Genomic DNA, 873,080 nt, shown 5'->3' on the forward strand with positions numbered 1-873,080 from the left:
GAATCTAATTGTATGGATAAACCCTTTATTCTTTCTAAGACAGGAAGAACAAGAGATTTTACTAAGGTTTCTAATCGGCCCATCAGTTCGTTGACGATTACATCATGAGTACAGGTATTACCTTGAGAACTGTAATCTTTAGTGTGTTTAGTGTTCAAAGGATAGATAACTTCTTTTTGAACTTTTTTGCTCTGGTTGGCGTTTTTTGAGCATCTCCTCCTTTTTTTTGGAGGGGGAGGGAGGACAGTGGTGGTTGATTTTGTAGGCTTCATCTGTTTGGGAATGGTAGCAATAAACCTAAGGGGTGATGCGGTTGACGGTACACTATCGGAGGGATCTTTGAGGTGGGGTTTGGCAGCCAATAGAGGCGAACAAGTGTGAGAGTGAACTGAGGATGTGGACTCAATAATAAGTGAGGCTGTCCTAGAATCACTGGGGGTGTCATGTATTACAGAGGGAACAGGAATTGTAGGATTCGGAGACAGTGCAGATCGAATGGGTCCGAGAGAGGAACGCTTATTTTGTGCAAGTTCCGCCGAAAGGCGTCTCTCTACTATAGCAATTTCTTGCTCCAGGACTGAGGCGGCCCTAGTGATGAAACTGTCTAGTGTGCCACGCACAGAGCCTCCCAGTGAAGTTCTGTTCCTTGTACTAGGTGTGGCCATGATAAATGATTTAATTGTGCTACTATGAGCTTTAGTTATATCAAGGCTAGCGTAGGTGGTCCAAGCCTAGAAAAGAACTAATACTACGCGGTTATACTAATACGGGTACAGTGTACAATGTCCGTAAGTCAATGTCTACCTTTCGTCGTTTTGGTCCGGTCGTCAGAGGGGTGGCCCAGCCCAGCCTCTTCCTGCCCCTGACGGCCACAGACGGCCCACCCTTTGCCCGGGCTTAGCCCGCGCGCGATCCCGCGTCGCGGGGGGATGGATCGGTTAAGTAGCGCCTCCGGGCGCGCAAGGTCCGTGGGGTTTCCTTCCGGATCACACGTGGCAGCAAGGGGACCTGGGTAATGTAGTCCAAACAGACGCTCTCCCCTCACAGCGGTCGCGGTGGCAGGCGACGGCGGGGGAGAGTCGTGGGAGACAGAGAGAGAGCAGTAAAATCAGGTGAGCGCAATTAGAACAAGCAGCGTCCTGTAGCTGGCAGCATCCCCCGCTCTGCCGGGGGGTGGATCGGTTAAGTAGCGCCTCCGGGCGCGCAAGGTCCGTGGGGTTTCCTTCCGGATCACACGTGGCAGCAAGGGGACCTGGGTAATGTAGTCCAAACAGACGCTCTCCCCTCACAGCGGTCGCGGTGGCAGGCGACGGCGGGGGAGAGTCGTGGGAGACAGAGAGAGAGCAGTAAAATCAGGTGAGCGCAATTAGAACAAGCAGCGTCCTGTAGCTGGCAGCATCCCCCGCTCTGCCGGGGGGTGGATCGGTTAAGTAGCGCCTCCGGGCGCGCAAGGTCCGTGGGGTTTCCTTCCGGATCACACGTGGCAGCAAGGGGACCTGGGTAATGTAGTCCAAACAGACGCTCTCCCCTCACAGCGGTCGCGGTGGCAGGCGACGGCGGGGGAGAGTCGTGGGAGACAGAGAGAGAGCAGTAAAATCAGGTGAGCGCAATTAGAACAAGCAGCGTCCTGTAGCTGGCAGCATCCCCCGCTCTGCCGGGGGGTGGATCGGTTAAGTAGCGCCTCCGGGCGCGCAAGGTCCGTGGGGTTTCCTTCCGGATCACACGTGGCAGCAAGGGGACCTGGGTAATGTAGTCCAAACAGACGCTCTCCCCTCACAGCGGTCGCGGTGGCAGGCGACGGCGGGGGAGAGTCGTGGGAGACAGAGAGAGAGCAGTAAAATCAGGTGAGCGCAATTAGAACAAGCAGCGTCCTGTAGCTGGCAGCATCCCCCGCTCTGCCGGGGGGGTGGATCGGTTAAGTAGCGCCTCCGGGCGCGCAAGGTCCGTGGGGTTTCCTTCCGGATCACACGTGGCAGCAAGGGGACCTGGGTAATGTAGTCCAAACAGACGCTCTCCCCTCACAGCGGTCGCGGTGGCAGGCGACGGCGGGGGAGAGTCGTGGGAGACAGAGAGAGAGCAGTAAAATCAGGTGAGCGCAATTAGAACAAGCAGCGTCCTGTAGCTGGCAGCATCCCCCGCTCTGCCGGGGGGTGGATCGGTTAAGTAGCGCCTCCGGGCGCGCAAGGTCCGTGGGGTTTCCTTCCGGATCACACGTGGCAGCAAGGGGACCTGGGTAATGTAGTCCAAACAGACGCTCTCCCCTCACAGCGGTCGCGGTGGCAGGCGACGGCGGGGGAGAGTCGTGGGAGACAGAGAGAGAGCAGTAAAATCAGGTGAGCGCAATTAGAACAAGCAGCGTCCTGTAGCTGGCAGCATCCCCCGCTCTGCCGGGGGGTGGATCGGTTAAGTAGCGCCTCCGGGCGCGCAAGGTCCGTGGGGTTTCCTTCCGGATCACACGTGGCAGCAAGGGGACCTGGGTAATGTAGTCCAAACAGACGCTCTCCCCTCACAGCGGTCGCGGTGGCAGGCGACGGCGGGGGAGAGTCGTGGGAGACAGAGAGAGAGCAGTAAAATCAGGTGAGCGCAATTAGAACAAGCAGCGTCCTGTAGCTGGCAGCATCCCCCGCTCTGCCGGGGGGTGGATCGGTTAAGTAGCGCCTCCGGGCGCGCAAGGTCCGTGGGGTTTCCTTCCGGATCACACGTGGCAGCAAGGGGACCTGGGTAATGTAGTCCAAACAGACGCTCTCCCCTCACAGCGGTCGCGGTGGCAGGCGACGGCGGGGGAGAGTCGTGGGAGACAGAGAGAGAGCAGTAAAATCAGGTGAGCGCAATTAGAACAAGCAGCGTCCTGTAGCTGGCAGCATCCCCCGCTCTGCCGGGGGGTGGATCGGTTAAGTAGCGCCTCCGGGCGCGCAAGGTCCGTGGGGTTTCCTTCCGGATCACACGTGGCAGCAAGGGGACCTGGGTAATGTAGTCCAAACAGACGCTCTCCCCTCACAGCGGTCGCGGTGGCAGGCGACGGCGGGGGAGAGTCGTGGGAGACAGAGAGAGAGCAGTAAAATCAGGTGAGCGCAATTAGAACAAGCAGCGTCCTGTAGCTGGCAGCATCCCCCGCTCTGCCGGGGGGTGGATCGGTTAAGTAGCGCCTCCGGGCGCGCAAGGTCCGTGGGGTTTCCTTCCGGATCACACGTGGCAGCAAGGGGACCTGGGTAATGTAGTCCAAACAGACGCTCTCCCCTCACAGCGGTCGCGGTGGCAGGCGACGGCGGGGGAGAGTCGTGGGAGACAGAGAGAGAGCAGTAAAATCAGGTGAGCGCAATTAGAACAAGCAGCGTCCTGTAGCTGGCAGCATCCCCCCTAGCCTGACTACAAAAGAGCACAGAAACCGTTCAATTCAGGAGGGCATATTGTTTAAAGGCAAAAACTTAGAGAGTAAACACAATCAACACTCGCGTTTTTCATATTTTTAAGGGCAACTTATCCCTCAATGCACGTGCACACAGCCAGCTGCAGTTCCTATTTGTATGTGGCTTAGTGACAGCTGCTTTCCCAGTCACTGTATCAGATTTTCACGTTTCAGGTGTGCCCTTTCAATTTTTATGTGAATGTTATTTTCGCCTACATTTTAGTGACATTACGCGGCCTTTGCTCACTGTTTTTTTAATTTTAGTGTCTAGTTCTATACTGCACGCGCAACTCCCTTTGGTGCGCGCTCTTTACTGGACATAAGTGCCCTTCTTCTAAATTTAGGTTCTGGGGCTCTTATTAGGCGGGAGCTTTTCATAAAAGGTTTTTGCTGTTAGCCTGCATAAAAAGGAGCAAAACAAACGTACAATTAGGGAGGGCGCCTGCTGTTTGAAGACTAAAAAGATGAAACATTCAGCACTCGTCTTTATTTTACTTTAAAAGACAACTGCCCTCACAATGCCCGTGTACCCAGCCCGCTGCAGTTCATTGTTGATTGTGGCTTAGCCACAGTTGCTTTCACAGTGCTGGTTACAGTCACTTTCACAGTGCTTAATTTGAGACAAAAGAGGTGCCCGGGCTTTTATTAGGCGGCAGCTTTCCATACAATAGCATGCCTTAGAAACTGAAACCGTACAATTGGGGAGGGCATATTGTTCAAAGGCAAAAAAAAAAGCCAATCAGGCACTCGCGATTAATTTAGTTACAAAGGCAACTTCACACACAATGCACGTGTACCCAGCCTGCTGCAGTTACTTGATGTTTGTTGTCTGCAGCTTAATGTACATACAAACCTACAACATTCAACACTTGCATTTATATTCATTTTAATGGCAACTTATCACCCAATGCACATGCACAAAGCCAGCTGCACTTCCTTAATTTTTGCAGCTTAGCTACGGCAGCTTTCTGACACATTATATCAGATTTACACGTTTAATGTTTGCACTTTTAACTTTATAACTAGTTTTTATTATCACCATACAGTTTAGTTACATTGCGCGAACTTTACTCACCTTGGGGCCGATTCCGATCCTGTATTTTATTCCCCCGTACGACTCGTATCTGTCAATTTTTCCATACGAATCGTACGAGTCCCGTCCAACCCATGAAGTACGATTCGTATGTGAAAAATACATACGAATCCGCCCCATCCTTACGAATTAGAGTCTGGAAAAGTTGTACGACACGGACCCGGACACTTTTCCATACAAATTGTAAAAATAGAGTCCGAACGTACAAGTACGATCCGGACCGACTTACCGAATTACGATTTGTAAGGAAAACGTCCGTCTCGTACACGGGGAATGACTTCCACATAAGCGATGGCGGTGTACGCACCATACCTAGCAATGGCGTGGTACGTACCGTACCTAGCAATGGCGTGGTACGTACTGTACCTAGCAATGGCGGGGTACGCACGTACCTAGCAATGGCGGGGTACGCACGTACCTAGCAATGGCGGGGTACGCACCGTACATAAGCGATGGCGGGGTACGCAACGGACATAAGCGATGGCGGGGTATGCACCGTACATAAGCGATGGCGGTGTACGCACCGTACCTAGCAATGGCGGGGTACGCACCGTACATAAGCGATGGCGGGGTACGCACCGTACATAAGCGATGGCGGGGTACGCACCGTACATAAGCGATGGCAGGGTATGTACCGTACATAAGCGATGGCCGGGTACTCACCATACCTAAGCGATGGCGGGGTACTCACCGTACATAAGCGATGGCGGGGTACGCACCGTACATAAGCGATGGCGGGGTACGCACCATACATAAGCGATGGCGGGGTACGCACCGTACATAAGCGATGGCAGGGTATGCACCGTACATAAGCGATGGCGAGGTACGCACCGTACATAAGCGATGGCGGGATACGCACCATACATAAGCGATGGCGGTATACGCACCGTACCTAGCAATGGTGGGGTACGCACCGTACCTAGCAATGGCGGGGTACGCACCTTACCTAGCAATGGCGGGGTACTCACCGTACATAAGCGAAGGCGGGGTACACACCGTACATAAGCGATGGCGGGGTATGCACCGTACATAAGCGATGGTGGGGTACGCACCGTACCTAGCAATGGCGAGGTACGCACCGTACATAAGCAATGGCGGGGTACGCACTGTACATAAGCGATGGTGGGGTACGCACCGTACATAAGCGATGGCAGGGTACGCACCGTACCAAGCAATAGCGGGGTACACACCGTACCCAGCAATGGCGGGGTACGCACCGCACATAAGCGATGCCGGTGTACGCACCGTACCTAGCAATGGTGGGGTATGCACTGTACATAAGCGATGGAGGTATACGCACCGTACCTAACAATGGCGGGGTACGCACCGTACCTAGCAATGGCGGGGTACGCACCGAACCTAGCAATGGCGGTGTAAGCACTGTACATAAGTGATGGCGGTGTACGCACCGTACCTAGCAATGGCGGGGTACGCACTGTACGCTGCAATGGCGGTGTAAGCACCGTACATAAGCGATGCTGGTGTACACATCATACATACACAACGCATGGGGGGGTGTGCCTGTACGACTCGTACCCCTGTACCGTACTGAACCACGGACACTGTAAAACAGCACAAGGAGGGTCTATTCGACTCGCACAACACCACAAAACACGTCTACACTGCACAAAAAAGGGAAAGGACTGACCTGGACACAACCAAACAGGCAAACAGAGGGGCAAACTCACAACCACCCTTTATAACACACCCACCAAAAATTCAAACTGAGCCCCACCCACAAATTGACCAATAAAAAGGGCCCACACACACAAACCATGATCCTTTGCAACAGACCCACTGCAGATAGACAGCACACACAAACAACTGCACCCATCCACCTTAACTTACACACCTTCACACATACCCCCTCTTCACATTCAGACCCACACACCCACAACCATCCACAGACTCACCCCACACCAAGCCCACAGACAAGAATCCAAAGTTCACAAGGGAGGAGCTGGAGATCCTTGTCAATGAAGTTATCAGAGTCGAGCCACAGCTGTTTGGAACATTGGTCAGGCAGACCAGCATAGCTGAAAAATCACGCCTGCGGCAGAGGCTCGTCAATAGGGTGAATGAAGAACCAGGAACGATTGCCAAACCAGGTGGTACAATCTGCGGAGGGCTGTCAAGAGAAAAATGACTGAGGACTACGCCCAGAGCAACATCACTGGAGGTGGGGCACCCAGCAGACCAGTACATTACCATCCCTGGGAGGAGAAGGTGATGGCCATGCTTCCGCTGGTGGGAGTACATGGACTCCAAGGACTTCCAGAGCCTGGTGAGTACACAAACAACTTATTTAACAGGGGGGTAATGGCATCCACACCCCAAATACACCAAATGCACGCAACTACCCCCATGCCATCACCAGCCACAACCACTGTCAAACACAATGCTAATGCCAATAACATGTGTATGCCCCATTGAGAAAGCAAGGGCATGATATGTCTCATGCTACACGAAGCACCAACCCAAGAATGGATGTCCGGTATGCAGGGAGGGTGGGTGGCACAAAACGCTTGTTTGAATTCCAAATCAGACGCAATTGCCCTCATCAAATATGTCCCAGCTACATACCCATGCACCATGCGCAATGCACAGGGATTGGGAAAGTACTGACAAGATAGCGCACACTCGGCCCTGGTGTAGGCAGCACAAGGCCCTCCTGTGACCAGTGCAAACACAAACACCAAGACAACAAGGTCAGATATCTAGGACAGGAACTCACACTCACTGTCATGGCAGCATGCTCCATGGGGGGACAGCTACATCACCTGTGAGCCCCAGTGCAAAATCACACTACACCCACCAGCCGGCCCTGTCACACACACCCCTTACACAAGCTACCCCCCTCACTGCTGTTCTTATCTATCGACCCCCTCACGCAACTTCCAATTTTGTGCCCTGCCTTCAGGACATCCTCGCCACACTGGTTATTAACAACTCTTCAGTGTTGGTGTTGGGTGATTTCAATTTTTGGCCCAACGATCCCGGCGAAACCCCCCTTTCCAAAGAATTCACCAGTCTCATGACCAGCCTTAACTTTTGTCCCCTCGTTCACAGCCCCACCCATGTTCTTGGCCACTCGCTCGACCAGGTTTGGACCCTAAATATCCCCACCACTTCTCCAGTCATCTCCCCCTGTTCTTGGTCGGACCATTTTTCAATCTCCTTCTCCCTCGCGTTAGCCCCTGTGCCTATACCTCTTCTCCCAAAGAACATCTGGGTTAGAAAATGGGGTAAGGCAGACATGCCATCGTTTTGCTCATCCTTGGCCAAATCTTGCCCTGACCTCTCGGGCCTCGCCGCCCCGGACCAGCTGACTATCATTGATGACTGGCTGACCCAGGCAGGTGATGAGTTTGCTCCCCTGAGACGGGTCACGGTGAAGCGTGCCCATTCTGCCAATCGCTGGTTTACCCCCGACCTCAAGGAGAAGAAATTAGCCGCACGCAGAGCAGAGCGCGCATGGAGAAGAGAGTATAGTCCCGCCAAAAAAATCATCTACCTCTCTGTGCTCAAAGTATATAAACAAAGCATACTTGACGCAAAGACCCTGTTTTACTCCAACAGGATACTAGCAGCTGAATCTCAATCTAAAGAGATTTTTGCTACAGTACATGAGCTTGCTTCGTCTAATAGAGCCACGGCCTCGATCCCCCCTTCTCAACCGCTTTGCGACTCCCTCAACGACTTCTTCGTTGATAAGGTCGCAACAATCAAGGCTAATATCTCCCCCCCTTCCCCCACCTTCACTAATCCCTCCCCTCCTGCTATCACTTCCAAATTCACTTCCTTCCCCCCTCTGACCACAGTTACACTCCCTCCCCTGCTCCAAAAGGTAAAGTCAGGCTCCCCCCTAGACTTTGCCCCTGCTCGTATTCTGCGAGAAGTCTTCCTACACTGCCCTATCCCTTCCCTTACACTTTTAAATGACTCACTCGAATCCGGAGTGGTCCCCACTGCCCATAAATTTGCGGCAGTCATCCCCATTTTAAAAAAACCCGGTGCCGACCCTTCATCCCCTTCCAATTACCGTCCCATTTCCCTGCTACCCTACCTGGCCAAGGTTTTGGAGACCCATGTAACCAGCACCCTGAGCACCTATGTGGAAGCCAACCACTGCCTCTCCCCCCGGCAGGCGGGCTTTCGCCCCCTCCACTCGACGGAGAAGGTAGTGATCTCAGTGATGGACAGCCTACGTGAGGGCATTGATACTAATGTCCCTCAGGCCCTCATTCTTTTAGATCTATCCGCCGCATTTGACACGGTGGACCACTCCATCCTCCTCACCCGTGTCAAGGCGGCGGGTATAGAGGGCCCGGCCCTCACCTGGCTTAAGTCCTTCCTAAGTGACAGGGCTCAGGCAGTCCACCTTGCTGGCTTCACCGCTGCCCCTTGTAAGGTTGCATGTGGAGTCCCCCAAGGCTCCTCCCTCTCCCCTCTTTTGTTTAATTTATACATTTACCCCCTCATTTTTATGTTACAGCAGCTCGAGGTCACGGTGTTCAATTACGCCGATGACCTCCAGCTAATTTTTGACCTTTCCCACTCCACTTCCTCTGCCTTAAACGTCCAATCCGTCATGTTGTTCATCCAGGATTGGATGAACTGCAACCACCTCAAACTCAACCCGGACAAGACGGAATTAGTCTTGACCAGAGGTGGTTGCAGTCCCTGGTCCCCCTCCCACTGGCCCTCCTCACTTGGTGCTCCCCCGCTCCCAGTTCCTAAGGTCAAGACCCTTGGCATCCTCCTGGATCCCTCACTTTCTGTTCACTTTCAGGTCAATTTAGTTGTTTCTTCCTGTTTTTTTTCCCTTCGAATCATTAGGAAGATTTCTCGTTTTTTTTCTTTACCTGCCCTAAAAATTATAGTGATGGCCATGGTGCTTTCGCGCCTCGACTACGGGAACATCATCTATAATGGCGCTCCAGCCTACGCCACTCGCCGCTTGCAGCTAGTGCAGAATCAGGCTGCCCGCCTGATCCACGGCCTGCCCAAACACCATCGAGCCACTCCCCTACTGCAGGCCTTGCACTGGCTGCCGGTGAAAGAGCGCGCTCTGTTCAAGCTTGGCTGTACTACTTTCCAGGCTAAAACAGGCACCGCCCCGGAATATATCTGTTCTGCCATCACCCCCTACATACCCGGACGAGAGCTTAGGTCTACTCATCAGGCTTTGTTAACCATCCCCCGCTTCAGCAAGAAAAAGACCGGCGGCACGAAATTCGCAGTGCTCGCTCCTGCTTTTTGGAACTCCCTCCCTCCGGAACTCCGCATGTCGTCTTCCTACATTGAGTTCCGGAAGGGCCTCAAAACTTTTCTTTTTTCCCGCGCTTACAATGTTTAAATTCCCCTCTGCTCCTGCCTGCTTCTCACAATCCTACAGCGCCAAGAAACCGCTTGGTAAAAGTGCGCTATAGAAATGTTTTTAAATTCAAATTCAAATTAAATTCAAATACAAGCAAACACCATCAGGACAGGCAATGGATTCACCCACTGTCACAATGGACATGCAACACAACAAGACCAATACATAGCCGAAGAAGCACCCAAGCCACAATTGGACATGTCAAAGACTCAGGAGAACATACGTGATGAACATCCCCCCAACAATGGGGGGGAAGAACCACAGTCACAGGCTCGGGAGGAACCTGACCCCACCGGCAGCCTCTCAACACTCCGTGGATGACACCGACTGACCTGGACCCTCTGGTGTCCAAGCCCCTGCAGCATCTGGTTCAGGGACATCTGTGCCAACCACCACCCCCATGACTGCCACATCCCAGGAGACCCCGAGGAGCCTTGCCCACACTGAACAACTGAGCCTGTCTGACCAGGAGGGACAAGGTGCAATGGGCACCCAGGAGGAGGCAGACAACACCGCCACTGCCATCCCTCAGGGGTCCCGTAGACCCGATGTGCCCACAACGGCAGCCCAGGCTCCTGTGGGCAGGGGTGGTGGGAGTGGAGGACGGCGGAGGCGAGAACCTGACCAGCCAGCTGAAGGGACCGGTATGTCACACATACAGGACATCATGGACGCATACCGGTGGGACACCAGGGAGTTGAGCCAGGTAGTGGTGACCCTCACAGACATCAAAAACCAGCAGGCTGAGCAACACGCCAGTCAACAACAACACCAAGGACGGATGGAGGCAACACTGGCTGAGCTCCTGGTGGTGCAAAGGGACATTAGCCATTCACTCCGTCGGATCGCCGACAAAATGGGCAACCCTCCCTGTGCCACCAGGCGAAGACCAGCACCAGCCACAGGGAGGGAGGAGGAGGAGGATTCATCCGACGGAGCATCCCATTCATTGTCAAGGCCTGCATATGAGGGTCCCGCGAGGAAGGTGGGTCGTCCACGGAAAAGACCATGAGAGGCAGCCAGCCATCCACATCTCCCAGGTCAACTGGTGTGGCACCTGGCCTTCATGTGCGACAGCATTACCTCATTGACTGACATCATCTGCCACATGGACTTGCTGGTCCCAGTCTGAACAATGATGCCAAACACTGTGGCATGGACTCCGATGACTTCAATTGCCAAGGATCCCATCTCCCCCTGTGAACTTTTGATTCTATGGTCCCTGTATAGCACCTTTTTCTTTGCACAAATCACGCCCCAGAGCCAAAAATACAAATTCAACTCTTTTTAATTTTATGATTCCGTCATTTAGCATGAGTTCACAACATGCGTGTGTGGATATGTCAAAGTATGCATGAGTGCATAACTAACTCCAGCTATCCATACACTGGGATCTGAGTCTGGTGGAGGACACACATGGTTCACAATGTAACACCAAATACAGACATGGAGCACAATACTCACCCGTGATGGCCACAAGCTGCTGATGGGGGGCTTGCAATACTGCTCAGACAGACCAATTTGGAAGAGTATCATGAAGGTGTAGAGGTCATGGGTCATGTTGAGGTGCCCGGGGAGGGAGTCCCAGGTCTGTTTGGCGAGGTGGGATGGTGCCGCAGGTGAGGCAGCAGCAGGTGGAAGGTGTGAGATATTACGCACAAAGTAGCACACAAAGACACGGAGGTCAGAAAGGCACAGTGCAACAGGTGTATGTAAAGGAAGGAGTGTCAGGTTACTCATGGGTTACTACGAGAAAATGTATGGACAATCACCAAAAATTAAGGCCACAGGATCAGGCAACAGAATGCGGAGCTGCGCACAGGAGACACACCATCATCAGGCGTTCACGTCCCGTTATGGGGAGCAACCTGCAGAAATACATACACAACCAGGTACTACATGCACAATAGAGATCATTAGCCATGAAGCACTGCATGCATGTTGCCGAAGGACACATACACACAGATGCTCAATCTCTGACAATTATGCCATAGATGACGCATGCAAACAGGCAAGACAGCTGCAGTGACAGAGATGAGGCACTTTTGATTGTGCAGAACACCTTTATTCCCCATACACACACAAAGGGATATGCATCCATATGAACAGACTCACAGGTCAGTTGACAGAACATGTGGGACATACGCTGGACACCACCTTCACAACACGGATGATGTAATTCCCAATGAACTGGCACACAAGTTAAGGGGATGACCCAAACATATCCTGCTGCACACGGAGAGGATGCAATTCCCCATAGAGCCTGTTGTTGTGAGGTCCCACACTATGTCCACCCGTAGCATCCGCAATGTTTCAGAGGCAAGGTTTACACACGTTGATGCCTTCATCAGACGCCACACTCCACTACAGATGACTGTCAAGAAGGGTGACTATCATTTCATGGGAGTGTTGCTACATGTGATTTGGTCCATGGTGAGAATACATGTATGCATGGTATCACAACATGCACAGGAGCAGGCCCACACATTACCAACCTGTACCTCCAACAAGTAGCCTTGCTGCAATCCTTACCCAAACTGACATTTCCACATGTGGAGAAGTGTGGCTCAATGGTTAGAGTGGCAGACCTCGATGCAGAGCACTGGTCCGGGACCAGGGTTCGATTCCCGTCACGGCAGGGTCACGGCAGGGTCTCGGGCTATAAATTCCGCGGACCGGATATTCTCGCCTCAGTGCCTATTCTAATCATGGGTCCCACGCTGCAACTCTGGGCAATAGCTTGCTTAATCTCCACAACGGCCCCAACAGCGCTGGGATGCCTGGCCTCACCATGGGGGTGCCCAGGAGTGGACACCTCACATGGAAAGCCAGGAAGGGTTCCACAGCGGTATGAGTAAAAGCGCCAGGATGCCCCCGTTGGGGGTGGCAGTGCGCTATACAAGTACAAACACATTTATGTCCGTGCATGGAACGCTGATTCAGCACACGTTGAAATACTCATGAGGAATAGCAGGAGGACAACGATGACACGAGCAGACAACAGGCGCAAAACCCTGTGAATGACAGACACACAAGAAGTCACCTAAAACAATTCTGGCCGCACACATGGACATTTACAAAACATGAACAATGTTGGACACATGTAAAGTTGAAAGACAGTCTCTCCGCCAAACTGTGTGGCATGACATCATCACTCGAGTGAGACATCAGAACACACATCAAAGTCAATTTGCATTCATTCAGTTAGACACACACATTGCAACACATGCCACTCAATGCTACAAGCTTCCACACCCATACCCAGTCACTCACCATCATGAGAAGAAGTTGCGTATGAGCTGACTCCGGATATCATCCTCCTCCTCCTCATCACTAGCCTCGTGACCAAGCCCATCATCCTCCACGGGTGGATGTTCCTGCTCATATGGATCGAGGATGAGTGGCACTGCCTTGTCAACTGCCATGTTGTGCAGCATGCAGCACACGAGGAATATTTTGCAAACCTTCTCCGGGGCATAAGGGAGGGACCCGCCTGTCTTGTCCAGGCACCGGAATCTGCTCTTCAGGAGTCCAAACGTCCTCTCAATCACGCGCCTGGTCTGCCCGTGTGCATTGTTGTATCGGTCATCTGCAGCTGTTCTTGGGTTGCGGAGAGGTGTCATCCGCCATGGCATGTTGGGATAGCCAGAGTCTCCTACATGGAAACATCATGTAAAGAAGTGGGTCAGGAGATGCCGTAAGAGACAAAGATACCGCAACACACAGGACAAAAAGACTATACCCACCAACAAGACATGCTCATTCATTGTGCAGCCGCAGCATCATTTGTGGCACCCTGCTACGCCTCATGATGTAGGCATTGTGTGCTGATCCTGGAAAACGTGCACAGACATGGGAAATCAGCATGTTAGCACAACACACCACAAGGGCATTTATCGAGTGGTAATGTTTGCGGTTGCGATAAGCTTGCTCCTGTGCCTGTGGTGGTACCAAAGACACATGTGTACCATCAATGGACCCAATTACATAGGGCATCCTTCCCAGTGCATAGAAATCACCCTTGACATCTCTCAACTCCTCTGGAGTGGGAAATTTGATGAATTCATCAAGGTGTCCCAACATGGCTGCTAAAACATCACGCAAGACACGGCTGAACATGGTCTGTGACATCCCACCCACATCACCTATGGTCAATTGAAACGTACCTGTGGCAAAAAAATGTAAGGCTGCCATCACCTTCACCTTGGGGGTCAGCGCAGTAGGATACCTGTGTCGCGGTTGGAGGTGTGGTGCCAGCTTGTTTGTCAAGTCCTCAATCAACTGCTGAGTGAATCGGTACCGGCGGATGCAGGCATGTTCCCTCATGGTACCCAAGTCTGGCATTGGTCTTGGGACAGGTGGTGCCCTGCAAAACATTGTTTTTGAAGAAGGAAGATTGAGAGTGGGGAAACATCAATGTCAATGAACATAGCACATGCTACACTGCCAATACACATCAGGTAACTATGGAGTCGGGTGGGTGAAATACATACAGGACACAGATGCCAGCTTGCTGCCACTCCTACAAAAACCAAGATACACCTGTTTATTGTCAAGTCTACATGACATGCCTTGAAATTAACTTGGGCCCAGACTGAGTGAAAAGCCACAGTTATCACCGGAGTGACACACAACCACATAGCTGCATTGGAAGGATGTCATCTCATTCAGACAGATGATTGCAAAGCACACGCACAGGTCACATGGAATGTCAAATGTACATATCAATATCATTGCGATGAAGGGGAACACGTGACAACACATACACACAGCCATTGAGACAACGAAGACATGTATGCCTGGGAAAAACGATGTCTGATGCACACTGACACTTTAGCCGTGGGAATCCACATGGGGCATGGTGTGAGTAGATGTGTTCCATGCCCATACCCACACAGACCCATGTTGGACGCACAAACAGCAGATGCAGTTGATGGAACACTGACATCAAGGTCATGTGAACACATGACACACACCTGACATAGTCACGAAGAGGCACGCTGAGCGTGACATGTCACTTGATGGAGTGTCCCTGTCCCTGCCATCAGGAGACAGGTGCGGTGTTGATGACTGTGCCATCCCACTGCTGCTGTGCATGACACAGTTGGACTACAGACACACATGTGGCAAACGTCAAGGTGATGTGGGCCACATATTGCACCATCACACATGACATGTGTCCACAGGTCATCACACATCAATTGTGCAACTAGATGAGATGACCTGTGCAATATAACTGGCTAATACACCTAGGGCCTGCACATGACAGTATGCAATGACAAGTACATGATGGACATCCGTCTGCAACTCGTAGCCCTCCATTCCTGGCATGTGTATGCCTGTATTACCATTGTAAGCGTGTGAAATGCGTACCCATACGTGTATGCAATAGTAGTACACGTACGGGTACGTGTACTACTAGTGCGATCCCCTTACGGGTATGCACTGGTAGTACACATACGTGTACTACCAGTGCCTACACGTACGTGTAGGCACTAGTTGTACTACACTAGTTGTACATGTACGCGTACAACTAGTGCGTACACGTACGTGTACTACCGGCACTAGTTGTACTACACTAGTTGTACACGTACGTGTACAACTAGTGCATACACGTACGTGTACTACCAGTGCCAACACGTACGTGTAGACACTAGCAACTAGTGCCTACACGTACGTGTAGGCACTGGTAGTACACGTACATGTAGGCACTGGTAGTACACGTGCGTGTACTACCAGTGCGTACCCGTAAGGGGATTGCACTAGTAGTACACGTACCTTTACGTGTACTACCAGTGCCTACACGTACGTGTAGGCACTGGTAGTACACATACGTGTAGGCACTGGTAGTACATGTCCGTGTACTACCAGTGCGTACCCGTAAGGGGATTGCACTAGTAGTACACGTACCCGTACGTGTACTACCAGTGCCTACACGTATGTGTAGGCACTGGTAGTACACGTACGTGTACGCACTAGTTGTACACGTATGTGTATAACTAGTGCCTACATGTACGTGTAGGCACTGGTAGTACACATACGTGTAGGCACTAGTTATACACGTACGTGTACTACCAGTGCCTACACAAATGTGTAGGCACTGGTAGTAAACGTACGTGTAGGCACTGGTAGTACACGTACGTGTACTACCAGTGCGTACCCGTAAGGGGATCGCACTAGTAGTACACATACCCGTACGTGTACTACCAGTGCCTACATGAACGTGTACGCACTAGTTGTACACGTATGTGTACAACTCGTGCCTACACATACGTGTAGGCACTGGTAGTACACGTAGGGGTATGTGTACTACTAGTGCGATCCCCTTACGGGTATGCACTGGTAGTACATGTGCGTGTAGGCACTGGTAGTACACGTATGTGTAGGCACTGGTAGTACACGTATGTGTAGGCACTAATTGTACACGTACGTGTACAACTAGTGCGTACACGTACGTGTAGGCACTGGTAGTACACGTACGTGTAGGCACTAGTTGTACACGTACGTGTACTACCAGTGCCTACACGTACGTGTCAAACGCACTGTGCAACTGGTGCCGTAGGGATACGTGTGAAACGCACCATACCTGTGTGTGGATTTCTAAATTACATAGGGGACACATAAGGGACAAGTTTTAGGCCCTACATGCATGCTGGTTGTCATGGATACTGAGTTTTCAGTTCAAATGTTTCCAGCAGGTGTCCTGGAAAAGTCAGTTGGCCATAAAATACAATGTTGCAAAGTGGTTGTTGACTTGACATGATGCTCAAAATTTGAAAGATGCAAATGCTGTCACTGGTGCATGTTGAAAGGGATTGGAGTAAACGTAAGATGCAAATGATTCGGACCAATCAATATGTACTCCTCAAAATGAATGGCCCTCAGCAAGACAGATATAAGGCAGCCAGAACCCATGAGAGGGCACTTGCCTGCACAACTTTCCTGTCGACAACATTGCTGCTGTCTCTGCTTCCCTGTACCATGTCTCGTGCTGTGGAGAGGGCCCAGCCATTCACCCAGAAAGAGAATGAGGCCTTGCTGGACGTCATCCTCCCAAAGTACACCAGCCTGTATGGGAGACCAGGGGAGCAGGTGAGTGCTGAGTCCACTACCTTTGCCTATGCACCTGTTGTGTGACTGTCAATATTGTGTCCATGTGGGACTGACATGCAATGTTGTTTAGAATGTGTCCCGGGGGGGGGGGGGGTCATGCTTAATGCTCTCATGCAGAGCATCATGTAGTTCCTGTGTGCACTCCTCACTTGCATAGTGCTTACAGTGACTTTCACTGCATAGTGCATGACACATTCAGTCTGGCAAATCCTTGGGGGCTTTTGTTCCTGTTGTCCTGAGGTGATTCAGTGTTCCCTCCGGTGTGACAGGTGACTGTACCCACAGATGTGTATGAGTTGAGTGGACCTGTGGTGAGAGTGTCCAAATGATGTGTACGACCTCATGGACATTGATGTGTGTGAATGTTCCTTGTCATGTGTCTGAGTGTCTATGTGAAGTGTTGCACCACAGCTGCATGTTTGAGGCTACAGATCTACCCATCTGATGTGACAAGTGAGCCGTGCTTCGTGTCTCACTTGCAGAGCTAGCACTACACCTGTGACTCCCCACTGGCAAATGGCACATGTGCAGAGTGAGGGTTGTATCCGCTGTTGTCAATGACAGGCCAGTGATCTGTGGCTGGGTGTGTCTGTCTAGTCTGCTGAGGGTGCGTGGCCATCAGCCTGCTGTTGCATGTGCTGCACAGTGTGTGGCATGTTCATTGAGTGTGTTGCACCCACCATGCCACCTGTAGACTTTCAATACCATGTACTGAATTGGCGCTTGCACACAGGCCAATTTCATGTAGTGAATGAGGCTATTCATGTGAGCATCCTATGCCCTGTTCAACATTTCAAAGATGTTCTAATGTGTGTCTCTGGGACATGGAGCAGGTGTATTGATGTTGTGTCACTTTGTCATCCTGACAGGTAACTGCCTACGAGAAGGGGAGATATGGACCAGTGTCGTCGGGGCCATGAGGGGGGCGTGGTCGCCAGCTGGCCCAGGTCCGCAAGAGGTGGCAGGATATCCAGTGCTGGACCCGGCGGATCGCCCGGGTCCAGCTCAACCTCTCGCCTCCTCGCCCCCTCGGCGGCCACCGATAACTCACCACCCAGATGAAACGTGTCCTGGCGGTGGTCTTCCCTGACCTCGATAGGCAGTTACAGGAGAGACTGCAGCAAGGAGGGGGTAGGTACATGGCTTTTTGTCGCGTTATGTGTTGGCAGCTTTAGGAGGTGCTATTTTGCATGAATACACTCACGGAGTTCATATGTGCAGTGCATTTTCTGTTCCCAAATGTCACCTGGGGCTCTTTTTCATCCCTTCCTCTCCTTGACATGTGTCCCCTGGTGTGTGTGTAATCACATTTGCACATGGTCATCTAGGCTGCCAGTACATCTAAGTGCACATTGCTTTCTGCATCATGTGGGAGGGTGGTCTGTGACTTGTGCTGGTACCTTGCCTGTGCCATGACCTGTTCACTATGTTGGTGGTCCATAGTTGTTGTCACTGATGCTGATTCTCAACATAGGAGTGTGAGCTTTTAACTGGACACCCTTCCAGCATGCATAACCAATGTTCTGGCCTCAGACATGATGTGCATGAGTGGGAGATATGCATAGTGCCATGACGGTCGAACATGGTAGAGTCAGCTCATTCCAGGACCATGGAGCAGTGTGCCCACTACAGTCCCGAGACACCCTGGCCTCCTAATCATGTGTGTCATCCAACACTGTGCACATTCTCTGTGTGTTCTGCATAGGTCTGCCTCTGTGGCATTGTTCCCTGTCCTAGTTTGTATTTTGCTAATGTGTGCTACATGTGTCCACTGGACAGGGATACACCATTTTGATTGTGCATACTCACACTGGGAAGCGCCTGTGTGGCTATTCACAACAATCTGTTGATGGTTGTTTGTCACAAATATGTGTTGCGAGCCCCGCGAGGTGATGTGGTGTAAATGAAGCAATTTTTCAGGCACAGTTGTTGTAACCCTGAATAAGAGGTGTCACTTCTTGATCTGTATCAATCACATCGACCCAGGTATTGGGAGGGGGGGGGCGGGAGAGGCATACATGTGCAACCCTGAATTTTCATTGCCAGGTCTGACTTGTGTGTGAGAATAGCCTGGACTAAAATACACTGTGCTGTGCCCCTGTGATGCTGGCCAGTGCTTAATGTAGGTGCTTTGCAGCCTGTGTCATTTTTTTACCAACAAGAATCCTGCTCATACATTTTTTGCACGTGTGTGGTTCTGATGCAACGCAGATTTGACTTTGTGTGCTGACATCTGTGTGTACATTCTGGCATGCCATGAGGGTGTCCCCACAGTACAGCTGTTTTTTTTACCACCCAATTGCAGGCCCATTAGCTTATGCATTGTCCTGGGTGTGGACATGTGTGCCACTCCAGATGACAGGCATTAGGTCAAATGTGTAGTCAACTGTGTAATCGGATGACGGATGGCCTGGTGACAACTGACATGATTCAAGTTGTTACTCTTCATAAATTGTACCTTGGCACTCACAGCACTTGTCAACAGTTGTTCATGTTTAACATGTGGAAATTTGATGATGTGTGTTAAGAACACTGATGTGCCTGCATGCAATATGTTGCACAAGGCAGTGCACACAAAAGTACATTGACACTGTCATTGAATAAGCTGGCACCTTTTCAAAGAAGCCACTGTTCGAAATAAATGGTATTGCAGATTCTCCATATACATGTTCCCACGGTGGTCTTGATTTTGTGAGACTCCTTAGTTGTCGGTGATACAAACTAACGAGTGTCAAGATATCAAGACCTCCGTGGGCCCATGTATATGTACTTTCTGCAACACCATCTATTTCTAACAGTGGCTCCTCAGAAAAGGTGCCAGCTTCTTCAATGACAGTGTCAATGTACTTTTGTGTGCACTGCCTTGTGCGACATATTGCATGCAGGCACATGAGTGATCTTTTCACGAAATGGCACATTCCAAACATGTAGATTGGGTAAAGTATTGTGAGTCGCAAGGTACCAACATTTGTTCGTTTTGTGTTCCAAAGGACTTACAGGACTCAGAGTGTGGTGGCACCTTGAGTATTGAGGTGTGTTAGTTTACCTTGAGTGCACCACTACTGTTTCTTTCAGGGTAAACAAGAGGTGCCCCTGCCCCTGTCACCCCTGCTGCCCTCAGTGAAGAGTCTGTAGACACACTGCGGCAGTTTCAGGTTGGTCAGGCATCGATGCTGCATGTCCTCCATGAACACACTAGACTGCTCACACAGTTGGTGTCGTTCGTGGAGGGCATGTCATCAACGATGACTGATCAACGCAGGTCTCTGCGGTCCATGGACTCTTCACTGACGGAAGCAGTGTCTCTCCTGCGGCGCTCCGTCCCCCCCTACCACGGACCCATCCACACTGCCCTCTCCCATGCCTGACCAAAGCACACACAGACAGTCACAGGCACACACCCCAACAGACACATCCAGCACACCCCCAAGTAAGGCACAGCGCACACCTCCTCTCACGCACACTCAGGGGGATGTAGTCACACCCACAGGGTCTGGGGGCAAACGTCAGACACGCAGCCACAGTCAGAGTCTGCAGTCCTCACGACCCACTTCCCCGACATCCACTCCCCTCAGCTCCCCTGCCAAACTGTCACACAAAGAGACCTAAATGGCTAGTCGGTCCCTCAGCCTCACTGTGACACCACCCCACAAGCGTTTGAGGAAGTCTTCAGCCAGGGGAGTTGAGTCCCCCCCATGTCCACCACCTCCCCCAAGAGCGCTGCACCCCATCCCTCGGACACCCCCCCTCCGTTGGCCCTGGTGTTTCTTCTGGTGCAGGGGTTCCTCTGGACGCCCTGGCAGCAGTGTGCAGCGAGCTGCTCACCACCACCTTTGGCGCTGCCCCACACCCTGTGGTGGATACATCCAGCCCTGCACCCACCACACCTACCCAACCCCCTCCTGTCCCTGCGGTGCCTGGTACTCCCACTGATGATGCCCCCCCCCCGGTCGACAACCCTTGAGGTGACTTTGTGCAGGCAAGGTAGGGGTGGACACAGTTGCATAGGTCCACCCTTGGACTTGAACTATGGACTGGCCATTGGCCTTTGTAAATAGTGTCTTCTTACAATTTTTTTTTTTGTGTGCTGAATAAAGCCTTTTCATTTAGTTTCAACACTATTGCATTTCAGGTACTTGATGTTGGTGATGAGGCCCATGAAGTTGTTCTGGTAATGTGTTAGGGTTCTGAGATATGTTTTAGTATGATGGTCATGAGGTGGACCATGGTATCTGTGTGCCATCACAATGTCTGTGAAAATATTAATTGGTAGTGTGTGTTCCTTTGGATTGGGAGACATTGTCCCAAGGAGTGTTCCTTCCTCTGTGGCACCTGACGTGTTCCCTGCAAACAGTTGCACAATTATTGTGCTGACCGGTGTCAACATATCCTTTGTTGATGACGGATCCCTTCAACAATGGCCATGCATGCTCACCGATGTCTCCTGCTGAATCGTCTGTGCCATCCTTGCCAGTCACTGTACTTGTGTTTTGGGTATGTAGGAATGGCATCAGGGACCAATTGCCCCTTTTCGGCACTATGTATGTGTGTAATCACGGCCTCACACACAAATAGCACGTGTAATGCAGGGTATTTGGGCACCTGACTCACAATTGTGGGCATTGTATCTAGACGCAGTGAACCCTATTCCTTACATGAGAGACAACATCTGGGTGGCTGGACCAGCACCTGGACATTCCTATCACTCCTGTGATGTGCGTGACTGTGTGTGTTCCCTTTGGCTAACTTATTTTAGTATGCATTTCCATGACTGTACAGTCTGTTGGCATGAAATCAGGGTGTGTATTGTGGGGCATCCGCCATGGGTGGGTATGCATGTGTTGTATGTCCTCACACCCACATGTGGTGTGTCATGCAGTGTGTGAAAGACATCCATCCTCCTGGGAGTGGGGCACTGCTGGGAGTCCTCTGCACCAACCCCTCATATGTCTGGACACTGCTGGGAGTCCTCTGCACCCACCCCTCATATGTCTGTCCACTGCTGGGAGTTCTTTGCACCTGCCCCTCATATGTCTGGACACTGCTGTGAGTCCTCTGCACCCAACCCTCATATGTCTGTCCACTGCTGGGAGTGATATGCACCCACCCCTCATATGTCTGGACACTGCTGGGAGTCCTCTGCACCCACCCCTCATATGTCTGGACACTGCTGGGAGTCCTCTGCACCCACCCCTCATATGTCTGGACACTGCTGGGAGTCCTCTGCAACCACCCCTCATATGTCTGTCCACTGCTGGGAGTGATATGCACCCACTCCTCGTATGTCTGTCCACTGCTGGGAGTCCTCTGCACCCACCCCTCATATGTCTGGACACTGCTGGAGTCCTCTGCAACCACCCCTCATATGTCTGTCCACTGCTGGGAGTGATATGCACCCACCCCTCATATGTCTGTCCACTGCTGGGAGTGATATGCACCCACCCCTCATATGTCTGTCCACTGCTGGGAGTCTTCTGCACCCACCCCTCATATGTCTGGACACTGCTGGGAGTCCTCTGCACCCACCCCTCATATGTCTGTCCACTGCTGGGAGTGACATGCACCCACCCCTCATATGTCTTGACACTGCTGTGAGTCCTCTGCACCCACCCCACATATGTCTGTCCACTGCTGGGAGTGATATGCACCCACCCCTCATATGTCTGGACACTGCTGGGAGTCCTCTGCACCCACCCCTCATATGTCTGTCTACTGCTGGGAGTGATATGCACCCACCCCTCATATGTCTGGACACTGTTGGGAGTCCTCTGCACCCACCCCTCATATGTCTGTCCACTGCTGGGAGTGATATGCACCCACCCCTCATATGTCTGTCCACTGCTGGGAGTCCTCTGCACCCACCCCTTATATGTCTGTCCACTGCTGGGAGTTATATGCACCCGCCCCTCATATGTCTGGACACTGCTGGGAGTCCTCTGCACCCACCCCTCATATGTCTGGACACTGCTGGGAGTCCTCTGCACCCACCCCTCATATGTCTGTCCACTGCTGGGAGTGATATGCACCCACCCCTCATATGTCTGTCCACTGCTGGGAGTCCTCTGCACCCACCCCTCATATGTCTGGACACTGCTGGGAGTCCTCTGCACCCACCTCTCATATGTCTGGACACTGCCGGGAGTCCTCTGCACCTACCCCTCATATGTCTGTCCACTGCTGGGAGTGATATGCACCCACCCCTCATATGTCTTGACACTGCTGTGAGTGATATGCACCCACCCCTCATATGTCTGTCCACTGCTGGGAGTGATATGCACCCACCCCTCATATGTCTGACCACTGCTGGGAGTGATATGCACCCACCCCTCATATGTCTGGACACTGCTGGGAGTCCTCTGCACCCACCCCTCATATGTCTGGACACTGCTGGGAGTCCTCTGCAAACACCCCTCATATGTCTGTCCACTGCTGGGAGTGATATGCACCCACCCCTCATATGTCTTGACACTGCTGTGAGTGATATGCACCCACCCCTCATATGTCTTGACACTGCTGTGAGTGATATGCACCCACCCCTCATATGTCTGTCCACTGCTGGGAGTGATATGCACCCACCCCTCATATGTCTGACCACTGCTGGGAGTGATATGCACCCACCCCTCATATGTCTGGACACTGCTGGGAGTCCTCTGCACCCACCCCTCATATGTCTGGACACTGCTGGGAGTCCTCTGCAAACACCCCTCATATGTCTGTCCACTGCTGGGAGTGATATGCACCCACCCCTCATATGTCTGTCCACTGCTGGGAGTGATATGCACCCACCCCTCATATGTCTGGACACTGCTGGCAGTCCTCTGGACCCACCCCTCACATGTCTGTCCACTGCTGAGAGTCCTCTGCACCCACCCCTCATATGTCTGTCCACGGCTGGGAGGCCTCTGCACCCACCCACGCACCCCCTTGGAGCTGTACACTGCTGGCCAGGACCTACACACACAACAATATGAAGGTAACATGCTGGGCCAGTCCTCTATGCCCACATTCCTGGCATCTGTACGCCTCGTATCCAAAATTTCCTGCTGCCGTAACGGGGTACGTGTGGTACGGACCGTACCCACGCATGTATGCGTGGGTACGGTCCGTACCTGAGTACTCATAGGGCCGTAGGGGTACGCACCGTACCCTCGCATGTATGCGTGGGTACGGTCCGTACCTGAGTACTCATGGGGCTGTAGGGGTACGCACCGTACCCACGCATGTATGCGTGGGTACGGTCCGTACCTGAGTACTCATGGGGCAGTAGGGATACGTGTGGTACGGACCGTACCCACGCATTCATGCGTGGGTACGGTACGTACCACTGTTGTCATGGTGCCGTAGGGGTACGTGTGGTACGCACCGTACACGTCCACTTCCGTTGTTGCAGTACGCAGGGGTTGCTGGACATGCCCCCAAAGTGACCAGTCCCAGGTGGTAATGTATGGCCTCCATATTACAGGTTTGTGTTTGAGTATGGGGTATGTTTCCTGCCCCTCATCCCCTTCTGGCCCCTGGGTGTTGTTCTCACCTTCTGCGGCGTGTGCATCGGGTGCGGTGCACCAGGTCGTAGGCCAAGAGGACCGGGATGACACGTAGTGTGGGGTTCATGGCTGTACGTCGCGTACTGGGGCTCCGTGGCGTAGGGTTCTGCTTTCCCTGCAGTTTTTCGGTCCTGTAATGAAAGCGTGGTACGTAGTGACGTCGGGAGGAATCGTACTTGCTGGGCCGGAAAACGCTGCTGAAATACGTGCAGACGTCGCGTACAAGCAGTTCTGGATCAGAATTGCTGGTATTTTTTGCCTGTATGGTCTTTTGTACGATTCGTACAGAAAAAGGCTTTCTGTACGCATCGTGCTTCCTAGGTTGTAAGGAGAGTTTACCGGGTACGAGTCGTACGGGTAAAACGCTCCTTACAACTATTTGCAAGGCCTTTTTCCATGATTGGAATCGGCCCCCTTGTGGGGCTTTTTTTTACTTCAGTGTCTTCTACGCTGCACTCGTAGCTCCCTTCTGTGCTCGCTATTTAGTCAACATAAGTACCCTTCTTTTATATCCTTTTCCCGGAGCTCTTATTAGGCGGGAGCGTTGCATTAAATCTTTTTTAGTGAGCTTGCTTAACAAAAATCACAGAAACTGTACTATTGGGGATGGCATGTTGTTCAAAGCCACAAACACAGAAAATCAGCACGTGTGTTTACATTAGTACTAATTTATTTATATATGTGCCTCACCACTCATGTGTCAGTATTACAACTCACACATTTATCCTCTTTCGCACGTGCCTTTTATTCGCAACTATATATACGCATAAAGGGCTTATCTGCTTTGTATTTTCATTGACATTCCACTCTCAATGTGCGCCTTTTACTTTGCACACAATGCATGTGTTCCCAGCCAGCTGCAGCTGGATTTAATTACTACTTACCTATTTTAGACAGAATGGGGTTTAAAATGTTTCTTCTGTGAGATACCTGTTCCATAAAACTAAGGAAATGCCATTGTTAAGATAGGCAGCGGATTACACTCTATACTTTTTTGTTATTAACATGTAGCTACAACTACCCTCCTACTGCTTAAGAGGTAACAAAGGGAGTGCCGGTATTTTAAATAAGCAGGAGTTTGACACAACATATTTATTTTTGTAATTTGATTAATAGGAAACACACAAAAAAATGACATACTAGCTAGTTTACAGCTGCTTTCCCAGAGCTTAAATTGGAACAAATAAAATGTCAGGGCTCTCATCAACTGGGAAATTTACCCAGCATGTTGTTTTATTTAGAATGCCTAAAATAAAGCACAGAAATTGGACTAGTGGAAAGGGCATGTTCTTCGAAAACCAAAACTGAAAGCTGCTGCAAGCTAAACTATTTAAAAACCAGGTTTTAATGTGGGCTTATGCTTAACAGCGAAAACATTTAAACAAATTTGTTAATATTTGTATAGACACCAAAAACAAACTAAAAGATCAAGTGGAGCCATGCTACTATTTCTAATTATATCTAGCTGCACACATATAGCTACAGTAGTGTTCCTACTGCTTTATTTAAACAAAGTAGGTTCTACACTTCGGAGCAAAACAAATATTTCTGCTGTATATTTATTTTGATAATTTGTATAACACAAAGCACATACACTAAAAAATCAGTCTGACTTGCCTACAGATGATTTTTCCTCTGCTTAATTTTTACCAGAAGACATTTCGGAAATCTCATGAGGTGGCAGCTAAACACAACAAGGGCACATAGTTTAAAGGGCACAACTTGCAACAAGGCAGCTTGGAGCCAATGTTCAAATCTCATCACTTCATTACTAATTAATTTAGAAGGTAGGTTTATTTAACTATATCTTTGACAAATAAGTAGACCCTCTAATGTAACTCAGTTACTGCTGCCAATTATTACATGCTAGTGCTACATGCTACTGCTAAACAATACAAAACACTAGCTGCTGTTTACCAGTATACTCGCTCTAGATATAAAACATCATTACACAATTTAAACTCCTTTAATATATATTACATCCCAGTTTCTCTATTTTTGTCAGCATAACATTGCTTTTATTGCCCATAAGGTAAATATGTAATATCTATTTCCAATTGCACTCATTTTTACCAAACTAAACTATCAATCGCACCTTAGATCCAATTAAATAGTAAACCATATAAACCTTCCAATTTTAAATGTTTTTTACATGCACTGTTTTATAAGAAATTATGTTCTTAAAATAAAAACACTTAAAGTAAAAAATATTTGGAAAACATTTATTAACATTTGGAAATGTTTCACCCTTGTAAAGGTTATATATTGAAGAACAACTTTGGATTTGTCACACAGGGAAATCTGCATAGCAGACAGAAAAATCTTCATTGCAAACAAAGGTAAGAGAAAAACAATTATGTCCTATTGCTTTACCACGTCATTGAATATTAACATTATTTCAATACTTTCCCAGTTAACTAACTCATAAAAATAGCCACAATCTACATATATTTGAAACACTGATCAAATACCCTCACAAATTATTAAAAATCTGTATTTTTATAGTCTTTATAACAAGTTTTTTTAAAAATTAAAATTATTTATTACTATTACTAAAGCAAACCTACATTATTATACAATGTCTACTTCTAAAATCTTTCTTAATAATTTATTTATGCTACATTACTTAACTCACATTTAGCTTTCTTTTATTTTATCAATCACTTTCTCTCACACTTACATCCACACAACAAATATATTTAACTCCTTTATCAGATATTTTTTCAACTAACTACACTACATTTTAAATTTCATTTTTTATATCACTCTCTCTCCCACTTACATACACACAAGTTTTTAATTCATAGGGGGGGCGTGGCTTTGGCGTGAGGCAGAATGGCTGCCTCTTGAGGGAGCTCCACAAGCCAGATTCCCAATCCGGCAATTACCATCTGACAAAATCGCCTGTGCACCACCAGAACGGCATGGGGCTGTAACAGGGAATGAAACACAACAGTGGGGAAGGCTCCGTCCCTATGACTGCCGTTAAACTGCCCTAAGGAGATGAGTTTGTACTCACGCGCCCGGGAACAAAATGGCGACCGTCTGAGGATTGGCTGCAGAGAGACTTTGCTGCGGCTGATACCTGCTGACGCTGAGCCCCTGAAACATCGAGGTCGGTGCGGAGGGCCGGCCGCGGGGAACAACAACGTGCGGTGATGAGTCTGGGCATCGGAGGATTGCACCGTGCCCGGTGCTGCCGCGGTGGTGACTGGAGGTGGGGCAGACCGGAGAGCCTGGGGACGCGGCGGTGTGAAGCGACGGTCTGACCTGGAGGCGCTGAGTGGCTCCGCTGTGAAAGTGAGCTGGCGCTGGATGCGGTGCACGGACCCAGGTGACGCGGGTGCCGCTACATGGGGACAACTGTTACCGCAGGAGTCGTGGAGCTGCGGAGTGTGGGCGCTGTCGCAGTCTGGCTACTCATGGAACTGGGCCATCGGCGACGGGGAGTAAGAGTGCCCTGAAGTTCCGGAGTGGCTGAGGACCACAGAGCGGAGCTGGCCAGGACATAGTGGACGGGCATATCAAGGAGCCTGGTGCTGCTGGTGGCAGAGAGATGTTGCAGTAAGTGGGGTGAGGGCACGTTCTGGGCCTGGTGTTGGCTGGGCGGTGCTGCCCTAACATTCGTGGTGCTGCCTGGTGGGGTTGGAGCTCCCTGGCCTTGCAGGGTGCAGGAGTGCGGCACTCCTGTTGTGGGCACTGAGGGGGCGCGGACCTGATCCTTTGCGGTGGGGGGATGCTGGCCGGGGCGGTCTGGTGCACCAACTGGCTTGCTCTCTCGGGTTGGTAGGCACGGGGCGCCATGGGTGGCTCCCGCACTGCTGAGGGGAAGGTCGTGGCATCGCTCTATGTGCACTGCAAGCTTTTAGGCACCCAGTAAGTCTCCCATTGGCTAGTCCGCTGGGCCTGGTCAGGAGCAGTACATGAGAGGAGTGCACGGCTGCACACGTGTTAATCGCTGGACTCTGTGGTGGTAGCTGCTGGTCTATTTGAAACCGCGACTGAATCCCTGGGAACCGGTTGGACACGCCTCGAGCGGTGGAGCCACCTCAGATCTGCATGGGTGCGCATGAGGCACAGTGCACAGTAGACGACAGCTTGTGGATCTCGCCACTGGTTGTCCCCCCTGATGTTTGTCGGCTGTGGAGCTGCTGAGTTGGTGTGCTACTTGTGGATTTTGTGGCGGGAGGCACCGCTGAGGCTGGGCGTGAATATAGTGGTGAGACTAGATACTGCATAGCCCTCTGCTGACATCCTCAACACTATGGGAAAGTCTGACCCTAAGTAATCCAAGCTGCAATTTGAGAATAAGCGCAGCACACGTGCTAGTGAAATGGTGGGAGTTCAGGCCGGATCGCAGGGTGCCTCGGGGATGGCGGAGGACATGGAAGATGACACCAGAACCATCCTGCTGGAGTTGCGAGCTGGCATGAAGGCGATTGATAGTAAAATAGATGCGCTGGCGACCGGACTGGATGTCGTAAAGAAGAAGGTGTATAAACACGAGCACAGGTTAGATGTCCTGGAAAATAGATTATCTGACACTCAGGATTCGCAAGCTGAACCACAGACCCAAATATTGCAGATGGAGAAGGTATTGGAAATTATACTTGCAAAGAATGAGGATTTGGAAGCGCGCTCTAGGCGCAACAACCTTCGCATTATTGCCCTGCCGGAGTCCACCCCTATTTCCAAGATGGAAAAATTCATAGACGGGATGCTTCGTGATCTGTTTGGCTCGGTGCTGTCCCCAGTGATGATGTTGGAAAGGACGCACCATTCGTTGGGTCCCAGGCCTCAGCCGGGTGCGCCGCCTCACCCGATAATTGCACGCCTTCTGAACTATGCTGACAGAAACGCTATCCTCTGGGAGGCCAGGGCTAAGGCCCCTGTTACTTATAAGGGTGACATGTTATCTTTTTTCCCGGACTACACCCCAGGGGTGCAGTCAGCTAGGAGGGAGTTTGTGCCAGCGAAAAAGTTGTTGCAGGCTGCATCTGTGCCCTATGCTATGCTCTACCCAGCTAAGTTGAAAATATCGCATGAGGGGCAGGCGCACTTCTTTACGGACTCAAAGTCGGCCCTGAAATTCATGAAACAGATCTACAAGTCGAGACCACGGCGAGATGGGACGGAGGGTGCAGCTGTGACATCAGGCTTGGAGGAAGCAGACTGATCTCGGCAATACTGTATTTAATCTGATGGATAAGTTGGGGCCTTTGCTTCTCCATATGTTGTAGTATTCATGTTTAAATGTTGATCCAAACATATTTGCTGAGTGGGTAGTGGGCGGAAATAGCTTTCCTAAACATGTGTTAACAGTGTCATGCGGGTACATCACTTAACATTGCTCAGTGTGTCCGGCACTGGTCACATTTCCTGTTCACGTGCACGGGTGGACCACATTGTCCCAATCTGGCGACCACACCTTGGTGTGCGTATTCGTTGCCGATCCTCTCCCGCTAGAGGGTATTCCCGAACTGTTATGTTATATGGTTGATGGGGTGATGTGTGGGTGGGGGGCGGGTTATGGTCTCGATCTAATTGGGAGGTTGGAGTGGGTGGAGGGAGGAGTGTGGGTAGGGTGGGGTGTGTGTTGTATTTTTTCTTTTTTTCTCATGTACCTGAAGTGTTGGAGTTGGTTGGAACAAGGGATGTGCATTATGTTGGTTTAACTGGATATGAGGTAGCCGGCAACCCCCCATGGCCTTTGTGTCAATGCTGCGCACGATAGGCAGTGATGTGATGGGTGATAGATTCCGAATGTTGACCTGGAATGTGAGAGGCCTCAACTCACCTAAAAAAGTAAGACAAGTGCTGGCCTACCTGAATCGGTACATGATACAGATAGCCCTGTTACAGGAGACACATTTGACAAAACACACTGAACGGGGCATTGCGGGTAGATGGCCAGGCTTCAAGTTGGCAGCTTCATTCTCGTTGTATGCACGAGGAACGATGATATTGGTTAAAAGAAGAGTAGCATTCCAGCCAGCACGTACGTATGTGGATGATGAAGGCAGATGTGCAATGGCGCAGGGTAAGCTGGGGGAGTCATTGGTTACTATTATGAATGTCTATGGACCCATTATGGATGACACAGTGTGTCTTTCTCGAATGTATGGTGCACTGAGAGCTTGGCCGGAGGCCACTGTACTGTGGTGGGGGATTTGAATACCTACTTGAATCCTGATCTGGATAAGTCTAACCCAATGTCTTATCGAACACCCAAAGTGGCTAGAAGTGTCTTGTGTGCCATGGAGGAATTTAGGTTACGTGATATGTGGAGAGTAAGGAATCCCCTGGCAAAGGAAGGGACGCATGGGACGCCCTCACATAACAGCTGGTCGCAGTTAGATTACTGGCTGTTGTGAGGAGAGGCCATGGACTGGGTACGGGAGGTGGCGAATCTGCCACGCACATTATCGGATCATAATTCAGTGCAGCTAGACTTGGAAATCCCGACACCTCAGCGCTGCACTTTCACATGGCGACTGCAATCTGAGGTGCTGCTTGACCCAATCTATGAGAACACAGTGAGGGAAGCTATTGGACAATATTTTGAAATCAACAAGGGCACGGTGGACGAGGCCTCAACGCTTTGGGAGGCATGTAAGGTCACAATCAGGGGGTATGTATAGGCACTGCGGCAGGCATCCTTAGGGACCTAAGGACGCAGCTACAAAACACTGTGGATGCCCTGCGAGAGCTGGAGCGTAGTTATGCTGAGACTCCTGTGGAGGAGACTCTGGCCCGCATCCATGCGTTAGTTAAAGACTATGATAAATTAGCTGAAATGGAAATAAAGTACCTATCGTGTAGACACGGCCCATCGTTATGGCAAGGGAGGAAGACCAGGGCGCACACTGGCGAAAAAGATTAAAGAGCACATGGAGCAATCGCATATTGACATGATAACAGATGCACATGGGGGGAACATTATCACTCACTCGCCATAACAGAACAGTTTAGGGGTTTCTATGCAGATCTCTACACCTCCAAGGTGGGAGCGACGGAGGCTGAGATGGAGGACTATCTGGAAGATGTGGCGTGCGCCTGGTTGTCGGATGCACACAGGGAATATCTATGTGTGCCCATAGATGAGCAGGATGTGAGGATAGCGATTTCGGCGCTCTCTAATGGCAAGGCACCGGGGTCGGACGGCCTTACGGTGGAATTTTATAAGATGTACGCAGACCTACTCGACCCCTACTTATTAGAGATGCGCGCTGAGGCGCACGAGACCAGATAATTACCACCTACTTTACGACAAGCGTTGATAATAACTCTGCTCAAAAAGGATAAGCCGCCTGATAGGTGTGACTCCTATCGCCCTCTGTCCCTGATCAATGTAGATGCAAAGTTATTGGCCAAAATCTTAGCAATTAGGTTGCAACCTCTGATGTCGTGCCTGGTGTTGCCTGACCAGTCAGGCTTTATTCCTGAGAGGTCCACATCGCATAACCTCAGGACTGTTTTTTCCATGTTCCACATACTTGAACCGAGCATGTCAGCTGCGGCTGTACTGCTGGACGCTGCAAAAGCATTTGATTCAGTGAAGTGGAAGTATATGCACTTTGTTCTGTGGCGGATGGGATTCCCACCCCTATTTTTGCAATGGATAGCGGTGCTTTATGTGGATCCGACTGCCAGGGTGCTTGTGGGTGGGCTGACTTCAGAACCCCTCAACATAGAGAGGGGTACGCACCAGGGGTGTCTGCTGTCTCCACTGCTCTTTGCAATCATATTGGAGCCATTGGCATGTGTCATTTGTCAGAGACACAGGGAGACGGCGCAAAATTGTAACTATCGCCCAGTAGCTATTTCATTATACGCGGACGACATGGTGCTTTTTGTTCGTGATCCATCTCGATATCTGGCGCAACTGCTCCGGGAGTATGTTCGATTTGACCGCCTATCAGGCCTCTCTGTCAACTGGGACAAATCCATCATCATTCCACTAACGGAATATACTGTGCATCCCAACATGGACTTCCCACTGGTATGGTCTACAGACCCGGTTAAATATCTTGGAGTGTGGATTCACAGGGATCCAAACATAGTGATACGGGAAAATTATGGGAAAGCATACGCTAGGCTGGAACAGCAAGTAGACGTGTGGGTTTCGCTACCAATGTCACTGGCAGATCGCATTAATTAAAATGGTGGTCTTGCCACAGTTTTTGTACCTGTTTATTAACATCCCGGTGGTACTAACAATAGGATTCTTTCAGAACGTTCGACGGGCTCTGCTACGGCTGGTTTGGGGCGGCAAAAACGTTTGTGTGAAATGGTCGGTGCTTACAAGTGGGTATGACCGGTGAGGCTTTGGGGTGCCGGACTTTTATGCTTATTATCTAAGTGCGCAGGCCCAATACGTATATTACTGGGTGAGACCACATGTGTATACACATGTTGCGGTGGAGGAAGGGGACGTTTCTCCGGTTCCGCTGCACAGCATAATTACTCATCGGGCGCGCGGAACCCCGAGAACCGCAATAAATGCAGTGGACGCAACCATATATATGTGCCAGCCATGCACATAGAACGCCACGTGGCGCTGTCAGTAACCCATGAGGCGCCGTCGATGCGCCTACTTTGGGAGGCGGGCTTTCAACGGATGCAAGACATATATCCGGATGGGTCATTTGTCACACCGGACTCTCTTCACTACATTAGCAATCAGTCATTATTGTTCAGGTTTGCAATGCACAGACTGCGGCATGCAACCAAGGTGCATACACTACTTACCCTCTGGAACCCCCCGCACTGTTATCTCTGCAGTTTGCTCTCACCACATCTACTAACGAAAAATTGGTCTCAAGATTATATAGGCTGATTAAGGATGAATGTATACATGGACCGGACAGAAGTTGGGAGTGATGGAATGCCTGTCTACCTGAGGCGATCTTGGAAAAAGACTAGAAGTATGTGTGTGAATTGACAGGGACACTTAGTATGAATGAGAATTTGCGCATCATACACTTTAAATATACACACCGGGTGTATTACACCTCAACTCTGCTGCATAACCTTGGCCTACGTGACTCCTGTGTGCGGTGAGGGCAGGGGAATGCGGATCTTTTGTATTTAGCGTAGGGATGCAGAAAGGTGTATGAGTTTTGGGAAGTGGTGGTGAGTAATTTAAAGTCTATGGTGGCTATGGAGCTCCAGTGCACTCCGCTGGTTTGCCTGCTTTGCTGTGTGCCACACATAAAGGGAGTGAATGGGAGATTTGTAAGACTGGCGTTGTTGATGGCTGCGCGAAGAGTGGCGGTAACGTGGGACGGAAGGTAAAGGCCGAAAGCAGAACATTGGTTGAAGGACCTGGCATACTGTAAAGAACATTTAGAAACGTATGCGTAGGAATTGCCAACGAGCTCACGGCCAAGAGACATTTGGGAACCATTACGTCTGTTTCTCATGAATAGAGTGGCTGCCGCTGAGTAGCGGGATGTACATTGAGAACTGAGAGGATGGGGACTGGAGGACGGGGGGGGAGAACGACACAATGATTAGGTGATGCTGCATTCTTCAAACTCGACGTTGTGGTTTCTGATTAGAATGTATGTGAGGATGTATGTTTTTTTTTATTGAGTTAAATTTCAGTTAGGTATTATATGTCAGTTTGTAGGATACACAGGGACATTGATGTATTCGAGTTCTTTTTTTCTATTTATAGTATTGTCATATGTTTTTTGTGTTGTGGGGGATGTATTGTAATGTCATTTGATTGCTTTATTGGAAAAAGAAATAAACTTTTTTAATTCATACTACTCTAATACAAATGTATTATGTTTATCTATATTATATCTTACTTACATTCTTATCTATACATTTATTTACATAAATTCTAATAACTTTACTTTATTCTTTCAAAAAACCAAAGGTAATACCTATTTTTAACATTACCAATGGCAGCACTTAAAATATGTTTTAATAAAGCATTTAACCTGCCTTTTTAGCACTCCTGCAACAACTAATACTCTAAAGATTAGTCATTAGCATTTAAAACTTATTAAATATTCAGTTTATTATCTAATAGTATTCACTATAATTGGATCTTTAGTAAGCATACCATAATTCAGTCCAATAGATTTAAAAATAATATCCAAATAGCCATTGTATGTGAGTATACCTCTAATTTCATTACTGTCATTGCTGACCTTTTTATTAATATTTTTTGGGTCAACAGTTTCAGTACTGTTGACTCTTTCAATCCTGTCAGTGGCACTTATCAGCAAACATTTAGGAGAACCAAGATCCTAGAATCTCATAATTGTGGTACTTTCTTATATTACAAGAATACTTCTCATTGCTACAGTTGCATTCGGCTCTAAGTCAACATACACAATACTCCAATTTAAATTATCTATGTAGCTGCTCAATGTATGGCGCACACTGTACAGTTACTAAACACATTACTTAGATATTTTTTTAGGCAACAGTTTCACTCATGTTTACTCCTTTAACCCCTTCAGCGTGGTGCGGATTTCCGCGCTGTGCTGAAGGTTCGGTGCGCGGGCGGGGCCATGACGGAGCGGTTACGTCATGCGCACAGCGCAACCGACGCGCATGACTGAACCGCTCCGTCATGCACATCGAAAGGGTTAATTGTGTCAGTGGCCCTTTTTATAATTTATTTACAAATAACCAATATCATTAAATCACACAACAATACTTATTTCTTCTATTACAAATTCCAAATCAAAGCTAAAGTTGCATTTTATTATCAATAAGTACACAAAGGGATGCTACATTTCAAGTTATAATAAATAGGGATATTGTTAATAATGTTTGCAGCTTACCATAAAGGTTCTCTACCTCTTTCATCATAACAATACTGGTTAGTTTAAAGTTAGAAAAAAATGAATTCATTCTCATTACAAAATCATGGGCTTCCTATTCGCTGGCTTTCAAAACTGCAAACAAGTCGTCTATCAGCCTAAACCACCCAATAACATTGGTAGAATTGTTGGTAAATATAAGCTTCCTATTGATTTGTTCTTCCAATGCACACAAAAAAAAGTTTGTTGGTTCTTAAGTAGGACCATGGATTAAGGTTTAAATTCAGTGTCTACCTTCCTTATCATATAACAGCTCACAATTTACAAAATTTTCAAAATTATTAGTACTAAAATCACCACCCACACCTTCCACTTTATAAAATGCAACCACAGTAACAATTTCACATACGTTTAGTTCACTACCAGTAATACTACTATAATAGGATGCTAAATCAGTCATTTTAGGATATTTTAATTGGTACCATTTCTTTAATTTTAAAATTCCAGGGAAATTAAAAAGGTAGATTCAAGTATCTGCAAAATGTAAACATTCAAATAGGCTAAACAAAAATCAATACAAACTGCTCTTTGAAAAATTTTACACATACATCGACTTCATAAGTTGATAATAGATCAATTTACCCATGCATCATACATTATTATGGTATCTTGAAATGAGATTATCTGTTTCCTAATTGATCCACAACTCTACCTCATATCTCTGCTCAGTTTGAACCTCTTCTTCCTCTTCACCTGGTACCCCTTGCTATTCCTCAAACGCTTCCTAGAAGTGTCTGTTTCCTGTTCTTATGTTTCGGTGTTTTAGAAAATGTCTATTGGCCCCTTTCCAGGACCCAGTACTTGTCTAAAAAATTATTTACTCATATAGCAACATCACCTTTTAAAGTCCAGCTCTCTAAGGTACTAAATATAACTAATATACAGTTGCATTTAACTATAAGTAGGTCAACATACACAATACTCCACTTAAAGTTATCTGGGTAGCTGCTCATTACATGGAGAAACCTGTACAGTTACTAAACACATTACTTAATTGTTGTTATGGACAACAGATTTACTCATGTTCAGTCCTTTAATATGCTCAGTGGCCCTTTCTATACTTTATCCAAAAATGACCACTAGCATTATTGTGTATAATTATGCATTATAATGCTCATAAAGAAATTAAAATAAATGCTAATAACGCACAGTAATTAATTTTACCATCACAAAGCTCACAATGCAATACAGTTCAATTTATATTTAAAATATAGGTATTTTGTATACAGTTTACTGCAATTAACTCCAAACACCCAAATAGTGTTACACTCTAGTGGAGACAGGGTTTTATGTGCACACATTGCTATGTTAGCCTAAGCGCTTTAGAAGCTAAAACACCATCTTGCCCCTTTGCTGCTTTTTGCACAAGACACTACAGGTATCTGTTATTACAAGTAAAACTGCTTGCTTGCTTTTTCTTCACATGAGAACGGTCTGTTGTTCACATCCCTAGACGTGCACCGCGACCTTAGTCTGAACACTGTGTGCAGAAGCCTTCAAGGTCAAATAACAATGTATGCTGTTGAATTCAGGTTGATTGGCCCACGCTCTAGACACAACACGCACACAGCTGCAAATATCTGAAACTCAGGTGCCTTTAATATTGCATTTGCATGCATGATTCAGACACTTTGAGAAAACCTTTCCAGATGCAGAGAGCAGAGCTGATCCTGTGATGTGATTCACCTAAGCTGATCTTTGAAGTATGGGGTTCCCCATTCAAGTCTAGAGACCTTCTATTAGTTTATAAAAACTAGTTTACTAGTGAGGGGAGGGTGGTTCACAAAGTATTGTAGGACTTGATTTCCACTATCATTGGTAATATGATTTCTCCCTTCATTTTGTATGGTATTGTAACAATGCTGGTGGTTTTATTTTTAATCAATAGCCTGCTTGTATTAACCAAAGTACTGCACCTTAGAGCACGTAGTTAAGAATAAACATTTTAAACTTTAACATGTCTCTGATTACTCTTGTTGTGGACTGATATGAGAATAATAACGAAAAGGTGTTTCTGATTCCCACCATTCCTGATAGTACTCTAAGTCGCATCTTCTGGACTGTCTAATCATTGGTAGCTTCGAGATGATACGGAGAACGAATGAGACACTGATGCTAGTCAGATAAGGGTTCTGGGTACTGAGGTGAGTTTTTTGGTACAGCACAATTCACTGAGGTCCTGGTTTCCTGTGCATAGTTCTGTGCATGAGCAGAATCCCCGCAACAAACATCATTTCAGATTTGAAATAACCTACAATATACTTATGTAGTTACACAGCCTATTATTATTACATCACAACACTAAAGCACTCAAACGTAATTTACACCCCTAATACCTAAAGAAATTAATACATATACATCTTTCTTTGAAAATAACACTATTAATCACTACTACTACTAGACACAAAATGTACCTCATAGCTATCTCCATACATTCTTTCATACATTCTTTTTCTGTTTCTTATCTGTTTAATATTTTCTTTATCTACTATCTCACTTATCTCTGCTTTACCTTCCTACCGTATTATCACTCTTTCTTGCACCCACACATTTACACACCTACCTCATTTTTTTACATTTAAAACAATCTCTCATCCTTTCACATATTTTTAAGTAAAGATCTATCTACCAACTCTCTAGTTTATATTTCTCCTTTTCAAACACTATCTCACACACTCACATGCACACAGGTTTTTCATTCACACTTCCCACTTATAAATACACTAATTGTATCTATATTATATCTTCCTTTCATTCTTATCTCTCGTTTACTTACTGCACATCGCTCATTTCAATACTAATATTTTAGTCTAACTCATCTACTCACTACTAAAACTTGTTTATCTATTTACATAACTTTTTTGTTTCTCTTACTCTAAAACAATAGTAAATATCATTTTTTATTAACCAAACATTTTTTGCAATTTTCTAAATCTAACATATAATCTATAAAAACAACGCAATAGACTTTAGTATACTTTATAACACTACATTAAATACAGTACAACAACACCTCACTACTATACACAACTTTATATAAAACATACATTAAATAGGTTACTTTCTATTTTCTTACAGAAAGAAAACTACTTGTAAAAAAGTAAGTATACATTTTCAAAAACATTACAAATCAAACACAATACAATAACTAACACACATATATATTACCACACAACATATCAAAACAGTACAGCTAACACAAAACTCATTACAATATCAATTAATACACATCTAAAAATAACATCTCAATAGCATACAGCACACATATCAAATAATTTACATTAATTACTCACACAACATATACTATCAACAAAAAATATTTAATTTTAATATTAAAACAAAATTATTATTTATAAAATAATACAAGCAAATTATCATCGATGGGATTTTTAATATTCATTCAAGGGGAAAACAATGCATACCAAATAGTACATTTGCTATTTTACATACCTATTATAAATCTGCACACACTTGAAATAATAATGATTTACACTATATTATGGGTCTAGGTGATAATGTATATAGAGAAATACATTACTAAACAAATGCATCTGCATCCAGATGAATTTCCTAACTATATACAACACAATAACACAATATATTCACTTAGATTAGGTACATCTTATTATGATGACATTCTTCATCATATTGATCCTTTATATGCCGATTTTAAAAGTGCATTACATTTATCAATACATTTACATTCAGGCATAATACAATGCATGCATGCATATACTATTTTAATTTTCAAAAATGAACATACTTATTTCATTTTTGATTCACATAGTCGAGATAACAAAGGAAAGCCTCATCCAAATGGAACATGTATTACAATTCAAGTTATAAACTTTGAAGAATTGGTGCAATATATTTTTCAACTTGCCAACAGTATTAAAGTACCGGACAAAATCTCCGTAGCATTTTAGCTAACTCCATAACTATAAATACAATTAAAAAACGAACACTCTAAGCAGCAAAACTAAAATACAAAAGGCAATCTCAACAAAATAGTACAAACAAATTATTTACAAATAATACATATACAGATATAAATACAAGTAGGCATACAATTATATCTAATGCCCATATTACTAATGCAAACACATTACTATCACAAAAGACACATACATATAAAGATACAATTCGCAATGCAGCCATTCAATATGCAAAGAGTAAATACTATAGCTGCCAACATTAACTTTAATATAATTACAAATGGAAACTAGCTAACAGGGAACAGTGAGCCACGAGAAGGAGAGGAGAGAAGCGGTGACTCCGGCGGCTCCGGTAACACGACTGAGCACTGCAGGTACCGTGTGCACTGTGAGCCTGTGAGCTTGAGCCGCGGGTTTACAGAAGCTACAGAGACCACGGAGCCACAGAGCCGCAGGTACTGCGGGTGCCGCGAATTCGCGGGTGCCGCGAGTGCCGTGGGTGCCCCGTCTGACTTTCCACCACAGAGACACAGGCGCAAGGCCCGCTTGGTTTCCCGCTTGGATATCTAATTGGTACAAAAGGGGGTGGTGATGGACGGAGCATCAGAACCAATCAAACATTCACACCCAGTCAACAGATCTGGGTTTGATCCATCACCGTTCTTTAGCCCACTCTGCCACCCCAGTTCAGACATGGCCATATGCAAATCAGTCTAACCCTGTACCTCATGGGAACAGTCCAGCACAAACTGCCAAGCCATGCCTTCCCTGGACCGGAAACAAGCTTCCTAGGACAGGTTTCTAGCATTACAGCCGTCTTCAGCCAGACTTGCTTGAATCCAGTGGCAAAGTGAGCAAGGGACTCACGTCTGAGCATACCCTGCCAACTTATGGCGAACAAAGCGGTACAAAAGGGGGTGGTGATGGACGGAGCATCAAACACTCACACCCAGTCAACAGATCTGGGTTTGATCCATCACCATTCTTTAGCCCACTCTGCCACCCCAGTTCAGACATGGTCATATGCAAATCAGTCTGACCCTGTGCCTCATGGGAACAGTCCAGCCCGAACTGCCAAGCCATGCCTTCCCTGGACCGGAAACAAGCTTCCTAGGACCGGTTTCTGGCATTTCAGCCTTCTTCAGCCAGGCTTGCTTGAATCAAGTGACAAAGTGAGCAAGGGACTCACGTCTGAGCATACCCTGCCAACTTATGGCGAACAAAGCGGTACAGATCTGTTGACTGGGTGTGAGTGTTTGATTGGTTCTGATGCTCCGCCCATCACCACCCCCTTTTGTACCGCTTTGGATATCTAATTGGCCATTAAGCTGCCAAACAATCAACAATTCCTTGAAGAGGCGAATTTGGTCTGGTCTGGTTTTGCTGGAGTCCTACTGACTGCCACCCGCTGCCTCCTCCTGTCTCCCACAGTCTGCCTTCTGCTATCCGCTTGCTACCCGCTAGTTACCCGCGGGTTACCTGCTACTTGCAAACAGGCTTGACCGGGGTGACAGAGAGTGGAGAAGAAGCCAGGTGAGAGTTCACAATCCTGGTAGAACCAGGTGATTGTGGCTGTGGGAGTCCCTTTCATAGAGCAACTCACCTGGGGAAAACGCTGCTCTTTTGCCGTCCACCGCCAGTAGAGTCAGCTGGGCAGCCCTGTAGCCCCGGTTTCGGCTGAGAGTGGAGATCGCCGGCCGGGACCACATATCCCAGCACCCTGAGTGGCAGGAAACGCCGCCCACGCCACGCTCGCTCCAGCAAAGTGCCAGGAGGCGCCTAAAAACAACGCAGATCTCCCGCAGCGTGTCCGGGCCCGTCTGAGACTGGACTGGGCTACCCCTCTAACGTTTGAACATTGACATCTGTGGGGTAAGCCCAATTAGTTGTGTTAAACCCAATTTAGAGGGCGTGGGCTTCAGTAGCTGTTAAATAGACTGTTCTCTTATATATACTTCTTCCTGGCCTTAATTATTGCGTTTCTCTGCTTTTGTAAGTTGAGAGCTATAGATAAAATTATGAGTAATTGAAAGGGCCCTGCTGCCACATTAGACGCCTTTATCATAAGAGCAGAATCACTATTGAACCACGAAATTCAATTAGTAGAAAGGCGCTTATCTCTTGACCCTACAAATCCCTCTGTAAATAGGTTACTGCTTTCACCTAAACCTACAGACAATACGCAAATAATCCAGCTGAGCCCTGTGATAACGGTCCATAATGACTCACGGCTGTCAAATAGTCCTATAATTTCCCCACAAGTATCATTAGAGGCGAAGAGTAGCTCATCTAGTCCTGTTATAACATCGAGGCTACGGAAGTAAAGTCTGAATGTGGGGAAAGAGGGGCAAGAACAGCGGGTGCAGAAGAAAGATAAACCTGTTGTGAGGAATCCTAAGGGTAAGAAAGGTGGGGGGCCAACTAAAGCGACAAAACTAGATTGTTATGTGGAAGCACAAATGTTATCTAAGAATTCTGTTAGCACACAGACATAATTAGATTATGCTCCATATACCTTACAGACAGAGGAAATAGTGGGAAGGTTAGAGCACACAATAAAAATGTCCCTAGAATCTGAGTTTAAGGCAAGGCTAAGCCAGTTGGAGGAGCATATGAGTGTGAATTTAAACCTGTTAGAGAATAAAATGGACCAACTGAATACTATATTAGGGCACTCGAGGTTGACTGATGGTCTTACTTGCATGGATACTCAGGATGGAGGCCCCCAAGTACAGACGTATTTGCAAATGCAACCACAAATGGAGGATTGGGTCACCAATGATAAGGATGGAACATGCAGGAGGGGTAATGTGCCCAGAGATGCACCTCTACTTAAATCTAATAATTTGGATCATCGTAAAGAGGAGCATATTGAGGACAGGTTGCGGGCTACAGCTGGAACAGGAACGAGCCTGATAAATAGACCGCAGGTTCTAATAGCCCCTGATAGACCAAGCAGTCACTCTGTTAATCCAGTAAAACAGTCCAAAAGGTACAGATTTAATACCTAATGAGGAGGTTATACAGTTACCCCCAGCAACATGTCCATATGTATTGGTGTTAGCTGGAGTGCCTGCCCTAAGAAGAGAGCAGAAGGAAACTTGGGCTAACCTTCGCAATAAAGTAGTGGACTGGTTATCAAAATGTAAACGATTCCGTAATACTGAAGATATTCTTATGGTTCACAGAGTAGGGTGGTAGGGGGAATCACCGAAGAACATAAGAGGAGATTGTGTGGTGATTAACTTTAGATGCCCCCACCTGGTTAGGAACATATTAAATGTCCACGAAGAGAGCTCGCTCAAAAACACTTGTATTTGTTCCCTCCCTTTAGGCTATTTTTATAGACCATCGATAGGGAGGAGTACTAATAATGTGGGCACTCCTCTACTGGTAAATAGATTTGAAGGACTGTTGTCTTTAGATGATCAAGACTGACTACATAAAGGGAATACATATGTAGTGCCCCGGTTAAATTCCCTTGGAGTGCCTGGAAAGAACATAGATGTACAGAGTGTTCCAATGGTTGGGACAAATGAGTCATCAAGGCAGAGGGAAACGGAGCCTGAATTGATGCCACAGGTTTCTAACTTAAAGTCATACTTGGACTATCATATGGATAACAAAAATGTAATACAATCTAATGAAAATATAGGAGTTAGGCGATATTCAGCTATAGAACTGAGTAAGAATTTGGAAGTGAACATAGCAGGGCTAAATAGGAATCTAACTGATATGATATGGAATGAATACATATAATAGAGTGATATCATTCTCCTACAGGAGACTTGGTTACTGGAAACCCCCCATAGAATTGGTTTTAAGACGTTCAGTGTGGACGCTAGCCCATCACTAAGGGGCAGACCATCAGGGGGCCTGGTAATATGGATTACAATTACACTAGAAATTGATGTTGTTCCATTATACATACCATCATGTGATCTGATGGGTCTAAAAATGGTTACTAGGGATGGCGAAGACTTATATTTATTTAACATCTATAATAGACCAAGTCGTACCAACAAAGAATCACTAGTAATAGAACAGTTGGATACCTTTTTAGATGGCTTAGGTCCTAAATCGAGGATGATCGTAGGTGGTGATTTTAATTGTAATGTCAAACCTGTAACAGGTTTTTACAAGCTCTTTGAAGAACAAGATACGGCAAACAATATCCCGGCTTTAGAAAGTAATAGGGAGGTAAAGTGTACGGTGGCAGTGGCCCAAATATTGAAGTTTACGATGGGTCATGATCTGAGAGCGTGTAATAGGCACTTACCTTCGAATAGGCCAAATGCACATACATTCTGTAGAGGCAGCTCGCGGAGCAATTTTGATTACATATTGGTTTCTGTAGAATTTTGGTCATATGTTGTAGATTTTTAAATTGACCCTAGATCTGAGAGCAATCACCGACCTCTAAAGCTTACGTTAATACCTGAACTTTTTGTATCTAGCCCAGTGGGTGAAAGAGAAAATAGTATCACTGAGGATGTGCTTCTAATAAGCAATAATAGGCGAGCTGTTAAGTGGTGAACATTTGAGGTAATATTCGATCTATGACCAATATCTACAATACCTTTGCTGAGAGAATTACACCCTTCCTAGAGCTACCAGTTGAGAAAATCCCAGTGTTGGACTTGCACAACAATTTGATAAATGCCCTAGCTCCGATATTAAATAACATACCTAAAGAAAGGAACGGAGATGGTAATGGGCACAACAAGATGGGTATTCCTTGGTATAACAAAGACTGTCGGGTAGCTAAGACAGAATTAATCCAAGCAATTAAAAGCAACAACATATTAACAGTAAGGGAAAAGAGATATAATTAAAAAGATCACTCGCAAAAGCGGAAAAAGAATGGGATGAAGATAATTGGACAGATCTAATAAATGCAGCCAAGTACAAAGATCAAGCCGGCTTTTGGAGAATAATAGCGAAAGGGAATAAAATGGGCCTGGTCTAATAAAGACCTGTTCCTAGATGAGAAAACATGGGTTGAACATTTTTCTAGGCTGTACTCAGATATAAACTGGGACCAATTTGTCTTAACTAAAGACTTAGAGCTAGCCGCAAAGGCTGCCAATATGCAGTTTAGCCTGGATGAAACAAATAAGACAATTGAGGCCATCAAACGAGGGAAAACCCCGGGACCTGATAAAGTATCAGGAGATTTATTGAAACACGACTCTAAGGTATGGGGACCATACATAAATTTTCTATGTAATTCAATAGTTACAGGCACACCAATACCCGAATCGTGGAAAGGAGCAGAGATTGTGACAATCTTTAAAAAGGGTAACCGGCATGATACTGCAAATTATCGCCCTATTAGTTTAATCGACATTTTACAGAAAGTTTTTGCCAGGCGTATTTTAAATAGATTAACTGAGTGGATAGAGGAGACTAAAGTTATGTCAAAATATCAGGCAGGGTTCAGAATTAAAACCAGCACGGTCGATCAAGTTTTCAGATTTACATGTATAAGCTGAAAATATATTAATGTAAAGAAGGGCAGTTTATATATTGCCTTCATAGATTTAAAGGCAGCGTTCGATCTAGTACCCAGGCACTTATTGTGGAATACGTTAAAATGCTTAGGGGTGCCGGCTGAACTGCTTGTACAGTTAATTAGGCTCCATGAAGGGAATTTTGCCAAAGTAAGATGGGGACCAAGGGGAGAACTAACTAAGGCAATAGCAGTTAGTAGAGGTGTACGACAGGGATGCGTATTGGCACCCACGCTTTTCTCACTCTACGTAAACGATATCCCAAAATATCTGGGATCTTGTAAAAATGACTCTCCCAAGTTGGGGGGGAAGTAATACCAGCATTATTGTTTGCCGATGATACCATCTCAATCTCGCAAACCCCAAAGTGACTGCAATGTCTTGTGGATTCTTTTTATGTATACTGTACTACGAAAGGCCTTGAAATCAATTCCAGTAAAACAAAATACATGTCTACAAATCCTCAAAAATCTTTTGAAAAGAATTTAGTATTAAAAGATCAAAAACTAGAATACGTGCAAAGTTTTAACTATCTAGGGATAACATTGGATACCAAACTATCTTGGAAGCCGCAAATGGAAAAGAATAAAATAATCTTGCTCCAAAACTCATCGCCAATCTTTAAAAAACATTGGGCTAGTACATCAAAAGCTGTTTACCCCGCACTGGAGGTTTTTAAATATAAAGCTCAATCAGCCTTCCTATATGGAGCGGAAATATGGGGGCCTTATTGTAAAAATACCTTTGAAAAGGGAGAAAATAATTTCATTCGGAAATTATTAAGTATCCCTACTAGAACACCTCTAATCCCAGTGGTCATGGTCCTTAATCTTAAACGGACTGACCATCATGCATTGCTAAGATCCCTCTTATTTTGGGTGAGAATTTGGTCAACACCAGAGCTCCTTCATTATAGAGAAGGTCTAGAGAGATCATGAATTTTGATCAGTGTAAGGAGATTCCCTGGTTCAAACATGTAGCAATATGGATGACTAAGTTGGGTGTTTCCCATCATTGGGAGTATCCCCTCCAATTAATTTTGGCCTGCAAGAAACAACTAAAACTATTATTTTGGGCACACATTAATGACATGGTGCTACATGGTTTCTCCGTGGGGTCTCTCACATTAAGATTCATAGCTTTAAAAAATGCTGCGCAGTTTGAACCGTTGTTAGACGAGGTGCACCCCCAGCTAGCAAAATCCCTGTTTTTGAAATTTAGGTATGGGGTTTTGCAGCTAAATATTAATAAATCAAGATGGGGCAAAAGCCATGATGATAACAGTGGTGATCGTTGCACTTTATGTGCAAAAATGGCCGTAGAAAATGACCTACATATATTGTTCATCTGTTCTGCATATGATGCGGCTAGGGAAAAATGGATAAGACCACTCTGTAAAAACCTGAACATTAGGCATTGCAAAGAGGCAGAACGTATATTGAAGACAGACACGTCACAAACAGTCGTCTTCAGTGTAAGTAGATTCCTATGCAATGTATATCTTATAAGGAATAAATTGGGACTAAAATTTTAGCCACTAGGGGACTAATGACCTTAAACTGCGAAACATTTTGCACTTGCACTTTAGAAAAATGGTTGCCTTAGTGATGAATTGTGTTCCCCTCTGCTGTCAATAATACTGTTCTGTTTTGTTATTTAGTTGTAAAATTAAAACTATCAAATACTCAGTATAATAATTGTATGTTGGAATAAGTCATGATTTTAAATGTTTGGTTTCTTTTTCTCTTCCTTTTCTTTGCCAAAGGAAAAAGAAAAAAGAAAAAAAAAGAAAGCCTGGCTTTTTACATGTATTTTTAAAAAATATTTATTGATGTAGGTTTTATTGGCGAACTTGAATGGGATCATGTAATTACCACAGATCAATTTGCCCCACTACGTTGTTCTGAAACTATTGGATTTATTAAGAATGTATTTTACTGTTAATTTTATTTGTATCTTTTATTTTTTTTTGCAAATCTGTTTTTATTGAGTTAGTACAGGAGTATATTGTACGGCATCATGCTTCACATACAGTAAGACATAAACTTATACAGGCTGATAGATCATGCCGACTGTCAAGGGGGGGGACAACCTGATGTCTGTTTGCGCGCCCACCACCACCCTCCTGGGAGCCAGCCACTTCACCCTTAGCAGTTCCGATGTCCTCTCTTGAGGAGGGGCCAACACCACCACCCACCAGCCATAGAGCCGTACAAAGGTAACTAATCTCGCCTACACAACTGAGGCATCAATAAAGTCGAAAAGGTTACATGCAATACAAAAGGAAGAACCCATAACAAAGGCAGCGTTTACAGCGATTCGCATGGTGCGCTCCTACCCCCTTCCCACCCCGACCCCCCCCCGAACTCCAGGAGCACCCCTCTAAGCCCCAATGGGCGCAAATATCCCCAAGTGTTCCCAGACGCCCCATCTATGGGCCAGTGATAATGGGGGCTATGCTATCTCGTCAGCGAGGCTGCCTACACTGCGCCGCCGCCTGCGCCATTGCCATCCTGTCTGGCCTCACCCGTGCATTTATTTGTATCTTTTATGGTTGTAATTAACCGAAATAAAGATTTGAAAGATAAAAAAAAAGATAAAAATACATATACAGATATAAATACAAGTAGGCATACAATTATATCTAATACCCATATTACTAATGCAAACACATTACTATCACAACAGACACATACATATAAAGATACAATTAGCAATGCAGCCATTCAAAATATGCAAAGAGTAAATACTATAGCTGCCAACATTAACTTTAATATAATTACAAATGGAAACTCACCAATACCTATCTCTATTACAGAACCAAATCTGCAAACAATACTATTTACTAATTCTGAAAATAACACATTAGCACAATCATTAAAAAGAAAATGAAAAAGTTCCCTATCACAAAGTTTAAAATACACCAAAACATTAAATATGCAGAATACAAACATAAACAACACAACAAACAGACACATACACAAACAAATACAGAAATACTAAATAACATAGCAACTTCCAAAAATAAATTTTATATGGTCCAGAAACCATTTGTACAATTTGTAATCAATTATGGCATAAACAATCAATGAAAAATATTAACACCATGCACAAATGCCACTTTTATACATTGTAATAAAACACCAAATCCAACTGACTACATATGCAGCACTTGCTATTCACACATTATATGCAATAAAATACCACCATGTTCATTTATAAATGGTATGACATTTCCAAACATTCCAACACAATTAGATATACATAATTTAGAAGAAAGATTAGTTTCACCAAGAATCCCCTTCCTACAAATTAGACCATTGCCCCTTACACCAAATTTGCTCATACTAGACATGGTAACTCTCATCGCTGGTTCTCAGAGGAACTGAAAGTACAGAAACTTAAACTGCGTCACCTGGAACGAAACTGGAGACGGGGCTACTCCAAGGAGGACCGCACCGAGTTTGTGAGGGCCCGGAATGAATATAAGAACGCTATTACTAAAGCAAAGGCCTTACACATCACGGAAAGAATCGATACAGCTAGTGATAAATCTAAAGAAATCTTTAAAATCTTCAACGATTTCTCATCTGACCACAGAGTACTTCCAACCCAGGCCCCCACCCAGGAAACCTGTAATTCGCTCAATTCTTATTTCATCCAAAAAATTGTAAACATCAAGAATGCTATTCCTCCCTCTACCCCTCCTAGCCTTCCTGACTCTCCCCCTTTTAACCCTTGCTCTTTCATCCAGTTCCCACCAATCACCGCCAGCACTCTCGCTGAGCTTACCACTCGTGTTAAATCTGGATCTCCTAGGGACTGCTGCCCCCCCCCCAAGTTCTTAGGGCAACCTTCTCTGCTCTGCCTGATTGTATTCTCCCCCTTCTGAATACTTCCCTCAGCTCCGGCTCGGTCCCCAGGGCTTTTAAGGAAGCCATATTGGTCCCCCTCTTAAAGAAGACAGGAGCCGACCCCGCCAATCCTGCCAACTAGAGGCCCATTTCTCTTCTGCCTTATATCTCTAAACTTCTCGAGGCCTACGTCACCACCTGCCTCTCGGCATTCGTCGAGAGCTCCGGGTTCTTGGTACCTAACCAGGCAGGCTTCAGACCGGCGCATTCAACCGAAGCAGTCATTCTAAAAGTTTTGGACACCCTTCGGGAGAATGCCGATAGAGGGTCCCCTCAGGCGTTGGTCCTTTTGGACCTCTCGGCCGCCTTCGACACGGTGGATCATGACATCCTTCTCCACCGTGTCGGACAGGCAGGCATCAAGGGACCCGCCTGGGAATGGATCAAGTCCTTCCTCTCGGGCCGAGCTCAAACAGTCCATCTAGGCCCCTTTACCGCCACCCAGGTCCCCACCACCTGTGGAGTCCCCCAGGGCTCCTCTCTGTCTCCATTATTGTTTAATTTATATCTGCGCCCACTTATCCATTCACTGAGCTCTTGGAATTGCACTGTCCTCAATTATGCTGACGACATGCAAATCATTTTTCCATTAGATTCTCAGGATGCTGTACCTAACCTTCAGGGAGCAATGCTGCATATCCAACAATGGATGATCTCCAACCAGCTCAAATTAAACCCTGAGAAGACGGAACTCCTCCTGTCTGGTACCAGCCCTTTATACTGGGGCCCTCACTTCTGGCCTAAGGAGCTTGGCATTCCACCTAAACCTTTGAATTCGGTAAAAAGCTTGGGCGTTACCATCGACACTGATCTCTCTCTTAAAACTCATGTTGGTACCACCATTTCTGCCAGCATGTTTCAGCTACGCAAAATTCGCAAGATTTCCCACTTATTCTCCCACGAATCCCTGGTGCAAATTGTCATCTCCCTCGTCCTCTCCCGCCTGGATTTTTCTAATTCAATCTACTGGGGGCTACCCAAGTCCCTCCTCCATCGTCTCCAGCTAGTGCAGAACCAGGCAGCTAGACTTATCTGCAAAACTCCCAAATGGCAATCTGCCAGGCCTCTCCTGGCCAAGCTGCACTGGTTGCCTATCGAACAGCGAGCTGCTTTTAAAATTGGCTGCCTGGTATACAAGGCCCGGCAGTCCAAGGGCCCTGCCTTTTTAGAATCCCTTCTGAACCCTCATTGTCCGGTTCGTAACCTCCGCTCTGCCCATCTTCATCTTCTCACCACGCCGACGGCCAAACTAAAAAAACTGGGCTGCTGTAGATTCAGCTACTTGGCACCCAAATTATGGAACTCCCTCCCTCTTCACATTAAAACTTCTGGTACCCTACTAAGCTTCCGAAAGAGCCTAAAAACATGGCTCTTCTCAAAACTCATGTTAACTATGACTCCCACCTCCAATCTCAATCATAGCGCCAGGAAACCTTTGGTGTCAGTGCGCTCTATAAATACAGCATAAGATAAGAGATAAGATTATCAGGTGCTGTAGTTAATGTACCAGCAGATGTTATGACAACAGTTACAATATTACCAAGACAAATTACTGATGATATGACAATCCCTACTAAATTAAAAAGGAAATTAGCTTACAAATCTTATACACATTTTGAAAATGTTCTACCAAATTGAGTTAAACTAGCAGCATTATGGTTAGCAATAAATAGTCCAATGTTCAAAGAATATGGAATTACTGTTGATCAAAATTGGAAGTATATACCGCAACAAATAAATGATTGCAGTGAAACTTCAGAAACAAATGACTCATCAGACACTTCAGAGAATGTTGCAGCAGGGAATCTAGATACTATGTTAACAAATGAAACTATTACCACTGATAGTATTAATGTTTTATGTTTAGCACCTGCAGAACCAGGCTGGAAGAAATTGGGATGTCAGGGATGGCTCTAGAGTGGTTTCGCTCCTATCTTTCTGATAGGTGTCAGGCGGTCTCTCTCCTGCCATATCAATCTAAGTTCTCCAATGTTCACCATGGTGTCCCACAGGGATCGGCAATAAGCCCTATTATTTTTAATGTTTATATGCGACCCCTGATTGAAATTATAAAGGCGCATGGTGTGAAGTTGATGAACTATGCCGACGACACCCAAATCTTTTTTTGTCCCTAGAGGGAAATCAGTCGATTCCTTTGACAGCCTTCCATGATTGCATGCAGGATACTGCATGTTGGCTAAGAGCTAACTCACTTCAATTTAACTCAGATAAGACTGAAGTTTTATACTGTACTACAGGGAGGGTTCCTCCCCCTTTTCCTGGAAATCTTTTCCCCCCTTCATCCACGTCTACTGTGGTTCCAGTCAAAGCTGTACGTAATTTGGGAGTTATGCTCGATGATACCTTAACCTTGGAAATGCAAGTAAACAAGGTGGGAGGGAACAGTTTTTCTCTGATCAGAGCTCTGAGGAAGATTCTCCCAGTACTACCAGAGACGGCCAGAGCGCTGGTCGTTGGTAGTATCATCCTCAGTAGATTAGACTACTGTAACGCCCTACTGTTGGAGGCCCCTACATTTTTGATTGAACTTCTTCAGAGAGTTCAAACTGTGGCAGCTAAACTGGCTCTGATGAAACCACGACGTTCATCGGGCTCGCTGGCCCTTGCAGAGCTTCATTGGTTGCCTTTAATGCAGAGGGTCCAGTTTAAGTCTTTATGCTTGGTTTTTAAGGCCTTGCATGGCCTTGGACCCATACCCCTTCAAGAGACCTTTACATGGTATACACCAACAAGGTGTCTCCGCTCTGCCACTGCTTGTTTGGTGAAAGTTCCAAAGATTCGGAGAGTCAGGTCAGGGGGTAGGGCCTTCAGCTTTGCTGCAGCTAAGCTCTGGAACATCCTTCCTTTGGAATTTAGACAGTCTCATGATCTTATGCAGTTTAGAAAGAAGATTAAAACTTGGCTGTTCCCCAGAGCTTGACGGTCTTGAAACTGTCTCACTTGACTTATTTTCATTTTTCCCCCTACCGTTTGATGATGAGTCATTTACTATAGCGCCACGGTACCCGTCGGGTGATGGTCGCGCTCTATAAAAACCGTATGCAATACAATACAATACAACATAACATACCACAAGGTTTATATGAAGACAAAGATTCAGAATTCTTAGCTTTTACAACAATATTTTGTGGGCAACGATGACCTAATAACAAAGATAGACACTTACCTGTACATTACAGTACAATATGTCAATGAGAATTAAGAATTTGTGACAGGAGAGTAGCAAAATCTATCACTAATATTTTCTTTAAACTGAAAAAATTACGTATAAAACAAATACAAGGTAAAATAAACATATCACTACGGAAACATTTCACAGATGGGAAATGTATTACTGCAAAAGACATTAAATACAATTTAGAAAACATATTACAATACAATGAAGGGTACAATATACTAAAAGCAATTCGCAGTTCCCCACCATATTGGGAACATTACAAAAAATATATTTTTGCTATGATACGACAACTTGAAATAGCAACATTTTTCCTAACTTTATCTATAGCAGAAACAAAATGGCGTCATTTAATAACTATACTATTAAGAATACAAAAACGTACTGAACGCACACAAGAAGAGTTTGAAAATATGCCTTGGGAAACAAAATGTAAATTAATACAGGAAGATCCAATAACATGTGCAAGACAATTTGACTTTCAGGTTAGAAAATATTTAATTGCATTTTACTACATACCAGTAACCCAATTAGCACATTAGTAGACTACTTTTACAGAGTAGAATTTCAACAAAGAGGATCACCACATATACATGCTTTATTATGGATTAAAAATGCTCCACTGTTGGACCCGGCCCTTCTGGCAGGTTCACCCCGAAACTTTTTGCTTTTCATTGATGACTTGGTTTAGTGATTTTTGGGTTTCTGCGCACTTTACCGCTGTGTCCCAGGGTAAAGTGCGTGCGTGTTGTGAGGTTGGCCTGCCCTCCCATAGGAATGCATGGGGGAATGTATGTGTCCTGGCAGTTCCTGATGCGTGGGGTGTGCAGGCTCGTGTTTGGTATGTGCGGACTCGTGTGATTGAATGCTGCGCGTTGATGTGTGCGGCGTGCATGTACCTAGTGTGGAAGTGCCACTTCTAGAAGTGGGCACTTCAGTGTGCAGTCTGAAATGTGTGGCTTGTCTGGCGATTGGCTGGTGAGGTCAGGTGACGGACTAGGGAATTCCCCAGAGTCAGGAGGAGTCACCCAGTGGTGAATGGGGAGTTAGCATGTTGATGGCTGGGGAGGAGTGTACCTGGGTCCTGAATAGGACAGGGCTTCCCCCACACAATGCTGGCGCCGGCCCCTGTGGTGCGTCTAATGACCCTAGCCCTGCCAGTGAATAGGGAGAGGGGCTGAGCAAAACAAAGTGCTCAGGAACCTGTTGGAACTGGTTCGCCCCTTCCCTGCACCTTAGACAAAGCCTTGTACTGTATAAAAAGGGGCTGTGTCCCCTCACATGTTGTTCTCTTCCAGGATCCACTTGAGGGGGGGCCTGCTGCTGCTGGGCGCCAGGAGAGACCGCCACTGGGGACTGCCTCCCTGCTGGAGGGCCCTGTGAGCTGGCTCTGGGCCCAGCCTTTGCCCCCTGCTCTCTGAAGGACCTTTTTGGGTGCTGGACCTTGCCTATAGCGCCTGGGAGCGCTTCCTGGACTTCGTAGCGCTGTGCGCGCTGTTTTCCTGGACTTTGCCTTGTTTATAGCGCTGGTTTGCTTTATAGCGCTAGGCGCGCTGTGATCCTGATAGCGGGTCCCCACCCCGCGATTCTGCCGTGCTTGGATTCAGCTTGCGGGTGCCCACCCCGCTTATTTGCGTGTATTTCGAGGGAGCCTACCCCTCTTACGGCCGGAATAATCACCGCTGCAGCCCGGTCCGGGGAAACCCGGAAGTCAGGCAACCTTCGTGGAGGACGGGGGCGGGACTTTGAAAACAGGAAGCGGACGGGAGCCTACCCCGTGCTCCTGTGCAGTGAGGAGTGCCCGGGTGAAGGAGGACGTCATGGGAGGAAGCGGGCGGGAGCCTACCCCGCGCTTCCCCCAGGAGAGAAGGACTGCTGAGGCGGCGGGGCCCCGAGGCACATTGTCGGTGCCTGGCCCGCCGCGAGAGAAAGCCGTCCTGACGCCGGAGTCCCCAGAGGAGAGCCCGGTAAGTGGTGAAGGGCTGGGGGACTCCGTATGTGTGGGACTCCGTAGGATCAGAGACCTTGCCGAGATCTGAGCGCGTGGCGCTCCAACAACGCCGCATCACTCACGAGCCCTGTGAGGCTCCAAAACGGGGCGTATGGGTTTCTGAGCCCCGTGGCTCCAACGGAGGGGCAAAGTGTTGTTCACTCGAGCCTAGAAGGCTCCAACGACGGTGCCACTATTGGTTTAGAGCCCCGTGAGGCTCTAGGGGGCATTTCAAGTGGCGCAGAGTCCAGAGGGACTCCAACGTGTGGGGCATTGTTGCTTCTCGAGCCCAGTGAGGCTCCAACGTTGTGCCGAGCCACGAAGGCTCTGGAGGGCACCTTGTTAATGGTCAGAGCCCAGAGAGGGCTCCAGAGGCACGCAGAGTGCCTGAAGTTCGTTTTCCAGCTGCCCAGCACTTAGTGGGCAGCTGCCACGTTTAGGTGGGGGACCATTCTTGTTTTAGTCTGCGCAGCTGGCGCAGCTTGACTGAACGCAGGGCGCCCTTGCCCCTACCAGGCCAGTTGGCCCAGGGACTGCCACAGGTGGTGGCTCAGGTGGAGTCTTGCGCAGTTGTTCCTACTTGCACCTCTGAATGTGTTTTGATGCATCATGTGCCATTGCTCTACACCTCTGAATGTTTTAGGCATCATGTGTAACGTTCTATTACCCCTACAGGTATTGTGATACGTAGGTGGTTTCTCCTAGTACAGGTGGTGCTAGTGAGGTTCTAGTTCCCTGTGTGACAGTCTCCTAAAGTAGTTAGGGTTACGTAGGTGGTACTTCCCCGATACCAGTAAGTACTGGTTGTGTGCTATACAGATTATTTTTGTGCTACAGTGATTTTATATATTTTGTGTGCTAAATATCTAAAAAGTGCTAATTCCTGACAGTGGTCCAGGTGGCCCTGTCTTGTACATAATCCCTTGTAAATTCTGCCCGTGCCTGTTGGCACATTGTAAAGTGTGTGTTTTTATCTAATGTGTTGTGTATAATACAAAGGTTATTTTTATAGAATACCTTGTGTGGAGTTTCCTTTGTGGTGGGCCTTGGGTGTTGTTGCTGGGTGCGCGCGCAAACGCTTTCCACATCGCCTCAGAGATAAGCCTGACTGCTCGTGCCAAGCTACCAAGGGGGTGAGCAGGGGTTATCTTTGGCGTGTAACTTCCTTGCCCTGACTAGAGTGGTGGTTTCTGCCTGACTTTGGCGCAAGCCTTAGCCAACCAGAAATCCCAGTTCTAACATCCACAATATGGAAAAAATAATCTAGATGAAGTAATTGCCTTTATTGATAAATATATTACATGTGTTAAATCAGAAGACCCACAGCTACCACATTTAATACCACTACAAAAGCATCACCACACAAAAAATTGCCACCAAAAAACACGAAGACAATGCAAATATCAATATCCTCAATATCCAATGCCACGAACTATGATCTTTGAACCTTTAATCGTAGAAACACCAGATAAACAGTTAAAAGAACAAATTCAAAAACTTAATGAGACTATGAAGACACAAGATTTTAATAATTTAGATTTTGCACAGTTTTTGCAGATGTTTCAAATGGATACAAACCAATATATTACATGTATAAAATCAATGATAGAAAAAACTAATATATTTTTAAAAGGAGCACCAGCAGAATGCTATATTAATAACTATAATTCTATTCTCCTACAATCTTGTAGAGCAAACATAGATTTGCAGTTCATATTATATGCTTATGCATGTGCAGTCTACATAATTTCATATATCAGTATATCACAAAGAGGAATAAGCAAAATAATTGCACAAGCTGCTGAAGAAGTATATCACAATACCAATATCAAAGAACAATTAAAGCATATAGGCAACAAATTTTTAAACTGTACTGAAATAAGTGCACAAGAAGCTGCTTACCTTATTCTTCAAATTCCCTTGCGCAAAAGTTCAAGGTCATTTGTATTTATTAATACTAACCCTCCAGAAAAATGAACATATCAAATGTGTGACTTAGAGATACAATACATTTATTGCCAGATACATCTACTAACATCCAATATGACAATATTATAGCAAAATATAGCAAGCGGGCAAAAGCATTAAAACAATGTACATTAGCAGATTATGCTTCAATGTATAATCATGAAACCACAAATACAAAAGCAAAAATTCACAATGGCAATGAAAACGTGCTTTCTGAAACACATTTCTATAGCTCAGAAGAGGAGGAAATTGAAATAGAAACATTAGACCATGAAAAAACACATTCACACATAGAAACAACAGGCCGTTTAATTTAATGCAGAATTTGTTTTTTTTGTTATTGCAGATTTAACAAAAACAATAAGTCAGAACAATATTATAGGGAACTATTAATTTAAAACTATCCATGGAGAGAAGAAAGCAACATAATTTTAAACAACAACACATACTTAGAAAGGTATATGCAAGCTAAAGACATTGTTAATGAACATCATGACAAACACAATAAACAAATTGAACTTATTGCTGACTCAGATCTAACAAATATTCAGACAGCATTAATACCTTTGTTATCACAAATAAATACTACCAGTCACAACACTATATCAGTAAATGCAGTATTAAATATTCAGCAAGATACTGAACAACAGATTTTATATGACTTGTCATTAGACTTAGGTATTAGAGCCAATACTGAAGAAGAAACATTAACTAATTTAATCTTACCAAATGACAAATACTATAATATTATGCAGAATTTAACAACTAAGTAACTAAACGGTATTAACCATCATTTAAATTAGGTAAAAACAAAAGAAACTCCATGTTATACATTTTGTACTGGTGGAGCAGGAGTCGGAAAAAGCTTTCTTGTTACTGCACTTTATCAGACATTAGTATGGTATTACAATAGGAAAGCTGCAGAAAATCAAGACAACATTTATATATTGCTTACTGCACCAACTGGTAAAGCAGCACATAATATTAATGGGAAAATACTACATAGCACATTTAAAAAACCTGTTTCACAAAGTTTTACTTATAAGCCACTAAGTCATGAAAACAGAAGTACTCTACAACATCAACTAATGTATCTTAAAATACTGATAATTGATGAGATTTCAATGGTTGGGACAAATATGTTTAATTTCATATATAACAGATTACAAGAAATAAAAGCATCAAATCAGCCATTTGGTGGCATCTCTATTTTAGCTATTGGAGACTTTTATCAATTAAAACCAGTTGTTGACACATACATATTTGAAAACTCAAAACATTCATATGGGCCACTAAGTACTAACTCATGGGTAACACATTTTGAAATATTGTAACTCACAAAAATTATGAGACAATAAATGAACTACCATTTGCTGAATTACTAAACAGGTTAAAAGAAGGGAACCATACAGAAAGAGATTTTTCTTATTAAACACCGTCAAATACAGCCAAATACAGATAATATCAAAACTATTCCTTATATAATGGCAACAAACAAAGAAGTAAATAACATTAATAATAACGTTTTAATAGAACACATACAACAATATCCAGTCTTCTCAACTGTAGCCATTGATACAGTAGTTTCTGATCTTACAGAAGCAGCAAAGCAAACAATATTAAAGAAAATACCAACAGATACAACTAAAACTATGGGACTTCCTCACACTTTAAATATAGCTTTACAATTACGTTATGATCTAACTTGTAATATTACTGTTAATGATGGATTAACTAATGGAGCAACTGGAATAGTGCAATTAGTAGAAACTATCAACAATATCCCATGAACAGCGAAAACACTTATATCACACTCAAATTATGCCAAATTGGACACCCATACATCCAATAATAAGGCAATTTCAATACACACAAAATGTATAACTATTATACGTAAACAATTTCCATTGCGCCAGGCATCAGCACGTACAATACATAGGACACAAGGCTAAACTATTGAGCCCATCTACATACACTTTAACAATACAGAAATACACTATTTGCATTATGTTGCTTTAAGCAGAGCAAAATCAATTTCAAACATATACAAACAACATTTTAATTTTAAAAAAATATTGTACCTCAAAAAGTGAAGTTGGAAATGCAACAGTTATGAACAGAAATGCCACTACAAATATCAGTGCCACAATTAAACACATCAGCAACTTAAATATTATTGTACACAATATACGCTCAATTCAAATGCATTTCAATTCTATAACAGCAGATAACAACATCATGAATGCAGATATTTATAGATATCCTATACATTTTATATTTCACACAACATAAAAATTCAGTGGACTACTTAAGAATCATATTGTATAAACCACCACATGTCACAATACAAACCTTATTAGAAACAATAACAAATATTATTAACTTCTTTCCCAATTTTAAATATATTATAATGGGAGATTTTAACATTGACTTAAACAATACAAACAAACACAATTACTGCAAGAATGTATGCACAACAACTTTCAATGCAACCAATTAATTAATACTTACACTACTAACTACCAATCGATATTAGATCATATATTCACTAATCAATATACAAACAACTATAAAACTTTAGAATGCTACTATAGTGATCACTGAGCTTTATGGATAGCAATTTAACACATTATGTATGTTATTAACATTTTTTTTATCGTTCTAGATGCTTTCTATTCAAGATATCACAGAGAAATCTACAGAGGAGAAAAACCTTATCAAAAAGGTTTGAAAACTATGCATATCAAATGTACTGGCAAAGCATATTATAAAACGGCAAAACAATAAAACAAAGTTCTTTATCATATGGCACTAGCTGACACAAATGGATTCATAAAAGCTACTTCCTACGATAACGACTACCTAATTTTGACTAAGGAAAAGAATGGAATTTTACTACGCAATTTTATGGTGAAAAACAATAATATTATAATTACAAAACAAACAAGGAATACAAGGATACCTCCATTCAGAATTCCCGAAAACATTATACAAGATGCATCAGCTTTATTGCAACCACCAGCTCCACCAGCATCACCCATAAAAGCAGGCAAACAGGCAAACCTAAAAACACTTATGACTGTTTGAGGGACAATAATTGAGGTAAGACTACAGCATTTTTTTATAATTAAAAAATACACAGAATGTGAATATGTACATAGAAGTAGCGGAGAATTTTGATAACCTCCTTAGCTTAACAACACACCCCACAACTTCAAAAACAAAAGTCTGCACCACATTTCAAAAAATATGGTGCAGACTTCTATTTACACCTGCCATACTACTAACTTAGTGCCAACACAGCCACCCTTGCACCACAATGCAAATGTGTCTGTGTACAGGGTGAAATTGGTTATGTCTAGGAGTTCTCCCTTCCTGCACATAAACAATACTAAAATAAGATTTAATAACCTTCACGTGTGCTGCTTCATACAGGACACATTAAAGTTACAAAATAACAATTTTTTAAAAGGCTTGTTTAGGTACAAAAAGGGACACCTTCCTGTACATAAACAAACTCCCCAAAAAAGGACTTTGGAAAAATATAAATTGTTTTAAAGAAAATTACAGTTGACTAACTCTATATTCATTTTCACAGGAAGAGAATATCAAAAACGTTTTTATTGGAGGCAATGAAACAGAACAACAATCAATAACAATTAAAGATGCTACCGACAACATAAAAATACCTTTATGGAGAGAAGCAACCAAATTCGCTATAAAAATTAGAGACTCCATTAAAATAACACATGTGACTGTGCATGAATTTAATGAGGAGAAAATTGTAAATACAACAAGGCACAGGAAAATATACAAACAAAAATAAAAAATAAAAAGGAGGGTTATATTTTTTTAACAAGAAACCCAATGTTATTAAGCAATGCATACTATTTTTTATTCCTGGCACCTCACACAGCTCTTCTCATTCTCCTTCCTTCTGCCGCACGCTGCTCCTATCATAATCCTTAGTTGTATTTCATGCTGCTATTATCATTCTCCTCTGTTATACATCATGCAGCTCTTATCCTCACTCTCCTTCCTTCTGAATAACACTGCTCTTCTCCGCACTCCTTCCTTCTAACTCACACTGCTCTCCTACTCACTCTCCTTCCTTCTGCCTCATGCAGCTATTCAAATACTCCCTTTCCTTCCTTTTGCCTCATGCTGCTCTTGTAAGTCACTTTACTTATGCCTCATGCTACTCTTCTCATTCTCCTTCATTCTAGCACACACTGCTCTACTTATCCTCCTTACTTATGCCTCATGTTGGTATTTTCATTATCATTCCTTGTGCCGCACATAACTCTTTTCATTCTCCTTCCATGCACCTCATAATGCTCTTCTCATACTACTTCCTTCAGCCTCATCCTGTTATTCTAATTCACAAATCTTTCTGCCTCTAACTGATCTTCTTATTCTCCTTCATGTTGACTCAAACTGCTGTTCTAAAACTCCTACCCACTACCTCAGAATGCTTTTCTGCTTCATGCATTCATTTCTTTACCTCATACTGCTGTTCGCACTCTCATTCCTAGTGCCTCTTGCAGAACTTATTATTCTCTTTCCTTTTAACTAGTACTGCTCTTCGCTTACTCACTATCCTTCATTATGCTACAAAATACAATCTATCTCATAATGCTCTCATCATTCTGAAACCTTCTGCCTCAAAATGTTCTTCTCATTCACCTTCATTTTGCCTCAACATGCTCTTCTCATTCTACTTCCTTCTGCCTCACAATGATTCAAACTCTCATTCATTTGCCTCACACTGTTGTCCACACTTTCCATCCTAGTGCCTCATGATGCACTTATTGCTCTCCTTCATTTTACCTCAAACTGCTCTCCGCCTACTCAGTGTCCTTCAATAAAATACAAATTACTATTTGCCTCATACTACTCTTCTCACACTCTCCTTCCTAGTGCTCGGGCTGCACTTATTAATCTCCTTCCTTTTGCCTCATACTACTCTTTGCCTACTCAGTGTCCTTCATAAAAATACAAAATACTCTATACCTCATGCTATTATCATTCTCAATACTTCAGCCTCAAACTGCTTTTCTAAATCTCCTTCATGTTGCCTCAAGCTGCTCTTATCATTCTCTTTCCTTCTAAATCACAATGCTTTTCTTCATCACAATCTCATTCCTTTGCCTCAAACTTCTGTTCGCACTATCCTTCCTAGTACCTCATGCTGCACTTATTGCTCTCCTTCCTTTTCAATCACACTGCTCTGAGCCTACTCACAAACTTTCATTATGCTACAAAATACTATAAAAAATATTAATAAAAATACTATACAAATGTAAAATAATCTACCTTTATCTTCTTTTTCATTCACAGAATATAGAGCCACCCCTGGAAAAAATAACAATACAAATATATGAGATTGTAAATACAACTCTAGCAAACACAAGTTGAAGGAAATGAAAACTTGCAATCAATGGATATACTCAATGAAACATTAATGGACTGGTTCATTATAAGCCCTCAAGTGGAAAACTTGGCTGATGAATTAATGAAACATTTTCCAGTAACATTTGAAATCATTTACACCAATGGATTAATTAAAGACATTGTGCAAGAACTATTCGCTGAATGAAAAAAATGTCTTCATTTTGTATTTTAAAACATTTTTAATAACTGTTATTTTACTTCAAAGATAATAAAGATTTATAATACTAGTTATAGATGTGGATTAGGATTTTTTTTTAATACTTTTTAAACATTAAAAGCACAATCATTTTCATCCATGTGTTTTAAGCAGGAAATGTACAATAAATGGCTTGTATTTAAACAAAAATAAAATTAACAAATCAATATGCATAAGGCAGAACTTTCATACCTCTCCTTAATTAGACCTTATGCTGCTGCTCGTCTCTTCACTCTACTTTCTTCTGTATCACACAGCTCTTTACATCAATACAAATCATTTGTACTAACACTGCTCTCCTCCATCCACTCAGTCTTTAAAAATCACACTACTAATCGCATACTACCTCTAATAACTTCTGTATAACGATGCTCTTCTCATCCTCACTTTCTATCCTTCTGCCTCATGCAAATAGTCACAGTATCCTTACTTATGCCTAGACCTGCTCTTCTCAACACTCCTTCCTAGGGCCTCAACATAATCTTCTCATTCAGATTCCTTCTAAATCATGCTGCTCTCCACATTCTCGTTCCTTATGCCTCACACTGCTTTTATCATTCTCCTTAATTCTACCTCACAATGCTCTTCTCATTCTCATTCCTTATTTATCATGCTCATTAACCACCACAAGGGCAGCCCAAACCACCTGAACCAGGGGCATTCAGTAGTTATTCCAAACAAAGGGTTCAGAGTGTACAATTTACAATAAAAGAGCAATTAATGAAATCATTGAAATACAAAGAAACGAAAAAGAAGAAAGAAGAAAAAGGAAAAACAGGCCCTAATGGAAAAACATACAAATTCTATTCAATAAAATATGTCAGCAAGGCTCAGTATTGTAAGCTGGTACAAATAACATAAAAACATATACATAATCAGACAAGTGGCAGACAAGGAGATGGTTACATAAACAACGGAGTTTACAAAATTTGCATAAAACTCCAACAAACAGAAAATGTGTCCTCCAATAGTTGCGGCCACAATAGCGTCGACGGCGTTTCGACCTTTGGTATTAATCCATGGTCATCTTCAGGACATAAAATTTACTGAGCATCCCAAATGAGCAATCTAAAATTGCAAAAAATAATAACATTAAGTGTATTTAGAAAAAGGGCCAAAGAAACGTTTTTTTAAGAAAAGACGAGAGAAAGAAAAAAGGAAAGAAAAGAAAACAAGAAAAAAATAAAAAAAACATTTTAAAAGAGAGGGAAACCATCAACCATACCAAATTAGTAATTATTAGTAAATGGCAACCTGTGCTCAATAAAGAATTGTGCTAGCCATATAGAAAAAATATACTGGCCAGCCAAAAACATATGTGTGCAATCAATTCCAGCACCATGTTAGCTTAGAGGCTTCAAAAATGACTTACTTATATCTCACAGAAAATTAGATATCGCTGTAAATTCAATTCAGCAACAGCAGCTTCAAGGGCCGGTTAAAATAATGGCGATTTCATAGGGTCACAGAACGAGTAAATCCTCTTCAACTTGTGCCCGTACTAAATCCAAGCTGGACGACAGAAATTAGAGAACAAGCTCATTTTCTATATTAGTCAATAGAGCTATTTTAGAAAGCAATAATGAGTTCGCCTTAGTACCTAGTTTGGGATACACGCTCTGTTCTGACAGAAGCGCAGATGTAACAAATAGAATAAAACATGCAGGCCAAATGATCCTGCCTTAAGCCTCATAAAGTAGAGATCAGATGTTAAAGTTACATAGACCAATAAATGGCTATATAAAGAACCATACAGAGAGCTATACAAGGGAAAAAGAAATGCTTAGCCTTAATTCCCAGTCCAGACTATATGCGCTATTCAGGCTGCGTAAAACCAGTCATTTAGATATTACAAAGCTATTAAATCATGCCTCCTTACGTCTCATAAAATGGAATTACGGTCGGATGTCAAACGTCACACAGCCAAATCAATGGCAACATACGGCGCCTAACAAATTGTGCGTATTGTAAGGTCAAATCCAATTTAAATCAGAAAAACAAAAACACAAAAGAAGAAAAACGCTTACCGGGAATCAAACACCGCACGGCAAGTTAAGTGCCAGGTAGCAGCGATTTCAAAGCACCAGTGTACCGAAGCCGAGTTTAACAAACGCCATGACAAGATATGGTAAGTGAAAAGGGACTTCACAACTACCACAGCTAAACCTCAGCGCCATATTGGAACAGATAAAATCGAATCAGTAGTGTAGATACATGCAGAGTTAAACACCGCACGGCAAGTTAAGTGCCAGGTAGCAGCGAATTCAAAGCACTGGTGCAACGATGCCGAGTTTATAAAAACGACATGAAAAAATAATAAAAATAAAAAATAAAAAGGGACTTGGTACCTACCACATCTAAAACTCAGCGCCATGTTGGAACAGGGTAACGTGAATCAATAGTGTAGATACATCAAGAATTACTAAAGGCTATAGAGTGAGTATTAACACCACCACCAAAAACAAAGGAAAGAAAAAGTTAAGGAAAGAAAAAATTAAAGAGGTTAATTTATTTAGACCTGATCATTTGGATAACTTGAAACAGTCAAACCATATGATACAATCTTGTGGCAGTATATTATTATGCATAATTCACATCCTCCAAGGTTACATTAGTCAATCACAACGACGTGATTTAAACTCCGTCATTACATATAAATGAGATGGCATTTGCATCGTTATATGACAATACATTGTTATACGAAGCCTACATACTCAAAATAAATTCCATTAATTACTTGCAATGGCTGGGACTTCATCATTCCAATGATTTAGGTGACAGTTGTCAATAGGCTGAACATTATAGGCATATATTATTTCTTCCATCACAATATAATAGCTGCAAAAAGATGCAAATGACCATTACATCCAACAATATTGCGATCCTAAAAAATTATAATAACAATACAAATCCATACATATGTTTACATAGTGGCAGTATATTATTGTACATAATTCACATCCTCCAAAGTTACAGTAGTTATTTACAACGACGTGATTTAAAGGAGGAAGGGGAGGAGGAGACCATATACAATTTAAGTATCACAACAGATTGTCACATCTGAAAATTATTTTTCAGTATACATAATCAGCAGTGCCTAGGCAGGGAGAGCTCTTAAAAATACATCCTACCCAAAAAGGGAATGGCATTCCTCCATGGTGTTAAGGCCCTGATTTATACTGTTGCAACGAAAAATCCAGCGACATTCGCATTTGTTTAAGATATTGATAATGCTGCCTCCTCTCAGGGGAGTATGCACTACTTCAATTACTTGCCAACGAATGTCAGTTGGTGCATGATTAAATTCCAGAAAATGTGCCACCAAAGGCGCATTCTCAGTTTTACACCGAATTCGACTCTTATGCTGACCCAGACGTATCTTTATCTTCTGAGTTGTTTGGCCAATATAAATAAGGTCACACGGACACCAAACAGCATATTACAGTTTGAATGTTCTCGTAAATCATGACAAATATTGCCATGAATAAATTGTTTTGTATTCAAACTGGAATCACAAATGAGGCAGCCGCCACACTTATAGTGTCCCACAATTCTGTCTAAAGCCCACAGAGTTGTTAAATTGATTTTTTTTCAAAAGGCAAAGCTGCCCTAACCAAATGATCCCGTAGGTTTTTCCCTCTTTTAAAGGAAAAAAGAGGTTCCTCATTAGTAATGCCAGTGGATTTGACTAAGGGCCAATGTTTACGAATAATGGCCGAAATATGATTACTTTGGGTGCCAAAAGTGGTGACACATGGAATCCGATTCATCTGCTTTTTGACTTTAGGTATCAGCAAAAATTCCCGGAGGTTATACCACGCTCTTTTCATCGATCTGTTTACTAATTTACGTGGATAACCACGTTGTCGCAATTTCTCTGCAAGTTTGCCTGCCTCTGAAAAATAATCACTTTTGAAGAAACAATTTCTGCGTATACGCAAAAATTGCCCAAAGGGCAAACCGTCCCTCAGGCCTCTAGGGTGGTTACTTGAATATTCAAGTAAAGTGTTTCGGGCCGTGGGTTTTGTGAAAAGTCTGGTTGTCAGTCCTCCTTCATGAGGGAAAATAGTTAAATCCAGAAAATCAATGTGAGTCTTGCTGGAGTGAGAAGTAAACTTAAGATCAGAAGAACAAGAATTTAACCAACTCAAAAATTCTGCTAATCCCGTACAGGTCCCAGTCCAAATAAAGAAAATATCATCAATGTAGCGTCGCCAATGGCAAACGCTACTGTGAAAGGGATTGTGTCTACAGTTGTAAATAAAGTTTTGTTCAAAATCATCAACAAATAAAATGGCAAAATTGGGGGCGTAAGAAGCCCCCATAGAAGTACCTTTGGTCTGTAAATAAAACCGTCCATTAAATTCAAAATAATTCTTGGTTAAAGAAATTGTCAACAAGTCAACAATAAACTCAGTTGGTACTATCATTGGGGCTGGACGTGTGTCAAGAATCTTCCTAATTATTTCAATTCCCTTTGCTTGTGGGATGTTGGTGTATAAAGACTCGATGTCCAAACACACCAACACCTCAGAATCAGGGCAAAAAGTCATCATTTCAAGTTGCACGATAATGTCACTAATGTCGCGTACATAGCTTGGGGTGTTCATTGCCAAATCTTTGATGAAAACATCAATGTATTTGCAAAGAGGTTCCAGGACCGACTCACAGCCCGAGACTATGGGCCGGCCTGGCGGATTTTCCATACTCTTATGCACCTTTGGAAGGGTGTACAACAAAGGAGTCCTAGGGTTCTTTGAGTTCAAAAAAAGGAATTCTTTATTGATAAGAAACCCAGCCGATTTAGCATCAGTTGTCACATTTGGTATTGATTTCTGGATCTCAACAAGGGGATTGGTTCTAAGCATCCGATAATGATCGGCATTGTCAAGTTGTCTTTTAATCTCCAATTTATATTTATCAATAGACTGAACCACAATCCCCCCTCCTTTATCCGCACTTTTTATAGTTATGTCCTGATTCTGTTTCAGTGTTTTAAGGGCTTGGCGTTCAGACAAAGAGATATTGTATGGTATGTATTCAAAATTTTCGTACAGGCCAGTAATTTCCTTTACTACCATAGCTTCAAAAGCCAACAATTCCACAGGCATTTTACTTGTCGGTGGACTAAAAGTGGACAAAGGTATCAATCCAGAGGGATTAAAGCAATCATTGATCGTATTGTTCAAGAAAAAAGTCTTTAGACGCAATTTTCGAAAAAATTGCAAAAGTTCCATTTGGACCTCAAAAAGACAAGATTTCTCTGTAGGCACAAAACTCAGTCCCTTACTTAAAAGGGAAATCTCATCCCTAGACAAAAGATGACTCGATAAATTGAAAATAGGAATGGGTATACTGTTCTCAGAAGTTGAATCAAGGTTTTGTAAAGAAGCCTCAAACATGCCAAAATTAACCTGAATTGGGCTAATTATTACTGGGGAGGACCCCATTGGTAAAATTTGCGACGGGTGTGACGTTCCCCCGACTGAAAGTTCCAGCGTGATTGAGGAGGTGGCATCCCCCTCCCTCGTGCCCTCCCTCCTCTCCCACGTTGTTCTAAAAAAGGGGAGTTGTAACCTCCAGATGATGGACCAGGTCTGGAGTTTGTTTCTGCCTCAACATCGTCGCCAGAACTCGCTGATGATTTAGAGAACGTAACCGCATTCCTATTTTTAAATCGACCCCAAGTGGGGTAATTTTTATTATATTGTGGTTTTGGCTGAGAGTAAAACTCGTCCTGTAAATATGGGTGAGCCTTAAGTTGACTGAAATTTGCTATATCCCTTTGGATTTTGGTCATTTTTTTATTTTTTTCAAACTTTTCGAAGTCAGCAATGGTCTTATTGACTTTCTCAAGAGCAATTTTGGCATCATTAAAATATCGCCTTCCTTTAGTCGTCTCTCTAGATCAGCAATTATTTCCAGTTCTTTTTTGCTATGTTCAAAAGTGGTATCAATACCATGTACGAGCCAATGTCGGGAACAAGTAATCCCAATATGACTGAACCCTTTTCTGAATTTAGGGTCATTGGTAAAAATTACTGGGACATTGCGTACTTGTAGTCCCACAGGTATTACATTTTTTTCAGATATTCAGTCATCATAAGATCATGTAGAGTAGTTCGCACATGCTTTTTTCTACACTGTTCCAATTCATCGTGCAGTGCCTGTGTTTCACTAACAACTGGTTGCGCCAATACTGTCGATCCCAACAGTGATGGACCATTCTTAATCCTAGAAATATACTCCTCAGAATATGTAGGTGCTTCGAGATTGGCCATAATGTACTAAGACCAATAGACGAGACCAAAATAAGGAGCCCTCACAGTTAAATAACTGTACTTAAATCATTAACCACCACAAGGGCAGCCCAAACCACCTGAACCAGGGGCATTCAGTAGTTATTCCAAACAAAGGGCCCGATTCACAGAACTAACTTAGGACAAAATCCTAAACTTACTACCATTTTGGTATTCACAGAAGGCATTTACTCATTTGGGTATTCACAGAAGGCACTTACTCATTTCGGTATTCACAGAAGTTAGGAGTCCTAACTTTAGGACTCCTAAATGCCTTCTGTGAATACTGAAAGTCTTAAAGTTAGGATTTTTCTCAGTTTAGTAGTAGTATAGTTAGGACTCCTAACTTTAGGACTCCTAAATGCCTTCTGTGACTACCGAAAATCTTAAAATTAGGATTTTTCTCAATTTAGTAGTAGTAAAGTTAGGACTCCTAACTTTAGGACTCCTAAATGCCTTCTGTGAATACCGAAAGCCTTAAAATTAGGATTTTTCTCAGTTTAGTAGTAGTATAGTTAGGACTCCTAACTTTAGGACTCCTAAATGCCTTCTGTGAATACCGAAAGTCTTAAAATTAGGATTTTTCTCAGTTTAGTAGTAGTAAAGTTAGGAGTTTAGGAGTCCTAGCTTTAGGACTCCTAAACTGAGAAAAATCCTAATTTTAAGGCTTTCGGTATTCACAGAAGGCATTTAGGACTCCTAAAGTTAGGACTCCTAACTTCTGTGAATACCGACATGAGTAAGTGTCTTCTGTGAATACCAAAATGAGTAAGTGCCTTCTGTGAATACGAAAATGGTAGTAAGTTTAGGATTTTGTCTTAAGTTAGTTCTGTGAATCTGGCCCATTGGGTTCAGAGTGTTATTTATCATGCTAGCCTTAACATTCACCTTCATTGTGACTCACGCAGCTCTTCTCCTCACTCTCCTTCATTCAAAATCATGCAGCTCTTCTTCACACTCCTTCCTTCAGCATCACACTACTCTCCTACTCACTCTCCTTTCCTTTTAACTCATGCTACACTTTTACTCATCCCTATCACTCCTTAGACATCATACTGCTCTTCTTATTATCCTACCTTGTACCACAAGCTACTCTTATCATTCTCCTTTCATTCTGCATCACGCTGCTCATATCATCCTCCTAGCTTACACCTCACACAGCTCTTTTTATTATCCTTCCTTATGCCTCACGCTGCTCTTATCATCCTCCTTACTTATGCCTCCTGCTGCTCTACTCAATTACATTCCTCATGCCTCACACTGCTCTTCTCAGTCTCAAAAAAATGTAAAAGTTGTGTTTATATAAACATACGATTAACAAAACTATAGGCCTCATACTGCTCATCCTAAATCCTCAATTAGGCATCATTTACATGCTCGCATCCTCTCTCTATATTCTTAATTCTCACACAACTATTTACAACACTCTACATCATTGTGCCTCTAACTACTATCCTTCTTGCTCTCATTCTTCATAACTCGCAGGCCTATTCAACTCCTCCATCTCCTTCCTTCTCACTAACGCTTATTTTCTACTAATCACATTCAATCCAAGGGGAACCATACTACTACCATCAATCTCATTCATTATAAAACACCCTACTGTTATCCTCGCTCTGCTTCCTTATACCTCACGACGCTCTTCTCCACGCTCTACCTGCTCAAAACTCATGCTCCTGATCTTTATATCCTTCCTTAGGCCTCACGCTAATCTTCTCATTCACCTTTATTCTAAATTCACGCTTATCTTATCACCCTCCTTCCTTATACCTCACACTATACTCTTTACATTCTCCTTACTAGTACCTCACGCTGCTCTTCACATTCTCCGTCAGTACCTTAAGCAAATCTTGTCATCCTCCTTCATTATCCCTCATGCTACTTTTCTCAATTTCCTTCCTTGTGAATAAAACTGCTCTTCTCAAGTACCTTCCTTATACCTCACGCTGCCCTTCTTATTCTCATTCATTCTCACTCACACAGCTTTTAGGGTCATCACTCTCCTTCCTTTAACTCACACTACTGTTCTCACCCTCATTCCTTAGCCATCATACTGCTCTTATTACTCTCCTTCCACTCATGCTGCTCTTATTACTCTCTTTCCACTCATACTGCTCTTCCTTCCACTCATGCTGCTCTTATTACTATCTTTCCACTCATACTACTCTTCCTTCCACTCACACTGCTCTTATTACTCTCCTCCACTCACACTGCTCTTATTACTCTCCTTCCACTCACACTGCTCTTATTACTCTCCTCCACTAATACTGCTCTTATTACTCTCCTTCCACTCACACTGCTCTTATTACCCTCCTTCCACTCACACTGCTCTTATTACTCTCGTTCCACTCATACTGCTCTTCCTTCCACTGATACTGCTCTTATTACTCTCCTCCACTCATACTGCTCTTATTACTCTCCTTCCACTCACACTGCTCTTATTACTCTCCTCCACTCATACTGCTCTTATTACTCTCCTTCCACTCACACTGCTCTTATTACTCTCCTCCACTAATACTGCTCTTATTACTCTCCTTCCACTCACACTGCTCTTATTACTCTCCTCCACTAATACTGCTCTTATTACTCTCCTTCCACTCACACTGCTCTTATTACTCTCCTCCACTAATACTGCTCTTATTACTCTCCTTCCACTCACACTGCTCTTATTACCCTCCTTCCACTCACACTGCTTCATACTGCTCTTATTACTCTCCTTCCACTCACACTGCTCTTATTACTCTCCTTCCACTCACACTGCTCTTATTACCCTCCTTCCACTCACACTGCTTCATACTGCTCTTATTACTCTCCTTCCACTCACACTGCTTCATACTGCTCTTATTACTCTCCTTCCATTCACACTGCTCTTATTACCCTCCTTCCACTCACACTGCTCTTATTACTCTCCTTCCACTCACACTGCTCTTATTACTCTCCTTCCATTCACACTGCTCTTATTACCCTCCTTCCACTCACACTGCTCTTATTACTCTCCTTCCACTCACACTGCTCTTATTACTCTCCTCCACTAATACTGCTCTTATTACTCTCCTTCCACTCACACTGCTCTTATTACCCTCCTTCCACTCACATTGCTCTTATTACCCTCCTTCCACTCACACGGCTCTTCGCATGCTTCTTCCTTATACTCCATACGCCTCCACATCTAACAATTCCAATCCAATCCGCATCCTTCCAATACGCAACACATAAAACATCCATAACAAAGAGATAAAAAACATTACCATTTACAACAGCAAATACTCAAAATGAACCAATTGCGAGACCTATTGCATTTCCACTGCTTGTTTTTAGGTGCGCCCTAGACGAGAAAGGGAGGGTATTCCCATCATTTGGGAGCGGAATGTCACTCGGCCGGAACCGCCATCGCTTTACCGGAAGCTGCACGAATAGCATCTTCGTCAGCGAGCCCTTCAGGTGCCTCGTGGTATCGGGGAACGACAAGCAGGCGAACAGCACCCAAAGCAGAAAGGAATGAAGGCGCGCCACTCGCGCTGAGCAACAGGAGGGGCGCAAAACGATTACTGGAAAGTACAGAGAGGCCGATGGGAACTAAACATTGAGAGACAGAGAAGTGACAGAACAAAGTGTTAGAAAGGAGGACTGACTGTCAAAGAAACACGAGGAATGAAAGGAGGGCGATAACACGCAAGCACAGACTGACTAGAGACACAAAACACAGCTCAGACTCAAGGTAGAGAACACGTGCACACACGGGCAGATGGGGAGGAAGACATGATAGCCCGAGGCACACACACGCACACGTATGTACACGCACAGGTCGGGGACCACGAAGACACAGAGGAACGAGGAAGCGCGCGCCAAGGGAGTGAAAGAAGCACACACAGACACCAGGACGCACCGCTATGGACGTGGGCAGGCTGTCACCTTCAGGAAGGGCCCTCTGGATCCTGCTGCTGGCCGGACTGTGGTGAGTGTGACCTCCAAGTGACCTTTCTTTGCTGCTTCAGCGCCTGAGAGGGAGTTTACATGATGGAGAGGTGAGGGTGCATGTCCTATCTCCCTCTTCTGACCCAGAGAAGGGTTAAGAACTGAATGCACGAGGGGAACCGAGCCAGAGCCGAGCCGCGGTTGTTCCTGAAGAAGAGAGAAGAGACAAGCCACAGACCCATCAAATAAAAGGCTCATAAACGGCATTTGAAAATATCAAAATACCTCCTAAAATGTGGGGGAAAGTTATCTATTTCTGTGCAGGAGTAACTCATATAGTCGTAGGAGTTCCCTAAAGTTAAGTTAACTGCAATGAGTTACACTGACTCGAAGTTGTTGGCCTAGAAGCGCGTCACTTGGGATATTAGCCCCGGGGTTTCGCCTCGCATCTGCAGTGCACCTCGAAGCCTCTGTGTTTACTGTCTGCGAGGACAGTCAATGCTTTGTGCCTGGGTATCTTTCCACAGAGTTCATTAAAGCTGACTTGCAGTCAGTGCTTTAATTTGGATGTAAAAGGGGCGTGGCTAAATAAGCTTAACTAGGAGTGAGGGGTGGACTGGGACAGAAAATACACCCAGAAGCAAAATTGAAAGGGGCCCTCATGTGTGAATTAAATGGCTAAAAAGAAGCCCACACTCACAGACAGGGGCAATATTTCAACTTGTAAAGGGGTTTTACACAGTATGTGGAATCCGCGTGCATTTGTTCCTGCTACAGGCAATATTTGTGGTAATATTAGGCTGACCAGCAGTAAAAACGGACCCACCAGACAATAAACCAAGCCCACTAACAGACAAAGAAATTGGTCCATACATTGACCTGACAGACCTGTGCTTCCGGTACTGCTAGATTACCCTGTAGCCCCATCCGACCCTGACTGGCATGTGTAATTAAAGGCAGTTTATAACTTGTGAATAAAAGTCATGTGTTTCACACAGCGTGTCACCTGCCAATATATGGGTGTCTCTGTGTGAGGTTTCTGTTATTTCAACCACACATATGACAGAACAACCGCATATGTGCCATAAACAAGCAAGAACTATTGCCTTTACCAGTGCTTGTTAGAGTATGAAATAAATGGTTAGCTACAAAGATCTTGCTGTGAATAATTAAAATTGAAAGTTTCCATTCAGAAAATCTGAGGCTGTGAATTAAACATTAATAAAATCTGTGGGAGGGGCAGCAGTGTGTCAATCACTCTTGTTCACAACACTTTCATTGGCCATTTCTTACTTTGTTAGTTAGACATGACCTTTTTCACCCCACATCTTTCTGAAATGCTTCAGCTGCATATCCGACACCTCATCTCTTTCCTCTCCAGCACCATCTTTTCCTTTTCTCCTTTCAGGTACTTCCTTTCATCTCCTCCACATCACAATCCCTCCCCAAACACACACCACCTACTCACTTGTAGCCCTGGCATTTTCTTTTCTATTTCAGCAGCTGTGTACCTCCATCACACACGGCCCCATCGGAACGTAATTACAATTGGCACATATGTTCCCATTGCTTTGTACACGCTGCAGAGAGGCCAGGGATTGGATGGCCATGTGTTCTGAACACACTTAGGGCCTACTGACAGGCACCGAGGAGCTCATACTTTCTGACACCCCGTCTTAAACACCCGCCAGCCACCCATAATCTGATCTCACCCAGGCACCTGGAGGTGACCCCTATCACGGTATGCACTGCACAAGAGTCCTATATTTCATGGGGGGAAAACTGCAGAAACGCAACATCTGGAAAAAGCAAATACTCATGGAATGCAAGATGAGGCAAAACATGACATGTAAACAGAGGCAGCATCACTGACAGGGATTGCCTTATTCGATCTTATAGTCACTGAAACCAAGATGTGTTTTGCTTATGGAATGAAGGGCATGAAAATAAAGCCCTACTGGGATCCATGTCCAAGTCACCCCCAGCCCCCTTAAAGTGCTGCTTGCTAAATCTAATTATTTCAAGAGTTTTTTTTATTGGCTGTTTCCATAAAAAGCAAAACACATAATAAAACACAAACAATAGAGACAGAAACATATTACCAACATAAAATCAATAAAAAGGCATAATACATTGATGGTTGAATTTCTGTTGGTATCATGACATTCCAAGTATTGCATTCCGAGACTTATGGCAAACACTTTGGTAGAATAGACAAGGGCAGTAGGGGCCACCTTAAAATTAGTCACCTGATATTTCATAGGATATGCTAAATCTAATGATAATCTATAATTTCAGAAACCCTGAACTTCAGTAAAGGCAGTAACCTAGATTAACAAGGCATAGGGTCAGAGAATGTGGCACAGCGCTTGCTCTCAGATTACCGGGTGGTAATGCCAAGTGCGGCTGGCAGCAATCTCGCTGACATACATTCACTCTCTTGTTTTACATTTATCCCAACTTGCAAGATCTTTTAAGCAGAAAACAGAAATGTAAAATGCTATTCATGTGTGTACTGTGCGAAAAAATAATTACGACCAATGTAATGTATTTTCTGGCAGTCTGTAAGTATTTTTTTCAATGTTAACGTTGTTTTTATTAGGGTTTTATATAAGCAGGAAAGCACAGCTAGAGTACATATTGAGAGAACAGTTCTTGGTGGGGTGTCATTGACACGTATGAATACAGCAGTTTATTGCATGGGGAGGGAGTCTCATATGACTGCAGCTGCTGGACACAGCTGCTATGTGTGAGGTTAAAGAAATAGGATTTTCTGATGCTTATGAGGCTGAGAATGTGACAAAGTTTAGTGGCGGAAGTGTGTGGAATACCCCGGCTGGTAGAAGAAGGTGTGTAGAGAAAGAGAAAAAATGGAGAAAGGGAAGAGAAGAAACAGGATACGAGACAGGAAAGTGACAGCAGAGGAAGTGATGGGTAGAAGTAGGCAGGTTAGTGTGGGGGTGTGGGTGGGAAGGGAGTGGCAACTACTGTGGAAACAAATGTGTCTAATTTAATCTATTTTCCTTGAGAGTGTCCTCATGTATGTGTTTAGTGAGGTGTCCGCCCCCTGTTGAATTCAACCCCTTCCCACCAGGTGTGGGATGAGGGTTTAGAGAGGTCTTTCCATTCAGAGAGAATGGCTTGATCTCCAGACAGAAATGGTACCTCACTTGTGTGGGTAGGCTTAGTACCTGGGACAGGAAACGGCCCGAAACGCAACATGGGCACATCACATTTTTCCAATGATATCTGACCTGTTTTTTTGCTATGTGCCTAGCTGTGGGTTTTAGACCCTCGTTCAGCTAGCACCTAAGGAAACCTAGGAAACCTGTACATTTTTTAAAACTAGACACCCAGGGAAATCCAGGATGGGGTGATTTGTATGGCTCTCATCAGGTTTTGTTACCCAGACCCCTTTGCAAACCTCAAATTTTGTAAAAAAAACCCCACATTTCCTCACATTTCTGTGATGGAAAGTTCTGGAATCTGTGGGGAGCCACACACCTCTACCCATCCAGCATTCCCCCAAGTCTCCTACTAACAGTGGTACTTCACTTGTTTGGGTGGGCCAAGTACCCCCCGACAGGTAAGGGCCAAAATGTATTGTGAAGACATCACAATTATCTATCACAAAACAACCTGTTATTGCAAGGGGGGTCACCTGCGTTTTTGGTCCCAGGCTAGGTGGCCATCTAGGGAAACCTACCTAACCCAGATATTTATGAAAACTAGATTACCGGGGTAGTCCAGGGCGCTATGGCTTGCATGTATCCCCCAACATTTTCCTACCCAAAATCCCCTTAAAAACTAAAATTTTGCTGAAATAATCAAATTTTTCTCACATTTCTGTGTGGGAAAGTTATGTGTTTTTTGGGCTGACACAAAGTTTCTACCACCCAGCTTTTCCCAAACTCTCCCGATAAAAATGGTACCTCACTTGTGTGGGTGGGCCAAGTACCAGCGGCAGGAAGGGGCCCAAAATGCATCACGGAGTCATCAAAATTACCTATCAAAAGACAACCTGGTTTTGCAAGAGGGGCACCTGCATTTTTGGTCTTGGGCTTGGCGGGCATCTAGAGAAACCTACCAACCCCAGACATTTCTGAAAACTGGACACCCAGGAAGGTATGGTTTTCAAGGGTCCCCCAAAGTGTTCCTGCCAAGAATCCACTGAAAAATCACATTTTCTCACATTTCTGTGTGGGAAAGCTGCGGTATCACTAAGCTGACAGTACCATTTTTATCGGGTGACCTCTGGGAACTTTGGGTGGAAGGATATTTGTGTCAGCCCTGTGATCCCACAAATTTCACACACAGAAATGTGAGATTTTTTCAGGTACAGTTGAGGGTTGCTGGTAGAAACCCTTGCAATCAAGCCATACAAGCCATACCTGGACTTCCCTGGGTGTCTACTTGTCAGAAATGTCTGGGATTGTTAGGTTTCCCTAGATGGCACCGAGCCCGGGAACAAAAAACAGGTTGTTGCAAAACCGGGTTGTTTTGTGATAGATCATTTTGATGTCTCCACAATACGTTTTAGGTCGTTTGTAGCAGGCACTTGGCCCCCCCACACAAGTGAGGTAGCATTATTATAAGGAGTCTTGGGGGAATGCTGGGTGGTAGGAAATTTGTGCCAGCCCGGTGATCCCACAAATTTCCCACACAGTAACGTAAGGAATATGTGATTTTGTTAACTGGATTTGAGAGTTGCAGTGGATTCTGGGTAGGAACAAAGTGAGGGATCCATGCAAGCTACACCTCCGTGGACTCCCCCAGGTGTCTAGTTTTCAGAAATGTCTGGGTTTTGCAGGTTTCCTTGGATGGCCACCAAGCCCGGGCCAAAAACACCAGTGAACCCCTATAAAAACCTGGTTGTTTTGTGAGAGATAGGTGGGCACCTGTGTTTTTGGTCACAGGCTTGAAGACATCTAGGGGGACTTAAAAAACCCATACATTTTCGAAAATTAGACACCCAGGGGTAGTCCAGGAAGGAGTGGATTTCATGGATCCCCCAGCATATTATTACCCGGAAACCGCTACAAACCTCAAAATTAGCTCACAAGTCACATTTTCCTCTAATTTCTGTGTGGGAAAGGTGTGGATTCACCGCATGGCACAAATACCTGCATCAGGTATAATTATGCGGGGTGGGGTTCCCACACAGGAAAGCCTGGTAGAAGTGACGCAGCAAAATCCACAAGATTTCATTATCCCACTTCTAGGATGCCACTGCGTCAAAACCTTATGCCTGGTTGGAGCAGGCGTAAGGAGTGAAGCAGTGTGTTAAGTAAAGGACTCCCCCAAGCATTGCTGGAGTTGCGTCATGCTTGCAAAACAACTCCAGCAATGTGTGACTTTTGCGCTAACAGATGTGTCCGAATTTCTGACGCATCTGTCAATCCTTGCGCCATGGTGCATCCATGGTGCCGCAAGGGTTACGCAGACTGGCGCAGGGAAACTTACGCATCTATACAGATACGTAAGTTTCTTGTAAATAAGCCCCTGGTTCTTTTAGGATGAATTTAGCTTTGACTTGGGAAAAGGGTAAAGGAATGGTCTAAGTACAGAGATCTCCTATAAATAATATGGCTTTTGTGCCCATTTCTCTACAAATTGTGTATTGCTTTCGAATTTCAGGTTTTCATTGTGCTATAGTAAAGCTAGGAGTGAATATCACATTTTATTGAAGAGTTTGTTATAAATTTTTCTCAGGGCCTTTGCAGTGTTTGAAAGAATGCTTGCAGAGGCATCCATTTTTATTTTCTCAGTGGTAATATGGGAAGTGAGGGAGAGTGGTTAAACAAGCGCTTTTTCAATAGTGAGCCATGATGGTAAGAAGGTGGTGGAGGGGAAGAGCCAGTGGCTTCACTCTCTAGCTAGGAAAGTGTGTTGGTATCTACTATAGTATGGTAGGTTTCGGCCATTAAGTTTTTTAGGAAGCCTTATTTATTTATTTATTTATTTATATATATATAAGGTTTTATATAGCGCGAACGTGACCCACGAGGGTATCAGAGTGCTTTACAGTATATAGTTATAAAGACATACGAAATGAGGTAGTATACACGCATTTGTTATTCATCATTACTTACAAAAGAGATAAATAGTATGAGATAACATAGGCACCCAGTAGACAAAATATAAAGATGCCAGAGGGCGACAGATCATTATATTATATACAGTTATTGAGCTTAAGGTCAGTATTGAGGAAATAAACAAACATATAATGTTCTCTTTCAATCCACAAGAGTTGGCCAGTGATATGAGGATCGTATCTGTGACTCGATGTCAGCATAGAGTCAAGACTTAGGACGTGAATTTGTTCATTAGGAGTAATTTTACCTCTTTTTTGAAGGTGGTAAAGGAAGAGATTCCCCGTACCCCTGGAGGTAAGGAGTTCCAAATCTTTGGAGCGATCCCTGAAAAGGCCCTGCAGCCAGTTCTCTTTTTATGAAAGGATTGTGGTTTCAGAAGTAAAGAACTCGCGCTACGTAGTTGTCTGCATCCTCCGGATCGTTCTAGTTTTAGAGCTAGGTAACTGGGTGTATTCTTATGTAGTGATTTGTGGGTCATACAGACAACCTTTAGTTGTATTCTAGCCTCATAGGGCAGCCAGTTCAGTGCTTTCAGGGTCAGAGAAATGTGGCTGTTTCTTTTAGATCCTGATACCATTCTTGCCGCAGCATTAAGGGATGCCCTCAGCAGAGCCAGCTTGTATTTGGGGAGGCCGCAAAGAGTGGTGCTTCCATAGTCTAATCTTGGTAGCACTAAGGCTTGCACTGCCATTTTTAGGTCTGTCTGAGGGAGGAAGTGTTTAAGTTTCCTTAGTAGACTCATCTGTTGATTGGCTCCCTTGGTGGCATTAGTGATGTGCGACAGCATATTCAGGTGTTTGTCTATGGTGACTCCCAGGGATTTTGCAGATTCAATGATGAGGGGAGAACAGTCAATGGAGGTCAGGTGTTTCAATCATTGCTCTATCTTTGGTGTGTGATTGGGTCGGGAGATGAGAATGAATTCAGTTTTTTTTGTGTTAAGCATGAGGTGGTTGTTCGTGAGCCAACTTTGCGTGTTCTGTAGAATACTGTTGAGGGAGATGATGTCTTCTGGAGTGGAGATTTTCAAATACAGCTGTGTGTCATCTGCATACATGTGATATAGGATATTCGCAGATTTCAATGCATTAGCTAAGGGTTCCATTAGTAGGTTGGAAAGAATAGGTGATAGGGCTGAGCCTTGGGAAACGCCTATGTTGACCACAGATGGCTGAGAGAGAGAATTCTTCATCTTGATTCTTTGTGTTCTGTTATTAAGGAAGGAGGAGAACCAATGTATCACTGGTCCTGAGAGGCCTATCCTTCCCTCCAATAGGGACAGTAGGTTGTCATGTTTAACCGTGTCGAAGGCGGCGGATAAGTCGGGCAGTATCATTAGGCATGATTCGTTGCGGTCAAGCATTTTCAGTATGTCATCCAATATGTGGGTGAGTGCAGATTCTGTGCTGTGCCCTTGGCAGAAACCAGATTGGTGATTGTCTAAGAGGTTGTAATTCTCAATATGATTGCATAATTGTATTTGTACACATTTCTCCAGCAGTTTCGGAAAAGTGGGGATGTTGGATTTGGGGCGATAGTTGTTGAGCTCTGATGGTATGGCGTCAGATTTCTTTAGTATAGGTGTAACCTGCCCTATTTTAAGATGGTCACGTATGGAGCCTTGTCTCAGAGAGGCATTTACAATTTTTGCCCATAATGGTAGGATGGATGTTTTTATCATTTTGAATAGGGCCGGAGGAAGGGGGTCAGAGAAGTGATTGGAGGGATTTATTGCTAGAAGAGTGTTATAGATTTTTTGTTCATGAAGGTGCTCCAGGAGGCATTGTTTTTTGTGACTTCCCCTGGAGAGCTGAAAAGGACCTTGAGTTGTGAATATCCGTTAGCATCAATGGCCACCGATTGTGGGAGGGTCTTCTTAGATTGGATGTTGAGCTCGATGATCTTTATCTTTTCACGGAAGAAGTTGGCAAGCTCATCGCAGGAAGGTGTATCCAGGTCGTTTAGATCCGTGGAATTCGCTGTGTTGCAAGCTTGTTGCTTGACGATTTCAAAGAGTTTTTTTGGATAGTTCATTGCTTGGTTCAGCTGGGTTCTGAAAAAGTCTGCCTTGGCCTTTAGAATCGTCCTGTTGTATGAGTTCCTTAACGTTCTAAGGTGCTGTAGGTGAACGTCAGAGGGTGCAGATTTCCATAATTGTTCAGCAGTTCTTAGCTTGTGTCTCTCCGACTTTAGGGAGTCATTGAACCAAGGTTTGGAAATTTTGGAGGACACATTTTTTTCTTGGCGTGGTGCTCTGGAGTCCAAGATTTCAAGCATCGTGGAATTGTAATAGGCTGTGAGGTCATGGACATCCTCCATGTCAGTTGTGGGGGTCAGGGTGGAGTTGCAATGGTTTACCAAGGTGATGGGGTTGATGTTCTGTAAGTTCCTTTTCCATTGTTTTGTTTTTGATGGTTGATTCCTTTATGAAGTAACCTCGATATTGATGGAGAAGAGGATGCTGTGATGGTCTGTCCAGTCGCAAGGAATGATGGATTCTAATGAGATGATGCTCGTTTTTGCTATGATGAGGTCCAGTGTCTCTCCCTTGTTGTGAGTTGGGCTGTCAAAGAATTGGAATAAGTCCTGGTCTGCCAGAAACGCTTTAAGACATCGTACACCATGGTCGTTTGCATTGTTCCAGTGTAGATTGAAGTCACCCAGGAAAATGTGTGGTACTTCTGAGTTGAGTTTGGATGAAATGACTTCCATTAACTCGTCGATGAAAGTCAAGTTATCCCTCGGGGGGTGGTAGAATAAGTGGAGCTTACTGGCGAGGCGCTTATCATCAGAGATATTGATACAGAGATATTCGCAGGAGGATAGAGCGATGGAGTCTACTTGCTTGACTGATATTGTGTTACGATAGATGCAGGCTAACCCACCTCCCGGCGCCACATTTCTATCTAGGCGGATTAGGTCGTGACTAGGAGGAACCAATAGATCAAGTATGGGGGAGGAGGAGCTGTTTAACCATGTTTCGGTGAGGACAGTAATGTCTAGATCATTCTCTAGGATTGGGTCGAAAATGTCAGGTGCATGTTTGCTAGCTGATCTGCAATTAATGAGTGCACACTTTATCTTGTTAATAGAATGGGTTAGTGTAGTCTGCTCTATGTTGATATTTGTGAGATTATCTCTATTTGCGGATCTGTTATTGTGTGTGGGTTCTCTGAAGGGGTTGGTTTGAATGGATTGGATAGTGCCACATTGTGACGTAGTTATCTGTTGCTAAGGCATATGATATGAGGAGGCCGTCTATGTCGCTGTCGGATAGTTCGATGTTTGTCCTCTTAGGCCAGGAGGTGGAAGATAAGTTAATCTGAATACTATTGTCAGGGCGTGAGATCATGGGGATGTCTCTACTAACTTGTGGACTGATTTGGTTACTCTGACTAGTTTTCTCGTGGTGAGAAATCTTGGGGAAGTAGCTACTAGTTTGGTGATTGATTTGGTTCATGGTGGCATTGGTGACTCTGTGTACGTTTAGAAGTTCTTTGGTGATGGTTGATAGGTTATGCATCTCGGCCTTGAGATGGGCTAGGCCTGAAGCTAACTCATTGAATTGTGTAAACCAAACGGAGTTGGGAAGGTCAGTAGTATGTGTAGGTGTATGTTCTTTCATGGAGGGAGATCTGCACGTGGGGTCTGTATGTGTGAACGCGTTCTCCGGTTGCATGGGGATGTCCTCATTAGGGATCGGAGTGGTAAGTTGAAGGAGGTTTGTTGTGGAGTCCAAGTCGGTGTGTGGACTGGTCATTGTGTGTTGTATTCTGATGGGTGGAATGAGTATTGCGGGTATTAGTGTCCGATCAGGTGTCGTGGTGGACAATAGGTCCGGGGGAACTGTGTCATCTAAATTAGATGAGAGTGGGGATAGAAGTGAGACATGAGTGGAGTCCTGGTTGGTGGCTTCATTCACGGTCGACGGGGATAACAGTGATGCCTCAGCATTGCAGCGATTGGTAGCTAAGAATAACCCTGTCCTGGCTGGGCCGGGGGATCCAGGAGTGGAAGCAGTCGATGGGACCGGGGGGTAGGAGTCAATGGGTGTGTCTGCAATGAAGTGATTGTTAACTACGTGCAATCCAATCCCTCCTGGTCCAGGGGACCCGAGTGTGCTTGTGACCACAGTGGCTGGGCGGTTAGGCTCATTGGGGGGAGTGAGGAGATGTGGGTTTGGAGGAATTTGTTATGGGATTTTGTCGTGGAGTTGGGGTGGCATCTAGATACCGAGGATGATAAAATCCGGGGGTGTGCTATTCTTGCTGTTTACTGCTTTCTTGAGAGTAGGAAAGATCCTGTCTATGATATCTAAATTAGCATCGGAGGCTTGTATAAGGATATTACTGTTGTTGTAGATGGTGATGGTGGCATTCGCAGGGCAAAAGTCCAAAGCTGTTACTGACAATTTGAAGGCGTCCGGGGTTTTTTTAACATTGGAAATTCGGAGCAAAGAGTAAAATGTATTTCTCCACTGGACACGTTTCTTTGTGTGGAAGATAAGGTCATTGGATAATATGCCTTTCCAAGTGCAGAGGTATGGGTCTGAAATAAGAGTCTCAGGGTGGGTTACCATTAGCCTGTGCTTGAATTTCTTTGCTGCATTTCTGGAAAGATCAGGCAGGTAGAGAATGTTGAAGGCATGATGGCCTGAAGGTTCAAGGTTTTTATCCATTTTATTATTTTCTTTCTCCTTCTTAGTTTCTATCTTTCCTTAACTTTTCTTTTTTTTTTTTTTTCCTTCTTTTCCTTCTTTTTTTTTTTCTTTTTGCCGGCCCCTTCAGAGTGTATGAATTATATCCAGTATTCAGTAATAAATATCAGTTCAAGATGCCCGCTCTGTATCCTTCATTGACCTGTTCCTGTGATGTGGTCCTTTTGTTCTTTCCCTTAAATGTTTTCTTCCTAGACCTGCTAGGTAGTCCACTTTCACTCTCTGTTGAATGGACCTCCGTGGTGTAGTCCTGTTTCTCTGTTTATAGCATCATTGACGGGAGGACCTTTCTTGGCTATCAAGGTGGTGCTTAACTTTAATTGAATCCACAATTAATAATCTGCGAGAGGCATCCTCACAGTTATCAACCATGCATAAACCGTGACCTAGCCTGTCACTGTTTTGAATATGATTTGCTCCGTATCAGGCATGAGTGCCGGCACTGCAAAATGCACAGACTCTGGTGATCAGCCAAACACACCATCCACGACTCTCCCGCACCGTCAATCGCCGCTGCGGTCCAACTGAACTGGCCACTCACAGCGCGCTACGGCCATCATCTCCACCTCTGAAGGGTACCGCGGTCGGAGCGGCTCGGGCGGAGAAAACCAACTGATCTGGCCGCTCACAGCGCGCCACAAATGACACCTCCACCTCGGAAGGGCACCGTGGTCGGAGCGGCTCAGGCTGAGGAAACCAGCTGTAGTGGGACGTGAGCTCCAGTACATTCGGAGCCCAGTCGCTCCTGTAGGCAGCACTCACAAGGCCAGCAGAGGGTCACCGCACCAACTTCAAGCCGTCGCAGCTTGTGACAGGCGAGGCTCTGCGACAACCTTAGCTTCTTCAAGGTGATTCTAAGTTATATGGAGCTCCATAAGAACTCAGTGAGCAAAGTATCTATTTAGCGAAAAATGTGTCAGAGAGGTGTATGGGAGACATGCTGCTATATCAAGAGGAGTGATCATCATTTTGATGGATTATATTCTTGCCCACCATGTGATGAACTTGGAGAAACATTTATCTAAGATGTATTTAATTTTTTTAGTGTAATTGTTTCAGTGCAATCAATGGAGTCTCTGAGGTTTTGGGTAAACCAGACTCCCAAGTATTTTAGTGTATCGGGCCAATTTTAAGTCATGAACACCGATAATAGAACTGTTATAGTATACATTGAGAGGGAGGACATCTATTTTGTCTTTGTTTAGACAATAGCCTAATACTTGAGCCTAATCATTGATGGTGAACATGACCTGGGGCAGAGGTAAAGCAGCTTGATTGGTGAAGAGGAGGACAGCGTCTGCATAGGTGGCCACTTTCTGAGGTCCTGCGGAGAAGGAGATACCAGGGAAAAAGGGGTTTCTCCAATTTGTGTAGGAAGAGGCTCTAACTTTTAAAACAAATAGTTGGGAGGAGAGGGCATCCTTGTCTGGTACCTTGCTAGAGGTTCAAGGAATTGGACATGGTGCCATTGATGTTTATTCTGGCTCTTGGTTCCTTGTATAAGGCAAGAATCATTCTAGTTAGGGAGGGGCCAAGGCTACAGGTGGTGAGAGTGGCATGGAAAAAAGACCACAAGATGTTATCAAAGGCCTTCTCGACATCTATTGCTGGAGTGGAGAGATGTGGTGCAGCGGCCAGGGTTGCTGGCTTCGGAGCACAGTGCTCATGGTTTGATCCCCGGCTCCGGAGGCAGCTCAGCTCAGCACTATGTGACTCTGGGTAATAGCTCACTTAATTTCCACAACAGCCCCCAGTGCTTTGAGAACCACAAGGGAGAGAAGTTCATGCTTTAAAATACGGATATTTTTTTTTTATTGCTAATGCACAAGCCGGATGATTGAGGTGTTGGGCTTTCTCGATAGTGTGGCTGAATAATCTGATGTTATCTGCGCTGAATCTGCCTTTTGATAAATCCCGATTGTGATGGATCTATATTTTTTTGATGATAGTTCCAGTCTGAGAGCAAGAATATTTACATAGATTTTGCAATCAATATTTATTAGGGAAATGGGGTGGTGTTTTTTGGGGTTGTATGGGTCTTTCCCTTCTTTTGGGGTAACTATTACAGTTTCTTCAGCAGCTGTTACCTTGATAGTGCCATTGAAGGAGAAATGGGGAGGGGGCGGTGCTGCGTTTCTTTTGAGCTCCGCACGCCGAGGCCATTTCACATGCTTAAAATAGCCATAATGGGTCTCTGATCAACTGGGAACTGCCCCTGTCCCGGGCACAGACAGACCACCTGCCAGGACCTGAGAGCGGCGATGGTCCCGTTCCAGAAGCGGGGAAGCTACTGCTGGCGTCCGGGAGATGTAGTGTGGTCACGACAGGGCCTATATCAGGAGACTGAGCGAGATGCCGAGTGCTGAGTCGTAGCTGTCAATGGACGTCCGCCGTGAGCTTGGGGGGGGCACCTGATGTGGCTGTGAGGGTGGACCTGGCCTGTGTCTCATTGCACTGCATAGCCCTGAGCTGACCTAAAACACCGGGCACACACAGATCACCTGAGAAGGCCTACCGGTAGTGTTGGACCCAGCTCCAGTGCAGACGCGCTTCTACGTGCTGCCCGGGAGTCACAGTGAGGAGAGTGGAGGAGCCTGCTATCCTGGCTGAAGAGGGGTGAAACCCCGAAACCGGTCCTGGGATGCTTGTTTCCGGTTCAGGGAGGACCTGACTTGGCAGTTCAGGCTGGACTGTTCCCATGAGGCACAGGGTCAAGACTGATTTGAATAACGCCAGGTGTAAACAGGGGTGGCATGGTGTGCAAAAGAATGATGGATTTAAGCCAGATCTCTTGACTGGGGGTGAATGTTTTGATTTGTTCTGCATTTCATCCATCAATTGTGAATTTGCTTTCTCGCCCTAAGTGTGCCAGGTATGCCCAGACATGGGTCATGGGGTCACTGTGCAACTGGAATCAAGCTATCCTAGCTTGAAAAGGGGTGAAACCCTAAAACTGGTCCTAGGATGCTTGTGTCCGGTCCAGGGAGTAATTGGCTTGGCAGTTCAGGCTGGACTGTTCCCATGAGGTTCAGTGTCAAGACTGATTTGCATATGGCCAGGTATAAACTGGGGTGGCATGTGAGCAATACAATGATGGATTTAACCCAGATCTCTTGATTGGTTTTGATTTGTTCTGCATTCAGTCCATCAATTGTGTCTTTTCTTTCTCGCCCTAAGTGCGCCAGGTATGCCCAGACGTGGGTCCTGGGGTCAGTGCGCCACTGGAATCAAGCTAGCATGGCTGAAGAGTGGTGAAACCCAAAAACCGGTCATAGGATGCTTGCTTCCGGTCCAGGGAGGACCTGGCTTGGCATTTTAGGCAGGACTGTTCCCATGAGGCACAGGATCAAGACTGATTTGCATATGGCCAGGTCTAAACTGGGGTGGCATGGTTAGCAAAAGAATGATGGATTTAACCCAGATCTCTTGACTGCGGGTGAATGTTTTGATGTGTTCTGCATTCCGTCCATCAATTGTGTCTTTTGCTTACTTGCCCTAAGTGCACCAGCTATGCCCAGACGTGGGTCCTGGGCTCACTGTGCCACTGGAATCAAGAAATCCTGGCTGAAGAGGGGTGAAACCCCGAAACCGGTCCTAGGATGCTTGTTTTCGGTCCAGGGAGGACCTGGCGTGGCAGTTCGGGCTGGACTGTTCCCATGAGGCACAGGGTCAAGACTGATTTGCATTTGGCCAGGTCTAAACTGGGGTGGCATGGTGAGCAAAAGAATGATAGATTTAACCCAGATCTCTTGACTCGAGGTGAATGTTATGATTTGTTCTGCATTCCATCCATCAATTGTGTATTTTGCTTTCTCGCCCTAAGTGTGCCATGTATGCCCAGACGTGAGTCCTGGGCTCAGTGCGCCACTGGAATCAAGCTATCCTAGCTGAAGAAGGATGAAACCCCGAAACCGGTTCTAGGATGCTTGTTTTCGGTCCAGGGAGGACCTCGCTTTGCAGTTCGGGCTGGACTGTTCTCATGAGGCACAGGGTCAAGACTGATTTGCATATGGCCAGGTCTAAACTGGGATGGCATGGTGAAGCAAAAGAATGATGGATTTAACCCAGATCTCTTTACTGGGGGTGAATGTTAGGACTCGTTTTGCGTGCCGTCCATCAATTGTGTCTTTTGCTTTCTCGCCCTAAGTGTGCCAGGTATGCCCAGATGTGGGTCCTGGGCTCAATGTGCCACTGGAATCAAGCTATCCTGGCTGAAGAGGGGAGCAACCCCGAAACCGGTCCTAGGATGCTTGTTTCCAGTCCAGGGAGGACCTTGCTTGGCAGTTCGGGCTGCACTGTTCCCATGAGGTAAAGGGTCAAGAATGATTTGCATATGGCCAGGTCTAAATTGAGGTGGCATGGTGAGCAAAAGAATGATTGATTTAACCCAGATCTCTTGACTGGGGTGAATGTTTTCATTTGTTCTGCATTCCATTAAGCAATTCTGTCTTTTGCTTTTTTGCCCTAAGTGTGCAAGGTATACCCAGACGTGGGTCCTGGGCTCACTGTGCCACTGAAATCAAGCTATCCTGGCTGAAGAGGGGTGAAACCTAGAAACAGGTCGTTGGATGATTGTTTACGTCCAGGGAAGACTTGGCTTGGCAGTTCAGGCTGTACTATTCCAATGAGGCACATGGTCAAGACTGATTTGCATATGGCCAGGTCTAAACTGGGGTGGCATGGTGAGCAATAGAATGATGGATTTAACCCAGATCTCTTGACTGGGGGTGAATGTTTTCATTTGTTCTGCATTCCATTAATCAATTGTATCTTTTGCTTTTTTGCCCTAAGTGTGCAGGGTATACCCAGACGTGGGTCCTGGGCTCACTGCCACTGGAATCAAGCTACCCTGGCTGAAGAGGGGTGAAACCCAGAAACTGGTCCTTGGATGATTGTTTCCATCCAGGGAGGACTTGGCTTTGCAGTTCAGGCTAGACTATTCCAATGAGGCACATGGTTAAAGTTAATGTTAATGTTAAGGGGAATTTATTAAGCGCACTATCACCATAAGTTTCCTGGCGCTGATAGACCACGGGGATGTGCAGAGAGGCTTAACGGGAGTGTGAGAAGAACAGAGTTTTCAACGATTTCCTAAAAGGCAGGAGAGAGGGCTCAGCCTTGAGGAGGGGTGGGAGAGAGTTCCACAGCTTGGGAGCCAAGTGAGTAAAGCTGCGGCCGCCTAATCTAGAAAGTTTGAAACGAGGGATGACCAGGAGCTGGAGATTGATGGACCTCAGAGTGCGGGAGGGACAGTAAGGGGTGACCAGAGATTTCAGGAAAGCTGGACAGAGGCCTGACCAAGCTTTAAAAGCCAGGCAACAGACCTTAAAGGCTATTATTTCGCTGATAGGCAGCCAGTGTAGTTGATGGAGCAAGGGTCTGGCCGACTGCCATCTAGGGATTCTAAAGGCGAGTCTTGCGGCCTGGTTGTGAACGAGCTGAAGCCTAGATAGCAAGGATTTTGGGAGGCCGAGGTACAGGGAGTTGGAGAAGTCCAGACGGGACATCACCAGAGCTATTATCACCTGTAGCAAGGCTTCCGGGGTCAAAAGGTAGGAGACTTTCCGTATCCGGTAAAGCTGGAACATACAGGCGGAAGTTACAGCGCTCACCTGGGCCTTGAGAGTGATGGTCAAGACTGATTTGCATATGGCCAGGTCTAAATTGTGGTGGCATGGTGAGCAATAGAATGATGGATTTAACCCAGATCTCTTGACTGGGGGTGAATGTTTTGATTTGTTCTGCATTCCGTCCATCAATTGTGTCTTTTGCTTTTTTGCCCTAAGTGTGCAAGGTATACCCAGACGTGGGTCCTGGGCTCACTGTGCCACTGAAATCAAGCTATCCTGTCTGAAGAGGGGTGAAACCTAGAAACCGGTCCTTGGATGATTGTTTACGTCCAGGGAGGACTTGGCTTGGCAGTTCAGGCTGGTCTATTCCAATGAGGCACATGGTCAAGACTGATTTGCATATGGCCAGGTCTAAACTGGGGTTGCATGGTGAGCAATAGAATGATGGATTTAACCCAGATCTCTTGACTGGGGGTGAATGTTTTGATTTGTTCTGCATTCCATTAATCAATTGTATCTTTTGCTTTTTTGCCCTAAGTGTGCAGGGTATACCCAGACGTGGGTCCTGGGCTCACTGTGCCACTGGAATCAAGCTGCCCTGGCTAAAGAGGGATGAAACCCAGAAACCGGTCCTTGGATGATTGTTTCCATCCAGGGAGGACTTGGCTTGGCAGTTCAGGCTGGACTATTCCAATGAGGCACATGGTCAAGACTGATTTGCATATGGCCAGGTCTAAACTGGGGTGGCATGGTGAGCAATAGAATGATGGATTTAACCCAGATCTCTTGACTGGGGGTGAATGTTTTGATTTGTTCTGCATTCCGTCCATCAATTGTGTCTTTTGCTTTCTTCCCCTAAGTGCACCAGCTATGCCCAGACGTGGGTCCTGGGCTCACTGTGCCACTGGAATCAAGAAATCCTGGCTGAAGAGGGGTGAAACCCCGAAACCGTTCCTAGGATGCTTGTTTTCGGTCCAGGGAGGACCTGGCTTGGCAGTTCGGGCTGGACTGTTGCAATGAGGCACAGGGTCAAGACTGATTTGCATTTGGCCAGGTCTAAACTGGGGTGGCATGGAGAGCAAAAGAATGATGGATTTAATCCAGATCTCTTGACTCGAGGTGAATGTTTTGATTTGTTCTGCATTCCATCCATCAATTGTGTCTTTTGCTTTCTCGCCCTAAGTGCGCCATGTATGCCCAGACGTGAGTCCTCGGCTCAGTGCCCCACTGGAATCAAGCTATCCTAGCTGAAGGGGGATGAAACCCCAAAACCGGTTCTAGGATGCTTGTTTTCGGTCCAGGGAGGACCTCGCTTTGCCGTTCGGGCTGGGCTGTTCCCATGAGTTAAAGGGTCAAGAATTATTTGCATATGGCCAGGTCTAAATTGTGGTGGCATGGTGAGCAAAAGAATGATTGATTTAACCCAGATCTCTTGACTGGGGTCAATGTTTTGATTTGTTCTGCATTCCATTAAGCAATTGTGTCTTTTGCTTTTTTGCCCTAAGTGTGCAAGGTATACCCAGACGTGGGTCCTGGGCTCACTGTGCCACTGAAATCAAGCTATCCTGGCTGAAGAGGGGTGAAACCTAGAAACCGGTCCTTGGATGATTGTTTACGTCCAGGGAGGACTTGGCTTGGCAGTTCAGGCTGGACTATTCCAATGAGGCACATGGTCAAGACTGATTTGCATATGGCCAGGTCTAAACTGGGGTGGCATGGTGAGCAATAGAGTGATGGATTTAACCCAGATCTCTTGACTGGGGGTGAATGTTTTGATTTGTTCTGCATACCGTCCATCAATTGTGTCTTTTGCTTTCTTGCGCTAAGTGAGCAAGGTATGTCCAGACGAGGGTTCTGGGCTCACTATGCCACTGGAATCAAGCTATCCTGGCTAAACAGAGGTGAAACCCCAAAACCGGTCCTAGGATGCTTGTTTCTAGTCCAGGGAGGACTGGGCTTGGCAGTTCAGGCTGGACTGTTCAAATGAGGTACAGGGTCAAGACTGATTTGCATATGGCCAGGTCTAAGCTGGGGTGGCATGTTGAACAATAGAATGAAGGATTTAACCCAGATCTCTTGACTGGGGTTGAATAATTTAATTTGTGCTGCATTCCGTGATTTTTAGTTTCTCGTCCTAAGTGCGCCAGGTATGTCCAGACGTAGGTCCTGGGATCACTGTGGCACTGGAATCAAGCTATCCTGGCTGAAGAGGGGTGAAACCCCGAAACTGGTCCTAGGATGCCTGTTTCCGGTCCAGGGAGTACCTGGCTTGGCAGTTCGGGCTGGACTGTTTCCATGAGGCACAGGGTCAAGACTGATTTGCATTTGACCAGGTCTAAACTGGGGTGGCATGGTGAACAAAAGAATTATGGATTTAACCCAGATCTCTTGACTGGGGGAGAATGTTTTTATTTGTTCTGCATTCCGTTCATCAATTGTGTCTATTGCTTTCTTGCCCTAAGTGCTCCAGGTATGCCCAGATGTGGGTCCTAGGCTCACTGTGCCACTGGAATCAAGCTATCCTGGTTGAAGAGGGTTGAAACCCCGAAACCGTTCCTAGGATTCTTGTTTCCAGTCCAGGGAGAACCTGGCCTGGCAGTTCAGGCTGGACTGTTCCCATGAGCCACAGGGTCAAGCCTCATTTGCATATGGCCAGGTATAAACTGGGGAGGCATGGTGAGCAAAAGAATGATGGATTTAACCCAGATCTCTTGAATGCGAGTGAATGTTTTGATTTGTTCTGCATTCTGGCCATCAATTGTGTCTTTTGCTTTCTCGCGCTAAGTGCGCCAGCTATGCCCAGTCGTCGGTCCTGGGCTCACTGTGACACTGGAATCAAGCTATCCTGTCTGAAGAGAGATAAAACCTCAAAACCAGAATTAGGATGCTTGTTTTCGGCCTAGGGAGGACCTGGCTTGGCAGTTCGGGTTGGACTGTTCTCATGAGGCACAGGGTCAGGACTGATTTGCAGATGGTTAGATCTAAACTGGGATGGCATGGTGAGGAAAAGAATGATGGATATAACCTAGATCTCTTTAATGGGGGTGAATGTCAGGATTTGTTCTGCATTCCGTCCAACAATTGTGTCTTTTGCTTTCTTGCCCGAAGTGCGCCAGGTATGCCAAGACGTGGGTCCTGGGCTCACTGTGCCACTGGAATCAAGCTATCCTGGCTGAAGAGGGGTGTAACCCCGAAACCGTTCCTAGGATGCTTGTTTCCGGTCCAGGGAGGACTTGGCTTGGCAGTTTGGGCTGGTCTGTTCTCTTGAGGCACAGGCTCGAGATTGATTTGCATATGGCCAGGTCTAAACTGGGGTGGTATGGTGAGCAACAGAATGATGGATTTAACCCAGATCTCTTGACTGGAGGTGAATGTTTTGATTTGTTCTGCGTTCTGTCCATTAATTGTTAGTTTTGCTTTCTTGCCCGAAGTGCGCCAGGTATGCCAAGACGTGGGTCCTGGGCTCACTGTGCCACTGGAATCAAGCTCTCCTGGCTGAAGAGGGGTAAACCCCGAAACCGGTCCTAGGAAGCTTGTTTCCGGTCCAGGGAGGACCTGATTTGGCAGTTCGGGCTGGACTGTTCCCATGAGGCACAGGGTCAAGACTGATTTGCACATGCCGGATCTAAATTGGGATGGCATGGTGAGCAAAAGAATCATGGATTTAACCCAGATCTCTTGACTGGGGGTGAATGTTTTGATTTGTTCTGCATTCCGTCCATCAATTGTGTCTTTTGCTTTCTTGCACTAAGTGCGCAAGGTATGCCCAGACGTGGGTCCTAGGCTCACTGTGCCACTGGAATCAAGCTATCATGGCTGAAGAGGGGTGAAACCTTGAACCCGGTCCTAGATTTCTTGTTTCCGGTCCAGGGAGGACTTGGCTTGCCAGTTCAGGCTGTACTGTTCCATTGAGGCACAGGGTCAAGACTGATTTGCATATGGCCAGGTCTAAACTGGGGTGGCATGGTGAGCAATAGAATGATGGATTTAACCCAGATCTCTTGACTGGGGGTAAATGTTTTGATTTGTTCTGCATTCCGTCCATCAATTGTGCTTTTTGCTTTCTCATCATAAGTGCCCAAGATATGCCCAGACGTAGTCCTGGGCTCACTGTGGCAATGGAGTCAAGCTATCCTGGCTGAAGAGGGATGAATCCCCGAAACTGGCCCTAGGATGCTTGTTTCGGTCCAGGGAGGACCTGGCTTGGCAGTTCGGGCTGGACTGTTCCCATGAGGCACATGGTCAAGGCTGATTTGCATATGTCCAGGTTTAAAAACTAGGGTGACATGGTGAGCAAAAGAATGATGGATGTAAACCAGATTTCTTGACTGGGGGTGAATGTTTTGATTTGTTCTGCATTCCATCCATCAATTGTGTCTTTTGCTTTTTTACTCTAATTGCACAAGATATGCCCAGACGTGGGTCCTGGGCTCACTGTCCCACTGGAATCCAGCTACCCTGGCTGAAGAGGGGTGAAACCCCGAAACTGGTCCTAGGATGCTTGTTTCTGGTCCAGGGAGGACTTGGCTTGGCAGTTCAGGCTGGACTGTTCCAATCATGCACAGGGTCAAGACTGATTTGCATATGGCCAGGTCTAAACGGGGGTGGCATGGTGAGCAATAGAATGATGGATTTAACCCAGATCTCTTGACTGGGGGTGAATGATTTGATTTATTCTGCATTCCGTACATCAATTCTGATTTTTGCTTTCTCGTCCTAAGTGCTCCAGGTCTGCCCAGACGTAGGTCCTGGGTTCACTGTGGCACTAGAATCAAGGTATCCTGGCTGAAGAGGGGTGAACCCCCGAAACTGGTCCAAGGATGCTTGTTTCCGGTCCAGGGAGGACCTGGCTTGGCAGTTTGGGCTGGACTGTTCCCATGAGGCACAGGGCAAGACTGATTTGCATAACGCCAGGTCTAAACTGGGGTGGCATGGTGAGCAAAAGAATAATGGATTTAACCCAGATCTCTAGACTGGAGGTGAATGTTTTGATTTGTTCTTCATGCTGTCCATCAATTGTGTCTTTTGCTTTCTCACCCTAAGTGCGCCAGGTATGCCAGACGTGGGTCCTGGGCTTAGTGCGCAACTGGAATCAAGCTATCCTGGCTGAAGAGTGGTGAATCCCAGAAACCGGTTCTAGGATTCTTGTTTCTGTTCCAGGGAGAACCTGACTTGGCAGTTCAGGCTGGACTTTTCCCATGAGCCACAGGGTCAAGCCTGATTTGCATATGGCCAGGTTCAAACTGGGGTGGCATGGTGAGCAAAATAAAGATGGATTTAACCCAGAACTCTTGAATGCGGGTGAATCTTTTGATTTGTTCTGCATTCCGTCCATCAATTGTGTCTTTTGCTTTCTCGCACTAATTGCGCCAGGCATGCCCAGACGTGGGTCCTGGGCTCACTGTGCCACTGGAATCAAGCTATCCTGGCTGAAGAGGGGTGAAACCCAAAAAACGGTCCTAGGATGCTTGTTTCCGGTCCAGGGAGGACCTGGCTTAGCACTTTAGGCAGGACTGTTCCCATGAGGCACAGGATCAAGTCTGATTTGAATATGGCCAGGTCTAAACTGGGGTGGCATGGTGAGCAAAAGAATGATGGATTTAACCCAGATCTCTTGACTGGGGTCAATATTTTGGTTTGTTCTGCATTCCATCCATCAATTATGTCTCTTGCTTTTTTACCCTAAGTGCGCAAGGTATGCTCAGACATGGGTCCTGGGCTCACTGTGCCACTGGAATCAAGCTATCCTGGCTGAAGAGGGGTGAAACCCCGAAACTGGTCCCAGGATGTTTGTTTCTCGTCCAGGGACGACTTGGCTTGGCAGTTCAGGCTGGACTGTTCCAATGACGCACAGGGTCAAGACTGATTTGCATATGGCCAGGTCTAAACGGGGGTGGCATTGTGAGCAATAGAATGATGGATTTAACCCAGATCGCTTTACTGGGGGTGAATGTTAGGATTTGTTCTGCATTCCATCCATCAATTGTGTCTATTGCTTTTTCGCCCTAAGTGCTCCAGATATGCCCAGATGTGGGTTCTGGGCTCACTGTGCCACTGGAATCAAGCTATTCTGGCTGAAGAGGGTTGAAACCCCAAAACTGGTCCTAGGATGCTTGTTTCCAGTCCATGGGGGACCTGGCTTGGCAGTTCGGGCTGGACTGTTCCCATGAGGCAAAGGGTCAAGACTGATTTGCATATGGCCAGGTCTAAATTGGGGTGGCATGGTGAGCGAAAGAATGATGGATTTAAACCAGATCTCTTGACTGGGGGTGAATGTTTTGATTTGTTCTGCATTCCGTCCATCAATTGTGTCTTTTGCTTTTTTGCCCTAAGTTCGCAAGGCATGCCCAGACGTTGGTCCTGGGCTCACAGTGCCACTGGTATCAAGCTATCCTTGGTGAAGAGGGATGAAACCCCAAAACCGGTCCTAGGATGCTTGTTTCTGGTCCAGGGAGGACTTGGATTGGCAGTTCAGGCTTGACTTTTCCAATGAGCCACGGGGTCAAGCCTGATTTGCATATGGCCAGGTTTAAACTGGGTGGCATGGTGAGCAAAATAATTATGGATTTAACCAAGATCTCTTGAATGCGGGTGAATGGTAGGATTTGTTCTGCATTCCATTCATCAATTGTGTCTATTGCTTTCTTGCCCTAAGTGCTCCAGGTATGCCCTGATGTGGGTCCTGGGCTCACTGTGCCACTGGAATCAAGCTATCCTGGTTGAAGAGGGTTGAAACCCCGAAACCGTTCCTAGGATTCTTGTTTCCAGTCCAGGGAGAACCTGGCCTGGCAGTTCAGGCTGGACTGTTCCCATGAGCCACAGGGTCAACCCTCATTTGCATATGGCCAGGTATAAACTGGGGAGGCATGGTGAGCAAAAGAAGGATGGATTTAACCCAGATCTCTTGAATGCGAGTGAATGTTTTGATTTGTTCTGCATTCTGGCCATCAATTGTGTCTTTTGCTTTCTCGCGCTAAGTGCGCCAGCTATGCCCAGTCGTCGGTCCTGGGCTCACTGTGACACTGGAATCAAGCTATCCTGTCTGAAGAGAGATAAAACCTCAAAACCAGAATTAGGATGCTTGTTTTCGGCCTAGGGAGGACCTGGCTTGGCAGTTCGGGTTGGACTGTTCTCATGAGGCACAGGGTCAGGACTGATTTGCAGATGGTTAGATCTAAACTGGGATGGCATGGTGAGGAAAATAATGATGGATATAACCTAGATCTCTTTAATGGGGGTGAATGTCAGGATTTGTTCTGCATTCCGTCCAACAATTGTGTCTTTTGCTTTCTTGCCCGAAGTGCGCCAGGTATGCCAAGACGTGGGTCCTGGGCTCACTGTGCCACTGGAATCAAGCTATCCTGGCTGAAGAGGGGTGAAACCCCGAAACCGTTCCTAGGATGCTTGTTTCCGGTCCAGGGAGGACTTGGCTTGGCAGTTTGGGCTGGTCTGTTCTCTTGAGGCACAGGCTCGAGATTGATTTGCATATGGCCAGGTCTAAACTGGGGTGGTATGGTGAGCAACAGAATGATGGATTTAACCCAGATCTCTTGACTGGAGGTGAATGTTTTGATTTGTTCTGCGTTCTGTCCATTAATTGTTAGTTTTGCTTTCTTGCCCGAAGTGCGCCAGGTATGCCAAGACGTGGGTCCTGGGCTCACTGTGCCACTGGAATCAAGCTCTCCTGGCTGAAGAGGGGTAAACCCCGAAACCGGTCCTAGGAAGCTTGTGTCCGGTCCAGGGAGGACCTGATTTGGCAGTTCGGGCTGGACTGTTCCCATGAGGCACAGGGTCAAGACTGATTTGCACATGCCGGATCTAAATTGGGATGGCATGGTGAGCAAAAGAATCATGGATTTAACCCAGATCTCTTGACTGGGGGTGAATGTTTTGATTTGTTCTGCATTCCGTCCATCAATTGTGTCTTTTGCTTTCTTGCACTAAGTGCGCAAGGTATGCCCAGACGTGGGTCCTAGGCTCACTGTGCCACTGGAATCAAGCTATCATGGCTGAAGAGGGGTGAAACCTTGAACCCGGTCCTAGATTTCTTGTTTCCGGTCCAGGGAGGACTTGGCTTGCCAGTTCAGGCTGTACTGTTCCATTGAGGCACAGGGTCAAGACTGATTTGCATATGGCCAGGTCTAAACTGGGGTGGCATGGTGAGCAATAGAATGATGGATTTAACCCAGATCTCTTGACTGGGGGTAAATGTTTTGATTTGTTCTGCATTCCGTCCATCAATTGTGCTTTTTGCTTTCTCATCATAAGTGCCCAAGATATGCCCAGACGTAGTCCTGGGCTCACTGTGGCAATGGAGTCAAGCTATCCTGGCTGAAGAGGGATGAATCCCCGAAACTGGTCCTAGGATGCTTGTTTCGGTCCAGGGAGGACCTGGCTTGGCAGTTCGGGCTGGACTGTTCCCATGAGGCACATGGTCAAGGCTGATTTGCATATGTCCAGGTTTAAAAACTAGGGTGACATGGTGAGCAAAAGAATGATGGATGTAAACCAGATTTCTTGACTGGGGGTGAATGTTTTGATTTGTTCTGCATTCCATCCATCAATTGTGTCTTTTGCTTTTTCACTCTAATTGCACAAGATATGCCCAGACGTGGGTCCTGGGCTCACTGTCCCACTGGAATCCAGCTATCCTGGCTGAAGAGGGGTGAAACCCCGAAACTGGTCCTAGGATGCTTGTTTCTGGTCCAGGGAGGACTTGGCTTGGCAGTTCAGGCTGGACTGTTCCAATCATGCACAGGGTCAAGACTGATTTGCATATGGCCAGGTCTAAACGGGGGTGGCATGGTGAGAAATAGAATGATGGATTTAACCCAGATCTCTTGACTGGGGGTGAATGATTTGATTTATTCTGCATTCCGTACATCAATTCTGATTTTTGCTTTCTCGTCCTAAGTGCTCCAGGTATGCCCAGACGTAGGTCCTGGGTTCACTGTGGCACTAGAATCAAGGTATCCTGGCTGAAGAGGGTTGAACCCCCGAAACTGGTCCAAGGATGCTTGTTTCCGGTCCAGGGAGGACCTGGCTTGGCAGTTTGGGCTGGACTGTTCCCATGAGGCACAGGGCAAGACTGATTTGCATAACGCCAGGTCTAAACTGGGGTGGCATGGTGAGCAAAAGAATAATGGATTTAACCCAGATCTCTAGACTGGAGGTGAATGTTTTGATTTGTTCTTCATGCTGTCCATCAATTGTGTCTTTTGCTTTCTCGCCCTAAGTGCGCCAGGTATGCCAGACGTGGGTCCTGGGCTTAGTGCGCAACTGGAATCAAGCTATCCTGGCTGAAGAGTGGTGAATCCCAGAAACCGGTTCTAGGATTCTTGTTTCTGTTCCAGGGAGAACCTGACTTGGCAGTTCAGGCTGGACTTTTCCCATGAGCCACAGGGTCAAGCCTGATTTGCATATGGCCAGGTTCAAACTGGGGTGGCATGGTGAGCAAAATAAAGATGGATTTAACCCAGAACTCTTGAATGCGGGTGAATCTTTTGATTTGTTCTGCATTCCGTCCATCAATTGTGTCTTTTGCTTTCTCGCACTAATTGCGCCAGGCATGCCCAGACGTGGGTCCTGGGCTCACTGTGCCACTGGAATCAAGCTATCCTGGCTGAAGAGGGGTGAAACCCAAAAAACGGTCCTAGGATGCTTGTTTCCGGTCCAGGGAGGACCTGGCTTAGCACTTTAGGCAGGACTGTTCCCATGAGGCACAGGATCAAGTCTGATTTGAATATGGCCAGGTCTAAACTGGGGTGGCATGGTGAGCAAAAGAATGATGGATTTAACCCAGATCTCTTGACTGGGGTCAATATTTTGGTTTGTTCTGCATTCCATCCATCAATTATGTCTCTTGCTTTTTTACCCTAAGTGCGCAAGGTATGCTCAGACATGGGTCCTGGGCTCACTGTGCCACTGGAATCAAGCTATCCTGGCTGAAGAGGGGTGAAACCCCGAAACTGGTCCCAGGATGTTTGTTTCTCGTCCAGGGACGACTTGGCTTGGCAGTTCAGGCTGGACTGTTCCAATGACGCACAGGGTCAAGACTGATTTGCATATGGCCAGGTCTAAACGGGGGTGGCATTGTGAGCAATAGAATGATGGGTTTAACCCAGATCGCTTTACTGGGGGTGAATGTTAGGATTTGTTCTGCATTCCATCCATCAATTGTGTCTATTGCTTTTTCGCCCTAAGTGCTCCAGATATGCCCAGATGTGGGTTCTGGGCTCACTGTGCCACTGGAATCAAGCTATTCTGGCTGAAGAGGGTTGAAACCCCAAAACTGGTCCTAGGATGCTTGTTTCCAGTCCATGGGGGACCTGGCTTGGCAGTTCGGGCTGGACTGTTCCCATGAGGCAAAGGGTCAAGACTGATTTGCATATGGCCAGGTCTAAATTGGGGTGGCATGGTGAGCGAAAGAATGATGGATTTAAACCAGATCTCTTGACTGGGGGTGAATGTTTTGATTTGTTCTGCATTCCGTCCATCAATTGTGTCTTTTGCTTTTTTGCCCTAAGTTCGCAAGGCATGCCCAGACGTTGGTCCTGGGCTCACAGTGCCACTGGTATCAAGCTATCCTTGGTGAAGAGGGATGAAACCCCAAAACCGGTCCTAGGATGCTTGTTTCTGGTCCAGGGAGGACTTGGATTGGCAGTTCAGGCTTGACTTTTCCAATGAGCCACGGGGTCAAGCCTGATTTGCATATGGCCAGGTTTAAACTGGGTGGCATGGTGAGCAAAATAATTATGGATTTAACCAAGATCTCTTGAATGCGGGTGAATGGTAGGATTTGTTCTGCATTCCATTCATCAATTGTGTCTATTGCTTTCTTGCCCTAAGTGCTCCAGGTATGCCCTGATGTGGGTCCTGGGCTCACTGTGCCACTGGAATCAAGCTATCCTGGTTGAAGAGGGTTGAAACCCCGAAACCGTTCCTAGGATTCTTGTTTCCAGTCCAGGGAGAACCTGGCCTGGCAGTTCAGGCTGGACTGTTCCCATGAGCCACAGGGTCAACCCTCATTTGCATATGGCCAGGTATAAACTGGGGAGGCATGGTGAGCAAAAGAATGATGGATTTAACCCAGATCTCTTGAATGCGAGTGAATGTTTTGATTTGTTCTGCATTCTGGCCATCAATTGTGTCTTTTGCTTTCTCGCGCTAAGTGCGCCAGCTATGCCCAGTCGTCGGTCCTGGGCTCACTGTGACACTGGAATCAAGCTATCCTGTCTGAAGAGAGATAAAACCTCAAAACCAGAATTAGGATGCTTGTTTTCGGCCTAGGGAGGACCTGGCTTGGCAGTTCGGGTTGGACTGTTCTCATGAGGCACAGGGTCAGGACTGATTTGCAGATGGTTAGATCTAAACTGGGATGGCATGGTGAGGAAAATAATGATGGATATAACCTAGATCTCTTTAATGGGGGTGAATGTCAGGATTTGTTCTGCATTCCGTCCAACAATTGTGTCTTTTGCTTTCTTGCCCGAAGTGCGCCAGGTATGCCAAGACGTGGGTCCTGGGCTCACTGTGCCACTGGAATCAAGCTATCCTGGCTGAAGAGGGGTGAAACCCCGAAACCGTTCCTAGGATGCTTGTTTCCGGTCCAGGGAGGACTTGGCTTGGCAGTTTGGGCTGGTCTGTTCTCTTGAGGCACAGGCTCGAGATTGATTTGCATATGGCCAGGTCTAAACTGGGGTGGTATGGTGAGCAACAGAATGATGGATTTAACCCAGATCTCTTGACTGGAGGTGAATGTTTTGATTTGTTCTGCGTTCTGTCCATTAATTGTTAGTTTTGCTTTCTTGCCCGAAGTGCGCCAGGTATGCCAAGACGTGGGTCCTGGGCTCACTGTGCCACTGGAATCAAGCTCTCCTGGCTGAAGAGGGGTAAACCCCGAAACCGGTCCTAGGAAGCTTGTTTCCGGTCCAGGGAGGACCTGATTTGGCAGTTCGGGCTGGACTGTTCCCATGAGGCACAGGGTCAAGACTGATTTGCACATGCCGGATCTAAATTGGGATGGCATGGTGAGCAAAAGAATCATGGATTTAACCCAGATCTCTTGACTGGGGGTGAATGTTTTGATTTGTTCTGCATTCCGTCCATCAATTGTGTCTTTTGCTTTCTTGCACTAAGTGCGCAAGGTATGCCCAGACGTGGGTCCTAGGCTCACTGTGCCACTGGAATCAAGCTATCATGGCTGAAGAGGGGTGAAACCTTGAACCCGGTCCTAGATTTCTTGTTTCCGGTCCAGGGAGGACTTGGCTTGCCAGTTCAGGCTGTACTGTTCCATTGAGGCACAGGGTCAAGACTGATTTGCATATGGCCAGGTCTAAACTGGGGTGGCATGGTGAGCAATAGAATGATGGATTTAACCCAGATCTCTTGACTGGGGGTAAATGTTTTGATTTGTTCTGCATTCCGTCCATCAATTGTGCTTTTTGCTTTCTCATCATAAGTGCCCAAGATATGCCCAGACGTAGTCCTGGGCTCACTGTGGCAATGGAGTCAAGCTATCCTGGCTGAAGAGGGATGAATCCCCGAAACTGGTCCTAGGATGCTTGTTTCGGTCCAGGGAGGACCTGGCTTGGCAGTTCGGGCTGGACTGTTCCCATGAGGCACATGGTCAAGGCTGATTTGCATATGTCCAGGTTTAAAAACTAGGGTGACATGGTGAGCAAAAGAATGATGGATGTAAACCAGATTTCTTGACTGGGGGTGAATGTTTTGATTTGTTCTGCATTCCATCCATCAATTGTGTCTTTTGCTTTTTTACTCTAATTGCACAAGATATGCCCAGACGTGGGTCCTGGGCTCACTGTCCCACTGGAATCCAGCTATCCTGGCTGAAGAGGGGTGAAACCCCGAAACTGGTCCTAGGATGCTTGTTTCTGGTCCAGGGAGGACTTGGCTTGGCAGTTCAGGCTGGACTGTTCCAATCATGCACAGGGTCAAGACTGATTTGCATATGGCCAGGTCTAAACGGGGGTGGCATGGTGAGCAATAGAATGATGGATTTAACCCAGATCTCTTGACTGGGGGTGAATGATTTGATTTATTCTGCATTCCGTACATCAATTCTGATTTTTGCTTTCTCGTCCTAAGTGCTCCAGGTATGCCCAGACGTAGGTCCTGGGTTCACTGTGGCACTAGAATCAAGGTATCCTGGCTGAAGAGGGTTGAACCCCCGAAACTGGTCCAAGGATGCTTGTTTCCGGTCCAGGGAGGACCTGGCTTGGCAGTTTGGGCTGGACTGTTCCCATGAGGCACAGGGCAAGACTGATTTGCATAACGCCAGGTCTAAACTGGGGTGGCATGGTGAGCAAAAGAATAATGGATTTAACCCAGATCTCTAGACTGGAGGTGAATGTTTTGATTTGTTCTTCATGCTGTCCATCAATTGTGTCTTTTGCTTTCTCGCCCTAAGTGCACCAGGTATGCCAGACGTGGGTCCTGGGCTTAGTGCGCAACTGGAATCAAGCTATCCTGGCTGAAGAGTGGTGAATCCCAGAAACCGGTTCTAGGATTCTTGTTTCTGTTCCAGGGAGAACCTGACTTGGCAGTTCAGGCTGGACTTTTCCCATGAGCCACAGGGTCAAGCCTGATTTGCATATGGCCAGGTTCAAACTGGGGTGGCATGGTGAGCAAAATAAAGATGGATTTAACCCAGAACTCTTGAATGCGGGTGAATCTTTTGATTTGTTCTGCATTCCGTCCATCAATTGTGTCTTTTGCTTTCTCGCACTAATTGCGCCAGGCATGCTCAGACGTGGGTCCTGGGCTCACTGTGCCACTGGAATCAAGCTATCCTGGCTGAAGAGGGGTGAAACCCAAAAAACGGTCCTAGGATGCTTGTTTCCGGTCCAGGGAGGACCTGGCTTAGCACTTTAGGCAGGACTGTTCCCATGAGGCACAGGATCAAGTCTGATTTGAATATGGCCAGGTCTAAACTGGGGTGGCATGGTGAGCAAAAGAATGATGGATTTAACCCAGATCTCTTGACTGGGGTCAATAATTTGGTTTGTTCTGCATTCCATCCATCAATTATGTCTGTTGCTTTTTTACCCTAAGTGCGCAAGGTATGCTCAGACATGGGTCCTGGGCTCACTGTGCCACTGGAATCAAGCTATCCTGGCTGAAGAGGGGTGAAACCCCGAAACTGGTCCCAGGATGTTTGTTTCTCGTCCAGGGACGACTTGGCTTGGCAGTTCAGGCTGGACTGTTCCAATGACGCACAGGGTCAAGACTGATTTGCATATGGCCAGGTCTAAACGGGGGTGGTATTGTGAGCAATAGAATGATGGATTTAACCCAGATCGCTTTACTGGGGGTGAATGTTAGGATTTGTTCTGCATTCCATCCATCAATTGTGTCTATTGCTTTTTCGCCCTAAGTGCTCCAGATATGCCCAGATGTGGATTCTGGGCTCACTGTGCCACTGGAATCAAGCTATTCTGGCTGAAGAGGGTTGAAACCCCAAAACTGGTCCTAGGATGCTTGTTTCCAGTCCATGGGGGACCTGGCTTGGCAGTTCGGGCTGGACTGTTCCCATGAGGCAAAGGGTCAAGACTGATTTGCATATGGCCAGGTCTAAATTGGGGTGGCATGGTGAGCGAAAGAATGATGGATTTAAACCAGATCTCTTGACTGGGGGTGAATGTTTTGATTTGTTCTGCATTCCGTCCATCAATTGTGTCTTTTGCTTTTTTGCCCTAAGTTCGCAAGGCATGCCCAGACGTTGGTCCTGGGCTCACAGTGCCACTGGTATCAAGCTATCCTTGGTGAAGAGGGATGAAACCCCAAAACCGGTCCTAGGATGCTTGTTTCTGGTCCAGGGAGGACTTGGATTGGCAGTTCAGGCTTGACTTTTCCAATGAGCCACGGGGTCAAGCCTGATTTGCATATGGCCAGGTTTAAACTGGGTGGCATGGTGAGCAAAATAATTATGGATTTAACCAAGATCTCTTGAATGCGGGTGAATGGTAGGATTTGTTCTGCATTCCATTCATCAATTGTGTCTATTGCTTTCTTGCCCTAAGTGCTCCAGGTATGCCCTGATGTGGGTCCTGGGCTCACTGTGCCACTGGAATCAAGCTATCCTGGTTGAAGAGGGTTGAAACCCCGAAACCGTTCCTAGGATTCTTGTTTCCAGTCCAGGGAGAACCTGGCCTGGCAGTTCAGGCTGGACTGTTCCCATGAGCCACAGGGTCAAGCCTCATTTGCATATGGCCAGGTATAAACTGGGGAGGCATGGTGAGCAAAAGAATGATGGATTTAACCCAGATCTCTTGAATGCGAGTGAATGTTTTGATTTGTTCTGCATTCTGGCCATCAATTGTGTCTTTTGCTTTCTCGCGCTAAGTGCGCCAGCTATGCTCAGTCGTCGGTCCTGGGCTCACTGTGACACTGGAATCAAGCTATCCTGTCTGAAGAGAGATAAAACCTCAAAACCAGAATTAGGATGCTTGTTTTCGGCCTAGGGAGGACCTGGCTTGGCAGTTCGGGTTGGACTGTTCTCATGAGGCACAGGGTCAGGACTGATTTGCAGATGGTTAGATCTAAACTGGGATGGCATGGTGAGGAAAAGAATGATGGATATAACCTAGATCTCTTTAATGGGGGTGAATGTCAGGATTTGTTCTGCATTCCGTCCAACAATTGTGTCTTTTGCTTTCTTGCCCGAAGTGCGCCAGGTATGCCAAGACGTGGGTCCTGGGCTCACTGTGCCACTGGAATCAAGCTATCCTGGCTGAAGAGGGGTGAAACCCCGAAACCGTTCCTAGGATGCTTGTTTCCGGTCCAGGGAGGACTTGGCTTGGCAGTTTGGGCTGGTCTGTTCTCTTGAGGCACAGGCTCGAGATTGATTTGCATATGGCCAGGTCTAAACTGGGGTGGTATGGTGAGCAACAGAATGATGGATTTAACCCAGATCTCTTGACTGGAGGTGAATGTTTTGATTTGTTCTGCGTTCTGTCCATTAATTGTTAGTTTTGCTTTCTTGCCCGAAGTGCGCCAGGTATGCCAAGACGTGGGTCCTGGGCTCACTGTGCCACTGGAATCAAGCTCTCCTGGCTGAAGAGGGGTAAACCCCGAAACCGGTCCTAGGAAGCTTGTTTCCGGTCCAGGGAGGACCTGATTTGGCAGTTCGGGCTGGACTGTTCCCATGAGGCACAGGGTCAAGACTGATTTGCACATGCCGGATCTAAATTGGGATGGCATGGTGAGCAAAAGAATCATGGATTTAACCCAGATCTCTTGACTGGGGGTGAATGTTTTGATTTGTTCTGCATTCCGTCCATCAATTGTGTCTTTTGCTTTCTTGCACTAAGTGCGCAAGGTATGCCCAGACGTGGGTCCTAGGCTCACTGTGCCACTGGAATCAAGCTATCATGGCTGAAGAGGGATGAAACCTTGAACCCGGTCCTAGATTTCTTGTTTCCGGTCCAGGGAGGACTTGGCTTGCCAGTTCAGGCTGTACTGTTCCATTGAGGCACAGGGTCAAGACTGATTTGCATATGGCCAGGTCTAAACTGGGGTGGCATGGTGAGCAATAGAATGATGGATTTAACCCAGATCTCTTGACTGGGGGTAAATGTTTTGATTTGTTCTGCATTCCGTCCATCAATTGTGCTTTTTGCTTTCTCATCATAAGTGCCCAAGATATGCCCAGACGTAGTCCTGGGCTCACTGTGGCAATGGAGTCAAGCTATCCTGGCTGAAGAGGGATGAATCCCCGAAACTGGTCCTAGGATGCTTGTTTCGGTCCAGGGAGGACCTGGCTTGGCAGTTCGGGCTGGACTGTTCCCATGAGGCACATGGTCAAGGCTGATTTGCATATGTCCAGGTTTAAAAACTAGGGTGACATGGTGAGCAAAAGAATGATGGATGTAAACCAGATTTCTTGACTGGGGGTGAATGTTTTGATTTGTTCTGCATTCCATCCATCAATTGTGTCTTTTGCTTTTTTACTCTAATTGCACAAGATATGCCCAGACGTGGGTCCTGGGCTCACTGTCCCACTGGAATCCAGCTATCCTGGCTGAAGAGGGGTGAAACCCCGAAACTGGTCCTAGGATGCTTGTTTCTGGTCCAGGGAGGACTTGGCTTGGCAGTTCAGGCTGGACTGTTCCAATCATGCACAGGGTCAAGACTGATTTGCATATGGCCAGGTCTAAACGGGGGTGGCATGGTGAGCAATAGAATGATGGATTTAACCCAGATCTCTTGACTGGGGGTGAATGATTTGATTTATTCTGCATTCCGTACATCAATTCTGATTTTTGCTTTCTCGTCCTAAGTGCTCCAGGTCTGCCCAGACGTAGGTCCTGGGTTCACTGTGGCACTAGAATCAAGGTATCCTGGCTGAAGAGGGGTGAACGCCCGAAACTGGTCCAAGGATGCTTGTTTCCGGTCCAGGGAGGACCTGGCTTGGCAGTTTGGGCTGGACTGTTCCCATGAGGCACAGGGCAAGACTGATTTGCATAACGCCAGGTCTAAACTGGGGTGGCATGGTGAGCAAAAGAATAATGGATTTAACCCAGATCTCTAGACTGGAGGTGAATGTTTTGATTTGTTCTTCATGCTGTCCATCAATTGTGTCTTTTGCTTTCTCGCCCTAAGTGCGCCAGGTATGCCAGACGTGGGTCCTGGGCTTAGTGCGCAACTGGAATCAAGCTATCCTGGCTGAAGAGTGGTGAATCCCAGAAACCGGTTCTAGGATTCTTGTTTCTGTTCCAGGGAGAACCTGACTTGGCAGTTCAGGCTGGACTTTTCCCATGAGCCACAGGGTCAAGCCTGATTTGCATATGGCCAGGTTCAAACTGGGGTGGCATGGTGAGCAAAATAAAGATGGATTTAACCCAGAACTCTTGAATGCGGGTGAATCTTTTGATTTGTTCTGCATTCCGTCCATCAATTGTGTCTTTTGCTTTCTCGCACTAATTGCGCCAGGCATGCCCAGACGTGAGTCCTGGGCTCACTGTGCCACTGGAATCAAGCTATCCTGGCTGAAGAGGGGTGAAACCCAAAAAACGGTCCTAGGATGCTTGTTTCCGGTCCAGGGAGGACCTGGCTTAGCACTTTAGGCAGGACTGTTCCCATGAGGCACAGGATCAAGTATGATTTGAATATGGCCAGGTCTAAACTGGGGTGGCATGGTGAGCAAAAGAATGATGGATTTAACCCAGATCTCTTGACTGGGGTCAATATTTTGGTTTGTTCTGCATTCCATCCATCAATTATGTCTCTTGCTTTTTTACCCTAAGTGCGCAAGGTATGCTCAGACATGGGTCCTGGGCTCACTGTGCCACTGGAATCAAGCTATCCTGGCTGAAGAGGGGTGAAACCCCGAAACTGGTCCCAGGATGTTTGTTTCTCGTCCAGGGACGACTTGGCTTGGCAGTTCAGGCTGGACTGTTCCAATGACGCACAGGGTCAAGACTGATTTGCATATGGCCAGGTCTAAACGGGGGTGGCATTGTGAGCAATAGAATGATGGATTTAACCCAGATCGCTTTACTGGGGGTGAATGTTAGGATTTGTTCTGCATTCCATCCATCAATTGTGTCTATTGCTTTTTCGCCCTAAGTGCTCCAGATATGCCCAGATGTGGGTTCTGGGCTCACTGTGCCACTGGAATCAAGCTATTCTGGCTGAAGAGGGTTGAAACCCCAAAACTGGTCCTAGGATGCTTGTTTCCAGTCCATGGGGGACCTGGCTTGGCAGTTCGGGCTGGACTGTTCCCATGAGGCAAAGGGTCAAGACTGATTTGCATATGGCCAGGTCTAAATTGGGGTGGCATGGTGAGCGAAAGAATGATGGATTTAAACCAGATCTCTTGACTGGGGGTGAATGTTTTGATTTGTTCTGCATTCCGTCCATCAATTGTGTCTTTTGCTTTTTTGCCCTAAGTTCGCAAGGCATGCCCAGACGTTGGTCCTGGGCTCACAGTGCCACTGGTATCAAGCTATCCTTGGTGAAGAGGGATGAAACCCCAAAACCGGTCCTAGGATGCTTCTTCTGGTCCAGGGAGGACTTGGATTGGCAGTTCAGGCTTGACTTTTCCAATGAGCCACGGGGTCAAGCCTGATTTGCATATGGCCAGGTTTAAACTGGGTGGCATGGTGAGCAAAATAATTATGGATTTAACCAAGATCTCTTGAATGCGGGTGAATGGTAGGATTTGTTCTGCATTAGATTCATCAATTGTGTCTATTGCTTTCTTGCCCTAAGTGCTCCAGGTATGCCCAGATGTGGGTCCTGGGCTCACTGTGCCACTGGAATCAAGCTATCCTGGTTGAAGAGGGTTGAAACCCCGAAACCGTTCCTAGGATGCTTGTTTCCAGTCCAGGGAGAACCTGGCCTGGCAGTTCAGGCTGGACTGTTCCCATGAGCCACAGGGTCAAGCCTGATTTGCATATGGCCAGGTATAAACTGGGGTGGCATGGTGAGCAAAAGAATGATGGATTTAACCCAGATCTCTTGAATGCGAGTGAATGTTTTGATTTGTTCTGCATTCTGGCCATCAATTGTGTCTTTTGCTTTCTCGCGCTAAGTGCGCCAGCTATGCTCAGTCGTCGGTCCTGGGCTCACTGTGACACTGGAATCAAGCTATCCTGTCTGAAGAGAGATAAAACCTCAAAACCAGAATTAGGATGCTTGTTTTCGGCCTAGGGAGGACCTGGCTTGGCAGTTTGGGTTGGACTGTTCTCATGAGGCACAGGGTCAGGACTGATTTGCAGATGGTTAGGTCTAAACTGGGATGGCATGGTGAGGAAAAGAATGATGGATATAACCTAGATCTCTTTAATGGGGGTGAATGTTAGGATTTGTTCTGCATTCCGTCCAACAATTGTGTCTTTTGCTTTCTTGCCCGAAGTGCGCCAGGTATGCCAAGACGTGGGTCCTGGGCTCACTGTGCCACTGGAATCAAGCTATCCTGGCTGAAGAGGGGTGAAACCCCGAAACCGTTCCTAGGATGCTTGTTTCCCGTCCAGGGAGGACTTGGCTTGGCAGTTTGGGCTGGTCTGTTCTCTTGAGGCACAGGCTCAAGATTGATTTGCATATGGCCAGGTCTAAACTGGGGTGGTATGGTGAGCAACAGAATGATGGATTTAACCCAGATCTCTTGACTGGAGGTGAATGTTTTGATTTGTTCTGCGTTCTGTCCATTAATTGTTAGTTTTGCTTTCTTGCCCGAAGTGCGCCAGGTATGCCAAGACGTGGGTCCTGGGCTCACTGTGCCACTGGAATCAAGCTCTCCTGGCTGAAGAGGGGTAAACCCCGAAACCGGTCCTAGGAAGCTTGTTTCCGGTCCAGGGAGGACCTGATTTGGCAGTTCGGGCTGGACTGTTCCCATGAGGCACAGGGTCAAGACTGATTTGCACATGCCGGATCTAAATTGGGATGGCATGGTGAGCAAAAGAATCATGGATTTAACCCAGATCTCTTGACTGGGGGTGAATGTTTTGATTTGTTCTGCATTCCGTCCATCAATTGTGTCTTTTGCTTTCTTGCACTAAGTGCGCAAGGTATGCCCAGACGTGGGTCCTAGGCTCACTGTGCCACTGGAATCAAGCTATCATGGCTGAAGAGGGGTGAAACCTTGAACCCGGTCCTAGATTTCTTGTTTCCGGTCCAGGGAGGACTTGGCTTGCCAGTTCAGGCTGTACTGTTCCATTGAGGCACAGGGTCAAGACTGATTTGCATATGGCCAGGTCTAAACTGGGGTGGCATGGTGAGCAATAGAATGATGGATTTAACCCAGATCTCTTGACTGGGGGTAAATGTTTTGATTTGTTCTGCATTCCGTCCATCAATTGTGCTTTTTGCTTTCTCATCATAAGTGCCCAAGATATGCCCATACGTAGGTCCTGGGCTCACTGTGGCAATGGAGTCAAGCTATCCTGGCTGAAGAGGGATGAATCCCCGAAACTGGTCCTAGGATGCTTGTTTCGGTCCAGGGAGGACCTGGCTTGGCAGTTCGGGCTGGACTGTCCCCATGAGGCACATGGTCAAGGCTGATTTGCATATGTCCAGGTTTAAAAACTAGGGTGACATGGTGAGCAAAAGAATGATGGATGTAAACCAGATTTCTTGACTGGGGGTGAATGTTTTGATTTGTTCTGCATTCCATCCATCAATTGTGTCTTTTGCTTTTTTACTCTAATTGCACAAGATGTGCCCAGACGTGGGTCCTGGGATCACTGTCCCACTGGAATCCAGCTATCCTGGCTGAAGAGGGGTGAAACCCCGAAACTGGTCCTAGGATGCTTGTTTCTGGTCCAGGGAGGAATTGGCTTGGCAGTTCAGGCTGGACTGTTCCAATCATGCACAGGGTCAAGACTGATTTGCATATGGCCAGGTCTAAACGGGGGTGGCATGGTGAGCAATAGAATGATGGATTTAACCCAGATCTCTTGACTGGGGGTGAATGATTTGATTTATTCTGCATTCCGTACATCAATTCTGATTTTTGCTTTCTCGTCCTAAGTGCTCCAGGTCTGCCCAGACGTAGGTCCTGGGTTCACTGTGGCACTAGAATCAAGGTATCCTGGCTGAAGAGGGGTGAACCCCCGAAACTGGTCCAAGGATGCTTGTTTCCGGTCCAGGGAGGACCTGGCTTGGCAGTTTGGGCTGGACTGTTCCCATGAGGCACAGGGCAAGACTGATTTGCATAACGCCAGGTTTAAACTGGGGTGGCATGGTGAGCAAAAGAATAATGGATTTAACCCAGATCTCTAGACTGGAGGTGAATGTTTTGATTTGTTCTTCATGCTGTCCATCAATTGTGTCTTTTGCTTTCTCGCCCTAAGTGCGCCAGGTATGCCAGACGTGGGTCCTGGGCTTAGTGCGCAACTGGAATCAAGCTATCCTGGCTGAAGAGTGGTGAATCCCAGAAACCGGTTCTAGGATTCTTGTTTCTGTTCCAGGGAGAACCTGACTTGGCAGTTCAGGCTGGACTTTTCCCATGAGCCACAGGGCCAAGCCTGATTTGCATATGGCCAGGTTCAAACTGGGGTGGCATGGTGAGCAAAATAAAGATGGATTTAACCCAGAACTCTTGAATGCGGGTGAATCTTTTGATTTGTTCTGCATTCCGTCTATCAATTGTGTCTTTTGCTTTCTCGCACTAATTGCGCCAGGCATGCCCAGACGTGGGTACTGGGCTCACTGTGCCAATGGAATCAAGCTATCCTGGCTGAAGAGGGGTGAAACCCAAAAAACGGTCCTAGGATGCTTGTTTCCGGTCCAGGGAGGACCTGGCTTAGCACTTTAGGCAGGACTGTTCCCATGAGGCACAGGATCAAGTCTGATTTGAATATGGCCAGGTCTAAACTGGGGTGGCATGGTGAGCAAAAGAATGATGGATTTAACCCAGATCTCTTGACTGGGGTCAATGTTTTGGTTTGTTCTGCATTCCATCCATCAATTATGTCTCTTGCTTTTTTACCCTAAGTGCGCAAGGTATGCTCAGACATGGGTCCTGGGCTCACTGTGCCACTGGAATCAAGCTATCCTGGCTGAAGAGGGGTGAAACCCCGAAACTGGTCCCAGGATGTTTGTTTCTCATCCAGGGACGACTTGGCTTGGCAGTTCAGGCTGGACTGTTCCAATGACGCACAGGGTCAAGACTGATTTGCATATGGCCAGGTCTAAACGGGGGTGGCATTGTGAGCAATAGAATGATGGATTTAACCCAGATCGCTTTACTGGGGGTGAATGTTAGGATTTGTTCTGCATTCCATCCATCAATTGTGTCTATTGCTTTATCGTCCTAAGTGTTCCAGATATGCCCAGATGTGGGTTCTGGCCTCACTGTGCCACTGGAATCAAGCTATTCTGGCTGAAGAGGGTTGAAACCCCAAAACTGGTCCTAGGATGCTTGTTTCCAGTCCATGGGGGACCTGGCTTGGCAGTTCGGGCTGGACTGTTCCCATGAGGCAAAGGGTCAAGACTGATTTGCATATGGCCAGGTCTAAATTGGGGTGGCATGGTGAGCGAAAGAATGATGGATTTAAACCAGATCTCTTGACTGGGGGTGAATGTTTTGATTTGTTCTACATTCCGTCCATCAATTGTGTCTTTTGCTTTTTTGCCCTAAGTTCGAAAGGCATGCCCAGACGTTGGTCCTGGGCTCACAGTGCCACTGGTATCAAGCTATCCTTGGTGAAGAGGGATGAAACCCCAAAACCGGTCCTAGGATGCTTGTTTCTGGTCCAGGGAGGACTTGGCTTGGCAGTTCAGGCTTGACTTTTCCAATGAGCCACGGGGTCAAGCCTGATTTGCATATGGCCAGGTTTAAACTGGGTGGCATGGTGAGCAAAATAATTATGGATTTAACCCAGATCTCTTGAATGCGGGTGAATGGTAGGATTTGTTCTGCATTCCATTCATCAATTGTGTCTATTGCTTTCTTGCCCTAAGTGCTCCAGGTATGCCCAGATGTGGGTCCTGGGCTCACTGTGCCACTGGAATCAAGCTATCCTGGTTGAAGAGGGTTGAAACCCCGAAACCGTTCCTAGGATGCTTGTTTCCAGTCCAGGGAGAACCTGGCCTGGCAGTTCAGGCTGGACTGTTCCCATGAGCCACAGGGTCAAGCCTGATTTGCATATGGCCAGGTATAAACTGGGGTGGCATGGTGAGCAAAAGAATGATGGATTTAACCCAGATCTCTTGAATGCGAGTGAATGTTTTGATTTGTTCTGCATTTTGGCCATCAATTGTGTCTTTTGCTTTCTCGCGCTAAGTGCGCCAGCTATGCCCAGTCGTCGGTCCTGGGCTCACTGTGACACTGGAATCAAGCTATCCTGTCTGAAGAGACATAAAACCTCAAAACCAGAATTAGGATGCTTGTTTTCGGCCTAGGGAGGACCTGGCTTGGCAGTTCGGGTTGGACTGTTCTCATGAGGCACAGGGTCAGGACTGATTTGCAGATGGTTAGGTCTAAACTGGGATGGCATGGTGAGGAAAAGAATGATGGATATAACCTAGATCTCTTTAATGGGGGTGAATGTTAGGATTTGTTCTGCATTCCGTCCAACAATTGTGTCTTTTGCTTTCTTGCCCGAAGTGCGCCAGGTATGCCAAGACGTGGGTCCTGGGCTCACTGTGCCACTGGAATCAAGCTATCCTGGCTGAAGAGGGGTGAAACCCCGAAACCGTTCCTAGGATGCTTGTTTCCGGTCCAGGGAGGACTTGGCTTGGCAGTTTGGGCTGGTCTGTTCTCTTGAGGCACAGGCTCAAGATTGATTTGCATATGGCCAGGTCTAAACTGGGGTGGTATGGTGAGCAACAGAATGATGGATTTAACCCAGATCTCTTGACTGGAGGTGAATGTTTTGATTTGTTCTGCGTTCTGTCCATTAATTGTTAGTTTTGCTTTCTTGCCCGAAGTGCGCCAGGTATGCCAAGACGTGGGTCCTGGGCTCACTGTGCCACTGGAATCAAGCTCTCCTGGCTGAAGAGGGGTAAACCCCGAAACCGGTCCTAGGAAGCTTGTTTCCGGTCCAGGGAGGACCTGATTTGGCAGTTCGGGCTGGACTGTTCCCATGAGGCACAGGGTCAAGACTGATTTGCACATGCCGGATCTAAATTGGGGTGGCATGGTGAGCAAAAGAATCATGGATTTAACCCAGATCTCTTGACTGGGGGTGAATGTTTTGATTTGTTCTGCATTCCGTCCATCAATTGTGTCTTTTGCTTTCTTGCACTAAGTGCGCAAGGTATGCCCAGACGTGGGTCCTAGGCTCACTGTGCCACTGGAATCAAGCTATCATGGCTGAAGAGGGGTGAAACCTTGAACCCGGTCCTAGATTTATTGTTTCCGGTCCAGGGAGGACTTGGCTTGCCAGTTCAGGCTGTACTGTTCCATTGAGGCACAGGGTCAAGACTGATTTGCATATGGCCAGGTCTAAACTGGGGTGGCATGGTGAGCAATAGAATGATGGATTTAACCCAGATCTCTTGACTGGGGGTAAATGTTTTGATTTGTTCTGCATTCCGTCCATCAATTGTGCTTTTTGCTTTCTCATCATAAGTGCCCAAGATATGCCTAGACGTAGGTCCTGGGCTCACTGTGGCAATGGAGTCAAGCTATCCTGGCTGAAGAGGGATGAATCCCCGAAACTGGTCCTAGGATGCTTGTTTCGGTCCAGGGAGGACCTGGCTTGGCAGTTCGGGCTGGACTGTTCCCATGAGGCACATGGTCAAGGCTGATTTGCATATGTCCAGGTTTAAAAACTAGGGTGACATGGTGAGCAAAAGAATGATGGATGTAAACCAGATTTCTTGACTGGGGGTGAATGTTTTGATTTGTTCTGCATTCCATCCATCAATTGTGTCTTTTGTTTTCTCGCCCTAAGTGCACCAGGTATGTCCAGACGTGGGTCCTCCGCTCACTGCACCACTGGTATTAAGCTATCCTGGCTGGAGAGTGGAGAAACCCAGAAACCACTCCTAGGATGCTTGTTTCTGGTACAGGGAAACCTGGCTTGGCATTTCAGGCTGGACTGTTCCCATGCGGAACAGGGTCAAGACTGATTTGCATATGGCCAGGTCTAAACTGGTGAGACATGGTGAGTTAAAGAATGATCTGTTTAACTCAGAACTCTTGACTGTGGGTGAATGTTTTGATTTTTTCTGCATTCCGTTCATCAATTGTGTCTTTTGCTTTCGCACCCTAAGTGCGTCAGGAATGCCCAGACGTGGGTCCTGGGCTCACTGTGCCACTGGAATCAAGCTATCCTGGCTGAAGAGGGGTGAAACCAAGAAACCGGTCCTAGGATGCTTGTTTTTGGTCCAGGGAGGACCTGGCTTGGCAGTTCGGGTTGGACTGCCTCCACGAGGCACAGGGTCAAGATTGATTTGCATTTGGCCAGGTCTAAACTGGGGTGGCATGGTGAGCAGAAGAATGATGGATTTAACCCAGATCTCTTTACTGGGGGTGAATGTTAGGATTTGTTCTGCATACCGTCCATCAATTGTGTCTTTTGCTTTCTTGCGCTAAGTGAGCAAGGTATGTCCAGACGAGGGTTCTGGGCTCACTATGCCACTGGAATCAAGCTATCCTGGCTAAACAGAGGTGAAACCCCAAAACCGGTCCTAGGATGCTTGTTTCTAGTCCAGGGAGGACTGGGCTTGGCAGTTCAGGCTGGACTGTTCAAATGATGTACAGGGTCAAGACTGATTTGCATATGGCCAGGTCTAAGCTGGGGTGGCATGGTGAACAATAGAATGAAGGATTTAACCCAGATCTCTTGACTGGGGTTGAATAATTTAATTTGTGCTGCATTCCGTGATTTTTAGTTTCTCGTCCTAAGTGCGCCAGGTATGTCCAGACGTAGGTCCTGGGATCACTGTGGCACTGGAATCAAGCTATCCTGGCTGAAGAGGGGTGAAACCCCGAAACTGGTCCTAGGATGCCTGTTTCCGGTCCAGGGAGTACCTGGCTTGGCAGTTCGGGCTGGACTGTTTCCATGAGGCACAGGGTCAAGACTGATTTGCATTTGACCAGGTCTAAACTGGGGTGGCATGGTGAACAAAAGAATTATGGATTTAAACCAGATCTCTTGACTGGGGGAGAATGTTTTTATTTGTTCTGCATTCCGTCCATCAATTGTTTCTTTTGCTTTCTCACTCTAAGTGCACCAGGTATATCCAGACGTGGCACTGGAATTGAGATATCGTGGTTGAAGAGTGGTGAAACCCAGAAACCGGTCCTAGAATGCTTGTTTCTGGTCCAGGGAGAACCTGGCTTGGCAGTTCAGGCTGGACTGTTCCCATGAGACACAGGGTCAAGCCTGATTTGCATATGGCCAGGTCTAAACTGGGGTGACATGGTGAGCAAAAGTATGATGGATTTAACCCAGATCTCTTGACTTCGGGTGAATGTTTTGATTTGTTTTGCATTCCGTCCATCAATTGTGTCTATTGCTTTCTTGCCCTACGTGCGCCAGGTATGCCCAGACGTGGGTCCTGGGCTCACTGTGCCACTGGAATCAAGCTATCCTGGCTGAAGAGAGGTGAATCCTCGAAACCGGTCCTAGGATGCTTTTTTCTGGTCCAGGGAGGACCTGGCTTGGCAGTTTAGGTGGGACTGTTCTCATGAGGCACAGGGTTAAGACTGATTTGCATATGGCCAGGTCTAAACTGGGGTGACATGGTGAGTAAAAGAATGATGGATTTAACCCAGATCTCTTGACTGCAGGTGAATGTTTTGATCTGTTCTGCATTCCGTCCATCAATTCTGCCTGTTGCTTTCTCGCCCTAAGTGCACCAGGTATGCCCAGGCGTGGGTCCTGGGCTCAATATACCACTGGAATCAAGCTTTTCCTGGCTGAAGAGGGGTGAAGCCCCGAAACCGGTCCTAGAATGCTTGTTTTCGGTCCAGGGAGGACCTGGCTTGGCAGTTAGAGCTCGACGGTTCCCATGAAGCACAGGGTCGAGACTGATTTGCATTTGGTCAGGTCTAAACTGGGGTAGAATGGGGAGCAAAAGAATGATGGATTTAACCCTGATCTCTTGACTGGAGGTGAATGTTTTGATTTGTTCTGCATTCCGTCCATCAATTGTGTCTTTTGCTTTCTCGCCCTAAGTGCACCAGGTATGCCCAGATGAGGGACCTGAGCTCAGTGCGCCACTGGAATCAAGCTATCCTGGCTAAAGAGTGGTGAAACCAAGAAAGCGGTCCTAGGATGCTTGTTTCTGGTTCAGGGAGAACCAGGCTTGGCAGTTCAGGCTGGACTGTTCCCATGAGCCACAGGGTCAAACTTGATTTGCAGATGGCCAAGTCTAAACTGGGGTGTCATGGTGAGCAAAAGAATGATGGATTTAACCCAGATCTCTTGAATGCGGTTGAATGTTTTGATTTGTTTTGCATTCCGTCCATCAATTGTGTCTTTTGCTTTCTCGCCCCATGGGCCCGATTCACAGAACTAACTTAAGACAAAATCCTAAACTTACTATCATTTTGGTATTCACAGAAGGCTCTTACTCATTTTGGCATTCACAGAAGGCACTTACTCATTTCGGTATTCACAGAAGTTAGGAGTCCTAACTTTAGGACTCCTAAATGCCTTCTGTGAATACCGAAAGTCTTAAAATTAGGATTTCTCTTAGTTTAGGAGTAGTAAAGTTAGGACTCCTAACTTTAGGACTCCTAAATGCCTTCTGTGAATACCGAAAGTCTTAAAATTAGGATTTTTCTCAGTTTAGGAGTAGTAAAGTTAGAACTCCTAACTTTAGGACTCCTAAACTGAGAAAAATCTTAACTTCAAGACTTTCGGTATTCACAGAAGGCATTTAGGAGTCCTAAAGTTAGGACTCCTAACTTCTGTGAATACCGAAATGAGTAAGTGCCTTCTGTGAATACCAAAATGGTAGTAAGTTTAGGATGTTGTCTTAAGTTAGTTCTGTGAATCGGGCCCTAAGTGCCCCAGGTATGCCCAGAAGTGGGTCCTGAGCTTATTGTGCTACTGGAATCAAGCTATCCTGGCTGAAGAGGGGTGTACCCCGAAACCGGTCCTAGGATGCTTGTTTTTGGTCCAGGAAGGACCTGGCTTGGCAGTTCGGGCTGGACTGCTTTCATGAGGCACAGGGTCAAGATGAATTTGTATTTGGCCAGGTCTACACTGGGGTGGCATGGTGAGCAAAAGAATGATGGATTTAACCCAGATCTCTTTACTGGGGGTGAATGTTAGGATTTGTTCTGCATTCCGTCCATCAATTGTGTCTTTTGCTTTCTCGCCCTAAGTGCGCCAGGTATGCCCAGACGTGGTCCTGGGCTCACTGTGCCACTGGAATCAAGCTATCCTGGCTGAAGAGGGGTGAAACCCCAAAACTAGTCCTAGGATGCTTGTTTCCAGTCCAGGGAGGACCTGGCTTTGTAGTTCGGGGTGGACTGTTCCCATGAGGCAAAGGGTCAAGACTGTGATGCATATGGCCAGGTCTAAATCGGGGTGTCATGGTGAGCAAAAGAATGATGGATTTAACCCAGAACTTTTGACTGGGGGTGAATATGTTGATTTGTTATGCATTCCGTCCATCAATTGTGTCTTTTGCTTTCTTGCCCTAAGTGAGCAAGGTATGTCCAGACGTGGGTTCTGGGCTCACTGTGCCACTGGAATCAAGCTATCCTGGCTGAAGAGGAGTGAAACCCCGAAACAAGTCCTAGGATGCTTGTTTTCAGTCCAGGGAGGACTTGGCTTTGTAGCTCGGAGTGGACTGTTCCCATGAGGCAAAGGGTCAAGACTGAGATGCATATGGCCAGGTCTAAATCGGGGTGGCATGGTGAGCAAACGAATGATGGATTTAACCCAGAACTCTTGACTGGGGGTGAATGATTTGATTTGTTCTGCATTCCGTCCATCAATTGTGTCTTTTGCTTTCTTGCCCAAAGTGAGCAAGGTATGGCCAGACGTGGGTTCTGGGCTCACTATGGCACTGGAATCAAGCTATCCTGTCTAAAGAGGGTTGAAACCCCGAAACCTGTCCTAGGATGCTTATTTCTGGTCCAGGGAGGACTTGGCTTGGCAGTTCAGGCTGGACTATTCCAATGAAGTACAGGGTCAAGACTGATTTGCATATGGCCAGGTCTACGCTGGGGTGGCATGGTGAACAATAGAATGATGGATTTAACCAAGATCTCTTGACTGGGGTTGAATGATGTGATTTGCTCTGCATTCCGTCCATCAATTGTGATTTTTAGTTTCTTGTCTTAAGTGCGCCAGGTATGCCCAGACGTAGGTCCTGGGCTCACTGTGACACTGGAATCAAGCAATCCTGGCTGAAGAGGGGTGAACCTGCTTTGGCTGCTCAGGCTAGACTGTTCCCATGAAGCACAGGGTCAAGACTGATTTGCATATGGCCAGGTCTAAACTGAGGTGGCATGGTGAGCAAAAGAATGATGCATTTAAACCAGATCTCTTGACTGGAGGTGAATGTTTTGATTTGTTCTGCATTCTGTTCATCAATTGTGTCTTTTGCTTTCTCTCGCTGAGTGCGCCAGGTATGCCCATACGTGGGTCCTGGGCTCAGTGTACCACTGGAATCAAGCTATCCTGGCTGAAGAGTGGTGAAACCCAGAAACCGGTCCTAGGATCCTTGTTTCTGGTCCAGAGAGAACCTGGCTTGGCAGTTCTGGCTGGACTGTTCCCATGAACCACAGGGTCAAGCTTGATTTGCATATGGCCAGGTCTAAACTGGGGTGGCACATTTCACCCAACGGGACAAGGTGGACTGGGAGGGACGAAGCCCCTTTCCCAAGGTCACGTAGGTAACAAATAAAGAATCGACCTTACGAAAGGCACTGGAGCGATCCACATAGAAGCGGAAAGCCCGCAAGACATCCAAAGTATGCAGCACCACCTCCTCCGGTGAAGAGAGGTCCAGAAAAAAAACAGGGAGGATGATATCCTCCTGACAGTGGACATCAGACAACACTTTGGGAAGAAAAAACTGACAAGGACGAAGAATCACTTTGTCCAAGCAGAAACGTAAAAAGGGGGAGAGGCCATCAAGGCACCAATCTCACCAACCCGCCTACCAGAAGAAACGGCCACCAAAAACACAACCTTAGCCGTAAGGAACTTAAGGTCCACCGAAAGCAGAGGCTCAATGGGGAAAGCAAGAAACAGGACACTAAATCAGAAAACTCCGCAGAAGGCGGGCCCCCAAGGGGGAGATAGAGGACAACTCAGAACCCCGGAAAGCAAGAATGGCAGCCCACTGTGCACGGAGCGTCCAAACGGCTAGACCCAAAGCAAAGCCATCACGCGTGAAGTCCAGTCACCGAGCAGCCACACAGGAGGAGGACAACAAACCCTTCCCAAGGCACGATGAGGAAAAGTTGTTCCAATGACGGTCATAAGACCTTAAGGTGGAAGGACGCCTCGACAACTGGATACTCCGGGCCACTTCGTCAGAACAACCCTGGACCAACAAATTCAACCTTTCAAATGCCAGACCCCCAACCGGAGGCGGCGCAGAAAGGACACCCGGGGGAGAGGAGTCCCCTGGGGGGATGGCCATAGAGGAAACTGCCAATGGGGGCAAACCGACAAGGACAACAGAAGGGGAAACCAAGGCCGCCGGGGCCACTCCGGCACCACCAGAAGAATCTCCACCTGATCCAACCAAAGCTTCCGGAGGACCCGGGGGATCAAAGCAAAAGGCGGGAAGGCAAACAGAAGACCCAGGGACCAAGGAACCGTGAAGGCGTTGACCGCCCAGGCAAGGCGAGAAGGAACCAGGCTGCAAAAATGGGGAAGAAGGGCCGACTCCACCGAGGCAAACAGATACAGCCAGGGAAGGCCGAACCGGAGGACAATCTGCTGAAACAGAAGAGGAGACAGACACATCGTCCCAGAGGAAGGAAACACCCTGCTCGGAGAGTCCGCAGTCCCATTCTCCGTCCCCGGGAGATACACTGCCGTCAGAGACAACTTATTGCGCTCGGCCCAAAGATGGATCATCCTGGAGAGGAGAAACAGAGACTGGCACATGCCCCCTTGGCGATTGACATAAGCCTGAACAACCTGGTTGTCGGTCTGCACCGAGACAGCACGACCCAGAATAACCGGAGCAAACCATAGGAGAGCCAACCAAACCGCCCTCAACTCCTTCCAGTTCGATGACTGGCGAGACTCGTAAAGGGACCACTGACCCTGCACCTTGGACGGACCCAAGACCGCCCCCCCAGCCCATGGCACTGGCATCTGTCACCAGAACAACCACAGCCTGAGGAGGAAGCAGTTCGAAGCCCCGGGAAAGAGACTGAGGGGACAACCACCATTGGAGGGCAGCCCGAATCTCCGGGGGGATAGGAATAAGAGTCTCGTAGTCCAGAGAGGCAGGGTCCCAGTGGGCCAGAACATGATGCAGGAGGGGACACAAATGCACCCGGGCCCATGGAAGGAGATGTAGAGTGGAAGCCATCTCCCCCTGACTCCACAACCAGAGCCGGGCAGACACCTGGGAACAGGACAGAACCCAAGAAAGGTGAAGAAACAAAGTCAACTGACGCTCCTTGGAAAGGAACACCAACCCCAGATCCATGCGGAACAGAGCCCCCAGGAACTTCAGAGACTGGGAGGGCACTAGGGAGGACTTCTGGTGGTTGATGAGGAACCCAAAGGACCCTAGAAGATGACACACCAGGTCCACATCCGACAGAGCCTGAGAAAAAGAAGGAGAGACAATCAACCAATCGTCAAGATAGGGAAAAACCTGAACACCCCTGGAATGGAGAATATCCACCAGAGGAGCCAAGAGCTTCGTGAAAACCCTTGGCGCCGGCGAAAGGCCGAAAGGAAGCACCCGGAACTGGAAGTGCCGGGAACCAACAGCAAAGCGGAGATACTTCTGATCCACAGGATGGATAGGGATGTGTAGGTAAGAATCCATCAAGTCCAGGGATGCCAAAAAGTTCCCGGGAAGCACCGGACGCAGGATGGACAACAAAGTCACCATCTTGAACGTGCGGCGGGGGATGAAGAGATTGACTCACTTGAGATCCAATACAGGGCGCAGATCCAGCGTATCCTTTTTGGAAACCAGGAAGAGGATCGAATAACATCCATGGCCCCGCTCCAGAGGAGGAACCTCAACTATAGCCGCCTTATCCAACAGAAGGCTCACACCGTCCAACAAAGCCTCCCGACGGAGAGGATGACGCGGAAGGGGGGTCATCCGGAAGACTGGGGGGGGAGAGAACTCGATCCGGTAGCCCTCGGACACAGTCTTCACCGCCCAGGCATCTGGGACCGACAACCACTGGGACAGGTAAAAACGCAGGCGACCCCCAACTGGAAAAGGCAGACAATCATTGTGCAGAGGAATGGGCGGGGGCAGCACCACCGGCAGGGGCACGGGGCTTGGCACCTCCAGGGGCCCCCCGGCCACGACCCCTGCCACGAAAGGGCTGGGAAGTACCTCAAGCCGCAGGACCAAAGGCACGGCGATAGCTAAAACCACGACCCCGAGATGGAGGGCGGTCAGGAGCCACCAGCTTACGGTTCTCCGCCAACTGTTTGATCATGTCCTCCAGCCTGGGCCCGAACACCTTGGATCCCACAAATGGCAACTTAAGTAGAACCGCCTTCTGAGAAGACTCAACCTTCCAGGAACGCATCCATATATGACGTCTCGCAGCAATCGAAGCAACGGAAGCAGCCGCAGCGGCACTCAAATTGTCAAAGGAGATATCGGACAAATAGCGCAACTTTAACTCCATGAGGGCCAAGAGAGAGGAGGCATCCTCCCCATCCTGCAAAAGAAGAGCCAGGGACTGGAAATCCTTCAGCAGGGACTGGACCATGTAATTGGAATCGGCCGTTGCCCTGACAGAATAATTGGAAGCAGCGTGAGAATGCATCACAGGCCCTTCAACACACTTATCCACATCGTCAGAAGGAAGGGCATCATCAGACAGGACCAAACCCTGTTAGGAAAGGCCAACCATCAAATTGTCTACCTTGACGGCCTGTGGAAATTCAGCCGCAAACCACTCTAAAGGGTAACGCCTGGAAAAAATCGCTGGAAGGCGGACTTGTCAACCTCCTTCCACTCATGATCCAGCACCCTGCGCACAGCACCATGCAAAGGGAAAGACTCCGGCGCCGGCTGGTGAAATTGGGTAAAGAAGCCATCCTCCAGGATCTCAGAAGCAGGAGGTGCGAAATCCAAATTATCACGCACATGGGAGAATAAATCAGAGAGCTCCGAACCCTGAACAAAACGCCCACGCACACACTCCTCTTCCTCAGCCAATTCGTAGGTAGGAGTGCCAGGTGGATCAACAAACCCACGAGGAACCTTGGCAGGAGGGCCAGCTGCCTCCTGAGCCCGGAAAGCAGCAGAGACAGCCTCATTACCAATGAGGCGCAGGGCATCCAAAGTAGGAGCAGCAGAGCCTGAGGCACCCTGGTCCATGGCAGCGAGAATGGCAAAAAAAGGCAGAATCAGGCACTCCAATAACCAGCAAAAGGTCAAGGACCCACAGAAAACAACACCCTTTTAAAGGGAAAGAATTCCCGAGGCCCCCAACCTCTCCCGAAACTGACCGAGAGGCGGAAGCATAAAGGAGAGCCCTGGCTGCCGGAAACCTCTTAATGAGGCAGGGAACCCAGAAGGATGCTCCGCGCCGCAGGGAACCAAAGAACACCCGCGCCCGCTAAAGCAGGGCGCAAGCAGGACAACAAACAGGTGAGCGGCCGCTACAGCACGCCGCATACCACACACGATAAAACACAGAAGAAGGCAGCCGCTACAGCAGGCCGCCGGCAACAAGAAAAAAATTATAAACATACCGTACCACGTCCACCCACGTCCTGCTAGGCAAAGAGACTGCGAAGGCAGAAAAAAATGAACAGGAAGTTTGTGTTACGCACTTCCCCCTATATGCTCGCCTGATTGGCCCTATATTGGGGGAAGTGCTAAAAACGTTCTGTTAGGTATAGTGTTCTGGAGAGCAGACAAGCTGCTCACTGGTAAGGACTGGGACGGGAAGACAGGACGAGGAGGTAATGATGGATTTAACCCAGATCTCTTGAATGCAGGTGAATGTTTTGATTTGTTCTGCATTCCGTCCATCAATTGTGTCTTTTGCTTTCTCGCCCTAAGTGCGCCAGGTATGCCCAGATGTGGGTCCTGGGCTCACTGTTCCACTGGAATCAAGCTATCCTGGCTGAAGAGGGATGTAACCCTGAAACTGGTCCTAGGATGCTTGTTTCCGGTCCAGGGAGGACCTGGCTTGGCATTTTAAGCGGGACTGTTCCCATGACGCACAGAGTCAAGACTGATTTGCATATGGCCAGGTCTAAACTGGGGTGGCATGGTGAGCAAAAGAATGATGGATTTAACCCAGATCTATTGACTGCGGGTGAATGTTTTGATTTGTTCTGCATTCCGTCTATCAATTGTGTCTTTTGCTTTCTCACCCTATGTGCGCCAGGAATGCCCAGACGTGGGTCCTGGGCTCACTGTGCCACTGGAATCAAGCTATCCTGGCTGAAGAGGGGTGAAACCCCGAAACCGGTCCTAGAATGCTTGTTTCCGATCCAGGGATGACTTGGCTTGGCAGTTCAGGCTGGACTGTTCCAATGAGGCACAGGGTCAAGACTGATTAGCATATGGCCAGGTCTAAACTGGGGTGGCATGGTGAGCAATAGAATGATGGATTTAACCCATATCTCTTGACTGTGTGGTGAATGTTTTGATTTGTTTTGCATTCCATCCATCAATTGTGTCTTTTGCTTTCTCACCCTAAGTGTGCCAGGAATGCCCAGACGTGGGTCCTGGGTTCACTGTGGCACTGGAATCAAGTTAACCTGGCTGAAGAGGGGTGAAACCCCGAAACCGGTTCTAGGATGATTGTTTCAGGTCCAGGGAGGACCTGGCTTGGCATTTTAGGCGGGACTGTTCCCATGAGGCACAGGATCAAGACTGATTTGCATATGGCCAGTTATAAACTGGGGTGGCATGGTGAGCAAAAGAATTGTGGATTTAACTCAGATCTCTTGAATGTGGGCAAATGTTTTGATTTGTTCTGCATTCCGTCCATCAATTGTGTCTTTTGCTTTCTCGTCCTAAGTGCGCCAGGTATGCCCAGACGTGGGTCCTGGGCTCACTGTGCCAATGGAGTCGAGCTTTCCTGGCTGAAGAGGGGTGAAACCCCGAAGCCGATCCTAGGATTCTTGTTTTCGGTCCAGGGTGGACCTGGCTTTGCAATTCGGGCTGGACTGTTCCCATGAGGCACAGAGTCAAGGCTGATTTGCATATGGCCAGATCTAAACTGGGGTGGCATGGTGAGCAAAAGAATGATGGATTTAACACAGATCTCTTGACTGGGGGGTGAATGTTTTGATTTGTTCTTTATTCCGTCCATCATTTGTGTCTTTTACTTTCTTGCCCTAAGTGCATAAGGTATGCCCAGATATGGGTCCTGGGCTCACAGTGCCACTGGAATCAAGCTATCCTGGCTGAAGAGGGGTGAAACGCCAAAACGGGTCCTAGGATGCTTGTTTCCGGTCTGGGAAGGATTTGGCTTGGCACTTCAGCCTGGACTGTTCCAATGAGGCACGGGGTCAAGACTGATTTGCATATGGCCAGGTCTAAACTGGGGTGGCATGGTGAGCAATAGAATGATGAATTTAACCCAGATATCTTGACTTGGGGGTGAATGTTTTAATTTGTTCTGCATCCTGTCTATCAATTACGTCTTTTGCTTTCTCGCTCTAAGTGCGCCAGGTATGCCCAGACGTGGGTCCTGGGCTCACTGTGCCACTGGAATCAAGCTATCCTGGCTGAAGAGGGGTGAAACCCCAAAACAGGTCCTAGAATGCTTGTTTCCGGTCCAGGGAGGACTTGGCTTGGCAGTTCAGCCTGGACTGTTCCAATGAGGCACGGGGTCAAGACTGATTTGCATATGGCCAGTTCTAAACTGGGGTAGCATGGTGAGCAATAGAATGATGAATTTAACCCAGATATCTTGACTGGGGGTGAATGTTTCGATTTGTTCTGCATCCGTCCATCAATTGCGTCTTTTGCTTTCTCGCTCTAAGTGCGCCAGGTATGCCCAGACGTGGGTCCTGGGCTCACTGTGCCACTAGAATCAAGATATCCTGGCTGACGAGGGGTGAAACCCTGAAACCTGTCCTAGGATGCTTGTTTCCAGTTCAGGGAGGACTTGGCTTGGCAGTTCAGGCTGGACTGTTCCCATGAGGCACAGGGTCAAGACTGATTTGTATATGGCTGGACTAAACTGGGGTGGCATGATGAGCAAAAGAATGATAGATTTAACCCAGATCTCTTGACTGGGGGTGAATGTTTTGATTTGTTCTGCATTCTGTCCATCAATTGTGTCTTTTGCTTTCTAGCCCTAAGTGCGCCAGGTATGCCCAGACGTGGGTCCTGGGCTACCTGTGCCACTGGAATCAAGCTATCCTGGCTGAAGAGGGCTTACACCCTGAAACTGTTCCAAGGATGTTTGTTTCCAGACCAGGGAGGACCTTGCTTGGCAGTTTGGGCGGGGCTGTTCTCATGAGGTACAGGGTCAAGACTGATTTGCCTATGGCCATGTCTAAACTGGGCTGGCATGGTGAGCAAAAGAATGATGGATTTAACCCAGATCTCTTGACTGGGAGTGAATATTTTGATTTGTTCTGCATTCCGTCCATCAATTGTGTATTTTGCTTTCTCGCCCTAAGTGCGCCAGGTATGCCCAGACATGGGTCCTGGGCTCACTGTGCCACTGGAGTCAAGTTATCCTGGCTGAAGAGGGGTGAAGACCCGAAACTGGTCCTAGGATGCTTGTTTCCGGTCCTGGGAGGCCCTGGTTTGGCAGTTTGGGCTTTACTGTTCCCATGAGGCACAAGGTCAAGACTGATTTGCATATGGCCAGGTCTAAACTGGGGTGGCATGGTGAGCAAACAAATTATGGATTTCACCCTGATCTCTTGACTGGGGGTGAATGTTTTGATTCGCTCTGCATTCCGTCCATCAATTGCACCTTTTGCTTTCTTGCCCTAAGTGCCCCAGGTATGCCCAGACGTGGGTCCTGGGCTCACTGTGCCGCTGGAATCAAGCTATCCTGGCTGAAGAGGGTTGAAACCTCGTAACCGGTCCTAGGAAGCTTGTCTCCGGTCCAGGGAGGACCTTGCATGGCAGTTCGGACTGGACTGTTCCCATGAGGCACAGGGTCAAGACTGATTTGAATTTGGCCAGGTCTACACTGGTGTGGCATGGTGAGCAAAAGAATGATGGCTTTAACCCAGATCTCTTGATTGGGGGTAAATGTTTAATTTATTCTGCACTCCTTCCATCATTTGTGTTTTTTGCTGCTGTGGCTTGGACAAGATGCTGGATGCAGAGCCGGAGCTGCTGTGAGGAGCCCGCCACACTGGGGAAGCACCGGCTGTGTCAGTCCGGGTGAATTCCACCTGAGCTCAATTAAGAAGATGGGGACTGATCGTGCTGGGGCAAGCTCGGGAGGAACAATGCGATACTGGGCCCCTGTGGTGAACTGGGTGGCACCCTTGGAGAAGCTGCCCTGCCTCGCGCATATTGCTGGATCTAGGCGGCTGTAAGCTGTGGGCCTCGAGGGCAGAGCACCAAAGGGGAGAGCTCTGAGATGGAGATGGTGCTGGGTGCTACTGCAGAATACGGTGAGGGATTGTGACCAGGTCTGCTCTGGCCTGAGCCTCAGGAGTAGGCCTCATTTCCCTTAACCTTCAGGGCGCAGGCATCACGCTGCTGCTAAAACGCTGGTTTGCCCCTGACCATTGTTCAGAACAAAGCGCCAGGCAAGAGGAGAGGGGTCCACAGGCCAGGGCGAGGAACCCAGGACGCGACGATCATGAGGCCTTGTCCCGCACATCGACGTCTTCAGGCAGGCTTGTGAACCAGCTGCAGCGTTGTACGCCGAGAGTTAGGCCTTTCACAGTTGCACACCCCAATGTCCGGGTCCTACTGCCAGCCCTGAGGCTGAGAGGCCCCCATGCTTCCAAGTCCTTTGGAGCGTGGCTAGCAGAGTCATTGACCAAGACCCCTGAAAGGACCTGAGCTCAGGCCCGAGTCGAATCCGGCTGATCGTGCTGCCAGAGAGCGAGTGTCCGGGACTCACCGAGATGGCCACACACTGTACAAAGAAGCACCCCACAATCAAGGACCTCCTGCAGAAACCAGGTTCCAAGAAAGGGCGATCAGTCGATGGCCCAACAACAGGAGAAGGAGGTGGACTCTCCTGGTGAGCGTCAAGAGGAACCCATCACTCGAGGCTTCCTGGAGCAACTTTTTGGGACCCTGAGAGAGGATTTCGTGAGCCTGAGACAGGACGTCGCCTTTGACATCAAGCAGATCAGAGCAAAGGTGCAGGAAATCGGCGATTGGGTTCACTCTCTGGAAAGGAATGGTGATCAGAGGGATGATGAGATTGTCAAGCAGACCTGAGAGTTGCTTGAACTCAGGGACCGGAACGAGGAGCTTTACCTCCGCCTCTAAGACCTTGAGAATCGCTCTCGCTGGTCCAACATACGCATCAAAGGCGTACCTCTTTTGGCTGATGGGGTGGAATTTAGAAGAATTGGTGATCCTCTTCTTCCTCCATGTGGCACTCGGCGTCAAGGAAATTATCCTAGACCGCACTCATCGCGCAGGCCGCTCGGCTAGGGATTCGGGACAACAACAGGACAATCTCACATGTCTCCACTCTTTCCAACAAAAAGAGATCATCATGGCCACCACCTGGCACATGGCGTTTGAGGGACTGCAGGTAGGCATCTACCAGGACTTGTCACCACTGACTCTCCAATGATGTAAAACCCTGAGGCCAGCCACAGCGTACCTGTGCGACAAGGGAGTCAGGTATCGTTGGGGTCACCCCTTTTGGCTTTCCTTTGTATGGGATAAGGAGCTGCATTCTGTGCGGTCACTGAAGGCGGCACAGAAGGTACTTGGGTTCGACCTGGAGGAAGGGGATTCCCCTGGGCGGTCTGCTGAAGACAACGCTGCTTGCAAGCTGAAACGACACAGACGAAGGAGGGGGACTAGGCATGAGAAACCCATCAAATCCACAGCTACGGAGAGCCAGAAAGGAAGAGAGGCGCTGATCCGATAAATACAGAGCCGGGACAAAACTGGAGACAACCTAAGCATCTGTGCGGGCCCCGTGGTCTGCCTCCATGCCTGGGTGTGAGAAGCTGGCCTGATATATGCTTTCCGCTAGTTATAGTGGGCACCTTGTATCAGTCCAAACAACCCCTTATGGTGATAGGTTAATTTACAACCTTTATCGAAAGCTATCTTAATGGTAGCTATGGAGAGCAGCCTTCAGGCTAAGTCTTGAAGGAATGTAAAGCCGCTTGTTTTACCAGTCTATAATCTATTGAATGATCAAATGAAAAGACAACCACACCAGGTATATATTTAAAATATATGAAGTTAAGCTACAAGTCAGTAATCAACAATATTAGCACAAATACACGTTTGGGCCCTCGGGGCGTACCAAACCATGTACCAATAAAGTGGTATAAGAACCAATACTGAACTAGGCACAAGGCCTAGTGCCTGTAGAATCACTGGGACCCCAAGGAACCACCCAAGGTAGTGACACAGGAGACCCACGGGGGCCGTGTGCAGTGTGTGAACACAGCCGCGGGTTCCCGTTAGCTTCTATGGGCAATGTCGCAGTTGGAAATTTAAAGATTAGGGACACTTAGAAATGAGCCAGGAACAAACCCTTTTGGACTTAGGAAGTTCTAGGGCTAGCACCCACGGTAGCACCAGAGTACTCGTGTTACCTCACCCAGGGAAGCCGGGTGCATAGGTGTCATTTGGTGACGCGTCACGTCGTCGATTTCAATGGGAGCTGGCGAAGAAGTGCTGCTGCCGTGAAGAGGAGGAGTGTCCGGAGTGATCCAAGCCTGTATCTAGGATGGAAGGAACCTGAAAGCAGATGGGACAGAGTCTGGGTCACTTACCAGTGACCAAGGGCACGATAGACCAATGCCCACAGATGTCGGGTGCTACAGGTGAGTTGATGGGTGTCTTGACTCTTCAGCCACGAAGTCCAGGAGGAACCGTTGATGACCAGGAGCTGGATTCGAGCTGACCCATGAAGTCTGTCGAGTGCTGTGGTGTCGGCGACCAGATTGGACCCAACAAGCCTTGGCAACGGCAAGTCACTTGGAATCGGAGAGAGGACGTCGGTTCAGACCAGCAAGGTCTGGAGGACTCACCCAGTGAGGGTAAGTCGGGGCACATCTGGAGCAACCATGAAAGCCCAATCAGAAGAGGAGTTGCCTTCGTGGGGACCTACTAGCCAATGGGCTAACGATCGCAAAGGAGCCTCGAGCGGTCCTACTTGAAACTGGCCCATGGGTCACTCGTGGAGTGGAGGCCAGCAATCTTCGGTGCAGGAGGTGCTTAAGGCTGGGGCTACATGGAGTCAAAAGCACAACTTCGAGGATGACCAGGAAGATGATGGAGCTGCAAAAGTTTACGGTGTCCAGGGGTCACGGTTCCACGTCACCCACGATAGCCACGGGCCTCAGCTTTGCTGTGGACTCAGAGTAGCCTCGGTGAAGTCTGGAAATCCACCTCTGGGGATGCAGAGACTTCAGCGTCCAGTGGGAGCTTCAGAATTGCAGACCAGACAGTTGCTTCTTTGGTGCCTGCCAAGCAGTGGAGTCACTCCTTGACCCCAAGGGAGATTTTTTCAGTCTTCTAGTTAAAGTAGAACATCGAAGGTCCAGGATATATGTTGCAGAGTTTCGTCCAGGGTAATCTAAAGTCGCAAGGACTGGGTTCCCATACTTATACTAAGTTTGGGGGTTGGACATACTCTAGGGACCCACCTATGGGAGGGTTTGTCAATTTTCATGCCAGAGCAGGGGCAGGTAGCCCCTGCAACCGGTTTGAACTGGACTATGCACAGGGACCCCAAGTGTGCCCCCAGTGCAGGACTTCAAAGCACCAGAGAGTGCTCTCGCCCAGCCCCAATACACATCTGCCTGTCTGGGGAGGTGGTTACACCTCCCTGGGACAGGAAAACTATTGTCCAGGCCTCTCCTGCCGGAGTTTCGGTCAGCAGCAGGAGGCCAGACCCGTGTCTGTGGCAGTGGCATCCATTTTGTGATGCCAGGGTTGTAGAAAGTCTTTACCGGGTTAGACCTGTGTGAACATGTCTCTCCCTCTAGAAGGGTGGAATGCTACCCCCGCCACCAGAACTGGCAGAGGGGTAGTATTCCAAAGCGTTTGACACCAAACACGACATGTTTCTGTGCAGCCATCCCAAAGTTAGCATTTACAGCGAGGTTATAATGCAGAGTATATGGTCAGGCTGCACCACAAACAGCATCAGAGGAGGTAGTCCGAACACTGCAGAGGGGCTCTGCTCATGCAGAGGCACCCTCTCACATAGAAACCAAGCACTCTGCCTTCAGGATTGTTAAGGCCTGCCATAGGAGTGACTTATAGGTTGTATATGTGTGTGCAATGGTAGTGATATAGGTAGCCTATACCTCTGTAAGGGGTGCAAGCACCACCTTACCCAGGCTGCAGTAGCAGACCTGTGGTGTCATTTTGGAGTGCTTCACAGGGGTGGCATAATACATGCATCAGCCCCTGGTAGGCCTCTGAGGTACCTATACCCTAGGTACATAGTAAACCATATACTAGGGGCTTATAAGGCACTCCAGAATCCAATTAGGAATGTACCTAATGTGCATGGAAACCATTTTAGAGAGGAAGCAGCTAGGCTGGGGTCCTGATTAGCAGGGCCACAGCAAGACTAAGGTAGAAAAACAGTGAAACACCAGCAAAAAGTGAGGGTACCCATGTGAAGCAGATCCCTCTCTCCTACACTGGGGCATAGAAACACTGAGTTAAGCCCAGAGATGAAGAAATCCGGCATTGACAGAGGGAGCTCACGTTCAATGGCGTGAGGACCACCCCATGGACACATGGACACCTGCACGATAATGCGGTTTATGCCAAGTTTCTGGCACTCTTTCAATGTTTGTTCCTATGCTTGCTCTCTCTATTCCTTCTTGTCTCTACTTCTTTTTCCTCTGGTGGAGGGGATTCCTACTTCCACTGACGTCACAGGAGGGGAGAAACGATGATATCGGAATGGTTTGGGGCCACACTGAATCAAGGAGGGAAACATGGTTCACACAAGCGCAGCCTCTGACATGGATTCCTGCATGCTGTCCAGGAGACTAATATGTCCATGATTAAGGCTAAGATAATGAGCTTCAACGTCTGGGGACTCAATACCCTGGTTGAGCGGCTTGCCCTACTTACATTGCTTAGAGTGGAGGGCTGCAATATTTACTTATTGCAAGAGACCCACCTAATGCACGCAGATTGGAGGTGTCTCCGCTCCAAATGGTATGATAGACAGTATTTCTCTTTAACCCATGGGAAGAAGGCAGAGTTGCTCTTCTAGTAGCTTCCCACTTCCCGGGTACTGTAAGGGAGGTGCACGTAGAAATTACAGGCAGGATGTTAGCATTGCGAATGCTGATGGGCTCCCACACCTACACTATAGCCTACATATACAGCCCTAATAAGCACCAGGAAGCTGTCCTTCGGGATAAATTAAACGTGGTTGGGGACTCACTAAACCAGGACTTGGTGCTAGGGGGGGATTTTAACATCGTTCCAGACCCACAGCTCGACAGATCCATGTCACGGGTGGGCCATTTAGGATCTTTCTTGGAATCCATGCTCCAGATATTTGGGGAGTTGACTCTGGCAGACGCTTGGAGACACGGAAATCCCACAGCCCAAGAATACACCTTTTTCTTGGCGTTGCACGAAACCTGTGTGAGGATTGACTGGTTCTGGGTTTTACATCGGGTCAAGGGTTCATCCAGGATGTAACAATGGGGACAGCGGCCCTGTCAAACCACTCCTCGATCGGAATGGTGTTACGCCTACAGGGGGGACCTCCCTGCCAGTGCTCGAGGAGGCTCAATCATAAGTTACTCACATTTGACTCTGGAGGCTATCTCTGATACCAATATTACACTCCACCAGGATATAAGTACGGTGTAGGTGGGCCTGGGGTTCCCCTGGACGGAGCACCAAAAACTGAACCAGATAGTCAAAGTGGTAGAGTCAGGCCTCGATGCGTTGACCCCTGTGCAGGAGGCCCACACCAAACAGGTGGCAGACCTCACGGAAAGGGTGCGGAGAGCTGAAGATGGAGGGAGGCACAGTTGGTGGAACTAACAATCCTTATTTATGTATACAAGGGTTTGAATATGTGTATTGCTGTGCTGATATATGCAGTCCGTTGGGAAAATAGTTGAGATACCAGAATGCACTCAATCTATTTCTACTCCTCCATAAGTTTGTCCGTATCGGTCGCTGAGCTTCACCTGTTGAGTAACGCCAAAACAGATTGAGTGAATTCTGGTATCTCAACTATTTTCCCAACCGACTGCATATATCAGCACAGGAATACACATATTCAAACCCGTGTCTACATAACTAAGGATTGTTTGCCTACCCTGAGAAATGTGTATCAAGTACTTTGTACTTTCAATTCTAGTTTGTGGGATTAGCTTGATCATTTCTCGACAGCAGCCTGGATAGCAATGTTTACACAGACATCTTGTTAACCCGTTCCGTGCTCATGACGGAACCACTCCGTCATGAGCCACGGGTGCGCTGTGCTCATGACGGAGTGGTTCCATCATGCTGCGGCCATTGGCGGCCGTGGGCGGCCGCTCCGCCCACGCGGCGCTAATTCCCCGCCTGTGCGGGCGATTAGCGCAGTGGGCGGAGTCGTGACGGAACCACTCCGTCATGAGCACAGCTCACCCGTGACTCATGACGGAGTGGTTCTGTCACAAGCACGGCGGCACCGCAGCTGCCCCCAAACCCCCCCAGCGCCGCGGCGGAATTCCTGCCGCGGCAAAGGGGTTAACATAGGAAAGAATTTGAAAAGAGCCACTCACCTCTGAAAGGAAAACTAACGTCAAAAGCTTAAACAAGGTAGCAGCCGAAAGACTCTTTACTAAATCAGACATCCAGGGCTGTCCATACCTGAACGTGTCCTTCAGTAACCACTGTGACGGAGTGATGATGAAGGCCTATGCAGTAATGTGCGTAGTTTGTCAACAAGCCGCCAGTCTCAATGTTTCAAAACATGGATTGCATGATCCTTTTTCAGCAAGCTGCCAGTATCATTATATTATTCATTTGATGGATAGTTTTAAATATTGATTATATGATCACAGAATATTACGTAAATGTTCTTGATGGTAACAATGAATACAGAAATAAGATAACTGTGAGTCTTTGAAAATTGATTTCCAGATTGTAAAGAAAATATGTGAATCAATTGAAAGAAAAAGACAAATACATTTGTGTGTGTTTTTCAAAACAATTTGTCAATATTTGGAGATGCATTTTTGTAATTAAAAATATATATATATATATTTTTTATGAGAAAAAAGTGAATAAATAAATGAAGTATATATAATACCAGGTTGTAATGTGATGTGCCTGCTTCATTCCAAATCCACCATGCCCAGGTGTTTCTTTTCCCAAGGCTCAAGTGGATGCCACAGGAAGAGCTGGCTGCAGGTGTGGACAAAAGCAGATAACCCTGGAGCTGTGGTCATTCCACCAGTGATTTACAATATGTGTCAAGGGGTCTGCTCAATCGGGAGCCGTTCGTAAAACTCAGTGAAGAAGCCAGACCACTTCCCAAGCATGCTTGACTGTCTCCCACTGTCAGTCATCTCTATTATTGCAGCTGTGGCACTTGCCCAAGAGTGCCTGATCTGCCTGCCCAACTCGAGAAGGGATTGACATTGTCTTGGAGCACCCACTGCATGCGCAGACATTGTGGTTGGCATGACTATGGCACTGACTGCTCCATGCCTGAATGGTCTCTACTGCCGATAAATTATCCTGTGAACCTGTGGTGCCCACTTTGAGGTAACCTGCCGAACTGAATGAGTGGCTACCCTGGTACTGACCCAGAGCATGCCACGTAAACTCTGCTGATCCAACAACCAAGCTGATGCTTGAAGGCACCATGTGGTCAAGTACTGTTTGGTATGCTTTGGTGCTAACTGTTACTAATTGGACTTAACTGCCGTTGCCCCTAACCACCTCAATGCCGGCATGCGGCCATCTATGAATTGCACCTGAAAGGACAACTGCCTCATCCTAGGGAGCTAGACGTAACTGCCAGCAAGATGACAAAATCCAGCTGCAACCCCCAAGGCCCACCTACTGCTGACAGCATAACCTGGAAGAGGGCCATGGTCTAAAGCAGTGGTCTTCAAACTTTTTTATGCCACACTACCCCATTGGAAAAAGAAAATCATTGAGGCCCCCCTCAAAAAAATTCAAACTTTTTCCATTAAACTGGCAATGTATAAATATGTCTAGACATATTTAAATATTGCCGTTCGGTACCGTATTAAAATTAAATCAAATACATGATTGCCAAACATACAATTCTGGCAGGCACGCCTTACTAACATGTTAAATTATACAGTATTAGAAATAGAGATGGGGTGGGGGTTTGAACAATATTTGGAGTCCTTTCCCTGTTGACACCCTCTCCCAGCCAGGATATAAATAACAAAAGGTGTTAATGATGGGCCATTACAGAGCGGAGTACTGCCCCTACTATTTTTCACCCTCTGAAAACAAAGCACTGTTATCAGCATAAAGCTTCTTTTGCCCAGAGTCTGTCACCCCCACCCCCCACCCCCCAGGATCACTTGAGGCCCCCTAGGGGGGCCTGCTCCCCAGTTGTAAGACTCCTGGTCTAAAGCCAGCTGCTCAATCAATCAATCAATCAATCAAGAAATTTATATAGCGCACTACTCACCCGGAAGGGTCTCAAGGCGCATGGGGGAGGGGGTCTGCTACTGCTCGAAAAGCCAGGTCTTGAGCTGTCTCCTGAAGGCGAGGTGGTCCCGGGTCAGTCACAGGTGGACGGGCAGGGAGTTCCATGTCTTAGCCGCCAGGTAGGAGAAGGATCTTCCTCCGACGGTGGTTCTCTGGATGCGAGGGACGACGGCGAGGTTTGCGGATCGTAGCGGGCGGGAGGGCGTGTAGAAGGTCAGGCGGTCATTGAGGTATCTTGGGCCAAGGTCGTGGAGGGATTTGTGTGCGTGGGTGAGGAGTCTGAACGTGATCCTCTTGTCGACAGGGAGCCAGTGCAGGTCTCTCAGGTGGCTCGAGATGTGGCTGCGTCGGGGGACGTCCAGGATGAGTCGGGCGGAGGCGTTCTGGATACGTTGAAGTCTTTTCTGAAGCTTGGCTGTTGTACCGGCGTAGAGGGTGTTTCCGTAGTCTAGTCTGCTGGTGACGAGGGCCTGGGTGACCGTCTTCCTGGTGTCGGTCGGGATCCAACGGAAGATCTTACGGAGCATGCGAAAGTTGTGGAAGCAGGCTGAGGATACGGCGTTGACTTGTCAGGTCATCGATAGGGAGGAGTCCAGGATGACGCCCAAGTTGCGTGCATGGTCCGTTGGTTTGGGTGCGGTGCCTAGGGCCGGGGGCCACCAGGAGTCATTCCATGCGGAGGGCGACGTCCCAGGATGAGGACTTCTGTCTTGTCCGTGTTCAACTTCAGGCGGCTGATGTTCATCCATTCGGCGACGTCTTTCATCCCTTCGTGTAGGCTGGCTTTGGCGGTGTCGGGGTCTCTGGTGAGGGAGAGAATCAGCTGGGTGTCATCGGCATAGGAAATGATGTTGAGGTTGTGTTGGCGTGCGATGGCAGCGAGGGGTTTCATGTAGATGTTGAAGAGAGTGGGGCTGAGCGATGATCCTTGCGGGACGCCGCAGATGACTTCGGTGGCCGCAGAGCGGAATGGAGGGAGGCGTACTCTCTGTGTTCTGCCGGAGAGGTAGGAGATGATCCATTTCAGGGCCTTCCCTTGGATGCCGGTGTCGCTGAGGCGTTGGATTAGGGTGCGGTGGCAGACAGTGTCAAATGCTGCGGAGAGGTCTAGGAGGATGAGTGCCGCTGTTTCACCGTTGTCGAGCAGGGCTCGGATGTCGTCGGTGGCAGCGATGAGGGCGGTCTCGGTGCTGTGGTTGGCTCTGAATCCGGACTGAGATGGGTCGAGGGATCCGTTCGTCTCGAGGAAGGTGGCCAGTTGCTTGTTGACGATCTTCTCGAAGATCTTGGCAGGGAAGGGAAGGAGCGAGATGGGCGGAAGTTCTTGAGGTCGGTCGGGTCCGCTGTAGGTTTCTTCAGCAGTGCGCTGAGCTCGGCGTGTTTCACAGCCAATGTCTTCAGGACACCACTAAGTGGCTTGCCCATCCCAAATGTGAATGCTGCAGGCTCTACCATAATTTACATCTCTCCAATGAGCACAGACTGTAAGTGAGCACTCAATCGCAGACAGCTGCCACCAAGGCAATGGGTGAGAGACTGATCTCCTCAGACACTAAGAGGCTAACAGAGGGGGCAAGCACAATATTTACTCATCAATACATCAATACAGTCATAGCCATATATCAGGCATTGGGTATAGTTTGTGCTGTGTTTAGTATAGAGCTTTAGAGCATAATAAAGTACTTTTTTATTGAAAGATAAGCACTGGACCGACAATCAGATTACTGTGCTGTTGGGTGCGCATTGAATTCAGAGTTTGCTCGCTATCTCAACCACCGACAGTTAAGTGCTGAAGGAGTTGTACTTGGCCCAGTTTTGCAGAGCCAAAGTAGGACTGACCACAAAACAGTAAGAGCTTACAATCCCAGTCCCTTTGGTTATGGTCCAGTAGCCCCTGTCTTCACCATGGCCTCGGAATGGGATATATTTAAGCCCTGGAAATGCTCCAGTTATCCTGATGACTGATCACAATGTATTCTACTGCTGGTCAACCTGAGATTAATTGCTTTCATGAGAAGCAATAACTCTATGCCTCATTCATTATATTTTCCTTCATGTAGAGTTATGTCATTAAGAGCAACCACAATCATAAGCAATTGCATATGAGTTTTGATTCAAAAGTCTAAGAATTCTGGTAATAAAATGATTCATACCGTCCAATCTCCATAATAAATACCAAGGTGAACATTTTTGCCAAGGTGCTTGCCAAGAGGGTAGTAGAATTGATTCCTTCTCTGAGTCATCCTGATCAATATGGGTTCATCCCCAAACATATCTTATTCATAGTGTTCATGTAGACTTGACATAGATACAAATACTTCATGACACCTGTGTGCTTAAGCTGATTGACTTATCAGGCTGAGAAAGCATTAGAAGTAATCGTTTAGCCAGTAAGGTCATTGTAATTGCTGTTATTTACACAACGTATAACCCCGTACAACAGCACCATAGTTGGCAGCTGTAAAACATATGCATTTATACAGGCACATCAAATTGCTTCAAAATATTTTCTAATTGCTGGGGTGCTACCATCATCTTCAACAACAGCTAGGAGAGGGTTAGTATTGTGCTGCCTAATCTGAATCATGCCTAATCACCTATTCATTGTTGAAGGCAACAGCCACAACATCGACATGGAGGCTGACAACCACCCATCAATCTTTGGGTAGGCCATCGCCAGGATGCAGGCCGATAAGGGAGTCAGTGTCTGGCACGTGCCCCTTCTACTGGGGAGGACTTTCCTGGCTGGACCTCCATGATCTCTTCTGGTCCAGAGTCTCAGGTCTACCTACATCATCCTGCAGTGGACTCCTTGCCCGTGATGCTGCACTTTCCGGGTGATGGCTTTCCACAATCCCTGCACCTAATGGGCGTTATCTTTATAAATGCAATAGATGTTATGTTATGTTAATTTAAATTATAATGTGCATGAATCACCCCAGATGGGGTATCTCATTGCCATGGTGAACCATAGGCAGGCAGCACTAATATCGGAATAGCTCGGTTTTGAGAAGCTTTGGGAAATGTAGGTGGTCTGTGCACTTCTGTATGTGGGAGGGTAGTTGATTCCAAATAGTAGGGGGCCAAGTAATAGAAAGCTCTGCCCCCTGACTGTGTTTCCGAATTCGAGGCATAGTGAGAAGTGATTTGACCATAGATCTCAATGGTATGGCCCGCTAGTAAGGAATTAGTTTCTCCATCAGGTATCTAGGTCCTTTGCCATTCAGTGATTTGTGCACTAAGCAGCAGATCATGAAAATAATTCTCTTGCACACAGGAAGTCAATGGTTTGAGCGTAGAAGGGGCAGAGAGGCTGTTCTGGCCTGCATATGATGGATGAGGCAGGCCACTTTGTTTTGGACCACTTGGAGTTTGTCAAGTAGAGATTCATTAGTGGCAGTTAGAAGGGCATTACAATAGTCCAGGCAGCTGATCACCATTGCCTGAACTAGGATTTTCCACAGAGAGAGAGGGACTAGAGGAAAGACTGTACACAACAGACTCATCATATGAAAGTAGGTGCCAATGGTAGCCAATACCTGATCTTTCATAGTAAGAGTCTGACCCAGGCAAACACCCAGATTTCTAACTGTACATTTGGGGGAAGGTGCTACGCCTAAATCTGTTGGCCACCAGTCTGGGGACCAGAGCAGTTGAGCTTTGTAAAAGAGCATAATCTCAGTTTTGATAGCATTTAACTGGAGAAGGTTCTCTGTCATCCAAGTCGAGATGGATTTCATTCCATCTGAAAAACATGCTTTCGTACTGTGGAGGTCTTTATTGGGAGATGAGAAGTTGGGTATCTTCCACATATGACAGTGGGGTTGTAGTGTTGTTCCTAGTTCCCTAATAGGCTCTGCGCATTGGAATAATATACCCTATAGGTTTGGCATAGGACTGAGGTCAGTATGCCCCTCTCAAGTATATTAAACTTAATTAATTTGTACCAGCTAACTCAGAGGCCACTAGAAACTCCTTGTAAACAAGAAGAGAGTAGTTTCTGGCAACCACATAAACATGACAACTTTGTTTCCCTTTAGAATCGGAACACTCTCAGATTCGTGGAAACAACAGATAACAGTATCACAAGGCTAATCGTGCATGCTTAGTTTCTTCAGAGATACACAGAAAGAATAGACGGACGTTTCAATAAAATGATTTATTGAACAGTCTTGTTTCATGTGTAAGAGATATGAGCTGTTATAATCACAAGACAGTATGCGAGATATATTACGTACAGCTTAAGCAGTGGAAAGAAATAATACTGCGCTAGCATTATCTTTTAGCTATGACACATATATTCATATACATAAATAACATAAGCAAAAAATGCGAGTACTCATAAGGTGCTTCTCTAACTAGTTAAACCCCAGTGTACCTAACCGAAGTGTAGTGCAATGTAAGAAGTAGGTGTTATTCTATAGTTTAGTATAGTATGCCAAGAGTCCCTCTAGGTTCTAGTCAGCTCCATACCTTGAGAATGAGAAAGGTGGGAATCTCTTTCCTGGTCTCAAACTCTAACACCCCGTGAAGGGAGTCAGAACACTGGAAGCTGGATTTTCTGCAAGCAGGGATGACAGCGTCTCTGGTCAATGCGTCAATCCGGGATACGGGCTCCTCTAAAGTCGAGGTCTACTCCTTACTTGCCGTGGCAAGGGAGAGTATATTTATACCTTGAAGGTGCTTAGGAATGTTTGCATTGACGTAACGTCGGGCAGAGGAAGACGTCATGAATGAACCCTTAAGGAATAGCGGCTAATGCATAATAAATGAGTTTTTGGAGAAATCAATAATCCTGGGCTAGGGAAGCTCCCAACAGCTTAGGGGTTCGGTTTCTAAGAACTCGTTGTGACATTGGGGTGGACGGATATAGGTGACCATGCCTGTATTTGGAGAGCATGGCTAATGCCTAAATAAGGACTGGGATCTTATGCCTATATAAGGGCAATGCAAATTGTGCCTATATAGGGACATGATTCAGGAAAACCTATATAAGGACACCTAAATCGGACTACAACACCCACTCCGCTTATGAATGAATGACAGTACTAAATGCTAAACAATAAAATGCTAAACATTTAAAACTGAGTACCACATGTTGCTAAAACATTTGTAAAAGCATACTCATAGAATTTCTCTGTTAAAAAAACTTTTGCTAGACATGAAATGCAAAGGTACTGTACATAGTAAAGCAATATTTCATTCTAAGCATATTTTGACAGTAAATGCTAAATGAATGAACATAAATATATACATATGGTGAAATGGTTCACAATTATTCAAAACTCAAAGCCATTTCATGTCATGGTACTTAAATGAAAGTGTGGTAAATAAGAGTGACAATGTATCCCTTGAAGCATTCAAAGAAGTCTGTTCTATATGAATAGTTCTACTGTAAGCAGATTAAATTGCCATGAAAATTCAAATTTAGAGACAAAAAAAACACATACATTTTTGGAAAAGTTCCAAGGTTTGTTTTTGTTTGTGAAATATGGAGGCCAAATTTATAGCTTTCCCGGTACACTGTGAGCCGAATCAAAAGTCAATGTATGGGTCTGGTAAAAACATGAAATCCTCTATTCCTGTAGACAAAAGATCGTCTACCGATGTCGGCGATAGTTGAAATGCCTCGTTTAGAAGATTAACTGCACATAGATGTGAAGCATCGCCTTCAGCATTGGATGCTACAGCAATGTTCGCGTCCATTGTTACCTGTGTGCCTGTTGATCCATCTCGTACCTCAGCAGTAGCATGTTGCGTCTGTGAGATCTCAACGAATATCGTCATCAGGATTGGTAGCCTCTGGGGACAACACAGAGCATGGGCCGTTATCGGGTCCAGCAGAGTATTGTTATCCATTGGCATGACCGATGGGAGTGTTAGACAGATGTCTAGCATGCATTCTTCACTGCAAAGCAGGCAGCGTAGAAAAGGTAAGATTTAAGACGAGGTATGCCCAAAAGTTGCACCTTGTGCTCACGGCACTTCCGTTCTAGGAGAGCTTTCTCCACATTGCTGGGAGTGATGCCGGTGGATAGGCTTGTCATAGCGTAGTAGTAGGAATAAAAACAGAATTCCTGCAACGAGTGCTAGAATTAATGGTGGACAACCAAACAACGAGTGCACAAAGTTTGGAATGATTTCGAGGACTGCCTGAAAAGGTGTTAACAGTCCTGAACATATGGTCTTAAATACATGTACAATGCCGCTCGTATCAGACATTTTTAAGACACGCCCCATCATTTCTGCGAAATGTATAGGGCAGTTTGTATGTAACAGAGCCTGTATCTCAGCCATAGTCCTTGCAATTATTAGATCATAGGTTTCTTTGGCTGAGGTCAAAGGCACAGTTTGTTTCAAAAGCATGGCTTTCAGTCTGCTTAAAATATCAAAACGTATAAAAGAGACATTCGATGAAGGCCATAGAGCAACTACCTGACTGTGTCTATTTGGGGGAACAATACTTACATGCAACAAGTAACCCTGGAGCTAACCGTTACCTGATATGGGATTCCTGGCAACATGCCACAGCAACTCTGGTCTTTCAGCATGAGGTAACTCCCATTTGAAAGTTGGCCAAACGTTGGATTAATCACAGCTGGTGAACCATGCAGGTGGCAGGATACGTTTGCCACTGAAACATTACAAGCCCTGTGTAAAGAAGTGTCCCGACATATGAGTGAACCGCTTAGTGCATTTTCCCGCTGTGTACCGCTTAGAAACACTTCACGCCCCCCACTCCAACATCTGTGTGTGTAAGGTAAATCCCAGGATGTCTTAATGTATTCTTTACCCAACCTTTCATATTTGCCTGCTTGCATTTGTTTGAGGCAATACTGAAAATGGAAAGTTGTGACAGCCAGAGTTATTTTGCCATGAATAATCCATTCTGTATCTGGTTTTTCTGCTACCGTAAATGGCAATTTTTCGAGTTTTTTGATGCTCAGCACTGTATACTTCGCTCCCCTTTGTGCCAGTTTGATCTGTTTTTCAGTGACATTGTATTCTGAAAACAGAGACGACGTGTTGATAAAACGCCAAGGCACATAGCCTGCATGCAAGGATTGCAGCGTTCAGCCTAATAACATAATAGAACGTAACTGAGATTGGCCTTGTTGTAACATGGCTAAATCTTGTTCCAGTATGTCAATAGCAGCGGATACAATTTTGCCCCGTGAATATATTCTGGATGACAGAGTCGTTAACCCATTTTCGACCACAGCGAGAGATTTCTCTAAATTAATACGATCAAATTCACGTATTCTTTCTGCGGCCTCTGCTTGTATAACCTTCCATATTTCCTTATAAGCAGCATAAATGCTGGCATATATGAAATGTTTTTGATGCGGTTTTCTTGGACCTAGCAGGAAATCCCTAAGGTCTGCGCCTTCTTTAAGTAAAGATAAGTGTTGTTCCACTTCCTCCGGTGTAGATTTTTGTAGCCAATTAAGGCATAATTTTCCTACACTGTGGGCCGATTCCAATCCTAGAAAAAGGCTGTACGAATTGTTGTACGGAGCGTTTTCTCCATACGACTCGTACCCGGTAAACTTTCCTTACAACCTAGGAAGTACGATTCATACAGAAAGCCTATTTCCATACGAATCGTACAAAAGACCGTACGGTAAAAAAAACCAACAATTTTGATCTGGAACAGCCTGTACGCGATGTCCGGACATATTTAAGCAGCGGTTTCCGGCCCAGCAAGTACGATTCGTCCCTACGGCACTCCGTACGGCTCTTTTCTTACGGGAGCCAAAAACGCGACATTCTCCGCGGTACGAGTTGTACTCCGACACGTTCCCAGGGGTGCGAGTCGTACAGAGGTGCGAGTCGTACAGGGGTTCGAGTAGTACAGGGGTACGGGTACGAGTAGTACAGGGGTACGAGTCATACAGAGGTACGAGTTGTACAGGGGTACGAGTAGTACAGGGGTATGAGTCGTACAGGCATACACCCCCATGCGTTGTGTATGTACGGTGCGTACCCCAACATTGTGTATGTATGGTGCGTACATACGCGATGTTGTTGTAAGGTGCGTACATATGCATGGGGGGCCTGAACGATTCATACCCCTGTACTACTCATACCCGTAGCCCTGTTCTACTCGTACCCGTACCCCTGTACTACTCGTACCCCTGTACTACTCGTACCCGTACCCCTGTACTACTTGTACCCCTGTACTACTCGTACCCATACCCCTGTACTACTCGTACCCCTGCACTACTCGTACTCGTACCCCTGTACTTCTCGTACTCATACTTCTGTACTTCTCGTACCCCTGTACTACTCGTACCTGTACCCCTGTACTACTCGTACCCCTGTACGACTCGTACCCCTGTACTACTCGTACCCCTGTACGACTCGCACCCCGGGAACAACTTTTCCCGGGATACGAGTCGTACAAAGTTCGCTTCGTAGCGGGTAAAGTCATTCCCCGTGTACGGGACGTTTTCCGTACGAATTGTAAATCAGAAAGCCGGTCCAGATCGTACTTGTACGGTCGGACTGTATTTTTAGGATTCGTAGGGAAAAGTGTCCGGGTCAATCTCGTACAACTTTTCCCGATCCGATTCGTACGGATCGGGCCGATCTGTATGTATTTTTCCCGTACGAATCGTACTTCACGGGTCGGACGATTCGTACGGAAATAATTACAGATACGAGTCGTACGGAAAAAAAAATACAGGGTCGGAATCGGCCCCTGTATGTTGTTACTACCCCTGGATGCTGTCTTTGAACATAACGTGGGTCTGGCCTATTGATAGTAAAACCCTGTATTCTATTCAGGAATCTTTCTTGACAGATGTTTGTGTCTGTGGGCCAGAGCAACCATTTTTCCCAATCAGGATCTGATCTGTTGTTCTGTAGAATTATGTCTACCTTGACCGCTCCCTGTGTAGTGTTATTACTTGCAGGTTTTGGTACAGAAGGTGTGTTCATGTCTTTGATCTTTTTTAATCCAAAGCAAGACATTTGTTGGACAGGGTCATTTTAAAAACATTATTTGCTGAGGGATGATGCAGGCTCTAAACAAAGCTTCTATCACCTGCACTTGCCAATCTTTAGAACCCCAGACAGATTTTGTGTCAATTGTGTCTTTCCAAGAGCCGAACCCTTGTCTAGACAGTTGGGCTATAAAGGCTGCAGAATACGTTTGTTTTGTATTAGTTAACGTATTTTCATTCCTGTTTTGTTTATATTTTTAAAATAAAAGGATTCTGCATTGGATGTATGGTACCCTGAAAAATATGGAAACTTATTTGCAAACGTTTTTGAACTACCCCATGGTGGTGTGGAACAATGTTCCCATTGGGTATATATAAATACATTTCTAGGTGTTGCAGTTTTATGCAAGAAATGATGACCATAGTGGTTGTAGCAATAAAGCTGTTCATAGTCTGATGAACCTTCTAAGTTTTCATTGTTAGATAATGCAGCAGACCTTTCAAGATCAGACATCATGTTATTAACAGACTCAAACTCCCAATCATCAGAATAGGTACTGGAGGTAATAAAGTCACTTAATGAAATTTTAAATAAGTGTTGAATCTTCAAAAGTTCCGACTGGCCAAATATATCATAATCCGTTTTGTCCCAAACTATACCATCTTGTGTAGGAATGGCTGTGATGATCACTGCTTTCAAGTCTCTTGCTTCATGATGGGATGATTTCTGTGGTTTCAAAAGTAAGTTCACTTTTTTACTTTCAGCGTCCAAATAAATATATCTTCCATTTATCAGCACGCTAAGAGTCATTACTAAAGCTAGCCAAAGCAGAAAGAACAATATTCCAGAAATTATCCATAGTTCAATCCATGGTGAAACCAGATAAGTTTATTTCAGAAATTGAAAAAAGTCTTGTACTTGATCTTTTAACGTTCTCTTTGGCTGGCGTTGTTTCAGGCTCGCTTAGATCCTCAGAAAACATATCAAAGTTAATGAAATAGCCAGAAGCAGTTTGGTCAATTGTTGGAATTGCATCAGGATTCGTTGAAATCGCTGGAACCAGTTGATCACGTGTTGCATTGGTGTAGACAGGTGTATCTGGATGAACTGTTACTTGAATTTCAAGAGGGATGAGTTCCATAGCATTGTTGCTTAGTCCTTCATTTCTTACTGCTGAATCCTCAATGGTGATGAGTCTTTCAGTCTGAACCTCCTGGATAGTAGCAAGAGGAGTGCGTCTGCTACTTGGTCGGAGTCCGCAAGGCCTACTGCATAGTATTGGCCACATAGTGTGATTTGATGAGGTCAATTGACACAAATCTTTTCTTCTTTTTTCCAGCAAGGGGCAGCAGAAGTACTGTTCTTGTTCCATGGATGGCTAGGACAGGTACTGGTTGTCTGTAAGAAGGACCAAATTCCTTCTTTTCCGAATTCTTCTCTCTGACTAGATCCCTAACTTTTGGGATCCAGACAGGCCTTGCTGGGACGGCTGGATTTTCCCCAGTGGTGGTTGGCTTCAAGAACACGTTGCTTTGTTTCGATCTTAGTTCATTTAGATCCTGTAAAACAGCCAAACGATCTTTGATATCAAATGGTTTATTTTCCATCACTGTGCCTTTACATATGAGATCAGGAACCCACATTCTTGTCCAAAATAGGACCTCATACGGAGTGACCCCCCTAGAGAACTTCTTGGCAAATTATTTAATGAGCGTTGGACCCCATAAAGATGTTTGACCCACCCATCACCCGAACCTAGTACTCTAGCTGTTATAGGCTGCTTCATGTCCCGGTTTTTCCTTTCCACAACAGAATTTCCCTCAGGATGAAATGCAGAGGAGTACCGCAATGCTACGCTCAAACTGGCTATGGCTTTATTGTGTACCCGAGACCTAAATGTGGGGTCCTGGTCACAATATAGTGTGCCAATGGCGTATGTGCCGATAAAAACTCACAAATCTTTTATAACAGTTTGAGCGTCTGCCGAGCGCTGAGGCCACATCCATAGGAACCTTGAGTTAGTGTTTGTGGGAATACAATTGTCATAATGGACGCCAGCGAGTAGATAGTCTAATGCTGTCTAACAATTGTGTCTGTATTGGGCAGGCTACTTCGTAGTCTGGTGTCTGATGGCGTTCTGCATTACGCTGTCTATTGCAGTCTCTGCTGTCATTGATGAAGATGTGAATCAGTGTATTCATTCCAGGCCACCAGTACGTCTCTTTTAATGTTAATATTGTTTTAGAGATCGACTGATGTCACAGACACTCCCCCAGATGAGCTTCATAAATCAAAGCTGCTCTACGTTCCATGTTTGGAATTACCCTATCCCCCACTCCAGGGATTCGAGCAAAAGGAACGTTGTTCGCATCAATTACATAAGAGTACTTGAGTGGAAATTTCTTTGGTACTGCTGCACCACTGCCTTTGCTTGAAGCATTGACAGCCAACAATATCTCATGGTCTATTTTCATTTTTGAACGAGTGATCGCAGCTACGGAAGCCGTCTAAACAGCCCCCTTTGCGGCTTCTTCAGCCAATGAATTCCCTGCAACGTGAACGCCATCACGTTGATGACTCATAGTGTGTATCACTTGAGCTTTTGCTATTTCGTTTCTCAACAGAACTACTTGTTCCCAAAGCATTTTATGCTTTATTATGCCACCTTTTGCATCTTTGAATCCGTTTTGAAGCCAGTTCTGTAAGTATTCATTATATGACTGAAGACAGTGAAAGGAATTGCACACTATAAGTGTGGGGAATTCGTGATCTGTATTCTCAAGTGCACGTTTGAATGCTTGTAGTTCAGCTCGCTGAGCTGTAAAATCTTCTAGAGATTGAGTTTTTGTGACGATTGGTCGGAATTTACTATTGTGCATATGACCTTTAAAGATTGTGCACACTGCACTGTAAGCTTGCTTACTCCCTGTAGCAGGTTGTGCTGATCCGTCAGTATAAATTATTACATTCGTACTGATCAATAGGCAGAATTTCAATGGGCAGAGGACATTCATGTTCAGATTGCAGGAACGCTTGTGTTTTTAAATCAGGATCAAACATAATCAACATCTGTTGCAGCAAGAGAATTAACCTATTGTATCCATCTAGGATGTAAAGATTTTGCATTTGGAATGTTCGCTTTTGTAACCGCCTCTAAGGCTGGTACTGGAGTCACAACAATAATGCGTTTCCCCTGAGCTAGAGCTATTTCTTTTGCTACAGCGGTTGGAACAGCTGTCAGTATCTTTTCTGTTGAAGTGAAACGCATTTCTGTTTGTGTATACAAATGTGATTTGTATGCTATTGGTACTTTTTTTCACCCTCATTAAATGTTAAATAGGAGAATCCCCATTGACCCGAAATTATTCGGATCACTAAATTGCGTTTATTTGCGCGTGTTTGTAAGTGATTTGTTGCTAACATGTTAGCTTGGAGTGAACGCAGGATGTCTGTGTGTTCCTGTGTCCAATGTTTTAGTGAAAAATCAGGTTTGATTAATTCGTAGAGAGGTTTAACCCTTTCTGCGTAATTTGGAATGTAAGTTCTTCCAAAATGTAAGAAACCCATGATGGATTGTAAGTTTTTCAGCATTTTTGGAGGTTGGGGCAGCGCACACTTTTCTAAAAAGTTAGCTGCTAGGCTTTTGCCTTCATTTGAAAGCTCATATCCTAGGAAAAGCACATTGAGATGGGCTATTCTGGATTTTTTAAAGTTGAAATGTATAGCCCTCAGAGGCGAAGCCCAGTATAATGATATTCACCCTGTTCAAGTGCCGATCTAGGTCATCGTCTGTCAGATAGATGTCATAACATATGACAAAGCCTCGTTATCATAAAATTGTAGTAACTCTGTTACCCTTGCTGAGAATAACACCGGGCTGTTTTTAAACCCTTGCGGGAGTCGACAAAATTGACACTGGGTCCCCATTATTGAGAAAGCTGTTAAGTACCTGCTTTCAGGTGCTATGTTTTGACAAAAGAAACCATTTGAAACGTCCAACGTGTTTTTATAATTTTTACGCACCATGTTAGTCATTAATGCTGTACTATGTGCATTTTGCACTGTAAATGTTTTGGAACAAGTGTTCAAGTGTCTGTAATCCAAAACTAGACGATATGTATTGACTGGTTTGGATACAGGAAACAAAGGATTGTTTATTGAGGAGGTGCATGTTTCAATCACCCCTTGGTATTCAAGTTGATCTAAGATCTCCCTGACCTGTTTTTTAGCTTCTTGCTTTATTGGGTACTGCCTTTGTGCAGTAGGTTGATTTTTTAGCTGTATTTTGTGGTGAGGTGAGTCCTCATCCCATCCTACATGATTTTTGTATAATGCTGGGGCCTGGGCTACTGCCCATTTCCTGGCATAAGTATATTTTAGGTGAATTGGAATATGGTTTGAGAAGGCTGGCATAATGATGTCCTCGCCATGTGGTCACTCCCTGACAAATTTTGGTGGCACGTCTTGTTCTGCTAGAAGTATATCATAACCCCTTGAAAGTTTCTCCCAAAAGAGTGCTTTCACTTTTCTTGGTATGTCTCCCTCCATCTGGAGTGTTATGGCATATAACTTTTGTGGAGAACTAATCCTGGTGTCTACAGTCTCAACTGTGATGTACTCATTCAAGTCCACTATCTCCAGAAATTCCTTCAGGTTCTGGCGAGCTCTTGTTACTTCTGCTGCACTGTCCAGCATTGTCTGATCTCATTCTCCGTTCTTGAGTTGTGTTCGCAGAATTCTCGGCATGTCTGATCTTCAGACCTGCTACCTTTTTCTTAGTGAATTGAGGTTTTGGCTTGTTTTTCTGAACGTGTTGATCGTCTCTGGACTTCACGCGTTCTTCTTTGTGATCTGATCATCCTCTTCTTTCAGATGTCTGAGAAGATTTCTGAAAGGTACGAGTGGAACGTGTATCAGTATCTTGATACTTGTCAGGTTTTTTCAAATTATCCCTATTCCTGAGCTTATACCTCCTATCAGAGGGCTCCTTTTGAGGAGACCGACCTCAGGATTGAGAACGTTTCTCTTTTGAATGTTGTTTGTTGCTTTCCCACTTCTTTTTAGAAGATGTAGAGTCATGTTTAATTTAGTTCTTTTCAGGATTCTCAGACAGTTGTGGTTTAACTGTGTAATTCTATTAATTCTTGTTTTTTATTAAGTAATTCCTTTTCTGACATTGCTTCAATGTCAGGATGAGGTATGTAGCTGGCTAAAATCGGCCAAGTTGCTCCTGGTCTACCTAGTGGACCGAGCCTGGTAATGTGATTATAATATTTTAGGGCGCCTTTAAACCAGAACTGATGCTCCTGGTATGTGAGTGGAATTTCAATATCCTCGAAGGGAATGTATTCCTCAGGTGGTTCACATGTGTTACTGGATTTGATTCTGGGAATGTAATCCACGAATAGAATACCTGTGTCTGAAAAGATTCATGTGCCTCTATCACAAAAACTGCTCTACCACCGCTTGGTGTTAGGCCATGTTTTATACGTTTTAGAGTGATGGCTCTCCTTAAATTTGGTGGGATGTGTATAACACCCACATCGGTTTCATTTAAACCTGTAGTATTCAAAGCTGTTGCGACTTGATCAGCCGCGTCTACAACATCCCCGTTAGTGAACATTGTTTAATGAAAAATTTTGAAAAAGTTTCAAGGAAACAAAGATAAGGTGCACAATATTTTGGAACACGGTATCCTTCAACGTTGAACAAACCGAACAGCTAATACATAGGATTCTCGTCCTACTCAGCTATGGCGGATATTATCCCTACCCACTCCAGACGTCTTATGGAGAATTATGAGTAGGGGTCTCTGAGAAAAGCACAACTGAGTTTCTTCAGTATCTAGCGTTAAATTAGTGCCTTACCAAATGTTGGGCGCCATGTAGTGTAGTTCCTATTTCCCTTATTGGCTCTGCGCATTGGAATAATATACACTATAATTTTTGCATGGGACTAAGCTCAGTATGCTGCTATCAAGTACATTAAACTTAATTACTTGTCTGTGCCAGCTAACTCAGAGGTCACTAGAAACTTCTTGAATAAACAAGAAGGGATTAATTTCTGACAACCGCATAAACATGACAACTTTGTTTCCCTTAGAATCGGAATGCGTCTCAGAATCGTGGAAACAATAGATAACAGTTTCACTCAGTCAATCGTGCATGCTTAGTTTCTTCAGAGTTATACAGAAATAGATAGACGGCCGTTTCAATAAAAGGGATTTATTCAACAGTCTTGTTTCTCACGTAAGAGAAATGAGCTGTTGCAATCATTAGACAGTAAGCAAGAAATAATACGCACAGCGTAAGCAGTAAGAAGAAATAATACTGCAATAGCATTGTCTTTTAGCTATGACATATATTCATATATACATACATAAATAACACAGGTTAAAAAGTGAATACTCATCTGATGCTTCTAAATAGTTATAACCCAGTGTACCTAACCTAAGTGTAGTACGAGGTAAGAGTAGGTGCTGTTTTCTATAGTATGGTATATATACTAAGTTTGTATGCCAAGAGTCCCTCTAGGTTCTAGTCAGCTCCATGCCTTTAGAATGAGAGAGATGGGAATCTCTTTCCGGGTCTCAAACTCTAACATCCCGCAAAGGGAGTCAGAACACTGGAAGCTGGATTTTCTGCGAGTCGAGATGACAGCGTCTGGTCAGTGTGTCAGGCCGGGATATGGTCTCTTCAAAACTTGCCGTGGCGAACCGTGCGGTCAAGTCGTGCCGAGCCGTGCCATTGTTTGCCATGGTAAGGGAAGATATATTTATACCTGGAAGGTGCTTAGGAATGCTAACATTGACGTAAAGTCGGGCAGAGGAAGACGTCATGAATGAACCCCTAAGGAATAGTAGTTCATGCATAATAGATGAGTTCTTGGAGAAATCAATAATCCTAGCTAGGGAAAGTCCCGATGGCTTAAGGGTCTAGTTTCTAAGAACTCGTTGTGAAGTGGGATGGACAGATGTAGGTGACCATGCCTGTATTTGGTTAGCATGGTTAATGCCTAAATAAGGACTGGAATTCTATGCCCAAATAAGGGCAATGCGAATTCTGCCTATATAAGGACATGATTCAGGGAAACCTATGTAAGGGCATCTAAATCGAAACACAACAAAGTTTCAAGGAAACAAAGATAAGGTGCACAATATTTTGGAACACTGTATCCTTCAACGTTGAACAAACCAAACAGCTAATATATGGGATTTTTGTCCTATTCAGCTTTGGCGGATACTTAACCCTACCCACTCCAGACGTCTTATGGAGTATGTGAGTAGGGGTCTCTGAGAAAAGCACAACTGAGTTACTCAGTATCTCGCGTTAAATTAGTGCCTTACCAAACGTTGGGCGCCATGTAGTGTAGCTCCTATTTCCCTAATAGGCTCTGTGCATTGGAATAATATACCCTAAAGATTTGCCATAGGACTGAGGTCAGTATGCCCCTATCGAGTATATTAAACTAATTAATTTGTACTCAGAGGCCACTAGAAACTCCAGAAGAAGGGATTAGTTTCCGGCAACCGCATAAACATGACAACTTTGTTTCCCCTTAGATGTGAAACACTCTCAGAATCGTGGAAACAACAGATAACAGTTTCACTCAGCTAATCGTGTATGCTTAGTTTCTTCAGAGTTACACAGAAAGAATAGACGGGCGTTTCAATAAAAGGATTTATTGAACAGTCTTGTTTCTCATGTAAGAGATATGAGTTGTTACAATCACAAGACAGTATGCGAGATATATTGTGTACAGCGTAAGCAGTAGAAAGAAATAATACTGTGCTAGCATTATCTTTTAGCTCTGACACATATATTCATATACATAAATAACATAGACTAAAAATGCGAGTACTCATGAGATGCTTCTCTAGCTGGTTCTACCTAACCTAAGTGTAGTACAATGTAAGAAGTAGATGCTGTATGCTAAAGTCTGGTATGTCAAGTCTGGTATGCTATAGTCTGGTATGTCAAGAGTCCCTCTAGGCTCTAGTCAGCTCCATACCTTCATAATGAGAGAGGTGGGAATCTCTTTCCAGGTCTCGAAATCTAACACCCCGTGAAGGAAGTCAGAACACTGGAAGCTGGATTCTCTGCGAGCAGGGATGACAGCGTCTCTTGTCAGTGTGTCAGGCCGGGACACGGGCTCCTCTAAAGTCAAGGTCTCCTCCTACTTGCTTGGGCAAGGGAAGGTATATTTATACCCGGTAGGTGCCTTGGTATGTTAGAATTGACATAAAGTCGGGCAGAGGAAGACGTCAGGAATTAACCCTTAAGCAATAGCGGTTCATGCATAATAAATGAGTTCTTGGAGAAATCAATAATCCTGTGCTAGGGGAACTCCCAAGAGCTTAAGGGTCTGGTTTCTAAGAACTCGTTGTGATGTTGGGGTGGACGGATGTAGGTGACCATGCCTGTATTTGATAGCATGGCTAATGTCTAAATAAGGACTGTGATCTTATGCCTATATAAAGGCAATGGGAATTGTGCCTATATAAGGACATGTCTTATGAAAACCTATATACGGACACCTAAAGCGGAATACAACAGGCCTTTGGTTGGGATTGTATTTTTGCCCATGACTGTTCTTGGGGTGGTCCTAGGAGGATGGGACCACCACGGAATTATTCAGCATGATGTGCCCTTTGTGTTCAAGGCATCTGCTTGGTTCTCTCCCTAGGTTAGGGAGGACACCAAAATCATCACCTCTCTCACTGCTTGCTGTATTTTCATTTTCACTTTTGTAAGATGACTATATGCATTTTTGCATGAAAAGATAGAGTTACTTTTTGTTTTAATAAGGGTATTTGAGGTTTCTGTATTTTTAATGGGGATGAGATGGAATGGAAATGCGGAGCGGAGTTCACAGAGTTTTTTTTCAATTCTGAAGAATTCCCTGTAGTGGTATTCCACCAACTACACCCACCCTTAGAATAAAGATGTTGTAAGCCCAGACACTTGTATTTGTGTGTTGTTGTGACATGGCAGTGATACTCATTTTGAAATTGTTTACAGACAACATATCCATGCTTCTGGAAGTCCCTGATTTTGACATTCCTAAGTTCACATGGTTCATCCATTCACAATGTTATATGCGTGAATTACAACATGAGACAATGCTTTGGTGATGCATGTTTTTATTTTAGTGACCACTCCCAAGAAATGAATTAAAAAAGTTAAACGGTGACATCAAAAATGTGAAGTCTTCAGTCATGGTGGATGAAACCATTGTAGTAGAGTGCATTTGTTCTGGAGTCCAAGGTCCAACATATTCCTCCCATCAGATATGGTAAAGTGTGCAGAAAATATATGAGCAGCACACAGAATGACATTAGGAGCAAGGTCTCTTACTGACAGTGACGAGTGTCTTGCCATCCTGAGCGCCTTGGTTTTTGGGTGGACGTCCCCTCTTTTTGCCAGAGGGGGGATCTGGAGCTGCTGAGCAAGAGGTGCTTACAGGCATACCATCCTCTGTCAGAGGCTCCCTTTCTGTGGCTGAGGAAGATGTTGAAGACGTGGATATACTTGGGCCACAGGAAGGGGTAGGCACAGGGGAAAAAGTCCTGCAGAGGGTGGTGTTTATGTCTCTCAGCAAAGGCAAGCCACCTCGGTGAGGACGCCGTCTAACTCTGTGTGGATGCCAGGCACCTCAAAGTGGATGCCGGCCACCACAGTGTGGATGTCAGCAACCTCCTAGTATTTGTCCCACTGCAGAGCCTTTATTTCCCATATTGTAGACAAAAGCTGACCCATCACACTTTGGGAGTCCTGGTAGACTTCCAGGACTTGGGTGCCGGCAGCCTGGGTGTTTGTGTCCTCAGTGGGCTCTCTCTAGGGGCCCACATTTACCCTCTCATGACACCTACCCTCTCAGGCCTGTGCCCTCGGTACAGAGTGCACCCTCTCACTCTGTCCTGGTTTCACCATGACTGAATTATTGCTAGCCAGATCAGAAATCATGACTGGCATGGACTGGATGGTAGTCATTGTGCTAGGTGCACAGGTGGTGGGGGCAGTGGTTGTCAGTGTTGTCATAGCTATCGTGGGAGGTGTGGTTGTGGGCACAGTGAGCCCCAGTGTTGGCCTCTACCAAGGCTGACCAGATGGGCTAGGACCATCATCCACATCCACCTCTTCAGGAGCATTGTCCTCACTAAAGGCATCTCGCTGGGGTGGAGAGGAACTCTGTTGGGTTTCCAACCTCCGTTCCGGTGCCTCGGTGGATCAAAGTGTTGAAAAATGGACAACATTGTTAGTGGTGGAAGTGAGGTATCTACATCCATGTTGTTTGTGTCAAGGTTAATGAGCACTTAGATTGGAGCAAAATAGTTAGAGATGAGTATTTTGTCAGCTATTGGCATGGCATTGAAGGTGATTAATAGACATTTGTAGACATTCAATGGAAGTATTGGATTTTATCAGCTCATTTGATGTGAAGCTATATGGCATTTTGGCTTTAGGTATAGACATGGTGACTCCAAAACTCAACTACCAATACCGTGTATTCATAAAATATGGTATTTAACCATTCCAAGGCCTAGTTGTGTCTAATTAAGGCAAACACCTAGCTTGTTTGTTTTTGTAGCATTGTTCATCATATGAGAAGTGCAGAGTCATGGGGTCAACTGGAAGTGCTAATGAGCTGAGTTTCCTTAATGGCTGACTTATATGGGAGGTACACCGTTGTTAAGGTGTCACTCATACCGTCATTAGTTTCAGTTTATCGGTCCAGGCCAACATCAAGCAAAGTATTCCGACGTATATTTGAGTGGAGCTTTTACTGTATATTGCACATTTCATAACTGGTGTAGATCAGTAGCAAGATGGCCGACAAGTGAGAAGGGGTAAAACAGTCTAGCATCTTGGTTGGAGTTCCAATCACAAGTCATCATGGTTGTTGTAGTCAGTTTAATGTCACTTCAGTAACACTTGAAAAATGGTATGCTGCATGGCTAGAGGGATCACAAGTGACATGGCAGACAAGCGAGAAGGGGTAATAGGAGTGTAGCATCTTGGTTAGAGTTGGAGTGACAAGGCCTCATTGTAGTTGCAGTCACTTCAATATCACTTTAGCAACACTTGACGAATGATCAGTATATGGTATCTGTTGGCAACATGCATTTGGGATGGGCAATACATTTACATTTTAACATTTTAACAGATATTATGGGTCCGGGATAGATATTTTAATGGAAATGCATTGCAGACAGCATTGCAACATGTGGCATGTCCTGGAGTTGGATACCTGTGCTCTTATATGCAACAATACACATTGCCACAAACAAACCAACATTTGAGCATTGCATGTCAGGAAAGTAAATAGAGAACAGAATAGGAAAAGCAGAGTTGAGAGCAAACAGGACATTGTGATATTGTGGCAGTTATTGAAGTAGTCCACTCCCCCTCCTTTCCTGATAAGCTCTCAGTATGCAGGATGGCAAAGGCCTTCTCCTCCCAGGGTAAGACTTGAAATGGTGCACTGGGAGGGCCACTGCCGGTCCTCTGAGCCTCCAGGTGGTGGCTGTTGTACTTTGTATGGACCCTCAGCCTGAGGTAATTCCAACACTTCCTAATGTCTCCCTGTGTGTGCAGAGTGTTACAAAATGCAGGGCTCTACTCTAATAATTTCACCCACCATAACTGTCAACTCTTGCTCAGTGAAACTAGGTATTTTCTGGCAGGCATGATGAAGAAACAAAAATGTAAGTGAATATTTGAATGAAGAACAAATAAGTGATATAGGTAAAAAGGTGCAAAATTCAAAAACTTTATTTAGAGGTAGTGAAGAGTGCTAAATGTGAAGTAGGAAAAATGGTGCCTTATATAATAAGTGCAGTAACTGGCTGTCTTGCTGTGCTGCTGCAGTTGTGGAGCAAAGGATGCTGGTCAGGGATGGAGTGTGTTTTATAGTGAATTGCATGTGTATCCACTTACCAAAGGATATCAGGTGTGTAGTTTTTAATTCCTTTCAATGGTCACTGTTGTTTTTTTTTTTTGGGGTGGGGCATGTACCGTGGCGGTCAACCACTGTTGGGTAACAGCCATTTGACAGTAGAGCTCATAATACGGCAGGCAGTAGGTCACAGGAGCAGCGGTGGCGTGAACAAAGCAGACGCGGTTCTAAGGCGGTCGGTCCGCCAAGCTCGTAATAAGGCCCTGAATATTGAAAGGGCTTTGCAGTTAATAAAGACCTCCACGAATATTGGGGCTATAACTGAATGTTTGTTGTTTAATACTTTCCCGGATGTCCTTCCGTTATCGCTGAAGATAATTATAAAGCAGGCCCAAAAAGATATCTGGGTTTTTATTTTTCATTCAGAGGAACCCGGGGGAAGTTTTTATGAATAATTTTTATGCCTTTATTAGAAATGTTTTTATTCTATTTGAAAATTGAAGAGACATGTCTCTGTCTTCTTCTTGAAATATTTCTGCAACAGCAAGACCTCTGGTAAATAATTAGACTTTAACAAACAAGCTAAAATGGTCAGATCGTGCACCGTTGCAATTGCTGATCAAAATATGCAAAAGTACCCCTATCTGTTCAGCTGTGTCTACTATTAATAATAATTATGAAATGTTAAATGCACATGCATTTTTTGATAGACTACTTTATAATGGAAAGTAGTTTGTTTTGAGGTATTGATCATTGTGGTAGTTGAGGATATGTGTGCAAATGCAGATGCAGAGGAATTCCAAATATTGGCGCTTAATTGGGTGAACCAGGAAGCTGGGTATTAAAATGGAGATGTCCCAGGCCCAGAGTCTAAAAATATATAAATATAAAAATTCTTAATTGTTCCTTTCTTTTCTATTCTTCTTTTTTACATTGTTCAGTAAGGGTATTGGAATTATCAGTGCTAAAAAAAAAACTAACAAATGAACGCATTACATGTGTACTTGTTTTTCCTTCCTCATAATTTGTATGAGTAGAGATTGCTTTAGTAAATCCCAAAATATCACTTTATATGCTATTGTCTTGTTCCATTTCTTTCACTCCTATCCAAAATAAATATGTTTCCAAAACCTCAAGTCACATTTGCAGCATCAACCTCCCCGCTTCCATGTTGGGACAACAACTCAAAGGGACTTTTTAATAGGACAGCACCTTTTCTTCAGTCATGATCAAACTTTGTTTTCCAATTTTTAACTATATGGTAGGAAAAGGACTATTATTTACATTTCCCACCACCCTTAGGGTTGTCTTGAGGTCTTATTTGTACACAATCTCATATATATTCATCTACCAATGTACTATGTCAGCCCCAATGTTCATTCATGCACTCATTCATCCATTGTTTTACTGTTTGACTCTATGGGGCCAATTGATATTTTCTGCATAGCTTCTGAAATATGTCCCTGTGTCAATAGCCCATACCATAGCTTTGCAGGTGAACAATTGATCTAACATAGCCACTATCTCACATTCACCCAAAATAGTTCAGACATATTGGCTTTGCCAACACTTGTTTAACTTCTAGTTGCTAGACTTTATCTATGGTTTCCCAAGCCCCAGATTGGCATCCCTCATCCTCCTGGGGTCTAGGCTGCTTCAGGACTGTGTAACCTTTATCTCTGCCTCTGCCACTAAATGACCTGAAGTCCTGCAGTGTTCTTACCCAGCCATCATTTTCTGCAACTAGGACTTTACCAAACAGACCTAGACCTGCCTGCAAGAGTGCACACCAGGGTAGGAGTAAACTCATTGAACTCAATGAGAAACAGCTGCAAGTCTACAGGCTCTCTCCAAATATGTGCACTTTGTAATTCCCAGGATTTTTAAATCCATGATGGGTGGCCACTGTTTTTCTTTCTTGACCCTCAAATACTAGATGCAACTTATTCCTCTTTCGATCCCTAAATAGACTTTTTAAAATCATTGCAAGTCATTAAAGACTTAACTGTTTCCTGCTTGCTAGTTTTACGTTCCTTTCAGACATTACTATCATCACACTTTGCTGTAAATGCTTGCTGGAGCAAGCAAATGATAAAATAATAATATTATCAACTTACATAGTTTATTTATGTTTGCCTTCTCTAATCTTTCTTCTCCAAGGAACAATCCCGTCTACATCTGGACCTCTGGATGAGGCACATGAACCCCACACACATCCAACACCCAAGCCAAAGAACCGCTAGAAACACTTACTGACCTTTGTATCCCTATTGGTCACCCCCTACCTTTCTGGGCCAGTCATCAGCAATAGTTACCATGCCTAAAAAATGCTGCACTTTATATCTTGTTTTCTTGCTGCTGTTTCTTAGCCATGTCCTTTTTTTCTTCTATAATTTTGTACGTTTCTGTACTTTTGCTGTTTTCTTCAATACTCATACTCTTTGGGGATCCTGGTCCTGCCGTTCAATCCACACATTTCTCCAGTATCCACTCTTACAGCTCATCCTCTGTTCTTGTCCCTTTCTCCTTTGTTTCTCCTCAACTGTTTTTAGTTTTTTATATTCCATATCACTTGTCCCTATGCTGCCCTTAAGCACTTTATCTTCTTTTCCAAAGAGCTCTCTTTAGAAAACATTCCCTACTCATCAGGGTCATCTTCCTCTCTTCTCACTGTCTCTAGTGTCCTCTACTCTTATATTTTCTCTAGTATTTCTTTTCTACCTCAAATGTGTTTAAATGTCCTCTCTACCCTCATGATTTCTCTCAGGTCTTTCACCAAGATCTCCAGTTTCTCCAGTTAATACCCTAGTAAATCCTCCCTCCTTTAAAGTCCCTAATGTCCTTCTCTGTTCATAGACAATCTTGCTCTTCCTCCCAGTAGCCTCCAATTCCTCCTCTGTACTCTATCGATCTCTCTCACTCCTCATCTGTCCATAGCCTCATATCTTCCAAATTTGCTTGAAGGACTCTCTACTCATTTCTCATTCATTCCCTGACGTCCCCTCTGTGGTGGCCTCCAATCTCACACTCTCATTGCTAAGGTGTTTCCACTCTCCCCTCTTCCTCTTCAGCTCTCTCTAGTGCCTCTCTCTTAAGCTGTCCATGGTCTTTCCTCCACTGGTTTGTCTCTCAGTAATTTTCATTGACAGCCACTTTCACTGTTTTCTCTCCCACCTCCTGATGATAACTGTCATTATTTCTCCTCTCCAGGCTCCTCATGGTGCAGCCCGGCAATTCCAGGTATGTTGATCTGTCCAATCTTCCAAGGCAGCAGTAACTCATAATAGGGGTTTGCTAGGACTATCCGATTGTAAATATAAGTCACACAAAGGTCCTACCTACACAGGAATAACTTATAACTGTGGGCAGGAGCAGGCATATATATGGAACAAAGGGCAACTTAGAGCATATAGTGCTAAATTCACTTCACTTTCACACTTCTTTCATACATTTTCTACAATGCATCAAGTGGAGGAAAGGACTCGTGAAGTTAGGTGAACCTCTAGATTGCAGCTGACGAGCTCTTCTCATGGGAATAATGTGAGAAGACATTGAACACTTAATAATGTAGGAGATAGTAGAAAGTTGACTTCACTAAACTAGTAATTCTGGCCTGTCTAAGTGAACTTCAAAACGAGTCTACGCTTACGTGACTGACAGTGCAGTGTACAACATTGGTATACAAGAGGGCAGTACATTTAAGATGTGTGTTAATGTACAATACTGTATAGGTTTTGGTGTAATTGAAGCTGGTATGAAAACAATTTCCTATAAGCCTTGTCTCATGGGAGTGTGGACATTTTATGCTGTCTATTTAGAGTTAAGAATACAGATGAAATTGTGAATTTAAAAAAAAATCCTCTTAAACATGTTTTTTTCTACTGTGTTCTTTTTTCTTCCACTAATTTCTTATAAATGAAGATATGTTGTTCAGAATTTACATCTGGACCTTACAGGCATAGCTTAAGCATGCTTTGAAGTAGGCCAAATGCTTGAAAATCGTTTGGAAATATCCACTATGTAACACTTTAGTGGGCATTCAAAATGTTTCTGCAGGATTTCTCAGACAATTCCTCTTATAATCCCTGGAGAAAACTAAGGATAAAACCTAGGAGTGTGTTATGCACACATGACAAGTTTATGTATTTGTATAACACTGACATACGGCAGCCTTAAACAACACATTACTCCTTGTGCTCAGCTTCATTCAGACATGATCAAACCACTCCTTGTCATGGTTTGTTGCACAGCTTGGGTTTCTACAACCTTCTTTTGCATGCTCTGTCTTTCCCTCTCCTGCTCCCTAATTTGCCTCTATGGCTCCCTACTTACTAGACACATGCAGAAAGACAGCTGCCTTGAGTACTTTATTGTGCTGTTCACGATAGAACCATTTCCATTTCCATTCCCTTGTTCCCTTCTTTAGCTTCCCTGTCAACCCTAGTGCTTTGAGGCAAGCTTAAAGCCGCATAAATAGCTATACAAAGAACTCACATAACACGCCTGTAGTTTTGGGTGACTTCAGGGCAGGGAATCTCTGTCTGGGTAACTGTAGGTCAGTGTGCATGGGTGTCCAGCTGTCTATTGGTCTCTCTGATTGAATGTTTGGGGGTGCCTGAGGGTTGGTGGACTGGGTATACTATTTTGCTGAGTGTCCCATGAGTTGTGGGGAACCCCATACACAAACGCTTGAGAAGATAGTTGGCCTTGGTGGCTGGGCAGCAAGAGACATGGCTGGTAGCAATGGAAGGGGTCAAAGGCAGAATGGGGTTTGCATGGGCCACGGAGCAACCCAGCGACCATGCAGTGGCCTGACTGTCTTTAAAACGCTCCAGCACATAAACTGCCTCATCATTGAGGAGGCGGATGCCATCGAAGGGTATGTTCAGAAAGTAGGCCTGGACATCCCCAGAAAAACCAGTAGACCACAGCCGTGCATGGCAAGTGACCATGCAGTTATGCTGTCTAGTTAGCCCATTGTAACCAGTGTGTAGTGAATGAGGAACTTTTCTGCATCCCTGCCATTGGCAATAGCCTGGGTCAGAATGGCTTGGGCCTCCTCCAAGACCATTGGTGGCACTTGCGCAACCAAATGCCAAACTGTGTTGGTATATTGGCCTAAGAGGCATGCAGTGCAAGGCTGGTAGATGTGAACATCCTTTTGCCAAAGGTAACCAGCCTCTTACATTCCCTAGCCGGTGGAGTGGTAGCAATCACACCAGGTTTGATTTTGGAGGTGGATAACAACAGACTCTCTGGGGTGGAGTGCTGGAAAATTTGGATCCCCAGGAGCAGGACGATGCGGCAATCAATTTTCCTATTAACAAGAATCCTTCTTGAGGGCTTGGCTCATGGCAAGAGCAGGACATCTGTGAGAACTTCTCAAAGGGAGGAGTTAAATGTTATATAGGGGGCAACTCCCGGCTGAAGCACCTCTGTTCATCTTGACTGTCACTTAGGGCAGCATACGGTCCAGGACCGCAGCCGCCCCTTTCACCACCTTGACAAAGGAAGCTTCTTCCTCTGTAGTGACACAAGGAGGAGAGTCTAGGTCAGTGTGTTGGGAGGTGTCCAGACCACTGGCATCTGCTGGTTCCTCATACCAATAGTCTGTGGCCTCTTCTAAGGGGTTCTGGTATCCCTACAGATCCTCAGATCTTCTCCCTCCAATCATACTCCTCAAAAAGCCTGTTAAAGACCCTGGCTCTGACTCAGAAGGTCAAGTTTCAGCTGGTGCTTGAGTAGATGTTGGGCGATGTCAGGCGACAACGATCCCACTCTGTACTGGAGTCTGGAATGACGATGAAGTTGGTGCTGTGGTGGGGTGTCCTAAGTGGGGGTAATGATGTCACTGGAACTGGCTCTGTCCACGGTCTCATGACTAGATCCGGTCCTGATCTAGCACTGGGTACAAGGGCCTAACTGGCATTGAGGGTGGACCTCTGGCCGAAATCCAGTGGGGGCACTTTTAAAGATTGCAGGACACATTCCAGGTAGTTGAAAGTAGATTTATTCAAGTGAAGAGTATAGACCCCCAGCTGTATCCATCCAGCTCCACAGCTCCAGTCCATCTGAGGAGTCAACAATCTAGAATCCCCAGTGAGACACAGTTGCTGGGAAACAGCAGATAGAATGATAACAAGACTACATAAAAGATCCCCATACATGCAATACAACACATCTCCCCTTTTAAACAATCCAAACATTATATCTTACTTTTGTTACTTCTTGAAACCTATATACACAATACATTTTATTAACTGTGTTATGCAGGGTTGAAATAACTTGAACAGTCAATTTACCTAATTCCATCACATACATAATCATCCAATTTCTTGGGTTTATATTTGACTCGTTCACTTAAAACTCTATTTGAGTTAAAGGGAACTTCATGTGATTGACCATTACGAGAAGTCTTATCCAACCACAATTTTATCTCAGCTTCATTGCACTTAGTGATTTTCTGCGTATTCCACCACTTACCATCAGAAAGCTCTACTGAGTTTCCTCTCACATCAACCACTTCTTTTGGATCAGAAAACTTTGATCCTCCCTTTTTGCTCATGTTCCCATAACAAGATCTCACCACATCTCCTTTTTTGATGACTAATGCTCCCCTGGTTAATTTATCATTATGTCTTTTCTGGTAAGCCATCTGATGTCTCTCAACTTTGGCACGCACCTCAGTGATATTTGCGCCCTTCTTACCACTTCTCCCCATCCATGCTGGTACCGAAACAGTGCTCGGCACTCTTCCTTTGAGTAGCCTGAATGGTGTCTCCCCAGTCACCGAATGGGGAGTGGTTCTGTAATTCCAAAGTACATTTTTTACCTCAATTTTCCAATTTTTATTAGAAGATAAACACATCTGAATACTATCACCCAGGACTCGGTTAAAGCGCTCCACTAACCCGTCACCCCTGGGATGATATACAGGAGTTTTCAAATGTTTTTTGCCCATCCTGGTTAGAAAACTTCCGAACTCCTCAGAAGTAAACTGTGGCCCATTGTCTGATAATATCTCTGCCGGACAACCTTCTCTCCTGAACACCTCATCACAGAATGCAGACACATTACTGGCTTTAATTTCTCTTACGAAAACAACCTCCGGCCATTTTGAAAAATAATCCATCATGACAATGGCATATCTATCCGATGGCGGAAGACACTCGAAGGGACCACATATATCAATTCCTAACCTCTCCCACGGTCTTACCGGTAGCTTAATAGGAGTTATAGGAGTTTCTCTCAAAACATGGGACTTATCACTACAAGTGCACGATATGCATTCTCTCACAAACATCTCAATATCTCTGTCCATCCCTGGCCACCAAAAATCCATCCTGGCCTTCCTTTTTACCGCTGACATGCCACCATGACCTTCGTGTAAGAATCCAATCAATCGCGTTCTCAATGCAACTGGAACAACCAATTTCTCGCCCCTTCTCACAATACCATCAACCACAGACAATTCCTCCCATACCTCCTTAAAACTTTTCACCGTTTCCGCTAACTTCCATCCAAAAGACGTCGGTAATTGTTTTATTACCTCTATCAATTCTGCATCAGAAGCTATTGCATCCAACCATTCCTGCTTAGCAATAGCTTTGCACACATCTTCAACATTAGCTACCATCCATTCCTCATCCACATGCGAATCTACTTCATTACTGGTCACAGGCAAACGGGATAAGCAGTCCGCATTGACATTCTTTCCTCCCGGCATGTACTTTATATCAAAAGAAAATTCTTGTAACCGATACAACCACTTGGCTATTCGTGGAGTGGCTCTTCCAGCACCTGACGTAGTAAAAATATCTATCAACGGTTTGTGATCCGTGTACAACTCAAACTTTCTGCCCCATACATATATTTTAAAATGTTGGACCCCCCACCAACAAGCAAGAGCCTCTTTCTCTATAGTGGAATAAGATGGCTCAGCGCCTTTAAGAGTCCGCGATGCAAATGCTACCACTCTCTCCTTCCCTTTGCACTTTTGCATCAATACAGCCCCTAGGCCATACCCACTGGCATCTGTTATAATCATTGTATCATGTCTTGGATCAAAAGGACTTAACGCAGTTGCCTTAGCCACAGCTTTTTTTATGCTCACGAATGCAGATTGGCATTCCAAAGACCATATAAAAGGTGTCCCTTTCTTCATCAAACAGCGTAACGGATGTGCCAAATTTGCAAAATGATACACAAATTTGGAATAATATTTGGCCAACCCTAAAAATGACCTCAATTGTTCTTTATCACTAGGAGACGGAGCATTTTCTAAAGTTTTATCGATTGGTGCATTCACCCCAACCACCATCACTTCAATTTCTGAATCTATATCACTCGTGTTATCATCTACCGAAATCCTTGCAGTATCATCCTTTACTACGTTCACTGACTTTCTTTCATTATGAAAGTTCACTCCTTTACAAACCCTAGAGAAATGGCCTATTCTTCTGCATTTGTAACAACGGGTTTTTAGAGCCGGACAGTGGTTTGCATCAGCAGTGTGCTTGTTACTACCACACCTATAGCATACCTTTACTTTGTGATCATTGTCATGTTTCTCTACAGGTACCTTTTTGATTTCACTGTTAGTTTTATACATTTTCTTTTTAGAAGCATGTACCGCACACACCTTGCATTCGTCTGAGTTAGCTTTTGTCTTGTTGTCTGTTAAATCTTTAACATATTGAGAAGTGTTTTCAATGCGTTTAGCTATTTCTAGAGATTTATCTAGAGTGGGATCTTTTAAATCTAAAAGTTTCTCTTGGATTTTGGGGCATTAAGGCACGAGAGGGGTTGGCCCACCCAAAAATGAGGTGCATGGGTTATAAAACTTATCTACGTACATGAGGATCCACCCAGCAAATTTGGGTAGGTGTGGAGTGTACCCAGAAGCAGAGGATTAAAAAAAAAATTGAGTAGTCTTACCTGAAGACTTTAATTGTGATGATGAGCGCCGTGAAAGGCTCAGCGAATGGGTCCAGTCCATTCCCCACGCCCGTGACCTGGAGTGTCGCAGAGTCAAATGGCTTGTGACCAAGAGCTTCAGAGACTGCTCCCGCAGCACCTTCTAGCTAATGCCACCACAGTCTTCATAAGCCTTAGAGTGATGGTCCCATGCTCCAGACAGGCAAGACAGATGGTGGCCTGTCACATACATTATTCTGCGACAGGACCACAAGGTTTAAACCCCATGGTTTGTTTTGGGTGACATTTCTAGCACTCTGAAAGAAAAATCACAAAAAGAGTCGACAAAATGTCAAAAGATTTGTCCAAATAGTGGCCAGAGGGAGCTCTCTCCAGATCTGCACTGATAGCGTGGAATGAAAAGAACTGATGTCAGCCCACTGGGGTGGTGCCTAATATAGATGCAGACGCAGATGAGGAGCCAAACTATGCTGTCTACCAGTGCACAGAGATACTGCTTGAAAATGTTTGGATCCAGTCTGTTCTTTGTGGAATATTTTAAAGTAAGAAATCTATGGCTGGAATGCTCTATTAGATATAGCATCTACAATATCTTTGTTGCTGTGGTGGTAGCCAATCAGATCACATCTTTTGAGCTGTTGGATATAAGGACACAAAAAAGTTTAAAATATTTATTTTAACTAACGTGCCCTAACATTCAGTATATGTGCTACAACAAGCTGGAAAATGCATGGATAAAATATAGTGAGCATAGCAGCTAGTCCATAAAACATGAAGGGAGATGTCATCACGGAAAGACAATAAAGCCTAACCTCCCTCCCCTTGCTACGGAGCAGTATTATTATACTATATACTATAGAAAAGAAGAACTGAAGGAATCGATGCATCGCTCTTCGTGTGATTTTTTTGTTTTTCCGACGCAGCACCTCTATGCGAGAAGAATCTCTATGCATCGCCACGTCACAAACGAACCGACGTAGCGTCTGTTGCCGCTGTAAGAACCGATGCATCGACGGATCGTGGCTGAAGAAACCGACCCAGTGCCGCCTGTCGCCGCCGCTTCTGGGATTTCCACGCATCGCACCTGTGCGGCAAGTTTTCCCGACGCACCACCAGCGGACCAGAACCATCTTGGAGTTGATGCATCACTTCCCACTACACACCGGTTCAACGCATCACTTCTACTGCATACAGGAGAACTGTTGCATCGCCTCCCCAAGGTATCAGGAACTGATGCACCTCTTTGTTTTTCAACGCTTCCCATCTCTGAGGCTGTTTGGCCTTGTGAATTATGATGCATCTACAGGTACTTTGTGAGAAATCACGCATCCATAAGTTTTCTATGGACTCATTTACTTAAAACCATATTCTTATTACATGTATGTTGGATTTTTGTCGTTTTGATCTTGTTGAGTTTAGATAAAGATACTTTATTTTTCTAAAACTGGTGTAGTGTCCATTTGTGGTGTTATCACTGTATAACTGTGTGTTTTGAGTACAAATACTTTACACATTGCCTTTGGGATATGTCTGTCTACTTGTGCCAAGTTACCCGGGGGGTGGGCAGGAGTTATCTAAAGTGTGTATCCCCCTTACCCCGACTAGAAGCAAGGGTCCCTATTAGGCCAAAGGTGCCTACCTCTGCCAACTAGAGACCCCCATTTCTAATAGTAGCACACCCTTTTTTGGAAATAAATCCACTCAAAACCTATTATTTGATATTGAACAGTGCTCACAGCTACACTGATTGATATTAAGCTCCTGCTTTTGAGGCTTCCAGCTAACTTGAACTGTAGATTTTAAAAGTCATGTCTCCATCTAATCCTTCTGCTGAACAAGAGGATCCTGTCCTGGTCCAGAAAAATGAGGAAGAACAGAGCCATCCACCTTTAATACAGAGCAAGTGGTGGCAATTTCTTTACTATACTCTTAGGGGGTAAGAAAGCCATGTAAAAAATAATAAAATGCAAAATTTGCGGGAAGGAATTTGTTTGTGTCACAAGAAAGAAATACTGCTGCTGTACGACCTCGATGTGGAAACCATCATTGTTCCTGCTCTGTGTCCTAACCTATGACACATGATGCCCACTGCTTCAGATTCCACATGCCACTCAGCTTATTCCACATGCCACTCAGCTTGAACACATCATAGGTGGCAGTATATTTGTATATGATTAACAATCATTCATATTCATTTTGATTTTCTTTTTCACATCCAACTTTTTCTGAATGGTGTTTTAGTTAGAAATCCTGTTGCTGTTGATTATGGTTATGTTTCTACAGTGTTGCACTTGTTTTCTTATGCATTTATATAAAAATAATACAACAAATAATTAAAAAAAACTTTTTCTTAAAAAAAGTTCTTGTTAGAACCACACCATCCAATCCTAAAAAGAGCTGTGTTTTTGTTTTTATTCCTTTAATGTAAATATGTTGTCTATCTGTGTCCCTGGGTATATCACTCAATGCATGAGTGTGTGCCTCCATGTGTCAGTGCATGTCTCAGTGTATTGTATGAATGTGTGTGTGGGTATTTCAGAGTTTGTATGAGTGTGTGTGCTGATGTGTCAGAGTTTGTAATAGTATGTATCTGGGTGTGTCGGTGTATGTATTAGTGTGTGCCTGAGCAAGTACATTTATGCATGGGTTTATTAGTGTATTCATTAGAATGTGCCTCAGTGTGTTAGTAACTGTATGGGTGAGTGAGGGGCTTTGTGAGTATCTGTATGGTTGATTAGGTGGGTGTGTGAGTAGCTTTATGGGTGTGTGAGTGGGTATGTCAGTGACTGGCTGTATGGATAGGCGAGTGCATGTCTGAGTGGCAGTATGGATGAGTGGGTGCGTTAGTGGCTATATGGGTGTGTGAGTGGCTGTACAGGAGAGTGAGTGGTAACGTGAGTGGCTGTATGGATGAGTGACTGGGAGAATGAGGGACTGTATGGGGGAGTGGGTTGCTGTGTGAGTGGTTCTATGGGAGAGTCAGTAGTTGTATGAGTGAGTGAGTATGTGTGTTACTAGCGGTATAGGTAAGTGAGTGGGTGTGTCACTGACTGTGCGGGTGAATGGGTATGTGTGTGAATGCATGTACCGGTGTGTGACTATTTGTGTGAGTTCTGTATAGGTTTATGTCTGGGTGTCTAAGTGGCTATATCACTTTCTCCCTGTTTGTGTACCTTGAGAATGTAAGTATGTTGACTAAGATAAAATAACAAAGTAGTAAATTACGTTACTCCAATAGAAGGTGCCATCCATTGGCATAAAAAGAAAAAAACATAAATGTAAGCTAGTATTGAATTAAAAAACATTCCACAATAAACATTCAATTTTTGCAATGCATATGTTCATAGTATAAACAAAACAGTAGATATTTTGTATGCTGTGACAGTATGTTATATTACATCAAAGCAGTTTAATTTTGCCTTTTTAACTGTTCTAAGGTTTCATACTAGTACAACATAAATGACCGTGTAAAGATTCATCCTTGAACAGTGGGGAGAATGCAATCATACAGATTGCAGAAAAAAAACAGAACTGCATTGTACTCAGAACAATTATTTGGTCAATTCTTTTACCTATTGTTACTGAACTAATGTAAACAAACATATCGTAAAAAAAACTAGTTTTATTATTATAAGTGGTACAATCCTACTATTAGATATAAAGGGCACTGGAATTATGGAACCTCTTATAAAGACATCACCCCTGGTAGGCTGAGTGGGGTCATTAACACTGATGATCCACATAGAACAAATATCATATACCACTTTTTTAACACTATCTCCCCTTAGAACTTTGATTAGAGAAACAAAAGATAAGAATTAGGTAGCTTAAAAAGCAGTTTTTGTTTGAATTTAAGGTTGCTGTTAATACATTCTGTCCACCCAGTTAAGATCTTTAACTAGACGGTAGAGAGTCCAGATGTTACACTAAGTTCTTCATAAAACATGATGCTATAGTAGTTTCAGTTCTTCCAGAAATAGATATTTGTCCACCTTTAAAGTCTGTAATCTCTGTTTCCAATTTAATTCCATCTGCTCTGCATCTTTGTGGCAAGATAATTCCACTTCTTCATACATGTTAAGTTTAGTTTAAGTTATTATATTTTTGTAACGTGGTTTATCACCTGTGAGGGTATCCAAGTGCTGTCCATGGGCAGGGGGAGATTAAGTGATTTGCCTAGAATCACAGAACATTGCTCCAATGCCAAGACTTGAAACAGGATCCACAGCGCCAAAGTTGGCAACTCTGCCCGCTGTGCCGCATCCTCTCTCCTCTGTTAACATAACATCTGATCGACAATTTGGACAGGTATCATTTTGGTTAGCTTCTTTGATCAATCTGTTGAAAGACACAGTTTTGCAATCCAGTACTGCTAAATACAGAAAATGCTCTGAATCTATTTGTGTACTTGACCTGAAAGAGCAAACTTCACACTCATGGTTCCATGAGTAACTCAATCCAGATAAGTCATCAATACTTATTTCTTCTTCTTTTAAAACTCCAAGGATGACCATTATAAACTCCTGTGCATCTTGTTGAGTATTTTGAGTAAATTTTACTGATCCACTACAAATATCTACTAGCTCTCGATTGCCAGAAGCTCAATGTATTACAGTTCTATAACTATGTAAACGTTACAACAAACCACACAGTGTAGAACAGAATCTCTTCTGTGGTTTCTGTCCAATTGCATTTACAAGATGTGGTAATTGAAAGAGTACATTGAGAACAACATTTGCATAGCACTTCACACCAGAAGGGTTTGACAACTTGTAACCTACAATATCTTCATGATTGTCAACTTTCTTCTTTTTAACAGACTCCTAGTACTCCTTCTTTTCCTTCCTTCTGTAAAATCTGTTGTTAGCATTTGTTTCGGACAGACTATCCATATTTACTAAATGGGATATTCCCTAAATGAGGAGCATACAAACTTCTTAACCGACTGTACTCTTTCACCTAATTTGCATCAGCACTTATTTTGCTGTCATCAAATTCAACAAAAAACAAACCAGACAATGTTCTAACTCAAGATAAAGCTACATATGACACACCTTATTTAAATACAGTACTACCTATATTAATAAAAGCTGCATCTACACTTAAACCCTGAGATTTATGGATAGTCACACTGTATGCAAGAAAATCTGGAACTGCCACCGCTGAACATACTAGTGTTTTAAAAGCAAAAATCATACAATACATCTTCCAATCTGCTTAATGCCATAAATCTGAGCAAATTTTATTGCTAAGTATTAAACCTCATTCCTACTTGGAAAGTTAATTAAATCAACCACTTTACCCATAGCAACATTAACTAATCCTTCCTCAACATTTAAATTATACCGCCAAATTATTCTCCAATTTCTGCAAAAACATAAACTCTTTCCTAATCCTGCAGTTCTGGAAAGAGATTTCTCCAATGAATCCAATTTTGCTTGTAGTTTTTCACTTAGCAGTACTGTCACCCCCTGCTATTCCACTTTGTTGATTTCTCTAATTTCTAAAATGTCTTCTTTCTCCAGTTTTAGTAATTGTTTATTAAAACAGGAGCACTCCTCAGGTGTAGGCATGAGGCAGACCATGAATTTCACTTATTTGATTACATTGTACATTAGCTGTGTTGCTGTCTTGTTTAAGGAACACGGGGGTCGATTATGATGGCGGGCGGAAAACCATTCCGACCACCTTGGTATCTGAAATTAACCGCCCGCATGCACCACAGGAAAACCGGTGGTCAGATTAGGATGGACCACCAGAAAACTCTTCTCGCAGCGGAATGATTCCACGAAAGACTGCCGGGAGTGTGCGGAGCATGTGAAAATCTGTCCGCGGCAGTCAGATTTGCTGCGGAAAGACCCAAACCCGCCGCACGTCCAGCGGAATGACCGCACGTCAAATTAGGATACCATTGCGGTGACAGCGGAATGATCCGCTGTGTGCATCCACTACGATCCCAACTATAGATGAATGGGAGAGCCAGCGGAAGGGTTGTTGTATTCCCACCGCCGAGGTCGCTCCGGAACAGTATTGGAGGTCGACAAAAAAACACACCACAAGGCAACCAAGTGTGACCATCAACCTTACTCAGCCTCAAAAAAAAACTAACACACCCCAATGACACATCCCCATGGCAAGTAAAAAATAAAAATCCCAGGTCAACCCACACAACACACCTGACAGGAATGCTCCATTTTTACTCACCCACATAGCTGAGTATAAAACCAGCCCCTTCTCTGACCAGAATCCTTTGCACTGCTCCACTACTGAAGGAACCAACCCCACACCAGAAAAGAGAGGCAAATCACCACACATCTCACCAGCACAGCAACACACACACACCATACACATAACCACCGCCACCTTCACAACTGCACTTTTCACACATTTGCACACCATGTCACAGAAGAAAATGCCCAAATTCACTGACAATGAGTTGTTAGTGATGGTAGATGAGGTAATCAGAGTAGAACCACATTTGTTTGGAAGCCTGGTCCAACAGACACCACAAGCCAGAAAAAAACAAATGTGGGAAAGGATAGTCAACAAAGTCAATGCCGTAGGGACCATCCCCCGCTCCAAGAAGAAGATCAGTAAGCGGTGAAATGACCTCAAGAGCATGGTGAAAGAGAGGAACAACAAGAACATTAAGCTGGCTCAGATGACTGTTGGTGGCCCTCCCATTCCACCACGAACATTCACCGAATGGGAGGAGAAGGTGCTTGCCACACTGCATCCAGAGAGTCTCACAGGAATACCCGGTGAAGTGAAGGCTGGTAAGTATCAACTAATGTCTACCATTACACTGCTATGTGCTGTCTTCCACAACTACAAAGCAACACATCCTAGGCTCAAATGCATGCATGTGCACCACAATCTCCCCAAAACATGTCTCACAGATCCAGCATCCACTCCCACTGATAGACCACAAAGGTAGCTAGCAATATTACCATGGGGGCATATGCACAGGCAGCCTGCACTACAACCTCCACCAGGTACCCCGGTCCCAAAGCTGAGCAAGATGTAACACTCCACCACACACCCACAACCATGTGTCAACCATTGCATTTCACTCATCAAACTAACATGTAGGTAGCCATCTTAACTGGGAGGGGTGTGTGGGTGGGAAGACTGCACTACAACTCCCACCAGGCCCCCTGTTCCAACGCCCAGCAGGATGGAGCACTCCCCCCACAACTATGTGGCAACCATTGCATTTCACTCATCAAACTAACAGGTAGGTAGCCATCTTAACTGGGAGGGGTGTGTGGGGGTAGGAAGACTGCACTACAACTCCCACCAGGCCCCTTGTACCAAAGTCCAGCAGGATAGAGCCTCCCCATCACAACCATGTGTCAGCCATTGAATTGCTCACCTTTACCTAACAGGTAAGTAGCCATCTTAACATGGAGGGTTGTTTGTGGGTGGGAAGACTGCACTACAACTCTCACCAGGCCCCCTGTCCCAAAGCCCAGCAGAATGGAGTACTCCCCCCACAACCATGTGGCAGCACTCAACTGTGTCCCAGAACAGGTAGGTAGACAGTGTATGCACACTGCCATTCCTCTCAAAAAGCATTGATCCATATGACCACAGTAGCCCTCACATGTCATCCAACTTGGCATAGATCCAATAGCCACTTCCAGTGTGCAGCCAGCTAAGCATACGTAACTGGAACAGAAATTAAACTTTGACTCACCAAGTCACATGTGGAATCACAATCATGCGCAGCACTGAATGCCATGTGTAAGTGCCATGGGGTCAGAGCATCAAGCCCCATATGAACACAAAACATGCATGGTCAGTTGGTAAAAGAAAGTAAAGTACAAAGGTATTCATTAGATTACAATGGCTGGTCCTTGCTCAGATCTAACGTCTTCCATGCAGAGTAAACACAAAAGACGCCTCACACAAAGTTGTCGTGCTGCTAGTCATTAGATGACGGCATGTCCTTGTAATCACACAATCTGTACATGGAGCATGGTATCTATTGACATGTCACACCATGGACAAGTAATGTATGTACCTCCACATCATGTCATATGATGCTCAGTACCGTACAGCCAAACAAAGTGATATCAATGTAAACTGTGTGGTGTATCACATGTACCATCCAAACATCTGACACCAAGCTTGTAGGGTGCACTTCACTGGCCATTTCCCCTCTGTCCAACAGGAGATCAACAATTGACTGCAGCAGAAGAGAACACCGGCCTGCAGAGCCAGTCTCCCGCCTCCAGGACATGGAGCCTCGGATGCAGACTCCCTCAGTTTCTCAGATGCGGAGAATGAACCTGGCCCATCTGGACTGCCAGGGCACACTACGTCCCAGGCCCCCACTGTCCCCCCCACCACCTCAGCAACAACAACTATGCTGACTAAGCCTTTGTGGTATATCCCATTCCACGCACAGAGTTTGCAGGTTTTTGGCAACTCCGCATTCGGTGTAGAAAGTGGAGTTACCGAGAACTCCGCGATCTGCGGTGCAGAGGAGTTTTTACCTTGTTCGCGCTTTCAAAATGTGTTTTCGCTCCCGCGGTAGTGACTTACCAGGATCCAAGCGTTCACCAACGAGCTTTCCTATTCGTTCGCTTTCACCACGAGATTTTGGTAGCCAGCCGCGCGATCCAGCGAGAGTGTGCGATCGCGAACCCATTATTCGGACGGGCCATCAGACATCCAGCGGAAGTTCGGTGAAGCTCGCGATGCCGAACATGGAAAATTTGCAATCTGTAGAAGAATATCTCTCGAGCAGCATAAAACATTATCGAAAATGATGATTTGGATTAAAAAACTCCCCAGATTGACATTTGGCTGTATTTTTTTCTGCAAGGAGTCCTTTTTCTTTTTTTACTTTTTTTTGGGAGAGGAAGGAAGTGCCCCAGAGTCTTCAACTTCCTGTTCCTGTCCAGCAGGCTCCTCCCAGTGCTTTGTCCATGTCCTGTTCACTTTTCATTTGGATTTGGAGCTGGAAGGATCACCCGTTGTATCTGCTGCATCACATATCATTGGATTGGAGGACTTTTGGATTTAAGATTTTACAAGTAAGTTGGTGTTGTTTGTTTGATTGAGGCATTGCAGTTGCTGTAACTACAATTTTTGTACTTTTCATCATTTAAAAAATATATATGTATATTGTGGGTAGCCAGTAGGCATAGAGCTAGTCATGGGTACATGAAACAGCTGTTTCTGTGGTGTCTGTTGAATTTAAACATCATTTAGGGCATGGGTGGCATTGGATTGAATTGCAAAATGTGTATTTTTTGTGGTAGTTCCCTTTTTTACTATTCCCACTCCAGTGAGTGCAACAGTTGGGAAAGTGTTGAATAGTGGCGGGATAAAATGTACTATTCCCACACCAATCAGTGCAACAGTAGGGAAAGGGTTGGATAGCGGAGGGGTACAAATTGCTATTCCCACTCCAGTGAGTGCAACAGTAGGAAAAGTGTTGGATAGTGGTGGTATAAAATTTACTACTCCCAAGCCAATCAATGCAACAGTAGGGAAAGTGTTGGATTGCAGAGGGGTAACAATTAATATTCTCACTCCAGTCAGTTCAAAATTAAAAACAAACAAAATATTAACAGCAACAAAAATAATTAAAAATAAAAAAAATATATATATATGTTAAAATATATTTAATATATATTCAAAATAAAAAAAAGTATTATAATGTTAAAGACATTTGACAAACAACTACAAATATTATATAAAACAATATAAAATAATTTTTAATTAGAAATTATTTAAAAACAAAAACTAAAATTAGTACAGAAATGTACTTTTTTTATTTCATACCCTATAACACCAGATAATTCACAACACACATCTAAATGTAAACAATGTACTTCCATAATCAATATAATTAATTACTATTTAAATAAATATTTTTAATAAAAAAATAATTAAAACTCATAAAAAATAATTAACTTCTCACACTTTACTACTATAATCCCCTCAACCCACAGCTAAAATTAAACTGTAAATAAAATATTACACAATTAAATCTTATTTTCAATTAAAAAACTAACTGTATTTATCAACTAATTATAAAGTAAGTACATTGAATTACTCCCCACCCTTTACCTCTATAAAAGTAAAGCCAAAACACAAACAATTTAACGAATTAAATATCAACTAATTAACTAATGTTAATAATCAACTAATTATTAATTAAACATAAATTACTTCCCACCCTTTAACCCTATAAACCCCACAACCCGCACATAATGTAATTACACAAGTTCCATAATTTATTTACAACTGATTTATTAATATTAATTAGCAACCACTTATTAATTGAGTAAAAATACATTACTTCCCACCCTTTACCCCTACAAACCACACAACTGCACCTAAAAAAATCACACAATTTCCATAATTAATTACCAATTAATTGATTAACATTAATTAAGAATCAATTAATAATTAATCATTACAAATACATTACTTCCCACAGTTAACACTATAAAAATAAATATTAATACATAATTAAATAATCATTAATTTATTATAATTAAATTACTTCCCATCCTATCCCCCTATAAACCCACAACCCGCTATTGAACTAAAAAACACAACATTTAATTAAAATAAAATTGATAACTTCTAAAATTGTAACACATATATTAAAAAACAAACAATACTTATACAAAAAACATACATCACTTACATTTAAAATATAAACTAAAATACATAACACTAATTAAAAAATCATTATTTTAAACAACTATATTTTTGCAAACGATAATAATGACTTTTCATTTTTTTAAACAATATTTCTTACCAAAATTCAATATTCTTTACCACAATATTCTTGCTGTCGATATTTCTGTGTCATGATTTTTCAATCTCGACATTTCCAACTCAAAATTCTGTCTGAATACCGTCCATGTTGCGTTTTGGTCCTTCCCTGCTTCGGGTACTAGGCCTAGCCACACAAATGAGGTACCATTGTTATTGGGAGACTTTAGTAAATGCTGGAAGTTCGTGCCTCCTTGCAGTTTGAGGTTTGCAAGGGATTTTGGATAAAAGAACCTGAATTCCCTTGGATGTCTAGTTTTCAAAAATATATAGGTGTGCTAGGTTTTCCTAGGTGCCAGCTGAGCTAGGGTCCAAAAACCACAGCTAGGCACATTGCAAAAAAAGGGTCAGTTTTCACTGGAAAAATGTGATGTATCCATGCTGCATGTTGGGCCGTTTCCTGTAGCAGGCAGTAGGTCTACCCACACAAGTGAGGTGCCATTTTTATCGGGAGACTTAGGAGATCACAGAGGGGCCAATTCCGATGTCGACGGACTCATGAACCGTGACAGACCTGCTGTCGTCGGTTACAGCCCTGCAAGTACGATGCGACTGAACCCTGTTCGGTCGCACTCATTTGTTACACAATGGGAGCATGCATTCCGAGCGGAATACATGCCTGCATTGTGAAATGCAGGGGTGCAGTTCATCCCTGCACCCTGTGGCAGGCCCCCCAAGTGAAAGGGTTAAAGCTATTTTGTTTGTTTTTAATGTTGAACTGACTGGAGAGAGAAGTGAACATTTTACCCCTCCCCAATCTAACACCTACCCTACTATTGTACTCACTGGAGTGAAAATAGTAAATTTAACCCCTCCGCTATCCAACACTTTCCCTACTGTTTAACTGACTGGAGTGGGAATAGTAAATTTTACCCCTCTGCAATATAACACTTTCCCTACTGTAGTGCTGACTGGAGTGGGATTGGTACATTTTACCCCTTCTCTATCCAACACTTTCCCTATTGTTGTACTGACTGGAGAGGGAATATTCAATGTTACCCCTCTGCTATTTAACACTTTCCTCACTTTTGTACTGCGTGGGGTGGGAATATTTAATTTTACCCCTCCAGCATCCAATACTTTCCCTACTGTTGTGGTAATAAGACTGGGAATAGTGAATTGTACCCCTCCGCTACCCAACACTTTTACTACTGCTGCATTTATTGAAGGGAGATTGTTAAATGTTATTACATGTGTTAGACTTGGCATCTTTTGGTGGGTTTCCCCAGAGATTTTGCTTTTTGACCTTCCGAATTTTACTTTTTGCTGGCGTAGTGTTTTTGCGCGCTTTTCTCATTGCTGATCAGTGGTAATGTGTTATGGATTGGTGTTTCCATGATTGGCCTGTTTGATTTATGTGTCAGTCCCTAGTAAAGTGCACTGCGTGTGCCGGGGTCTGTAAATCAACTGCCGTTGGTGGGCTGCAGCCCTGGATTCTGTCACCCACACGAACAGCCCATAAAAGGTAACTCGGGCCTGCCATCGCAGAGCCTGTGTGCGGTCTGGTACCGCCATGTCAAATGGCAAGTGCCCACACTTGCCAGTCCCCCACCTTCCCTTTTCTTACATGTCCACCACCCCTAAGGTAGGTCCAAGGTAACCCTGTGGGCCTGGTGCAGTTTATGTGAAAGGTAGTACATACCCTGGTGTGTGTGGCATGTCCTGGTAGCGAATTACAGCCCATTTCGTTTTTCGCTACTGCAAGGCTACCTGGTCTCCATAGGACAGAACGGGAAGTTTGTTTATAACATCTTATAAACATAACTGGCCGGGGAATTAGGTAATTAAAGTAAAGTTTAGTATGCATGAACTCAGAATCTACAGATGCATCTTTTAGTGAAGGTGATTTTTACATTATGTGTTTGAAAATACCACTTTTAGAAAGTAGGTATTCTTGCTCAGTCATCCCGTATGCCTCTGCTGGAATGTGGATTGCCTGTCTGGGTTTTGGATGACAGAAGGCAGGGGAGCAGGAGTGGCTCCAGATAGTCTAGGAGGGTCAGAAAAGGGCTGAATGGACCTGGGCTGCAATGGGGAAGGGGGAGAAGATTTCCTTGCACCTCAGAGGGCCTGGTCTGCCTCTGACAATGCCGTCCCCACCACCTGCCAGGAAGTCACACCAGAGAAGGCAGAACTGGTTCTGGCAGGGCACAGACACTCTCTGCCTAAGAGATCAAAGGATTTTGTGATATAAATATTGGGGCCCAGACCCCTGAACTTTAGAACTCTTTTGGATCAAGAAGACTGCCAAGAGGAAGAGCTGCAGAAGTTGTGAGGAGGAACTACCACGTTGCTGTGTGCTTTGCTGTGTTGACCTGGAGTGGCTGCTTCTGTTTTGGGCAGAGAAAGGACTGGACTGAACCTTCTGCAATCTACTTTTGTGAGTTTCTCCAAGGGCTTGAGGTAGAGCTTGCCCCCTGTTTGAGAAGTCTCAGGAACAGCAAATACTTCAAGCTCTGGGGACTGTGTGTTTTGTGCTGCAACAGAAGAAAAAGAAACCCAACCCCGTCTATGACGCCGCTGCCAACTCTGTGTCCTAAAGGCACCGCAGAGGGCACTGCCGCAATGCCACACATCGACCCTGGTCTCACCGACAACACCTGCTCACGCCGCCACTGAGCCGCTACTCACACCGCGACCTGTGGGCACCGCACTCCGCACGGCCTTGCTTCACGATGACACCTTGGCCTCACCGACAATGCCACTCCACGACGAAATCGACACCGCTGCTTGCACCGTGGTTCGAGGGCACCGCTCGTAAAGTTACATGACGCACCACCTTCATCCCACACCGCAGCCTTGGCCTACCGACGCCAGTGCCATCAACTCCAGTTCGTCAGCCGATGACCGAGCTTCAGCAACAACAACTCCGCTGCTTGCACCACGACCTGCCAGCACCGCAACGAGCACCGCATTCACTTTGCACCGCGACCCCGGTCTAACTGACGCCGCCATCTCACACCGCCGCACGCCGTAGCAGTGCACTTCACACCGCAGCACCCGAAGCCTGCCGAAGCCAGTGCTCCTGACTCCAATAGTACATGTTTTAAACATTTACTTAATTAGTTTGCATAGTTTTGTATAAATTGTAGTGGAAATAGTATATGTATAACATTTTAGAATTTATTTATATTGTTACATTTACATTATCATGTTTTTGTTTATTGATTTCTTTAAATATTTTTAATTATTATTATTTTCAATGATTAAAATAGGTTTTAATAAATGCAAGGAATTTTAAGTTGTTTCATTTTTTATTTTAATTTGAATGCTATATTTGTTTAAAGATTTTGGTGCCGATTCCGATCAAGTAAAAAAAAATCCCGTACGGCTCCTATCCGTATATTTTTACGTACGAATCGTACAAGTCCCGTCCCACCGGTGAAGTACGATTTGTACGTGAAAAATACATACGAATCGTAGGTCTACGAGACGTACCCGGACAGTTTTACGTACAAATCGTAAAACTGAAGTCCTCGCGCACAAGTACGATCCGTACCGCCCTTCCGAATACACAAGCGTATGTAAAACGTCCCGTACGTAGCGAACTCTGTACCACTCGTATCCTGGGTAAACTTGTGCCCGGGATACGAGTCGTACAGTTCCCCCCTCCCCCCGCGTATGTCCGCACGTACCCCCTTATGTCCGCATGAATCCCCGTATGTCAGCACCGTTCCCCCGTATGTCAGCACCGTACCCCCCCATGTCCGCACCGTACCCCAGCCCCGTACTTGAATGCACCGCACCTCAGCCCCGTACTTGTACGCACCGTACCCCAGCCCCGTACTTGGACGCACCGTACCCTAGCACTATACCCCAGCCCCGTACTTGGACGCACCGTAACCCAGCACCGTACCCCAGCCCCGTACCTGTACGCACCGTACCCCAGCCCCCTACTGGTACGCACCGTACCCCAGCCCCGTACTTGTACGCACCGTACCCCAGCCCCGTACTTGGACGCACCGTACCCCAGCCCCGTACTTGGATGCACCGTACCACAGCCCCGTACTTGTATGCACCGTACCCCAGCACCGTACTTGTATGCACCGTACCCCAGCACCGTACCCCAGCCCCGTACTTGTACGCACCGTACCCCAGCCCCATACTTGGACGCACCGTACCCCAGCCCCGTACTTGTACACACCATACCCCAGCACCGTAGCCCCGCCCCGTACTTGTACACACCCTACCCCAGCACCATACTTGTACGCACCGTACCACAGTCCCGTACTTGTACGCACCGTACCCCAGCACCGTACCCCAGCCCTGTACCTGGACGCACCGTACCCCAGCCCCATACTTGGACGCACCGTACCCCAGGCCCGTACTTGTACGCACCGTACCCCAGCCCCGTCCCCGAGCATCGGGTATGTACGGACCTTACAACAACATTGTGTATGCGAGCACAGTACAACAACATAGCGTATGTACGTACCTTACATACGCAAAAACGACTCGTACTGAACCACGACACTGTAAAACAGCACAAGGAGGGTCAATGCGACTTTCACAACACCACAAAACACATCTACAGTAGAAAAAACATCAAAATGACTGACCTGGCACATCCAAACAGGCAAACAGAGGCCCAAACTCACAACCACCTCTTATAACACACCCACCAAAATTTCAAACTCAGGCACACCCACAAATGGACCAATAAAAAGGGCCCACACACACAAACCATGAGCCTTTGCAACAGACTCACTGCAGCTTCAGAGCACACCCCAACAACTGCACCCATACGCCTTAACATATACACCTTCACACAAACTCCTTCACACATACCTCCTCTTCACATTCCCACACACACCTTCACAATCACACCCACAACCATAAACACCCTCACCCCACACCATGCCCACAGACAAGAATCCAAAGTTCACAAGGGAGGAGCTGGACATCCTTGTCAACGAAGTCATCAGAGTCGAGCCACAGCTCTTTGGAACATTGGTCAGACAGACCAGCATAGCTGAAAAATCACGCCTGTGGCAGAGGATCGTCGATAGGGTGAATGCTGTTGCACCCATCAGTAGGACCAGGAATGAATGCCAAGCCAGGTGGTACGATCTGCGGAGGGCAGTCAAGAGGAAAATGAACGAGGACTACGCCCAGAGCAACATCACTGGAGGTGGGCTGCACCGCAGACCGGTACATTACCATCCCTGGGAGGAGAAGGTGATGGCCCTGCTTCCGCCGGTGGGAGTACACGGACTTCAAGGACTTCCAGAGCCTGGTGAGTACACAAACAACTCATGGAACATGGGGGGATTGGCATCCACACCCCAACTACATAAAATGCACGCAACTACCCCCAAGCCGTCACCGTACACAACCACACTCAAAAACAACGCTCATGCCAATAACATGTGTATGCCCCATTCCCAAAGCAAGGCCATGCCATGTCCCAGGCTACACGAAGCACTAACCCAAGACTGGATGTCCGGGACGCTGGGAGGGTGGGGCTCACAAAAGACATTGTTCAACTCTAAATCATACACCATTGCCCTCAGCCCATATGGCCCAGGTACATACCCATGCACCATGCTCAATGCACAGGGACTGGCAAAGTACTGACAAGGTAGCTGACACTTGGCCCTGCTGTAGGCAGCACAAGGCCCTCCTGTGACCACTGGAAACTCAAACACCAACACAACAAGCTCAGATATCTAGGACAGGAACTCACACTCACTGTCATGGCAGCATGCTCCATGGGGGGCAGATACATCACCTGGGAGACCCACTGCCAAATCACACTACACCCACCAGCAGGCCCTGTCACACACACCCCTTACACAAGCACCCACCCCCGGGGCAGGCAATGGATTTACCCACTCTCACAATGGACATATGACACAACAAGATCAATCCGTAGCCAAAGAAGCATTCAAGCCAAAAATCTACATGTCAAACACTCAGGAGAACATATCAATCTGTCCACCGCAACAAACCCATCCACAAGTGAACATTGAGGAGAATGCTATGCACATACAAATACCTGGAGGAACTGTGCCGCCTTGAATATGTATGAAACATGGATGTCGCATGAAACAGCATTAACATTGTCTCTCTCTCACACACAGGGCAACCTGATGAATCTCACCCCAACAATGGGGGTGAAGAATCACAGTCCCAGGCTCGGGAGGAACCTGAGCCCACCAGCAGCGACGCCTCTCAACACTCCGCGGATGACCCCAACCCACCTGGACCCTCTGGTGTCCAAGCCCCTGCAGCACCTGCTTCAGGAACATCTGTGCCAACCACCACCCCATTCCTGCCACATCCCAGGAGACACCCCGGAGCCCTGCCTGCACTGAACAACTGAGCCAGTCTGTAGGCACACTGTATAGCACCTATTTTTCCCCACAAAACACGCCCCCCACCGAGAATAAAACTAAATTTCTTTAATTAGATGTTGCAGTCATTTTGCATGAGTCCACAACATAAGTGTGGGGAAATGTCAAACTATGCCTGAGTGTTGAACTAACTCCAGCCATCCATACCCTGGGATCTGATTCCGGTACAGGACACACATGGGTCACAATGTATCATCCAATACAGACATGGAGCACAAAACTCACCCGTGATGGACTCAAGCTACTGAGGGGGGGCATGCAATACTGTGCGGACAGACCTATTTGGAAGAGTATCATTAAGGCATAGAGGTCATGGCTCATGTGGAGGCTCCCAGTGAGGGAGTCCCAGGTATGTTTGGGCAGGTGGGATAACTATCTCCTGCATGCTGGAGTTCGGTAGATGTGAAGAATGGTGGCCAGGGCAAGGTTGGATGCACGGAGTTGGCCCAACGGGGTCTTGGATGACAGACGTCCAAGGTTGGTTTGGGGTCTGGGGTTGTGGACTGCCTCCTGAGTGTGGGTGAGGAGTCTCAAGGTCATCCTGCAGCAGACAGTGATCCAGTGCAGCTATCTCAGGTGGACGGTGATGTGGCTGGGCCTCGGGATGTTGAAGCTGAGGTGTGCAGATGCACCCTGGATGTGGACAAGTTCTCCGGGAGTTTGGCTGTTCTTGCTCCATAGAGGGCGGGGCTGTAGTTGACACGGCTGGTGTCGTGGACCTGGGGGATGGTCTGTCTTGCCTTGGAGAGGATCTATCTGTGGATCATGTGCATCATGCGGAGGGTGTTGCAGCATGAGGTACAGATGCTGGTGAGTTGCATGGCAATTGTGAGCGGGGAGTCCATGATGCACACCATCTTGCGTGCGTGGCCACTGGGTGCTTGTGCAGTGCCCTTGCGGGTGGGACACAAGGAGTTGACCCAGCTGTAAGGGGACAATCCTCAGATGGTTACCTCAGTCCTGGACAAGTCCAGCCTCAGGTGGCTGATGTTCAGCCATTCATCAATGGACCTCATGCCTTCTTGAAGGTTGGATCTGGCAATGGCTGTGTCTTTGGTGAGGGTGAGGAGCAGCTGGCTGTCAATGGCATACGAGATGATGATGAGGTTGTGTGCGCATGTGATGGTGGAGAGGGGGGTCATGGACACATTGAAGATTGACACGCTGAGAGGTGAGCCCTGGACCATGTGCCAGATGACGCCACTGTACTAAATGCTTAAGGCTTGAGTCCCACTCCCATGGCCTTGCTGGTGAGCTACTTGGTGATCTCATCCTTTTCCATCCTCTGGATACCAGTGTTGGAGATGTGTGAGCTGACAGTGTGTGAGCACATCGTGTATAATGCTGTGGAGAGGTCAAGGGGGGTGGCCTCACCATTGTTGAGCAGGGCAAAGTTGTCGGTGTTGGTGGCAATGATGACGGTTGCAGAAGGGTGATTACTGTGGAAGATGGTCCTGTGCAGGTTGCCTGGAGCTCTTTGCGTGGAGGGTCAGTTGCTCGTTGACTGTCTACCTGATGACATTTGCTGGCTAGGGAAGCATGGTGATGTTCCTTGAGAGCCTGCGTTCCTGCCGTCCGTTGTCTAAGAAGGGCCTGGGTCACTGCATGCCTCTATCTACCATGGAATTTGGCTAACTCCAATGATACATACATGACATGCTGGACGGGGGCTACAAGGATGGGGAATGATGTGGTTGAGATGTTGTGTGGGAAGGGGCCTGATGGAGATCCCCAGGGGATGTTGCACATGAGCCGGGTGTAGTAGTTCCTGATGATGGAAGTCTAAAACCTGAGGGGGGTTGGTCCCGCGTATAATAGTGCTGTCTGCCTCTGTGTGCCAAGGCTGGCGTGTATGTCCATGACCTTGCAGTGGTAGAGAGTTGCAAGGGATTTGCTCAGCCTTGCAAGGGTGGGGTGTCTTTTGGATGGAGAGCTGATGTCAGTGCACTCACAATGCTGATGAGCTCCTTGATGTCGTGTGTTTTTTTGCCTCGGCCCCATCTGAAGGATCTCCAATTGTCCTTGCTGATGATATGGTGATGGCTGTGTGTGCCGTTTACCAGGGTTGTAAGGCCACTGATGGTTATTTGTGTTGCAAGCTGTGCACAAGAGTCCTGCTAGACTTGTATGAGTCCAGTAGGTCTGCCTGTCCCAGGTGGCTTAATTGTTGTTGCGCATCACAGGAAAGTCCGTCAATGTGGCTAGATTGTTGGATCAGTTGCTGATCCAGTGTGTGAGGTTTCAGGGTGTGGCGGTGATGTTGGTTCCAGTGTCCCACATGAAGTACTGGGTTTTTCAGAACCCAGCGGTGCCAGGGAACACACCCTCAGACTTCGAGTTCTTCCTGTTTCAGACTACAGAAACACAGAGTCTTCTTGGTGAAGTCAAAGATCGTATTTATTGGCTGCAACCAGTAACAGGTATCCTAGAAGTACAACACGGTGTATATTCTCAGGAGACTGCTCAAACTCACAAAGCCAGCCTTCTCTTTTATACAAAATATTATGCTTTAGGCAAACATTCCTTATTTTACAGTTGACTATTCACATATTTTCACTACAAAGAAAAAGCAGAGTCATGAAGACAAGCCCATATTTCAGTTTGTCCAGCCCTCAATCAATTACCCGGCAAGGCTCAGTACTTTCATCAGATATCGACGGACCCCCAATAAAAACGGGCACCTCCTCCTCGTAAAGCAAGTCATAAAGTAAGAAACAGGGACAGGTGTGTGTAAGATTAGGCATGGTTTGTGTGTTATGAAAGGTTTTATGATATGTTGTGCCTTGATACTAATCTCATTCAGCCACTGGGAAAGGAACTGGCCGAACAGGTTTGGCTTCAGGCAGTGGAGTCAGCTTGCCCAGGTCACAGAGGAGTCAGCAAAGGTGCATGTGTCCTTCAGACTCGTTTTTGGCCTTAGTCATTGGCCTATGTGAGGGCAATCACAAAATGGCTGCCGTTCAATGGAAACCGAGGGTTCAGGACGGAAACTCTGATTTCAGGGTGATTTCGTCACCCGAATATGACGAAAATGCTTGTGCAGAGTATTCTGATCATTCTCGGTCTGCTGATACCAAAATCGTCATGATACGATGATGTTTATAACACGGGTCCAGAATTTTCAGTACCACACACACAGCACGTCTGTGGTGACTTACATCAAGCATCTTTGGGGGATTGGTAGCGGGGTGTGTGGCAGTGTGTTGCTTGTTGGAGACGTGGATGCTAATGTGGATGGACCAATGATGGATGCTGGTGTGGTTCTCAACCAGCCAGAAGTTCCTGGCCCACAGCCACATGTATCCTGTGGATGTGAGGGCGTGCGTGAAGATGGACGTGTTGATGGCATTGTGGATGTAGGCCTGGAGATCTGTAGATGAGTGTTACTCTGAGGGATTTGCAGGGGGTTTGTGCCAAACCGGATTTGTGACCCTGAGTGCGTACTTGTGAATAGATATCAATTCATCCTCCAGGATTGTTAGTGCCATCCCTGCGGGTGCTCTTGTATACGTCTGAGATGGCAATGAAGAAGTTGTGTGCTGAGGATGCTTTTATCCAGGTCACTGTCATGAAGGTGATGTGTGGGCCTGTTGTGTTAAGGAGGTAACAGAGTCCAATGGCGTGCTGTTGGACGGAGCAGGAGTGGAATAGGAGGGACATGACCTGGTTGGTGTGACAGGGCCTGGAAGTCGGGGCAGCGCTGTGTAGGCAGTTGAAGTTGCACACTCAGCATGCGAAGGTGTCGTGTGTGCGCTTAGGGTATGCCTGAGAGCAGGCGGTTGATTTTCGGTTGGACATTGCTTGGAGGGTGGCTGCAACATGAGACTATTGTGTGATGTGGGTCATGCAAGGACATGAGGGTCGTGCAATGTGCACATTGCATGCGCTTACGGTCCTGCCTTTGGCACGGCATGGCCGCAACAGTGGCACAGACAAGCTGATGACAGCCTAATGAATGGGTGGAGGGAGGAAGGGAGGAGCATCTTGGAGGCGTGTGGGTTGCAGAATCCGGGAACTTGGTTGGCCCTTGCCGCAGGGGCCACAGCAGCAGGCGGCATGTACTGGAAACTCGCCCGAAAGTAGCACACAAAGACAAGGAGGTCAGAAAGGACAACTGCAACAGGCGTACGTAAAGGAAGGAGTGTCAGGTTACTCATGGCTCACCCAGAGAATATGGATGAACAATGACTGACACAGGATCAGGAAACAGAAGGCCGAGCTGCGCACAGGAGGCACACCCTCAGCAGGCGTTGACGGCCCGTTGGGGGGAGCAACCTGCCCAAATACATACACAACCATGGACTTCATGCACAATAGAGATTATTAGCCATGAAGAACTGCATGCATGTTGCCGAACTACACATACACTCATATGCACAATCTTTGACAACTATGCCAGAGATGACGCATGCAAAGTGGCAAGAGACCTGCATTGACAGAGATGAGGCACTTTGGAGGGTGAGGAACACCTTTATTCCTCAAACTCACACTAAGGGAAATGCATCAATATGAACAGACTCACAGGTCATTTGACTGAACATGTGGGACCTACGCTGGACACCCCCTTCACAACACGGATGTTGTAAATCCAAACGAACTGGCACACAAGTTAAGGGGATGAGCAAAACACCTCCTGCTGCACACGGAGAGTCTGCAATTCCCCATTGAGCCTGTTATGGGATGTCCCACACTATGTCCACCCGTAGCCTGCCGTATGTTTCAGAGGGAAGTGTTACACACATTGATGCCTTCATCAGAATCCAAAATCCATTACAGATGACTGTCGCAAAGGGTGACTATCAATTCATGGGAGTCATGCTACATTTTCTGTGCCCCATGGTGAGTAGACATGTATGCATGGTAGCACAACATGCACAGAAGCAGTCCACACACATTCCAAACACATACCACCCCCAAAATGCCTTGCTGAAATCCTTACCCAAAATGACATTTCCCCATGTCCGTGCATGGAACGCTGATTCAGCACACGTTGCAATACTCATGAGGAATAGCAGGAGGACAACGATGACACGAGCAGACAACATGCGCAAGATCCTGGGAATGACAGACACACAAGAAGTCAGCTAAAATATTTTTCTCCGCATACATGGTCATTGACTAAACATTTACAATCTTGTCCCCATGAAAATTTTACAGAAAGTGTCTCTGCAAAAATGTGTGGAATGACATCATCACTCGAGTGACACATCAGAACACACATCTAAGTCACTTTGCATACAGTCAGCTGGACACACACATTGCAACACATGCCACCCAAGGCTACAAGCGTGCACACTCAGACCCAGTGACTCACCATTATGAGAAGAAGTTGCTTCTCATAATGGTAACTTCGGATGCAGACACGTTCCCTCATGGCACCCAAGTCTGGCATTGGTCGGGGGACAGGCGGTGCCCTGCAGAAAATTGTATTGAGTAACGAAGATTGAGAGCATAACAACATCAATGTCAATGAACAGAGCACATGCTAAACTGCTACTACACATCAGTTAAATACAGAGTCTGGTCTGTGCAATACATCCAGGACACGTATGCCAGCTTGGTGATACTCCTACGAAAAGCCAGATACACCCGTTGATTGGCAAGTTTACATGAGATGCCCTGAAACGAGCTGGGGGCCAGTCTGAGTGAACAGCCAGAGACATCACAGGAGTGACATACATCCACATAGCTGCATTTAAAGAATGTCATCTCATACAGACAGATGACAGCAAGCTAGACCCACAGGTCACATGGAATGTCAAATGTACAGATCAAACACATAGCGATGAAGGGGTACACGTGAAAACAGAAAACACAGACATTGAGACGACGCAGATATGTCCTCATGTGAAAATATGATGTCCGATGCATACAGACCCTGCTTACGTGGGAATCCACATGTGTGCCATGACAATCTCCACACAGACACATGTTGGATGCAGCAACAGCAGATGTAGTTGACGGAACACTAACAGCAAGCTCATGGGAACACATGACACACACATGACATAGTCACATCGGGGCACGCTGATCGTGAAATGCCAGTTGTTAGTGTCCCTGTCCCTGGCATCAGGGGACAGTTGCGGGTGGTGGTGACTGTGCCAGACCAGTGATGCTGTGCTTGACATGTTTGTACTACAGGCACACATGTGCAAAGTGTGAAGGGGAAGTGTGCCACATAGTGCCACATCACACATGACATGTGTACACAGGTCATCACACATCAATTGTGCAACTACATGAGAAGACATGTGCAATATCACAGCCTGACACACCTAGGCCCTGCACATGAAATCTGCAAAGACGATGACTTGATGTACAGCATTGTGCGAGTCATAGACCTCCATTCCTTTTGTGTGCGCCTCCTATCACCAGTGTAAGCGTGTGAAACGCTGTATCACTATAGTAGTGGTGCCGTAGGAGTACGCGTGGTACGGACCGTACACACGCTCTGAGAGCGTGCGTAAGGCCCGTATCACTATAGTAGTGGTGCCGTTGGAGTACGCGTGGTATGGACGTACACATAGTAGTGGTGCCGTAGGAGTACGCGTGGTACGGACCGTACACACGCTCTCAGAGCGTGTGTACGGCCCGTATCACTATAGTAGTGGTGCTGTAGGAGTACACGTGGTACGGACCGTACACACACTCTCAGAGCGTGTGTACGGCCCGTATCACGCGTACCCCTACGGCACCACTACAATAGTGATACGCACCGTACCCATGCTATGGATGTGTGAGTACGGTGCGTATCACTATTGTAGTGGTGCCGTACGTGTACGGGTATGTGTGAAATGCACCGTACATGTTTTTTTGATTAAAAAATTACATAGGGGACAAGTATTAGGCCCAAAATGCATGCTGGTTGTCATGGATACAGAGATTTCAGTTGCAATGTGGCCATCATGTGGGCTTGAAGAGTCAGTTGGCCCAAAAATTACAATGTTGCAAAGTGGTGTTTGCCTTGCCATGATGCTCAAAATTTGAACCATGCAAATTTGTGTCATTGGTGTATGTTTAAAGGGATTGGAGGAAACGTAGGATGCAAATGAGTCTGACCAATCAATCTGTACTCCTGTAAATGAAAGCCCCCAGCAAGACAGATATAAGTCAGCCAGAACCCATGAGAGGGCACTTGCCTGCACAACTTTCCTGTCAACCACAGTGCTGCTGTCTGTGCTTCCTCTGGCGCCATGTTGCGGACTGTGGAGAGGGCCCAGCCATTCACACTTGAGGAGAATGAGGCATTGCTGGATGTCCTCCTCCCACAGTACCCCAAGCTGTATGGGAGACCAGGGGAGCAGGTGAGTGCTGACTCCACTACCCTTGACTGTGCACCTTTTTTGTGACTGTCACTTGTGGCATTGTGTCCAGGTGTGACAGACATGCAATGTTGTTTAGAGTGGGTCCCAGGGGGGGAAAGGCGTATGTCTCTCATGCAGAGCATGATGTAGTTCCTGTGTGCACTCCTCACTTGCATTGTGCTTACTGTGACATCCACTGCATAGTGCATTACACATTCAACCTGGCAAATCCTTGGTGGCTTTTTTTGGCTATTGTCCTAAGGTGATTCAGTGGTCCCCCGGTGTGACAGGTGACTGTACCCACAGATGTGTATGAGTTGAGTGGACCTGTGGTGAGAGTGTCCAAGTGATGTGTATGCCCTCCTGGACATTGATGTGTGTGAATGTTCCTTGTCATGTGGGTGAGTGTCTATGTGAAGTGTTGCACCACAGCTGCATGGAGGAGGCAACAGCTCTACCCTGTCTGACCTGCTGAGCTAGCCCAATACCTGTGACACCCCACAGGCAAGTGGCACATGTGCAGAGTGAGGTTTGTATCCGCTGTTGCCAATGGCAGGTTATTGATCTGTGCCTGTGTGTGTCTGTGTACTCTGCTGAGGTTGCATCAGTGGCCTGGGGCATGTAACTGCTTTGAGGTGCTGTCCATCAGCCTGGTGTTGCATGTGATGCACCGTGTGTGCCATGATCAGGGAGTGTGTCGCACCCCTCCTGCCACCTGTGTATTGTCAATGCCATGTAGTGCATTGGGGCTTCCACAGAGGCCAATGTCTATATGAGAAAGATGCAATTCATTGGCAGCATCCTATGCCCTGTTCAACATATCAAAGATGTTCAAATGTGTGTCCCTGTGACATGGAGCAGATGTAGTGATGTTGTATCACTTTGTCATCCTCACAGGTAACTGCCTACGAGAAGGGGGGGATCTGGAAGGAGATCGTCAGGGCCGTGAAATCGGTGGGGGGTCGCAGTCGGCGCCTAGCCCAAGTCCGAAAACGGTGGCAGGACATCCGGTGCTGGACCCGGCGGATCGCCCGGGTCCAGCTGGGCTCTCGCCCCCACGGCAGGCGCCTACGCCTGACCACCCACATGACGCTTGTCCTGGCGGTGGTCTTCCCTGACCTGGATAGGCAGTTCCAGGAGAGACAGCAGCAAGGAGGGGGTAGGTACATGTCTGTTTGTTGTGTTGTGTGTCACCAGCTTTTGGAAGTGCTCTGTAGCCTGGATACACTGCCAGGGTTTATATGTGCAGTGCATATTCGGTTCCCCAAAGTCAACCGGTGCTCTTATTCATCCCTTTCCCTCCTTGACATGTGTCCCCTGGTCTGTGTGTAATCACAATTGCACATGGTCATCTAGGCTGCCCGTTAATCCAAGTGCACATTGCTTTCTGTATCATGTGGGAGGGTGGTCTGTGACATGTGTTGGTACCTTGCCTGTGCCCTGTCCTGTTCACTCTGTTGGGGATCCATATTTGTTATCACTGATGATGAGTCTCAACATAGGAGTGTGAGGTTTCAAATGAACACACTGGCAGCATGCATGACCAATGTTGTGGCCTCAGACATGATGTGCATGAGTGGGAGATATGCATAGTGCCAGGACGGTTGCTCATGTTACAGTCAGATCATTCCAGGAACAAGGAGCAGTGTGCCCACTACAGTCCCCTGAGACACACTTGCCTCGTAATCATGTGTGTCATCCAACACTGTGCCCATTCTCTGTGTGTTCAGCATAGGGTTGCCTCTGTGGCATTGTTCCCTGGCCTCATTTGTATTTATCCAAAGTGTGCTACATGTGTCCACTGGACAGGGAGACCCCATTTGGCGTGTGCATACTCACACTGGGCAGTGCCTATGTGTCTATTCACAACTATCTGTTGATGGTTGTTTGTCACAAATATGTGGTGCCAGCCTCACGAGGTGATGTGGAGTACATTTGGGACTTCTTGCAGCACATTTTTGTAAACCCTGATTAAGAGGTGTCACTTCTTGATCTGTCTCTATCACATTGTCTCAGGTATGGGGGATTTGTGCGGGCGACACCTACATGGCCAAACCTTATGTCTCCTTGCCAGGTCTGACCTGTGTGTGATAATTGGCTGGACAGAGACTCAACGTGCAGTGACCCAGTGATGTTGTGCAGGGTTTAATGTTTTTGCTGTGCAGCATGTGTCAATTGGTTAAATACATGATTCCTGCTCATACATTTTTTGCACCAGTGTGTGGTCCAGATGCTACGTAGTTTGGTCTTTGTGTGCTGACATCTGTGTGGACATTCTGGCTTGCCATGAGGGTGTCTCCTCAGTGCAGGTATGCCTTTTTACAACACAATTGCAGGCCCATTAGCTTATACATTGTCCTGGGTTTGAACATGTGTGCCACTCCACATGACAGGCGGTGGGACAGATGTGTTGCCAACTGTGTCATCAGGTAACGGATGGCCATGTGACAACTGACATAATTCAAGTTGTTAGTCAAAAAGTATTGTACGTTGGCACTCACAACACTTTTTAACAGGTCTTCATGTTTTAAATGCTTTAGTTTGATGTTTTGTTGTTAAGAACAATAATGTGCCTGCATCACAGATGTCTCCCAAGGAAGTGCACAACAAACCACCTTTACACTTTCAGGGAACACGCTGGCACATTTTAAAAGAAGGCACTGTTCTAATAAGACTGTTTTTCAGATTATACATATACATGTTCCCACAGTGTTGTGGAATTTTGGTAAGTCCTTGGTTGTTGGTGATACCAACTTACGAGTGTCAAGTCATCAAGACCTCCGTGGGCCCATGTATATGTACTTTCTGCAACCCCATTTCTTTCTAACAGTGGCTTCTTTAAATAAGGCTGACAGCTTCTTCAATGACTGGGTAAATGTAGTTTTGTGTGCACCTCCTTGGGAGCCATCTTTTATGAAGGCACATGTGTGTTCAGTTCACAAAATGGCACATTCCCACATTCTAAACATGTCGATTGTGTAAAGTATTGTGATTCACAAGGGACCAAAATTTTTTCGTTTTGTGTTCCAAAGTACTTACAGGTCTCTGAGTGTGGGGACTCTGAGTATTGAGGTGTGTTAGTTTGCCTTGGGTGCACCACTACTGTTTCTTTCAGGGTAAACAAGAGGTGGTATGACTTCATTGTATTGCTGTGCTCACCTGTTCCCAGACACTAGCTTCTCAGTGTATTTCTCATTGAAGTTTTGGGCTGGTGTGTCCTATTTTTCCTTGTGTCCAAGTGGCATGGTGGGTCTATCAACTGGGGAGTACAGGGCTTACATATGTGCGGAGTAATCTAGCTGTTACTCATGATGCCTTGCCAGATATGCACTGTGACCTATTGGTTTTGTACTCATGTGTCAGATGTATACAGGTGACTGATGTTTTCTGTATCTTCACCTTGCCCACAGCATCATCATTGGAAACTGAGGGAGACACCTGCATGGACCTGGAGGAGGGACCCAGCACCAGTGCCACCAGTGCTGGCGAGTCTGCGGGAGCCAGTGACACGGAGGGCGAGGGGAGTCAGTCGGAGGACCTGTCTGGTGGCCAGCCCAACTACGATGCAGACGGGTCCGAGGCTGACCTCATCGAGGGGGCGGAGGCTGCTACAACACCTGGCAGCAGCCCAACATCTTTCCCCGCCTCCTCCATTCCCATCACCGCCCTCCCAGTTGCTCCGGTCCCTTCTGTCCGTGCAGAGCCCCACCATGTCTCCTTCGGGACAGGCACCGCACCCCCTGCCCCTGTCACCCCTGCTGCCCTCAGTGCAGAGTCTGTGGACATACTGCGGCAGTTGCAGGTTGGGCAGGCATCAGGGCTGACTGTCCTCCATGGCCACACCACACTGCTTACACAGATGGTGTCGTTCATGGAGGGCTTGTCAGCAATGATGTCTGAACAACGCAGGTTTCTGCGGTCCATGGACTCTTCCCTGACGGCAGCAGTGACTCTCCTGCAGCGCTTCGTCCCCCCCCTACCCCAGCCCCATCCACACTTCCCTCTCCCATACCTGTCCCATGCACACCCAGACATTCCCAAGCACGCACCCCACCAGACACAGACAGCACACCACCAAGTAAGGGCAAGCGCACACCTCCTGGCATGCACACTCAGGGGGATGTAGGGACACCCACTGGGTCTGGGGCAAAAAGACATACAGGCAGCCACAGTCTGAGTCCGCAGGCCTCACAACCCAGTCCATCCAAAAGCACTCCCCTTGGCTCCCCTGCCAAACTGTCACCCAAAGAGATCGACATGGGTGTGCTGGCCCTCACCCCCACTGTGACACCACCCCGCAAGCGGGCGAGGAAGTCCCCGGGCAGGGGAGTTGAGTCCCCCCCATGTCCACCCCCTCCCCCAAGAGCGCTGCACCACATCCCTCGGCCACCCCCCCTCCGTTGGCCCTGGGGTTTCTTCCGGTGCAGGGCTTACTCTGGACGCCCTGGCAGAAGTGTGCAGCACCAAGCTCACCTCCACCTTTGGTGCTGCCCCACCCCCTGTGGTGGAGACGTCCACCCCTGCACCCACCACACCTACCCTTCCCCCTCCTGTCCCTGCGGTACCTGGTCCTTCCCCACATGATGCCCCCCCCCTCCCGGTCAACGAACCTGAGGGTTCCACTGTGCAGGCAAGCTAGGGGAGATGCGTGCCCATGTGTCCCCCCAAGGACTTCTATTATAGACTGGCCATTGGCCTTTGTATATAGTGTGATTTCATAATTAGTTTTTTATGCTGAATAAAGCATTTTATTTTTACTTTGAACACTATTGCATTTCAGGTATTGATGTTGGTGCTGAGGCTCCAGGAGTTGGTGTTGTGGTAATGTGTTATGGTTCTGAGAAATGTTCTAGTCTGATGGTCATGAGGTGGACCATGGTATCTGTGTGCCATCACAAGGTCTCTGCAAAGAATCATTGGTAGTGTGATATTTTGGTTTTGAGACAAGGAGGGTTCCTTCCTCTGTGGCACCGGACATCTTCCCTGCAAAGAGTTGCACAATTGTTGTGCTGACCTGTGTCTACATTTCCTTTGTTGGTGATGGATCCCTTCAACTATGGCCATGCCTGCTCAGCAATGTCTCCGGCTGCATCGTCTGTGCCATCCTTGCTAGTCACTGTACTTGTGTATTGGGTATGTTGAAATGCCTTCATGGAGAAATTCTCCCTTTTCCGCACTATGCATGTGTGTACTCCCGGCCTAGCACACATATGGTACTTGTTTTACAGGGTATTTGGGCACCTGACTCACAATTGTGGGCATTGTATCTGTGGGAACTCCACCCTATTCCTTCCATGAGAGACACCATCTTGGTGGCTGGCCCAGCACCTGTACATTCCTATCAGTCCTGGGATGTGCGTGACAGTGTGTGTTCCCTTTGGCTCTCTTAGTTTAGTAGGCAGTGACATGACTATACAGTCTTGTGGCATGATCTCAGTGTGTGCATTGTGCTGCATCCGCCAGGGGTGGGTATGCATGTGTTATTTGTCCTCACACCCACATGTGATGTGTCATGCAGTGGGGGAAAGACATCCATCCTCCTGGGAGTGGGACACTGCTGTCAGTGATGTGTTGTTATGACACTATCATCATAGTCCAAAGTTAGGGATGCGTACATACACCCATTGAGTTGTGGTCATCTGATAATGATGTACACCCCCCATGTCTGTGTCTACTGCTGGGAGTCCTCTGCACCCACCCCTCATATTGCAGGCCACTGCTGGTAGTGATATGCACCCACCCCCATGTCTCTGTCCACTGCTGGGAGTCCTCTGCAGCCACCCCTCACATGTATGCCCACTGCTGGTAGTGATATGCGCCCACCCCCATGTCTCTTTCCACTGCTGGGAGTCCTCTGCACCCACCCCTCATATTGCAGGCCACTGCTGGGAGTGATATGCACCCACCCCGTGTCTCTGTCCAATGCTGGTAGTGATATGCACCCACCACCATGTCTCTGTCCACTGATGGGAGTCCTCTGTACCCACCCCTCACATGTCTGTCCACTGCTGGGAGTGATATGCACCCAGCCTTCATATTGCAGGCAACTGCTGTTAGTCATTTACACCCACCCCTCACATGTCTGTCCACTGCTGGGAGTGATATGCACCCACCCCCATGTCTCTGTCCACTGCTGGTAGTGATATGCACCCACCCCCATGTCTCTGTCCACTGCTGGGAGTCCTCTGCACCCACCCCTCTCATGTCTGTCCACTGCTGGGAGTCCTCTGCACCCACCCCTCATATGTCTGTCCACTGCTGGCAGTGATATGCACCCACCCCCATGTCTCTGCCCACTGCTGGTAGTGATATGCACCCACACCCATGTCTCTGGCCACTGCTGCTGGTCATATACACCCACTCCTCACATGTCTGTCCACTGCTGGGAGTCCTCTGCACCCACCCACATATGTCTGTCCACTGCTGGGAGTCCTCTGCACCCACCCCTCACATGTCTGTTCACTGCTGGGAATCCTATGCAGCCACACACCTACCCACCCCCTTGGTGCAGTACACTGCTGTCCTGGGCCTACACACACACCAATATAAAGGTAATATGCTGCACCAGGCCGTAAGCCAACATTCGTGGCGTGTGTACGCCTTGTATCCCAAATGTACTGGTGCCGTAGGGGTACGTGTGATACGGACCGTACCCCCGCATTCATAGGGTGTGTGCGGTCCGTACCACGCATACCCCAATCCAATAGTGATATGGCCCGTACCCACGCTATGTATGTGTGGGTGCGGTCCGTTTCACTATAGTAGTGGTGCCGTAGGAGTACACGTGGTACGGCCCGTACACACGCTCTGAGAGCGTGTGTACGGTCCGTACCACACGTACCCCTACGGCACCACTACTATAGTGATACGGCCCGTACACACGCTCTGAGAGCGTCTGTACGGTCCGTACCACACGTACCCCTACGGCACGACTACAATAGTGATACGGACCGTACACACGCTCTGAGAGCGTGTTTACGGGCCGTACCACACGTACCCCTACGGCACCACTACTATAGTGATACTGGCTGTACACACGCTCTGAGAGCATGTGTACGGTCCGTACCACTCGTACTCCTACGGCCCCACTACAATAGTGATACGGACCGTACCCACGCTATGGATGTGTGAGTACGGTGCGTATCACTATTGTAGTGTTGCCGTAGGGGTATGCGTACACGTCTACTTCCGTTGTTGCGGGACCCAGGGATTGGTGGACACGCCCCCCGAAGTGACCAGACCCTGGAGGTAATGTATGTCCTCAATATTGTAGGTTTTGATTTGGGTAGGGGGTATGTTTCCTGCCCCTCACCCCCCCCCTTGGTCCCTGGGTGTTGTTCTCACCTTCTGCGGCATGTGCGTCGGGTTCGGTGCACCAGGTCGTAGGCTAAGAGGGCCAGGATGACATGTAGGATGGGGTCCATGTCTGTCTGTCGCGTACCGGGGCTCTGTTTTCGCGTCGGACTCAGTTTTCTGTCATTTTTTGGCTGCCGTAAAAAATTAGCTGTGCGGAGTGACGTAGGGACGATTCGTACTTGCTGGTCCGTAAAACGCTGCCTGACTCCGTACGGACGTCGCGTACACGCTGTCCAGGATCAGACTCGTAGGTATTTTTTAACCGTACGGTGTTTTGTACGTTTCGTACGGAAATGGTATTTCTGTACGAATCGTACTTGCTGGATTGTACGGTGGATTTCCCGGGTACGAGTCGTACGGAGAATACGCTCCGTACGACGATTTGTACACGGGTTTTACAGGATTGGAATCGGCACCTTTATGTAATTTGGTATATGTATAAAAACATGTTAATAATGTTTATATTAGTTTTTAAAATATAATACACATTAAATATATTAGTTAATGCCTGTCTTGTAGATTTTTGTAAATATATATATATATTTATATATATATGTCTATATATATATATATATATATATATATATATATATATTTATATATTAATTATTATATAGATGTGTTTAACTTTTTTTAAATAACTTTATTTGTTATATTTGTTAATATATGTATTACATCTATGTTATTTAAAAAAATAACATCACTATTCAATATATTTAATATAATTTTTTTTATTTTACATACATTAAAAAAATATTTTGTACAACTATATTAATGACCGATATTTTTTTCAAATTTTTTGTACTTACCATTATAAGTATAGGATGACCATAATTTTGACATCGATATTTTGTTCACAATATTTTGGTATGGGGATATTTTGGGCATCGACATTTTGTCAGTGAACCTGAGTGTTTACATCAGTATGTGCATGGGTTTGTGAGTGTCTCTATTAGTGTTTGGATGCAGGGTATGCAGCTGTTTGTACCTGGGTGTGTTAGTTTATGCCTCAGTGTCTGCCTGACTGTCTCAGTATTTGCATCAGTGTGTGCCTGCCTATGTTGGTGTATACATGAGTGTGAGCATGGGTGTGTTAGTGTATGCATCAGTGTCTCCCTAGATGTGTTAGTGTAGATATCAGTGTGTACCTGGCAGTGTTAGTGTATACATGGGAGAGTGTATGAGTTTTACTGTATGCATGGGTATGTGCCTACCTGTGTTAGTGTATGCATCAGTGTATGCCGGGGTGTGTCTGTGTAAGCACCAGTGTGTGCATAGGTATCTCAGTGTATTCATCAGTTTATAACTGGGTGTGTCAGTGTATACATGATGGTATGCCTGGGTGTGTTATTGGATGCATTGCTGTTTCAGTGGTTGTGTCAGTGTCTGCATTGGTGTACCTGGGTATTGTTACTTTTTACTCATTTTTAATCCTCCTTTGGTGATCGCTGTACTCGTCCTTATTTTCATCACTTGCCCTCCATTTATACTCCCTTTTACTCTTGTAAACATCCTACTTATTTTCATTCACCTTACATACATTCATGCTTTTTAAATGCAACATAATTCATATATCTTAAATGTGGTGGTTGGTCGATATTTCTGTTTCTCAGTGTTGGACTTGGCCCTTCTGGCAAGTTCACCCCAAGAACTTTTTGCAGTATACTAGCCTTTTTCCTGTGTTGTACTAGTGGTTTTAGGCCTCTAGGCGCTTTCACATTGTGTCCCAGTGGAAAGCGCGTGCGCTCTGTGTATGGTTTGGTGAGACTGACCTGCCCTCCCATAGGAATGCATGGGGGAATGTATGTGTCCCTGGTAGTTCCTGATGCGGGGGGAGTGCAGGTGCGAGTTTGGTATGTGCGGACTCGTGTGATGAAATGATGCGCGATGATGTGTGCGGCATCAATGTAGCTAGTGTAGAAGTGCCACTTCTAGACGCTGGCATAAATGTGCAGTGACTGCCTGGCGTGTGATTGGCTGGTGTGCCTGGCCCCAGGAGTCAAGATGGGTCTGCCCCAGTGGTGGGTGGAGAGAGCTGCATGTTGATGAGTGGGAGGAGTATACCTGGGACCTGAATAGGGCTGGGCTTTCCCCACACAATGCTGGCTCCACCCCCTGTGGTGCGACTGATGACCCTGGCCTATTCTGTGAATAGGGAGAGGGGCTGAGCAAAACAAAGTGCTCAGGAACCAGTTGCATCTGGTTCGCCCCTTCCCTGCACCTTTGAGAACAAAGAATTTGGGGCCCGATTCACAGAACTAACTTAAGACAAAATCCTAAACTTACTACCATTTTCGTATTCACAGAAGGCACTTACTCATTTTGGTATTCACAGAAGACACTTACTCACTTCGGTATTCACAGAAGTTAGGAGTCCTAACTTTAGGACTCCTAAATGCCTTCTGTGAATACCGAAAGTCTTAAAATTAGGATTTTTCTCAGTTTAGGAGTCCTAAAGTTAGGACTCCTAACTTTATTACTACTAAACTCAGAAAAATCCTAATTTTAAGGCTTTCGGTATTCACAGAAGGCATTTAGGAGTCCTAAAGTTAGGAGTCCTAAATTTACTACTACTAAATTGAGAAAAATCCTAATTTTAAGACTTTCGGTATTCAGAGAAGGCATTTAGGAGTCCTAAAGTTAGGAGTCCTAACTATACTACTACTAAACTGAGAAAAATCCTAATTTTAAGGCTTTCGGTATTCACAGAAGGCATTTAGGAGTTCTAAAGTTAGGAGTCCTAAATTTACTACTACTAAATTGAGAAAAATCCTAATTTTAAGACTTTTGGTTTTCACAGAAGGCATTTAGGAGTCCTAAAGTTAGGAGTCCTAACTATACTACTACTAAACTGCGAAAAATCCTAATTTTAAGACTTTCGGTATTCACAGAAGGCATTTAGGAGTCCTAAACTTAGGACTCCTAACTTCTGTGAATACCAAAATGAGTAAGTGCCTTCTGTGAATACCAAAATGAGTAAGTGCCTTCTGTGAATACCAAAATGGTAGTAAGTTTAGGATTTTGTCTTAAGTTAGTTCTGTGAATCGGGCCCTTGGTGTATAAAAGAGGGGCTGTGACCCCATGAAAATGTTCTTGCTCTGACTCGAATCTACCAGGGGCGTGCTGCTGCTGGGGCCCGGGGGAAGGCTTGCCTCCCTGGGCCCTGCCCAGCCCCTGGATGCCCTGGCTACCTGGAAGACCTCTGGGACCTTTTTGGATTTGTTTTCTTCATCTCTAGGACCTTTGCAGCACTCTTCTGCGCCCTGTGAGTGCTATGCTGTATTTATTTGTTTCTCCCCAGGAAAGGGGAATGTGTGGGATCTGTGCAGCGCTGAGCTGCCATCTTTGATTCCCAAGGGAATCCCCAGCGTGGGGATTCCCCTGTCCTGCCTTTAGCGGGAGCCCACCCCGCACTTTTGCCTCTTTAATTGATTAATACTGAAGGCGGGAGCCCAACCCGCATACTTGTGCCATCGCGGGTGCCCACCCCGCTTATCTCTGTGGTTACACTACGGGAGCCCACCCCGTGTTGCCGCCGTCGCCGGGAACCCTGGGCCGCTGCGCTGCCTGCGGCGACCCGGAAGCAGAGAGAAGTCCCGCCTGGTGGTGGGCGGGGCATTGAGGCTCGCGGCTTGCCGGAGCCTCGCAAGCTCCCTGCCCGCCTTCCCCCGTAGCTGAAAGAGAGGGGGGAGGCAAACGCCGAACTGAGTCCCGGTCCCGAGGAGGGGGACCGGGTGAAGCCAGGCGCAAGCACGGTGCGGGGCTCCCAGGCTCGCAGAGAGCCCCGCGAGTGGCACTGCCGATCTACGGAGCCCGTGTGCTCCAACAGGTGAGAACTTCCCTCATTGGGGGCGACCTATTTGTTAGAGCGCTAGGACGCTCCACGTTACGGGGGCAGATTGTTTGTTTAAGAGCCTAGAAGGCTCCAACGTTTGGCCCCCCTCATTTCCTTAAGAGCCAGAGAGGCTCCAACCCAGCATTGTTTGCACAGAGAGCGTTTGCGCTCCAACATTGGGCATCATTATTCTTAGAGCCCCAGATGGCTCCAACGAAGGGGGCATTATGGTTTCAGAGCCAAGGAAGGCTCCAACAACGGGGGCATATTTTATTTAAACTGCCAGTGCGCTCCACAGTACTTTGGGGCAAGTTCCTTTGCTATCTTGGCGCACAATTATTTCAAGAGCCCGTGCGCTCCATGGGGACATGTTATTTTCGAGCCTAGGTGGCTCCAACGTTCTGGATATTGTTTCAGGGGCTATTGAGAGCCCATGCCTACTATTTGCTTTCCACAGCTGTGCAGCACTTAGTGCCGGCTGCAGCGTTTAGGCCCTGTTCTTGTCCCCAGTTGCCCAGCAAGTAGTGGGCAGCTGCTACGTTTAGGTTTTGGCGCAACCTGGACCCTAATTGAATTTAGGTGTTATTGTGATTTATGTGCTAACGTGATTGGGTGTTAGGAAATGTACTGTGTATAGCATGTTCTGCGCACCCTGTGTTTTATACCTCTGGATAGGATTTCTGCCTAGGAGGTTGTTTTACCTGTTTAGGTTGATGTTAGGGAGATTGTACTTCCCTGTGCGATATACGCCCCTAGTGTAGGTATACTTAGGTGGTTAGGTCTAATGCGTTAGACTACTGAGAAATTGCATAATGTGTTTATGCCCCTGTGATGGATGCAGGATAGGTTTTATACCTGATGCTAGTGTGATGACGCTGAGGTAATTATTGCGCCAGTAGTTACTGGTTGTGCTCTACCGTGCTAATTTGTGTTACAGTTAGTACATGTTCTATATGTACAATTGGTGATTTGTGCTGATTCTGACAGTGGTCCATGTGGCCCTGTCCCGTGTAAATAGTCCCTTGTAAAATTCTGCCCAGTGCCAGTTGGCACAGTGGAAATTGTGTGAATATTATCTAATGTGTTTTGGTATAATACAAAGGCTATTTTTATATATAACCTTGTGGAGTTTTTTTTGTGGTGGGCCTTGGGTGTTGTTGCTGGGTGCGCGCGCAAACGCTTTACACATTGCCTCCGGGATAAGCCTGACTGCTCGTGCCAAGCTACCAAGGGCAGGGGGGCGGGGGTTATCTTTGGCGTGTAACTCCCCAGCCCTGACAAGAGTGGTGGTTTCTGCCTGGCTTTGGCGCAAGCCCTAGCCAACCAGAAATCCCATTTCTAACACTCAGTATCAGTTACAATCTCTTCTCACTGAAACTATGCCAAAACCAAGCACAAGAATGGCACACCACTCTCGTGCAAAGGAACCATTAATGGGAGCATTTTCAACTTTGCTTTCAAGTTTAGTCAATAACATTCAACAATGTCTGAAAGGGAGTCAAGGGCAAAATGTAATTATTAACAATAAATTAATGTTCAAAAAACAGGTAATCACATTATTTCATGTTGAAGAATTTATACTCAAAGCAAAATTATTACTAAAATCTTTTTAGTACAAAATAATAAAAATGGCAGCATCAAGAAATATTTAAAGTGTGTTATGAAGTGTGAAACGAAGTGAAGTACACGGGTAACACTCACCTCATCAGCATGGTTCCACTCTATTGCACCATTACCCGTGGGTTTATGATCCATCCATTCCTGACAATTGGATCTTTTATGCTTTCAAATTGAATCCTCATGACAGAAGCTTTTTGAATTCTTGCACTCCTGTCGTACACATCAATAGTACAGTTTCTCCATTGTCTACTGAGACATTGGCCGCAAACCTCCAGGAGATCAAGTGGCTTCGACTTATAATTGGAGTTATTTTCCACCAGATATGCTCACACTTGTAATTTTCCCTTTCACTGCTTTAGACAACCGGATGGTTGACTTTGGTCGTATGCATGAACCCAGTACTGAATAGCCAGTCGAGTTACTCACATGCCCCTTTCTTTCACCTTCTGGTGCCATGGGTTACATTCAGTAGAGATGAACAATGGTACTAAAGAGGCCACTTAGGTCATCAGTAGCCTAGGCTAAAATTACTTACATACGCATAGGTCAAGGGAACAGCAAAAATAGTAATAAATAAGTCCTTGCTGCACAGTATATGATGGGACACAAGGTTGAAATGATCTCACATTTATTAACGGCAGAAATGGAGTATCACTTGTTTACAGTGTGTAGTTCAGGTGCTCACACAAAATAGTGAAGGTGCGCGAAGTAAGGGCTTGGTGACATTTAGGGTGGAGTTTTGGTTGTAGAAAGAAGTCGACGGCGTTTCGATCTCATTTGTTAGAGATCATCATCAGGACAACAAGAGTGTGAGCAAGTGGAATCTACAGGAGGAAAGAACATGGTATCAACCATCGGTCCCAGTATTATTGCACAATAAATGAGAGGTAAGGCAGGTCAAGGGATAGAACTCCTTTAACCGAGAGATAGTGAGAACATGATATGTAACAGATTTTACAGAAGAGACTTGTACATTAACGATAAATTAAACTAATAATGAGCCACCATAATGTACAGCTTCCTTTGCAATGGAGGAAGAAGGATAGTAAGGATAGCCAGGCGATAGGACTCCCTGCACAGGCGAATTGTCAGCAGCGACAGTAATTGTAGAAATAACCACTTATAAGGGGGCAAGTGAAATGGAAAAATGAAGCGAGAAAAGCACATGAGATTGTGTGAGAGGCCAAGTGTAGGGTAACCAGTTGTGCAATTAGGAGGACAGTGACGGACTGTGGTTTCTGCTGGGGAGCGCGCGTGGTCAGGGCTCACCAGGGGCAGATGCAACAGTTCACCATGCACTAGTGCAAACTGTTGGAAAACCAATCTGGTGGGCGGTGCACTTACCAGGGTCAGCGGGGGGCCAACCTGCCTAAGAAGCTGCGAGGATGGAATGAAGCAGTGAGAACAAGTTAAGCTGGGGGAAGGCACGTCGGTTACATTCAGGCACCTTGATTATTACACATACGTACTTTTAACCAGCCTCTACCTTGGTTGTAAATAAATTTCATATGCTGAGGTAATTTCTCCTCACATTTTTTTCTTCTGCATCAAGCATCATCATACTTGTGTTTATTTCTCCTGAAGAAGAGCTTGAGTAATGAACATAGAAACGCATTTAGGATGCGACTGACCACTATACTCAGTCCCAACATCCACCACACATTTTAATCTTGCCTTACTATTCCACCATTATAAATCCTTTTGGACTAGTAAAGGCAATTTTATCTTTCTGCACCATCACTTGTACTTATCACAAAAATCCTGCTCCACTGTAGTCAGATGTCTTAGCACACCGGAGAGGCACTCGGCCTCTCTGGTGGGAGCCCGATGATGAAGCATGTCACAAACTAGGTTGATCTGTGAGGGCTCTTCTAACAAACATGAGTGACTCCTGTTGTTAGCCCTTCACTATCTGGCTTTACTATTTTGTTGTTTATTAAATATTCCCCAGGGGGACTAAGAGTGGCATCTTTTCTTTCCCTCTCTCTCCTGTTGTTTATGTATATGATGGTACAAATAAGTCAAGGCCCGATGTAGGCCATATATTTAACAATCAATGTAGATGGTAGCACATTTGATATAAGCATAACAATTTAGCCAGTCGAACATCTGGCCTGTAAACTTAGGGCACAATTACAATGGCGTACGGAAAAGCCCTCCGACCGTCATGGTTACAGTAAAAATCCCCGCGCGTGACCCGCAGCATTTCTGTTTGTCAAATTACGATGCAATGTACGCAAAATCAGACCACGGCAGACGGATGTCACAAGAGACTGTCCGCCATGGTAGGAAAAGTTGCAAATCTGACCGCGGAGGACAGGGGAAGCTGTTCAACGCCTTGAAAAGGCCGCTCCCGCCAAAGCATGACAGCACGGGCAGTTACGATGAGAATAAGGAGCTGGCGGGCCGAGCACTGCATTCGACTGCCACCCTCCTCCAGCACCCCTCATTTATCCATAGCCACTCTGCCATGTGCAATTAATTTGTTGTTTAGCGCTGCTGATATCAGTGTAGGCTATGACAGTACTTCACATCACGCACACATTGTACAGAGACAATCAAACATCCAAGTATGTAAGTATATCAGTCTACCGGGAATGTCATGAAAGGCAATGAGAATTTCAAGGTGTGTGAGTCACATGTCATCCATACTAGTTGGCATGATTTTTAAGGCAGTTAGGTCTGGAGAAGCACTGACTCAGGATTTTATGCACACCTCAGTGGTTAGGGGTTGGCTTTGCAGATAAAGGTGTATATCTGTCCCACAAAACTCTTTATAGCACCATTAGAATGATGGAAGAATGGGGAAGTTATGACTATGTTACAACCCAGAAATGAAGCTAGGTAGTGACTATTAATTTGGGTTCTCATGCAGCTCTTAGATGACAGTTCCTAGGTCCCTGTCCTATGAAGGGATTGTAACTTCTGAACTGCAAGTTAAACAAGTATCTCTGTGACAAAGGCAGTGACCCACTGAGCTATCTACATCAAATGCAATTTAACAGCATTTCAAAACTGCCAACTGCCAACAGCCAAAGGATTGGCAGGATCATTATTCACCAGTTATCTGGAGATTTTTATTGTTGGCTTACATCCGTGGCAGAGCCTTGGTTGAGATTCAAAATGTTTAAATGAAGTATAGAGGTAGTATGTTTCTTGCTTAGCCTTCCCAGATGATTTTGTGAAAAACAAATAGCCGGACATTCTCTCACCTGCTTGGTTCCTACTCACTGCCGGAACTGATAAGCAACTGCAGTGGCCAGGTAGGGTGAATACGAGAAATAAACTTTTCTTCTCCATTTGGAATTGAAAAGGAGCTATCCACCGAGCATTAAGGTTAAGGTTACCCAGTGCAGAAGAGATTTGTCCCCTTCACCATGCCCATATTATAGCTGCACAAGTAGGCGGGGACAAAGCCCACCCTTCTGAATGGGGATTTGTGATTGGGGGTGCCTGTGGGAGAGGGCTCTGGCCCACATCAGCAACTCCCAATACAGGAAGATGATCCACAATTGGAGGTACATTTCACATGAATGTGAGCATTTACTACTGGCCTTCGTGCCGTCACTGTCAGGGCCACGGATCATGTTTGGGTGGGCCTGGCCCACCTGCTAGAACAGTGTGTGCTCCCAGGTCATGGAACTCCTCCTTCACATCTGCCAATTCATCCCTCCTGGGGAAGTGGACATGTCTGTCCTTGTAAAGCATCAATGCTGACAGGACGTCACACACCACCATGCTGATCATGGGCTGTGACATCCCACTGGCGCAGGCCACAGTGTACTGGAAAGACCCAGTAGCAGAAAAATGTAGTGCAGCCATAACCTTCACTGTTGCAGACAATGCAGCCAGATGTGTTCTTTTGGGCTTCACATGGGGCTCCGACAGGGCGGCACATAAGTTCCGTAGTGTGCGGCAATCAAAATGGTATTTTTGGATGTTTTCAATGTCCTCCATCCTCGCCAGGTCGGGGACAAGTCGTAGGATGCGTGGTCTCCTTCTACGTATGTCAGGGTACAGGAGCATGAGCTGAGTTATGGATGAGATGTGGTGAACAGCTTACCCAGACACGCATACAACCACAACATGGAGAGGACTTATGGTCACGCGAAATGCACATGTGACCTGCTTTCAGACAATGTTTTTATTCACTCACTCACCATACTGACACTGCAACATCTAATGAGGTTGATGTGTATAGCATATAGTACACTGCTACATCAAGGATGAGCTGCCCTGTGGTTAGATGGTACAGAACTTGTGTTTCCCAGTATCAGTGCTGTGTTGCATGTAGCTGCTGACACTGCACAACCGCAAACTTTCGTCCCCCTATTCACAACAATATTGTGGGATGAGGGCAATGAGTGTCTTCTGGAAAATGCAACATGGATATACAGCATGGTGGACAGACACATGTGGACATTATGGGGTCAGTCCTGTGTGAGTGTGTGAGGAATTTGCGTAATAGACATTGCAATGTTCACCTGAATGAGGCACAAATGCACATGGATTGTGTATACATGCCCAAATGGCTGCCAATGGCCGATGATGTCGGTCAGAGCTATGTTTGTTTGTTACACATTTTACACATGTGCACTCCTATGACGTGTGTGGGAACATTTACAGGCAATGGCAGCTAGTCACACTGCATGCCACACCAGTACATGTGTTGGGAGTGCTAGGGATTACAAATATGTCTGATTTGCAGACACTGGACACCTCTGATTGTCTGCCTACATCACTGGCCAAGAGATGCCAGTCAGATGCCAAGTGATGTTCACAGTTTGGATGTTTCATTACACAACATTGGTACAGTGCGAGGGACCTTTGTGCTTTTTGACTCCTTCCCTCATTTCAGTCCATGCTGGCCACAAAGCATGACTATTTATGTCATACCTTCACAGTGTCGTGACCAGTTGGTCACTGTTCTAGTTGTTCTGATGTACCAGCCACTCCCAGAGGGCTGGCTTACCCCCCACCCCGCATCCACCCAGCACAGGCATCAGTGGGCATGTGAACCTGCCAACAAACGGGTCCGGACGCACATGCCCTTGGCCAGTTCTCCTAAACATGTACAGTCTCTGTGTGGTTACTTTATATGCATGGGGGCCTCGTGCCCCACAACATTACGCATGGGGTCCACGAAGCACTTTGGGCAAATGAGGTGTGATGTGTTATGTCATTCGCAGGTCGCCAATGCAAATTCAGTATGTGTTTGCATGCACGTTAGCTGGCATCTACAGCGATGACAGGCATTGGCCTCAATTGAATGATGCAGGATTGCGCTCGCAGCTTCCGGGACGCCGTGGTGTGGCACACACTATACGAATGAGCCATCAGCCAATGGAAACCTTCGGCGGCATTCATATTTGGATGTTGCGGTGTGCGCGCTCTGCAACTGTGGGGCTTTGTATTGGCCCCAATTGCCTTCATGGGCAATTGGGTGGGCCTCGCACTTTGCATTTAGCAGGTTGCTACATTCATCGTGGTGCAGCCACGCTTGCTGGGAGTTGTAGTTGTTCAAGGTTGCATGCGTGGAGATGTTTGGTATGTGCCTCTGCTGTTGAGCGCGGTGGCGTCTTGTCGGCCGGCGGTGCAGCAGGTAATGCAGCAGGAAGGCCTGTGGCGCAGGATCCATTGAGGCTCCGGTGGTTTAGATGGGTATTGTATCGGCTCTTCTTATCCGTTGTTGTGTTTCCGCCATCCACAACGTGGTGGTTTTTACTCCACAGTTGGAATGGCTGTTTGCAACATTGTAATCTGGTTGGCGGGCGGAACATGTTGCCGCACGCCGGTCCAGCTCTATTGGCTCCATCCTCCACCCTTGTGTACGCAAAAAACGTGCGGAGCCTAACAGACTGCGGCGGGCGTAAAATGGCCTCTGTGGGACCATTGTAATTTGGTGGTCGTAATGACCACACCGGGAGTGGGAAAATGAACATTTTCCACCACCAGCACAGATGGCCTTCCGCCCGTAATCAACCCCTAACCGATTACACCTGGTCCCACTAAGTAACAACCGCCACATGTAGATTGATATTTGTGTGGCAATATTTGCGATTGTCAATCTCTAACCAACCAATGAATCGTTTAGGGGTTCTGGGAGCAATATTGGGGTGGTTCTATTCCTCCGTATGTCGCCCAGCCGGACCAAATCTTTCTGTGTTTGTGTGGGCACCCCCCTCGTATCTGAAGGACTGTGATTTCAGTGCCCATACACTTATCCATGGCTTTTATTCAATATCCGATGGTCGGCTGAGTTGTCACCTTCCTCCTCTGGGCAATGTCTCTTTTGGCCAGAGTTAGGCCAAGGAACAGCGAATGCTGTTTATGGTGGTTCCCACCTATTTCTTCCATACTGTGGAGTAATAATAACTTGGGGTCGTGTGGGATGGACCAGGCCAAAACCTCACCCATCAGAATGGCTGCAGTTCCACACCGTCTGTAGGAGGGTGTCCTCAGTGTCACCGCAGCGGAGGCAATGAGGGGACTGAATGACTCCCATTTTCCACAGGCGATGCTCGGTGAAGGTATTTAAGCTGAATGAGATGATATCGTGTGGAGACCGCTGCATTTCGGGGGCTTGCTAGGGCCTCCACCCAGTCGTCGTCAGTTATTGTGGGAATGTCGATCTCCCAGGCCACTCTGGTCTTGAGCAGTGTGTTATGTGTATGTTTGGTAAGAGTTTGATAAATTTGTCAGATCTTGTGTGCTCCCAGATCTCCCATTAACAAGTGTCCCTCTAGGGGATGGAACTCTGGTAATTCTTCTAGTGAACAAATATGGGGGGTGAGGGCATGTCGCAGATGGAGATATTTGGTGAACTGTGATTTATGCAGCTGGATCTAGAAAGTTTTTTAGTAATATTTTTGCTTTGAGTATAAACTCTTGAACATGAAATGTGAAAATCAATTTATTGTTCATAATTACATTTTGTCATTGACTTCCTTTGAGAGGTTATTTCATGCTTTTGTACTTTACTCTTGCCTCAATTGGGGATACCGGTCGTTCTCCTGTTGTTTGTTAGCAGTTCAAGTTTACTCAGTCAGTCAACAAACCACAACATCCTTTTCATATTTAACTTATGGTGCACCACTTCTGAATTCTCATCATTGTTAACCCTTTCTAACACTCCTCTAAAGAAAGCCAAATTTGATAGGAGTTCTGAGTGGATTTGCAAATGCTTTGCAGTCGTCAGCGCATCCCCCATGTACCTTTGCGGTGGCTCTGCGGATCCACTCAGGACACAGAAATCCTTTTTATAATTTGTTAATAAACATTGTCATTTATACTCCTCTTGGTATAAATGCCTACATTTGCACCTAAACACTCCTTAGTCACCATTTCTTCCATCAACACTCTCCCTTCACAATCACCGTTTAGGCTTTTTTGTTTCCTTTCCCCTCCATGCTCCCGTAGCTCTGTTACTATGGTGACAATTTTTGAAGGATTCTCTGCAAGCAGTAGGTCACAAGTTCACAACACTTTCTGAGTGCAGCATGCTGACTCCTAAACTAACTGTGGCAGTTGTAATTCAGTGTTTGGAATTATAAACATATCCCAAACACCACTACATTTTGGTTATTTTTCCAAAGGCATTCACACATCTACTTACTTTTATCTCAATATAACTACCTACTTTTACCCACTTACATATTTACACCAAGCAATAAATTGTGATATTTTATATTTTAGGTCCAGGCTCCTATTTAACTGACTTTCTTTTCAAATCTGTCTCAGTCAGCTGCAGCCTTCCCGTGTGTGGTACTCCAGCTTCCCTCCAAAATGCTCAGTGTGGGTTGTGGGTTATAGCTTTGTGTTTTGGGCCAGAGAGAGTGCTAGAAAGAGAGGCATTTAAAGGGACTTGGGTCTGCCTAATGTGGGCATTACATGGGCTGGCCAGAGAGGGTTAAAGTAACATTAATCGCTGCATTTGGTTTAAAGCCTTGAGGATTACCAATATCCACAACTTATGATTGTGCACTGTGATGGCAATGACCTAGGCACACTGACTGGGATAGTACTGGAAATCCTAATGAAGGATAACTTTGGTCAATTAATAGCACTTTTCCCTCACACTGCCTTGGTGTTCTACAACATTTGCAAAATCCAGGAATCATGTTAATAAAATCTTTTCTGCATTCCTCAGAGAACATAGCATGGGCTCTATATGCATCTACAATTTACGCTTTGACATTGATGATATAAATAGAAATGATGAAGTTCATTTCACAGAGAAAGGAGACAGTGTGTTCATAAAAAACTTAAAAGACACAAAGACTCTACTAAGAGCCACCCTATTCCCAAACACTAGTTAATTTTCTTATTAAAAACCTTTTTAAAATGTTGACTTTGCAAAGCAAAAGCACACATTCAATACACAACAGCACATTTAGGATTTGTGACTATGTGATTGACTCTGTGCATATGCCAATGGTCATATGAGTGGGTGTATAAGTGTTTAAGTATGTCTGTTAGTGGACATGTAAGTGTCTGAGTAGGACTGTGAGTGGGTGTGTCAGTGTTTGTGCGGGTCTGTGAGTGGGTGTGCGAGTGTCTGAGTGGGTCAGTAAGTGGAAGTGTGAGTGGAAGTGTGAGTGTCAATGAGTGGGTCTATGAGTGGGGTCTATGAGTGTCTGTGTGGGTCTGTAAGTGGCTATGTAAGTATCTTAGTGGGTCAGTGCATGTGTGGGTCTGTGAATGGCTGTCTAAGTGTCTGTGTAGGTCTATGAGTGTCTGAGTTAGTCGGTCAGTGGGTGTTAGAGTGTCTGAATAAGTCTTTGAGTGTGTGCATGAGTATCTGAGTGGGTCTGTAAGTGAATGAGTAAGTATTTGAGTGGGTCTGTGTGTGAGAAGTTGGCCTGGTATATGATGTTCACTAGTTAAAGTGACCACTTTGTACCATGCCAAGCAACCCTTATGGTGTGGTTGTAAGTCAACCTTTTCGGACTAGCTGCCCTAGTGGTAGCGTAGGCTAAGCAGTCTTTGAGGCTAAACTCGTTAAAGCGTGTTAAGCAGGCTGTTTTACCAAATGTAACCCCCCTTTATACCAATGAAAGGACACCACACAGATATATATTCAAAATATATATGTATTTATTACTCAAAGTATCCCCTAGACTCTTTATGAGCACAGGAGCACAAATCGTTAAACAAGACAACGTTATAATATACAGAAGTTGCACTTTATATGGATGGGCCCTGGTGGCCACTCAAACCATATACTAAAATAGTGGTATAAGTACCACGAACAAGAAAGGGAAAAGGCCTAGGGCCTCTAGAATCGCTGGGCCTACAAGGAGCTAACTTCAGTTAGTGACCAGGAGGTCCACGGGTCGCGTGTGCAGTGAGGAAAGTTACACGCGTGCTCCCATAGGTTTTCAATGGGTGCGTAAAAGTTTAAAAGTTACTCAGAAAGGGTCTTCTGGATGGACTACGAATTTAAGATTCAAAACACAGACACTAGAGATGTTTCTCTACACTTGGGCACCGGAGTGCCAGTTTTACCTCACCCACAGGAAGCGGGGGCATAGGTCTCGAAGTGCGTCTGGTTTCTTCTATCGATTCAATGGAGCCTGATGACAAAGATGCTGCAGGCGGTCGGTCCAGAAGAGCTGCGTTGGATCCAAGGGTGGATCGGAGTTGTAGAAGACCTGAAAGCAGAGGGGACAGTGTTCACAGTCACTAGCCAGTGACCGGCGTGGCACCAGGAAGGTACCAGGCGATGTCGGGTGCAAACAGGTGATGAGGTGTAGCTTGTCTCCGCAGCCACGTGGTCCCTGAAGGTCGACGACGTCCAGGAGTCGAGTCACGAGCTGTCCCACGCAGGCTCTCACTGTCGGCGACTCGAAAGAAGCAAACAATCCTTGGCAAAGGCAGGAGTCGTGGAAAGTCAAGAAAGCTGATTGTTCTGACCAGCAAGGTCAAAGGGGCTGCTCTTTTGGAGAGCAGCTGGGGCCAGTCTGGAGCAACCAGACCAGCATCGTTGATTTCAAAATAGGTCGCCAAAATGGCCACTAGCCAACGGGCCAGGGACCGGGCAGGCGCGTCGAGATGCAAAGTGCAGAGGGGCCCCATGCAGATCGTGGAGATGCTGGAGGGCTCACCTTTGGTGCAGATGCTGCTCGGTGGTTGGGCTTCTCAGGACCCAAAGCACAACTTGGAGGGAGCCTCTGTCGTTGCGCTTGCAGCTTGTCGTTGGTCTTCCAAGATGGCTGGCTCCACGTGTCTCGGTGCCTCCACGGGTTCCTTCTTTGCAGGGACTGTGGATCGGGCGGTGAGAGGTCTGGAGGTCCAGGTCTTGTTGGGCTCTGGGCTCGGGCTCCAGCGGGAGGCGGCGGCAAAGCAGACGTCGAATAGCTGGTTGGTGCTTGCGTTAGCAAGATGGTCAATCCCTGACCATAGGGGAGATTTCCTTCAGTCCTCTGTGCAGCAGAGCGTCGAAGTTCCCGTCTTCTTCTTTGTAGTAAGTTGATTCCAGGATGTCTGAAGTCTTAGGACACAGCTCCTACCTTTAAGCGGATTCTAGGGGCCGGACTACCTGCTAGGTCCCTCCCTAAGGGTGGGACCAGGAAGGGGGGTGGTTACACCCCCAATCCTTTGTCCAGCTCACCCCAGGTCTGGGGCTGGTGTGCCCCAGGACCGATTTGAACTGGCATATGCACCGAGGCTCCTTTTGAGCCTCAGGCATGTCTGATTCCTTTCAAGCCCTACCTGACCAATACACAAAATCCTGTCTGGGGTGGTGCTCGCACCTCCCCTGGCAGGAAACCCTTTGTCCACGTCTCCCAAGCTGGAAGGACTCCCAGCAGCAGGAGGGCAGACTTGTGTCTGTGGTGGCAGCATCCATTTTGTGGAGCTGAGGCTATGTCTGATTTTACCCGGGTTTCAGGTACTGTACATGTCGTGTCCCTCTAGAAGGGTGGAATGCTAACCCCGTCGCCAGAATTGGCGAGGGGTTAGTATTCCAATTCGTATGACACCTTACTCGGCATGTTTTGATAAAGCCAAACCAAAGATAGCATTTAACCGCGAGGTTCATAATGCACTTAAGAGTATATGGTATGACTATATTTGGAAACGGTAGAAGGAAGTTGTTCCGACCACTGCAGACAGGCTCAGCTCATGCCAGAGCACCATCTCACATGGAACCAAGCACTCTGCCTTCAGGATTGTCAAGGCCTGCCATAGGAGTGACTTATACGTTAACATGTGTCCCATTTAAGGTTAGGTATAGGTATACTACACCTAAGTAAGAGGTGGTTACACCAACTTACCCCAGCTGAGTGGTCAGCCAGTTGTGTCAAATTTGTTAGGCCAGGCCAGGGGTGGCATAATACATGCTTCAGCCCCTGGTAGGCCTTAGATACACCAATGCCCTGGGTACCTAGTGTACACTGGTACAGGGGCTCACAGGGTGATCCAATTCCAATTGGTTATGCACCTAGGGTGCACAGTGTCAATTTAGTTAGAGAGAACAGCAGGCTGGGGGTCTGATTAGCAGGCCCACAGCCTCAATATGTCAAAAACCAGTGAAGCAAAAAGCAAAAATTTGGGGTGACCATAGGATAGCAGACCCTACTCTCCTACACAACCCCCCCCAAACGCAGGGACATTAAACTAGCCTTGACCAGTCTCGTCTTCATGTCCTAAGTGGAAGTACCTGGAGAGACCATCTGCATTCCCATGGTCTGTACCTGGCCGGTGCTCCACTGTAAAGTCCATCCCCTGTAGGGAAATGGACCACCTAAGCAGTTTGGGGTTTTCACCCTTCATCTGATTTAGCCACAAGAGGGGCTTATGGTCGGTCTGAATCTTGAAGTGAGTGCCAAACAAGTATGGCCTCAGCTTCTTCAGGGCCCACACCACAGCAAAGGCCTCCCTCTCAATAGCTGACCAATTCTTCTCTCTGGGGGTCAACCTTCTGCTAATAAAAGCAATGGGTTGGTCTTGACCATCTACATTAAGTTGTGACAGCACAGCTCCCACACCCAACTCAGAAGCATCTGTTTGGACAATAAACTCTTTGGAGTAGTCAGGACTTTTCAGGATAGGTGCAGAGCACATGGCCTTCTTCAGGTCATCAAATGCCTTTTGACAGCTTACTGTCCACTGAACCTTTTTGGGCATCTTCTTGGATGTCAGATCATTAAGAGGAGTCACAATGGACCCATAGTTCTTAACAAACTTCCTGTAGTACCCAGTCAAGCCCAAGAAAGCTCGAACTTGAGTCTGGGTGGTTGGAGGGGACCAGTCCTTGATAGATTGTATCTTACTCTCCAGTGGTTGAACTTGGCCTCCACCTACAAGGTGTCCCAAATACACAACCTTACTCTGCCCTATCTGGCACTTAGTAGCCTTGATAGTGTGGCCTGCCTTTTGCAGAGCCTCAAGTGCCTTCTTCAGGTGGATCAGGTGATCCTCCCAGGTGGAGCTAAAGACAGCAATGTCATCAAGTTATGCTGCACAAAAGTCATCCAACCCAGTAAGGACTTGATTCACCAGCCTTTGGAAGGTGGCAGGTGCATTCTTCAGACCAAAGGGCATCACCAAAAATTGGTAGTGCCCACCTGGGGTTGAGAATGCTGTTTTGGCCTTGGACTCCTCAGCTAACCTGATTTGCCAATAGCCAGCTGTCAAATCAAATGTGCTCAAAAACTTAGCAGAAGCCAGTTTATCTATGAGCTCATCTGCCCTTGGAATAGGATGTGCATCTGTCCTAGTGACAGCATTGAGTCCTCTGTAATCCACACAGAACCTCATCTCTCTCTTGCCATCTTTGGTGTGAGGTTTGGGGACCAGAACCACTGGGCTAGCCCAGGGGCTCTCTGAGGGTTCAATGACACCCAGTTCCAGCATTTTGTGTACCTCAGCCTTTATACAGTCCCTGACGTGGTCAGGTTGTCTGTAAAGTTTGTTCTTCACAGGCAGACTGTCACCAGTGTCCACCACATGGGTACACCAGTCAGTTTGACTAGGTATCAGTGAGAACATATGTTGAAATGATTGTAGAACCTGTCTACATTCAATCTGCTGATGATCAGTGAGGTTGCCTCCAAGGGTCACTCCTTCAACTGAGCCATCCTCAGGGTTCTGAGACAACAAGTCTGGGAGAGGGTCACTCTCTTCCTCCTGTCCCTCATCTGTAGCCATGAGCAAGCCCATGTCTGCCCTGTCAACATATGCTTTTAACCTGTTAACATGGAGTACCCTGTGGGGACTCCTGGGAGTTCCTAGGTCCACCAAGTAGGTAACCTCTCCCTTCTTTTCCAGGATTGTATGGGGTCCAGACCATTTGTATTGGAGTGCTGCTAGGGCCACTGGCTCCAACACCCATACCTTCTGTCCTGGCTGAAACTCAACCAAGACAGCCTTTTGGTCATGCCAAGCTTTCTGTAAGGCCTGGCTTGCCTCAAGGTTTTTGGATGCCTTCTCCATATACTCAGCCATCCTGGAGCGGAGACCAAGTACATAGTCCACTATGTCTTGTTTAGGCTTTTTGAGAGGTAACTCCCATCCTTCCTTCACTAAACACAGTGGGCCTCTCACATGGTGCCCAAACAACAATTCAAAGGGGCTGTAGCCAACTCCTTTTTGTGGGACCTCTCTGTAAGCAAACAGAAGGCAGGGTAGAAGGATGTCCCATCTTCGCCTGAGCTTTTCAGGTAATCCTTTGATCATACCCTTTAGGGTCTTGTTGAATCTCTCAACAAGCCCATTGCATTGTGGGTGATAAGGAGTGGTGAACTTGTAGTTGACACCACATTCCTTCCACATAGCTGTCAAGTATCCTGACATGAAGTTGGTACCTCTGTCAGAAACCACCTCCTTAGGAAACCCCACTCTGGAGAATACTCCCAGCAGGGCCCTGGCCACAACAGGAGCTGTAGTGGTCCTAAGGGGAATTGCCTCTGGATACCTGGTGGCATGATCCACTACCACCAGTATAAATCTGTGCCCAGATGCAGTGGGAGGATCCATGGGACCCACTATATCTATTCCCACTCTTTCAAAGGGGACCCCCACCACAGGTAGTGGTATTAGGGGGGCCTTTGTTGTGCCACCTGATTTGCCACTGGCTTGGCAGGTCACACAGGAGCGACAAAACTCCTTGGTATCTTCATTCATGTGAGGCCAGTGAAAGTGAGGGACAAGCCTGTCCCAAGTCTTGTTCTGGCCTAAGTGTCCTGCTAGAGGAATATCATGGGCCAAGGTAAGAAGGAAGCCCCTAAATTGCAGAGGTATAACCAACCTCCTGGTTGCACCAGGTTTTGGGTCTCTAGCCTCTGAATAAAGGAGCCCATCATCCCAATACACTTTATGGGTACCTTGAGCATTCCCAGCAGCCTCAGCAGCAGCCAGCTGTCTGAGGGGTTCAAGAGATGGACAGGTTAACTGAGCCTGCCCAAGTCAGCCCTGGAAGGTCCCCCTGTCCCCAGAAACTCAACCTGATCAGGTTCAAGCTCTTCAGGGACAGTTCCTTCAGGGTCCTCTAGATCATCTTCCTGGGAAGGCTGATCATCACTTGGAGGCAGGGGGGAAGGCACAGCCTTAACCCTCCTGTTCTTCTTCTTGGTAGGTGCTTGGTCCATTGTTCCAGGGTCCAAGACCTGTGGTTCAGTAAGGCACTTTTTGGCCTGTGACCTGGTCACAGCAAGGACATGTGGTGATATACCTAACATCTCTGCATGTGTCCTGTACTCCACTTCTGACCATAGAGAACTCTCTAGGTCATTGCCCAACAAACATTCTACTGGGAGGTCTGCACTAACCACAACCATTTGAGGCCGGTTACCCCTCCCCATGAGAAGTTAACAACTGCCACACTATGTGAAGTAGTGGCATTGCTGGCATTGGTCACCAGGTAGTTCTCACCTGGTATGTACTGTCCAGGGTCCACAAAGCCTGGTGTCACCATAGTGACACTGGCACAGGTGTCCCTGTAGGCTTGAGCCACTTTTTCATTTATTAAAGGAGTCTGTCTGTACTTGCCCAGGTTACTGGGGCTCACAGTCAGGGACAAATCCATGTCCCCATCACAGATCAAGACTGCCTGTGTCAGGGTTCTGTCTAAGTCAGAATCTCCTTCAGTTCCCATAGTGATTCCCACTACACCCTTTGTCTGGGGACCAACACTGCTAACAGTAGTACTGGGAGCAGGTGCCTTAGGGGCAACAGTGTTGGGGGCTCCACCCTTCTTACAATCACTAGTCCAGTGAGTTGTATTCTTGCAAGATTTGCACCAGGGTTTCTTTGGACCTTCTTTCTTCTTCCCTTTAGGCTGGGACCCACCCTCGTTAGTACTAGTTTGGGGCCCTGTTGAAGACTTCTGGTCTTTAGATTTCTGATCTCCACCCTTTTGGTCTGTTTTCTTCTGATCACCCCCTTGGCCCTGGTTCTGGTTCTTTTGCTTAACCCTGGTTCTGACCCATTTGTCTGCCTTCTTTCCCAATTCTTGGGGAGAGGTCAGATCTGAGTCAACCAAGTGTTGATGCAGTTGCTGGTTCTGACAGTTATTTAAAATCTGTTCTCTCATCATCAAATTGTACAATCCTGTATAATCAGATACCTTACTTCCCAGCAACCAACCCTCCAAAGCCTTAGTGGCACATTCAATGTATTCAGACCAGTCCTGAGTCTGTGTCTTCTGGGTGTCTCTGAACATTAACCTGTACTGTTCAGTGGTTAAGCCTAACCCATCAACTAGGACACTCTTCAGGGCTCTGTAGTTTCTGACATCCTCCTCTCTAACAGTGAGGAGTCTATCTCTGCCTCTTCCTTCAAAGGAGAGCCATAAGATTGCTGCCCACTGGTCTTCAGGAACCTGTTGCACTTTGCAGGCTCTCTCAAGAGCAGTCATCCACTTGTGGATATCATCCCCACTTTTGTAGGGGGGAACAACCTTGGACAGGTTCCTATTGTCAAAGACCCTATCTTTGTCCTTAGGGACAATGCTGCCACCAGTAGGTATAGACCCACTCTCTCTATGTTGCCTAGCCTTACTCAGTTTCTCTTCCATCAGAGCTACTTCTAGCTCCTGTCTCCTGATTCTCAGCTGAGCTTCCTGCATTCTGGCCTCATGGTCCCTCCTCTGAGGGGTGGTCATCCTTCTTCTGGAGTGACCTTGAGAGCCTCTAGAGGCATGAGAAGCATTAGATTCACCTGAGTGATTCCTTTGCCTCCCAAACCCCTGGTTAAGTCCACTAGGGAGATCCAATAGGATGATCCCATTGTCAGTCCCCAGTAGCCTTAGGTTAGCTGGGCCACGTATAACACTTGGCACTGGGCTAGTTCTCCCTTCATCCCCACTACCTTCTGTATCAGTACCCTTATCACTATCATCCTCTGTAGTATGATTCTCATCTAAGGGGTGACTATTGGAAAGGGGTACCTCAGTAGCATCTTCAGAAGGGGGGCCTCCTGTTCCAGTCCCTAAGGGGCCTAACTGGGAGGCTTTCTTGAGAGCTTTCTGATCTTCATCAGCCTGTAAAAGCTCTCTGAGTTCAGCAGAGGTAGGGTTCTTGGGCTGTTTAAGGCCCCTGATATTTGCCAACTGCCTGAGCTCATTTTGGTTTAGGGTAGCAAAGATGGATGGTGCCCTCTGGGGGTCACTCTCAACAGAGAAGGGTACATTGGACCCCTCTGCCCCAGCCATTGCTCTTAAGTGTGGGTGGATGTGTTGCAATCTACCTACACTTGGGTTTTCCTACTAAACCTATCTAGTAGTTGTAGTCAGGGTGTGCTACTCCCTTTGCTCTACAACAACTAAGTTCAGTAGAACTTAAGTATATCTATCTTGTTTTATATGTACCTACAGGTACCTATGTGATCTTTCAATTGGTAACCACGAGATTACAATGGTAAAACACAGCAAGCTCAAATCCAACCGCTGCTCACCAATGTGAGAAGTTGGCCTGGTATATGATGTTCACTAGTTAAAGTGACCACCTTGTACCATGCCAAGTAACCCTTATAGTGTGGTTGTAAGTCAACTTTTTCGGACTAGCTGCCCTAGTGGTAGCGTAGGCTAAGCAGTCTTTGAGGCTAAACTCGTTAAAGCGTGTTAAGCAGGCTGTTTTACCAAATGTAACCCCCATTTATACCAATGAAAGGACACCACACAGATATATATTCAAAATATATATGTATTTATTACTCAAAGTATCCCCTAGACTCTTTATGAGCACAGGAGCACAAATCGTTAAACAAGACAACGTTATAATATACAGAAGTTGCACTTTATATGGATGGGCCCTGGTGGCCACTCAAACCATATACTAAAATAGTGGTATAAGTACCACGAACAGGAAAGGGAAAAGGCCTAGGGCCTCTAGAATCGCTGGGCCTACAAGGAGCTAACTTCAGTTAGTGACCAGGAGGTCCACGGGTCGCGTGTGCAGTGAGGAAAGTTACACGCATGCTCCCATAGGTTTTCGATGGGTGCGTAAAAGTTTAAAAGTTACTGCAGAAAGGGTCTTCTGGATGGACTACGAATTTAAGATTCAAAACACAGACACTAGAGATGTTTCTCTACACTTGGGCACCAGAGTGCCAGTTTTACCTCACCCACAGGAAGCGGGTGCATAGGTCTCGAAGTGCGTTGGGTTTCTTCTATCGATTCAATGGAGCCTGATGACAAAGATGCTGCAGGCGGTCGGTCCAGAAGAGCTGCGTTGGATCCAAGGGTGGATCGGAGTTGTAGAAGACCTGAAAGCAGAGGGGACAGTGTTCACAGTCACTAGCCAGTGACCGGCGTGGCACCAGGTAGGTACCAGGCGATGTCGGGTGCAAACAGGTGATGAGGTGTAGCTTGTCTCCGCAGCCACGTGGTCCCGCAGATCGTGGAGATGCTGGAGGGCTCACCTTTCGTGCAGATGCTGCTCGGTGGTTGGGCTTCTCAGGACCCAAAGCACAACTTGGAGGGAGCCTCTGTCGTTGCGCTTGCAGCTTGTCGTCGGTCTTCCAAGATGGCTGGCTCCACGTGTCTCGTTGCCTCCACGGGTTCCTTCTTTGCAGGGACTGTGGATCGGGCGGTGAGAGGTCTGGAGGTCCAGGTCTTGTCGGGCTCTGGGCTTGGGCTCCGGCGGGAGGCGGCGGCAAAGCAGACGTCGAATAGCTGGTTGGTGCTTGCGTTAGCAAGATGGTCACTCCCTGACCATAGGGGAGATTTCCTTCAGTCCTCTGTGCAGCAGAGCGTCGAAGTTCCCGTCTTCTTCTTTGTAGTAAGTTGATTCCAGGATGTCTGAAGTCTTAGGACACAGCTCCTACCTATAAGCGGAGTCTAGGGACCGGACTACCTGCTAGGTCCCTCCCTAAGGGTGGGACCAGGAAGGGGGGTGGTTACACCCCCAATCCTTTGTCCAGCTTGCCCCAGGTCCGGGGCTGGTGTGCCCCAGGACCGGTTTGAACTGGCATATGCACCGAGGCTCCTTGTGAGCCTCAGGCATGTCTGATTCCTTTCAAGCCCTACCTGACCAATACACAAAATCCTGTCTGGGGTGGTGCTCGCACCTCCCCTGGCAGGAAACCCTTTGTCCACGTCTCCCAAGCTGGAAGGACTCCCAGCAGCAGGAGGGCAGACTTGTGTCTGTGGTGGCAGCATCCATTTTGTGGAGCTGAGGCTATGTCTGATTTTACCCGGGTTTCAGGTACTGTACATGTCGTGTCCCTCTAGAAGGGTGGAATGCTAACCCCGTCGCCAGAATTGGCGAGGGGTTAGTATTCCAATTCGTATGACACCTTACTCGACATGTTTTGATAAAGCCAAACCAAAGATAGCATTTAACCGCGAGGTTCATAATGCACTTAAGAGTATATGGTATGACGATATCTGGAAACGGTAGAAGGAAGTTGTTCCGACAATTGCAGACAGGCTCAGCTCATGCCAGAGCACCATCTCACATGGAACCAAGCACTCTGCCTTCAGGATTGTCAAGGCCTGCCATAGGAGTGACTTATAGGTTAACATGTGACCCATTTAAGGTTAGGTATAGGTATACTACACCTAAGTAAGAGGTGGTTACACCAACTTACCCCAGCTGAGTGGTCAGCCAGTTGTGTCAAATTTGTTAGGCCAGGCCAGGGGTGGCATACTACATGCTTCAGCCCCTGGTAGGCCTTAGATACACCAACGCCCTGGGTACCTAGTGTACACTTGTACATGGGCTCACAGGGTGATCCAATTCCAATTGGTTATGCACCTAGGGTGCACAGTGTCAATTTAGTTAGAGAGAACAGCAGGCTGGGGGTCTGATTAGCAGGCCCACAGCCTCAATATGTCAAAAACCAGTGAAGCAAAAAGCAAAAATTTGGGGTGACCATAGGATAGCAGACCCTACTCTCCTACACTGTGAGTAGATGTCTGTCTGTCGCTGTCGGTCTGTGAGTAGGTATCTGAGTGTCTGTGTGAGTTTCACAATGGATGTGAGTATATGTGTGAGTTGGTGTGAGAATGTTTGCATAGGTGTCAGAGTGAGTATGAGAGTGTCTGGGTGTCCCAGTGGGTGCTAAAGTATCTGTATGTGTGTGTCACTGGGTGAGTGAGTATTTGTATGGGCATCAGAGTGGGTGTGAGAATGTTTGTATGGGTGTCAGAGTGGGTGTGAGAGTGTCTGTCTGGGTGTGTGAGTAGGTGTGACAGTGTTTGTCTATGTGTGTGAGTGGGTATGAGAGTTACTGTATGGGCATCATAGTTGGTGTGGCACTGTCTATATGGGTGTGTCAGTGGGTGAGTGAGTGTTTGTATGGGTATCTGAGTGGGTGTGATAGTGTCTGTCTAAGTGTGTCACTCGGTGTCAGAGTGCTTGTATGGGCATCAGAGTAGGTGTGAGTGTTTGGGTGTGGGAGTGGATGTGAGACTGTGTGCATCACAGTGGTGTGAGAGTGTGTGTCTGGGTGTCATAGTGGGCATGAGAGTGTCTTTATGTGTGTCAGTAAGTGTCAGAATATTTGTATGGGTGTCAGAGTGAGTGAGAGTGTCTGCCTAGGTTTTGAGTGGGTGTGACAGTGTTGGTCTATGTGTGAGAGCAGGTGTGAGAGTGTCTGTATGGGTGTCAGATTGGGTGTAAGAGTTTCTGTGTGTGAGTGAGTGTGAGAGTGTTTGATGTATGAGCATCAGAGTGGGTGTGAGAGTGTCTAACTGGATGTGTCACTGGGTGCGAGAGTGTTTGGATTAAAGGAGGACCTTTGTTCTATACTTGCATCCTGGCTCCCACTGGAGTTAGGTGCATGTTGATAATTCGTTTACCAAACCTTGTGATATCAAGATCTTAGGTCATTTGCATCTGGTCATTATTTGATGCCTATCCAAAAGTTCACAAATACAAGACTCTAATGGCTCGCTGCTTGGAATCTTTACCACATTACCATGGCTGAAAGAGATGAAAAGGAACAAGCATTGGATCTAAGAGGTCAAAAGTGGATCTACCAATTCCTGACTCTTCCGCCAAAATGTAGGATGATCCAACCAATCCCATGAATACAATACTTGAAGAATCGGAGGAGGTTCATGAACTGGCGAAGTCTCCTAAGTGCAACACAGATTCTATGCAATCTGACATTACCATGGCAAAAAATGAGGTCCAACAGATCAACTCCAGGATAACTGCAGCAGAGCACCATATCACTAACCTGGGTGACAGAGGATCATCATGTATGAAACAACTCACCACTCACCACTCCAATGGATATTTCATTATCTCTTAGGAAGAATGTTTCCGATTTAATAGAACAAAACAGGAGGGGACATTTACACAGCTTTGGTTTTTGGGAGGGTACGGAGAGTCAGAATTCAAATTTCTGCATCACTTTCTTGGAAGCCTAGATCCCACAAATGATGGCGTTAACTTTTAAGAAAGACTTTGAAAGAGTGCACAGTGTTCCCACTAGATCCTTTCTATATAAAACAATCTCAGAAATCGATTGTTTGCAAGCTTCTCAGATTCCAACATGCTGAGTTAATCCTGAATTATATGAAAGAGAATAACCAGCTAAATGGGAAAGGCAATAAAATATACATATCACAAAAAGAAAAGTTTTAAACAACTGTGGTTACTAGAAAGCTGTCTTGGTGCTCTGGTCGATGTTGAGAGCTAGAAACTTGCAATTTTCCTTTACAGGCCCACCAAAGCTCCAAGTGACATTGCATGGATCAACATGCCTCTTTTCCTTGGATAAAAAGGAAAGAAACTCCTCTATGAATCTGGTATGGGATCGTCCTCTCAAAGATCTGTACTACTTATGGATCATTGCTGAAGTTGATCTTGAAAACTATGATTAGCTAAGGAATGTTAAAGTATATTGCAGTGGAGTGTCACCTGGTAGCCTTCTGAACTAGGACCCTCATCCACCCCGACATACCATGCTTGCAACCGTTGCCTCAATATACACAGAAAGCTGTCCATGAAAACACAGATCAACGTAGACTCCTCCACCTGCTTGCTCACTCTTCGCATGCTCCGTAAGATCTTTTAATGGCCATCGTCAACACCAGACAAACCGTCACTCATGCCCTAGTCACCAGCCGGCTGGACTACGGCAATGTACTGTCACGACCGCCTTCGTTCCTGGGGCTTCGAGTGAGGAAAAGGGTTCCACCTCCCGACGTTTCCGGCTCTGATTATATATACACAGAGTACCAGAACAATCAGGCGAGGGACAGGGATGAAGACCTGAGAGGATAGTTAAGAAAGAAAGTAAAACGGAAAACAACTGAAGAGTTAAACACAATAACAGCCTACTCTCATAAGGTCTTACTAAATGTATTGTGACACCTCACACACTCTGTTTCACTCACAGCGATCACTCACCCCGAGAGGACACACCCTCTCCAAATTCCAAACTATCTTCATTCTCCTTAGGGTTTCTGTTGCCCTCTTTTCCTAAGTACTAACCCACATCCCTCCGTGCATCGGGAAGATCCCTTCCCTGTTGTTGTGGTTCCCAAACAATAGTCTTGCACAGAGTTCCAGGGAGCAAAAGACCGGAATGCTAAGAAAGAGATTACTACTTCGCTCCCCTAAATAATGTTATTCCTCTTCCCGGTTCCAGGGAGCCTCTTTGCCCAAAGTCTCGTATTAACTTTTCATACAGCTTATCGCATAGTCACCCTCAAACGAATATGGAAAAGTCTTTACGCTCTCTCGCGAGTAAGCGCTACTTGCCAGATGTCGCGTAGTCTCTCGCTCTGAGGAATGTCTCTCTCCGAACCTGTGAGAGTCCGGTGTTCCTCGAACGCGGCGACGCTTCCCTCAGCGCCCCGCTGGGGGAGTTCCTTCATTGCGAACCCAACACACCTTCTCGGGAGTCAGGTGCTCTTCGAACGCGGCGACGCTTACTGCAGCGCCCCGCTGGGGGAGTTCCTTGATTCGGAACCCAACACTCCTTCCCGGGAGTCAGGTGGCGGTGTTTTGCAGCACGACCCAGATACCGCTCTCTTCCCGAAGCCTCAGACGCGGACTCATGCGCCGTCTTGTCTCGGTAACGGGTATCCTCCAATGTGCTTCTCAATCCAGTATTACGCGCCGTGATTGGCTCCCGCGACGCGTATTTCAATGGTCTCCGCCCCGCCACCATACCGCCGAGGATTCTGGGCCTCGTAGTTCTTTCCTGGCGGAACGTGCGGTAGGCGCTCCGGATCAGTGCCTGACATGTACTCTATGTAGGAATCACCTTGCACCTCCTGAAGGAGGAGACCATACAGGATTCAGTGGCCAGACTCATACTCGACCTCCTTAAGTGGACCCACATCACCCCCACCTCCAGAAGCTCCATTGGCTCCCCATTCAGAAGAGATGTCAATTCAAGATGCTGATCAACACCTACCCGACCCTACACAACCAAGGACCAGCATACATCAACCACTGCCTGAACTTCCACTAACCCTCCAGACCCCTTTGCTCCACCTCTCTGTCCCTTGCTCACACCCCCTGCATCTGCCAAAGTAGCAGTGAAAGATGCTCCTTCTCCTATCTCGCTGCAAAGTCCTGGAACCACCTCCACCTTCATCCCTGGACCTCATCCTCTCTGCTGGAATTCAGGCTATTCAACTGAACCTTCCCTAAGCAGCAGGGTTCTCAGTGCCTGGATATTCTCACAGTTGATTAGCCATGCACAATAAGTCCTGTTTGATTGATTGATTGCATCATGACAGTTGATAACATCCAGCGTTCAGATTGCTCAGACGTCTCCTCTCATATCGCTAGTCTTGAAACTGTTGATTGGTGTGACTTACCTTTTCTGCAATTTCCTCCATTCTGGATATATAGATGTACTCATAGGTTATAGCCTGAAGGTTCAGCTCTGTTTAAAGGTATAAGTTAGATGGACTCAAATGACCTCCCCACGGTTGCTGATGCAGAACAACAGTCAGTGGCTTCACCCTTCGCAACATAAGATGAGTGGACAGTCACAAAAAAATCTGAAGACTGCTAAAGCCCCCGGACCAGATGACTGTATAGCTTCTTTTGTGAAATCTTCTGTCCGGAGTTAGAATCCCCACTAATTTAATCACACATTCTCATCCTCAGGAGTGTTAAGTATTCCAGCAGAAGCAGCCTTCACTGTGCTTTCAAAAAGATGGGAAAGATTTATCTCCTGAAAAATTACAGACCAATCTCATTAATAAATCTTGATTGGAAAATTATACTAAAGTACTCCCCTCCTGCTCAATAAAATGATGCCTATGACGATTCACCAGTCACAAAGGAGTTTTGTTAAAACAAGCTATCTAGTGAGAACACTCGATTACTTTCTCATGTCATTGATGAAGCCTCCCTCACCTCTTCTCCTACAGTTGCAATAGCTATGGATGCCGAGAAGGCCTTTGACAAGGTTGCCTGGCCATTCCTAAAAGTGGTCATGCCCAAATTAGGTCCTGGTGACAATTTTATCAGGATGGGATCGGTAATAAATATACAGCCGACAGCAAGAGTCTGTTTAAATGGTACCTTATCGTGCTACATTGATCTAAAGGTAAATTGAGGAAAAGTAGGTCGCACACCGCTCGTCACACCAGCAAGTTGCCCCAAAGGACTGTGGGAAATGTAGTGGCGACGGCGGGTACGCCTATGCCACAAAAAGTAAATAGAACAGTATGTGTATGCGTTAGCCATCCCTGGACACGTTAATCTAAAGGTAAGAGACAGTGATGTACGTGGCCACTCCCTCTTTTTCCGCTAGATATTCTCCCTCTATTGCAAACTGTAAGAGGTAATGAGGGAATTGCAAATGTTGCTTTTGGTAACCTTCCAGTTAAAATTGCATCTTATGTGGTCTTGATTCTCCTGGGTTATGTCCCCTCACCCTGCCGGGAGACCGGCGGGTCTCCTTGGTTGCTCCTCCCGGACTTAGCAAGACTGCAAGTAATTCCGCACATGCATGATCCATGTCCACCCATTACCAAAAATTGTTAGTTGAATTCAGATATCACCGCAGCTGAGGCTCCCAGGATAGCGGTACATGTCCATTATCGTGCAAGGGACTTTTTGGTCCCAACAGTGGGAGTAACCAAACGTTTGATGCAAATCTTAGCAGAAGGAATGACAAATGCAAACCTAATTTTACGGGGAATATGAATTGAGGAAGCTCCTCCTACATATCAGGACTTACTACGCAATACTATGGTGGTAAGACATAATACGAACAGGTTGTGGGACATCAAATCACCCCCATGGTACACCAGGGGAAACAAGACATGGGTTGTTGTCTGGGAGCTGAGGAAAAGGGGTGCCCCTGAAGAGTTGATATGGGGACCTTGAAAACTCTGCATGAGCTGTTAGCTAAATCATATGCACATGGAGGAAGTATGAACTAGAGCAGAAAGTACTGAGCCTCCATAGGTAATGGGCAAGCAGACTCTGAGGACACATAAAATATATTTATTTGCAATAATGTATGGGGCTAAAAAGCGGATATTCTACAGCCTTTTTGTGCTTACCCTGCGATTGCAGCACCTGCATATTAAAAGCTATGCACACGTATTTTAACAAAAACAATAAAAATACTTTTGGAAAAAAGTAATGTCGTTGTACTGCCTCTTCCTGTCTTGCATTCTTCTAGCATGTTCTTTTTCTTCTTACACCTTCCCAAACCCTGCTCCTTGGTAAGATATAATGGTCAGGCCGATAATGGGGAGGCGGTTCTGCAGCACATGTTACCCTTCCAAAGCTACCTGAACACTGTTCTGCCATCAATCACCAACAGTCTTCCGTCTTCCAATCAAGAGAAAAGTACACATTTCCTAACACTGCAGTGCTATGACAAGAGTTCTGGAGAGCTTCAGTACCAAGATGTATTTAATAATGTTCTATTCTACTGTCCACCACTACCTTTGGGCTTTCACACTATGCTTTCTGGGAAACCTGCAAAGGTCTCTCTACCTCAGACCTGCAGCTTGAGGTTTATAATTTTAAGTTATCTAAGTCTGTCTTCCTAATTTCCAGGAGGATCTCTCTTCGTCGAAGATCTAACCCAGATGAGAGTCAAGGAGGAGCTGACAGCATCCCCAGGAGAGGTAAAGCAGCACCCTACTGGTACCTAAACCCTGAGATGCTTTTATGCAACGCTGTCTCGCCCCAGACTCTGTTCCTGTGAACAAGAACTGGCATCCTCCCCGGCAAACATGCCAACCTTCTCATGCAAATTCTGACCTCACTGAAGAGTAGGGATCATGTTATGTTAGTAACACATTGTTCAATGCTGAGCTTCCTTAATGAGAAGCAGTGTCTCATTACTAAAAGTGACATTCGGGCACCTCTGCTTTAAGAAAACAAACACTTAAAAAGACAGCATGGCTGATTTTAATGTGCAAATACAAGGATGCAGAAAAGCAAACAAACTATTTCTGCCAGCTTTCAGTACAACCTGCCTTTTTCTAGCCTTCTAAGTTTGAGCCATATGTTTTATTTCAAAAGGTTGCAGTGCAGCATGGCACTGGCACTACAACCTTAGGGAGTAAAGCCAGCTCTTCCACAAGCTTGGGAAATAAACACAACACACAGAAATAGAAATCACAGAAGCAGGCTTCTGAGGAAAACTTTGGGCACCCGCGCTTATTCTGTTACAAATAAAGCTCTTGTTGACAGGTGGGTGACACACCATGCTCAGCCTGAGTCTCTGGGTGTCCTGTTTGGAAGAAGGACGAGTTTGAACCAATCAGTTTTCATTGCTCTATTAAGGTGGAGATGACGTATCTTAGTGGTAAAAATAAATAGTATGTAGGATTAGCGAGACCAGGCTTCTGTGAGTGCAGTCGCATTTCTGTCCATCTTGGATGACAGCAGGTGCAGAAGTTGCATTAGAGGCTGCACTCCTACAGTTCTGGGGGGCAGTTTTTATGTCATGTGTAGAAAATTGGTCACGGACTGCTAGGAGGAAATTCTTCTGCGGTTTTCCTAAGAAGGTTGGTCTGTAATTGTGTTCAAGAAGTGTAACTTTAGTAGTGGTGGTTGTAGGATGGATAATAGGATCAGGGATCAGAGTATCAGAGCACCACTCTGGTGGTGGTGGTTATAGGTTGTGTAATGGGATCAGGGGTCAGAGCACAACTCGAGTGGGGGTGGTTATATGATGGATAATGGGATCTGGGATCAGAGCACAACTCTGATGGTGGTGGTTGTAGGTTGTGTAATGGGATCAGGGGTCAGAGCACAACTCTGGTGGTGGTGGTTGTAGGTTGTGTAATGGGATCAGGGGTCAGAGCACCACTCTGGTGGTGGTGGTTGTAGGTTGTGTAATGGGATCAGGGGTCAGAGCACCACTCTGGTGGTGGTTGTAGGTTGTGTAATGGGATCAGGGGTCAGAGCACAACTCTGGTGGTGGTGGTTGTAGGTTGTGTAATGGGATCAGAATATCAGAGCACAACTCTGGTGGTGGTGGTTGTAGGTTGTGTAATGGGATCAGGGGTCAGAGCACAACTCTGGTGGTGGTGGTTGTAGGTTGTGTAATGGGATCAGGGGTCAGAGCACCACTCTGGTGGTGGTTGTAGGTTGTGTAATGGGATCAGGGGTCAGAGCACAACTCTGGTGGTGGTGGTTGTAGGTTGTGTAATGGGATCAGGGGTCAGAGCCCAACTCTGGTGGTCGTGGTGGTTGTAGGTTGTGTAATGGGATCAGGAGTCAGAGCACCACTCTGGTGGTGGTTGTAGGTTGTGTAATGGGATCAGAGTATCAGAGCACAACTCTAGTGGTGGTGGTTGTAGGTTGTGTAATGGGATCAGGGGTCAGAGCACAACTCTGGTGGTGGTGGTTGTAGGTTGTGTAATGGGATCAGAGTATCAGAGCACAACTCTGGTGGTGGTGGTTGTACGTTGTGTAATGGGATCAGACTATCAGAGCACAACTCTGGTGATGGTGGTTAAAGGTTGTGTAATGGGATCATTGGTCAGAGAATTCGGATGTGTGGCATGAAGGAAAGCTCCTAAGTATTGGTGTTTGTGGGTGTGTTGGGCTCTCCAGTGGTTTATCGCGTGAGGTTTAATTGGAGGTTAGAAGGACAGACTCACCGAAGACAGCCCAAGTATGGGCGAGAGTTGGAGAGTGAGGTTTGCAGACTTTGTTTCATCGTATGCAGGTGATCCAGCTCTGTTCACTGTCCACTAGGGTAAACAAGTTAATATTAGCTAAATCAATATGGTGTCAGCGATCAATGTAATGGTAGAACAAATCCTGCTGGCTCTCATACTCCAGCTTGGATTCAGACTCTTGCAAATCCCACTGACTTCTCTGCCTTTGCATTGATATCTGAATTTAAAGCGATGATTCTCGGCACTCCGAGGGGTCTTGTCAGACTCCTCCAGAGCTGAAGCGATGCGACCCCTGACCCCTCGCGAGTCTCAGCTCATGGAACTCATGGAATTTGACTCTCATTTCCAGGCCAGGTCTACAGACAGCATTAGTTTCTGTTTGCCAGATCGAATGTACTTACACTAATCTATAAACGTAATCATTTTAGATAGAGGTGTCTGTCCACTTCAGGTAATGCTTTGTTTGAGTCTCTTTCTCATTTTAGATTGGCCACATGGTATGAAGGAAGCAATACAATCCAAGGTATTTGCTATTCATTTATTGCACCTGAGGAGCACAGGTACACACGACCATCTCCTAATGGGTCCACCTCCAACCTCCGTCAATCAATTACATTCTTGAATATACACATTCCAAGTATGTCATGAGTCACATTCCAAATATTATTAACACTTCTTGCTACTAAGCAACATGACAACATAACACCCCACCTAACATGGAAAGACTGGGTCAATGGCTCATTCCTCTTCAGTCACTGGCTGTATTTAAGGTACCATTCACATTTTGGCGCCAATCACATTTGAAATAATCCACAGGATGGCCAAGTGGTGCTTAGAGTGTGAAGGAGAGTTATTGAAGGCGTTTTCCTGTCTGACGTGAGTGCGCATTGGGAATGGGGAACAGTCAACATTACAAGAGGAGGCATCTTGTTTGCTTCAGCAGTAGCCAAGACTTAGCAAGCCGTCTTCCTTCTTCTGATTCCAGATTTCTCTTTCTTGCTAGGAGTGTTTCCGACCAATGATGACTGTTCATCTCACAAGACTTCTTTTCAGTCCTGCATATCCTTAAACGAAGCATTTAGATACGAAGTTTTTGATGTTTCCATGTGTCCTGTCTTGTGCAGCACATATAAAAACAGCAAATTGCCTATGATTGTTTATGTACAGGAAGGTCCCCCTTCCTGCACATAAACAATTATTTAAAAAAAATGCAGATTTGCAACTTGTATATGTGCTGCATTAAGCAGCACACATAGAAGTTACAAAATGGCATGTAAAGATTGTGTGCAGGAAGGGAGACATTCCTGCACATACGCAATCTTCCCATCAACAGAGGCACCCTTGCACTACTGTGCAAGGGTGCCTGCATTGGAGCTAGGCAGCTAAAGTTAGTGACTGCCTGCACCATATTCTAGTAAATATGGTGCAGCCCTGCATTTCTAAAGTGACGAAGCGAGTCGTTAGCCTTCTTGGCTTAACCACACACTTCACCACTTTACTATAAATGCCCCTTGGTGTCTTCCACTGCTGAATTAGATTCCTGCTGCTCAGCTGTTTTTATGCTGACAGTCTTGCACAGACGGTTTTAAGAGCACAAGCTCAGCGGCTGCATATGGGCACAGAGCCTTGGTATGTATAGATTGAGGACCAATCCCGTCTTTAGTTCTGTGGGGCCCCCAGAAGATTACAGGGTTCCTGTTAATTTATGCAACTGGACTAGAATGGACATATTCAATATAGGTGAATCCCTGTCATGAAGGGCTGTTTCTGCCTCATCACCATGCCTATGATAGGTTATTGAATTCAAGTTATTATAATGTGGCAAGAAGAAGAGAGGGGATAGGTGGGGTGAATAGATTTCAAGAGTAGGGTAAGTAAAGAGGTAACATTGTTGGTTCTATTAAATCATAACAGGCGTTTTACCTGCAACAGTAAAGTATGGAAATTATGAGTGACTGTACAGGTATCTGTTCTATGTAAGGATAGAGGTAAGTGAGAGAGTGAGGTGAATTTGTTAGGAAATGTAGATGATGTAGTTTGGCCTTTTGTGGAAAGATGCCCAGCTTGTTCCAAAGGGATCTAGAGGATTTTTAGATTAAAGTGTTATTTTATACAGTGTTACTGACCCCGCAAAGTCTGGTATGAGATGTTACTTGAGTTCTTCCATTCACATAGTAAGGTTTTGATTTCCATCATTAATAGGAGGTCTATTAAAAGAAGGTCACAGATTCTAGAATCTTATTTTGTGTTGGTTTCCTGTGCTTGTCTTTGATTGTGTTAATACTTGGTTGCTTTTGGTCTCAAGGAAGTTGTCAACAGATCTCCCACCTTATTTCATTCAAGCATGGTCTGTGCATTAATGATATTTACCCATTTATAGGTTCTGTTACTAAATATTTTATTGTAATCAATTTTAGAGGTTTTCGTTTCTGTAAGATTGTGACATCTTAGGTGTGTGTTAGGTCATTTTCTGGACAACCTCACATCCTTAAGGAGCCTGCTGCAGGATCCTCTGGTTGCCTATCAGGGGCTAGGTGGACAGGACAGTGACACGGGCACCTGTGAGCCCAGCCTACTCCACAACAATGGAAGGGGAGAGATAGTTCGAGGTGAAGCTTGAGCGAGATACAGGGGTGCCATTCTGAGCTGCGGGACACCCCACGGAATGACTGTTCCGAGCTGCAATGGAAATGGGTGGAGAAGGGGAACAGTGCAGTGCACAAGGGCCTGACCGCCACGGAGCATCTGGGACCAGCACCACCTTAAACCATCCACTGGCTGCAAGCTGGCAGGCTGATTGGCCTTCACTGCTTTGCCCTCTATGAAAGAAAGACCCTCAAGTTGGACAATCCAGGGGGGTGGAAGCTCTTTGCTTGAAACAATAGCTGAGGCTGGCCAAGCAGCCTATCTCTAAGCATACTGAATCTAACCAGTTGGTCAGATTACATTGCTTACTAGACTGTCCTCAATCAAGACGCCCTGCACAGGAATGTGAACTTCAAATCCCTGTCTGGATTTATGTGTGAAAGAAAGGCCCAAATCATGTGACTGAAAGGCATTCATGAACCTGGACCAACAGGGCAGGTCAGCCCAGGCCCTCTCAGCACTTGGGTAGTACAACTGGATAACAAGCAGGTGTCTAGTACTTAGCCCCTCCTACTACAGAGGAAGGCCAGCTGCCTTCCCTGTAATCTGTGCACAATGGGTGACAGAGGACGACATTTGAAAAAAACATATAAAGACTCCTGGAGCCCTGCCTGGGCTTTAAAAGTCATATGAGCCCTCATCAGGACTTCCAGGGCAGCCCGACTATCTGGGCACACCAAGCATTCCTATGTCATATGTGACAAGATGTTCAAGCTAAAAGTGAGGGCTTGAAAGATAGCCATCTGGTCACAGTATGTCTTATGAATTAGATCAAGCTCATCCTTGGAGGAGCCAGGGGCTTCCCTGAACAGGTTTCTGAAGCCCACTCTGGGCCTCAGGCCCGGATGCTCCTTTTAACCACATCAATCCAGGGCACCCTCCTGGGACCTGTATGAACCCCTCCTGGGTACCTGGCAACAAAGGTGTGCTGGCGAAGGGAGTCTTGCGCTGGAGATATCAACCACTGGACAACCTAAAGCTGTGACACAAGGCCCAATCAGAGCTCTTTCACCTGGCCAAGAAGAGGAGACTCCTACAGCCCTGTTGGACCCCGTCGTGTGCTCTAATAGACTTGCTACTCTGGATAAAAGAGCCTAGAGATGGTTACTTCCACCCCCGAGGCTAGCCAAAGCTCTGACCCAGGACAAGGTCAAAGCACCTTATCTCAGCCAAGCACAGCAATCCTACAGAGGTCATGGGACACCGTACCATGCACTTAGAGGCATGGCGAGCTGGAGAATTGAGTACAGGGATAGAAGCCTCCACCCTTCAGGCAAACTGGAGCTCTGACCCAGAGACCAGTCAGAACATCTTCATCCAGCCAAGAATGGGGGCCCTCCGGGTGCTTGAGGGACCCCATCTTGGTACCTTTGCCACATGGCTGGCAGGAAAATGGAGTCCATCGCTGGGGGCTTTTCCCCCTGGGCCAGCTTGAGCTTTGACCCAGGGTCCATTCAGAGCTCCTTAACCCTACCAAGTTGGGGAGCCCTCCCAGTGCCTGCGGGATCCTGTCCCAGGCACTTTGCGACATGGTGGTTGGGGAAGGGAGCTCATAGCAGTAAACTTCCACCCCCAGGCCAACCGGAGCTCTGACCTGGGGCAAGACAGAGCTTCTAAACCTGACTAAAGGGGAGAACACTCCCTGGAAATGTGGGTCCCGATCCAGGACTCTAAGTGACACAATGACTTGAAGAATACAGCTCAGTGTGAGTCAGAGGTCGAAAGGTACTGTCAGAGCTTCTCAACAGTGCCAACTAGAGGAATCCTCAAAGGGCCTGCAGAACCATGTTTCTGGCACTTTGTGACATTGCGGCCCGGAGAAGCCAGCTCAGAATGGAGGCTTTCACCCCCAAGGCTAAGTCAGGGCTTCCTATCCCAGGCAAGCAGGGGGACCCTCTGGTTGCCGGTGGAAGCAGGCCAGATAGTGGACCCTAGGATGAGGGCTTCTACCTGAGAACCACTCGGAGCGCTGACTCGGGTACCAGTCAGCACTTCTTCGCCCTCCCAACCGAGGTGCCCTCCCCGGTCCTCCTGTGCACTTTGCGACATGGCAGTCTAATGCACAGACATCAAATCCAGGAGCTCTTCACCATGCACACCAAGTGACAGAGGGGGACATTCAAGGGAGTGTATCCGGCCTCCTGGATCCCTAACTAGTCTTGAAGCGCCAAAGGAACACTCATTGGGATTTCCACGGCAGCTTAGAACTCTGACGGAAATTACATGTTTTATTTTAAGTACAAAACATCACCAGTGGCATGGCCTTTTTTTGCAACGCCCATGTAGCTGTGGTAAAAGTCTAGACATAATTTCACTTACCTCTAATTATAGTTTAGCACAAAATAGCTGTGACTGGAGAGCAGCCTCGTGAAGACCTTTAAAAGAGATCAATCACCAAACTGGTTCTGAAGTTTGAAAGTGGATCCACATCTCCTGTCTAGAAAATGTATATAAATGTGAGGCTGAAACAACTCCCACTTTGTTCCAGTTACAAATGCTTCATGACCATGGAAGGACCTACTCTGGAAGGTAGCTGAAGGACTGCTGGATGCCCATTTCTGGCATCAGTCTAACAATCAGTCTCCCAAAGCTCAGGGGTCATCAGCTGGTGTCTACTGGAAGAGCTGAGGGTCTCCATAGTTTAGGTTCACCTGACTACATTGTGAGGAAAGGAGTCTGCCTGACCCTGTAGGAGAAGAGATAATCCAGGACCAGAAGCCAAGCATGTTCGTGGTCAACAGAAACCAAGTAAAAGTTGACTTTCTTGAGAGTGTGAAGCCAGAAGTGACCTGTGCTGCAATGACTCTCCTGGTATCTCCCTGCGGTTGCTGTCCCAAACTGTACCAGACCCTATTAGGGCACAACTACCATGCTGAGCAAGAGCTGCACTTGGCCATATTGTGCTGCAACTACTGTGTTACGTGATTTATTTACTCTCTGTGTTGAACTAAAATTGTTGAACTGCATGTATGGTGCACTGGTGCATGTGCTGCAATAACTACTGCTTTGTGGGACTCCTGCACTGGCCGACGTTAGACTACAACTACTGCTATTCATCAGCTATGGGCATCGAATCACCAAAATACCAGGGGTGGCGGAAGTACCTTAATGACATCACAGCAAATGTCGTCATATGACTTTTGACCCAGAATCTGAATAACAATTACCTCTGCTATGACTGTGCCAGGATTTTGCTATGGGTGACCTTGAGGTCAAGTGTGACCTGTATTTTTCTGATTGTTCCATTGGCCCACCTTTCCTCTGAGCCCTGCTCAAAGAATGCTCCTTTAGGGTCATCATTGAAGGAGCACAGTTTGTTCCAAGTATAATCGAAAAGCAAAGTCTCTGCTTCCAAGTATGCCAGTGTCTGTATTTTCTTACAGGGGCTAAACGCAGCTCAGCTTTTTCCCATAAGTGTCTCAAGAAGATGGGAATTATGTTCAGTATGCCAGGGCTAATGATAAATATACAAATTCATTTACATTCATGCATGTTTACTAATTCTCACACTCACTCGTTCTCACTCTCTTATACTCACTCAAATTCTCTGTTCCGGCTCAATCAAATATTATCACTCACTTACATATTCCCATTCACATAGTCACATCACTCTCTTATCCTCATACACTCATTCTCATTCAGTCTTATTCTCATTCTGACTCAGTCACACTCATTCATTCTCACGCGGACTTAATACCTCATACTGTTCACTCACTCATTCTCACTTATTCTCACTTGCTCTGACTCGCTTATTCTTGCTTCCAGTTGTACTCACTCACTGTCCCTCATTTTCATTCATTTCCACCCACTTTGATTCTTACTGACATGCATTCTCAGTAGCACTCACTCACATTCAATCTCAATCTCTCACATGCAGTTAATGTAACTCTCTTTCATTCATTTTCATTCACTCTGGCTCACTCATACTTAAGTAAGACAAACAAGGAGACCTGAGCCCCAACACCATGAAGGCAGCGACCCCTATAATTTTGGCCTTGATTTTGCCATCTCTGAAGACGGGGCTCACAAACACACTGCCTGGGAATGCAAGGGTAAGCCACAGGTTGCAACTGCCACCCCTTGGTGACTCTTAAATGATGTCCATGTTGTTGGTGTTGACCAAGTAGTGACAGATGACTGCTGAAGGCTCCAGCATCTTGCCAAGCAGCACCCTCCTGCTCTCTGAAAGGACACATGCCAAAGATGTGAGCTGTGCCCAGCCTTTCTTGTGACCGGTATCAAGCCAACACACGAACATTGGAGGACTTGCGTACTGTCAGGACCAAGCTGCTACACTGCGTGGAGGAGCGTGTGAAGACTTAAGATGGTTTTGCACCCACGCAAACTCTGGGGGGGGCGTTATACATATAGAGCAACTGAATATGTGGGGAAACCAAATGTAACCAGTCCCCAACTAATCTTCCTGCCATAACTTACTGAGTGGTATTAGATAGGGCCACCCCGGTAGACACAGCATGATGAGAAGGGGAGGGATGTAATACACACAGGGGATCATGACCAGGGAGGTTTCCCTGTATACTTCCATTGGATTATGTGGTATTTAGTATTATTCTGATTAAAAGTACTTCACTTTTTCAAAAAGACATGCACTGACCAGGATATTGAAGGTTTGTGTCTATTGGATGGCTCTTGAGTTTTGAGTTTGCGCCCCCCACACTGCCTCCCTGAGAATATTGTGACTCTTCACCCTCGCTAGCCAGAGAGTCAGGTGCGGAAGGGATTGTACTTTGCCCAGTTTAAAACAACCTCAACCACAATGGTTGGGACTTTTGTGGCACTAACCCAGCCCAAAATGTTTGAAAATCCACTACTTTGTTTTTTGTGCACCTGCCTAGTTGTCAGTTTAAAACAATAAGCTGCTTTGCTTGGGATTATCCTGCCTTTAATGTATTTTCCATCAATTACCTCTCAGGCAGGGCTGTTGTCATGTGATAGATGTGTTGCTGTAGGTTGTGCAGGCAAAATGTATTAGTAGTTTCCAATGCAGACATTGATTCTAAAAGAGCGCAGCCATTTTCTAAGTTAATTAAACTGTGACTAGCAGGAATATACAGGAAGGGAGAGAAAGCTTCTGCAGCTAGTGTTATTAGATCCAGCCAACAGTGCAATGCTATAACATGGAATTTCCTATTACAAGCACTTAATACCGGTTTCTAAAATTTTCAGACTTAAGACAAGACTACAATTTCCAGCATGCATTAGGTTGTTAATCTAAACCTCATGGCTGTGTCTCTGTTTACCCATCTCCATAATTAGACACCTTTCAATGATCTTTCTCCTGCACTACAGCTGCCTCATACTGCTCATGATCCAGTTGCAAGCATGGATTGTGTTCTAATGACAAATGCATTTGTGAATCAGGATACACAGGATCAAACTGTGATAAAAGTAAGGAAGAGTGGATTATTCATTGACCATAAATGGCCATTGTATTGGTATATATACTGCACTTATCCAACTAGGACAACACTTGAGGAATGGGAGACAATTGTGTACAAAGAGTGAGAAGTTACACAAATGCACACATTGCATTGTATAATTAAGGTCCTAATTACAAGTTTGGCGGTTTTCTGGCCAAGCAGTGCTGCGCTGACAGTAGGACCGGCAAGCCCGTTGTGCGCCCGCTGGATTACGAGTGTAATGGTGGCGGCTATGTAGGGTTCATAGAAGAGATTTAACAGGTGACCGATGCGGTGACAGCGCTGACAGCGCATACATGCCACACCCTGTAGGAATTGGGGTGCAGTTCTAGGGAGGCTCACAATGTGCCCCTCCCCAGCTGCACTCCCAAACCCAGATGCAGCAGTGGGCTCTATTAGGCGCCCTCTTAGATGCCTCTCTGTTAGCATTTTCATGGCAGGCTCACTGCCAAGAAATGGGTGGTGAAAAGCCAACTCAGAATATGCTTGGCGGTGCCGCAGCGGCCCCGCCAGCATATTCCTGGCCCCTTTGCGGTGCACAACTGCCGTTGGGTCCTGGATCCCGGCAGATGCGGCGATCCTTTGGCGGTCCTACTGCCACACTCAAAATACTGTGGGCAGAACCGCAATGTGGTGGTTGGACCGCCACCACGAGTATGGCCGTCCTAAGGATTAGTGCATTTAGTACCACAGTAGTTTGTCTTCTAGGACCTGCTGGCAGGTGTATAGCTTTTACTCTTGCATCGTATATGTTGTTCTTCCCTACAAGTGTCTACTTTCAATTGGGTTGTATAGGCCTTGTGGGTGAAACAGAGGTGAGTGACATTCATGGCTGGGTCTCCATGGATAGAATGTGATCTACCAGAAAACCAAGATTGGGCACTACTATAGAGGATGCAGGCATTTCTAGTTAGGTCAGCAATGTATTTTCCTTCAGATGCTGTAGAACTTGTTTATAGTGAAGTGTATGTTCTGGTGGCTCTTTAGAAAATACAAGAATGTCATCCAGAAAGACGACCATGTTCTGAGTATTAAATCTAAAAAGACTGTGTTCATAAAGCACTGAAAGACAGCAGGGGCACTACAAAGGTCAAATGGCATCACACGGTATTTGTAATGCCCAAATTGTACTCTAAATGCTGTCTTCCACTCATCACCTGATCGGATCCAGGTCAGGTCATACGTTCCTCTCAGATCTAATTTTGTAAAGATTTTATGGCAAGCTGTATGCAACTATTTAGCATTTCTTAACAGACCGAATTGCTATTTAGGGCCGTTAAGAAACGCCAAATAGCCTTTTAGCATGTACAAAGGCCTAAAGGCAGTCGCAAAATGCAAGTTCGACCCTAACTAGGAAATTACAAATAGATATTACGTATTCGCGATTTCCTAAGCACATTAGGCAGGAGGATGTGGCCTAATAGCTTGAGAGGTCGACCTTGAAGCTGAGGAACAGTGTTTAAGAGTTATTTTGGCACACTGCCACTCCAACTCAAAATCACACCCAGAACTCATGCCAGGAACCTTGGAATAATCAACAGCAAACTGGACATGACCGCACAAGTAAACGTCATCACTGCATCATGTTTCCACACCCTGAAGATGCTGAGGAAGATTTTCAAGTGCTCCTAGGCAACACTACAAAAACACTCACGCCCTAGTCACCGGCAAGTTGGACTATGGAAACACCCCCAATGCCGGAATCACCAGGCAACTCACAAGAAGACTACAAACCATCCAGGACTTGGCAGCCAGACTCATCTTCAGTTTTCCACACAGAACCTACATCACACCACACCACAGGGAGCTCCACTGGCTTCCAACATATACAAATGTGCACAATTCAAGCTCCTCACACACACATCCAAAGCACTACACAACTGTGGCCCACCTAACTGAACAGTTACTTTTCCTTCCACCAACCACCCAGACATCCCTGCAGGACTCCTGCTCGCACACATCCCACACATTCACAGGACCAGATCGGATGGACAAGCTGTCTCTTACATCGCTCCTAAAGTGTTGAACAGCTTCCCACTCAACATTAAAGCTTCCTCTTCTGTTCTTGAATTCCGCAAGAAGGTGAAGAACTGAAGACTAGCCTTTTCAATTAGGCAACCTACTCTAGACAGGGATAGTCACACACACACAAGTACTCAGGTTTAATGATTATGGGCCTCATGTAGGTAGCCAAATACCGGTCGGTAACGGCCGATTTTCAGTAAATATGCCGTTACCGACCGGTATTCAGACAAGTGAGATGTAGGAGTCCAAAAACCACTTTTCGGTAAATATGAGGCGGTAAATACCGATTCATATATTCCGAATTCTAAAATACCGATTCAAATTTACCGAATACAAAATTAACGAATCGGTAAACATGAAGTGGTAAATATGAAGTGGTAAAATTTTAAAATGACATGTAGGAGCACTCGGTAATTAAGAAATCCTGTAAATTCGTTAAATAAGAGTCGGTAATTAACACGGATGAAAAGCAGGTGGTAACCATCAACAATGGATAAATGCAAACCCAAAATGCTACAGCGTGGACAACATGGCCGCTATGTACGTCATTGCAAGGCGCCTACGTCTACAGGCAGCAGGACTGAGGGTGTGGCGACGGGAGGAACAAATCTACAGACAGCGCATCACACTATTCCAGCTGACTGATGCAGAGATACATGAGAGGTACAGGCTAGACCCCGAAACCATCATGGACTTAATCAGGGACCTACACCCACGCCTGGACCAGCCAATAAGAAGGGCGCACGCCATACCCCCACATGTGCAGGTGCTCTGCAGCCTACATCTGCTGGCATCCGGCAGTTATCAGGTGGTGATAGCTGCGGTGGGTGGGGTATCCCAGAGTTGCCTGTCACGTTTCTTCAGGAAGTTTCTGGATGCCATGATGCAGAGAATGCACCACTACATCAGCTTCCCCAACACACAGGCTGCACTGCAGAAAACAAAAACAGACTTTTATCACATGGCACAGTTCCCCCATGTCATCGGCTGTATTGATGGCACACACATCCCAATCTGTCCACCAGCTGATACAGAGCACATCTACAGGAACAGGAAGTCCACCCACTCCATCAATGTGCAGGTGATCTGTGATGCAGGGAACATCATCACAGATATTGTTGCAAAGTTTCCTGGGAGCACCCACGACTCTTACATCTTCCAGAATAGTGGGATATACACACGACTGAGTGCCGGAGAATTTGGAGAGGGATACCTGCTAGGTAAGTAACAGTGACGCCCCTTGAAACCTGCAAATCATAGTGTCATGAGGCATGTTACTGATGGTTCCCTTTCACTCATCCAGGCGACAGTGCATATGCATGCCGGTCATTCATCCTCACTCCCTACCTACACCCAGCAACCCAGAGTGAGAGACGATACAACGTGGCACACAAAACAACACGCAATGTGGTGGAGCGCACGTTTGGACTACTGAAGAGCAGGTTCCGCTGCCTGCACAAGAGCGGAGGCGCACGCCAGTACAAACCCATCACCTGCTGCAAGATTATTGCCACTTGTGCAATGCTGCACAACCTTGCCACGAAAAAAGGGACAGATGTGGAACTAACATATCATGAGGACAACGAGGATGAGTCAGGCCAGCCAGAGGGCAACGCAGCTAGAGTGCCAACTGCAATCGATGGGAGAGAGAGACGGGCAGAGATCACAGCCAACTATTTCTGAGTAAGTAAGGGGACACAGCGAGTTGTGAGAAGTCATGACGTAGTTTTAATGTGGCACCACGCCATGAACACATGAACAGGCCAATCTGGCAATATACCATCTATACAAGTAGTATGTCCAGGGTTACGTCACCCAATGGGAAGTGGCAAAGCAGGGCAACATCAATGTTTGCGCATACGCGCTGCAGTGGTGGGTTGCACGGCCTGTGCATCCTCACTAGAGCCAACCCCAAGCCGCCTGCTGCTCCTGCGTGCTTCTGGGACGGGGGGTGTGATGCTGCTGCTGGTGTCGATGCTCTCCGCAGCATCCCCTGCAGCAGTTGTCGACGCCTGACTAGGCAATAGCACCCCTAGTGCACTTGTCACCTGCACCATCCCCCGAGACAGGTCGCTGCAGCACTGTGTGAGGCCCTCCTGCATCGTCACAGAGCGCCGGCACAGTAGAGAAGTCGCAGTTGCCAGACGGTTGAGTGCCCTGCTGGTGGTGTCCCTTCTCTGGCGTTCCCGGCGCCGTGCTTCGATGTCAGCATCTAGTTTGCTGCACAACTGCTGGATAGACTGGGACATGTCCCGAATGCCCGCAGCCATGCCGCTAATGTTAGTGTCCATGTTGACTAATGTTGTCGTCATCACCCGCATGTGCCTCTGGACTGACATGACTGCCTTTGATTGCAGGCGCTGTTGCTTTAACATTTGGCCCTCGAGCCCCAAGAAGACACCATGGCCGTCAGTGGGTGCTGGTGGACTCTGGACACGCGACCTGCGGCGCCCTCTTGCTTCCGTCTGTGCTGCCTGTGAGGTGTGGGGCACAGTGGCATGGCTCCCTTCCTGGGGCCCGGTGCGGTCTTCTGGTCCCATGCTGTCGTCTGACGAGGTGTCTAAGGCTCGTAGCCTGGCTGCTGGACGCCTCCTCATTCTCACGCCTGCAAGCGGGGATGTGGCTGGTGATTCGAACATGAGTGGCGATGCTGGCTCTGGTGGTGGTGATGCTGGCTCTGGGTGAGGTGATGCTGGCTCTGTGTGCGGCGAGGCTGGCTGTGTAGGTGGTGCGGCTGCCAGTGGGCCTGCTCCCTGGTCTGAACATGTGCTGGCTTGCGGCGATATATGTGGCCGGTGTGCCGTCTCTCCTGCAGCATGCCCTGTCCTGCATGGTGTCACATCTGTGGACAGAAATACAACATTGGCTCAGTGTCCCCGAAGGGCTGCATTGCATGCGTCACAATAAATCATTTCACATTCCAATATGTCCCCTGTCTCCTTGTGCCTCGAGTGCGTGACATGCCTTGTTGCCCTGTAACATTTACGTCATGGTTAGTGTTGCCCTGACTACATCTCCCGGAATGCATTGCCTGTCTGCACTGACACGTGTGGACTGCAGTGTGATTCTCGTTTCACAATGGGGGATGTGGGATTGGGGTGGGGGGGGCTACATTGCTGTGCTTTCGTCTTACCTTGGTGTGTTGCGGCTCTGGCAGAGCTGTCGGCGTCCCCAAGTCCCACGACGCTCTCTTGCTCGATTGTGGCCGCCACCAGCTCCTCCAGTTCGGTGAGGGCAGGTGCCCTGTTGGTTCCACCTCCGGTCTGGCTGGCCTCCTTCTGGATGTCGCCCATCTTCCTCTTGGTTACAATCCGGAGGTCATACCAGCGCTTTTTGAGTACCTCAATGTCCCTGTGGGTCACTCCCACAGCATTGACCTGCGCCTGGATGGCCAGCCATATGTTGCGCTTTTCCACCTCAGGCACTTGCAGGGATTGCCTTCCGAACAGCTTGTGGTGCTGCTTCACCACCTCCTCCACCAGCACCTGGAGTTCCTTGGGGCTAAATTTCAGCTTCCTCCTCCTTTCCCCTCCGTCTTTCTGTGTTCTCTGGCTGGACATGCTGTTCGTTTACCCGCTCGCACATGCAACGGCTCCTTGCCTCTCCTCTGCACTCCAAGCCTCTCCAGGGTCGGCTGATTATGTACACCTGCCTGGGTGTGGCCACTTCGGCTAATTTTGTACACCTGCCTGGGTGTGGCCTGTTCCTTGTTGGGTGGGCTGTCGTTGCACTTGATTAGCTGTTTCGTCAAGTCATGTGATTTTCTTTACCGAATCCGTACATGCCGATTCGGTATTTTCCGATTCGGTATATACCACCTCGGTATTTTCCGAGTCGGTATATACCACCTCGGTATTTTCCGATTCGGTATATACCACCTCGGTATTTACCGATTCGGTCATTTCCGATTCTTAATTACCGAATGTTACCGATTCGGTAACTGTTACCGAATTTTTACCTACATGTAACTTACCGATTCTTATTTACCGATTCGGTACGGCTCGGTATTTTAGAACCGGTAAAATTTATTTACCTACATGAGGCCCTTGGTGTATTAATGATAATAAATTAAGAAATATTATTACATTGTAAATATTTAAATAATTATTTAAATTACAAAATATTGGTAAGAAATTAAAAATATATAAAATTGTAATTTGATAAATTAATGTAATTAGAAAATAAAACATTTACATTGTATATTGTTTGTGAAAAAAAATATAAATAAAATATTGTAAAACATTTTTATGTTGAAAATTATAATGTCATTGTAAAATATTATATTTTTTATTCAAAATTGATTTTATATATCTTTTTTTTTGAGGGAATATATTTATTAATGTGTTTTAAGTCGGCAGCATAGAATATTGAACAGGACTTCACAAACCATAAGTACATATGAGTAAAAATTGGGTCAGATAGGCAATCAGTATCGAATGTATGATGTAACAACGCATACATTTACAATACATGCCTTTGCAACGCAGTTTTTACATCGCAACTGCTTTACAGCGCTTTCTTTTACATCGCATGCCATTACATAGCATTTTCAGAAACTACCTTTACAACACATTCCATTACATCGCATTATACCTTTACAACGCATACCATTACAATGCATACCATTAAATCGCATTTAAGGTAAGTGTTGGATAGTATAGGGGTAATAATTACTATTCTAACTCCAGTGAGTGCAACATTAGGATAAGTGTTGGATAGTGTAGGGGTAACAATTACTATTCTAACTCCAGTGAGTGCAACAGTAGGGTAAGTGTTGGATAGTGTAGGGGTAAAAATTACTATTCTAACTCCAGTGAGTGCAACAGTAGGGTAAAGGTCAGATAGTGTAAGGGTACTATGCGTTGCAATAGTATGCGCTGTAATGACTTGCGATGTAATGCCTACGTTGTAGTGACATGCGCTGTAATGACATGCGTTGTAGTGACATGCGATGTAATGGCTACGTTGTAACGACATGCGATGTGAAGGATGTTGCCATGTAATGACTGCTATGTAAAGGTAGTGCGATATAATGACTGGGTTGTAAAGGTTGTTTCCCATCAGTATCATCACAAATCATTATTACCAGTGGACACAGCATATAAAAAGAAACGTCACTAAATCTCGTGTTTTCCCTCGTATGTCATCATTTTCTCATCTCAAAGGAGTAGTCAGGGGCTTCTACTGTTCTAAACCATAGTATTTTAGCCAGGGGCCCCAGACCTGGTGAAATTGTTTCAGGCAACCTCTTGCTTTATAGGTATCAGTTTCAGCACCCATACAGAGGTCCATCCCAGCCAGCCATTCCTTAAGGGTAGTGGGTTTGCGGACCTATCAAGTGCTTAGCTACATTCCTCTTAGCAATCACTAGGCCCAAGTTGCAAAAAAGGAGTTTGGCTCGGGTGAAGTCTACCTCCGATGGTATTCCCAATAGAATAAACTGGGATCCATCTGTATGTCTTCCCATAATGTATTTTGTAATTCCCTATTATGGTAGACCAATAGGAACGTATTGCAGGACACTCCCATAGGGTATGTATATATGAACTCTGCAGCACAGAAAGGTGACGGATTCCACCCTGCTAAATTTGAGTAGTTGTGCCCTGTTGCAGTATATCCTGTCTAGGATTTTAAATTGTATCAGTCATAGTCTAGATTTAATGGCTACTTTTTTCGGGTGCATGAGTGCCGCTACCCAGTCTATGTCATCCATGATGCCCACTGTCGCTTTCCACTGTGCTCTCAGCTCCGTCAGCGAGTCCGGCATATTATTTTTTATTGTTCTATAAGTCCATGAGACCACCTTCTCTGCGATGTCCCCTTGGATTAGATGTCCTTCCTGTGATGCATATTCGGGGCGATTGATCTGATCTAAGGGTCTGCTCTCCATGCATGTTTGAGCTGTATGTATTTAAAGTGTTAGGTGGCCTTTAACTGATATTCCTGTTGGAGGGAGCTGAAAGGGACTACATTTCCATCTTTAAGGAGGTTGCCTACTCTAGAAATTCCAAACTTATAAGTTACAAAAGTGATTTTATTGAAGAAATATAGAACAGAAAAAAAATACAAAATACAATAAACAATATGTGAAACACAAAATGTAAGGATTAAACAATGAAATAAACTCATTTGAATAAAATTATCATGCAAACATGGCTGTGATGAATTGGCAAGATATAAAGATAAATGTATAATCAAAAAGATAATGTGTTTCTTACAAAGTATATCAAGATGAAATTAACAGAGACATAACATTAAGTTACGAAGATGAAGAATGCCACGGAGGTCGAGCAACTTCCTGTTGAATAGCAGTTAGGGAAAAGGAGTGCTTAGCGCTGACATCTATGTACATTGTAACAGGTGACCATAAATTTAAACGTTTTATAGCTGTATGAGTAGGATGAACAAATGCTGTAACCAATCAATGATTATAGTATACAGCATACCAACAGGCTTGGAATGATAAATTATCCAAATCCTTCCAATTGTTGGGCATCTGCTGAAAGGCAACTGCTAACAACAAATCTACAATCTTTATGTTATGAATGCAATTATCCCAAACAGGTGATAGACTTCCTAACAACGAATGAACAGCAGAGAAAGGAAACTTAGAGCCGAAGATTAAGTTAATCTTGGCCCAAACATTTTCCCTGAAAGTGTGTTGACATGTAAAGAGTAGGTGTTTCAAATCAGCAGATGTGGAAGAGCATGTCCAGCAAGTATCCGGCACGTCATTATATCCTTTATGTTACATGACCGGATGTAATAAAAGTCTATTATAAATAAAAAAGAATGTTTGTGTAGTGTTTGCTGCTCTGGAGGATTTACTGATCTTGGTCCATATTTTGTTCCATAAGAGAATTGACCAATCCACCTCAAGATCCTCTTTCCAAAAAAGCTCTATTATAGTCTTCGCTCTATCAGTGGGTAAAGTACTTAGATGAGTATAAATGGTGGACGCTTTGGGATAAGATTATACGAATGTGTGAAGACCATTAACAGAATAAGGATTAGGATGACAGTGGGATAGGACTTGAGCATATGCAGTGGAGAGAGCTTACTTAATAAGAAGGTATTTAGAGTTGAAGGAAGGAGGTAGGTCAAGAAGCTGACTAGCCTTTGAAGAAGGATATACCATAATTCTGAAATAAGAGTTGGTGAGTCCAAATCAAACCTTTGTGTCTCCACGATTTCCAATAAAAGGGTTTGCCACAGATCAGTATAAATGTATTGTGCCATAATGATGGAATTGAGAAAGGAATTTGGATCTGTAGGGGGTATAGTTGGTCTAAATCCTAAAAGTATGCAGGTGTGCTTGAGGATAGAGAGAGATATAGATTGTGGTCTGCGAGTGAAAGAAAGATATTCTTTTAAAGAGAAAGGAGAGAGAAATTAACGTTCAAGGTCCACCCACAGAGGACAATCCAATGGAGAATCAGAAAGCCATCTCGAAGCTTTACGAAGTAAAAAAGATTTTCGGTAAGTGGGAAAGTCAGGAAAATTAACACCACCTTCGGATTGTGGCCTTGTTAATCTCAGTAATGACATATGAGACTTTTTATTATTCCACAAGAATGAAGATAATATAGATTTTTTTTTAATCTTAAGGAAATGGGTACTGGGATATTGGAGAGTGTATACAAAACTATGAGGGTGAGCATCATTTTAATAGTATCTAAATGACCCCACCATGAGGGATATAAGGGGGTGCCATTTGGATGTTAACGTGGAAAGTTTTTGCATACACTTATCCATACACAAAGAAAGTGTTGTAGAAAGTAGGAATTAAGGGGTAAAGTGGAGTCCGAAATATTTTATGTGTTGGGAATTCCAAATAAAGTTTGAGGCACTGAAATCGTCCTTAAAGGTATACATGGTCAAGGGTAATATTTCACATTTGTCTCTATTTAGTTTGTAGCCAGAGATGGAGACAAAGAACTCCACCTCCTGTAAAAAGGTAGGGGCAGAGGATTGCGGATTTGAGATAAATAATAATATATCATCTGCTGAAGCTGCCAATTTCATGTGTTTGTTATTAGCTTCAAAACCCTTTTTTGACAAATTCTGGACAAGAAAGATTCCAGAGCTAGGTTAAAAAGGAATGGGGACAAAGGACAACCTTTGCAAACACCTCTTCACAAATCAAAGAATGGGGATGTGTTACCATTTACATAAACAGCTGCCCGTGTATTAGAATAAAGAATTGAAATCAAAGAAATAATCCTTGGGCCAAAACCAAACAATTAAGCATTTGAAAGAGATAAGTCCAGCTAATTTGGTCAAACACTTTCTTTGCATCTAAGGTCACAGCAGCTAATGAATGAGGTAAGTGAGAGGATCTGGATATAGAATACCAAAAAATAAACGTGTATTATCCCAAATAAGGTGGCCTTTAACGAAACCGGATTGTTCCGCACCTAACAATTGAGGGAGGAAGGTCTCCAAACGCATGGCCAAAGCCTTAGAAAAAAGTTTGCAATCAATAATAACAAATGAGATAGGCCTATGATTTTTACAATATTTTAAATCCTTCCCTTCTTTAGAAATTATACAGATTAGGGCTTCCAAGAAGAAACCAAAGGATTCAACTGAATGTAAAAAATGTTAAGAGAGTGAGTAGTTTGGGGAGAAGTAATGGAGCAAAGTGTGTGAAGAATTCAACTGTAAAACCATCCGGTCCTGGAGCTTTGTCTTTCTTGAGTGTTTGTAGAGCATTGAGGAGTTTCCGATTCTAAAAGAGAAAAATCCATTTGGGTGTCAGAGAAACGATGAATTCCTGAAAGGAACTGAGAGATGTCGGTTTCTGAGGTTATGATTTCGGGCGTGTATAATGTTTTATAAAAAAAAAAAATTCATTTAATATTTCTGGGTCTTTAAATCGCTAAACATCTTTCTCACCCATAATAGATTCAATATCAAACGTATTATGTTTAACCTTTAAATAATTTGCCAAGAGTTTGCCAGCCTTATTTGGGCCACCATAAAACTTTGCACTGGATTTTAACAAGTAAATTTAAGCATTATCAGTCTATTTCTTATTGAATCGAAACTTTGCCTTAATAATTTGAGACAAACAATCTTTGGATTTCGAAGAATAATAGGAATGCTCCAATCTCTTTATCCCAGTGAAAAGGTCTCTGGTTACTTTGTGTGAAATTATGCGTTTTCTGGACATTAAGCCAATAATAAAATCCCTGGCGGTATCTTTAAATGCATCCCAATTAAAGGGGAAAGGCAAAGTGTCCATTTGGTTTAAGGAGAAATATTCATTAAAGAAGGAAACAAAAGAGGGGTTAAAATGTGGATCTAAAAGGAGTGAATTATTAAAATGCCATCGCTGGGTATATTAGATTCTGACACTATATTCAATTGGATGGAAATGGGAGCATGATCAGATATTAGAATGTACCCAATATCCGCATCTCTTAATGATTGGGAAATATTGTGTGAGACAAAAAAGTGATCGATTCGAGACTGTGTTTAATGAGCCGGAGAGTAGTAGGTATACTTACTTATAGTAGGGTTGCAGATTCTCCAGGCATCTATAAATGTATATTGCTGAATGGTATTAATAAAAAATGTATGTGCTTTATTTGGTTTAAAAGGAACCAGCGAGTTGCGATCAATGAAGGGATCAAACACTAGATTACAATCACTAGCAAGGATGAAATTATCATCAATGCAAGATGAGATTTGTTGGTTTAGAGATGTCAAAAAGGAGGGGTCACCACTAGTGGGAGCATAGATATTAAACAAAGAAACCAAAGCATTCCCAATTTGCAATTTAGTGTACAACCATCTTCCATCATCATCAGATAACTGAGAAAGCAACTTAACAGAAATCGACTTGTGACACAGAGCTAATACTCGATTCCGTTTACCGTCACTTAGTGAGAAAAAAACTTCCCCTACCCAACCTTTTTCAATTTCAAAGATTCATTTTCCGTTAAAGTAGAATCTTGTATAAGTGCTATATCAGCTCTCAATTTAGATAAATGTGTTAAAACAAGTTTTGGCTTAAGGGGAGAATTCAAACCTCTGACAGTCCACAACACAATTTTCAAGGACATAAAGACAACGATGAAACAAAAAAAAGATGATGGCCTAGAGAAACCATCGAACAGAGGACGGAATTTATATCAGCCCAACCATATGCGCATAAATTATGGCGCTATAAAGCATTTAAGAAGAATGAATACAAATATAAATGTGAAACAAAGAACCAAAAAATGAAGAAAGGAAGGGACACAGTGTAAAAAGGGAAATATAGCCGAGAAAGAGGAAGAGAAAGGAATAACAATAAAAAAGATACAACATACCTAAAGCCTAAGAGTACCATAGGAAGATGGGGGGATGAAACCACATGGAACGGACGGGACGCCCGAACTCAATGGAACATAGAACGAGAAAGGACCACATCACATAACATAAGGTAAGGGTGTAGGGCAGGTACAGACATCTACAACCCAGGAATAGAAGAGAAAAAAGCAATTCATTTAAGAATAAGGAGGAGAAATACAGTAAGATGACATAAGAAACTGTGTAAAGACAAAATAGCAGTATAGTAAACAGCAATAAACTATTAAACCGTATGCTAGAACTTTAAAATAATAGAATAAAGAAGAAACTACTGCAAAAGTTGGAAAATATCAAATATTTGAAGATGACAATGCTCCAGGAAAATCCATAGATTCTGACTCGGAGGAATTGATGAAGCTCTGCAATTTAATGAGATCTTCATATGTTGTAGTTTCGTTTTTATAGATTACCTTGAAGTGACAGGGATGAAAAAGTCCATCATGGGCCCCCAGGGCACGTAAATCAGGTCTCATGTTAAGAAATTCTTTGCGCATATTCGCTGTGGCTTTTTCTTGAGCAAAACAATAGAGTGGAGCCTAACCTTGGAACACGTTGAATTGATTTAACTGCTCAAAGATTTTAGTAGGTCTGTATTTTCAAGAAAGTACATGATAACTCCCCTTGGTCTCTCAGATGTAGATGTACCTGTATGCTGATGACCAAGTCTATGAGCACGCTGCATGTTAAGCGACGTTACTTCTGGTAGATGTAGCAATTTGGGAAGGAAAGACTTGAAGAAAGAGAGAAGATCAGAGCCCTCTGGCCCTTCCGGTAGACCATAAATACGGAGATTATTTCTTCTATTCCTATTTTCAAGGTCTTCGATCTGCCGCTGAAATGAAGAAACGTGGGATTGAAGAATATTAACTTTCTTGTTGATGTGTGCATAAGAGGAAACGCTATGTTCCACTGAAGTAAGCCAGTTGTTCATCTGAGACCAATTGTCTGTTAGAAGTTGTAATTCAGAGGTTGTTGCCACCATCAAGGGGCGAAGAGCACGTATCTCCTCTAATAACAAGTTAAGAGAGACAGGAGAAGAGGACTTTGGTGGGGAGCGTGGATCTTTTTTCATGCGTTTGGTGGTCACCTTCACTGCAACAGGGTTGATAGTGCTCAAAGGAGAAGGGCCTTTAGAGATAGAAACTAGCTAGAAAATTCAGTGAAAATCCTGAGAATTTTCTAATGAGGGACCGTGTAGAACGTGACGAAGGAGGCCCCAGTTTTTTCAATCTTCTCATTAGAAGCTACAAAGGATGAAATTCTAGGACTCCGCTGCGACAAGAGACATATACATGCTCCTCAAAAGGCAAAACTACAATGAAAATATTGCCAGCAATGTGACAGAAAAATAGAGGCTTTCCTTCATGAGAGAAGAAAAAAAAATGTGTCAAACTGCCACCATAGAAATATGATATGGAAATACCTCACATTCAATTCAGCAGGAAGTAAAAAAGAAATGAAGAGTAACGGTAAAGAGCAGCGTTCATGGTTATTTCCAATGAAGTTATGACAGCACTAAAGCAGGAAGAAAAAATGGCAGACGTAGCAAAACCTGCCCTTATTTGAGTATTAAGGAGCCCCTACAAGGACTACATAGGCTGCCTCTTGTTTAAATATTCATCATTCATAAAGAGTATTCCAGTATGAAACAACTCAGAGAGCATACATTTCCAGAGGTCTTTCACCAGGCGTCCTGATAATGTGGAGGCTTTGCATCTAAAATGGCGGTCCCAGTCAGCGAGGTATAAGCTGAAAATGCGATATGAGGAATTCAAGGTCACGCGTCTTTGAAAATGTTCCGAACCAGAACCTCAGCACATCTTCCGCTGGTCAGTGCGCCCTGCCACTCACATTAAGGGAGCTCCTGAACGTGGCCGGTCCTCGGCATCCCGGGGAGTTTCACATGAGCGCCGCCATCCACCGTGTCAAGTAACGCCCCCCAAAATTCCAAACTTATGACAAGTTTGAAAACCCTGGAGCTTTCCAAACGCAGGCAGTCTTGCTCCCTCCCACAAAGGAGTTTGCCCGGTAATGCGTTTATACCACCCCATCTGTCTCTCCACCCTTTTCCATGCCATTAGGATTCTGGCAGCAATTGGGTCATTCCTTTGCCACTGAAAAGGTAGTGTAAGTACATGCATGATTTAAACTGGCTTCTGTGTACGGCATAGGTTGGGTGGTCACCCGGTTAGTGTCCCCAATCGTTTGTGCTGCTCTGTAATAAGTACATATGTCTGGGAGTGCAATACAACTGTTTTATTGCCTCCTCTGTAATGTCCCCAGTGCCACTCTTGAATGGTTCCCATCCCATTGGAGGGTACGGACGTCCCCCGTAATTGTAATAAAAATGTCATCCAGAATTTCATGGTATATGTTTTGGAGTACATAGAGTTTAAGCAACACAACCATTTTGTACATTGAAGTCCTACCTAAGAGTGTTATGGGTAAAGCTCTCCATCTTTCCACTTAATTGTGGACTTCCCCTAATACAGTCGTGGCCGGCACAACTTGTGGGTGTGGGGGGGTGGGGCGCAGGAAGGGTGGGGGTTAATTTAATTTGAAAATATGTATAGAAAATTAAAAGTACCTTACCGATGGTCGGGTCCCAGGTCCTGCATCTTCTCTGCTCTCCTGCTCTCCTGGAACAGGAAGCAGAAGCAGGCAACCAGGATTCTGACCAGCCAGGCTCTAATGGGGAGGACATTTTTCTCCATGTAGGCTTCATGCAACCTACATGAAGAAAAGGCAGAGTGCGCATGACTGAAAATCCTTGTTCTCCCTGTGTATTATCCCTTCTCAACTACGATGGGGGAGAATAGTGTATTGCTGAGTGTGTTGTCTCCATTTCTTGTGCCCAAGACCTCTACCATCCCCCCTAACTTGTAAACAAAACGCCCTCCACCCAACCCCAAACCCGAAAGATGCCTGTATTTTCCAGATTAAATAATTGCAGAGTCACCTTGTTTGGCTTCCCAATCCTTCCTTTCCCTCTACCTCCCACCCCCGCTCTCCCTGCAAACCTACCCCTATAGGTCAATGTGACAAATGTGTTGCAGGTCATGCTAGTGACGTCAGTAGCCCTCCCAGCCCCAACAGACATCACCCCCTTCTCCTACAACTAGCCTCTAAAACACTTACAAACCAGCACCACAACAAGAAAGGGGTGCAAAGTGAATAGGTGGTCTCCTACTTCCAAAGGACACATATCAAGGGGGGCCATATGCCACATTCTCTTCCCGTAGTCTCTGCCAGGCCCAGAATCAGTCAGTGTCTTTGTCGTGTGTCATTTCCAGGTCAGGGTCGAAGGAGGGTCCGGCCGTCTGCTCTTCTGCTAGGATTACTATTACTGCTAGTAGTGGGTGGTGTTCTTCCGAGTCTGTGGAGAAGTCCAGGTTGGTGAAATCAGTCCTGGTCCCTCTTTGTAGGATATCATGTTTTGTTCACTTGGATCGTGGGTCACCAGATTCCCTGTCGGTATCCATGGAGAGGCCAGATCCCAGGTCACCCCAACGGGACGCGCTGCGGGTCTCGATTCGTTACTTGAGAGTTACTTTCCCACTGCGATTCCTTCTAGAACACTGGGATTTCGGTCTGATTTATTACCCTTCTGTGGGACCCACTGGTTCCCCGCCAGTTTTGTTGCCTGCTCACCGAGGTAGACATTCCTCGATCCAGGTCCAGGCTTCCTTCGACATCTGGAAGACGATTGCTGTAAATAGGGACCCTTCCTTTTAGTCAGGATAAGGGGGATACACTTATAAAATAACCCCTGCTCACCCCCTTCGTAGCTTGGCACAAGCAGTCAGGCTTATCTCAGAGGCAATGTGTAAAGCATTTGCACAAAACACACAGTAATACAGTGAAGAAACTACAAAAGGACACCACACCAGTTTTAGAAAAATAACCAATATTTCATCTGTGCAAAGGAAACCAAAATGATAAATCCAACATACAGTTATCAAAAATAGGCACTTTGCAAAATTAACCCCTAAAAATGCAGTTCCTTGATGTCGGTAGCTGCGTCCAGGGCTATGCGGTGCTCAAAACAACAGAATCCAACAGTTCCAGCCATCCACGTCGATGCAGACTGGCGTTAGTTTCAGCAGACTCGTAAACAATACCTTAGGTTGAGGCCAATCACGTTGGTATGGTACTGTCACGGCAACCGTCGCGGTTGCGATGTGAAATGTAGCGGTGTGGCGTGCGGTGCCCTCAAGTCGCGATGCAGGTAGCGACTCTGCTACGGTCGTCCAGCGGCGTTGGTGATACTTGAGCTGTGGTGTGAGTGGGGCAGTGCTAGTTGCAGTGCTGACAGGTCATGGTGCAAGGAACAGTGTAGGTTGATGGGAGCTGGCGTCGGTCAGCCAAGGCTGCGGTGTGGGACAGGGCAGTGCATCATGTGACTTACGAGCAGTGTCCCCAATTCACGGTGCAGACACGGGTGTCGACGTCAGAGTACAGCGACGTCGTCAGTGAGACCAGGGCGGCAGTGTAAAGCAAGGCGGTGCAGAGAGTGGTGCCCACAGGTGGTGGTGCAAGAGGCAGCTCAGTGGTGGCAGCGGTTGTCATCGTCGGTGAGAGCAGGGTTGCAGTGCGAATTGCAGTGGTGCCTTCTGCTGTGCCTTCAGAACACGGAGCCAGCAGAGGTGTCGATGACGGAGTCAGCTGCTTTCCCTTTCTGTGGCACCTGAAACCCATGGTTCCAGAGGCGGTACCCAGAGGTAAGTGAATTCATGAACAGGAGGCAAGCTCTATTTCAAGCCCTTGGAGATACTCGGCAACAAGTGAAAAAAAATTCAGTCCAGTCCTTTCACTTCCCAAGGCAGAAGCAGCAACTGCAGGCCATCCCAACAAAGCAACAACACAGCAAGAGGGGCAGTACTCTTCCTGGCAGTTCTTCCAGTTCTTCTTCTTGGCAGGTTCCTTGATCCAAGCGAGTTCTAAAATTCTGGGCTCCAATATTTATACTCAGTTTATCTTTGTTCTCTTGGGCAGAGTGTCTGTAGTCAGTCCCAACCAGTTGTTTGCTCTGCGGCCCAGCTTCCTGGCAGGAGGTGGAGACAGGTTTGTCCAAGGCAGACCAGGTCTATTCAGGTGCAAGGAAATCTCCTCCCACTACTCTAATGCTGCCCAGGTCTAATCAGCCCAGCCCGGACTCATCCACGTAAGGCAGGACAAACCTGCCCCCCCTCCAAGTGGCCGTCTGAGTGGATGCACATCCCCAGACCCTGTCACTCCATAGAAAGACTGTCAATGCAGAAACCAGCAGAGGCACACAGGATGGCTAAGCAAGTAAATACCCACTTTCTAAAAGTGGTATTTTCAAACACAAAACATAAAAATCATCATAATAAGGATATTGTCCAGGTAGATGATCATTCTCACCCCCCTCTCGTGGAGCATCTCCACCACTGGGCACAACAGCTTAGTAAAGCACCACGGGGCTGAAGAAAGGCCTAAAGGGCAGAGCCCGAAATTAAAACATTTGGTCTTTTCAAGCAAATTGGAGAAATCTCCGGTGTGGAGGAAAAATAGGGACTGCTAGGTAAGCGTCCTTAAGGTCTAGTCGAACCATCCAATCCCCTGACAGGAGGATGTCCCGGAGCAAGTGACTCCCCTCGATCTTGAAGTGGCGATAGACCAGCCACTCGTTGAATTCATTTAAATTGATAACAGGTCGGAAGCCCTTGTCCTTCTGGACTAGGAAGAGGTTGCTTAGAAACCCATTTGGGTGGAGTACTGACCTGCAAATAGATCCTTTTTTCAGGAGTTCTGAAATCTCGGATTCTATCAGACACTCTTCCTCTGCTGAAAAGACTAAGGGTTTTGGGCGTACCTCCTGAATAGGGGCAGCATAGATCTCTATGTGGAAGCCCCTTACAGTCTGCAGCACCCACGGGTCTGTTGTGATCCTTCCCCAATTGTGTTGAAAGTGTAGGAGCCTCCCCCCTAGATCTTGTGGGGAGAAAGTGTAATCCTTACCAGAGGGTCCGCAGGTGCATTGGCACTTCCTATGTTTCGTCCTTTCCCTCTGCCGGAACCTCTGCTGAGATAGAAGGTTCCTTGGCAGCCATCGTTCCAGCTGGTATTTCTTCATTACTGACCCTGTTGGAGGGGCCTTGCTGATAGACGCGGCAAGAGGAGCGACCCCTGTCTCTTCCAGCTCTGGAAAAAACTCACCCTGGAAAAATCTTTTTCATGGAGGCCTGGGTCTTTTCCACAGCTGAAAAAGTGGTAACAAACTTGTTGAGCTCCTTAATAAAAGGCTTGCCAAAGAGCTTACCCTGTGCTATGGGCCCCGCCTCAGAGGTAGCTGGGTCTCCTAATTTGGGGTCAATCTTTATAGAGAGAGATCTTCTTCTTTCAGCTGCCAGGGCACAGTTCACATTGCTGAGGAGGCATATTGCTCTTTGCGCCAACCAGCAACTATGGCTCTAGACAAAGGGGATCCAGAAGCCTTTGAACATTCCGCCAGTTGTATAATTTGGGTTAAGGGGCCCACCACATCCAGGGGTTTGTCCTAGCAATTTCTCTAGGACCTATCTATTCCTTTTTTGGGATCCCTCACGTATTTAAAAAAAAATGTGCATAGTTTTTTATCTATCTCTGGCGTGTTTGCCACTTTCCCCTTCTCTAGGGGTTGATGGATTTTCCCCGCCACATAATCCGCCACTTCGGCGTCAGGGATCCACTCTGCCGACCTAGGATGGTATAGCTGAGTAGGGTCGAACATATATGAGAGGCCCCGTCCCCTTCTGGGGACTCAAAGCAGTGGGACCTGGACACCAGGGGCGACACGAGTGCTTATCCTCGTTGGTGGGAAAATCTCCCTCTGACACACCCTCAACCTCAGAGGGAAAACCGCCATCGGGGTCAGAATTCGGAAGAGCATGTTGCAGTTTTCTCCGGGCTCATCTTCCTCCCTGCAGGGTACGTGTTTTAGCTTTCGCGCACTTTTAAGGAAGGTTTCCCTGAGTTTGTCAAATCCTTCCAAGTGCCCCGCCTTATGCTTTGAGGCCCTTTTATTCCCCACTGGTTCCTGCCTCTGTCTGGTCAGGGTCGCTGAACACACCTGGGATGCTTCTTGAAAGCCTATCCACTTGATCCCTAAGGGGAGCCAGCGCCCAAGAAACAGCCTGCCAAAGGGCCTGGTCTACTGCAGGTGGAAGGTGTTGGAGGGGCCATTCCTCTGCAACCTCGTAGAATGAGGAATACACATGGTCCTCAGATGAGATTTCAATTTTGAGGGTGTGAGCACAAAGAAAAACGCCCTTTAGATTTATTGGGCAGCCCCCTCCCCAGTGCTCTAACAGCTGAGCTGAAATTGTCTGGATTCAAAATTACACTAGCTGCTAATATAGGAGTCACCACCAGGTGGCGCTGCTGTGACTCGAGCGTGACTGTGTGGGGAGGAATCATGGTGTTGCGGTGTCAGTGCGGCAAGGGTTGGTTAGGGGTAGGACCGGACACAGGCTCAGAGTCCTAATCCCAAAGCGCGTGCAGAGTTCCAGCGAGAGCGCTCAGTGGAGCTGCTTCGTTTGGGATCTGTGTGCCTCCCAGAATCTCCAAGTGCATGTGTGCACAACGGGAGGTCCGCGAACAGCGGGTAGAAAACGCTCAGGCGAAAGCCTGCTGAGCATTGACATAAACAATCTTATATATCACAGTGAAAAAGCGCTATACAATAAAATACAATAACCACATCACATAAGAGAAGAATGCTAGGAATGTCACCTACCTGATGAGCAGTGAAGGAGGAAGCGGAAGGGACGTCACATGATTATATGCTATGGACTGTCATATGATTAGACTATGGTTACCATGGAGACTGCTCCCCTATGGTTCATGGGATGTGTAGTCTGTAATGTTTTACTGGTTTTTATTTTATGTTCTTTAAATACTGCTATGCAAATAATATAAAGAAGGATATGCATAATCCTCGCCTCCGTCCTGACATAGAATCACAATGTCTCTGCATCGTTACAAGTTATACTTACCTCCGGTTATCCATGACAATGAGGAGGACAAGGAGAGAGGAGGACTTCTAATTCTTCTCTCTCCGCTCTTTTGTTTTCTAGCAAGCTTATGAGGGTCCTGCTAACCCACGTACCAGTGAACCTTAACTACATTAGGAATGTGTGATTTAGAATAACCCTGGTTACCTCAAGACTGAATTACGAGTCACGATGTTGTACATGATGTTAGCGGACTAGCTCCGCGGAGACGAACGCAGTCTTTCCTCGCTGTCCGCCTGCCCTCCTGACGTCACGGCCAATCGCACTTCGGGGTCGGCCGTGACGTCAGCGGGGCGCGGCGGATCGGGAGACGGGAGCGCGGAATCTCGAATAGTGGTTGTCTCCCCGCCTGCTCCCCGTGGGCCGCTGTATTAAGCACGAAGAATAATAAAGTGTTATTTCTACAACACATGCGTTTCACCTCCCTCACTCTGCCACTACAAATGGCGACGAGGGTTAATTGATGCTGTGCGGCCCACGTGGGGAATCCGGTGCCCTGAGCCCCTTGTGCTCCTCCATTGCTGCTGTGCTGCCCTCTGCTGGTCCTCTTGCAACCACGTGGGCATCCTGATGACGTTTGGTCCGTCCTGCTGCTGGCTGGATGCTGCGTGTCCCCTCTGGTCCCCGGCGGTACAGTCTGCTGCTTGCTGAGGGGGCTGGAGTGCTGGCCCTTGCTGTCTCGTGTGCCCAGGAGGTGTGCCGTGAGGATCATCCTTCCCTGTCCCACCCAGTGTGCTCCGGTGGGCGCGGGGCCCTACTTGCAGGTGCGTCTGCAGGCGTGGTCCAGTTCTGCGTGCTGAAGTTCCAGGTCGTGCTGCCAGCCGTGCTTGCCCGGTGGCTGTCCTTGTGGTCGTCGTCCTCCTGCTGGGATGTATGACGTTACAACGCACACTTTTACAACGCATTTTTTACAACGCATAATCCATTACAACGCACTACACTTACAACGCATGACACTACAACGCATTTTTAAAAACTACCTTTACAACGCATACCATTACAACGCATAATATTAAATTGCATTTAAGGTAAGTATTAGATAGTATAGGGGTAAAAATTACTTTTCTAACTCCAGGGGGTGCAACAGTAGGGTAAATGTTGGATAGTATAGGGGTAAAAATTACTAATCTAACTCCAGGGGGTGCAACAGTAGGGTAAGTGTTGGATAGTATAGGGGTTAAAATTACTATTCTAACTCCAGGGGGTGCAACAGTAGGGTAAGTGTTGGATGGTATAGGGGTAAAAATTACTATTCTAACTCCAGGGGGTGCAACAGTAGGGTAAGTGTTGGATAGTATAGGGGTAAAAATTACTATTCTAACTCCAGGGGGTGCAACAGTAGGGTAAGTGTTGGATAGTATAGGGGTAAAAATTGCTATTCTAACTCCAGGGGGTGCAACAGTAGGGTAAGTGTTGGAAAGTATAGGGGTAAAAATTACTATTCTAACTCCAGGGGGTGCAACAGTAGGGTAAGTGTTGGATAGTATAGGGGTAAAAATTGCTATTCTAACTCCAGGGGGTGCAACAGTAGGGTAAGTGTTGGATAGTATAGGGGGAAAAATTGCTATTCTAACTCCAGGGGGTGCAACAGTAGGGTAAGTGTTGGATAGTATAGGGGTAAAAATTACTATTCTAACTCCAGGGGGTGCAACAGTAGGGTAAGTGTTGGATAGTATAGGGGTAAAAATTACTATTCTAACTCCAGGGGGTGCAACAGTAGGGTAAGTGTTGGATAGTATAGGGGTAAAAATTACTATTCTAACTCCAGGGGGTGCAACAGTAGGGTAAGTGTTGGATAGTATAGGGGTAAAAATTACTATTCTAACTCCAGGGGGTGCAACAGTAGGGTAAGTGTTGGATAGTATAGGGGTAAAAATTACTATTCTAACTCCAGGGGGTGCAACAGTAGGGTAAGTGTTGGATAGTGTAGTGTAATATTATGCGTTGTAATGGTAGGCGTTGTAATGGTATGCGTTGTAAAGGTAGTTTTTAAAAATGCCTTGTAGTGTCATGCGTTGTAAGTGTAGTGCGTTGTAATGGATTATGCGTTGTAAAATATGCGTTGTAAGTGTAGTGCGTTGTAACAGTTGCGTTGTAAAGGTTGTTCCCCTCCTGCTGCGGTCCCTGACCTCTGACGATGGCTCAGCCGGTCAACATCTGCGTACCTCCTCTGTTCCTTGATTCTCCTGGTAAGCCGTGCATGAAATGGAAGGGGTGGCTACGTGCGTTTGAGAACTATATCGTTTCCATAGACGGCGAGGGATATAGCCCCGCGCGCAAGAAGGCGCTATTGTTCGGACTGCTGGGGAAGGCCGGCCAGGAAGTTTTTGACAGTCTGCCAGTGTTCGTGGACCCCCCCGGGGCCCCCGCTCCTCTGGATGTGTATCAAGAGGCGGTTAAGCGGCTTGAACTGCAGTATTCCGGGAAGGTAACATCATGGTGGGGCGCCATAAGTTTGCTCTGCGGCGACAGAAGGAAGGAGAGACTATTGAGGAGTACATTGCCTGCTTACGCGTTCTGGCGCAAGACTGTGAATTTGCGGAGATGACCGATACTTACATCAGAGATCAGGTGGCGTTCTATTGCCACTCTAAGAAGGTGCAGGAGAGATTGCTGTCATGTAGAAACACTTCCCTGAAGGATGTGGTGGCCATTGCGAAGGCCGTTGAGCGCTCCATGGTGTCCACTAGGGAGCTTGCATGCACAAGTCAGGCTTCGACGGTGTGCTACGTGCAGGACAAAAGTAAAAGTGTGTCAAGGACTCCCGACAAAGCAGCAAGTGATAGAGGGGGTGGCAGGAGGCCGTTCACCTGCTTTAGATGTGGGGCGCGGGACCACTTGGCTGATAGCAAGTCTTGCCCGGCTCTGACCAAGAGCTGTACTAAATGCAGGAAGGTGGGCCATTTTGCAGCTGTGTGCAAGACAAGGAAACCGGGTGGGGGCATGAAAGTGAGCTCGGTGAGTGATAGCGATGCGGAGGCGAGTGCGGACATAGTGTTGTCCATTGATGCCGAGGACGGCAGAGTGAAGGGGCCTATTGGCTCCGTTATGATTGGTGCTGTAGAGCTGCAGTTTACGGCTGACTCTGGTTCACCTATAACCCTGATTTCTGACACCACGTTTGATGCGAAGTGGCAGGGAGTGCGGTTGCATGAGACTGATGTGAATCCCAAGGCCTTTGGGGAACAGGATATTGTGATGAAAGGGTTTTTCTGCGATACACTCACCTTTCGAGGGCGCACTGTGATGACGAAGGTCTATGTGGCTGAGAAAGGGAGAAGCCTTGTGGGGTGGAAGGACCTAGCGAAGCTGGGTGTGATGCTAGTCCCGGGAGCCGACGATCCCATTGTTCTGCGTGATGACTGGGTTGGCTACATACAACCTGGCGAAGTGCATGGGGGATTGGCTGAGGTCATTGGCGAATTTGAGTCCGTTTTTAAGAATGAGGTGGGGCGTGTGAGAGGGTTTGTACACGCCATACAGTTGAAAGAAGGGGCAATACCGATAAAGCATAAGGTCAGAACTGTCCCTCTCTCTGTCAGAGGGGAACTGAAGAAGGTCCTCGATAAGTTGAAGCAGGAAGGCGTGATAGAGGAGGCAGGCGCATCAGAATGGGTGTCCGCGATAGTGGTGTCCAAGAAGAAGAGGACAGGGGACATTCGTCTATGTGTGGACCTGCGGTCCTTGAACAAAAATATCCTAGTGAACTGCCATCCGCTGCCCAACATCCAAGAAATTCTGTCGTCCACGTCAGGGTCCAAGTTCTTCACCCTGATAGACCTGAAGTCAGCATACCACCAGGTGTGTCTCACGGAGGAGTCCAAGAAACTGACCACCTTCATTACCCCGTTCGGAGCATACAGGTACGTCCGGCTCCCCTTCGGCCTTGCATCAGCGTCGGGTGTCTTCCAGAAGTTGATGGACTTGCTTTTCTGCGACATGAAGGGCGTCGAAGCGTTCCAGGATGACATCCTGATCCACACGGAGGATGAGAAGGGGCACCTGGAGCTGCTGGGCACGGTGCTGGAGATCCTGCCGGAGAAAGGGATGACGGTCTCCAAGGACAAGTGCAAGTTCATGGAGGGCAGGATAGACTATCTGGGGCACGTCCTGACTCCGGATGGTATCGCGCCCAAGGAGGACCTGGTGAAGGCCATTCGAGAGGCCCCATGTCCCGGAGATAAGGACGCCTTGCGGTCATTCCTGGGGCTCAGCGAGTACTACTCGAAGTTCATGCAGGGTTACGCACTCACAGTGGAGCCTCTTAGGAAACTGCTGCGGAAGAACGAAAAGTACGTATGGGCGCAGGAACAACGAGCTGCCTTCGAATCAGTTAAGCTGGCCATTGTTGCGGCTCCAGTGTTACAGCCTTACAACAAGGATCACTGGAATGTCATCACTGTCGATGCCAGCGCCAAAGGTATCGGCGCAGTGTTCTGCCAATTCCAAGGGAAGAAGGAAAGCACCATCGCGTTCATATCCCGGTCGCTGAGCGACGCGGAGAAACATTATAGCACTATCGAGCGGGAGACGCTCGCGTGCGTCTGGGCAGTGGAGAAACTGAAGAACTATTTGTGGGGCAAAGAGTTCGAGCTATTCACGGATCACAAACCGTTGATTTATATGATGGACGGCGAAGGCCGCGGTAATGGAAAAGCCAGCTCGAGACTCCTGCGCTTGCTGTCCAAATTGCAGGAATACCACTTCAGCATCAGACACATCAAGGGTGGCCTCAACAGCAGGGCGGATTGCCTATCGCGCTTGCCTGTCGCCGGCGAGGAAGAAGGTTCCCTGGATGACACGGAGTGTGTGGTGGCGATGGTAGACGCGACGGCCATTTGCGAGGGGTCTATCTCTGAGGAAGAATGGTTGGCTGCCCAGGAAAAAGACGTGACCATCCGAAGGGTAGTGGACCACATGACAACTCATTGGCCTCCAGTCCGGAACTTGCACGGGGCACTCAGATGTTTCCAGCAGATAAGCGCGGAACTTACGATTGAAGATGGCTTCCTGAAAAGGCATGAACTGTTTGTGCCCCCGGAAGGTCTGAGGGACAAGCTGATCAGGATTGCTCACAGGGGGCACCCGGGGAGTACAGCCACCAAAAACCTCCTCAAGCAGTACTACTGGTGGCCGGGGATGTGCAGCGACGTCTGCGGCTTCATTGATAGATGCGGGCCGTGTTTGAGAGCCGACAAACATTGGAAGACGGCCAAGGGGGAACTGCAAATGGTGGACATTCCGGTCGACCCATGGTGCAAGATCGCCATAGATTTCGCAGGCCCGTTTACCATACTGCCGGATGACTGCAGGCATCTCATTGTACTTACGGACTACTTCTCAAAGTGGATCCACTACAAGTTCGTTAGGGAGGTTACTACTGACCGGGTGATCAAGGTGCTGAAGAAAATCTTCGCGACGGAGGGGCAGCCGAAGATCATGGTTTCCGACAATGGTACCCAGTTGGTATCCAGGCAGATGACGGATTTCCTGGCCAAGCTAGGAATCAAGCAGGGGAAGACTCCACTGTACAGCCCGAAGAGCAATGGGCAGGTCGAGCGGATGAACAGGTTCCTTAAAGAAGGTATCCAACAGGATGTTGCGTCTCAACTGAACGTGAAGGCGTTTTTGGCTGATAAGGTGCACACTTTCCATAACACGCCAAATGAAGTCACAGGACATACGCCGTTCTATTTGATGAGAGGGAGACGGTGCATGAGCGAGCTTACCCCCAAATTCAACAAGTGGTATGACATGAGGGATGGAACGGAGGATATACAGGAAGAGGGGTTGAGAGTCAAGGAGCGCATAGTGGCTAGGCAAGAGAGCAACAAACAGTATGCTGACATGGTTAACAGAGCCAAACCGAAGGAAGTTGCGCAGGGAGATTGGGTACTGGTGAAGAAGCCCTACAAAGTAATGAAGGGGGAATCCGTATTTCAATCCCCAGTGCGGGTACACGGAGCAACCAGAGGGGCCGTGTGTCTGGAAGGCGGGGGATGGTGTAGCAAGGACGACATAGTCAAGCTCAAAGCTGGGCAAGAGGAAATCATCATGAAGAGTGGTCACATGCGTGAGTCCGAGAGCGATGACAGTGTGCTTGAATGGCAAGACAATGAGGTCACCGGCAGAAGTATGTGCGATGATGAGGTTGGGGGCAATTCCCCCGCACAGGGTTGGGCCGGATGCGGAAGCGCACTTACAAGCGGGAGCACATGGCATGGCACGGGAGGTGTTGAGAGGCAGATGGGCGCAGGCCCCAGACCAGGGAGGTGTGACAGTCGCAGCATGGGGAGCCCGGGCCAAAGCGGTACAGGTGTTGGTGGGGTGGCACAAACCCCGTATGTTACCCCTAGCAGGCCGACACGGCATGTCAGAGCACCCAAGAGATTTGATGACTTTGTTATGAGATGATAATGTGTTCTATTTATTTTTTCTGTTGATAAGGGAGATGTTGTACATGATGTTAGCGGACTAGCTCCGCGGAGACGAACGCAGTCTTTCCTCGCTGTCCGCCTGCCCTCCTGACGTCACGGCCAATCGCACTTCGGGGTCGGCCGTGACGTCAGCGGGGCGCGGCGGATCGGGAGATGGGAGCGCGGAATCTTGAATAGCGGTTGTCTCCTCGCCTGCTCCCCGTGGGCCGCTGTATTAAGCACGAAGAATAATAAAGTGTTATTTCTACAACACATGCGTTTCGCCTCCCTCACTCTGCCACTACACACGACAAGCTTGAAGAAGGTGAAGTGTACAGGCTTTTTCTTGCCAAACGTGCACATACATCTATAACATGTATTTAAACAATATATCCCTAGAACGCAAAGACTTATAGACGATTTGATCTTCTTTTGCACATGTTCTTAGATATTATTTCCAACGGGAGCATTGCATTACGACGCGGTTTACCGACTGGCATCGGAAAAAAAAATCCATTATTGGGATGTAAATGACATTGCAAAATGCCGTGGGCATCTGTAACTCAACTAGGTATGAGATATCTTTACATTATCTGCTTCCACAATGTGGTGGAGCACTATTGGGCTCCTTGGAATTATCCAACTGAGTTACACTGGGCTAACACCAAATTCACAGACTATTCTGTATTTTTCAAACACGTGCCCTTCCTCATGAGGCTTTTTTATGCATACACATTAGTTATTCACGCAGATTGAACAGGTGACGGTACGCCCACAAGGTGATGGCACTATCTAATAGAGTCACAAAAAAGATAAAAATGTGTACAAACAATTGTTTAACATGATCTTGCAGGCTTGAAAAAGTCCAGGAGGACGAAACACGTTTTGGTTGCGTAGTTTTTTAAACAATGATGCACTGGGATGTGTTACTGAATTAAATAAGAACTGTGTACCATTCATGTTTAGACTGGATTTAACTACTGAGAAGTTGGAACTTAACAAGGAAAATACTAACAAATGCAAACTGGACTGTTTGTGCTTTGGTGCCATTTTTGTGTTTTCACAAAGACACTACCTGGGAATGCAAGGGTAAACCACAGGTTGCAACTGCCACCCCTTGGTGACTCCTAAATGATGTCAATGATGTTGGTGTCGACCAAGAAGTGAGAGGTGGCTGCTGAAGACTCCAGCATCTTGCTAAGCAGCACCCTAATGCTCACTGAAAGGACACTTATACCAAAGACGTGAGCAGTGCCCATCATTGGAGGTCTTGGAGCTGTCAGGACCAAGCTGCTACACTGCATGGAGGAGCATTTTATGTTATGTTATGTTATAATGTGTTTATATAGCGCACGGCTACTCTAAAAGAGTGTCCCGGCGCTTTCCACATGCAGCTCAGTGTAAAATAACACAACAGACAAATAGCAAAGCACAAGGCAACAAGGGGAAAAGAAACCTAAAGGTTAAAAAGCCAGGTCTTCAGGCTCTTCCTGAACTGCAGCAAATTAGCAGGGCTGCGTAGAACCAACGGGAGCGAATTCCAAAGCTGGGGAGCCTTAAAGCTAAAAGAGCGCCCCCCAGTGCGAGCCTTCCTCACCCGCGGAACCATGGCCATGAAAAGAGAATCTGACCGCAGTGAACGGGCTGGACGGTAAAAAGACAACCTCCGTTGCAAATATCTTGCGCCAGAGCCAAAAAGTGCTTTGTGCATCAGCGTCAAGGATTTAAACATAATCCGCTTCCGGATAGGCAGCCAGTGGAGCGTCTGCAGCAGCCCAGATACTCGCGCTCGCCTATGAAGGCCAAAAATGGCACGAGCAGCAGAGTTCTGCGCCACCTGCAGGCGCTGGACCAAATAATCCGGGAGACCAAGGAAAAGGGCATTCGCGTAATCCAACCTGGATCCAATCAAAGCTTGCACAGTGATCCGCCTGTGCTCCCCAGAAAGCAATGGTAAAAACTTGCGGAGCATCTTCAGAATGCCAAAGCAGGTGCCAGCCAAGCCAAGAACATGCGCTCTCAACAAAAGTTTATTGTCCAGCTTAACTCCCAAGTTTTTGGCAACCAGCGATGACTGTGCAGGAGGGCACATGTCCGACGGCCACCAATCCTGCCACTCCGGGCCGGTGGCACAGCCGAAGAATAAAACCTCCGACTTACTGGAATTGGCCTTCAGACTATTCTGTTGGAAGCAGTCGAAGACCATCCCCAGGCACCCCCGAATGCTCTCTCCATCAAATGCCTGATCTTTTCCGCATGTGAAGAGGAGTTGCGTGTCATCTGCGTAAGACACGATCTGGGCCCCATGAGCCTCCGCCAAGGCCGCCAGGGGAGACATGAAGATGTTAAACAACGTCGGGCTCAACACAGAACCCTGTGGAACTCCGACTCCCAATGGCGGCATCTCGGCGGCGCTCTGGGAAACCCAGATCGTCTGGCGGCGGCCCTCAAGAAAAGATGTAAACCATTTGAACACCGTCCCCCTAAGGCCGATGGCATGGAGCCTGGCGAGGAGCGCCGCATGGGGGACGGTGTCAAAGGCCGCCGACAGGTCTAACATGACAAGCATGGCCTTGCCTCCAACATCCAGAGTCTCGCAAATAACCTCCGAGACCTCTAACAAAGCCGTTTCCGTACTTAAATTAGGACGGAATCCGGATTGGGATGGGTGAAGTAGATTGTTTGTTTCTAAAAAACCCGACAGGATGCCATGCACATGTTTCTCTGTAATCTTCGCCAGAGCCGGAAGAAGAGAAATTGGCCTGTAGTTGGCCAGGACCTCGGCATCCAGACCGGGCTTTTTCAGGAGGGGGATCACCATCGCCCTTTTCCAGGTGCGTGGGACACTCCCTTCCCTCAAGGAGGGATTAATAAGAGAATTAACCAGTGGATTCACCACCGCTGCCATCCTGGCCAAAAATTTGGCAGGGCAGGGGTCAAGCGGCGAACGCGATTTCAAGCTGGCCAACAGCAACAGGGATGCATCGCTGGAAACAGATGTAAAATCCGACAGCACAGCAACAGGCGTGGGCGGTGGAACGCGTCCGGCCCCAGAGCCGCAACACCCCTCCTCCGACCTGTCCAAGAAAGAGGCCTGAATCGCCTTAATCTTATCAGTAAAAAAACTGGCAAGATCACACGCCCACAAGTCAGGTGAAACTGGTAGGGGCAGGTTGGAGCTGGGGGTCATGAACTCCTTCACCACAGTGAAGATCTCCTTACAGGAGTTCACCGACTCCTCAATCCTCCTAGCGAGATATTCCTTCTTAGCACTCAGGATATCCCGGTGATAAGCCTTCATAGCCGACCTATAGGCGAGTTTGGCCTTCCCGTCATACTGACGGCGCCAGGCCCGCTCAGCAACCTTACATTGGCTGCGAGCCAATCGCAGCACCTCCGTAAACCACGGCGCAGATCGCCGAATTGCCGTGGACCGGGGGGCTGTCCTTGGGGCAAGATCGTTCAACCTTTCAGTCAGCCATAGCTGCAGAGCCTCAGTGTCCTGTTCCAAAACGCCCAAAAAGGGGCATGGATGATTCGCAAGCGCCTGCTCCAACATATCGGGCGTCACTCTGTGCAGCGCTCTCGCAGCTGGTCTGGGCAGTATGGGGGCACTACTGTTCGTTCGCCCGTTCTCCAACACGGAGAACCTGATCAACCTGTGATCCGTCCAGAGCACAGGCAGAGTTTCAATATCAGCAATCGGGACCGACAAAAACACTTGGTCCAGGGTATGCCCTTTCTCATGTGTAGGACCCACCACAAAAGGTACAAGGCCCAGCGAAGATGTAATATCCAGCAATTTAATTGAGTCCGAGTCATCCGCCACGTCAAGATGGAAATTGAAGTCGCCCGCCACCACACAATGCTGTGTGGACAGCGCCAAATCGGAAATGGCCATCTGCAGGTCATCCAAAAAGGAACCCACAGGACCAGGCGGCCTGTATACCAGCAGCCCCTTCAAAGCTTGGCATGAGGACAGTCTGAGCGTGAAAGCAAGGGACTCGGAACCCCCGATAGAAATCAGGGGGAGCACTGAACAAGACACGCTCTTCTTCACCACCACAGCAACCCCGCCACCCCTGCCCTTCGCTCTGTCCTGCCGGAAGATATTATACGCCGGAGGAATGGCAGAAAAGATGTCCGGATTGGACGCCTCACCCAGCCAGGTTTCAGTCAGTAGCAGACATAATGGATTTTCCCTGACAAGAAGATCGTAAATGTACAGGGCATGGCTACCTACTGACCTCGTATTGAGCAGCAGGCACAGATGTTTAACGCGAGCCACTGCTGGTCGGTAGACGGTGACCGGAGTCCACACAGGCGACCAGCCACAGCCCGGGCAGCGCCTTTTACCCTTGACACGGCCCGGGAAAACAGAGCGACAGGAGCAAGAAAATGTCTGTAGGGCGCACAGCGTCGCCGAGGTGTACCGGATCATCCTCGTCTGAGGCTAGCCGGGCCGCAGTCCCCCGCCGCCCCGGAGCCTCCGGGACGCTGACGGGCGCAGACGGGCAGGACTCTGGCACGACTCAGGCTAAGCGAAGGCGTCCACGTGCGCGTCCCGCTGCGCGGGAGAAAGCGACTTTAAATAGGCGCTCCAATAGGCCCTTAGCGCGCAAGTCCGCTCCAAAATGGCGGCCACCGCCGGATCAAACACCCCAATCCAAGATGGCGCCCACCAAAGTTCGCCCCCGGGACCCGGACCCACCAAAGTGGTGGTGCTTCTGGCAGAGATGCCTTCTTTATATGCAGTGAGAGGAAAAGGCGCGCTGACTGCAAGCGAAGCTTAAAATCTAGGGTAAATTAAACACAAAATAAACACAAATGCAAAACAGGAGATGCTAAAAAAACACAGCGCTGATGTAAGCGCAGGCGCAGCAATGTGGTAGCCAGTAAAGACCATGTGAAGACTTAAGATGGTTTTGCACCCGCTTCAACACCAGGGGGGGTGTTATAAATAAAGAGCGACTGAATATGAGGGGAACCAAATCCACACCTGTGCCCAATTAAATTTCCTGCCATAACTTACTGAGGGGTATTAGATAGAGCCGTCCAGGTGGACAGAGCATGAAGAGAAGGGGAGGGATGTAATATACACAGGGGACCAGGTGTGTTTCCCTGTATACTTCCATTAGATTACATGGTATTTAGTATTACTCTTTTTCAAAAAGACATTCACCGGCCAGGATATTGAGGTTTTGTGTCTGTTGGATGGCTTTGAGTTTTGAGTTTGTACCCTCCACACTACCTTTCTGAGAATATTGTGCCTGTTCACCCTCGCTAGCCGGAGAGTCAAGTGTGGAAGGGATTGTACATTGCCCAGTTTTCAAACAACCGCAACAACAATGGTTGGGGCCCTGTAGGCTGATCTGCCCAAAGGCTCCCCAAATAGGGTCCGACACCAACATTCTTGGAACATGAGTATTAGGTAATATTTTTGGGTACCATTAATGCCACTACTAACAGTCTTTCGTAACAAACAATTTTGATCAATTGATGTCCTCGTGATGTTGCGGTAAAAGAGAGAAGACTCCACATTCGCAGTGCTCTTTCAGAATCATATTCAAATTAAGATAAAGGATATGTGTTTAAAACTTTTCAATAGCCTTTGGGGTAGAGTTCTAAAAAAAGCATGCAACACAGGGCAGCCACCAAAGAGGCTGCGCTGAGTGACAGGGAGGGAGCAGGAAAGCGCCGTAGCTTCAGGGACATGGCTCTCTCCTCCCTTTGCCTAGCGCCGGCTCTGATTTCAGCTTTCGAGCGCCACGCACACACTTTGACGCTGTAGCGCTAATGTGCATGTGTGAGTCTTGCATAGGTTTTGTAAAGAAAGGGTACCCTTCCAGTACAAAATACCATGCCTAGACACATTTAAATCTTTTCTGACTTTGTATGAGTTTGCACGCACGCAAAGTTGGCACCTCCTTTGAAGTGGCGTTAACTTTTGGAGCAAAACCCTGCCTACAAATCTTTGTATATGCAGTTTTGCATGGAAATATCCATGTACAACCCATGCAATGCCCCCTCAGCGATAAGTAACTCTAAGCTTTGCACTACTTTTAGGGTGCTTTCCATCGCAAAACAAGTTCTGCGCTGGAAAGTAAATTTCTTCAAAAACATTTTGCACTGGTTAGAGTCGCTTTTGTGGCTCTGACCCAGCCCAAAATGTTTGAAAATCTACTCATTTGGTTATTATGCACCTGCCGAGTTGTCAGTTTTAAAAATGAAACCGTTTTGTTCTGGATTGTCCTTCCTTTAATGTATTTTACATCAATTACCTCTCAGACATTGCTGTTGTCATGGGAGAGAAGTGCTGACATATGTTGTGCATGTAAAATTTATTAGTAGTTACCAATTGCAGACTTTGATTCCAAAAGAGTGAGGTCATTTTCTAGGTAAATTAAACTGAGACTAGCAGGAATATACAGGAAGGGAGAGAACGAGCTTCTGCAGCTAGTGTTACTAGATCCCACCATGCCACCAACAGTGCAATGTATAACATGGAATTTCATATTACAAGCACTTAATACCAGCTTTCTAAGAATAACAGACTTGAGACAAGACCACAACTTCCAGAATTCATTAGGTTGTTACTGTAGATTTTCCTAGTAGTTATGACGGAAAGTCTTAATTTTATTAAAGACACGGAGGCGAGTATTATGCTTTCTTATATTGCTTTAATTATAATAGCAGCCAAGATAAGCAAAAACTACAGTTTCCAGAGGGCCCAGCGAAACAACTGGCCAATGGGAACACATTAAAAACGAAACCTTAGAACCAATCAGAACATATTACCCTAGATAACGTGATTAATGACTGCGAAGCTTCCTCTTTTCGCTGGCGAGCAGCTCAGATTAAGTCAGAAAACAGTGGAACAATCGCCAAAATGATAGAGCTAAAGTCCAGGAACAAAACTCTTCACTCAAATCCAACCAGGAGAGTCGAACCGCAGGACTCGCCGAAGCAGACTCCAAACAGGAAGGCGAGGTGATCTGACGAAGTGGAGGCCACACTTGTCGGTGAACAGGACCATCACGAAGATGCAGGCGGCAACGCTGGAGTCGCTGAAGGGAGGGAGAACACAGATTAGAAGAGTAGAGGTGGGATAATACTTGCCTCCGTGTCTTTAATAAAATTAAGACTTTCCGTCATAACTACTAGGAAAATCTACATTTTATGTCAAGACCGGAGGCTCCTATTATGCTTGTTTAAAGCATATCAACCACCAAAGAAGCCACAGGAGCAACAGGTTTGCAGTAAAACATACGAAAAACATTGTCATTAGTCCAGTCTGCTGATCTCAGAATGTCCTCCAGATGGGAGCCAGCCCAAAAGGCTTTGGAAGCCATGGCTCCCCTGGTGGAATGGGCTCCGAAAACGGAAACGTCGATGCCCGCAAGGGACATAACCCATCGAACCCAACGGGCCAGAGTAGCGGAAGAAACAGGAAGGTGGGGCTTACGAAAAGAAATGAGGAGCTGGGAATGAGAGGGCGTTCTGAGATCAGAAGTTCTTTGTTCATACATTTGAGACATTGGCCTACACATAATTTAGGATGTGAAGGAAAATAAGGGTAGAAAACAGAGTTCAAATTTGTTTTAGTTTGTCTATTAATTTGAAACAAAACACCTGTAGGAGAAAACTGACAAGATGAAATATCTAAAGCTTTCATGTCTGATACACGTTTGATAGAAACAAGACACAGAAGCATGGTAAGTTTAGCAGACAACATTTTTAGAGAAAGAACAGAATTATCTGGCCAATCAGAAAACAAAATGAGAACAACATTAACATCCCATAAACTTGAATACTTAGCCAACGGAGGTTTGGAAAACGTAACCCCTCTCAGAAGGCTGCAGATTAAAGGGTGAACTCCTACAGACTTGCTGTCGATCGGGGAATGATTTAGAGAAATGGCAGAGCTATACAAATTGACTGTTCTGTAAGACTTACCTGTGCTGGCTTCGGAAGCCAAGGAATTGACCACAAAATTTAGAGGGGCTGAAAAGGGATCGATATGTCTTTCCAGACACCAGCTTGCCCATAAAGACCAAGTGGATTTGTAAGCCTTGGAGGTCCCAGGGGCCCAGGCTTTGCTGATAAAGAGAGAAGCTAGGATGAGACTGTGTGGGAGACCTAAGGGGCTCCGAAGCAAGTCTTTGCAGACAGGGAGGAGAACAGGGAAATCCATTGCCATCTCCAGCAGGGAAGGAAACCAAATTTGAGACTGCCAGAAAGGAACCACTATGACCACTATGACCAAGGTTGTCGATTGACGACGTACCTGTGAAAATACTCGGTTGATCATGAGGAAAGGAGGAAAGGCATAGTTGAGGTGAAGGGACCAATCCTGCAGGAAAGCATCTGTAGCTAGGGCCGAAGGATCCGGGCGCCAACTTAAAAACCGAGGCAATTGGGTGTTGAGGTGCGAAGCAAAGAGATAGATATAACAAGCATTTGCCATGCATTAGGTCTCGCATTTACGCGAGTTTGAGCTATTGACATTGCAAATAACAATGCCTATTGGCATTGTCATTTACAATGCGAATAGCTTTAACTTGTGTAACTGCGAGACCTATTGCATTGCAAATGCTTGTTTTAAATATGCTATCCTTCGATATCTCATGGTTCCCTCTCCCTTTCATGATCAGCAGGCATACGGTGTCCGCCGGTATTGATTCTGCTGCAAGAGGCTGCGCCGAGGTCTGAAGTCTAAATAAGCAATGCCTGCCCACCGAGGATCCCCATTACCAAGGAAAGCTGTCTCAAGGACATTGGGATGATATTGTCAGGCGTAGTTAGCGGGAGGACGAGAGGGGTGATATGGAAATACGCAACAATGTGTTACCGTGCTAGCCAGCACTTAATTACAGGAGTGGCTAGGGATGGACGAGAAACACCTCATGTGCAATCTTGAGACAAACGCCCAGGATAGACACCCCAGTCTGCAGGTAAAGACCACTTTGAATGTGAAATGCGCCCAAGATATCTGAAATCAAACCTGTCCAAAGCGCCTCCGCTCAAAATGTAATCTAATTAACATGTGCTGGAGAACGGCAACTAGCCATCAATCAAGGCAAGGCACTAGGGGGCATTCGGTAGCCACTTTAGGCAGTCTGCATTGTTTTAGAAAACAGCATAGAGTGCCAGACCTGTAGATTAGTGTTTGAGAGCAGAACTACAGAGCTGCAACCATGCACTCAAACAACACCAAAATAAGGGTGGTAAGTAGTGTATTTTATTCAGCATCATCAAACAGGCGCTACTACTGTCTCGAAATTGTTATTACAGTGATATTGAAAGGATAATCGGGTGAACCAGTAGGCATGGGTTTAAAATCTGTGCAGGCGTATTTACCCACTGAGCTATCTTTCGACATGAAATATGACCATGGACAGTATGCAGTGAGAGAAATACTCTGTCAAGTCCTAACTGAAACAAGGAGCTGGCAGAAAAGGAAGTGAAGCGGAGAGAAAGAAAAGACGCAGGGATAGGAAAGGATAAGTGGAAGTGGGATAAGGGAGGGGGTGGCAAATGGCGTGTACATTTCGCGGGCGCTTTGATGTTCGCAGTGGCCGTGCGGCTCACTGAGAACATCAAAGCGCCCGCGAAATGTACACGCAGGCTGCCAAATGGTGCGGGCGCCGCATGCACTGTGTGAAAGTGATCGCAATCGCGATCACTGTGCGGCCCGCGAAAGTGAAAGCAAACGAGTGCTTTCAGGCCTCCAAATGGTGCACGCGCCCGGCGCACATGCACTGTATTTGGAGGCCTGAAAGCACTCGTTTGCACTTCCAGATCCCCCATTTACAAAAGCTCTCGCGAGAGCAGCGCTAAAGCGCTGTCTCAGGCGAGACCTAAAAAGGGCCCCATTTTTGAGAAAGAGATTGGAAGACGGATGGAAGAAGTATCCAATCGCTGAAGTCCCGAAGGTAGCGAGAGTGCCAATCTGCGATAGAATTGAGATTTCCTGGAAGATACTCTGCTGTCAGCGATAGTTTGTTTGACAGCCAATACTCCCAAAGACTCTTCGCAAGCTCCGCCAGGGTCTTGGATTTGGTGCCACCTAGATGGTTGATATAGCGCACCGCAGAAACATTGTCCATACGCAGGAGGATGGAACACCACACCCTGTTCTTTGTAAGGTTTTGGATCGCAAAGGAGCCTGCAAGCATCTCTAAACAATTGATGTGCAATTTCGACTCCTCTCGAGACCAGGTACCACCAGACGAGATTGGTCCAAAACGGGCGCCCCAACCCGACAGGCTTGCATCTGATTCTAACACAAGATCTGGGGCTGAAAATAGTTCGCCCGTTTCAAGCATCTAAATGGTCGATCAACCATTGAAGTTCGATGCGAGATTCTTGATCCAAAGCGATAAGATCGGGGTATGCCAGTCCCTGACGAAGATGTCTGATTTTTAAACGTTGAAGGACCCGATAATGAAGTGGACCCGGAAAAATAGCTTGAATGGAAGCGGAGAGAAGGCCTACGATTCTTGTGAGAGATCTGAGGGAAATGAGGGAGGTCCGGAGAACGTGAGAAATCTCTGACTTGAGGGCTGAGACCTTTGATTGAGGAAGAAGGAGAGACGCCATGGAAGAGTCCACTAGAAATCCCAGGAATTCAATGTGCTGGGAAGGGAGGAGCATGGACTTGTCGTGATTGAGGAGGAAACCCAGATCGTGTAGCAGAGATTGAGTAGTAGTGATGAGATCGGACAGAAGAAGCTGTTTGTCTGAATTCATGATCAGAATGTCATCCAGGTAAATTATAAGCCTGATCCCCAGGGATCAAAGGAAGGCCACCGCTGGTTTCAAGACTTTTGTAACGCACCATGGTGCGGACGACAGACCGAAAGGAAGAGAAGTGAAGTGATAGGTTACGCCTAGCCATTGGAATTGCAGAAACTTGGTATGGAAAGGATGAATCGGAATATTGAGATAAGAGTCCTGCAAGTCTAATCTGATCATCCAATCGTTTTGTCGAAGGGTATCTCTTAAATGAATGATAGTCTCCATTTTGAAGTGGCGATACACGACAAATTGATTGAACCATTTTAGGTTTATGACAGGACGCATCTTTTTGTTCTTTTTCTGGACAAGGAAAATGGAACTGAGAAACCCTATGGGATTGAATGGGGCGATTTGAAAAGCTAGCTTTAGGAGGAGGCTTTGCACCTCCAGGGAAATTAGTTGAAACATTTCCGTTGAGAACACTAGAGGAGGAGGGAACACAGTTTGGGAAGGCAACGCATAAAGCTCTATAACATAGCCTTGGACTGTGTTGAGGACCCAAGGGTCTGCAGTAAGAGTTCTCCACTTTTGTAGAAAAAACTTTAAACGACCTCCCACCGGGGACGGTGGAGAAGGACCTACCTTGTTGGTTGTTGTTGCGGAAATTCCTTTGTCCTCGACCCCTGAAACCACGTCCTCTCTGCGGGTAGAATTGAGGTTTGTAATCTTGGGAACCAGAGTTGAAGGGACCTCTGGAGCCTTGGTTGGAATAGGGACGACCGGTAGAGCGACCCCTTCCTCTGCCGGCCCGTCCAAAAACCCGAGGGGGAAACACTTTCTTAATGGATTGTCGTGCCTTATCCAAAGAGGCGAAGGTAGACACAAATCTGCTGAGGTCCTTGACCAGAAAATCACCAATTAGGAGGCCCTGCGCTTTATTGCCAGGATCCTGTGAGGCCAGATTGGCCAATTTGGGGTCAAGTTTAATCAAAAGCCCTTTACGGCGCTCGTGTGTGATCGTAGCATCAGCATTTCCTAGAAGACAAAAGGCTCGTTGCACCCACAGAGATATGTCGTCCGCAGACAACTCCGTACCTTCCAGACAAGCAGTCTCAGCCAAGTCAAATATATGCGCCAAGGGACCTACCACATCAAGCAGTTTATCCTGACAGGTGGACCAGGCTTTGTCCATACCCTTGCGTGGGTCCTTGCCAAACTTAGAGAAAAAGGTGAGCAAAGGTTGATCAATGGAAGGGACTATGGCAACTTTGTCAGCTAATTTGGGTTTAGGACATTCAGACTTCAATCTAGATCTAGCGGATGCCTCCAAGGGGAGACGAAGTCTGGTGGAAATATAATCACCCACATGAGAGGCAGGGAACCATTCTGTGGAATTAGGGTGACGGATGGAAGCAGGGTCGAACATGGGAACCCCTTCCGAATCCAAGACAGGCTCAAAAGCAAAATAATCAAATTTGGATTTTTTAGCAGGCGGGGAGGGAGGGACGGACACGGCAAAAAAGTCAAATAAGTCAGTTGCATCATCAGTGTCCAAAATGGTGGAAATACCCAAATTTTTGGGTACCTCTGAATGTTTCAATTTAGTTTTGCGTTTACCATCTGAGCTTAGCCGGAGGCCTGGGAGGCACATAGTCCTCATTCAAATGTGAGGAAACCTCGCTAGTCAAACGTGATGCAGAATTATAGACAGAAACAGACGCAGAGGGAACCACCTTTCTTTTTCTGCTTTCCCCCGCAGACTGAGCCAGTGCTTTGGACAACAGACTCATCATGGAACTCTCCATGCCCTTGGAAAAACGTCTCATAGACGTCTCCACTACAGACTCCACTGAAGTATTTATAAACTTATTCAAATCATTTTTGAAGGACTCACCTTCATCCTGTTGCTAGTCAGAACCGGGGGAACTTTCAATTTCCATAGTCACCAATATAACCAGTGTAACCAGAGTGAGGCAAGGGTTAACAAAAACTGAAACCAAGCTAGGGCACTCCCCCAATGGGCGGAACCGCTACCGCTGAAGCAGAAGCTCCGGAGCAGTCGAGCGAGCTTTCAGAAGCTCCAGAAACCAGCCGCGGAACGGTAGGAACAGCGCGAGCTCCGAGGGGAAAAGAGCGGACGGGAAGATGATAACTGCGCAATGTAAATACCAAGACTACCGCGCGTGTGGGGGGAAACAAAGTAAAGTGGCACAGTGCACGCTCCGTTGAGAAAATAGCGGGAGGCAAATAAACACTGCGCAACGGTAGAGACCAAGAGACTACCGGGCGTGTGGGGTAAACAACTTAAAGCCGAACAGGAAAGAGAGAAAATGCGCTAACAAAGAGCGGCTAACTCCGTAAATATTCCCTAAGGATAAAACATTTGACACCACATGTAAAGCACTGTAATACCATTTAAACAATAAGGAATAGCAGAGCAACAAAGATAAGTCACTTATCTGACTGCGAGCAGCAAGAAAAGAGGAAGCTTTGCAGTCAGTAGTGACGTTATCTAGGCTAATATGTTCTGATTGGTTCTAAGGTTTCGTTTTTATTGTGTTCCCATTGGCCAGTTGTTTTGCTGGGCCCTCTGGGAACTTTAGTTTTTGCTTATCTTGGCTGTTGTTATAATTAAAGCAAAATAAGAAAGCATAATAGGAGCCTCTGGTTTTGACATAAAATGTAAACCCTATAGCTGTGTCTCTGTTTATCTATTTTTAATAGGAACATCTCAGTAATTTTGCAACTTTCAATGCTTTTTCTTACTGCTCATGGTTCAGTTGCAGAAATGGCTTTTGTTTATCTGGCAAATGTGTTTGTAACTCAGGATACACAGGAACAAACTGCGATCAGGAAGGTAAGGAAAATGGGTTATTTATTGACCGTACATGCCCATTGATATTTATATTTACAACAAACAATTGATGGACGGAATGCTGACAATGCAGTAATTCTCCCCCAGTCAAGAGATCTGGGTTAAATCCATCGTTCTTTTGCCCACTACACCACCCCAGTTTAGACATGGCCATATGCAAATCAGTCTTGACCCTGTGCCTCATGGGAACAGTCCAGCCCGAACTGCCAAGCCATGTCTTCCCTGGACCGGAATCAAGCATCCTAGGACCGGTTTCTGGCTATCAGCCGTCATCAGCCAGGATAGCTTGACTCCAGTGGCGTAGTGAGCACGGGTCCCACGTCTGGGAATACCCATCCCACTTAGGGCGAAAAGCGTTACAACAAACAATTGATGGACGGAATGCTGACAATGCAGACATTCTCCCCCAGTCAAGAGATCTGGGTTAAATCCATCGTTCTTTTGCCCACTACACCACCCCAGTTTAGACATGGCCATATGCAAATCAGTCTTGACCCTGTGCCTCATGGGAACAGTCCAGCCCGAACTGCCAAGCCATGTCTTCCCTGGACCGGAATCAAGCATCCTAGGACCGGTTTCTGGCTATCAGCCGTCATCAGCCAGGATAGCTTGACTCCAGTGGCGTAGTGAGCACGGGTCCCACGTCTGGGAATACCCATCCCACTTAGGGCGAAAAGCATTACAACAAACAATTGATGGACGGAATGCTGACAATGCAGACATTCTCCCCCAGTCAAGAGATCTGGGTTAAATCCATCGTTCTTTTGCCCACTACACCACCCCAGTTTAGACATGGCCATATGCAAATCAGTCTTGACCCTGTGCCTCATGGGAACAGTCCAGCCCGAACTGCCAAGCCATGTCTTCCCTGGACCGGAATCAAGCATCCTAGGACCGGTTTCTGGCTATCAGCCGTCATCAGCCAGGATAGCTTGACTCCAGTGGCGTAGTGAGCACGGGTCCCACGTCTGGGAATACCCATCCCAATTAGGGCGAAAAGCGTTACAACAAACAATTGATGGACGGAATGCTGACAATGCAGACATTCTCCCCCAGTCAAGAGATCTGGGTTAAATCCATCGTTCTTTTGCCCACTACACCACCCCAGTTTAGACATGGCCATATGCAAATCAGTCTTGACCCTGTGCCTCATGGGAACAGTCCAGCCCGAACTGCCAAGCCATGTCTTCCCTGGACCGGAATCAAGCATCCTAGGACCGGTTTCTGGCTATCAGCCGTCATCAGCCAGGATAGCTTGACTCCAGTGGCGTAGTGAGCACGGGTCCCACGTCTGGGAATACCCATCCCACTTAGGGCGAAAAGCGTTACAACAAACAATTTGTTTGTCTTAAATGTTGTTCTTCCCTACAAGTGTCTCCTTTCCACTGTGAGCGCAAAACGCAGCAGTGAGATGGGGCACCGCTGTCTGGTGTCCCTTCTTAGCCAACAGGATTCAGAACCCAACCCTTTCATACGCACTCTTACCATCGGGTCCCTGTGGAGAAGTTTCAACCACCTCATAAATCGCAGTCCAAACCCCATTTGTTGGAGGACCTCCCACATATAACGCCAGCCTATGGTGTCAAACTCACGTTCCACGTCCAAGATTGGGAGTGCACAGGCCTCATTGGAAGACTCCAGCTCGTGTAACACATGGTTCAAGCGCCTGATGTTGTTCATCGTACTTCTGCCAGGGATAAAACCTACTTGGTCAGGAAGTACTAAGGGCTCCCACCACTTGGAGGAGTCTGTTTGCTAGGAGCTTACATAGTAACTTCAAATCTGTGTTCAGCATCGACAGCGGTCGATAGGAGGCAAGCTCACATGGGTCTCTGCACTCCTTGGAGATGAGGAACATCACTACGTTCCTGATAGAGGATGGTTGCATTCCTGTCTCTCTTTCTCTTCCAGAAATACCTGCATTAACATTTCCAGGATTAAGTCAGGCAGTAGTTGGGAGAACTCAACAGGGGGCCCATCTGCTCCAGGAGTGTTAGCCCGGGGCATGTCAGCTAGAGCTCCTTTAAGTTCCTTTGATTCCAATGGAATCTGCAAAGGCTGCCACTGCTCAGTGTTTAGCAGCCTTATATGCGTATGCAGTCTATCTCTGTGCAGAAGCCATGCTAATAACTTCCGGGATTTATCGTCCTCCCAAAACAGTTGCTGTCTATACTAAGTGCCAATGAATTTTGCAGTCTTTTTACAGCAGCCAACTCCTGCCGAGCTTGGGCTGTCTGATCACTTTGTTTATCCTGGTGCGTCAACTTCCTCTCCAGGTCAGCACCTGCCCTATACTTCAGCCAGTCATTCCCCCTGAGAGCCACCTTGTACGCTTCCCACTCCAGCAATTTGCTGCTCGCAGAGCCCTGGTTCTCTCCAAAGAACAAGGGGGCATATTATCAAGGACGGCATTACAATTATCGCCGCTTTAGCGGCAGGAAACTGCCGCTAAAGCGGCGATAATGGGCTTGATAATATACAGCAGAGAATTCCAATAGAAGCCCATGTTCACACCAGAACATGGGCTTCTATTGGAATTCTCTGCAGCTTATTATTAAGCCCATTATCTCCACTTTTAGCTGCAGTTTTCTGCCGCTAAAGCGGCGATAATTTTAATGCCATCCTTGATAATATGCCCCGAGGTTGTTTAAGCTCGGACTTATATTATTAATACCATATCTTTCAATATCTCCATTTACAGACACCAAAATTGTATTTGAAGCCTATGTCTTGCCAGTGTTAGCATTAAAAACAGCACAGAATGATCCAAGAGGTACCTGTCCAAGACTTTAGCCTATTTATAAATGGCAAATTCTTCCCTGCCCCCTATTTCAAGGTCCAGTCTGCTATGTGACCAGATGTCCAGGCTAAAAGAGAGGGCTGGAAGGATAGCCATCTGGTCACAGCATATCTTATGAATCATATTCAGCTCATCCTTTGAGGAGCCAGGGGCTTCCCGCAACATTTGTCAGAATATGTGTGCAATCCCAAGACCCTTGTCCGCAACCATGAAAAGTGTGCCATCTCGTCTGACTGCGGTCTGAATTAAAAAATGTCATATTCTGACAAATGTTGCCGGACTATTGGTCACCACTGAGGATGATAAATTTGATTGAAATTTAAAGCCCTGACAAAGTTTCAGGAGTGGTTTGGAACAAAACGGGTTGGCTGGATCACACTTGTTATAAAAATAAAAAGAATTTTGAAGATTGAGAAATAAAGGAAGTTGTTACAAAACCTATAAGACTGGATTTATTCCCCTGATGCACCTCCTCGCTTATAACAATTTTGGAATCTGTTGAACAGTGACACTTAAGGGCGACAAGTGCTGGAGGATTTGTGCACAGGTCATTTATTCTAGAAGGGATTATTAAGTGAGGTGCAGCCTGGATAGTCCATCGCCTTTTCCTACTTTTATGCAGAGTTCTTTCACCTGTCCAAGCAGAGCAGTCCTCCATTGCCCTATGGGACCCCGTCCTGTGCTCTAATAGCTGCACGAAATAGAGACGAGATCCCGCAGAGGGTGTCTTCCACCCGAAGGCCAGCCAGAGCTCTGACCCAGGACCTGGCCAAAATCTCGTATCCCAGCCAAGCAGGGCAATTCTACCAAGGCCAGCGGGACACCGTCCCATACACTTAGAGACATGGCAGACTGGAGAACAGAGCGCAGGGATGGAGGCCTCCACCCCCTGGTACACCGAAACTCTAATCCAGAGACCAGATAGAGCAGATTAACCCAGCCAAGCTCAGGGGCCCTCCTGATGCATGAGGGACCCTGCCACAAGACCTTTGCGACAAGGCAGGCAGGAAAATGGAGCCCAGAGCTGGGGTCTTTTCCTCCTAATCCAGCTGGAGCTTGGACCCAGGGTCTGGATAGAGCTTCTTAACCCTGCAAGTTGGGCAGTCCTCCCAGTGCCTGTGGGATCCTGTCCCAGGCACTTTGCGACACAGACGTCGAGGGAAGGGAGTTCATGGCAGCGTGCTTCCACCCCCATGTCAATCGGAGCTCTGACCTGGGGCCGGTCAGAGCTTCTAATCCTGACTAAGCAGGAGAATGGATCTGTGGACCTAAGTGACACAATGACTTGGAGAATATAGCCCAGGGCCAGTCAGAGCTCTGACCCACTGTCTGGTCAGAGAATGTTTACCCAGCCAAAGAGGGGAGCCCACCTGGTGGCTGCGGAACCCATCTGGGCATTTTGGGACATGGCAGTGCAGAGAATGGAGCCCAGTGACCAAAAGCTGTCACCCCCGGCCAACCAGAACAGTGTCCCAGGGCCCGGTCAGACCTTCCCAACACAGACAAGTAGAGAAGTCCTCACAGGGCCCCTGGAACCACATCCCTGGCACTTTGTGACATTAATGCCCAGAGAAGCCAACTCAGAATGGAGGCCTCCACCGCAGAGCTCACTAAAAACCCTGACCCAGTGAGACCTTCTTTTTCTGGCCAAGCAGGGGAGCCCTGTGGTTGCCAGTGCAAGCAGGCCAGTTAGTGAAGCCCAGGATGGGGGCTTCTACCCCAGACCCAATCGAAACTCTGACTCAGGGCCCAGTCAGCACTTCTTCACCCTGCCGAGCAGAGAAGCTCTCCTCACTTTGCAACATGGAGGTTTAGACTTAGAGCACGGACCCAAGATCCTAGGGGTCCTTGCCATGTACACCAAGAGGCAGAGGGGGACTTTCAAGGGAATATATCCAGCCTCCTGGATCCCTGACAACCAGGCTTGAAGTTCCAAATTTACACTCATTGGGACTTCCAGGCAGCTCAGAATTCTGATGGTAATTACAATTTTTATTTTAAGTACAAAACATCACCATTGACAGCGGCACAGTGTATTTTGCAAAGCCCATGTAGCTGTGGCAAGTGTCTCACAGACATACTTTCACATACCTCTAATTATAACTAGCACAGCCAACGCTGTAACTGTAGAGCAACCCATGAGGACCCTTAAAAGAGCTCTTCCCCCAAACCGGTTCTGAAGTTTGAGACAGTGGATTCACATCTCCTGTCTCGAAAATGAGTATAAATGTGGGGCTGAAACCGCCCCTTTTGTTCCAGCTACAAATGCTTCATGAACAAGGAACGAAGTTCTCTGCAAAGTTCTTGGAGTGCTGGCATTAGTGTAACAATCAGTCTCCAAAAGATGAGGAGACATCAGCTGACGCCTACTGGAGGAGCTGATAGTCACTCTAGTTTAGGGAAGTCTGACTGCTGTGTGAGGACAGTAATCCACCTGATCGTGTAGGAGAAGTGACTATCCCGAAAAAGAATCCAAGCATCTTCTTGGTTGACGGAAATCAAGTAAAAGCTAACGGCTCCGAGAGAGCGAAGCCAGAAGTGACCTGTACTGCAATGACTCTCCTAGCCTCTCCACGCAGTTGCTGTTACAAACTGTACCAGTCTCTCGCGTGCCACAACTGCCATACTGAGTGATATCTGCACTGGGACAATGCGTCCTGCAATTACTGTACTGCATGATTTATCCACTGACCTTGCTGACCTATAGTTGTTGTGCTACGTGAATCGTGCACTGGTCCATGTACTGCAATAACTACTGCCTTGCGAGAATCCTGCACCAGCCTACGTTGGACTATACCTACTGTGTTGCTACTTATTAGCTATGGACATCGAATCACCATAATACCAGGGGTGGCAGAAGTACCTTAATCCTGTTGTGATTTCTTGTTCACACTATTATCCTGTATTTATATTTCTCTTTACAAGGGCTTGCTCACCGGGTGTGTATGTTGTCAGTCATACACTATTCAAGATAGTGGAGAGGACGTAGTCCGTCTCGGCTCCGTTGCCACCGAGAGATTGCTCGGAGGAAAGTAGGCAATCTAGCCCAATTTTACAGAGGCCCAGCATAGCGCTGAATACAGCAAACCCGTAAACTCCCCCGGCTCAACTTAGGGGGAGAATTAACATCAGGAGATGGTGCCATGTGGAAGGACCTGGCAGTGATGATATCAAAGCTGAGTGAGGGGCTGGCACTGATGAACCTCAAGAAACGGCAGCCCGTCACAGGGCAGTGCCTGTCAGCACAGCATTGGCCCACAGCGGCAAACCGTTCCTGGCGGGGGGAACCCCTAGTCCGGTGCGTGCTTCCAGGTGAGCTTTGGGGGGGACACAGAAACGGCGGGACAGAGAGCTGCGTTTATCGCCAACGCGGGATGAAGCAATAAAAGGACAGGCATTGGCCGGCCCATGCATCGGGAGGGAATAGAGGAGTGCCGCCCCCTCCCCTGCGCTAAGCAAACTCTCACAAGGACACTGTCACACAGCCTGCCTGATCCCAAAATGGTGGCCGGCATAGCCTAACTGAGAAACACATGAGTTACGGCAACAGGGGCGCAGCAACGGGAGCAGCCCTCATCAAACTTATCCCAGGAGTCCAGAAGGACCCCCCCCCCGCGCCCATCAGAGACTCACCGGGGATCAACTGCACGGTCTGCCTGACCCAAAATGGCAGCCAGAGATTTCCTAATAAGCTGCCTTAACCACGAGAGCTACAGAGGCGGAGGACAGGGGTGTAGGGGCAGCAACGTGGGGGCCATCACCAGGCTATTCACAGGAGACCAGCAAGCACCCCTCGCGCCAGGTCAAGATTCTCAGGGAAGCTCCCACGTGGCCTGCCTGACCTCATAATGGTGGAAGCCTAAACTAGCTGCCTTTCTAGGTGAGCCACAGATCCTGGGGAAAGGGTGCAGCAGCAGTGACGGGGGCAGCTGTCTTTACGCACAACCAAGGAGATTAGTAGGTATGCTAACCCGGCCTGATCACAACACCTGAGTGAGTAATACTAGTAATACTAGTGCTCGGCAGTCAAGATTGCGCCATATGTTAAGACCACAGTTTACAGACAGCAGTCTTTCCTACAGCATTTGATGCATTGTGTTAGCGGGATCCCATGAAGCTAGCCCATCATCCCATCAAACTCTGGTGTCCAAAATGCCCTGTAGCTGCACCTGAATCATAGTCATAGGCCACGGCTACGCACCGTCCCTCTACATACAAAATACCCCTCTGAGCAAGACGTTTCCACTACATTCGCCGATAGGGAACCTTTTCCCTTTGACGACGCCAGTGATCTCTCCCTACGCCCTCCAACCAGGAGGCGAGCTGGAGGACGAGGTGGATGGCACCTGCCAGCAACACCAGGACTGATGCCTTCTTTGGAACTATGATGATGCCCCACAGGCTGAAACTATAACTATTTGTACTTACCATGGAGCCCGAGTACCCTTGGCCGATGCCAGGTGGAGCTGTCCTATGCAGCTGTAGAAGAGTCTGGCTCTGGGACTGCCCCTCGGCCTTCAACCACCCAGCCGGACATTGGACATTGTTTTTCACGGTGCTTCACGGTTTTATCTGTCTCTTATCTTCAACTGCTTTGACTACTTTATTCCCCCTGGAGTAATTTCCCTCTTCAGGTCTACCTGACTCTGTCTGCTCTCCCCTGTCCTGTTTACCTTTCCCCCCGCTACCTTCCACTCCAAATAAGACGTGTGTCTTGGATATACTATGCGCTAATATCTTATATTATTGTGTAAGCTCACGTTTTTCTCCTAGCATGTACTGGTGACTGCAACTGGCACTGGAACTGATGTAACTATGTAACAATGTACTGAAACAATGTCCTATCTCATGTAAAGCACTCTGATACCTCCAGGTCTAGCTAGCGCTATATGAAACTTTTCAAATAAATAAATACCATTATTGCAAAATAAAAACACTGCTGTGGATCCTGGGGGCACTGCTAAAGAGTATATCATATATGTTACTCACTCATATTGTAAGATTATCACATATAAAAATCTTTAACAAGTTTTTTCAAAAAACAATTTTCACTCTGCTATCGTGGTTTATTCATCTTTTCACTTTCCAAAGTTCATCAATATCTTATTTCAAATCGATGATACATGCGTGTATACAAAAATACACTATGAACAAACTTCAATCTTTAACACAATCTTCTGTTGTAGCCCAATACATTTCGGGATACTCTCCCTACTTCACGGGCTATTGTTCACAACTATGATATGAAACAGACATAAACAATGGTAACCAACAAGGACACATTATATGCGCAGCCAATTGAAACAGCTGCGCTATCAAAGGTGATACCCATATATATTCTTCTTCCTCTGAAAAAGGAAAATTTCATGCGTGTTTGACAAGAGAATATGAGTTGCCCGTCCTCGTGCAAAAATTAAATTTCAAAAATAAAAAATCATAATAAATTAGAAAAAGACCACCACATTCTCCAACCTCGAGTAGTGAACTGAGTGCTGCCCGTGACATGCTTATCAATTACATGTGCTAATGCCCTCAATCCATACTGTGAGTTCACCAGTATTTAAATATCTCACTTCACCAAGGTGCTGTCTCATCACTATTGCCTTATAGCCCGCCGTAGCGGGCTATACCGGCTATTAAAGGCCCGCTGCAGCGTTAAAGGCCCGAGCCGAAGGCGAGGGACTTTAACAAAGCAGCGGGACTTTAATTGCCGGAATAGCCCTGCTACGAAGGGCTATAAGGCTATTAGAACATTCTGCCACTAGAGGGCAGAATGTTCTAACAAAACAAAGCCTTCAGGAAGCGCGAGGGGATTGAAATCCCCTCCGGCTCCCTGAAGCCTTTGTTCACAGCCAGAGCTGTGAACAAAGACACATTGGAATGTTGGAGCTCCGGGCTTATACCAGCCATTATAAGCCCAGAGCACTCCATTGTTTTCAATGGAGCTCCCAACATTCCAATGTTCTAATATACGGTAAACTCACTGCGTGTACAAACATGCATTCTGAAGTATTCTGCCGCTTTCTGAAAATACAAGAAACTTCATAAAAAGACGCTTCTGTCAAGCACCTCTAGATGTCATAATACTCCATCTCCCTCATGGACTCTGTTAGTAAGTACTGAAAAGGTTTCTACCAGTCGCTCTACCGTTCTGGTCCAAATGTTAGTAAGTACTGAAAATGTTTCTACCAGTCGCTCTACCGTTCTAGCCCAAATGTTAGTAAGTACTGAAAATGTTTCTACCAGTCGCTCTACCGTTCTGACCCAAATGTTAGTAAGTACTGAAAATGTTTCTACCAGTCGCTCTACCGTTATAGCCCAACTTTGTACAACCTGCTCCTGTGCACGTTAAACCAAAAAACATGAATTAAGCAGTGTCCACTCTTATAGTAAGTGCCTTTGTCTTCTAAATGTCCACTGTGTAACCCTTCTTCCTTCTCCCTGTTATCCTCATACCTGTTCATTCACATGATCTCCGTAACGAAAATTCTTTCCTCCTTCACCGTAATGGACCCCAAGCAACCGGAATTTCGAGCATTAACCTATGCATGCCGGTTATGTACTTTCCAGTGTCAACATCAACAAAGGACTTAAGTCATCTTTCTAATGAACCTCCATCTTAAATTGAAGTTTTTCTCCTATTGCTCACTGTTAACCTATTGGTACCTTCCAGTATCAACTATCAACAAAGGAAATAGGGGGCATATTATCAAGGGGCGACGATAATATTATCGCCGCTTTAGAGCCCTTTTTCGGGCGCAAAGCGGCGATAATATCATCGCATTGTCATCAAGGGCACGCTAGCACGTGATTCCTTGACATATCGCCCCTTTTTCACACGCCTCGCCTTGCATCGATAATGAGATGCAAAAGAGGCGGGGCTGTGAAAAGCAACATGGGATAATATCGCGAAGGCAGCTTTGCGATATTATCAAGGAAGGTTAGCGATAAATAAAATCGCGTTAAGTATGCCTTAACGCAGGAATTTAACGTCTGTTAAATTCCTGACTAAGGCATACCTAACATAATGGGTGGATTGTGTGGCTAAAACCACAGGCCCTATCATCTAGGATGTCAACGGCGATATCCCAACTATCTCTGGAATTTTAATCGCCTGGGGGATGCGCGTTGTTGATAACCGGCGATAAATTCCAGAGATCACCTGCGATAAATATGCAAGCGCTAAGCGCGCTTTGCGATAGTTATCGCCGGCCCTTGTTACTATGCCCTTAAGTTCTCTTACTAATGAACCTCCATCTTGGAACAATGTTACTGTCCTATATTGCTCTACTGCCGGCGCACTAATGACTCTCGAAAGATCAACTCAACAACTTAAAAAACATCCCCAGTACAATATAACTGGTTATACCATTCACGTGCTCCAGCTGCAACCTCCTACCCGATTTTAAAATTTGCAAAACGTCAAAAACCACTGTGTGCACACTCTGAATATCTTCGTAGCTTCTGAAATGAATTCTATTCCATACCTTTCCGATAATGGAATATTTTACCCACTGCTACCATGTCATATATAGATGAACGCTGCCCCTTATCTACTTGCTATCCCAAAAACTATTAGTCATCTCTTCTGCCATTACTCTATGAAATATAACATGCAAAACAAAATACGGTTGAAAATGAAAAATCCTTCTATATCCTGAACAGACACCACCACCCAAGAATTAAAATTAAGTGTTTCATAAGACGCCTCTTGTTTTAAAGAAAACAACTCATGCCCTAATCAGATCCTCAGTGACTCTGTATAATAGAAAAAGCCCTCCCACAACTGAGATTAAGAATTAACAAAAATATCACACGCTTTATGTAATGTAATGTAATGTATAAATATTTATATAGCGCATAAAAACTGTGACCCTTCGGGTATCCAGGCGCTCCGACCAAACAAGATGTTTTAATACTGAGGGGGGCAGAGTCGGGGGCATCAAAAACAACTCATATCCACTTTATCATTGAGCCCCACTATTAGCATAATAAAAGTTAGTAAGACAAATAACAAGACCTGAGCCCCAACACCATGAAGGCAGCGACCCCTATAATTTTGGCCTTGATTTTGCCATCTCTGAAGACGGGGCTCACAAAGACACTGCCTGGGAATGCAAGGGTCAGCCAGAGGTTACAACCTCCACTCCTTGGTGACTCCTAAATGATGTCCATGTTGTTGGTGTTGACCAAGAAGTGAGCGGTGACTGCTGAAGCCTCCAGCATCTTGCCAAGCAGCACCCTACTGCTCCCTGAAAGGACACATGCCAAAGATGTGAGCTGTGCCCAGCCTTTCTTGTGACCGGTATCAAGCCAACACACGAACATTGGCGGTCTTGCGCGCTGTCAGGACCAAGCTGCTACACTGCGTGGAGGAGCGTGTGAAGACTTAAGACGGTTTTGCACCCACTCCAACACCGGAGGGGTGGTATAAAGAAAAAGAAGACTGAATGCGAGGGGAACCAAATCCGCACCTGTGCCCAATTAATCTTCCTGCCATAACTTACTGAGGGGTATTAGATAGGGCCGCCCAGGTGGACAGAGTATGAAGAGAAGGGGAGGGGTGTTTCCCTGCATACTTCAACTGAATTATGTGGTATTTAGTATTACTCTGAATAAAATTACCTCTCTTTTTCGAAAAGACATGCACTGGCCAGGATATTTAGGTCTTGTGTCTATTCAATGGATGTCGAGTTTTGAGTTTGTGGCCCCCAACACTACCTTCCAGGGAATATTGTGACTATCCACCCGGAGACTCAAGTGTGGAAGGAATTGTACATTGCCTAGTTTGTAAACAACCTCAACAATAATTGTTGAGGCCCAGAAGGCCCGGTCTGCACTATGGCTCCTCGAATAGGGCCCGACACCTACATTCTTAGAATATGTGTATAAGGTAAAATGTTGGGTACCATTAATGCCACTACTAACAGTCTTTGGTAATAAACAATTTTGAACAATTGCTCTCCTTGTGATGTTGCAGTAAAAAGAGAAAAGACTCCACATTCACAGTGGTCTTTCAGAATCATATTCAAATTAAGATAAAGGATATGTGTTTAAAACTTTTCAGTAGCCTTTGGAGTGGTTTTTCAAAAAAAGCAGGCTTTGCAGAGCTGCTCTGAATGACAGGGAGGGAGCAGGAGAGCGCCATATCTTCAGAGATACGGCTCTCTCCTCCCCTCTCCCTAGCGCCGGTGCTGATTTCAGCTGCCGAGCACCACGCACACACTTTAGCGCCATAGCGCCAAGGTGCGTGTGTGAGTCTCGCCTAGAGACATTTCAAAGCTTTTCTGACTTTGTATGTGTGCTGCACAGGGCAGCACTCATGCAAAGTCGGAAAAGCATGGAGAAATTAAAACATTTGTCCTTGAAGTGGAGCAAACCCTGTCTACCATTCTTTGTAGATACGGTTTTGCATCATGAGGCATGGGTATTTGAATGGAAATACCCATGTACCACCCATGTAATGCCCCCTCAGCTCTAAGGAATGCATAGCAGCTCTTTGCACTGGAAAGTAAATTTCCCCAAAAACATTTCACACAATTAGCGTCACATTTGTGGCGCTAACCCAGCCAAAATGTTTGAACATGTACTCCTTTGGTTTTTATACACCTGCCTAGTTCTCAGTTTTAAAAATAAAACCATTTTGTTCTGGAATATCCTTTGAAATCAATTGCCTCTCAGAGAGGGCTGCTGCTATGGGATAGGTGTGCTGACATTGTTTATTAGTAGTTTCCATCGCAGACTTTGATTCCAAAAGAGTGAGGTCATGTTCTAAGTAAATTAAACTAAGACTAGCAGGAATATACAGGAAGGGAGGGAAAGAGCTTCTGCAGCTAGTGTTACTAGAGCCCGCCATGTCACCAACAGTGCAATGCTATAACATGGCATTTTCTATTACAAGTACTCAATACCAGGTTCCTAAGATTAACAGACTTGAGACAAGACTACAACTTCTAAGCTGTGTCTCTTTTTATCCATTTTTAATAGTGAACATCTCAGTAATTTTGCACCTTTCAATGCTTTTTCTCTTCGACTGCAGACGCCTCATACTGCTCATGGTTAAGTTGCATGCATGGCTCTTGTTCATCTGGCAAATGTGATTGTAACCCAGGATACACAGGAACAAACTGCGATCAGAAAGGTAAGGGAGAATGCGTTATTTATTGACCACACATGCCCATTGGTATTTATATAGCACTAACCTAGAAAGGACATTACTTTGCGAATGTGAGAGGATTGTGTACAACAAGTGAGAAGTTACACAAATGCACACATTGCATTGACCACTAAGTGATATGCCCAGAATCACACACTATTGAGTCAAGCGCTGAGGCCAGGATTTGAATTTCCCAAGTTCCAAAGTCAGCAGCTCTAGCCACATCTCCCTGGACATACAGCAGTATAACAGCTTTCATCACAGTATTTGTTGGTTAGCTATTCATTCAAAATATACCTAGATTAAAATACAACACCTCTTAAAATAGAACATACATATTTACAAACATCATAACTCCTAGGGCAGTATCTATGTAAAGACTTCTTGGTACTATCTCACTGGACAACTGCCAAATGTGACACAGTGTCCAGTGTGGAATGGCAGCCCAGCACTGCCTATCATTTCATTTTTATGTTGTGGAGTTATTCATCTAGATTGCATCATTGTACACTACATGATAAACTAAAGTAACTACCATTCAATGTCCTATTTGCAAACAACATCTACCTTGCTACAGTATCTGCATTCTTTTGTGGAATAGAGAACCAATTATATCTCCCTTCTGTGAAATTACACCATCTGTACTAAACGTATAACTTGCAATAATTAGTCCACAGTATTTCTCACTTCCAAAGCACCTAGGGGTTTATTTATAGTTAGGTGGATGTGAGATAACTCCCAAATGTCTCATCTACCATTGTTAGAGTGTCCAGCCATGTATACACTATGAATAGGGTGGATGGACATCTGCTGGTCTTTATTGGCTGCTGTGCAGCACCTAGTCTGAGTCCAAATATACCAAGGTTCTCATCATGTTATAGTCGAAAGCAAAAGCATGGTTGCCCAGTACTTGTCTTTTAAATCTCTGTTCCCTTGTCCGATAGTACCATGTGTCCAATGTGTGGGCTACACTTCCTCTCTCACTAGCATTAGTGCATTAGTACTATTTTAGTTTGTCTTCTAGGACCTTCTGCTAGCAGGTGTATATTTTTTACTCTTCCATCTTAAATGTTGTTCTTCCCTACAAGTGTCTCCTTTCCACTGTGAGCGCAAAATGTAGCAGTGAGATGGGGCACCGCTGTCTGGTGTCCCTTCTTAGCCTACAGGATTCAGAAACCAACCCTTTCATACGCATTCTTACCATCGGGTCCTTGTGGAGAAGTTTCAACCACCTCATAAATCGCAGTCCAAACCCCATTTGTTGGAGGACCTCCCACATATAACGCCAGCCTATGGTGTCAAACTCACGTTCCAAGTCCAAGATTGCGAGTGCACAGGCCTCATTGGAAGACTCCAGCTCGTGTAACACATGGTTCAAGCACCTGGTTTTGTTCATCGTACTTCTGCCAGGAATAAAGCCTACTTGGCCAGGAAGTACTAAGGGCTCCCACCACTTGGAGGAGTCTGTTTGCCAGGAGCTTACGTACTAACTTCAAATCTGTGTTCAGCATCGACAGCGGGTGATAGGAGGCGAGCTCACATGGGTCTCTGCACTCCTTGGGGATGAGGAACATCACTACGTTCCTGATAGAGGATGGTTGCATTCCTGTCTCTCTTTCTCTTCCAGAAATACCTGCATTGTCTTTTCCAGGATTCAGTCAGGCAGTAGGTGATAGAACTCCATTGGGAGCCCATCTGGTCCAGGAGTTTTAGCCCAGGGCATGTCAGCCAGAGCTTCTTTTTTATTTTTTTATTTTTTATTTTTGAAAGACCTTTATTGAGAGAAAAAACAAATACAAATCAACAAAGAGCCCTGGGGGCTCACACATACGGTACATTACAACTTACTGAAAGCACAGAGGATACATTACAGAAGGACTGAGGTCTAGTTTTAAAAGTTTTCCTTGTAGGATAGACATAAGCAGGATATCGTAGCACAACAAGTCAATACTGGTGTTGGACAATCAGGATAGATAATCTTATAGCAGAAGAAAACACCAGAGTCGCTGCGTGGCACCCAGAAAGGAACGTCTAAACCCCAGGGAAGGAAAAAGGACAAAGAATAGAAGGCCCATAGAACAAAAAAGAAAAACAAAAAAGAAAGCAACCCCACCCCCCAAGTACCCCCCACCCTGCACCCCTGCAGCTGGCTACGGCCTGTCCCCCCCTAGCAGTGTGCCTGTCGCCCAAGAAAAGGAGTCCCGAAATATAGAAAGTAAGAAAAGGATAGAAGCCTAAGACTCTCATAAAATTGAGAAAGGTGGGGAGGAGCCCACTATTCGTCCCCCAGCTCCGCCATCTCGCACCAATAATAGCAACAGTAGTCTGACACCCAATAATACTAACATGCCCAATATGACGAGAAAACTGGGGTCACAGCAGCAGCGCGCAGGGTAAGTAAGGCAGCAACACCCAACCGAAACATCCAAAATATCAACAAGGAATCTTCAAGCCATGATTGATAAGCGTAAGCCCCCGCAATAGTCTTCTAGCACCACCGATACATGTCCCGGTCACTCAGGGAAAACTAGGTCCCCGGCTGCCCCACTCGCCAGAACGGTGCAAAACATTTATCAACGGAGGAGGGCCGACCCATGATAACAAAAATAATCGACAGGAGTGTATCCGGCCATCGCTTCCCGGACCCCTATGCAAACCATACCCAAAGTCCAGCTTCCTCGTCAGTCCAGCACAGTCCCAGGAATGTAGTGACCGGTATCAAGGCAAGAAAAAGACAAACTCAACCCTGACCCCTACGTTCCAGTGCGCCAGCAAAGTGCAGTTGCGGCGTAGCCCCGTAGAGTAGGAAGAGCATCCGATGTGACCACCTAGAGAGATGGCAACAGCCAGTAATCGCCATCCAAAGCAGGACAGTGTTATCCCCAAGAGTGCAGTACGGGCAGGCGTACAGTGATAGCCCACCGAAATTAGGCAACTCACTCCCGGGCAACATGTTCAAAGTAAGCAGAGCAATCTTGTCAGCAGCACCCGCTGGCGGTGGTAGTCCTGGCATCCGACGGCGAACTTCTAGTTTCCGTCCAAATATAGAATGCACTGTGTCCTCCATAGTTGCGACAGTCCGAGCGGCGGTGATGTTAAGTGCACTCACAGTCAGTTCCTCTACGTCTCCCCGGAGAGGCTGCACACGACTGCCGAGTCCTGGGCTCGGCGATCCGCTCCGCGCACAGCCGCCCGTCCGGTCAGCCAAGGAGAGAACGGGCACAGCGTCGTCCAACCGGCGCTCCAGGTCACGGGCGTTGGAACAAAAAGCAGCTCGCATAGCAGCCAAAGCTTCCAGGACGTCGCCGATGCTCACGGGCATAACGTGAGAGGAAGAGATGCCAGCTCCCTGTCCCCGGAATCCGCAAGCGTATGGCGACCCTCGAGCCCAGTCTTTAGCATACATGTCCAGGCGTTGTTTAGTAGGTCAGCTCCCAGAAAGACAGGGCCAAACCACGGGGACAGGGCAGCAACCTCTAGTCCAGCACCACGCACAGGGACAGCACAGTGACGGTCCAACCAGGCGCCGTGTATAAGCGCCGATCACTCAATACAAATGGCCCCTTCCATTACACTACGTAGCGAGAAATCAAAGAGAAACTTCCAAAAAGGGGGATACATTTGTTGCATCGGTGGTAGTAAAGCAGCGTAGCGGCGAGACTCCAAAAGAAACTGTTGCGCCACTTCTGAGGATCTCGGTGGTTTGTCGCGTCTCGCCGGCGGTTTCAGATTCTCATGTAATGGCCGCTGTTGTTGCCTTCCAGCCGGACGCTGCCGAGAACAAAGGACCGGACCCACTCAGCAGCCGCCTGCAGGAGTTCAGGGCATTTCTTCATTCCCGGTGCAGGAGGAACGACGGGGAGCCTACCATCGGATGCAGCGTCGCCTCCCAGACCCGCTACCGCACAACAGGCACGATTCCGCAATCAGGAGAAGAAGCGGTACGGGAGGGAAGCGGACGAGTCGGCGGAGCCGAGGGCTCAGGCGGCCATCTCTGTTGCAGGCTAGGCTCCTCCCCCCCAGCCAGAGCTTCTTAAAGTTCCTCCAGTTCCAATGGCATCTCCAAAGCCTGTCACTGCTCCTCTGTGAGATGAGGCAGAGCCATCTCAGCAAGGTAGCATTCCAATTACTCTTATGTGTATGGGTTCTATCTCTCTGCAGAAGCCATGCTAATAGCTCCTGGGATTTATCGTCCTCCTGAAACAGTTGTTGTCTAAGTGCAGATTAATTTTCCAGTCTGTTTAGAGTAGCCAACTCCTGCAGAGCGGGATGTCTGGCCGCTTTGTTTATCCTGGTGCGTCAACTTGCTCTCCAGGTCAGTGAGATCCCTCTCAATTTGTCTGTCACTTCAGGCAGTCATTTCCCCTGAAGGGCCACCTTGTATGCTTCCCACTCCAGTATTTTGATACTCACAGAGTACTGGTTCTCTCCAAAGAATGAGGTGGTATAAGCTCAGACTTATTTTATGAATACCCTATCTGTCACTATCTCCATTTACAGACACCAAAATTTTATTTGCGGCCTATGTTGTGCCACTGTTAGCGTCACAAGCTGCAGAGAATGATCCAACAGATACCTGTCCAAGACTTCAGTCTATTTATAAATGGCAAATTCTTCCCGGCGCCCCATCTAAAGGTCCAGTCTACTACCTCATGTGCGACCAGATGTCACACTAAAAGAGAGGGCTTGAAGGATAGCCATCTGGTCACAGCATGTCTCATGAATCTGATTCAGCTCATCCTTGAAGGAGCCAGGGGCTTCCCAGGACAGGTTCCTGGATCCCAAGCTGGGCCTCAGGCAGAGGTCTGTGGTGAGGGACTCGCAGAGCTCTGACTCTATGCACAGATGCTCCTTTTTACCACAGCAGTGCAGGGAACCCTACTGGGACCTGTGTATCCCCCTCCTGGGTACTCTGCAACAAGAGTGGGCTGGGGATTCAAACCATTGGACCAGCTGGAGCTGTGACCTGAGACCCCAACAGAGTTCTTTCACCTGGCTAAGCAGAGGAGTCCTCCAAGGCCCTATGGGACCCCGTCCTGTGCTCTAATAGCCACGCTAGTCTAGAGAAGAGAGCCCACAGAAGGTGGCTTCCACCCCCCAAGGCCAGACGACACTCTGACCTAAGAACTGGTCAAAACTTCCTATCCCAGTCAAACAGGGGCAATCCTACTGAGGCCAGTGGGACACCGTCTTATGCACTTAGAGACACGGCGGGAGGGAGAAAGGAACGCAGGGATGGGGTCTTTTCCCCGTGTGCCAGAGGGAGCTTGGAGCCAGGGTCTGGTTAGAGCTTTTTAACCCTGACAAGTTGAGGAGTCCTCCCAGTGCCTGTTGGATCCTGTCCCAGGCACTATGCGATACAGAGGTCAAGGGAAGGGAGTTCATGGTAGGGTGCTTCCACCCCCATGCCAACCAGAGCTCTGGCCTGGGGCTGGTCAGAGCTTCTAATCCTAACTAAACAGGAGAATACTTCCTGGACCTGTGGAACCCCATCCTGGGCTCTAAGTGACACAATGACTTGGAGAATATAGCCCAGGGCTTGTCAGAGCTCTGACCTACTGCCTGGTCATAGAAACTTTACCCAACCAAGGAAGGGAGCGCTCATCTGGGCACTTTGGGAAACAGCAGTTCAGGGAATGGAGCCCAGGGACAAAAGCTGTCACCCTCAAGCCAACCAGAACACTGTCCCAGGTCGAGGTCAGAGCTTCTAAACACAGCCAAGTAGTAGAGTCCTCACAGGGCCTGCAGAACCACATCCCTGGACTTTGTGACATTGTTGCCCAGAGAAGCCAACTCAGAATGGGGACTTCCACAGCAGAGCTCACTGAAACCCTGACCCGGTTATAGCTTCTTATTCCAGCCAAGCAGGAGAGCTCTCTGGTTGCCAGAACAAGCAAGCCAGTTAGTGGAACCGACGATGGGGGCTTCTACTCCAGAGCCAATCGGAGCTCTGACTCAGGGCCCAGTCAGCACTTCTTCACCCTACCGAGCAGAGGAGCCCTCCCCGTCCTCCTGTGCACTTTGAGACATGGAGGTCTAGAGCTCGGAGCCAAGATCCCGGGCTCCTCGCCATGCACACCAAGTGACAGAGGGGAACATTCTAGGGGATATATCCAGCCTCCTGGATCCCTCCTGGATACATGTTTTATTTTAAGTAAAAAACATCACCATTGACAGCGGCACAGCGTATTTTGCAAAGCCTATGTAGCTGAGAGAAATGTCTCACAGGCATAATTTCACATACCTCTAATTATAACTAGTACAGCCATGAGGACCCTTAAAACTGATCTACCCCCAAACCGGTTCTGAAGTTTGAGACAGTGGATCCACATCTCCTGTCTAGAAAATGTATATAAATTTGGGGATGAAACTGCCCCTTTGTTCCAGTTACAAATGCTTCAAGAACAAGGAAGGAAGTTCTCTGCAAAGTACTTGGAGGACTGCTGTGTGCCCAGGACTGGCATTAGTGTAACAATCAGTCTCCCAAAGATGAGGAGACATCAGCTGACGCCTACTGGAAGAGTAGATAATCACTCTAGGGAAGTCTGGCTGCTGTGTGTGGAAAGGAATCCACTTGATCATCAGAAGAGACTATATTGAAAAATATTCCAAGCATCTTCTTGGTTGACGGAAAACAAGTAAAAGCTGATGGTTTTGAGAGAGTGAAGCCAGAAGTGACCTGTACTGCAATGACTCTCCTGGCTTCTCCAAGCAGTTGCTGTCACAAACTGTACCAGTCCCTCTTGTGCGGCAACTGCCATACTGAGTGATATCTGCACTGGGACAATGACTGCCGCAATTACTGTGTTGCATGATTTATCCACTGCCCGATTTGACCTATAATTGTTATGCTGCTTGAATGGTGCACTGTTCCATGTACTGCAATAACTACTGCCTTGTGAGAATCCTGCAACGTCCTACGTTGGACTACAACTACTGTGCTATAACTTATCAGCTATGGACATCGAATCACCAAATTACCAGGGGTGGCGTAAGTACCTTAATCTTTATACACAAGTTAAGGTTCTCGGATGAGGACCCTAGCAGGGTAGAGAGGTCCTCAAAGAAGAGGATGGAAGGGATACGTCCTCCCTGACAAAGGCTCAGAAAAAAAAGTATCCCCTCTGGAACTAGACTGGTTCTGGTTCAGAAACAGAGAAGAGATTGGGGGTGGTTGGTACACCAAAATGGCACTGCACCCACTACTGTGGGTGGGAAAAGAAAGAGAGCCTTTTTCTTTTAATAACCCTCACTCACACTAGAAGTGACATGCTCCATCATTGGGTTCACCCCAACTCCTAAAGTTCAGGGTAGACTCAACCATATTTCAGGGAGCACTTATGAAGATAGGGTGTATGGGGGCATAACTTTAAAGATAAAATTCTTCACACACTCCAAAAGTATCCTTTATTAGCGGGGTGAGAGGGAAGGTTAAAAATAGTATATGGAACTACAGGATGTTATGGTCCTATGACCCTAATACACCAACATGTTTCAGCCATTACCTAACGGCCTATTTGGGTGGGTAGAAAAGAAGTCACTTCCCCCGAAGATGTGAATAACGTTTTGCTTGCAATTTGCATGCAAAAGAAATTAAAGACAGATGTATACGTGCTGCAACTTTTGAGGGCATTACCCTCAGCATCTTCAGGGCAGCGCTGCAGGGCTTTTGTTGTGGAGGATAGTTGTGTTACCTGTATTTTCAGGGCAGAGACCTCTCCCTTAAGACCTGATAAGTCCTACTCCACAACCGTGACTTTATCCGCTACCTTGCGTAAGTCTGCCCGCAACAAATTTACATCGATGGAAACTGTATTTCTTTGAGCCTCCTGTTACTTCCAGGATCCCTGTATGGCGGCCCGCAACTCTGTCCGTGTCGGCTCTACGTCTCCTCCCCCCTCCTCATCAATCGCTCCTGTCGTTTGATGCGTGACTCGCTACGGTGGTTGGCGCAGTGTTATATACTGAGTAATGGTGTTTGATGCCCCTGCTCGAGTGCTCTTATCCACATTGATGTTGGATAGGTGGTCACCCTGCGGTGAGCAGTGTTCAGTACCCCACATTTATATGTGCCCGGGTTCACCGGCGCAAGCCTTTTCAGTTCAGGCCACAAACATTATTTCCAGCACAAGTTCTGTTGCAGGTTAGGGACCTACTACGCTTCGATGGTTATGCTTCGTATTGCCCACCTACTTGGGCTGGGCAAAGTCAGAAATCCCTCTGTGTGCTGTGCACCCATGTTAGGCTGGGGTCTTGACCTGCCCTTTACTACCACCCACCATAAGCCCTGCATTTCAAGCAGTAACTTATAGTTCTGTGGGGGTAGAGTATGTTTGGGCCTCTTGTACGGAGCAGCAGCATGCCTGTGCCTGTTTCACACAGGGCGAGGTGGCAATGGTCATACCTCACCACCCTGCGTACCACGCCAAGTTCCCTGCACCAGGGCATGGGGGAAGGAAAGGAGGGATGCCCAACCGCCCCCCAGGCCCACCAGTAGAAGGAAGGCTGGCCAGCAACGGGCCCGAGCGGTTAGCCCATGAAGCAGCTAGGAACACGCTAACAATGATCTGCCAAGGTCAGGCACAAATCCAAACACCAGCGCCCGGGCCCGATGAGTCTCCAGGGGTGCGATCACTTGTTCAGTAGAAGACGCCTGCAGCTACCAGGGCACCAGGCTCAGCCCCCCGGGTTGCTCGTCTCACAGCAGTGGTCCGGGAGAGTCCCTGAGTGGCCATCGGCCCGGTAACGATGCCCAGGCTGCCCTTGTGTCCGACGTCTCAGTTCCGGGCTTGCATCCCTCTATGGCCGCCAGGCACTTGCAGCTCACATCAGGTTCACCTGGGACTCTTGCGTCACAGTTGGGCAGTGCCTGCTTCCATTCCCTCTCAGGTACAGCATCAAATGACGGCACACCTGGCCAGCAGGGCCCCCACTTTGTAAGGAAACATGTCTTTCAGACCAGCCAAATAATTCCACACCTCAAAAAACAGGAGGGGAGAAAGCCCACCAGTTCTGCAGGGAGAATGCTCATTCCAGGCCTTCTCCAGCCGCAGGCCATTCTGGAAAACTCGGTCCACCGCTGTACTCTTCCTCAGCTGCAGTAGCATCACACGTCCCTTCCTCCTCGCCATCTAGGCCCCGCTCACAAAGCCTTCATTTTCCGGGCACCTCCAGCATACCGCGGGCAGCTGATTGCGATGCGCTTTTCGTGGCTTGCAGAGCCGTCTGGATTTAAGGATCAGACACAGGATTTTATGGCGGGCCGGCCGGGAGTTGAGGAGCTCACATCCTGTCGGCCATGTTGTTTGGCCACGCCTACCAGTATTGCTCTGTATTTAACAGTTTCATCAATATTGTTCAGTTGAGAGCTGCCTTGTGATGGAGCCTGCTTGTGTCTGTGTAGTACCTATTCTAAGAGAGCGCACAAGTACAATGCACTCAACACAATGCGCTCAACAGTGGACGTCTGGGGTTCCTTCCAGTAAAGTAAATATTTCAAAAAGTTTCAAACAGTGAGACATTTACTTGTTTAAATACTTTATCTGTATGTGTGATTTTCATTCACAACTCTTCTAACATTACAAAATGAACAGATTTGCATGGTCATGGTCATGAGAGCACAAACAATGTTACATCGCATTGCATTATTCAAATCCACGGTTTCAGCTGAGTTTGTAGATTGATTCATAATGCATTTCGGGTAATTAACCCTTCATCATGGGAACTGCAAGGATAACATATCTGTGCATAAACATCTTATATATTTTTTCTTCTTGAACTTCTTCACTTTAGTCTGTTTCACAGCTACTTCACTTGGAATGACAGGTTCTTCTCCAGAAAACTGGTACATCCATGGGTTTTCCTTTGGCCCCCTCATATGCTAATATATTCAGGGCTAAATTTGAATACACATATATCCTTGAGAACAACATTTGGGCCAGTAACCTCATAAAGCACATGTGTTATATTGACAATATTCTGATGATCTGGAAAGGAACTAAACAACAACTGGTAAACTGCATCCTATAATTGAATCAACATGATCCACGCATCCAGTTCACCTACAGCATGAGTCAGCACAACATCAATTTTTGGGATATTCAATTGAACATCACAGAAGAAGGGCTACAATCAAGCATGTTTTTACAAACCAACAGACATGAATAATGCCTTACACTACACCAGTTTTCACTTCCCTTCGCTCAAAAATCATTTGCCATTATCGCAGTTTATCAGAGTCAAAAGAATCACTTCTGAACCAAACAACAGCATAGAAGTGATATGGGGTTATATTCACAATATACAAAAAGAGGAAAAAGAGGCAGCATTGGATAATACATTGAAAAGAGTTCTAAATTTGTACGGGGAAGTTCACGCTGACAGTCCCCAAAATCATCTCAACAAAGAGAGGTATGCATGATAAAATGTCCACAAAATCACTAACCATTAAATGCATTATACTTCAAAGATGGGAAATATTGGCACATGAACCTGACTTCGGGGACTTGTTTACAGCAAAACCGCTATTTGCACACTCTCATTCCAAGAATTTAAGAGAACTTCTAAGGCAGCAATTGCCATCAATGGATGTCACCCACATAGGCATGAGAAAATCTTTCAATTGGAGCCAATGTAACAACGTCATCACAGGAAATACATTTACACACCCACACATTGGAATGAAGATGAAACTCAAACACTCGTCAGACTGCAGCTCTGAGACAGTCATGTATGCAATTAAATGCCCGTTTGGCTTAACATACTTGGGGTGAACATCACAAAAAATGTGAATCAGGAGAACGGAACTTAAAAGCATGATGAGGACAATAAACAGAAACTCATGCTTAGCAACACACTGGATAGACAGGAAACACAGCACACCACAACTTTGTTTCCCCATTTTAAACAAGCATTTGCATTGCAATAGGTCTCGCATTACTGATAGTTTGAGGTATTGGCGTTGCAATTAATAATGCAACATCAATATCTCATACTTTCAGTAATGCGAGACCTAGTGCATTACATATGGTTGTGTAGTGAGCCAGGAACCAGCACTGTGTGTCTCAGTGCAGTATCGCAATCTGCTCCTAGAGCTCCCTAGTAAGCAAGGCACCAGCACTGCATGTCTAGGTGCAGTACCACAAGCTGCTCCTAGAGGTCCCTCGAGAGCAAGGCACCATCACTGCTTGTCGAGGTGCCGTACCACAAGCTGCTTCTAGAGGTCCCTAGTTAGCAAGGCACCAGCACCGTATTGTTTAAGACAGCGCCTATGCTAAAATGCCATAAAAGAGGCCCACAATGTGCAGATTAGGTGTAGGCCAATTTTACCAGGTTTAAAGGAAAGAGCATAAACACTTTGGAAGTGGTTAGCAGTGGTAAAGGGCACAAAGTCCTACAGACAATAATAACAAATTTAGAGAACAGAAAGAGGTGAAGGCAAAATGTTTGAGGGGATAGCCACTCCAAGGATGTCATGTCTAATACTACCCTACTATCAACAGTATTACTTGGGAGCACCCAATCTCTGTAAAATTAATTTAAGGAGTGTACTACACTGGCTGCCTGTAACCAGTGTGTGCTGTGGGTTGCTCCTCTGTAGCCCCTGTTTGTTCAATAAGGCACAAAAACAAATTAATGTACATTGCATGTGTTGTATCCAACAGCCCTCTTCCCACCATATTACAAAATGCTTCTCACACTGGCTGCACTGCAGTTCAATGCTATTCCTCCTGAACACTCCCATATGTTGCAGCTAGCTATCTATATTTCATTGCAATTTAGTGCCTCACCAGGTATATGAAGCACTGTATGAAGGCAACTATGAAACTACACAAAATATGTTTTCCTCAATGCGACCTTTGCTTTGTCACTAATTTCCACCCCTAACATTAATGCAGTCCCATTCCAATAATAAGTATTTATGAGTTTTAGTAGTCACTAGATTATTTTAAATGAAATCTTGGCGAATGCTAAATATTTAATTGTATCAGTTAAATCAAATCTTATTATTTCATTAAAATTAACAGATATGTCACTTAAATACATGTATTTAAAATAAATAGATCATTTTACTGATAAGCTACAGCTGGGGAATGGAAAATATATATTCAAATAATTAAAAGTTATTATCAAGTTGTATTGTATATTTAAATAACTTTGAATTACAATACAAAATAGTTAAAGGATGTTAACTCTAATTCTGATGAAAATTGTTTAATGTTGTTTAAATATTCAATTTTTATAGTAATTAATGTTAAATGTAATTTCAATGAGCTGAGTGTATAAGGACATTTCTACGTAGGCTGCCTGACAGTCATATCGGGGATATAATTATGTACTGAACAGAAAAGAGACAATGGTTTATTGCAGTGGTACCCTATACAGACAAAAGTATGGCTGCCTTTCCCTTTCAATTTCTAAATTGCTCACAGGTCTTCAATAATTTATTAGAATACCTCAAGAAATACAATTGTGAGATACAATTTGAATACAGCAACACAGTTTCTTATTTAATATATTATTTATGCAGAAAACAGTTCATTAACTAATATTGTTTTTTATTATTTCACAAATTCATTATATCACACTGAAACATCAACCTTTATCCAATACAAATATTACACAAAACTCCTCAACCTCATGGCCTCAACCCCACCTATGATAACATTCAGAAAATCTCACTCTTCTTTGTCTCATGTATGCTAAACATATAAAAATTGTCACACCCAGTGGTGGCTGCTCCCAGAAAGCAGTAGTGGGGCAGGGAAGGGGGGGCTTCAAAAAGCTCTGCCACCTCTCCTCCGTCCTCTTCCTTCTCTGAGAACAGGAAGCAGGAAGCACCCAGGCTCTCCAATGCCAATCACAACGCTGCAACCCAGCATTGTGATTGGTTTGAGCGCCTTGGTTCAGCGATCAGACTGGGACTAGGAGCCTATGCATGTTCTCCACACAGGCTGTACAATACAGCTGGTGGAGAGCATGCAAAGTGTGCATGGCTGTTTGGCCGGCCCAAAGTGGCTGGACAAACAGTCATGAGTTCTTAGAGAGTGCAACTACTCTCCCCCCCTGCTCTGCCCAGCCCTGCCCCACAAAACTGCCTCAGCGTGGAAAAATATAATGATAATAACTTCATGTTATTATCATTTCATTTTTCATTTTTTGTAGTGCTGAAAGGCAGTGGGGCGATGCTCCTCTACCTTAGCGGACGAGCAGCCCCTGGTCACCCCCACTTAAAACCACAGAATGATCCTGGGACTAGCTTAGACACAAATAATGTATTCTCAGCAATTAATCATTGCTAAACACAATTCCTTCATACTTCACATACTAGTAATTCATCACATTTACATAATTTTATTGCCCTCAATGCTATATCTTTACATTAATTTTCCAACCATATAGGTATAGCCAACTTTGCTGGGTCTCCAGTATTATGCCTGCATGCCTTTCAGTGGGAGACACCTTTTGAGTCATACACCTTCCTCAGGGTACTTGAAACATATACAAAGAAGTGCAGCGGGGTATTTGAAGGGGGCAGGAAAACATCTCCAACAATGTATAAACAATACATTAAATTGAATAATATTGTAAGGACTCGAAAGATTTTAAAATGTAATATATCCAAAGCAAATAATTCAGTTACTAAATTCATGTGTTTACTCAGCATTATTAGTCAAGAGAATCAATAAACCACCACCATGTATACCCGTGATACAAACAAAACCTTCACCAAAATAAGTGCAGACATAGGATGCATCATCTCAGCCACGGAACCATATAGAGGTGAAAATATTTTTCATCACAATTCTCTACAGTATCCGTGTCATGGCTGTGACTGGGTAAGTCCAGCGAAAAACAAACTCAACACCTTTATATACAAAAAACTATGAATAAAAGAATCAAACACAAATATAAACAAGTATTTGCAATGCAATAGGTCTTGCCTTTGGGACCTCATATGTATTTAGCTCCGCAGCACATTAGCCTCAGAGTGAAAAGTAAGCACCAAACTGCGTGGCAGGTCAGGTATGGGAACACAAGGAGAGAAATACTGCCTTTCAACGGGAAATGGTATAGTCCAAAGCTCTGTTTTTAATATAAAATAAGGGCCTTTGGTGGTCATATCACTGATAATGCAAGATTTAAAAAAACTATTATTGTCTATGGGTGCTTGTGGAAGACAATTTCTATGGACTGGAATCTAGAGTATGCTAAAGGGATTCTGGTATTTTACTGAACTCTGCTGGTCTTTTTCTATCAAGAAGGTTAAATAGAGGCAGTTGCCAGAAATATTAAAAAAAGAAAGTTCCTCATCGGAAAGCAATTCTGGTATTTTACTGACCTCTACTGGTCCTTTTTCCATTAAGACAGTTCAATAGAGGCAGCTGAACAGAAAAAAAAGTCCTTAAGCGGAAGCAGACAAGTCCTAGGGCTGATCTCCAGAGCCCACAAAGTACATGCACATATATGTATATACTAATATATGCTAAAGTATATACAAGAGGTCTTGAATGGTCGACCTAAAAATGACTAGTTGTGTATAATATTGAAATATAAATAGATCATGCCGACTGGTTGTGGAACCAAAAACACATTGTCCGGAAAAGCAGAAATGCTAATATATTTAATGTTTGACTACAAGCTATCCAAAAACACATTGACCAGAGATGTGCCAGAGCACACAAAGTTTAATCGCAGCAAACAAACTCAGACGAATGTGTGCACAAAAGATAAAGTGCGAAAGCCTTGTTAACCATAAACAATTTATTTTTCCCTGGGTAGGGAGTGGTCACTCTGGCGATGAATTCTGGACTGCTAAGGATACTCACCTTGTGGGTGTTTGAGGGGAGAAAGGTTGGGCCATGGAAGGATGCTTGCAGGTCCAGTTTAATTATAAGAAACAAAAGCAGACCAATGTGCGCCCAGCTTGATAAAATCTAAATTACTGCTTGATATAACAAAGCAGGCTGGTAACCAGACACACTATTTGAATACTGCCTCTTGTCTCAGCAGGTCTGTCTCCATTGTGTAGCTCCCTTCTATTATGTATCATGAGGTGTGAACACTCCATGGTAAAGTGTGTGTAACATATAGAAGCATTGGCATAGCCAATAGGTCTCGCCTTTGGGTCCTTATAAGTGTTTAGCTAGAGTCCTTGACTTAGCCAACGTGTTTAAGCTATGTTGTAGAGCAGTGTGGCTGCTGGCAACTATGTCTATGAAAGAAATAGAAAAGTGTTGTGTGCGTGTGTGTGTGTGCGTGTGCGTGTGTGTGTTGATATCAAGATGGAAGTTAACGTCACTGAAGTAAGCATAGGAGCTTTGCAGATGTGCACTAATAAAAATGCCTTTTTACAAGCTTGTTTTCGCTATTAATGAAAACCGCACACGTAAGCGGAGTCAAAGATTTGTAGAAATATAACCAGATTAAGTCATACACTTGTCATTAAATAACAAAGCTTGCACCCTAAAACAAAGGCTGCTCTGATTGGGCAGTGATAAGGGAGCTTGGGCGGGGTTTGACACATGAATGCCGTGTGTGTTTCAGAGAAAATAATGCCATCCGCGTAGTGCGGCAATTAAAGTAACCAACTAACCAGTGTAACTAATTCATGGGATTTGAAAGCTTCATTCGTTTGGCAGGGTGTTCTGTGCTTTTTGTTCTTGTTTTATTTAGCTGTCAATGATAAAGTTCACATTTGAGCAGGAAAAAAAGCTGTAGGCAGAGAGGGAGGAAGCTGTAGTATGGGCCGGGCTGGGAGGGGTGAAGCAGCTTCAGCACTGCTTCCTGATAACGATCAGGACCGTAGCAGTAATAATGCACCAGACTGCATGCAGGGACTGCGTGCGCGTCCCTGCTCGTACCCGCGGCAATACTCCATGGGAGTGAACTTCTCAGGAAAGGTGGAACATGCACCTACCATTAGCTATTTGCAGGCTACAATTTTTAAACATGCACACAAAAGCCAATCCAAAGTGTGGGTGTAGTCAGACCGCACAAAGTACAGACAACAGCTAGACTAACAGCGCAAGCGCTGTATAGGGTCGCCCTAAAAAGGCAGCAAGTATGGTGCTGTGCCTTAGCAGACAGCTCAGCATTGCTTGAGGAATGAGGATACTGCTAGTGCTGTGCAGAGGCTGCTCTGAAACACTGCAATAGAAAACAAGAAGGTCATGACCTGGCATGCAGTGCAGTAAAGAAGTGGGAACGAGGAAAGCAACATAACAAGGGAGGAGTGTGAGGGGACGGGCAACAACAACAATGCGGGAGGATGGCAGGCAGGACCCCAAACTTATGTTACGTAACTGGTGCTCGTGTAAAGCGCTCAAATCTATATGGGCCGAGTTCCTGCAATATAAAACTGACAAAATAACAAATGACGTTACGAAAAATGTCTGTGATTGTATTTTAAGGTTACATTTCTAACAATTTCCAGGTGATTAGCATATTTTGAGGGCCACTGGAACAATACCTGCGGGTCGAGTTCGCACTATATAGATCTGCAAAAATAAAAATGACGTTACGAAAGATGTCTGGCATCATATTTTAAGGTTATATTTCTAACAATTCCCAGCTGATCAGTTATTTTGAGGTGCAGTGATGACAGGACCCACAGCTGAGGATCCCTTGAGCCCTGATAATTGCTGTAGTTTACTACCCCACCAACAGTCAAGGGGGCCATTTTCCCTGCTTGCTCCAGGGCCCATGGCGTCCTTTCTACTCTATTTTGGCTGGCCAATTCGAGTAGGTTTTATTTGTTACAACTGAGTTTTGGGAAACTTTGTCAAGTTGGCATGTAGAATTCCACCCCGCACAGGAATGCGGGTTTACTTAAAAGTAATCTGTAAAGATCCTTGTGAAAGCCTCGTGGTGGTGTGTTGGAGAAATTACGTGGCTGGTTACCTTTTAAATCTTACGACCCCCGGGGTGTAGCGGAAAGAGAGCTTTGCATGTTTGCAAAGAATCCATTTATTGTAAATGGGGTGTGGTCTTGTATCCGTAGCTCCGTTGCTTTTGAAGCGCTCTATTATTCCGGGGCTTGTTATCGGAGTAATCCATTAGAAGCCAGGTCATTCAGTTACAAGGAACTTATCTCGTGTTCCTGCCTGTCACCTGCCCCCACCCCCTTTCCACCGTCACAGAAAGGTAATACGAATTAAACTGTATTATGGGCTTTGGAAAAACATACAAACATTCAAAAACTGATTCTGAAATAAGAACCCTAGATAACGTCATAAACTCTTCTGGAGTGCCACATAGGGTTATCTGTAACTTTTTGTTTATAAAAGCTCGACGCAAATGCACCATAAATGGAAACAGCTTTGCCATTGAATCCAGAATTTTTATTGACTATTATGTTTTTTAATAAATACCTGTGTGTGTTTATATAACAATTATAGCACAGAGCGCAGACATGTGTGTGGTCTTCCTGGCACATACGAACGTGCCATGCAGGTGCGGCCTTCCTTGGACTGGTAGCCAGCGGGATGCCCCTGCTAGCTGCCTCGTGGATGCGCTCTTTGGACTCTCGTGCCCGGGCCTCGGGAATTTTCCCAAATGTCTGGGGAGCACTGAAGAACACTTATTGTGTGCTGAAATACAACCGGTGTGCGCATGCACACTTACTTGAGTACCAACCTGACACCCACAGGTCACTCGATCCATTGGTTGTCAGACTTCAATATCTGCTTATTAGGACTCTTCTCTGCATAGCAGCCCTTTTATTGTCTTTCTGCAATGCTGACAGTTCCTGGGGTCTAGAATTATCCCGGCGTTGCAGAATCAGCCCTTATTGCAGTGTATTAGGAACTGCAGTGGGGGAGGACACTGCATGCTACAAGGGTAACCTGAGGATATCGGCTCGCCCGCATCCTCGTGGGAGGCCCGTGGCTACTCTCGCTCTGGGCGGGAGGCTTTGCGTGGGTCACATGAGCAGCTGCTTGCTTTGTTGAGATGCTGAGACTCACCACAACGTGAGATAGTTCACGAACAAGACGCCACGATGGACTAACCGAACATTCTGGGACACAAGAACCATTACCTCTTCTAATACACCGTGCATGGATTTGGCAAGCGGCTCTGGAAGAGAGTCAAGCTCTGAGGCTGTTTACATTTAAAGTGAAAGTGCTACAACACTTCTGTGTAATGAAGGGAACACACTTCCCATGCACTTAAAGGGGAGCTCAGGGAAAGTGAGAGGGAGGAAGGGGTTAAGGAAGGGTAGGTGTATGGTGGGAGGGTGACTCGGTGAGGGAAACTGAAATAAAGCCCTTTAAGGGGCTTGTCTTTAAGCAAGGAGATGGCTCAAAGTATAACACTGCCGACTTTAGAGCTGGAGAACAGGGTTCGAGTCTCCAGATGGAACAGGTAACAGAAATATTTTGTCATAAAATAAAACACTGTTGATTGAAATACCACATTGACATTAAACTTTAAAACATTTGTCATAACTAGCAAACCAAATATTCCCAACAAGACTTTTTAGATAATACCCCATAAATCTGCTCAAACCCATCATTTCAATTTCCCTCTCCTTCTATTTTTCTTATCAAGCGTTCCAACCCCCCTCCCCCACCCCAGAGGGAAGGATAAGCCCGCTCCAGACTATCCAAACCCCCAAAAAACGCCTAATAGAAGAACAACAACCAAAATAAGGAAACAACTGTCACCTGACCTAACGTGACGTACGCAATTTTTTTGTTTTAAAACCAAATACAGCAAGTGTTCCTACAGTAAAATAAAGAAAAAAGGGGGAGGGTGGGTGGGTCAATTAAAAAACGCACGCCTTCAATTCGACTCAGATAACGCTCCCTCCAACCATCACCACTAAAATTAACCACTCCAAGCCACGCCCCTTACCTGCCTAACACTCACGCGCTGTGTGAATCGTTCCACCGTGGGAAACACCCCAGGGGGACACCGGCCTGCGCCGCGATCCCCATAGGTCCCCATCACGCAATAACAACAACCCACACACCGTTATTTGAAATAGCGCAAAATGTCACTTTATTAAGACAGGTAACAGAAATATTTTTTCATAAAATAAAACACTGTTGATTGAAATACCACATTGACATTAAACTTTAAAACATTTGTCATAACTAGCAAACCAAAAATTTCCCAAAAGACTTTTTAGATAATACCCCATAAAACTGCACAAACCCATCATTTCCATTTTCCCCTCCTTCTATTTTTCTTATCAAGCTTTCCAACCCCCCTCCCCCACCCCAGAGGGAAGGATAAGCCCATTCCAGACTATCCAAACCCCCAACAAATGCCACCCAGGAAAAACAAAGAGTTTTCCTGGCCCCCACCCAAAAGCTTTGTTATAAACAAAATTAACTTGAATCGACAGAGCACCAAAGATTTTCATTCCAAAAACCTGCCAACAAATCCCTCAACTCCATTATATAATATGCTTGACCCATTTGGGATAAGTGGACCCCATCCTCTCTAAAAAGACGATTCTCAACACCTCTGATATTATCATGTGTCAAAACCTTAATGCCCATTGCATGGCAAAAAAAATTAATCGCACAATTGAGTTTCCTGCAAGCCTTTTCCATCACAGAATGATTGTGAGCTCCCCTCCAATGGTGCCTGTAAATACATTTTGACCAAACCAACGACGTACCCACCCAATTGTTTTTCATCACAGCTAAGTCCAATTTCATTTTCTTTAAGAGGGATAAACCAGAAAATGGGACTAAATCATTTTCACCCAAATGGATAATTAATAAATCTGGGAAACCTCTTGCAGACGACAGCTCTGATAGCATGGGAAATAAACCCTCCCACCTCATACCGCCTTTCCCTTTCCATAAAACTCAATGGCCCTTGCTAGGAAGTCCAAGCGCTCTGCCGTAAATCTGCTGTTCTGCGAAGATGGCTGACCATTTAATGAAAGAATGGCCTACAATCCATGTACGCATTTTCATTGATAATGAACTTTTTACAGCACCTAGACGGAAAAAACAAAATTAGCCTGCAATTAAGTAAAACAGTTGCCATTATTTCCTAATATAACGAGCACAACAATCAGATTTCCACCTACCAATCCTTTTAATGTCATCCCATCCCCAAGCCAATCTGGACGCTTCAGTAGCTGCCCCTAAACGAAAGGAGTGAGTCCCAAAAAGTAAGCTTTTTTCCCAGCAATAACAAAGATTTGCGTAGCACAGCCAACAACTGCGCACTGGTGATACTATTCCCATTGCGATGAGAGAATATGGCCCCATGTTGAAAATCAGCAGAACTTACAAATGACTCCCATTCCCCCAACGGGCAGCATTCCTGCACGCCACCGATGTTTAAATGAATCCATGTGCCTTTACCTAGTTGGTCAGTTTTAGACCTCCTCAAAAGCATCCAGAGCTTCCCTCCTTGCACCTGAACCTCTACTGTCTGAATACCCATCTGATCCCTCAAACCTAACAATTCTGAAACTCTAAAAGCACCGAAAAATAACCAAATCATGCAAAATCTAAAATGAGAGACCTCCCACCTGTCATAACAGCAAACTGGTAATTGTAATAAAAGCTGCTGTAAAAGAGCAAAAGTAACTGGTTTATACAAAGGCAAAGAAACAGAATGTTCCCTACTAAAACCCTTCAACATGCGTCATAACAAAACATCCCCCCCAAATCTTGACCCCACCACAGCTGACCATAAAAAATGCCAGCCAATTTCCTGGAAATGGTTGTATGAGACAAGGGGAACAACCTTTACATCGCGGTTAGTACACCGCGATGCAGTTACATCGCAATCGTTACAACGACTGCATGTTACCACGCCATGCCATTACAACGCAAGTCTTTACATCGACTTGCGCTAGATGACGTGCTAACATTACAAATAGTGTAGTTTACTATCCAAACACCTTCCCTACTGTTAAGTGGACTGGAGTTGGAATAGTAAATTACGCTTTTCTAATGTTTGCACGCCATCTAGTGCAAGTCGATGTAAAGACTTGCGTTGTAAAGGCATGGCGTGGTAACATCGCAGTCGTTGTAACGACCGCGATGTAACGGTACGCGTTGTAAAAACTCATGTTGTAACATCATACATCCATGAGACAAACCCTTATTAATCAAATGCAAAACAAACTGTAAAATAAAACATTTGTTACCAACTGAAGTGCGATCAAAACTGTGCAACTTAGCATAACTTAAAAATTTCCATCCAGGCCTGTTGATAACTGCGTCTGGTACAAGGGGCTATGGATTTTTCAACCAAATCGACGATCCTCATTCCCCCAGCACCCAGGTGTCTTGCGGGATCGAAATTTTGAAGTTGTCCGCCCCCGGCAGCAAATAGCGGAATTTCTGCCAATTGAATCGAGACAACGCGTCTGCAATTGAATTGTTAATGCCCGGAATGTGTCTAGCTCTAAACACAATATTTAATCTAAGGCTCTGCAGCATGAAAACCCACAAAAGGCGAAGCACCCGTATATCTTTTGCCTTTTGATTGTTAATGAGCTCCACGACAGTCATATTATCAGTATGGAAAAGAACACTTCTATCCTTAAACTCCTCACCTCATATTAATAGAGCCACAATGAGAGGAAACAATTCAAGAAAAGCAATGCTGTGACCTTGCTGGAGCCAATGAGGAGGCCATTTCTCTGCGCACCAATGCCCCTCCCAAAACAAACCAAAACCATGGGCCCCAGAGGCATTTGAAAAAATTTGAAACTGCCAAATAGTATTATCCTCTACAAAAAAGAGAAAGACACCATTGAACTCATCCCAAAATTTTAGCCAAATCAAGAGATCTTCTTTGATTGCTTTAGTGAGTCTAAACCTGTGATGAGGAAGGAATGCTCATGACATTGCCATCCCCAACTGTCTGCAAAAAGTTCTGCTAGCCCTGGCCACCCGACAAGCAAAATTAAGGTAGCCCAACAAACGTTGAACCTGCCTGAGTTAAATTTTTTCCCTGTCAATAACCTCCAGCAAAAAGGACCTGATTTTGCTCACTCTTCAGTATCGATTTCTATACCCAAAAAGGTGAGTTTGGTAAAAGGGCCTTCAGTTTTTTCCGGAGCCAGCGGACCATCGAACTCCTCAGCCATGTCCTAGAAGATGCATAAAACTCTGCGACACTGATCTAACTGTGCTTTACCAATAAACAAAAAGTCATCTAAATAGTGACAAACCTGTTGGTGGCCACTTCTTTCTGAAAAACACCATTGTAAAAAAGTGCTGAACACTTCGAACAGAGCACAGGACACTGAACAACCCACAGGCAGGACTCTTTCAATGTAAAACACTTTGTTAAAAAACATGCCCAGAAGCTCGAAGTCTGATGGATGTATAGGCAATAAGCGAAAGGCTGACTGAATATCACATTTTGCAAGTTCGGCACCATACCCCACCATCCGCACCATCCGTAAGGCGTCATCAACAGATGTATATGAAACATTAGAGTCTGAAGAGGAAATGAAATCAATAATAGATTGGCCCTCCGGCCACAATAAGTGATTAATCAATCTAAATTCTCCCGCTAATTTCTTGGGAACTAAACCCAACGGGGATATCATCAAAGTCTGCAAAGGACACTGCCTAAAAGGACCCGCTATCCTGCCAGCTTTTAACTCAATATCCAGCTTCTTCTGAACAATATGTGGCAATTCTTTGGCAGATTTCAAGTTATCAGACCATCTATTGTAACGTGGACCTTGGTAACCTATCTTGCAACCCTCCTTAAAACCCCAAAAAAGATTAGAAGCACTTTCTGAGTCAGGATACTTCTCCAACCATGGTATCATTAGCGTTAAATTAATTGGCGTATGAACTCTTTGGAACAAACTGAGGAACTGGACCCCTACCTCTTGGCAATCTCCCTTGATCCCCAAACCTCTGATTGGCAAAACATTGGGTAATGGCATGTTTCCCTCCACATTGAGAACACTTGTGCTTGAACCTGCAAAATTGCCTGATGCAGGACACCCGTTTAAAATTCAAACAGGATCCAGTTGTTGGCAGTTGTCCTCTTCCCAACCCACCCGCCCCAATTTGGACGGGGCGAGGCAGAAAGGGCCGGTAAGTAATTGGAGACCGCTTGCAGTGTGAGTCGTCGCAGGCGGTTGAGTAGAGGACATCCACTGAACCCAAAGTTCCTGATCCACCTCCCCCCAAGGTTTGTCATGGAAAATACTGACTCTAGCCCTGAATTCCTCGTCATAGCTGAGCCAGGCAAAACCACCAAATTGTAATTGTGCTTTGCGAATAATGTCAATATATTTGAACATGGCCACAGCCCTGTCTTGGTGTCTCCCACAGTAAACGCTCGCATAAATAAAAAATGCAGCCGTCCAGTTTTCAATAATTTTAGGTACTCTGGGACGTCTCGCAAGCTCCCATTCCTCCTCCTTAGACCCTTCCTTAGCTTAAATGTCCCTATGCAGGAGTTTGAAAAAGTCCACAAACTCATGTTCCCAAATCTTCTTTTTTGTTTTATCAGCCAGACGTGTCCCCAATGGCATAGCTAAACCCATATAAGGGAGCGTCATATGGATGGGATTAACGACAACCGATTCTTGCACCAAAGTGGATTGAACCACATCTGAAACCTGTTTGGCTGGACTTAAAACCTTTTTTCACTCTGAAACACCTGTATTTAAATGTGCCTGCTATGCTGTTTTCGCCACCTCCATCCATACCCCCAACCCCGAAACCTAATTCACAGATGCATCACCAACACCCACAGAACGCATGTTTTGCTTGCCGGCCAAAGGCTGTAATCAAGAAGCCCACCACTGAGGCCTACCTGACGTCAACTGAGCAGCAGGTTTATGGAACTCTCGTGGATCATCCCGACAACGATGAAGTCGTTCTTGCTCCATCGCAGTGTCCGCTCTTGACTTCTGCAAAATACTATAAGAATTGTTTGACCCCGACCCCCTTTGTGACATAAACTATCCGTGACCCAGAGATCTTGTATTAACATCCACACCTTCCACAAAGAACCCTTCATTATGTATGTATGTATGTATTGCATTGTTCCCCAACCTGTATTGCAATAATGGTAAAGTGTCCGTGTTTATATCCAAGGAACAGAAAAAGTCCCACACGCAAATGTGTGCGATGCTGCATAGACCTGCTACACCAAGTGATTCATGTGTGAGCAAAAGCGAGAGGAGACAACTACAAAATCTGTAACCTTCACCACTGTGCATAGTGTATGAAAACAATCAATGTAATTACCTTACAGAAAACCAGAGGCAGGATATGTGCGGACTCGCTAGGAAAATAAATCTTTCCTGTTAGAGCAAAGTATATAGATACTAAAGAGCCCAGAGTACTACTTACTCTTTGAAGACCGGTGCAGTGCACTACAGCATTCAAACACAAACGGGATAACTATCTGGAAGGGAACAAGCACTAAAATCAAATAACCTCCCGGATCAAGTGTTTAAATTTGTTTTGTTTTTTAGAAATTAAAAAACGCTGGGCAGTCGTCAGAAGATTATCTGTTGTGCCCATCATCCGAGTAAAAGAGTACCCGATGTGAAGAATGAGATCTTCTGGCATGCAATACTGTGTCCACCATCCCAAAACCAAACATATACATTTAGCATAATAGAATGTGAAGACAGACTTCACTGGACATCGTAAACGGAAACACACTTAAGCCTCTGGCAGACAGCCGAAAACGTCCTATTTGTGAGTGCAACGATGACGTCGGAAAAAAACGGTTTGATCCCAAAATTTTGCCTGTGGGCTAATGTAAATGTCTGTGTTGGGTGTGGGGTTGAGTCTTTTTAGGCCTAGCATTGCAGCGCATGCGTTGCTCGCAAGGTTCGTGCAAGCTCCACCCACCATTTTCATTGGCTTGTGTCTTAAATGCAGCTTTCTGAGTGGTTTTAAGCTTGTTAGTCTCTCTTTATGACAGCTATGTCCTCATTTGTGTCCTTCCACGGCTACTGGCTCCTTTACTGCACAGACTACTTTCTTCCCATGCCCCCCACCCCTCACGCAGTCCAATGCCCCGACCTCCCATGGCTGCCCTAATGTACATTGTTCTCTCTCCCCTCTTCGTGTGTTGTGGTTATTTTATGTCTCCCCACCCCGAGATCTCCGTTTATTTATTTATCATTGGCGACCCAGGGAAGATCGTGGCGCGAAGCGTTGTCCCCCTGGGGTGTTTCGCGAGGTGGAACGATCCACACAGCGCGTGAGGGTTAGGCAGGTAAAAGGCGGGGCTTGGAGCGGTTAATTTTAGTGGTGACGGTTGGAGGGAGCGTTATCTGAGGCAAATTGAAGGCGTGTGTTTTTTCATTGACGCCAGCCTTTTTTCATTCTTGTTTACTTGCCAGCCTGCTTTGGGGGTAATGTCGAAGTCAGCGGCTGTCAAGGACGTGCTCCGTGTTCTTTATGAGGCGGGCTGTGAGGACCTTTTGCTCCCTGGTGCGTCTTTGGCTGAGAGCGGAAGACGCCCGAAGCGAGTTACGGCACTGGGGGTTATAGAAGCTGTGGTGGCATGTTTACAAGCCAGAAGCCGGACGCAGACAGCGGAGACTTGCGCTGACATGGTACCTCTGCATTTTCAGGACTGAGGCCGTCCTTCACGTCGGAGTGGCGGGGGAAGGATCCATGCTCCACGTTGCACTTCTCTCTCTGAGGTGGAACCAGGTCAGTTGGGGGCGGTATCCGCCCCTCTTTTGGGCTGGTTAAGGAGGCGTGTTCAAGGCAGGGGTGGGGCCACCTCCAGGAGCCTCTCTGCTTCAATTACTCGGCGGAGCAGTGGGAAGGTGAGGGGCTCTGGTGAATTGGATTTTCAGGCATTTGCTTTACCGGCTTCCCCTTTTCCTGCTAAGAGGGCGCATTTAAGTGGTAAGGCGCTCAGGAAGTGTGCACATTCGAATGAGGGTGTGACTCTAATTAACATAGCGCCTCCTGTTTCTCATGAGGGACGCTCTGCTGTATTGGTGGATTATTCTAGTGACAGTGGGGAAGAGGCTGCTGAGGTGCAAATTTTGTCCCCTGCGCTTAACAATGTTAATGTTCATAGTAATACACAGGTTGTGGGACCAGCATTGGATGGAGCTGTTTCCGAGATGGTACTGTCTCAAGTGCCTAGATGCCCTCCTGGGACACATTCTGGTTCATACTTTCAAGAGCAGGTCACCACTGGCCATTTTGATTTAGCGGAGCAAGCCATGGGTGAGGATGTTCAGGAGCTGTTGGATGATGTTGAAGTATGGCCCCGCAGCGAACATGTTTCTTCACAATTTGACACTGCTGGTTGTTCTTCAGGCATTGAGTCTATTTTTCCAGATTCTCGCTCCCCTCCTCGTTTACCACAGAAGTCTTTTGATTCTGCATTAGGGCCACAGCATGGGCAGTGGGTCTGGGTCGAACATTCCACTCCTTTATCATCTACAGTTGACACCTTGGCACAGGTTGGTGGCGTTGGTAAGTTTGGAAATCGGAAATTATCACCTGTGTCATGACATTTGGCACCGAGTCTAATTCCATCAAAAAGATTGTGTCAAAAAATTGGCACCTGATACAGAAAGTCGAACCACAGTTCTCCAGACCTCGTTTTGCTTTCAAAAGAGCAAAGAATCTAAGGGACTCACTTGTAAAAGCATATAAAGAACCAGTCCCCACTTCACTAACAAATCTGTGGGGGCTAGCACCCATAACTGGCCACTACCCATGTGGGCATTGCATAGCCTGCCCAACAACATCAGTGGTTAAATCTTGTGTCCTCAATGGAATTAAGTGGACAATACGTCAACACACAAATTGTCTGACAAGAAATGTAATCTATTGTATAGAATGCCCTTGTGGCCTATACTATATAGGTAAAACAACACAAGAAGTCAAGAAGCGTATAATTCAACATCAATCGCGTATTAGATGTAGAATCATCACTGCACCTATGGTAGAACATTATGTGGAGAAAGAACATAATCCCACTGAAATGAAATGGTTTGTACTGGAGACTGTTAAAAACACAAAAAGCGACAGAATGTTGAACGCCTACTGACTCTGAAGGAAAACAGGTGGATTTGGTCAGTTAAAACGGTGGAGAGGGGATTGAATTCCTTTCATCGAATGGCAAACTTTGGCGACACTGTAAACTATATGACCACTGGTTTTACGACTGCATCCAACAGTCTGTATCAGCTTTTGGTTCCCATACTGACCACTGTTTGGTCATTTGGGTTACTTGAGAGTAATCTAGTGTTCTGACGGATAGTGGTTCACTCCATATTACACTCTATTGTCGGATGTTAGTCTTAATGATGTAGGACTTTGTATAATCCAGGAGGTTATCCACTTTAGTTCTATGACAAGAATATTGGATTCACGTTTGTGACATAGTCATCTACATCCATGGGTCTGAATAACCAACTTATATGGATACCATTAACTAGGTTCTATCGATTGGCTTTTGGCTTTTGATTTGTTTTACAACTTTTCTAACCACATTGAGAAGAAAGTAGGGCATTAGTTGGTTTGAGCAATATATGCCTATTCGTAGTTATAATAACCCCATCTATAGATGGGCGTCAGATTTACCACCTGAGCGAGACGATTTGGATGTGATTCCTCTTTCGCATGGCAAATTAAGACCTATTACATAGCAGTTGTCGAGCTGTTTTTCGGCATATGTGTGAATAATTTTCCTAATATATATTTAGGTCCGTAACTAGACGATATAGTGCTGTGACTTGGTTTTCACCCTTGTTTAGGCGTATCCAGAAGATAGCAGGGCATTAGGTGAGTTCGTTGGTTGAACTACTACACTGTAAGATGGCCGACTTATTTACCGCTTGTACATGACGATTTTTATCACGCCATTGATATAATAAGGCTCGCGTTGCCCCGGAATTCACTCTCAGACTAATTGGCGAGACGCGCAATGGAAGTATAGTTGCTGGAGATTTCTGCTATTGGTAAGTCGTGGAGCACTTAATCTAGTGTGGATTCATTGATAAGACACTAGCGATATGACGGAATCGTTTACTGATCAGGCGGGTGTCTGTTTGTTTACAGAATACGGACTCATGCACCGCCGGCGATAGCTGGCGTTCTCTGTAAGTAATGGCTGGGAGGTTTGCTCATTATATCCCGTTCACTCTTATTGTGAACTTGTGGGATATTTTAAACGTTTCTGGTTTTTTTGATTTGCGTCGTGTTGTATCTAATTTTAGAACCAAGCTCTTCATTAGAAGACTGCTGAAGAATTGATTCAAAAGACTACAAATTACTTATGGTCTTTATATAGTAAGTGGTTCTGCTCCACCACACTCCCTTGGGATATACGTTCACAAAGTGGTGGTGGTCACGTTACTGGAGAGATATCTGAGTAGTGTTTGGGTTTTCCGCACTGACTTTGTACACGTAGTTGTTCTCTGGAGATGTTATATAGTCCATTTTTTGAATGTCATATAGTTTATGGTTTGTGGGACCTTATTCACTAGATCGGGTGATTACCCTTGGATACACCTGTTTTCCTTCATTGTATAGGCAATACCAATATGTAGAACTTAGATGTAGATATTTGTAAATAGTATGTTTAGTAATGTAATGTATTTGTTTATAATAGATACATGGCGCAACTTTGGTCCTGGAAGTGGTCTCGTTGATTAATATTATCTGATAGGAGACCGAAACGTCGACGCTGTGACACTTCTTTGGCGTAAACAAGTGTTCATCTGATGTGTTTTGATACCACAAATGTTGAAACAAGAATTTTCTTGACATATGACCAACTTTGGATGGTTCATCATTGTAAAAAGTGTCAATAACTACTGTTTTCTATGTGTATCAAATTGACAGTAGTCTTGTGTTGCCAGTGTATAAATGAAAATGTATTTTTCTTTTCTGTATATATAAAAGATTGATTGCATTGAAATCAAAAAAGAATGCATACAAATGAATAAAAAATGAACTGTGATAAATATTTTCTCTCTAGGTTCTTTTGAAATTAAGTTCACTAAGGTGACTGTTTGACTATGAAATATTAACGAAACAAATCCTCAAGGTTTATTTTTGTGGAATTGTATTATACCCAAATCCTTGGGGTTGATTGGGTTGCCCTATTGTTTTGTATTACAAACTTACCAACGCCACCAACCTGTGCCAAGGTGTCAACTGTAGATGATAAAGGAGTGGAATGTTCGACCCAGACCCACTGCCCACGCTGTGGCCCTAATGCAGAATCAAAAGACTTCTGTGAGAAACGAGGAGGGGAGCGAGAATCTGGAAAAATAGACTCAATGCCTGAAGAACAACCAGCAGTGTCAAATTGTGAAGAAACATGTTCGCTGCGGGGCCATACTTCAACATCATCCAACAGCTCCTGAACATCCTCACCCATGGCTGGCTCCGCTAAATCAAAATGGCCAGTGGTGACCTGCTCTTGAAAGTATGAACCAGACTGTGTCCCAGGAGGGCATCTAGGCACTTGAGACAGTACCATCTCGGAAACAGCTCCATCCAATGCTGGTCCCACAACCTGTGTATTACTATGAACATTAACATTGTTAAGCGCAGGGGACAAAATTTGCACCTCAGCAGCCTCTTCCCCACTGTCACTAGAATAATCCACCAATACAGCAGAGCTTCCCTCATGAGAAACAGGAGGCGCTATGTTAATTAGAGTCACACCCTCATTCGAATGTGCACACTTCCTGAGCGCCTTACCACTTAAATGCGCCCTCTTAGCAGGAAAAGGGGAAGCCGGTAAAGCAAAAGCCTGAAAATCCAATTCGCCAGAGCCCCTCCCCTTCCCACTGCTCCCCCGAGTAATTGAAGCAGAGAGGCTCCTGGAGGTGGCCCCACCCCTGCCTTGAACACGGCTCCTTAACCAGCCCACACGAGGGGCGGATACCGCCCCCAACTGACCTGGTTCCACCTCAGAGAGAGAAGTGCAACGTGGAGCATGGATCCTTCCCCCGCCACTCCGACGTGAAGGACGGCCTCAGTCCTGAAAATGCAGAGGTACCATGTCAGCGCAAGTCTCCGCTGTCTGCGTCCGGCTTCTGGCTTGTAAACATGCCACCACAGCTTCTGTAACCCCCAGTGCCGTAACTCGCTTCGGGCGTCTTCCGCTCTCAGCCAAAAACGCTGACGCACCAGGGAGCAAAAGGTCCTCACAGCCCGCCTCATAAAGAACACGGAGCACGTCCTTGACAGCCGCTGACTTCGACATTACCCCCAAAGCAGGCTGGCAAGTAAACAAGAATTAAAAAAGGCTGGCGTCAATGAAAAAACACACGCCTTCAATTTGCCTCAGATAACGCTCCCTCCAACCGTCACCACTAAAATTAACCGCTCCAAGCCCCGCCTTTTACCTGCCTAACCCTCACGCGCTGTGTGGATTGTTCCACCTCGCGAAACACCCCAGGGGGACAACGCTTCGCGCCACGATCTTCCCTGGGTCGCCAATGATAAATAAATAAACGGAGATCTCGGGGTGGGGAGACATAAAATAACCACAACACACGAAGAGGGGAGAGAGAACAATGTACATTAGGGCAGCCATGGGAGGTCGGGGCATTGGACTGCGTGAGGGGTGGGGGGCATGGGAAGAAAGTAGTCTGTGCAGTAAAGGAGCCAGTAGCCGTGGAAGGACACAAATGAGGACATAGCTGTCATAAAGAGAGACTAACAAGCTTAAAACCACTCGGAAAGCTGCATTTAAGACACAAGCCAATGAAAATGGTGGGTGGAGCTTGCACGAACCTTGCGAGCAACGCATGCGCTGCAATGCTAGGCCTAAAAAGACTCAACCCCACACCCAACACAGACATTTACATTAGCCCACAGGCAAACTTTTTGGACCAAACCGTTTTTTTCCGACGTCATCGTTGCACTCACAAATAGGACGTTTTCGGCTGTCTGCCAGAGGCTTAAGTGTGTTTCCGTTTACGATGTTCAGTGATGTCTGTCTTCACATTCTATTATGATAAATGTATATGTTTAGTTTCGGGAGGGTGGACACAGTATTGCATGCCGGAAGATCTCATTCTTCACATCGGGTACTCTTTTACTCGGATTATGGGCACAACAGATAATCTTCTGACGACTGCCCAGCGTTTTTTAATTTCTAAAAAAAAAATACAAATTTAAACACTTGATCCGGGAGGTTATTTGATTTTAGTGCTCGTTCCCTTCCAGATGGTTGTCTTGTTTGTGTTTGAAGGCTGTAGTGCACTGTACCGGTCTTCAGAGAGTAAGTAGTACTCTGGGCTCTTTAGTATCTATATACTTTGCTCTAACAGGAAAGATTTATTTTCCTAGCGAGTCTGCACATATCCTGCCTCTGGTTTTCTGTAAGGTAATTACATTGATTGTTTTCATACACAATGCACAGTGGTGAAGGTTACAGATTGTGTAGTTGTCTCCTCTCGCTTTTGCTCACACATGAATCACTTGGTGTAGCAGGTCTATGCAGCATCGCACACTTGTGCGTGTGGGACTTTTTCTGTTCCTTGGATATAAACACGGACACTTTACCATTATTGTAATACAGGTTGGGGAACAATGCAATACATACCTCGCCGACTAAATATGATTGGAATACGCATGTATAAACCCGCATAAACTTTACACTGTTCCCGGAATGTTAATATATCAGATGTTTATACACATCTATGTTATCCATGCAGTTCCCCTGATGAAGAGTTAAGTACCCGGAATGCATTGGAAATCGATCTACAAACCAAGCTGAAATAACGGAATTGCATAATGCAATGTGATGCAACATTGTTTGTGCTCTCATGAGCATGATGAACTACGCACATTTGTTTGTTCTGTAATGTTAGAAGAGTTGTGAACGAAAATCACACAAAGATAAAGCAAGTAAATGTCTCACTGTTTTAAACTTTCCGAAATATTTACTCTACTAGAAGGAACCCCAGAGGTCCACTGTTGTGTGCATTGTGTTCAGTGCACAGTGCCTGTGCATTCTCTTAGAACAGTGTCAACATTTTGCCATGGGTGACCTTTAGGTCAATTCTGACCTGTATTTTTCTGAGTGTTCCATTGTCCTTCTACTCTGAGCCCTTCTCAAAGAATGTTCCTCTAGTGTCATCTTTGACGAAGCACAGTTTGGTCCCAGTATAATGGAAAGCGAAGTCTCCAAGTATGCCAGTGTCTGTATTTTGCCACCGGTACTAAAAGCTGCCCCGAGTAGGCCAGTGTCAGCTTTTTGAGAGTTACCTTCAGTATGCCTGGGCTAATGACTAACATAAAAGAAACACCACATTTCATGTTCATTTACATTTATTTCTACTTACTAATTCTCACACTCACTCGTTCTTTCGCTCTTATTCTCACTCTCACACTACTCACTAAAATACTCTACTCTTACTCGCTCCAATACTCTCACTGGCTCACACATCCTCATTCACACAGTCACATGCACTCTCTTGTTCTTATATACTCATTATCATTCAGACTTCTTCTCAGTCATTCACACACACTCATTCTCACTTATTCTGACTTGCGCTGACTCACTTATTCTGGCTTCCAGTTGCACTCACTCATTATCACTCATTTTCATTCTTTTCCACCTACTTTCATTCCTTCTGCCACACATTCTCAGTAGCACTCCCTCACACTCATACTTAATCTCTCACTTGCAGTCACTCTAACTCTTTCATTCATTTTCATTCACTCTGGCTCACTCACACTTACTGACACTCAAGCACACTCACTACTACTCTCACTCACTTTCACCCACACACATGCTTACATATAGACACACTCTTTTTCACACAAATGCACCTTTACCCGCACGCATTCACACGGCATACATTTAAAAGCCTTTTTTCATTTTTGCATACTTCCACTACCAACAATGGTGCCATTTTAGCTCATGGTGCTCCATTTTTTTGATTACAGTAATAGTGGATAATAATGTATTATTCACTATATGTGTAATACAAATAATTGAGACAAACAAGGAGACCTGAGCCCCAACACCCTTAAAGGCTAGCCACCCCAATATTCTTGGCTTTGATTTTGCCATCGCTGAAGACATGGTTCACAAAGACACTGCCTGGGAACGCGGGGGTGAACCAGAGGTTGCAACTACCACTCCTTGGTGACTCCTAAATGATGTCCATGTTGTTGGTGTTGACCAAGAAGTGAGCGGTGACTGCTGAAAGCTCTAGCCTCTTGCCAAGCAGCACCCTCCTGCTCCCTGAAAGGACACATGCCAAAGATGGGAGCTGTGCCCAGCCTTTCTTGTGACCGGTATCAAGCCAACACACGAACATTGGCGGTCTTGCGCGCTGTCAGGACCAAGCTGCTACACTGCGTGAAGGAGCATGTGAAGACTTAAGATGGTTATGCACCCACTTCAACACCAGGAGGTGGTATAAAGAAAAAGAGTGACTGAATATGAGGGGAACCAAATCCACCCCTGTGCCCAATGAATCTTCCTGCCATAACTTACTGAGTGGTATTAGATAGGGCCGCCCAGGTGGACAGAGCATGAAGAGAAGGGGAGGGATGTACACAACAGAGGGGATCGTGACAAGGGGTGTTTCCCTTTATACGTCCATTGGATTACGTGGTTTTTAGTATTACTATGATTAAAATGATTTCTCTTTTTCGAAAAGACATTCACCGGCCAGGATATTGAGGTTTTGTGTCGGTTGGATGGCTGTCAAGTTTTGAGTTTGTGGCCCCCACACTACCTTCCTGAGAAAATTTTGCCTGTCCACCCTGAGAGTCAAATTTGGAAGGGATTGTACATTACCCAGTGTGTAAACAACCTCAACCATATTTGTTGAGGATCTAAAGGCCCGATCTGGACTATGGCTCTCCGAATAGGGTCCGTCACGAACAGTCTTGGAATATGGGTATTAGGTAATGATTTGGGTACCATTAATGCCACTAACAGTTTTTGGTAACAAACTATTTTGAACAATTGATATCCTCATGATGTTCCAGTATAAAAATAGAGATGACTCCATGTTTACAGTGCTCTTTCTCAATCATATTCATATTAAGATAAAGGATATGTGTTTTAAACTTTTCAGTAGCCTTTGGGGCAGATTTCTTTTAAAAGCACGCAACGCAGTGCAGCCCCGAGAGAGGCTGCGCTGAGTGACAGGGAGAGAGCAGGAGAGCGCCATAGCTTCAGAGTCATAGTTCTCACTCCCCTTTCCCTAGCGGTGGCGCTGATTTCAGCTGCAGAGCGCCACACACACATCTTAGTCGTCATAGCACTAAAGTGCGTTTGTGACTTCTGCATAGGTTTTGTAAAGGAAGGGTACTCTTCCTGTACAAAACAGCATGCCTAGACACATTTCAAAGCTTTTGCGACTTTGTATGTGTGCTGCACAGTGGAAAAGCACGGAGGAAGAAAACATTTGTCCTGCTGCTTTGCACTACTTTTAGGGTGCTTTTCAGCGCAAAACAAATTTTGAGCTGGAAAGTAAATTTTCACAAAAACATTCCACACTGGTTAGTGTCTCATTTGTGGTGTTAACCCAGCCCAAAATGTTTGGAAATCTACTCCTTTAAATGTTATATACCTGCCGAGTTGTCAGTTTAAACAAAAAAACAGGTTTGTTCTGGATTGTCCGTCCTTTAATGTATTTTACATCAATTACCTCTCATACAGGGCTGTTGTCATGGGAGAGATGTGCTGACATGGGTTGTGCAGGTAAAGTATATTAGTAGTTCTCGAAGCAGACTTTGATTCCAAAAGAGCGCGGTCAATTTCTACGTAAACTTAAACTAAGACTAGCAGGAATATACAGTTAGGGAGAGAAAGAGCTTATGCTAGTGCTACTAGATCCTACCATGTCACCAACAGTGCAATGCTATAACATGGAATTTTCTATTACAACCACTTGATACCAGGTTTCTAAGATTAGCAGACTTGAGGCAAGACTACAACTTCCAGAATTCATTAGGTTGTTAATTTAAACCCTAAAGCTGTGTCTCTGTTTATCCATTTTTGATAGTGAACATCATAGTAATTTGGCTCCTTTCAATGCTTTTTCTCTTCGACTGCAGACGCCTCATACTGCTCATCGACCAGTTGCAAGCATGGCTCTTGTTCATCTGGCAAATGTGATTGTAACTCAGGATACACAGGAACAAACTGCGATCAGAAAGGTAAGGAAGAATGGGTTCATTATTGACCATACATGCCCATTGGTTTTTATATAGCACTAACCTAGCAAGGATATTACTTTGCAAATGTGAGACGATTGTGTACAACAAGTGAGAAGTTACACAAATGCACACATTGCATTGTCCATTTTTAGGTGCAGGGAGATCAAGTGATTTGCTCAGAATCACACAATGTTGAGTCAAGACCTGATTCCATAGTCAGCAGCTCTAGCCACATCTCCCTGGACACACAGTATGCCAGATTTCATCACAGTATTTGTTGGGCAGCTATTTATTAAAAGTATTTCTAGATTAAAATACAACACATCCTAAAATAGAACATACATAATTACAAACACTATACTTCTTATGGTAGTATCTACGTAAACACTTCTTAGTACTATGTCACTGGGTAACTATCACTTCCTATCATTTCATTTTTATATTTTGCAGTTATTCATTAAGATTGTGTAGGAGAGTAGGATCTGCTTCACATGTTTACCCCCACTTTTTGCTGGTGTTTCACTGTTTGTCAACTTTAGTCTGGCTGGGACCCTGCTATTCAGGGCCCCAGCTTAGCTGCTTCCTCTCTCAAATGATTCCATGTACTTTAGGTACAGTTCAGATTGGATCTGAGGTTCCCTTATAAGTCCCTAGTATATGGTATACTATATACCCAGGGCATAGGTACCCCAGAGGCCTACCAGGGGCTGAAAGATGTATTATGCCACCCATGGAAACCCACCCAAAATGACACCAGAGGTCTGCTACTGCAGCCTGGGTAAGGTGGTGCATGCACCCCTTTCTGTGATATTGGTTACCTATATCACTATATTTATACACACATATAAACCTATAAGTCACTCCTATGGCAGGCCTTATCAATCCTGAAGGCAGAGTGCTTGGTTCTTATGTGAGAGGGTGCCCCTGCATGAGCAGAGCCCCTCTGCAGCGTTTGGAGACCCTTCTCTGATGCTGTTTGTAGTGAAGCCTGACCATATACTCTTAAGTGCCTTATAACCAAACAGTAAATGCTAACTTTGTACTGGCTGCACGGAAACATGTTGTGTTTGTTGTCAAACATCTTGGAATCATACTCCCACACCAGTAACTGGCGTAGGAGTATGACCCCACCCTTCTAGAGGGAGAGATATGACAGCACTGGTATACCTGGTAGAAACTTAATAGAGCCCTGGCATCACAAAATGGATTCTGCAGCCACAGACACGGGTCTGGCCTCCTGCTTCTGACCGAAACTCTGGCAGGGGAGGCCTGGACAATAGGTTTTCTGTCACAGGGAGGTGTAACCACCTCCCAGACAGGATTATGTATATTGGGGCTGGGTGGGAGCACTCTCTGAGTGCCTTGAAGTCCTGCACTGGGGGCACACTTGGTGTCCCTGTGCATAGTCCAGCTCAAACCGGTTCAGGAGCTTCCAGCCCCTGCTCTGGCGTGAACCTGGACAAAGGAAATGGGTGTAGCCACCCCTCTTTCCAAACCCTCCCATAGGTGGATCCCCAGAGTATGTCCAACCCCCTACCTTAGTATAAGTATAGGACCCCAGTCCTTAGGACTTTAGATTACCCTGGACGAAACTCTAAAGCTGAATCCTGGACCTTCGACGCTCTGCTCAAGATCAAAGGACTGACGATATCTCCCTTGGGGTCAAAGAGTGACTGCCCTGCTTGGCAGGCACCAAAGAAGCAATTTGCCGGTCTGCATCATCGAAGCTCCCGCCAAACTCCAAAGTATTTGCAGCCCAGGAAGAGGATTTCCAGACATTGCAGAGGGCGTCCCGAGTCCCCAGCAAAGCTGAGACCCACAGCCCTCGTGAGTAGCGTGGAACTGCAACTCCTGGTCACAGTGCATTTCTGCAAGTGCATGAACTTCCTGACGTCTTTTGAATTTGTGCTTAGGATGACTTGTAGCCCGTACCTCGAGCACTGAATCCACCAAAGAATGTTGGCCTGGTCATTCCGAGTGACCCGTGGGCCGCCATTTTGTGTTTCATCTCAAGGTCGCTTCGCGATCCCTGGTCCGTTGACTGATGGGTCCCTGAGGGGGTAACTTTGCATTTCCTTGGGCTTCCCTGGTTGCTCCAGACGTGCCCTGACTCCCAACCAAGTGGTGAGTCCCACAGACCTTGCTGGTCTGCACTGAAGCATCTTTTTTGTTTCTGTGTGGGTTGCTGTTGCCAAGGCTTGTTGTGTCCAATCCGGGCACCGACACTGCAGCACACAAGTTGCTATTGCCAAGGCTTGTTGTGTCCAATCCGGGCACCAACACTGCAGCACTCGACATCCTTTGTGGGACAGTTTGTATCCAGTCTTTGTTGTCCTCGATGCCTCCTGGTCCTCGTGGCTGAAGAGTCAAGCTTCACCTCTTTCATCTGAAATCACCCGACATCGGTGGGCATCTGCTCATCGCCTTCCTGGTCACTGGCTAGTGACCCAGACTCTGTCCCCTCTGCTTTCAGATTCTTCTCATTTTCAATCCAGGCTTTGATCTCTTCGGACACTTTGCATCTTCACGGCAGCAGTACTTCTTCACCAGCTCCCATTGAAATCGACGACGTAAACTGACACCAATAGACACCTATGCACCCCGCTTCCCTGGGTGAGGTAACAAGAGTACTCCAGTGCTCCCGTGGGTGTTATCTCTAGAACTTCCTAAGTCCAAAAGGGTTTGTTACTGACTCATTTCTAAGTGTCCCTAATCTTAAAAATCTAACCGCGACTTTTCCCCATAGAAGCTAACGGGAGCTCGCAGCTGTGTTCACACACTGCACATGGCCCCCGTGGGTCCCCTGTGTCACTAACGTGGGTGGTTCCTTGGGGTCCCAGGGATTCTACAGGCTCTGGGCCTTGTGTCTATTTAAATCGTGGTTCATATACCTCTATTTTAGTATATGGTTTGGCTCGCCCCTAGGGCCTGACGTGTTTTTGTGCTATTTTACTGTGATTATTGAAGTGTAACTTATGTGTTTTGACCACTAGTCTCATAAAGAGACTAGGAGGGTGTGTTTAGTAATAAATACATATATTTTATATATATATACCTGGTGTGGATATCTTTCATTTAGTGCCTCAAGAGATTATAGACTGGTAAAACAAGCTGCTTTACATTCCTTCAAGACTTAACCTGAAGGCTGCTCTCCATAGCTACCACTAGGATAGCTTTCAATAAAGTTTTTCTTTAACCTATAACCAATAAGCGGTTGTATGGACTGAAACAAGGTGCCCACTATACCTAGTGGACAGCATATATCAGGCCAACATCTCACATTGGTGTGCAGCGGGTGGGATCCCAGCTTGCTATTGATTTACCAGATAATCTCAATTGAGTAACTAACTGAAAACCACTAAAGGTATCTTAGGTACATATAATACAAGCTTTAGAATACAGTAAGTTCTACTGAACTGAGAGTTGTGTGTTAAGTGATAGCACAACCTTTCTACAACTCAAGAGAGTTTAGTAGGTCACACTAGAGTAGGTAGTGTAATGCACCACACCACACTAGTAATGTCTTCAAGGTCAGGAACCAGTAGGTCCTTGCCAGAAGCCAATGGGTTTTAAGATTCCCAGTATGATAGACTCCCATTCATGGAATTGAGAGCATTGTGTACAACTAGGAAACTGAAGACAGGAAAAAGCCCAACCACCCAGCATCCCATAGAGGTACTCAAGCTGGATGACCTTAGCAGATCTTTAGGATCTGGTGGGTTAGGCAGAGGGTGTGGGACAGCACCTGAGGAAGGGCCTAGGGGTGTAATTCCCCCTGACCTGACCTCTGAGTCTGGCAAGGCAGATGACAATGATCTGGACCTGGAAAATGCAGCTCCCGTAGACAGTAATGGAGAGGACCATAATGGACCCCTCTTTGTCCCTCCTGGCAGAGTTGGTGGTGGGCCAAGAAGGTTAAGATCTCCCTCAGTGGAGTCAAAACATTTAAACTCATCTGAAGGGACCTCAATCTCCTCTCATAGGAGGAAAACCTCTCAGGAGAGAAGGGAGAGACTGCTTAAGTATGAGGAAGCTCAGCTTGAAAACAGAAGGAAGCAGGTAGCCCTAGATAAGGAGGTCCTAGAGCTCAACAGAGCTAGAACAAAAGTTGGGACTAGAGTCCCATGGTGGCAGCAACATCCCTAGAGATAGAGAGAGGTCTCATGACCATAAAAACCTGAATAAGATTGTCCCTCCCTACCAGAGTGGGGATGACATCCACAAATGGATAACTGCACTGGAAAGGGCCTGTAAAATACAACGGGTCCCCCAGGAGCAGTGGGCAACAATTGTTTGGGTCTCCTTTGCAGACAAAGGCAGAGATAAAATCCTCACTGTTAGAGAAGAGGAGTCAGATGATTACAACAGTCTGAAGAGTGCCTTAATTGATGGATTTGGCCTAACCACTGAGCAATATAGGTTAGAGTTTATGGATACCCAAAAGGCACAGACTCAGGACTAGGTAGACTTTGTAGATGGTGCTACTATGACTCCGGAAGGTTGGTTACTTGTCAGTAAAGTGCATGACTATCAAGGATTGTACAATTTGATTATGAGGGAGTAGATCCTTAATAATTGTCAGAATCAGCTGTTGCACCAGTACCTGGTAGACTCAGATCTGACCTCTCCCCAAGAATTGGGAAAGAAGCTATACAAGTGGGTCAGAATCAGGGTGAGGCAGAAGGTACAGAACCAAGGTGGTGAACCCAAGAAGCAAGATCCTAAAAACTTTGATAAGGGTGGGTGAAGGGTAAAGACCAGAAGTCTTCACAAGGCCCCCAAAAATCGTCTTCGGGTGGGGATTAACAGTCTAACAAGGGAAAAGGCCAAAAGAAACCTTGGTGCAAAATTTGTAAACAGAAAACTCAATGGACCAGTGATTGCACCAAGTCCAAGGAATCTACTCCAGCCACCATTCCCCCTAAGGCAACTGTTCCCCCTAGTATAGCTACAATATGTGGCGGCAATGTGCAGAATAAGGGTGTAGTAGGGTTGACCCTGGGTTCTGAGCTGGACTCTTGCCTAGTCAGAGTTCCAACTCAGGCTGTTCTTGTCTGTGATGGGGGCATGGATATGTCCCCCTTTTTGAGTTCCAGTAATCTGGGCAAATAGCCTTTAATAAATGGAGTAGAGGCTTGGGCATTCACGGACACAGGAGCAAGTGTCACAATGGTGACAAAAGATCTTGTGGATCCTGGGCAGATTATATTTGGTGAAATGTACCAAGTGACCAATGCTAGCAATGTCAGAACAGACCATTCTCTGACAGTTGTTAACTTCTCCTGGGGAGGAGTAACTGGCCTTAAGAAGATTGTGGTAAGTGCAGACCTACCAGCACAGTGCTTGCTTGGCAATGATCTAGAGACTTCAGCCTGGGTTGAAGAGGAGCTCAGGACACATGCAGAAATGTTAGGGATCCCTGCTCATGTCTTTGCTGTGACTAGGTCATAGGACAAAATGTCTAAAACTGGACAGACCCTGGATTCTGGAATAATGGACCAGGTGCCTCCCAAGAGGAGGGGCAGTAGGGTTAAGGCAGTGCCTTCCCACATGACTCAGAATGAAGATCAGTCTCCTCAGGGAGATGATCTTGAGCCTGAAGAAGGAACTTTCCCAGTGGAGCTTGAAGCTTGAACCTGACCTATTTGAGTCCTTGGGGACGGGGGCCCTTCCATGTCTGATCTGAGCCAGGAGCAGAAAACCTGCCCCACTCTTTAACCCCTCAGAATGCAAGCTGCTGATGAGGCTGCTGGAAATGCTAGTTGCACCCATAAAGTTTATTGGGATGATGGACTCCTTTACTCAGAGAGTAGAGACCCCATGTCTGGTGCATCCAGGAGGATGGTTATACCTCAGATGTTTAGGGGCTTCCTATTGCCCATGATATTCCCCTAGCAGGACACCTGGGCCAAAACAAGATTTGGGACAGAATTGTCCCTCACTTTCACTGGCCCCACATGTCTGAAGACACTAAGGAGTTTTGTCACTCCTGTGTGACTTGCCAAGCCAGTGGCAAGGCAGGTGGAAAAACAAAGGCCCCCCTGATATTACTACCTGTGGTGTGGGTTCCCTTTGAGAGGGTTGGGATTGACATTGTTGGTCCCATGGATCCTCAAACAGCATCTGGGCACAGGTTTATACTGGTGGTTGTGGATCATGCCACCAGGTACCCAGAAGCAATTCCCCTAAGGACCACTACAGCATCTGTGTTGGCAAGAGCTCTCCTGAGTGTATTCGCAAGAGTAGGCTTTCCGAAGGAGGTAGTATCTGACAGGGGTGCAAACTTCATGTCTAGTTACTTGACTGCTATGTGGAAGGAGTGTAGAATGAACTACAAGTTCACCACACCTTATCACCCACAATGCAATGGTTTAGTTGAAAGGTTCAACAACACCATAAAGGGCATGATGAAAGGACTCCCAGAAAAGCTTAGGCCAAGATGGGACATACTCTTGCCCTGCCTTTTATTTGCATACAGAGAGGTGCCTCAAAAGGGGGTTGGTTACAGCCCTTTTGAACTTTTGTTGAACATTAAGTGATATGCCCAGAATCACACACTATTGAGTCAAGCGCTGAGGCCAGGATTTTAATTTCCCAAGTTCCAAAGTCAGCAGCTCTAGCCACATCTCCCTGGACATACAGCAGTATAACAGCTTTCATCACAGTATTTGTTGGTTAGCTATTCATTCAAAATATACCTAGATTAAAATACAACACATCTTAAAATAGAACATACATATTTACAAACATCATAACTCCTAGGGCAGTATCTATGTAAAGACTTCTTGGTACTATCTCACTGGACAACTGCCATATGTGACACAGTGTCCAGTGTGGAATGGCAGTCCAGCACTGCCTGTCATTTCATTTTTATATTGTGGAGTTATTCATGTAGATTGCATCAATGTACACTTTATGATAAACTAAAGTAACTACCATTTAATGTCCTATTTGCAAACAACATTTACCTTGTTACAGTATCTGCATTCTTTTGTGGAATAGAGAACCAATTCTATCTCTTTTCTGTGAAATTACACCATCTGTACTAAAAGTATAACTTGCAATAATTAGTCTATAGTATTTCTCACTTCCAAAGCACCTAGGGGTTTATTTATAGTTAGGTGGCTGTGATATAACTCCCAAATGTCTCATCCACCCTAGTTAGAGTGTCCAGCCATGTATACACTATGAATAGGGTGGATGGACATCTGCTGGTCTTTATTGGCTGCTGTCCAGCACCTAGTCTAAGTCCAAATATCCCAAGGTTCTCATCAGTTATAGTTGAAAGCAAAAGCATGGTTGCCCAGTACTTTTCATTTAAATTTCTGTTCCCTTGTCCGATAGTACCAGGTGTCCAATTTTTGGGCTACACTTCCTCTCTCACTAGCATTAGTGCATTAGTACTATTTTAGTTTGTCTTCTAGGACCTTCTGCTGGCAGGTGTATATTTTTTACTCTTCCATATTAAATGTTTTTCTTCCCTACAAGTGTCTCCTTTCCACTGTGAGCGCAAAACGCAGCAGTGAGATGGGGCACCCCTGTCTGGTGTCCCTTCTTAGCCTAAAGGATTCAGAAACCAACCCTTTCATACGCACTCTTACCATCGGGTCCCTGTGGAGACATTTCAACCACCTCATAAATCGCAGTCCAAACCCCATTAGTTGGAGTACCTCCCACATATAACGCCAGCCTATGGTGTCAAACTCACGTTCCAAGTCCAAGATTGCAGGTGCACAGGCCTCATTGGGAGACTCCAGCTCGTGTAACACATGGTTCAAGCGCCTGGTTTTGTTCATCGTACTTCTGCCAGGGATAAAGCCTTCTTGGTCAGGAAGTACTAAGGGCTCTCACCACTTGGAGGAGTCTGTTTGCCAGGAGCTTACGTAGTAACTTCAAATCTGTGTTCAGCATCGACAGCGGTTGATAGGAGGCGAGCTCACATGGGTCTCTGCACTCCTTGGGGATGAGGAACATTGCTACGTTCCTCATAAAGGGTGGTTGCGTTCCTGTCTCTCTTTCTCTTTCAGAAATACCTGCATTAACTTTTCCAGGATCCAGTCAGGCAGTAGGTGATAGAACTCCATTGAGAGCCCATCTGCTCCAGGAGTTTTAGCCCAGGACATGTCAGCCAGAGCTCCTTAAAGTTCCTCCAGTTCCAATGGCATCTCCAAAGCCTGTCACTGCTCCGCTGTGAGATGAGGCAGAGCCATCTCAGCAAGGTAGCATTCCAATTACTCTTATGTGTATGGGTTCTATCTCTCTGCAGAAGCCATGCTAATAGCTTCTGGGATTTATCGTCCTCCTGAAACAGTTGTTGTCTATACTAAGTGCAGAATATTTTTCCAGTCTGTTTAGAGCAGCCAACTTCTGCAGAGCGGGATGTCTGGTCGCTTTGTTTATCCTGGTGCGTGAACTTGCTCTCCAGGTCAGTGAGATCCCTCTCAATTTGTCTGTCACTTCAGGCAGTCATTTCCCCTGAAGTGCCACCTTGTATGCTTCCCACTCCAGCATTTCTATACTCACAGAGCCCAGGTTCTCTCCAAAGAATGAGGTGGTATAAGCTCAGACTTATTTTATGAATACCCTATCTGTCAATATCTCCATTTACAGACACCAAAATTTTATTTGAGGCCAATGTTGTGCCACTATTAGCATCACAAGCAGCAGAGAATGATCCAACAGATACCTGTCCAAGACTTCAGTCTATTTGTAAATGGCAAATACTTCCCGGCGCCCCATCTAATGGTCCAGTCTACTACCTCATGTGCGGCCAGATGTCACACTAAAAGAGAAGGCTTGAAGGATAGCCATCTGGTCACAGCATGTCTCATGAATCAGATTCAGCTCCTCCTTGAAGGAGCCAGGGGCTTCCCGGAACAGGTTCCTGGAGCCCAAGCTGGGCCTCAGGCAGAGGCCTGTGGTAAGGGACTCGCAGAGCTCTGACCCTGTGCACAGATGCTCCTTTTTACCACAGCAGTGCAGGGAACCATACTGGGACTCTGCAACAAGAGTGGGCTGGGGATTCAAACCACTGGACCAGTTGGAGCTGTGACCTGAGACCCCGACAGTTCTTTCACCTGGCTAAGCAGAGGAGTCCTCCAAGGCCCTATGAGACCCCGTCCTGTGCTCTAATAGCCACGCTAGTCTAGAGAAGAGAGCCCACAGAAAGTGGCTTCCACCCCCAAGGCCAGCCGATGCTCTGACCTAAGAACTGGTCAAAACCTCCTATCCCAGCCAAACACGGCAATCCTACTGAGGCCAGTGGGACACCGTCTTATGCACTTAGAGACATGGCGGGAGGGAGAATGGAACGCAGGGACGGGGTATTTTCCCTGTGTGCCAGAGGGAGCCTGGAGCCAGGGTCTGGTTAAAGCTTCCTAACCCTAACAAGTTGAGGAGTCCTCCCAGTGCCAGTCGGATCCTGTCCCAGGCACTTTGCAACAAAGACGTCAAGTTAAGAGGGTTCATGGTAGGGTGCTTCCACCCCCATGCCACCCGGAACTCTGGCCTGGGGCTGGTCAGAGCTTCCAATCCTAACTAAGCAGGAGAATACTCCCTGGACCTGTGGAACCCCATCCTGGGCTCTAAGTGACACAATGACTTGGAGAATATAGCCTAGGGTTTGTCAGATCTCTGACCTACTGCCTGGTCAGAGAAGTTTTACCCAATCAAGGAAGGGAGCCATTCCGGTGCCAGCAAGACTCATCTGGGCACTTTGGGACAGAGCAGTTCAGGGATTAAGCCCAGGGACAAAAGCTGTCACCCTCAAGCCAACCAGAACACTGTCCCAGGGCCCGGTCAGAGCTTCTCACAGCCAAGTAGCAGAGTCCTCACAGGGCCTGCAGAACCACATCCCTGGACTTTGTGACATTGTTGCCCAGAGAAGCCAACTCAGAATGGGGACTTCCACAGCAGAGCTCACTGAAACCCTGACCCGGTTAGAGCTTCTTATTCCAGCTAAGCAGGAGAGCCCTCTGGTTGCCAGTGCAAGCAGGCCAGTTAGTGGAACCTAGGATGGGGGCTTCTACCCCAGAGCCAATCAGAGCTCTGACTCAGGGCCCAGTCAGCACTTCTTACCCTACCGAGCAGAGGAGCCCTCCCTGTCCTCCTGTGCACTTTGAGACATGGAGGTCTAGAGCACGGAGCAAAGATCCCGGGCTCCTCGCCATGCACACCAAGTGACAGAGGGTGACATTCAAGGGGATATATCCAGCCTCCTGGATCCCTCCTGGATACATGTTTTATTTTAAGTACAAAACATCAAGATTGACAGCGGCATAGTGTATTTTGCAAAGCCCATGTAGCTGAGGGAAATGTCTCACAGACATAATTTCACATACCTCTAATTATAACTAGCACATCCATGAGGACCCTTAAAACTGATCTACCCCCAAACAGGTTCTGAAGTTTGAGACAGTGGATCCACATCTCCTGTCTAGAAAATGTATATAAATGTGGGGCTGAAACCGCCCCTTTGTTCCAGTTACAAATGCTTCATGAACAAGGAAGGAAGTACTTGGAGGACTGTTGTGTGCCCAGGACTGGCATTAGTGTAACAATCAGTCTCCCAAAGATGAGGAGACATCAGCTGACGCCTACTGGAAGAGTAGAGAATCACTCTAGGGAAGTCTGACTGCTGTGTGAGGAAAGGAATCCACTTGATCCTTAGAAAAGACTATATTGAAAAATATTCCAAGCATCTTCTTGGTTGACGGAAAACAAGTAAAAGCTGATGGTTTTGAGAGAGTGAAGCCAGAAGTGACCTGTACCGCAATGGCTCTCCTGGCTTCTCCAAGCAGTTGCTGTCACAAACTGTACCAGTCCCTCTTGTGCGGCAACTGCCATACTGAGTGATATCTGCACTGGGCCAATGTCTGCCGCAATTACTGTGTTGCATGATTTATCAACTGCCCGATTTGACCTATAATTGTTGTGCTTCTTGAATGGTGCACTGGTCCAAGTACTGCAATAACTACTACCTTGTGAGAATCCTGCCCCGTCCTACTTTGGCCTACAACTACGGTGCTGTTACTTATCAGCTATGGACATCGAATCACCAAATTACCAGGGGTGGCGTAAGTACCTTAATCTTTATACACAAGTTAAGGTTCTCGGATGGGGACCCTAGCAGGGTAGAGAGGTCCTCAATGTAGAGGATGGAAGGGATACGTCCTCCCTGACAAAGGGTGTTTGGTACACCAAAATGGCACTGCATCCACTACTGTGGGTGGGAAAAGAAAGAGAGCCTTTTTCTTTTAATAACCCTCACTCACACTAGAAGTGACATGCTCCATCATCGGGTTCACCCCAACTCCTAAAGTTCGGGGTGGGCTCAACCATATTTCAGGGAGCACTTATGAAGATAGGGTGTATGGGAGCATAACTTTAAAGATAAAATTCCTCACCCACTCCAAAAGCATCCTTTATTAGCGGGGTGAGAAGGAAGGTTAAAAATAGTATATGGAACTACAGGATGTTATGCTCCTATGACCCTAATACACCAACATGTTTCAGCCATTACCTAACGGCCTATTTGAGGTCCTGGGCTTTTGTCAGGGTGGGTAGCAAAGAAGTCACTTACCCCGAAGATGTGAATAACGTGTTGCTTGCAATTTGCATGCAAAAGAAATTAAAGAGAGGTTTATACTTGCCGCAACCTTTAAGGGCATTACCAGCAAGAAATAACATGGTGCAGAAGTACAGGCTGTAATATATGTTATCAAGCCAATAGTAGGCAAGCAGACCATTCTGTACAGTATAAACTTTAAATTAATATTTACACAAGTGAAATTTTGAATGTTGTTGTAAGTGTGAGTAGCCCTATATTGAAGGCTGTCGTGTGAATGAGAACACGTGTGAAATCACGCTCAATTCACTCATTTTGATTTGCAAATCCAAATAATATTTTGTGTGGGTAAATACATATATTTTTGATATCACTAAGACCACCAAAAAATGATGCCATCCTAGTATTAATACCTGAAACTGTCACAATTGGCACTTATATTGCTTGGGGATTGCACTGCAGAGTATCAATACAACGGTATGCTTACTATTGGCTTGATAACATATACTACAGCATATACTTCTGCACCACGTTTTTTCTTACAGGTAATTCCCTCAAAAAATGCAATATTATACGACTGTCTTTAGTTTCTTTTGTATGCAAATTGCAAGCACACATTATTACCGTCTTCGGGGGAAGTGACTTCTTCGCTACCTACCGTGACGAAAGCACAGGACCTCAAATAGGCCATTAGGTAAGGGCTGAAACACGTTGGTGTTCTAGGTTCATAGGACCATAACATCCTGTAGTCCCATATACTATTTTTAACCTTCCCTCCCACCCAGTTAATTAAGGATACTTTTGGAGTGGGTGAGGAATTTTATCTTTAAAGTTACGCCCCCATACACCCTATCTTCGTAAGTGACCTTTAGGAGTTGGGGTGAACCCAATGATGAAGCATGTCGCTACTAGAGTGAGTGAGGGTTATTAAAAGAAAAAGGGTCTCTTTCCCTTCATACCCACAGCAGTTGGTATGGTGCCATTTTGGTGTACCAACCACCCCCCAATCTCTAGTTCCAGAGGGAATACTTTTTGTTTTTTGGGAAGTACCTTTATGCCATCACAGAAAGCGACATCATATGACTTTTGACCCTGAATCTGAATAACCTCTGGTATGACAGTGTCAGAATTTTGGGGTAAACTTGTAATTGTGAAACAATGTTTTAGCCTGCACTCAGTATTACTATGCATTTTTTTTAGAAACTTTATTTATAGTTTTATACAATACCACAATAGAGGTGTGCAACCAATACCAGCAAAAAAGGAATCATGCAGTCATAAAGAATGGTGGTACAGTTCTGGAAATCGGTCCAACCACTAATCCTCCCAACCAACAATCATTTGCCAGGAGGATCAAAGATTTAATTGTCCTCCTCTTCTTCAGTTCCTGCTTGGATGCCCACTACTAATTTGTTTTGGGAACCTGACTGTAGGCCATTTGCGAGTAAATCATGACAGCTTTCCCTCCAGAGTCTTAAATCATCATCCAATTTTTCATCGTTGTGGCACCTGTTCATATGCATCTCTTCAGCTAATATCCATTCGCGCACATCTCGTATTCATGCTGAGACCTCGGGAACCGTCGCCCCCATCCACACAATAGCAATTCCTTGCCTCACTAGCACTAAAGCAATTGTTGGAGTTTGTATACTATCTTGCTTTGCTTTTTGGGATTCCTTATTAACCCCAATAGGCAATGGGAGGGTGTCAATTGCACCCGCCTATTCACACTGCCTCTGATCCGCTCCACCTCCTCCGTCCAGAAGCTACTAACCTCGGGGCATTCCCAAGACAAGTGCAGAAAATTGGCGCCTGCCTTGTGGCACCTGGGACACAAGCTGGACCTATTGGGGGCCAAGCGATGTAGTCTCTCCGGGGTCATATATGTGTGGTGCATGTGATTGTAGTGAATTAACCGGAATCAGGCATGACAGGATACCGTCTGTATGTGTGTATACCCACCGCCCTCCAGTCCTTATCCTCCAGTGGCAACTCCAGGTCTGCTTTCCAAGTGGCAAATGCCCCGGGAGGGGGAGCACTTGAGTCCTCCCTCATGGCTCTATATAGCAGTAATATGGTGCGTCTTCCGACCCTGCACGTGAGTAAGATGTTTAGTGTCTGGCTGAGTTGTGGAATTGCTGGATACGTGGGCCATATTTCTTTAAATATATTGGCTACGGCAGCATATTGTCCCTGTTCCATTTCAAAGTTGTCACAAGCTTGTTTGAACGTAATAAAGCTCTCGCCCGAGTACAGATCCGCGAGCACGTGGCAACCCCCCTCTCGCCACACCCGGTATGACATATTGAACATCACACTCCTAACTGGTGCAATGTCCCAGGATGACAATTCCAGATGAAACTGGACTTGTTTCAAAATCCGCTCCGCAAATGTTTGCCAAACGCACGCAGTCTATCTGACCACATATGGCAATCCAACAGGGGTGCTCATGCCCTGCAAGAGGAGGGACGGCAAGCTTGTGACCTGCACTCTATCCTGGAGTAGCCTCTTTTCCCAGTTGTCCCCCTCAGCAAACCATCTCACAGCACGCTGTAGATGAGCGGCATAATAATAGAGCTCCATTCTAGGTGCCTCAAGTCCATCCTTCTCATATGTGCGATTCAATGTGGCACACGCTACTCTACTGCATCAACCTGCCAAATACGGGTCTATCACTATGGAGTCCAAAGCCCGGAACACTCACCTGGGAATGAGACACAGGGCAGTCTATAACATGTACAGGCAGCTAGGAAAAAACACCATCTTGGCTATAGCCAACCTACCCATTAGGGTGTGCGGGAGTGTGTTCCAGAAGCCCACCAAACTCTTTAAGGCATCTAACAATATATGAGATTTGAACTGCAATATCCGTGAGTCCTCACCCACCACCACCTGCATGCCCAAGTACCTGAAGTCCTCCATCTCCTATCATCAGCCCACACTGGGGAGAGAATCCACGGGACTGCCTGCCAAGCATGCCAAGGGAAATATTAATGATTTTGTGTTGATGAGCCGCAAACCTGAGCACCCACCAAACTCTTCCAACAGCTGTAGTAGCCTCTGAATTGACTCATGTGGTGAGGAGACGTAGACCAGAGCATCATTGGCATACAAAGATGTGATGTGAGTGTCACGCCAACTTTGATGCCCCAGTGACCCAAGTCCCTGCTCACCCATATCACCAGGGACTCTATTGCCATTGCAAACAGAAGTGGAGAGAGCAGGCAGCCCTGACGCATCCCCCTCATGAGGAGCCACTCGGTCGACCTGCCTTGCCAGACCCGTACCCTTGCACTGAGAGCTGTATACAGTATCTGTACCCATCGTCTGAATCGCAGGGCAAAACAGCCCCCCTGAGCACCTCCAACAGATACCCTCAATCCATTGAGTCGAAGGCTTTCTCCAAATCTATGGAGACCAGCACTAGATCATCATTTCTTTGCTGTACTTCATGCAGAATGTGCATTAGCCGCCTGATGTTCATGTCATATTACGGGTTGGTATAAAACCACATTGATCCTCGTTTACCAGGTGCACCATGTGCAGGCCAACCTAATAGCCAGGACTTTGCACAGTATTTTTACATTTGAATTCATCATCGTCAGGGGTCAGTACGAGATGGGGTCCTGATCATTCCCCCCTGTCTTGAGAAGCATAACAATTTCCCATTTGCACATTGAAGGGGGCAATGGCCCAGCTTTGAATGCTAATATTATTATTATAAATGTTATTGTTTGATTTAAAAAAACATTACAATTTAAAAACATGTTCGATTCATTCATAAAAAAGACCGCTGAGTAAAAACCCTCAATAGCTTTGTAGGGAGGTAATGTTCAACTTAGGAAACACAATCAATTCATTCAAAGAAAAGACCACTGAATACAAAAATCAGAACTTGTAAATTGCTTAAAACCTTCAAATGCATTGTGTGCACATAATGTTCAGCTGGGAAGCCAATGTCAGATCAGCTATTATTGGCAGTCTAGGGTTCTGTTGTTGAGCCGGCAGACTGAATGCCGCCCTGCTTGGGTAAGGGAGATTTGGCGGAGCTAATGTCTCCCAAGAGTTTTGACGCCTTGTTGACAAATTTGGTGAGCCCAATATTCAGCTTGGTGTTGTCTAGGTTTAGGGCAGCTATTATGGCCTGGCGGCACGACCGATCTCCTAGCCTGATCCATTCTTCACGCAATGGTATCCGTCTGTCTATAAGCATAGCGGGGCATACACAAACTATGTGTTCCATTGCTTCGGAGTGATAGCCGCACATTCTGCATTCAATGGTATTGCCTGAGCAGCGCCATTCAGGAAGGTTCTTTAAAAATGGCCAGTCACCCATGCTCAGAGCTAAAAACTTTTGTTTCCAGTAAAGTGCAAATGTGCTTGATAAGTAGGGGGTCTCGACGCCTGGTTTAAAATTGGAAATTACTGCCCAAACGTGTTTCCTTTTTGACAGTGTTGCCCTGTCTGAATGAAAAGACCACAGTCTGACGCTCTTCTTGATGGCAACCTTTAGCACCAGCTGAGAGGGGTTTGTTTCCCAGAGTTCCTTGACTCATAGTAATTGTAAGCTGTGATCCAGGTGTTGCCGATACTTCTGGCTGGTCTGAGATTTCGATATTTCCTGCCTAAGTCTGGCCTCCAGGGAAATCTCCCGGGCATGGCGCAGTCTGTTGCAAAACTTTATAAACGCGCCAGCCTCTATGCCATGATGGTCCAGTAGGCCCAGTTTGAGTCGAACTTGGGCTGGCAAAGCTGATTTTGGCAGACGAAAAGCAGGTTTAAAAATTGTGGCTGTTAATCTGTTTAATATTAGCCTCGAATGCCTCTTCATACACTTGAATCAATGGCTGGGTAACCTGACTAAAGGCGTGTAGAAAGGCCACCAGAAACCCATTAGCCCCAGGTGCCTTAGCACCGGGAAAGGTCCATAGCACCTCCTGAACATCTTCGGCAATGATATTAGCATCAAGTTCCTCTACTACAGAGGGCAAGAGCTGCAGAAGCGCCAACCCCCCCAACCACGGGAACGCACCTGTCTGCTGTAACTCTGGGGTCTGCAGTAGAAGGTCTGCAGTATAAAGCTTCTATAAGTTAAACCAGATTGGTCACACACTGCTACACCTACCAGGCGTGTTCCCCCAATGAAAATGGTCCCTGAAGGTCAGCGTCGGCGGATACACCTATGCTCGAGTGTGAATGCAAGTATGCGTGGCGTGTGCCATCCCTGGACACGTGTTTCGAGGTAGTTGCCTCTCGTCAGCAGGGAGTAGGAAAATGTGTGGGGTTGCTGTGTAAGCTGCTAAAATCGTTATCAGGTCTAGTACCTCTCGTAGCGCGCAGGTGCGTAACCATGAGTCAGTCGACTCCACCGGCTCAAGGGAGCCTGAATATAAAGTTAAACCAGATTGGTCGCACACTGCTACACCTACCAGGCGTGTTCCCCCAATGAAAATGGTCCCTGAAGGTCAGCGTCGGCGGATACACCTATGCTCGAGTGTGAATGCAAGTATGCGTGGCGTGTGCCATCCCTGGACACGTGTTTCGAGGTAGTTGCCTCTCGTCAGCAGGGAGTAGGAAAATGTGTGGGGTTGCTGTGTAAGCTGCTAAAATCGTTATCAGGTCTAGTACCTCTCGTAGCGCGCAGGTGCGTAACCATGAGTCCGTCGACTCCACCGGCTCAAGGGAGCCTGAATATAAACCTTCTATAAGTGATGCTGGAACACCGCAAGGATCCCAGCCCTGGTGTGCTCGAGGTTCCCTCTCTTGGCCCGCAGAGCGGAGACATATGGAGGATTCTGCTCCCTACGGAGAATCCAAGCCAGTAGGTGGCCCGATTTGTCACTCACACCATGTAGTCGCTGGCAGTAACGCGTCATGGTGTACTTGTCTAGCATATCATATATGTCAGCAATATGTTCTCGCTGCTTCCTTTCCATCTCACCCACCTCCATGTCATTCAGGTTCCCCGCCTGTGTGGTGGTTAACACTTTCTTCTCTCTCTCTAGCTGACCAAGTAACTGCCTCCTCAACCCACTCTCCAGCCCACTGCTCGCTCCGCAGGTCACAGCCTTTAAAGCTTCCCACCCAGTGGCGCTCCCGATGGGACGCCCAAAATTTGTCAACAGATAGTCTGTTACTGTATTGGACAATGCAGCTCTCCCTACCTCATCCTCAAGCAGATCGGGAGGAAATCTCCAACGCCTCTGGCCTAGTGTGGTTGATCCCTACCTCACCAAACAACACACTGGGGAATGGTCGGACAGAAAGCACGCCAAGTGGGTCACTTCCACCTCAGGAAAAGCCAGAACAACCGATAGCAAAACTGTCCATCCTGCTTTGTGTTCCGTGTATATGTGAATGGCATGTGAAGAGTGGAAGTGTAGGGTGGGCATCGCCGGCCCCCAGATCCTGCATGACCTTCCTAAGCATCTGGGACATTCTGGTTTTTTTTCCTGCCCTGAAATGATGTCTATTGGGGGCTGTATCTAGGACGCAATTGGAATCGCTCATCCATATGTATGGGATGTTTAATTTGTCAGAAAATAGTTCCTGAATGACTTGAAAGACCGCAGGGTCGTCTGTTTTTGGCGCATATATATTTAAAATGACAATTTTCCTGCCATGTAGTAAACCTCGCAAAATTAAAAAAACAACCATTCACAACAGATTCACTGTGTCGGCCTAAAACATATTTATCACACATAGAAAAGGAGAGAGGGCTGAAAACTCTACTCTGACCCCCCTAAACGCAAGCTTATACACACAAAGAGGAGTAGAGATTGTAAAAAGGAAAAGGTCTCATTGGTGGCACATGCACAGTGTGGAAATACTGCCCTCACTCACAGGGTTGTGAAATGCTTCATCATCGGGCTTTGCTGCAGTACACCCCCCATGCAGACCAATACCAGGGGTGGAGAAAAAAGGAGGGGAAGATAATAAAAACATGTAAGAAATACAAATACTTAATGCCAAATGATAATGGGATCACTGAAAGAAAAGTGCAGTGAAGGTTAAAACTAGCTCAGAGGAGTCACTACTCAAAAATGTATTCCTGGTCCCTCCAGCCAGGGTTAAAAGCGTGAGGGATGGTGGTGACAGGAAAGAGTACAGAATTCCTACACCCCTCCTTACTGCCAGTTCATCAACATGTTTCTACCGCATTCATGCCCACAGTTATAGGTCGCATCGGCATTTGTCAGGACCTTTCTTGATCCCACTGGTGTTATGTAGCCCTAGATACCAAGATATGGTATTCCTAGAAACCAGTAGTTCCCAAAGCGAGGGTGCCCCTATGTAACTTGCTCTCGATGTAGGAGTTTCACAAACGAATAAGCCAAAGCTGGTGAGAACGAGGGACAGCCCCCCTGTAGTCACACATTCTTCTTGGTGGGTGCCCTGCCCATGGATTCACCGATTCTGCCATGCCTAAAAGGTATGCCAGGTGCTACCCAGATCATGGTACCCCTATATGCTTATGTAAAGTAAGAGGAATGGTGGATCTGGCCTCGCTACTCTAGCTATGCCACTATCGTCCAGATGCATTTCCTGAAATCAAGCTACTGATTTATGATGACGTTTAAGGAAAGTTACTACCCTGTGTCTTTTAGTACACATGCCCAAACCCCGAACATTCCAGGTCAGAAATCTATATTCAGTCCCCATCACAAAGTGTACTCAACACCGACACCAACCCAGAGACATGCTCACACATGATCAAGTCACTGAACTGCACACCATTGAAACAAACCTGAACCAGAAAACTTATAGAAACAATACCCTTCCCCCTCCCACGGACATTTTTTGGCCAACCATATTATCAAAAATGCCTACCCCAATGTCTTGCCAGGTCGCACGCATCCCATTATGTTGCCAAACAGGGGCTGAAACACTCACAAGCCACCCTAAGTGACGAAATCCGGACCCATCACTCCCAACCCCAAGATTTTGACCCAAGCAGATGGTAATGCCCCAATGCATAAATCTTCATATCACCAATGCTGCCACAGTATTATCAAGCCCACCCCAGTTTATACAGACCAGTCCCTGCCCCAGGAGTGAAGCGGCCACCTCGGCTTATATATATTATGCATACAGACACCAGGACCTCAAAACCATTTCATTTCAGTTTGGGGGCCATCTCAAGTTCCCAAATTTACTGCTCCTCCCATTCGAGCAGGGTTTCTGGGACCATGTCCATCGACATATTTGGCTATTGAATCTGGTTTGCAATCTCCAAATTGACAGTGCCCCCCTCTGCCTCCGATATTGATGGGACGTCTGTGCTCATTTGAAGCATTCCGTCACTCCCGACACTGACTCTTTTGTTCTGGCCAGCACCCGCAGTTAGTTGCCCCCAGCTCCCCCCCCGGGCTGTGCCCAGTGCAACGATCCGGCGCCCCATTTCTAGATCCGGGTCCGAGGCTCTTGCTGTGTGAGTGCATCCCCCCTAATCTCCTTCCATTCTCAGGCCTCCTCAGGACTCTCAAAGAAGTGGGCCTTGCCCTGCGCCAGGACCTTCAGTTTTGCTGGGTATAACAGCATGTATTTAGGTTCAAGTCCCTTAATTTCCTCTTTATACCTAGAAATGATTTCCTTTGTTCCAGCACCTGTTTAGTATGAGCATGGTATATGGAGATCTTACTACTCTTGAACTGAATGTCTTGTTGTTCTTTGGCGGCCTTGAGGATACAGCCTCTGTCTCTATATTTTTGCAAATAACGCATACAGGGGAGCCCCCGGGGGTGTCGGAGGCACCAGAACCCTGTGGCCCTCTCAATAGTGAACATGTCAAATAGGCCTGAGGGGCACAGCTGGATTTTGATCCACTGCTCCAGGAACAGCTCCGCCGACCTGCCCTCCGCTATTTCAGGGAAACCCAGTAAGCAGATGTTGCTGAGCCTGGCGCGCCCTCTGCATCTTCAGGGCAGCACTGCAGGGCTTTTGTTGTGGAGGATAGTTGTGTTACCTGTTTTTTCAGGGCAGAGACCTCTCCCTTAAGACCTGATAAGTCCTACTCCACAACTGCGACTTTATCCGCTACCTTGTGTAAGTCTGCCCACAACAAATTTACATCGATGGAAACTGTATTTCTTCGAGCCTCCTGTGCCTTCCAGGATCCCTGTATGGCGGCCAACAGCTCTGCCCGTGTCGGCTCTGCGTCTCCTCCCCCCTCCTCATCAATCGCTCCTGTCGTTTGATGCGTGACTCGCTACGGTGGTTGGCACAGTGTGATATACTGAGTAATGGTGTTTGATGCCCCTACTCGAGTGCTCTTGTCCATATTGATGTTGGATAGGTGGTCACCCTGCGGTGAGCAGTGTTCAGCCCCCCACGTTTATGTGTGCCTGGGTTCACCTGTGCAAGCCTTTTCAGATCAGGCCACGAAGTTTATTTCCAGCACGAGTTCTGTTGCAGGTTAGGGACCTACCACGCTTCGATGGTTCTGCTTCGTATTGCCCACCTACTGGGGCTGGGGAAAGTCAGAAATCCCTCTGTGTGCTGTGCACCCATGATAGGCTGGGGTCTTGACCTGCCCTTTACTACCACCCACCACGAACCCTGCAGTTCAAGCAGAAACTAACAGTTTTGTGGGGGTATGTTCGGGCCACTTGTATCTGTGCCTGTTTCACACTGAGCGAGGTGGCAATGGTCATACCTCACCACCCTGCGTACTACGCCAAGTTCCCTGCACCATGGCATGGTTGAAGGAAAGGAGGGATGCCCAACCGCCCCCCAGGCTCACCAGTAGAAGGAAGGCTGGCCAGCAACGGGCCCGAGCGGTTAGGCCATGAAGCAGCTAGGAACACGCTGACAATAATCTCCTAAGGTCAGGCACAAAACCAAACACCAGCCCCCGGGCTCGATGAGGCCGAGTCTCCAGGGGTGCGTTCACTCGTTCAGTAGAAGGCGCCCGCAGGTACCAGGGCACAAGGTTCAGCCCCACAGGGTTGCTCATCTCACAGCAGTGCTCCGGGAGAGTCCTTGAGTGTCCATCAGCCCGGTAATGATGCCCAGGCTGCCCTTGCGTTCGACGTCTCAGTTCCGGGCTTGCATTCCTCTATGGCCGCCAGGCACTTGCAGCTCACATCAGGTTCGCCTGGGACTCTTGCATCACAGTTGGGCAGCGCCCGCTTCCATTCCCTCTCGGGCACAGCTTCAAATGACAGCACACCTGGCCAGCAGGGCCCCCACTTTGTAAGGAAACGTGCCTTTCGGACCAGCCAAATAATTCCACACCTCAATAAACAGGGGGGAGAGAAAGCCCACCAGTTCTGCCGGGAGAATGCTCATTCCAGGCAGTCCCCAGCCGCAGGGCATTCTGGAAAACTCGTTCCTCCGCTGTACTCTTCCTCAACTGCAGTAGCATCAAATGTCACTTCCTCCTCGCCAGCTAGGCCCGCTCCCAAAGCCTTCATTTTCCGGGCACCTCCAGCGCACCACGGGCAGCTGATTGCGATGCACTGTTCGAGGATTTTATAGCTGGCCGGCCGGGAGTTGAGGAGCTCACATCCTGTCGGCCATGTTGTTTGGCCACGACTACCAGTGTTGCTCTGTATTTAACAGTTTCATCAATATTGTTCAGATGTGTGCTGCCTTGTGATGGAGCCTGCTTGTGTCCGTGTAGTACCTATTCTAAGAGAGCGCACAAGTACAATGCACTCAACACAATGTGCACAACAGTGGACCTCTGGGGGTTCCTTCCAGTAAAGTAAATATTTCAAAAAGTTTCAAACAGTGAGACATTCACTTGTTTAAATACTTTATCTGTATGTGTGATTTTCATTCACAACTCTTCTAACATTACAGAATTAACACATTTGCATAGTTGATCATGGTCATGAGAGCAAAAACAATGTTACATCGCATTGCATTATTGAAATCCATGGTTTCACCAGAGTTTGTAGATTGATTCATAATGCATTTCGGGTAATTAACCCTTCATCATGGGAACTGCAAGGATAAACATCTTATATATTTTTTCTTCTTGAACTTCTTCACTTTAGTCTGTTTCACAGCTACTTCACTTGGAATGACAGGATTTTCTCCAGAAAACTGGTACATCCATGGGTTTTCCTTTGGCCCCCTCATATGCTAATATATTCAGGGCTAAATTTGAATACACATATATCTTTGAGAACAATATTTGGGCCAGTAACCTCATAAAGTACATGTGTTATATTGACAATATTCTGATGATCTGGAAAGGAACTAAACAACAACTGGTAAACTGCATCCTATAATTGAATCAACATAATCCACGCATCGAGTTCACCTCCAGCATGAGTCAGCACAACGATCAATTTTTGGGATATTCAATTGAACATCACAGAAGAAGGGCTACAATCAAGCATGTTTTTACAAACCAACAGGCATGAATAATGCCTTACACTACACCAGTTTTCACCTACCTTCGCTCAAAAATCATTTGCCATTATCGCAGTTTATCAGAGCCAAAAGAATCACTTCTGAACCACACAACAGCATAGAAGTGATATGGGGTTATATTCACAATATACAAAAAGAGGACACTCCCCCTGCAGCATTGGATAATGCATTGAAAAGAGTTCTACATTTGTACGGGGGAGTTCACTCCGAGAGTCCCCAAAATCATCTCAACAAAGAGAGGTATGCATGACAAAATGTCCACAAAATCACTAACCATTAAATGAATTATACTTCAAAGATGGGAAATATTGCCACATGAACCTGACTTCGGGGACTTGTTTACAGCAAAACCGCTATTAGCACACTCTCATTCCAAGAATTTAAGAGAACTTCTAAGGCAGCAATTGCATGAGAAAATCTTTCAATTGCAGCCAATGCAACAATGTCATCACAGGAATACATTTACACACCCACACATTGGAATGAAGATGAAACTCAAACACTCGTCAGACTGCAGCTCTGAGACAGTCATGTATGCAATTAAATGCCCGTTTGGCTTAACATACTTGGGGTGAACATCACAAAAAATCAGAATCAGGAGAACGGAACATAAAAGCATGATAAGGACAATGAACAGAAACTCATGCTTAGCAGCACACTGGATAGGCAGGAAACACAGCACACCACAACTTTGTTTCACCATTCTAAACAATCATTTGCATTGCAATAGGTCTCGCATTACTGATAGTTTGAGGTATTGGCGTTGCAATTAATAATGCAACATCAATATCTCATACTTTCAGTAATTCGAGACCTAGTGCATTGCAAATGGTTTTGTAGTGAGCCAGGAACCAGCACTGTGTGTCTCAGTGCAGTATCGCAATCTGTGCCTAGAGCTCCCTAGTGAGCAAGGCACGAGCACTGCATGTCTAGGTGAAATACCACAAGCTGCTCCTAGAGGTCCCTAGAGAGCAAGGCACCAGCACTGCATGTCTAGGTGCAGTACCACAAGCTGCTCCTAGAGGTCCCTCGAGAGCAAGGCACCAGCACCGTATTGTTTAAATATGGTGTACTCTTGTCCTTTATCTTTGGCTTAAGACGGCGCCTATGCTAAAATGCCATAAAAGAGGCCCACAATGTGCAGATTAGGTGTAGGCCAATTATACCATGTTAAAGGAAAGATCATAAACACTTGTTAGTGGAAGTGGTTAGCAATGGTAAAGGGCACAAAGTCCTACAGAAAACAATAACAAATTTAGAAAACAGAAAGAGGTGAAAGCAAAATGTTTGAGGGGATAGCCACTCCAAGGATGTCATGTCTAATACTACCCTCCTATCAACAGTATTACTTGGGAGCACCCAATCTCTGTAAGATTAATTTAAGGAGTGTACTACTCTGGCTGCCTGTAACCAGTGCGTGCTGTGGGTTGCTCCTCTGTAGCCCCTGTTTGTTCAATAAGGCACAAAAACTAATTAATGTACATTGCATGTGTTGTATCCAACAGCCCTCTTCCCACCATATTACAAAATGCTTCTTACACTGGCTGCACTGCAGTTCAATGCTATTCCTCCTGAACACTCCCATATGTTGCAGCTAGCTATCTATCTTTCATTGAAATTTAGTGCCTCACCAGGTATATGAAGCACTGTATGAAGGCAACTATGAAACTATACAAAATATGCTTTTCTCAATGCGACCTTTGCTTTGTCACTGATTTCCACCCCTAACATTAATGCAGTCCAATTCCAATAATAAGTATTTATGAATTTTAGTAGTCACTAGGTTTTTAAGGAAATCTTGGTGAATGGTAAATATTTAATTGTATCAGTTAAATCAAATCTTATTATTTCATTAAAATTAACAGTTATGTCGCTTAAATACATGTATTTAAAATAAATAGATCATTTTACTGATAAGCTACAGTTGGGGAATGGATAATATATATTCAAATAATTAAAAGTTATTATCAAGTTTTATTGTATATTTAAATAACTTTGATTACAATACAAAATAGTTAAAGGATGTTAACTCTAAGTCTGATGAAAATTGTTTAATGTTAAATATTCAATTATTTATAGTAATTTATGGTAAATGTAATTTCAATGACCTGAGTGTATAAGGACATTTCTACGTAGGCTGCCTGCCAGTCATATCGGGATATAATGATGTGCTGAACAGAAAAGAGACAATGGTTTATTCCAGTGGTTCCCTATACAGACAAAAGTGTTGCTGCCTTCTCCATTCAATTTCTAAATTGCTCACAGGTCTTCAATAATTTATTAGCATACCTCAAGAAATAAAATTGTGAGATACAATTTGAATACAGCACCACAGTTTCTTATTTATTTATGCAAAAAACAGTTCATTAGCTATTATTTTTTTTTTATTATTTCACAAATTCATTATATCACACTGTAACATCAACCTTTATCCAATACAAATATTACACAAAACTCCTCAACCTCATGGCCTCAACCCCACCTATGATAAAATTCAGAAAATCTCACTCTTTTTTGTCTCATTTATACTAAACATATCAAAATTGTCACACCCAGTGGTGGCTGCTCCCAGAAAGCAGTAGTGGGGCAGGGAAGGGGGGGTTTAAAAAAACTCTGCCACCGCTTCTCCGTCCTCTTCCTTCTCTGAGAACAGGAAGCAGGAAGCACCCAGGCTCTCCAAAGCCAATCACAACGCTGCAATGCAGCGTTGTGATTAGTTTGAGCGCCTTGGTTCAGCGATCAGACTGGGACTAGGAGCCTACGCATGTTCTCCGCACAGGCTGTACAATACAGCTGGTGGAGACCATGCAAAGTGTGCATGGCTGTTTGGCCGGCCCAAAGTGGCTGGACAAACAGTCATGAGTTCTTAGAGAGTGCAACTACTCTCCCCCCTGCTCTGCCCAGCCCTGCCCCACAAAACTGCCTCAGCATGGAAAAATATAACGATAAAAACATCATGTTATTATCATTTCATTTTTCATTTTTTGTAGTGCTGAAAGCACTGCCTTTCAGCACTACAAAAAATGCTCCTCTACCTTAGCGGAGGAGCAGCCCCTGGTCACCCCCACTTAAAACCACAGAATGATCCTGGGACACAGATAATGTATTCTCAGCATTTAATCATTGATAAACACAATTCCTTCATACTTCACATACTAGTAATTCATCACATCTACATCATTTTATTCCCCTCAATGCTATTTCTTTACATTCATTTTCCAACCATATAAGTATAGCCAACTTTGCTAGGTCTCCAGTATTATGCCTGCATGCTTTTGAGTCATACACCTTCCTCAGGGCATTAAAACATATACAAAGAAGTGCAGCAGGGTCTTTGAAGGGGGCAGGAAAACATCTCCATCAATGTATAAACAATACATTAAACTGAATAATATTGTAAGGACTCCAAAGTTTTCAAAATGTAATATATCCAAAGCAAATATTTCAGTTACTAAATTCATGTGTTTTTTCTCAGCATTATTGGTCAAGAGAATCAATAAACCACCACCATGTATACCCGTGATACAAACAAATCCTTCACCAAAACAAGTGCAGACATAAGATGCATCATCTCAGCCACGGAACCATATAGAGGTGAAAATACTTTTTTCCACAATTCTCTACAGTATCCGTGTCATGGCTGTGACTGGGTAAGTCCAGCGAAAAAGCAAACTCAACACCTTTATATACAAAAAACTATGAATAAAAGAATCAAACAAAAATATAAACAAGTATTTGCAATGCAATAGGTCTTGCCTTTGGGACCTCATATGTATTTAGCTATGCAGCACATTAGCCTCAGGGCTGCAACATCTACCGTTCTTTAACATGGTGGAAAGTAAGCACCAAACTGCGTGGCAGGCCAGGTATGGGAACAAACGGAGAGAAATATTGCCTTTCAGCGGGAAATGGTATAGTCCAAAGCTCTGTTTTTAATATAAAATCAGGGCCTTTGGTGGTCATATCACTGAAAACACAAGATTTAAAAAAAATATTATTGTCTATGGGTGCTTGTGGAAGACAATTTCTATGGACTGGAATCTAGTGTATGCTAAAATGATTCTGGTATTTTACTGAACTCTGCTGGTCGTTTTCAATCAAGAAAGTTAAATAGAGGCAGTTGACAGAAATATTAAAAAAAGAAAGTTCCTCAGCAGAAAGCAATTCTGGTATTTTACTGACCTCTTCTGGTCCTTTTTTCTCTAAGACAGTTCAATAGAGGCAGTTGAACAGAAAAAAAAGTCCTAAAGCGGAAGCAGACAAGTCCTAGGGCTGATCTCCAGAGCCCACAAAGTACATACACATATATGCATATACTAATATATGCTAAAGTATATACAAGAGGTCTTGAATGGTCGACCTAAAAATGACTAGTTGTGTATAATATTGAAATATAAAAAGATCATGCCGACTGGTTGTGGAACCAAAAACACATTGTCCGGAAAAGCAGAAATGCTTATATATTTAATGTTTGACTACAAGCTATCCAAAAACACATTGACCAGAGAAGTGCCAGAGCACACAAAGTTTAATCGTAGCAAACAAAATCAGACGAATGTGCGCACGAAAGATAAAGTGCGAAAGCCTTGTTAACCATAAACAATTTATTTTTCCCTGGGTAGGGAGTGGTCACTCTGGCGATGAATTCTGGACTGCTAAGGATACTCACCTTGTGGGTGTTTGAGGGGAGGATAAGGGGAGAAAGGTTGGGCCATGGAAGGATGCTTGCAGGTCCAGTTTAATTATAAGAAACAAAAGCAGACCAATGTGCGCCCAGCTTGATAAAATCTAAATTACTGCTTGATATAACAAAGCAGGCTGGTAACCAGACACACTATTTGAATACTGCCTCTTGTCTCAGCAGGTCTGTCTCCATTGTGTAGCTCCCTTCTATTATGTATCATGAGGTGTGAACACTCCATGGTAAAGTGTGAGTAACATATACAAGCGTTGGCATAGCCAATAGGTCTCGCCTTTGGGTCCTTATAAGTGTTTAGCTAGAGTCCTTGACTTAGCCAACGTGTTTAAGCTATGTTGTAGAGCAGTGTGGCTGCTGGCAACTATGTCAGCCTGTTTTTAAACAAGAAAGAAAGAGAAAAGAGTTGTGTGTGTGTGTGTGTGCGTGTGTGTGTGTGTGTGTGTGTGTGTGTGTGTTGATATCAAGATGGAAGTTGACGTCACTGAAGTAAGCAGCATCAAGGGTGAATGAATATAGGAGCTTTGCAGATGTGCACTAATAAAAATGCCTTTTTACAAGCTTGTTTTCGCTATTAATGATATCCGCACACATAAGCGGAGTCAAAGATTTGTAGAAATATAACCAGATTAAGTCATACACTTGTCATTAAATAACAAAGCTTGCACCCTAAAACAAAGGCTGCTCTGATTGGGCAGTGATAACGGAGCTTGGGCGGGGTTTGACACTTGCCTGTATATGGGGAAAAAAACGTGAATGCCGTGTGTGTTTCAGAGAAAATAATGCCATCCGCGTAGTGCGGCAATTAAAGTAACCAACTAACCAGTGTAACTAATTCATGGGATTTGAAAGCTTCATTCGTTTGGCAGGGTGTTCTGTGCTTTTTGTTCTTGTTTTATTTAGCTGTCAATGATAAAGTTCACATTTGAGCAGGAAAAAAAGCTGTAGGCAGAGAGGGAAGAAGCTGTAGTATGGGCCGGGTTGGGAGGGGTGAAGCAGCTTCAGCACTGCTTCCTGATAACGATCAGGACCGTAGCAGTAATAATGCACCAGACTGCATGCAGGGACTGCGTGCGCGTCCCTGCTCGTACCCGCGGCAATACTCCATGGGAGTGAACTTCTCAGGGAAGGTGGAACATGCACCTACCATTAGCTATTTGCAGGCTACAATTTTTAAACATGCACACAAAAGCCAATCCAAAGTGTGGGTGTAGTCAGACCGCACAAAGTACAGACAACAGCTAGACTAACAGCGCAAGCGCTGTATAGGGTCGCCCTAAAAAGGCAGCAAGGATGGTGCTGTGCCTTAGCAGACAGCTCAGCATTGCTTGAGGAATGAGGATACTGCTAGTGCTGTGCAGAGGCTGCTCTGAAACACTGCAATAGAAAACAAGAAGGTCATGACCTGGCATGCAGTGCAGTAAAAAAGTGGGAACGAGGAAAGCAACATAACAAGGGAGGAGTGTGAGGGGACGGGCAACAACAACAATGCGGGAGGATGGCAGGCAGGACCCCAAACTTATGTTACGTAACTGGTGCTCGTGTAAAGCGCTCAAATCTATATGGGCCGAGTTCCTGCAATATAAAACTGACAAAATAACAAATGACGTTACGAAAAATGTCTGTGATTGTATTTTAAGGTTACATTTCTAACAATTTCCAGGTGATTAGCATATTTTGAGGGCCACTGGAACAATACCTGCGGGTCGAGTTCGCACTATATAGATCTGCAAAAATAAAAATGACGTTACGAAAGATGTCTGGCATCATATTTTAAGGTTATATTTCTAACAATTCCCAGCTGATCAGTTATTTTGAGGTGCAGTGATGACAGGACCCACAGCTGAGGATCCCTTGAGCCCTGATAATTGCTGTAGTTTACTACCCCACCAACAGTCAAGGGGGCCATTTTCCCTGCTTGCTCCAGGGCCCATGGCGTCCTTTCTACTCTATTTTGGCTGGCCAATTCGAGTAGGTTTTATTTGTTACAACCGAGTTTTGGGAAACTTTGTCAAGTTGGCATGTAGAATTCCACCCCGCACAGGAATGCGGGTTTACTTAAAAGTAATCTGTAAAGATCCTTGTGAAAGCCTCGTGGTGGTGTGTTGGAGAAATTACGTGGCTGGTTACCTTTTAAATCTTACGACCCCCGGGGTGTAGCGGAAAGAGAGCTTTGCATGTTTGCAAAGAATCCATTTATTGTAAATGGGGTGTCGTCTGGTATCCGTAGCTCCGTTGCTTTTGAAGCGCTCTATTATTCCGGGGCTTGTTATCGGAGTAATCCATCAGAAGCCAGGTCATTCAGTTACAAGGAACTTATCTCGTGTTCCTGCCTGTCACCTGCCCCCACCCCCTTTCCACCGTCACAGAAAGGTAATACGAATTAAACTGTATTATGGGCTTTGGAAAAACATACAAACATTCAAAAACTGATTCTGAAATAAGAACCCTAGATAACGTCATAAACTCTTCTGGAGTGCCACATAGGGTTATCTGTAACTTTTTGTTTATAAAAGCTCGACGCAAATGCACCATAAATGGAAACAGCTTTGCCATTGAATCCAGAATTTTTATTGACTATTATTTTTTTAATAAATACCTGTGTGTGTTTATATAACAATTATAGCACAGAGCGCAGACATGTGTGTGGTCTTCCTGGCACATACGAACGTGCCATGCAGGTGCCTCCTTCCTTGGACTGGTAGCCAGCGGGATGCCCCTGCTAGCTGCCTCGTGGATGCGCTCTTTGGACTCTCGTGCCCGGCCCTCGGGAATTTTCCCAAATGTCTGGGGAGCACTGAAGAACACTTATTGTGTGCTGAAATACAACCGGTGTGCGCATGCACACTTACTTGAGTACCAACCTGACACCCACAGGTCACTCGATCCATTGGTTGTCAGACTTCAATATCTGCTTATTAGGACTCTTCTCTGCATAGCAGCCCTTTTATTGTCTTTCTGCAATGCTGACCGTTCCTGGGGTCTAGAATTATCCCGGCGTTGCAGAATCAGCCCTTATTGCAGTGTATTAGGAACTGCAGTGGGGGAGGACACTGCATGCTACAAGGGTAACCTGAGGATATCGGCTCGCCCGCATCCTCGTGGGAGGCCCGTGGCTACTCTCGCTCTGGGCGGGAGGCTTTGCGTGGGTCACACGAGCAGCTGCTTGCTTTGTTGAGATGCTGAGACTCACCACAACGTGAGATAGTCAACGAACAAGACGCCACGATGGACTAACCGAACATTCTGGGACACAAGAACCATTACCTCTTCTAATACACCGTGCATGGATTTGGCAAGCGGCTCTGGAAGAGAGTCAAGCTCTGAGGCTGTTTACATTTAAAGTGAAAGCGCTACAACACTTCTGTGTAATGAAGGGAACACACTTTCCATGCACTTGAAGGGGATCTCAGGGAAAGTGAGAGGGAGGAAGGGGTTAAGGGTAGGTGTATGGTGGGAGGGTGACACGGTGAGGGAAACAGAAATAAAGCCCTTTAAGGGGCTTGTCTTTAAGCAAGGAGATGGCTCAAAGTATAACACTGCCGACTTTAGAGCTGGAGAACAGGGTTCGAGTCTCCAGATGGAACAGGTAACAGAAATATTTTGTCATAAAATAAAACACTGTTGATTGAAATACCACATTGACATTAAACTTTAAAACATTTGTCATAACTAGCAAACCAAATATTCCCAACAAGACTTTTTAGATAATACCCCATAAAACTGCTCAAACCCATCATTTCAATTTCCCTCTCCTTCTATTTTTCTTATCAAGCGTTCCAACCCCCCTCCCCCACCCCAGAGGGAAGGATAAGCCTGCTCCAGACTATCCAAACCACCCAAAAAATGCCTAATAGAAGAAAAACAACCAAAATAAGGAAACAACTGTCACCTGACCTAACGTGACGTACGCAATTTTTTTGTTTTAAAACCAAATACAGCAAGTGTTCCTACAGTAAAATAAAGAAAAAAGGGGGAGGGTGGGTAGGTCAATTAAAAAACGCACGCCTTCAATTTGACTCAGATAACGCTCCCTCCAACCATCACCACTAAAATTAACCACTCCAAGCCACGCCCCTTACCTGCCTAACACTCACGCGCTGTGTGAATCGTTCCACCGCGGGAAACACCCCAGGGGGACACCGGCCTGCGCCGCGATCCCCATAGGTCCCCATCATGCAATAACAACAACCCACACACCGTTATTTGAAATAGCACAAAATGTCACTTTATTAAGACAGGTAACAGAAATATTTTTTCATAAAATAAAACACTGTTGATTGAAATACCACATTGACATTAAACTTTAAAACATTTGTCATAACTAGCAAACCAAATATTCCCAACAAGACTTTTTAGATAATACCCCATAAAATTGCTCAAACCCATCATTTCAATTTACCTCTCCTTCTATTTTTCTTATCAAGCGTTCCAACCCCCCTCCCCCACCCCAGAGGGAAGGATAAGCCTGCTCCAGACTATCCAAACCCCCAAAAAATGCCTAATTGAAGAAAAACAACCAAAATAAGGAAACAACTGTCACCTGACCTAACGTGACGTACGCAATTTTTTTGTTTTAAAACCAAATACAGCAAGTGTTCCTACAGTAAAATAAAGAAAAAAGGGGGAGGGTGGGTGGGTCAATTAAAAAACGCACGCCTTCAATTCGACTCAGATAACGCTCCCTCCAACCATCACCACTAAAATTAACCACTCCAAGCCACGCCCCTTACCTGCCTAACACTCACGCGCTGTGTGAATCGTTCCACCGTGGGAAACACCCCAGGGGGACACCGGCCTGCGCCGCGATCCCCATAGGTCCCCATCACGCAATAACAACAACCCACACACCGTTATTTGAAATAGCACAAAATGTCACTTTATTAAGACAGGTAACAGAAATATTTTTTCATAAAATAAAACACTTTTGATTGAAATACCACATTGACATTAAACTTTAAAACATTTGTCATAACTAGCAAACCAAAAATTTCCCAAAAGACTTTTTAGATAATACCCCATAAAACTGCACAAACCCATCATTTCCATTTTCCCCTCCTTCTATTTTTCTTATCAAGCTTTCCAACCCCCCTCCCCCACCCCAGAGGGAAGGATAAGTCCGCTCCAGACTATCCAAACCCCCAAAAAACGCCTAATAGAAGAAAATCAACCAAAATAAGGAAAGAAAAGTCACCTGACCTAACGTGACGTACACAATTTTTTTTTAAAACCAAATACAGCAAGTGTTCCTACAGTAAAATAAAGAAAAAAGGGGGAGTGTGGGTGGGTCAATGAAAAAACGCACGCCTTCAATTAGCCTCAGATAACGCTCCCTCCAACCATCACCACTAAAATTAACCGCTCCAAGCCCCGTCCCTTACCTGCCTAACACTCACGCGCTGTGTGGATCGTTCCACCGCGCGAAACACCCCAGGGGGACACCGGCCTGCGCCGCGATCCCCATGGGTCCCCATCGTGCAATAACAACAACCCCCACAACGTTATTTGAAATAGCACAAAATGTCACTTCATTAAGACAGGTAACAGAAATATTTTTTCTTAAAATAAAACACTGTTGATTGAAATACCACATTGACATTAATCTTTAAAACATTTGTCATAACTAGCAAACCAAATATTCCCAACAAGACTTTTTAGATAATACCCCATAAAACTGCCAAAACCCATTATTTCCATTTTCCCCTCCTTCTATTTTTCTCATCAAGCTTTCCAACACCCCTCTCCCACCCCAGAGGGAAGGATAAGCCCATTCCAGACTATCCAAACCCCCAACAAATGCCACCCAGGAAAAACAAAGAGTTTTCCTGGCCCCCACCCAAAAGCTTTGTTATAAACAAAATTAACTTGAATCGACAGGGCACCAAAGATTTTCATTCCAAAAACCTGCCAATAAATCCCTCAACTCCATTATATAATATGCTTGACCCATTTGGGATAAGTGGACCCCATCCTCTCTAAAAAGACGATTCTCAACACCTCTGATATTATCATGTGTCAAAACCTTAATGCCCATTGCATGGCAAAAAAAATTAATCGCACAATTGAGTTTCCTGCGAGCCTTTTCCATCACAGAATGATTGTGAGCTCCCCTCCAATGGTGCCTGTAAATAAATTTTGACCAAACCAACGACGTACCCACCCAATTGTTTTTCATCACAGCTAAGTCCAATTTCATTTTCTTTAAGAGGGATAAACCAGAAAATGGGACTAAATCATTTTCACCCAAATGGATAATTAATAAATCTGGGAAACCTCTTGCAGACGACAGCTCTGATAGCATGGGAAATAAACCCTCCCACCTCATACCGCCTTTCCGTTTCCATAAAACTCAATGGCCCTTGCTAGGAAGTCCAAGCGCTCTGCCGTAAATCTGCTGTTCTGCGAAGATGGATGACCATTTAATGAAAGAATGGCCTACAATCCATGTACGCATTTTCATTGATAATGAACTTTTTACAGCACCTAGACGGAAAAAACAAAATTAGCCTGCAATTAAGTAAAACAGTTGCCATTATTTCCTAATATAACGAGCACAACAATCAGATTTCCACCTACCAATCCTTTTAATGTCATCCCATCCCCAAGCCAATCTGGACGCTTCAGTAGCTGCCCCTAAACGAAAGGAGTGAGTCCCAAAAAGTAAGCTTTTTTTCCCAGCAATAACAAAGATTTGCGTAGCACAGCCAACAACTGCGCACTGGTGATACTATTCCCATTGCGATGAGAGAATATGGCCCCATGTTGAAAATCAGCAGAACTTACAAATGACTCCCATTCCCGCAACGGGCAGCATTCCTGCACGCCACTGCTGTTTAAATGAATCCATGTGCCTTTACCTAGTTGGTCAGTTTTAGACCTCCTCAAAAGCATCCAGAGCTTCCCTCCTTGCACCTGAACCTCTACTGTCTGTATACCCATCTGTTCCCTCAAACCTAACAATTCTGAAACTCTAAAAGCACCGAAAAATAACCAAATCATGCAAAATCTAAAACGAGAGACCTCCCACCTGTCATAGCAGCAAACGGGTAATTGTAATAAAAGCTGCTGTAAAAGAGCAAAAGTAACTGGTTTATACAAAGGCAAAGAAACAGAACGTTCCCTACTAAAACCCTTCAATATGCGTCGTAACAAAACATCCCCCACCAAATCTTGACCCCACCACAGCTGACCACAAAAAGAAATGCCAGCCAATTTCCAGGAAATGGTTGTATGAGACAAGGGGAACAACCTTTACATCGCGGTTAGTACACCGCGATGCAGTTACATCGCAATCGTTACAACGACTGCATGTTACCACGCCATGCCATTACAACGCAAGTCTTTACATCGACTTGCGCTAGATGACGTGCTAACATTACAAATAGTTTAGTTTACTATCCAAACACCTTCCCTACTGTTAAGTGGACTGGAGTTGGAATAGTAAATTACGCTTTTCTAATGTTAGCACGCCATCTAGTGCAAGTCGATGTAAAGACTTGCGTTGTAAAGGCATGGCGTGGTAACATCGCAGTCGTTGTAACGACCGCGATGTAACGGTACGCGTTGTAAAAACTCACGTTGTAACATCGTACATCCATGAGACAAACCCTTATTAATCAAATGCAAAACAAACTGTAAAATAAAACATTTGTTACCAACTGAAGTGCGATCAAAACTGTGCAACTTAGCATAACTTAAAAATTTCCATCCAGGCCTGTTGATAACTGCATCTGGTACAAGGGGCTATGGATTTTTCAACCAAATCGACGATCCTCATTCCCCCAACACCCAGGTGTCTTGCGGGATCGAAATTTTGAAGTTGTCCGCCCCCGGCAGCAAATTGCGGAATTTCTGCCAATTGAATCGAGACAACGCGTCTGCAATTGAATTGTTAATGCCCGGAATGTGTCTAGCTCTAAACACAATATTTAATCTAAGGCTCTGCAGCATGAAAACCCACAAAAGGCGAAGCACCCGTATATCTTTTGCCTTTTGATTGTTAATGAGCTCCACCACAGTCATATTATCAGTATGGAAAAGAACACTTCTATCCTTAAACTCCTCACCCCATATTAATAGAGCCATAATGAGAGGAAACAATTCAAGAAAAGCAATGCTGTGACCTTGCTGGAGCCAATGAGGAGGCCATTTCTCTGCGCACCAATGCCCCTCCCAAAACAAACCAAAACCATGGGCCCCAGAGGCATTTGAAAAAATTTGAAACTGCCAAATAGTATTATCCTCTACAAAAAAGAGAAAGACACCATTGAACTCATCCCAAAATTTTAGCCAAATCAAGAGATCTTCTTTGATTGCTTTAGTGAGTCTAAACCTGTGATGAGGAAGGAATGCTCATGACATTGCCATCCCCAACTGTCTGCACAAAGTTCTGCTAGCCCTGGCCACCCGACAAGCAAAATTAAGGTAGCCCAACAAACGTTGAACCTGCCTGAGTTAAATTTTTTCCCTGTCAATAACCTCCAGCAAAAAGGACCTGATTTCGCTCACTCTTCAGTATCGATTTCTATACCCAAAAAGGTGAGTTTGGTAAAAGGGCCTTCAGTTTTTTCCGGAGCCAGCGGACCACCGAACTCCTCAGCCATGTCCTAGAAGATGCATAAAACTCTGCGACACTGATCTAACTGTGCTTTACCAATAAACAAAAAGTCATCTAAATAGTGACAAACCTGTTGGTGGCCACTTCTTTCTGAAAAACACCATTGTAAAAAAGTGCTGAACACTTCGAACAGAGCACAGGACACTGAACAACCCACAGGCAGGACTCTTTCAATGTAAAACACTTTGTTAAAAAACATGCCCAGAAGCTCGAAGTCTGATGGATGTATAGGCAATAAGCGAAAGGCTGACTGAATATCACATTTTGCAAGTTCGGCACCATACCCCACCATCCGCACCATCCGTAAGGCGTCATCAACAGATGTATATGAAACATTAGAGTCTGAAGAGGAAATGAAATCATTAATAGATTGGCCCTCCGGCCACAATAAGTGATTAATCAATCTAAATTCTCCCGCTAATTTCTTGGGAACTAAACCCAACGGGGATATCATCAAAGTCTGCAAAGGACACTGCCTAAAAGGACCCGCTATCCTGCCAGCTTTTAACTCAATATCCAGCTTCTTCTGAACAATATGTGGCAATTCTTTGGCAGATTTCAAGTTATCAGACCATCTATTGTAACGTGGACCTTGGTAACCTATCTTGCAACCCTCCTTAAAACCCCAAAAAAGATTAGAAGCACTTTCTGAGTCAGGATACTTCTCCAACCATGGTATCATTAGCGTTAAATTAATTGGCGAATGAACTCTTTGAAACAAACTGAGGAACTGGACCCCTACCTCTTGGCAATCTCCCTTGATCCCCAAACCTCTGATTGGCAAAACATTGGGTAATGGCATGTTTCCCTCCACATTGAGAACACTTGTGCTTGAACCTGCAAAATTGCCTGATGCAGGACACCCGTTTAAAATTCAAACAGGATCCAGTTGTTGGCAGTTGTTTTCTTCCCAACCCACCCGCCCCAATTTGGACGGGGCGAGGCAGAAAGGGCCGGTAAGTAATTGGAGACCGCTTGCAGTGTGAGTCGTCGCAGGCGGTTGAGTAGAGGACATCCACTGAACCCAAAGTTCCTGATCCACCTCCCCCCAAGGTTTGTCATGGAAAATACTGACTCTAGCCCTGAATTCCTCGTCATAGCTGAGCCAGGCAAAACCACCAAATTGTAATTGTGCTTTGCGAATAATGTCAATATATTTGAACATGGCCACAGCCCTGTCTTGGTGTCTCCCACAGTAAACGCTCGCATAAATAAAAAATGCAGCTGTCCAGTTTTCAATAATTTTAGGTACTCTGGGACGTCTCGCAAGCTCCCATTCCTCCTCCTTAGACCCTTCCTTAGCTTAAATGTCCCTATGCAGGAGTTTGAAAAAGTCCACAAACTCATGTTCCCAAATCTTCTTTTTTGTTTTATCAGCCAGACGTGTCCCCAATGGCATAGCTAAACCCATATAAGGGAGCGTCATATGGATGGGATTAACGACAACCGATTCTTGCACCAAAGTGGATTGAACCACATCTGAAACCTGTTTGGCTGGACTTAAAACCTTTTTTCACTCTGAAACACCTGTATTTAAATGTGCCTGCTATGCTGTTTTCGCCACCTCCTTCCATACCCCCAACCCCGAAACCTCATTCACAGATGCATCACCAACACCCACAGAACGCATGTTTTGCTTGCCGGCCAAAGGCTGTAATCAAGAAGCCCACCACTGAGGCCTACCTGACGTCAACTGAGCAGCAGGTTTATGGAACTCTCGTGGATCATCCCGACAACGATGAAGTCGTTCTTGCTCCATCGCAGTGTCCGCTCTTGACTTCTGCAAAATACTATAAGAATTGTTTGACCCCGACCCCCTTTGTGACATAAACTATCCGTGACCCAGAGATCTTGTATTAACATCCACACCTTCCACAAAGAACCCTTCATTATGTATGTATGTATGTATTGCATTGTTCCCCAACCTGTATTGCAAAAATGGTAAAGTGTCCGTGTTTATATCCAAGGAACAGAAAAAGTCCCACACGCACATGTGTGCGATGCTGCATAGACCTGCTACACCAAGTGATTCATGTGTGAGCAAAAGCGAGAGGAGACAACTACAAAATCTGTAACCTTCACCACTGTGCATAGTGTATGAAAACAATCAATGTAATTACCTTACAGAAAACCAGAGGCAGGATATGTGCGGACTCGCTAGGAAAATAAATCTTTCCTGTTAGAGCAAAGTATATAGATACTAAAGAGCCCAGAGTACTACTTACTCTTTGAAGACCGGTGCAGTGCACTACAGCATTCAAACACAAACGGGATAACTATCTGGAAGGGAACAAGCACTAAAATCAAATAACCTCCCGGATCAAGTGTTTAAATTTGTTTTGTTTTTTAGAAATTAAAAAACGCTGGGCAGTCTTCAGAAGATTATCTGTTGTGCCCATCATCCGAGTAAAAGAGTACCCGATGTGAAGAATGAGATCTTCTGGCATGCAATACTGTGTCCACCATCCCAAAACCAAACATATACGTTTAGCATAATAGAATGTGAAGACAGACTTCACTGGACATCGTAAACGGAAACACACTTAAGCCTCTGGCAGACAGCCGAAAACGTCCTATTTGTGAGTGCAACGATGACGTCGGAAAAAAACGGTTTGATCCAAAACTTTTGCCTGTGGGCTAATGTAAATGTCTGTGTTGGGTGTGGGGTTGAGTCTTTTTAGGCCTAGCATTGCAGCGCATGCGTTGCTCGCAAGGTTCGTGCAAGCTCCACCCACCATTTTCATTGGCTTGTGTCTTAAATGCAGCTTTCTGAGTGGTTTTAAGCTTGTTAGTCTCTCTTTATGACACCTATGTCCTCATTTGTGTCCTTCCACGGCTACTGGCTCCTTTACTGCACAGACTACTTTCTTCCCATGCCCCCCACCCCTCACGCAGTCCAATGCCCCGACCTCCCATGGCTGCCCTAATGTACATTGTTCTCTCTCCCCTCTTCGTGTGTTGTGGTTATTTTATGTCTCCCCACCCCGAGATCTCCGTTTATTTATTTATCATTGGCGACCCAGGGAAGATCGTGGCGCGAAGCGTTGTCCCCCTGGGGTGTTTCGCGAGGTGGAACGATCCACACAGCGCGTGAGGGTTAGGCAGGTAAAAGGCGGGGCTTGGAGCGGTTAATTTTAGTGGTGACGGTTGGAGGGAGCGTTATCTGAGGCAAATTGAAGGCGTGTGTTTTTTCATTGACGCCAGCCTTTTTTCATTCTTGTTTACTTGCCAGCCTGCTTTGGGGGTAATGTCGAAGTCAGCGGCTGTCAAGGACGTGCTCCGTGTTCTTTATGAGGCGGGCTGTGAGGACCTTTTGCTCCCTGGTGCGTCAGCGTTTTTGGCTGAGAGCGGAAGACGCCCGAAGCGAGTTACGGCACTGGGGGTTATAGAAGCTGTGGTGGCCTGTTTACAAGCCAGAAGCCGGACGCAGACAGCGGAGACTTGCGCTGACATGGTACCTCTGCATTTTCAGGACTGAGGCCGTCCTTCACGTCGGAGTGGCGGGGGAAGGATCCATGCTCCACGTTGCACTTCTCTCTCTGAGGTGGAACCAGGTCAGTTGGGGGCGGTATCCGCCCCTCGTGTGGGCTGGTTAAGGAGGCGTGTTCAAGGCAGGGGTGGGGCCACCTCCAGGAGCCTCTCTGCTTCAATTACTCGGGGGAGCAGTGGGAAGGTGAGGGGCTCTGGCGAATTGGATTTTCAGGCATTTGCTTTACCGGCTTCCCCTTTTCCTGCTAAGAGGGCGCATTTAAGTGGTAAGGCGCTCAGGAAGTGTGCACATTCGAATGAGGGTGTGACTCTAATTAACATAGCGCCTCCTGTTTCTCATGAGGGACGCTCTGCTGTATTGGTGGATTATTCTAGTGACAGTGGGGAAGAGGCTGCTGAGGTGCAAATTTTGTCCCCTGCGCTTAACAATGTTAATGTTCATAGTAATACACAGGTTGTGGGACCAGCATTGGATGGAGCTGTTTCCGAGATGGTACTGTCTCAAGTGCCTAGATGCCCTCCTGGGACACATTCTGGTTCATACTTTCAAGAGCAGGTCACCACTGGCCATTTTGATTTAGCGGAGCAAGCCATGGGTGAGGATGTTCAGGAGCTGTTGGATGATGTTGAAGTATGGCCCCGCAGCGAACATGTTTCTTCACAATGTGACACTGCTGGTTGTTCTTCAGGCATTGAGTCTATTTTTCCAGATTCTCGCTCCCCTCCTCGTTTACCACAGAAGTCTTTTGATTCTGCATTAGGGCCACAGCGTGGGCAGTGGGTCTGGGTCGAACATTCCACTCCTTTATCATCTACAGTTGACACCTTGGCACAGGTTGGTGGCGTTGGTAAGTTTGTAATACAAAACAATAGGGCAACCCAATCAACCCCAAGGATTTGGGTATAATACAATTCCACAAAAATAAACCTTGAGGATTTGTTTCGTTAATATTTCATAGTCAAACAGTCACCTTAGTGAACTTAATTTCAAAAGAACCTAGAGAGAAAATATTTATCACAGTTCATTTTTTATTCATTTTTATGCATTCTTTTTTGATTTCAATGCAACCAATCTTTTATATATACAGAAAAGAAAAATAAATTTTCATTTATACACTGGCAACACAAGACTACTGTCAATTTGATACACATAGAAAACAGTAGTTATTGACACTTTTTACAATGATGAACCATCCAAAGTTGGTCATATGTCAAGAAAATTCTTGTTTCAACATTTGTGGTATCAAAACACATCAGATGAACACTTGTTTACGCCAAAGAAGTGTCACAGCGTCGACGTTTTGGTCTCCTATCAGATAATATTAATCAACGAGACCATCTTCAGGACCAAAGTTGCGCCGTGTATCTATTATAAACAAATACATTACATTACTAAACATACTATTTACAAATATCTACATCTAAGTTCTACATATTGGTATTGCCTATACAATGAAGGAAAACAGGTGTATCCAAGGGTAATCACCCGATCTAGTGAATAAGGTCCCACAAACCATAAACTAGATGACATTCAAAAAATGGACTATATAACATCTCCAGAGAACAACTACGTGTACAAAGTCAGTCCGGAAAACCCAAACACTACTCAGATATCTCTCCAGTAAAGTGACCACCACCACTTTGTGAACGTATATCCCAAGGGAGTGTGGTGGAGCAGAACCACTTACTACATAAAGACCATAAGTAATTCGTAGTCTTTTGAATCAATTCTTCAGCAGTCTTCTAATGAAGAGCTTGGTTCTAAAATTAGATACAACACGACGCAAATCAAAAAAACCAGAAACATTTAAAATATCCCACAAGTTCACAATAAGAGTGTACGGGATATAATGAGCAAACCTCCCATCCATTACTTACAGAGAACGCCAGCTATCGCCGGCGGTGCATGAGTCCGTATTCTGTAAACAAACAGACACCCGCCTGATCAGTAAACGATTCCGTCATATCGCTAGTGTCTTATCAATGAAACCACACTAGATTAAGTGCTCCACGACTTACCAATAGCAGAAATCTCCAGCAACTATACTTCCATTGCGCGTCTCGCCAATTAGTCCGAGCGTGAATTCCGGGGCAACGCGAGCCTTATTATATCAATGGCGTGATAAAAATCGTCATGTACAAGCGGTAAATAAGTCGGCCATCTTACAGTGTAGTAGTTCAACCAACTAACTCACATAATGCCCTGCTATCTTCTGGATACGCCTAAACAAGGGTGGAAACCAAGTCATAGAACTATATCGCCTAGTTACGGACCTAAATATATATTAGGAAAATTATTCACACATATGCCGAAAAACAGCTCGACAACTGCTATGTAATAGGCCTTAATTTGCCATGCGAAAGAGGAATCACATCCAAATCGTCTCGCTCAGGTGGTAAATCTGACGGCCATCTATAGATGGGGTTATTATAACTACGAATAGGCATATATTGCTCAAACCAACTAATGCCCTACCTTCTTCTCAATGTGGTTAGAAAAGTTGTAAAACAAATCAAAAGCCAAAAGCCAATCGATAGAACCTAGTTAATGGTATCTATATAAGTTGGTTATTCAGACCCATGGATGTAGATGACTATGTCACAAACGTGAATCCAATATTCTCGTCATAGAACTAAAGTGGATAACCTCCTGGATTATACAAAGTCCTACATCATTAAGACTAACATCCGACAATAGAGTGTAATATGGAGTGAACCACTATCCGTCAGAACACTAGATTTCTCTCAAGTAACCCAAATGACCAAACAGTGGTCAGTATGGGAACCAAAAGCTGATACAGACTGTTGGATGCAGTTGTAAACCCAGTGGTCATATAGTTTACAGTGTCGCCAAAGTTTGCCTTTCGGTAAAGGAATTCAATCCCCTCTCCACCGTTTTAACTGACCAAATCCACCTGTTTTCCTTCAGAGTCAGTAGGCGTTCAACATTCTGTCGCCTTTTTGTGTTTTTAACAGTCTCCAGTACAAACCATTTCATTTCAGTGGGATTATGTTCTTTCTCCACATAATGTTCTACCATAGGTGCAGTGATGATTCTACATCTAATACGCGATTGATGTTGAATTATACGCTTCTTGACTTCTTGTGTTGTTTTACCTATATAGTATAGGCCACAAGGGCATTCTATACAATAGATTACATTTCTTGTCAGACAATTTGTGTGTTGACGTATTGTCCACTTAATTCCATTGAGGACACAAGATTTAACCACTGATGTTGTTGGGCAGGCTATGCAATGCCCACATGGGTAGTGGCCAGTTATGGGTGCTAGCCCCCACAGATTTGTTAGTGAAGTGGGGACTGGTTCTTTATATGCTTTTACAAGTGAGTCCCTTAGATTCTTTGCTCTTTTGAAAGCAAAACGAGGTCTGGAGAACTGTATCAGGTGCCAATTTTTTGACACAATCTTTTTGATGGAATTAGACTCGGTGCCAAATGTCATGACACAGGTGATAATTTCCGATGTGGGGGCACGTTGTTCCTTATTCTGTAGGAGTGCCTCCCGATCATAATACCAAGCCCTTTTGAGTGAACGTTTCACAAGTCTATATGGGTAGCCTCTCATCCCCAATTTTATCTGCAAGATTTTGGCCTCTCTGAAATAATCCTCCCTTCTGGTGCAGTTCCGTTTAATCCGGAGGAACTGGCCAAACGGAAGGTTATCACGTAGATTCCGTGGGTGGTGACTGGTATATTTGAGCAATGTATTTCTTGCAGTCGATTTTGTAAATAGACTGGTGGCTAATACCCCTTCATCATTCCAGATTTTCAGATCCAAAAAATTAATAGACTGTTCATCAAAGTCCAGAGTGAATTTGAGATGATCACTTTGTTGGTTAAGCCATACATGGAACTCATGTAATTTAGAGGCAGGGCCTTCCCAAATCATAAATACATCATCGATGTATCGGAGGTATTCTTTCATTTCATTTTTGAAGGGGTTGTTGTTATAGATTACCTCTTCTACAAAGGTAGCCACATACAAGTTCGCTATATCAGGAGCAAAAATTGCTCCCATAGCGACTCCTTTTACCTGGCCATAGAAGTCGCCATTGAACAAAAAATAGTTTTGTTCGAGGGCAATTTTTGCGCATTCGATAATAAAGTCAAATGGTACCTGATGGGGACGTGGCCTTCTTTCTAATGTCGTGTTGATTACTTCTAGGGCCTCTCTTTGTGGAATGCTTGTATACAAGCTTTCTATGTCCATCGTGACTAAGATGTTCTGCTGCTTGTTAAATGGTTGACCTTCTACTGCTGTGATCACATGTGTGCTGTCTCTAGTGTAAGATTGTGTTAACACTACAAAAGGTTTTATAAAGAAATCTACATATTCAGCTAATGGTTGTAAGATAGATTGACAACTAGCCACAATTGGTCTTCCAGGGTTTTTTTTGTCGTCCTTATGTATTTTAGGTAGCGTGTAAAACGCAGGTATGGAAAAGTCATTCTTGTTTAGATAGGCAAATTCTTTTTGGCTCAACCATAAGTTGTCACGTCCATTCTTCGTTAAATTGAGGATCTCTGATCTAATCCTATCAGTGGGGTCTCGCATTAATTTAATGTAATGGGTGGTGTTATTCAATTGTCTTAGTGCCTCACAATCATAATCAGATTTATCTTGTATGATGATACTACCTCCCTTGTCAGCAGGTTTGATAATAATATCATCTCTGTCGGCAAGCGTTTTCAAAGTGTGATGTTCGTCCTTAGTGAAATTATATTTCACATAATGTTTATTTTTGAACATTTGTTCAATTTCCATGAGTACCAGAATAAGGAACAACGTGCCCCCACATCGGAAATTATCACCTGTGTCATGACATTTGGCACCGAGTCTAATTCCATCAAAAAGATTGTGTCAAAAAATTGGCACCTGATACAGAAAGTCGAACCACAGTTCTCCAGACCTCGTTTTGCTTTCAAAAGAGCAAAGAATCTAAGGGACTCACTTGTAAAAGCATATAAAGAACCAGTCCCCACTTCACTAACAAATCTGTGGGGGCTAGCACCCATAACTGGCCACTACCCATGTGGGCATTGCATAGCCTGCCCAACAACATCAGTGGTTAAATCTTGTGTCCTCAATGGAATTAAGTGGATTATACGTCAACACACAAATTGTCTGACAAGAAATGTAATCTATTGTATAGAATGCCCTTGTGGCCTATACTATATAGGTAAAACAACACAAGAAGTCAAGAAGCGTATAATTCAACATCAATCGCGTATTAGATGTAGAATCATCACTGCACCTATGGTAGAACATTATGTGGAGAAAGAACATAATCCCACTGAAATGAAATGGTTTGTACTGGAGACTGTTAAAAACACAAAAAGGCGACAGAATGTTGAACGCCTACTGACTCTGAAGGAAAACAGGTGGATTTGGTCAGTTAAAACGGTGGAGAGGGGATTGAATTCCTTTATCGAATGGCAAACTTTGGCGACACTGTAAACTATATGACCATTGGTTTTACGACTGCATCCAACAGTCTGTATCAGCTTTTGGTTCCCATACTGACCACTGTTTGGTCATTTGGGTTACTTGAGAGTAATCTAGTGTTCTGACGGATAGTGGTTCACTCCATATTACACTCTATTGTCGGATGTTAGTCTTAATGATGTAGGACTTTGTATAATCCAGGAGGTTATCCACTTTAGTTCTATGACGAGAATATTGGATTCACGTTTGTGACATAGTCATCGACATCCATGGGTCTGAATAACCAACTTATATGGATACCATTAACTAGGTTCTATCGATTGGCTTTTGGCTTTTGATTTGTTTTACAACTTTTCTAACCACATTGAGAAGAAAGTAGGGCATTAGTTGGTTTGAGCAATATATGCCTATTCATAGTTATAATAACCCCATCTATAGATGGGCGTCAGATTTACCACCTGAGCGAGACGATTTGGATGTGATTCCTCTTTCGCATGGCAAATTAAGGCCTATTACATAGCAGTTGTCGAGCTGTTTTTCGGCATATGTGTGAATAATTTTCCTAATATATATTTAGGTCCGTAACTAGGCGATATAGTGCTGTGACTTGGTTTTCACCCTTGTTTAGGCGTATCCAGAAGATAGCAGGGCATTAGGTGAGTTCGTTGGTTGAACTACTACACTGTAAGATGGCCGACTTATTTACCGCTTGTACATGACGATTTTTATCACGCCATTGATATAATAAGGCTCGCGTTGCCCCGGAATTCACTCTCGGACTAATTGGCGAGACGCGCAATGGAAGTATAGTTGCTGGAGATTTCTGCTATTGGTAAGTCGTGGAGCACTTAATCTAGTGTGGTTTCATTGATAAGACACTAGCGATATGACGGAATCGTTTACTGATCAGGCGGGTGTCTGTTTGTTTACAGAATACGGACTCATGCACCGCCGGCGATAGCTGGCGTTCTCTGTAAGTAATGGCTGGGAGGTTTGCTCATTATATCCCGTTCACTCTTATTGTGAACTTGTGGGATATTTTAAACGTTTCTGGTTTTTTTGATTTGCGTCGTGTTGTATCTAATTTTAGAACCAAGCTCTTCATTAGAAGACTGCTGAAGAATTGATTCAAAAGACTACGAATTACTTATGGTCTTTATATAGTAAGTGGTTCTGCTCCACCACACTCCCTTGGGATATACGTTCACAAAGTGGTGGTGGTCACGTTACTGGAGAGATATCTGAGTAGTGTTTGGGTTTTCCGCACTGACTTTGTACACGTAGTTGTTCTCTGGAGATGTTATATAGTCCATTTTTTGAATGTCATATAGTTTATGGTTTGTGGGACCTTATTCACTAGATCGGGTGATTACCCTTGGATACACCTGTTTTCCTTCATTGTATAGGCAATACCAATATGTAGAACTTAGATGTAGATATTTGTAAATAGTATGTTTAGTAATGTAATGTATTTGTTTATAATAGATACATGGCGCAACTTTGGTCCTGAAGATGGTCTCGTTGATTAATATTATCTGATAGGAGACCAAAACTTCGACGCTGTGACACTTCTTTGGCGTAAACAAGTGTTCATCTGATGTGTTTTGATACCACAAATGTTGAAACAAGAATTTTCTTGACATATGACCAACTTTGGATGGTTCATCATTGTAAAAAGTGTCAATAACTACTGTTTTCTATGTGTATCAAATTGACAGTAGTCTTGTGTTGCCAGTGTATAAATGAAAATTTATTTTTCTTTTCTGTATATATAAAAGATTGATTGCATTGAAATAAAAAAAGAATGCATAAAAATGAATAAAAAATGAACTGTGATAAATATTTTCTCTCTAGGTTCTTTTGAAATTAAGTTCACTAAGGTGACTGTTTGACTATGAAATATTAACGAAACAAATCCTCAAGGTTTATTTTTGTGGAATTGTATTATACCCAAATCCTTGGGGTTGATTGGGTTGCCCTATTGTTTTGTATTACAAACTTACCAACGCCACCAACCTGTGCCAAGGTGTCAACTGTAGATGATAAAGGAGTGGAATGTTCGACCCAGACCCACTGCCCACGCTGTGGCCCTAATGCAGAATCAAAAGACTTCTGTGAGAAACGAGGAGGGGAGCGAGAATCTGGAAAAATAGACTCAATGCCTGAAGAACAACCAGCAGTGTCAAATTGTGAAGAAACATGTTCGCTGCGGGGCCATACTTCAACATCATCCAACAGCTCCTGAACATCCTCACCCATGGCTGGCTCCGCTAAATCAAAATGGCCAGTGGTGACCTGCTCTTAAAAGTATGAACCAGACTGTGTCCCAGGAGGGCATCTAGGCACTTGAGACAGTACCATCTCGGAAACAGCTCCATCCAATGCTGGTCCCACAACCTGTGTATTACTATGAACATTAACATTGTTAAGCGCAGGGGACAAAATTTGCACCTCAGCAGCCTCTTCCCCACTGTCACTAGAATAATCCACCAATACAGCAGTGCGTCCCTCATGAGAAACAGGAGGCGCTATGTTAATTAGAGTCACACCCTCATTCGAATGTGCACACTTCCTGAGCGCCTTACCACTTAAATGCGCCCTCTTAGCAGGAAAAGGGGAAGCCGGTAAAGCAAATGCCTGAAAATCCAATTCGCCAGAGCCCCTCCCCTTCCCACTGCTCCCCCGAGTAATTGAAGCAAAGAGGCTCCTGGAGGTGGCCCCACCCCTGCCTTGAACACGCCTCCTTAACCAGCCCACACGAGGGGCGGATACCGCCCCCAACTGACCTGGTTCCACCTCAGAGAGAGAAGTGCAACGTGGAGCATGGATCCTTCCCCCGCCACTCCGACGTGAAGGACGACCTCAGTCCTGAAAATGCAGAGGTACCATGTCAGCGCAAGTCTCCGCTGTCTGCGTCCGGCTTCTGGCTTGTAAACATGCCACCACAGCTTCTGTAACCCCCAGTGCCGTAACTCGCTTCGGGCGTCTTCCGCTCTCAGCCAAAAACGCTGACGCACCAGGGAGCAAAAGGTCCTCACAGCCCGCCTCATAAAGAACACGGAGCACGTCCTTGACAGCCGCTGACTTCGACATTATCCCCAAAGCAGGCTGGCAAGTAAACAAGAATGAAAAAAGGCTGGCGTCAATGAAAAAACACGCGCCTTCAATTTGCCTCAGATAACGCTCCCTCCAACCGTCACCACTAAAATTAACCGCTCCAAGCCCCGCCTTTTACCTGCCTAACCCTCACGCGCTGTGTGGATCGTTCCACCTCGCGAAACACCCCAGGGGGACAACGCTTCGCGCCACGATCTTCCCTGGGTCGCCAATGATAAATAAATAAACGGAGATCTCGGGGTGGGGAGACATAAAATAACCACAACACACGAAGAGGGGAGAGAGAACAATGTACATTAGGGCAGCCATGGGAGGTCGGGGCATTGGACTGCGTGAGGGGTGGGGGGCATGGGAAGAAAGTAGTCTGTGCAGTAAAGGAGCCAGTAGCCGTGGAAGGACACAAATGAGGACATAGCTGTCATAAAGAGAGACTAACAAGCTTAAAACCACTCGGAAAGCTGCATTTAAGACACAAGCCAATGAAAATGGTGGGTGGAGCTTGCACGAACCTTGCGAGCAACGCATGCGCTGCAATGCTAGGCCTAAAAAGACTCAACCCCACACCCAACACAGACATTTACATTAGCCCACAGGCAAACTTTTTGGACCAAACCGTTTTTTTCCGACGTCATCGTTGCACTCACAAATAGGACGTTTTCGGCTGTCTGCCAGAGGCTTAAGTGTGTTTCCGTTTACGATGTTCAGTGATGTCTGTCTTCACATTCTATTATGATAAATGTATATGTTTAGTTTCGGGAGGGTGGACACAGTATTGCATGCCAGAAGATCTCATTCTTCACATCGGGTACTCTTTTACTCGGATTATGGGCACAACAGATAATCTTCTGACGACTGCCCAGCGTTTTTTAATTTAAAAAAAAAAAATACAAATTTAAACACTTGATCCGGGAGGTTATTTGATTTTAGTGCTTGTTCCCTTCCAGATGGTTATCTTGTTTGTGTTTGAATGCTGTAGTGCACTGTACTGGTCTTCAAAGAGTAAGTAGTACTCTGGGCTCTTTAGTATCTGTATACTTTGCTCTAACAGGAAAGATTTATTTTCCTAGCGAGTCTGCACATATCCTGCCTCTGGTTTTCTGTAAGGTAATTACATTGATTGTTTTCATACACTATGCACAGTGGTGAAGGTTACAGATTTTGTAGTTGTCTCCTCTCGCTTTTGCTCACACATGAATCACTTGGTGTAGCAGGTCTATGCAGCATCGCACACATGTGCGTGTGGGACTTTTTCTGTTCCTTGGATAGAAACACGGACACTTTACCATTATTGCAATACAGGTTGGGGAACAATGCAATATATACCTCGCCGACTAAATATGATTGGAATACGCATGTATAAACCCGCATAAAGTTTACACTGTTACCGGAATGTTAATATATCAGATGTTTATACACATCTATGTTATCCATGCAGTTCCCCTGATGAAGAGTTAAGTACCCGAAATGCATTGGAAATCGATCTACAAACCAAGCTGAAATAATGGAATTGCATAATGCAATGTGATGCAACATTGTTTGTGCTCTCATGAGCCTGATGAACTATGCACATTTGTTTGTTCTGTAACGTTAGAAGAGTTGTGAATGAAAATCACACATAAAGATAAAGCAAGTAAATGTCTCACTGTTTTAAACTTTCCGAAATATTTACTCTACTAGAAGGAACCCCAGAGGTCCACTGTTGTGTGCATTGTGTTCAGTGCACAGTGCCTGTGCATTCTCTTAGAACAGTGTCAACATTTTGCCATGGGTGACCTTTAGGTCAATTCTGACCTGTATTTTTCTGATTGTTCCATTATCCATCTACTCTGAGCCCTTCTCAAAGAATGTTCCTCTAGTGTCATCTTTGACGAAGCACAGTTTGGTCCCAGTATAATGGAAAGCGAAGTCTCCAAGTATGCCAGTGTCTGTATTTTGTCACCGGTACTAAAAGCTGCCCCCAGTAGGCCAGTGTCAGCTTTTTGAGAGTTACCTTCAGTTTGCCTGGGCTAAAGACGAACATACAAGAAACACCACATTTCATGTTTGTTTACATTTATTGCTACTTACTAATTCTGACACTCACTCATTCTTACTCTCTTATTCGCACTTTCACTCTACTCACTCAAATACTCTACTCTTACTCACTCCAATACTCTCACTGGCTCACACATCCTCATTCACACAGTCACATGCACTCTCTTGTTCTTATATACTCATTATCATTCAGTCTTCTTCTCAGTCATTCACACACACTCATTCTCACTTATTCTGACTTGCGCTGACTCCCTTATTCTGGCTTCCAGTTGCACTCACTCATTATCACTCATTTTCATTCTTTTCCACCTACTTTCATTCCTTCTGCCACACATTCTCAGTAGCACTCCCTCACACTCATAATTAATCTCTCACTTGCAGTCACTCTATCTCTTTCATTCATTTTCATTCACTCTGGCTCACTCGCACTTACTGACACTCAAGCTCACTCACTTTCACCCACACACATGCTCACACATGCTCACATATAGACACGCTCTTTCTCACACTAATGCACCTATACCCGCACGCATTCACACGGCATACATTTAAAAGCCTTTTTCACTTTTACATACTTCCACTGCCAACAATGGTGCCATTTTAGCTCATGGTGCTCCATTTTTTGATGTGTGCGAAAAAAGCAGAGGGATACCCCTAATTATTCGTCCTAAATCAGGGTATAGAAACTTGAATGAAAAGAAGCAAAGATTTAGGAAACAAGATTGATGTCTTAATTTAAACAAACATAGCCAGCATAGCTCTTGTAAGCAAAACTAGTTAAAACTATTTTTATAACAAATGTTTAATAGTTTTGAATAAAGAAATAAAGTTCATTTTTAAATTTGACATACATACAAAAAGATAATCACTGTTTTTTTCATTGCTATATACATACAAATGATGAAACAGGGATGACATGGATGGTTTCCAAAAGATAAACATCAAAAAAATAAACAATATGGAAAAAACACAATCATAATCACAATATTTGCAATCTGTTACACAATTGATTAAATGTGTCAATGGCCTTAGGATATTTCCATAATCCTACGCGCGTTTCGGCACGTGCCTTCGACAGGGGGCCATACAGTATGTTCACCAGTGCCTAAATAAGATTCAAACAGCTATCAAGAGCATGCTTAATCAACCAATAAATACAATCACAAACAGCTATTTGATGCCCATACTTCACATAATGTATGTGGCATTATGAATAAAGAAACATTTAAAATCACTAGTTAACTTTTCTATTCTAACTGACTACCTTTGAAAAGGCCACAAGTTACTTTTGTGTGTCCTTGGTCCTTCTTTCTGCACGTTAGAACTACATAGGTACATGATACGAACCCACTATTGGTGATGGTTTTTAAGGTGTAAAAACTTTTAGCTCACGTTAAGAGACCCTAAAACCTGAAAAGTTAACTAGTGATTTTAAATGTTTCTTTATTCATAATGCCACATACATTATGTGAAGTATGGGCATCAAATAGCTGTTTGTGATTGTATTTATTGGTTGATTAAGCATGCTCTTGATAGCTGTTTGTATCTTATTTAGGCACTGGTGAACATACTGTATGGCCCCCTGTCGAAGGCACGTGCCGAAACGCGCGTAGGATTATGGAAATATCCTAAGGCCATTGACACATTTAATCAATTGTGTAACAGATTGCAAATATGGTGATTATGATTGTGTTTTTTCCATATTGTTTATTTTTTTGATGTTTATCTTTTGGAAACCATCCATGTCATCCCTGTTTCATCATTTGTATGTATATAGCAATGAAAAAAACTATGATTATTTTTTTGTATGTATGTCAAATTTAAAAATGAACTTTATTTCTTTATTCAAAACTATTAAACAGTTGTTATAAAAATAGTTTTAACTAGTTTTGCTTACAAGAGCTATGCTGGCTATGTTTGTTTAAATTAAGACATCAATCTTGTTTCCTAAATCTGTGCTCCATTTTTTGATTACAGTAATAGTGGAAAATAGTGTATTATTCACTATAAGTGTAATACAAATAATTGAGACAAACAAGGACACCTGAGCCCCAACACCCTTAAAGGCTAGCCACCCCAATATTCTTGGCTTTGATTTTTCCATCTCTGAAGACATGGTTCACAAACACACTGCCTGGGAACGCGGGGGTAAACCAGAGGTTGCAATGGCCACCCCTTGGTGACTCCTAAATGATGTCCATGTTGTTGGTGTTGACCAAGAAGTAAGCGGTGACTGCTGAAGACTCCAGCATCTTGCCAAGCAGCACCCTACTGCTCCCTGAAAGGACACATGCCAAAGATGTGAGCTGTGCAGCCTTTCTTGTGACCGGTATCAAGCCAACACACAAACATTGGAGGTCTTGCGTGCTGTCAGGACCAAGCTGCTACACTGCGTGGAGGAGCATGTCAAGACTTAAGATGGTTTTGCACCCGCTCCAATAACGAGCAACTGAATATGAGGGGAACCAAATCCACAGCTGTGCCCAATCAATCTTCCTGCCATAACTTACTGAGTGGTATTAGATAGGGCCGCCCAGGTGGACAGAGCATGAAGAGAAGGGGAGGAATGTAATACACACAGGAGATCATGGCCAGGGGTGTTTCACTGTATACGTCCATTGGATTACGTGGTTTTTAGTATTACTATGATCAAAATTATTTCTCTTTTTCAAAAAGACATACACTGGCCAGGATATTGAGGTTTTTTGGCTGTCAAGTTTTGAGTTTGTGCCCCCCACACTACCTTCCTGGGAAAATTGTGCCTGTTCGCCCTGAGAGTCAAATTTGGAAGGGATTGTACATTACCCAGTTTGTAAACAACCTCAACCATAATTGTTGAGGCCCTAAAGGCCCGATCTGGACTATGGCTCTCCGAATAGGGTCCGACACGAACAGTCTTGGAATATGGGTATTAGGTAATGATTTGGGTACCATTAATGCCACTACTAACAGTCTTTGATATCCTCATGATGTTGCAGTAAAAATAGAGATGACTCCATGTTTACAGTGCTCTTTCTCAATCATATTCAAATTAAGATAAAGGATATGTGTTTTAAACTTTTTAGCAGCCTTTGGGGCAGATTTTTTTTAAAAGCGCGCAACGCAGTGCAGCCCCGAGAGAGGCTGCGCTGAGTGACAGTGAGAGAGCAGGAGAGCGCCATAGCTTCAGAGTCATAGTTCTCACTCCCCTTTCCCTAGCGGTGGCGCTGATTTCAGCTGCAGAGCGCCACACACACACCTTAGTCGTCATAGCACTAAAGTGCGTTTGTGACTTCTGCATAGGTTTTCTAAAGGAAGGGCAGTCTTCCTGTGCAAAATAGCATGCCTAGACACATTTCAAAGCTTTTGCGACTTTGTATGTGTGCTGCACAGTGCAAAAGCACGGAGAAATTAAAACATTTGTCCTGCTGCTTTGCACTACTTTTAGGGTCCTTTTTAGCGCAAACAAATTTTGCGCTGGAAAGTAGATTTTCACAAAAACATTCCACACTGGTTAGTGTCTCATTTGCGGTGCTAACCCAGCCCAAAATTATTGAAAATCTAATCCTTTAAATTTTATATACCTGCCGAGTTGTTAGTTTTAAAAAAAAAAAAAGGTTTGTTCTGGATTGTCCTCCCTTTAATGTATTTTACATCAATTACCTCTCATACAGGGCTGTTGTCATGGGATAGATGTGCTGACATGGGTTGTGCAGGTAAAGTATATTACTAGTTATCGAAGCAGACTTTGATTCCAAAAGAGTGCGGTAAATTTCTGAGTAAACTTAAACTAAGACTAGCAGGAATATACAGGAAGGGAGAGAAAGAGCTTAAGCTAGTGCTACTAGATCCTACCACGTCACCAACAGTGCAATGCTATAACATGGAATTTTCTATTACAACCACTTGATACCAGGTTTCTAAGATTAACAGACTTGAGACAAGACTACAACTTCTAAGCTGTGTCTCTGTTTATCCATTTTTGATAGTGAACATCTCAGTAATTTTGCACCTTTCAATGCTTTTTCTCTTCGACTGCAGACGCCTCTTACTGCTCATCGACCAGTTGCATGCATGGCTCTTGTTCATCTGGCAAATGTGATTGTTACTCAGGATACACAGGAACAAACTGCGATCAGAAAGGTAAGGAAGAATGGGTTCATTATTGACCATACATGCCCATTGGTATTTATATAGCACTAACCTAGAAAGGACATTACTTTGCGAATGTGAGACGATTGTGTACAACAAGTGAGTAGTTACACAAATGCACACATGGCATTGTACATTTTTAGGTGCAGGGAGATCAAGTGTTTTGCTCAGAATCACACAATGTTGAGTCAAGACCTGATTCCATAGTCAGCAGCTCTAGCCACATCTCCCTGGACACACAGTATGTCAGATTTCATCACAGTATTTGTTGGGCAGCTATTTATTAAAAGTATTTCTAGATTAAAATACAACACATTCTAAAATAGAACATACATAATTACAAACACTATACTTCTTATGGTAGTATCTATGTAAACACTTCTTAGTGCTATGTCACTAGGTAACCATCACTTCCTATCATTTCATTTTTATATTTTGTAGTTATTCATAAAGATTGTGTAGAAGAGTAGGATCTGCTTCACATGTTTACCCCCACTTTTTGCTGGTGTTTCACGGTTTGTCAATTTTAGTCTGGCTGGGACCCTGCTATTCAGGGCCCCAGCTTAGCTGCTTCCTCTCTCAAATGATTCCATGTACTTTAGGTACAGTTCAGATTGGATCTGAGGTGGCCTTATAAGTCCCTAGTATATGGTATACTATGTACCCAGGGCATAGGTACACCAGAGGCCTACCAGGGGCTGAAACATGTATTATGCCACCCATGGAAAGCCACACAAAATGACACCACAGTTCTGCTACTGCAGCCTGGTGCTACTGCAGCCTGGTTCATGCACCCCTTTCTGTGATATAGGTTACCTATATCACTATATTTATACACACATATAAACCTATAAGTCACTCCTATGGTAGGCCTTATCAATCCTGAAGGCAGAGTGCTTGGTTCTTATGTGAGAGGGTGCCCCTGCATGAGCAGAGCCCCTCTGCAGCGTTTGGAGACCCTTCTCTGATGCTGTTTGTAGTGAAGCCTGACCATATACTCTCAAGTGCATTATAACCAAACGGTAAATGCTAACTTTGGACTGGCTGCACAGAAACATGTCGTGTTTGTTGTCAAACACCTTGGAATCATACTCCCACACCAGTAACTGGTGTGGGAGTATGATCCCACCCTTCTAGAGGGAGAGACATGACAGCACTGGTATACCCGGTAGAAACTTAATAGAGACCTGGCATCACAAAATGGATGCTGCAGCCACAGACACGGGTCTGGCCTCCTGCTTTTGACCGAAACTCCGGCAGGGGAGGCCTGGACAATAGGTTTTCTGTCACAAAGAGGTGTAACCACCTCCCAGACAGGATTATGTGTATTGGGGCTGGGTGGGAGCACTCTCTGAGTACCTTGAAGTCCTGCACTGGGGGCACATTTAGTGTCCCTGTGCATAGTCCAGCTCAAACCGGTTCAGGGGCTTCCAGCCCCTGCTCTGGCGCGCAACTGGACAAAGGAAATGGGTGTAGCCACCCCTCTTTCCAAACCCTCCCATAGGTGGATCCCCAGAGTATGTCCAACCCCCTACCTTAGTGTAAGTATAGGACCCCAGTCCTTAGGACTTTAGATTACCCTGGACGAAACTCTGAAGCTGAATCCTGGTCCTTCGATGCTCTGCTCGAGATCATAGGACTGAAGAAATCGCCCTTGGGGTCAAGGAGTGACTCCCCTGCTTGGCAGGCACCAAAGAAGCAATTTGCCTGTCTGCATCATCGAAGCTCCCGCCAAACTCCAAAGTATTTGCAGCCCAGGAAGAGGATTTCCAGACATCACAGAGGGCGACCCGAGTCCCCAGCAAAGCTGAGACCCACAGCCCTTGTGAGTAGTGTGGATCTGGAACTCCTGGTCACCGTGCATTTCTGCAAGTGCATTAACTTCCTGACGTCTCTTGAAGTTGTGCTTAGGATGACTTAAAGCCCCTACCTCGAGCACTGAATCCACCAAAGAATGTTGGCCTGGTCATTCCGAGTGACCCGTGGGCCGCCATTTTGTGTTTCATCTCAAGGTCCCTTTGCGATCCCTGGTCCGTTGACTGATGGGTCCCTGAGGGGGTAACTTTGCATTTCCTTGGGCTTCCCTGGTTGCTCCAGACGTGCCCTGACTCCCAACCAAGTGGTGAGTCCCACAGACCTTGCTGGTCTGCACAGAAGCATCTTTCTTGTTTCTGTGTGGGTTGCTGTTGCCAAGGCTTGTTGTGTCCAATCCGGGCACCGACACTGCAGCACTCGACATCCTTTGTGGAACAGTTTGAATCCAGCTCCTTGTTGTCCTCGATGCCTCCTGGGCCTCGTGGCTGAAGAGTCAAGCTTCACCTCTTTCACCTGAAATCACCCGACATCGGTGGGCATCTGCTCATCGCCTTCCTGGTCACTGGCTAGTGACCCAGACTCTGTCCACTCTGCTTTCAGATTCTTCTCATATTCAATCCAGGCTTGGATCTCTTCGGACACTTTGCATCTTCACGGCAGCAGCACTTCTTCACCAGCTCCCATTGAAATCGGCAACGCAACCCGACACAAATAGACACCTATACACCCAGCTTCCCTGGGTGAGGTAACAAGAGTACTCCAGTGCTCCCGTGGGTGTTATCTCTAGAACTTCCTAAGTCCAAAAGGGTTTGTTCCTGACTCATTTCTAAGTGTCCCTAATCTTTAAAAATCTAACCGCGACTTTTCCCCATAGAAGCTAACGGGAGCTCGCGGCTGTGTTCACACACTGCACACGGCCCCCGTGGGTCCCCTGTCTCACTACCTTGGGTGGTTCCTTGGGGTCACAGCGATTCTACAGGCTCTAGGCCTTGTGTCTAGTTAAATGGTGGTTCATATACCACTATTTTAGTATATGGTTTGGCTCGCCCCTAGGGCCTGACATGTATTTGTGCTATTTTACTGTGATTATTGAAGTGTAACTTATGTGTTTTGACCTCTAGTCTCATAAAGAGACTAGGAGGGTGTGTTTAGTAATAAATACATATATTTTATATATATACCTGGTGTGGATATCTTTCATGTAGTGCCTCAAGAGACTATAGACTGGTAAAACAAGCTGCTTTACATTCCTTCAAGACTTAGCCTGGAGGCTGCTCTCCATAGCTACCACTAGGATAGCTTTGAATAAAGTTTGTCCTTAACCTATAACCAATAAGGGGTTGTATGGACTGAAACAAGGTGCCCACTATACCTAGTGGACAGCATATATCAGGCCAACTTCTCACATTGGTGTGCAGCGGATGGGATTCCAGCTTGCTATTGATTTACCAGGTAATCTCAATTGAGTAACTAACTGAAAACCACTAAAGGTACCTTAGGTACATATAATATAAGCTTTTGAATACAGTAAGTTCTACTAAACTTAGAGTTGTGTGTTAAGGGAAAGCACAACCTTTCTACAACTCAAGAGAGTTTAGTAGGTCACACTAGAGTAGGTAGTGTAATGCACCACGCCACACTAGTAATGTTTTCAAGGCCAGGAACCAGTAGGTCTTTGCCAGAAGCCAATGGGTTTCAAGATTCCCAGTATCTTATAGCGGTACTCAAGCTGGATGACCTTAGCAGATCTTTAGGATCTGGTGGGTTAGGCAGAGCGGGTGGGACAGCAACTGAGAAAGGCCCTAGGGGTGTAATTCCCACTGACCTTACTTCTGAGGCTGGCCAGGCAGATGACAATGATCAAGACCTGAAAAATCCAGCTCCCGTAGACAGTAATGGAGAGGACCATAATGGACCCCTCTTTGTCCCTCCTGGGAGAGTTGGTGGTGGGCCAAGAAGGTCAAGATCTCCCTCAGTGGAGTCTATCCAGTCTAACTCATCTGAAGGGACCTCAATCTCCTCTCATATGAGGGAAACCTCTCAGGAGAGAAGGGAGAGACTGCTTAAGTATGAGGAAGCTCAGCTTGAAATCAGAAGGAAGCAGGTAGCCCTAGATAAGGAGGTCCTAGAGCTCAACAGAGCTAGAACAAAAGTTGGGACTAGAGTCCCATGGTGGCAGCAACATCTCTCAAGATAGAGAGAGGTCTCATGACCATAAAAACCTGAATAAGATTGTCCCTCCCTACCAGAGTGGGGATGACATCCACAAATGAATAACTGCACTGGAAAGGGCCTGTAAAATACAACGGGTCCCCCAGGAGCAGTGGGCAGCAATCGTATGGGTCTCTGTTGTAATGAAGATAGGATCATCAGAGACGAGGTAAGAAGAACTCAGTTTATTCCAGTCATCCGCTCTCCTGAACAATAGAACCTTACATTATCAACATTCTAATGTCACCTCTCATGTCTCCTTTGCAGACAAAGGCAGAGATAAACTCCTCACTGTTAGAGAAGAGGAGTCAGATGATTACAACAGTCTGAAGAGTGCTTTAATTGATGGGTTTGGCCTAACCACTGAGCAATACAGGTTAAAGTTCAGGGATACCCAAAAGGCACAGACTCAGGACTAGTTAGACTTTGTAGATGGTGCTACTAAGGCTCTGGAAGGTTGGTTACTTGTCAGTAAAGTGCATGACTATCAAGGATTGTACAATTTGATTATGAGGGAGCAGATCCTTAATAATTGCACCAGTACCTGGTAGACTCAGATCTGACCTCTCCCCAAGAATTGGTAAAGAAGGCAGACAAGTGGGTCAGAATCAGGGTGAGGCAGAAGGTACAGAACCAAGGTGGTGAACCCAAGAAGCAAGATCCTAAAAACTCCGATAAGGGTGGGGAGAAGGGTAAAGACCAGAAGTCTTCACAAGGCCCCCAAAAATCGTCTTCAGGTGGGGATTGACAGTCTAACAAGGGAAAAGGCCAAAAGAAACCTTGGTGCAAAATTTGTAAACAGAAAACTCAATGGACCAGCGATTGCACCAAGTCCAAGGAATCTACTCCAGCCACCATTCCCCCTAAGGCAACTGTTCCCCCTAGTATAGCTACAATATGTGGTGGCAATGTGCAGAATAAGGGTGTAGTAGGGTTGACCCTGGGTTCTGAGCTGGACTCTTGCCTAGTCAGAGTTCCAACTCAGGCTGTTCTTGTCTGTGATGGGGGCATGGATATGTTCCCCTTTGTGAGTCCCAGTAATCTGGGCAAATACAGACAACAGCCTTTAATAAATGGAGCAGAGGCTTGGGCATTCAGGGACACAGGAGCAAGTGTCACAATGGTGACAAAAGATCTTGTGGATCCTGGGCAGATTATACTTGGTGAAATGTACCAAGTGACCAATGCTAGCAATGTCAGAACAGACCATTCTCTGGCAGTTGTTAACTTCTCCTGGGGAGGGGTAACTGGCCTTAAGAAGATTGTGGTAAGTGCAGACCTACCAGCACAGTGCTTGCTTGGCAATGATCTAAGAGGAGCTCAGGACACATGCAGAAGTGTTAGGGATCCCTGCTCATGTCTTTGCTGTGACTAGGTCACAGGACAAAATGTCTAAAACTGAACAGACCCTGGATTCTGGAATAATGGACCAGGTGCCTCCCAAGAGGAGGAGCAGTAGGGTTAAGGCAGTGCCTTCCCACCTGACTCAGAATGCAGATCAGTCTCATCAGGGAGATGATCTTGAGCCTGAAGAAGGAACTCTCCCTGAGGAGTTTTAAGCTTGAACCTGACCTGGTTGAGTTCTTGGGGACGGGGGGCCCTTCCAGGTCTGATCTGAGCCAGGAGCAGAAAACCTGGACCTCTCTTTAACCCCTCAGAATGCAAGCTGCTGATGAGGCTGCTGGAAATGCTAGTGGCACCCATAAAGTTTATTAAGATGATGGACTCCTTTACTCAAAGAGTAGAGACCCCATGGCTGGTGCATCCAGGAGGATGGTTATACCTTAGATGTTTAGGGGCTTCCTATTGCCCATGATATTCCCCGAGCAGGACACCTGGGCCAGAACAAGACTTGGGACAGAATTGTCCCTCACTTTCACTGGCCCCCCATGTTTGAAAATACTAAGGAGTTATGTCACTCCTGTGTGACCTGCCAAGCCAGTGGCAAGGCAGGTGGAACAACAAAGGCCCCCCTGATACCACTACATGTATTGTGGGTTCCCTTTGAGAGGGTTGGGATTGACATTGTTGGTCCCATGGATCCTCAAACAGCATCTGGGCACAGGTTTATACTGGTGGTTGTGGATCTTGCCACCAGGTACCCATAAGCAATTCCCCTAAGGACCACTACAGCATCTGTGGTGGCAAAAGCTCTCCTGAGTGTATTCGCAAGATTAGGCTTTCCTAAGGAGTTAGTATCTGACAGGGGTGCAAACTTCATGTCTAGTTACTTGACTGCTATGTGGAAGGAGTGTAGAATGAACTACAAGTTCACCACACCTTATCACCCACAATGCAATGGTTTAGTTGAAAGGTTCAACAAAACCTTAAAGGGCATGATTAAAGGACTCCCAGAAAAGCTTAGGCCAAGATGGGACATACTCATGCCCTGCCTTTTATTTGCATACAGGGAGGTGCCTCAAAAGGGGGTTGGTTACAGCCCTGTTGAACTGTTGTTGAACATTAAGTGATATGCCTAGAATCCCACACTATTGAGTCAAGCGCTGAGGCCAGGATTTGAATTTCCCAAGTTCCAAAGTCAGCAGCTCTAGCCACATCTCCCTGGACATACAGCAGTATAACAGCTTTCATCACAGTATTTGTTGGTTAGCTATTCATTCAAAATATACCTAGATTAAAATACAACACCTCTTAAAATAGAACATACATATTTACAAACATCATAACTCCTAGGGCAGTATCTATGTAAAGACTTCTTGGTAATATCTCACTGGACAACTGCCAAATGTGACACAGTGTCCAGTGTGGAATGGCAGCCCAGCACTGCCTATCATTTCATTTTTATGTTGTGGAGTTATTCATCTAGATTGCATCATTGTACACTACATGATAAACTAAAGTAACTACCATTCAATGTCCTATTTGCAAACAACATCTACCTTGCTACAGTATCTGCATTCTTTTGTGGAATAGAGAACCAATTATATCTCTCTTCTGTGAAATTACACCATCTGTACTAAACGTATAACTTGCAATAATTAGTCCACAGTATTTCTCACTTCCAAAGCACCTACGGGTTTATTTATAGTTAGGTGGATGTGAGATAACTCCCAAATGTCTCATCCACCATTGTTAGAGTGTCCAGCCATGTATACACTATGAATAGGGTGGATGGACATCTGCTGGTCTTTTTTGGTGCTGTCCAGCACCTAGTCTGAGTCCAAATATACCAAGGTTCTCATCAGTTACAGTCGAAAGCAAAAGCATGGTTGCCCAGTACTTGTCTTTTAAATCTCTGTTCCCTTGCCCGATAGTACCATGTGGGGTACACTTCCTCTCTCACTAGCATTAGTGCATTAATACTATTTTAGTTTGTCTTCTAGGACCTTCTGCTGGCAGGTGTATATTTTTTACTCTTCCATCTTAAATGTTTTTCTTCCCTACAATTGTCTCCTTTCCACTGTGAGCGCAAAACGCAGCAGTGAGATGGGGCACCCCTGTCTGGTGTCCCTTCTTAGCCTACAGGATTCAGAAACCAACCCTTTCTTACGCCCTCTTACCATCGGGTTCCTGTGGAGAAGTTTCAACCACCTCATAAATCGCAGTCCAAACCCCATTTGCTGGAGGACCTCCCACATATAATGGCAGCCTATGGTGTCAAACTCACATTCCAAGTCCAAGATTGCGAGTGCACAGGCCTCATTGGGAGACTCCAGCTCGTGCAACACATGGTTCAAGCGCCTGGTTTTGTTCATCGTACTTCTGCCAGGGATAAAGCCTACTTGGTCAGGAAGTACTAAGGGCTCCCACCACTTGGAGGAATCTGTGTGCCAGGAGCTTACGTAGTAACTTCAAATCTGTGTTCAGCATCGACAGCGGTTGATAGGAGGCGAGCTCACATGGGTCTCTGCACTCCTTGGGGATAAGGAACATTACTACGTTCCTTATAGAGGGTGTTTGGGTTCCTGTCTCTCTTTCTCTTTCAGAAATACCTGCATTAACTTTTCCAGGATCCAGTCCGGCAGTAGGTGATAGAGAACTCCATTGGGAGCCCATCTGGTCCAGGAGTTTTAGCCCAGGGCATGTCAGCCAGAGCTCCTTAAAGTTCCTCCAGTTCCAATGGCATCTCCAAAGCCTGTCACTGCTCCTCTGTGAGATGAGGCAGAGCCATCTCAGCAAGGTAGCATTCCAATTACTCTTATGTGTATGGGTTCTATCTCTCTGCAGAAGCCATGCTAATAGCTTCTGGGATTTATCGTCCTCCTGAAACAGTTGTTGTCTATACTAAGTGCAGATTAATTTTCCAGTCTGTTTAGAGCAGCCAACTCCTGCAGAGCGGGATGCCTGGCTGCTTTGTTTATCCTGGTGCGTCAACTTGCTCTCCAGGTCAGTGAGATCCCTCTCAATTTGTCTGTCACTTCAGGCAGTCGTTTCCCCTGAAGGGCCACCTTGTATGCTTCCCACTCTAGCATTTTGATACTCACAGAGCCCGGGTTCTCTCCAAAGAATGAGGTGGTATAAGCTCAGACTTATTTTATGAATACCCTATCTGTCAATATCTCCGTTTACAGACACCAACGTTTTATTTGAGGCCAATGTTGTGCCACTATCAGCATCACAAGCTGCAGAGAATGATCCAACAGATACCTGTCCAAGACTTCAGTCTATTTGTAAATAGCAAATTCTTCCCGGCGCCCCATCTAAAGGTCCAGTCTACTACCTCATGTGCGACCAGATGTCACACTAAAAGAGAGGGCTTGAAGGATAGCCATCTGGTCACAGCATGAATCAGATTCAGCTCATCCTTGAAGGCGCCAGGGGCTTCCCGGAACAGGTTCCTGGACCCCAAGCTGGGGCTCAGGCAGAGGTCTGTGGTAAGGGACTCGCAGAGCTCTGACCCTGTGCACAGATGCTCCTTTTTACCACAGCAGTGCAGGGAACCCTACTTGGACCTGTGTAGCCCCCTCCTGGGTACTCTGCAACAAGAGTGGGCTGGGGATTCAAACCACTGGACCAGCTGGAGCTGTGGCCTGAGACCTGAGAGTTATTTTTACCTGGCTAAGCAGAGGAGTCCTCCAAGGCCCTATGAGACCCCTTCCTGTGCTCTAATAGCCACGCTAGTCTAGAGAAGAGAGCCCACAGAAGGTGGCTTCCACCCCCAAGGCCAGCTGATGCTCTGACCTAAGAACTGGCCAAAACCTCCTATCCCAGCCTAACAGGGCAATCCTACTGAGGTCAGTGGGACACCGTCTTATGCACTTAGAGACACGGCAGGAGGGAGAACGGAACGCAGGGACGGGGTCTTTTCCGTGTGCCAGAGGGAGCTTGGAGCCAGGGTCTGGTTAAAGCTTCCTAACCCTACCAAGTTGAGGTGTCCTCCCAGTGCCTGTCGGATCCTGTCCTAGGCACTTTGCAACAAAGAGGTCAAGGGAAGGGAGTCCATGTTAGGGTGCTTCCACCCCCATGCCAACCGGAGCTCTGGCCTGGGGCTGGTCAGAGCTTCTAATCCTAACTAAGCAAGAGAATACTCCCTGGACCTGTGGAACCCCATCCTGGGCTCTAAGTGTGACAATGACTTGGAGAATATAGCCCAGGGTTTGTCAGATCTCTGACCTACTGCCTGGTCATAGAAATTTTACCCAATCAAGGAAGGGAGCCATTCTGGTGCCAGCAAGACTCATCTGGGCACTTTGGGACAGAGCAGTTCAGGGAATGGAGCCCAGGGACAAAAGCTGTCACCCTCATGCCAACCTGAACACTGTCCCAGGGCCCGGTCAGATCTTCTCAACACAGCCAAGTAGCAGAGTCCTCACAGGGCCTGAAGAACCACATCCCTGGACTTTGTGACATTGTTGCCCAGAGAAGCCAACTCAGAATGGGGACTTCCACAGCAGAGGTCACTGAAACCCTGACCCGGTTAGAGCTTCTTATTCCAGCCAAGCAGGAGAGCCCTCTAGTTGCCAGTGCAAGCAGGCCAGTTAGTGGAACCTAGGATGGGGGCTTCTACCCCAGAGCCAATTAGAGCTCTGACTCAGGGCCCAGTCAGCACTTCTTACCCTACCGAGCAGAGGAGCCCTCCCCGTCCTCCTGTGCACTTTGAGACATGGAGGTCTAGAGCACGGAGCCAAGATCCCGAGCTCCTCGCTATGCACACCAAGTGACAGAGGGGGACATTCAAGGGGATATATCCAGCCTCCTGGAGCCCTCCTGGATACATGTTTTATTTTAAGTACAAAACATCAAGATTGACAGCGGCATAGTGTATTTTGCAAAGCCCATGTAGCTGAGGGAAATGTCTCACAGACATAATTTCACATACCTCTAATTATAACTAGCACATCCATGAGGACCCTTAAAACTGATCTACCCCCAAACCGGTTCTGAAGTTTGAGACACTGGATCCACATCTCCTGTCTAGAAAATGTATATAAATGTGGGGCTGAAACCGCCCCTTTGTTCCAGTTACAAATGCTTCATGAACAAGGAAGGAAGTTCTCTGCAAAGTACTTGGAGGACTGCTGTGTGCCCAGGACTGGCATTAGTGTTATAATCAGTCTCCCAAAGATGAGGAGACATCAGCTGATGCCTGCTGGAAGAGTAGAGAATCACTCTAGGGAAGTCTGGCTGCTGTGTGAGGAAAGGAATCCACCTGATCCTCAGAAGAGACTATATTGAAAAATATTCCAAGCATCTTCTTGGTTGACGGAAAACAAGTAAAAGCTGATGGTTTTGAGAGAGTGAAGCCAGAAGTGACCTGTACTGCAATGTCTCTCCTGGCTTCTCCAGCAGTTGCTGTCACAAACTGTACCAGTCCCTCTTGTGCGGCAACTGCCATACTGAGTGATATCTGCACTGGGCCAATGTCTGCCGCAATTACTGTGTTGCATGATGTATCCACTGCCCGATTTGACCTATAATTGTTATGCTGCTTGAATGGTGCACTGGTCCATGTACTGCAATAACTACTGCCTTGTGAGAATCCTGCACAGTCCTACGTTGGACTTCAACTACTGTGCTGTTACTTATCAGCTATGGACATCGAATCACCAAATTACCAGGGGTGGCGTAAGTACCTTAATCTTTATACACAAGTTAAGGATCTCGGATGGGGACCCTAGCAGGGTAGAGAGGTCCTCAATATAGAGGATGGAAGGGATACGTCCTCCCTGACAAAGGCTCAGAAAAAAAAGTATCCCCTCTGGAACTAGGCTGGTTCTGGTGCAGAAACAGAGAAGAGATTGGGGGGTGGTTGGTACACCAAAATGTCACTGCACCCACTACTGTGGGTGGGAAAAGAAAGAGAGCCTTTTTTCTTTTAATAACCCTCACTCACACTAGAAGTGACATGCTCCATCTTTGGGTTCACCCCAACTCCTAAAGTTCGGGGTGGGCTCAACCATATTTCAGGGAGCACTTATGAAGATAGGGTGTATGGGGCATAACTTTAAAGATAAAATTCTTCACACACTCCAAAAGTATCCTTTCTTAGCGGGGTGAGAGGGAAGGTTAAAAAAAGTATATGGAACTGCAGGATGTTATGCTCCTATGACCCTAATACACCAACATGTTTCAGCCATTAACTAACGGCCTATTTGAGGTCCTGGGCTTTCGTCAGGGTGGGTAGCAAAGAAGTCACTTCCCCCGAAGATGTGAATAACGTTTTGCTTGCAATTTGCATGCAAAAGAAATTAAAGACAGGCATGTACTTGCCGCAACCTTTAAGGGCATTACCTGCAAGAAATTACATGGTGCAGAAGTACAGGCTGTAATATATGTTATCAAGCCAATAGTAGGCAAGCAGACCATTCTGTACAGTATAAACTTTAAATTAATATTTACACAAGTGAAATTTTGAATGTTGTTGTAAGTGTGAGTTGCCCTATATTGAAGGCTGTCATGTGAATGAGAACACCTGTGTGAAATCACGCTCAATTCACTCATTTTGATTTGCAAATCCAAATAATATTTTGTGTGGGTGAATACATATATTGTTGATATCACTAAGACCACCAAAAAATGGGGCCATCCTAGTATTGATACCTGAAACTGTCACAATTGGCACTTATATTGCTTGGGGATTGCACTGCAGAGTTTCAATACAACGGTACGCTTACTATTGGATTGATAACATATACTACAGCATGTACTTCAGCACCATGGTTTTTCTTTCAGGTAATTCCCGCAAAAAATGTAGCAATTATACGACTGTCTTTAGATTCTTTCGTATGCAAATTGCAAGCACACATTATTCCCGTCGTCGGGGGAAGTGACTTCTTCGCTACCTACCGTGACGAAAGCACAGGACCTCAAATAGGCCACTAGGTAAGGGCTGAAACACGTTGGTGTTCTAGGTTCATAGGACCATAACATCCTGTAGTCCCATATACTATTTTTAACCTTCCCTCCCACCCCGTTAATAAAGGATACTTTTGGAGTGGGTGACCTTTAGGAGTTGGGGTGAACCCAATGCTGAAGCATGTCACTACTAGAGTGAGAGAAGGTTATTAAAAGAAAAAGGGTCTCTTTCCCTTCCTACCCACAGCAGTGGGTGTGGTGCCATTTTGGTGTACCAACCACCCCCAATCTCTTCTCTGTTTGCGAAGGAACCAGCCTAGTTCCAGAGGGGATACTTTTTGTTTTTTGGGAAGTACCTTAATGCCATCACAGGAAGCGACATCATATGACTTTTGACCCTGAATCTGAATAACCTCTGGTATGACAGTGTCAGAATTTTGGGGTAAACTTGTATCTGTGAAACAATGTTTTAGCCTGCACTCAGTATTACTATGCATTTTTTTTAGAAACTTTATTTGTAGTTTTATACAATACCACAATAGAGGTGTGCAACCAATACCAGCAAAAAAGGAATCATGCAGTCATAAAGAATGGTGGTACAGTTCTGGAAATCGGTCCAACCACTAATCCTCCCAACCAACAATCATTTGACAGGTGTATCAAAGATTTAATTGTCCTCCTCTTCTTCAGTTCCTGCTTGGATTCCCACTACTAATGTGTTTTGGGAACCTGACTGTAGGCCATTTGCCAATAAATCATGACAGCTTTCCCTTCAAAGTCTTAAATCATCATCCAATTTTTCATCGTTGTGGCACCTGTTCATATGCACCTCTTCAGCTAATATCCATTTGCGCACATCTCGTATCTATGCCGAGACCTCGGGAGCCGTCGCCCCCATCCACACAATAGCATTTCTGTGCCTCACTAGCACTAAAGTAATTGTTGGAGTCTGTATACTATCTTGATTTGCTTTTTGGGATTCCTTATTAACCCCAATAGGCAATGGGAGGGTGTCAACTGCACCCGCCTATTCACATTGCCTCTGATCCGCTCCACCTCCTCCGCCCAGAAGCTACTGACCTTGGGGCATTCCCAAGCCAAGTGCAGAAAATTGGCGCCTGCCTTGTGGCACCTGGGACACAAGCTGGACCTATTGGGGGCCAAGCGTTGTAGTTTCTCCGGGGTCATATATGTGTAGTGCATGTGATTGTAGTGAATTAACCGGAATCAGGCATTACAGGAGACCATCTGTGTGTGTGTGTACCCACCGCCCTCCAGTCCTTATCCTCTAGTGGCAACTCCTGGTCTGCTTTCCAAGTGGCAAATTCCCCGGGAGGTGGAGCACTGGAGTCCTCCCTCATGGCCCTTTATAGCAGTAATATGGTGCGTCTTCCAGCCCTGCACGTGAGTAAGATGTTTAGTGTCTGGCTGAGTTGTGGAATTGCTGGATACGTGGGCCATATTTCTTTAAATATATTTGCTACGGCAGCATATTGTCCCTGTCCTATTTCAAAGTTGTCACAAGCTTGTTTGAACGTAATAAAGCTCTCACCCGAGCACAGATCCGCGAGCACGTGGCAACCCCCCTCTCGCCACACCCGGTATGACATATTGAACATCACACTCCTAACTGGTGCAATGTCCCAGGCCGACAATTCCAGATGAAACGGGACTTGTTTCAAAATTCGCTCCGCAAATGTTTGCCAAACGCACGCAGTCTGTCTGACCACATATGGCAACCCAACAGGGGTGCCGATGCCCTGCAAGAGGAGGGACAGCAAGCTCGTGACCTGCACTCTATCCTGGAGTAGCCTCTTTTCCCAGTTGTCCCCCTCAGCAAACCATCTCACAGCTTGCTGTAGATGAGCGGCATAATAATAGAGCTCCATTCTAGGTGCCTCAAGTCCACCCTTCTCATATGTGCGATTCAATGTGGCACGCACTACTCTACTGCATCAACCTGCCAAATACAGGTCTATCAGTATGGAGTCCAAAGCCCGGCACACTCACCTGGGAATGAGACACAGGGCAGTCTGTAACATGCACAGGAAGCTAGGCAAAAACACCATCTTGGCTATAGCCAACCTACCCATTAGGGTGTGCGGGAGTGTGTTCCAGAAGCCCACCAAACCCTTTAAGGCATCTAACAATAGATGAGCTTTGAACTGCAATATCCGTGAGTCCTCACCCACCACCACCTGCATGCCCAAGTACCTGAAGTGCTCCATTTCCTATCTTCAGCCCACACTGGGGAGAGAATCCACGGGACTGCCTGCCAAGCATACCATCGGAAATATTAATGATTTTGTATTGTTGAGCCGCAAACCTGAGCACCCACCAAACTCTTCCAACAGCTGTAGTAGCCTCTGAATTGACTCTTGTGGTGAGGAGACATAGAACCGAGCATCATTGGCATACAAAGATATGATGTAAGTGTCACGCCAACTTTGATGCCCCAGTGGCCCAAGTCCCTGCGCACCCATATCACCAGGGACTCTATTGCCATTGCAAACAGAAGTGGAGAGAGCAGGCAGCCCTGACGCATCCCCCTCTTGAGGAGTCACTCGTTCGACCTGCCTTGCCAGACCCGTACCCTCGCACTGAGAGCTGTATACAGTATCTGTACCCATCGTCTGAATCGCAGGGCAAAACAGCCCCCCTGAGGACCTCCAACAGATACCCTCAATCCATTGAGTCGAAGGCTTTCTCCAAATCTATGGAGACCAGCGCTAGATCATCATTTCTTTGCTGTACTTCATGCAGAATGTGCATTAGCCGCCTGATGTTCATGTCATATTACGGGTTGGTATAAAACCACATTGATCCTCGTTTACCAGGTGCACCACGTGCAGGCCAACCGAATAGCCAGAACTTTGCACAGTATTTTTACATTTGAATTCATCATCGTCAGGGGTCAGTATGAGGAGGGGTCCTGATCATTCCCTCCTGTCTTGAGAAGCATAACAATTTTCCCTTGGCACATTGAAGGGGGCAATGTCCCAGCCTCGAATGCTAATATCATTATAATAAAACGTTATTGTTTGATTAAAAAAACCATTACAATTTAAAAACATGTTCGATTCATTCATAAAAAAGACCGCTAAGTAAAAACCCTCAATAGCATTGTAGGGAGGTAATGTTCAACTTAGGAAACACAATCAATTCATTCAAAGAAAAGACCACTGAATACAAAAATCAGAACTTGTAAATTGCTTAAAACCTTCAAATGCATTGTGTGCACATAATGTTCAGCTGGGAAGCCAATGTCAGATCAGCTGTTATTGGCAGTCTAGGGTTCTGTTGTTGAGCCGGCCGACTGAATGCCGCCCTGCTTGGGTAAGGGAGATTTGGCGGAGCTAATGTCTCCCAAGAGTTTTGACGCCTTGTTGAAAAATTTGGTGAGCCCAATATTCAGCTTGGTGTTGTCTAGGTTTAGGGCAGCTATTATGGCCTGGCGGCACGATCGATCTCCTAGCCTGATCCATTCTTCACGCAATGGTAACCGTCTGTCTATAAGCATAGCGGGGCATACACAAACTATGTCTTCCATTGCTTCGGAGTGATAGCCGCACATCCTGCATCCAATGGTATTGCCTGAGCAGCGCCATTCAGGAAGGTCCTTTAAAAATGGCCAGTCACCCATGCTCAGAGCTAAAAACTTTTGTTTCCAGTAAAGTGCAAATGTGCTTGATAAGTAGGGGGACTCGACGCCTGGTTTAAAATTGGAAATTACTGCCCAAGCGTGTTTCCTTTTTGACAGTGTTGCCCTGTCTGAATGAAAAGACCACAGTCTGACGCTCTTCTTGATGGCAAACTTTAGCACCAGCTGAGAGGGGTTTGTTTCCCAGAGTTCCTTGACTCATAGTAATTGTAAGCTGTGATCCAGGTGTTGCCGATACTTCTGGCTGGTCTGAGATTTCGATATTTCCTGCCAAATTCTGGCCTCCAGGGAACTCTCCCGGGCGTGGCGCAGTCTGTTGCAAAACTTTATAAACGCGCCAGCCTCTATGCCATGATGGTCCAGTAGGCCCAGTTTGAGTCGAACTTGGGCTGGCGAAGCTGATTTTGGCAGACGAAAAGCAGGTTTAAAAATTGTGGCTGTTAATTTGTTTAATATTAGCCTCGAATGCCTCTTCATACACTTGAATCAATGGCTGGGTAACCTGACTAAAGGCGTGTAGAAAGGCCACCAGAAACCCATCAGCCCCAGGTGCCTTAGCACCGGGAAAGGTCCATAGCACCTCCTGAACATCTTCGGCCATGATACTAGCATCAAGTTCCTCTACTACAGAGGGCAAGAGCTGCAGAAGCGCCAACCCCCCCAACCACGGGAACGCACCTGGCTGCTGTAACTCTGGGGTCTGCAGTATAAGGTCTGCAGTATAAACCTTCTATAAGTGATGCTGGAACACCGCAAGGATCCCAGCCCTGGTGTGCTCGAGGTTCCCTCCCTTGGCTCGCAGAGCGGAGACATATGGGGGATCCCGCTCCCTACGAAGAATCCAAGCCAGTAGGCGGCCCGATTTGTCACTCTCACCATGTAGTCGTTGGCAGTAACGCGTCATGGTGTACTTGTCTAGCATATCATATATGTCAGCAATATCTTCTCTCTGCTTCCTTTCCATCTCACCCACCTCCATGTCAGTCAGGTTCCCCGCCTGTGTGGTGGTTAACACTTTCTTCTCTCTCTCTAGCTGACCAAGTAACTGCCTCCACACCCCACACTCCAGCCCACTGCTCGCCCCGCAGGTCACAGCCTTTAAAGCTTCCCACCGAGTGGCCCTCCCGGTGGGAGCCCCCAAATTTTTCAACAGATAGTCTGTTACTGTGTTGGACAATGCAGCTCTCCCCCCCTCATCCTCAAGCAGATCGGGTGGAAATCTCCAACGCCTCCGGCCTAGTGTGGTTGATCCCTACCTCACCAAACAACACACTGGGGAATGGTCGGACAGAAAGCACGCCAAGTGGGTCACTTCCACCTCAGGAAAAGCCGGAACAACCGATAGCAAAACTGTCCATCCTGCTTTGTGTTCCGTGTATATGTGAATGGCATGTGAAGAGTGGAAGTGTAGGGTGGGCATCGCCGGCCCCCAGATCCTGCATGACCTTCCTAAGCATCTGGGACATTCTGTTTTTTTTTCCTGCCCTGGGATGATGTCTATTGGGGGCTGTATCTAGGACGCAATTGAAATCGCCCATTCATATGTATGGGATGTCTAATTTGTCAGACAATAGTTCCTGAATGACTTGAAAGACCGCAGGGTCGTCTGTTTTTGGCGCATATATATTTAAAATGACAATTTCCCTGCCATGTAGTAAACCTCGCAAAATTAAAAAACAACCATTTACAACAGATTCACTTTGTCGGCCTAAAACATATTTATCACACATAGAAAAGGAGAGAGGGGCTGAAAACTCTACTCCGACCCCCCTAAACGCAAGCTTATACACACAAAGCGGAGTAGAGATTGTAAAAAGGAAAAGGTCTCATTGGTGGCACATGCACAGTGTGGAAATACTGCCCTCACTCACAGGGTTGTGACATGCTTCATCATCGGGCTTTGCTGCAGTACACCCCCCGTGCAGACCAACGCCAGGGGTGGAGAAAAAGGGAGGGGAAGATAATACAAACATGTAAGAAATACAAATACTTAATGCCAAATTATAATGGGATCACTGAAAGAAAAGTGCAGTGAAGGTTAAAACTAGCTCAGAGGAGTCACTACTCAAAAATGTATTCCTGGACCCTCCGGCCAGGGTTAAAAACGTGAGGGATGGTGGTGACAGGAAAGAGTATGGAATTCCTAAACCCCTCCTTACTGCCAGTTCGTCAACATGTTTCTGTCGTATTCATGCCCACAGTTATAGGTCGCATCGGCATTAGTCAGGACCTTTCTTGATCCCACTGGTGTTATGTAGCCCTAGATACCAAGATATGGTATTCCTAGAAACCAGTAGTTCCCAAAGCGAGGGTGCCCCTATGTAACTTGCTCTCGATGTATGAGTTTCACAAACGAATAAGCCAAAACTGGCGAGAACGAGGGACAGCCCCCCTGTAGTCACACATTCTTCATGGTGGGTGCCCTGCCCATGGATTCACCGATTCTGCCGTGCCTAAAAGGTATGCCAGGTGCTACCCAGATCATGGTACCCCTATATGCTTATGTAAAGTAAGAGGAATGGTGGATCTGGCCTCGCTACTCTAGCTATGCCACTATCGTCCAGATGCATTGCCTGAAATCAAGCTATTGATTTATGATGACGTTTAAGGACAGTTAATACCCTGTGTCTTTTAGTACACGTGCCCAAACCCAAACATTCCAGGTCAGAAATCTATATTCAGTCCCCATCACAAAGTGTACTCAACACCGACACCAACCCAGAGACATGCTCACACATGATCAAGTCACTGGAGTGCACACCATTGAAACAAACCAGAAAACTTATAGAAATAATACCCTTCCCCATCGCCACGGACATTTGTTGGCCAACCATATTATCAAAAATGCCTACCCCAATGTCTTGCCAGGTCGCACGCATCCCATTATGTTGCCCAACAGGGGCTGAAACACTCACAAGCCACCCTAAGTGACGAAATCCGGACCCATCACTCCCAACCCCAAGATTTTGACCCAAGCAGATGGCAATGCCCCAATGCAGTAAATCTTCATATCACCAATGCTGCCACAGTATTATCAAGCCCACCCCAGTTTATACAGACCAGTCCCTGCCCCAGGAGTGAAGCCGGCCACCTCGGCCTATATATAATATGCAGACAGACACCAGGACCTCACAAACATTTCAGTTCAGTTTGGGGGCCATCTCCAGTTCCCAAATTTACTGCTCCTCTGAGGTCTCCCCCTCCCATTCGAGCAGGGTTTCTGGGACCATATCCACCGACACATTTGGCTATTGAGTCTGGTTTGCAATCTCCAAATTGACAGTGCCCCCCTCTGCCTCCGATATTGATGGGACATCCGTGCTCATTTGAAGCATTCCGTCACTCCCGACACTGACTCTGGTCCTGGCCAGCACCCGCAGTTAGTGACCCCAGCTCCCCCCCCGGGCTGTGCCCAGTGCAACGATCTGGCGCCCCACTTCTATATCCGGGTCCGAGGCTCTTCTCTGTGTGAGTGCATCCCCCCTAATCTCCTTCCATTCTCAGGCCTCCTCAGGACTCTCAAAGAAGTGGGCCTTGCCCTGCGCCAGGACCTTCAGTTTTGCTGGGTATAACAGCATGTATTTAGGTTCAAGTCCCTTAATTTCCTCTTTATACCTAGAAATGATTTCCTTTGTTCCAGCACCTGTTTAGTATGAGCATGGTATATGGAGATCTTACTACTCTCGAACTGAATGTCTTGTTGTTCTTTGGCGGCCTATAGTTCAATTTTTTTGGAATTAACGCATACAGGGGAGCCCCCGGGGGTGTCGGAGGCACCAGAACCCTGTGGCCCTCTCAATAGTGAACATGTCAAATAGGCCTGAGGGGCACAGCTGGATTTTGATCCACTGCTCCAGGAACAGCTCCGCCGACCTGCCCTCCGCTATTTCAGGGAAACCCAGTAAGCAGATGTTGCTGAGCCTGGCGCGCCCTCTGCATCTTCAGGGCAGCGCTGCAGGGCTTTTGTTGTGGAGGATAGTTGTGTTACCTGTTTTTTCAGGGCATAGACCTCTCCCTTAAGACCTGATAAGTCCTACTCCACAACTGCGACTTTATCCGCTACCTTGTGTAAGTCTGCCCGCAACAAATTTACATCGATGGGAACTGTATTTCTTCGAGCCTCCTGTGCCTTCCAGGATCCCTGTATGGCGGCCAGCAGCTCTGCCCGTGTCGGCTCTGCGTCTCCTCCCCCCTCCTCATCAATCGCTCCTGTCGTTTGATGCGTGACTCGCTACGGTGGTTGGCGCAGTGTGATATACTGAGTAATGGTGTTTGATGCCCCTGCTCGAGTGCTCTTGTCCATATTGATGTTGGATAGGTGGTCACCCTGCGGTGAGCAGTGTTCAGCCCCCCACGTTTATGTGTGCCTGGGTTCACCTGTGCAAGCCTTTTCAGATCAGGCCACGAAGTTTATTTCCAGCACGAGTTCTGTTGCAGGTTAGGGACCTACCACGCTTCGATGGTTATGCTTCGTTTTGCCCACCTACTGGGGCTGGGCAAAGACAGAAATCCCTCTGTGTGCTGTGCACCCATGATAGGCTGGGGTCTTGACCTGCCCTTTACTACCACCCACCATGAGCCCTGCAGTTCAAGCAGTAACTTACAGTTCTGTGGGGGTATGTTCGGCCCTCTTGTATGGAGCAGCGGCACGCCTGTGCCTGTTTCACACTGGGCGAGGTGGCAATGGTCATACCTCACCACCCTGCATACCACGCCAAGTTCCCTGCACCATGGCATGGGGGAAGGAAAGGAGGGATGCCCAACCGCCCCCCAGGCCCACCAGTAGAAGGAAGGCTGGCCAGCAACGGGCCTGAGCAGTTATCCCATGAAGCAGCTAGGAACACGCTAACAAAAATCTCCCAAGGTCAGGCACAAATCCAAACACCAGCGCCCGGGCACGATGAGGCTGAGTCTCCAGGGGTGCGTTCACTCGTTCAGTAGAAGGCGCCCGCAGCTACCAGAGCACCAGGCTCAGCCCCCCGGGGTTGCTCGTCTCACAGCAGTGGTCCGGGAGAGTCCCTGAGTGGCCATCGGCCTGGTAACGATGTCCAGGCTGCCCTTGTGTTCGACGTCTCAGTTCCGGGCTTGCATCCCTCTATGGCCGCCAGGCACTTGCAGCTCAGATCTGGTTCGCCTGGGACTCTTGCGTCACAGCTGGGCAGCGCCCGCTTCCATTCCCTCTCGGGCACAGCTTCCAATGACGGCACACCTGGCCAGCAGGGCCCCCAGTTTGTAAGGAAACGTGCCATTCGGACCAGCCAAATAATTCCACACCTCAAAACACAGGGGGGAGAGAAAGCCCACCAGTTCTGCCGGGAGAATGCTCATTCCAGGCCATCCCCAGCCGCAGGTCATTCTGGAAAACTCGGTCCTCCGCTGTACTCTTCCTCAACTGCAATAGCATCACACGTCCCTTACTCCTCGCCAGCTAGGCCCCGCTCCCAAAGCCTTCATTTTCCGGGCACCTCCAGCGCACCGCGGGCAGCTGATTGCGATGCGCTGTTCATGGCTTGCAGAGCCGTCTGGATTTAAGGATCAGACACAGGATTTTATGGCGGGCCGGCCGGAAGTTGAGGAGCTCACGTCCTGTCGGCACTGTTGTTTGGCCACGACTACCAGTATTGCTCTGTATTTAACAGTTTCATCAATATTGTTCAGTTGTGTGCGGCCTTGTGATGGAGCCTGCTTGTGTCCGTGTAGTACCTATTCTAAGAGAGCGCACAAGTACAATGCACTCAACACAATGCGCACAACAGTGGACCTCTGGGGATCCTTCCAGTAAAGTAAATATTTCAAAAAGTTTCAAACAGTGAGACATTTACTTGTTTAAATACTTTATCTGTATGTGTGATTTTCATTCACAACTCTTCTAACATTACAGAATGAACACATTTGCATAGTTGATCATGGTCATGAGAGCAAAAACAATGTTACATCGCATTGCATTATACAAATTCATGGTTTCAGCTGAGTTTGTAGATTGATTCATAATGCATTTCGGGTAATTAACCCTTCATCATGGGAACTGCAAGGATAACATATCTGTGCATAAACATCTTATATATTTTTTCTTCTTGAACTTCTTCACTTTAGTCTGTTTCATAGCTACTTCACTTGGAATGACAGGTTTTTCTCCAGAAAACTGGTACATCCATGGGTTTTCCTTTGGCCCCCTCAGATGCTAATACATTCAGGGCTAAATTTGAATACACATATATCCTTGAGAACAACATTTGGGCCAGTAACCTCATAAAGCACATGTGTTATACTGACAACATTCTGATGATCTGGAAAGGAACTAAACAACAACTGGTAACCTGCATCCTATAATTGAATCAACATAATCCACGCATCCAGTTCACCTACAGCATGAGTCAGCACAACATCAATTTTTGGGATATTCAATTGAACATCACAGAAGAAGGGCCACAATCAAGCATGTTTTTACAAACCAACAGACATGAATAATGCCTTACACTACACCAGTTTTCACCTCCCTTCGCTCAAAAATCATTTGCCATTATCGCAGTTTATCAGAGTCAAAAGAATCACTTCTGAACCACACAACAGCATAGAAGTGATATGGGGTTATATTCACAATATACAAAAAGAGGAAACTCCCCCTGCAGCATTGGATAATACATTGAAAAGAGTTCTAAATTTGTACGGGGAAGTTCACGCCAACAGTCCCCAAAATCATCTCAACAAAGAGAGGTATGCATGATAAAATGTCCACAAAATCACTAACCATTAAATGCATTATACTTCAAAGATGGGAAATATTGCCACATGAACCTGACTTCGGGGACTTGTTTACAGCAAAACCGCTATTTGCACACTCTCATTCCAAGAATTTAAGAGAACTTCTAAGGCAGCAATTGCCATCGATGGATGTCACCCACACAGGCATGAGAAAATCTTTCAATTGCAGCCAATGCAACAATGTCATCACAGGAATACATTTACACACCCACACATTGGAATGAAGATGAAACTCAAACACTCGTCAGACTGCAGCTCTGAGACAGTCATGTATGCAATTAAATGCCCGTTTGGCTTAACATACTTGGGGTGAACATCACAAAAAATCAGAATCAGGAGAACGGAACATAAAAGCATGATAAGGACAATGAACAGAAACTCATGCTTAGCAGCACACTGGATAGGCAGGAAACACAGCATACCACAACTTTGTTTCACCATTCTAAACAAGCATTTGCATTGCAATAGGTCTCGCATTACTGATAGTTTGAGGTATTGGCGTTGCAATTAATAATGCAACATCAATATCTCATACTTTCAGCAATGCGAGACCTAGTGCATTGCAAATGGTTGTGTAGTGAGCCAGGAACCAGCACTGTGTGTCTCAGTGCAGTATCGCAATCTGCGCCTAGAGCTCCCTAGTGAGCAAGGCACCAGCACTGCATGTCTAGGTGCAGTACCACAAGCTGCTCCTAGAGGTCCCTAGAGAGCAAGGCACCAGAACTGCATGTCTAGGTGCAGTACCACAAGCTGCTCCTAGAGGTCCCTTGAGAGCAAGGCACAAGCACTGCATGTCTAGGTGCAGTACCACAAGTTGCTCCTAAAGGTCCCTAGTGAGCAAGGCACCATCACTGCTTGTCTAGGTGCCGTACCGCAAGCTGCTTCTAGAGGTCCCTAGTGAGCAAGGCACCAGCACTGTATTGTTTAAGACAGCGCCTATGCTAAAATGCCATAAAAGAGGCCCACAATGTGCAGATTAGGTGCAGGCCAATTTTACCAGGTTTAAAGGAAAGAGCATAAACACTTTGGAAGTGGTTAGCAGTGGTAAAGGGCACAAAGTCCTACAGACAACAATAACAAATTTAGAGAACGGAAAGAGGTGAAGGCAAAATGTTTGAGGGGATAGCCACTCCAAGGATGTCATGTCTAATACTACCCTACTATCAACAGTATTACTTGGGAGCACCCAATCTCTGTAAAATTAATTTAAGGAGTGTACTACTCTGGCTGCCTGTAACCAGTGTGTGCTGTGGGTTGCTCCTCTGTAGCCCCTGTTTGTTCAATAAGGCACTAAAACAAATTAATGTGCATTGCATGTGTTGTATCCAACAGCCCTCTTCCCACTATATTACAAAATGCTTCTCACACTGGCTGCACTGCAATTCAATGCTATTCCTCCTGAACACTCCCATATGTTGCAGCTAGCTAGCTATCTTTCATTGCAATTTAGTGCCTCACCAGGTATATGAAGCACTGTATGAAGGCAACTATGAAACTATACAAAATATGTTTTCCTCAATGCGACCTTTGCTTTGTCACTGATTTCCATCCCTAACATTAATGCAGTCCCATTCCAATAATAAGTATTTATGAATTTTAGTAGTCACTAGATTATTTTAAATGAAATCTTGGCGAATGCTAAATATTTAATTGTATCAGTTAAATCAAATCTTATTATTTCATTAAAATTAACAGATATGTCACTTAAATACATGTATTTAAAATAAATAGATAATTTTACTGATAAGCTACAGTTGGGGAATGGAAAATATATATTCAAATAATTAAAAGTTATTATCAAGTTTTATTGTATATTTAAATAACTTTGAATTACAATACAAAATAGTTAAAGGATGTGAACTCTAATTCTGATGAAAATTGTTTAATGTTAAATATTCAATTATTTATAATAATTCATGTTAAATGTAATTTCAATGACCTGAGTGTATAAGGACATTTCTACGTAGGCTGCCTGCCAGTCATATCGGGGATATAATTATGTGCTGAACCGAAAAGAGACAATGGTTTATTGCAGTGGTACCCTATACAGACAAAAGTATTGCTGCCTTCTCCATTCAATTTATAAATTGCTCACAGGTCTTCAATAATTTATTAGCATACCTCAAGAAATACAATTATGAGATACAATTTGAATACAGCAACACAGTTTCTTATTTATTTATGCAAAAACAGTTCATTAACTATTATTGTTTGTTTATTATTTCACAAATTCATTATATCACACTGAAACATCAACCTTTATCCAATACAAATATTACACAAAACTCCTCAACCTCATGGCCTCAACCACACCTATGATAACATTCAGAAAATCTCACTCTTCTTTGTCTCATTTATACTAACCATATAAAAATTGTCACACCCAGTGGTGGCTGCTCCCAGAAAGCAGTAGTGGGGCAGGGAAGGGGGTGTTTAAAAAAACTCTGCCACCTCTCCTCCGTCCTCTTCCTACTCTGAGAACAGGAAGCAGGAAGCACCCAGGCTCTCCAAAGCCAATCACAAAGCTGCAATGCAGCGTTGTGATTGGTTTGAGCTCCTTGGTTCAGCGATCAGACTGGGACTAGGAGCCTATGCATGTTCTCCACACAGGCTGTACAATACAGCTGGTGGAGAGCATGCAAAGTGTGCATGGCTGTTTGGCCGGCCCAAAGTGGCTGGACAAACAGTCATGAGTTCTTAGAGAGTGCAACTACTCTCCCCCCCTGCTCTGCCCAGCCCTGCCCCACAAAACTGCCTGAGCATGGATAAATATAATGATAATAACATCATGTTATTATCATTTCATTTTTCATTTTTTGTAGTGCTGAAAGGCAGTGGGGCGATGCTCCTCTACCTTAGCGGAGGAGCAGCCCCTGGTCACCCCCACTTAAAACCACAGAATGATCCTGGGACTAGCTTAGACACAAATAATGTATTCTCAGCAATTAATCATTGATAAACACAATTCCTTCATACTTCACATACTAGTAATTCATCACATTTACATCATTTTATTGCCCTCAATGCTATTTCTTTACATTAATTTTCCAACCATATAGGTATAGCCAACTTTGCTGGGTCTCCAGTATGATGCCTGCATGCCTTTCAGTGGGAGACTCCTTTTGAGTCATACACCTTCCTCAGGGCACTTGAAACATATACAAAGAAGTGCAGCGGGGTATTTGAAGGGGGCAGGTAAACATCTCCAACAATGTATAAATAATACATTAAACTGAATATTATTGTAAGGACTCGAAAGTTTTCAAAATGTAATATATCCAAAGCAAATATTTCAGTTACTAAATTCATATATTTGAATCAATAAACCACCACCATGTATACCCGTGATACAAACAAAACCTTCACCAAAACAAGTGCAGACATGAGATGCATCATCTCAGCCACGGAACCATATAGAGGTGAAAATACTTTTCTTCACAATTCTCTACAGTATCCGTGTCATGGCTGTGACTGGGTAAGTCCAGCGAAAAAGCAAACTCACCACCTTTATATACAAAAAACTATGAATAAAAGAATCGAACAAAAATATAAACAAGTATTTGCAATGCAATCGGTCTTGCCTTTGGGACCCCATATGTATTTAGCTATGCAGCACATTAGCCTGGATGCTAAATCATCTGCCATTCTTTAACATGGTGGAAAGTAAGCACCAAACTACGTGATACGCCAGGTATGGGAACACACGGAGAGTAATATTGCCTTTCAACGGGAAATGGTATAGTCCAAAGCTCTGTTTTTAATATAAAATCAGGGCCTTTGGTGGTCATATCACTGAAAACACAATATTTGGTCGTTTTCTATCAAGAAAGTTAAATAGAGGCAGTTTCCAGAAATATTAAAAAACAGAAAGTTCCTCAGCAGAAAGCAATTCTGGTATTTTACTGACCTCTACTGGTCCTTATTTCTCTAAGACAGTTCAATAGAGGCAGTTGAACAGAAAAAAAAGTCCTTAAGCGGAAGCAGACAAGTCCTAGGGCTGATCTACAGAGCCCACAAAGTACATACAAATATATGCATATACTAATATATGCTAAAGTATATACAAGAGGTCTTGAATGGTCGACCTAAAAATGACTAGTTGTGTATAATATTGAAATATAAAAAGATCATGCCGACTGGTTGTGGAACCAAAAACACATTGTCCGGAAAAGCAGAAATGCTTATATATTTAATGTTTGACTACAAGCTATCCAAAAACACATTGATCAGAGAAGTGCCAGAGCACACAAAGTTTAATCGTAGCAAACAAAATCAGACGAATGTGCGCACGAAAGATAAAGTGCGAAAGCCTTGTTAACCATAAACAATTTATTTTTCCCTGGGTAGGGAGTGGTCACTCTGGCGATGAATTCTGGACTGCTAAGGATACTCACCTTGTGGGTGTTTGAGGGGAGGATAAGGGTAGAAAGGTTGGGCCATGGAAGGATGCTTGCAGGTGGTCCAGGTTAATTATAAGAAACAAAAGCAGACCAATGTGCGCCCAGCTTGATAAAATCTTAAATTACTGCTTGATATAACAAAGCAGGCTGGTAACCAGACACACTATTTGAATACTACCTCTTGTCCCAGCAGGTCTGTCTCTATTGTGTAGCTCCCTTCTATTATGTATCACGAGGTGTGAACACTCCATGGTAAAGTGTGTGTAACATATACAAGCGTTGGCATAGCCAATAGGTCTCGCCTTTGGGTCCTTATAAGTGTTTAGCTAGAGTCCTTGACTTAGCCAACGTGTTTAAGCTATGTTGTAGAGCAGTGTGGCTGCTGGCAACTATGTCAGCCTGTTTTTAAACAAGAAAGAAAGAGAAAAGAGTTGTGTGTGTGTGTGTTGATATCAAGATGGAAGTTGACGTCACTGAAGTAAGCAGCAGCAAGGGTGAATGAATATAGGAGCTTTGCAGATGTGCACTAATAAAAATGCTTGTTTTCGCTATTAATGAAAAACGCACACGTAAGCGGAGTCAAAGATTTGTAGAAATATAACCAGATTAAGTCATACACTTGTCATTAAATAACAAAGCTTGCTCCCTAAAACAAAGGCTGCTCTGATTGGGCAGTGATAACGGAGCTTGGGCGGGGTTTGACACTTGCCTATATATGGGGAAAAAAACGTGGATGCTGTGTGTGTTTCAGAGAAAATAATGCCATCAAAATAGTACTTACTGATAACGAATCATCCTGGGTGGGTTGCGATCGAGAGTAATCTCAGGGTGGGATAGTCCTCGCCTCCTAGTCCTTAAGGAATTGAAGCTTTCCTTCTCGTTAGCTAGGAAATTTTTCATTCTATGTCAGGACGGAGGCGAGGTTTATGCAAGTTCAAAGCTTACTTACGACCAGAGACGCCGCCTCCGCAAAGGGCTTGAAATAGAACCTCAGAAAGATAGAATCAGAAGGCCAATCAGCTGCATTCATAATATCTTCCAGCCTACCACATACCTGAATGGCTTTTGATGCCGTAGCCCCTCTTGTGAAATGTGCATCAAATTTACTCACATCCACACCTGCCTCTGACATGATCCATCGTACCCACCTGGCAATCGAAAAAGAGGAAACAGCTTTGAAAGCTTTCTGCATGGTGATAAGTAATTGCCTTTACCCAGGAGGGTGAAGTTCTGAGGTTATCTCCTCATTTGCCTAAATGCACCTAGCCACACACAACTTAGGATGTTCCGGAAAGGGAGAATAAGATACCGACCTGGTATTGGTCTTTGTCCTCCTTCATATGGTAAAGGTGACCCCTTCCGGGGTACAAACTCTCACTGAGATGTCCAATGTGCTCACATCTGAAACCCACTTACAAGAAATGAGACAAAGCAGGATGGCTAGTTTAGCCGACAGTTCCTTGCGAGGCAGATAGTGGTTATCCTGCCAGCCAAGAAGAATTCTCAGCGCTTATTAATGTCCCACAGGCCTCAGTATCTAGGCCCTGGAGGCCTAAACAGCCAGATGCCTCATATTAACTTACAAACCCATGGATGTTCCCCTGGCACTTTGCCATCAATCTCACAGTGTCCTGCTGAGATGGCCGCGTGAAAATTATTTATTGTTCGATAGGCCAGACCAGCTTTGGTCATTCCGCGAGGAAGTTTAGAATGTGAGTAACCTTTGCCCCCATGGGATCCATGTGTGTCTCCAGACACATACGGTGCCATAGTCTCCAAGCCGAGCGATACCTCTGACTGTACCTGTTGCCCATGCCTCCCGGATGAGGTTTGCGCCATCTGACGAAAGTTGTTCACCCTTACAGCGTCCCCTGAAATCCTCCATGCCATGAGTTGTAAATGACCCTGAAGGACCAATGGATGAAGTCCTTAAGAATTGAAGGGAATGAGGGCAGCTGTGTCAGGCAATCCCACGACAGCTCCATCAACGTTGGGAACCAGGCTTGGGCTCTCCAGATTGGGATGATCACTACTAAAGAAGCCGCCTACCACCAAACTTGGGCCCCTACTCTGCGTATCATCATGAATGGGGGAAACGCATAAGGGTACTCCTTCGACCAGTCTTGGAGAAAGGCGTCCACTGCAGTGGCTTCCGGGTCTGGTCTCCAGCTCACAAATCGTGGGAGTTGGTGGTTCAATCGTGAGGCAAAAAGGTCCAGATTGCAGGGGCCCCATTTGTCCATTAAAGCAAAGAAGACCGCACAATCTAGTTGCTAGTCGCTGTAGTCGGAAAAGTTCCTGGACTTTCAATCCGCTACCGTGTTCTGCAGGCTGGGAAGATACTCCGCTGTTACTGAGTTCTGCCTCTGGAGGATATAGTTGAAAAAGTCCTTTGCCAGGTTGGAGAAGGCCTTCGATCGAAGGCTGCCTAGGCGGTTGATGTATTGGACCGCCAAGATGTTGTCCATCCTCAACAGGATGCAACAAGAGACTCTGTCCCTGGTGAGGGATTTCACCGCAAAGGATCCCACCAGCATCTCCAGACAGTTGATTTGCAATTGTAACTCCTCCTCCGACCATCTGCCCCCCATCAAGACTTCTCCACATTGGGCTCCCCAGCCAATCTGCTGGCGTGTGACTCTACCACCATATTCGGGGTCGATCTGAAGATCGCCCTTCCATTCCAGGCTGCCATGTGCTCGATCCACCACTGGAGTTCTGTCCTGGCTTCTTCCATCAGGGAGATGATTTCGGAGTAGGTAAGACCCCTCCTCAAATGCTGAGTTTTCAGTTTCTGGAGGGCCCCGTCGTGTAATGGGCCCGGCAAGATGCCTGAATCGGGGAGGAGAGAAGGCCCAATATCCATGCCAGCTGCTGTAATGAGATTCTGTCCCTCCGGAAGCCTTGCAAGAGTTCCTTCCATATCTTTGTCATCTTTGAAGTTGGCAAGCTCAGGGAAGCTGAGACCGAATCTATGAGAAATCCTAGGAAGACCACCTGCTGCGCTGGGCGCAGTTCTGACTTTTGTTTACTGATGACAAAGCCCAGATCCTGGAGCAATGCAATAGTCATGTTCACGTTGCAGGTAAGATGCACCAACCCTGGTCCATAATAAGGATATCGTCCAGGTAGATGATCATTCTCACCCTCCTCTCGCGGAGCATCTCCACCACTGGGCACAACAGCTTAGTGAAGCACCACAGGCTGAAGAGAGGCCCAAAGGGCAGAGCCCGAAATTAAAAAATGTGGTCTTTTCAAGCAAATTGGAGAAATCTCCAGTGTGGAGGGAAAATAGGGACTGCTAGGTAAGCGTCCTTCAGGTCTAGTCGAACCATCCAATCCCCTGACAGGAGGATGTCCTGGAGCAAGTGACTCCCCTCGATCTTGAAGTGGCGATAGACCAGCCACTCGTTGAATTTGTTTAAATTGATAACAGGTCGGAAGCCCTTATCCTTCTGGACTAGGAAGAGGTTGCTTAGAAACCCATTTGGGTGGAGTACTGACCTGCAAATAGCTCCTTTTTTCAGAAGTTCCGAAATCTCTGATTCTATCAGACACTTTTCCTTTGCTGAAAAGACTAAGGGTCTTGAGCGTACATCCTGAATATGGGCAGCATAGAGCTCTATGTGGAAAGCCCCTTACAGTCTGCAGCACCCACTGATCTGTTGAACTGGTCCCCAATTGTGTGAAAAGTGTAGGAGCCTCCCCCCTAGATCTTGTGGGGAGAAAGTGTAATCCTTACCAGAGGGTCCCCCAGGAGCATTGGCACCTCCTATGTTGTTTCGTCCTTTCCCTCTGCCGGAACCTCTGCTGAGATAGAAGGTTCCTTGGCAGCCATCATTCCAGCTGGTATTTCTTCATTGCTGACCCTGTTGGAGGGGCCTTGCTGATAACGCGGCCAGAGGAGCGACCACGGTCTCTTCCAGCTGCGGAAAAAATTCACCCTGGAAAAATCTTTTTCATGGGGGCCTGGGTCTTTTCCACAGCTGAAAAAGTGGTAACAGACTTGTTGAGCTCCTTAAAAAAAAGGCTTGCCAAAGAGCTTACCCTGTGCCATGGGCCCCGCCTTAGAGATAGCTGGGTCTCCTAATTTGAGGTCAATCTTTATAGGGAGAGATCTTCTTCTTTCAGCTGCCAGGGCACAGTTTACATTGCTGAGGAGGCATATTGCTCTTTGCGCCAACCAGCAACTATGTCTGTAGACAAAGGGGATCCAGAAGCTTTTGAACATTCCGCCAGTTGTATAATCTGGGTCAAGGGGCCCACCACGTCCAGGGGTTTGTCCTAGCAATTTCTCTAGGACCTATCTATTCCTTTTTTGGGATCCCTCATGTATTTAATAAAAAATGTGCATAGTTTATCTATCTCTGGCGTGTTTGCCACTTTCCCCTTCTCTAGGGGTTGATTGATTTTCCCCGCCACATAATCCGCCACTTCGGTGTCAGGGATCCACTCTGCCGACCTAGGATGACCAACGTACCAGTGGACCTTAACTGCATTAGGGATGTGTGATTTAGAATAACCCTGGTTACCTCAAGACTGAATTACGAGTCACGACAAGCTTCAAGAAGATGAAGTGTACGGGCTTTTTCTTGCCAAACGTGCACATACATCTAAAACATGTATTTAAACAATATATCCCTAGTACGCAAAGACTTATAGACGATTTGACCTTCTTTTGCATATGTGCTTAGATATTATTCCCAATGGGAGCATTGCGTTACGACGCGGTTTACCGACTGGCACCGGAAAAAGAAATCCATTATTGGGATGTAAATGACATTGCAAAATGCAGTGGGCATCTGTAATTCTACTAGGTATAGCTTTACATTATCTGCTTCCACAATGTGGTGGAGCACTATTGGGCTCCTTGGAATTAGCCAACTGAATTACACTGGGCTAACACCAAATTCACAGACTATTCTGTATTTTTCACAGACCACTATATAGGCACGTAATGTCCAAGCCTGATTGAGTGCTGACTTTCAAACCCGTGCCCTTCCTCATGAGGCTATTTTATGCATACCCATTAGTTATTCACGCAGGTTGAACAGGTGACGGTACACCCACAAGGTGATGGCACTATCTAATAGAGTCACAAAAAAGATAAAAATGTGTACAAATAATTGTTTAACATGATCTTGCAGGCTTGAAAAAGTCCAGGAGGACGAAACACATTTCAGTTGCGTAGTTTTTGAACAATGATGTCTTGCAGAACACCGCTGCCAGAATGGTCCTTGATCTCCCCTTTCGCACTCCCTCGGCCCCAAGCTTGAGGTCACTCCACTGGCTTCCTATAAAAAAGCGCATCGAATTCAAACTTTGTTGCCTGGTCCACAAAACCTTAAATGGCAAAGGCCCTCTATATCTCGCCAATAAACTCATTGCCTATCACTCGACTAGAACGCTCAGATCATCCTCCAAGCACCTTCTCTGCGTCCCCAAAGTTCGAACGGTCAGAAACGGAGACAGATCATTCTCGAAAATAGCCCCTCTTACCTGGAACTCCCTCCCTCTCCCTATGAGGATTGAACCAAATCATCTAAAGTTCCGCAAACTGCTGAAAACCTGGTTGTTCTAATTTGGTCTGATTACCTGTCCATCATTGGAGTTTCTGCAGGCGCTTTGAAACCTACGGGTGATTTACGCGCCTTATAAATGCCAATACAAATACAAAATACAAATACAAATGATGCACTGGGATGTGTTCCTGAATTAAATAAGAACTTTGTACCGTTCATGTTTAGACTGGATTTAACTACTGAGACGTTGGAACTTAACAAGGAAAATACTAACAAATGCAAACTGGACTGTTTGTGCTTTGGTGCCATTTTTGTGTTTTCACAAAGACACTACCTGGGAATGCAAGGGTAAGCCACAGGTTGCAACTGCCACCCCTTGGTGACTCCTAAATGATGTCAATGTTGTTGGTGTCAACCAAGAAGTGAGCGGTGGCTGCTGAAGCCTTCAGCATCTTGCTAAGCAGCACCCTACTGCTCACTGAAAGGACACTTATACCAAGGACGTGAGCTGTGCCCATCATTGGAGGTCTTGGTGCTGTCAGGACCCAGCTGCTACACTGCATGTGAAGACTTAAGAAGGTTTTGCACCCGCTTCAACGCCAGGAGGGGTGTTATAAATAAAGAGCGACTGAATATGAGGGGAACCAAATCCACACCTGTGCCCAATTAATATTCCTGCCACAACTGGCAGTAGATAGAGCCGTCCAGGTGGACAGAGAATGAAGAGAAGGGGAGGGATGTAATATACACAGGGGACCAGGTGTGTTTCCCTGTATACTTCCATTGGATTACATGGTATTTAGTATTACTCTTTTTCAAAAAGACATTCACTGGCCAGGATATTGAGGTTTTGTGTCTGTTGGATGGCTTTGAGTTTTGAGTTTGTGCCCTCCACACTACCTTTCTGAGAATATTGTGCCTGTTCACCCTTGCTAGCCGGAGAGTCAAGTGTGGAAGGGATTGTACATTGCCCAGTTTGCAAACGACCTCAACAACAATGGTTGGGGCCCTGTAGGCTGATCTGCCCAAAGGCTCCCCAAATAGGGTCCGACACATACATTCTTGGAACATGTGTATTCGGTAATATTTTTGGGTACCATTAATGCTACTACTAACAGTCTTTGGTAACAAACGATTTTGAACAATTGATGTCCTCATGATGTTGCGGTAAAAAGAGAGAAGACTCCACATTCACAGTGCTCTTTCAGAATCATATTCAAATTAAGATAAAGGATATGTGTTTAAAACTTTTCAATAGCCTTTGGGGTAGAGTTCTAAAAAAAGCATGCAACACAGGGCAGCCACCAAAGAGGCTGCGCTGAGTGACAGGGAGGGAGCAGGAAAGCGCCGTAGCTTCAGGGACATGGCTCTCTCCTCCCTTTGCCTAGCGCCGGCTCTGATTTCAGCTTTCGAGCGCCACGCACACACTTTAACGCTGTAGAGCTAAGGTGCATGTGTGAGTCTTGCATAGGTTTTGTAAAGAAAGGGTACCCTTCAGGTTCAAAATACCATGCCTAGACACATTTAAAGCTTTTCTGACTTTGTATGAGTGTGTGCTGCAGCACACACGCAAAGTTGGAAAAGCATGGAGAAATGAAAACATTTGTCCTGTTAGCGCCTCCTTTGAAGTGGCGTTATCTTTTGGAGCAAAACCCTGCCTACAAATCTTTGTATATGCAGTTTCGCATGGAAATATCCATGTACAACCCATGCAATGCCCCCTCAGCGCTAAGTAACTCTAACCTTTGCACTACTTTTAGGGTGCTTTCCATTGCAAAACAAGTTCTGTGCTGGAAAGTAAATTTCTTCAAAAACATTTTGCACTGGTTAGAGTCGCTTTTGTGGCGCTAACCCAGCCCAAAATGTTTGAAAATCTACTCATTTGGTTATTATGCAACTGCCAAGTTGTCAGTTTTAAAAATAAAACCGTTTTGTTCTGGATTGTCCTTCCTGTAATGTATTTTACATCAATTATCTCTCAGACATTGCTGTTGTCATGGGAGAGAAGGGCTGACATATGTTGTGCAGGTAAAGTTTATTAGTAATTACCAATTGCAGACTTTGATTCCAAAAGAGTGAGGTAATTTTCTAAGTAAATTAAACTGAGACTAGCAGGAATATACAGGAAGGGAGAGAAAGAGCTTCTGCAGCTAGTGTTACTAGATCCCACCATGTCACCAACAGTGTAATGTATAACATGGAATTTCCTATTACAAGCACTTAATACCAGCTTTCTAAGAATAACAGACTTGAGACAAGACCACAACTTCCAGAATTCAGATAGGTTGTTAATGTAGATTTTCCTAGTAGTTATGACGGAAAGTCTTAATTTTATTAAAGACACGGAGGCGAGTATTATGCTTTCTTATATTGCTTTAATTATAATAGCAGCCAAGATAAGTAAAAACTACAGTTTCCAGAGGGCCCAGCGAAACAACTGGCCAATGGGAACAAATTAAAAACGAAACCTTAGAACCAATTAGAACATATTAGCCTAGATAACGTCACTACTGACTGCAAAGCTTCCTCTTTTCGCTGGCGAGCAGCTCAGATAAAGTCGGAAAACAGTGGAACAATCGCCAAAATGATAGAAAGAGCTAAAGTCCAGGAACAAAACTCTTCACCCAAATCCAACCAGGAGAGTCGAACTGCAGGATTCGCCGAAGCAGACTCCGAACAGGAAGGCAAGGTGATCTGACGAGGTGGAGGCCACACTTGTCGGTGAACAGGACGATCACGAAGATGCAGGCGGCAACACTGGAGTCGCTGAAGGGAGGGAGAACACAGATTAGAAGAGTAGAGGTGGGATAATACTTGCCTCCATGTCTTTAATAAAATTAAGACTTTCCGTCATAACTTCTAGGAAAATCTACATTTTATGTCAAGACCGGAGGCTCCTATTATGCTTGTTTAAAGCATATCAACCACCAAAGAAGCCACAGGAGCAACAGGTTTGCAGTAAAACATACGAAAAACATTGTCATTAGTCCAGTCTGCTGATCTCAGAATGTCCTCCAGATGGGAGCCAGCCCAAAAGGCTTTGGAAGCCATGGCTCCCCTGGTGGAATGGGCTCCGAAAACGGAAACGTCGATGCCCGCAAGGGACATAACCCATCGAACCCAACGGGCCAGAGTAGCGGAAGAAACAGGAAGGTGGGGCTTACGAAAAGAAATGAGGAGCTGCGAATGAGAGGGTGTTTTGAGATCAGAAGTTCTTTGTTCATACACTTTGAGACATTGGCCTACACATAATTTAGGATGTGAAGGAAAGTAAGGGTAAAAAACAGAGTTCAAATTTGTTTTAGTTCGTCTATTAATTTGAAACAAAACATCTGTAGGAGAAAACTGACAAGATGAAATATCTAAAGCTTTAACGTCTGATACACGTTTGATAGAAACAAGACACAGAAGCATGGTAAGTTTAGCAGACAACATTTTAGAGAAAGAACAGAATTATCTGGCCAATCCGAAAACAATTTGAGAACAACATTAACATCCCATAAACTTGAATACTTAGCCAACGGAGGTTTGGAAAACGGAACTCCTCTCAGAAGACGGCAGATTAAAGGGTGAACTCCTACAGGCTTTCCGTCGATTGGGGAATGATTAAGAGAAATGGCAGATCTATACAAATTGACTGTTCTGTAAGACTTACCTGCGCTGGCTTCGAAAGCCAAGAAATTGACCACAAAATTTAGAGGGGCTGAAAAGGGATCGATATGTCTTTCCAGACACCAGCTTGCCCATAAAGACCAAGCGGATTTGTAAGCCTTGGAGGTCCCAGGGGCCCAGGCTTTGCTGATAAAGAGAGAAGCTTCTTGTGAAATGAGGAGGTCAGGAGGGACAGGCCGGAAACGTTCCAAGTCGGCAGCACCAACGAGTTGTCTAGGATGAGACTGTGTGGGAGACCTAAGGGGCTCCGAAACATGTCTTTGCGGACGGGGAGGAGAACAGGGAAATCCATTGCTATCTCCAGAAGGGATGGAAACCAAATCTGAGACTGCCAGAAAGGAACCACTATGACCAAAGTTGTCGATTGACAACGTACCTGTGAAAATACCATGTTGATCATGAGGAAAGGAGGAAAGGCATAGTTGAGGTGAAGGAACCAATCCTGCAGGAAAGCATCTGTAGCTAGGGCCGAAGGATCTGGGCGCCAACTGAAAAACGGAGGCAATTGGGTGTTGAGGCATGAAGCAAAGAGATCGATATAAAAATTGCCCCATTTTTTTTTAAAGAGATTGGAAGATGGATGGAAGAAGTATCCAATCGCTGAAGTCCCAAAGGTAGCGAGAGTGCCAATCTGCTATAGAATTGAGATTTCCTGAAAGATACTCTGCTGTCAGCGATAGTTTGTTTGACAGCCAATACTCCCAAAGACTCTTCGCAAGCTCCGCCAGGGGCTTGGATTTGGTGCCACCTAGATGGTTGATATAGCGCACCGCAGAACATTGTCCATACGCAGGAGGATGGAACACCGAACCCTGTTCTTTGTAAGGCTTTGGATCGCAAAGGAGCCTGCAAGCATCTCTAAACAATTGATGTGCAATTTCGACTCCTCTCGAGACCAGGTACCACCAGACGAGATTGGTCCACAATGGGTGCTCCAACCCGACAGGCTTGCATTTGATTTTAACACAAGATCTGGGGCCGAAAATAGTTCGCCCGTTCCAAGCATCTAAATGGTCGATCCACCATTGAAGTACGATGCGAGATTCTTGATCCAAAGCGATAAGATCGGCGTAGGCCAACCCCTGATGAAGATGTCTGATTCTTAGACGTTGAAGGGCCCGATAATGAAGGGGACCTGGAAAAATGGCTTGAATGGAAGCGGAGAGAAGGCCTACGATTCTTGCACGAGATCTGTGGGAAATGAGGGAGGTCCGGAGAACGTGAGAAATCTCTGACTTGATGGCTGAGACCTTTGATTGAGGAAGAAGGAGAGACGCCGTGGAAGAGTCCACTAGAAATCCCAGGAATTCGATGCGCTGGGAAGGGAGGAGCATGGACTTGTCGTGATTGAGGAGGAAACTCAGATCGTGTAGCAGAGATTGAGTAGTAGTGAGATCGGACAGAAGAAGCTGTTTGTCTGAATTCATGATCAGAATGTCGTCCAGGTAAATTATAAGCCTGATTCCCAGGGATCAAAGGAAGGCCACCGCTGGTTTCAAGACTTTTGTAAAGCACCATGGTGCTGACGACAGACCGAAAGGAAGAGAAGTGAAACGATAAGTTACGCCTAGCCATTGGAATTGGAGAAACTTGGTATGGGAAGGATGAATCGGAATAGTGAGATAAGCGTCCTGCAAGTCTAATCTGATCATCCAATTGTTTTGTCGAAGGGTATCTCTTAAATGAATGATTGTCTCCATTTTGAAGTGGCGATACACCACAAATTGATTGAACCATTTTAGGTTTATGACAGGACGCATCTTGTTGTTCGTTTTCTGGACAAGGAAAATGGAACTGAGAAACCCTGTGGGATTGAATGGGGCGATTTGAATAGCTTGCTTTAGGAGGAGGCTTTGGACCTCCAGGGAAATTAGTTGAGACATTTCCGTCGAGAACACTAGAGGAGGAGGGAACGCAGTTTGGGAAGGCAACGCATAAAGCTCTATAAGAGTTTGCCACTTTTGTAGAAAAAACTTTAAACAACCTCCCAACGGGGACGGTGGAGAAGGGCCTACCTTGTTGGTTGTTGTTGCGGAAATTCCTTTGTTCTTGACCCCTGAAACCACGTCCTCTCTGCGGGTAGAATTGAGGTTTGTAATCTTGGGAACTGGAGTTGAAGGAACCTCTGGAGCCTTGGTTGGAATAGGGACGGCCGGTAGAGCGACCCCTTCCTCTGCCGCCCGTCCAAAAACCTGAGGGGGAAACACTTTCTTAATGGATTGTTGTGCCTTATCCAAAGAGGCGAAGGTAGAAACAAATCTGCTGAGGTCCTTGACCAGAGAATCAACAAATAGGAGGCCCTGTGCTTTATTGCCAGCATCCTTTGAGGCCAGATTGGCCAATTTGGGGTCAAGTTTAATCAAAAGCCCTTTACGGCGCTCGTGTGTGATCGCAGCATTAGCATTTCCTAGAAGACAAAAGGCTTGTTGGACCCACAAAGATATGTCGTCCGAAGACAACTCCGTACCTTCCAGACGAGCAGTCTCAGCCAAGTCGAATATATGCGCCAAGGGACCTACCACATCAAGCAATTTATCCTGACAGGTGGACCAGGCTTTGTCCACACCCTTGCGTGGGTCCTTGCCAAACTTAGAGAAAAAGGTGAGCGAAGGTTGATCAATGGAAGGGACTATGGCGACTTTGTCAGCTAAATTGGGTTTAGGACATTCAGACTTCAATCTAGATCTAGCGGACGCCTCCAATGGGAGACGAAGTCTGGTGGAAATATAATTAGCCACATGAGAGGCAGGGAACCATTCTGAGGAATTAGGGTGACGGATGGAAGCAGGGTCGAACATGGGAACCCCTTCCGAATCCAAGACAGGTTCAAAAGCAAAAGAATCAAATTTGGGTTTTTTAGCAGGCAGGGAGGGAGGGACGGACACATAAAAAAGGTCAAATAAATCAGTTGTGTCATCCATATCATCGTCCGTGTCCAAAATGGTGGAAATAACCAACTTGTTGGGTACCTCTGAATGTTTCAATTTAGTTTTGCGTTTACCATCTGAGCTTAACAACCCCTCCTTAGCCGGAGCGGGTGCCAAGAGAAGGGGGCGGGGCTGCAGGAGAGCAGCGGCGGGGAGCGGAAGGGGGGTGGAAAGAGTGGGAAGACGGAGCGGGAGAGCGAGGGCAAGCCTGGGCAAGCCTGGGCAATCCTGGAGAGCAGGGGCCTTCAAGAGAGGCGGCAGCAAGAGAGGTCATGAAGGCAGCAGCAGCAGAATCTGGGCACCCGGGGGCCGTGCGGAGTGGAGTGACCGGGTCAAGGGTTCAGTTGCACGCATGGCTCTTGTTCGTTTGGCAAATGTGTTTGTAACTCAGGAGACACAGGAACAAACTGCAATCAGAAAGGTAAGGAAGAATAGGTTCATTATTGACCACACATGCCCATTGGTATTTATATAGCACTAACCTAGAAAGGACATTACTTTGCGAATGTGAGACGATTGTGTACAACACGTGAGAAGTTACACAAATGCACACTTTGCATTGAACATTAAGTGATATGCCCAGAATCCCACACTATTGAGTCAAGCGCTGAGGCCAGGATTTGAATTTCCCAAGTTCCAAAGTCAGCAGCTCTAGCCACATCTCCCTGGACATACAGCAGTATAACAGCTTTCATCACAGTATTTGTTGGTTAGCTATTCATTCAAAATATACCTAGATTAAAATACAACACGTCTTAAAATAGAACATACATATTTACAAACATCATACCTCCTATGGCAGTATCTATGTAAAGACTTCTTGGTAATATCTCACTGGACAACTGCCATATGTGACACAGTGTCCAGTGTGGAATGGCAGCCCAGCACTGCCTATCATTTCATTTTTATGTTGTGGAGTTATTCATCTAGATTGCATCATTGTACACTACATGATAAACTAAAGTAACTACCATTCAATGTCCTATTTGCAAACAACATCTACCTTGCTACAGTATCTGCATTCTTTTGTGGAATAGAGAACCAATTATATCTCTCTTCTGTGAAATTACACCATCTGTACTAAACGTATAACTTGCAATAATTAGTCCATAGTATTTCTCACTTCCAAAGCACCTAGGGGTTTATTTATAGTTAGGTGGATGTGAGATAACTCCCAAATGTCTCATCCACCCTATTTAGAGTGTCCAGCCATGTAGACACTATGAATAGGGTGGATGGACATCTGCTGGTCTTTTTTGGCTGCTGTCCAGCACCTAGTCTGAGTCCAAATATCCCAAGGTTCTCATCAGTTATAGTCGAAAGCAAAAGCATGGTTGCCCAGTACTTGTAATTTAAATCTCTGTTCCCTTGTCCGATAGTACCATGTTTCCGATTTGTGGGCTACACTTCCTCTCTCACTAGCATTAGTGCATTAGTACTATATTAGTTTGTCTTCTAGGACCGTCTGCTGGCAGGTGTATATTTTTTACTCTTCCATCTTAAATGTTGTTCTTCCCTACAAGTGTCTCCCGTTCCACTGTGAGCACAAAACACAGCAGTGAGATGGGGCACTCCTGTCTGGTGTCTCTTCTTAGCCTACAGGATTTAGAAACCAACCCTGTCATACGCACTCTTACTATTGGGTCCCTGTGGAGAAGTTTCAACCACCTCATAAATCGCAGTCCAAACCCCATTTGTTGGAGGACCTCCCACATATAATGGCAGCCTATGGTGTCCAACTCACGTTCCAAGCCAAAGATTGCGAGTGCACAGGTCTCATTGGAAGACTCCAGCTCGTGTAACACATGGTTCAGGCATCTGGTTTTGTTCATCGTACTTCTGCCAAGGATAAAGCCTACTTGGCCAGGAAGTACTAAGGGCTCCCACCACTTGGAGGAGTCTGTTTGCCAAGAGCTTACGTAGTAACTTCAAATCTGTGTTCAGCATCGACAGCGGTTGATAGGAGGCGAGCTCACATGGGTCTCTGCACTCCTTGGGGATGAGGAACATTACTACTTTCCTCATAGAGGGTGGTTGCTTTCCTGTCCTGTCCAGAAATACCTGCATTAACTTTTCCAGGATCCAGTCCGGCAGTAGGTGATAGAACTCCATTGGGAGCCCATCTGCTCCAGGAGTTTTAGCCCAGGGCATGTCAACCAGATCTCCTTAAAGTTCCTCCAGTTCCAATGGCATCTCCAAAGCCTGTCACTGCTCCTCTGTGAGATGAGGCAGAGCCATCTCAGCAAGGTAGCATTCCAATTACTCTTATGTGTATGGGTTCTATCTCTCTGCAGAAGCCATGCTAATAGCTTCTGGGATTTATCGTCCTCCTGAAACAGTTGTTGTCTATACTAAGTGCAGATTAATTTTACAGTCTGTTTAGAGCAGCCAACTCCTGCAGAGCGGGATGTCTGGTTGCTTTGTTTATCCTGGTGCATCAACTTGCTCTCCAGGTCAGTGAGATCCCTCTCAATTTGTCTGTCACTTCAGGCAGTCATTTCCCCTGAAGGGCCAACTTGTATGCTTCCCACTCCAGCATTTTGATACTCACAGAGCCCGGGTTCTCTCCAAAGAATGAGGTGGTATAAGCTCAGACTTATTTTATGAATACCCTATCTGTCAATATCTCCATTTACAGACACCAACATTTTATTTGAGGCCTATGTTGTGCCACTGGTCGCGTCACAAGCAGCAGAGAATGATCCAACAGATACCTGTCCAAGACTTCAGTATATTTGTAAATGGCAAATTCTTCCCGACGCCCCATCTAAAGGTCCAGTCTACTACCTCATGTGCGACCAGATGTCACGCTAAAAGAGAGGGCTTGAAGGATAGTCATCTGGTCACAGCATGTCTCATGAATCAGATTCAGCTCATCCTTGAAGGAGCCAGGGGCTTCCCGGAACTGGTTTCTGGAGCCCAAGCTGGGCCTCAGGCAGAGGTCTGTGGTGAGGGACTCGCAGAGCTCTGACCATGTGCACAGATGCTCCTTTTTACCACAGCAGTGCAGGGAACCCTACTGGGACCTGTGTAGCCCCCTCCTGGGTACTCTGCAACAAGAGTGGGCTGGGGATTCAAACCATTGGACCAGCTGGAGCTGTGACCTGAGACCCCGACAGAGTTCTTTCACCTGGCTAAGCAGAGGAGTCCTCCAAGGCCCTATGGGACCCCGTCCTGTGCTCTAATAGCCACGCTAGTCTAGAGAAGAGAGCCCACAGAAGGTGGCTTCCACCCCCAAGGCCAGCCGATGCTCTGACCTAAGAACTGGTCAAAACTTCCTATCCCAGCCAAACAGGGCAATCCTACTAGGCCAGTAGGACACCGTTTTATGCACTTAGAGACACGGTGGGAGGGAGAAGGGAACGCAGGGACGGGGTCTTTTCCCCGTGTGCCAGAGGGAGCTTGTAGCCAGGGTCTGGTTAGAGCTTCTTAACCTTGCCATGTTGAGGACTCCTCCCAGTGCCGGTCGGATCCCGCCCCAGGCACTTTGTGACACAGAGGTCAAAAGGGAAGGGAGTTCATGGTAGGGTGCTTCCAACCCATGCCAGCCGGAGCTCTGGCCTGGGGCTGGTCAGAGCTTCTAATCCTAACTAAGCAGGAGAATACTCCCTGGACCTGTGGAACCCCATCCTGGGCTCTAAGTGACACAATGACTTGGAGAATATAGCCCAGGGCTTGTCAGAGCTCTGACCTACTGCCTGGCCAGAGAACTTTTACCCAGCCAAGGTAGGGAGCCCTTCTGGTGCCAGCAAGACTCATCTGGGCACTTTGGGACACAGCAGTTCAGGGAATGGAGACCAGGGACAAAAGCTGTCACCGTCAAGCCAACCAGAACACTGTCCCAGGGCCCGGTCAGAGCTTCTCAACACAGCCAAGTAGCACAGTCCTCACAGGGCCTGCAGAACCACATTCCTGGACTTTGTGCCATTGTTGCCCAGAGAAGCCAACTCAGAATGGGGACTTCCACAGCAGAGCTCACTGAAACCCTGACCCGGTTAGAGCTTCTTATTCCAGCTAAGCAGGAGAGCCCTCTGGTTGCCAGTGCAAGCATGCCAGTTAGTGGAACCTAGGATGGGGGCTTCTACCCCAGAGCCAATCGTAGCTCTGACTCAGGGCCCAGTCAGCACTTCTTCACCCTACCGAGCAGAGGAGTCCTCCCTGTCGTCCTGTGCACTTTGTGACATGGAGGTCTGAGCACGGAGCCAAGATCCAGGGCTCCTCGCCATGCACACCAAGTGACAGAGGGGGACAATCAAGGGGATATATTCAGCCTCCTGGATACATGTTTTATTTTAAGTACAAAACATCACCATTGACAGCGGCACAGTGTATTTTGCAAAGCCCATGTACTTGAGGGAAATGTCTCACAGACATAATTTCACATACCTCTAATCATAACTAGCACAGCCATGCCTGTAACTTTAGAGCAGCCCATGAGGACCCTTAAAACTGATCTACCCCCAAACCGGTTCTGAAGTTTGTGACAGTGGATCCACATCTCCTGTCTAGAAAATGTATATAAATGTGGGGCTGAAACTGCCCCTTTGTCCCAGTTACAAATGCTTCATGAACAAGGAAGGAAGTTCTCTGCAAAGTACTTGGAGGACTGCTGTGTGCCCAGGACTGGCATTGGTGTAACAATCAGTCTCCCAAAGATGAGGAGACATCAGCTGACGCCTACTGGAAGAGTAGAGAATCACTCTAGGGAAGTCTGGCTGCTGTGTGAGGAAAGGAATCCACCTGATCCTCAGAAGAGACTATATTGAAAAATATTCCAAGCATCTTCTTGGTTGACGGAAAACAAGTAAAAGCTGATGGTTTTGACAGAGTGAAGCCAGAAGTGACCTGTACTGCAATGTCTCTCCTGGCTTCTCCAAGCAGTTGCTGTCACAAACGGTACCAGTTCCTCTTGTGCGGCAACTTCCATACTGAGTGATATCTGCACTGGGCCAATGTCTGCCGCAATTACTGTGTTGCATGATTTATCCACTGACCCGATTTGACCTATAATTGTTATGCTGCTTGAATGGTGCACTGTTCCATGTGCTGCAATAACTACTGCCTTGTGAGAATCCTGCACCGTCCTAGGTTGAACTACAACTACTGTGCTATTACTTATCAGCTATGGACATCGAATCACCAAATTACCAGGGGTTATTTATACACAAGTTGAGGATCTCGGATGGGGACCCTAGCAGGGTAGAGAGGTCCTCAATGAAGAGGATGGAAGGGATACGTCATCCCTGACAAAGGCTCAGAAAAAAAAGTATCCCCTCTGGAACTAGGCTGGTTCTGGTTCAGAAACAGAGAAGAGATTGGGGGGTGGTTGGTACAACAAAATGGCACTGCACCTGGCTGGGAAAAGAAAGAGAGCCTTTTTCTTTTAATAACCCTCACTCACACTAGAATTGACATGCTCCATCATTGGGTTCACCCCAACTCCTAAAGTTCAGGGTGGGCTCAACCATATTTCAGGGAGCACTTATGAAGATAGGGTGTATGGGGGCATAACTTTAAAGATAAAATTCCTCACCCACTCCAAAAGTATCCTTTATTAGCGGGGTGAGAGGGCAGGTTAAAAATAGTATATGGAACTACATGATGTTATGGTCCTATGACCTTAATGCACCAACAGGTTTCAGCCATTACCTAACGGCCTATTTGAGGTCCTGGGCTTTTGTCAGGGTGGGTAGCAAAGAGGTCACTTCCCCCGAAGATGTGAATAACGTTTTGCTTGCAAATTACATGCGAAAGAAATTAAAGACAGGCGTATACTTGCTGCAACTTTTGAGGGCAGTACCTTCTGCATCTTCAGGGCAGCGCTGCAGGGCTTTTGTTGTGGAGGATAGTTGTGTTACCTGTATTTTCAGGGCAGAAACCTCTCCCTTACGACCTGATAAGTCCTACTCCACAACCGTGACTTTATCCACTACCTTGCGTAAGTCTGCCCGCAACAAATTTACATCGATAGAAACTGTATTTCTTTGAGCCTTCTGTGACTTCCAGGATCCCTGTATGGTGGCCAGCAGCTCTGCCCGTGTCCGCTCTGCCTCTCCTTCCCCCTCCTCATCAATCGCTCCTGTCGTTTGATGCGTGACTCACTACGGTGGTTGGCGCAGTGTGATATACTGAGTAATGGTGTTTGATGCCCCTGCTTGAGTGCTCTTGTCCACATGGATGTTGGATAGGTGGTCACCCTGCGGTGAGCAGTGTTCATTCCTCACATTTATGTGTGCCCGGGTTCACCTGTGTAAGCCTTTTCAGATCAGGCCACGAAGTTTATTTCCAGCACGAGTTCTGTTGCAGGTTAGGGACCTACTACGCTTCGATGGTTATGCTTCGTATTGCCCACCTACTGGGGCTGGGCAAAGTCAGAAAACCCTCTGTGTGCTGTGCACCCATGATAGGCTGCGGTCTTGACCTGCCCTTTACTACCACCCACCATGAGCCCTGCAGTTCAAGCAGTAACTTACAGTTCTGTGGGGGTATGTTCGGGCCTCTTGTACGGAGCAGCGGAACGCCTGTGCCTGTTTCACACTGGGCGAGGTGGCAATGGTCACCACCCTGCGTACCACGCCAAGTTCCCTGCACCATGGCATGGGGGAAGGAAAGGAGGGATGCCTAACCGCCCCCCAGACCCACCAGTAGAAGGAAGGCTGGCCAGCAACGGGCCCGAGCGGTTAGCCCATGAAGCAGCTAGGAACACGCTGACAATGATCTCCCAAGGTTAGACACAAATCCAAACACCAGCGCCCGGGCCCGATGAGGCCGAGTCTCCAGGGGTGCAATCAATCGTTCAGTAGTAGGCGCCCGCAGCTACCAGGGCACCAGGTTCAGCCCCCCAGGGTTGCTCGTCTCACAGCAGTGGTCCGGGAAAGTCCCTGAGTGGCTATCGGCCCGGTAACGATGCCCAGGCTGCCCTTGTGTCCGACGTCTCAGTTCCGGGCTTGCATCCCTCTATGGCCACCAGGCACTTGCAGCTCACATCAGGCTCGCCTGGGACTCTTGCGTCACAGTTGGGCAGTGCCTGCTTCCATTCCCTCTCGGGTACAGCTTCAAATGACGGCACACCTGGCCAGCATGGCCCCCACTTTGTAAGGAAACATGCCTTTCAGACCAGCCAAATAATTCCACACCTCAAAAAACAGGGGGGGAGAAAGCCCATCGGTTCTGCCGGGAGAATGCTCATTTCAGGCCATTTCCAGCAGCAGGGCATTCTGGAAAACTCGGTCCTCCGCTGTAGTCTTCCTCAGCTGCAGTAGCATCACACGTCCCTTCCTCCTCGCCAGCTAGGCCCCGCTCCCAAAGCCTTCATTTTTCGGGCACCTCCAGCGCAACACGGGCAGCTGATTGCGATGCGCTTTTCGTGGCTTGCAGAGCCGTCTGGATTTAAGGATCAGTGTTGGACTTGGCCCTTCTGGCAGGTTCACCCCTGAACTTTTTTGCTTTTTACTGGTGACTTGGTGTGGTGATTTTTTGGTTTCTACGCACTTTCCCTGTGTCCCAGGGTAAAGTGCGTGCGCGCTCTGAGTGCATGTGGTGAGATAGGCCTGCCCTCCCATAGGAATGCATGGGGAATGTATGTGTCCCTAGTAGTTCCTGATGCGTGGGGTGTGCAGGCCCGAGTTTGGTATGTGCGGACTCGTGTGATTGAATGCTGCGCGGTGATGTGTGCGGCGTGCATGTACCTAGTGTGGAAGTGCCACTTCTAGAAGTGGGCACTTCGGTGTGCAGTGTAAAATGTGTGCCTTGTCGCGTGATTGGCTGGTTGAGGTCATGTGACGGGCTAGGGATTCCCCAGAGTCAGGATGAGTCACCCAGTGGTGAATGGGGAGATCAGCAGCTAGATGGGTGGGAGGAGTACACCTGGGTCCTGAATAGGGCAGGGTTTTTCCCACACAATGCTGGCTCCGCCCCCTGTGGTGCGACTCACGACCCTAGCCCTGCCAGTGAATAGAGTGAGGGGCTGAGCACATCAAGGGTGCTCCCCAACCAGCTGCGACTGGTTTTCCCCCTCACCCTGAATCCAGAACAAAGGGTTTTTCTGTATAAAAATGGGGCTGTGTCCCCTTACAATTTGCTCTCTTCCAGGATCCATTTGAGGGGGGCCTGCTGCTGCTGGGCACCAGGAGAGACCGCCACTGGGGACTGCCTCCATGTTGGAGGGCCCTGTGAGCTGGCCCCTGGGCCCAGTCCTTGCCCCCTGCCCTTGCAAGACTTTATTGCTGGACTGAGTGTGGTTTCCTCCGTTAAGCGCTGGGAGCGCTTTCATTTTTCCCCCTAAGCGCCTGGAAGCGCTTTTGTTGGCCTTTAGCGCTCAGGAGCGCTTTGCTTTTGGATATCGGTGCCCACCCGGTGTTTGCCCGGTCTTTGCCAATTCCCACGTCCACTGGCAGGTGCCCACCCTGCCAGGGACATTTCTGAGGCCTTTTTGGCAGATTTAAAACAGCGGGTGCCCACCCCGCGATTCTGCCGGTTTATGCTAATTTCAGCGGGTGCCCACCCCGCCGTTGGGCTCGTTCTCGCGGGTGCCCACCCCGCATAAATGCCAATTCATTTATTATCTTTAGCGGGTGCCCAACCCCGCCAGGGACTTTGACTTAAAAACGGGAGCCTACCCCGTACTGCGACCAAGGAGACCGGGCCGCCGAACTGCCTCCGGCGACCCGGAAGTAGACGAAGTCCCGCCTCCCCGAACTAGGAAGCGGACGGGAGCCTACCCCGCGCTTCCCAGAAGAGCTCCGGTGAAGAAAGCTCCAGCGCGCCGTCTGCCCCCAGGAGCCGAACCTCGGTGAGTGGAGCTCGGCATAGATTGGGGGCTGGTAGGAAGCAGAGATTGAGCGGTCCCGCCGTGCAGGGACTGCTCCCGGGGACAGTATTGATTTAGAGCCCCGAGAGGCTCCTGCTGTGGGGGCACAAGTGATTGCTCGAGTCCCCGAGGAGGACTCCAACGGTTGGGGCATATGTTGTTCAGAGCTGTGAAGGCTCCAACGACGGGGGCATTTCGTTATGCTCAGAGCGGCCCCGGAAGGCAGCGGGCCGCTCCTACGTTATCTAGGGGCATTCTTGATTTCGAGCCCACGAGGCTCTAACGGGGCGCATTTGTTTATTGAGCCCACCAGGCTCCAACGTTTGGGGGCATTCTTGTTGGCAGAGCCCAGAGAGGCTCCAAGGCATGCCGCATTTGTTTTAAAAGGCACAGTGGTGCCCTCGCTCACTTCTCCAGCTGCCCAGCACTTCGTGGGCAGCTGCAACGTTTAGGTTGTGCCTTGTGCGCCGGGCTTGCGCAGCCTGCGCAGTCGCGCCCTGACATTCTTGTATATTGGGTATTTCTGCATCCTGAGAGGCCAGTTGGCCTGCGGACAGTTATCTGGTGTTGTGCCCTCCCCTAGGGCGCTTGGTGATTTTCATACATGTACTTTTTGCGCCTGCGCAATGCCTTCATGATATTTTTTCCTAAACTGTGTTTGCACATCTGAATGTATTTTATGCATCCTGTGTTTATGTGCTTAGACCCCTACAGGTAGAGTGATACTTAGGTGGTTGTTTACTCCTAGTACAGGTGGTGCTAGTGAGGTCCTAATTCCCTGCGCAATATTCCTAAAGGTGGTTAGGGTTGCATAGGTGGTACTTACCTGATGCTAGTGTGATGACGCTGAGGTCATTATTGCGCCAGTAGTTACTGGTTGTGTGCTATATGTTCTATTTTTAGTGCTACAGTGATTGTATGTGCTATGTTCTAAAATATTATTCCTACGTTCTAGTGCTATTTTTTTACAAAGTGCTAATTCCTGACAGTGGTCCATGTGGCCCTGTCCCCTGTATATATAATCCCTTGTAAATTCTGCCCGTGCCTGTTGGCACATTGTAAAGTGTGTGTTTTTATCTAATGTGTTGTGTATAATACAAAGGTTATTTTTATATAATACCTTGTGTGGAGTTTCCTTTGTGGTGGGCCTTGGGTGTTGTTGCTGGGTGCGCGCGCAAACGCTTTACACATCGCCTCAGGGATAAGCCTGTCTGCTCGTGCCAAGCTACCAAGGGGGTGAGCAGGGGTTATCTTTGGCGTGTAACTTCCTTGCCCTGACTAGAGTGGTGGTTTCTGCCTGACTTTGGCGCAAGCCTTAGCCAACCAGAAATCCCATTTCTAACATTGGTGATCAGCGGTGGGATTTGGACTTGCGTTTGCGCTGTACCGCAGCGGCAACTGGCCGCACTACAAAACTCTGCATTTAGATAAATCACATGGTATAGGGATTATTGTTCTAAGTTTGTTTTTAATTGTCATTTCTTTGGAAATGTGTTTCTGTGCACTGTGAGTTAGGTGTCCCTAGCTCGGGAGGGTAGATCATCCCCCTTAGTGCATTGTGTTTTCTGGATTCACCAGAGGGTGGGATCCAGTGGTGGCAGCGTAATAGTGTCCATTACATTTGTCCCCCGCCCTGCGCCCAGAGTTGGTACCTGTGTCACGTGGTGGTCAGGTTGAGGAATCAGGGGTGGTAGAAACTGCCTTACCAGTCCGAGGGGAGGGTTGTGTGTGTGGATGAATGGTGTGTGGCACTAGGCAAGTGAGTGTGAGTTCTCTGGGTTAGAGAGCTTGCTGAATCTTTTTGTGAATTGTGTACTCCTGTGTTAAACACAGACCCCTAGGTTCCCTGTGTGATCTTTTCTCTAGAACGTCTGCCAGAATGGAGCCTGCTTTTGATCCCAGTGATCTAGTTTATTACGGTATGCAGGAGTTGGAAGGGTTCTGTAGGGAGAGAAACATAGGGGTGAGAGAGTCAGACACTGTGTACGAACTGAGGAACCACATGATTAGATGGCAAACAGGTGAATGGGAACGTGAGCGCAGGGAGGAAGAAAGGGCCCGGGCCTCACACCTGGAGGGTGGTGGGTCTGTGGGGAGCCCTGAAGATTCAGAAGAAGATGACAGTACCTGGACGCCAGTAGAGAGTGAGGAGCCCGTAGGTAGGGAGTCCCTTGCTGGGTCCAGCGTAGGAGATAGCGCCTCATCCCTTTCCCTGTCCCCTGAGCACAGTGGTAGTTTTCTGGATTCCCCAGTGAGGGTGGAGTCCAGGGGTGGCAGCGATATAGAGTGCAGTACAGAAAGTCCCATTCCCAGTTCCCCGAGTATGGTACCTGTTTCCCAAGAGGAGGAGTATAGGTTGAAATTCAGGGGCAGTAGGAAACTGTCTCACCAGTCTTGGGAGGAGTTTTTGGAGGGATGTCATGAGGCACTGTCCGATTGGGTGGAGCAGTACTCGGAACGTACGCATAACGGCCTGTATGATCTGGTTCTCAAAGAACACCTGCTCAGTTGTTGTGTGCCGGGGTTGCGCCAACACCTGTTGGGGTGTGGATTGTTTGAGCCATTTGAGCTTGCAGAAAAGGCAGACCATTGGGAAAGTGCTAGAGGTCCTCTAGTGTCATTAGTGAGTGATTCCAACAATAGTGGGTCAGAGATCCTCCAGCCCAGCGTGGTGGAGGAGGCTCAGTGTAGCCCAGCTAGGTCCCAGGATAGCGAGGAGGGTGTAGGGGCTCACTGCCTGGCTCAGTGGAGCAGGAGTGAGGGGGTGACCGAGGGTCCCCAGACGCCCGAAACCCTGCCTCAGGACTTGGATGGTTTCATGAGGGAACACCAAGTTGGGGACCTAGGCTGTCCTGTTAGTCCACTTGAGGAAGATCTCTTAGTGAGTGGAGGACCTGGAGCGCCTGTAAACAGGGCTCCTGTGGTTCTGGAGTCTGGCAGTACCGCTCCGGTAGGGAGGGTACAGGAGTCCAGCGTGAGTGATTGGGGGATGAGTTCCCCAGTGGAAGAGCCGGTGGGTCAGGGACTTCCCAGTTGGGCTAGGATCCCGTGTAGTGACCAGGGTGACACCACTTCTGTTCTGGGGGATCTCCGCGCACTGTCAGGTGGACAGGGGACGGGAGATCAGCGCCAGACAGACAGTCGCTCGACATATGTGTCATTTAATAGCCTCAGGGGGATGGAATGTAAATCCCCCAAAGTCCTGGAGTGCCAGGCGATTATTCCACCAAAGGTTCTAGGCCGGAGGTTGGAAGGCCAGGTTTGGGATCAGCCTGACCTGAAGGGTGGGACGTCTGTAATCAGCGTCCCGACCAGTTCTTCTTCCAGAGGTACCGCCCCAGTTGGTAGGGAGCAGGGCTCTGGAAGGGGGTGCAGAGGGTGGGAGAGCCCACCTCTGCCCCCGGTACAACCTGAGGGGTTTAACCCTGGGTTGGAATGGCGTTCTAGGTGTACCCCTCGCCAGAGGAGGAGGAACCATAGGAGAAGAGGTAGGGGGAGGAGAGCCTTCCCTGAGACTCCTGGTCCGCCTGAGGGTGTAGACCCTAGGCTGGAGAACCAGTGGCAGTCTAGTCCTGTCTTTCAGAGAGGAAGAGTGGAGAATGGCCGCTATGTGCCAGGGGTTACTACCCCCCACTCTGTGATTAGGCAAAGACCGGTGGCACCTGGGTGGCCTAGGGCCTGGTCTTGGCCGCGGACAGCTTGGGAGTACCAGTGGGGTAGCCCAGTTGGTTCAGACAGTGGTGTTAGAAAGAATTCCATGGGTTCACCGTGGCGTAGAACCGGAGGTTGTCCCTGCAGTTGCGGGCCCGCGTCCGTGTTCTATCGCCCCAAGCAGGGAAGTCCATCACGGTGGTGATTGGGCTGCCCTGCGTTTTGGCTGGAAGGGGGTTGTGTTGGACTTGGCCCTTCTGGCAGGTTCACCCCTGAACTTTTTTGCTTTTTACTGGTGACTTGGTGTGGTGATTTTTTGGTTTCTACGCACTTTCCCTGTGTCCCAGGGTAAAGTGCGTGCGCGCTCTGAGTGCATGTGGTGAGATAGGCCTGCCCTCCCATAGGAATGCATGGGGAATGTATGTGTCCCTAGTAGTTCCTGATGCGTGGGGTGTGCAGGCCCGAGTTTGGTATGTGCGGACTCGTGTGATTGAATGCTGCGCGGTGATGTGTGCGGCGTGCATGTACCTAGTGTGGAAGTGCCACTTCTAGAAGTGGGCACTTCGGTGTGCAGTGTAAAATGTGTGCCTTGTCGCGTGATTGGCTGGTTGAGGTCATGTGACGGGCTAGGGATTCCCCAGAGTCAGGATGAGTTACCCAGTGGTGAATGGGGAGATCAGCAGCTAGATGGGTGGGAGGAGTACACCTGGGTCCTGAATAGGGCAGGGTTTTTCCCACACAATGCTGGCTCCGCCCCCTGTGGTGCGACTGACGACCCTAGCCCTGCCAGTGAATAGAGTGAGGGGCTGAGCACATCAAGGGTGCTCCCCAACCAGCTGCGACTGGTTTTCCCCCTCACCCTGAACCCAGAACAAAGGGTTTTTCTGTATAAAAATGGGGCTGTGTCCCCTTACAATTTGCTCTCTTCCAGGATCCATTTGAGGGGGGCCTGCTGCTGCTGGGCACCAGGAGAGACCGCCACTGGGGACTGCCTCCCTGTTGGAGGGCCCTGTGAGCTGGCCCCTGGGCCCAGTCCTTGCCCCCTGCCCTTGCAAGACTTTATTGCTGGACTGAGTGTGGTTTCCTCCGTTAAGCGCTGGGAGCGCTTTCATTTTTCCCCCTAAGCGCCTGGAAGCGCTTTTGTTGGCCTTTAGCGCTCAGGAGCGCTTTGCTTTTGGAAGCCGGTGCCCAACCGGCGTTTGCCCGGTCTTTGCCGATTCCCACGTCCACTGGCAGGTGCCCACCCTGCCAGGGACATTTCTGAGGCCTTTTTGGCAGATTTAAAACAGCGGGTGCCCACCCCGCGATTCTGCCGGTTTATGCTAATTTCGGCGGGTGCCCACCCCGCCGTTGGGCTCGTTCTCGCGGGTGCCCACCCCGCATAAATGCCAATTCATTTATTATCCCTAGCGGGTGCCCAACCCCGCCAGGGACTTTGACTTAAAAACGGGAGCCTACCCCGTACTGCGACCAAGTAGACCGGGCCGCCGCACTGCCTCCGGCGACCCGGAAGTAGACGAAGTCCCGCCTCCCCGAACTAGGAAGCGGACGGGAGCCTACCCCGCGCTTCCCAGAAGAGCTCCGGTGAAGAAAGCTCCAGCGCGCCGTCTGCCCCCAGGAGCCGAACCTCGGTGAGTGGAGCTCGGCATAGATTGGGGGCTGGTAGGAAGCAGAGATTGAGCGGTCCCGCCGTGCAGGGACTGCTCCTGGGGACAGTATTGATTTAGAGCCCCGAGAGGCTCCTGCTGTGGGGGCACAAGTGATTGCTCGAGTCCCCGAGGAGGACTCCAACGGTTGGGGCATATGTTGTTCAGAGCTGTGAAGGCTCCAACGACGGGGGCATTTCGTTATGCTCAGAGCGGCCCCGGAAGGCAGCGGGCCGCTCCTACGTTATCTAGGGGCATTCTTGATTTAGAGCCCACGAGGCTCTAACGGGGCGCATTTGTTTATTGAGCCCACCAGGCTCCAACGTTTGGGGGCATTCTTGTTGGCAGAGCCCAGAGAGGCTCCAAGGCATGCCGCATTTGTTTTAAAAGGCACAGTGGTGCCCTCGCTCACTTCTCCAGCTGCCCAGCACTTCGTGGGCAGCTGCAACGTTTAGGTTGTGCCTTGTGCGCCGGGCTTGCGCAGCCTGCGCAGTCGCGCCCTGACATTCTTGTATATTGGGTATTTCTGCATCCTGAGAGGCCAGTTGGCCTGCGGACAGTTATCTGGTGTTGTGCCCTCCCCTAGGGCGCTTGGTGATTTTCATACATGTACTTTTTGCGCCTGCGCAATGCCTTCATGATATTTTTTCCTAAACTGTGTTTGCACATCTGAATGTATTTTATGCATCCTGTGTTTATGTGCTTAGACCCCTACAGGTAGAGTGATACTTAGTTGGTTGTTTACTCCTAGTACAGGTGGTGCTAGTGAGGTCCTAATTCCCTGCGCAATATTCCTAAAGGTGGTTAGGGTTGCATAGGTGGTACTTACCTGATGCTAGTGTGATGACGCTGAGGTCATTATTGCGCCAGTAGTTACTGGTTGTGTGCTATATGTTCTATTTTTAGTGCTACAGTGATTGTATGTGCTATGTTCTAAAATATTATTCCTACGTTCTAGTGCTATTTTTTTACAAAGTGCTAATTCCTGACAGTGGTCCATGTGGCCCTGTCCACTGTATATATAATCCCTTGTAAATTCTGCCCATGCCTGTTGGCACATTGTAAAGTGTGTGTTTTTATCTAATGTGTTGTGTATAATACAAAGGTTATTTTTATATAATACCTTGTGTGGAGTTTCCTTTGTGGTGGGCCTTGGGTGTTGTTGCTGGGTGCGCGCGCAAACGCTTTACACATCGCCTCAGGGATAAGCCTGTCTGCTCGTGCCAAGCTACCAAGGGGGTGAGCAGGGGTTATCTTTGGCGTGTAACTTCCTTGCCCTGACTAGAGTGGTGGTTTCTGCCTGACTTTGGCGCAAGCCTTAGCCAACCAGAAATCCCATTTCTAACAATCAGACACAGGATTTTATGGCGGGCCGTCCGGGAGTTGAGGAGCTCACGACCTGTCGGCCATGTTGTTTGGCCACGCCTACCAGTATTGCTCTGTATTTAACAGTTTCATCAATATTGTTCAGTTGTGTCTTGCCTTGTGATGGCGCCTGCTTTTGTGGTATTTATTCTAAGAGAGCGCACAAGTACAATGCACTCAACACAATGCACACAACAGTGGACGTCTGGGGTTCCTTCCAGTAAAGTAAATATTTCAAAAAGTTTCAAACAGTGAGACATTTACTTGTTTAAATGCTTTATCTGTATGTGTGATTTTCATTCACAACTCTTCTAACATTACAGAATGAACAGATTTGCATAGTTGATCATGGTCATGAGAGCACAAACAATGTTACATCGCATTGCATTATTCAAATCCATGGTTTCAGCTGAGTTTGTAGATTGATTCATAATGCATTTCGGGTAATTAACCCCTCATCATGGGAACTGCAAGGATAACATATGTGTGCATAAACATCTTATATATTTTTTCTTCTTGAAATTCTTCACTTTAGTCTGTTTCACAGCTACTTCACTTGGAATGACAAGTTTTTCTCCAGAAAACTGGTACATCCATAGGTTTTCCTTTGGCCCCCTCATATGCTAATATATTCAGGGCTAAATTCGAATACACATATATCCTTGAGAACAACTTTTGGGCCAGTAATCTCATAACGTACATGTGTTATATTGACAATATTCTGATGATCTGGAAAGGAACTAAACAACAACTGGTAAACTGCATCCTATAATTGAATCAACATGATCCACGCATCCAGTTCACCTACAGCATGAGTCAGCACAACATCAATTTTTGGGATATTTAATTGAACATCACAGAAGAAGGGCTACAATCAAGCATGTTTTTACAAACCAACAGACATGAATAATGCCTTACACTACACCAGTTTTCACCTCCCTTCGCTCAAAAATATTTTTCAATTATCGCAGTTTATCAGAGTCAAAATAATCACTTCTGAACCACACAACAGCATAGAAGTGATATGGGTTTATATTCACAATATACAAAAAGAGGATACTCCCCCTGCAGCATTGGATAATACATTGAAAAGAGTTCTAAATTTGTACGGGGAAGTTCACGCCGACAGTCCCCAAAATCATCTCAACAAAGAGAGGTATGCATGATAAAATGTCCACAAAATCACTAACCATTAAATGCATTATACTTCAAAGATGGGAAATATTGCCACATGAACCTGACTTCGGGGACTTGTTTACAGCAAAACCGCTATTTGCACACTCTCATTCCAAGAATTTAAGAGAACTTCTAAGGCAGTAATTGCCATCAATGGATGTCACCCACACAGGCATGAGAAAATCTTTCAATTGGAGCCAATGTAACAACGTCATCACAGGAAATACATTTACTCACCCACACATTGGAATGAAGATGAAACTCAAACACTCGTCAGACTGCAGCTCTGAGACAGTCATGTATGCAATTAAAAGCCCGTTTGGCTTAACATACTTGGGGTGAACATCACAAAAAATCAGAATCAGGATAACGGAACATAAAAGCATGATAAGGACAATGAACAGAAACTCATGCTTAGCAGCACACTGGATAGGCAGGAAACACAGCATACCACAACTTCGTTTCACCATTCTAAACAAGCATTTGCAATGCAATAGGTCTCGCATTACTGATAGTTTGAGGTATTGGTGTTGCACATAATAATGCAACATCAATATCTCATACTTTCAGTAATGCGAGACCTAGTGCATTGCAAATGGTTGTGTAGTGAGCCAGGAACCAGCACTGTGTGTCTCAGTGCAGTATCGCAATCTGCGCCTAGAGCTCCCTAGTGAGCAAGGCACCAGCACTGCATGTCTAGGTGCAGTACCACAAGCTGCTCCTAGAGGTCCCTAGAGAGCAAGGCACCAGAACTGCATGTCTAGGTGCAGTACCACAAGCTGCTCCTAGAGGTCCCTTGAGAGCAAGGCACAAGCACTGCATGTCTAGGTGCAGTACCACAAGTTGCTCCTAAAGGTCCCTAGTGAGCAAGGCACCATCACTGCTTGTCTAGGTGCAGTACTGCAAGCTGCTTCTAGAGGTCCCTAGTTAGCAAGGCACCAGCACCGTATTGTTTAAGACAGCGCCTATGCTAAAATGCCATAAAAGAGGCCCACAATGTGCAGATTAGGTGTAGGCCAATTTTACCATGTTTAAAGGAAAGAGCATAAACACTTTGGAAGTGGTTAGCAGTGGTAAAGGGCACAAAGTCCTACAGACAACAATAGCAAATTTAGAGAACAGAAATAGGTGAAGGCAAAATGTTTGAGGGGATTGCCACTCCAAGGATGTCATGTCTAATACTACCCTACTATCAACAGCATTACTTGGGAGCACCCAATCTCTGTAAAATTAATTTAAGGAGTGTACTACACTGGCTGCCTGTAACCAGTGTGTGCTGTGGGTTGCTCCTCTGTAACCCCTGTTTGTTCAATAAGGCACTAAAACAAATTAATGTGCATTGCATGTGTTGTATCCAACAGCCCTCTTCCCACTATATTACAAAATGCTTCTCACACTGGCTGCACTGCAATTCAATGCTATTCCTCCTGAACACTCCCATATGTTGCAGCTAGCTATCTATATTTCATTGCAATTTAGTGCCTCACCAGGTATATGAAGCACTGTATGAAGGCAACTATGAAACTACACAAAATATGTTTTCCCCAATGCGACCTTTGCTTTGTCACTGATTTCCATCCTTAACATTAATGCAGTCCCATTCAGATGATAAGTATTTATGAATTTTGGTAGTCACTAGATTATTTTAAAAGAAATCTTGGCGAATGCTAAATATTTAATTGTATCAGTTAAATCAAATCTTATTATTTCATTAAAATTAACAGATATGTCACTTAAATAAATGTATTTAAAATAAATAAATAATTTTATGGATAAGCTACAGTTGGGGAATGGAAAATATATATTCAAATAATTAAAAGTTATCAAGTTTTATTGTATATTTAAATAACTTTAAATTACAGTACAAAATAGTTAAAGGATGATAACTCTAATACTGATGAAAATTGTTTAATGGTAAATATTCAATTATTTATAGTAATTGATGTTAAATGTATTTTCAATGACCTGAGTGTTTAAGGACATTTCTACGTAGGCTGCCTGCCAGTCATATCGGGGATATAATTATGTACTGAACAAAAAAGAGACAATGGTTTATTCCAGTGGTGCCCTATACAGACAAAAGTATTGCTGCCTTCCACATTCAATTTCTAAATTGATCACAGGTCTTCAATAATTTATTAGCATACCTCAAGAAATACAATTGAATTTGAATACAACAACACAGCAACACAGTTTCTTATTTATTTATGCAAACAATAGTTCATTAACTATTATTATTTTTTTATTATTTCACAAATTCATTATATCACACTGAAACAACAACCTTTATCCAATACAAATATTACACAAAACTCCTCAACCTCATGGCCTCAACTCCACCTATGAGAAAATTCAGAAAATCTAATTTGTCTCATTTATACTAAACATATAAAAATTGTCACACCCAGGGGTGGCTGCTCCCAGAAGCAGTAGTGGGGCAGGGAAGGGGGGGTTTCAAAAAACTCTGTCACCGCTACTCCGTCCTCTTCTTTCTCTAAGAACAGGAAGCAGGAAGCACCCAGGCTCTTCAAAGCCAATCACAATGCAATTCAGCATTGTGATTGGTTTGAGCGCCTTGGTTGAGCGATCAGACTGGGACTAGGAGCCTACGCATGTTCTCCACACAGGCTGTACAATACAGCTGGTGGAGAACATGCAAAGTGTGCATGGCTGTTTGGCCGACCCAAAGTGGCTGGACAAACAGTCATTAGTTCTTAGAGAGTGCAACTGCTCTCCCCCCTGCTCTGCTCAGCCCTGCCCCACAAAACTGCCTGAGCATGGATAAATATAATGATAATAACATCATGTTATTATCATTTCATTTTTCATTTTTTGTAGTGCTGAAAGGCAGTGGGGCGATGCTCCTCTACCTTAGCGGAGGAGCAGCCCCTGGTCACCCCCACTTAAAGCCACAGAATGATCCTGGGACTAGCTTAGACACAAATAATGTATTCTCAGCAATTAATCATTGATAAACACAATTCCTTCATACTTCACATACTAGTAATTCATCACATTTACATCATTTTATTCCCCTCAATGCTATTTCTTTACATTAATTTTCCAACCATATAGGTATAGCCAACTTTGCTAGGTCTCCAGTATTATGCCTGCATGCTTTTCAGTGGGAGACACCTTTTGATTCATGCACCTTCCTCAGGGCACTTGAAACATATACAAAGAAGTGCAGTGGGGTCTATGAAGGGGGCAGGAAATCATCTCCAACAATGTATAAACAATACATTAAATTGAATAATATTGTAAGGACTCGAAAGTTTTCAAAATGTAATATATCCAAAGCAAATATTTCAGTTACTAAATTCATGTGTTTACTCAGCATTATTAGTCAAGAGAATCAATAAACCACCACCATGTATACCCGTGATACAAACAAAACCTTCACCAAAACAAGTGCAGACATAAGATGCATCATCTCAGCCACGGAACTATATAGAGGTGAAAATACTTTTCTTCACAATTCTCTACAGTATCCGTGTCATGGCTGTGACTGGGTAAGTCCAGTGAAAAAGCAAACTCAACACCTTTATATACAAAAAAATATGAATAAAAGAATCAAACAAAAATATAAACAAGTATTTGCTATGCAATCGGTCTTGCCTTTGGGACCTCATATGTATTTAGCTATGCAGCACATTAGCCTCAGGGCTGAAACATCTACCGTTCTTTAACATGGTGGAAAGTAAGCACCAAACTGCGTGACAGGCCAGGTATGGGAACACATGGAGAGAAATATTGCTTTTCAACGGGAAATGGTATAGTCCAAAGCACTGTTTTTAATATAAAATAAGGGCCTTTGGTGGTCAAATCACTGATAATAAAGATTTAAAAAAAATATTATTGTCTATGGGTGCTTGTGGAAGACAATTTCTATGGACTGGAATCTAGAGTATGCTAAAGTGATTCTGGTATTTTACTGAAATCTGCTGGTCGTTTTCAATCAAGAAAGAAATATTAAAAAAAGAAGTTCCTCAGCAGAAATCAATTCTGGCATTTTACTGACATCTACTGGTCCTTTTTTCATTAAGACAGTTCAATAGAGGCAGTTGAACAGAAGAAACAGTACTTAAGCGGAAGCAGACAAGTCCTAGGGCTGATCTCCAGAGCCCACAAAGTACATACACATATATGTATATACTAATATATGCTAAAGTATATACAAGAGGTCTTGAATGGTGGGCCTAAAAATGACTAGTTGTTTATAACATTGAAATATAAAAAGATCATGCCGACTGGTTGTGGAACCAAAAACACATGGTCCAGAAAAGCAAAATTGCTAATATATTTAATATTTGACTACAAGCTATCCAAAAACACATTGACCAGAGAAGTGCCAGAGCACACAAAGTTTAATCGCAGCAAACAAACTCAGACGATTCTGCGCACGAAAGATAAAGTGCGAAAGCCTTGTTAACCATTAACAATTTATTTTTCCCTGGGTAGGGAGTGGTCTCTCTGGCGATGAATTCTGGACTGCTAAGGATACTCACCTTGTGGGTGTTTGAGGGGAGGAAGGTTGGGCTATGGGATGATGCTTGCAGGTGGTCCAGGTTAATTATAGGAAACAAAAGCAGACCAATGTACGCCCAGCTTGATAAAAACTAAATTACTGCTTGATATAACAAAGCAGGCTGGTAACCAGACACACTATTTGAATACTACCTCTTGTCCCAGCAGGTCTATCTCCATTGTGTAGCTCCCTTCTATTATGTATAACGAGGTGTGAACACTCCATGGTAAAGTGTGTGTAACATATACAAGCATTGGCATAGCCAATAGGTCTCGCCTTTGGGTCCTTATAAGTGTTTAGCTAGAGTCCTTGACTTAGCCAACGTGTTTAAGCTATGTTGTAGAGCAGTGTGGCTGCTGGCAACTATGTCAGCCTGTTTTTAAACAAGAAAGAAAGAGAAAAGAGTTGAGTGTGTGTGTGTGTTGATATCAAGATGGAAGTTGACGTCACTGAAGTAAGCAGCATCAAGGGTGAATGAATTTAGGAGCTTTGCAGATGTGTACTAATAAAAATGCCTTTTTACAAGCTTGTTTTTGCTATTAATGAAAACCGCACACGTAAGCGGAGTCAAAGATTTGTAGAAATATAACCAGATTAAGTCATACACGTCATTAAATAACAAAGCTTGCACCCTAAAACAAAGGCTGCTCTGATCGGGCAGTGATAAGGGAGCTTGGGCGGGGTTTGACACTTGCCTGTATATGGGGAAAAAAACGTGAATGCCGTGTGTGTTTCAGAGAAAATAATGCCATCCGCGTAGTGCGGCAATTAAAGTAACCAACTAACCAGTGTAACTAATTCATGGGATTTGAAAGCTTCATTCGTTTGGCAGGGTGTTCTGTGCTTTTTGTTCTTGTTTTATTTAGCTGCCAATGATAAAGTTCACATTTTCGCAGGAAAAAAAGCTGTAGGCAGAGAGGGAGGAAGCTGTAGTATGGGCCGGGCTGGGAGGGGTGAAGCAGCTTCAGCACTGCTTCCTGATAACGATCAGGACCGTAGCAGTAATAATGCACCAGACTGCATGCAGGGACTGCGTGCGCGTCCCTGCTCGTACCCGCGGCAATACTCCATGGGAGTGAACTTCTCAGGAAAGGTGGAACATGCACCTACCATTAGCTATTTGCAGGCTACAATTTTTAAACATGCACACAAAAGCCAATCCAAAGTGTGGAAGGAATCAGAGCGCACAAAGTACAGACAACAGCTAGACTAACAGCGCAAGCGCTGTATAGGGTCGCCCTAAAAAGGCAGCAAGTATGGTGCTGTGCCTTAGCAGACAGCTCAGCATTGCTTGAGGAATGAGGATACTGCTAGTGCTGTGCAGAGGCTGCTCTGAAACACTGCAATGGAAAACAAGAAGGTCATGACCTGGCATGCAGTGCAGTAAAGAAGTGGGAACGAGGAAAGCAACATAACAAGGGAGGAGTGTGAGGGGACGGGCAACAACAACAATGCGGGAGGATGGCAGGCAGGACCCCAAACTTATGTTACGTAACTGGTGCTCGTGTAAAGCGCTCAAATCTATTTGGGCCGAGTTCCTGCAATATAAAACTGACAAAATAACAAATGACGTTACGAAAAATGTCTGTGATCGTATTTTAAGGTTACATTTCTAACAATTTCCAGGTGATTAGCATATTTTGAGGGCCACTGGAACAATACCTGCGGGTCGAGTTCGCACTATATAGATCTGCAAAAATAAAAATGACGTTACGAAAGATGTCTGGCATCATATTTTAAGGTTATATTTCTAACAATTCCCAGCTGATCAGTTATTTTGAGGTGCAGTGCCAGTGATGACAGGACCCACAGCTGAGGATCCCTTGAGCCCTGATAATTGCTGTAGTTTACTACCCCACCAACAGTCAAGGGGGCCATTTTCCCTGCTTGCTCCAGGGCCCATGGCGTCCTTTCTACTCTATTTTGGCTGGCCAATTCGAGTAGGTTTTATTTGTTACAACCGAGTTTTGGGAAACTTTGTCAAGTTGGCATGTAGAATTCCACCCCGCACAGGAATGCGGGTTTACTTAAAAGTAATCTGTAAAGATCCTTGTGAAAGCCTCGTGGTGGTGTGTTGGAGAAATTACGTGGCTGGTTACCTTTTAAATCTTACGACCCCCGGGGTGTAGCGGAAAGAGAGCTTTGCATGTTTGCAAAGAATCCATTTATTGTAAATGGGGTGTGGTCTGGTATCCGTAGCTCCGTTGCTTTTGAAGCGCTCTATTATTCCGGGGCTTGTTATCGGAGTAATCCATTAGAAGCCAGGTCATTCAGTTACAAGGAACTTATGTCGTGTTCCTGCCTGTCACCTGCCCCCACCCCCTTTCCACCGTCACAGAAAGGTAATACGAATTAAACTGTATTATGGGCTTTGGAAAAACATACAAACATTCAAAAACTGATTCTGAAATAAGAACCCTAGATAACGTCATAAACTCTTCTGGAGTGCGTCATAGGGTTATCTGTAACTTTTTGTTTATAAAAGCTCGACGCAAATGCACCATAAATGGAAACAGCTTTGCCATTGAATCCAGAATTTTTATTGACTATTATGTTTTTTAATAAATACCTGTGTGTGTTTATATAACAATTATAGCACAGAGCGCAGACATGTGTGTGGTCTTCCTGGCACATACGAACGTGCCATGCAGGTGCGGCCTTCCTTGGACTGGTAGCCAGCGGGATGCCCCTGCTAGCTGCCTCGTGGATGCGCTCTTTGGACTCTCGTGCCCGGCCCTCGGGAATTTTCCCAAATGTCTGTGGAGCACTGAAGAACACTTATTGTGTGCTGAAATACAACCGGTGTGCGCATGCACACTTACTTGAGTACCAACTGACACCCACAGGTCACTCGATCCATTGGTTGTCAGACTTCAATATCTGCTTATTAGGACTCTTCTCTGCATAGCAGCCCTTTTATTGTCTTTCTGAAATGCTGACCGTTCCTGGGGTCTAGAATTATCCCGGCGTTGCAGAATCAGCCCTTATTGCAGTGTATTAGGAACTGCAGTGGGGGAGGACACTGCATGCTACAAGGGTAACCTGAGGATATCGGCTCGCCCGCATCCTCGTGGGAGGCCCGTGGCTACTCTCGCTCTGGGCGGGAGGCTTTGCGTGGGTCACACGAGCAGCTGCTTGCTTTGTTGAGATGCTGAGACTCACCACAACGTGAGATAGTTCACGAACAAGACGCCACGATGGACTAACCGAACATTCTGGGATACAAGAACCATTACCTCTTCTAATACACCGTGCATGGATTTGGCAAGCGGCTCTGGAAGAGAGTCAAGCTCTGAGGCTGTTTACATTTAAAGTGAAAGTGCTACAACAATTCTGTGTAATGAAGGGAACACACTTCCCATGCACTTAAAGGGGAGCTCAGGGAAAGTGAGAGGGAGGAAGGGGTTAAGGGTAGGTGTATGGTGGGAGGGTGACTCGGTGAGGGAAACAGAAATAAAGCCCTTTAAGGGGCTTGTCTTTAAGCAAGGAGATGGCTCAAAGTATAACACTGCCGACTTTAGAGCTGGAGAACAGGGTTCGAGTCTCCAGATGGAACAGGTAACAGAAATATTTTGTCATAAAATAAAACACTGTTGATTGAAATACCACATTGACATTAAACTTTAAAACATTTGTCATAACTAGCAAACCAAATATTCCCAACAAGACTTTTTAGATAATACCCCATAAATCTGCTCAAACCCATCATTTCAATTTCCCTCTCCTTCTGTTTTTCTTATCAAGCGTTCCAACCCCCCTCCCCCACCCCAGAGGGAAGGATAAGCCCGCTCCAGACTATCCAAACCCCAAAAAAACGCCTAATAGAAGAACAACAACCAAAATAAGGAAACAACTGTCACCTGACCTAACGTGACGTACGCAATTTTAAAACCAAATACAGCAAGTGTTCCTACAGTAAAATAAAGAAAAAAGGGGGAGGGTGGGTGGGTCAATTAAAAAACGCACGCCTTCAATTCGACTCAGATAACGCTCCCTCCAACCATCACCACTAAAATTAACCACTCCAAGCCACGCCCCTTACCTGCCTAACACTCACGCGCTGTGTGAATCGTTCCACCGTGGGAAACACCCCAGGGGGACACCGGCCTGCGCCGCGATCCCCATAGGTCCCCATCACGCAATAACAACAACCCACACACCGTTATTTGAAATAGCGCAAAATGTCACTTTATTAAGACAGGTAACAGAAATATTTTTTCATAAAATAAAACACTGTTGATTGAAATACCACATTGACATTAAACTTTAAAACATTTGTCATAACTAGCAAACCAAAAATTTCCCAAAAGACTTTTTAGATAATACCCCATAAAACTGCACAAACCCATCATTTCCATTTTCCCCTCCTTCTATTTTTCTTATCAAGCTTTCCAACCCCCCTCCCCCACCCCAGAGGGAAGGATAAGCCCATTCCAGACTATCCAAACCCCCAACAAATGCCACCCAGGAAAAACAAAGAGTTTTCCTGGCAAAAGCTTTGTTATAAACAAAATTAACTTGAATCGACAGAGCACCAAAGATTTTCATTCCAAAAACCTGCCAACAAATCCCTCAACTCCATTATATAATATGCTTGACCCATTTGGGATAAGTGGACCCCATCCTCTCTAAAAAGACGATTCCCAACACCTCTGATATTATCATGTGTCAAAACCTTAATGCCCATTGCATGGCAAAAAAAATTCATCGCACAATTGAGTTTCCTGCGAGCCTTTTCCATCACAGAATGATTGTGAGCTCCCCTCCAATGGTGCCTGTAAATACATTTTGACCAAACCAACGACGTACCCACCCAATTGTTTTTCATCACAGCTAAGTCCAATTTCATAAACCAGAAAATGGGACTAAATCATTTTCACCCAAATGGATAATTAATAAATCTGGGAAACCTCTTGCAGACGACAGCTCTGATAGCATGGGAAATAAACCCTCCCACCTCATACCGCCTTTCCCTTTCCATAAAACTCAATGGCCCTTGCTAGGAAGTCCAAGCGCTCTGCCGTAAATCTGCTGTTCTGCGAAGATGGCTGACCATTTAATGAAAGAATGGCCTACAATCCATGTACGCATTTTCATTGATAATGAACTTTTTACAGCACCTAGACGGAAAAAACAAAATTAGCCTGCAATTAAGTAAAACAGTTGCCATTATTTCCTAATATAACGAGCACAACAATCAGATTTCCACCTACCAATCCTTTTAATGTCATCCCATCCCCAAGCCAATCTGGACGCTTCAGTAGCTGCCCCTAAACGAAAGGAGTGAGTCCCAAAAAGTAAGCTTTTTTTCCCAGCAATAACAAAGATTTGCGTAGCACAGCCAACAACTGCGCACTGGTGATACTATTCCCATTGCGATGAGAGAATATGGCCCCATGTTGAAAATCAGCAGAACTTACAAATGACTCCCATTCCCCCAACGGGCAGCATTCCTGCACGCCACCGATGTTTAAATGAATCCATGTGCCTTTACCTAGTTGGTCAGTTTTAGACCTCCTCAAAAGCATCCAGAACTTCCCTCCTTGCACCTGAACCTCTACTGTCTGAATACCCATCTGATCCCTCAAACCTAACAATTCTGAAACTCTAAAAGCACCGAAAAATAACCAAATCATGCAAAATCTAAAATGAGAGACCTCCCACCTGTCATAACAGCAAACTGGTAATTGTAATAAAAGCTGCTGTAAAAGAGCAAAAGTAACTGGTTTATACAAAGGCAAAGAAACAGAATGTTCCCTACTAAAACCCTTCAACATGCGTCATAACAAAACATCCCCCACCAAATCTTGACCCCACCACAGCTGACCATAAAAAATGCCAGCCAATTTCCTGGAAATGGTTGTATGAGACAAGGGGAACAACCTTTACATCGCGGTTAGTACACCGCGATGCAGTTACATCGCAATCGTTACAACGACTGCATGTTACCACGCCATGCCATTACAACGCAAGTCTTTACATCGACTTGCGCTAGATGACGTGCTAACATTACAAATAGTGTAGTTTACTATCCAAACACCTTCCCTACTGTTAAGTGGACTGGAGTTGGAATAGTAAATTACGCTTTTCTAATGTTTGCACGCCATCTAATGGCGTGCAAACATTAGAAAACATTAGAAGCATTCATAATGCCACATACATTATGTGAAGTATGGGCATCAAATAGCTGTTTGTGATTGTATTTATTGGTTGATTAAGCATGCTCTTGATAGCTGTTTGTATCTTATTTAGGCACTGGTGAACATACTGTATGGCCCCCTGTCGAAGGCACATGCCGAAACGCGCGTAGGATTATGGAAATATCCTAAGGCCATTGACACATTTAATCAATTGTGTAACAGATTGCAAATATTGTGATTATGATTGTGTTTTTTCCATATTGTTTATTTTTTTGATGTTTATCTTTTGGAAACCGTCCATGTCATCCCTGTTTCATCATTTGTATGTATATAGCAATGAAAAAAACAGTGATTATCTTTTTGTATGTATGTCAAATTTAAAAATGAACTTTATTTCTTTATTCAAAACTATTAAACATTTGTTATAAAAATAGTTTTAACTAGTTTTGCTTACAAGAGCTATGCTGGCTATGTTTGTTTAAATTAAGACATCAATCTTGTTTCCTAAATCTTTGCTTCTTTTCATTCAAGTTTCTATACCCTGATTTAGGACGAATAATTAGGGGTATCCCTCTGCTTTTTTCGCACACATCAAAAAATGGAGCACCATGAGCTAAAATGGCACCATTGTTGGCAGTGGAAGTATGTAAAAGTGAAAAAGGCTTTTAAATGTATGCCGTGTGAATGCGTGCGGGTAAAGGTGCATTAGTGTGAGAAAGAGCGTGTCTATATGTGAGCATGTGTGAGCATGTGTGTGGGTGAAAGTGAGTGAGCTTGAGTGTCAGTAAGTGCGAGTGAGCCAGAGTGAATGAAAATGAATGAAAGAGATACAGTGACTGCAAGTGAGAGATTAATTATGAGTGTGAGGGAGTGCTACTGAGAATGTGTGGCAGAAGGAATGAAAGTAGGTGGAAAAGAATGAAAATGAGTGATAATGAGTGAGTGCAACTGGAAGCCAGAATAAGTGAGTCAGCGCAAGTCAGAATAAGTGAGAATGAGTGTGTGTGAATGACTGAGAAGAAGACTGAATGATAATGAGTATATAAGAACAAGAGAGTGCATGTGACTGTGTGAATGAGGATGTGTGAGCCAGTGAGAGTATTGGAGTGAGTAAGAGTAGAGTATTTGAGTGAGTAGAGTGAAAGTGCGAATAAGAGAGTAAGAATGAGTGAGTGTCAGAATTAGTAAGTAGCAATAAATGTAAATGAACATGAAATGTGGTGTTTCTTGTATGTTTGTCATTAGCCCAGGCATACTGAAGGTAACTCTCAAAAAGCTGACACTGGCCTACTGGGGGCAGCTTTTAGTACCGGTGGCAAAATACAGACACTGGCATACTTGGAGACTTCGCTTTCCATTATACTGGGACCAAACTGTGCTTCGTCAAAGATGACACTAGAGGAACATTCTTTGAGAAGGGCTCAGAGTAGAAGGACAATGGAACAATCAGAAAAATACAGGTCAGAATTGACCTTAAGGTCACCCATGGCAAAATGTTGACACTGTTCTAAGAGAATGCACAGGCACTGTGCACTGAACACAATGCACACAACAGTGGACCTCTGGGGTTCCTTCTAGTAGAGTAAATATTTCGAAAAGTTTAAAACAGTGAGACATTTACTTGCTTTATCTTTGTGTGATTTTCATTCACAACTCTTCTAACGTTACAGAACAAACAAATGTGCCTAGTTCATCATGCTCATGAGAGCACAAACAATGTTGCATCACATTGCATTATGCAATTCCATTATTTCCGCTTGGTTTGTAGATCGATTTCCAATGCATTTCGGGTACTTAACTCTTCATCAGGGGAACTGCATGGATAAGATAGATGTGCATAAACATCTTATATATTAACATTCCAGGAACAGTGTAAACTTTATGCGAGTTTATACATGCGTATTCCAATCATATTTAGTCAGCGAGGTATGTATTGCATTGTTCCCGAACCTGTATTGCAATAATGGTAAAGTGTCCGTGTTTATATCCAAGGAGCAGAAAAAGTCCCACACGCACATGTGTGCGATGCTGCATAGACCTGCTACACCAAGTGATTCATGTGTGAGCAAAAGTGAGAGGAGACAACTACAAAATCTGTAACCTTCACCACTGTGCATAGTGTATGAAAACAATCAATGTAATTACCTTACAGAAAACCAGAGGCAGGATATGTGCAGACTCGCTAGGAAAATAAATCTTTCCTGTTAGAGCAAAGTATATAGATACTAAAGAGCCCAGAGTACTACTTACTCTCTGAAGACCGGTACAGTGCACAACAGCCTTCAAACACAAACAAGATAACCATCTGGAAGGGAACAAGCACTAAAATCAAATAACCTCCTGGATCAAGTGTTTAAATTTGTATTTTTTTTTTAGAAATTAAAAAACGCTGGGCAGTCGTCAGAAGATTATCTGTTGTGCCCATAATCCGAGTAAAAGAGTACCCGATGTGAAGAATGAGATCTTCTGGCATGCAATACTGTGTCCACCCTCCCGAAACTAAACATATACATTTATCATAATAGAATGTGAAGACAGACTTCACTGGACATCGTAAACGGAAACACACTTAAGCCTCTGTCAGACAGCCGAAAACGTACTATTTGTGAGTGCAACGATGACGTCGGAAAAAAATGGTTTGGTCCAAAAAGTTTGCCTGTGGGCTAATGTAAATGTCTGTGTTGGGTGTGGGGTTGAGTCTTTTTAGGCCTAGCATTGCAGCGCATGCGTTGCTCGCAAGGTTCGTGCAAGCTCCACCCACCATTTTCATTGGCTTGTGTCTTAAATGCAGCTTTCCGAGTGGTTTTAAGCTTGTAAGTCTCTCTTTATGACAGCTATGTCCTCATTTGTGTCCTTCCACGGCTACTGGCTCCTTAACTGCACAGACTACTTTCTTCCCATGCCCCCCACCCCTCACGCAGTCCAATGCCCCGACCTCCCATGGCTGCCCTAATGTACATTGTTCTCTCTCCCCTCTTCGTGTGTTGTGGTTATTTTATGTCTCCCCACCCCGAGATCTCCGTTTATTTATTTATCATTGGCGACCCAGGGAAGATCGTGGCGCGAAGCGTTGTCCCCCTGGGGTGTTTCGCGAGGTGGAACGATCCACACAGCGCGTGAGGGTTAGGCAGGTAAAAGGCGGGGCTTGGAGCGGTTAATTTTAGTGGTGACGGTTGGAGGGAGCGTTATCTGAGGCAAATTGAAGGCGTGTGTTTTTTCATTGACGCCAGCCTTTTTTCATTCTTGTTTACTTGCCAGCCTGCTTTGGGGGTAATGTCGAAGTCAGCGGCTGTCAAGGACGTGCTCCGTGTTCTTTATGAGGCGGGCTGTGAGGACCTTTTGCTCCCTGGTGCGTCATCGTTTTTGGCTGAGAGCGGAAGACGCCCGAAGCGAGTTACGGCACTGGGGGTTACAGAAGCTGTGGTGGCATGTTTACAAGCCAGAAGCCGGACGCAGACAGCGGAGACTTGCGCTGACATGGTACCTCTGCATTTTCAGGACTGAGGCCGTCCTTCACGTCGGAGTGGCGGGGGAAGGATCCATGCTCCACGTTGCACTTCTCTCTCTGAGGTGGAACCAGGTCAGTTGGGGGCGGTATCCGCCCCTCGTGTGGGCTGGTTAAGGAGGCGTGTTCAAGGCAGGGGTGGGGCCACCTCCAGGAGCCTCTCTGCTTCAATTACTCGGGGGAGCAGTGGGAAGGGGAGGGGCTCTGGCGAATTGGATTTTCAGGCATTTGCTTTACCGGCTTCCCCTTTTCCTGCTAAGAGGGCGCATTTAAGTGGTAAGGCGCTCAGGAAGTGTGCACATTCGAATGAGGGTGTGACTCTAATTAACATAGCGCCTCCTGTTTCTCATGAGGGACGCTCTGCTGTATTGGTGGATTATTCTAGTGACAGTGGGGAAGAGGCTGCTGAGGTGCAAATGTTGTCCCCTGCGCTTAACAATGTTAATGTTCATAGTAATACACAGGTTGTGGGACCAGTATTGGATGGAGCTGTTTCCGAGATGGTACTGTCTCAAGTGCCTAGATGCCCTCCTGGGACACATTCTGGTTCATACTTTCAAGAGCAGGTCACCACTGGCCATTTTGATTTAGCGGAGCCAGCCATGGGTGAGGATGTTCAGGAGCTGTTGGATGATGTTGAAGTATGGCCCCGCAGCGAACATGTTTCTTCACAATTTGACACTGCTGGTTGTTCTTCAGGCATTCTATTTTTCCAGATTCTCGCTCCCCTCCTCGTTTCTCACAGAAGTCTTTTGATTCTGCATTAGGGCCACAGCGTGGGCAGTGGGTCTGGGTCGAACATTCCACTCCTTTATCATCTACAGTTGACACCTTGGCACAGGTTGGTGGCGTTGGTAAGTTTGTAATGTCATCTGGCAAGCGTGGCTGGAAGTCTTCATTCTCTACAGTCTCTCAGCTTGCGTCTGGTGTTTCCAGGCTTGGGAATACGAAGCAGGTTGCGGCTTTGGGTAAGATTGCTAGTACACAGAGCGGATCAGGTGCGGATATTTCTGTGACGGCCGGGCTCTCTGAGAGGTGGCCTGTGACTAATTGGGTTTTCTATGACGGCGGGGTGGGAGATGGGGAAATGCCGGGCAGCAGCAATGCTGAGTCGGTAATTCCTGTGGCGCATGCAGATCAAGGGATGGTGGCTGAAAATATAAATGAAGGGTTCTTTGTGGAAGGTGTGGATGTTAATACAAGATTTCTGGGTCACGGACAGTTTTTGTCACAAAGGGGGTCGTGGACAAACAATTCTTATAGTATTTTGCAGAAGTCAAGAGCGGACACTGCGACGGAGCAAGAACGGCTTCACGGTCATCGTTGTCGGGATGATCGACGAGAGTTCTATAAACCTGCTGCTCAGTTGACATCAGGTAGGCCTCAGTGGTGGGCTTCTTGATTACAGCCTTTGGCCGGCAAGCAAAACATGCGTTCTGTGGGTGTTGGTGATGCATCTGTGAATGAGGTTTCGGGGTTGGGGGTATGGAAGGAGGTGGCGAAAACAGCATAGCAGGCACATTTAAATACAGGTGTTTCAGAGTGAAAAAAGGTTTTAAGTCCAGCCAAACAGGTTTCAGATGTGGTTCAATCCACTTTGGTGCAAGAATCAGTTGTCGTCAATCCCATCGATATGAAGCTCCCTTATATGGGTTTAGCTATGCCATTGGGGACACGTCTGGCTGATAAAACAAAAAAGAAGATTTGGGAACATGAGTTTGTGGACTTTTTCAAACTCCTGCATAGGGACATTTAAGCTAAGGAAGGGTCTAAGGAGGAGGAATGGGAGCTTGCGAGACGTCCCAGAGTACCTAAAAATATTGAAAACTGGACGGCTGCATTTTTTATTTATGCAAGCGTTTATTGTGGGAGACACCAAGACAGGGCTGTGGCCATGTTCAAAGATATTGACATTATTCGCAAAGCACAATTACAATTTGGTGGTTTTGCCTGGCTCAGCTATGACGAGGAATTGAGGGCTAGAGTCAGTATTTTCCATGACAAACCTTGGGGGGAGGTGGATCAGGAACTTTGGGTTCAGTGGATGTCCTCTACTCAACCGCCTGCGACGACTCACACTGCAAGCGGTCTCCAATTACTTACCGGCCCTTTCTGCCTCGCCCCGCCCAAATTGGGGAGGGTGGGTTGGGTAGAGGACAACTGCCAACAACTGGATCCTGTTTGAATTTTAAACGGGTGTCCTGCATCAGGCAATTTTGCAGGTTCAAGCACAAGTGTTCTCAATGTGGAGGGAAACATGCCATTACCCAATGTTTTGCCAATCAGAGGTTTGGGGATCAAGGGAGATTGCCAAGAGGTAGGGGTCCAGTTCCTCAGTTTGTTTCAAAGAGTTCATTCGCCAATTAATTTAACGCTAATGATACCATGGTTGGAGAAGTATCCTTACTCAGAAAGTGCTTCTAATCTTTTTTGGGGTTTTAAGGAGGGTTGCAAGATAGGTTACCAAGGTCCACGTTACAATAGATGGTCTGATAACTTGAAATCTGCCAAAGAATTGCCACATATTGTTCAGAAGAAGCTGGATATTGAGTTAAAAGCTGGCAGGATAGCGGGTCCTTTTAGGCAGTGTCCTTTGCAGACTTTGATGATATCCCCGTTGGGTTTAGTTCCCAAGAAATTAGCGGGAGAATTTAGATTGATTAATCACTTATTGTGGCCGGAGGGCCAATCTATTAATGATTTCATTTCCTCTTCAGACTCTAATGTTTCATATACATCTGTTGATGACGCCTTACGGATGGTGCGGATGGTGGGGTATGGTGCCGAACTTGCAAAATGTGATATTCAGTCAGCCTTTCGCTTATTGCCTATACATCCATCAGACTTCGAGCTTCTGGGCATGTTTTTTAACAAAGTGTTTTACATTGAAAGAGTCCTGCCTGTGGGTTGTTCAGTGTCCTGTGCTCTGTTCGAAGTGTTCAGCACTTTTTTACAATGGTGTTTTTCAGAAAGAAGTGGCCACCAACAGGTTTGTCACTATTTAGATGACTTTTTGTTTATTGGTAAAGCACAGTTAGATCAGTGTCGCAGAGTTTTATGCATCTTCTAGGACATGGCTGAGGAGTTCGATGGTCCGCTGGCTCCGGAAAAAACTGAAGGCCCTTTTACCAAACTCACCTTTTTGGGTATAGAAATCGATACTGAAGAGTGAGCGAAATCAGGTCCTTTTTGCTGGAGGTTATTGACAGGGAAAAAATTTAACTCAGGCAGGTTCAACGTTTGTTGGGCTACCTTAATTTTGCTTGTCGGGTGGCCAGGGCTAGCAGAACTTTTTGCAGACAGTTGGGGATGGCAATGTCATGAGCATTCCTTCCTCATCACAGGTTTAGACTCACTAAAGCAATCAAAGAAGATCTCTTGATTTGGCTAAAATTTTGGGATGAGTTCAATGGTGTCTTTCACTTTTTTGTAGAGGATAATACTATTTGGCAGTTTCAAATTTTTTCAAATGCCTCTGGGGCCCATGGTTTTGGTTTGTTTTGGGAGGGGCATTGGTGCGCAGAGAAATGGCCTCCTCATTGGCTCCAGCAAGGTCACAGCATTGCTTTTCTTGAATTGTTTCCTCTCATTGTGGCTCTATTGATATGGGGTGAGGAGTTTAAGGATAGAAGTGTTCTTTTCCATACTGATAATATGACTGTCGTGGAGCTCATTAACAATCAAAAGGCAAAAGATATACGGGTGCTTCGCCTTTTGTGGGTTTTCATGCTGCAGAGCCTTAGATTAAATATTGTGTTTAGAGCTAGACACATTCCGGGCATTAACAATTCAATTGCAGACGCGTTGTCTCGATTCAATTGGCAGAAATTCCGCTATTTGCTGCCGGGGGCGGACAACTTCAAAATTTCGATCCCGCAAGACACCTGGGTGCTGGGGGAATGAGGATCGTCGATTTGGTTGAAAAATCCATAGCCCCTTGTACCAGACGCAGTTATCAACAGGCCTGGATGGAAATTTTTAAGTTATGCTAAGTTACATAGTTTTGATCGCACTTCAGTTGGTAACAAATGTTTTATTTTACAGTTTGTTTTGCATTTGATTAATAAGGGTTTGTCTCATGGATGTACAATGTTACAACATGAGTTTTTACAACGCGTACCGTTACATCGCGGTCGTTACAACGACTGCGATGTTACCACGCCATGCCTATCTTTTGGAAACCATCCATGTCATCCCTGTTTCATCATTTGTATGTATATAGCAATGAAAAAAACTGGGATTATTTTTTTGTATGTATGTCAAATTTAAAAATGAACTTTATTTCTTTATTCAAAACTATTAAACAGTTGTTATAAAAATAGTTTTAACTAGTTTTGCTTACAAGAGCTATGCTGGCTATGTTTGTTTAAATTAAGACATCAATCTTGTTTCCTAAATCTGTGCTCCATTTTTTGATTACAGTAATAGTGGAAAATAGTGTATTATTCACTATAAGTGTAATACAAATAATTGAGACAAACAAGGACACCTGAGCCCCAACACCATTAAAGGCTAGCCACCCCAATATTCTTGGCTTTGATTTTTCCATCTCTGAAGACATGGTTCACAAACACACTGCCTGGGAACGCGGGGGTAAACCAGAGGTTGCAATGGCCACCCCTTGGTGACTCCTGTATGATGTCCATGTTGTTGGTGTTGACCAAGAAGTAAGCGGTGACTGCTGAAGACTCCAGCATCTTGCCAAGCAGCACCCTACTGCTCCCTGAAAGGACACATGCCAAAGATGTGAGCTGTGCAGCCTTTCTTGTGACCGGTATCAAGCCAACACACAAACATTGGAGGTCTTGCGTGCTGTCAGGACCAAGCTGCTACACTGCGTGGAGGAGCATGTCAAGACTTAAGATGGTTTTGCACCCGCTCCAATAACGAGCAACTGAATATGAGGGGAACCAAATCCACAGCTGTGCCCAATCAATCTTCCTGCCATAACTTACTGAGTGGTATTAGATAGGGCCGCCCAGGTGGACAGAGCATGAAGAGAAGGGGAGGAATGTAATACACACAGGAGATCATGGCCAGGGGTGTTTCACTGTATACGTCCATTGGATTACGTGGTTTTTAGTATTACTATGATCAAAATTATTTCTCTTTTTCAAAAAGACATACACTGGCCAGGATATTGAGGTTTTTTGGCTGTCAAGTTTTGAGTTTGTGCCCCCCACACTACCTTCCTGGGAAAATTGTGCCTGTTCGCCCTGAGAGTCAAATTTGGAAGGGATTGTACATTACCCAGTTTGTAAACAACCTCAACCATAATTGTTGAGGCCCTAAAGGCCCGATCTGGACTATGGCTCTCCGAATAGGGTCCGACACGAACAGTCTTGGAATATGGGTATTAGGTAATGATTTGGGTACCATTAATGCCACTAACAGTCTTTGATATCCTCATGATGTTGCAGTAAAAATAGAGATGACTCCATGTTTACAGTGCTCTTTCTCAATCATATTCAAATTAAGATAAAGGATATGTGTTTTAAACTTTTCAGCAGCCTTTGGGGCAGATTTTTTTTAAAAGCGCGCAACGCAGTGCAGCCCCGAGAGAGGCTGCGCTGAGTGACAGTGAGAGAGCAGGAGAGCGCCATAGCTTCAGAGTCATAGTTCTCACTCCCCTTTCGCTAGCGGTGGCGCTGATTTCAGCTGCAGAGCGCTACACACACACCTTAGTCGTCATAGCACTAAAGTGCGTTTGTGACTTCTGCATAGGTTTTCTAAAGGAAGGGCAGTCTTCCTGTGCAAAATAGCATGCCTAGACACATTTCAAAGTTTTTGCGACTTTGTATGTGTGCTGCACAGTGCAAAAGCACGGAGAAATTAAAACATTTGTCCTGCTGCTTTGCACTACTTTTAGGGTCCTTTTTAGCGCAAACAAATTTTGCGCTGGAAAGTAGATTTTCACAAAAACATTCCACACTGGTTAGTGTCTCATTTGCGGTGCTAACCCAGCCCAAAATGTTTGAAAATCTAATCCTTTAAATTTTATATACCTGCCGAGTTGTTAGTTTAAAAAAAAAAAAAGGTTTGTTCTGGATTGTCCTCCCTTTAATGTATTTTACATCAATTACCTCTCATACAGGGCTGTTGTCATGGGATAGATGTGCTGACATGGGTTGTGCAGGTAAAGTATATTACTAGTTATCGAAGCAGACTTTGATTCCAAAAGAGTGCGGTAAATTTCTGAGTAAACTTAAACTAAGACTAGCAGGAATATACAGGAAGGGAGAGAAAGAGCTTAAGCTAGTGCTACTAGATCCTACCACGTCACCAACAGTGCAATGCTATAACATGGAATTTTCTATTACAACCACTTGATACCAGGTTTCTAAGATTAACAGACTTGAGACAAGACTACAACTTCTAAGCTGTGTCTCTGTTTATCCATTTTTGATAGTGAACATCTCAGTAATTTTGCTCCTTTCAATGCTTTTTCTCTTCGACTGCAGACGCCTCTTACTGCTCATCGACCAGTTGCATGCATGGCTCTTGTTCATCTGGGAAATGTGATTGTTACTCAGGATACACAGGAACAAACTGCGATCAGAAAGGTAAGGAAGAATGGGTTCATTATTGACCATACATGCCCATTGGTATTTATATAGCACTAACCTAGCAAGGATATTACTTTGCGAATGTGAGACGATTGTGTACAACAAGTGAGTAGTTACACAAATGCACACATGGCATTGTACATTTTTAGGTGCAGGGAGATCAAGTGTTTTGCTCAGAATCACACAATGTTGAGTCAAGACCTGATTCCATAGTCAGCAGCTCTAGCCACATCTCCCTGGACACACAGTATGTCAGATTTCATCACAGTATTTGTTGGGCAGCTATTTATTAAAAGTATTTCTAGATTAAAATACAACACATTCTAAAATAGAACATACATAATTACAAACACTATACTTCTTATGGTAGTATCTATGTAAACACTTCTTAGTGCTATGTCACTAGGTAACCATCACTTCCTATCATTTCATTTTTATATTTTGTAGTTATTCATAAAGATTGTGTAGAAGAGTAGGATCTGCTTCACATGTTTACCCCCACTTTTTGCTGGTGTTTCACGGTTTGTCAATTTTAGTCTGGCTGGGACCCTGCTATTCAGGGCCCCAGCTTAGCTGCTTCCTCTCTCAAATGATTCCATGTACTTTAGGTACAGTTCAGATTGGATCTGAGGTGGCCTTATAAGTCCCTAGTATATGGTATACTATGTACCCAGGGCATAGGTACACCAGAGGCCTACCAGGGGCTGAAACATGTATTATGCCACCCATGGAAAGCCACACAAAATGACACCACAGTTCTGCTACTGCAGCCTGGTGCTACTGCAGCCTGGTTCATGCACCCCTTTCTGTGATATAGGTTACCTATATCACTATATTTATACACACATATAAACCTATAAGTCACTCCTATGGTAGGCCTTATCAATCCTGAAGGCAGAGTGCTTGGTTCTTATGTGAGAGGGTGCCCCTGCATGAGCAGAGCCCCTCTGCAGCGTTTGGAGACCCTTCTCTGATGCTGTTTGTAGTGAAGCCTGACCATATACTCTCAAGTGCATTATAACCAAACGGTAAATGCTAACTTTGGACTGGCTGCACAGAAACATGTCGTGTTTGTTGTCAAACACCTTGGAATCATACTCCCACACCAGTAACTGGTGTGGGAGTATGATCCCACCCTTCTAGAGGGAGAGACATGACAGCACTTGTATACCCGGTAGAAACTTAATAGAGACCTGGCATCACAAAATGGATGCTGCAGCCACAGACACGGGTCTGGCCTCCTGCTTTTGACCGAAACTCCGGTAGGGGAGGCCTGGACAATAGGTTTTCTGTCACAAAGAGGTGTAACCACCTCCCAGACAGGATTATGTGTATTGGGGCTGGGTGGGAGCACTCTCTGAGTGCCTTGGAGTCCTGCACTGGGGGCACATTTAGTGTCCCTGTGCATAGTCCAGCTCAAACCGGTTCAGGGGCTTCCAGCCCCTGCTCTGGCGCGAAACTGGACAAAGGAAATGGGTGTAGCCACCCCTCTTTCCAAACCCTCCCATAGGTGGATCCCCAGAGTATGTCCAACCCCCTACCTTAGTGTAAGTATAGGACCCCAGTCCTTAGGACTTTAGATTACCCTGGACGAAACTCTGAAGCTGAATCCTGGTCCTTCGATGCTCTGCTCGAGATCATAGGACTGAAGAAATCGCCCTTGGGGTCAAGGAGTGACTCCCCTGCTTGGCAGGCACCAAAGAAGCAATTTGCCTGTCTGCATCATCGAAGCTCCCGCCAAACTCCAAAGTATTTGCAGCCCAGGAAGAGGATTTCCAGACATCACAGAGGGCGACCCGAGTCCCCAGCAAAGCTGAGACCCACAGCCCTCGTGAGTAGTGTGGATCTGGAACTCCTGGTCACCGTGCATTTCTGCAAGTGCATTAACTTCCTGACGTCTCTTGAAGTCGTGCTTAGGATGACTTGAAGCCCCTACCTCGAGCACTGAATCCACCAAAGAATGTTGGCCTGGTCATTCCGAGTGACCCGTGGGCCGCCATTTTGTGTTTCATCTCAAGGTCCCTTTGCGATCCCTGGTCCGTTGACTGATGGGTCCCTGAGGGGGTAACTTTGCATTTCCTTGGGCTTCCCTGGTTGCTCCAGACGTGCCCTGACTCCCAACCAAGTGGTGAGTCCCACAGACCTTGCTGGTCTGCACGGAAGCATCTTTCTTGTTTCTGTGTGGGTTGCTGTTGCCAAGGCTTGTTGTGTCCAATCCGGGCACCGACACTGCAGCACTCGACATCCTTTGTGGAACAGTTTGAATCCAGCTCCTTGTTGTCCTCGATGCCTCCTGGGCCTCGTGGCTGAAGAGTCAAGCTTCACCTCTTTCACCTGAAATCACCCGACATCGGTGGGCATCTGCTCATCGCCTTCCTGGTCACTGGCTAGTGACCCAGACTCTGTCCACTCTGCTTTCAGATTCTTCTCATATTCAATCCAGGCTTGGATCTCTTCGGACACTTTGCATCTTCACGGCAGCAGCACTTCTTCACCAGCTCCCATTGAAATCGGCAACGCAACCCGACACAAATAGACACCTATACACCCAGCTTCCCTGGGTGAGGTAACAAGAGTACTCCAGTGCTCCCGTGGGTGTTATCTATAGAACTTCCTAAGTCCAAAAGGGTTTGTTCCTGACTCATTTCTAAGTGTCCCTAATCTTTAAAAATCTAACCGCGACTTTTCCCCATAGAAGCTAACGGGAGCTCGCGGCTGTGTTCACACACTGCACACGGCCCCCGTGGGTCCCCTGTCTCACTACCTTGGGTGGTTCCTTGGGGTCCCAGCGATTCTACAGGCTCTAGGCCTTGTGTCTAGTTAAATGGTGGTTCATATACCACTATTTTAGTATATGGTTTGGCTCGCCCCTAGGGCCTGACATGTATTTGTGCTATTTTACTGTGATTATTGAAGTGTAACTTATGTGTTTTGACCTCTAGTCTCATAAAGAGACTAGGAGGGTGTGTTTAGTAATAAATACATATATTTTATATATATACCTGGTGTGGATATCTTTCATTTAGTGCCTCAAGAGATTATAGACTGGTAAAACAAGCTGCTTTACATTCCTTCAAGACTTAGCCTGGAGGCTGCTCTCCATAGCTACCACTAGGATAGCTTTCAATAAAGTTTGTCCTTAACCTATAACCAATAAGGGGTTGTATGGACTGAAACAAGGTGCCCACTATACCTAGTGGACAGCATATATCAGGCCAACTTCTCACATTGGTGTGCAGCGGATGGGATTCCAGCTTGCTATTGATTTACCAGGTAATCTCAATTGAGTAACTAACTGAAAACCACTAAAGGTACCTTAGGTACATATAATATAAGCTTTTGAATACAGTAAGTTCTACTAAACTTAGAGTTGTGTGTTAAGGGAAAGCACAGCCTTTCTACAACTCAAGAGAGTTTAGTAGTTCACACTAGAGTAGGTAGTGTAATGCACCACGCCACACTGGTAATGTTTTCAAGGCCAGGAACCTGTAGGTCTTTGCCAGAAGCCAATGGGTTTCAAGATTCCCAGTATCTTATAGCGGTACTCAAGCTGGATGACCTTAGCAGATCTTTAGGATCTGGTGGGTTAGGCAGAGGGGGTGGGACAGCAACTGAGGAAGGGCCTAGGGGTGTAATTCCCACTGACCTTACCTCTGAGGCTGGCCAGGCAGATGACAATGATCTGGACCTGAAAAATCCAGCTCCCGTAGACAGTAATGGAGAGGACCATAATGGACCCCTCTTTGTCCCTCCTGGGAGAGTTTGTGGTGGGCCAAGAAGGTCAAGATCTCCCTCAGTGGAGTCTATCCAGTCTAACTCATCTGAAGGGACCTCAATCTCCTCTCATATGAGGGAAACCTCTCAGGAGAGAAGGGAGAGACTGCTTAAGTATGAGGAAGCTCAGCTTGAAATCAGAAGGAAGCAGGTAGCCCTAGATAAGGAGGTCCTAGAGCTCAACAGAGCTAGAACAAAAGTTGGGACTAGAGTCCCATGGTGGCAGCAACATCTCTAGAGATAGAGAGAGGTCTCATGACCATAAAAACCTGAATAAGATTGTCCCTCCCTACCAGAGTGGGGATGACATCCACAAATGAATAACTGCACTGGAAAGGGCCTGTAAAATACAACGGGTCCCCCAGGAGCAGTGGGCAGCAATCGTATGGGTCTCTGTTGTAATGAAGATAGGATCATCAGAGACGAGGTAAGAAGAACTCAGTTTATTCCAGTCATCCGCTCTCCTGAACAATAGAACCTTACGTTATCAACATTCTAATGTCACCTCTCATGTCTCCTTTGCAGACAAAGGCAGAGATAAACCCCTCACTGTTAGAGAAGAGGAGTCAGATGATTACAACAGTCTGAAGAGTGCCTTAATTGATGGGTTTGGCCTAACCACTGAGCAATACAGGTTAAAGTTCAGGGATACCCAAAAGGCACAGACTCAGGACTAGGTAGACTTTGTAGATGGTGCTACTAAGGCTCTGGAAGGTTGGTTACTTGTCAGTAAAGTGCATGACTATCAAGGATTGTACAATTTGATTATGAGGGAGCAGATCCTTAATAATTGCACCAGTACCTGGTAGACTCAGATCTGACCTCTCCCCAAGAATTGGTAAAGAAAGCAGACAAGTGGGTCAGAATCAGGGTGAGGCAGAAGGTACAGAACCAAGGTGGTGAACCCAAGAAGCAAGATCCTAAAAACTCCGATAAGGGTGGGGAGAAGGGTAAAGACCAGAAGTCTTCACAAGGCCCCCAAAAATCGTCTTCAGGTGGGGATTGACAGTCTAACAAGGGAAAAGGCCAAAAGAAACCTTGGTGCAAAATTTGTAAACAGAAAACTCAATGGACCAGCGATTGCACCAAGTCCAAGGAATCTACTCCAGCCACCATTCCCCCTAAGGCAACTGTTCCCCCTAGTATAGCTACAATATGTGGTGGCAATGTGCAGAATAAGGGTGTAGTAGGGTTGACCCTGGGTTCTGAGCTGGACTCTTGCCTAGTCAGAGTTCCAACTCAGGCTGTTCTTGTCTGTGATGGGGGCATGGATATGTTCCCCTTTGTGAGTCCCAGTAATCTGGGCAAATACAGACAACAGCCTTTAATAAATGGAGTAGAGGCTTGGGCATTCAGGGACACAGGAGCAAGTGTCACAATGGTGACAAAAGATCTTGTGGATCCTGGGCAGATTATACTTGGTGAAATGTACCAAGTGACCAATGCTAGCAATGTCAGAACAGACCATTCTCTGGCAGTTGTTAACTTCTACTGGGGAGGGGTAACTGGCCTTAAGAAGATTGTGGTAAGTGCAGACCTACCAGCACAGTGCTTGCTTGGCAATGATCTAAGAGGAGCTCAGGACACATGCAGAAATGTTAGGGATCCCTGCTCATGTCTTTGCTGTGACTAGGTCACAGGACAAAATGTCTAAAACTGAACAGACCCTGGATTCTGGAATAATGGACCAGGTGCCTCCCAAGAGGAGGAGCAGTAGGGTTAAGGCAGTGCCTTCCCACCTGACTCAGAATGCAGATCAGTCTCATCAGGGAGATGATCTTGAGCCTGAAGAAGGAACTCTCCCTGAGGAGTTTTAAGCTTGAACCTGACCTGGTTGAGTTCTTGGGGACGGGGGGCCCTTCCAGGTCTGATCTGAGCCAGGAGCAGAAAACCTGGCCCTCTCTTTAACCCCTCAGAATGCAAGCTGCTGATGAGGCTGCTGGAAATGCTAGTGGCACCCATAAAGTTTATTAAGATGATGGACTCCTTTACTCAAAGAGTAGAGACCCCATGGCTGGTACATCCAGGAGGATGGTTATACCTTAGATGTTTAGGGGCTTCCTATTGCCCATGATATTCCCCGAGCAGGACACCTGGGCCAGAACAAGACTTGGGACAGAATTGTCGCTCACTTTCACTGGCCCCCCATGTTTGAAAATACTAAGGAGTTATGTCACTCCTGTGTGACCTGCCAAGCCAGTGGCAAGGCAGGTGGAACAACAAAGGCCCCCCTGATACCACTACATGTATTGTGGGTTCCCTTTGAGAGGGTTGGGATTGACATTGTTGGTCCCATGGATCCTCAAACAGCATCTGGGCACAGGTTTATACTGGTGGTTGTGGATCTTGCCACCAGGTACCCATAAGCAATTCCCCTAAGGACCACTACAGCATCTGTGGTGGCAAAAGCTCTCCTGAGTGTATTCGCAAGATTAGGCTTTCCTAAGGAGTTAGTATCTGACAGGGGTGCAAACTTCATGTCTAGTTACTTGACTGCTATGTGGAAGGAGTGTAGAATGAACTACAAGTTCACCACACCTTATCACCCACAATGCAATGGTTTAGTTGAAAGGTTCAACAAAACCTTAAAGGGCATGATTAAAGGACTCCCAGAAAAGCTTAGGCCAAGATGGGACATACTCATGCCCTGCCTTTTATTTGCATACAGGGAGGTGCCTCAAAAGGGGGTTGGTTACAGCCCTGTTGAACTGTTGTTGAACATTAAGTGATATGCCTAGAATCACACACTATTGAGTCAAGCGCTGAGGCCAGGATTTGAATTTCCCAAGTTCCAAAGTCAGCAGCTCTAGCCACATCTCCCTGGACATACAGCAGTATAACAGCTTTCATCACAGTATTTGTTGGTTAGCTATTCATTCAAAATATACCTAGATTAAAATACAACACCTCTTAAAATAGAACATACATATTTACAAACATCATAACTCCTAGGGCAGTATCTATGTAAAGACTTCTTGGTACTATCTCACTGGACAACTGCCAAATGTGACACAGTGTCCAGTGTGGAATGGCAGCCCAGCACTGCCTATCATTTCATTTTTATGTTGTGGAGTTATTCATCTAGATTGCATCATTGTACACTACATGATAAACTAAAGTAACTACCATTCAATGTCCTATTTGCAAACAACATCTACCTTGCTACAGTATCTGCATTCTTTTGTGGAATAGAGAACCAATTATATCTCTCTTCTGTGAAATTACACCATCTGTACTAAACGTATAACTTGCAATAATTAGTCCATAGCATTTCTCACTTCCAAAGCACCTACGGGTTTATTTATAGTTAGGTGGATGTGAGATAACTCCCAAATGTCTCATCCACCATTGTTAGAGTGTCCAGCCATGTATACACTATGAATAGGGTGGATGGACATCTGCTGGTCTTTTTTGGTGCTGTCCAGCACCTAGTCTGAGTCCAAATATACCAAGGTTCTCATCAGTTACAGTCGAAAGCAAAAGCATGGTTGCCCAGTACTTGTCTTTTAAATCTCTGTTCCCTTGCCCGATAGTACCAAGTGGGGTACACTTCCTCTCTCACTAGCATTAGTGCATTAATACTATTTTAGTTTGTCTTCTAGGACCTTCTGCTGGCAGGTGTATATTTTTTACTCTTCAATCTTAAATGTTTTTCTTCCCTACAATTGTCTCCTTTCCACTGTGAGCGCAAAACGCAGCAGTGAGATGGGGCACCCCTGTCTGGTGTCCCTTCTTAGCCTACAGGATTCAGAAACCAACCCTTTCTTACGCCCTCTTACCATCGGGTTCCTGTGGAGAAGTTTCAACCACCTCATAAATCGCAGTCCAAACCCCATTTGCTGGAGGACCTCCCACATATAATGGCAGCCTATGGTGTAAAACTCACATTCCAAGTCCAAGATTGCGAGTGCACAGGCCTCATTGGGAGACTCCAGCTCGTGCAACACATGGTTCAAGCGCCTGGTTTTGTTCATCGTACTTCTGCCAGGGATAAAGCCTACTTGGTCAGGAAGTACTAAGGGCTCCCACCACTTGGAGGAATCTGTGTGCCAGGAGCTTACGTAGTAACTTCAAATCTGTGTTCAGCATCGACAGCGGTTGATGGGAGGCGAGCTCACATGGGTCTCTGCACTCCTTGGGGATAAGGAACATTACTACGTTCCTTATAGAGGGTGTTTGGGTTCCTGTCTCTCTTTCTCTTTCAGAAATACCTGCATTAACTTTTCCAGGATACAGTCAGGCAGTAGGTGATAGAGAACTCCATTGGGAGCCCATCTGGTCCAGGAGTTTTAGCCCAGGGCATGTCAGCCAGAGCTCCTTAAAGTTCCTCCAGTTCCAATGGCATCTCCAAAGCCTGTCACTGCTCCTCTGTGAGATGAGGCAGAGCCATCTCAGCAAGGTAGCATTCCAATTACTCTTATGTGTATGGGTTCTATCTCTCTGCAGAAGCCATGCTAATAGCTTCTGGGATTTATCGTCCTCCTGAAACAGTTGTTGTCTATACTAAGTGCAGATTAATTTTCCAGTCTGTTTAGAGCAGCCAACTACTGCAGAGCGGGATGCCTGGCTGCTTTGTTTATCCTGGTGCGTCAACTTGCTCTCCAGGTCAGTGAGATCCCTCTCAATTTGTCTGTTACTTCAGGCAGTCATTTCCCCTGAAGGGCCACCTTGTATGCTTCCCACTCTAGCATTTTGATACTCACAGAGCCCGGGTTCTCTCCAAAGAATGAGGTGGTATAAGCTCAGACTTATTTTATGAATACCCTATCTGTCAATATCTCCATTTACAGACACCAACGTTTTATTTGAGGCCAATGTTGTGCCACTATCAGCATCACAAGCTGCAGAGAATGATCCAACAGATACCTGTCCAAGACTTCAGTCTATTTGTAAATGGCAAATTCTTCCCGGCGCCCCATCTAAAGGTCCAGTCTACTACCTCATGTGCGACCAGATGTCACACTAAAAGAGAGGGCTTGAAGGATAGCCATCTGGTCACAGCATGAATCAGATTCAGCTCATCCTTGAAGGCGCCAGGGGCTTCCCGGAACAGGTTCCTGGACCCCAAGCTGGGGCTCAGGCAGAGGTCTGTGGTAAGGGACTCGCAGAGCTCTGACCCTGTGCACAGATGCTCCTTTTTACCACAGCAGTGCAGGGAACCCTACTGGGACCTGTGTAGCCCCATCCTGGGTACTCTGCAACAAGAGTGGGCTGGGGATTCAAACCACTGGACCAGCTGGAGCTGTGGCCTGAGACCTGAGAGTTATTTTTACCTGGCTAAGCAGAGGAGTCCTCCAAGGCCCTATGAGACCCCTTCCTGTGCTCTAATAGCCACGCTAGTCTAGAGAAGAGAGCCCACAGAAGGTGGCTTCCACCCCCAAGGCCAGCTGATGCTCTGACCTAAGAACTGGCCAAAACCTCCTATCCCAGCCTAACAGGGCAATCCTACTGAGGTCAGTGGGACACCGTCTTATGCACTTAGAGACACGGCAGGAGGGAGAACGGAACGCAGGGACGGGGTCTTTTCCGTGTGCCAGAGGGAGCTTGGAGCCAGGGTCTGGTTAAAGCTTCCTAACCCTACCAAGTTGAGGTGTCTTCCCAGTGCCTGTCGGATCCTGTCCTAGGCACTTTGCAACAAAGAGGTCAAGGGAAGGGAGTCCATGTTAGGGTGCTTCCACCCCCATGCCAACCGGAGCTCTGGCCTGGGGCTGGTCAGAGCTTCTAATCCTAACTAAGCAGGAGAATACTCCCTGGACCTGTGGAACCCCATCCTGGGCTCTAAGTGTGACAATGACTTGGAGAATATAGCCCAGGGTTTGTCAGATCTCTGACCTACTGCCTGGTCATAGAAATTTTACCCAATCAAGGAAGGGAGCCATTCTGGTGCCAGCAAGACTCATCTGGGCACTTTGGGACAGAGCAGTTCAGGGAATGGAGCCCAGGGACAAAAGCTGTCACCCTCATGCCAACCTGAACACTGTCCCAGGGCCCGGTCAGAGCTTCTCAAACAGCCAAGTAGCAGAGTCCTCACAGGGCCTGAAGAACCACATCCCTGGACTTTGTGACATTGTTGCCCAGAGAAGCCAACTCAGAATGGGGACTTCCACAGCAGAGGTCACTGAAACCCTGACCCGGTTAGAGCTTCTTATTCCAGCCAAGCAGGAGAGCCCTCTAGTTGCCAGTGCAAGCAGGCCAGTTAGTGGAACCTAGGATGGGGGGCTTCTACCCCAGAGCCAATCAGAGCTCTGACTCAGGGCCCAGTCAGCACTTCTTACCCTACCGAGCAGAGGAGCCCTCCCCGTCCTCCTGTGCACTTTGAGACATGGAGGTCTAGAGCACGGAGCCAATATCCCGAGCTCCTCGCTATGCACACCAAGTGACAGAGGGGGACATTCAAGGGGATATATCCAGCCTCCTGGATCCCTCCTGGATACATGTTTTATTTTAAGTACAAAACATCAAGATTGACAGCGGCATAGTGTATTTTGCAAAGCCCATGTAGCTGAGGGAAATGTCTCACAGACATAATTTCACATACCTCTAATTATAACTAGCACATCCATGAGGACCCTTAAAACTGGTCTACCCCCAAACCGGTTCTGAAGTTTGAGACAGTGGATCCACATCTCCTGTCTAGAAAATGTATATAAATGTGGGGCTGAAACCGCCCCTTTGTTCCAGTTACAAATGCTTCATGAACAAGGAAGGAAGTTGTCTGCAAAGTACTTGGAGGACTGCTGTGTGCCCAGGACTGGCATTAGTGTTACAATCAGTCTCCCAAAGATGAGGTGACATCAGCTGACGCCTACTGGAAGAGTAGAGAATCACTCTAGTTCAGGGAAATCTGACTGCTGTGTGAGGAAAGGAATCCACTTGATCCTTAGAAGAGACTATATTGAAAAATATTCCAAGCATCTTCTTGGTTGACAGAAAACAAGTAAAAGCTGATGGTTTTGAGAGAGTGAAGCCAGAAGTGACCTGTACTGCAATGTCTCTCCTGGCTTCTCCAAGCAGTTGCTGTCACAAACTGTACCAGTCCCTCTTGTGCGGCAACTGCCGTACTGAGTGATATCTGCACTGGGCCAATGTCTGCCGCAATTACTGTGTTGCATGATTTATCCACTGACCCGATTTGACTTATAATTGTTATGCTGCTTGAATGGTGCACTGGTCCATGTACTGCAATAACTACTGCCTTGTGAGAATCCTGCACAGTCCTACGTTGGACTTCAACTACTGTGCTGTTACTTATCAGCTATGGACATCGAATCACCAAATTACCAGGGGTGGCGTGAGTACCTTAATCTTTATACACAAGTTAAGGATCTCGGATGGGGACCCTAGCAGGGTAGAGAGGTCCTCAATGTAGAGGATTGAAGGGATACGTCCTCCCTGACAAAGGCTCAGAAAAAAAAGTATCCCCTCTGGAACTAGGCTGGTTCTGGTGCAGAAACAGAGAAGAGATTGGGGGGTGGTTGGTACACCAAAATGTCACTGCACCCACTACTGTGGGTGGGAAAAGAAAGAGAGCCTTTTTCTTTTAATAACCCTCACTCACACTAGAAGTGACATGCTCCATCATTGGGTTCACCCCAACTCCTAAAGTTCGGGGTGGGCTCAACCATATTTCAGGGAGCACTTATGAAGATAGGGTGTATGGGGCATAACTTTAAAGATAAAATTCTTCACACACTCCAAAAGTATCCTTTCTTAGCGGGGTGAGAGGGAAGGTTAAAAATAGTATATGGAACTGCAGGATGTTATGCTCCTATGACCCTAATACACCAACATGTTTCAGCCATTAACTAACGGCCTATTTGAGGTCCTGGGCTTTCGTCAGGGTGGGTAGCAAAGAAGTCACTTCCCCCGAAGATGTGAATAACGTTTTGCTTGCAATTTGCATGCAAAAGAAATTAAAGACAGGCATGTACTTGCCGCAACCTTTAAGGGCATTACCTGCAAGAAATTACATGGTGCAGAAGTACAGGCTGTAATATATGTTATCAAGCCAATAGTAGGCAAGCAGACCATTCTGTACAGTATAAACTTTAAATTAATATTTACACAAGTGAAATTTTGAATGTTGTTGTAAGTGTGAGTTGCCCTATATTGAAGGCTGTCATGTGAATGAGAACACCTGTGTGAAATCACGCTCAATTCACTCATTTTGATTTGCAAATCCAAATAATATTTTGTGTGGGTGAATACATATATTGTTGATATCACTAAGACCACCAAAAAATGGGGCCATCCTAGTATTGATACCTGAAACTGTCACAATTGGCACTTATATTGCTTGGGGATTGCACTGCAGAGTTTCAATACAACGGTACGCTTACTATTGGCTTGATAACATATACTACAGCATGTACTTCAGCACCATGGTTTTTCTTTCAGGTAATTCCCTCAAAAAATGCAGCAATTATACGACTGTCTTTAGTTTCTTTCGTATGCAAATTGCAAGCACACATTATTCCCGTCGTCGGGGGAAGTGACTTCTTCGCTACCTACCGTGACGAAAGCACAGGACCTCAAATAGGCCATTAGGTAAGGGCTGAAACACGTTGGTGTTCTAGGTTCATAGGACCATAACATCCTGTAGTCCCCTATACTATTTTTAACCTTCCCTCCCACCCCGTTAATAAAGGATACTTTTGGAGTGGGTGACCTTTAGGAGTTGGGGTGAACCCAATGCTGAAGCATGTCACTACTAGAGTGAGAGAGGGTTATTAAAAGAAAAAGGGTCTCTTTCCCTTCCTACCCACAGCAGTGGGTGTGGTGCCATTTTGGTGTACCAACCACCCCCAATCTCTTCTCTGTTTGCGAAGGAACCAGCCTAGTTCCAGAGGGGATACTTTTTGTTTTTTGGGAAGTACCTTAATGCCATCACAGGAAGCGACATCATATGACTTTTGACCCTGAATCTGAATAACCTCTGGTATGACAGTGTCAGAATTTTGGGGTAAACTTGTATCTGTGAAACAATGTTTTAGCCTGCACTCAGTATTACTATGCATTTTTTTTAGAAACTTTATTTATAGTTTTATACAATACCACAATAGAGGTGTGCAACCAATACCAGCAAAAAAGGAATCATGCAGTCATAAAGAATGGTGGTACAGTTCTGGAAATCGGTCCAACCACTAATCCTCCCAACCAACAATCATTTGACAGGTGTATCAAAGATTTAATTGTCCTCCTCTTCTTCAGTTCCTGCTTGGATGCCCACTACTAATGTGTTTTGGGAACCTGACTGTAGGCCATTTGCCAGTAAATCATGACAGCTTTCCCTTCAAAGTCTTAAATCATCATCCAATTTTTCATCGTTGTGGCACCTGTTCATATGCACCTCTTCAGCTAATATCCATTTGCGCACATCTCGTATCCATGCCGAGACCTCGGGAGCCGTTGCCCCCATCCACACAATAGCAGTTCTGTGCCTCACTAGCACTAAAGTAATTGTTGGAGTCTGTATACTATCTTGCTTTGCTTTTTGGGATTCCTTATTAACCCCAATAGGCACTGGGAGGGTGTCAACTGCACCCGCCTATTCACATTGCCTCTGATCCGCTCCACCTCCTCCGTCCAGAAGCTACTGACCTCGGGGCATTCCCAAGCCAAGTGCAGAAAATTGGCGCCTGCCTTGTGGCACCTGGGACACAAGCTGGACCTATTGGGGGCCAAGCGTTGTAGTTTCTCCGGGGTCATATATGTGTAGTGCATGTGATTGTAGTGAATTAACCGGAATCAGGCATTACAGGAGACCATCTGTGTGTGTGTGTACCCACCGCCCTCAAGTCCTTATCCTCCAGTGGCAACTCCAGGTCTGCTTTCCAAGTGGCAAATACCCGGGAGGGGGAGCACTGGAGTCCTCCCTCATGGCCCTTTATAGCAGTAATATGGTGCGTCTTCCAGCCCTGCACGTGAGTAAGATGTTTAGTACCTGGCTGAGTTGTGGAATTGCTGGATACGTGGGCCATATTTCTTTAAATATATTGGCTACGGCAGCATATTGTCCCTGTCCTATTTCAAAGTTGTCACAAGCTTGTTTGAACGTAATAAAGCTCTCACCCGAGCACAGATCCGCGAGCACGTGGCAACCCCCCTCTCGCCACACCCGGTATGACATATTGAACATCACACTCCTAACTGGTGCAATGTCCCAGGCCGACAATTCCAGATGAAACGGGACTTGTTTCAAAATTCGCTCCGCAAATGTTTGCCAAACGCACGCAGTCTGTCTGACCACATATGGCAACCCAACAGGGGTGCCGATGCCCTGCAAGAGGAGGGACAGCAAGCTCGTGACCTGCACTCTATCCTGGAGTAGCCTCTTTTCCCAGTTGTCCCCCTCAGCAAACCATCTCACAGCTTGCTGTAGATGAGCGGCATAATAATAGAGCTCCATTCTAGGTGCCTCAAGTCCACCCTTCTAATATGTGCGATTCAATGTGGCACGCACTACTCTACTGCATCAACCTGCCAAATACAGGTCTATCAGTATGGAGTCCAAAGCCCGGCACACTCACCTGGGAATGAGACACAGGGCAGTCTGTAACATGCACAGGAAGCTAGGCAAAAACACCATCTTGGCTATAGCCAACCTACCCATTAGGGTGTGCGGGAGTGTGTTCCAGAAGCCCACCAAACCCTTTAAGGCATCTAACAATATATGAGCTTTGAACTGCAATATCCGTGAGTCCTCACCCACCACCACCTGCATGCCCAAGTACCTGAAGTGCTCCATTTCCTATCTTCAGCCCACACTGGGGAGAGAATCCACGGGACTGCCTGCCAAGCATACCATCGGAAATATTAATGATTGTGTATTGTTGAGCCGCAAACCTGAGCACCCACCAAACTCTTCCAACAGCTGTAGTAGCCTCTGAATTGACTCTTGTGGTGAGGAGACATAGAACCGAGCATCATTGGCATACAAAGATATGATGTGAGTGTCACGCCAACTTTGATGCCCCAGTGGCCCAAGTCCCTGCGCACCCATATCACCAGGGACTCTATTGCCATTGCAAACAGAAGTGGAGAGAGCAGGCAGCCCTGACGCACCCCCCTCTTGAGGAGTCACTCGTTCGACCTGCCTTGCCAGACCCGTACCCTCGCACTGAGAGCTGTATACAGTATCTGTACCCATCGTCTGAATCGCAGGGCAAAACAGCCCCCCTGAGGACCTCCAACAGATACCCTCAATCCATTGAGTCGAAGGCTTTCTCCAAATCTATGGAGACCAGCGCTAGATCATCATTTCTTTGCTGTACTTCATGCAGAATGTGCATTAGCCGCCTGATCTTCATGTCATATTACGGGTTGGTATAAAACCACATTGATCCTCGTTTACCAGGTGCACCATGTGCAGGCCAACCTAATAGCCAGAACTTTGCACAGTATTTTTACATTTGAATTTATCATCGTCAGGGGTCAGTATGAGGAGGGGTCCTGATCATTCCCTCCTGTCTTGAGAAGCATAACAATTTCCCCTTTGCACATTGAAGGGGGCAATGTCCCAGCCTCGAATGCTAATATCATTATAATAAAACGTTATTGTTTGATTAAAAAAACCATTACAATTTAAAAACATGTTCGATTCATTCATAAAAAAGACCGCTGAGTAAAAACCCTCAATAGCATTGTAGGGAGGTAATGTTCAACTTAGGAAACACAATCAATTCATTCAAAGAAAAGACCACTGAATACAAAAATCAGAACTTGTAAATTGCTTAAAACCTTCAAATGCATTGTGTGCACATAATGTTCAGCTGGGAAGCCAATGTCAGATCAGCTATTATTGGCAGTCTAGGGTTCTGTTGTTGAGCCGGCAGACTGAATGCCGCCCTGCTTGGGTAAGGGAGATTTGGCGGAGCTAATGTCTCCCAAGAGTTTTGACGCCTTGTTGAAAAATTTGGTGAGCCCAATATTCAGCTTGGTGTTGTCTAGGTTTAGGGCAGCTATTATGGCCTGGCGGCACGACCGATCTCCTAGCCTGATCCATTCTTCACGCAATGGTATCCGTCTGTCTATAAGCATAGCGGTGCATACACAAACTATGTCTTCCATTGCTTCGGAGTGATAGCCGCACATCCTGCATCCAATGGTATTGCCTGAGCAGCGCCATTCAGGAAGGTTCTTTAAAAATGGCCAGTCACCCATGCTCAGAGCTAAAAACTTTTGTTTCCAGTAAAGTGCAAATGTGCTTGATAAGTAGGGGGACTCGACACCTGGTTTAAAATTGGAAATTACTGCCCAAGCGTGTTTCCTTTTTGACAGTGTTGCCCTGTCTGAATGAAAAGACCACAGTCTGACGCTCTTCTTGATGGCAACTTTTAGCACCAGCTGAGAGGGGTTTGTTTCCCAGAGTTCCTTGACTCATAGTAATTGTAAGCTGTGATCCAGGTGTTGCCGATACTTCTGGCTGGTCTGAGATTTCGATATTTCCTGCCAAATTCTGGCCTCCAGGGAACTCTCCCGGGCGTGGCGCAGTCTGTTGCAAAACTTTATAAACGCGCCAGCCTCTATGCCATGATGGTCCAGTAGGCCCAGTTTGAGTCGAACTTGGGCTGGCAAAGCTGATTTTGGCAGACGAAAAGCAGGTTTAAAAATTGTGGCTGTTAATTTGTTTAATATTAGCCTCGAATGCCTCTTCATACACTTGAATCAATGGCTGGGTAACCTGACTAAAGGCGTGTAGAAAGGCCACCAGAAACCCATCAGCCCCAGGTGCCTTAGCACCGGGAAAGGTCCATAGCACCTCCTGAACATCTTCGGCCATGATACTAGCATCAAGTTCCTCTACTACAGAGGGCAAGAGCTGCAGAAGCGCCAACCCCCCCAACCACGGGAACGCACCTGGCTGCTGTTACTCTAGGGTCTGCAGTATAAGGTCTGCAGTATAAACCTTCTATAAGTGATGCTGGAACACCGCAAGGATCCCAGCCCTGGTGTGCTCGAGGTTCCCTCTCTTGGCCCGCAGAGCGGAGACATATGGGGGATCCCGCTCCCTACGGAGAATCCAAGCCAGTAGGTGGCCCGATTTGTCACTCACACCATGTAGTCGCTGGCAGTAACGCGTCATGGTGTACTTGTCTAGCATATCATATATGTCAGCAATATGTTCTCGCTGCTTCCTTTCCATCTCACCCACCTCCATGTCATTCAGGTTCCCCGCCTGTGTGGTGGTTAACACTTTCTTCTCTCTCTCTAGCTGACCAAGTAACTGCCTCCACACCCCACACTCCAGCCCACTGCTCGCCCCGCAGGTCACAGCCTTTAAAGCTTCCCACCGAGTGGCCCTCCCGGTGGGAGCCCCCAAATTTTTCAACAGATAGTCTGTTACTGTGTTGGACAATGCAGCTCTCCCCCCCTCATCCTCAAGCAGATCGGGTGGAAATCTCCAACGCCTCCGGCCTAGTGTGGTTGATCCCTACCTCACCAAACAACACACTGGGGAATGGTCGGACAGAAAGCACGCCAAGTGGGTCACTTCCACCTCAGGAAAAGCCGGAACAACCGATAGCAAAACTGTCCATCCTGCTTTGTGTTCCGTGTATATGTGAATGGCATGTGAAGAGTGGAAGTGTAGGGTGGGCATCGCCGGCCCCCAGATCCTGCATGACCTTCCTAAGCATCTGGGACATTCTGTTTTTTTTCCTGCCCTGAAATGATGTCTATTGGGGGCTGTATCTAGGACGCAATTGAAATCGCCCATTCATATGTATGGGATGTCTAATTTGTCAGACAATAGTTCCTGAATGACTTGAAAGACCGCAGGGTCGTCTGTTTTTGGCGCATATATATTTAAAATGACAATTTCCCTGCCATGTAGTAAACCTCGCAAAATTAAAAAAACAACCATTCACAACAGATTCACTTTGTCGGCCTAAAACATATATATCACACATAGAAAAGGAGAGAGGGCTGAAAACTCTACTCCGACCCCCCTAAACGCAAGCTTATACACACAAAGCGGAGTAGAGATTGTAAAAAGGAAAAGGTCTCATTGGTGGCACATCACAGTGTGGAAATACTGCCCTCACTCACAGGGTTGTGACATGCTTCATCATCGGGCTTTGCTGCAGTACACCCCCCGTGCAGACCAACGCCAGGGGTGGAGAAAAAGGGAGGGGAAGATAATACAAACATGTAAGAAATACAAATACTTAATGCCAAATTATAATGGGATCACTGAAAGAAAAGTGCAGTGAAGGTTAAAACTAGCTCAGAGGAGTCACTACTCAAAAATGTATTCCTGGACCCTCCGGCCAGGGTTAAAAACGTGAGGGATGGTGGTGACAGGAAAGAGTATGGAATTCCTAAACCCCTCCTTACTGCCAGTTCGTCAACATGTTTCTGTCGTATTCATGCCCACAGTTATAGGTCGCATCGGCATTAGTCAGGACCTTTCTTGATCCCACTGGTGTTATGTAGCCCTAGATACCAAGATATGGTATTCCTAGAAACCAGTAGTTCCCAAAGCGAGGGTGCCCCTATGTAACTTGCTCTCGATGTATGAGTTTCACAAACGAATAAGCCAAAACTGGCGAGAACGAGGGACAGCCCCCCTGTAGTCACACATTCTTCATGGTGGGTGCCCTGCCCATGGATTCACCGATTCTGCCGTGCCTAAAAGGTATGCCAGGTGCTACCCAGATCATGGTACCCCTATATGCTTATGTAAAGTAAGAGGAATGGTGGATCTGGCCTCGCTACTCTAGCTATGCCACTATCGTCCAGATGCATTGCCTGAAATCAAGCTATTGATTTATGATGACGTTTAAGGACAGTTAATACCCTGTGTCTTTTAGTACACGTGCCCAAACCCAAACATTCCAGGTCAGAAATCTATATTCAGTCCCCATCACAAAGTGTACTCAACACCGACACCAACCCAGAGACATGCTCACACATGATCAAGTCACTGGAGTGCACACCATTGAAACAAACCAGAAAACTTATAGAAATAATACCCTTCCCCATCGCCACGGACATTTGTTGGCCAACCATATTATCAAAAATGCCTACCCCAATGTCTTGCCAGGTCGCACGCATCCCATTATGTTGCCCAACAGGGGCTGAAACACTCACAAGCCACCCTAAGTGACGAAATCCGGACCCATCACTCCCAACCCCAAGATTTTGACCCAAGCAGATGGCAATGCCCCAATGCAGTAAATCTTCATATCACCAATGCTGCCACAGTATTATCAAGCCCACCCCAGTTTATACAGACCAGTCCCTGCCCCAGGAGTGAAGCCGGCCACCTCGGCCTATATATAATATGCAGACAGACACCAGGACCTCACAAACATTTCAGTTCAGTTTGGGGGCCATCTCCAGTTCCCAAATTTACTGCTCCTCTGAGGTCTCCCCCTCCCATTCGAGCAGGGTTTCTGGGACCATATCCACCGACACATTTGGCTATTGAGTCTGGTTTGCAATCTCCAAATTGACAGTGCCCCCCTCTGCCTCCGATATTGATGGGACATCCGTGCTCATTTGAAGCATTCCGTCACTCCCGACACTGACTCTGGTCCTGGCCAGCACCCGCAGTTAGTGACCCCAGCTCCCCCCCCGGGCTGTGCCCAGTGCAACGATCTGGCGCCCCACTTCTATATCCGGGTCCGAGGCTCTTCTCTGTGTGAGTGCATCCCCCCTAATCTCCTTCCATTCTCAGGCCTCCTCAGGACTCTCAAAGAAGTGGGCCTTGCCCTGCGCCAGGACCTTCAGTTTTGCTGGGTATAACAGCATGTATTTAGGTTCAAGTCCCTTAATTTCCTCTTTATACCTAGAAATGATTTCCTTTGTTCCAGCACCTGTTTAGTATGAGCATGGTATATGGAGATCTTACTACTCTCGAACTGAATGTCTTGTTGTTCTTTGGCGGCCTATAGTTCAATTTTTTTGGAATTAACGCATACAGGGGAGCCCCCGGGGGTGTCGGAGGCACCAGAACCCTGTGGCCCTCTCAATAGTGAACATGTCAAATAGGCCTGAGGGGCACAGCTGGATTTTGATCCACTGCTCCAGGAACAGCTCCGCCGACCTGCCCTCCGCTATTTCAGGGAAACCCAGTAAGCAGATGTTGCTGAGCCTGGCGCGCCCTCTGCATCTTCAGGGCAGCGCTGCAGGGCTTTTGTTGTGGAGGATAGTTGTGTTACCTGTTTTTTCAGGGCATAGACCTCTCCCTTAAGACCTGATAAGTCCTACTCCACAACTGCGACTTTATCCGCTACCTTGTGTAAGTCTGCCCGCAACAAATTTACATCGATGGGAACTGTATTTCTTCGAGCCTCCTGTGCCTTCCAGGATCCCTGTATGGCGGCCAGCAGCTCTGCCCGTGTCGGCTCTGCGTCTCCTCCCCCCTCCTCATCAATCGCTCCTGTCGTTTGATGCGTGACTCGCTACGGTGGTTGGCGCAGTGTGATATACTGAGTAATGGTGTTTGATGCCCCTGCTCGAGTGCTCTTGTCCATATTGATGTTGGATAGGTGGTCACCCTGCGGTGAGCAGTGTTCAGCCCCCCACGTTTATGTGTGCCTGGGTTCACCTGTGCAAGCCTTTTCAGATCAGGCCACGAAGTTTATTTCCAGCACGAGTTCTGTTGCAGGTTAGGGACCTACCACGCTTCGATGGTTATGCTTCGTTTTGCCCACCTACTGGGGCTGGGCAAAGACAGAAATCCCTCTGTGTGCTGTGCACCCATGATAGGCTGGGGTCTTGACCTGCCCTTTACTACCACCCACCATGAGCCCTGCAGTTCAAGCAGTAACTTACAGTTCTGTGGGGGTATGTTCGGCCCTCTTGTATGGAGCAGCGGCACGCCTGTGCCTGTTTCACACTGGGCGAGGTGGCAATGGTCATACCTCACCACCCTGCATACCACGCCAAGTTCCCTGCACCATGGCATGGGGGAAGGAAAGGAGGGATGCCCAACCGCCCCCCAGGCCCACCAGTAGAAGGAAGGCTGGCCAGCAACGGGCCTGAGCAGTTATCCCATGAAGCAGCTAGGAACACGCTAACAAAAATCTCCCAAGGTCAGGCACAAATCCAAACACCAGCGCCCGGGCACGATGAGGCTGAGTCTCCAGGGGTGCGTTCACTCGTTCAGTAGAAGGCGCCCGCAGCTACCAGAGCACCAGGCTCAGCCCCCCGGGGTTGCTCGTCTCACAGCAGTGGTCCGGGAGAGTCCCTGAGTGGCCATCGGCCTGGTAACGATGTCCAGGCTGCCCTTGTGTTCGACGTCTCAGTTCCGGGCTTGCATCCCTCTATGGCCGCCAGGCACTTGCAGCTCAGATCTGGTTCGCCTGGGACTCTTGCGTCACAGCTGGGCAGCGCCCGCTTCCATTCCCTCTCGGGCACAGCTTCCAATGACGGCACACCTGGCCAGCAGGGCCCCCAGTTTGTAAGGAAACGTGCCATTCGGACCAGCCAAATAATTCCACACCTCAAAACACAGGGGGGAGAGAAAGCCCACCAGTTCTGCCGGGAGAATGCTCATTCCAGGCCATCCCCAGCCGCAGGTCATTCTGGAAAACTCGGTCCTCCGCTGTACTCTTCCTCAACTGCAATAGCATCACACGTCCCTTACTCCTCGCCAGCTAGGCCCCGCTCCCAAAGCCTTCATTTTCCGGGCACCTCCAGCGCACCGCGGGCAGCTGATTGCGATGCGCTGTTCATGGCTTGCAGAGCCGTCTGGATTTAAGGATCAGACACAGGATTTTATGGCGGGCCGGCCGGAAGTTGAGGAGCTCACGTCCTGTCGGCACTGTTGTTTGGCCACGACTACCAGTATTGCTCTGTATTTAACAGTTTCATCAATATTGTTCAGTTGTGTGCGGCCTTGTGATGGAGCCTGCTTGTGTCCGTGTAGTACCTATTCTAAGAGAGCGCACAAGTACAATGCACTCAACACAATGCGCACAACAGTGGACCTCTGGGGATCCTTCCAGTAAAGTAAATATTTCAAAAAGTTTCAAACAGTGAGACATTTACTTGTTTAAATACTTTATCTGTATGTGTGATTTTCATTCACAACTCTTCTAACATTACAGAATGAACACATTTGCATAGTTGATCATGGTCATGAGAGCAAAAACAATGTTACATCGCATTGCATTATACAAATTCATGGTTTCAGCTGAGTTTGTAGATTGATTCATAATGCATTTCGGGTAATTAACCCTTCATCATGGGAACTGCAAGGATAACATATCTGTGCATAAACATCTTATATATTTTTTCTTCTTGAACTTCTTCACTTTAGTCTGTTTCATAGCTACTTCACTTGGAATGACAGGTTTTTCTCCAGAAAACTGGTACATCCATGGGTTTTCCTTTGGCCCCCTCAGATGCTAATACATTCAGGGCTAAATTTGAATACACATATATCCTTGAGAACAACATTTGGGCCAGTAACCTCATAAAGCACATGTGTTATACTGACAACATTCTGATGATCTGGAAAGGAACTAAACAACAACTGGTAACCTGCATCCTATAATTGAATCAACATAATCCACGCATCCAGTTCACCTACAGCATGAGTCAGCACAACATCAATTTTTGGGATATTCAATTGAACATCACAGAAGAAGGGCCACAATCAAGCATGTTTTTACAAACCAACAGACATGAATAATGCCTTACACTACACCAGTTTTCACCTCCCTTCGCTCAAAAATCATTTGCCATTATCGCAGTTTATCAGAGTCAAAAGAATCACTTCTGAACCACACAACAGCATAGAAGTGATATGGGGTTATATTCACAATATACAAAAAGAGGAAACTCCCCCTGCAGCATTGGATAATACATTGAAAAGAGTTCTAAATTTGTACGGGGAAGTTCACGCCAACAGTCCCCAAAATCATCTCAACAAAGAGAGGTATGCATGATAAAATGTCCACAAAATCACTAACCATTAAATGCATTATACTTCAAAGATGGGAAATATTGCCACATGAACCTGACTTCGGGGACTTGTTTACAGCAAAACCGCTATTTGCACACTCTCATTCCAAGAATTTAAGAGAACTTCTAAGGCAGCAATTGCCATCGATGGATGTCACCCACACAGGCATGAGAAAATCTTTCAATTGCAGCCAATGCAACAATGTCATCACAGGAATACATTTACACACCCACACATTGGAATGAAGATGAAACTCAAACACTCGTCAGACTGCAGCTCTGAGACAGTCATGTATGCAATTAAATGCCCGTTTGGCTTAACATACTTGGGGTGAACATCACAAAAAATCAGAATCAGGAGAACGGAACATAAAAGCATGATAAGGACAATGAACAGAAACTCATGCTTAGCAGCACACTGGATAGGCAGGAAACACAGCATACCACAACTTTGTTTCACCATTCTAAACAAGCATTTGCATTGCAATAGGTCTCGCATTACTGATAGTTTGAGGTATTGGCGTTGCAATTAATAATGCAACATCAATATCTCATACTTTCAGCAATGCGAGACCTAGTGCATTGCAAATGGTTGTGTAGTGAGCCAGGAACCAGCACTGTGTGTCTCAGTGCAGTATCGCAATCTGCGCCTAGAGCTCCCTAGTGAGCAAGGCACCAGCACTGCATGTCTAGGTGCAGTACCACAAGCTGCTCCTAGAGGTCCCTAGAGAGCAAGGCACCAGAACTGCATGTCTAGGTGCAGTACCACAAGCTGCTCCTAGAGGTCCCTTGAGAGCAAGGCACAAGCACTGCATGTCTAGGTGCAGTACCACAAGTTGCTCCTAAAGGTCCCTAGTGAGCAAGGCACCATCACTGCTTGTCTAGGTGCCGTACCGCAAGCTGCTTCTAGAGGTCCCTAGTGAGCAAGGCACCAGCACTGTATTGTTTAAGACAGCGCCTATGCTAAAATGCCATAAAAGAGGCCCACAATGTGCAGATTAGGTGCAGGCCAATTTTACCAGGTTTAAAGGAAAGAGCATAAACACTTTGGAAGTGGTTAGCAGTGGTAAAGGGCACAAAGTCCTACAGACAACAATAACAAATTTAGAGAACGGAAAGAGGTGAAGGCAAAATGTTTGAGGGGATAGCCACTCCAAGGATGTCATGTCTAATACTACCCTACTATCAACAGTATTACTTGGGAGCACCCAATCTCTGTAAAATTAATTTAAGGAGTGTACTACTCTGGCTGCCTGTAACCAGTGTGTGCTGTGGGTTGCTCCTCTGTAGCCCCTGTTTGTTCAATAAGGCACTAAAACAAATTAATGTGCATTGCATGTGTTGTATCCAACAGCCCTCTTCCCACTATATTACAAAATGCTTCTCACACTGGCTGCACTGCAATTCAATGCTATTCCTCCTGAACACTCCCATATGTTGCAGCTAGCTAGCTATCTTTCATTGCAATTTAGTGCCTCACCAGGTATATGAAGCACTGTATGAAGGCAACTATGAAACTATACAAAATATGTTTTCCTCAATGCGACCTTTGCTTTGTCACTGATTTCCATCCCTAACATTAATGCAGTCCCATTCCAATAATAAGTATTTATGAATTTTAGTAGTCACTAGATTATTTTAAATGAAATCTTGGCGAATGCTAAATATTTAATTGTATCAGTTAAATCAAATCTTATTATTTCATTAAAATTAACAGATATGTCACTTAAATACATGTATTTAAAATAAATAGATAATTTTACTGATAAGCTACAGTTGGGGAATGGAAAATATATATTCAAATAATTAAAAGTTATTATCAAGTTTTATTGTATATTTAAATAACTTTGAATTACAATACAAAATAGTTAAAGGATGTGAACTCTAATTCTGATGAAAATTGTTTAATGTTAAATATTCAATTATTTATAATAATTCATGTTAAATGTAATTTCAATGACCTGAGTGTATAAGGACATTTCTACGTAGGCTGCCTGCCAGTCATATCGGGGATATAATTATGTGCTGAACCGAAAAGAGACAATGGTTTATTGCAGTGGTACCCTATACAGACAAAAGTATTGCTGCCTTCTCCATTCAATTTATAAATTGCTCACAGGTCTTCAATAATTTATTAGCATACCTCAAGAAATACAATTATGAGATACAATTTGAATACAGCAACACAGTTTCTTATTTATTTATGCAAAAACAGTTCATTAACTATTATTGTTTGTTTATTATTTCACAAATTCATTATATCACACTGAAACATCAACCTTTATCCAATACAAATATTACACAAAACTCCTCAACCTCATGGCCTCAACCACACCTATGATAACATTCAGAAAATCTCACTCTTCTTTGTCTCATTTATACTAACCATATAAAAATTGTCACACCCAGTGGTGGCTGCTCCCAGAAAGCAGTAGTGGGGCAGGGAAGGGGGTGTTTAAAAAAACTCTGCCACCTCTCCTCCGTCCTCTTCCTACTCTGAGAACAGGAAGCAGGAAGCACCCAGGCTCTCCAAAGCCAATCACAAAGCTGCAATGCAGCGTTGTGATTGGTTTGAGCTCCTTGGTTCAGCGATCAGACTGGGACTAGGAGCCTATGCATGTTCTCCACACAGGCTGTACAATACAGCTGGTGGAGAGCATGCAAAGTGTGCATGGCTGTTTGGCCGGCCCAAAGTGGCTGGACAAACAGTCATGAGTTCTTAGAGAGTGCAACTACTCTCCCCCCCTGCTCTGCTCAGCCCTGCCCCACAAAACTGCCTCAGCATGGATAAAATATAATGATAATAACATCATGTTATTATCATCTCATTTTTTGTAGTGCTGAAAGGCAGTGGGGCGATGCTCCTCTACCTTAGCGGAGGAGCAGCCCCTGGTCACCCCCACTTAAAACCACAGAATGATCCTGGGACTAGCTTAGACACAAATAATGTATTCTCAGCAATTAATCATTGATAATTACAATTCCTTCATACTTCACATACTAGTAATTCATCACATTTACATCATTTTATTGCCCTCAATGCTATTTCTTTACATTAATTTTCCAACCATATAGGTATAGCCAACTTTGCTGGGTCTCCAGTATGATGCCTGCATGCCTTTCAGTGGGAGACTCCTTTTGAGTCATACACCTTCCTCAGGGCACTTGAAACATATACAAAGAAGTGCAGCGGGGTATTTGAAGGGGGCAGGTAAACATCTCCAACAATGTATAAATAATACATTAAACTGAATATTATTGTAAGGACTCGAAAGTTTTCAAAATGTAATATATCCAAAGCAAATATTTCAGTTACTAAATTCATATATTTGAATCAATAAACCACCACCATGTATACCCGTGATACAAACAAAACCTTCACCAAAACAAGTGCAGACATGAGATGCATCATCTCAGCCACGGAACCATATAGAGGTGAAAATACTTTTCTTCACAATTCTCTACAGTATCCGTGTCATGGCTGTGACTGGGTAAGTCCAGCGAAAAAGCAAACTCACCACCTTTATATACAAAAAACTATGAATAAAAGAATCGAACAAAAATATAAACAAGTATTTGCAATGCAATCGGTCTTGCCTTTGGGACCCCATATGTATTTAGCTATGCAGCACATTAGCCTGGATGCTAAATCATCTGCCATTCTTTAACATGGTGGAAAGTAAGCACCAAACTACGTGATACGCCAGGTATGGGAACACACGGAGAGTAATATTGCCTTTCAACGGGAAATGGTATAGTCCAAAGCTCTGTTTTTAATATAAAATCAGGGCCTTTGGTGGTCATATCACTGAAAACACAATATTTGGTCGTTTTCTATCAAGAAAGTTAAATAGAGGCAGTTTCCAGAAATATTAAAAAACAGAAAGTTCCTCAGCAGAAAGCAATTCTGGTATTTTACTGACCTCTACTGGTCCTTATTTCTCTAAGACAGTTCAATAGAGGCAGTTGAACAGAAAAAAAAGTCCTTAAGCGGAAGCAGACAAGTCCTAGGGCTGATCTACAGAGCCCACAAAGTACATACAAATATATGCATATACTAATATATGCTAAAGTATATACAAGAGGTCTTGAATGGTCGACCTAAAAATGACTAGTTGTGTATAATATTGAAATATAAAAAGATCATGCCGACTGGTTGTGGAACCAAAAACACATTGTCCGGAAAAGCAGAAATGCTTATATATTTAATGTTTGACTACAAGCTATCCAAAAACACATTGATCAGAGAAGTGCCAGAGCACACAAAGTTTAATCGTAGCAAACAAAATCAGACGAATGTGCGCACGAAAGATAAAGTGCGAAAGCCTTGTTAACCATAAACAATTTATTTTTCCCTGGGTAGGGAGTGGTCACTCTGGCGATGAATTCTGGACTGCTAAGGATACTCACCTTGTGGGTGTTTGAGGGGAGGATAAGGGTAGAAAGGTTGGGCCATGGAAGGATGCTTGCAGGTGGTCCAGGTTAATTATAAGAAACAAAAGCAGACCAATGTGCGCCCAGCTTGATAAAATCTTAAATTACTGCTTGATATAACAAAGCAGGCTGGTAACCAGACACACTATTTGAATACTACCTCTTGTCCCAGCAGGTCTGTCTCTATTGTGTAGCTCCCTTCTATTATGTATCACGAGGTGTGAACACTCCATGGTAAAGTGTGTGTAACATATACAAGCGTTGGCATAGCCAATAGGTCTCGCCTTTGGGTCCTTATAAGTGTTTAGCTAGAGTCCTTGACTTAGCCAACGTGTTTAAGCTATGTTGTAGAGCAGTGTGGCTGCTGGCAACTATGTCAGCCTGTTTTTAAACAAGAAAGAAAGAGAAAAGAGTTGTGTGTGTGTGTGTTGATATCAAGATGGAAGTTGACGTCACTGAAGTAAGCAGCAGCAAGGGTGAATGAATATAGGAGCTTTGCAGATGTGCACTAATAAAAATGCTTGTTTTCGCTATTAATGAAAAACGCACACGTAAGCGGAGTCAAAGATTTGTAGAAATATAACCAGATTAAGTCATACACTTGTCATTAAATAACAAAGCTTGCTCCCTAAAACAAAGGCTGCTCTGATTGGGCAGTGATAACGGAGCTTGGGCGGGGTTTGACACTTGCCTATATATGGGGAAAAAAACGTGGATGCTGTGTGTGTTTCAGAGAAAATAATGCCATCAAAATAGTACTTACTGATAACGAATCATCCTGGGTGGGTTGCGATCGAGAGTAATCTCAGGGTGGGATAGTCCTCGCCTCCTAGTCCTTAAGGAATTGAAGCTTTCCTTCTCGTTAGCTAGGAAATTTTTCATTCTATGTCAGGACGGAGGCGAGGTTTATGCAAGTTCAAAGCTTACTTACGACCAGAGACGCCGCCTCCGCAAAGGGCTTGAAATAGAACCTCAGAAAGATAGAATCAGAAGGCCAATCAGCTGCATTCATAATATCTTCCAGCCTACCACATACCTGAATGGCTTTTGATGCCGTAGCCCCTCTTGTGAAATGTGCATCAAATTTACTCACATCCACACCTGCCTCTGACATGATCCATCGTACCCACCTGGCAATCGAAAAAGAGGAAACAGCTTTGAAAGCTTTCTGCATGGTGATAAGTAATTGCCTTTACCCAGGAGGGTGAAGTTCTGAGGTTATCTCCTCATTTGCCTAAATGCACCTAGCCACACACAACTTAGGATGTTCCGGAAAGGGAGAATAAGATACCGACCTGGTATTGGTCTTTGTCCTCCTTCATATGGTAAAGGTGACCCCTTCCGGGGTACAAACTCTCACTGAGATGTCCAATGTGCTCACATCTGAAACCCACTTACAAGAAATGAGACAAAGCAGGATGGCTAGTTTAGCCGACAGTTCCTTGCGAGGCAGATAGTGGTTATCCTGCCAGCCAAGAAGAATTCTCAGCGCTTATTAATGTCCCACAGGCCTCAGTATCTAGGCCCTGGAGGCCTAAACAGCCAGATGCCTCATATTAACTTACAAACCCATGGATGTTCCCCTGGCACTTTGCCATCAATCTCACAGTGTCCTGCTGAGATGGCCGCGTGAAAATTATTTATTGTTCGATAGGCCAGACCAGCTTTGGTCATTCCGCGAGGAAGTTTAGAATGTGAGTAACCTTTGCCCCCATGGGATCCATGTGTGTCTCCAGACACATACGGTGCCATAGTCTCCAAGCCGAGCGATACCTCTGACTGTACCTGTTGCCCATGCCTCCCGGATGAGGTTTGCGCCATCTGACGAAAGTTGTTCACCCTTACAGCGTCCCCTGAAATCCTCCATGCCATGAGTTGTAAATGACCCTGAAGGACCAATGGATGAAGTCCTTAAGAATTGAAGGGAATGAGGGCAGCTGTGTCAGGCAATCCCACGACAGCTCCATCAACGTTGGGAACCAGGCTTGGGCTCTCCAGATTGGGATGATCACTACTAAAGAAGCCGCCTACCACCAAACTTGGGCCCCTACTCTGCGTATCATCATGAATGGGGGAAACGCATAAGGGTACTCCTTCGACCAGTCTTGGAGAAAGGCGTCCACTGCAGTGGCTTCCGGGTCTGGTCTCCAGCTCACAAATCGTGGGAGTTGGTGGTTCAATCGTGAGGCAAAAAGGTCCAGATTGCAGGGGCCCCATTTGTCCATTAAAGCAAAGAAGACCGCACAATCTAGTTGCTAGTCGCTGTAGTCGGAAAAGTTCCTGGACTTTCAATCCGCTACCGTGTTCTGCAGGCTGGGAAGATACTCCGCTGTTACTGAGTTCTGCCTCTGGAGGATATAGTTGAAAAAGTCCTTTGCCAGGTTGGAGAAGGCCTTCGATCGAAGGCTGCCTAGGCGGTTGATGTATTGGACCGCCAAGATGTTGTCCATCCTCAACAGGATGCAACAAGAGACTCTGTCCCTGGTGAGGGATTTCACCGCAAAGGATCCCACCAGCATCTCCAGACAGTTGATTTGCAATTGTAACTCCTCCTCCGACCATCTGCCCCCCATCAAGACTTCTCCACATTGGGCTCCCCAGCCAATCTGCTGGCGTGTGACTCTACCACCATATTCGGGGTCGATCTGAAGATCGCCCTTCCATTCCAGGCTGCCATGTGCTCGATCCACCACTGGAGTTCTGTCCTGGCTTCTTCCATCAGGGAGATGATTTCGGAGTAGGTAAGACCCCTCCTCAAATGCTGAGTTTTCAGTTTCTGGAGGGCCCCGTCGTGTAATGGGCCCGGCAAGATGCCTGAATCGGGGAGGAGAGAAGGCCCAATATCCATGCCAGCTGCTGTAATGAGATTCTGTCCCTCCGGAAGCCTTGCAAGAGTTCCTTCCATATCTTTGTCATCTTTGAAGTTGGCAAGCTCAGGGAAGCTGAGACCGAATCTATGAGAAATCCTAGGAAGACCACCTGCTGCGCTGGGCGCAGTTCTGACTTTTGTTTACTGATGACAAAGCCCAGATCCTGGAGCAATGCAATAGTCATGTTCACGTTGCAGGTAAGATGCACCAACCCTGGTCCATAATAAGGATATCGTCCAGGTAGATGATCATTCTCACCCTCCTCTCGCGGAGCATCTCCACCACTGGGCACAACAGCTTAGTGAAGCACCACAGGCTGAAGAGAGGCCCAAAGGGCAGAGCCCGAAATTAAAAAATGTGGTCTTTTCAAGCAAATTGGAGAAATCTCCAGTGTGGAGGGAAAATAGGGACTGCTAGGTAAGCGTCCTTCAGGTCTAGTCGAACCATCCAATCCCCTGACAGGAGGATGTCCTGGAGCAAGTGACTCCCCTCGATCTTGAAGTGGCGATAGACCAGCCACTCGTTGAATTTGTTTAAATTGATAACAGGTCGGAAGCCCTTATCCTTCTGGACTAGGAAGAGGTTGCTTAGAAACCCATTTGGGTGGAGTACTGACCTGCAAATAGCTCCTTTTTTCAGAAGTTCCGAAATCTCTGATTCTATCAGACACTTTTCCTTTGCTGAAAAGACTAAGGGTCTTGAGCGTACATCCTGAATATGGGCAGCATAGAGCTCTATGTGGAAAGCCCCTTACAGTCTGCAGCACCCACTGATCTGTTGAACTGGTCCCCAATTGTGTGAAAAGTGTAGGAGCCTCCCCCCTAGATCTTGTGGGGAGAAAGTGTAATCCTTACCAGAGGGTCCCCCAGGAGCATTGGCACCTCCTATGTTGTTTCGTCCTTTCCCTCTGCCGGAACCTCTGCTGAGATAGAAGGTTCCTTGGCAGCCATCATTCCAGCTGGTATTTCTTCATTGCTGACCCTGTTGGAGGGGCCTTGCTGATAACGCGGCCAGAGGAGCGACCACGGTCTCTTCCAGCTGCGGAAAAAATTCACCCTGGAAAAATCTTTTTCATGGGGGCCTGGGTCTTTTCCACAGCTGAAAAAGTGGTAACAGACTTGTTGAGCTCCTTAAAAAAAAGGCTTGCCAAAGAGCTTACCCTGTGCCATGGGCCCCGCCTTAGAGATAGCTGGGTCTCCTAATTTGAGGTCAATCTTTATAGGGAGAGATCTTCTTCTTTCAGCTGCCAGGGCACAGTTTACATTGCTGAGGAGGCATATTGCTCTTTGCGCCAACCAGCAACTATGTCTGTAGACAAAGGGGATCCAGAAGCTTTTGAACATTCCGCCAGTTGTATAATCTGGGTCAAGGGGCCCACCACGTCCAGGGGTTTGTCCTAGCAATTTCTCTAGGACCTATCTATTCCTTTTTTGGGATCCCTCATGTATTTAATAAAAAATGTGCATAGTTTATCTATCTCTGGCGTGTTTGCCACTTTCCCCTTCTCTAGGGGTTGATTGATTTTCCCCGCCACATAATCCGCCACTTCGGTGTCAGGGATCCACTCTGCCGACCTAGGATGACCAACGTACCAGTGGACCTTAACTGCATTAGGGATGTGTGATTTAGAATAACCCTGGTTACCTCAAGACTGAATTACGAGTCACGACAAGCTTCAAGAAGATGAAGTGTACGGGCTTTTTCTTGCCAAACGTGCACATACATCTAAAACATGTATTTAAACAATATATCCCTAGTACGCAAAGACTTATAGACGATTTGACCTTCTTTTGCATATGTGCTTAGATATTATTCCCAATGGGAGCATTGCGTTACGACGCGGTTTACCGACTGGCACCGGAAAAAGAAATCCATTATTGGGATGTAAATGACATTGCAAAATGCAGTGGGCATCTGTAATTCTACTAGGTATAGCTTTACATTATCTGCTTCCACAATGTGGTGGAGCACTATTGGGCTCCTTGGAATTAGCCAACTGAATTACACTGGGCTAACACCAAATTCACAGACTATTCTGTATTTTTCACAGACCACTATATAGGCACGTAATGTCCAAGCCTGATTGAGTGCTGACTTTCAAACCCGTGCCCTTCCTCATGAGGCTATTTTATGCATACCCATTAGTTATTCACGCAGGTTGAACAGGTGACGGTACACCCACAAGGTGATGGCACTATCTAATAGAGTCACAAAAAAGATAAAAATGTGTACAAATAATTGTTTAACATGATCTTGCAGGCTTGAAAAAGTCCAGGAGGACGAAACACATTTCAGTTGCGTAGTTTTTGAACAATGATGTCTTGCAGAACACCGCTGCCAGAATGGTCCTTGATCTCCCCTTTCGCACTCCCTCGGCCCCAAGCTTGAGGTCACTCCACTGGCTTCCTATAAAAAAGCGCATCGAATTCAAACTTTGTTGCCTGGTCCACAAAACCTTAAATGGCAAAGGCCCTCTATATCTCGCCAATAAACTCATTGCCTATCACTCGACTAGAACGCTCAGATCATCCTCCAAGCACCTTCTCTGCGTCCCCAAAGTTCGAACGGTCAGAAACGGAGACAGATCATTCTCGAAAATAGCCCCTCTTACCTGGAACTCCCTCCCTCTCCCTATGAGGATTGAACCAAATCATCTAAAGTTCCGCAAACTGCTGAAAACCTGGTTGTTCTAATTTGGTCTGATTACCTGTCCATCATTGGAGTTTCTGCAGGCGCTTTGAAACCTACGGGTGATTTACGCGCCTTATAAATGCCAATACAAATACAAAATACAAATACAAATGATGCACTGGGATGTGTTCCTGAATTAAATAAGAACTTTGTACCGTTCATGTTTAGACTGGATTTAACTACTGAGACGTTGGAACTTAACAAGGAAAATACTAACAAATGCAAACTGGACTGTTTGTGCTTTGGTGCCATTTTTGTGTTTTCACAAAGACACTACCTGGGAATGCAAGGGTAAGCCACAGGTTGCAACTGCCACCCCTTGGTGACTCCTAAATGATGTCAATGTTGTTGGTGTCAACCAAGAAGTGAGCGGTGGCTGCTGAAGCCTTCAGCATCTTGCTAAGCAGCACCCTACTGCTCACTGAAAGGACACTTATACCAAGGACGTGAGCTGTGCCCATCATTGGAGGTCTTGGTGCTGTCAGGACCCAGCTGCTACACTGCATGTGAAGACTTAAGAAGGTTTTGCACCCGCTTCAACGCCAGGAGGGGTGTTATAAATAAAGAGCGACTGAATATGAGGGGAACCAAATCCACACCTGTGCCCAATTAATATTCCTGCCACAACTGGCAGTAGATAGAGCCGTCCAGGTGGACAGAGAATGAAGAGAAGGGGAGGGATGTAATATACACAGGGGACCAGGTGTGTTTCCCTGTATACTTCCATTGGATTACATGGTATTTAGTATTACTCTTTTTCAAAAAGACATTCACTGGCCAGGATATTGAGGTTTTGTGTCTGTTGGATGGCTTTGAGTTTTGAGTTTGTGCCCTCCACACTACCTTTCTGAGAATATTGTGCCTGTTCACCCTTGCTAGCCGGAGAGTCAAGTGTGGAAGGGATTGTACATTGCCCAGTTTGCAAACGACCTCAACAACAATGGTTGGGGCCCTGTAGGCTGATCTGCCCAAAGGCTCCCCAAATAGGGTCCGACACATACATTCTTGGAACATGTGTATTCGGTAATATTTTTGGGTACCATTAATGCTACTACTAACAGTCTTTGGTAACAAACGATTTTGAACAATTGATGTCCTCATGATGTTGCGGTAAAAAGAGAGAAGACTCCACATTCACAGTGCTCTTTCAGAATCATATTCAAATTAAGATAAAGGATATGTGTTTAAAACTTTTCAATAGCCTTTGGGGTAGAGTTCTAAAAAAAGCATGCAACACAGGGCAGCCACCAAAGAGGCTGCGCTGAGTGACAGGGAGGGAGCAGGAAAGCGCCGTAGCTTCAGGGACATGGCTCTCTCCTCCCTTTGCCTAGCGCCGGCTCTGATTTCAGCTTTCGAGCGCCACGCACACACTTTAACGCTGTAGAGCTAAGGTGCATGTGTGAGTCTTGCATAGGTTTTGTAAAGAAAGGGTACCCTTCAGGTTCAAAATACCATGCCTAGACACATTTAAAGCTTTTCTGACTTTGTATGAGTGTGTGCTGCAGCACACACGCAAAGTTGGAAAAGCATGGAGAAATGAAAACATTTGTCCTGTTAGCGCCTCCTTTGAAGTGGCGTTATCTTTTGGAGCAAAACCCTGCCTACAAATCTTTGTATATGCAGTTTCGCATGGAAATATCCATGTACAACCCATGCAATGCCCCCTCAGCGCTAAGTAACTCTAACCTTTGCACTACTTTTAGGGTGCTTTCCATTGCAAAACAAGTTCTGTGCTGGAAAGTAAATTTCTTCAAAAACATTTTGCACTGGTTAGAGTCGCTTTTGTGGCGCTAACCCAGCCCAAAATGTTTGAAAATCTACTCATTTGGTTATTATGCAACTGCCAAGTTGTCAGTTTTAAAAATAAAACCGTTTTGTTCTGGATTGTCCTTCCTGTAATGTATTTTACATCAATTATCTCTCAGACATTGCTGTTGTCATGGGAGAGAAGGGCTGACATATGTTGTGCAGGTAAAGTTTATTAGTAATTACCAATTGCAGACTTTGATTCCAAAAGAGTGAGGTAATTTTCTAAGTAAATTAAACTGAGACTAGCAGGAATATACAGGAAGGGAGAGAAAGAGCTTCTGCAGCTAGTGTTACTAGATCCCACCATGTCACCAACAGTGTAATGTATAACATGGAATTTCCTATTACAAGCACTTAATACCAGCTTTCTAAGAATAACAGACTTGAGACAAGACCACAACTTCCAGAATTCAGATAGGTTGTTAATGTAGATTTTCCTAGTAGTTATGACGGAAAGTCTTAATTTTATTAAAGACACGGAGGCGAGTATTATGCTTTCTTATATTGCTTTAATTATAATAGCAGCCAAGATAAGTAAAAACTACAGTTTCCAGAGGGCCCAGCGAAACAACTGGCCAATGGGAACAAATTAAAAACGAAACCTTAGAACCAATTAGAACATATTAGCCTAGATAACGTCACTACTGACTGCAAAGCTTCCTCTTTTCGCTGGCGAGCAGCTCAGATAAAGTCGGAAAACAGTGGAACAATCGCCAAAATGATAGAAAGAGCTAAAGTCCAGGAACAAAACTCTTCACCCAAATCCAACCAGGAGAGTCGAACTGCAGGATTCGCCGAAGCAGACTCCGAACAGGAAGGCAAGGTGATCTGACGAGGTGGAGGCCACACTTGTCGGTGAACAGGACGATCACGAAGATGCAGGCGGCAACACTGGAGTCGCTGAAGGGAGGGAGAACACAGATTAGAAGAGTAGAGGTGGGATAATACTTGCCTCCATGTCTTTAATAAAATTAAGACTTTCCGTCATAACTTCTAGGAAAATCTACATTTTATGTCAAGACCGGAGGCTCCTATTATGCTTGTTTAAAGCATATCAACCACCAAAGAAGCCACAGGAGCAACAGGTTTGCAGTAAAACATACGAAAAACATTGTCATTAGTCCAGTCTGCTGATCTCAGAATGTCCTCCAGATGGGAGCCAGCCCAAAAGGCTTTGGAAGCCATGGCTCCCCTGGTGGAATGGGCTCCGAAAACGGAAACGTCGATGCCCGCAAGGGACATAACCCATCGAACCCAACGGGCCAGAGTAGCGGAAGAAACAGGAAGGTGGGGCTTACGAAAAGAAATGAGGAGCTGCGAATGAGAGGGTGTTTTGAGATCAGAAGTTCTTTGTTCATACACTTTGAGACATTGGCCTACACATAATTTAGGATGTGAAGGAAAGTAAGGGTAAAAAACAGAGTTCAAATTTGTTTTAGTTCGTCTATTAATTTGAAACAAAACATCTGTAGGAGAAAACTGACAAGATGAAATATCTAAAGCTTTAACGTCTGATACACGTTTGATAGAAACAAGACACAGAAGCATGGTAAGTTTAGCAGACAACATTTTAGAGAAAGAACAGAATTATCTGGCCAATCCGAAAACAATTTGAGAACAACATTAACATCCCATAAACTTGAATACTTAGCCAACGGAGGTTTGGAAAACGGAACTCCTCTCAGAAGACGGCAGATTAAAGGGTGAACTCCTACAGGCTTTCCGTCGATTGGGGAATGATTAAGAGAAATGGCAGATCTATACAAATTGACTGTTCTGTAAGACTTACCTGCGCTGGCTTCGAAAGCCAAGAAATTGACCACAAAATTTAGAGGGGCTGAAAAGGGATCGATATGTCTTTCCAGACACCAGCTTGCCCATAAAGACCAAGCGGATTTGTAAGCCTTGGAGGTCCCAGGGGCCCAGGCTTTGCTGATAAAGAGAGAAGCTTCTTGTGAAATGAGGAGGTCAGGAGGGACAGGCCGGAAACGTTCCAAGTCGGCAGCACCAACGAGTTGTCTAGGATGAGACTGTGTGGGAGACCTAAGGGGCTCCGAAACATGTCTTTGCGGACGGGGAGGAGAACAGGGAAATCCATTGCTATCTCCAGAAGGGATGGAAACCAAATCTGAGACTGCCAGAAAGGAACCACTATGACCAAAGTTGTCGATTGACAACGTACCTGTGAAAATACCATGTTGATCATGAGGAAAGGAGGAAAGGCATAGTTGAGGTGAAGGAACCAATCCTGCAGGAAAGCATCTGTAGCTAGGGCCGAAGGATCTGGGCGCCAACTGAAAAACGGAGGCAATTGGGTGTTGAGGCATGAAGCAAAGAGATCGATATAAAAATTGCCCCATTTTTTTTTAAAGAGATTGGAAGATGGATGGAAGAAGTATCCAATCGCTGAAGTCCCAAAGGTAGCGAGAGTGCCAATCTGCTATAGAATTGAGATTTCCTGAAAGATACTCTGCTGTCAGCGATAGTTTGTTTGACAGCCAATACTCCCAAAGACTCTTCGCAAGCTCCGCCAGGGGCTTGGATTTGGTGCCACCTAGATGGTTGATATAGCGCACCGCAGAACATTGTCCATACGCAGGAGGATGGAACACCGAACCCTGTTCTTTGTAAGGCTTTGGATCGCAAAGGAGCCTGCAAGCATCTCTAAACAATTGATGTGCAATTTCGACTCCTCTCGAGACCAGGTACCACCAGACGAGATTGGTCCACAATGGGTGCTCCAACCCGACAGGCTTGCATTTGATTTTAACACAAGATCTGGGGCCGAAAATAGTTCGCCCGTTCCAAGCATCTAAATGGTCGATCCACCATTGAAGTACGATGCGAGATTCTTGATCCAAAGCGATAAGATCGGCGTAGGCCAACCCCTGATGAAGATGTCTGATTCTTAGACGTTGAAGGGCCCGATAATGAAGGGGACCTGGAAAAATGGCTTGAATGGAAGCGGAGAGAAGGCCTACGATTCTTGCACGAGATCTGTGGGAAATGAGGGAGGTCCGGAGAACGTGAGAAATCTCTGACTTGATGGCTGAGACCTTTGATTGAGGAAGAAGGAGAGACGCCGTGGAAGAGTCCACTAGAAATCCCAGGAATTCGATGCGCTGGGAAGGGAGGAGCATGGACTTGTCGTGATTGAGGAGGAAACTCAGATCGTGTAGCAGAGATTGAGTAGTAGTGAGATCGGACAGAAGAAGCTGTTTGTCTGAATTCATGATCAGAATGTCGTCCAGGTAAATTATAAGCCTGATTCCCAGGGATCAAAGGAAGGCCACCGCTGGTTTCAAGACTTTTGTAAAGCACCATGGTGCTGACGACAGACCGAAAGGAAGAGAAGTGAAACGATAAGTTACGCCTAGCCATTGGAATTGGAGAAACTTGGTATGGGAAGGATGAATCGGAATAGTGAGATAAGCGTCCTGCAAGTCTAATCTGATCATCCAATTGTTTTGTCGAAGGGTATCTCTTAAATGAATGATTGTCTCCATTTTGAAGTGGCGATACACCACAAATTGATTGAACCATTTTAGGTTTATGACAGGACGCATCTTGTTGTTCGTTTTCTGGACAAGGAAAATGGAACTGAGAAACCCTGTGGGATTGAATGGGGCGATTTGAATAGCTTGCTTTAGGAGGAGGCTTTGGACCTCCAGGGAAATTAGTTGAGACATTTCCGTCGAGAACACTAGAGGAGGAGGGAACGCAGTTTGGGAAGGCAACGCATAAAGCTCTATAAGAGTTTGCCACTTTTGTAGAAAAAACTTTAAACAACCTCCCAACGGGGACGGTGGAGAAGGGCCTACCTTGTTGGTTGTTGTTGCGGAAATTCCTTTGTTCTTGACCCCTGAAACCACGTCCTCTCTGCGGGTAGAATTGAGGTTTGTAATCTTGGGAACTGGAGTTGAAGGAACCTCTGGAGCCTTGGTTGGAATAGGGACGGCCGGTAGAGCGACCCCTTCCTCTGCCGCCCGTCCAAAAACCTGAGGGGGAAACACTTTCTTAATGGATTGTTGTGCCTTATCCAAAGAGGCGAAGGTAGAAACAAATCTGCTGAGGTCCTTGACCAGAGAATCAACAAATAGGAGGCCCTGTGCTTTATTGCCAGCATCCTTTGAGGCCAGATTGGCCAATTTGGGGTCAAGTTTAATCAAAAGCCCTTTACGGCGCTCGTGTGTGATCGCAGCATTAGCATTTCCTAGAAGACAAAAGGCTTGTTGGACCCACAAAGATATGTCGTCCGAAGACAACTCCGTACCTTCCAGACGAGCAGTCTCAGCCAAGTCGAATATATGCGCCAAGGGACCTACCACATCAAGCAATTTATCCTGACAGGTGGACCAGGCTTTGTCCACACCCTTGCGTGGGTCCTTGCCAAACTTAGAGAAAAAGGTGAGCGAAGGTTGATCAATGGAAGGGACTATGGCGACTTTGTCAGCTAAATTGGGTTTAGGACATTCAGACTTCAATCTAGATCTAGCGGACGCCTCCAATGGGAGACGAAGTCTGGTGGAAATATAATTAGCCACATGAGAGGCAGGGAACCATTCTGAGGAATTAGGGTGACGGATGGAAGCAGGGTCGAACATGGGAACCCCTTCCGAATCCAAGACAGGTTCAAAAGCAAAAGAATCAAATTTGGGTTTTTTAGCAGGCAGGGAGGGAGGGACGGACACATAAAAAAGGTCAAATAAATCAGTTGTGTCATCCATATCATCGTCCGTGTCCAAAATGGTGGAAATAACCAACTTGTTGGGTACCTCTGAATGTTTCAATTTAGTTTTGCGTTTACCATCTGAGCTTAACAACCCCTCCTTAGCCGGAGCGGGTGCCAAGAGAAGGGGGCGGGGCTGCAGGAGAGCAGCGGCGGGGAGCGGAAGGGGGGTGGAAAGAGTGGGAAGACGGAGCGGGAGAGCGAGGGCAAGCCTGGGCAAGCCTGGGCAATCCTGGAGAGCAGGGGCCTTCAAGAGAGGCGGCAGCAAGAGAGGTCATGAAGGCAGCAGCAGCAGAATCTGGGCACCCGGGGGCCGTGCGGAGTGGAGTGACCGGGTCAAGGGTTCAGTTGCACGCATGGCTCTTGTTCGTTTGGCAAATGTGTTTGTAACTCAGGAGACACAGGAACAAACTGCAATCAGAAAGGTAAGGAAGAATAGGTTCATTATTGACCACACATGCCCATTGGTATTTATATAGCACTAACCTAGAAAGGACATTACTTTGCGAATGTGAGACGATTGTGTACAACACGTGAGAAGTTACACAAATGCACACTTTGCATTGAACATTAAGTGATATGCCCAGAATCCCACACTATTGAGTCAAGCGCTGAGGCCAGGATTTGAATTTCCCAAGTTCCAAAGTCAGCAGCTCTAGCCACATCTCCCTGGACATACAGCAGTATAACAGCTTTCATCACAGTATTTGTTGGTTAGCTATTCATTCAAAATATACCTAGATTAAAATACAACACGTCTTAAAATAGAACATACATATTTACAAACATCATACCTCCTATGGCAGTATCTATGTAAAGACTTCTTGGTAATATCTCACTGGACAACTGCCATATGTGACACAGTGTCCAGTGTGGAATGGCAGCCCAGCACTGCCTATCATTTCATTTTTATGTTGTGGAGTTATTCATCTAGATTGCATCATTGTACACTACATGATAAACTAAAGTAACTACCATTCAATGTCCTATTTGCAAACAACATCTACCTTGCTACAGTATCTGCATTCTTTTGTGGAATAGAGAACCAATTATATCTCTCTTCTGTGAAATTACACCATCTGTACTAAACGTATAACTTGCAATAATTAGTCCATAGTATTTCTCACTTCCAAAGCACCTAGGGGTTTATTTATAGTTAGGTGGATGTGAGATAACTCCCAAATGTCTCATCCACCCTATTTAGAGTGTCCAGCCATGTAGACACTATGAATAGGGTGGATGGACATCTGCTGGTCTTTTTTGGCTGCTGTCCAGCACCTAGTCTGAGTCCAAATATCCCAAGGTTCTCATCAGTTATAGTCGAAAGCAAAAGCATGGTTGCCCAGTACTTGTAATTTAAATCTCTGTTCCCTTGTCCGATAGTACCATGTTTCCGATTTGTGGGCTACACTTCCTCTCTCACTAGCATTAGTGCATTAGTACTATATTAGTTTGTCTTCTAGGACCGTCTGCTGGCAGGTGTATATTTTTTACTCTTCCATCTTAAATGTTGTTCTTCCCTACAAGTGTCTCCCGTTCCACTGTGAGCACAAAACACAGCAGTGAGATGGGGCACTCCTGTCTGGTGTCTCTTCTTAGCCTACAGGATTTAGAAACCAACCCTGTCATACGCACTCTTACTATTGGGTCCCTGTGGAGAAGTTTCAACCACCTCATAAATCGCAGTCCAAACCCCATTTGTTGGAGGACCTCCCACATATAATGGCAGCCTATGGTGTCCAACTCACGTTCCAAGCCAAAGATTGCGAGTGCACAGGTCTCATTGGAAGACTCCAGCTCGTGTAACACATGGTTCAGGCATCTGGTTTTGTTCATCGTACTTCTGCCAAGGATAAAGCCTACTTGGCCAGGAAGTACTAAGGGCTCCCACCACTTGGAGGAGTCTGTTTGCCAAGAGCTTACGTAGTAACTTCAAATCTGTGTTCAGCATCGACAGCGGTTGATAGGAGGCGAGCTCACATGGGTCTCTGCACTCCTTGGGGATGAGGAACATTACTACTTTCCTCATAGAGGGTGGTTGCTTTCCTGTCCTGTCCAGAAATACCTGCATTAACTTTTCCAGGATCCAGTCCGGCAGTAGGTGATAGAACTCCATTGGGAGCCCATCTGCTCCAGGAGTTTTAGCCCAGGGCATGTCAACCAGATCTCCTTAAAGTTCCTCCAGTTCCAATGGCATCTCCAAAGCCTGTCACTGCTCCTCTGTGAGATGAGGCAGAGCCATCTCAGCAAGGTAGCATTCCAATTACTCTTATGTGTATGGGTTCTATCTCTCTGCAGAAGCCATGCTAATAGCTTCTGGGATTTATCGTCCTCCTGAAACAGTTGTTGTCTATACTAAGTGCAGATTAATTTTACAGTCTGTTTAGAGCAGCCAACTCCTGCAGAGCGGGATGTCTGGTTGCTTTGTTTATCCTGGTGCATCAACTTGCTCTCCAGGTCAGTGAGATCCCTCTCAATTTGTCTGTCACTTCAGGCAGTCATTTCCCCTGAAGGGCCAACTTGTATGCTTCCCACTCCAGCATTTTGATACTCACAGAGCCCGGGTTCTCTCCAAAGAATGAGGTGGTATAAGCTCAGACTTATTTTATGAATACCCTATCTGTCAATATCTCCATTTACAGACACCAACATTTTATTTGAGGCCTATGTTGTGCCACTGGTCGCGTCACAAGCAGCAGAGAATGATCCAACAGATACCTGTCCAAGACTTCAGTATATTTGTAAATGGCAAATTCTTCCCGACGCCCCATCTAAAGGTCCAGTCTACTACCTCATGTGCGACCAGATGTCACGCTAAAAGAGAGGGCTTGAAGGATAGTCATCTGGTCACAGCATGTCTCATGAATCAGATTCAGCTCATCCTTGAAGGAGCCAGGGGCTTCCCGGAACTGGTTTCTGGAGCCCAAGCTGGGCCTCAGGCAGAGGTCTGTGGTGAGGGACTCGCAGAGCTCTGACCATGTGCACAGATGCTCCTTTTTACCACAGCAGTGCAGGGAACCCTACTGGGACCTGTGTAGCCCCCTCCTGGGTACTCTGCAACAAGAGTGGGCTGGGGATTCAAACCATTGGACCAGCTGGAGCTGTGACCTGAGACCCCGACAGAGTTCTTTCACCTGGCTAAGCAGAGGAGTCCTCCAAGGCCCTATGGGACCCCGTCCTGTGCTCTAATAGCCACGCTAGTCTAGAGAAGAGAGCCCACAGAAGGTGGCTTCCACCCCCAAGGCCAGCCGATGCTCTGACCTAAGAACTGGTCAAAACTTCCTATCCCAGCCAAACAGGGCAATCCTACTAGGCCAGTAGGACACCGTTTTATGCACTTAGAGACACGGTGGGAGGGAGAAGGGAACGCAGGGACGGGGTCTTTTCCCCGTGTGCCAGAGGGAGCTTGTAGCCAGGGTCTGGTTAGAGCTTCTTAACCTTGCCATGTTGAGGACTCCTCCCAGTGCCGGTCGGATCCCGCCCCAGGCACTTTGTGACACAGAGGTCAAAAGGGAAGGGAGTTCATGGTAGGGTGCTTCCAACCCATGCCAGCCGGAGCTCTGGCCTGGGGCTGGTCAGAGCTTCTAATCCTAACTAAGCAGGAGAATACTCCCTGGACCTGTGGAACCCCATCCTGGGCTCTAAGTGACACAATGACTTGGAGAATATAGCCCAGGGCTTGTCAGAGCTCTGACCTACTGCCTGGCCAGAGAACTTTTACCCAGCCAAGGTAGGGAGCCCTTCTGGTGCCAGCAAGACTCATCTGGGCACTTTGGGACACAGCAGTTCAGGGAATGGAGACCAGGGACAAAAGCTGTCACCGTCAAGCCAACCAGAACACTGTCCCAGGGCCCGGTCAGAGCTTCTCAACACAGCCAAGTAGCACAGTCCTCACAGGGCCTGCAGAACCACATTCCTGGACTTTGTGCCATTGTTGCCCAGAGAAGCCAACTCAGAATGGGGACTTCCACAGCAGAGCTCACTGAAACCCTGACCCGGTTAGAGCTTCTTATTCCAGCTAAGCAGGAGAGCCCTCTGGTTGCCAGTGCAAGCATGCCAGTTAGTGGAACCTAGGATGGGGGCTTCTACCCCAGAGCCAATCGTAGCTCTGACTCAGGGCCCAGTCAGCACTTCTTCACCCTACCGAGCAGAGGAGTCCTCCCTGTCGTCCTGTGCACTTTGTGACATGGAGGTCTGAGCACGGAGCCAAGATCCAGGGCTCCTCGCCATGCACACCAAGTGACAGAGGGGGACAATCAAGGGGATATATTCAGCCTCCTGGATACATGTTTTATTTTAAGTACAAAACATCACCATTGACAGCGGCACAGTGTATTTTGCAAAGCCCATGTACTTGAGGGAAATGTCTCACAGACATAATTTCACATACCTCTAATTATAACTAGCACAGCCATGCCTGTAACTTTAGAGCAGCCCATGAGGACCCTTAAAACTGATCTACCCCCAAACCGGTTCTGAAGTTTGTGACAGTGGATCCACATCTCCTGTCTAGAAAATGTATATAAATGTGGGGCTGAAACTGCCCCTTTGTCCCAGTTACAAATGCTTCATGAACAAGGAAGGAAGTTCTCTGCAAAGTACTTGGAGGACTGCTGTGTGCCCAGGACTGGCATTGGTGTAACAATCAGTCTCCCAAAGATGAGGAGACATCAGCTGACGCCTACTGGAAGAGTAGAGAATCACTCTAGGGAAGTCTGGCTGCTGTGTGAGGAAAGGAATCCACCTGATCCTCAGAAGAGACTATATTGAAAAATATTCCAAGCATCTTCTTGGTTGACGGAAAACAAGTAAAAGCTGATGGTTTTGACAGAGTGAAGCCAGAAGTGACCTGTACTGCAATGTCTCTCCTGGCTTCTCCAAGCAGTTGCTGTCACAAACGGTACCAGTTCCTCTTGTGCGGCAACTTCCATACTGAGTGATATCTGCACTGGGCCAATGTCTGCCGCAATTACTGTGTTGCATGATTTATCCACTGACCCGATTTGACCTATAATTGTTATGCTGCTTGAATGGTGCACTGTTCCATGTGCTGCAATAACTACTGCCTTGTGAGAATCCTGCACCGTCCTAGGTTGAACTACAACTACTGTGCTATTACTTATCAGCTATGGACATCGAATCACCAAATTACCAGGGGTTATTTATACACAAGTTGAGGATCTCGGATGGGGACCCTAGCAGGGTAGAGAGGTCCTCAATGAAGAGGATGGAAGGGATACGTCATCCCTGACAAAGGCTCAGAAAAAAAAGTATCCCCTCTGGAACTAGGCTGGTTCTGGTTCAGAAACAGAGAAGAGATTGGGGGGTGGTTGGTACAACAAAATGGCACTGCACCTGGCTGGGAAAAGAAAGAGAGCCTTTTTCTTTTAATAACCCTCACTCACACTAGAATTGACATGCTCCATCATTGGGTTCACCCCAACTCCTAAAGTTCAGGGTGGGCTCAACCATATTTCAGGGAGCACTTATGAAGATAGGGTGTATGGGGGCATAACTTTAAAGATAAAATTCCTCACCCACTCCAAAAGTATCCTTTATTAGCGGGGTGAGAGGGCAGGTTAAAAATAGTATATGGAACTACATGATGTTATGGTCCTATGACCTTAATGCACCAACAGGTTTCAGCCATTACCTAACGGCCTATTTGAGGTCCTGGGCTTTTGTCAGGGTGGGTAGCAAAGAGGTCACTTCCCCCGAAGATGTGAATAACGTTTTGCTTGCAAATTACATGCGAAAGAAATTAAAGACAGGCGTATACTTGCTGCAACTTTTGAGGGCAGTACCTTCTGCATCTTCAGGGCAGCGCTGCAGGGCTTTTGTTGTGGAGGATAGTTGTGTTACCTGTATTTTCAGGGCAGAAACCTCTCCCTTACGACCTGATAAGTCCTACTCCACAACCGTGACTTTATCCACTACCTTGCGTAAGTCTGCCCGCAACAAATTTACATCGATAGAAACTGTATTTCTTTGAGCCTTCTGTGACTTCCAGGATCCCTGTATGGTGGCCAGCAGCTCTGCCCGTGTCCGCTCTGCCTCTCCTTCCCCCTCCTCATCAATCGCTCCTGTCGTTTGATGCGTGACTCACTACGGTGGTTGGCGCAGTGTGATATACTGAGTAATGGTGTTTGATGCCCCTGCTTGAGTGCTCTTGTCCACATGGATGTTGGATAGGTGGTCACCCTGCGGTGAGCAGTGTTCATTCCTCACATTTATGTGTGCCCGGGTTCACCTGTGTAAGCCTTTTCAGATCAGGCCACGAAGTTTATTTCCAGCACGAGTTCTGTTGCAGGTTAGGGACCTACTACGCTTCGATGGTTATGCTTCGTATTGCCCACCTACTGGGGCTGGGCAAAGTCAGAAAACCCTCTGTGTGCTGTGCACCCATGATAGGCTGCGGTCTTGACCTGCCCTTTACTACCACCCACCATGAGCCCTGCAGTTCAAGCAGTAACTTACAGTTCTGTGGGGGTATGTTCGGGCCTCTTGTACGGAGCAGCGGAACGCCTGTGCCTGTTTCACACTGGGCGAGGTGGCAATGGTCACCACCCTGCGTACCACGCCAAGTTCCCTGCACCATGGCATGGGGGAAGGAAAGGAGGGATGCCTAACCGCCCCCCAGACCCACCAGTAGAAGGAAGGCTGGCCAGCAACGGGCCCGAGCGGTTAGCCCATGAAGCAGCTAGGAACACGCTGACAATGATCTCCCAAGGTTAGACACAAATCCAAACACCAGCGCCCGGGCCCGATGAGGCCGAGTCTCCAGGGGTGCAATCAATCGTTCAGTAGTAGGCGCCCGCAGCTACCAGGGCACCAGGTTCAGCCCCCCAGGGTTGCTCGTCTCACAGCAGTGGTCCGGGAAAGTCCCTGAGTGGCTATCGGCCCGGTAACGATGCCCAGGCTGCCCTTGTGTCCGACGTCTCAGTTCCGGGCTTGCATCCCTCTATGGCCACCAGGCACTTGCAGCTCACATCAGGCTCGCCTGGGACTCTTGCGTCACAGTTGGGCAGTGCCTGCTTCCATTCCCTCTCGGGTACAGCTTCAAATGACGGCACACCTGGCCAGCATGGCCCCCACTTTGTAAGGAAACATGCCTTTCAGACCAGCCAAATAATTCCACACCTCAAAAAACAGGGGGGGAGAAAGCCCATCGGTTCTGCCGGGAGAATGCTCATTTCAGGCCATTTCCAGCAGCAGGGCATTCTGGAAAACTCGGTCCTCCGCTGTAGTCTTCCTCAGCTGCAGTAGCATCACACGTCCCTTCCTCCTCGCCAGCTAGGCCCCGCTCCCAAAGCCTTCATTTTTCGGGCACCTCCAGCGCAACACGGGCAGCTGATTGCGATGCGCTTTTCGTGGCTTGCAGAGCCGTCTGGATTTAAGGATCAGTGTTGGACTTGGCCCTTCTGGCAGGTTCACCCCTGAACTTTTTTGCTTTTTACTGGTGACTTGGTGTGGTGATTTTTTGGTTTCTACGCACTTTCCCTGTGTCCCAGGGTAAAGTGCGTGCGCGCTCTGAGTGCATGTGGTGAGATAGGCCTGCCCTCCCATAGGAATGCATGGGGAATGTATGTGTCCCTAGTAGTTCCTGATGCGTGGGGTGTGCAGGCCCGAGTTTGGTATGTGCGGACTCGTGTGATTGAATGCTGCGCGGTGATGTGTGCGGCGTGCATGTACCTAGTGTGGAAGTGCCACTTCTAGAAGTGGGCACTTCGGTGTGCAGTGTAAAATGTGTGCCTTGTCGCGTGATTGGCTGGTTGAGGTCATGTGACGGGCTAGGGATTCCCCAGAGTCAGGATGAGTCACCCAGTGGTGAATGGGGAGATCAGCAGCTAGATGGGTGGGAGGAGTACACCTGGGTCCTGAATAGGGCAGGGTTTTTCCCACACAATGCTGGCTCCGCCCCCTGTGGTGCGACTCACGACCCTAGCCCTGCCAGTGAATAGAGTGAGGGGCTGAGCACATCAAGGGTGCTCCCCAACCAGCTGCGACTGGTTTTCCCCCTCACCCTGAATCCAGAACAAAGGGTTTTTCTGTATAAAAATGGGGCTGTGTCCCCTTACAATTTGCTCTCTTCCAGGATCCATTTGAGGGGGGCCTGCTGCTGCTGGGCACCAGGAGAGACCGCCACTGGGGACTGCCTCCATGTTGGAGGGCCCTGTGAGCTGGCCCCTGGGCCCAGTCCTTGCCCCCTGCCCTTGCAAGACTTTATTGCTGGACTGAGTGTGGTTTCCTCCGTTAAGCGCTGGGAGCGCTTTCATTTTTCCCCCTAAGCGCCTGGAAGCGCTTTTGTTGGCCTTTAGCGCTCAGGAGCGCTTTGCTTTTGGATATCGGTGCCCACCCGGTGTTTGCCCGGTCTTTGCCAATTCCCACGTCCACTGGCAGGTGCCCACCCTGCCAGGGACATTTCTGAGGCCTTTTTGGCAGATTTAAAACAGCGGGTGCCCACCCCGCGATTCTGCCGGTTTATGCTAATTTCAGCGGGTGCCCACCCCGCCGTTGGGCTCGTTCTCGCGGGTGCCCACCCCGCATAAATGCCAATTCATTTATTATCTTTAGCGGGTGCCCAACCCCGCCAGGGACTTTGACTTAAAAACGGGAGCCTACCCCGTACTGCGACCAAGGAGACCGGGCCGCCGAACTGCCTCCGGCGACCCGGAAGTAGACGAAGTCCCGCCTCCCCGAACTAGGAAGCGGACGGGAGCCTACCCCGCGCTTCCCAGAAGAGCTCCGGTGAAGAAAGCTCCAGCGCGCCGTCTGCCCCCAGGAGCCGAACCTCGGTGAGTGGAGCTCGGCATAGATTGGGGGCTGGTAGGAAGCAGAGATTGAGCGGTCCCGCCGTGCAGGGACTGCTCCCGGGGACAGTATTGATTTAGAGCCCCGAGAGGCTCCTGCTGTGGGGGCACAAGTGATTGCTCGAGTCCCCGAGGAGGACTCCAACGGTTGGGGCATATGTTGTTCAGAGCTGTGAAGGCTCCAACGACGGGGGCATTTCGTTATGCTCAGAGCGGCCCCGGAAGGCAGCGGGCCGCTCCTACGTTATCTAGGGGCATTCTTGATTTCGAGCCCACGAGGCTCTAACGGGGCGCATTTGTTTATTGAGCCCACCAGGCTCCAACGTTTGGGGGCATTCTTGTTGGCAGAGCCCAGAGAGGCTCCAAGGCATGCCGCATTTGTTTTAAAAGGCACAGTGGTGCCCTCGCTCACTTCTCCAGCTGCCCAGCACTTCGTGGGCAGCTGCAACGTTTAGGTTGTGCCTTGTGCGCCGGGCTTGCGCAGCCTGCGCAGTCGCGCCCTGACATTCTTGTATATTGGGTATTTCTGCATCCTGAGAGGCCAGTTGGCCTGCGGACAGTTATCTGGTGTTGTGCCCTCCCCTAGGGCGCTTGGTGATTTTCATACATGTACTTTTTGCGCCTGCGCAATGCCTTCATGATATTTTTTCCTAAACTGTGTTTGCACATCTGAATGTATTTTATGCATCCTGTGTTTATGTGCTTAGACCCCTACAGGTAGAGTGATACTTAGGTGGTTGTTTACTCCTAGTACAGGTGGTGCTAGTGAGGTCCTAATTCCCTGCGCAATATTCCTAAAGGTGGTTAGGGTTGCATAGGTGGTACTTACCTGATGCTAGTGTGATGACGCTGAGGTCATTATTGCGCCAGTAGTTACTGGTTGTGTGCTATATGTTCTATTTTTAGTGCTACAGTGATTGTATGTGCTATGTTCTAAAATATTATTCCTACGTTCTAGTGCTATTTTTTTACAAAGTGCTAATTCCTGACAGTGGTCCATGTGGCCCTGTCCCCTGTATATATAATCCCTTGTAAATTCTGCCCGTGCCTGTTGGCACATTGTAAAGTGTGTGTTTTTATCTAATGTGTTGTGTATAATACAAAGGTTATTTTTATATAATACCTTGTGTGGAGTTTCCTTTGTGGTGGGCCTTGGGTGTTGTTGCTGGGTGCGCGCGCAAACGCTTTACACATCGCCTCAGGGATAAGCCTGTCTGCTCGTGCCAAGCTACCAAGGGGGTGAGCAGGGGTTATCTTTGGCGTGTAACTTCCTTGCCCTGACTAGAGTGGTGGTTTCTGCCTGACTTTGGCGCAAGCCTTAGCCAACCAGAAATCCCATTTCTAACATTGGTGATCAGCGGTGGGATTTGGACTTGCGTTTGCGCTGTACCGCAGCGGCAACTGGCCGCACTACAAAACTCTGCATTTAGATAAATCACATGGTATAGGGATTATTGTTCTAAGTTTGTTTTTAATTGTCATTTCTTTGGAAATGTGTTTCTGTGCACTGTGAGTTAGGTGTCCCTAGCTCGGGAGGGTAGATCATCCCCCTTAGTGCATTGTGTTTTCTGGATTCACCAGAGGGTGGGATCCAGTGGTGGCAGCGTAATAGTGTCCATTACATTTGTCCCCCGCCCTGCGCCCAGAGTTGGTACCTGTGTCACGTGGTGGTCAGGTTGAGGAATCAGGGGTGGTAGAAACTGCCTTACCAGTCCGAGGGGAGGGTTGTGTGTGTGGATGAATGGTGTGTGGCACTAGGCAAGTGAGTGTGAGTTCTCTGGGTTAGAGAGCTTGCTGAATCTTTTTGTGAATTGTGTACTCCTGTGTTAAACACAGACCCCTAGGTTCCCTGTGTGATCTTTTCTCTAGAACGTCTGCCAGAATGGAGCCTGCTTTTGATCCCAGTGATCTAGTTTATTACGGTATGCAGGAGTTGGAAGGGTTCTGTAGGGAGAGAAACATAGGGGTGAGAGAGTCAGACACTGTGTACGAACTGAGGAACCACATGATTAGATGGCAAACAGGTGAATGGGAACGTGAGCGCAGGGAGGAAGAAAGGGCCCGGGCCTCACACCTGGAGGGTGGTGGGTCTGTGGGGAGCCCTGAAGATTCAGAAGAAGATGACAGTACCTGGACGCCAGTAGAGAGTGAGGAGCCCGTAGGTAGGGAGTCCCTTGCTGGGTCCAGCGTAGGAGATAGCGCCTCATCCCTTTCCCTGTCCCCTGAGCACAGTGGTAGTTTTCTGGATTCCCCAGTGAGGGTGGAGTCCAGGGGTGGCAGCGATATAGAGTGCAGTACAGAAAGTCCCATTCCCAGTTCCCCGAGTATGGTACCTGTTTCCCAAGAGGAGGAGTATAGGTTGAAATTCAGGGGCAGTAGGAAACTGTCTCACCAGTCTTGGGAGGAGTTTTTGGAGGGATGTCATGAGGCACTGTCCGATTGGGTGGAGCAGTACTCGGAACGTACGCATAACGGCCTGTATGATCTGGTTCTCAAAGAACACCTGCTCAGTTGTTGTGTGCCGGGGTTGCGCCAACACCTGTTGGGGTGTGGATTGTTTGAGCCATTTGAGCTTGCAGAAAAGGCAGACCATTGGGAAAGTGCTAGAGGTCCTCTAGTGTCATTAGTGAGTGATTCCAACAATAGTGGGTCAGAGATCCTCCAGCCCAGCGTGGTGGAGGAGGCTCAGTGTAGCCCAGCTAGGTCCCAGGATAGCGAGGAGGGTGTAGGGGCTCACTGCCTGGCTCAGTGGAGCAGGAGTGAGGGGGTGACCGAGGGTCCCCAGACGCCCGAAACCCTGCCTCAGGACTTGGATGGTTTCATGAGGGAACACCAAGTTGGGGACCTAGGCTGTCCTGTTAGTCCACTTGAGGAAGATCTCTTAGTGAGTGGAGGACCTGGAGCGCCTGTAAACAGGGCTCCTGTGGTTCTGGAGTCTGGCAGTACCGCTCCGGTAGGGAGGGTACAGGAGTCCAGCGTGAGTGATTGGGGGATGAGTTCCCCAGTGGAAGAGCCGGTGGGTCAGGGACTTCCCAGTTGGGCTAGGATCCCGTGTAGTGACCAGGGTGACACCACTTCTGTTCTGGGGGATCTCCGCGCACTGTCAGGTGGACAGGGGACGGGAGATCAGCGCCAGACAGACAGTCGCTCGACATATGTGTCATTTAATAGCCTCAGGGGGATGGAATGTAAATCCCCCAAAGTCCTGGAGTGCCAGGCGATTATTCCACCAAAGGTTCTAGGCCGGAGGTTGGAAGGCCAGGTTTGGGATCAGCCTGACCTGAAGGGTGGGACGTCTGTAATCAGCGTCCCGACCAGTTCTTCTTCCAGAGGTACCGCCCCAGTTGGTAGGGAGCAGGGCTCTGGAAGGGGGTGCAGAGGGTGGGAGAGCCCACCTCTGCCCCCGGTACAACCTGAGGGGTTTAACCCTGGGTTGGAATGGCGTTCTAGGTGTACCCCTCGCCAGAGGAGGAGGAACCATAGGAGAAGAGGTAGGGGGAGGAGAGCCTTCCCTGAGACTCCTGGTCCGCCTGAGGGTGTAGACCCTAGGCTGGAGAACCAGTGGCAGTCTAGTCCTGTCTTTCAGAGAGGAAGAGTGGAGAATGGCCGCTATGTGCCAGGGGTTACTACCCCCCACTCTGTGATTAGGCAAAGACCGGTGGCACCTGGGTGGCCTAGGGCCTGGTCTTGGCCGCGGACAGCTTGGGAGTACCAGTGGGGTAGCCCAGTTGGTTCAGACAGTGGTGTTAGAAAGAATTCCATGGGTTCACCGTGGCGTAGAACCGGAGGTTGTCCCTGCAGTTGCGGGCCCGCGTCCGTGTTCTATCGCCCCAAGCAGGGAAGTCCATCACGGTGGTGATTGGGCTGCCCTGCGTTTTGGCTGGAAGGGGGTTGTGTTGGACTTGGCCCTTCTGGCAGGTTCACCCCTGAACTTTTTTGCTTTTTACTGGTGACTTGGTGTGGTGATTTTTTGGTTTCTACGCACTTTCCCTGTGTCCCAGGGTAAAGTGCGTGCGCGCTCTGAGTGCATGTGGTGAGATAGGCCTGCCCTCCCATAGGAATGCATGGGGAATGTATGTGTCCCTAGTAGTTCCTGATGCGTGGGGTGTGCAGGCCCGAGTTTGGTATGTGCGGACTCGTGTGATTGAATGCTGCGCGGTGATGTGTGCGGCGTGCATGTACCTAGTGTGGAAGTGCCACTTCTAGAAGTGGGCACTTCGGTGTGCAGTGTAAAATGTGTGCCTTGTCGCGTGATTGGCTGGTTGAGGTCATGTGACGGGCTAGGGATTCCCCAGAGTCAGGATGAGTTACCCAGTGGTGAATGGGGAGATCAGCAGCTAGATGGGTGGGAGGAGTACACCTGGGTCCTGAATAGGGCAGGGTTTTTCCCACACAATGCTGGCTCCGCCCCCTGTGGTGCGACTGACGACCCTAGCCCTGCCAGTGAATAGAGTGAGGGGCTGAGCACATCAAGGGTGCTCCCCAACCAGCTGCGACTGGTTTTCCCCCTCACCCTGAACCCAGAACAAAGGGTTTTTCTGTATAAAAATGGGGCTGTGTCCCCTTACAATTTGCTCTCTTCCAGGATCCATTTGAGGGGGGCCTGCTGCTGCTGGGCACCAGGAGAGACCGCCACTGGGGACTGCCTCCCTGTTGGAGGGCCCTGTGAGCTGGCCCCTGGGCCCAGTCCTTGCCCCCTGCCCTTGCAAGACTTTATTGCTGGACTGAGTGTGGTTTCCTCCGTTAAGCGCTGGGAGCGCTTTCATTTTTCCCCCTAAGCGCCTGGAAGCGCTTTTGTTGGCCTTTAGCGCTCAGGAGCGCTTTGCTTTTGGAAGCCGGTGCCCAACCGGCGTTTGCCCGGTCTTTGCCGATTCCCACGTCCACTGGCAGGTGCCCACCCTGCCAGGGACATTTCTGAGGCCTTTTTGGCAGATTTAAAACAGCGGGTGCCCACCCCGCGATTCTGCCGGTTTATGCTAATTTCGGCGGGTGCCCACCCCGCCGTTGGGCTCGTTCTCGCGGGTGCCCACCCCGCATAAATGCCAATTCATTTATTATCCCTAGCGGGTGCCCAACCCCGCCAGGGACTTTGACTTAAAAACGGGAGCCTACCCCGTACTGCGACCAAGTAGACCGGGCCGCCGCACTGCCTCCGGCGACCCGGAAGTAGACGAAGTCCCGCCTCCCCGAACTAGGAAGCGGACGGGAGCCTACCCCGCGCTTCCCAGAAGAGCTCCGGTGAAGAAAGCTCCAGCGCGCCGTCTGCCCCCAGGAGCCGAACCTCGGTGAGTGGAGCTCGGCATAGATTGGGGGCTGGTAGGAAGCAGAGATTGAGCGGTCCCGCCGTGCAGGGACTGCTCCTGGGGACAGTATTGATTTAGAGCCCCGAGAGGCTCCTGCTGTGGGGGCACAAGTGATTGCTCGAGTCCCCGAGGAGGACTCCAACGGTTGGGGCATATGTTGTTCAGAGCTGTGAAGGCTCCAACGACGGGGGCATTTCGTTATGCTCAGAGCGGCCCCGGAAGGCAGCGGGCCGCTCCTACGTTATCTAGGGGCATTCTTGATTTAGAGCCCACGAGGCTCTAACGGGGCGCATTTGTTTATTGAGCCCACCAGGCTCCAACGTTTGGGGGCATTCTTGTTGGCAGAGCCCAGAGAGGCTCCAAGGCATGCCGCATTTGTTTTAAAAGGCACAGTGGTGCCCTCGCTCACTTCTCCAGCTGCCCAGCACTTCGTGGGCAGCTGCAACGTTTAGGTTGTGCCTTGTGCGCCGGGCTTGCGCAGCCTGCGCAGTCGCGCCCTGACATTCTTGTATATTGGGTATTTCTGCATCCTGAGAGGCCAGTTGGCCTGCGGACAGTTATCTGGTGTTGTGCCCTCCCCTAGGGCGCTTGGTGATTTTCATACATGTACTTTTTGCGCCTGCGCAATGCCTTCATGATATTTTTTCCTAAACTGTGTTTGCACATCTGAATGTATTTTATGCATCCTGTGTTTATGTGCTTAGACCCCTACAGGTAGAGTGATACTTAGTTGGTTGTTTACTCCTAGTACAGGTGGTGCTAGTGAGGTCCTAATTCCCTGCGCAATATTCCTAAAGGTGGTTAGGGTTGCATAGGTGGTACTTACCTGATGCTAGTGTGATGACGCTGAGGTCATTATTGCGCCAGTAGTTACTGGTTGTGTGCTATATGTTCTATTTTTAGTGCTACAGTGATTGTATGTGCTATGTTCTAAAATATTATTCCTACGTTCTAGTGCTATTTTTTTACAAAGTGCTAATTCCTGACAGTGGTCCATGTGGCCCTGTCCACTGTATATATAATCCCTTGTAAATTCTGCCCATGCCTGTTGGCACATTGTAAAGTGTGTGTTTTTATCTAATGTGTTGTGTATAATACAAAGGTTATTTTTATATAATACCTTGTGTGGAGTTTCCTTTGTGGTGGGCCTTGGGTGTTGTTGCTGGGTGCGCGCGCAAACGCTTTACACATCGCCTCAGGGATAAGCCTGTCTGCTCGTGCCAAGCTACCAAGGGGGTGAGCAGGGGTTATCTTTGGCGTGTAACTTCCTTGCCCTGACTAGAGTGGTGGTTTCTGCCTGACTTTGGCGCAAGCCTTAGCCAACCAGAAATCCCATTTCTAACAATCAGACACAGGATTTTATGGCGGGCCGTCCGGGAGTTGAGGAGCTCACGACCTGTCGGCCATGTTGTTTGGCCACGCCTACCAGTATTGCTCTGTATTTAACAGTTTCATCAATATTGTTCAGTTGTGTCTTGCCTTGTGATGGCGCCTGCTTTTGTGGTATTTATTCTAAGAGAGCGCACAAGTACAATGCACTCAACACAATGCACACAACAGTGGACGTCTGGGGTTCCTTCCAGTAAAGTAAATATTTCAAAAAGTTTCAAACAGTGAGACATTTACTTGTTTAAATGCTTTATCTGTATGTGTGATTTTCATTCACAACTCTTCTAACATTACAGAATGAACAGATTTGCATAGTTGATCATGGTCATGAGAGCACAAACAATGTTACATCGCATTGCATTATTCAAATCCATGGTTTCAGCTGAGTTTGTAGATTGATTCATAATGCATTTCGGGTAATTAACCCCTCATCATGGGAACTGCAAGGATAACATATGTGTGCATAAACATCTTATATATTTTTTCTTCTTGAAATTCTTCACTTTAGTCTGTTTCACAGCTACTTCACTTGGAATGACAAGTTTTTCTCCAGAAAACTGGTACATCCATAGGTTTTCCTTTGGCCCCCTCATATGCTAATATATTCAGGGCTAAATTCGAATACACATATATCCTTGAGAACAACTTTTGGGCCAGTAATCTCATAACGTACATGTGTTATATTGACAATATTCTGATGATCTGGAAAGGAACTAAACAACAACTGGTAAACTGCATCCTATAATTGAATCAACATGATCCACGCATCCAGTTCACCTACAGCATGAGTCAGCACAACATCAATTTTTGGGATATTTAATTGAACATCACAGAAGAAGGGCTACAATCAAGCATGTTTTTACAAACCAACAGACATGAATAATGCCTTACACTACACCAGTTTTCACCTCCCTTCGCTCAAAAATATTTTTCAATTATCGCAGTTTATCAGAGTCAAAATAATCACTTCTGAACCACACAACAGCATAGAAGTGATATGGGTTTATATTCACAATATACAAAAAGAGGATACTCCCCCTGCAGCATTGGATAATACATTGAAAAGAGTTCTAAATTTGTACGGGGAAGTTCACGCCGACAGTCCCCAAAATCATCTCAACAAAGAGAGGTATGCATGATAAAATGTCCACAAAATCACTAACCATTAAATGCATTATACTTCAAAGATGGGAAATATTGCCACATGAACCTGACTTCGGGGACTTGTTTACAGCAAAACCGCTATTTGCACACTCTCATTCCAAGAATTTAAGAGAACTTCTAAGGCAGTAATTGCCATCAATGGATGTCACCCACACAGGCATGAGAAAATCTTTCAATTGGAGCCAATGTAACAACGTCATCACAGGAAATACATTTACTCACCCACACATTGGAATGAAGATGAAACTCAAACACTCGTCAGACTGCAGCTCTGAGACAGTCATGTATGCAATTAAAAGCCCGTTTGGCTTAACATACTTGGGGTGAACATCACAAAAAATCAGAATCAGGATAACGGAACATAAAAGCATGATAAGGACAATGAACAGAAACTCATGCTTAGCAGCACACTGGATAGGCAGGAAACACAGCATACCACAACTTCGTTTCACCATTCTAAACAAGCATTTGCAATGCAATAGGTCTCGCATTACTGATAGTTTGAGGTATTGGTGTTGCACATAATAATGCAACATCAATATCTCATACTTTCAGTAATGCGAGACCTAGTGCATTGCAAATGGTTGTGTAGTGAGCCAGGAACCAGCACTGTGTGTCTCAGTGCAGTATCGCAATCTGCGCCTAGAGCTCCCTAGTGAGCAAGGCACCAGCACTGCATGTCTAGGTGCAGTACCACAAGCTGCTCCTAGAGGTCCCTAGAGAGCAAGGCACCAGAACTGCATGTCTAGGTGCAGTACCACAAGCTGCTCCTAGAGGTCCCTTGAGAGCAAGGCACAAGCACTGCATGTCTAGGTGCAGTACCACAAGTTGCTCCTAAAGGTCCCTAGTGAGCAAGGCACCATCACTGCTTGTCTAGGTGCAGTACTGCAAGCTGCTTCTAGAGGTCCCTAGTTAGCAAGGCACCAGCACCGTATTGTTTAAGACAGCGCCTATGCTAAAATGCCATAAAAGAGGCCCACAATGTGCAGATTAGGTGTAGGCCAATTTTACCATGTTTAAAGGAAAGAGCATAAACACTTTGGAAGTGGTTAGCAGTGGTAAAGGGCACAAAGTCCTACAGACAACAATAGCAAATTTAGAGAACAGAAATAGGTGAAGGCAAAATGTTTGAGGGGATTGCCACTCCAAGGATGTCATGTCTAATACTACCCTACTATCAACAGCATTACTTGGGAGCACCCAATCTCTGTAAAATTAATTTAAGGAGTGTACTACACTGGCTGCCTGTAACCAGTGTGTGCTGTGGGTTGCTCCTCTGTAACCCCTGTTTGTTCAATAAGGCACTAAAACAAATTAATGTGCATTGCATGTGTTGTATCCAACAGCCCTCTTCCCACTATATTACAAAATGCTTCTCACACTGGCTGCACTGCAATTCAATGCTATTCCTCCTGAACACTCCCATATGTTGCAGCTAGCTATCTATATTTCATTGCAATTTAGTGCCTCACCAGGTATATGAAGCACTGTATGAAGGCAACTATGAAACTACACAAAATATGTTTTCCCCAATGCGACCTTTGCTTTGTCACTGATTTCCATCCTTAACATTAATGCAGTCCCATTCAGATGATAAGTATTTATGAATTTTGGTAGTCACTAGATTATTTTAAAAGAAATCTTGGCGAATGCTAAATATTTAATTGTATCAGTTAAATCAAATCTTATTATTTCATTAAAATTAACAGATATGTCACTTAAATAAATGTATTTAAAATAAATAAATAATTTTATGGATAAGCTACAGTTGGGGAATGGAAAATATATATTCAAATAATTAAAAGTTATCAAGTTTTATTGTATATTTAAATAACTTTAAATTACAGTACAAAATAGTTAAAGGATGATAACTCTAATACTGATGAAAATTGTTTAATGGTAAATATTCAATTATTTATAGTAATTGATGTTAAATGTATTTTCAATGACCTGAGTGTTTAAGGACATTTCTACGTAGGCTGCCTGCCAGTCATATCGGGGATATAATTATGTACTGAACAAAAAAGAGACAATGGTTTATTCCAGTGGTGCCCTATACAGACAAAAGTATTGCTGCCTTCCACATTCAATTTCTAAATTGATCACAGGTCTTCAATAATTTATTAGCATACCTCAAGAAATACAATTGAATTTGAATACAACAACACAGCAACACAGTTTCTTATTTATTTATGCAAACAATAGTTCATTAACTATTATTATTTTTTTATTATTTCACAAATTCATTATATCACACTGAAACAACAACCTTTATCCAATACAAATATTACACAAAACTCCTCAACCTCATGGCCTCAACTCCACCTATGAGAAAATTCAGAAAATCTAATTTGTCTCATTTATACTAAACATATAAAAATTGTCACACCCAGGGGTGGCTGCTCCCAGAAGCAGTAGTGGGGCAGGGAAGGGGGGGTTTCAAAAAACTCTGTCACCGCTACTCCGTCCTCTTCTTTCTCTAAGAACAGGAAGCAGGAAGCACCCAGGCTCTTCAAAGCCAATCACAATGCAATTCAGCATTGTGATTGGTTTGAGCGCCTTGGTTGAGCGATCAGACTGGGACTAGGAGCCTACGCATGTTCTCCACACAGGCTGTACAATACAGCTGGTGGAGAACATGCAAAGTGTGCATGGCTGTTTGGCCGACCCAAAGTGGCTGGACAAACAGTCATTAGTTCTTAGAGAGTGCAACTGCTCTCCCCCCTGCTCTGCTCAGCCCTGCCCCACAAAACTGCCTGAGCATGGATAAATATAATGATAATAACATCATGTTATTATCATTTCATTTTTCATTTTTTGTAGTGCTGAAAGGCAGTGGGGCGATGCTCCTCTACCTTAGCGGAGGAGCAGCCCCTGGTCACCCCCACTTAAAACCACAGAATGATCCTGGGACTAGCTTAGACACAAATAATGTATTCTCAGCAATTAATCATTGATAAACACAATTCCTTCATACTTCACATACTAGTAATTCATCACATTTACATCATTTTATTCCCCTCAATGCTATTTCTTTACATTAATTTTCCAACCATATAGGTATAGCCAACTTTGCTAGGTCTCCAGTATTATGCCTGCATGCTTTTCAGTGGGAGACACCTTTTGATTCATGCACCTTCCTCAGGGCACTTGAAACATATACAAAGAAGTGCAGTGGGGTCTATGAAGGGGGCAGGAAATCATCTCCAACAATGTATAAACAATACATTAAATTGAATAATATTGTAAGGACTCGAAAGTTTTCAAAATGTAATATATCCAAAGCAAATATTTCAGTTACTAAATTCATGTGTTTACTCAGCATTATTAGTCAAGAGAATCAATAAACCACCACCATGTATACCCGTGATACAAACAAAACCTTCACCAAAACAAGTGCAGACATAAGATGCATCATCTCAGCCACGGAACTATATAGAGGTGAAAATACTTTTCTTCACAATTCTCTACAGTATCCGTGTCATGGCTGTGACTGGGTAAGTCCAGTGAAAAAGCAAACTCAACACCTTTATATACAAAAAAATATGAATAAAAGAATCAAACAAAAATATAAACAAGTATTTGCTATGCAATCGGTCTTGCCTTTGGGACCTCATATGTATTTAGCTATGCAGCACATTAGCCTCAGGGCTGAAACATCTACCGTTCTTTAACATGGTGGAAAGTAAGCACCAAACTGCGTGACAGGCCAGGTATGGGAACACATGGAGAGAAATATTGCTTTTCAACGGGAAATGGTATAGTCCAAAGCACTGTTTTTAATATAAAATAAGGGCCTTTGGTGGTCAAATCACTGATAATAAAGATTTAAAAAAAATATTATTGTCTATGGGTGCTTGTGGAAGACAATTTCTATGGACTGGAATCTAGAGTATGCTAAAGTGATTCTGGTATTTTACTGAAATCTGCTGGTCGTTTTCAATCAAGAAAGAAATATTAAAAAAAGAAGTTCCTCAGCAGAAATCAATTCTGGCATTTTACTGACATCTACTGGTCCTTTTTTCATTAAGACAGTTCAATAGAGGCAGTTGAACAGAAGAAACAGTACTTAAGCGGAAGCAGACAAGTCCTAGGGCTGATCTCCAGAGCCCACAAAGTACATACACATATATGTATATACTAATATATGCTAAAGTATATACAAGAGGTCTTGAATGGTGGGCCTAAAAATGACTAGTTGTTTATAACATTGAAATATAAAAAGATCATGCCGACTGGTTGTGGAACCAAAAACACATGGTCCAGAAAAGCAAAATTGCTAATATATTTAATATTTGACTACAAGCTATCCAAAAACACATTGACCAGAGAAGTGCCAGAGCACACAAAGTTTAATCGCAGCAAACAAACTCAGACGATTCTGCGCACGAAAGATAAAGTGCGAAAGCCTTGTTAACCATTAACAATTTATTTTTCCCTGGGTAGGGAGTGGTCTCTCTGGCGATGAATTCTGGACTGCTAAGGATACTCACCTTGTGGGTGTTTGAGGGGAGGAAGGTTGGGCTATGGGATGATGCTTGCAGGTGGTCCAGGTTAATTATAGGAAACAAAAGCAGACCAATGTACGCCCAGCTTGATAAAAACTAAATTACTGCTTGATATAACAAAGCAGGCTGGTAACCAGACACACTATTTGAATACTACCTCTTGTCCCAGCAGGTCTATCTCCATTGTGTAGCTCCCTTCTATTATGTATAACGAGGTGTGAACACTCCATGGTAAAGTGTGTGTAACATATACAAGCATTGGCATAGCCAATAGGTCTCGCCTTTGGGTCCTTATAAGTGTTTAGCTAGAGTCCTTGACTTAGCCAACGTGTTTAAGCTATGTTGTAGAGCAGTGTGGCTGCTGGCAACTATGTCAGCCTGTTTTTAAACAAGAAAGAAAGAGAAAAGAGTTGAGTGTGTGTGTGTGTTGATATCAAGATGGAAGTTGACGTCACTGAAGTAAGCAGCATCAAGGGTGAATGAATTTAGGAGCTTTGCAGATGTGTACTAATAAAAATGCCTTTTTACAAGCTTGTTTTTGCTATTAATGAAAACCGCACACGTAAGCGGAGTCAAAGATTTGTAGAAATATAACCAGATTAAGTCATACACGTCATTAAATAACAAAGCTTGCACCCTAAAACAAAGGCTGCTCTGATCGGGCAGTGATAAGGGAGCTTGGGCGGGGTTTGACACTTGCCTGTATATGGGGAAAAAAACGTGAATGCCGTGTGTGTTTCAGAGAAAATAATGCCATCCGCGTAGTGCGGCAATTAAAGTAACCAACTAACCAGTGTAACTAATTCATGGGATTTGAAAGCTTCATTCGTTTGGCAGGGTGTTCTGTGCTTTTTGTTCTTGTTTTATTTAGCTGCCAATGATAAAGTTCACATTTTCGCAGGAAAAAAAGCTGTAGGCAGAGAGGGAGGAAGCTGTAGTATGGGCCGGGCTGGGAGGGGTGAAGCAGCTTCAGCACTGCTTCCTGATAACGATCAGGACCGTAGCAGTAATAATGCACCAGACTGCATGCAGGGACTGCGTGCGCGTCCCTGCTCGTACCCGCGGCAATACTCCATGGGAGTGAACTTCTCAGGAAAGGTGGAACATGCACCTACCATTAGCTATTTGCAGGCTACAATTTTTAAACATGCACACAAAAGCCAATCCAAAGTGTGGAAGGAATCAGAGCGCACAAAGTACAGACAACAGCTAGACTAACAGCGCAAGCGCTGTATAGGGTCGCCCTAAAAAGGCAGCAAGTATGGTGCTGTGCCTTAGCAGACAGCTCAGCATTGCTTGAGGAATGAGGATACTGCTAGTGCTGTGCAGAGGCTGCTCTGAAACACTGCAATGGAAAACAAGAAGGTCATGACCTGGCATGCAGTGCAGTAAAGAAGTGGGAACGAGGAAAGCAACATAACAAGGGAGGAGTGTGAGGGGACGGGCAACAACAACAATGCGGGAGGATGGCAGGCAGGACCCCAAACTTATGTTACGTAACTGGTGCTCGTGTAAAGCGCTCAAATCTATTTGGGCCGAGTTCCTGCAATATAAAACTGACAAAATAACAAATGACGTTACGAAAAATGTCTGTGATCGTATTTTAAGGTTACATTTCTAACAATTTCCAGGTGATTAGCATATTTTGAGGGCCACTGGAACAATACCTGCGGGTCGAGTTCGCACTATATAGATCTGCAAAAATAAAAATGACGTTACGAAAGATGTCTGGCATCATATTTTAAGGTTATATTTCTAACAATTCCCAGCTGATCAGTTATTTTGAGGTGCAGTGCCAGTGATGACAGGACCCACAGCTGAGGATCCCTTGAGCCCTGATAATTGCTGTAGTTTACTACCCCACCAACAGTCAAGGGGGCCATTTTCCCTGCTTGCTCCAGGGCCCATGGCGTCCTTTCTACTCTATTTTGGCTGGCCAATTCGAGTAGGTTTTATTTGTTACAACCGAGTTTTGGGAAACTTTGTCAAGTTGGCATGTAGAATTCCACCCCGCACAGGAATGCGGGTTTACTTAAAAGTAATCTGTAAAGATCCTTGTGAAAGCCTCGTGGTGGTGTGTTGGAGAAATTACGTGGCTGGTTACCTTTTAAATCTTACGACCCCCGGGGTGTAGCGGAAAGAGAGCTTTGCATGTTTGCAAAGAATCCATTTATTGTAAATGGGGTGTGGTCTGGTATCCGTAGCTCCGTTGCTTTTGAAGCGCTCTATTATTCCGGGGCTTGTTATCGGAGTAATCCATTAGAAGCCAGGTCATTCAGTTACAAGGAACTTATGTCGTGTTCCTGCCTGTCACCTGCCCCCACCCCCTTTCCACCGTCACAGAAAGGTAATACGAATTAAACTGTATTATGGGCTTTGGAAAAACATACAAACATTCAAAAACTGATTCTGAAATAAGAACCCTAGATAACGTCATAAACTCTTCTGGAGTGCGTCATAGGGTTATCTGTAACTTTTTGTTTATAAAAGCTCGACGCAAATGCACCATAAATGGAAACAGCTTTGCCATTGAATCCAGAATTTTTATTGACTATTATGTTTTTTAATAAATACCTGTGTGTGTTTATATAACAATTATAGCACAGAGCGCAGACATGTGTGTGGTCTTCCTGGCACATACGAACGTGCCATGCAGGTGCGGCCTTCCTTGGACTGGTAGCCAGCGGGATGCCCCTGCTAGCTGCCTCGTGGATGCGCTCTTTGGACTCTCGTGCCCGGCCCTCGGGAATTTTCCCAAATGTCTGTGGAGCACTGAAGAACACTTATTGTGTGCTGAAATACAACCGGTGTGCGCATGCACACTTACTTGAGTACCAACTGACACCCACAGGTCACTCGATCCATTGGTTGTCAGACTTCAATATCTGCTTATTAGGACTCTTCTCTGCATAGCAGCCCTTTTATTGTCTTTCTGAAATGCTGACCGTTCCTGGGGTCTAGAATTATCCCGGCGTTGCAGAATCAGCCCTTATTGCAGTGTATTAGGAACTGCAGTGGGGGAGGACACTGCATGCTACAAGGGTAACCTGAGGATATCGGCTCGCCCGCATCCTCGTGGGAGGCCCGTGGCTACTCTCGCTCTGGGCGGGAGGCTTTGCGTGGGTCACACGAGCAGCTGCTTGCTTTGTTGAGATGCTGAGACTCACCACAACGTGAGATAGTTCACGAACAAGACGCCACGATGGACTAACCGAACATTCTGGGATACAAGAACCATTACCTCTTCTAATACACCGTGCATGGATTTGGCAAGCGGCTCTGGAAGAGAGTCAAGCTCTGAGGCTGTTTACATTTAAAGTGAAAGTGCTACAACAATTCTGTGTAATGAAGGGAACACACTTCCCATGCACTTAAAGGGGAGCTCAGGGAAAGTGAGAGGGAGGAAGGGGTTAAGGGTAGGTGTATGGTGGGAGGGTGACTCGGTGAGGGAAACAGAAATAAAGCCCTTTAAGGGGCTTGTCTTTAAGCAAGGAGATGGCTCAAAGTATAACACTGCCGACTTTAGAGCTGGAGAACAGGGTTCGAGTCTCCAGATGGAACAGGTAACAGAAATATTTTGTCATAAAATAAAACACTGTTGATTGAAATACCACATTGACATTAAACTTTAAAACATTTGTCATAACTAGCAAACCAAATATTCCCAACAAGACTTTTTAGATAATACCCCATAAATCTGCTCAAACCCATCATTTCAATTTCCCTCTCCTTCTGTTTTTCTTATCAAGCGTTCCAACCCCCCTCCCCCACCCCAGAGGGAAGGATAAGCCCGCTCCAGACTATCCAAACCCCAAAAAAACGCCTAATAGAAGAACAACAACCAAAATAAGGAAACAACTGTCACCTGACCTAACGTGACGTACGCAATTTTAAAACCAAATACAGCAAGTGTTCCTACAGTAAAATAAAGAAAAAAGGGGGAGGGTGGGTGGGTCAATTAAAAAACGCACGCCTTCAATTCGACTCAGATAACGCTCCCTCCAACCATCACCACTAAAATTAACCACTCCAAGCCACGCCCCTTACCTGCCTAACACTCACGCGCTGTGTGAATCGTTCCACCGTGGGAAACACCCCAGGGGGACACCGGCCTGCGCCGCGATCCCCATAGGTCCCCATCACGCAATAACAACAACCCACACACCGTTATTTGAAATAGCGCAAAATGTCACTTTATTAAGACAGGTAACAGAAATATTTTTTCATAAAATAAAACACTGTTGATTGAAATACCACATTGACATTAAACTTTAAAACATTTGTCATAACTAGCAAACCAAAAATTTCCCAAAAGACTTTTTAGATAATACCCCATAAAACTGCACAAACCCATCATTTCCATTTTCCCCTCCTTCTATTTTTCTTATCAAGCTTTCCAACCCCCCTCCCCCACCCCAGAGGGAAGGATAAGCCCATTCCAGACTATCCAAACCCCCAACAAATGCCACCCAGGAAAAACAAAGAGTTTTCCTGGCAAAAGCTTTGTTATAAACAAAATTAACTTGAATCGACAGAGCACCAAAGATTTTCATTCCAAAAACCTGCCAACAAATCCCTCAACTCCATTATATAATATGCTTGACCCATTTGGGATAAGTGGACCCCATCCTCTCTAAAAAGACGATTCCCAACACCTCTGATATTATCATGTGTCAAAACCTTAATGCCCATTGCATGGCAAAAAAAATTCATCGCACAATTGAGTTTCCTGCGAGCCTTTTCCATCACAGAATGATTGTGAGCTCCCCTCCAATGGTGCCTGTAAATACATTTTGACCAAACCAACGACGTACCCACCCAATTGTTTTTCATCACAGCTAAGTCCAATTTCATAAACCAGAAAATGGGACTAAATCATTTTCACCCAAATGGATAATTAATAAATCTGGGAAACCTCTTGCAGACGACAGCTCTGATAGCATGGGAAATAAACCCTCCCACCTCATACCGCCTTTCCCTTTCCATAAAACTCAATGGCCCTTGCTAGGAAGTCCAAGCGCTCTGCCGTAAATCTGCTGTTCTGCGAAGATGGCTGACCATTTAATGAAAGAATGGCCTACAATCCATGTACGCATTTTCATTGATAATGAACTTTTTACAGCACCTAGACGGAAAAAACAAAATTAGCCTGCAATTAAGTAAAACAGTTGCCATTATTTCCTAATATAACGAGCACAACAATCAGATTTCCACCTACCAATCCTTTTAATGTCATCCCATCCCCAAGCCAATCTGGACGCTTCAGTAGCTGCCCCTAAACGAAAGGAGTGAGTCCCAAAAAGTAAGCTTTTTTTCCCAGCAATAACAAAGATTTGCGTAGCACAGCCAACAACTGCGCACTGGTGATACTATTCCCATTGCGATGAGAGAATATGGCCCCATGTTGAAAATCAGCAGAACTTACAAATGACTCCCATTCCCCCAACGGGCAGCATTCCTGCACGCCACCGATGTTTAAATGAATCCATGTGCCTTTACCTAGTTGGTCAGTTTTAGACCTCCTCAAAAGCATCCAGAACTTCCCTCCTTGCACCTGAACCTCTACTGTCTGAATACCCATCTGATCCCTCAAACCTAACAATTCTGAAACTCTAAAAGCACCGAAAAATAACCAAATCATGCAAAATCTAAAATGAGAGACCTCCCACCTGTCATAACAGCAAACTGGTAATTGTAATAAAAGCTGCTGTAAAAGAGCAAAAGTAACTGGTTTATACAAAGGCAAAGAAACAGAATGTTCCCTACTAAAACCCTTCAACATGCGTCATAACAAAACATCCCCCACCAAATCTTGACCCCACCACAGCTGACCATAAAAAATGCCAGCCAATTTCCTGGAAATGGTTGTATGAGACAAGGGGAACAACCTTTACATCGCGGTTAGTACACCGCGATGCAGTTACATCGCAATCGTTACAACGACTGCATGTTACCACGCCATGCCATTACAACGCAAGTCTTTACATCGACTTGCGCTAGATGACGTGCTAACATTACAAATAGTGTAGTTTACTATCCAAACACCTTCCCTACTGTTAAGTGGACTGGAGTTGGAATAGTAAATTACGCTTTTCTAATGTTTGCACGCCATCTAATGGCGTGCAAACATTAGAAAACATTAGAAGCATTCATAATGCCACATACATTATGTGAAGTATGGGCATCAAATAGCTGTTTGTGATTGTATTTATTGGTTGATTAAGCATGCTCTTGATAGCTGTTTGTATCTTATTTAGGCACTGGTGAACATACTGTATGGCCCCCTGTCGAAGGCACATGCCGAAACGCGCGTAGGATTATGGAAATATCCTAAGGCCATTGACACATTTAATCAATTGTGTAACAGATTGCAAATATTGTGATTATGATTGTGTTTTTTCCATATTGTTTATTTTTTTGATGTTTATCTTTTGGAAACCGTCCATGTCATCCCTGTTTCATCATTTGTATGTATATAGCAATGAAAAAAACAGTGATTATCTTTTTGTATGTATGTCAAATTTAAAAATGAACTTTATTTCTTTATTCAAAACTATTAAACATTTGTTATAAAAATAGTTTTAACTAGTTTTGCTTACAAGAGCTATGCTGGCTATGTTTGTTTAAATTAAGACATCAATCTTGTTTCCTAAATCTTTGCTTCTTTTCATTCAAGTTTCTATACCCTGATTTAGGACGAATAATTAGGGGTATCCCTCTGCTTTTTTCGCACACATCAAAAAATGGAGCACCATGAGCTAAAATGGCACCATTGTTGGCAGTGGAAGTATGTAAAAGTGAAAAAGGCTTTTAAATGTATGCCGTGTGAATGCGTGCGGGTAAAGGTGCATTAGTGTGAGAAAGAGCGTGTCTATATGTGAGCATGTGTGAGCATGTGTGTGGGTGAAAGTGAGTGAGCTTGAGTGTCAGTAAGTGCGAGTGAGCCAGAGTGAATGAAAATGAATGAAAGAGATACAGTGACTGCAAGTGAGAGATTAATTATGAGTGTGAGGGAGTGCTACTGAGAATGTGTGGCAGAAGGAATGAAAGTAGGTGGAAAAGAATGAAAATGAGTGATAATGAGTGAGTGCAACTGGAAGCCAGAATAAGTGAGTCAGCGCAAGTCAGAATAAGTGAGAATGAGTGTGTGTGAATGACTGAGAAGAAGACTGAATGATAATGAGTATATAAGAACAAGAGAGTGCATGTGACTGTGTGAATGAGGATGTGTGAGCCAGTGAGAGTATTGGAGTGAGTAAGAGTAGAGTATTTGAGTGAGTAGAGTGAAAGTGCGAATAAGAGAGTAAGAATGAGTGAGTGTCAGAATTAGTAAGTAGCAATAAATGTAAATGAACATGAAATGTGGTGTTTCTTGTATGTTTGTCATTAGCCCAGGCATACTGAAGGTAACTCTCAAAAAGCTGACACTGGCCTACTGGGGGCAGCTTTTAGTACCGGTGGCAAAATACAGACACTGGCATACTTGGAGACTTCGCTTTCCATTATACTGGGACCAAACTGTGCTTCGTCAAAGATGACACTAGAGGAACATTCTTTGAGAAGGGCTCAGAGTAGAAGGACAATGGAACAATCAGAAAAATACAGGTCAGAATTGACCTTAAGGTCACCCATGGCAAAATGTTGACACTGTTCTAAGAGAATGCACAGGCACTGTGCACTGAACACAATGCACACAACAGTGGACCTCTGGGGTTCCTTCTAGTAGAGTAAATATTTCGAAAAGTTTAAAACAGTGAGACATTTACTTGCTTTATCTTTGTGTGATTTTCATTCACAACTCTTCTAACGTTACAGAACAAACAAATGTGCCTAGTTCATCATGCTCATGAGAGCACAAACAATGTTGCATCACATTGCATTATGCAATTCCATTATTTCCGCTTGGTTTGTAGATCGATTTCCAATGCATTTCGGGTACTTAACTCTTCATCAGGGGAACTGCATGGATAAGATAGATGTGCATAAACATCTTATATATTAACATTCCAGGAACAGTGTAAACTTTATGCGAGTTTATACATGCGTATTCCAATCATATTTAGTCAGCGAGGTATGTATTGCATTGTTCCCGAACCTGTATTGCAATAATGGTAAAGTGTCCGTGTTTATATCCAAGGAGCAGAAAAAGTCCCACACGCACATGTGTGCGATGCTGCATAGACCTGCTACACCAAGTGATTCATGTGTGAGCAAAAGTGAGAGGAGACAACTACAAAATCTGTAACCTTCACCACTGTGCATAGTGTATGAAAACAATCAATGTAATTACCTTACAGAAAACCAGAGGCAGGATATGTGCAGACTCGCTAGGAAAATAAATCTTTCCTGTTAGAGCAAAGTATATAGATACTAAAGAGCCCAGAGTACTACTTACTCTCTGAAGACCGGTACAGTGCACAACAGCCTTCAAACACAAACAAGATAACCATCTGGAAGGGAACAAGCACTAAAATCAAATAACCTCCTGGATCAAGTGTTTAAATTTGTATTTTTTTTTTAGAAATTAAAAAACGCTGGGCAGTCGTCAGAAGATTATCTGTTGTGCCCATAATCCGAGTAAAAGAGTACCCGATGTGAAGAATGAGATCTTCTGGCATGCAATACTGTGTCCACCCTCCCGAAACTAAACATATACATTTATCATAATAGAATGTGAAGACAGACTTCACTGGACATCGTAAACGGAAACACACTTAAGCCTCTGTCAGACAGCCGAAAACGTACTATTTGTGAGTGCAACGATGACGTCGGAAAAAAATGGTTTGGTCCAAAAAGTTTGCCTGTGGGCTAATGTAAATGTCTGTGTTGGGTGTGGGGTTGAGTCTTTTTAGGCCTAGCATTGCAGCGCATGCGTTGCTCGCAAGGTTCGTGCAAGCTCCACCCACCATTTTCATTGGCTTGTGTCTTAAATGCAGCTTTCCGAGTGGTTTTAAGCTTGTAAGTCTCTCTTTATGACAGCTATGTCCTCATTTGTGTCCTTCCACGGCTACTGGCTCCTTAACTGCACAGACTACTTTCTTCCCATGCCCCCCACCCCTCACGCAGTCCAATGCCCCGACCTCCCATGGCTGCCCTAATGTACATTGTTCTCTCTCCCCTCTTCGTGTGTTGTGGTTATTTTATGTCTCCCCACCCCGAGATCTCCGTTTATTTATTTATCATTGGCGACCCAGGGAAGATCGTGGCGCGAAGCGTTGTCCCCCTGGGGTGTTTCGCGAGGTGGAACGATCCACACAGCGCGTGAGGGTTAGGCAGGTAAAAGGCGGGGCTTGGAGCGGTTAATTTTAGTGGTGACGGTTGGAGGGAGCGTTATCTGAGGCAAATTGAAGGCGTGTGTTTTTTCATTGACGCCAGCCTTTTTTCATTCTTGTTTACTTGCCAGCCTGCTTTGGGGGTAATGTCGAAGTCAGCGGCTGTCAAGGACGTGCTCCGTGTTCTTTATGAGGCGGGCTGTGAGGACCTTTTGCTCCCTGGTGCGTCATCGTTTTTGGCTGAGAGCGGAAGACGCCCGAAGCGAGTTACGGCACTGGGGGTTACAGAAGCTGTGGTGGCATGTTTACAAGCCAGAAGCCGGACGCAGACAGCGGAGACTTGCGCTGACATGGTACCTCTGCATTTTCAGGACTGAGGCCGTCCTTCACGTCGGAGTGGCGGGGGAAGGATCCATGCTCCACGTTGCACTTCTCTCTCTGAGGTGGAACCAGGTCAGTTGGGGGCGGTATCCGCCCCTCGTGTGGGCTGGTTAAGGAGGCGTGTTCAAGGCAGGGGTGGGGCCACCTCCAGGAGCCTCTCTGCTTCAATTACTCGGGGGAGCAGTGGGAAGGGGAGGGGCTCTGGCGAATTGGATTTTCAGGCATTTGCTTTACCGGCTTCCCCTTTTCCTGCTAAGAGGGCGCATTTAAGTGGTAAGGCGCTCAGGAAGTGTGCACATTCGAATGAGGGTGTGACTCTAATTAACATAGCGCCTCCTGTTTCTCATGAGGGACGCTCTGCTGTATTGGTGGATTATTCTAGTGACAGTGGGGAAGAGGCTGCTGAGGTGCAAATGTTGTCCCCTGCGCTTAACAATGTTAATGTTCATAGTAATACACAGGTTGTGGGACCAGTATTGGATGGAGCTGTTTCCGAGATGGTACTGTCTCAAGTGCCTAGATGCCCTCCTGGGACACATTCTGGTTCATACTTTCAAGAGCAGGTCACCACTGGCCATTTTGATTTAGCGGAGCCAGCCATGGGTGAGGATGTTCAGGAGCTGTTGGATGATGTTGAAGTATGGCCCCGCAGCGAACATGTTTCTTCACAATTTGACACTGCTGGTTGTTCTTCAGGCATTCTATTTTTCCAGATTCTCGCTCCCCTCCTCGTTTCTCACAGAAGTCTTTTGATTCTGCATTAGGGCCACAGCGTGGGCAGTGGGTCTGGGTCGAACATTCCACTCCTTTATCATCTACAGTTGACACCTTGGCACAGGTTGGTGGCGTTGGTAAGTTTGTAATGTCATCTGGCAAGCGTGGCTGGAAGTCTTCATTCTCTACAGTCTCTCAGCTTGCGTCTGGTGTTTCCAGGCTTGGGAATACGAAGCAGGTTGCGGCTTTGGGTAAGATTGCTAGTACACAGAGCGGATCAGGTGCGGATATTTCTGTGACGGCCGGGCTCTCTGAGAGGTGGCCTGTGACTAATTGGGTTTTCTATGACGGCGGGGTGGGAGATGGGGAAATGCCGGGCAGCAGCAATGCTGAGTCGGTAATTCCTGTGGCGCATGCAGATCAAGGGATGGTGGCTGAAAATATAAATGAAGGGTTCTTTGTGGAAGGTGTGGATGTTAATACAAGATTTCTGGGTCACGGACAGTTTTTGTCACAAAGGGGGTCGTGGACAAACAATTCTTATAGTATTTTGCAGAAGTCAAGAGCGGACACTGCGACGGAGCAAGAACGGCTTCACGGTCATCGTTGTCGGGATGATCGACGAGAGTTCTATAAACCTGCTGCTCAGTTGACATCAGGTAGGCCTCAGTGGTGGGCTTCTTGATTACAGCCTTTGGCCGGCAAGCAAAACATGCGTTCTGTGGGTGTTGGTGATGCATCTGTGAATGAGGTTTCGGGGTTGGGGGTATGGAAGGAGGTGGCGAAAACAGCATAGCAGGCACATTTAAATACAGGTGTTTCAGAGTGAAAAAAGGTTTTAAGTCCAGCCAAACAGGTTTCAGATGTGGTTCAATCCACTTTGGTGCAAGAATCAGTTGTCGTCAATCCCATCGATATGAAGCTCCCTTATATGGGTTTAGCTATGCCATTGGGGACACGTCTGGCTGATAAAACAAAAAAGAAGATTTGGGAACATGAGTTTGTGGACTTTTTCAAACTCCTGCATAGGGACATTTAAGCTAAGGAAGGGTCTAAGGAGGAGGAATGGGAGCTTGCGAGACGTCCCAGAGTACCTAAAAATATTGAAAACTGGACGGCTGCATTTTTTATTTATGCAAGCGTTTATTGTGGGAGACACCAAGACAGGGCTGTGGCCATGTTCAAAGATATTGACATTATTCGCAAAGCACAATTACAATTTGGTGGTTTTGCCTGGCTCAGCTATGACGAGGAATTGAGGGCTAGAGTCAGTATTTTCCATGACAAACCTTGGGGGGAGGTGGATCAGGAACTTTGGGTTCAGTGGATGTCCTCTACTCAACCGCCTGCGACGACTCACACTGCAAGCGGTCTCCAATTACTTACCGGCCCTTTCTGCCTCGCCCCGCCCAAATTGGGGAGGGTGGGTTGGGTAGAGGACAACTGCCAACAACTGGATCCTGTTTGAATTTTAAACGGGTGTCCTGCATCAGGCAATTTTGCAGGTTCAAGCACAAGTGTTCTCAATGTGGAGGGAAACATGCCATTACCCAATGTTTTGCCAATCAGAGGTTTGGGGATCAAGGGAGATTGCCAAGAGGTAGGGGTCCAGTTCCTCAGTTTGTTTCAAAGAGTTCATTCGCCAATTAATTTAACGCTAATGATACCATGGTTGGAGAAGTATCCTTACTCAGAAAGTGCTTCTAATCTTTTTTGGGGTTTTAAGGAGGGTTGCAAGATAGGTTACCAAGGTCCACGTTACAATAGATGGTCTGATAACTTGAAATCTGCCAAAGAATTGCCACATATTGTTCAGAAGAAGCTGGATATTGAGTTAAAAGCTGGCAGGATAGCGGGTCCTTTTAGGCAGTGTCCTTTGCAGACTTTGATGATATCCCCGTTGGGTTTAGTTCCCAAGAAATTAGCGGGAGAATTTAGATTGATTAATCACTTATTGTGGCCGGAGGGCCAATCTATTAATGATTTCATTTCCTCTTCAGACTCTAATGTTTCATATACATCTGTTGATGACGCCTTACGGATGGTGCGGATGGTGGGGTATGGTGCCGAACTTGCAAAATGTGATATTCAGTCAGCCTTTCGCTTATTGCCTATACATCCATCAGACTTCGAGCTTCTGGGCATGTTTTTTAACAAAGTGTTTTACATTGAAAGAGTCCTGCCTGTGGGTTGTTCAGTGTCCTGTGCTCTGTTCGAAGTGTTCAGCACTTTTTTACAATGGTGTTTTTCAGAAAGAAGTGGCCACCAACAGGTTTGTCACTATTTAGATGACTTTTTGTTTATTGGTAAAGCACAGTTAGATCAGTGTCGCAGAGTTTTATGCATCTTCTAGGACATGGCTGAGGAGTTCGATGGTCCGCTGGCTCCGGAAAAAACTGAAGGCCCTTTTACCAAACTCACCTTTTTGGGTATAGAAATCGATACTGAAGAGTGAGCGAAATCAGGTCCTTTTTGCTGGAGGTTATTGACAGGGAAAAAATTTAACTCAGGCAGGTTCAACGTTTGTTGGGCTACCTTAATTTTGCTTGTCGGGTGGCCAGGGCTAGCAGAACTTTTTGCAGACAGTTGGGGATGGCAATGTCATGAGCATTCCTTCCTCATCACAGGTTTAGACTCACTAAAGCAATCAAAGAAGATCTCTTGATTTGGCTAAAATTTTGGGATGAGTTCAATGGTGTCTTTCACTTTTTTGTAGAGGATAATACTATTTGGCAGTTTCAAATTTTTTCAAATGCCTCTGGGGCCCATGGTTTTGGTTTGTTTTGGGAGGGGCATTGGTGCGCAGAGAAATGGCCTCCTCATTGGCTCCAGCAAGGTCACAGCATTGCTTTTCTTGAATTGTTTCCTCTCATTGTGGCTCTATTGATATGGGGTGAGGAGTTTAAGGATAGAAGTGTTCTTTTCCATACTGATAATATGACTGTCGTGGAGCTCATTAACAATCAAAAGGCAAAAGATATACGGGTGCTTCGCCTTTTGTGGGTTTTCATGCTGCAGAGCCTTAGATTAAATATTGTGTTTAGAGCTAGACACATTCCGGGCATTAACAATTCAATTGCAGACGCGTTGTCTCGATTCAATTGGCAGAAATTCCGCTATTTGCTGCCGGGGGCGGACAACTTCAAAATTTCGATCCCGCAAGACACCTGGGTGCTGGGGGAATGAGGATCGTCGATTTGGTTGAAAAATCCATAGCCCCTTGTACCAGACGCAGTTATCAACAGGCCTGGATGGAAATTTTTAAGTTATGCTAAGTTACATAGTTTTGATCGCACTTCAGTTGGTAACAAATGTTTTATTTTACAGTTTGTTTTGCATTTGATTAATAAGGGTTTGTCTCATGGATGTACAATGTTACAACATGAGTTTTTACAACGCGTACCGTTACATCGCGGTCGTTACAACGACTGCGATGTTACCACGCCATGCCTATCTTTTGGAAACCATCCATGTCATCCCTGTTTCATCATTTGTATGTATATAGCAATGAAAAAAACTGGGATTATTTTTTTGTATGTATGTCAAATTTAAAAATGAACTTTATTTCTTTATTCAAAACTATTAAACAGTTGTTATAAAAATAGTTTTAACTAGTTTTGCTTACAAGAGCTATGCTGGCTATGTTTGTTTAAATTAAGACATCAATCTTGTTTCCTAAATCTGTGCTCCATTTTTTGATTACAGTAATAGTGGAAAATAGTGTATTATTCACTATAAGTGTAATACAAATAATTGAGACAAACAAGGACACCTGAGCCCCAACACCATTAAAGGCTAGCCACCCCAATATTCTTGGCTTTGATTTTTCCATCTCTGAAGACATGGTTCACAAACACACTGCCTGGGAACGCGGGGGTAAACCAGAGGTTGCAATGGCCACCCCTTGGTGACTCCTGTATGATGTCCATGTTGTTGGTGTTGACCAAGAAGTAAGCGGTGACTGCTGAAGACTCCAGCATCTTGCCAAGCAGCACCCTACTGCTCCCTGAAAGGACACATGCCAAAGATGTGAGCTGTGCAGCCTTTCTTGTGACCGGTATCAAGCCAACACACAAACATTGGAGGTCTTGCGTGCTGTCAGGACCAAGCTGCTACACTGCGTGGAGGAGCATGTCAAGACTTAAGATGGTTTTGCACCCGCTCCAATAACGAGCAACTGAATATGAGGGGAACCAAATCCACAGCTGTGCCCAATCAATCTTCCTGCCATAACTTACTGAGTGGTATTAGATAGGGCCGCCCAGGTGGACAGAGCATGAAGAGAAGGGGAGGAATGTAATACACACAGGAGATCATGGCCAGGGGTGTTTCACTGTATACGTCCATTGGATTACGTGGTTTTTAGTATTACTATGATCAAAATTATTTCTCTTTTTCAAAAAGACATACACTGGCCAGGATATTGAGGTTTTTTGGCTGTCAAGTTTTGAGTTTGTGCCCCCCACACTACCTTCCTGGGAAAATTGTGCCTGTTCGCCCTGAGAGTCAAATTTGGAAGGGATTGTACATTACCCAGTTTGTAAACAACCTCAACCATAATTGTTGAGGCCCTAAAGGCCCGATCTGGACTATGGCTCTCCGAATAGGGTCCGACACGAACAGTCTTGGAATATGGGTATTAGGTAATGATTTGGGTACCATTAATGCCACTAACAGTCTTTGATATCCTCATGATGTTGCAGTAAAAATAGAGATGACTCCATGTTTACAGTGCTCTTTCTCAATCATATTCAAATTAAGATAAAGGATATGTGTTTTAAACTTTTCAGCAGCCTTTGGGGCAGATTTTTTTTAAAAGCGCGCAACGCAGTGCAGCCCCGAGAGAGGCTGCGCTGAGTGACAGTGAGAGAGCAGGAGAGCGCCATAGCTTCAGAGTCATAGTTCTCACTCCCCTTTCGCTAGCGGTGGCGCTGATTTCAGCTGCAGAGCGCTACACACACACCTTAGTCGTCATAGCACTAAAGTGCGTTTGTGACTTCTGCATAGGTTTTCTAAAGGAAGGGCAGTCTTCCTGTGCAAAATAGCATGCCTAGACACATTTCAAAGTTTTTGCGACTTTGTATGTGTGCTGCACAGTGCAAAAGCACGGAGAAATTAAAACATTTGTCCTGCTGCTTTGCACTACTTTTAGGGTCCTTTTTAGCGCAAACAAATTTTGCGCTGGAAAGTAGATTTTCACAAAAACATTCCACACTGGTTAGTGTCTCATTTGCGGTGCTAACCCAGCCCAAAATGTTTGAAAATCTAATCCTTTAAATTTTATATACCTGCCGAGTTGTTAGTTTAAAAAAAAAAAAAGGTTTGTTCTGGATTGTCCTCCCTTTAATGTATTTTACATCAATTACCTCTCATACAGGGCTGTTGTCATGGGATAGATGTGCTGACATGGGTTGTGCAGGTAAAGTATATTACTAGTTATCGAAGCAGACTTTGATTCCAAAAGAGTGCGGTAAATTTCTGAGTAAACTTAAACTAAGACTAGCAGGAATATACAGGAAGGGAGAGAAAGAGCTTAAGCTAGTGCTACTAGATCCTACCACGTCACCAACAGTGCAATGCTATAACATGGAATTTTCTATTACAACCACTTGATACCAGGTTTCTAAGATTAACAGACTTGAGACAAGACTACAACTTCTAAGCTGTGTCTCTGTTTATCCATTTTTGATAGTGAACATCTCAGTAATTTTGCTCCTTTCAATGCTTTTTCTCTTCGACTGCAGACGCCTCTTACTGCTCATCGACCAGTTGCATGCATGGCTCTTGTTCATCTGGGAAATGTGATTGTTACTCAGGATACACAGGAACAAACTGCGATCAGAAAGGTAAGGAAGAATGGGTTCATTATTGACCATACATGCCCATTGGTATTTATATAGCACTAACCTAGCAAGGATATTACTTTGCGAATGTGAGACGATTGTGTACAACAAGTGAGTAGTTACACAAATGCACACATGGCATTGTACATTTTTAGGTGCAGGGAGATCAAGTGTTTTGCTCAGAATCACACAATGTTGAGTCAAGACCTGATTCCATAGTCAGCAGCTCTAGCCACATCTCCCTGGACACACAGTATGTCAGATTTCATCACAGTATTTGTTGGGCAGCTATTTATTAAAAGTATTTCTAGATTAAAATACAACACATTCTAAAATAGAACATACATAATTACAAACACTATACTTCTTATGGTAGTATCTATGTAAACACTTCTTAGTGCTATGTCACTAGGTAACCATCACTTCCTATCATTTCATTTTTATATTTTGTAGTTATTCATAAAGATTGTGTAGAAGAGTAGGATCTGCTTCACATGTTTACCCCCACTTTTTGCTGGTGTTTCACGGTTTGTCAATTTTAGTCTGGCTGGGACCCTGCTATTCAGGGCCCCAGCTTAGCTGCTTCCTCTCTCAAATGATTCCATGTACTTTAGGTACAGTTCAGATTGGATCTGAGGTGGCCTTATAAGTCCCTAGTATATGGTATACTATGTACCCAGGGCATAGGTACACCAGAGGCCTACCAGGGGCTGAAACATGTATTATGCCACCCATGGAAAGCCACACAAAATGACACCACAGTTCTGCTACTGCAGCCTGGTGCTACTGCAGCCTGGTTCATGCACCCCTTTCTGTGATATAGGTTACCTATATCACTATATTTATACACACATATAAACCTATAAGTCACTCCTATGGTAGGCCTTATCAATCCTGAAGGCAGAGTGCTTGGTTCTTATGTGAGAGGGTGCCCCTGCATGAGCAGAGCCCCTCTGCAGCGTTTGGAGACCCTTCTCTGATGCTGTTTGTAGTGAAGCCTGACCATATACTCTCAAGTGCATTATAACCAAACGGTAAATGCTAACTTTGGACTGGCTGCACAGAAACATGTCGTGTTTGTTGTCAAACACCTTGGAATCATACTCCCACACCAGTAACTGGTGTGGGAGTATGATCCCACCCTTCTAGAGGGAGAGACATGACAGCACTTGTATACCCGGTAGAAACTTAATAGAGACCTGGCATCACAAAATGGATGCTGCAGCCACAGACACGGGTCTGGCCTCCTGCTTTTGACCGAAACTCCGGTAGGGGAGGCCTGGACAATAGGTTTTCTGTCACAAAGAGGTGTAACCACCTCCCAGACAGGATTATGTGTATTGGGGCTGGGTGGGAGCACTCTCTGAGTGCCTTGGAGTCCTGCACTGGGGGCACATTTAGTGTCCCTGTGCATAGTCCAGCTCAAACCGGTTCAGGGGCTTCCAGCCCCTGCTCTGGCGCGAAACTGGACAAAGGAAATGGGTGTAGCCACCCCTCTTTCCAAACCCTCCCATAGGTGGATCCCCAGAGTATGTCCAACCCCCTACCTTAGTGTAAGTATAGGACCCCAGTCCTTAGGACTTTAGATTACCCTGGACGAAACTCTGAAGCTGAATCCTGGTCCTTCGATGCTCTGCTCGAGATCATAGGACTGAAGAAATCGCCCTTGGGGTCAAGGAGTGACTCCCCTGCTTGGCAGGCACCAAAGAAGCAATTTGCCTGTCTGCATCATCGAAGCTCCCGCCAAACTCCAAAGTATTTGCAGCCCAGGAAGAGGATTTCCAGACATCACAGAGGGCGACCCGAGTCCCCAGCAAAGCTGAGACCCACAGCCCTCGTGAGTAGTGTGGATCTGGAACTCCTGGTCACCGTGCATTTCTGCAAGTGCATTAACTTCCTGACGTCTCTTGAAGTCGTGCTTAGGATGACTTGAAGCCCCTACCTCGAGCACTGAATCCACCAAAGAATGTTGGCCTGGTCATTCCGAGTGACCCGTGGGCCGCCATTTTGTGTTTCATCTCAAGGTCCCTTTGCGATCCCTGGTCCGTTGACTGATGGGTCCCTGAGGGGGTAACTTTGCATTTCCTTGGGCTTCCCTGGTTGCTCCAGACGTGCCCTGACTCCCAACCAAGTGGTGAGTCCCACAGACCTTGCTGGTCTGCACGGAAGCATCTTTCTTGTTTCTGTGTGGGTTGCTGTTGCCAAGGCTTGTTGTGTCCAATCCGGGCACCGACACTGCAGCACTCGACATCCTTTGTGGAACAGTTTGAATCCAGCTCCTTGTTGTCCTCGATGCCTCCTGGGCCTCGTGGCTGAAGAGTCAAGCTTCACCTCTTTCACCTGAAATCACCCGACATCGGTGGGCATCTGCTCATCGCCTTCCTGGTCACTGGCTAGTGACCCAGACTCTGTCCACTCTGCTTTCAGATTCTTCTCATATTCAATCCAGGCTTGGATCTCTTCGGACACTTTGCATCTTCACGGCAGCAGCACTTCTTCACCAGCTCCCATTGAAATCGGCAACGCAACCCGACACAAATAGACACCTATACACCCAGCTTCCCTGGGTGAGGTAACAAGAGTACTCCAGTGCTCCCGTGGGTGTTATCTATAGAACTTCCTAAGTCCAAAAGGGTTTGTTCCTGACTCATTTCTAAGTGTCCCTAATCTTTAAAAATCTAACCGCGACTTTTCCCCATAGAAGCTAACGGGAGCTCGCGGCTGTGTTCACACACTGCACACGGCCCCCGTGGGTCCCCTGTCTCACTACCTTGGGTGGTTCCTTGGGGTCCCAGCGATTCTACAGGCTCTAGGCCTTGTGTCTAGTTAAATGGTGGTTCATATACCACTATTTTAGTATATGGTTTGGCTCGCCCCTAGGGCCTGACATGTATTTGTGCTATTTTACTGTGATTATTGAAGTGTAACTTATGTGTTTTGACCTCTAGTCTCATAAAGAGACTAGGAGGGTGTGTTTAGTAATAAATACATATATTTTATATATATACCTGGTGTGGATATCTTTCATTTAGTGCCTCAAGAGATTATAGACTGGTAAAACAAGCTGCTTTACATTCCTTCAAGACTTAGCCTGGAGGCTGCTCTCCATAGCTACCACTAGGATAGCTTTCAATAAAGTTTGTCCTTAACCTATAACCAATAAGGGGTTGTATGGACTGAAACAAGGTGCCCACTATACCTAGTGGACAGCATATATCAGGCCAACTTCTCACATTGGTGTGCAGCGGATGGGATTCCAGCTTGCTATTGATTTACCAGGTAATCTCAATTGAGTAACTAACTGAAAACCACTAAAGGTACCTTAGGTACATATAATATAAGCTTTTGAATACAGTAAGTTCTACTAAACTTAGAGTTGTGTGTTAAGGGAAAGCACAGCCTTTCTACAACTCAAGAGAGTTTAGTAGTTCACACTAGAGTAGGTAGTGTAATGCACCACGCCACACTGGTAATGTTTTCAAGGCCAGGAACCTGTAGGTCTTTGCCAGAAGCCAATGGGTTTCAAGATTCCCAGTATCTTATAGCGGTACTCAAGCTGGATGACCTTAGCAGATCTTTAGGATCTGGTGGGTTAGGCAGAGGGGGTGGGACAGCAACTGAGGAAGGGCCTAGGGGTGTAATTCCCACTGACCTTACCTCTGAGGCTGGCCAGGCAGATGACAATGATCTGGACCTGAAAAATCCAGCTCCCGTAGACAGTAATGGAGAGGACCATAATGGACCCCTCTTTGTCCCTCCTGGGAGAGTTTGTGGTGGGCCAAGAAGGTCAAGATCTCCCTCAGTGGAGTCTATCCAGTCTAACTCATCTGAAGGGACCTCAATCTCCTCTCATATGAGGGAAACCTCTCAGGAGAGAAGGGAGAGACTGCTTAAGTATGAGGAAGCTCAGCTTGAAATCAGAAGGAAGCAGGTAGCCCTAGATAAGGAGGTCCTAGAGCTCAACAGAGCTAGAACAAAAGTTGGGACTAGAGTCCCATGGTGGCAGCAACATCTCTAGAGATAGAGAGAGGTCTCATGACCATAAAAACCTGAATAAGATTGTCCCTCCCTACCAGAGTGGGGATGACATCCACAAATGAATAACTGCACTGGAAAGGGCCTGTAAAATACAACGGGTCCCCCAGGAGCAGTGGGCAGCAATCGTATGGGTCTCTGTTGTAATGAAGATAGGATCATCAGAGACGAGGTAAGAAGAACTCAGTTTATTCCAGTCATCCGCTCTCCTGAACAATAGAACCTTACGTTATCAACATTCTAATGTCACCTCTCATGTCTCCTTTGCAGACAAAGGCAGAGATAAACCCCTCACTGTTAGAGAAGAGGAGTCAGATGATTACAACAGTCTGAAGAGTGCCTTAATTGATGGGTTTGGCCTAACCACTGAGCAATACAGGTTAAAGTTCAGGGATACCCAAAAGGCACAGACTCAGGACTAGGTAGACTTTGTAGATGGTGCTACTAAGGCTCTGGAAGGTTGGTTACTTGTCAGTAAAGTGCATGACTATCAAGGATTGTACAATTTGATTATGAGGGAGCAGATCCTTAATAATTGCACCAGTACCTGGTAGACTCAGATCTGACCTCTCCCCAAGAATTGGTAAAGAAAGCAGACAAGTGGGTCAGAATCAGGGTGAGGCAGAAGGTACAGAACCAAGGTGGTGAACCCAAGAAGCAAGATCCTAAAAACTCCGATAAGGGTGGGGAGAAGGGTAAAGACCAGAAGTCTTCACAAGGCCCCCAAAAATCGTCTTCAGGTGGGGATTGACAGTCTAACAAGGGAAAAGGCCAAAAGAAACCTTGGTGCAAAATTTGTAAACAGAAAACTCAATGGACCAGCGATTGCACCAAGTCCAAGGAATCTACTCCAGCCACCATTCCCCCTAAGGCAACTGTTCCCCCTAGTATAGCTACAATATGTGGTGGCAATGTGCAGAATAAGGGTGTAGTAGGGTTGACCCTGGGTTCTGAGCTGGACTCTTGCCTAGTCAGAGTTCCAACTCAGGCTGTTCTTGTCTGTGATGGGGGCATGGATATGTTCCCCTTTGTGAGTCCCAGTAATCTGGGCAAATACAGACAACAGCCTTTAATAAATGGAGTAGAGGCTTGGGCATTCAGGGACACAGGAGCAAGTGTCACAATGGTGACAAAAGATCTTGTGGATCCTGGGCAGATTATACTTGGTGAAATGTACCAAGTGACCAATGCTAGCAATGTCAGAACAGACCATTCTCTGGCAGTTGTTAACTTCTACTGGGGAGGGGTAACTGGCCTTAAGAAGATTGTGGTAAGTGCAGACCTACCAGCACAGTGCTTGCTTGGCAATGATCTAAGAGGAGCTCAGGACACATGCAGAAATGTTAGGGATCCCTGCTCATGTCTTTGCTGTGACTAGGTCACAGGACAAAATGTCTAAAACTGAACAGACCCTGGATTCTGGAATAATGGACCAGGTGCCTCCCAAGAGGAGGAGCAGTAGGGTTAAGGCAGTGCCTTCCCACCTGACTCAGAATGCAGATCAGTCTCATCAGGGAGATGATCTTGAGCCTGAAGAAGGAACTCTCCCTGAGGAGTTTTAAGCTTGAACCTGACCTGGTTGAGTTCTTGGGGACGGGGGGCCCTTCCAGGTCTGATCTGAGCCAGGAGCAGAAAACCTGGCCCTCTCTTTAACCCCTCAGAATGCAAGCTGCTGATGAGGCTGCTGGAAATGCTAGTGGCACCCATAAAGTTTATTAAGATGATGGACTCCTTTACTCAAAGAGTAGAGACCCCATGGCTGGTACATCCAGGAGGATGGTTATACCTTAGATGTTTAGGGGCTTCCTATTGCCCATGATATTCCCCGAGCAGGACACCTGGGCCAGAACAAGACTTGGGACAGAATTGTCCCTCACTTTCACTGGCCCCCCATGTTTGAAAATACTAAGGAGTTATGTCACTCCTGTGTGACCTGCCAAGCCAGTGGCAAGGCAGGTGGAACAACAAAGGCCCCCCTGATACCACTACATGTATTGTGGGTTCCCTTTGAGAGGGTTGGGATTGACATTGTTGGTCCCATGGATCCTCAAACAGCATCTGGGCACAGGTTTATACTGGTGGTTGTGGATCTTGCCACCAGGTACCCATAAGCAATTCCCCTAAGGACCACTACAGCATCTGTGGTGGCAAAAGCTCTCCTGAGTGTATTCGCAAGATTAGGCTTTCCTAAGGAGTTAGTATCTGACAGGGGTGCAAACTTCATGTCTAGTTACTTGACTGCTATGTGGAAGGAGTGTAGAATGAACTACAAGTTCACCACACCTTATCACCCACAATGCAATGGTTTAGTTGAAAGGTTCAACAAAACCTTAAAGGGCATGATTAAAGGACTCCCAGAAAAGCTTAGGCCAAGATGGGACATACTCATGCCCTGCCTTTTATTTGCATACAGGGAGGTGCCTCAAAAGGGGGTTGGTTACAGCCCTGTTGAACTGTTGTTGAACATTAAGTGATATGCCTAGAATCACACACTATTGAGTCAAGCGCTGAGGCCAGGATTTGAATTTCCCAAGTTCCAAAGTCAGCAGCTCTAGCCACATCTCCCTGGACATACAGCAGTATAACAGCTTTCATCACAGTATTTGTTGGTTAGCTATTCATTCAAAATATACCTAGATTAAAATACAACACCTCTTAAAATAGAACATACATATTTACAAACATCATAACTCCTAGGGCAGTATCTATGTAAAGACTTCTTGGTACTATCTCACTGGACAACTGCCAAATGTGACACAGTGTCCAGTGTGGAATGGCAGCCCAGCACTGCCTATCATTTCATTTTTATGTTGTGGAGTTATTCATCTAGATTGCATCATTGTACACTACATGATAAACTAAAGTAACTACCATTCAATGTCCTATTTGCAAACAACATCTACCTTGCTACAGTATCTGCATTCTTTTGTGGAATAGAGAACCAATTATATCTCTCTTCTGTGAAATTACACCATCTGTACTAAACGTATAACTTGCAATAATTAGTCCATAGCATTTCTCACTTCCAAAGCACCTACGGGTTTATTTATAGTTAGGTGGATGTGAGATAACTCCCAAATGTCTCATCCACCATTGTTAGAGTGTCCAGCCATGTATACACTATGAATAGGGTGGATGGACATCTGCTGGTCTTTTTTGGTGCTGTCCAGCACCTAGTCTGAGTCCAAATATACCAAGGTTCTCATCAGTTACAGTCGAAAGCAAAAGCATGGTTGCCCAGTACTTGTCTTTTAAATCTCTGTTCCCTTGCCCGATAGTACCAAGTGGGGTACACTTCCTCTCTCACTAGCATTAGTGCATTAATACTATTTTAGTTTGTCTTCTAGGACCTTCTGCTGGCAGGTGTATATTTTTTACTCTTCAATCTTAAATGTTTTTCTTCCCTACAATTGTCTCCTTTCCACTGTGAGCGCAAAACGCAGCAGTGAGATGGGGCACCCCTGTCTGGTGTCCCTTCTTAGCCTACAGGATTCAGAAACCAACCCTTTCTTACGCCCTCTTACCATCGGGTTCCTGTGGAGAAGTTTCAACCACCTCATAAATCGCAGTCCAAACCCCATTTGCTGGAGGACCTCCCACATATAATGGCAGCCTATGGTGTAAAACTCACATTCCAAGTCCAAGATTGCGAGTGCACAGGCCTCATTGGGAGACTCCAGCTCGTGCAACACATGGTTCAAGCGCCTGGTTTTGTTCATCGTACTTCTGCCAGGGATAAAGCCTACTTGGTCAGGAAGTACTAAGGGCTCCCACCACTTGGAGGAATCTGTGTGCCAGGAGCTTACGTAGTAACTTCAAATCTGTGTTCAGCATCGACAGCGGTTGATGGGAGGCGAGCTCACATGGGTCTCTGCACTCCTTGGGGATAAGGAACATTACTACGTTCCTTATAGAGGGTGTTTGGGTTCCTGTCTCTCTTTCTCTTTCAGAAATACCTGCATTAACTTTTCCAGGATACAGTCAGGCAGTAGGTGATAGAGAACTCCATTGGGAGCCCATCTGGTCCAGGAGTTTTAGCCCAGGGCATGTCAGCCAGAGCTCCTTAAAGTTCCTCCAGTTCCAATGGCATCTCCAAAGCCTGTCACTGCTCCTCTGTGAGATGAGGCAGAGCCATCTCAGCAAGGTAGCATTCCAATTACTCTTATGTGTATGGGTTCTATCTCTCTGCAGAAGCCATGCTAATAGCTTCTGGGATTTATCGTCCTCCTGAAACAGTTGTTGTCTATACTAAGTGCAGATTAATTTTCCAGTCTGTTTAGAGCAGCCAACTACTGCAGAGCGGGATGCCTGGCTGCTTTGTTTATCCTGGTGCGTCAACTTGCTCTCCAGGTCAGTGAGATCCCTCTCAATTTGTCTGTTACTTCAGGCAGTCATTTCCCCTGAAGGGCCACCTTGTATGCTTCCCACTCTAGCATTTTGATACTCACAGAGCCCGGGTTCTCTCCAAAGAATGAGGTGGTATAAGCTCAGACTTATTTTATGAATACCCTATCTGTCAATATCTCCATTTACAGACACCAACGTTTTATTTGAGGCCAATGTTGTGCCACTATCAGCATCACAAGCTGCAGAGAATGATCCAACAGATACCTGTCCAAGACTTCAGTCTATTTGTAAATGGCAAATTCTTCCCGGCGCCCCATCTAAAGGTCCAGTCTACTACCTCATGTGCGACCAGATGTCACACTAAAAGAGAGGGCTTGAAGGATAGCCATCTGGTCACAGCATGAATCAGATTCAGCTCATCCTTGAAGGCGCCAGGGGCTTCCCGGAACAGGTTCCTGGACCCCAAGCTGGGGCTCAGGCAGAGGTCTGTGGTAAGGGACTCGCAGAGCTCTGACCCTGTGCACAGATGCTCCTTTTTACCACAGCAGTGCAGGGAACCCTACTGGGACCTGTGTAGCCCCATCCTGGGTACTCTGCAACAAGAGTGGGCTGGGGATTCAAACCACTGGACCAGCTGGAGCTGTGGCCTGAGACCTGAGAGTTATTTTTACCTGGCTAAGCAGAGGAGTCCTCCAAGGCCCTATGAGACCCCTTCCTGTGCTCTAATAGCCACGCTAGTCTAGAGAAGAGAGCCCACAGAAGGTGGCTTCCACCCCCAAGGCCAGCTGATGCTCTGACCTAAGAACTGGCCAAAACCTCCTATCCCAGCCTAACAGGGCAATCCTACTGAGGTCAGTGGGACACCGTCTTATGCACTTAGAGACACGGCAGGAGGGAGAACGGAACGCAGGGACGGGGTCTTTTCCGTGTGCCAGAGGGAGCTTGGAGCCAGGGTCTGGTTAAAGCTTCCTAACCCTACCAAGTTGAGGTGTCTTCCCAGTGCCTGTCGGATCCTGTCCTAGGCACTTTGCAACAAAGAGGTCAAGGGAAGGGAGTCCATGTTAGGGTGCTTCCACCCCCATGCCAACCGGAGCTCTGGCCTGGGGCTGGTCAGAGCTTCTAATCCTAACTAAGCAGGAGAATACTCCCTGGACCTGTGGAACCCCATCCTGGGCTCTAAGTGTGACAATGACTTGGAGAATATAGCCCAGGGTTTGTCAGATCTCTGACCTACTGCCTGGTCATAGAAATTTTACCCAATCAAGGAAGGGAGCCATTCTGGTGCCAGCAAGACTCATCTGGGCACTTTGGGACAGAGCAGTTCAGGGAATGGAGCCCAGGGACAAAAGCTGTCACCCTCATGCCAACCTGAACACTGTCCCAGGGCCCGGTCAGAGCTTCTCAAACAGCCAAGTAGCAGAGTCCTCACAGGGCCTGAAGAACCACATCCCTGGACTTTGTGACATTGTTGCCCAGAGAAGCCAACTCAGAATGGGGACTTCCACAGCAGAGGTCACTGAAACCCTGACCCGGTTAGAGCTTCTTATTCCAGCCAAGCAGGAGAGCCCTCTAGTTGCCAGTGCAAGCAGGCCAGTTAGTGGAACCTAGGATGGGGGGCTTCTACCCCAGAGCCAATCAGAGCTCTGACTCAGGGCCCAGTCAGCACTTCTTACCCTACCGAGCAGAGGAGCCCTCCCCGTCCTCCTGTGCACTTTGAGACATGGAGGTCTAGAGCACGGAGCCAATATCCCGAGCTCCTCGCTATGCACACCAAGTGACAGAGGGGGACATTCAAGGGGATATATCCAGCCTCCTGGATCCCTCCTGGATACATGTTTTATTTTAAGTACAAAACATCAAGATTGACAGCGGCATAGTGTATTTTGCAAAGCCCATGTAGCTGAGGGAAATGTCTCACAGACATAATTTCACATACCTCTAATTATAACTAGCACATCCATGAGGACCCTTAAAACTGGTCTACCCCCAAACCGGTTCTGAAGTTTGAGACAGTGGATCCACATCTCCTGTCTAGAAAATGTATATAAATGTGGGGCTGAAACCGCCCCTTTGTTCCAGTTACAAATGCTTCATGAACAAGGAAGGAAGTTGTCTGCAAAGTACTTGGAGGACTGCTGTGTGCCCAGGACTGGCATTAGTGTTACAATCAGTCTCCCAAAGATGAGGTGACATCAGCTGACGCCTACTGGAAGAGTAGAGAATCACTCTAGTTCAGGGAAATCTGACTGCTGTGTGAGGAAAGGAATCCACTTGATCCTTAGAAGAGACTATATTGAAAAATATTCCAAGCATCTTCTTGGTTGACAGAAAACAAGTAAAAGCTGATGGTTTTGAGAGAGTGAAGCCAGAAGTGACCTGTACTGCAATGTCTCTCCTGGCTTCTCCAAGCAGTTGCTGTCACAAACTGTACCAGTCCCTCTTGTGCGGCAACTGCCGTACTGAGTGATATCTGCACTGGGCCAATGTCTGCCGCAATTACTGTGTTGCATGATTTATCCACTGACCCGATTTGACTTATAATTGTTATGCTGCTTGAATGGTGCACTGGTCCATGTACTGCAATAACTACTGCCTTGTGAGAATCCTGCACAGTCCTACGTTGGACTTCAACTACTGTGCTGTTACTTATCAGCTATGGACATCGAATCACCAAATTACCAGGGGTGGCGTGAGTACCTTAATCTTTATACACAAGTTAAGGATCTCGGATGGGGACCCTAGCAGGGTAGAGAGGTCCTCAATGTAGAGGATTGAAGGGATACGTCCTCCCTGACAAAGGCTCAGAAAAAAAAGTATCCCCTCTGGAACTAGGCTGGTTCTGGTGCAGAAACAGAGAAGAGATTGGGGGGTGGTTGGTACACCAAAATGTCACTGCACCCACTACTGTGGGTGGGAAAAGAAAGAGAGCCTTTTTCTTTTAATAACCCTCACTCACACTAGAAGTGACATGCTCCATCATTGGGTTCACCCCAACTCCTAAAGTTCGGGGTGGGCTCAACCATATTTCAGGGAGCACTTATGAAGATAGGGTGTATGGGGCATAACTTTAAAGATAAAATTCTTCACACACTCCAAAAGTATCCTTTCTTAGCGGGGTGAGAGGGAAGGTTAAAAATAGTATATGGAACTGCAGGATGTTATGCTCCTATGACCCTAATACACCAACATGTTTCAGCCATTAACTAACGGCCTATTTGAGGTCCTGGGCTTTCGTCAGGGTGGGTAGCAAAGAAGTCACTTCCCCCGAAGATGTGAATAACGTTTTGCTTGCAATTTGCATGCAAAAGAAATTAAAGACAGGCATGTACTTGCCGCAACCTTTAAGGGCATTACCTGCAAGAAATTACATGGTGCAGAAGTACAGGCTGTAATATATGTTATCAAGCCAATAGTAGGCAAGCAGACCATTCTGTACAGTATAAACTTTAAATTAATATTTACACAAGTGAAATTTTGAATGTTGTTGTAAGTGTGAGTTGCCCTATATTGAAGGCTGTCATGTGAATGAGAACACCTGTGTGAAATCACGCTCAATTCACTCATTTTGATTTGCAAATCCAAATAATATTTTGTGTGGGTGAATACATATATTGTTGATATCACTAAGACCACCAAAAAATGGGGCCATCCTAGTATTGATACCTGAAACTGTCACAATTGGCACTTATATTGCTTGGGGATTGCACTGCAGAGTTTCAATACAACGGTACGCTTACTATTGGCTTGATAACATATACTACAGCATGTACTTCAGCACCATGGTTTTTCTTTCAGGTAATTCCCTCAAAAAATGCAGCAATTATACGACTGTCTTTAGTTTCTTTCGTATGCAAATTGCAAGCACACATTATTCCCGTCGTCGGGGGAAGTGACTTCTTCGCTACCTACCGTGACGAAAGCACAGGACCTCAAATAGGCCATTAGGTAAGGGCTGAAACACGTTGGTGTTCTAGGTTCATAGGACCATAACATCCTGTAGTCCCCTATACTATTTTTAACCTTCCCTCCCACCCCGTTAATAAAGGATACTTTTGGAGTGGGTGACCTTTAGGAGTTGGGGTGAACCCAATGCTGAAGCATGTCACTACTAGAGTGAGAGAGGGTTATTAAAAGAAAAAGGGTCTCTTTCCCTTCCTACCCACAGCAGTGGGTGTGGTGCCATTTTGGTGTACCAACCACCCCCAATCTCTTCTCTGTTTGCGAAGGAACCAGCCTAGTTCCAGAGGGGATACTTTTTGTTTTTTGGGAAGTACCTTAATGCCATCACAGGAAGCGACATCATATGACTTTTGACCCTGAATCTGAATAACCTCTGGTATGACAGTGTCAGAATTTTGGGGTAAACTTGTATCTGTGAAACAATGTTTTAGCCTGCACTCAGTATTACTATGCATTTTTTTTAGAAACTTTATTTATAGTTTTATACAATACCACAATAGAGGTGTGCAACCAATACCAGCAAAAAAGGAATCATGCAGTCATAAAGAATGGTGGTACAGTTCTGGAAATCGGTCCAACCACTAATCCTCCCAACCAACAATCATTTGACAGGTGTATCAAAGATTTAATTGTCCTCCTCTTCTTCAGTTCCTGCTTGGATGCCCACTACTAATGTGTTTTGGGAACCTGACTGTAGGCCATTTGCCAGTAAATCATGACAGCTTTCCCTTCAAAGTCTTAAATCATCATCCAATTTTTCATCGTTGTGGCACCTGTTCATATGCACCTCTTCAGCTAATATCCATTTGCGCACATCTCGTATCCATGCCGAGACCTCGGGAGCCGTTGCCCCCATCCACACAATAGCAGTTCTGTGCCTCACTAGCACTAAAGTAATTGTTGGAGTCTGTATACTATCTTGCTTTGCTTTTTGGGATTCCTTATTAACCCCAATAGGCACTGGGAGGGTGTCAACTGCACCCGCCTATTCACATTGCCTCTGATCCGCTCCACCTCCTCCGTCCAGAAGCTACTGACCTCGGGGCATTCCCAAGCCAAGTGCAGAAAATTGGCGCCTGCCTTGTGGCACCTGGGACACAAGCTGGACCTATTGGGGGCCAAGCGTTGTAGTTTCTCCGGGGTCATATATGTGTAGTGCATGTGATTGTAGTGAATTAACCGGAATCAGGCATTACAGGAGACCATCTGTGTGTGTGTGTACCCACCGCCCTCAAGTCCTTATCCTCCAGTGGCAACTCCAGGTCTGCTTTCCAAGTGGCAAATACCCGGGAGGGGGAGCACTGGAGTCCTCCCTCATGGCCCTTTATAGCAGTAATATGGTGCGTCTTCCAGCCCTGCACGTGAGTAAGATGTTTAGTACCTGGCTGAGTTGTGGAATTGCTGGATACGTGGGCCATATTTCTTTAAATATATTGGCTACGGCAGCATATTGTCCCTGTCCTATTTCAAAGTTGTCACAAGCTTGTTTGAACGTAATAAAGCTCTCACCCGAGCACAGATCCGCGAGCACGTGGCAACCCCCCTCTCGCCACACCCGGTATGACATATTGAACATCACACTCCTAACTGGTGCAATGTCCCAGGCCGACAATTCCAGATGAAACGGGACTTGTTTCAAAATTCGCTCCGCAAATGTTTGCCAAACGCACGCAGTCTGTCTGACCACATATGGCAACCCAACAGGGGTGCCGATGCCCTGCAAGAGGAGGGACAGCAAGCTCGTGACCTGCACTCTATCCTGGAGTAGCCTCTTTTCCCAGTTGTCCCCCTCAGCAAACCATCTCACAGCTTGCTGTAGATGAGCGGCATAATAATAGAGCTCCATTCTAGGTGCCTCAAGTCCACCCTTCTAATATGTGCGATTCAATGTGGCACGCACTACTCTACTGCATCAACCTGCCAAATACAGGTCTATCAGTATGGAGTCCAAAGCCCGGCACACTCACCTGGGAATGAGACACAGGGCAGTCTGTAACATGCACAGGAAGCTAGGCAAAAACACCATCTTGGCTATAGCCAACCTACCCATTAGGGTGTGCGGGAGTGTGTTCCAGAAGCCCACCAAACCCTTTAAGGCATCTAACAATATATGAGCTTTGAACTGCAATATCCGTGAGTCCTCACCCACCACCACCTGCATGCCCAAGTACCTGAAGTGCTCCATTTCCTATCTTCAGCCCACACTGGGGAGAGAATCCACGGGACTGCCTGCCAAGCATACCATCGGAAATATTAATGATTGTGTATTGTTGAGCCGCAAACCTGAGCACCCACCAAACTCTTCCAACAGCTGTAGTAGCCTCTGAATTGACTCTTGTGGTGAGGAGACATAGAACCGAGCATCATTGGCATACAAAGATATGATGTGAGTGTCACGCCAACTTTGATGCCCCAGTGGCCCAAGTCCCTGCGCACCCATATCACCAGGGACTCTATTGCCATTGCAAACAGAAGTGGAGAGAGCAGGCAGCCCTGACGCACCCCCCTCTTGAGGAGTCACTCGTTCGACCTGCCTTGCCAGACCCGTACCCTCGCACTGAGAGCTGTATACAGTATCTGTACCCATCGTCTGAATCGCAGGGCAAAACAGCCCCCCTGAGGACCTCCAACAGATACCCTCAATCCATTGAGTCGAAGGCTTTCTCCAAATCTATGGAGACCAGCGCTAGATCATCATTTCTTTGCTGTACTTCATGCAGAATGTGCATTAGCCGCCTGATCTTCATGTCATATTACGGGTTGGTATAAAACCACATTGATCCTCGTTTACCAGGTGCACCATGTGCAGGCCAACCTAATAGCCAGAACTTTGCACAGTATTTTTACATTTGAATTTATCATCGTCAGGGGTCAGTATGAGGAGGGGTCCTGATCATTCCCTCCTGTCTTGAGAAGCATAACAATTTCCCCTTTGCACATTGAAGGGGGCAATGTCCCAGCCTCGAATGCTAATATCATTATAATAAAACGTTATTGTTTGATTAAAAAAACCATTACAATTTAAAAACATGTTCGATTCATTCATAAAAAAGACCGCTGAGTAAAAACCCTCAATAGCATTGTAGGGAGGTAATGTTCAACTTAGGAAACACAATCAATTCATTCAAAGAAAAGACCACTGAATACAAAAATCAGAACTTGTAAATTGCTTAAAACCTTCAAATGCATTGTGTGCACATAATGTTCAGCTGGGAAGCCAATGTCAGATCAGCTATTATTGGCAGTCTAGGGTTCTGTTGTTGAGCCGGCAGACTGAATGCCGCCCTGCTTGGGTAAGGGAGATTTGGCGGAGCTAATGTCTCCCAAGAGTTTTGACGCCTTGTTGAAAAATTTGGTGAGCCCAATATTCAGCTTGGTGTTGTCTAGGTTTAGGGCAGCTATTATGGCCTGGCGGCACGACCGATCTCCTAGCCTGATCCATTCTTCACGCAATGGTATCCGTCTGTCTATAAGCATAGCGGTGCATACACAAACTATGTCTTCCATTGCTTCGGAGTGATAGCCGCACATCCTGCATCCAATGGTATTGCCTGAGCAGCGCCATTCAGGAAGGTTCTTTAAAAATGGCCAGTCACCCATGCTCAGAGCTAAAAACTTTTGTTTCCAGTAAAGTGCAAATGTGCTTGATAAGTAGGGGGACTCGACACCTGGTTTAAAATTGGAAATTACTGCCCAAGCGTGTTTCCTTTTTGACAGTGTTGCCCTGTCTGAATGAAAAGACCACAGTCTGACGCTCTTCTTGATGGCAACTTTTAGCACCAGCTGAGAGGGGTTTGTTTCCCAGAGTTCCTTGACTCATAGTAATTGTAAGCTGTGATCCAGGTGTTGCCGATACTTCTGGCTGGTCTGAGATTTCGATATTTCCTGCCAAATTCTGGCCTCCAGGGAACTCTCCCGGGCGTGGCGCAGTCTGTTGCAAAACTTTATAAACGCGCCAGCCTCTATGCCATGATGGTCCAGTAGGCCCAGTTTGAGTCGAACTTGGGCTGGCAAAGCTGATTTTGGCAGACGAAAAGCAGGTTTAAAAATTGTGGCTGTTAATTTGTTTAATATTAGCCTCGAATGCCTCTTCATACACTTGAATCAATGGCTGGGTAACCTGACTAAAGGCGTGTAGAAAGGCCACCAGAAACCCATCAGCCCCAGGTGCCTTAGCACCGGGAAAGGTCCATAGCACCTCCTGAACATCTTCGGCCATGATACTAGCATCAAGTTCCTCTACTACAGAGGGCAAGAGCTGCAGAAGCGCCAACCCCCCCAACCACGGGAACGCACCTGGCTGCTGTTACTCTAGGGTCTGCAGTATAAGGTCTGCAGTATAAACCTTCTATAAGTGATGCTGGAACACCGCAAGGATCCCAGCCCTGGTGTGCTCGAGGTTCCCTCTCTTGGCCCGCAGAGCGGAGACATATGGGGGATCCCGCTCCCTACGGAGAATCCAAGCCAGTAGGCGGCCCGATTTGTCACTCTCACCATGTAGTCGTTGGCAGTAACGCATCATGGTGTACTTGTCTAGCATATCATATATGTCAGCAATATCTTCTCTCTGCTTCCTTTCCATCTCACCCACCTCCATGTCAGTCAGGTTCCCCGCCTGTGTGGTGGTTAACACTTTCTTCTCTCTCTCTAGCTGACCAAGTAACTGCCTCCACACCCCACACTCCAGCCCACTGCTCGCCCCGCAGGTCACAGCCTTTAAAGCTTCCCACCGAGTGGCCCTCCCGGTGGGAGCCCCCAAATTTTTCAACAGATAGTCTGTTACTGTGTTGGACAATGCAGCTCTCCCCCCCTCATCCTCAAGCAGATCGGGTGGAAATCTCCAACGCCTCCGGCCTAGTGTGGTTGATCCCTACCTCACCAAACAACACACTGGGGAATGGTCGGACAGAAAGCACGCCAAGTGGGTCACTTCCACCTCAGGAAAAGCCGGAACAACCGATAGCAAAACTGTCCATCCTGCTTTGTGTTCCGTGTATATGTGAATGGCATGTGAAGAGTGGAAGTGTAGGGTGGGCATCGCCGGCCCCCAGATCCTGCATGACCTTCCTAAGCATCTGGGACATTCTGTTTTTTTTTCCTGCCCTGGGATGATGTCTATTGGGGGCTGTATCTAGGACGCAATTGAAATCGCCCATTCATATGTATGGGATGTCTAATTTGTCAGACAATAGTTCCTGAATGACTTGAAAGACCGCAGGGTCGTCTGTTTTTGGCGCATATATATTTAAAATGACAATTTCCCTGCCATGTAGTAAACCTCGCAAAATTAAAAAAACAACCATTCACAACAGATTCACTTTGTCGGCCTAAAACATATATATCACACATAGAAAAGGAGAGAGGGCTGAAAACTCTACTCCGACCCCCCTAAACGCAAGCTTATACACACAAAGCGGAGTAGAGATTGTAAAAAGGAAAAGGTCTCATTGGTGGCACATCACAGTGTGGAAATACTGCCCTCACTCACAGGGTTGTGACATGCTTCATCATCGGGCTTTGCTGCAGTACACCCCCCGTGCAGACCAACGCCAGGGGTGGAGAAAAAGGGAGGGGAAGATAATACAAACATGTAAGAAATACAAATACTTAATGCCAAATTATAATGGGATCACTGAAAGAAAAGTGCAGTGAAGGTTAAAACTAGCTCAGAGGAGTCACTACTCAAAAATGTATTCCTGGACCCTCCGGCCAGGGTTAAAAACGTGAGGGATGGTGGTGACAGGAAAGAGTATGGAATTCCTAAACCCCTCCTTACTGCCAGTTCGTCAACATGTTTCTGTCGTATTCATGCCCACAGTTATAGGTCGCATCGGCATTAGTCAGGACCTTTCTTGATCCCACTGGTGTTATGTAGCCCTAGATACCAAGATATGGTATTCCTAGAAACCAGTAGTTCCCAAAGCGAGGGTGCCCCTATGTAACTTGCTCTCGATGTATGAGTTTCACAAACGAATAAGCCAAAACTGGTGAGAACGAGGGACAGCCCCCCTGTAGTCACACATTCTTCATGGTGGGTGCCCTGCCCATGGATTCACCGATTCTGCCGTGCCTAAAAGGTATGCCAGGTGCTACCCAGATCATGGTACCCCTATATGCTTATGTAAAGTAAGAGGAATGGTGGATCTGGCCTCGCTACTCTAGCTATGCCACTATCGTCCAGATGCATTGCCTGAAATCAAGCTATTGATTTATGATGACGTTTAAGGACAGTTAATACCCTGTGTCTTTTAGTACACGTGCCCAAACCCAAACATTCCAGGTCAGAAATCTATATTCAGTCCCCATCACAAAGTGTACTCAACACCGACACCAACCCAGAGACATGCTCACACATGATCAAGTCACTGAACTGCACACCATTGAAACAATCCAGAACCAGAAAACTTATAGAAACAATACCCTTCCCCATCGCCACGGACATTTGTTGGCCAACCATATTATCAAAAATGCCTACCCCAATGTCTTGCCAGGTGGCAAGCATCCCATTATGTTGCCCAACAGGGGCTGAAACACTCACTCACTTTGTAGATGGTGCTACTAAGGCTCTGGAAGGTTGGTTACTTGTCAGTAAAGTGCATGACTATCAAGGATTGTACAATTTGATTATGAGGGAGCAGATCCTTAATAATTGCACCAGTACCTGGTAGACTCAGATCTGACCTCTCCCCAAGAATTGGTAAAGAAGGCAGACAAGTGGGTCAGAATCAGGGTGAGGCAGAAGGTACAGAACCAAGGTGGTGAACCCAAGAAGCAAGATCCTAAAAACTCCGATAAGGGTGGGGAGAAGGGTAAAGACCAGAAGTCTTCACAAGGCCCCCAAAAATCGTCTTCAGGTGGGGATTGACAGTCTAACAAGGGAAAAGGCCAAAAGAAACCTTGGTGCAAAATTTGTAAACAGAAAACTCAATGGACCAGCGATTGCACCAAGTCCAAGGAATCTACTCCAGCCACCATTCCCCCTAAGGCAACTGTTCCCCCTAGTATAGCTACAATATGTGGTGGCAATGTGCAGAATAAGGGTGTAGTAGGGTTGACCCTGGGTTCTGAGCTGGACTCTTGCCTAGTCAGAGTTCCAACTCAGGCTGTTCTTGTCTGTGATGGGGGCATGGATATGTTCCCCTTTGTGAGTCCCAGTAATCTGGGCAAATACAGACAACAGCCTTTAATAAATGGAGTAGAGGCTTGGGCATTCAGGGACACAGGAGCAAGTGTCACAATGGTGACAAAAGATCTTGTGGATCCTGGGCAGATTATACTTGGTGAAATGTACCAAGTGACCAATGCTAGCAATGTCAGAACAGACCATTCTCTGGCAGTTGTTAACTTCTACTGGGGAGGGGTAACTGGCCTTAAGAAGATTGTGGTAAGTGCAGACCTACCAGCACAGTGCTTGCTTGGCAATGATCTAAGAGGAGCTCAGGACACATGCAGAAATGTTAGGGATCCCTGCTCATGTCTTTGCTGTGACTAGGTCACAGGACAAAATGTCTAAAACTGAACAGACCCTGGATTCTGGAATAATGGACCAGGTGCCTCCCAAGAGGAGGAGCAGTAGGGTTAAGGCAGTGCCTTCCCACCTGACTCAGAATGCAGATCAGTCTCATCAGGGAGATGATCTTGAGCCTGAAGAAGGAACTCTCCCTGAGGAGTTTTAAGCTTGAACCTGACCTGGTTGAGTTCTTGGGGACGGGGGGCCCTTCCAGGTCTGATCTGAGCCAGGAGCAGAAAACCTGGCCCTCTCTTTAACCCCTCAGAATGCAAGCTGCTGATGAGGCTGCTGGAAATGCTAGTGGCACCCATAAAGTTTATTAAGATGATGGACTCCTTTACTCAAAGAGTAGAGACCCCATGGCTGGTACATCCAGGAGGATGGTTATACCTTAGATGTTTAGGGGCTTCCTATTGCCCATGATATCCCCGAGCAGGACACCTGGGCCAGAACAAGACTTGGGACAGAATTGTCCCTCACTTTCACTGGCCCCCCATGTTTGAAAATACTAAGGAGTTATGTCACTCCTGTGTGACCTGCCAAGCCAGTGGCAAGGCAGGTGGAACAACAAAGGCCCCCCTGATACCACTACATGTATTGTGGGTTCCCTTTGAGAGGGTTGGGATTGACATTGTTGGTCCCATGGATCCTCAAACAGCATCTGGGCACAGGTTTATACTGGTGGTTGTGGATCTTGCCACCAGGTACCCATAAGCAATTCCCCTAAGGACCACTACAGCATCTGTGGTGGCAAAAGCTCTCCTGAGTGTATTCGCAAGATTAGGCTTTCCTAAGGAGTTAGTATCTGACAGGATTGCAAACTTCATGTCTAGTTACTTGACTGCTATGTGGAAGGAGTGTAGAATGAACTACAAGTTCACCACACCTTATCACCCACAATGCAATGGTTTAGTTGAAAGGTTCAACAAAACCTTAAAGGGCATGATTAAAGGACTCCCAGAAAAGCTTAGGCCAAGATGGGACATACTCATGCCCTGCCTTTTATTTGCATACAGGGAGGTGCCTCAAAAGGGGGTTGGTTACAGCCCTGTTGAACTGTTGTTGAACATTAAGTGATATGCCTAGAATCACACACTATTGAGTCAAGCGCTGAGGCCAGGATTTGAATTTCCCAAGTTCCAAAGTCAGCAGCTCTAGCCACATCTCCCTGGACATACAGCAGTATAACAGCTTTCATCACAGTATTTGTTGGTTAGCTATTCATTCAAAATATACCTAGATTAAAATACAACACCTCTTAAAATAGAACATACATATTTACAAACATCATAACTCCTAGGGCAGTATCTATGTAAAGACTTCTTGGTACTATCTCACTGGACAACTGCCAAATGTGACACAGTGTCCAGTGTGGAATGGCAGCCCAGCACTGCCTATCATTTCATTTTTATGTTGTGGAGTTATTCATCTAGATTGCATCATTGTACACTACATGATAAACTAAAGTAACTACCATTCAATGTCCTATTTGCAAACAACATCTACCTTGCTACAGTATCTGCATTCTTTTGTGGAATAGAGAACCAATTATATCTCTCTTCTGTGAAATTACACCATCTGTACTAAACGTATAACTTGCAATAATTAGTCCATAGCATTTCTCACTTCCAAAGCACCTACGGGTTTATTTATAGTTAGGTGGATGTGAGATAACTCCCAAATGTCTCATCCACCATTGTTAGAGTGTCCAGCCATGTATACACTATGAATAGGGTGGATGGACATCTGCTGGTCTTTTTTGGTGCTGTCCAGCACCTAGTCTGAGTCCAAATATACCAAGGTTCTCATCAGTTACAGTCGAAAGCAAAAGCATGGTTGCCCAGTACTTGTCTTTTAAATCTCTGTTCCCTTGCCCGATAGTACCAAGTGGGGTACACTTCCTCTCTCACTAGCATTAGTGCATTAATACTATTTTAGTTTGTCTTCTAGGACCTTCTGCTGGCAGGTGTATATTTTTTACTCTTCAATCTTAAATGTTTTTCTTCCCTACAATTGTCTCCTTTCCACTGTGAGCGCAAAACGCAGCAGTGAGATGGGGCACCCCTGTCTGGTGTCCCTTCTTAGCCTACAGGATTCAGAAACCAACCCTTTCTTACGCCCTCTTACCATCGGGTTCCTGTGGAGAAGTTTCAACCACCTCATAAATCGCAGTCCAAACCCCATTTGCTGGAGGACCTCCCACATATAATGGCAGCCTATGGTGTAAAACTCACATTCCAAGTCCAAGATTGCGAGTGCACAGGCCTCATTGGGAGACTCCAGCTCGTGCAACACATGGTTCAAGCGCCTGGTTTTGTTCATCGTACTTCTGCCAGGGATAAAGCCTACTTGGTCAGGAAGTACTAAGGGCTCCCACCACTTGGAGGAATCTGTGTGCCAGGAGCTTACGTAGTAACTTCAAATCTGTGTTCAGCATCGACAGCGGTTGATGGGAGGCGAGCTCACATGGGTCTCTGCACTCCTTGGGGATAAGGAACATTACTACGTTCCTTATAGAGGGTGTTTGGGTTCCTGTCTCTCTTTCTCTTTCAGAAATACCTGCATTAACTTTTCCAGGATACAGTCAGGCAGTAGGTGATAGAGAACTCCATTGGGAGCCCATCTGGTCCAGGATTTTTAGCCCAGGGCATGTCAGCCAGAGCTCCTTAAAGTTCCTCCAGTTCCAATGGCATCTCCAAAGCCTGTCACTGCTCCTCTGTGAGATGAGGCAGAGCCATCTCAGCAAGGTAGCATTCCAATTACTCTTATGTGTATGGGTTCTATCTCTCTGCAGAAGCCATGCTAATAGCTTCTGGGATTTATCGTCCTCCTGAAACAGTTGTTGTCTATACTAAGTGCAGATTAATTTTCCAGTCTGTTTAGAGCAGCCAACTACTGCAGAGCGGGATGCCTGGCTGCTTTGTTTATCCTGGTGCGTCAACTTGCTCTCCAGGTCAGTGAGATCCCTCTCAATTTGTCTGTTACTTCAGGCAGTCATTTCCCCTGAAGGGCCACCTTGTATGCTTCCCACTCTAGCATTTTGATACTCACAGAGCCCGGGTTCTCTCCAAAGAATGAGGTGGTATAAGCTCAGACTTATTTTATGAATACCCTATCTGTCAATATCTCCATTTACAGACACCAACGTTTTATTTGAGGCCAATGTTGTGCCACTATCAGCATCACAAGCTGCAGAGAATGATCCAACAGATACCTGTCCAAGACTTCAGTCTATTTGTAAATGGCAAATTCTTCCCGGCGCCCCATCTAAAGGTCCAGTCTACTACCTCATGTGCGACCAGATGTCACACTAAAAGAGAGGGCTTGAAGGATAGCCATCTGGTCACAGCATGAATCAGATTCAGCTCATCCTTGAAGGCGCCAGGGGCTTCCCGGAACAGGTTCCTGGACCCCAAGCTGGGGCTCAGGCAGAGGTCTGTGGTAAGGGACTCGCAGAGCTCTGACCCTGTGCACAGATGCTCCTTTTTACCACAGCAGTGCAGGGAACCCTACTGGGACCTGTGTAGCCCCATCCTGGGTACTCTGCAACAAGAGTGGGCTGGGGATTCAAACCACTGGACCAGCTGGAGCTGTGGCCTGAGACCTGAGAGTTATTTTTACCTGGCTAAGCAGAGGAGTCCTCCAAGGCCCTATGAGACCCCTTCCTGTGCTCTAATAGCCACGCTAGTCTAGAGAAGAGAGCCCACAGAAGGTGGCTTCCACCCCCAAGGCCAGCTGATGCTCTGACCTAAGAACTGGCCAAAACCTCCTATCCCAGCCTAACAGGGCAATCCTACTGAGGTCAGTGGGACACCGTCTTATGCACTTAGAGACACGGCAGGAGGGAGAACGGAACGCAGGGACGGGGTCTTTTCCGTGTGCCAGAGGGAGCTTGGAGCCAGGGTCTGGTTAAAGCTTCCTAACCCTACCAAGTTGAGGTGTCCTCCCAGTGCCTGTCGGATCCTGTCCTAGGCACTTTGCAACAAAGAGGTCAAGGGAAGGGAGTCCATGTTAGGGTGCTTCCACCCCCATGCCAACCGGAGCTCTGGCCTGGGGCTGGTCAGAGCTTCTAATCCTAACTAAGCAGGAGAATACTCCCTGGACCTGTGGAACCCCATCCTGGGCTCTAAGTGTGACAATGACTTGGAGAATATAGCCCAGGGTTTGTCAGATCTCTGACCTACTGCCTGGTCATAGAAATTTTACCCAATCAAGGAAGGGAGCCATTCTGGTGCCAGCAAGACTCATCTGGGCACTTTGGGACAGAGCAGTTCAGGGAATGGAGCCCAGGGACAAAAGCTGTCACCCTCATGCCAACCTGAACACTGTCCCAGGGCCCGGTCAGAGCTTCTCAAACAGCCAAGTAGCAGAGTCCTCACAGGGCCTGAAGAACCACATCCCTGGACTTTGTGACATTGTTGCCCAGAGAAGCCAACTCAGAATGGGGACTTCCACAGCAGAGGTCACTGAAACCCTGACCCGGTTAGAGCTTCTTATTCCAGCCAAGCAGGAGAGCCCTCTAGTTGCCAGTGCAAGCAGGCCAGTTAGTGGAACCTAGGATGGGGGGCTTCTACCCCAGAGCCAATCAGAGCTCTGACTCAGGGCCCAGTCAGCACTTCTTACCCTACCGAGCAGAGGAGCCCTCCCCGTCCTCCTGTGCACTTTGAGACATGGAGGTCTAGAGCACGGAGCCAATATCCCGAGCTCCTCGCTATGCACACCAAGTGACAGAGGGGGACATTCAAGGGGATATATCCAGCCTCCTGGATCCCTCCTGGATACATGTTTTATTTTAAGTACAAAACATCAAGATTGACAGCGGCATAGTGTATTTTGCAAAGCCCATGTAGCTGAGGGAAATGTCTCACAGACATAATTTCACATACCTCTAATTATAACTAGCACATCCATGAGGACCCTTAAAACTGGTCTACCCCCAAACCGGTTCTGAAGTTTGAGACAGTGGATCCACATCTCCTGTCTAGAAAATGTATATAAATGTGGGGCTGAAACCGCCCCTTTGTTCCAGTTACAAATGCTTCATGAACAAGGAAGGAAGTTGTCTGCAAAGTACTTGGAGGACTGCTGTGTGCCCAGGACTGGCATTAGTGTTACAATCAGTCTCCCAAAGATGAGGTGACATCAGCTGACGCCTACTGGAAGAGTAGAGAATCACTCTAGTTCAGGGAAATCTGACTGCTGTGTGAGGAAAGGAATCCACTTGATCCTTAGAAGAGACTATATTGAAAAATATTCCAAGCATCTTCTTGGTTGACAGAAAACAAGTAAAAGCTGATGGTTTTGAGAGAGTGAAGCCAGAAGTGACCTGTACTGCAATGTCTCTCCTGGCTTCTCCAAGCAGTTGCTGTCACAAACTGTACCAGTCCCTCTTGTGCGGCAACTGCCGTACTGAGTGATATCTGCACTGGGCCAATGTCTGCCGCAATTACTGTGTTGCATGATTTATCCACTGACCCGATTTGACTTATAATTGTTATGCTGCTTGAATGGTGCACTGGTCCATGTACTGCAATAACTACTGCCTTGTGAGAATCCTGCACAGTCCTACGTTGGACTTCAACTACTGTGCTGTTACTTATCAGCTATGGACATCGAATCACCAAATTACCAGGGGTGGCGTGAGTACCTTAATCTTTATACACAAGTTAAGGATCTCGGATGGGGACCCTAGCAGGGTAGAGAGGTCCTCAATGTAGAGGATTGAAGGGATACGTCCTCCCTGACAAAGGCTCAGAAAAAAAAGTATCCCCTCTGGAACTAGGCTGGTTCTGGTGCAGAAACAGAGAAGAGATTGGGGGGTGGTTGGTACACCAAAATGTCACTGCACCCACTACTGTGGGTGGGAAAAGAAAGAGAGCCTTTTTCTTTTAATAACCCTCACTCACACTAGAAGTGACATGCTCCATCATTGGGTTCACCCCAACTCCTAAAGTTCGGGGTGGGCTCAACCATATTTCAGGGAGCACTTATGAAGATAGGGTGTATGGGGCATAACTTTAAAGATAAAATTCTTCACACACTCCAAAAGTATCCTTTCTTAGCGGGGTGAGAGGGAAGGTTAAAAATAGTATATGGAACTGCAGGATGTTATGCTCCTATGACCCTAATACACCAACATGTTTCAGCCATTAACTAACGGCCTATTTGAGGTCCTGGGCTTTCGTCAGGGTGGGTAGCAAAGAAGTCACTTCCCCCGAAGATGTGAATAACGTTTTGCTTGCAATTTGCATGCAAAAGAAATTAAAGACAGGCATGTACTTGCCGCAACCTTTAAGGGCATTACCTGCAAGAAATTACATGGTGCAGAAGTACAGGCTGTAATATATGTTATCAAGCCAATAGTAGGCAAGCAGACCATTCTGTACAGTATAAACTTTAAATTAATATTTACACAAGTGAAATTTTGAATGTTGTTGTAAGTGTGAGTTGCCCTATATTGAAGGCTGTCATGTGAATGAGAACACCTGTGTGAAATCACGCTCAATTCACTCATTTTGATTTGCAAATCCAAATAATATTTTGTGTGGGTGAATACATATATTGTTGATATCACTAAGACCACCAAAAAATGGGGCCATCCTAGTATTGATACCTGAAACTGTCACAATTGGCACTTATATTGCTTGGGGATTGCACTGCAGAGTTTCAATACAACGGTACGCTTACTATTGGCTTGATAACATATACTACAGCATGTACTTCAGCACCATGGTTTTTCTTTCAGGTAATTCCCTCAAAAAATGCAGCAATTATACGACTGTCTTTAGTTTCTTTCGTATGCAAATTGCAAGCACACATTATTCCCGTCGTCGGGGGAAGTGACTTCTTCGCTACCTACCGTGACGAAAGCACAGGACCTCAAATAGGCCATTAGGTAAGGGCTGAAACACGTTGGTGTTCTAGGTTCATAGGACCATAACATCCTGTAGTCCCCTATACTATTTTTAACCTTCCCTCCCACCCCGTTAATAAAGGATACTTTTGGAGTGGGTGACCTTTAGGAGTTGGGGTGAACCCAATGCTGAAGCATGTCACTACTAGAGTGAGAGAGGGTTATTAAAAGAAAAAGGGTCTCTTTCCCTTCCTACCCACAGCAGTGGGTGTGGTGCCATTTTGGTGTACCAACCACCCCCAATCTCTTCTCTGTTTGCGAAGGAACCAGCCTAGTTCCAGAGGGGATACTTTTTGTTTTTTGGGAAGTACCTTAATGCCATCACAGGAAGCGACATCATATGACTTTTGACCCTGAATCTGAATAACCTCTGGTATGACAGTGTCAGAATTTTGGGGTAAACTTGTATCTGTGAAACAATGTTTTAGCCTGCACTCAGTATTACTATGCATTTTTTTTAGAAACTTTATTTATAGTTTTATACAATACCACAATAGAGGTGTGCAACCAATACCAGCAAAAAAGGAATCATGCAGTCATAAAGAATGGTGGTACAGTTCTGGAAATCGGTCCAACCACTAATCCTCCCAACCAACAATCATTTGACAGGTGTATCAAAGATTTAATTGTCCTCCTCTTCTTCAGTTCCTGCTTGGATGCCCACTACTAATGTGTTTTGGGAACCTGACTGTAGGCCATTTGCCAGTAAATCATGACAGCTTTCCCTTCAAAGTCTTAAATCATCATCCAATTTTTCATCGTTGTGGCACCTGTTCATATGCACCTCTTCAGCTAATATCCATTTGCGCACATCTCGTATCCATGCCGAGACCTCGGGAGCCGTTGCCCCCATCCACACAATAGCAGTTCTGTGCCTCACTAGCACTAAAGTAATTGTTGGAGTCTGTATACTATCTTGCTTTGCTTTTTGGGATTCCTTATTAACCCCAATAGGCACTGGGAGGGTGTCAACTGCACCCGCCTATTCACATTGCCTCTGATCCGCTCCACCTCCTCCGTCCAGAAGCTACTGACCTCGGGGCATTCCCAAGCCAAGTGCAGAAAATTGGCGCCTGCCTTGTGGCACCTGGGACACAAGCTGGACCTATTGGGGGCCAAGCGTTGTAGTTTCTCCGGGGTCATATATGTGTAGTGCATGTGATTGTAGTGAATTAACCGGAATCAGGCATTACAGGAGACCATCTGTGTGTGTGTGTACCCACCGCCCTCAAGTCCTTATCCTCCAGTGGCAACTCCAGGTCTGCTTTCCAAGTGGCAAATACCCGGGAGGGGGAGCACTGGAGTCCTCCCTCATGGCCCTTTATAGCAGTAATATGGTGCGTCTTCCAGCCCTGCACGTGAGTAAGATGTTTAGTACCTGGCTGAGTTGTGGAATTGCTGGATACGTGGGCCATATTTCTTTAAATATATTGGCTACGGCAGCATATTGTCCCTGTCCTATTTCAAAGTTGTCACAAGCTTGTTTGAACGTAATAAAGCTCTCACCCGAGCACAGATCCGCGAGCACGTGGCAACCCCCCTCTCGCCACACCCGGTATGACATATTGAACATCACACTCCTAACTGGTGCAATGTCCCAGGCCGACAATTCCAGATGAAACGGGACTTGTTTCAAAATTCGCTCCGCAAATGTTTGCCAAACGCACGCAGTCTGTCTGACCACATATGGCAACCCAACAGGGGTGCCGATGCCCTGCAAGAGGAGGGACAGCAAGCTCGTGACCTGCACTCTATCCTGGAGTAGCCTCTTTTCCCAGTTGTCCCCCTCAGCAAACCATCTCACAGCTTGCTGTAGATGAGCGGCATAATAATAGAGCTCCATTCTAGGTGCCTCAAGTCCACCCTTCTAATATGTGCGATTCAATGTGGCACGCACTACTCTACTGCATCAACCTGCCAAATACAGGTCTATCAGTATGGAGTCCAAAGCCCGGCACACTCACCTGGGAATGAGACACAGGGCAGTCTGTAACATGCACAGGAAGCTAGGCAAAAACACCATCTTGGCTATAGCCAACCTACCCATTAGGGTGTGCGGGAGTGTGTTCCAGAAGCCCACCAAACCCTTTAAGGCATCTAACAATATATGAGCTTTGAACTGCAATATCCGTGAGTCCTCACCCACCACCACCTGCATGCCCAAGTACCTGAAGTGCTCCATTTCCTATCTTCAGCCCACACTGGGGAGAGAATCCACGGGACTGCCTGCCAAGCATACCATCGGAAATATTAATGATTGTGTATTGTTGAGCCGCAAACCTGAGCACCCACCAAACTCTTCCAACAGCTGTAGTAGCCTCTGAATTGACTCTTGTGGTGAGGAGACATAGAACCGAGCATCATTGGCATACAAAGATATGATGTGAGTGTCACGCCAACTTTGATGCCCCAGTGGCCCAAGTCCCTGCGCACCCATATCACCAGGGACTCTATTGCCATTGCAAACAGAAGTGGAGAGAGCAGGCAGCCCTGACGCACCCCCCTCTTGAGGAGTCACTCGTTCGACCTGCCTTGCCAGACCCGTACCCTCGCACTGAGAGCTGTATACAGTATCTGTACCCATCGTCTGAATCGCAGGGCAAAACAGCCCCCCTGAGGACCTCCAACAGATACCCTCAATCCATTGAGTCGAAGGCTTTCTCCAAATCTATGGAGACCAGCGCTAGATCATCATTTCTTTGCTGTACTTCATGCAGAATGTGCATTAGCCGCCTGATCTTCATGTCATATTACGGGTTGGTATAAAACCACATTGATCCTCGTTTACCAGGTGCACCATGTGCAGGCCAACCTAATAGCCAGAACTTTGCACAGTATTTTTACATTTGAATTTATCATCGTCAGGGGTCAGTATGAGGAGGGGTCCTGATCATTCCCTCCTGTCTTGAGAAGCATAACAATTTCCCCTTTGCACATTGAAGGGGGCAATGTCCCAGCCTCGAATGCTAATATCATTATAATAAAACGTTATTGTTTGATTAAAAAAACCATTACAATTTAAAAACATGTTCGATTCATTCATAAAAAAGACCGCTGAGTAAAAACCCTCAATAGCATTGTAGGGAGGTAATGTTCAACTTAGGAAACACAATCAATTCATTCAAAGAAAAGACCACTGAATACAAAAATCAGAACTTGTAAATTGCTTAAAACCTTCAAATGCATTGTGTGCACATAATGTTCAGCTGGGAAGCCAATGTCAGATCAGCTATTATTGGCAGTCTAGGGTTCTGTTGTTGAGCCGGCAGACTGAATGCCGCCCTGCTTGGGTAAGGGAGATTTGGCGGAGCTAATGTCTCCCAAGAGTTTTGACGCCTTGTTGAAAAATTTGGTGAGCCCAATATTCAGCTTGGTGTTGTCTAGGTTTAGGGCAGCTATTATGGCCTGGCGGCACGACCGATCTCCTAGCCTGATCCATTCTTCACGCAATGGTATCCGTCTGTCTATAAGCATAGCGGTGCATACACAAACTATGTCTTCCATTGCTTCGGAGTGATAGCCGCACATCCTGCATCCAATGGTATTGCCTGAGCAGCGCCATTCAGGAAGGTCCTTTAAAAATGGCCAGTCACCCATGCTCAGAGCTAAAAACTTTTGTTTCCAGTAAAGTGCAAATGTGCTTGATAAGTAGGGGGACTCGACACCTGGTTTAAAATTGGAAATTACTGCCCAAGCGTGTTTCCTTTTTGACAGTGTTGCCCTGTCTGAATGAAAAGACCACAGTCTGACGCTCTTCTTGATGGCAACTTTTAGCACCAGCTGAGAGGGGTTTGTTTCCCAGAGTTCCTTGACTCATAGTAATTGTAAGCTGTGATCCAGGTGTTGCCGATACTTCTGGCTGGTCTGAGATTTCGATATTTCCTGCCAAATTCTGGCCTCCAGGGAACTCTCCCGGGCGTGGCGCAGTCTGTTGCAAAACTTTATAAACGCGCCAGCCTCTATGCCATGATGGTCCAGTAGGCCCAGTTTGAGTCGAACTTGGGCTGGCAAAGCTGATTTTGGCAGACGAAAAGCAGGTTTAAAAATTGTGGCTGTTAATTTGTTTAATATTAGCCTCGAATGCCTCTTCATACACTTGAATCAATGGCTGGGTAACCTGACTAAAGGCGTGTAGAAAGGCCACCAGAAACCCATCAGCCCCAGGTGCCTTAGCACCGGGAAAGGTCCATAGCACCTCCTGAACATCTTCGGCCATGATACTAGCATCAAGTTCCTCTACTACAGAGGGCAAGAGCTGCAGAAGCGCCAACCCCCCCAACCACGGGAACGCACCTGGCTGCTGTTACTCTAGGGTCTGCAGTATAAGGTCTGCAGTATAAACCTTCTATAAGTGATGCTGGAACACCGCAAGGATCCCAGCCCTGGTGTGCTCGAGGTTCCCTCTCTTGGCCCGCAGAGCGGAGACATATGGGGGATCCCGCTCCCTACGGAGAATCCAAGCCAGTAGGCGGCCCGATTTGTCACTCTCACCATGTAGTCGTTGGCAGTAACGCGTCATGGTGTACTTGTCTAGCATATCATATATGTCAGCAATATCTTCTCTCTGCTTCCTTTCCATCTCACCCACCTCCATGTCAGTCAGGTTCCCCGCCTGTGTGGTGGTTAACACTTTCTTCTCTCTCTCTAGCTGACCAAGTAACTGCCTCCACACCCCACACTCCAGCCCACTGCTCGCCCCGCAGGTCACAGCCTTTAAAGCTTCCCACCGAGTGGCCCTCCCGGTGGGAGCCCCCAAATTTTTCAACAGATAGTCTGTTACTGTGTTGGACAATGCAGCTCTCCCCCCCTCATCCTCAAGCAGATCGGGTGGAAATCTCCAACGCCTCCGGCCTAGTGTGGTTGATCCCTACCTCACCAAACAACACACTGGGGAATGGTCGGACAGAAAGCACGCCAAGTGGGTCACTTCCACCTCAGGAAAAGCCGGAACAACCGATAGCAAAACTGTCCATCCTGCTTTGTGTTCCGTGTATATGTGAATGGCATGTGAAGAGTGGAAGTGTAGGGTGGGCATCGCCGGCCCCCAGATCCTGCATGACCTTCCTAAGCATCTGGGACATTCTGTTTTTTTTTCCTGCCCTGGGATGATGTCTATTGGGGGCTGTATCTAGGACGCAATTGGAATCGCCCATTCATATGTATGGGATGTCTAATTTGTCAGACAATAGTTCCTGAATGACTTGAAAGACCGCAGGGTCGTCTGTTTTTGGCGCATATATATTTAAAATGACAATTTCCCTGCCATGTAGTAAACCTCGCAAAATTAAAAAAACAACCATTCACAACAGATTCACTTTGTCGGCCTAAAACATATATATCACACATAGAAAAGGAGAGAGGGCTGAAAACTCTACTCCGACCCCCCTAAACGCAAGCTTATACACACAAAGAGGAGTAGAGATTGTAAAAAGGAAAAGGTCTCATTGGTGGCACATCACAGTGTGGAAATACTGCCCTCACTCACAGGGTTGTGACATGCTTCATCATCGGGCTTTGCTGCAGTACACCCCCCGTGCAGACCAACGCCAGGGGTGGAGAAAAAGGGAGGGGAAGATAATACAAACATGTAAGAAATACAAATACTTAATGCCAAATTATAATGGGATCACTGAAAGAAAAGTGCAGTGAAGGTTAAAACTAGCTCAGAGGAGTCACTACTCAAAAATGTATTCCTGGACCCTCCGGCCAGGGTTAAAAACGTGAGGGATGGTGGTGACAGGAAAGAGTATGGAATTCCTAAACCCCTCCTTACTGCCAGTTCGTCAACATGTTTCTGTCGTATTCATGCCCACAGTTATAGGTCGCATCGGCATTAGTCAGGACCTTTCTTGATCCCACTGGTGTTATGTAGCCCTAGATACCAAGATATGGTATTCCTAGAAACCAGTAGTTCCCAAAGCGAGGGTGCCCCTATGTAACTTGCTCTCGATGTATGAGTTTCACAAACGAATAAGCCAAAACTGGTGAGAACGAGGGACAGCCCCCCTGTAGTCACACATTCTTCATGGTGGGTGCCCTGCCCATGGATTCACCGATTCTGCCGTGCCTAAAAGGTATGCCAGGTGCTACCCAGATCATGGTACCCCTATATGCTTATGTAAAGTAAGAGGAATGGTGGATCTGGCCTCGCTACTCTAGCTATGCCACTATCGTCCAGATGCATTGCCTGAAATCAAGCTATTGATTTATGATGACGTTTAAGGACAGTTAATACCCTGTGTCTTTTAGTACACGTGCCCAAACCCAAACATTCCAGGTCAGAAATCTATATTCAGTCCCCATCACAAAGTGTACTCAACACCGACACCAACCCAGAGACATGCTCACACATGATCAAGTCACTGAACTGCACACCATTGAAACAATCCAGAACCAGAAAACTTATAGAAACAATACCCTTCCCCATCGCCACGGACATTTGTTGGCCAACCATATTATCAAAAATGCCTACCCCAATGTCTTGCCAGGTGGCAAGCATCCCATTATGTTGCCCAACAGGGGCTGAAACACTCACAAGCCACCCTAAGTGACGAAATCTGGACCCATCACTCCCAACCCCAAGATTTTGACCCAAGCAGATGGTAATGCCCCAATGCATAAATCTTCATATCACCAATGCTACCACAGTATTATCGAGCCCACCCCAGTTTATACAGACCAGTCCCTGCCCCAGGAGTGAAGCGGGCCACCTCGGCCTATATATAATATGCAGACAGACACCAGGACCTCACAAACATTTCAGTTCAGTTTGGGGGCCATCTCCAGTTCCCAAATTTACTGCTCCTCTGAGGTCTCCCCCTCCCATTCGAGCAGGGTTTCTGGGACCATATCCACCGACACATTTGGCTATTGAGTCTGGTTTGCAATCTCCAAATTGACAGTGCCCCCCTCTGCCTCCGATATTGATGGGACATCCGTGCTCATTTGAAGCATTCCGTCACTCCCGACACTGACTCTGGTCCTGGCCAGCACCCGCAGTTAGTGACCCCAGCTCCCCCCCCCCCCCGGGCTGTGCCCAGTGCAACGATCTGGCGCCCCACTTCTATATCCGGGTCCGAGGCTCTTCTCTGTGTGAGTGCATCCCCCCTAATCTCCTTCCATTCTCAGGCCTCCTCAGGACTCTCAAAGAAGTGGGCCTTGCCCTGCGCCAGGACCTTCAGTTTTGCTGGGTATAACAGCATGTATTTAGGTTCAAGTCCCTTAATTTTCTCTTTATACCTAGAAATGATTTCCTTTGTTCCAGCACCTGTTTAGTATGAGCATGGTATATGGAGATCTTACTACTCTCGAACTGAATGTCTTGTTGTTCTTTGGCGGCCTATAGTTCAATTTTTTTGCAATTAACGCATACAGGGGAGCCCCCGGGGGTGTCGGAGGCACCAGAACCCTGTGGCCCTCTCAATAGTGAACATGTCAAATAGGCCTGAGGGGCACAGCTGGATTTTGATCCACTGCTCCAGGAACAGCTCCGCCGACCTGCCCTCCGCTATTTCAGGGAAACCCAGTAAGCAGATGTTGCTGAGCCTGGCGCGCCCTCTGCATCTTCAGGGCAGCGCTGCAGGGCTTTTGTTGTGGAGGATAGTTGTGTTACCTGTTTTTTCAGGGCATAGACCTCTCCCTTAAGACCTGATAAGTCCTACTCCACAACTGCGACTTTATCCGCTACCTTGTGTAAGTCTGCCCGCAACAAATTTAAATCGATGGGAGCTGTATTTCTTCGAGCCTCCTGTGCCTTCCAGGATCCCTGTATGGCGGCCAGCAGCTCTGCCCGTGTCGGCTCTGCGTCTCCTCCCCCCTCCTCATCAATCGCTCCTGTCGTTTGATGCGTGACTCGCTACGGTGGTTGGCGCAGTGTGATATACTGAGTAATGGTGTTTGATGCCCCTGCTCGAGTGCTCTTGTCCATATTGATGTTGGATAGGTGGTCACCCTGCGGTGAGCAGTGTTCAGCCCCCCACGTTTATGTGTGCCTGGGTTCACCTGTGCAAGCCTTTTCAGATCAGGCCACGAAGTTTATTTCCAGCACGAGTTCTGTTGCAGGTTAGGGACCTACCACGCTTCGATGGTTATGCTTCGTTTTGCCCACCTACTGGGGCTGGGCAAAGACAGAAATCCCTCTGTGTGCTGTGCACCCATGATAGGCTGGGGTCTTGACCTGCCCTTTACTACCACCCACCATGAGCCCTGCAGTTCAAGCAGTAACTTACAGTTCTGTGGGGGTATGTTCGGCCCTCTTGTATGGAGCAGCGGCACGCCTGTGCCTGTTTCACACTGGGCGAGGTGGCAATGGTCATACCTCACCACCCTGCATACCACGCCAAGTTCCCTGCACCATGGCATGGGGGAAGGAAAGGAGGGATGCCCAACCGCCCCCCAGGCCCACCAGTAGAAGGAAGGCTGGCCAGCAACGGGCCTGAGCAGTTAGCCCATGAAGCAGCTAGGAACACGCTAACAAAAATCTCCCAAGGTCAGGCACAAATCCAAACACCAGCGCCCGGGCACGATGAGGCTGAGTCTCCCGGGGTGCGTTCACTCGTTCAGTAGAAGGCGCCCGCAGCTACCAGAGCACCAGGCTCAGCCCCCCGGGGTTGCTCGTCTCACAGCAGTGGTCCGGGAGAGTCCCTGAGTGGCCATCGGCCTGGTAACGATGTCCAGGCTGCCCTTGTGTTCGACGTCTCAGTTCCGGGCTTGCATCCCTCTATGGCCGCCAGGCACTTGCAGCTCAGATCTGGTTCGCCTGGGACTCTTGCGTCACAGCTGGGCAGCGCCCGCTTCCATTCCCTCTCGGGCACAGCTTCCAATGCCGGCACACCTGGCCAGCAGGGCCCCCAGTTTGTAAGGAAACGTGCCATTCGGACCAGCCAAATAATTCCACACCTCAAAACACAGGGGGGAGAGAAAGCCCACCAGTTCTGCCGGGAGAATGCTCATTCCAGGCCGTCCCCAGCCGCAGGGCATTCTGGAAAACTCGGTCCTCCGCTGTACTCTTCCTCAACTGCAATAGCATCACACGTCCCTTACTCCTCGCCAGCTAGGCCCCGCTCCCAAAGCCTTCATTTTCCGGGCACCTCCAGCGCACCGCGGACAGCTGATTGCGATGCGCTGTTCATGGCTTGCAGAGCCGTCTGGATTTAAGGATCAGACACAGGATTTTATGGCGGGCCGGCCGGAAGTTGAGGAGCTCACGTCCTGTCGGCACTGTTGTTTGGCCACGACTACCAGTATTGCTCTGTATTTAACAGTTTCATCAATATTGTTCAGTTGTGTGCGGCCTTGTGATGGAGCCTGCTTGTGTCCGTGTAGTACCTATTCTAAGAGAGCGCACAAGTACAATGCACTCAACACAATGCGCACAACAGTGGACCTCTGGGGTTCCTTCCAGTAAAGTAAATATTTCAAAAAGTTTCAAACAGTGAGACATTTACTTGTTTAAATACTTTATCTGTATGTGTGATTTTCATTCACAACTCTTCTAACATTACAGAATGAACACATTTGCATAGTTGATCATGGTCATGAGAGCAAAAACAATGTTACATCGCATTGCATTATACAAATTCATGGTTTCAGCTGAGTTTGTAGATTGATTCATAATGCAATCATAATTAACCCTTCATCATGGGAACTGCAAGGATAACATATCTGTGCATAAACATCTTATATATTTTTTCTTCTTGAACTTCTTCACTTTAGTCTGTTTCATAGCTACTTCACTTGGAATGACAGGTTTTTCTCCAGAAAACTGGTACATCCATGGGTTTTCCTTTGGCCCCCTCAGATGCTAATACATTCAGGGCTAAATTTGAATACACATATATCCTTGAGAACAACATTTGGGCCAGTAACCTCATAAAGCACATGTGTTATACTGACAACATTCTGATGATCTGGAAAGGAACTAAACAACAACTGGTAACCTGCATCCTATAATTTAATCAACATAATCCACGCATCCAGTTCACCTACAGCATGAGTCAGCACAACATCAATTTTTGGGATATTCAATTGAACATCACAGAAGAAGGGCCACAATCAAGCATGTTTTTACAAACCAACAGACATGAATAACGCCTTACACTACACCAGTTTTCACCTCCCTTCGCTCAAAAATCATTTGCCATTATCGCAGTTTATCAGAGTCAAAAGAATCACTTCTGAACCACACAACAGCATAGAAGTGATATGGGGTTATATTCACAATATACAAAAAGAGGAAACTCCCCCTGCAGCATTGGATAATACATTGAAAAGAGTTCTAAATTTGTACGGGGAAGTTCACGCCGACAGTCCCCAAAATCATCTCAACAAAGAGAGGTATGCATGATAAAATGTCCACAAAATCACTAACCATTAAATGCATTATACTTCAAAGATGGGAAATATTGCCACATGAACCTGACTTCGGGGACTTGTTTACAGCAAAACCGCTATTTGCACACTCTCATTCCAAGAATTTAAGAGAACTTCTAAGGCAGCAATTGCCATCGATGGATGTCACCCACATAGGCATGAGAAAATCTTCCAATTGTAGCCAATGCAACAATGTCATCACAGGAAATACATTTACTCACCCATTCATTGGAATGAAGATGAAACTCAAACACTCGTCGGACTGCAGCTCTGAGACAGTCATGTATGCAATTAAATGCCCGTTTGGCTTAACATACTGGGGGTGAACATCACAAAAAATCAGAATCAGGATAATGGAACATAAAAACATGATAAGGACAATGAACAGAAACTCATGCTTAGCAGCACACTGGATAGATAGGAAACACAGCATACCACAACTTCGTTTCACCATTCTAAACAAGCATTTGCAATGCAATAGGTCTCGCATTACTGATAGTTTGAGGTATTGGTGTTGCAAATATTAATGCAACATCAATATCTCATACTTTCAGTAATTCGAGACCTAGTGCATTGCAAATGGTTGTGTAGTGAGCCAGGAACCAGCACTGTGTGTCTCAGTGCAGTATCGCAATCTGCGCCTAGAGCTCCCTAGTGAGCAAGGCACCAGCACTGCATGTCTAGGTGCAGTACCACAAGCTGCTCCTAGAGGTCCCTCGAGAGCAAGGCACAAGCACTGCATGTCTAAGTGCAGTGCCACAAGTTGCTCCTAAAGGTCCCTAGTGAGCAAGGCACCATCACTGCTTGTCTAGGTGCCGTACCGCAAGCTGCTTCTAGAGGTCCCTAGTGAGCAAGGCACCAGCACTGTATTGTTTAAGACAGCGCCTATGCTAAAATGCCATAAAAGAGGCCCACAATGTGCAGATTAGGTGTAGGCCAATTTTACCAGGTTTAAAGGAAAGAGCATAAACACTTTGGAAGTGGTTAGCAGTGGTAAAGGGCACAAAGTCCTACAGACAACAATAACAAATTTAGAGAACAGAAAGAGATGAAGGCAAAATGTTTAAGGGGATAGCCACTCCAAGGATGTCATGTCTAATACTACCCTACTATCAACAGTATTACTTGGGAGTACCCAATCTCTGTAAAATTAATTTAAGGAGTGCACTACACTGGCTGCCTGTAACCAGTGTGTGCTGTGGGTTGCTCCTCTGTAGCCCCTGTTTGTTCAATAAGGCACAAAAACAAATGAATGTACATTGCATGTGTTGTATCCAACAGCCCTCTTCCCACCATATTACAAAATGCTTCTCACACTGGCTGCACTGCAATTCAATGCTATTCCTCCTGAACACTCCCATATGTTGCAGCTAGCTATCTATATTTCATTGCAATTTAGTGCCTCACCAGGTATATGAAACACTGTATGAAGGCAACTATGAAACTACACAAAATATGTTTCCCCAATGCGACCTTTGCTTTGTCACTGATTTCCATCCTTAACATTAATGCAGTCCCATTCCAATAATAAGTATTTATGAATTTTAGTAGTCACTGGATTATTTTAAAAGAAATCTTGGCGAATGCTAAATATTTAATTGTATCAGTTAAATCAAATCTTATTATTTCATTAAAATTAACAGATATGTCACTTAAATACATGTATTTAAAATAAATAAATAATTTTATGGATAAGCCAGTCAATAAGTCTTTATTCGATTAACATCATAAAAGACATTCTATACAGCTAAAAAACAGTTCATATAAAGAAACAGTTCAATATTGTATTGTTCATATTACAATACAAGATAAAAATTCTAAAATCATGTAAGATGTTTCATAGTGAACAAATGATTAAGACATAATGACAACATAATAAAATACAGTGAAAGACGCGCCAGTCTAACCTAATAGTCCATAGTGATGGCGCTAATTAAAAACAGCTGAGGCCATATGAGACAGATATCACGACTTGAGTTTCCGTACCCTAAGAATCCATGCCCAACTAATGAATTTGGCAACACCTATTACTACAGGTTTTGATGTGTCTGTTTTCAAAATTCTACTAGCAACCTGTGCAGAACGAGTGCTCATTAATCTGCAAACAGGTCGAAGCCAAACACGTCGAGGAAGTAGGTAAGTTGGACAACAGAAAAGAAAATGGTCCATAGATTCGATCATATCTACACAGAAGGGGCACTTATCACTACCAAGAGGACTCCAGCTTTTGGTGAGTCCTCGCAGTGGTAGGGCGCCCACTCTAAACTGATGATACAGTTTACGATCATTTTATGGATAAGCTACAGTTGGGGAATGGAAAATATATATTCAAATAATTAAAAGTTATTATCAAGTTTTATTGTATATTTAAATAACTTTAAATTACAATTCAAAATACTTAAAGGATGATAACTCTAATTCTGATGAAAATTGTTTAATAGTAAATATTAAATTATTTATAGTAATTTATGTTAAATGTAATTTCAATGACCTGAGTGTTTAAGGACATTTCTACGTAGGCTGCCTGCCAGTCATATCGGGGATATAATTATGTACTGAACAAAAAAGAGACAATGGTTTATTCCAGTGGTACCCTATACAGACAAAAGTATTGCTGCCCTTCACATTCAATTTCTAAATTGATCACAGGTCTTCAATAATTTATTAGCATACCTCAAGAAATACAATTGAATTTGAATACAGCAACACAGCAACACAGTTTCTTATTTATTTATGCAAAAAACAGTTCATTAACTATTATTTTTTTTTTATTATTTCACAAATTCATTATATCACACTGAAACATCAACCTTTATCCAATACAAATATTACACAAATCTCCTCAACCTCATGGCCTCAACCCCACCTATGATAAAATTCAGAAAATCTCATTTGTCTCATTTATACTAAACATATAAAAATTGTCACACCCAGTGGTGGCTGCTCCCAGAAGCAGTAGTGGGGCAGGGAAGGGGGGTTTCAAAAAACTCTGCCACCTCTCCTCCGTCCTCTTCCTTCTCTAAGAACAGGAAGCAGGAAGCACCCAGGCTCTCCAAAGCCAATCGCAATGCAGCGTTGTGATTGGTTTGAGCGCCTTGGTTGAGCGATCAGACTGGGACTAGGAGCCTACGCATGTTCTCCACACAGGCTGTACAATACAGCTGGTGGAGAACATGCAAAGTGTGCATGGCTGTTTGGCCGACCGAAAGTGGCTGGACAAACAGTCATTAGTTCTTAGAGAGTGCAACTGCTCTCCCCCCTGCTCTGCTCAGCCCTGCCCCACAAAACTGCCTGAGCATGGATAAATATAATGATAATAACATCATGTTATTATCATTTCATTTTTCATTTTTTGTAGTGCTGAAAGGCAGTGGGGTGATGCTCCTCTACCTTAGCGGAGGAGCAGCCCCTGGTCACCCCCACTTAAAGCCACAGAATGATCCTGGGACTAGCTTAGACACAAATAATGTATTCTCAGCAATTAATCATTGATAAACACAATTCCTTCATACTTCACATACTAGTAATTCATCACATTTACATCATTTTATTCCCCTCAATGCTATTTCTTTACATTAATTTTCCAACCATATAAGTATAGCCAACTTTGCTAGGTCTCCAGTATTATGCCTGCATGCTTTTCAGTGGGAGACACCTTTTGATTTATACACCTTCCTCAGGGCACTTGAAACATATACAAAGAAGTGCAGTGGGGTCTATGAAGGGGGCAGGAAATCATCTCCAACAATGTATAAACAATACATTAAATTGAATAATATTGTAAGGACTCGAAAGTTTTCAAAATGTAATATATCCAAAGCAAATATTTCAGTTACTAAATTCATGTGTTTACTCAGCATTATTAGTCAAGAGAATCAATAAACCACCACCATGTATACCCGTGATACAAACAAAACCTTCACCAAAACAAGTGCAGACATAAGATGCATCATCTCAGCCACGGAACTATATAGAGGTGAAAATACTTTTCTTCACAATTCTCTACAGTATCCGTGTCATGGCTGTGACTGGGTAAGTCCAGCGAAAAATCAAACTCAACACCTTTATATACAAAAAACTATGAATAAAATAATCAAACAAAAATATAAACAAGTATTTGCTATGCAATCGGTCTTGCCTTTGGGACCTCATATGTATTTAGCTATGCAGCACATTAGCCTCAGGGCTGAAACATCTACCGTTCTTTAACATGGTGGAAAGTAAGCACCAAACTGCGTGACAGGCCAGGTATGGGAACACATGGAGAGAAATATTGCCTTTCAACAGGAAATGGTATAGTCCAAAGCTCTGTTTTCAATAGAAAATCAGGGCCTTTGGTGGTCATATCACTGAAAATACAAGATTTAAAAAATATATTATTGTCTACGGGTGCTTGTGGAAGACAATTTCTATGGACTGGAATCTAGAGTATGCTAAAGTGATTCTGGTATTTTACTGAACTCTGCTGGTTGTTTTCAATCAAGAAAGTTAAATAGAGGCAGTTGCCAGAAATATTAAAAAAAGAACGTTCCTCAGCAGAAAGCAATTCTGGTATTTCACTGACCTCTACTGGTCCTTTTCTCATTAAAACAGTTCAATAGAGGCAGTTGAACAGAATAAAAAGTCCTTAAGCGGAAGCAGACAAGTCCTAGGGCTGATCTCCAGAGCCCACAAAGTACATACACATATATGTATATACTAATATATGCTAAAGTACATACAAGAGGTCTTTAATGGTCGACCTAAAAATGACTAGTTGTGTTAATATTGAAATATAAAAAGATCATGCCGACTGGTTGTGGAACCAAAAACACATTGTCAGGAAAAGCAGAAATGCTAATATATTTAATATTTGACTACAAGCTATCCAAAAACACATTGACCAGAGAAGTGCCAGAGCACACAAAGTTTAATCGTAGCAAACAAACTCAGACGAATTTATGAGCCCCTTGCGCCACTTTTGCGTCACTTTTAACATGGGAAAAGTGACGCAAAAGTGGCGCAAGGGGCTCATAAATCTGCACCAAAGTGCGAAAGCCTTGTTAACCATTAACAATTTATTTTTCCCTAGGTAGGGAGTGGTCACTCTGGCGATGAATTCTGGACTGCCAAGGATACTCACCTTGTGGGTGTTTGAGGGGTGGATGAGGGGAGAAAGGTTGGGCCATGGAAGGATGCTTGCAGGTCCAGTTTAATGATAAGAAACAAAAGCAGACCAATGTGCGCCCGCTTGATAAAATCTAAATTACTGCTTGATATAACAAAGCAGGCTGGTAACCAGACACACTATTTGAATACTGCCTCTTGTTCCAGCCGGTCTGTCTCCATTGTGTAGCTGCCTTCTATTATGTATCATGAGGTATGAACACTCCATGGTAAAGTGTGTTTAACATATACAAGTATTGGCATAGCCAATAGGTCTCGCCTTTGGGTCCCTATAAGTGTTTAGCTAGAGTTCTTGACTTAGCCATCGTGCTTAAGCTATGTTGTAGAGCAGTGTGGCTGCTGGCAACTATGTCAGCCTGTTTTTAAACAAGAAAGAAAGAGTAAAGAGTTGTGTGTGTGTGTGTTGATATCAAGATGGAAGTTGACGTCACTGAAGTAAGCAACAGCAAGAAGTAGTAAAAATGAAGGAGGGAATAAATAGTGTGTGTTATATTGAGAATAAATGAATGTAGGGGATATGAATTGAAATAGAGGACAAGTGTTGGTAAATGAGAGATACAGTAAGAGAGAAGGTAGAAGAGTAGAGACTGAGAGGAAAAATAGTAGTATACCAGAAAAGCATGTTGAGAGGATTATTGGCAAGAGACACTGAGGAGAGAAAGTGGAGAAAGAGAAAGGGCGATAGAGGAAGTGCGAAAGGGATAGAAATGAATATTACAGATATTGTGAATTGTAGGAAAATATATGAAAATTAGGGAGAAAGGAAAGTAGTGGAGGGGAGAATGTGAAAAGTTATTGCGAAACAAATTGCAAACGTATTGTTTCAAAATAAAATAAAGAGAATGTTTGAGAACTAAAAGTGTAGGTAATGTCAGACATAAAAATCTGAAATAGTAGAGAAGATGGTAGTTATGAAAGAGTGAAAGTTAAGTGGGGGGAATGAATATAGGAGCTTTGCGGATGTGCACAAATAAAAATGCTTTTTTATGAGCTTGTTTTCGCTATTAATGAAATACGGACACTTAAGCGGAGTCAAAAAAATTTGTATAAATATAACCAGATTAAGTCATACACTTGTCATGAAATAACAAAACTTGCTCCCTAAACCAAAGTCTGCTCTGATTGTGCAGTGATAACGGAGCTTGGGCGGGGTTTGACACATGAATGCCGTGTGTGTTTCAGAGAAAAAATTGCCATCAGCGTAGTGCGGCAATGAAAGTAACCAACTAACCAGTGTAACTAATTCATGGGATTTGAAAGAATCTCACAGGGGACAGGGACTTGGTTAAAGGTGTGATTCAGTGGTATAGTAAATAAAATATTGCCACCTTAAGTTGAAAAGTATTACAAGTTGCCTTGGAGTTCTACGCCGTAAGGAAGGAAACAATTCTTTGAAGACTTACAAAATCTTTTTAATGTACGGCATGGGTTACATCTTCTCACATAATATGACATATCACACGGAAGACTCAAAATCTTGTTGGTCCTGTATCCATCATAGGACCAGCGCTGGCTCTAACACTAGTTAATTTAGCAACTTTGGAGCAATACATGGCTGCAGGAATATGAACTTTGCCAAAGACAAGATGTCCAGTGGCCTCTTCACTTACGCCTAGCTTTTTTCCAAGATATGCTGCATCGTGGATCTTGTGACAGTGTAAACATGGCGTCAGGAACCCAGGATGTCTAATGGTGTTGGATAAATTGTCACCAATGGCTGAAAATACCAGACAACATGGAGCCACTTTAGAGCTCTGGAGATGGTCCCAGACGGGTCACTGATGCAGAATCATTATCCCACTGTATACAGTAATAGGACTATAGGACCTACATCAATGCATGTATTCCTGTCTCTCACATGGACAGTTAAATCTGATACACCATCTGCTATGAAGGAATTGTTTACCAACCTGATTTTGCACAACGAGACTTCTAAACCGATACTTCTAGTACGGAAACACGAACTACAACACCCAGAATGCAAACTCATGCTGGCCGGAAAACAAGGCTGGCTGGGAGGGGCCATTTGGCAGAATTGTAAGGCAGGCAGCATCACTACTCACCTTCTCTGTTGAGTGCCAAGCCATCATTTATTTTATGAGTGCTGGTTTTCCCACTGGTGGGGTGCAGTACCCTGTGAAGGAAGAGAGAATGAAGGATACAGACTCCGGACATCACCGTGCCCTCTCTGTGCAGAGGCGGAAGTGGAGGTGATTAACCAGGCTCCTTATAATGTAGGTGCTTTTGTGGTTAGTGTAGTACACCAAGGAAGCTCCTACACCAGGTGAGTTGCCAAATTATTTATTTATTTCTCTTCACTCAGGAGCGCCGGAGCGGTGCTCTGCTTCATTCGGAATCTGGGCGCCAATCCGAGATCATGGCCGCCACCGGACTTCCGCCTACGTCACGCGCAAAGCGCACGGATGACTAGACCGCTACACCACATCTCCCCCCTTTTACAACAACCCAAAGAAACTGTACAGTCTTACTTGCTGTCCATAACGAACTCTCCAAACCTCCTGGGCAGATTGACTCTTCTGCCACACCGTGTACGACCACTGAGACCTCCAGTGCTCGGAGTGGAATCAGTATGTCCCTGCTTGGGTGCTTCCCCACCGTCCATGCTTCCTGTTTCCCTTCTGCTTTCCGGATCTGTACCCTCTTGGGTGCTGATCGCCTGTTCTCTCATCTCTTCTCTCTCTCCTTGAACTGTTCTCGGTGGTGGGCTGCTCCCCTCCTCCTTGGGACCTCTCCTCGGTGAGGTGTTAACTGTCTCCTCTATGGTGCTACTCAGACCTGCTGAGTTACATCTCGCCATGCGATCTTGAGACCATATTTTCCCGCCGCTGAGGAGTGCCGACCTGGAATATGGTTCCATCACTTGAAGCGGGGGTGTGAATTTACTATCTCCTTTCTTCTTCTGTGTTGGCATCTTGATTCTCACCCATTTGCCCTTCTCCAGTGTGACCTCTTTGGTGTTATGTTTGGCGTCGTAGTGCTCTGTGTACACTGCCTGAGCTCTCTCTAAGTTCTTGCGCACTACTGCCGGACACCAGTGGCTTTGCACCGTGAGACGTTTCCAGGCCACATTGTCCTTCGTGAACGGTTCTCTTCCTCGCAGTATTCTGAATGGACTGTATCCTGTGGTGGTAGGTGTAATCCGATAAGCCCACATCAGTCTTTTCAGTTCTTTCTCCCAGTTTATGCCTTGGCTGATCGCCGCCTGGACCGATCCCATGATCACCCGGTTGAATCTCTCCGCTAATCCATTTCCTGCCAGGTGATATATCGGGGTATGTCGCACAGTAATGCCATTCCTCTCCATGTAGGCTTCCCATTTAGATGACGTAAATTGCGGGCCATTGTCACTCAAAATACCTTTGGGGATTCCCTCTCTTGTAAAGATGTCTGTTAGGAAGGCCAGTATTGTTTCTGTTTCCGTGTTTTCAGTCACGTCGATCTCCGGCCACTTGGAGTACCGGTCTATGACAACCGTGATATATTTCTGAGTGCCTTGTGCATCTTGTATGGGTCCCAGAATGTCTATGGAAACCTCCTCCCATGGATTTTCCGGAAAATCGTATCTGCCTAGGGGCGGGCGTAATAACCTCTGTGTCTTGTCCGCATTGCAACACTGCTCGCACGCCCTTACATGCCTCTCTATCATCACGTCCATCCCGGGCCACCAGTAGTCTTCCTTTGCCCTCCATTTGGTTTTTACGATACCTAAGTGTCCTTTTTGTGTTATGGCTACGATGTAATTCCTCAGGGCGTAGGGAGGAATGACCCTTGTACCCCTTAACAAGAACCAGGGTTTTTCCCCTATCGACAGTTCTTCTCGGATTTCCCAGTAGTGTTCCAATTCTTCCTCCAACAATCTCTTGTCCGGCCACCCATTCGTCACATATGCTATGTCATATTCATTTTCCCATTCCTGGGCGCTTATGGCTCTTTCCGGGTCCCCTGTGAGGGTAACTGCGTACTCCTCCCATCCTCCTTCTCCTTGGTCTTCCGCTCTCTCCTTGGATGCAGCCCTACTCAAAAAGTCAGCTACCTTGTTCTTGTGTCCAGGTAGGTACTCCACAGTATACACATAGTCTAGGAGTCTCAGGGTCATTTTAGCAATCCGTGGAGTGGCATGTTCATGCCCGCTTGACGTGCGGACCTTCACCAAGGGTTTGTGGTCCGTGCGCAGAAGGAACTTTCCTCCCCACAGGAACTGCCGGAATCGCTCCATTGCCCACACTGCTGCTAGCATCTCCTTTTCAATGACACAGAATTTTTGTTCGTTGGGGGCCAATGCTCTGGAGGCGAAGCTGATTGTGTTGATCACTCCCATGGTGGATTGTTGCGAGAGTACTGCCCCCAAACCTCGATCACTAGCATCAGTGGTTAGTATGGTCTGCGCTTCGGGGTTGAATCCGTGTATGGGCACTGCGTCACTGATGTTGCGTTTCATGTCCTCGAACTCCTTTTGTTCCCTTTCCGTCCATTGGAATGTCGATTTGTCCTTCAAAAGTAAGCGCATGTTATGGGTCTTGGATGCAAAGTGTGGAACAAATTTACTATAAAACTCTGCCATCCCCAGGAAGGTCCTGATGTCTTCCCTGTTCTTGGGTGTGGGAGCATCTCTGATAGCCGTGACGTTGGATGCTTTGGGCTCAATCCCCTGTTGACTTATTTCATGCCCCAAATACGTGACTTTGCTCACTCCAAACTTACATTTGTCCCATTGGGCGGTGAGTCCGTTTTGCATCAGTGTGGTGAGCACCTCCTTAAACTTCATGTTATGGTCCTCCCTGGATGTTCCCATCACCAATATATCGTCCTGGAAATATTGGATGCCTTCTTTCTTGTGGTACAGCCGGTGCATCAGTTTTTGAAATACTGCGGCCGCGGAGGCTAGTCCAAAGGGCATTCTTAGGAATTTGTAGCATCCGAATGGCGTGATAAATGACGTCAGGTGGTTTCCAGAGCGATGCAGGGCAATCTGGTGGTACGCTGAAGTGAGGTCGATAGTGGAGAACCATATTGCTCCCTGGTTTTTTGCCAGCATTTCATTGATCCTGGGAAGTGGGAACTTATCCACCACAATGTTTTTGTTCAGTTCTCTCAAATCGATGCACAGCCTCTCCTTACCATTTGGCTTCTGCGCCACCACCAAGGGCGCCAGCCATTCCGCATTGTCGATAGCCTCTATCACGCCGTTATCTTCTAGTCTCTGCAACTCTTCCTGTACAGCCGTCCTGGTCCTGAATGGTATGTTACGTGCTTTGTGAAACACCGGTTGTGCCCCTTCTCTCAGTTGGATTCTATGCGTGAACTTTGCCATGCGTCCTATGGACTCTCTGAAGACCTCCAGAAACTCTTCCTTCCATCGCTGTGCTGCATGCTATGGACCCTCTTCTGTCATGAGGACTTGCGTGTGTCCTCCTGGGTTCAACTTCATTCCCAGGGCTCCTTGATCCTTCCAGCCCAGTACCGACAGTCCCTTTTCGGCCACATACAATTTCCCATCGCACATTCTCCCCCTGAACTCGAAGGACAAGGGACAAAACCCCACCATGAGAATAGGCTCTCCAGTGAATGTTACTGGGTGGATGTCTGTGGGCTGTAGATGGTAATCCGTTCTTGGGATGAACTCCTTCTCCCATACCTTCCTCTGGATTATCGTGAAGGGTGATCCTGAGTCAGCTACCATGGTCACTTGTACCCCTCCGATCGTCATCTCGCATTTCGGCTTCCTGTCAGTGGCACATTCTATGTCCAGGACCTGCTCTGCCACTATTAGGATTCCATCGTCATCTTCCTCATCCTCTTCTTCATGCTCCTTGTGCCCTTCTTGTGCCACGTACTTCACTTCGCCTCTAGGGGACTTCCTCCTGCACGCTTTCTCGTAGTGTCCTAAAAGGCCGCAGTACGAGCATTTGGCGCTGAATGCGGGGCATCCCTTGTCGTTGGCTGCATGAGTGGTGCTGCCGCATCTTTAGCAGGCAGTCCTACTCCAATTCCGTTGTCCTTGTGGTCTTGGGGTTCTATTATTGTACTTTTTGTAGTTCCATGCTCCTTGTTGTCCTGGAGGTTGTTTATTGTCGCAAGTCTTCCTGTCCGCTACCTTGCACACTGCTTGCCCTTGACTGCTCTCTTGCTTGGCTGCTTCTGCATACCTCTTGGACAACTCCGCCTTTTTTACTAACACCACCACTTCCTTCAAAGGTGCATCGCCGTTGACCCACAGCTTCTCTTGTATTGAGGAAATTACCATGTGCATGATGATTTGATCCCTTACCAATTCTTCTTGTAAGACTCCAAATTTGCACGTTATGGCTAACTTTTGTAGGGTCGCCACATATTCATCAACCGATTCCCCTTTTTCTTGCTTCCTGTGGTAGAAGTTGTACCTGTCTATAGCCGTGCACACTACCGGACGATAGCGTGCATCAAGGTCTTCTAGCGTGTGCTTGAACACATCATCATCTGTTGCTGCTCTTTCCTCTTTTACCAGGTTTTGGTATACTCTTTGTCCCGCCGGGCCCAAATTGTGGAGTAGAATTTTCTTCCGCCTGGCACTCGAGAACTCCGCTTCCCCCTCCTCTTCTAGCGCCGAGAGGTAATTCAAGAAGTACTGTCTCCAGTCTTCCCACGGCATCTCGGGTTCTCCCCCTTTTGTCAAGAACGGCACTGGGTTTGTCAACGAGAACGTCTGAGCACTCATTGCCTCTCCGGTAGCAGCGCGTTTCTGGGTAGTGGTAGGGCTGTCCTGGAGTTCTGCACCCTGGGCGTCCCTTCGACGCTCCTCTTCCTCCTGGCTGGAATCCCCACTCACCGCGTGGCTGTCGCTTGGCTGCGCCAGGGTCAGGATGCCCCTACTGGGGTCGACTGGCCGGCGGACCTGTACCCCCCCCCCCCGTGGGCGGCGTGGAACTATGTGCCTGGGACTTCTGTAGGCAGGGTGGTCGGCCACTGGCGTAGTGCCTTGGGATCCCGGAGCAAATGGGGCTAGGCGCTGGCTCCGTGGCGCACTCACCGCTGCTCTGCCACGCTCCCGGTGTGCTGTTCCTGTGATGGCAATCTTGGACTGGTGAGCTCCCACGTGGGTTCCAAAAGGGGTGCTGGTGGACCCTTCACCTCTTCGTCGCCATTATAATGTAGGTGCTTTTGTGGTTAGTGTAGTGCACCAAGGAAGCTCCTACACCAGGTGAGTTGCCAAATTATTTATTTATTTCTCTTCACTCGGGAGCGCCGGAGCGGTGCTCTGCTTCATTCGGAATCCGGGCGCCAATCCGAGATCATGGCCGCCACCGGACTTCCGCCTACGTCGCACGCAAAGCGCGCGGACGACTAGACCGCTACACCACACTCCTGTCAGCCCTTAGGAGTCACTGACCACCCGAAGTGAGCATTTCTCTCACAATCACTCAATAAGACACTGGCTGTATACTCACATTTAGCCGCGTTTTCAGTGAAATGTCTATCGAGGTAATAGCATCTTAAAATATTCTCAGATCGGCAAACCAAAGCTGAGGACTTTGCAAGTAGGGAATCAGGCTCAAGTCTCGGCACCTGCTTAGCTTCCTGTATTCTGGGTAAATTGCTTAATCTCCCTGTGCCTATCAAAAATGAATGTGTCCTTGGGCAATGTAATGTAATGTAACTTGTGCTCAGCTAAAGCGCTCCAATACCTTCGGGGAGAGTTCGCACTATATGAATCTGCAAAAAGCGATACTTAAGATAAGTTAGGGGTTTCTTTAAATTGGGATTCTTTGTAATGATGCAGGGAGAACCAGTTATATACATTTCTAATTGAACCCTAAATGCTAAATACACTTGCTACCAGTAAAGATAGAAGGTGTGGTTGCTGTGTTTCAAGGGCCTCTGTGGCCTAGGGGAGGCCAAATTTTGAGACTTTGAAACTAGTAAACAAGTTTGAATCCCGGGATCGACTCTGCATCCTGTGATTCTTGTCAAATCACTCAATATCATTGTGCCTTACGTGTAGCGTCTGGTTATATTATAAAGCGCTTTAACGCATGTGTCAAATTCGCGCAATTAAATAAATAATTTTAAAAAACAGCACAGCCCTATAGGCAGGCACATGCCTGGCTCTTTGAGTTTAAACAACTTAGGTTTTATCAAAGAATTTTCTATATTTGGGAAATCGGCGTCATTATTGTACTAAAATGCTAATATTTGTTAAACATACTTCACATGCCTACACTAAAGTAAACACGTAATTCACAATTATAAACAATCTTATGGGAGGTTTAAAATTGTGTTCTTTCGTTAGCTCCCTTTTATAGATCAACATAAAAACTGCAGTAAGAACTAACAACGTGAGTTTGTCGCCTTACGGCCAGAGCTGTTGACTTAGAAGCTGGAGAACCAGGGGGCATATCAGCAACAACCGGCGATAATTATCGCTAAGCGCACTTAGCGCCAGGATAATTATCGTCGGCTAGCGTGGATTTTTATCGCTGAGATAGCGTGCTATTAGCAACGCTTATCTCAAAAGCGATAAAAATCCTAGCGCTAACTGCCAAACGTGTGATTATCGCTGGAAACCCAGTGATAATCCCACGAAGTTTGGCGATAGCTTGCTGATAGGGCCTCACATACTTAGCCATGATATCCACCTTCCATAGGATATCATGGCTAAGTCAGTTTCAAAGCAGGCGTAAGGAAAGTAGCGATAACAGAGGTTATCGCTACTTTTCCTGCCGCTATGCTGCTTTGCGTTAGGCTTTATAATAGGAGAAATGTCGGTTAGCGACATTTCTCCCGTTATCCTGGGGAGGAACGCCCACTTTGCATCTCATTAGAGATGCAAAGATGGGCGTTAAGGGAAATGGAGATAAGGCAAGGTTTCACGCGATAGCGTGACCTTGCAGATAAGGCGATAAAATTATCGCTGCTTTCGTCCGAAAACGGATGCAAAAGCGGCATTAATTTTTTAACGCCTGCTTGCTGATATGCACCTCAGGGTCGGCTCAACATCCTGTGATTCTGGGCAAACCCCTTAATCCCCCCGTGGCTACCAAAAATGATTGTGTGTCCTTATGTTACGTAACTGGTGCTCGTGTAAAGCACTCCAATCTATATGGGCCGAGTTCTTGCAATATAAAACTGACAAAATAAAAATTGATGTTACGAAAAATGTCTGTGATCGTATTTTAAGGCTACATTTCCAACAATTTCCAGGTGATTAGCCTATTTTGAGGGCCACTGGAACAATACCTGCGGGTCGAGATCGCACTATATAAATCTGCAAAAATAAAAATGATGTTACGAAAGATGTCTGGCATCATATTTTAAGGTTATATTTCTAACAATTCCCAGCTGATCAGTTATTTTGAGGTGCAATGATGACAGGACCCGCAGCTGAGGGTCCCTTGAACTCTGATAATTGTTGTAATTTACTACCCCACCAACAGTCAAAGGGGCCATTTTTCCTGCTTGCCCCAGGGCCCACAGTGTCCTTTCTACTCTACTTTGGCTGGCCAATTCCTGTAGGTTTTATTTGTTACAACCGAGTTTTGGGAAACTTTGTCAAGTTGGCATGTAGAATTCCACCCCGCACAGGAATGCTGGTTTACTTAAATGTGGTTGTGTGTTGGAGAAATGACGTGGCTGGTTACCTTTTTAATCTTACGACCCCGGCATGTTTGCAAAGAATCCGTTTATTGTAAATGGCGTGTGGTCTGGTATCCATAGCTCCGTTGCTTTTGAAGCGCTCAATTATTCCGGGGCTTGTTATCGGAGTAATCCATCAGAAGCCAGGTCATTCAGTTACAAGTAACTTATCTTGTGTTCCTGCCTGTCACCTGCCCCCACCCCCTCCCACCGTCACAGAAAGGTGACGTGTCCTCCGCTTTCTGAGCTCAAAAGCTAAGAATTTCTTTTTTTCCTTATTTCCGTTCTGTCACAAGCGATCAGAAAAGGTCGTTGGTTAATACGAATTAAACTGTATTGTGGGCTTTGGAAAAACCTCCAAACATTCAAAAACTGATGCTGAAATATGAACCCTAGATAACGTCATAAACTCTTCTGGAGTGCGTCATAGGGTTATCTGTAGCTTTTTGTTTATATAAGCTCGACGCAAATGCACCATGAATGGAAACAGCTTTGCCATCGAATCCAGAATTTTTATTGGCTATTGTTTTTTTTTTTTTACAAGCTTTATTCGAGATTATTTCTCATAAAAACACAGCATAAAATTAAACATTACAGAATAAAAACATAACATTTACAAATATAAATTCATATAGGCATTCTGTGCAGCTCATACGATATTAGCGTAAAAAATTTACATGTAACAAGTAATTTTACATTATTAGACAATAAAGATAAAAGGAAAACCTGATTAACTAATCCCCCCCAGAAATCGTCGCCTGATGACCCAGGCCCATCCCAAGTATTTAGCTACCCCAATGACTATCGATTCATGAGTTGTTGTACACAAAATTCTTAAAGCCACTGCACTGTCACGTGTCCCCAGGTTTTTACATACAGGTGTGAGCCATAATCTCCTGGGTAATGAGTAGGCTTTACATACAAATAGAAAGTGACCTACACTCTCCTCTGCGTTTTCACAAACTGGACATAACCTACTAGTCGACCTATGCCAACCTGACGTTAGTTTTTTTAGGGGAATAGATCCGGATCTTAGCTGGAAGACTAGCTTCCTATCCATTGGTACCGTAATAGTATCCCAATAATTTTCTAGGATAGGAAAAATTTTTGTCTCCAAAAAACGACCAGCCATAGAGTCAGACCTAACGTCTTTCAGCAGATTACCACCCACCCAATCCCAATAATGTGATTTGAGGGCTTCTTTGCTTGGGAACTCCTCTTCCACTGGGTTATTCCAAAGATTGGAAAACCCCAAGTTAATTAGCATGGCACTTAGATTTTTAAGCCATGTTATCTTGTGGAAGATGTCTTCCTTAATTATCCAAAGAAAACCCTCTGCATATTGTCTGATCTCTGGAGTTGTCCAAAGACGTCTCCAGTAGAGAACAGGGCGCAATCGCGCTCTATCGGTAATTGGGCGTCTACCCAACTCCAGGAACAATGGTATTAGGGGGGTGCTCTGTGGAAGTCCTGTAATCCCTCTGAGGAACTTGTTCTCAGATGTCTGTAGGGCCGCAAGATTGTCCCAAGCCCATAACTCCGCACCATATAAAGTGGCACCTAAGACCTTTGCATCGTACACTATAAGTGCGGGTTTAATCGGTTTTGTCTTGGATTTGCGGTGTTCTCCCCTCAAAGCACCTGAAAGCTGTTGATGTTTTATGGCCACTTTTTCCAAATGATGCAACCAGCCAGCGCCCTCTGCTATCTGTACCCCTAAATATGTAAACTCCTTAACAGTGTCTAACTTGCAATTATTTAGGGTTACCTTGGGATAGATTCTACGGCTTGGGGTAAAGGCCATTAGTTTCGTTTTCCCCACGTTTACTTCAAGCCCGTGCTCTGTGCAAAAAATATCAAAAATATTTAATTCACGTTGCAGCCCTACAGGGGTTTTAGACAAGATAAGGGTATCGTCAGCGAAAATCAGGATCGGGACCCTGGCGTCCGCTAACGAAGGAGCGTCTACGCTTGCTTCCAACATTCGCTTGACAATCCCATTAATAAATAATGAGAAGAGTAAGGGAGCCATGGAACAGCCTTGTCGGACACCCCTTTCCACGGGGAAGTCCGAAGTAAACTCGCCATTCCCACCCCACTGTACTCTTGCGAAATTGGATTCATGTAGACGCATGATTAGTGTAAGCAAATCAATAGGAATTCCCATTTTTTGCAAAACCAACCATAGCTTAAACCTGGGGACTAAATCAAATGCCGCCCGCAGGTCGACAAACGCGACATACAGGCAGCCTCTTCCCAGTAAAACCGTCTTCCACCGCAGTATGGTAAAGCGGAAGACCTGATCAATGGTGCTGGTAGCTCGCCTAAATCCAGCTTGATATGAGGAAAGGGCGTTGTTGGCGTCAACCCAGTCCATAAGCTGGTTTGCAACCATTCTTCCCACTACTTTTTGCATGGTTGCTATTAGGCTTATGGGCCTATAGTTGGCAGGCAATGAGCGATCTCCCTTCTTATGGATGGGAATAATAATTGCACCTTTCCAAAGGTCGGGGACCACCCCCCCCCTTGGCTAGGGCGTTTGCTACTAAAAAGATATACCTCACCCATCTCGTCATATCATACTTGAAGATATCCGGGGGTATCCCATCTAGCCCTGGCACTCTCCCACTTTTCACGGATCTAATCGCGATTTCTACTTCTTTGGGGGAGAACAAATTGTCAATAGCATAGACTGGCGTTATGCCCTCACCTACCCCGGGGCGCATGACTTCGGCATATTGTGGTCTGAAGTAGTCAACCCAGGCATCTTCAGCTACATTATTATCAGGCTTTGCTGGGCCACCTCCTCTACCCCACTTAATAATTTTCCAAAAGGTCCTAGAGTCCTTATTGCTAGAAGCCTCTTTTAACTCAGCCCAGTGGTCTTCGTCCCATTTCCTTTTGGCTTGGAAAATGGCCAATTTGTACAGTTTCCTTGCCTCTTTTATTGCAACGCGGTCCCTGTTCCTAATAGCTTGTCCCAATTCTAGTCGTGTAGATCTACATTGGCGATTGAACCACCTTCCAACATCCTGGGTTTTCCTCCCTTTCTTACTCTTGGTCAAAAAACATGGTTTGAGGAGGAAAAATAACTTGTTGTGGATATCAGTGATATCCCTAACCCCAGGAACTATTGGGTCAGCCGCCTCCATTGCGGTAATTGCACTATCAACCTCATGGTTGATATAGGTCATGGTTTCCTCGTTAGCCAATACCCTTGGCCATTTTAGCCTACGTTCGTCATTGCTCATGACTGGAATCTGATCATTCTTTAGGTGCAAGTTTCCCACTCCAACATTCCACCACCTATGGGTCACACAAAGGGGGTTGTGATCACTTTCTACTCTAGGCCTAATGGCCATATCAATAACCCCCTGCCACAACTGGAGACTACATATTATATAATCAATTCTGCTCCTGCTGTTACCGTTATCAAAGGTACAACTACCCTCCTTGTCCCCTGTGGTTCTCCCGTTCAGTGCTCTTAGACCATGTTCCATACAAATAGCATTTAGTAATAGGATGTCTTTTGTCCACCTTGGGACGGGGTTTAAACATAAAGATGGTACTCCCCAAAGATTGTTTTTTTAATAAATACCTGTGTGTGTTTATATAACAATTATAGCACAGAGCGCAGACATGAGTGTGGTCTTCCTGGCACATACGAACGTGCCATGCAGGTGCCTCTTTCCTTGGACTGGTAGCCAGCGGGATGCCTCTGCTAGCTGCCTCGCAGATGCACTCTTCAGACTCTCGTGCCCAGCCTTCGGGGCTTTTCCCAAATGTCTGGGGAGCACTGAAGAACACTTATTGTGTGCTGAAATACAACCGGCGTGCGCATGCACACTGACTTGAGTACCAACCTGCCGCCCACAGGTCACTCGATCCCTCGGTTGTCAGACTTCAATATCTGCTTATTATAGTCCCATTATGGCAACACACCCCACCCATACCACAACAGAGTATGCATGAATAAATAAATACACAACACAACTTTTGTTTGGGAAAATTATTGCTGCAGGTTTATTCCATACAAAAGAATGCAATATGGTGGGTTATTTTACGGTCGATCTAAGGGCAGGCAGCTGTACCAACCTATGCTGCCCTGCCCGCCTGATGAGCCAAGCACTGTGCAGAAACCAATCAGCACTACCCTTATGGGGGTGATCCCCGAACTGGATCACGGGTGATCTCTTTACTGGATCACATGACACATTGGTCCCTTATTACTCACGCCCCTTTCAGGGCAGAGCGTAGCAAGGCAAACCCCCGGTTGTTCAGGCCCACAACCGCCCGAAGGACTAACGGGGCGCCGACGTAGTTGTTCCAGGACCCTCCACACGAGGTTCCTGTGATTTGGCTCTGGCACCCCTATTGTGTTCTTGCAGAGGTACTCTTCTGTACCCATATGCTTCCAGATCGCCCTGTAACTCCGCCACAGCTCTGGAGGCGGCCGCCATCGCCTAAAGAGCCCCCCAACAAAACAGTTCCTTTCCCACTGCAACCTGCAATTTCCCGGGCCTCCTTCATGTCCAGTAGGAACAGATCCAAGCCCACCCGTGCCAAGTGCACCCCAACTTGTCAAAATAACCTTTGGTGTTCGCCCGGCATGGCTCATGCCTGATGAAGCCAAAGCCCCTTGCTCTGTGAACTTGGGCATGGAGCGGTTTATGCTTCTCTGGGAATGTACCAGTGCCGCGCATGCCCTGCAAAGATGTGATGGTCTCCCAGGAGGGAGCTCTGCTCTTAACCATTGCTATAAAACCCTACGAGCTGATGTGGCTCCCACCTCCTGCAACCTGTAGTTGCAGTCCTTCTAGCATTTTGTGCTCCCTAACACCTGTTTCTCTAATTCATGGAACAGCAGCGCACTTGCTTCAAAGAATGCTTCCACAACCAGGCTATATACTCTGGCTATGCGGGCAGGGCATTTCATGCTCACTGAAGCAACCCATAACCTGACCTGGGAGCAGAGTGCACCCTCTTTGTTGAAGCTGACCAGACATGAGCACCGCCCATTGTGATTTATAAACCATGACGAACTGGACTGTTTGCATAGCGCACACGATTGAAGTCACAGCAACCATTAGGAGTGACAACTTACGCAACCTACCAGGCTTGCTTAACTAAGGCTTGATGACATATACACACATACCTGCTAACCAGCTGTGACCCTTGATGCTCAAACCAGATAATGACCTAGTACTTTGTTATTCCAGGTAATATTGCCCTCCACAAGATCAAGCCGCACATGAGCACCACTCTATTTATGCTGATACCTGCAATGTACCCTTCTGCCCCTGTATGGGCGGGAAAATACCCGTAACATTGCGAATCTCACCGCACCGACATTCTCGGGCAGTCCAGTGGGGAAGAGAGGTCTTTAGGATTGGTTCTGCTATCTTGCCTGGCCTCCTAGTCCACAAGCACCCTCGTCTGACAGCACACTATCTGCTGTGTTGTCCGTGCAATATCTGCACCCTGGGGCAGGATGTCCCGTTCTATACTTCTGCTAACAGACTACCTTCAGTGAATCTGGAGTGAACGGTTGTCTTTTGAGCATCTGACCATAAGAACCTTGGTTTGCTTTGGGAGGGATCACTTTGTTGCATCTGTCACACTCAAAATAGTGGCGGTGTGCAGTTCTTTTGCATTCTACACTTCAGGGTGGGACTCCATACACCACGAGACCACAGAGTCGAGTGTATGTTGCCAATGATACTATTAGGATCTAAGGTTCCCGGTGTCAATTGGTGACTACCCCCCCATGGAATATGTGACATTAAGCAAGGGAGCCTTCGTGTACTTGCCATTATCCCTCCAGTCGTACAGTAATTTTGCCTATACAGTTAAACCTGTGGTACTCGCCCCCAGACTTCCCAGGCTGCGCACTGCTGGCCATGTGCGCAGCTGCTGGCGTAATAAGGGAAATCTCCCCTTGCAACTTGCAATGAAACAATGCCCGCTTGAATGTGCTACGTTGTAAGCGATCAAGTGCCTAACATATCTCTTCCCCTTGAAAAGATACCACAAACTGCACTGGTCATTAGAACCTTGGCAGCACACAATTTTCACCTGGAAATACCTCTAACTGAGAATGGCTCTACACCGCCGTAAGGCCAGAGACACCCAATTCTTAAACATATTCACTGGGTTTGCCACTTGGCACTCTTCTGGTTGGTGATACGGAACCTCCTACCCAGCATAAACTGCCAGTCTCGCGTTGCCGTCACACCACCTGTGTATCTTGAATCACCCTCCTGTGTCACCTAACCTCAGTTCTAGAGTGCACTTAATCTGCGCCATTGACCAGACAATTTCACAGACCTCTTTGATTGCTAGACTCTGGTGACCACATTAATGGTGTCAAATCTGGTTTGAAACAATATATGCATTGTGCCCTCTATTGGAGCCAACTCACCGCTTCGTGGAATGACAACTACACAGGTGCCTACACAAGTCACCCAGCAGACAAGTTGGCCCTGGGTATCTTGTGTTCTGGTGCCAGATTTGGAAAGAGCCTTGCCTTCACTTGCTGCTCCCTTGGAAATACACAATGCCCGTGCTCTTGCCGCAACGTGGCGATGCCCTCGTGTAGCATCGAACCCCTAATCAAATAAGAGTCGCAACTCCCACTACTTAAAACTACACCTTGGGCATGGGTGAATTCTAGCTCTCCCCAACTTCTGCTATTGTAACCCACGGTCAAGCCTCCTGTTCAGTTCAATTCGGTAATTCCTGGCACTGACCAACAAGGGCCTAACACTGGGCTGTGTAAATACAGCCCAAGGTGACCTAAACCATCGGCTTAGTGTGGATGGGTGCTAACAGTACCTGGCTGAGGTGCCATCCCCTTGCCAATCACTCCTGACAAGATGTGCCAATGCAGGTAGTAGAAAGCTATCCATCCCGCCTTTCTTCCTGTCCCAGTTATCTGAAAAAATTGGTGAAAGATGCACATTTGAACTGGCATCTGATACTGTTACTTACGCCTGCAAATGCTCTGCTCAGAGCAGCCCGCAGACAATGGCTCCCCTTGAAAGGCGGTGCCAACAGACCTCCAAGCACTTAAGGCAGTACCTCAGAGTAGGGCTCTAATCTAACAGATGCCACTTGCATCGGAAACCACATCTGGCTGTGAGCTGCTCGGTGCTACTGATGCCTCAGCGCTTACTGACCCACAGCCAGCTTACCCTAATACAATCCACTCGTGGCTGGGACTCAACCGTGCGGCAAAAGCGCAAGACATCCTAGCCTGACCTTAGCTCTTCAACAGACTCCCACACAAGACCCCTCCACAGACCTTGTGGCCAAAAACATTCGCCCTGTGGGGCAGTTGCAAATGGACTGCAAACAAATCCTAGGCATTCTCTACCAATGTTGTAAATGGAGTTTCTGGTTGGCTAGGGTATGCAACTAAGCCTGGCCGATCCCACCTCTCTAGTAAGGAGAAGGGAGTACACACTTAAGCTGACACCAGCCCACCCCCTAGGTGGTTAGGCAGACACTTTGGCTTAGCCCAGAGACAGTGTAACTGTAAAGAGCCAACCGCACTCCCACTGTGGCACACTAGGTACTCTAAAGAGAGACTCCATACCAGGTTATTTTAATTACCCTGGATTACATAACTCACTAGGTCAATCGGGCCACCGTCCTACAGCCCAGTTAGCACAACCCCGTAGCTGCTGGTAGGAACTGTACTTAGCATAACACCTTATGCATCCACTCAATCAGCAGTGTACCCTACTAACACTTGTAGCAGGGTGCATATAATAAGTACCTCATGCCCAACTGAGGCATCACATGATTAGTCAGTCTGCTATGATTGGGATTAGAGGTGTGTTTCTCTATGGTTGCCGAACATCTTAAACATCAGGTGAAGAATGGTTTGGCATCGCGTGCCGCATGTTTCCGCATCTTTTGCCCTAGTGTCCAACAATTTAATCAACCCGCCGCATTGGACGTATTGCTAGCTCGGGCCAACGCCTTATCCATGGTTGATCGCTGCATGATTTGACTAAGCAACAACTCTGGCTTCCTTGAAGAATGTTAAAATGCTTCTCTTCTGAAATGAAGGAACTGCAAGATGTATGATGAGTTTCTGGTAAGGTACACCTAGTTCAACACTCCACAAAATTACAACTTTATCGCCATGTTGTATGAGTAAGGACAACCTGTCAAAGTATCCAAACGCAACCAAGAATTCGAACCTTACCCTGAAAAGTAAGGATCACTGGCCCCGAAACGAGAAAACAATGCCGGGCAACTCAGCAGCCTCCCTCAAACTTTCCTGCTGGTTATTTGCTCAAAAGACTGGCAGCTAATAGCTCATCACCCCATGTGACCCCTGCTTGCCAAACTTGCAAGGGGTGGGCCTTAAGGGCTACTTCTCATGCACCATTTTGTACCTGTGCCTTTAAAAGACCTTTGTCGTGCTGCAGTCACCTAATGATTCTGGCCCTGCACTAGAAGCTCTCACTTCGGCTTTGGACCAAAACAATTCACCAGGAGCCTTCTCAGTCGTCGCATCCAGTTATGTATTCAACACGCATTATTCCACCTGTCGCAAGCAGAACTATGGACTCAAAAATCCAAATCAGGAGTCACAGCCCCTACACAGGAAACGGGCGGGCTCAACCCCAACCTACTGATGCTCAACTGCTTACTAAACGTTCACTTTTTAATCAAATAAAATCGCTCTGAAAAACTTTGGCTGCAATCCCATAGGTCGCTACTCTTATTATTGAATGAAGGCATTATTCATTCATGTTCCGCAAAAGTGAGAAACACTGCCCCCCAGTGGCCTTCCCACTTTATTGCACCCAGGCAGTACAAATTGGCTTAACCACCAGTAATCAACCCCAAGCTGATATATCGTTTTGCTCCACCCAGGGCACCCCATCCGGTTACAGCCAAGACAGACGCACCGCAACGCCAACTGAAGGCAGAGTAAAACACAAGTTCTGACCTAGAGCTGGTTATGGCGACACATACCTAGAGACGCCCAATATTGTGCAACACTAGAAACCGCATTTGCCTGTGCTACATTACAGCAACGCAGTTCTACTGAAAACATGACAATTGTGCCACTATATGCCAGGACTCACGTCAGGCGGCCACTTCCTTTTGCACCACACCTTGTTCCTGCTGCGCTGCCAATCATAGTAACGGTACTGGACCTAGCTTTTTTTCTGAACTGCTCCCTATCCCCCAATCTTTGGTGTCGCAATCATAGTAACACCACAAATGCAAACCCTGACACTCATGCAAGCATGCAATTCCGCCTATTCTGAGCCCTCAAAGCTAAGAATGGCTTCAGCAGCAGGCAATAGTAATTTTAATGTAGCTTGAATTAATCAATGCCTGTTGTGATCATCTCGAAAGTGCCAAACTCATGGTAGACTGTCACAAGCGCCGGTGTAACAATTAAGTGATGTGCATCTCTGAAATCAATGCTTGCACCCAACCACAAATGCAACGATAGCAGACCTTTGTGCCCACCGCCGCCAGTATAGGGATATGAAGCCCTCACACATACCGGTCTGTGACCGCTAACAACCATGGCCTTTCCACCAAGCTATGTATGCCTGCCTCTGCCTGGCCCTTTTGTACGGACCCATGTACACTTCCATCGGGAAGACCGCTAGGCACACCCTCAAAGCCACAAGGACATGCACACACCTTGGAACACCCACATCTTGGATTGTGAACCTTGTAGTTACCGCAGGCTCTGCAGCACATATCCGGTCCCCGTCTTGGAAGCCTATGCTCCGGTGACTCACGGCGCCCCGCTGCGCCGCTTCTGCTGGTGCTGCCTTCACTTACAGACAGCCTCATTAGAGTCCCTGAGGAGTAGCCTGCTTTATTTAAAACATTCACCAGGATAGCAGCAACGTCAACAAAGACTTGAGGGACAAATGGCGCGTGGCCCGCCAGCCACACTCCGACACAAATCTCTAGCATCCTTCCTACCAGGCACTGCCGCCGCACCGCTGCATGATCTTGCACACTGGACAGATTGCGCCTGAGGCGGCCTCGTAGCAAACGGGTCCTGCACATCAGTCTAACTGACTGTTGTGCCAGGCACGTGGATCCCACACACGCGACCCGGTTGTCCCCATATGCAACATTGCCATCCCTGTCTGCTCGCCACCCCTGATGCCCCCATCTCCGCCCACGCCCAGTGGTGAAGAGACAACACGTGCGGTACAGCCAGATGAGAATTGAATGCAGACTTTGAGTGCAGCAGGGGTAGCCGCGCCAGTACTGGACGCAGGTTGACACACTGGAGCATGGGCAACGAGATCCACGCAGGCGATCAAGCAGCACTACGCGCTGTGACAATGAATCATCACCACGACCTGCAGAAACACTGCATCCTGTAATGGAAATTGCCACAGGGATGCCCTATTCACTTGCCGAACACCCAGGCCTCGGGCCCTTGTTACTGCGGGTGCCCAGTGCACCCTTGGTTTGCATGGTGAGCACACACTACCCTCCAAGACCATGAAGGGCACCGCCATTTTAACCGCTTGCCCACTGTGCGTCCCATGGACCGTGGGTCCCGCCCAGGGAAGAAGGCCATAGTGACCACCTAGTACTGCCCCAATCTCAGGGTGGACTGCCTACGTGTGACACCTCCAAATCTTTATTGCACACATGAGTGACATTCAACGGCCATGAGCAACCGTCTCTCGTAAGCAAGAAAGACAAGGGAATCGCAGCCTCAGAAATTACACCCACGGAGACTGGCGAGCGCGCGATCCAAGTTGGCCGCCACATGAGAGTCTTTGCACGTTTTCAGCCCGTTTTTAGACCAAAAAAGCCAATTTCTGTCAGAAAATTGCCCTGGAGGAGGTCACTGCATTCATAAAGGACTTTCCAGCATTGTGGACCAATTTTAGAGGTTTCTGCACAGCGGAAGTGGGTTCTTTCACCACCTGGTTCCTGCTCCCTGCATAGCATTCAGGTACAGCCAGGCTTTCTGCCAAGGGGGCGGAGCGAGCTTTCAGGAAAGGGCCTGCCTTGGGCCTAGCCACTCCCCCAGCCCATTTTAGCTGCTGCACCAGTCATTTCTTGGTCAGTTCCACTGCCTTCACTTTTTTCATTCGTTAATTTGCTTCTGCAATTATAATTCTGACTCTTTTTCACTTTAAAATAAAAGTTCTGTTAATAAAAGGAGCACGTTTCTCCTCCTCCTGCTAAATCTAAAGTAATGGAGTCTTCTGAACCCTCACTATCTTTAATATTGGAGGAAATTCAGGCACTTCGTGTCAAGACAGACACTATTGCACCTTGTAGGACTTGGCCCTTTTTCCCTCAGTTGTTTTCATTTTTCGTGTTGCTACAGATTCAGGGAGCCATTTTAGCTACCCCTGAAACTTCTGTCTGAGGGCCTGAAGCACAAAATGGTGGCCACCTGTGACATCACCAGCATCCACTGGAACCTACCAGCACCTTCCAGAACATTCCAGGAGATTCCAGAACTCTGTGACAGTTGGAGACCGTTTAGAATGTTGGGAGGTTAAGACAGAGAGTTGGCAGTTGGAGCTGGCAGTTGGCACCTGACTGGTGAAGAGAGAGGAGCACAACAGTGAAGGAGGAAGGAGTGAAGCAGCAGGGGTGGAAACTTGTGCCTGGAGTGGGGTCCATAAACCCACCCTTGATACTTGTCCCTACTGATGGATCCCAGCCTATAGCCCTGTGTGGGAAGAAGACAGAAGAAACTTATCCTAAGGACCTGGACAGCAGGAACAGGCCTTAGAACCAAGAAAGCAGCAAGATCCTGACCTGGAAACTGGTTTCCCTGGAGTCCGGCGTCGAGTAGCCTGAGACCTGGAGCCCGAGGTGGAGAAGCGGCGCTGACTGAAGTAGCAGACGTCGTACCCGGAGCCGCCTGAGGTCGTGAGAGGGCGCCGACGGAGGTCGTGAGGAATACCAGAGGTCGAGGAGGGAGTGAACCGAGGTCGAGCGAGCGGCGTCATCGGAGGAGTGAAGTCCGCCCTCCGGAGTCGTCGGAGACCGAGGTAGAGGAGCACCGGAGGTCGGGGGTGAGGATCGCACCCCGGAGTCGCCGGAAGTCGACATCGAGGCCAGGCCGGCCGACGTCATCGGAGCCGAGAGCGCCATCGGACCGGAGCCGCCCGAAGTCGACATCGTGAAGAGACTGCCCGACGCCGTCGAATCGGAGGTCGAGATCGAACCGAGGCCACCGACATCGGACCGGAACCGCCTACCGGCGTCGACAAAGAACTGACATTGTGCCGAGGCCGCCGAGACCGAACCGGAACCGCCTCACGGCGTCGACACGACTCCAGCGGCGTCGGAACATCAGAAAAAGGGCAGTAAGTGGAGTAGAGGGCGCCTAAGGCCCTGTGGAGACCTGAGAGACTGCTCTAAGGGGCTAGGGAGGTGCTGAAACCAACCTGACTGTGCCTGGGGTGAACTGGGACTAACCTAGAGAGGTTGTGTGGAGAGAGAAAGCCAGGGCACTGGTATTCCCCCCTTTGATCTACCTCAGATTAGGCCTCAGCCTTGTCCCAGCCAGGGAGTAGCCCCCCTCAAGCCTTCCACAACCCTACAAGCTGTGCCTGGGCCAAATCAGCCCTTAAGAATTGAAGTGTCATCTGATTACATGAGTGTTGCTGTATACTTTTAATTATTTATTGGGGATACTGTATTTATTGAGTTTTTACCTATTTATTGCTGCACTATATTTATAGGTCCACAGGACTTGTTGGTGTACAATATTTATTGGTACAGTATTTATTGCCTCAAAGTATTTAATTGTCTGTATATATTGCACTTGTATTTATGCCCTGTTATTTATGATCACCCCTATTTATTTCATCAAGCAGCCAATATTTATTTGACCTGCACTAATTGAAACTTGTATATTGCGATTGTCTTATTTATTTTTCCAATCAGCAACTAAGAGAAAAAGATAAAGAAGAATATTTTCATAATTTTTACGGTGTAGAGTCGTTTTTGGAACGGATGCACGCATGGTTATTGTATGGGTATATTGTATGCTTAGCACTGTGCCTGTTCCCTGACCACTCGAGCCAAGCTACCACAGTGTGTTCGGGGAGTCCACCACCACCCTGCGGAGTGGGAGTGGGCTGTTTCCAACACACCTGAAGTAAAAAATGTGTATTAAGACATGGCCAGCCTGTCAATGAAAATATCGGATAATTCCATCAAAATACAGGATAATAAGGTCAAACTCCACTTGTGGCAAAAATTTCACCTATGTGCTCAACATTATTGGACTTGGAAAATCGTAACAGACAATATAATCTACGCATATTTAATTTACCTGAAAATGTTGAGGAAGATCACTGTAGACTATATTTGGAGAACGTATTACCTGGTCTGCTACAAATTAAATCTTCAGAAAAGTTTGAAATTGATAAAACTCACAGGACTCCCTCACATAGGAACCCTCAGCTCACAAAACTGCGACAAATGATTTTTAAAGTTCTTCGACACCACCATTTGGTTCTAATCATAAAAACAGCTAGAGAAATACCTTCATTGATGGTTAATGGGAATAGAATATTTAGTCATCAAGACCTCGCCAAAGAAACTGTCTAAATTCGCAAAGAATTTACTGCTCTTCGTCCTCAACTACTCAGTCTAGGCTACAAATATGGTCTCTTTGATCCATCGACGGTGCGCATTTGGAAGGATAATTTTTCAAAATCTTTTCAACGTCCAGAAGATTTGAGACATTTTTTGGATCATCAGTCTCAGCACTCTATGGATACCAATGACTCTGCTACTTGATTTTTGCCAGTTATGCCTTTTCTGACACAGTACTGAAATTTCTCTTTAATGGGCTCCAGCGGTTCCGGTCATGCTTGTACAGCGTGTCTGCGTTTCACATTTCACATTCATGTCTTCCGTTTGTCGTTTTTTACATGTTTTTTCATTTTTCCTTTCCTTCTTCTTTATCTGGAGCTACCTTTTTCTCATTCTGTTGATCTTTTATCTTCCTCTTCTTGAATTCTTTTCTCCTTTCTTCTATTATGGCTAATATACATAATATTAAAGTAATTTAATTAAATGTTAAAGGATTGCGCCATCCAGTTAAACGTACACAAATTCTAGATTATCTAGGTAGTTGCAAAGCTGATGTTTGTTTTATACAAGAGACTCATATAGATGATAACATTTTAGATTATATGAAGAAGAAATGGGTAGATGCTAGTGTCTCTTCTCCTGCCAATGGTACAAAAAAATGGTGTAGCTATTCTCTTTGCAAAAAAACTACACTGTCAAATTTTGAGTAAAACGTCTGATAAGGATGGTAGATATATACTCGTTAAAATTAAAGCTCATGACTCATTTCTATTTTTATTAAATGTTTATGGTCCTAAAGCGGATGACCCAGTTTTTTGGACTAATCTTACTACAGAGGTTCTAAAGGTCGGTAATGCCCCTTTAATTGTTGGATGTGATTTTAATGTTATCTTTGACCCTTTATTAGATAGATTATCTCTTACTAAGTTTCACCCTTCTAAAGTCTATTTTGCTTTCAAATCATTTATTCAAGCCACTAAGTTAGTTGATATTTAGAGGTTACATTTTCCTACAGAAAAATGTTTTACATTCTTCTCAAATCCTCATAATTCCCATTCTAGAATTGATTGTTTATTGGTCTCCAGGCAACGAATTAGTTAAATAACTGCTCCTAATATTGGTAACATTGATATCTCAGATCATGCTATGATTTCTTTGGTTTTAAATTTTGAATCAACTTATACTGAACAATCTAGATGGCGAATTAACACTGGTATAATTTTAAAAGAGTATAACAAGTCTAAACATTTAGCTGCTATTCAAGAATATTTTATACTTAATACTGAATGTTCTACTTCTATGATTAATAGATGTGATGCTTTCAAAGCTTATATTAGGGGTGTGACAATATCTATTATGGCTCACGAAAATAAAATCTTTCATGCTAATGTTGAAAACATACAAAAACAGATTGCGAAATTTGAACGACTTTTTATTACATCCAACAGTCCTCAATATAAATTTAAACTACAAAAATTGAGTTATGAATGTAATTCAATCCTTAGTAAAAGAGCAGGTATTCAAATCTCTAATGCCAAAGCCAGATTTTCCTTTAATGCCAATGGATCCGGAAGACTATTACCTAATTATTTACGCATTAAAAAAAGATAAAACTCAAATCAATTCAATTCATGGTCCACATGGTAAAATTGCTCTCTCACAATGAAATTGTTAATGAATTTTTGAATCTCTATTCTGCATTATATAATAAACCCGATTTTCAGGAGGTCTCCTTAATCGATTCCTTTTTAAATTCCTGTGAGTTACCCAAGATTTCACAATCAGATAAAATTGGACTTGATGCACCAATTACCGAAGTTGAAATCCTATCAGCTATAAAATCTCTTAAAAAGAACAAATCTCCGGGTCCTGATGGGATTCCAGTGGAATTCTACAAAGAAATTCAGTCACACCTTTAACCTTTTTTATACCAACTTTTTATGTTTTTGCGATCCACAGGATCTACCTCTGGTTCTTTTACAGAAGCTTTAATTATAGTACTTCCAAAACCAGATAAAGATCCCACCCTTATGTCTAATTATCGACCTATATTTTTAATTAATCAAGACTGTAAATTATATGCTAAAATACTTGCTACTAGATTGGGCCCCATATTAGATTCTATTATACACCCTGACCAATCTGGTTTTATGAAGAATAGATACTCTGCAAATAATATGAGAACTTTGCTACATATTATTGAACAAATTCCTATTTTATCGGTGCCATCTGGAATTTTAGCATTAGATGCTGAAAAGGCATTTGATAACCTCCATTGGCAATTTTTATTTCATACGTTATCCTCATTTAATTTGGAGATACCTTTATTCGCATGATTTCAGCTCTATATTTTGCCCCTCTTTATTTAATAATGGCCAAGTTTAAACTCAATTTTCACTTTTTAGCAGTACAAGACAAGGCTGTCCTCTTTCTCCTCTCTTACTTTTAATTGGCATTGAACCTTTTCTTAACTTAATAAGAAATTGTGATCATATTAAAGGAATCATCATTAAGGATGTTACTGTTAAAACCCTTGCTTATGCCGATGATGTGCTTTTATTTGTTAGTGACTCTATAACTTCTTTCCCCTCATTTATGGATATTATAACAAAGTATTCTACAGTTTCTTGATACACTTTAAATACCAACAAATCTGAATGTTTTCCCTTAAATGTTTATTGCACTCCTGATATGCTTCCCATGCATAAAATTATTTGGCAAAAGAATAAGTTAAAATATCTTGGAATTTTATTTTCCTCACCCATAAAATCGACAATAAATTTAAATTGTGATTTCATCCTAAATTATATTAAAGACAAAATGTCTAAATGGTCATCATTACATCTTTCATGATGGGGTAGGATGGATTCTATTAAAATAACTATAGCTCCTATAATCTTCTATACCCTTGCCATGGTTCCTACTCAATTTCCATTAAAGTTTTATAAAGATGTTGATAAATTTTTGTCAAAGTTTTTATTGAACAACAAATCTCCTCGTATTAATTATAAAAAATTTAAAGTTCCTAAATGTGATGCCGGATTTGGTATCGCAGACTTTTTTCTTTATCATAAAGCTTTTATTTTAAAACTAAGTTCATTATGGTTTAATTGCTCATTTTTAAATAATCCTCCTGCATGGCTCTGTATTGAGAAATCAATTGTAAATCCATTTCCGTTACCTACTTTGGTGTCCATGCATAACAGTGCTCAATTTAAAAAAAATCAGTTATTATTAAATCCACTAAGATGTTATTTAATTATATTGAATTAATTTGTCTTTTTCCCATGAACAACACTGTTGAGTTATCACTATGGTATAGTAATGGTATTAAATTAAACAGTAATATTAGTTTCTGGTTTTCGTGGATTAAGGCTGGCATTTTTTATCTCAAAGATGTTTATTCCAATAATACTTTTATTTCTTTTGAAACGTTGCAAACAAGATTTGGTTTATTTAAGTCTGACTTTATTAAGTATCAATATTTGTGCAATTCAATTTTAGATTCCTTCCCCAATGCCATTCCTTCTAATGTTACAGCTGATTTAGCAATTTATATTCAAACTGTTTCAAAATCATCTCATGGGGTTTCTATTTTATATAAAAAATTATCAGATACTCTAGTTAGCAATATAGAGATGATTTCCACTTTTTGGAACAATGACCTTTCACTTTCTTTATCTATTGACACGTGGAAAGATATTTGGCTTAGTAGTGCATCTGGGTGGCTGCCTGTTTAAATCTACCAAACTAATTATTTTATCCTCTACAATCGTTTATGGACTCCATCGCGTTTATTCCAAGCTAAATGTCTTCCCTCTCCAGATTGTTGGCATTGTAAATTACATCCTGGTACATTACAACATATGCTTTTTGATTGTCCTTTGGTTTTTAAATTTTGGTCTGAAGTTTGGGATATCATAAAAAAGATTTTTAAACTTCAAATTGATGTTTCCTATCAATTAATAATTTGTAAATCTGCTATTCTTTCACAAAATTTACATGATTTAGAAAGCAAACTTTTCAATTTTCTTATCTCAGCTGCTTTAATATCCATTACTTTTTGTTCGAAAGATGTTTCTATATTATCTGTTAATGCTTGGTGGTTCTGGGTTATTTTTTCTAGGAGAGGTGCTCAATTATCCATGAATGGAATTACTCACAATTCTTTCTCTTATCAATCTTTTTGGTTACCTGTTGATGTATATTTATCCTTTTAATGCTGTATTAATAATGTTATTTTAGATTTGTACGCAAGCAGAATATTCTTATTATGAAATATAGTAGCTCTGTATGCATCCTATGCATTAGTTGTTATATTTGTGCCCTTCCTCCCCCTCCTTCCGTTCTTCCTTTATGTATCTTTTGAATATGTATTCTTTCACTACCTATTGTAATTTTTTTTTATGACTTTGTTTACGATATACATTGTTATCTAGGTATTCTTGCTAAATAATAATATTTTATGTATTGTCTTTATAAGTTGTATATGAACAAAAAATCCAATAAAATATTCTGAACACAAAAAAAGAAATTACACCCACTAGAACAACAAGAATCTCCAAAAAACTTAGGGCCGCAACAATAAAGAGATCTGCTAAGTTTAATCATGTGCCAAAGAGCAGCCCTGTGCATTTGCTCCGAGGTACCCTCTTCGCCCCCATGTAAAACAATTTTTGAAAGAAGCCGTCATGGAAAAGAAACTTGCATGAAAAGATCTCTCATGATTGCTTATCAGTGCACAACCCGAAGTGAAGCCCTTGGCCTGTCACAGCCACAACAAAAAGGCCCCACACCTCCTTGGCTCACATCTGCAAGGATGAAACACCCAAGACGCCTGGGATACCAAAACAAGGAGGCATCAAAGTACATGCAAAACGATTCGCATGTCCAAATGTAGATGTCTGTCTCTGCAGGCTACCATCAAAGGCTGCTGTGTGCATCCATGGCCGACATAGCATTGCTAATCATCAGTTACAGTCCAATAAATCTTTCACGGGCACGGACCCACCCCGTGAAAAGAACATCCGTGCAGCACAAGCACCAAGCGCCCCACGCCCAGCAAGGACAGGCATAGTCAATGACCACAAAACTCATGTGCATGGCATCTGCCTTTTATGTGAGTCAAATTTGTCACACCCGATGTGGCGTTGGAGGGTAAGAGCCGCATACGAAAGCACAGCCCCTTTGATGCATTCACATAATGTCCAGATAGAAAGCAGCCCCACCCGCTCCTTGGTGTACATGTAATTTATGAACCTCGAACCGGACCAAAGTCAGCAACTTAATTATGCCACACGCGCACAACCCAAATTGTGACATGTAAGCGCTCCCTATCGACAGCCTCATAGAAACAGAGCGGACACGACCGATTGCAACTGCTCCACCCCCGCTACTGCAGGCACGCACTCGCACCCGAGATGCCACGTAATGGAGGAGCAGAGGCAGCAATAAACACCGCTATGGCCAAGTGCATGTACAGAACCAAACGAGGTTCTCCGTTGCCAAATCATATTCAATCTATTTAAACGTGAACACTGGCATCCAGGGTGGCCTTATACCAGTATACGCCTGGCGAGAAAGGAGAAACAACAAAACAGTGGGACAGTACCACCCAGTGGCATAAACACCTCATAGCACTCTGGAATATACATAGCCGAACGGGTGTGTTAGTGCTTGAGCCCCCGGTGTTGTCCTGATACTCCCCTGGTTCAAAGGCTATACAATCGGTTTGTATCCGCTGTTTTTGGTCACATTTCTCTGGCCCTCACTATGAACAGCAGTTTGTTATGTAAAACACATCCAATACAAAGTTTACAATTACCACGGCACAATCAACGGCAAGAAACCCAGCAAAAGTTCCCCAAATTGACCTCGCATTCTGATTTTGGGATGCCAAAAAGACTGGTGTTTAGTGAGCGTGACACTTTTCACAAAATGTCTCCAATGTTCCACTTGCAGCCGTGGCCCTCGTTAATGCTGCAATTACGATGTTGACCAGTGAATCCTCACCGTTCCGCGCCCCAATGTATTTATGCGGCGGTTACGACGATCTCCCTCCCCAACAATACAAGACGAGGAAGCTTCCCGGCCCAAAGTTGGTGGTTTGGCTGTTATACTACATCCTCAGCCCTAAAGTAGCCACCTGCAGCTGTAACACATGCCTCACGGCCAGGTGGACAAGCCCCCTCAGAGGGTTCAATGCTGATGTGACGCTTCTTTGCGGCCCCTGCAAGCAACAGACGCAAGCTGTTGCGGATGACACATCTACTGGCTGCCCAAACAGGAAACACATAAGGCCATCCGCCGTGAGGGGGTATCATTGATTTTATAGTCAATACATACCAATGTAATGTACGCCTTTCATGAACATTACAGCAAGTTAAAGGGTTTCCCAGACACTTTCCCTCCGGGCATAGGGATAGTTCGCTGCAGATTCTCAAAGGCATTTCAGCAAGAAACCCTCTACATCGCCGGGCCTTAACCCATGATATGGCAAGTTAAAGGGATCGGAGGGCAATCTACTGGTTTACGTAACGAAAGCTCTTTGGCTCATTCCCCCCTCGCAGATGTCTGTGCACGCAACCACCTAGTTGCACAATGAATGCTGCCCTTACCCCCATGACAAATGAGCAGAACGGACCGCCAAGCAGTGCCAAACAGCCCGATACCATGCCTCAGCATTCACCACTGGGCACCATACTCGCCCGCTCACATGCCGACGCTGCCTGCACCAACAGGGTGCCCAAACACATAAGGCGCGAGGGGGGAGATTGCGCCGGGGGGCTGGCTGAGAGGCGTCCCGTGTTCCCCACATGCAGTTCGACCTGCCAGCGATGGCACGGGGTAGGGCCATCAACAGCTCTGCCCAGTACCGGTAGCGTGAGCTTTCAGGAGTGGGATCAGAACACACGTGCTATACCCAGCCACCGTCCCAACCCCGGGCCACCACTACAGCTGCAAGGACCGACACCGAGCCGAAGGGCCTCCTACGGGCCTCCTACGGGCACCGGATCAAAGGGTATGCAGCTGGAGCAGGGCTTCCCCACGGGCATGGCCACGAGGAGGGAAGAAGGGGGGCATTGCCTGCACTCACCTAGCCTCACGACGCGACGACACAACCATAACGACGGAGTGGAAGGCGCACCAAAAGGCCGACCACCAGGTCGGTCGTGGGGAAGCACACAGTCGGCATGTCAGGCGCAAAGAGGATGCCAAGATGGCCAGGGGAGGCATAAATATCTCCTCTGCGTGCTGGAAGTGACGCGTTTGGTAAGGGGACTCCTCCTCGAGTGCCCCATTATTAGTGGGGGTGGGGAAGTGCCCAAATGGCACTAAAGGGGCCGCCCGTTTAGGGTGGCCCCCAGCGGGGGCCGCGGGCAGCCACAGGACTCTTCTCTGCATAGCAGCCCTTTTATTGTCTTTCTGCAATGCTGACCGTTCCTGGGGTCTAGAATTACCCCGGCGTTGCAGAATCGGCTCTAATTGCAGTGTTTAGGAACTGCAGTGGGGGAGGACAGTTCATGCTACAAGGGTACCCTGAGGACATCGGCTCGCCCGCATCCTCGCGGGAGTCCCATGGCTCCTCTCGCTCTAGACGCGAGGCTTTACGAGGGTCACACGAGCAGCTGTTTGCTTCGGTGAGATGCTGAGACTCACCACAACGTGAGATAGTCCACGAACAAGACGCTGCAATGAACTAACCGAACACTCTGGGACACAAGAACCATTACCTCTTCTAATACACCGTGCGTGGATTTGGCGAGCGGCTCTGGAAGAGAGTCAAGCTCTGAGGCTGTCTACATTTAAAGTGAAAGCGCTACAACACTTCTGTGTAATGAAGGGAACACACTTCCAATGCACTTGAAGGGTAGCTTGGGGAAAGCAAGAGGGAGGAAGGGGTTAAGGGTGAGTGCATGGTGAGAGGGTGACTCAGTGAGGGACACAGCAATAATGCCCTTTAAGGGGCTTGTCTTTAAGCAAGGAGATGGCTCAAAGTATAACGCTGCCGACTTTAGAGCTGGAGAACAGGGTTCGAGCCTCCAGATGGACTCTATCACTTAATGATAAATAAATAAACGGAGATCTCGGGGTGGGGAGACACAAGTAAAATAACCACAGCACACGAAGAGGGGAGAGATAACAAAATAAAAACACAGCACAAAGAGACCAACCAATTCAACGTACATTAAGTCAGCCAGGGGAGGTCGGGGCATTTGGCTGCGTGAGGGGTGAGGGGCATGGGAAGAAAGTAGTCTGTGCAAAGGAACCAGTAGCCATGGAAGGACACAAATGAGGACATAGCTGTCATAACAAGCTTACTCGGAAGGCAGCATTTAAGACACAAGCCAATGAAAATGGTGGGTGGAGCTTGCATGAACCATGGAAGCCTCGCAAAGCGGGCAGCGCATGCGCTGCAACGCTAGGCGAGACCTAAAAAGACTCAACCCCACACCAAACACAGACATTTACATTAGCCCAAGGGCAAACTTTTTTGGATCAAATCATTTTTTTCAACGTCATCGTTACACTCACAAATAGGACGTTTTCGGCTGTCCATCAGAGGCTTAAGTGTGTTTCCGTTTACTTTGTCGAGAGAAGTCTGTCTTCACATTCTATTATGCTAAACGTATATGTTACATTCCGGGAGGGCGGACACAGTATTGCATGCCAGAAGATCTCATTCTTCACATCGGGTACTCTTTTACTCAGATTATGGGCACAACAGATAATCTTCTGACGACTGCCTGGCGTTTTTTAATTTCTAAAAAAAAATTTGAAGACTTTGATTTTAGTGCTTGTTCCTTTCCAGGTGGTTATCCTGTTTGTGTTTGAAGGCTGTTGTGCACTGTACCGGTCTTCAGAGAGTAAGTAGTACTCTGGGCTCTTTAGTATCTATATACTTTGCTCTAACAGGAAAGATTTATTTTCCTAGCGAGTCTGCACATATCCTGCCTCTGGTTTTCTGTAAGGTAATTACATTGATTGTTTTCATACACTATGCACAGTGGTGAAGGTTACAGATTTTGTAGTTGTCTCCTCTCGCTTTTGCTCACACATGAATCACTTGGTGTAGCAGGTCTATGCAGCATCGCACACATGTGCGTGTGGGACTTTTTCTGTTCCTTGGATATAAACACGGACACTTTACCATTATTGTAATACAGGTTGGGGAACAATGCAATACATACCTCGCTGACTAAATATGATTGGAATACGCATGTATAAACTAGCATAAAGTGTACACTGTTCCTGGAATGTTAATATATAAGATGTTTATACACATATATGTTATCCGTGCAGTTCCACTGATGAAGAGTTAAGTACCCGAAATGCATTGGAAGTCGATCTACAAACCCAGCTGAAATAATGGAATTGCATAATGCAATGTGATGTAACATTGTTTGTGCTCTCATGAGCATGATGAACTATGCAAATTTGTTCGTTCTATAACGTTAGAAGAGTTGTGAATGAAAATCACACAAAGATAAAGCAAGTAAATGTCTCACTGTTTTAAAGTTTCTGAAATATTTACTTTACTGGAAGGAACCCCAGAGGTCCACTGTTGTGTGCATTGTGTTCAGTGAACAGTACCTGTGCATTCTCTTAGAATTGTGTCAACATTTTGCCATGGATGACCTTTAGGTCAATTCTGACCTGTATTTTTCTGATTGTTCCATTGTCCTTCTACTCTGAGCCCTTCTCAAAGAATGTTCCTCTAGTGTCATCTTTGACGAAGCACAGTTTGTTCCCAGTATAATGGAAAGAAAAGTCTCCAAGTATGCCAGTGTCTGTATTTTGCCACCGGTACTAAAAGCTGCCCTCAGTAGGCCAGTATCAGCTTTTTTTTTGGGGGGGAAAATCTTTTTATTAACATCACTCAAGGTCTCATACAGTGTACAGCAGTGTTCAAATGCCTCGCAAACCATCAACATGACATTGCACAGATGTGGACTGACTGGGCAGCAAAATGGGCCCGCTACAACTGCCCCTCCCCCCCACCCCTCATAGCTCGATACCTGCGCCATGGACCCCACACCCTCTTCCATTTCTTAACACACCCTCTAGACATACAGATCGTTTGCTCCGCCCTCTGACACCAATCCAGGTCCCTGAGCCATTGGTCCCATTGTGGGGCCGTCTGCGCCCCCCAACTGCTCGCGATATTCCATTTTGCCACCCCGGCCGCTGTTGCCAACCAGATCTCATTGTACCTGGACCAGTCCGTGGCTCCCTTGATCAGAAGTAGCCACCTGGGTAGTGTCAACTTTTTGAGAGTTACCTTCAGTATGCCTGGGCTAATGACAAACATACAAGAAATACCACATTTCATGTTCATTTACATTTATTGCTGCTTACTAATTCTCACACTCACTCATTCTTACTCTCTTATTCTCACTATCACTCAAATACTCTACTCTTACTCGCTCCAATACTCTCACTGGCTCACACATCCTCATTCACACAGTCACATGCACTCTCCTATTCTTATATTCTCATTATCATTTAGACTTCTCAGTCATTCACACACACTCATTCTCACTTATTCTGACTTGCGCTCACTCACTTATTTTGGCTTCTAGCTGCACTCACTCATTATCACTCATTTTCATTCTTTTCCTCCTACTTTCATTCCTTCTGCCACACATTCTCATTAGCACTCCCTCACACTCATACTTAATCTCTCACTTGCAGTCACTCTAACTCTTTCAATCATTTTCATTCAGAATCAGAATCAGAATCAGAAACAGCTTTATTCGATTTTTAAGATACAAAACCATAAAAGCAAATATGCATCACATTTCATTCATTAAATCAAACTTTCAAGATTAAAAATAACAGCATATTAAAAATGATCTAATTCATAGAGATCCTGAATCTAATAACGGTTTTTAGAAACATAGAGACCGAAAAGATAAAAAATTCATCGTCTAAAATTTGTAATCTGACCAGCGCCGCTCTACATTGTCTCAACCCTAGCTTTTTTAAAACTGGTCGAAGAATACTTTTTCTCGGTTCTGAATAAAATTTGCAAAAAAGGATACAATGGAGGGAAGATTGGACAGAAATCTGGTCGCAGGGACAAGGAGTAAGTTCCTTAAGCCAGCAATTCTTCTCAGGGAATGTGACCATTCTATAAAAGATGTCAGCCCTAAAACGAGATAGCAGCATACGAGTATAGCAGCTGGGGACTAATTTCAAGTATGGTTGGATACCTGGGTTGGTAATAAGTAGCTGATTGGCCATAACAGAGCTCTTGCATTTTTCTGACATCCAGCGTTCCTCTGAGAGGAAGTGCAGACAAATTTGCTTGAGCTTCTTTCTTGAGAAATTCGTCATACTAGCTGGAGAGTTGAAGAACTCCGGATGGCCTAATTCAGTGAAGAATTTCCTTACATAATTGAACCAGGGAATTTTCAGTGCTCCATCTAGGCCTAGGCAATCCTTTATTATTTCCCTGTTCAGGACTGTCTCGGTTCCAGACCAGACTTTATGCCACAGCAAGATGGGCTCCAGTTTGATAAGATCAGCAATGTAGGGCATGCCCAACTCTTGATGACAGGCATAAGAAGAAGTTGACCCCGGCACAGCCAATAAATACCGCAGGAAAGCATTCTGGCAAATCTGGATTTGAGTACTTGAGGTGTTCACAATCCCCCAAATTCCTGCACCATATATTGCAGTTGATACACACTTGGCTCTATAGATATCAAGCAAGACTGGTACCGGGCGACCTCCAACCTTATTTGAAAAATGTTTAACCGCCCCAATTGCTCGTGAGAATGCTAGCTTTCGGGAATCACCTGCCGCTGTCCAAGTTCCCTTATTGTCAAAGGTGATACCTAAGTACGAAAAAGTATTAACAGTCATGATTTTCGTGTTAGATAAAAATGAATTACAGCTGAGATTATTCTTTTTTGTACAGCACATGTTAAATGTTTTGCTTATGTTAATCTTTAGGCCTCTACTGCCCATGTATTCGGAAAAGCTAGTAATCGATCTCTGGAGACCGATTTGGGTCCGGGCCATGATTACAGCATCGTCTGCGTATAGGAGAATGGGAATAAAGGAGTTACCAATTTTGGGATAGTCCTGCTTATCTTCCAGGAGGTGAGACGCGACCGAATTAATATATAAGTTAAATAAAAAAGGTGCTAAAATACAGCCTTGTCTCACACCCTTTTCTATGGAAAATTTGGAGGTACAGTCCCCCTTTTCCCCATAACGTACCCTTGCGCCCGCCTCCCGATATAGTTCTCTAATGAATATAAGGAGGTTTGGGTCCACTCCCATTTCCTGCATAGTTAGCCAGAGTTTATTGTGGTTGATGCAGTCAAAGGCCGAACTTAAATCCACAAATGTAAGAAACAAGTTCTCTTTTTTTGCCTCGACGTATTTGGCTACTAGGAGTGCTAAATTCAGACCTTGCTCAATTGTGCCTAGACCTTCCCTAAAACCGTATTGAAATTGGGAGAGAGTACCTGTGTCGTTCACCCATGCTTGTAGTTTGTCGAGTATGACTCTCCCCGCGATCTTCATGAGTGAATCAAGTAAGGAGATCGGTCTGTAGCATTTAGGTGAACTACGATCTCCTTTCTTGAAAATGGGTACCACAATGGCTTCCTGCCAGGTCTTTGGGAAGCCCGTTTTAGTGAAACTGTTAAGAACGTTGGTTAGCAGGGGGGCCCATAACTTACTGTTAGCCTTAAAAACATCTACGGGAATGCCATCCGGACCCGGGGCCTTACCCGCTGGGCTCTTATTGATGGCTGTCATAACTTCCTCCATGGTAAAATCGATGTCTATTGGATAGGGTACTATGTCCTTATTGCCTGAATTAAAGTCCCCTTCTGTCTCGACCTGAGAGTCCTTTGTGTAAAGTTCACGGAAAAAGGACAACCAACCTTCTTCCGAGATTGCTATTACAATAGAGTCTGTTGAATCTTTGGAGAAAAACGGAGCATTCACCGCTTTCCAAAATGCGGTGTTATTTTTGGAGATGCAGGTTTCCCGAAGAGTACTCCAGGCTTCCTGTTTAATTTGTTTTTTCCTTTTTTTTACTGCCTGTTGGTAGGCAGATCTGGCTGATCTAACTTCAGCCATTACCCTAGGCTCCCTTTTTAATTGTTCCATTAAATGAGCGTGGGTCTTGCTACACTCTCTATCAAACCATCTCTTAATTTTGTTTGCCCCAGAATGCAGTGGTCTCGTGAGTAGCTTTTTAATTTCCTCCGAGATGCTAAGGAAAGCATCATTGACTTTAAGAGGCTCAATGTGCTCAGTAAGACAGATATTAAATTCCTCTTCCTTGGAGCGAATTAATTTTCCTAGGAAGGCCACTGGTTCCACTTTATCCCATTTTAGGGTATAACCGTTCTTCTTTGCAAGTTCTAATTTGAAGTCATACAGGGTCTGGGTCTTAGTAACCATGTTCTTTTTACCCAGCATTGTATTAAGGGACATACTAAGCGGTAAGTGGTCGCTCATTGCTACCTCGCATGTTTCAAACGCAAGAATGTAGTGAGAATAGCGTTTGGATATTAACATGAAGTCAATTATTGATTTGCAACCCCGCCCAATGAATGTGGGGTTAAAAGAGACTGGTGGGGAGCATAGTTCGTTCACAAAGCCCAGGTCCAAGGAAAAAAGCATCTCATTTAGATGTTTTCCCAAAGATGTATGTGAGAAATGTGTCACAGGAACACCATCCATCTCTCCCAGTCCACATAGGTTTTGGTCACTCAATGGGCATAGAAAGTAATTAAAATCGCCCATCCAAATCACACAGCTATCAATGCGTTCTTTTTCGTCTATATTTTTGAGGGTCTCAAGTAATTCTTTGTAGGTCGAGGCCCAAGCATCTTTCGGTATGTTATTATAGAAATTTATCAAGTTGATATGTTGATTGCCTCCCAGTGTTATATGCAAAATCTGGTAGAAGATGGAGTTGGAGAAAAAAGAAATCTTAATTTCCTTTAAGCAGTTTGAGACATAAATACAAAGCCCTCCTTTATTCCTCCCTCTCAGGGTGTGTACAGCTGGCGTGTGGTAAGTACGATAACCATTCATGTGAATGGGCTCAACCGTCCAGCATTCCTGGAGGCAGGCAATCGAAAACCGTTTAATAAAGGAAGCACAATTTATGTCGCCTAACCTGGAGGACAGCCCTGCAACATTCCAAGATAGAAATCTAATAGAATGGCATGTGTCGCCCTCTAAAGATGAGATCACTATAGGAGTTACGCGAGGAGCAACAGATTTGGAGGATCCGCTGCTCGGCAGTGTGAGGTGGTCAGTTTTCTCGTTGTCGTCAGTATTAATAGGGATAATTCCTAAGTTGTTCTCTAAGGAAGTTGACGATTTTACGGGCCGTGGGTCTGTCGGTGAGTTTGGCTTATCACCCACTGTGACTTCCCCCGCAAATTCGACGACATTGTAATTCAGGGGTAGTCAGTCGACCATATCCAGACAGCTATACCTGTTTGACAGTGGAATAGTCTCCAACCAGCCTTGACTGGGTATAGGCAACATACCTCTTGCCTGGTTAGTGTGTATTTTTGCCCTCCCTACTAGTTCCCACTGCTTGTTTGCTGAATGGTGAGGATAAAAGTAATCGAGAGGTAGTGGAATGATGTTTGTGTTAGGGTCAAAACATTGTACGTGCTGGATATATTTTACAGCCTGAGTGTCCTTAAAATTAACAATTATACAGTCTCCCGGTATGTCTTTACTCCTTCTACCCACCCAGCTAACTCTCCGTACAAATAGGATTTTAGTATGAATGTTAGGAGGGAGGGGTCGGTTGGAATTAAGCCAATAGATAGTTTTGTTCCTCAATTCTAAATAAGACTCATTGGTTTTTCCCTGCAGGCCAGGTACTCCCGCCAGTATGATGACGTAGGGTGAGGATTCTGGGGGAAGGTCTAAGGTAGGTAATTTGGGAACAACATCTTGGGCAAGAGCAGTTCCATTTGCTACCTCATTACTGTCTTGTGGAATAAGATTATTGGTTTTTTTGTTAACTTCCGATGGATTCTGCTGGGGCTTTACTCCTGCATAAGAGTTTTAAAGGCCACTACTAGTCGTGGTGTTTTCAATGCAGGCTGTGTTTGCACAGTTGTCCCCTAATAGTCCCAAATGCTTGTCGATTAACGGCAAAACCATAGGGGGAGGAGTTTTCTCTTTTGGGTTGCTGGCAGTTTTGGCAAGAAGAGGGTGTTCATGGAGCTCCCTAAGTAGGTCTGTCCTCAAAAATTGATTATGTTCTAAATTAGCAGAGGCAGTCTTTTCTAATTTCTGTAGTCGCTCCTCAATCTTGGAAAGTCTATCCAGGATCAGACGGGTTGAATTTTCAAACACTTCTATTATTTTAGACTGAAACCCGACATCTAATTGCCTGGTCAAGTCTGAGGGGACTTCGTTCAGAGGATATTCAGCAGCGCCTGGAATAATGTTAGACGCAATTGTTTTATTTTTATTTTTTGACCCTCTTGGTTGTCTCCCCCCTTTTACTTGCGGAGCAGCCTTAAGTTTCGGTTTTGCTCCTAAATTTAAGGGAGAGGAGGAGGAAAGTGAGGTAGCCTCGGTTATTGCATGTAATTGTGCGCGGGTAGAAACACCTTCAGTTAAATTGTTAGCAGCAACTGCCGTAGTAGTTATAGGTGTAGTAGACCTTATAATATCTCTGCGCTTGTTACTGTCAATAGTTAAATCCGTACTGAGGTCTGCACTTTCAGTTTCACTAGACAGACATTCAGATGGTGTAGGGTTAGTAGTGGTTACCCCTGGTGTAGCAGATGAGGCGATTTTCCCTAGAGATGAGCGTTTGGTTGTAAAAGGTTCAAGCGATAGACGTCGCTCGGTAAGGTCTATCTCTCGTTCTAAAATGTTTGCAGCTCTAACAATAAAATTGTCCAGGGTCCCTGCCATAGATGTACCAGCGGCGACATTTTTATTCCTAGACATTATTCCCACCAATATCGATAAGAAGGTCGCAGTCACATACACTTACTAAGATATAGGGGGGGTGGCCCAGCCCAGTGTCTCCAGTCTCGAACGGCCTCAAACGGCCAGCTCTTAGCCCGGTCTTCGCCCCGGGCTTAGTCCCGCGCGCGTCCCGCTTGCGCGCGGTAGGAAAAGTGCAAGATGAAGACAAAGGGGCGTGAGGGGAGGAGCCGGGAAGAGGATGCAGCTGCGCTCACCGCCAAGCAGCCTGGTCCTCGCAGTCCTAGCAGTCCCGCGTTCTGATGTTTGTAGTCCGGTGGGTATCGCCCCCAGGGCAGCGCGGCGTTCGCGTGATGAGCCCACAGTTGTCAGCAGTCCCAAGCCTACGAGCGGCACCCGTGAAGCGGGGGCCGCGAGGCGTCAAGAACCTTCTGGGGGAGGAGCCGGGAAGAGGATGCAGCTGCGCTCACCGCCAAGCAGCCTGGTCCTCGCAGTCCTAGCAGTCCCGCGTTCTGATGTTTGTAGTCCGGTGGGTATCGCCCCCAGGGCAGCGCGGCGTTCGCGTGATGAGCCCACAGTTGTCAGCAGTCCCAAGCCTACGAGCGGCACCTGTGAAGCGGGGGCCGCGAGGCGTCAAGAACCTTCTGGGGGAGGAGCCGGGAAGAGGATGCAGCTGCGCTCACCGCCAAGCAGCCTGGTCCTCGCAGTCCTAGCAGTCCCGCGTTCTGATGTTTGTAGTCCGGTGGGTATCGCCCCCAGGGCAGCGCGGCGTTCGCGTGATGAGCCCACAGTTGTCAGCAGTCCCAAGCCTACGAGCGGCACCCGTGAAGCGGGGGCCGCGAGGCGTCAAGAACCTTCTGGGGGAGGAGCCGGGAAGAGGATGCAGCTGCGCTCACCGCCAAGCAGCCTGGTCCTCGCAGTCCTAGCAGTCCCGCGTTCTGATGTTTGTAGTCCGGTGGGTATCGCCCCCAGGGCATCGCGGCGTTCGCGTGATGAGCCCACAGTTGTCAGCAGTCCCAAGCCTACGAGCGGCACCCGTGAAGCGGGGGCCGTGAGGCGTCAAGAACCTTCTGGGGGAGGAGCCGGGAAGAGGATGCAGCTGCGCTCACCGCCAAGCAGCCTGGTCCTCGCAGTCCTAGCAGTCCCGCGTTCTGATGTTTGTAGTCCGGTGGGTATCGCCCCCAGGGCAGCGCGGCGTTCGCGTGATGAGCCCACAGTTGTCAGCAGTCCCAAGCCTACGAGCGGCACCCGTGAAGCGGGGGCCGCGAGGCGTCAAGAACCTTCTGGGGGAGGAGCCGGGAAGAGGATGCAGCTGCGCTCACCGCCAAGCAGCCTGGTCCTCGCAGTCCTAGCAGTCCCGCGTTCTGATGTTTGTAGTCCGGTGGGTATCACCCCCAGGGCAGCGCGGCGTTCGCGTGATGAGCCACAGTTGTCAGCAGTCCCAAGCCTACGAGCGGCACCCGTGAAGCGGGGGCCGCGAGGCGTCAAGAACCTTCTGGGGGAGGAGCCGGGAAGAGGATGCAGCTGCGCTCACCGCCAAGCAGCCTGGTCCTCGCAGTCCTAGCAGTCCCGCGTTCTGATGTTTGTAGTCCGGTGGGTATCGCCTCCAGGGCAGCGCGGCGTTCGCGTGATGAGCCCACAGTTGTCAGCAGTCCCAAGCCTACGAGCGGCACCCGTGAAGCGGGGGCCGCGAGGCGTCAAGAACCTTCTGGGGGAGGAGCCGGGAAGAGGATGCAGCTGCGCTCACCGCCAAGCAGCCTGGTCCTCGCAGTCCTAGCAGTCCCGCGTTCTGATGTTTGTAGTCCGGTGGGTATCGCCCCCAGGGCAGCGCGGCGTTCGCGTGATGAGCCCACAGTTGTCAGCAGTCCCAAGCCTACGAGCGGCACCCGTGAAGCGGGGGCCGCGAGGCGTCAAGAACCTTCTGGGGGAGGAGCCGGGAAGAGGATGCAGCTGCGCTCACCGCCAAGCAGCCTGGTCCTCGCAGTCCTAGCAGTCCCGCGTTCTGATGTTTGTAGTCCGGTGGGTATCGCCCCCAGGGCAGCGCGGCGTTCGCGTGATGAGCCCACAGTTGTCAGCAGTCCCAAGCGAAATGGAGCACTTTGCTTCTTTCCCGGTGAAGCCCGATCCGTGTGCACACAACCCGTTTTCATTCACTCTGGCTCACTCACACTTACTGACACTCAAGCGCACTCACTACTACTCTCACTCACTTTCACCCACACACATGCTCACATATAGACACATTCTTTCTCACACTAATGCACCTTTACCCGCACGCATTCACACGGCATACATTTAAAACCCTTTTTAATTTTTACATACTTCCACTGCCAAATATGGTGCCATTTTAGCTCATGGTGCTCCATTTATTTGATTACAGTAATAGTTGATAATAGTGTATTATTCACTATAAGTGTAATACAAATAATTGAGACAAACAAGGAGACCTGAGCCCCAACACCCTTAAAGGCTAGCCACCCCAATATTCTTGGCTTTGATTTTGCCATCTCTGAAGACAGGGTTCACAAAGACACTGCCTGGGAACGCTGGGGTCAGCCAGAGGTTGCAACTGCCACCCCTTGGTGACTCCTAAATGATGTCCATGTTGTTGGTGTTGACCAAGAAGTGAGCGGTGACTGCTGAAGACTCCAGCATCTTGCCAAGCAGCACCCTACTGCTCCCTGAAAGGACACATGCCAAAGGTGTGAGCTGTGCCCAGCATTTCTTGTGACCGGTATCAAGCCAACACACGAACATTGGAGGACTTGCGCGCTGTCAGGACCAAGCTGCTACACTGCGTGGAGGAGCGTGTGAAGACTTAAGATGGTTTTGCACCCACTTCAACACCAGGGGGTGGTATAAAGAAAAAGAGTGACAGAATATGAGGGGAACCAAATCCGCACCTGTGCCCAATTAAATTTCCTGCCATAACTTACTGAGGGGTATTAGATAGGGCCGCCCAGGTGGACAGAGCATGAAGAGAAGGGGAGGGGTGTAAACAACAGAAGGGATCATGGCCAGGGGTGTTTCCCTATATACGTCCACTGGATTACGTGGTTTTTAGTATTACTATGATTAAAATTATTTCTCATTTTGATAAGGACATACACTGGCCAGGATATTGAGGTTTTGTGTCTGTTGGATGGCTGTCAAGTTTTGAGTTTGTGCCCCCCACACTACCATCGCCCTGAGAGTCAAATTCGGAAGGGATTGTACATTACCCAGTTTGTAAACAACCTCAACCATAATTGTTGAGGCCCTAAAGGCCCGATCTGGACTATGGCTCTCCGAATAGGGTCCGACACGAACAGTCTTGGAATATGGGTATTGGGTAATGATTTGGGTACCATTAATGCCACTACTAACAGTCTTTGATATCCTCATGATGTTGCAGTAAAAATAGAGATGACTCCATGTTTACAGTGCTCTTTCTCAATCATATTCAAATTAAGATAAAGCATATGTGTTTTAAACTTTTTAGCAGCCTTTGGTGCAGATTTCTTTTAAAAGCGCGCAACGCAGCGCAGCCCCGAGAGAGGCTGCGCTGAGTGACAGGGAGAGAGCAGGAGGGCGCCATAGCTTCAGAGTCATAGTTCTCACTCCCCTTTCGCTAGCGGTGGCGCTGATTTCAGCTGCAGAGCGCCACACACACACCTTAGTCGTCATAGCACTAAAGTGCGTCTGTGACTTCTGCATAGGTTTTCTAAAGGAAGGGCAGTCTTCCTGTGCAAAATAGCATGCCTAGACACATTTCAAAGCTTTTGCGACTTTGTATGTGTGCTGCACAGTGCAAAAGCACGGAGAAATTAAAACATTTGTCCTGCTGCTTTGCACTACTTTTAGGGTCCTTTTTAGCGCAAACAAATTTTGCGCTGGAAAGTAGATTTTCACAAAAACATTCCACACTGGTTAGTGTCTCATTTGCGGTGCTAACCCAGCCCAAAATGTTTGAAAATCTACTCCTTTAAATTTTATATACCTGCCGAGTTGTCAGTTTAAAAAAAAAACAGGTTTGTTCTGGAATGTCCTTCCTTTAATGTATTTTACATCAATTACCTCTCATACAGGGCTGTTGTCATGGGAGAGATGTGCTGACGTGGGTTGTGCAGGTAAAGTATATTACTAGTTATCGAAGCAGACTTTGATTCCAAAAGAGCGCGGTCAATTTCTAAGTAAACTTAAACTAAGACTAGCAGGAATATACAGGAAGGGAGAGAAAGCTTCTGCAGCTAGTGGTATTAGATCCGGCCAACAGTGCAATGCTATAACATGGCATTTTCTATTACAACCACTTGATACCAGGTTTCTAAAATTAACAGACTTGAGACAAGACTACAACTTCTATAATGCATTAGGTTTTTAATCTAAACCCCAAAGCTGTGTCTCCGTTTATCCATTTTTGATAGTGAACATCTCAGTAATTTTGCACCTTTCAATGCTTTTTCTCTTCGACTGCAGACGCCTCATACTGCTCATCGACCAGTTGCAAGCATGGCTCTTGTTCATCTGGCAAATGTGTTTGTAACTCAGGATACACAGGAATATACTGCGATCAGAAAGGTAAGGAAGAATGGGTTATTTATTGACCATACATGCCCATTGGTATTTATATAGCACTAACCTAGAAAGGACATTACTTTGCGAATGTGAGACGATTGTGTAGAACAAGTGAGAGGCTACACAAATGCACACATTGTATTGTACATTTTTAGGTGCAAAGAGATCAAGTGATTTGCTCAGAATCACACAATGTTGAGTCAAGACCTGATTCCATAGTCAGCAGCTCTAGCCACATCTCCCTGGACACACAGTATGGCAGATTTAATCACAGTATTTGTTTGGCAGCTATTCATTAAAAGTCTTTCTAGATCAAAATACAACACATCCTGAAATAGAACATACATATTTACAAACACTATACTTCTTATGGTAGTATCTATGTAAACACTTCTTAGTACTATGTCACTGGGTAACCATCACGTCCTATCATTTAATTTTTATATTTTGTAGTTATTCATATAGGTTGTGTGGCGAGTAGGATCTGCTTCACATGTTTACCCCCACTTTTTGCTGGTGTTTCACTGTTTGTCAACTTTAGTCTGGATGGGACCCTGCTATTCAGGGCCCCAGCCTAGCTGCTTCCTCTCGCAAATGATTCCATGTACTATAGGTACAGGTCAGATTGGATCTGAGGTGCCCTTATAAGTCCCTAGTATATGGTATATTATGTACCCAGGGCATAGGTACCCCAGAGGCCTACCAGGGGCTGAAGCATGTATTATGCCACCCCTGGAAAACCACCCAAAATGACACCACAGGTCTGCTACTGCAGCCTGGGTAAGGTGGTGCATGCACCCCTTACTGTTATATAGGTTACCTATATCACTATATATATACACACATATAAACCTATAAGTCACTCTAATGGCAGGCCTTATCAATCCTGAAAGCAGAGTACTTGGTTCTTATGTGAGAGGGTGCCCCTGCATGAGCAGGGCCCCTCTGCAGCATTCGGAGACCCTTCTCTGATGCTGTTTGTAGTGAAGTCTGAACTTATAATCTTAAGTGCATTATAACGAAACAGTAAATGCTAACTTTGGACTGGTTGCACGGAAACATGTTGTGTTTGTTGTCAAACACCTTGAAATCATACCCCCACACCAGTAACTGGTGTGGGAGTATGATCCTACCCTTCTAGAGGGAGAGACATGACAGCACTGATATACACAGTAGAAACTTAATAGAGCCCTGGCATCACAAAATGGATGCTGCAGCCACAGACACGGGTCTGGCATCCTGCTGCTGACAGAAACTCCGGCAGGGGAGGCCTGGACAATAGGTTTCCTGTCACAGGGAGGTGTAACCACCTCCCAGACAGGATTATGTGTATTGGAGCTGGGTGGGAGACCTCTCTGAGTGCTTTGAAGTCCTGCACTGGGGGCATATTTGGTTTCCCTGTGCATAGTCCAGCTCAAACCGGTCCAGGGGCTTCCAGCCCCTGCTCTGGTGTGAAACCGGACAAAGGAAATGGGTGTAGCCACCCCTCTTTCCAAACCCTCCCATAGGTGGGTCCCCAGAGTATGTCCAACCCCCTACCTTAGTATAAGTATAGGACCCCAGTCCTTAGGACTTTAGATTACCCTGGATGAAACTCTGAAGCTGAATCCTGGACCTTCGACGCTCTGCTCAAGATCAGAGGACTGAAGAAATCTCCCTTGGGGTCAAGGAGTGACTCCCATGCTTGGCAGGCACCAAAGAAGCAATTTGCCGGTCTGCATCATCGAAGCTCCCGCCAAACTCCGAAGTATTTTCAGCCCAGAAAGAGGATTGCCAGACATCTCATAGGGCGACCCAAGTCCCCAGCAAAGCTGAGACCCGCAGCCATCGTGAGTAGCGTGGAACTGGAACTCCTGGTCACTTTGCATTTCTGCAAGTGCATTGACTTCCTGATGTCTCTTGAAGTTGTGCTTGGGCTGAGTTGAAGCCCCCACCTCGAGCACTAAATCCACCAAAGACTGTTGGCCTGGTCATTCCGAGTGACTCGTGGGCCGCTATTTTGTGTTTTGTCTCGAGGTCCCTTTGTGTTCCGTCAACTGGTGGGTCCCTGAGGGGTTAACTTTGCATTTCCTTGGTCTTCCCTGGTTGCTCCAGATGTGCCCTGACTCCCAACCAAGTGGTGAGTCCCACAGACCTTGCTGGTCTGCACCGAAGCATCTTTCTTGTTTCTGCATGGGTTGCTGTTGCCAAGGCTTGTTGTGTCCAATCTGGGCACCGACACTGCAGCACTCGACATCCTTTGTGGGACAGCTCGAATCCAGCTCATGGTTGTCCTCGACATCTCCTGGTCCTCGTGGCTGAAGAGTCAAGCTTCACCTCTTTCACCTGAAATCACCCGACATCGGTGGGCATCTGGTCACTGGTCACTGGTCATCTTCCTGGTCACTGGCTAGTGACCCAGACTCTGTCCCCTCTACTTTCAAGCTCTTCTCTTCGATCCAGGTTTGGATCTCTTCGGACACTTCGCATCTTCACGGCAGCAGCACTTCTTCGCCATCTACCATTGAAATCGACGACGCGACCCGACACCAAAAGACACCTATGCACCCGGCTTCCCTGGGTGAGGTAACACGAGTACTCCAGTGCTGCCGTGGGTGGTAGCCCTAGAACTTCCTAAGTCCAAAAGGGTTTGGTCCTGACTCATTTCTAAGTGTCCCTAATCTATACAAATCTAACCGCGACTTTCCCCATAGAAGCTAATGGGAGCTCACGGCTGTGTTCACACACTGCACACGGCCCCCGTGGGTGTCCTGTGTCACTACCTTGGGTGGTTCCTTGGGGTCCCAGCGATTCTACAGTCTCTAGGCCTTGTGTCTAGTTAAGTCGTGGTTCTTATACCACTATTTTAGTATATGGTCTGGCTCGCCCCAGGGCCTGACGTGTATTTGTGCTATTTTACTGTGATTATTGAAGAGTAACTTATGTGTTTTGACCTCTAGTCTCATAAAGAGTCTAGGAGGGTGTGTTTAGTAATAAATACATATATTTTATATATATATACCTGGTGTGGATATCTTTCATTTAGTGACTCAAGAGATTAAAGACTGGTAAAACAAGCTGCTTTACATTCCTTCAAGACTTAGTCTGAAGGCTGCTCTCCATAGCTACCACTAGGATAGCTTTCAATAAAGGTTGTCTTTAACCTATAACCAATAAGGGGTTGTTTGGACTGATACAAGGTGCCCACTATAACTACTGGACAGCATATATCAGGCCAACTTCTCACAGATTGTATTAATGTGTACTATATGATAAAATAAAGTAACTACCATGTAATGTGCTATTTGCAAACAACATTCAACTGTATTATAGAAACTGCATTCTTTTGTGGAAGAAAGAACCAATTATTTCTCTTTTACGTGAAATTACACCATCTGTACTAAAATCATAACTTGCAATTGTTAGTCCAAACTTGTTTCTCACTTCTAAAGCACTTATGGGTTTATTTACAGTTAGGGGGGTGTGAGATAGCTCCCACATGTCTAATCCATCCTAGTTAGAGTGCCCAGCCATGTAAACACTTTCAATAGGATGGATGGACATCTACTGGTCTGTGTTGGCTGATGTCCAGCACCCAGTCTGAGGCCGGATATCCCCAGGGCTCTCATCAGTTATGGAAGAAAGCAAAATCATGGTTTACCAGCACTTGTCTTTTAAATCGCTGTTCCCTTGTCTGATAGCAATTGAGAAGAAAACATATAGGAAACTCGATCTAGAGTAGGCTATTGGTTTAGGGACACATGTAACAATCCGTGGACTAATACAGCTCACAATTATATTTTTATAATTATTTGATTTTATTATATATAAATAGGAAAAATCAACATATATTTAATAGTTTTACATTATTCTTGTCATACGGATAATTGTCCTTTGATACAATTCTATATAAATAGTGCATACAAAATCAAGTTAATACAATAAATGTACATAACACATAAACATCGTGGGGAGAAAAAAGGAAACTCAATTCAGAAGTAATTGTCCTGCATGGCTAGATTTAATCAAAAGCATGGTTTACCGGTACTTGTCTTTTAAATCGCTGTTCCCTTGTCTGATAGCACCATGTGTCCAATTTGTGGACTACACTTCCATACCCAATAGCATTAGTGCATTAGTACTATATATTAGTTTGTCTTCTAGGACCTTCTGCAGGCAGGTGCATAGTTTTAACTCTTGCATCTTAAATGTTGTTCTTCCCTACAAGTGTCTCCTTTCCACTGTGAGCGCAAAAAGCAACAGAGAGATGGGGCACCCCGGTCTGGTTTCCCTCCAGCCCGCAGGATTCAGAAACCAACCCTTTCATACGCAGTCTTACCATCGGGAGAAGTTTCAACCACCTCATAAATCGCAGTCCAAACCCCATTTGTTGGAGGACCTCCCACATATAACGCCTGCCTATGGTGTCAAACTCACATTCCAAGTCCAAGATTGCGAGTGCACAAGCCTCATTGGAAGACACCAGCTTGTGTAACACATGGTTCAAGCGCCTGATGTTGTGCATCGTACTTCTGCCAAGGATAAAGCCTATATGCTCAGGAAGTACTAAGGGCTCCCACCACTTGGAGGAGTCTGTTTGCCAGGAGCTTACATAGTAACTTCAAATCTGTGTTCGGCATTGACAGCGGTCGATAGGAGGCGAGCTCACATGGTTTCGCGTCATGCGCTTTTAAATAATGCGCCGACACGAGCGGTGTTTATGCACCTCTTTATTTCCCTTACTACCGCTAATACTACTCTGCGCGCACTCACCCCGCCTCCCCACATCCTCTTCCTGCCATGCCTGACCCTGAAGTTCGGGACCTGGTCAGACATGGCGACACAACATCTCCCCCCTTTTGTAAATTATCATTCACCTTGGATTGTTATTGTTTAAAGTTCTTCAATGAGTCGGACCGGCCTTTGTGTAGTCCTCTGTGGCCGGCGAGGAGGGTGCTGTTCTCCGGGTTCATCCATGTAGATTGCGCAAAGGCGTTCTTTGAGGCTGTCTGCTCCTGGGTCTGTGGTGTCTGTGTCTCTGTCTGCTTCATCTTCTCAACTGTAGACTGCTGGATTACACGAATTGAAGTGCGATACATTTCTCATGGTCCTCTTTGTTGTGGAGGCTGCTGTGATCATTGTTCCTTTTTTCTTCACTACTTGTAACAGGTGGGCATGATATCGTCTGTCGGCTTTAGCTCTCTGTTCTTGTTTCACTAGTACCCTATCTCCTTCTTGGATGCTGGATGCCTTTGCATGACGCCGATTGTCAGCGTAGTCTTTCATCTTTGCTTTCTTATCTCTATCAATGTCCATTAGTGTCTCATGATCGGAAGTCAGGAGTCTGGAGTGTATGACAGCGTCCGACATCGGAATCCTGGTGCGCGGGGTTCTCCCGAGCATCAGGATGGCGGGACATCTGTCGGTGGTGCTGTGTGGTGTTGTCCTATAAGCTCTCAGGACTTCAGTGAGCGCTGGTTGCATGTCACACTGGGACAGTTCAGCTTGTTGTATTGTTTTCTTCAGGGTGGCCATGAAGCACTCAACCATCCCATTGGCTTGGGGCCATAGGGGGGGTGATTTTCCGGTGTCTAAAGTTTAGACAGTCTGCAAATTCTGTGAACTCATGTCCATTGAAAGGTGGTCCATTGTCCTTTTTTACTGTCTGTGGAATCCCCCATGCTGCGAATATTTCATCAAGGACAGGTATGACTGCAGATGCTCTTGTGGACGATAGTTGGTGTGCAATGGGAAAGCAAGAATGTTCGTCCATGATGACGATGACATATTTTCCAGATTTTAGTGGGCCGAAGAAGTCAACGGCTACTTGTTGCCACATGCCATCCGGGAGATCAGACATTTGCAGTGGGGCGTGTGGTTCTTCTCACCCCACTAGTTGGCATTACTGGCAGACTTGAAGCGTGGCTTCCACCATCTGGTCAAGAGACGGGAACCAGACTCTCTCTGTTAGCTCTTTCTTCATGGCTACTACACCCATGTGGCCTTCATGGGCTAGATTCATACTGGCACATGCATCAACGTAGGCTTTTGCGATACCTTAATTGCGATTATTAAGGAATCGCAAAAGCCTATGCATGTAGGAATCGCTATAAAAATAGCGATTCCTACACATTCCTTAATTGCGACTCGCAAATTGCGAGTCGCAATTAAGGAAAGCCGTCCCATTCATTCCTATAGGCCTCCAGGCCCATAGGAATGAATTGGAGATTGCATGAGCAATTTGCGAGTACCAGTAGGTACTCGCAAATTTCAAGGGTGAAAGGGTGTCAAAATGACACCCTATTGCACCCCTGAAATTGATCTGTGCACATATGTTGCAAACACACATGCCCTAAGGGCATGTGAGTGCGCAACATAAAACTTTGAAAAATGCACAAAAGTGCATTTTTCAAAGTTTTTGCAAATTGCCATGAAGTTCAACTTCATGGTAATTTGCTCCCCCTATTAGCGAAATTGCTATTTTTTTTACTTTAATGCATTGCATTTAAGGAATCTCAATTTGGGATTCCTTAAATGCAATCGCAATTTAAGTAATCTCAATTTAGAGATTCCTTAAATTGCGATTTTTGCATTTGGGATGATGCATCCCAAATGCAAAAATACTGATCGCAAAGTGGCAGATTCTGAGAATCTGCCCGTTTGCAACCGGTTTTTCCTTTGATGCATGTGGGCCATAGTCCCTTGTCGTAGTTGCTGAGGAATAACAATCCTGCTGTCTCTCAGTAATAATACATCTGCACTGATTGTAAGGTCATCCATGATGAGTTCTTGCATGTTGATGGCAGTGATGGTTTGGGAGGTCTCCAGATGTCTCCATGAGTCCTCTCGTATGCGCCGCATAACGTCTTGAAGTGTGACATCCTTGGCAGTGGCTTCCACAATAGCGTCTAGTGGGACGGGCGGTGGGCGCACTTGGTCAATCACAAAGTGAAGGTATTCTTCAGCTAGCAAGGTGCGTGTCTGTGGCAATGTTTGAGGATGACGTGAAATGTAGTCCGCTGGGTTTTCTGCCTTTCCTCGTTTGTGAATAATAGTATAGGTGTAGTCCTGCAGGCGGATACCCCACCTCTCGATCCTTGGAGGCATCTTCGCTCGTGGATTGCCGAAGATGGTAATCAAGGCCTGATGGTCAGTAATGAGTGTGAAGTGCTTCCAGTAGACGAATAAGTGAAAATGCTCGCAAGTCCACACAACGGCCAGGCTTTCCTTCTCTGGTTGCGAATATGCCTTCTCCGTGTCGGTGAGGCTGCGACTGGAATAGGCTATGATGTGACGCTGGTCTCTTTCGTCATCATATTGGGCAAGGATGGCACCTAGGCCCACGTGGCTGGCGTCAACGGTGACTTCTGTTTTCCGTTTGGGGTTGAAGTAGGCTAGATGGGTGGCAGAGCGCCTTTGATGTTGTGAAAGCATGTTTGCATGCCTTGGACCAATGAAATGATTGGCCTTGTCTTGTGGGTAGCTGATGGTTGCATAGTATTTGATGTCCCTTGCACAGTAGCTGGCCATACCCAGGAATGACTGAACATCACTGACGTTGCGAGGTTGTGGGGTGTCAGCGAGTGCTGGAACTTTGTCGGAGTCTGGTTTCATGCCATCTTTGGAGTAGATGTGGCCGTAAAATTTAAGGGTTGACTTGTGGAATTCACATTTGTCTCTGTTGAGTGTGAGTTTGGCGTTTAGAAGGGCATGGCACACGCGGTCTAGGGCTTTGTCATGTTCTTCACGTGTCATGCCAAATACAAGTATGTCGTTGCTGTAGTTGAATGAGTTTGGAATATGGTGGACCACCCGCCGAACGGCTTCTTGAAAGATTTCCGCCGCTGACGAGATGCCAAAGTTGAAGCGTTTATATCTGACAAGTCCTTGATGAGTGGTAAACGTGGTGATATATCTTGATATCTCATGGAGTTCAAGCTGTTGGTATCCTTTGTTGAGGTCTAATTTTGAAAAGACTGTCACTCCGTTCAGGCGGGTAATCATGTCGCTAATATGAGGTCCGGGGTGTCTTTCCCGTTCTATGGCTGTGTTCGGGGTGTGCATGTCCACACACAGGCATACTTTGTTTTCATGCCCTCGTTTGAGCACGACTACCACCGGTGACATCCAGGGAGTGGGTCCGGATGACTGTGCTATGATATCCGCTCTCAGCAGATCTTGGAGCTCATCATCGACCGCTTGCTGGAGGTGAAATGTTACTTTCCTGTGGTGTTGGGCCACTGGCGTGACTTGCTCGTTGATGTGTAATTTAACTTTGACGTTGGCTAGTTTACCTAGGCCTGAGAACAGCTTCGGGAATTTGTTGATCATATCGGGCGTGTCATCCACTTTGAATAGGATCTCTACCAGCCTCAATCGTTCTGCTGTGGGTAAGCTGAGTAAGCAGTCGGCAGCTCCCGGGCCCTCTATGACATGAATTTGGGCCTGAATGTATCTGTTCTTGTAGGTTAGCATTGTGGGAAAACGTCCTAGACATGGCAGTGGCTCCTTGGACATCCATGTGCAGACGAGTACTGCAGCCGGTTCTAGCTTCAGTTTCGGGCACATCTTTTCATATTCTGCCATGCAAATATAGTTCAGTGATGCTCCCATGGCCAGAACAAACTTGGTGAAGTAGTTTCCCATTCGAATATTTAGTCGTGGGTATTTCTTCAGCCGGTCTGGGTCAGCTACCATGCATACATATTTGTCACTGTCCTGTGATATGGGAGTGAGTGCGTACGAATCTCTTGATGTCGACCGGTGAGAACGATATGATGCCTGGGACTGGGTGCTAGACCTGGATGAGCAGGTTTATCGGTCTCTTCTGCCATGCACCTCCCTGGCATGGTGACGTGTCCCGACACTTCGTCTGACTGGCCTTGCTTTTTTACGCCTGGTTTGGCACATAGCTTCAAAGTGATTGTCTCTCCCACATCAATGGCATTGTTGGCCCAGGACTGGGCAGGTGCCAGTGTGTGGATATTCTAGGCCGCAGCGGCAGCAGTAAGGCGGTTGTTTCTGGGTTCTACTGCTTCTGGTCCCACCGTCGGACATGCTTGTGGGTTTGTCAGGCCTCCGATGATCCGGCCGACGTCTTGATTCTGACTGGGATTGAATTTGGAGGGCTTGCTTCTTTTCTGTTTTTCCGGCTTCCATTTTCTTTGCGTGTTCTTCAGCTTGGTCATTTATGCATGTGAGTTCTTCAATGTCGTCGAGCGAGTAGTGTTTTTGGAGTAGTCGACGTCGCAGTGATTCGGATTGGCATCCTTCAATGATGCGTAACCGAAGTGCACCCACAGTGTTAAAATTGTTGAACTCACAATATGGTGCCAGACGCTTTAGGCGTGAAATTAAATCACCCATGGATTCATTCCGTTCTTGGGATGCAAGATTGAAGGTGTAGCGTTCATAATCTAGGTTGCGTTTGTGGAGAAATTTTATGTTCAGGGCGTCCTTCACGTCTGTATACGACGCAGTGTCTACCGGGGGTAATTCTTTGATTATTTGTCTGACGTCTTTGCCCACTAGGTTTTTTAATGCTATAAGTTGATGGTCAGGATCATCTACTCTTGAGCCTATCATAAAATCTTCGAAGTCTTCTAACCAGCTTTTCCACTTGGGGCCCATGCTGTTTCCCGAAGTCAGTATTAGGGGTTCGGGGGGATGCAGGAATGATACCCCCATTAGTATGGGCCCTTGCGGTGTGGCTTAGGCTGGACCTGGTGCTACATTCTGTGTGGAGTCAGGTCGAGTGGACATGGTGATGCACTGCTGTCTTTACTGTTCCTCCTGATGCTTCTTACGGCTTTGCAGAGCTTCGAAGTCTACTTTGCCAGGCTCAGGGTGCTTCTTTTTGTCCTTTGCCTGACCTCCAAATGGCCGCAGGACTGAAACCAATGTGTTCCTATGGGGTGCTCCTGACTCTAAGATGGCCGCCAGACGTGATGCCTGTATGCCAGTTGGAGTGATGAAAACCAGAGTTCTTACCCCAGTGCTGTGCACCTGTCATTCACTTGGGGCCTCAGAGACTCTTCTCACAGGAGGTCCTTGTCAGGGCTGCCGTGCTGACTGGTCGGTGGTGCTCGTTAGCATAATTAGTAGCGCTTCTTCTCCTGTGGCTGGGCGCTCTTTTAACGTTCTCTGAGTCACGTGCAGTTGGAGGGGGTGTCCTTTCATCCCACCCTCGATGCCAGTTTCTCATTGCACGCTTTTAAATACTGCGCTGACACGAGCGCTGTTTATGCACCTCTTTATTTCCCTTACTACTGCTAATACTGCCCTGCGCGCACTCTCCCCACCTCCCCACATCCTCTTCCTGCCATGCCTGACCCAGAAGTTCGGGACCTGGTCAGGCATGGCGACACAACACATGGGCCTCTGTACTCCTTGGGGATGAGGAACATTACTACTTTCCTCATAGAAGGTGATTGCATTCCTGTCTCTCATTCTCTTCCAGAAATAACTGCATTATCCTTTCCAGGATCAAGTCAGGCAGTAGTTTATAGAACTCCACTGGGAGTCCATCTTCTCCAGGAGCATTAACCCAGGGCATGTCAGCTAGAGCTCCTTAAAGTTCCTCCAATGCCAATGGCATCTCCAAAGCCTGCCACTGCTCTGCTGTGAGGTGAGGCAGTTCCATCTCAGCAAGGTAGCATTCCAATAACTCCTTAGCAGGGCCCTGTGCTGGAACAAACCCCTCCCATAAGTCAGTTGCGCAGGTGGTGTTTATGCCCTGTATGCCAACTATCGTCCTTCCCCCCTTCGCGTTTAACAGCCTTATATGTGTGTATGGACTATCTCTCAGCAGAAGCCATGATAATAGTGTCCCAGATTTATCATCCTCCCGAAACAGTTGTTTTCTATACTAAGTGCAGATGAATTTTCCAGTCTTTTTACAGCAGCCAACTCCTGCAGAGCAGGAGTTGTCTGATCGGTTTGTTTGTCTTGGTGCAACAGCTTCCTCTCCAGATCAGTGAGATCCCTCACAATGTGTCTGTGCCTGCCCTATACTTCAGACAGTCACTCCCCCTGAAAGGCCACGTTGTATGCTTCCCACTCCAGCACGTTGCTGCTCGCAAAGCCCTGGTTCTCTCCAAAGAGTTGTAAAAGGTTGTATAAGCTTGGACTTATTTTTTATGAATACCCTATCTGTTAATATCTCTATTTACAGACACCAAAATGGTATTTGAGACCTATGTCTTCCCAGTGTTAGCGGGAAAAGCAGTACAATTATCCAAGAGGTACCTGTCCAAGACTTCCGTCTGTTTATAAATGGCAAATTCTTCCCTGCCCCCTATTTCAAGGTCCAGTCTACTATGGGGCTTATGGACAGGGGAGTCTCCTGGGACTTTGGTTGTACCATATTTCAAATGGGTTTTGGTCCAGTAGGACCGTTCAGAGCACCATGTCCATTTTGGATTTCACAACTGACCTTGCACCCACGGCAGTGTTCATCCAGCTGCCCATTTAGCACACAAATGAATTCATCAATCCGAATGAGATGCATGTTCATATAAGGGGCTATCAATATGTGAATATTAAAAAAGGAGTTGATTGTCTTGAATCAGTGCAATCTTAATTTTGTAGCGGCATAACTAAACCCTGTACCTCTTGTGGAATCTGCACAACCCTGAACATTTCAATATGCTAAAAGAGTCATAACCACAGTCAACCTGATTGGCAGACACGGGATCACCCCACAACAAGAGGACTCCATATTGTGTGTGCAAGTCTCCGAAGTCATCTGCTGCCATTCTCGGATCAAACCCAGCATCTGCAATGACTGACACTCAACTACTGTCCCCAATTCTGACTCCTCTGAGCAGGGGCCTAACCCTCCAATTACAAAACTTGTAAGGAAAACAAAAGGTGCAAGTCCCTTGGGAACGATGATCTTGTGGGAAGCTGTTGACCAGCTCAGGCAAAACATGTATGGTAACAGCCCAGTCTGATGCTGACTTCACTATCAAAGATCTCCCCATGGGAACTACTCAGGACTGTGGTGCCTCTGCTTTGGCAGGGAAGCTAAAAAGGTATAAGGGTTTGGGTGCCTCAGGTCCGCTTGTCCAACAGACCCCAGTCTTTTGGTTGGAATCACCTAGTGCCTCCAAAAAAGCCATCTTGCCACTCCCGTCGGATTGAAGCCAGTCACTCCAAGCCATGTCCCCGGTGCTGTCACACTCTTAAGGCAGATATATGTCCATTATCGGTAGGCCACTTCGCGGGGCTTGTCCCTCGCCCGGTGGGACCTGCTTCTCAACCCCACTTTCCGTACAGTCTACAGCTCTGTCCAACTCCTCAGAAGAGGTTTCTCCTTCCTGGTCAATGTACCATCCTCCTGGACCAGGATGCAGGTGGTTCACCTTGGGCTGCTGCTCCTGCCACCTGTTTGGGGAGACTTTGTCCGTGAACCTAGGTCCAGTCCTGGCTTTGCTGTCAGGAAAAAAGTGCCTTCAGCCCTCTCTGGTCTGCCTTGCCCCATATCTCCAGCTAAACGCACACCTCTCCAGGCTGGTCAAAAAAGTGAGTTTTTTCTTGGGCAATCACTTTCTGTCACCAGGAAATAACAACATGTAACAAAGATCCAGCGCCTGTAATTTCTGTTTCTTCTCCGTGTATGATTAATGCTGCAATTGGACCTTTCCGGTGTAGTCAGGGTAAATTGCTATATTATAGTTTTCAAATGAACACTGCGGCATGCTCTGGCTGTCAAAAGGATATAGTACGTGCCCCTCTCATGTAGTATTCAAGCTATCAAGGCCCTCGGACGGGCTCCTTGCGGGGGAGGAGTGGCAACGGCTCTATAAGCTCGCTCCCACGTGAATTGCAAGGTTAAAGCATTTAGTCACAACTCTGTCTGGATCCATTCCTTCAGAAATTACCCTGCATCTGAGCCCTCGGCCCACTCCAAGAACACTAGGAATCGCAGGGTGTTGCGGCCTGAGCAGTTCTCTGAATACTCTACTCTGTCCTAGAGTATTGTCGCCTCAGTGGTGAGATTTGCCAATTGGATTTTTAGAACTCTGACTTCCGTTTGGAGCCTGGAGATGGCACTTTCCACTGCATGAACTCTACCTGCCACCTTGTGTGGGTCCATCACCAACAACCTGGTATGTATGACGTTACAACGCATACATTTACATCGCGGTACATTACATCGCGGTTTTTACAACGCAAGTCGTTACAACGACTTGCGTTGGAGGGCGCTGGACTTAGGAGTAGTATACTTTACTATTCCAACTCCAGTTTACGTACAGTAGGGAAGGTGTTGGATAGTAAATTATACTATTCCTTGTCCTAGAGCGCCATCTAGCGCAAGTCGTTGTAACGACTTGCGTTGTAAAAACCGCGATGTAATGGCATCGCGTTGTAAAAGTTGCGTTGTAAAGGTTGTTTACCACAACCTGACCTCAATAGAGTCAATTTCCCCTCAAGGGCAGTGCATGACCTATGAATGGTCAACAGGTACGCCCTGAAGGGCTCCTCATCATGCCCCTCCAACCCAGATACCCTCTGTTTACCTAGTGATTCAGATACAAGAGGTGTGGACAGATGTATATTTAGTGATGGTGTTACTCTGGGCCGCTTTGGACACCTTGTTCTTTTCCTTCCTGCCAATCAGTCACTCTTTAAGGCCCCACCAACGCTCTGAGCAAGGGGAGCCCCACAAAGCTCAGGGGCAATCCTGTGCCCCTAGAGATGAGCAGTGGGCTGTCGGGAGGCAGCTGCCTCCATGGAAATTAATCCCTGTGTGTTGCACGTTTCCCCTAGCATCGCTGGTGCCCAAATATCCTAGTACCAATCATTCAGGTTGAAACTAGCTGCCCTCTTTAAATTGAAAGGCTGCACATGTGGGCAAGGCCGAGGGCCCCCCTGCATTACATGATCACACAGACTCTCCAGTCCACAGCAGGAGGGACAGCAGCCACAGTACGATTAGAGGCCGCACATCAAGTTCTGCTGCTCCACCTCCCCGGGTCCAGTGCTACATCCAGCACTTGCCTGCTGAGCGCCTGCAGGCAGTAGCAGGTATTCCAGACTGATAGGCTCCTCCCTACTATAAGAAATGGCTTGTGCTGTCCCTGTGACAGAAGCCCTCTCCCTGCGCAGGGTGGGTGCGGCAGGTAGCCCAGTCCTGAAATTGTCACCATCGCGGCCTTCAGCTTCCTCCCTTCCCAGGTCGTTTTTCAGACCATATCGTGCCCCAAAGATCACCTTGTTGCTAGCACTGAAGTCTCCACTCCTTCTCCCAGCAAGGCAGTCACAGTGGGAGGCGTAGTCGGACGAGTGCAACCACGGCAGCCTCGGGCAGAACCCCCTCTCCAATGTTCCAGTTGGCAGCTACTCCGCCAAGATGGCCGCCGGCCGCTCGCCACCAGGGAGGCCCTTGTCTGGATCTCGGCTTGGCAGCTCCCATGCCCCGATGTCAGACCCACGGTGTGGCCACCCTGGTGTTTGCTGCGTTCTAGTTGACTAAGGCGCTTGATGGCCAGTCCTTTCTGCGTAGTACGGACAAGTCCACAAGATATCAGTACTCCTCTGCTGAGTTATTTAAATTTCAACCCTAAGACAAATGCCCTAATCTGCTTTCTTGGACTGCCTTGAGGGCCCATTGTCCTGTAAGCAGTGCTGTGTCTCTTTGCTTAATATTTCCTCGCTTAGGGAATGTACTAGAAAGGTAGAAAAGGAGGAATCTTTTTTAACCCTGGCGGAGTTGCGCTATGCAGAACTCGGCGAAGTGGCAAAAAAACTCAGCCGCACTATACGCAGCTTCTCAAGCGACGAAGTTCCATAGAAAAATGCAGTTCACGGTGATTGCACAGTGCGGATGCTTGTCTGCACTGTGCAATCATTGCGCACGGCACCCTGCACAGCGCAAACGGTCCCTTCTTTCCCTTTTCTGCCACTCGAGTAGATTTTTACTCCAGCGGCAGCTTTCTCAACGCGAACAAGCAGTTTCTCATCATGAGCGGTCGCAAGCATATGCAACAACTCGCACTGAGAAACCTGACCACCCCGCATTGAGAAATCTCACCAGGATGTTTATTTTCCACGCTCGCGCTCGCCAACTTGATGTTGACGAACGAGGAAAAATCTCGCCGGGAGGTAGATTTTCCTCGCTCACGATCGCTAACTTGATGTTGATAAAAGCAAGTGAGGAAAAAAACTCCGCTCCGCGGAGCGGAGATTTTGGGAACTCCGGGAGCTCCGCGTAACACGAGTGCGGGAAACTCCGCAAACTTCGCGGGCGGAACGTAGTTCACCGCCCAGGGATAACTTTTTTATCTTCCTTTAATTTTTCTGTTTATGAAATTGAAGCAGCCTTAATTAATGTCTGCTTTTTGTAGACGCATATGTTTCACACTACCTACAATAGTTAGTGATTCCTAGCAACTACTCCTGGGTCCACTTGGATAGAGTGGATAAAAAATGGGTTTGGAGTCGCAATTGTTTTTAAACAAGATTTCACCTGCTACACATTTACTCTTGCATGACTGAGGAAAGCAGAAACTTTGGGCTTCTGCATTTCAGTTTCATTGGCGGCTGCCTTGCAAAGGGGGTGGTTGGAAAGAGGGGGGAATGCGGCATCGGAAGCACCCAGGCTCCCGGACTCTCCCAGCCAATCACAACGCTGCATAAGCAGCTTCATGATTGATATGAGTGGCCTATTTGGCTGCTCAGGCAGTGCCTGGGGGCCTGGGCATGTTCTCCACCGGACTGTGCAACACAGCCCAGTGGAGAATATGCTAAGTGAGCTTGACTGTTTGGACAGCCAAACAGTCATGCGCATTTTGGGAATAGCAAACATCTCCTCACTCTGACAGTGCAAGCCCAGCCCCGCCCCGGCTCTAGTACAACACAGGAAAATTAAATGATAATAAAGTTTTTGCTATTATCATTTTATTTTTATTTTTTACACTGCTCAAATATCAGTGGGGTGACGCCTTAGTGGAAAAGTTGCCACTGTTCAGTTTTTCCACATTATTCAGTGACAAGGGCTCTAACCCAACAGGGATGAGTTTATAGATTACCCTGAAGAGGCCATTTCTCACTTGACCTTGCAATATGCCAACTTCACTTTGTTGGGAGATTTTATTTTGCACACGGATAATTCCAATGATGCCCCATTGCCTCCCTAACAGAGACGGCCATGCAGAATTTGTTCCAAATTGCCTCTAGGCCTACTCATTCAACGGGGTATAATATTGATCTAATTTTTACCATTTCCACAATTTCTATGGAGAACCTCTGCCAGATACATTGTGAGACCACTCAATTCTTTTCTTCAAATGGCTGTTACCAGCACAGCCACACAATCCCGAATACCCCACCTTCTCTTGTGTCTGGAGCAAAAAACCTATGGATTTGATTATTCAGCTCCTGAGCGTATCCCCACTCTTTCAGGACAAATCACAGATGACATGGAAGACATTCATAGGTGGCTACAATCAGCCGTGGATAGGTTGACGTCTTTTAAACAGTACTCAGTTGCAATCATTAGTGGTGGCATAATAAATGCTGCAGTCCACTAGGGACATTTGACTTACAGACCCTGGGTACAATTGGTACCATATACTAGTGTCTCATAGGTTGAATATGCCAATTTGGTGCATTCCAATTCAACATGACTTTAGAGGTCGGAGCGCATATACAGGGAACTGTACAGCAGTGCCCCGATGTGCACAGTCCAAAAACGAGCAGAAAAATCTAGCAAAACGTGGTGGTGACTACGCAAACAAGCTTTTGCAATGCAATAGGTCTCGCATTTACGCGAGTTTAAGCTATTGGCATTGTAATAGACAATGCCTTTTATTTATGTTTTAAAAACCAAAACATAAATAAAAGGCATTGTCATTTACAATGCCAATAGCTCAAACTCGCGTAAATGCGAGACCTATTGTATTGCAAATGCTTGTTTAAGGTTGATCACACAACTTCCGTCGGCCGCTGCGTTATCAAAACAGACATAAAAGGGAAGGACACTACAGTTTAACCCCTTTCACTTAAAAAACGCTAATGAACTTCAATCGTGCAATGCTGCAGATCAGTTCATTAGTTAAACCAGCTGCAGCCATCACTTCAACCAATGAAGCTAAAGCAGATATTTGTCAGAAGTGGCATCTGCTTGTACGTCTCTCTCTCACAGCAGCTTTAAAGAGGCTAAGAAGTCTGCCACTGCAGAAGGCAGCATTGGTGTCTGCTCCTGCACGGTGCTGCAGCGACAGCATCAACATCTTTCCAGAACTGTTTTCACGCACTGAAGTATGCTTTCTTTCTTAGAGGTACCGATGGCTGTTATGAATATTTCAGGACGGAAGTGCGATAACGTGCTGCATCTTTAATACTTATATGGTCCCAAAGGCGAGACCGATTGCATTGTAAATGCTTGTTATGTGACAGGCATGGGGAGGGTAAGTGATTTGCCCAGAATCACAGGATGTGGAACAGACGCCGAGACTGGACCCAGTTTCCCATTTCCAGAGTCGGCAGCTCAGGCCCTCCCACAATTGCACCGCAAACAGAAGGAGGGAACAAAACCCCTCACTCAGTAACTTCCCCGGCTCCATTTATTTTCCCACGCTGGCAACTCACCTGCAACAGATCATACGGCGCGCTCCCTTCCCAGCACTTAGGGATCAAAATAAGTGAACTGTCTGCGTCTGCGTGTGGTTGCCCCACCATTACCAGTGACGTCAGAGTCGCTTCATCCAGTGGGGGTGGTCAGCCGGGGGAGCCCCAGAACACCCTCCAATCACTTTCACCGGAACCGATGATGAGAGATTGCAGGATGCAGGGATAAGGTGCGGAGGCTACAAAAAGCGTTGTCTTTACTAAACTATTCAGGAATAGGCGTTTAGATGCCATTATGGATACATTGTAAACATTAAGGCAGATCTTCTAACATGCTGCCCCAGACCCCCTCACACACACTGATTGGCAGGAGTGAGTGAGCCCTGGTCATTTCTAAAAGAGAAACAGAGATATGTTCGGTGGCTGCTCAGGGGGAACAGACACAAGAAAAGTGAAAAATGTACATGTTCTTCTCGAAAGTATACATGTAAAGCACTCCAATATCTACAGATCGAGTTTGCGCTATATAAAAAAAATATAAATAAATGTAAACAACTCACAGGGCTTTTGCCAGTCAGTGGCAGGTTCAACAAGCATGCGAGTGGTGCGCGCGCGCACGCCACAGTGAGCCATGTGGTTTCAATTATCGTGCCCGTATCTGGGCACGATAATTGAAACCACATGGCGGCGGTGCGGATAACCGACACCAATAGGCCATGGGCGGAGCAATGCGCCCGCCTTTGACCAATTGCGTGCTGTCTTTGTTTAAAAGACGCCCGCAAAGGCCAATAGTGTGGGCCAAAACGAAAAGCACACACACGAGCGTGTGCGATTCCTAGGTCAGTTTTCAAACCCCCTACAAGAGGTCTCGCGCTGCACGAGCAGGGCTACGCACTGCAACGATAGGCGCAAGACCTAAAAAGGTGCCTTTGCCTACGGCAAGATTGTGTAAAAACGTGTGATATTTAAGCAAACAGCTTATTGTAATGATAATGTAAAAGCAAAATACCAATTGTGTCCAAACAGTATATTGTAGGTTGTTGTCAGTCATGTACATTGGCTACACAGACGGTCTTACTCTTTCAACTATCCCCCATTCAACCATGAGAATATGAGAGAAAAAGTGGAGGGGTCTGCCCTGTGAGCTTGTTTTCTGTTCTGAGACTGCTTTAAAGTCCTCAGCTAAGCAGACAAAGGTATTGTTAGAACATGACTTGCAGAAAATCAAACAATTAGCCTTCTTGTGTCATGAATCTCTTTCCTCACAGGACCATATTTTATAAACTAGATCTAGAAGAAGGACTTTGCTCTACCTACTGGAATGTTGTTTTCTCTTATGTCCTTCCTGCAGCTGTTTGTGAAAGGATTGTTCACAAATAAATGCTGTGACCAAAAGTTAATGTCTCGTAAAAAATTGTTTTTTTAAAAAGTCTAGACCACTGGGTGCTGTCTGCTTGTGGTAATATTGCACGAGCATTAGAAACCAGTTCAGGTCTCCTATCACACACTCACTATTCACTATCATTTTGATTTTAAATACTTGTAATCGTGGCAAAGTAGAAGCAAAGAAATTCATTTAAAAATAGACTGCCCAGAGCACACAATTTGGCCGTATTGGATGGAAGGCTGTGAGTAAAAAACATCTCTCCTGATTCTATTGTTTCAAAATAAATACTACGTGTAATTGCACGAAATATAAAGGGAAAAAATACACAACTTCTCACACACCTAGGGGCATATTAACAAGGGCTTTATCTCCGCTTTTTTGGCTTTAAAAGCCAAAGAAGCGGAGATAAAAATATCGCCCTATCAACAACAGGGTGCTAACATCCAAAATCGCATGTTAGCACCCTTTTTTACTACGCTTCACTTTGCATCTCTAATGAGATGCAAAGTGGGCATTCCAGAGCTAAATAATAGGAGAAATGTCGCTAAGCGACATTTCTCCTATTATCAAGCTTCCCGCTAACCCTGTTAGAGACAAAAAAAGCAGCGCTAACCACGGTTAATGCTGCTTTTTTACGTCTGATAATTTTCAGCCTTAGCCATGTAATCCAATGTGAGGTGGATTACATGGCTAATCCACCATGGGCTATCAACAAGGATATCCCTATCCTTGTAGTTTTATCGCTGCATTACCAGCGATAACATCCCAAAATGTCGCTATCGCTGGATTTTTGTTTTGCCTAGGCGGTTAGCGTTGTTAATAACGCGATAAGCAGGCGATATTATCCAGCGATAGCGGGCGTTAAAAAAATTAACGCTAAGCGCCTTTAGCGTTCATTTTCCCTGTTCCTCGTTAATATGCCCCCTAGACATCTGAAGCGCTCTCCATCAGAGAATGTATCCAAACAACATGATGGATGGAATGCTTGGGTTTATATGAGCCCCTGGTGATAGCTCGGGCCACATTTCCGTCCATCGTTTTTCACCCTTCGTGACACTCTAGACAGAGACCCGCCCTATGCAAAGCAGTCCAATAGGCATAGTCCAGCTGAACTGCCGCACCGGGTCCCCTTCAGATGGGAGCACAGGCATCCTCCGACTGGTCCATCCTTCTGAGGCCCTGTCAGTGAGGTGCAGCTGTGGTCCAGCGGCGCTGGGCGCACCGGAGCCACGCCCGAGAAAAATCTTCAAATACAGCATTGTTTATATTACACAGATTCTATTGATTTTAGATTTGTATGGACAGAATAAACTTTTTAAATGACCGATTGAAATGCTTCTTGAGTCACAATGTTTGAATATATTCTGAGAACGCTATATATGGATGAATAGCTAATTGTTCTAGGGCAGATTTTAGAATCATCTGTTCATACTAATGTATGCATATTATCTGAATCGCACACATTTTCGGAGCAGGCTGGTTGTAACATAAAACACATTTCTTTTTTCAGCCCCATCCACTGCGGATGATGGATTCGTCGTAGGTGTGGTACTGGGCGACTTCGGGGTTGCAATACTCATCTGTAGTTGTTTGTGTTACTGCTTCTGCTGCTGCAAAGGTAATCTGCTGCATGTGTATATTGTGTGTGTAAGAGAGGAGAAGTGAAAGTAGAAAGATGCCCTTCCCTTTCCTCTGCCACTGACATAAGGCATCTGATTCGCACGTTTCCACTCCCTGTTCCACACAGGTGCACTCACTGTATCCGGCCCCGAGGCGGACACACCTACCCCACACACTCACTCACACACTGATTCTCACCAAAGACACTGTTTTACTCACCCCCACACACTCGCTCATAGGTTATACAATCAGTGACACCGCTGCATTCAGTCTAGGCACATAACGCAGGCCCCAAGCAGAGTCCCATGAGAAAGACCATCAAAATATGCTTCATCTAAATGGAGACACAAAAATGAAGAGTCACAAGAAGGCGACCTCCATCTTGTCCCGCCATCAAATACTTGACGGGAGTGAGGAGAGGACATGTACTAAATCGCACAAAAGTCTAAAATAAGTTTACATTCATTTTTATAGTTAGGTATCTTTGCCCTCTACATTTCTGAGCATTTTTGTAATCTATGGGGTTCATTTACAAGCCCCTTGCGACACATTTGCACTGCCGGAGTGTCACTTTTGTGATGCTCCGAAGGCGCAAATTACAACATCATATTTACGAGGTCACGCGAAGCTACTTTGAGTGGCTTTGAGTGGCCTCATAAATATGGAGTAAGGCAAAGCAGCACCAGTCGCCGCGTTGCCTTACTCTGTGTCAAGGCGGCATTCCATGGGTGTTGCAGTGGGTATTCCCACACAACTCCCACGGTTTTGACTCATTCCCAGATTTTCAAGGACTTATAAACATGCGAATGCATCAAAATCTTACGCATCCCCAGAGCAGGTGTAACGAGTAGAAATGCTCTAATTTGCTAATTGTTTCCTCTGCAGCACATATAGAATGAATAAATGCAGCTCAGGGTTGTTTTTGTGCAGGACAAATACAATCCTCCAGTCAACGCAGACACACTGGCACCATGAGCCAAGGGTGCCTACATTGGTGCTAGGTAGCTGAAACGGCGCCAGCGCAGTGGGAAAGGACAGGAATGCGCCGTATATAATAAAAACTCCTTTTTAAACAACAAGGGGGACCCAAATAAAGTCTGCCTGGGACCTTGGGAATCAGTTATTCTAAGCAACAATGGTCCCTAGGAAAGGGTGAACAAAACATAAATACAGACCCAGTCAGTGCTGTATTAGTTAAACGTGTCCAGCCGGACAGAGGTTCAATGTTTAATTTTTCAGCAATTCTTGGAGTTATGGACAAGACAATATACTGAGAGTGGGACACAAGCCTGCATTCCACTACAGAAACGTAGAAACATACAAAACATATAGTCTGGGAAACATTTAAGCAAGGCTCAGGCAACGCTCACGGTTTGCTCTTAGGGGAAAAATTCACAGTTATAGGTAAACAAATCGCAAGGAACACCTCTACATGACAAATAGTAACATCATAGTGTATGTATGAGGTGTTTTAGGGTGTCGACGGCGTTTCGATCAAGGAGACAAATGTGTGGATCATCTTCAGGACATTAAAAAAGCATGCCTGAATTAGAGGTGCCTTAAATTACGTGGATTTATACGTCGGTGAATAAGGGTAGCGGGAATGTCCTCAATGGGAGTGGCGGAGGTAGAGGTCGCAATGTAAAGTTAGGAATTTAGCGTAATGCATCAATTGTTGAATCAGAAGAAGAGCCACAGGAGTGTGCTCTGCGGGCGCGATGGCCTTTAGCCGTAGGTTACGGCGTGATGTCTCAGGGGATCAATGTCCGTAGATGCGGGGGAGGATATAATGAAAACGGCGCATTCCTGCCCTTTCCTTTTGACGCAGGGCAGTGCAGTTAAGTGACTTACTGCACTGCATCAGAAACGTGTAAATGAGACCCCCAATTTGTAGCGTCTGTACTTCGTAGCAAAATGCCAGCTGCTTTTTGCTGTTCAGAGACTCTAACCTCTCAGGGTTTTTGGCTTGGCCATTGTCTGTGGGATACCAGCCCAAGTGTAACTTTAGAGTGCGCTAACAGCATTTTGCGGGAAGCCCTAAGATCTGCAACAACAACCCTGTATGCATCGCCCTGCTCCAACCTTGTTCAATTTATGAAAGCACATTAAGAATGAGATTTTTTTTTTTTTTTTAGCTTAGCCTGTATTCCCTCAAGCCCGAATTAATCAAAAGATAATTACTCGGCACTGTTTCTTTACATTTATTACATTTTCATAATTTGATATTGTTTAATCAAATTTCAATGTAAAGTGGATCATTACATAATATTACAAAATTATTCATATTATATTTTATACACTCAAAAACCCAATAACTGCCAATTTCTCAATCATTACAAACCCCACTCAACTCCTACACCTCACACGCATACCATTTATGCATACTCAACCACACAGTCCCCAAGAATACTTAACCACACAACCGGGATATGGTTAGTCTTTCTTCTACAGTTGTTGCATCTTGGCTGGGGAAATCACCAAGCAATCGCGGTCAACACACGCTTCAGTGGAGATATTGATTTTTAACCACCTTCTTCAGGGCCTAAATCACTCTATGTTCATTCCGATATGGACATGGGGTTTGTTCTAGGTACAGCAGAAACATTTTTACATAAGGGTCAGATCCACAATTTACACATTTTTCCAATTATAAAATAATTCAAACATCTGTGTTGTATCACAGATAAGTTTACCAGATCCACCAGATTCCCAGATGCTAATAGTTCATCTCCCTACTCAAAACCACTTCAGTTTCCTCATCAGTGGTCTCCCATATTTGCATGCAGTGTCATAAGTCTAAAAGCCAATCATCTCCACCCTCCATGCCAAGATACCCTACCCTCATCAATCATGCCCCTAACCATGTGCACATAAGGTGCAGTCCATGCATTAAGATATCCACTCACATATGTATCTAATCTGCCACAGCTGATTAAAACCTTATCGTTGAAGCAAGGGTCAGGACAACAAAGGTTTGTGCATTATGCTCAGCCCTGGATACATATACTTTAAACGTAAAATAAGCCACAAAACAAAATTAGATGGCACTTTAACTACAGCCTCTTACAACATTAGTGTTCTATGTAAGATGTGATGTCAGATGTGATGCATATACCAATATGAAGATCTGTTGGATGTTGGTCTCCAGATTACTTTTTAAATAGTTCCTATTCTTAGTTCCCTTCACCAAAGTGCATTTGTTACTGCAAAACAAATCCTACACAGTGCTGAAAAAGGGGGGCTTTCAAAAGTCCCCCCCCGACTCATTATCGATATAGACCCCTGTTAGACCTGACACCCTTAGGATGGTCTTCCCAGATATTTTACCTGCTTGCCTTATATGTTTGCTGATTATTGTTGTTGGCCCTAGGACAATGAGCACTATAACACTGCCAACCACTGCTAAAGTGCATATGCTTCTGCCCTAAAACATGGTTTGATTGACTTATCCAAAACTGGCACATTTAACTTACCTGTAAGTCAGTAGCGCAGTGCAAGACATGTGCCCAGGGCCTGTAAATTAAATACTACTAATGGGATGCAACAGTGCTTGTGACACCAAGTCAAGTAGCTCTTAGGCATGTCTCAGTCCTGCCACTGCAGACCCTAAGCATGCAGTTTACACTGCCATGTCGACTTGGCAATTAAAACCTCTTGCCACGCATAAACTCCTCTTTTATTTCATATAAATTACCCCTAAGGTAGGCCGTAAGTATCCCATAGGGCAAGGTGCTATACAATTAAAAGGAAGGACATGCACGTTTAAGTTTTACATATCCTGGTAGTGAAAAACTCCGAAACTCTTTTTTCACTGCTGAGAGGCCTAACCCTCTGTAAAATGAGTGGGAAAATATTAGGCTGACACCAGGGTAACATATGCTGTCTTATTTGGTTTGGTTAGGTTTGCAACTGATCATTTAACAGTCTCCTCCTCTTTCTTTTTGTCAGGTTGTTGTAAGTGTTCAAGACAACCAGCAGGCAGTGATGCACCTCAAAACACAGAAAGAGCCACAGGTAAATGTTTCTGTCCAACTTAGACCGGATACAAAGTGAAGGGCTGTGAGGGAAAGTCACCGAAGTCATGCATGTCTGGTGCTCAACACCACGTTCTGTTATTTAGTCTTTTTATGAGCGGTGTAGATTGATTATACCTAGTTACACCTCACTAGGTAGACACTTAGGACTTTGATAAAGCATTAGAACTGGTGGGGAACTAGCGACTGAAACCAGATGCAAACACAAGTGAAATAATAACAAAAATCTCTTTGATTCTCTGTTGTGATCTTGTCTTTATCTCACGCAGCGAAGCCTCTAAAAAGTCTTGGGTTTATTATTTTAACATCGGGAACAGGAAATGTAACGGCTGGTAGATTCAAAGGCTCCCTCCATACCCACCCTCATCCGGGTGTTCCCAGTATACAGGCGCATACCTGTCTTAGCCATGCTCGTCCAGGAATATGGCAGGGCAGCTCATGAGGATGGTGGCCTCCTGTCTTTCTCCAGCTGCACCCCGCATCTTCAGCTTCTTTAGCAGCTGTTGTTTCTGCAGTCTTTCTTACTCCTGGGGCTTGCTGCAGTCCCTCTTCCTCTTGCTGGTTGTCTTCTTCTGGAATCAAACCTCAACATCCTTCAGCTGGGTCACGTGGCTCGCTAACTCCTCCAAGTTGAAGGGCCCGCTCTCCTTGTGATAGCCCAGATACAAAGGCTTGTCTGGCACATGTACGGGAAAAGTCAATTCCCTTTCAGCAAACGGGCCTCTTGGAACAGGCTGCAAATAAAGAAGATGGTCAGCTTTAATGAGGATGTAAGGGACATGCCTTTGCTCAACTTCAGTCTCATCCAGCAACCCCCTTTCTGGGTACCCCTCCTCATGACACCCTCTCATAGGTTAACATTGAGAATTCCTTATTTCTTTAATTAACTGTAATTCCTAATTGATAGAAGGTAGAGCTGTCATGTTTAGTACCTATGGAATGGTTATGACAAATCTCTTTAATTGTAGAGTTGATTTTGCAGTAACCATTCAGAAAATATCACTTTTACAAAGTTGGACATTTTCCTACTTTTAGCCATTTGGTGTGTGCTGCCTGTCTCTGATCACTGGCTGGGCTGGGTGACAGTAAAATGTGTGTATTCCCTCTAGACAGTCACACACAAAGGAAGGTTGGGTGTGACTTCATGCATCTTCCTGGGAAGAAGAGAGGGAGGAGCAGGGCACAGTCTCACATTTACACCTGAATAGGCTGTACTCTGTCCACCCATAGGGGGGCACATACCCCCCGTAGTGAGTCTGGAAGGGGGAAGGAAAGATTAACCTGGGTGCACTTCAAAGGCATGACTCAATACACTTCTGGACCTGAAATCAACTTGTCAAGAGAATTCACATCTCAACATCTACTCTTTGGAGTTTTGTCATTTTGATCCTGTTTTATTTATTAAATCTCTAGAGCTATTTTCCTAACTTAGCATGGTGTTTTCACTGTTCTACTGTTTGATGTGTTGCACAAATACTTGACACTGACACATTGCCTCTTAAGTTAAGCCTGGCTGCTCACTGCCAAGCTACCAGATGGTGAGCACAGGATAATTTAGGGTGGGTTGTAACTTACCCTGACTAGGGTTGTGGTTCATGCTTGGACAGGGTGCATACCTCTGCCAACCAGAAGCCCAGATTCTTGCATTGCTGATCAGCGGTGAGGATGGGAATTATGTTTGTGCAGTGCCATACTTTTATTAGTGTACACTAGCAATCCATACCTAAGATCAGTACAAGTTAAAATTCTTCCATAGTTTTTAAATTGACATTTTCCCCCTTTTTCTATAATAAAGAGGCCCTGACCTTTTGTATTATACAATGGATCCTTGCGAAGCTGGAGGACAGGAAATAGAAGAGGAAACTTAAGAGCAAAGCAGATTGAGTCCAGAAGTAATGGTGGCAGCATTCCTGCAGTGTCCACTGGAGAAGAAAGTGTTTGTATACTCAAAACTTCTGGGGGTTGACATTGACAAATGGTTTATCACCTGTGAACTGGTTCTAGGGTTGCACAAGGTTTCTGAGGAGTCCTGGGAGAGTAGCTTGTGGAGGTACATGCCCGTTGTGGGGTGGGACACATTCCTTACACTAGAAGTAGAGGAACAAACACACTACATTCCCATGAAGGCCATTTTAGCCAATAAAGCTTACGAGACAGCCACTAGATCGCTACTCAAACACAGGTGGATTTTCTCGACTACTCTAGCAAGGCACTGAAGGGCTGGGTGAGGGGTAGCAAGGATGATGATTATTCTGGGATGTATAACCTGATTTTGAAGAAGCACATGCTAGATATTTGTTTTCCAGAGATGTGCCAACCCCGGGTGTTGTTAGCACGGTGACTGACCTCAGGAAGCTTGCTGAGGAGGCAGACATCTGGGTCAAGTACCAGAGTGATCAAGAAAGCACCTGGGGGCACTCCCCAAAGGGTGGCCAAGGTTCCCACCATAAAAAGGAGGGGGAGGAGAAAAAAGAAAGAGGGCTTTTAAGGTTCCCAAAACAGTTCACACTGGAAAGAGTTCCATTCCCAATCTGGCTACCAGAAAAACAGCTTCCCTGACAAGCGTCAGGACACGACTCTCAAGCGCTAAGAGTGCTACAAGTATGGGCATTACAAAGTGGATCTCAAGTGCCCCAAAAATGCACAACATCCCACTGGAGGTAAGACACCAGGGAGGGGGGCTGAGTGCAGCGCTGGGAGATGAGTTTGTCCTAGTTAATGAGGGGGCATTCTGAGAGGTTACCCTAGTGTCCCTGGGTGAGGTGGAAATGGTTCAAAAAGTCCACATGCCATCTAATACTGCAAAATATAAGCAGTGCTTTACCATGATTGTAAGGGTGTTGAGGATCTGAGGGACACAGGCACCAGCATGACTATGGTAAGGAGATATCTGGTGACCCCAAAGCAGATTTTATCCAATACATTCTACAAGGTTGTATTAGTAGTAGACAACCGTGAGGGTTGCAGAAGTGCCCAGCCTTGGGGGGCATGAGGCAACAGGCCGAAGTCCAAGCAGACGGTGATACCTCTGGAAATCACCAGATTTACTGGGAGGTCAACCTCCTTTAAAGTCAGCTGTGTATAGGGCAAAATGGAACCTGTTAGTCCCCCAATGCTGCAGGGCCTTACTACTTGTGCTGACTAAGAAAATACCGCCAGCAGGACATGTGGGCCAGGACAAGGCCTTTGACATGCTTGCCCCCACTTTTATTGGCCTCGAATGAAGATTTCCTCAGATACCTTCTGTAGGACTTGTTTGACATGACAGGCCAGAGGGAAGTCAGGGCAGAGGATGAAAGATCCCCTGAATCCCTTGCCTGTCTTTGGCGCCCCCTTTGAAAGGGTGGGCATCAACATTGTTGGGTCCATGGATCCCCAAACATCCGCTGGATTTGGGTTTATCCTGGCTTTAGTGTATCATGCCATACGGTACCCAGAGGTCATCAGTCTGAGGACTGCAGCTGCACCTGCAATGGCTAAGGTCCTAATGGGGATTTTTGCCACAGTGGGTTTCCCCAAGGCAGTGGTGTCTGACAGGGGAATAAACTTCATATCTGCTTATATGCAGTCAATGTGGAAGGATTGTGGAGTAACTTACAAGTTCTCCACCCCCTAAGATCCACAAACCAATGGGCCTCTTGAGAGATTCAACAAGTCCGTTTAAAGGCATGATCAAAAGCCTACCTGAGTATATGAGGCATAAGTGGGATGTTCTCTTACCATGCCTTCTCTTCAGTTACTGAGAGGTGCCGCAGAAGGGGGTTCGCTTCAGCCCCTTTGAACTTCTGAATGGAGATCCTATAAGGGGAATTCTCAGTCTTTTGATGGAAGGGTGGGAGCAAGCTCCCAGAAAACGTCCATGTGATATAGTGAGCTACATGCTGTCCTACAGGAGCCATATTGCCAAGTTGTGAAAGCAAGCTTCTGACAACTAAGTGGCCAGTCAGAAAATGATAAAGCAGAGCTATGCCCAAACTGCCACTCCTGGGAATTGCAGCCAGGGCAGATAGTGAGGGTGATGGAGCCCATGGAGCCCAGGGCCCTCCTAGGCCATTTGGACTGGGCACTATGAGATAGCAAAGAGAAAGGGGGAGGTCATCTACCTCGTGGAGCTCAAGACTCCCACGCACCCCGAGGATGCTGCATATCAACTGTCTCAAACCACACATTGAGAAGTCTGAGGACACCATGTTGCTGGTGACAGATGAAAGAGAGGAAGCGGAGAGGAAACATCTTCCTTAGCTTCCAAGGGGGAGGATGGGTCTGTGGAAGGTGTAAACCTTTCCCCTAACTTGACTCCTAAAAAGGAGAAAAGTGGTCACCAGTTGCTGGGACAAGTATCCTCTCTGTTCTCCCTCAATGCTGAGACTACCATCTGTGCACCCATGATGTGGATATAGTTGGTAGCCTGCCTGTCAAGAATAAAATCGACAGGTTGTCAGATAGAATTAGGGCCAACATCAAAGACAAAATATGGCTGCAACATTTGTACTACTACATCACTGGAACCATAACTAGTCACGGTTAGAACATTAGACAGCTTCCCAAATGATCTCTTCATTCAGTTTTTTTCAAATGAGTATTAATGAAAAACCCAAAAGGGTTGTCTTTTTTTTCTGTCTCTGATTAATTCTGTTGAGCTTTTATCTTTACCAAGATTAGTCATTTTAATTCTGATTCCTTATGTCCTTTTCTATACATTCATACACACCACTAGACCCGATTCAGGCGTGAGTCTCCCGAGTTTTGTAGCCAAATATGGGTTTGTTTTGGCTGTCTCTCGCCCGGCATTGCCTCTACTTCTGTAAAAGTTAATGTGGAAGTACATTTTCTTGATTATGTTTTTTAAATCCAACTTTTTGTTCTTGTAAAATGTTGGCATGCATGATACAATGTTGTACTAGCAGTGCTTGTAATTCTTTTGTAAAGATTGCTGATTTGTGTTCCCCCAACCTCCTTCTGAAGTGCCTACCAGTCTCACCTAAATACCCAAAGCCAGAAGGACATAAAATCAAGTACACTATATTATCACTCCTATAGTTAGTCACCTCTTTCAGCATGAACGCTTATCGATTGTGCTCCTACTTGTCTATAGTGATGGCAGCTTCACATGCATGGCATGTGCCACACCAATGGTTCCCTCTTATGGGTATGCCTCCTTCTATTGATCCTTGAGTCCATCTAGTGTTTTGCTTCATTCGGGTGTGCACTAGTTTACCTCTCTAGTTTCTCCTACATAGGTCTTTCAGTTATCGGCTCCTCCTCAGTGCTGTTACGGATCTTTCAATTAGAGTCAATAGTCTTCCTGATTTTATCATTTATGTTACAATGATATTTCACACATACCAGTCCTTCCACCTTCTTCTTCCTCTCTCCATTTTGAAAATGGGCTTCTAATTATAATGCTTGCCTCTTTTGCCAATTTGGATGGAAGCTGGAAGAATGTAGTGGGGTGTTTCTTGCCATAGTTTTTCGATACAGGGCTTCTTGCAGGCCTTCTTGAGTACCTATAATCCAAATGTCTAGAAATTCTACTTTTTCTGTACCCCTATTTGTTGGAAATCTTTTATTTTGATTGCTGGAAAGGAGCAATCACAAACATTCTTTGCAGCGATCTTCCTTTGTGAAACTGACCCAATTCCTCACATTGTCACAAAAAGGTGCAATATCATTAAATATATGCTTCTCTTCATGAACACCCATGTAGATATTCACTGCAGATGGGAAGCAAGATGCCCCATACTGGGTTCTATCACTTGTTGAAGTGAATCTCCGTTACATTCAAAGATGTTTTTGAAGAGGACAGTTTACGAACATCTGAGGGCCTTACCCTGGGGTCCTCTCCAATGCTTAACAGATCACTTCTATCGCTACTCTTCAAAGTATAATCATATAGAGCACTTTAACATCCAGTTTCAGTAGCATCTCAGGCTCCATACAGTAAGATAAATTCTCAACCTTCTCAATCATGTTCCCAGTGTCTCTGATGTATGACTTAATGGTTTTAACTAAAGGACATAAAAATGTATTAGAGAGACGTTCTGTGACTGAAATTAGAGGACACAGAGAGGATCTTTCTCATTTTTATATGTCTTGGGGACACCATAAAAAGCTGGGTCAACTGGATTCTTTTTATGCAGATATTCAAACTCATGTTTGCATATCCAGCCCTTCTCCACAGCATTAAATGTTACATCAGCAATCTTCCTCTTTAATGTCATGAGGGCATCGCTCCTTCCTTTTTGTAGTGTTCAGGGATGACTAAAGTATGATTCACTTTTTCTACATAGCAGTCAGAATTCATAAGCATAATGCCTCCACCCTAGTCACACGGTTTTATAGTGATATTGCGATTTTCCTGTAGCTTTTTAAGAAAAGCCCTTTCCCTGCTGTTAGGTTTGGTGCAACATTAGATATATATTTTATCACCTCTTTCAATGAGCACTGTCTTTGGCCCCAACATGTCCGGCATGAACTTTGACACAACACCTAGAGACATTTTTCTCTCCCACTCTCCCCTGGTTGTTATACATAAATAATTGTTTTACTCTTACCTTTCTAAGACAGGTGTGCACATCATTATTAAGCTGGAAAATGTTTTTTGGGCTAGCTAGAAACGAAAGGCCTTTTGATAGTAGTTGGTTATCCTCCTCATTGGTCCTTACTTATGAGATGTTAAAAATCGGGAAGGTGCTTGGGGGTAGCTTACAGCTAACCTCTTTATCTAAGGTCTCCAGTACTGTTGTCTGCATGTCTTTAGGTAGTGGTGTTGTGGATCCTGTTAGTAGAACATCTCTCTGTCTTAAATCTAGAGCCTGTTCCATCCCCTTCCCTCCCCTCTGTGAAAATCCAAAAAAGGATAGAATTACTGAGATTGGTCTGGTAAATCAGATCTAGTTGGTTCTTGAGTTTTAGTCAGGATTTCTGCCTGCTGATTGTTGAGTTTATTCCTTCAGAATCTGATGAGTCACTATGTTTCTCAGTCTCCATAGGTTAGTACCAATTCCAGAACAATCCTCATTGATACTTTGATAGTAATTCTTTGTGAAATACGGATATATTTTCTCTTGGGAATAGAACTTTATGTCAATTTTTTACTTGTCAGTTTTTTCCTCATCAGATATTCCGCAAAGCTGTTAAGCTCTGAATTAACCTCTTCAAGCTTTTTCTTGGCTTTGCCCACTGCATTCAAACTTTTACGTTTTTATTTATTTAAATTAACCACTACTTCCTTGGCTGTTCCCACAATTAAAATCCTCTAGTCTCTTGAACAGTGACTGGAGATCTGAGCACATTTTTCTAAAACGTATTGTAATTATACAAATAAGTTCGATACGTTCCTTGCCCTCAAGCCTAATGATAGTATTCCCACTCTACAATATCCCTTTATAGTGTAGTATTCTGTTCTTTCAACATTTGTCTCAACATTCTATAACTTCAGCCACTCACTGTTACCCGCATTTGTTATTACAATGTTTTTTCTGAGGTAGAAGACGTACCTTGCAATTTGCTAAATTCTTCACCTGTTGATCCAAATGTATTTAAGACTAACCCTGGGCGTAGTTCGCAAAGTAGCACTTCGCGAAGCTACGCAAAGTGCAGTTCGCACTACACGAGCTACGCGTAGCACTTCGCGAACTGCGTAGTACCTTGTTCGCACTGTGCCAGATGTCATTTTCAATGATTGCACAGTGCGGACAAGCAACCGGCACTGTGCAATCATTGGAAATGGCATCTTGCACAGTGCGAGCTGTAGTTTTCTGCTGCTCGAGTAGATTGTTACTCGAGCGGCAGCTTTCTCAACGCGAACTGGTAGTTTCTCATCGCGAGCGGTCGCGAGCATACGCGACCACTCGAAATGAGAAATCTGACCTCCTCGCGTTGGGAATCTCGCCAGGAGGTTTATTTCCCATGCTCGCGATCGCCAACTTGATGTTGCTGATCGCGAACAAGGAAAAAGTCTCGTCGGGATGTCATTTTGCTTGCTCGCGGTCGCCAATTTGACGTTGAGGACCGCGAGCAAGCAAAAAATGACCGCAGCACTACGCAACACTACGCTACGCGTGTTCGCACTGTGCTACGTGCAATTCGCGTAGTGCGAAGTAGCGCGAACTTCACAAACTACGTGAGCGTAGCGTAGTGCTTTGCCCAGGCTTATTTAACACCTTTAATTCTGGGTGTAGTATGGATATAGGAAAGCAATAAACACTTGCCAAATCCTCCAAATAGATCTTTGATGTGAACAAATACAGCAAGGCAGGAGAGAAGGAAATAAATTAGAAAAATAGTACGATGATGTTAGTATAAATAGTGCATAGTACCAACCAACTGGTGGCTCTTAAAGCACAGAAGAAGCACCACTTTAAGAAACGCTACATCCTAATGAAGTAACAGTCCACTTACACTGTTAGCTACCCTCCCAATCACCAGCTTCTCCACCAGAGTATATCAGAGCCTACTAAATATACTCCTTCTATGTTAACTATCCATGGAGATCTCATGTCTGATGGGCGGCTAGGAAGATACTAGTAATGGAGAATCTTCCCAACACGGCAGACCCTCTGTCCTCACCTCTTATAGTATAGCTCCTCTATAAAGCGTACCCCATGGTGGACATGCTACGAATGGGATTTTCTCCAGCTGCTGGCCGCTGCACCACATTCTCTCCCTAAGTACGAAAGCTTTGGACACCAGAGGGGTAAAATTTACTATTCCCACTCCAGTCTGTACCACAGTAGAAAAATTATTCCAGTTCAAACACATAACATATTTCAGTATCTCTATTAATTGACCAAAAATATAAAACTATAATATAAACATTTTATATATCAATTTAAAAGAAAATAATTAATAAATATAATAATTATTTTAAAATGCTGTATTTAATTATTAATTTAATTATAATTCCATATTATACTCCCACAAACCTAGCAACACATTATTTTTAAAATAAAAATAACACAATGAACATATTAAATAATATATAAAATCATTATTAATAAAGGATAAGAAATGTTAATTAAATATAAATAAATAACCTAGCATCCTATTCCTCTTCAAACACAACCACCCAAAATATAATTATTAAATAATGTACGTAATTATTCATTATTAATAAATTAAATATGGAATTAAAAAGTAATAATTCATTGATAATTCATTATTACTTGAATAACTTTCCACCTAATGCCCCCACAAACATTTACATATTTCATAGTACATTAATAACTACTGCTTAATTAACTTCACTTCCTATAACCCAAACAAATGCAAAAACACACAGCAAAGTGTCTCAAAAAAATATATAATTACACAATTTAAATAGTCAATTATAATAAATAATTAATTAACAATGAATGAATCATTAGTTAATTAACTTCCCACCCTATAACCCTACTAGCCAAACAACCTGCACCTAAAATATCACTTAAACAATAAAATAATTTCACAATTTTCATAATTAATACTTATCGAATAAATAATTAATAGTTATCAAAACTGAACTCATAATTAATTATACTTAATTACCTTTGCTCCGGCCCATTTTAGTATCTCGCAATTATCTACTAGAACCCACTCTGGTCGGATGGAACTTTTTACTTGCCCAATAGCGTGGAGGGAATAAACACAATTATCAAAAATACTGTCCACAATCTATCATAATTAAGGACTCGAGACTTAATCTCTTGGCTCTCTGGCTTTTATTATCAGCATAAAGATTTGCAGATACAAAGTCCTCAATACGAGGCACAACAAGTACATAGGCACTAACACAAATGCTACTCTACGAAGAATCCGCATACGGCTAAAAATAACTAAAAGCACAATCTCTAAAAGCATGAGGTAGAAAACTACCAAGCCAATGTCGATATTAGGGACACTGGACCATACCATCTCTGTCCCTACTCTGTACTAGATGACATCCCTACTTAGCAATCCCTTGAGACCCTCAATCGAAAGGTGTCAGAGTGAAACTTCCTAAGAAGTCTTCACTTAGAGAGCTTGATCTAAGTTGCCCCCTCTAGCTCTTCGCCTACCCTTCTCTGCTCTGGGCTGCTCTGATCTGCTGTCCACCCTCGGGGCGCTTTCCCTAATACAGAACCCCAAGTCTCGGAACACGCCCTTTGCGCCTCCTCTTCTGCGGGGTCGACTTTCAGTAATTTTCCACAGAGCGCTGTCCAGTTCCATCGTCCATCGCTTGGCCTTGAGTTCCAGACGCCATCCGCACTAGGAGTTACGATTGGCACATTCCAATGCACTCCCATGTCTGGCTTTTACTACATAAGTCAATTCATGAACAAAGAGCTTCTCTACTAACGAGCAACTGTCCTTGCACCTGGGGTGAGATCATGCAAGGCAGACATACTTCACATCTTTTAACTTGCAATTTACTACAGCCTAAAACCTCTACTGGAATAAATCCTTTTTGGCCTATTGCCCTTGGCTAACATAAGAAAATACCAGGCCTTTCGCCTCAACGATATATGCGAATTCTGGCCATTACTTCGGTTACACAAGCATGTCTAAATCACAGTATTGACATTTACGTCTTTCTTTCATGTGTGGTCAAACTAAACAGTCTACAGACACGAATTCTAATCTACACGTTTTAACATCACATTGTTCAAAGGACTAAGCTCTATGCATTTCTCTAATATATACACAATATGCTTGTACATAGCTAACACTTCTATTGAAATCGATATAAGTCATACAATTCTTTAATACATTGCACACAAAATACCTGAGTACACATTTGATTATATGCGGGTGCCGACTAACAGTGAATATAACGCACCCCTACGATTTTCAACCTTTAAGCGCTACATCAGTTCCCCCCTTTGATGACATCTGTCATCACACCATTACAATCTTCTTCTTTGGAACTGATTTAAACAGTGCTGGTCATGACTCTGCCATGCCGAACTCCCTCCATTCTCTTAAGACTCTCATATTGCTGCTCCTGAAACTTCGCCATTCTTTTCTCGTTTGCTCTAAGAGCTCTTTCAACCTTACCTCCTTGATACCACTTCCACGCTTTCACGAATCCCCACAAACAAATCACACAAACAACCGCAATGATAATTGGCTTCAACACTGATCCAAGAAATCCTCTTCCCAAATTTGCAAACCATGTTCCCACTCTTCCAAATCCTTGTCCAATCTTTTCCCATACATTCTCCTCTGTCAAGTCCATAATCTCCTTGTGAATAGTTGTGATGTTATCTATGTACTTCCCTATCTCCTTCGTGTTGTCTGGAATATATGTGCAGCATTCTTGAACCTTCAATAATTTGCAGACTCCGCCTTCTTTGGCTAATAATACATCTAACGCAAGGCGATTCTGCATAACCATATTTCGTATCGACAACATCTCTCCAGCCACCAACAACAAAGACCTCGCCGTGTTCATAGACAACTCATCAACTACAGTCGCCAACCTCCTGATCTTCACATCATTCAACACCACACCCATACTAGGTATCATTGCTCCGTATATGTCCCCAATCACTGCATCTGTGTTTGCAGCCCTACGTCTTCTAGAATGTTGTCTTGTTTCTAACAACTCCAAGTCCTCTGTATGATAAATCTTCGGGAATATGATAGACAAATAGCATATGCCATACCAATTTGCGGGTAGCCTGACATAAGCGTTCTTCCCACATACATAATACACTGTCGGAATCACTTCTACTGGACCTTGCATAAAACCCTTAACAGAAGCGTCCAGAGTGAAAGTCTGTGAACAGGTGCTATGTCCTACTGCAACCTTCTCCGTGGCCGATTGAGGCCGTCCAATACACAAATTCCCTCTCTGCACTTCATCTAACGCTATTGGTCCATAACTTCCCTTAGACTTGTGAGCCTTCTCCTCCGCTGTCCAATCTACTGGACTATCTCCGGTGTGTCGTGTCTGGGTCAACTTTCTATACCTGTCCTCTACTTGATCAATGAATTTCTTCTCCGTCTCAGATAACGCACATGTCAGGTTATTCCTGTGAGCATGCGCCGTATCCAACTTCACAGCCGGTCTAAAATACTTCAGGAGTCTGTCCTCTTTCTTATAATAATCGTATTTATTCAAATGCTTGATTGCTGGAACTTCAGGAAGTACTGTGTCGAAATTTGAAAAGAAATACTCGAACTGCCTCCTGTCATAAAATAGACTCAGCAATAAACTGCAAGAAATCCCATATGTCAATGGGAGATGATGATACTTGATACCTTCATCCACTGAAGCAGGCAACTGCATACACACATAACAGTCCTTCACATCCATCGCATCAACATATTCATACAATAACTTTGCATACGCATTAAGCTTAAAATCACCCTTCGACAAATCCATGTGGAGTCTGCGATCCTCACTTAACTTTGACGTTCCCTGTTCCCTGATACTGACACCTCTCTGCCCTGGGGTAATAGGTGTAGGTGCTCCCTGAACCTTCCCCTCCTGCCTGTGAGCCACCATGTATGAACTTATCACTACTGCAAATATAGTAACTACCACAACCCCTATCAATTTAGCCCTACGATGTGTGTTTGCAGGATCTGCCATCTTCGGGATATTCTCAATGTCCAATGCAGTTTCTGAAATGGTAAGTCTCTTTCTCATTAATGTCTCTTTCGTGAACTTAGGCAAACCCTCCCTAACTGTTCTTCGTTCTATAACGGAAAAATCCCTAAATTTGTTCTTCTTCCGCTCGGGTCTAGGTTATCTTCTTCCCTGCTTGCAACCCTCCCAAATCAATCCAACATAACTGCCGGTCCCAACAGTTCCAGGACTCCCTGCAATATTTCGAGCTTAAGAATGATCAGTTCTTGTGGGTCTGGCACAGTAGTGAACGTCGGGAACTCTAGATTGTCCAAGATCATACCTCGAATGACGCTCAGGAAAGGTGGACTCGGAATGTGGATCGTTAGAATTCCTTCGATCTCCAGTCCCGGAACTTTCAGTAACACTTCCACTCTCTGGAGCGGGACACTGTTGACCAATGTCATCGACCTCAATCTTCCCGTGCTCGGTAACCCTGGCATCAGTCACTGGATATGTCCACTCTGGTGAAGCGTACTTCCGACTTGGCACTCTAGTTCTCTTGGATCTTCTCACACCACTTTGAGGATACTCCTCGTCACCTGATTCGTCTTCTGGTTCTTCCGAAACTGGTGCGAGATCTGTGTCCGGTACCAACTTCAGGTTCACCCGTTTCTGTCTGGCGGGCCAAACCCTGTCTACTTCTGTGGCACCTCCGGTCTTCCCCTCGATACCCTGTGCACTGACCTCCTCCTCTTCGGCAGAACTCGATTCCGTACTACCCACTGCACCTCTTGCTCCTTCGCCTGTTTCTGGGTCAGTACTTCTTTCACGTCCTTCCTCAGCTCGATTCAGTGCACCATCAGCCGCTTCAGCAACCCTTACAGCTTGACTGGCCCTCTCAGGTAGCTCTGTCGGCTCAGCTGGGACTTCGTTCTCGAGAGGGGCTGTATCTTCTAAGGGTTCTGGGACTCTGTGGGTATGGGAAGCATGCACCAAGTTCGGTAAACCTCCACACTTAACGGCTGTGTTCGTGACGAGGATCACTTGAAACGGGCCGCGCCACCTTGCATCCAAGCAACTCTTCCTCACGTGCTTGCGGACTAAGACCCAATCGCCTGGGCATAAGTCGTGGCACAGGTCACTCGCAGCTGGAACCGTTGCTGTCTGCACCTGCTGAGACACAGAACGGACCACGTCAGCAAGACCTTTACAATAGTCCAGGATCATATCATCAGTGATATTTATCAGTGCTGTAGCGGGTATTGCAGGCAAACGCATCGCTCTTCCCATGAGGATTTCATGGGGTGACAACCCAGTCCTCTTATCAGGCACGCTTCGAAGGCTCATAAGAACCAAGGGTAATGCATCAGGCCATTTCAGTGACGTAGACGAACACACTTTCGCCATCCGAGCCTTCAGAGTTCCATTTACCTGCTCCACTATCCCTGAAGCTTCCGGTCTATAGCTACAATGTAACCTCTGATCTACATTCAAGGCAGCACAAAGCAACTTCATAACTTCGCTGTGGAAGTGAGTTCCTCTGTCCGATTCAAAGGACGTCGGGAACCCGTACCTTGGAATGAGTTCTCTCAATAGTAGTTTTGCTACCGTGAGTGTGTCACATCTGCGTGTAGGGTATGCCTCCACCCACCTGGAAAAGACACATACTATCACTAATATGTACCTCAACCCATTACACTTCGGCATTTCAACAAAATCCAGCTGCATCCTATTGAAAGGTCCCCCTGACCTCCCTATGTGACTCAATGTCACAGCTGTCCTCTTTCCTACATTCATCTGTTGACAAGTGACACACCTCTGGCACACGGTTTAAGCCACTGACCGAAACTTTGGGTTGTACCATGTCTGACGAAACACTCTCATCATTGCGTCCCTACCTAAATGTACAGCACCATGTATCAGCCTCGCCATGGGGTTCAACAAACTTTCCGGCAACACTGCTCGTCCATCATTCGAAACCCATATATCCACCTCTCCTTTCTCACATCCAGCTCGTATCCAACTGTCTCGCTCCTGATCAGAAACCCCTTCCTGAAGCTGCTTCAGTTCCTCCCATGAGTCTGCCATTGCTAACATTTGATCATACACCAATTCCTCCTCCGTTTCTTCAATGTGAGTCTCCGTAAAATTGCATCCCTGCTCTGCACAAAACCGAGCTACTTCATCAGCATAATTATTACCCAACGAAACAAAATCATTTCCCTTCGTGTGTGCAGCACATTTAACAACGGCAATTTCATCAGGACCTTGCAATGCTTCAAGCAATTTTCGTACATGGTCACCATTTCTTATAGGAGAACCTGAAGACGTCATAAACCCTCTCTGGGACCATAGCTGTCCGAAGTCATGAACCACACCAAACCCATACTGGCTGTCCGTGTAAATAGTTACACGGATCTTCTCGGCTGCCAAACAGGCACGAGTCAAGGCAATGAGCTCAGCCACCTGCGCGGAGTGTACTCCTTCTAAACAAGCGGCTTCAACCACACCCGTGATGGTGCATACAGCAAAAGCTGCTCTCAATCGACCGACACTGTCTTTTAAACATGAACCGTCCACAAAGAAAATCTCATCTGACACTGGGAGCGGTTCATCGACAATGTCAGGTCTCGGTTTGGTGCATAGTTCCGTAACGTCGAGACAATCATGGTCCTCACAATCTCCATTATCATCTATATTTGGAACAGGTAACAATGTAGCAGGATTTAAAACAGCACACCTCTTCAATGTCACATTATCGGCTGCAAGGATAACTTGCTCATAACGAGTCAGCCTATTATTCGTGAGGTGCTGTGTTTTAGTCCTAGTCATCAACAATTCAACAGAATGTGGCACATGTACAGTAAGAGGATGACCCATCACAATGCTCTCACATCTCTCGATGCTGACACCTGTTGCCGCAACGGATCTGAGACATCCGGGCAACGCAGAAGCTACTGGATCTAAAGTAGCTGAGAAATAGGCAACTGGTCTACGGACACCTCCATGATTCTGAGTTAACACTGCTAATGCGCAACCTTCCCTTTCGCAGCAGAACAATGCAAATGCCTTGTTGTAATCCGGCATTCCCAACGCAGGAGCGCTACATAAGGCTTCTCTCAGCCTCAGAAATGATTTCAAACAGTCGTCGTCCCATTGTACCGGATCACTTACATCCTTTCGCGTCAGCCGCTGTAAAGGCTTCGCTTCAAAGGAAAAGTTTGGGATCCACTGGCGGCAATAGCCCACCATTCCCAAAAACATTCTAACCTCCCTCTGCGTCGAGGGAACTGACATTCTCAGAATCGCATCAATGCGATCTGGAGACACCTTCCTTTTACCCTTCTCGATTCTGTGCCCCAAATACTGTACCTCAGGTAAACAGTATTGCAGCTTGTTTGGAGACACCTTGTGACCATTCTCTCCCAGAAAGTTCAGCAGCGCAATGGTATCGGTTCTGCAAGCGTCTTCTGTCTCCGACGCAACGAGCAGATCATCAATATATTGCACTAAAACAGAGTTTCGTGGCAACACAAGACTTTCAAGATTTCTCTTTAGCAGCTGATTAAAAATCGATGGGCTCTCCGTATACCCCTGTGGGATACGACACCACGTTAATACACGATTTTCTAGTCTAAATGCAAAAAGAAATCTGCTCTCTTCATGTAGGGGAATCGAAAAAAATGCCTGACACAAGTCAATCACTGTGAACCATTCAGCTTCACATGGGATCTGGAACAGTATCACAGATGGATTCGGTACCACTGGACAACATGGAACGACTATGTCGTTTATTTTCCGCAGGTCTTGCACTATCCTGAACTTCCAACTTGGTTTCTGCAGTCCCATAATGGGCGAGTTACATGGACTACCCATGATCTCCACCAGTATTCCCTGCCTAATCATAGACTCGATCACAGGTTTGATCCCAGCAATCGTTTCAGGGGATAATTTATACTGAGGTGTTCTCGGGAATTCCACGTTCGGCTTAACCTGTATCTTCACCGGTTCCACTCCCCTGACTAAGCCAATCTCCTCTCCACTTAGGTCCCACACGTCGGTCGATACTGACTCCCTCAAATCCTGTGGAAGCTCCTCCACGGTCAAAGCTGGGTACATTTCCACACACACCCGCTGGTTTGCAACCTTAAAGGTCGCATCATCATCCCTTGTCTGCACCTCTACTCCCTTCGGGGTACAGTAGATTGTGCAATTGAGCTTGCACAATAAGTCTCTTCCCAACAAACAAACAGGACTAGAATCGCACACCACAAACTGATGTCGATCCCTAAAGCTTCCTATCCTGACTGGAATCGGTTCTGTCAAGGGGCTAACTAGCCTCTTATTCGCCACTCCAACCACTTGTATGCTTTCTCCAGAAAGGGCTACACCCGGAACTACTGCTGATCTTATAGTTGACCTGGTAGCCCCCGTATCAACCAAAAAGGTAGTAGGGTGTCCATCGAGTTCTGCTTCCACAAAGGGTCCTCTCTGATCTACTTCTAAAATGGCCCTAAGTAGGCAGTCATCCTCCTGGCCTAAACTCAACCGGGCCAGCAAATCCACATCCTTCTCCTCACTTACTTCAAACATGGGCATCTGTAAATAAGTTCGAGCTCCCTGCTGTATGTTCTGTATTCTGGGTGGCTGGGGAACCTGCACTTGCGAGATGCCGGTCCCCCCTTGCATCATTCTCGGTACAGTCACCATCTGTACCTGTTCCGCCCCAGGGACCTGACTCATTCCTCCCTCTATCTGTGGCTGATTATAGGGGTTCAAGGGACACTCGCGCCTCCAGTGTCCCACCTGATGACACTGGTGACAAGCTGTCGTCTTTTTCAGTATTGCTACATCTATGCCTGTCCTAGGGTCTACGGGCCTCGGCCTTCCCTGACCCTGCACGTTCTGATTCCCTGTCTGGTAGTTTCCCTGTCTCCTTACCACTGGACCCCCATTCGGCGGTCCCTGGGCAGCTTGCATCTGAATGAGCAATAGGTTATCTTTCATCTTCTTATGCTTCGACTCAATCTCATCCGTGCAGTACCTGGCGTACCGCAAGATCTCATCTACGAGCTTATTCTGCCAACAGATCAAATGCTGCTGTATCATGAGACTAACCTCGGGCTTCAAACCCAGCACGAACTTAGAAACAAACTGTCCCATATCTTTCGTCTCCAGCTCGTCTAGGCCACTATACTGCTTAAAAGCTTTCAAAAGTCTCTCATAAAACTCATGTACTGTCTCCTTTGGTTCCTGCACCGTCCTGTCTATTTTCACCCAATCAATATCTTGGGGTGAAACCTTCGATTTCAACCAGGTAATTACTTTCTCATACAGCCTCATCACCGCTGGCGACGGACCATTTGTAATCATATTCCTCTCAGGCTCATAGTCCGGCCAATCAACAGCAATTTTACATGCGTTCCACAAATCTCCCGGAACCACAATATCGAATAAGGTATTTAGGTCTATCCACAACACCTTCGAAATCTTAACAAAACGCTCAACCTGCTTGTACCACTCTGCAGGCTTCTCCCTGAGCCTGGGAAAATCATTCGTAAATGATGCCAAATCCCCCCTGCTCCATGGTACATGCACATATCCCCCATTCGCCACTTCCCTCAGGGGAAAGGTCTTTGCTAGTAACAACCCTTCACCCGGGGTCCCTCCTTCCGCTCCCCTTGAGGTCTTTTTCTTAGACCACTTCTCTTCCCATTTATCCAGCGTCAGCCATGGCCGCATGGCTAGAACCAGTTCTCTGACATGTGACCTCAATCCAACAACCCTCTTCTCCTCCAACTCTCGCTCAGTATAGTGCATCCTATGACTTCCTTGCAACACCCTAGTTTTGGTTAAATCCACCTCATATTCCTTCGCCAATCCCCTCAATTTCTCGTGTGCCATTCGTGCTTTCCGCGTCACATCTTTCGCCACGAAAAACAGTTCATCCGGATTGTAAGATACTATTCTCTCAAGAGGCAGACTTCCATATATAATTTCGTCTACCTCTGCCTTGAGTCTTACTATGTCTATCAACCCTGCCTTCAAGGCTCCTTTCAACACCTGACAACTTGCTCCACGTCCCTCATCATATTCGCATTCTGGTTCCTTCTCTCTCCTCTCTTCTGGTGTTTCTATGGGAGCAGAATAACTCTTAAAGTTATCTTGAGCTCTCTCCGATTGGACCACATTAGGGTTCAGGTGCCTTTCTGACGGTACCCATGACCGTAAATCTGATCTCGATTCCATCAGATTTCTCGGTCTCACCGGTCTCCGTTCCTCTTCACCCCTAGATGTGTCCGATACCGCTGCCAATGTTGTACTCCATTGTACAGGGCTTGGAGGTCGGGCCGTTGCCCCTTCCAACCCACTTTCCTCACTTTCTCTCCTTGTTCTTTCTGCCACTCGTTCAGACCTCTCACTTTCCTCTGATTCCGGACTGTATATCGACACAATCGGTCCAATGGTGACCGGTACCCTCAATGCATCCGGTAACCTCATCTCTCTTTCAATCCTCCCACTAGCCTCAGACTGACCCTTTGAACTCGCTGTTTCAAACGAAACCAACCCTTCCACTCGGGTCTCGGGTTGGATTGTTACCCTTCTAGTTTCTCCCCTCTCACCCCACCTATCCTCCACTTCGTCTGGATTATAAGGAGGTGGTCTCTCGTCTAACAGTCTTTGCAATACCCCATCGTCGGAGTCACTCTCCTCATCCTGTGCTTTCACATGCCTCATCCCCGTCGAGTCTATCAGCAAGGGATACAGTTTCTCTTCCTCAATTGTCTGCACTCTCCATCTTTTCTCCGCTGCGTCCCACTTGGCATCCTGAAATGCCCTAATCGACTTCCTCATCCTCTCCTGACTTCTTCCCTTTTCCTTATCATGCGCCGCTCTAATCCACGCTTGTAATGCTTCGAACTGTGCCGGTCTTGGCAAGGGTCTTAAGGACCCCATCACCGTCTTCAGTTGGTACAGCACCGCTAGTCTAAATGAGCCATACCTCGGGAAAGCTAGTTCCCCTTCACCTCGTGTAATCTTGTGCCAATTCTCAATCCAGACTATAGTATGTAACCCCACATTCTTTGCCATGTAATGTGCTGGGGTGTCCTCGGGAGGGGCTTCTTCTCCCTCTCGCACAACCACATGCTTATCGCCTCTACACAATTCTCGCAAAACTCTAAGACACTTCATGACGAGCGAATTCGATCTCGCGCTCTGTTTACTTCTTGTTCTTAAATCCTCCAATAACAGCGCGACTCACACCAACCGGCCTATCACAGCGCGACACTCTCTGACGTCACCTTCCTCCGTTCGCAGCAGTTCCCTTCTCCAAACACGTTCACGCCCTTTCATACACTGAAATAACTGATTAAGTTACTTATCTGGCTGTCCGTCCACAGCCTCTGACTGTTCGTCCACAGTCTCTTGACCTTGTTGACCTCGATTGGCGCCCGTCTGCCCCCGTCCGGCCAGACAGATCGCCACTGATAGGTTACTAACACTCCGATCCGCACACAACAACCCACGACCAGCGTTAAGTTGCCATACACACACACGTTCGCTCCCCCTATCTCGGTCCAGGTGATCGATGGTACCTCACGATCTCCTTTGGGTGGTCAACAAAATCTATCTCAGGTGTCTTCTACACCACAACTCCCGGGCTGCGCGCGCTCACAGCCTGATCTCACAATCACACGTCATACACATCAACTCCGCAAGACATCACACAACAAATCAACACCGCAATCTACAACATCTCATTTTCATACTCACTCCTGGAACTGCTGCTTCCTGCCGCACTGCTACTCGCCGTCGATGCTCATCTGCTGCCGTCTGCTACTCGCCATCTGATGATTCACCATCACTTATCGTCTTTTGGGCCTCAAGGATCACTTATCCTTATCTAATCTAATTGTCCCTCGCTATCGGAAGTAACCATCCTCTGCTACCAACTGCTCCGGCCCATTTTAGTATCTCGCAATTATCTACTAGAACCCACTCTGGTCGGATGGAACTTTTTACTTGCCCAATAGCGTGGAGGGAATAAACACAATTATCAAAAATACTGTCCACAATCTGTCATAATTAAGGACTCGAGACTTAATCTCTTGGCTCTCTGGCTTTTATTATCAGCATAAAGATTTGCAGATACAAAGTCCTCAATACGAGGCACAACAAGTACATAGGCACTAACACAAATGCTACTCTACGAAGAATCCGCATACGGCTAAAAATAACTAAAAGCACAATCTCTAAAAGCATGAGGTAGAAAACTACCAAGCCAATGTCGATATTAGGGACACTGGACCATACCATCTCTGTCCCTACTCTGTACTAGATGACATCCCTACTTAGCAATCCCTTGAGACCCTCAATCGAAAGGTGTCAGAGTGAAACTTCCTAAGAAGTCTTCACTTAGAGAGCTTGATCTAAGTTGCCCCCTCTAGCTCTTCGCCTACCCTTCTCTGCTCTGGGCTGCTCTGATCTGCTGTCCACCCTCAGGGCGCTTTCCCTAATACAGAACCCCAAGTCTCGGAACACGCCCTTTGCGCCTCCTCTTCTGCGGGGTCGACTTTCAGTAATTTTCCACAGAGCGCTGTCCAGTTCCATCGTCCATCGCTTGGCCTTAAGTCCCAGACGCCATCCGCACTAGGAGTTACGATTGGCACATTCCAATGCACTCCCATGTCTGGCTTTTACTACATAAGTCAATTCATGAACAAAGAGCTTCTCTACTAACGAGCAACTGTCCTTGCACCTGGGGTGAGATCATGCAAGGCAGACATACTTCACATCTTTTAACTTGCAATTTACTACAGCCTAAAACCTCTACTGGAATAAATCCTTTTTGGCCTATTGCCCTTGGCTAACATAAGAAAATACCAGGCCTTTTGCCTCAACGATATATGCGAATTCTGGCCATTACTTCGGTTACACAAGCATGTCTAAATCACAGTATTGACATTTACGTCTTTCTTTCATGTGTGGTCAAACTAAACAGTCTACAGACACGAATTCTAATCTACACGTTTTAACATCACATTGTTCAAAGGACTAAGCTCTATGCATTTCTCTAATATATACACAATATGCTTGTACATAGCTAACACTTCTATTGAAATCGATATAAGTCATACAATTCTTTAATACATTGCACACGAAATACCTGAGTACACATTTGATTATATGCGGGTGCCGACTAACAGTGAATATAACGCACCCCTACGATTTTCAACCTTTAAGCGCTACATCACCTTCCTACCCTGTACCCCTGCAGACCTCACAACCCACTATGACACTATAAATTACTTTTAACAATTACATCAAAAATTATAAATAACTTAAAATTAAAAACTATAATTTAAAATTAACAACCATTTTACAAACAATATATAACATATACAATTAAAATCTGAACTAAAGCACATGCAAATAACTGAAGAAACATTTTTTACAGCAATATTATTGGAAAACAGTATTAAGAACACCAACATTCTTAATAATATTACTTCCCTAAAAATTGATATTCAAGCCCATGATATTTCTGCATCACGATATTAATGTGCCACAATATTTCTGCACATCGATATTAATGATCCAAGATTACTTCCAATAACCATTTATTCTGGATATGTAATTTACATTGAAAGATGTGGTCCAGTTTAGGATCCTTCTGTGCGTAACTCTCGAGCTATGAAAGACCTAATTTAGTGGATGTAACCTGATATTTATTTCACAGTTATCAATACGACATGAGTGTGTAGATATAGTTTCTATGGTACTAATTTATCATGTTGGTAATGACTTTCTATATACATATGAAATGTTTATGAAAGCAGTAGCTTATGTACTGGAATATGATGTTTGGTCGTCTGTAGAAAAAAGGGTAGGAAAATATTTTATAATGCTGTTAATATTGTATAACATTAGAAAAGCATGCTTAACTTGTTAAAAACATTCTGTCTGCAGAAGGAAGAGAATGTTCAAGCTGGTCTCTGCAAAATGGAGCTAACAATGCACACTGATTGGAATTAGAATGATCAGAATGTATTTACCTTGCATGAATATGATGTGAATATGATGTGGATTTTAAAAGCCATTGAAATTCATAAGTTTTGGTTTGGAAAAAATGATGAATTGCACTGTGTTCGACCTGACATCCATAGAAGGGTATTCCAAGGGGTGGGAGAAACTCACGGAGTTCTACTCCGTGGAATTCCACGGAGTCACATAAAAACTCGCTAGATTCTGCGGAGTTCCGTCCACCCCTAAGAGAAACGCGATTAGAAGAGAACTGTGTGCTGGGACTGTGCACTGTTTTTTCACACGCCTCACAACCACAAACAGCTAACCTTTTCTCTAAATGAACCGCATGAGCCACGCAGAAGGTGCTGCAAGGCAGACCATTCCCAGGGGTGACTTCTGAATTCAGTCCTCCACTTTATCGGAGCATAAAAGGGCTTTCACGTGGGCATCTTCCAGTATAAAAAAACATTAGTTTCAAGCTCAGCTGGACGGATCACAGTGACAGCGAGGTGGGGCAAATGCAAGAGAGGCAAGAGCATTTGGGCATACAGGCGTCAGTGGTGGGGGATAAGAACTCCACCTCTTGGAGCTCGGCTGAAGGGATAAGAGCATCATCGGGGTGGGGCAAATACAAGGGAGGCAAGAGCATTTGGAATACAGGCGTCAATGGTGGGGGATAAGAACTCCACCTCTTGGAGCTCGGCTGAAGGGATAAGAGCTTCATCGGGGTGGGGCAAATACAAGGGAGGCAAGAGCATTTGGGCATGCAGGCGTCAGTGGTGGGGGATAAGAACTCCACCTCTTGGAGCTCGGCAGAAGGGATAAGAGCTTCATCGGGGTGGGGCAAATACAAGGGAGGCAAGAGCATTTGGGCATACAGGCGTCTGTGGTGGGGGGTAAGAACTCCACCTCTTGGAGCTCGGCTGAAGGGATAAGAGCATCATCGGGGTGGGGTAAATGCAAGAGAGGCAAGAGCATTTGGGCATACAGGCGTCAGTGGTGGGGGATAAGAACTCCACCTCTTGGAGCTCGGCTGAAGGGATAAGAGCATCATCGGGGTGGGGCAAATACAAGGGAGGCAAGAGCATTTGGAATACAGGCGTCAGTGGTGGGGGATAAGAACTCCACCTCTTGGAGCTCGGCTGAAGGGATAAGAGCATCATCGGGGTGGGGCAAATGCAAGAGAGGTAAGAGCATTTGGAATACAGGCGTCAATGGTGGGGGATAAGAACTCCACCTCTTGGAGCTCGGCTGAAGGGATAAGAGCTTCATCGGGGTGGGGCAAATACAAGGGAGGCAAGAGCATTTGGGCATGCAGGCGTCAGTGGTGGGGGATAAGAACTCCACCTCTTGGAGCTCGGCAGAAGGGATAAGAGCTTCATCGGGGTGGGGCAAATACAAGGGAGGCAAGAGCATTTGGGCATACAGGCGTCTGTGGTGGGGGGTAAGAACTCCACCTCTTGGAGCTCGGCTGAAGGGATAAGAGCATCATCGGGGTGGGGTAAATGCAAGAGAGGCAAGAGCATTTGGGCATACAGGCGTCAGTGGTGGGGGATAAGAACTCCACCTCTTGGAGCTCGGCTGAAGGGATAAGAGCATCATCGGGGTGGGGCAAATACAAGGGAGGCAAGAGCATTTGGGCATGCAGGCGTCAGTGGTGGGGGATAAGAACTCCACCTCTTGGAGCTCGGCAGAAGGGATAAGAGCATCATCGGGGTGGGGCAAATGCAAGAGAGGCAAGAGCATTTGGGCATACAGGCGTCAGTGGTGGGGGATAAGAACTCCACCTCTTGGAGCTCGGCAGAAGGGATAAGAGCATCATCGGGGTGGGGCAAATACAAGGGAGTCAAGAGCATTTGGGCATACAGGCGTCAGTGGTGGGGGATAAGAACTCCACCTATTGGAGCTCGGCTGAAGGGATAAGAGCATCATCGGGGTGGGGCAAATACAAGGGAGGCAAGAGCATTTGGGCATACAGGCATCTGTGGTGGGGGATAAGAACTCCACCTATTGGAGCTCGGCTGAAGGGATAAGAGCTTCATCGGGGTGGGGCAAATACAAGGGAGGCAAGAGCATTTGGGCATGGGTGAGATTGGAGCAAAGCAATTGGAGCCGAAAAGGAGGATGACATGGAGACTCTATAGGAATTGTGCAAGGGTTAAAGAGACAGCATAGGGTGCGAGACCGCAAGGGTGGAAGTATAGCACGGGTTTTATAAAAAAAGTGCATGGGGAGGTCGTTGGTAGAAGCACATGCAGGTGCACAGAAGGGAAGAAATCACAAGGTTGCTGACTTTACTGCCATGTCTGCGGGTGCATCGATACCTCACTGCCGGGTGTACCCCACAGCCTCCCTCTTGGGCGTGCCTCCTTCCCCTTCCTTGCACACTCACTCACAATCGTAGCTCACGAGCACGGCTCTCTGCCGACTGCAGGGTGAACTTTGCTGGTGTAGCAGTACTACCTGCAACTGATTCACGACTTGTGGCATACAACTCTAGAATAAATCCTAAAATATGAGGTATTGAGTGTATTGTTGTATATTCATGTACAGTGCACAATGGAGGAACCATTCAAGCTGGGCTTTTAAGCCAATTTCATGTATTTATTTTAGGTGTGGGACAGGAGGCTAAAGTCACCTTGTTGGGGTCTCTTCTGGCAGAGAACATGAGAAATTGGGTTAAAGAGACAGCCTCCGACCAGTAACCTTTTTGAGTTAATAAATATAAGTATTAGCTCTTTGACCTTAAGCCCTTCACATGTGATGCCATATCCTCATGTTTATTTTTTTGAATCCTTTATATAGCACATCATGAATCTCCTAGAAGTGAAGGAGCCTCTGGCATGGGTAAGTTTTCAAACTGAATGCATTTATAAACAGCTACTAAAATCCTCAATGTCTTGTTCTGAATCACATCAACAATGCAGTGATGGGAATTTCTGTGAACAGCTGTTTTCCAACATTTTGCACAATGATTTGTGTACAGTTTGTTCAGAAATATGACAGGAAGAACATGTGTGCATGCAGCTGGCATGATGAGTGATACAATATTAGATTGCCAAAGGCACTTTATCGGCTTCTAGATCTGCCTGTCATAATTAATGACTTAGACACTATGGATTATGGAGTATTACTGGCTAAACTAAGAAGGACTTGGAGAGTGGTACACACAGAAAACTCTTGGAGTGCCAGAAGTAGAGAATGTCCCCTTTCTTATTATTTTGTGAAAAAAAACAATGGAAGCATAGTATGTTATGTTGATAAAAATTTGTTGAGCGCTAGAATCCCCGGAGGTGTCTTGGCGCTTAGACTAGTTCTGAAAAAGCCATGTTTTAAGGTCCGTTCTGAAAGTGATGAGTGAGCCAGCATTTCTGATATTAAATGGTAGCTTATTCCATTATTTTGCTGTGCCGCACTAGGTACTGCGGCCTCCCCAGCATAAGATTCAGATCCTTGGAACCTTCATGAGTCTGGTGCCTGAAGAGCGTAGTTGTCTGGCTGGGTGATACCAGGAAAAAAAAAAAAATTGAGTAACATTCGTCCGGTGTTGTTCAAGGACTTGTAGGCTAGACATAGCGCCTTGAACTTAATACGCTGCACCACCGGGAGCCAGTGAAGTCTTCGAATTTCCTTGGCTACCAACTCATATTTAGGGACATTTAGTAGTAGTCCTGCAGATGCGTTTTGAATCATATGAAGCTTTTTTAGATATTGTTTCTGCATATTTAGGTAGAGTCCGTTGCAGTAGTCTAGCTTTGACTGCACAAGTGTAGTCACTACCATCCTTTTGGAGTCCTGCGGAATCTAAGGTAGAATCTTCTTCAATTTCTTGATCAGAAAATGGGAGGTAGGCACGATGGCATTGGTCTACTGAGATAAGGTGAGTTTATTATCAATCAGCACCCCCAAGTTTTCGTCTTCTGAGCTCATTTTGGCAGTTCCACCATTTCCGCTGGCCACCAAAGGTCATCCCATCTGGGTTGCAGATTCCCAAAGATCACCACTTCGGTTTTACCAGAATTAGGCCTGAGACAGTGGTTTCCCATCCATCTGTTTATTTCAATCATGCAGTTTTGAAACTGCAATTATGGGGAGGCTTGATCTTTACACGCTGGTATCACCATCTGGGTGTCATCGGCGTATGAAGTAAGACTAAAGCCGAAGTCTTAGATTAACGGGGCAAGTTTTGAAACATAAACGTTAAAGAGTGCTGTGCTAAGCGATGAGCCCTGTGGGACTCTGCATGGAAGGACATAAGGTGGTAATTTAGACGGGCCCAGTGTCACCGTTTGTCTCCTTTCCTTCAGAAAGGAGGAAAGCCAGGCTAGTGCCATGCCCTTAACACCTAGTTTTTCCAGCCGCAATAGCAATAGGTTATGATACACAGTACCGAAAGCCACCGAGAGATCAAGGAGAATGAGGGTGGCAGCTCCCCCTTTATCCATCACCTTCCTGATCTCTTCAGTGGCCTTAATTAGTGCTGTTTCTGTACTGTGTTCAGTGCGAAAAACGAATTGGGAGGGATCGAGTTAGTCATTTTCTTGTATGAACTGAGATAGCTGCTTGTTCATAATTTTCTCCACTATCTTGGCAGGGATAGGTAGTCTGGATGTCGTGCGATGGTTATTAGGATCAGAGTTGTCCAGATTGTTTTTTTTTAATCAGAGGCAGTATTGACGTATCCTTTCACAGAGCCGGAAAGGTGCCAGAAGTGAACATATTGTTAAAGATTTCTGTGAGTGAAGGGCTCACCTCCTTCGCTATATCTTTCAAAAAAGCAGGAGGACAAGGATCTAAAGGGGATCCAGATTGAATTTCTTTGATGTGTTTTTCCACTAGTTCCGATTTAACCAGCGAGAAGCTGTGAAAAATCTTTTGACTGGGATCTAAGCATGGGAGTATATCAATAGGAACAGGAGTGGGGATAGTTTCAAAAGAATCATAGATGTCTTCAACTTTATTTCTAAAAGCCTCTGCAATAGCCTCACAGAAACTGTGATTGTTCTTGGTGCATTTTTTCTTTGGTAGAGATGAAAGCTTCTCTACAACCCCAAACAGTTCTTTAGCAGAGTTCTTCGCTTTTTTAATCTGCCTGGTAAAACATGCCTTTTTTCTGTGATCAGCGGAGTTTTGTAATGAATTAATGCAGATTTATAAATGCTTTTGTCTGTTATATCATAATTTGTTCTCCAGCGTCTTTCGAGTCTGCAACATTTTTGTTTTTCCTGCCATAAGGCCTCGGTAAACCAAGGGGCTGAAGGTAAGTTGCGGATTCCTTAAATTTTACGTGTGAGTACTGTGGCCCCAATTGCTTCATTGAGCCAATCCATATATTTGCTGACTTTTAAGTCTGGGGACACATTTAAAGGTGGTTGTTTCCTATCCAGCTGGAGGCGAAGCGTAGCTTTATCAGCCTTGTTCAAGGTCTTATATGATAATGAGTAGGAAAGCATTTTTGATCCTCATAAAACTGGTGTTGTGGTACTAAATGCTAATTCTGGGCAACATCCTTCGAAGTCGAGTCAAGGGTTCGATAAACGCCCTTTATCCCAGCTACATAATATGACTGAGAGTCTAGTAGGATTGGGTTTAATTACTGTCCCATCCGACTAGACCCCGAGTGGTCCTAATGGACAAGCCATGCAAGCACCTTATTTTCAAAGAAATTGTCACCAGCTACGCCAACTTTCGTGGAATGTAGCAGGGATCATTCCAAAGCTAACAGATGAGGTTTGGGTTCGGTACATTAAAACATTTGATAATATCTCTATCCAGGAAACATGGAGTAGAACGGACGTTACCATAGATGGATATTTGTCGCTAAATGTCTTAGCGGAACCATCACTGTCAGGGAGGGCAAGGAGGGGGACTGGTAACCCTGATCTCAGTGGGGTACAGGGTCAAGACTGATTTGCATATGGCTGGGTTCAAACTGGAATGGCATGGTGAGCAAAAAAACGATGGATTTAGGCCCAGATCTCTGTACTGGGGTGAATGTATGACATTGTTCTGCATTCTGTCCATCAATTGTTATTTTTGCATTTGTCACCCCGAGTGGGAAGGGTATGCTCAGACGTGAGTCCCTTGCTCTCCATGCCACTGGAATCAAGCTATCCTGGCTGACGAGGGCTGAAAGCCCGAAACCGGTCCTAGGATGCTTGTTTCCAGTCCAGGGAGGACCTTGCTTGGCAGTTCGGGCTGGACTGTTCCCATGGGGCACAGGGTCAAGACTGATTTGCATATGGCTGGGTTCAAACTGGAATGGCATGGTGAGCAAAAAAACGATGGAATTAGGCCCAGATCTCTGTACTGGGGTGAATGTATGACATTGTTCTGCATTCTGTCCATCAATTGTTATTTTTGCCTCAGTGGGGTATGAGGCACTCGTAATCGAAAAGGTAATTGATTCACCCTGGTACCAACTGATCATATGTTTTAATTTGTTAGATCTAAATTTATTATTAATCAATTGGTACTATAATATTTTTGATGAGCAAAGCACGGGGGTTATAAATTACCTACAAGAGGAAATTGACAAAATTGCACTAAAATTCTCCCCTTTATGTATTATCTGGGTTGGAGATTTCAACTGAACACTCTGTCAGCAAAGCAGTAACAAAGTGTGCGGGTTGATTGATCTTGATGATTCACCGCTTGCCCATTTTAAACATACTCCCCAGGGGAATGCATTAAACTCACTCATTCTTGTTAGCAACTTATCCCCGGCAAACAATCTAGTGGACAGTTCGGTGGCATACTTCCCGACATTTAAGGGCGGGGCAAGAACCAGTACGATTGATTTTATGTGGATTACCAGGAGGTATTCCGATCTTTTAGAAAATTTCCTGGTTAAACCGAACCCTGCCAGTGACCACAACCCTCTAACAGCCTCTCTTAAAATTAAGGTCCCGAAGGGGATGGCTGTGGACTGTCCTAGAAAATATAACTGTAATCAAGGGGTAAGGTTGAAATGGAATATTCTGGATCATGTCAAATTTGAGGAGAATATAATTAAGTCTAACTTAACTGACGTGATGACCTGTTTAACCTATTTAGCCCCCCTGGAATCCATCATTGGGAGTTTTGAAATCATATGTGAAGATGTGGCAAACAATCTGCATAAATCAGTAAAAAAAATGAATCGCCCTGAATATAAATGGTTTGATTCAGAGTGCTCAGCGGCAAATAGAGCTTTAAAAACCACGGGATAGGGCCTTGATTAAGGAAGCTGGACGGTCTTACAAAAACACAATATAGCGTAGAAAAGAAGAATTGAGACGCCAGGCCTGGGAAGATTTAGAAAAGGCAGGAATGCTAAGAGATTCTAGGTCCTTCTGGGAGGTGATTAATCGTCCAGTCTTCACGGATGTAAGCAGGAACGTGGAAACAAATATAATGCGCTTAGCTTGGGAGTCCCACTTTTCGAAGATTTTTAACCCAAATGACATTAGTCCACAGGTCAGTCAGTCAGATATACCTTTTAATCCTGAATCAGCCCGGCAATTAAGTGTATCCCTGACTTTAGGCGAAGTGGAGGAGGCCCTTAGAAAGGGCATTACCTCTAAAGCCCCAGGACCAGACAGGGTTACTTTGGACCAAAAGAAATCTGGCACTCTGGGGCTCCGTACTATTAAATGTTTTTAGAGCTGCCATAATGGGCCAGACCCCACAATCTTGGAAGAAAGCTGTGGTAGTGCCAATATTTAAAAAGGGAAATAGAAACAATCCAATTCCCCTTATAGATGCCACATGCAAGGTGATGGGGAGAGTAATTTTGGCACGCCTGAAGTCATGGGCTAACAATGCTGGGCTGATATCACATACCCAATATGGGTTTAGGAAGGGAATGGGAACTGTCGAACAGTGCCTCAACTTGTCGATGATCATGGGCAAGTACATAAAAGCTAGGGGGGGGGCGATCCACCTGGCCCTCATGGACTTGTCAAGTGCCTTTAACACAGTGTGCAGGAGCAAGTTGTGGGTGCTGATGGAAGATCTGGGCTTTGAGGAACCACTTGCCACTCTCCTCCACAAACTACATGCTTCCACCTCTGCAGTTATCCGTTATGGCCCAGGGGGAGAAAAGACCAAGCCCGTCGCTTCGACAAAGGGGGTCTGGCAAGGCTGCATTCTAGCCCCGTTTTTATTTTTGGTTTATACAAATGGGCTGGAGCAAGCAGTTTCTGTTAAACAAACACTTGGACTGCCCAAAAATAGCAGGTGACCAAGTACCTTTATTGCCGTATGCTGATGATACAGTTTTGATGGCCTTGACAGCCAATAGCCTTCAGGGATGTTTGGATGCTTTCACCGAATACATGACATCAATAGACCTGAAGGTGAATTATAAGAAATCCTTTGTCATGGTATGTGGGCCAAAGTTAACGAAAACACGAAAATATACAGTGAATGGGACAGTTATTGAGATTTAGCTATTTGGGCAATGTTTTTAACTCTAACTTAAACTGGGATCAACTTTTAGTATACCGGGTGCAGCAAACTTCAAGAGTTATTGAGGGGTTGTTTCGATTTGCGGCCAAACTTAGCCATAAGCCTGTTGCAGAGCTGATAATACTGTATAAATCAAAATGTTTGTCAGGAGCAACTTATGGTGCAGGAGTGTGGGGATATCAAAAGAGTACCCAGATTCAAATAATTGAGAACAAATTATTTATCCCATCTAGCTCCCCTGCATAATTTTGTCACTCGGAGGTGGGTATGGATTATATCACAAACAGAATACACATGGCACCCCTGCTTTTATGGGCGAAAATTTGGTCCTCGGAGGAACTTAATTTCTCCCGACTTGTCTTAAAAGATTGCATGAATTTAGACAACGCAATGGCGGTCCCTTGGTTACGTTACGTTAAACAAATCTTGTATAAGATAGGATTAGACGATTTTTATCATAAGCCTGAGTGTATACCGCCAAACATGAAAATGTCCATAAAAGAAGCTTTTGGATCTGAGCTGAGTATATCATCTAGGCCTACAGATAGACCGGACCCCCCTTTCTTAAAACAGCAACAATTTTATTTGTCTTTTAGCTTGCAGGGCAATGCATGTTTTTTTTAATGAAAAGATTTTGTTTAGGCACACTGCACTTTCTTGTGGCTTTTCCAAAACAGGGGGGGTGGTGTGAGAGGCTACCCCCCCAGTCCTTGTAAAAAAACAGACCTGCAAAATACTATGCACCTTATGCTATTTTGCACAATATATAAAGACTCCAGGGCGCGCTTTCTTAAACCAATTTTAAACTAAAACTGTTTTCGCTCCCATAAAGAGGGTTTTAATTATTGACATTCCTTAGCTAATGCCTCCATTTGCAGCTCTGTGCTTAGATTTATAAAAAAAAAATTATAATAAGGAAACAATATGCAATGTAAAAGTATGTAATTAGGTATTTAATTGCCTTCAAAGATATTTTTTATGCTCTTTGGTAAATATTGTCTTATTTTATGATTGTATGTTTTTCCTGTGAACTTTTATGATTCATCTGGAATTGAATGAAGGTTTCTGACTGACTGAGTAGGATTTAACTACTCCTTCTTTCTGGGCTTTCTGGATAATATAGTCAAATGTGATTAAAGAGTGGTCTGACCACATGAGAGGGTAAACGTCTTTTACTGATAGGCCTGATACAGATGTGAAGATGCCGTCGAGCGTGTGTCCTGCTTCGTGCGTGGGCTTGTGCACCACTTGGGAATGGGATAAGCTTAGTGTCCCTAGAGTCTCTAGGAGAGAGCTAGTGTCCTTATCCCCCCTATTTTCCAGGTACACATTAAAATCGCCCAGAATGGTGAACTCATTGGTGGAGAGGATAGGCTGCATGAGGTGCCAGGGGGACGGTAGGGAAGTATGCCCCTGAAGGTTTTTTTAGCAATTACTTCCAAGGTGAAGTGCAGTGCTTCGTAGTAAGGGGAGGGAGCTGGTGAATAAGTGCCTTTGAACGTTTCCCTGTATATTACAGCCGCTCCCCCTCCCCTCTTAATTGGCCTGTCATCCCTAAATGATAGAAAACCCAGCGGGCTGCTATCACAAAGTCTGGATCTGAGGCAGCATCGGCCCAGGTTTCCGTGAGGAACAAGAAAATTAACTCATGTGATGATATGATGTCTGCGACATCATACTTATATTTGGCAATGGATCTGATATTAATAAGGCCACAACGTACTATTATCTGGTCTGGGAGTCCTAAAAACTTTACCTCACGGTTATTTATGGTAGTAGAAGCTCCTTGACCATCTGTTGCAGTGGGAGCTAGAAGCCACAGGCACATTTTTGTTTTCCATGCGCTTGATTTTTATTAAGATTAAGAGTACAGCAGCTCCCTTAGACATGGGCGTGCTGATAGAGTTCCTGGCCTGTGTACCTCACTGGATTGATAGTTAATGGACCAGCATTTCTGGCCCTGGGCCCAGTCCAGGCGCAGACGGGCTTGCCTTTGGCGCACCTTCGGCACCCTCTGCACGCATCCGCTGTGCGGCCGCACCTTAACAGATGGTGGAGACCAGACTGCACGCCGCCAGAAGTGTAAAAACTGTGTGCCAGCGGAAGTTGGAATCTGTGCAGCAATGCCCTCCACACAATCGGCACGTCAGCCGCGGCTGAACCGAGCAGGAGACAGCGGGAAGGGAGAGTATGCGCCGAACAATACAATCGGGGTAAAATATGACAAGTACCGAATCTAAAAACACTGATTATACAGGTTAAAAGGCTGAGCTAAGATACTAAAAGGTCCCAGTATGACCGTCTCTGTGATCCACTTTACTAAAATAAGGACTTTTCAGCAAATAGCACGCAATGAGCAGGGCTTACTTAGGTCTGCTGCGCGGCCGCACCATCCTCAACTAATATAGTGTGGGATGGCGGAGACTAGACCGCTCACCGCTGGAAGTGTAAAAACTGTGGGTCAGCGGAAGTTGGAATCCGCGCTGCAACGCCCTCCGCACAGTCGGCACATAAGCCATGGCAGAACTGGGAAGGAGACAGCAGGAAGAGAGAGTAAGTGCCGAACAATACAATCGGGTTAAAACATGACAAGTACCGAATCTAAAAACACAGAATATACAGGTTAAAAGGGTGAGCTAAGATACTAAAAGGTCACAGTATGACCGTCTCTGTGATCCACTTTACTAAAATAAGAACTTTTCAGAAAATAGCACGCATGAGCAGGGCTTACTTAGATCCTAATGATTGGTGACAGAGAACAGGAAAATCGCACTGAGGAAGTCCTTATGTAAAAGGATGAAACTTTTTGGCTTTGTCTTAGGCTGTGTCCTTGGCTGTGCTACTATTTCTATGTGCAAGAAAAGAAGGAATAGATTAATTATAAAAAATAAAATAATATATACTCTGTGATGTTCATTTTTGCTATTGTGTTGTTGTAACCTCCTAGTGTTAACCTTTTTCGTGAAATTACTATATATTGTAGGTAAAATAACAAGTATATCTGTTTGTACTCCTTCTTTCTGTGTTTGTAATATGTTATATTGGGGCCTTGTGAATGATTGGCTCTAGGAGTGAACACTTTGCTAATTAAGGGAACAACATTGAGTGTGGTATAGGGGTGGGCGGAATTAGCGAAATTCACTTTCGCAAATTATCGCGAAAATGTTAAAAATCGCGGAAATATCGCGAAGATGCGGAAGTTTTTTCCCGCCCGCTCGCGGTATTTTCTGCGTGGTCGCGGCTTGCCAACTTACCCATGCGGTTGCTCACGGGCGCAGCCATCTTGTTTTCACTTTTCTCGCGGTGCATGATCGCGAGAAAAAAGACGTGATCGCGCGACGAATGACGTTACTGCGGGCGCGAACTGTCGCGAGACAGCACAAATGGCTACCAACAATCCAACATCTCGTGGAGAACGCGACCGGATCGGGAAAACTTGTCGGCGAACGCGGGGATTCAGGTAAGGCGATCGCGCGCACGCGAGAATGTATTATTTTACAGCGCGAGCAAGCAAAAAATTCCCGGTAAAATGCGGATTGCGGAAATTTTGACATTTTCGCGCTCTCCGCGGAACGCGAAAATGTCAAATTATCGCAATATCCGCGAGCAGAACGGTATTTTAGCCCAGGCCTAGTGTGGTACAATTTTGCCACAATAGTTCAACTATTGATTACTACCTTGTAGTTGTTTAGTAAGGCACTTGGATCTATTTGTAGACACTTTTGTAGCAGGGAGGCTTTAAAAAGCTTGTGCCTTGTATATATGCAGGTGGTATTAGGGAGGGTTCTAATGGCTTGTTCGCGGCTGTGCCTTGGCTGGTTAATTACTTAATATTTCGTTACTTCAAAGAGGTGACACCTTTTGCTTCAGGGTTATGCCCGGGAAGGCACCATCCTTTAAGATTAAAATGTCAGGTCTATATTTGCCCAGGAATAAAGAAGGAGGAAACAGACTTTTTTCAAATGTGTCATTCAAGAATGTGGTGTAAAACAAAAACAGCCCAGGTCATGTGGTAACACTGAGGATTTCTGTACTGATGCACATAGAACCTTATTTGGAAAAGTGATGGCATTATTGCATCCCTCCATGTGATGACTGCTAAGCGCACTGGTAAACTCCGCAACATGGCGGTAGGCGTACTTTTTGCTGTGCTCGAAGTGTAGTGCGCAATGGCAAAACTCTACGAACTGGTTTACCGCCCACCACTTGGTATCCCTTCCTAATTTGTTTTTATTTTTTATTTTCTCCTCATCTGCCCAGGTTAACAAAAGGTAATAATCCATACTCCGGGGTCTCCCTAGATGTAGCATCGTCCAGAGACCTTTTGTTTGTAGACCTAGGATTGATCACTCTACAAGTTTCTTCCCATACTCCAACCATAGGTAGCCTTTTATCGACCAGACCCTCTCTGGAGCACCACCGCATAATCAAGCAATATTGTATAAAGGCCTAATCATCGGACTATATACGTGCAACAGAGTTTACCCAGTTCTCATAGGGGAGCCAGACCTCATTATGCTTAAGTTTAGATGCTCTATCTAGCAGAAAAGTATATTTTATTGAGGCCATCCATTCTACTTTATTCAGGGGCGTAGCTTTTATCCAATTCTTGCATATTTCCTCACGGGCAAGCAATATTAAATAAAATATCATTTTTTTATGCTTTGTGACAAGGATTCATAGTTATCCGGGAGCCCAAAAAAGACAAGAGATTCACGTGGAGAGTCCCTCCAAGTATTAAATATATCGTGTTACTTACATCCAGCCAAAAATTCGGGCAGTCCAAAAACATATGTTCGTCATTACCTTTTTCTTTCCCGCGTTTAGGGCACCTTGGCATAACGCCTTTCACAAATTTTGACAGTAAATATGGCGTCTTATAGACCCTGTGGAGACAGAAAAGGTGGTTGCCCTTTAAATTTGCGGCACGTACCGTGGAGTATAACATGTCACAAGATACTTGCCATAGGTCTTTCAACTGCTCTCCCAGCTAGCTCTTTTCCCACAGTGTTGCTGGTAGCGTCTGCATCCGATCTCTCCACTAACATCCAGTACCATCTTGCCTCCTTTTCCCGGGTTCCTTCAGTTCTTATTGAGGATTCTAATTCATTAGAAAATCCCGCACCTAAACCGTCAGTGAAGCTCCAACTCTTTATCTGAAGATATTTGAATCATGACAGTTGCCTATTAGCCATCTCCTGGGCCTCCTCTCAAGAGAGTAATACTCCATCTACCATCAGTTGACCCCAAGTTGTTATCCATGCTTCTTTTAAAGGATTAGCCAAACAATCCTTGGACCACTCCGGAGATCCAGGAGAGTCCCAGATAGGGGACAAAGCAATATAGTAGTTAATGTTAGATTCTCTACTGATTTTATGCCATGTTATTGCAAAGCCTTGCAGAGTCTTAAGCCACACTTTTTAAAATAAGCGTGGGTCACCATATTTATGTATAAAATCGTGCTTACCCCTTTGCACATCAGAGAGCATAGCTTTAAACAGCTTCCCTATATCGGAGCAATTTGGTTTGCTTAGTAGACATTTCCCTCCCTTTAATAGAAAAACCCACGCACAATAAGATAGATCAGGCAGTCGTACGCCCCCTTTGTCATATTGTCGTCCAAGCTTTTTCGAAGCAATTCTCGTACCTTTTGAGGCCCAGATACAGCTAGTAATCTTTAATTGGCCCTTTTAAAGCCATTCATCCTTAAAGGACATAGGGATATTCTGAAACAAAAAAGTAAACTTGGGGAGGATAAGTTAACCCGGTCGAAGGCCTTAGTCGCATCCATGGTACTAACTGGCAGTGGCACTTAAAATGTGGTTGCTATATCTATAGCTCCAATTAAGTTACAGGTTAAATCTTTGATTCCCCTACCATGCACAAAGCCCTTCTGATCTTCATGTAAAAGTACTCCCAACACCCCACTCAGCCTATCTGCTAATATTTTAGTAAAAATCTTGTAGTCCGAATTAAGCAATGAGATAGGCCTGTAGGAGTCGCAACAATTAGGTGGATTATCTATAATGAGGATCAGAGTGACAATGGCTTAATTCCAAGAAGGAGGGATCTCCCTGCCACGTTCAAAGATCTCAGTAAACGGCCTGGCCATTACAGGGACTAGATATTTCTCTAGCTTTTTATAAAATTAAATCGGAAGACCGTCTGGTCCTGCAGCCTTATTCGCTTTTCCTGTTCTAGTAGCCACTAATTTCGGCTTCTGTAATATGGCTATTAATTACTTCCCTTTGGGGTTCAGACACTTTGTGGGGGGCTTCTCAACCCAACCAATCTTCCACCTCCCCTCTCAGTGTAGTTACATTTTCAGAATAAACTTCCCCAAAATGGTTCAGTAAAGCCTCTTCTATGCCCTCCCTCATCCTAGTTAAGCACCCTGTCCCATCATACTTCAGTTCTTTTATAAAGCTTTTTGCTTGGTCGTTTTTTACTTTTCAGGCAAGTAACATGCCACAACCTTCTCCATAACTAAAATTGGCCAGTTTCCCCACTTGCCATCTTTCTTGTAGTCTTCTTTCCAGTACGCCTACTAGATCCATTTTAAGTGCCTCAATAGATGCTACCCCGGACTATCTCTTCATCCTGTAGCTGTTGTTCAATTCGCTTAATCTGATCTTTAAGATTAGCTAGTTCTGCTTATTTTTATAGGAATTAATAGATGTTATTTTCCCCCTTAAGAAGGCCTTATAGGCATCCCATACTATACCTATTGGGACACTATCTAAATTATGCTAAAAAAACTCTTGAGATTCCAGTCCAAGTTTATCCATCATCTCTTCATCAGACAGTATGACACGATCGATAGTCCATTTCCTTTGGATCACCATGTTTGGAGGGACAAAAAGTATGGTTATGGCCGAGTTATCAGACAAATGAGATCCCACATGACTGGCGTCCCTAACCTGACTCTTTATTGATCGATTAAAAAGAATAGGTCTATTCTTGATTGGTGTCCATATTTTATTGAAAATAAAGCTTTTTAGGGACCCCTTCCTCTCCCTCCAAATATCAACCACCTAGATTCTTTATTGAATTTATTATTAAAGAACGTGATTTATTATGTGTAGTCATTCTGCTTTTGGTGGAGCATTTAGACGATCATCTAGAACCACATTAAAATCGCCTGCCATTATAATGGGGTTTGGAAAATCCAAGAGTTCCAAGAGTAGATTACCAAACGGGGTAGGGTCATCTAAGTAAGGGCCGTAATAGCCAACCATGGTGTAAGCCTGCTAATAACATCTCACTTTAGCAATTACCCATCTACTGGTCTTGTCTACTCTACTTTCTTCAATTAGTATCTGAGGATTAGTTTTTACAAGAATCAACACCCCTCTAATAGTGAGTTGATGGTCCGTACATATCACTCTCTGAAGCCATCTTCTGGATTTAAAAACCTCACTCATTTCTTTACTGGTTAGATGAGTCTCTTGTAGGATTATGATTTGGACCAGAGCATCTTTTAAATACTGCAGGATCTTTTCCCTTTTTGCTTCGCTCTGAGACCATTGACATTCCACGATAAACGCTCTATCTGTACCTTCTGGCTGGGAGTCCTTATTTACTTCTTATCCCCACTATTCCATTAAGGCCACAGTTCCTGATCATTTGTTGAGGATAAACTTTTTTTTGTATTTTTTCCCTCTGCTCCCCCACCCGTGCACTCGATTCAACCTGTGCCCCCTCCTCCCCTCCTTTTGAAAACCCTCCTCTTACTTCTTCATAGCCCAAGCCTAAGGAGGCCCTCCGAGGTTAAGAGACCTATTCTTAAATTTAAAAGTATATACTGCCTAGTTGAGCTAGTGGTTCTATATTCAGGTCTAAAGTGCAAAAAAAAGAAAAAAAGTGCACAAAAAAACAATCAACGTACAAGTGAGGATATAGTGACTCCGCAGAGAAGTAGACAAAATGACAGTAAAAAGAGATGTAATCTCTACCTTTCCTACTTCACCCCAGTACCTGATAGGGATCTGAGGAATTCTCATGCTTCGTCTACCCTGCGAAAGGTCTGCATTTTATTATTATGCATCACCCTCAGACTAGAAGGAAGTCTTCATTGAGTTGTCGCACCAAGTTTTCTGAAGGATTCAATCACGTTACCGAACTCCCATTGCTTGTTGGCCGTAAATTGAGAGACATCTGATCTAATATCGAAGTTGATTCCATCTACTAATAGTTTTTTCTGTCTTAAGGCTTTTGTGAGTATTTCTTCCTTGACTTTGTAGGTTTGGAAATTAACCAGGATTTTCCTTTTTTTAAAATTTGAATTTAACCTAAATGGGTCTCTATGGACCCTCTGCATGTCTTTAACCAGGTCTTCTACTGTGCACTCCATATGCACTCCCAGTTTAATCAGTCGTGCCAAAAATACCTTAATATCCTCACCCTCTGTCCCTTCTTGGATTTTTAAGATGCAAAGATTATTTCTTCTCTGGTTGTTCTCTAATGATTCCATATTTTCCTTCCACAGAACCTCATTCCCCTTTAGGAGTGTAATCTCCTTCAAAGTTGGCCTCAGACTGCAGCGTTAAGTCTCTCACTGAGTTTTCTATCTGCGAAGTCCTAACCGCAATGTCATCTAATTTTTTTTCCAAACTATCACAGGAAACTCTAATCTATTTTTGATTGGTTTCGGATATTTCAAATCTGTTTCTAACCTCAGTGGTTAACATGTGAATAAGATCCGAGACTGACTGATGTTGTGACTGACCTTGGAGTTGATGTTGAGTTCGCCCTACCTCTTTTGGGCACTCCTCCCCTCCACTCTCCAGAGATTCTGGTGGGCCTTTGCCAGATGTTAATTCTGGGTGGGAGGCATAAGGAGGCATAAGGATCCATGCTTCCAGGGGGAAAGACACCCCTGAGCCTTCCTGGACTATTTCCTGAGATTCCAAAGAATTCGCCAGCACCTGAAATTTGTTTGGACTTACGATGTCTTGATCTCCTTCCACCCTATTCCCAGGATAAACCAGAGCCAGGTTTTTTAACAGCAAAGTCTTTGGTACTATTTTTAAGAAAGTCCTTAATGAGGGGGTAATTTTAAGGTTGGTTGTCTGCAACTTCCTTTTTTCCCCTCTCGACCTTCTCTTTTTTGGGATCACCCACTCTCCTGTATCCTCGCCAGCTTTAAAGGAAGGAGCGGGCTCTGACCCTTAGTGTTCTACTGAGTTCTACTCAGTGTGCTATTTGTACAGTTTCTTGCCTCAAGCTTCTCAAATGGTATCTACCATGCAGCGCGCTTTTCCCTACTACCCCTACCACACTGATTGGGGTACCACCACATTCGGGTCATCACCAGCTTTTGTGATCAGGGAGGCGTTTTGCTGTTTTTGCAGTTTTTTTCGGAGAACTGGGTGTCTCCTGACTTTGGTGACAACACTACATTCTCCCTCCAGTTTCCCCCCCAACACTTCCTCCCACACCACTTCTGCCACCTGAACAAGTCTGACCTGACCCTTGCGATGTATTCCTGCTGGTCTTCCCGACCTTAGAGGACTCCAAGGGCTCAGAGGACTCCTGTCCTGCGTGTTACACCGACAGTCTGTCTGCCTTACAGGAGCACCCACCTTCGCTCACAGCGTCAGCCTCATGGCGGTGTAAGCTGCGCAGACCTGGCAGACACGTTCGCCAATCTGGAAGAGAACCACACCCAAAGAAACGTGCCTTTTATTCATACCCCTACACTAGTCTTGCGTACGGCGAGCCAGCCCACTTCCCTAAATATTTGGGGGGGAGGAGGCACATACGCGCTACCATTCCGTAATCTTCCCTACTGACTGTACTATCATGGTTGCGTCCACTGTCCACTTCACTCAATAGACCATCAATGTATGTTGACATGTACATGTCTGTGCTCTGCATACTCAAGTCTGTCCGGCACATCCCCTCAAGACTTTGCATTGTATACTTTTATAATCGAGAATTACTTGCCACCTTCGCACATACTTTGCTCTCATCTCTCCCCTCATTCTGCATAGTGAGGCAGAGGTGCCATGTTTAGTTTGTATACATGGCTAGCCACGGTTTCCACAGTATGTAGTGTCATTGAGTCTGCTACGTGCACATGTTGTTTGTCATGTTGAATGTCAATATATAAGGTACCACGTTTATTCACGAGCAGTGGCTTATTCCATTTACATATCGCTGTCTTAAAGAGCATACAAAAGTTTTCTCACAGGTGAATAGTGCAACCACAATGGCAGTCATTCATTACTATCCAAGAATGTCCAACTACACGGCGCTTCTAAGCTTACAGCCACCAATCTTGCGTCCTTTCTTAAAAGGACGCCAACTCCCACAATCACACCAACATTCACACAGCTTTCTAACGACAGTTATCTGCTTCTCAATAACATACACTCTGGCATACCGCATGTCCTTACTGTTTCAAACACAGTAACTTCCTGTGGCAATATCTATTCCAACCCACAAAAACTAACTCCCAAACTTCAACTTGGCCTTCAATTCCTAGTTTGAAAACACATTTCAAGAAACAAACCAAACTAAAAGCACCTTTGTTCAAAACAGAAGTCTCCCTCACTTCTACAAAAGAAATGTATCGACTGCAGATACCACAAACTTCAAATAAAATACATTCCCTTTTAAATACGAACCGCCAATTACACGTTGTGAATTGTTACACAATTTTCAACTCATGTCACACTCAAGGTCTGGCACACTTTTTTAACACAGTCTCCTACAGCCTTCTAACACGCTTTCAAACTGTTCTTCTTTTAATACCAGACTACATTCAGACATTCTTTCGATCATCTCTGGAAAAACAGGAACAGTGCCCATAATTCTCACCCTCTTTGCAGCCATCCTACTACTAATTCTACTTCTAGAAATGGCTTAGCTCTCTATGGTAACAACTATGTCCGACAGAATACGCCTCTACGCCAAGCTACATCAATACTGTAAAAAAACGGAATTTTTTTTTCGGCTGCCTGCCTCTATCTATTATCGGAGCTAGCTACAACATAACATTTATCTACACTTATGCAATATTCGTACAACCATCGTTTGATTGCAAAACTTGCCCATTCGACTGGCGAATGGATGTAGGCCTTTGACACCATCTCACCAATCGCTCCAGATATCCAGCAGGTAATGGAGTATCTTGAAAACCATGAACGTGATTGTTCTTGCAGCAGAGCAATGGCGAATGCAATGCAAAAAGGAATCGCAGTGCAATGGGATTTCTGCGCAGCTGTGAAAGATCTCCTGAATCGTGCGACCTTTCACAACATCGCAGATTGCCTGCCCATTCAAATTACCGCTCCAACATTAGAGGAACATTACTGTCCCTTCGAGGATATGAATTGGATCACTTCGCTTTTCTCACACGATGGCAACAATAGCCTCTTGAAACTTACGCATCTCAAGCAGCTGAAGAACTTATGGACTGGAATCTCAAAGACTTGTAAGAAACTCACATTATTCTTGAATGGATCTTTTTTGACTTTTTTCTTTACATTTTTTATAATACACTTCAATCCTACTACTTTGATATAATAACTTTCTAAGTATACTCAGACATTTAAACTCTATCCTCATTATTTCCCCTTACGTCTCCAGTCTAACCAGGAATCGGTGATGTGTGGCCTATGCAAATACGCTATTTACTTCCAAAATTAACCTAAACCGACACCCACTTAGAAACCATGTCTATTCTTTGTGCACACACCTCTCTGCCTGCCTGTTATTCACAAAGCTCTTTCACACAATTTTACTCAAAGTCAGCCTCTGCTCAGAACCTCTCGATAAAAATGTAAAAATACGACTTTGTTTAGGAACTGGTTGGCACAGTGTGGTAATCGTAAACTACCTTTATTTTCATTATACAATGTATTTATTCATGTCTAATAGCTATTCTGTAGGTCACTTAGAACTGTAACATATAATGTGCAATTCACTGATGCAGGAGCTTCGATTTGACTACAGCAGAAGCAATTGGAGTTTGTCTAAGCTCGATGCCTTAGCTCGCTACACAAGAAGGCTTTTTTGAAACAGCTGAAGACAATAATGTACGGTTTGACTACAAAGGTATCGAATGGGCTTCTCAGAAGCAAAATGTTTGGATTCATCCTCAAAGGTCCAATGTGGGTAGAACTAGTACCAATTCTGATACGCACCACATTGAATCTACTGTACAACAGATTGCTAACTATTCTACTGTTGTTAATTTTCTGTTACAAAAAAGCACTGCCAAGGTACATAGAAAGTTTGATGACTACATTTTTTTTATTTCTTTCTTTTCTTAAACGATACAAGCGGTAATCATATCCTACCTTTATTTTCTTTATAGAATGTAGAGTCATTCAAGTGTAATAGCTATTGTTTATTTCACATGCAACTGTAACATGTAATATACAATTCACCAATGCCGGAGCTTACGTTTGAATACAGCAGAAGTGATTCAAATTTGCATCAGCTGGATACCCTACCTCTTGCACCAGTGGGTCCAATTATGACACTTAACCTCTTCTATGCCCATGACGAGATAGTCTCGTCATGGAGCACGGTTGCGCTGTGCCCATGACGAGACTATCTCGTCATGAACCCCGCCCGCTAATGCAACGCCCGGCACAGGGCGGGGAAAGGGCGGGGCACTGAAGGGGTTAAATAAAAACACTTTCTATATAATTTTCAAACTCCATCCCTTTATTACACACAACCACTTTCTTAGACACAACTCATTTTACCATTTTCCTTCTCTGGCATTGCAACATTCTGCATTATATTCTTCATGATTATTCCTTTATTCCTGCTTCCTAAAACACTACATTCGACTCTTCAGACCAATAGGGATGAGTAGTTCGTTTCACACTCCCTGTATAGAATAAACGCACACTAACACTACTTACACAGGTATGCTACAACGGCCAGTATCCTACAGCGCCCACAGCAGATCACTTCACAGCAATAAACTCATGACTTACACTCACAGTTTCATCCCCGAGTCTTCATAGCGATACCACTAAGTACTTTGCTTCCCACTCCCGCTATACTCTAAACGCATACTAACACCACCTGCACAGATATGCGACAGCGCCCACTATGATACAGCGCCCAGAGCACATCACTTTACAGCACTCAGCTCACAGTTTAGATGCACGGTTTCATCCCAGAGTGTACCAGCACCTCACCTCAGCACCATCTCACAGTGGGCAAAACAGCACTTTCACACCAGTAGGGATAAATAATTCGCTTCACACTCCCTCTATAGCACACCCTACCGACAGCGCTCCTACCCTCCTCTTTCCCACTTTTTTCTCCCTGTTTTCCCCTTACTTGCTTCAACGGAATCACAAAATGGTGGCCAACACTTCCTACTTGCAACTGCTTGCACCGCTTGCAGCCAATCACCAGCAAGCTTGTGCTCGTAACGCCTCAGCCAATCAGATGGCAGAATTCGCAAATATTGATATCTGTAAATTTAGATATTTCTCAAAAACTACTGAATGGATTTACACCAAATAAACAAAACCGTGCTTTCTAGACCAAGACCCCTCTTCCTTCCAAATTCCATTCACCCGTTCGACCTGTAGCCTTGTCTAAAGTTTCCTATGGAAATTAACATTGAAAAAACACGTTTTGGGACCCCCCTTTTTTCTCAGCCCCCCTTCACGAATCACCCCCAAACTTTCAACATAGGAGCTGATCTCACATAGGAGCTGATCTCAACAAATAATTAGTTTTGAAAGTTTTGCGCGATTCATTAATCAGCGCCAAAGTTATTGCGCATAGAATGTTGCCATTTTCCTATAGTAACTAGGTCCTAACTAGAACTACCTACTGGCGACCGTCAGTAGGTAATATATATATTACCTACTGGCGGTCGCCAGTAGGTAGTTATAGTTAGGACCACGTTTCCATAGGAAATCCGCAACATTCTATTTTGAATAACTTTGGCGCCGGTCGACGAATCCTCGCAAATTTTTCAAAATAGGTGGGGCGCTACGCTCCGCTCCTACCCTGAAAGTCTCGGGGGGATTCGTCAAGCGGGGGCTGAGCTAAAAGGGGGGTCCCAAAACGCGTTTTTCCCATGCATTTTTCCATAGGACCTTTAGACAGGGCTACAGCCCGAACGGCTGAACAGAATTACTTGAAATTTGGCAGAGAGGTAGTCCTCAGGTCAAGGAAGTGCCTTTTGTAGGTTTGGTGTAAATCTGTTCAGTAGATTCTGAGAAAATAGCCTTTAAATCAATATATATATCTGAGCCAGCTTACGGTGCGCTTACGGTACGCTTACCGTACGCGTACGGTGGCGTGCGCGAGCGCGATTCTGATTGGCTCTTAGATCTTAGTAAACATTCGAATCGGCCGAAACCAGGAAGCGGCGGCCGCCATTTTCTCTCTCGCACTGAGAGTGATGATGAAAATACAAAGCACAAAAACATGTAAAGGGGCTGTTTAGACAGCTCCCACACACATAGCCATGTTGAGGGAGTCCCCAAAGATCCCCCAAGGCCAAAAACGGATTTTTTTTTTTTTCGCTAATTTCGCCGATTACGCTTACGGTACGCGTACGGTAAAAAATGATATAAAAAAAAAATTATCCACACTCTCCCCAATTGTGCATGGCTCATAACAGATGAGATAAACTATAATATTTAAAAAAAAAAAATAAAAAAAAAAATTATCCACACTCTGTCCACCCCGTGTGCAAATGGTGCCCGAAGGGCACCATTTGTGCATGGCTTATAAAAATTACGAAAAATTAAAATATTACCTTTCAAAACGAAGTGCATCATATGTCCTCCATGTGCGCACGGTGCGCGAAGCGCATCGTGCGTACATGGCCCATCTAGTGTAACGTGGGCACGCGGTGCGCGTAGCGCACCGCGTGCCCACCGTGCGTGCACGGCACTAACTGCGTAAAGTGGCCACGCGGTGCGCGAAGCGCACCGCGTGCTTACTGTGCACGCACGGTGCGCGAACGGAACAAACTGCGTTAAGTGGGCGCGCACGCCACGAATGGCGTAAAGTAACTTAGCATTTAAAAAACCGTACAAATTCACTGAAAAAACCATAGGTTTCACACACGTTATAGTTAGGAATTAGCATTTAAAAAACCTTGCAAATTCACTGAAAAAACCATAAGTTTCACACATGTTATAGTTAGCGGAAATTTTACTGATAAAAAACCAATGAAATTCCCCCGTTATAGTTAGTGCAGGCAACTATAACTCACGCGACCGCAATCTTCTGCTGATGACATATGTGTCTTTATGAAAAAAAAATATTTGTAATATATGTATAGCTAAAAATGTATGGAAGAAGACATGGGCAAATAAGTGTCTAAATACAGTATTAGCATCAGCAGAAGATTGCGGTCGCGTGAGTTATAGTTGCCTGCACTAACTATAACGGGGGAATTTCATTGGTTTTTTATCAGTAAAATTTCCGCTAACTATAACATGTGTGAAACCTATGGTTTTTTCAGTGAATATATATATAGATAGATATAGAGAGAGAGAGAGAAATTCCCCCGTTATAGTTAGTGCAGGCAACTATAACTCACGCGACCGCAATCATCTGCTGATGACATATGTGTCTTTATGAAAAAAAAATATTTGTAATATATGTATAGCTAAAATTTAATGGAAGAAGACATGGGCAAATAAGTGTCTAAATACAGTATTAGCATTAGCATCAGCAGAGGATTGCGGTCGCGTGAGTTATAGTTGCCTGCACTAACTATAACGGGGGAATTTCATTGGTTTTTTATGAGTAAAATGTCCGGCTAACTATAACATGTCTGAAACCTATGGTTTTTTCAGTGAATGTATATATATATATATGTATATATATGTATATATATATATATATATATATATCAGAAATTCACTGAAAAAACCATAGGTTTCAGGGGTGTTATAGTTAGCTGGACTTTTCACTTGTACAAAACCATTGAAATTCCCCCGTTATAGTTAGTTCAGCTAACTATAACTCGCGCGCCCGCAATGCACTGCTGATGACGTCACATATTACATCACTCATGACATGGTCAGTGACATCACTGATGACATCACTGATGACATCTCAAATGACATCACTGATGACATCACTGATGACATCATCCAGTGAATGTGTGTTTTTCTGAAAATTAAATATGTTTTATATATGTATATCTCAAGGTCGATGGAAGAATAAATGGGTATATAAGTGTCTAAATGGATGATTTGTTTTTGAAAAATTAATTGTGTAACTGACTAAGTGTATCATAGTGAATACATGGCTTAGTGAGTAATGTTTAAATATGTAAATATCTGTATCAGTCTCTCACTTTGTGTATAAGTGGCTGCATGGGTTGGTGAGTAGCTACATGGGTGTCTATATAGGTTATTAGTTGGTTTTTTGAGTATCAGTCTGAGTGTCTGCATGGTTCGGTGGGGGGTATTACGTAGTGCATAGGTGCATGAATGAGTGACTCACTGTTTGTATGTGTTGAACACAGCATGTGTGCAGGACTGAATGGGTGGATGAGTGTGTGTATGGGTGTGTTAGTGAGTGAATGACTGTCTCAATAGTGTCTTTATGAGTAACTACATATGTTTTAAACTAGTATATGTGACTATTGGTGTATATATGTGAGTATATGTGAGAGTGAGAGATTGAAAGAGTTCCTGTATGAATAAGTATGTGTTTCTATAAGTGATTGTTTAAAAGACTAAGTATGTGTAAGTTTCCGTAGAAGTAAGTGTGGTGGTGTGTGTATAACTGTATATGCAAGTAAATGTATGTTTGATTCTTTATTAGCATGAGTGACTATGTGTGTGAGTAACTCTATGGATGAGTGGCATTGTGTAAGAGGATGTATAGGTGTATGAGTACATATGACGAGTGAGTACATGTATGAGTGACTGTATAGGACTGTTGGTGAATGAGTGGATGTGTATGTGGATCTTGGAATTACTGAAGAGGTTGTTGTAACTGGTATTGGTATGTCCATTGTTTTGAAAATTTTAGTCTCTATTTTTGAATGTGTGTATCAAAGGTTATATTAGGGTGAGAGGAGGTCTGCCACTCTATCACAAGGATGATGTCATGAGTGATGTCATCAGTGATGTCATTTGAGATGTCATCAGTGATGTCATCAGTGATGTCACTGACCATGTCATGAGTGATGTAATATGTGACGTCATCAGCAGTGCATTGCGGGCGCGCGAGTTATAGTTAGCTGAACTAACTATAACGGGGGAATTTCAATGGTTTTGTACAAGTGAAAAGTCCAGCTAACTATAACACCCCTGAAACCTATGGTTTTTTCAGTGAATTTCTGAGGTTTTTTAAATGCTAATTCCTAACTATAACATGCCTGAAACCTATGGTTTTTTCTGTGAATTTCAAAGGTTTTTTAAATGCTAATTTCTAACTATGCCTACAGAGATAGGACATGTGAAGAAAGAAGAAAAAATGCACAGAAAGAAACAAAAGAAGTGCAGAAAGAAGCAACAGAAGTCCTCAAATACGAAGATAAGTGCAGGAAGAAGGATAACGTGCAGAAAGAACAAAAAGAAGAGCAGAAAGAAGCCTTGTTGCAAAATCATCCTGTACCCTCAACTTTTTCAGACGGATACTGGTGGTAACTGAGTCTGACTAACCAGTCCTAGAGCCAGTGCTATGTTAAAAGACACTTAGAATACAGTGAAAACACCTACATACACTAGGGAACATTATGCGTTGGGGTCCCCCTGTGATTAGCATGACCTCCTCTGTAAGCCCCTAGTATATAATAGGGCATGGGGATTAAAACTACCTCTTAAAACAGGCCACAGGGTGTTTTTGCACACGTTAACTCAGGCCCCGTCCCCTCCCTTCACCACTGTGTAAACACGCCCTGTGTCCGTTTTTAGTTAGGAGATTAAGTTCATTTGAATCCTGAGGGTCCCTAGGGCCAACTAGCCCACTAGGTACCTCCAGTAAGTGCCACATAGCTGCGTTGCAGAGAGGTGTAAAAAGTGGCACGGCCTGGACCACCTCTCTGCAATGCAGCTCAGTGGCGCTTACTGGAAGCACTTGGTGGGCTAGTTAGCCCCCAGGGGCCCTCAGTATTGAAGGGAAATTATATCCCCAATTTAAAACGTGCCATAGTGCGTGTTTGCACACGTCACCTCAGGCCCCGTCCCCTCCCTTCACCACTGTGTAAACGCGCCCTGTGGCTGTTCTAAGTTGAGAGATTAAGTCCCCTTGAATCCTAAGGGTCCCTAGGGTCAAACAAGACCTCTAGGTACCTCCAGTAAGCGCCACAGAGCTGCGTTGCAGAGAGGTGTAAAAAGGGGCTTGGCCTCAGAACACCTGTCTGCAGCGCAGCTCCCTGGCGCATACTGGAGATGCCTGTTGGGGGCGCGTTTGCAGAGTGCTGCACGGAGGGGGCATGGCCTCCGGCACGATGCCAGTCTTTTATTTATTTTAATTTTTTAAGAAGGGGGGCTGTGTGGTTCCCCTTCTTATTCTAATTTATTGGCCCTGATGATCCCATCCCCCAGGGCCTGTCTCCTAATTATATTTTTTTGACCCCAATCCCCAGGGCCGGCCACTGTTTTTTATTATTTTAAAAAAATATATATTTATAGACACACCTAGGACATGCTGGACAAACCGTACGTACCTATCACCATGACGATTTGCGTGATATTCATTAAAAGGTGACTATGCATGCAATGAATCCACGTGGAATGTATTTACACCACTAGTGAAGCTCTGACATGTCTGATGCCCTACTGTGCCTAATCCCGGTAGACACCCTTTATTTATACAAACATGGGTAGCTATTGACGGGCACATTTAATACACATGCACACCAAGCCATTCAAAGGGGATTCGACAAAAATTCGACCAAAACTATGCAAGAAACCCCCCTCACGGTTAATAAAACACACATCCACTGCCGGATGTGTAATACTTTTTATTTTACTCTCTGGAACGGGGATGAACATCACTTGAGAGTCACAGCGCGCTCCTGACAGAGCCCAATGCTGTGTTACACCCACCATTGCCTGCCGAGTGCCACACACCTCTGTGTTGTATTCCACTAGCTAGTGCATATGCTATGACACTCTCTAGCCCATGTGCACTGTAACACCACACCGTGAATATGTCATGCCACACTTGTCTTCGCACGGGTTATATTGCCCCATCTAACGTGCCTTCCTCGTTGCCTATGTTATAACGCACAGTGCTATGCCATACATATTACAATCTGGGATCCATATCTTTGTCACAGTGCATATGCAACGTTACACTCCCCAGCACATATTTTATATTACAACTTTAGAGACTAGTTAGGTTACAAAACACTGCCCTGTGCATATTACACTCCAAGGCGCATATCGCATAGCACGCGCTAGTGCCTGTGCTATCTCGCGCTCTCCAATGAATCTGTCATTGCGCACAATGTATTGCGTATTATATTTCACGCCTGGTTCATCTTATATCACACTTTTTGGTACATAGTTTATACCATACACTATATCTAGTTTTCATTTTCAATCGTGCTCTCAGGACTATGTTCTATATAACACTGTGTTCACCTACCCTTTTCACGGGCATTACATTTTGCGATAGGGGGTGGAGGGTCAGGGGGTGTTTCTGCCAAGTGAGCCTGGAGTCACAGTCACAAACGTCCTCTTCTTCCTGAATAAAAGTGAGATTATGCTGCATACTTGTTCATATTTTAAGTAGTTCGCACAGACACAATGTTTTAAAAACAATAAAGTTCCTAATGCCCGCCTTCTCTGAACAGTTAGCTTGCTGCCCCATCCCCCTCCTCCCTATCCTCTGTTGTGTGAATCCATGGAGTAGCCTCCTCCCTCCTGCCATGCATGGTCTGATGTGCTGCCACTGCCCTCAATTTAGTATGATGTACCAGTCCACTCCTCCTGCCCTCCATTGCCCAATTCTATGCCCCATCATTGACCTCCTGCTTAAACTCTGTGCTTAGCTTGCTGCCCCTATTCTCCTTCCCCCTGCCCTCCGATGTCTTTGTGCATGCCCCTGCTCCATCCTTTTTGCCCACCATGTCCCATGGACCTGCCACTCCTATCTACTCTGAGTGTTCTGTTGAGCTGCCACTCCCCTCCCACCTGCCTAGCATTGTCACATGACTATAACCTGTCCCTGCCACCTCCACCCTGCCTGTCCACATGCCATGCCCCTATCCTCTTCCTCCTGTCCTACATGGTCCATTGTACTGCCACACCCTTCTGCCCTCCCTAGTCTGTTGTGCTGCAACTGCTCCTTCTGCCTGCCCCGTGTGGTCTGTTGTGAGGCCCCTTCCCCTGAACTTTCTTGTCTGTGCACAGGTCCTGACCCTCCCTTCTATCCTCCATCGTCCTTTGTGCATGCCCCTGCACCCTCCTTCTTGCCCATCATAGCCATTGTGCTGCCACTAACCCTCCCACTTGCCATGCATGGTCTTCTGTGCTGCCATGGCCCTCCCACCTTCCCTGTGTGGTCAGTTAGCTGCCCCTGACCCCCTCCCACCTTCCCTCCATGGTCTGTGTGTATGCCATCACAGTCTCACTGTTGCTCTTCATGGTGTGTCTTGCTTCTAGTGCCCATCCTGCCTGATCTCCATGGCTAACTTGCTGCTCCTGCCCTGCCCCCTTGCCCCCAGACCTCTGTTTATATGTGCAGACCCCTACTCCCTCCCTCCTGGCTTGTCTGTTCCATTGTAATGCCCCTGATCCGTCCCTCCTGCCCTTTATGGTCTGTTATGCTGCAGCTTTCTCTCCTGTCTGTCCATTATGGTCAGCTAGCTACCATTGCCTCTTGCCACTCTGTTCTCTGTTGTCCATGTGCATGGTCCTGTCCCCTCCCTCTTGCTTTCTATGGATTGTTGTGCTGCACTCCCGTCCTGCATGCCCTGTGTGGTGTATTGTGCTGCTGCAAACCCTGATGCCTGCCCTGCAGGGTCAGTTTGGTGCACCTCTCCATGTCCCTCCTGTCCTCTGTTATCCAAGTCCATGTCCCTATCCCATTTCCTTCCATGATCCAATGTACCATACTTGCGAACATTTTGAACTTGGTAAGAGGGAGATTTTGAAAAAAAACTGGGGTATTGATTTTCCCCTTTGAGTTACATTGAAAAAGAGGATATTGTAGACAGGAGACAGATCAAATAAAGCCCATTTGAGCTTAAAAACATTGGACGTTTCCTGGCTGAATCGGGTCTGTTGGCATGTATGGTTGTACTACCATTGCCTCTTCCTTCTGCCCACAATGGTCTATTACATTGCCACAGCCTCTCTTGCAAGTCCTGTATTGTTGGTTTGTTGCCCCTGCCCCCCTTTCCACTGCCCTCCATAGTCTGTTGTGCTTCCACGGCCCATCCTGCCTGCTCAGTGTGGTTAAATTGTTGCCTTTGCACCCTCCTACCTGCCTTCAATTTTCAGAGTCCTTGCCCCTGACCTCTGCCTCTCAACAGTATCCTAATGAACAACTAGATTGCTAACATTCTATATTTATTACAAAAGTGTGGAACGCCTGACATCATCTTGATGTGATCAAAACTGTAATACCTAGAGCATTTCCTTTAGAAATTACATATATGAGAGGGTCTTATTGGCATCAAAATTATGGTTAGTGCTCTAAAAGACTAAAATAAGGACATATTTTCTGAGTTTTCAAATAGCGACAAAGCACTTTTAAATTATTTGTTATCTTTATGTTTTTTTATCCAGTTGACCACTTGATTAAATGTTGCACTTAGGGGAGAGGATGTGGTGTTACTTCCAGAACTGCAGACTTTGCAACTGGGGAACCAGGTTGAAGTTTCTGCTTCAGCTCGACATTCTGTGATTCTGGTCAAATCACTTAGTCTCCCCATGTCTACAACCAAAATGAATTTGTTCTTGTGTGTTGTAACCAATGCTCATGTAAAGCACTCCAATACCTGACAAGTCTGCACTATATAACAGTGCAAAAACACAAAATAATAAGTGTTTTGCACCCTTCTGTCATTGGGCTATATTTGGGCTACATCTGGGTGATTTTGGGCTACATTTTGGCTCTTTTGTCTCCGGTGGCCATCTTGGGAGATTTATTTGTTATGAAGTTTCCTAATTTCCTCATGTACTGCAGTCTCCTCAGTAGGAAATGCTTTCAGTTTTTTACTTTGATTCCATCATGAAGGTATTCAGATATGTCACACATTTGCCATAAATTCTGAATGTTAGCACTCTAGTTGCTCATTAGATCACTGTAGTAAACCTCCTGTTCACCATGGAAGTCTGCTCCTGGTATTAAAAGTGCATGTTTCAGTCTGCATGTCAGAATTTTGTAATGAAATAGAAGAGGATTTGAGAAGTCACTCAAAATGTACCCTCATTTTCTTTCTTCAGCATTAATCATAATTTCTATGGCAAAATGAACCCCCTCATTGTGTTCCTTTTTAAATTAAATGTTTTAAGTGTTACCAGTTTATTCCAATCAAGATGGCTTCAGGTGTGCCATACTTTTGTCATAATTAAGACAGTAAGCACTCTAGTTGTTTTTAAGAACATTCTGGGACATTCTGTCATTGGGCTATACTTGGGCTACATCTGGGTGATATTTGGGCTACATTTGGGCTCTTTTGTCTCTGGTGGCCATCTTGGGAGACTTATTTGTTATGAAGTTTCCTAATTTCCTCATTTACTGCAGTCTCCTCAGTAGGAAATACTTTCAGTTTTTTACTTTGATTCCATCAAGAAGGCATTCAGATGTGTCACACATTTGCCATAAATTCAGAATGTTAGCACTCTTTTTGCTCATTAGATCACTGTAGTAAAGCTACTGCTCACCAGGGAAAACTGCTGCTGGTATTGAAAGTGCATGTTTCAGTCTGCCTGTCAGAATTTTTTAATGAAATAGAAGAGGATTTGAGAAGTCACTCAAAATGTGCCCTAATTTTTCTTTCTGCAGCACTAATCATACTTTTTATGGAAAAATGAACCCCCTCATTTTGTTCCTTTTTAAATTAAATGTTTTAAGAGTTACCACTTTAATCCAAGCAAGTTGGCTTCAGGTGTGCCATACGTTTATCATAAGTAGGACTGTTAGTGCTCTAGTTGTTCTTTGGAACACTCTGGGAAGCTGCAGTAGAACACAAAGGAATCAACTGACAGTCTCTGCCCTTGTTGGATGTACATGTTTTACTGAGAATGTCAGACTTCATTCTCACATGACTGAGAAAGATAATGTGAATTTACAGAAAATAAGCTCTCAGTTTAGCTTATAGATCACCTTCCAAACCTCTGTGGTAAAAGCATGAGAAACTATTTTTCTCTCAATCATGATATCCCAGCAGAAGGCTTTTTCACATGGTGAAATCACCTTAGAACATACCACAATTCCTAAAATGAGTATGGTACCATCAACAAATGATTTATAATGTAACTAAAGTCTTAAAACCTTCTATTAACTGCAATGCTTTTTAATGAGGTGCTATCATGTATATTGGTCCCAAGATGGCTGCCAACACTTCTTAGATGAAGTGCTGGCAGCCAATGAGATCTCAGGATGAGATGTGTGGTTAGGCTCCGCCCACATATATATATACATTTAAATGCTATTTTCTCAGGAAATACTGAACAGATTTACACCAGACCTGCAAAAGGCACTTCCTTGACCTTATGGCTACCTCTCTGCCAAATTTCAAGAAATTCTGTTCAGCCGTTCGGGCTGTAGCTGTGTCTAAAGGTCCTATGGAAAAATGCATGGGGAAAACGCGTTTTGGGACCCCCCTTTTTCCTCGGCCCCTGCTTGACGAATCACCCCGAGACTTTCAGGGTAGGAGCTGAACGGAGCGCCCCATTAGTTTTGAAAATTTTGCGAGGATTCGTCAACCGGCGCCAAAGTTATTCAAAATAGAATTTTGAGATTTCCTATGGAAACTAGGTTGTAACTATAACTATCTACTGGCGACCGCCAGTAGATAATATATATATATATATATATCTATATATATATATATATATATATATATATATATATATATATATATATGTATGTATATACACCAATGTGTTTTGAAGTATGAGTGGGTGTATGAATGTCTGAATAGATGATTTAGTAGGTGTGTGGCTGACTATATAAGTGAGTGATTAAACGTGTCTTACTGAATGCATGGTTTAGTGAGTAAACAGTGTAAATGTCTGTATCAGTCTGTCAGTTGGTGTGTAAGCAGCTGCATGGGTTGGTGAGTAGCTACATGAGTGTGCATATGGGTTATTGATTGGTTGTCTGAGTATCTGTATGGGTGCCTGAGAGTCTGTGTGGGTGGGTGCGGGTGTGACTCTGTGTATAGATGTGTGAGTGGGTGACTCACAGGGTGTATGGGTTTAAGAGAGTAACTGTGAAGGGCTGTATGGGTGGGTGAGTGTGTGTATGGGAGTGTTGGTGAGTAAATGGATGTCTCAGTGGTACATGCGTGAGTAACTATATATGTGAAAGGCAGTATATGTGAGTGTTGCAGTATATGAGTGTGCGCTTGTAGCAGTGATTGTATAAGAGAGTAAATATGTGTTAGTATCTATATGAATAAGTGAGGTGGTGTGTGTATAACTGTATAGGTGAGTATATGGGAGTGTGAATGATTCTTTGCATGATTGACTAGGTGTGTGATTAACTATGGATGAGTGGCAATGTGTGAGCGTCTGTATAGGTGTATGAGTGCTATATTGATAAGTGACTGCATGTATGAGTGACTGATGGGTGAATAAGTGGATGTGTGTGTAGACCTAGGAATCAGTGAGCGGGTATGTAGTAACTGGTATTGGTGTGGCTATGGTTTCGAAAATTTTAGAGTGGGTGTATCAAACGTTATATTAGGGTGTGAGAAGGTGCATCAGATTATCAAGTGGATGACATCATCAGTGATGTCATCATTTATGTCATTTGAGATGTCGTCAGTGATGTCCCTGTCCATGGCATGAATGATGTAATATGTGATGTCATCAGCAGTGCATTCCCGGGGCGTGAGTTATAGTTAGCACAACTAACTATAACGGCCAAATTTCTCTGGTTTTGTATGAGTGAAATGTGCAACTAACTATAACGTCCCTGAAACCTATGTTTTTTTCAGTGAATTTCAAAGATTTTTTTAAATTTAAATTTTGAACTATAACATCCCTGAAACCTATGGCATTTCCAGTGAATTTCAAAGGTTTTTTAAATGATAATTTCTAAAGAGTCAAGAGAGTTGGACAAATAGGGAAGAGAGAGGGGCAGAAAGAAGGAACAGGTGTTCAGAAAGAAGCAACAGAGATGCCAAAAGAGGCAAGAGAGGTGCAGAAAGCGGCAAGAGATCTGCAGAAAAAAGCAACAGAGGTGCTGAAAGAGGCAAGAGTGGTGCAGAAAGAAGCAATAGAACTGCAGAAAGAAGCAATAGAGGTGCAGAGGCAAGAGAGGTGTAGAAAGAAGGAAGAGAAGTGCAGAAAGAAGTAACAGAGGTGCTGAAAGAGGCACAAAGGGTGCAGAAAGAAGCAAGAGAAGTACAGAAAGAACCAAGAGAAGTGCAGAAAGACGAAACAGAGGTGCAGAAAGAGGCATGAAGGGTGCAGAAAGTAGGAAGAGAAGGGCAGAACGAAGCAACAGAGGTGCTGAAAGAGGCACGAAGGGTACAGGAAGAAACAATAAAACTGCGGAAAGAAGCAACAGAGGTGCAGACAGAGGCAAGAGAGGTGCAGAAAGAAGGAAGAGAAGTGCAGAAAGAAGCAACAGAGGTGCTGAAAGAGGCAGGAAGGGTGCAGAAAAAAGCAATAGAAGTACAGAAAGAACCAAGGGAAGTGCAGAAAGAAGTAACAGAGATGCAGAAAGAGGCACAAGGGGTGCAGAAAGTAAGAATGGAAGTACAGAAAGAAGCAACAGAGGTGCTGAAAGAGGCACAAAGGGTGCAGAAAGAGGCAAGAGAAGTGCAGAAAGAAGCAACAGAGGTACAGAAAGAGGCAAGAGTGGTGCGGAAAGAGGGAAGAGAGGTGTAGAAAAAGGCAAGAGAGTTGGACAAATAAGGAAGAGGGATACAGAAAGAGGCAGGAGGGTGCAGAAAGAAGCAACAGAGGTGTTGAAAGAGGCAAGAGTGGTGCAGAAAGAAACAATAAAACTGCAGAAAGAAGCAACAGAGGTGCAGACAGAGGCAAGAGAGGTGCAGAAAGAAGCAACAGAGGTACAGAAAGAGGCAAGAGTGGTGCAGAAAGAGTGAAGAGAGGTGTGAGAAGTTGGCCTGGTATATACTGTCCACTAGTTATAGTGGGCATCTTGTACCAGTCCAAACAACCCCTTATTGGTTATAGGTTAAAGACAACCTTTATTGAAAGCTATCCTAGTGGTCGCTATGGAGAGCAGCCTTCAGGCTAAGTCTTGAAGGAATGTAAAGCAACATGTTTTACCAGTCTATAATCTCTTGAGTGCCTAAATGAAAGACATCCACACCAGGTATATATATAAAATATATGTATTTATTACTAAACACAACCTCCTAGTCTCTTTATGAGACTAGAGGTCAATTCAAATAAGTTACACTTCAAATATTACAGTAAAATAGCACAATTACATGTCAGGCCCTAGGGGTGAGCCAAACCATATACTAAAATAGTGGTATAAGAACCACGACTTAACTAGACACAGGGCCTAGAGCCTGTAGAATTGCTGGGACCCCAAGGAACCACCCAAGGTAGTGACACAGGGGACCCACGGGGGCCATGTGCAGTGTGTGAACACAGCCGCGATCTTCCGTTAGCTTCTATGGGGAAAGTCGTGATTAGATTTTTAAAGATTAGGGACACCTAGAAGTGAGTCAGGACCAAACCCTTTGGGACTTAGGAAGTTCTAAGGCCAACACCCACGGGAGCAGCGGAGTACTCATGTTACCTCACCCAGGGAAGCCGGGTGCATAGGTGTCAAATGGTGTCGGGTCGTCGATTTCAATGGGAGCTGGCAAAGAAGTGCTGCTGCCGGGAAGATGTGAAGTGTCCGAAGAGATCCAAGCCTGGATCGAAGATAAGAAGAACCTGAAAGCAGAGGGGACAGAGTCTGGGTCACTAGCCAGTGACCAGGAAGGCGATAGGCAGATCCCCACCGATGTCGGGTTATTTCAGGTGAAGAAGGTGAAGCTTGACTCTTCTGCCACGAGGACCAGAAGGTGTCGAGGATGACCAGGAGCTGGATTCGAGCTGTCCCATGAAGGATGTTGAGTGCTGCAGTATTGGTGCCCAGATTGGACACAACAAGCCTTGGCAACAGCAACCCATGCAGAAACAAGAAAGATGCTTCGGTGCAGAGCAGCAAGGACTGTGGGACTCACCACTTGGTGGGGAGTTGGGGCACATCTGGAGCAATCAGGGAAGCCCAAAGAAATTCAAAGTTACGCCCTCAGGGACCCACCAGTTGATGGACCAGGGATCGCGAAGGGACCTCAAGACAAAACACAAAATGGCAGCCCACGGGTCACTCGGGTTGACTAGGCCAACAATCTTCAGTTGGTTCTGTGCTCGAGGTGGGGGGCCACAAGTCAGCCCAACCACAACTTCAGGAGATGTCGAGAAGTCAATGCACTTGCAAAAGTTCCCGGTGACCAGGAGTTCCAGTTCCATGCTACTCACAAGGGCTGCGGGTCTCAGCTTTGCTGGGGACTCGGGTAGGCATCTGAGATGTCTGGAAATCTTCTTCCTGGGCTGCAAATACTTTAGAGTCCGGTGGGAGCTTCGGAAATGCAGACTGGAAAATTGCTTCATTGGTGCCTGCCAAGCAGGGGAGTCACTCCTTGACCCCAAGGGAGATTTCTTCAGTCCCCTAGTCTTGAGTAAAGCGTCGAAGTTCCAGGAGTCAGCTTCAGAGTTTCATCCAGGGATATCTAAAGTTCTGGTTACAGAGGTTCCTTACTTATACCTAAGGAAGGGGTTGGACTAGCTCTGGGGACCCACCTATGGGAGGGTTTGGAAAGAGGGGTGGCTACACCCATTTACTTTGTCTAGTTTCATGCCAGATCAGGGTCTGGAAGCCCCTGAACTGGTTTGAGCTGGACTATCCACAGGGCCCCCAAATGTGCCCCCAGTGCAGGACTACACCTCCTTGTGACAGGAAACCTATTGTCCAGGCCTCCACTGCTGGAGCTACAGTCAGCAGCAGGAGGCCCTACCCGTGTCTGTGGCTACAGCATCCATTTTGTGATGCCAGGGCTCTATTTGATTTCTACCGGGTATTCTAGTACTGCCATGTCTCTCCCTCTGTAAGGGTGGGATCATATCCTCACATCAAGAACTGATGTGGGGGGATGATTCCAAGGTGTTTGACACCAAACACAACATGTTTCCGTGTAGCCAGTCCAAAGATAGCATTAATCATTTAAGATATAATGCACTTAAGCGTATATGGTCAGACTGCACCACTGAAAACCCCAGAGAAGAGATTCCGAAGGTTGCAGAGGGGCTCAGCTCATGCCTGGGCACCCTCTCAAATATAACCAAGCACCCTGCCTTCAGGATTGATAAGGCCTGCCATAGGGGTGACTGATAGGTTTGTATGTGCAGTGATAGGTGAGGTATAGTGAACCTGTACTTCAGTAAGGGGTGCATGCACCACCTTACCGAGGTTGCAGTAGCAGATCTGTGATGTCATTTTGGGTGGCTTTCCAGGGGTGGCATAATCCATGCTTCAGCCCCTGGTAGGCATCTGGGGTACCTATGCCCTGGGTACATAGTATATCATACACTAGAGACTCACAAGGGTACCTCAGGATCCAATCTATGGTGTACCGAAAGTACATGTAATCAATTTAGAGAGGAAGCAGCTAGGCTGGGGCCCTGAATGGCAGGGTGCCAGGCAGACTAAAGTCGAAAAACAGTGAAACACCAGCAAAAAGTGGGGGTAAACATGTGAAGCAGATCCTACTCTCCTACAAGAGGTTTAGAAAGAGGCAAGAGAGTTAGACAAATAGGGAAGAGGGGTACAGAAAGAGGCAGGAGGGGTGCAGAAAGAAGAAACGGAGTTGCCGAAAGAGGCAAGAGCGGTTCAGAAAGAAGCAAGAGAAGAGCAGAAAGAAGCAAGAGAATTGCTGAAAGGAGCAACAGAGGTTTAGAAAGAAGCAAGAGAAGTGCAGAAAGAGGTGAGTGATGTGCCGAAAGAAGCAAGAGCAGTGCAGAAAGAATCAACAGAGGTGCTGTAAGAGGCAACAGAGGTGCAGAAGGAGTCACAAGGGGTGCAGAAAAAGGAAGAAGAGTGCAGAAAGAAGCAATAGAGGTACTGAAAGAGGCACGAGGGGTCCAGAAAGAAGCAACAGAGGCGGTGAAAGAGGTATGAAGGGTGCAGAAAGACGCAGAAGAGGTGCATAAACATTCAAGAGAAGTGCAGAAAGAGCTAAGAGAATTGCTGAAAGAAGCAACAGAGGTTTAGAAAGAGGCAAGTGAGGTGCAGAAAGAAGCAAGAGCAGTGCAGAAGGCACCAACAGAGGTGCAAAAAGAGGCAAGAGAGGTACAGAAAGAGGCAGGAAGGGTGCAAAAAGAAGGAAGCGAAGTGCAGAAAGAGACGGGAGAATTACTGAAAGAAGCAACAGATGTGTAGAAAGAAGCAAGAGATGTGCAGAAAGAGAAAAGTGAGGTATAGAAAGAAGAAAAAGCAGTGCAGAAAGAATCAACAGAGGTGCAAAAAGAGGCAAGAGGGGAGCAGACAAAAAGTAGGAGGGGTGCACAAAGAGGCAATAGAGATACAGAAAGATGCTGGAGGGGTGCAGAAAGAAGGAAGAGAAGTGCAGAAAGAGGCAAGAGAATTGCTGAAAGAAGGTACAGAGGTGTTGAAAGAGGTGTGAAGGGTGCAGAAAGAGCAAGAGAAGTGCAGAACAAGGTAACAGAGGTACAGAAAGAGGCAAGAGATGTGCAGAAACAGAGGTGCAGAAACAGGGAACAGGGGTGCAAAAGGAGGCAAGAGAGGTACAGAAAGAGAAAGGAGGGGGCAGAAAGGGGCAAGATATCTGCAGAAAAAAGCCACAGAGGTGCTGAAAGATGCAAGTGAGGTGCAGAAAGAGGCAAGTGATCTGCAGAAAAAAGCAACAGAGGTGCTGAAAGAGTCAAGTGAGGTGCAGAAAGAAGCAAGCGAGGTACAGAAAAAGGCAATAGAAGTGCAGAAAGAAGCAACAGAGGTACAGAGAGGCAAGAGGGGTGCAGAAAGAGGATATAGATGTGCAGACATATGCAAAAGAGGTGCTCAAAGAGGCAAGAGGGATGCAGAAAGAGGCAAGAGCAGTGCAGAAAGAACCAAGAGATGTGCGGAAAGAAGCAGCAGAGGTGCAAAAGGATGCATGAGGGGTGCAGAAAGAAGGAAGAAAAGAGCACAAAAGAAGCAACAGAGGTGCAGAAAGAGGCACGAACGGTGCAGAAGGAGGCAAGAGAAGTGCAGAAAGAAGCAACAGAGGTATAAAAAGTGGCAAGAGCGCTGCAGAAAAGAGGAAAGAAAGGTTGTACAAATAGGGAAGAGGGGTATAGAACGAGGCAGGGGGGTTGCAGAAAGAATCAACAGAGGTGCCGAAAGAGGCAACAGAGGTGCAGAAAGAAGAAAGTGAAGTGCAGAAAGAGGCAACAGAGGTGCAGAAAGACATAAGAGATGTGCAGAAACAAGCAAGAGAATTGCTGAAAGAAGCAATAGAGGCTTAGAAAGAAGCAAGAGAAGTCCAGAAAGAGGCAAGTGAGGTGCAGAAAAAAGCAAGGACAGTGCAGAAAGAACCAACAGAGGTAAAAACAGAGGTAAGAGGGGTACAGAAGAAGGTAGGAGAGGTGTCAAAAAGGCTACTTTCAGCAATTCACTTGCCTCTAACTGCACTTCTCTTCCTTCTTTCAGCACACTTCCTGTCTCTTCCTATAAAACTCTTGCCTCTTTGTGCACCCCTCCTACCTTTTCTGTACCCCTCTTGCCTCTTTTTGCACCTCTGTTGGTTCTTTCTGCACTGCTCTTACTTCTTTCTGTACCTCACTTGCCTCTTTCTGCACCCTTGTCCCCTGTTTCTGCACCTTTCCTGCCTGTTTATGAACCTCTCTTGCCTCTTTATGCACCTCTGAGTTAGAGGTACTTTTAATCCCCCTGCCCTATTATGTACTAGGTCCTTACAGGGGAGATCATGCCAATCCCAGGGATACCCCAACCCATAGTGTACTCTAGTGTATATAGTTGTTTCTGTTTTTACTGTATTCTAAGTGCCTTTCAGCATGGCACTGACTCTGGGCCTGGTTAGTCAGAGTCAGTTACCACTAGGCCTGGGTGGTAAATTCCGTCCCGCTTGTGAAATTCGCAGAAGTTTGGGTAATTACGCGTTCCGCAGAGAACGCGAAATTGCCAAAAATTCCGCGATACGCGGCTTCGCAGAATTGTTTGCTTGTTTGCAATTTAAAAATGCGTGTTCGTGAGATATTTTCCCCTGAGCACACAAACAGAGTTCACGAACAGGAAAAAAGCATTGTGAACGGGCTGAACATGCAATTCTGCGTGTTCGCGCAACTCTTGTGTGCTCACGGAGGTTTTTTACCATTTAGCAGAGCTTTGCGTCGCGCAACTATGCAAAATCCGCCCACCCCTAGTTACCACCAGTACCAGTCAGCAAAAAGTTGGGGGCACAGGATGACTTTGAAATAAGGCCTCTTTCTGCAACTCTGTTTCCTCGTTCTGCCTTTCTCTTGCTTCTTTCTGCGCTTTTCTTCCTCTTTCTGCACATGCCCTACCTCTGTAGGCATAGTTAGAAATTTGCATTAAAAAACCTTTGAAATTCACCTCAAAAACCATAGGTTTCAGAGATGTTATATTTAGAAATTAGCATTTTAAAAACCTTTGAAATTCCCTGAAAAAAACCATAGGTTTCAGGGACATTATAGTTAGAAATTAGCATTTAAAAAACCTTTGAAATTCACTGAATAAAACATATGTTACAGGGACGTTATAGTTAGAAATTAGCATTTAAAAAACCATAGAAATTCACTGGATGAAAGATAGGTTTCAGGGACATTATAATTAGAAATTAGCATTTATAAAACTATAGAAATTCACAGAAAAAACACAGGTTTCAAGGACATTATAGTTAGTTGGACAATTCCCTCATACAAAACAGGTTTCAAGGACATTATAGTTAGTTGGACAATTCCCTCATACAAAACCAGAGAAATCCAGCCGTTATAGTTAGTTGAGCTATAACTATAACTCGCTCGCCCGCAATGCACTGCTGATGACGTCACATATTACATCATTCATGACATGGTCAGTGACATCACTGATGACATCACTGATGACATCTCAAATGACATGTCATTTTTCACTGTAGCAAGGCTGGCTCTCTCATAGAAAATCACTGGGTTACATCATAAGAGCTTATAATGCGTAACTTCAGTTTAGAAGTAGTTCAGAAAAAACAATTCAATTTAAATAGTAATTTAGAATCCAACTTAATTGTCAAGTCACATTTTATATTACTATTTGGGAAATGTATGACACTTTTAAAAAGGTGCCATTTTCCTACTGGCCAAATGTGTCTTTCTGCCACTGCTCACTGTTACCAAGGAGCGCTATGGTTCCTTAGTTAGATGTGAGGTGGCTCCTAGAGCTGAGACGTAGGGAGAGGGGTCGACCATTCCCTGACGGGGAACTTAAATAACTTCAAGGGGTACTTACCTTGTCACAAGAAGATGAAGCTCACACCTGGGTCTCCTCTTCTTTTGTCCTGCTAGCCATCCAGGCACAAATCCCAGAGGGAGAGGTACTGCTCTCGGAACTGGTTTGGAATAACCACAAGAGAGGGTTTGCCCATTTTCACAGCTATACCACTGGGAGCACTGTACAGAGTAATGAAAGGTTTTGCCATTGTGGCTTTAGGTTTTGATTTTAGGTAGAGAGGGACACTGAGATAGCTTACAGTAAAACACACATGAAGTTATTCAAAATTGGTTTGGGTCATCCCTGGGAAAGTTACCCCACTGATTAGGGAGTGTCCAGGAGTTTTCCCCATCCGCAGGATGGCAATGGGCATTAATGTGGCACCCCAGTATCCTCTTCAGAGACCTGCTGGACCCATAGAAATTGAAAGAAAGACTGCATCTGCTCTCCTATTAGCATTCTGGCCACAGGGGATGGGGTCATTGGGGGCCCAAAAGAGGCTTAGAGTGGGGGGCGGGGCTGTGTGGTTGTCCCCTTTTTCATCAATATGGGCCTTGGTGATGGGGTTGCCTGGGCCCATTTGCAGCTCAGAGAGGGAGGCCTGCATGCCTCCTCCTCTTAAATCACTATTTGGCACCAGGGGTTGGGGTCCCCCGGGCCCTACCTGGCTCAGGGAAGGGGGACCCACTAACTCCTCCCTCCCCAAATAGTTATTATAACGACGCCAGGCCTGGCCAATGGGTGTTTTATTCTTTAAAACAAAAAAACCCATCAATTTGCATGACTCCTGCAAATTGGGACTCCATACCGTTTTTTGTTTTAATTAAAAGTCAGGACAGGGGACTAAGTCCCTGAGTAATGGCTTCCTGCATCATTGTTCTTCATGTTGCAAGCAACCAGAGTGCTCACTCCTTTGGGAGCGTGCCTCCCATGAGATCAATTTCACCCAAGTGGCAAAAGCTCCCCTGGGACAATCAGAACTTTATGTGTTTTTTTTAATTGGCTTTTAGTGACTCTCACGAGAATCCCTCAAACTCAACTGTACAGATATACAATTAGTTTTAGCTTAATAACTCAAAAACTTCTAAACGGATTTGCACAAAATCACAAAAAAACATGCTTTCTAGACCAAGTTCTATCTTTCTGATAAATTTGATTTCATTCCACTCAGCAATTTTAGCGCTAGTGTTGTTCAAAAAGATTGCATTTTGGGACTTAACTATTTCTCAGACCCCGCTTGATCGATCACCTCAAAACCTTCTATGCACTAACTGTGGAAAATTGAGCACTTTCACAGCAAATGTTGTCAAGATTCGTCAAACAGCGCCAAAGTTATATATATATATCACCATCCACATATCATTTCATTAATCATATCACTCATAGTTGGATATTAATGTAAATTTAATGTATTTATTTTAAATGTAGAACATAAACCTGCTACAGAACTACTGTTGAATTAAATCTTTAATTAACAAAACAAATTCTGACCTAACAAAACTTAAACTATCTATTATGCAAAGTCAAAGTCAAAAGTCAACTTTATTCGGTTAATTAAAAACATCAAAGTACAAAACACAAAACAAAACCAATCAAAACAACAAGCATTAGGTCCCTGAATGTAGACTCATTCGATTTCCCCCTACTTATAACGGAGTGACAGACATCAAAAAATGTTAACATAATTTTTTTTAACAAAGGACATTAAAAACAGTTATTACACTTCATGCAATCTTACTCTGTTCAGAGTTATTATCTACAATGGATTGAAATACACTTCGCTAGATTGGACAAAAACTTCATGCGACGAAATAAACACCCCGACAATCCATGGCGGGGGGAATAAAAATACATCACTCCAACCCAAAATAATTAGTCCTGGGAATTAATAAATAAATAAGATAACATTTAGCCCATCTTGTTCTTATCCTGTGTCATATGAGGAGATCGTTAAAGATAAATAACTAAATAGCATGATTTAAAACACAGTCCACTATGTGGTTCAATGGTGACCTGTTCCTATGCCTGATTGCTCCCCCAAAATACACCACAGGTGACGCTAGCATTTGCAGATATGCCAGCGCTGGCCTAACGTGTTCAAAGTTACAGCCTCTGAGTAGAGGAATAATACATTTCCTGCGTAATGAATTGCAATAAGCACAGAAAAATATTAAGTGAAGGGTGTTCTGTTCCGAGAAGTTGTCACATGGGCAAGGATTTAATGCTCCTTCTTTAAAGAACCCTTTCGGAAACGCTAAGAGCCAGGGGACCACATTATGCCTAAATCTTATTAAAACAAACAGGTGGAATGGTTTGTTTATATAGGATAAATATGGTTGCAACTGTCTACCCAGGCTCAATGTGACAAAACTTCTCACTGTGGGTTTTGCCAGTTCCTCCTCCTCCATTAATGACATACATCTATCCAAAAACTGGCGCTTGAAATCCCTTATGGCAGATTTGCCCAATGCTGTAGGGCTCAAAAATAAGTCAGGGGAGCCAAGGATTTCCATCTGGACCTTAATTTATCGGATCCATGGGATATCTAACACCTTGTCTAAGGAGAGGCAATCTTGGATGATCAGTTGATTGAGATTTGGTGTGGGTTGTTGCCAAATTCTCAGCCAACACAGTAAAGGGGCAGCCGCAACCTGGTCGGAAATAAAACCTGCTCCTAGCTCCTCATGTATGTTAAAAACTGGCATGGAAGCTGGGACCGACAGCAATCTACGCAAGAAAGTATTTTCGGCCCCCTGAATTTCTCTGACCTTTATATATCCCCAAATGTCGCTCCCATAAGTCGCCATTTGGGGACACTTGGCGTTATAGATCTTCATGAGTGCCGGGAGTGGTTTAGAACCAATTCTTTTTGCAAAGTCTAGAATAGCCCCCAAAGCTCTAGTTAATGTGTTCTTTTTGTTTGTGCGCTGCGTGGACCACGAACGCCGGTCATCAAAAAGAACCCCTAAAAAAGGAAAAGCAGAACTTTTACTAATTCTAGATCCTTGCAATAGAATTTGACCTTCATTGCCCTCCTTGAACCTATGGACATGGAATGTGACTTTTTAAGGTTGGTAATTATGTCCAGGGTGTCCATAAAATCTATAAAACAATTTAAAAGCATTTGCAGCCCCTTTGCAGTCCTTGCCACCAAAACCACATCATCGGCATATATTCCCTGAATTTTCACAGACACTAAAGGTGTTAGAAGACAAGTGAGTGGACTTGCTATGTAGTTTGCTACAAATCGGAAATATAGAAAGCTAAGTATGATCCCAAAACATACTTTCCTGAACGCTTTAAATGCAAAATATGCTAAGCGACCCTTGACCCTTTTATAGGCAGGTCGCACCCAACGCCGCACAGCACCACCTGTGTGCCCATGTCCTAAGCCCAGCTGCCGCTGCTGACGGAGTTTGAGGCCCTCCTCCACCTGCAGGCTACCACCTGCGCCTCATCCCTGGTGGCCAGTGGTAGGCCGTAGGTTTGCTCTTGCTTGTATTTTTCATTGTAATTTGTTTTATTGTGTTATTCCTCCTTTCCCTCTTGTGTTATTACTGTGCCCTTTTTGCCCTTTTGCCTTCTGTATCCTTCGCCGTTCCTCACTCCTGTAGTTCCCGCAGCTGCGTCCCCTGCGGTCCCTACCCCCAGCTTACCCATTCGTCTGCTCCCACCTCCCAGCTGCTCCTCCCTCCCACCTCCCCTTCTTATGGCGGCCGCTGCACGGTGAGGAGAGCAACCCTTGACCCTTTTATCGGCAGGTCGCTCCCCACGCCGCACAGCACCACCTGTGTGCCTGTGTCGTAAGCCCAGCTGCCGCTGCTGACGGAGTTTGGGGCCCTCTTCCACCTGCAGGCTACCACCTGCGCCTCATTCCTGGTGGCCAGTGGTAGGCCGTAGGTTTGCTCTTGCTCGTGTGTTTCATTGTAATTTGCCTTGATAATTGATCATTTTTACCTCAATATTTTGAGGACGATATTCTGTCAGGGAACCGGATAAAAGTGGCCAATTGCGATGCGGCACGCATAGTAATGGACTGCTCGGTTTACTTTCCGACCGCCTCATTATGATGGAGGTAGTCAGAGAGTATACCGGCTGGTCATTCTGGCTAGCTTCTGAAGGGCTTGGAGAGCCCGTTGGCCAGTAGGAAGCGGCTAGTAATCTCAAAGTTGGGCCTTTCCATCCTTGAGATTACAATGCACAGTTTCTGACATGGTTTCCATGCCGGCCTGTCGGACATGGAAACCATGTCGGAAAGTATGATTGAGGGCCCCCAGCAGGCCTCCGGATTTTGGCAGAGGGGGCACCTATAGTGCCCCCCGTTGATCCCTGCACCCTGTGGCAGGCACTTTTAGGTCCCTGCCATCGGGTGCAGGGTTGAACCGCATCTCCCATATCCCTATGGGAGCATGCATTACGGCCTGTTACATAATGCATGCTCCTATAGGGAAAAATGAGAATACGACCAAACAGTTTTTGGTCGCATCCTAATGAGTCACTCTGGATCGCCAACTGGGTGTTGGTCGGTTCCAGGACCTAGTCAATGTCGGGCAGCAGAAATTCCATCCAACATCGAAATCAGCCCCAAAGTGTGTTAAACGAACTCCTTGCATGTCACACACTCCACAAACCCTTATGCCAGCTCAGTCACAACGTTGGATGTTAAAGTTACCCATCCTCAATAGTGTAAGAGACACCTCAGAGTTAATGTGAGCTCTCTCTAACTCCCTCCTTACAGCATTGACAATTACATAGCCATAGACATCAAAACAATTTGTGCAAAAGAACAGAATAATCTTAGACTGGATATCAAGCCAAATTAGCTTAAAAGACTGAGGAGCTAGATGTGTTTCAACAAAATAACCCATGAATGTGGTAGAAATTAGAATTAATATTTAATTCAAATACGTTTTTTACTTTATTTGAACAATCAAGTCCTTTAAGTTCAGACAAATTAAAAAAGAAATGTAAATCAAACTAATGATTGTCATTAAAAAACTGCTGAAAACACATCAAAGACGGATTGCAATTTCCAATATAAAAATGTGGATATGCACAGTGACTTAATGATCATGAAGTTATTTAACAAAAAACTATTTTGGCCCGGAATTTCTTAAAGCTGAGTGCATTGGTTGGTTAAAGTTCATTATGTCTACTGAGGTCTTCAATAATACATGAGTGCTCTTTGCAGAATAAAATGCTATGTTTAGTGGAGATCAGAGGAAACAACCAAACATTTCAAAAGCCAGTTGACATTTCTAGCTGAAAGATAAACTGTTAAAAACTATACAGAAATGGTCACACATCAAAATAGGTGCCAATACCTGTCCTACAGTATCATTATTGATTTAAAATATGCGAGATTTCAAAGTGCCATGTGCTTCAAACTGTATTTGGTCAGTTTAGAGGTTCTAATTGACTGGTAAGTCGAAGAAGGTCTATGCAAACAGATGCAATCATTTTAAATCCTTGGTGCAATGAGAATGTGCGAGATTAAAAGACAGTAATGACTTTCACGGAAGTAAAGAGACGGCTATGCTATAGGTTACTTTTAACGGCAGGATAGGCAGGGTTTGCAACTTAAGACTGTCACTGAAGAATTTGTTCTTAAACAGAAATCGGAGAAAGATGACAACCCTCCACTAGCAGCCTGATTGCTGTGACCACATGCACTCCTTTATTCTGCAAAAGTCATCCAAGTAGGGGTAGGCTAGGTTCCTGTGGGGGAAGCTGATCAAACCGCATTCCTTAATGATCTTTCTGCTATATGAAAAATCTTATAAATCTTACTATCGCTTGCGGATGCTGTCCTTTTAAGAAGTCAACGCTTGCCTGAACCGACCATCTTCCATAGTGAATCAGGGGCCATCGAAGATATTATCTAAGTTCTAAGATGTGCTAACATTTCCTAATGCAGACGACATAGACAGGCTTTGCAAGAGACTGGTTGGGTCACCCATGACGGCAGAAGATCTAGTGCTGAAAATCATCCCATACAAATCTGGCAAAACCTCTGTTTATAATAAACAGTGAATGGTTCAGTAAAGTACCTTTGAATCCCTCATTGCTCATAGCTGTCTCTGACTATGGGGCTGATTACGATGTTATTTGGAAAGTCTTCCAACCAAATCGGTTTCGGAATCGTTTCAGACCAAATCAGGTTCTGTGCGTCCTACCGACCAATTAGGATGCTTCCCAGCATCGTTCTGTCAAACTCGCAGTGACTTCAATGGAAGCCTCTGTTCCGAACAAGAACACAGGTTCCCATTGAAAAAAGGGGTGGTTGGAAAAAACCTTGCACCATTTGGCGGGCACCCCACGGTGCCTGTCACACTGTGCATGGTTTAAAAGGAGGACCCTCGGTTATCTTCAGAGGCCCCAACCGGACAACTCAGGGTGAAGGAGGTCTGCTGTGGGCCTTCAAAGTGAGATTCCGACAGCCGTTTCGTGTTGGGAAACCGATTTGTTACGGCTGTCAGAATCGGTAATCGTTCAGTCGCAAACAGTATCCATAGAGCTGTATGATTCGGTTCAGAACGAATTGGGCTGTTCGAATGTCGATCGGAACCGATTCGGACAGTCCGAATGGTTTCCCTGAATCGTAATAGGCCGTTTGAGAAATGTATACGATTCAGTCGGAAACATAAGTTCCGAATTGGATTTGGAGAATCCGAATACCGGTCGGAGCCTTTCCGACCGACATCGTAATTGGCCCCTATGTCAGTTCATCCTAAAGGAAAATGAAAGTACCACTTTATTTAGTGTTGTTTTGAACTGATGATGGGGCAGATTTTGGTTCCATAGATCAGCAGCAGCACATTCCATTTCTAGACCCTCTCTAAGGGCATTTGAAAATGATTATGGCCGTGTGGGGTTGCAGGTCGTGACTTCATTCCACATTAAATTCTTTAAGGAAACTATGGTGGCAACTTGTGCTAAGTGCATATACTTCAGAAAACTATTTTCTGCACAACTTGGTGGTCACTTAGGCCATCATTACGGTGGCGGACGGACTTGAGTTGATCCGCCATCTTTGTGGATACTGGGACCACCTGCCTGGATTGCGCCGGTCCCGTACACAAGATTATAATGCGGTGCCACCATGGCGGTCGCATCATATATCTCTGACATTGCGGCAAGTGCTGCTGGCTGCAGCACCCGCCACAATGTCAGGGAAATGTAGTACCCCCCCCCCCAGTGCACACCCACCTCCCACAACACAAGGAGGGCACGCTACAGGCCCCCAAATGCAATCCCCGCCAGCCTGTGAATGGTGGTTTCACCGGCATACCCCTGCTGGTGGGGAGGCAGCATCATAATATGGCAGACATGCCTGCTAGGCACCGCCACCATGTTGTAGATGCAGGGTGGGTCAGCCAGGCAATCGTAACAATTGCCTGTGTCAGACCCGTGGCGGACGGACTTTGCGCCCGCCAGCACACCACCCGTAATTGTAATTTGGCGGGCAGAGAAGTGCTTTATGATGGCAGTGAAACCTAATCTAGGCTGCTGATGTATAGTGTGACAGGTGAAACAGAGACCTAAAGATATTAGTCTGTACTTTATTAAAAAAAATGCCAAATCTCTCTGGAAATGCCTCTGTACCATACGCCAGCTTTGGAATTCATTCTGCGCTGACTATCTCCAAGAGGATTTCAAGCGTAGGCCGTTTTGTTGTTTTTAATAGGGTTTGAAAGGCACATTAAAGAGATGTGGTTTTTGGTTTCAGCTAATTGAGATGTGTTAAATGACGTACTTTGTCACCCAGCCAGCATCCAAGTTATTTTTATGGGTTGGCTTGAATCAAACGGTGTTTGTCCATGAAGCAGACAACTGTTTTAGTTTTTTTTCTTCCAAACACTTTGATGTTATTTTGTTCTAGTTTTGCGGACATTGCATTTAAACGACTATGCCTGTGCAATGAATTAATCAATCCTTGTAGCCCCGCAGCTGTTTGACTGACGAGGACTACATCATCCGTATACAGCAACACAGTTAGCGAGTTTTAGAGCATGGCTGACAACAAAGTCCAATTCAGGCAGCAGATCACAGATATACAAATGACAGTGTGCAGGGGCCAGCACGCACCCTTGTTTAACACTGTGATGGGCCTTGATTGTACTGGAACTAGTGTTATTATTTCCCAGTTTTACTCTGGCCCAGGTGTTGGGGTAAGATAATTGAATGCCATGCAGCGAGTTTGAACCATAGCAGCTGGTGACTTACATGGCTAGAGGTTTCACTGCAGCCTGTGAAACAGCAGTAGAGTAGCTTGACCTTGCCTATTTGTTTTGCTGCGGGCATCATGATAGCCACCAGATTGACGATGGCACCGGGAAAAGGTCTGAAGCTGGTTTGATTGAATGGAATTGGATTTCTAAACTTAGCCCAGGCAGCAAGATCTTCCGACAGAAGAAAGGCAAAGTATTTTTCCTTTATATACAACAGCACAATGAGGCCAGCTGTTGGGGGATGCAGTGTGCCACTGGACCTTCCCAAGATGACAGAATACAACCTGTAACCACCCATGTTCTGACAAGCTTTTCCAGTGAGTTCTACCAGAACTCAACAGGCTGTTTATAAATTGAGGCCAGTATGCTCTACTCTTCTGAATTTGTTTGCTGATCCTCATGGCTGTGAAGGTTAAACCAAAGAGATGACTTGATTCTCGTTTCCTGGCTGTGTAACTAAGTGGAACTATAAATGGTTTTGTTAAATCTCCATAAAGAGAACTAATGTGGGTGATCCAGTCGGTGTGGGACAACATTATTCCCACTTACACTCTCAGAACCCCTGTGAAGACAATTAATGACGATCTAGAACTCTTTTGGGTTTCTATTGCGACAATCAAGAAAGAGATGAGTTTGTCTCAATTCCTCATGCTTTTCTTAGGCTTGCTAGATCTGTTTCTTGTAGGAGATACGTACGGCATTTATTTCCACTATAACAAAAATGGATTTGACACAGAGGATTTGAGTTGTCTTGCTTTCTTCTTAAGTATCCTTTTTTGGCCCATGAGTTATTCTGTAAACCAGAGGTGATTGATGGTAACCCTGGAAGTTCTGGATGAGCTAATGGACTGCCAACTGCTGCCCAAAGTATGCAAAAGCTGCTGAACAAAGATTTTCCAGCCACAGATTGCATAAAACAGAGCACTACATTGCTCGAGTGCCATTGATTTCCAGTGGGGATAATTTGTGGCTACTACTATGCTCCATGTTATCAGTTTCTGACACTTTTGGGGTTTGTTTGATCCAATGGACTCTGAGTGTGTCTGTGCTCTAATGGGATTCTTCATAAACAGCCTCTGGGGCATGTGGTCACTTTCACAGCATGAGACAAGTTGAACAGGAAATTAGAGCACTGAAGAGTAGAATCAAGATCAAAGTATGGTCTAAAAAGGCCAATCTCTTCTCTGAAGTATTTGTAGGACACAATGATTGATCATCCGAAAGCGACCATCCAAGGCTCGCATAGACATGCCTTCCAGATCAGTCACAAGGGTGGTGCCTATGCAGTCTGGTCTTTGGGGCCAGGTGACTTGTGACGGGATCAGCCATTTCAAGTCTTCTATTTTTTCTGCAGTGTTACAGAAAGGATTTTGTAATAGATTTAAATTAAAATCTCCAGTGTGTGGGAAATATGCATTAGGGTGTTTTTAGCTGGAATTGTGGGTGAGTGTTTTGCCTTTTGGCATTTCCCGGATGTTGTTAGATATATGCACATGTTTAGCAGAAATAGCTGCCCTATTGCTGAGTTATGTTTCCAAATTTTGATTTCAAGGCAAAGAAAATCCTTATGTGCAGTGGAATACTCTGTAGCTGCAAAATTCCAGTCGATGGATAGAATGATGGGGAGTCCCTCCTCTGAATGGCCTTTAGGATGGGTTCTGGTGGCTGGAGAAAAGAACTCATCATATCCTTTGAAAATTAGTTTTGCTGTCTCGCCAGGATTCTTTGATGCATATAAGGTCAAGATAAAGTAGAACAGACATAGCATTTTTATCCATGCAAGGTTTAATCTTTGAGCTTCATATGGAATGGCTATTTAAAGTAATTCAATTGAATTAAGGCCTAGCCAAGGTTGTGGCAAGCCATCCCCAATCCTCCTGGTGCTTTGCAATGGTGCAATGGTAGCAAGCGTGCACCCTCTTCCAGACAGGTTAAAATAACCTGTCAGTAAGTATGGCGAGACACACTCTTACATATTAGATGCTGGGGATGAGGATGGTTTATAGGCATTTGCCACTGGTTTACTGGTGGTAGAATTTAAACGCTCAAAATGAGAATCAATGGGCGACGTATATTAAGTTAAAGTCTCCGTTAAGGACATTTGTACATCAAACTTATTAGACTGGAATTCCAAAGCTTTACTGTGGTATTTAAAGTACTTATTAGTTGATGCCAAGTCTTAATGTCCAATGGAGGGGCTGCAACTCAATTGCAAGCAATAGGCGAAACTGTTGGAACGTCAAATTTGAGCATTTGTTCCAGTGTACCCAGGTCACTTGCACTTCTTTGGTAGGGGGGTAAATAGATGGATTACCCCTCCCCATTCTGTTGGTACTTCCAGTCTTACATTTTGGGATGGAAGAGGAAATGTTTGACAAAGATCATTGTGCACTAGACAGCGCATATTGCTGCATTGAGGAGTCTTTATCTGGTACAATGTTTTTGTACTAATAGTTGCGGCATCAGATAAATCAAAATTTGATAATATAAGTGTCTGAAGAGATGAATCAGAATTTTGCTGATTGCTCAATTCTTTTGTAAGTGTGGCCTTTATGGTTAGATTGGTTTGCAAATTTGAATGAGGATTTAAGTTTATAATAGTTTTGTTTGTCGTAGTTTGCTTGGCCAGATATGACTATAAATCAGCCATCTTTGGCCATAATTTCCTCAGCGCTTGAGGACAAACATCCATTTCATTTGGTATTTTAACCAGGAGCGCCTGGTAAAGGGCTCCGTGTCTTTGCACTTAGTTCTTTAAAAAGAAAGAAACCACTTGATTTTTAAACTAATTTGTTTTAAACTTTGAATTTGCACAAATTCATTTTAGGTTTAAAGAGCTTTATTAAAGTAATTACAAACATAGGTACAGTATACAACAATACATAATGAAAATGTAGGAAAGCATTAGCAAAATGAATAAATAATTTGATGGAATAAGGACACAAGAAATCTCTCATTGATATGAAAATATTCCAAAGAAGGAAAAGCAATAAGAAAAAAATGTACCTAGAAACAAGATAGCATTTTACACTTTTTGTTTTTTCAGAAAAAAGGAAAACCTAGAGAAAGAGGAAGAAAAGAAAAACGGAAAGAGAGAAAGAGCAGAGGAAGGAGGGAATGAAAGAGAAAAGGAAAGGAAGAAAGAAATGAAAATGAAGATATAATAGTATCGTTATCTAATATGATATCAAAACTTTACAGTTATAACAATCATAATGGTTACTAAAAACAGATAATAACTGTACATTTGACATATAAAAAACGCAAAATAGAAGAAAGGAAGGAACTACTCATGGTGGTTGATAAATGAAGGCGCTATCTCGATTATGTAATGCAGATGTGGCTAAATAATTGGTAAGTGGAGACAGAAGGCTTCTTTACGAATAAGTTGTTGAGAAGTTTTGGCAGAAGCTCTGTCCAGTCTGTGATGATAGCAAAGAAGGTTCCACCAGGCGGAGAAAGAAACCTTAGAGGCGTCCTTCCAATTAGAGGTGATTACTTGAAAGTCAATAGCAATTAACAAGTCCACAAATATGCCCACCTTGCGAGACCCTAACCAATTTGCAGAGTTACTTCCCAAAAATATGGAGTAGATGTCAAAGTGAAATTCAATAGAACAAATAGATGAGATTGACCCACATACTTTAGACCAAAACCGGGTTATATCAGGACATAGAAAGAAGGAATGCATTAAAGAGCAAGGGGTATTAGGAGAAACCCAGCAATTCGGGGATAAGTCTGAACTAAACTTAGAGAGAGATAATGGAGTTAAAAATAATCGTTGATAAAAATAATAGAGCGTCTGAGTAGTGCTAGAATTACAGGAGGTGTGGTGTATGTGTGTCCAAATGGAATTTCATGTATGCACAGAAAGGGTGCGCTGTAAATCGCTCAACTTTACTTTTAGAGCGACTGAGAGAAGAAAAATTGAGGTATTTGTATACTTGAGAGGCTTTAATAAAGGGGGAAGTGAATAAAGGCTCGAACAGAGGACCTTGAAAAGGGAGGAGAAATCTAGAAAGTTGAAAAATTTGATTCGTCAAGAGCAATCGTAAAGAATCGTATCTAAGTAATGAGGAAACAGGAAGGTCAAATGTGGATTGGACTTCTTGTAGGGAACGGCAACGGGAGTCATGTATTAGTTGCTTAACCAAGAAAATCCCTTTGGCAGCCCAAGTTTTCCCAAAAATAGTACGGTTTGACAATTTAATACTTTTGATGTGCCAAAGGGGTGAGTCTAAAAATATCTGTAAAGGGCTATGAGACTTGCACTTAATATGATGAAAATTTGAAATTAATGTTGAGATCGTTGGGTAGTTGAAAGAACGAGGAGGATGGGTAAAACTGGCTAGGAGAGAAAAAGGGAAAGGAGAAACCAAAGATTCCTCCAACTTGTGCCATACCGAAGTAGAAGTTCCTCCCGAAATAGATAAATATGGTAACATTTGGCAAATTAGAAAAGAGGAATGATACTGTAGAAAATTGGGAAAGTGAACACCAACCCGATCCTTAGGAACAGAGAGAAGGGCTAAGGAAATACGGACCAATCCAAAGAAATGTACTCAAAATTCCATTAAGGGCTTTAAAAAATGTCAATGGAAGTTTCATTGGTAACATGGACAAATAAAAGTTAATAACGGGGAGCATCATAATTTTGATGGTGTCCAATCTACCCCACCATGACAAAAAAAGGGGAGACCATCTGTCTGTCATATTGTTTACTTTTGATAGGACTTCCTCCAGATTAAATTGAATTGTTTTTGTATAAGAATATGTTATCCCCTAGCAAGTAATATTATTAGTAGTCCATTTAAATGCAATTCCATCAAACATACTCCTTAAACAATATTTATTTAATGAAAGCACTTCAGATTTGGAAAAATTCAACTTATAACCAGACAGAGCCGCGTGGGAAGAGAGAAGTTTGGTAAAAGCGGGCAAAGAGGTAGAGGGATCGGAAACATATAACATAATATCATCCGCATAGGCAGTAAATTTAATTTCAACAGTTTTATGTGTAAGGCCACGGAAGGTGGGGGAGTGTCATGAAGAGTGAAGAAAAGGCTCAAGAGAGAGGATAAAAAGTAACGGGGAAAGAGGACATCCTTCACGAGTGCCCCTTTGTAAAGGGAAATAAGAGGATTGAGAGCCATTAACAAAAACCGACGCTGTTGGGGAGGAATATAGCAAATTGATAATAGACAAAATAGAAGGACCAAAGCCATGCCATTTAAGGGCATGCATCGTGAAAAGCCAATGAACGTGATCAAAGGCTTTTTCCGGGTCTAGGGTTATGGCAGCGATAGGGGAGGAGCTCTTAGCTGCGAGATGTATAATTTTGAGGAAAGTTCTAGAATTATCAGCAATAGTCCATCCCTTAACAAACCCTGTTTGTTCAGAACCAATTAAATCAGGGAGGACCTGATTGATACGAAGGGCTAAAACCTTGGCAAATAGTTTGCAATCAAGATTAATCAAAGATATAGGATGATAGTTGGCACACTGGGATGGGTTTTTATCTTTTTTAGGAATGGGACAAATCATAGCTTCGAGGAAAGTACAAAATATTGAAAAAGAGAAAGAAGATGGGGCAAAAGGACAGAAGAAAAACAAGAATAGAACTCAGCAGTGAGACCATCAGGACCTGGGACCTTATCTTTAGGTAACAAGGACAAAGCAGATTTAATCTCTGAAAGAGATATACATTTTTCCAAAATAGAACAAGCAGGAAGAGGGGAAGAGCGGGGAGGTAATGAGTTAAAAAAAGAATCCAGGGCTGCATCTGAAGGAGAATATTCAGGAGTAAAAGGGTCTTATAAAAATCTGAACAAAAAGTTAATATTTCATCATCTTTAAGGCAGGGAATATCACTGTCATTGATAATCTTGACTATTTTAAATCTTTGAGATTTAACCTTCAAGTAGTTTGCAAACAATTTACCTGCTCGATTACGACCACCATCAAATTTAGAATTAATTTTTAACAACATCCCAGAGGCGTCTTCGGTAGATTTCCTGTTAAAGTCAAGTTTGGCTTAGACCAGGGTTTTGAGTGTATCGACATTTGTGGAGGAAAAATATGCATGTTCCAATTCTTTAATGGAGGTTAGCAAAGAAGTGGATTCCTTGCATTATTGTTTCCTTTTGCTAGCTACATAATCTATAATGAAGCCTCTGGCTGTTGCTTTGAAAGCATCCCAGACAGTATGAAAGGGCAGATCTGGATTAGCATTAAAGAGAAAGAATTCAGAGACAAAATCTTTAAAGCATCCGAGAAAGGAGGGATCTTTAGTAAGGTAATTATTAAAACACCAACAAAGTGATTTAGAGGGTAAGGAAGGAAGGTCCAAACCAATCAAAACAGGAGCGTGATCAGAAATAAGAATGGAGCCAATCTCTGCATGCATTAGATTGGAGAGAAGGAGTGGGTTTAAGAAAATATAATCAATTCTTGATGTAGAGTTATGAGTGGGGGAATAAAATGTATATTTTAAACTATAAGGATTGAATATTCTCCAGGCATCAACTAGGCCCCTTGCACGGATGGTTCTAGCAAATGTTTTTTGCATTTTATTAGGAATATATCTAGAAGAGGATTTCCTATCCGTAAAAGGGTCCATTACCTGATTACAATCACCACCCACTATGAGATTAAAGTCAGAACAAGCATGAAGAGTGTGTGACATGGATTGGCAGAATTGTGAGTCAATGTCTGTTGGGCCATAAATGTTAAGCAAAGAAACATGGGATCTGTTAATAAGAGTACTGAGAAGAAGCCAACGACCATCTTCATTCTTCTCTTCTTTTTCTATCGTAAGGGATAAGGATTTGTGAAAGAGTATTACTATTCCATTTTTTCTGTCTTTGGAAGGGGAACTATAAACATGACCCACCCATGCTTTTTAAGGGAATTAACATCATTCTCATTAAGGTGTGTTTCTTGTAGCATTGCAATTTTACATTGGAGCTTAGAGAAATGGCTAAATACCTGTTGTTTTTTGACTGGATTACGTAATCCCTTTACAATCTATGAGATAATCCGAACATTATCAGTCATTGCAAGTCAAAAAAGGCACTAATATTAACAATAACAATACAAAATTCAAGGAAGTTATATAGTCAATATGAAGGCAACCAAAAGCAGTCCAATTAATGCATTGAAAATTGAACAGATGAACAGAAAAATAAGGAAGAGAAAGGTGAAAAGTGAAGATAAGAAAGAGGAAGAAAAGAGTAAGAAAAAATGAAGATAAACTCGAAAAGAAGAATACGAAGTCAAAATATGAGATGGAAAGAGAGAAACAAAAGGAGAAGTGGACAAAGGGGAGAAAGTAAAAAGAGAAAAAGAAAAAGAAATGAGTAATAAAAAGCAAGCAGATGACAGAAAGCCGAGAGACTTCAGTCAAGTGAGAAGGAATAAGCATCCAGAGGAAGGAAAAAAACATAGTGAGGCGGGGAGCTGCAGAAAGAGAAAAAGACGGCAGAACCGACACAACACCGATAACCGAGACCGGTGGGAGCCATTCAAGTAAGATTAATGGATAGAAAAAGATAGAAGGAAGGGAAGAAAATATATAGTAACCAGTCCAGGGAGAACATCCATGAAATAAAAATAACATAAAAATAACATAGAAGACAACAAAACCAAATAACCAATTAACTAGATAAGACTTACCAAACATTTGGGGAAGTCGTAAACCCTGGGGTCAGAACAAAAGGGCAGGGGATAGAAGAACATCCAGGGAATGGATCGGTACAATAATAGAAAAGGCTAAAAAAGAGAAAAGGAAGACACGGAAGATTACAGAATTAAATAACCACTAAAACGGTTAACAATTCATAGTTACTAAACAAAAACAACATCTACAAACCATAAACAACAACATCATAAAGGTGAAAGTTGTCGGAACATTGGAATAAGTGCAAAAATCTCAAAAAAACAAAATATAGACAGATTAGACAATGCAACTCAGGGCCCTCCAAAGTCCATCACGTCTCCTTTGTGGCGAGAAATAAATTGTCTTAAGTCATCAGGACGATAAAAAGGAATAGGACCTCTCTTTGTAGTTAACTTTAAAGAAGCAGGGATGCACTAGACCATATCTGGCATTCATGGATCGAAGAGCCGGGCGAAGAAAGAGAAATTCTTTGCGTCAAGCTGCAGTGGCGTGGGCCATATTCTGAGAGAAGACATTTTTGGGGCCAGACCACAACATTTGCTTCCTCGACTTTGACGATGAGAGGACCATTAAAAGTTCAGTATATTCCAAATACAGAACAATTATTCCTCTGGGACGTTGTGCTGACTGTGATGAAGAGGAACTAGACGTTTTAGGGCCGATGCGATGGGCACGCTGTAAATTAAGAGATGTGCCCTCTTTGAGACCGACAATCTTGGGAATGTGTACTTTGAAGAAAGCGAGCATATCAGACCCCTCCTCTCCTTCAGGAATACCATAAATAAGAAGATTATTGCATCTATTGCAGTTTTTTAAGTCTTCTGTTTGAGTCTTGAGGAGCGCAATCTCTTTAGACATAGCCGCAACTTGAGGTGTCAGATCCTGGGTATCACTGATCCTTTGTTCCACAACAGACATTCTTGATTCCAGATTAGACCATTTCTCATCTAGCTTCTGAAGAGTTGCATTGGTATCAATAACAAAGGGCTTAAGCAATTTTATCTCCTCCATGAGGTCTTCCATTGTTATGGGTAATGGTGACTTGGTGGGCGAATTAGGTTCTTTCTTGTGACTCTTCAGAGGAGCGACAGGATTGGGTTCCTTACGAGAGGAAGACATACATGCTGGGATGGTTCGCTGACCAAGAGAAGGAGTAGGCTCCATAAAGAGGAAAATAATAAAGGAAGCTGGTTCTGATTAGACAAATGCCACTAGCTGTAAGTGGTAAGCCAAAGTGCTTCACAAGAAAGTGGCACACGTGAAAAGGTCAATGTGATAAGAAGGTAAAGAAGTCTCTACAATACTTAGGCAAAACTAGTTTTGAAAAATAACTTTCCTATATAGAGAAATTGCAGCAGTAAGTAAATATTACAAAGAACCACAAGATGGCAGTACCACATCAGTTAGAAAAATTCACTAAACATGTTAGAGCAAAATTCCAAAAGCTGAAATAAATAATTGATGCAGAGCAGAAGGCATCGTTCCTTGCATCAAATATACTGTCCTGAATATCACAAGGTGAAGAAGAGAACACTGCTACATAAGGTGGAATGCAGAAGAGCTGTCAAATCCATTCCCTGAATGAGCTAAAAAGTGGAGTGGAAAATAGGTGAAATATAGGTATATTTAGGGCTAAGACAAAAAAGATGCCCTTTCATAAAAGCTGAAGCGTTTCAGAAGCGCATATTCATTTTAATTGTTTAGCACTTACTTTTCTCCATAGGTGCATTTCCCCGGTCCACCGCTGATTGTTCAGTTTATGTGGAGGGAATCATATGCGCACACCAGAAGTGATAAACCACTTCCGGTTCACCCACGCATCTCAGCTGACTAGCAGCTGATCTCTCCCCCATAAAACTGGGATGCCTGTCGTAACATGAAGCGGACGGGCGCAGCGGGTGTGCCGCTGGCACGCCGAAGGTGCGCCAAAGGCAAGCCTGTCTGCGCCCATCCGCACCTGGACCAGGCCCAGGGCCATACACCCTGGCACTTCCAAACCAGCCTCATACAGCAAAGCTTTAACCTATACCAGCAAGCAACTTAAAGACATACTCTGCACCACTAAAGACAAACAGATCTGCCCTTGCTTTAAGATGGAGAGTTTAGTCACACAAACCACTGCCTGCTACCCAAACTGCCAACTCACCCTCAATAGAGATCATGGCCCACTTGCACTCACCCAGAGTTCACAAACCATGTAAAAATCCACTCAGCACTCATAAATGCACGCTCACTCCCTAAACACAAATATGAAATACTGAACCTCTTAGAAGACTATAAATTAGACCTCTTATTTATTACAGAAACTTGGGGTGACCCCTCCTCCGGGCCAGACTTCTGCACGGTAACCCCTGACGGCTACTGTGCCTGCAGATTTGACAGAACTATCAAAAAGGGAGGAGGCCTGGCGCTCATCTACCGAGACATATACTCAGTCAGGACAGAATTAATTTCCTCTACAATCTGTGAAGCCTTTACCTTCATGATAATGCTCACACATTCCCATTCCTTCAGGGGCAGCCTTCTGTACCATGCACCGGGTTCACGTACCGAATTCCTCTCAGCCATGAGCTACCTACTAGAACCATTAGCAGGGAAATCCAACTTCACCATCCTGGGTGACTTCAATTTCCATCTTGAAGCCCACTATGATCAGGACACATCAGCCCTCATAGCAGAACTAGAGGCGGTTGGCCTCTCCCAATTAGTCACTGGCCCCACCCACTCTGCCGGCCACACACTGGATGGGCTGTTCTCCAACAACCAGCAAATCTCCTTAGAGAACATCCTCCCGCTACCCTGGACGGATCACTGCGCGGTTCTCTTTGACATTCAGACAGAGAGGAACACCCCCGGGCATTCCAGCTCTCTGCCCCCAAGCAGTTCAAGGCTTGGGGTAGCATCGCCCCTCATGTCCTCATAGCTCACTTGCTATCCGCACAGCTAGCCTTACTGCAGGATCCTGAACTGGCGGCCATTAACTATACACAATGGCTCCACAATGCCTTTAACACCTTGGTTCCATCTAAAAATGTTTCCAAAAATAGAAAAACCCCATCCGCCCCTTGGTTCTCCGACACATTAAGACTTGAGAAACAAAGGTGCAGGAATCAAGAAAGACGTTGGCGTCGAGAATCCGACCCTACAGATAAAACCTGCTATAAGGAGGCAATGACCAAATACAAACTTCTTTTAATCACTGAGAAAAGTAACTACTACCTCAAACAAATTGAATCAGTGAAAGACTCTGTTAAACAGCTCTTCCAAGTGGTGACCAAGCTATCAGAACCAGGGACCAACTCCCCCATAATTGCCACCCAAACTCTTTGCAACTCTCTGGCCAATTCTTTCCAAGAAAAGGTCAGCCATATCTACGCCAACTTTTCAGCCCACACCAACTCAGACTATCTGCCTGATGCCCCTAACTATGATAAAATCTTTCTCAATTCCCCCGAAGACAGCACCACTGATAATAAAATTGCTCCTAATTTCTCGGAATTTAGCCAAGTCTCTCCAGAATTAATTCCCGACATCATAGGCCCCAACCTAGCTAACATCTGTAACTCGATGTTCAGGAGAGGCACTTACCCCTCTATCTGGAAGAAGGCCGTCATCAAGCTGCTGCTAAAGAAAAATAACCTTGACCCCACAGAGACCAAAAGCTACAGACCAATTGCATGTCTCTCATTCCCCGCAAAACAATTTGAAAAGCTCATGAACACTCAGTTGGCCCATTTTATTGATCAAAATAACTTATTAGACGACAGCCAATTTGGCTTCAGAAAGGGCCATGGCACTGAAAAAGCCCTCATTAAGGCTTCCGATGAAATCAGGATGATACTCGATCGTGGGGGTGCCGCGGTCCGGGTGCTGCTGGATCTTTTAGCAGCATTCGACACGGTCGACCATGCAACTCTAATCAACCGTGTCTCAGCCATCGGCGTCACACATAGGGCCAAGGCCCTCCTGGCCTCCTTTCTCTCTAATCGAACTCAGCTAGTGACTCTCGGCGACTTCAATTCTCCACCATTTGCACTCCCTTGTGGTGTGCCGCATGGCTCTGTGCTGAGGCCGACCTTGTTTAATATCTATGTGTCGGACTTGGCGAGGGTCATCAAATCCCACGATATGGGCCTAACTTCGTACGCTGATGATACACAACTAGTGCTAGTGGTACATAATGACGGTGGGGCAGTTGTGGCAAACTTCCAAGAGGGAATGCTAGCCATCAGTGCATGGATGGCAAACAACTACCTCAAATTAAACTCAAGCAAGACGGAGGTGATGATATTTGGTAATATTTCCCCTAGCTGGTTCCCCACTTGGTGGCCAGCTAAGCTAGGCGCACCTCCATCCCCCGCCACAAAGGTTAGAAACCTGGGTATTATGTTCGACGATAAGCTTTCATTTATACACCACGCCAATACCGTTGTCTCCCCATCCTTCAATGTCATGAGAATGATAATAACACTTCTACGTTTTCTCCCAGTCAGCGCCGGCAGTACTCTCATCAGTAAACTAGTTATGTCAAAGGTTGACTATTGTAACGGTCTACTTATCAACGCCCAGAAAAAAGTCCTAAACAAGTTACAACTGGTGCAGAACGCAGCAGCCAGGATACTGACAGCCACCCCCAAGTTCATATCAATATCCAAGGTGATTCGACAACTCCATTCGTTTCCCATCAGGAGTAGAACCAAGTTCAAGGCCCTATGCATTGCATATAAGGCAATCCATAACACGGGACCTGAATTTCTGAAAAAAACACTATGTTCTTCTTATATGCCCAGCAGACCCCTGCGCTCTTCAGCAGCTAAACTACTGATTGTTCCCCGTACCAAGAAAGCTTCTTGGGGCAATAGAAGATTCATAGTTGCCACCTCCAGACTATGGAACATGCTCCCCCTTCACATTAAGACCGGTCCCACCCTGCTCACCTTCCGCAAACAATTAAAGACATGGCTCTTCAACCAATAGGCCACCTGCTCCTGGACATTCCTCTGCCTAGTCTGTAGCGCAGAGACACCTAATGGTATTTGTGCGCTTTACAAATTGCTTAAATAATTAAATAACTGTTATCCAAGTAATACAAGCTATCAATATATTACTTGATTCTTTGTTGAAATGGCCTAGGTGCTGCTTGGATTGATTGTGAGTGATTGAGAGGTTAAAAGAGGCCTTGAGAGGTTCAGTTCAATCGACCGAAAAAGGAGTTTGAACAGCCTTTCAGTAATTATAGTTCCTTAACATGCAAATGTCCAACCCTAAAGCGCATTGCATACTTGGTGAAAGACTGGTATGGCCTAATATCTATTTGCTGCTTACTTATGACTACTTGGTGGATCAAATCAAATGAGTCAGTGAGCAGAGAGTTGCCCCCTTGTGAGCAGGTCCCCAATAGGTCTCCAACAACTCCCTCTTGAACCACCTGTCTGCTCCGCTTGCCAGGTCTTGGATCGGCTACATTGATGACATTTTCATCCTATGGAAAGGTACGAAGGACAACTGTCAGAGTTTCAATTAAGGATAAACTCTGTGGACCCCTACAATTTACCATGTCACTCTCAGAGAAAGAGATTCCATTTTTGGATCTTCCATTGATCAAGGTCAACTTCAAACCAAGACCTACAAAAAAAGACCGATTACAACAGTTTACTTCCCTTTGACAGCCACCACCCTAAGATCTTTTTCTCTCTCTTTCAATGTTTAGAAGGAACAGTGGCCTCCTTATTTGAAGTATACTTACCCTTGGAGCACAGGCACTGGACCTTTATTTGCTGTTCTCTTTTCTTTAGGTTCGTCAAGAAAGTTGGGGCCTTTTCTGTGCTTGTGGCTTTGAAAAGTAGGCCAGCCAACTAGCATTTGGAGTCACTCTCGTAGTCCTGGGTTCAAGAAAAAAGTAAGTCTCAAGCAGCAGAGCAGTTCTCTGAGGGCACAGGACAGGCTTCAGGCTGTAAGTTAGTCCTCTTGGCGCAGCAGTGCAGTCGACTAAAGTACACATCAGGCCTCAGGCAGCAGGGGAGTCCTTTGAGACTCCTCCTGGTGGTCCAGAAGTGAAAACAAGAGTGAGTCTGAGAGTCTTATCTTCCTACCTGGTGCCAGCTTTGAAGTGGAAGAAACCTCTAGAGTTAAACCCCCCACTGATGGTTCTGGAATTTCCTTCTTCCTTCCCCTGGTCCCAAGATGACTGAGATAACAAAAGACTAGTGTTAAACCCTTTGTAAAGAGGTTAAGGAAGCTCATTTGAAGTGTAAGTGGGGCTGTACAGAGCTCCAACCCTTCCAACCTAGCTAGACGGCCCATCCTTCCAATACCCAGTCCCCCTTCGTGATACTGTCTGGGAGGAATACACAAGGCTAACTGCCGAATATACCTAGTCATGTGGCCCAGGACACAGGCTGCAGAAACCAAATGGTTAAAAGAAAATTCCAACTTTCTAAAAGTGGCATTTCAGAATTGTGACTTACAATCTGACTTTACCAGTAAAGAGGGCTTTAAATTACAATTCATTAGAGACCAAACATGAAATTTTTGGCTGCTCCTAAGCAATTGTTGTTACTTATCAAATGTAATAAGGTAACCCAATGTTTCCCTATGGGAGAGGTAGACTTTAAAGTCGTGAAAAATTAGTTGAAGTCTTTCACTACCAGGACATGTAAAGCTTAAAAGTACATGTCCAACTTTTTAAATATACTGCACCCTGCCGTAAATTTGGCTTAGGGTCCATCTTAGAGGTGACAAAATGTATTAAAACTGAAGGTTTAGGCCTGGCAGAGGAATTATTTAGCAAATCGGATTGGCAGTTTAAAACTGCCCACAGGCTGCAATGGCAGGACTAAGACATGTTGTGAAGGGCTACTCAAGTGGGTGGCACAATATGTACTTCAGGCGCACTTGTAGCATTCAGTTTACAGGCCTAAGGCACCATTAGTACCACCGTACTAAATACTATATAGATTAAATGTGCCAATTGTGTATAAGCCAATTTTATCATGTGTAGGGTAGAGAGCACAAGCACTTTAGTGCTGGTTAGCAGAAGTGCAGAGAGCCATAAAAGCCAACAAAATAGGTTCAGAAAACAGCAAGGGTGAATGCAAAACATTTTGGGGTGACCCTGCAGAAAAGTCCAAGTTCAACACTTGCAGACCAGGTTTTATGGCTTATATGTCAAGAATGGATGCAATTGAGCTCACATGTGGTCAATGGGAAGCAGGTGACTGCTTCTATCTGTGCATGCAGGGGACTGTGCTGCCTGTCTTGTACATTTTGTCTTCCCATACAGTAATCTATGGTGTCACATGCATCTTTCTAAACTACACCAACTTTCACTGGTATTACGTCCCTTGGTTTCCTTGCTTCTCCGATTTTCTGCCACATTGGTGGTATTTTGCACACATGCATTTCTGTCATGCTCCATGCACATGTCTGACGGGCTACATGTGCTTCTCTTGGTATAGTTTTTTGTTGTCATGTTTGATATTTAACTCTGTGTAAAACTGCTTAAAATATGTATGCAAACATCCTGTGTCTATATTAGTCAAAATGTTGATATGCTTTCTCCTTCCTTTTTGATGTTCTTCTGGGAATTAAGTAAAAAGTGGTTAACTAAGTTATCATGTACTTGTTATTGTCAGGATATTTGCTAATTTCATCAAGCTCCTGTTCTATAACTTACTCATTTTAAGGTCTGCCTTAGCACTTCCTTGATGTTAATTCAACAAAACGCCTGAGGCTGCAGAAGCAACATTCAACTTTTGACCTCCAGTGACCTTAGAGGATTTGCCCACCTTGTCCCACCCTTAACACACTAACAGCTCCTTATTTATTGCAATACTTATAAGAAACAGTTAGGGAGTAGAAACAATGGACTGTCACTCACACTCATGCAGATTTTTCTACATTCCTGTTCCTGCCACTGTCATCTTGGCCTCTGATGCCAAACCTATAAAGAGCAATGGCAGGGATACCAAAGGTCATCCAGAGGTACTGGCTGCTGTATCTGATAGCATATAATTTCTACTGAAATTCCCTTGCTCCACCCAGCACTTTATAGTATATTCTACTGTGGTATGAAAAGAGGGATCTACTGGCGGAGTGACATATAGTGAAATGAAACACTAAAAATATAGTTACACCACAGGACTCATTTCTGCTTAAAGAGCAGAAACAGAAGAAATGTGCATTTATTGCAATCCTTAAACAACAATTACAATGTTAAAATAAGCTGACTGAACTGAAGAACTGTCTAATAGTTAAATAGGATTGCTAGATTGGATCACTGAATCACACCTGATTGCTTTCACTTAACCCAAAATTGTTTGCCCAGAAAGTCGTATTTTTAAGGCACTTTTTTTAAGATTTGGTATTGTAACACAACAGGAAGCCTTCAGAAAAATGAAGATCAAGTGGAAACTTTAACAGTATTATTGTTTATTCTCAGCTATGTAAGAACTGGAATCATACATTAGTGTGAAATATCAAATATGTGGTGATTTTAATTGTAAATACAGGATCACTTTATTGATTTTGCAATGATGAATATGGGGCACTGTTTTTGTAATTAATAATCATTTTAGATTTCTGTTATAAATCAAGTCCAGAGTAAGCTGTCACATGTCACTATTTACCTGTTTTATGATATAGCACATTGGTGAGTATTGAAGTGTTTGATGAAAATATTTCCCGTTATATTCAATATTGCAATACATTTGAACTCATCAAAACATTGAAAATACAAGTGATATTTTTAATGTATGCAAAATGGGCAAGAGGAAGTTGATCTAGAAACGGCTGATCCATAATATTCCTTTTTATCTATTTTAGACACAAACACGATTATGATCACTGCCAAAGCGGAAGAGAATGTGGTAAGTGTAATACACAATGTCATGCCTAATAATTTGAAGGAATTTAATCTTACACAGTCTTAGAATCTGCTGTTATATTTTGAGAAGAATAAGGTTCTTTACAAAATATTTATCTATTCCATATTTATTTTGCCTTGGTGAGCAAACTGTATCTACTAGAAATACTATTGTTATGCAGAGACTTTTGTCATTTCAACCCACAACCTCCTTGCGCCTTTGAAATCACTAACTTGGATGAATAATAGTTGATTGATGAAGACCCAGAATACCATTACACTATAGATGCTTCAGTGTTTTGGAGATAGAGTCCTGCTTGATTTAAGGTGCAACTTTTGGTTGTGAAAGCTTAATGCCCTTGGGGGCTTGGAGTACATAATATTTGAGTTAGGAAATGTATCAGACTTATCTGCAATGTATATTTGGAGATTAACATGTGTTGTATCTCCAATTTGTTGTGTCAGTCAAAGTTGTCTAATGCAGACTCAAGAGAGCCACACAACCATGTCAGATGTTGAGCATATAACTTTAAGATAAAAGTTTCATGCATGTAATCTGGTGTGAACTCACTTACATATATAGTTAGTATCCTGATAATCATGGACCTGCCATGCATGAATGTTGCAAACTACTGGTCTGGGCCATTTTCTAGTATACTCCTGCCAATCGTAATAACATGTGGAGACTTATCCTCATCAAAGAGGGAATTCTGAGCCCATTGTTAGGTACCACATGATTCTATAAAGGGTAGGAGAAGATGTTTGACATAAGGTAGCAGTCAGGTTGCATTCCAAAGCCTTTCTCTGGAGTGTTATTCTTTTCTCTCTGTTTATGCTCTGCCACATTGGGAGTATACCAGGCTGCAGGAAGGCTTTGTCAATGTCCCAGCCTATATTCAGGTATCCTCATTTAAAGGAGAATGCTGAGCATTTTGTGCTGTTTGTTTCTGATTGATTTATGCAAGTAGGGTATCTGCATTTGTCTTTACTGTTACTTTTATTGGGACACAGTTAATAATAGGCACTTGCAATTTATTATAGTTTCAATATTTGGGGGACCATATTTCTGCTGTTGAGTTGGGTGGTCAATGTCTTATTCCCAAGCCTTCCTTCACAGTGGCAGTCTTTTCTATTTTTCTACCCTTGGTGATACTGGGAGTATACTGAGCATTTAAGGCCATGTTAATGGGTCCTCATTTAAATACGGACACACCTGTGGTGTGCCAAAGACAATCATATCAGTTCCCGTCCGGCCCTTGGTCCAAGCCAGACATGCTGCAAGTTTGGGTAACAGGTGAGCTGCGACTCCCTTTTGACTTTGTGCAAAGCTCTACTTAGCACTGTGAAATCTGCAGAGATCTTGAAGATATAGTCTGATTACTCTATGTTCTTACCTCCTGCTGTTTTGGCAGCAGTCAGGAACCAGTCCACAACAAAGGCTTCTGTTTCTTGTGTTATCATTAATCTTATCATTATCACTTTACTCACCATAGTTAGGGGCATATTCTCAAGGAGCTACCGCCGAGTTAACAGCACTTTAGCGCAGCCAAAGTCACGATAAATCCATCGACACATTCATAAGCCGTGCAATCTGCAGATACCACCAGTTTACCTGCGATAGCATCCTAAAAAACATCACCACGGATGACCCTGGCAACTATCTGTAAAGAGATGCAGAGTAGGCGTTCCCGAGCAAAAAGCTGCGACAACATTACACCACAACAATCTCAAAAACCAGCCACATCGACGATAAGATCACAAAACATGCGAAAAGGCACGATAGCAGCAGGAAACGTACACCTGCTCCGACCTGGTGCAAAGTCAGACGACAACCGGCAACAGAAAAGGGAGCCCAGACCACAGGCACACCTGAAGAACAACAGATGTCGTCGAGCCACTGATCATGCAGCTCGGACCCCCAACAGGGACATAAAACCTACCGCCACCACACCCACGTACGATCCCTCCCCCCCGGGGGCCACACCCCGGCCAACCCCCCACCTCCCCCGGACCAAGAGAATGCACATCAACGTCACAAAATCATGCACAAAAACATTCACCTGATGCCGCAAAAACACAACAACTAACAGCCATGTGAGTACAGAAAATGCAGATTCAATCCTTCACCATTGAAAGTCCAAACAAAACATCACAATCGAATATCCCACCAAACAACTATTTGGTAGAGTCATGGCGGGTCATCCCTGGACAATCTGCAAGTGACAGCCTGTAAGACAATATCTCAGATAAGAAGGTGTGTCAGGCACTCATCAAAGGACAGAAAGAGAGAGAAAGAGAGAGAGAGAGAGAGAGAAAGAGAGAGAGAGACTGAACAAGGTGCACAAGGACAATCGTGCCCTTGGCACATGCATGCGAACTGTTGCGTGTGTCTCGCAATTGGTGCACCCAAATTCTGAGGCCTGACAACTTATTCAGCACAAAGGCCACATCACATTTCAGAGATGCAAGCAGTAGTCAGACTAAAATTAGGCATGAAAGCTCCTTTGTCTCGAAGCACAAGGTGGAAGGACATCCAAACCTCCGACCTTGGTCTCCAATGCGCACGGCACCCCCTGAGTGAGATACCATACCAGACTCCCACACCACAAACTGCGCTAATGAAAGAGCGACTTGTCCATACCCCACACACACTTGTCCCTGCTCGAGCTACACCTGCATGGTATGCCCCCAACACATCAGTACAAGAGACAACCCCTACATCAAAACATTGAACACACATATGACTCCAAGCTGTGGCATATCATCCACGGAACAGCTGCAGGTCTGAGGAGTGCCGGTGGTATGAGACCAACAAACGCAATGTTAGGCAATCCCGGGCACATGCACAACCACAGTCACGTGGAACTGTACTATGCACAAATGCTGCATCTGTTGGGAGCTCTGCCAATAGCAGTTCTGCAAATCAGTTACCGTCTGAGTTTCCGGCTTGCATACGTCACATGCATCCAGCCATGGTTCCACTGTCGATCATGCACATTCGAGTGGCCCATTGAGGTTTGCCTATCCAACACAATGGTAGCTGAACTAGATTACGACTTGTGTGTGCGACCCCTGTTGGCACATGAACAGGAGTGCAACCGGGATACCCGGGCATGGGATGCCCTGATATGTTTCTGTGCCGGCAGCAGTAGATGGGGGATTGCACAAGTCATCGTGTGCAGTGACCACATCCAGTTGCTACCCTATTGGACTGTGCTGCAGATTGGTAAAACAGCGTTGTCGGAGCAGATTTGTCCGGACCAGTTAATGGATTGGCTCTCCCTCGTGTTCCTTGAATCCGAGAACGGCGTACTTCTGGAACTGATTGCCTACGAAGCAGCGCTCGCATTCATGGATGAGTAACTACCTTCCTACATACACAACTGATTGACACCAACAGCACAGGTCCCAACACCCTGTTGCATTCTGGAGGATTGGTCCCATAAGCCAGTACAACAGTGGACATTTCTTCATTCGCACGGACTCAGAATGCACATGCGTGCACCTACGCATGTTGCCACACACCTGTGCAAGGTGCTGCAGCCCCATGGGCCGCGCTGCACAGCGTCGTTTGGCAAAGTTCCCAAATCTGACATACTGCTGGAGGGAAACTACACACATGACAATGTGGCACAACATGTGACCTTGTTGGTCCCTTTCACCTGCTCAGTGTCAGCAGAGCACACAGTTAGCGCAGCCCAGTGGTACAGGTCCATGCAGATCCCATGGGCTGTGAGTCATGTCCCCTGACACGGGGCAATGAGCAGAAGCTAAACATCACATGACTCGACCAGCAAGGCAAAGTGGGCTGAGACCGTTGCCAACCGTAAGGATAGGTATACATGTTTGCCACCCCATTCCGTGAACCTCAACACGTTCCCATTCTGCCTGTAAGTGTATTCAGCATTTGTCTGCCGGTTGGGGCCCATCACTTGCCTGTACTGACACCCAAATGCTAATAAAGCCTACGCAACTTCACCAGTGTACAACTGTGATGAGTGTTGACTAGTTTGACAAACCACGTGTATTAATGAGCATTATGCATACACAGGGAGGGACAGACTGCCTGTGGTTCTTAGGTGGTGAATCCCTATTGGCAGCTCCACCTCTGTGAGCCACACATTGTGTTTGGGATAGTTGCTGGTAGACCTGTTCTCTTACGTGTCTTCATCAATGTGAGTATGGTGTCAAACTACTTGCCCTGTGGATCGATATGATCCAATGAGGCAGACTGTGTACACACTGATGTGTGTGAGTACGTCATGCGAAGAGGAGTTCCATTGCCACATGCTATGGGGGACACTACTTTAGGCGGGCTACCAATTCAGACAGTGTGACACACACACGGCACTATGTGATACATGGTCGTGGGGCTACGTTGGGTGATGCGAGTTTGTTGTGCATGAGCAATGAGGCCACAGCTAGTTCACACCTTCACAGTAATTCTATTGGCCATGTGGGTCAGGATCAAACTTGCGCATTGCTGACATTTACCAGGGTTTACCTCTTAGTGCAATCAACATCCCTACATTCATCCATACTTGTACACGTGGGTGAACATAGACATGACACATTTGTGTGATTTGGAATGTTTTATTCATATTCTGGGGAATCTCCGAGAATGGAGGGGTACATGTCCAATTCAAGCCAACATTAAGTGGTTGCCCAGTGGTGAGACAACCAGAGTCCTTGGGGGAATGCAAAGTTGATCTGAAGAGGAAGAGTACAGTCCTCAGCCGGATTGCTTTGTCATTGGTACAAGGGCAGATATGGCAGTCCATGTTGATTGATTTGATTTGATTTGATTTGATTTTTATATTTGTAGAGCGCACGCATGCCCGAAGGCGTCTTGGCGCTGAAATTGGATGCGAGGAGATTCTGCGAGGATGATTAGCAGGGGTATAGCCATGTCTTGATGGCCTTTCTGAAGGCGAAGAGAGTAGGGCTGTTTTTAATGTTGAAAGGTAGAAGGTTCCACAGCTTGGTTGTCCTTACCAGAAAACTTCTTCCTCCCCATCTACTCTGCCTGAATTTGGGGACTTGGACAAGTTTGGTGTTGGCGGATCTGAGACTTCTGCCTGGGACATACCATTGGAATTGGGTTCTCAAGAAATGTGAACCTGAGCCATGAAGTGCCTTATAGGCCAGGCACAAGGATTTAAACTGTATCCTTTTGTCCACGGGGAGCCAGTGTAGGTCCTTTAGCTTGTTAGACACGGATTCAAATCTAGGGATGTCCAGCACCAGTCTTGCTGCCGCATTCTGGAGGCGTTGCAGTTTGGTAAGGTATTGAGTTTGGATCCCTGTGTATAAGGCATTGCCATAATCCAATGTAGACAAGGCAAGCGCTGTAACCACAGTTTTCCGTGAATCCAGTGGGATAAATGGGCAGATTCTTCTGATCAGTTTCAAGGTGTGCCATATGGAGGATGACACCTTGTTGACCTGGGAATTAAACGTCAATTTGTCATCGAAGATAAAACCAAGATTTTTGACTTTCCCCACTGGGAGAGGGCAGTCACCCAGAGTGTCAGGCCACCAGTCGGAGGACCAGAGGTCGGCCATAGTACCTAGCAGCATGATTTCGGTTTTCCCACCATTAAGCTTTAGGCAGTTACATCGCATCCAGTGGTTGACTTGGGTCATACAGTTCCTGAAGCGGTCTATTGATTCCTCTATATTGCCTGAGACTGATACCACTATTTGAGTATCGTCGGCATATGAGACTGGTGTGAAACCAAAGTTTCTAATAACTGAGGCTAAAGGGGCAACGTAAATGTTAAAAAGTGTGGGGCTAAGCGCCGAGCCCTGAGGAACTCCACATGGTGTCGTAAAAGGGCTGGAGGCGTGTTCTCCCAGAGTGACTGTGAAAGATCTGTCTCTCAGAAAGGACGCCATCAGCTGGCGGGCAGAATCTTGAATCCCTAGCTCGTCCAGGCGTGCCAGGAGGATATCGTGGTTCACGGTGTCGAAGGCCGCCGATAAATCTAACAAGATCAAGGCGGCCTTCCCTCCTGCGTCTAACGCACTCCTGAGCCCTTCTGCTGCCATTACCAATGCTGTCTCAGTACCATGATGTTCTCTGAACCCGTATTGAGAATTATCCAGGTAATGTCTGGAGGCTATAAGATCCTTCAGTTGTTGATTAAGCAGTTTCTCCAATACTTTCGCTGGGAAGGGTATTCTGGAGATTGGCCTATAGCTGCTGAGGTCTTTGGGGTCCAGGGTACTTTTTTTTAGTAAGGGGGTGACTGCAGTGATTTTCCAGGCATCTGGAAAGGCTCCTGAGTGGATTATTTCTGAAAACAGGACGTGTAGCTGCTCACTGAGTATATCTGGGAATAAATGCATAATTTTCGGAGGGCACGGATCCGTTGGGTTGCCGGATCTGATGGTTTTTACCACCTGGTGTATCTGTTCTACTGTAGGGAGCGTGAAGCGGAAGCCTGTTTCCGGATTAGATGTCTCTCGTTCTGAGCTAGGATAGTTATTTGAACTTGTAATAGAGTGGTTCGTTTGGAATGGTTCAAATACTTTAGCAACTTTGTCCACAAAGAACTTTCCTAGGTTGTTACAGAACTCAATGCTGCCTTCCAATTGATTCGTGGGTGAGGAACCTGCTAATTTTTTAATAGTCGCGAAGAGTTCCTTACTTGAGTTCATCGTCTCTTTCATTTTGTTGGTGAAATAATTCGACTTTTCCCTGATTACAAGTTTTTTGTAGTCAGTTAGTGTTTGAGCATATTCCTTTTTAAGGTTTGGTTCATAGCTGGCTCTCCATTTCCTCTCTGCCCTCCTACATGTTTGTTTCTGTGCCCTGAGTTTTCCAGAAAACCAAGGTTCTGATGGCTTTTTCCGTTTTGGAACAAAGCATTTCGAAGGAACTGCCAGTTTCACTGCAGTCTTTATCCACGAGGAGATCCTGTCGGCTAGCTGATTACTGTTGGGCACTGACTCAGGTCTGGTCCTAGTGAGTGTCTCCTGTAGCAGCTGTATATTAATTTTTGCCCAGTCTTGGTATGTAACTGGCCTCAGGCCTTTGGATACTCTAAGCTGTACCTGACTGATGGTGATAGTAAATATGATGGCTTTATGATCTGACCATGTGACGGGTAGAATCTCCAAAATCTTAAGGTTGGAGTTGGAGGAGAAAATCCCATCCAGTGTGTGTCCTGCCACATGGGTACCTTGATTAACGATCTGGTCCAGGGAGAGTCCAGACATTGCATCGAGCAATTCACCCGTATTGGGGTCCGTAGTTTTTTCAAGGTGATAATTAAAGTCCCCTAGGATTGTGAAGCCTGATCCTTGCAGACTTGATTCTAGAATTGGGCTTAGGTTTGATAACAAAGGGGCCCTTGCCTTGGGAGGTCTATACAATAGAAGGCCTCTGAATGTATAGTTCTTTGAGAGTGTGATTTGAAATAGAAGCATTTCACAGTCAGAGGAGTTACCCACGATAGAGCTGTGGACGTGCAGTTCCTCTCTACATAGAATGGCAAGCCCTCCACCCCTTCTCCCTATTCTGTCAGCTCTGGTGGCAGTATACCCTGGTGGTAATGCTAGAGCAATATCTGGGTCTGATGCTCCGTCAGCCCATGTCTCCGTGATAAAAGCCATATCCAGGTGGTGTGTATCCAGCATTTCTGCGATATCTGTGTTATGTTTTATCAAGGATCTTGCATTTATCAATACTGCCCTGAAAACCTCAACCCTAGGTTTGTTGTTTGCGGCGTTCGTCTGCGGTTCAAATTTGCCTATCCTTGAAAAATGAAAGGGCATTTTGCAACAGTCACATTGTTTGACTTCATCCATGGGGTTTAGGCGTGTGCAGTAGTGGTTACCCGCTGGGTTATCCCACTTTAGTAGCTCTTTGTGTGTATATACAATTCTTCCTGGGTTCCTATCCACAAGACCAGGGGTTCCGGCCCTAGGCTCGGTACAGGCGCGGACGGGCGCAGACGGGCTTGCCTTTGGCGCGCCTTCGGCGCGCCTTCGGCGCGTCCGCTGGGGGTCCAGGGGGAATGTCACAGTGTGTTCTGGGGGACAGTTGGATGCGTTGTACCGGGGCTTGATGCATGGGACTGAACCATGCAAGGACTGGCCATGTGGTGGGTACAGTTGCTACTCCCTCCTTCCTCACACAGTTATTGCACTCCACATCTTACTCCTCTAAGACGTCTTCTGTGTCCGGTGTGTCAGGTGTGTGTGGTGGTGTTATGGCTACATCACTGTGGGCCACTGACAAATCAGGGTGCAAAGGTGATAGGGCTGCATCACTGTGTTTCACTGACACATCAGGGTGCGGCGGTGTAATGGCCGCATCACTGTGTGCCAATGACACATCTGGGGGCGGAGATGTGTGTGTCGAAGTTCCTGCAGCAGTCATCTGGTACAGGCCCTCTGGCAGCAATGGCAAGATGAGAATCTGCAAGGCATGGAAGATCCCAGCCTCATCTCGCTGGTGTTCAGCCGTGGCAGCCCTACTTCCAGCTTGCATCCGCTCCATGGTCTCCATTTTCCTCCACATCTGTGCCAAATCTGTGCTGTCACTGCTAGCGCCTGTCTGACTAGGCAGTTCCTGTATCTGAGTGATGGTCCCAGTGAGGTCAGCCAAGGATTGTTGGTGAGCATGGTGCGGGCAGGGGGTGTCTGTTAGGGACTGCACGTGGTCCCTGATGGGACTCAAACACCACGTGTGGCACCACGTATTGCATCGAGTTTGGCTGCTATGACATCGATCACCTGCAGCTGATCAGCCAACTCTTCCTGGCACGCTAACACACGTCATTGGAATTCAAAGTGTTGTTCGTGGGGGTCCTGTGGGCCATCCGTGGTGGTGTGTGCTTCCTGCTGTGTGATCTGTGCAGGGCTGCACTGCTACTGGGGGTGGGGTTTAGAGGCTGTCCACGAACCGTTGGAGGGTGTCTGAGCAGAAGTGCAGGGTGTCCTCTTCATCATCACTGTAGAGATGTGTGGTCTGCTCTGTTGGAGGTGTTGATTGTCCCTCTGCAATGTAACGGGGAGATGCAGGTTAACAGTGTGTTGCATGTATGTTGACCCATTGCACATGTTTACATACAGACTGCATGACAATGTACAATGTGACTCTTTTGGAGGAGCTGCCTATCTGATGGGAGACAGTGGATATTTCGACTGCATGACAGATGTGAGATTGTACTCGTACATCATCATCTCACAGTGTCATGCAATGCCAGATGTGATTTGCCAGTTTCTACGTATGAGTGGCAGCAGTTGTGTCCTCTGTCCTGTGGTGTAAGTGTTGCACTTTGTACCACATTGTCGCCAATGTTGATGTGCTGTGATTGCTATGTGTGTGTGCTGCATTGTTGGCGAGTCGGCCCTGCAGCTCTGAATTGGCGGCACCTCATCCCTATGAGTTGATGTGCCTTTGACTTGTGTGCTTTTCGGGTGCTGTGATGGTTGCGACTTGGGTCATTTGTGCTCTTGGACATATTTTTGTACTCTTATGCATTGTTTGTCTGCAGATGTGTTTTTGATGTTATGGGTTGTAGGTGCATGTGGATGTGTCAGAGTGTGACCTGCTCCTTTACGGATGTGGTCCGCACTCAGACACCTCAAAGTCGTCTTGTGCACCATGTCATGTATTGTGTCTGCAGCCATGCTATCTGCCATGCAGTGTCAGTTGCATAGTCCATGTGGCTCACAGAGCCGCAGCTTTTCAGGCTTCAGCACATGTTCATGGGTAGGTTGTGGCATTGGTGATATGGAGGGGGGCCCATTTGTGCACATAGTGGACGGGGGCCTACTTGGTGTTTCTATGTGTGCTGCAGTGTGCCAAGGGTATCAGGGACATGTTCCACACTCATTGTGGGTGCTCAGTGTGCTGGGCATGATTGTGCATGTGTACCATTGTGCCATCTCCCTCCATCCCCCCAGGCCCTGGGCATTACTCACCCTGTTGCTGTTGGGTCAGGTCATATCGAGCTGTGTCCAGACCCCCAACTCCTTGCACCGTCTCCGCACTGATGACTGTGGCCACCATTTTCTCCAGCTCATCAAGCTCCTCCTGTGGCGCAGGAGTACCACCTCCAGTCACCTTTGCTGCCTTCCTGTTGGCAGCGAGTTTCTCATTGGTTAGGCTGTGCACTTCATGCCAGCGCCTCTTGACCTCCTCCATTGACCACCTCGACACTCCGACTGCATTCACGTTGGTGACAATGGACTGCCATATTTCTGTTTCTGTTGCCAATGGCTCAGTGGAGGTGATGGTGATCTGGTCTTCCTACGGACTGAACCCTGTCTTCCTCTTCCTCATCTCCTTGCCCTTCCGCAAGCACAGGGTTCCTGGCTGGTCTTCCGTGGGCTTGTGGGGTTTGGGTTGTCCTCTGCACTCGGTCCGGGTGCATCCTTGGTGCTACGAAGTTTGATTGGGAAGTTTTGTATCGCGCTTGGCCTCACCGCAGCTTTTTTTGCATTGGTGTTTCGCATTTTTGCGGTGGCGCGTTGACTTCATCGTGGACATTTGATGAGTTATTATGGAACTATCGCATGGTGCCGCCGGCTTGGGAATTCCGCGTTATGAAGGTGTTATTTTCCCACAATGGACTGCGATGTGGTGAGTTGCGATAAGCTACTCTGGCTGTAGTTATCACACGTTCTTGAAAATATGCCCCTAAGAAGTAGCAACTGTAAAGTAATTGGCAGCACCTTTATTTATGCAAGAGCATTGAATGATGCACAATATTAGTCTACTACCAACCACAATTAGATCAAAACCAATAATGGAGTCAAATATTTTCATATCTCAACGGCCAAAAACCTCTCTCAACCACAACCAAGTGCCATAGAGACTTAGGTGATGGGCGCATTGAATTGCATGCCATTTCTTTACACTATCCTTAATGTTATCTTTCTGCTTGCGTATGCTAACAGATGTTTTTGAAGAGGAGTGCAACAATCAGTCGCTACAATTGCACAGATACCCTCTGTTGCTGGTAAGAGTTCATATAAATTCATGATCATCAGGATCAGTATGCTGACCAGTTTGATATTTCGTGTCAAATTTCTGGATTTCTTCTCATCGCCTATAAAGAAACAGTCATTTCATAGATGAAATTAGAACCTAGAGGTAGTTCAAACAGCACTTATATCCCGTTTTCATGATCATAAAATTATCTAATAGCAGAAACAATGTACCATGGATACCAAGTTCTTCTCCAATCTAACGACAGCCAAAGGTAGCTTGTGACTCAGAAATTAAATATGCATGACCTCTTTGCGGCTGATCCAAGAGAAACACCAGTCCCTGGGTCAGGTGATATCAGTGGGAGGTACCTTAAAAAGAAGATTCTACATTGTTAAATCAAATTTGCTATGACATAAACCTTAGAGACATTTTCAAGGCTGAGTACGGTAAAGGGGAAATGCGGGCACACTCTGGCAGTCTGTGCCAAAAGATGAAGGATAGCATCAGTAAAAACTGATGAATATTCCAATCAAAGGAATGCCAACTCCCACAACAGGCATGTATGTTCATATCCATCAGAAGGCGTAGAAACACATACGAGTTACCCTTGCAAGCCAAGCAACAGCTCTGTGGAAGAGAAGGTTCAGTACAGTTCAGTCTGGGATAATTCCCCATTGTACAACTTTTAAGGGCCCACCTAATAGCCAGATGCTTAAAGCAACGATGATAACAGGCCATGCCCACATGGGAATCTGGTATCGATTCCAGAAGGAAGAGGAGCCTTAACTTGGGTGGAGCTAATAGCGATGAGAGGCTGTAGGGGCTGCCTCATGCAAAAGTGGTTAAGCAGACAAAAGGGCCCACCAACAGATAACAGGGCAGCAGCAGGAACAGTTCCAGCAGAAGGTCTGGGGTTAGGCACGAGTTTCTGCACATAAAATTATTGAACTGCCTTATGTTTTTATGTGCGGAAACTCACACAGTCATAGATACTACTGGTAAATACATTTGTGAATAACAATCAATTGTAAACTATCACAAGAGTGTAAGTAAACCTTTGTGAATCAGGCCCCTGTTCTCCTGTCACAGCAAAACCAGCAGTTCCCTTTTGTAAAGGATAGTGTCCATCATGGGCAACCAAACTACACACTGACTACTCTCCCAGGTCCAACAGAATATGGTGTCACTTTTAAGCGGTGGGACTTGGTTTCCCAGGCTGCATGCTGGCAGTCAGTGGCAGTCAGGAGCTTGTGGCTACTGACTTGCCACAATGGAGATCTTCAGCTTTTGTGGACGTGGAATGGAATGAAAATGTTTTTATATAGCTCATGGCTACCTGGGAGCATCCCAGGGCTGTAGTGGTTACTAGAGTTGAGCAAGACATCTACAGAAAGAGCGAGGTCTTTAGCTGTTTCCGTAATGAGAGATGGTTGGATTCTCTACAAAGATGCAGCGGAAGGCTGTTCCAGAGTTTCACGGCATTATATGAAAAACTCCGTCCGCCACTTTTGGCCTTCGTAATCCTAGGTACCACTGCTAGTTAAAGCTCGTCTGAACTGAGTCTTTGGTTGGCCTTGTAAGAGCAAATCATGGATTTAATGATGGGAGGACCATTCCCTCCTCGAGGCTTGCGGGCAACGCAGAGGGCTTTAAAATTAATTCTCTCTTGCACCGGTAGCCAATGAAGGGCGCGTAGTGCCGGCTTTGCAAAACAGCGATTGTGGGTTCCCGTGAGCATTCTTGCAGCAAAATTTTGTACGATTTGCAGTTTCGTGGTCGTTGCTTTTGGGGTGCCCAAGTAGAGGGCGTTACCATAATAAATCCTGAAGAGAATGAGCGCTTGGACCAGCATTTTTTTTGCTTGGTCCCGTAAAACACTTTGCAAATCATTATTAACATTGCGTAACATGAAGCAGCAGTCTTCCTGGCTTGGACTTGAAATGTAAGGCCTTGCTCTAACCAGATGCCCAAGCTTTTTATCTCAGTTTTCGGGGATGGTACTGGGCCCATACAGGCAGGCCACATGGTACTTGATTTTAAATTTAGCTGGTTGCCAAGAAGCATGAGCTCGTTTTTATCCTCATTTAGTTTTAAATGCGATAAACTCATCCACTTGGTGACTTCCTCGAGGCAAGAGTGGAGATCAGAGGGCGTATGGTCGGCCTGGCTCAATGCCACGACCAGCTGTGTGTCTTCGGCATATGTTACTATATGAATCCCAAAGGGGGAAATACTATCCGCCAATGGGGACATTTAGACATTAAAAAGGGTCGGGCACAGGGATGAGCCCTGGGGGACTCCACACTGAAGGAGGATAGGATTCAAAAAGGTGTCACCTTCAATGCCCTGGAAACACCTGTCTTCCAGGAATGATTGGAGCCATAATAAGGCCTTGCCGGACACTTCTATGCTCCTGAGACGGTTAGCCAGGATACGGTGATTCCCTGTGTCGAAGGCTGCGCTTAGATCAAGATTATTATGGCCGAGGTACCTCCTGAATCAAGAATTTTTCTCGCTTCCTCCACCACCCTAATAAGGCGGTCTCAGTGCCTTGACGATGGCGGAAACCCATTTATGTGGGGTGGAGCAGGTTATGGGACTCAAGTAATGCAGAGTTTCTCTGCAATTTTGCTTATTCCCAGAAGTTGCAAAATTGGACGGTAATTGCCCAAGTCAGCAGGGTCCAAGTTAGTTTTTTTTAGCAAGGCTTTTACCATTGCCCTTTTCCACTCATGGGTGACTATACCTGATGTGAGGGATGCATTAATGAGGCTGATATTGATAGGAGCAACTGTAGGTGCTACCAGTTTCAAAATGTTAGGTGGTGCCGGGTCCAGTGGTGACCCAGATTTAACTGAAGCTAAGGTGGCTAGAAATGACTCCTGAGTCAAGGGGATATAGGTCTTCAGATAGTGTTCATTTCCGTACTGGCCCGCAGCCATAATCTCAGGTGTGTCATTGTCTCTTTGCGGAAGATGTTTAAGAGTATTATGAATTTTAGTGGCAAAGAATTACGCAAGTTCGTTACAGTGGTGTCCCAAAGGATCAGGTGCCGCTGGAGGATTAGGGGCTTTGAGAAGCTTTTTGACAATGAGAAAAGTCTTTCTGGAGGAGTTGGCAGCTGCTGTAATTTGTTCCTCATAGTAGGTGGCCTGGGCTTGCCACATTGGCGGTCCTTGACCCGGCCCTCCGCAACATCAATCCTTGGCCGTCAGCAACTCCAATCACTTTCATCTGTGATTGTGCGACAATAGCACTAAAAGAAAACTATTTCGCTTTTGAGAACAACCTTTACCATCAAATACAGGGCACCAGCATGGGGAGCACCTTTGCGCCGAGTCTGGCCTGCCTTTACATGGCAAACTTTGAAGAAGAGCACACCCAGACGGAGACCAAGCCATATACCAATAACATCTTATTATGGCGTAGGTACATCGATGACATAATCATCTTCTGGAAAGGGGATGAAGAGACATGCCGGACATTCTTTACGTGGATCAATACCTTGAATCCATACCTACAATTTGTGGGCACACTGTCATCTGAATCCATACCATTCCTTGACCTTCTGATATCCCTGAAAGAAGGTTGCCTGATGACCACCAACTACAAAAAGCCCACAGATATGAATAGTCTTATCCTATTCCAAAGTCACCACCCAAAGTCCTTAAGAAACAACTTACTGGTTGGGCAATTCCTCCGCCTACGCCGTAACTGCAACACCATCATGGAATTCGAGAAAGAGGCGGACACTTTAACAGAGAACTTGATAAAGAGAGAGTATCCAAAAAGAATCGTGAAGCAGGCCCGCAAAAGAGCCAGGAATAATCACAGAGAAGCTCTACTAGAAATCAAAGAAAAAAACACCTCAGACATACTAACATGTGTGACATCCTTTACCCCGAACTCCAATAAGATCCAGAGAATAATCAAGAAACACTGGAAGATCCTTGAGATGGGGGAGTTCCAACCAGGACCGAAACCTCTCTTTGCCTTTAAGAGAACACAGAACCTGAGGGACATGTTATTTCACACACGCCCCAAGAACATTATCAAAACGCAACCAACACTATGGAGTCTACCCCCGGTAGTTGGTCATTACCCATGTGGTTCGTGCACAGTATGCCCACTGACAAGCATCACCAAGGAACTTGATCTAGGACTCTCAAGACTCTGGAAGCAGTTACATCATACCAACTGTAACACAAAAAATTGTGTTTACATGATTACCTGTCCTTGTGGGTCACGATACATTCGCATGACAATGAGACCAGTCAAAACCCGAATTGGGGAACATAAGAGCACGATCCGGTGCAAACGCACAGCCACAAGATTACAAAGTCACTTCTTGGAAATGAGTCATTCCCCCGAAAGCTTACGATGGACTATCATCAAATCAAATCCATATTGGTCAGCATCCACATTGTTCAGGCAGGAACAACAATGGGTGTTCAAATTGAGAAGCAATAAAGGGGGACTCAACGAAGATATCCCCTGGGTTGATCTATCCCGATAGCTGCATATCACGAGATCACCTACAGTAGTATTCCACACTAAGCGCAACCAGTTAACTGCATGTACAACCACCTTTGTACCTGGTACACTAGCTATATGAACACTAAGCGCAACCAGTTAACTGCATGTATAACCATCTTTGTATCTAGTACACTAGCTACATGAACCACCTCTATATCTGGGACACGAGTTACATGAACCATCAGGTCCAGGGCATGTTTCCCTCGATACGATTCTAGGTGGTTAACTTTACACCTGCGTACTCGAGTACCTAGATATCTAGGTACCCGAAGACACTAGTTACATGAACCATCAGTCCCTTTGGAGTCCTCTCTGTATATGAAGCTAGCTGTTTCACTCTTCACCTGCGTCCCCGTGTACCAAGGTGTCCAGGTTACCACCAATACCACTCTCCTCCTGGTACTCGTTATCAGCATCTCTCCTTTTCTCATTGCGCCCCCCGTGTTTTCATTCAGCAGTGACCAAACGTGTATAGTTATAGGTTCAGCAATCACTACATTGCTATAGTCGCATTAAGTTACTGGTGACTCTGGGCTGATGGCACATAGGACAGATCTCCTGTAATAGAAATCTAGCACACGAGAGTTCGGGACCTTGTCCGAACAGCAAGCGTCATTACGTCCACCTCGGACCATGACGTACTTGCATTTCTTTTTCTTCCTTTTTTAAGTCACATCGTATATCGATGACGCAGAGTATATATTAGTTATGACCACAATCACTTTCTAATATAGGTAAACCTCATGATATACTCCACTTTACTACCATGTTTCAGAGGGTATGAAGTCAACCTTTACACCATGCCCTTGTTGTACCTCCCGTTACAGCACCTTATGCCCCCTTTCCCGATATTGCTACGTGGTCCGCACACCATTTCAATATGGCCGCGGCAGCCAACAGCTCAGCCCCCTTTGTCCTACTTTCCGGTCCTCGGGCGCCATGAGACGACGTCATTGCCCGGGGCCTGTTTCCATCCCGGCAGCACTACTGAACCAGACTGGTGCCTCATAACCAATGTTACCGGCAGTACAGCTGCACGGGTAGGTTTCCCCGCGACGGAAGGCGACTTGTGAAGTAAGTACCTTTACCACCGGCTCGGGACGCTCGAGCTCTAACCTCGAATCAGGGATCGTTTATCGTAGCCCTGTTTCTTACTCTGTTTTTCCGTAGCCTTACTCCGCGGTACTTGCTGACGGAGCCCATCATCTATTAGGAGAGGGTAGCAATGCGATCTCGTTATCTTTGTTTCACATTTGTTGTCATGCATACCTTTCTGCTTGTCCCGCCACATTTGAACTAGGCACGATAATTATACCGTGGGAATTCACTATTCCGCGGTTGTGCTATAGTCACTATAGACCATCGGACCTTACACCGCCCAGGCACTTTACAGTGATCCGTCCCGCTACACTTAGACGAGGCACGAGAATTATACAATGGCAAGTCTCTTATCCCCGGTTGCGCAATAGTCACTTTAAACCACTGGTCCTTACATCGCCCAGGCACTTTATAGTGATTCAGAACCGCGCTACTCCTCACAGTGGGTACAACCTATGACACCTTACGAATTTGTGCCCACCATGACACCTCCACCTGCACCATTGAACCGTTGGTTTTTAGTGAGTTACGACCACTTTTTTGTATCACATATATTTCCTTTTCTTAAGATGACTAAGGATGGAACCGGCCACTACAACCGTGGGCTTCTCCTTTACGCTGGGCAGATTCCTAGCACTATGCTTTTAAGACTCCGCATGAACACAATGACACTATCTTGGTTGTTGTCTTTCTCATGCACAAGGCACCTGAGCACACACTGTGCACTAGTGTCTCCCTCTAAGCTACATCTGTATCATATACCTTTGATATATTACTGTTTTTTCCCCTTTTCGCCCCCTCCCAGCCCCCTTCTTTTTCTCCCCCCCTGTTTTATGTCTCCTTCCAGGCTGTGAACAGGATTTACGTATAAGAACGGATTCTGGACACTAATTGTCAAGCAAACCTGACCTAGGTAACAAATGGGATTACGGGTCGTCTTTTCCCAAATCCCATTTTTCATCATTTGTTTCTTGGTCCTGATGAAGCGCTCCTGGATCCAATAGGGACCTTCCTATAGCGCGAAACATGTTGACCTTTCTTTAAATCACTTTTGTAATACACTACACGGGTTGAGAGAAGTGGGATTCTATTTGGTCTTGTTTCCCCTCTCCAAGCAGCACTACCGTGCATCTCCATCCCCGTGAATTTTTTAGTTTGAACCAGGGACCCCTTGATTAAAACATTTAAGGTCCCTGTCTCATTTTAAACCTGCACTCACTAGCACACCCCAACCCACACACCCTCACTCACAAATGCGGCAACTCCTAAAAAGAACTCCGCCAGAGAGCCCCTAACCAAGGGCCTGTGAGGGACTGCAGCGCCACCCCCACGAGGAGCAACTTTGCCCAATGATGATGCTATACATCCGCGAGGATGTGTGAGGGCACTACGTACCACAAAAAGGAGTACTCTCTCCTCACTCTGCACACTCACTCTACCCTTGGAGACATTCCCCACTATTTACAGCTTACCTGCTTGCTGTAACTCCCCCTCCACTTTGAAGGAACTGAAACCATCCGTTGGAATAATGTATGACTTTTAGGAGCATTGGTTCAGGACCTCTCTCTAACTGCTCCTTGTCCCTCCTCTTATTGATTTGTTGAAAAACTTGTTTTATTTCTGCCTTGTATATTCCAATGGCCACCCTGTATTCCTGTTTCTTAACGTGTGAGAAATCTTTCCTCCATATCCTTTCCAGTCTTTTGCATTGTTGTTTTAGGATACGTAGCTTAGGGGAGAACCATGCGGACCTATTAGATCCCGCTTTCTTCAGGATTGATTTCTTTGGGAGCACCGTGTTCAGTGACTCCTCAATCTAGTGTGTAAAGTTTTGATAATCCGTAACTGGATTGAGATCCAGGTTAGGTTTTGAATTTTCCAGTTCCTGAATCCAAGGGAGTTTGGACCAGGGATGGATTTGTATTTGTGTTGACTGGGTGTGTGAAACGGAGGTAAGTGGGGCCCAGACAAACGGGATTAAAAAATGGTCTGACCATGGTATGGGGACGGGGGCTTTCCATTTTAGTTCCCTCAAACTAGAAAAAATTGGGTCAAGAAAGTGACCTTTAATATGAGTTGCTTGGGAGACCTTCTGGAGTAGTTGACAAGCCATCAGATCTTGTGCTAGTTCAGTCGCCGGAGCTGCCGAGGGGTCATCAAAGTGCAAATTGAAATATCCAAGAAGAGTAAAATTAGCCAAGGAGCTAGCGAGAGTAATGACTGTTTCCAACAGAGATTTACAAATATGGCCCATTGACCCAGGTGGACGGCAGATCAGAAAATGTGAGAGGGACAGTGAGGGGGTGAATTCAATTGAAAAATGGGCATTCTCACAGTCTGATAGCGAACTGCCTAGTAGTCAACAGGTCGTATGGTCTTTATAAATAATGGCAATACCACTGCCCACCCCTGTCGTTCTATCTTTCCTCTGGATTAAGTATCCGGGGGGAAGTGATTGGAGGATGTCCGGCTCTGAGCTGGCAGGGAGCCAGGTCTCCATGAGAAACAAAACCTCTGTGCCAGAATCTTTTAACAACATTGAGATCTCAGTTGTGTGTTTGGGTAGGGATCTGCAATTGAGTAAGAGTAATTTATAAGAGGACCCATCAGAGGATGAGGGGGGAGATAGTGGGGTGATTCTGAAACCACAGTGTGAGCATCTGTCCTGAAGCTCCTCCAGAAAATAGTGTGAGCACTGTTGGGGCCTGGGGTTCTGTTTAACTGCTTTAACAACGAACTGGAATAGCAAAAGCCTTCTGGGGGCACAGACACAAGGGTTCTGGCCCCTGGATCTGTCCGGGCGCGGACGGGCGCAGACTGGCTTGCCTTTGGCGCACCTTTGGTGTGCCAGCAGTGTGCCTGCTGCACGCGTCCGCTGCACGGTAGCGCCATCTGGCGTTTTTATATCATCAGCTGTGCGTCGGGTCCAGCAGCTAGAGTGCTGACCCGATGCCTAGACTGCAAGAGCCCTTGCGTGAGCTATTGCTATTGCTATTGTTTGTGTCCCCACCACCGGAGCATTGAACACAGCTCCCGGTAAGAAACAATTTATAAAAACAGTATTTAAAACAAAGTTAAAAAGGTAGCAGCAATTGTTTTTAAATTGGAGCTGTAATGGAAATTCACCCAACTGACTCTTGGAGTTCACCTCTGCTGTGTGGGGCTCAGCAGTAAGTTTTACACAAGTCAGGCACCACAGACACAGTCCTCTCTTCGCTAGCCCAAGGAGCTGCAAGTGTACTGCAAACTTTGGTGCAGCCTTTCTTGTCAGGTCCATTGAGCAGCAGGGCAGTCCTTCTTCGGTCTTCACTCCAGTTCAGATGTGATCTGTGGTGTGGGTGTTAAGTGATGCCATATGTATGCCCAAAAAATACCTTTGGGTATTGCGACGGTTAGTAGCCACTGGGATACTAGGTCCCTTTCCCCCTGATGACAACTTTCTGCAATGTGTGGCAACTAGCCATTTCACAATTCTGGCCACCTCCAAGATGGCTGAACCCCTCTCTCAGTGTTTAAAGCTTGGTTGCCCACCCCTAGTGGCTTGGCTACATTAGGGTAACACACCAGCTAGAAAATAGTTTGGCAACTGTATTCCCCTCTCCGTCCCCATTGTAAGCCTGTTTACCTTAAACAAAAGAGTAGCCCATGTGATGTGTGGTCAACATTTGCCATTCAATGATGGCTTCCGCTTGAAGATCGTCTTTTGGCCTCACACAATGTGTGGCTTCCTGCCAGGGAGAGGTGGTATCTCTTCCATTGGCAGGCCTATTGCATTCACACCCCTGGGAGTCGTTCACATTTCTTCCTAGGAGGGCAGAAAACTGTCTTGTGGCCAGCATCTGCGAATGGCCACTGAACACAATGGAAACTTTCTAAAAGTTGCATATACTCAAAAGTTACATTAACCCCTTGTGTGCCACGCCCTTTCCCCGCCCTGTGCCGGCCGTTGCATTAGCGGGCGGGGTTTATGACGAGCTGGACTCGTCATGGGCACAGCGCAACCGCGGCCCATGACGAGTCCAGCTCGTCATGGGCACAGAAGGGGTTAAATTTAACTTGACAATCAAGTTGGATATAATGCAACGATTAATTTGATCCCTCGAAATACTAAATTTAGTATTCCTATTCAGAAGTTAGCACAGCCGAGATGTCAGTATGCAATCCTGTATTTACTAATAGGGCTGCTAGCTTTTCCACTGTAAAAACGTAAATTTTGGGGTTTTACTATTAAGACATATAAATATAAATGTTGTGCATATTAATTTCAGAGGCTTGCTCTTGCAATTACGGTAAATCCTTTAAAGTGGGCTTAAGAAATAGATTTGTTCCTACAACACGCATAGGAACATATTTAGGATATGTGGTGTTTTTAGCATTTGATTGGGATAGGGCATTGTCCTTTGAAACAACTTTAGGTGGGTGCTGCTGAGCAGTGCATTTCAGTGCATTTCACTACTGCTACCTTCTGGTAACTGCAAGGTATTTAAAAGGTTCGGAACGTATTACAAATTCTTAATAGTATTACCTGTTGAGGTCAAGAAACGTCTTTGCATCCAAAGGAACCCAAGATCCTGCATCACTTCAAATGCATACTTTCAGCTTGTGTACAATTAGAGTCTTCTTTGGCTAGGTCATTAGAGTGAGCGGAAGTGATGAGCTTAACAGTGACAATGGTACCTTCATCGTTCCTGAGACAAGATCCATCTACAAAATACGTTAATCCATAGTCACTGAGAAGCAAATCAGGACAAGCTTTTGTGACATGGGCAGTGGCCAGAACAGTTATGTGGATCACCATCCTCACAAGCGGGCATTAAGGAAGCAGAGTTCAAAGCAGAACACAGCATCAAAATATTATGAGAGGCAGACAACAACAGGGAACTCAACCCAACATTTTCAAAGCTTTAACAAGATTTACAGCAGCCGCCACAGACCATAAAAGATGGGGGGAGACCAGCTGTGACAGAGTTCAAAACTGAGGAATAATTATCAGCTGTTTCTGGTTCCCATTGCTTTAAAAGAACACCCAAAGTGCTAAGATATTTCATTTATGGCAATGAAAAGCTTTAAATATAACCAGGAATCCCTAAAGAGGTTGCAGAATTGAACTTTTGGTTGATTTTCATAAATGCATTTTCAGCTTCACTACACCACTGAAAGGTTTCAGGGGTATCTTATTGAATATATTTTGCAAATGTTTGCCCATTTCAGCATAATCCAATATCCACTGTGTGCAATACCCTGCCATATCAAAAAAGGTATGTAAAAGTAAGACAGTTGATGGGAAGGGCAGCTTATGGATGGCTCCACCTCGTTCAAAGAGCAAGTAATGATTGCCTACGAAAAGTTCATAGCCAACAGTTTGCACTCAAAATAGTCAGAACGGTAATTTTTCATTTGAAGCACTGTGCTCTCTCTTAGCCAATTTGGGGTAGACTTTGGACTGATCTAGAGTAATTGATGCCAACAATGAATTGTCTACATATTAAATTAGAGTAGACACCCAGGGGAAACCCAGCATGTCCAATTCATTTCTTTAAGGTTTATGAGATTGAGAAGAAGACCCCTATAAATCCTTCAGTGAGTCGGGTCCATGAAGGTGAGACCCTCAGAATGTGAAGAAGAGACACTGACTCTCCTCATGTTGGGGGATTGAAGGGGAGGCAAAATAAAGGACAGCCACAGTAAAACATTGAGGGCTGGCAGGGATCCCGGAGAGAATGGTAGGTAGTTTACAGAACTCAGAGACACTTGGGATCACCACATTATTAGTAACCCTAAGATCTTCGACCAACCTGTACACTTTGGCTTTCCCTGCATTGTGTACTGGGAGAATCAGGGTATTAAACCTACTACCAATATGTACTACTACCCTTTCTTAATTAAATCTGGTATTAGAGGGTGGATTTCTTCCTTGGCCTTAAGTTTTAACAGATACTGAGGTATTCTGGATTTCTTCTACAGCAGGGTCGACCTTCACCTTTTTGAGTTCCACCCAGGAAAGGAAGCCCACATTATTTGCACCTATGGACCACAATGCCAATGGTACCTGTGAAACTAATTCTGTTAGATCAGGGAATGTTGCAATTGTGTCCCCCTCTCTTTCAAACATCCATATAGTGATGAAAGTACATTACTTCCTTTTTTTTTTACTTTTCTTTTTATTAAAGACAAGGCAACACAGGTGAAAGTACATACTTTCTTTTTTGTTTAGTTATATTCAAGAAGAGTTACTCACAAAACAAGCACTAGTGATCCTTGGAGTGCACTGGCTAAAGTCCCACCTTTTCCCTTGATCTGGAGCTCACTCTTTGAGTTCTAACTGCTTTCAGAATTCAATTTTCACACAAAGGTTTATCAAAAACAGGAAGGCAACATGTGTCCTAATTCTAATTCACTTAATCTTTTGCATCTGTAATCACTCTTATTCCCATTCCTAGTCAACCAAGTCTTTTTTCTCTTCTCCTTTTTTTCTCTCGTAAGAATGAGTCCTCAAACATTGCAATTCTATTTATATACTTTTATTGAATCCAAAAGATCTCTTTTTGGCAGACCAGCCAACACGTTTCATCCCTTATATGGACTTCATCAGGGTATAAACATTTTTTATACATAATCCATACATTGAACAAGATAAAAAGCTTGCATTTTTAACTGCTGTACATTTTTTTGTTAATTTTTTCTTTTTTTCTCCTTTTTCTTTATAGTTCTTATTTTTTTTTACTCTTAAATAAAACCATTCACACTTTGGAAATGTTTTAACAATCCGATTTTCTTGCCAATTAATCTGAGATTACCTAGTTTATACAATGTTGTTATCCCTTATCTGAACAGGACTCATTCTTGTGCATTCCTCCCTTCTTTGTATCTTATGTCGAGTGATTGCAGCTAGTAAATTTCTATATTCTTATTATCATTCACTGTGCAAATTGTTAAGTACATGCAAGAGGAAAAGATTCTTACTTACAGTTATCTCAAGCTTTACTATGTTTTCATTTTTCATCCTGATAAATATCTCTCTTCATTCACACTGTCAAAAAATATCTGGTTCAAAAGTTCTTATTTTAATTTTTGTTTTACTCATGGGTTTTTACCATTTCTCCAATTTCTTTCATTTAAACATATCTAATGACAATCCCTTTTCTTTCAACTTCCTCAGTCATGAGTATTCCCCATTTCTCCAATTTCTTTCATTCTCCTTTCCCATCCCCTTATTTCACTTCACAGGCCACCCTTGCAATGTCTCTAAAGCCATCATAAAACAGCTTAATGATATTTCTGAATCTTGGTCCGTTTCAGTTTCAATACATAGAGCCCAGAGTTATTCCATACATCCTTGTGCCCACCCCCTGACTCTCACGTTTTCTTTTGTGCCATCAAACTTCATACTGCGTGCTCCCCATGGAAATGTCATATAACCATCATCATTGCTGCCAAGGTTTCAGATTGCTTACGTGTGTAATTTTCAGAATTTCAGTGTAATAATGAGTGACATTCAACAATGATGAGGCCGATTACGATCTCGTTCGGAAGGGCTCTGAATCGGATTCGGGCTTGTCTAATATGATTTGGAAGCCTTGCCAGGAAACCGTAAGGGCTGTCCGAATTGGTTCTGAAAGGCATGCGGACAGGTTCAGCCTTCCCGGAACCAATTCATGCAGCTCTATGGACTCAGTTTCCGAGCGAGTGAGTACGATGACCAATTCGGAGAGCTGTTCCGAATCGGTTACTCTGGAACAAAACAGCTGTCAGAACCTGTCTGTAGGGGTCCGTAGCAGACCCCCTTCACCCGGGGCCCTCAATTTCGCACCCATGGGTTCCTTCTTCCCAACCATGAAAAGTGTGGCAGGCACCATGGGGTGCCCACCACAGGGTGCACAATTGTCTCCAGCCACCCCTATCTTCGATGGGAGACTGTGTATTAGTTCGGAACACAGGCTCCCATTGAAGTCGATGGGAGTCCAACCGAATCGTATCCAGAAGCATCCGTATGCATCCAAATCGGTCGGTCAGAATCCCCCGATCCGAGTCATTCGGAAAGCATCACGATACCGATTCGGTAGAAATGCTTTACGAACAAGATCATAATCGGTCCAATGAGTGACACTTTCTTGCAAGCAAAATCAAGCAATGAAGATGAGGCAAACATATAAATATCAGAAGTTAGACACCTTTGAGCATCAAGAAACTCTAAGAAGAACTTAAAACTGCTGCAAAACTAACATACTGCACTTATATAAGCGTGTTGCCTGGAAGCACTGTGTTACTGCAGTCAAGCCCCAGGTTTAGGGATTTTATAACGAAAGGGGGATGTTTGAGAAGGCTACATACATGGGGGTTCTACCTGGAGGCTGTGTGTGCTGCAGCCAAGCCTCAGATTCAGGGGTATTGAGGGAATCAGAGGGGTGTGAGAAAGCTTCATACACCCAAAGTATCACTGAGCATGGTCCAACAATTATAGGCAAAGCATTAGTATGCAATATCAGAAAGAGGTACCCATCTAGTGATCCTACCTAACCCTACGTAACCCCGACAGACAGAACCCCAAGAAGGCCACCTTGTTCCCCGCCGACCTCCAAGAATCCAGACGCACCTGCAGATGTCTCGAGAAGTGCTGGAGAAACAGCAAAAAGGCAGAAGATTGCACCACCTACAAGAACGCCATGACGGAATGCCACCAATGCATCAGATCCACCAAAAGGACCTTCATCCAAAACAAGATCCTTGCAAACTCCAGCAACTCAAGGAACTCTTCAGCATCATCCAGGAAGTGCCCCAGCGAAACCACAGACATCACCCCTTCCCAGGACCTCTGCAAAAAGCTTGGATCCCACTTCCATCTGAAGCTCAAGGGCCTCTATGACAACTTCAACGACCAGACATCCAGCTCCGAAACCACTTCCTTCCCCATCAGGAAGAACCCTAAAGCCGCCCCGGAAGATTTTTCTAATTATTGTCCCATCTCTCTGCTCCCTTTACACAGCAAACTCTTAGAGAAGCACATAAACAGGCATTTGTCTGAGTTTGTTGAAACCTCAAATCGTCTAGACCACTCACAATCCGGATTCCGACCTAGGAACAGTGCTGAGTCGGCGCTGGTGGAAGTCACTGACAACATCTGAGTGCTAGCGGACAATGGTCGGGCAGTACTCTTGATGCTGCTTGACATATCTGCAGCATTCAATACCATCTCCCACCAGATCCTGCTCAAACATCTGAAATTCATAGGCATCCAGGGGAAGGCCTTAAAATGGTTGACCAATTTCCTAACCGATAGAACCCAAACCATCTTTTCGCTCTCAGACCACCACAGTCACCAAGGGGGTTCCGCAGGGCTTGTGTTTGAGTCCCACATTATTAAACATCTATGTTACCCCCTTGGCTTGCCTACTAAGGAAGTTAGTCTTCATTCCAATATCATATGCCGATTACACGCAACTTCTTCTCTCCTTTGATAAATCCGACCCCACCATTCAATCCACCTTTTCGGAGGGTATGAAAGGCATTGCGCATTGGATGAGAGAAAACTTCCTTCAGCTGAATACCGAAAAATCCAAAAAGATTTTGTATGGAGAAGATACAGTCAGATGGTCCCCCAGCTGGTGGCCTGGGGAATTAAGATTAGCCCCTCCCCCTAAACAGGTATTGAAAAATCTACGATACGATTAGACCAGAAACTTTAGAGGAACACGTGAACATTACTGCCGGGACATGCTATCACACTCTCGGTCTCCTCCGAAGGGTCTTGCCCGTCCTACCACTATCCACACGTAAAACCCTTATCCATGCTCTGATCATTAGCCGCCTGGACTACTGCAGTGCCCTGCTGATTTCTGCAAAAGAAACCTCCCTTAATAAACTACAAGTAGTTCAAAATACTGCAGCCCGTTTGGTGACCAATGCCCCTCCCAGAACCACATCCATTCCTTTACTTCAAAAATTGCACTGGCACCCAGTGAAAAAAAGAATCAAATTTAAAGTCTGCTGCATGGCGTACAAATCCCTAAACAACATGGGTCCAAGCTATCAGACAGAAAAGTTGGTCAGATACAGACCGTCCAGGCCCTTGCGATCGAGTCACCAAGCACTCCTCCGCGCTTTAAACTATCCCGCCTGGGCGCTTAAGCTTTCTCCCATCTTACCCTGCGATACTGGAACCAACTTCCCATCCAGCTGTGCCAATGTACCAACCTTCTGGCCTCAGAAAGCTGCTGAAAACGACACTGTTCTGAATCATCTTCCTGGGTCGGTCACAAGCAGTCTCAGCGCCGAGATACCCCGATGGGGGTGATTTGGGCGCTTTATAAATCACATAAATAAATAAAATAAAATAAATACAATTCTGTCACCCCTAAACAACAGAACCCTTGTTTTCCTGGGCCAATCACGTGTCAAAAACTCTAATACTTTTTTAAATTTTGGTCTAATGCTTATTGTCTCTCCCGTTCTTCCTCATTGATATTATGCCAAGCAAAGTCATGTATTAAAGTAATCTGCATTAAGGGTAGGTGGCGAGAGCAAGGAACTGGAAGGCCACGTAGAAGATCCCGTCATGCTCCATTGCTATCTTATTTTCGGTCTAGGAGACAGCGGGATGGCGGCCGTGCCTCAGCTCCTGGAATAGAACTTGATGGTTGCCGCAGTTGGGGGTTTGTCTGAGGCTTTCTTTGAGGGACGAATCGTGGCAAGCTGCAGCTGCAAGGCAGTGCATGAAAAACCAAGCCGCTTTGTTAAGGAGCAGTGCTGAGGAGCAGCGAATTGGGCAAGCATATCCGCTGCTACAGATCGGCGGAGCGGCAGCTGCGGATCAGGATTTTAAACTCTGCGGTCCGGTAAGCCTGGAAGTATCTCAAGTCTCCAGCTGTGCCATAGATTGTATCTGACCCCTTTCAGCTTAAACAAGCATTTGCAATGCAATAGGTCTCGCATTTATAAGAGTTTGAGCTATTGGCATTGTAAAATTACAATGCCTTTTATTTATGTTTTGGTTTTAAAACAAGGCATTGTCAGTAGCATAAACTCGCATAAAAGCAGTGTGTGGAGTGCAGCAGTGTGCGGCGTGCAGCAGTGTGTGGCATGCAGCAGTGTTTCGTGTAGCAGTGTGAGGCATGCAGCACTGTGTGGCGTGCAGCGGTGTTCAGCAGTGTGCTGCGTGCAGCAGTGTGCTGCGTGCAGCAGTGTCGTGCAGCAGTGAGTAATGCAGCAGTGTGCAGCAGTGTGTGGCGTGCAGCAGTGTGTGGCGTGCAGCAGTGTGTGGCGTGCAACAGTGTGTGGCGTGCAGCAGTGTTTCGGGTAGCAGTGTGCGGCGTGCAGCAGTCTGTGGCGTGCAGCAGTCTGTGGCGTGCAGCAGTGTGCATTGGCAAAAAATGTCAGCTAATGTCAGACCTGTTGTCTTTGCCAATGATTGTATTACTAGTGCATACACAATGTGCTGATGGTAAAAGACCCGATGGAAGTGCAGGAAAACATAATGACACTCGTCAGATTTATTTGAGAAGCTAACAAGCTCATTGTCAGTAGCATAAACTCGCATAAAAGCAGTGTGTGGAGTGCAGCAGTGTGCGGCGTGCAGCAGTGTGTGGCATGCAGCAGTGTTTCGTGTAGCAGTGTGAGGCATGCAGCACTGTGTGGCGTGCAGCGGTGTTCAGCAGTGTGCTGCGTGCAGCAGTGTGCTGCGTGCAGCAGTGTCGTGCAGCAGTGAGTAATGCAGCAGTGTGCAGCAGTGTGTGGCGTGCAGCAGTGTGTGGCGTGCAGCAGTGTGTGGCGTGCAACAGTGTGTGGCGTGCAGCAGTGTTTCGGGTAGCAGTGTGCGGCGTGCAGCAGTCTGTGGCGTGCAGCAGTCTGTGGCGTGCAGCAGTCTGTGGCGTGCAGCAGTGTGCATTGGCAAAAAATGTCAGCTAATGTCAGACCTGTTGTCTTTGCCAATGATTGTATTACTAGTGCACACAATGTGCTGATGGTAAAAGACCCGATGGAAGTGCAGGAAAACATAATGACACTCGTCAGATTTATTTGAGAAGCTAACAAGCTTATTTGCAAATTTCCCCGTATAAAACCTGCAATACAAACTTGAAAGGGCAGAGGCATCACTGGAACAGTCTTAACACAGGGAAGAACTTAATTCCCCTGCCTCCTTGCCCATCTATAACAAGCTAACAACACAAAGGAAAACAGTTACACATTATCCACATCAGTATTCTTGCGAATGACAAGAGGGAGGCCGAATGACCCAGAAAAGCCTAAAATGCTTCGCACAAAATTGGCTCAGTGGTCTGAATGTCTCAATCATAAGAAGAATTCCAATCGCATAACTTAATAACCTGCTAGGAATCAGAAACAATTGTATCTCTGTCAAACACATATTGCGTGTACGTCATAATAGCATGAGAGAGGAATTTATAGGAACCCAGCTGACTTTGAATACCAAGCCAAACCTGTCTCATTTATCTATTAGTGCTAATAAATAACCTAGTTATCCAACAGCTGTTCAAACAAAAGACGTAGAAATATGCCAAAAGATTTACTTACGAATATTTTCGCTTAAAGTAAATATTGCACGCAGTCAGTTAATGGCAAACAAGCATAATGTGAAGTTCTGCAAAAAATTAATTGCTTACTCAACTAAATGAAAATGTTTCAACCATATCGTGAGCGTATAATGAAAGGCCGCTGCCTTGGCAGTAATCAGCTTGAAAGGTTATGCTTTCAAACCATGAAGGGTCGACAGAGGTACTAAAGCGTTACTGCTTTAGGTAATGGGAATAAGGTCTGCTGATGATTTGTGGTCAGACGATTAATCACCAACTGATTTTGTACTCTGGTAGACCCGAAGATAGGTCATGGCATAGTTACGATAGTTTTCAAATCTCTGGAGAACAAACAGAAAAACACATACTGCACAAGCTATCGTTATGTTTGATCATAATGAGTTTGACATTCAAAAGCAAAACACAAATCCACTAATGTTAGAAAGTGAAAAGAAGTGATGGGTCCGTAAGGTGAGTTACTTCTTTTTTTTAGGCAGCAGGACACACGGACATACAAAGTGCCAGCTCCCTCCTTCTCTCTCTCCCTCTCAACCGTCCCTCTCTCTGGCTTCTCGAACTCCACTCGAACCTCCACACGAAGGTTCCACGTAGAACTCTACAACTAGAACCTAACACATCTTTCCCCTATACAGTTTAAAACAAATTACATACATCTATGTTTCCCTAAAACAGAATAACAAACCAAGCTCTAACATGTCACATTGTTCATTAATACATTTCATAATCACGAAATTTGCAAGGCAATTTTGTTGACCTGGACGAATGCTCACGAAGATGGGGATCTAGGCATGTACTAGTTTGGCTAGAATCAGTAACATGCCAATTGATACAAGATGAGTTGCGGTGGTTAGAAACAGAAATCTTGCCCTTATTCCACCACCTTCCATCTTCCAATTGTACTGTACTTTTATTTGTTCTCACCACAAGTTGAGGCTGAGAAAACTTAGATGAACCTTTGGGTAAAATTCTGGAACATTTAACACGCACCCAATCTCCCACTTTAACATTTAGCTGGCTTGTGCTAGATTGAATGTACTTCTTTTGAGCATCAAGACTATTCTTATCAACCTCTTGTAATTTTGTTATAGGCATGCTAAACACCCCCATCCATCCTCTCAACATTTTAGAAGAGGGAATCCGACCTCTGAATAAAACAAAAGGAGAAACTCCTGTATCCGAGTTTGGAGTGGTACGTACAGCCTATAACAGGTTCTTAAGTTCTTTTTTACAATCAAGACCACTAGCCTTAGAGAGTTGAATGTTGTCCTTAATCACCCTATTAAACCTTTCCACCAAGCCATTACTCCTAGGGTGATAAGGAGAAGTCTTGGTATGTTTTATGTCCATGAATTTTAAAAACTCCCCAAACTCCGAAGAGGTGAACTGGCCGCCATTGTCAGAAACAATTTCATCAGGAACACCGTCTCTTGCAAAAAGAAATTCTAAGAATTCTATAATACAAGAAGATGTGGGAACCTTCACAAACTTTAATTCTGGCCAACGGCTGTAATAATCCATGACCACGATACCATAGTCTGACACACCATGATCCGACAACTTTAAGGGACCTATGAGATCAATGGCCAATTTGGACCACGGTTTTGAAGGAACTTCTATAGCCTGAACCGGACTGGGAACAGTAATTTGAGTTTTGTCGCTGACAGCACACTGCATACAATCCCTGACAAAATGTTCAACATGTTTGTCAAGACCCGGCCACCAGAATTGCTCCCTAATCCTTCTCTTCATAGCACGTATCCCTATATGTCCTTCATGAGCCAGAGCAAGAACCTTATTCCTCATAGCTGTCGGAACTACCAGAGAAGTGGAACGAAATAACAAACCATTAATGATTGATAGCTCATCAAAAATATGTTTGAATTTACCAATACAATCACTAAGAGATAATCCATTATTCCATCCTGTGTGAATCGTGTTCATTACCTCCTAGATGTCCACATCACCGGCATAAGCCTCTCTCCATTCTTCTTCTGAAATAGCACTACATGGATTAAAAATGGCAAAACAAAATACATCTCCTTCCTCCACCTCTTCTATTTCTTTTATGTCCTCACTATTTGGCAACCTAGACAGGCAATCCGCCACTATGTTCCTTTTTCCTGGAACGTACTCCACATCAAAATTATGTTCCAACAGTCTATATTGCCACTTCGCAATACGGGGTGTTGCCCTCTCCCCTCCTTTAGTAGTGAAGAGTTGTACTAAAGGTTTGTGATCAACCCTCACAGTAAATTTAGAGCCCCATAGATAGTGCTTAAAGTGAACAATTCCCCGCCAACAAGCTAAAGCTTCGCGCTCTATTACCGAGTATGTTCCTTCTGCACCCTTAAGACTTCTTGAAGCGAAGGCTACAACATCCTCCCTTCCATCCCTGCACTGCATTAATACAGCGCCAAGACCTTTCTGACTAGCATCTGTCATTAATATGGTCCTATCATTAATGTCAAAAGGTTTCAGAGGAATAGCATGAGCAACCTCATGTTTAATCATCTGAAATTCCTTGTTGCATTCCTCACACCATTTGAAAATGACACTTTTCTTAAGAAGATTCCTCATGTGAAAAGTTTTGGATGAGCAATTAGGATCGAACCTAGCATAAAACTCGATGAGTCCCATGAACGATCTCAATTGATCTTTGTCAATTGGAATACTGAAATTTTCTATGGCTTTGATTAGGCTATCTTTTGGTTCGATCCCTTTTTCAGATAACCTATACCCCAAATAATCCACAGAAGCTACGTCCATTTTACATTTGCTCACACTTAAGGTAACACCTCTTTCTTTTAGAGTAGTGAGTACTTTAGACAACGTCTCATCATGTTGATTTTGATCCGAACCATAAACCAAAACGTCATCCTGAAACGCCATCACCCCGGGAATGTTCTTAAACATACTTTCGACAATTCTTTGGAAAACCGCCGAAGCGGATGCAAGACCGAATGGCATACGTTTAAATTGGAACAATCCTTCAGGGATAATGAAAGCAGTGTAATGCTGTGAATCAGGATGCAACTCAACCTGGTGGTAGGCTGAGGTCATGTCTAACAAACTGAACTTTTTCCCATTCTTGAGGGTGCTGGTCATTTCGGTAATGTTTGGTAAGGGATGCTGATCTATCCAAATGTTTCGATTTAACTCTCGAAGGTCGTCACACATGCGAAGAGAACCATTGGCCTTATGCGCCAAAACGAAGATTCTATGGGCTCGATGACATCACTCGCGCAGAGTTTGTCAAGTTCTTTTTTGAGAGCTTCACGTAGGGCCAATGGTACTCTCCGAACTTTATGCACCACAGGTTTGCTTCCCTCAATTAGCTTAATTCTGTGTTTGAAACCTTTAATTAACCCTAGATTATCATTAAAAATCTCAGGATGAGTATTCACCCATGTTTCATCCGTAAGTGCATGTACTAGAACTAAGTCCTCTTTTAATATTACTTGTTCAGGGTCATTTGGATCTAACACAATTCCCAGATTACCTTGGTCTTTCCAACTCAAAAGACATGTGTCATCTTTAGCAACATACACGATTGTACTAGCGTTATTACCCTTAAAACATAAGTTAGCATCAAATTCACCTATAACATTTATGTTCTTACCACCATACGCTATAGGTTTTACTAACGAATGTCTCAAAACATGGCCTTTAGCTTCGAACAATTCTTCCCAAATTTTGACTGAAATTAAAGTAAATGGAGACCCAGAATCGGCCAGTACTTTGATGTTGACACCATTTACAGTTAGCATACATATGGGTCGTTTAGCCTCTGACTCAATTATAGCAATGACATCAGCATTTTGGGCATCAAACAGTGCACAAATCTGTTCTTCTTCACTAGAAGACGATGTGTCCGAGGATTGTTCAATGTTCATAACTTTTTTTGTGGATGACGTGTTGGGTTGGCTCAAAGACGTCTTGCTATTAGATCTGCAAGCACTTGCAAAATGTCCCTTCTTTTGACATTTGCTGCAGATTTTATTGAGAGCAGGACAAAACCTGGCATTGCCCAGGTGGGAACTGCTCCCGCAACGGTAACACTGCCAACGTTTATTAGCTCTGGAATTTTTATCAGTGTTACGTTGTCCATCCTTTTTCTCTTTGCGTTTATCTTTTGAGAAGGAATTTGGTTTGGTTTTCAGTGAAGAGACTGCTTGTGCTTCACTCTCTGAACTGGAGATGGACATTTGTTCTAAATGAGAAGAAGTACTTTCAATCCTTGTGGCTATTTCGAGCGCCTTCTGTAGGGACAAATTAGGCTTATTTAAAAGAGCTTCTTGAACCTTTTTACTCTTAGTCTTTTCTACCATCTGGTCCCTTATCATTTCTTCTCCAACATTTTTATAATCACACGATTCTGCTAAAATACGCAATGCGCCAACATAAGTGGTAGCAGATTCACAAGAAAGTTGTGCTCTTTTCCTAAATTTATGTCTTTGTAGTGTTATGTTCTTGCATGCTTTGAATCTATTATCTAGAGATTTGATAGCTGTAGAATAAGGATCTTCCGCACCATGAGCCTCGTCTCCGCTTCCTTCATCTGCGCTTAAAAAAACTACCACTTTTGTAGTATGTTTAAGAATGGTGCGACCTTCGGATCCAAGACAGTGCCTTAAAACTTGAAAATTTCCTCTTTTGTGTGAAGGAATCGCCATCAAGAGCATCGAGATATGCCTCAAAGCTTTCTTTCCATTTCTCCCAGTCTAATTCAGGAGAAGATGAGCTTGGAGAAAATGCTGGAGGAGCAGATATAGATTGTTGCATTTTGTCAGCAGTTGTTTGCGTGAGCAATTAGAAATGAATAAAAAGAAGATGGTTGGGAGCTAAAAGTATCTTGTCAAGACTGGATAAAATATAGTTGTATACGAGGATGATCGAAAATGATGGTTTCGCTGGCAATTTTTTATTTTTTTTCCTTATTCCTTATTATTTAAAATAAAATGAAGTGTGTAGATAGTCTCCTCAATATGTTAGCGTGCGCATCGCTGTGTCAGAAATGCGCTATTGCTCGTTTAAAGCCGGAAAGTTTGACTTAAGCGCGCGTTGCTAAGCAACGAGTAAACGCGCTGGAAGTTCCGGTTAAAGCGTATTGAGCGTATGAATACGTCATACGCAGAGATCGAGGAGGGGCGCGAATGCTGCACGCGAGGACTCGCTCGCTTTTCCTTATTGCCGCCACGTACCTCAAAGTTGTGGAGATACACACCGCTATTGTGGCATCAATGCTGTCCGGATGCTTCAAAACGTCGTGGGACACTCGGAAGCCGCTTATCTTGACGATCTCCAGGGCTCCGCCGTCCAGGGCTCCGTCGTTGCAAATGTGGACGTCCTGCTGGCCAATCGTCACCAGTGAAAAGAAGTGATGGGTCCGTAAGGTGAGTTACTTCTTTATTTAGGCAGCAGGACACACGGACATACAAAGTGCCAGCTCCCTCCTTCTCTCTCTCCCTCTCAACCGTCCCTCTCTCTGGCTTCTCGAACTCCACTCGAACCTCCACACGAAGGTTCCACGTGGAACTCTACAACTAGAAACTAACAGAAAGCAGCATGGTAAAGTGCAGCATGAACAACTGATACCTATAAACAAGTATTGGCCACGCGGCCGCCAAAGTGAGATTACGATTCTACAAAAGCTTTAAAATAAAAAAAGCATTAAAATACACAAGCTTTGGCCACGCGGCCGCGGCCGCGAAAGTGAAAGTGATCGCGATTGCGATCGCGTGCTGCGGAGGAAAGACACATGGCGCTGCGCGCGTGCACGTTCACGTGCACTGAAGCCTTAGGCCACGGCAGCACTTTGAAAAGCCTGTATACAAAATGTCTCGGCCAGACCAGCGCATGCGCTGGATCAGGCGAGACCTAAAAAACAGTAACAGGATACATCGGTTTCGCTGCTACGCTTTAACGTTGTGGTACAAAAGGGGGTGGTGATGGACGGAGCATCAGAACCAATCAAACACTCACACCCAGTCAACAGATCTGGGTTTGATCCATCACCGTTCTTTAGCCCACTCTGCCACCCCAGTTCAGACATGGCCATATGCAAATCAGTCTGACCCTGTGCCTCATGGGAACAGTCCAGCCCGAACTGCCAAGCCATGCCTTCCCTGGACCGGAAACAAGCTTTCTAGGACCGGTTTCTGGCATTTCAGCCGCCTTCAACCAGGCTTGCTTGAATCCAGTGGCAAAGTGAGCAAGGGACTCACGTCTGAGCATACCCTTTAACGTTGTGACACGCTGGAGCACCATGTTCTGCACACTATCGCTTATTATTGGTGCGGATTCCTCAGGTGTCCCTAGCTCCAACACCCCCCCCCCTTTTTTTTGGGACCACAGTAACTTTTGTTATAACTCTTTTACTACTCGCTTCATCAAAGGAAGGACAAGAAGGGAGTTTGCTAAATGGTCCCTTCTTGCGACAACAACCTTACATGTAGATGCGAAGACAGCCAAAGGCAATTAATGGCAACTAAATCAATTTAAGACAGATAAAGGGAAAGTAGAGAAGGGCAAGCAAGGGAGTGGAAAAGAAAGGGAAAGGGGGGTCCAGAGATGGACTGTAACGTACAACAAAGAGAGAGAATATCTGAGCTGGAAAAGCTAAAAAAACGAGAAGAAGGGAGATACTTATAATCTATTTTGCGACCTGTGGTGCGACACTAGGTCTAGCCCCAGGAGGGATGCAGCTTGGGCCACCTTGAAAACCTTCCAGCAATAATCTCGGCATTGTTTTCTGATTACAGAGACTAAGAGGAGATTAAGAGGAGTCAAGATGGAGAAGGCAAGAGGGATGCAAGAGGGATGAAAAGTATAAGCACAAAAAAGGGGTCGCACTTGGCTTTGTAGATATTTGAGAAGTTGCTTGTTACCTTGTTACCTCCCTACCTGCTAATTATTACTGCAATATGCTATATTGATGAAACGCATCTCAAGAGACTCCTCTATGAAAACACGCACTGCCAAGTGAAACCTCAAAGGGGACAAGATGGATAGTTTTAAGGCTCTACAACAAATGTATAAGAAACAGCTTCAGATTCCTGATAAAAAGGGCGAGTGGCGAACTCCGCTTCGCCAGAAGAGTTTGCAGAGTTTTATTAACTCTGTGCTCCGCTGGGAACATGGAGTTCAGCAGAAACTCAGATTCCGCGGTGTAGCGGAGTTTGCCCTGCCACCCACCCCATGGCCACCACAGACTTACCTGGCCACAGTGATTCTCTGCCGTGCCGTGCCCTGCCCAGTCTGTCCTCCTCCTCCTGGCTGTTTCCTCCAGTTTCCAGGCTCGTCCATGGCAAAACAAAACCCCCTACGCTCTACGTCACTCTTGGGAGGACTAAGCATATGAATGCGCATATGCACAGTCGTCCCCAGATGTAAAACATTTGCTTAATGCCAGGACAGGATTTGCTAGATGCTAAATGTGATGCACTATCACAGTGGAAACATCTCAAATTCCCTTTTCTAACGGAATCTTGGTTCTTAACCAATTCTTTCTTGGGTTTTATCATGCTTTTTGCTTTGATTTAACTGACAACCTCTTCCGACACCTCTCTAGCTTCTTGCTTGAGCAATTTAGCACTTCAGCTAGACATTTTCAGCCTTCCTAACGATGGCTAAATTGTCTTCCAAATCAGCATCACCATTGATCCATAACCTCTCCTGAATGGCAGAATATTTTGCATGCATCACCACCTGGTCTCTGATAAATTGATCTTGCAGATGATCAAACTGACAATCAGCAGCCTACTTCCTAAGAGCAGATATGTACTCATCTACAGTCTCATTCACCTCTTGTTTCCTATGAAACTTGTTCCTTTCTATACATATGCACACTTTTGGTGCAAAATAGTTATCAAAATCATTCACAATATCATCAAATACATTAACATACCCCCCACCAAGGGCTTTTGTCATTTCCTCATACGCTTTCAGTCACCCCGGACCAACAGAATGTAATAAAATCCTTTCTTTCCTTTCCGGTGTCATCTTCCCATCTTCATCAATAGTATGTATAAAATTCAAGAAATACGCTTTCCACTCTGTCCATTTCATGCAATGATTTCCACCAGCGGACCAAAAGGTTTGCGGTATTTGTAAAGAAAAAGTTTGACTAGCCATGTCTGGGAAGTGTCTTATAATACGGTAAACCAAACAGATATTACAGTGTCATTTGTTCACCCAACAGAGGGACTACTTCACTGTAAGAATTAACCAATGTGCAGAGGAAAATATTTACACCTTAGTTAACCTTGGCAAATAGCTGTAGTATAAACCTCCTTGTGAGAACTAAACTTCCAACTTCAGTGGTCTCAATGTCGATAAAGGTGCCAACTGTGTGCTAATACTAAATGTCGAATCATGTTTGCACGCCAAAACAATTCAAAAAGAGTACATGACTTTAAGTTTTGAGTACGCCGGTGTGCATCTCACTACCTCACTGAAGTAGACTAATACTGAATGTCACCAAATCTAAAGTAAAGGTGTGCGCATCACCGCGTGTTGCTGTAGATTTACCCGATGTAACAATTTGATTGCTGAGGAGTGCATATCACCATGCACGGCCCAAACAATCGAAATCAGCTGAGCATCACCGCGTGTTGCTGTTGCTCCTCAACCAGTGGAACCGCTGGTGTGATAACACAATTTGTATTTCTCTATGAATTTACCCAAATTAAATAGGTAATCCCCGCAAGGCTGGTACATCCAAGATGGCACCATGCAAGATCACGCAACGTGACCCGCGTCAGTATACATGCACCCCACAAGTCTCTGCCACAGGAATTCGCCTGCAGCTCCAAGGTTCGATGACCCAGCTTCCACTGATGCAGAGGCAGAATGTCGGCAAAGAGGCTGAGTACACCACAGAAGAACAAAGGCAGTTTCTATGCTTGATCAGGTATGACCACCAAACAAGCCACAGTTAAATTCTAACAGTAAGGTGCCTCTGAGAACCCCTTGAGCCCCCAAAATTGCAAACGATATGACCTGAGTTTTAATTCACATAAATCGGTCTCCGCAAGGTGATGTGGTAAATTCCTCAGCGATGTGGCAAATTCCTCTTCTTTGACACTCAGAACTGACAATCCTGAGAACTTCAAATCCGCAAGAACAGCAGCACTTGTAGACCAAATCAAACGGGGGTTCACCAGTGTTCACCAGCTGAGGAGCTGAGTTCCAGAACCTGTGCCTCTGTTTAGATCCATCTTGCTTTTCGTGACTTGCCCCTTTTGTGACGTCGAGCACTGAAAGCTTCTGCGCTGTGTCTCTGTGTGACGCTGAGTGCTTAACGTGCATCTCCCACCAATTGGTCAACAAAAGATTTCCTCAAAGCGGCACTGGCGCAGGAAGACTCCTACAGTGTGCAACATGACGACAAGCGATTTCCTGTGAGACGTGACCTTATGGGATTTCCTGGTGAAGGGGGGCTCAGCAACCGGACGACAAACTTACTTGAAGGATAGCTCAAAACGTTGAACCCTCCCTGGGAAATATTTCCTTGCAGGTACTTTACTTTACTTCGGTTCCCGGGTGGACGGCAGCTATTTATTTTAAGCTAGGTAGTCATGGAGTGTACGCTGTCACGCGCAGATCTTGATTACATTAGATTAGATGTGTAAAGCGCCAAATCACCAATGGTCTCTAAGCGCTGTTACCGTGAACCCGGGATGTCTTAACACTTGCAGATGGCAGAATTGGGTGAACTTATCCAAACAATTCGGTGAACAGGATGGTCTTAAGTTTCTTACTAAATGAAAGGAGATTTTTCTCACCCGTGCAGACTTTCTGGCAATTTATTCCAGATCTGGGGATCCTAACCGAGAAGGCACGACCCTCCAAGGTGGTTCTGCTGAAGCGCGGACAGGCCAGCAGGTGAGTCCCTGATGAACGAAGACAACGGCCAGGTACATAAGGCTTCAGGCAGTTTTTAATGTAGCTAGGCGACGCTCCATACATAGCCTTATGTGCGATGCACAGGCCCTTAAACATGACCCTCTGCTTAATAGGGAGTCAATGTAACTGCTGTAGCAATGGTGTGGCATGTGTTCTTCTCTGCAATTTAAGGATCCGTCTCGCTGCATCATTTAGGACCAACTGAAGTTTCCTCAGAAGTTTATCGGGGAGTCGTAGGTATACTGCGTTGCCATAATCCGGGTGTGACAGGATTAGAGCCGACACCACAGTGCGCAAGATAGCGAAGGACAGCAAGGGTACAAGTTTCCTTAATTGCCTCATCAGTCCCACGCAACTCCCCACTACAGCAGCTACCTGGTTACCCATCGTTAGCATGGAGTCTAACCTGATCCCGAGGCTCTTCACTGCTGGCACCTGTGTCGGAGTAGTGCCAAGCTCTTGTGGCCAGAAGAGGCTAGACCAAGTGCTAGTCCCTGTAGCAGTAGCAAGGACCTCCGTCTTATCTGGATTTACTTTGAGTGAGTTTAGAGTCATCCAGTTCATTGTAAACCGTAGGATGTTCTGTACCTTGAGCTGTGCCTGAGAAGAATTATCAATGCGGACAATTAGTTGAGTGTCATCGGCATAGTTGTATATCTGACAGTCCAGTTTAGCCAATGCTGCTATCAGAGATTGAAGGTAAATATTGAATAGCAGGGGGGACAGCGCAGGCCCTGCAGAACTCCCCATTGCAAGGCACCAAGACAAGATTTACGTTCCTCTATTTGGACCTTTTGGGACCGACCCTCCAGAAAAGAAGCAATCCATTGGAGGACTGTCCCAGTGACTTCCAGCCGACAGACACGATCCACCAGTTGTACGTGGTTCACCGTGTCAAACGCTGCTGAGAGATCCTATAGGATCAGCACCGAAGGGGACTTCCTATCAGCTGTTGTCCGCACCTCATCTAGCATCACCAGCTCAGTGCTATTGTGAGCTCTGAATCCTGCTTGCCTAGCATGTAGCAGCTGATGCTCTTCCAAGAAGGATGAGAGCACTCTGAGCACATGTTGCTCAAGCACTTTAGCCAGGTATGGCAATCTGGAAATTGGTCGAAAGTTCTTCAGATTTTTCGGGTCTGCCATGCTTTCTTTAGCAGGGGCGTTATCATAGCTTCCTAGAATTTGTGTGGGACCTTCCCTGTTGCAAAGGACAAGTTCAATAGGGCCAGTATCTCTTGCCCAACCACTGGGAGGACCGTCTGAGCACCCTAGGAGGGCAAGGGTCTTCCAGTGACCCAGACTTTACTTTAGTCATAATGTGGACTAAACTGTTTAAATCGAGAGCGGGGAAGTCAGACAGTGTACCTCCCTCAAAGTCTGGTGGGTCAAGCACCGGGAAAGGACACTGTCTAATACAAGTAGTGCCTATTTCCCTAATGATCTCTCTAACCTTGGTTAAAAAGAAGTCCTGTATCTTATCGCAGTCCTCCTGGTTAGCGAATGACCTCAATTCCTTCTTTTTACTCAGCTCCCCAAGTACGTTAAACGTCTCCTTTTGGGTGTCAGTGGCTTCCCTGATCTTGAAATCATAGTATGCAGACTTCGCGGCAGTCAGAGATGCTTTGTAGAGGGCTAATTCTAGTTTTCCCGGGCCAGTGGTGCATATGATTTGCACCAGTGCCTTTCGCTTTGACGAAGAGCCTGTTTCCCACTTCTCAGTTCTTCGGTGTACCAAGGGGCACCCTTTGTTCTATCCACTATCGTTTCCCTTCGTGTGGGGGCCACTGCATCAATAGCTGTCCTCAGCCGATGAGTAAGTTTCTCAGAACCCACATCCAGATCGTCAGACTGTGCCTCTTGGTCACCCGTCTTGGTTAGTGCTACCCTCAGGCCCCCCTCCTCTATCTTATGCCAGTTCCATACCGGCCTCCACACTGGGGAAGGGTGATCCAGTCAGCTGCATAACAAGAATTCAAAGCTGTTCAGATAATGATCTGAACAGCTACAGGGTCTGCACTCTGTTACTAGCGTAGATGAGGAGGTAGTCCAGATCAGGTCTATGGTATGGCCCATCTCGTGGGTGGGGACCTCCATAATTTATCTGAACCCTATCATAGTCATGTTGTCCCCGAACCCACTAGCCACACAATCTCTAGGTATGGAGTCCCAATGATAATTAAAATTGCCTAGGACAAGAATCTGTTAGTACTTTGCACACAGGTCGCTGATTACTTCATGGAACAGATCGTTAAACAGCGGGATAGGCCGCGGAGGGCGGTAGATCACCACCGCTATCAGGCACAATGAATTCAGACCAATCTTAATCCCCAGGACCTCCGCCCCATCAAGGCTTTCCTCCACTATCTTCTCCATAGACGGTGCCCTTTTTCAGAACACTGCGACCCCTCCCCCTCTCTTATTCCCCTGTCGGTTGTACGTCAGCACATCATATTACCGGGGGAGGGAGGCCACTATATAAGGGCCTGAAGCCTCATCTAGCCATGTTTCTGTCACTGCGAGGATATCAGGTTTCTCCTCTTGAAGTAACATAAAAATTTCTAGGTTATGTTTTTGGAGGGACCGGATGTTTAGTGAAATGACCCTTAAGCAGGGGGGTTCATTCATCCCCACATCTTTGACCCTTGAAGGATTTCTTCTCAGCTTGAGCAGATTCGTGTCTGTTCGCCGCTGATACACATAGCTGTTTTAAATATTTATGTATCAGTGGTGCATATGGCGGACATGCGTCGTTTACAAGAATTTTAAATTTTGAATTTCCTTATTGGTTAATTTGCATTGCTTAGGTACACTTAAATTCCAAATACTTTTGCAATCTTAATTTTCAATTATTTTTTTGAAATATATATATATATATATATATCCGAAGCATTTTTTCCAACTCTTCCCGCTTCCCGTCCGGCAAACAGTGAAGAGAGAGTATACGGACACCAAGTTTCTCCGTGGCAAGATCAGGTCTTTATTTGAATAAACAGCTTTCGACGCGTTTCGGATAACACAGTATCCTTGTTCACATGCGGAAATGCAGTCCGCCAACAGTTTTTATATCCGTGTAAACTCATTTTTTTTAGTGCATTTTTTTCACCAGATCATGTGATAATAGACATAAACAAAATCCTTATTTAGCGCTAAGACTGTTATTACTAGATCAGCATATTAAAACATTTGTAAGCGTAAATGCATATACTAAATCAATGGGCAATATTCGTTAAACAAAATAGCTACTGTTGCATATATTGTCTCAATAATTGCATAAATGCCTGATGTACTATTCATACTCATCTATGGGGTTTCCAGCAATATAAATATATCGTCATATATACAAACGTACATACAATCGTACACATTAAACAGGATAAATCCAGTTTCATTGGAGACAAATATAACTATATATATGTATGTAGGTTTATCTCAATGATCCATTATGCCACTTAATATATTGATTATAACAACATAAATGTTGTTGCTTTATGCAAAATCATGAGAGAATAAAATCCATAAATATTACTGCAAAGATAAAACCATAAAAAGAGAGAGAACACATTTTGTTAGCTGCCCAAGTTGTGCAAAATTACGCATGAATATAAATGTTTGTTACGGGCTGCATGTCATCAATGTTATGCTTGAAGAGGCAGAGCGCTGATTATAAGGTGCTTGAGATTAGTGCAAATGGTGCAATAGATTTGTGAATTCACAGAGTTAATGGTGCAAAAATAGAAGATTTTTTTAAAAAAATGTTTAAAAAACACAGAGTGGGGGAGAATATTAGTTTTTAGCAGCTGAGGAAACACTCATGTTGATGCTGCGCAAAATGCTCAAAGTGGGAACAGTATAAAAACCATCTATAAAAATCTTCTACAAAAAACTCTCAGGGGGGTGAGAGTTATCATAAAAAACCACTACAAAAGGTCTCTATGCAAGGACATGTAATGAAAGTTCTACAGAAAGTTATGAAGATCCTCAGTGTTGTTGAGCCCGTTGGGATGTTTAGTATCGAGTTCAACAATCATTTTAGATTCTAATTGCCGTAGCAATCTCTCCCGATTACCTCCTCTTGGAGGATTTGGGACATTGGCAATTACAAAGTATTTTAGGCATTTAAGGTCATTGTTGTGCACTGCTTTGAAATGACGAGCGACTGGGTACGCTGAGTCGTTATTTACAATTGCACGTAGATGCTGCAAAATCCTGACATGCACCTGTAGTTTTGTACTGCCTACATATTTGAGGCCACAGGTGCACGTCAGGACATACACTGCGAATTCAGTTTTGCAGTTGTGACTGCCTTTGATTTTATATTCGATGGGACTGAAAGGGGTCATATATGTGGTGGTCGATTCTCCAAATCTACATGCACGGCATGAGGCACATTTGTAAAACCCTTGTCGCGGTTGTAGCCAAGTTGATTTTTTAGCTATGAACTCAGGGCTTTTTTTGACCAATTGACATCTCATAGATATTCCTCTCCTATATGTAATAGTGGGAATACTAGGGAGATCAGGTGCTAAAACTGCATCAGTTAAGACTATAGGCCAATTGCGCTTGATATATATATATATATATATATATATATATATATATATATATATATATATTCACTGAAAAAACCATGGGTTTCACACACGTTATAGTTAGGAATTAGCATTTAAAAAACCTTAGAAATTCAATGAAAAAAACAAAGGTTTCACACATGTTATAGTTAGCTGGACATTTCACTCGTAAAAAACCAATGAAATTCCCCCGTTATAGTTAGTTCAGCTAACTATAACTCGCGCGCCCGCAATGCACTACTGATGACATCACATATTACATCACTCATGACATGGTCAGTGACATCACTCATGACATCACTGATGACATCTCAAATGACATCACTGATGACATCCAGTGAATGTGTGTTTTTCTGAAAATTAAATATGTTTTATATATGTATATCTCAAGGTCGATGGAAGAATAAATGAGTATATAAGTGTCTAAATTGATGATTTGTTTCTGAAAAATTGATTGTATAACTGACTGATTAAGTGTATCTTAGTGAATACATGGCTTAGTGAGTAATGTTTAAATGTGTAAATACCTGTATCAGTCTCTCACTTTGTGTATAAGTGGCTGCATGGGTTGGTGAGTAGCTACATGGGTGTCTATATAGGTTATTAGTTGGTTTTTTGAGTATCAGTCTGAGTGTCTTCATGGTGCAGTGGGGGGTATTACGTAGTGCATAGGTGCATGAATGAGTGACTCACTGTTTGTATGTGTTGAAGTCAGCATGTGTGCAGGACTGTATGGGTGGATGAGTGTGTGCATGGGTGTGTTAGTGAGTGAATGACTGTCTCACTAGTGTCTTCATAAGTAACTACATATGTTTTAAACTAGTATATGTGACTATTGTTGTTTATAAGTGAGTATATGTGAGAGTGAGAGATTGGAAGAGTTCCTGTATGAATAAGTATGTGTTTCTATAAGTGATTGTTAAAAAGACTAAGTATGTGTAAGTTTCTGTTAAAGTAAGTGTGCTGGTGTGTGTATAACTGTATATGCAAGTAAATGGATGTTTGTTTCTTTATTAGCATGAGTGACTATGTGTGTGAGTAACTCTATGGATGAGTGGGATTGTGTTACAGGATGTTTAGGTGTATGAGTACATATGATGTGTGAGTACATGTATGAGTGACTGTATAGGATTGTTGGTGGATGAGTGGATGTGTATGTGGATCTTAGAATTACTGAATAGGTTGTTGTAACTGTTATTGGTATGTCCATTGTTTTGAAAATTTTAGTGTCTATTTTTGAATGTTTGTATCAAAGGTTATATTAGGGTGAGAGGAGTGAGAGGGTGAGAGGAGGTCTACCACTCTGTCACAAGGATAATGTCATCAGTGATGTCATTTGAGATGTCATCAGTGATGTCATGAGTGATGTCACTGACCATGTCATGAGTGATGTAATATGTGACGTCATCAGTAGTGCATTGCGGGCGTGCGAGTTATAGTTAGCTGAACTAACTATAACGGGGGAATTTCATTGGTTTTTTACGAGTGAAATGTCCAGCTAACTATAACATGTGTGAAACCTTTGGTTTTTTCATTGAATTTCTAAGGTTTTTTAAATGCTAATTCCTAACTATAACGTGTGTGAAACCCATGGTTTTTTCAGTGAATTTGCAAGGTTTTTTAAATGCTAATTCCTAACTATAACGTGTGTGAAACCCATGGTTTTTTCAGTGAATTTGCAAGGTTTTTTAAATGCTAATTTTTTTTTTTTTCTTCTATTTTTTTTTACATATTTTTATTTTAATTTTCTATCCTTTTTTAAAGACTATGGTTAAATTTTTAAAATTCTATAATATGTTTTTTTTAATATATTTTATAAAATAAAATTTATTAGCAATACATTTTTTCCTTTTTTTTAAATTTTTTTTTAGTACGCGTACCGTAAGCTTACGGTAAGCGTACGGTTTACGCAACGTCCGTAATCTATCTACGCTGTTTGCGTATAGTTACGCAATTTGCGTAGCCGCGCGTCCTCCGCGTGGGACGCGTACGCGTGTACGCTACACGCGCACGTTACGCGGAAGTGTCGGGGAGTGACTGTTAAGCGCATGCGCGCAAGCGCGTGTCTTTTTTACGCGCATGCGTACTTTTGCCGTAAGCGTACGGTAGGTCATGTGATCAAGAAACACAACTTTTGATTGGTTGAAACTACTTTCAGTTCTAGAACTCTCCTACACCACACCCATTCCCCTCATTTCTGCTTGTGATCCCTTAGGAGAAGGAGCTGGGTTGTCTTTGTGATACGATGGCAGAACAGCAGAGCTCTTCTGAGAGTGAGGCTAGCAGCACTACCTTGAGGCAGAGAGCGAGGAAACAAAAGACCTCTTATGTATGGGATTATTTTACTTTTCCAGAAGGCCAGCAAAAGGTAAATGCACCCTTAGTGACTTGCAAGCTGTGTAAGCGTGTACTTTCAAGAGGTAATCCTGACAGGAAGTATTCCTTTGGGAATCACACCATGATGAGACACCTTAAGGATGTACACAGAAGGACACATGCTCGACTTACTGAAGGTAACCCTTCAGTAAATCAACCAAGCACATCCACAGCAGCTCAGCCTGGACCATCATCTGCAGAGCCGAGTCCTTCTTCTGTAGGTCAGGTGAGCCCTTCATCTGTGGGGGGAGCATCTCCTTTTTCTGGTCCTCTGGAAATTAACCCTCGGTTTGCGAGGGTTGAAGTACGGTGCGCCCATTGTCACGATCTAATTACTTATAGGGAGACCAGTGTTTCCCTAGTGAACAGTAAAATAGATCAGCACACTTGTCGTACCGTCTAATATTCCCAATCTTTCTTTCCTCTGTCCCTGCATGAACACAACGGCTCTTTTAAGAGCCAACCTTACCTTTCATCTATTTTTTATATATTTTTTAAAAAACTTTTTTTATTTTTTTTACCGTACGCGTGCGGTACGCGTAATTTTTTTTTTTTTTTTTTTAAAACACTAAAAATCAATTATCACATTACAAGGTCCTTGAGAGACTACAATTAAAAACTGCAAATGTGATTGTAGAGAAGTGGAAAAAAGGGACCATGACATTATTGACTTACCATAGCCACTCAAAAAAAGATTTATTCATTTAATTTATTTTTAATTGCTTTTTAAATGGTTATAGTTTTCGAAAATTTTCTATCTCAATCTGAAAAAAAAGAAAAAAGTATTAATATTTAATAAAACATTTAATAGTACAGTACACATATTTACATATTTTTCAAAAAATATTTTTGCCTTTTTTTTGCTGTTTTCAGAAAATATTGCATTTCACTATAAATTGTGAAAGCAATTGCATTCATCATTTAACAGCAGGCAAAAAAAAATTAACGATCTCAAAGATTGTTTTTAAAAAAGCCCAGAATCTCTTTTTTCATAAACATAACTTTAAAGAAATGCATAATATTCTAAAAAAATATCATCTAATATCTATACTTATTTCTTTAAAATAACGTCTGATATTTTTGTTTCAGAAGTATAATCACAATAATATATGTCAAATAACTCCACAATACATCTGGTTCCATTTCCTTTAGGCCAAATAGTAATTTTAAAATTCTTTTTTTGTTTAATTTCCAATGGTAATCCAATAAAAAACAAAAGTTTAAATTGTACAGATGTCACCGTTTCTCTGTAACATTTTGGTTTCCGAAAGATTAACTAATAATTAAATAAGTCCACAATAGAATTGTTTACTTTTCCGCATGGCCAAATAGTAATTTTAAAAATCTTTTTTGAAAAAATTTCCAATGGCAATCCAATAACATTCCAAAATTTCAATTGTGCAGATGTTACCGATTTTTTCTAAATTTTTGGTTTTCCAAAGTTTCCTTAAAAAATGGAAAAATTCCACATTACAATTGGTTACCTTTCCATTAGGCCAAATGATAATTTGTTAAATCTTTTTATTTGTAAATTCCAAATGGTAATCCAATAAAATGGTAAAATTGTTTTCTCCAGATGTTGTCAAATCTCTCTAAAATTTAGGTTTCAGGAAGATTAGATAGGAATTTGCTAAATCAAAAGGCAAACGTTGCTTAAAAATCAATTGGGAATCATTACACAGTGTCCAGCCTTTTTCACATTTAAGATAAACTGTGTAATGACCAGAAGTTACAGTAGGTCCATCATGGAAAATTATTGCAACTGTTACAAAAGTTTTTCCTGAAATTGATAATTGCTGTCCTGTAAACTTCTTTATTAAAGTATCCAATTTTGAACCATCAGCTCTACATCGTTGCATCATTAAAATTACATACTGTCTGTATTCCTTTAAAATTAATGTTGAAAACATGTCAGATTTACACTCACTGCATTGCATGCTATGATTAGCATCTTTAACTAATTTAGCAAAAGTGACTGTTTTACTCTCTGGCAATGTTAAATAAATAAACCTTTCAGAATCAACATTAGAGCCACATATATTATAACAGTTTTCACAACTATGTTCCCATTTATAAGAGAGACCAAATAAATTTTCAATAGTAACCCCTTCTTCTTCCAGTACCTGAAGAAAATAAATCAAGAATTCCTGTGCGTCTTGCTGTACATTTTGAGAAAACTGTGTTCGTCCTGAACATACATCTAAAAGTTTTCTAATTTCAGTAGCACTTTCTATTTGAGTTTTATCATTACTCAGCTTTTCAAAAAGGAGACTCAGCACAGTACAGAATCTTTTTCCCTGATTTACTATTATCTGCTCTTGCAAACTTTCCAGATAAAATGCAACATTCAGCACTACATTAGCGTAGCAGTTGACACCAGAGCTATTTTCAAAATAACATCCTACAACCTGTTCTTCATTTTCCTTATTATTTTTGCTTGCAATTACATCACTCCTCTTTTTTTTCCTCCTCTCTACATCTTCATTACAGATATTCTCATTTCTCCTTTTACGAGAAACTACACGTTTCTCCAACACAGGATACTGCCCTAAATGAGGAGCATAGCTTCTTCTTAATCTATTATACTCCTTTACACAGTTTGTATCAGCACTAACTTTTGAATCATCAAAGTCTATCATGAATAAACCTGATAATGTTTTCACTCGTGACAAAGCAACATATGCCATACCTTCTTTGAACACAGTTGAACCAATGTTCACAAATGCACAATCTACAGTCAATCCTTGAGACTTGTGAATAGTTACAGCATATGCTAGAGAAAACGGAAACTGCTTCCTACGTACATATAAGTCTTTCACAAGCATGAAACGAACTGTACAACAACAAATATCTTTAACTTCTTCTATCTGATCAAATTTTATTTTTAAACATTCAATTCCATCTTTTTTCTGATAATTAATAAAACCCACAACTCTTCCCATAGCTCCATTAACTAAACCTTTTTCAACATCCAAATTTCTCCTTAAAAATACTCTACAGTTCATGCAAACATATAGATTTTTTTCTAATCCAGCTGTTTTGGAAATCTTCTTCTCTAGTGAATCCAATTTATTTTTCAGTGTGCCTGTTAATGTGACAGTAATTCTTCCATCCTCAATTTTGTCCACTGCTTCCAATTTCCTGATATCTTCCTTTTCCAATTTCAAAAGCTCCTCATTGAATATTGAGCACTCACGTAGAGTTGGCATTAAGCAGATGACACTTTTATTTTCTGCAATGTTCTTGTATATCTTCTCTGCAACTATTTCTTCCTTTGGAAATAAATTATGTAGCAGCCGAGTCTGTAATGCTTTTTTGCCAGCTTCTGTGAGTAGTCCAATCCTGATATCTTTCAGAATACTTCCATATTCTTCATCGTTTGCTTGCCTCATATTAGTTGTAAGTTCCTTGTACTCAAAGAAGGACCAAATATTTGCATTACCGATGCTTCCCAATGACTTCTTCGTGTCTTCATGTGTCACAGTATTAAACACTGGTTGTCCTTTAACTGGAGTAAGTTGCAAAAGATCTCCAAAAACTATGACGTGTTTTCCTCCAAATAACACGTCATAGTCTGACTTCAGAATTTGCTGCATTCTTAAATGCACAAAGGCAAGCATTAAGTTCGATACCATGCTCACCTCATCAATAATGAGAACTTGCATCTTCTTCAATACTCTTGAAACTTCCAAGCATGCTTCTCCAGTTAGCTTGTTGTATTGTATTTTGTTCTCATGCTCCACTGGTAACATTAGCAAACGATGTAAAGTGATTCCTTTTATGTTATATGCTGCTAACCCAGTTGGAGCAGTAACCACACAAGACAAAGTAGAATCCGTTTTTTGCTGTAGGTAGCTTCTGATGACTTTTATAAGGAAACTTTTTCCAGTTCCAGCTTGTCCGCTTACATACATCCTGATTGGATGAAATGATGTGCATGAGCACTCTTTTTTTTCATGTAGAAATCCGTGATCAATTTTGTTTCTGATCTCTTCATAAATTTGTTGCTGCTCTTGATTCAGTTGTCTTTCCAAATTTTGTAAGTCTATAAATTCTTCTTGAGCTTGATTCATAGCTGTTTCCACTTCATTCATGGCTATTGATGCTTCATTTTCAACGATTGGTTGTCCTAGGGGATCTTGACTGAGTGTTCCTGAACTTTGGCTGTCCTGAGAACTGTCTCTAGCTATTTCTGCTGCAATTGTAGTTTCCTGTTCAATTTCTTCATTTAACATTTGCAGATAAGTTGTGAATGTTCTGCATTGTATGCTGTCTTTGCAAGCATTAAATGAATCTTCATAGCTTTGAAATTCTCCCAGTAGTTCATCCTCTGTACGCCATGGTTTAAACAGCTGTAAAAGAGCCAAGTAGTAAAATTCCTTTTTGTCAGTAGTGTCGCAACTCAGCTTCCGGTGATTTATCAAACTTCCTTTTGTTTGCTTCACCAAACATCCTTCCTCACCAATAACTTTATATTTTCCATTGTTGATGTCTTCTGCGGCTTTCCGTGAATAAATGTAGTTCTGCAGCACTTCATAGAGACACATGTTCTCCAGATGATGACTTCTCTTTGGGTAATATGTATCCAACATGTTTGATTTCAAAATATCTGTACTTTCTGGGTCATTCTCGGCCAAATATTCAATTTCTCCAACAGATTTCAGTACCCGATTTCTCATTGCTGCAAGGCCTAAACTTGCCCAAATTATTCTTCTTGATTTCGAGTAGAGACTTGCAGAAGATAACCTATCTGAACATTCGTAGGATCCAATTTCTCGATGCGATAACATCTTCAAACTGAAACTGTACAGCTTCTTACTGACAGTTTTCTCGTGAGAAATCTCTTCCCACATTTCCTTCAATTCTGTTTTTTCTGATTTCGTAATGTAAGACGTTACATATCGAGCAACAGCAATGGAATTGTCAGCTACATACTGTATATCCATGTTAGCGTTCCACATGGATAAAATCACTGGGTTGTAGTCATTTATATTTTTTGATTCTTCTTTTCTTTTAAGGTTGTAGGTATTCTTAGGTGATTTTCTTGTGATAGTATGTCTCACAGCTGACATAAAACTGTTAACTCTTCCTTTTGAAAGAACAGGTCTAGGAAATCCAAATCGACATTTAGTGTAGTATTTATCTTTGCTCTTGTATTTCCGTCGACAGTATTTTCCACACCGATGACTTTGGAAACGTAAAACTTGCTCCTTTAACTTTTTCTCTTCTGTGCTTTTTGGTATAGCACATGTTGCATATTCTTCAATGTAAGATAACACTGCTTCATCAGTATCTGTTCCAAACTTTGGGGCATCCTTGATCCACAACAGCATATGAATATGTGGAGCACCTCTTGCCTGGTACTCTTTTCTCCAAAAGAAATCCACTACTTCTCCTAGAGGTGGATTTTTTTTATTGCAGATGAAGGACATCATAGCCTCAAATCTATGATTGAAATATCTGCAAACATTAACCGGATCCAATGAGCACAGTTCTCCTGCTGTTTTGTATTCAATGTTTTTAATGTTTGAATTTGCCTCTCGTAGAAAATCCAGTAAATCATCCCAAGCGTACTCAGCACAGCTTAGGGTAAGGAATCATGTTGGTGTTCCTAAATTCCGTAACATGCATTTTAATTCACCATGGCGTCGGTACCAATATTCATTTGTCCCACGCTGACAAGCCATCAGATTGATCAGTTGTGTTTCCAAATGATCATCTCGGTGCTGCACTTTCTCCATAAAATCCTTAGCAGACACATTTTGTAAATGTACTCCACTTTTTAAGATGTGATTTACTGCATAAGACAGTGCAGACAAGTCGCTTTCAAATAAAAGATGGAACAAATAAGGAATACTTTGTCGAAATCTGGGATCTTCAGCATATAGTCTTGTAGTCCGATACTCAGAAGCTGGAATCTGTTCTGGACGTTCATCGTATCGTCCTCCTTTTCCTTTAGGAAACAGCTGGGGAAAACATCGAGCTTCCAAGCTCTCCTCCCATACACTCACGGGAGTTCCTTTTGCTTTCTTCATCTGAAATAGATCAATATTGTCTCCCATAACTTCTTTTGAATGAAGAGGATGTATGCTAAAATTTTCATAAATTTCTTCTTCCTTTGACTTGTCCACTTTTTCAATTTGTCCAGTTGGTGTTTCTGTGTCTTCTTGTAAATCTTCTTCTTCTTCTATATAAATTGATTCATACCATTTGTTATTCCTTTTCAAATACAAATTTGCTCTTTGTACTTTCCGTACATCTACCAGCTCCTGCCAAATCTTCTTATTCTTTGTAGGTACACCATTAACCAGAATAATTAATGGTTCAGTTTCCAAAGTATCCGCATCAATAGTTTCCATATTTTTTTTCAAATCCAAGGGCAAATACACCACTCTACCTTTTAAACCTCTCAGTAAATCTGAAGGAGGTAATTTACCAGTTTTGGGCTCCATACGTACTATGGTCTGGAACGGATGAACACATTGAATGAGTATAGACTCATATGTATTTAATTCAGAAAGTTCAGCAGGAATAGCATCCAATTCTAAATTATTATGTACAGCTCTGGTCGGCATTCTATTTTCCTCTAACTTGTTGTAACAGTATTTACAAATACGCTGAACTTCACCCAATTCAAAACAATTTTCAAGAAATATATAGGTGGCAAAATCCTTCCACTTATAATTATCTTCATTTTCACTCTTTCTGTAGAGATCAACATACCTGGTTTGTTTTCTATAATGAGTTCTGCGGCAACAAATACAAGTTATATTTGGTCTTTCATTAGAGATTATTGCAAATTTTGTTATGTGATCATTAAATGTCTTACTTACAGAGGGTTCTACATTCTCTTCCACTTCTTCCTCATTTACTGTGTCCTTCTCTGCACTGTTTTGTTCAGGACCAAAGTAACAAAACTGAATTTCATCAACAACCTTCTCTACATCTGATACCGTTCCACGGAACAGAGCCCTATTCAATTCATCTAACTTTATTGCTGGACTTTTAGCAAAATACAACCGTCTCACAAACTTTCTCATTTCAGTATGATGAACAGCCAGCATCCTAAAATGATGGAAAACACTATTACACACTTTTCTAGATAGACAAGCCAGAGAATGACCCTGCAAACCAGTATTCTCTCTCACTCTGCATGGATCTAGACTTTGAAGCACCTTAATCTTCTGTTTCACACTTTTTTTGCTATATTCTCTTAGAAACTCACGAAATTTATCAATAGATTCCTGACGCACAGTGCAAATACTACTACAATTCCAAGTGTACATTGGGGCTTTAGGACGTCTCCCCATAGCCTCATCCGCCATCAATTGTACCTCATCTCTTGGAACCATTATCTCCTTCTCCATTATGCAACCATTTTTCACTTCGTAAGCACGACCTCTGGTGTCAACTGCATGCAGCAAACTATTACTTTGAAAATAGCTCTCTTCATTAAAAAAAGGTTCACTACTTGAACTATGCATCCATTTTCCTAAAAACACTTTACAAAAGTTTGTTCTGTTCACTACTCTTTTCCTTTTGCTATGTGATTTCAGTACATTAACCATTTTGTCTAATGTACGCATCCTATTCAAAATTAAAATGAATAGTTTCCTTTTTAATGCTAATGCCTTTGCTGCAATTGCTTCAATTTCTTTTTTTCTCTTAAAAAACTTTGCCTTTTGCTTATATTTCTTCACATCCTTTATCAAATTGGACATAACTCTCCTCTGAAACATTTTTCTACGTATCTCTTTAAACGCTGTTTTTCTGTTTAAGTTTATCTTTTGAGTTGCAGAAGGTATATTTGCATTAACTAAATTCTCAATTTTTTCCTGTCCTTTTCGATTCAAATCATTCTTTCCAGTACAGACATTTTGTACATTTTTCCTTTTTTTGAATATATTCCTTAGAAAATCTTTTTTTTGCTTACCAGAAGATTTTTTCTTCTTCCCAACATGAGCATCTTCAACTAACTTAGGTCCTCCAGTTGTCTTCAAATATAGGTTTTTTTTCTGCTCTTTTTTTGCTCTGGATTTTGTAGGCATCTTAAATTTTGTTCACTGCTCTTCAGCAATACCTGAAAAAAACTAAAAAAAAAATCCTTTATTTTATTTAAATATATTACTACATTTGTTTTCACATTAGTCACAAAACGAAATTTCTTTGCCAATTTGAAAGCACACTTACTGCTCTTTTTTTTGGCAAGTGATAAACACTTTTACAGACTGACACATTATGAATCCACTTTTCAGATTTTTTACAAAGCACATGTCCAAACTGCTTTTCAGACCAGCATCATTTGTAACCTGGGTGTCTGCCTACACTCCAGCAAGGGCAACCAGCCTAAGTGATGCTGAATGTATTTGCATTACTGACTGAAACCTCAAACCCCACTCGCTTGTGAATACTGTGTATGATTCCACATGGTAAGCAGCTACCTGTGTGCTAAGAGTCTGCTTCTGCACCAAAAAATGTCTCCCCCTTTCCATCTAATGCAACTGTGAAATCACCAGAGCAATACGCAATAAATCTCTGCCTGTAATTCCGTTTTGCACACAGAGTCATGTTTTCACATTAGTCACAAAACGAAATTTCTTTGCCAATTTGAAAGCACACTTACTGCTCTTTTTTTTGGCAAGTGATAAACACTTTTACAGACTGACACATTATGAATCCACTTTTCAGATTTTTTACAAAGCACATGTCCAAACTGCTTTTTCAGACCAGCATCATTTGTAACCTGGGTGTCTGCCTACACTCCAGCAACGGCAACCAGCCTTAGTGATGCTGAATGTATTTGCATTACTGACTGAAACCTCAAACCCCACTCGCTTGTGAATACTGTGTATGATTCCACATGGTAAGCAGCTACCTGTGTGCTAAGAGTCTGCTTCTGCACCAAAAAATGTCTCCCCCTTTCCATCTAATGCAACTGTGAAATCACCAGAGCAATACGCAATAAATCTCTGCCTGTAATTCCTTTTTGCACACAGAGTCATGTTTTCACATTAGTCACAAAACGAAATTTCTTTGCCAATTTGAAAGCACACTTACTGCTCTTTTTTTTGGCAAGTGATAAACACTTTTACAGACTGACACATTATGAATCCACTTTTCAGATTTTTTACAAAGCACATGTCCAAACTGCTTTTTCAGACCAGCATCATTTGTAACCTGGGTGTCTGCCTACACTCCAGCAAGGGCAACCAGCCTTAGTGATGCTGAATGTATTTGCATTACTGACTGAAACCTCAAACCCCACTCGCTTGTGAATACTGTGCATGATTCCACATGGTAAGCAGCTACCTGTGTGCTAAGAGTCTGCTTCTGCACCAAAAAATGTCTCCCCCTTTCCATCTAATGCAACTGTGAAATCACCAGAGAAATACGCAATAAATCTCTGCCTGTAATTCCTATTTGCACACAGAGTCATGTTTTCACATTAGTCACAAAACGAAATTTCTTTGCCAATTTGAAAGCACACTTACTGCTCTTTTTTTTGGCAAGTGATAAACACTTTTACAGACTGACACATTATGAATCCACTTTTCAGATTTTTTACAAAGCACATGTCCAAACTGCTTTTTCAGACCAGCATCATTTGTAACCTGGGTGTCTGCCTACACTCCAGCAAGGGCAACCAGCCTTAGTGATGCTGAATGTATTTGCATTACTGAGTCCAACCTCAAACCCTTAAACTATTCTTTTATTATACCAGTACACCTTAATTTATTGTGAAAACATAGTTCATATTATTTTACATGTTCCTCACATTTAAATTTCTCCCAAAATAGAAAATAATAAACACAACTTCAACAAAAAGAATTGCATTTCTATTATTCATTTCTTAATTTACCATATACATCCCCTCTCAGACTCTAAACTCACCTTTAAAATTAGTTAGTTGTGAAAGAAATGTGGCACTCAAACAGCAGATTATCAGAGCCAGGATCTCTGTTCTCTACACCTCTCTCCTCTCAGCAGAACCAGATAATGGCAAACTTTCCCTCTCTTTTTCCACACATATACATGTTAGTTTCAAATCTCAGTGCTTGCCCCTTTTTTTCAAATGTAATCACACATTTCTATTGGTTGAAAACCCAACCCTTTTCCAAAAGTACCCTTCCCCCAACTTGACTTCTGCCTAGTACCCTTCCCCCAACTTGACTTCTGCCTGCTGCCTGCTACCATAGCAACAGCTCATGGAACACTGCTGTGTGGAGTCAGGTCAGAAGTTCGCCAAACAATGTTTCAATTCCAAAGAGCAAGAGTGCTTGACTTTTCAAACCTAACAGCAAATCCATAGTACTGTTCTTTGGCAACACATTTTTCTGTACCAATACAAAACATGCTTCTATTAATTTACACATACAGCCTAGTTTTTATTCTAGAATGGTATGAAACAGCCAATCAGTTCTTTTTATTTAAAAACAAATATGTATGCCTCCATTTCCAAACTGTCTTTCTTTTCATATTGCCATTCTACTGAAAGACACCTCCTGAGTGCATCCAGTTCTCCTTTGAAGATGTTCACAGTGTGGATTGTAGGGCACAGCTATGTCTTCTGGAGTGAAAAGTATGCAGAGAAAACAGATATGGTGAGAGACCTTGCTTTGCCAAATGTAGACATTAAATGGATTGGTCAGAGAGGGTTAAAGTGGCACCAATTGATGCCATTGGTGAAATCCTTCATGCACATCCAACACCCTGACCTCATAATAGTGCACTGTGGTGGCAATGACCTAGGCACTTTGACTGGGGTAGGTCTGGAAATGCTTATGAAGGAGACCTTTGCACAACTGTTTTCACTTTTCCCTAAAACTGCCTTTGTGTTTTCTAACATATGCCAAAGGCAAAAATGGAACTGGTCCAATCATTTCTGTCCGCAGATTGACAAAGCAAGAAAGCACGTCAACAAATCTGTTTCTGCTTTCCTCCGTGACTATGGTACGGGTTCCATTTACCACAACAACTTGCGTTATGACATGCAAGACATTTATAGAGGAGATGGTGTACACTTCAATGATGAAGGGAACAGAGTCTTCCTCTTGAACCTTAGACTCTGCATCGGTACTTACTTGTAGGTACCACTAAAAAATCACTTAATAAACACAACGGCTCTTTTTAGAGCCCCCTCATATCTAAACACTTAAATCTGATTTTCATTTCTTTTTTTCTTTTTTTTTTCTACCGTACGCTTACCGTACGCGTACCCCGTGATTTTTTTTAAAATCAATAAATGTTTTCTTTGTACTTTTCTGTCCTTCTTTGACCCCCTTACAAATGTTAGGGGGTCTGTAACTCTCCTCCTTGCCCCCTTTTCTTGTTATCACTCTTTTTTTTCTGAGTGAAACACACGAAATGGCGGCCGCCGCTTCCTGGTTTCGACCGATTCGAATGTTTACTAAGATCTAAGAGCCAATCAGAATCGCGCTCGCGCACGCCACCGTACGCGTACGGTAAGCGTACCGTAAGCTGGCTCAGATATATATATTGATTTAAAGGCTATTTTCTCAGAATCTACTGAACAGATTTACACCAAACCTACAAAAGGCACTTCCTTGACCTGAGGACTACCTCTCTGCCAAATTTCTAGTAATTCTGTTCAGCCGTTCGGGCTGTAGCCGTGTCTAAAGGTCCTATGGAAAAATGCATGGAAAAAACGCGTTTTGGGACCCCCCTTTTATCTCAGCCCCCGCTTGACGAATCCCCCCGAGACTTTCAGGGAAGGAGCGGAGCGTAGCGCCCCACCTATTTTGAAAAATTCGCGAGGATTCGTCGACCGGCGCCAAAGTTATTCAAAATAGAATGTTGCGGATTTCCTATGGAAACGTGCTCCTAACTATAACTACCTACTGGCGACCGCCAGTAGGTAATATATATATATATATATATATATATATATATATATATATATATATATATATATAGTAGTGAAGACAGGGTTTTGCCTGCACACATTGCTATGTTAGCATAAGCGTTTTTAGAAGTTAAACGCCATCTTGTCACTTTGCTGCTTTTGCATACAACACTTCAGGTAGTTGTTATTATAAGTAAAACTGCTTGCTTGCTTTTTCTTCACATGAGAACAGTTGGTTGTTCACATCCCTAGATGTGCACCGCGACCTTAGTCTGAACACTGTGTGCAGAAACCGCCAAGGTCAAATAACAATGTATGCTGTTGAATTCAGGTTGATCAGCCCACGCTCTAGACACAACAAGCAAACAGCTGCAAATATCTGAAACTCGGGTGCCTTTAATATTGCATTTGCATTCATGATTCTGAGACACTTGGAGAAAACCTTTCCAGACACAGAGAGCAGTGCTGATCCTGTGATGTGATTCACCTAAGCTGATCTTGGAGGTATGGGGTTCCCCATTCAAACCTAGAGACCTCCTATTATTATAAAACTAGCTTACTAGCCAGGGGAGGGTGGTACACAAGGTATTATAGGACCTGTTTCCACTATCATTGTAATATGATTTCTCCCTTTGTTTTTTATGGTATTGTAACAATGCTGATGGTTTTATTATTGATCATTTGTTTGCTTATGTTAGCCAAAGTACTGCATCTTAGAGCACGTAGTTAAAAATAAACATTTTAAACTTTTTCGTGTCTTTGTTTACTCACGTTGTGGACTGATATGAGAATAACAATGAAAAGGTGTTTCTGATTCCCACCATTCCCGAGAGTGTTCTAAGTCGCTTGTTCTCGGTTGTCTAATCTTTGGTAGCTACGGAGAACGAATGAGACACTGATGCTAGTCAGATAGGGTTTCTAGGTACTGAGGTGAGTTTTTTGGTACACCACAATTCACTGAGGTCCTGGTCTCCTGCGCATAGTTCTGTGCATGAGCAGAATCCCCGAAACAATATATAAAAAGAATGAGTACACAGAATTATTCATTGACACCTCCCCAAGCATTTTGGCCAGTTGGGGGAGAGCCTTGTATGAAATCGCCTGAGTGGAAGTTGTATTTTCAAAATGACCTTAATACCATTGATCTTGACGGAAAAATGAAAACGGAACTAAAAATACGTATATTCCTCCAGTCTATTGGACTATGGGGTTAAAGGTATTTGAACAGTTACCAAACACCTTAGGTGTGGGTGAAATTAATGTTTCTGAGGTATTTCACACCTAATATATGTACCGGTATTATCAGGTACACATTTTTTTTTAAAGAAAACAGACTTCCAGAGTCTTTCAGAAAGTTTTTGACTTTGAACACAATCACTACCCTCTTTTATTTATAACCAATTCTTTCTAGATGCTTATGAACTACCAAGATTTTCCGCGTAATCATCTGTGATACATATTCCTTCCGTTTAACGAGCTTGTTCTTATGAAGCAAACAGTTTCAGGCGGCATGTTGTGATTACTATTTCCCTCGATCTATCCACATTGGAATTTTTGTAGTGATCGTTTTGGGTGCCCTCTCTCTCTTCTTCAGCTGGGTCGAACTTTACCTTTATGAGTTTCACCCAGAAAAGAAAGCAAACATTATTTGCACCTGTGGACCACAATGCGGACGGTACCTGTGAATCCAAGGGCCAGATGTACGACCCTAAATTGCATGCGCAAACGGGTTAGCAACCCGTTTGCGCATGCAAAGACGAATAGGGCCATGTACAATTCCTATTTAGCGAGTCGCAATTTTTATGCAACTCGCTAAATAGGAATTTTGACTTGCTATTAGGAAGCGGCATTTCAAGGGCCTCCCCTCCTAATAGCGACTCTCTACCCCGTGTATAAATGTTTTGCAATCGCAATTACGGTTGCAAGCCACTCACAATTTACCGCCCTCTTTAAGACCCTTTACCCTTTGCAAGTGCAGAGGAAAATATTTTTTAGGGGCAGGCAGTTGTCACAGGGACCACTACCTGCCCTTAAAAAATGAAACGAAAACGTTTCATTCTTTTTTTTTTAATGCATCCCGTTTTTCTTTAAGGAAATCGGGCTACATAAAAAAAAAACTGCTTTATTTAAAAGCATTCCCAGACATGGAGGTCTGCTGAGCCCAGCAGGCCACCATCCCTGGGAGAGCCAGCCATTCACAATGGGGTCTCAAAGTGCCAGTGCCTCATGAATATTGATGAGGCATGCAATTTGCAACCCCATTGAAAATTGCAAACGGTGTCTCAGACACTGCTGTACATGGCATTTTACGACTCGCAAATTAAGACTCGCAATCGAGCGCAATTTGCGAGTCGTAAATTGTCATGGTCATACATCTGGCCCCAATTCTGTTAAATCAGGGGATGTTTCAATTGTGTCCACCTCTTTTTCAAACTTCCACATAGTGATGCATATACATTGCTTTCTTGTTGTTGAGGTATATTCAAGAATACCGCTTATGTGGTACAAAGCACAAAAAGGTTAAATTTACACAATATGGCCCTGCCTAACAAGTTTTTGGGAGAAGTTGGATTAAGCATAAAGTTATGTTTATCACTAATAGGTCCTACAGAAACATACACTGGTATAGTAATGTGATGGGCAACCCTCTGATTCGAAATACTGTCTGCAACTATGGGCAAGCCCAAGAGAGGCAAAGAAGGGAATCTGGAGGTTTTGAGAACCAAGTGGCTTGTGCCTATCTCAATAAGGGAAGTGATGCATTTACTATCTATAATACAATTCACATAAGGGTCTTTTCTACTGGTATTAGGGTATACACAACACAGCTGTAAGCTGTCAGGCTGTCCACGATTTGGGGGTAGGGACTCTGAGAAATATGATGATACCCAGGTTGTAATGGAACACCTATTGCATTGAAGGCAGTATTGAGACAATTTCATTCCAATGTCCCAGCTGACTGCTTGCAAAGCAAGGGCCTCCTAACCTCCTGGCTTCTACTCTGCCTACATTTCTTCTTCCAATTCCTCCACCTCTCTATCCTTGTGGGGCCCCTCGTCCCATTCCTTTACTCGCTTGTTGCATATTTTGCAATTTCAGCTACATTCATTTTGACTCAGCATTCTTCTTTTTCTCCGGTGACGACTGTCACAAATTTTGATAGCTTCTTAGATTGTGATCAAATACAGATATTGGTCAATTAACTCTTAACATTCAGTAACAATCCCTGTTCACAAGCAGCACAGACAGCAGCCTGAGCCATCTCCAGCAGATGGGTTACACCAGAATACATTTCAAACACATCCTTAAGCCTATCCAATCATCAGCTGGCGGCTCACTCTTATTTTGTTATTTTGTTTGCATTTGAAATTCATAGTCAAATCAGTTTTCCAGGGGCTACCTTCAGAATCACAGTCATCCTGACATCTTTCACAGCATTTAACTCCAAATCATTCCCATGAGCAACCCTCGGTCCTGGTGCTTTTTCCATAAGTATTTCAATCTCAATAACTGATTCATGTTTGCCCAGTAGTTGAGTCTATGTACCTCAAACACACTCAATAGTTCTTACTGAAATTGGGTTTGATTATCCAGAATGTTGGGGAATTGTTTCTTTATGCTCGTTATATCTGGAGGCGGTACAGTGAGTATGGACCGCAGCTCTAGCCCAGCTGCTGCACAGTCCTTCGAAGGACAAATGGTGGAAGAGATGTACCTTCATCGCCCAATTCTCTTGAATGGTATGAGAGGGGATGCCATTTAGAGAGTTATCCTGCATACTGTGTCAAGCTTTTGAGAGTGAACAAATGGAATCCATTCTCTTCATTCTCTACACACCAAGGCAGAATGCATGCATGCTTTAAACTGATCTACGGTAGTGGAATCATCCTCTAACATTGTTGATTTATAGTCAGCCAATCACAAGGCAATGCTTGCTCACACACCTCTTTGACTTCCTGCTCCATCGGCCTTTATGGGGATCATGGCCAACAAATCCTTCTCCCTAGTGCTTTCGCTGTCCTCTTTCTCTCATGGATCTGTGATCTAGATAAATAGATACGGAAGAGGCGGAGCAGTTGAAGCACAAGCCTACCTCTGTCCCTAAGGTGGCTAAGGCTAATTTAATATTCTAATTTCTCCTGAGTATTTTTTGCGCTCCACACTTGGGATTCATGTTTGTGTGCCTCCTCGTGCCATTCTATTATATAATCCATAGTCTATTGTGGGGGGATTGTCTGCTTCTTCTGTAGATTAGCTAATCTTTGTATAGAAAAGATGCAATGTTCCAAAAAATGACTTCTTCTCATCCTCAATAGTGAGCCCCACCCAGTATTGTAAATATTTGCACATGTGTTTACAGTTTGTTTGCTACGTGATATGGGTTGGAGCCCATATTGATGGGGGCTAACTGCATTTAGATTGTCCAGCCGCAATCACCGTTCCTTATAGTTCACTCATGCTCAGTAACAGATAAAGAGTTTGCAGGCCCTGTCTCTGCAGCTTATCCCATGGAGGGAGAAAGGAAATGGAAAATGGGATAACATCTCCTTCAGCTATTTTTTTCTAACTGAACTTGTGGAGGGAGGTATAGAAGGTATAATGTACTCACACCTAAAGATCTCTTTGCATTCAACGAATCTTCAATCAACACTCGGAGGGGTCATGAAGGGATCTGGGTGGTACATCAGAGGGTCTCTTTTTCTCACATATTCTAGGGTATGTGGTCTAGGTCCTGACACTCCAGCCTGTGATGCGCAAAGCTTGAAAACTGTCCCTTTCGGTTTATTCAGAGCAACAAGTGACGTAGGGGAAACAGGAGGCGGCGAGGCCCGTTAAACTGTTTAGATCTTTGTTTAATCTGCGGGCATGAATTTTAAACATTGTCAGACTGGCTCAGTCTTTTACCCTTCACGTTACTATCCATCTTGATCAAACTATAGATAATAAAACTCATTCCCATCTACGCCTTGTAAAGAGTAAAGTGGATGGATTTAGCCGTTATCTCATTTACTTGCTTTGCTCCGGTTGTGGCACTGCTAGTCACGTTCAGGAGCGCACACTACCTCAACACTGTTGTGTAAAATTAGAGCCTTTGACTTCTCATGTCCCCATGCCTGTCCTAGGAGTAAGACGTGTGAGCAGCCGCTCCATGAATATAAACCCATCTGCAGCTTCACTGCCTTCACCACTGATCACAAGTCTTCAATGGAGCACTTCAAATAACCATGCTTTGAATGATTATAAAATATAGGCACATTCTGGGGTTTACATGTGATCATTAACGCCATGCTTCAGAGGACTATGCAAACCTGATACAGGCAGGATTCAAGTTTTGACACTCAGGCTTCCAATTCATACAAGGCTAAAGCTCATTGGAGTGTATTTTTAAGCTGCATATTATTAAACATACAGTCCGTGGAGATTTGGAATTTAATAACTGGCTTTGGGGTAGAATTGGTTTTGCTACCAATGCATAGTTATGGGAATGTTTGGTTTCTTACTTAGTGTAGGCATTTCTCTGAGGTTATTCTGTTAAAAATATTGACAGACCTCATCAGTTGTAATACGGATTGCTTGCATTTTTAGATCTGAAGTAAAGTTTCCCCTTATCATACTAGTGTAAATAAGATTGCTGAATTGATCTTCTGGGGGTACTGTGGCCTGGCCAGCCACTATTCAACATGCTGCTTCCTAAAGGCAAGTGAACAGAAACGGGAGTAAACCCGTTGACCCAGCTGAGAACGGGTAAGTATTATACCAAAAAGAAGTGTCTCTTTCACTCGTCCACCCCCAGATTAATCCCGGAATTCTGGATCCCAACACGGCTGGTTGTGCATTTCTCCAGATTCATCGCTCCGTTCCCCAGCTGCCGGTAGAATTATCCTCCAAGACCGCAGCCAAGCAACCGACTCGCTGCCTTCCTTTTATGTTGAAATTTAATCACAAGACCTCGTTGCAGTTGCTCAACACTGCCTCCATTCAAGTGACGCTTTACAGCATTTACAGACCAGCGGATTACACCCCCTGGATTCTCCCCTCACAGTGCCATCAGAACACTTTCCAAGAATTACATAACCATCGTCCTGATGATGACCTTGAGTTAAATAGGTCGAAACGCCGTCGACTCCACAACGCCATTTGCGGCAACCAAAAGGTCATTCGCAAACAATGAAATTGTACCTGTAATTGAAAATATGTTTGTTTGACCTGTACAATTTATTGTTTTATTGTTTCTTCGCCACTTCACATTGTTCCTTAATCACTTGTGTCACTGCACTGTTCACTCACTGCAACACTTCCAGTGCACATTTGGTTGTTATTGTTACTGCAATCTAGTTGTGTTATAGTGCTTCTATATCCAAAAACCAACCCTTCCACCTTAACCTGGTCTCCCTTGTCCTTTCCCCGTGCTTCCTGAAGGCAGCCACGATGTTGACCAGCATGGTGAGGGAGAAGCCTCAGCCTAAACAGGGGAACTGGACATATTCACTGGGCCTTTGGTGCTGACGTCGCATGGAGATGGTGCCACAGGGCCCATGGAGGAGGCCCCGGAGATGGTTGGAGGCGACCTCATCTGGAGACAGACTCTATCCTATCAATCAATCAATCAGCGAATTGGAAGCACGCTACTCACCTGTGAGGGTGTCAAGGCGCTGAAGGGGGGGGGGGTACGCAGATCTATTTAGCCGAAGAGCCAGGTCTTGAGCGTCTTCCTGAAGGTGTTCAGGGAGGGGGCGTGTCTGATGTCTGCTTGTAGCTCGTTCAAGGTCTTGGCTGCAATGTGAGAGAACGATCTTTCACCTGTCCTGGCTCTGTGGATGCGCGGGGTTTTAGGCAGTGGGAGGTTGGAGGAACAGAGGTTTCTTTTGGGTACGTGGAAGTTTATTCTGTCATTGAGGTATTTGGGTCCGTTGTTGTGTAGGCGTGCATGAGGATTTTGAAGGTTACTCTCTTCTTTACGGGGAGCCAGGGGATTTTCTGCAGGGACAATTGAGTCCTTGTGCCATGCTGTAGAGACCCAGACTGGGGTAGTGGGGGCAAACATTACCCTACTTCAGCAAGACTGGAAGAAGACCACAGGACGGGGAGAGCATGCTGAAAAACGGATCACTACGCTAGAAGGTATGGTGAGGGACCTCACCCAGACTGTTCTAAAACTCCAGGTCTATTCGGGAGGAACTGGCAGCCCAAGTGGAGGACGGCAAGGGGCACTCCAGGCGTAACAATTTTTGATTCCTGAGGATCCTGGAGTGGGTGGAGTGTTCGCGACTTGAGCAATTCCTGGAGGTGTGGCTGCGGCCCTTCCTCCTGATAGACCAGTAATCCCATTGCTTTCTCATCAAAAGGGTGCAGGGGGACCTTGCTCAGAAGCTGCAACACAAGGCCACTCCATGCCCATTGATAGCATGATTCCTGAACTCTAGCGACAAAGACCTGGTACTTCGGTGAGGTCTAGTATGAATCTACATGGATTTTGATCTTCCCAGATTTTACAAACTGGTTCAACAGCAGCAGGAAAACTTTTGAGACAGCGAAAGATAAACTCATTGCCTTGAACATTAAGCACATGATGCTTTACCCAGACAGGCTTAAAGTGCTTTTCTAGGGTAAGGCCTATTTCTTTGACTCTCCAGAACAGGCTATGTGTCCGAGTGCGGCCCATGTAGCTACTGCACACATTTTTCTTACATTGTCCTCTTTCTGCACAATAACATTTTACTATAAACTTTTGCACGTGTTTGCATGTGTGACAATGTTGGATTCGTTTCTCAAACTGCTTAGCTTACACATCTGGCTTCACGCAACATTATCATGATGCCCTAAACACTGAGTACGAGGCCTTTACGCACGCTGTACAAATGTCATTCTATCTTCATTCATTGGGTGACAGGGCAATCTGCATATCCATAACAATGCTAATCTCTTTGCACATTGCAATGATGCTGTTTATTATAAATAAATAAGCATTTCCCGGGATTAGCAGAAGAGACACTACAGCTGACATTGAAGGCCCCTGCATACTGAGGCTTCGCCAAGCAGCTGCCAGACATCTCTGTGACACAGGTGGGGTCCTACATTCTTTCCCACCAGGTAATGGGTTGGATCATCCTGTGGGTGGATTCTTGGCTATAAACTAGACAGCCATAGAGTACGGGTTGCATTGTAGGAGTACATCTGATTACTACCCTGTATCATATGCCTGCATATATACACTGCTCTATCACCATGGTGGAACTATACCTGTTATTTACACTTTTGGTGCTCGTAATCACTTTAATCTGCTTCTGTCTACTGATTATCGCAGCACATGTATCCTATACAAGCATAACATTGGTTCAATAAATATATTGAAAATGTCCTATTGTGTATTCTCTTTATATTTGTCTGAGAACAAGATAGCAGGTTCGACTGAGCGAAAGGGTTCTAGATTTGTTACCATGATCCCTGAGGTGACGTGACATTTTCATTGGTTGCCAGGATTCATTTGCTCCCTGTTTGTTTTAGGGGTGCTTATGGTGGAATTGTGACCTAGCTGGCCTCTTGGCCAACATGTACTGCGGAGATGCCTGGAATCAGTCTAAGCTCCTCATCCAAAGTTTAAGTTATTCAACAAATGTGCATATCCTAAGCATTAGTAGGAACTACACGACATGGCTCTGCCAACGTTGGTTGAGTTCTTATTTTACGGATCGCCTGAGTAGTTCAATAAGATTTGGGTGCCCATATCCTGAACAATGGAGTCCTGCTCCAACTCACCCTGTCTAATACACTGAGGCTGGTATCCCTAACAAATGGTGGCATTCAACAGAGTGTCACACAAATATTACCACCTATAATTCTTTGCTTCCACTTGCTCTCTGCGGCTTGTGAAGAAGATGGTCTTTGGACACAGGTCACATTGGGTGATCTACCCACTGGTGTCTGAGACCTAGCCTACTGCTAGACCTTTGAGCACAAAAGTCTCCAGGGCTCAAGTCCTTTGGTCTCCTGGGGTCCATCCCTTCCTCTAAGAGACACCTGGCAAAGCTTGGGTGCACCCATATGAGATCTTGCTACAGCCCTCTGATGCTAGCGGTGCAGGGCTGAGGTACCCGCAGTACTACAATGCAGGCACCTCACCTGAAGAATTCCCCTCTCAAAATTGTTTCTGCTCCAGAGAACTTCAGATTACTCAGACACTCCCTGACAAATTGGGCAGATACAGGCACAGCACTCATCAAGTCTAGTCCCAGGCATAAATGGAGATGACATCATATCTTCCAGTATAAACTGTTCCCCCTATTAATGGACTAGGATCATTCTATGGTAACCGCAAAGTCCCTGCAGAAGATCCCTAAAAGCACAATCGATGTATGATTTTGTCACCGTGCGCACATCCTTGCAAGTTCTCTGACGATTTTAGAAAAATGGGGCGCCATGCATTAGAAATGTAAATTGCGAATACCTAATTGCGAATTCCTGAGAATGGCAATTAGGTAATCAAAATTTACAATGCATGAAACTCTAGAGTTTCAGATAGCAATTTTATAAAAAAGTAAAATTAAGTTTTTTAACATTTTTTTTTAGAACAGACAGTGGTCAGTGCTCTTAAAAATTAATGCTTTTGCAACCATTCATGAAAGGGGAAGGGGTCCCTTGGGCACCCCTCCCCATTTGCAAGTGGGTTACCGCCTACTTGAAGTAGGTGGTATTATGCAAATGTTTGGACCGCATTCACAGTCACACAACATTCATGCATACCATTAGGATTCAGTATTTAGGACATCCTAAACACGCCCCTTCGAAATACTGAATCGCAATCCCATTTTACGATTCAGAAACAGGTTACAGAATCGTAAATTTGGGTTTGCTGCATCTGAAAAGCATTTTTTGCATTTGACCCATTTGTGAAGGCAAAAATGTTTAATGCATGTGCCCATGGTCTCCACACTTTGCCCGCCACCAGAGTCCAACTTCAAACTAGCTCCACTTATCTTAATGGCTATAGGAGGGACTTAAAAAGTTTAGTAACTTTAATGGGCCAGCACAGTTGTCTATTTTCTTGACATTACTCACCCTCATTATGTAAGGGCTGTGATAAGCAAGAGGATTGTGATAGAGATGCTACTCTTATGGGGACTCACCATTTGTCTTGCAATTCACTATTGTTATAAGGGACGATGACCATGGCGGGTGATACTCAGATGACCCATACTGAAAAAATTAACCTCTCCCTCTCTACTTTCGAGGGGACAGAGCCAATTTTAAGGAAGTTACACAATATCTCCTTTCTTTGGCAAAACTCTTCTGTTCAGCTCTAAATGTAACTGAATTGTCTGTGATAGCTTCTGTAGTATTAGTAATAGATATTACTAAATCTGTAATGTTGTTTCTTTCAGTATGTGGACATTGCAGTTATTTCCACTGGGAGATGGTAAGGTGAGTATAATACAAGTAAGAATTACAGTGACTCAAATCACAGAAGGTGATGTACTGGACTCCACCAAGGAAGGAGTCTTAATGGTACAGGGGGGCTCTAGACCAATGGCCACCAGATATATAAGCTTTTCCTAAAGTGCCTCACTCTGACCCAGGGGATAAATAGTTACTATCACTGTATCCTGGATATGCATCTGTCCCACAGTATTGTGTAATAAGACTGTGTCCATGTTTAATTACAGGGGCAGCAGAGGAGGTAAAACAATGACTCTACATTACAATAAAAACAACTGTAATGCGCTGCAAGAAAATACCAACAAGATACACCATTACACCAATTAACAACCTAACAGCAATAAAACGCACGCCACCACTGTGCTGCTGTAGTTTTAAGTTCATTTTTTTATACCATCTTTATTGAATCTTAAAAATATGCATTTCAAGCAGTATTAGAGACATTATCAATATATCAGCAAATCACTTACAACGTGCCAAATTATAGCCTTCGACATTTTAGTCAGAATTCACAACAGTGTGGTAGTACATAATTTGCAAAACACACAACCAAACATAAACCTTGGAACCCACATGGGATAGTAACGGTGGTGAAGTTATACACTCTTGGTTCGGAGTCGCATACAGATGTGATGGCCGAGGGTAGGATTGTGGGGGGTGAGGCATGTCACGTCGGGGGGAAGTGCCACCATAAACCTTCATATGACAGTTAGGTACATGTAGTATCTAATCAGGCTGTAACGCCCTGAACGTCTCAGGATCGTTTAACAGACACGATAATGAGAACGCAACCACTTGTGAAGGTTTAGTTATTTTAATGAAGGCAAAAATAATACAAGGAATAAACAAAGTTTATAGTCACTGGAATCCTCCAGGCTAAGTACGTTACCAGCCCACAGCACGGATGGTCCTAACCGTCCTCTGCATATACGCCAATCCCGCCGTATGCCAACAGAGGGCAGAAATGAAATGGCCGACAATGCCAATCGGTAGGCTGTGAGGGGCACGAAGAGTGTTGGGGAGAATCGAGGAGTCAGGGAAACACCCAGCCGGGGTCTCTACCTGAAGGGAGCAGCCGCTCAACCTCTTCCTCAGACTGCACCGGGACGCGGAGTCACCTCCTGGTGATGCGTCACCGATACCCCAATCACAAGCAAAGAAGACTGAAACGAGAGCAGCCGCTCGATCGATCCTGTGGACTTCCGAGTCTGTAACGCGGCAAACACCTCCTGGTGTGCGTTACAGCTGGCAGTCCCTGTATCTCTGGTCGGGCTGGGAGTTACGACTCCAACCAGCAAAAGCGCCACTGCGCTTTGACTCAGCCGAGTCAAAAAGCGAAGCTCAATGGTTATCCGGTAGAGCTTCCGGGTCCTTCACAGGTGACGATGGGGCAAGACACGGCCCAGGGAGTAACGACTCGACCTACCTCCGTTCTTGCCTTACTGGAGCACCACTCCGGAACACTGCTCTTCACTAAGCAGGTACGTCGGTTGTAAACACAATATCCGACAGCGTTGTACCTCCCGGTTCCTCCCTTTATAGGGCGTTGTTTTCCTTGAGTTATGTAACAGCTCTCCTGTTTACATAAGGGCGTGTTTTCCTTGAGTTGTGTAACAGCTCTCTTGTTTACATAAGGGCGTGTTTTCCTTGAGTTATGTAACAGCTCTCCTGTTTTACATAAGGGCGTGTTTTCCTTGAGTTATGTAACAGCTCTCCTGTTTACATAACCTCTCAACCGCTAAGCATCCTGGGAGATGTAGTCCGTTTTCGCTGGTTACCGTTTTCCTCCCCTCGCATGACAGGAATTCTTGACACAGGCAGTCCCTTCATCATCATCTGGGGGTTCCAGGGTTGTTAAGCAATGCATCCCAATTCACTGCTATGGCATATCTACATAAGCCCCATATTCCTTCACTGCAAAATGCAGACACTTCCTCCGTGCCCCACTGGATGGTCACACTCGGCCAGTATGTCACACTAAGCAATGCTGAGGCCTTCCAGTGCATAGCGATCATCCACTTCATGAGCGACAGTGCCAAGTCTGTGGAGTGATTAGAGGTTGCACCCAGTTTACGGCACTTGTAAAGACCCAGAAAACAGCTCATCATGCACTCCCTTGGCCTGTGATTAGGCCTGGGTGGTAAATTCCGTTTCGCTTGCGGTATTTGGGCAATTCCACGTTCGGAGGAGAATGCGTAATTGCCAAAAATTCCGCGATCCACGGCGTTGTGGAACTTTTCCCTTGTTCGTGCTTTCAAAATGCATGATCCCGCGCACAAGAGCGGATCCCTGCGTTCGCTGACAAGTTTTCCTATCGGTTCGCGTGTGCCACAAGAATTTGGTAGCCGGCCGCGCGATCCCTCGAGAGTGTGCGATCGCCAACACGTCATTCGGACGCGCCCGCGTTCGCGAGCAGGAAACATGCATCGCGAGCGGACAAGTGAGAGAAGATGGCCATGCCAATTGGCAACCGCATTGGCAAGTTCACAAGATATTTCCCCCGAGCACGCAAACAGTGTTTGCGAACAGGAAAAATGCACCACGAACGGTAAGGACAAGCGATTCCGCATCTTTACGGAACTCTGCGTGCTCGCAGACATTTTTTACTGTTTCGCAGAGCTTTGCGTAGCACGACTACGCAAATTCTGCCCACCCTTACCTGTGATACCTGCACGCATAATGCAATCTTCCGCCCACAGCACCTTACCCGATGGGCAACTCCGGAACAAATGCACCATATCTGTCACAGGGACCCATTGACATGTGAATATCGGAGTCGTGGTGGTATATATCATATGGACCTTGGCTGGTGTTTAGTAAGCTCATTTTAACACATTAAACTGTATAAATTAGACTTGGGCATTGCATTAGACCTTCCTTGAGTACATCAAACTCTGTTCCACTTCTTTTGGGTTAACGGACTTCCCACATCTTCCTCTTAGGTGTGCCGAAGAATTCCCAGCGGGTTTTGAACAGTAGAATTGATGGCCCTAGTTAGCCATGTTATCAATCACCTCTCAATCCCTATTGTGTAAAGGTCCTGTGTCAGGGGGTGCATTTAGGGTGTATAACCAGGCATACTGCATGTGACCACTGTAGGGGGCCTCCATTTGCAATCTGTGTAGCCTACGGATATTGAGAGTCGTGGATCTGCCTGGTATGAATCTATCTTGGTTAGGGTGGACGAGTACCGACATATCCCGCATCAACAGAGTCGCAAGACGCTTACTAAGTGTCTTGTAATCGCTGTCATCAGAGACAATGGTCTGAAAAGATAGGGAGTCCTGACCCGGCTTCTGGAGTGAAACCAGCAGCGCTTCATGCATAGATGGGGGCAAATACTCCATATCAAGAGCATCAGTATAAACCTCCTTGGCTGATAGGGCTTCATACATGTTATAAAATGTAACTGGCAGGCCATCTAGACACAGAGTTTCACAAGTGAGTGAGTCCCGAATTGCACAGCAGATCTCTTGTGCCGTGATCTGACTATTAATCACCACTCTACCCTCCTGAGGGATCACTAAAAATGTGACAGCAGCTAACAAGTCAAAAATACTAGATTGGCACTACACTGGCACTAGTTCTACAGGGCAGCAAGCATCATGTATTGCCCCCTGAGTGGTGAAGATCGATGTCGGGGAAAGGCGGGTGGTGGTTATCGGCTCCACGTCCGCTGTGTACCACAAAAGCCATGCGAAAAGTTAACCCAGTTTTTCCCCCTCCTCGTGTCGCTTCACCTGATCTGCTCTGTAATATATGCACCACAAGGATTTAATGAGGCGGGCATGACAGTCCCTCGCTTCAGTCAGTTGTTTCCAAGCAAATCCTCCCTCCAATGCAGGCCTTTCAAGTCTTCCCAAGGAGGATTCTACCTGGGTGAGTCCATGGATGATTTGGCCCTTTGCCCCAATGATACCCCTCTGCCTGATGTATGCAGTGGCTCAGCCCCGCAGTCTTGAGAGTTTTCCACTCTATCTGCCGCGTGGTAGCAGTCCCACAATTTTCAGCAGTATAGTTAATTAGGGTTTCACGTATCTTTTACAGAAAGACAGTGTCCTCCACGGCTGCAGGTTGTAAGTGCCAGATGGGCACCGGCAGTGTAGGCTCCCCCCACGCAGTGTACAGCAGAAGCGGACAATGATCAGAAAGGGTCTTCCCAAAAGTACTCCGCTTCCGTGACCTTGAGCTGAATTGTTAGCATGACAGAGGAATCTATCAAGTTGGACATGTAAGTCATTGGGGGGGAAATAGTAGGAATAATCACTGGCATCTGGGTACAGCACCCTCCAGCTATCAATCAAGGATCGATGCATAATCCACTGTGACAAATAGGATGCAGCATGCACAGTGGCAGAGTAGGGGAATGGGGAATGTGACCTGTCTAACTTGGGCTTCAATTCGCAATTAAAATCTCCCCCCCAGGGTAGGTGAGCTTATCTGGTCACTATGGACAACATAAGGGCCAGAAATTGTGCATGCACAGTTTTTGATAAGTGCACATGCCCCAGAAGAACAGTTGAGTCCTCCTGACGGCCATGCACAAATACATAATGGCCTTCAGTGCTACCTCAGCCACGGTTCACTGACACAAAATCGACCTCTAAAATATTGATGTAAAAATTATCGATGTAGAAATATTGAATACTAAATTATCGACTCCCTATATTCAAAAAATATTGATGGAAAAAATATAGTTGTACAAAATATCGTTTTTGATATATATATATATATATATATATATATATATATATATATATATATATATGTATGATCGCTCACTCCTTCCTCCTTCCAGAAACAAGGCAAGCACTCGTAAGGGGATTATTCTTCTTTCAAATTTATTCAATTCTCCGCTCTTAAAACATGACGCGTTTCGGCTGACGCCTTAGTCTTATGTTTTTAAGTTTCGCGCCACAACACGGCTCACCTTTAAAATTACGGTATAGGTCACATGATGCATTAACAATTAGCATGGAAATCAAAGACAGACCATTGAACTCGTGTGTCTTGACGCCATATTGGAGTATGCAATTCCTCAGTACGCCCGATATACGGGACAAACCTCACCAGGAAATTCACAAAGCGAGGCCAACAATGTATATATACATGCTTAAAGGATAAGAGGTTGTATTAAACCCCATACTCATCTCAATGACAATCATGCCGTGTATCGGCTGAGACCTGAGTTCAATGCTTTTGTCCTGCCGTGTATCGGCCTACATTTCGCATCCAGACCTAATCATAAAACCAATCAACATGAGTACATCAATCACAGTTTCAATATTAAAAAGCATCTGATAATCATAACGTTTTTTGTGTTGACACAGAAATTAATTAATCACCCAAATGCACAGCCAATTCTTCCCCTATGTTTAAACCGTTTGGTATCTTAGTGCTCAGGTCAATGATGTACCTCGATTCAAGTCTGCGTAGTTGTTTGATCCTGTCTCCTCCTCTTACATTGGCAGGTACCTGATCTAGCCCAAAATACCTTAGCAGCTCCCTATCGCTACCATGTTTCTCAGAGAAATGTCTTGCCATTGAATAGGTTACATCCTTTTTAGCTATTGCCCTCATATGTTCTAGAATTCTCATCTTCACTGAATGAATGGTACTGCCGATATAACGCAGTCCACATGGGCATACAAGACAATAGACCACATAGGCACTATTGCATGTGAGAAACTTGTTTATGGTTTTGGGCTTTTTAAGACCCATGACTTGATACGTTAGAGTTCTTCTACTGTATACACAGGCCTTACATTTGCCACAGGGGAAAAAACCCCTGAGATCCCTCAGGGTCCCCCCTGTGTTTGGTTTAGGAAAAAAGTGACTTTGAACAAGGCCATCCTTTAACGATCTGGCCTTTCTAAAAGTTAGCAAGGGAGTAGGTGGAATATCTGTACCTATGATGTTATCAGTTTTGAGGATATGCCAGTTTTTTCTCATAATAGCTCTTAATTCGTTGGCATCACTCGAAAAAGTAGTTATCATCCTGAATTTATTGATTCCCATTTCATTTTTACTCATTCTTTCATTGGTAAATAGATCTCGTCGGGACATACTTCTCACCTTATTGAGGGTCATGTCCAGAAGAGCGCTATTATAGCCCCTGGCAAGAAACCTGGTAACACTAGCCTGAGCAGCTATTTCGAAGTCCACTTCTCTAGTGCTGTTACGCTTCAATCTTAAAAATTCCCCATAGGGGATACTTTTAATTAACCGTGATGGATGGTTACTGGTCGCGTGTAACAATGAGTTACCTGCCGTTGGTTTACGGTATAGTGACACATATATTTGGTTGTTATCTATACTGATTTTGAGATCCAAAAAGTTCACTGACTCTGAACTAATGGTACCACTGAACTCCAAATTCACTGCATTCTTATTTAGATCCTCAATGAATTGTCTGGCTGATTGTTCCGAACCATCCCAAATTATACAGAGGTCGTCAATATAACGATGCCAGGAAATTACCTTTCCCATAATGGCATCGTTAGACGCTCTGGACACCTGCTCCTCCCACCAGCCCACGAATAAATTCGCGTAGCTGGGAGCAAAGCAGGTGCCCATCGCCGTACCGGAGATTTGCCGGTAGAAATCCTCACCAAAAACAAAGATATTATTCTTCAGACAAAATTCCGTGAATTGGAGAATCATAGCATTAGGCTCAGTGAATTTTAATGGTTTCTTTTTCAAAAAATGTGTCACTGCCTCCAGGCCATGCTCATGTTGGATTCGAGTGTACAAACTAGTAATATCTAGTACAATCAATTTGTATCCCGGACTCCACTGTTGTTTCTCAATGAGCATGAGGAAATCCTGTGAGTCTTTAATATACGCGGGCAATGTCTTAACCAAGGGAAAAAGAAAGAAATCAATAAAGGATGACAAATGTTCAGTAAGTCCTCCGTGTGAGGAAACAATAGGTCTCCCTGGTGGTTTCGTGCAGCTTACTCAGGACAGCACGATCATCTGCAAGCCTTCCGACAAAGGCGGAAACATAGTCTTACAAACTAGAGAAGACTATCAAATCGAAGCTCTGAGACAATTATCTGACACCAACTGCTATCAGAAGATTTCCAAAGATGTATACTTGGATAGTATACAAAGATATCACGATATGATCAAACAATGGCTGGATAAATCGATGTTGGACATGGAGGAATATTTATTTCTCCGTTGCCTAAATCCGGTGGTGCCGACTTTTTATCATATCCCCAAAATTCACAAAAGCTGCACGAAATTATATTGACGACCTCTGTATAATTTGGGATGGTTCGGAACAATCAGCCAGACAATTCATTGAGGATCTAAATAAGAATGCAGTGAATTTGGAGTTCAGTGGTACCATTAGTTCAGAGTCAGTGAACTTTTTGGATCTCAAAATCAGTATAGATAACAACCAAATATATGTGTCACTATACCGTAAACCAACGGCAGGTAACTCATTGTTACACGCGACCAGTAACCATCCATCACGGTTAATTAAAAGTATCCCCTATGGGGAATTTTTAAGATTGAAGCGTAACAGCACTAGAGAAGTGGACTTCGAAATAGCTGCTCAGGCTAGTGTTACCAGGTTTCTTGCCAGGGGCTATAATAGCGCTCTTCTGGACATGACCCTCAATAAGGTGAGAAGTATGTCCCGACGAGATCTATTTACCAATGAAAGAATGAGTAAAAATGAAATGGGAATCAATAAATTCAGGATGATAACTACTTTTTCGAGTGATGCCAACGAATTAAGAGCTATTATGAGAAAAAACTGGCATATCCTCAAAACTGATAACATCATAGGTACAGATATTCCACCTACTCCCTTGCTAACTTTTAGAAAGGCCAGATCGTTAAAGGATGGCCTTGTTCAAAGTCACTTTTTTCCTAAACCAAACACAGGGGGGACCCTGAGGGATCTCAGGGGTTTTTTCCCCTGTGGCAAATGTAAGGCCTGTGTATACAGTAGAAGAACTCTAACGTATCAAGTCATGGGTCTTAAAAAGCCCAAAACCATAAACAAGTTTCTCACATGCAATAGTGCCTATGTGGTCTATTGTCTTGTATGCCCATGTGGACTGCGTTATATCGGCAGTACCATTCATTCAGTGAAGATGAGAATTCTAGAACATATGAGGGCAATAGCTAAAAAGGATGTAACCTATTCAATGGCAAGACATTTCTCTGAGAAACATGGTAGCGATAGGGAGCTGCTAAGGTATTTTGGGCTAGATCAGGTACCTGCCAATGTAAGAGGAGGAGACAGGATCAAACAACTACGCAGACTTGAATCGAGGTACATCATTGACCTGAGCACTAAGATACCAAACGGTTTAAACATAGGGGAAGAATTGGCTGTGCATTTGGGTGATTAATTAATTTCTGTGTCAACACAAAAAACGTTATGATTATCAGATGCTTTTTAATATTGAAACTGTGATTGATGTACTCATGTTGATTGGTTTTATGATTAGGTCTGGATGCGAAATGTAGGCCGATACACGGCAGGACAAAAGCATTGAACTCAGGTCTCAGCCGATACACGGCATGATTGTCATTGAGATGAGTATGGGGTTTAATACAACCTCTTATCCTTTAAGCATGTATATATACATTGTTGGCCTCGCTTTGTGAATTTCCTGGTGAGGTTTGTCCCGTATATCGGGCGTACTGAGGAATTGCATACTCCAATATGGCGTCAAGACACACGAGTTCAATGGTCTGTCTTTGATTTCCATGCTAATTGTTAATGCATCATGTGACCGATACCGTAATTTTAAAGGTGAGCCGTGTTGTGGCGCGAAACTTAAAAACATAAGACTAAGGCGTCAGCCGAAACGCGTCATGTTTTAAGAGCGGAGAATTGAATAAATTAGAAAAAACAATAATCCCCTTACGAGTGCTTGCATTGTTTCTGGAAGGAGGAAGGAGTGAGCGATCATTTGAACGCGGATGCACCTCCGCGTACGAAGCACCCGTCCGTGAGTGCGCCGGTCTGAGGTGCAGTCGGAGCTACTATATATATATGTATATATATATATTTATTATTATTTTTTCACTGAAAAAACCACATGTTTCAGGGACGTTATAGTTAGTTGGACATTTCACTTGTACAAAACCAGAAATATGCAAGACATGTGCACAAAGAAGCATGGAAAGTGCAGAATGAAGCAACAAGGGTGCAGAAAGAAAAGTGCAGAAACAGGCAAGAGAAGGGCACAAAGAGGCAAGAGAATTGCTGAAAGAAGCAACCGAGGTGTAGAAAGAAGCAAGAAAAGTGCAGCAAGAGGCAAGTGAGATGCAAAACCAGGCAGGAAAGGTACAGAAAGAGGGAAGACAAGTGCAGAAAGAGACAACAGGGGTGCAGAAAGAAGCAAATGAGGTGCAGAAAGAGGCAACACATGTGCAGAAAGAGGGAAGAGAGGTGCAGAAAAAGGCAAGAAAAGTGCAGAAAGAGGCAAAAGAGGTACATAAAGAGACAAAAGGGGTGCAGAAAGAAGCAAGACAGGTGCAGAAAGAAGCATGGAAAGTGCAGAATGAAGCAACAGGAGTGCAGAAAGAGGCAAGAGAAGTGTAGAAAGGAGCAAGTGAGGTGCAGAAAGAGCCAACAGAGGTGCAAAAAGAGGCAAGAGAATTGCTGAAAGAAGCAACAGAGGTGTGGAAAGAAGCAAGAGAAGAGCAGAAAGAGACAAGTGAGGTGCAGAAAGAGGCAAGAGAGGTACAGAAAATAGCAAGGGGACAGCAGAAAGAGGAAAGATGGATGCAAAAAAGGGAAGAAGGGTGCAGAAAGAAAGAAGCAAGAGAGGTACAGAAAGAAGCAAGAGACACCACCTAAACATCCTCGAATAACATAGGGCACAGACTTATTCCAAAACCATAGGAGAATAACAAATTCTAAGTTACAGAAAAGACACCAACCTTTCAGTAATAAAATACTCATATTGTGCAAAAAAAAAACCACAGGGAAACATATGCATTCTAAAAGACTGAATATAAGCACCTTCCAGTAACAACGGCCACTAGTTCATCCAAAATATAGGTTTGCTTTAATGCACGAACACAAAGGGGATTATTATAATGACACAGAAATACAAAGTTTGTCTTATAATGCGAGACAGAAACTTTTACCAACAGCACAGAATATAAGATTCAAACAGTGCACAAACTCAGTTCAAAAATGCAATAAGACAAATACATTCTAATGACACGAGCACAACAGGGACACACGTGTATTCACATGCAGCCTCATTTACGGTGTTTAAGCATGCTTTGTTTTGGAAAATAAGCGTTTATCTCGAGCACTAGTGATCAGCGCACTGAGAGCCATGTGTCACAGGAACAGACGTGGAGCAAACTTGTGGCAGTAGCAGTCAGAAGCCCGTGAGCTGTAAGGTGCAACACTCTATCTCCTCTGGTACAGTAAAGCCTGCAGCTCGCGTGCACATTCACTGCTCATGAAACCGTGACATATATATGGGGTTGTGTGGATGACAAAGATGATGTCTTGTGGGCTATGGCTAGTTAAGGAAAATTGTTTTTATAACACCCCATAGGGTTGGGGTCACAGCCTATGGCTAAAGCAGTGCTTCAAAACAAAGATACCTACCCTTACCCGCTCTTCCTAAGGAGGCCTGTGACTCCCTTAGAGTGCGATAGTTGCCACTACCCCAACACCAGCCGTCTGTTCTCAACCCTCACTCGGGGTGCTACTGATGTAGATATCATATTATCATATGAAATAACATGAGGTCTGTCGTACTTTAATATTCGGGACCGCGTAGGGGACAGGGCCCTACCCCTGTCTCTCTTGGTATTAGCAAACCACAAATGGTTAATGCGGTATGTACGAGTGCTTTATATATCGTTCTAGCTATGAATGCACTGTGTACACGCTATTCTGCTTCACTACGCGGGTTCCATTTTGGAAGCAGTGGCCATCTTGTCATTGCCCTCACATAGGCTATAATGGAGTAAATACGGGCCTCACAGTACATGGGCTTCTCCTCTGACTTCTCTGTGACCTGGGCAGCTGGCTCTGCTGCCCCAGGTCAAACCGGTCTCACGAGCTCCCCTTCCTCCGTCCACCTGTGATTAGCATCAGGGCTTGACCCGTCATAAAACCCTTTCATTCTACACAAACCTCCGGCCAATCTCTTTCACACCTGCTTGTTCCTGCTTTATGACTTGTTTCCCAAAACAGGAGATGCTCATGTTTATTGGGGGGTCCATCGATATCAAATGTGGGATCTGAACCTTACTGTGTAAATCATTGTGGGCTGGCCGAACTGGAATGTGGGATGGTCATCATGACTCTGCCTTTTCTTTGTAATGTACACTTGTAATGGCCGTATCATAAAACCTAGGAATGTATGCTTGAGGCAAGAAAAAGGGTATTTAAGATGAAGTCCGTTCCTATGATTTTCAGCAGTCTCCTGAGAACATACACGCTGTTGTACTTCTAGGATACCTGTAATTGGTCTGCAGCCAATAAATGAATCTTTGACTTCACCCAGAAGACTCTGTGTTTCTGTAGGTCTGGAACAGGGTGAACCCAGAAGTCATAGGGTGTGTGCCCCTGCACCGCTGGGACTAAAATACCCAGCACTTCAGTTTGGCGCCCAACTCGGGACGATTTCAGCGGTACCAGTCCAAGCCAGAGGTTCGTGAGGAGCTTCGTGTGGAAATTCCGGAGGAAGGCTGCCACTTCATCGACCCCTGCATGTCGACGTGGTCCGAAAGTCTTTTCTGCGAGGTTCTCCGCGTCCCGACGGCTACGAAGGACTGCTGCCCTGATTAATCGACCTGTTTTGGACCCTTGACGAGTTTGAAAGAGCGAAACAATCGAGAGAGTCTTCTGGTGACGTCATCGATCGGCAATATTCAGTTAAGTATAAGTGGAGCGTCTCCCATTTGTTTTTGGTATCCTTCGGGATCGTTTGATTTGGTAATTTGGAGTTTGCAAACGCCAAAGCCAGAGGACTCGTGTATTCACGAGACTATCGTAATCGATAATCCTTTGACGTTTGGATCTAGACTAGTGAGCGAAGATGCCTGGTTCTGGAATATTTGGTAGATTATTCTGTTTGGGTTGTGGAAAAGATTTCCAGCTAGAGGAATCATGTCCGGTTCCTCCGGTTGAACTCCAACTTATGAGCTCTATGTAAAACATGGTGTAGGCCCCATTGCATATAACGAAGTGTGGATCCACTACACCAGGAAAGACGGTGTTTTAAAATGGCCCCAAAATGGTAGTTTCGATACCGATATTTTAGATAATTTGGAAATTAAATTGTTTAAGAAGAAAGCCCGGCCGGCGATATTTGACTCTTTCCGCTTATGGCGAAAGGAAGCCAAACAAAAGGAAATTAAGTTAGCGAAAAAGAATAAAAGAGAGAGAGGTATGACAGTAATGCAAGCAGCTGTACAATTTAAAGACAATGAGGAGGAACAGATGAATGAGCAATTGCACAGACAGCGTAAGTTAGGGATTGACAAATGTTACCCAGCTTTACCACATTCTAAGCAGAATGAGTTAGAAGAAAAGGAGAAAGATCCCCTGATGTCGCATTTGTTGAGTTCGCCACCCCCATATGCTCAAAATGCCATGGCACCTCCCCAGCTTGTGAATATGCCACCCCCAGTCAATATACTGCAAGCCTTGCCGCTACCGCCAGTTGCTTTGCAGCCGGCTCCTATCCATATAGCGCAGCCCTCTAAAGGGCCGCCAGCTGTGTTCCCGACTGCCCCCGCGCTTCCTGCGACTTTGCCTAATTCAGCAGCTGCCTCCCCTGACATTCTTCCTTGCACCACTCCAGTACCTGTTTCTACATCCTCTTTTCTTCCCTCTGTTTTTCCCCCTGTTTCCGCATCAACTTCTCCTTCAGCGCGACAGCGCTTAGCTAATGTGGTTACTACATTAATGTCGCCTCTCTTTGAGTCATCTGGTGCGACTCCTGGTTTGCAGCGTAAGCAATTGCGTAGCCAATTGCCTAACCCTGATGAGAAAAAGGTAATAGACAGCATGGCGCGTAGATGGATTGTTTTCCCTTCATTGTATGATGTGGAATCAGTTGTCAACGTTTTCCATCAGTGGGATGCCCCAAAACAGAGATATGTGTTCGAGAAAATGTGCGAAATTCTCTGTGAAGAATTGGAAGATAGTGGTAAAAATTCGAGCCCGCAGGAGTTGTGTAGAGTGAGGTTCGATTTTGGAACTGGTATAATTGTGGACCGCGAAGTAGATAAAGCAGTTGCGGTTGTATTGTCCTTCAGGAATGATGATTGTCAACAGTCATTGTTTGAACAAGATGTCCTTGTGGGGAAGAAGGTAAAAGCGCGACAATACCCCATGAGAGAAGTTCCCCCGGTATGGAAGGAAGCAGTTGCAGCTGATGCTAACGCCGGTATTGCCGCTGCGCCAGCGCATTTCCAGCGTGTTTGGGTGCATGTTCCATGGAAGCGCTCTGAGGTGTTAGCACTTAAGCAGTCCTTACCTGATCCCCGTAAAAACCCAGCAGGTTATTATAAAGAGTTGTCACAGACGGCAGGGTCATGCGTTATGAATCTGGCCGACATAGACATGTTGTTTGGTAATGTTGTTCCACAGCCTCTATGGGGATCAATTCGTAATGCAGATCACGATGCAGAACTAGGGGACACATGGGCTAACATCGTTGCTGCTGATGCTAGACAAACTGGTGGCGCGAAACCAGAACCTTTAGTAGCTGAACTGCCTGGTAGAATCATCACGTATATGAAGACAATAATGCCCGCGATGCGCGTAAATTGGGACAAGTTATCTGCATGCAAGCAGAAGAAAGATGAGACAGTGTCAGACTTCTTTACTAGGTTTGAAGAAACATTTATTGACCACAGTGGGCAGGATATGAGTACTGAGGGTGGCCAACGGTTATTTGTGGATAAGTTTGTGCAGAATTTACTTCCTGACCTGTGTAAAAAGTTGAAAGACTCAGAGAGTTCTTGGGCTGTTTCTTCTTCAGCGCAAATACTGGCTACTGCACAGTATTATGAAAATAGAGATAAAGACGAGAAAGATAGAACAGAGAAGAAAACGAAGGAATTAAAGACAAAGGTCCTTTTACAGCAGGCTTACCCACCACGAGGAGGTCAGAACAATTATAGACAACCCCAAGGTGTCTATCACCAACCCCAACAGTTTCAGAACAACCAGCAAATGAATGGGTATTATCAACCACGTGTCCCTGTAGGTCCCAACCAATGTTCATACTGCAAAGAGGAAGGTCATTATAAATATAGTTGCCCTAAATTAATGCAGCGGAACGGTAATGCGTATGGCGCAAGAGGTAGGGGTGGTCAGCAAGCTCCTAGGCAGAGGGCGTGGAAGTGTTCCCCAGAACACGCGTCCTCTTCCGCCCCAAAGCGCCATTAATAGCTTTGATCAGCAAGCTAACGCGACTAGTAATACGGCCCAGTATTATAATAATGATTATTATGCAGAGGACGGTGATGCAGAAAATAATGATTATTAGGACAGCCATAGACAGAGAGAGGGAGTTGTTTCAGTGCCAGTGGATCAGAGTGGACCGTATGTTGAAGTGACTACAGTAAATGTAACGGAGCCTTTTCTGCTAGACACTGGTGCTGCAAAGAGTTCAATCATGCATTCAAAACTCCCTGGCGCACCTTTGTCTGGCGATATAAATGTTTCAGTAGGTTTTTCTGGCGCCCCAGTTAGGAACCCGATTTCTAGTCCCATGTCACTTTCTGTTGGACCTTGCGAGCTGAAAGCACCCCTGATTCTGACAACAGGTTGTGGTGAGAATTTACTGGGATTAGATTTGTTGAAAAGATTGCACGCTACACTGTATTGTTCTCCTTCAGGAGTACAACTTACATTAGGCAAGAAAGTGATTTCCCCAATGTACTTGTCTAAAAACACAATGCCGCCTGAATTGTCATCCCTCCGGATGCCCTTTGGGCTACTGGTCCCAATGATGTGGGCCTCTTGGAGATACCGCCATATGTGGTGACTTTAAAGGCTAATGTCAGACTGCCACGTATTCCCCAGTACAAAATCTCTAATGAAGGCCAGAAAGCATTGTTAGACATTGTCAGCGACTTGATTAATAAAGGTGTGATTGAGGAGACAAGGGGCAACGTTTGCAATAGTCCGATTTTACCTGTCTTAAAAGGAACGGACCCTTCACAGCCACCTGTTTACAGATTTGTGATCGATCTTAGAGAGGTTAATAAGATTGTTGTGCCACAGTTTCCGGTTGTCCCTGATATAACTGCCTTGTTAACGATGATTCCAGCCTCTGCTGCATGGTTTTCAGTGATTGATTTAAAGAATGCTTTCTTTAGTATCCCAATTGCAGAAGAGAGCAGAGATATTTTTGGCTTTAGTCTGGGAGGCCGAAGCTTCCGCTTCAAACGCGCTCCCCAGGGCTACTGTGAGAGTCCATCCATATACAGTCAAGCTTTGAAAACGCAGCTTGATGCACTTGTTTTACCTAGTGGCGCTATCCTGATTCAGTACGTGGACGATTTACTAATCGCTGCGGATACTGAAAAGATTTGTAAAGAAGCTACATTGTCATTGTTGCGCCATTTATCTGCTTTCCATCACAAAGTGTCTCTCTCTAAGCTGCAATATTGTCGACAAGAAGTGTCCTACTTAGGTCATCTCTTATCGAAGGAGGGAAGGAAACTGACCCCAGAAAGAATTCAAGCCATTGCACAGTTGAGTGTGCCGAAAACACAGAGAGAAGTGTGTGCTTTCTTGGGCATCACTTCATACTGTAGGCATTGGATCCCTAGTTTTTCTTTGTTGGCAAAACCTTTAGTAGCCTTAACATGCAAAGACACACCGAATCCTATCCCATGGTCTGAAGAGTGCCAGAGAAGTTTTGTGGAATTGCGTAATGCATTGTGTTCGGCTCCTGTGTTGGGTACTCCTGACTACAGCAAACCTTTTACATTGTATGTTCACGAGAAAGATGGTTGTGCGTTGTCAGTGTTAACACAGACTTTTGGCGACAGACCGCGCCCATGCGCATATTTTTCATCAACCTTGGACCCTGTAGCGAGGGCATTGCCAAGCTGTCTGAGAGCGACAGCTGCTGCAGCAATATCTATCCGACAATCTGCTGGTTTGGTAATGGACAATACATTGATCGTTATGGTTCCACATGCTGTAGACACATTATTAAATAGGACCAAGACACAACACTTGACTAGTGCGCGATTATCAGGCTATGAGCTTACACTGTTAGCAAATCACATACACATAAAGAGCTGTAATACGCTGAATCCAGCCACGTTATTGCCAGTCCCAGCAGACTCAGACGAGATTGAGCAACATGACTGTCTGTTCAGGACAGAAGAAGAGACGAAAGGGAGAGTAGATCTAAAAGATACTCCCCTGACTGAGTGTGATGGTACTTTATGGGTGGATGGTTCATGTTTCAAACTCCCTAATGGTGACACGACTGCTGCATATGCTATCACGACTTTACACACGGTCGTGGAAACTGCACGAGTGCCACATAATTCGGCCCAAGCAGCAGAATTAATCGCCCTCACGAGAGCGTGCGTGTTGTCTGAAGGAATGAGAGTGAATATCTACACAGATAGCCAGTACGCCTTTGGCGTGGCTCATAGTTTTGGGCGTTTGTGGAAAGAGCGTGGGTTCCTGACGTCACATGGAGCTAAAATTCAGAATGGCAAGTTGGTGAATGATCTCCTTGAGTCACTGACCCTACCGTTGCAAGTTGCGATCATGAAATGCAGTGCGCACAGGAAAGTCACAGATGATGTTGGGCGTGGGAATGCGTTTGCTGATGAGACGGCGAAAGAAACAGCACAGAATGTGAAGACTAGAATGTATGTTGCAGGCCCCGCAAGATGGGTTGACGATGTTGGGATGTGTGAGAACACAATAGAGAGCGTGAAGTCGCTTCAAGCTGAAGCCACAGAGAAAGAGTTAAGCAAGTGGAGAGAAAGTATGGGTAAGTTGGATGAGAATGGTTGTTGGATTGATCTGACAGAACATAGGCGATGGTTGTTGCCTGACGCATATGTGCTCCCAGTGGTTACTATGGCACATGGAATGGCACACATCAGTACGAAAGGAATTTGTAAGTTGTTGGCTCCAGTATGGCAGAATGCTGGGATTCCCAAATGTGCAGAGAATGTGGTCAAGAATTGCATGGTATGCTTGAAGTATAACCCTGGTAGGGGAACCCCAACTCCAGCTGGTCACTTTGCACCCCCATCATGTCCATTCGAAGTTTTGCAGCTGGACTTTATTCACATGGAAAGATGCAACAACCTGAAATATGTACTGGTGGTTGTTTGTGCTTTCTCAAAATGGATAGAGGCTTATCCTCTGAAAGATAACACTGCCCTATCCACAGCCAAAGCCCTTGTGAAAGAATTTTTCCCTAGGTTTGGAATGCCAAGAATGGTATGGTGTGATAATGGAAGTGAGTTCGTGGGTAAAGTGATGAAGAATGTATGTGAAGGTTTAGGCATAAAGCAAAAGTTCCATGCTGCAAATCACCCCCAATCAGCTGGACTAGTAGAACGCTACAATGGAGCCTTAAAGCTCAAGCTGGCCAAAATCCAGGCGAGCACCGGTCTTAAATGGCCTGACGCTCTGCCTTTAGCACTCCTGTCCACCAGAATGACCATACACTCACGAGTGGGACTTAGCCCTTACGAGGTCGTTTTTGGCCGCCCGGCCAACGTATGGGGTGTACCGAGGCCTACGAAGTTTAGTGAGATTGAGCATCCAGTACTACTCGATTACTTGTATGATTTGACTGTTAAACTGCGTGTTTTGCACCAACAGGTACATGATACTCTTCCCCAAGCTTCTGAACCTCCCGGACACCCTATCAACCCTGGCTCGTGGGTCCTGGTCCGAAATTTCCAGCGTAAGAGCAACGACGAGCCTCGCTGGATCGGCCCTCACCTTGTACTTCTGTCGACAAGGTCAGCGGTGCGAGTAAAAGGTAAGAAGCACTGGATCCATGGTACCCACTGCAAAGTAGTCCCCTTGCCTCTGCCATATGACCAGTGGTCCAGGAGGGTATCGCCGACTCTGAGACAGACACTGTGCCTCGTTTTGTAGCATTCAGTGACGCACGCCTAAAAGACACAGTTTCAAACCAAGAGAGTGACAATATTCTGCAAGAAGCTGTGCCACCATCAAATCGACTGGACACCACTGAGCCTGAACTTTTGTTTCAAGACCAAACAGCACCTGGCCGTCTCCGCTATAATTTGAGACCAAGACCCATGGACAAATAAAGATTTCCTTACTATTTCCTTTTTGACATTTTTTGCTCTCCCATCTGAAAGACTTTCTTGATTTTTGTTTTTCGAACCACCATCCGGGTTCTGCCGCAGGGTCGCGGTGCCAAGACTTTGGGGTACAGGCCGAAGACGCTAGGTCAACGGTTCTGGTTGGTCTAGGGCGTTTCCCTGGACTGACAGGCGTACTCCTTAGCAGAAGAAACTCATCCGCCGCGAGCGGCCCGATTAGAGGATGGAGTTTTTTAAGATGGAGAGACCCGTTGAGGAAATGAACTTCAAAGCAAGGATGTGTAGAATTGTAAAAACTAAATGTTTTATATTTTTGTGCCTTTTTACACTGTGTAGTATCATGATGTTTATTGTAGGATTTGTGTTCTTCTCCGCTCAAAAGCCCATTGAACCCACTGAACAGCCTATACCCCTTTCTACTGCCTCCTCTCACTCTTTTCACCCTCTGCCTGAGCACGAACAGACCAGACGATCAGAGTTTGTAAATAACTCGTTTATCCAGCTCTTGCACCAGCACCAACTGGTAATGAATACGACCAATTGCTGGATGTGCGGGTTAATGCCACATACCATTAACAAGGGTATTCCTTATTTGGTGCTGCCGTATAGTTACAATGGATCGTCATGGGCATTCCAGACCATGTTTCTCTATGCTCTAGATACGTACTCCCCTCGCCAACCGCGTTCCATTAGACCTATCACCAATAATAAGGCTTTGATGAAAGGAGTTGCTGATATGAGTAGGGATATTGATGCATACTCATCCATTCCCAAAGAAGAGCTGAGAGCTTATGTAGGGTGGAACGCGACGGGGTATAGTATTAGTCTGGGTGAAAGACAGCGAAAAATCTCATCTCCAATCTGGGTCGTACCCCACATGGGTCGGTTCTGCTTACAGGGTAATGGTCAGAATCCTAGAGCTCAACTGGGAAGAAGTGACTGTACTGAAACGTACACTTTCCCGTCACAGTTCTCCCCTGCATTTTTGGCTGCCAAAGGCACATATTTCATCTGTAACGACCGAGCATATACATGGCTGCCCCCTGATTTCTCGGGCACATGTTATATTGCAAACTTGCTACCGCCTACATTTACTGCCGCCTCTGACTATCACAAGACCAGAGTTGTGAGAGGTGTGATTAGTAAGGAGGATACTGCCGGTCAGGAAGCGGGAGACTTCTTCTTGGGTTTCCTGCCGTTTTGGGGACCTATGGTCAATAGTAGGAACCTGAGACAGCTGACACGTGTGGTTGAATCCACTGTCAATGTGACGGCTGGTGCCCTTGGTAATCTGACGGCTGAGCTCCAAGCGGATCGCCTTATGACTTTGCAGAACCGCATGGTTCTAGACGTTATTCTCGCAGACCGCGGTGGGGTATGTAAGGTTATTCAATCTAGTTGTTGCATTTTCATACCAGATAACGCTCCAACAGTCTATCAAGCCATCTCCAAACTCCATAAAATATCTGAATCCATACACGTGGATAAGGGAGATTGGTCACTGGTGGGGTGGTTCTGGGAATTGATATCTGCCTGGGGTTGGAAAGTTCTGATGGTCATTGGAATGATCTTAGCCATTCTTTTCCTGTTCTGTCTGTGTATACAGTGTGCTCCTACGATATGTGGCCTCTGTGCTACCTTATGTGTAAGGAAACCTGTATCGAGGGACGAGCTAAGTAATAGGATGATGCTACAGCAACATCTCCATGACTTCGTGAACATCGACCTGGACTCGGATTAAGATGAGTATAGTGATTGCCTATGTAAGGGCAAAAGGAGGGTCTGTCGTACTTTAATATTCGGGACCGCGTAGGGGACAGGGCCCTACCCCTGTCTCTCTTGGTATTAGCAAACCGCAAATGGTTAATGCGGTATGTACGAGTGCTTTATATATCGTTCTAGCTATGAATGCACTGTGTACACGCTATTCTGCTTCACTACGCGGGTTCCATTTTGGAAGCAGTGGCCATCTTGTCATTGCCCTCACATAGGCTATAATGGAGTAAATACGGGCCTCACAGTACATGGGCTTCTCCTCTGACTTCTCTGTGACCTGGGCAGCTGGCTCTGCTGTCCCGGGTCAAACCGGTCTCACGAGCTCCCCTTCCTCCGTCCACCTGTGATTAGCATCAGGGCTTGACCCGTCATAAAACCCTTTCATTCTACACAAACCTCCGGCCAATCTCTTTCACACCTGCTTGTTCCTGCTTTATGACTTGTTTCCCAAAACAGGAGATGCTCATGTTTATTGGGGGGTCCATCGATATCAAATGTGGGATCTGAACCTTACTGTGTAAATCATTGTGGGCTGGCCGAACTGGAATGTGGGATGGTCATCATGACTCTGCCTTTTCTTTGTAATGTACACTTGTAATGGCCGTATCATAAAACCTAGGAATGTATGCTTGAGGCAAGAAAAAGGGTATTTAAGATGAAGTCCGTTCCTATGATTTTCAGCAGTCTCCTGAGAACATACACGCTGTTGTACTTCTAGGATACCTGTAATTGGTCTGCAGCCAATAAATGAATCTTTGACTTCACCCAGAAGACTCTGTGTTTCTGTAGGTCTGGAACAGGGTGAACCCAGAAGTCATAGGGTGTGTGCCCCTGCACCGCTGGGACTAAAATACCCAGCACTTCAGGTCGGGACCTGGCCAGGGAATCTGTTAGAGGGAGTTAACATAGGATATTTGCCAGGCAACACCAATCCAACTGCTGTCTCTCACCGAAACTGAAAACGAAGGGTCACTGACGTTCCTTTTTTGGTCTCGCCTGGTGTTGGAGTGCGCATGTGCTCTCGCCCTGCAAGGGCTATAGTTAACACTCTAAGAAGGAGAACTTTAATCCACACCCCTGTGTCTTGACCGTTTCCAATAGGCTTAGGTCGTGATTAATGTTTATTCGTGCTTTTGGTTTGCAGGCTGTCACTTTTGTTGACGCCCTTGCAGTGTTGTGATGCCACCCATGGTGACAAGCACATCTGTTTTCACTCAGCCCAGATGCAAATACAAGCGGCTGAATGAAGACAGATGGCGAGCGTTTTCTTTTCTCTTTGTGCAAACACAGTCCGAGTCTTTTATCTGTTATCTTTCTCTCTTTGGCAGAGTGTGTGTCTGTGTAGAAAATACTTGTTATGGTGCGCAGACGCCTGGACGCCCCGCTGCCGCAAGCATTCATTCTCAGATAAGGGCGGGTTGTGTTGTGCATGGCCTTCGCGTTGCTTGGCTTGTTTCTAATTATGTATTGTACCACTGACAGCTCTTTACTGTGCTGTTAAAGGCCTGCTTTCAGTCAAGGACACGTTTGTTTTTAAAGGAACATGTTGCATTAGTGATTTGCCCAAGATCACATGATGTTGTGCAGACGCCGAAACTCGAACCTGTTTTGCTTTAGTGATTTGCCCAAAATCACAGGATGTTGTGCAGACGCCGAAACTTGAACCCGGATTCCTTTAGTGATTTGCCCAAAATCACAGGATGTTGTGCAGACGTTGAAACTCAAACCCGGTTTGCTTTAGTGATTTGCCCAAGATCACAGGATGTTGTACAGACGCCGAAACTCGAACCCGGTTTGCTTTAGTGATTTGTCCAAGATCATAGGATGTTGTGCAGACAACGAAACTCGGACCCTGTTTGCTTTAGTGATTTGCCCAGCCGAAACCCGAACCCGGTTTGCTTTACTGATTTGCCTGAGATCACAGGATGTTGTGCAGACGCCGAAACTCGAACCCGGTTTACTTTAGTGATTTGCCCAAAATCACAGGATGTTGTGCAGACGCCGAAACTCGAACCCGGTTTGCTTTAGTGATTTGTCCAAGATCAAAGGTTGTTGTGCAGACACCGAAACTTGGACCCCGTTTGCTTTAGTGATTTGCCCACCCAAACTCAAACCCAGTTTCCTTTAGTGATTTGCCCAAGATCACAGGATGTTGTGCAGACGCCGAAACTTGAACCCGGTTTCCTTTAGTGATTTGCCCAAGATCACAGGATGTTGTGCAGACACCGAAACTCGAACACGGTTTCCAGCACCATCATAGCTGGCAGCTATGGCCTTAACGCAAGGTAGAAGGTGCCAAGCTGTCAGAGGCTGTGGTTGTGGCAAAAGAGAAGCAGGATTGCAGTATCCATTTGGTAATGGAGAGGAGCTGTGGTTTAACGGCCCGAAGTGCTACCTTTGGAACTAGTGAACCAGTCCCGGCGTCGGCTCATCAACATTCTCGGATTCTGCTCAAATCAATCTCCCCCGGCCTAACACACAAGAAATGAATTTAACCTTGCGTAATGTAATCTCATTTAAAGCGCTACAGTGCCCTTGGCCAATTTTGCGCCATACAGAACAGAAGAAAGTAAACACCTCTTTCAGGGGCGAACATTGAGAAGTAAAATGGCCCCACTGGCATACATTCTCGGTAGAATCTGTTTGGTTGGCCCGGTTATTATGCTTGGTCACCATGGCAACATGATTTACAGGCACTGAACCAATCTTGAAGTTGTCTGCTCCTAACACTTCTAGTTTTTAATTTTAGCGCTCTGTCAAGTAAACAGCAGCCCAGTGCTGCTGTTCAAAGTGCATATTAATGTCAGTAGGGCTAAAAGTGACCCCCGGGCCATACTTTGAGAATCCAAGTTCTATAACACGCATTCTCAAAAAATGCATTGCTGAGTCCTTCTGGAGTACAGACTGCTTTTCTTTATTTCCAGGCCATTGATTGGCTGAGAAGAGCTAAACCTATTTGTGTGACAGCCATCTTCTTCTAAAATGGTGTGTAGGGATGACCAATGAATCTCACTAGATGACCTGTATGCATATGCCAGACATCATATAGTGTATTCTTCTAGCAGTCGGGTAAAGTGCTTAGTGCAGGCTGTGTGTCACCCGGGCCCCAGGTGTATGTATGTCTGTACTGGAGTCTCTGTGTGCTCGGGAGTTAGTAGTCTGTTATTGCCTCTCTGAGTGCACGTCTGTCTGAAGTCAAGGTCTGCGTGTGCCCCCGTCTCTGTGAAGCCAAAGTGTGCCTGTGTCCCTGTCTCTATGTGAAGTCAAGGTCTGCTTGTGCCCCTGTCTCTATGTGAAGTGGAGGTCTGCGTGTGTCCCTGTCTGTCTGAAATAGAGGTCTGTGTGTGTCCCTGTCTCTATGTAAAGTGGAAGTCTGCGTGTTTCCCTGTCTCTATGTGCACATTTCCTGATTGATCTCGCAGTTCTCTGCGTAAGCTGGGCTTGTAACCTACTCATGTTAAAGTGTGATTAACTTGGGATGGCAGGGGTTCGCCTCCAGGTGTCTTGACAATTTCAGTCTGTGGGCGGGTATTCATGACCGGGCACAATTGAAATATCTGAAGCTGTGGCCCAAGGCACCATGGTTTTTCACAGTGGCCCATAAGATGTGAAGACTATATGCACATTCAATCCTTGGCCTCTCTGCAGAGCGATGCTCGTATATGTGCTAGTGTTAATTGTGTGACGGAGGTACACAGCTGTCAAAATCTGGGAGCAGCATAGGAAACGACATTGCAGTGTGGGAGTTGTATGCGTGGGGTCAGGGCTTTAAGTGGGCCAGATCTCACCGGTGCTGAGCACTGGCAGTAACTCGCACTCATATAAATGCAATTAATAACTTTTCCATTTACAAATTTTAACACTATTTGCATTTTACATTACAATCATTTTAATAAATTTTCACAAAACATAAACAATATAAAAAACAATGTCATTTACTAGGCCATTTACTCTGCGAGACATATAAATACATTAATAAATGTACCATACATACTGTCCCCAACACCCTGCGGAGCCCAATAGTGAGTCACCCTGTCGAACCACTGCAGGGTTAGCGGCGGGGGTAGCCGAGTTGGTGTGCGTTGGAATACCTTGGACACGCAGCTAGGATGGCCCGTCTTTGCCAAATCGTGTGAAAATTCAGCCTTATGCTCCTTCCACCCATGAGAGCCCGCAGGCCAGCCAGTCGGCTGGTGGAAACACTGATGCAATCCTGATTGCTTTTCATAGTACGCGCACAACGTAACACTCCCTCCTCCCCGACTTCTGATCCCTTTCCTGGCCCCACCGGACCCAATAACTTTAGGAATCAGGTTATATTGTCCAAGGCGTAGACTTTTATTCATAGCAAATCAGGTGACTCACCACAAACCATTACAAGAGTAAAGTATTCTATTTAGATAAATATCATTAATTCACAGCATCAAACTCTAGCGACATTAACATGTCAAAGGCAGAAAGTCAATTAGGCATGACATTACATTTGAACTTCCGCTTGGCCTTACACTAGAATTAAAACTTGGCCAACTCGGCCAACCCACTCAGCTGCGCACATTGTGCCAGCAGGCCCCAGCGTGCTACGGCAAACAGTTGTATATTACGAGCGAAAAGCATTGTACTTGGATATATCATTATTCACAGCTTCAGATTTTTGCGACACCCACATATCAGATTTGGCCGACTCGGCCGACCCACTCAGCTGCGCACATTGTGCCGGGAGGCCCCAACGTGCTACAGCCAACAGTTCATTACTTGAAATCCAGGGCACCGCAAAGCTTGAATTTGCCCGACTCAGTCCGCTGTGCACATTGTGCCGGCAGGCCCCAACGCGCTGCAAACAGTTCATTACTTGAAATCCAGGGCACTGCATAGCGCACCGGCCCTCCGGGGTACCTGAACACAGGCAGCATCCCCAAAATATCACTCAGTCCATAAGTTGCGGGTTAGGGCAGTAGAGTCCAGGACCACCGGCAGGTCAGTCCCCTCCCTGCCTACCCTTTGCAAACTTCCATCCTACCCCCTCCTGGGGTCCATCCAGTCGCTGATCCTCTATTGCCGTGCATGCCCCTTTGCTGTTATCTGTCAGCGCTCCGCCTTGCTCTTCTGCCGGGTGGGTGGGTGGTTTCAGACGCTCCTGCGGCTTCCCAGGGATCCAAGGAGACAAAGAGGACGAGATCCCTGGGACCACGCCTTAAATAACTTCGTGATTAGTTTCAGTTTCCTTTACGTGTAGGAGACGCCCCCTCAATGATTTCATTTCTTCTACCAGCCCCCCGGAAGAGGAGGCTCGGCTCCGTTGCGCGACTAAGGGCGCCCCTCCCCTTGGCGTGGGGGGCGCCTACTCATTACCATAAGTAAAGTTGGGTCAGGGGGCTAAGAAGAAGGAGACACCGGACAATGGCCGTAGTGTAACTTTGCTATAGAATGATTGTGCTCATCAAAATTTTAAAATGTGAACCAGAGGCAGCGATTGCAAGGAGCGGGGTCGCAGGCTCGGGAGATCTGTGAGCGGCAGCGCCCAGAAACCCATCTTACCGCTAAGGTAGGCTGGTGCGGGGTGGAAGGAATGGGAACCGGGCAGCGATCCCAACCTATGAGGCACACCTTTCAGTTGATCCTATAGATTTAGAGAATCACAAAGCACAATTCAATTTTTTTACCAGCTTGTGCTCAGCCTGTTATGTTATTCGACAGTGAAACCCTGCGAATCAAACACAATCGCACAATGAAATAATTATACTACTGCACAGATTGAATGATGCCAAAGATCACCGGCGGTTAAGGGAATTAAGGCGGGAACGGGGATACACCTCAACCCCGCCCCCTGCATGCACAAAATTAACAAAAGGCACAAATTAATTGAATGATGGTTTAATTAAATGATGCCCAGGAGAAATCTAGGTGCTGTTCTATCTAGCAAGGACTCAGGAGAAGAAAAGGTTTATTAGAGTAACCTGTAGCCGTTCATCCTATAGATAGTTATAGTTAGGACCTATTTTCCATAGGAAATTCGCAACATTCTATTCCCAATAACTTTGGCGCCAGTTGCGAATCTTCGCAAAATTTTAAAAACTTGTGGGGCGCTCCGGTCTGCTCCCATCTTGAACGTTTCAGGGTGATTCGGCAAGCGGGGGTCGAGAAAAAAGGGGGGTCCCAAAACGTGTTTTCCCCATGCAATTTTCCATAGGAAACTTTGGACACGGCTACAGCCCGAACTGCTCAACGGAATTACACCAAATTTGGCAAAGAGGTAGTTCTTGGTTCAGAAAGAACCCTTTTTTTAAATGGTGTAAATCCGTTCAGTAGTTGCTGAGAAAATCAAAAGTAAAACACATATATATGTATGGCTGCGCAGGATCCGCGCACCCTCCCGATCACAAGCTGTATGCTAATTGGCTGTCAACACTCCAAACCAGTAAGTGTTGGCAGCCATCTTGTGCCTCGGTAGAACAGAGGCACAAGAAATCAGTCAAACAAGTGCGCAAAACGCAAAAAGGGGGCAGGGTAGAAACTCCCTGAACCCCTAGGCCTGCTTAGGGGGTCACGCAAGGACCCCCAGGGCCCCAAAAAATGTTGTTGTTTTTTTTTTAAATCGTCAAAATCCGCACAGGGTGCACGGATCCTGCTGAGAAAACAAAAAAATGAAGCGCGGACTCATGCGCTTCGTTAATAATTAGCCCCCGGGGGTGCCAAGTCCTGAGGGCAATGCTTGATTTGTGATTGGGGGCCCAAAGTGGCCCCCCAGCCACGGGGACGCCACCCCCGGGGCTTATCAACAATATGTGCGGGGGGCTCACAGCCCCCACTAGACCACCACCCCCTGGGGTTTTAAAAATACATGCATGGGGGGCTCAAAGGCCCCCCAAGCCCCAGGGACCACCCCCCCTTTAAGAAAATATTTGAGGGGGGGGTCAGGGCCACCCCCGCAGCCACCACCCCCAGGGCTTTCATTTTTAACGTGGGGGGGCATCCAAGTCCCCGAAGCCCTGGGGACCACCACCCCCGGGGCTTTAATTAAAAAATGTATGCATAGGCAACAGACATTGATCCTAGTACGGCCCGCCCGCAGCACACATCATCGCTGGCTGTGCACATGCTGAATGCTTTTGATGTGGCTATCGAAGTGCACTAGACCTGATGGACCCTTTATGATACAATCTGTTTGTGTATTATTTCAGATCTACTGCCTGTATCTTAGTATACCACAAGTTATGGTTGTTTTACTATAGAATCTTTTCTGTATTATTTCACATCTAGTGTCCCTACCTTACAGCAGCACAAACTATTGACCCTTTTATTATTGAATCTCTGTGTGTGATCCAATGATTACTGTTGTAGTTGATGCTAGTAGCAACCATTCCCTGAGGGCTGGTTTACACTCACCCCACACGCATTCAGCACAGACGTCACTGGATATGTAAGCCTGGTAATAAAAAGGAGTCGAGTGCACGTCCCGTACCCACTCCTACTATCTATCTATGTACGTGTGTTCATTATGTATGCATGATACTGCCCCTGGGCCGTACCACATTACATTGTGCTGTGGACAGCGTATGCAACCATGTTACCTCTGGCAGTGGGGAAAAGTTCTGTTATGTAGCTTTTAGATGCATGGCAATCACAGGTGGAAGGCTGTTTCACAGAGCATGAATATTGATGAAGATGATGGTTGCACGTTGGGTGTACTGTGTACATAGCAAAAAGTTTACGAAAAAGCTCTGTAAGCAGAAGAGGAGTCTCTCATCAAGCGCTGTAGAGTGAATGGCGAAAATGTGTGGGGTCCTCCAACTGTTACAATGGGAAATGTTATGAACCAATCAAATGCTTTTCTTTAAGGTCACATGGCAATCGCGCAGGGAGCGGGCAAGGAGGCCGCACCCGACACGATTTTGATAAAATATTACCATAATATAAGTTTATTACAGTTAGAAATATATAAATATTTAAAATATTTTAGATTATCGCTTGTTCTCATATACACTTTAAACTTATTTAGATATAGTTTTGAGACGAAACAAAATGAGGGAATTGCGTTCCCGGCGCGACACCATACATCTATGATGTAACACAGGGCCTGCCAGTGTGCACTCCTCGCATACGCAACACGCAGCGGGCATGACCCCTTACGTAGATGACGTAACGCATGTATTGGTACAGCGCAGCCCTCACATACCAAACTAGAGCTGGCGCGACCATATACACATATGATGTTAGGCGGGACATGGTGCTACGAAGTCGTCGGATACGAAATGTGCATCCTTAACGAGTTTTGCAATATCGCGGATACAATTCGCGTGGTGATGGAGCTTGGTACACTACCGGTACGGGAGTCTAGTTTTCTAAAAAAAAAGATATAAATATAATTATATATATGTATATATATATATATATATATATATATTCAGTGAAAAAACCATAGGTTTCACACATGTTATAGTTAGCTGGACATTTCACTCATAAAAAACCAATGAAATTTTCCCGTTATAGTTAGTTCAGCTAACTATAACTCGCGCGCCCGCAATGCACTGCTGATCACGTCACATATTACATCACTCATGACATGGTCAGTGACATCACTCATGACATCTCAAATGACATCACTGATGACATCACTGATGACATCATCCAGTGAATGTGTGTTTTTCTGAAAATTAAATATGTTTTATATATGTATATCTCAAGGTCGATGGAAGAATAAATGGGTATATAAGTGTCTAAATGGATGATTTGTTTTTGAAAAATTGATTGTGTAACTGACTGATTAAGTGTATCTTAGTGAATACATGGCTTAGTGAGTAATGTTTAAATATGTAAATATCTGTATCAGTCTCTCACTTTGTGTATAAGTGGCTGCATGGGTTGGTGAGTAGCTACATGAGTGTCTATATAGGTTATTAGTTGGTTTTTTGAGTATCAGTGTCTATATGGTTCGGTGGGGGGTATTACGTAGTGCATAGGTGCATGAATGAGTGACTCACTGTTTGTATGTGTTGAAGACAGCATATGTGCAGGACTGTATGGGTGGAAGAGTGTGTGTATGGGTGTGTTAGTGAGTGAATGGCTGTCTCAATAGTGTCTTTATGAGTAACTACATATGTTTTAAACTAGTATATGTGACTATTGGTGTATATAAGTGAGTATATGTGAGAGTGAGAGATTGAAAGAGTTCCTGTATGAATAAGTATGTGTTTCTATAAGTGTTTGTTTAAAAGACTAAGTATGTGTAAGTTTCTGTAGAAGTAAGTGTGGTGGTGTGTGTATAACTGTATATGCAAGTAAATGTATGTTTCTTTCTTTTTTTCATGAGTGACTATGTGTGTCAGTAACTCTGTGGATGAGTGGCATTGTGTTACAGGATGTATTGGTGTATGAGTACATATGATGTGTGAGTACACAAATGAGTGACTGTACAGGACTGTTGGTGAATGAGTGGATGTGTATGTGGTTCTTAGAATTATTGAAGAGGTTGTTGTAATTGGTATTGGTATGTCCATTTTTTTGAAAATTTCAGTCTCTATTTTTGAATGTGTGTATCAAAGGTTATATTAGGGTGAGAGGTGGTCTGCCACTCTATCACAAGGATGATGTCATCAGTGATGTCATCAGTGATGTCATTTGAGATGTCATCAGTGATGTCATGAGTGATGTCACTGACCATGTCATGAGTGATGTAATATGTGACGTGATCAGCAGTGCATTGCGGGCGCGCGAGTTATAGTTAGCTGAACTAACTATAACGGGAAAATTTCATTGGTTTTTTACGAGTGAAATGTCCAGCTAACTATAACATGTGTGAAACCTATGGTTTTTTCACTGAATTTGCAAGGTTTTTTAAATGCTAATTCCTAACTATAACATGTGTGAAACCTATGGTTTTTTCAGTGAATTTGCAAGGTTTTTTTAATGCTAATCCCTAACTATAACATGTGTGAAACCTCTGGTTTTTTCAGTGAATTTGCAATGTTTTTTAAATGCTAATTTCTAACTATAACATATGTGATTCCCATGGTTTTTTCAGTGAATTTGTATAGTTTTTTAAATGCTAATTCTTACCTATAACATATGTGATTCCCATATTTTTTTTTATTGATTTTGTATGATTTTTTTATTATAAATTCTTATCTTAAATGTGTTTTTTTTTTAAAAAAAACAAGTTTTTTAAAACTTTTTATTCTCTTAAAACACTATGTTTTTTTTAAAAAATATGCAATATATCAAGTTTTCTCTTTTTTTTTTTACCAAACAGGTAAGATATATTAGTATAACATAGAATTTTTTTTTTTTTTTTTTTATTAAGCGTACGGTTTACGCAATGTTTGTAATTTATCTACTCTGTTTGCGTATAGGTACGCAATTTGCGTAGCCACGCGTACTGTGCGTGGGATGCGTAGGCGTGTACGCTACACGCGCACGTTACGCGGAAGTGTTGTAGAGTGACTGTTTTGCGCATGCGCGCGAGCGCGTGTCTTTTTTACGCGCATGCGCACTTTTACCGTAAGCGCACCGTAAGCGCACCGTAAGCATAACGTAAGCGTAACGTACGCGCACGGTGGGTCATGTGATCATGTAACACAACTTTTGATTGGTTGAAACTACTTTCAGTTCTAGAACTCTCCTACACCACACCCATTCCCCTCATTTCTGCTTGTGATCCCTTAGGAGAAGGAGCTGACTTGTCTTTGTGATACGATGGCAGAACAGCACTCTTCTGCTGAGAGTGAGGCTAGCAGCACCACCATCAGGCAGAGAAGGAGGAAACAGAAGGGCTCTTTCATATGGGAGTATTTTACTTTTCCTGAGGGTGAGAAAAAAGTCAATGCTGCCTTGGTGACTTGCAAGCTGTACCAGTGTGTACTTTCGCGAGGTAATCCCAACAAGAAGTATTCCTTCGGGAATCACACTATGTTGAGACACCTTGAGGATGTACATCCCAGGAAACATGCTAGACATACTAGGGGCAACCCTTCAGTAAGTCAACCAAGCACATCCACAGCAGCTCAGCCGAGTCCTTCTTCGGAAGCTCAGCTGGTTGTTGGCTGCCCATTTCTCTATCAGCTCAGTGTCGGGTTGAAGGTTGCGGTAATAAAGATCCTTAACCCCCGTGGAACACATCCGACATCCACGTATTTTTGTAGTGCTGTTGCCTCCCACCATTTGTTTTGTTCTTGCTTGAGCAGCATCCATAGCTTATCCATACGCATATCCCATTGATACATTTGTGCTTGTGGTGCTAGACAGTTCGGCCAGTTCATTACACTCAGGCAACACCTTGTTTTCAAACATTCTGCTGGTAGCCTTGCTTCTCTTGCCATTTCTTTGCATTGCCATGTTTCTTTAATCATGAAACATTTTAGCGCTAATGTCGCAATCACGTTTTCAAGATGTCTTTGGAGGTAACCCAGTTTGTTAGCTCCAAGACTCCATCTGCCCCTCAGATATCCTCAAAACACGGTCTTGTATTCCGCATACATGCTTGTGCACTCACCCGATCCTTCTCTCCGGCATCCTCTTTATACAACTCCGATCTCCTGCACGCAGCTGTCGGTAGCACTCGCCTTCAAACGTGTGCAGGGTGGGCAAGGGTTACTTATTATTCAATCCCATGAAGTTTTTTCCTGAAGAACCTGAGCCGCTTGGTGATGCTTAGAGGTGGCGGGGTCCTGAACCCCTACAAATCCACGAATGCATCGTTTTCAAAGATTCCATAAAAACAACAACACTACGGCCCAAACTTCCTTCAGCGTGACAAATTTATTCGGCAATACCACTCAACGCATTTCAGAGCGTCCGCTTGTTGCTCACAAGAAATTGGCTTGCACAAACATTGTAATTTTAAAATGTATCATATGACACACCTCTGTGTAGATACTGACAACAGACTTCACCGTGTATCATAGGGGTGGGCGGAATTTGTGAAATTCCCTTTCTCAAACTATTGCGAAAATGTTTAAAATCTCCGCAAACACGCGGAAATATCGTGAAGACGCAGATTTTTTTTTTCGCCCGTTCGTGGTATTTTCTGCGTGGTCGTGGCTCACCAACTTACCCATGCGGTTGCACACAGGTGTGGCCATCTTGTTTTCACTTGTCTCGCGGTGCATGATCACGAGAAGAAAGACCTGATCGCACGATGAATGACGTGATCGCGCGACCAATGACGCTACTGCGGGCGCGAAATGTCGCGAGACAGCGCAAATGGCTACCAACAATCCAACATCTCGTGGAGAACGCGACCGGATTGGGAAAACTTGTCGGCGAACGCGGGGATTCAGGTAAGGCGATCGCGAGAATGTATTTTTTTACAGCGTGAGCAAGCAAAACATTTCGGGTAAGATGCGGATTGCGGAAATTTTGACATTTTCGCGCTCTCCGCGGAACACGAAAATATCAAATTATCGCAATTTCCACGAGTTGGCCATCAACAAGAAAAATGGCCCGCATCTCCTCAAAATTCTAGCCACGGTGGGCAGTAACTATACATCCTTTGCAAAAACAAACTCTATCCCATGCGGGTTGAGCACTACTTATTCATATGCTCTTATTCTGCCAAAGTGGGCAACCTTCTTCTTTTAGACTCATCTGCCCCCCGTTGATCCATCGGTACATTCAACATAATGCTTTTTATAGACTCCTTAAATACCATCACCCAGACGAGTTTCCAGTCTTGTAGTCAGATATTTTCGCTCATTTTACCTTCCGCTTGCATTTTGAAAACATACTCGAAATCTGTGAAGATACAAAAAATAAAATCAGATGTGTGAATACATAAGAACTATTAACAAAATAATACGTGCTACCCACTTATCATATACCAAAGAATAATGCAAATTAAAATCATTTGGTTGAAACCCAAAGTTTAGCAGCACAGCAATTTCTTATTTTCGTTATCGTGTTGGTGACATTAATTAACCTAAGTGTACTGATAACGCCTCATCACTGTTGTGTCCTTCGGCGTACAGAATATGATATTGTATAATCATTTTGGATTCCAACCGCCTTAATTCTTGTGCTCTGTCTCCTCCCCTCTCTCTTAGTATGATCTTGTCAAGCACACAAAAAGACAAAAGGTCGCTATTTTAATTATGTGAGGGCATATATATATATATCCCACTGTAATGGGAAATTTAAGTTAAAATATTTTAAAATAGTTTAATGTTTTAATTAATAATAGAATCTTTTTTCATTATATTTTATGCTATTGGTATAAACATATGTGTATGTTACCAGTGTAGCTTTTTTTGGCCTCCTTTTCGTAAGAATCAGGAGAACTGAAAGAAGAATTATTTTACCGTCATGAGTAATCACGGTTAAAAACATTTTCCCCAAATTAGGGCTCCATTAATCTACGTTTTTGTTTCTTCTTCCTCTTTTTTATTTATTCTTTTATGTTTTCCTCTTTTGTCTTTTATGTGTTTTTGACATGTGTGCAATGTAAATGTATAGTCTCACAATATTTTACCGCATTTGACCACTCTCTCTGCTGGACCAGAGATGAAGAGACTGCAAATATACCAGCATGGCTGGACCCTGAGATTAAACTACCTGTGACTGCTCAGGGTTCCACGCTTTCTTAAGGCCAGGATAGGGGGCAGAGCATTCACAGTCAAAACTGTAAAACTTTGGAATACTATGCCCCTCCACCTTCTCATGATGGAGCCAGAACAGGCCTTTAGTATTCCTTAACAATGTGAAGGAAAATGTGTTTTTATTTTTACAAAGTTTGAGGTTTGCAAGGGATTCTGGGTAACAGAACCCGGTGAGAGTCACACAAGTCACCCTGGCCTCGATTTCCCTAGGTGTCTATTTTTCAAAAATGCATAAGTTTGCTAGGTTTCCCTAGGTGCCAGCTGAACTAGGGTTTAATATTTAAACCTAGGCACATTGCAAAAAAGGGCCAGTTTTCACTGGAAAAATGTGATGTGTCCACCGTGCGTTTTGGGCCGTTTCCCTTCACGGGCACTAGACTTACTATACAAATGAGGTTTCATTTTTATCAGGAGACTTTGGGGAATGCAGGGTGGGTGGAAGTTTGTGGATCCACGCAGATTCCAGAACTTCTCATCACAGAACTGTGAGGAACATGTGTTTGCTTTTTACAAAGTTTGAGGTTTGCAAGGGATTCTGGGTAACAGAGCCTGGTGAGAGCCACATAAGTCCTCCCATCCTGGATTTTCTTGAGTGTCTAGTTTTCAAAAATGTATAGGTATGCTAGGTTTCCCTAGGTGCTGGCTGAGCTAAGGTTCAAAATCGACAGCTGGACACAGCAAAGGGTCAGTTTTCACAGGGAAAAATGCATTGTGTCCAAGTTGCATTTTGGGTTGTTTCCTGTTGCGGGCACTGGGCCTACTGACACAAGTGAGGTTCCATTTTTATCTGGAGACTTTGAGGAATGTGGGGTTTATGAAAATTTGTGAATCCACCCAGATTCCAGAACTTTCCATCACAGAAATGTGAGGAAAATGTTTTTTTTGTTGACAAGTTTGAGGTTTGCAAGGTATTCTGGTTAACAGAACCTGATGAGAGCCACATAAGTCACCCCATCCTGTATGCTACTGGGTGTCTAGTTTTCAAAAATGTATAGTATTGCTAGGTTTCCTTAGGTGCCGGCTAAGCTAGGGTTCAACATCCACAGCTTGGCACTTTGTAAAAAAAGGGTCAGTTTTTACTGGAAAAATGTGATGTGTCTACGTTGCGTTTTGGGCCGTTTCCTGTCGCAGGCACTAGGCCTACCCACACAAGTGAGGTACAATTTTTATTGCTAGACTTGGGGAAATAGTTAGTGCATGGAAGTTTGTGCCTCCTTGCACATTCCAAAACATTTGGTCACAGAAATGTGAGAAAAGGTTTTTTTTGACAAAGTTTGAGGTTTGCAAGGGATTCTGGGTCATAGAACCTGGTGAGAATCACACATGTTACCCTGTCCTGGACTTCCCTAGGTTTCTAGTTTTCAGAAATGCATAGGCTTGGTGGGTTTCTCTAGGTGCCGACTGTGCTAGGGTTCACAATCCATAGCTAGGCACATTACAAAAAAAAGGTCAGTTTTCAATTGAAAAATGTGATGTGTCTATGTTGCGTTTTGGGCCGTTTCCTGTCGCGGGCACTAGGCCTTCCCACACAAGTGAGGTGCCATTTTTATCTGGAGACTTAGTAGAACAAAGAATTGTAGAACAACTGTTATTACCTATTGACATTCTATGCATTTCAGAATTACTAATGTAAGACAATGTGTAAAAAAGAAGTCCCTTTGAAAAATGTCTTATAATTCACATGCTACTATGGTTACCCACAATTTGGGAGATGAGCAAATAACTACTGCTTCTAAACTCTAGATTTTGTTTCAATTTTGGAAATACATAGGTATCCTTGATACCTATGTTTCACTCTTTATATTTTACCAGATGAATTTCTTTATTTCAGGTACACTATGAAAATCCTGGGTACCTCGGGTTGTTGGTGAACTTAAAAGTACTATTTATCACCACAACCCGAAGGGTCCAGCAGACGTAATGATATATTCCTTTTTTTAAAATCTGCCATAGTTAGAATAAGTTACAGGTGAAAATGTTGGCACAAATTGCTGTTTTTTTCAACTCAATTTCAATATTGTTTTATTTCAACTGTTAGTTTCTACAGGAAAACCTTGAAAGATCTACACAAATGACCCCTTGCTAAATTCAGACTTTTGTTAAATTTTCTGAAATGTATAGTTTTCTGGTATCCATTATTGTTTTTACACCCTTTGCTACCAAAGCACAAAAAAATTAAAAAATAGACTATGTCCCAGTAAAATGCCAAAACTGTGTAGAAAATGTTAGTTTTCTGACAAATGTCTGCCTGTCCCTGAACTCTGGGAAGATGGTGATTTCAGCACCACAAACCCTTTGCTGATACCATTTGCAGGGAATTAACATACGCTTTCTTCTGCAGGACGTTTTCCCCATTTTTCCCATGTGGCTGTATTTTGGCTAATTTCTGGCTCCCCTCGGGAGGAATCCACAAACCCTGAGTACCTTTAAAATCCTCAGGATGTTGGACGAAAAGGATGCAAATTTGGCATGGATACTTTTTGTGGACAAAACGTTACCGGGGCCTAAGCTCGAACTACCCAAAAGAGACTAAAAAAGGCTTAGCACAGGAGGTAAAGGTCTAGCAGCGAAAGGGTTAATTGCTTTAGTGGACTGGTCCACTGATCTATACCTTCTAGTGGGGTGGGAGGGAGCACAATTTGAGTGACAGACCAATTGAAGAAGAGTGGTGATTGGGAGCTCCTACACATGTATGAATTTTTGCATAATATTTTTTGGAAAACATAATGCTGGCAAGACAGTGTAAGCGGTCTTCAGGCCAAACCAAAAATGACGAACACCCACACACTTGTTTTCATGTAGTTTCATGTTATGGAAGAACAATGTTTTCTCATGGCACGCGCAGCTGTGCTTTCCAGAATTAGAGCTGAAAAGGACAAAATAGTAGAGTAGAAGTTCCTGGGCTCACACAAAAACTGTGGGTATAAAAGCACTTTTTGTGTTGCGTGTCACCTGCAAAAATATACATCTATTGCAATTCTGCATGCAGGAATACATCTGAGTGCTCATGGGTATAGAGAAATTGCTTAGCTCTCCAAGAGTTCTCCTGACAAGCTATCTGAATTACTAAAAGGCAAAAATGAGTCCTTTCCACAGGTTTTGTGAATTGGCCATTCAGAGCAGATGAGATTCTATGATCGCCCCACAGCTTTATCTCATAGCTCATTTCCTCAGTACTTTGTATAAATGTTTCTGCTCATCTTTTCTCCCTGTGATACATTTCATGTTATCTTTGTAGGTTCCAGTCACATCAAGAAAGCATTAAACACTACCTGGCGACGTGAGAGCTACACATAGCACCTAAGAAATCAATGATGAATGCATAAATAGATGATCTGGTACAAACTTACCAGGGAGGTGAAGAGAACCCGGTTGCTGGCCCAGTGCCCCGTACTCTGTGTTCCTGGGTGCATGTTTATAACTTGTATGCAAAGATTCTGTGATTGTTTTAGCTCATGATGCTATGCTTATGATTTGACAAATGCTGCCTCATTTCCTTGCTAAATGAATAAACAATGCTCATCTGATAACAGACCTCCTTTTTCATCAAATGAGTACTCTTTTTTCAGAAAATGGGGGCAGTTTGTCTCACTGGACAGTACCTATCTGTTTCTGGTGTCAGGAATCCACCTGTGTCTTTTAAAGGTCCATCCAGGGAAGCACAAGTTCTCTGTACCCAGTCCTGCATCACTAACAAACACCAATTCAAGAATGTCCCTTTGTTTGATGAGGTCTACTGTTGAGACATAATATGACATTATTCACATGATGGTCTATTTTAAAATGGAGTTTGAACTTTTTAACTGTCGCATCCCTTGAGACTCCCTTTGTCAGTGACACCTTAAAAGCACTCGAGGAACATGTTCATAGTGATGAGAATCACCCTGTGCATAAATTAAGAGAGCAATGGATCCATCCAACTTCATTACCAAAGGTGCTTTCACCTGCTGCCTTTCCTGCTTACCTCTTCACTATGTTTTAGGATCAGGACAGTGAGTACAAGCAGGCAGTACTTTAAAAGCTGGCGACAGTCAGTAGGGGTGCGCAGTAGCCAATTAAGACTGGTGCTGGGCATGAGTGCGCAGTGTAAGCAGCCAGCCGGAGCAGTCAGAATTCAGTAGGACCTGGTAGTGGGCGGAGTAGTAAGCACTCCGCAGCAGTAGGTGGAGCGAGCAGTCACTGCAGTGTGAGAAGGCAGTGTGAGCAGTCAGTTGTAGCAGAAAGAGTGAGTGGTCATTAGCAGCTGTCTATTAGGCGCAGGCAGAGTGAACTGTTAGTTGGAGGAGGGGGACTGATCAGGCAGGGCGAACAGTCAACCGGAGCAGACAGAGTGAGCAGTCAGTAGCAGCAAACGAGACGATCAGGCAGAGCAAGCAGTCGAGAGGAGCAGCCAAAATGAAATGCCAGCAGTAACAGGCTGTGTTAACAGTCAGTAGGAGCAGGCAAAGTGAGCAGTTAGTAGGAGCAGGCGGGGTGAACAGTTAGTAGGAGCAGGCAGAGTGCAGTCAGTAGGAGAAGGCAGAGTGACTGTGCAGCAGAAGCAGGCAGAGTGAACAGTCAGTAGGAGCAAACAGGGCGATCAGGCAGAGTTGCGACAGGTAGGAGTGATTTGGGACATCCTCGCTGGTCTCGGGTTAGTTGAGCAGAAAGTCACTTGGAGTTTTCTGAATTGAACTCCTCAAAGTTTCCTGGCTGCAACATCTTTTATCCTGCTTAATGTCTGCAAGTTTATATTCCACAACACCTACAGTATACATTGTAGGAAGATGGTGTTTGTTTAGGTGGCCTTTGCTTGGTATTTCTTCCTTACCTTTTTCTTCCCTCTGATTTGTGCATACATTCTTCATTTTCACCCAAAATGTCCCTAGTTTTAATTGTTTTGTTGAGGAGATGACTCTTACGAGAGAGTATACGACTGAAAATTAGTATCCTGCAGATGCTTGATATTTTTGTCTCAAACATAACTTAAACACATTAGCAGTGCCAATAGCTCTGTCTAAACACTTAAGAGGTCCCAAAGGCGAGACCGATGCATTGCAAATGCTCGTTTTTAAATGTGTGGGCCCACATGCCCCCCCCCCCCGCAGCCCAGGGGACCACCACCTCCCAGTAGCTATATTTAATTAGAGTATGTGGGGGGCTCCAAACCCCCACGCAGCCCCTTGGACCTCCACCTCCCAAGGGCTACAAAGTTGATGCTAGAGGGCCCCCCTCCGGGAGCCATCAATGGCCCTGGGTACTGCTACCCCCCAGGGCTGGCTCGAGCAATGTCCCAGGGTGCCTGAGCTGGGACATTACAATTTGCAATGGCTTGGCGGGAGCACTGCTCTGCTTAGCTTCACGGAAGCGAGTGCATTGAAAAATGCTCTTGCTTTCATGAAGCAGAGCAGAATTGCTTTTGGGCAGAGGAAGCTTCATTTTTGCAGCTCCCTCTGCCCAAAAGCAATATTGGCTCCTGCAGGAGGTGGAGAGCCGGCAGGGACCGCCGGGGCCTTGAGGATCCCCCGCAGTACCCAACGACCTGGCCATGCCATGGGGGATGGGGTCCCCGGGGCAATATCGGCCCACCTCGGGTGGGGGGGCCTGCGCCGCCCTCCTAGGGGGTGGCGCAGGCTCCCCTACCCATATTTGTTTTTTGATAGTAAGTCACCTGGACTATGGAAACGCCCTAATGGTCGGTATAAATGAAGGCCTTTTTGCTGGGTTACAGGTGGTGCACAATATGGCAGCATGCCTCATCTGCAATCTTCCTCCGTGTTCCTCATCGGAACCCCTTCTGCGCTGCCTCTATTGTTTACCTATAAAAACATGCACTCTTCAAACTTCTCTGTCTGGTCTGCAAAACTTTTCACAGAAAGGGACCTTGTTATCTGAAAAACAAACTACAGCCTAATATCCCAGTTTGTCAGCTCAGATCCAGTGATCTATTACTGCTTTGCCCCAAACGCATCCATATTACCAGATTTGGAGCCGCTCCTTCTCTTTCTTAGCTCTGAATCACTGGAATCGGCTGCTTATGTCCATCCACGCTTGTCCCGATTTTAATCTTTTTTTAAAACTTCTGAAAACCTGGCTGTTTAATCTCTAACCTTATTATTGCACTGTGAACTGTCTTCCGTGGCTATGGCGCTGAGAGATCCCTTCGTAGATTATTTGTGTGTCTAACAAATAAACAAAATTAAAATTAAAAAAAGGATACAGCCTGGCCCCGGGAGATGGGGTCCCCCTGGCCGAAATTGGCCTCAGGAGGGTGCAGCATGCCCCCCCCCCTCTAAAATTAAAAAACAAATTAAAAACAAGGCAGGCACCGGGTAATGGGATGCCCGGGCCAAAACTACCTTAGGGTAGGGGGGCCATGTGGCTACCCTCCCTTTTTATTTTCATTTTTTAAAAATGGGTGCGGCCTCAAGGGATGTGGTCCCCGGGCCCAAAAGGGTCAAAGGAAGGGGGGGCACACAGCCCCAATCCTAAAATAAAAAAATGATGCCGGCAACTCGCCGGAGGCCCCGCCTCCTTTCTCCATTACTCTGCAAATGCCCCTCCTGGCACACTCTTAATTGGGGGATAAAGTCCCCTTTGCTCCTGAGGCTCCTTAGGGGCCAACTAGAGCCACACAGTGGGATTGCTGAGAGGTGGTCAGAGACCACACCCCTTTTTCCACCATTCTACAAACACACCTCTTGGTGCACTGCTGGGGGTGTGATGCCTTGTAGACCTCACATGTATCTGCATTTAAAGTGAAACCTGAATCCACAAGTAAACTACATACTTGTGTAAGAGGTTTATTATGCTCTTTTTGTGTAGGTTCTAAAACTAATATGTCATCGCTATAATTGAACTCATTAATGACAGGCTGTATAATACATCGAATGACGTCTTGAAAGAATTTTGCAGCTGATGTCTCACCAAAACCTAATCTTTTGTATTAAAACAAACTAACGTGTACGAAAGATTGTAATGTACCTGCAATTTTCCTCGAGTTCCGAATGCTGATAGTCTTTACTCAAAGCAAGGCAAGAGAATACTTTGGCACCATTTAATCATGTTATCATATCAGCAATGGATGGACATGGATGTCGTTCTTGTTCAGTTGCCTTGTTTGCCTGACACATTTCCACGCATATACGTACAACTCCTTCACTGACTTTTTTGGGCACTACCACAATGGGAGAAACCCATGATGAGGGATCGTAAACTGATCAATTGTATCATGCTTAAGTAGTGCTTCAAGTTCTTTTTCAACAGAATCTTGTAAATAAAAAGCAATTCTTCCATGCCTTTAAGCAACTGGATGGACATTTGCATTAATATGTAGCTTTACTTGCATAGTCTTAAACTTTCCTAAACCATGAAATAATTAGGGAAACTGACTTACTATTTCGTTGTGAGCATTGATGCTGTAATGTATAGAAATCAGTCCCATATCAATAGGCACTTGTTTCTGTATCTTGAAGGACATGGATGGGTGCTTGCACCTTCGTTTTTTTGTGTTTCATTGTCACTATAAATGAACCTTGACTTTTTAAAGGTGTCGATGCAGTCCATGTATGCACTTTGGTTTTGATGGTGTAAGTTTCAATAATAGAGACACTTTATTATATTTCTCCTCCGACGTAATGTTTATCGAAGCTTCACTGTCAATGATGAAAAGTATCAAACAACCATTTACTTTCAGAGTAATCTTCGGACACTGTTTGGATGATGTTGATGCTTTGGCATCTTTGACTTACATTTTTCTTCACATATGGCCAGTCCAAAATGCACATGCTTTTCTTAGGTAAACGTCAACATGGTACAATCATCTTCTTCCCTTTCACTTAATACTGGTCTAGAAGTATTGTTTGACAATGTTTTGGATGACAATCAACTTAATTCTGTGTCAATTTGTCTTAACTGATGTCGCCGCTTGGCTTTGTGGATGTGTGTCACACGGTGCTTCTGGAATGTTCCAGCAGCCATTTTGTCTTCTTGCTGTGACTCACTTGCTTTGCCTTTTGCTTTGCAAACTGGTTCTCCTTCCCACAGCCTTAACAAATCTGGCCAATTGCAGGAGATGTGCCTTAGAGTGGAAACAAAAATCCACATCTAGAACAAAGCTTTTTTTATGTGTAGACATCATTTTGTGTCCTTCAGTCTTTTGCTTTGGCCTACTTTTCACACACATGATCAATTCATTCTGGGCACCTTTGGCCTCCATGTCAGTAGCTTGTCTGTTGGCATGCTCTTCAGCTCTGACAGTCATTAACACTCGCTCGTGAGTTAGAGTTTCTATCAGCATAAATCGTTTGAATGAATCTGACAAGCATTCATCAATAAATCTAATACATAAAGGGGCACATTCTCAAGGACTTATCAACAAGTTATCGGCACTTTAGCGCAGCAAAAATGGCAAAAGAATTATCGCCCCATTCTTAAGCTGGTGCAAACTGCTGATATCGCCAGTTTTCCAGCGATAGCTTCCGCAAACAACATTGCCACGGATGGGAGCAGCAACTAATGCTAATGATATGCAGAGTAGGCGTTCCGGTGCAAAAACACACAAAAACACCACTTCGTAATATTCTCAACGACCAGCCAGATCTGTGATGCGATCCAAAAACAGGTGATAAGGCGCGTTAGCAGCAGGGATTTAACACTTGCCTTTTACTGGTGTAATGCAGGATGACTACCTGCAGTATGAAAGGTAGCCCATCCCAGAGCCACATCTGAAGACCAACTCATGTCATGGAGACACTGATCATGCAGCTCAGAGACCCAAGAAGTCCACAACACCCACAGCCACCACCCCCATGCTCCCCCCGGACTACCACTGAGGCAGTGCAGAACAGGACATCGGACATTCCAAAAACGGCATGGCCCCTCAGCTACACACAATAGCAGAATGTGGGGAGACGTGGGAACCAAGTATGTGTGAAGGAGGCAAGTCACCCATGAATAAGAATGCGCACAATGCCAAGTGTGGCGGTGATGTGCTGGACAGACCTCAGAAGGCCGATCACAGACCTGTCCATGTGGACATATACTGCTGGTGTTTGTAGTGTTGTGGACAGTGAACGCAACCATGTTACCTCATGCAATGGGGAGACCTCGATCATGTAGCTGTGTCATCGTCCCCTGTAAGCGTAAGCAGAGTGGGCTGGTCTAACGTACACCAGTCCAGCGTAGGAGTGTGAATAAATAGGCTGGGGCTCTGGGCGTGGTTCACTTGCATGATGGCCAACACGTCTGCGAGGGGGCGCCCCTCACCCTGCCACGAGGCCGCCGCTGTGACCGGCAGCCTCAGCCGATCGCAGGCATCCGCGACACAGGCCCCCAGCGAACTCAGCAGTACAGCACCGCGGAGTTATGTCTGTGCTGACTACTGCCTTCGACCTACACTGCGGTCAGCAAGGCTCACAATTCAGATCGAGTCGCGATTGCAGATGACACAGTCCAGTAGGCAACAGTCATTGCTACCAGTGCGGCCCGCCTGAACCACGCAGTTCGCACACGCTGAGTGCCACAGGTGCCACTAACTCAGTGCACCACAAGCCAATGCCACGTGACCTTATTGAGGCAGAATTCAGTAGGCAAAATACATTGCTCCCAGTGCGGCCCGTCCGGATGACGCATCATCGCTGGCTGTGCACCCCCTGAGCACTTCAGCTGCCACTTACTTTGTGCAGCACAAGTCAACGCCACGTGGTCTTATTGAGGCAGAATTCAGTAGGCAAAAGACATTGCTCCCAGTGCGGCCGGCCCGGATAACGCATTATCGCCTACTGCGCACCACCTGAGCGCTTCAGGTGCCACTAACTCTGTGCAGCACAAGTCAACGCTACGTGGTCTTATTGAGGCAGAATTCGGTATGCAAAAGACATTGCTCCCAGTGCGGCCTGCCCGGATGACGCATCGTCGCTGGCTGCGCACCCCCTGAGCGCTTCAGGTGCCACTAACTCTGTGCAGCACAAGTCAACGCCACGTGGCTGTGTGCCCCTGTTGACCTATGCCTCCGGCCTACACTGCGGTCAGCAGGGCTCACACACATCAAATCCATTCCTGACCTTCATGGACGACACATCTTCGCAGGCTGTGCACCCGCTGAGTGCCACAGGTGCCACTAACTCTGTGCACCACAACTCATGGACCCTTTATGATTGAGTTATGTGCTGTGGACTGCGGACGCAACAATGTCACCTCAGGCAGTGTGGAAGACCTGGGACGATGATGATGAAGATGAGGTAGGTGTAACACACCCCACTGCAGCTGCAGCAGTAATATCCCGAAGGGACACAATCATTGACAATTTCTTCACATGAGCACGCTCAGCTCTGGTGTCCCCTACCGCCGTACAAAAACAACAGTTGATGGACAGGATGCAGAACAATGTCATACATTCACCCCAGTACAGATATGCGGGCCTAAATCCATTGTTTTTTTGCTCACCATGCCATTCCAGTTTGAACCCAGTCATATGCAAATCAGTCTTGACCCTGTGCCTCATGGGAACAGTCCAGCCCGAACTACCAAGCCAGGTCCTCCCTGGACTGGAAACAAGCATCCTAGGACCGGTTTCGGACTATCAGCCCTGATCAGCCAAGATAGCTAGATTTCAGTGGCATGGCGAGCACGAGACCCACTTCTGGGAATACCCGTTCCACTCGGGGGAGTGGCAAATGCAAAATCAACAGTTGATGGACAGAATGCAGAACAATGTCATACATTCACCACAGAGATCTGGGCCTAAATCCATTGTAATTTTGCTCACCATGCCATTCTAGTTTGAACCCAGCCATATGCAAATCAGTCTTGACCCTGTGCCTCATGGGAACAGTCCAGCCCGAACTGCCGGCAGTTCAGGCTGGACTGTTCACATGAGGCACAAGATCAGACTGATTTGCATATGGCCATGTCTGAACTGGGGTGGCGCAGTGAGCTAAAGAATGATGATCGATTAAACCCAGATCAGTTGACTGGGGGTGAGTGCTTGCAATGTTCAACACTCCGTCCATCATCCCCTTTGGTCCTACCTCAGTGCACCACAACGCATGGCCCCATCTGATTGAATGTTGGGTGACCTCTGTACTTGCTACGGCTACCTTCATGGTGCTTCGTAGTTGTTTGGGTCTTGTTTGTGTTTTTGGTTGCCGCTTTTATAGTGATTTTGGCCGTCTGACTTGTGGGACTTGCAGGCTGGCGCTGCTTCTCGCTGGATTTTTTTTATCGCAGTTGTGCCCATTTCAAGATTTTTCACATAATTTTCATCGCCGTCCAGAGACTTTTATCGCGGACATTTGGCGCCATGTCAGGAAACTATCGCATGTTACCGCCGTGTTGAGAATACGACGTTGACACAGAGTTATTTTCCTGCAATAGACGGTGATATGAACGATTGCGTTAACCGATTTTGACGATGATTATCGCACGTTCTTGAGAATATCCCCCAATGCTTCTTCATAAATAAATTAATAAAATGTAGTGTTTGATGAGTGAGTTGAGTCTTTCAAAAAATTTGTCGATGGTTTCACTAACCTTCTGTCATGCTTGACTGAAAATGTATCTTTCGTAGTCTAAATTGGGCCTTGGATTACATTTGAGATTCAAAGATCCCTTAATCTGAGGGTATGTGATTTCTTCGTCAGTGTGCGGCATCTTCCTTACGACAAGACAAAGGTCCTCATCCTTGGCTCCACCCCCTCTGCATGGGACGACTCCGGGTGACCTACCTCGCTGGAGCTGCTCCGACTAACCACGCATGCAATCTGGGGTTCATCCTGGACTCAACGCTCTCTATGACCCAGCAAGTCAAAGCCGTCTCCTCCTCCTGCTTTAACACCCTCTGAATGCTCCGCAAAGTCTACAAATGGATCCCCACCGAAACCAGGAGACAGTTACCCAAGCGTTCGTCAGCAGCAGGCTGGACTACGGCAACGCCCTCTACGCAGGAATCACAACCACACTCCAGAAAAGACTCCAACGCATACCGAACGCCTCCACACGCCTCATCCTCGGACTCCCCCACCAAAGCCACATCACCACCCACCTAAGAGATCTGCATTGGCTCCCGATTGATAAGAGGATGACCTTCGAACTCCTCACCCACGCTCACAAAGCACTCCACAACGCCGGATCAGCATACCTCAACGAACGCCTGTCCATCTATCACCATTATTTTGCTTGTGGTGGTATCAAAAGGTGGTGGTGGTTTCAGGAACGAAGCAAGTTTGTAGACTAGTATGGAACTTAATGACACTTGGATCAATGCAATTTGGTTTATGCACCCCATCTGTAAGGCTTGGTGACATGCTGGCCTCTGGATCATCCCTCGAAATGGTCTCCATTGGAAAGGCAAACTATCACCATTCTGATTGCCGCCCTCAGCTTTCTGCACTTCATGAACCTTTGGAGTAGTTCTGAGCCCCACTCTGCAGCTCTGATGGGGTTCCACTTTGGCTATGGATGTCTCTGCAAGCACACCCCTGGTGCTTTCTCTGTGGTCACTCCCTCCACCACTATGTTGTGGGTTGTAAGTACTCAGAGAGTCATCTTTTTTTGGACTGTACTCTTCCTTGAGTACAGGTGAAAGTTTCTCCGACATGTTTTTATAAAGTATGTTACTTGAACACATGATGAAGGACATGTGATCTCAGGTTTCAGGATGTAGCTATTGCTGCTGGAAAATTCTTGCGAAAGATTGTAACCTCCTATACCAGGCCTTCTCTTAGCAGCTGATTCAGACAGAAGGTAGGATTTATACTGCCTGGTTTGGTAGGGGCTTACTTTTATTATTTGACAGACTGAGCCTAAATACGATGTGAGATTGCTCAAAGGGGAGACTGGGGGTTGTGGTACTTGTCCTGCATACTGTACATCTAATGTTGGTTGGCAAAATCAGATATATTCTTCGGGCTATTGTCAAGCCTTCTTAATGCTGCCAACAAGTTTGTGAAAATGGGATTGGTTTGTATGCTGCATTTTACATTGCTCTAAAAGGTGAAATGGGTTGCTGACCTAGGGTAATATATTTCCCCCTTCTAAGAAAGTATGACCCGGCACCTTGCACTTTACAATGTTTTACCTGCTTAAATTAATTATACATCTTGGGTTATTAATGATAGCTTAAATGTTCTTAATTGGTATGTGTTAGTGGTATGACCCTTGATTTAGTTTTAACGTGAGAAAATTCTACATTTTATACTGTACGTCCTTTTACTTCAGTCTAACGATAAGTATTGATGGATTCATCAAATTAAGCGTTATGCGTGGATTTTATGTTGTTTGTATTTATGTATGTCAAAGGAAGTCTATGTAATATTTCTATAAGAATTAATTTTTTCGAAATAAAGGATTTTGACTTTGCCTCTCTTTACTTGGTACGGGTAAGCAGATGACCGCTTCTTGTATCAATTGGCTTTTAAGCATCTCTTTGTGCTGTCTGACACCTGGTTGATCTCTGCTTTGCAGCACTTCTGTTCCCAGTGTTATCTTGAACTTTGTGGTACTTTCAAAACCTGGTTGCATCCCCTTATAGCGTTATCACTCCATATGAATGTATAGCTTTAAGTTGCATAGTAATGCAGTACTTCTTTGTGGGACTTCCTAGCAGCTTCTCAAACACCCATGTGTAAAATTCTCAATAAAGCTTTCATTAACTTCAAATGCTTTACATGGAACTTGGGTTGTGCTTTGGATCCACATATGGCAAACGCCGAGTCTGAACTTTGATGAATGCACATGTGGAACGTGCAAGCAGTTTGCTGGACCACGGCAAACTCTCTGGGAGAGCACTGTTGATCTTCGGTTTACTTATCCCCTATATCATCGCCATTTGTAGCTTCCTTCCCAGCCCGGCTGCTCACCAATGACAATGCCACACACAGAGCTTAGTATAACATGTCTTGATTCTTCTGCGTGTAACTGCGAACCCAATATTCTAAATCAGCCTTCATTGCATTCTGCTCTAACACTTACCTAACAGTTCTTACGAAGTCCATCAGCAACTAAAAGGGTTCCATCATGCTAACTCGCTAGACACTACAATAAATATTTCTTGAACTGCATGGGCTATAAATATTGAAGAATATACCTAGACTCAAACCTACGTAGTTACCTGTGATAAGCTGCTGCCCAGGAAAATCTACCAAACCCACACATCCAGAGAGTCCAGGGTGGTGTGCCTCAAATGAATCTCACAGTTGTTTCCAACAATTAACTTAGTTTCAGATTTTAACCTCTTATACCAGGCCTTCTCTTGTCAGCTGATTCAGACAGAGGGTAGGATTTCTACCCCCTGGTTTAGTAGGGGCTTACTTTTATTATTTGACAGACTGATCTGAAATTCGATAGGAGGCTGCTCAAAGGGGAGACCTGGGGCAGTGGTAGTTGTCCTGCATACTGTACTTCTATGGTTGGTTGGCAAAATCAGATATATTTTTCGGGCTATTGCCAAGCATTCCTAATGCTCCCAGCCCAGGTGCTCCAACCTGCGTAGTTGCCTGTGATAAGCTACAGCCCAGGAAAATCTACCAAATTCCAACAATGAACTTAGTTGCATCCATTCCTGTTGCAGGGAACTAGGCCCAACCACACACATATGGTGACATTGTTATTGTGGGGTGATACTAGGTGGTATGCATTCTGTGGATTCCTGCAAATTCCAGAAGTTTACAAAATGCTGCTGAGCATGTCCTCAAATACTTCAACTACCTATATCGCCGTTCTACCCCGGTTGCATTTTAGGTCATGGTCTCTTGGCCACCTTGACAAGTCAGATATCATTCTTATCTGAGTTGTGTGGGAAGTCAGAGTGGTAGGAAATGTGTTCCCTGCAGATTCTAGAAATTTCTGTCACAGAAATGTGAGAAAAATATACGATTTTAGCTAAAGTTTGAGGTTTGCAAGTGCTTCTGGGTAAAATAACCTAGTGAAAGCCATGCAAGTAATGCACCCCTGGACTTCCCTGGTTATCTAGCTTTCAAAAATGTGTGGGTCTGGAAAGTTTCTCTGGGTGGAGACACAAACAAGCCCCAAAATCTACAGCTACCCACATTGCGAACGCAAGGTGGTTTTCCGTGGAAACATTTGGTATGTCCATGTTGCTTTTTCTTTTTTGGCCCTTTACAGTCGTGGGAGCTAGGCCCACTCACAAAAATTGGGCTTTATTTTTTATGTGGAGACATGTGTCAACACTGGGTGGTTGCAAACCAGTGAATCTCAAAAGATTCCAGAAATTTCCAATACCAAATGTAACCAAATGAGAGATTGGAGCCATGTGCACACATTCAAGTTTTGAAGGGCATTAAGAGAAAGTGAGTGAGATCAATGCAAGTTACATCAGCCTGGACATCCGGGACTTTAGTTTACAAAAAGAAAAGAGGAGTTCTTGAAAAGGGCCAGATTTACATTTTGGTGGACATACTATTCAACATCAGCCTTCGGGGAGGGCTTAACATCCGCTAGGCCTACACTACTCCACCTGCCAACTTTAGAAAAGGCCAGTCATTTCAAAAGAATTGGCAGGAACCGGGGTCCACATAAAAGCATCATCAGTTTAAAATATTTTTTTTTCAAAACCATAATTCCTCACCTTAAAAGCTTATATCCCTGCAGTGATGGGCAGTAATAACTGGGAGGACATAGACATCAGCTTCCGATAGCCTTTAGGTGAACCATAAAACCGCGTCAAGGCAACAACCCCTTTAAGGTGCATTCACCTTCCATTTACGCACCACACATAAGACTTTCATACTCCCAGACACCAGCCCAATCCAACATATCATATTAACATTTTTATTATTAGTGTAAAATAACGTTATATTTAATGTAGAATAAAAGAAAAAAAGCTCAATCTTCAAACAAATTTAAATTAAAAATAAATTCTTACCTGAATTCCAAATATATCACACATTAATAATTAATGAATGTATGACTTTTTTTTAAAGTAATGTAATTATATTTTAATAAAAAGTATTGTTGTATCAAGGTTGAAATTCAATAAAAGTTATTAAAATATTTCTATTGAAATGATAAAGATGTATTATTTTTTTATTTTTGTAACTATCATTTATATGTATTTACATTTGTAACTATTTGAAATAATGAGCTTAATTTAACAACATTTCCTATGGGTTGTTATTTTTTGTTCTCACCTCAGTTATTTTCTATGGGAGGATGTTGCAGTGCCGGTGGTTGGCCATGTGTGGTGCTGGGTTTACTCCAGCTCTGCGCTATAGTAATTTAGTAGTGCAGTTTGTAAATAGAAATGGGCTTACTCTTTTGTGGGTGGCTGCATAACACTTCGCAAACCCCTCCTCAGTCCTCTGTAATCCCCTCCAATTTAGTAGCAATCCTTCCCCCGGTCCCTCCCACATTTACTACTAAGTATGAAGCTTACATTTTTTAGGATATCCCCATAGAAAAGGCAGGAAAGGTGAAGGTTGAGATGTATACTCGCAGGTGTACATTTAATAATAATACTGTAGTAAATGTACTACAAAATGCAAATTGTAAATTAGCCTCTTATTCTTCTTGCGCCCAAAAGTACACAAAACAATAAAAATCTAATTTATAGAACGCACAGCTGCCCAACAACAGATATCCCATCGCTAGCAGATGACAGTCCTGTAATGAGGGCTCAAACTCTGAAAAGTCAGGTCTTCAGGTCCTTCTTGAACTGCTATTCCTCCATGGGGTAAAAGATCGTCCACGCTTGGTTTTGTGGCAGCACCTCAGCCCCTTCAGGAGAGATACCTCTCCATATCTAAGAGGTCTGGAGGGATGATAGGAGAAAAGCATATGACAAAGAAATTTAGGAGCCATCCTATGGAATGCTCAAAATGATAGAACTAAGACTTTAATAATAATGCACTTCTTAATGGGGAACCGTTGCAAATCTTTAAGACAAATCACTACGGATTGGCACCTGGGAATCCTTAAAATTAGCCTATGGGCAGTATTTTGGACAATTTGCAAATGTTCCACTAAATAATTGGATAAACTTGAGAATAATGCATTGGCGTAATCCAATCTAGATGTGATACAGGCATGAACAACCATTTTACGTGTATCATGAACAAACTCTAAAACTTTCTTTAAGATACATAACAATGAGATGCATGTGCGTGCTATCTCCATTTTATGTGGACGTAAGCGGAGGGAGTTCTGGTATGTAACGCCTACATTTCTGATATATGTCGAGGGGGTAGGTGGCAGGACAAGCTCTCTTAGCAACCACATGTCGGGACTAGCAGCAGTCTTCTGACCAAACAGGAGAATCTTTGTTTTAGAAAAATTGCATCTGAAACAGTTGGGGCAATATTTATTTCAGGGTTGCATCGCTTTTGCACAGCATAACAGGGTGCAAAAGCGATTCAACCCCTTAAAATGCGATTTATCAAGCAATGCAAGCCCCCTTGTGAGGCGAGTGACTTGATAAATCTAGAGTATTTCAACACAATGCAAATTGCTGTGTTGTGTTACTCTGGCCCAGGGAGGCCTTCCATGGGTGGTGCATGTGTGTTTCCACGCAAAACCCATGGGTTTTGACGCATTCCTAGATTCTCCATAAATTGAAGTCCTGGGACTGCTCCAGAACTGCTACGCATCCCCAAGGGAGACACAAAAAGGATACATTTTGTTATTTCTCCTCATTTTATCCATTTTCTAAGCATGCTGAACTCTGGAGGAAAATGCCTCATGGGATTGTTTTTGTGACACTCCTTCTTACAATGCGGGCATCCTTGCACCATTGTACAAGAGTGCCTGCATTGCTGCTAGGCAGCACATTGTGCATCAGAGATGTGAAAAGACAGTAATGCACCATATTATGTTAATCCCTGTCACACAGAGCACTGCAGCAAGGTGACTTGCTGCGCTTTGTGACTTATTAATAAATATACCTCGAGTTGTTTATCCAGCCTACGACATCTATCAGGCATGGCTTAAATGGAAACATTGAATAAGGTGGGGCTCAATGCAGAACCCTGCGGGACACCGTATTTAAGTGGGCTATCCGAGGAAGAGAACCCGAGTCCGGTCTCAGCCAGTCTTGATAAGAGAATATGTGTTCAAACGCTGCATGCAGATCCAGGAGGATGAGGATAGTGCTCTAGCCCTGATCGAGATGGACTATGATGGTTTCAGCAAGCCCCCTTCAAAAAAAATAATCTGACCTTTTTTAATGTTCTGTGGTACCACATTTTTTATGATCTCAAAAACTAGATAGCACAATTCAATTAAACTCATGGGAGCATGAGTTGTTAGGAATTTTGGTGATTCCTGCAAATTCATTTTTTTCCCCTCAAAGAAATATTAGGAAAATGCATAATTCACTATGCTTTGACAGGCCAAACATCAAATTTACTCTTGCTTGCCATGGGGTATGTTGTAGGTGCCAGAAGCACAGAAATAATGTAGGGGCTAGAGGGGTATGTCCCTACCACATTTACTTAACATATAACTGTTATCCAAAGGGCTTTCTGCACTCTGGGGCATGTTGGTGGTAAATTATTTAATCTAAGAGGTGGGAAGTGGGAACTAATAAAGACTGTCTCATACCTCAATATTTATTTTAAAGAGAATTCGGGGAAAGGTGGTTGTCTGATCCGCCCACCCCCGTGAAAAGCAGTATTATGGTAAACACCACAATCTACCCAACAAGGGGAACGGAAAGACTGCTGTAGGTTGCTATGGAGTGGGTGGGGGGAACAGTCCAGTGTGTATGCAGACCTTCTCGCAACATCCATTTGTTTTGTTTTAATTCATGGTGTGGAGTCGGTTTTCTGCACCTGGAGCAGGATGGAGGGGTTTACCAACTAGACTGCTGGGCTGTTTTGTATGGGGGCATGGTGTAATGCCTGGATGGACCACCCTAACTCCTAAAATAGGAGAGGTGAAGGCAAACATTTTAGGGTGACCTTGCAGAGAGTGCCAAGAACAACACTAAGCAACATATAAAATTCACTTATCAAGAGATTAGTGACAAGAGCCTCCTGCACAATGAAACACACGTATTTTGAATAGAATTAGAATGAGGAGCAGGCTGTTACGTGGCCACTGTGCCTGGACTGCGACTTCAATGCACAGTAATATGACAGACTATCGCAGATCAAAATATTGCCAAGAAAATATCAAAGATAAAAATATTGACTTTAAGTATTTTCTATTGAAACTACAAAGGTATTGACAACAAAAATATAGAAAACAACACTATCATCATAAATAGGTAAGTATAATAAATTGTAAATACTTAGGGGCCCTTTACGATGCCCATATAAAAGGGCTCCAACCTTTGGTGGGAGCCGTTCCTATGGCATAGGAATCTCCTCTTTGGAGTAATTTCCGACTGACCCATCTGGATGGAGTCGGTTGCAAATAAATCCAAACAGGATTTCTGAATGGTTTACAACGGGCTTGGCAAGCCTGTCTGCCATTCTGAAAGCCTCCTGTAATGCCAAGGGTGGCTCTTACCACCTGAGGGATTACCATGATGGACAGCTGTTGTAATCTACTTCAGAATGTTATTCAGTGGATTCTCATGATGTCATTGGAATGTTATAGTGGTCGAGATTCATTCTATGATGTGCGAAGCCTTTCTGTGCCAGACTTTCTGACACAGAAAGGCTGTGGGAAGTGGACTTTGGGGGCCCCCAGTAGGGCTCCCATGGGTTTAAGACCTCTGGATGGCCTCCGAGGGGGGTACCTATGTTGTCCCCCTGTTAATCCCTGCACCCCGTGGCAGGCACCTTGAGGTGTCTGCCACGGGGTGCAGGGATGAACTGCACCTCGTCACTTTACACTGAGAGCATGCATTTGGGTCAGAATGCATGCTCCCATTGTAAAGAATACGAGTGTGACCGAACAGTGTTCGGTCGCATCCTATTTGCTGGGTTGGGACCGCCGACAGGAGGTTGGTTGGTCCTAGTACCCAAACAATGTTGGACGAACTCTGGTCCGTCGACATCGTTTGGGCCCTTACTATTGTATTCTCCATAGACTATTAGCGTAAAACATATTACATATTAAATTTACATACATTAAAAATGTATACAAATTATAAAGCACACATAAAATAAAACATATATAAGCTGTAGAATAAATACAAAAATGTAAGAAATATATAAATAAAATAAAATAAAATAATAAATAAAATTATTAAACAGCCACAAATAATGACATAAAATACTAATACTTTTTGTAATTACAAATACTGAATAGTACAAATTATAAATGATTATAATGAGATATTGAAATAAAAAATAATGAATTCAAAATATTATTCAATAAGATACAAATTAAAGTAAGTTTTTAAATAAAATCACAAAAATATATGTTAAAAAATGATTAGAGAGGTCAAATACACTACTCCAAACTGACTAAACAGTAGCTAAAGTTTCAGACTTTGGAAGGTCATACGTACTATTACACCACTAGCGCTAGCCATAATAGGAAAAGTGTTGGACTTTGGGGGGTCAGATTTACTATTCCCACTATAACACAAACAACAGCAGGGAAAGCGTTGGAATTTGGAGGAGTCAGATTTACTATTCACACTATAACACAAACAACAGCAGGGAAAGCGTTGGAATTTGGAGGAGTCGGCATCAGGATAATGAAAGACTGGTCCTAGTACCCAAACAATGTTGGACGAACTCTGGTCCGTCGACATCGTTTGGGCCCTTACTATTGTATTCTCCATAGACTATTAGCGTAAAACATATTACATATTAAATTTACATACATTAAAAATGTATACAAATTATAAAGCACACATAAAATAAAACATATATAAGCTGTAGAATAAATACAAAAATGTAAGAAATATATAAATAAAATAATAAATAAAATTATTAAACAGCCACAAATAATGACATAAAATACTAATACTTTTTGTAATTACACATACTGAATAGTACAAATTATAAATGATTATAATGAGATATTGAAATAAAAAATAATGAATTCAAAATATTATTCAATAAGATACAAATTAAAGTAAGTTTTTAAATAAAATCACAAAAATATATGTTAAAAAATGATTAGAGAGGTCAAATACACTACTCCAAACTGACTAAACAGTAGCTAAAGTTTCAGACTTTGGAAGGTCATACGTACTATTACACCACTAGCGTTAGCCATAATAGGAAAAGTGTTGGACTTTGGGGGGTCAGATTTACTATTCCCACTATAACACAAACAACAGCAGGGAAAGCGTTGGAATTTGGAGGAGTCAGATTTACTATTCACACTATAACACAAACAACAGCAGGGAAAGCGTTGGAATTTGGAGGAGTCGGCATCAGGATAATGAAAGACGACTGGACCTGGAACTGCATTGGAAGCAGAACTCCTCGAGGCAAGATGGCGGTCGAGTGAGACTGTGGTGCGAAAAGGACCGGCGCTGGGGCAGCTCTGAGCTCTGAGCTTCTTACAATCAACAATGAAAGCATACGGAGCATTTTTTGAAGGAGAAGGAGAAGAAATGAAGAACATACCGATTAAGTAAACAATGTAAAGCGATCGTATCTCTCAAGTTCCCTGATGGTGCTGGAAACCGATAAGACGCTAAGTGCCGGGTCTAATGTGAGTACAGGAGCTTACCTAAAGACTCTCGGCTCGCTCATCGGTCTCTCTGTCATCCGCTTTCTATGCCAAGAACAACTGTTGGTGTCACGGGAGCCGAGAGAGCCGAGGCAGCAGCTACGTGGTGTCCGGGCAGATAAAATTGTCCGAGACTCTGGTCAGCAATCTTTTCATATCGCTAACGCTAACAAGAAGGGATCAGTGATGGCTCCTAAAAATGCTGGATCTACCGCTGCGGCCAAGGCAAGGGCTGCAGCGGCGGCGGCGACAAGGCAGGCACAACGTGAGGACGCTGTAAATGGAAAGCGGACCGCCAAGGAAACGGACGCGGGCTCCAGGACTCCTAGGCAGGGAGCTGCATCGACCGTGAAAGGGAGCGCGACCGGCCCCACAGTTGCTGACCTCCTTTGCCGAACACCGGGTGGAGCACTTCCAGGTCAAGTGAAGCAAAGCAAGCCAGTGAGTGCAAAGGTAGCGCTACAGAATTGTTTGAGGAGCTCTGAAACCTTCGGAATCTCCAGAGTTCCAGCTAGTGAAGTAAGGACTGATTTACTGATCTTGGTAGATACAGTTAATGTTAAGGAAACTCCTCAAAGTGCCCCCACCATATCTATTTCACCTCAGTCAAAAACTGGTATAATTACGAATGGAAAGCTAAATGAATTGCTTCAAAGCGCCCCCCCTATATCTATTCTGCAGCAGCCGAGTACAGCTAAAATCAACGACAAGGTCAGTGAAGTCAGGGCAACTCCCGCAGTAGTACCCGAGGCAAGCCTCAAGGAGACCACGGCTGGCTTGGCTGGCAGGTATGTTACTCCACAAAATCAGACAGTTATCATGCCTAGTTTGGAGGGACTGACTCACCCTATTGGTTCCCAAGATAAAAGCATTGAGAACGCGGATTGCAGCGCCGAGACAAACAACAGGAAAGCTGCAGAAACAGACGCGGAAAAGGACCCAAGTGACTTTTACTCCTTTTCTGATGAGTTTGAATGGTCGGACGAGACATGCTCTATATCAACGGGCAGCGACAATGATGATAACTCCGGCCGCAGAGCTCAAAAAACAGTAGTCAGAAAAAGAAAGGGCCATCATGGCACGACTGAATTGGTATGAGACTATACCCCTACAACGCAACCTACGCAACCTATGCCGCAACAACTAACAGAACATACGCTGACAAACACCTCATGTCCGCCCTACAACTCTGCTGCTCTGGGCTGTACAGATCTGCCCTCGGGCCCACCGGCTACTCTGGATACAGTAATGGAAACTGTTCTCCAAGCAATCACAGCACACAGAGAAGAGACCGCACATGACGGGCGTAAGGCCCAAAATACTCTCCGGAAAGTACAAGGGGGGGTACGGAGATTAAATAAAACCGTTAGCTCATTTGGAGACAGATTGTCTGACCTTGAGTCTCGTATAGTATCCAATGAAACTGAGATTGCTACAAACTATGAGTTAGCAGAGTCACATGAAGCAGAGCTCTCTGATGTAAGATGGAAGCTAGAGGATTTCGAGAACCGCCTCCAAAGAAATAACCTCCGTGTTCTTGGTGTCTCAGAAACATTAGAAGGGGAGGATGCTCGGTCTTTTATTATTAGAGTATTCCGTTACTCTCTACCAGAATTGTCCAATTGGAACTGGGCTCACCGCATGCCTATGTATAAAAAACAGCCTGCGCATCCGGGGGGGTATCCACGAGCAATTCTAGTCTACTTCGGTAACTTTCCCCTCAGGCAGGCAATATCCGAGAAAGCTAGGCCGGAGGCAAAGCGTATGAGTGGCACTATCTCCTATTTTGTTCGTCCTGATTTTTGCCACGCTACTGTGGAAAGGAGGTGGCGTCTTCGCCAGCTGATTAAACCTTTCCAGAAGAAGAAGGTGGTGGCCTATCTGAATAACCCAGCCCGTCTCAAAATAATTAATGGGGGGACCACAACATTTTTCACATCTGAAATTAATGCCAAAGAGTATTTAGACACACTGGGGCACATGCATCAACATTAGCATTTGCGATTCCTTATTAGCGAAAAATAAGGATTCGCTAATAAGGAATAGCAAAAGGCTATGCATGTAGGAATCGCTATTCAAATAGCGATTCCTTAACTTTCCTTAATTGCTACTAGCAAATAGCGAGTAGCAATTAAGGAATGCCGTCCCAATCATTCCTATGGGCCTCCAGGCCCATAGGAATGAATCGGAGATTGCATGAGCAAATAGCGAGTACCAGTAGGTTCTCGCTAATTGCTCATGCAATTTCAAGGGTGCAAGGGTGTCAAAATGACACCCTATAGCACCCCTGAAAATGATATGTGCACATATGTTGCACACACACATGCTCTAAGGGCATGTGTGTGCGCAACATGAAACTTTGAAAAATGCACAAAAGTGCGTTTTTCAAAGTTTTTGCAAATTACCATGCAGTTCATCTTCATGGTAATTTGCTCCCCCTATTAGCGAAATCGCTAATTTTTTAACTTTGATGCATTGCATTTAAGGAATCTCACTTTGGGATTCCTTAAATGCAATCGCTATTTAAGGAATCGGTATTTAAGGAATCCCTATTTAAGGAATCGGTATTTAAGGAATCCCTATTTAAAGAATCGCTATTTAAGGATTCCTTAAATAGCGATTTCTGCTTTTGGGTTGATGCATTGGGATTGGGTATTTTTAACTTAATACCGGGAGCTAATAGCGAATCGGTATTTTACCGACTGGATTTTGGGTTGATGCATGAGGCTGACTATGATTTAGCTTGCAATCTAAGCACTTTAAAGTCTCTGTGACACTAGGTTTCATTTACTATAGAAATGAAATGGTTATCAAGGTTTAAGGGTACTTCTTTTGTCTTTTTCTCCTCTCCATTATATAATCTTCGAGCTTTATGCTCTCTTGCTCAAGAAATAAAGTGAGCTACCGATTTTTTGTAAAGGTCATCATGACGATATAAGCATAAAGCTCCAGCGCCGGACTTCGAAACGCACACTCATCAAATAGACTCTTATGGAGTCTAAAAGCCTCACTGAGGGTGTGGGGGAAGGGGTGGGGAGGTAAAAGGGGGGGGTGAAAGCTGGAAGGGTGGAAAAAGTAAGGGAAAAAATGGCAACTTCTTACGTATATTGAATCCTAAAGCAATAAAGAGAATGCTTTTTTATATTTGTGAAGAGATAATTTCAGAAATCAACTGGACGATGCTATGGGGAAGTTAAAAATATGCTCCTGGAATGTGGCTGGGCTTAATGATAGGGCTAAGAGAGCTAGTATTTTTGAATTAATCAAACAAGGGCCCTATGACATTCTTTGTTTTCAAGAAACCCACATTACATGGGAAGATAGGGACTTACTAAAAATGCCTGGGTATAACTTGTTAGCAAACACGTCACAGACTTCAAAAACTTGTGGTGTAGTTATTTTCGCCAGAGGTTTTTTAGGGCAAGCTAAACGTCAGCTAGTAGATGCCTCCTGTAGATGGGTCATCATTGAATTAGAACCCGGAATAACAATCTGCTCAGTCTATGCTCCCAACCATGACGATCCACACATATTTGAAGACTTAGAGCTTGAGCTGGCTTCTTGGCCTAAGGTATTGATATTGTGTGGCGATTTGAATATTTCTTTCAAACACGTAGGAATGTCTTATAACCAGTATATGTCCATCTACACAGGAAGAAAACCCAAAGTTTACAGAGCGTTCTCCCAACTTAGAGAAAGCCTGGACTTAATAGACATCTGGGCTTTTAATCAACAATCTGATCCTGGTTATACTTACTTCTCATTTCCACACAATAAATATGTGCGAATTGACTATATGTGGGTGGTCAGTGAACAGGTTTCGTGTGCTAAAATTGATAAAAGTCCCAAAACACTCTCTGACCATAATATGCTCACCCTCACTATTAATCTGTCTAATCTGTATAGGCCTCATTTTAATTGGACGTTCGACAGAAAACTTCTCGCAAATAAAGAGTATATTGATCACATTAAGATTTGGGCGCAGGGATACTTCGATTGTAATCGTTATAGTACATCGAGGGCTATAGTGTGGGACTGCTTCAAGGCTGCTCTTAGGTGAGAAACTATGAGTTTCGTAGCCAAACAAAAGAAAGATGCAGTCCTGGTTAACCAGCAGCAGATGCTAGAACTTGCCAAAGCGGAGCAGGAACACACGACCGCTATAATTAAAGGAGGGGACGGCAAAGTCACATTACGCACACTTTTAATTGTGAAAACTATGATCAATAGCAAGAGTAATCAGAAAGCAGCAGAAACCTTTCAAACTAGCCGTAATAAACTGTACGAAGACGGGGAAAGGGTTGGAAAGCAACTAGCCCTTCGTACCCGACAGAAACAATCATTTAACAAAATCAGTAATATACATGCAAACGGTATGATTTATACCGAACCAGATAAGATACTAGAGGTCTTTAAAGGATATTAAGAAAACCTTTATAGTAACGAAGAGACTCTTGAGATGGACGAAATTAAAGAATCATTACAGCTTTGGCTAATGGAGTGTGGATTCAATAATATTCTTGATGCAGTCACTAGAGATGACTTAGATAAAGACATTACGTTAGACGAGGTACAAGCGGCCTTAACGGATCTTGCTTCTGGCAAGGCAGCTGGTCTGGATAAGATCCCCCTAGACCTCTACAAAATTCTGGGATCGGTCATTATACCATAGTGATATTTCCCAAGAAGTGCAAGCCTCCAGAACTTCCCACTTCGTATCGCCCTATTTCCTTAATAAATTCAGACTCAAAAATATATGCAAAGGTCTTGGCCAATCGGCTCAGGAGGGTGGTAGAACATCTGGTCTCCCCGTGGCAGCATGGTTTCATTCCCCACAAAGGAACAACGGATCATACCTGCAGGGTCATATCACTATTTGACATCATGGCTGCGACGGGGGGTCAGATGTCTATAATCCTCCTTGACGCCGAGAAGGCCTTTGATCGAGTTTCATGGAAATATATGTGGGCGATAATGGATCTTAACAACTTGGGGGCCGGCTTTGTTAGATCTATACAAGCAATGTATCAAGATCCAATCGCTAAAGTTCAGACGATGGGCCTAGAATCTAGATCATTTAACATTCTAAGGGGCACAAGGCAGGGGTGCCGCTGTTCCCCAATATTATTTGCCCTCTATATAAATCCGCTGATTATGAAATTATTGGCAAGTACTGCGATAACACCAATTAAAACAGCCACGCATGAAACTAAGATACTTGCTTACGCCGAGGATGTGGCTGTCGTAACACCAAACCCCACCGAGGCAATCGGAGAAATTAAGAATATAACCCAGTCCTTCGGGGTCATGTCCGGATGAATCGCGAAAAAACTGTCGTTATTTGTACAAATAATATTCTATTTAATGACCCCAGAAAGGCAACAAACGCTGTTTATTTAGGCGTCTCTATATCCCCGCAGATCGAAAATATTAATAAACCTAATTACGACCCCATGCTTGAAAACATAAAAAAGGACCTTCTGAGGGTTGATAGTCTAAATCTCTCAATCATTGGTAGGGTCAATTTTGTTAAAAGGAACCTTTTCCCGAGGATACTTTATTTTTTTCGCGCAATCCCTATATTAGTTGAGGACAAGATGATCACAGCCCTAGAATCACAAACTTCTAAATGTATCTGGGGATACGGTAAAATGAGGAGATCCTCAAAACTCTTATCCCTACCGCAGGAGAGAGGGGGTTTGGGGCTTCCAAATATAACTTTATATTTTTGGGCCAGTCTCCTCCAAGGGATGTTTCCACTATATAACATAAACCCAATAAGTAATAACATAGCCGGGATTGTGATCCCCTCAATATATGAGCTAGCTGTAGGGAAGAAAGTAAAAGGTTTATTGCTGAGACAGATAGAGCCATCGTATTACAAGAAGGTTAAGTTTAAAATTATTGACAGTGCTTGGAGGGTATGGAGGAAAACTGCCAAACATTTGGAGATTTCCAAAATCAATAAATATACACCATTATGGCACTCCTTCCTTCTCTCTAGGCAAGTCAATGATGAAATCGCTAAGAGGTGGGAGAGCCTCGGACTGGTATCGGTGGGGGATTTTCTAGACACTGCGCCCAGCGCGAGGTTCTCCAATCTCCAAATAAAATTCAACATTCCGACCTCTGACCTTTTTAAGTATATCCAAATAAATGCCATTCTTTCCGCGAAACTCTCAAACATTTCAATGTCGAATATTTCTATTTTTGAATATATTGGGGGGGAAAAAAATTCTAGTATAAGCATACTCTATGAGCTGTTGCTGGAACAACAACATGACGATTTGGAGAGAACAGAATCACTCTGGGCATCTAAATTGAATAATCTAAATGTTGATATTGATAAGGTCCTCTCTCTCGCTGCTAAGGTTTTTTTACCATCAACCCTTAAGGCCCAACTCTATAAGACTATATACAATTTATATTTTACACCGGCAAAATTGTATACATGGGGGAAAAGAATAGATGATAAATGTCCTAGGTGTGGTACAGGCCCAGCCCATTTAATACATATGTTCGCTGAATGTAGCAAATTAACTACTATCAAATTAAAAGTATCGGACTTCTCGGAAGAGGCATTTGGGCATAAAGTTCATATGCCCCGACCCTTTTCCTGTTAGGTTATGATAATACCCTTGGGCATAGTAAAGAAGAAGAGATATGCTTGTTTTTGGGTATGGCTGTATATAGATTAATATTGGCTACACGATGGAAAGATATCGATTCTCCTAACTTCCAAGTTTGGATAACCCGGTTCGTGGGGATATCCAATCAAGAAACGGCAATCTATTCAGCCAAGGGTAAAAAGGCTAGACAACGTGGTATTCAAATTTGGTTGCCTATTACCTCCTGGAAAGATAGGTTTTAGTTTTAGTTTCTGTCTTTATTTAGTATTTTTTTAGAGGCTGCACTGCTTTGAACAAATGGAATTTAATGTAATTAAATATATATGTGTGATATACTCTTGCCTCAAAATGTGTTGCTTTTACATGTCTTAGCATGTTACTGATTTATTATTTATCTCTCAATGGAGTCTATAGAACTGAAATATTGTCTTAATTGTCTTACATATTTTTGTACGTATTGAAGTTGCCTAATAAAAATTTAATACAAAAAAAATGTGTTGCTTTTACATGTCTTAGCATGTTACTGATTTATTATTTATCTCTCAATGGAGTCTATAGAACTGAAATATTGTCTTAATTGTCTTACATATTTTTGTACGTATTGAAGTTGCCTAATAAAAATTTAATACAAAAAAAAAAAAAAGGAATTTGGCGGAGTCAGATTTACTATTCACACTATAACACAAACACCAGCAGGGAAAGTGTTGGACTTTGGCAGAGTCAAATTTACTATTCCGACTCCAACCTAAGAACCAGCATATAAAGTGTTGTGTTTAGGGGAGATCATATCTAGTAATATTATTTGAACTTGAGCAAGAGTAGGAGAGTGTGGCCAAGATGGTCACACAGTAACTGTGCTCTGTACTGCCGGCTGAGTCCGACAAATGTTCAGAACATCAATTCGACACAGATGGTCTCCCCGATTCCTCCCCTTGTCTTGGGACTGTGACTGGGGGCCGTTTCTAACCAGACCTGTGATCCGCATGGTCAAATTGGTCGCCATGCACGAAGGAACAGTTTGGTGCTCAGGAGTAGCTAGGAGGCTCGAGCAGTGAAGACAATTGAGGCAACATCTGCTGCAGACCCACAGAGCTGTATGCTCTGTCAGAGAATCACATGAGTGAGTACTGAAATAACTGTGGGACCCCAGCGCCAGGTGGCTGACAAGGACCTGTGCACAGCCTGAGTTCAGTGGCGTGAGACAAGGCCATGCAACAAAAAGGGAAGAGAAGTAGGAAGCCATTAATCTGGTAAAGATCTGGCTCCGAGACACAGGACAGCGCTGTGGCACGGCGCAGTGTCCCCCTGACTACAACCAGAGGTGGGTCAAGATCGTCCCTCCTCGCTTCCAAAGAGGCACACACCATGACCTAGGCAGATGATGGATGTTACCTACAGGACTTCACCTAGAGGCCCAACTCTGGTGGTGACATGAAGGGCCAGCAATTTTTCCACGTGTCCACTGTATTAACCAGTGACTAGAAAGGAGTGAGGGAGCACGGGGCAGCACCAGCGGGACCCACCCAGCTCTCAACTGTACCAATAAAGGCTGCAGCCCTCCACCACGAAAGACGTGGCTCGCTCTAACTATCAATGCACACAGTGTCAATGCTGGACTATGTGCCGGCTTCGCCTCCGCAGCTAACTCAACAGCGATAATCAGTGATGATATTATCCAAGTGATCCTTTGATGCACCTCCTCACAGCCTAATATAACCTTTGATACCCCCACTCTTAAATGCAGACTGCCATTCTCGAAACCATAGGCACACCAATACCAGTTACTACATACCCACTCACTGATTCCTAGGTCTACACACACATCCACTCACTCACCCATACAGTCACTCATACATGCAGTCACTCATCAATACAGCCACTATCATATGAACTCATACACCTATACAGACACTCACCCACCGCCACTCACCCATAGAGTTACTTATACAGCTTTTTAGTCATGCAAAGAATCAATCACACTCCCATTTACTCACCTATACAGTTATACACACACCAACCCTCTTATACAATCACTGACACTAGCACACATTCATCCACACAGCCACTCTCACAATCACTCATTCTCATATATAGTCATTTATATACTCCAACACTCACATATACTGCCTTTCACATATGTAGTTACTCACACATGTACCACTGAGACATCCATTCACTCACCAACACAGCCATACACATACTCACCCACCCATACAGCCCCTCACAGATGCACTCTTGAACCCATACACCCAGTGAATCACCCACTCACACATCCATGCAGTGAGCCACTCACACCCCACCCACTTACACAGACACTCAGGCACCCATACAGATACTCAGATAAGCAATCAATAACCCATATGGACACTCATGCAGCTACTCACCAACCCATGCAACTGCTTACACACCAACAGACAGACTGATACAGACATTCACACAGTTTCATCACTAAACCATGCATTCAGTAAGACATGTTTAATGTCGGGTCTGTCAGGCTGTCAGCAGCACCCACACAGAAAGCACGCCACTAACCTGATCTCAGAACTCCAGCAGAGACGATGGCCGCCGACTTTGTCCCTGATTCCCCTGAACCTAACTTCCTGCAGAGAGAAAGGAAAACCCTGCTGCGTGAAGTCAAGCCCCCGGGGGAAAAAGGGAATGGGTAAACAATGAATATGCTGCCAGTGGTGATGGTTCTTCAGAGTCAGGTCAAGGAAGGAGCGTTACCCTCTTGGAACAACCCTGCGGAACAGGGGGAGAGAGAGAGAGAGAGAGAGAGGGAGACAGAGAGATGATGTAGGGGTGAATTTCCCTATCGTATAAAGACAGGAACAATCAAATCTGATCCTACCCACCAGAAGAGCTACAGCCAGCCAGCTTTCCTCGCAATGCTAAATCTCCAAAGAAAAGTTCTCATCCAAGCATAAAGTCTCATTAACGTAATAATAAGGCAGTCTTGTCACAGCGCACCAAGGGGGAGCCTCGCGCTGCTATTCGTTATGACAGGCTATAGGAAGTCCGTGCAAATCAAATTAGGAGGAAGTTCCAAAATACTAAACAGTGCCTTTAATACCCCTTAGAGGACACGGCTCGTATTTGTCTAAAGTAATATAGATATATATGTGGTCTCTGTATCCGTGACCCGCTTCAAACACGTGTATCACGGTACTTCAGAAAGTCTCACCGGCATCTCTAGCTGAACAACAAATGGATCCAATCTGGACATGGAGAAAGGCACCCTAGTGCCTGTAAGTCGCTACTCAAAGACTTGAAAAACAAAAAACGGGAAGAGGTTAATTACGGTAACGCACGGGTATCCTCCGTGTTACCTGGACCGCTGCGAATTGTTCCTTCTGGCGCTCCTTGCGTTTCAACGGCGTCTGGGGTCTTTACACTGGAACGGGACTCGACCCAACTCAGGACTAGATGCGGCAATGCTTCTCGCTGGAATCCGGCGGGGAGCACCATCCGCCATGGAGTTCTGATCAGGAGTCTTGTTGTCAAGCACCTTCCGCCTCTGGCGGAAGTGCTTATGTACTGCATGCTTCATGTTGCGCCCCGTTGCCTCCAGAGAATTGTAGTTTCTGACGTGTTTGCTGAGTTTTAGCCTGAAAACGGGCTTTCGAGCTCTAAAATATAGCGGGTCTCCAAAAGGCGCAATTTCCCTTCACGATTAGCACCACGTTTCATTGGTGGGACCGTGTCTATAACAAAATAGTGGAGAAAATTTGGATTACTGTTGTGTGTCTGCTCAAAATGCCTAGCGACGGGATAAGCCTGATCCTTACCTATAATAGCCCTAATGTGCTGGAGTATCCTCTTATGAGCCGGTAACCTGGTACTACCAACATACCTCAGCCCACATGGACACTCCAGCACATATACAGCAAATTCTGTCTTACATGTCAATCTTTTCTTTATCAGGACGGGTTCAGATTTAAAGGGACTAGTTTAATGGGTTTTACTACACCCAAATTTACACGCCTTACAAGTAAAACACTTCTTAAATACCTTAATTTGTGCCATCCAAGTTGTTGGAATGGCCATCTCCGGGCTATTACTCACCAACCTGTTGCTCATAGACGGTGATTTTCTAAAAGTTAATGTTGGTTTGTTAGCGACTAAGTAGTCAATGACTGGGTCTCCCTGCACTAAGTTCCAGTTACGATTGTAGATTTTCCTGTGCTCCTGATGTTGCCTGCTATAAGTTAGAATAATCCTGGATTGGATATTTGAAGTTATCTTGCTAGGTACACATCGCTTAGCTTTGGGAACCAACAATTCACCCCTAGGTAAATTCCTTGTTTTCCTAATGGCGCTGTCTATCACATTCAGTGAATAGCCCCTTGCCAAAAAACGAAGCTTACTAGATTCCTGTGCAATTTCACAATCTGCATCTGAACTACATATACGCCTGATACGCAGCATCTCACCATACGGGATGCTGCGTATTAGGTGATGCGGATGGTGGCTAGAGGCGTGGAGAATTGTGTTGCCTGCAGTGGGTTTTCTGTATAATCTTGTTGCCAGCGAATTGTTATCAAAATAGACCTCCACACCTAAAAAATATAGCGATCTTTTACTAATCATAGATGTGAAGTGCAAATTCAAACAGTTAATGTTCAGCCTCTCGACAAATACATGCGCACTCTGTTCTGTACCATTCCAGATAAAGAACAAATCGCCTATGTACCTCAGATAAACAATGGTGTGTTCCAACATCATTTCCTTGACATCTCTCGTCAGGACCTGCTCCTCCCACAGTCCCATATGTAAGCAAGAGTAACTAGGGGAGAAGCAGGCCCCCATAGCAACGCCCCTAACTTGATGGTAAATCTGATTGTTAAAGAGGAAGAAATTTTGCTCAAGACATGCAGATACCATTGACATCAGCATTCTATTATGGGACACACAATTCATTGGTCGCAGATTTAAAAAGTGTTCCACTGCCTTCAAACCATCACAATGTCTTATTGAAGTATAGAGAGATGTCACATCGAGAGTCATTAATAACATGTCTGCATTCCACGTTACATGTTTAATTTTACGCAAGAAGTTCGACGTGTCTTGGACATAAGTTGTTAATCCCCTGACCCAATCCTGAAGAAAAAAGTCCACATATTTGGAAGTGTTCTCCATAGCGCTATTGATGGCAGAAATGATCGGTCTGCCAGGTGGTTTAACAGTATTTTTGTGCACCTTAGGTATTAGATAGAACGTGGGGATAACTGGATGTTCTTTCTTTAAGAACCGGTACTCTTCGTTTGTTATCAGTCCCCCACTTTTCCAAGCAAGAAGTTTCCGATGATGTTCATCCCATGCTGTTTTTACAATATGGATAATACTTTTTCTGCAACATGCAGTGTCGGAAAGTTGTAGTTCAGCTTCTTCCATATACAGCTGACGTGGCCATAAGACCACGTTGCCTCCCTTAGCCGCCTGTTTTATAATTACATTAGTGTCCGATTCTAATTTCTTTATAAGTTGCTGATAACACAGATTTTGTTTGTTTATACCATAGCGGGTTTTATTAGTGGCAATGTATAACTTTTTCAAATCCTGAGTGTCAAGCTCATGATAGATATCCAAATTATCGCGCAGCATGATCGGTTGAAAGGTTGATTTGGGTTTAAAAGGTGTTAAAACGATTCCATCTTCCCCTTGTTGTTTTTTTGCCCACATTTTTTATTTCTTTTGCGGCATTTGCGTCTCTGGTTTCGCCTGAAGTTGAGTCTTTGGTTTTTACTCCAGGGGGCCCACGTGGCCTCAGAGTATCTCGTCTGTCCTGGCACAGGCAATCGACCTCCTGTGCTAGGGACAATTTGGTAAACCCCAATTGTTGTGCCCTGATAACATCACCCTCCGGGTCACTTTCAGCGTCCGAACTCAACTCGGAAGCTGAGGTTGACATTGCCGTTGCCTCACTCGATTTTCTCTGTATTGGTCTGTTAGCACGTGCTTTAACTGCATCATATCTACAGGCATATGTGAATACTTGACCATTTAGATAATCTGCTCGGTCTCTTTCAAACTTGAACGCCTTCCTTCTCTTGATTACTTCCTCATCCTTGCTAAGACGTGCCATCATATCATCTCTTAGTTTCTTTGTTTGGTCGGTGCTTTCCATTTTTCCTATTTCCACCTCCAATAGTTCAATTTGTAATTGTAATTTAGCGTGATCACTTTCCGCATATTTAATCAATATGGTCATTAGTTTGCTAGATGATTGAAGATTGGATTCCGCCCACTCTGCAAGCATGGCCGGGTCGGAATTCTCGTAACTTGGTGCCAAGGTAATCCGTAATCCCCTCGGCACCCTTCCGACCTCCAAGTAGCGGGATAATGATCTATGCTCCCACCACTTGGACTGTTCTGAGCGCATTAGCTTTTCCAATCTTTTAAACAACTCCCTGGTATTTGGGCTTCCTGATGTATTGACACAGTTCACAACAGCCGTCGACTCCCCAGCCGGGGAGTCCTGAAACATAGAGCTGGCTGCCTCTTCTCGATAACGCAATGCGTCGGCGGACATGATGGCTGTAGTTGTGGCTTAATAATTAAAAGCCTGGAATTTTGGTGATAAACTATTTGAAACAGTGTCGAAGTCACACACCGGGCACACTCCCCACTAGCAATTCTGCCCAGTCCTACCTTTGCAGATTGCCTGGCGCTTCCCTCCGGTCAGCCGACACGGGACGCACCGGCTTCTGTGCCAAAGATAGGTCGATTCGCAGCTACTAGGGGATCCTGCAGCTTCCTCCTCGCTGGAGTATCCAAATCAGTTCCGGATCACCGGCCCTGGCTACTTCCTGCTACTGTGCCCTTGAGGGGGAGGGGTTCCACTCGTACCGCTGAAGCCTCTCAGTACTCAAATGAATGCAGCTCACCGCTAACACTGCCTTTCTTAGACAAAGTGACGAAGAGCGGACCCAGAGAATTAGTGCCAATCAAAGTGCTTTATTCAATCGCCCAGCCAGACCGCCATTACGCGTTTCGACCCCCACTCGGGTCTTGATCACATGACGCATTGCTACCGGAAGAAGTGGCATTTAAGGCACTTTACAGGAAATGGCATCATATTGTTGTGACATCAGCATGGACAGAAAAGAATTACTAAACATAATAATAGTCGTAAGTACTATACATTGCATCATGTGTCAATACAGCATAAAAACATATAAATATATAAATACATACAAAGATATAAATACATTTAAATATCCATACCAGTTTCTAAAAAAATATGTTATTTGTCCTTTAACACACATGCATGATAATGAATTAGGCTATTATGACATAGGTGAATTTTTAAATATAGGATTTCTAAATAGAATTTCCTGAGTTCATCGCATTATTTTTAGCCCGTGCTGAGTCAAATTTTTACCAACAATGTTATAAATGGTATAGTCATAAATTCATCAATAATTCTCATTTTCAAATCCACAATATCTCTCTCTCTCTCTCTCTCTATATATATATATATATATATATATCCAACTATGGGTATATCCCTTCTAAGAAATAAACATCCAGCACTCCGGTGAAAGAATGGGCACTCGGTCTTTATTTTCGACAAACGAGGTATAACATCAACGCGTTTCAGCAGACTCGCGCTGCCTTGTTCACGATGTTTTGTGCACCACTTTTTTTTCAATAAAATACATTTCATTTAGTGATTAACAACAAAGAGGGACTCAACTTTCATACTCCCCAGCTCTGTATAATGCACTTTGGCCGCCATCTTGTAACATGTTAATTCCTATTCGTTTCACATGTCCCCTCCTCTCTTCCTCCTCGGGACTTCCGCTATGCAGGAATATTTTAGGAATATCGGGTTACTCTGGTGATGGGATTCAAAATGACGTGCTATGGGATATGGTCTGTCTTGATTAACAATAGCCCTCCTGTGCGGTAAAATTCGTTTATACACAGGAAGGGTTGTACTCCCTATATACACTTTGGGGCACGGGCATCGTAGCAAGTAAACAACATAGCTAGATTTACAGGTCAAAAAACTTTTAATAACAATAGTTTTATTAAAAAAAGTTTTAAAATCAGTGCAATTCATGCCATGCTGGCACGCTTTGCATTTTGGGCATTTTCTAAAACCTGGTTTCTGGTGTAACCAGGTAGGAGCTCGCCCTTTCTCTTCCTGATATTCGCTCCTCACAACCAAATCCTTTAATGATTTTGATCTTTTGTAGGTGATGTCCGGGTGTTTTTTCATTTTAGGGCCTAGTACGGGATCGTTTCTTACTAGATGCCAATGTTTGTTTAAGATAGATCTTATTTCTTTATGTTTTTCATTGAACGTTGTTATAAATCTAGAATTAAGTTGATTCTTATCTCCCTCTCTTTGTGCTTTCCTCTGTTTTGTTCTTGATGGTTCAAACTGGATTTTTTGTCTATCAAGGTTCCTTGCCTTAGATGCGGCTCCTTTTATTACAGCTGGAGAGTACCCTCTTTGAATGAATCTGTGGGTCATCTCACTCTCAATTTTATCATATTCTGCCTGATTGCTACATGCTCTCCTTGCTCTGAAGAATTCCCCGAAGGGAATGCTCCTAATTAATGCAAAGGGATGAGCACTCCCCGCATGAAGTACTGTATTCCCGGCAGTAGCCTTACGGAACACTGAAGTCTCCAACTTCCCTCCCATCGGTTTGACACGAATGTCAAGAAAGTCTATGGTGGTTTTACTGTGGTGTCCTACGAACTCTAGATTAATTGTGTTCTGATTTAGATCATTGATGAATAATTCTATGTCTGTCTCCGTGCCCTGCCACAACACGAAGACATCATCGATGAATCTAACCCACAGTAATATGTTTTCTGACCAGTGGTCCAATGGACTGCCTCTGAGCACCTGTTCCTCCCACCAGCCAAGATGTAAATTCGCATAGCTAGGGGCGAAACAGGTGCCCATCGCAGTCCCTTGTTCCTGTTGAAAGAGTTCATCATTGAATAGAAAAATATTCTTGGTTAGACACCATTCCATTAATTCTAAAATCATTTTGTTGTGCTCCAAGAGTCGAATTGGTCTTCTATTCAGGAAATATTCAGTTGCCTTTAAGCCATCTATGTGTCTTATGCTGGTGTACAGTGTTGCAATATCAAGTGTCAGAAGCAGTATATTCTCCTCATCCCAATGTACATCTAAAATGCACTTTAAAAAATCCGTTGAGTCTTTAATATATGAGGATAGAGATCTTACAATCGGATTTAAAAAATAATCGATATAACGCGATGCATTCTCGAAAAGACTCCCACAGGATGAAATAATTGGTCTCCCCGGTGGACTGGTGAGACTCTTATGCACCTTGGGGAGCATATAAAACACCGGGATCATTGGTTTATCTTTTTTGATGAATTTATATTCGTCCCAACTCAATAAGCCTTTATCCTTCCACTCATCCAACCTCATGAAGAATAGTTCCTTTGTTTTCTCATATTTTTTCATATTTATTCGGATGTAACAGTTACTATTGTTCAGTTGATTAAGGGCCTCTTTTTTATATAGTTCCTTCCCCCATAGAACGATATTCCCTCCCTTGTCCGAGGGTTTGATTAATACTCCATCTTCTTTCTGGAGTTTGTTCACTGTCTTGTGGAAGAGTGCTTTTTTCGGACATATTTTCTTTTTCTTCTGATTTGCAACAATGTACAACTGCTTTAAGTCTTTGGTTACATTTTCCCCGAAAATATCAAGGTTATCTTTCATAGATTGGGGCAAAAATCTTGATGGTGGCCGAAATGGAGTATGATCTTCTTTATTCATCCCTGTGAGGAATAACATTGATTGTTCCTCATTGCCTGGTGGGTTATCTTCACTAGCCAGTGAGATTACATCCGTTAAGGTGGGGATATCATTCACATTTATATATATATATATATATATATATATATATATATATATATATATATATATATATATATATATATATATATTCACTGAAAAAACCATAGGTTTCAGGGGTGTTATAGTTAGCTGGACTTTTCACTCGTACAGAACCATTGATATTCCCCCGTTATAGTTAGTTCAGCTAACTATAACTCGCGCGCCCGCAATGCACTGCTGATGACGTCACATATTACATCACTCATGACATGGTCAGTGACATCACTCATGACATCACTGATGACATCTCAAATGACATCACTGATGACATCATCCAGTGAATGTGTGTTTTTCTGAAAATTAAATATGTTTTATATATGTATATCTCAAGGTCGATGGAAGAATAAATGGGTATATAAGTGTCTAAATGGATGATTTGTTTTTGAAAAATTGATTGTGTAACTGACTGATTAAGTGTATCATATTGAATACATGGCTTAGTGAGTAATGTTTAAATATGTAAATATCTGTATCAGTCTCTCACTTTGTGTATAAGTGGCTGCATGGGTTGGTGAGTAGCTACATGGCTGTCTATATAGGTTATTAGTTGGTTTTTTGAGTATCAGTCTGAGTGTCTGCATGGTTCGGTG

The 873,080-nt window shown here is 45.3% G+C and overlaps 1 protein-coding gene and 1 long non-coding RNA gene across 5 annotated transcripts; one reads left to right on the forward strand and one right to left on the reverse strand.

Annotated features, from left to right (window-relative positions):
* The first annotated feature begins 71,320 nt into the window (after positions 1-71,320).
* Positions 71,321-837,922, forward strand: LOC146839642 (uncharacterized). 4 transcript variants are annotated; one of them, XR_014981114.1, is made up of 17 exons: positions 71,321-71,803; positions 158,583-158,612; positions 227,023-227,093; positions 290,460-290,561; positions 325,577-325,678; positions 380,070-380,171; positions 456,688-456,789; positions 533,303-533,404; positions 619,321-619,422; positions 639,870-639,977; positions 643,928-643,993; positions 669,386-669,427; positions 732,392-732,435; positions 759,600-759,848; positions 762,653-762,753; positions 800,659-800,698; positions 837,626-837,922. XR_014981114.1 is itself a non-coding variant. In XM_085651730.1 (15 exons), the coding sequence occupies exons 1-14, from the start codon at positions 71,739-71,741 to the stop codon at positions 800,695-800,697; spliced, it is 1,077 nt and encodes a 358-aa protein (XP_085507856.1). In that variant the 5' UTR covers positions 71,321-71,738; the 3' UTR covers position 800,698; positions 837,626-837,922. The 4 variants fall into 4 exon arrangements, 1 of the variants encoding a protein (XP_085507856.1); XR_014981115.1 differs by lacking the exon at positions 762,653-762,753; XR_014981116.1 differs by lacking the exons at positions 759,600-759,848; positions 762,653-762,753 and adding an exon at positions 818,550-818,712.
* On the reverse strand, positions 618,975-677,441 carry LOC146839643 (uncharacterized). Its single transcript, XR_014981117.1, has 3 exons — positions 677,399-677,441; positions 644,410-644,747; positions 618,975-619,408 (listed from the first exon to the last, which is right to left on the reverse strand). It is a non-coding gene; the product is annotated as an uncharacterized LOC146839643 (long non-coding RNA).
* Positions 837,923-873,080: the final 35,158 nt, after the last annotated feature.

The sequence above is a fragment of the Triturus cristatus genome, chromosome 4_1 (genome assembly GCF_964204655.1).
Source record: "Triturus cristatus chromosome 4_1, aTriCri1.1, whole genome shotgun sequence".
In the NCBI taxonomy this organism is placed as follows: Eukaryota; Metazoa; Chordata; class Amphibia; order Caudata; family Salamandridae; genus Triturus; species Triturus cristatus.

Coding starts and splice junctions, on each gene's coding strand:
- LOC146839642 (XM_085651730.1), top strand. CDS start 71,739: ATGGACGTGGGCAGGCTGTCACCTTCAGGAAGGGCCCTCTGGATCCTG. Junction 290,562..325,576: donor AACAAACTGCGATCAGAAAG/GTAAGGGAGAAT, acceptor CTTCGACTGCAG/ACGCCTCATACTGCTCATCG. Junction 619,423..639,869: donor AATATACTGCGATCAGAAAG/GTAAGGAAGAAT, acceptor TTCTTTTTTCAG/CCCCATCCACTGCGGATGAT.